Below are 1,153,433 nucleotides of genomic sequence, written 5' to 3'. Positions count from 1 at the left end.
ACAGAGAACATAAAATACATAAATATATGTATTTCTGAGGCTTGTGGATCTGCTTAGATCACATGCTGTCCATAGGCCGACATCTAGTGATAGTCGCAGAGTATTACATGATTTGTTTTCGAAACTCAGAGGGACGTTAACTGGGCATGTTAGTAGTACTATCCCTAGTGCGATGTCTACTGTGTACCCATGGGCCTTCACGCGTGAAGGTCCCTCTGATTATTATTATTATTATTTTTTTTTTTTAGCCATCGTAGTCTCACTAGTTTGCGGAGTTCTTCTGGCTAACGCCTTTGATATTATAAAGTTTAATCTTAGACTTTCTTACCTATTTTTTTCATCACAACCGCCCATCACCTGCTGCACCAAAAACATCTTTGGCATATCTTGACGGACGGACTAACCGTCTCGACGGACAGTGACTGCGGCCTACACAGGCCTCGCTGGGCTTCAGCCTGTTACAGTAGGGAGAGTGGGGGAGGTCATACACTTATTTATCTTTAGAGAATGCCTAATCTTACCCCTTCTATTCCCGTTCATCGCCATGCTGCCTTTCCTACTAACTATAGAAAACACGCCTTTTTAAATTCTGTCCATCTTGTAATCGGAAATATCCCTGGAAAAATTTCCAAAAGGTGTGAAACCTCGGTCTTCCAAGGAATCGCCCCTAAAGGAATTTCTAATCCTGCAAGCTCTTCCGTCTGCAGACTTTGAAGGACCATCGAACTAAGCATTGGGCCATACCACACCATGCAGGCCGAGGCCGCCATAGACGTGGCGGGTGAATCCAGCAATGGCAGTGTCAATGTCTTAAGTGACGATGAATGCGATCAGGGTTCAGGAGAATCACATGTGTGGTCCCCCGACTCAGTTAAGCTGGCCACTGGTCCTGTTTCAGGCAACATACCCAGCAGCAAAAGCACACACACGCACCACAATGCACTAAGGACATACCCCATGGCCGAACGCCGACAACCTCGTCAACAGTTTATGGCCACGCAGTGTCTAAGAAGTCTTCCAAATCAATCGCCGATCAATCACGATCGCTGCATGACCGGTCTCGAAAACACTGGGTAGGCCCGTTTCACACACCGCGCCTAAAAAGGCCCTTCTTTCGCGCACCGAAGAGCATGCATTAAAATCAAAACCTGTTACGCCCTCTTGCAATGTGTCAAAAAATGCAGGAATTGATCAAAAAACATGTCCTGGTCACACAAGTCCAAGAATTCAAAAAACTCAAATGTCAACGTTTACGCCATAGCACCCTCCCTCACAGGATAGTGGCTATACTCCTTCTAAAGACACCCTATCAGGGGCTCTGCAACACAATTAATCCCCCTCCTTCAGTCGGCACAAAGGCGTATCCAGCCTTCCCTACTAACATAAAACGTCACAAGAGCGGTCAACCCCCTCATTGAAAAGGTGTTATGGTCAGCCCCTACCGACCCACTGTATATTAGAGGTCAATTAAACCCGACTCCCTGGTCGTCGTCACGGCCAGGAAGAGAGCAGGCACCACTGTATTCTGCTGAGGCACCAGCTGACAAAGAAACTATTTATACCTTTGGCAGAACAGTGGCATCCTCGGCTGCATATCAAACCAGAATCGCCAATAATACCACTATTCTGGCTAGTTATGGGTGCCATATGTGGGACTAGTTAGAACAGCAGATTGAAGCTGTCCCAGAGGCACTCGAATCTCCGCTTGCAAAAACAATTTCAGAGGGTAAGCAAGTGGCCAATTGCATTCTAAAAAATTATTTGGATGTTGCTGACAATGCGGGTTGCATCATAGCTCAGGGCACTTTAATCAACCCCATGCCTGGTCAAGGCATTCAGGCATCAAGCTGGAAACAAAGGCCACTTAATATGCCCATCGAGCCGAATGCCTTATTTGGCACTTTTCAGTTCATCCTCAACTGCCTTGCCAAAGAAAAATGACATCTTAAAATGATTAGGACAACTGTCCAATAAACCTTTTGTTCAAAGACGAGCATTCAACACTAGAAGATTTTTCCGTTGACCACGTACACAGCGCTCCTCTAACTATGGTCAGGGAAACAAGTCCCCATCGTGGGGTAACTCACAGCGATGGGACTCCAGTGGTTTTCAAAGAGGCAACAAAAGACCCAGGAGTAGAGGTAGGACCTCCTCCACCAAAGGCTCCAATACCCCCAAACAATGACGGCCCACTTCACATCCCCTCCCATGCTACTCCAGTAGGAGGTTGCATCTCTCAATTCACCCACGCATGGGAGGGGATCTCTTCGGACAAGTGGGTGCTATCCACCGTGGAAGGAGGATACTGCATAGAACGTCTGCAGAAACCACTCAACCATCCTCCAAGACACAGAAAACGACACCAGAAGAAAGGCTTATATTACTGGAGGCAGTAAAGACCCTGCAAGAAAGACACCAAAGAAATAGTCCCAGCGAACCAGGTAATTGAGGGCATCTATTCAACGTACTTCCGTGTGCCGAAAAAAGACTTAACAATGTGCCCTGTACTAGACCAGCGCTCAGGGAACACATGTCGTGCCACAAATGTTTCGCATGACAACACTCCAAGATGTAATTCCTCTCTTTAAACCGGGGGGTTATTCATGGCAACATTGATATGAAAGATGCATACTTTCATATTTCAATGTTCCCAGTGCAGTGCACAGAAAATGCCAGATAGTGGGAGAACACTACCTATTCAAGGTACTCCCCTTCGGCATAGCCTCAGCTCCAAGAGTTTTCACAAAGGTACTAGCACTGGTAGCCGTGCACCTATGCAGAGAGTCAATCCCAGTGTACCCTTTATATAGATGACTGGCTAATAACAGGAGAGACTCCACAAATATGCAAATGCAGCACCAAAAGAACATTCAATCTGCTGTTCCAATTGGGATTCTCTATGAACGAGAACAAATCTTGATCATTAAAACTCAAGAGGAGTTAGTCTTTCTGTCAAATGAGAGAGTACAAAACTTGTTTCAGGTACCTCATTATCTTGCCGGTCACCAGATAACTGTACGCAAGGCAAAGCGCCTGCTTTGGATTATGGCTTCATGCATCTACCTAGTGCCACACAAGCAACTTCACATGTGTCCGATGCAGGAATGGTTATCAAAACAATGGCCTCAGGCAAGTAGTCAATGGGACAATCTAGTGGCTGTTTCGCTAACCCTAGTACAAGCTCTTTGCTGGTGGTCCAAAGACAACTTGCTAAAAGGAAAACCCTTTTCGCAATCCACCAGTTCAAGCGATACTAACAGACTCCTTGCTATCGGGGTGGGGAGCACATTAACTTCATCACACAGCATGTGGACACAAACCACAGCCCTAAACTACATACATCTTCTAGAACTCCTAGCATCTCTCAAGGCACTGCAAGCTTTTCAACAGAATCTAGTAGGTCAGACAGTGCAAGTCCTCACCACTGCCATGTTTTACCTAAACAAGCAGGGAGGCACACACTCTAAGTCTGTCCAGGCTATCCCATAAAATGTGAAAGTGGGCACTGAAGTGGAAACATGGGGAACTCAATGCTCTAGCAGACACTCTGAGCAGAAGTCCTCTATCCGAGGAACATGAGTGGTAAATCCACAAAGACCTTGTAAATGAAAGCTTCTTCCTGTGGGGTCATCCACCTCTAGATTTGTTCGCAACAAACCTAAACGCACAATGCCCAGACTTTGCATCCAGGTTTCCCCAAACAGGATCCAAGGAGAACGCCAAGACGATGAGTTGGCCAGGGAGATTTGCTTATGCTTTTCCACTGACACCACTCCTCAGCAGGATAGTGCACAAGACGCGCCAGGAATAAGTCGCTGATCCTAATTGCTCCAATGTGGGTACGACAACCATGGTTTCCACACCTACTCAAACTAGCAATGTGCAAAAAACATGCTGTCCCAGCACAAGGGGACAACAATCCATCCACACCCTCAGTCTATGAATTTAGCAGCTTAACTCCTGAAGTCATAGAGTTTGGGCACTTAAACCTACCTCAAGAGGTGTATGGATATCTTCAAGGAAGCACAGAAACCCAACACCAGGCACTGTTACTTTAACAAGTGGAAAAGGTTTGCAATCTGGTGCAGATCACTAACCTTAAATCCCATAGAATGTTCACCATCTAACATTATCCACTATATGCTCTACCTAATAGACTCTGATTTAGTATTTAATTCCATTAAGGTACACCTAGCAGCCCTGTCTGCTTCTACGTCCCACAACAAGGTGTCTTGGTGGAAGGTACCTGTTATCCAAGCATTCATGGAAGGAGTAAAGAGACTATATACCCTCCCATTTTAAACCTCCACCATTTTGGGACCTTAACGTTGTACTCACAAAGCTCATGGGTCCGCCTTTTGTGCCAATGCACAAGGCCAGCCTAAAACACTGAAGACTGCCTTTCTAGTAGCTGTCACCTCAATAAGACCAGTCAGTGAGCTACAGGCACTATCAGTACAAGACCCTTTCATTGTGATCCACAAAGACAAGGTGGTTCTTAGAGCACACCCTACGTGCTCACCTAAATTCATATCCAAGTTCCATGTTCACCAGTCCATTTAACTACCTGCATTTTTTCCAAAGACCATCTAACTCGGCTGAAAGAAGCCTCCATACCTTAGATGTAAGAAGGATGGCCGTGTACTACATAAACTAAACCTTTAAGGAAAACAGACCGACACTTTTTTTCCATAGCACCTGGTAGGGAAGGAGATCACATTTACATTTTTTTTAATCTCCAGATGGATAGCCAAATGCATACAGCTTTGCTACTCACTTTAGGAAAAGACTACCTTTTACACCAAGAGCTCACTCTACCAGAGGTGCAGTAGCTAATTCTTCAGCATTTATTGCAAATGTCTCCTTAGACGCAATTTACAAAGCAGCTACTTGGAGTTCCATACATAGTTACTCAGCATTACTGCATTGATGCACTCTAAAGCAACTCACAGGGAACAAGCAGTGCTAAAACATCTATTTGCTGCTGTACCTTCTCACGACACACCTCCTCCAGGTGCTGCTTCCTAATATATGTGTAGCATGTTATCTAAGCAGATCCGCAATCCTCAGAAGGCATACATTACTCACTGTAATCGTATTTCTGATGATGTATCTGCTTGGATTCACATGCTTACACCCCTCCTGCAGTCGAAGGGGTATGGATGTTTTTGCTCCATTTACTGTTCTTTCTTATCTAGGTACTCATGCTACTCTTCATGCAGCCTCATCTCGGAAACAAAACGTTGAGGGTCCTCGACGCGTGAAGGACCATGGGTACAGTAGACATCACACTAGAGATAGTATTACTAACACGCCCAGTCAACGTCCCTTTTCGAGTAACAAAAACAAATCATGTAATACCCCGCGACTACCACTAGATGTTGTCCTATGCATGGCATATGAATCTAAGCAGATACAAGCATCAGAAATATGACAGTCAGTAATGTATCCCATATATACATACCATTTCTGGGGGAAAAGAACATAACACATTGTTTATCTTGCAATGCCATGAAAGAGCACTAGATGACACCAGTATGACAGAAAAACAATACGTTTGTTTAAAACATGAACACATAGAACATCAATCAGTGGCAGTGCACGAAAGTTGACAAGGTTGGTCAAAATCAATTTTTTCATAGTTTTGGTGAGCGACATTACATTTTTGTTATTTAGTGAAAAGGATATTTTTCCAGCATTAATAAGCATATGCCTAGCATAAGATTTCACTGTGAAGCTCTGCGCTGATTATCAGCCATTCACTTTATGCATCCTCACAAATGCCTTTACTTGAAGTATAACTTACTGCTCCTGTACTGTTTTGTACAGTTTTGTTACAGAGCTCATTGCTTGGCTAGTGCATATTTAATTGCCATCTTTTGTTACAACTTTATTGATGATATTTAATTATTGCTACTTCAACTGTCAATTTCAATTTTGGTTAGAGCATGCAGTGCATAACCTAGAAATAGTTTGATAGATTCAACCACCTCTTTCACATTTCTAAGTGTGGCGGTAAGTTGTTGGTTTACTACTTCGTTTTTTGTGTCCTCATTAAGGTCTTTTTGTGATTCACATTTTTTTTTAATGCAGTGTGAAGGAAATGTGACCCATAAACTGGAATATAAATACAGAATTGATATGTTTAGAAATATACAGGTTCCCATTTTCTTTATTTTTTTTGTTTTAATTATTTATAGGATTGGTACCTGCTTTTAATTGTACAAGCCTTACATGTTATTGAGGCTAAGTCTTCATATAGTATTTTTTTTAAGTAGATTGTGTTTGAATGATGAACTTCCTATTCATTGATTTTTGATATTTGCCAGATAAAATCGGACAGAAGATCAAAATGCCCCTCATTCCCATGGTCCAATGTAGTTCTTCAATCTGTAGTCTGTGTTAAGACTGTATTCTTGTATTTTCCTACTAATACATATTTTCCATTCAGTGTCCAGCTTTAAGAAGTCTTAATGTTAGTGTACTGATGGACAATACAATTGAAAAGCTTTTTTTTTTCTGGGAACTCCTCTTGACACTATGTAGGCACACAGTTCTCTCGGTGCGTTTATTTGAAATAAATATAGATTTTTTTCAGTTGAAACTAGAAATGCTGGTGTCCTTTGCATGCAGATGCGCAAACATCACACCATGCCTATATATAATTGTACATACTATTGGAATATTGTGTCCATATATCTTTTATTTGTAGTTCTAAGTTATTGACGGTGGAGTTATTTTAAATAGGTCTTATTTTTGGAAATCAATAGTTTGGATAGCATTGAACACAAATGTTTGTATGCATGTAAATGATTGTTGCTGTAATTATTTGACTAAAATGAATATTCAAGGTAACATACATATTTAAGTGCCTTATTTGATATTTTTCTATAATGCATAACATCTCCTGGCTCAGTTTGTTTTCCTAAATTCTCAAAATCAAGATAAGTCTTCATCATGCGCACAATTAGGTTCCCATTCTTGCTGTTTCAAATTTAGCTCCTACGTGACAGCTTGGTGTACTGTTTGTTTTGACTTGCATATTGTTAATTGAACCAAGAACACATCTTCAGTTGAAAAACATGCTCTATTGCCATGTTGTGCCAATTTTTAGAACCAGTTGTTTAAATCTGAAATGTGCAAGTTGAATATGTTGGGTACATCTCTTCGAAAATACTTTTGGGTTTGACTTTTGAAAGCATTTAATATGTCGTTTTGATGATGATTTTTCATAGAAAACTGAAACGACAACATGTTTAAACAAAAAAAAATCTAATCATCTTGAACTGTTTGAAGCTTAATTGACTAATCTTGAAAATGCCGTGCAACATATCTTTTGTACTTTTGTAACATTTTCTTATGCAATTAATAAAACCTGCGTATTTTGGAATATTGTAAGTTAAGAGTTCAATGAAACTGATAATATTGTTTTCTCATATACAATCTGTGCAATATTTAATGCAAAGAATGTCAATTGGAGAATTGTGCATGTGTAACAAATTAATCCTGTTAATTGAGATGTGATAACAAACTTTCCATACTGTCTCTGCTGCTTTTCCTTCTGGTCTTTAGTGTGGCTGTATTCAGACTCCGGGCTTTGCTCCCACTATCAAGAGCCAGTGACTGGCTGTGATAAGCGCTGCATGAGGGGGTAGATGGCAAAGTCGGAATGGAGCCTGGCTTCCTGCTCAGTAATCTATTGCCACACCTATGATGAGAGGAGCCTATGGGTTGAGCATTTAGAGTGGTCTACTGTGCCACCATTGGCGCACAATTACAAACCTAAGGCTTCTGGTTATCTTAAAATCTTTAAGCATTCCTTACACTGCAATTGTATTGCATGCCTCTCACTTGCATGCTGGTGTGCTTTCTTGTCACTGAATTAAGTTTACTGATATTCAAATGGGTGCCATTCTATCTTACAGCTTTGAGACACCTTAGTTTGACTGAGTTGCAACAAGCAACTGTTACATGTAAGGCTATTTCTAGTAGATGGGCAACAAGAGTGAGGAAGATTCACTTTCTGTTAATGCAGATACAATCCATTGTGCTCTCCTATGAAAGAGGAGTGCTGTCTTTGACTTGACTGGTAAGTGCATGTACATTGCAACGTAAAGTGAAAAATCAATATCTTCATAAGTGAAGCGGGAGATTGTCATTTGGAGCTGATCATATTGGGTTTACTGGTTTACCACCATGTCTAAAGAAGGGAATGGAGACCCTTCTGCTGATATTCCGAATCCTGCACACTGAATCATTATTTAGGTGATTGGAGTGGTTTAAAACAAAGTGAGCCACTCTCCACTCCCCAGGCCCCCACGTGATCTGAAAGTCTAGAAGAGGTGTGACCTTTGCAACAGTTTATTCAGAGAAAACATTTCAAGCATCAATGATCCAATCAGGAGGATCCCAAAGGAAGAATTGGGAATAAGTGACAGTCAAGATCTAGCAACAAGGTTGGTATCATTGGAAAAAGATGCTGACATGACCAACTACAATGACTATATTGGGAAGAAAAGGCATGCACAAGAATCGCTGGCAACAGGCATCCCAAAGGAGTGACAAATGAGAAAGTGGCACATTTGTTGTCTGCTTAAGTGTAAAAAAATCACTAAACCAAGGTTGTTTTTTTTTTTTTCTTCTCTCCGAAGGAAGTCTTTCAGAAACATGCTCTCCTTCGGGGTTTACAGGGGCCCATTTCTAAATTTGAATTCAGCAATTAATTTTAATGAAACTATCTTCTTACTCGTATGTTTCTGTAGGCAAACTAAAAAAGAAATGAGCATCGAAAAAGCAACTATTTGTATGTGAGGAAATTACGATTCATATGTGGAAAAGAGGAAAATGAAATTAAAGAAAAAGTAGCTGTGCATTGCAGAATTGGTTCAGTCGTCCATGTTTCCATGGTTCATCCATTGGCTAGTGATTAACCCTCAGAGAATTTGTCAAAATCCAAAACTCACAAATATTGCTAATTTTGGTGAATTAAGCTGTTCTCCCCCCCCCTCATTCATTCGTTCCGGCAAAGTGGTCTGGATTGCTCTGGCAAAATAGTTTAAGTGGGGCATTTGTGGTTCTGTTTTGGGATCAGACATGTTAGGTAGAGGTAGGAGCATGCTTGTGCATTTGACAGAATAGATTCCAGTCTAGGGAGCGGTGAAAAATTCAAATCAGCTTTAGCTAATGTAGAGCAACTAAATGGTATAGGCCTTCTTTTTGTCACGGCTACTGAACTGACTACACAACCCTGACCGCATTTAATGACCAACATATAACATTTCTTGTCACAGTGATGAAAATAACATCACACGATTGTCTCCTGTTTTCTTCTAGTAAATTACTTTGTGGAAATGACTTCAAAAATACTATGAAATGTATGTGTTTATCGGTTAAGAGGTAAAAAGGGGGTGGGGAGAGGTTTTAATGCAGGGGAAGGAGGTGTTGGTAGTGGGGACCCTCCATAAAAACAACAATTTGAAGTAATATTTCGAAGTAATTTCCACAAATAAATTACTTTGTGGAAATGACATGAAACTGCTGGAACGTATGCAGGAGGCTGTTACCAGTGTACCATCTTTTAGCGGTCAGAGAAAATACTTGTTGCTTGCATAGAAAAACACCATTCTTTGAATGTAGGTCGTGCATTTACCAAGAGCGAGTGTGTTGTCTTTTTTGACTAGTGACAGTCATTCAAGAAGTGGGTGCTGATATATTAGTTATTTTTGAACTAATGTTTATATCGATAGGTACTACTTGTATTTCTAATTATACTCTTACCTTGATACTACACATCCCCATTGGTTAATACTTGTTGCTCATAACAGATTAAGAACAATTTGTTCTATTGCTTTTGGATATAACAAGTATGAACATGGGCATTCTCCTATAAGAATGGAACAGAAATAGGCAGTCCTACAGATAAGGTGCGTATCTTGGCTTTATACGCATGTAATTAAAGCCATTACGGAGCATTTAATGTTCTTCCGCTGTATTTATTTTCATTAACAAGCATACTTTCCTCCCCTAGATGGCAGCAGAGGGTAATAATCTCTGTCTGAGTGTATTACACCGGTACACCCCGATTCGCTGCGGCCAATTCGACGCGGTCAATTCGGCGACGGGATGTTTTGGCGCGCCATGGGGTTACAGTGAGCCCTAATGCAACAAGTGGACTCTGCCCTGGCGCCGGCGTCTGCTGAAAGTGGATGTTTTATGCCCCCTCCCTTTGGACACTCGTCTGTGGAAAAGATTGTCCACTGTTGCCTTTCAATAGAAGTAGATATTTTGCCTTCATCAACCTAGTCTTCCTTTCTGCTTCTCCAACCCCCAGAGCCCCCGAGACGGAGCTATTCAGCCAAGCACAGGCAACCGTGCAGGCAGCGCCTAGACCACCAGCCTGCCCCGGATATTAATAACCCAAGCCAGCGCCAACACGACCAGCCAGCCCTAGGTATTAATAACCCGAGCAAGCACCAAGAAGCACAGCCAGCCCACAGAAGCCCCTAGACCACCAGCCAGTCGCAGGTATTAATAACCCAAGCTAGTGTCAAGAAGCACAACCAGCCCCACACCCCTCCCCCCCTGTCGTCACCTAGAAGCGAGTCAGTGAGCCCCCCTTCCCCCCATCGTCACCTAGAAGTGAGTCAGTGAGCACATTTAATGTACATTTCTGTGCGGCCAGTTCGTCGCCGGCTGCCACGCCGAACCCGCTCCTGCGCCGAACCGGCCGCACCAAATCGGCCCGCGCCGAAATGTCCTGCTCCGGTATCACACAACTTCTTTCATTAAATCACTGAAAGTACAGTGGGGTTAACTAGATTTTTGGGACTTCTAGTTTACCATTCAGGCTTAACATGTTGATGTAAGGATTTACATGTTGCATTATGCAATTTGTGTTTTTGGAAGTAAACTCTTTAAGACATCATTACTGTAGGCCTTGAAATCCAAACTGTTTGTACTGAGTAATACTTGGAAGGTATGTGGTCAAATTTGCAGAGTGGATTAAAATCCCTGCTTCACTGTTCAGCCAAGGTTTGTGATCCTGGTCCCCTGTCCCCATACTCCACCTTGCCTCCCACTCCGTCTGTCCGGCCATCCTACTCCCTCCTTTTTGGATGCAACCAGAGGACCACTAGTTCCTTTTTTCTACTTCCACCACTGATGTGATTAGCGGTAATGAGCTGAATTTGCTGTTATGCGTTTTATGTCCAAGATGCAGATTCTTGGCTATCTAGGAGGAAACCTATCGGGCAATCGAGACTGCTCTCCTAGGATGGAAGTAGAAGATGGGGGGGGGGGGGAGTTGGGGGGGGGGGGGGGGAAAGGTACAGACAAGTCTTTAATACTCGGAGTTCATGTGAAGTTATATTAAGCAAGGAGTAAGCCAAGAGACATAAACTTTGTCATGTGCATTATATAAATGGTCACTACTATTAATGCTACAGGTCGAACAGTGGAACAGAGACCAGTCAGGCTTTTTTAGTAGTAACTAGTTGGAAAGAAATCACTTGTAGTAGCAATTTCTATTTTTGCTAAAAAGGCACAGTGGCAAAAGTATTTGTACAGGATCACACTTTTTAGTGTTGAAGTGGGGCTTTGGGACCAGTCTTCAACGTATGCACTTGCCTGCATTTCTTCCTAACTGTAATTGCCAGAATTATGGTTTTTGGCTTTGTACACAAACCAGTAAAACTATAAATATGCCGACCATAATGCAATTCAGCTTGCATGCACTTTTTGGTTATTTGAAGTGATATTGCTAACTAGTGTCTGTTGATCCACATTCATTTGCTGCAGCAGACAGCGGGAAAGGTAGATTAGCAGTTTGTGACTTTTGCTAAGATTATGTGTGCAAGTTCCTGTAAGTAAATCATATGCCAACAATTGCTTACTCGCACTCTCTCTGCAGGCAATACATCAGTCTCAATCTATAGTAGTTCTTAACAGTGTTTCTAGGCTCTAGAATTTTGAAAATGAAGCTGTGTAAGTACCAGGTACTTGTAAGTTATTTTATGGCAGAATATTTTCCACAAGTGTAATAAAATGGTTAAAGCCAAGCCAGACAACTTAGATCTACAACTCTTTTGGGCTACGGGTCTGAATTTACATATGCATTGGGCGTATGTTGGATACGTTTTACTCTCTTGCAGAGCAGAAAACTCCTTTTTACTCTCTTGAATTTTCATTTACGCTCTAATTTGAAAAATCATGCGTAAAATACTCCCACCTCAAAATATCATCTGGAGAACTGGACATAGGTGAGCTCTTAGACATGGCAATGTGAGAGGAGTACTGATAACTGTTGTGCATGTAATAAAGTTTTAACAATGTAATCAAAGAGCGAATACAACCACTAACAACCTTGCATTGATTGGCAGGTACACCTTAAGCTTCTTTGTTACAGATATGTATTCACTACATCCTTCTAATTAACAAAAAAAGATGTATTACTATGTTGAATATATTGATTCGTAGGCATTTTCTTCTCGGTTTGTTTTTTTGCAGTTGTACCTAGGGAGAAGGTGCTTGTTGTAAGATTTGTCTTTTTACCAGGAGGAGTTTTTTACTTGTGTAAACACCCCTGAAGAATGTTTGGACAACGGGCGGCGAATTGAGACAAACGTGCAGGGTCGCAAATTTTAGGGAATGCAAGTGACTTGAACAAGGCTCTTTCTGAAGAGGTCTGTAAGATTGATATATATAGTGGTTATAGCACTTATGTTGGTAAACGAACCTGGAGAAAAACCGCAAAGAATGAGCTCATTGGGCCTTCCATTTTTTGCGGTCGTGACATAAATACTGTTGACATTGTGACATAATCACGTGTGCGTGATGACGTCAGGAATCCCATTTAATAATGTAATGGCCATTTTGAAATCATTTGAGCTAGTGTTCGCGAGAAGGTGCAAAGAGAATCTGCGGTTCCGGCAAGAGTGAGTTCTACAGAACTACTGTAACAACCGCTAACCAGTATAGATGGAGCTGCATTTATAGTTACATTTTGACATTTAAGATCATATACTGATCAGCATGTATATGCCTTTTTCAAAGATTGCAGCTTTTAATGAGTAATGTGACTCGCCACTACTGATCAATAGAAGTTCTGGTGCCATACCTACTGTACTCTATGGTAGACACTAGTAAAGATGAGCCCAAAACATCTTTTTAGCATATTTCTTTGCATACTATGTTACAACTAGAGAGATTCTGAATTTCTCTTTTCCCATTAGTGAGGTGTGTTATCTACTGTATTTGGCCATATGAATGACATTTAACATCAAAAGAGGCAATTGTTTAATTGTTACATCCGTTAGAGGTAAGGTTACCTTTATGACAATCCATAATGAGGCACCCAGCAAATTGTCACCATATGTGAGCTCAGTATTCTCCCTGTCTTTGCAGTTTGACAGCAATATCCAGAGGTGATGCAACCAATTTAGAAGGACACATTAAGATTGTGTTACCTCAAATAGGAACACAATTGAAAGGGAGTGTTGGATCTTTCCTTAATCCAGGCGAATAACTACTAATGACCATGAGAGATTGTAAAAGAATTTGTTGTTTGGTATGATTTGGTTGATGTTTATTAGATCACTTTTATAAATATATTTCCTTTACTTTGTAGAGCAGGAAGATTGAAATGTTCTGAACAATGATGGAACATGATGTAATTTTGCTCCCGATGAAGAGAAATCTCGAAACGCATTGAGCTTCAAAATAGTGTTATTACAGTAATTATTTTTTTGGTGTATAAATTCTTTGAATCATTACTGCAAATATACTGAACAAAAATTATCACCATTGTGTATATTAATTCTGACTATCTCAGTATAGAGGTGTGCAGGGGATGTGAGGGTCCCTATTAATTAGGACTCTCTTCTTCCTCAATTACTGTCCAACAACTGGGAAAATGTAGAAATATTTTTTTTATTACTACTAGATGAGGGACAGTTAAAAGACAGATATATTTAATGTATTTTTATTCATGACAAGGTTTTGCTATATATGAAGTAATTTGATTTATTGGGTACCTTCATACATATACATCCAGAGGCATGCATTTTTGTAAATGAAGGTTATTGACGCTAAAGCAGCAGAGGAATGCAGCCGAGTTTGACACAAGATAGCCGCTCAAGATAAATTATATAGCTTCTGTAAGTGATTCAAACGTTGCACAGTGGCTTTAAAAAGGAGTGGTGATGGACGGTGAGTGGAGTGTAGCGCAGATATATGGGCTTTGTGCTGGACCTACTCGGAGCTGCATCAGTGTTGACTACTCCTGTGGATGCGCTCTCTGGTAGCAATAACTGCACCGCTTACTATTTCACCAAAGCAACCAGATCAAAATACAAGCACATTTGCAACAGGACATCAATGAGAAAGCATTTAATAACTTGTCAAACAAAACTCTCATTGAGAGTGATGGAAACCATTTACAGAAAGGTCTTTCATTTGCACCAAGCTCTAACTTCAAACTTGTGGAGCTTTACATAGATCTATACCTATTTTGCAGAAAACAACAATTTTTCGCTAAGTGGGCAAAATGCTGAGGACAACTGCAGTTTGACTGCACCTACGCTTGTTAGAACCTGCTTAAGCTGCATTGCTCTGCCTGTGAAGCCTGAATTGGGGGTGTTGTGTACAGCGAAGAAGAGGAGGAGCTATTGCTACATCAGCTCAGCGTGGCGCACAGCACTGTCTTGAAGTGCTGGGAACAAGTGCAGTCTAATTGCAGTCTGACAGAAGAAGATGGCTGCTAGGACTTGCAATTTATATATTCTCCTGTATAAGTGCTGGCTTTCTTTGGAGTGCTCCTCCCCTTGCCTCCGTTGACTTATTCCGGTTGTGGTGGTTTGTACGCCGCCTTGTTGACCCAGCGTTTGGGAACTTGACTTGATATTTCTCTGGGTTTTCTGTTCTCTTCCTTCAAAGTGACCAGACTGGTTTCTATTCCCCATTTTTTGGGGGGTCACATCTCATAGTTGCTCCCTCCTCCCTGTGCTTCTACAGCTCCCCTTCTTAATGAGAGGGCGCGGGAAGCTCTATAACTTGAAGTATTGAGGCAACACTCTTGGATAAAGAAATTGCCCAAGCCTTAGGAAAGGTGGATACATTGACTTCTCCGGCGCTGGGTCCATATAAAAAATGTAGATTTATTTTTCCCCCACATATTCCTACTAAATTTTATAGGGACGTTTTACTGCCAACTGTTGTGGTTGATAAGTCTTGTAGTCACATTTCTCAGTTGCCTGGATTGGCTGCTCTAACTGCAGCATCGGTCAGGAGCCAGCTAATCCATCTTTAATGTGGTTGCCTGCTTGAGCCTAGAGGAAGAAATGCCGGATTTGGATGTGCCTGTTTACATGACTGATTGCTTCTCCAAATCTTTTCTTTCAATCTTCAGGGCCTTTTGGACCACCTTCGGTGAATCAGTGTGAGCAATCCTGTTGAGCCTGGAAGCGGAACATGCACTTCACTGCCTTTTCATTGGGACGTGTCATTCCAGCCTCACTCGACAATGATTGGGGGTGGGTCAGGTCATGATCTGCGTTAAACCTGGTTTTACAACCTTTAGTCTGCTTATATGATAATGTAGTTTAGAAGTTAGGTCTCACTCGGGGTTTCTATCTGACATTAAATCCACTCTAATCAACCTTTCTTCTCATTCCTTTCCTCTAGGCTCGGTCCTTTCCCCACCCACCCCACCACCCCCAAATCTAAGGTTATTTCCTCTGATTTTGATCCTCTCAAACCACAGACTCTGGACACTTCCAAGTGAAAAAGTAGCCACTCTGGCTCAGAACATACTTTGCAATATGTAAAATAAGGAACAGCGTGGCTTTGCGACTGAGTCTTCTACAAGCTCAGCCCCTGAGGCGATATAACCATTACAGATGCTCAGTGGGAAGTATTGACCAGGTTGATCCGACCCAGTCTGTTGTCCTGCCTGGTTTGAATATGTTGGTAAAGCTATGGTGTCCAAAGAAAATGTCAGGAAATAAGTACATTAATCAATTCTTCCCAGGCAACACTTTGGAGTCACTGAAGGAGGTGTCTGGTCTGCCTATGGAGTCTCCAGGAGTGGAAACACCCCCTGAGGGAGTCACGGACCTCCCTACTGTGGATTCAGTGCATTTGCAGTTGGGCCTGCAGGTGGGCTCTACTGTTACTTTAGAGGGGTCTCCTGGAAGGGGTAGAGCCACTTGACTTGCGGGAAACTAAATGCAGTCTGGTCATTAATGGTCCGCTTTCGTGGAACGGGGTAACTAACAGCTCTCCATTAGCAATATGCTGTCAGTAATACTTTATTTTGGCATTTGCCATAAAAGTACATACAAATAAGAACATTGATTTTTTATACATAAACAGGGTCTACAAGGAAAAATATTAAAAGCTTAAATCTTGAAAGAAAATATCAATTCATTACAGGGTTTAGTGATCATATTAAAAGTTAGGAGCACATTAATGATTGTATGATAGCAGCATCAAAGATATTCGACTCAAGCAAAAGACATCAATCCGAGATATAATCGGAGCTAACTAAATTAAAATACATCTGGGAAATATTTGCAATGAGCTATTAAGAGTAAAGGTCAGCTTAATGTAATGTGCAATCATGAACGAGATCTAAAAACTCGTTTGAGTCAGTTGGGTTGGTTTAAGCATTTTTGTCTGAATAGCCACGCCCGATGGATGTAAGATAAAAATGCAAAAACCACCAGGTTATCAGCTGTGCATTTGGACAAAGGTAATTGTTAAGTGACAGATGAATGTCATCCATAGCCAATACCCCCCCCCAGCCCAATAACACAGAGGTGAGACACGTTATTTACTGAGGCAGCCATGCCGCCCATATCCCAAGCAGGTGCAGAAAATGATAAGCACAATATGAGCTAAAGATGGGGAGAATGACCAGACAGATGACAGAACCATGCGTATGCATCCACTAGACATGATGCACATGTGCAGTCAACACAAAGAAAACCCACTAGGTCAAATATGCATTTATACACAAAGAATATTGATTGCATCCATCTAGACGTGAAGAATATGAACATAAACCATGTATAAGCTGAATGCAACATGAATAACACACGTATATAGCTCACTGACATAGAAGCGGGACAGTAATGGGCAGTTCCCTTTTTCCAAATGGAAGCGTAGAATGCAGTTCAGTGAATGAAAGGCCTCGAGGCTCCACAAAAACTCAAACTGCTGAATTCACCGAAACACAGACCTGTGAAGGGCACAGACAGTAGATTTGTAACCCAGCCAAGGTTCCGAAGAAATTGGGTAGGGACTGCACACTGCAGAGAAGACATCAGATAAAGATTCCCAGGAGGTATTACCCAAATTGTTCGTTTACAATTGTTCGAAAGAACAATTGGCGGAATTTAAAGGGTCACAATTGACCGTATATATATGTGTATATATATATGTATGTTTTGGGGGGGGTTTGGCGTTGGGTGGAGGGTTGTGGGGGGTTTCCCCCCACATATGTTACAATTGACCTTCACAATTTGGTCAATTGTGAAAAGGTCAATTGTAATTCGAACAGTTGTAAAACGAACAATTCGTATACAACCTCCCAGGAACCAAGAAGTATACTCCTGAATTAGTCTGAAAAAGTAGAACCATCCATTGCGAGCCAGATGTAGGGTAAAAGGTTAAAAGACTCTGTGAAGAGTAAGCTCAAGCGAGTCCCTAGTGGTAGAGAAAACAAAAACATTTTAATTAATGGGCCAAATGCTCATAAATGCAGGGTGAAATTATTCAAAACTCGGTCCTATCACACGTGACCCTTCATTCGAGAACACTGTCTATTCATTAGTACAGACACATGTAAAACACCTGCTGTGCCCCTAACACCGATTCCCAGGCACAAAGCGCCATGCAAGGTTAATTGCAAAGCTGATCCCTCTGGCTTATGGCCTAAGGATTAAGCAGCTTGCCCTTTTTCCCTACTCCCAGTTTCACTCCTGTTTTGATTACCTGTCAGTTGCTCAAGGTTGGTAAGTGAGATGTCAACCAGTAAAAACCTCCAATGCCATGCTGCCCAAAACGTATTAAGCTAACCAATCATTAGCTGTAAAGGTGATGTCTTATGTTATCAATTTTAGAGGTGGTCCCAGGAGGAGCCAGTAGAAATGTGTTACCCAATTTGAAGGTTAACCCTTATAATAATGTGTATCCTCTAACCAATCCCCTCACCCATAGGTTTTGCAGTCTGATGTCGTCATGACTTGTTTTTGGTTTATAATCTGTTGCTTTGCATAAGCACCTTCAAGAGTCACAAAATGTTATTCTTTTATGCTGTCCTTGCTTTATGTTGGATTATTAATAAAGCAGGTTTTGCCTTTCACTTTGACTATTTCCATTATTGAGTGCAGGTTTTCCCGGCCTCTTTCTGCTTAAACTGGGCTTTTCCAGACCATCTTAACACAATGCCTTGTCTAAATGTCTGATGTTAAATTTCAACAAGACTGGTTTTATACACCTTTTTGTAAGTTCCGGTCTGACATTCATTCATCAGCAGTGTTTTTTTCGATGGTTTTTTTGTCAAAAAGCTTTTTCTGAATAAACACAAAAAATATAGGGGGTTGTGAGCAAGAGTATATATTGGGTTGGGGTCAGTAATAGTGTAATAGTCATAGTCGTACCCCCTCAAAAATAATGTTAAATTAGTTTTTTTTGGGAAAAAAACGAACCTACTCTATGTACCTACATTCAAAAGAACAAAAGCAGGAGGCTCCAGATTTCAACACCTAGCCCCCAAAAATTGGAACACTCAGAAATGAAAAATCTTACCACGTCTTCCGCAAAATGCTGAAAACCAAACTGTTCAATTTAGTGTAAATGCGTACTATCGCCACTTGCCTCGCTCCCCTGCTTTTTATGACTCACTTTTGTTACCACATAACATGCATACCCCTATGCCACCTCACTGTATGTATTTTTGCTGTAACCACTTTAATCTGTATAAGTGATCTTGTCTGTAACAAACAGTGCCACGATGCCCCAGGGCTGTTGTGCGCTATATACATTTAAATAAACATTCGGCAAAAACCCATCAAAAAACACTGTTGAATGAACATAGAACCCTAAGTTCCAAATGGTAGGGACAGATGAACAAAACATACACGTCTTCCCTTTCTGATGAACAGAGAGGGCCGTTCTCAGATTCTGTCACACCCACTTAAATAATGAGTTAAGGCTGAGCAGTCCCAATCGATGTCTCATGTACAGTGGCCTTACCAGAGGTATGCTTATGTTATCCAAATAGCCATCTTTCTCTAAAACAGGTTTGCAGTGATGGCATTCTCATGATTATGTAGATGACGAAAAATAGCAAAATATATTTTTGCTTTGACCTTGCTGAACATTCTACCTGGATCAGAGCTTTTCTCCGGGAATTTACAATAGCAGGATTGGTCCACAAATGATCTAATTTTAAAGTGCTCCATTCTTCCCTGACATGTTTGCACCACTGTATGTTTTCCCACCAAGTTGTGACAGAAGATCAACCAGAGCTTCCCTATATTTGGACCGCTCCAGAGTAGCCCAAAGGCATGCCCAATAAATGGTTGATCTAATGGCCAGTTTATCAGCATTGTGTGTCTCAGCTATTTCAATGTGAAAGATCATATGTGAAGTACTCTTTGGTAAACATGTTTGAAAGAAAATGTTTTAAAAAGTATTCTTGGTTACCTCTAGTCTGTCACAATTAGTGTACACCAGATATCAGTCCCATAGATTGCTGCTGCCTTTGTTTGCATGTTATACAGTTCAAGGGTAGGAGCATCCCAAGTTAAGTATGGCATTACTAGTTCTATATAATGTTGTCACTGCTTTCTCTACCTGGGCAGACCAGGTGCCTTTTGCTGAGAACCTAATCCCCAAGTAATCAAAAATAATCACCTGCTCGATGTGGTGTTTTTCTCTTCATTTTCAGAATGTTTTCACACATTTCTTACTGCACTTGGTTACACAGCCCTTTCATTTCCCAAATGTGACCTTCATTTAGTCGCTGCTTTAGACTCACTGCCCTTTTGTAATCTGCTTAAGTCACCTATCCTTCTAAAGGTCTGCCTGTGCTCTTTCAAAAAATGTATGCTTGCCATTCTTCAGCACATTCATTTTCCTTATTTTCAAATGCTAATTACGCCTGTTTGGTCCGTCAGCATAACAATAATGTGCACCATGGCTCTGTTTTTGGCAGGTGGTGTTGCTTGTTTTGTGTAACCATACCAAAAATGTGTGATTTCCTAACTAGATGAGTCAGGGGGGCGGGGGAGGGTGGGAGTTATAGCCGTGCATTGCTTTTCTCAATATTGACAGAAGCCATTATGTTACCATCCTAAACATGTCCAGCACATCCTCTCTTTTCACTCACTTTTCCAATTTATTCCCAAATTATTGAAGTTTTAGGTACATAGTTGTTGCCTGACCTTTGCAAATCACCCCTTCCTGAACTTAGAATTGTCTACTTTTCAGAAATCTATGCCTGTCTGGGTTCCCTTTGAGCTTTCCTACCTTCCCCTTCCTTCCAAGCAGGCCCTATTAAAAGAAAAAAGGTGGAAAATCACCCATCTCGCACAAAACTGATGGTAAACTTATAAAAAAAAGGTTCTTTGTTTGCACTCAACCTGTTCTTGAAGGCCTGGAAAATGGAGAATTCAGAACTGCAAGCCATTTGTCCCTAGCTCTTACAAGAAAAAAAAACAGGTTTCTTTGTACACCATTTTATTGGCATTTTCTGAAAAAACACAATGTGTTCTCTTTTGTTATTTTCTCTCAATCTTTAGCAGTGATAAGGATATAGTCTGTTAGATTGCCTCAGTCCATTAACATGCAATGGTATGACGGGTTGGTCACCCATTGTCCTGCCATTGTAAACTCAAAGTTTGCTAAAATACATGTGATCTCTAATGCAGGCCTAAGTGCAACTGCCTGACAGTTGGCCATAAGGCCTGGTATTCCCCAGGCTGTATCCGCCTAATCAAATATCCCTATTAGATCCTCGAGTGGTTCAAACTGGACGTTAAGATCACAGACTAACAGACCAACTGAGTCTTTATGCTGACTCTCTGGTAGCAAATTAAGTCCATCAGATATTAAGTGGAGATCATTAAGTGCACATGGTATATTATGCCTATTATACATGTTGAAAAGAATTATACGTTTGTGGTGTTAAACACATTAATTTCTTGGACATCAGCAGATTTGATAAATGCTGGACTCATCTTGCTATGGAAATGTGAATCGATACATGTCACTAAACCACCAAAGGGTCTTCCTTTAGGGCCAACCTTGTGTACGTAGTATATCCCTAAAGGTGGCTTGGCCTACCTCCCCAAGTTTCCTGTAGACAGTGAGATCTAACATACTCGTACCAGTCATTACTCTGTAAATTCTTTTCTAGTCCTGCAATGTTACATGAAAGCAGATTAAGGCTAGCCATAGACTGTTTGATGTGAATGTCAGCTGTACATCCAGCAGGTAGTCAGCAGTTGTTATACAAACTTGAGCCCGTTGCTGTTGGTAAAGTAACACTGGGCGTAGGCACAACACTGGAGTGAGTAGGCCCAATTGGTACCTGGTTAACTGGGGCCAGTGCCTTCTGCTGTGAGATCTCTTAAGAGCCTGGTTTACAGCTTGCAGTTCAAGTACTAGGTGGATAGGGCTTAGGGGCTGTGCTCTCAGTTCAATGTTTCAATTACTGGGCGGTAAAGTTCTAAACTCCAGTGATGGCAGACCACAAGATAACGGTAAGTTAGCTCAATTATTAATATAACCGGTGCACGTTTGGGTGCCAGCCGTTATCCTGCTACAATGTACCAAGTCATCCCAAATCATTGCTTGCAGCCCCTCACATAGCGGATCCAGTGGATGCACTTATTTGTAAGTCCTTGTGATGTTTCATACTGGCAGTAAGATAGCTTTGGGACTTTATGAAGCTACATAGTCCTATCCTGTTTAAGCAAGGTGCTTGACTGCTGTGCTGGAGCCCTGTGTCGTCCTATAGGGTTGCTGCTGGGATACCAGTTCTGCTGATTTTGAGTATTGCCCAGCTTGTGATTTCAAGGTAAGTGACGGAGGCCTTTGTATAGGTTAATGGTTGTATGGAGTACATTTACTAATCTGGTTAATTTCCATCCATTTTGGTGGTGGATTGTAGGTGGGTCCTTCACCCACATTCCCATGTTCAAAGTTATCAGTTCCCTGTGAGCTGGTTTGAACTGATTTACACAATTGTTTAAAATGTGGTGCTTCCTGCTCCACGCTGGGTTGAGGATTAGCACTGGTATCTCTGCAGCTACCATTGGATAGGCTGGCTAATTTGTCCTTAAGATAGGTAAATTCCTTCATTGTCTGCATATGCTCCTTTAGGGTATTAAGCAGTTGCTGGAAATCCGTCTTTTGTTTAACTGCTATCTAATTACACACTTGGCCTCGCTAATTCAGTGGTTGTCGTCACTGAGCTTGTAATGGCAATGTTTTCCAGAATTTGGGCGTGACCTCATTAGTTCGGTGGAAGCTGGCCTTGCTTTGTTAGAGCTTGGGGAGCTAGAGGCCTTCCGAGTGGCTGCTGACTCAGTGATGGTATTCTCTAACCATAGATCCCAGAATGGCGTAGCTATTCTGGGTTGGTATATTATACACTGGTTATGAGACTGGCTTGCTACTTTCGTCCTCTGTATTCCCCCACAGTACTCTGACTGCTAATCAGATAACCCTCTTCTGGTGCATTGCTTGTTGGAACAGGTTCAGGAATTTCATCCTCATGGATAGTATAGTACTTGTCCCCCTACCTGCTCCTTGTGCCTAGGTGTCTCAATCTTGGCAAGTGGGTCTTCCTTTTTAAAGTTTCCTTTTGATCAATGTACTTGTATCTTGGAAGAATGGGTAGGATCTAGTCGGGAGGAGATACCAGATTTACGGCCAGCTGCATTTCCTTTGGCTGTGAATGTGTCCATACAAATCCCCAGGACACTGGTGATCATGCAACTATTATTTTGTGTATGCCTGCTGGTTTTCTTGGTTCTGGATGGGCAATCATCCAGAAGTGTATGTTCTTCTATTTCAACCAATAGGTCCTTAATCTCACCAATAAGCTTTTTTGATTCCTTGTTTTAATGTCAGATTTCTTCTTATCCATAGCATGTGGAGAAAGTGCAGATGTTGCTTTGTGCTTAACCATATTAATGACACTGTGACAGATTACAAACCCCCCTGTTTGAAGAGAAGATTAAACAAACAAAAGTAGAACTAAAATTCACATCAGCACTTCAATAAATTAACAGGTACTAGGGCAAATGCTAAAACAGTACGATACAAAAATACTTGTACATAAAACAAAGCTTAAAATTTCTGTGTATTCATACCATAGTATCAAAACAAATAAAATTAGACCGGGTACTAGATCTTCTCCAGCATTGGATCTTTCATAGATTCAGATGCTTGAATATTCCCCGTCAGACCAGGTTGCATCGGTGATTTAAATAATTATTAAAGCTTTTTAATATATACATTATTTCCATAGAATATGAATGTAGATTGCTCCTTATGTTCTAAGAGCCATTCACTTGTGTAGTCCCTCCACCTCATTTTGGCCCCTTAATGGCCCCAACCAATGAGCTGGCAGGGCTTAAACTCCACCCCAGTCATCCATCTTCAGATTTTCCACCGCAGTCTGACAGAGGGAATCCTCCAGCTCTCTGAGCTTTTGACATGTTTTCTTTTTGTTAGATAGGTTATATTCTTAAAACTTATTCTATTTTATTCCCCTGTTCAGGGGCTATCTACTCTGTTTTTTTGGGCTCAGGAAATTTATTTTCTCACCCTAAATTCGTCGAGTGAAATTCACCTCAAGCATGGCTGAACTTCAAACTGCCAAGAAGCCTTCCCTATTCAGGGACTGCATGAGGTGCATGAAGAAACTTGTCTACATGAAGGATCCACATGAACAATGCATCTACTACCTTTACCTCATGATATCAATAAATGTGACATTTGCAGGACTTAATCAAACAAAGCCCTGCAAGACAGACACAGAAGACTTCTTTTGCATTTAGAAGCCAAAGGTCTGTCTTCTGACGAGGAATCTTCCAAAACAGCTCCTATACATTCCAGCAAACCATCTGAGAGGCAAACTTCTGAGAGAAGGGCCTCTTCAGTGGAAAGTAGCACCTCTCCCTCTCATAAAAGTAAGAGGAAGCTGGATTTCACTTCTTCCACGCCTCCCATGGACTCTGGAGACCACAAGATACGGTGTCAAACACTCAATTACAGAATAATGGGGGAAGGTGTGTCAAAACTCTCCCCCGAACCACAGAAGCCGAATGAAGTTGACCCTCCACCCGTGGTTGGCACAAGTACCTGATATACAAACTACAGGATACCACGTGGAAGCCAGTGGGGGGAAGAGGGTTAGGGAGTGGTTGTGGACGGGAAGGGAAATGTAGGAACACCGGAGAGAGGTTTAGGGATATACCTACTGTGGATAGGACCGGGGAAGTAACAGGAAAAAACCCTACACTGTCTAATACCTTGACAACCTAGCATAGATCATAAAACACCACTTCCAGCACAACAACCACCCCCTTAATACAGGCCTTGATGTACTGTTCTTGACCTTCCACTTGTACTTCCAGTACCCCTTGATACAGGCACAGATGAACATACAGCTGACTGATTACATGTAAGCAAGTAGGATGAAACATACATAGGGAAGGTGTACCCACATGGAAAAACATAACACATGGCCCACTGGACAAGCATTGGCAACACTTAGAAAACATGCAACATAAGCGTTTTAGACATAGAACAGAACAGCCCTTGGACTGTTGTTATTGCCTCACTCTGCATTTCCCCAGTTCACTTTCACTGTGACTCGAGTAGGCAATGCGCCCTCAGAGCGCCTCGCATGCCAAAGCACCTATACCTCTGAACCCCCATGTGGCGAGATACTTTTTCCCTCTCTGAGCAACATGACATATAATTTAGGGATTCATAGTCTGCCTGAAAATGCTCAACCAAAACGTATTGCTCCCGCACAATGAAAAAAACACAATGACCATAGCACCAGCGTTTTGCCCATATAATATGGAAGTTCAAACACTTATCTTTCGTCCAGGAAGCTCGCAAGCCTTCCCGGATGTAATCTTTAGTAGCCCGTAGCAGCCGCTCGTGTCCTCCCTCCGCCGCTGCAAGAGAAACGTGTTCGCCCAAGAGAACTGAACACCCAACGTGGAAAACCCACGTAGCATTCGTCCGTCACTTCCAGATTCCTGCTCAAGGAAAGAAGCTTGCAGGCGCTGGCGCACTCCTAATCCTCCGGCATGGCTTCGCCCCATGAACAAAATAAGCCACACCTGCCGTACGCTGTTGGCCCTTGATAAGCTGCTGTTCATTAGTGTCAACTGGCCACATGCGCGCACGGCAAAACTACCAAATGTCCCAAAGCCTGCTGGGAAAGGTAGTTTTACTGACATATTTCAGCTTTCTAGGCTTTCCGAAGTTCGGGACACCTTTTCCCCCTCTTCCAACCCCTACTATTGACATTACCTCCTCTACCAGGGCCCTTCCCAGGACCTGGTTTATCCGGATGTCGCTGATGAAATTGTGTAACCAACCTTGGAGCACTCTGCCGGTTCCCAAGAACAATCCTCCAGGCCATACCCCTTCCATTGAATCAGATACCAGCAGTGATGATTCATTTTCTTTCCATCCAGAATGCGTTGAACTTCATACTCCTCCTGACCCTTCTTCATGATCGCTGGAGGCCTCTTAGTAGTCATTCCCGGAGCTGCGAGTTGAAGTAAAGATACATGGAACACTGGTTGCATAGGTAAAGATTTAGGCAAACACAATTTCATGGCAGTTGCAGAGATGCATTTAATAATCTCATAGGGCCCAATAAACCGAGGTAAGAATTTTCATGAGCCAACTAAAGACAAGTTTTGAGTAGATAACCAAACCCTGTTACCCATCTTGTATCTAGGACCTTCCTGGCGATGCTTTTCAGCTTGACTCTTGTATTGTCTCTTGGCTCTCTCCAGGTTTGCTCGTGCCTTCCGCCCAATCTCGAGAAGCAACTGTTTACGCTCCTACAACACTGGTATGTGTTCCATTTCTGGCAAATGTTCTGGTATCATGTTCTGTTCATGCCCATACAAACATTCATTAGGAACCATTCCCAAAGAAGTGTGGTAAGTGTTGTTATAAGTAAATTCTGCCAACCATAAAGCTTGCACCCAATAATCTCTGCCATCACCCAAATAACCTTGTAAATATTGCTCAATTCACTCTTTCTGTCTATCCATCAGTCTGAGGATGATAGCTGGTGGAAAGAGCACAGTTGATTCCCAGCATTTGACAAAAGGCATGCCAAAATCTGGATGTAAATTGCGACCCTCTATGAGACAATGCTCTTTGGCAATCCATGCAGCCTAACCACATGTTGTAAAAATAGCTCAGCCAATTTATCTGCCCCAGGTATCCCCTCACTAGGAATGAAGTGGGCTTGTTTTGACAGAAAAGCTACCACCCCCCAAATGGTATCACATTGATTATCGGGGGGCAGATCCGTGATAAAATCCATAGAAATGTGCATCCATGCTTTCTCGGGGGTTGGTAACGGTTGCAGTAAGCCTCTTTTCTTACCATGCTCTGCCTTTTTACGGGCACAATTCTCTCACAAATCCACATATCTCTCCATATCCTGCTTTAATGTGGGCCACCAGAAATATTTGTCCAACATATTCTGCCTTTTTCTCAGACCTGCCTGTCCTGCTAAGGGAGACTTACGACACCCGTATAAAGCCTTATCTTGTAACTCTTTAGTTGGTTAATATAACCGATTCTGATGATACGGCAGTCCTTCCCGTATGGTTCGTGCCGGATGACTGTCTCGCCACTCTAGCAATTGTCATGAGGGTAAAGCTTTCTTAACCAATTGAATGCCCCGCTTTGTAATGGCCCCAACAATTTTGTCTTGTGAAAGGATTGTCTTCACTTCACTTACTGAATTTTCCAAATTTTGTTGTCTGGAAAGAGCATCTGCCTTTCCGTTCTTACTACCCGGTCTAAAAGTAAACACAAAATCAAATTCATTGAAGTGCTGAGACCATCGTAGTTGTCTAGGACTGAGGGTTTGGGCTGTCTTAAAATATTGCAAATTCTTGTGATCAGTTACCACCACCACCACCTGATGCCTGGCTCCCAATAAATAATGCTGCCATTCAAGGAAGGCGGACCGAATCGCCAACAACTCTGTATCAGCGATGGAGTAATTCTGTTCACACCCTGACAGTTTTCTGGAATAAAAAGCTACAGGATGCCATACTCCCTTTTCATCTTTCAGTGACAGAATGGCTCCAATCGCCACATTACTTCTGGCATCTGTTTCAACCTGAAATGCCATCTGTGTTGGGATGTTGCAACACGGGAGCAGTAGTGAAGGCGACCTTCAACTCTTGAAAGGCTTTCTCTGCTTCAGCACTCCAACCAAACCTCACCGCCTTCTTTAACAGATGCGTGATGGGAGTGACAATTTTAGAGAAATTGCTAATAAATCGCCTATAAAAATTGGCAAGCTCTAGAAAAGATTGTATATCTTTGATGCATTGTGGAGAAGGCAAGTCTCTAACTGCCTGCACTTTCTTGGGATCCATCACAATTCCAGTATCTGTCAATATAAATCCCCAAAACTCCACATGCGTCACATGAAAGGCACATTTCTCCAATTTGACACACAATTGACAATCCTTTTACCTTTGCAACATAGTCCTCACATGTTTTACATGCTGCTCTGGAGAGTCTGAATAAATCAAAATATCGTCAATATAAACAATGACAAAAATATCAATGAATTCATGCAATACTTCTTGCATAAAAAACTGAAAATCTGCTGGAGCATTACATAAACCAAAAGGCATTACAAGATATTCAAACAAACCAAACTTTGTTTGAAAGCTGTTTTCCATTCATCCCCCTCTTTTACCTGTATCAGATGGTTGGCACCCCTTAAATCCAACTTGTTATAAATCTTGGCATCCTTTACTTGATCTAAAAGAACTGAAATCAAAGGCAACGGAAATCTATTCTTGATTGTTACCTTATTTAATGCACGATAGTCAATGCACGTACGTAAGGTTCCTTCTTTCTTGGGAACAAAAAATAAAGGTGAGGAGACTGGGGATGTGGAATGTCTAATAAAACCCTTAGCCAACATCTCATCTAAATATTCCCGTAGATACTAATTTTCCTTTGCTGTGAGAGCATAAATTCTACTGCAATGCAATTTTGCTCCTTCCTCTAAGTCAATAACACAATCAAAAGGTCTATGTGGGGGTAATTGCTCAGCAATTCTCTTGTCAAAAACGTCACTAAATTCCAAGTATGGTGCCGGAATTCCTTCTATCACCGCTCCCACAATCTGTTCTACTGGCCTCTGTTCCACTAACAATGTTGCTGGTCCTACCTCCGGAAAAATGTGTTCCTGACATCTCTGCTCCTCAAACCACACAGTTTGCCTTTCCCAATCAATTCTCGGATTGTGAAGAACTAACCAGGGCATTCCCAAAATCAATCCAAATTGACGAGCTGCTATTAAATCAAATGTGATTTCCTCTCTATGACCATGTACACAAATCATGTCCAGTTTTTCTGTTTGCTTTCGTATGGGCCCTGATACCAAAGGTGAACCATCCACCGATTGAACTCCTTCCACCTTACTCTTATCCAACAAAGGTAATCCTAACTGCGCAGCCAAGGTAATGTCCACAAAATTGCCTGTAGCCCCTGAATCCACCATTTCCAAAACCTCTTGCTTAGTCAATGCGAACCATAACGTCACCAACATGTATAAGTGAAAAGTTTTACCCCCCACTGTATTTGCAACCCATCTGGGGAAACCTACATCCAATCGGGCCTGGCACCTGTGTTCCCCCTAAGGCCAGCCCATCTCTTTTCCCGCCTCCTTCATACTCCTCTCACCTCCCACACTTTTCTGTAGTGTATTGGGACAGGTATGTATAAAATGTCCTGCTTGTCCGCAATAAAGACATAATTTATTGATCTTATGCTGTTCCTTCTGTGCTGCTGACAACGGTCCCCGTACACTACCAATCTGCATTGGCTCCACTTCATTAGTCCGTCCTCCTCTACTCCTGTCTAAACGCACAAAAGGCACTGCTTCTGATCTCTTTTTATCTCCCTTCCGCTCATTTGTACGATGATCCAACCCCAAGGCTAAATCAATCATGACCGTGCAAGTTCTTGGTTGCGGCTCTACTTGAGCAATAGCATCTTTCAATTCCTCACGTAATCCCTGATAGAACAGCACTGTTTGTTTAGCCACTGGCCACTCAGTCTCAATTATCAACCTGTTGAACTGTGTTACATAGGTTACCAAGTCCCGACCTCCCTGTCTTAATCCTAGCAGTTCTTTATCCTGTGCTATTGAAACCTCTCGGCGATCGAACAATCTACCAAATTCCCCTAGCAAACCATCCCAATTGTATAGCAAAGGGTCATCTTTCTGTACCAGCGGCATGGCCCAGGCAGCTGCATCTCCTGTCAAATATGAAATTACAAAAGCTGGCCTGGCCTGAATGGTTTCGAACGCCGAAGGTTTACACAAAAAATGAAGTCTGCATTGGGTAAGGAATGTCATGTATTTCCTGAGTAGCTCCTGAAAAGCGTTCTGGCGCTGCCAATGGAACACTACTAGGAGCCTGAATGACTACTGTGGGATTCTGACTCGTGGAACCCCCTAGTGCCCTAGCCCCTTCCAACGGAGTTCTCTGGGCTACCAAACTCTATACTTGTGTCTTTAAATTATCCGATTCCTGTTATGCTTGTACCAACTCTACCTGAATATCTTGAAGCGCCTTTAGCACATCGGCCAAGGCGGGAGTATGCGCTTCCATTTGGCTTGGGTGGTTATAAGTATCCCAATCTGGGGGTGGCTTATTATGTCAAACACTCAATTACACAATAATGGGGGAAGGTGTGTCGGCACTCTCCCCTGAACCACAGAAGCCAAATGAAGTCGACCCTCCACCCGTGGTTGGCACAGGTACCTGATATACAAACTACAGGATACCATGTGGCAGCCAGTGGGGGGAAGAGGGTTAGGGAGAGGTTGTGGACGGGAAGGGAAATGTAGGAACACCGGAGAGAGTTTTAGGGAAATACCTACTGTGGATAGGACCGGGGAAGTAACAGGCAAAAACCCTACACTGTCTAATACCTTTAATACCTTGACAACCTAGCATAGATCATAAAACACCACTTCCAGCACAACAACAACCCCCTTAATACAGGCCTTGATGTACTGACCACTTGTACTTCCAGTACTCCTTGATACAGGCACAGATGAACATACAGCTGACTGGATTACATGTAAGCAAGCAGGATGAAACATACATAGGGAAGGTGTTCCCCACATGGAAAAACATAACACATGGCCCACTGGGCAAGCATTGGCAACACTTAGAAAACATGCAACATTAGCGTTTTAGACATAGAACCGAACAGCCCTCGGACTGTCGTTATTGCCTCACTCTGCATTTCCCCAGTTCACTTTCACTGTGACTCGAGTAGGCAATGCGCCCTGAGAGCGCCTCGCGTGCCAAAGCACTTATACCTCTGAACCCCCCAAGTGGCGAGATACTTTTTCCCTCTCTAGAAATATGACATATAATTTAGGAATTCATAGTCCGCATGAAAATGCTCAACCAAAACGTATTGCTCCCGCACAATGAAAAAAACACAATGACCATAGCACCAGCGTTTTGCCCATATAATATGGAAGTTCAAGCACTTAGCTTTCGTCCAGGAATCTCGCAAGCCGCGCGTATCCTCCCTCCACCGCTGCAAGAGAAACATGTTTGCTCAAGAGTACCGAGCAGCCGATGTGGAAAACCCACGTAGCATTCGTCCGTTGCTTCCAGATTCCTGCTCAAGGAAAGAAGCTTGCTGGCGCTCTCCTAATCCTCCGGCATGGCTTCGCCCCATGAACAAAAATAAGCCACACCTGCCATACGCCGTTGGTCCTTGGTAAGCTGCTGTTCATTAGTGTCAGCTGGCCACACGCGCGCACGGAAAAACTACCAAATGTCCCAAAGCCTGCTTGGAAAGGTAGTTTTACTGACATATTGCAGCTTTCTAGGCTTTCCGAAGTCCGAGACACCTTTTTCCCCTCTTCCCCCTCTTCCAACCCCCTACTCCTGACATTCGGCATCCTGAGGAAAAATCCACCTTCAAAGGTAAGGAGGCGTTTTAGAAAAAAACGGCGGTAGCAGTCGTCCACTGAGAAGCGTCTACGAGCACCAATAAGTGCCAATAAGGATAGAGGCCCAACGACGACCAAGCCATCGACGAAACCCTTATCGTCCACGACGACGATACTTCAAAGCTTGTCATCGACAGCCAAATCCTTGTAATCGAAATCAGCATCCACAAAACAATCGTCGACAAAGGAATCCCATCACTCGTCCACAAAGCTCTCGTCCGCGGATAAAGTCCGCCAACCGCCTTCAAAGTCATTGTCCACGAAGCCGCCGTCGACAAAGACACTCAACGACATCACAAGCTTCTTCGTCTATACGGAAAAAATGCCCCTCGCGGAGGCCACTGTCATGCCATCCAATGAAAGCAGTCTTCCCAAACCAATGGGAACGGTGCCTCCCTATTTCAGAATCTCCTGAACCAATAGGAGCACAATTATTTCTTTTAAGAAAGATGGCAGAACTCCCTGAAATCATTCTTCAAGAGGAGTTTTCGGACACCGAATTTGTTGGTGAGCAACCTTTTCTCACCCCCAAGCAACAGTCCTCCCTGGCATCAGACTATGGAGGAACCCGCTGATCCTTATGATCCATCGCTCATGGAGTCGATGCAAAGCATCATTGAAGAATTTAACAGATGTCAAAAGGAAAAGAATAGGTCCTCTATATCAGAGGAATGATGATCTCCTCGGAGGGACATCTCACCTCAGCAAAGCGCACCAAGACATTCTCCTACCAGGAGCAGACCACATAAAAGAACACTCACCTGAGCCTCCTCGCAGATCCAGGAGCAGTACGCTCAGTGCTTCACCGACGAGGGTCCCGTCTTCCTGCATCATCGCATAAACCAAGAAAACCGTTTCGAGATCCGACAATGGTGCCATCGACTGCATCAGTCTCAGATTGGCAGGAGGACCCTTTCAGGGATTTCTCAGACCCTGAGGAAGGTGAGATCACAAATGAGCCTGACACCCAGCGAATGGGACGATTACATTGTTGAGAAACCTAGAAAGAAAGACTACAGGTGAGACTTCACCACCAGACCATTTAATTTAATTTCATACCATTACAGGCAAAGCCGCAGACTTATTCAAAGTACAAGTCACATCGGAAGAGAAAATGTCAGTGCTTTATGAGCACAGGGACAAACGTAGAAGAACGGTCACTACCATTCCTCTTCTCGATACCATATTGGAATCTGGGTCTAAGATACTGGACACACCATTATCCACTCCTGCTCTGGTTTCAAGACCTGAAAAGAAATGCGAAGCTCCTGATACAGCACTGCTTTGTCTAAGGGGACATACTAAGCCAGATTCTGTCATCACTGTGACAGCCAGAAAGAAAGTTAGCGAATCCTTCATCAACATTATCAGCCCCTCCAGACAAGGAAGGTCATAAATTAGAGGCCGTGAGCAGAAAGGTATCCTCCTCGGCATCTCTCACCATCAGAGCAGGCAATGCACTAGCCATGACAGCTAGGTTTGACCGCAAACTATGGCTTTGTATGTCTAAACTGATCAAAAATGTACCAACAGATCTTCAGGAAGAAGCCAAATCAATCATAGCAGATGGGAAAGCTACCTCAGATCATATGATTGACGCAGCAGTTGATGTGGCTGAATCAGGATTCAGACAAATGGCCCACGGTACTGTATTGAGGAGACAGGCCTGGACGAAAGCTACCAATTTCAGACCGGAGGTCCAAGCACAAATATTGGACATGCCATTTGATGGACAAAACTTATTTGGTAAAAAGTTTGATGACCACCTGAAAGCGATAAAGACGGACACAGACACAGCTCGAGCCATCAGTTGCCTCAAGGACACGGACCGTAGATCTTTTCGTCCTTTTCGAGGCTCATCCTCAAAATTCAGAGGATTTAATCGTTCCTCCTATCGCCAAAAGACGCAGGGAAACACATTCCAGGACAACGGGTTACACCAATCCTCTAGCAGGTACTCCCAGAGGCGAAGGCGTGGTTCCACCCAGGGCAAATCCCAGAGCAAACAAAATTGACAAACCATGTCTTCCCCCTCAACGTCACACCCTGGTGGGGAGCGGGGGGAGAGGAAGCCTTTTTTTTCTTCAACATTAGCACTCTATAACATCGGACAAGTGGGTGTTGCAGGTGATCCGCGAGGGTCACTGTCGTCAGTTCAGTTTAAGGGCTAAGAGTAAAACACTGAGTCACAGATAAATTAACAACAAATAACTTCTTTTTTCTTTCTTTCTTTTCATAAAGGATACGTGTTGCTGAAGATCAGGCAGAAAACTGGAATAGTGAGGCTGTTCTGTTATTATAGGTAAGTACCAGGGTAAGCTTATATACTCAGTACAGTGTTTCCTTTGTGTCACAGTCCAGTTCTCATTAAGTTCTTCCTGTGTATGAGGATAGGTGAAGAGGAAAGGCTCTGGCTTCTTCTCCTTTATAATCTCTCATACGTCTCTTCCCCTTGTCTCACACTTCTTTATGGTTATACCCTGAATAGTCACTTTGTCTGCTTGTTAACCCAGGTTAATAGTTCATGGTTTGCTTCTGACATACTGAGTTAGACCTCCTGATAACATCCGAAGTATGCACAGTTCGTTATGCTCACGTTGTCTCTTATTTTCTACGCTCATCTTATCACGTGGAAATTACACACTGTTCCGATAAGAACATCACAAGTAGCATGCAGTTTTAGCGCTCTCACACGTAAGGCTCTCTGTTCTGCTACCATCAGAGTCGTAGCATTGGTGAAGCCACGGCTCTGAGTGCGGATCTGCCCCTCTTTACGTGACAACCACGTCTGATTGGTTTGTTCGATATTGGCCTCCGAACCAGCAACAGAGTCAGTCTACCCCTTTTGGGTGTTACTTAAGCTCCGATTGGACCTCCGTCGGCTCAGCTGCTCCACAGCAGGCGAGGCTCCTTCTATCAACTAAAGGAGCGTAGTCACACCTGCCCTTCTGGGTGTTGTCTCCGCCTTGTTTATTTTCTGAGAACGCAGCTGTTCTCTGTTTGCCAGCCGCTCTTCGGACGCCGAACGGAGCGTGTATGCGGCTCCGTAACGTTGATGGGATCAGCGTCTATAGTTTAAGCCGGTCAATAGACAAAATTCTTTCCAATTTATCTTCTTCGTTCACGACAAGCGATCCCACTCATTTCTTAATAATGGGCTAGCAAGCGCAACGGTGCAACATCTCCAACATTAAAACAAACGTACTTCTCATATCATAACTTCCCTAATACGCCCACTCATAACGGATGTTTTCGTTTTCTTCCTCTTCCATCTCCCGGCAACGAAAGACATGAGATAGATTAGAAAAAAGTACCTTGACTCTGCAAGGTTGTATGCCATTGGTAATAAAGGCTGTCGATCAAACACCTAAGATCTACCCTACTACTTCAGCTTTTCCTACTTCAGCCTTTCCCAGCGCTGCATAGCCGTAATTGACAGTCTCCTTTTGACAAGATTGCTCTCTAACAGTCGCACCATAGAATTTCTAGATTAACCTCCATCCCTTGCTCCCACCCATCACAAGGTACATCTGTTAAAGCACGTCATGTCCGAAATTCACAAATTGCTGCAAAAAGCAGCGATGGAACCTTTCCCATATCAGCAGAAGGGAAGAGGTTTCTACTCCCGTTTCTTTCTGATCAAGAAGAAAAACGGTCAGTGGAAACCCATTCTGGATCTGAGAGCACTCAACAAATACATCAAGCACATCAAATTCAAGATGATATCCTTGCAAAGAGGCCTACTGTGGCTAAACGGCCACGACTTCCTGGCCACTCTGGACTTGGAGGATGCCTACACCCATATTCCTATTCACCCTGCCCACACACAGTTCCTCAGGTTCGCTGTAGGAGAGTTATAGTCCAATTCTGTGTGCTCCCGTTCAGGCTAAAGTCAGCACCAAGAGTTTTTACCAAGTGTCTGGCACCAATAGCAGCAAAACTCAGAAGGACAGGAGCAAAAGTTTTCCTATATTTGGACGACTGGTTGATAAGGGCAAGCTCATCCAGACTCGCACGCTTGGCGGTTTAGAGAGCAATAAACCAACTAAAAGGGTTAGTTTTTTCAAGAAACAAAACAAAGTCCTGCCCAGTGCCCAGCAAGACAGTACTCTTCCTGGGGGCCGAATTCGACACCAGTATTCCCAGGGTAAGACCATCGGCAGACAGAATAACAGCTATTCTCCACTTGACCTCTTGGTTCCTGGAAAAAACGGGACACCCACGGCACGCTCCTTCAAATCCCTCCTGGGCATGATGTCCTCATGTTTATTTCTCATACCAAATTGCAGACTTCGCATGAGACCAGTTCAAGAGGCACTGGACCACCAATGGAAACAAGCACTCAGTTCATGGGAGGATATCATCCAGATACCGACGACTGTGCACAAGGCACTTCGATGGTGGAACACACCTCAAAACCTGTTGCAAGGAATGCCATTTCAGACTCCAACATCTAACCTTCTGCTCAGGACAGATGCATCCCTGTCAGGCTGGGGGGGCCCACCTGGCGGACCTTCAAACCAAGGGCACTTGGTCCGCCCAGGAATCCCAGCTCCACATCAATGTTCTAGAGCTCAGGGCTATAGGTGGGCGCTGAAAGCCTTCCTTCCAGTAATAGCTGGACAGGTGCTGACCACCCAGACAATACAACCTCCATGCATTACACAAACAAGCAAGGGGGCACGAGGTCAGAGATTTTGTCACAAGAAGCTCAACTGTTATGGGCATGGGCCTTGGCCACAGAGTCCAAATCAAGGCAGAACGTCTCCCGGGGGTGGACAATGTCTTAGCAGACAAGCTGAGCAGGGAGTGCACGATATCTCACAAGTGGGAACTAGATGTGAAAGAAGTCCAACGAATATTTGCCAAATGGGGTCATCCACAGATCGAACCCTTCGCCACCAAAGCCAACATAAAGTGACACGAATTCGCCTCCAGGTACCCGGAGCATCGGTCAGTAGGATATGCATTCTCAGAGGATTGGACAGGGAAATTCCTATATGCCTTTCCCCCCATCCCGCTCATAGCGAGAGTACTGCGCAGACTGAAGGAATAGAGCTGTTCAATTATCCTAATGGCGCCGGACTGGGCTCGGCAGGTCTGGTACTCGACCCTAAAGCATCTATCCCGCTGGCCCTCGATTCACCTCAAAGCGCATCAATATCTTTTGACGCAACAGAACCACAAAGTCCTCCACCACGACCCAGCGAGCCTGTCACTCAAGGCCTGGTTCCTGAGCAGAATCTGAATCTTCCTGTGGATTGCTAGGACATCATCAAGGCGTTGAGGGCTCCTTCTACCCGGATCACTTATATCCGAAAATGGACTCGTTTCTCCTATTGGTGTGAGACGTAATCAATCAACCCACTCACCGCATCGGTTGAACAAGTGCTTCCTTACTTATTGTATTTGACTAAAGGAGGGCTTTCGTTATCCTCTATCAAGGTCCATCTATCGGCCATAGCGGCATACACAACGATCCCAGAAAAATGGTCATTACTCGCACAACCGGCTGTCAAGATCTTCCTGAAAGGGTTGATGCGTACTTACCCGCCTACGCCCACATCAGTTCCAGCCTGGAGTCTAAACACTGTACTAACAGCTCTCATGGAACCACCATACAAGCCCATTCATAGATGTGACATAAAATATTTATCTTGGAAAACAGCCTTCTTGATAGCCATCACATTGGCCAGGAGCATCAGTGAGTTGTAAGCTTTGTCATCAGAGCCTCCTTTTACCTTGCTTCATAAGGACCTGGCCATTTTGAGAACACACCCTAAATTCCTTCCCAAGGTCTTGTCAGAAATGACACTCGCAGAGCGCATTGTCCTACCGGCTTTCTTCCAGAATCATACCTCTGAGGCAGAAAGAACGTTGTATTCTCTGGATGTGGCAAGAGTTTTATTTACAGAGAACAAAGGAGTTCCGCTCCTCCAACAGGTTGTTCATTGCTTTTTCTGGCTGCACTAAAGGCCAATATATCTCCAAGCAAAGTCTGGCATGTTGGGTCTCTCAATGAATCACCCACTGTCACCAAGCAAAAAGCGACCCCCTCACCAAGCCTCCTTCGGCTCACTCCACTAGAGAGAGAGCAGTTTCAGTAGCGTTTCACACAGGGGTATCTTTGAAAGGCATATGGAGAGCCGCTACCTGGAGCACTCTGCACACGTTTGCCAAGCATTACTGCCTGACAGAAGATACCAACAAAGAATCTGCAGTTGGCCAGGCAGTGCTCTGCCACCTCTTTACATAAGGTAGGATCAGCCTTCTCTCCCGCCTTTCCCCAAGTATGTAACCTTTGTTTTGCTGTATGGTAAAGGCTCTCGGAAATGTTTTTTTTTTTTCTGCATATCTATTGTATATATGATGGGGGCATGATTTTAACTGCCTGGTATTCTATTCAAGCATCTGAATCTATGAAATATCCAATGTTGGAGAAGTCTTAGTTACTTACCTGTAACTGTATTTCTCCAGCATTGGTATCTTTCATAGATTCACATGCGCCCACCGCCTCCCCGAGTGGCTGCTTCTACGCTCAGCATCCATCATATTGTAGTCTCTACGGCTCAAAATCTGAAGATGGCTGACTGGGGTGGAGCTTAAGCCCTGCCACCTCATTGGTTGCGGCTATAAAGGACCAAAACGAGGTGGAGGGACTACACAAGTGAATGGCTATTGGACCATAAGGTGCCATCTACATTCATATTCTATGGAAATAATGTATATATCAAAAATGTTTAATAATTATTTAAATCACAGAGGATTCCTGGTCTGGCGATGGGAAATATTCAAGCATGTGAATCTATCAAAGATACCAATGCTGGAGAAATAGTTACAGGTAAGTAACTAAGACAAATGAATGACTGCACTGTCTAAACATACAAAATGAAGAAAACTGCAATACAGTACAGGTGTCCATAGCAAATGGCCTGCAGGGTGCCAGCCTGTGCATAGCCCAGTGGGGCTGTTAAATTGCTGGTCCCGATCACCCTGCAATCATAGCTGCCGACATTACCGTTGGAGGTGAGCCTCGTTGCTGGCCAACCTCTTGCTCCTGATTGGGCCACATGTTTGTCTTCTGCCCAATCCAGGAACCGGCAGGCTTTGAACCAACCTCCAGCCAGGGCCCCTGTCTGGATCTTTCTTGATCTGGAGGAGCACCTCTCATTGCCGCTACTCCTTGCCCCTATGTCTCTTGCCATTGTTTCTGAAAATGAGTCACAGAGACTTGGACCACTACATGCTTTGACCAAGATCAAAACCCTGACTTTGCATTTGCTCTAGTAAGCAACATGGATCACATTGACCTGGTCACGCACCTCCCTTGGACACTCTGATTTCCGTTGGTTGTCTCCTGCTCCTTTCCCCACCTGCTTAACTATAACCACCAATCTCTGCACCAATTGCAATATCCCTTGTGTTGTCACTTACTGTATGCTCTCTATTTTCTAAATGCTCTGCTTCAAAAGAAACACCAAAATCTAAAACCCAAATTCGATTATCTAGTGTACTTTGCAACTGTGCATCCTCATTTTGTACTGCTTTTCAGTGCCTTCTGGCAATCTCTAGTGTGCTCATTGATTTTGTCTGCTTGGCCGCCTGGTGAAATTCTACTGTTGCATAGTGCTTCCAACCCTCTCCCCTGCTATCCCCCCCCCCCCTTGTCCCTGCCCTCATGGTTCTCTCCATCTCCATCTCTACCTCTATTGTAATTGCTTCTCCATCACCTGGCCCCTCTCTCATGAAGTCTGGAAGTAAGACATTTAAAAAGGCACTTCTGAGTTCCAAACCCCATTCTGCCCATTGCAGACACCTACATCAATGCTTCCTCCAGACAACTCTCACCGACATTCTCTTTGCTGTTCCTTCCTCTGACTTATGGACTCCCCATATGGTTGCTGTCCTCTCCCCTTTCTGTTCCAGTACTGGTAGCACCAGATGGGAAGTGCTCTTGGCTCACTTTCCATCCTCCAAATGCGCCATTAATGTCCATCACAATGGCACTATCATGGCTGAGGGCCTCCCAGCCCAACCACCTCCTTCTTGACAGGTGTCTTCCATCACTCTTCAAATCCCCCCTCTCACCACCCCTACTTCCCTCATCCTTCCCTTCCCCCCAGTGGTGGCACCCCCCCCCCACAAATCATTTAAAGGCGGCAACCAGCTTCACATAGCTACCCTCAACTCTCGCTCTATCAAACACTCCTCTGACATCTGTCTCCTCCATGAACACCTTGACGTCTATGCTGTCACTGAGATGTGGTTCAAGGCCAGCTCTGTCACTGCTTTTAACACGCTTCTCCCGGAGGGCTACAAGATCCTGCCCAATCCCAGGCCCTCCTAGCCTGGCGGCAGAGTGGCTCTGATTTTTCCCTGAGTGGGTTCCTGCCTCCATCATCCCCACTGAAACCCACTCATCCTTTGAAAGCCTAGTCCTTAGGCCATCTGTCTCGCCCACCTTCTCTCTTACTCTTGCTACGATCTACAGGCACCCGTACCAGATTTTCTTTTACTCTCGGAATGGATGGACCTGTCCTCTCTTCTTGCCTCCTCCCCCCAAACCTATTTTCCTTGGGGACGTTAACATCCATATCGGCTCTCTGAATGTGACTTCTGTACTCTTTCGCAACCTCCAACACTTTTCCTCACTATCCTTCCCTCTGGCCCAACCCACTCTGCTGGACACACCTTGGATGCTCTCATCTCAACAAACATCCAGCTCTCCAATCCTCTTACTACCCCTCTCTCCTGGTCTGACCACTCTCTCCTCCCTTCCCATCTTGACCCCCCCCGATGATGCTGCCTCTGCCCGCACTGTCAGTCTTCTTCTCAGTCATTCGACCAATTAAGCATTTGTCAGTTGCTGCATTTGCCTCTTCCATAATCCCTCCTCCGCCCCTTTCTTTGGACTCTCCTTCTAACTCTGTTCTAGTTAACCTCCATCTCTCTATTTCTAACACCCTGGGCATCCTTGCCCTTGTCATGAGGATCCGCATGAAGCCTGCCTCCAAATGCAAGTCTTGGTATGATTCTGACTTGGCAGCTTTGAAACAAAAGTGCAGGGCTGCAGAGTGGAAGTGACCGGCATCTTGCTCATCCTCTGGCAAACTGGCCTGCCGCCTACTCTAAAGGCAATACTGTCTCACCATCTGCTCAAAGAAGAGGGCTCAAGTCCAGGCCTGCATCTCTGGAACCACCAATAAAGGGTCTGAGCTCTTTAAAAACTGCAAGGAACATTCAAATCCTACTGCAGTCTCCGCCTCCCTCCCAGATCCTCTGCACTGTACTGGCCACCCACTTCTCCAAAACGCTGGACATCCTGTTCGCTCTGTCATCTGCTCCCACCCCACCCCTTCTTTTGCCTCCCTTGGTCCCCCTCCCCTTGCTCCCATACTCTCCTCCTCTCCCATTGCACCAGACGAGAGCTCTAGAGTTGTCCTCTCTATGAAAGTTTCCTCTAAACAGGTGCCGCCTGCTCCTCCAGATCCATCAAGGACAACATCGCCTCTCTCACCCCAGCGTTGGCTGACGTCTGCAACCACTCCTTTGCCAATGGCTCCTTCCCACAACCCCTTAAGCACTCTTGTGTGCCCTCTCCTAAAAAAGAACATCTGCTGACCCTTCTGGCATGGATAACTATCACCCTATCGCCACCACCCCTTTTTTGGGGCAAGATCATGAAGGAGCTGGTCATACCCCAACTGACCCACACTGAAATGGCTGGCTGCCTCCATGACCACCAGTCCAGTTTCAACACATCCAGAGGCATGGAAACTGCTTTCCTGAACCCCAGTGAAGACCAGCTCTCTAAACTGGACTCGCACTCCCTCTGTTCTGATCTACCTTGATCTTTCTTCTGCCTTTGCCAGTCAACCACACCATCCACCTAAACCGTCTGCATGATACCCTAGGCATCGTGGACAGGGCACTGGCGTTTCTGACCACCTTCCTTTCAAACAGACGAGGGTACAAATGGGTCCTTTTCTCTCCTCCACCTCACCGCCTACCTGTGGCATTCCTCAGGGCTTTATCCTATCGCCATGGCTTTTCAAAATCTACCTGGCCCACCTGATCTCCACCTTCTCCCCTCCTTTCCAGTGTTCTGCAGACGACACACAGCTCTCCGTCAATCTGCCATCCTCTACCTCCTCCCTCATACCTGACTGCTAATCAGGCATGGTCCTCTGCCAGTGATCTCTGCCTTAATACCAGTAAGTCACAGATCCTTCTCATTGAAACGCCTGTTCCCTGTCCCCCCGCCGCCCACTCTCTGGCCTGCCTCCTTGGGTCCCCTCCTCTCACCCACTTGTGAGGCAAAAAACCATGGCATCCTTGTTGACTCTTCTCTCTCCTTCTCTCCACACATCACGGACCTTGCCAAGAAGTCCAACTTTCAGCTCCGCCACCTGAGGGGCATTCTAACTTTGCTCACCTTCCCCCAGAAGCTCAATGTCTCCAGAGCCATGGTTCTCTCTGGGCTGGACTACTGCAACAGCCTCTTCCTTAATCTGCCCCTTTCGTCCCTTTGCCCTCTCCAACTGATCCAGAATAGGACTGGGAGACTTATCCTTGGCCTGAAGCCCAGGAATCGCATCTCTCCAGCCCTAAAATCTCTCCACTGGCTCCCGGTGACCGCACGGATCAAATTCAAGACCCTATGCTGCCTTCACGGGGCTGTCTGGGGCCTGGTACCTCTCTACATCCAGCTTTCCCTCCCTAAATACCTCCCTGCTAGAGTCCTTCGGTGGAATGGCTCCAACTCTCTGCAGCTCAAATGTTTCTTCAAGCAGAGATTGGGAGGGAGATCCCTTTCCTTGGCTGGTTCCTCCCTCTGGAACAGCCTTCCTGCCCCCCTCAGACTTGAGCCAGATCTTCTTAAGTTCCAGAAACTTCTCAAGACTTTCCTCATCTCCTCTTCCTTCCCTCTCCCCTCCCATACTAACATGCCCTCTGCAATTGGGACCTGGTCCCTTCAGAGTCGCACAGGGTCAAACAACCCCCCCCCCTACCAGTCACCTTAGCATCCTTTACCAGCACTTGCCCGTGTTCTCCCTTCCCTGGACTATCCCTAACCTGGTCCCCCCTGGCCACTGCATTCATCCTCTTCCCCCCTGGCACTTACCTCCTTGACCCCCCAGAACTTGCCTACCCCACCTCCCTTGGACACCCCTCTCCTGCACTTCTCCTCGACTCCCCCACCTGCACTTATCACCTTGTCTTGCAAGGTAGGATTGTCACAAGGCCAATATAACCGTTTTTTGTTCTACTTCTTTCCCATTTCCCCTCCACCCCGCCCCCTCAACTTGTCTTGTGGCACCTGGAAACACTTGTGTATAGGCGCCATACAAATGTCCAATAAATTATATGTATTTTATCTGTCTTCGTTTTGTCCCTCTCCCTCGCACTTCCTGTCTGTGCACTTGCACGACCTTGAATGTACTAAGCCTATCCAGATCGTTTGTCCTGCCCTCCCTCTGTCTCCCCTCTCTGAAATCTCACCAGACCTAGTACGGTAGTTATTGTCTGTATGTCTTTTTCCCTCTACCCCCACCCCTCTCTTTGTCATGCACTTGCACTATCTGACATGTTGTTATGCATAGTACAGTAGTTTGATTGCATGCTCTTTTCCTTCTCCCCCACCCCCTTCTCTCATTCCTTCCTTTCATGCACTTGCACTACTTGAGATGCCTCCGGCCTACTATGCTAGTTATTTGTTGTTAGATCATTCAGAATCTCTAAGGCTTAAGAATGACTACTGCATTCCCTTCCTGTCTTGAAGTGCTTTACTTGTGTAAATAAACAATTACAATTGTTAAGGTTGAATGTTCTTTTTTTTTTTTAACCAATTAAAAAATGTCCAATAAATGGTCTAGATCAACCAAGCCAAGAGCAAGTGAGAGTAACTGCCAGCTACAAGTCCAACTCGGAGAGCTGCCATAATCTGTCTCCCTCTCACCATCTAATCTGTGCTTCCCAAAACAAGCTCTCAGTGACTCCCTTGATATTAGTGCAGTGGCCGCTGGATGTCCTGTACATGTATTGTGCTAGAGCTAAACGAAATAACATAGGATGGGTGCACAATCCAACTGGTTCTTACGTTACAATGCTCTCAGTTGGGACAAACAAAGAACCAATGGGCACCTCTAACACGTAGCTACCTTCAAGAACCTACCGGGTGCAACAAGCAGATGTATCATTTATAACATCTTCAGGGAGCCAAGCATGTGCCCGCCCCCGTTCTAACTGCCATTACAGTACTGAAATGTTACCAGTGACGCAGGGAAAAATATCTGTCTGTGTGCACGGGGCGTAGGGCTGGTGTTGCGGTGTAAAAAGAATCTGTTGTGATGTGCTTGGTTAGTCTGATGTGGTTTGTCATGTGGTTTATGATGTCACCAGAGTGCCTGTGGAATGCTGAGGCATGAGTGGGAGAATGCTGTGATGAGAGTTCTATATTGTGTCAGTTGAGCCCTCCCTCCCTGGGTGATGGGTGCCGGTGTCTTTGTGTCTCTGTCTCCCTATCCTTATTGCTGATGTCTTAATCTTGGAACTGTAACTGTAACATAAGAACTGAAGTAAACGTAAGAAGTAACCATAAAGCTGCCTGGACTGAGCTTTATAACAATGGCGACGAGGATTTCCTTCATCAAGAACCCAAGGCAAAGGAAGATTAAGAGAAACTAAGTAAATACATGAAGTGAAGAAGTAAATGATTCAAGACGCCTGCTGCGGGGGGGTGCAGGATGAATCAGGACCAGAAGAAAACAGAGGACACCGCCCCCAGAAACCGTAAGTCCCATCACCCAGGGGCCCAAGGGGTCGTCAGGAAGAAGCCCTGACATGATCCCCATAGTGCAAGGGGAGCCGGAGGGAGAAAGCTCCATTGTTGTTTGGGACCAGTGCTCATCGTGAGCTGTGGAGTGGGGAAGCTGGGTCCCAGGAGGGTGCCAAGGAAAAGCCCAGACATACTTCCCCAGGGCGCATGATGGCAGAAAGCCCCATGCTTGGTGGCCCCATAAGATACTGTGGAAGGAGCGAAGTGCAGATGTAAGTCCCCTTCAAGGTATTGCACAGTGAAAGGGGAAGTGCTGTAGACATTCTGTTATTTCTGAAATTCCTGTTAAAAAGGGAGCCTGGGGCGCCGCCCGTGACTGTTGCTGAAGATTGGCAGGCGCATTCCAGTGTTTATTACCTTTTAAGGGTCATAGATTATGCGCGCTGTCAGTAGCAAGCAGCTGCCGTTGTGCTGAGTAAATGGATGGCCGTTAAAAGCAGGAGCTTCGTTTCGCTCCCACTGAGAGTGTGTGACTGATGACGTCACATTGGAGCACCAGGGTATGGCGAAGGTCAGAACGTCACCGTTAGCAGATCGAATTCTGAGCTGGTTGCCAGTGTGATCAGTTTCGTAATACGATGACGAAAGGACCTACATGGACGTAGGAAACGTGATGACAGAGAGAAAGTATTTTCATAACGAGGCGTGGAATGCGGAAGTTCAGAGTGTTCCCGGCATGATGATGCCATCGGGTTCACTGCTCAATCGATCCGATGGTCTCATGAAAAATATTAGGAAATGGCAGCGCAGCGCAGCGGAGAGATGTTGCGGAGAAAGGCAGCATAATGGAGTTATAAGTGAGTGTAAAAGATATTTTGGTGCGATGATAACGGCTGCAGCCACGTGTTGAAGTGACAGTTGCTACGTAAGGAGAGAGGCTGACTGGAAATGCGACACCATAGTAATGGAGCATGTCAAGGGAAAAAAAAAATGAAACGCTGGAAAAGAAGATGCAGGCGGCATCTGGGGAAACGTTTTCCTCGTCATTTGAGCACTTGTGTACTGATAAGAAGGGTAGAGGTCAACCGGGAACGGTTTTACTCACTTCTCTGTGCCTGGCAGGGCAGGCATTATTCAAGTGAAGAAGGAATGCCTGTTAGCACATTTGAAATGTTTAGTAAAGGTGCTCTATAGTAAAGGTGGTTGTTAGTTAGGTATGTTGGAGAAAAAAAATGTACTTGTTTTACTTGCAGATGGACTCTATTGAATGCTATGGAAAGTGCATATATATGCGTTGTATGTCAGTTTGATTGAGTGAAATGCCACTGACAATTTTTTTTGAAGTTAATGCAGTGTTTATTTGCAGACGGACTTTATTTAAATAATAAGGAAAGTGCATGAGGTGTGTGTCAGTCTGAGTGAGTGTGCTAGACTTAATGAGTTTTGAGGATTTTCAGGAGTAAGTTGTTACAGAACAACATGGACGTTTAGGCACATTTGCCATATCTTTATGTGAAGTAATCTCGCACGCGCTAGGTATAAAAAGTTTGGAGTAAAAAAAAAAAAAAGAAAATGTTAAATGCAGATGTGAAAATGTGTATATCCATGCACTTGAGAAGTATGGAAGTGAAGGCATGTCACGGGCATATTAGCTAGAATGCGCATGGATGTATGAAGGAATGAATGGGTGCAACATTCATTTTAATTAGAAGCTTTAGATACTAGGGAGGTAACGCCTCCGTTTGGTATGAACAGTAGGAAGTTTCTCTGTTTAGAAGAGTTAGGTTAGGTGGTAGCGTCACTTAGAAGTGCACTCTATCGGTGTTTTAGTTAACGCTGTTTAGGTCATGAGATTGAGTTTAGTGATGTAACTAAAGTGAGGTAGCGCCTCGGTAGGTTTGATGTGTTAGAAAGGGGAAGCCTGAGGGTAGCGCCTTGTCAGGAATTTTAATTAGAGTGGTTAGTGAGAGTTGCACAAGTATGGTTGGTACTGCAAGCGTCTAGTGTCTTTGCTATAGCGATAGTCGAGTCTAGTGCTTTTGTTTTGGAAGTAGTGCAATCTTTGAAGAAATGATTCTTATCCCAAAGGACGGCTTGTAGAAGACAGGTGAAGCGGGTTGCTGGCAGGGGACTCCCTCCAGTAAATATTATGAAAAGGTTGAAGAAGCTGTTCGAGGTGAAGAATCCCAGGGTGATTTGTTTATTTTTATGTGTTATGTGTTGATCCTGGCTATTTTTATATGGTCGGGGTTTTGATTATAGGACTGGATTGTTCTGCCTTTGAGAAGAGTGTTAGAGTCAACCATATGTTTTTTCGATGGACTTGGAGTTGACTGGCCAGCATCTCCAAGCTGTTTGAGGAGCTTTACACCATGGTATGGTCAGGTTTGCTTGATTGGCTTGGTCCACCTATATATATATATATATATGTATATGCTTATGTGTTTCTGAGGCATGCCTGTTGCTGGTTGTGTGTTAGTGAGCTGTAGAATTACTGAACCTCTTATCTGTCTATGGTGATTTCGTTGTCATCCTGATGACTAGTATTGCGTCGGGGTGACAAGTAGGTGCTTCAGGGTGGCAGCCTGAAGGCTCGCCTGTGGTAGGGGCGAGCGGGAGGACCAAAGTTGTTTTGTGTTGGTTATGTTATTGTGGGTTAGGTATAGCCTTGGATCTGGGCTGGTTTGTGTCTAGTGTGGGAGACTAGAGTCTGCTCGTGGCAGGGGTGGATGGGAGGTGATTAGTGCTGTTATTGATGGTGTTTAAGGATGATAGGCGTAGTTCTGAAATTGCATAGTTGTGGGTTTTTCTAGTGAAACCTCCATTGCTCTTGGGTTGGATGAGATGTGCGTTGCCTTTGTGAAAATGTCTGATAGGAGGGAGATGTGTTGTGAAGCTTGTGTTGCAAGTGTGTTTTGTAAGGGGGAAGATGTGTTGTGATGTGCTTGGTTAGTCTGATGTGGTTTGTCATGTGGTTTATGATGTCACCAGAGTGCCTGTGGAATGCTGAGGCATGAGTGGGAGAATGCTGTGATGAGAGTTCTATATTGTGTCAGTTGAGCCCTCCCTCCCTGGGTGCCGGTGTCTTTGTGTCTCTGTCTCCCTATCCTTATAGCTGATGTCTTAATCTTGGAACTGTAACTGTAACATAAGAACTGAAGTAAACGTAAGAAGTAACCATAAAGCTGCCTGGACTGAGCTTTATAACAGAATCTTACCACAACAAGGTTGTGAACCGGAAGGGCGAATCAAGCTCTTCAGCCCAAACAGTCTCCCCTTTGGCTGTGTTGGGCTTGGCTGTGTTGGGCTTCGCACCTTCGGGTGATGCAGCTTCAATGAAGTAGTGGTGCTCCTGTACTGCTTCTTTGTGGGGTGAGGAGGGGACAGCTCCTGTGTCAGCCTGAAAAGTACAGCGCCAAAGGAGCCCAAAGATAGGGGTTTCCTCTGCTGATATAAAACAAGTCGAATGTATAGACCTTCGATTTGACAAATGCACAGTACTCTTTATTTCTCCTCTTGTTTGGGCGTTAGTAAAGTCTGCGTATGTGGATTTACTACAGAGGGTTTTTGAGTCATTTGTTACAAGGGTAAAATGAATACTGCTAACTTTGTCTGTTAGTAGGGGTACCTTGGCCTTTGCTAAAGGCATTGTGTACATGGGTATGCCTAAATTGTTTAGGAAAATAGATACTTCTGGGGGAGGCAGGTTTATACAGTACCTGGGGACAAAGGAACAGAAGGCTGATCTTGGTCGGCCTCAGCTCTGCCAAATAAAACAAACACCCAAGTTTTTAACTCTGATTCCATGTCTTTATTAAGTTGAAATTCACGTGGTTATAATAGTTTTTTAATCTCAAGATGGTCATGGTTTTTAACAAATTTTAAATTTTATTTTTACAGGAAACCTGGTTGCGAGGTTTACCTGTTAATGATGGTTTTACCACTATTATTAAGAAAGCCAAAAAAGGTGGTTGTGGTGATCATCCGGGGGGTTGGAGGGGCCTTCTCACTGTTGTAAATAAAATGTCAGGTTGGGACTTGATCCGTGTTTGTTCTGAATCGGATTGTCTCATGGCTTCTAAGTTGTCAATATTTTTCGCCCAAAATGTATTTAATGCCTTACAATACAGTAAACTGGTTAAATCCTAAGAAAATGAATCAAACTGTTGAAATATGTTCGACTAGCTTGTTGCCACCCTGTGAAAAGGCACAACTGTTTGCCCTCCACCTATACAGATACCATTGCACAAATGGCATGTGTTCTTTGTTGCATTAGAAATGGAGAACCTGTGTCCGTGTATTAAGGACACAGTACAATCCTTCATGATCAAAAATTGCAAAAAGCAAATGAGCTCAGCCATTCTCAAAGTCAGAGGGGATGATTCCAAGTCTTTGGCAGATAGAGTTGTGCAGGTCAAGAGGATTAGACAGAGCTACAAGAATTGTCTTACATTTTATAAAATTTCAAATCCTATAAAAATGAATAAAAATATGATGAAATTATTGAGAACGATGTTAGGGGTATTTGATGATCATTAAACGATCACGAAAGTAAACAGAGTACTTACCAAGCCAGCTGTGTTTCTGAAACCTCTTGGTTTCAACACTTGTCTTTTTCTGTTCACAACAGGCATAGATAATACTAGAAATATTGTAATGCTTTCAAAGTAGCCCTGGAACCTAATTTTTTATGTTTAAGAGCTGGAATTGACTCTAGCAAACTTTAAGAACTCCAGGGCATGTGGCCCGGACAGTTTGTCCAATAGAGTTCTTAAGGTCAACGTCACATTATGGTCTCATATCTTGTACACTTTGTACAAATTGCTGCAGATCTGACTCTTCCAAGGACATGGGCAGAAGGCATCTATAAGAAGTGGGAGTAGGACATTGCCCAATAGTTATAGGCCACTTTAATTGATATTGCCAGTAAACCTCTCGCATATTTTGTGTTAAAGGATTTGGTCAGGTGGATTGGCACTAAAAAAGGCTGACTATCTTCCAGACAGGTTTTCATAAAGGAATGGGGACATCATTCAATGGCTTAATGTACACACTCTGATGAAAGCTGTCGGAGAAAAAGAGCCCATTCCCTGTACTCGGCTAGTTTGGACGTTTCTTCTGTCGTTTGACAGGTTCTTACAGAACTCTGCTTTGGGCTAAGCTTGTTGAGTGGGGAATTGAGCCTGGCCTGTTAAATTTGATACTGTTTATCCACTTGGATAATAGTGTGCAAATCCATCTGAATTCTAAACGTGACCTCTCCAGAGCAGTACAGGTTGGGAAGGGTCTAAGGCAGGGGTGTGTTCTTACTCCCAACTGTTTTCAACTTGTACATCTTGGATCTGAGGTTAGTTCTCTCTAACTCCTCTCTCCGTCTGCCTTAGCTGGGTTCCATGTAGGTTGATTGGTTGACGTATGCCGGCAATCTGATTGTTTGGTCAGACTTCCACCAGCCTTGTGATAGGTCTTGGCATCAACCCAGATTCAATCAAGAATGATGTGCTTCAGCAAAAAGGAAAACTCGAAAAGATATAGGTGGTCTATTGCTGACCATCCGATTGAAGAAGTAGGCCAGTTTATTTATTTAGCGTTTATCTTTGCCAATAGGTTCCATTTGAAAAAGTTGGAGCAAAAATTGTCGTTTTCATCTCAATGAAGATAATTCAGGGTAAAATTGTGGCTATTCATTATTCACTCTTCTGGAATTTTGCAAAGCAAATGTTATGCCATCAGTGATGTATAGGTTCGAGCTCCTTGGCTTAAGGTGTAGGAAATAGCTTTGCGTCCTAGAGTGGAAAATGTGGAGGTCTGTGCTGAGGCTTCTGTACTGATTGGAGCTATCGGATAAGAGTTGAGCATTGTGGCTGGTGTATAAGCAGAACTTGGATTTCTTCTTAAAGATAAGAGTGTGTGGGTGACTATCTATTTGCTATTCTGGGAGAGATTTTTCAGTCGGAGAAGGATGCCTCTTTAAATGAGTACATGAGGTCTTGTGAAAGCATCTTGCCCGAAAGATAGGGATTCCCCAAAGACAGGAACAAGAAGGCTGAGAGAACGGCACAATATTGAATCAGTAGAGTCTTTTTCTAATTTAAAACTATGCATAGAAACTATAATTATTCCCAGTGGCTCAATGCAGAAGAATCCCTACTTGATGAAATTCCCATTGAGGAACATTAGAATTTAGGTCTTAAAATTTAGGTTGCATTGTGTCCACACTCTAGAAGTGATTGGCCCGCGACGGGGATTGCCCAGATATAGGAGAACGTGCAGATTGTGTAAACTGTATAATTTAGAAAGCTTGTGTCACCTAGTTCAGGAATGTTCGCACCTACTGCAGACGGCAATTCTGTTACTGGGGAGGTTTGTGCATTCTATTTCTGAAATTATCTCCCAGAATCTTTGGGAGAGGTTATTGAGGGGTAGTCAGCGACGGCTGTGACATTGTATGTATTAAATTGATCCCTAATTTTAATCACTGTATAAACCTGGTGTTGCTCTGTCGGCTGCTAGGGGAATCCCTCAAGTTTATGAGGACTTTGTTAACACTGTCGTACCTGTGTTAACAGCTAACTCTGCATTAGTCATACTGGGAGATTTTAATCTCTGGAAAGGAGACGTCAAGGATAAAAAAGCCTTGGAACTTGAAAAAATCTTTAAAAGTCACCAAATAATAGTTCATAACTCGGAACCGACGCATACCAAAGGCCATACCCTCGATTGGGTCAGTAGTGGAAACATTCTGATTGAAAACATTACCACCACCCCTTGTATATGGTCGGATTACTCCATTGTTTCATGTCAAATGAAGCTTCCAGCCCCTCTACAAAGAGTGCATGAACCTGTACGTAAAATATTAAATAGGAACTTCAAGACTGTTACTACCCCTATTTTGGCTGAATGCATGAAGGGTCTAATGATGAAAACAAACAACTCTGATGGTCCTGAGATCTTGATCAGCACCTATAATGAGGAAATCTTAGGTATTATAGACCAGATTGCTCCCTTAAAAGCCAGATCTGTCGGAGACACGCCAAACCACTAGAAATGGTTTTTCCCAGCCTTAGTGGAACTTAAAGCCAATAAAAGGCAGGCTGACCATGTCTGGTTGAGAGAAAAATCCTTGGGAAATTTGACTGCCTGGAAATATAAAGATAAAAAAATACTAGGCAAAGATCTTAGAAGCTAAAAATAGCTTCTATAATGACCAAATCAACCATGCCGGGATCAAATGAAAGAACTTTTCCGATTAATCAGGTCTTGGGAAAAACCTGTAGATACTAGTCCTTCTATCAATTCAACTAATGAAGATTGCAACAGAGTGCAGAAAGCCTTCTCTGACAAATTTGAAAAAGTAACAAAAAAGATCATGGAGGAATCTACTAATAGGGCCCCCCATCCCCATCTAGCTACTGTAATGAACTATAGCAAGACTATGGGGGAAGAGGATCTTGCTAATATTAAAACAGGCCCCACACACCTGGAACAAGAAATTCAATCTCAGCCGAAACCCCACACTGGTTTTAGGTTTAAGGAGCTAACTACGGTAGAGATTCACAACGTTCGTAAACCATGCATCCCACTAACTGCCCAGGAGAATTATTCCCATCTAAAAATATATTGGAGCATAAGGACATTTTTGCCCCATTCTTCCGCAGGTTCGTAAATTCTTTGTTTCAAACCGGTCTTATCCCACAGTCCATAAAAAGTGTAGCAGTTACCCCACTATTAAAAAAGGTGTACTTAGAACCTAATGATTCGGCCAATCTTAGGCCCAACACAAATACTCTTTTTTTCCTTAAATTAATCAATAAGGTCGCCACCTTACAGCTTCAGTCTTATGTCGTGGGAGCTGGTATCCTACATAAGAAACAATCTGGCTTTCGGAGCTTTCATGGCACGGAAGGCGCGCTGCTCGACTTACAGGCGCACATGCTCTCCAAGTTGGAACAAAGCAAGTCAGGGCTGCTGATGTTGTTGGATTTATCAGCATTCTTTGACTTGCTAGACCATGCAATGCTCCTGGACCGGATGGCTACCGTGGGTGGCCCCTCTTGAGGCGTTAAGTTGGCTCAAGTCTTTTCTGGAATGCCGCCACTCATGAGTTCACTGGGGTGACAGTGAGTCCGAAGCAGAAATCATCACCTGTGGTGTACCCCAGGGGGCCTGCCTTTCTCCTTTGTTGTTCAATATTTATATTCTCCCATTATGTTTGGACCTAGAGTCTCTGGATCTATTCTTCTGCAACTATGCCGATGACTTTCAGTTAACATTGGAGATCAGTAGGGATTATGAAAAGGACCAATTGATGCTGGACTCAGTGTACCAGACCATTAAGAGCTGGATGTCAACAAACTGGCTTTACCTGAATGCAACAAAGACCGAACATATGTTGTTCGGCCCCCCGACAAGCCAGAGAAAGACTGGATCATTTGTATGCTAGCTTTGAAATCGATGGCAGCCAGATTATGGTCATGCATAATGTAAAGACCTTGGGTACTTCTCTGGAAGACAGTTTAGATAGCGATGCCCATGTAGTAGCTATCACTAAAAGCACCAACTACCATCTTAAAATGCTATGGCAAGTCGCCCCACTAGTTTCTATAGAAAACCAGGTAAAAATGGTTAGAGCGGTGACACTCCCTCGTGTAGACTACTGCAATGCCCTGCTGGGAGGTGCCAATAAAACAGACATTTAAAAACTGAAAAAAAAGATTCAAAATGCTGCGGTCCACATTATATACCAGACAAAGCGTTCTGACCCCACATCGGTGGCACAAAAGAAGCTTCACTGGTTGCCAGCATTGACGCGGATCCAGTTCAAGCTGCTTTCTATTTGCCACAAGTGTGTCTTTGGTAGTGCCCCAGTCTACCTTAAAGACAGATTAAAGGTTTACCAACCCAAAAGAAATCTTCGATCCTCTAAGGCCTGTATGTTGCAAGCCGATCGCGTAAAATGAGCTTGTGGATATGGCCGTACTTTTCATGTGCAGGCAGCACAGGCATGGAACACCTTGCCGGAACACTAACGCAAAATGGAAAATCTGGCTTTCAGAAAACAGCTGAAAACCGCTTTATTTCTGAAAAATGAAAAGAATTGCTGCTATCACCTTGTGCTCTCTTCCCGCCCAGTCTTTGGCGCCTGGATGCCCTTGGGCTTTGGTGCATTATAAATATACTAACATAACATCTTTAAACTTTTAAACATTGCAAAGGATGACTTGGCAGAGGAAACACTCATGTATTTAAAAGTAAGTTGTACCTTTTAATACATCAAAATAATAGGTTAACAACCAATTTGATTTATTTCAAAACATGGAACACAAATTGAATAAAAGCAAGGCCATATATTTTTTACAGATTGAGACAGTATAATTGACAACAATCTATTAAAGACATTATACGTTGACAAATGGAGATACTTGCAGCAGTGAGAAAGTTGAACATATTTCTATTTGTGAATAATTGATTACTTAATAGGATGTAAATGGATACCTAATATAGTATTAATCATTATGTTCATAATCTATATTAGGTTTAGAGTTACATGAAGAATTTGAATCTTGGTTATACATTTTTGTAATAAAATATTTTCTTTCCCTTTATCAATAGTTTTGTGGTTGAAAAAACGTTAGAAACATTGTGCCAATGGTGTGATACAACTTAAGATGATTTTGTAATTTGCACTAGCCGTAAAGAAGCTCATATCACTGGTAATACAATATAGCTACACCACTGTGTGAAACACATGTTGGCTAAAAGTATTCTGCTGTCACATTAGTTTTGTGTATCCTAAATGAAGTATTAGTTTCCTTGCGATAGGTAGAAAACTCAATATTCTGTAAAATATTTTTTGAAAACTGTTTTGTACCAAATAAGGTGTGCAAACAAAATAAATAGTAAAATGTGTTATAAGCAAACTAATGCAAGGGTTGATTGTGTTTAGTCTGTGGAAAATGTAAGCAAGTGATTATACAAATGATAAGTATACAAATATGTGTGTATTCTTATTAATGGTCAGACACAATATAGCCCGACCTTGCGAGCTAGGTTAATGTCATTGTCAAGTTTTGTTTATGTAAATTATTTGAATAGTATATACCGATATTAAACCCATCTATCGTGTACTAGACAAACCATGCTAGTATTCATTGTCACAGTACAAAATACGTGAGTATACCTACAAGTTCATATATTGCATTATATTATCCTAAGTCCTATTCAAGTAACAATTAAAAACATCTGAGTACATCAATTACAGAATCAAATATCAAATTAGATCATCATGTTGCCTGAGAAAAATATCAGCCCACAAACACGAGTACTTCAATTGCAAAATTCCATTTTGAATCACAACCAAATATGTTCAAAATATGTTTCACGATATTGTATTATCTCGTTAGCATACAATATATAAGCTTCTTCAGGGCCTATAGTTAATAGATGCTAGTTGAATAATAAAATGGTAAACAAAAAGTGAAAAACAGAAAGAGAAGGTAGAAAGATTTATTAATATGTTATAATTGATGGTAAATATTCTATGATAATGTCAATGTATATCTGTATGGAATATATAAAAATATTCTCAATACTCATACTGTATCTTTTTGTTGTACAGCTTGAAGAATTATCTTATGTATAAGATGAATTCAGATTTTCTTTTATGTATCCTATTAAAAGTTGTCAAATACTGTTAGAAATGGTGGGTTGCTATTAATATTTCAAAATATATGTGTAAATATAAACATATTAAATTAAGTACTTGATACTTTTGATCATGAAATAAACAGTTGTATACATTTTCAATGTATTTTCTTGCTGGTCTGGTCACTGTTAGTTTGTGTCTTCAGTAACTGCAAAACATCATCTATGCTTGCTTGCATAGATAAGGCACTATCATAGTAAATATACATTAATTAATATTACTATGTCATATAATACTGTGGAGAGTTTATAATCACTCCCCAAAGATTATAGTAGAATCCTAAAGTCCTCATCCAGCCACTTAGCTGCAAATGCAGCATGGTAGCCAGGTGGTGAATGTTGTTCAGCAAAGAAAGCAATACTTTCTCAATACTATTTGAGGATTTGCTTGACTCAAACATGTAAAGCTACTATGGTTACATGATAATTAAATTGTGTAACCATAGTTGCTTTCGGTTGAGATACTTAAAGATGGCAGCCGGGATACAAATAACCCTTCTAGTTCACTTTCTATGTCTGTTTAATTAGAGTGTTGTGCATATCCTCAAACAGTATAATTAATTATTATTGGTTTTTTATAATGCGCTTAATACCAAAGAGGTTTCTAAGCGTGGACCCGGAATTTGAACCTGTGTTGCTTTGCGTCATCTTGCTTCCAAGAAGAGCGCATTGCCACTGAAGTATACTTCCCGTATCAGGAGAAGGCGTTGCTTTCTTTAACGCATTTCACCACGCGGTTACCATACCAGATTTGCACCTAACTGGCTGCATCAGAACTTTAGATTCTATTATAATCTTTTGGGGGGGAAGATGCTGCCACCCATTCCCATCCTCGGACCACCTCCCAGGGTCTTCAATCAGCTCCGGGGCGCTTCCCTCTATGCCGGGGGTTATCCTCCAGTGGTTTCTCTTGCAGTCCCTCGGGTCCAGGGGCCAATGGCTCCAGCGTCAGTGTAGACACATTTTCTAGCGGATCCACATCAAGTGAGGCCTCCGGTCGCAGGGGTCTCTGTACCGACTGATATGAGGATGCAGATCAAGACATTAATGCAGAAGGGGAACCTTCTTCAGCGGAAGCCTTTCCTGAAATAGCTGCAGGCTTTTTGGAGTTCCTGGAGATACTAGTGCTCGAGGCCTTTCCAGCAGAACAGAGTGTCCTGGCGGCAGTGTTACCTTAATGCACTGCTGACAGATCGGGGATTCCAATGCAGAGTGATGTCATGGCCAAATCCATGTAATATCCTGCCAAAGCCCCACTCCAGGCCAGTGGTTATCAGAAGAGTGTTACTGCCGCTTGCTTTCTGCAACTTCTAGTCTCGCTTCACTCTCAGCCCTTACCTATTTAGTGGTGGCTGCCACTCTGCAGTCTAGCACTTCTTTCTCCTAGGGCTTGACCTACAAGGAGGACAAGTGCCTGGATTCTGTAGGGTGCAAGGTGTAACGTAATTCAGTGCTACTGCTCAGACAGGCTAACTATTCAGCCCTTCTAGCAGCCACTAATCACAAGCTATGGTGCAAGTTGGCAAACTTTAAGTTGCTGCCACTAGACAAGAAGGAAGTGTTTAGTGGAAGCCTGATTGAAGCAAAGCAAGTCACCCAGGATCTTTTGCAAGCAGCAGATTATCGTTTTGGCCATTTCATTAGGGGCATGTAGCTAGAGGTGGATGTAATGCATGTGGCCTACTCGAGGACCACCAAATTCTTCATGGACATATACAGGATAAGAACATGGACCTCCCCTTTAGAGTGTGAACCTGATTCACTCGTCTGCCAATGATGAGCTACAGAACAAGAACTAGCAACAAAATGGCCATGTGAATTTCAATTTTGACCAAACTAATAAAAGTCATCTGTCTCTTGGTTGCGTTCTTTTGTGGATTTTAGAGGCAAGCCAGTCAGGCAGATCAATGCCCCCTCTCGGAATAAGAAGAAGCAGTGCCCCACCCCCAGGTGCTTCTTCCTGCCCCCTTCACCTCTAAGAACAAGCAAAGGCAATGTCTGGCTGATCCACACTCATTCTTCTCCAGTGTGGGTATAGGATACTCCCTTTTGACTTAAATGCAGCTCCCAGGGTTTTAACCAAAATGTTCACATTGGCAGCCTTTCTCAGACGGCGGAGTTACATGTATCCGTACCTCCAACTGGTTGGTCCGTCTGGTTCTTGTTCACCTTGGTCTGTAAGTGAATTCAGAGAAGTTCACTTTCGCGTGACGCCTTCTCTGAGGTTATTTGTTGGCTTCGAATGGGACACTGAGCAGCAAAGTTCTTTTGAGGACATGGAACACGGCAATACCAGCCTGATGGCATCATGCCATGCACAAAACGAGAACTCTGACCTATCTACTCTGTCTAGAGTCAGGCTCACCATTAGCAGTGTGTGCTCATGCATGATTCTCGATGCTCTTTGGTGGAGTGACACAACTCGCTTGATGAGGGCAGTATGATTTGTGGCCCCTTCCCTGACTGTTACTATTACCACAGACTACTCACTCTGGGGTCCTACATTTGGTGATTTACAGATTCATGACATGTGGACCCCAAAGTAGCACCTTCTGCATATCAATGTTTTTGAATTGCAAGCCATCTTCAATGCCTTGAAGGCTCTCCTGCAGGTCACCTAGGGCATTTGTGTACAGATGCTGACAGACAATACTGCAGATGTTTTACCGGACCCAGCAGGAAGGTACCAAGTCTCCCCTGCTTGCCTGCTGGTGATCGAGCTGTGTGAGTGGGTCATTGCTCCTTTCATCTGCCTGCAGTGACGTAGCAAGAGGTACCTGTGTAGAGTAGGTTGGGGGGCAATCGTTCAGCAGCTGTTTGAGCAGTGCCCCTTCCTCCTCCACATGGTGGATGGTTTGCGTCTCCTACGAATTAAGTGTCCTAAGTTTGCTTCTTAGCTGGGCATCCAACACAATTTCTGGGGGATGGTCTAACCATATTCTGGGGGTGTCTGGCTCTGTACAGCTTTCCTCCGTTTCCTCTAATGAAAAAGGTGATTAGAAAGGAGTGTTGACAAGCTCATGCCAATTGATCCTTTGGGTCATGTGGTAGCTGGCCAGGTTTGGGTTTTCAGATGTGACAAGTTAACACGCCTCCCTCCCATTCAGCTTCCCCTGTGGCTAGACCTGTTGTTTTAGGCGGCAGGAAAGATATGGCATCCATCCACTAAATCTCTGGTTATCGGCTCGGCACCTGAGCTGTTTACACGTTGCCATCTCGGGTTGTCTGAAGAAAATCATGACATAATAAGATTCTGTTCTTATGTCTCAAGGGAGTTGTGCCACATAGCAGCATACAGGGATGTGCATGAGAGTTCCTTCTCCCTTGCCAGTGCAGTATTGAAGCCCAAGTAGATGTTCCCTCCTATCTGGGGGCCATCATCCAGCCTGGGACCTCAATGTAGTCCTCTTGGCCGTGGCTCACAAGACTTGATCCTATGACCACTGTTGCCATTAGCCTCCTGGCCTGGAAAGTCACGTTCCTGGTTGCTGACCTCGGCACGTAGGGTAAGTGAGCTTTTTGGGTTGCTGAGTCCTTTACAACCTTCCATAAGATGAAGATGGTGCTTTGAATCCACCTTCCTTTATGCCTAAAACTGTGTCTGATATCCATATCAACGATACCATCCATGTTGCTCTCCCCCCACCCCCACTCCATCCTCTGAATGGGAAAGGGCCTTTCAGAACTAGGAGCTACCCAGGTGCTTAAGTTTATTATCTAGGCAGGATCAGCGTATTTAGAGCGGCTCTTCCTCCTCTGAGGGTTGGTTACGGGGAACTTGGCCTTGAAGGTCAACATAGCCAGGTGAGTAGTCACCTGCATCTCAGAAAGTTACTAGTGACTGGGGTTATAAGTATGTCTGTATTAACAAAGGTACCTTTTCAAGCATTACTACTGCCCAGCCTACCACGCAGAGCACTTTCCGTGTCGGGTTTATAGAATATTTATAGTATTTATGGTACAATTGGCATTACAATTGGAACTGGGAATGTCTTCTTGGGTATTCCATTCCACTACACTATTGCATAAGAACAGCTACCTCTCGATGCAAGTTGGTTTAAAAAAAAGGAGAGTAACTTAACATTGGGATATTTTGGAATTCATTTGATGTGTAGAAGGGTTTAGAATCTGATGGGTTTGAGTAGGTATGGTGCCCCTTGAGGCTCATTTTCAAACGAGCGGAGTGCAAAATGAAAGCCTAGGAGCACAGCGTTCTGCTTTTACGGAACGCTCATATGAACTTACTGCACAAAAATACCCAGACTCGCTTTAAAGTGGGAAAGGTCACTTTAATGTGACAGGCCAAAGCTCACAAAGAAACGCTAACCTGGCCTAACAGACTAACTTAACTGTTTTTAAAAAAATCGCCAAACAATTAAATAATTAAACAATTTTCATTCCCCCGCAATTAAATAATTCAATCATTTCAAATTCCTCCCTTCCTATCCCTTTCTCCCTTTCGTCTCCTTAAAATCTTTTCAACCTTCATTCCCGCTTTCTCCCATCTTCTCCCCGAGGCCACGCCCCTCCTTTTTCAATACCTGTCTTCCCCCCCCCTTTGTATCCCCGGGGCAGCCAGTTTGTGCAAACAGCACCACCCCCTTCCTTTACTGCACTAGTACCCCATTGTGCTTCCGCTCCACCCCCTCCTCCAAAGGGCCATGTCCCCGGCACCATACCTAACCTAGATTTTCTTCCACTTCCAGCTTTTAATTATATCTTGCACTGCCAATGTAGCATCTACTAAGTAGTAGCTGTTTCCATACACTGATAGATGCACCCCGTCCTCCCGAAAACCCCTCATAAACTATTTCCCTATGCTCCAGCACTTGCACCCCCACTGCACTACAAAACGTCCCCATCTCCCTGTTAATCTTCTTCCTCGTCCTTTCCACTGCCCCTTCATTCACTGGCCCCTTCCAAAACCTCCTCGCCAATAACTTTGTCCAAACCAAACTTACCTTGGGACATATCTCCCTTAACCAGCTAAGGTCCCTTTTCATTTTCCTTAACAATGATACTTCTGTGTCTCTTACCAAGTCATTCACCCCCGCGTGTACTATTCTTCCTTCCAGAATCCCAAGACGTTCCCTCAATCCCGCTAACATGGGCATCAATTGGTCCCACCTAAGCCCCCCTTTCCCTGACCATCTCAAAAGCGCAATGTTGTAGCTGCAGCCAAGCTGTGTCCCAAAAATCCTTTTTTCTGCTCTTTCACTGTCAAATTTACAATTGAAGGTCCACAAATCCATATCTGCGGCAACTCACCGCTCCTCCGTGCCACATCTGCAAAAGAAAAATTGATGTGAGTTTCTCTCCGTCACTTCCAAATCTCCCCCCCAGACCCTGCGCATTACCACGTTTCTAACCTGCCCTTTTCTCACTCTCTGATGTACCCCTTGTACTTCCCTGACCTCCAGCGCTCCAAACCTTTAACCTTATTCTCTCATAGCCCCATCCTGCTACCCTCCGATGCCGCCCTCCATTCTGAAAGAATGAGTTCCAAAAACCTCTGCTCTTTCTCCCACAGCCACCAGAGCCATCCTCATAACTCAAAGAACCTGTGCTGCCAACACGTCCTCGTGCTGAAAGACCAGCCTTTCTCTTCCCCCACATGTCTCCTTCCATGATAGGCCTGTCCTCACCAGGCACAACTCTTCACTACCCCTATCCAGAAGCACCCAACATCCCTTTCCTTTCTGGTCCGTTTTTGATCTACTAATTTTAATATCCACATCTAACTCTGAGAAATGAATATCCCCCACCTTAGACCCTCTTCTCCCCCTACCAGCTCAGACACCCTAAATGCCCCAAAAAATAACCAAGTAAAACATGTTGAAAACATGTCCCCCACCCATGCTGACCAGCACACCCCCCTGAAAACCTTCCATAACCTAACCAACAAGTCCACTGAGATTGGTCTCCCGTTATCCTTTTCTCTCCTGTTTTGTCTTGCCCAACCTTCCAACATTCTTCTTGCCATCTGTTATGACCACTGGGAGGGGGCACAGTTTGTGCCACAAACAGGCTCCCACCAGAACCCTGAGGGCCTTAAAACCACTGCAAAAGGGCTCTTGGAGCCAGTCCTGGCGCCTTTGGCACCAGGCTCGTATGTAGGAAGGAAGGGCTGTTCAAACTAGGTCCCATTTATGTACATGGGCCTTTAAATCCAACATGGAAGCACCCACACAGTCTAGTTCTAAGAACCAAGCCATGCGGTCTAGTGTTTTGGGTGTGGCATGCCTGGAACTACTTTCCCTGGTACTACTTTACCTGGGCTATATAAACCACACCCTGACTGCAGAACACCCTTCGAGTTATTCTGCAACCCGCAGCATGACGCTCACCGTGTCCAGCTCCTGGTCTTCAGCATCTTCCTGTAATCCTGCAAGAACAAGATTATTCTGTTTTACCTGAGAAAACACCATCCAGCACTCAGCATCTCAACTGGGCTGCAATCTGTGGAAACTGAGAGAAGAAGAAACATCACTCACCTGCGAGTACTAGCTTAAGGACTTCCGGCGAACCGCTACCACAGCTGCTGTTCAAACATTGCGACCTGCAATAACGAGAAAGGGAAAAACAATAGTAGAACGCGCGCTTCCAAAACATCGAATTCCATCAGTCTTGCCTGAATTCCATCGCGCTACACCACGCTTCCATCCGGAGCACCACAGCAACATCACCAAAGGAAAAGAGACATAGTCCGGTTCGCTTTCAATATTTAACAATCGCACAGCGCTGTACTTACCTTAACGGATTCCGGGGGCCTGTTTTTCATCGCGCTCTCATCCACTCGCAGCACCACAGCAGCCTGTGAGGAGAAGAACAAGAAAACACAGGTTAGCTTTAAAAGACAATAAAGACGCTGCGTTTTGCACTTTCTCTTAGCTAGAAAACGTGCCTCTCCATCCGGCACGCCAGCATCAAGACCTTTGCACCTGAAAAGAAGGAGATAAAGACATTAACGAATTCCCACCATAAACAGAACAAAGACTTACAATTAACAAACCTACGTGCCTACCAGCAGATTCGTGTTCACAGCAGGAAAAGAAGTTATCACAAATCCTCCCTTCTGTAATTGCAGATTCATTATTCAGCACTGGGCAACTACGCATCCAGGGTTCCAGATCTCAGAGCCTTCCAGATACCCCCGGGGATATCAGGTGAGCGTAACACATCTCCCCGCCACTTGGCTGAAAGCCCCAGAACCATTTCCCAAACAAAGCAATGCCTGCCAATGTCCACGATATAGTTGCCTTTGACCAGCCTTTATCCATACCCTCCAGTAGAAAGTTAATCACATCATCCCTTCTTCTCTCCTCTGCATCCTCCCTGCCCTTCCAGCTGCGTGCTCCCCCCATTATAAATTCTGACCATGCCCTTTTGTAAGCTGTTCTAGACGCTGGGGCTAGCGAGCCCTCCACTGACAGTGCTCTCATTTTCCTATCCTCAACAGCTCCTCTGGGATCCGATGCCCGCTCCAATCTGCTCCTGGTGCCATTCCACAGCATCTCTGCCACTGAAAACGAGATAATGCATCAGCGATGCCATTATCCTTCCCTGGCACATGCGTAGCTCTAAACACCACATTCCATTCCATACAATGCAGCACAAATTCTCTCATTAATCTAGCCACCATCTGGTCCCTTGCCGATTGCCTGTTAACCACTATTTCATTATCGATATTGAAATGTACTTTCTTGTTCCTCAATTCACCACCCCACAACTCCATTGCCACCAACAAAGTGAACAATTCCAAAAAGTCTATGCTTCTACCTCCTTTCTGCCACTGCTCTGGCCACCTTTCTGCACATCACCTTCCCTCCCAGAAAACTCCCAAACCACCTGCGCCCGCTGCATCTGAATAAAATGTGCACCTCCCACGAAACTGGATCACTCTGAAGCCACATGACCACCCCATTGAATCCCTCCAGAAATCGCAGCCAAATCCTGTAGTCTTCCCTAACCGCTCCAGACAACCTCACCCTGTGGTACGGGCACTTTGCTTCCACCATAGGCTGTGCCAAGTTTCTACAGAAAGTGCGCCCCAGGGCCACTACCCTACATGCAAAATTGAGATGTCCCACTAGCCTCTGCATGTCCACCAGTGTCATTTTGCACGCTACTATTGCCTTCTCCAGCACAACTACCAGCCTGCTCAACTTGTCGTGCGGCAAGCATGAGGTCATGGCCACCGAATCCAACTCACTCCCTAAAAAGGTCAACGCCACTGCCGGCCCCTCAGTTTTGTCCTCCGCCAATCGCACTCCCAACTCCTGCATCAGTGTCTGAAAGGTCCCTAGAATCCTCCGGCATTCTTGTTCTTTGGCCGCCCCACTGATAAACAAAAAATTGTCCAAATAGTGTAACACTCCTTCAGCTCTTGAGCTGTATGTAAAAACCCACTGTAGGAAGGAACTAAAATGTTCAAACAATGCACATGAAATTGCGCAACCCATCAGCAAAGCTTTGTCTATGTGAATGTGTCCTTCAAACTGCATCCCCAGCAGCCAGAAATCCTCTGGATTTCCAACAACCTGAACGCTGCCTTGATGTCGCACTTTGCCATGAATGCCCCACTTCCCTCCTTCCTTGCCAAAGCCACTACCTGGTCCACACTCGCATAGGACACCCCGTAATCTTCCGGTGCAATAAAATCATTGACTGACATGCCCTCCAGCCATGATAAGTCGTGTTTTAGTCTAAATTCCCTGGCAATCTTCTTCGGCACGACCCCCAATTGGGACACCACCAAATCTCTGTCAAATCTGTAACTGGCCCTACCACTCTCCCCACTAACACCGCCTTGTGCAGTTTCGCCCTTAACACTTCAACATTTTCCCAGGCCGACTTCAAGTTTTCCGCCCACCGTCACAACCTTGCACCCTGGTAACCCAACCTAAAACCCTTCCGAAAACCTTCGCCCAAAATCTTGGCCCACTCTCTGTCTGGGTACAAACTGAGCCACTTCTCCAAAACTGCAACCTTGACTTGCATATAGGCCTTTCCCCACAACTCCCCGTCCAGCACCTCGCCCTCTCCCTCTGTCCCCTGTTTGGAAACATTGCGTAACCGGATGTCGTCCCCCTTATCTGTTGAACTCATGCTTAAATTTGCACACCGTCCTCGTGCAGCCTTCTTTATTGAAAGCCCAACATGCTGCTCAGGACTGACACCTTCCTCCCCCCACCTGCCCTGAGGCGTGGCGACCAATATAAGGGACGGAAAGGCATGGGTAAGTCGCTCGCTTTATGCAGCATTGGTGCTGGCCGCGTCAGCGCCATCCAATACAGCCAGAGATCCATGTCAATCTCTTCCCCACACTGCTTGACTATCCCCCGCCATCCTTGCCCTAAACTCTTCTTCGTATGTCACCCATGCGAAACCCCCAAAACTCGTAAACGCCTTCCTTATTACATCCATGTACTTCAATAACGCTGCACACCTCTCAGGAAATTTCTCGCAGTAAACACTTGCATATATAATAAAAGCTGACGTCCAATTGTCAATCGTGAATGCCACCTTTGGCCTTGTGGCCAACTCCCTCTCCTCTTCCTTAGACCCCTCTTTTTCTCTCACCTCCCTGTGCAATAGCTTAAAAACGACCACAAACTCCCCTGCCCATATCTTGTCTTTTGTTGTTCCCATCAAATGAGCGCCCAGTGGCTTAGTAATAACCATATAAGGCATATTGTTGTCATTCCCTGTACCTTCCGCAACCTTCTCCTGAGGAATCTGCAATGCCTCTGGAGCCACAGGCTCCTCCAACTTGTCAGTTTGTAATTCCACCGAGGATACACTCTTCCCCTTCTCCAAGGCCACCATGGACCGAAACCCTGTTTCCCCACCTATCCCCCGTGCCCCAGTTCCCTCCCTGCACGTCTCCCCTCTCGTGTTCATTCTATGCCACACGGCTGAGCATTCCCGTTCCCGCTCACCTCTTTCTGCCCCGCCGTCACCTAGCCGCGGCATCCTGGCCTCCTCTCCAACACTCCTCCTCTCTTTTCTCACTGGGGTCCTGCTGTGGGGACAAAAAACATCAGCAGTCTCCCCTAACCAATTTTCCCACTATCCTCTTGCGTTTCTTCCCCCCCCCAAACTGACCTTCCCCTTAAAACCTTGAACCCCTTCTCACCCTTTCCCTCCCCGTAAACCATTTTGCTCTTCCTCCTCCCCTTGTCCAGAATTCTACGCCTCCCATTCATCATCCCCAATAAAATACCATTGCTGTTGCGAGTGCACGCTCAGGCTGGGTAGCTCCTCTTCGTGTGAGCCTTGGGCGTCCGCCCCACCGACATCTTCTTGATGGGGCCGTGCTGACCCCCACCTGCTTCTCTCTACTTGGGTGAGGGGTTCTCTCCTCCACCCTTTGCTCTGCGGTGCTAGGGGCCGTGCTGCGCCCTCTAGTCTGTTCTCTGTATTCATCAAGACGGGCCGTTCTCAAGCCCTCCCCTACCATCTCCTCAGGAACCACTGGGGCTGTTCTATGCCATCCGCCTGAAGTCCTCCTAGGTGGGGAGGTCGTTCTGCACCTTCCCCTTTCTTCACTAACCGACGTGGACCGCTCCCCCCTCCTCCCACCGACACTTTTTTGTAGGTATTTTTCTCCCCTTCCCCTCCACACCGCCGCTCCCCTCTGATCTGAGATGCCCCTAACCACACCCCTAGTCTGCTTTGTGCCCACCTCTGGCCCCACTCCGCTGGAGGCCTCCACTGGGTCTTTGGCTCCAAACCCACTACCTGAACCCTCACCCCCCCCTCCCCCACCCACTCCTGGACGCTCTCCTAGGAACCTCCCTCCTGCTCCTTCTTCCTTCCCTTTGTCCCATATCCCCTCCTACCTTGCTGAAGGGCTACAAGCCACCACTGCGGCGAGGGCCCCATCCGCCGCTGCTCTTAGGTCTACCCTCTCTGGCACCCTTTTCCCCTGTAACTTCCCCTTCTGCCCCTTCCAGCTGGGCTTTGGTTGCCCTGCTAATAATATCCAGAGTCTCTCACAATGCCTGAGCGTCCACCAAGCCCTTACTTCCAGGTCCCTTTCCTGCCATCCATAGCACCTAAAATTGATTCAGTTTAATGTTGCTGCCACTTGCCACCTTCCCAACTAATCTGGCACACCCGAGCCTTGATGTTAAGTCCCTGCGTGGCCTGCCTACAATAACTGTTGAAGCAATATCAGGCTTCCTCCTGTAACCCACTGTATTACCCTGCAGTTCCTAAACCCCCCAGTAATCTGCAGGCACTGGCCCTATAAGGCTCCCTAAAGCAGAGAGTGGAGTGGTAACTTGACCCCCAACTCTTATAATAATAAAATCCTTGACACAAAATATATATATTTTGATCCTCACCTCCTTCAAAATATTGCCTAAAAGGGTAAAATACTGTGTACCCTAATGCCTATCCTGGACTGAGGCCGCGCAGCCCACACAACTGTTCCTAGAAAATGAGTGCGGCCCCTTTAAGGGTGCCACACTGCCCCTGGTGGCCACAAGATGGCACCGTACTAAAGCGTACACTTTATGAAGGCAGCTGACCGAAACACAGGCTGCCAGAGATCCCTGTAAAAGCGCCCTTGGATCCTGCTTCTTCTTCGCTAACTGGGTAAAAATATGCCTGATAATACTCCCCTCATCGGCCGCACCATGCCCATGTGACAACAAACTAACGTAGACCGCTGGCACCCTGCTGTCCAGCAGAGAACCCGGCTACTGATCAGGCACTCCTACGCAGGTGCGTGGCGTCACTAGGACTGAGGTACCGCTCCATCAAGCTGTTCAGGTGGGAGTACTTTATCTACAGTACTCCCCAAATATATATCGCTCTCAAAACTGTTAGAAATGTTTAAATTGTATGCGTACCCGCCCACCAGTAAAAGTGACTAAGTACCACAAACCCTACCTGACCGCCGCGAATACCTGGTGAAAACTGACATGCCCACGTCGGGGAAGGCTCGGGAATAGCGACCTGAGACAAACTCTCACCCCAACTGTTGCTTGCTCCCGAACCTTCCCTGCCCCTCCCTTATACTACCTGCGGCGATCTATGCACAGGCCAGCTCACAGTCTGGCAGTGAAAGTGTTTGGAGTAGGAGCTGAAGCCAGGACCTGTTTTGCAGGTGGCTGGAGAAGAGAACAGAAGACCTGGAGAGAGAGCCAGAGCTGAGCAGACTGGTGGAGGGGTGCAGCAGGCTGAGCCATACTGAAGCCTGAGATATAGCGATGGGATCCAGGTGATCTGGAGATGCTAGTAAGCGAGGGGGAGATTGTTGTAGGAATTGGAGAAGCTCACTGAGGAGAGAGGCGGTGCCCAGAGTGACGAAGAAGGTACAAGGGACCTTAGTGGGCTCGAAAAGACTATTGAGGAGAGGGTGGTGCTCGGTGTGCTTAGGGAAGTGTGACATACAGTTGTATATTGGAGAAGGGCATTGAGAAGTTGGGTAGTCTCCAGTGGGGTGAAGATGGTGGGAGAGATGGGAAAGAGCTGGAGAATGTTGACTGTAGGGAAGAAGGTGCTCAAAGAGGAGAAGAAGATGTAAGTAATAGTAGATCTCTACAGGTGTGGTACTTGGAAAAGAACAGTGCCCAGGAGGACAAACAAGGCAAGGAAGAGAATAAAAAGGTGGTGAGGAGAATATGATGAGAGGTGGTTATAAAGTGAGAAATAACTGGAGGAAAGGGTTGATAAAGGAAGTGCCGGACCATGCTCAGGAGTAGTGGAGGGAGTGGCGGAGGAGTGGGGAAGCAGTTTACAAACAGGAGTAAATAAAAAACTCAGAGTGAACCAGGAATAGTAGATGGGACCAGTCAGGGAAAGGTTCCTTTAACAGAGAGCAGAACTACCTTGTGGGGCCTCAAGGCAAGGACTAGGAGAGAGGGAGGAAAATGAATAGTTTGCTACCCTCCAAATCTGCCAAGCTTCCCTTGTCGGCACCCAGTGCTATGCGAGTTGCCATGTGCCATGCCCAGCAGCCTCATTCCATGGCCTGGGGAGTAAAGGGCACCAGTTAAAATCTACCACCACAAGGAGCATACTGTTATGGCTTGTGAGAACAGCAACAGACCAACGAATAGAAGGACCAAATCACAGAGATAGAGGGGCAAGATAGTTCCAAATGGCTTCCTGCCAGTCTTGGGGTTCTCCCAGTACTCCCTTCCCAAAAGAGGTCTGTTAGTAAAGTCTTGAAATAGTGATTTATTTTAAGACTTTGCTTTCTGACCGCTCCAGGGAAGGGAGTACTGGGTGAAACCCAAGTCTGACAGGAAGCCATTTGGAACTTATAGTTCCAGAGTTTGGGTTCATTATATCCACCGAGCCACACCTGACAATAATTACGCTTTACTCCCAACTTGTTTATTCATTTTGCCCAGTTGTAAGAATCTCTTAATAAATTATCTCAACTTTGAGATTTTGAGTATCCTTTTGATCCTGGTCACCAAACCGGTGATCTCCATGGCTGCTGTATCACCTGTTCAGTTGGCCTGCTATTGAACATGCAGGTTTTGCAAAGGAAGACATTTACTGAGTATTTCGTTGGGAGAGGTCATTTCTGATTGTCTTCAGGTGACTTTTCAATATTGTAATACCCAGAAATGATTATCCAGTAGAGGCCACACTACTGATTTTGCTTTGGTATCGATTACACATAACTTAGTAAGCCTCTGGTGGTGGCGTCCAGAAGTTCCAGCAGCGTCTCTGCTTCTCGATAAAGCATTCTTTCTTTTTAGTACATTTCTGCTCCTTTGCTGAAGAGGATGAGTAACCACACCAAAAAGAGATATGACCAGTGTCGGGTATAGATAAAGCATTAGCCAACATCAGCATGTGTTTAAACAGTGTATTCCCCTTAAGCAAAACCTGGGACTTCACACTTTACAAGGAGGAGGAGAGGGAGGGCACCAGATGTTACAATGCAAGCTGTGGCACATATTGCAGTTGCTGTAACTAATGGCGCAGAACTTGCTGCACCAGAGCAGCGAGTGGGGCATGGTCACAGAAATACCTAGGAGTCAACTGTTTGGGACATTTTAACTTCGATGGATGCTGCTTCTTATAGCACTGTAGAGTCTGTGTGCTGTAATTATTGAGTATTGTTGAGAGCTCATGCGATCAGACAGTACCATCTTCAGTGCAGTGACACATGCCCTCTTTTCATTGCATGCAAGTTCCATATGTAGTCCACATTCAGCATTCTCGCCCCCAGAAATCGCTGCCCATGATGTGCCACCCTAGTTCGGTTACAGAGAAGCATAGATGGCAAACCATTTACTTCTGCAGGTGTCCAAGTGCAACACCCACCGCTGCCAGCTGGCCACATCTGGGACAGCTCTGGATCACAACCCATTGGAGCAGAAGAATGCATTGTCATTGTAATGGGCCATATTGTGACCATTTCAAGGAATACTTGATCGACTTGGTACTCGCTGCAGAGCTGTAGTGCTTCATTTTTGAAGAGGAAGGACTGGCATTTTTGACCATTGGTCAGTGAGTAAGTTACCAACAAATCTTCTAGTTCAATCTCTTTTATCTGTTCCTTTTGCCATTCGTGCTTTTCCCAGGACCTGTTCCTTTTTACCCTCACACCCATCCAATTGGTTAAAGACTGAATTCCCACAGTACACTGCATACACTTACAGTTGTGCTGTACGTAAGTAACCACAAGGGTATACACCTATGTGGTGCCTGCACATATGTAAATTATATGTATTCCTGCAAAGGCACCTACCATGCACAGATCATTCCTTGAAGACATTGCCCTCAAGGTATGGGTAAAAAAGATTCTCTTCCTCTCTACTGGGGTCTGGGCGTAGTAGAATCCAATACATGAATGCAGGCATTCATAGTGCCTTGGCATTCTAAGGCTCCAAATCAACACTGTTTCTGTAACCCATAGTCTACTCTTGATGGGGCGCTAGCAAGTTTAACATCTGAATGATGGAGCTGCATTATTTATTTATTTTTAAATTTGTATAGCGCACAAACAGCCCTTGGGCATCGAGGTGCTGTTACTTGTGAGGAGCTTAGTTACATGAATTAACCAAGTCAAGGCCAAATCCCAGAATTTTTGTTAACGGGGGAGTAATTCTCAAACAGGGATAAATATAGACAGAGAAGCTAAATGCCGGGGCACAGCACTGAGTATTACTTACCCCTCACTACAAAGAACCTACAAAAGAGGTAGAACCACTTATGGTCACACTTACAAATACCTACCTAACAACATTTATCAAAGGTCAACACATGCAAATGGGCCGACACCGGAGCGTACAAGAGAACACATTTTAATAATGAATATAAAAGTACAAAGAACAAATTGATGCATCTACATAATAAAAACGACACAAAAGCACACACATTTTCTTTGTGTCAACATATCAACAGACAAGGCAAGGGGAGACAGAAATACACAACGAAAACAGACTGGATGGGTAAAATTAATGCACCCTATCGTCCTATAAACTAATTCTAGAAGCGCCTAGCTATAGACGTTTTCTGAGATATAAAAAGTCGACATGTTTCGGCCAAGCATTAGATTGGACATTCTCTCAGATGTCCATACAGGAGTGGGTATTGAGGCCATTCTCAGGACAGGTAATTTCTTCACAATGGGCCTTGTGGATCGTATGACACTGGCATCATGTATCTAGAAAAGTACATATATGTGATTACCACATGTGATTCAAAACACTGCACTGTAATTTTTCATCTCCATACAATTTGTATAAACAACTCGCTGAACAGATGTTCTCATATTAACAGACTATTTAAGTGTTTGACAGACCTTTGTTACACTATGGGAGACAGTTCTAACATCTTTTTGTTGTCTCCACCAAGTGATTTCAGACACAGATTTTACAAAGACCAACATACATAAGTGACAAAAACAGTGTAACACATAGAATGGTTCGACCTCTTACTTGTAATCGTAGGGTCAGGTGTGAAGGAAACGCATAGGGTCAGAAAATGACTTCGCGCGGTACAACCTAGAAAGCCCTGAACAGAGGTGCATCAGGATGTATTCGTCCAGGGGGGCACAAACAAGGCACTATAAAAATAAATATAAAGTGACCATATCATTAGTATTGTGCATTATTGTAATTACACTGGATCTATTGCATAATTACTGCAACAACCGAATGTTGTGTTCAACAATCGGTGTAAAAAATTACATAAAAAGAAAAGCAAATAAATGCACTTACGTAATCCTTAATGTTAGGACAAAAAGGGAACCGAGGGGTGATGTTACGTGGCTCCAGGGTCTGGTAAGCCAGTGGTAGCCATGAAGGTGGGGTGGAAGATCCCACTAAGTGAGGACACTGTGTGCACGGAACCCTCCCTAAATCAGAGAGAGCACAGCGTTAGCAGTGCTATTGTGTAAAGCAAATAGTACAGACTAGTCTGCATCTACATTATTACAAACAGCAGTATTATATGTACCTCAAAATACAGAGCGGGAAAAACCAGCACCGAAAACGCTCGTTGCACGATTTCAAAAATGCTGATGAAGACACTTAATGGCGTGGCTGTGCAATCGATAAAAGCAGCAGTGTAACAGCAAATTGAATACACATGCTCTAAAGACAAAACAAGTAAGACAGTTGTCACGTAGACCGCAATGACTGCAGGGCAACTGCACATCTCACTCAAATAGCATGTTTAAGCCTCAAAACAACGGGCCTGTAGAATCCTAGCAGTGATTAAAGGAAACTTCCCGATGGAAACGCACATAGCATCAGTTCGCTTGCACTCCAAATACAAGGAAAAATCAAACGGGGTTTGCATTTCAATGCAGCACAACGTGAAATGCGGGTTTCAATCACACTGTTGTTCCAACAATGGAGCCACAGGCTGGCGCATTTCAATTAGGCAGCTCTACAGAGTTAAAGAGTGGAAAGAATGTAAAACATGTGGTAAGCACCTAGAGGCTATGTACATCGCCCAGAACACACGTCTCCCTTGCCTTGTCTGTTGATATGTTGACACAAAGAAAATGTGTGTGCTTTTGTGTCGTTTTTACTATGTAGATGCATCCCTAAGTGCTACAGGATAAAAGGCTCCAGTTTTCACCTGTGACAGCCTGCGGGCGGGAACGTTTAGTAGTGAGCGATTGTTAGATCTTAGATTGTAATTACTGGATTTTAATGCCAGTTCAGTGTTAGTTGACTTGGCATTTTTCAGACAATTATGTGTAATCACCAGAAGACGGAACTGAATCCTCTCCCTAATTGGTAACCAATATAAATCCCTTCTAAGAACTGAGGTATGATCCCTTTTGCTACTATCAACAATAACTATCACTGCATTACTTGGAGTCTGTTGATCTCACAGTTGGGTAAACCAGTCTTGCTATGGTAATGCAGTTGTCCATGGATAAGAAAAGTCTGGCTGCGCTTAAGAGCTTGGCGTGGTATGCCACGGCAGAGGCAACGGCATTGACTTGCCTAGTCATGGATAAGTTTGGGTCCGGGTATACTCCAAGGGTTTTTGCTGAGTCTGAGACTGGGATTTCTATGTTATCAATGGTGAAGTGGCTGAATTGAGTATTGAGATTCTTAAGTGGTTCAATGGATCCTATCAGGAGAAGCTCAGTCTTGTCACTGTTCAGGCACAGTCCGTTCACAGCCATCCAAAACTGTATGGTGGTGTAGATGGGATTGAGTGCTCTGGAATCAGAATCAGAGTCACCTTCTAGTGGAAGGAGGACTTGAGTATCGTCCGCGTAGTTAGTGTAGGAGATACCTAATGAGTCCAAGATGTGGAAAAGGGGGTCGTGTACAAATATTGTAGAGGGTGGGTGGGATGCAGGACCCTTGTGACACGCCGTATAGGATGATGGTGCATGAGGTGGAGGCTAGGTCGGAGAAGACTTGCATGGTCCTTTTAAGAAGGATGTGATCCAGGCGGTGGCATTCAGTGAGGACTTGGCTGTTGAGGTCAGGTGGTGGCAGAGGGACATTGTGATCGAGATCAAATGCTGCAGAGAGGTCAAGGAGTAGGAGTAGAGCAGGTTTACCTGAGTCTCTTGCATCATCCATTTGATTCTTGAGGTTGAGTAGGGCTGTTTCAGTACCATGCCCCGGGTGGAGCCCAGATTGATGCAACCCTAGGAATTTGTTCTCCTCGATGAATTGTTGCACTTGTAAGTAAGTTGCTTTGGCCAGAATTTTCAGCAGGAATGGGACAGTGGTTATGGGCTTGTAGTTGTTGGGTGACAAGGGGTCCAAAGTGTTTTTTTTTTTTTAAGAAGAGGGCGGACCCAGGCTTCCTTGAGGCAGGAGGGAACCTTCCTGGTGGAGAAGGATGCATTAACGAAAGCTGTCAGGAATGGGGCGAGGGTGCTGACACAATTCTTGATAATCACTGCGGGGCAGACGTCCCCTTTGCAGTTGGAGGGTTTGATGGATTTCATGATATTGATGATATCATTTTCCTCAATTTCTTTGAAGGAGAATGTGGTGGTTGATCCTATGGTTTGAGGTGTTTTGGCGGGGGAGAGTTAGTCAGGGTCTGTAGGTTCGTTTTGATTTTGGTTTGGAAGATGCAGTTTGTCGAGCAGGGCTGCTTGGATTCTGTCGCACCAAGTCTTGTCTTTGGTGATGTTCTGGGGGTGCAGAGGGTGGTAGGGGTCTGTATGTCCCTTAAAATAGAGAAGATCTCTTTGGTGTCTGATTTAGCTTCAGAGATCCTAGGTTCGAATGAGGTGGCTTTGGCTTGGATGATGTATTTTTTGTATTCTTTATAACGGTTTTGGAATTCTAGTTTAGCTGAGTTTGAGTTGGTGGCTTGCCATAGCAATAAGGCTGCACGTTTTTAGACCAAAGTTCAAGGAGGTCAGCAGTGAGCCAGGCATTGGTGTGGCTGGTGGGCTTAGCTTTCCGGGGTTTGAGATGGCCAATAGCGCCCACTCCTAGTTTGATAGCATCGTTGTAGGATTATGCGAGAGTCTCGGGTTGGTAGAGAAAGGGGGCCTGAAGGCTGGCACTAGTAGGTGGGGTAGTATCCTTTCAGCAGTGAGCTGGCTAGAGCTTCCGAAGATTGCTTGAGGAAGCGATGGCGTGGGATGGTGTCTATTCCTTAGGGTAGAGATGTTAAACTGTATGACGTGGTGGTCAGACCATGGGGTAGGTGCGTTTTCCAGTAATAGTGAGTGGGGAGTTGTGTTGGGCTATCCGATCTAATGTGCGTCCTTGAGTGTGAGTAGGGTCAGTAATGGAGTTGCTGAACCCTAGGGTCTAGAGCGCAGTGTTTAGTGACTTGGCTGCGAGATCTTTGGCATCATTAAGGCCCAGGTTGAGGTCTCCTAGGAAGATGGCTTCGGTTGATTTTTTTAGGTTGTCTGAGGGAAGGTGAGTAAGGGCTGTCTGGAAGTCACCCAAGGGCCCTGGGGGCGGTAGCCAATGTGCAGGGAGATGGTGCAATGGTGGGAGAGGTTAAGTTTGACGAGGAGGTAGTCACTGTTGTTATTCATGTTCTTTGTCAGTCTTCCTGATAGAAAGTGAGTCTTTTGCTATCAGTGCTACGCCCCCTCCTTTGGCGTGGTGGTCCTGTCTAGTAATGGAGTACCCTGTTGGTAGAGCAAGGGATAGGGGTGGGCTGGAGGCTTCATGCGGCCATGTTTCTGTTATCTTAAGGAGCTCTAGTTTGTGGGTGGTGATGAGGTTGTGAATGTCCAGGGCATGAGGGTTGATGGAGCAGGCATTGATAAGGGTGCAACTTAGGGGAGCATTCTGAGCAGGGCTAGTCTGGCTAGTAGAGGTTGCTGTGGGTTGTGGCATTAGAGGGTATAGTTTTAGGCCTGTTCCTCTCTTTGGGTAAGGTATGAGCATTAGTGAGTGGGATGGGGTCCTGCGTAACATTTCTGGGTAGGTGGGTGTTGGCTTGGAGTGAGAAGCAGGACATGGTGGTAGCATATTAAGGTGGAACAATAACATCAGTGGTGTTGGGCATGACAATAACATGGTGAGGCACAACAATAACATCACCACTAGTGGGGTTAGGCATGGCAGTAACATGGTGGGGCACAGCAGTAACATCAACATCAGCGGCGTTGGTCATGGCAGTAACATGATGATGCACAACAGTAACATCACCACCAGTGGCGTAGGGCATGGCAGTAACATGGTGAGGCACAGCAATAACGTCAGTGGCATTGGGCATGGCATTAACATGGTGAGGCACATCAATAACATCAACATGAAGTGGCATGAGGCATGTCAGTAACATAGTGATGCACAACAGTAACATCAATGCCAGTGGCGTTGGGCATGGCAGTAACATGGTGAGGCACAAGGGTAACATCACCACCAATGCGTTGGGCATGGCAGTAACATGGTGAGGCACAATGGTAACATCACCACCAGTGGCGTAGGGCATGGCAGTAACATGGTGAGGCACAGCAATAACATCAGTGGCGATGGGCATGGCAGTAACATGTGAAGCATATGAGGCACATATTTGAAGGATTTGTATGTGTTTTGTGAAGTACAGTCTTTTGATGTTTTATATATTATGTGTTTAACTATGCATTTTATGTAATGTGATCATTTTAAGAGAGTTATAATTAATAAATTAATGGATGAACAAGTATATTCGGGAATATACGATTCCTGGCGTTTGTCACCTCTGTGGTATATTGTACGGTGTTTACACTCTTTTTTTGTTATATATACATATTTGAAGGAGGCATTTGTCTAGGATGTTGCAAGTTGTGATACATTGGTGGCACTGGCATTTCGGAAGGCAGTAGCACAGTGTGGCGTATTGGCCGCAATGCTATGAGACTCGTTAGGTGGGGGCATTGTCTCTTGGTGTTTTATTTTAAGCTGTCGTAGAAGGCAGGTTTCCTTGTTGAGGATGCCACCCCATTGCATAGTTTGTGTGGGCCAAGACGTTCTCGTGATTATGAGTTTTAGGGTTGCTGGGAGGACCGTTGAAGGGCTTGGTGCTAGGTTTCAGTGTCAATCTGGAAAAGTGAATACCCTTCATTTGGATGATAGACGTATCTTGATGGCCGAAGGCCAACCGTCTTATGCACAGAATTATAGAAATACAGACTGCTATGCTTGACCAACAAGCGGCCATTTTAAACGTAGCAAGAATCGCCATTTTGCTTCTTAACCATTGCTCATTGCTTTCTGTCTAAACTGCTTTGCAGCTTGCAATTCTTGCAAATTCTGCTTACTCTGCTCAACTTTGTCTGAATATGAAAGGGCAAGGCTGCGGGACTGAGGAGTTCATTGAAACTCCTCATGAGCAGCCCAGAAAGGAATGCCCACGTTCCCTCTCTGTAGCCTTGAGGGAGAGCTGCAGGGCATTTAATCATTTCACAGCTGCCAGCCAGTCTCGTACTGTGGTAGACTATGTTAGAGTAAAGCAGCTAAAGGCTTGAATTATGCTCTTCTTATGGCCCCCCTTCACAAAACCCTTTAGAGCGTGTCGGCTCCCAGGACACGAATAGCACCTCATAGATAGCAAAGCTTGGAATGTGACTCTTCCCCGTGTGCAGCTTGCTTCCAAGAACAGAAGCACCGTGTTCTGTTCAACAACTAGAAGATGCCTCCGCACTTTCTAAATTGCACATTGTTACTAGAATAGACATCGAAAGTGTCATAATTGTCATACTCGTCGGAAATGTCCATCATCATCCCGAGTTCAAAGTAACTCAATAAAAGGGGGGTGTTAAACATGTCATAGCTGATTGTATGATATGCATTTTGTATATATGTAACTGATGTATGTAAATCGCGCTCTTGCGTCCCTCGAGGTCTAGAGAATACACGTTGCGGGGCGTGAGACCATAGTTAGCCAATTGGGACTATTTTGCTTGCAATAAACCCTAGCATTGGGAATTTTAACCTTGTGTCTGGCGCATTCCTTTCATGTATGGTTATTGCCTTGTTTCCATATCGCGAGGGACCCCTAAGGGCCCCTTTCAAGATGGCGCCCGAATAGGGACCCTCCCCCACTTGCCCCTTCGTAGACGTTGTAACGGAGTAGAGGCGGAAGAACGGCGAGGATGGGACGATCGAGCCGGGATCAAGAGGTGTACGGGGCGCCCTGTAGAAGTGAGGAGAGATTCCTTCGCAGATCTGCACACATATGATCCCTGATCGACGTACCGGGCCAGAGGGCAAAGGAGGCGAGGGTCCCGAAACGAGGCAGAAGCCAGAGAAGCGCAGACACGATGTTGGGAGTGGTTGCGTCAGGACACAGGCGACTTGTTTTATCAGGTGAGTCATTCCCCGATTCAAACGAAACCCTGATTATTGGTAGAGTGTTGATTTTGCAAATTCAAACATCCAGAGAAAGGTTGGTTAACCAAGGGGAAGGTTAAAATCATGCCTGGAGTACTGTCCACTTTAGCGGGGCTTTTCCGCTGTGGTAGACAGTCCTTGGAAAATGGCCAAAGTGCACCGCCTGGGGGAACGCCGGCTTATGACATGTATGCAAAATATGGTGTGGTGCGATAATATTTTGTGAAATTTGGCATAGGCAAACTAGAAAGCAACAGGACCATCAGTGGCCGATTAATGGTAGCTTTGAGATTGCGAGGATAGATAACCTAGAAAGGGTGTTGATAAGGAAAAAAGCGCGACCGCAGCTTTTGAGACTATCAAAGATTGGAGGAGGGAAGCAATGCTCAGACTTAGGAGTAGAGAGAAGCATGCGCGTCGGCACAAATCGAAGCTTGAGGTTGCAGAAGAAAAGGAGGAGGAGGAGTGGACGGCAAGTCTAAGACGGGAAGGGAGACGTGAGCAAATGAACATAGAAGGAATATACCCGCAGCGGGAACTACACATAGCAGACGAATTAATAGAACATTTGTTAACCCATACGGGTCGAGGCCCAAAATCAGGATCGAAACCAAACACGCCAGTAGTGACTGTGCAGGCCCAACCAGTAGCTCTCATACCCCCTCCCGCAGCCCAAGCACTTCCCCTCACGCAAGCATTAACCCACGCCCCACCCACAGCTCGAGCCCTCCCACAAGCGCAGACCGCACACGCGCAATTTCCCAGCACCCAGGAAGGCCCTTCACAGGTGCCACCTGTGTCACTTGTCCCATCCCCACCTCCCGCTCCAGAGACAGATTCAGCACCATCTGCCCTTCCCGAAGTCGAAATTGAGACCGGGGAGGCGAGAGGCAGGGCTGAAGGAACAGGATTTGGACGGGTAACTCGCAGCGCGATCAGCAAAGAAAGAAAGGTTGAATTACAGCAAGAGGCAGAAATGTACATAGAAGGAAATGATGGGACGGCAGCATTGGCCTCATTATATGGCTACCGAAGAAGCAACGAGAGACAGGTAGTGTTGGAATACATGGGGGAATTTTTGGTGGGAGAATGGAAAAAGTTACTTGGGAATTTACCGCCACAACGATTGTTAGATTTGAATAAGTTAGCACGCAGTGAGCAAAGAGATGAAGATGTAAGAGAACATGTGTACAAACTCATTGAACTGAAAAATGAAATGGAAGATAGATATGCTGAAATGTTTGCTACACCTGAATATAGTCATGAGTGTATTAAGAAAGGCAGGAAGGAGGCGTCGAGGTTGTATATGCAAAAATCGTGGCCGACAGTTTTTCCAGGTGGTGCAAAGCATTTGCCGGCACTGGGACAAATAGGTGATAAACAAAGATTGCAGGCATGGGTGGGGGAAACAATGCGATGGATGCCGAACAAAAGAACGTCAGTGGAGGAAGTAACTGAGATGTGTAATGAGTACCCATTGGAGATGAGAAAAGAAGCGATGTGAACAATGGTAGGGGTGTTACTGCAGCAGGTAATTGGATACAATAGAGGTGGAGGAAATGCACAAGGCAGGGGAAATTTGAATAATATGCACGGGGTGTCATTGGGATTAAATCAATGTGCGTACTGTAAAGAGGAAGGACACTGGCGAGCGCAATGCCCGCACCTACAGAATAGAGGTGGGTTTGGCCAGAGAAGGCCTCATAGAGGACATCAGGGGTCAAATGGCCCAAGCAGAAATAGCATGCAGCAGCAGCAGGGATATACCAATGGAGGTAATCAAAACCAATCCCATGGTCAAAACCAAGCTCAACAGAACCAGGCATTGAACCAAAGTGTTCCGAACCAAAATCGGGGCGGGCAGGGGCAACAGAGAAATGATCAGAGTGGAGGACACCGAGGGGGAAATGCGAATATTTTTGATAAACAGCCAAACACGTATTATAGCAGCAGCGGTGACTACACATCGGACGATGTGTTATTTTTGCAATAGGACAGCCCACAGCAGGGGTCGGAGCCAGTGTCTATTCCCATGAATCCGAGAGGACCCTACGTAGAAATGAGAGTCGGGAATAAGGAGCACCGTTTCCTTGTAGATACAGGGGCACAAAAGTGTTCGATAGACCACCACTTGGTTCTGGAGATCCCACTGTCGGGGCAAAAGAATGTTTCTGTAGGGTTTGCAGGTACACCAGTAATTAACCCCGTGTCCGAAGCTGTCCCAATTACAATAGGACCATTTACGGAACAGTGCCCATTTCTTCTGACAGAAAATTGTGGGGAGAACTTGTTAGGATTAAATTTGTTGAGAAAATTGGGGGCAGTTATACATTGTACGGCAGATGGGGTGTTCCTCATGATTTGGCCTCACGATGCACCGGTGAAGGAATTTATGTCAGAAGCGTTACCAGAAGAGCTAAGTAGACTACCAACCAGTCTGTGGGCAATGCATGATAACGATGTAGGATAGGATGCTTGAAAATAGAGCCAGCAAAAATAACTTTGAAAGAAGGTGTTACATTACCACGAATTCCCCAGTATAAAATTTCTGTCTGTTGAAGGTGAGAAGGGATTAAAGAGTATTGTTACTGACCTGGTGAGATTGGGGGTGGTTGAAAAAATTGCAGGTAGCACGTGCAACAGCCCGATTCTTCCACTTTACAAGAAAGGAGGCAATGAAGTACCATATCGTTTCATAATTGATCTGCACGCATTGAACAAAGTGGTCGACCCACAATTCCCTTTGGTCCCAGATGACACAACAATACTGACAATGATACCGGCCACTGCAGAATACTTTAGTGTAGTTGATTTGAAGAACGCGTTCTTTAGCATTCCAGTGGATAAAAGCAGAAGATACCTGTTCGCGTTCACTCTAGGAGGTCGATCATTCACATTCACACGCATTCCACAAGGATACACAGAAAGCCCGAGCATTTACAGCAGGGCACTAAAGGAACAGCTAGATATGCTAGAACTACCAACAGGTTGCGCACTCTTGCAGTACATAGATGACTTGTTACTAGCTGCTGACACAAAAGAGATCTGCAAAGAAAGTACTATATTACTATTGACGCACCTAGCGACCCATGGTCACAAGGCAAGTTTGAAGAAATTCCAGTATAATCAAAAGGAGGTGTCTTATTTGGGTTACCTACTTTCGAAAGAAGGGAGAAGATTAACACCATAACGCATAGAAAGTATTTCTAGTATGCCTATTCCAAAAACTCAAAAAGGAGTGAGAGCTGTAATAGGCATGGCCTCTTATTGTCGGCAGTGGATCAGTAATTTTGCGTTGATTGTGAAGCCGATGATAAAATTAACTAAAAAGGATGCAGTGATGCCTTTGCAGTGGGATGAAGAATGTCAGAAAGCGTTTGATCAGTTGAAAGTGGCTTTATGTTCTGCGCCAGTTTTAGGCACGCCAGATTATGCTAAAATATTTAGACTGTTTATAAGCTAGAGTGAAGGATGCGCTTTGGCGGTTTTGACACAGGAACAAGGTGGGAGAAATAGGCTGTGCAGCTATTTTTCTTCTGCGCTGGAACGTGTAGCGCGCACACTACCACAATGTTTGCGATCTGTTGCAGCAGCTGCTGCATCAGTGAAACAAATGGAAGGAATGGTATTGGGGCACACTTTAATTCTGATGGTGCCACATGCTATAGACGTTCTATTAAATAGGATCCAGATGCAACACCTTACCTCCGCGAGATTAACAAGATATGAACTCATCCTGTTTGCACCCACATCCAAATTATGAGGTGTAGCGCATTGAATCCTGTAGAATTAATGCCATTGCCCATAGCAGAAATTGGTGACAACGAATCACCACCCCATGATTGTTTAATGGTCACCGAGGAAGAAACGAAGGGAAGAGTTGATCTGAGTGACACCCCACAAAAAGAGCCGGATGGGGAGTTGTTTTGTCACTGCTCTTGTTTCAAATTACCAGATGGCACGTCAACTGCCGCGTATGCTATCACTACTCTAGAAAGGGTTGTGGAAAGTAAAAGAATCCCATATAATTCAGCACAAGCTGCAGAAATGATAGCCTTGACTAGAGCTTGTGAACTCTCTGAGAATTTGAACGTGAATATTTATACTGATGGCCAGTACCCCTTTGGCGTGGTTCATAACTTTGGCCGACTCTGGGCTGAGAGGGGCTTCTTGACATCACATGGGGCCAGGATTCAGCATGGCCCTTTGATTGTGCGGTTGTTGTCTGCACTCACGTTTCCAAAGCGCCTGGCAATAGTAAAATGCGAAGCGCATAAAAAGGTGACATGCAAAATAGGAGAAGGAAACGCATTTGCAGACATGATTGCGAAACAAACTGCCACTGACCTACATAATAAGATGATGACAGTACAAACAGAGGAAGTACCTTGTATGATAGAGAATGGAGTTGCCACAGTCAAAGAAATGCAGGCTGAGGCCACGACCGAAGAGATTCAGGGGTGGGCTGAGGGCTCTGCTGAGTTAGATTTGGAAGTATGTTGGGTGGACAAAGAGACCAAGAACTGGATGTTGCCAAATTGTTACGTAACCGCAATGGTTACAATGGCGCATAGCCCTACCCACATTTGTGCGAAGAAGATGGTACAGCATTTATCCACAGTATGGAAATATGAGCACATAAAAAAGAATGCAGAAAGGCTAGTGCAGAATTGTATTACGTGCCTGCAACACAATGTAGGGAAGGGAACTCCGACTCCAGTAGGTAGTTTTGGCCCACCCTCTATGCCATTCGAGGTGATCCATTTTGATTTAATAGAAATGGAAAGGTGCCAGAACTACAAATCTGTTAGTGGTGATTTGTGCATTTAGCAAGTGGGTGGAGGCATATCCTTTAAAAGACTGTACTGCCATGTCAACGGCAAAAGTAATGTTGAAGGAGTATTTCTCCCGGTTTGGGCTGCCCCGTGTCCTGTGGTCAGATAACGGCCCACACTTTGTGGGCGCAGTAGTACTACAGATCTGTGCAGGTCTGCAGATTGACAAGCGATTCCACAGCTCCAGGCATCCGAGTTCCGCCGGACTTGTTGAGAGACATAACGACATCCTAAAAGCCAAGATGGCAAAAATATGTGCCGGAAGCAAGTTGAGTTGGGTAGATGCATTACCTCTAGCACTTTTATGCATGCGCACATCTGTACAGGCTAAAACTGGGCTCTCTCCCTATGAAATTATCATGGGGAGACCGGCAAATGTATGGTGCGCACCGCAGCCCAAAAGATTGTGAGGTCGAGCATCCTGTGTTAAGCACGTACTGTGTCCTTTTAATGCAGAAGTTGCGTTTGATTCATCAGCAGGTGCAGGAGGCGTTACCAGTGCGATACACCGGACCGGGGCACGCGCTGGAGCCTGTAAGCTGGGTCCTGATTAAAAACTTTCAACGGAAGACGTCATTAGCACTCAGGTGGCGCGGCCCCTACCAAGTACTTTTGGCGACACAGACGGCCATCCGAGTGGACGGTCGCAAGGCATGGATCCATGCGACACATGCCAAAAGATTCCCAGGACTGCTGACAACTTCCGACGACCAGAGAAAGGAAACAGTCTCGGAAACGAAAGAAACTGTTGCCAATCGAATGACACAGCACCAGCCTGAGCGAGAAGTGAAACAGAAACCAGAGCCTGGAGAAATTGCCAAAAAGGGGGAAGGGCGAACAGGGCCCCAACGCTGCCCAGCAGAAGCAACATCATTGTTGAACGACACAGAATCAGCATTGCACACGTCTACGAATACAGAGTGTGTGCCCCTTTGGCACCCATCAGATCTTGTAACCGCACCAGAGCCGAAAACAGAATCTGCATCATTGCCGCGGTGCTCCGCAACATCGATCATTGCGCCGCAGGCTGACACTGAGCCTGATTACTGGAAGTGCATCAGCACTGTTCACCGATCACACAATGCCAGGAGTAAAACGTTACGATCTCAGGCCTTGAAAGAATGATCCATTGATTCTTGGTACTTCTTGCCTTTGGTTCCACTCACGGACGGAGGAGGAACCAGGGGTGTAGAGGAGAGAGGTGTGAGAATTGTGCAATCGGACAATTCAAGACTCACGGCTCCTCTGTGCGTTTATAACAGAGTACGTGTGTCAGAAGCCAGAGTGGGACAAGCTGGATGCACATAGTACTCTGTCACTAAAGAACTTACACAGAAATCGTCTGAGCAGTAATTTTGCTCAGAACCAATGGTAAAAGCTGCAAAGGGCTTGCAGACTTAACTTATTCATTTAACTATTTGCATCAAAGCAAGTGTAACAACGAGAGATATACACGTCGAACCTTCCCAGTAAGAAGAAGAACGATGAAGGAAAAGTCGCAACTGGTTTCAGCTTCTTCCTGCACCGCTGCTGAGAAAATGATAGATATAGAGACTGTAAATTCAGGGAAAAGGCCTGGTAAAAAGAATAATGTACTAACGTGGACATTGGTTCTGTGTTTCATAAGTATGGTAGTACCAGTAACAATAGCAATGGTATTATGGTGGATGGAGTCAAAGCACCCATTAATAACACGCTTATCAGAAATGAATGTCGACTACTGAGAGCGCGGTTCATGTGATCACTGGTACATTATCTCCAATGGAAGAGAGACAAAGAGAGGGGTATGGCAACAACACATTGTTGCTTATTAAGAATATGACCCATGCAGTTTTAAAGAAAAGAGACTGCTGGGTATGTGCACATTTACAACAGCATGGTGGGAAGAGGATAGAATGGTATGTACAACCATTGCCATTAAGTTCTGCATGCAGAGCATCTTTAGGTGCAATGTTTTTTGGGAAATGGAACAGAAGCAGTACGGGTCAATTAGATAAAACAAATATGAATGAATTTGAGGAAATTATCATGAGACCTGTGGGCTGCTCCATATTCCATAAAACACGTGTAATAATCCCAAAACCCACGCCAAAGAGTACACGAAAAATAACAAAACCATATAGGCAGTATAGATTTTCCCCGCCAGAAAAAACATCAGTAATGACGTTCCGCATGAAAGAAGAATGGAACAAAGACGCTGTGCCACCTTCCTATGCAGTGAATTACAGCCCAAGAACTGTCCCGTTATGCCTGAAGAAAAAAGGTACCTACTTAGTAGGCACGTCCTCTGGGTGCATGAATACAGTGGTCCTAAAATATGAAGTTGAACCAGTATACATAGGAGACCCTGTTTATTTCATATGTGGGGAAAGCGCATGTCCATGGCTACCTAGAAACTGGGGAAGTACGTGTTACCTGGGTCTACTGTTTCCGGGAGTGTTCCTCTTAGAAACTGCAGAAGTAGTGAGGCGATTAGAAGGTAGAACCCGAAGGAGTAGTGAAGAGGGAATGATAGCAATGAATGTAGCCAAATCGTTTATACCATTCTTGGCCCAAATAGAACATTCCTATAATATAAGAAAACTGTCTAGAATATTTAAAAAAAATACAATAGATTCAACAACGGATATTTTATTCAATATGACGTTAGAAGAGAAAGGAATAAGACTAATGGCACTACAAAATAGAATGGCTCTTGACATAATATTAGTTGATCGTGGGGGAGTTTGCAAACTTGTAAAAACTGCATGCCGTGTGTTCATAGATGACTACTCCCCTACCATATTCAGAGCCATCAGGAAACTACGTGTCCTTAGTTCCACACTCTCTACTGAAGAAGAGGGTTGGGGATAGGATCCTGGTTTTGAGGACTATTGCGGTCCTGGGGATGGAAGCTAATTTCAATACTAATGGTGGTGCTTGGTATATTCATAACATGTTGCTGTTGCATACAATGCCTACCAATAGTTTACACTGAGATAACTGAGGGATGTGCTAAGGCATGTATGCACATGGTGTTGAGAGTAAAACATACACATGGCCGAAATAACAAAGACACTGATGAAACAAAAACAGTAAAACAATTCATGGCTATAGACAATAATGATGAAGATGATGCTTATGATAGCATGAAAGGTTCAGACATAGATACCCCAGACTTATCCTCATCAGAGGAGGATACAATGAATGAATAAGACGCTTGGCATACGGCCAAAAGGAGGGTTTGTCAATCTGGAAAAGTGAATACCCTTCATTTGGATGATGGACGTATCTTGATGGCCGAAGGCCAACCGTTTTATGCACAGAATTATAGAAATACAGACTGCTATGCTTGACCAACAAGCGGCCATTTTAAACATAGCAAGAATCGCCATTTTGCTTGTTAACCATTGCTCATTGCTTTCTGTCTAAACTGCTTTGCAGCTTACATTTTTTTGCAAATTCTGCTTACTCTGCTCAACTGTTAACATTGTTGTCTGAATATGAAAGGGCAAAGCCGCGGGACTGAGGAGTTCGCTGAAACTCCTCATGAGCAGCCCAGAAAGGAATGCCCACGCTCCCTCTCTGTAGCCTTGAGGGGGAGCTGCAGTGCATTTAATCATTTCACAGCTGCCAGCCAGTCTCGTACTGTGGTAGAATATGTTAGAATAAAGCAGCTAAAGGCTTGAATTATGCTCTTCTTATGGCCCCCCTTCACAAAACCCTTTAGAGCGTGTCGGCTCCCAGGACACGAATAGCACCTTATAGATAGCAAAGCTTGGAATGTGACTCTTCCCCCGTGTGCAGCTTGCTTCCAAGAACAGAAGCACCATATTCTGTTCAACAACTAGAAGATGCCTCAGCACTTTCTAAATTGCACATTGTTACTAGAATAGACATCGAAAGTGTCATAATTGTCATACTCGTCGGAAATGTCCATCATCATCCCGAGTTCAAAGAAACTCAATAAAAGGGGGGTGTTAAACATGTCATAGCTGATTGTATGATATGCATTTTGTATATATGTAACTGATGTACGTAATTCGCGCTCTTGCGTCCCTCGAGGTCTAGAGAATACACGTTGTGGGGCGTGAGACCATAGTTGGCCAATTGGGACTATTTTGCTTGCAATAAACCCTAGCATTGGGAATTTTAACCTTGTGTCTGGCTCATCCTTTCATGTATGGTTATTGCCTTGTTTCCATATCGCGAGGGACCCCCTAAGGGCCCCTTTCAGCAGGGCTGAGTGGTGTGCAGTTTAGAGGCCATGGTGTGAGCCACACATTATGCAGGAATGGGCAGCCTGCAGCAGAGGTGCTTGTTTCTGAAATCCAGGTGGGCGGCGCGAGCGGGGTGAGGCACAGTGATGGTGCGTTCTCAGAGGCGTGCGTGCCTGTTAATTAAGGTAGGGTGTGCTGGGGGTATGGATGTTGCAAGGTATGATTTGAGAGGCAGAGGTGTAGGACAGGAGGCGTGAAGTTGGGTACAACGCTCACCTGATACTCTGGGGCGAGGTAGCTGCGTCTTTCCTGCGTAGGATGGCATGTGCAGCAGTGTTGAGCAGCGGAGAGCTGCAGAGAACATGTTAGGCCTTTCCCTCAGACCTTCTCCGCACGGCTTCACCTGCTGGCGCTCTCCCGTTAATGCAGGATGGGAGGAGCAGGCAGGGTGCAGCACTCAATCCGGGCTTGGGCCTGCGGCGGGGATGCTTCCTGTAGCCTCAGGGTTGTTGGTGAATGCTGGGGCAACCGCATCAGCCATCTTGAGGGCTTCTGAGGCCTGGTGGAGTGCGGCAGACACGGCGCACACAAGGGAACACCCTGGTGTCCCTCTATTCTTCCGATCAGCTGTTTCCTCAATCAGCTGTTGTAACACTCGCAGCAGAGCTTCAGAGAGCGTGTTAGGCCTTTTCCTCAAGCCATCTCCGCACGGCTTCGCCAGCCGACTCTCTTCCTCTCCCTTTAAGGTAGGAGGGGAGGAGCAGGCAGGGTGGAGCACCTAATCCAGGCTTGGGCCTGCCGCGGTGATGCTTCCTTTAGCCTCAATGTTGTTGGAGGTTGCTTGGGCAACCGCGTCAGGCATCTTGGGGGCTTCTGAGGCAGCGTGGAGTGCGGCAGACATGGTGCACATGAGGGAACACTCTGGTGTCCCTCTATTCTACTGATCAGCTGTTTCCTCAATCAGCTGTTGTAACGCTTGCAGCGGAGCCGCAGAGAGCGTGTTAGGGCTTTTCCTCAGGCCTGACCGGTAAAAACCTCCACCCAGCACTGCTGTAAAAAAGTGAAACATGGAGCATAGAAGGGCATCCCTGGCAGTGATGATCCCTGTGCCAGGCGGTTGGGACATGCCATCCTTATTTCAGTCCTCATCATCGTTCCACAGCAAGCTTCTGACGGGGCACTAGAAAAATACATAGGGCCTCATTATGAGGAGGGCGGTAAGGGGTTAATGGCGCCGGTAAAGGTGCCGGAGCCGTTAACCCCTTACCACCCTATTATGAGGTCCGCTCGCGGGACCCGCTCAAGACGCCTGGTTTTACCAGACGTCCTTAGCGGGTCCCGCATGCTAACGGGGCCCGTTGTTAGTAGGCTCCTCATTCCCATTGAGCCCATTGGGGCTCGAATGGGGATGGACCAGGTCTGGGTTCCCTGAATGGGGAAATACCTGGCACTCCAAGGTCGGATTGGCCCGGTATTTCCCCATTCAGGGAATCCGGACCCGGACCCAAGTTTGGGTGTAGCCATGCCCTTATTAAGGGCATGGCTACCTCCAAACTTGTAATGAGGCCCATAGTCTGGTTCCATGAAAATAGTGCCTTAACACACTTGTTGGTGCCGCCTGTGATAATTATTTATATTTCAACAACAAGGAACCTTTTTCAGGTCACTCCAATGTATTCACAATACCATTGCTCCTCCTAGTCACTTTACATGTAGAACACCCGTGGGGCGTTCAAATACAACCAAAAGCAAACTCTAAAGTTTTCTACCATGCCAGGATATGGCGCTCCAAAGGGATCTTCCAGTGTCTCTCCAAGTGATGCACTCAACCCCCATCTAACATCTGAGCACCTGTGCGACAACCGATCTGATCAATGGGGCTTCAATAGAAAACGTCAGACCAGCACCAGACACCACTAAATCTTAACCAGTGGCTACATCTTAGAAATAGCTTGCAACAAACACACACCCCCCTCCCCATCCTCCTTCCCCCACCTCCAACTCGGCATCTAGAGTGAAACACTTTTGCTAGAACCTCCTGTTTAGTCTTTGAACCATTCCTCCTTTCTTCCCCAGTTCCTCTAAATCCATAGAAACTCTCATGTTTGTCAGTCACGGAGAGTCAGTCCAGCTTCCTATATAATATATATATAATATATAGATATATAATATATTCATTTCCAAATCTCTCCAGGTTTGGTGCGCTGACTACTGCAGAAACACATCACCCTTTGATGGGCCTCTACAGATGTGCAGAGAGCTATACAAATCTGTTTTTTCAAAAACATTAATTGTATTTAAATTAACCTCTCGCTCCCATAGCTAATGGAGGGAGAATCCCTGGATTTTAGGAAATACAAACTCCAAGTATATTTGCCGGAAAACACTTACCAGAAACACTCAACTGAGCCTTCTCTCTCCTCCTAGCAGCCCAGGATCCTGGCGGACCAACATTCAAAATTATGCATTGCAATAGGTTACCAAGCCTATCAGTCTACATCTCCTCACTCCCCAACCCCCCAAAACACACACACACACACACATCAGCAACCTGATGTCACAGGATACAGCATACTCCTCTTGGAACTGTCACCGGTAATGATGTCACTGCAAAGCAGGAAAAGATTAACTCTGCATGCTAGGATGCAGCTAGTGTGAAGAAAACCGACACTTGGACATGGTTGAAGTTTTCATTCTAAGTGTAATCCCCAATGGGTGTGGCACACATAATTATTTACGGGATTCACTGCTGGCGTTATTACGAATATAAATATCCTTATAATGAACTTGGTCAAATATGAAGCAATAGAAAAAACAACACAGATCTATGCTGCTTTCTTGGACCTACATATGGCATTTGATTCCATACCAAGAACACGACTATGGGAAAAACTGTCGGTGTGGAATTGTCCAGTGGAGATCCTCGAGCCAATAAAACTATTATATTCCGATACAACAATAGCTGTGAGACTTCCAAAGAATGGCACGACTACACCCATGATAAAAACAACGAAAGGACTAAAGAAGGGTTGTCCTCTCGCAGCCATTTTATATAATTTATACACAGCAGATTGCGAAGAACATCTTAATGACCCGGATCTGAACCCTCCAAAACAGAACTCTGTCCCAATTCCAGCGTTATTCTACACCGACGACATAATCCTATTAGACAAAACCATCTCGGGTCTACAATGGAGCTTACATTTTATGGGAACCTACATGAAATCCAACAACCTAAGGATCAATACGGCAAAGACTAAAATCATGCCATTAGTAAAACTTCCATTCAAGAAACATCCAGTGCTAAAATTCTCTATCGATAACATTTGTCTAGAAGAAGTATCAACCTTCAAATATCTCGGCATTATACTAAATCAATCTAAAATAGAAAAACAGTGGTTCAATAACCTGGAAATTAAAACCCAGACACTAGCCGGACAAGGCTGTGTCCTACACAGGAAATATGGCAAATTTTCCTTTAAACCTGTCATAACATTCTACAGAGAGAAAGTAATCCCAGTAATTACATATGGCAGCGACGCAATGATCCACTCACAATCCAACAATTGGGCGAAACTAGAAGCTATATTCTGGAGAAAGATCTTAAGGCTCCCAGATTCTTATCCTATGGCTAGAATTCGCTATGAGGTGGCAACCCAATCCTTATCTTCGATAGTGACATGGAAACAGCTCGACCTACTAAGAAAACTTCTGACAAACGATGAAACACCAGCAACAGCAATTTTGAAAAATAATCCAACTGCTCTTCATAATACATTTTTAAGGAAATGGAAAGATCATTTGCACCAACAATTAAAGGATGAAGAAATATCACTCGAAACCCTCATGAACAGACCACAACATGCAAAACACAAATTAGCAAATAAGGACTGGATCCGAACATGTCATGCCAAAACCCTATATTTAAGAAATCTTCAAAGTCAATTGGACATTCGAGCACTAAATGAAATTCCGAAGTACATGGAACAGTTTCCTGATAACAATATCCGTACAGTGTACATGGCAATTTGTTTAAATAACTTACCTACAAGAGACAAACTGGCAATGATACGACAAATCCCGAAAAGTGACAACTAATGTCGTTTCTGTAAGGATAGAGAAGTACCAGAAACAATTTATCAACTAGTAATGATCTGCCCAGAATTAACGACCAAGAGACTGAATTTTGGTAACTTTTTCAAAATATCGAGTCAACAGATGGACACGGATATGCGTTGGTCTTTATTATTGAACGGACGCGAAAACAAACTAATTTTCACGATAGCTCAATACTTACAACATATCTTGGGATTGCAGCCTGGAGTTCAACAGAAAGCCAAGTGAAGATACTGATGACTGGCCTAATTGATGCCGAAAGTGTTAACAAGAGATCTTCTTATTGTCTCTAAATTCCTTTTTTTTTCTTTTTTTTTCTTTTTTTTTTATCTACGCTCTCTATCTCTCAATTGAACTGTTATATTTTATAATTTTGTGTATCACTGAGTTTTTAAAAATGAAATGAAAAGTTTGTAACAAACTAAATCATTTTAATAAAAAATATTATTATTTTTGGGTTTTGCATATGGTGTATTCAGGACCTTTGGATGGTGTTCCCATACTGTCTTATTTTAAACTATGCATTGTGGGTACAGCTTGGGTGTCTGCATGGCACTTTATTCTGGCTACATTGGTCACAGGGTATGACCCATGGTCTGTAAAGGAAGTGCTGTCCTTCTCTTAGTTCAATGTTGTAGAATAGTCACACCACACTAGTGAGGATATGGTTTGCGAAAATTGTATATGGTGACACTTCATCTGCGGTATGTGCATAGCACAAGTCGTAGGTGCATTCCGCACTGTATATTCGGTGGTGCTGCAATCTACTCAACGCAGGATACATTCATTAAAGGAACACCGATACAAAAAAGATACAATGGTTGAGAGAGAGGGAGAGGGTATATAGAATCAATATGTGGTTTTCCTGCTTTACGCTTGCTATGAGACCTTTGTTTTTGAAGTTGAGCTTATTTTTGCTTTAGAATTAGTTCTGCAATTATGTTAGAATTTGCATAACGACATAATGTAGTGCCCACTTTTCCCTTTCGCAATACGGGTTATAAGTACTGTGTAATTCTACTCGTATTGTTCTTATGGTATCAGGTAATAATGTTGTCATGAAAAGTCGCTAGGCTGGTGACATTTAAAAAAAAGTGCATTAATGATGTACCCTCCAGGATATCAAACACTTTCGATGTAATAATATACAATTATACCCCTCCTAGAATATTTGGGGAAAGAATTTTGGTAGCCAGGAAAAAGTCGCCAAAACCTGAATACTTTTTCACAGCAACATTATTACATGGAACCGTTCTTATGTAAGATGCCATTAGAGGTACAGGGTGTGTTAATGCATAGAGCTGATGGTTTAAGCCCACTCTAATATGTTTATGGCTGCATGATTTGTGCTGCGAGTACCCTTAGCACAGGTGCTGCATCTGTAGCCTGATTTAGCATTGTTGAGTTTTATGCCATGTCCTGATTGTAACATGACCAAGATAACCTGATCAAAGTATATCATTAGACAAACTCAAGAATCTGGTGTGAAATCATTGCTTATTGGATTTTGTGATTATTTACTGTAAATGGCAGAGTAATGGACTAGAATTTAAAAATGTTTTAAATTGCATCATTGAAAAATCCCCGAATTTCAGGGAAAATGTTGTTGAAGTGAAGTTATGGTTACTGCTGATGCGGGTAATATTTTATGTTTTCCTGCAAGCACTGAGTTTGCTGCTGGTACTGAACAGGGCAACATTGTAGCCATGATTACTAAGAATCAGCCCAGCAGCGAGAAGCCACAAATGGTTGGCGTTAAAATGTGTTTTCAGAACCAGCCTTAAGGGAGGAGTCTGAGTGACCACCCTATTAGATTGAAAAGGGAACAGACAATTAGGTCTAGAGAAACTTAATCAAGGTCAGTGGTATAACAGTAAGGCTTAGATTTAAAAGATTTGTAAGGTGTTGTAATATTACAATGACAGAAAATCCTAACAAAACCTTGTTTGGAAATGGATGCAAACTCCCCCAATTAGGTAATGCATTAACTTGCAGAAATCGCTGCAGGTGTGCAGATCAATGTTGCAATAGTTCATTTTGTAAAAAAAAAAGCAACAAGGCAAAAGGTTTTCATATGCAACACTTATTAAAGAACAGAGCCAAATATATGAATCGGGATCCAATGCATTTCTAATGCCCATCATCAGGGAAATCTCAAAAACAAAATAACCAAAACTGAATTGAAGCTGTATACTAACTTCAAATGCTTTTGAATTCAAAGGTAACACAGTACAGACTCATCCTACCTTCTTTGATACTATCAGCACATACGAAAAGTGTCATCAAATTATCTAAGAAGGAAAAAGTGAAAAAATGAAAGACTGTGAATAGTAACTACTTAGTTATCCATTTACTAAAATTACAACTATTAAGCTTAATGAAACAAAGTATTGTCAGTTTGCCTGACTCTTACACTATTGTAGCTAGAACTGTGACTCATACACAGTCAATGGTGTCTAGGATAAGAAATAAAGTCCCATCAAAAAAGTGGGTTATGAACAAATACTTTGAATAATATTAAAACAGAATGTGAAAAGGACACTTCCTCCATGTACAAAAACGTACCAATTGTACCAACAGAGTCACATCTAGCTGAAAAACCTTGGTGTTAATTCGTATAAAATCAATCACCATTTGTGGACGCTTTGTAATCTAATGTTGACGTGTCATGCGTGGAGGCAGTATTACATCAGTAGCATGATAACAGCATTGTGTTGCACCTCGTCGGTGTTTGGCGTAATAAGAGGAAATGTCATAAAGAGGCTCTCTCAATGTCATTCTCATATCTGACACTTATATCTTACTTAGTCAAGAATCTTCGACTGATAAGTATTGAGAAAACACTGATTATGACATATAGCTTGTGTTCAAACTATATCTCTCTATAATATTCCATTCTACATGTTCATGTTATAAAAGCAACTAATTAATCAGTACTAGGCGATTCAAACAACGTGTCCAGTACTACAGAGTGTCTATACATATAGATCAATTGAAAGAAACTCAAAGTACTTGCTTAGACTTAGTTACTCCTGTAACTTTTCATCGTGTTACAATTACAGTAAACAGTTGAAGTTGCACGCCTCATCTATTCCTCCATTGATCACTGAGTTTAGTCTATAAATCCAAAAAATCTTTCTTTGTTTGAGATATGTACCAGGGAAGATATCTTTGTGTACCTTGTATTTCATGCTTTTATGATTTTTTTTCAGATTGGCTTTGTTTCCAGAAATAGCAATGTTTCTTTAATTTGAAGTTCTTTGCAAGTCTTAGGCTTTGATGGACATATTTGAAAAGGAGTTTTTGTGTATCCCGACATGGATTTTAGTGAGTAAAAAACTGGGATGTATTAATACGTATTTTGAAGAATGGATGTTATCATTTCAATAGTTACTATTTTCTATTTCTATTTTTTTTATGAGAGATACTTTTTTAAGTTAGATCCTTATTTTCTTGAAGAATGGTGTCACCTGAACCGTCTTGAGACAAATATAATTAATCTTTTAGGTTGGGGATATCTAACAAAAAGAATGCTGGAACAAATAATATCGACTTTGGATGATATGTGGTCAGATTGACTTAAATATAGACTATTGAATGTAGTTTTCTTTTAATTGCTTTGTAAAACATGGATCTATGCACCTTTTTATTTTTTTTACTCTTTTTAAACCCTTTGAGTGTTGTTTGTTGTACTATATTGGAACACAAAAGTAACGAAATGCGTGAGTTACCAATAAATAATTCTTAAATGTATTTAAGTTAATACATTACAGTTGTATGAATATTGTGCATTTTACAGGGATATTTTCCGACAAAGGGTGTGGCACTGATTTAAAGTCTACCTGTGTTTTTTTTATAGCATATTCTAGGTTTTAGCTGATAACCCATGAATGCCTGTGCCAATTATTATTTTGAACTATTTTTGAAATCTTTAAATAAATTATGTGCGAGCTCCACAAGATTAATAATATTTCATGTTCACCCATTTACGTCCGGATATGTGCAAGTACTTAAAGGGATGGAGCTTCATGACACATAGGATGAGTACAATAAATTCTTTGTGGAAGGTATGTTTGATGTGACTAGATGTTTAAATGTATGGCAACGGTGCAAAATTAAACAAGGCGCAATAACCAGGACAATGGTAGGTGTTCTTGACCTGGTTTGTGGAAGCTGAGAAATTGGTTGGGGAATCATGGATGAGAGTTCTAGAGATACAAATAACAAATTAAGAAGTGAATTTCAGATATGAAAAAATAAACGAAGGAAGGAGGCAGGTCTACTTTTCTTACTAGGGCCGGGAGAATCGCTCCGGTGCAAAGCATTTGTCTTGGAAGCAAGACACTGAATAGCAACACAGGTTCAAATCCCGGTCTGGAATTTAGAAACTGGTCTCTGGTATTAAGCGTGTTATAAAAGAATAATTATGATAATTACTGACACACATTGCTTCTCTGTATCCAGAACTGGTTAAAGAAACCAAAGCAGGGAAGGGGGACAAGAGGAAGGAGAACATGTTATAGATTTCATTATTGTTGCAAGTATTGACCGTTCCGCTGCACAAGCTTCAGCATCAGTGTTGCACTCCAAGCAACTACTCCGTGCACATAGCCCCAGGTGCCAGCCAGGCCAGGTGTGCATATTGAGCAGCCGCCCTGCCAGTGCACATGCCAAGTGAGCAAGCAAGTTTTTACAGCTACACTATTAGTCTTTCTCATTTCTGAAAAATGCACAGAAGAATTGAGAATTGTATTATAGTGTCTTAATCTGTCCTATGTGGACATGAACCAGCTGATGAGGGTGATTATGCCCACAGTGGTGTGTCAGCCCTTAATTCAAGAGAGGGGTCGGCCTATTCAGAACCCATGCATGAGAAACATAGAAAAAGAAATAACTCCAAGCTAAAAAAAATAAATAAATCCCAAACAGTTTATTTGATAAACAAAATTGTGTTCACGCAACATCCAGGGAGCAACAAACTGGCAAGAAACTGCCCACGAGGCAGTGGCCACTGCATCTGGTTGGCGGTTGTGAATCATAGCATACATGTCTTGTCAAGAACACAAGCATGAAATAACACAGTGTACGTTAATAGCACTGCAGTTGCAGAATTTGCCATGGTGGGTTTAGGGGAAAAATACAAATGTAGCTATTAATACAAATGGGAATACAAACACAGGGGTACAAATGAACATAAATGATCTTGGCTGGGGAAGGAGCAGAGTGGTGGGGCCCTCAATCCTAAAAATTTGCCTGGTTTTTTTTTTTTTAAACTTTTATTTTTATTCAGCTTGGTAGAACAGATACAGGTGAGCAATAAGAGCATGTAGAATCAGACAACTCAATACAATTCAGTCTCATAAAACAGTTAGGGGGGCTCGACTCGCCCACAACAGGGAATAGGAGGACAGTAACATACCCGGCAAGGGGCCATTCAGGGGAGGGCCAGTGATCAACAAGAGGAGGGCGCGGGGGATGTGGGACCTGAGTCAGTGTCGGGAGGGGACATAAATAATCGGAACTTCAACCAGATGTCTCTGGGCCTAGAACAGATGGGCTGCTGCACCGCCCAAGATTCTTCCGTGTCGGAAGCCCAAGTGACCGCCTTAAGCCAGTTTGCATGAGTCGGAGTAGTAGGTCGAAGCCAACTGAGTAGTATCGCCCGAACCGCCAGAAGCATACAGAGGCCAGCTAATCTCCTCGAATCCCGGTGGAGCTCGGGAAAGTCATGAAACAGGCATTTCAATGGGCTGGGGGAGATTGGGTGTTCGAGCACCGACGAGACAGTGGAGCAAACAGCTTCCCAAAATTGGGTGAGGCGGGGGCATGACCATAACATGTGAAAGTAGCCAGCTCCATCAAAGCCACATCTAGGGCATCTAGGGGAAGAGCTATTCGAAATGCGGTGTAGTCTGGCTGGGGTATAATGGTACCTGTGGAGTAACTTAAATTGAATTAGTTTAAATCGGGAGTTGAAGGAGACCCCCTGGATACGTGAGCACATATGGGACCAACGGTCTTCGGTAATTTCCACCCCGAGGTCAGACTCCCAAGCTAGCTTTAGTTTAGAGAAAGAAGGGGGGGATCTAGATTGTAGCAAGGTGTATAGTCTGGAAGTTTTTCCCCTCATTGGGCAGGGAGAGGTCAATTCAGTGATCGCCGGCTCATCAGGCGGCAGTGATGGGAAGCACGGGTACTTATGTTTGAGGACTCTACGGAGGGATGAGTATTGAAGCCATACCGAAGGGCGCTGTCTGAGGGGTGGAGGGAGGTCAGGCCATTCTATGAAGTTACCTTCTACAAATATGTCTCGGAGCAATTCAAATCCCGCCTCAGCCCATGTGCGAACTACCGAGGGGGGAACCCGTGGGATTCCAGGGAGAAAGTTCCAGATCGGGAAGTTACCATGAAAGGGATGGGCGGTGCCCAGTAATTGCCAAGTTTTGGATAAAGCTAATGATGTGCACCTCACCGGGTCTAATGAGCCTGATTCTATTGGGATAGGTGCGATCACCAGGGACCCAATATCACGGTCACCAGCCGACAAACCCTCTAGCCTGACATGGGGAGGGGGGTCGGACACATTGAACCAATGTGCAACGTGTTGAAGCTGGGCTGCTAGCCAGTACCCAAGAAAGTCAGGTGCACCAAAGCCACCAGACTCCATAGGAAGGGCCAGCGTCTTGTACTTAAGGCGGACCGCCCCGGAGTGCCAGAGGAAAGTGTTGAGGGTTCGTGTTAATGACTGAAAGAACTCACCTCCCGGCCATTGTGGGATATTGGCGAATCTGTACAATAGTTGAGGGAGTACCACCATCTTCAGTATTCCGACCCTCCCAGCCAATGAAATAGGAAGATTGTTCCAACCCTGAATTCTTTGCGTGAGATCTGAGAGGTATGCTAGGTAGTTCCTCTCGAAAACCCGATCGAAGTGTCGCGACACCACCACACCCAAATATGTAATCTCGGATTGGGCCCATGTGAATCCAAGAGCGTCGGGAGGGGGGAGTGTGCCAGGGGTGAGTGGGAAAAGAGTTGATTTGGCGCAGTTGACCGTCAGGCCTGACATATTACCAAAGAGGACAACATCCTCCATAATTGGGGCAAGGTTGGCCTCAGGGGAGCGAATAAAGAGTAAAGCGTCGTCAGCATATAAGGAAACTATATCCGAGACCCCGGCGGTACGTAGACCTCTATGGGAATGGAAATGGCGGAGCATATCCGCGAACGGTTCCATCGCCACAGCGAAAATTAATGGAGAAAAAGGGCAGCCCTGTCTAGTACCCCTAGCTATCTGGAAAAGAGAAGAGCAGCGGCCCTCGGTGCGGACCCTGGCCACTGGATTTGAATATAGAAGCTTGACCCAGGACAGAAACGTGGAACCGAATTTGCATTTATCAAGTACTCGCCAGAGATAACTCCATGAAACAGAATCAAAGGCCTTTTGCATGTCGAGGGTGGCGGCCACGGCATGGACGTCCGGGCTCACCCTACTTATAACATTAAAAAGGCGCCTCAGATTTAGGGCGGTAGAGCGTCCCGGAATAAACCCCGCCTGGTCAGGATGAATGATATATGGCATGAAGGGGGCTAGGCGTAGAGCCAGTAATTTAGCATAAATCTTGACATCGCAATTGATTAATGAAAGTGGCCGATAAGAGCCGCATTGAGTGGGGGGTTTGCCCGGTTTTAAGAGGACGGTGATAGTGGCTTCGCGGAGCGTGGGTGGGAGCTGACCAGCCAACAACGACTCCTCCCAAAGCGTGACCAGTTGAGGGAGTAGTAAGGACTTAAATCGTTTATAAAACTCGATCGGTATTCCATCAGAACCCGGGGATTTGCCTGATGAGAGGGAATCTATGGCCTCCGAAAGATCCGAGGGAGTAAATGGGCTCTCAAGGGCCTCAATAGTATCGGGGGAAAGAACCGAGAGGGGGAGCCTGTCCAGGTAGGCATCAATTTCAGCTATAGTGGCTTTATCTGAGTTAGCATATAAGGATTGATAAAAGGAGAGGAATTCGGAGTTAACATCGCCGGGGGAAGTGGCTAGGGATCCATCAGGTCTCTCAATGCCAGGAATGGGTGGGGAACCGAACTCACGGCGGAGAAGCCTAGCCAGGAGACGAGACGGTCGTTCCCCCTCGCCGTATCTCCTTGCCAACCCAGGGTTATCAAGAAATCTCTGCTCGCGATCCGCAAGAGCCCGGAAGGTGTCTAGCTCCGTGCCGATCAGGGCAAGGGTCTCAGGGGTATGTTTTAATGAATATTGGGCCTCCAGCCTGGACAGTGTGGCCTCGCTCTCGGCGATCTCCCTACGGATGGTTTTAAGGATGCCATTTTCTTTAGAGAGGGCGATGCCCCTGACGTAGGCCTTAAAAGCCTCCCAGAGGGTAGCTTGTGACGAGACGGACCCGGAGTTGATCTCAAAGAACTCCTCAATTGCCGACTCCAATTCCGAACTGAAGACCGGATCGAGGAGGGAGAGTGGCTTCATCCTCCAGTGTCTAGTACGGTCGTGATCGACACCCCAGGATAGGGTAATAGTTATTGGCGAGTGGTCGGAGAGAGTCCTGGGGAGAATCGACATGTTTGAGATGCTTCCTATGAACACATCAGAGACTAGCCATCTGTCAATGCGGGAAAAGGAATCGTGCACCGAGGAATAGAAGGAGAAGGTGCGAGAATCGGGGTAGAGAAGCCTCCATGCATCATACAGGGCCAGACGGGGAAGTGAAGAAAGTGTAGCATACGCGGCCTTGGTAAGGTGACGAGGTCGAGAACCTGATCTATCGAGATCCACATCAAATATTGTATTAAAATCGCCCCCCCAGAGAATGGGCACCAATGGGAATCCATCCAGAAGGGACGCGAGATGAGTGAAAAATTCGGGATCATCGACATTGGGGCCGTAGATATTTAGCAGGATCACTTCCCTATGCTGTAACATGCCATGCAGCAAAACGAATCGGCCCAGGGGGTCTATTGTCGTGGTTATAGGGTTATAGCTGATACTCTTATGAATTAGGGTCATAACTCCCCGGCTTTGTGTAGAATAGGAGGTATAGTACCTCTGTGGTCCCCATACTTTGGCGAACTTCTCACAGTGCTCAGTTACCGCATGTGTCTCCTGAAGAAAGAGGATCCTAGCTCCATGTCGTTCAGCCTGAAGCTGTAGTAGCCTCATTTTCTTGAAGTTCCCCAGCCCCCGAACGTTCCAGCTCAGGAATGTAATGGTTTCCTCACCCGACACCCCAGAAGTAGCCATGGAGAAACACAGGTGGATGGAACAGTGTCCCCCATAGATGGGCCCCATTGTTGCCAGGGCCGCAGTGACATAGATCACCTGGTGCTCTGAACTCTACCCTCTCCGCAAATACCAAGCCTTTTTTAACATTAACTCCCTTACCACCCACCCCCTCCCACATCCCTCCCCCAATCGGAGAGATGAAAACCCCATAGGTAACAAACCAAATACAAAACAATGGCATCAACGCCTGGGGGGCCTGTGGGTCGGCCTGACGGCGGAGTTCCGCACCTTGAGGCAATTTGAGGATAAACATAATGCCTGGGAACAAAGGAAGGAGACACGTGGGAATGTCTCCGCAGGTGAGGGGAGGCAGGCATGACCAACAATAGTGAACCAATTTAACGAGATTGTACGTGGGGGACACCCGAACAGCTTGTATGGAATGGTGTGTGTATTTAGACCCTATATAGGAAACAAGGGGTTACTATGGTGATTCGCAACCCACACCAGCAGTTGCATTACATAGAGAGAAACATAACTAAGCATATTTTCAGACACAGTGTCCACAGGACGAAGTAGCTGGTATCTCCATGGCCCAAGGGACCCCATAGTAATGCATCCAGGATTGACGGCACGTTGTGGAACCAACCAAGTCCTGGGTTAGGGCTATGCGGTGTCGGATCCAAAAGATGAGCATGACGTGCCTGACCAAGGGTGCAGTGTGTGGGCCATCGATCCAAAACCCAAGCAAGGGGAGGGATTAATGAAAGTATGTATTAGCCGGGAAAACGTTCATCCATAAACTTAGAGGCCTCCTCTGGTAGCGTGAAAAAATAAACTCGGTTCGCATGTTCAATCCGGAGTTTGGCAGGGTATAACATAGCATACTTGACCTGGAGGTCGCGCAATCGTCTCTTCACCGCCATGAAGGATTTGCGCTCGCGCTGGACCGCCGTCGAGAAGTCCGGATATAAGTGGATCCTGGCCGCCCCCAGCAAGAGGTCCCCCTTGATTCTCGCCGCCCTGAGAAGGGCATCCCGGTCACGAAAATTTAAGACCCTGGCTATTATCGGGCGAGGGGGTGCGCCCGGCCTAGGCTTCGCCACAAGTGCACGGTGGGCTCTCTCGATTGCAAATTGTGAGGAGAGTTTTGGGGAATCGAGGAGTCGAAGGAGCATGCTCTCCACATAGTCTTCCATGGGCTCCTGTATGCCATCCTCCGGAACCCCAATTATACGGAGGTTGTTGCGCCTCGAGCGAGACTCAAGGTCCTCATTCTTCTTCTCTACCTCTTTCAAGCGTGTAGATAACGTGGAGACCTCCGCCCGGAGCGAGCCCAGACCATCTTCGGCGGTACTCATACGTGACTCAATCTCAGTCACACGCCCATCCGTCCTCTCCATGTGTGCCTTGATGGAGGATATCGTGCCATTCATGTCGTCAAGCTTACTATGTATTGTGGTGAACCCTTCACGAATGAACTCCATCATTTTCTGAGATTCGGAAGGTTCCGGTTCATGTGCGGTTGATGGTTCCTGTGATGGCGTCTCCGCACCAGATCCGCCCGAAGGCTTAGTAAACATATTGATAGAAGATTGCTTCTTTCCAGTCCTCGTTGACATGATGTCGGCAAGTATTGAAATCAAGTCCGCAGGTGAAGGGGAGGGTGCAGGACACCAGGAGAAGGCACCAGAGATGTGTGAAGCTGTGGCCGGCTGGCAGTAGGAGATGCAGTGTTGCCGGGTCAAGGACAGGAGCGCCGTCCAGGCCGACCGTCGTACGTGGTGGCCCGTGATCCACGAGTGTGTCTCCGGGAACCCGAGGAGGCAGGGGCCAGGGGAGCCAGTAGGAAAACCAGGAGTAGCCTCTGGTAACTGTCGAGTCGCGGCAAGACCGCCAGGCCGGCAGCCCCCCGGTCGACCAGATGCAAGGTGGGTCAGTAGAGGAGAGTCAGGGGTCGGGGTGCCCCTCGGCACCGTGAAGTCGCCCGCAGTAGGTAGGGGCGGACACTTCCCGCCGCCCACCGGCCCGACTTTTGGTGTGGGTTAATGGACCCGAGGAACAGGGCAGCCGGGGAGGGCTAAAGGCCGCGGTCGGGATGCGGTGTCCGCACTAGGCTGGGCCAGGAGCCGTGCATGTGAGGGAGTCCAGCGGGAGCAACGCGTACCTCAGGGGCGGCTCCCCCCCGATGGAGGCAGCCCGCCCGTATGATGAAGTCCAAAGTAGGGAACCATCACGCCGCTCGAAGCACGTCCGAGTCGGCACGCCTCCCAGGACGGGGTGGCGGAGCGAGCGCTCACGGCTCCGATAAAGGTCCAGCTCCCGTCGGTTGCTCCCCCGAAGATCGTAGTGGGCGGGAGCGCCAGGCGGGAAGAACGCCCCTCCCCCCACGGAAGGCCACAAGCCGCGGGACTCGGCCGCGATTCACTGGAGCCCCGCGGGGGATCGGAGGAGGCACCCGCTCCCGCTCAACACGCCGGGGCCAAGAGCTCAGCGGCCAAGGAAGTCCGGAGGACCGGATAAGAACAGGAGGGTCCCTGACACACCAGTCTTCCCCTCCGTGGTTTAGGTGGTCAGACGCCGAGGCAGACCGGATGAATTCAGCAAGAAGGAGCGCCTCGCGGAACGGAGCTGATTAGAAGGCGGCCATCTTCATCGAGCGCAACAGCGCCCCCCAAAATTTGCCTGGTTTTTAAAATGTGTTTGGGATAATAGTGACTGTCATTAGAATTCCCTAGAGGGCCACTGGAAATGTGAGTGCCCTAACACACCACAGCTCCGGTTTCCTACAGTACCCCATTTCCAAATGTGAGGAGCACACATCATTTTCATGCACAGGTTAAGATTAGGACAGCCAGGGCAAAGGTGACATTAATATGCAAACATGAATACCTGTTGATCAATCGAAGGTTTTTGTACCTCGCAAAATGGAGGTCATATTGTACCTTGATTGGTGTATATAGGAGCACCACGCTCTACAGTGTAATCGAAATATGTCTCTACTGTGCAACTTCCTTCTACACTGTAGGGGCTGTTTGTATTTCTAATAATCCTGTGTTTCACCCAATCAATAAAAGCCCCTTTGACTGTGCCCTTACAGCCAATCTCGGATCAGCATGCATTCTCATTAAGACAGTTTTTCGCTAGTAAGATTATTAGGGCGTGTTTTATTGAGGAAATTAAGATGTACAGTGTATTTCACTCCAGGAGTGTTCTAAATATTGCCCATGAAAATGAAAACCCTGTTGTAGCCATGTTGAAAACAAAATTGCCAAATGCCCCAAAGTGGATCAATAAAGTATGTATCTTGTTATGTTATTAGTACCTGACAAACTGTGGTCTAAGAATGCAAATTAAGTGGGTTTAAACCAAACTGCAGAGCCATTTCGAATTTGTGTTAATTTTTAAAAAAAAATGAAGCCTGAGGCAGAAAAGGGGATATGAGTAGTTATAGAATCATTATTGATGCAGGATATCATTGCCCCAGATACAAGTCCATGTAATAGACTAATTTTGACAGCAATGAAACTGGAGAAGGATACATATTGTTTTATATAGGATTTTAGGGTGGTAATTTCAGTGGTTCTGCCCATGTTTTCAGTGATTCCAAACTGACAACTATTCTTTCTGTATACCACCTACTGCAACCTATTTTTCTGTTGTTGATTTGTGCTCTGCGCTTTTCTCTATTACTGTACATCCTGATGGCTAATACGTTTTTACCTTTACACATTCTGGCTTACAGTATTACTGGACTATTCTTAAAAGGAATGGAGTCTCAGGAGGATAACTCGGGGGCAACATGCTCGCCTTGGAAGCAAGACGACACGGAGCAACACAGGTTCGATCCCCGGGTCCAAGCTTAGAAACCTCTGGGTATTAAGCGTGTTATAAATAACATATATCATCTCTTATCCAAACCTTCTTTCACAAATCCTCAAAAAGGATATTGATGGTATTGTTTCCAAGTGGGTCAGTAATGGATCCGTATGTGGATGAGCTCTCAATTGCATCCATCTCATGTGAAGCATGTACACAGGGCACACTGTTGCTTCTCACTGCATTAGCTGAAAATGGTAATTAAAGCATGTCATCAGAAATAAAAATTGTGCAAGCAAATGTTATGTTACCTGGGTCAGAATATCTCTGGTGGTGTTAGAGGTTTGACTAATTCCCGAATAGAAGCAATTATAAAGTTACCTAAACCCATGACAATTACACAAACGTGATCCTTACTAGGCACGACAGGATACTGCTGACAATGAATACTGCATATGCTGCTGTGGCAAGCCCTCATCAGGTAATGACACACGTTTGCACTCCGTAACCACTAGAATGGTCACCAGAAGCAGAAAAAAACATGTATTGAGGTAAAATAGGCACTTACCCAGTACTTGGTCTTCCAAAGTACAAGACACCTTTAATTCTGTGTGGCCACAAAAGGGATGGGAATGCCCAAACATTATTAATGGAGAAACATGGTGGCAAGGACTGTCCAATTGCATATTAAGGCACAACATTAGAGCAGTCATGACTGGACTGCTGCAGCAGTTCTACTGGCAGTACAATATGCTGATAGTTTGATATTGGTTTCACCCCTTGTTGTAGTGATACCAAATGTAATAACAGTCATATTGTTCAAAACATAAACATGACATCTGGCCACTTCCTGACTCTCAAGACACAAGCTAATTTGATCAAATTCAGCAAATGTTACTTTCACACAAAGGCCAGGATTGAATCCTGCATCTTTAATGCTGAGCATGGCAGAATGTGAAGCCCATGGCTGCATCACTGTGACTGCTGCCATTGCAAGCCCGCCAGAAAGATCCTAGATAGCCTGTTTCAAAATGTAGAATTTGAAAATTACGTAGATGGTTCTTGCTTCATCAATGAACAACGAGAATTAGTGATAGGATGCAAAGTTTGTACTGCACATGGAGTGATTGAAAGTGCCCCTATTCCTTATGTATTTTCTGCCCAAAAAACATTACTGTTTACATTGACCCCCATTCCGCCCTCAGCGTGGTAGACAACTTCAGTCACTTGTGGGAGGGGAAGGAGTTACTCATTGCAGCTGGTACACCAATTAAATATTTTCTGTACATAGAGGCTCCTCTTCGTGTCCTAATAGTGCCCAAATTACTGACAGCAGTACAATGCAACATCGTTCAGGCCCCCAGAGATGAGGTTGCCAAAGGGAATGTCCTTGTTCATAAAGTTGCAAGAGAGACAGCCCTTTGCCCTAGTTCTCTGGCTGTGAAAATGTCTAACCAAACACAGATGCAGCCACCTCCTTACCCCACCTTTGGTGAACTGTGAAAATGTCTAACCAAACACAGATGCAGCCATCTCCTTACCCCACCTTTGGTGAACTTTCTAGAATACAGGAAAATGCTTCTGACATTTAAATATCCCTGGGAGTGAAGCATGCTGTACATTGCATTCTGCTAAAATATGCCACTCGGGTGTCGTGGAACTGTACAGGTCTCATAATGGTGGTGAAAACTTGTGCCACCCAAGGCCGACAGATGTTCTGCTAGAAAGTTCATAGTTAAATATAACAGTCTAAAATTATGTTATTGACCTTACTGAAACTCATTGTGTAACACCATACAAAAACTCCAAGGATTGTGACTACAGAGGTGATCATTTTGGAACGGGATATTCTGTCAATTTCCCTGTATATTTATACACAGCTGTCTAAAAATACCTGACTCTACCTTTGCTGTCTGCGTTGCTTATTGCAGGTTTCTACATAGTTATTCCACTCAAGGTCAGGAGATTTCCACTAGGAAGTGTATTGTATAAATGTAACTAATAAATTGTATCTTGTTGCCTTATGTATGAGTCTTGTTGTGTAAAACCCTATAAAGACCCAGACGGAGCTGTGCTCGAGGGCAATTTCTCAAGACACCCATACTCGGCTAGTTTCACTGCCTTTGTCCCTACAGCTGGAAGGAAATGTCCGCCGCTACTTGCTACTGAGTTTTAATTATTTACTGCAGGCACATTATTTACTAAGATTTGATCTCAATGTATGATAAATAAAAAACATATTTTTTTAAAAAAACTTAGTCCAAGGGAAGGTATGGTGTGATGACAAACCTAAAATCCAGAGGAAGTGCACGCTTGCATGAGCACCTCAAAACATCACCCGTTTTCTCACAGATGCCATTTTATAAAACATTGATGATATCGGTAATACCACCACATAGAACATCACCAGTGATGTCAAAGATGATAACACCAATGACATCACAAATTACTTTATTTGTGCAAAACCTCATAGATAATATGAAACAAGTGCCAGCATCATTCTTATTTATTATTTTTGTTAACATGATCCAGAAAGAAATGCGTTGTTAAAAACAAAGGCAGACAGTCACTTGTTCAACGTCCCAAACAGTGGTTGGAGAAAAATTGACAGTTTACCTACTGAATTGAAATGCTTGCCTGGGAGCAGAAACATGAAGTTAGTTTCTGGAACAGGGGTCGGACAAAGTACCAGCAGGTCAGGTGCATGCCTTGGAATAGTAAGAGCAATAATTTGATAAAGAAATTATTTTTAATGTAAAATGGTGATGGAAGGAAACATGATGTCTGCACAGACTTTGTGAGGCACAATTTGAAATGTAAAAGATATAGTGGAACTAGAGCTTTGTGCATAAAGGTAATGGAATGTTACTGTGTACAATGACCTAGATTTACATATTGCAACATAGTCCTTTCACACACTGTTGTGTTTTAACATCCATACTTCATCTGCTGTGAATATAATTAGAAATAGAATACACAAAATGTTAGAGGTGTGTGGTTTGTGTAAGCTTACTGTACTCGTAACAAACAGTGGCCATAGAGAATGGCCCGGTTCCATGCCATGTGTGTACGGCACTTGGTATTGGACAGTGGCCATGCCCCAGATGCAGTAACTATCCTACAGAACACCTAGAACTTTGGCCATTGTGAATGGGTCTGGGATATGTGGTTCTTAACAGATAAATAGATGTTTCATTTATTGTGATTTTCAATATCCTTTACAAAGTGTGCTATGCTGAGGCTACATATTCTAGTTAGTGTTTTTTGTGGCTGCCTTTCCTACTGAGTTACTTTATATATGTGCTTCTGTATTTACCTTTAAGAAGGATGTGGTGTATCAGGTCTTTTCCCTAGTAAAGAGAGAACATGGGTTGTATCCTGCTTAGTGCATCTGAAAGAAGAATGTTGATGTATTTATAATGCATGGGATGTTGAAATGGTCCTGGGGAGGGTTAGGATTGCAGGCTGGGTGTCTGAAAAATAATTCTTTCTACTTCCAAATTGATGTTGTAACTTATTGCACATGGTCCCAGAGCAGTTTTCGGGAAGGTCTATTTTTTAAAGCAGCAAATGAGACTGAGTACAGTGAACATGTGCTAAAGGAGCATGCTGCATACTAGTATTCTCAAGATTATCTTGTTTAAAATATGAAAGGCCTAGATAAATAGACTGGCGACCATATAAATGCTTCAAATATAAAGGCACATTTTTTCTATAACTGATTGTACACCCATGGGGCTAGTTATACAAAATAAAGAAACCCTTTGATACCATGGAACCACGTAAAAGTAACTTGGTTAAAAATAACCCAGACTTATAAGAGGTAAAAACGAAGATGTGAAAATAACAAATTTTACATTGAAAGTGATGGACCTCATTACACGGATGGCGGAGAACCATGGCGCTATTAGCGCCATGGTTCATGCCGGTAAAATACCGGCACCGCCTTGGCGGAAAGGGGAATTACCGCCCCATTCCAAGGTTGGCGGGGCGGTAATTCCCCCTTCCACCATTGCCCTTCCCCATTCCCATTTTTGCCCCATAGGGCATAATGGGAATGGGGAAGGCGCTAATTACGGTACCGCAAATTGCGGTGCTGTAATTAGCTCTCTGGGTCCCTTTGCGGGTTGGTTTTTAATGCCTGCAAAAAGCAGGCGTTAAATCCCCCAACCCGCAAAGGGACCTCGTAGTAAGGCGGTAAGGATTTACTGGTACCGGTATTTTACCGGTACCGGTAAATCCTTACCGCCATCCGTGTAATGAGGCCCGATGTCATCATTATAAATGAAGACCGGTTATATGAAAAAAGTAAAAATAACTACTTTTTCAATGTTTTTTTCCCTAAAAAAAATGAATTTCTGTTCGAATATATGTATATTGTTTTGACAATGTGTCCTTGCTTTGTTACTGATTTAGCGGTAACAAGGATGTAGGGGAGCCCAACCTACAGTTCGGCTCAGCACCCCTTCTTTTGAAGTTACCTAGTTCCGTCTCTGAATGTAGATTGTAAAAAGAGGTGGTGGAGGAAAGAGGGTGCTGCTCATGATACCTCAAAACATCCTTCAAATCCTGGCTAGTAGTGTCTTTCTTTTTAGTTTGACCACTTTTATTACATATTAAAATAATATTATTTTTGCTTTCATCAATTTTAGTTTGGCTATTTGCAGTCAACTTCACTTTTACCTCTGTGTTCACGTGCCAGCATTGTTTGGTGTTCTATTTACTGTGTTCTTATACATTAGGTACAAAGATACATATGCCAAATACTTACATAGATACTACATGCAAGTACATAAACATGAATAGAAAGCCTGACATATAGACAATTTAGATAGAAGTAAGAGTTTGAAGATGAGGTCAATCTATGGCTACAAACACAGAGCAAACAGATTCAGAGACAGATAAACTAATAGAAAACTAAGATAAGGGATACAAAGTGTGGTAGCTGGCTAACACTATTGTTCTAAGCATTACATAATTTCAAAGCATACCAGTTTGCCAGATTTGAAAGAATCAGAAGTACCTGGGGTGAAAGTTTACCATCAATTCAGGTATACAATTCATCAATAGTCTGTGGTTCACCTAATTTGATGCATCATTCCTGGTGCACGTGTCCTAGTAGCCATTGTGGTATTAAGAACTTGATAGCAACTTTGGGTATGCAATATGATCGTCTATTTCTCAAAAACTGGAATATCTGTCACTAAGTATGTCATACAACTACATGGTTATATGTGGATGCCCTTTTGGATTTAGGTTAAAATTAAAATCACAATTATTTTAGATGAAAAACATACCTCCTGAGGCACACCAACATTCTTTACACTAGGAGAAAACCCTCTGAAGGCTAAAAAGAAATCCCCAAAAGGAAAATCCATGTCAATACCCTTAATTGTGCTTTTACGATTGTGGTGATGTGATTTAACTTCAAGACATTTCATGCTTTTTAGACACATATTGGACAATTTTTAAACATGTGCTGGTAGTCTTTTTGCAAAGATTAAGCTATTGCATGCCCTTCTTGCACTGGGAAGGCTGTAATTGCACAATGGTGGTTAATCTTAAATATTATTTTAGTGTTTCTTTCTTTTTTTTAATGGTTTGGCCTTTAGTTATTTTTCAGTTTGATAACAATATTTCAAATAAGCATTTTAAAGTTGGGCAATTTACAAAAATAAGTCTTGATTTTAGTGTACATTTTAGTAGAAAACCTCAATTTGTATATGTACAAAAATATCTATCTAATATAATGATAATTCAACCCGTTTCATTAGATTATTTAAGGAATAGGTTCAGGAACATAGCAGTGGAATTGTTAAGAAACATAAATGGCAATATGGCTTTGGATTGTCAACCTAGCGATTTACAATTATGGCTCTGCAGTGGGATTAAATGTCAGACATATATTTATTTTAGCAAATGAAGATCAAAGTCACAAAACAAAATATGATTAGTATTATCTGATTATTTGTATGTAATCTGGAAATTGTTCATTTAAATTATATAGCTATGCGCTTAGAATACTGCTAACGTGAAATGTATTTAATTTAGAAACTTCAGTGAGATCAAATTTGGTGCCAGATTCACCATCTGTCATCCTTGGTGTACTAGGGAGAGGCAGGCCTTTAGTTTAGTCTCTTTTCACTTTCGGGGTGATATTGGATGTCACTGGTTAAACTCCAAAGATATCAGAATATTGTATTTTTGAATTTAAGATCCATCATCTCATTCACGGGCCAAATAAATATATTTCTTCATCCATGGCAAAGTAGGATGACAGTGGGCCTCATTACGAGTTTGTAGGTAACCATGGTGCTAGTTGCGCCATGGCTGCCTCCAAAATCGTGTCCGGGTCCGTGAATGAGGAATTACGGGTCATTCCAACCTTGGAGGACCCGGTAATTCCTCATGCACAAAACCATTCCCCATTCCCATTCGAGCCCCCATAGGGCTCAATGGGAATGGGGATGGAGCTAATAACGGGCCCGTTAATAACGGGCCTGTTATTAGCTCCTTGGTCCCCTTGCGGGACCCGCAAAGGACGTCTGGTCTGACCAGACGTTCTGTGCGGGTCCCGCAAGGGAACCTCGTAATAGGGCGGAATGGGTTTACCGGCACCATTACCGGTGCCGGTAAACCCATTTCGCAACCTCGTAATGAGGCCCAATGTCTTTTCTGTAATGTACAGCAATCAATATTGTATGTTTTAGATGAGGACACTCGTATCCAAAATATTTCCTTTGATGCTTTTTTAAATGGAAATGCTGGATTGTTTTGGTACCATGACATTAGGCACTTTGTAATCTAAAAACACAATTTAAAGGTGTATTAAACAATAGCAATTTGGACAATACTCAAACATTCATATAGCTTTGCAATCCTTTGTTTTAGGAATTGTTCATGGGGGATATTGACAGAGAATTTGCTACTTTGTAAGCTTTGTTTTTTATGTTTTATGAAACCTGTATAAACTGGTCCTCCAGATTGAAAAAAAGATATTCCTAAATTGTTATGTATCCATTAATTTTAGCAACTGCCCTGGATATTACTGATATCCGTAAAGGATTGTGACTGCCGTCCAACATATGAATTTCGAATTCTATAACAATTATTAGCCTTGAATGCATCTGTGAAAACACTATTTCATAAGCCATGTGCTATCATATCTAAGACAGAGGCCTTATAGCTGACTCAGTTTTTGTGTGCACCTTTTTTGATCACATGTGTTGGTGCCCAGCTTTAGACATTTCAGGCATTTTATGGAATTATGGAACTGAACAGCCACTTTCATTCACTTTATAAATTAGCAGCTGAGATTTATGCTCCAAGTGACTTCTTGTGTATCCCATCCCAAAAATGACATTCTCTGTAGAATAAGGCACAATGTGATAGGAACGCAGCTCCTCATAATATATTGACTGCGAATAGCAATCTCCGAGCATGAGCTTCAGCCGTTTTCTGGTATCAGTGTATGCAGTCCTATAGCCGGGGTCTTCTTTAAAGTATTCATAGCTCTCTTTCTCTGTCTCCAGGTGTATCTTTCTCAGTAGGTTGTTGATTAAAACAGACCTCCGAAGGTAGATTTCTGGGTCTTCAAGAAACCTAAGCTTCTCCAGAGAAAGTTTTACAATGCAAGTTCGATCCTCAGGTAATATCAGGTGCTAAAATAGTAAAATAACAGATGGGTAAAGTTTGTGTAAAATGCATTTAGACTGTGATGCTTGACAACTTTCAATAGCAAATTAAAACACAAACTCACTTTTGGAAAATAGCCCTTGTACTCTTGATACAGATCTTCTTCCTCTGCATACTTTCTCTTAAAGTAGGCTACTTTCGACGTTTTTATTCAGAATGGGTCAGCTGCCAAAAATACACAAGAGTAATCTTTAGTGGGATAATCAATGTATGACATGCATGTTATTATGATGTACAGTATGTTTCATTTAAGACACATTTGCTCATCTTTCCACCTGTTTCTACCCACTGCCCCTGTTCTCTACTCTTTCCCCAGCAATAGTATTTGTGTTGACTCTGGTTACCAGCTGCCTGTTTCTAACCATCGTAATGTGGAGCAACCAGCCAATGGCATGGGTAAAATACAAGCTACCATTAAGTAAATAAATATATATATATATACCAAGAAAGTCAGCATTGCCAATAGGCAGAAAATCCATTGAGGAGCTGCGCATCCTGGTAAAAATACCATGGTAATCATTGGCACCCTCCTCAAAATTCCAAACCTTTCGATCTCTAATGAGGGTACCCCAAGAATTACATTTTGTTTATTTTTATTTATTGGGTATATATAATGCGCCTACACACAAAAAGTTGTTTCAAGGCTCATCAAGACAACGGAGCGAGTGTTACAAGGGAGAAAAAACAAACAATAGCGTTCCTAATAGGTCTTGAGACGTTTTGACCATGCAAGTGCGATAAAAAGAATGATGTGGGTGGGGGGGAGAAGGATGGGTGAGGGAACAGGGAAGAAGACAAACAATAAAATGTCTACTAGGTCGTGGGACAATTCGGATCGTGCAAGTGTTGTAACAGGAATAAAGGGGATGGGGGTAGGAGGGGAGGTGAAGGTTGGGGGAAGAAGGGAAGAAGACAAACAATAACAATCCTACTAGGTTGTGAGACAATTCAGTTTGTGTAGGTGCCCTAACAAGAAGGGGCTGGGGGAGTGGAGGACCAATGGAGGCCTGGAAGCGGGGGAGGGAGAAGCAGCAGGCCAATGTCAACACAACAGCAATGCAACCATCTAGATTCAAGTGTCCATGGTAAAGGAAAAAGCCTAGGTTTAATCTTTCATCAGAACAAGCAAAAACACCTAGATGTGAGATTCCAGAACAGAGGGAAAAAGCCTAGGTTTCAATGTACATCAGAACAAGCAGAAACACCTAGATGTGAGTTTCCAGAATAGAGGGAAAAAAGCTAGGTTTGAGCTTACATCAGAACAGGCAAAACACTTAGATGCAAGATCCCTGAATAGAGGGGGGAAAAGCCTAGGTTTCAACATACATCAGAACAAGCAACAACACCTAGATGCAAGTTGACTGGATAGGGCCTAAGTGCCCAGAATGTGCAACATACAATTGTGGGTGACGTGCAGCAGACTAAAGCATTGTAAAATGAGTAATAAGAGAGGCGGGACAGGTTAATAGGGAGCAGTAATGGCTGCTCCCCCTGCCTGCACCTTTCCCACCTTATCAGTCGCTGCTAGTTGGCAGCTGCACTGCATGCTCCACCAGCAAACACAGTCTGGAGCTGCTACTGTAGGAGCTGCTCTTTGCCTCGGGCCCCTTCATGGCATGGGTTTGCATGGGCAGTGGGGCTGACCTGGGAGATGGTCCTAAGAAGGGTGCTGGAGCCAATCATAGTGGAGGGTGGGCGAGGAACCAAACTCAACAAGGGAGCTTGAAACGGGTTAGCAGTCCTGTGAAAGAAGGGGCAAGAGAGAGGTGCAAAAGTTGAGATGAAATTAAAGAAAAGCTTAAGAAGGTTACAGAGGAAAGCAAGGGCCACAGACTCAACTGCAAGGATGCTGCTGGTAAATGCAAGCCTCGATTTTACTGTGGTGAGCTAGACCCCGTAAAACCAGTGCTGGAGCGAGAGCCAATCGGGCAGAGGGCAGACAGGGAGATAAACTCAACAAAGGAGCCTGAAACAGGTTAGCAGTCCTGGGAAAAATGGCCCAAGAGAGTGCTGCAAAAGTTGAGATGAAATGAAAGAAAAGCTGGGGAAAGTTACAAAGGACAGCAAGGGCCACAGACTCACCTGCGAGCACACTGCTGGTATGTGACCAAATGAGATGTCCTGAGTCCAAACAAGCCATCACCAGTCTCTGCATCACAGCCTGGCTACAAGCCAAAATCTGACTGACTCAAACAATACAAACTATCTTTTACTAATACTTCACAGGTTTGTTAAATAGAGCACTGTGGTTGACCTATACAATTCCATTAATGCATTGCAAACTCCCATCCCACAATGTATTTTGCTTGAAATATACTCCACATTGAAACTAAATAAACCATTCTAGTATAGCAGAATGCGCTGATACCACTATTGAGTTTAATCAAATGCAATGTTTTCATACAATTTCTAAACAAAAGTATAAGTAATTACAATCCGTTTTTACATTACTTTCCCCTACTTCTAATCCGTCTTCTGAGATCTCAAAATATGATTTTTGTCTAGAAGTGAAGGTATACTTAATACCAAATTCATCAGATTTCAAATAATCAAAATACTTCAATACTTCCTCCTCCAAACCTTCCCATAATAATAATAATTTAGCATTGATATAGTGCCACGAACCCTCAGGCATCTGAGCGCTGCTTATTATTACCCACAGTGTGTGGTGCTCATTTATTGACCTCAGAAGGATGAAAGGCTGAGTTTTGCCCTGTCGGGATTAGAACCTGCGTCAGAAGGCTCTGTACAGATGTCAAAGCGAGCGCTCTACTCGCTGTGCTATCGGACCACAATATCATGAGAATATCATCTATGTGTCCTGCAGGTGTTTCTTCAACTTGCTTCATGAACTAATTGGCAAGCGATAGGGCATACTTGGATCCCATTGCTACCCCAATAAGATACTGAGGGAGGTTACCGTCAAACAAGATGTTATTTTTTGGGTAACATTAGGCATTTTCTAAATCATGCTGTTTTGTTTGGACTAAGTTGCTGATCTTTGGCCATAATGAGGCGATATAACCTGAGGCGGCAGGCCGACACTGCCAGTAATGGCCCACCACCAAAGTTAAGGGCCCATGAGAAGCAAGGGTCTCGTAACATGGACTCCAGTGCTGTTACCGACGTGGTGGCCCACCACCAAGGGTTATATCGCCATTGCACCCAGGTGCTAAAGGTAAACATTAAACATTTTTTAAAACAAACATACCTTTCTTCAGTCCTACAACAGTGTGTCGGGAACAGAAATCAGTCTTCAGTATTGATTCCAAATCAACAGTGAAATTGCACTCTGATTCCAGATATGAAAGGTAAGATTTCATTTTCCCTTGCCTTTAGCACCCCTGCATGGTTACACATGGGGGCTGAATGTAGGGAGGAGGGGAGCCTGGGAGGCAGAGTGTGAGAGGTGGGCAGCAGTGGCGGATCTCTGAACATGGGCTCATACTAGAGAATACAGCCCATGTTACGAGCTCCCCGATTGGCTAGTAGTAATTAGCTGCTTCATTAACTATTTTATGCTCTATCGATATAGTTATATGGCCACACATCCAAGGTAACCACCCAGTAATGCTCTTCCCAGTTAATAGGCTGAAATGGATTTGGAACATCCATGGTATCTCTAACATCTTATGCTAGTTTTATCACCATAGTATTTGGGTATCGGTCTATTCATTCTGAAAGCGTCTCTATAATAGGCTCAATCCCACTGGCTATGAGTCCCATCTGTGTTAAATCAGTGTATCCTTGAGTAAGACAAGAACAATGGGCATGGTTAGATAATTCACTGGCACAAAATCTTTTTCCTTTGTTAATAGCTCATCCCTATCACATTACACATTTTCTTCATAGCTATCTCTTTTGTCTCCTACAATTTAGCATGCTCTATTTTCTTATACCAACTCAGGGATTTGAAAAGTTCTAACCCCTTCTTCATGTAAGCCTCTCTGTTCATTACCTCCCCATTTCCCCTTTATCAGCCTGCTTTATTAATATTGTTTTGTCAGATTGCAAATATTCCACTGCTACTCTTTCTTCTTCAGAAAGATTTTGACTTGTATTAATCATTTATTTTTCACTTTGTTCTTCTAATTTGGTATGTTTATTTTGTTAGTAAGTCAGATCACATCAATCACATTGTCCAGTCAGACAAATATAGAAGCCTTTATTTTGCTTATTCCGGGCTCAATTTCAGGTTTTTGAATAAGAGTATTATAACTAGTCTCTTGCCCCTCGTTCAGAGTGACTAGCAGTCAAAGATCTTCAAGATCCTTTTGGTTATGTCCTGAAACGTCTAGCAGTCTGAACACATCTTTCTTATATGGCTCTTTGTGACGAAAATATTGTTTAGCTTTAGTTTCCGGAAACATGTATATTTATCAGTGTAGGTATCTGCAGAATGAATGCGAGTGCACATGATAGTCACGTATAGAGAGATTATTATTGTTTTCTCTTCTAGTTGTGATAACTGTTGGATCTTACCTGGGACATTGTTGTTAAACAGGTCCCTCTTATTGGTTCTTTTTTGTGCTCTTCCCTTTGCTCTAGCTCATTTAGTCTTATAACCACTGTTCTTGTTTTTAATTCTACCTGAAATGGCACATATTTTGTGAAACATTGTACCCTGTTGTTCTGTAGGGTTTCATTTGTGCCAAAACAAATGTTCTCCTTTGTTGTATCTTTATCAATAACCGCTGCACTTGCCCCTCCACCCCATTTCCTCATCACTGCCAGTGCTTCCTGGGTCAGCGATTACAGGAGTGCTACTTGGTGTGCTGTGCTTTGAGTTTGATGTATCTATAATCCAATCATACCTGGGTTGTTAGATATAAAACCTGCCCTGTTGATAATCTTATTTGTCCATAAAGATTTTGTTTTTTACTTTTTAATTTTAATTTCATGTTTGAAATTCTTCATGGACACAATGTAATGTATCATAGTTATTCTTCAAAGAATATGGTGAGTTGACTGTTTGCATATCTTCCATATTTGTAAATACTTTCTCTGCATGTGTGATTGGTAAAATAAAGAATAAGATTGTCTTTTCACGTGTTACTAAGCTTGTCGTGGTTATCCTGATCAAAGTTCGGAAACATCAATATCCTTTGGATCCAGTTGTGTTCTAAATATTTCTTGAGAGTAGTGATCTGCCGCAACAGGAAAATCTGTCTTTTAGATAATTTTTTCAATCTAACAAATGTGTTAATAAGAGTTTCTGTTGCTCAATTAATTTCATGTGGACTATCTACTTTGCTTCCCCTGGGATAAAATAGCATTAATATCCTCTTCTCTTGATTCCCTGTACTTTGCCATATTCTAACTAAACCTGTCATGTGATTGTTTTGCCTGTAGACTGTACAATAATACACTAACTGCACAGGGAATATGGAGCACTGCGCTTGACCTCTCAAACTCCACTGTATTGTAAAATGGGCATATTTGCAGCTATTAGGTCCCACAATGTATTACACCTGAAAAATATTCCCCATTAAAGCTAAATAAAAATGTGGAATAGCATAATGTGATGATACCACTATTGATTTAAATAAAACACAGATAATTCCTTACAATCCAGTTATACATATATTTTGCCTGCCTTCCTATGATGCAATTCATCCCTGGATAAAAGTAAAATGGTCATCTTATCTGACAACAGTATCAATTCTCCAGTTGGCAACAATGAGCAATCTCTTGTTTTCTGGTTGCCCAAACTTAACACAGCCTCTTGAAAGCAGACCTGCCACCATGAGGTAGGACCCTCTCTGCATTGTGGACGGAGCAAAAACAGATGAGGGGGTAAAGGAACATGGCTGATGCATATAAAACACTGAACAATCTATGGCCTGGATTGCACCAATCCCCAGAGGTGCTCTTGAAGCCACTACTAGTGAAGCCTCACCTATGGACCCTTTTTTTTGAGGGACAGATGAACAGATCATCTATAACTATTGCCCCTCCCCCGGTCCAATACTAGAAAGGTGAGAAGCCTTATTCACTGAGGCTACCACACCGCCCATATCTTAAGCAGGTGCAGCAAATTATGACATCAAAAGGTGTTTCAAGTCAAGGAGCAATCCAATAGACATGAAGCACACATGCACTCAAAATGAAGAAAACACACTAGGTCAAATATGCATTTATACATGAAGAATATTCATTGCAACATAACATTGCAAACCATAAAGACATGAAGAACATATCATAAAGCAATATGTAAGTGAATGCAACACTAACAATATGCAAGTACAGCGCGCCAACATAGAAATGCGAGAGTAACGGGGAGCCATCTTTTCCAAAATGGAAGTGGCAGCTAGCCTTTAAAACACATAAAATCCTCAAGACTTTTAGCGAGCACAGAATGCTGAAATGAAAGAAATAACCAATCCATGCAGAGCTCAAACAGTAGCTCTGAGCCGAAGCCAATGTTACGAAGACCTTAGGGAGGATCTGCACGTTGCAGAAAAGACACCAGATAACATTTGCAAGAACGCATGAAGTATACTCCCAAATTAATTAAAGTCTGGAAAAACAAAACTGACTATTGTAAGTCAAGGGCAGGATAATTATATGTCAGAAGACTTGATGAAACATTAGCTCAAAAATGCCCCCAGTGGTATGGAAACCATAAAACCCATACCAATATTAGCTAAAATAGTCATAAATGCAGGGCGAAATCATTCCAAATGCGGTGCTCTCACACGTGACCAATAATTCAAGACCACTGTCCATTCATTAGTACAGATACAACTAAGGCACTGTTTTACTCCTCATACATATTCCCAGACATGAGGCACCTTACAAGGTTAAATACAAAGCTGATCATGATGGCTCATGGCCTAGGAGATGAGGGATGCTATTTTTTTTTAATTAAAACCAGCAGCTTGTGGACCTCTCTTCCCCTACTCCCATTTGGCTCATGTCTTGATGCCTTGTCAGTTGCTCAAGGTTGGTCTGTGTAATACCTACCAATTAAAACACTTGACGTTCGGCCGCCCACTATGAATTTTGCCAACCAATTAAGTTGTAAGAGTGATGTAGTTTTGTTATCAATTTTGAGGTGATCTTAGGAGGAGCCATTAGTTAAGCATTATCCAATTGAAAGCCTAACCCATATAGAAAATGTATGTAGTCAACTCCCATAACCAATCCCCTCACCCTGTAGTCTTTGTAATATGATGTCATCATTATGACACGTTTTTGGTATAAAATACAATATTTTGTATGAAGAGCTCAAAGTCAGAATATTTGATGCTAGTATTCCGTCCCTGCTTTTTTTGGATGTTAATGAAGCTGTGTTTTGGCTTTCACTTTGTCTATTTCTGTTATTGAGTGTGGGATTTCCCAGTCTCACATCCTCTGCATAAACTGGGGTTTTCCATAGCACCTTAACAACCCCAAACTCACATGCCTTGCTCATTTAATCCTCTGATCTTCTTCCTCCCGTCACCTGATCCATAACTTCTGCTGCTTCCATGATCTCCATTAGCGGAAGCACTACTCTCTGACTGCACCCGCCATATAAATCCCACCTCTCCGTCAGCCCGCTCAGGTCTAGAACTAGTCCACAGGGAAATGGGTTTTGGTGGCACCTTGGGCATCTCTGCCCTGATACCTTCATAAGTAAGAAAACCCTGAGTGAACCCAGCTCTACTTCTGCAACCTCCCAGCACTGTAGATTTTTTCATTCATCATGTCATCCATCGTGCACCTATAGCTTTGACCGTATGGTCCAGATTGCATGCTCGTTCTCCCTAAATTTGAACTGTATCCCGCATTGGTCACCTTTGGGATACCATCGACGACAACAGGAAGAGAGGCTCAAGCTCTCAATTCTGTGGCCACTTGGAGTCAGTCTTTAGTTGGTCTGAGGCCCAGATCGATCATATCCTTGTTGCATTGCGTCACATATTCTTTAATTAAACCCATAAAAAGCAAGGTGTAATATCATGCGCTCTCGTGCTGGCATTCAGAAAAGCAACAATGACTAGCACGAGAGCTCAAGGTGGTTAGATATAGAGTGACTGAGTAGGACGTACACAGTGCCGGCAATCTCCCAATTAAGAATGTTATAACCCATCTGAGCCCTCAAGCGAAGTTATTTAAACCCCACATTGGTGACAAGCTCCTACCTCCTATCTGTGCGGAGATCACTGAACCATGAACCCACAGCTGCCAGCTGCACCTGAGATGGGTAGCAAACCTCAGTCATAGCTGCAGCCTGCGTTTCTCTACGGTCCGAGGGACACAGAAAGTAGAAGAGTTCCCCTTCTTCCCCCATCACGAGTGCTGAAGAATTCAGGAGGCGAAGCGGGGGATGAGCACAAGCCCCATTTGATGCGCACTTGACAAAAGGACGTCCTCGAATGCAATGCAGAGGTGCACGCCTGCCTCCAGGACAGCGCTGTTGTGTTGCTAAGCAACACCCCCATGGAGTGCAGTGTCTGCAGTGTGGGCCGTTGAACACTCCATGTAGAGCAATATCTTGTCCACCTACTAACTCGGACTGCCTCCTTGTTGCCCTCTGTCAGCAATGCTTCCATCTATTACCTAATTCACTGTTACCATCTGGAATACATTAGTGTGCTGAGGACAAAACTGAAAAAACAAACATAAAACAAAAAAAGAAGGAAAAGAAAGACGAGTACTCAAAGACCTGGTCAAGACCAGAAACCATGGCCACACCAAGTACAGGTTGGTACATGGCCACACCAAGTACATAGGTCGTACCTATTGATTTTCTGATACAAGGGGAAGGTGGTGTAAAAGGTACATATGTAGAGTGAGCACATGAACCACCAACTACCTCCTGTTCCTGTTTGTACTAGGACTTTTAAATAGTGAAAAAACTAGTTGGAGTAAACAAACTCTATTTTACCCCAGTAGATCAAGAGATTAGACACATTTTTTAATCAAAAATATATTTATATAACAACATCAGTCAATATACATGAACACAGATTCAAATTCATTCAAAATGGGTTAGTTCATCTTCAGAACATGGACTGATAATATGAAACCTAATTTGTGTGGAAGTTATGTAACCAATGTTCGGGCTTCCTCAGTCAGAGCAGTGTCAGGGAGGAAAAATCTGTAAAACCTTAAAAAAGAGGTACCACCTACAATAGATGAAAGTGAATATAGTGTCCCACCAGTATATTGAACAAATATTGATGGTTGGTTGTCCTTTTCCTTGAGATAGCCTGCACTGTATCTGGAAAGTGCTTGTTGATTGTCACCTTCTTTCAAAATCTAGATGGAAAACAGGGAAACACTAGGATGTCTGACAATATGCACAGCATGTGGATGATTGAACCATTTTAACCAAGCATGCTTACAACACAAACCCCTACAAACAGCCAGAGAGATGCAAGAGTCCAATGTTGCTCCCATTGAAGGGTTGGCCCAAATACCATTGATTAGGAAGAGATAACAAACCACCTAGACAATACAGTACCTGCGACTGAAGGAGCAGATAGTGTCACTTATTGCTGACTCTGGGTCGTTATACAGTGATATCAAGGGACCTGTATACACAAACACTGCAATCAAGCATGGGAAACCTAGCTCCTATCGATTTTGCGTTGATAGCATACTCTGGCCACTGCATACAAATAGGATATTTTCAAGCTGAAATTAGTTATAAGGAACATTCAACAATAAAAATTGTCTATGTGGCAGAAAAAGGACCACCTGTCCTTAGTTGGCAGCATCAAGCCGTCTTCAAACTAACACTCAAGCTGGGTGCAGAGCAACAAGTACTTTCAATCGGTGGACCTCAAATGCAGGACTTTTAAGAAACAAAAGAGGACAAGAGCCAGGAGAAGGAAATGCAAGAGTTGCTTGATAATCTACCTAACACGTTTCCCACAGTTTTCACGGCAGCAATAGGGAAAGTGAATTATTTGAAGCATCAGATTATTCTCAAAGAAGGCCACAGAAATAAAGGTATGTGTGGATCTTAGTAGTCTCAACAGAAACATCAAGACAGACATACACCCCCTGCCCAATATTTTGGAAACGGTCAGCAGAATCAAAGGAACAAAATGTTTTTCTATGCAAGACCTGCTCTCATCATATCACAAGACTCAAATGACCTAATGGCATTCCTAACCCCTTTAAGAGCGTACATACATCTAAGAATGCCTTTTGGTCTGGAATAGGCTTCCAGCATTTTTCAACATTTGATGGATAAGCTGCTTGGATACATGGAGGGTGTTGTTAATTTCCAAGATGATCTATTAGTCTATACCGATTCCAAGGAAGAACGCATGACCGTTTTGCAAATAATTCTAGAAACCATGAAAAAATATGGACTCACCTTAATAGTGAACAAATGCAAGTTGTTCATCAAGGAAGTTGATTATTTGGGACACACTCTATCTTCACAAGGAGTTAAAAACAAAATGTCCAAAAGCTATTGATGAAGTCCCAGCTCCTACCATGAAGGAGTAACTAGCATTGTGGCTAGGTTTATGTGAGTTTAATGCGAAGTTTGCACAGAAGTTTGCATCCATAGTACATCCAATGAGATGCATAAACAAGAAAGTTGTCATTATTCATTAGGGAAAGGAGCAACAACATGCGTATTGAATCAGTGAACCCCCCCCCCCCCCCATCATAAAGGCCCTGACACTGAGACCTTTCGACACAAAGGAAAGAACAGTAATAATTCTAGGTGCCAGACATTTAAGGATTGGGGCATTGTTAGCCCAACTTCGAGATGGATGAGAGAAAGCCGGGACTTTCGCCTCATGGGTGCTTAAACCAGCAGAAGTGCATTATTCAGTAATGGAGAGGGAAGCTCTTGCTTGCTTGTGGGCAGTACAAATAATACTTATGGGGAGCATCATTTGTACTCAGGATTGATCACAAAACTTTAATTTAGGTTCTACCTGCTGTGTGTGCTGCAGACACAGCGCTCTGTGAGTGTTGCTTGGCAACACAACACCGCCTTCCTGGAGGCAGGAGTGCACCACTGCATGCGAGGAGGTCCTTTCATTGAGTTTGCATCAAACAGTGCTCCTGCTCATCCCTGCTTCACTCCTGAATTGTTCAGCTCTTGTGATAGGGGAAGGTAGGGGAACAGCGCTACTCACAGGTTCCCTCGGACCGCGGGGAGACTAAGGCTGCAGCTACGGCTGATGTTTGTCACCCACCAGGATAGCTCCCAGGTTGATAAGGCTTTCGGCAATGTTATGGCGGGCGAACGCGCCAGCGAAGGTGGCATGGTGGGCGCCGCCCCTTAGTGGGGGTTGCCCAGCCGACTTCCTCCCCCACGAGCCCCACAGGTCAGGGGGCGGGGATGGGGGAGGAACACGTCAGCCCCGCCCCCGGAAGCGGACGGGGGCACGCAAAACGCGAGGGGTGGGACAGGAAACCGAGGGAGAAGCAGGCCCCCTAAGTCACAGGCTTTTCAAGACAATAGCCCATTCTCCCTCGGTTTCCTGCCTCACCGGATCGTGGTTTTGTTTGCAGAGCAACAAGTACTTTCAATCAGTGGACCTCAAATGCAGGACTTTTAAGAAACAAAAGTGGACAAGAGCCAGGAGAAGGAAATGCAAGAGTTGCTTGATAATCTACCTAACCCGTTTCCCACAGTTTTCACGGCAGCAATAGGGAAAGTGAATTATTTGAAGCATCAGATTATTCTCAAAGAAGGCCACAGCCAATGAAACATCAGGTGCAAAAGGTACGTTTCAGGGTACAGGACTAGATGAAACAACAGATTGAGGACATGTTCAAAAGGGGTATTACAGCAGTGGTCAACGGCATAGAATGGTTACCACCTATTGTACTAGCACACAGACATGGTGGAGAAATAAAGGTATGTGTGGATCTTAGTAGTCTCAACAGAAACATCAAGACAGACATACACCCCCTGCCCAATATTTTGGAAACGGTCAGCAGAATCAAAGGAACAAAATGTTTTTCTATGCAAGACCTGCTCTCATCATATCACAAGACTCAAATGACCTAATGGCATTCCTAACCCCTTTAAGAGCGTACACACATCTAAGAATGCCTTTTGGTCTGGAATAGGCTTCCAGCATTTTTTCAACATTTGATGGATAAGCTGCTTGGATACATGGAGGGTGTTGTTAATTTCCAAGATGATCTATTAGTCTATACCGATTCCAAGGAAGAACGCATGACCGTTTTGCAAATAATTCTAGAAACCATGAAAAAATATGGACTCACCTTAATAGTGAACAAATGCAAGTTGTTCATCAAGGAAGTTGATTATTTGGGACACACTCTATCTGCACAAGGAGTTAAAAACAAAATTTCCAAAAGCTATTGATGAAGTCCCAGCTCCTACCATGAAGGAGTAACTAGCATTGTGGCTAGGTTTATGTGAGTTTAATGCTAAGTTTGCACAGAAGTTTGCATCCATAGTACATCCAATGAGATGCATAAACAAGAAAGTTGTCAGTATTCATTAGGGAAAGGAGCAACAACATGCGTATTGAATCAGTGAAACCCCCCCATCATAAAGGCCCTGACGCTGAGACCTTTCGACACAAAGGAAAGAACAGTAATAATTCTAGGTGCCAGAAATGTAAGGATTGGGGCATTGTTAGCCCAACTTCGAGATGGATGAGAGAAAGACGGGACTTTCGCCTCATGGGTGCTTAAACCAGCAGAAGTGCATTATTCAGTAATGGAGAGGGAAGCTCTTGCTTGCTTGTGGGCAATGCAAATAATACTTATGGGGAGCGTCATTTGTACTCGGGATTGATCACAAAACTTTAATTTAGGTTCTACCTGCTGTGTGTGCTGCGGACACAGCGCTCTGTGAGTGTTGCTTGGCAACACAACACCGCCTTCCTGGAGGCAGGAGTGCACCACTGCATGTGAGGAGGTCCTTTCATTGAGTTTGCATCAAACAGTGCTCCTGCTCATCCCTGCTTCACTTCTGAATTGTTCAGCTCTTGTGATAGGGGAAGGTAGGGGAACAGCGCTACTCACAGGTTCCCTCGGACCGCGGGGAGACTAAGGCTGCAGCTACGGCTGATGTTTGTCACCCACCAGGATGGCTCCCAGGTTGGTAAGGCTTTCGGTAATGTTATGGCGGGCGAACGCGCCAGCGAAGGTGGCATGGGGGGCGCTGCCCCTTAGTGGGGGTTGCCCAGCCGACCTCCTCCCCCACGACCCCCACAGGTCAGGGGGCGGGGATGGGGGAGGAACACAGCAGCCCCGCCCCCAGAAGCGGACGGGGGCGTGCGAAACGTGAGGGGCGGGACAGGAAACCGAGGGAGAAGCAGGCCCCATAAAGGTACAGGCTTTTCAAGACAATAGCACATTCTCCCTCGGTTTCCTGCCTCACCGGATCGTGGTTTTGTTTCCCACCCGCCCTCCCAAAAAACAAAATGTTTGTAATGAATTGTCTTTTGTTTTACAGGTCGCCCAGCGGAGTTACATTGCGATCCCTTTAACGAAGCACTGGCAGACCCACAGGGGAATGATCAGCCAACAGATTAGATTTACGGCGCCCCAAGAGTAATAGGCTCAGGGGAGGCCCTGGGAAAAAGGGGAGGGATGTAGGGGACTTGGGAGCCAATTCCAAGCCCAAAATCTGCAGAGGGGGGACGAATAACAAACTCACAAACAAGGCCATCAATGAAACACGGTCGTGGGAAATCTACAAACGGCCAGGGGTAGAGATAGGGTATTAGCAAGGGCTGGGCTCAACCTGAGGCGTTCACCGGACGAGGACGGTAAGGGAGAGGGGGGGAGGGCAAGGGATACCTAGGTAGCCGCACACAGAGTAGTATACCTGTGGTGGTGAATTACGGATCGCCTGTAAGATAACTCCAAGACTTTATGCAAAATAAAGCTGCTGAGGCATTTTAATCTTCCAACTTTACAACTTGTCGGAGTTGTTTTTTCCAACATGTGATGTATGACATATGCCGGGTTGCATGAGGGGAGGAGAGGGGGGGAGTGAGGGGCGGCCAGGGCATGGAGGAGGGGGGGAGGACAAGGTACTGGGATGCCCACGCTAAGAGAATATAACTATGCATACAGTATAAACCTGAGAAGAGCAATGTGGCGACTGACTGCCGTTCAAGGATACCAATTGAAGAATCAATCAGTGAAGTTGCAGGAATTGCCTCAATTAGTGATCAGGACTTCACTTGCCAACATGTTAACAAATAGGAATGGATACCGAGTGACCAAGAGGACAAGATCTTGCAAGAAGTAAAAAGATGTGTACGTCAAGGCTGGCCTCTGGCAAGGCAACTCGAACACAAGTTACTTCTGTATAGTCCATGACAAGCTCTTCATGAACAAAATGTTTTTGTATGGGGGAGACAAAGTGGTACCTCCAAGGAGTTTTTAAGAATAATTGTTAAAGTCGGCTCCCACGGATCACATGGGCATAACGATAAAACGAATTTTGAATGAGAGCTATTGGTGGCCAGTGATTGATTTAGAGGCTAAACGATTTGTGAGAGAATGTGTAGAGTGTGTATGGCCTACTAACGTTTTGGTTCTCAAATAAGCTCCCATCTCCGCGATACCTATACCAGCTGGACCTTGGTGCACAATGCAGTAGATATGGTCGGGCCATACAGTACACTCCCAAACGAATGGAGGTATGCAGTTGAGGTAATTCATCACTCAAAATGATCAGAAGTAGAATTTGTGGATGTCTTTACCACAGCATTGTTAATTGATTAATTTTAGTACTATTTTTATATTTTATGTATAATTTTTATGACATGTGTAAAGTTTAACTAAACTGTATCACATTAAATGAAATAATAATTGATAATTGAGGTACAGACACAACTTTTCAGTAGAAAAGGACTCCCAGAAAATCTAATTTCTGACAACAGAGTGCAGTTGATTTCCACAGAGATGAAAACATTCCTAAATACTGGTTGGATAGCACATTGCACAACATCTTTATATCACCCCCCAAACTAACAGCTTGGGTGAGAGATCCAATAGAGTCTTGACATCAACGATACGACTAGCTAGTAAGAGTAATCTTGAGCCATGGAAAGCAGTTCAAAACATGCCGTTTGCATATAGAACAACATTGCATCCCATGTTCCTTTGAGATGTCGATAGGGCGGAGAACTCCACTACCGTCCAAACCATGGTGGAAGTGGTAAAAATTATGGATTACTTGTCTGTAACCACAGATTTAGTGAAGGTACGCTCTCTCACGCAGAGTGCACAAGAACAGAGGAGAATGCAATTTCATAGCTCGCGGCACTCAAGCCAACCTGATTTCAGGATAGGGGAGTGGGTAAAAGTGAAGCTACCAAGGATTAGTGCCGAAGGGCATCTCCAAGTATTCGAGACCCCATAGAGTGATTCAAATATGCAAAGGATCAGTGCACACTGACAATGGAAGAATGTGGAATGTCGAGCGGGTGGCGCAGGTTGTGATGAGGAACTATGCTTGAGATTAGCTAACTCATCAACACGCCCTAGGGATAATGTGTCGGGACTCAGCAAGACACTGCCCATTGCAGCACCTTATAGTGGCGAGATACCTATGCAAGTTCATGAGCTGGCAGAGAGAGGAGAAGAGATGAGCAAAAGTAGCAGTAGTTTGAGTGGAATAGAAGTTAGTGAGCGGGGGAGATGAGGGAAGGTGGTTTGATTCCTGATTCTGTCGGGTGGCGTGTCAAAGAGAGAGAATGCAAATTCTAGGATTCCATTAAGAGGTTTTTAATTTTGTGTGTTTGGGAGTGTAGAAGTTTTAAGTTATATTGATTAAGATATTTATTATTCCTATTTTGAGAATTGTGTTCACTGTTGACATGTGCTTGTTTGTAAAAATATGCTCTCCATGTAACTCAAAGTTGTGTGTTAACTTCAAAGAGAGGAGTGGTGCAATGTCTCGTGCTGGCATTCGAAGAAAGAACGATGACTAGCTCGAGAGCACAAGTTCGTCAGAGAGAGAACCAGAGGTGTAGCCAGGATTGTCTAACAAGTAGGGCCTGATACTAATGTAGTTGGGCCCAAGCAGGGAAATTAACATCTGTAAATGCGCACACAGTGCTGCTGAGTGGGCATTTACAGATTTTGGGTGGGCCGTGCCCGCTCAGGCCCTACCCTGTGTAAGCCTCTGGAGAGAGCACAGAGCAAGTGAGGAGGAGGGAGAAGGTGCCGGCTATCTCCCAATAAAGAATATATTATAACCCAGCTGAGCCCTCAAGCGAAGTTATTTAAACCCCACACAACTAAATTCTCAACCATTCCTAAATAATCATTAAGGAAAGGAAATTCCCTTCTTAAATAAAAATGTAATTGAGATATATGAAAAATAAAAAACGAAGACAGGGCATAGTCATCAGAGTCAATGAAAAAGTACTTCTGTTGTCATTTCCGGAATCAGTTGCATCTCTTTTTCAACATCACAAAACGTTACAATTATAACCACTAGGTGGCAAAAGTATCAAAGAAAACTAGTTCTATTTAAATGTGCAATCTCGTTAAAAGAGATGTTTTATTTTATTCGGTATTAATACTATACTTATTTTTGTAACGGATATTTATGATGACATAAAAACATCTCCAAAATGTGTTTTACATTTAGAAATGTATTTAGAACTTGAAGCAAATGCATTTTAGTTGCATCGTACGGTTTATTGCAACACGGATTTATACAACAATAGCAGATGTTATGAATGTCATCTCCGCCTTACACCACTTCTGCTTCCATCAACAAACCCGGTTTCTGCCCGCACGAGTTCGCAGAGAAGGCATGCAAGAAATGTCAGTTACACACAGTTATTGGTGGTGACGCGACCCTAATGACATGGCAAGTTCTGAAAATACGGTGATAAAAAAAGAAAGGGGACTCGGATAGTGGGTGTGGTGTGTGACCCTCCCAAGTGTCTTGCCTGTTTAAGCGAAAGTGTCCCTCCCACGTGTATTGTCCTTTTAATGTGGGCCATGACTGGCCCAAGCTAATAAAAGGAGCCCCTGCAGGCACGTGCATTAGAAAAGCTGCAGAATCCCAAAGAGGAACGACTGGACCGTCTCCCATTTAGGCCTGCAGGCCCACACTGTGTGAGCACGTGCCTTGGTACCACCCTGCCCCCACTCAAGACCGGGTGTCCCCTGGCAACCATTTATGGTGTTGATGCCCCCTAGCGCCTTGGGGCCTGCTGGATGCCCATAGCAGGCCCATCCCCCACAGGCACTGGGCCTCTAAGGTGCTGATGCCTCATAGCACCCTGGGGCCTGCTGGATGGACCGTCCATAGTAGGCCCCCTACACAACAATGGCGATGAGAATGGATCCCCGCGGGGCTCCCTGTCCCCGCGGTTCAAATGTTTTTTTCTTCCTCTTTTCCTTTTCGATGGAGGAAGGAGTAGAGGAGGAGAGAATACAGCATGCGGGATCCACCGCCGCGAGAAACGTGGAAGTGGGCCTGAGCTGTTCTCCGCTCGGGGAAGTGATGCATCACCGTGAGAAGATAGGCTGAGTAGTGTGGGCTCCCCTTTGCTCTTGTTTCCTATCCCCTAAACTATGGAATGAATTACAGACAGTTTTGTTGTGGAAAAATTATAGGCCGTAGGCATTTATTTTCTACAGAAAATACATAACCAAGAATATATCACAACAGTGTGCTTTTGGGCACTTTGTGCCCAGGGTTGGAGATGCCAAACCTTCTCCTCAGTAAGACTTTGTTAACCTTGGGCATCCGTTCCCTGGACACGTTCCGCCTACGACTTTCTTCTATCGTGGACCGAAGAAAGTACTTGGCGATCCGGCTCCTCCTTGGTTCGTCTTCTTTCGTTTTTTGCAGGGTGGGTTGGGTGGCAAAACTTTTCTTATCCCTCTTTTCCAGGCCCTAGGAGCTTACCCGAATGAGGTGAGCACCTTACCTGGATTGTGCTTTCCCTTTCTTTTAGGGGACTACTTATACCCCCACACCCCTTTGCTATTCCCTTGGGGGGCCGGACTTCCCCTAGCCCCCCTGTTTTCCTTCACACCTTTCCTGGTGTTGTGGGCTGTTTCCTGGCAACGCTGGGCTGGGGGCACGACCTGGCCGCCCCTCCCCTTGTGCTTTCACAACATTTTTCCCCCACCCCGCGCCTAACCCCCCAGGCCCTCCATCGTGTCGTACTTTGTAGTGTGGGCTCCCCTTTGCTCTTGTTTCCTATCCCCTAAACTATGGAATGAATTACAGACAGTTTTGTTGTGGAAAAATTATAGGCCGTAGGCATTTATTTTCTACAGAAAATACATAACCAAGAATATATCACAACAGTGTGCTTTTGGCCAGTTTGTGTCCAGGGTTGGAGATGTCAAACCTTCTCCTCAGTAAGTCTTTGTTACCCTTGGGCATCCGTTCCTGGACACGTGCCGCCACACCTGAGTGGGCGTTGCCTCGGCCGCTCAGGTCCCCCCCAAAAGCGCCTCTATCTGCATCCCGCTCCTCTAGGGCTCTGAAGATATTGTCTGAAAAAAAACACATCCCTTTGCTAGACATGTGCACCCCATCCTGATGAAACATCTCTGGGTTTTTTTACGAAAGATTGTGCTTTAAAAAATGGAGGCCTGTGCTCCTGCAGTATTTCTCCACTGCTTTATTTAGTTTTCTCCTTGCTGTTTCGATGGCCTGCCTCCGGTGTGCCCCATACCAGATTCTACGGGGTATCATTTCTGACATGAAAATTTCAGTTTCCCACCAGCAGTGTGCTATGCCATGCAGGGACTCGCAAATGCTCCTCTGTAATTTTCCCCTATTTGTGCTGACCAGATCATTGCCCCGGAGGTGTATTACCAGGTACTCGGGCAGGTCTCTGAAGCCGATCAAGTCAGACAACCTGTCGTGAATGTCCTCCCAGTGCATCCCCGGGAGGCCCCACCAGGACGTGATTGTCTTCTTGAAGTGGAGTTCTTGCTTGACTTCCTCAATCCACCTGCCTGCCCTTGTCACGAAGGAATGCCCCACGATCCAAGCCGATTTGTAGGGGCCCATATCTGGTGGAGTGGGGGGGTGAGAGGTTCATATCAGTTCCTCCCTTACATATTTTTTGAAACATTGTGACCTCCACCCTCCAATTTTCTTCACACCCTTTGCTCCCAGGCCCCCTGCCCATGCTGATGTGGCTGCTCCTATTCTAAATGAGTGGGTCCCAAATTCAGCTGGATCCCACCCTGCCTTGGCTACTGTTTTCTTTAATACTGCCTGGAACAGATACCTGCTGAGTGCGCCGCCATCCCTATGTATTAGCAATTGCCCGCCGACCTCCGGTCGGATCTCTAGGAATACTTGGGTGATGCATCTGGGACAGTGGTCCTTCTCTCTGATGCAGTTGAGGTCTATAGCTTTCCCCTTACCCGCCTGGTCAGTTTTGGATTTTCTCAATATTATGGACATACCCTTGGCCCCTATGCTAACATCGCTTTTTGCCAGGCCATCCCCTGCTATCGTATTCCGGGCTATTAGCTGCCCTATCCTGAAAGCCCCATAGTATGCTAGGGCAAATCTTGCCCTGAACAGAGCTGTACATGTGCTTTGTAATACTTTCAGCAGAACCACCAGTTTCCCAAAATTCAGAGGTCTCCTGCTATCTGGCTTCTTCCCTTCCAACTTTACCCAATCCTTCATCGCATACTTTATCAGCGGGCTGTTTGTTGGATCCATTACACCGGCTACTTTTGCAGTGTGTGAAACTGCGGCTAAGTGTGCTGCCACCCAGCTTTTCCTTTTCCCTTTGGCAAATGCCCCTTCCAAGAATTCACACATTTTGGCCGTTGTAACTTTACCCACATCTTGTACACCTGTTTCCACCAATACATTATTCACATGCTTTCTGTACTGCTTACCCGTTTTGTACGTTAGGGCGTTCCTTGCCAGTTTTTCTATCACTCGTCCTGGTTCCTGTGGGTTTTCCTTTTCTTTTGAGTTAACTTTGTAGTCAACCGTTCTTTCTCCTCCAGTGCTTACAGTGGAACCCATGCCTTTTTTGGTGTGGGTGTTTTTTCTCTTTTGGCGTCTGGCCCCAGCTCCCTCAACCTGTCCCACTGAAAACGAGACAAGGCGTCAGCCACCAGATATGTTTCTCCAGAGATGTGCCTTGCCTTTATGGATACATCATTTTTCAAACATTCTAGTGTGATGGCTCTCATCAATTCCAATACCACTGGACATGATGCACTACCTTTATTTAACACGTGCACCACTGCCATGTTATCCGACCACACCGCCATTTCTTTGTTATTTAGCTCTGTTTCCCATACACACGATGCTACCCAGATTGGAAAAAGCTCCAGCAGCGTGATATTCCTAGTCCACGCAGCCTCCTGCCATGACCTTGGCCATTTCTCTGCGCACCACTCTCTTCCTAGTATTGCCCCATAACCGAAACCTCCGGCTTCATCTGTAAACAGCACTCTTTTGTCCTCCTCGTTGATGGGGGAGCACCAGATGACTGTCCCATTAAATGAACTCAGGAATTCTCCCCAAACTTCCATGTCCTTCTTGATTCCCCCTCCTATCCTGACTCTGTGGTGCCCCTCTTGGCCCCTCTTGTTCTTAGCTCAATGCTCCTTTGAAAAAAATGTCCTTGTGGTATGACCCTTCCTGCAAAGTTTAGCTTTCCTGCCAATGCTTGTAATTCTCTTACAGTGGCCTTGTTTCTCCCTTTTAGGTTATTGATTGTTTCCAGCAGGTTTGCCACTTTATCCTCTGGGATCGGGCATACCCCCTTCCTTGAGTCAATTTCTATCCCCAAAAACTGTATTGTCTGCGTTGGACCCATAGTTCTTTCTTCTGCCAACAGGAAACCCCATTCGTTTGTTATCTCAACAAATATGTTCAAAGCTGCCTTGCACAGTTTTAACCCTTGGGGCCCTACAAATAAAAAATCATCCATGTAATGGACCACCATGGCCTCCTCCATCTCTTTTTTGAGTGCCCATTGTAGGAATGAACTCACTCTTTCAAAATATGCACATGAGATGGCACATCCCATGGGGAGGCATTTATCAATGAAATATTTCCCCTCCCATTGCATACATAGCCATTTCTGTGACTCCTTGTTGACAGGTAACAGTCGGAAGGCGGATTTTATATCCGCTTTTGCCATCCATGCCCCCATGCCTGCCTTCCTGACTACTTCTACTGCTTCTTGGAAATCTGAGTAAATTACTGTTGCTTCATTCTGTGGATGTTACGCTCACCTGGTATCCACAGGGATGCCACCCAGCCGGGTTACTCGCTGGTATGCTTCTCAGCTTTGCCCTGATGTGGTCTGCGGGGAAGGTTCTGCCTGAAAATACAGGAGGACTGTGTTCAAGACTGACCAACTGGGGTACGTATCCTCCCTCCACCCCGTATGATTTCAGTCTCTCTGGCGCCATCTCCTCACCTTGTGGTCAAATTAGGAGTGCTCTCCGTCCTGCCTTCTTTGCAGGGGCGCATTGTCTTTCATGGGCGAGTGCGGTCCAGTTACTTCACTGACGCCGGCCCGTTTGATATTGTTCAGGTAGGTCTTATTGCTGTTCTTTAGTTTTGTTGCTATCCTGCATGCCTTTCTTTGTTTAAAATGTCTCTTTTTTTCTCCCTTAGGTATGCAGAGCTTCAGCGCGGCGAACTGCCTTGGTTGAGCCTCGCTGGTAAATGATGGTGCGTTAAGAGCACTATGATGCGGTAAGTAAGCGCTATGCGCAGCGCTGCAAAGTCTTGCCTGTGCTAACCTGCGTTTTCCTTCCTTGTAGGTCGCGGTGTTCTTCAGCGCGAGTGGAATGTCCGGAGTGGTGCCAGCCGAGAGGCGACCAGCCAGGTAAGCCTTTTGAGCAGTTCGTAATTTGTAAATGTCTCTACAGCTTTCTTTAATGTTGCCTCTATCTTCCTCTTTCAGGTCGTTCTGTCCGGGAGGCCTGCAGATTCGAGGAAGCTGTTCTCAGTAGCTGCGAGTTGTGAATGTTTAAAGATGAAGACTGCAGGTAAGATGCTGCTGCTAATGATGTTCCTTTTGTCTCCTTGCAGGTTCTGCTTCTCCGAGGTTTGAGGGAATAGCTGGACATGGTGAGCGTCACGTTGCAAGCTGCAAACTAACACAAAGCGTGTTGTCTTGCTCGGGTGTGGTTTAAATAGCCACAACAAAATAGTCCAGGTAAAGTAGTCCCTAGGCTGCCACACCAAAACACTAGACCGCATAGCTTGGTTCCTATGAACCAAGCTATGTGGATGCCTCCATTTTGGCTGACAACACAATAAAGTAGTTCCCAAGCACATTGTTTTTCATGGTGTATGAGCCTGGCGCCAAAGGCGCCAGGACTGGCCCCGGGAGGGTTTTTTGAAGAGGATGCCAGGCTCTAGAAGCCTGAGTCCTGACTCCACCTGGCCAATGGGTTTGCCGGAGGGGGTTTTGGGCGAGGGTCGTGACAGTGGAATGCCATCATTTACCGATACCCCGGGGGGGATATGAAAGATGGTGAATAAGTCAGAATTACCCTTTTTCCTTCTTTGGGACTAGCCCCAACGGTGAGCATATGTATTATTTGAATGGCAGGGTTGTGTAGGGGCCCCCGATCCTACCCAGTTCCACTTCCTTCCTGATTTTTTTGCTTACCATCCCCCTGTTTTCCATAGCTGACTGCAAATTTTTTGGGATGTTCTGTGACCCTTGTCCTGCAAAAGGAATGTTGAAACCTTCTTGAAAACCCCTTCTAATCACATTGACAGCCTGTTGGTCTGGGAATGCGCAGAACCACTTTTCCATTTTTTCAATCTTTACTGGTGTGGCCCCCTTTACCCCCCAGCTCCTAGTTCCGCCTCTCATTGCTTCTATTGCTGTTTGTCGTTGCCCTGGTGCACTTGGCGCTGCTATGGTCTCCCCTACATTTCTCGCACTTGTGGCTGAATTTGCACTTCTTGCCCCACCTGCATGGTACCCCATTTTTGAAATTCCGGCATTGTGTTGACTCTGCCCGTGGTAACCAATTATTTCCCCTGCCAACCCCCTGGGCCGTTGGTGGGATGCTGCTCTGCCAACTTCTCTGCGAGCTATATTGTCTATTCTGAAAATTCTGATCCCTTGATCTGTCATAGCTATTTTCGTACCTTCTGTTATTATACCTGTAATCACTTCTATAGTCGTTCTGCCAATATTGCCTTTTCTGTTGCCCTCCTGAACTCTGTTCCTTGGAGTGCCATTTTTCTTTTAGTACGTTAAATATGTACAGGTTAAAGTTTTCTTCGTCCCACCCTATATCCGGGAAGCAATCCATTTTTTTCCTAAACTCGTGGTCGTATTCTTTCCATGCATCCCCCCAAATGCTTTGTACACTTTCAACACCCTCTGCGGATATGTGACTACCTCAGGGTATTTCTGTAATATAATAGTGGACATTATTTGGAAAGCTGCTAACCAGTTATCAAAACTCTCCACCACTGTCACCCTTCTTAGTAAGCCTTTTTCATCCTCTTTCATGTCTTCTACTGACACGTTCATTTCCCTCTTTTGGCATTCTAGCAGGGAAAAAATGTCTATGAACTCTTTTCTCCAGATTTTCTCTTTAACCTTGTCATTTATATACCATGACATTGCTTTCATGGACCGATCCTGTGCATCCTTTCCCATTGTTGGCCTGCCTTATTTTGTCATGGCTGGCCCTCCTTCCTTGACTGCTGTGACTGTGGTAGCTACCCCTGGTGAGTGTGCCCCCTGAGAGGTGTTCCCTGCCAATGGTATTGGGGTGGGTCCTGTGGGTGCCATGGGTGGGCTGGGTGCAATCCCCAGGGGACTGGGTCCCGGCGGGACCCCCTGTGGACTGGGTACCGTTGGTAGCAGTTGTTCTGTCCCCTTTCCTCCTGTGCCTTTTCCTGCTCCTTCTAGCCCAGAGCCCTTCTGCTTCTCCTTGCTTACTGCCCCTTTCCATTTCACCCATGCCTTCAGGTGGTCCCTTTCCTCATGATCGCTGCTTTCTATTTCTGTTGTTGAATCCCCCTGTTCCTCCCTGTACCTTTTATGTTTTCCTCCCCCCCGTCACTGGTCCTGGGCGACTTACCCGTACCAGTGATGCAGGTTTTCAACATATTTACAATTTTTCTTCCAATTTTGTCATCACTTTTTACAGTATCTTTATTTTTTTCTTTCCTTTTCTTCTTCCTGGGTGCCTCCGTCTGGTCTTGGGTTCTTTCTTGGCTATTCTCTCCCCCTCTTCTGTCCTTGTGGGAGTGCCTCCTCTGCTTCGCTGTCGCTGGATTCATCAATTAGCAAAGGCGACATTTCCTTTGCCCTCGCTTCCTTTTGCATTATATCCAGGACCCATTGCGACCCCATACTGCTTCTCTGCTTTTCTGGCCCATTCACTGAACTCTTGTGCCCTCTTTGCTCTTCCATCTGCCATGCTTCTTGTCTGTATTCTGCTTTCTTGGTGTATTTTGCCTCTTCTTGTTTTCACAGCTCTTATCTGGTTTTGTTTCTGCTCTTTTTCTGATGTCACATGTTTTCAATTGTGCCCTGTTCCTGTTCCTCAGAGCACTGTCATGTACAAAATGAGTTGCTGCCCCTTTAATATTCCTGCTCCTTTTCCGATGTCACGTGTTTTCAATTGTGCCCTGTTCCTGTTCCTCAGGGCATTGTCGTGTCAAAAATATTTGCTGTCCCTTTAAGTTTTCTTGTTGCCCTTCTCCAGCCGGGCCTGCTGTGCTTGTGTGCTTGCCCCTTTAAGATCTTAGCGTTCCTCCCCAGCCGGGCCTTTCTCAAGCGTTGCTGCTCCTTGCGATACTTATGATTTGGCCAGGCCCCGCCCCCTTTTTGCCGCTCCTTCCTGTTGTTGATTTAATGTTCCTGCGCGGCTTCGCTTGTCGCCTCCTGGTCGGCCCCTCTTCCTGCAATCCTTGCCTGCTCACGGCTGTGCAATGCTGTTTGCCTGCTCTTCCTCCTGGGCCCCCGATATGGCTCTGCTGCTCCTCTGGATCCCACTGGTGATTTTTCTGCACGGCTGGTGTTTCCCGCGGCCGTCCTCCCGCTGGCTTCCCGACACAGCTTCCCGACACGGCTGTTCGTCTAGATACGACCCTGTATCTTGCATGGATGGTGGTCTCTCCACGGCAGTCCTCCGGCTCACGACCCTGTGTCCTGCACGGCTGGCGGTCCCTCCACGGCAGTCCTCCAGCTCACTACCCTGTGTCCTGCACGGCTGGCTGTCCTTCCACGGCGGTCCCACGGCTCCGGCGATCCTCCAAGGTATGTGTTGCACGGCTAACGCAAGTTTGGCTGCTCGATCCGGTATGGATAAGAAAAACCTTTCTTATCCCCCTTTTCCAGGCCCTAGGAGCTTACCCGAATGATGTGAGCTCCTTAACTGGATTGTGCTTTCCCCTTCTTTTAGGGGACTACTTACACCCCCATGCCCCTTTGTTATTCCCTTGGGGGGCCGGACTTCCCCTGGTCCCCCTGTTGTTTCCCCTCACACCTTTCCTGGTGTTGTGGGTTGTTTCCCTGGCATCGCTGGGGTGGGGGCGCCACCTGGCCACCCCTCCCCTTATGCTTTCACGCCGTTTTGCCCCCACCCTGCGCCTAACCCCCCAGGCCCTCCATCGTGCCGTACTTTGTACGGGCGGGGGCCTGGGGCAGAGGGAGACAGCAGCTGGGCGGCTGGTGCTGCGTAGCACAGTGTGGGTACAGCACCAATCACCCCGAAAGGAAAGGGGAGACCAGGACCCGGCTGGCAGACCCTCCCTGGCCGTGGCCCTCTGTGAAGAGGGTGCTCGTGCGACCAGGGGAGGGTCAGCCCGCAGCCCTCCCCATGGGCCTCACGGCCCCTGCGGCATCTGCCGTCAAGGGGAAGAAATACATCTACTGCCGGAGATGGTGCGTGTGCACGCCGGCCCCCGCCAAGCAGAGAAGGCGGGTGCCCGCCCCTGACGAGCCCCAGCGGGAAAGCAGAAGTCTGCCGGAAAAGACTGCGGCACACTCCATCTGTGGCCGACAGCAGTGGGGTCTGTAGTGGCACTCGTTGGTGCCACTTTGAAATAGACAAAGGAAGTCTCCCGCATGGGGAGAGGACAGGTGGTGCAGCGCCGCGCCAGCCCGGAGCTGTGAAGAGGGAAGCCGGCTCACTAAAGGAAATAAAAGGTGATTGGCTCTAATCGATCCCAGGGCCATGGGTAGTGAGGGGGCTGGGACAAAAGCACAAAAGAAGTGCTCCATGTCAGAGCAGGAAGGAAATGGCCCCTATAGAACCCAGGCCCCAGAGGCGGTGAAAGGAGTAAGATGCGCTGCGTGGCGGAGCAAGAAAGAAAAACGGATCGGCCTGCAAAGAGTTATCCTGGGCCTCTGGCGGTGAAAATGGAGGAGCTATCAACAGGAGTTGTGCCAGCAGCCCCCATCTGCAGTTAAATCCCAGGCCACCAAAGGTTAAAAGGTGAAGCGAAACATGTGGACGTGTGGGCACAAGGGGAAAGAAACATGCTTCTCACCCGAGGGGGGAGGCTTGATACTGGGAGGATGTGTGATGAGAAGCCCCAGTAGAATACCGGGCCCAGTTGGTGGCGATTGAAGGGAGCTAGGGAAACGAAAAGGACGCAAGCAGGCATGTAACATCAAAGCAGCGTTCTGCAGGACCTACAGTGGCAGCACTGTTCCTAAAGTGGACCTGCCACCCTTGTGCACATCAGCATTATGATCCATGATCACATGAGCCTCCTGCACCCTGCGCACTGCACGTGCAGTATAAATGGACTGGAAAAAGAAAACAATTGTAATCACCTCCCTGCACAGCTCAATCAAGAAATACGGATGCCTGAGAGGGTGTAACTCCACAGGTGGGTCTGTGTGACCCTGATGCTGGCTGTGCTCTGCCAGCGGCCCCTATCTGGGTGGGGGGGAGAATAAAGAAGTGGCTCTAACACCCTGCCACTAGTGACACCCTGTCCCCAGTGTTACCCTACCATGGGTGGGCACCCTCTGCCGATGAGTGTTCCTGCCCACATGCCTGTTTGGAGAAGGAACTATACAAGTGGCCTCATCGCCTTGCAAATGGTGTGTGCCCTGCCAGGCCTGCCATCCATGGACCAGGCCGATGTGGCCCTGGGCGTGATCCCTGCCAGCCTGGGACATCTGGCCAATTGTCCTGTTGGGAAGAAGGATAGGCCGGGGCTGCTGCTCCATCGAGAGCAGTGACTCCTGCCTGTGGGAGGAAAAGAAGTGGCCCAGACACCCGGTCAACGGTGTCCAGTCAACTGATGTCTTGCAGCCCTCAAGCCCACCACCCAGAAGTGCTAGGAGCAAGAGATGGTTGCAGCTCAGTACGAGTGCTTGTGCGCCCTCCTGTGCCACGACAGCAAATAGACACTCCTGCCTTGGGGAATATAGCCAAGGAAGCGGGCAGTGAGTAACATGGTGCCACCCCTGCCCTGTCGACATCATGTGGCGCCGCCTGGACGCCCTGCTACCTTTGTCTCGCTGACTGCCCAACATCAAGGAACTAAGCCAATGTGGCCTCTGGTGCTCCCAAGCGCGGCTTTACCGGTTTTTGAACTGTAACATCAACAGACCTGGACCCGTGGAAATGACAATCCTGAACGGACGCTGGAGCGAAGTGAACTGTTCTCCTGCAGTCCTGCAAGGGGACATGTCTTTTCACCAATTTTTTTTATTTGGTGGTCCCCCCTAAACCCCTGTTTTCAAAATGCAACCTTTTACCCCACCCAAACATATATACATATATTTTCGCTAAAAAAAAAAATCAGTGAAAGATTTTTTTCTATGGAAAAATCTTTCAATTAAAATTTTTTGGTGAAACACCTTTCGATGAAAAATGTTTCCGTGAAAAGACTGTATACCGTCCTGCAAGTGCTCAGAGAAGTCTCAGTAGACATGTGTTTAAATGCTGGGGGCCTGCATGTAAAGTGTTGTGCTTAAAGTGGTCTCATTTAAATGGATGTGGAGCTGTGTTCCCGTAAGTTGGAGGCATGCTCTAAATGGTGCCAGCAGCCAGCAATGGCGTCATTCAGTAGTGGATGTTCCACTGATTCCAGGGTAATAAAGGGAGGGTTTTGTAACATGTGGTCAAACTGCCAACATTCCACCGTCGGTTCACCAACCACGACTGTCCCCTGCGGGTTATATGTAGAGTGTATTTTTATGTGTTGTATGTCTATAACGATGTGAGCCCCATGCGTGTAGCAGTGGCATATCCTATTTGTTTTTTCGATCCTATGATTCTGAAGTAGCCTAAGTAATGTTGTTCTGTAACGGGGGAGGGAATCATTTATGTTGTAGTAACATTTGTTTGTATGTTATGAAAAAGGAGGAGTGTGGTGTGTGACCCTCCCAAGTGTCTTGCCCCTTTAAGGGAATGTGTCCCACCCATGTGTATTTCCCTTTTAAGGTGGGCCATGACTGTGTCATGGCTTAAACTAATAAAAGGAGCCCCTGCAGGCACATGCATTAGAACGGCTGCAGACTCCCAAAGAGGAATGACTGGTCTGTCTCTCATTTAGGCCTGCAGGCCCACACTGTGTGAGCACGGGCCGGCAGGCCATGATGCTGTGGGACCCTGGTGCCAGTACGGTGGCAGAGGTCCGCATGGTCATGGGTATGGCTCGCCCTGCCCCCACTGGAGACTGGGTGTCCCCGGCAACCATTTAAAGTGCTTATACCACGACACCCTTCCAAATTTACAATGGGATGTGCTTGGATCTGTGCTGTTGCCCGTACATGGCCTCCCCTGTCGCTGGGGCACATGGGAAACCGCAATGCTGACAAGTGCCTCAGGTATTGTAAGATTACACTTTTGCCCAGGATAAGAGGGGAAGCTTGAACTTGAGCCCGTTTGCAAGTTCAGCCCATGAGTACATTACTTCCCAGTTCTTGAAATACATCAAGGTGCCCATCTAAAGAAACTGTGTGATACGGTTATCTGCATATAGTCATTGTTTGACACACACTGCAGATTGTTATGATGTGAACAATATTTGAAATTGTGCAAAAAAGCAAACCATTTTTGTATGAAATGCGCTTGCCAGAGGCCAGCTCTCTTTGTTCTAGGTCCTGCGATTAAATCATCTGCCTCATTATGGGGACTTTAAATGGCGTGAGCAAGGGGATGGGTGCCTGCCAGAGGATGATGAGTATGGGATGGCATGGAGAGGATCCCCTAGTCAGCCCCACTTAGCCCCTTTCATAGGGCTGGGTACAGTCACAGGGAACGCTTTGATGACACTGGGCCTTTAATCCCCATCCACTTAGATTCGCTTCAATAGATTTTAGAGGTAGGAAATGTGTTGCATGCACTTAGATGGATTTGGGGGGTAGGAAAAGTGTTAGAGTATGTATTAGGATTGCTCCCTATGTGCTCAAAGATCCCTCAGGATCTCTGTGCTCAAAGATCCCTCAGGATAACTTACCACTGCTCCGGGGCCTTGGACCTTGGACCTGACAGTTTCTTGATATTAGTCCACTTATATGCTTACAATACCCGTAAGGAAAGCCATGGGGGCTGTACCTAGATATGCAGGTAGCCTAGCATTGCAACTAGAAGAAAGCACATGCAGGTCAACACACGTGGCACACTTAGAGCATTTACGCCTACCTTGCTTAGCCTGCACATGATGCCCGTAGATATATGTTGGTAACGCTCCACTGCCCTAATAAATGCTTAATTTAGCCATTATAACACATCGTGGTTACATACAGGCATCCCTAATATCCTGCTTATTAAAGTGCTTTCGTTTGTAGAACATGGAAAATGTGTTGTAAGACTAAAAAGGTAACCTGTCTATTGCGCTTAGAGAATCCCATTAGCCTAGTTTCTTTGGTAGCCTTTCTGTCCCACCAAGAAGATGTTCTATGTCAACCAGTCTATAGCACTTGGTGGACGTGAGGGTAGCCTGTCCATGGTGCACAAAAAGTCTACAAAGGTAGTTGGCTTTTTTTCCCTAGTTCAGAGGACACTGCAACATCAAAGATGAGCTCTAGCTGAGCTTAAGGTATGCATAAACGCACCGCTTCGGTGGACATCTGCCGCAGGCACGGCTATCCATCCACGCACTCTAGTATGCAGCTACGACTATGTAAAATTCGGTCTTGCTGGTCACATAACCATTCACACTGAAACACCAGACTTGCCTCAACACATCTCCCATTAGAATACAGTGACAACCTACGACAAATGTCAGTCTAGCTGGGTACATATCGAGTGTCCTGCACTAGCGCTCTGTTGTGACCTCTCGCATCACCCTTCGGCGTACCTGACCTCTTGCGTTGCTTAATAGAGCCTAGCCAGCCCTCCTAAATCCTAATCTACGCGTAATGCACATACGCATCATAAGCCTCTTTTTAGAATTTTCCCACATCTGGACTTCGGTCCCAAGGGCGTTCCTACCACAAAGCATGTTCAGGCCATACAAATGGGAAAAGGCGCTATATAAATGACTACTACAATACAATGCATCACTGTAAGGAAGGGGAAACAACCCACACTTTTCCACAGACCCTTGGCCCTAGGTCCATGTACCCCCTCCTTCAAGGACAATATCATCAACACAATTCCTTCAATTAATAGAGACTTAGAGGCGTCCCCTGACAAAAGAGTACAGGCTGTGAAGAATCCCTGTCACGCTGGAGCGCACAGAAACATTAGGGGCTGTCCACGGATTCCTGCATGAACTTGCTCATGTAGATCGTAGAGTTCACAAAAACTCCAATGCGGTTCGCAAATGTGTTTGCAGGAGACTGCAGATGCTTGAACAGTGCTAATAGCTCTCACTCCGCAAATTGAGACATTTCGAGGAAAGCGGGAAAGATTAAAGCATGTACCATCCACTTACTGACATTTTTGGATACTGGACGCTGTGGGACAGCACACACCAACTCCAGAGACACAATGCAAACTACACCAAAGACCAGTATTGTATCCAAGATGGCGGATCAGACATTTAAAGATTTGGTACACCTCTCCTATCAGTTAAATAGCCAAGGTGTACCCATTAACCACAGTCAATCATCTCTCACCAATTAGCCATTTCAATTGCAGACCTTCAAACAGAAGCCAGCCCAGACAGATGGGTAGCAGGGCTAAAGGATAGCTCAGGGGCAACATGCTCGTCTTGGAAGCAATACGATACAGAGCAACACACGGTTGATCCACGGGGACGCGCTTAGAAACCTCTGGGTATTACGCGCGTTATAAATAACCTATCATATACAACCCTAAATTCTCAGTCAGAAAGTCTGGGTGTTTAGTGAAGGAGCTATAGTCAAGGTTTTGGAGACTGTTGGTAAGGAGAAGGTGCCTTGAAGGAGAAAGGAGCCAGGAGAAGAGGAGTTCTGAGAGAAGTGTGAGGCTAGAAGACAGGAGAAGGTAGCAGAGGAGTTTTGCAGTAAGAGAAGGAGATGGAAGGAGAAAATAAGGAGGAGATGGTTGGACATTAGGAGGTTGGTGAACAGTAGAAGAAGGGAGAAAGAGAAGATATGGGGTGGTAGAAAACATAAGGAGGTTGGTGACCAGCAGAAGAAGGTGGATGGATAAGATGAGGAGGTGGGAGAACATCAGGAGAAGGTTGGTGAATAGCAGAAGAATGTGGTTGGAGGCGATTAGGAGGAGGTGGGAGAACAACAGGAGGGTGTGGTAAACAGCAGATGAAGGTGGTTGGAGATGATTAGGAGGAGGTGGGAGAACATAAGGAGGATGCTGATAAACAGCAGATGAAAGGGGTTGGAGACGATTAGGAGGAGGTGGGAGAGCAACAGGAGGATGTTGGTAAACAGTATATAAAGGTGGTTGGAGTCGATTAGGAAGAGGTGGAAGAACATCAGGAGGATGTTGGTAAACAGCAGATGAAGGTGGTTGGAGTCGATTAGGACGAGGTGGGAGAACATCAGGAGGATGTTGGTAAACAGCAGATGAAGGTGGTTGGAGAGGATTAGGAGGCGGTTGGAGAACAGTAGAAGGTGGATGGAGAAGATTGGGAGGAGGTGTGGGTACATCAGGAGGAGGTTGGTGATCAGGAGTGGGAGGTGCTAAAGAAAGGCAAGGCAGAATATTGCAGAACATCAGGAGCTGGCAAGAACAAGACCATTGACGATTAGGAGTAGGCTGTCGAAGATCAAAAAGAGTAGGTATGATATGATATGATAAGGCATTTGTAATGCGCCTATACACAAGTGTTTCAAGGCGCGACGAGGCAGGGGGGGAACAAGGGGAGACAGACAACGATCTTACTAGGCCAGGTGTCATTCAGATCGCGCAAGTGCAAGGGTAGAGGGGAAGGGAAAAGTGCATGGGGGAAAGGGAGAGGGGAAAGTGCAGTACAGGGTTATTAGCATACAGCATACAGGATAAATAACAAGGGCCAGCTGGTGGCAAGTGCAAGGTAAGTGCAGACAAGTGCTGGGAAGGGGGGCTGTATGGATACAGACACAGTCCCGTAGTGCAGGGGTTGCCGTGGAGGCAGTGCAGGGGAGAGTGGCTGGGCCGAGAACGGTGAATGGCCCAGTTGCAGATTCAGTGCAGTTTCAGTAGTATTAGCAGGGGAGAGGGGAAGAGAAAGCGGAGGCAAAGAGGAAGGTTTTGAGGTGCTTCCGGAACCGGAGGTGGTTCTCCTCAAGTTTCAGGGAGGTAGGAAGGCTGTTCCAGAGGGAGGCCCCTGCAGTGGAAAGAGATCTGCCCCCAACTCGTTGTTTGGAGAAGCGGCTGACCCTGAGGGAGTTGGAGGCGGATGAACGAAGAGCTCGAGAAGGAAGATATTTAGGAAGAGAGAGTTGAAGGTATTTTGGCCCAAGGCCCCAGACGGCCTTGTGGACAATGCAGAGGGTTTTGAACTTGATACTCGCAGTCACTGGGAGCCAGTGTAGTGATTTCAGTCCTGGAGAGATATGGTCCCTGGGCTTGAGGCCAAGGACAAGTCTTGCAGTCCTGTTCTGGATGAGTTGCAAAGGGCGGAGAGTAGAGGCGGGCAGATTAAGATAGAGGCTGTTACAGTAGTCCAGCTTAGAGAGAACCAGGGCTCTAGAGACAGTGAGCTTCTGGGGGAAGGAGAAGAAAGGAAGGATACCTCTGAGGAGGTGTAGCTGGTAGTGTGACTTCTTAGATATGTCGGATATGTGAGGAGAGAAGGAGAGTGTGGAGTCGAAGATGACCCCAAGATTTTTTGCCTTGCAGGTAGGAGCAGGAAGAGGGCCCAGAGAGCAGCAGGGAAGGAGGGAGTGGGAGTGCCGATGAGTAGAATCTCAGTCTTACTGGCATTAAGGCAGAGGTCGTTGGCGGCACACCATTCCTGGATAGCAGAAAGACAGTCAGAGATGAGGGAAGGAGAAGAGGAGGCCGAAGGTAGCCTGAAAATGAGTTGGGTATCATCCGCATAGCACTGAAAGTAGGGGCAGAGAGCGGCGATGTGGTGGGCGAGAAGTGCCAGATACTGGTTGAACAGCCAGGGAGAGAGGTTAGATTCCTGGGGGACACCACAGGTAGAGAAGAAGATGTCAGAGAGGAAAGACCCCAGTTGGACCTGGTAGACAAAGGAACTCATTTTGGATGAGCCGTAATATAAAAAGAATACATAAAAGCCATGCATAAGGCTTTTATGCATTTTTTATGTGCCATGGCTCATTTCCCTCAATTTGATTGGCAGAAAGGAGGGGCGAAACACACCAGCAAAAAGCAAGTGTACTTCCTAAGAATCCATTGTAAACACTGCCTGCCATGCGTACCTAGCAGGCAGCGTTTACTTCATTTGCACAGCGGAGTGCAAAAGGGAAGGGGCAAAAGGAGTTGCACACGATGATGAAAATTTGACGGCGGGGTCCTGGCTACGCTAAAGTGCAAACATACCAGGTCCCCACTGCCAAATACATTGGAGCAGGACAATGAGCTCCAAAGTATGCCAGAACGTTCAAGGAGGCCTATTGAGCACAAGACAGGGAGCATGGGAAAGACTCTAACCAAAAGGGGTCTGACTCATGGTGGGAGGAGGTACTAGAGTGTGATGCTGCAATGAGGAGGGCCAAGACCGGCAAAGAGAGGCGTGCAGTATTAGAGGCTCAAAGGGGCTAGAGAGTCAGCAAGTGTTCCTTGGGTTATTAGGAGGGGTGAGGATAGTCTAAGCTCCTCAACCGCACTTAGCGCTCATTGGAAATGTAGCCCAGATTGCCCAGAATCTGAAGGTAACATCTCATTGCCCATCAGAGTACTTTGCTCCCCAATACAGAACCAGAACCTTAAGCCAGAGAGAATAGCAAAGACAAAAAATTGGGTGCAGAAAACCCAAGGCCGAAACATGATGCTTGTGGTCTTGTGCAGAAGGGATGTGACCTAGCAGTTCAGGCTGAACTGTCCCCTTTGGGGTGGGACCAATCCTGATTTGTATATGGTCTTTCAACTTCTTAAATGGCTTGGGAGGCAAATAACAATGGTCTGGAGGGGTAGCCCAGAGCTATGCCAGAGGTTGATATTAATTCTAAACCTTCCAGCCATCACCTCTTGTGTTTTGCAGGAAACCCTTAAACCCAAAAGACCAGAGGAGAGAAAAGAGGGTGCGGAAAATTCTTAAACGTGATAGGTCAGCACAGAAAAAGGGGGCATAAGGAAATCCCTGAAACCCGAGACACTGCAAGGAAGAAAAGGTAGCAGTAATCCCTCAAGCTGAAGACTGATAGGGAGAGCAACAAGAGAGATGGAATAGCAGAAGTCACAGACTGAGAGACAGAAGTAGACAATGGGAACCGTAAGCCCAACTTAAGTTGGCCAAGAGAGCCTTGTAGCAAAATCCAAGGATAGACTACAATCTCCTCTCATCCCAAGTTTAGGGACAAGTCAGGCTGGGTTTTGACCTAAATTATGAAGTGACGCACACTGAACCTATTTTCTGATTTTGTTGTTTGCCATCTTGTGAAAAAACTCTCAAAAGTTTAAACTACCTGAAATTTAGACTTGGACTATTTTGTGATCCATTTCCTTGATGAAAGTCTCCTTCCACTGAAATGGCCTAAATGGATAAAAAAGAAGGCGATGGGCTAAACAATGCCACCAGGGGCTATAGTAAAAAAACATTGCGCCAATTTTGCACAGTATCAGAACTGGTGCAAAAATTGCCCAGTGGCAAAACAAGTATTTTTTAAATTTCATGTTTGCTCTAGGTCAACGTTTGAACTAGTACTAATATAAAACTTATTAGCACTAGCGCAAACAATGTCCTTGTTCAAAAATGCATTTAAAGAGTACATTTTTGCCCTATTGCTTGTACTGTGCTAAACTGTACTCGTGCAAAGTTTCTGTAATGAGGTCTCCAAATGTGATAGGGCAACCCTTTACATAAAATGCAGCAAAATACTAAACAGTGAGATAAGATGATTTGTCAAGGATCACAGAATCGCTGGGTAGCAGATGTGAAGTGGGCCTCAACACTTTGGTTACGCAGTCTCGAGTTTGGCTTACCTTATTGCATCCCCCGACTAGCGCTTTACTTTCCTCATTATGGGCGACTGCTACATTTTCATAACCCTTGTTTGGAGGAACCAAGCTCTAGACCTGCAACATATTGATGCTATGCTAGATTTATAAATAGTGCTTTTGGTGCAGGTATTTTGTTTGGTAGCAAAGTAGGACTTAGTAGCACCAAAATTTGTAAAATCAAGTTTGGAAACCTCAGTGAGAGGAAAGGGCGAGTCTGTCTTGTCGCGATTTGGTATTGAGATTGGGCATGTAAAGATACCGTTTTCTGTAACAAGTGCTGAACGGACTGAGCTAACTTCTTAAGCATTGTAGCACTCAACATTTTTAAAAGGATCAACATATTCCCCAAAGAAAGGCGAAAATGCCACTCAAGCGATGCAGAGGGAACGTACTACCTTCATCTGGGACAGCGATACAGAAGGGGCTACGTGATGAATTGATGAGATCAGAAATTAGCTGTAAACAACAACCAGGCAGCAGGCACAGAGCCTCGGCAGCGAACTATGCTATATCATGACATATAGTGTTTTCAAAAATATGTGCTCTGATTTCTTTCTGTCTGGCAGGCAGGTAAAAGCCCTTCCATGAGTGGGGTGTGGGGGTTGCATGACAATTTTTCCTCTCTTGTGAAGATATCTCTTCTCAGTACTGCTTCAAGCGGTATTCCCTGCAGAATATCCCCGGGATGGAAATGGCACTATCGCCAATGATAATGTTAGTAGTCAGACCCAATTACACATTACCAGGGGAGAAGCAGCAATGGTAGTGATTTTCCTGGGCTACCAATTCCACCAGTGCTGATCTGAGTAGTCAGACCCAATCACAGCATTGCCAGGGGAGAAGCAGCAATGGTAGTGATTTTCCTGGGTTACCAATACAACCAGTGCTGATCTGAGTAGTCAGACCCAATTACAGCATTGCCAGGGGAGAAGCGGCAATGGTAGTGATTTTTCTGGACTACCAATACCACAGATGGTATTCCAGAAATCCAACTTGATATTGTTTTTTTAGATTCTAGCAAATTTCACCCTCTTATTGAGGATAGAAATGGATAGCGTAGAGCAATGGTACGCACCACTAATGTACATGTTTAACGCGCAATTAGGGTCCGTTCAGACCCTTTAAAGCTTTTGAATGGGAACGACTGGGAGAGGGTGGGCATCAGCGATGCCCACATTGTCACTCCTTCGAATTGCCCAGTTCACTAAGTGTGTTCCCTGCATGGAAGCAAAGCAGATTCCCTCCTGAACAGAACGAAAATCCTATGCTGAGGACTTTTTTCAATGTCTAAGTGCACCTCTGGTGCAAGAGGATAATAGCAGGATTTTGAAGATGAAATGACACCTTGTGATATGGTGATATGCATCTCAGTGATATTTCATTGGAATATGATATGATAGGTTATTTGTAACGTGCTTAATACCCAGAGGTTTCTAAGCGCGGACCCGGGGATCGAACCTGTGTTGCTCTGTATCGTCTTGCTTCCAAGGGGAGCACGTTGTCCCTGAGCTATCCTCCTGAGACAATACATCCATATCTGAAATGTAGCGAGTGCTATAGCAGCAGCATTTATGCAAAAATCACCTGTTTTAGCATGGCAACCAAGGCTGTAACGAGGCCCAAAGTGTGTTATATCAAGACTTTGGACTGGGAGCCTTTACTGATGAATTCAAGTATGAGGAACTTAATTTTGGGGGATAAACTGATCTATGAGTGGGAAGTGTGTGATGTTAACAACAATATTGCATGTATCAGCATACAAATCCCTGCATGGCTTCATGATGAAATGCATGTTTCCATCACTCCCCATTTGTAGAATTTCAGGGGCCGAAGGAGAAAGGTTGAGGAAAGATGTGTAATGTTGTAGCTTCATATTCAAAGACATCAGCCAACTGCAAATTCTGGCAATTAACTCTACTGGTTCAACCCTCTTGATCCCTATGTTAAAACGTTGTGACCACATTTCAGGTTATGTCATGACAGGTCATCATTTTGTGTATCTAGAAAGATTTGGCATCACCGAGAGATACAAGCACACACCCCGCAAGATCTTATTTGTACCAAGAATCCTCTGCGTTATGTAGCCTCAGATTTAGAAGTATTTAACCTCTCATTGTTTAGGCATTTTAAATGTCCCCTTACTTTTTAAAACATAAGGATAAAACATCTGAGATACATATCTCCTCCAGATGACACATCACTTTTATAGGGCCTTCTCTTGCATTTGAGTCACAGAAATTCCAGGGTATCAAAGGACTTGACTAGAGGACGGCATACTTGTGCACCTCAAGGATTTGTGCGGTGCTGTTATCTCTTTCCACACTTTTATATCTGATTCTAGTGTCTTATAGCTGATGTTTTAAAAACCAAGTATAACTTCCACATTTTAATAAATAAAATCCTAATCTGAGATGTTTTCTCCTTCATAAATAAACATTTTTGCTGCATTATATTTGACATTACACATGGCCATGGTGGTAATCAATTCTGTTGAAGGCTAGAAATCGATTTGCAGATAATATATTTGGTGATATGACCACTCATCGCATAACTGACCAACGCCTGTTTTATGCTAATCCTAAAAATGCTGTATCTGAATCAGACAAAAATAACTGTAATTCTGGACTTTAAGAGTTGCTGGGAGGCCCAATCCAGGTTCTCGAGGACAAGACCAATCCATCAGTTCTGTGCTTCCAGGAATTTGGCTGGCACATACAGGGTATCCTTCACCTCCTGTTAACTGGGTCCAGGTTCCATTGCAGCCAGCAGAATGACTTTGGTCCACAGCAGTTCAACTGCACTGTTTCTTGGCAATTGGTGAGGAGCACAGCTTGCCCCGGCTTTGGGTGCCTTCTGTGTCACCTCAGTGGCAGAAACGTTTGGAATAACCTGTATGTCCAACAGACACCCAGTGAATACAACCTCTTGTCTTGGGAGTCCAAAGATGAATCAATGAAGACAGGTTGCCCCCTCCTTATGAAGGCAAAATGTGACAGTGGATTCATCCAAAGCAAGCCTTATGCAAAGGGTCAAATCTAGGCTGTTGTAACAAATGACTTTTACCATCTGACATCATACCCAGAGTGCCTTGTCCAGAAGGAAATGGGAGATCAGGGGGTGCTAGAGAGCCCCAGCAGAACCCAAGATGGTGGAACCCCTGTACCAGTCTTCCTCTCTCCTCTGGCTACTCTAACAACACCACCGCCTTTCCATGTCTGATGACTTGAAAGGGACTCCAGCAGTGACTCCCTGGCCTTGTTCTATGGGCTATGGGCCCTAGTGATATTTTGGACCCTACATTAGACCTTAAAAGATGTAGTCTTGAATGTGTGTGACTTTACTGTTAGACTTTTACCTAGAGTAACCTTCTGAATACTCACAAGGTATAGTAGGTATGTCCTTTCTTCCTTTTATCCCTTCACTACTCTTATTAAATATTGTGTATTGTAATGTATTTCAATCCCTTGCGCCCTCCCCTCGCCCTGCGGGTGATTCAAAACAGTATTTTACTTGTATAAACTCCCAACAAGCAAACAATAAATGAAACATAAAAAATAGAGACCCCTATCCATTATACCCAGAGTGCTCTTTTCACCAAAAGTCTTCATTTACTGTGTTTTTTATTGCAGGGGACGAGTTGTTCGTGTTTTTAATAATGTGCCTGTCCTTTTAGTTTAATTAAAGTGTTATTGATATACAACCTTGATTGGACATTTTATGTATTTCGGTACTTACCATAATATTGTTGTTTGGATGCTTCCATGTTGGCTCACACCCTCTTGCCTGCCCTCTGCCCATGCTCCTTCAAGAGGTGAATGAGGTGTAGCATTCATGTTGTGTCTGTTTCTTTGTATGATTAGGCTTTTTTAGATTTCAGTAAAAATCCAATTTAATCTGATTTCTGCCCCCAAAAATAATGTTCCCTTTTAGGGCCTCATCCGAATATGTCTGAAAATGTCCATCTAGATGGCAACCTTGACCTTGCTACACAAGAGTTTCTGTATTGATGTGAAAATGAAATGCGAGGTCAGCACTGCCATCTAGTGGACATTTCAGATGTATTGGTACTGAATGTGATGTAAACTGAAATAAGCTATATAATAGGTCCACTTTAATAATCCTTCTTTTAGGGGCCATGTATTTTTAAAAAGTATACATTTATTTGAAGTTGATCATTGGATTCCCGAAACTAGAGGGCTGAAAAAAACAGTTAGCGACTTGTCAGAGATGATAGAAATTGACTACTTGGTCAAGTGGTACATTGTATTGCAATGATCATCCATCAAACACTTGTCTGCTCACGTTCTTTTGGGGAAATGGGGAAGGAAATGTCACTACTATTCACATAAAGCAAGGTGTTCAGCAAAATGTGATTTTACAGTTCAGTTAAAGAATGCCGAGTTATGTCTGTGATTTGAAATCCTAATTCCCATCGAATTAAATATCCATATTTTGTTTATATTTCCAGAATCTTTTGAACCATTGACTTAGTAAATATGAAACCTTGTTTTACTAAGGGTTTCATTGTATTCTGTGTGTGAGGAGAAGTTTATTTTCCTGCACATTTAAAAAAATCAAAAAGGGTTCCTCAGTTTTGGTGTTGCATGCAGCTCTAGAAAAATAAATATACAGTCAAACCTGCCTCTGTCCCTTGTTCACCATTCCCTTCCTCCCTTCTTTACCAAGATTTATGGTAACTTTGGGTAGTACATGTCTTAGAGTGCACAGCAAAATTAAATCAGGCTGTTACCTTGCCCCATGTCAGTCACCTGGAGCCAATCAAGAGCTTATTGTCATGATTCCTGCCCCTTATGTCCCCAGCCCTCCAAGATGTCAGGCTGGAGCCAGGCCACGATCACCTACATGGCCCTCAAGGGCCTCTCCATCCCTCCAAAGACCCACTTGAAATCAGACTTGGCGCTTGTGGCACCAGACTCACTCACTCCCATAGGATAACATTGGGGATTGGACTTGTAGTGCATTGATGGGGACAAGATGGATGCCCCCACATATTTTGGTTCCCAGAACCGCATGTGCAGTCTAGTCTTTTGGGTGTGGTTCAGCCCAGAGACACCTGGGATACCCAGAGGCTATTTAAGCTACGCCCAGGCTGAGAAACATGCTTTGTGTTTTCTGCACCTGCAGCGTGACACTCACCGTGTTCGGATCGGTCTTCAGTAGGCCTGCATCTTTCTTATGCGCTCAGCTCCTGCAAGAACAAGAACACTGTTAGGAACAGCCTTACCTTGCAGCGCTTCTGCCCATCAGTCATCGCTCCTTCTGTTCTGCGGGCATCTTCGGCGGTGTCATTCCAATCCCGGCACGGCTATTCCTAAGGAAAAGGGAAAAGAACAGAAAAAAGGCATTAGTAAGCATTCAGCAAACCTTCGCTTATTTTTAAAGACTGTACGAGCTTCAAACGCTTACCTGAATCCCAGCCGCTCTGGGGAAACTCTGTCTCCGGAACTTCTCATCCATCTGCAAGAGGGAAAAGACACTCCAGGTTAGCGTGGAAACATCTAGAGGTGCCGCATAGCGCGCTTACTCACAGCATTTCTTCTTCATAATCGGCATCCACGCTGAAAACGTCGCGGCACCTAAAAGACACAGAAAAAGAACTCAGTTCAATACAAATACGAAAGGGTTGCATCGCACATCACGCTCTCACTCACCTTCAGTGCTACTCATCTCAGCAGCATGTCGCCATTCCCGGACGCCGGCCATCATCTAAGGAAGGAAAGGAACGAAGTTAGAGAACTGTTCAAAAGACTCATTATACTTACCTGTCGGACTCTTGCCAGTGAAGTAACTAAGCAGCAACAAGCCCGCATCAATCAACGCGCCCCTGCGCTGAAACCAGGACAGAGAGCACACTTTCCAAGAAAACAAGGTGAGCTGTGGATCAAAGGGAAGGGTTGGACCCCGGGGAATAAGGGGTTCAAGCACACAGAGACAATAGGGCGTTAAACTCTACCAATCCTGTGTTTCAGGCCCAGTCTCCCGTCGAGTAGACTCCAGGGAAGGGTTCAAGGTGATAAGAGGTCAGAACAGGCTGAGTGACGTCCCCGTGGATACCAGGTGAGCGTTACACTTATTCGATTATTTGTATTGTAGTATGCACAGTTTCAGTTTTCATTATAAATTGAGGATTGCAAAACCAAGAATGAAAAGAGATAGCAAGGGTGTGATCAACATAATCTGTGAATGTTTTTGTTCAGTGGAATTATGCATAAGATACATGCAGCAATAGAAATATACATATGTGTCTACATTGGACAAACACAGATGCCTGTGATTTGTTTGAGGCAAACAATGGTTAGACACTGATCAAAGCAAAACAGAAGAGGCAATGGCTAGAAGGTTTAGAATAAATCTTAACCTCTAGCATTGATCTGGGTACCCCTCCAGACCATTGTTCTTTGCCTGCCAAGCCATTCCAAAAGGAGAAAGCTGATATGTAAATCAGACTTGTTCCCACCCACAAAGGGGAAGTCCAGCCCAAACTGCTAAGTCACATTTCTTCTGCATGAGACTACAAGCATCCCCAGACAAGTTTTGGCCTCACTGGGCATCATCAGTAGTGAGGAAAGGCTTGGGTCTCTAGGACCAGCAAAATACCCCATCTACATTGGAAACAATAAACACTGAAAACAGGAAACCCTGTGTATGATTGACATCACTGCTGTTCTACTAGTATTAGTATTAGCACAGAATAGGAGTTTAGAAACCACTACATATTTCTTTACTCCTGCAGAGCAGTAGTCATTTTATTGCAGATTGAGAGTGTACTATTTGTCAACAACGTCTTGCACCTCAGAATGTGGAGGAATAGTGCTTCCCAGTTCTGTGTTAGAAACTGTACTTTGACAGTAGGGGTACACTCACTCTTCAGCTTTGGGAGTACATTAAATGAATAACAGAGAAGCTAAATTGAAAATATGGTACTCCTTCCAGCCATCCTTCTGGGAAGTCACTGAAAGCACGAGCATCAACCAGACAAATGTTTGTGGCTCCATCTAATGCAACTCTGGCATTTTTCTTGACACTGGCCTTGCTAGGAAAAGAGCGAGAGGGACAGAAAATTAAAACTTAAGGGAGCACGATCATTGGCTGCCAGGGATGCTTTCCCGGAGAAAGTAATTCATACCAGAAATGGCAAAGTACCTATTAAGCGTGGTCTTTCACATTTCCAAGAATTGAGCAGTATTAAGGGAGGGGGTGCACAGCTAGTGGGTGCCTATAACAGGATGTAGCCTTGTCAGCGTTGAGAACAGTCACTTGATGCACCGTCAATGTCATAGGCTGTGATACGAAGGACAGAGCTGCCCGTTTCACCATTGGGGACTTTATGTAATGCAACACTCCACTGCACCCTGTCTCTACATCTTTACTTCCTTGATGCATGGATGCATTATTATTGAGATGACGGCATTTAGTAATATTCAACTGTACCCTGTGACATGGTCATGAGGGTGAGGCGGCAAATTCAGCTCTGTGCCCTCTACTCAGGGTCCAGGAGCTGGGCCTTAACCCTTTATTGAAACCAGCGACATAAGGGAAGAGTAAGACAAAGTATTCCAGGTGATGTTCCTGCCTGCATCATCTGCATGCACATGGTGACAGGTAGAAGAAACTCTCTGGTTGGCGATTCAGATACAGGAGAGACAGTCTTGGCCCTGTTAGATTCAGGAAATGCAAAAAACTCCATACATCCTGAACTGCTATCATTGCACAGTTCCAAGACAGAGAACAACTTGTCTACATGTTGTATTTTAGGGGATTCACTCACCTACAGCACAGCAAGGTTTCCAATCCAAGTTGGTGAAACAATCTGGAACATTAAAGTCCTGGTGAACCCGAATGTCCCCTTGGATGTGGTGTTGGGAGAGCAGGTTTCCCGGATGAAAGGAATGAAGTACCTGTGCCACAAAGGACTCCAAAGGACATTTGTGATGTCATCTTTGAAGTCCTGGGTGTTAGTCTTAGCAGTGCACGGTGGTGGCGCGAGTTATGTTTGCTTAGCTTACCATAACTGGCGAATTTCTGGGGGTTTTCGGTTTTACTTGTAACCATAATGTCCCTTTAACAAAGGTTTTTCATTGAATTTCAAAGGTTTTTATTAGTGCAACTTAACCATAACGTCCCTTTAACAAAGTTTTTTCAGTGAATTTCAAAGGTTTTTATTAGTGCAACTTAACCATAACGTCCTTTTAACTATGTTTTTTTATTGAATTTCATAGGTTTTTTTTAGTCCGACTTAACCATAACGTCTCTTTAACAAAGTTTTCTCATTGAATTGCCTAAGTTTTTATTAGTCCAACTTAACCATAACGTCCCTTTAACAAAGTTCTTCCAGTGAATTTGATGGGTTTTTACCAGTGCATGCTATTTTCCTACAACCTACTAATATCATACTTACCCAATTTAGCAATATTTGTGTCCAATTTACAAAGTGTCACATTAAAACTCTGCCATTTCCCACCTTCTAGAATCATTTTTAACACTTCTATACACTTTTTGCAACTATTTCAACTTGTTTTGCATCTGTAGATGTCTACGAACATCTGACTTCATTGCGGACCTTCCAGACAGTGCCACATGATGATAATCTGGCGCGCTGCTTGATGACGTGTCCGAGAACCCGTTCACACTTCACGATAAGATCCGTGCTTCGTGGGCAGTTTGGAATTGCATTTTCTACTGATCTCGGAACTTTCAACTTCAAAATTTCCATTGCACAGCTGCAACACCTATTCCTACTCATTATCCATTAACAATCTAGTACACAGTACATACATTTAGCAAAACTGCTATTTATCTTAAAATGGCATCAGCTAATGCCATCCCTCCTCCTCAAGAGCCACCACTACTGCTGTAATCAAGGAGCATGAGAAAAACTGCCCCCTACCTTAGAAATAACACATGAGCAACATTTTCCCCTGTCTACCTACCCCTCCATATTAGTGTTTGGTGCCTCTTCCCTCATTTCCCTCCCCATCTTTTGTTCATAGCTCTCCTGCCAAAAATAAAATACATCCAATAACAACAAAAGAAATGTTCCTTTAGGAATCACCTTTCACAGTTAAAAAATAGAACTAAAAAAAGTATAGACTCCATCTTCTTTATATTTCTCAGTAAAGTACATTGGGCCTCATTATAAGGCTGGCGCTCCCGTAAGGAAGGGGGCCGGTACGGGACCGGCCCCCTTCATTCCGGGAGCACCGATTACGAGCTTTCCATCGCGGGACCCGGCTCGCACGCCTGGTAAAACCAGACATGGTTTCCGGGTCCTGCGAGGGAAAGAGGGAGGCAATAACGGGCCAGATGTAATCTGCCCGTTATTACCTCCCTCCCCATTCCCATTGAGCCCTATGAGGGCTCAAATGGGAATGGGGATTGGTTCCTGCAAGGAGGAATTACCGGGTCCTCCTATGTCAGAGTAACCCGGTAAGTCCCCATTGCAGGAACACGGTAATGGAGCCCGGAACAGAGGCAGCCATGGAGCTAATAGCTCCATGGCTACCTCCATTCTTGTAATGAGGCCCTGACTCAATAAGATTTTCCAACATTTCCATTTGCATTTTGTGTTATGCTATTGGGAATATTGTGGCGTTCATCCTTCGTTCCTGGGACTGGAATGGTGGATAACGGCAAAGCAGCCCAAGTTATCAGCCCAAGCGAAGCGAGGGTGGATAACGAGGTCTCTAGACCATTATCACCCCATAACAGCCCCTGTAATGGGGGATGAAGGCAGGGACGTCATTTCACCAAAATGCCTGGGGTAGCGGAAGTGACATCACATGACCCTTGACCCCCTGATGACACCACAGGAAGTGATGTCATTTGAGCCCACCCTGAAGTGATAACGCGGGAAGCGCTGGAACAAGACCATTCACCTATTGACAAAATAGGAAGCGGTATCACATAGCATTGTACACTATGGAAAATAGGGTTACGATATCACTATAATGTGATGTAGATTTCATACAAGAATGGATCGCTATATGTATCGTTAAGATCAGTGTGTATAGGCCCATATTACCAAATTACTGTGAATTCAAGCAGACGCCCATCGCCAAATGATAATGATGTTATTATATAGCACTTACGCATAAGCGCTTTATATAGAAAAAATATACACCCAATATCACCCAACCTGTGTTGGTACTCATTTATTGACCTCAGAAGGATGAAAGGCTGAGTTGAGGCATTTAAGAAAAGACTAAATCAGTGACTCACCCCCTGAAGTGTGCCTGAAATAAACCTTTAATGAGTCTAGCAATTATTGTAAAGAATTCCAGAAAGACACATTATTTGGTATTCCTATTCTTTCTCATTTAGGATCAGTGCTGAAAGTGTTAGACTTGTGGCACTCCTGTTCTTATTTTTCTTCTTTTTTTTAAAGTCCCTGAACAAGAAAGCCAGTCACTACAGAAGTAAAGAGCCAAATGGTGCTGGCCACAGGCAGTTGCGACCTCTGGCGACCCCTAAATGACGTCCCTGGATGAAGGCCTTTGGCACCCTAGGTTCCCAAAGTGGGAATCCAGGGTGCTAAAAAAAAAAGGATTTTTCTTCTTATGCCGGGACGCCCGTGGCGTCCCGGCGTAGGAAGGAAAATCCTTTTCCAAGATGGCCACCATGGAAAGGGAAGGCGGGGTTCCATACAGGGCCCCTCTTCGCTTTCCATGGCAGCCTGCAGAAGGCAAACGTGAACTCTATGACCATATTACCACAAGCACATTTTTCTTCCTTTTCAAATTTATCCCAATTTCGAATAACTTTACCACAAAGCCAGTGCCAGGTGGACATGGCCACTTTAACCCCATTTTATGTCCCTTGTAGTCATGGCCAGTAGTCAGATTGTCTGGATCATGACCTTATTCCACAATCTGGCCACTGTCCATGGCCACAGGCTACACCTCAGTCACCAAAGGTATATCACTATTTTTGTACTTACATTATGACACTTGTCAAAAAATAAAACACAGGCACATTTGCAAAAACCATGCTTTCAGGTCCTTCTCAATGTTCCTTACACAAGTTTGCTGGGAATCCACCCATGTTTTATTTTTTCAAAAGTGTCAAATATTTGCACATACAATCGTCATATAACCTAGACCCAACTTGACAAAATACACTCAGACTTTACGAAAACATTTATATCTAGATCTATAATCTTTTTGCAAACCTTTGTGTAGATTTGTCAAATGGCACCACATTTATAAGCATTTACAATATTATGGGACCCCCCCTCTAATTCTGCTCCCTCTTGACAAAATCCCAACAAACTTTGCAAAAACATGTATATCTAGATCTTTTATCAGTTTGCCAAATTAAGTGCAGATTTGTCAAATGGCACCTCATCTATAAGCCTTTACATTGTTTTGAGACCCTCCTCTAATTTTGCCCCCTCTTAATAGAATCCTACCAAACTTGGCAAACACATTTGGGACCAGGTCGGGAATATAATTGAAGAATTTCATGGAGTTTCATCAAGTGGCGCCAAAGTTATAATCCATCCAAAACTGCTTTTTACCAACCCTGTAATGCAGATGTGTCCGCAAACTTAACAGGACTGTCCACGAACAGCCAAACTGTTCTCGGAATTTCGTGGTGAAAAACACCAGTTTATTGCTTCTTGCAGTCATATTCCATCCCATCCTCATCACCCCTCACCTGCCCAGCGATTATTTGATAAGTTTGACAAGTGCAATGTTGTGTTTTTAATATGTTTTTACTGCGATGTCCGCGGACACCGGCCAGTGTCTGCGAATCCAAGATAGCGGGCGTTTCCAAAAATCTGACGCACCTCACGCTTAACTCCAACCAAGCCTAAATGTGATCAGTTGGAACTCGCGGGGTCCCAGTAACATTAAAGCCAAATATATGCTGGCACATCTGTTTACCCATGGAGACATTATCCTATTACAAGAAACGTGGTTAGTAAATCCGCTCAACATCGAAGGGTATATTTAAAAGTATAGTCCCAATATGAGAAAACCACATCGGTATTCAAGCATGCAAAGCACATGATGTCCAAGAGGGTAAGCCCTCAATATGGAATTTGATTAATATCTACTGGAACCCTGCCAGCTCAAAACTGATCAACTTCTTAGAAAACCTAGGCCTCCTCCTTGAAAGAATAAAAATAGAATCGACCTGTAGTCATATAATTCTAGCTGGTGGTTTTAATGCAAACTGTATTCAGCCAAAAGAAAGTACTTTGAAATCTCCCATAAATGAGAAATCAAGAAGGGGAAGAATGTGGCTAGAATTTATGAAACATTGGGACCTGAAAATGGTAAATGGATCCACAGGTGTAGACCAAGATTCAGCTACGACGTGGCATAGAGGAAAATACACGTCTACCCTGGACTACATCTTTGTTTCTCAGAGACTATTTACATCTTCCTTAGTCTTTGGAATTAAACGAGATGGGGGCATTGATCATAGTAGATTGGAGCTTACTTTTCCCAATATTCTTAGCTCTAAAGTAAATGTAAATAATCAGAACCTGCAGAATATGAAAGGTAAGGTGAGGGTTGTGAAATATAAAAGCGGAGGAATAAAGCTCAATAAACAACTAAAAAAAATTCCAAATTACATCTGTGAATCAGAATGCAGCCCACAAAGATTTACTAACTTTCTCGGGGAAACCTTACCCCCAAGCGAATTAACAGGTATAGAGAAACAAAAACATTTACACGCATTCGATGAAGCAACTCAAAAGAAAAAAAGAGAACATAGAAAAGCCATAAGAAAAATCAAAGCATCAGGTTTTTCGGATTATGTATATAAAATAGAACAAAAAAAAGAGGAAACCAATTATAGATCTTGGTCATACCAGCAGAAAGAAGCCCGAATGCAAAAAGATGGGGAGCATGTCTTAAAAACCCTCACAGAACATAGCTCAAAAGATTTTTGGGCAACAATCAGCCATTTAGAAGGGAGAACAGGCAACTCTTTATGCAATCTGATTTCGGAAGAGGATTGGGTGAAATACATGACAGAAATCTTTAGAAGTCATAATACCCAACAATTTCTGCTTAACCAAGAAACACCGTGGAAATTAGATTTTGAGGTAAAAGAAATCCAGGATATTATAATCAATGCCTCAATCTCTAAAGCAGCAGGCCTGAATGGCCTAACCTATCATACAGTCAAGAATGAATCAGAACTATGCTCACAACTATTGTCATGTCTTTTCAGAGAAATTCTGAGGAAGCGAGCAGTCCCAACATCTTGGAAAACAGCGTTGGTGATACCACTGTTAAAAAATGGAGATCGTCGAGCAGCGGCCAATTATAGACCAATAGCCCTGCTCGACATAGAGAGCAAAATTTTCATGAAGCTCCTCCTAAACCGTATATTACATTGGGTAGAAGAACATCAAATACTCTCCCGTTACCAAACCGGCTTCAGAAAGGGAATGTCGCCAACAATAAATGGTTTGGCTCTAAACCTGTTAAACGAACAGAGAAAAAGAGACAACTGTCCCCCTTTATATGGAGCAAGGATTGATTTGTCAAAAGCTTTTGACCAAGCCGAACGAGTTCTACTACGGCATAAACTGCGAAGTTGGGGTATACCGGAATCGCTGTTGTCCATATTGGTGGAACTGCATAAAAATACCAATCTCAGAGTTTGTTTGGGTGAAATGGACCATTTGTCTGAACTCATAGAGGTAAATAGCGGAGTAAGACAGGGTTGTCTAGGAGCACTGCTCTTTTTTAATCTCTTTCTGTCAGACATAGGACCCTTTTTAGAATCATCAGCATTGGCCAGCCCCGTTTTGAACGGGAGGAAGATCTGTTGGTTGGCCTATGCTGTTGATATAGTACTTTTAGACAGAACACTAATAGGACACTAATAGGACCTAGTTTGCTGCGGGGAAGTGCTGAAGAAACGAAATCTGGGACATAGGGCCAAGAGGTTATGTTCGATCTGTATAAATCCAGCCAAACAGACATTAAGGCACCTACTAATGGACTATGAAGGTTCATGGAAATATCGCTTAAGGCTCTTTAGAAATTTTGTACAAAAATAAAATGACATCACTTCAGAATTTCTGTGGGATAGAATCACTTTATGCTCACTGCAGCCGCAATTCAGGTGCTAATAAATTGTGAAATTGATGTTTAGAGAGATTGTATTGTAAACGGGAAATTTAGATCAACTTGACCAGTGTATATTTGGTACCAGCAAAAGGGCTGGTGAGCAAAACGGGACTGGAAAGACATGTACTCTTGCTGAGCAATCTTACTGGTTGAAACATTTTTTAGACCGATCTGGGCTAGATTTATTGTATTTATTGTATTTTTTTTTAACGTAAATTCATTTGTTGGTTTGTTTGGTATGTTTTGTAAAGACTCATTGAGTCATAAACAAATAAAAAAAATAAATAAAAAATAACTCCAATCAGTGAACACGTTGTGTGACCGCGGACATGATGCAAGTCTATTAGCCAATCGGTGTCCTGTCCGCAGAGCGAACAGGGAAGTGTGTCCACTGAGCGGACATAGAAATCACACATTTTTTTAGACCTAGTTTTTGGTCGTTTTAAAAAGAACTACTGGACGGATTTTCACCAAATTTACAAAAGCAAGCTTTTGGGACCAAGCCGCTGCCTTTATAAATGTTATATATATAAAATTAAAACAAAATGTGTTTGTGGCTTGTCGAAGCATTGGCGTGTGGGAGGTGAAGGCGTATGAGAGGCGAGAGGCGAAAGCGTATGGGAGGCAAAGGCGAGGCATATGGGAAGCGAATGGACCTGAGAGGTGAAGGTGAAGGCAGGTAGCATTCCAGAAGTTTCCAAATTGTTGCTATATAAAGATGTGCAACGGTATTTCTGTTACTCTCTTATGAATAGTGGTAATGTGTTAATTCAGGAGTGCTAAAATTATTCTGTCAATGAAATTAATAATCATATTCAGGATATGCTTCCAGGCACAGTTAATGAGTACAACTAAATCAATACGGTGGTGAATGCCGTCAAAGCCATAAACTATCCAACAGAATTCCTCAACTCACTTGGTGCCCGGAGAATGCCACCACATCACCTTCGACTGAAAGTTGGGTCACCCATCATGCTGCTTTGCAGTCTCTACCCACCTAGGTTGTTTAACGGCACAAGGATGTGCGTTAAAAAATTACCGACCAACGTAATTGAAGTAACATTGTTAACCAGGAAGGGAAAAGGAGAAGATGTATTCATCCCCCGCATTCCACTCATTCTGACAGACATGCCATTCAGTTTCAAGCACCTATAGTTCCTGGTCAGGCTGGCATTCGGTAATACAATCAAAACGGCACACGTCCAGTCAATCAAGTGCACTGGGATCAAATTGGAATATCCATGTTTCTCCCATGGGCAGTTATATGTCACATGTTCTAGAGTGGGTTCCCTGAATCAGTTATATATCTTTGCTCCAACTTGAAAAACTAAAAATGTTGTTTATAATAAAGCCTCTCAATGAACATGTACTTTGTTAAAGTTAAACTTTAGGTCCATAGTTGTTGGAACCGTCGCATCATGTCACCTATCATGCTGCTCAGGAATCTCCATGTCGTTCACGCGTACAGATATACGTTTCAGAATTAGTTTTTAAAAACAAAAAATGGTTGTGTAGTCTTTATGAGAAAACATTTTTAAAATATTAAATGATGGAAAAATGTAGGGAATTTTTCTTCACACCTTTCTTATGGGGCCTTTCTGATAAGCGTAAAGCTACCTTAAGATATTTCTAACAAATAGTACCTATGAGACAATGAAACACCGGGTATATAAGCTGGTATATTATAAGAGAAGGGATTCACAATGCCATACAAAATGGCATTATGGGAGATATGGCATTATGGGGAGATGAATGGGAACACGCTGAGTTAAGCCGGTCCTGTGTTTCCCAATGCACTGAATTTCAAGGGTTTTGTTGCATTGTGTTTAGTCACCTTAACTGCACTTTAAAGTTTTTTCCTTGGAAAAATAAATAAATATATATAGTATAAGTATTAATGTATTAAGTATGTATTGGTTTAACCAAACCTTGAATGGAATGCCTCCAATCATAAAATGGACTACAGTGTAACAATGAGAATGTATGTCTTTGTTTCTTCTGCATTCACTTCACCACACATTCAGTTGGTCACTTTCGCCTCGTCTTACATTTACCTTTTCTGTGATTCCGTTCTTCCATGGGGGGAGCCTCTGTGAACCCCTCCTTTTCTAACCCACATTCTTCCCCTTTTTCCACTCTTAACCCCAATGCTAACCTTACAGATAACCTTAACCATATTCCTTGCATGAAGCTTATGCCTATCCCCGTCCTTCCCCTATGCCCGAATCTCCAGCCCTAGCACTTTCCTTACCACTGCCGTTAAATCTAACTCTAAACTAAACCCTCACCTTCAACCATGAACCAAACGCTAATCCTGAACCTAGCACTAACCCTATTCCTAACCTTGAATGTAACACTAAACTAAACACTTACACTAACCCTAATCCAAACTCTAACCCTGACCGTAGCCATATAGTACCTCTTTTTCTAAAATGCATGTTGTCATTACAGAGGGAGACCTTTAGTGGCCCATTTCTTTTCTTAACCCTGTTCCTCCATCTACACCACCCCTTTCCTTACCCCTATGTTTAAATATAAACCTAAACTAAACCTTTACCCTAACTCTGATTCTTACTCTTGCCCTGATCCTAGCCCTAATCACATCTTTAACACTAACCATAAGCTTGACGATCTAAAGATGCAGATGAAGTAAAAGCAAAAAGAAGTACATTTCTCAATATTTTTGGGTGAAGTAAAGGGGGAATATTGTTAATTGTACATAAGAATAATTTCAGTTACATAAAGAAATTCTTCTATTTAGAGATCAGTAACAACAAAACAGCAATCAGATAAATAAAATGTTGTGAAATATAAGAATAGAAATACATCCACTCCTTGAAATACTAAATTGGGTACAAAAAAGATTTAATACCATTCACTAATTGTATACAGAATATTTAGTGAAAAAGTTGTACAGTTCCTACAGCATTCTCCCAAGCATGGCAGGTGCAAACTATCCATGGCAGCATCAAGGATCAGCAGAAGAAATACCACTTACCTAATTAGAAAATCCAGCCCCAGAAGCACTCAAACAATAAATACAAGAACACCATTTCATCTAACTATTATTATTATGTGTATCTTGATATTAAAATATTTCATTTTCTGTCACATTATTTTTCAAGAGTATCTAGCGTATGTCAAAAATGTAAACACCATATACAAAAGCCAATGTCAAAAGAATGTTAATCTCAGATCAGCTCAATATATTCGATCTACAGTGTGCACCAAAAGGCTACTACAGCTTAAAGCTAAGCTTACATCGCTAGATGAACCATTTAAACAAGGAATCCAGGATTCCCCCTCTGTTTTGAGACTTGGATTGGTGAATATAGCAAACCAGATCAAATTCTCTTAATTCTTTCAATGCAAGACATGAAGCCATCCACAACCAAACCTGTGCCACCGACTAAAATCGACAGGAGCTGGGTTACCATTCCAAGCACTCATGACATTGTCAGTAACACATGACAAAATCAAAATTTTAAAAACAAGCATCTCTTCTCTGGACAAGGGATATTCAGTGAGTAGAGTTGGGCACCACATCTCGTGGATATCACGTTAAGAATAAATACATTCTAACATGATTTAAAATAATTAATATATTCTTATTTCAAGAAGGCTTTCATTTTGCTCTTAAATTTTGCATAAGTGGGGATCATTTCAAAATACTGTCTAAAACCTTCAAGTACATTCATACAATAGGAACCATATTTATTTATTTAATGGAAATTACAGGAAAAGCAATGCATTTTTGCCTCACCAATGCTTACAAAACGTTTTAACATTGATTTACAGAGTGGAGGACCATTGTCCTTAACAATGGGTGAGAGGATGTGGATGTAAGACCAGATGCGGCAGGGGAGGTCGAAACATGAACAATGGACTAGGAAAGTAGAATGGGATAGTGGAGGAAGTGTTAAGTTTTAGGATGAAGGGGTGAGAGATAAATGTTGTGGAGTGTTCCTAGAGAGGTAGGGGGAGAAGATAACTGGGAGATGTGGTGGTGTAGAATGCTATGTAAGTGTTTCTTCAGAGAGGAGAAGAACTAGGAGGTTGGATTTAAATACAGATAAAGGGGTGGGGGTAGTGCGGGCAGGGAGAGGAAGAGCATTGCAGAGTAAAAGAGCAATTAGAGGAAGAGAGCGGAAACGAGAGGCAGCACAAGATGATTTTTGGAAGTGTCTAGGTTGAGAGGATTGAGAGAGAGATTGAAGTCACGCTTAGCAATTTCACAAGCAGGTGAGACATTTTGAAGAGCAGTCAGGTAGAGATGGAGATCTCAGGAGTGTCTAGATCTTTGTCAAGCGCAATATGTTTTCCTCATTTTTGCTTTCAGGGTGCGGTTGATAGGTGTAATTCAAGGCCAAAGTAAGAGGGAAGTGGGAGGAGAAGGGAGCTTTAAGACCAGCGTTAAAGTTAGTGAATGTTGTGTCAGTGGATGGAACAGTGAATTTTGCATTGAAGGAGAGAGAGTGGTGTGGGTCAGAGAGGTAGATAGGGAATTTGTAGGAGGGAAACTTGCACTTGGTAATGGAAGTGGTAGAAGGAGAGGGTGGGGTGGAAGTGGAGACTGAGGCAAAGATGATCAAATGATCAGAGGGAGAAGGAGTGGAGGAGACAGAGGCAGAGAGTTGAGAGCACATGAGAATAAGGTCATAGGAGTTACCATTTGAATGGGTGGGCAGAGAGTGGACAGAAGAGAGCAAGTGGTTAAGGAGAAGAGAGCTAAAGTTAGTGGACAGAGGAGTAGAGAGAGAGAGGGGAGGTTAAAGTCACCGGTGACAATGAAGTGATGATGAGGAGGAAGGGAGTCAATTAGTTGGGAGAGGTGGTGGATAAACTGACAAATGGGACCAGGTGGCCACTAAAGGGATGTAATATAGATGCCATAGGGAGCAGCGTTTGTGGAGATTGTGTATTCAAAAGAGGGATAACTGGCAGGAAATAGGGGAGTAGGAGAGATATGAAGTTTGGAAGATGCGAACAGTTCTACACCACCACCCCTACCAGCTGAGAGGAGTGGGGGAAGGTGTAGGCAGGGTCGTGATGGGCAGCAAGAATTGCAGAGTCTGAGGGATAAATCCAGGTTTCTGTAAGGGTAGTGCAGTCAAGAGAGGGAGAATGGGGAAAAAAGAAGGAATTCGGAAGTAAAGGAAGTCTTGTTACAGACAGATTGTGCATGCCAAAGAGCAGTATAAAGAGAGTGCGATGTAGATGCGCACTGATGTTGAGTCTGTGAAGTAGAGCAGCGCTGGGCGTAGATGCAAGAAGAGGAAGTGTGATGCAAGTTAGGGTTGGATGTTTTGTGAATATAGTGAATAGATGAGCGAGAAGAGGGGAGACATATAGGAAAAGAGATGATAGGGATAGGAAGAGAGTTGAAATGGTGTTGAGTGGAGGAGAATGAAGAGAGTAATAGAAGAGAAAGGAAAAGATAGTAAGAGCAGTGTATGGTGAGAACGGGGCTGAGCAATGATGTAATAGGTACTTAATAGCAAGTAGCAGTAAAAAGCAAAGCAATATCTCAAAGGTGAAGAGGCCAAAGGGCTGGACGAAAGGTTCGAGGTTGGCCCTTAGCTGTTTGTCCTTTGCTGGGTCGCCTGGGATGGAGTTCCCAAAAGCAAGGAGTCATGTACTGGAAGTGGTGAGGAGCATCCAATGGCAAAAATAAATAAAAGTAAATGTATATATTGAAAATTCTGGTGAAGAGGGAAAGGTGAACCTTCTAAAGCTCCAAAAAGACTATTAGGCCCAGAAAACCATGAGTAAAGCAAACAATGCCCAACTTGACATCTTGAGCACAACAAAATCTTGAGCTTCTTCAGCAAATTGGTATCCCCAGTCCCCTATAATTCATCCTTGAAAACAATGGTTGATTCCAAATTTACCACTATGCAGCAATCACGGGTTGAAGGGAGTAGTTTCTATATAGGGCGTTAAATCCTGCCACAGGAGTCATCAGGGCTCAAACCCAATTTTTCAACAACCTTCCAGTTTCCAGCATAATTAATTGTCGTACGAAGGTATAGAGTAGAGCAGTAGAATAAGCAGATCACTGCGCTGATCATAGTTGTAAGGAGTGGCTCCTGCTGACAGGTGGGGGTTTCCTAAGAGATGGTGCTCTTCCGTCTCAGTTAAATAAATAGGAGTTTGTTTGGAAGAAATACCTACACCTGGCCACTGGAGATCTAATAGCTTAGTTAATTGAATGAAGTTGAGCATCTCAAGCAAATAAAATGAGAAGTCGTGTCACTAACTACACTATTAGATCTTCAGCGCCCAGGTGTAGGTGTTTCTTCCAAACAAACTCTTGTCATTAAGTCTCCTTGGCCTGTAATACACATTTGATTCCAATCTTAGTGGTATCAAACATAATCAAATGATCTGCTTATGCCAGTGATGGGATGGGAATATATCTCTTTTCAGGAGGAAAACCGTGCACCAAACCATTAGGAATATGTTCCATATATATGTTAGATAAAAGTGAAGACAACATATAACCTTGTTTAAGACCACGAGAGGCTTGACATAACCTCATTCTGATTTCATCTAACTTGGACCTCTGTATTTTTTATAAAATGCCATGATAAACTTGAGTAATACTGGGTCTGTACTGCATCGTTGAAGCATAAATCAAAGCAAAGCCTGATTTACCATATGAAGAGCTGCCCTGAAATAGAGAGGTATTTGCATGGCCATCTAAGCTTCTTTAACCAGCAAAATAAAATATAAACTATTTGTGGTTGTTGAGAAACCAAGAATAGCACCCGAGCGTGTAAGAGGAAATATTAACTTTACATCAGCCCCGTCAGATAGCTCATTCAATACCTCCTTACCAGGAGCATCCAATTGTCATGAGGAGACAAAGGTCTGAGGATATTGGCAAGGGAAATATGTTAAAGATCACACAGCAAGTAAATACGTATCAAGCAACATACACTCTGGAGACAAAATGCATGCAAACGTTTACCCAGGTTGTTGAAGTAGAAGATGGTGCCTTGAGCAAAATGCATTGTAAAGTGTAGCGCGGTTTGGCAGGACTTTCTCTTACGTGTTGGCTGGGATGCATTTACCTGTGGAGGAACCCGTGACCATGCCTACCGTCTGGAAGGAGGATTTAAACAGACTGTGACACGCCTTTGCATGCGCTATGTGCAAAGTGCATTGTAAAGTGTACCACAGTTTGGCAGTTTGGGGTGAGGAGCGAGGTGTGCCATGTGCTGAAATTGAAATTAATTTTCTGAATTAGGAGGATGCACATGGGAGCCCCCTTATGATCAGTGGTAACCTGTGACTGCTGAAATCTGGGCAGGAAGAGAGAAGTCCAATCAATGACTCTTGTGCCTCTGGAGTGAATAACAAGGCAATTCACTTTAATAATGTCGAAATTACGCAACCTTATCTGGATCGAGACAGATACTCTTGAGTATACTGGGTGACCTAATTGAAGACATAAGAAGTAGACCTGATAAAGAAGGAATTTCTCATTCACTGTCCCCGTATGCGAACAGCAAAAATGTGCCATCAGTGGTATCGATTAATGATGAAGTAGATGGGCCGATCGAGGTAGAGACCTCAAGAGTGGATGTATTAGAGCCTACTACTGTGCAACCACCAGTTAGTGAACTTGGTATCATGACTTTGCGGAGTCGCTGTATGATTCAGTTCTATCTAGGAGGGAGCAACGTAAGTTGAATCAAATAGGCAATCAGGAAGCAAAAAATATAATGAAGGAACAAATATCACCTGCTATTACTGATCAGGATGTTATGCTGAATAGTAGGGAAACAATGGCTAATATACAGAAAGAGGGCATCTTGGTGATTAAGACGAGGTGGCGATTTAACTAATTGGCTTTTAACAATGGATGGAAAAAATAAACTGATCAAAGAGCCTGAAATTAGTGAAGACATGCGTCCTCAGAATAGTGAGAAACTAAATGCGAGTGTAGGGCATAACTCTATAGCAGAGTGTACCTCGCTATCAGCACCAGCTGCCAATTTAAAAAAAAACACTAATGATGATTTGGGTTTGCCCACTACGACCAACAAGGGTAACTGTCCTCTAGATAAGAGTGACTTGTCACCTAGGAGTGAGTTGAAATCTCTGACAGCGTTTACTATTACTCAGATATTTGATACATATGTTTCTCCGGTCAATCGCAGAACTATTCTGGAATTGTTTGATCATTTGCCTGCCTTGAGAGTGTTGACTACTACCAACTTTGATTTTGTAGAACCCTTGGAAGGATTCAAATGCCGAGCGACTAAGGGTCATTGTGTGTCATCGGATATTGCTACTTTGGTGCGATAGAACGCAAAATCACTACTTAAATGGGGATTTGATTTTGTGCATGCTTTAGCAATTAAAGTTTGTAAATTAAGGCAAAATACTGTACAAGGCTTAGTGGGTAACATTGTGGGAGAGGACGGGGCAGATGAACCACAGTGCTGCCTAATGGTCTGGGCAAATAATGAATCTGCATGCAAAAAACTTTGGGAACGGTATTGTCATACTTGCTGCCAATGATGAAGAAGCCGTGACTACGATCTCATCTTAAAATCCTGGAATACACAAAGGCATGTGCATTTATTTGTAATGGGAGGCTCTAGAGAACTATTGGCCTCAGTGGATATCATTTTGTTACAAGAGACGTGGCTCATTGGACAGGGATTATTTGATGGGGTTGTCTCTTATTCAAGAGGGGCCCGAAAGGGTGTGCAGGGATACCCACTTGGGGGATTGGTTAACTTGATTGCAAATCCCTTTAAAGCACAAGACATTCCCTGTGAGACTAGTATTGATAATGTGTTGGCTGTTGAAGTTGAAACTATGGAGAATTTGCTTGCCCGCGTGGTAAATTCATATGATCCCGCTAATGGTGAATGCACAGACTCAATACAGATGAACATGTACGAGTTGATAACCTTGTGGGTGATGATCAATCCGAAGGGTGCTATAGTGCTAGAAGGGGATTTTAACGTAAGGTGTATTAATTATGTAGTCATGAAGGGTGGAGTTATACCAATTAACACAGGCGTGAATACAAGGAGGTTGGAAATTACACTGGCTAAGTCTTGGGTGGAATTTTGTCACGACATGGAATTGGAGATGATAAAGGGGGCAGTGAAGGGCAATATTCCACCTGGGAAAACATGGAGGCACAGTTTGTCGCTCTCCACTATTGACTATATATTTGTCTCTAGTGCTAAATTTGAATTAGTGGATGGTTTATACTCGTGTTTTAACCATCATAGCGATCATGCCATCCTGACCGCACACTTTGAAATAAGATGTATTACTATAAATCTATGGACAGGGTTGGTGAAATTTTGATTAAGGATGGGCAAAATAGATTGTGCTAAGATTCCGGTCAGACCAGCCCAATCTCAAAGTATATGTCGTCTGTTACTGATGAATACAGTAATTTGACTTCTCTGAATGAGATTGTTGAATTGAATTTCGGGTATTACTGCTCATTTTTTGCCTATGGGTAAGAGTCATTTCATAAGGGACAAGATAGTCCCTGGGCACCCATATGATAAGAGAATACAGGCTGAAAAAAGTAGAATGTGGCAATGTTTGCGGTATATCAACAATAATGCGACTAATCCATTGACAAAACTTAGGGTTATGAAAAGAGTCAAAAATAAATATAGAAATTGGGTCCGTTTGTATAATGTTTCAGGTGATAATTTGAATAGGCAAACCATATATATGACGTTCTCAATAAGAGGAACACTAAGAAATGATGGTCCACATTTAATAAGATTGATAAAGGTGATACTATGGACCTCATTACAAGTTAGCCGGTCCAGTAATAAAGTTCCGGTAGCACTGTGCACCGCACTATTGCCGGGCCGCACAATTACGAGACAGAATGCTGGTAATATCGGCATTGATAGATGCAAATCCTGTGCCACCGGTGCCGGTGTCACAGACAACGGAATTACCGGCAACCTCCAAGACACATGCCTGAATCATCAGCAGCACAGAGCCATCGCATATTACTGTAGCACTGTAAAAACGTGCCGGAAACACTTGCATCGCAGACCCGGTGGTAAATGACCCCAGGTGCACCAATTCCCCCATGCGCACCCAATACAACCATGAACACTAGAAAAGGACCACACCCACACACAGAACAATCGACCAACATAACCATGCTGCCTCTGTCAGTGGTTGCAATGGACATGAAGGCGCTGCAGGTTGCAGTGCAGCTGAATGACCTGGATCAGCACCAATGGCGGCAGGAGGCCAGGGAGAGGAGGATGAGGGTGATGGCTGAGATGCAAGTGGTGAGGCGAAGGCAAGCAATCATAACCCGCACAAGGGCAACACCCTGGGCTTTGACAGATGGCCCGATACATACCCTGTACTGACTAAACAAGGAGACAATACAAGAACTACTGACCCTAGTCCAGGGCAACATACGGAGCAGGATCGGCATTCGGACAGCCATACCACCGCTGCTGAAACTGGTGTTGGTCCTGCACTTCCAGGCCACAGGCATATCCCAGCACTCTGTGGGCCAGCTGCAGGGCATATCACAGCCCACCTTATCCAGAGTGCTGGTGCAGGTACTGGAGGTCTTTCAGCGCCATGTGGGTCAGCACATTGCCCTCTGAACCACCCTGGCACAGGTGAATGCCACCAAGGGCCCCTTTTACACACTTGCAGGCATGCTAAACAGGTGTACAGGAACAACAAGCAATACCATTTCCTTAACGTACAGATGACCTGTGATGCCGACCTCATCATCATGCACTGCTACACACAGTATCCTGGGTCAACCCAAGACTCCATGGTTCTGCGGAAAAGCACAGTACAGCAGACAAAGGACCTGGATGTTGGGTGAGTTCATGGACAACTACACACAGATTGCTTCATTTTGCACAGGGCAGGGGGGCATGACACCAATGCAAGAACCACAACCACCAAGCATCAGAGGGTACAACCAGTGCATGTCCAAAAGCCAGTCCACGAAGCACAAGTGTAACACCAGAATGTTGCTGGTTCAGTCCGTGGTAAGTACAGACATTGACCCTGAGGAATCAAACCGGCAATACACGACAGGTACCAGAATGCAACACTGTCACTTACACAAATCCACACCTTCAGTACGCTATCCCACGCAGGCCAATGAAAGCATAACCTAGCAAGGTGAATGCATGCACAGACCGTAGAGTGAGTGTAGTGGTTTGTGCAGACACTGTATGCGTGGTGGTGTGGCGATTAGCATGCCACACCATGGGGATATGCATGCTGGGATTGTTGGTGGCTATTGTATTCCCACCCGCTTTATTCTATCCTATGGATGAAAACACATCCCAGTGCAGATGACACACAATTGCCATCACAGGGTGCCTCTCAGTGCATGACTCACATGCTTACCATCGTACTGGATGCATGGGGTATCAGGGTATCTAACAATGTACCGTTATAATGTCAGTCTGGCCACATGCATGCCATGGCTCACCTTGTATCCACCCCCTTGCAGGTAATTCTGGATATCCACTGCTGCCCTGGCTCATGACTCCGCTGAGGGATCCACAGTTGCCGGAGGGTATGGCATACAACCGTGCCCATGTACAAACAAGGGCAACTCTCGAGCAGATCTTTGGACTCCTAAAGGTACGTTTCAGGTGCATACACTGGTCAGGGGGTCCCATATGTACAGGCCATAGAAGGTGTGGCAGACAGTCCTGGCCTGTGCAATGTTGTGTAGTATCTGCATAAGGAGAAACATACCCCTGCCTCCAGACCGCGACATGCCACCACCTGAGGGTGGAGGTGACAGTGAGGCAGCACCAGCCAGGCATAGGTACATGCACATAGATGCCAGGGACAGGAGTATTGTATGACAGGAAATCATAGACAACTACTTCTGAGGTTATCTCACTGTGCACCACCCATGATATGACACTGTAAATAATGTGCTCACTCAATACAATTCAGACATTTGAATAACGACTGTGCCCTCATTCTTGCAAGTGAAAAATTGAATGTATTAACCATTACTACATACTATAATTCAAACACCTTGCCTCCCTCCTCCTCCCGACACACCCGCCATCCCTTCCCCACACATCTACCACCCCTTCCCCACACACCTACCACCCCCTCCCCACACACCCTCCACCCCTCCCCACACACCCACCACCACCCCCCCCTCCCCAAACTACCTCACTACAAGCCTGCAGGGGTGGCCGTGTTGGAGGTGCGGTCTGACCCTGGAGTGCCCATGCTCTCCTGGTTGGCCTGCACATACATTGCCAATGACAACGCCAGTCCCGGCACTCCCTCAGTGCCCTCACGAGCCTCTGGGCTAGTTGAACGAGTGCCGCAGTGGTACGGACCAGGGCATGGGCACAACGGCGGCCAGTGGCCTGTATGGTTTCCCTAATGAGCTGGGCCTCCGCTAGCTGCTGGCGTTGTATGTCAAGCTTCACCTCGTGAAGGGCCTCCATCTGCAGGATGCGGTCCTCCATCTCCCTGATGGACAGCATTGGTGGAGGTGGTAGGCTGTGGAGTTGGGATGGACTAAAAGTGGCAGAGGGATAGCTGGAGCGCCTGGGTGTCTTGTCTGTGTCCTGACCACCATCTGCCGCCTCTGCCTCATCAGAGGTGGTGCCATGTGATGCATGGGCATGATCGATGATGGCTGCTCTGGATGGCCGCCATGGGTGTGACACTGCCGAGGCCTGTGGGGCATGCTGCTGTTCTGGGGCAGCTGGCTGGGCCTGCAGTGGTGGCTAGGCCTCCTGGGATGGTGGCTGGGCCACCTGTGCTTCTGACTGGGCCCCCTGGGCTGCTGGCTGGACCTCCTGGGCTGCTGGCTGTGCCTGTGTGGCTGGCATTGCCACAGTTGAAGGATGGGTGGGCCTTTGTGAAGCTTGGCTGGGCCTTGCACGGCCTGTGGATGGACCTGTTAGGGTGAGAAAACATAGCAGTTAGAGGCCTGTGTGTAACCTTGATGCACTTGCATTATGCTACTTGGACATTGCATGTTCCCTGGCCTGGTCAAGATGGGGGGTGAATTGTACACTGCTGTGTGCATGCATGCATGTGTGGGATATGTCCATTTTGGTTGGACTCATGGCACAGTGGTTTGTCTTTTGTGTGTTAATTGGGGTAGTACTAACTGTCCAGTCATGCCAGGGTGCACATGAGATGTGCACATGCGCATGGTAGCTTGTTGTGTACGATGGTATTGCATGTGTTAGATTGGGCCCGACCCCTGTCTTCTATGTGTACACAGGGACTTTAGACGTAGATGTCACTGCTACTGTCCCTTTCCTTGTGCACATTTTCCTGGCCTGTTTAGTGTGCATCTTTTGTGTGGTGCAGGGCATTCTGGTGTGGCTCGTTGTACTCACCTCCATCCCCTTGGTTCCTGGCTCTGGCCTCTGCTCCTCTGACGCCCTATTTGCCCTCCAGATGCATGATTGAGCTCCATCACTCCTCCCAGAGCATCAGTCGGATGGGTGACACCGCCCCGCCTACTGCAACCATTGATTCACAGCTGTGGGCTGCCAGCAGGTTCTGCACCCTCAGCCGCAAGTTGTCCCACCTTTTGTGGCAGTCCATGGATGTTCGGGGGACGGACCCCCCGGAAGTTACTCGAATGGCCACCTCCAGCCATATGGCTGACCTGCTCCGCTGGCTGATGTGGCAGTTGTCCCTGAAAAGAGGTTATCTGCATTGTCCACTACGTGGTCTTTCAATGATGTTAATTCTGCCTCAGAGAAACGTGACTCCCTGAGCTGGACTTCTAGGACCCTGATCTTGCTGCTTCCGGACATCCTGGCAGTGCTTTCTGGTGTGGATGGCTACAGGAAATGCCCCATTTAAATTGGATTGTGTTTACCAAAATGGCTGCAAGTCAAATTCCAGTTCCTGCGATGATGCTATTTCTGGTGCCAGTGTTTCCGGTGCCCGTGTTTCCGGCATCCAGGGGACGGATCTGGTGTTAGCTGAATTTTTTCAGACAGTGGCACTGTCATTTTGTGAGTGTATCCATACCACATTGCTGTTGTCACTGTTTCCTGACCTGCTGGATGCGTGCTCCCAACGTGTTGTAATCTGCCGGTGATTCTGCCATGCTGGTAGCTATTACCGCATTGCTGTTGTCACTGTTTCCAGACCTGCTGGATGCACGCTCCCCAGGTGTTGTAATCTGCCGGTGATTCCGCCAAGCCGGTAGCCATTAACGGTACTACCGGATTGGCGGAATTACAGGCATTGTAAATGATAACTTGTAATGAGGGCCTATGCATCAAGTGATAAGTGAAATTAATGAAATGTGTATGGTGTACGTGCACCAGCAACTCTTGTTGTATAATACTTATAGTTGATCCAGTTTTAATGGAGTTAAAGGCGGTGTGCAAACCCGCTGGAGAGGAGCCTCCGTGGAATGGCACACGACGAAAACAGAGGGTATAGACCAAGGCCGTTAAACCAACGGTGCGGGCTGCACTCCCAATCACCACAACATGGTGTGTCTATTCTGTGTTGTTTGATCAAGAGAAATTACCAGTTTTCATCAAATTGTTGCAAAGTATGGCTGTTTATTCTTAGTTTAATATTTAGCAATTGTACATCTTAGTGAAAGCAGATGTGCAGGGTGAGCTCAAAAATGGCCAATGCATTTCGGAAACTGAATTCCTTCGTCAGGGCCAGCTCATACTCAAATTATTGAGATCCGAATGTCGGAAATAAACAAACAAACAAATCTATTACCCGCAATTCATAACATATAAACAACAGTAGTTAAGTAAAAATACAATATTCCTCAGGTTAATTCGCAAAAAAATGTGTAAAAAAACAAGTAAATAAAGCAATCAGCAAGTACATTATCATGGTTGCAGCATTCCAATATACCGGGTGTAAGTACCCCGTATTCAAAAAGCATAAATGTCCAAAATCGATAACCCAAAACGTGATCGATTATATGTATGTAAAGACATAAACACATACCAATATTGTATATGATGGTAAAAAAAAGCAAAAATACATACGTGCAAAGCCGTAACATTTGTGTAGTTGGATTGGCATATCGTTAAATCACCATGATGATGAAGCACCAGAACGAATAGTAAAGAGAGGAGAGGTAGAAGAAAAAACAATGAGCTATTTCTTTCTCTACGGTTTAGTGAAATCATTCAAATGATAATACACTAACCTTGCCGTAAAAACAGCATAAATTCAAATCTTGAAGAAGTCGTCAGGGTAATGATTCCTGAAAAGCGTTGCGAACCACGTGCAGACTCGGTCTGAAAGAGACATGCACCGTGGTGATTAGCTCACTGATGCGTAATATGTTTGCAGAGCACAAGTGTCTCTAAATGCTATTGTGCAGTGTCCAGAAGGGGAAGGTATCTTACCCAGCAACGGCAGGCAACTAAATCCATGGGGGACGCCACAAGGGCGCGCCCTGCACGTGCCTAATGCTTATACTTGTTTACCTTAGGTTGCTAAGGAAATGTCAAAAGCCGTAGTGAATGCGGCGGCCATGGTAGAGAGGCTACTAATGAACATAGTGGGCCTCATTACGACCCAGGCGGTAAGGGGTTTACGGCGCCGTAAACAGCGCCGACCCTTACCGCCTGAGTACGAGGTCCCTTAGCGCCATGGCGAATTTAACACCTGCTTTTAGCAGGTGTTAAAATCCATGGCGCTAAGGGACCATGGAGTTAATTACGCCACCGTAATTTACGGTGGCGTAATTAACGCCTTCCCCACTCCCATTATGCCCTATGGGGCAAAAATGGGAATGGGGAAGGGTAAATGGGGATTGGGGACTTACCGCCCCGCCAAGGTCGGAATGGGGCGGTAAGTCCGCCAACCACCATGGCGTAAACGTAGTTTACGCCATGGTGGTAAAGTCACGGCCCAGGCGGTAACTTACCGCCTGGGACGTGATGAGGCCCAGTGAGTATAAAGGAACCAGCGTTATGGTGCGCGCTGTTAGCGTCAATACTGTAGTACACCAGCTCAAACAAAAAAAGTAATTAAGAATGTAAAGACGGTACTATCAACAGCTCGAAATAAAGCGCTGCTCAGTTTACTCATATAATATAGTAAACGATATTTAATGGTGAAGGATATCAACGTATTGAGAATTAATAAAAAAGTGCTCTTAAAAAGATAGAGTCCGAAAGCCGGATAGGGGGGGCCGGTGATAGACCAGCTGTGTCATGCGCTCCAACTCACTGATAACCTCAAGAAGAGGTGAAAATGAGTAGGAGCGAACCTCGAACGAGAAAAGTTCAAGGTGTTGAATCTAAGAATACCCTCAAATTCAAATCAGCTAGAAAAGAGGAAAAAAAATAAAAGTGAAACAAATTAAAATTACCTAAAAAAGAGGAAAAAAGTAAAAGTGAAACAAAGTCGGAAACAAAAGGCGACGTACTGGAGATAACCAGGACAGTTCATGAAAGGTATGTGTGAGATTCTTTACATACAATGCTGGTTATACAACACATCACGAACGTGAGTAGCGAGCATACATTAAGGTTTATACCAGAAATGGTATCTTCAGAACAGTCACAGTATTGTTACACTTTCTGTGGCATATTGCATACTCAATCATGATAATTCATGGTGTAACTGCTCATGCATCAAAGGAAACAGCTGAGGTCGAATTCCTCGTTCATCCCGTTCGGTGATAGTGAGTCGAGCCTGTCAATCCAAAACGCTTCTTTCTGTGCTCGCCATTGTTTAATGTCACGAGATTGGCTTTTCGGAGGCATTACTTTGAGTACCAAAAAATCTCAGTTGGCTCACCGTATGTCCATTATCGTTAAAATGCCTAGCACCGGCTGACATTCTGTTCTTGTTTCTGATGTTAGACTTATGTTCGTTGATTCTGATGCGAATCTTACGTGAGGTCTCTCCAACGTAGTATTTCCCGCAGGGACATCTGATTGCATAAATTACATTCTCTGAAAGACATGTAGCGTGTTGTCTCAATGTAAGTTTTTTGCCTGTTCGTGGATTTGTGACCGTGTTGCCTTTAATAATGTTGTTACAGTTCCCACAACTCATACATGGATGTGTTCCAGGGAATTTGTCAGGTCTCATTGTGGGTGTCTTGTCTTTGGTGTTAACTAACAGATTCCGTAAATTACTACTCTTTTGATATGCAAATGTGGGTGGAGTAGGAAACAGATTTGCAGTTTGTTCGTCACTTGTAAGGATATTCCATCTATTGTGTATTATTGCTTTGATCCGCTTGCTTTGTATTGAATATTTAGTTACAAAATCCAATTCGGGACTATCTTTCACAGGTTTTTTCACTAATAATTGCTGACGTTCTTGTGCGTCGGTCTTAATACGAGCAGTGGTCAAATCCGTTTCTGGATACCCTCTTATTTGCAATCTTTCCTGTAGCTTCTGCAATTGTAGGTGACAATCCTCGGGATCACTGACTATTCTTTTGATCCTTAACATCTGTCCGTAAGGTAAATTTTGGAGAGTCTTGGGGGGATGAAAACTAAGCCGGTGCAATAAGTTGTTCCGATCTGTAGGTTTTGTGTAAAGTGTAGTGGTTATTCTATTTGCTTGGATAACTGTTTGTACGTCGAGATAATGAACATTAGGATTGCCTATATCTATTGTGAATTGGATGCGTTGGTCGATTCCGTTGAGGAAAATGAAAAATTCTTGAAGATCTTGCTTGCCCCCTTTCCATAAGCCAAATATATCGTCTATGTATCTGATCCATGTTTTCAGCTGATGTTTTCATCTTGGGTTGGACAATACATGTGTTGTTTCAAACTGATGCATGAAGCAATTGGCGTACGCGGGTGCCATAGTAGCTCCCATCGCAGTTCCTGATACTTGGTTGTAGTATTTGCATCATATTTAAAGAAAGAATTCTTGGAGATAAAATCAAGTAGAATGATGAGGAATTCTTTATTGGCTCCAATCTCAGTTGTTCTAAGTAAGAGGGCTTCTACTGCTTGTTGTCCCAGGTCGTGCGGAATACTGGTATAAAGGCTGACTACATCAATCGTGAATAGAATGTCTTCTGAAGTAAGGGAAATAGTGTCTAGTATTTGGAGAAAATGTGTCGTGTCTTTGACGTACGTGCTTGTAGCTTGAATGATCGGTTGAAGAAAAAAGTGTATGTACGTTCCAAGTGGTTGCAACAGACTCTTCGTGGCTGCCACTATTGGTCTTCCAGGCGGGTTGGTCATGCTTTTATGGATTTTCGGCAAAGTGTACAAATGAGGCATTACTGGATAAGAAGTGAAAAGGTATGCTCTCGTTTTTGTACTAATCCATTGGTCTTCAACTGCCTTGTCTAGGATTTCTGTTCACTTTCTTTTGGTCTCTGGTGTAGGGTCTTGCGGTAGTAGTTTATACGTGTTAGCATCTGACAGTTGTCGTAAACACTCTAAATTATATTGTGATGCATCTTGGATCACCATAGCTCCGCCCTTGTCAGCGGGACGGATGACTATAGAGTCATCGCTAAACAGATTGCGTATTTGTGATAGTTCGCCTCTGCTAAGATTAGATCTTTTAGGTGCTTCAAATTGCATTTTCTTCAGATCACTAAGTACCATTTTTTGAAAAATATCTATTGCCGGTACCTGTATTGGTGGACAAAAGGTACTGCTAGGTTTAAATTCAATGTACTCCGATGTCATAGCGGTGGCAGGTGTTGTACTCTCTGCAAAAAATGTCTTCAACTTTAATTTGCGAATAAGTTTGAATAATTCAATTTCCGTTTGGAACTTATTAGTGCTGTAGGTTGGTACAAATTTGAGTCCTTTCTCAAGTGAAATTAATGAGTCATGTTGGAGTAAATTAATTGTTGACAAATGTAATGGCAAGAAAATATTTGTGAATATCAATATTGTATCGGAGAGTGACTTTGATTGGGAGGATATCTATGGGGCTATCATGAAACTTAAAACCATTGTGAGTCCCAGGCCCGGGCAGAGTCTATAATGCTGTACTGAGCGCCAATCTTATAATTTCGGCTGTCATCCTATCATATATGTTTAACAAAGTCATTGAGCAGAAAGTGATTCCCGATTCCTGGCAAGTGTCCATATTATTCGACTGCATAAAAAAGGTAAAAGGGATAGTCCTGCAAATTGCAAGTTATTATCCTTATTAGGTGGGGCTAGTAAAATCTCTGCCTCATGCATATTGAGGGAATTGACCAGTTGGGTTAACGCAAATCAGATATTGAACTGTCTACCAGTGGGATTCCGTAAAGGTTTATCCACAATTCATAATATCCTAATAGTGAATGCCCTGATTGTGCAAGCAAGATTTCAAAATAACACTCCTTTGTGTACATCCTGTTCATTGACTTTGCAGCAGCATTTGATTCGATTGACAGACCAAAAGTGTGGGAAAAGTTAGGGAAAATGGGTGTTCGTGATAATTTATTAATGCTCAGCCATTTATTACATCAGAATACAGTTGGCAGAGTTAGATTGAACAGCTTGGATGAGCTTTCTTCTCTTACTCTGATCGGTAGGGGGGGTAAAGCAAGTTTGTGTGCTTGCTCCCCTTTTATTTTTATTTGTTCATGCCGGATATTGGAAAATCATTGGAAGAAGCTAATAACTTTCCAGCCAAACTTGAAGCATGGAGAATCCCACGGCTCGCTTCTGTCAACAATCTAGTTATATTTGATACTACTTTTGTCAGGGTGTGTCGTAGAGCTCAAGCAATTTTAGATTAGCTTGTGGCAATGGATTAACTGTGAATGTAGCTAAATCTAAATGTATATGCTTTGGTTAATCTACATTTGCTGGCAAGCGTATCTGGACTAAGGAAGGAGTACTAGAACACCATAGTATTGTTTCCACAAACCTGATTGGCTAATACAAACCGGTATAGCTCGCAGACTGAATATAGCCCAGAATTTAATTGATCCTGCTTAGCGCAGCAGTTGCCACCTGGTGTGCAGTCATAATGTCGAAAATAAAAAGGCGAATGACAAAAGTGTCCAAAAAAAAATGTCAAAAAAAAAAGTCGAATCTATTATTTTTTTATTTATATGTATTTTTTTGGGTTTGGTAAGTATAAGAAATTGGTAAAATACAAAAAAAAAAAAAAAGGGGGGTTGGGGGTGGAACCCCCCCATTTCGAAAAAAAAAACGTATTGAAAAAAAAATTCGACCAAATGACTATAAACCGCTGCCACCTATTGGAACACACTTTCCGCCTTCAATTAAATGAAAGTGCGATTCTTCACAGAGCCGCGCCCCATTCCGGAACTCAAATAGTTAAAGTTCTGTGTGCCGTGTTGCTGTAGAAGCGTGCCTGATGTAGGTCCGCCCCCTCAAGGAAGTAAACTTCCAAAATACTTTTGTTTTCCTTGCCGTGAAAATGTCCCCCTAATACGTGTGCGCACCGGCACAACTTTATGCCCCAACAGTAAGTCGGCATGGCAAACTTGTCCTAGCCTCTCACAGCACTTTCAACTTGCACCCAAATCGCATGCTGGCAATTCATCAGCTGCCTGCTGTGCAACCCTGCAGAACGTGACCCCTGCCCTCTCACAGGAAGAAAATAAACGTGTTCTGCTACACTACAATGCTGTAAACACACATCAAAAAGTAAGCAGAACACATTTATTTAGCAAACCAATATCCACATGCTAAATGTTGTTAAAAAGCAGTATTGATAATTTTTTTTTTTTTACTAATTTCTAACTGCTTTAGCACTACATTTGCATACATTAAAAAATGCCTGAAAAAAAACACACCTGCATTTTACCCAATTAGAACACCCTTCTGTGTTTTCCATCACACGGATTGGTTAATCTGTGGGCTATACATTACCCTTTGCACCCTCTAACCCTTTTCCTATAAAAAAAAATAATTTCTGCAGCATATATAAGTATTTTGTCTTTTTTCTAATTTAAATAAATACTGATGGTGTTCTAAAAGCTTTATAAACCTGCAGCCCAGGCCATATCGGACGTTATGGTCCCTAATACCTTGTTAAAGGCCCTCCCTACTCTCGGGCCTTCAACTCGCTCTTCAGGGCCCATAACGCCTGGTACGGCCCTCGCTGCAGGTCTATAAAGCTATATTAGAGAAGGTCGAGCAGTATTGTTATTTAGGTTAGTATATTACTGAATACAAGAAGGAAAGTTCTCTCTTGTCAAAGAGAACATTTAAAACTACTTCTTTATTGCTAGCTGTAAAGAGTTTTAAGAGAAGAACTGCAGGGGCTGATTAGAATATATCAACGAAAATTAACACCTGGTGTAATCTACACCCTGGAAGCCTTGTACAATAATTGTGACGCATGGACTGATAAGGTGGAAGGATCAATTTGGCGTAAATTGTTGGGACTATCGAATGCTACTCCAGTACAAGCCATTCATTTAGAACTTGGTTTTACATCTGTAGCTAATTTGATCAGGTTAACCGGGGTTTTCTGTATATTAAAATAATGTGTGTGTAAGAGGGTACAGCCCTTTCATTAATGAAAAGAGAATTGATTGGTGGAAAGTCTAGAAGCCTGGCTATATTCCAATGAATTAATTAACGTTTTTTCAAGTTAATTGCCTGGGCCCCTTATTGGCTAGAGAGTGTTGGTGTTTTGCTGCGCAACTTCAAACATGTAGAGAAATGGGATCGGGTTTTTGAATTATGATCATATATCCGAATTAAAATCATTAAATATTTTCTCTAAGAATGTTTTTTCCTTTTAAAAAAAAATGCAGCGCTATATATTTCAGTTTCCATCCCCTGCTTTAAGAAGGACATTCATGTTAATTAGATTAAATAAATTAAAGGTCCTGGACAATACTGGTGCTTGGGAGGGTTTACCTTTAGAAAATCGTGTTTGTAGTATATGTGGTATGGTAGACCCGGTGGAAACGGTTCATCATGTCCTAACATCATGCAGTGCAATGTGGGCTACTTACATGATGTATCATAAAAGCCATGTAAATTATATGAATGATATCCTAGATGAGGTGTTCTGGTTACGATGCGTTTCCGCGCATAGTTTACTCTTGACGTTGGCGGTAACAAAAGTTTGGAAAGTTGGAGATTCAAAACTAACGGCCAATTAATGGATAGATAACTATGGATATGTGTTTCATTTTAGCCCTGGAATTGTAATTTTGAATTTTGATTTTAGTGCTATAGTCCTATATATGTATTATTGTTTTTTCTTTTGTGATGAATTGATGATTTTTATTGATTTTTTGTTTTATCGTCTTAATAATGTGTAATCTGATGTTTTAATGTGTGTATAGTTAAATTGTAACTATAACACACTGAATAAAAATGAAAAGATGGTACAAATATATAAAAGGAGATATTAGTTCAGTACTTAGAAGCTCTTTATAAACAAAAAAGGCATCAAGCTTCTCACCCACAATCGCTGTTACTATCGGGTTCAGGTGCTATCAGCACGAAGTCCAGCAATAGGACAAACACAGACAGGATTTGTGAGCAGGCATCTTTGATGTTTGTATTTAAAGACAATACTTCTAAGGACAAGAACCACGTCCTGGTATTCCAGCGGTGCCCACACAAACCCTGCCGTTCAAACAGGAACCCCAAAGGCTGCAACAGCAAAGTAAGGACTTCTTAACACATAAGACTCTTTATAAGGGCCACATAGGAATAATGCTTACAGGATACATAAGGAAAATATAGCCATTCAAACAGATGCAGGAAAAAACAGCATTCAGGGGGAGATGTAGGGGAAAACCATGAACAGGCGCCAAGAGTGAGTCAAGGAGCAGGGAAAAGACAAGGATAAGCCCAACCCCACATCGCACCTCCCCCACCCACCCAGTGAAGGAAACGGGAACATAAACAGGAAATGATCTCAAAAGGGGGTTTCTAAGGAATCACAGTTGGGCTGTGGAACACAGCAAAGCGAAGGAACAATGGAACACAAACTGTGCTGATCAGGAACAGGAAGGCGCTGGAAAGTGCTGGCTCACAATAGCAAAAAGATAGAAAGGGGATCCATGAAGCAGAAGATTTTTTATAAGCAAACAAAAAACAAAATCGAAGGATTCAAGAAGAAAGAACGAAGTGCTAGGAAATAGCAATATAGAAACAAGAACAAAGGCCGGCCACAAACAGGAACAATGCAGCAATGACCAGCACTGGACTGACGTACACAGAGGTTTTAAGCTATTGATCACATGCCTCATGTGTGACCTGTGCTAGCACATGCCAGACACAGGTATTCCTTTTGCTCTGCCTAGCCTTGCCTGGTTAGGGTGGAGATGAAGCAGTGGGCAAGGCTTTTCTGGGAAGCATAATGTTTTGGATGAAAAAGAATACCAACTTCAAAAAACTTGATGGAAGCTGAATTGGAAGTGAAGTAGAAAATGTGATGTTAGGGCTCCAACATCACCACAGTCATGTGTCACAAGGTTTGGAAGGAAAGTCCAATACTAAGCAGACCACAAAGCATGCCCCAATTGGTGGGAACAAGAGCTAATCGTGACCCCCCCTGTCGTTCACTGCAGACGAGCTCAAACCCTTTTTGCGAATCCGGATTAGATAACTTTATGTCCAAGAGTGAGGGAACAGACCTTCATACCACATTCCACAGATAGGGGATACCAAAGCCTGGTCCAGACAGCTGCACACTGCGACAGGGTCAGCTTAAAGTGTCCCTCAGATCTGGTGTCTCTGGACAAGGTGAACCAGAGTATGATCTCCTTTACTTCAGAAAAGTAGCATTGGGCAGGGCCAGAGAGCATCACCCTGGATAAAATTCTCTTTTGCCCTGGTAGAGCAAATATTTCGATAATGGGGCATTCCCAATTAGAGGAGACATTTCATCGTTTAGCACAGCTTGCTGAGCAGTTCAGGAGCTATTTACTTCCTCCCAGAAGTAAACATTATAATGGGGCGGCTTGGTATGATGCACTTCTTCCCATTTCTTGCATGGATTATTGTATAATGTATTAGAAAATGTCCATGTTGCTGTTTGCGTTTTCTAACAAAATGTAGCTGTTCTGCCATAGGCAAATTAGACTTTTCTAGAGTTAATTTAACATTTTCCGCAATTCCATTTTAAGAGGACACTGTATAAAACCCACCACGACGCGGGACGCGGAAATTACATTTTCAGTTGGGATTGATCCCAGTTATTACATCTTCAGTAATGGTTACGAGAAATAATGCTGGATATGCCCTGATTTGAGAAAGGCACCTTGCCGAAACACGTGTAATCTAAAGGGCAATTTAATTAAGCCTTCCTATCACATAACCCTACCTGGATTCAGCCTTATTTTTTTCTGTCACAGTAATATGGTGCAGTCACAGCAGCTTGTTTTTTGAGTTTAACAAACGGAGTCGAGGAACTCAAAGTCTCCGTTCTATGACACACCAATGCGACAGCGCAAATATTTGCAATTAACCAGGTCGCAGAGGCATAAAGTGATATCGACCCAAAAGTTAATTCACATTAGACCAAAAAAAACAACTTCTGATTGAATCCTGTATATGTTTGACCTGTTTAACCGATCCTACAGGAATGGCAAAACTCTTTAAGAGCTATAGCCGGATGTACATATATAGCCTGCAGCAGGAAGAATGGAACCCCTCCAGCTACGGTGCCCATGTGGTTCTGCATCAACAGTAAGGGCAGAGGATCATTATGCTATCGCATCTTTATCTGCAGGATCACTAGCCAATTAAATCTATGACCTTATTCTTCCCCTGTGATTGAAAAGCACTCTGTTGCTTCCTGAAGCTAGGCCCATGCTCAATAAATACTCTAATAATAATAATAATAAAGGGGTAATGTGTTCCTCCAATCATATGGCCGTGAACCTGGGTTAAACTCTCTTCCACTTATGCATCTTCCCTGGTGCCATTTCTTTTTTTTTTTATTGCTCTGGGGCATCGCCACTCCTACCCAATCCCCCAACACCTCAGGACCCCATGACATCTGTAAGGGTGTCGAAGGCGGAAGCTGACACAAAAGTGACAAGGTTGTGGTTAAAAACTTTTATTAATGTAAAAGAAACCCTCAATATCCCAATCTCTAAGAGGGGTTTCCCTGCCTCAAACTAAATCTCAAGCAACTCTCAGAATGTTCGTCCAAATGAAAATCCACTCTCCTGTGCCAGAACCTACTTCTAACCCTTACACCACAACTAAAACTAATATTGTCCAAAATAAGGTTCTTTCTCCAGGAGAATGACTCCCACCTGCTTGTATACGGGTAGTGTTTCCTCAATGTTCTGTTGCAATGACAATACCAGCAGGAATGTCTCCCTTGCCCTAGCCTGCAGCAAACTCACAGACAGTTCTCGCCACAGGAGAATAACTCCTGTAAAGGATCAAGAGTAAGATTCGGACATAGTGGCATTATGGGGATTGTTAAAGACTTGTATTGATCGAATTAAAGAGATGGTTAGGGAAAACCTACCTATCTCTAACTCTAGGAGGGGATTCCATGCCTCATCAAAACTAAGGAACGTTAATGTCAGAATGTTCAAAACAACAACCAGCACTTATGTCTGCACTTCCTTGCACTTGCCACCAGCTGGCCGTTTTATTTATCTTATTTATTCCGCTTTCCCATGTACTGCACTTTCCCCTCTCCCTTCCCCCGCACACTTTTCCTTTTCCCCATTCCCTTGCACTTGCGCAATCTGAATGACACCTGGCCTAGTAGGATTGTTGTCTGTCCTCCCTTTGTTTTCCCCCTTGCCTCGTCGCGCCTTGAAACACTTGTGTATAGGCGCGTTATAAATGCCATATCATATCATAACAAGTTCTCCATCCTGTGTCCAAAATCCTAACCTGACCCTCACACACTATACTTAATATGATGTGAAGGGTAACATTTCTTTAAGCTGATCACCTGCAGCTCCTTTCCAAAGTCCAACATAAAGTTCCAAAGTATAAAAGAAACCTACACAGTTCTACAAGTTAAAGGGGTTCTTCTCTTCCACTGGATTCCTCTATGTCTTCAATGTTCTTCACTTTCACATGACCATGCTCCACAATCTCAAGGGGGATGACTCTTCCCCTGAGTTTCCTCTGGTTTACACAGTTCATCAACTCAATATCTATACGATTTCTCTCTTGATCTCCTTTTGGATTATACCATTCCAGAATATAAAGGGGTATGAACTTTCCCTTGATCTATTCACAGTTCCACAATTCAAAGGCTCAAGGAGTATGCCTCTGCCCGTGAGCGTTCTTAGTTTTTTCACCGTTCACAGATTCCACCTGTAGAGGAGGTCCCAAATAAAGCCTGCACTCCAGTCGCCCATTTTGAAGTACCAGGAACATTCACACTGAAATACATGACGTATGATGAGCAAATAAACCCAGCAGTGAGCTACAGTAGGGCACTGCCCAGTAGCTATCATAAGAACAACACCTATTGAAGTACCAATAACCAGACAACCATGGACAGTAAGGTACCCATTAAGAAAACCCTACCAGCAAATGAAACGAAATGAAGATTGCTTTAGTACTGTCCAGGAATAAACCAAAATGTCCTTAATGGAAGACGAATGGTGACGTCACGAGGGCCTGGACTAACACACCCATAGAAGATATGACGACCCAAGGATGACACAAAGAGACGAAATGCCATGAATAAAGATATTGTGAAACTGAAAGAAGAGATGGTTGATGAAAGATAAAAGGAGCTTAAACTGTAAGCAGGATGAAGATATTCAACCAGCTAACGGCTGTACATATGCTTGTAACTGCAAGAAAGCTAAAAAAGCAGTGCGGCTTGCTATGCTAAGTAGAAGAATAGAGCGGCAAGCGCCATTGTACACAATCTACCTCAAAACGAAGCATGTTATATAAGTGCTAGTCCACTTTGCACTAAAAGCAGAACGAACCCAGTTTATTATAGGCCAAACGCAAGAAGATTCATATTATAGCAAACACAAGGAAAGAAGGCTGAATCAAAACTCGGCAGAGGCAGCTCGTGCCAGGGAAGTCAAGGTCATATCAATAGAAGCTATGAACAGTAGTTACTTTTAATTGAAGCTAAGAACAGAATATCCTCCCTATGAAGGATCGAGATAAGAAGGCAAAGGCAGGTGGCGGGTGAAACGAAAATCAAATACACAAATTGAGAGAAACGAGGCAAATTCACAGTGTAGTAGCACGTGACCATCCAAGCGAGAAGAGGTACGTGGTCCCACCTACGCTTGGCAGCCGCCCAGACAGATATATCATAACTTTTCCTGACAAGAAGACACAGTTTTGAGGCCGACCACAGCCTACTAATTGACACATAGCCACTAGAGTAATGATGGATTGAGGGAAGGCAGGGTGAATCTTAGGGCACCCTGCACCTGGTTGACCATTCTGCGTGCTGCTAAGTAAAGTGGAGATTTATGCATGGGGTTGAAGCCAACCCAATCACAATGTACCAAATAATCTAGGGTTCTATAGATAGTAGAACCAATGAGACGTCGTACTCATAATGACGTCTACTAGAGTAATGTTAGAAGGAAGGGCTTAGACGCCCACCTGATAGTGTTTATCTAATCCTCTTACTCTGTTACCATATACAGATATAGTTCCTATAATAAAGTTACCTTTTCCTAACCAATAGAATTGCATGTTAACTTTTGAGTGTTACACGTCAATGATGACGAGTTTTGGGTATAAATATTACTGTTTGTATGATGTTCGGGGGAGTTGAAGCGAGACGGACTATCGCATCACTGTTGATTTCCATGTTTCCTCATTTTTTGTACTTGTCATTAAACTGACTCCCCTTTGCCAAACCATTGAGTTGTCCTTATTGATTGGTGTTGGAGTAAGAAAATCTGCACCCCATCCATCTCAAGGTGCAGCTATCTTGTCTTAAAGTACTGTGGAGCAAACCCCGACTCTATGGGCCGGCCGGGGGTCACCCCAGTACACTTGGTAGCAGAGATTGGATGGTTTATCAACTATCGATTAATATAAGACACCTATTGACCGTCGACATAAAGTAACTCTAGGTCCTCGACAATATCACAAGTCCTTTGCCATTCGGCTGAGTAGACCGTGAAGCTCCCCGTAGACAGTGGTAGATCAAGAAGAGACTGCTGTCAGGGCCTGAAGGGTCCCATGTTCCCCACACTTCCCTTCCCATTCCTACGGGCAGCTGAGCGGGCGAAAAGCTGAAGAAGGCGGTAACAACGGCGGTGATCCCGAGGTTGCGAAGATGAACCATGCGAACGGTAAGTGAAGCAAAAAATGGAATGCTTTGGCAAATAGTGCATGCCTTACAACAAGTAAACGGAAAAGGTAATGGAGGGAGAAGGGAAAAAACAAAATATAGTTAGAAGTAGAGAAGACTGTATATATGTAAGGGATTAATGACTCAAGAGCAATAAAAGATAAATGAGAGGTTACCGGGATAGACACCCGAGAAGAGAGAGGTTACTGGGGCAGACACCTGAGAAGAGAGAGAATTTGCCTTATTCCTACGCTTTAATATAGCGGCTAGAAGAAACGTGTACCCAAAGACCCACAAATGGGGAATGAATAGGCTACCACAACGTTTAAAGACATTGTGAAAGGGGTACGTTTACACTCCATGAGGGGATAATGATTAGAGGCAGAGATATTTGTATCCAGCTGGTGACCGTCTAGTCTGTCAAGCGTCTGTCTTACATGTTTCTTTGTTGTGACATCATATGTATGAACATTTTTTTTAAGAGAACTGTTTTAAAATGTTTGCGATTTAATAGCTGTGATAAAATCACACACCCATTGTTGGGTTTTTGTAGATTAGAATATATCAAATTTTGTGAAAATGTGAATTGGAGCTTGCGGTCTTTGGTGCTTGCTCATATTGTCAGAAGCTGTTTAAACCACACGAAAGCATTGACAAGTGTTATATAAGAGGAAAGGGAACAGATTTAATCATGGAAGACATAACTCCACTGGCACACTTATGCAAGCAATTGCCAAAACATGCACCCAAGCTAAAGAAATATAGTACTCAGTGGGTTAAAAGGTACCGCCCACAAGATGTTTATGCCGTGGCCACAAAATGGGTCTTTATCCAAAGCCGTCTTTCAGCATATGACGACATATTTGCACGCCACATATACAGGAAAGAAGTTAGAAAAACGCCTTGCTGTTCTCGAGTTGTGGAAAATGTACGAACAGGTAAAGGAGGACGAGCCGCCAACAGATTCGATACTTAATGTATGCACAGAGGGGGGTGTGACGCCTACCGCGCCACCTGCCCCGCCCGAAATGAAAATCGAAAGAAAGTAAGGACGAGGGATTATATCAGTTAAGGGAACTTAAGGCAGCCACGGGGTACAGCAACCCCGCATATGAGTCACCTACACATAGTAGTGACAAAAATCAAGGGAAAGAGAAGGACAAAGATATTACCTCCGCAGTCCCGAGGGACAAGGGGAGACGTGATGACGAAAGAAGAGATCGGGCACAGACAAGTGCGTCTCTCGACAAGGAAAGAGAAGGGAAGAGATGGAGGGAAGCGAAGGTAGAACTGATGAGATAGCATTCGCAAAAGACGAATGGATGGGAGGACAAATCTTATTGAAACTCGATGGCAAGGGCATTGATGACGTGAAACAAAAGGAGAGGTTAGATGAGACACAGAGAAAGGGGAAGGAGAAGGAGTTAAGAGACAAAAGAATAAGAAGGAAAGACAGACAAAGGCGAGAACACCTATATCGTGAAGAGCAAGATAGACAGCTCGATCGCAACCCAAGAGCAGCCAATGATCAAGACAGACAAAAACAGCAAAGGTTAGAGGAAGAGCAAAGAATACATGAGAAAAGAATAAGACGAAGAGATGAGGAAATTCAAAGGGCAGATGAATGTAGAAATGAAAAGAGAAAGGAAGAAGATAGGGTCATAGAAGAGGCGAGGAAGCGCAAAGAATTTGATGACGATATCGAACATAAGTGAAGACAGAGAGTACGCGATCTTGAGTATTTGGAGAGGGAGGATAAAAAACCCGATCCACTTGTAGACTAGGAAGACATCGAATAATTATTTCCTGTGTACGATTCAGTACCAGGCATGTCTAGGGAAAATATTGAAGATGACTTCGACACCAGAAGCATCGGAGAAACGATCGATAAAATATATGATGAAATGGGGCTACAACAAATACCCCAAGGAGAGGGGGAGGACGAGCGCTTGGAAAGCACTCAGCTGTATGACACTGAGGATGTCACCCGAAGTAGTGGGAATAGGGAACTATCCCTGGACAGATTAGAAATCAGTGGAAACAATGAAGACACAAGAAGTTGTGTGAATTGGGGACAAACAATGTCTGACTCCGAAATGGAGGAGCGCGAGGAAAACGAAGAAGGGAGGCAGACCGAAAGACGACTCCCAAGGGAAAAAGGGATACAATGGTCAGACAATAGCGAGCCTGCACGGAGGGCATCAGAGTCAGCCACGCAGTCTGACCGACATGAAGGAGTACTTCATGGTCAGAGGGGGGTGTCTTCATCGCCCTATGTAGACAGACTAAGGACATTGCCAGGTAGACGGCGATGCAGGAATATTACCTCTGCAATAAACAGGAGAACAATGAGAAAAGAGAAAGAGGGCTACGCATTTCAATATCTGCTACTAGAGAAGGGGGGAATAAGACCACAATATATTCCATGGCCACACATGGATTGAGAAAACTTGAAAAACAAGCTTTCAATGCTGATATCGAGAGCCGGAAAGTGGATACATGAGTTAGAATAAATGGCAGGAGGAAACACGTTAGCTATAGGGGACATTAAGGGCCTCCTAATCGCCATACTTGGTGAGAGAGCAGACGTTGTGTGGGCATGAGCAGGCTACCCTGGCGTAACCACAATTAATACCGCGCATGACAGAGCGCCACTTAACAATTGTAGAGTAGCAGTATGGAAAGCGCTACAAGTAATTTACCCAGATACTTCCATTATGGGACTCAAAAAAGGAAGGATTCTGAGCATCCGTTAATTTATATACAGAATTTCCAAGACGCATGGGTACTCAAGACTCATGAATCGTGGACGAAATCATTACCTGTGTTTTACCATGTATTGTGCCAAGGGTTGCCAGAACCGGTGCAGAAACAACTCAAGAAATTGGTAGGAGTTGAGGCTAAACCTTGGGCTGAAATACAGTTGACTATCGCACATTATTGTAGACTGCTGCAGGAAAAGAATCGCAAAAAGGAAGCAACTTGAAGGAAGCAAAATTGGTGCAGAAGAAATTATCAAAGTATGCCCTTGAAGAAGCCATGATAACTAGCGCAGCTGAATCAAGCATGCAGCAGGTGGCTAGTCCACAACAAAATAATCAGGGTAACGTAGGGTTTTAGAAAAAATAAAAAAAATACCAGAGAGGTGGGCACCACAATGTTTACACACTTCTATTCAATGTGTACATCTCTCAGTTAGTTTCCAATAATTTTGACCTGGAGCTGCCAGTTTAAACTGGTCCTATAGCACAAGGACCTCCATAAACCACAAACAAAAGAAAACAAGGCAACTTTGCCTTATTATAACTGGCGCTTCTCAGTTGGCCCCTAGAGAGGGCTGCAAGTTCCCAAAGTATTTATATCCAATGTTCTAATAAAATCAAAGCATCAGTTAGATCCGTGCAGTTTTGCCCAGGAATGTTTTATTCACATCCCTGTTTTTCTAATTAGATTTATTCTGAATGTGATCTGTTGGGCGATCATATTTTGCCATCAATATACATTTAAACAATGCATTTCAGTGAAAACCTTCATCAGGGCTGTATATAGGCTCTTGATTACATCATCAAGCTACGCATAGTCATACATTTGTCAATACAAGTTCATTAAATGGTTTGTATACAATACATAAACAAATTCACACATACCATTTTGTTTGTCCCACGAGTATTCAATTGGTACAGAAATTATCATTTAGTATCAGCGTTACATTACTCTATGTACACAGTTTAAGGACAGAAGAGTGTCCTACCTGATCACTTTCAATGCGCTCTCTCTGTCAAATCTGGTAAGCCCCGAAGGCTTTTATTTTGCAACCCTCACGGCTCCAGCCACGTGTGTTGCAGATGCGTGGTGAAACGCATATGTCAATCGTGTCTCTGTGAAAGAAACAGGCTATAAGACAGCCGTTCTAACATGTCTTTAGTGATTGTATGAATCAAAGCGGCGAATGTTCTCCGACGTTTACCTTCAGTTCCTGCGTTGTTCTGCCTTCTGCAGAGAGACATGCACGCGCATGTCTCTTAGTTCTATTTAAACGTTGCCTTGGAGACGGAGCCGAGGCGCCGAGGACCGACAGGTATGCCGGAGCACGTACGCCTCGCGCCCCACCCCCGGGTGATTACCTGTCGGACCTCGGCGCCTCGACTCCGTCTCCAAGCACGCGCGTTCCCCCATGCCGGTAGTGGCAATACCGCCATGCCACTAAAGGGCCTCCAACTCCCCTATACCGGCATCACAGGACCCGCCCATAGCGGTACCACCTCATAACAACCCCTAAATACCGCCACGGTAATACCGTGTTCGCAAAAAACGGACCCGGAAATTACGTCATCGTGCAGGAACGGGAAATGAGCCGGTGGCCATCTTTAATAACACAATCCATTGCCATCCTCCCCAACCACCAGTTCTTTTGTGTTGTGCAGTGGCTGAAAAGAACCAGGATGTCCAAGGCTACCAGGAAGGCGACCCCCAGGAAGCGCAAACAACGTTTTTCAGACACTGAGCTAAGTATGCTCGCTGACACCCTGGCCCAGCATGCGGACACCATCAGGAGCACTGACATGAAGCATTCGGCCCAGACCAAAAAGAAGGAAGTCTGGCAGGAGGTCGCACAGAGGGTGTCGGCAGTGGGAACCACCCCAAGGAGTGTGCGCGACTGTCGCAAGCGGTGGGATGACCTCCGCCTCAGGTTGAGGAAGATCCTGGTAGAGAACAGGAGGGCCGCCATGGCGACAGGCGGGGGGCCCACACTCCCCAGTGAAGTTGACGCCATGGGAGGAGACAGCCAGTACCTTTATAGATCCCGAGTCCATAGAGGGAATTGGAGACCAGGAAGTGGGCGCCGCATCATCCACAGAAGAAGGTGAGTGACCCATCACATCCCTGTAGGCTAAACCATGATGTGGCACAAGTGACGTGGAAGTGAGACTAGGCAAGGCAATGCATGTCCCAGGCCCACATCAACATATCCAGTCAAGAATGTGTGCCACACCCTGCTACACACAAATGCATGAGTGCCAATCCCAATCCCAACACAAGTGCAACATGACTCAACCGTGCCCATGTAACTCGCCACACAAAAACCATACCAATGCCATGCCACCAGCCATGCATTGATTGCCCACATGCCCCCTCAGAACACCAAATGCCACACCCCTGTAATAATTTGATGCATGAATGTATAAACATATCACAGCGCAATAGATTATCGCTGCCATGTGACACCATCACTGATGACCTGCATCTCTTCTATCCCCCAGGCACCGATGAGGAAGATGGCAGGCAGGACAGGGGTGCAAGTGCATCCACTTCACGGCAAGGGACCAGGGCCGCCACCACCACCCCCCAGCCCCAGAAACTGCCCAGAGCAACAGGCAGTGTGCCACACCGGGCAGTAACCCAGCAGGAAACACCTGCAGCCACAGTCCAGCAGCAGCCACCACAACAGTGGCAGGCGTTTCCATTCCCGCTCCGCCAACCACCGCGGACGTTGTGGATGCTGAGGTGGAGAATGAGGGTGACACAGTCATGTCCGCCACCCCCACCCCCAAACCCCATTACCAGCCCCCCCCTACAGAGGCCGAGAGCATCGACCATCCCTGCCTCCACGACTCGGACCTTGGAGAGTCAGACATATGCCTCTTTGAGGAGGACTGTGCCCTGGACGTGGGCCCCACGCAAGTGCCATCCACAACCCTGCCTACCACCACCCTGCCTACCACAACCCTGGCCACCAGCACTCCTGCAGCCAACGACTCCTTCGAGGCTCGCCTGTCAAGGGTTGAGGCACGACACTAGTCGATGCTTGAACTAATGCGGCAACAAATAGCCGATGGTAATGACTCCATGAGGGCCATTGCCACAGCCATCGCTGCCAACACTGCTGCTGTTGAGGCATCCACAAGTGCCATGAGGGAGTGTCTGGGGGCACTTACGCAAGCCCTGCTTGCAAACCTGCCTCAAATGCAGCACCCACACCTTGGGGCAGGCATGGGACCGGCCATCGACACCTCCACTGCCACAACCCCTTTGACCTCAGCCCAATCGAGCCCCGTGCGGATGACGCGGAGGAATGCACGGCGCTTGGACATGGCACCCCCGGATCCCAAAGTACCAAAGAAGTAGAGTGGGCAGACAATGCCATTGGACAAATGGACGTTGGTCAAGGGAACAGTGTTTGTTGTACATATGGGGACATTTGGGGTTTGTAGGGTGGGTGAGGGAGTTCACTGGGGTAGTTTTGGGGTTTGTAGGGTGGGTGAGGGAGTTCACTGGGGTATTTTAGGGGTTTGTACGGTGGGTGAGGGAGTTCACTGGGGTATTTTTGGGGTTTGTAGGGGGAATATGTTTGGGTGAGGGAGTTCACTGGGGGTTGTGAGGGGAATATGTTTACATTATCACATGTCTGGAAAATACACCCGTTGTGTGCAAGAAAATCATTGGCTGGACATACTTCTTTTTGTGCATGTACATTTAATGTGTGATGGTGTACAGTGGGGAACTTCTAACAAAACAAGTGGGCATGTCCACATGCAGCCAGTGTGTCACTGGCACATTACTTTCATGGTCCCTGTGTTTCAAAAGTATTCGTCAATTAGTGCTTGGCGTACAGCATGGCCATCCCGTGCATCATGTACTGGCAGGGGGGCTCCTTCGCCTCTGTCTCCATCCCCTTCATCCTCAGCAAGTAGCCACGGCCTCAAGGGATATCCTCCATCACCTGCAAGCAGATACAAATAGGTGTGTGTCACTCTGAACTGCCACCTTCAGGGAGCACAGTCATGGCAGCAGCTATTTGGTGTGGGCATGCACATGTCCCTGTACGTGTACAAAATAGTCACCTAGATGCAATGTATACTGTAATGAGGTGTGGTACACTGGATGGGGTTTAATAGATGATGCAGGGTGTAATCATGCATGCTGAGGCAGATGTGCTGTGGTAGTGCGACAATGTTTAGCCTCCAATTAATGCTGTATGTTCTTTACTATGCATGGTCACACTAGCAGCATTGCCACAGTTGCCATCCTATTCACTCATGCATTGCTTGCCATCACCATGGTGGCCTGGTTGTGCCTCTTACTTGTTGTCATCCATATGCATTATTTGTGAATTGTGGCCCAGTGATGTGTCATGTTCCGTTTGGCTGTTTCAGGTGAGGAGTGTTTAGCTCTGCATGCATTCTCCGCTCACTGGCTATTGCCACCCAGGTGCACTATACCCCCCTTTCCCACCCTGGTGAACTATCCCCCCCACTTTCCCACCCAGGTGCATTAGCCCCCACCTTCTGCATCCGCACACATCAGTACCCCACAGCATGGCCATGGGACAGTTGTGCAACTCACCAAGCAGCCAGGCACGTGGTCCAGCATGTCACTCCATGTGACGGGGTAGCGTGGAGTTGCGCAGGACCATGGCATCATGTGTGGATCCAGGAAATCGGGCGCAGTAATGGGTGATGATCTTGCTGGAGTCACATACCATTTGCACATTGATGGAGTGGTATTGCTTGCGATTGCGGTACACCGCCTCAATGGCATGGGGGACTACCAATTCCACATGGGTGCAGTCGATGGCCCCAACACAATTGGGCATGCCTGCCAGTGCATGGAAGCCTACTTTGGTTTCGGCTATCTCCTGGGCAGTCCGTGGTAGGGATATGTGGGTGCTTGCGTGCTTCAGGAGGGCATCCAGCACTAAGTTCAGCATGCGTGAAAATATTGGTTGTGAAATGCCATGCAGCTGGCCCACTGTGTGTTGGTAGGTGCCTGTGGCCAGGAAGTGTAGCACAGACACCACCTTTAGTAGTGGGGGGGGTGGCAGTGTGTATTTCTATGTGGCTGGCAATGTCGTTCTGTATCATGTCCACTATGGTGGTGATGGTGTCACGGTCCAACCGGTACAGGGTGTGGATCTGCTCAGGGGTTAGGTTGAATGAGCTGGGTCTGATGCGAGGGATTGGTGGCTGCCTACGAGGCATTGGTGGCTGCGCTGGTGGTAATTGCTGGGCCTGTCTCACCCTCCTTTTCCTCCTGCGTCTCCTCTGTGCTGCCTGTTGTTGCTGCTGTAGTTGTTGTTGTTGTTGTTGTTGTTGTTGCTGTTGTTGCTGTAGTTGTAGCAGTATAGGCATGTCCTCCAGCGCCATGATTGCAACTGCTAGTGGTAGCATTTTGGTGTAGCAAGGGGTGTGGTGTGTAGGTGTGCTCCTTTTGTACTGGGCAAGTCTACATTGCTTCCACCTGTGTGGGGGGGAGGTGGTGTCTGGGTGTGCTCAGTTTATACCCGCACAGCCTCCATTGACTCCACATGTGGGGATTGTGTGCACCTGTGGCAGATGCCTTGTATCCTGATTGCTGTTTGCGGGTGGTCCGCGATGCTTGTATGGCCGGCATCGTGCAGCCCGTGATTACCGGCTTCGCGATGCCGGTATTTGCATGTCTGCGTAGGTTGGGATTTCCCATGCCAGTATTTGCTCCCTGAAGGGGCGCTTGTACGCGCCTATGCCGCTATTAGCGGCACCGTTATTTAGGGTGCCGCTAATACCGGGTTTGCGGGTCTGAATGCAACGGGACGGTAAACGATGCCGGTATTACTATACCGGCATAGTTTTTGCCTTACCGGCAAACCTCATAATGAGGCCCTTAATGGCAAAGTAGAACATGACAATTTCGTTCATGGAGGAGGGCATAGTATGGTCCACTTCAGGAATTCACTGTTCAAATGTATGCGAAATGGTTAGAGCATACTCAGGACACATACCCATGAGGGACATACCATTAGAGCCAGACATTTTTGCATATGGCATGCGTGTGCTTATGGCAGGATTGCCAGGCCTTGCAGACAAAACACTGAGAGCCCCTAATGAGTTCCTATTCAGACCAAGAATACCGATGCATGAGGAGGAGGTACAAGTATTTCCCTTGATAATGCACACAGCTGCAGTGCGAGGGAAAGTGGTTTTGTTTGACGGTTACGATGATGAAGGCAGACAATGGTGCACGATAATTGCCATTGAAGAAGGATATCGAGTGACCGATGTCACCAATGACGATCTGTTTGAAGAACAAGCAGAAATGGGAGAGACAATGGTGGAAGTGAGTCTCACCTTTTGGGTAAAGATGATTAAAAGAGAAGTACCTCAGAGAATGATGTTGGTACTAATACGTCCTGAATATTTTGATGACGATATAGCTAAAGTGCCTATCTCAGTGTGGACTACCGGACCCTATGACGTGGGTCTCTTGAAGGGGGTTGGAGAAGTAAGGATTAAACTGAAACCAGGAGCAATTCTACCAAGAGCCCGACAATATCCCATGTCCAGAGAGGCAGATGAAGGGATTTTTAAGACAATTTCTGCCATGATGGACCAGGGCATCTTAGTGATGTCAGAGTCACCATGTAATACGTCAGTGTATCCTGTGAAAAAAAAAGTAAAGGGGGGTCTTGGACGCTAGGGCAAGACCTTAGACCAATAAACGATATTGTTGAGGCCGAGTTCCCTCTAGTCCCTAACCCGTCTACAATATTATGCAATATACCCATTGAGGCAAAATATTTCACGGTGATTGACTTGAAAAATGCATTTTTCTCAATCCCGACTCACAAGATCTGACGTCATTCACATTCAGAGAAATGCGCCTGAAAAGCACAAGGCTGCCACAGTGGTACTGTGAGTCTCTGTCTATTTTCAACAGAGTCCTGCAGATGGATTTGAGCAATATTGCACTAGAAAGTGTTGTCTTACAATATGTGGATGACATCCTAATTTGCAGTACCACAGAAGAGCAATGCAGGCACGATTCTGTTCAGCTATTGACTATACTGGCTGAGAAAGAATATAAGGTTGACAAGGAAAAGTTACAGTATTGTCAACAGGAAGTGCTGTACATAGGCCAGCTAATCTCACATGAAGGAAAGAAAGTGACCCCAGAAAGGGCTGAAGCCATATTGAACATGGCTAAACCACACACGATAAAGCAAATGCAGAGTTTTCTAGGCCTGTGCAACTATGTTATGGCAAGGGTTTTCGATTACAGCTCTTATACTAAGCCTTTACTTCAGGCCCTAAAGAAGGCCCAAGTGATGAAGGAAAAGATTGAACGGTCTGAGTCCATGGAGAAAGGGTTTGCTGAACTCAAGAGAGCGATTTGTACAGCTCTAGTTCTCAGAATTCCCAATTATGCAGAGTTTTACCTGTTTTCAGACACAAATGGCAGCGTCATGACGGCAGTGCTCGCTCAAAGAACCTCCTTGGGGTACAAGCCCCTGGCATACTACAGTGGGAATCTGGACCCAGTAATGAGAGGCCACTTCCCATGCGAACAAAGTTTAGCTGCCGCAGCGTTCGCCGTAGAGAAGGTGACAACCATTGTAATGGGATGCTCCATGATGTTGTACGTCGAGCACTCATTATTTGCCATTCTAGAGAAACCAAAGGGCACACTGACATCCCAGAGAGCTTCTGCTTATGAAGTAATCATATCAAATCCATCGATAAAAATAGTCCGATGGAAGATAGAAAACCCAGCTATGTTCATCGCAGAGCCAGTCACTGAGGGAGAGCCGATACATGACTGCGCGAATTATGAAGAATTCTATGATGAAATTCCCAGGGTGAAAGAAAATGCCTTGGCAGGATGAGAGATCATCTTCATTGACGGATCTTTGAGAATCGATCAAAATGACGGGCAAAGATATACAGGCGTCGCTGTGGTGAAACACATGGCAAATGGAGAATTTCGAGTACTTGTTAGTGCGGGAATACCATCTCATTATTCAGCACAGGCCGCAGAATGATTCACGTTGATACTCGCCATTGAGAATCACGCAGACCAGGAAGTAATGGTGTACAGTGACTCTGCCTATATGACATCAACAGTGCACGCAGGCTTAGCGCGCTGGAAAAGGAGGGGTTACCTCAGAGCAGACGGCACGCCAGTGCAGCACGCAGACTTATTGGACAGGCTGATTAAGGCACTACAGCTCCCAGTGGGCATAGCGGTCGTGAAATGCGCCGCCCACACCAAAGGGACAGATTTCTAGAGAAGAACCTGTGGAAACGTCGAGGGTGTTCTTTAAACCCCTCAGACAGCTTGTGGCGACAAGACAGCACTGGTAAACCAGTAATGCCTGTAGTCCTATTAAAAATGGCGCTGGAGCAGTTACATTACCCGGTGCATATGACAAAGGATAATCTAGCAGCAACGCTCATGGAAGACTGGTTCATACCAAATTTAGCTGAGCATGTTGCATTCTTTATGGTGAACGGCATAATCTGCCAGCACCGCTGGGCACACACTAAAAGTAATGAGAGGAGTCATCCCCAGGCCAAATGGGCCTTTTCAGCACCTGCATATCGATTTTGTCGACATGATTCAAGTATGTAACGGGTACAGATACTCAATTGTTGTAGTGTGTCCATTCTCTAGATGGACAGAGTCAGGTCCATGTACACATCCAGACTCTACCTGTGCGCCCACATTTTTAGTGAGGGAAGTGTTCCCCAGGTGGGGGGTGTGCAAAGTCATGAGATCAGATAATGACCCTCACTTTGTTAATTCAATATTTGAGCAGATTAGCTTGCTGCTTGGTATAAAGCACAAGTTCTCGTCGGTGCATCATCCACAAGGTAATGGGATCTGTGAGAAGCTCAATGGCTTGTTAAAGGAAAGGATAGCCAAGTTGAAGCTTACTCTAAAGAAGGGATGGTTCCACTGCCTTCCACTGTATGCTCTTTGGAACCAACCTGGCTCCGACCATCATCTTACGCCACATGAGATAGCCACAGGAAGAAGAATGATGCCCAGTCAACAGGAGAGGTTTTAGGATCTAAAATGAAAAACTATCTGAACTGTATGACATCTTCCCTTACTGTAATTTCAGACCAGCTGCAGCGACGACGAAAAGGGTGCAGCGCAGCACAGAACACAGAAGGAGACACTACATCAGACTCAGTTCAGGGTCTACGTGTTCCACTCGTCTTCCCTGGAGACGCCGTCCTAGTTAGAAACCATACAAGGAAAAGGTGGAACAAGCCAAGATTCAACAGTCCTTTTATCATAGAGGACTGCACTCCGTCCGATGTGAAGCTACAGGGCAGGAGAGCGTGGATTTTTCTCGGTGATATCAAATCCTACATCGGAGAAAGCCCCCTGCCTGCACCCCAACGAGAGGAATAGACGACCAACGGGGAAGAACCACAGCACGTGCAGACGAGATCCATGAAGAGGAAGAAGGGCGCATGACCAGCTAGACAAAGACAAAGAACTTTTTTGCAAAACGTTGTGGCTTCATTTTGGACATTCCTCTAAGCAACAAAAAAAAAGGGGATAAGGACATAAAAACTGACACTCTGTGCATCCTAGTTGCAGGGTGAAGAAGAAAATTGCACATGTAAGCCACAACATAGTCTGTTGACTTTGAACTTTGGACTGAGGCACGCTGAAGCCTTGATTAGAAAGGATATGCGAAATTTTGATCGAGGACACATAAATTGGAAGAAAATACAGTACCCAGATTCTTTCCACACCGAGACCCTATTTGGAATCACTTATGGTGTCCCACAGTAGAGACACCACAAAGGACGTGGTCACCTATTTCAACCTAGTGCTAAGATCATACCCGTCACTGGCAGAGAGGCTCATCAGTGTCACAGACTTTTTACAAGATCCTGAAAATGAAAAAAATAATAAGACAACTGCTTACTGTCATTGTCGAACAATTTATTATACTCCCTGAGTACAGTAAGGAAGAATCAAATGTTCCCAACACAGGCGGAAATAAATGAGCTTGTCAACACACTGTTCTATCGCATAATCGAAGACTGTCCAACTCTTGACGGGAGAACAACAGATACACTAACATTTCTTCGAGACCCAGCAAACAATGAACATTTAAGCCATCTTTAGAATAAGTTCATCACTTTGGTTGCACTCCACGCGACCGGACAGTGCAGACATTGTTTACATCAAGGAAAAAACATATAATCCTGAACCCAGCAAGACAGGACAGATGTCCCCATCACCAGAAGATAGCAGATTGGCACACAATGTCCTCTTTCACCTAGTCACTGACTTTCCAGAGCTGGTGGGGGGACCTATTGAGTTTGACGTCCTCACCTTCATCAGAGATCCAGCTAATGTCGCACAGATGGGAATGCTCCTGCATGGAATCATACTCCAAGTGCAACTTTCCAATCATCAGAAAGATTATCTGAGGAGATTTTAAGAAAACTTTCCGCCGAGGGACAGATCGAGGGAGCAGAGTCCAGAACTCCATTTGTTATATTTGTTGTTATTTTTTCCCTATTTCTATATACTGACCAGTGTCCAACATGTCCTCAGGACTGAAGCAGATTCGAGGGGTGGACTGGGAGCTTACCACTTTGAACATGCACAGTAAAGGGACTCACTGAAGTATTACTTAATTTGATTTTTCCCATAGTCTAGCAAAAGAACTGTATCCTGAAATAAGAAACAATTGTCACCCGCAAGAGGGGGGACACTTTTGGAGCACGAGACACTCCTAAAACACAGAACTCGAAAGATGATATTGGTTAAGGGACTAATAACATTGACATTTGGCGAATGATCGAGATGGGGGTCCAGAGCAGCAACCTGGTCCTCCCAAAAGCAGAGAGGCAACCCCGCTTCTCTGGAAGAAAATGCTGCCGCCTAACATACAAAACTATAATTTACCTATGTATCATATTTATCATTATTTTACTGTCATTATCAATCAGAACTGCATTCTTTATTGGTACACGAAGCATTCCAATTTCAGTGCACCCACCTGATGATACACGCATGAAACCCACAAGAGCACACAGACCTTATATAGTTATTCCAGTCCCTAGTAGATCTGATGGTGGAGTGAATGAACCTGAAATGGATGTAATTAGCAACAATACGCACACACTTGTGGTAACGAATGAAAAGAAAATCCAGAGACAGGGTCGGCAAGAGATGAATGGAGTAACATCACCGACAACTACACGCATGCAAACACTGAATGTACACGAAACAGGCCTAGCATCAATGACTGCAAAACCACAAACCAAAGCAGCAGAAAAGAAGACACTGCCTGCCATAAGGAACTTCACAGAAACTGTCATGAGAGAACAAGAAGAGTTACGAGAAAAGCCAACAGAAGCAGTCATATCAGAAACTCTTGAGAAAACAAGGGCCAACTCAGAAAAACTCTCTGCAAGGACACGAATGTTAGTAGACTTACTATTCCCGCACATAGCCAGAGCAAGGAAACTGCATGAGGAACTGAAAAACAAAACCACAGAGACTGCATTACCCAGCATATATGTTCCAACACAAGGGACAAGTACCAGTTCCACAATACAGCCATACAAAATTACTGACATGGGTTGATACCAGAGGAGGACCCCTGCAGATAGTGCCACTAGAAAGTCCGAAATTGTGCTTCAGGAACAATGGCACAAGAAAATTGGGGTAGAATCAAAACTGCGGACAAATTTTTGAGGCTCCAGGAATGATTCATGGGACTGCAGTGATCATGGATCATTATTGGGCATGTGGACCCAAAGCATACATCAGACTGCCGAAAAACTGGGGAGGCATATGCACAATCGTGAATGTCTACGTTCCAGCACTGGTGATCCTGAAAAGTGACCTGAATATTGACAGTTTCCCGAAAGCAGATGCTCACCTGAGGAAGAAGAGATCTGTGGAACTGACAACCCGAATGAAGGGAGAGAATTACTTCTCTGCTAAATCAAAAGAAGCATTTTATGCAATCCCATATGAACACAGGCTGTTCAGCCTCGCCTCATCAGTGTTCACAATGATTTTCATGCCACGAATCCAAGTTGGAGTAAATACTAAATGGTTGCAGATAACCAGATGGAAGTTACTGCAAACCATCAACACGACAATAAAAGGATTCAATGCAATCAAGGTGGTGGGTGAAACGAAAATCAAATACACAAATTGAGAGAAACGAGGCAAATTCACAGTGTAGTAGCACGTGACCATCCAAGCGAGAAGAGGCACGTGTTCACACCTACGCTTGGCAGCCGCCCAGACAGATATATCATAACTTTTCCTGACAAGAACACACAGTTTTGAGGCCGACCACAGCCAACTAATTGACACATAGCCACTAAAGTAATGATGGATTGAGGGAAAGCAGGGTGAATCTTATGGCACCCTGCACGTGGTTGACCATTCTGCATGCAGCTAAGTAAAGTGGAGATTTATGCATGCGGTTGAAGCCAACCCAATCACAATGTACCAAATAATCTAGGGTTCTATAGATAGTAGAACCAATGAGACGTCATACTCATAATGACGTCTACTAGAGTAATGTTAGAAGGAAGGGATAAGACGCCCACCTGATAATGTTTATCCAATCCACTTACTCCGTTACCGTATACAGATATAGTACCTATTGTAAAGTTACCTTTTCCTAACCAACAGAATTGCATGTTAACTTTTGAGTGTTACATGTCAATGATGACGAGTTTTGGGTACAAATGTTACTGTTTGTATGAAGTTCAAGGGAGTTGAAGTGAGACGGACTCTCATCACTGTTGATTTCCATGTTTCCCCGTTTTTTGTACTTGTCATTAAACGGACTCCCCTTTGCCAAACCATTGAGTTGTCCTTATTGATTGGTGTTGGAGTAAGAATACCTGCACCCCCATTCATCTCAAGGTGCAGCTATCTTGTCTTAAAGTACTCTGGGGCAAACACTGACTCTATGGGCCGGCAGGGGGTCTCCCCAGTACACGCCGTTTCACAATTCACTGCTTATATGGTTATGCTTCTTCCGTTGAACCTTATTAGCTTTTTCACAGTTTACGGGTGTCACAGTTTTACAAATCTCAGGCCCAAGGGTTATGCCTCTTCCCCCTGAACTTTCTTAACTTTCCCTCAGTTTACATACGTCACCATTTTGCAATTCACAGGCTCTAGGGGTAGGCCCCTTCCCCTGAGCTTTCTTGACTTTACCACAGTTAACAGATTTCACCTGCAAAAGGGGAGGAAGACCCCCTTCACCTAGATTCCACACATTTGGGGAACTGTTTTCCCCATTTCCCAAAGTCAGCAATCTTGAATGGGTACGGGTGCCAGATTCTCTGTATGCCTGGTTTACTCTCCTGCCAGGATTTTCTTGTTTGGTCACTTAGGTGCAGGTCCCAGACTCGCTGTGTGCCTGGTTTACTCTCCTGCCAATACTTTCTTAATTAGCTTCATATTTGGGTACAGGTACCAGACTCACACTTCTCATCACTAATCACTTTCTCTTTTATATAGTTCTAAGATCCTTTAATTATTCTTTTCATATATTGGGTCAGCAACCCATTTTCATTCATCTTAGTCTCTTTGCTCAATTGCCCCGGTGTTCCAGCTCCCTTGGTTGGGCTTACCAGGTTCATCAACGGTACGCAGCATCCATTATGAAGAACCCCGGCATCCCAACCTCGCTCTCTGGGCTCACCAGTTTCTGGTGGCTGCTTTGGCATCCTTCGTATCTCACAATTCTCGCTGCAGCTTGCTTGCTGGCTGGGAGGGTGTCCCATCTGCTATCCATTTCCCGTTTTGCCTCCTTCTTCACCTGACAGTTCCTGTTGTCCATGGCACAAGCACGGTGAACCTTCCACTTCCAGACTTCCATGGACGGCACCTCCAGCAGCTTCTCTACTCTGCACTGCAGCCCGCTCTCTTTCGATGTCCCAACCGATGTTGGGAGAAGTAAGTCTCCCTTTCTCTCCAGTTGTGTTGTTTTTAAATATGCCGGCACCTGTTAACCTTTTCCTGCAACTATAGTGCAGCGTTTGCTTTCTGGTTCGAGGGATCTTTATTACTCAAGTCATCTTTGTGGTCTCAGTGTTATCAAGCAAAGGGGAATGTAAATACAGTTGGTGATTGGTCTTGACTGGAAGTCCTATGCCCACACAACAGCATGCCATAAAAGTATAGGGAGGCAAGTGGGTGTTACCAGAGGCTAAAGAAACAAGGAAATACCTGCCTTGACCTAGCGAGTCTACTCCGTCTCCCCGAAGGTTGTCTTCCCTCATGTGCTTGTCCCACAGATAGAAACCCCCAGGGTCAGCGTCAGGTAGATTCTGCCTTTCCATGGCCACATTAGGAGAGATTTCCTGTGGTGAAGTAGCGATAACCTCGCTAGGTTCGTCACATACCATTCCCTAATGTTGCTGGTTTCTTCTTCACTTATTGGAAAACGGCAAAGGTAATCCGCATTCCCTTGATCTTTTCCTTTCATGTGCTCTATACTGAAAAAATAGAGCTGAAAATCGAGAAACAGAGCACTAGTGCCTTAGTATCTTTCCAGAGAATGATCCAAGTTAGAGAATAATCAGTAACTAAACAGAATGTTCTCCCTGTGGGGTAATACTGTAAATAAGACACAGCCTATTTGATAGCCAATGCCTCGAGTTCAATTGTGGCGTAGGTTCTCTCCCTAGGAAAGAGTTTCCGGCTGATGTACAGAATCGGGTGCTCAATGCTGTTATACTCCTGGGAGAGATCTACCCCCAACCCAACTTGGGATGCATCAGTTTGCAGAATGAAATCTTTATTGAAGTTGGCTACCTTCATGACTGGTTCACTACATAGAATTTGCTTGAGGATGCTAAAGCAAACTTAGTGTTCTAGAGTCCGTTTTAACGCACAGAATGCCCTTAGATCCCTCTGTTTTTGGTTTTGGTGTTTCTTGTACCAATTTTTCATTTTATCTGTTTGGGGTTGGACAAGACCATTCCCAAAAATAAACCCAGGTATTTTACTGCTGGTTGAGCAAGATGGCACTTTTTAGGATTAGCAGTTAGACCTGCCTTCCTTAATTCTTTTGTTATTTGGTAAAGATGATACTTGTGTTAATTCCAGGTCATACTAGGTTTGCCTATGTCATTGAGATAGGCTCCACAAAATTCAGAGTATGGGCAGAGTATTTGATCTATCAGTCTCTGGTATGTGGCGGGTGTCCTGTGCAGCCCAAAGGGAAGTACTCTCAATTGGTACAATCCCACAGGGGTGGAGAAGCTGTTTTTCCTTTATCCTCTGGGATCACTGGTACCTGACAATAGCCTTTTGTTAAGCAGGTGGTTGAAAGGTAAACAGCGGAACCCAATCGATCAATCAAATCATCAATCCTTGACATGGGATAATTGTATAATTGCGATATCACGTTTACCTTTTGGAAATCTATACAAAACCTCCAGGTGTCATCAGGCTTTGTGACAAGGACTATTGGAGAGGACCAAGGACTCTGAGATGGTTCTATTATATCAGAGGCTAACATTTTCTCCAGCACCTGTATGATCAATCTTTTCGGTACTCTAGGATTCTATAAGGTTTCATGTTGACCACCGTCCCTGGGGAAATACGAATATAATGAGAAAAAACACTTTACTCTTCCTGGCTCGTTACTAAAAGCATCTGGAAACTGTTCCAGTAGGTCGTGGAGGTCCTGTTGGTTTTGTGAAATAGTTCAGGGAATTAAATTATTCTCACCTGGATCCTCTCTTAATAGAATAGCCATGGCTACAGAGGTAGATTGGACCTGTTTGCTCTAACATATCATGTGGCCCATGCCATCTAGACAGCATCGCGTTCTCAGAGGTGGGTAATAAAACAAGAATCTTTTGTCCAATGGAAAATGATCTAAGTATGGACTTTTTATCATGGGGGGATTTTTGTTCTTGAGCTTTAGTTAGATGTGAATGAACTATAGATCGTACTGCAGTCATATGCTCCTTCAGACATTGTGCAGTCTGAGAAAGTGGTAAAAAAGTTTCTTCCCTCTCATTCCACATCTCCCCTGACATGTTTGGTACATCTCAGGGTTCCCTAGCATACAAACATTTGAAGGGTGAGAAACCTAGGGAGGATTGGGGGTCTTCCAGATGGCAAAGAGGGCCCAAGGTGTCATTACGTCCCAATTCCTCCCATCTGCTTCTACCAATTTCCTAAGAACAATTTTTCGAGTCTTATTAAAACGCTTGGCCAATCCATCAGTCTGAGGATGGTATACTGAGATCCGTAGTGTTTTAATTTGAAGGATCTGTTTTGTTTCGGCCATTGACTTATTCATGAAGGTGGTTCCTTGACCTGTAAGGATTTCCTTAGGGAAGTCAACTCGAGGAAAAAAAAGCTATCAGATGTTTTAGTATCTGCTGTGAGGTGTTGATTCTTAAAGGAAAAGCCTCAGCATATCTTGTAGCGTAATTTAAAATTACCGGAATATACCGATTCCCCAGCCAATATCCATACCAATATAGGAAAGAGGAATGTCAATAATGGGTAAAGGTTGGAGTGGGGTTGGATGAGCTGTATGGGCACTGGTGTTCTGGCCCAAGGCACAGGTAAGAACAAAGTTCTTCACATTGGTGTACACACCAGGCAAAAATAACCTATTTATCACCTGTCCTTGAGTCTTGGCCATTCAAAAATGTCCGCCCAGATGTGAATGGGCAATTTCTAGCACCATTCTTTGGTGTGTTTTGGGGACTACAATCTGAGATCTTGGTGAGCCTGCTGGACTTGTGTCGTGTCTCCTCTGTGACGTAGATCTTGCCTAATAAAGAGAAATTGTCCCTCCTTCTTTCACCCCTCTTCTTCTGAAATGGTATGAAGGAAGGCCTCAGCCAATATGGGGTTGTTGCATTGGGCAAACGCTAAATCCAGGATAATCTCAGGCTCATCAACATGGAGAGTGGTTTTTAAAACCTCGGATGATGGTGCGCGGTCTTCATCTGCCTCCCCAAATCCTCTCTCACCCCTTTCAGTTTTATCAGTTTTGGTATTTTCCAACCACTTTAGTGAACAATGCCTGCTCCAAAATTCCCTGTGCTACTTTCTCTCCCACCTTAATAGTGTAAGGATTCTTGCCGTTATTTTGAAGCACATTTTTACCTCACTCCTATAATCGGGGTCCACCACCCCGGCCATGAGATCCAAGCCATGCCTCCAAGCTAATCCGGATTTGGAAGTTAACCTTATATAGGTTCCTTTAGGGGGTATGAGGACTAGATCTGTGGGAATCAATAACCAGTCTCCTGGTTGTAATACTTCCTCATGGGTACTAGCTGAGTCAAAGCCAATCAACTCCTTCATGGCTATAGATGGACTGGTAGCGTGCTTACTGCGTTTTTCAAGATGTATGTATGATGTTCCCATAATTGTCCTCTTGAACACAAATCACAGGGGGAATGACTCTCTTCCCCTGACTGGTAACTCCAGCACTTTGTGCAGTCAACTTTTGATACCAGGAGAATGACTCCCTTCTCCTGGTATCAATCAGCACTCTCCAATGACAGGGGAAATGACTCACTTCTGCTGGCTCCTCCTCAGCCTACTTGACTGGCTTTGATTCTCCCACCAAGAGAATTACTCCCTTCCCTTGGTGTTTCAGAGTTATTTTCTCACTTGGGTTTTGCCTTGGAACTTTTTCACAGAATCAACAAAATTCCAAGTCGTACTTATCTCTGGGTTCCAGACCCTTCTCTGCTCCTCAGTGGGCTTATCTCTGCCACTGATATAAGGAAGATGTCCTCAGATGCACTCTTCTCTTTCGTTCGAGTCCCAGGCCCTTCTTTGCTTGTTAGTGGACTTATACCCACCACTTGTATGATGAAGATTTCTTTTGATGCACTCTTCACTTTCATTCAGGTCCCAGACCCTTCTCTGGTGGTCAGTGGACTTTTCCCTGCCACAGGTATGAGGAAGATTTCCTCGGATGCACGCTTTACTTTTGGTCGCGTCGCAATTTCTTGAAGCACTTGTCCTGGCCTGAAGCGGATACCTCTCAACTCCCCCCCATGTCCCTACCCGTCTGCCTGTGCATCCTGTTACCTTCTGGGACTTGGTTGCATGGCACCTGTCCCTCCAGGGACTGGGGTCAGTCTCCTTCCTGCTTCCTGCAGCCGCCGGCGTCTTCTCTGCTTCTGCAGGGGCTCAGTGTTTTGAGGCTTCTTTCAGTCTCTGCACTGTTCGGGGACCACATAGTTAACATCCTCCAGGAGATTGTGCATTGCTTTGCCTATTTGCAGCTGACCCCAGTCCTGCCAATGCAGGACCCGTCACAGACTCTCTCAGCTTCCCGCTGGCGTCCTCTGCAGAAACCATCCCTCGGTCATCCACGTACTTCCAAACTCCCGGGTTCTCTGACCAGTGAGGAAAGCGAAGACCTCGGATCCATCTTTGCTTTCCTTCTTATGGGGCTTGCTCTACCCCAGTGTAACGTCAACACCTGTTATCAATGGCTCATTGGCACTCCTCATGCCTCCTGTAAGCCACCTCATCTCAGTACCAGCTGCAGGAAAGGCTTCATATCACAAGTATGGCACTCACACAATAGGTAACATTTGTAAAAACCTTTATTGAAGCTTCTGGAGTTGGAAAACTCCTACTTTGCCCTATAATTAAGATGGGAGTAGTCCCGACCATCAAACAATAAACAAAACAGTCCTAGTGGAATCCGTCAAATCAAAATGGCCTATGCTAACAAAACCTAATGCCTGCCCTATCTCTTGTACACAAGTGTATAAAGGAGAAATGTATGTAAAGGAAAAATCAGTGTTCAAAAGAATAAATGTGGCTGAATCAGCTCCCCTCCCCACATTAGACCACACAGAGTAAGGCGGTCCCTCTACGCAGGATGACCCACTCTGGTTTGGGGTTTCAACACATGAACAGTCCAAGATGTGGATTGAGGCCCACCTGTCCTTCCACATTAAAGTTGCTCTTTCCAGCCTTTCAAACAACGTTTTACAAAATGTTCACACTGGTCCCCCTCTGTCGGGCTCAGACCTCTTCAAAACAAAAGTTCATGTTGGTCCCTCTCGGTCTGGCTCAGACCTCTTCAAAACAAAGTTCAACAAGACTTGCAAGGGGGCTCCCTTCCCCAAGGTTAATACACTTCGGGACTCCCTTAGCCGGGCTCAGACCGCTTTCGGATGTCGAAGACCTTTGAATGTGCGTGGCTTTCTTTACAGACCCCTGCAGAACCACTTCAACTAAAAGTTCAAAGTTCAACTTTCACTCTCCCCTTCTCTGAGTTAATTTTGCTTACTTCGCTTTTGCAGTTCATTCGCTTTATTGTTACAAACAATGCACCTTTCACAGAGACTTTAGAGTGGGATACTTCCTTTCACCTGACCACTCTGTTACTCAGTACCGCTGATTTCACACCTGTCCTTACTTCAAGTTCATTCACAGGTCTACCTTTCTTCACGTCTCATTTACACGTGTGCAGTCTTCACTTGCGATATAATGTTGCCACTTCAATCTTTAACACACACCGATCTCTCAGGTCGCTTGCCAACTCACTGGCTGTGTGCGTTTCTTTCTTGGTTTTACGATTTGCATTTCACGAGTCAAGGTTAGTTCCACAGGCTTGGCCACGCCTCCCCAACTCTGCTGTTCATCCAGGAGGGTTGCTGGAATTCTTGAAACACAATGCAGCCTTCTGATGTGGGATCTGGCCTCCTCCACGTACGTGTCTTTTGCAGCTTTTTAAAGGCAACAACCATCCAGTAGTGAACACTTGGGGTTTTCAACCCGCTTCTTTCGTTCCTTGGTCCGTTGCTCTGCTCCAGTAGGTTTGCCTTCGCCCCGGAAGTGTTGCTCATACTCGTGTTCCGTCTTACTCAGAGTGTGTGTCTAGGTTCTGCCTTGTATCCGTGTGAGGAGAGCAAATTGGTATTAGGTGTATGCACTTAAAGTCAAGTGCCTGACTTTGCCTGACCTGATTAACGGGGCATGTCCAGTATGATGTATGAGAGTTAGTCTTGTTACTCTCAGTCACCCTCTTCATCTACCCAGTGTAAAAAGGGGCTGGAGGAGTTGGGACTTCGGAGAATCCTGAAATAAATAGGATAGGTTAGATGAACAAGAAAGGGGGGAATACCACATCTCACCATCGGTTGCCTTACTTGGAGAAACCTGAAGGTGTCTCACCTGCTAGTCCCCGGAGATCTCTCATCCAGGTGGCCAGGACACGGCCATCGCTATTGGATCCAGTACCTGGGGGTGGACCAATCAGGGAGGATCACCTGGATGAGGGGTCTTCAGGGAGTGGAAGTGAGTGGAAGTGGGACACCGAAGGTTGAGACACAGTACCCCCTTCCTTGTAACACCCTTTCCCCATCCTACCCTGTAGGATATTTAGAAGCTCTACCCCCGCCCCTCTTTTCCGACACGAACACTTTCTTACACCATGACAGACAACGGACTAACACCAGAGCCGTTCACCTGACCTGTCCCAACACACGGGTCAAGCAGAGTCAGGCATCTGACAATAACCACACACACCTAATGGCCCTTCACCTTCCCCACAGGGATAAAAGGCGAGCATGAGAGCACACGGCCGAATGCACAAGGAAACAGCTACACCAGACCAGCAGTTCAAATAGAGGAGAAAGGTGGCGAGTCCTGGAGGGACGACGAAGGGGGAACTGCCCTTGCCCTTCTCAACTCAGACCTGAAGAAGCATCCGAAAGGGCAATCGTAAGACCAGGATTTGCAGTTGGCATGTGGAGTAACAGATGTCAACGGCGCATGGGGCCTCCTGCATTGATAGCACAGGCGGAGAGGCACGATGGCTATCCTGGTACCATCCTTGACTCTAAAAGCAAGATAAGCCAACGGGTTCAACACAACCAGTGATTTGGAGGAAGCTGATAGCAAACCGAACTGTATTGAGCCCAAGGTTGCAAGTGGCAACATTATATGAACGCAAGGAACTTGGGAACAAAGAACTTGTGTGTGTTTGAACTTTTGGGAAAGCCCAGAGAAGGGCCAGCTGAAGAGTGGTCAGGTGCCGCAGGAATGCTCATTCAAAGGACTTTCGCTGCCCCCTTTTGTTTTGTGTGGAAAAAGTACCGAAAGGCCGTAGGAAAGGGCGACTTGAGGTGTCAGTGTGGTCCTACAAGGGTCACGTCAAATCCCTTGTACAATCGAAAGTCTCTGACCCATTGCCAAGAGAAAGCTAGGAGAAGGGAAACCACGCTTTCTGATGAGATGAAGAAAATCATGAACTGTGTTCTAAATTAATGAACCGTGTTGAAGATGGCTATGTGATGAACTCGACGGAGAGATGCCAAGGGAAAAGCTAAGTGAAGTCAATCCTGCATCGTGATAGCATTGATATTCAGAGTGAAAGGCCATAGTGAACCCAGCAGAGGGAGGCCCACGCTGCAAGAAGGATCTGAGCCCGGCGAAGGGAGATCCAAGGGGCAGAAAGCAATTGCCCAAGGTGAAAGACCACCGAAGGAACTTTTGTTTGTTTGTTGTTTTTGATCCAGCAGGCTTTCTAACCTGGCCCCTGAAGGTTCTGATATCGTTTAATGGAATTGTGAACCTTGTGCTGGAGGGGCCCAGGAGTGTTCTGTGCTCAGAGGTCTCAGAGGACCTGTGCTTAAAACGTGGGGAAGGGAGACCCAGCCATACCATCCTGACTTATCATTTTGTGAACACTTCCATCTTTTCTGGTGAACATTATCCCACACTCTTTTGTAACTTAGTGGTAAGGAATGACAATAGTTTGTTTTAGTATAGGCCGTTTTTATTTGACAAGATGCTACTAGGACTGCCTTATATTTGTTTGATGATTATAGCTTGCTCCCATCTTAGCTTAGGTGTCTTTCTCACCCATTCATACAGTTTAATAAACACCCTCTAACTGTGATCACATGTGTCTGTTTTTACTGTTGCCACCATCAGTTCCTTGCATCACCCCCACTCCCTGACCACACTCCCTGAATACCCCTCACCCAGGTTATCTTACACCCTCTGGTTTCTCACACAGGAAAGTCAGTAATCTTTATCTTTTCTATGTTCTTCTTCATCCTAGTACTTTCTATATTAGTTGTACTCCTGGAACTACTTAAATTCATTAGTTTACTTTCAATATAGTGGTTGGCAATTGAGGGGGGCGTAAGGCATGTGAGGGAGTGATGTTATGTAACGTGTTGTATCCAAAGTGATTGTCCTTATCCCAGAGGGGTAGTCCCTCCCCATGACGTTCTCCCGTATTATACCACCCTTAGGGGGACTATTGGGTAGCAGCCACACCTCTCAAGCCTCATTGGAAGGGCTCTGCCTTGCGGGGAAGTGACAATACCGAGCGAATCATCACACATCCCCTGCCCCTTCCTTGTCTCCTCCCACTGCAGACTTGCCTGCTGCCAGGGGCTTCCTCCTTTGTCTGCCGCGCTCCCACCGCATCTATGTCAGCCACCATAGAAATAGAAAGGGAACTTAATACTTTAGTACCTAATTACTATGGTGGTGACGATATATATTTTTTTTAAAGAAAGGTTGGACTCATGCAATACCCAACCTAGACACGGCTGGTTGGGTATTGCACGTAACTGACTCTGTACCCCTGAACACAGGGGCCGATATCTTAAATCAATGGGCGGGGCAGAGGAAGCTGCAAGGCCAGTACAATTAGCAGGTATGTCCCAGGAGGCACTTTCGCCAACCATGTGCAAATATATGATTTAAGGGTCTCCAGTCAGAGGGCACTCCTCTGACTGCCTTCACGTTGGAGCTTCGGGGGATCTTCATTTTTCCATAAATGATTCAGTAATTTTCGGATAGCCAGAGAGTTTTGGGTGCAATCCTTCAAAATGAACACCTTTGTCTCACCCTAAGACTTTGTTCATGCACCTCCTGTGGGTCCTAAACATAGAGCACAAAAACTAATTTATGTCCCAGTCTTATATAACAACAAAATATGGAGGTTGGTGCCCGATGATTTAATATCAATATGTTCCATCTTAAATGAGTCTTAACACCTGTATTCAAGCCCCCTGTTGGATACTCTATTTCTTCTTTACTTGCCTACGCACAAATAATACTCATGCCACCAGCCCAGGGTTGATGGTCATCCAGGTTTTATAAAGTAATGATGCCTTGTTAACCTCAAACTTGCACACTTCCTATCTACCAGATTGCATTTTATGCGTCCAGTGCTATGAGACAAATATTGTAGATGATCATTTGCCTTCTGAGTTACATTATGGTCACCACAAGAGCAGCCATGTCCACCCATCACATTGTAGACATACATTCTCTCTTGTCGCAGGGGTGTTGCTAGGTCTGGAAAAGACCCGGGGCTACACTAATGTCGGAACTGTCGGGACTGGGGGCTAGCCAGCCTTTTGGCTGTAGCGCCTGAGATTCTATCCGGGGCTACAACCAAAAGACCAGGAGCTATAGCCCCCAAACCCCCCCCCTAGCAACGCCTCTGCTCTTGTGCATATTTGCACTTCTCGAGTGAATCATATTTCTTACGTAACTTGTTGCTCTGAAAAGTTTTTTTTATAAATTGTGAAATTGATTTGCAACATCGTTTACTGCTTTTCAAGTCTGCTTTATTGAACTCATAGTACTAGTTTAGCTTCTGAAGGACGCCTATACAAAAAGCATTGTAGGTTGTTGTAAACCTAAACATTGGATGTGAGGAGATGTAGTCTACTGCGTGAATTGCAAACTGTACACCCAGGAAACATGAGCTAAATTCCCTGGGCACCCCCCCCCCCCCCCCACACACACACACACACACTTGACCAAGCTACGTAAATCATTATATATCACAGTGCTTTATTTTCCTAAGCTGACAAAGTTACTATCATCTAAAAGCAACATATTTAAGTGTGCAAAAAGACCCATTCATGCACGGTTTAATAAATAACAGTGTTGCACTGCATATACTAAAATCAACCATTTATAGTGAATGTGAAAGTCTGTAGTGTCACTCTCATCTCACTCTCATCGGTTGCGACTCGTGGTTGTCCCATATATTAAGTGAATTAAAATAAAATAATGGCAGGTGGGTGTAGGGTGGGTGGGGTGAGGAGCTCTTCTACATTTCCATGCAAAATTATGGGTAGGTGGCATGAATGAATGTGTTTTGGATGATCAGATGCATCAGGCAAATGTAGGGCAATGCAATGAAAGATATGAAGAGGCAGGAGTCATACTAAGATTTCACTTTAGTTTCATTTACAGTTACATTTACAAAGTCTTGGCTTCCAAATGGTCCAACTTTGCTTTTCAATAAGATAAACTGTGGGAGCTGTTTCATGAAACTGATTAACAGGTGAAATGCTAGCATATATTGTGGGCACAGCTTCATGAAATTGATTTACCAACTAACAACTGACATGTATTGTTGGCAGTGTTAGTGCTGTATAAAGTAACAATGCAGAAGTATATTGTCGGTGCAACATCATAAAAGTGATTTACAGAGAGTACACTGGCATATTTTGTGGGAAGTAAATCACAAAAGTGATTTACAATTACATTTCTGGCATATTCTGGGTAAAGCTTCTTGAAAGTGTAATGCTGGCATGTACTGTGGTCACAGCATAATTAAAGTGATTTACAGGGGCAATGCTGCCATCTGTTTTTTTTGCACATCATGGCAGAGATTCATAGAGGGAATGCTGACATGTATTATGGGTAAAGCACCTTTAAAGTGATTTACAGAGGGGATGCTGGCCTATGTTGTAGTTGCAACTAGTGATTTACAAAGAGAACACTGGCCTATATTGTAGGTGCAGCTTAATGAAAGTGATTTTAAAGAAGGAATGCTGGCATTTATTATGGGTGCAGCTCCAAGAAATGTATTTACCTCTGCAGTGCTGCATATGTTGTGAGTGCAGCCTCATGGACTTGATTTACAGGATGAATGTTGTTATATTTTTGGGGTGCAGCTTCCTTAAAGTGATTGTCACCCCTTCTCCAACCACGCAGCACATGGGTGGCTTTACTTTGCACAGGCTGATGCCTGTATCCTCATTGGTAGGAGGCCTACCATTGGCAGAAGCTGGTTGTGTTTCAGCTTACAGCAGGAAGGGCATTGCAGGGACAACCGGACCTGCCTGACATAGCACTGGCATTCCACCATCATTACGCCTGCACTCGCGCAGTGGAGTGTGTATCCACGAATGGCTACATGCTGATGTAGCACATTATCATGGCAGTGCACCACAGCATTATTGTGACTGCAGTGTTCTATAAAAGTCTATTTTCCCAGGCCATGGTCAATCTTAATGCTCTCTGTGCCTGCATCTGCCCAGCCAGTTGAGTTGTGTTCCCTTTGCCCGTGTCTCCTCTCTCCTGACCCTCCTGTCTGAGTCCTGCCTTCTCCCTGCCTGTCTCCTGCTACTTTCCTTGTCCCTACCTTGCTTACCATCTGCTCTTGTGTGCATTCCCCCTCCTTCTCCCTTCTGCCCTGTTCTGCCTGCCTTGAGCCCTATGCCCAGGTTCTGTTCAGTTGCCTACCTTTGGTAGCCCTCATCTGCCTGGCTCCCTTGGATACCTTATGTCCTTAGATCTCAACTCTGCTACAGTGCCTCAAAGACCACAGTTTGCCCTGTCTCCAAGCCATGTGAATTCTTGAAGGGGAGCCTTTGCTGTGGGGAACCGACTTCTGACTACCCCCAAGTACAATCCCTTCAAGAAAGAAAGGGGCTGGTTTCTACTAACATCCTTTTTTTAGGGTGCAACTTAGAACCATGCCGAGGCAGTGCATCAAACAAGACATCAGGTACACAGTGCCCATGAGATTTAGTGCTTGACAGTTATTTACTCCATTAATGATGGCATATATTGCAGTTACATCATCATATACGTGATTTACAGTGGCAATGCTGGTATATTGTGGGAACAACTTCATGACATTGATTTACCCTGGCAATGTTGCCATATATTGTGGGCACCGTGTCACAAAAATGATTTACAGGGCCAATAATGCCATCTATTGTTGGTACAGCATCATGATAGAGATTTTCTGAGGGAATTTGGACACGTATTGCGAGTAAAGCATCCTTACCGTAATTTACAGTGGGACATCTGGCATATGTTGTGGGTGAAGCTTCAAGAAAGTGATTTACAAAGGCATTGCTGGCATATTTTGTAGTTGTGTCATCATGAAAACGGTTTGTGGGCTCAGCAGCACTGAAGTGATTAACAGTGGGGAGACTGGCATATATTGTGGACACAGCTTAATGGAAACAATTTACAGAACGAATGCTAACATACATTGTGGGTACAACATCATGCACTGATTGATCCTGCCAATGCTGGCATATATTGTAGGCACATCATGAAACTGATTTACAGAAGGAATGCTGGAATAGATTGTGGGATCAGCAGCATAAAGGTGATTTACAGAAGGAATGGTGGCATGTACAATGGGAGCAGCTTCATGAAAGTAATTTATCCTGCTAATTTATTTATTTTATTTTACATTTTTTAAAGCGCTCACACAGCCCATGGGCATCGAGGCGCTGTTACAGAAATTGTTTTTTTTTAGTTGCATAATTGTTTATTTGTGTCTTAGTTGTACATTTATAACACGCTTAAACACACCCAGAGGTTTCTAAGCACAGACCCGGGGATCGAGCCTGTGTTGTTTCATGTCGTCTTGCTTCCAAGGCGCGCACGCTGCCGCTGAGCTATCCTCCTGGGACTATGCTGGCACATATTGTGGGCACTGCATCATGAAACTGATTTACAGGGGCAATGCAGACCAATACTGTTGGTGTAGCATCATGAATCTGTTTTGAAAAGCATTGCTGGCTTATTCGTTTCCCCGGCTTAATGAAAGTGATTTACCCCAGCAATAGCAGTATATGTTGTAGGCAGAGCATCATGAAGGTGGTTTACAGTGGCAGCTTTGGCAGACATTGGGCCTCATTACGAGTTTGGAGGTAGCCATGCCACTCATGTCTGGGTCCCGAAAAAAGGGAATTACCGGGCCATTCCGACTTTTGCGGGCCTGGTAATTCCCATTTTCGGGAACTCGTACGTCCCCATTCCCATTTGAGCCCCCATAGGGCTCAATGGGAATGGGGAGGATGCTAACAACAGACCCGTTAATGACGGGTCCGTTGTGAGCATCCTGGTCTGCTCGCGGGTGCCGGTATGCACATCTGGCCAGACCAGACGTGCATACCGCCACCTGTGAGCAAACTCATAATGTGGCAGCCCGGTATAAACGGTGCCGGTAGCTTACTGGCACCGTTCATACCGCGGCCGCCAAGGTCATAATGAGGCCCATTGTGGGTGCAACATCATGAAAGTGATTTTCAGAGGCAATTCTGGCATATATTGTGTGTGCAGCTTCATGAACGTAATTTACCCTACCAATGCTGGTAGATATTTTGGAGAATGCATCATACAAGTGATTTGAATTGGCAAAACTTGCATATTTTGTGGGTGCAGCATCATAAAAGTGATTTACAACGAGAACGGTTCCATATATTGTGGATGCATCATCATGAAAGGGCTATACAGAAGGTACTGTAGATTGTGCTCTGTGTGCAGCTTTATAAAACTGATTTATTTTGGCAATCAAGGCATATATTGCAGAAGGTACTGTAGCTTGTGCTGTGTGTGCAGCTTTATAAAACTGATTTATTTTAGCAATCAAGGCATATATTGCAGGTGCAGCATCATGAACGTGACTTACATAGGCAATTTTGTTGGCTCAGATTGATTAAAGTGATTTACCCTGGCAATGCTGGTATATATTGTTGGGAGAACATCATGACATTTATTTACAGTGTCAACACTGCCATATATTGTGGATGCGTCATCACGAAAGTGATTTACATGGGCAAAGTTGGCATATATTGTTGGTGCAACGTCATGAAAGTGGTATTCAAGGGCAATGATGGTAAATATGGTGATCACAGCATCAAGAAAGTGGTTTACAGTGTTAATGCTTGCTCTAAGATGAGATACCTCCTTCTGGTCATTCTGCAAGGGCCTCAAAGGCTGGCTTTTCTCCCAAGACCTCCAAAAGTAATTGAACTTGCACAACTCTATAAGCATGTGGCAATTGTCACCTCCACGTAGACCAGAAACTCAGATCTATGCTCCATGTATGTACCACCTATGTTTGCAATCATTTGTAACCACTATGTTCATGTAAACCAGTGCCTAGATGCCCCTGGGTTTGATGTGCCTTATAAATATCAAAATAAATAAATATTTTGTGGATGCAGCATCATGAAAATGATTTGCAGAGGGAATGCTGGCATATATTGGGGCAAAGCATTGAGAATGTAATTTACAGATGGAACACTGGCATATATTGTGGGCAAATCATTGAGAATCTGTTTTACAGATGGAACGTTGGTTTATAGTTTTGGTGCAGCATCATGAAAGTGATTTAGAGAGGGACGCTAGTGCATATTTTGGGTGCAGGTGTCATAAAAATATTGTAAAATGCTCCCATGTGTGTTGATGACCTGGATTCTATAGGATTTTGTCATATACTATCCTAGCAAGCCAATTGTTGATTGCATGCATTTTTACCCCACTTTCTCAAAAATGGTGCTATAACCTACACCATTTCAGCCAAATATTTCAAAGGGGTCAACCTATTTTTCTCCGAGCACCTTTACATTATTTTGGGGTAATGGGGCTACACTCGGTAGCACGTGCTACTTCGAGGCACATGTATGTCCCTCAACTGAAAATATCCACCCACGGCCACTGACCTTGAATCATTGTATGGGTTAGTCCCCCCCCCCTTTAATAATCCCTCACCCCAATCCATTGCACCGAAAGCTGCCTCCGCCACTACAGTGCACGCCTCTGTGGTGCAACTGAGTATGGAACACGTCGTCCGAGGCAGGCTTTCAGGAATGCACGCAGGGTGCAGTGAATATGTCAATGGACGCCAGTCCGGGTGCGTGCCTAGAGTTCAACGCACTTACCATCTATCTTGAGGTCCTAATTTCCATCTTTATGAAAAAACCTTTTAAAATATCCTCGACTCAAAGGAAGCTCAATGACCAAATACCATCTCCCTTTTCGTCCCCCGAACCTCCGTCTTGGGTGCTCCCAAATGTGGGTTAATGCCACACCCTTAAGCTGCCCATGCCAGCGACTATGCCCTGTATGTCTACGGGGATTCAGCAGTGCTTTAATGAGTATGCCGTGTACGCCAGGAGAAAGGGTAGCGTGAATACAGTACCTGGAAGAAATCTCACGCCGTTCCTTCCGCTGGCATGTAAGGTCCCCTGGGCGCCTCTATTTATGGTGCCTCTCTGCTCCGCCTGGGTGGCCTCTGCTTCCCAGCCCCCGCCCTGCCTCAGGCGGCCGGCTTCAGATCCTCTGGTCGCTAACTCCGTGCTGGAGTCCCAGGTGCGCGGAGTGTACCTTTGAGGCGGTGAACTGCACGCAGGTTCCGCTGCTCGCACCGCCAGAGATGACTGCTGCCCGCGCTGGCGATGAACGCAGGGCGCGCGACCGATACTCGTGTTAATGATGAACGACAGGCAGCAGCAGCAAGCCCAGTGCGTGGTCCTCAGTAGTCCCTGTTATTCGCATCTACAGTTCTCACCTGGCCGAGCCCCGCACCCAGCGCAGCTGGCAGGAAACCGCTTCTCCTCGCAGCCTATTGGATCCCAGAGAAGCAGCTGTTATCCCGTTGCCGGGAGAGTTGCTTGGCGACGGTGACGCCCTCAGCATCTCTACAGAAACTCAAGGGGAAGGCTTGAGAGAGCAGGCTGACCGGCGAGCGCGCAGGAAGATAATAACACCCACAGTCCAGGTAGCCGTATGAAGGAGCGATAACACGCTCTACTCAGGACAGCTCGGGAAAAGGGGGGAGAGGTGGTCCTATGGCAGGTCTACCGCTTTCCTTCGGTTGACTCTGGGGGAGAGGGGAGGAGGTAATGCTTTGGCTGATACATAGTTTTTAAACGCGTACACTGCTTATACTTTACTTTTTTAAATATCTATTTGGCTAAAAAAAAAGTCTTGGTTGATACAACTATCATTTCTCTAAAGGTTGAAGCTTAACTGGCACGCTATTATGCAAGTCTGTGCAAAAATGACGAGCATACTCGTCCTTGACATTTAAGGGGTTAATGCTTTAGTGGAATTCAGGAAGGAGCTGAAGGAACTAGTAGGGATCATTTTGGAGCTGTAACTCCTATATATGCAGTACCCCTGTAGGAAGGGATGTCCAAGCTACTATATAACATGACCCCTCCCCTTCTACTGACCTTTATAAACCCCAAAAGTCAAGTAGAGTGCGCCATTGCTTCCTATCTAGGCTTCCACTGTATAAACCCAAATACAACATTACGCCCCTTCAGGACTGAACCTTTCAGTGGACTAAAAAGAAAATTGATAATACATGCATCAGCACAAGAATAATCATAGCCATTCAGAGAGATGCTAAAAAAATGGGAGAAACAGGAAGGAGGAAGTGGCTTCATGTTACCAGCTGTGTGTAGCCGACTGGGTGTGCCTGCATCGCCCGGGCAGTCAGCTTAGCCAAGCAGCATGCTTGGAAATGTATACGCTGAAAGGAAACCAAACCTTGCGTTCTGAGATTGCTCTGGGGCCACCGTAGCCTTTTAGATGTAGGGAGGCTGTCCATGTAATGTGCTACAAGGTGGGCCTCCCAGGTTATCTTTCTGGCAAATCAGTAAAGGGTACATGTTTGTCCTGAGCTTGAAAACGTGTAGTGGTTGGACTGGGCTCGGGCCCATAACAGTCCTTATTGAGGGTGCCGAAATCCTCCAGAGTCACTCGGCTGCTTACCACTAAAAAGCCTCTTTATGAAATGGTATTAACCCCCGCCCCAGCCACTCTGGCAGCTACCCATATAAAAAGATCCCCTTTAACACTGGCTCTTCCTTTATCATCCTCAAGCAGTCTTTGAACTCCGTGACAATACGCATTAAGGAGTCACCTATAGCCAATTGAATCTAAGTGATCAACCCCTATTCACAAATTGCTTGCCAGGCCATACGGTAATAAAACAGTTTAGGTATAATCGGTGTCTTGATTACTGTAAGCCTTTCATACTATGATTTGGGAAGATTTTTCCAAAATGTTCACTTAGCTTCTAGACTACGTAAATAGCATTCACGTTTCTTTTCGAAGAACCTTTCTGTCAATCGTGCATATAGATTCCCAAACATTACATTTCTTTTGAGCCCATTGAGGTGAGCATCCCCCACGAAGGCATTTAACACTGCCCAGTGAGAGTCAATAATGGACACACCCCAGATGGGAATGAGACCAAGACCAAGTGTGGGTGAAGTCAAAAGGTAAACGCTTATCCAAACCAAAATAGGGCAAGCAGAGAACTCTGCAAACTCTGAGAGCGCTCTGCCAAACGCAAACATTCACATTGTGTTACAAAATCACGTCATCTATGACGTGGGAACTAAGGGATACATTAAACGATGAGATTGGGCAATGGGGAAGGGCACCTATAGATGTATAGAGGCGAAGCTTCCGGATTGGCGAGGCTCCGTCTGATGTCATGGTGATGCTTGCAGGTCAGCTGGACTCATCAGGTTGGAGCTACGGTCAGACGATGGTTGATTGATACATCTTGACTGCACTAACCTTTGCCCTTGTGGCCACACATACTCATTCAGCATTAATTGTAATTCATGATGCCCTGTAAATCCTACAAACCATTATTCTAACATCACAAAAAAAATCACACATAGCCCTAGGTGTTAGCACTTCATCGCCATAAAGAATACTATACACTATGTAGGCTGCCTCAGGGGTTCAGGTGGCTTATCAGGGGGCAAATTCCAGGGATACATCTATCACTTTCTTTTCGTTAGATCTAGGGGGGGGAATCTTCATAGCATGTTATTATAGGGATATATATATATGGCCACCATGGTCAGTCAGGGTTGGGGTGAACTGGAATGCTATCCAGTCAGAGGGCACATGATCTACTTCAAAAGGCCGTGGGATGAGAGGAGTCTGGGGGCTCGTGAGGGCAGACCTGGTACAGGCTCGGGGGAAGGACAAGGGGTTACATTCATAGCATTACTTTGTCGGTCAAACCAGGGCTTTACACCTCAGCCCGGAGAAAAGGGGGGGGGAGAAAGGTGGGGGTTGACCTGCGGTGCTGCAGGAGAGTGGGGAGAAGGCCCTGTAGCTTGTTGGGCCGTATCTTGTTCATTGGTGCAGAGGACACACATGGAGAATGTGAACGAGTTAGAAATAGGTTAGTATGTGTGTTGGTACATTCGCAAGGTGTGCGATATGTCTCTTATAACATGGGGTTTATGATTCAATCCTCAGGAATTATACAATTTATACAACAAACGCTCTATATGCAACAATTGCCACACACCACGATAAACCATACGTATTGTGACACTAATTGGTTATGCTGGGAATCACACAATTTTAGAAAATCATTGAGTACATATTGGTATCACACATTGCCCTGTGTAGTTTATACGTGTCTGGCACTTCAAACGGGGTACAGGGTTGGGGGTTATCTACAGTATATGTCATAAATGTAGGGTCTGCAAGGGGACAGGACAAGGTTTATGGAGACAGCTTGTTTTTCTCAAACCCCAGCTTCGGCCCGGTCATCGTAGGTCAATGATGGATTGCAGAAGGTGAAATATACATTGTCTGTCATATAATTTCTTTGCTCCCAGTCTCCCGTGAGAACAGACCCGCTGGGCATACACTGGGGCCTCGTCGGTTGGTTGTGGAGCCCCTTGTTCTTGGATGGCCAACAGCCCCTTCCCACTTTGAATATGACTTTCAGGGACCACCATCAGGGCGGAATGCAGCGTTGCCAGGGAGCACGTGCCCTTCCATGACTGTGGGAGGTGCAAGTATGCCTGTTTGCCGCAAACCCAGTATATATCCATCAATGCAGCTGTCCCTTTCTTCATGTCTGGGATGATGAGCGTTTTGTTACAGTTCTTGTTTGTGCCCATGTTTGTTTTCCCTTCTCCAAGAAAGCACAATTCATAGGCAATTTCTTTTTGCAGTTTGAAGCGCTTTTCCAGGGCTGTGACCCAAGTGAGCTTTGTGATGTGTTGGGCCCATTTCGGAGCGCATGTTTTCTGGATCAATTGCAGCTTTTCGACTGCCAGCCCTCGTAGTGCCTCTGCTTTGCATGTGATTTGCTTATCTTGCCATTTATTCTCCGACTTCAATGCCACTTTAATCACTACAAATGGCTCCTTCAGGCACACTACTCCTTTTGGTTTTGAGTGGCATGTTTCTTTCATTCTGTAACATTTCAAAAGAGACAGTGTGTGCCTGGAAGGTGTTCTTTATTCTGCATAATGCGAGATGAATGAGACATTGGGCATCTGCAATAGGTGACTCTTGTGGCAGCAGTACCTTAGGGGTACCCGAGGCATGGGGTATTAGAGAGCACACATAACAGCTCTTGTTAGTAGCTTGCTTTGTGGTGGAGCTCATGTCTGCGTACCATTTATTAGACTGGTGCAGATGTTGTGGGTCTTCTATTGTGTCTAGCCCTAACCCATAATATTCATCATATTTTCTCCTCTCCGCCCCCTTCTCTGTCTTTTATTACCTTTAAAGTGTTCTTTTTCTTTCCCTTCCCCCATGCTGTGTTAAGGGTGTTCCCCCCGCACTCACCCTCCTTTCCCACTCACTGTACAGAGCAACAAACCTCTCAGCTGTTTCCCCATTTTCTTGTTCCATACCTATGGGGGATGGTTTGCCTATAGTAGTTTCAGATAGTGGTGTCTTAGGTGGAGTGGTGTCATCATATAACCAGGGTAAATCAGAGGAGCTTGGATCATTTAACTCATAAATGTTATATTCAGAGGCATTGTATGCAGCCGTGGGGCGTGCTGATACACGTATGTCACTTGTGCTGTTGTATGCCGTGTGCCACTGTTGTGTGTCCCATGTCCCCATATTAGTTTAAACCCATCCCATATGAGGTGGGTTCCCTTTCTTATCATGCTTGTCCCATTGCCTCCCCCTCATTCATATCTATTGATCTAAATGCTACTGCCCAATATATTACCAGTCCAAACATCATTGCAAAGAATATCACTGCACACATAAACAAGCCGCATTCATAACTATATCTACACAAGTCAAAATTGCTATTGCCACTTCTATCTATTCTCATGCTGTTAACATCATGGGCCCCCTCCGTTGCCATGGTTTCTCCTACATGATAAGACATAAAAATGTATTAAGCAACTCATAGACATAACAGTTTGTCTTATTTACATTCTTTTTATACTTGTGCATTTATCATTATCACTCTTTTAACTCAATCATCGTTATCTTTTTATGTGATCTTTCTTACTATTCTTAATGAAAGAGAGAGAGAGAGAGAGAGAGAGAGAGAGAGAGAGAGCAAGCAAGCAATATCTTTTTGTCATATCAACATCATTTTGCTTTTTGTTTTCATGTTCTTTCCCCTGTCACATTTGTACTCTTTAATCTCCAGCTTTTTCCTTTCTAAGTTTGCGTTACCTCTTCTACCATTCCCTTTTCTGTTTCCTGTGTTACGTTATTATAAGCTTTTGTACGTCTGTCAAATGTATCCAGTACCTCAGCCCCTTTACTTTTGCAGCGGTTGGTGTGCAATACACCACTTCATATGGGCTATGAAATCTTGGAGAACTCCACTGACGTACGAAACGTCTTACATACACCATCTCCCCTAGCATGAGTTGACCTATCAGACTATCTGTAGCTGGTGTTACTGTGTCATTTGCTGCTTCTTGTGTGAATGGTGGTGCTAGCTGCCTGGCAATCATACAAGCTGCTTTTGTGAGCTTAGTTAAGTATTCATTCAATTCTTGCCTAGTACTGCAGCACTTCTGTGAGCGTCTGAGTGTCTGCGGAGTGGGGAGTTTGCTGTATGCATGCGCCTTCCTGTCACAATCTCATGGGGGGACAAATGGTGGTCCTTGCTGGGTTGATTTCTCATTTAAAAAAAGGCCAGGTTCAAACAGTACACCCAGTTTTTCTTAAGCTTGTAACACAATTTTGAGAGTCGACCCTTCAGGAGGCCGTTTATTTTCTCAACCACACCATTCGATTGTGGGTGATAAATCGTGCATAATTTATGCGTTATTCCCAACATTGCTGTTACTTCTTTGAACAGATCATTAACACAATGTGTCCCATTATCTGAGCGTATTACATATCATATTCCCCAGCGGGGAAATACTTCCCGCACTAGGAACTTCGCAGCACATTCTGCATCTGGGTGGGTGCATGGACCTCCCTCTACCCAACTTGAGAAGGGGCATACCACTACTCTCATGTAGCAGGATCCATTGCACCTCTCGCCCATGTCGGCATAATCTATGTGCAACTCTCTGAATGGGCCAGTTGGTTTTGGGAGTGATCCTCGCAGTGTTCTTAATGTCATTCCTGAATTATATATCTGACATGTTGTACATTCCATGGCCATTTTTGACATCTGCCCCTGCAACCCTGGTACAAACCAGTTTTCTGTATCTCTGCTGCAATGTGTCATTTGGCATTATGAGCTGGGAAGTGAAGCTGTTGGAATGCTATTTTCAGTAGTTTTTGGGGCATTACTACTTTACCTGTATTATTTTGATGCCACAAGAGGTCAGTGGATGACTGGATACACCCTCTTTTTTCCAAAAACTCTTGCTCCTCAACAGTTGCTCCTTGTCGCAATTCTAATATTTGGGAAATTGGCATAGAGTTATACCCATCCGGGCGATCTTCTTCTAAATGTTTCTGCAGTATGTACTCACCTGCTGTTTCCTTAGGTAAATATGATGCCTCTTTTGCGGCAGCATCCGTTGCCACGTTCCCTAAAGAGATGACGTCATTGTTGTTTTTGTGGGCCTAGCATTTCACCAATGCTACAACTGTAGGCTCCTTCAGTGCTTCTATCAACTCTTAATAACTCAGCGTGCTGCACTGGGGATCCATCTGCTCTGTGGAATCCTCTCCTTCCCCACTGAGCCAACCCCCATGTACTGTTGTGGTCAGGTATGCAGAGTCTGTGTATATTGTGACTGCACATCCTTTTGCTGTATGCAGTGCTTCAATTAGTGCTACCAACTCTGCTGCTTGTACTGAGTAATGGGCAGGTAATCTTTGTTGAACAATTACTTCATATTCATCTTCTTCTAGACGTACAACAGCCACCCCCATGTGCTTTTCTCCTGTCTCTGAATTAATTGATGCTGATCCATCTATAAAGTATATCTCTCCTTCAGACAATACATTTTCACTAGCTGTGGGTATATTATCATCCTGTCCTCTGTATGTGGTTCAGTCGTGTGCCTGCATGTCTTCTACTGTGCATGCTTCTGTGAGACATGTTGCAGGGTTTACTGTCTTATACCTCGCTATGTGTATGTTAGCACTTGATAATATGATCTCGTATGCTGTTGCTCTCTGTGTTGTTAGTGTGCTCCTTGATCTCTCTAGTATTGCAAATAGTGAATGTTCCACAAACAATGTCACAGAGCAACCCATCACAATTGTGCACTGTTCTCAATTGCGAACGCTGCTGCTGCGAGAGACTGCTTGCAAGCGAAGTGTCCTTGTATGACTGCGTCTAGTTTACCACTGTAGTACGCCAGGGGCTTGTGACCCAATAATGTATTCTGTGTCAGTACTGCTGTCATAAGCGTCCCATCACAATGCAAAAATAAATAGAATTTGTGCTCATAATCTGGGTTTGCGAGTACTGGTGCTGTTGATATCAGTTCCTTCAGTGTGTTGAAGGCAGTGTGCATTTCTGCTATTCATTGTATCTCTGTGTTTTCTCTTTGTGCTTCTTTGAGTCCCTGCAGTAGTGGTTTTGTATACCCTGCATATTCTGATATCCAAGCACGGCTGTAATTGCACATGCCAAGAAACTTCTGCATTTCCTTCACTGTCTTTGGCTCATCTACAGCGTGTACTGCAGCAACCCTGTCTGGTATTATTCTTTTTACCATCTTTTTATATCAATTGTCCCAAATATAACACTTCTGCCAGACAGTATTGTAGTTTCTCTTTGTCCACCTTGTAACCTTTGTGGGCCAACAATGTCAAAAGTGTAACAGAATCTTTTCTGCACTCATCTTCATCCTTCCCACAGATCAGGAGATCATCCACATATGGAATGATCGTGCTCTTTGTGTCGATATTTCCTAGATCTTCATGTAAAATTCAATTGAATATACTTGGGCTCTCACAGTAGGCCTGAGGCAATCTGCAATGCTCATATATCTTCCCTCCCAGGGCGAACGCTGTTAAATACTGTGACTCAGGGTCCAGTGGAAATGAGAAGAAGGCGTTCTTCAAGTCTACCACTGTGAAACATGATGCATCTTTTGATATGCTGCATAAGATTGATGCAGGATTTGGTACCAGAGGGAATTCTTTTTGTATGACGTCATTCAGTGGGCGTAGGTCCTGGATCTTCCTCCACGCCCCTCCCTTTCCTTTTTTGATAGGGTAAATACACGTGTTGCATGGCCAATCTGATGGCACTATTATCCCCTGCACTAGCAAGGCATATATTGTCTCTTTTATTCCTTCTTCAGCTTCTCAGGACAATGGGTACTGTTTTACCCGGGGCAGCAATGCCCCTGGTTTGAGTCTTATTTTTACTAGTGTTACCTCGCGCAACAGTCCTACATCATGTGGGCCTGTGGTCCACAATTCCTGTGGCACTAGTTGCATGTCATCATCGAAAAAGGGGGAGGTGTACCTTATACTGCCATCAACTGCACTGGTACTTGTCTTGTCTGGATCATGATATTGCAGGGTATTGCTATCTCCATCACTATTTCCCCATCGCTGTCTGAATCAGTGAAGAGGTCCTCATCGGATAGGTCCCACAGTGCTATGTTAGCATTGATACACAGTACTGTTCGCCATTGACACCCATGTATGTCCATCCCTATTACCGCTATTCTTTGTGTGGACACCTGTATCCCTTGCAAATTTAGGGACATCACTGTTCCTGGCATTATTTCTGGGTGTGCTATAGGGCGGAAAACAAATTCTGTGGACACTCGCCACTCTTGGCACTTTAATTCAGGTACAACTCATGCTAGTGTTTTTATCCCTTGGATAAACATGTCTGGATCAACTGGTATTCCAAGCACCTCCGGTGGTGTGGCTCGTGTGTGCACTACCAACATCCCTTGCATTGGGCAGATCCCTGGGTTTGAGCAAACTTTCCCTCTTTCAGTAAATTATATTGTCATATTGAGTTTACCGAGAAGGTCCCTACCCAATAAGTTAATGGGTGATTCTTCATAGTACAGTAAAGGTGCTCGTACTGTCTTCCCGCCCACCGTGATGTCCAAATCCTCTGTATATGGAACCTCCACCACCGCCCCACAGAACCCTTGCGTTTCCAATTTACGATTAGATAACGGAAACCTGCCTTCTCATACAAAATGAATAGTTTGTTTCCTATCTCTGCTCCCACCAGTGGTTCCTCAGCTGCATCGAGGGTCGTTGATAGTACTGGACACGCAAGTGCTCTCTGTGGGCTGTCTTATGCTGAGTATCTTGTGTTTCCCCCATTGTCAAAAACATTCCCTGATACCACTGCCACTCCTCCAAACGGTGTGGGGGCACCATTTGCCATTGTAACAAAGGGGTTACCATGTACATGTGTCATGTGTTCGCAGGATTGTGGGTGTTGTTGACCATTACGCGCGGGCGCCCTGCGCTCATCTGTGCACCTCTGATCCTGCTGTTCTTCTCTCCCTCGACCACCCATTGGCAGCCCATGTGCACATTTTTCGATGATCTGGACTCTCTGGGTGTCACCTACACTAACTATGCAGATGACACTCAGATCCTCCTACCTCTTTCGATTCCGTTAAAGATTTGGCCTTGGTGAACAAGATCTATCTCGTCATCCAGGCATGGATGGCCATCCACGGTCTATGCCTGAATGACGATAAGACAGAGATCATCATCCTGGGCACTTCGGCATCCCTTAATAAACTCAATTCTAATTATTCTACCTTCAATATTGATAATAACACTATCACTGTGGCTAAAGAGGTGAAGACTCTGGGCTTTTACCTAGACTCAATTCTATCCCTCAACAAGCAAGTCAATGCGGTGGCTTCATCCACAGCCTATACGTGCAAAATGATTAGGGCTAGCAAATCCTTTCTTTCAAATAGCAGTTGTATCACCTTAGCCCGAGCCTTGATCTTATCAAAATTGGACTATTGCAACGCTTTATTCATAGGTGCTAATAAACAAATCATCAAAAAGGTTCAGACACTGCAAAATAATGCTCTTAGAGCAGCATTAGGAATTGCTAAACGAGAACACATCTACGTGATTCGAAGAGCAAATAATTGGCTATACACACTTGACAAAATCAAGCTGAAGGTTGCAACTCTAACCTATAAATGCTTGAATAATGCGGCACCTAGTTACTTGGCCGAAAGATTTAACAAGAGGGCCATAACCAGTACTACTAGACTCTCCAACACTAATCACCTTGCAATCCCTAGATTCAAGTTAGCAAGAATTGGGGGTTGTAGCTTCCCCGTTAAGGCAGCCGAACTATGGAACTCATTACCACCTCCACTAAGGGTGATTCAGTCTGCCCATAACTTCCGCAAGAGTACTATTAAATGGCTCAAAGAAGCAGACCTTTAGCCTATACCAGACATTGGATTGCATTATGACTGTAAACAATAATTGTAAATAATGACTGCCTCAAATTGTATAACTATGCTATGTACACTACTTGTTACCTGCTTGCCCTCTCGTTTGTATTTATTGTACCACTGTTTCTCCTTTTACTTGCTACCCCTATCTTTTTGGTTCGAACTGACTACTTCTGTAATTTTATCATGTAACTAAGCTTTGAATTACCTTATGTTCTGCGCCCGATTACCCCTGGGTCTGGTGCGCAATACAAATAATAAACAAGCAAAACAAATACCTACTGCTAAAGGAACCCCTGCAGTGTTTTTCTCGAATGCCTGTATCCATTTACTTGCGCCTCCTGAAAGCCGGGGTAACAACTTAAATAAATGTGCCTTATCCATCTGGGCCCAGGGTATGTAATTTGGCCTTCCCCCTCCCCTGTGTATCAGTGGTAGTTGCAACTTCACCTTGGTCCCCTTCCCCGTACTCACCTTCGTCCCTCTTTTCCCTAGTACTGCCATCCGCCCCATTCTGTTTCTTAACCTTACATTCCATTCTTCTTCCATTGCCCGCCCCAGGGATGTTTGTTCCATTCCCGCTGGCGCCCCTCCTGCAGCAATCCCTATTCTCCTTCCTTCCAATTCTTGTTCTTCTATATTGCACCAGAGTTCTTCCTCTCTGTCTGATGCCATACCCCCTCCCATAGTTCCCTCCTCGGTCATGTCTTGCCCCACCTCTATTATCCTTGTCGGTGTATCGTTCATCCGAAATAATATTTCCCCCTTCTTCCACCCTTCTTCCGTGGACATGTCAAGTGACTGTGACATTTGTGCCTGCTCTATCCTGGAAGTACCTGACCCACTTTGTTTACACATATCTCTTAGTCTTGATAGCTCACTTCGGGCCATTGATAACCTTGAGTCTAAGTCTTGTGTACATTTTTCAATGTCTATTGCCGGGGTACTCACCTGTCCACCCAACTTCGGGCATTCGTATGATGGAGGTGCTGTGGGTTGTGGTGTGGTTGGGGAGGTGGGTTTTGACACATACACAATATCACTGTATCCCTCAGCCGGTACCGGTTTTGGTAAGAGGGGATATATTCGTACAACCTCCACTAGACCTTCCTTCTCTTCTCCCCCTTTCCGACTACCACTTGTTGCCAGGGAAGATGAGTTCTGTTCTTTTATGGGCTCTTTCCCCTTTGCTGGTGGTACTTCTTCCAACAGTCTCCACAGATCTAATATCTCCTTTCTGCTGTGATACTGTTTGCCTTTATATTTTATGTTCAAACATGTAGCTACCATTTCTAGGACGATCTTGTCGAATGATACCCCTTTGGGCCATACCTGAGGTAGGCCTTCCCCCTTTAACTCTGTGATCCATTGATCATGGTATTTTGTGATCCTCTCTGCATAACCTGGTAGGCTCTGACAAATGTGGGCCAACAGTGTTTCTGCGCCCATTCTGACCTCTCACCCTCTTTGTTCCCCGTTCTAGTATGTATTATACGATCACAATTCTCACTATAACAGTATTCTGTGTTGTTTGTATACCACATTTACACCACAATATGCATTGATTCTTCAAAGTGTCACACTTATGATGACCAGTACTCATAGGGCAATAATGCAATAATTTTAGTTGTTACCACAATACAGTGTGCACAAAAAGACATACAGAGTTCAATACATAACATTGACCAATGGACAGTTCACATACAACATGTAACATATACCCTCCCTACCTACTCTCAATACCCTGCTAATAAGAATCTCCCTTATCCCCTTTACCCTTCAGTTACTCTTATATGCCCCCTTGATCAGAGAAGAAACAATAAATAGTTTCTAAGTTGTACTCCGAGTCTTCCACTTATGTGAGACTCCCACTGATTCCTTTTATTTCCCATTTGTTCCCAGCACTGGTCGAGATAGCAATATGTGGCGCCGCCTTCTACCCCATCGCAGAGCTAGGTTCCCTTATTCCCTTTTCACCTTGTAATCTCCTTAACTCATCCTAATGGCCATATGCAGAGAAAGAAAAAGAATAAGATAATATCTATTGAATCCACAAGAGCCCTCTGTCTATTTTCCCCTCCCGTTCATCTGACCCCATATGCTATGTTCTATATCTAATTTCTTTTAATGTCACTCACACTTGACTCACATGTCCGTCTTGATCCGAGACCCTGCGGACCCGGTCGGTCCAGGCGCTGCCCTGCACTCAATGGCTGCCCCCGGCTCCGGTGAGCGGTATGGTGGGTTTTGCAAAGGGGGACCCCTACCCTCTTGCGCTGCTGCGTGCGCAAGTCTAAGTGTACCGGTTGCCGTAAGCGGGCAGCTCTCTTGAGGGGGCGCGCCGTGGGTCTCTGCTGTGGCCAGGACCGTCTCATGCCGAAAGGAACAAAGGGACGAATCACGTCCCAGGGGTCACCACTTGAAAGTGAGCATCCCCCACAAAGGCATTTAACACTCCCAAGTGAGAGTCAATAATGGACACACCCCAGATGGGAATGAGACCAAGACCAAGTGCAGGTGAAGTCAAAAGGTAAAAGTTTATCCAAACCAACATGGGGCAAGCAGAGAACTCTGCAAACTCTGAGAGCGCTCTGCCAAACATCAGCAAACATTCACATTTTGTTCCAAAATCATGTCATCTGTGACGTGGGAACTAAGGGATACATGAAACGATGAGATTGGGCAATGGCGAAGGGCACCTATAAATGTATAGAGGCGAAGCTTCAGGATTGGCGAGGCTCCATCTGGTGTCATGGTGATGCTTGCAGGTCAGCTGGACTCCTCAGGTTGGAGCTACGGTCAGACGATGGTTGATTGATACATCTTGACTGCACTAACCTTTGCCCTTGTGGCCACACATACTCATTCAGCATTAATTGTAATTCATGATGCCCTGTAAATCCTACAAACCATTATTCTAACATCACAAAAAAAATCACACATAGCTCTAGATGTTAGCACTTCATCGCCATAAAGAATACTATACACTATGTAGGCTGCCTCAGGGGTTCAGGTGGCTTATCAGGGGGCAAATTCCAGGGTTACATCTATCACTTTCTTTTCGTTAGATCTAGCGGGGGGACATCTTTATAGCATGCTAGTATAAGTATACATATATGACCACCATCGTCAGTCAGGGTTGGGGTGAACTGGAATGCTATCCAGTCAGAGTGCAGATGATGTACATCAAAAGGCGGTGGGATGAGAGGAGTCTGGGGGTTCGTGAGGGCACACCTGGTACAGGTTTGGGGGAAGGACAAGGGGTTACATTCATAGCATTACTTTGTCGGTCGAACAAGGGCTTTACACCTCAGCCCGGAGAAAAGCAGGGGAGGAAGGTGGGGGCTGACCTGCGGTGCTGCAGGGGAGGGGAGAGAAGGCCCTGTAGCTTTTTGGGCCGTATCTTGTTCATTGGTGCAGGGGACACACATGGAGCATGTGAACGAGGTAAAATAGGTTAGTATGTGTGTAGGTAGATTCACAAGGTGTGCGATATGTCACTTTTAACATGGGGTGTATGATTCAATTCTCAGGAATTATACAAATGATACGACAAACGCTATATATACAATTGCCACACACCATGATAAACCATACGTATTGTGACACTTATTGGTTATGCTGGGAATCATACATATTTAGAAAATCATTGAGTACATATTGGTATCACACATTGCCCCGTGTAGTCTATAGCAACCAATGATATTTGATCGATGGTGAGGGGCTCGAACATACAATTCATGGCTCTTTGTGTAGTCGGGGATGGGTGAGGATCGCGTTATTTCATTGTATACAGCTAATCTTACGGCATACAACAACAGAGGTGAATTTATAGCCCCTTCTGAGAGTGCATGTGTGGAAGTGGGTGGCACACGGGCTTGGCATACGTGTCTGAAACTTCAAACGGGGCACATGGTTGGGGGGGATATCTACAGCATATGTCATAAATGTAGGGTCTGCAAGGGGACAGGACAAGGTTTATGGAGACAGCTTGTTTTTCTCAAACCCCAGTTTCGGCCCAGTCATTCGAAGGTCAATGATGGACTGCGGAAGTTGAAACATACAGTGTTTGTCATGTAACTTCTTCGCGTCTAGTCTCCCGTGAGAACAGGCCCGTTGCAGGGACGCCGGGGGGAGGAGGGTGAGGGAGGTGGCCGTTACGCTGAGCACGACCAGGAGGGGAGAGCTGCAGCCCTGCAGCCAGCTTGTGTTCGTGGGGCCTGAGTTGTTATGTACTAAATGGAGTATGAGTGTGCTTCAAAATGGAGTCTGGTACCATGCTGCTGGTATTGCAGCTACATGTGTCGACCCACAGCCATCCTGCATCCCTGGCCACAGGCGCATGTGTGGCTGCTGGACGAGTCATATCCTGCACGTTGGTGAGAATGGAGGGGAGGGGGCCTTGAAGACCCTTCCTTCCATACACCATCTTCTGTCCTTCAGTCGATGTTACCTATTTTATCTCATCCTTAATGTAAAGAAATGAGATTTTGAGCAATTTGTAATTACCCGAGAAAAATTACCAAAGTGTATAACTTCTCTTGTCAACCGAGATAGGTTGACCTCAGGGTCTTTAACATACAGCAGCATGTCATATGCCTATAAAGATATGCCCTGAAAACCAGAACGTCCACGCAGAACACCACAACAGGGCTGAATGTGGCAGGATGTAATTACATCCCCACATTATTATAGATTTATTATTAGAACCTGCACGAGCAGTCAAACAACTATACATCCTCAAATAAAGCTTCTGAAGGTAACACAACCAATACTTTTGGAAATTGATTATACAATCCTTGTGGTTATAGGCTGCGCAATGTACATTACTCCACCTTTTTCAAGAAAGAAATACCTGCCTTGAAAGAATGCCTACAGGAAGTAACTCTTTAGAATTGATACTATCAGCATGCCAGTTTCATCTTCGAGACATTTACAAGGAATGACTTACTCATTTGTATTTGTATTTTATTAAATTTATAAAGCGCCTTTTAAAAAAATTAATATTGTGGTACAGTCAAATATTTGTCTTTTCAGAAAATCCTATCTACAACAAAAGGAAATAGTTCATTCAACATAAAAACAAAAGGAACCGTACATTACACCAAATTTCATTTAATTTAAACTTTTAGCCTACCAATCCTCAAGGCAAATCTTCATATAATTACATTTTTTTAGTCCTGTATACAGTTCCATAAATAAAAATGTTTCATGTCCTGAGGACAGGCGTTGCCAGAAGTCTCTAGTATCTAACCACCCCAACCTGTCCACAAATATAGAAAAGCTTTTAATCCTAAGGACTCTAGTACCTGCTCTTTCTATTAGTAAATGGTACAGGGATTGGCCCATATTTAGATTGCACAGGGGACAGACATTTTTTTATTACTCCAATGGTGCATCTACTAGCTAATATTTCACTGGATGGCAACAGATTTAATCGGAATCTCAATAGGGCTTCACAGCCCTTGTAGTCCGGAAACTGCACCAGGGAAACGTAGTAATGTGCCGAGATTTTTATCTAGTATCGAAGGGTTGTGTAATTTTAACAATCTAATTAAGTCTATAGTAGCAATCTAGTCCGTTACTGCAAGCGCATGTTTACATCCCTTTTTTATTCAGATTCATATCAGTGGTGTTTTTTTGTATTCGTATCAGGATTGATTCAGCCTTTACCTTCAATTTCTTTAGAAATATACTGGATCCCTGCTTATCGTCCTGTGCTAGATCCATGCACCAAGTGTTATCCTGAGGCCATCTGATTGAATTATACAGGTGTAATAGCCTCCATTCATAACTTGCCCTAAGGGATTTTAGGCCAAGGTCATACCGCAATGCTACAATTGGTAGTGACAGCGGAAATCTTAGAGAGCTCTTTTCCACACCCATCCTTCCCAGCAATCCCAGTCTAGGCCCCACACCTGGGATTCACTATTCAGCCCATACATAATAGTGGGGATTATTCTGCCCCTATAGATATTTAGCATAGGTTTCAATGAGAATTTGCAGAATCTGAACTTTATGTTTTTCAATTGCAATGTTAATTGTTCTATCTTCTCTCCTAGCAATCTTTTGAGTTGGAGCCCCTTTCGGATGAGCTGTCAATATGAACCATAGATATTTGGTTTCCATGGCTTAATGCTAGTTGTTTCCAATTTCCACTCCAACCACTGTTGTGTTTTACCCCTTTTACTCATCCTGAGGATGTTGTTTTTGGTTGTATTAATGGTTAGTTCATTGGCTAGGGCGTAGCTGCTTATGGCGTCAAGAAGACGTTGAATTCCCCCAGGGATATAATCCATAAATAGGAGGTTGTCACCATTAGCCAGCCAACATAGTTTTTGAGATCCAATTCTTGGACTCGCAAAGGCAGCGTTGTTGAAATGATTTTTAATATCTGCCAAGTAAATATTGAACAGAAAAGGAGCAAAAATGCAACCTTGCCTCACTCCTCGGCTAGTTGGTATTTTTTTGACAGGTTACCTTCCCCATCCAATCTCACTACTATGTTGCTATCTTCGTGCAGGTGGACTAATATTGCTAACAAACCAGGTGGAATGCCCCAACTATTTAGTTTCCCCCATAGTCGGGCTCTATTTACCCTGTCAAAAGCTTTGGAGAAATCAATCAGTGCCAAATACAGAGGGGCTGATCCCATATACCATGCTTTATCTCTAATAGAATGAACAATGAGACCATTAAGATTGGTAGACAGCCCTCTCCTAAAACCAATCTGGGCTCTATCTATCGAGTGTGTTATCTACATTTGCCCACGTTACCAACTCCCTCGGAACCACACCTGTGAATATTTTGCTACCTGCGTATAGTAGGGTGATCAGACGGTAACTGTATGGTTCCGTCCGATCGCCTCCCTTGTGAATGGGCACTACAACTCCTGACTTCCAGCTAGGGGGACATTGTTCTGTGTGAAAGCAGTTTGCAAACAGCTCATGCAATACAATTGACCAGTCATCTGTGTTTTTCTTCAATATGTAGTAAGAGAGGCCGTTCGGGCCGGCTGCTCTGAAACCTGATGCTCCAATAATCAGATCTCTGACCTCCTCTCTCATACCACACCTCTGCCAGGGCGCACAAGCAAATGGAGTCCCAGTGTCCGACTGTTGATGATCAAACAGTTCTCCAAAGTGGGTACACCATGATTCCTCAGTCGCACAATTGCTCTGACCTAAACATTGAGAGGTTTTGCCACCATTCATGAGAGAGCAATAGTTACGGCTATTCTTAGAGATAAGGGCCTCCAGCATTTCTTCTGCCTGGCACTGATATCTAGCTGACCTGTTGGATCTATTCCATCGCTGGTAAATAGCCAATAATGCCTTTTTACCTTTTGCAAATTCTTCCTGATCTTTGCTCTGCTTTCTTAATAGCCTTAATTTGCTCCTTAGCTCATGTTTACGGGGCAGTGTATTCTCATCTAACTGATTTTTATGGATCCGTCCCTTCTTATAGACCACAGGTTGAGGTTGCTCTAGTTTTCTCAGAAAGCCAGCAAAATTATTAGGAGCACATTCCAACCTTAATATCTCCCCCGGGATTGTTTCAATTGTCTTTTCTAGCTTTTCATTCAGACCACTACCATTCCGGCAATATCTCAAGAGATAATCTTCCCACTGATTATCTTCCACTTCACTGGGGTACACCCTAAAGTTCCTTCCTGAGTCAACACTAAGTTTTAAGCATAGCTTATTATGATCACTGTTAGTTGCTTCTTTTACAACACATTTTTTGCAATCTTGAAGTAGATTACGTGAAATGATCATATACTCTATAATGGACTTTGAGTTGTTTCCTTTCCAGGTATATTTGAGAGGACAATCACTGCGTTTATTACCATTACATATTAACAGGTCCCAATCTTTACAAAATCCTACCCATTTCAGACCCCTCTCATCCACTGGTCCTATTTTATGCCTGGCACTCTCAGGTGTTAGACAACAAGCATCAAATCTCCCACAATTAGAATAGCAGAGTCCCAGTTCTATTAACACAGCCCAAGATGATATCTACAATTTGGTACAAAAAGGTTTTCCACTGAGATTAGTGCTGGATTGCGATATACATTTAACAAGAACAGAGGCTTCTTATCTAGATTACAATCCCTAGTCAGTAGCACAACTGAAATACAGTAGAAACAGTTTGATATTAACTCAGCCTTTTTTCAGATTTTGAGTTTCTAGAGACCATTAGAAGACCACCAGAAGGTCTACCCGTATTATTAGCCAGAGCAATTTGACACCAAGTCCTAAAGCCATCCATCACAATATCTGTCAGCAGCTAAATCTCCTGTAGCAGAATAATATTGTGTTCATATAGAATTTCCTTCCAGACTTCATCACACATGAAGCTTCTATAGCCACGAGTATTCCAGCTTTGTTAGTCCCACTATTGTACTTGCTATAAACAAAGGTTCACTTTCATTCAGTTTGCTAAAGGCCTGTGTCAGTATTTCAGGCAATGCAGCCCAAATCCTACTGCTTGCAATCGATTCTATCTCTTTTCCCTCTCTTGCATATGTTATCCCATCTTTATGCATTGGAACTACGGACTCCTTTGGGTTACCCTTATCCCCATTACTCGTGGGCATTTTCTCTTTCGGTTGCATTGTGGATATTCTATAGTCTTTTTTTAGGAAAACTCCGGCCACTGCTAAGAGAGCGTTAACCCCCAGAGACGATTTCAGGCCAACTTCTACTACCTCGGTAGTGCTTTCATATGGGAAGTGGATATATTCGATGTCCAGAGAAGAGAATAGGTATCATTTGGAAATTTCTTTCACCAGCTTCAAAATAGTCTGATGATTTAATACAGTTCCCCTCTCTCTGTCACTCATCAATTCTATCCAATGGTGGGGGCGTTCAAAAAAGGTATTAGACAGATCCTCTGTCAGACCTGTCGGTAATTCCTCTCCACCTTGATTTTCCGCCTTTGTTTGGCTCAATTTTCTCAATTTTCTTATTCAGTTGGGCTGTTTGTGACCGGCCCTCTCACTGGTTCTAGGCTGCACAGAGGGATTCACACTTGTCAAAGGTTCTCTCAACAGCTCCTCCCGGCTATTATTTTTCTGACCCACAGTTGTAGCCAAGGATGTTTCTTTGTAATTTCCTATACGGAAAATGGGGGCCCATAGTTCTCTAGGCAGAGCAATATTTGTTGTTATCCTAAACCCTGGGGGTCATTACGACCCTGGCGCTAAGGGGTTAACGGTGCCGTAAAAGGCTGCGGCGCCGTTAACCCCTTAGCGCCTTACTACGAGGTCACTTTGCGGGACCCGACCTGAATGGCTGGTCTGGACCAGCCGTTAAAGTAGGGACCCGCAAAGGGACCTTGATGGCAATTACGGTACCGCAAAATACAGTACCGTAATTGCCTCCTTCCCCATTCCCATTGAGCCAAATGGGGCAAAAATGGGAATGGGAATGGGGAAGGGCCATGGAGAAAGGGGGAATTACCGCCCGGCCAACCTTGGAATGGGGTGGTAATTCCCCCTTTCTCCATGGCAGAGTCCGGCATGGACCATGGTGCTAATACCACCATGGTTTAGCGCCGGAGTCCTAATGAGGGCCCCTGTCTTCTCAACTGTTGTTTTCATGGGATCCTCATTCACCTGGGTTTCTGCATTGGCATAATACTTCTGTGGAGTATAACCGTCTGCTATCCAAACTCTCTTGCTCTTATCATTTTGGTCAGTCAGCATGGACTGATTTGCAGATGTTCGTCGATTCAAGGTTGTCCTGGTAGAATCCCTTTTCAACTCAGCTGTAATCTCTGGGTTTAAGACACTCACACAGCAGTTTTTTGGGCCTCTTCCCGAGTTATCCTCTCGACCTTCTACATTTACCTCAGTCTCTTGAATACGCAGGTCATCCGAGAGATCCAAATATCTCAAGTATTTCCTAGAGCCTTTGATTTGGTTTCCTTGTTTTTTCTTCTTTTTCTTGCTATGTCTCTTGTTCCCCCTGATTGAGGATTCCATAGCATTCACTGAGGGCTGAACAGAAGTATTGGATTTTCAATGGTTCTCCTTCCCGTTAGCCTTCTTCCCCACCTTCTTATTGGCCAACCTTTCTTTCAAATGAGCCACGGTGTGAGGGGGGAGGGGGTGGATTTTTATCTGATCCACACAATTTTCCAGATCTATCATTTCTGGATCTTCCAAAGGCTCCACCTCCGGGGCCTGTTTGGAAGTCTCACTTCCAGGCTACTGTTCTAAACAGTGTTTCATAGCTGCTTGTTGATTCCGCATTGTAGAGGAAATAAACTCAACCTCCTGTTCGAGGTGAATAAGTGATGTGTCTCGGGAGGATAGCTCAGAGGCAACATGCTCGCCTTGGAAGCAAGACGACGCAGAGCAACACAGGTTCGATCACAGGGTCTGCTCTTAGAAACTTCTGGGTATTAAGTGCATTATAAATAACCAATCACATTGCTGTGGTTTTTGCTTCAAATAGTGAATAATCTGTAGGCAGGTCCAAGCCTACTGGTCGGAAGTGCTTAGCTGGCTCAAGGAGGCAGGGGAGGGGACATTTCCATTAGACCCAATCCTGATAATATTTGGTTTGCAACAGAAAGATGAGCACTGGGAAAAGTTACCAGACCTCAGTCATCACTATTGCTCGCAGCCAGAGCAGCCAGGGCAAGAACCTGGAAAAGACCTGCCCTTCCCACGAAATAGGAATGGGTGGCGGTGGCCAAGGATATTTACTTTATGGAAAGACTTACGGCAGCAATACAAGGCTTGAGTGTTCAGATAGAGACTGACTGGATGCAATTTAATGAGGTGTTTGCCAATAGAAGAGATTCGCCCGAAGACCCCCAGGGGCCCTTGACCCGGACCAACACACGCCTTGATAATGAACAATCTGACCAGAAGAGTTGATTCATCACTGACGATCTTGAGCCCGGTCGGAGCTGCTCCGAATTGTTTAGCATGGACAAGCTTTGAGATTGAGATTCCCGAGACAATGGGCTAGAGGGTTGGGGGGAGGATGGGAGAAAAAAAATACTTTGGCACAATGTGGTATTGCTTCATTTGTTGTGGGCTTCTGCCCTGTAGTTCTGTTTTGAATAACCCGGTTGTTGTTCCGAAAACTCAATAAAAATGTAATTAAAAAAAAAATTGTGAATAATCAGAGCAATGACTTTCAAGCATCCCATTCAACAACTCTACTGCGAGTTTTATTTCGGCAGATTGAAAAACCGATGAAGAGATGGAGTGCGTTATACTTTCATAGAGGTTTACAAATTAACTTAGCACTATGTTCAGAGCTGAAAATAATGGTAGTGATAGTTTAACCTTCTCGTCCATCTCTTTTAAAGTCTCAAGTAAAGGCACATGTGATAGCTCAGTGCCCTCCTCTGTTGAATCAAAGTGATCCATTGAATCCATCGTCCTGCCTAATACCACTGAACTCCCTTAATTCTTTCCGAGCTGCAGCAAGTGTGTTTTTTGTATTTTCTTCTACTGAGCAATAAGCCTCCAACAGGCTGAGTTCTGAGACACCCAACGATGGGTCACTTGCTCGGCGATCTTTGCATCTGGCACCTGCTTTTGCAATGGTTGATCTGGCTCCAAATCTAACGAAAATATCCTTCATATTTTGCTGAGACTTATTTCCAAGAATAAAGGGATTCTAGTCATATTTGTCCATATTTGATTGGCGTACCTGCGCTGTGGTTCTCATTATTGTTGAACCAATTGGAGGCTCTTGGGCAGTAGCCAGGATCATCTTCTCTGGTTCACAGGTCTTATTTGCAAGTGGGTTCTTGGGAAAATCTAGTCAAGATTGTCTCTTCCCAGCCTTCACGTAGCATTCTGAGGCATCACAGCGGCAAGGGAGGTTAGAACCAATTACAGATGTTGTATGGTGCACCCTATGACCCTATAATAATCTACTAGTAGGAAGCTGCTTGCCAATGATTCTTGTCAATTCAAGAGAGGTGATAATCCAGGTTTGAGTGATGTAGTCCATCGGAAGGATGTTCTGCATATGCAATACTATTGACCATCAGAAGAAGTACAGTGTCAGCCCCCACCAGATTGTAAAGTGTAAGAATATGGAAGCAGCCAATCCCCCTGGGAGTGAGGCAACATTTCAGGGCATCTAGCTGCAAGTGGAAGCAGGTCATTGAAACAATAACAATGTGTGCTAGTCAGTGCTTATGATTAACTCCCAAGCATGCAGGTCCGACAGATTCAGTGTTGAGTGAGCGCCGGACTCCCCAGCTATCGGGTTGAGATCAGGAATCACCACAGACCTTCATCGCTACAGATTGTTGCACTGCTTTTGGAACGTACAATGCGTGAGGCCTCTGGAACATTCGGCATCCATCTCTCCACTCAGTTACAGGGAGCAGTGAGACTGAACCTTTCTCACACGTGCTCCAATGCTTCAAACAACTTTTAGGTGCGACAAGGGTGGGGCATAGAGGGTTTTAAGCAGGAAGGATAATGAAAAAATAGGCTCTCAGTGCTGAGCCTACTCAGAGGTCAGCCATCTAGGGAGACAGCTCACTAGCACCCCTGCCCTCCTCCCAGACACTTTCTGGAACCACTCAACGCACTTGTAACCTGCAGCAACATTTGTCACACTTAACAGCATATAAAGTATGTTTTCATAATACTTCCTTTTTTAATAGTAACCTTGTTACCTTAAATTGTTATCTACCCCCACATCATTCCCAAGCGTTTGTCTTCACTGTTCGACTGCTGCTGCCTCTAGGTGAACTAAGGACAGTTTAAGGAGCATGTTTGTGTAGATTTAGGAAGGCACCATATGCCCAGTAATGGGGCAGGAAACGGTAGAAACTTGGGGGCGGGGGTAACAGGTAGGGGTATATTTCAGTCGCATATCAGCCATGGGACAAATAATAGAGTTACAGATGGGTAGCAGCTCAGGTGGCAAAATGTTAGGTGGCAATTCAGGGTATGACAGATTGGATACTAGCGCAGGGCACATGATGGGGCAAAACATAAGGTACAGCCCAGTTGGGGGTAATCAATAGGCAGGACAGGTACATCAGATGTAGCTCAGTAACTGATCAGATACATCTCAGGGGGTAGTGGTTAGAGGGGCACACGTGGGGTACTTGATAGGGTAATTTACAGCATAAAACTCAGGTTCCTTTCTCCTCCTTTAAAGCATGTTTGGTTCTCCCAGTGACTGCAGGCTATATAGAGCCCTTGGAGGCAGTGGTTTCAATTGCATTTGGGAGACACTCCCTGCAGGGCATTTAACTTGACACAATGAATGTTCCCTCTGTGTTTGAAGCCTGTTGGGTCTTTCAATGACTGCAGGGGTCTTTAACCAGTGAAATCTGCAGCACGTCTGAGCCACTCCGTGAAGACCATTTCATTTCAAATGTGTCAACTCGGCACATGCTCCCTTTACTACGTTTGAAGCATGTTTGGTGCGGCCAGTGACTCTGGGACATACAGAGCTCTTGGAAGGTGTGGCATTAATGGATATTTTCAGACACTTGCTCATGGCATTAGTCTGGAGGGCAAGAGGCCGAGGCTATTCACCTAACTCGGTTGAGCCTGGGATCTACTTTATACATCTGGAGCCTGTCAGGCTATGGGTCTGCAACCTTTGGTTCGCACGATGATTTATGGCCCCTATGATCCCTCTCCATAGACTATGAAGGATAGGGCTGATGGGAGCTGAATTCCAAAACATCTGGAGAGCCAAAGGTTGCAGACCACCGAATCAAAAAACCTCTGTAACCTCCTTTTAAAATAGTGATGATCAAACATGTCTGACCAGTGGAGGGGGGCACCAATAATAGGTTCTCCAGTTAATAAGCCACCACTTTATAACTTTGAAACAAAGAAAACCAAAATAATTAAGACTCGACTCCATATGTAAAGAAAATCCTGCATGAACTGTGCTTAAATCTCATTGCTTAAAGCCAAGTACTTCACCTTCTGGTCAAGGCAAACAACATCCCTAAAAGTAAAACCCCAGATGATTTCCCTGACTCACAACCATTCAGAAGACCTATAGACGATAATGTGTTCGACGCTCAAAATGTCTGGGTTCAAAAATACATTCACTTGTTTTTCAGACATTAAACTTCAATCCTATGAATTTTAATTTGGAAACAGGAGCTATTTTAATTTACTCTGAATCAACAGTTTTTGGGTTAGATTGACTCCGACTACGGATCCATTACTGAATCATCTTTATCCTGAATTGCTACTGATATGGATTCCAACCTAATATGGTTCAATGGCAGTGTCTGTATTGAGATATCAGAAGTAGGCGCGAAGCATTGCACCTGGACCACATTGCAGCAGGTTTCCCACTGAAAAGATTATTAGAAAAACTGAGTGGGTTCTGGCCTGAGAACCCAAGATCAATTTACATTGAAGGAGAGGAAAAAGAAACATAAAAACAAAATTGGATTAAAGCCAATTGTCCAGACTTTGGTAAAAGCCTTTGTTTAGCATTCTCCATTAACAGCTATTACCATCGTATGATAGAGTATTATTAGAATTTGCATTTGTGCTCACATCCCATGACCAGTATTCCTTTCATTTCTTTTTGCTTTTTTAATGTATTTATTGTTCGCTTATAAGGCGCTTATACAGTAAGTACATTCTGTTTCAAAGGGCCCACAGGGCAACAGGGAGGGGACAAGGGGATGACAAACATTAAAATACATAAAAAATATTAAATACATTGGGGGTCGGGGGGACAAACCTAATATGCCTTGTGAGTGTTCAAAACGTGCAAGTGCAGAAGGGACGGGAATGGGATAGGTGCTGGGGTGCCCATGGCTTAGGAAAAAGGTGAAGTGCAATGTATGGTAAGTGTAAGCCTCCAGGTTTTAGGGTGTGTCGAGGAAAGTGCTGAGGATGGACAGAAGCTGGGGGGAGTTGGTGTGGGAGGTCAGGGCCCCGAGATTGCATAAGGGCCATGAACAACAAACAAGCAACTGTGAGATTAGCAGAGGAGTGGGGGGGAGAAGGTAAAGAGGAAAGTCTTGAGGAGCTTCCGGAATTTAAGAAAGTCATGCTCAAGAGGGAGGGGGAGGCTGTTCCAAAGAATGGAGCCAGCTGAAAAAAGCGATCAACCTCCTGCCCTCTGTTTAACAAAACGCTTTACACACAAAGAGTTGGTGCCAGAGGAGCACAGAGGTCTAGAGGGGGAATATTTAGTAAGAGAGAGTTGCAGATAGTGTCGTTCCGATCCCCAGACAGCCTTGTGGATGATGCAGAGGGATTTGAATTTCATCTGTGAAGCAACCGGGAGCCAGTGAAGACTTTTAAGGGCAGGAGAGATGCGGTCCCTGGGCTTGAACCCAAGGATACAGCTTGCTGCCCTATTCTGGATTAGCTGGAGGGGTTGCAGAGTGGAAGAAGGAAGATTCAGGAGGAGGCTATTGCAATAGTCAAGCCTAGAGAGAACCAGTGCTCGTATAACATTGAGTTTCTGGGGGAAGGTGTGAAAGGGTAGAATTCCTTTGGGAAGGAAGAGCTGAAAGTGGGACTTCTTGGCAATGTCCTGAGTGTGAGGGAGGAAGGAGAGAGAGGGGTCGAGCAGGACTCCAATGTTTCTGGCTTCAGACGAAGGAGCCGGGGGAGAGCCCATGGTGGAAAGCCAGAGTGAAGGGAAGACATTGGGAGCAGGGGTCCCAATGGGAAGTATCTCCATTTTGCTGCCATTGAGGCAGAGATCATTGGAATTGCACCAGACCTAGATGGCATATAGACAGTCAGGGATGATGGAACGTGCAAGAGGGTCATCAAGAAGTTTTAAAAAGAGTTGGGTGTCATCAGCATAACACTGGAAGTTGGGGGGGAGAGGAGATGAGACATGCAAGCTGCGTAAGGTAGATGTTAAAGAGTCAAGGTGAGAGGATAGAGCCCTGGGGGACACCACAGGTAGAGAAGGAAGTAGGAAAGGAGAAGATGCCCAGTATGACTTGCGAGGAGCGGTCAGTTAGAAAGGAAGTTAGCCAGTCCAATTCCTGCTCCGAGATACCAAGGGTGTCGTGGAGCCTTTCTATGAGGACCGTGTCAAAGGCAGAGGAGAGATCAAGAAGGATGAAAACAGCTGGGGAGTTGGAAACCAGGGATGTGAGCAGTTCTTCACGGGTGCCCAGAAGAGCAGTTTACATGCCTCTGGATGCTCGGAATCCAGATTGATGGTCGTGGAGACCACCAACAAGTTCAGTGTGAGAGTTGAGTTTGGGCAGGGCCAACTTCTCCAGCAGTTTCCCCACGAAGGGGGTGATGGAGATAGGGCAGTAGCTGGCTGGACAGGTAGAGACAGCTGATGTTTTTTTTAAGGAGGGGATGTACAAGGGAGTGCTTGAGGAAGGAGGGGGAAAGAACCAGTAGCAAAGGAGTGGTTGCAGAGATCAGCAGATGCAGGTGCAAGAGAGCCAATGTTGGCCTTGATGGTTCTGGATGAGAGAGGGGAAACCTGTTTGGAAGAGATTTCTTGGAGTGGACAACTCTGGTGACTTCTTCAGGTGTGACAAGGGAGGTGAGGCGGTGAGGGATTGGTTGGGATGGTGAATAAGGCGGTTCTGAATGTCTGAGGTTTTGGTGGTGAAGTGAGTGGCCAGAGCGTTGCAGAGGGCCTGAGAAGAAATAGGGGAGGAGGAGACTATGGAAGGGTTCCCTGCAAATTTGGAAAAGTTCAGCCGTGTTGTTGGATGTACCAGATACCCGTGCCTGAATGTGGGCCCTTTTCTTGGCATGGATAGAGAGTCTGTATTGCCTTTGGAGCAGGCAGCAGGCCAGTTTGTCAGAGGATGAGCCTGAAATTTGCCACCTCCGTTCTGCAGTTCTGCACTTTCGTTTCAGGGCTGCAAGTTTGGAATTGAACCAGGTGTTGCGCTTAGAGGCCGGTTTCAGAAGGATCCTCATTACTGGGGCAAGGAGGTCAAGGGTGTTGGACAGGTGGAAGTGGCTTAGAGCAGTGTCAGTGGGGGGCATATAAGATGTACTGTCCTCAAGAGTGTAAGCATTGTGAAAATTTCTTGGAATTGTCATCAAAGTATCAACATGGTACAAGCTGTCGATTTGAGGGCATTGGGCACGCTGATAGTGTTCAATGACCTCCCTAATCCGCCTGGTCTGGTCTATGAAGAAACAACCCGGATTACAAAGCCTTATCTCTAGGCATACAGTCCAGAACCCACAAAAACTGCTCGGACTAGAAGAGTGGATGAAGAAATGTGTACGTTGGCGACTATGGAGTGAGCGGCATATAGTTTGAGAGACAGAGGCCAGAGATTCTGGAAATAGGCAGAAACGATTTGGAACTTTATACAGAAAGACTCCTGAACCTGAATCCTCTCCGCAACTGGGAAACGTCTCTGATGTGCAATAATCGGGCTCACCTAGCTCAGAAATCAGACGCTACCAATTGTATAGATTTGTTTGAGCATACTATTTTAATTTAGTTAGATAAAAAGTATCAAAGCTTGTCTTCTGCGCGATTCTAAAACTGGACTAACATGGCATCAAACCGTTCTTTGCACATTGTTTAATCAGTGCAATTCCTATAGTTAAATGTATAATTTATCAAAACAAAGATTAATGGACCCATTCCATTAGGATGTATTGGCATCAAATGTCCTCGTAAGTCCAACCATTCACCAGAAATTGGGAAGCTGTGGTGTGTAATAAAAAAGGTCTAAAGAACAATAGCGCCCATCCATCCTTAGTACTAAGATGGCAATACTGCGCCACCCTGCTTCACGGAGCATGGACTTCATAGAATTCCATGCTCTGAGTGTATCCTCTGGCACTAAAACTAAATTTCTTGCTTAAATATAAACACAACACAACATGTTTGGAGGGCACTAGATCTCCTCAGCAGCTTACTATAACTATTGACGCGATAGATAGATAAGCAACCAATCGGCCACAACTAATGAGACCAGGCACAGCTCCATGAGGAAATATTGATCATCGATAGTTGTGTATGTATCATCATGACTTGTCAAGTGACAATGAAGTAAGTGTTGCACAGATGTGTGCAGAGATTTTTTGTAGGGGCGGAGGGGTTGCAATCTTTGTTTCGCTCGGAGCGATAGCTGAACAAAAGATAGCCCTGCAGGTATGGAAGGAGAAGGGGAGAGAGATTGTTTCACTTGAGAACATCCATATTTGAGATTTCGGGACAGTATCTCTTTTCCCCATGGGTGATAAGGGATATGGCAAGGGAGTGGGTGGGCACGTCGTCCCACCCACAGCGACTTCCCGTGCACCGAATTCACATCTGTAAATACTTGCAGCGCTACATATCCTGGCAACTGGGGCACTGTAGTCGTCCACTGCCAATACTGGTGACATTTTACAGGCCAGCCAGCCACCCAGCGCACATCAAGTGCAAGCACTGATATATCTAAATGATGTATATGGTGCGGGACAGGCAATGGGCATAACATCAGCTCTATCCCCTCTTGTCCATCTCCGCCATGTGACACTGCAGCGACCACTATGCAATGAACAGCTTGCATTCCATAAACATACAGTCATCAGGGATGCAAGAGGCAGCATCACGCATCTGAATTGCCTGTTTCCTAGGTTATCCCATGACAGTTCTCCACGTGTTTTATGAGGTTGCACTCCAATTTAGGCCGCTGCACAGGCTGACTTTTATTATTTATTTATTTTTACATTTGTATCGCACACTAAGCCCTGAGGCATCAAGGTGCTTTGTTCTTGACCAATTACTTGCAAGGCGAAAGATACTGCATGAAATACATAACACATTACACAATACCCCCTCAAGAATGGAAAAATCAGGTGGAAAAGGGGGACATAGCTTATGTAAATAGTAAGGTTTTAAGGGATTTCCAGAAGACCCAATAGGAGGTGCCGGCTTGCAGCGATGGCGGGAGTAGGTTCCACTGCTTGGCTGCAATGGTTGGAAAGCTTGCACCTCCAGCTTTCGCCTGCTTAAGGTTGGGCTGAGCGAGGCGATGGGCATTATCCGATCTCGTGGGTCTGAATGAGGTGGCTCTGGTGATTTTCTGAGAGCGGTAGGGCGGGGCTTCCTGTGATAGGCATCTGTGATTGATAGTGTCTTGTATTGAATCCTCTCCCGGATGGGGGGCCAGTGTGCCTTTCTTCTTGATGCACTGATGTGTTCACGCTTGGGTATGTCCAAAGCTGCTCTGAGGGCATTGTTCTGGGTGATCTGCATCTTCGTTACAGCTTCTTGGAATCAATGCTGGTTTAGCTCCTCTTCTCAACAGTTTTCATGCCCCCCCACCCCCCTGAATTTGGAAACCTGCTTCTTGGTCGTGAAGTAGCTGATGTTTTTCTGCAAACGGTTTGTATTTGGGATGCTACAAATCATTCCAGTAGTTAACCCAAATAAGGGTGCTTGGAAATTGATCACAACAGTCCTATCTAAATGATGATTCTTCAGCTTTGGTCTTACTATGAATGATTTGAATTCTTTAAGCACAATACCTAGAGACAAAGAGTTATTGGGTGCTTGTTTAACATATGAAAGAAGGGTGATACACAAAGGGGCCGATTACAAATATTGCAGTAACCCTGTAAAGCTGCCCGCTACTGGGTTGGGGTAATTACTTCCAAATGTGGTAACACATGGAGTAAAAGCGCATGCCGCCAATGGAGTCCAAAGGGATAGCAAATTGGGGGGAAATGACAGCATTCACATGACTCCAAATCATGTAGATCCTTCCCAGGACTGTTTTGTTACCACATGCGGTAATGGTAATTGAGTTTTGCGGCGTTACTAATAGTAATGCTGCCAAACTTCTAATAAGCACCAAAGTCTTGAATTTTTTCCAGGATATGGATCAGGGGATGGCCCTGAGGCCTTATTGCTAGAAATTAGCTTTTCTCAATTGCTTGTTAGTTATGACATGAAAGGTATTCAACAATATTTTCATTTCCTCACAATCCAGACCTTGGACAGCTCTGGGAAAGGAATAAATGTTTATGCACTGCCGTTGCCATTGCAGTTTCTACCAGTGAGTAAACCGCCCCAAAGGCCCTTTGTGTAGTTTTTTTCTGCCGCCTGAAATCCAAAATCTAGTCATTCTCCCTCTCTGTAGCCCCACAATCCTCGCTCAGTCCCAGGGTTCCTGGTCCCTCTTCCCCGCCTCCCGTCCCACCCTCCCTGCCTCGATTGGCTCCCTAGCCCCGTGTGTTTGGTCCAGCATCCCGCTCCCCTACTGCAATGCTCATTGCCTTTGCAGTTTCTACCGGTGAGTAAACCGCCCCACAGGCCCTTTGTGTAGTTTTTTTCTGCCGCCCGAAATCCAAAGCCCTGTGTTACCTATGTCTATCGGCCCGTGTTCACATCTGCTCCCCCTTTTGGTGTAGCTGAAGCAAGGTGATTGTTTTGTTGGAGATGTGCTCCATTTCTGCCCAATCTGTGAAAATAGCGGCCCGAGGGATCCCGTGCTCCCGGTTCCCCTTCCCTCCCTCCCTCCTCCCTCTCCAACCCCTCACTCAGATTGGCTCCTTCACTACTCTTAAGCCACCTTCCCAAGGCAGCCCTCTGCCCGGCAGCCCCTGCGGCTAAGGGCCCCAAGGCAAAGGGCGGCTCCTACATTGGCGGCTCCAAGACGTGTCTGCAGGTGTCAGCAGGGGAAGCCAGTGAAGCCAGCAGCGGACAGACACCAACAAAACTGTAAGTGTGGCATGGGTGGGATGTAGAGCAATTACTCTACTCCAGAAAGCCACTGCCACTCTACCTTACCTTCCTATAACGTAAACGGCCAAATAATTACACCATGCACACCTAGAGAGATCCGAGCACCAACCTAATTCAACGCTGGACTGTAAATGTTGCCCTGCATAACATTCTAACATACTTGCATTACTATCTAGTGGCACTTCCAGAGAAAATAGTGAAAATTAGCCAGCCTCACATTGAGATGGGTGTAACAATGTTAGCATGTGCCATACTTAGACGGAATTGCGAATGTTAGCATATGCCTCTCCTAGATAGAATTATGACTGGTAGCATACCCCTCACGTTGGTGCATTGTGAATGATAGCATGTCCCATTCTTAGTTGGAACTGTGAAAAACAGCATGCTCCACATTTAGACGGAATTCTGAAAGATAGCATCTACGACATTTAGACACAATTGTGATAAATAGCATGTGCCCTAATAGCGTCACTGTGTTATTGTTGAACTTGGAGGGTATCCCCGAATAGCGTCACTGTGTTAAAGTCGAATCTAGAAAGTGTGCCCGAATAGCGTCACTGTGTTAAAGTTAAATCTAGAAAGTGTGCCCGTATAGCGTCACTGTGTTAGTGTTGAACTTGGAGGGTGTGCCCGAATAGCATCACTGTGTTAAAGTTGAATCTAGAAAGTGTGCCCGAATAGCATCACTGTGTTAAAGTTGAATCTAGAGAGCGTGCCCTAATAGCGTCTCTGTGTTAAAGTTGAACTTACAAAGTGTGCCCCAATAGCGTCACTGTGTTAAAGTAGAATCTAGAAAGTATGCCCGAATAGGATCGCTGTGTTAAAGTTGAATCTAGAGAGCATGCCCTAACAGCGTCTCTGTGTTAAAATTGAACTTAGAAAGTGTGCCCCAATAGCGTCACTGTGTTAAATTCGAATCTAGAAACTGTGCCCAAATAGCGTCACTGTGTTAAAGTTGAATCTAGAGAGCATGCCCTAATAGCGTCTCTGTCTTAAAGTTGAACTTAGAAAGTGTGCCATACAGCGTCACTGTGCTAATATTGAATCTAGACAGTACTCCCAACATCATTGAGTGAGCCCAATAGCGTCACTGTGTTAAAGCTGAACCTAGAAAGTGTGCCTAATAGCGTCACTGTGTTAATGTTGAATCTACAAAATGTGCCCCATTATTATCACTGGGTTCAAGTTGAATCTAGAAAATGTGCCCTAATAGAATCACTGCGTTAAAGCTGAACTTAGAAAGTGTACCTTAACACCATCACTGTGCTAATGTTGAATCTAGACGGTATTCCCAACATCATTGAGTGTGCCCCAACAGCGTCACTGTGTTAAAGTTGAACTTAGAAATATGCCCTAATAGCGTCAATGTATTAGAGTTGAATTAAGATGATATTCCCAACATCATTGAATATGGCCTAATAGCGTCACTGTATTAGAGTTCAAGTTAGAAGGTATCCCCAACATCATTGAGTGTGCTTGGTCGCATACACTTTACTGATTACCACAATATCACACTAATACACTTACTTTCTCCTATACACCACCATTCAACTAGAACACAGCGGTACTATGACACATTCGGTAAAGCTGTTCTCATACTAACATGACTCATCAAACTACCCATCATCCTAATAAAACACAGCTAGCTAGCACACACCGCCAAGCTTAGGCCTCTCCTCAGGCCTAACACAGCCAAACCTCAGTCTGGATGTCACCCTCCAGACTGAACACATTCAACCGATCTCGTCAGCACCACACCTACTGCTAAGAAGCAGCTATCATGCAACAACACCAGCTGCACACATACCTGGTGCGCCCACGCACTTTACGATTCTCTCTTTCTCTCAACTGACTTGAACTGCGGTTCCGAGGGCGTTCAACCTACCAGCGCCTTGCGATCATACCAATGATACATAAGGCGCTATACAAATGCAAAATAACATAACATAACATAACATATACCCTCAAAGGGCAATGTTTTACTGAATAGAAAAGTGTGAGAGAACCTCAAAGCTCTTGAGGCTCGGGAAACAGTGTTGTCTAAATAGACATTTTACATTTATTTAAAATATTTCTTTTTGAAGAATTTGCTTCCAATTGTACTTTTAGAGAAATAAATATGCACTAGACTTTAAGAATATCTTTCTTATAGTAGTTAAGGATTTATGGAGATATATATAAAATATATAACAGGACCTGCAGTAGCGACTCTGTAGTTATGGTTAAGTTGCTCAACCCATAGAAAGGGCACTTTTTGGGCGGCTTATAACTTCAACCCCCTGGACCAATCCTCACTAAACTTTGCATGGAAAGTATATGGCCCGGCAACTCGATCTTTCAACGTTAAGTGAGGTTTTGTCAAGGGGAGCAAAGTAATATGGGGTCCCATAATGTGTGGTTTTTCCCTCAGACGCAATGGAAACAAGATTTTGCTCATGCCTGCAGCCCAAACCGCTGGACGGATTTTCAACAAATTTGAGGAAGGAGCGGCGGCTTGGTCTTGTCAGCGAATCCGACATGGTGGGCGTTTCCAAAAATCAGACGCACCTCATGTTTTTTATTGTCCAATCAGTGGGCGTGCCCGATGTCCGCAGACCTCACGTCGTCTTCTGGAACAATGAACAATGAGAGGCCCGTCCCGGACCGAACCCAGATATCACTCATTTTGTGCGACCTACTTTTTGGTTGTTTTAAAAAAACTACTGGATGGATGTACACCAAATTTACAAGACCAAATCCTCTACCTAATATTCTTGGCCCTCTTCATTGTCTTTGGAAGTGCTGCGCTTTTTGTTGTTGTGTAGGTCCTGCAGCTGGTGGAGGTGGTGGTGGCTCTTGGGGAGGAGGGATGGCAATAGCTGATGCCATTTTTAAGATTATTAGTTTTGCTAATATTCTTCCAAGTATGTGCTCTGTACTAGATTGATAATGGATAATGAGTAAAAATAGGTGTAGGAGCTGTGAAAAGGGAACATTATGAGCTTGAAAGTTCCTAGAGCAGTAGAAAGTGCAGTTTCCGAACTGTCTGGTAAGCACAGACCCGATCGTGAAGTGCGAACGTGTTCACGAACACGTCATCATGCGGAGCGCGGCGTGCAGACATTTAATGCTGTTCAGAATGTCCATGATGACGTCAGACATTCGCGGACGTCCATGAATGTAACAACATTGGAAAAATGTACAAAAAGTGTTTAGAAGTGTTACAAATTATGCTACAAATTATGCTAGAAGGTGGGAAATGGGAGAGGTTTAAAGTGAAACTTTGTAAATTGGACAGAAATGTTGCTATATTTTGGTAAGTATCATATTAGTAAGTTGTAGGAAATTAGCATGCAATAGTAAAAATGCATGAAATTCACTGAAAAAAAACATTAAATGGACGTTATGGTTAAGTTGCACTAATAAAAAACTTATGAAATTCACTGAAATAACGTTCCTAAAGGGACGTCATGGTTAAGTTGCACTAATAAAAACCTATGAATTTGGTATTACCCAAATTGACCTTTTACAATGGACCTTTTGCACAATTGACCTTTATATTATTTTAGTTACTTTATATGTGTATTGGGTTGGTTTTGGATTATAAATAATATAAGGGTATTGGGTGGGGGGTTGCAGGGGGTTTTGGATTAGGTGGTGGGGTTGCAGGGCTTTCCCCCCCGCACATTTGCCCTAATTGACCTTCTAAATTAGGTCAATTCTCCCAAGGTCAATTCTCCCGAGGTCAATTGTGAAAAGGTCAATTAGTATACAGAAAAAACTTTGTTAAAGGGATGTTATGGTTAAGTCGCACTAATAATAACCTATAAAATTCACTGAAAAAACTTTGTTAAAGGGACATTGTGGTTAAGTTGCACTAATAAAAACCTACGAATTTCAATGAAAAAGCTTTGTTAAAGGGACATTATGGTTACAAGTAAAGCCTAAAATGCATGGGTTTACAAGTGGCGGTAACGGTAACAGAGTTTGGTGGCTAGTTGCTGGATTTACTGCCGAATTACCACCAAACTCGTAATGAGCCTCAATGTTTGTCTCGTTAAGTATCACGATTGTTGTTGTGAATTCTGTACTCCAATTTAGTGCCCATAGGTGTTGGTAAAAAGGGTTAGAATAAGTAATAATTTGCACCACTTATCCATGTGCGAATTGGAGTCAATGCTTGTGATGAGGATTATCAATGTATAAAACATGACAAAAAACCAAAATAACTCGCAAACTGAAACTTTGATAAAAAGATCTACAAGTCACCTAACTTTGGAAAAACGACACTCGACTGCTGCTGCTAAAGAGAACTACTCAAATAATGATCGGAGCAGACAAAGATCAAGCAACAATAGAGAGACGAAAAGAGCTCAAATGGCGAGAAACCTCACGACAACAAGCTCACGCTCCTTCAAATTAGAAACACTTCTAGCAGAAAGGGACAACATCATACTCAACAGAAAAACCATAAGAAAGCTCTTAACCCACATCCAGTCACTGAAGTCCCTCAGTTCGGACGACCTCGACATAATTGAATTTGTGGACAACAACCACACGGACAGTGTCTTCCTCCAAAATATAGAACCTAAGTATCAGTATACTGCTAAGGACGACGAGAAACTCCCTCGGGGGCCACTCCCAAATTGGAACATCATCATCATCACTCAAGATCAACAGAAACTAAGAACTACGGAAACTAGTCAAAACAATTTGAGAAGTTCAAAAGAACCTCAGCTCAAATCATGGGCTTGGATCCCAGAGGCTTTATCAAACACGGAATGATCCTAGCCACGAAAAATCAGATCAGGAAATGACCAAAGCGGCTTAACAAAGGCTCCAAATCCATCAATGCCTAGTACAGTAAACCTGGGATCCTGGAATACTCGAGGGTTCTTACACCTGACCCAACAAGGTGACCTAAACCTTGGAGCATTCAATCTACCATGCCTTCAAGAGACATGGCTATTAGATCCACCGACCTTAGACGGTTTGGAAGTCACCACCTCGCCTGCAATAAAAGGTCCCAAAGGTAGACCATCAGCAAGCCTACTCGTGGCCTTGCGTTCAGGCAGTGGTTTTCAGATGGACATAATCCTGAGGAAAGACACTTTTATCTTAGCCCTGATGGTCTCAGGAAACCAGACAGTAAGCACAGAAGGAAGGAAGGAAGGAAGCCCTGCTGCTGCTAATTAACATCTACTGGAACCCCAAAGCACAGCCCGACAAGACCTTCTTGAAAGAAATAGAACAAACCATCGACAAAGCCACTGAAAAGCATAATATATCTCAAACCCTGATCTGTGGCGATCTGAATGCAAGCTGCCAAAACCTAAGAAATGGAACGAGAGAGGACACTGTAGGCAAAGAAACAACTGACTCTCACAGCACTAAAAATCCATCCAAGGTAGACAGAAGAGGGACACTATGGAACCATTTTATGTGCTCAAGAGACCTACATAATCTTCATATTACAAGAACTAAAGAGAATCTAAACATCCCGACATGGGAACAGGAAGGTATGAAAGCGGACATTGATCACATCTATGTCTCCAGGAACCTCCTAGCAGCAATCATCACCCTCGAGGACAGGCACACTACAAACGGTGATAACAACATACTTGCCCTAGCCTGGCCTGTACCAACAAAAAAAAACAAGTCAACACATGGAGCACCAGATTGAATTTGCGACCCAGGACTCGAGGCTAAAACTTACCAGCATGGCAATAACAAAAGTAACTGTGCAATACCACAAAATAAAATGTGACACAACAAACAAATGAGCCTTAGCAAAAATAGACTTCTTTCAGCTACTTCATCCGTTTCAACGAACTGGGTACAAGAAAAATCATAAAACTTACATGCATTTACATAACAGAAACGAGACACTGGTGGAAAGACGCAAAATCATGAGACAAAAAAAAAGAATTGCAAAAATCCGACCGACTGATGAAAATAAGGCTACTGAAAAAGAGGCAAACAAATCTTACAATTCCTGGATGAGACACAATAGACAAGCTTTATAAAAGGAAGATTCTGAGATCATGCTTAGAACCCTATGTGGAAAGAAAACAAAAGACTTCTGGTCCTTAATCGAAACAGCAGGAAAAGCCACCCAAGATGCTCTCCTAAACAATGTAGGAGAGCCGAGATGGATAGAACACTTCTCTGAACTATTCAAGCAACCTCCAAGCAAAATCATACCTCACACCTCTCTACTCAATACAAAATGGAACCTGAATAACCATCCAACGACAATAGAAGAAAATAATCAGGAACCTAAAACCATCCTGAGCTTCTGGTCCCGACGGGATAACCAACCAAGACCTAAAAAAGAACCCCGAACTATGGGCCCCATTGATATCTCCTATTTTTGACACCTGTGTCAGAATGCAGTCCATTTCACCCTCATGGAAAACGGCACATGTAGCCCCCATCTACAAGAAGAATGAAAAAGACAACTCAGAGAACTACCGTCCTATGGCACTACTAGATGTGCTAGGAAAACTGTTTGGATCCCTCCTCTTGACAGAATTCCACTCATGGGCAAGATCTTCGTGGCGTATGGACCCATTCCAGTCGGGATTCGTGAAAATGCAGGGACTCAGGTAAACATCTTTATGCTAATCATCATGAAGTCAAGAATTTTGAAGGACAGACCCAGAGTATACTTAGCATTTGTGGATCTAAGCCAAGCATTTGATCAAGTAAACAGGGAAAAATTATGGGACAAGTTATCTAAGTGGAGTTGCCCCGACTCAATCCTAGACCCCATGAAGAGCCTTCATTCGGATACATCTATGCAAGTGCGCCTCAACGGCGTGGGCCAACTATCGAAGGAAATAACAACCTTGCGAGGTGTCAAACAGGGCTGTCTGCTGGCACCTGCCCTATATAACGCCTACACGGGAGACATCAGAGACCACAAATCCACTATAAAAGCATTCCCTCCCAAGCTTGGCACCGGAAAAACAAGCTGCCTACTCTACGCAGATGACACCATCCTGCTTGACCAGACAGCCATCGGCCTCCAACGCAGACTTGACAATTTAGAAACCTACCCAAGAGAAAATGATCTTGAGATCAACGTCACCAAAACCAAAATTATGATCATGGAGAAATCCCAAAAACATAACGAAACCGGACGATGGCTTATCAAGGGGAAGACGGTGGAAAAAGTAACATCTTTCACGTACTTGCGAACAACTGTGAACTGTAACCCGAAAGAGACAGCCATGCAGGAGACACTCTGGGCAAAAACAAAATGCTTGACTTCGCAAACAAAGATAATCGACAGAAAATACGGCTGCTTCTCCCTCCTACCTGCCAACAATTTTTACAAGTCAAAAGCTACTCCGGCTATCACCTATGGTACAGAAGCAATGCCGGCGATCCCAGATAGTATATGGATAAGGATGGAGGGATCCTTTTGGAGAAAAGTCTTGAACCTACCTCCATCCACACCAATGGCCTCAGTGAGGCGAGAACTGAGCCTGGTATCACTAAAATCAACGCTGCTGTTAAACGGGTTGATGCTTTTTCGCAAAACTCAAACTTCCGAACTCAAATTGTTTTAGATAATCCATGACAAAATAAAAAAAGAATCCAATGAGATGCTGAATGGATGGACGCAGAGAAACCGGGACCTGCTCGAAATGATAGGAAGTTCTGAATGAGAACTCGAAGAAAATCCAGCCAAAGTGAAATCCCGACTAAAAACCTGGGACTGGATACAAACCCTAGAGGAGGCGGGAATAAATAAACTAACTCTCCACCTTCCTGTGAACCTACAAAAGGTCAACATGAGGGTAGAATACCTGGCTAAATTTCTAAACAAAGTCACCAGAGCAACCTTTCTAAGAGCCAGACTAAATTTTCTAAAAACTAACGAGATACTAGAAATAAGAGGAATCTCATCCACAAACTCCTGCCACTTCTGCAAGATAGTAGACACTGTGGAAACAGTAAGACACCTTCTTCTGTCATGTAATCACACAACCCCAAACAGACAGACCCACATGGGCCACTTATTCAAAGACATCTATACCCTTGACAAAACACACTGGTGGAACACCTTGATGAGTGGTAAATCAACAAAACTAGTCATTGCAGTTGTAGGCTTTTTTCAAAGCCTAGGACTCGAGTCTTTGGCCACTGAGACCATACACAACGGAAGGATAATACAAACTGGAAGCGGAGCTAAGACACCGCGATAGGAATCTAACACGGAACTTCACTCATTCTAAGAGGAAAAACACAATAAAGGAACTAAAATCTTGCAAAAATTGGATTTCCAATTAAGACAAGAAAAAAAATGAATATTTTGCATTAGATTTTATACATGTTTGCACCATTGTAATAATTATTTGCATCATCAGGAATTTTTGCATTTTTATCATTACTGGAGATTACAAAAACAGACAATCCAGATGCTCATTCATACCTTTTGGATCAATGGTCTGCGACTTATCCATCCAGATTCGTTTTGACGTAAACACTTATGTCAATCTTCTCCTACAGGATGTTTCTGGACTGTGCCCTGTACTAAAAGTTTAAATTGGCTACTGTGCGGTTATAACGCATGAATAGTTTTGCTACTCATGATTTGCTGAAGTTCAGTCTAATGTCAGATTTGTGATCTATAACTCTGTCCTTAATTGTTTTTAACCTTTACTGTCTGACCTATATAGAGATTCCCACAATGACATTTGAGTGCAAATGTAGAGTATTCCATCAAACATGCAGCAAAAGACTTAACTAAAATGTCTTGCTTATGAAGGGATGTGTTGGTGCATCTATTTTGATAGCCTTATTGCAAACACTACAAGAATGAACCTGCAGCACTAAAATAGGCTTTTTATGGGCACACTCGTTAAATTGGTTTGATTATATCAAACAGAATTGCATGAATAATAATGAAGCGGCATTGTGAGAATCATGTGTCTGTTTAAATTATATGTGTTAACACAGATTCTGGCAGGCCTCTATGAATCACTGCCATACATCATCAACTACATCTCCTAGGAAACCACATAAAGCATTGTGGGGCAGCACGAACAGGTAGCATCTAATATGGAACTAATGATTATGCTTTTCCAGACTTCATTTTACGGCTTCACACTGAACTCATTTCTGATGGTAAACATTTTTTAATTGCCTGTTAGAATTTATAGTGTTTTATTTTGTTTGCATGTGTTAATAGTTTGTGCATAGAATTATGTCATTTAGAGAATGGGGAGATCCAGAGACACTGTTTTATTTAAGGAAAATTGCAGGAAACCACAAAAAAAGTCAGCAGGGCACTTCAGGACTTCTTACAAATTTGGTGGAGTAAGGAAATACAATTTATAGGGTCGCATGATATTTTTATTTAAGTAGTGTTCAGGCATTATTTTGCAGATTGTATTGTTAATATACATTCTTTGTTTTTCAATATACAGTCCACCCAACGAAGTGTCTAGATAACCCAAAATGATGTGGAAACGAATGAGCTATTGAAATTATTACATTTTGGCCATGAATAACCACTTATAATTACACCCAATTACAGTTGATGTAATCCCAATTGCTCCTACCCATTGAAAGGAAGAGCAAGCATACAGTCTACATATGTGCGAGCTTATTCGCCATACTGAGAAAGTGAACACGTGTGCAGGAATCCAAGTGCACACATTGATGCCACCAATGCAGCATTAACACTTGACAGCTCCATTTTCCAGTACTCATCCATTGCAGCACAGTAAAGGGCAATAGAGTACAGTAGTATGTGGCTGCTAGGTGAGAATGTAGCCCCTTGTTATTTAGTAGGGTCAGCATGTTTTCTGTTTTACTGGCCATGAAATAGGTAAACAAGCCTGCCTGAGATTGAAGGGATTAAGCTCCGAGCTCAGTAGTTCTGCTGGCTGTCTATTGGTTGGATGGCTCTGAACTGCGTTGAGTGGAACCTGGTAGTAGAGGGACCACCGAGGCTGCAATGGAGTAGCTGTTTCCTTGTGACTGCATGACTGACAGAGAACAGAGCCAATCACATTGAAGACTGTTGGCAGGACCAGGAAGCTGGGGGCTTTCTGTGAGGAGAGTGTCTAGTGTGCAGACATATTTTGGGCAAGTGATCTAAACTGTTCAATGTGTTTTAACTGCTGATTTGTTTTTACATTGTGCAACTCTTAGCAGCAGCAAAATGTGGGGAGACAATCCTCGCAAACCAAAATTTACGCCCAACATCACGCCACCCCTCTAAAATCAACATTCCCATTTCCAAACATACTATCTGGTTTTTTAACATTTATATTTGGTAGGGGAATTTCATTGCAATGAATATTCTACACTGAAAAAGGTGTACGGTGACTATTCTGCAATTAAATCATTGGGTGCCATATAAACAGTCCCTGCCAGAGAGGGTTTATAGTGATTGCATCGAAAATAAAGGGTCGACATGCCAAATCATCGAATACAAAGCATCTAATGCCAAACCATCGACAGGCTATCTTTTACATGTAAAAGTGCCTTTCCATTGAAACCAGTCCATCGAAAATATAAATGGACTGGTGTCAATGGGAATGCACTTTTACATGTAAAAGATAGCATTTCAATGCTTTTTTCTGTAACTTTAAAACGTACATGGAACTGTCCAGTGCTGAAATTTCGGCACTGGCCAGCTCCTTGTAACATTTTAATTTTTTTTTTTTAATATTGAGGGGGTTACCCCCAAAGCCCCCCAACCCCCACACCCATCCCCCAACCCTAACCCTAATCTAACCCTTAATCTTACCCTAGCCCCAACCCTAACCCTAACACCAACCCCAGCCATAATCCTAACCCTAACCCCAAATGTAACTCTTAATCCAACCCTAGCCCCAACCCCAACCCCAACCCTAACCCTAGCGTAACCCTTAATCTAATTTAATTTTTTTTTTGCAGGAGAGGTTATAATGTAAGGTGGGTGGGATATGAGGCAAGACGCACCATGCACTAATATGGAGGGGCAGGTGGGCAGGGGAAGATGTTTGCGCGTGTTTTACATGTAAGGTAGGGGGCAGTGTTTCTCATGCTCCTTGATTGCAGCTTCAAAAGCACTTCGAAATTGCTCCCCCTGTAGAGTGGTGGGTTGCAGTATATACAGAGGACTGTTGTCTTCGAAAGGCATGGATCAACAGCCTCTGTTATTGCTTGCAAGGTAGCTGGTGGGATTTTGTGTCCCATAGAAGTAGGCTGTGTGGTTACAGTATTGGTTGAGGAAGATGAGATGGAGGAAGACAGCCTACTACTTGCTAGGAAAGGAACAGCCTTTCTGAGAGCATTGCGGTAATTGGAATGGGTGTGGCGGTGCATGGAGGTGGTCCCGTAGGAGTACTGTTCAGGTAGTGCTTGACTGTGTACAATGTTGCACTCTGTGCATTTCACTTTGGTAGCTTTAGCCTTTGGTCCATTGCACACAGTTGTAAAGAACTGCCACACCCATTATTCTCTCTTGGCGCTAGAGGTAGGTACTTCCTCTACCTCATCTTCTTGGTCCTCTTCATTGTCTTTGGAAGTACTGCGCTTTTTGTTGTTGTGTAGGTCCTGCAGCTGGTGGTGGGGGTGGTGGCTCTTGGGGAGGAGGGAAGGCAATAGCTGATGCCATTTTTAAGATAATTAGTTTTGCTAATATTCTTCCAAATGTGTGCTCTGTACTAGATTGATAATGGATAATGAGTAAAAATAGGTGTAGGAGCTGTGCAAAGGGAACATTATGAGCTTGAAAGTTCCTAGAGCAGTAGAAAGTGCAGTTTCCGAACTGTCTGTTAAGCACAGACCCGATCGTGAAGTGCGAACGTGTTCACGAACACGTCATCATGCGGCGCGCGGCGTGCAGACATTTAATGCTGTTCAGAACGTCCATGATGACGTCAGACGTTCGCGGATGTCCATGAATGTAACAACATTGGAAAAATGTACAAAAAGTGTTTAGAAGTGTTGCAAATTATGCTAGAAGGTGGGAAATGGCAGAGGTTTAAAGTGAAACTTTGTAAATTGGACAAAAATGTTGCTATATTGGGGTATGATATGATATGATATGATATGGCATTTGTAACACGTCTATACACAAGGGTAAGTATCATATTAGCAAGTTGTAGGAAATTAGCATGCAATGGTAAAAACGCATGAAATTCACTGAAGAAAAACATTAAATGGACGTTATGGTTAAGTTGCACTAATAAAAAGCTATGAATTTGGTATTACCCAAATTGACCTTTTACAATAGACCTTTTGCACAATTGACCTTTATATTATTTTAGTTATTTTATATGTGTATTGGGTTGGTTTTGGATTATAAATAATATAAGAGGATTGGGTGAGGGGTTGCAGGGGGTTTTGGATTGGGTGGTGGGGTTGCAGGGGGTTTCCCCCCGCACATATGCCCTAATTGACCTTCTAAATTAGGTCAATTCTCCCGAGGTAAATTCTCCCGAGGTCAATAATGAAAAGGTCAATTAGTATACAGAAAAAACTTTGTTAAAGGGATGTTATGGTTAAGTCGCACTAATAAAAACCTATAAAATTCACTGAAAAAACTTTGTTAAAGGGACATTATGGTTAAGTTGCACTAATAAAAACCTACGAATTTCAATGAAAAAACTTTGTTAAAGGGACATTATGGTTACAAGTAAAACCTAAAATGCATGGGTTTACAAGTGGCCGTAACGGTAACAGAGTTTGGTGGCTAGTTGCTGGATTTACTGCCGAATTACCACCAAACTCACAATGAACCTCAATGTTTGTCTCGTTAAGTATCACAATTGTTGTTGTGAATTCTGTACTCCAATTTAGTGTCCATAGGTGTTGGTAAAAAGGGTTAGAATAAGTAATAATTTGTACCACTTATCCATGTGCGAATTGGAGTCAATGCTTGTGATGAGGATTATCAATGTATAAAAGATGACAAAACAACAAAATAACTTGCAAACTGAAACTTTCATAAAAAGATCTACAAGTCACCTAACTTTGGAAAAACGACACTCGACTGCTGCTGCTAACGAGAACTACTCAAATAATGATCGGAGCAGACAAAGATCAAGCAACAATAGAGAGACCAAAAGAGCTCAAATGGCGAGAAACCTTACGACAACGAGCTCACGCTCCTTCAAATTAGAAACACTTCTAGCAGAAAGGGACAACGTCATACTCAACAGGAAAACCATAACAAAGCTCTTAACCCACATCCAGCCACTGAAGTCCCTCAGTTCGGACGACCTCGACATAATTGAATTTGTGGACAACAACCACACGGACAGTGTCTTCCTCCACATTTCCTCACAGAGGCTGAGACGAATGCTGTCCGAAGCAACTGACAAACTGAGAACAATGGGCTATGATCTGAGCCCAAAGTCAAACCTAAAATCAAACCTGGAATGCGAGACAGAGTGCAAGTCCCAGAGTCAAGCAAAACAACACAACTCTAGAAGTGGAAGAGAGCGACACCAACTCACATAGAAAGGGTAAACGTGCATAACCAACGTGACTTTGCACGTCGGAAACTCCGACCCTCGCCAAGTACTGAGCAAAACAACAGAAAAAACAACAACAAGCACTGCTCGGCAAAACGCTACAACAGAGACATTGAAACTAACAACACCAGAACCACAAAAGTATACCCACCTCTCAGAAGAAAGGAATATGAAATCAAAAACATCAGAACTCCAAGGGAGTACAATCAACCTTCAAGAACGGAACAGACACGACAACAGAGATCACTTAAGAAAAATATAGAACCTAAGTATCAGTATATTGCTAAGGACGACGAGCGACTCCCTCAGGGGCCACTCCTAAATTGGAACATCATCATCACTCAAGATCAACTGAAACTAAGAACTACGGAAACTAGTCAGAACAATTTGAGAAGTTCAAAAGAACCTGAGCTCAAATCATGGGCTTGGATCCCAGAGTCTTTATCAAACACGGAACGATCCTAGCCACGAAAAGTCAGATCAGGAAATGACCAAAGCAGCTTAACGAAGGCTCAACATCCATCAATGCCTAGTACAGTAAACCTGGGATCCTGGAATACTCGAGGGTTCTTACACCTGACCCAACAAGGTGACGTAAACCTTGGAGCATTCAACCTACTATGCCTTCAAGAGACATGGCTATTAGATCCACCGACCTTAGACGGTTTGGAAGTCACCACCTCGCCTGCAATAAAAGGTCCCAAAGGTAGACCGTCAGCAAGCCTACTTGTCGCCATGCGTTCAGGCAGTGGTTTTCAGCTGGACACAATCCTGGGGAAAGACACTTTTATCTTAGCCCTGATGCTCTCAGGAAACCAGACAGTAAGCGCAGGAGGAAGGAAGGAATAAGCCCTCCTGCTGCTAATTAACATCTACTGGAACCCCAAAGCACAGCCCGACAAGACCTTCTTGAAAAAAATAGAACAAACCATCGACAAAGCCACTGAAAAGCATAATATATCTCAAACCCTGATCTGTGGCGACCTGAATGCAGGCTGCCAAAACCTAAGAAATGGAATGAGACAGAACAATCTGGGCAAAAAAATAACTGACTCTCACAGCACTAAAAACCCATCCAAGGTAGACAGAAGAGGCACACTATGGAACCATCTTATGTGCTCAAGAGACCTACATAATCTTCATATTACAAGAACTAAAGAGAATCTAAACATCCCGACATGGGAACAGGAAGGTATGAAAGCGGACATTGATCACATCTATGTCTCCACGAACCTCCTAGCAGCAATCATCACCCTCGAGGACAGGCACACTACAAACAGTGATCACAACATACTTGCCCTAGCCTGGGCTGTACCAACAAAAACAACAAGTCAACACATGGAGCACCAGATTGAATTTGTGACCCAGGACTCGAAGCTAAAACTTACCAGCATGGCAATAACAAAAATAACTGTGCAATACCACAAAATAAAATGTGACACAACAAACAAATGAGCCTTAGCAAAAATAGACTTCTTTCGGCTACTTCATCCGTTTCAACGAACTGGGCGCAAGAAAAATCATAAAACTAGCATGCATTTGCTTAACAGAAACCAGACAGTGGTGGAAAGACGCAAAATCATGAGACAAAAAAAAGAATTGCAAAAATCCGACCGACTGATGAAAACAAGGCCACTGAAAAAGAGGCAAACAAATCTTACAATTCCTGGATGAGACACAATAGACAAGCTTTATAGAAGGAAGATTCTGAAATCATGCTTAGAACCCTATGTGGAAAGAAAACAAAAGACTTCTGGTCCTTAATCGAAACAGCAGGAAAAGCCACCCAAGATGCTCTCCTAAACAATGTAGGAGAGCCGAGATGGATAGAACACTTCTCGGAACTATTCAAGCAACCTCCAAGCAAAATCATACCTCACACCTCACTACTCAAAACGACAATAGAAAAAGAAATCAGGAACCTAAAACCATCCTGAGCTTCTGGTCCTGACGGGATAACCAACCAAGACCTAAAAAAGAACCCGGAACTATGGGCCCCATTGATATCTGATATTTTTGACACCTGTGTCAGAACGCAGTCCATTCCACCCTCCTGGAAAACGGCACATGTAGCCCCCATCTACAAGCAGAATGAAAAAGACAACGCAGAGAACTACCGTCCTATGGCACTACTAGATGTGCTAGGAAAACTGTTTGGATCCCTCCTCTTGACAGAATTCCACTCATGGGCAAGATCTTCGTGGCGTATGGACCCATTCCAGTCGGGATTCGTGAAAATGCAGGGACTCAGGTAAACATCTTTATGCTAATCATCATGAAGTCAAGAATTTTGAAGGACAGACCCAGAGTATACTTAGCATTTGTGGATCTAAGCCAAGCATTTGATCAAGTAAACAGGGAAAAATTATGGGACAAGTTATCTAAGTGGAGTTGCCCCGACTCAATCCTAGACCCTATCAAGAGCCTTCATTCGGATACATCTATGCAAGTGGGCCTCAACGGCGCAGGCCAACTATCAAAGGAAATAACAACCTCGCGAGGTGTCAAACAGGGCTGTCTGCTGGCACCTGCCCTATATAACGTCTACACGGGAGACATCAGAGACCACAAAACCACTATAAGAGCATTCCCTCCCAAGCTTGGCACCGGAAAAACAAGCTGCCTACTCTACGCAGATGACATCATCCTGCTTGACCAGACAGCCATCGGCCTACAACGCAGAATTGACACTTTAGAAATCTACACACGAGAAAATGATCTTGAGATCAACGTCATCAAAACCAAAATTATGATCATGGAGAAATCCCGGAAACATAACGAAACCGGACGATGGCTTCTCAAGGGGAAGAGGGTGGAAAAAGCATCATCTTTCACGTACTTGTGAATAACTGTGAACTGTAACCCGAAAGAGGCAGCCATGCAGGAGACACTCTGGGCAAAAACAAAATGCTTGACTTCGCAAACAAAGATAATCGACAGAAAAAACGGCCGCTTCTCCCTCCTACCTGCCATCAATTTTTACAAGTCAAAAGCTACTCCGGCAATCACCTATGGTACAGAAGCGATGCCGGCGATCCCAGATAGTATGAGGATAAGGCTGGAGGGATCCTTTTGGAGAAAAGTCTTGAACCTACCTCCATTCACACCAATGGCCTCAGTGAGGAGAGAACTGAGCCTGGTATCACTAAAATCAACGCTGCTGTTAAACGGATTGATGCTTCTTTGCAAAACTCAAACTTCCGAACTCAAATTGTTTGAGATAATCCATGACGAAATAAAAAAAGAATCCAATGAGATGCTGAATGGGTGGACGCAGAGAAACCGGGACCTGCTTGAAATGATCGGAAGTTCTGAATGAGAACTCGAAGAAAATAAAGCCAAAGTGAAATCCCGACTAAAAACCTGGGACTGGATACAAACCCTAGAGGAGGCGGGAATAAATAAACTAACTCTCCACCTTCCTGTGAACCTACAAAAGGTCAACATGAGGGTAGAATACCTGGCTACATTTCTAAACAAAGTCACCAGAGCAACCTTTCTAAGAGCCAGACTGAATTTTCTAAAAACTAACGAGATACTAGAAATAAGAGGAATCTCATACACAAACTCCTGCCACTTCTGCAAGATAGTAGACACTGTGGAAACAGTAAGACACCTTCTGCTGTCATGTAATGGCACAACCCCAAACAGACAGACCCACATGGGCCACTTATTCAAAGACATCTATACCCTTGACAAAACACACTGGTGGAACCCCTTGATGAGTGGTAAATCAACAAAACTAGTAATTGCAGTTGTAGGCTTTTTTCAAAGCCTAGGACTCGAGTCTTTGGCCACTGAGACCATACACAACAGAAGGATAATACAAACTGGAAGCGGAGCTAAGACACCGCGATAGGAATCTAACACGGAACTTCACTCATTCTAAGAGGAAAAACACAATTAAGGAACTAAAATCTTGCAAAAATTTGATTTCCAATTAAGACAAGAAAAAAAATGAATATTTTGCATTAGATTTTATACATGTTTGCACCATTGTAATAATTATTTGCATCATCAGGAATTTTTGCATTTTTATCATTACTGGAGATTACAAAAACAGACAAAACAGATGCTCATTCATACCTTTTGGATCACTGGTCTGTGACTTATCCATCCAGATTCGTTTTGACGTAAACACTTATGTCAATCTTCTCCTACAGGATGTTTCTGGACTGTGCCCTGTACTAAAAGTTTAAATTGGCTACTGTGCGGTTATAACGCATGAATAGTTTTGCTACTCATGATTTGCTGAAGTTCAGTCTAATGTCAGATTTGTGATCTATAACTCTGTCCTTAATTGTTTTTAACCTTTACTGTCTGACCTATATAGAGATTCCCACAATGATATTTGAGTGCAAATGTAGAGTATTCCATCAAACATGCAGCAAAAGACTTAACTAAAATGTCTTGCTTATGAAGGGATGTGTTGCTGCATCTATATTGATAGCCTTATTGCAAACACTACAAGAATGAACCTGCAGCACTAAAATAGGCTTTTTATTTGCACACTCGTTAAATTGTTTTGATTCTATCAAACAGAATTGCATGAATAATAATGAAGCGGCATTGTGAGAATCATGTGTCTGTTTAAATTATATGTGTTAACACAGATTCTGGCAGGCCTCTATGAATCACTGCCATACATCATCAACTACATCTCCTAGGAAACCACATAAAACATTATGGGGCAGCACAAACAGGTAGCATCTAATATGGAACTAATGATTATGCGTTTCCAGACTTCATTTTACGGCTTCACACTGAACTCATTTCTGATGGTAAACATTTTTTAATTGACTGTTAGAATTTATAGTGTTTTATTTTGTTTGCATGTGTTAATAGTTCGTGCATAGAATTATGTCATTTAGAGAATGGGGAGATCCAGAGACACTGTTTTATTTAAGGAAAATTGCAGGAAACCACAAAAAAAGTCAGCAGGGCACTTCAGGACTTCTTACAAATTTGGTGGAGTAAGGAAATACAATTTATAGGGTCGCATGATATTTTTATTTAAGTAGTGTTCAGGCATTATTTTGCAGATTGTATTGTTAATATACATTATTTGTTTTTCAATATAGAGTCCACCCGACGAAGTGTCTAGATAACCCAAAATGATGTGGAAACGAATGAGGTATTGAAATTATTACATTTTGGCCCTGAATAACCACTTATAATTACAACCAATTACAGTTGATGTAATCCCAATTGCTCCTACCCATTGAAAGGAAGAGCAAGCATACAGTCTACATATGTGCGAGCTTATTCGCCATACTGAGAAAGTGAACACTTGTGCAGGAATCCAAGTGCACACATTGATGCCACCAATGCAGCATTAACACGTGACAGCTCCATTTTCCAGTACTCATCCATTGCAGCACAGTAAAGGGCAATAGAGTAGAGTAGTATGTGGCTGCTAGGTGAGAATGTAGCGCCTTGTTATTTAGTGGGGTCAGCATGTTTTCTTTTTTACTGCCATGAAATCGGTAAACAAGCCTGCCTGAGACTGAAGGGATTAAGCTCCGAGCTCAGTAGTTCTGCTGGCTGTCTATTGGTTGGATGGCTCTGAACTGCGTTGAGTGGAACCTGGTAGTAGAGGGACCTCCGAGGCTGCAATGGAGTAGCTGTTTCCTTGTGACTGCATGACTGACAGAGAACAGAGCCAATCACATTGAAGACTGTTGGCAGGACCAGGAAGCTGGGAGCTTTCTGTGAGGAGAGTGTCTAGTGTGCAGACATATTTTGGGCAAGTGATCTAAACTGTTCAATGTGTTTTAACTGCTGATTTGTTTTTACATTTTGTAACTCTTAGTAGCAGCAAAATGTGGGGAGACAATCCTCGCAAACCACAATTTACGCCCAACATCACGCCACCCCTCTAAAATCAACATTCCAATTTCCAAACATACTATCTGGTTTTTTAACATTTGTATTTGGTAGGGGAATTTCATTGCAATGAATATTCTACACTGAAAAAGGTGTATGGTGACTATTCTGCAATTAAACCATTGGGTGCCACATAAACAGTCCCTTCCCTGCCAGAGAGGGTTTATAGTGATTGCATCAAAAAAATAAAGGGTCGCCATACGAAACTATCAAATACAAAGCATCTAATGCCAAAGCATCGACAGGCTATCTTTTACATGTAAAAGTGCCTTTCCATCGAAACCAGTCCATCGAAAATATAAATGGACTGGTTTCAACGGGAATGCACTTTTACATGTAAAAGATAGCATTTCAATGCTTTTTTCTGTAACTTTAAAACATTACATGGAACTGTCCAGTGCTGAAATTTCGCACTGGCCAGCTCCTTGTAACATTTAAATTTTTTTTTCTAATATTGAAGGGGTTACCCCCAAACGCCCCCAACTCTCACGCCCATCCCCCAACCCTAACCCTAATTTAACCCTTAATCTTACCCTAGCCCCAACCCTAACCCTAACCCCAACCATAACTCTAACCCCAATGTAACCCTTAATCCAACCCTAGCCCCAACCCTAACATGACCCTTAATATAATATATATATTTTTTTTTGCAGGAGAGGTTATAATGTAAGGTGGGGTGGAATATGAGGGAAGAGGCACCATGGACTAATATGGAGGGATAGGTGGACAGGGGAAGATGTTGTGCGGTGTTACATGTAAGGTAGGGGGCAGTATTTCTCATGCTCCTTGATTGCAGCTTCAAAAGCACTTCGAAATTGCTCCCCCTGTAGAGTGGTGGGTTGCAGTATATACAGAGGACTGTTGTCTTCGAAAGACATGGATCAACAGGCTCTGTTATTGCTTGCAAGGTAGCTGGTGGGATTTTGTGTCCCAAAGAAGTAGGCTGCGTGGTTACAGTATTGGTTGAGGAAGATTAGATGGAGGAAGACAGCCTACTACTTGCTAGGAAAGGAACAGCCTTTCTGAGAGCATTGCAGTAATTGGAATGGGTGTGGCGGTGCATGGAGGTGGTCCCGTAGGAGTACTGTTCAGGTAGTCCTGGACTGCACTCAGTGCATTTCACTTTGGTAGCTTTAGCCTTTGGTACATTCCACACAGTGGTAAAGAACTGCCACACCCATTATTCTCTCTTGGTGCTAGAGGTAGGTACTTCCTCTACCTCATCTTCTTGGTCCTCTTCATTGTCTTTGGAAGTACTGCGCTTTTTGTTGTTGTGTACGTCCTGCAGCTGGTGGTGGTGGCTCTTGGGGGGGAGGGATGGCAATAGCTGATGCCATTTTTAAGATAATTAGTTTTGCTAATATTCTTCCAAGTATGTGCTCTGTAATAGATTGATAATGGATAATGAGTAAAAATAGGTGTAGGAGCTGTGAAAAGGGAACATTATGAGCTTGAAAGTTCCTAGAGCAGTAGAAAGTGCAGTTTCCGAACTGTCTGTTAAGCACAGACCCGATCATGAAGTGCGAACGTGTTCACGAACACGTCATCTTGCGGCGCGCGGTGTGCGGACATTTAATGCTGTTCAGAACGTCCATGATGACGTCAGACGTTCGCGGACGTCCATGAATGTAACAACATTGGAAAAATGTACAAAAACTGTTTAGAAGTGTTACAAATTAGGCTAGAAGGTGTGAAATGGCAGAGGTTTAAAGTGAAACTTTGTAAATTGGACAAAAATGTTGCTATATTGGGGTAAGTATCATATTAGCAAGTTGTAGGAAATTAGCATGCAATGGTAAAAACGCATGAAATTCACTGAAAAAAACATTAAATGGACGTTATGGTTAAGTTGCACTAATAAAAACTTATGAAATTCCCTGAAATAACGTTGCTAAAGGGACGTCATGGTTAAGTTGCACTAATAAAAACCTATGAATTTGGTATTACCCAAATTGACCTTTTACAATAGACCTTTTGCACAATTGACCTTTATATTATTTTAGTTATTTTATATGTGTATTGTGTTGGTTTTGGATTATAAATAATATAAGGGGATTGGGTGGGAGGTTGCAGGTGGTTTTGGACTGGGTGGTGGGTTTGCAGGGGGTTTCCCCCCCCGCACATATGCCCTAATTGACCTTCTAAATTAGGTCAATTCTCCCAAGGTCAATTCTCCCGAGGTCAATTGTGAAAAGGTCAATTAGCATACAGAAAAAACTTCGTTAAAAGGATGTTATGGTTAAGTCGCACTAATAGAAACCTATAAAATTCACTGAAAAAACTTTGTTAAAGGGACATTATGGTTAAATTGCACTAATAAAAACCTACGAATTTCAATGAAAAAACATTGTTAAAGGGACATTATGGTTACAAGTAAAACCTAAAATGCATGGGTTTACAAGTGGCCGTAACGGTAACAGAGTTTGGTGGCTAGTTGCTGGATTTACTGCCGAATTACCACCAAACTCATAATGAACCTCAATGTTTGTCTTGTTAAGTATCACAATTGTTGTTGTGAATTCTGTACTCCAATTTAGTGTCCATAGGTGTTGGTAAAAAGGGTTAGAATAAGTAATAATTTGTACCACTTATCCATGTGCGAATTGGAGTCAATGCTTGTGATGAGGATTATCAATGTATAAAAGATGACAAAACAACAAAATAACTTGCAAACTGAAACTTTCATAAAAAGATCTACAAGTCACCTAACTTTGGAAAAACGACACTCGACTGCTGCTGCTAACGAGAACTACTCAAATAATGATCGGAGCAGACAAAGATCAAGCAACAATAGAGAGACCAAAAGAGCTCAAATGGCGAGAAACCTTACGACAACGAGCTCACGCTCCTTCAAATTAGAAACACTTCTAGCAGAAAGGGACAACGTCATACTCAACAGGAAAACCATAACAAAGCTCTTAACCCAAATCCAGTCACTGAAGTCCCTCAGTTCGGACGACCTCGACATAATTGAATTTGTGAACAACAACCACACGGACAGTGTCTTCCTCCACATTTCCTCACAGAGGCTGAGACGAATGCTGTCCGAAGCAACTGACAAACTGAGAACAATGGGCTATGATCTGAGCCCAAAGTCAAACCTAAAATCGAACCTGGAATGTGAGACAGAGTGCAAGTCCCAGAGTCAAGCAAAACAACACAACTCTAGAAGTGGAAGAGAGCGACACCCCACTCACATAGAAAGGGTAAACGTGCATAACCAACTTGACTTTGCAAGTCGGAAACTCCGACCCTCGCCCAGTACTGAGCAAAACAACAGAAAAAAAAACAACAAGCACTGCTCGGCAAAACGCTACAACAGAGACATTGAAACTAACAACACCAGAACCGCAAAAGAATACCCACCTCTCAGAAGAAAGGAATATGAAATCAAAAACATCAGAACTCCAATGGAACCCTCACCCCTGAGAAGAAAGGAGTACAATCAACCTTCAAGAACGGAACAGACACGAAAACAGAGATCACTTAAGAAAAATATAGAACCTAAGTATCAGTATATTGCTAAGGACGACGAGCGACTCCCTCAGGGGCCACTCCCAAATTGGAACATCATCATCACTCAAGATCAACTGAAACAAAGAACTACGGAAACTAGTCAGAACAATTTGAGAAGTTCAAAAGAACCTGAGCTCAAATCATGGGCTTGGATCCCAGATTCTTTATCAAACACGGAACGATCCTAGCCACGAAAAGTCAGATCAGGAAATGACCAAAGCGGCTTAACGAAGGCTCAAAATCCATCAATGCCTAGTACAGTAAACCTGGGATCCTGGAATACTCGAGGGTTCTTACACCTGACCCAACAAGGTGACGTAAACCTTGGAGCATTCAATCTACTATGCCGTCAAGAGACATGGCTATTAGATCCACCGACCTTCGACGGTTTGGAAGTCACCACCTCGCCTGCAATAAAAGATCCCAAAGGTAGACCGTCAGCAAGCCTACTCGTCGCCATGCGTTCAGGCAGTGGTTTTCAGCTGGACACAATCCTGAGGAAAGACACTTTTATCTTAGCCCTGATGCTCTCAGGAAACCAGACAGTAAGCGCAGGAGGAAGGAAGGAATAAGCCCTCCTGCTGCTAATTAACATCTACTGGAACCCCAAAGCACAGCCCGACAAGACCTTCTTGAAAAAAATAGAACAAACCATCGACAAAGCCACTGAAAAGCATAATATATCTCAAACCCTGATCTGTGGCGACCTGAATGCAAGCTGCCAAAACCTAAGAAATGGAATGAGACAGAACACTCTGGGCAAAAAAATAACTGACTCTCACAGCACTAAAAATCCATCCAAGGTAGACAGAAGAGGCACACTATGGAACCATCTTATGTGCTCAAGAGATCTACATAATCTTCATATTACAAGAACTAAAGAGAATCTAAACATCCCGACATGGGAACAGGAAGGTATGAAAGCGGACATTGATCACATCTATGTCTCCAGGAACCTCCTAGCAGCAATCATCACCCTCGAGGACAGGCACACTACAAACAGTGATCACAACATACTTGCCCTAGCCTGGGCTGTACCAACAAAAAAAACAAGTCAACACATGGAGCACCAGATTGAATATGTGACCCAGGACTCGAAGCTAAAACTTACCAGCATGGTAATAACAAAAATAACTGTGCAATACCACAAAATAAAATGTGACACAACAAACAAATGAGCCTTAGCAAAAATAGACTTCTTTCGGCTACTTCATCCGTTTCAACGAACTGGGCGCAAGAAAAATCATAAAACTAGCATGCATTTACTTAACAGAAACCAGACACTGGTGGAAAGACGCAAAATCATGAGACAAAAAAAAGAATTGCAAAAATCTGACCGACTGATGAAAACAAGGCTACTGAAAAAGAGGCAAACAAATCTTAAAATTCCTGGATGAGACACAATAGACAAGCTTTATAGAAGGAAGATTCTGAAATCATGCTTAGAACCCTATGTGGAAAGAAAACAAAAGACTTCTGGTCCTAAATCGAAACAGCAGGAAAAGCCACCCAAGATGCTCTCCTAAACAATGTACGAGAGCCGAGATGGATAGAACACTTCTCGGAACTATTCAAGCAACCTCCAAGCAAAATCATACCTCACACCTCACTACTCAATACAAAATGGAACCTGGATTACGATCCAACGACAATAGAAAAAGAAATCAGGAACCTAAAACCATCCTGAGCTTCTGGTCCTGATGGGATAACCAACCAAGACCTAAAAAAGAACCCGGAACTATGGGCCCCATTGATATCTGATATTTTTGACACCTGTGTCAGAACGCAGTCCATTCCACCCTCCTGGAAAACGGCACATGTAGCCCCCATCTACAAGCAGAATGAAAAAGACAACTCAGAGAACTACCGTCCTATGGCACTACTAGATGTGCTAGGAAAACTGTTTGGATCCCTCCTCTTGACAGAATTCCACTCATGGGCAAGATCTTCGTGGCGTATGGACCCATTCCAGTCGGGATTCGTGAAAATGCAGGGACTCAGGTAAACATCTTTATGCTAATCATCATGAAGTCAAGAATTTTGAAGGACAGACCCAGAGTATACTTAGCATTTGTGGATCTAAGCCAAGCATTTGATCAAGTAAACAGGGAAAAATTATGGGACAAGTTATCTAAGTGGAGATGCCCCGACTCAATCCTAGACCCAATCAAGAGCCTTCATTCAGATACATCTATGCAAGTGGGCCTCAACGGCGCAGGCCAACTATCAAAGGAAATAACAACCTCGCGAGGTGTCAAACAGGGCTGTCTGCTGGCACCTGCCCTATATAACGTCTACACGGGAGACATCAGAGACCACAAAACCACTATAAGAGCATTCCCTCCCAAGCTTGGCACCGGAAAAACAAGCTGCCTACTCTACGCAGATGACATCATCCTGCTTGACCAGACAGCCATCGGCCTACAACGCAGACTTGACACTTTAGAAACCTACACAAGAGAAAATGATCTTGAGATCAACGTCATCAAAACCAAAATTATGATCATGGAGAAATCCCGGAAACATAACGAAACCGAACGATGGCTTCTCAAGGGGAAGAGGGTGGAAAAAGCATCATCTTTCACGTACTTGCGAATAACTGTGAACTGTAACCCGAAAGAGGCAGCCATGCAGGAGACACTCTGGGCAAAAACAAAATGCTTGACTTCGCAAACAAAGATAATCGACAGAAAAAACGGCCGCTTCTCCCTCCTACCTGCCATCAATTTTTACAAGTCAAAAGCTACTCCGGCAATCACCTATGGTATAGAAGCGATGCCGGCGATCCCAGATAGTATGAGGATAAGGCTGGAGGGATCCTTTTGGAGAAAAGTCTTGAACCTACCTCCATTCACACCAATGGCCTCAGTGAGGAGAGAACTGAGCCTGGTATCACTAAAATCAACGCTGCTGTTAAACGGATTGATGCTTCTTTGCAAAACTCAAACTTCCGAACTCAAATTGTTTGAGATAATCCATGACGAAATAAAAAAAGAATCCAATGAGATGCTGAATGGGTGGACGCAGAGAAACCGGGACCTGCTTGAAATGATCGGAAGTTCTGAATGAGAACTCGAAGAAAATCCAGCCAAAGTGAAATCCCGACTAAAAACCTGGGACTGGATACAAACCCTAGAGGAGGCGGGAATAAATAAACTAACTCTCCGCCTTCCTGTGAACCTACAAAAGGTCAACATGAGGGTAGAATACCTGGCTAAATTTCTAAACAAAGTCACCAGAGCAACCTTTCTAAGAGCCAGACTAAATTTTCTAAAAACTAACGAGATACTAGAAATAAGAGGAATCTCATACACAAACTCCTGCCACTTCTGCAAGATAGTAGACACTGTGGAAACAGTAAGACACCTTCTGCTGTCATGTAATGACACAACCCCAAACAGACAGACCCACATGGGCCACTTATTCAAAGACATCTATACCCTTGACAAAACACACTGGTGGAACACTTTGATGAGTGGTAAATCAACAAAACTAGTTATTGCAGTTGTAGGCTTTTTTCAAAGCCTAGGACTCGAGTCTTTGGCCACTGAGACCATACACAACGGAAGGATAATACAAACTGGAAGCGGAGCTAAGACACCGCGATAGGAATCTAACACGGAACTTCACTCATTCTAAGAGGAAAAACACAATAAAGGAACTAAAATCTTGCAAAAATTGGATTTCCAATTAAGACAAGAAAAAAAATGAACATTTTGCATTAGATTTTATACATGTTTGCACCATTGTAATAATTATTTGCATCATCAGGAATTTTTGCATTTTTATCATTACTGGAGATTACAAAAACAGACAATCCAGATGCTCATTCATACCTTTTGGATCACTGGTCTGTGACTTATCCATCCAGATTCGTTTTGACGTAAACACTTATGTCAATCTTCTCCTACAGGATGTTTCTGGACTGTGCCCTGTACTAAAAGTTTAAATTGGCTACTGTGCGGTTATAACGCATGAATAGTTTTGCTACTCATGATTTGCTGAAGTTCAGTCTAATGTCAGATTTGTGATCTATAACTCTGTCCTTAATTGTTTTTAACCTTTACTGTCTGACCTATATAGAGATTCCCACAATGACATTTGAGTGCAAATGTAGAGTATTCCATCAAACATGCAGCAAAAGACTTAACTAAAATGTCTTGCTTATGAAGGGATGTGTTGCTGCATCTATTTTGATAGCCTTATTGCAAACACTACAAGAATGAACCTGCAGCACTAAAATAGGCTTTTTATGGGCACACTCGTTAAATTGTTTTGATTATATCAAACAGAATTGCATGAATAATAATGAAGCGGCATTGTGAGAATCATGTGTCTGTTTAAATTATATGTGTTAACACAGATTCTGGCAGGCCTCTATGCATCACTGCCATACATCATCAACTACATCTCCTAGGAAACCACATAAAACATTATGGGGCAGCACGAACAGGTAGCATCTAATATGGAACTAATGATTATGCGTTTCCAGACTTCATTTTACGGCTTCACACTGAACTCATTTCTGATGGTAAACATTTTTTAATTGACTGTTAGAATTTATAGTGTTTTATTTTGTTTGCATGTGTTAATAGTTCGTGCATAGAATTATGTCATTTAGAGAATGGGGAGATCCAGAGAAACTGTTTTATTTAAGGAAAATTGCAGGAAACCACAAACAAAGTCAGCAGGGCACTTCAGGACTTCTTACAAATTTGGTGGAGTAAGGAAATACAATTTATAGGGTCGCATGATATTTTTATTTAAGTAGTGTTCAGGCATTATTTTGCAGATTGTATTGTTAATATACATTCTTTGTTTTTCAATATAGAGTCCACCCGACGAAGTGTCTAGATAACCCAAAATGATGTGGAAACGAATGAGGTATTGAAATTATTACATTTTGGCCCTGAATAACCACTTATAATTACAACCAATTACAGTTGATGTAATCCCAATTGCGCCTTACCCATTGAAAGGAAGAGCAAGCATACAGTCTACATATCTGCGAGCTTATTCGCCATGCTGAGAAAGTGAACACGTGTGCAGGAATCCAAGTGCACACATTGATGCCACCAATGCAGCATTAACACGTGACAGCTCCATTTTCCAGTACTCATCCATTGCAGCACAGTAAAGGGCAATAGAGTAGAGTAGTATGTGGCTGCTAGGTGAGAATGTAGCCCCTTGTTATTTAGTGGGGTCAGCATGTTTTCTGTTTTACTGGCCATGAAATAGGTAAACAAGCCTGCCTGAGACTGAAGGGATTAAGCTCCGAGCTCAGTAGTTCTGCTGGCTGTCTATTGGTTGGATGGCTCTGAACTGCGTTGAGTGGAACCTGGTAGTAGAGGGACCTCCGAGGCTGCAATGGAGTAGCTGTTTCCTTGTGACTGCATGACTGACATAGAACAGAGCCAATCACATTGAAGACTGTTGGCAGGACCAGGAAGCTGGGGGCTTTCTGTGAGGAGAGTGTCTAGTGTGCAGACATATTTTGGGCAAGTGATCGAAACTGTTCAATGTGTTTTAACTGCTGATTTGTTTTTACATTTTGTAACTCTTAGCAGCAGCAAAATGTGGGGAGACAATCCTCGCAAACCACAATTTACGCCCGACATCACGCCACCCCTCTAAAATCAACATTCCCATTTCCAAACATACTATCTGGTATTTTAACATTTGTATTTGGTAGGGGAATTTCATTGCAATGAATATTCTACACTGAAAAAGGTGCATGGTGACTATTCTGCAATTAAACCATTGGGTGCCATATAAACAGTCCCTGCCAGAGAGGGTTTATAGTGATTGCATCAAAAAAATAAAGGGTCGACATACGAAACTATCAAATACAAAGCATCTAATGCCAAAGCATCGACAGGCTATCTTTTACATGTAAAAGTGCCTTTCCATCGAAACCAGTCCATTGAAAAAATAAATGGACTGGTTTCAACGGGAATGCACTTTTACATGTAAAAGATAGCATTTCAATGCTTTTTTTCTGTAACTTTAAAACATTACATGGAACTGTCCAGTGCTGAAATTTCGCACTTGCCAGCTCCTTGTAACGTTTCGATTTTTGTTTCTAATATTGAAGGGTTTACCCCCAAACCCCCCCAACTCCCACGCCCATCCCCCAACCCTAACCCTAATTTAACCCTTAATCTTACCCTAGCCCCAACCCTAACCCTAACCCCAATGTAACCCTTAATCCAACCCTAGCCCCAACCCTAACATATAACCCTTAATATAATATATATATTTTTTTTTTGCAGGAGAGGTTATAATGTAAGGTGGGGTAGAATATGAGGGAAGAGGCACCATGCACTAATATGGAGGGATAGGTGGACAGGGGAAGATGTTGCACGGTGTTACATGTAAGGTAGGGGGGCAGTATTTCTCATGCTCCTTGATTGCAGCTTCAAAAGCACTCCGAAATTGCTCCCCCTGTAGAGTGGTGGGTTGCAGTATATACAGAGGACTGTTGTCTTCAAAAGACATGGATCAACAGGCTCTGTTATTGCTTGCAAGGTAGCTGGTGGGATTTTGTGTCCCAAAGAAGTAGGCTGCGTGGTTACAGTATTGGTTGAGGAAGATGAGATGGAGGAAGACAGCCTACTACTTGCTAGGAAAGGAACAGCCTTTCTGAGAGCATTGCAGTAATTGGAATGGGTGTGGCGGTGCATGGAGGTGGTCCCGTAGGAGTACTGTTCAGGTAGTCCTGGACTGAGTACAATGTTGCACTCAGTGCATTTCACTTTGGTAGCTAGAGCCTTTGGTACATTCCACACAGTGGTAAAGAACTGCCACACCCATTATTCTCTCTTGGTGCTAGAGGTAGGTACTTCCTCTACCTCATTTTCTTGGTCCTCTTCATTGTCTTTGGAAGTACTGCGCTTTTTGTTGTTGTGTACGTCCTGCAGCTGGTGGTGGTGGCTCTTGGGGGGGAGGGATGGCAATAGCTGATGCCATTTTTAAGATAATTAGTTTTGCTAATATTCTTCCAAGTATGTGCTCTGTAGTAGATTGATAATGGATAATGAGTAAAAATAGGTGTAGGAGCTCTGCAAAGGGAACATTATGAGCTTGAAAGTCCTAGAGCAGTAGAAAGTGCAGTTTCCGAACTGTCTGTTAAGCACAGATCCGATCGTGAAGTGCGAACGTGTTCACGAACACGTCATCTTGCGGCGCGCGGTGTGCGGACATTTAAGGCTGTTCAGAACGTCCATGATGACGTCAGACGTTCGCGGACGTCCATGAATGTAACAACATTGGAAAAATGTACAAAAACTGTTTAGAAGTGTTACAAATTAGGCTAGAAGGTGTGAAATGGCAGAGGTTTAAAGTGAAACTTTGTAAATTGGACAAAAATGTTGCTATATTGGGGTAAGTATCATATTAGCAAGTTGTAGGAAATTAGCATGCAATGGTAAAAACGCATGAAATTCACTGAAAAAAACATTAAATGGACGTTATGGTTAAGTTGCACTAATAAAAACTTATGAAATTCCCTGAAATAACGTTGCTAAAGGGACGTCATGGTTAAGTTGCACTAATAAAAACCTATGAATTTGGTATTACCCAAATTGACCTTTTACAATAGACCTTTTGCACAATTGACCTTTATATTATTTTAGTTATTTTATATGTGTATTGGGTTGGTTTTGGATTATAAATAATATAAGGGGATTGGGTGGGAGGTTGCAGGTGGTTTTGGACTGGGTGGTGGGTTTGCAGGGGGTTTCCCCCCCGCACATATGCCCTAATTGACCTTCTAAATTAGGTCAATTCTCCCAAGGTCAATTCTCCCGAGGTCAATTGTGAAAAGGTCAATTAGCATACAGAAAAAACTTCGTTAAAAGGATGTTATGGTTAAGTCGCACTAATAGAAACCTATAAAATTCACTGAAAAAACTTTGTTAAAGGGACATTATGGTTAAATTGCACTAATAAAAACCTACGAATTTCAATGAAAAAACATTGTTAAAGGGACATTATGGTTACAAGTAAAACCTAAAATGCATGGGTTTACAAGTGGCCGTAACGGTAACAGAGTTTGGTGGCTAGTTGCTGGATTTACTGCCGAATTACCACCAAACTCATAATGAACCTTAATGTTTGTCTTGTTAAGTATCACAATTGTTGTTGTGAATTCTGTACTCCAATTTAGTGTCCATAGGTGTTGGTAAAAAGGGTTAGAATAAGTAATAATTTGTACCACTTATCCATGTGCGAATTGGAGTCAATGCTTGTGATGAGGATTATCAATGTATAAAAGATGACAAAACAACAAAATAACTTGCAAACTGAAACTTTCATAAAAAGATCTACAAGTCACCTAACTTTGGAAAAACGACACTCGACTGCTGCTGCTAACGAGAACTACTCAAATAATGATCGGAGCAGACAAAGATCAAGCAACAATAGAGAGGCCAAAAGAGCTCAAATGGCGAGAAACCTTACGACAACGAGCTCACGCTCCTTCAAATTAGAAACACTTCTAGCGGAAAGGGACAACGTCATACTCAACAGGAAAACCATAACAAAGCTCTTAACCCACATCCAGTCACTGAAGTCCCTCAGTTCAGACGACCTCGACATAATTGAATTTGTGAACAACAACCACACGGACAGTGTCTTCCTCCACATTTCCTCACAGAGGCTGAGACGAATGCTGTCCGAAGCAACTGACAAACTGAGAACAATGGGCTATGATCTGAGCCCAAAGTCAAACCTAAAATCGAACCTGGAATGCGAGACAGTGTGCAAGTCCCAGAGTCAAGCAAAACAACACAACTCTAGAAGTGGAAGAGAGCGACACCCCACTCACATAGAAAGGGTAAACGTGCATAACCAACTTGACTTTGCAAGTCGGAAACTCCGACCCTCGCCCAGTACTGAGCAAAACAACAGAAAAAACAACAACAAGCACTGCTCGGCAAAACGCTACAACAGAGACATTGAAACTAACAACACCAGAACCGCAAAAGAATACCCACCTCTCAGAAGAAAGGAATATGAAATCAAAAACATCAGAACTCCAATGGAACCCTCACCCCTGAGAAGAAAGGAGTACAATCAACCTTCAAGAACGGAACAGACACGACAACAGAGATCACTTAAGAAAAATATAGAACCTAAGTATCAGTATATTGCTAAGGACGACGAGCGACTCCCTCAGGGGCCACTCCCAAATTGGAACATCATCATCACTCAAGATCAACTGAAACAAAGAACTACGGAAACTAGTCAGAACAATTTGAGAAGTTCAAAAGAACCTGAGCTCAAATCATGGGCTTGGATCCCAGATTCTTTATCAAACACGGAACGATCCTAGCCACGAAAAGTCAGATCAGGAAATGACCAAAGCGGCTTAACGAAGGCTCAAAATCCATCAATGCCTAGTACAGTAAACCTGGGATCCTGGAATACTCGAGGGTTCTTACACCTGACCCAACAAGGTGACGTAAACCTTGGAGCATTCAATCTACTATGCCGTCAAGAGGCATGGCTATTAGATCCACCGACCTTCGACGGTTTGGAAGTCACCACCTCGCCTGCAATAAAAGATCCCAAAGGTAGACCGTCAGCAAGCCTACTCGTCGCCATGCGTTCAGGCAGTGGTTTTCAGCTGGACACAATCCTGAGGAAAGACACTTTTATCTTAGCCCTGATGCTCTCAGGAAACCAGACAGTAAGCGCAGGAGGAAGGAAGGAATAAGCCCTCCTGCTGCTAATTAACATCTACTGGAACCCCAAAGCACAGCCCGACAAGACCTTCTTGAAAAAAATAGAACAAACCATCGACAAAGCCACTGAAAAGCATAATATATCTCAAACCCTGATCTGTGGCGACCTGAATGCAAGCTGCCAAAACCTAAGAAATGGAATGAGACAGAACACTCTGGGCAAAAAAATAACTGACTCTCACAGCACTAAAAATCCATCCAAGGTAGACAGAAGAGGCACACTATGGAACCATCTTATGTGCTCAAGAGACCTGCATAATCTTCATATTACAAGAACTAAAGAGAATCTAAACATCCCGACATGGGAACAGGAAGGTATGAAAGCGGACATTGATCACATCTATGTCTCCAGAAACCTCCTAGCAGCAATCATCACCCTCGAGGACAGGCACACTACAAACAGTGATCACAACATACTTGCCCTAGCCTGGGCTGTACCAACAAAAAAACAAGTCAACACATGGAGCACCAGATTGAATATGTGACCCAGGACTCGAAGCTAAAACTTACCAGCATGGTAATAACAAAAATAACTGTGCAATACCACAAAATAAAATGTGACACAACAAACAAATGAGCCTTAGCAAAAATAGACTGCTTTCGGCTACTTCATCCGTTTCAACGAACTGGGCGCAAGAAAATCATAAAACTAGCATGCATTTACTTAACAGAAACCAGACACTGGTGGAAAGACGCAAAATCATGAGACAAAAAAAAGAATTGCAAAAATCTGACCGACTGATGAAAACAAGGCTACTGAAAAAGAGGCAAACAAATCTTACAATTCCTGGATGAGACACAATAGACAAGCTTTATAGAAGGAAGATTCTGAAATCATGCTTAGAACCCTATGTGGAAAGAAAACAAAAGACTTCTGGTCCTAAATCGAAACAGCAGGAAAAGCCACCCAAGATGCTCTCCTAAACAATGTACGAGAGCCGAAATGGATAGAACACTTCTCGGAACTATTCAAGCAACCTCCAAGCAAAATCATACCTCACACCTCACTACTCAATACAAAATGGAACCTGGATTACGATCCAACGACAATAGAAAAAGAAATCAGGAACCTAAAACCATCCTGAGCTTCTGGTCCTGATGGGATAACCAACCAAGACCTAAAAAAGAACCCGGAACTATGGGCCCCATTGATATCTGATATTTTTGACACCTGTGTCAGAACGCAGTCCATTCCACCCTCCTGGAAAACGGCACATGTAGCCCCCATCTACAAGCAGAATGAAAAAGACAACTCAGAGAACTACCGTCCTATGGCACTACTAGATGTGCTAGGAAAACTGTTTGGATCCCTCCTCTTGACAGAATTCTACTCATGGGCAAGATCTTCGTGGCGTATGGACCCATTCCAGTCGGGATTCGTGAAAATGCAGGGACTCAGGTAAACATCTTTATGCTAATCATCATGAAGTCAAGAATTTTGAAGGACAGACCCAGAGTATACTTAGCATTTGTGGATCTAAGCCAAGCATTTGATCAAGTAAACAGGGAAAAATTATGGGACAAGTTATCTAAGTGGAGATGCCCCGACTCAATCCTAGAGCCAATCAAGAGCCTTCATTCAGATACATCTATGCAAGTGGGCCTCAACGGCGCAGGCCAACTATCAAAGGAAATAACAACCTCGCGAGGTGTCAAACAGGGCTGTCTGCTGGCACCTGCCCTATATAACGTCTACACGGGAGACATCAGAGACCACAAAACCACTATAAGAGCATTCCCTCCCAAGCTTGGCACCGGAAAAACAAGCTGCCTACTCTACGCAGATGACATCATCCTGCTTGACCAGACAGCCATCGGCCTACAACGCAGACTTGACACTTTAGAAACCTACACAAGAGAAAATGATCTTGAGATCAACGTCATCAAAACCAAAATTATGATCATGGAGAAATCCCGGAAACATAACGAAACCGAACGATGGCTTCTCAAGGGGAAGAGGGTGGAAAAAGCATCATCTTTCACGTACTTGCGAATAACTGTGAACTGTAACCCGAAAAAGGCAGCCATGCAGGAGACACTCTGGGCAAAAACAAAATGCTTGACTTCGCAAACAAAGATAATCGACAGAAAAAACGGCCGCTTCTCCCTCCTACCTGCCATCAATTTTTACAAGTCAAAAGCTACTCCGGCAATCACCTATGGTATAGAAGCGATGCCGGCGATCCCAGATAGTATGAGGATAAGGCTGGAGGGATCCTTTTGGAGAAAAGTCTTGAACCTACCTCCATTCACACCAATGGCCTCAGTGAGGAGAGAACTGAGCCTGGTATCACTAAAATCAACGCTGCTGTTAAACGGATTGATGCTTCTTTGCAAAACTCAAACTTCCGAACTCAAATTGTTTGAGATAATCCATGACGAAATAAAAAAAGAATCCAATGAGATGCTGAATGGGTGGACGCAGAGAAACTGGGAGCTGCTTGAAATGATCGGAAGTTCTGAATGAGAACTCGAAGAAAATCCAGCCAAAGTGAAATCCCGACTAAAAACCTGGGACTGGATACAAACCCTAGCGGAGGCGGGAATAAATAAACTAACTCTCCGCCTTCCTGTGAACCTACAAAAGGTCAACATGAGGGTAGAATACCTGGCTAAATTTCTAAACAAAGTCACCAGAGCAACCTTTCTAAGAGCCAGACTAAATTTTCTAAAAACTAACGAGATACTAGAAATAAAAGGAATCTCATACACAAACTCCTGCCACTTCTGCAAGATAGTAGACACTGTGGAAACAGTAAGACACCTTCTGCTGTCATGTAATGACACAACCCCAAACAGACAGACCCACATGGGCCACTTATTCAAAGACATCTATACCCTTGACAAAACACACTGGTGGAACACTTTGATGAGTGGTAAATCAACAAAACTAGTTATTGCAGTTGTAGGCTTTTTTCAAAGCCTAGGACTCGAGTCTTTGGCCACTGAGACCATACACAACGGAAGGATAATACAAACTGGAAGCGGAGCTAAGACACTGCGATAGGAATCTAACACGGAACTTCACTCATTCTAAGAGGAAAAACACAATAAAGGAACTAAAATCTTGCAAAAATTGGATTTCCAATTAAGACAAGAAAAAAAATGAACATTTTGCATTAGATTTTATACATGTTTGCACCATTGTAATAATTATTTGCATCATCAGGAATTTTTGCATTTTTATCATTACTGGAGATTACAAAAACAGACAATCCAGATGCTCATTCATACCTTTTGGATCACTGGTCTGTGACTTATCCATCCAGATTCGTTTTGACGTAAACACTTATGTCAATCTTCTCCTACAGGATGTTTCTGGACTGTGCCCTGTACTAAAAGTTTAAATTGGCTACTGTGCGGTTATAACGCATGAATAGTTTTGCTACTCATGATTTGCTGAAGTTCAGTCTAATGTCAGATTTGTGATCTATAACTCTGTCCTTAATTGTTTTTAACCTTTACTGTCTGACCTATATAGAGATTCCCACAATGACATTTGAGTGCAAATGTAGAGTATTCCATCAAACATGCAGCAAAAGACTTAACTAAAATGTCTTGCTTATGAAGGGATGTGTTGCTGCATCTATTTTGATAGCCTTAATGCAAACACTACAAGAATGAACCTGCAGCACTAAAATAGGCTTTTTATGGGCACACTCGTTAAATTGTTTTGATTATATCAAACAGAATTGCATGAATAATAATGAAGCGGCATTGTGAGAATCATGTGTCTGTTTAAATTATATGTGTTAACACAGATTCTGGCAGGCCTCTATGAATCACTGCCATACATCATCAACTACATCTCCTAGGAAACCACATAAAACATTATGGGGCAGCACGAACAGGTAGCATCTAATATGGAACTAATGATTATGCGTTTCCAGACTTCATTTTACGGCTTCACACTGAACTCATTTCTGATGGTAAACATTTTTTAATTGACTGTTAGAATTTATAGTGTTTTATTTTGTTTGCATGTGTTAATAGTTCGTGCATAGAATTATGTCATTTAGAGAATGGGGAGATCCAGAGAAACTGTTTTATTTAAGGAAAATTGCAGGAAACCACAAAAAAAGTCAGCAGGGCACTTCAGGACTTCTTACAAATTTGGTGGAGTAAGGAAATACAATTTATAGGGTCGCATGATATTTTTATTTAAGTAGTGTTCAGGCATTATTTTGCAGATTGTATTGTTAATATACATTCTTTGTTTTTCAATATAGAGTCCACCCGACGAAGTGTATAGATAACCCAAAATGATGTGGAAACGAATGAGGTATTGAAATTATTACATTTTGGCCCTGAATAACCACTTATAATTACAACCAATTACAGTTGATGTAATCCCAATTGCGCCTTACCCATTGAAAGGAAGAGCAAGCATACAGTCTACATATGTGCGAGCTTATTCGCCATGCTGAGAAAGTGAACACGTGTGCAGGAATCCAAGTGCACACATTGATGCCACCAATGCAGCATTAACACGTGACAGCTCCATTTTCCAGTACTCATCCATTGCAGCACAGTAAAGGGCAATAGAGTAGAGTAGTATGTGGCTGCTAGGTGAGAATGTAGCCCCTTGTTATTTAGTGGGGTCAGCATGTTTTCTGTTTTACTGGCCATGAAATAGGTAAACAAGCCTGCCTGAGACTGAAGGGATTAAGCTCCGAGCTCAGTAGTTCTGCTGGCTGTCTATTGGTTGGATGGCTCTGAACTGCGTTGAGTGGAACCTGGTAGTAGAGGGACCTCCGAGGCTGCAATGGAGTAGCTGTTTCCTTGTGACTGCATGACTGACATAGAACAGAGCCAATCACATTGAAGACTGTTGGCAGGACCAGGAAGCTGGGAGCTTTCTGTGAGGAGAGTGTCTAGTGTGCAGACATATTTTGGGCAAGTGATCTAAACTGTTCAATGTGTTTTAACTGCTGATTTGTTTTTACATTTTGTAACTCTTAGCAGCAGCAAAATGTGGGGAGACAATCCTCGCAAACCACAATTTACGCCCGACATCACGCCACCCCTCTAAAATCAACATTCCCATTTCCAAACATACTATCTGGTATTTTAACATTTGTATTTGGTAGGGGAATTTCATTGCAATGAATATTCTACACTGAAAAAGGTGCATGGTGACTATTCTGCAATTAAACCATTGGGTGCCATATAAACAGTCCCTGCCAGAGAGGGTTTATAGTGATTGCATCAAAAAAATAAAGGGTCAACATACGAAACTATCAAATACAAAGCATCTAATGCCAAAGCATCGACAGGCTATCTTTTACATGTAAAAGTGCCTTTCCATCGAAACCAGTCCATCGAAAAAATAAATGGACTGGTTTCAACGGGAATGCACTTTTACATGTAAAAGATAGCATTTCAATGCTTTTTTCTGTAACTTTAAAACATTACATGGAACTGTCCAGTGCTGAAATTTCGCACTGGCCAGCTCCTTGTAACGTTTCAATTTTTGTTTCTAATTTTGAAGGGGTTACCCCCAAACCCCCCCAACTCCCACGCCCATCCCCCAACCCTAACCCTAATTTAACCCTTAATCTTACCCTAGCCCCAACCCTAACCCCAACCATAACCCTAACCCCAATGTAACCCTTAATCCAACCCTAGCCCCAACCCTAACATATAACCCTTAATATAATATATATATATATTTTTTGCAGGAGAGGTTATAATGTAAGGTGGGGTAGAATATGAGGGAAGAGGCACCATGCACTAATATGGAGGGATAGGTGGACAGGGGAAGATGTTGCGCGGTGTTACATGTAAGGTAGGGGGCAGTATTTCTCATGCTCCTTGATTGCAGCTTCAAAAGCACTCCGAAATTGCTCCTCCTGTAGAGTGGTGGGTTGCAGTATATACAGAGGACTGTTGTCTTCAAAAGACATGGATCAACAGGCTCTGTTATTGCTTGCAAGGTAGCTGGTGGGATTTTGTGTCCCAAAGAAGTAGGCTGCGTGGTTACAGTATTGGTTGAGGAAGATGAGATGGAGGAAGACAGCCTACTACTTGCTAGGAAAGGAACAGCCTTTCTGAGAGCATTGCAGTAATTGGAATGGGTGTGGCGGTGCATGGAGGTGGTCCCGTAGGAGTACTGTTCAGGTAGTCCTGGACTGAGTACAGAGTACAATGTTGCACTCAGTGCATTTCACTTTGGTAGCTAGAGCCTTTGGTACATTCCACACAGTGGTAAAGAACTGCCACACCCATTATTCTCTCTTGGTGCTAGAGGTAGGTACTTCCTCTACCTCATCTTCTTGGTCCTCTTCATTGTCTATGGAAGTACTGCGCTTTTTGTTGTTGTGTACGTCCTGCAGCTGGTGGTGGTGGCTCTTGGGGGGGAGGGATGGCAATAGCTGATGCCATTTTTAAGATAATTAGTTTTGCTAATATTCTTCCAAGTATGTGCTCTGTACTAGATTCATAATGGATAATGAGTAAAAATAGGTGTAGGAGCTGTGCAAAGGGAACATTATGAGCTTGAAAGTTCCTAGAGCAGTAGAAAGTGCAGTTTCCGAACTGTCTGTTAAGCACAGACCCGATCGTGAAGTGCGAACGTGTTCACAAACACGTCATATTGCGGCGCGCGGTGTGCGGACATTTAATGCTGTTCAGAACGTCCATGATGACGTCAGACGTTCGCGGATGTCCATGAATGTAACAACATTGGAAAAATGTACAAAAACTGTTTAGAAGTGTTACAAATTAGGCTAGAAGGTGGGAAATGGCAGAGGTTTAAAGTGAAACTTTGTAAATTGGACAAAAATGTTGCTATATTGGGGTAAGTATCATATTAGCAAGTTGTAGGAAATTAGCATGCAATGGTAAAAACGCATGAAATTCACTGAAAAAAACATTAAATGGACGTTATGGTTAGGTTGCACTAATAAAAACCTATGAATTTGGTATTACCCAAATTGACCTTTTACAATAGACCTTTTGCACAATTGACCTTTATGTTATTTTAGTTATTTTATATGTGTATTGGGTTGGTTTTGGATTATAAATAATATAAGGGCATTGGGTGGGAGGTTGCAGGGGGTTTTGGATTGGGTGGTGGGGTTGCAGGGGGTTTCCCCCCGCACATATGCCCTAATTGAACTTTTAAATTAGGTTAATTCTCCCAAGGTCAATTCTCCCGAGGTCAATTGTGAAAAGGTCAATAAGCATACAGAAAAAACTTCGTTAAAAGGATGTTATGGTTAAGTCGCACTAATAGAAACCTATAAAATTCACTGAAAAAACTTTGTTAAAGGGACATTATGGTTAAATTGCACTAATAAAAACCTACGAATTTCAATGAAAAAACGTTGTTAAAGGGACATTATGGTTACAAGTAAAACCTAAAATGCATGGGTTTACAAGTGGCCGTAACGGTAACAGAGTTTGGTGGCTAGTTGCTGGATTTACTGCCGAATTACCACCAAACTCGTAATGAGCCTCAATGTTTGTCTCGTTAAGTATCACAATTGTTGTTGTGAATTCTGAACTCCAATTTAGTGTCCATAGTTGTTGGTAAAAAGGGTTAGAATAAGTAATAATTTGTACCACTTATCCATGTGCGAATTGGAGTCAATGCTTGTGATGAGGATTATCAATGTATAAAAGACGACAAAAAAACAAAAAACTTGCAAACTGAAACTTTCATAAAAAGATCTACAAGTCACCTAACTTTGGAAAAACGACACTCGACTGCTACTGCTAACGAGAACTACTCGAATAATGATCGGAGCAGACAAAGATCAAGCAACAATAGAGAGACCAAAAGAGCTCAATTGGCGAGAAACCTCACGACAATGAGCTCGCGCTCCTTCAAATAAGAAACACTTCTAGCAGAAAGGGACAACGTCATATTCAACAGGAAAACCATAACAAAGCTCTTAACCCACATCCAGTCACTGAAGTCCCTTAGTTCGGACGACCTCGACATAATTGAATTTGTGGACAACAACCACACGGACAGTGTCTTCCTCCACATTTCCTCACAGAGGGTGAGACGAATGCTGTCCGAAGCAACTGATAAACTGAGAACAATGGGCTATGATCTGAGCCCAAAGTCAAACCTAAAATCGAACCTGGAATGCGAGACAGAGTGCAAGTCCCAGAGTCAAGCAAAACAACACAACTCTAGAAGTGGAAGAGAGCGACACCCCACTCACATAGAAAGGATAAACGTGCATAACCAACGTGACCTTGCACGTCGGAAACTCCGACCCTCGCCCAGTACTGAGCAAAACAACAGAAAAAACGACAACAAGCACTGCTCGGCGAAACGCTACAATAGAGACATTGAAACTAACAACACCAGAACCGCAAAAGAATACCCACCTCTCAGAAGAAAGGAATATGAAATCAAAAACATCAGAACTCCAAGGGAACCCTCATCCCTGAGAAGAAAGGAGTACAATCAACCTTCAAGAACGGAACAGACACGACAACAGAGATCACTTAAGAAAAATATAGAACCTAAGTATCAGTATACTGCTAAGGACGACGAGCGACTCCCTCAGGGGCCACTCCCAAATTGGAACATCATCATCACTAAAGATCAACAGAAACTCAGAACTACGGAAACTAGTCAGAACAATTTGAGAAGTTCAAAAGAACCTGAGCTCAAATCATGGGCTTGGATCCCAGAGGCTTTATCAAACACGGAACGATCCTAGCCACGAAAAGTCAGATCAGGAAATGACCAAAGCGGCTTAACGAAGGCTCAAAATCCATCAATGCCTAGTACAGTAAACCTGGGATCCTGGAATACTCAAGGGTTCTTACACCTGACCCAACAAGGTGACGTAAACCTTGGAGCATTCAATCTACTATGCCTTCAAGAGACATGGCTATCAGATCCACCGACCTTAGATGGTTTGGAAGTCACCACCTCGCCTGCAATAAAAGGTCCCAAAGGTAGACCGTCAGCAAGCCTACTTGTGGAAATGCGTTCAGGCAATGGTTTTCAGCTGGACACAATCCTGAGGAAAGACACTTTTATTTTAGCCCTGATGGTCTCAGGAAACCAGACAGTAAGCGCAGGAGAAAGGAAGGAATAAGCCCTCCTGCTGCTAATTAACATCTACTGGAACCCCAAAGCACAGCCCGGCAAGATCTTCTTGAAAGAAATAGAACAAACCATCGACAAAGCCACTGAAGAGCATAATATATCTCAAACCCTGATATGTGGCGACCTGAATGCAAGCTGCCAAAACCTAAGAAATGGAACGAGACAGAACACTCTGGGCAAAGAAACAACTGACTCACACAGCACTAAAAATCCATCCAAGGTAGACAGAAGAGGCACACTATGGAACAATCTTATGTGCTCAAGAGACCTACATAATCTTCATATTACAAGAACTAAAGAGAATCTAAACATCCCGACATGGGAACAGGAAGGTATGAAAGCGGACATTGATCACATCTATGGGCCTCATTACACGGATGGCCGTAAGGATTTACCAGTACCGGTAAAATACTGGTACCGGTAAATCCTTACCGCCTTACTATGAGGTCCCTTTGCGGGATGGGGGATTTAACGCCTGCTTTTTGCAGGCGTTAAAAACCAACCCGCAAAGGGACCCAGGGAGCTAATTACGGTACCGCAATTTGCGGTACCGTAATTAGCGCCTTCCCCATTCCCATTGAGCCCTATGGGCCAAAAATGGGAATGGGGAAGGGCAGTGGTGAAGGGGGAATTACCACCCCGCCAACCTTGGAATGGGGCGGTAATTCCCATTTCCGCCAAGGCGGTGCCGGTATTTTACCGGCATGAACCATGGCGATAATAGCGCCATGGTTCTCTGCCATCCGTGTAATGAGGCCCTATGTCTCCAGGAACCTCCTAGCAGCAACCATCACCCTCGAGGACAGGCACACTACAAACAGTGATCACAACATACTTGGCCTAGCCTGGGCTGTACCAACAAAAAAAACAAGTCAACACATGGAGCACCAGATTGAATTTGTGACCCAGTACTCGAGGCTAAAACTTACCAGCATGGCAATAACAAAAATAACTGTGCAATACCACAAAATAAAATGTGACACAACAAACAAATGAGCCTTAGCAAAAATAGACTTCTTTCGGCTACTTCATCCGTTTCAACGAACTGGGTGCAAAAGAAATCATAAAACTAGCAAGCATTTACATAACAGAAACCAGACACTGGTGGAAAGACGCAAAATCATGAGACAAAAAAAATAATTGCAAAAAACCGACCGACTGATGAAAACAAGGCTACTGAAAAAGAGGCAATCAAATCTTACACGTCCTGGATGAGACTCAATAGACTTTTTTTATAGAAGGAAGATTCTGAGATCATGCTTAGAACCCTATGTGGAAAGAAAACAAAAGACTTCTGGTCCTTAATCGAAACAGCAAGAAAAGCCACCCAAGATGCTCTCCTAAACAATGTAGGAGAGCCGAGATGGATAGAACACGCCTCGGAACTATTCAAGCAACCTCCAAGCAAAATCATACCTCACACCTCTCTACTCAATACAAAATGGAACCTGGATTACGATCCAATGACAATAGAAGAAAAAAAATCAGGAACCTAAAACCATCCTGAGCTTCTGGTCCCGACGGGATAACCAACCAAGACCTAAAAAAGAACCCGGAGCTATGGGCCCCATTGATATTTGATATTTTTGACGCCTGTGTCAGAACACAGTCCACTCCACCCTCATGGAAAACGGCACATGTAGCCCGATCTACAAGAAGAATGAAAAAGACAACTCAGAGAACTACCGTCCTATGGCACTGCTAGATGTGCTAGGGAAACTGTTTGGATCGCTCCTCTTGACAGAATTCCACTCATGGGCAAGATCTTCGTGGTGTATGGACCCATTCCAGTCGGGATTCGTGAAAATGCAGGGACTCAGGTAAACATCTTTATGCTAAGCATCATGAAGTCAAGAATTTTGAAGGACAGACCCAGAGTATAGTTAGCATTTGTGGATCTAAGCCAAGCATTTGATCAAGTAAACAGGGAAAAATTATGGGACAAGTTATCTAAGTGGAGTTGCCCTGACTCAATCCTAGACCCAATCAAGAGCCTTCATTTGGATACATCTATGCAAGTGCGCCTCAACGGCGCGGGCCAACTATCGAAGGAAATGACAACCTCGCGAGGTGTCAAACAGGGCTGTCTGCTGGCACCTGCCCTATATAACGCCTACACGGGAGACATCAGAGAGCACAAAACCACTATAAGAGCATTACCTCCCAAGCTTGGCACCGGAAAAACAAGCTGCCTACTCTACGCAGATGACATCATCCTACTTGACCAGACAGCCATCAGCCTCCAACGCAGACTTGACACTTTAGAAACCTACACAAGAGAAAATGATCTTGAGATCAACGTCACCAAAACCAAAATTATGATCATGGAGAAATCCCGGAAACATAACGAAACCAGACGATGGCTTATCAAGGGGAAGAGGGTGGAAAAAGTAACATCTTTCACATACTTGTGAATAACTGTGAACTGTAACCCGAAAGAGACAGCCATGCAGGAGACACTCTGGGCAAAAACAAAATGCTTGACTTTGCAAACAAAGATAATCGACAGAAAATACAGCCGCTTCTCCCTCCTACCTGCCATCAATTTTTACAAGTCAAAAGCCACTCCGGCAATCACCTATGGTACAGAAGCAATGCCGGCGATCCCAGATAGTATATGGATAAGGCTGGAGGGATCCTTTTGGAGAAAAGTCTTGAACCTACCACCATCCACACCAATGGCCTCAGTGAGGAGAGAACTGAGCCTGTTATCACTAAAATCAACACTGCTGTTAAACGGGTTGATGCTTTTTCTCAAAACTCAAACTTCCGAACTCAAATTGTTTGAGATAATCCATGACGAAATAAAAAAAGAATCCAATGAGATGCTGAATGGGTGGACACAGAGAAACCGGGACCTGCTTGAAATGATCGGAAGTTCTGAATGAGAACTCGAAGAAAATCCAGCCAAAGTGAAATCCCGACTAAAAACTTTGGACTGGATACAAACCCTAGAGGAGGCGGGAATAAATAAACTAACTCTCCACCTTCCTGTGAATTTACAAAAGGTCAACATGAGAGTAGAATACCTGGCTAAATTTCCAAACAAAGTCACCAGAGCAACCTTTCTAAGAGCCAGACTAAATTTGCTAAAAACTCACAAGATCCTAGCAATAAGAGGAATCTCATCCACGAACTCCTGCCGCTTATGCAAGAGAGTAGACACTGTGGAAACAGTAAGACACCTTCTGCTGTCATGTAACGGCACAACCCCAAACAGACAGACCCACATTAGCCACCTATTCAAAGACATCTATACCCTTGACGAAACACACTGGTGGAACCCCTTGATGAGTGGTAAATCAACAAAACTAGTAATTGCAGTTGTAGGCTTTTTTCAAAGCCTAGGACTCGAGTTTTTGGCCACTGAGACCATACACAACGGAAGGATAATACAAACTAGAAGCAGAGCTAAGACACCACGATGGGAATCTAACACGGAACTTCACTCATTCTAAGATGAAAAACACAATAAAGGAACTAAAATCTTGCAAAAATTGGATTTCTAATTAAGACAAGAAAAAAATGTATATTTTGCATTAGATGTTATACATGTTTGCACCATTGTAATAATTATTTGCATCATCAGGAATTTTTGCATTTTTATCATTACTGAAGATTACAAAAACAGACAATCCACATGCTCATTCATACCTTTTGGATCAATGGTCTGTGACTTATCCATCCAGATTCGTTTTGAAGTAAACACTTATGTCAATCTTCTCCTACAGGATGTTCTGGACTGTGCCCAGTACCAAAAGTTTAAATTGGCTACTGTGCGGCTATAACGCATGAATAGTTTTGCTACTCATGATTTGCTGAAGTTCAGTCTAATGTCAGATTTGTGATCTATAACTCTGTCCTTGATTGTTTTTAACGTTTACTGTGTGACCTATACAGAGTTTCCCACAATGACATTTGAGTGCAAATGTAGAGTATTGCATCAAACATGCAGCAAATGACCTAACTGAAATGTCTTGCTTATGAAGGGATGTGTTGCTGCATCTATTTTGATAGCCTTATCGCAAACACTACAAGAATGAACCTGCAGCACTAAAATAGGCTTTTTATGGGCACACTCGTTAAATTGGTTTGATTATATCAAACAGAATTGCATGAATAATAATGAAGCAGCATTGTGAGAATCATGTGTCTGTTTAAATTATATGTGTTAACACAGATTCTGGCAGGCCTCTATGAATCACTGCCATACATCATCAACTACATCTCCTAGGAAACCACATAAAACATTATGGGGCAGCACGAACAGGTAGCATCTAATATGGAACTAATGATTATGCGTTTCCAGACTTCATTTTACGGCTTCACACTGAACTCATTTCTGATGGTAAACATTTTTTAATTGACTGTTAGAATTTATAGTGTTTTATTTTGTTTGCATGTGTTAATAGTTCGTGCATAGAATTATGTCATTTAGAGAATGGGGAGATCCAGAGACACTGTTTTATTTAAGGAAAATTGCAGGAAACCACAAAAAAAGGCAGCAGGGCACTTCTTACAAATTTGGTGGAGTAAGGAAATACAATTTATAGGGTTGCATGATATTTTTATTTAAGTAGTGTTCAGGCATTATTTTGCAGATTGTATTGTTAATTAACATTCTTTGTTTTTTCAATATACAGTCCACCCGACGAAGTGTCTAGATAACCCAAAATGATGTGGAAACGAAAGAGCTATTGAAATTATTACATTTTGGCCATGAATAACCACTTATAATTACAACCCATCACAGTTGATGTAATCCCAATTGCGCCTTACCCATTGAAAGGAAGAGCAAGCATGCAGTCTACATATGTGCGAGCTTATTCACCATGCTGAGAAAGTGAACACGTGTGCAGGAATCCAAGTGCACACATTGATGCCACCAATGCAGCATTAACACGTGACAGCTCCATTTTCCAGTACTCATCCATTGCAGCACAGTAAAGGGCAATAGAGTACAGTAGTATGTGGCTGCTAGGTGAAAATGTAGCCCCTTGTTATTTAGTGGGGTCAGCATGTTTTCTGTTTTACTGGCCATGAAATAGGTAAACAAGCCTGCCTGAAACTGAAGGGTCGCTTTTGAAGCGACCGCAAACATAAATACAACGTTATTGTGTTGGAAAACGCTGCGGTTTTTCTTTCCAAGTTTCTCAGGCTCCTCCGGCTCGGAGGAGCCTGAGAAACTCGGAAAGAAAAACTGCAGCGTTTTCCAACACAAACGCGTTGTGTCTGCCTGAATCTGCTTTCCCATTTGGGGCTCTCGGGCTCTTTTCTATTTGGGGCTCTCGAGCTCCCCACGGGGAGCCCGAGAGCCCCAAATGGGAAAGCAGATTTAGGCAGACAACGCAGCATTTAGCATTTCCCATTTGGGGCTCTCGGGCTCCCCACGCGGAGCCCGAGAGCCCCAAATGGAAAATCAGCTGCAGGTAGAAACACTACGCGGCATGTAAACAGAACCGCGTGTGTTTCTGCCTGCTGTGGCTTTCACTTTGGGTCTCCGGTGCTGGAGCACCAGAGACCCAAAGTGAAAGCCACAGCAGGCAGAAACACACGCGGTTGTGTTGGAAAACGCTGCGGTTTTTCTTTCCAAGTTTCTCAGGCTCCTCCGAGCCGGAGGAGCTTGAGAAACTTGGAAAGAAAAACCGCAGCGTTTTCCAACACAATAACGTTGTATTTATGTTTGCGGTCGCTTCAAAAGCGACCGCAAACATAAATACAAAATTTTTAAAGATGCGGTTTTATTTCTAAGTTTTCCGGGCTCCTCCAGCCCGGAAAACATAGAAAAAAATCCACAGCTAGTGCTTATTTTTTGTAAAAAAAATAAATAGCACTTACCGAGATTCAGCTGCAGCTTTCCTGCTCTGGTCTCCGGTCCGCGTCCTCCGAGTCCCGGCACTAATGAAGGGAAAGCCACCCAGCGTAGACTTTGTTTACTACAGCTGGCTGGCTTTTCCTTCATTAGTGCCGCAAAAGCAAAAGCCAGTACAGGAGGGCCTCCATTTCACAAAATGGCTGCGCCCCTGTCCTTGCTTTTTCGAATTTTGAGCTTGAATAGCTCACAATTTTACATAGGAAGTTTTAAAACGGAGGATGCTAGTATTTTTTTTTTATGTGGCCTATCTATTTTTGAAATACATTTTTTTACTAGACCATCCCTTTAATCCAACCCGAAGCCCCAACTCCAACCCTAACCCCAAACCTAACCCTAACGTAACCCTTAATCTAACCCTAGCCCTAACCCTAATGTAAACCTTAATCTAATGCTAGCCCCAACCCTAACCCTAATGTAACCCTTCATCTTACCCTAGCCCCAACCTTAACCCCCAACCCTAACCCTAATGTAACCCTTAAGCTAACCCTAGCCCTGACCCTAACCCTAATGTAACCCTTAATCTAACCCTAACCCTAGCCCCAACCCTAATGTAACCCTTAATCTAACCCTAGCCCCAACCCTAACCGGAATCCTAATGTAACCCTTAAACTAAGCCTAGCCCAAACCCTAACCCTAATGTAACCCTTTATCTAACCCTAGACCTAACCCTAATGTAACCCTTAATCTAACCCTAGCCCTAACCATAACCCTAATGTAACCTTTAAGATAACCCTAGCCCCAACCCTAACCCTAATGTAACCCTAATCTAACCCCTTATTTTAACATTACATTTCGATGGATCCATGAAATTTTATTCAACGAAATGGCCATTCGATGGAATGGTATTTCGATGGATAAAATTCAATGGTTTAGTGTTAGATGGTTTGCCATTCGATGGAATGACCATATACCGCCAGAGAGGAGTCCCAGTCAGGATTTCCTCAAATTCTTCCCTCCCCTACTGCTATATAGAGCCTGAGCATCCTAAAGAGCACTTGGAAGTACATTTCCTTATGAGAAATATTTGGGCCATTAGGATAGCTCAAGGGTAATGTGCTCGTCTTGTGAACAGGACTATACAGAGCAATATGGGTTCAATTCTTGGTCTTCCGGTTATAGGCTGGATTCAGGAACAAAGTGCGATAAAAAAATACCCTAGAAGTGAAAAGATAGTTTTCACTTTACCGAATACAGAAAAATATCGATTTAGAAAAAGATAGTTTTCACTTTACCGAATACAAAAAATATCGATTTAGAAAGACCGATCTGTGACCGCTCAAAGCTGTCTTTCTAAATGGAACTGTTACGGCCCTACTGCACGCGAGAGTGTGCAGGGGCTGACAGGCACGGCGAGACCCGGAAGAATAATCGCAAGAGTGACAGGTGAGTGTATGTCAGTCTGTGCGTGTGTATAGTAAATGTGTGATGTGCTGGGAAGGGGAGTTTTGTGGGTTAAACCCCCCTGGTTAACAATATAGCCAGCAGGTGGGGATGGGGAAGGGATCACCTAGCGAGAGGGGGGCGCAGTATGTGATATTTCAGCATTTTAAAGCCGACACAAAAACGGCCAAAACCAATCAGTCTTTTTTGTGTCTGGTGTTTAAAATGCAGAAATATCACATAGAACTCTCTTCATCCATGCCCCCTTCCTTCCTTCCTTCCTTCCTTCCTTCCTTCCTTCCTTCCTTCCTTCCTTCCTTCCTTCCTTCCTTCCTTCCTTCCTTCCTTCCTTCCTTCCTTCCTTCCTTCCTTCCTTCCTTCCTTCCTTCCTTCCTTCCTTCCTTCCTTCCTTCCACAGACCCAACCCACTATAGGTATAATTCTCTAATAATGTCCTCCAGAGGCAACATTGAACTTACATGTGTCATGTTTAAGACACAATTCCGGTACCTTGATCATATGTGTGACGTGTTGCTATACACACCAAAAGTGATATGCAATATCTTAATATCTTAATGGCCTGTTTGTGTTGCATAGTATTGCTATGCAATAAGCCCTGCACGTAGTTACAAAGGATGTTCTTCATCCACATTCCGGGACATTGGCTATTGGTATGATGGCTCAAGGGGGTCAGCATCTGACCGTCAGGAACCATGTGGTGGAGACCATATATTAAGCTCCTAATCTCTGGTGGACGCCTACTCCAGCTGTCTAATGGGTGTCATCATTCAGATGCTCGGGTCTCCAGGACCAGCCACCTTGAGGTCGGGAAGGGGGTATCAGGTAATATTATCCCCATATATATGGTCGCCGTAAATAATATCGCCGGGAAAAAGTCGTGGCGATATTATTTGGGTGACCATATATATGGGGACAGGGGCAGCAGGGGTTGCGGGGGGTGTCCCCCGCTCCCCATGAAGAAAAAAAAAAGGTTTGGGGGTTGCGGGGGTGTCCCCCACATGTGCCATGTAATAATGTCCCCACAAAAAACAGCAATTTTTCGGCGATTTCTTTGCATGGCGATATTTTTGCGGGGACATTATTACATGGAACCGGGAAGGGTCACCACAGCCTTCTATGAGATGCTGAATTGTTTTCTTGGAATGGTCCTCCGTTGGGAGTGCTAATGAGGGGACAGCAGCTGAGCGACACCCTGATGATGGAACAGACCCAATTGCCTTTGGTCTTGCACTCAGCAACAGGAGGAAGGGTGTGTGTGGAACCAGTGAGGACAGTGGAGACTAGAGTGTGGATTAGGAAGTGACAGGGGATGATACAGCATCATATGCAGCCTCTGTGACCGAGTCCCCCTGGAGGGAAGCCGTAAAGTTACTGGGAGGAATCTCTGTGGGCTGGGGGAATCCAACTCTGATGCAACCCAATGTAGGATCCCCTTAGAACCCACGCAATAACCTCTCAGCCCCCTCATGTTCCCTGTCCAGTCATTGACCCTGCATTCACAGTGCTCTGCAAATGTCTACAGTACACCCCTGATGGAATATATCTCTGTGGAAGTGGAGGACGCTGCCCAGTACTGTCATCCTGTAAAAGTCCCCCAGAGACGTTTTGACAACAGTAGAGTATAATACATCAGAGATTTGATTCTCCACTGATTCGTGTTGGGTGCTGTGCCCCGTTTTCACATCCACTCGGAGTGTGACTACTGCCGATGCACCTCGGGTGCACATGCCCCAAAGTGGAGCACAGAACGGAGTCTAGCAAGAAAAGCTCAGTAAAGAGGGCAGGGGAGCCACCCTGGGTTACAGTCTCTGTGCACGTATGCAACCAGCATGAAAACCACCTTAACCCACAGTCTGTGGTGTAAGAACGAGGGTTTGCATGGCAGCCACAACTTGGTTGTCTGATTCCAAGATGGTAGACAGGCTTTTTGAGCCCTCGGCAGCATGGACCAAGCACAATTGGAAACAAAGGACATATACCTAGGGAAGAGGTGAAACCATTAACAATGAACCAACAATAATCACCAAAACTCATGGGGAAACGATTAGTTCCAACCTCTATATTTAAAGAGACAAAAGCCTCCTGACTGTATAGGTCTTAGGCTGGTGTCCCAGAGTGTCAGTGGTGTAGTGGAAAGAGGGGAAGCAGGTGTGGCAGCGGGAAAGAACCTGAGGTGGCCAAGCCATATAGGCAAGAGAGTGAGAGAGCTACAAAACCAGAGGTGGCTAGGCTGAGTGAACCACACTGTGCAACATTCAAGAAACAGACAAAAGGCTAAAGTTAACAGCCTGCCTAGGGCCTTGGCTCAAAAGCAAACAGGAGGCAGGCCTTGAGAAGCATAAGCTTGAAAGTAGCCTTCTGGGATCTCTAGCCCAGAAACTGTTGCGGATCTAAATGATTTTGGCAAATTTTAAGTGGTCGAATTCCGATTTTTTTACTGGATTTCTTCACCAAATTTCTAAATTCTAAATGCAGCGAAAGGGGGGGGGCACACCCCTTCATTCCCACCACCATTTCTAAATGCCTAGCCCAACCCACCACTTACCTATTTGTGGTAAACCAAATTTGATTAATTGGCACTTGACAAAAACATTCAACCAAAACGATTGGTGCTAGCTACAAAGCCACCTGTATGGTATGGTATTGTTTAATTATATAGCGCCTATAGACAGGCAATAGTTTCAACGCACCCAAGGCGGGTGGGCATATTGGCGAAAAACAACAGTCGCTCAGAGCTCTTGAAATTTGGAGATGATAATTGTCTGCACAGGCAGAGTAAGTGCGTAAAAAATAGATTTAACAGTTTGGGATACAGCAAATAGGCCTGACAGCAATTCTGCAGTTTTAACAGTGCAATTAATGGGTGAAGACAAGGGAGAACAGACGATCTTCAGGCGCGTGGCGTACGTATCGTGCAAGTGTAAAGAGGGTCACAGGAAGGGAGAGGGTCAAGTGTGCCCAGTTGGTTGAGACTGGGGTAAGTGCAGAGAGAGCCACTCTCTTGGTTTAATTCCTCAGTGCATTGAGTGTGGGAGGGGTGTAGTGCCCTGAGGCAAGTGCGAGAGAGGACTGACGGGGTTGCCGGCGACCAGTGAGACTCTGAGGTGCACCAGGTGGCCAGTCGACATGCTGTAAGGAAAAGGGGAAGAACAGAGAACTAGGTTAGCAGGGTAGAGGGAGAGAGGAGAAGAGGAAGGTCATGAGGAGTTTCTGGAATTTAAGGAGATACGGCTCAAGACGGCGGGCGGCAGGGAGGATATTCCAGAGGGAGGCACCTGCTGAGGATAAAGATCTTCCTCCAAATCTCTGCTTGGAGAACTTTTGAGAGATGTCTGAAATGTGAGAGGAGAAGGAGAGAGTTGAGTCAAAGATGGCCCCAAGGTTTCTTGCTTCGCAGGTGGGTGCAGGCGCAGGGCCAAGGGACGTCGGCTAGAGTGAAATTGGGAAAGCGGGAGCAGGGGTCCCAATGCGAACAATCTCAGTCTTAGTGGCGTTGAGGCAGAGGTCGTTTGCAGCACACCATGACTGAATAGCGGACAGACAGTCATATATGAGCGAGGAGGAGGTGGCTGAGGGTAGTCTGTAGCAACATTTATACATTTGTATCATTGAAGAAAATCCTTGGCATAATTAAAGCACCGACAACACAAAGGTGCGATGGAAGAAAATCCCACCTAGAAGAACCTCTAGGACAAGAAGGCAAAAACTACAAAACGAGGAAGCAAGCTCTTGTTGTCTTACCTAGTGGGAGTTCATGAAGTTGACACCTTGGGATCGTCTGGCAATGCAAGCCAAAGAGGCGTGTTGGGGCTCCTAAACCTTCCATTGACAGAGTGATTTGAAGAATGCTCTCTGGGTACAGACACCGCAGGAGCTTCCGAAGTACGATAGGGACTGGACATTGACCTCAGGACACTAGGTCTTATTGGCATTAGAGTTAAGTTGATCTCCCATCCTGACACTTTATTTTCCTTGAGAAATGTTCCTTCTTTGAATTGTTTAGCTCTATCCCAAAATGATTTGATTGGCTCACACCAGGAATATCTGATAATTCATCAACAGGATATAGCGAGAGGAAGAACTACCCTCATGAGACTGGAGTTTGGCTCTTTATACCCATAGAAGAATAGACCAACTTGTGATAAAAATACACCTTTTTATGTTGCTTCCTTGTGTCCTGCCACCCTCACCCACCCTCATTTCTTTTTTACCTGCATCTTCTGAGGCTCCCAAATTAGGATACCTCTGGAGGAGAAGCGTATGCGGAGGGGCCTTGGAAGTGTAAGACTGTGTCCTGGCCTGGAGATGGAAGGGTCTGTGACAATTTGAGAACCCAACTCCACCTGCACATTTGTCCATGACAACTTCTATTTTGAATGCGTCTTGGGTGACAGCCTTCCTGGAATCAGTGGTGCTCTTGCTCATGGAGGAGAGACCCACTATCTATTATCAGTGCTCTGTGTTATTAACAAGACATCGGCAATGGGCTCACCCATCTCATGACTGCACTGAGCGGGGATCACTACAGGGCAATGATGTGCTTGGTGTCCTCTTTTGAGACATCTCTGAACCATTGTGTGCACACAACCATGGCCCCAGCCATGTCCCCATAACAGTGAAATTAGTGTTATCCCTCTGACTCTACCAGTCCCCTCACTATAGCTCCTACACCAAGCTACTGACTTCACTTGATACAAAAACATTATCTTTCCAATGAATATGGAGGATGCACATATCACAGTGGTGGGCCTGTCCACTGTGAGTCATGACCCCATCCTTCACGCAGAAATGCAAATCGTGGTAAGGGCGTGAAGAGGTGAGAGTGAGGGAGGAGAGGGAGGAGCTGAAGAAGCATGGCGCAATGAGGGAGAGAGGTAGTTGGAGGTGAGGGAGGCGAGTGATGAGGTGGAGGAGGTACAGACAGAGGATGAGAATTTGCATGAAGAGCAGGAGGCAGAGCATGCAGAGTGGAGATGGAAACCATAGATGAGAGACGAGGAAGAAGTTGGCGGACATGTCTTGATGGGGTCTTGATGGGGTTGATGCCAGCATATCTATGTACATACTTTGGAGTAATTGTTACTCTGACGTGACGTCATGATCTTTATTTAAAAAAAAATTGTTCGACAGGTTAAATCTCTTTGTGATCCTATGTTAACATAGAGTCACTCAATTTTTGTATGTCCTGTTTTTCACACTCAGCCTCCCGGAACATTTTTTATTTATGTTCTTAAATGCATCTAGTCATTCTACTTAAATTGTGTCTGTCTTTTGTTTAGTTGAACATGATGCATACACAGTTATTCAACTTCCGGATGTTTGCTGGCCCACCACTGGAGTTCTATTTGCATGTGCGTATGCCATATGGTTATAAAGACATGTGTGACAGACACACTTTTTACTATACCATGCTTTACAATACACCAAACGATGCTTCTAATGGATTTTTGTGTCCATGCGGTGCGTGTGCTCATTTGTGTGTTTTACTGGGGAAATGCAGTAATGGATGCCACCAATGGCGGATTTCGAGTTAACATTTTTGGGGGCACATGTGTTTTCTGGATGTGGATGTCCTTGGCCTATTCTTTGTCTGTGTGTGGTATCCTGTTACAAACAGTGCCTCTTTCAGGGTTGGCAGACAATAGTAGACATATACTTAGGAGGCACACACAGTTGTTGATGCAGCCTACTTTCATTGGATCTTGTGTGAGCAAAGAATGGTATCACGGTAATATATTGTTTTCTGAAGAATTTCCTGTACCCCCTCACTGTGGACTAATTGGGTGTTTGCATTACTTGGTCATTCCGGCTGCTAGCTCAAGGCAGTCTCATGGGGACTGGCAAGACGGTTTACTGTGTGATTGTAGCAGCCATTTTGCTAAAGGGCGAGATTGTGATCAGGTTTTTGTCCTTCAGAAGAAGCAATGGGGATGATTGGCTCATCATGTAGTATGCATGTGTCTTAAAATTAGTGTTTTACTAAGAATTCACCCTACAGATGTCACCTGGTGCCTCATAATACACTGGTGGTGAGCGTGGCAGTCGTAAATACAATGCACGCCACAATATTGGGCTTTTTTCCATTTTTCAGTTTTTGAGCATTTACTGATATACAACAATACTTGCACAACATCTACCGCGAATTTGGTTATTTTAGAAGGAATATGCTCAGGTCTTTTGGCATTAAATCAGCATAGGGCAATAGCAGTTATGTTGGTGCCATTCCAAAATGGCAGGCTGCGGTAAACCGTTTAAACCTCATTCTCATAAGGTAATTAGGTCCAACCCCTGATTGATGTCTGAAGCGGGTGACAGTCTCTTATTCAGTGCGGCTTGACACGTTGTGCGCGTTGTTGGGTCCGTTCCTCTAGCTCCGTGCTGACTTCCTCCACTACAGCGAAGGAGTGAAGTGTGAGGGTCTGTGGAAGGTCTGGAGCTGAGGGCGAACAGTGGGAATTTAGACTTCAGAATTTCGCCCTGCCGGTGACTTGTGGACGCCCAGGCAGGCTGTTATTCAGTGTTTTTCCCCCAACCCAACTGGCACAGATCCGGTTGTTACAGTGAGCCGATAGCATCTCCGTTGTGTGGCACAACTATGTTGTTTGAGTACTGGTGCACTCATTGGAATCTAATTCTGCACACAGGTAGTAGAGAGTGGGGTTTGGAAACTCAACCCTAACCTGTTGTTGCTGGATAAGCAGCGCTGTGTGTTGATAACCTATTCGGTGTCTGACCGAGAGAGCTTGTCAACAACGTGGTACTCTACCTTGGTGTCTGAAGCGGCATATGACTTGGCAGAGGTGCGGCTTGATGCTTGGGTAATTACGTTGCACTCCATCAGCTTCCAGCTACTTCTTCTAAAAAGAAATTATTAAGCATACCCTTAAACACCTCTCGTATCCCCCACAACGGATCCATCTGCTCCGATGTCTAAACTATGGAGTGGAAAGTTGATGATCACGGAAACAGGCCATTTGGCTTTAAAAGCTCATGAGGAGAGGGAAGGGGTAATGGTGCCAAAGAGGCTTGTACCTCAAAGACGCTGGCAACAACATAAACAGGACTCTGGTTTCAAAAGCAGCTACTGTAGCTGAAACTTGTGCTGGAGCTCTGGTGGGGCAGAACCTAGTTAAAGCAAGTGAACAGAACGAGTGTGGGTCTATCAAACAGACACCCCCCCCCCTCCTCTACTCGGGAGCATGGGAAACAACTTCATGCAATGCACAACGTTGGAAAGCATTTCCTACAGTCTGCAAAATAACCCAGCGACTATTTCAAACGATGGGATAGCCAATGTTGTTCCCGATTAAACGCATGACACTTTCGGCCAACACTCTTTGCCGGCCATGGCCACAGAGGTGGAATGTGAGATTATGAAACCACCCCAGACGCTGCTGATACTGTAAGCAAGGTTTGGCAAAGATTAGTGAGCCATGCTACTCAGAACTGTAAAACAGCAATGATATGGATGACATTTTGGAACAGAGCCATCACACTGGCCACAAAAGGGACCGGGGATCTACCTCAGAAGAAGACACAGATGGCCTTGCTTTGACGTACAGACTGAGCCCGCTGCATAGCTCAGTTCCTGACCAAACGATCACTGTGAGGCCACGCCCAATTTTGAAACATCTACCAAATTTTAATAACTTCACGCCAAAAAACATCTCTCTAAGACGGGACTCAAACATTATGCCACAGATTGAAACATTGGGACCAGCTTCAATTTCTGCACCCCACCTCGTTCTAGAGTCCTTACTAAGGCTCTATGATGACATTAAAGAGGTGGTTCAAGACAACGCCCAGAAGCTAAAGTCACTGGATAGCTTCAACGACGTGGTAAATGGCAATACCCAGAGGTTTAACACACTAGATACCATTAGAAATCAGGTACACAAAAACACCCAGAAGTTAAACTTACTATATAGCATTAAAGATGAGGTACAAAATAACACCCAGAAGCTAAATACATTAGAACAAGGTGTTGCACAGTTACTGACAAACAGGACAGAATCTTATAATCTGTGCAACCATGGGATCTTTGATTATAGGAGGAACAAATAAGTTGATGTCTCTAACATGGGAGACCCAACACTACAAGATGCATCCGTATTGGTTGTGTGTTCGAGACGCATTGAGGACCAATTACTATTTAACAGGATTAGTGAACTGCCAAATAGTCCCTCACCGTTAGGGAAATGATATCACCATGGCTTCTCAGAGTGGCACAGAAGAAGGGACTGACCCAACCAACAGTGATGCACAGGATGCAATCTCACAGAACATCCAAGAGGGCTGGCTAAGAGTTACCAGGCAAAAAAGGATGGGGCGACAACAGTGTTCCACTAAAAGTCCCAAAGTCTCCCTGACCCAAATAGGAACAGAGGGAACAACTCAAAGTTGTTCAGCGTTCTGTCAGAGCAGGCAGACGAGCGCACTCAATGAAGTTACATCTGAACAGATGACAACACATACGGTACCAAAGTGTGGAGGGTCCAAGAAATCAACTAAAGAAAAGAAGCAATAAAAAATAAAGACCTTTCTTGAAAGAAAAGAAGCAATAAAAAATAAAGACCTTTCTTGAGATCCCTACTACAAACAACACTGAGGTTGTGTCCCCCACGACCTATCTAACAGCATCTACTACTGTGAATGAGGTAGATCAGAGTAGTACTCGGGCGACACAGTTGGTAGCTGGGGAAAATGTGTGGGCACAACCGTCTGGGAATGATCAGACTCAAAACTTATCAGCGGGAAACAACAAAAATGAACACCCACAAGCGGTCACATCACAAACGACCTGTGAAATTTTCTATGGCACAATTATGGTTTGTCAACAAACCCGGAAAAATGTGGACAATCACACATGAATAGTGCTCAAATGATAAAGGGATTCCAAGCAATTCCTACAATGTGTGCACTGTGTGCACTGCGATCGGATGACATCCAAAGGGTAGATTTCCCAGAAAAAGGGGCAGTGAGCTCAGTGTGCTACTTTGCTACCAATTTGATAGCGCAAACTGTGTGGAACAACCGGGAAACCCTTACATCTCTGGGATATGACTTGGTGGAGTTACAAAATCAAGAATCGACTAAGTCCTTCCTGACCCCACCATCAAGTGTCATACTCTCAGAGGGGTCCACTCTATGTAATAAATATGGCCACGTGACCACTAGAGCTGGTGCAGAGGATTGGTCATGGTTGGAGGCTGCAATAGAGATGTTCAAGAAATCTAAATCCAACCCAACCAGTCTTTCGGGAATGTTTGTCGTGCGTGACTTCATGGAATGTGTGCGGGTTCCAAAGGTTAAAGGAATAATGCGCTCAAAAATGTCATTGTCTCAAGCATTCAGGCATGTGGTTTTAAGCAAACTGTACCTTACCTTAGTTTTCCTCACTTTTACACATGCAAAATCAACGAGTCGGGCGTGGCCATCTTGTGCAAATCTTATCCGTGGATTGATCGCCCTAAGTTCAAGTGCCCCTGCGGCACTAAATCATATAACCCGCCCCTGAAGCTGACATCACAAGATGCGTGCGGCCCATTTCACAATGCGAATGCACGTCTCGTGTCAACGTTCTCTGTGCCCAAGCTAATGACATGTCTCCATGGAAATGGCAGGACGCCTCTTTCCTCAATAAGTATAAACAGACCATTTCTCATCAGATAACATCAGAGTTGCTTTTTCAATCGTTTCACTGTATTTTTTTTAATGTAGCCTGTGACTAATTTCTGCTATGCTCAGCTATCTTCGTTGCACGGCGCCCCTGCAAACAGGTACTTATACTAGCATTACTATTGATTTCAATCGTGACTGTGTTTTGATTTAAACATTTTGTCGTATAATGGCAACAATACAGCCCTACCGGTACGACCCAGAGTATTCTGAGGCAGAATTAGTTGATAGAGAAAAATGCGGAAACAATGGGGCATTGGACGACAGTTGGTAAGACAAATCAGTGGATCCTGAGCCTAGTCGCATGGAAGACTTTTCCACTTCGTGTACCTGCAATCGGTGCAAGGTCATGCCAACCGATGAGGAGAACTGCTGCTGCAAAGAAAACTCTGGATGCTTGGCCTACATATTGGAAGAAGGCACACCAGCGCTATGCGATACCAAGCTGTATGACTTCAAGGCATCCTGCCTCGCAATGTCAGTGTTGAGGATTATGATGGTGGTTATATACGAACTTCGCGCAACAGTTCGCTCTCGCAATCCAAGTAATGAGTAAGTGTACTCTCAATGTGATGTCATTTTGACCACTGAGGCCACTAACATTTCATGTTTGTCTCCTATATTGTCTTAACTTTGATCTATCACTGCCTGATGAATGTAGTCTGCCAATTCAATACATTTCTCGCGATTTTGGCAAATCAGAGTGTTCATCTTATGTGTCTTTCACGTTCAACTAAGAAACAATATTTCTCTGTCCCCAAACATTATGGATTGCATGTGTGTTCACTTTTGTAATGGGTGTACACTTCAAAGTCCAAATTCATTGATCCATGAAGTAAATTTTGTATGGGCAACTTTGCCATAGGATACACGGTACATTTTCAACTAAGGTTTGTACACTTATCAGGTTAATTTAAATACAGTATGTATGTTTCTCTTCCACAGGTGGTACAGGCTGGCGGCCTACCGTTCATTTACATGGTGGCTTTATGGGAGGCTTGGATTCCGCGTTCGACGAGTAATACCTGCCTGTGTCATTGGAGCTATTTGCGCCAAATTTCTCAGTGACAGCGGACAGTACAGGGGAGTTTCACACACTGTGCTGCAACCCGAAGTATACAATTTGTAGTATATTTGTGCCATCAACATCAGCAACAAAATAAAATATAAATGAGCTTTCATGAATAGTTGTTTCAAATTTTCTGTGAATCAAGGACACGCTCACTTGTCTATGATATGATATAATATGATATGGCATTTATAACGCTCCTATACACAAGAGTTTCAAGGCGCAACGAGGCAAGTGAGGGGGAACAGAGGGAAGACAGAGACAACAATGTTAATAGGCTCGGTGACATTGAGATTGTGCACGTGCACAGGAGGAGGAGGAGTGAAAGTGAGTGCGGAAAGGGGTAGGGGGCAGAGTAGTACATAGGATAACAATAAAATAAATAAGAGAATACATAAAATAAACAATAAATACATAAGAGACATCAAATAAAAGTGCAGCCTGCTGGTGGCAAGTCTATGAGGGACACGAAATAATGGTTGGCCACCTACTCCGCAACAATCCATCCCCCTCCATTATAACCCACTACAGTACTGGACGGGTGGGAACAGCCAAGGTGCCAAACACCATGTACACTTCAAAGGTATCTTCCGCACAGGGGCCGTTGTTCACATGGCCTCGCCAGACTCAGTGTCTCCAGGGTCCCCTCTTGCATACCCCTCCGCTGCACTCCACATAAGTGTGTCTCACTTTAGCAGTGTTCTGGGCATTTTCTGCACGCCTCTTGCCCATCCATCCCCACTCCACTATCAATGGCAGGTCGCACCTATGGCCCTGCGCTCCCTAGGGGGCTGGCAGGATGGGACCAATCAAGGTGCCAAATACCATGTACACTTCAAAGGTATCTTCTGCACAGGGGCCATTGTTCACTTGGCCTCCTCAGACCCAGTGTCTCCAGTCTACCCTCTCGCAGACCCCACCAGAAACAAGTCACATTCACATACGCACCCACTTGTCTAATCCTTTATAAACCCCTTGATATTTTGCCAGAGAACATCTCTGAGCATTGGAAGGCAACTATTTATAGTGCTACCTGTTCTCCTACTACTCGCTCCTCTGGTTGCTGAATCTTATTGTTTGTTAGTCAAGGTAAGGGAAGGTCACCTATTAACTTCTCCATATTCATCTATTTCTGATCTCAAATTTTCTATCTATTTTGACCGAATGTACCCAGTAGTGTAATGTTCATTCATCTCAATAACTTTACCATTGTCTAATATTTCAAGTGTTTTGATCTTGATATATAGCGCATTTAATCAATGACCATTGTAATAGAATGGCATCTTTCTTGCTTTCTTGCATCAATCTCATGCGTACAGTACAATTCTTTTGTAATTATTTATATTTTTTATACGGATCTTATAGATTTTTCAAGAATGCCTGCTTGTATGGTTTTCAATTGTCCTTCTAGGAGCCATGTCAAAAGTCAGGGCACAGTCCTGCATACATTCCCGAGGAATATTGATTTAATAAGAGGATGGGTTCGATATTGTGGTTTTGCGGTGGATGAAATCAAAGTAGAGCAGAGGATGTCTTGAAGGACTTGAGGGCCAATCGGTTCCGCATCTGCAGCCTGCACTTTACAGACGATATGTACGATCAATCAAAGTACACAAAAAAGCGTTGACCCAGAATTTCTCGTAAATTGCTTCCAAATGAAATTCCAACTCTATTGATGCAAACGCCACCTCAGGTGAGTCCCGGATGATGAATTAGCTGTAGGCGGTGGGATACTGAAAAGGTATCTTCATGAACGGATTGGTGCTTTTGGTGTAAATGTGTCTTACTAAAGTTTGCACATTTGCCAGATTGTATTACATTTTCACTATACCACATTTTACTATAGATCTGTCCCTGGTTTATGGATCCTCAAATGAAGTTATTATGACCGTAGAAAATGATGCCATAGTGCCCTTCAAAAGAAGCATCATTTTTTCGTAATCCGTTGCTTGACATGTCCATTTCTTTAGGAGAGCATACTGACGGAAGCACAGACCCTGGCATGTGCCGAAACCACTGACACGTCCTGTAAAACAATGGTGAGCCCTACAGACATGCAGAAGTTTATATTCTCGACAGTTCGATCTTCCCACATATCTAATGCAAATCTAATTTTCCCTTGTACCACTTTATGACAATGCACTGAAAATGTAGGAGCAAGATTCTGCATCCATTTTTTTTCCAGAGTCAACAACAACTTCAAGCGCCTATCGGGTAATTTTATTTCACTTTTCATTTATTAGAATGTATTATGCTTGGAATTTCAAATAATATGAAAACGTTTATGTATCCTGTCGGTTGTTTACACTAAGTGGCATTTATGGGTTTCTCTTTATATGTAGCATTGTCTGCATCCCATTGTCTCAGTTCCATTTAGCTGTTTTCATCCGTACTAAAACAAGTACTGTGTAACAGGGGGATGCTGGTACTTCAACTACAATTACATCATCCTTTGCAGCTAGTCCAGGGTATGAGGTATGCTTACTTACATTTCCCTTGAATGGAAGAAAGTAAATCCTACATAGGATATTATTAGACAGTGACATGCATATAAACGTGCAGTGTTCCAAACTTTTATGATTTCAGTTCTAACGTTACACTTCCTAATGCAGAATACATTGCAACATGTTTGAGGGAAACATTACAATCAGTATGTTTTGTACAGTGATCTCTGATCAAGTGTACTTGCCATCTTCGATGGCTAGCAGGTGAAATTTAAAATGTATATTTTGACTAAATGACGTACACTGTTTGCAAGGGCATGTGTGTATGCGCTGTGTGCGATGAAAGATTTTAATTTCCAATACGATTGACTTTTTTTTTTTAATGAATATTCCATTCAAGGAATCTACACAAGGTGTGGAATTAGAAGTGGAGGCACATGGATCAGAGGTGAACATAAACTACTATCGGATACAATTGCACATCAAATAGCATTTGTAATACATGTTTATGTAGTATTTTTTTTAATTCAATCAGGTTGGTTCTGTTTGTAGATATTTAAATATGTTGTTTTGCGTGTAAATGAAATGTGCTTGATTTAAACCATATAAAAATGTTTTTTTCATCTTGCTGGTGCGGTTGTGAAAGAGAAGACCACACTCACAGAAAATCAAGAAAACAAGGGTAACTAACAAACAATTTCATTTTCTAGAAGTGTTTTGGGCTGGTGTTTTCTTCATAACATGTTTTGTATTTAAAGTGCTATCTCCTATATGTGTGCTATACATTGAACATTTACAACACATCTCCCAGAGCCCTGGCAGAAAAAGAAGTATAAAGACACAGACAACAAATGAAACCAAAGATGTTGCTTGCCAAACAGATTTCACCATGGAGCAACTACTATTTGAGGGACAGGTTGGTCCAGTCAATAAGCAGACTCGTGATGCTTATGCCCAATGGCCTGAAACTGAATGGAAAGTGATCAGCAAAGCAAGTAAAGTGCTCTTGAACCATTGCTACAATGTGAGAACTTGACAAGATGAAACCGAATATAATGAAGATTCATTGGAATTCCTTGCAGACCACTTGACACAATCTACACCTGCAAAAAAGGTACACCTAATAAACATTCGATGTTGACCGTTTCTCCAATTCGTGTGCAGATAACACAAGCTGAACTAACAGAGATTGAAGTTTCAACGCAATTGACTGAGGAACTTGCCAAAGATCTCAACTACAGTTTGCCTAGTTTGGGCGAATTGTCCACCACAGTTGAGTCACAAACCACATTCATGCGGGACGATTGGCTAATAAAGGAGCCAAAATACATTGTATTCGACATCTGCCTGGTAGAGATTATACTGATGCTGAAATGTGTCCATACCTTGAGGGGGGAAAAATGCGGGGAGTCATTGGTGAATGTGTCTCATGTAGTACAAGGCACTAACCTGAAAATACAAGCCAGCTGTGCCCACCTGCATGATTCATTTTCATGGTCCGCTCAACCGATGCTGGGCAAAGAGCCAGCTGGACATCTTCTATCTTCAGCAGCTTTACTTTTCAGTGGCTCGAGTTTCAGTAAGATGTCCAGTTTCTGTCAATTTGTGGGAGTTCAGTTCCTTGCTAAAACCCAGTACTACAAATATCAAAGGGTATTCTTATTCCCCGCTATTAGTCAAGCCTGGAATGGAAAATTGAACAGATGTCAATCGAAAGCACATTCTCTGCCAAACGTTTCTGGCTAGCTGGCGACGGACAGTGTAACAGCCACAGATTTTCAGCAAAGTACTGCACATACCACTTTTGAGACATGAAAAGCAAAAGAAATTTTGAGCTCCAAGATTGGGCAGGTGTCCGAATGTACATCTTCTGTGGCCATGAAGAAATATGGTTTCATCAAATCCCTTGAACATTTTCAATTGAGGGGAATGCAAATAGACCTCATAGCCACTGACAGACATATTTCAATAGCCAAGGCCATGTGAGAGCAGTTTCCAAACATTCATCATCAATTTGATGTATGGCACGATGCCAAATCAGTCAATAAATAAATGACAGCTGCTGGTAAAAAAAGGGTTCAGAAAATATTTTACAGTGGTCTTGTCTTTGAGCAACCATCTTTGGTGATGGGTCTGTGGAAATTCTACTTGAAAAATGGTGCTCATTGATGCACCACTGTTCAAACGTTCACTCATGGATAGAAAACAAACATTTTTACGAATGTGCAGAGGAGCAGGAACGCAAGAAGAAGTGGTTGGTGCCATGTTCACCTCCCCACAAAGCTCTTGAGAAGATTGTGTACAATAAAACTCTTAACAGATCTAAAGGGACTCACAGAATTCTGCCCCATGGAGATTTGGAGGCGTTCCACAATATGCGCCTAAAGTACATGCCCAAAAGGTTGCATTTCGGCGTAGAAGGTATGCAGGCCCGAACATTACTAGCTGTATTAGTGCACAATGGGAACTGAGGGAGAGAACAATCGAGAACTGCGGGAAACTTTGGGATGCTTCGTTACATCTTGGCCTTTGCAAAACAATGCAAAAAATGGGTGGCCAAGCCAATATACCAGGAAATTGAAAGCGATTTTGTGAAAGGTCTTACTGTGTTGGCCATGCATACTCATCTAATCGATCCTGATTTTGTTCCTAGGACACATACAATGCCACAAAACATTGCAAACGAGCCCTGTCCACTTAAAGCTGAACTTGTTGAACGGTTGACTTCCTGGTATAAATGATTTGCAGCGGTGCTCTTAATGTGCTCACTATAACTTTTGGGATATTTTCCCCAATGTTTGTACATTGTACATGAACAATGGAATACTATTAAACTCGAATTTTAATGCTTTAAAAAGTATTAAGTATTTAATTATGCAGATTCAATCCGGTTTATGATTCATTAATTTAAATATTTTGCCTTCCCTTAATTTATATTACTGGTCCTTGAACGATAACATACATGTCTGTGGTTACTTGGTGTCTGTAAATCCCTCTGCTTGGCTCTGGCATTGATGGCCTATGGTGGGTAACATTTTCATCGCAATGATAAATCAACTTACCAAAGTCTACCTCATAACATAGAGATAGTCTTGCTTTAGCAGTGTATTATTTTGACAAACACCTTGACGAGTGTGCACTTTTTTAAACACTTACATAGTGTTTTGGTCTTTTCATGTGTGTGATTTTTTTGGGTTCTGCAGAGCTCGACATAGGTGGCCATAGTGTCCAAATTGTCTTTATAAATGTATCCTCTTTGTCAACTTTTGGGCAAGAAGTGCATGTTGTAGGATGCCATACAGTGTAACTCTGTGTTTTGCCCCCTCCCGCTTTTGCCCCGCACTTTTCCCCTTCCCCCCTTAACTGGACTTGCGTGATCTCAAGGTCTCTCCATCACTCTTGGCACACGTGGGTCAGCTGGGCTCATCTACACTGTGTGAAGGTCAGGGCAAGGGAGCAATTCATCTATCGAACTAAATTAAACAACATAAATTGATGAAGCAGAAATAATGGCACACATAAAATCTGGCATGAATTGGGGTACTTCGGTGAAATTAGCTAATATATTGACATTCTAACCTCTACGCTTTGGAATCTATTTGATACCACAAGCTCTGTACCCAGATGCACAACCTAAAGGTTTAATCTGCCATCTGCCCTGATTGGGTCCTCAGGATATAGGTAGGTGTGTGTTGCTTTTTGGGGGAATATATTATTACATGGGATTAGGGCTGTGATGTGGGTCCCTGACTGATCAGGGCATGGGAGGATCAGATGGATATCAGCATGAAAGGAACTGCGGGGTCTGAGTTGGTGGGCTCAGGGCTGGCGGGGTGGTGGTTGTTAGTGCACGGGAAGTTCAGTGGAGATGAATGGGCACTTGGATTTATGACTTGTCAGTGTCTCATGTTATCTGCAGAGCACATTCTGACGCGAGAATAGGGCACGCGCAGACGTGGTAATGAAGATGATCTGGCCGGGCTGAGTGAGGCGCAGGGAAAGGGAGAGCTGCATTTGTACAGAGAGATGGATTTTCAGGCCTAGCAGAAAGATGTCATTCGGGCTATTTCTAAATGGTTTCCTAATGCTGGGCTTGAAACTATAGTGTATGTGTTATTTGCGATTGGTGTGGTGTAACGGAATATCTCGGTGGAGTTGGCTACGCCTGCCCCCTTGGTTATTACATGTATTATGTTTCGAGAGTGACGACCGAGGGGGAGGTGGGGCCAAGGATCGTCTACTTCCCAACACTAGTAGGATCATTGTCTATGTCTTCTCTCTGTTCCCCCTGCATTGCCTCATCGCGCATTGAAGCACTTGTGCATTGGTGCGTTATAAATGCAATATCATATCATCATATCCATATCCAAATGGAATCTTATGTTACACCAGACTTTCAGTGGCTTGTATTATCGGTTTTACTTACCTTCAGTGTAACTGTTGTCCAAAAATAACTAAATCACTAGCACTATTAATGGGTAAAAAAGTATTCATGATCGTGTGGCATTGGTGGATGCCAGCAAACAATTTGTTTATTTTTTGAACATATTTCAAATGCCACGTTGGTCGGCTGGGCTCATCGCTCCCATGGACTGAAGGTCACTTCGTGTGATGTTGCTTGTGGGGAGTTCATACTGACGCGTCTTGTATGGTATGTTTTAGATTTGTGAGTTTCCTTCACAAAAACGAAAGCTACCAGGCATTCAGATTCTAATCAAGCTTCAATTGTTATTCGACCTTGGACGAAAGGGAGGATTCACTATGGCTTGAAGGACGGAAGGTGTCGAATACCCACAAAAATAATAACATTACCTATTTTGGAAGTGGACATTGGAACTTTTACTTTCAATCTTTGCAAACCGTTGTTCTGAGCAGACACTCTGCGCTGCGGTAAGAGATTGGAACTACCAAATAGAATGTAAGTTTAACTATTCAGTTTAAAGACGAAGGTTTCATTTTCTGACCGGTATTGCTTTCTTACAGTGGACCTCATTACGAGTCCGGCGGTAACCGAGGCGGTAAAACTGACTGGTTACCGCCAGACTCACATTACTATTCCGCCTCTGTGATTCCCGGAATTACCGGGGCATTACAACCCCGGTTTCCCGGGAATCACGAAGGCGGAATGGTGTTAATCCCCATTCCCATTGAGTCCTATAGGACTCAATGGGAATGGGGATCATGGAAACACCGGCAGCATCTCGTGATGCTGCCAGTGTTTCCTCGTCCGCCTGCAGGCGGGCGGTGTTAAACCCGCCAGGTCAAACCTGGCGGGAACATCACCTCCCGCCTGCAGGAGACGGGATCAGGCAGTCCGGAAACAACGGTGGCGGCGGGTTTACCGCCACCGTTATTTCCGGACTGCCTGATTTGTAATGAGGCCCATTGTTATGGGTTGTTAGTTGGAGCATATTGTGATGAATATTCATCGACGACCCGCAAACACAACCTGTATGCAGGCTAGTGATATCTAAACCACTTCATCCCAAGGCATATCAGGGTGTGCTATCAACGTTGTATTATTGGATGTGCATGGTGCAGAACATTTCCAAAGGGGACTTTGTTCGCTAGTCGAAATTTGATGTTGCCAGTTCTGTTACTTTTTTTTTTTTTAAACATCTTTATTTATTAATCGAAGGCACACAAAAGCAGAGCTTAGTTACATTTTCGGAGAACTGGCAACTATTACTAAACAAGGTGCAATGCACCGCATACATTCCCGCACTCCGAGACAGCGATCGTTCTCTTGGCTCTGAGGGTTTTCAGGTTTACCCCCACCCCACAAAGCTCCCCCTCCCCCTTACCCACTTTCCCCAACACTTTAACTCCAACTTTTGGGATCCAGAGTACAGATAGCATGAGTTCCTTCATAGACGGTTTAGCCCGGGTTCCATCCCTGTAGAGGGGCTCATTCGACATGCGTGTTTTTAAGTAGGGTGCTTGAAGAATTGGGCTTCTCTGTCCTTCACCAGGTCATGAAAGGGGGACCAAATTGTTAGGAACTTTAGGTATTTCCCGGTATTGAGGGCACATATCTACTCCATGGCCATCACTCCCAAATCTTAACCCACCATCAGGCCAACAACGGACCTGATTCATTCTTCCAATTCTGCGCAAGGGTCATTCTCGCCGCTGATAACAGGTGAGTGATTAAGGTGGCCCTTGCCCCTGACAATGTGTATACTCCTTCTATGAGCACTCCTAACAGGACTGTTTTCGGGGACATCGGCAACTCCACTCCTGTAATGTCTTTAATGTGGCCTAGTATTTCCTTCCAGAATGTGGTTGCTTTGGGACATGTCCACCACATGTGGAATAGGTCTCCCCTCGCACCACAATTTCTCCAGCAGTTAGGTGAGTAGGACTTGTTGATTTTATGTATACGGTAAGGGAACAAATACAATCTAAGGCATAATTTGTATGCAGATTCTTTAATCGTTGTGCATCTGGAGGTTCCATGTGCCTTTTCCCAGATTTGATTTCATTCCTCCTCGGTTAGAGCCTCTTCCATGTACCTTTCCCAATTCGCTCTATATGGGAGATTGTCCCCCGGCTGAGCCCCTGAGAGTACTCTATAGAGTCTGGTCACTCCCTTCATCGTCTGGCCCTCTTGTAGGGTCAGTTCAAGACCTGACGGCGTCCTCGTGCCCGCCTGCTTCACTGTTGGGTGGGTTATCCAGTGCCTAATTTGTATATATCTGAAGCACTCCTTTTCCCCCCAGGCCGAATTTCTGCTGGCAATCTGTGAAGAGCATTGGGGAGCCATTACTGTACATGTCGCTCAGGGTCAATGTATCAGCACCTGCCCAACCCTCCCAAAACTTCCTCTGGAGGCCCGGTGAAAAGTCTGGGTTGTGCATAAGCAGTGTGCAGGGGCCTAGGCCTCGTGGGATTTGCTTCCTACTCCAGGCTTTATCCCAGCTAAGCAGTGACCATTTGGTTGCTTCCAGGAGAGCTCCCCCCTTCTCCCGACTCTCTGCTTTCAGGCTTAACAGAGCTTTTAGAGGGATTGACGTGGCTGACTGCTCAATTCGACACCAGCCTTTGTGGTTTTCAGGGCATGCCCACTTCAGCATTGGGGCCAGCTGCGCTGCTAATATGCATCTGTCCACACCCAGGCCTCCGAAGAGCGGTGGGCGCATTAGGATGTGTTTCTGGACCATTGGTTTCTTCCCTTGCCATATAAACTTGAATATTGCGTTTTGCAGCTCTTTGGTCTTGGCCGGAGGAATAGTCACCGGAATTGCTCCCCCCGTGAGGAGGAGACGGGGGATAATGGTCATTTTTAATGCTGTTATACTAGCAAACCACAACAGTTCCTGGGTTTCCCATTTGAGCATATCTTCCTGCAGCTGTTTCCATAGGGAGGTTATATTTGTCTTGTATAGGTAGTTTAGATCTCTTGTTAGGCGGATCCCCAGATATTCCAGTAATTCCTCCACCAAGTGCACTGGAAAATTCTTCTCAAGTTTCTCAATCACTTCCCTTCTCTCTGTGATGTTCATTGCCTTAGATTTGGAAAAGTTAATGGCGAAACCTGAGACCTCTCTGAATTCCTGCAACCGTGACATAGCTCGAGGCATCGTTACTTCCGGATCTCTCATGAAGAGCATAATGTCGTATAACTTGATTTTATGGGTCTCTTGGCTGTACTTCACTCCCTTGATCCCTTGATCCGTGCATCCTGTCTGAACTGCATGGCACACAGTTCCATCGCCATTGTGAAGACCAAGGCGGAGAGGGGACACCCCTGTCTAGTACCTAGTCATATCTTGACAAATTCAGGGCTTTGACCATTAAGTGTGAAACTTGTTGAGGGGCTTTGGTAGTTGGCGAGCACCATCCTAGTGAACTCTGGAACGCATCCGAAGCTCTCCAGCACCAGTTTCAGATATCGCCAGTCTATTCTGTCAAAGGCCCGTCTTGCGTCCAGGGCGGCCATGGCAAATGCTTGTTGTGTTTGCCTTCCCACATCTATTACATCTATTGCTCTTCTCACGTTGTCCTGGGTATGTCGGCCTGTGATGACTCCCTCTTGGTCATCAAGTATTATGCTCGGGAGGGCCTTTATCAGTCTTGTTGCTAGGATTTTAGCATACATTTTCACATCAGTGTTCAACAGTGCGATGGGGCGATAGCTGGAGCAGTCGTGGGGGGCTTTCCCCAGTTTTAGAGGCAATATGGTTGTGGACCGCCCCATGTCGGGTGTTACCCTCCCCTCTTCTCTGATTGTATTGAAGAGCCTCATCAGCGGTGCCAGCAGTTGCATATGAAACGTTTTGTAATAGCAATTTCCAAGGCCATCGGGGCCCAGGGCTTTAGTTGCCGGCAGTGCTGAGATGGCGTCGCTGACCGCCTGTGCAGTGATTGGGGTCCCTAGATTCTACCTGTCCTGTTCTGTAATCTGAGGCAGGGGGGTAGAGCGAATATAGGAGAGTTGTAGCTCTGGGTCAAGATTCTCGCTATGTAGGAGTTCCTCATGAAATTGCATCATTATTTCCATTTTATCATGCTCAGCTGTATGTGGTTTTCCGTGCTTGTTGTTCAGTTGTGCTATATAGTTTCGGGCCTTCTGTTTTCTCAGTTTTGCTGCCAGGAATCTATTCGCCTTGCCCCCATGTGTGTAGTAGGACTGCTTTGTGTTTAGTATTGTCTGGCAGTACTATTACATTTTTAAACAAGGTAGCAGGCGCCCCTCTCTAGAAATAATATGGCATGATAACCTGGTATGTGTTTTTTTCATACTTTGAGTGTCCGCAGCCACAGCCTTTTCCTCAATGTACCTTTCACAGATGGGAAATATCTATTTGCATATTAGTCTTTGTCCTGGCTGTATAAGTATATTTTGCATGAATACTGCCTGATAGTAAATGACATTCGCATCGCACTCTAATATCGAATTGAATGAACCTGAAACAGGCTGACTACGCCGCCATTTTGAGTTATCCGCCATTTTGCTCACCCCTTGCTTTCTGTCCCATGTTTAGAATTGTGTTTTCGGCTCCTGCAGAGCAAAATTAACTTTGTACTGTTTCCATGATGTCAATGTAGATAAGAATGTTGAAGCTGCTAAAGTGGATTGTTTGTCCTACACTGAGAAACCTTGGAGTTAAACAAAAGCCGTACTAATCAGTAATTTAGATACCATCTGTTCCAATAGTGCCTTCTCCGTTCAAACAGCAAAGTAGAATGATGAATAGTTGAACGTGCTCTTTTGCAGAAATCTTTATTTTCGCTCCTCAAAACTAAGCTGAGTTTAAACTCAAGAACAAATGATAGACAAATATAATCGAGCAAAATAAGGAATGTTACCTTTGTGTCTTATGTTTGGAAAACATGTGAAATGTTTAAGGGAAAACAACAAACGATTCAAAGATGTTTAAGCATGACTTAGTTATGTGGATAGGCCATGAACCCTAGGTAAATGTATTACACGAAGAGGGGCTGTACGATGCGTCTGGGATAGTGGAAAACATGTATAAATACTTGTGTTTTTGAAATGTCCAGCACTCTCTCATCTCACGGTGTCTGCTTGCACACATTGCGGGGTGTTAAGAGCCAGACAGCTGCCTGTTAATAAATGTACATTATACTTTGACCTTGTGACTGGCGTATTTCTATTATGTGGTATTAAGCCTTGATTGTATTTAATCTTTCACGGCTACATGGGCAGTCCAGCACCAAAATGCTATGGCAATTCCCTTCTGAACACCATACATGTGTTTCAGCCTTGATGGGCCTCATCAGTGAGGTAGAGCTATACCTCTTGGAGCACAGTCAGGATGGAGTCCACGTCTGCGTTCCCCCAGGGAATTTAGGGTCGCCAACCCCAAATTCATTGCAAATATTGTGTTATAATGCTGCATATGTGTTGTTAATTTTTTCCGTTAGCTTCCGTATCCCATTGGGAGGTATACTTACTCCACAGCGCTAACCTCTAAAGCACATCGTAGACTCAAACTTTCCCCAATGTTTTCTGTGTGCTTCCATTGTTTGTGGTTTGTATTCATTATTAGGTTTCACCCAGTGCAGAATTACAGGGTAAATGGATACATTTGAATAAAGAACAGCTACTAAAATATATTTTTATTATGTTTTCTACACAGCTACATTCTACCATTCTGCGAATGCCATATCCAGATACCGACAGATGGTTTCTTCAGCCAGCAGTGACAGATACGCCTAAACGGATGGATTTCCATTACACTGATGTGGGACGATCGCCCAGGATTGATATGCCCTTTGCGGTACCAGCAAAAAGGAGCAACCTGTCATCGTTTACGGTGTAGCAAGAAGCTGATGCCGAAGCCTTTCGCGATTCAAGGTGTGTCGAATGCACATCTTCTCCCGAAAGGAACACTGTGTGCCTCATGATAACGTTTTCATGCTCTAACCAAAGGACATTCAAACATTGGTGGTTAATCGAAATCAGCAGATGTTCTCTGAGCGTTTTTTGTGAAATAAAAGCACATTATAAATTGCAGAGTATTGATTTTTTCTTTAAACATAGTGTTTTCTATTCCGATTTGGGATGTGCTGTGCTGTGAGAGGATGTGTTTGTTGATATTCCGGGTTTCTGCAGCAACTGACGTTAAGACGTAGGTGATGACTGGCATGTTTGGCTACGCTGCCCACTAACGTAATGAAAATATGTGGAGAATATCGCTAGGAATAGTAATGTCAGCTTCAGGGGCGGGTGATATGATTTAGTGCCACAGGTGCACTTGAACTTAGGGCGATCGATCCACGGATAAGATCAGCACAAGATGGCCACACCTGACTGATTTCACAGGTGTAAAAGTGAGGAAAACTAAGATAAGGTACATAGGAAATGTTTTTACGCTCTATCACAGTTTGCTTAAAACCACATGCCCGAACGCTCGGGACAATGACATTTTTGAGCGCACTATTCCTTTAAGTGGAACCAATGTTGAGAGTTTAAAATCAGCAGGTTTGATTCTGCTGCAAGAAACCATGTGCCTAGATGCTTTCGAAAGGGAGGGTTTCCACACCTATTGCAAGGGTGCTACAAAAGGCACAAAAGGTTGACCGAAAGTGGGGCTTGCCATTGCAGTGGATCTTAACTAGAACTGTAGCCATTCTGAGGGGAAGGTAAAGTCTCCAGTTATGATGGCTATTAACATATACCTTCCATGCCTAAAACAAAATGTACTCTTTGTAAATATGTACTGGATTCATACAAACACAATACTGGCGGATTTACACCTTGAGCTGGACACCCTGTTTCTGTCATGGCTGGGGAAAGCTCAAAACCAACATGTTGTCTTGGCTGGAGATCTAAATGCAGCATGTGTGGATACGCAGGGATTGAGAGGGCATTCCATGATGTGGTTGGTTCGATCAGTGAGCACCATGGTTTTTGTTGGGATCGGTTTCTCCATGGCTGGGATATGGTGGTATGCATTCCTGAGGAGGTGCAGGTTTTAAATGTTTTCCACACGTGTGGTAGGGGCCTGAATAGATCCTGGATTGATCACTTCTATGTTTCCTCCCCCAGGGTCAGCCTATGTGAACCCTTGGTTAAAGGGGACCCCCTTGGCAGTGACCACTCCCCGATATTTCTTTATACAGGCCTTTGAACGAGTATGCAACAGATAAATCACTGTGCTCTGTTTATTATACCTATCAGGGGGACCTTACAGTGAAATGGAATGCCAACGCATGTAGGACCTTCATTAAGGGGTGGGAACAAGTGATGCTGCAGATGGGAAAAATGGGGGAAAACTGAATGCAGAAAACTACAATCAGACCATGCAGTTGTGTGAAAAGCCTCTCAAACAGGGGCCAATTGTATGTGTGAAATATCCATCAGAATACCTTTGACCCAAGGGTGAGAGAGAAAAAGTTGATCAAGAGGAAGGCACTCAAGGCCTTGTCATTTCACATCAAGGGGGTGGTTGAATACAAAACTGCAAAGAATTGGATTGTGGCCACATATAAAAACACCTTAAAATCAATCAGAAGGGAATCACATATTAGAATGAACCAATAGGTTATCAGAAGCCTTATTGATGGTGATAGTTCTAAATTCTGGTCACTTGAGGGAGGTAAAATTGAAGGGTTGGAGGATGTTATGCTATGCCCCATAACGTTGCACCTGCAGGATACATATTCACTACCGAAGACGAAGTTACACCTCCTGCAGTCATTGGACCAAGAGGCGATACCACCATTTACACATGGGATGAAGAGGACCATTGCTTGGGCTATTGGCAGAGCAAAGTTCTTGAGGGCACCGGGCCCAGATAACATTCCTCCAGTACTAAATAAAAGCAACATGGGTGCCTGGCTTCGTCCCCCGAGAGAACTATTCATCCAGGTATCTGCTACATACAGGGTTCCAGTGACAAGGAGACAGTCTCTCGCTCTTCGCTCCTCCACCTCCAACTCCCTCATGGTCAGTTGATGCTCTCCAAGCAACGAGTTGGTGGTAGATCTCTTTGTTGGGCTGGGGCCTCCCTCTGGAACAGTCTCCCTGCCTCTGAAAATTAAGGAGAACCATCTCTGGTTCCGGAAGCACCTCAAGACCTTCCTCTTTGCTTCTGCCTACTCTCTTCCTCTCCCCTGCTGATTTCCTGTCTGATACTGCACTGATCACCTGGTTACCCTCTGATTTCGGGCCCCGGTCCCTGCCCTCCCAGTTGCACACCTGCACTACCTCCTGGCTACCCTTGCACTTGGGTCTGTATGTGTAAGCCTACAGTGCCCCTACCTGCACTTTTGGACACCTGCTGTCTGCACTTACCCTTGCACATCCCACCTGCTGGTGGCACTTCTAGTTATTGTTTTGATCCCGTGTACAGCACAGCCCCCTCCCCTTTCCCCTGACACTTTTCCCCTCCCCTGCACTTGCACGATCTCAATGTCACTTGGCCTAGTAAGATCGTTGTATCTGTCTTCCCTTTGTTCCCCCTTCCTTGCCTTGTGCGCGCCTTGAAACACTTGTGCATAGCAGCGTTACAAATGCCATATCATATCATTATTCCTATCTACAAACAATGCGATAAAGCTGACCCAAAAAATGATTGGCCAATTGCTCTTTTGGACTCATCAAGCAAGATTTTTGCGACCTGGCTGCTGAGGGAACTAAGAGCAACAATGGCCTCATTGCACCTGTTGTCTCCCTTTCAAGTAGGCTTTCGCTCAGGAATGGGGACATCATTAAACGCCTTAACCATTTCCCATTTATTAGCAGCAGTAAAAAGAGATGGGGTGGGAAACATCTACATGGCCTCTATATACATGTCAAATGCATTCGACACTGTAAGTATATGGAGGTTGTGCGCTAAACGCCTTGCTTGGAACATCCCACTACATTTGGTCCAGCTCTTGGCACTACTCCAACAAAATATGACATTGAGGGTAAGGTTGAACGAATAGGGTGCCCTGACAGATTCCATATCCATCTTTGTTGGTCTACGTCAGGGATGCATTGCAGCGCCAACTTTATTCAACCTTTACATGGAGGACATGAATAAAATCTGGGAGACGGGTACAACTAATCCTGTAAAACTGGGCACTTTAATACTCGACTGGATCGCCTTTGCAGACGATATAGTATTAATGGATCTTACTCCAATAGGTCTGCAAAGGAAACTGGGTCTCGTCTTCAACTATGCAGTGGAATACAACCTTAAAACCAATGGACAGAAGTCCAAAGTAATTGTTTTCACAACAAAAACAAAAAAGAGGCCAAAACCTTCAACTGGAGAGTCGGGGACAACCCGTTGGTGAGGGTGCAAATGCTGAGATACCTGGGTTACGACCCAATAAGTGCTCTAAAGAGGGTTGGAAACATTCCCTCAAAAGCAAATTCGCCTCACTGCTGGTTAAAATTACGCAGATGTATTCGCAATTGTGCCACTTCTCCTTGAGACCTCTTCTGTCATTCTATTTGCTCAAGGTGGAACCAACCCTGCTATACGGTCTGGATATTTCCCTGATTGATTTGGGTTCCTATCTCAATACTATGCAAGGATTGCTCTGGAAAAGAACCCTTGAGTTGGCAAACTCACTCCCAAACGCAATAATAAGACATGAGTTTGCCCTGATTTACATAGCGGTGAGAGCCTTGGAGGAATATGGCAGAGTTTGCCAAGATATTGAATCCGCCACCCAACTCTCTATACCAGAGTTGGGGAACTAATCAGACATGGAAGTGGGGCTTTACTATAACCAGGTTCAAACAGCAGATGTCTAACACACTACAACTTATTAGTTCCTCCATGGAAGAACTTTCAACTAAAATACCTTTAGGAAAAGAAAAGCTGTTCAGGTACGACTATACTGAAACAGCAGATAAACTGCGCACGTATACACCTTAATGGGAATACCCGAAATTCAACACTAAAAGGGAAGACATTTTGAAATATATCTATCTTTCCATGCCCAATTTTACACCATGTGTACCTGCGTTTTCGTCTCTACCAGCTACCAACGCTAGAACGAATCAATAAATGGGATCATACTTGGGTTGACCTAATCTGTAGATTTTGTGGACATTGCTGTGATGGGGAACGCTTAGAACGTCTGGTTATGGACTGGGTGAGGCTAGAACTCGCTTAATGGGTACTGCTGTGTTGACAGAACTTACTTGGAGTCCACTAATGTGGGGCACACAGCAAAGTCTGATTTATCTTTATGTAATTTCTTGCAAATGACATTGAAGAAAATTGAAGATGTTTAACATTAATCTGACTTGATGACAAGAGCTAATATACATGCTTTTCTTTTTTTCCTGTTCTCCTTGTATACGTCTACATACGATCGTAATGGAAATGTAATGTTTATGTGAAAGGTTTTTACATTTCTTATCAACTAAAGCACAATAAAAAAAAAAATAACAAAGCTTGGGTTATATTAGATCAACTGTATATCTTGATCGTAAGGATACCAGACGGCATTCTAGGTCTGCCACACTTTTTGAAATCGAATTGCAGATGTAAAAGTTGAGAATCTAACTTTGTAGGATAAGTGCATTTGCCCGGCGAAAGGTTGAGTCCTCGAGTCCTGGTGTATTGTGATATGATGGTGGCATGTTCCGCTATTCCGCAGTTGCATTTTAGGCAACCACACTGGAACCAATTGCAGAATGGAGACTTCTTGTTTGCTTGCGTGGGTGCGAGCATGTTATTTTCTCTTGTTTCCTTTTTGAAATAGGATCAGCCCTGTAGAATCTACAAAATGTAGTGATTGTCAAGAAAATAATATCTTGTATTGATCTGCTAAATTATTATTAAATTGCTGAATGGACATAAGTTCCATGGCTTGATTATGTACCTGATTTCTGTTCCAGAACATGTAAACAAATGTTTCATCAGTTGATGTTAAGAGTATTGTATGCCTTTGGGGACATATATCAGCCTCTTACCGCAGGTTAGTACATTTTGGTGAGACTTTGTGAAATGATGGACTTTTGAATATGTTTTGCCTCATGGGACGACTAAAAAATGTATTTTTTATATCTGTCACCCTTGTAGAGTGAAGCAGTTGCCATTCCATCAATAAATGTTTTCAAAAACAAAAACTAATTGAAAGGTGTACCAAGAAGCCTTGTGCCAGGCACATCCTGTACCAGTAGTTCAGGTCAGCACACATTATACCTGTCAACATGTTAAAAGATGGTTGAGGTGACTATATAGGGTGCATTTTAATTTTTATTTCTCGTCTTTTGTACTGTGTTTTTATTGTTCTAGAAAGTATGATACATGGGGGTCAAAACTGATGAAGGTCTGTGATCAGGTAATCCTTACGTTCTGATGAAGGCCCAGGAATCAACCACGTGAGCACATGGGAGAAGACGCATCACGAGAAAGGGGCCGAAACACACGTCGACCAGCAAACTACTCTTTGTTTTCCCACCTTAATTCAGTTGAACTTACACATTGACAAAGTCATCTGATCTGTATTACAATATACATTTAGGTATAGGTTATATTGTGCCCAAGTTACTGTGGGATTATTACGGATCAATAATGTTTGTTCATTTCTGTGACTATATTTGATCAAGTCACTCAGCACTAACCCCCAATCACAATATGTGTTTTTCGGTGGTTTTTGATTATGTATGAAATTCGTGGTTCTAATGAATAAAATGGAATGAAATAATTGTTCATATTTCAGATTATTGCTTACAATTTGGTAAGCTATAGAACAGGTTTTAATGTGTATACAACTTAGTGGTAAGTGCTAAGGCATGGGTAACCAGCCTAATATAGCCGTGCAGTGGTGAGTACCAGACATGGCAATTACCATATGCTCTGGACAGATGTGCTCTGCTGTTGTTTTCTGTTTGTCCCAATGCATTTTAATGTGCATTGCTTGCTTCCTGGCTGACGACTAACATGTTTTTGTGTCTCACAGCGGATGCAAAGAGCGATGCCATCTGCTGCATATTACCACACTGTAAGGTTGATGTGTTCTATGCGTTTTGTATGGCAACGTGTGCCATGTTTTTGTGGTTGTGCATCAACTTTGTCATTCGTTATCATCTTTATGTGTCTGTTGTGGCTGTGTAAATCATAGGTGCATTCATGACTTGTGCTGTGTCTTATATATAGATGTTGCATGAAGTTAGAAGCCATGTTTTATGCACATTGCAAAAAAAGCCAACCGACTGCACACCTGCATGCAGACATTTGTGGACACACATTTCATGAATAGTAATGAGGTCACAAACAAGCTGCTACAGTAGCAGTTCAGACTATTTCCTTGGTGAATCAATCCTCACACCAATGTTTAATTGGGACTGGTTGCAGCGGCAAAGTGTGGCAACCAGCTTTGGCCACAATTCCACGCTCTCGTTGTCTTTGCGACTCAGGGCCATTGAATATCTTTCGGGTCCAATACTCAAATATATATGTTGGAACTGCTATTTGCAGCCACACCGTTAGGTTTACATCAGCATACTGACCGAAGTTGCCAACATTCTAATCTTTATTATTTTGGCCCTTGCATACACATATGCACAGTGCACAACTGTGTGCAGATCTAAGATGGAGGCTCAACAGTTATTAAGTGTGGAATAAAATGTGCCTTTCCCATTTATTTTTCCATAGTGCAGGTTTTTCTGCAGCCTATCGCACTTTTGCAGGCAACCACTGAACTGATTTACTTCAAACCACTTGCATGTGCAGCTACTTCTCTAGGGTCAATGTTTTTTTTTAAGCTTCCGTGTATATATGTTCAGCAGCTAGCAGCTGCCAAGATGGTAGCTTTTAAGCCTGCCTTGATACCTCAGCAGCACCTTGGTGTCCCTGTGGTCAATGGCGGGTGCAGTGACCTCTCGCTTGTGCATAATTTGTTCTCTGATGGTCTGGTCATCGTTATGAGGTGATCCTGGTGGGCAGATAGCAGAAGACTGAAGAAGAGAGGTGCACGCCTTACCCTGGCAGACACTTCTGGAATCCAACATGGAGATTTTTCAAGGCCTGAATGGTGGAGTAATGAGGAGAGTGGCAAGCTCTTCCCTTGAGGGCCCACAGGCAGCATGGCTGCATGCCTGGTGTACCTGTGGAATAGCTGAGGAAACCGCACGCACATATCCCCATGGAGTGGTGCCAGCTGAAACTGTGCCACTGCAACACCACTAGCTGTCAAGAGAGTTTGCAGAATCCTACTCTTTAAGAGTGAGCACATGCTCTTGGGTAGAGAACCCTCTTAGATGCCCACAGTGGGTGCAAGGGGGACGAATGCAGGACCCCTGCTGCTGTGCCGCAGACCCACAGGGTGAAGTAATATTGGTGCAGAAAGGGGGGAAAACATGGATTGTATGCGTTTACTTCGCTCTCCAGAAATCATGGGGATGTATAGTAGGGCTACCCACTGGGGATTGACCCATCAATGCACTCCATGAGGTTTTAGTACGGATCTCTGCTTTCCACCAAAATATGTGTAAGGTGGAGCATTCCTAAGCGGCTCTTTGGAGACAATGGAGACCTGCCACAATGGTATGGAGTTGGGGGTCTGGGCTAATGGCGAGAGCCTTGACACCTGTAAGAATCATCTGATGGCTAGTGAGGCTACCCTGCGCGACATGTTAAAGCTCAAGGATGGCATGGGGGATTGGATGGAGGTGGTAACATGCTTCCCGAGCTGCAAAGGTGAGGGTAATGAGCGTCCCATTATACATTGCGGATTAAAAGCTCGGATCATCATTACAGAAGGTGTTTAACTCAGTGGCCCAATAAAGGGCTCTGCTGAACCCGATTGTCCTCAAGAGAACTTCTACCTTGTGAAGTAGGGTGGGTTCCACCTATCTGCTGCAACTTGAGGTTATACAGTAATCGTAGTTCAGAGGATCTGGAGGAGCTGATGATGTGTTAATTATATAGCGTTTTCCCAAAGTGCTTTACATGGACCATATTCACATACAATATCACCCACCTGATTTTGGTACTCATTTATCGACCTCGGAAGGATGAAAGGCAGAGTTGGCTGTGGTGTCGTCATCCGACCCATGTCATGTGTGGAGGGACACATGTACACAGGAAAGGGAGGATCGGGCAAGGAGAGGGGTTAAGAGAGTTCCGGTTTGCAGACGAATGAATAAAGACGTGCTTACCACCTCTCCTGCCTCTGCATGTTTATTGTGAATGAAAGAGCATAAGGTGCGTTGTAGGATAAGACGGTCACCGTGATGTGCACAGATCGTTACACTGGCAACAAGGCGTGAATCCAGCAGAGCCACGCAGACCTTTTGTTTTCTTCGTTCTGCTCCCGACGCTAAGATGCGCTGTGCTCGTGGCTGGGTGTGAGGGAACCGCCACTGTGAGCCAAGCACAGAGATCGGGGAGGGAATTCGAAATTTGAGGTAAGACGGTTGATGAGCGCATAAGCTCCCTGCAACCTTCCGGGCAGTCGGAGAGGAAATCTCCCGCCAACTGAGGCGAAACAGCTGGTGGAGCAAGCAGTCTCCCCACGACAGCGGCCTCATCCAGGCGGAGCAGGAACATTCCCCTCTGTCAACAAGCATCTAGTGTGGATCATCAGTGTGTAGGAGAGCGGGGCTCCTCACTGCACACACACCCGGGCGGTCGCAGAAGAAATCTCCCGCCAACGGCAACAAATCATTTTATATGTGTTTTGTGTGCAAACTGTAAAGCCATCATCTGGATTAACGAAACCACAGTCCATTGCCAGTCCACAGTCCATTGCCAGACAGGCAGCCTACTGAAGCATGACATGCCCAGGCACCCAACCACCTGAGTGGAAGCCCAGCAGGACACAAGGTTGGTCCGGGGAATATACAAAAGGGTGGAATAAACCAAACATCCAACAGCATGTCCGAAAGTTACTTATTGACGGTACCTTTAACTCCAGCCAGAACACTCCCACCTAGGACGGCTGACAGCTTACTAAACCAACTACCCACAAATTTTGACCTCAGTGATGAAGCCACCTTGGGCCCCCGATGGAAAAGGTGGCTGAGAGACTGCGAAGTATGCCTAAAAGTGGCGGGTCTCATCGACGACGACCAGAAGCACAGTTTACTGACGTTCGTCATAGGGTCAAATGTAAGGGACATTGTGGATGAACTCCCAGAAAGTAATATTGACACTTACACAAACCTGAAAGCAACACTCACAGACTACTTCACACCACACACAAACGTAGACTACGAGAGACACATCTTCCACACCACAAAACAAATCAAGGGTGAAACAATGGACGCATTTGTAATGCGTTTCAGACTTAAGATGAAGCTCTGTGACTTCAATAAATATTCCAATGAAGAGGCACTACGCTTGCAAATCATAGTGGGATGTGAAAGTGCATACCTGAGGAAACAACTGTTGCAAAAGTCACGAAACCTGGAAGAAATCTTACGAATGGCTCGCTCGGACGCTGCGCTGGATTCGCAGGTAGAAGGACATCAAAATCACTCATGGAAAACAAGAGTGCGTCAACAAACTAGAAGGCATCTCTACCAGTGTGGTCATGAATATCCACATGAAGGACAATGTCCAGCAGTGGGACAACGATGCTCCGCCTGTGGGGGGGAAAAATCACTACAGGGCGGTATTCCGCATTTACCACAGTAAAGTGCGAGGCACAGGAAGAAGTGGCGGACCAACACCAGAGACAGATCAAGGACCACAAAGTCCACCCTGCATAACGAGCTATTCTCAAGAAACAGCACACCGCAGACACAGCGATGATCAGCCTGAAAAAAGAAGAGAACGGTCTGCGAGTGACTGGAGAGACAACAAACCTACAACCGCCAGGCCCAGGAGGCGGCCACGAAGATACAAATGAAAAACCCAGAGAAGAGTCAAGGAGAAGTGGATACCTGTATGCTCTAGGCAACCCAACAGCAAAGGAGCACAGTCCGACTCTGATCATACACGTCAACAAGACGGTGGCAGAGTTTCTAGTGGACACCGGAGCTACAGTAAATGTCATAAGCGAAGAAGTATACAATAACATTCCACATGCCCCTAGTCTACAACTGGCAAAAGCACTCATATTCCCATATGGCTCGAAGATAGCCCTCGCCTGCAAAGGTTTCTTCACTGCATCATGCAGCTACAAAGAACAGGCAAAAGATCTAGCTATGCACGTTTTGGAAGCTGCAACAGACAGTGGTTGCATTCTAAGCTACAAAGCCGCCATTGGGATGGGCCTCATCCATGTCCTGTATAGACTCATGGTACACAAATACCTGGACCCTACTGCAAACATTGAACATGTATTTCCAACACTCTTCAAAGGTTTGAGAAAATTGAAAAGCCACCAGATAGAGCTACACACTGACACCAGCGTTGCTCCAGTGGCACAACACTATAGGGGTATCCCAATCAACATACAGAAACAAGTTTAAAGTGAACAGAGCAAATTACTAGAGGCTGACATAATTGAACCAGCAGAAGGACCCACTCCGTTGGTGTCCCCCATTGTACCAGTACAGAAAAAAGACTTGTCCGACATTCGCATATGTGTGGACATGCGGCCGCCAAATGAAGCCATCATGAGAGAACGTCATCAGACACCTCGCATCACGGACATGGTACATCTCTTTAATGGAGCCATAAAGCCACAATCTTCTCCAATCTGGACCTCAATAAGGGGTACCATCAACTAGAGCTCCACAAGGCATCCAGATACATCCCCACTTTCGCCACACATTTGGGCCTGTATAGATACAAGCGGCTCAGTTTTGGAGTTTCGTCCGCGGCAGAAATATTTCAGTCAGAAATCCACAACGTAATAAAGCATGTACCAAACTGTCTAAACTACAGTGATGATATCCTAGTATTTGGTCAGACCCAAGAACAGCATGACAACACACTCATGCGAGTGTGCATGGCCCTAATGGAGGCCCAACTCACTTTAAACAAAGAGAAATGTGAATTTAGAAAACCAACCTTTCGATTTTTCGGAAAAAGTCAGTTCCCTCAGAGATGCAGAACTCCCATGCTCCACGACCGACCTAAGATCTTTCCTAGGGCTAGCAAGTTACTGCTCACGATACATAAAAGACTTTGCATTGGCAAGTGAACGCCTCAGAGCACTCACAAAACTCAATTCGGAGTTCAGAGGGTCAAAGAACTGCCAACAAGTGTTCCAGATCATCAAGGATTGAATCGGAGATGCCAAGAACATGGCATATTTTGACCCGAAGAAATCTACTGAATTAGTAGTGGATGCAAGTCCTGTCGGCCTCAGAGCCATTCTGACCCAACTCGACGAGAGAGATAGCCATGCAAAACACATCGTGTCCTACGCCAGCAGGAGCGTGTCTAAGACGGAACAAGCCTATTCACAGGCTGAGAAGGAAGGACTTGCCGCAGTATGGGCTTGTGCACATTTCCACCTATTCTTATATGGAAAACCATTAACAATCATCACGGATCACCAGGCATTACTGTTCATCTACGGAAACCCTCAAGCCAAAATGCTGCCACGAATAGCAAGGTGGGCATTTAGACTACAAGACTATCACTTCAACATTCTTCACAGGCCACGGAAGGACCACAACCCAGCGGATTTCCTCTCATGGCACCCAAATATAGAGTGCATGGGAAACCCTCCATCGCAGATCAATATATCCGATATGTAATACAAGAAAGCACACCAAAAGGTCTAGACACTCACCAGATAACTCAAGAGTCCAGCGCAGATCAAGCGATATAGATCATCCTGAGGTGTCTGGAGACCGGACATTGGAAGCAAGCGAGACAGATGATGGAAAGCACAGGGGAGGATACCAAGCAAGACATCACCTGCCTTCTGACTGTAAAAGATGAACTTGCCAAATCCGAAGAAGGCTTGCTACTAAAAGGAACTAAACTAGTCATCCCTCGCAAGTTTACGACGCAAGATCCTCAAACTGGCCCATGAAGGGCACAGGGGCATAGTGTCCACCAAAAGGATGTTGAGACAACGACTATGGTTCCCCCAGCTGGATGCCCAGGTGGAGGAACTTCTAAAAAACTTCCCCACCTGCACAGTGATAAATCCACACACCCGACCGGAGCCACTGTGCATGACCGCATTGCCAGAAGGAGCGTGGGAAGAAATTACAGTGGACTACTTTGGACCACTGGAAGGGGCCGAACACATAATAGTGGTCATCGACGAATACTCCTGATTCCCAGACATACAAATAATACCCTCCATGTCAGCGTATAATGCCTTTCGGGTTCTTGACAAAATGCTTGCCATCTATGGCATCCCAAAAATCGTGAACACCAACAATGGGCCCCCATTTACAGGGCAGGACTTCAAGACATTCTCTGAGTACATGGGATTCCGACACAGGAAAATAACACTGCTGTCACCTCAAGTGAATGGCACTGTAGAGCGCTTCATGAGCAACAGCCTCCGCATGTTTATTGTGAAAGAAAGAGCATAAGGTGCGTTGTAGGATAACACGGAGAACGTGATGTGCATAGATCGTTACATTGGCCTTGCCGGGATTCAAACCTGAGACCTGCAGATCACTCACAGTTTGCAGCAGTAAGCACTGTGATGCCTGAGAGGAAGGAGGTGGGTGAAGTTTAAAAATCACTTGCTGGTCTGGGAATTAAGGCCTCACGGTGGAGCCCGGATCCTCTGGTGGGGGTTTTCCAATCAGAGAAATGTAGTTTTAGTGATCCGGAGGCTGCCTCTGTTTTTGGGTCTCCAGATCAGAGTGAGAGACAGTCTGGTTACATAGTGTGTCTTACCAGTTATTACCAGTTGCTGGATGTCAGCATTTGGGGGTATCTGGTGATGTCTGCATCTGCATTTAAGGTGTCTTATGCACAGCCTGCAGATCCTAAAATCAACAACCCCTCCCACCAAACACAAATCATGATCGAAAACACTAGATACACTCCAAGTGGTCAGAGTGAGAATGGTTCACAGCAGTGTCACTGGTGTAAACACAGCTTTGGATCGTGGCTAAACAAAAAAGTGATTCATGATATTTAGGAGGTGCTTTTGATGAAGGTGTAAAGAAGGTTGTGTGCTCCAGCAAGGGACTGAAGTGAATTGGAGAAGGGGAGTGCATTTCATTGACAATAGGAACCAGTATGAAATGATAGGTTTGGAATGCAGCTTAAGTACAAAACACCCGAATTCTTTCAGTGAAATAATCTTTTTGGTTAATAGAACAAACTGAAGAACGTGCTTTGATTGATAAGCTTATGTTTGCACACAGTGGGCACCTTAAAAGGTACGGTTACTACCAATCAAAAGTTAAAGTCTACAAACGTTAGAAATAGCAATGTTACATTTTAACCTACAGTATTTATAAATATTAAACAAAAAGAAAAACCAACATTGTTGGAATTTGAACGCACCCTTGAGTTTTGAATTTTTTCTATCATGTTTATGCATTAAAAGTGTTTCGTTTGTATGTAGCTGTTGTACATGGGCATGTTTGTACCTGGCATGTGAATAGGACGTTAGAACGGACTGGCAGACCGAGTTAAAGTCACGAGCGAAGCGAGTGCCTTTACAAGGGTACTGCAACGTTTCCCCCCCTAAAGCCCTTGTAGCGGGTTACTCCACTAGCACCCCGGGTTGCCAATCCGGTAACCCTGGGTGCTGTTAGCGGTGTCTTTTCTATGAATGAACAGGATGCCACAACCATAAGGTAAGTGGCGTGCGAGGGACAGGATGGGGGAAATTATGTTAAGGGAAGGCAGTGTGGGGAAAGAAGGCGGGGCGGGAGAAGCAACCACCAGGTTGCTCGGAACATGGGCTTGGATGGTGAGATTCAGCCCAGGATCTGACAACCGAGATTGGTTGCTTCCCCTCCCTGGGTGCTAATATTAGGTATTGTTTGGTATGAAATGTAGCATGCCGATGGTAGTAAGGTTTTTCTTGTTAAGGCAGTTCTTTGGGTAAGTATGGTTGCATATTTTGATGGTATATAATTGGCCAGCATCAGCCAGGCACACAAGTGCACAGCAGAGCTCTTCCACGGGTCTCTCAGATGCCCTACAGGCCCCGTTGGGCCCTTATTCACAACATTTGGCCTCTCTAAAATGGCCGACTGCAATGTGAGGAACAAGATGGCAAACCTGCAAACTACGAAAGGCCCGCCTCTGCAGCAACGTGATTAGGCCAAATTTGATTTTCATCAACAACCTGAAGGGAGCTGGCAGGCGAGGCTGCCCCCCTGTGCAGGCTGGCTTGAAAGGCCTCTTCCTGCAAGTCAGAAATGCTCTAAAACGACTCATTCATCAGCACGCTTGAGTCCAGCTGCAACTTACTCTAGACCCCTGCCCCTTGCGATCCAACGTGCCTTTGTGGACTGTACAGCACACCTCGGATACAACTTATTGATGGCCCGAGACGCAGCATTACAGCAGAAATCTCCCCGTCCGGAGCTACCTTAGGACACGGCTGCACTATGAATGGCAAAGGTAAGCAATGTTGCACTACTAAATGTTGTGCACTGTATGCCTTCCTATGCTTCATGACGGCTCCTTGCTTGTGCTTCGTTAATCCACATCCCTGCGCCAAGTCCTTTCCTCTCTGTTGCATGGTGCTGGTAGCTCCTGGTCAAAACCCATTGGAGACTCGCAACACAGACACCCCTACAGACATGAGCGGCACACAGTTAGTTAGCAAAAGCAAAAACCCCCACCCATCGCGAATCATACCTTACACACTCACCCATTCCCCCCATATCTGGCATAACATCCTTAAAACTTACAGGCATCATGTGATTCCACCATGCACCACCTTTTTTGACAACAACACAGCAATCTTAAGCCCTGCCATCATGGCCTTGGACCGCCCCACTTTTATCAGAAACCACTTATAGACACACAAAATTACACTCCGAGTCCAGACATGTTCACCCAGGCAAAGCCCTTTCCTCTCATAGGAACTCCAAAGTCTATCAAATACCCACCATCAATAGTGGGTATTCTCTTGCACCTATCTTTGAAACTCACAACCAGTGTTTGGGGATGTGTTTGGGCCCCTTAACAAACCTCATACTACAGACCTTGTCATCAGACCAATCCACTGCCCATAAGATTGTAAAGAAACATGAACACCCTCCACACCTCCTGACCGGCCCTATGCTACCACCATCACCCTTGTGTCCTACTAGTCACAAGCTAGCAGGCCCACGGAAACCCACTGTCAATTACCATCAGCTCACCATCAAAGTACTGCCGCAACGCCAGAGAAATAAACGCCTTCGATCCCGCACTGGAACCTTGGACTGCCCCACCGCCAACGAGTGAGACTTCAAGACTCAATCCTTGCCAAAACTAAATTCACTACAATCTGACACAGGATCAGCAAGGAGTTCATACCCCCATCGTACTGAAATCCACTGCAGATTCTCACACACAATCCCAAAACAGTAGCCCCCTTGCCCAGACTCAAGCTCAAGCAACACTATGCAAGTTTCCAACAATTGAGTCAACAGCTACATGCTCTCTAAAAGGAGCCCTAATCAATGCTAGATCCTTATTGGTGCACGCATTAGATATTGCTGACCGCATCACCACCTTAGATTTGGATCTATTAGCAATATCTGAAACCTGGCTACATTCTGCTGCTGGTCCAGCCTTAACATTGGCTATCCCGCCTGACTACACAATCTATAGGAAAGACGACTTGGCACCAAAGGAGAAGGAGTGGGCTTGATAGCCAGAGAATCCTTAGCTATTAGAGAAATCAACAACGCCTCCCTGACCTCTGGAGAGCTTCTATCTACCAAAATCACAATCTCACACACAACCACGCTAGCAGTTCACTTAGCCTACAGAGCCCCAGGGCCAGTATTCACATTTGAAGAATACATACTACATGTAATTTCAAATAACGGCAAACCATCCTCAAAAACCATTATTCTGGGTGATTTCAACCTTGGATTTAACAATGTAAATGATTGTGATGCACATTCCATATCCAATGTATTAACTGCATCAGGCTTTACTCAACGCATCTTAGTTCTACCCACGCAAAGGGGTGCATACTTGATTGGACAGCATTCTCCAGCTGCCACATCAATATCACATCCAATGCACCTTGTCCCTGGTCAGACCACAATGTGATTGTGTCTTCACTATACCGACACCGAAAACTACGCACACCACCAGTGACCTTAAGCTTCCCACCTTATCACAGAACTCAAGAAATATCACACAACCAATTCTACCATTGCTAGGAGAGAGTATTTCTCCTGTTACCCAGGTAGGCAATCCTGCAGCGCTGGTTGAAATCTACAACACTACAATGGCTAAGGCCAACAACACAGTGGCCCCACTCACACAACAGAAAGTCAAGCCACTATCTCATCGCAACTCATGGTTCACCCCTGTCCTTAAAGCCCTACGTCCAAAGAAAACGAGAGGCTGAAACTACATGGAAGAACACCTTAGCGAGGACTTGCAAAAACGCACTTCTCCTTGCAAAAAAATCGACCTACAATCTAAGGATTGCAAACTCAAGCTCACGAGAGCTGTTCGCTATCTTATGCCAACTAGAAACACCCACTACTCCCAGAGACAGCTGCAATAAAGATAGCACCTGTTGTGCAAACATTCAGAATGCCCTGGCTGACAAACTGGCCATCTTACAAAAAAAAGAAATTGTTAAAGAAGAGCTCCCTCACCATGGCCACCACTAATAAGCCTATCCTCGCCCCAACTGCTTCCCAGCCATTTTACTTTAAAACAGTCACAGAATCCAGAATGCTACAAATTATTAAAGGCCTCACACCTTTGAGATGCAAGGAGATACCTGCCCAGCTAGGGTGATCAAGGAGTGTGCCTTAGCACTGGCACCCTTCATCACCTCCCTGATCAACACCTCCTTCGCCACCTGCCAAGTGCCAAATAACCTAAAGGATGCTTGGGTACTCCCCTTGCTAAAAAGAAACCATCACTAGACCCTTAAATCCCCAACACCTATGCCCCCCACCACTACCGTTCCCTTTCTTCTCAAAATACTGGACAGAGCTTTCGATGTTAAAATTCACCCCCTCCTTGAGACCAACAACCTTCTGGGACTACAGCAATCAGGCTTCACGCCCAGTCACAGGACAGAATTGGACCTTTTAGATATAAAAAAACAGTTGGATGAAGTTAAAAACTCTGTCAAGTCATCATAATTACTCCCGCTGGACTTGCTAGCAGCATTTGATCTTGTTGATCAGTGTATTTTATGCCAGCACCTTAGATCTGCAGGGCTGTTCTCTGAACAAGCCATTAACTGGATCTTCTCCTTCCTGTCTAACAGATCCTTTAGGGTTTCTCTGACACAGATTCCGGCCAACCTACCCCCATCTCTTGCAGAGTCCCTCAAGGCTCCAGTGTCTCGGCTGCACTATATAACTTCTTCACAAAACCACTATTGGACATCTTGGATGACCATGGTATCTCCTATACAAATGACGTGGATGATACGCAAATCCTCCTGCTTATCAAATGAAATTACACTGATGACACCAACACCTTGAATTCCACTTACCCCAGCATCCAAGACTGGATGGCTACCAACATGCTATGCCTCAATGATGTAAAACCTGAAATCCTCCTTACTGGATCCCACACTAACCTCAACAAACTTGACTCCAAATACAAAGCGTTTGGCATTGACGGAAATACAATACCAGTCTCCAATGCAGTCAAAACTTTAGGCGTGTACCTAGACTCAACCCTGTCCCCAAACAGGTAGGTTAATGCGATTGCCTCATCGGCAGCACACACAACAACACTTATTCATGCCTGTCGGCCATTCCTATATCCTGACAGCTGCCTCACGATTGTAAGGGCACTCATAGGATCAAGGTTGGACTATTGTAATGCTCTATTTGCAGGCATTTCGGCCAGAACCCTTAAACTGCAGATCATTCAGAATAATGCTCTTAGGGCTGCACTGAACATCTCCAGATGAGAGCACATTTCAGTAGCCAGGCAAAATGCTCACTGTGTGATGAATTAGACCATTCGCACAGGGACTGTGCGCTCATCTGGGCTTTTTTGATTTTTTTAAAATTAAAAGGAATGATGGGAGACCAACCTCCGAGCATTGTCTGAGGCCATTCAACACAGTCCATCTCCTTCCCACACAAAATGCATAGTCACATGTACTCTGGGAAAAGACAGCCTACAGGAGTCGTCTTCCCCTGTCACATTCAGCTGGAATGTGACAGCCCTAGGTACAGAAAAGCATCTCAAGGAGGGGGAAGGCACGCCTTCCTCCAGCATGGGCAGCCTAATTTAAATATCAAAGGCCCTATGGATCTGCTTTCCTTTGTCCTCCAGCTGGTGGCAGTGCATACTAATGAGATATTTGAAACAATCCTAAAGGGGCTTGGTTGCCAGAATAGACAACAGGAAAGGCAGGCAAGCACCCCTTTGGTATGCAATGTGTCAACTTGAAGCTAGTTCCCACCCCTCTGTATGAAAGGCAGTGAAATACATGTCTGGGTCCACTATTTACCAAGGGCAAACCCCTGCATAGCTGACCCCTTTCAGAGGGGAGAACTAAGTGGTTTGGGGGAGACAAGAAGTCTGCTCCCAGCACAATCTTCAAGTGGACCCTGCGTTTTAATGAAGAGTCACAGAGGGCTCAGTTAACCAGAGAGACACTTTGATCTACAACAGACAGGGAGATGGGTGGGACTTGGGTATATGTTGTCACCCCCTTGTCTGTCCTGTTGCAGAGCACTAGTCCTGGCCTCATGCATAACAGAATATTGTTGGTGGGGACCCAGGATTTGTTCATTAAGATGGGTTTAGCCTGCACCACTCACTGGGGCCCATTTGGCTTCAAAAGAGGGCTAAACCCCTCACTTAGCAGATCATCTGAAGACTTTCAAAGGAGTAAGGAGGATTCATTTGGACCCGAGCTCAAGGTACAGTCTACCTTACATCTTCTGCCAGGGACGGAAGGCCTGGAGTTCCAAGATCCCTCCCCTAAACATGTCCCAGGGAACAGAGGGAGATACCGGACTCCAAGAAGCCATCCATCAGATCCAGAACCGGTACCCAGCCAGCACACCGCATGTCCTGCTAGGTTCTGCCAGCAAGCTTCCTAGGTAGGAAGTGCCGGAGAGTCTCTGGACAAAGGACAAGGCCTTTGTCTGCAAACACTCTCCTGAGCTTTGGGACATCCGCCTTGAAAGGAACCTATCCCGGCGAAGAAGCTAGGAGGAGTGCCACACAAGCATCATCCAGCCTCCATCTTCCAAGGACATTTTGGAGACAGTTAAGTCCTCTAACTGCATCCGCCTGCACTGCTTACTGTTGTTATGCCACAGTCACCAGAGCCGTCCTAGACGCCTCGTCCAGAATTCCAGATCTGCCAACCAGCACAGATGTTTCTTGGCCAGAGCCACTGGCCCAGACAGCCTGCAGACATCTGTCCAGCCTCACTTGCTGAACTGCCTGCCACCTGGTACCCGCAGCTTTCTCCCGCCAGCAACTCTGCCTAAAGAACTGCAAAGCGCCCTGGAACCGCCTTGATGCTGTCGAGCACCAAGAACTTCTTCAGCATTGTGGCTATGCCCCCTGGTACTTCTCTGAATGCCCTAGAGTCATTTACCATCTTTTGCCCCCTCGGTGCCGGAAACGAATATCATTGAACTGTAAGACTAAATACTTTACCAACTACCCTCCTGTCAGTATCCAGAGTGCATCCCTATCCTTTGTGAAACGGTCTGACCTATGTGTTGCTTTACAGGGTGGGTTGTATGTTGTAGTGCTAGAACTGTTTGTTGTAGCAATAATAAAGTAGATATTTTTATACAACCTCGACTGGACAGTCCATTTTATCATTGGGTAATAATTATGTTTTCGCTGTGTTGCAACTAACCAACGATCCATGACGATAAGCCTGCCATGCCATCCACGTTACCAAAATTGGACAAGGAGGTCTCATAATTCACTTGTATTCAAATCTGTTCAGATCCCTTCTGGTGTACTAGAGGTGTGGGGTTGATTGATGGTTTAGAAACCGATATTCATCCCTGGACCACTGGTGCCCCAGAAGTTGATTCATCACACACTGGCTCCCTATTCAACAGTGGATTCTGTTCAAAACACTGGCCATTACTCATAAATGTATAGCTAACATTGCACCTAAATATCTCTCCAAAAAACGTCATCAAGCCAAATCCTGAAGACATATCCAATCACTCTACACCAACTGCTTGATTCCCCCTAGATACCAACTGAAAAGAGCTGGAGGTACAAGCTTCCCGGTTGTTGCCGCTGAAAACTGGAATGCCCTCCCACACAAATTTAGAGCTGAACAATCGTACAGGTTCTTCTGGACACCTTACGACTTTGCTGTTTTCACTGGAAGTGGCACCTATGGACTTGACACCTTAAAACTATGATGCTCCCAGACTGAACTGATTCTCTTGCTCCTGGCTACTTTGTTTCTTTGTCTCGTTTTCTGTATGACCTACCATTTTATTCTTGTTACTTGCAACCAGCCCCCTGCTGCCTAAGGGTTTGGTGCCCTTTACAAATGTTAACATACATAAATTAAATAAATAATGTGTATATTAGGTCTTTTGTTTAAGATTCCAACAGTATTGGTTTTATTTTATGTTTAGGGGGAGTTCACTGACAAACTGTATTCTTTTGAAAGATGGGCCATAATAAAAAATTATACATACAAAATATCTGTACAAATAGTTCCTAGGTAAACTTTTCAGCAAATGAGCCTCAAAGTCAGCACTAGGAGGCATCCATTTTGTGAAATGAACGAGCCTCCTGTGCTTATGCTGACTCTTCTATTGCAGCAATTTTCAAGCGAAAGCCCCCTACTGGGAGTTTTTGCTAACTGCTGCAGGAGAGCAGAGAATGCTGGCAGGCTAGAGTCTGCCAGCGTTGTAATAATAATTGCAGGTACTTCCTTTTTAAGTTTGCAGCCCCTCCCGTCCCGAGGCAGCCCTGGAAACTTAAAACGAAAGTACCGGCTATTATCAATCCTATGCCACCCGTCGATGCGGCGGATGGCAGAATATTAGTAATTGCTGTGACTTTCATTTTAATTGTCCAGGGCTGCCTCGGCCCAGATGTGCCCTGGAAACTTAAAAAGAAAATACCAGCTAACATCAACACTACACCATTCGTCGATGCGGCAGAATGTTAATAATTGCAGTTACTTTCTTTTTAAGTTTCCAGAGCTCCCCCGGACAGGATGAGCTCTGGAAACTTAAAAAGAAAATAACTGCAATTATCAAAGCAAAGCTGGCAGGAACCTGGCAGCATTCTCTGCTCCCGGGCAGCAAAAAGCAAAAGCTCCCAGTAGGGGTTTTTTGCTTGATTATTGCTGTGAGAACAGAGCTAACATAAGCACAGGAGGCTCATTCATTTCACAAAATGGATGCCTCCTTGCCCTCCTAGTGCTTTAAATGTATGACTGTGATGCTTATTTGCTGAAAAATGTACATAGGACATTTTTGTAAAAATATTTATGTATATTTTTTATTATGGCCCATCTTTTAAAAGAATACAATTTTTGAGTGAACCTCCTCTTTAATAATATGGCAACCCTCAATGCTGGCATTACACATGTTTTTAGTTTTGCTTGTAATAGGTAGAAAGCTTCCCTTTTTTAAAAAAATTTTAAACAAACATGTTCCCACTAGTTTCTTTTTAAAGAGTATTGTTTGGCTTGTTAGCGAGTTATGATGACAAGTTTGTGCTGGGTATGGTGGATCATCTTGTGAGTTTCGCAGGGTACTTCAGTTCAAAGTAGATTTCTCATTTTGTTTTGTACCTCAGAACCTACATTGCATGCACAACACTGCTAGTAAGTGTGGCAGTGGCTGACCGTATTGTGCATTTGGCAGTATGTATGTTTGTTTTTACCCTCTGACCCTTATGCACATCTACGGGGGGCTGCTTCATGTTGGTTCTGGTGGAGCACATTTATTAAATGTTTCTGAATGTTTTTCATTTCATTTTGTCCCTCTGACCCAAACCCACATGACTGAATAAGGTGTGTGTGTAGTTGTATCTCGTGCTTTTAGCAGAATATTTTTCATTTGTTTAATCCCTCTGATACAACTGAACATCCATGGCAGTCCTACTGGGTGTTGGGCGCAGCAGATCTTATGCGTTTTGTGGAATATCCTAAATACTTGTCATTTCGTTTTTTCCCTCAGACCCCTCTTTGCATGACTGACAAGGCGTGTCATTGTGTGTTTGGGGCTGCGGATGTTTTTGTGTGTTTTGCATTATATTTTGTGTTCCGTTTTAGTCCTTGTAAATATTGATCATTTGGTTTTTTTTTTAAAAAGGGGTATCTCGAATTTGGCCGGTTGCACTTGCATTTTTTGTTTATCACAGTGCACGAATTCAGGATAAGGACTAAGAATGTCTCAACAACCTTAAAAATCAAAGAAGACAATTCCGAGTTATGGAGGTCAAAAGGGTGATTTTGTTTAGCCTCTATGGAAATCGCAGAGCAAAAAACATACTTTTTTATACCAATCATTTTGTGCACGAAAACATGGCGGACATGCTAAATGTGTCTTGAGTGCTCGGATATACACAGTTTAGTTGCATGCCCAATTTGGTGAAGTTTCACTGTGTTCAGAAAAAAAATGACAGATGAAAATGCAGTACAATTTTAACTACACTGTGTCGAGTTCAGATTGTGGAAATTTGTATTAAAAAATTAACATACATCCAAAAACATAACAGAAGTGTGCAACCCAATAATCACAACTCAAAGGCACTTGAAACTTTACTTGAAAGTTTGCAGCAAAATATTTAGTGCGTTTTCATGCTAGTGAAAATATACTATACAGTCTGAAGTACAATAGTATCAAAGAGTCATTCAGAGCAATTTAAAAATGCTAGGAAAAACAACTGATCCTGTTACATGCATTTGTAGATCACTGTACAATGACGTCAGGTTCTTAACAGCATTTGCATACATTATTGGTTCCGGTGAAAAGGAAGATAATTTAGTGCAGAAGGAAAGAGCAGTTTGATACAGAATAAATCACTTAGACAGTGAAATCAGCAGTGCTGGCTTAGTCTTAGTTTGTGAGATAAAAGCAATTTAACCTTATATTGTCAGTAACATACACAGTACATTTCCATCTATGTTAAGCAGAAGTTCACTACTCTATAAAGCCCATTTCGGATAAAAAAAGGTTTTCATGAATAAAAAATGTCCTCTGCTTGTTCATGTGTTCATTTGTTATCTGCTGAGAAGCAAAACACACTGATGGATATTGAAGGACAAACAAACAGTCTATCTTTGCCGAGGCCGGACTGTTAGGACTCCAGTAGGGTATGCCACCGGCAGATCTGCTGCCCACGTGAGTCTTTCATTTCCAACCAGTGGCTTTGCTCTTCTTCACCGCTGCTGTTCTGACCGAGTGACAGCCAGCCAATCATCTCCTTGCGCTTCATGCTGCGCCTGTTGTAGATGGAAATCATCAGCGTGACGTCGGAAAGCTGGAAGAGGGCGACCTGGAAGATGAAGGTCTCCTTGTAGATGGGGTTTGGTTGGCCTCGTCGAATCGAAGTCTTGCAGCGAGACATCTCCTGACCCACCGAATTGAGAAGGCTCAGCTTTCCATAGGTATCTAGGACAAAAGAATGCATAGAAAAAATAAAAATGAGAAAACAAATCAGAATGGAACCCTTTTTCTTAATTCCTCGCCCTCACGTCCATGTCAGATACAAAGAATTGTAGATGGGTAACTGGGCAATACCACACCAAGTGGTTTTAAGTGACCTCAGATGGGCAATGTGAGGGAAGCACGAGCTGGCAAAGATGCTACTTTGAATACTGTGGTCAAGTGAACAACTTTGTTGATAGGTGCTCATCTACAATTGCATGCTTTGTATGGCCCCTCCTCTTCAGCATCCCATTCTCATCCTTCTCACAGTGGACCAGCAGTTTAGGGGGTTTAAACGGATACATGACGAACACATCGGCAACCTGGGCTGGAGAGAAATACCTGGGGTCCCGCCACCCTCTCCTAATTCCCTCTAGTGGCACTCACCTTTCTCTCCCCATGCACTGAAGTCCTGGGACAGCAGAGAGAAAAAGCTGTATATCCCTGTCTTGAGGTCACGCCAGTGAAATATGACTCGATATTGCGCTGGTGCTAGGTCATAGTAATGGAATACATCACTTGGAATCCTTCTTGATATGGTAATGGATCCCCATGGAAGCCACATAAACGCGGAGGTTTTCCATAATAGTCTCTCAAATAGTTATGCTCTGGAAGTAGTTCATGTATGCTACGCTGAAGCTCACAGTATGCATGATGCATGTCACTGTGCTGAGAATCAAAGTGAAAGCGCAGCCCACTCACGCGTCCCGGGGAAGTGGCATGGTCCTAAGGCCCTCAGTGCATTTGGTGTTTGTGGAAACCACACGTCAGTGCACAAGATACAAAATCCGCACTCTGGCCATACTAACATACTTGTGATGAAATCCCACACTTCATAGATTAAATAATAGACGATAATTAAAATATGTTTGATCCAACAGAGGAACAGAGAAAATGATGTATCCACTGAAAAAGTAGCAAAGAAGAGGAGAGACAAACACTAGGAAGTTACACCATGAACTAGAGCGATCAGGATAGGACTATCTAGGTCATATATTTATGTTTTTAAAGTTACAAATTGGTCCATGCTTTGATTGGAAATATAGTCAGTTTTGGTCAATGTTTTCTGTGCTGCTGTATGTTTTAACTAATGGAAGAAAACCTAATACTCACCTAAGTATTGTTAAAATAATGAGTATTTGCATTTCTTGCTTTATAAAGTGCTTTCGCAAAGCACTGCACACAATTTGGCAAAGTAAAACAATATATCCATGAGGAAGATCAAAATTACAACAGAGAGGAGAGCAAGATGACCTTTGAGAAAAGAACGGAATAAGGAAAGAGCGGGAAAGGCTCGGACAGCAAGAGGAAGCGAGTCCCAATGTTTGGACTCAAGAAGTTAGAAAGAGCAGAAACGGGATTGTGCACAGGGAAGTGTGTGAACTGTCAGAAGAAACATGAGACAGAAAGTTCATGAATACATTTAGAGATAATACAAAGAAAATGAGAGCAAAGGCGGGATTGATATGGAAGACAAACATTGGACTGGAGAGAATTGGACAGAAGTGAGACACAGAACATAGTATGAATAGCAGAGATAAAGATTGAAAGCAGGGTACAGTAAATAGGCTCGCAGACCAATTATCAAACCAGAACATCAGTCAAGTCGAGAAAAGACAAGTGTAGCGATAAGAAATGTGGTTGTAAGAAAGGCCAGAGAAGGCTGAGCTTTACGGCTATTAAAAAAGATGGACACGACACAAGTGAAAAATATTAGAGCTAAGACATGATGAAGAATGGGTGGAGTCAAGGATGAATGCAAGCTTTTGCATGCAGATAGTGAAAAGGAAATGGCACAGATAGGAAATGACAGTATGCAGATAGAGAGGAGCAGGAATATTTAAAGTGGGGAAACATTTACTCCGTTTTTGTGGTATTAAGATATAGCAAATTAGAATGAGTATATCCATGATTTAGTCACCAACAGAGAAGCAGCAGGAGTAGCGTGAAGCAAGTCAGAGAAGGAGGAAAAAGAGACAAGATCTGGAAAACATTGGCATAGAAGTGGCAAGACAGGACAAATTAAGTAATAATAATGGCAAGAGAATACATGTAGAGTAAAGACAGAAGAGGACCAAGAACAGACCCCTGGGGTACACCATGATGCAAGGCAAAGGTAGATGTACTATCTCATCTAGGGAATCTCTGTTACTCTGCATCAAACTGGCTGAGTGGCACAGGCTCACGTGTGGGTGCAGCATGTTGAAGACTAATGAGTCGTGAACCAGAAACAGTTGTGGCTACGCTCAGTATCAGCAATGCAAACTGCAAATCCAGGCCATAGCCACTGCACATTGGGAGTGCAATGGGCATTGGTTTGCAAAGGTTATTGGGATAGACATGCTCCAGAGGAAAACCTTTACTCTATAAAGTCAAAGCAACAGCTCAGAGAGGCAGAGGTGGATTGCAGACTGCAATACTTAAGGAAACATTGACTGAAACATTCATGGCTTACTTGTTGGAATCCGAGACTTAATTGGATGTGCTTTGTGTGACAGAGAGAAGGAATGGTGAGAATGAGGGAGTGGTGGCAAGGCTCTGTTTTGTGGGACAAATACAGGAATAAACTGGAAGATTAGATTTCACAACAGTTAAGCGGAGACCTGTAGAGGCAGGGCGGGGCATAGGGGGGAGCGGAAGGCTGCTCCCTGTGCTATGCTGAATTAACCTCTAAGTGGAACTTTATATTTTAAAATCCCTGCAATTCCATGATAGGCCAGTCTACCTAAGGGCATAAGGAATGGTAGGCGAGAGGGCTTGGTTTGTGTTCGATATTATCAAAGAATCCTGCTATGTTGGAACAGCTGGAACGAGGAAAGGTAAAAAGAGGTGGATAGGCCTTTTGGGAAACTCAATTTAAAGGTTGGCTGGGCTGGGACAGAGGCAGTTGCATGTCAAACAGAGCAACATGTGGCTAATGTTTCCTCACATCGAGTGGCTGCCTAGGGAGCTACATCTAGAGGCTCCCTAGGAAAACCTGCTTGCTGGGATCTCATAATTTCCCTATCAGCCAGTCTACATCAGGAGAAAAGGAGCAAGAGACGAGAACACTCTGTGCTGCATAATCTGATGTGGTGGAGTAAATGGCGGTGGGTTGAAGCTTTGGGGACATTGGCAGACCTCCCACATGTATGGTACCTTTTAAAAGTAGGTGCAGCAGGCGCAGAGGCAGTCAAATCACAGCCTCAACAACATATACTGCTACAGCCATTTCAGCGTTTACGGGGAGCCTCCCTGTTAGTAAATCTAACCTTTGGCTGAGATTATGGGCCATTCTCTCTCGGGAGATAAGGGATGAGAGGTGTGGGTGTCTCTCTATAGGTGGCGTGGTCAACAGACCATTAGAAAGTCGTACCTACAGGCAGGAGCCTTCATTAAGATCAATGGCCTGAGGCACTGCCTGCCACACGCCAGACTCTGCAACATGTGACTGACACTGCTCCAACCCTGTTGGTCCTGCAGGCTTCTTAAAGGAACCTACCTGTTTGGAAATCTCTCTGTTGTATATCACTGCTGGGTAGTTCCACTCATGTGAAGGAGGCACGTTTTGTGTTGGACATAGCACAGCATCTGTGGTCATATGTACTTTGATCACAGGGCTGCATTCAGGCCACTGCTCTACCCTGCATATGATGTATAAATCATGTACAGGGCCATAGGAGTACGTGGGAAATTTCTGGTAATATCACCACTAGTCTAATGTCAATAAAAGGGTTTACAAAAACAACGGGCACACTTTTTTTGATCACAGCTGAATACTCACACTGTAGGAGTACAAGTGAAGGCACAAATCATACCATATATATTCAATCTTGATAAATAAATATACAAATATAGCCACAAGCAACAGCAGTTTAGAAGTCATTCTCCTAAACGCGCTAGACAATAGTTCTTTAACTAGTATCTGGCATAAGAATCATTATGGCAGTCGGGGTTCAGTACTGGGCACTCCCACAGGGTGCTGGCTGATATTGTACCACAACATCCAGAGGATAGGGTCTACACAGTGACAGGCATGGGCAATACAGCTGATCACTTTTAGGGACTGAAGGCTCTTGAGTTACTTTAGAAGTTCAGAGTGATTTTACATCACCTTGTCCATGGGTCCAATGAGACGTTCACGAAAAGAGGGATTGAGCATGGGCTTACATAATGGCTATAAGGCTTTGCTCAAGACCCAAACAGTTTGCCAAGCTATAGAACCTAATTGTTAAAATACAATGTGGGGTTGTGCAAATCATCAGTCACGGGGAAAGCTGCAATGCACAAGTGGGGAATCTAGTTAAACTGAGATGGCACAAGGCACTATGTATTAACCAATCTTCAACGGCTGGACAGCGTGCAGGCAACAGGTAATTCTTCCCCATATAGACACCATCAGGATGTGGGTGATCCCTGAGGAACATGCTTCTGTGACCAGCCAGGGTGAGGGGAATTCTGCTCAAGGGCCTGTAAAATAACACCTGGTCCCAAAGAGAAAGGTTGAGCACCGCAAAGGGTAGGCCATTGCATAAAGGTGATGTCTCCAGGCCCACTGTTCTTGATCGGGCTTCCAGAGCACCTCACCTCAAGGTGAAAGGATGAGATGCCACTTCTGGATCAGAACTTGTGCTGTATGTCACAGGAAACAGAGGGGATTTGATTGCAAGGCAACATCAGTTTACAAGACTTTAAACAAGTAGACTTAGAGGAAGGCCTCCTATATGAGAGATGGCCACCGGTAGAGGGACAGCCATGATTCTAGGAGGAGGATGTTGGCAGGTCAACACAAGTCACTGATTGCTTCCCAACTTCTACAGAGACCAGTTTAAGCGGCTCCCTACTACTCGTTACAATTCAAGAATTTCCAGCCAGAGTGGCCCTTATTTATTGTGAGTAGAGGAACCTAAAATGTTTGGATCAAAAGCCAGCTTCCCTCGGAGGAACATTACATGATACAAGGAACTCTCCTCAAAGGGAGACTCACAACTACATGTATACCATCATCTCATTCCGGATTTACTGATGTTTCTAATGACACTACCCAAAATAATTGCCAAAATATTTGTTTGTGATCTCGGTTAGTAGTACAAAGTGGTCTTCATTTTGTGTGAAATCAATTTCCTAGACTGGTTTTCCTTTAATAATATTTTAAAGAGCCCTTTTGTCACTTGGTAATTGCTGTTTTCCCTTTGCCTGTCTGACCCATATTAACTTATTATATGGAAAATGTAGGCTTCTCTCCAGATTTGAATAGTCAGCTTAACTTTATCCCCCTAAATCCAGACAAAAGGACAGACCTTCTCAGTAGGTACCCTGACTACTCTAAGAACAAAATGGGTAGAAACAGACTGCCCACTGGAAAATGATTCTTCTGGAGGTCATCACAGGGCTCGAATAAACTAGGACAATTGAAAAGATCCTGCTGGAGTTTCAGAGACTAAAGAAATGGCTACCCTGCGGCAAGCAGTTCAGCAACAACCATGAAGAATTGAAATGTCGTGACACATTTCCATCCTGTTAACTGCCATTGAAATATCTTGCTACATCATGTGTCAGAAAAAGGGCATAGACAATTGTAAATTAATTTAGTTATTTGGGTTTTAGAATATGCTTCCCAGTGATGAAGCTGTTTGAGAGTACCAGGGGTCACACAGAGGCACACGGAGAGAAAGTAAAGTATGGTAGTGTTCACAGTTAGGCAATAGGTTACATACATGGGTCTGGGTGAAAGCTTTACATGGCAAGTTTACAATCTAGAATAAGTGATTGTTTACAAAGTATTGATCACATTGTTATCCTGATCGTCGGCACAGGAAGTGACCTGTGCTGCCTTCGCTTGAGAGGCCGAATTGTAAACTTTCAAAGTGAGGTTTTATGGAACGATCGCAATAACAGGAAGGTTTTTAAGACCTTGATGAGCATCAGATGATCTTGTTGAGTTCTTAGGTTTTGAAGTCATTCTATAGTCTTGGGACTGGAGTGGCTAGTCTACATCCACAGATATGATTTTATTTGCCGAAATTACTTGTGCATAAACGTCACTTACTGGAGGATCTTGGGTTTGTTGATGGAACATATGGTTGGGAGGAATATTCCCTAATGCCTTGTAAGTGATGCATAGAACTTTAATGGAGAGCTTGTACTTTTCTTGGAGATAGTAAATGGGGTGTTAAGCCGGGAGAGAGCTCATCTCTTGTTGCCCAAGGTTTACTCAGACACTCAGTTGTAGCTGTTTCATGACTCTTTGTGGAGCACTTATGAGTATGCATTTGAAGTAATAAAAGTGGGATAGGTCCAACTCTTTCACCATATCAGGTGTTTGCTTGGGTGCCAATAGAGGTAGAATCGTTTCCTATGAAAGGAGTTATAAATTAGCCTTTTACTAACAGCATAGTAGGATCCAATTGAATTGCATAACCTCTTCTTACTGACATCAGGCACAAAGTACATAAGAGGTTAAAGCTAGCTATATCCATAAAGACAAAACTTTCTTTATTCAAGATCAGGGGTGTTGCTAGGTATGGATCTGGGGCTGTGGTAATGGTGGGACCAGGGGCTAGGTATTGCCTTTTGGTTGTAGCCCCTCTGCTTCTATCCAGAGCTACAACCAAAAGACCTGGGGCTATAGCCCTCCTCCCCATAGTGGTGCCTCTGTTCAAGATGATCCTTTTGCTCTATTCACAAATATTCCTGTATAGTTGCCCCACCAGTTCTTATCACACTTATTTTTGGGGATGAGCAAACACGATTAGTCTGATATGCTAACATTAACATATGAGTTTGGTGGTCTCAATATAACATGACACTCTATTCATTGCCTTGATCGTCCAACACTTTACCCCCAACTGTGCTTAGTAAGGAAGTTGCACACCCCTCCCCACCTTCCCCCACCCCCTGAAATGCTGGAATCTACTCTCCTATCACATCTATAGACAGTCCTGGCAACACATTTGGCCTGCTATAAACTGCATATTAAAGGATAGTTCCGGGACTTTTTTTTTATTGTCCCTACGGGTCGGCCATGTGTTTGTAAGCATAAATCGGTAGATCGTAGGAAACTTTCCTATGGACCTTACCCGACTTTTCGCCCATTATCGCACTCGAAATCAGCCTCCATTTTGTGATAATCCTATCATTCCGCCGCATCGACCTGGCTCACCTGCCTTTGCGGCACTAAATCAAATCCCCCGCCCCTGAGCCTGACATCAGCAGACGCGTACTGCCCATTTCAAGCACGTCTCGTGTCAACAATCGCTGCGCCTCAGCTATTGACGTGTTGCCATGGAAATGGCAGGACGCCTCTTTCCCCAATAAGTATAAACAGACCGTTTCACAACATACAGCAGCAGATTTTCGATTCCATTCCTCTCTCTGTGTTACTTTGAGTATTCTGTGACTCGTTTCAGTGCTCTGGTCAGCTACCTTCGCCGCTTGTAGCCCGTGTGAACACCTGTACCATCTCTGTAAATTATTTTACTATCTTTACCGCACAATGGCCACAATAATGCCGTATATGTACGAGCCCGAGTACACCGAGGAGGAACTACTGGAAAGGCAAGCACGCGAAAACGATGGGGATTCGGACGGCAGTTGGGAGGACCAGTCAACGGATGAAGAGCCTGGACCATGTCGCATGGACGGCGTCTCCACCTGGTGCACGTGCAATCGGTGCGAGCTAATGCCAACTGAGGAGGAGAACTGCTGCTGCCGTGAAAATTCCGGGTGCTTGGCCTACATTTCGGAAAGCGAGCAAAGTCTGCAGGAAGGCGAGCAAAGTCCGCAATGCATCACCGAGCTGCCAGAGTTCAGGGAAGCCTGCCTCTCACGGACAGTGTTGAGGATGATGATGGTGCTTATGCATGAACTTCGTGGCACTGTTCGTCCGCGTAATCCGAGTAACGGGTAAGTATACTCTGTTTGTGATGTCAGTGATGCCACCACTATTTCATGGTCGTCTCCCACATATAAAATTACATTTACATATCATTCGAACGCATGTAAATTGGTTCCATATAGTGCATTTTCTAGATATAATTTTTTTCTAAGAAAAATGACATGTGTTACCTGAATCGACATTGATAAGAAAGTTTGGTCAGTTTAATACAGTTTGCATCTTTTTTTTTCACAGGTGGTACAGGCTGGTGGCCTATCGTTGCTTCACTTGGTGGCTTCACGGGAGGCTCGGACACCGCGTTCGGAGAGTAATACCTGCCTGTGCGGTACTTGCCATTAGACAACATTTCCCCAGTGACAGTGGACAATACCGCGGATTTTCCCTCGATGTGCTGCAACCTCAACTTTACAATGTGTAATGTTTATTATTTATGTTTAACTAAAATCTAAAATAAAGCCCAACATATATTTTAGCAATGGTTGTTTTGATTTTTTAAATGAATCTAGTGTGTCTCCGTTGAATAGCCTTCCAGTGCCTTGTCTTGTCACACCACATGTCTCCGGCCAGCATCCTCCCTCACGCTGGCCGCACACCTTCAATCCACATAACCGTTGAACCCATATATGCAGCAGTCATACATATATTATTTTGTGGGTTGGCATCAAGCGTTGGCAATAAAAAGCTGTTGGATTTTATTGATACAAAACATGGTTATAGGTAAATAATAAATATGGTTGATCATAATAAATCCTCTTTTTGGGCACCGGGTACAGAGATGACCCCCATATATTCTCCTGGGAGGGTGAGGTATTTATAAACTCACCCCCCTGCCTTCCATGTAGTAGATCCTGCAGCCATCCTCTTACATTCAGTTAGATGGCCTCTCCTTGGTGAGGCCCTGCGGCAAACGGGTCTTGTCTGCACGACCACCGCCCCGATCCACCCCCCCGCCCTATCAAAGGCAGTTCGCACCGGGGTACTTGTGCTGGCAAGTGTAGCTGTCAGGGAGCGATAAAGGCCAAGAGGTGCCAAAGACCATGTACACTTCAAAGTGGTCTATAGAGCATGGGTTGTTGTTCCCATGTCTACCTCCAGACCCCGTGTCTCCTGCCAAGCATCCACCCTCACGCTGGACGGCCCCCTGCAATCCACATAAGTGTGTCTCCATTCACGAGTCTTCCTGTGTCTTGTCTGCACGACCACCGCCCCGATCCACCCCCCGCCCTATCAAAGGCAGTTCGCACCGGGGTACTTGCGCTGCTGGCAAGTGGAGCTGTCAGGGAGCGATAAAGGCCAAGAGGTGCCAAAGACCATGTACACTTCAAAGTGGTCTATAGAGCATGGGTTTGTTGTTCCCATGTCTACCTCCAGACCCCGTGTCTCCTGCCAAGCATCCCCCCTCACGCTGGACGGCCCCCTGCAATCCACATAAGTGTGTCTCCATTCACGAGTCTTCCTGTGTCTTGTCTGCACGACCACCGCCCCGATCCACCCCCGCCCTATCAAAGGCAGTTCGCACCGGGGTACTTGCGCTGCTGGCAAGTGGAGCTGTCAGGGAGCGATAAAGGCCAAGAGGTGCCAAAGACCATGTACACTTCAAAGTGGTCTATAGAGCATGGGTTTGTTGTTCCCATGTCTACCTCCAGACCCTGTGTCTCCTGCCAAGCATCCCCCCTCACGCTGGACGGCCCCCTGCAGACCGCATAATGCCACGACATATACACGTCATTCATTCACAAACACACCCCTGTTTCGAATTCTTTATAACCCACTTCATATTTCTAATGAGAACTTCTTTGCGCTTTGCTAGTCAACCCGTGAAGGTGCTGGTTATCTGCTCTTCGTCTCTGTGAACTTCCGTGACCACTTTGAGCAAACTCGTCAGTTTGCAACCTGTGAACTGCTCCCTGTTCTACGACAAGAAACTACTCTGATCCCTGCATCTAACTGTTTGTTCGTCAAGGTAAGTCCATGTACCATAATCATTTTGCGTCCAATTTTTTAATTTATATCTATTTGCTAGTAGTCATCAAATTGCATCCATGTTTTCTTTTCGTTCACGACAGTACATGCAAGGAACTAGTCACATGTTCTGAGTTTAGTCAAATTACTTTTTCTATTTTTTGAAAGTTATTGAAATACTTATCCGCATGTGAATAACGTGTATAGTTCCAAGAACCAAAACGGACCTTGCATTGAACCTTTTATGTGTCATTTAATGTTTTAACACATTGGTATTCATAGAGAATTGTTGATCTTTACTTTTCAGAACTTTCCATAATGCCTGCCTGTTCCATTGGCGGTTGCCCTTCGAAGACCCATAACAAATCTGAAGATACTATAATGCATGTTTTCCCTAAGACAATAGATCAGATAAGAGAATGGGTCCGATATTGCGGATATCCAGCCTCTGAGCTAGAAAGTAGAGTCCTTGAAGTCTTTGCGGACAAGAGGGGTGATCGATACCGCATCTGCAGCAGGCACTTTAGCCCAGACATGTACTCCACATCATTGCTAATAAAGAAGAAAACACCGCGAGCGAGGCGAAAATTGCTCTCAACCGCTATTCCCACTCTATTCGTCCACATCCCTCCACTGGTGAGTCAAGTTTACGTATTTGTCTCTCGGCCTTGCGGTAGTGTGTAGCATTAGCTAACAATAATTTCCCCATTTATGTATCCACTCAATATGAAGGCGGAAGATTCTCCATCCGTGTCGTTATTGCAGTCATCAGCCACTTCAAGCGCCTATCGGGTAATCTTACTTAGCTATTCTGACACTGACTTGTTTTAGGCATGTAAATCAATAGTTTTAATTGATCGTGTAATCATTTTACCTAATGGTACACCACAGTACTCGTCCTCTAGTCTTTGTTTTCAGTTATAATTATTGTTATCCAAAATAATGCAAGTACTGTCTTTCAGGGAGATGCTGAGGAGTCCAACGCATTGACGACAACCGTAGATGTCACTCAGATGCTCGAGGTACGTTTCCGGACAGTTCCATCGATGGAGATCATCAGATCTTGCATTCTTGTAGCGTGATTGTTACACACAATGTTTCTTTCGTTTTTAGCCATTGGTATGTCCTTCTGTCGTCGCCCTCCTATGTGTCTTCTTTTTTCAATATTGTGTTCATTACTAATGAAAGTCCTATGTTTCAGGGAGTCGATGGAGCATTAGTCCAAGAAGAAGGGGGAGCATGCAGTTACGGGTCGGCGCAACAGCTTGCAGAAGTGTGCACCGCAGTTACAGCGTCCCTTGATGTTCTTATGCATTTCGAGGTATGGATACTGACAGATCAATCATGCGAGATCAAATGACGTGATTACATCCGCTATACTTCCTTCTTTATTAACGCAAGTACTATGTTTCAGGGAGCTGACGGAGCTTCTTCAACAAGAACATCACCCCTAGTAGTTGATGCAGATCTCTGGGTGGTGACACTTCCAACGATGGAGCAAATCGAATCATATTTAGATATCCATTATTTATTTTAGACAACTGATCATTTGTGCAGGTCTATTTAGATGAGCCGTTGACGCCTGCAGAAAGTTTATGTTCTTTTAAACAAAATAGAAAACCATACTAATGCAATTACTGTGTTTCAGGGAGTTGCTGAAGCGTCATCTTCAATAATATCATCAATGGAAGTCTATGCGGAGCCCGAGGTATGGATCTTGACAGTTCAATCTAACTAGATCAACAATGCGTGAACTATTGTCGTTTGAATGTTCTACACAATGCGTTCATTCGTGTTTTGCTATTGAGATGTACGTATGGGTATTGGTCCCCAAGTACATTTTGTGTTTTCAATATTATTATACATACTAATGAAAGTTCTATGTTTCAGGGAGTCGATGGAGCCTCAGTGAGTGATGGATGTGCTTATCATGAAAATATAGTCGTTGCAGCGCGAGAGGAAGTGGAGACATGCACACACGAGTCGGAGCAACAGCGTCCAGATGTTGAATTTCTAGGCAAGAAAGTTTCAAAGAAAAGAAAGCAAAAGAAGGTTAGTGTCCTGTTCACTATATTATGTTGTCTTTCACTGTCAATAGTTCAATACTGTAAGTTGTGTTTAAACTGAACATCCCTTTTCTAATCTGTCCTCTAGTTGCGAGTGGGTGTAAGAACTAGATCTACACAGACAGTGAAGCGAACGAGAGATGTTGCTTGTCAAACCTTTTGGCAGGGACTTGAGACTGGAGATGCATCGTGCCAATGGGAAGAATATGAAGTGATTGACAACGGAGCTATACCACCACCAGCCATTGATAGTGAATGTCCTCCTGGTAGTTTGGATGCAGTCGGAGATCAATTCACAGAATCCACACCCGCAAAAAATAAGAGCGCGCGAAAGTTGAAGACATTGTTTTTTTCTCCCATCTCCGGACAAGGAACAGATGTTGCAATGGAAGAGAATGAAGTGGACGACAATGAAACACCATCAATATCACTCAGCATAGCGGAAGACGATATCAGAGATTGTACCTTTCATGCGAGTGACATGTCCTCAACGTTACAGGCCGAACCAGCTGGGATGCAGAGTGACAGTATAAGGAAAGAGGCCAAATTCATTGTATTCGATAGCTGTTTGATGGATATTATTATGATGATGAAATGTGGGCATTGGGTTGGTGGGGAAGTATGTGGGGAGCCATTGATTAATGTGACTCGTGCAATTCGAGGCACTAACCTTAAAATACATGCCACCTGTACACAATATCATCCGTTCGCATGGTCTGCACAACCCATGCTGGGGCAACTGCCAGCAGGCAATCTACTTTGTGCAGCGGCCGCACTTTTTAGTGGTTCAAGTTTTAAAAAGTTACAGTATTTCTTTCAGTTTGTGGGAATCCATTTCATTGCGAAAAGTCAGTTCTACAAATACCAAACCGATTATCTATTTCCAGCCATCAGCGAAGCTTGGAGAATGGAAAAAATGTCAATGGAAAGTACATTCGCGGGCAAACGCTTCAGGCTAGCCGGTGATGGACAGTGCGACAGCCCAGGATTTTCAGCCAAGTACTGCACCTACCACTTTCAGGACATGGAAAGTAAGAAAATTGTGAGTTCGGTGGTCGTGCAGGTGTCACAAAGTACATCCTCAGTGGCCATGGAGAAAGTTGGCTTTGTAGCATCATTGCAAGAACTACAATCGCGGGGAATGGTGATCGACCTGATAGCCACGGACAGACACGTTTCAATTGCCAAGACAATGAGAGAAGAGTACAAAAATATAAATCACCAATTTGACGTATGGCATCTTGCAAAAACAATCAATAAAAAATTGTCGGCTGCAGGAAAAAAAAAAGATATGCAAGGTATTTCACAGTGGTCCAAGTCAATCAGCAACCATCTTTGGTGGAGCTCAAAAACATGTGAAGGGTCGTTGGAAATTCTACTGGAAAAATGGCGGTCAGTAATGTTGCACTGTAGCAACGTACATCGATGGTCGACAAATGAGCATTTCCACAAATGTGAACATGGCCATTTGTCCACAGAGGAGGCACGGAAGAAGAAGTGGTTGATTCCTTCATCACCCACTCACAAGGCCATTGAAAAGATTGTATTTGATAAAACTATAACAAGAGATTTGAGGGGACTCACGGAATTCTGCCACACAGGAGATTTGGAGGTGTTCCACAATATGTGCCTAAAGTACAGGCCCAAAAGATTGCATTTTGGCATGGAAGGCATGATAAATCGGACTCTTCTAGCGGTCTTGGCACATAACCATAATGTTGGCCGTCAACAAAGTAGGACGACCGGAACTTTAGGGACGCTTCGCTACAATAAGGCCTTCACTAAAAGAAGTAAACAATGGGTGATCAAACCAGTGTTTGAGGATATGCAATATGAGTTTATTGAGAGACTTATCGTAGATGTCCTCGATAGGCACATACATGGAGTGGTGAACGAACCTATGCAGGGGACAACTGCATTGCCACCCAACATTGCCTCTGTTCCATGTCCACCTAAAGCAGAGCTCATTGAGAAATACACATCACGGTTTAAATGATTGTAATTTGATTGTCTGTTCTCTCGAGTCTCCTCATGTTGCAGGCCCATTGCAATTAAACCAAACAGTAATATAAATCATTTTTACAAAAATTATAGAATGTTTCCGTATTACAAACACATGGCCGACCCATAGGGACAATAAAAAAAAAGGCACGCAGACAAGATGCCCTTACACTAACTGGAGCTAACTAGAAATGTGTGCTCGCTCAAAGTGAAGGTCAGCTGCTTTGATGTTTTGCTCGGGTGGCGGAACGGCCCACGACCCAGTATAAGGTTCTATTGTGATTTGACCTTGACAGGCCGGGACCATCCTGAAAGACTAAGAAAAGATAATGAATAAAATTTCAGAAACGAAACGATGAGCCACGTTCATTAGAAGAAGTAACGTCGGCAAAGAAGGAGTGGTGTTTCGGGTCTGCCCTACACAGAGACACAATGGAAAATGCAAATATAATGTAAGTAACTTTTGATGAGTTTATACCGCAATTTCATTACTATACAGTGGCTTTAAAGACGGGTTCAGTTGTACTTGTTCGTTCTATGTGGCATATTGTTTTCTACCGCGCACTATCTTGAGGAGAAACATCTGCTTTTACTGAAGCACCTCAAAACCTTCCTCTTTGCTTCTGCTTTCTCTCTCCCTCTCCCCTGCTACAACTGGTCCACTGTCTGCGACCTCGGTCCTGGGCCCTTCCACTCTCCACCTGCACTGCCTCCCTGTCAACCCCTGCACTGGGGGACTGTCTCAGTATCCTACAGCCCCCCCTTCCCAGCACTTGTTCTGCACTTACCTTGCACTTGCCACCAGCTGGCCCTATTTATTTATTATTTTATGCTACTTACCTTGTACTCCACTCCCCCCCCTCCCTGCCTCGCCACGCCTTTAAACACTTGTGTACACCCAGTAGCGCTGTCCTCGCTATGATTTTAATAAGGATCTGATGGTGAGACTAATTTCATTTTTTATGTTTTTAGGTACATCATTCACTACTGTCTGTGTCACGAGTACCGGACACCGGCGGACGGCTTCTACAGCCGCCAGTTGCTTCTCCGCGTGAACAACGTTACCACCCTGACCATTTTATGGGACGATCGCCAAGTACAAGTATGCCCTTACGCGGTACTAACGGTTAGATGCAACATACCTACCGTTGTGGTGGCCTAGTGCCTCGTTGTTGGAACAGCCATGCGATTATCAGTGCGACCGAAGAGCTTATTTTTATCGTAAACCAACACCCTGTGTACTGCACACGAACATCGCTTCCCTCAAGACGAACTAATTTGGATCGAGAGCAAAGAAAAATGCAAATCGCTGAATATTCTCTAAACATTTGATGTCCAATAAACGTACTTTGCCAAATGTACAATTTTGCCGTTTGCTTTTAAACCACGGTTTCACATTCCGAATTGTGGCGCTGTATTGTGAGATGCTCTAAGACCCTGTGTACAGCAAAGGACCATCGCGTTCCTCAATACGAACTTTTTGGAACATGAGCAAATAAAAATGCAAATCGCTGAATATTCTCTAAACATTTGATGTCAAATAAATGTACTTTACCACATTTACAATCTTGCGGTTTGATTTCAAAGTGCAGTTTCATATTCCGAATTGTGGTGCGCTGTATTGTGAGCTGATCTGTGTTGATTTCCGGGGTCTGTGTGGAGTCGCGTAGAAGACGCCTGGGCGCGTTTGCCTACGCAGCTCAGTCACGTCACGGATAGAGGCGGGGAATATGAATGTTTTGATAAAGTCTGTTTCAGGGGCGGGGGATTTGATTTAGTGCCGCAAAGGCAGGTGAGCCAGGTCGATGCGGCGGAATGATAGGATTATCACAAAATGGAGGCTGATTTCGAGTGCGATAATGGGCGAAAAGTCGGGTAAGGTCCATAGGAAAGTTTCCTACGATCTACCGATTTATGCTTACAAACACATGGCCGACCCGTAGGGACAATAAAAAAAAAGTCCCGGAACTATCCTTTAAATATTACCAACCTCACCTTACGTTGCATCTGTGTTTCTTGATACGATAGAAGGGGTACCTTTTACCTTTTACCACAGCATTATTACAGAGTTGAATACATTTGGATTGATCACACTAGATCATCATCACCAAGACTGCAGTGTACAGAGTGCATATGTGGAGCAGCACACTGCAAGAGAGATGCTATGGAGTAGAGAGCCTGGGGGGGAATTCGGTTTCCGAGGCATGAGAGAAGCTTAGAGACACTGGAGGAAGGTACCATTTCCAAAGGAGATTCCAAACAGGATTGTATTTTGGAGAGCAAAGAAAGGAAACTATGGTGTAACAAGAGAAACATAGTAGTACAGAGCAAACAGTTGAATCTTTTGTTGTATGCTGGGAAATGCAATCCAATATCCAGCCCAAGTCTAAGAAGGACAGAGAGAGAAGGGGCTTCATTTGTTGCATGCTGAGAATGTTCAATACCCATACAATGTCTAACAAAGGCTCAGAGAAGGAATCTAATTCATTTGTGTTATGCTGGGAACGCAAGTCCAATACCCAGAGAAAGCCTAACAAGGAGTCAAAGCTTAACAAGGACTCAGAGAAGGAATCCTATTCATTGGTGGTATGCTGGGACCCGAAGTCCAATGCCCACGCAAAGCCAAACAAGGCGGCAAAGCTTAACAAGGACTCAGAGAATGAATCCAATACATTGGTGGCATGCTGGGAACCCAAGTCCAATACCCAGGCAAAGACTAACAAGGAGGCAAATTTCAACATGGACTTATGAGAAATCCAATTCATTGGTGGTATGCTGGGAACCCAAGTCCAATACCCAGGCAAAGCCTAACAAGGAGGCAAATCTCAACATGGACTCATGAGAAATCCAATTCATTGGTGGTATGCTGGGAACCCAAGTCCAATACCCAGGCAAAGCCTAACAAGGAGGCAAAGCTTAACAAGGACTCGGAGAAGGAATCCAATTCATTGGTGGTATGCTGGGAACCCAAGTCCAATACCCAGGCAAAGCCTAACAAGGAGGCAAAGCTTAACAAGGACTCGGAGAAGGAATCCAATACATTGGTGGCATGCTGGGAACCCAAGTCCAATACCCAGGCAAAGCCTAACAAGGAGGCAAATCTCAACATGGACTCATGAGAAATCCAATTCATTGGTGGCATGCTGGGAACCCAAGTCCAATACCCAGGCAAAGCCTAACAAGGAGGCAAAGCTTAACAAGGACTCGGAGAAGGAATACAATACATTGGTGGCATGCTGGGAACCCAAGTCCAATACCCAGGCAAAGCCTAACAACGAGGCAAATCTCAACATGGACTCATGAGAAATCCAATTCATTGGTGGTATGCTGGGACCCAAGTCCAATACCCAGGCAAAGCCTAACAAGGAGGCAAAGCTTAACAAGGACTCGGAGAAGGAATCTGATTCATTGGTGGTGTGTTGGGAACAGAAGCTCCAACCCAGCGGATATACACGAAAGGCAGAGGGAAAGAGGAGGACCCCTTTTGAGTTTCCCTCGTAGATGAGGCAGAAACACCAGTGAGATTAAAAGGAGAACATCAGAGATTAAATTAATTTCTTGGACACTGAACAACCAATTGGGCAACCAAAACACTTCCTTACCACTCTGTTCTTAACAATGCTTTTTACTGTAATATTTTGCCATTTAGTGCCATCATTTGTGTATGCATTATCCTGTTTAAATATGCATTCAGGCAAAACCCTGCACACACACACATACGCTTTGAAATACTGTCTTTTACTTATTGGCAGCTGCTATTCTGAGTGGAATGTTAATTATTTACATGGCTATCTTTCATTTACTCCTAGACACGACCGACAAATAGAACATTCTCATATTCGTCCTCTGGATTTAGGAAAAGGCGCTGCTAGGCAACTAATTACACTCATTTGTTTTCCGTTGATCTTTTCTATTTCAGTGCTACGTGTTATTTTTGCATATTTGGTAGCTGAGAAACACAAGGTGTGACTTTACGCATCTGGTGAGAAAACACTCATTCAATCCAAGCTGCCTCCTTGAGGCAATTCCAAATATAGAGGAAGCGAATGAATGCAGAAGCACGCGCATATATGCTGCTTTAACTGTGCACTTGCGCAGATGCAGATATGTAAATATTGCATACATTAAATTCACATTACTGGAATATCACTTTAAAAATAATGTTTAGCTTCCATCAAGTGCCTCTGTCAAAAACGCATGTAAGCGTTGAACAGTTTTGTACAGACCGACTTGACACCAAACAGATCACACATTATAAGGTACTATGAAAGTGTGATTAGCATTCACAGTGGCAGAGCGGTGTACATTGAACCAGCCTGCAAAGAGCCATGAGAGGAGGGTGGAGGGGGTGCACGGGTAAGTTAGAGCAGGGGCGGTATTGATGAGGTGTAGCAAAAGGAGGAGACAAGCAAGGTACTTTATGGGAACGTGTAAAGGTTTTATTATTAGTAACATATTCAATCCTTTGATTAAATGAGGGAAGGGGGGCGTTTGATTTCTGAACCCTTGCAAGGTAACAAATGTCTGACATGGGCGAGAGTATACAAAGCGGGGGACAGTGCCATCATGCTAGGGGGAGATAAATACAAAGGGGTAGGGGAGATGAGACAGGAGAATGAGGGTGCATTTTCTTTAAGGAGACGATAGATAGTGTTTAGGTGCTGGATGTTTTTGCGATTTTTAATTTCAGGGTATACGGTTTCCCAGTGATGAGTGGGAAGCAGGGAAAAGGATTGGAAGTGGGTGGATGCACAGGATTGATGTGGAGCAGAAAGATTGGAAAATATGCCAGGGTCCTGGCACCAGAGTAGTGGCAGACTGAGGCAGCCACCTGGGAGGGCCTAGTCCACGTAGAGACAAGAAGCTGGAATTTGAAGCGGGCTCTTTTGTGCATTGAGAGCCGGGTTGTAGGAGGGTGGTGGGAAGAGGTGGGAGAGGAGTTGAGAAGGTTGTAGAGTGCATTTTGAAAAGTCTAGCAATTTTTCAAGGGGCATGAATGTTCGACTTCAGATTGGAGTTTTAGTAGAATGGCAGGTGAGGGGAGAGTGGATAATCCGAATGTTTACATTTAACAGGCTGAGTCTAGTAGACGAGAAGTCGATAACGAATTGATGGAGCTTGAGATAGCGGTCTGATTGGACCGCAAGGTGGTGAGCCTTTGGGGAGGGGGTGAGAATGTCAGGGGAGTATAATATCAGGAGCAAGGGTAAGTGGGAGTAGTGTCAGTATTGATGAGGTGTAGCAAAAGGAGGAGAGACAAGCAAGGGACCTTATGGGCACGAATACAAGGTTTTATTATTAGTAATATATTCAATCTTTTGATTAAGTGGGGCAAGAGGGATGTTTGATTTCTGAACCTTTGACTTGTCTGACCCTTATCCAATCCTCAGATATGCCAAGACATCCCACCACAGTTTTTCAATTCAGTGATCACTCGAGAAGACCATCAGCAAGATTGTACTGTTTCACGCTCGGCTGCCAGCAGGAATTTCTTCCCCATTGTTTAGGATTTAGGTCAGGCTGAGTTTTTAAAAACCCACCATCCATTGATCCCCCACCTGGGCCAAGCTCCTCTTCACCCTGTCCTTCGGTCTGTTCTTCACACAGGTCTAAGACAGAGCCCTAGAGGGCGCCTGGCTTGCATCTTGCTTTGATTGTGGTCTGGCCTCTCCCAGCATCTGATGGACAGACAGAAGCAAACCATTGAGTTTCTGTCCTTCCATTATGGGTCTGGGATCTGCCTGTGTGTGTAATTTATCCAACACCAGGCTTTCAACTTCTACTTCTTGGTTTCCGAATATGGTCTTCACCGCTGTCTGAGCTACAGTCCTCAGCAGGCTCTGGCCGTCTTCTCTAGCACTGAGTCTGATCAGTGCCCCAGTCTAAGATACAGCCCTGAGCAGGCTTTTGGTGTCTTCTCCATCTCCATGGCTGCTGGTTGAGTGTCTAAAACAAAGCTCTCAATAGATTTGAGGTTTCTTCTGCTTCTCTGGTTCTTGCTTCGCTCAGACCTGTAATGCGGCACCAGCTCACTATCTGACACGGTAATGCCCAGCCATGTTGGGGTTTATTGCTTAACCAATAATAACGAAGATAGCACTCTTGGCGAAAATGCTTATGAACATTTGTATATTTATGTGTTGTTACCTCACAACACTGGGACTCATTTGATTAATCTTGGAAGGATGAAAGGTCGGCTTGACTGTTTACAATTTTAACCACGACCTTCAGTGCCCAGCAGTCAATACTTAACACAAGGAGATTATTGAACCATCTAAAGAAGATGTTTGTGTTTTACGAACTAACAAATAACAGCTGGTTTAACTTTGGTGTGTACACCGAATGTCAGCCTCATGTGATGGGCCACTTCTTCATATTACATTTGTATTGCTCCTTTTCTTCATTAGTGAATGCAAATCATGCGCCCATCGCAATGCCCGCAAAGCTGCAATGCTACAATAGTACAGCACTACTGAAGAGGTTACATCTGTTTTAAGCAGTGCTCGAGATAACATGTTGAAGTGAGAGTATTTGCTCACATTTTTTTTTAAAAAGTTGGAAGCAAAATGTTATTTCAGGGAGCAAACATGTAAGTACCATTCTCAGTGGGAGCATTTTAGAAGCAAGTAAACATATGCTCCAACTGTAAAATAGAACTGCTTTGTAAATATTTTGATTGGGTAGTAATTTATTCCTGGGCCACTAAGTGTACTACTCGTCCAAACATATACATGGAGTTGTGTGGGGGAAAGCTGGCGATCAGGCTATGTGCCTGTTTCCAATTTGTGATGGGAGGAATTTTAAACCCCATTTTTCATTTTTGGGAGTATTCGCCTATTCTTAGCAAGTGAAAGTGGTTGATATTATTATTATTATGGTATTTATTGAGCGTGGTCCTAGCTTCGAGAAGCTACGGAGCACGATTTACAGAGGTATACAACAATACAGATACACAACGTAGTGTTTAACATAGATATACAACAGTACAGATGAATAAAGTAGCGCTTTCCAGAGGTAACAACAGAACAGATATACACCGAGAGGTAGGATACAGAAGGGCACAGAGGAGGGTTACAACTGTACAGGGTGGCAGAGAGGAGAGGAGAGGGGAAAATGGCGTCTATCGACTTGGGTGGCGCGGGGGGCGACATGATGGCCTAGGTGTTGAGGAGGAGAGACTCCTTGAAGAGGTGGGTTTTGAGTTCTTTTCTGAATTGTAGAAGCGTGGGGTGAGTCAGATGCTGACAGGGAGGAGGTTCCATAGTCTTGGAACATAGGCAGAGAAGGCTTGTTTTCCGGTCCTTTACTTTTTGCAATGGCAAATTTCAAGTCTGCACGTGTCCTGGCTTCTGGTGGTGTGCTGTCCGCCAGAGATGCTGAGTTTCTCTGCGAAAAAGCTGGGTGACTTCAGGGCGACTGCCTTATAGATGATGCAGCAAGATTTGAAGGTGATTTGTGCATGCTGTCGGAGCTAGTGAAGGCTGATGAGGCCGAGGTGATGTGGTTGTATCTCTCGTAGACCTTTGATGAAGCGTGCCACCGTGTGTAGGACACCTCTCAGGGGCACCAAGGAGGACAACAGGAGGCCTTCGAGGAGGGCATTGCCCCCATCCAGGTGATATAGGACCAGTGCTTGAATGGTGGATCTGAAGCTGCCCGGAGGGAGGAGGGGATTGACTTTCCGTAGGAGTGAGAGCTGATACCCAGCTGCCGGAGTTTTCTTGGCTATGTGTGTCTTGATGGAGAAGTGTTTGTCGATGTGGAACCTGAGGGACTTGGCATAGGAGGTGAGCTAGGGTGTGAAGCCCTGCGGCTCATCGTTGATAGCCAGGTCTGCATGTCTGGGGGTTCGGTGTTGTTGGTGAGGAGTAGGAATTCGGACTTGGAGGGGGTTGAGCTTCAAGTATGCACTGGACATCCAAGACTGGATCAGCGAGAGGCAGGTTTTGAACCTGTGAATGTCATTGAGGGAGTCAATCTTGAGGTATAGCTGTGTGTCGTCGGCGTACTGGCGGATGTGGATTCAACCGTTATCTGTAGGGCTGCTTTTAAGGGTCTGATGTCATCTTTGTTTGTGATGAACTGTGAAGTGCCTCAAAGTGATGCACTGGCATACAAAAATATGTACTGGTCACACTGCAGTTTGGGGCAGTTTCTTGTCATAAAGACTTCTTCTAGCAAGAGTTGGCGGTTTTCACAGATTAGAATTATTTGTATTTTATGTATTTTATACTGAGCCTGTTCACGACTGTATTAGTCCCAAAGTCTCTGACCTTGTCCGAGTTAAGGAACATTGAGTCCTGCGCAGGAACGGCAAAACACGCATGAATTAATTGACCAGAATGTAGTGCACCCCCCCTTTTCAATATGTTATAATGATTTATACCAGCACCGCTACCACCGAGGGCAGCCTAACCCCAACCCACCATCTACATAGTTGAGGTGAAAAACGGTAGAAATAAATGTGGTAAAACAGGCTTGGGTAGATGGCATGAGATGAAAGTGGCTGAAATGCGCATAATATAAGGGGGACCCTTAACTGCAATAAGTGTGCACATGTTAAGTTTTGTATTCTGTTGAGTGCAACATTCCATATGTTTTACAAAAAAATGTGAGCCAGACATTTTTCTCTCGAGGATGTCCCTTCTAAAACAACCGTTTTTGTGCTTGCTGCTGTCCACTGCAGTTTGCCTTTCTAGGCGCTAGATAGCAAGGGGGACAGTACAAAGGTGCAACGGGGTACGAGAAAAGGGGTTCAGCTGAGCGAGTGGATGCAAGCACAGAGTGAGGCTTCCAAGGAGGGTGAGCAAGAGGTGGTGCGAGCGAGAGAGGGTGTGAGTGGTAGGGTAAGAGCAGAGCACAAGTCCTAAAAATAAGTGGGGGACTCAACACATGCAACAGGAAGTGACATCAGCAGAAATGGACATATCCTAAAATGAAATATTAAGAGTGCATATTTTCTTTGAGCTTTGTTAGCAAAGTATAAAAGGTGCCCACCTTTTAAGCCCAATGATCTGTACCAACATATTCCCTCAGGGTGAGGCATTTTACTTCAGTCTTTCTTACTCTTTCATGTTGTCTTGTGAGAAAGTCTATACTAGTCTGGGAATCCAGAGCGCTCCGGTTGCCTGTGGCCATGCGTGAGAATGGCATCCTGTCCGGTTTTCCCCCTTTGGATTCTGGGACTTGTAGTTTTTTTAAGCTATTTGAAATTTACGTAAACCACAAGTCCCAGAATTACATGCAAAAACAACACTGGATGACTTCTCACGCATATCCCGGTTGGAATCCCAATACCGGCAACTACTTGGTGAACCCGCAGTAATCTAAATTGTTTTTAATTATGGCTTCAAAAACACCCAGTGGACTCAGCCTCCACGCGTCGCATGGTCCCGTCTACCTGCGTGTACCGTCGTCTTGTGCCCTGGCCCCTGTGTAAGAGATGGGGGAGAGGAGGGTTGAGAGAGAGAGAACGAAATGGTGCTATCGAAAACATGAGACGACAGTGCAAAACAATTGGCTATATTATAACTGACTTGGATTCTGCATTCTTTGATCACTTTGTTTAAAAAAATGTCTGCCCCATGCCATTCTGATCTATGCTACGCCATGGCCCATTCCAGACTATGCTCCACTCTGCCCTATTCTGCCCAATGCCATATTATACCACTTGTCACGCTCCTCTTGCAGAATGCCACATGGCATTCCATTGTGCACGGTTGTCCCCACGATAGGTGCCACATCTGTTTTGGCCTGGGACTTCCGGGCAGGACGCACCGAGTGCCTGGGTCACATGGTAAAAAACCTGCTCTGCAGGCATGCAGAGGGCATACCGCAGGGGGCACCATGCAGCATCCAGATCACTGGATGCAACTACCGTAGAGGGCGGACCGCAGGGGGTACCCTGCGGCATCCAGATCACCAGAGCCACATTCCTTGGCTGGGGGCACCCAGCACACATGGCAGTTCCGGTCCAGTGGGACGGTGTTGCCCCGCAAGGGCACCGTCTTAATGCCGGGCCACGCGGACAGGGCCTCAGCAAGCTGCGCGGCACCAGCATGGTGCCAACAAACACACGCAGGAGTCAGCTTTTGTTCGACTGACGAGGCGAAACTGGCTCGCACTTTTATTAGGTTGGTCACATGGTTAGCACCATGTGGCCATTACACAAAACCTGGGGGCTTCCATGCTCCCAGGAGGGGTGACATGCAACACCCTTCGTTCAGGATCCTGCCTGTCCCCTCTGGCAGTATGCTGTTCCCACATTGCAGTTGCCATGTAGGGAGTCCCCCTCCATAGCACAGGTTCCTTGCATGCTCTTTACATGCCACATAGTTCTTGATGAGTGTCCATTTGTGTCACTCTCCTAGCATACTCTTCCCACATCTTGCTCTCTGTGCAGATTGTCTCTGTGCCCCACTTTCTCTGTACACTCTCCTCACACCTGCTCACCTTGCAAGCTGAACCCAAAAGCCAAACTAACTCAATTGTTTCCCCATGCCCCACTCTCCCTGCATGCTGTCCACATGCCTCTCATCGTCAGGGTGTCCAAGTGCCCTGCAATCTTTCCACGCACCCTCCTCATGCCCTTCTAGTCTTGCTGATGACTGTCAATTTGTGCCACTCTCACTTCATGCCTTCCTCGTACCCAACTCCTCCTGCTGTCTGTCCCCATAACCTGTTCTTCGTGCCGGCTGTTTCCTGAAGCTGTTCCCATGCCCCATCCTGCAGGCTCACCCCATGAGCCTCTCCCTCCAAGGCTGTCCTCATGCCTTTTATTCCTACAGGTTGTCGCACTACCTTTCTCTCTTCAGTCTGACACCACGCCCTGCTCTCGTGACTTGATTTGAAACATTTATATTGTGTGATAAATAGGCCCGACAGGCTCCTCCCATCTTTGGAGGTTCAATACCTGAGAAAACAGATCACACTCCAAGAGGCCGGATGTCGTTTATTTGGCAACCCTGAAATGTTGCAAACAACAAGACATTTGATCTTGTCTTGCCTGAGACTTTCATCCCAAAGAAGAAGGCTTCTGGGTGAGTGGGTGGAACGAATCAATCAAACTACGGAAGAGGAATACTGGGAAAGACTGTTGACGGTAGACAGAAGGGAATAGTTTCTTACCTGTAACTCCATTTCTCCAGCATTGGTATCTTTCATGGATTCACATGCTTAGAATATTCCCCATCGACAGACTGGGAACCCTCGGTACACTTATAAAGCTGTTTCCCTTAGGAAAACTTCAGACAGTTCCGTGTCCTATCTACTTCGTTTTTTGGGGCCGCTTACGCATGCCCAACTAGGACGTAGCGGTATAAATGCCCCGCCCCCGCGGCTCCCTTCAGATTTCAACTCCTCCAAAGTAGAATGGGGTGAAAACCTAGTTATACAAATACATTGCATTCCGGGGAGGCCGGCGGGCGCATGTGAATCCATGAAAGATACCAATGCTGGACAAATGGAGTTACAGGTAAGAAACTATTCCCTTCTCCAGCATTGGATCTTTCATGGATTCACATGCTTAGAATAGATTGTACAGCAGTAATCCTAAAAAAGGGGAGGTGTGAATGCAATCCAACACCCTCCTAAGCATACATATATATAACCATGCTTATATATAACTGCAAACGTATAAATAGACAAATGTACATATCAATATCTATACATCTATATATATATATGCTTAAAATAAGTACAGACACTTCATGAAAAGGGCTTACCTTATTGAAACAGATGGCGCAAGACTGCTCTTCCCATTTGTACATCGTCCGCATGCTGCCGTTCGAGGCAGTAATGGCGGGTAAACGTGTGAGGCACTGACCATGCCGCCGCCGCCGCCTGGCAAATGTCTGCCAGCGGGATTCCTGCCCACAACGCTGTCGAAGACGAAGTTGACCTTGTGGAATGAGCTCTCGGACGCCCTTGCAGCGGTTTTCCCGCCTTGGAATGACAAAAGGCAATCGTCGACGAGACCCATCGAGCCAGTCTTTGTTTTGAAATTGCTTTTCCTCTCGTTGCCGGGCCATATGCAATGAAGAGTTGCTGCGTAGATCTAAGTTGTTGAGTCCGATGAAGATAACATTTTAGAGCTTTCTTCACGTCCAAGGTATGGAGGGCTTTTTCCGCAGCCAATGAGGGAGTCGCGAAAAAGGTAGGCAGGACAATGGACGAGTGTTTATGATAAGCAGTAGGAACCTTTGGGATGAAACGAGGATTAGTTGACAGAACCACTTTGTCTTTAAAGAACCTTAGGTGCGGCGGGTCTATGACCAATGCTTGTAATTTTGAGACCTGCCTAGCTGATGTAATAGCTATTAGAAAAGCCAACTTCCATGATAAGAACTTCATCGACGAGGTGGCCATTGGTTCAAAGGGTGCTTTCATTAACCCTGCTAGCACCACATTAAGACTCCACGTTGGTGGAAAGCGTTTAATCGGCGGGAATGTTCGGAACAGACCCCTCATGAAGTGTTTCACCAGCCTGTCACTAAACAAGGGAGACGACTGCCTCTTCCTCGTGAACCTAGAGATGGCCGCCAGGTGTACTTTTATTGATGAAAAAGACAATCCGCTCTTCGCCAGGTGTAGCAGATACGGTAGAAGTTGCTCCGGAGTTATCCTTAGAGGTTGCACTCCCAGCTGCCCTTGACACCACGTACAGAACCTTCTCCACTTAAATGCATACGACTTGTTGGTGGAAGGGGCCCGTGCTGCCTGCAGGATTCTCAGACAATCCGACGAAATGCTCAAGGCACAAAATTCTGAAAAGTCAGGAGCCAAGCTGTGAGATTGAGACTGTCTGGATTGTGATGCCACACTGTCCCTTCGTCCCGGGACAGGAGATTCAGGACCTTCGGAAACGTTATCGGTTGTTCTATTGACAGGTGAAGCAGGTCGGAAAACCACGGCTGCCTCGGCCAACACGGTGCCACTAGGATGACCCGGCACCTGTACCTGCGTATCCACTGCAGGGTTCTCCGTATAAGAGGGAACGGGGGAAAGGCGTAGAGAAACTTGTCCGTCCACGGGAAGGAGAACGCTTCCCCCAGAGAACCTTCCTGTGGCCACCTGCTGGCGTACAGCTCGCACTTCTTGTTCCACTCTGTTGCGAAGAGATCCAGCAGAGGTTGCCCCCATTTATCGAAGACCTTCGACAACTGAACGCTGTCTATCTCCCATTCGTGTATTTGGTCCATTTTTCTGCTGAGTGAGTCCGCTTGCTCAATCCTTACACCAGGGAGATGATGAGCTACGATGGATATATCGTGCTTCAGAGCCCAATGCCATACCTTCTGAGCCTCGATGGAAAGGGTTCTGGACCGCGTGCCCCCTTGCTTCCTTAAGTAAAACATTGCCGCCCTGTTGTCTGTCAATATTCTCACTATTGACCCTCTGATGTGTGGCAGGAAAGACTTCAAGGCCCAGCGCACTGCCCTCAGCTCCAGAACGTTGATGTGCAGGAGTGACTCCCTCCGGGACCATCGACCTTGCGTTTGTAGAGTGCCCATATGTGCTCCCCAGCCCGTCAGGGACGCGTCCGTCACTATGGTTAGCTGAAACTCCGGCTCCTGTGGGGGTACCCATCTGGATAGGTTCTGAAAGCTCTGCCACCACTGAGCAGCTAGCAGGAGCTCGTCGTTGTTGACGGTCAGCTTGTCTGACCAGAGCCCTTGGGCCTGCGTCCACCGGTCCGCCAGGAACTCTTGAACCGGCCTCATGAACAGGCGGCAGTTGCCCACTAGAGGAATGCAGGACGCCATAGCGCCCAGAATCGACACATATTTTCTCACTGATAGTCTGGTATTGATCCTCAGCCGACTTGCCAATCGATTGAGTTTGGTGATTCTGTCGAGGGATGGCTTCAGTAACCCTGACTGGGTCTCGAACTGCGCGCCCAGGAACACCAAGCTTCTCGACGGCGTCAACGAAGATTTCTCGAAGTTTACCGCAAACCCCAGCCGTTGTAAAAGTTACATGGTGGCCTGCAAACTTGTGTGAGTCGACATAGGGGAGGACCCCCTCATCAACCAGTTGTCGAGATACGGGTACACATGATGACCTTGCCTTCTCAGCCAGGCTGCCACTGGGGCCAAACATTTCGTGAACGTTCTGGGAGAGGATTTCAGCCCAAAGGGAAGTACTGTGAACTGGTAGTGAGTCCGTCCTACCACAAACCTTAGGAACTTTCTGTGTCGACGATGCATTGGTATGTGGAAGTACGCGTCCTGCAGGTCCAGGGACGCCAGAAAATCCCCTTCTTGAACTGATCGGATCACTTCCTGGAGCATGAGCATCTTCAATTTTAGGCTTTTCAACGTCTTGTTGAGATCGTGCAGGTCTAGAATGGGACACCATTTTCCGTCTGGTTTTTTCACTACAAAGTATCGGGAATAAACCTCTTGACCTTTCTGCGATGACGGAACCAATTCTATAGCTCCTTTTTATAGCATAAGTGCTACTTCCTGCTGCAACACGCTCAGATGGGGTTGAGCTACAAACGCCGGTGGAATGTGCGGAGAGTTGCTCTTGAATTGCAGGGAATGTCCGTACCTTACTGTGTCCAACACCCACTGATCCGTTGTTATTTGCTCCCATTCGTCGACGCAGTACGATACTCTGCCTCCCAGAACGTTCCGATGCCCGTCATTGCTGGTCCTTGGTCTGCTTATCTCTCATCGACAACGAGTAGCCTGTTCTCTTCCTGGAGGTCTGGTAGGCCCAGCGTCGTTTTGCCACTTGAGAAGCCCGTCTGTAACCCTGGGAGGGGTATGCCGGCCTACTGAAGGATCTGTCTATCGATGCCGAGAATCTGGAGTTTCCCGATGCTCCCCTAAAGGGACGAAAAGACCTAAAGCTTTGACCACTCTGGAGGGCACCCAAGGAACGCGCCGTGTCAGAGACCTCCTTCATGCCCTTCAGGGCCTCATCCACCTTCTCGCCGAACAGAAGGTCTCCCTCAAAGGGCATATCCAGCACCTTGTACTGCACCTCTGGTCTAAAGTTGGTGCATTTAGTCCATGCTTGCCTTCGTAGAACCACCCCGTTGTTCACTTGTTTAAACCTCGATTCTGCGAGGTCCACAGCGATGTTTATAGCATGATTGGAGGCCTCTTCACCTTCCCGGACGAGTAACATCACCGCCTTCCTATGTTCTTCCGGAAGATGCTCCAGCATAGGTGCCAGCCGGTGCCACATCTCTCTGTCATTTCTGGTTACTATAGCCAGAGAGTTGCCGCTTTGACTGTGGTTGCTCCTACCGACAACACTTTTTTGCCAAAGGCATCCTGTCTTCTGGCCTCATTTTCCGGGGGGGGGGTCGTGCACTTGTGCTGGGCCCTCGCCTTCCTCGCCGCTGCCGCTGACACCACCGAGTCAGAGGCTGGTTGGGAGGACAGACACTTGGGGGTAGATTCTGGGGCCTTAAATTTCTTCTCCAGGCGACCTTTTATTGCCGGTTCCAAGAAAGGGTGATGCATGGTCTGTAACCCCTCCTGCCACACATGATCCAGGATGGGTACCGAGAACACCGACCTTCTTCTCTTTCCCATGCGGTCGAAAGAAAACAGTCCTTTCTCTCTTCTTCCTGGGCCAACCCGAATTCTGTGCACGCTTTGGCCATCATGGCGTGAAATGACCCAATGTCGTCTGGGGGAAGACGGTTGAGCCGTGCTTCTTGGGGTTCCTAACTCCGCCTCCGACTCATAGGTTGGATCCCTGGAGGGGGATAATGAGACATCCGATAGGGCCCTCCTGTCCGAGTCCGAATCTAGCAGTTCTCCCTCCTCGTGGCGTGAAGCTGCGAGTTCCTCACCTGCTGGCACTGTCGTGGGGATTGACGGAGTTGGCCAACGTGACGGGCCCGATTCGTCGATGGTCAACTTGGCCGGAGTTGCTTGAGGTAGCCTCTCGTCCAATGACTTCAATAAAGTCTGTAACGTGGATAAAACTTCCAGCGATAAGATTGACTGCGGATTAAGAAGAGGGGTAGACCCCGGAATGCTGGCTCCCCCGGAGAGAGGCTTGCTAATTCCTTGTAACCCAAGGTCTGCAGGGCCAGCTACTCTCACACCCTCCTCATCTCCCGAGGACACCGACAAGGCCGCCTCCGGCAAAACCGGGTCGAATACTTCTGGTCACCAGGCCTCTTGCGGAATCTCCGTCGACGAGGCTAAAGCCGGCCCCGTCGTCGTCGTCGCCGTCACCACCTACGGTCCAAGAATAGTTGAGACCAATTGTGTCAATGGTAGAGAAGGGGTCGACGACTGCCCTTCGGTCGAAAACGGTGGTGGTCGTGTAGGTCCCTGAGGTGTTCCCGCCTTTTCTGAACTTGACCTACGCTTCTCTGCTTCTCGACTCGAGGTCGATCTATGGTGATCGCCCGAGGAGGATTTCGACCTTTCTTTCTGTCTTTCTTCGCCGAAGATGAGGATGACGAGGCTTTCTTCGACAATGACTCCTTGGAATGGCTTCTTGATGTCTCTTTCTCCATCGGTCGTGATTTCTTCACCGGGGGTTCCGACGATGTCGAGCGTTGCAGGGCCCCTGAAGATTTTGACGCTGAGGCCACGCTGCGCGTGGAGCCTACCTCCGAAGGCGGGTATGGCCCCGCTCCATCGCTCAACCATGCCACTAGCTGCCGACATCGATCTTTAAGAGTCTTTTGGGAGAAGCCTTTACATATGTCGCACTTGTCTGCCGAATGATGAGGGTGTAGACAATATATGCAATCCATATGCCCGTCCCCCTCATACACTTTCTTCAACCCGCACGTAGCGCACGGGCGGAACAGCGCTTTCCCAGACATCAGGACAAAGCTCCAACAACACAACCTTGACAAAATAGTAGAGTACGCGAGGCGATCCCACTACTTTGGAGACGGTTGAAATCTGAAGGGAGCCGCGGGGGAGGGCATTTATACTGCTACATCCTAGTGGGGCATGCGTAAGCGGCCCCAAAAAAACGACGTAGATAGGACACAGAAGTGTCGGAAGTTTTCCTATGGGAAACGGCTTAATAAGTGTACCGAGGGTTCCCAGTCTGTCGAAGGGGAATATTCTAAGCATGTGAATCCATGAAAGATCCAATGCTGGAGAATTGTCCGAACATTGGATGCTCTTTAATTTGCAGAATGGATCTTCACAATGATAAATGATGAAGAATGAACTATAATTCAAGGGCCGTATGCTAAAGGATTTATGTTAAAGGTTGACATTTCTTTTTCTTTAACCAATAAAACATTAAAAAACATTTTTTTTAAAGTTAACAGAACATAAACTTCTTTAGTAGCTTCTGAAATACTAGCAAGGAGAAAAGGCACTGAATTCTAAGTGGCAGAGTGTTCCAGAGGCGGCGACCCGTCTCTGAAAACCTGTGATCACCTATGATCTTACATCTGATTCCCAAAAGAATGAACCAACAACTATTTTGTGACCGGTGAGCACTAGAAGACTGGTAAAAATGAATAGTCCTTGTTACATGGGCAGGTGCTTAAAGACAAGCTAGATCTGTTTTCTAATGGGCAGTAGAGTGTCCAGAAATAGGACATGCACCAGCATTTTGGAACACTTGCAGCTGATCTGTTTGGTATCCCGTGATCGCGGCATAGAGAACATTAGACTATGATAGCACAGAATGTATCCGTCCAACAACAACTACTCCAAAGTCCCTTGCGGTATGGCTAAAAATTGATGTACCCGAAGTCTGAACGAATATTCTTATATTCTTGGCCTATTTGTAAATTAAAACTCTAAGCGGCTTCCCAGACTACTCCTGAATTCTTACTATACTCAGAGTAGGCAGTGGGTAGGCCAAATAAGCTCAGTGGCCTAAGTTATCAGGCCGGATCTTTTAACAGCAGTTTCTATCCCAAAAGGCAGAACTCAGTTTCAGAGGGGATTAATGGCAGGCTATTGTGGATCATCCAAGCTCTTACTTAGCTTGGATTAACACGAGCAATAGGGATGAATGTAAATACTAAACAACAGAGGAGAACGATGTGGAGCCTGGGGAACTCCACAGTAATCCAGGCTGTTTTAGATGAGGAAGGGCCCAACTTTACTCTCTATGCTCTTGCAAGCAAAAAAGAAATAAACCAAAGGAGAACTGTTTCAGAGAACCAGGCTACCCTAACCAGTAGAATGTCATAAGCCACTCTGTTAAATGCCTCTCAGAGGTCCAGCATCACATGGACAGCCCACCCCCCTCTCTATCAGCATTCGAAGGGTGGATGCTGTACCATGGCTAGGGCAAAAGCCTGATTGCAATCTAGCAGGTTGTGGTTTTCCACATCATGGCACTAGAGTTTAGAGGTCACCACATTCTCCAAATTCTTCAAAGGCCAAGGCAACCCAGCATTCAGGTGATAGTTCTTTAAGACTGTGGGAACCAGAGGGCTTCATTTTTCTTTTTCTCCTTTTAAATGAAGGGCTAATAGTAGCCTCAATTGGGAGTACAGTACCTTGTTACAGGGAAAGATTGATGAAATTAAGATATGGCAGTGACAAGCGGTGATGCCACCAAAGCTAGACAACATCTTTGGGGTCGACAAGTAGGCTTAAGCCCTGAAATAAAGGGGTCATCTCTTCCACTGTTTCTTTGGCTGAAAATCAAAACAGACTCGAACCGCAATGGGCTCAACACTAGGGATGGGGGTGGGAGTGTGGTAAGGGCTTTTTTTCACTGTAATACCTGAATATAATTAATTGTAGTCATATGAAAGGCATTGATGTCATTATCCTTAACCAATAACGCAGAAAAAGGTAAGTGGTCGAAATGAGAATTTAAATGGGAATAAAAAAACATTTAAAAAATCAGCCATCTTCAAGAGTTGGGTAGCCTCATCATCTTGAGATATCTGTCCCTTTATAAATAGTCTTGGCCTGGAAAACCCCTTATGGTCCTCTTTAAAATGGTTCAGGGAATCAGAAAACCAAAGGCACGAAGACCTACGGTTTCATCTGTTGTAAGGGACACTGGAAATAACAGACTGACATTAATTTAAAAAATGTATGCCCCAGCTTTCCCAAGTACATAAAAGAAGATCAGAAATTAGCTTGTTGAGGGGTGCTGTTGCGCTCGACGAAAATGGCCGCCTGAACCTAGAGCTCCAGCCTGACTAACATCTGTATTAGAATCTATCCTCATTCGGAGCACCCTACGAGGCTGCAGAGGGATAGACTGCGTAGATAAAGACCCCACGAGTAAGCAGCAAAAATCCTGCCCAGAAACGGTGCAGCTTTCGCGAAGTTACACCGAAGAGAAGACTGACCGTGGGAGGGCTGCAGCGCGAGCGCCAATCCAGTACCGGGAGAAACCACGGCTGCGCCGCAGACGCTCAGCCGAGCAAACCATAGAGAGGATAATTCTTGGCGCTGAGGGACGCAAACACTTTGATGGAAAAAGGGTAAAACAAATATACACTGAACATTGCACAAATCACGAAAGCTTGCAGGGTGGCACTCCGTGACAAGAAAGGAAGAAAGCGCCGGAGGAGAGATCTAAGGGGAAGACCGACGGTGTATACATTCTTCGAGGCGGGCTGGAGACGAGTGCCCGGAAGAAGGAAATAAAAGAAACGTTGCGTCTCCTGAGCCTGAGAAGGCTCAGGGCCCAAACGAAGACAACATCCGCAGAACCACCGGGCACTTCATCCACCCGTAGGCGCTGGGGCGGGATCGCCGACGCGACACAGGCCGTGAGTACATAACTAACTTTGGGCAAATAAACCCCCTTTCTTGGGGCCTGCTGTGGTGATCGACCACACGTGGGGCCCTGAGCACACCGTCCCTACGACCACATCACTACTAGGGTGCGGATACGACACCGACTAGCACAGCCCTGACAATGGGACCCACACAGAGGAGGGTCTTGGAGGAGCTGCAAGGCGGGGGCAACACGCTGCGGTGCAGCAGGGGGCCGGCGGCGTATCATTATACGTGATCCAAACAAAGGGGATGAAATACAGGGGGGAAACATAACGGAAACTAAGCTGTGAAACTTAACCCCCAAGGAATCACTATAATTGCTCAAGACCCGATAGAATGGGACGCTGTGCAGAAAAGATACTGTATTACGTGGGAGAGCACAACTCATTTGCCGACACACAGTAGGAGCAAACGACAACTCTGGTATTGAATCACCTGGGTGAAAATACAACAGGCCTGGGGCAAATACAGCAAATGTAAGGACGTAAACTGCCCAGAACATTTGACTACTTTAAAGAAAGCTATATATTACAGGGGCGCAGATGGTTATCAGTCCCAGACTTGCCAGAGCAGAGAGACTGAAGCAAACCTAGTCTGGTTAAAACACGTGGAGGCGAATTGATCATAGAAGACAGGCAGAGACGCCAGATCAGGGGTTGCTTCAACACCTGTTAGAACCCGGACAATACACCCCTACAGGAATACAGGAGACACGCACGGTTGGGAGATCGAATACAGCTCCCGAGGGAACCAGAGTTACATAAAAGTCAGTGAACATTGCATTACTACGTATATAGACCGGTGGAAACAACCCTGTAAGGACGGAGTGGACAAAGGGATTGGCTGGCACAGAAACACGGAAGAACATAATTGCTGGCTGTGAGGAGAAAACCCACACTGTCCCGCAAGAGCGCTGACAATTACGCCCGCTTCACGGGAAAACTACAGAAACTCAGCGAACAACTAACACACCTTTATACACGATTGGCAAAAAAGAGACTCCAAACTCGCTGAACAATCCAACTCTACAAATTGAAAGGAACTGCATAAGTGGTACACAAACACCCGAGAAGATGTCAAAAGGCGCAGGTGCCAGAAAGAAAGGCCCCATGGACTCGTTCACCAATAGCCAAATATCAGGTCTGGTGCCGGCAACTCCGACCACTTCCACCACTCAGGCAGAGGCGGAAAATGGAGACAGAGTGGACAGACTGACCGCCATAGTCCAGAATGGATTCCTTGCAATAAATGTCAAGCTACATGACATAGTTACCACCATTGGGTCACTGAAGGCAAGGATGGACAAAGAGAGCTAGAGAATTACCGAAGCAGAGGGCAGAATCAGCACTAACGAAGACACCCTCGCTCACCACGATCGAGACATAACACAACTGAAAAATGACCTAATCAAGGTACAAACCAAGTGTGACGACCTTGAACCACGATCCGGAAGAAACAACATATGGATTGTGGGCGTTTCCGAAAAATTTGGAAATGGGGCAATGGAACAACAGGTTGAATCCCTCTTAAAGACTACTTGGAGCCGAGGCCTTCTCGAACCACTTCCTAGTAGAAAGAGTGCACCGCACGCTAGCCCCTGTGCCGAAACCCGGGGCGCCGCCCCGTACTATCATCGAGCGCCTCCTCAATTACAGGGACAGAGATGCAATACTTAGAATGGCAAGGGAGCAAGGCATGCTGCAATACGAGGAGAACCGAGTCCACATATACCCAGACTTTGCAGCAGGAGTCCAAGCCAACCGGAGATCATATGAACCAGTAAAGAAACTGCTCAGAGCACAGCAAGTACAATATGCATTAATATTTCCAGCCAAAATGAGAATCCAGCATGGGAGAGAGCACACTTTTTTGAAACTACAGCAGCAGCCATGGCCTACGTAGAGGCCTCCATACCTCTCCCCCCGGGGAACCACAGACCGGATCAAAACGGCAGACCCCCTCCTGAGGCAGACTGATATGATCAAGTGAACTGAATGAAACTGCGCAGATATCCTTCATAATAATTGACCTTAACAAAACAGGCGTCTGCAGGGAGCACCGCACGTAAACATGAAAGCGGGTTGTGAGCCTGGAACCGGCGGCCATGTGGCGACCCCGGGAGACATCCAAAAGTTTGTAAGGAACAATCATCAAGTTGGGGAAGATGATGTGGGTGGCGGGCTGGAAGTGTGGGGAAGGGGATGGATGTTAATTGAACTGTTACAAAGTTTTAAAAGTTTTCTCAACTATGGTCTGGCACATAATTGCACTATGCACACTAAAGAGTACCCCCATACCAACAAAACACTGAATAGATACAAACATGAATAACGCCAACACAGGGAACAGATTAAAGGTTAAGCTCCTGACTAAACAACCCTTCAAAGGCCAGGAAAGTTGGGGCATATGTAAATAGACATGCTCCCCACATTGTGATGTTGCAGGAAACACACACACAGGGGTCCGGCAATGCGAATATACTAGCTTCCTGGGGCAAGCAGAGATACCATACAGAGTATTCCACCCAGGCTAGAGGGGTGATAATGTTAATACACCCATCATTGGGATTCCAGACTGAAGGACTCAAAGCCGACCCCCAGGGTAGATATGTAATAACATGGGGGGAGGTGGCAGAAAAATCAGTTGTATTAGTCAACACATACGGCCCAAATATAGACGACCCAGACTTTTACCAAAACATATCGGAAATGCTTGCAACACTAGACAGCTCTAGCATCATATGGGGTGGAGACTTGAATCTAATACTAGATACAGAGTTAGACAGATCTGCTACAATTAAAAGAATGCCAACCAAGGCATCAATTGCGCTGGGACAGATCATGCTACAGTTGACACTGCGGGACGCATGGAGGGCACTGCACCGATGCACGAAAGAATACACATATTACTCAAATGTACATGACTCAGAGTCACGGATAGACTACTAGCTTCTATCTGATGATATGTTAGACACCCTAGAGAAATGCGAAATACACCCCCGAACAGTGTCAGACCACTCCCCGGTGTCACTTGAGCTAATATTCAGAAATACTCCGAAACCCCCAAAAAGATGGAGAATGGCCACAAATATACTTAGAGACTCCAATGTAGCTGAATCCCTCCGCATAGAAATGGAGGAATTCCTCAATGACAATGTGGAAACAGTAGATAAATACTTGACACTCTGGGAGACGTGTAAGGCCTGGGTAAGGGTAGCATTGATTTCTAAAACCACTGGACTATTGAAGTCCGTAAGACGCGAGTTGACTGAGGTGGAGGCGCAAATCCGAAACCTGGAAATTTCGTATAGCGTAACCCACACTACAGACACTCTAGCGGAGATCAACAAACTCCTTAAGGACTTTGACAGGCTGGCCACGAGGTAAGTACAATATATGGCAGCCCCAACTCGAGCACGCGGTTACGGGGAAGGCAATAGTCGGGAAGATCCCTGGCCAACCTCATCAAAGCAGATCGTCCCCATACCCCAATCACAAGCATTCAAGTAAAGGAAGGGGGTTGGTCACTGGAGGGCGGGCCATAAATCACGAATTCTCGAGGTTCTATCAGGAACTATACTCTAATAGTGACAATAAATCAATACCAGAAATACAAGCATACCTAAATAACTTGGAATTTCCAACACTCCCGTTAGAAGCTAGAATGGCCCTTGAACACCCTGTAACTGAAGAGGAAATCACTGAGGCAATAAAAGCATTAAGTTCTGGGAAGGCTCCGGAATCGGATGGGCTAGGGGTCGAATTATTTAAAGAGTTTCAGAAAGAACTGGTCCCGATCATGTTGAAAGTATGGGAGGAGGCACTGGAACTGACAAACTTCCTGACTCAATGAGAGAAGCAATAATAACTGTCTTGCCAAAACCCTGACGTCCTCCACAGGACATGTCATCATATAGGCTACTGTCGCTAATAAATGAAGACACCAAGGTATTCGCGCAAGTACTGGCGAACAGACTATTACAAATATGCCAACATTGATCCATCCCGACCAGTGTGGATTTATCCCTACAAGATCTACAGCTCTGAATCTACGCAGACTGTTTGCAATAATAGCGCAAATAAACCCAGAAGCACAGGCGATAGCAGTCTCCTTAGACGCCGAGCAAGCATTTAACTCAGTGTCATGGGTATATCTCCTGGAGGTACTCAGAAAATTTGGAATAGGCCCTAATTTTGTCCAATATGTAAAATTACTATGTACAGAAACAGGTGTGAGAGTTCTCACGAACCACACGATCTCAGATCTGTTTACACTGGGCAGAAGTACCAGACAAGGCTGCCCGTTCTCACCTATATTATTCGCACTTACCATAGAACCCATGGCAATACTTGTTAGACAAAAACATGGAGACAGAGGGATACGAATGTCAGGCCCACCCCAATCGATCTCACTATATGCAGATGACACCCTGCTATACATCCGTGACCCGGAAACTAACTTCGCACCCCTAACAGGTATGCTAGCAGGATATACATACATTTGCCGAATACTCGGGGTATAAGATTAATAATGAAAAACAGAAATCCTCCCTTTGACACCAACCACGAAATGCCCGACGACAATAGTGAATCTCAAATGGACGACCAGACATATACGATACCTGGGCATAATGGTATCCCGAGATAGACACTATACACAGATAGCTATGAACAAGTCCTACAGTTGCTCAGCGCCAAATTCCAAACATGGGCTAAACTACCCACATCCCTAAATGGCCGGATCCTCATTCTTAAGATGGTGGTCCTCCCCAAACTGCTCTACCTGTTCGTAAGCATACCCATATGGCTGGGTAGAACCTTTTTCGAAAAAATACGATCAATGGCAATAACGTTTGTCTGAGATGGGAAGACCCACGAATTAAATGGGAAAAAATTACCGAACCGTACAGCACAGGAGGAATTGCAGCGCCAGATTTTGAATTATACTACCTGGCGGGGCAAGCGCAGTTTGCCAAACACTGGTATGATCTGGAAGATCGCTCACCTCATTTATGGCTTGAGAAATTTGCTGCATCCCCCATAGACCTCCGCTCTATTATCTTTAACCCCCATTACAAAGACTCCTGCCCCTACGACCTGGTGGGAAGTACGGTTCGAGCATGGATAACACTATATAAAAAGTTAAAAATAGATACTCCATATGACCCGGATGTTCCATTATGGAAATACCCCGGTATACCACCCACAATGGATAAGGCAATACAGCATCTCTGGGACCCAAACAAAGAAGTTTGAATGCGTGACATGTTCCCGAACGGGAAATTTGTGAGCGCGGAAGAATTTGGTAGTTCGGTGGGAAGGGGATCACTCAAAACACTCCAGTACTACAGGATGAAGTCGGCATTTAACACATGCTGGCCACTCTTCCATGATGAACCACCTACGCACCCATGTTTACAGGCGGCAACATCTGGCACGGGACTTGGAATCTCTAAGTTGTATTCATTATCGCAGTCACACATCCCCACAATAAACGAAGTTAAAACTAAAAGGGAAAAAGACCTGAATATAACTATTCCAGACAAAAAATGGACCAAATACTGTATGCTCACAAAATCTGTATCACTAAATGCAGGCCTACGTCTGATTCAATTCAAGGTCCTAAACAGGTTCCACTACACCCCAGCCAGGATGGCCAAGTTTTCAACCAATCAAACGGGAATGCCCTAAATGTACAACAGCCCAAGCAGGGTCCTTTCACATGTACTGGGCGTGTCCTCCGGTGGCTAACTTCTGGAAAAAAGTGGCAGAAATTATAGAAGAAATAACACAGATACCAGCAGCCCTGACACCTCAGAAATACCTGTTCGGGGACATTGGCAAAAAAGCAGAAACAACCAGGAGACTGTTCAATGTCTCCTGTGCAGTAGCCAAAAGATGCATATTGAAATGTTGGACAAACTTTTTCCCACCAAACATCGAGAACTTTCTCTGAGACTTAACATATGTCAATGAACGCGAGGAACAATACACACTGACTATATCAACAAGCAAACGCCCTAAAACATATGGGCCCCGCTCCGGATGTACCTGTGTGAAATGGCCTCAGATGATGAAACCTCCATGTAAATGCAAATGTAATTTGTTGAATAAGTATCTAATAACATGAGTAATGTATATACTGTGAAATGCAATGTGCAATAAGTTGTATCTGCTATGACCATCAATAAACAAAGTTTAAAAAAAAAAGAAATGAGCTTGTTGAGCTGAATAGCGAGGAGCTTATTTCTACTGCAGAAGAGTCTGGGGCCTGGGACTTGACGACTACAAGAGAAGATTTGGGTATTTTCTGATATAGCGAAAATTCTGATAAAATGATTGGTGCAAGGAGCAGGTAATGTAGTAACCAATATTGTTCTAACTCCTATAGCAACAATTAAATCAAGGCAGTGTCCTTTGTGGTGAGACGCAGAATCAAAAAGCAAGATAATATTTTGTGCCTTCCAATAGATCTAACAGATGAAGCGAGGCAAGGAAATACAGGGTCTAGTCGATCTTATTTGGCCGTAATAGCTATTAAGCCACGCACAAAGACTGGAAATGCACATAAGCAAAGGGACAATGCACAGTTGCCAATTCCTGAAGGGGCATGTACAAATGTGTGAAGCATGCATGCATACATCTGTGAGGACATCTTGTATTTACAAATGTGATGTGTTCACAAATGTGAGCAAACGCCTTGATATTGGTCTGTGTCCATTCCCGGAAGCATAGGGGTCTGTAACGTGCATAAGGGGCATTCCTGACCCTTCTGTGGCCTTGTCCGATTACGGCAGTGGCTGCTGTCCCAACAACATTTCTACCCATTTTTAAGGAGTTGAAATTATTTTAATTTCTTCAGTTAAGCAAATTAGCACAATGTTTTACCTCTTAACTAGTTGAATGGAATTTACTAACTGCAGTAATTGCAGGTTTGACTACTAGCTCCTCCACCTCAAGCCATTTGAAACATAATAAAGGAACTGATGAACTTACAAGAGGCATTAGTGATCCAGAAATCAGCCATGAAATAACAATTAGCAATGTGATGAAACAGCCAGAATGTTAAATTCACTCATTATACTTCAGCACAGTTCAAAATGACCTTGACATAGGAATTGAGATTAATAGACCAGGGCGAGGAAATAAAGCAGCAAGAGGCGATGAGAGAAATATGGAAACGTCTTGCCATCCAATATGAGCTAAATAAAACAACAGTATAGACAAGATAAAAACCACATTGAGGAGGCTGCTGGTCACCACCAGTTGTCATGCCTTCCAGGCAGCCTCTTTTCTTTGGCAGTTTGTGAGGTGCAAATGGATCATTGTCATTGTCATTGTAAGCCCCTCCCACCTGCTTAGCACTGCCCCTTCCTTTCCTTAAATCAGTACAAGGGCGTCTCTCACCGGGGTGTCCGAAGTGAAGGACGGATGAAGAAAAGGGCAATAACGGTTTGGACCCGTTCGGACCTGGAGGACCCGGGACCAGAACCCCTGCTCCTCTAACATCAGGAAAGCTCCCTCAAATATGTGTTTCACACATCTCTCCCGACAAACCATCCCTACCATCACTGCTCGTCGCCAACCATGCTGATCACCAGAAACAGCATGAACACATCGCAGCAATCTTACTCATGTCACCATAGACCCCATCAGCACTCCATCACCCAACACTACACGAAAAGTGATGCTCGCCAATGTGCACTCAGCAACCAACCATGCAACAGATATTTGGAAACTCATCAACACATATGACTTGGATGCCATCTTCATTACTGAGACCTGGATGACATGCATCCCCACACACATCCTAGATGTCCTCATCCGCAACGGCTAGAGAATTCTACAAAGAGACAGTCCAAACAAGATCGGCAGAGGCCTTGCAATCACTCACACAGCATCATGGTCATGCATTCAGCTGGAGATTGCCAACCTTGGCTCTTTCGAAAATCTTTCCTGCCACTTCTTGCTCTCCCCAACAGACACGGTCACTTTTCACCTAATCTACAGACCACCTAAGCCCAACACTGCGCCATTATCAAAGACTTCACAGACTTGTTCACCACCCAGTCTCTCATGTATGCGAACAACATCTTCCTCAGTGACTTCAACATCCATGGCAACACAGCATGCAAGTCAATGAAGGAATATCTCTACTCCCTACTTGACAATCTGAACCTCACACAGTGCACAAAAAAACCCAACTCACAGGAAAGGTAATAGCCTCATCCTCATCATCCCCTCTCTGCCCACCCTCCATCACAGCTCTGTAATCCTGTTCGACTTGTCAGACCATCTGGCAATCCCCTTTGACATTAGTCACACCTCAACAGTCAAGTAAACCCCTCGTAAACCCAGAAAACAAACCTTCAAATCAATCAAGAACTTCCCAGTCGAAGCCCTCACAAAACTCCACTTCACATGAGCTGACTTACCTCTAATGAACCAGGACTGCAAATTGCTTCTCCAAGAACTCAACATCTCTCACACCTAAGATTAGCCACCATGCTTCAGTTAAACAATGCACCCTCAAGCCTAAACCTTCCACGCCCTGGTCCACTCAAGAACTCAGCCTCAACAAATGAACCATCAGAAAACAAGAAAAGACTTGGCAAAAATGCTGCACCACATCCGTCTTCGTCCTGCTCAAAAACTCTGTGCAGCATACAGATGACTTATCACCACTGCCACGACCAACTACTACCAAGACATCACTGCCAAGGCCAACAATGAAAGCAGAACCTTCTTCAAAGCCATCAAGCACTGCATCAACCTGCTGTCTGACCTACCCAAACTGCAGTGCATCAAAGTAATCCACAGCCATCAACTCTTTCTTCATCAACAAGATCAGCATGATCCGCCAACACAGACACCAATGCTGCAATTGACAGCACACTTCACATCCCACCTTGAAAAAAACGCAACTACCTGGACAGTTTGCAAGACCACTATGAAAGAGCTCACTGCCACCCTAGCATCCTTCAAGGCCACATCGTACAGGGACAACATCCTCTCTGCCCCCATACTCAAGACCATTCTGATGTAAGCACTCCTTCCTTAACTGAAAATCATCAACAAATCCCTAACTAAAGGCACTTTCTCTCGACCCTCCAGACCACACAGATCCTCAAGAAACCAAAACTGAAGCATAACGACCTGACAAACTACTGCCCATCACCCATGTTCCCCTCCTACATAAGATCTTTGAGAAAGCAGCAGCCATGAAACTCCTCCAATACATTGAAGCCAACAACCTCTTTCAGTAATACCAATCTAGTTTTAGACCCAGATGTAGCTCAGAAACAGCTACCATTAAGTTGATCGACAATGCCCTTAAAGTCCTCAACAATGGCCATCCTTGCCACCTGGTTCCCCTTGACCTGGCAGCAGCATTCAAGACAGTAAACCACCAGACAAGACACTCCCAAACAATCTACATTGCTACATGGGGATCAGCGAGAAAGTCCTCAGTGAGAATGTCCTCAGCTGGTTCAAATCCTACCTTGCTAATTGCCACGAGTTTGTACAAAGGAATTCCTCCAGATCACCAACTCTAACCATCACCTGTGAAGTCCTGCAGGGATCCATCCTCTTGCCTGTGATCTTCAGTATTTACATGGAACTGCTTGGAACCCTCCTGGCTCCACACAACATATACATCCACTAATATGCAGATGACACGCAGCTCTACCTCAAGATATCCTCAATCGAAGACATCCACAGGCTCAAGACTTGCCACTCTTTGATCCAGTCATGGAGGCCTAGTGCCAACCTAAAACTCAACCCCTCCAAGATTGAATTCCTACTGCTGACCAACAACACCCAACACCATTACATTTTGACCTGGCTCTCTGCTATGCACCTCAAAGTCTTCACACCTCAGCTGGGCACATATGCCAAGTCCTTTGGGGTCCACTTTGACAGAGACCTCTCCTTCAAACAGCACATAGCAAAGAAGACACAAACGGCTTGGTACCAGCTTTCTTTCCTGTGGAAAATCCAGCCTTTCATCTCAGAAAACAACTTCAGATCTGCAGTCCAAGCCTTATCCTCTCCACCTAGTGTTACGCTGACCTGGTCTCCACAGGGGCGCCGAACGGGCCTGGCTGGTCCGATCTTAAGTGGTTTCAGGTGCCCCCTCTGAATTCCCCTTCCGTCACCAAGGTGCGCCTAAAAGGTTAAATGAAATGATACCCAACTGTAAGGTGGAAGGCCTACTCCCGCCTCCCGTAGCCTTCTAATACAACCCGCTGCTTTGCCTCACCTTAGTTTTATGAATAGCAGGCTCTCCATCCTGCAACAGTATGCAGGGGTGCATAGAGTTCAAGGATCTAGTTACTTCACTGATCCTGTAGAGTTCCAGACAACATTGACTCAAGTGGGTAAGTCTTATACCAATGATATGGTTCGCCGTAGAGTTCAAATTGCCCAAGTTCACTTCTGTGCCTTTTTGCTATAGGTTTCCCTTTGGTGCGAAAATATGAAGAACGCAGAGTTGTTTTCCAAGGGAAGTTCACACCGGTGTTCTGTGATAGTCTCTATATGCGCTATTGTCCTTCTGCGCGACTGACCTGCTGTTCTTTGTATTTTGCAAGCGCTGTATCTCCGGGATGGATCGTCGCGTGGTGAAGCCTTAATGGACCGCTAGGAAAAGCAGCCTTCAGGTGAGTAATGGCGCTGCGTAAGAATTAAATGTCCAATGCGGGCTTTTCCCAATGCGCAGCTAACCTGGTGTTTTTTCTTATGTTCAACAGGTGCAGCGACTCCGGAGCATCGGGTGAATGATGGCGGCGGTCGAGTGATGGTACTTCGCTGGATCACCGGAATGAGCAGCTCTCAGGTAAATATTAACAGTGCGCAGGGTAGCGATGTGGATTTCTTGGTCTGCACGGCTAACTTGATGTCTTTTCCTTTTCAGCTCAGCAGATGAAGACACAGAGGTTCAGGTAAGAGTCTAGTTCTTTTCTTCACCTTTCTCTTCCTTCCTTTGCAGGTAGCTCAAGAAAAACTGGACGGGCGTAGCTGAAGACGGGCCTGAAGGTAACAGACACGGTGAACATTACGCTGCAGGAGTGCAGAATAATGCGAAGCGTGTTCTGTACTGAGGGCATGGTTTATATAGCCTTCAGAAAGTAGTCCCCAAGTAAAGTAGTCCCAGCAACCACACCCTAGCAAATAGTTCCCCAAACAAGTAGTCCCTTCAGCCTGCCTCAGACAGGTCTACACGTGGTTCAATATTGGTGATGGCAGCATGAGCCAGGAAGCCCCCAAGGGATCCTTTGGGGCCTTAAAGGCCCCCATGGATGCCGATGCCCTGGGCAGGTTGGTCTGCACCTGATGTTTGGGGGCATGAACTGTGACAGCACTTTCCACCCCCCCCCCAATACCTCTCCCATGGTGGTTTGTCTCGCTGGTCCGGGTTTGGTCGGGTAATTTCGATGGAACTGGTTTATTAGGCAGGGTGCATGAACAAAGTCACTTGGCTCCCATGACCTTTCTTGAGGACCACAGCCTTTCCAGTCAACTAAATAGAAGAGTTTTGTTTTAACTCACTTTGAGTACAGAATGTCTTTCACCTCAAATTCTGGTTCGCCATCTATCAAGATGGGTCTTGGTTGTTTCGTGATCCGAGTTCCTGGTTGTACTGGTTTCAGAAGGGAGACGTGGAATACAGGGTGGACACGCATGCTCGGGGGTAGCTCCAATTTTACTGCTACTGGGTTGATGATGGCCTTGATGCAGAATGGTCCCAAATATCTGGGATTCAATTTGTGGGTTCCTTTTAGTGGAATATGTCTTGAGGCTAACCAAACCTCATCTCCAATTGGGTACTTTGGAGCTTCACTCCTATGTTGATCTGCAGATTTATTGTATCTTTCTTTAGCTTGTCTTAAATGTTCTGTTGCCCTCTTGAAGGCTTGGGTGATGGTTTTGTGCAGACTGCTTACGGCAGGCATTTCCAACTGCTGAGGTGGGTCGAGTTCTGAGATTCGCGGATGCATTCCATATATTGTATAGAAGGGACTTTGCCCTGTGCTGGAATGCAATGAGTTATTGTAGGCATATTCGGTTATCCATAAAACGTCTTTCCAATTGCTTTCGGTTTGATGTAACAGGCATCTTAGGTATTGCTCCAAAGTCTGATTAGTTCTCTCGGTTTGACCATCCGTTTCAGGATGGTGGCTGGTTGAAAGTCTTACGTCAATTTGGGCTAACTGGCAACATTTTCTCCAGAATTTTGAGATAAACTGACTCCCCCGATCTGAGACTAAGACAGAGGAGAATCCAAGTATTCAGACAATCTGTTCTAGGAATTCCTTCGCCAAAATTGAAGCTGAGGGTAAACCTTTTAATGGGATGAAGTGGGCCATTTTTGAAAATAAGTCTACTACCACTAATATGGTGTTGAAGCCGTTACAGGGAGGAAGATCTGTGATAAAATCAAGGGATAACGTATGCCAAGGTGTAGATGGTATATCCAGAGGCTGTAGTAGACCTGGTGGTTTCTTTTTCTGGGCCTTGTTCTGTGCACAAATGCCACATGATAGTACAAATAGTTTGATATCCTTACACCATGTTGGCCACCAAAAATGTCTCTTGATCTTGGCTTCAGTTTTTGCAATTCCAGGGTGGCCTTCCACAAATGATTCATGATAATTTGAGATAACCTGTTTTTGAAGTTCCTTACTAGGTAAGTAGAGACGTCCTTGGAAATAAGGTAAGTGTTCAATAACAGAATGATGACTGCTTTTGGTTGACCAGTCTTGTAAAGCCTCGGAATTGAAGAGGTGCGAGATTTCCTTGTGGATGTCGCCCAGGGTCAGTGAAGTGGCGATTCCAGGGATTCTTCCCCCTGGGATGATGGGTACGGGATCCGGATTTGAATATGCCTCTTCCATCCCTATACGGGACAGTGTATCTGCCTTGCAATTTCGGCAACCAGGTTGGTACGTAATCACAAAATCCTATTCTGTGAAAAATAATGCCCATCGGAGCTGGCAAGAAGACTGGGCCTTTAGGTACTGTAAATTTCGGTGATCGGTAATCACAGTAATGGTGTGTCTGGCCCCAAGGAGGTAATGTCGCCAAGCTTTGAATGCTGCCTTGATGGCCAGAAGCTCTTTGTCGGTTATAGCATAGTTCAGTACTGGTGCCGTAAATATTTGTGACCAAAAGGCCACCGGATGAAGTTGACCTGTCTCGGGGTCTTTCTGAGAAAGAACCGCCCCCATTGCCAAACTGGACGCATCAGTCTCTACCACATAAGGGAGATCTGGGCGAGGATGTTTTAAAACTGGAGCTGAGGTGAATTTCCTTTTTAAGTCTTGGAAGGCCTTTTCTGCTTCATCAGACCACTGGAAGCGTTTGTTCTTTCGTAAACAGGATGTGATGGGATGCACTACGTGCGAAAAGCCTGGGATGAACCTGCGATAGAAGTTTGCAAATCCAAGAATGTTTTGCACTCCTTTGACTGAAGTTGGAGAGGGCCACTTAAGGATAGCATCCACTTTCTGCGAATCCATTCGCACTCCACCTGGCGTTAGAACGAACCCTAGAAACTCGACCTCTCTAACATGGAAGTAACATTTTTCTAATTTGGCATACAGCTTATGTTGCCAAAGTTTTTCAAGTACGGCACGGACGTGTTTCACGTGATCCCTTTCGGAAGCCGAGTACACTAGGATATCGTCAATATATACGACAACACAAACATCGATTAGCTCTCGAAGGACATTGTTCATGAAATATTGGAACACTGCCGGGTCGTTACAAAGGCCAAAGGGCATCACTTGATATTCAAAAAGCCCATACTTAGTGCGGAAGACGGTCTTCCATTTGTCCCCCTTTTTAACTCTTACGAAATTGTACGCCCCTCTGAGGTCCAGCTTAGTGTAAATTCGAGCTTCCTTTACTTGATCCAGCAGTTCTGGGATCAGAGGCAGGGGGTACCGATTTTTAACAGTCACTTGGTTTAATGCGCAGTAGTCGATACAAGTTCTTAGGTCCCCTTCCTTTTTAGGGATGAAGAATAAGGGGGAGGCCGCAGAGTTGGACGGACGAATAAAGCCGTTAGCCAGGTACTGATCTAAGTATTGTCTTAGATGAAGATTTTCAGGTTCCGTGAGGGCGTAAATTCTGCTGCATGGGATTTGATCTCCAGGTATTAGGTTGATCTGGCAATCATATGGTCTATGGCGTGGTAAGGTATTGGCTTGGTCTTTTTGAAAAACATCCTGAAAATCCTGGTATTCCTGGGGTAGCTGGTTTACTGGACTCATGACTATTGCTATTGCCTTGGGCAGTGATTTTTCTGGATAGCAGGTATGAGCACATTCTGAGAAGGTTAACCTCTTGTCACGCCAGTCTATGCAAGGATTATGTGTTTCTAACCACAGCATTCCCAGAATTACTTGAAATTACGGGGCCTTGATTAAGTCAAACACAATGGTCTCTCCATGCCCGTCTTGGCACAACAGGGTCATCTCCTTCGTCGAGTGCGTTACAGGACCAGAAGAGATCTCAGTTCCATCGACGGTGGTGACCAAATCGGTTGTTGCTTTTTGGCACAGAGAAAGACACATCCTTGAAGCCAATTCTTGATCCATATAGTTACCTATAGCTCCACTGTCAATGTAAGCCCTGACTGCGTGCATACGAGACGGGTGCTGGTGACTAATAAGGATTATTGGTAAGGCTAGATGTGAGGTCTGGGAATCCTTCTCGCTCGACAAGCGGACCTCTACGCTTGCTGGGCGGGGTAGTTTTCCGTCTCTGGTTCGGCACTGACTTTGTCGGCAACCCCGACTGCCTTCTTGGGAGGTTTCACAGGACAGTCTCGGGGGAAATGAGCGGCCGTTCCGCAATATAAGCACAATTGTTGTTGTCTCCTCTTATCTCTCTCAGATTTAGACAATGGCCCTCAAACCCCTCCAATTTGCATGGGTTCTGAAGTGTCTGTAATCTTGGGGTTGTTGTCTTTCGGACGCACAAACACTCGGTTTTCCAATCTAGTTTGATCAGCTTTCTGGTTCTGCTGTCTGTGGTCTAATTGTACCACAAGGTCGATGTATTCCGAACAGTCTCGGGGAGGATTCACAACTTGAGCCAAGACGTTCTACAGTTCGCCTCTCAGCCCATGATGAAATATCGTAGTCCTTTTGTCTTCTGGCCAACCGGTTTCTACCACTAATCTGTTGAAGGTTGCAATATAAGTTAGCAGATCCTGGTTCCCTTGGCGAAGAGACAGCAGTTTGTTATCTAAAGCCTGGCTTTGGGAGTGTCAGGCAAACAGCTTTTCCATATTCTGCTGAAACCCCTGGAGGTCTCAGAGAAGAGGATTGTCCTGATTAACTAGTGGTATAGACCAGTCTGCAGCACTGCCACTGAGGTACGAAAGGACAAAGGTCACCTTCGCTTGATCGTTCGGAAAGGCCCCTGGCCGGCATAGGACGTGTAGGCGGCACTGGTTCATAAAAACCGCAAACCGCTTAGGGTCTCCCGCAAAGCGTTCTGGTGGAGCTAAAGGTATGGCTCCCGGAAGGACCACCTGCACTGGATTACTTGACTGAGTTGGGATTGATGCCCCCATCGCGGGTAGTGGCGTGTTGCCAGCCTGGGCTTGGAGTAATTGTCTGGCGAGCTCATCAGTGCGCTCTTTTGCCACAATTAGTTCTCTTCTCAGAGCGTTAGTCTCTTGTCGAGCCGAAAGCAACTCTGCTCTGAGTTCCCCCAAAAGCTGGGCTTGTTGATCCGTCTCTGGGGTTTCCATGGCACCCAGGTAGAGGTTTGTGTAAGGCTTTGCGGTCTGTTACGCTCACCTGGTCTCCACAGGGGCGCCGAACGCGACTGGCTGGTTCGTTCTTAAGTGGTTTCATGTGCCCCCTCTGAATTCCGCTTCCGTCACGAAGGTGCGCCTAAAAGGTTAAATGAAATGTTACCCAACTGTAAGGTGGAAGGGCTACTACCGCCTCCCGTGGCCTTCTAATACACCCCGCTGCTATACCTCACCTTAGTTTTATGAATGGCAGGCTCTCCATCCTGCTGCAGGGGTGTGTAGAGTTCAAAGATCTAGTTACTTCACTGATCCTGTAGAGTTCCAGACAACATTGACTCAAATGGGCAAGTCTTATACCAATGATATGGTTCGCCGTAGAGTTCAAATTGCCCAAGTTCACTTCTGTGCCTTTTTCCTATAGGTTTCCCTTTGGTGCGAAAATATGAAGAACGCAGAGTTGTTTTCCAAGGTAAGTTCACACCGGCGTTCTGTGATAGTCTCTATATGCGCTATTGTCCTTCTGCGCGACTGACCTGCTGTTCTTTGTATTTTGCAGGCACTGTATCTCCGGGATGGATTGTCGCGTAGTGAAGCCTTGCGGGACCGCTAGGAAAAGCAGCCTTCAGGTGAGTAATGGCGCTGCGTAAGAATTAAATATCCAATGCAGGCTTTTCCCAATGCGCAGCTAACCTGGTGTTTTTTCTTATGTTCAACAGGTGCTGCGACTCCAGAGCAGCGGGCGAATGATGGCGGCGGTCGAGTGATGGTACTTCGCTGGATCGCCGGAATGAGCAGCTCTCAGGTAAATATTAACAGTGCGCAGGGTAGCAATGTGGATTTCTTGGTCTGCACGGCTAACTTGATGTATTTTCCTTTTCAGCTCAGCAGATGAAGACACGGAGGTTCAGGTAAGAGTCTAGTTCTGTTTCTTCAACTTTCTCTTCCTTCCTTTGCAGGTAGCTCAAGAAAAACTGGACAGGCATAGCTGAAGACAGGCCTGAAGGTAACAGACACGGTGAACGTTACGCTGCAGGAGTGCAGAATAACGCAAAGCGTGTTCTGTACTCAGGCGTGGTTTATATAGCCTTCAGAAAGTAGTCCCCAAGTAAAGTAGTCCCAGCAACCACACCCTAGCAAATAGTTCCCCAAGCAAGTAGTCCCTTCAGCCTGCCTCAGACTGGTCTACACGTGGATCAATATTGGTTATTGCAGCATGAGCCTGGTGCCAACGACGCCAGGAATGAGTCCAGGAAACCCCCAAGGGATCCTTTGGGGCCTTAAAGGCCCCCATGGATGCCGATGCCCTGGGCAGGTTGGTCTGTACCTGATGTTTGGGGGCATGAACCGTGACACCTAGATGGTGGCAATGCCCCTTTGGAAGGCCTTCCAGTGACTACTCTTGCACCCCCTGAGATGTGTTCTGCATTCTGCAGCATGACTCATCATAGAAATTCGCAAATTCAACCACATTACCCCAACCCTAATCAAACTGCACTGGATCCCGCTACAAGCCTGTATCATCCTCAAATCCTGCTGCATCATCTACAAGGCTGTCAACGTGAAGTCCCCAAGTTACCACACTGAACAACTCAGCATCTCTGAAGGCTGACGATCCACCAGATGTAAGGTCATGTGCAGACAAACTCCATTGGCGAAGGAAGGAAAAAACTCTTTTTCAAATGTTTCATAAAAAATATGGGAACTGTTCATCCTCACTGACTAGTGTTCCTTTAGAAGAGCTAACTGTCCTTAATGATGAAACACTGCTTATGCATGTCCCTAGAAATCTGTGGGTTCCCCTATCTAGTAAAGGGCAAGTGAAGAGAAAACTAACATCACCTTACAAACAAATGTCGAGAGAAACCCTATCATTATAGAATAAATCCAAACAAGTGTGATTATTTTGTCAATAGGACCCAAGAATAGCCACCAGTACATCACTAAATTCTAAACTGAGTAGAGAGAGAGCAGCAACAAGTTATATGGAGTACCGGAAAGCCAACCGAACTGAACCGAAGAGACGGAGATAAAAAAACTGAATGAAGGAACGAAGGCTGGCAGGCAAAAACAGGAGCCAGACCCGAATGAAGAGAGATCCTGGTGACGCATTCCCCGAGGTTGGCAAGTAACAGAGAAAGCGGGAGACATGGGAGGAAAACAGCGGATCATACTCACAGTGTTCGCTTCAATGGCGATAAGAGAATTAAAGGAGAATCATTAGAAGAATGTTTATACTCGTCTCAGTGACGATAAAGAAGCGATACGCGAATTGAAAGAGAATCATTACTGAAGTAATGTGAGACCCTCAGAGAAATCCGGTAGTTTCCAGCGAGTTACTTTACTCCAGTTACATTAAGTTACATTAAGATGCCTCCATGAGAACCACTGGCTCACATCACTCAGACAGGCGCTCTCCAACTGCCTGGGTCTGGAACCTTTGCTACATGCATCCCTTTCACTCACATCATAACATTCTCACTGTCACACCCAACTTTCTCTCTTACATCGCCAGGCACCTGCATCCATCCCAAGCACTGTACCACAATTACAAGAGGGTAAATACTCAACTCAGTGATGATACAGAGGCGAGGATGGAAGGAGAATCATTGCCAGAATGTTTATGTTTATCTCAATCAAGAGAAAGACACAATCACAGTGGAAGAAAGAGAAGAAAATGAGAATCACTACAAATGTATTAATTCTCGGCACAGTCCAAGTAAAAAGAATATCAATAAAAAGGTAGAGGGGATTACAAGAGAAATAGATCAACTGAAAAATATGTTCAAAGAAAGATATAATACAGAGGAAAAAGAGAGAAATCTATAAAAAGGAAAATAATTTCACGAGAAAGAATCTGAAGAGTTGTATAACCTTGCCTTAGGAAAAGGAGAGAATAAAGTTTAATAACACAACCAAAGAGGAAAGCCTTAACAGACAGGAAAGCACCATCAAGGGATATAATATCAATAAATAGACAAAGGAGCTCGATATTGAGAAGAAGCCATGTCACAAGAGACTCTTTGAAGATCAGCTATTGAGCCAAAAAAGAGTGCTGGAGGCAAAACGCAGGAGAAGGGAGAAATCCTCATGCTTTTAGTTGTTACGATAGTGGTAAGGTCAGTTAGGGCTTGTTTGGACAGTGGAAATATACTTTTAAAACATTTTCACTGACAAGCACCTTAGCTAGTTTTGTTAGGTAGGCAGCTCCCCATAGAAGAAGGGAAAGGTTGGCATTTTCCTTTTATTAACCTATTTCAAATGTCTCATAAGTGTTCTTGCACTACTTCTGACTGGTCAAAGCTCTTATAAGATGAGGCATCCCTACATTTACAGAAACTATGGCGAGATAAATTATTTTAAAAAACAAAATACTAACCTCTAGCAACATCCGTGACAATCTGGGTAAAAAAGGATTCAATAATAATAACAAACACACACACATATGGCTGAAGGCAAGGATGCAAGATCTGGGGGACTTTGTTTTAGGGACTAGAGTATCCAAACTTTCCAACATTTGAGACAATAGTTCATGCACCCCAAAATGTTCTTTTAAATACATACAGATAAGCAATTATCTGCAAAAACACTAACAACACAGCATATTATTTCTATGAAACTCCCTTGGATCCCCAGGTTAAGGATTTCACAATCGTATTGTATTTTCTAAATAATAAACAAGGCTATATGGAATGAAAAGCACACTGGTATTCGAATAAGCTTCCAACTCCTAAAGCCAAAAGGATCTTGAAACATCCCTCACTTTATGCAGAAGTGGTTGATACCAGCAAGTCAGAGAGAAACTAATACTTTAACACCATTCTACCTATATTATAAACCAGCAAAACTAAACTAATGACAGGGCATTATAGCTATAACATATCCCAGTTGTAAAGTTGGCCTTGCGGACAGAAAACATTTTATTTAGTTGCAAAAATCTATCGCTCGTTGGATACAGATGTTGGCCTCATCAGTAGTGGGTGGTATCCTGGCGGTAAATCCGCCTGGATACCACCCAACGCAAATAGGGTTATGGTATGATATGATATGATATGATATCATAGGTTATTTATAACACGCTTAATACCCAGAGGTTTCTAAGCGCAGACCTGGGGATCAAACCTGTGTTGCTCCGTGTCGTCTTGCTTCCAAGGCGAACATGTTGCTTTTGAGCTATCCTCCCGAGACACCACATCTTGGTCCGGCGCTATTAGTGCTGGTTCCTGAATTGTGGTGGGGCGGTAACTCCACATTTATATTGGGTCAATTGGACCAAATAACGCATTGCCGGCACAATTAACGCCGAGCTAACAGCGCAGCGCTAATTCTTCTGAAAATGGGTAGAAAGTCTGAAGATTTACCTCCAGCACTGACCTGTGGGTAAATCTGCCAACTTTCTACCCAACTCATAGTTGGGCGGAGCGGTAATGCAGAAGTAATAGTGTTACCACCAGATTTTTACTGCTCAACCCAACTTGCGATGACCCCTTTTGTCTGTTGATGAAGCAATGACAGAAATAGACCTGAAAGACTGATGACTTGCATCACATTTGGGCATATTGGATGTGCAATTTAGAAGTCAAGAAAGACGTATATACCTTATAATTGAAATATAGCTGAACGGTGCTATGCTACATTTAGGCTGAATATTAATCAATGGATTAAAGTAGCATGGGATATGCATTCTCTGGAAGAAAGTATTTATATGCAACAAGGGGAGATGGAAAAAATGAAACGCATTTGGGGGGCATGGAAATCTTATTAGCAGTACCTTACATAGAAGGCAAATTTAGGGGAAACTGATAAATGTTATACTTACCGCAACTACATTGCACTGTTAACATTTCTTCTTCTCTCACCACTGCACTCAAGGTACAGACACATTTACATTTCATACTTATGTTATTATTTTATTGTTATTATGTATTGTATATCCCTTTAACAGTGATATTTGCTAAACAGGGTACTTGACTGAGAAAGTAGTACCTGCTCTGAATGAAAACCCTGCACCAAACACTATCCTGTTTTTGCTTACCACGCTTCTGATTATATATAAAGAATAAATGAAAAACAAATGTTCATTGACTTTACTTACCTGGTGGCCTGTTAATGGCAAGGTTTCTGAAATGGCTGCCTTTGATGAGTTCTACGGATAACCGCCCTGTTGTTGCGTTGTAGGATAAACCCACCAGCAGCTCCGGTGCTCCACCATGAGACAAGGACTGTGAGGATGACGCACTGTCACTGTGAGAGGCCGGTGAGAGGCTCAACTGAGAGTCTCCATTCTTTGCGAAGCCGAAATACAGAGGGGGAGAGAAGGGAAGTCATTTTAATGCATATATCAACATGCAAACATTTCATTAAAAATAGATCTTTGAATAAAGACAACCTTCGTTTAGACATAAATTATTGCTAGAGCAAGATTATTGCCACTTTCTGGAATTAATTAGCTTTAAAGGTTGTAATATATCATTAGAAGACATAAAAAAGAAAACAGCACAATACTACTTTAATGTATACATCATAATTGTTTAATGCCCTGTGTGACTTGAGTTCTAGTTCAGTGGTGTAACAAAAGGAGTATGCTGCTTACCCGTAACTCCTGTTCTCCATCATCTGTATCTTTCATGGATTGATATACTTTGAATATTGCTCCTGGCCTCAACCACTCAACTCCTCCTCCTTGGTGTCCTCAACATCCACCTCGATTCTCCCTGTCCCTCAACTCTGCTCTTTCACGACCTTTGCGATTCCCTCTCCCTCTCCATCCTCCCCTCTGGCCCGACGCACTCTGCAGGACACACATTTGATGTCCTGATCTCCTCTGGTCTCCCCCTCTCTATCCCTCTGATCACTCCTCTCTCCTGGAGTGACCACTGCCCTCTCTCCTCTCATCTCTCACTCTCTTCCCCTCCAAGCCAAGCTCACACCAACACTGCCTCCTACCTTCTTGGACATCCGACCTATGAAGCGTGTGTCAGTTGAGGCTTTCACTGCCACCTTCAACCCCCTCCTCCTCTGGCTGACTCACACCTGGACACAACCCTATCTCTTCTCTACTCTTCTATTTCTGATACTCTTGATGCTCTTGCCGCCCCTGTCATGAGGATCCGCTTGAAGTTCAAAGCCAAGTGCAATTCTTGGTATGACTCCGACCTAGCTATACTTAAACGTAAGTGTAGGGCAGCTGAGTGGAAAAGGACAAACTTGCCTGTCGCCTGCTCCAAAGCCAATACTGACTCTCTGTCCACACCAAGAAGAGAGTCCACATTCAAGCCTGTGTCTCTGCGGCATCGAACAACTCGGCCCAACTCTTTAAAATCTGCAAGGAGCTTGCCCACCCTGCTGCAGTCTCTAACCCTCCTCTTGCCTCCCAGGCTCTCTGCAATGCCCTTGCCTCTCACTTTATCTCAAAAACCCAGGACATCCTGTCCACCCTTTCCTTCCCTCCCCCTTCCCCTCCTATTCCCTCTCAATCTGTGCTCGCTGACCCCCCTTTAATCACCCCCCCACCCTCCTTCTCTTCCTTTCCTCTTTTCTCCCCTGATGAGGTCGCTAGACAAGTCCGATCTATGAAAGCCTTGTCAAAACAGGTTCATCCCTGTTCCTCTAAAACCATCAAGGCCCACATGGACACCCTCGCTCCGACCCTTGCCGATTTTTGCAACCATTCCTTTGCCTCAGGATCCTTCCCCTCCCCTCTGAAGCACTCTATTGTGCATCCTCTTCTTAAGAAACCCACAGCTGATCCTTACTGTCCTGCTAACTATCGCCCAATATCCATTACTCCCTTTCCTGGCAAACTCCTGGAAAAGCTGGCCATCTCTCAGTTTAACCTTCATTCTGATTCTGATGGCTGTCTCCATGACCACCAGTCTGGCTTCAGAGTGGCCAGAAGCACGGAAACTGCTCTCCTGAACATCCGTGAAGATCTGCTCTCCAACCTTGACTGTAACATTCCCTCTGTCCTCATCCTACTCGATCTCTCTTCTGCCTTCGACACGGTCAACCATACCATCCTGCTCAACCGTCTCCGTGATAACCTGGGTATCACTGATCAGGCTCTGGCCTGGCGGGCCTCTTTCCTCTCTGATCGACCCTGCCAGGTCCAACTGAGGTCCTTCCTATCATCTATCTTACTCTCTACCTGTGGTGTTTCCCAGATGGAGATCCTTTCATCAGCACACCTTCACCATCCTTTCCCCTCACTCTCTGGTCGGCCTCTCTTGGCCCTCCTCCTACCCCCACCTGCGAGGCTAAGAACCTCAGGATCATCTTTGGCTCCACACTCTCTTTCTCCGCCCCCATCTCTGAGGTCTCTAAAAAGTCAAATTTCCTACTACACCTCCTCAGAGGTACTCTGCCTTTCCTCTCCTTCCCCAAGAAGCTCACTGTCTCCCAAGCTCTAGTGCTCTCTAGGTTGGACTATTGTAACAGCCTCTTTCTAAATCTACCTACCTCTACTCTCCGCCCTCTGCAACTAATCCAAAACAGGACTGTGAGACTTGTCCTTGGCCTCAAGCCCTGGGATCTTATCTCTCCAGCTCCGAAATCCCTCCATTGACTCCGAGTGGATGCACAGATTAAATTCAAGACCCTCTGCATTGTCCACAAGGCTTTCTGGGGCCTGGGTCCAAAATACCTTCAGCTTTCCCTCAGCAAATACCTCCCCTCTCGAGCTCTTCGCTCCTCGTCCTCTAACTCCCTCAGGGTCAGTCGTTTTTCAATGAAACGAACCGGGGGTAGACCTCCGTCTTCGGCTGGGGCCTCCCTCTGGAACAACCCCACTGCCCCTCAAAAACTTGTGGAGAACCATCTCCAGTTCCAGAAGCACCTCAAGATCTTCCCCTTTGCTTCTGCCTTTGCTCCCCCTCTCCCCTGCTGTTCTGCTCTCTCTTGGCACTGTGCACCTGGCCACCCACTGTCCCCTGGGCCCAGGTACCTGATCACCCTGCAACCCCTTGTACTGTGGACTGTATCTGTACCCATACAGTCCCCCACCCCCATATTCTTCTTTTTCTGTACTTATCAGACTTACTCAGTTCTGCTGCCGTAAACACAGCACTTGCCACTTGCTAGCTGCACTACCACTGTTTATTGCCTCCATTATCTATTTATTTGTATTTATTATTATCTATCTGTTTCTCCTCTGCTCCGCACTTTCCACTCTCCCCCTTCCAGGCACTTCTCCACTTTCCCTTTCCCATGCACTTGCGCATTCTCAATGTCACTGGGCCTAGTAAATTCATTGTTGTGTTCTCCCCTGTTCCCCTCCCTTGCCTTGTCACGCTCTGAAACACTTGTTTTTGAGCGCGATACAAACAAAATATATCATATCATATCATACTGGTAATTCTCGCTAACCTCAGATTACATTATATATTAAAGAAAAATGTGGTTCAATTTTGTAATCTATCACTGTCCTTTTGGGTGGACTCTGCCCTATCAAATGGGAACCCTAGAGGCAATCTTCAGATTCTAACCCTGTAGAGCTACCTATGTTGTAGCCTTACTCTTCTTGGGAGGGATGGTGGGCGCATGTGAATCTATGAAAGATACCAATGCTGGAGAACAGGAGTTCCAGGTAAGCAAAATATTTTTTCTCCAGCATTGGATCTTTCATGGATTCACATGCTTTGAATGGAATAGATAGCAGTAGACAGACAAGGTACGGGGGTCCAAGGGGAGAAAGGACTACCTCATTGAAAGAGGCACAACAATACTGCTCTCCCAACTCTTGCTTCCGACTCGTTCTGCCCTTCGATGCAGTAAGTGCTTCACAAAGGTGAAGGGCGCTGACCAGGTAGCCATTTTGCAGATATCAGCTAGTGGGATTCCTGTCCAAAACACTGCTGATGAACCCATCACTGTTGTGGAATGCACTCGAATTGGCCCTAGTAGGGGTCTGTTCGCTTTTGTTTGGCATTTTGAAATAGCAGAAGTAACCCACTGGGCTATGCCCAGCTCAGAGTTCCAAAAGATACAAACAATCGCAACGTTCGTCTGAAAACTTTTGTTCCGTGCAGGTAATCCTTTAGGGCCTTGCGAAGGTCCAAATAGTGCAGAGCTTTTTCCGCTGGAGTGGATGGATTAGCAAAGAAAGCCAGTAGCACTATTTCCGACTGTGAATGGAATTCTGTAAGTACTTTCGGGATAAAGCTTGGATTCGTTTTCAAGATTACTTTCTTAGACTTGAAGCAAAAGTATGATTCTTTCATTGTTAAAGGTTGGATTTCTGACGTTAGCCTGAATGACATTACTGCTAGCAGAAAAAACATCTTCCACGATATGCATTTAATATGGACAGTGGCCACAGGCCGAAAGGGTGCTTTCATTAGTGTGGTGAGGACCGTATTTAGACTCCATTGAGGTGTCAGTTTCTTTTTAGGTGGGTAAATGCGGAAAAAGCCTCTCATAAAATGCTTAACGAAGTTTGCAGTATAGAGAGGAGCTCGGTCATCTTTTCTCTTATATCTGGAGACTGCGGCTAGACGCGCTTTAATGGATGAGTGCGAAAGATCCCACTTTGCCAGTTCAAACAATATGGCCATAGATGTGGTGCAATGTTGAGAGCGACGATGTTGAGAGCGCACCATCTGCAAAAATTTATCCACGTGCATCTATGATTCGTTGGCAGAGTTTGCTCTAGCTGCATTGAGGATGTCTGTACAATCTTGTGGTAGTGGAGTATTAGCAACTTCTATGAAATCAGGAGCCACGCTTTGATTTTGAGGGATCCTGAATCGTGGTGAAGGACTTGTGGGTTGTATAGTGAGAGCAGGTCCATTGCTTTCCCCCTGTGAGATGGGTTGGTCTTGAGCAACACGCAGAAGGTCCGAATACTAGGCTTGCCTCGGCCATGCCTGGGCTATGAGAATGAATGAATTTACTCCTGTACATTGCCCCCATTTTCAGGACTTTGCGTATTACTGGAATCAGTGTAACACATAGGTGAACATCCCTTCCACGATAGCGTTACAGTGTCTCCCAGAGACCCTTCCTGCAGTTTTCTGCTGGCCCATTTCAGACACCTTTTGTTCTCCCAGGTCGCGAAGAGGTCGATTAGAGGCAAACCCCATTGTCTGAACACCTTGTAGAGTTGTTTGCTTGACAGCTGCTACTTGAAGCTCTGATTCACAGCTCTGGTGTCTTCTTAGTTGCAGGACATCGATATGGCAGCTTGATTCTTCTGCAGTCCATTGAGCCTTGATGTTCAGGTGTCACACATGAGAATCCCATCTTGTCAAAGACACGTCTCTCACCACTGTTTGTTGAAATGGGACATACTGGAGTGGCATCACCTGTGTTATGTGAAGGGGGGTAGGCCCACCACTGAAGCTGGCGACTGGGTGTGTTGTGATTATTACCCGGTCGCTCCATGTTGTGCTTGTTTGAGAATACTGGTCGGACAGAAACTCCTGCCCTGGCTTCATATGACGTCTGCAATGAGGGATTAGTGGAATGCATGACGACATTGTCCTCAGCAGTTGCATACATTTCCTCACTGATGCACTGTTTTTTTACTTAAACGCTGTACGTTTACGCAGAATGGAGTCTGCCTTTTCCTGAGAAGGACAGACCTAGCTTCTGTTGGTGTTGTACTGAGCTGCCAGAAAGACATAACTGTTGGAAGCCTTAGACATGATTTGGTATAGTTGATCAAGAATCCTAGCTACTTGAGGGTGTCCATAGCATGTTTGATTGCATCCTGTGCTTCCTGTATTGTAGCCGCTCTTATCAACCAGTCGTCAAAGTGGGGATACACGTGGTAACCCTCCCTCCTTAAGTACCTTGTTAAGGTCCTTGGCACCAACCAGAGTCTGAAAAGCAGGATTTTGCATTGATAATAGTTGCTTCCTACAGTGAACCTGAGGAATCACCTGGGAGCATTGTGAACTGGCAAGTGGAAATATGCACCTTTCAAGTCTAGTGATGCTATGAAATCTCCCTTCTGCACTGCCTTTATTACATTGGACAAAGGGACCATCTTTATTTTTTGTTGAGCCCCCTCCGGTTTAGTATTCGTCTCCACGTTTTGTCTGGTTTTCTCACAACAAAGAAACGGCAATAAGTTCCCTTTCCTCGTTCGCGCTCTGGAACGTTTTATATGGCACGTTTGATTAGCATCTTATTTACTTCATCCTGCAGGAGGCGAATATGTGGCTGTGTTGCGCTTGAAGGCATTTGAGGTGGAACCTTGTTTAATTGTAGGACGTGTCTATTTTGAATCATGTCCAATACCCATTTATCATTGGTTATTTCCCTCCATTGTTGAATTGTGGGGCCAGAGGGTTTTTTCCGAGTCAGGCCTGTTTTTGTTGTCTCCCTTTTTAGGAGGCTGTTTGTGGCCTCCTTCTTTGTGGTTCCTTGTAATATTTCCTTTTATAAGAGTACGCCTTTACCTATCCCTGTGAGTAGTATGACCCTCTTTGATAGGGCTTGCCACCCTGGCTGAAGTTGTAGATTGTCCCAAAGCTCCTTAAAAGGGTCAAAAGGTGCGTTAGATTGAAGGGATGCAAGTTATGTTGCAGTACCCATGTCAGTTTTAATGGCCTTTAAGGCCTCATTACATTTATTTTGGCAAAGGGGTTGGTTCCACTCAAAGGGCATGTCAAGCACTTTCGCCTTTACATCTGGCCAAACGTCTGTGCACTTTAGCCATGACTGTCTATGCAATGACACAGAGCCTATGCTAGAGTGAGCCAGTCATAGATGAAGTGCTATAGTTGGGTCTTTATTGACGAGGTCAATTTGTAAAATAAGATTACTTGTGGACTAGGGGTCCTTGTAGAGAAGGCACCCTAGCCAGTTACAGCTCAGGGTCTCATATGGACAAAGCACCCTCACAGACACAGCTCTTAGTTGACAAGCCTGTCGTTTGATGAGGCTTTCTTAGGAAACTGGTTGGTTGATCAGCCTCGTTTCTGGACTAGCCTCCCTCATAGACTAAGGTGTATTATAGATGGCCTTTTACTTGCACAAGCTCTTTGGTTGATGAGGTGCTCCTATAGACAAATGAGCTCTCATAGACAAAGGAGCTCTCATAGACAAAGGCGCTCTCATAGACAAAAGAGCTATTATAGACAAATGAGACCGGTTTCTCCCATAGACACAGTGCTCTCATAGACAGGGCACACTTGTAAACACTGCAGTCGTTTAAGTGTCTTCCTCATTTGAGGAGCCATTCTCATACATTAGGCTCTACGACTGGCGTGGCTCTCTTGAGATGAGGCTATCTCTTAGAGTAGGCTCTTATAGACTAGCATCGTTGATGAGTGTCTCATAGCCAAGCCTGTCACTGACAGGCCTTCTTGTTGATGAGGGTCTCTCGCAGACAACCCAGTTTATTGACAAGGCTCTCGTAAGCTAGCCTGTTGTTGACGAGACTCTCGTAGACAACCCTGTATTTCTCGTAGACGAGCCTCTTTCACAGACATGGCTCTCCTGTAGACAAGTCTCTCCCAAAGACAAAGTTGTCCCATAGACAAGCTTATCATTGACTAATATTTCTCATTGATGAGCCTCTTTCATAGATGAGGCTCCTTCATTGATAAAGTTATCTTGTAAATGAGGCTGTCCTACAGACGAGCCTGTCATTGACGAGTATTTGTCATTCCTGAGCTTCATATAGACGAGGCTCTCTCGTAGATGAGCTTGTCGTTGACAAAGCTCGTAGACGAGGCTGTCGCAGACAAGCCCCTCTCATAGACAAGGCTTTCTCGTAGATGAGGCCCTCATGTGGATGAGGTCCTGTTGTAGACGAACCCTTCTCAAAGATGAGGATTTTTCGTGGACGATGCTCACTCGTGGATAAGGTCCCCTCACAGATGAGGTCCTGTTGTACATGAGGATTTCTCGTAGATGGGGCTCTCTCGTAGAAGAGGCCCTCTCATAGATGAAGCCCTCTCAGACTAGGCTTTCTTGTGGACTAGGGCCTCTCGTGGACGAGATAATCACATGGACAAGGCCCTCTCGTAGACGTGGATCTACCGTAGACGAGGCCCTCCCGTTTGACGAGGCTCTCCCGTTGGACGAGGCCCTTCCGTTGGACGAGGCCCTCCCATTGGACGAGGCCCGCCCATTGGACAAGGCCCGCCCATTGGACAACCCCCGCCCATTGGATGACGCTCTCTCATAGATGAGCCATTCAGGTAGATGAGCCTTTCTCGTGAGCCAGCCTATCTTAGACTCTCATGGACGAGCCTATCTTGTGGATGAACCTTTCTCGTTTTCATTTTTCCTTTTAGAAGAGGAGGAAATCTCCCTTCAGATCTGGCAAATTTTAGAGCATGAGGTTTATCAATGCTCCTGACAGACTCAGCCTCAGATGGAGGATACTTCCCCTCATTTAATCAACATACTAGGTGTCTATACTTCTCTCTGTGTTCTTTCACTGAAAGTACTTCACATCTTGCAGTCTTCTTGTATATGTTTGGGGTAGAGGCAATACATGTCCTCAGATTGCATATCCCCCTCATATATTCATTTTTTCATCAGGTCACACACATGGCTTAAAGAGCTATTTCTTCGCTTTCCCTTCTATGATAATCCTTTTCCACTTATCTGGAGTAAGTAGAAGAAGTAGTTTGAAAACCTTTGCTGTCTGAAGATATTGCTTTAGCATATTTCCTTGAAAATATTAGTAGATACAAGTTTTCTCACAGGAGAAAGGGGTTAGAGGACTCATCAGCACAACGTGCTGTTAGAATCTGAAGATGGCCTATAGGGTGGAGCTAGATCCTCGACGTCCCATTGGCTGAGGCAGAATCCAAACAAAAGGACAGTGATGGATTACAAAGTGAACCAAATGTTTCTTTAATATATAACGTCATCTGACGTTACAGAGGATTCCCAGCCTGACAATGGGGAATATATTCAAAGCATGTGAATCCATGAAAGAAAGGAAGTGTCCTCTTAAAATGTACCAAGTTGCTCTTGCAATTTCTCACCACAAGAGGTATAAAATAAGTCTTGGGCCAATCACTGGGACCCAACTAGTGGAGCCACCTACAGCACAGGGGATATGTGGGTGTCTGATACAAACCTTTTTTGGCGTAAGGTAATCTCCAGCCAAATATGGATAACTAAAAAATATAAATCTACATAGCTCCCTCTAGGAAGTCATCATGAGGTTTTCAGCAATTATTTACATTAAGCGCATGTGTGGGCATTTGGCAATCACAAGTGGTAATTTTAGGAGGTAGTACTTTTTAGAAGTTTATTACTGCCAGTGAGGTAAAACAACTGCACATACAGCAAATATATAAGCATAAGCAGTATTCTTTTTAAGCATGTCTTTTTCTTTGTGGATGCTGTCTATATGTGATGTGAAGAGGCAAGGGGTAGGTACTTGCACAGGGGATTCAGTAATGCAGGTTTCCCTGTGCACCTGGTGGACTTTCACTCCTTTTATCATGAGGATAAGTGGACATTTCAAGCAGAGCTGAATTTGCTTGTATCCTTGCTAGGCCACTCCAACCAGAGCCCTCTCTACATTCCCCATTCTCATATTTTTAGTTTGGGCTATTAGGGGTCACGTGCAACACCTATAAGCTGAAACCATTGCATTAGAGCACAGATAGGGAGAAATGGCATATGAGGAGGGACACACAGCTTGTAGGTGTTAGGTTGTTTTCCCACTGTGAGACAGGCATGGTATCAAGAGAGACACAGACTCAAAGATGTTAGTTTCAAAACCTTTATTTACTAAGGTTCCTGGTTTGGTGTAATGCATAGCTGGTGTAATGACTAGCTGGTCCTAACTCTAAAGTGATGGTTGCCTTAACTGATGTTTCTAAGGGCCACAATGTCTAAGAGTCCAAAACAATAATCTGTCTGTGTCTAAACCTCTGCTTGCCCTTACTCTTTACACAAATGTGTAAGGAAGTCTTAAAAAAGTGAACATAGTGGTTCAACAGAAAATAGGAAAGCAAGGTTGGTTTCAGGTGACTTTCAGGTGTGGGATGATCAGCTTCACAAAAGGGAGTTCAATCAACAAAGGGCTATCAGACCTTCTCCGTAGGTCTTGTCGCAGTCTTACACTTTCAAATGTCTCAAGTTCCTTGGGATTCCTTTGCCCAAGCTTTAACTCTTCCAAGTTCCAAAACACAATCAAAAAGAAATATACACAATCCCTTTCCAAGCTCCTCGGGGCTCCCTTCCCCAAGCTGTAACTCCTTTAGCATCAAGACCAATAAGTATTCAACTTCGTTAGGCAACTCATGGTTTCCTTCCCCAAGTTTCAATTTCTTCAGTGTCACAAAATAATAGGTATTCCACTTTGTTAGGCCTCTCAGGGTTTCTCTTCACCAAGCCTAGGGCCCTCTTGGATTCATAGACAAGTTCTGCTTGTCAGGATGTACCTCTCCTTTTATATTCAGTTCTTTCATACCCATTTCATGTGTGGGGTACAATCGGAGACTCGACAACAGCAGGTTCTTTGCTTCTCCTAGGCGTGACCACTGTGATCTGTATCACCTCTTTATTCCTTGCTCTTTCCTTTTAACCTCTCACCTTCAGGTGCTTCCTGCACCCCTTTCTTGCTCTCCTTTGTTTCCTTTGCTTTCTCGTGCACACTTGAACCTTCCTTTACTTTGTTCTATCTGTATTGTCCCTCTTGCACACTTTCCTTTCTTTAACTTGCATACTTGCACCTGGTTAATGTGTACACTTGCACCTGGTCATTTTCTTCCCATACCTCTGCACACTTTACACACTTTCCTTTCCTTAACGTGCACACTTGCATCTGGTCATTTTCTTCCTGTGTCTCTGCACATCTTTACAAACTTTAAATGTCTTTACTTTCTTTCTGCGCCACTAGAAACTTTTCCTTCCTTCTGCTTTCCTTCAACAGCTTTTGTAGCTTCCTCTTGCTTCCCGTTCCGTGCTGTTTTATAAACTTTCGCTCTCTTTTCCGTGCCGCACCACTTTAAAAACTCTGTCTTTCTCCCGCTCCGCTCCAATCAACCGCATGCTCCCGAGTTTCTCTCTCACTGACATGAAACTCACCGGGCAGCGTTGTGTTGATGAGCGGTTCCTCTGGATGTACAGGCTTGAGGTCAGGGTCTCACCTCCTGCCCCCCAGGCACCCTTGGGACAGGCACCAGTCCAAAGGGAGCAAGCATTTCGCCGGACCCCAAGAGCAGGCTGCCTAGCTCCGGGTTCGTTGGAGGCACGGCTCCCTAGCCATGCTGCAGCGTCTCACAAACACCGGCCCTGTGTCTTGGCAGGCCATTCTACTCCTGCTGCCATCTGCTCCTTGGCTTCTCTGGTCCAGACCACATCCCCAGCTCGCCCTCTCCTCAGTGAAAAACCACACCTTTTATAGTTGAAAGTACAGTCAAGTGGAGTCAGGTGTGAGTGGCTATTAGCAAATACCTGACCCTGCCTGACTCCATTAGTGGGACAACTTGTGTTCTTTCTATAGTATGTTGCCCTTACTTTCCCCATGTTGTTTCTATGGGTAATCTTCACTTATACTAGTTGCATCCTCCTCGTCTCAGTATTTGCTGGAAATGGGGTGAGATTGAAAATACCCCATGAAGGCTGATAGAGTGTGGGTTGGGCTATTATTGGGAATGGGTGAATACCATGTCTCAACCTTGGGTATCCTCCTCCCAATCCCTTGTGGCCCTCCACTCAAGTGATGCTCCCTCACTTGTCCACCCCCAGTGTCGGGATCCAAAAGCGATGGCCCTTCCCTGGACAACTTAATGGAAGATCCCGAAGGCGTAGGTGGAAGAATACTGTAAGTTTCTCACACCACTCATTGACTGACCATGGCAATGCTTCTGTGTAACCATTTTAAGGGTTTGTCAGGGGTAAATTCAGCTTTACTGACGCCCTGCAAAAAGAATCAAAACCTTCCCTGGACTGAACTGTTCTGAATATCCAGAATCTCCTTGAAGAACCCAGAACATGTTGCTTTTATACCACTGAGGGAGATGGGTAGTCTTTTCTTGTGAAGAACCCCCAGACTCAAGATCTATACGAAATAGCACCAAGCTCTACACACTAAACCTTTGAGCTCACCAATGTCAACTTCACCAGCTTGCAAGAAGCAAGCCTGATTGTTTAGTTACTGGCGGAAGGTAAGAATCCACTGCGCAATGCCCCCTGAGGGGTAACCTGCCCAGAAATTAGTTAATGTGCAGCAACACACACAAAGAAACTGCCCCAAATCTAAACCACATTTGCAAGTTCAAGGTTTCATGGTCAAAACTAAGTGCCAACAAACCTGACAAGTTTGTGAAGTAACCAGAGGACCACATCCTAATAGCTTGTTTCACCCCTTTGCACAATTGTGTACATAAGAGCTCATATCTAGGCACTTAAAAGTGCATCCTGTGACATTATTCCCTCCCTGTCATTTGCAGTGATTGGTGGGGTGGCCAAGGCGGATGATGTCATCACTTACTATGCTGGCCCTAAGGATGGAATGGAAAGGATGCCTTGGCCTAACCAACAATGCCCATCGGCACACAGACACACAGTAAGGATATACCTTTATGGCAATCAGACATGCTGAATCCCAAATAAGCAGAAATAAACTAGTGAAGGTAGATAATGCAGAAGCAGTCAGTGAGTGCTGCAAAGCTGGGGAATCTACATGAGGATCAGACGAGGCAAATCCAAATCTCGCTTTCACAAGCGGGGGGAGGAGGGGAAAGGCAGATGATCACAGAGCTCCTATTCGGCATCACCCTCCCATGCTTATGCAGTATCCCGATCCAATAGGGAAAGTGAAGCCAGCTCCCCCCTGAGAAGGGAGGTCGATTTCTCCTAGCTAACAATGCACTGGAAGAGATTACCCAATCAGAAAGTGGCATGCTTAACAGATCACACCTGAAACCCATTGAGCATAGTGGAACCCTGGGGGTGGGTCCCAGACCCTACATAAATGAGGCGATAAGAGCAATTAAGTGGGGTGTGGGTTTATGAAAATGAGTACGCTTGGGGGCAGTGAGGGAGAGAGAAGCAAGAGCATGAGGCTAGGAGTTGGAGAGAGGAGACGGCTGGGCGCAGAGGAGGAATGGAGAGGAGTCAATTGAAGAAGTGAGCAGGATGGACAGAGATAAGGAGGAGGCGAGGAGAATCATCAAGAGCGGAGCAGAGCTGATTGAAACCAGAAGAGGAAAATCAGATGAGGAGTGGAGGGGAGCCCAAACCGAAAAGATGAGGAACATTAGAGAGGAAAAGAGTGGAAGGGGAGATGAGGTACGAGGAAAAAAGCGAGGCTGAACACAGAGCCTGGAAGGGGTGAGCCTGGGCTCGCTGGAGGATGAGCATGTACTGAAGCATCAAAGGTTTGCAGGTGTAGCCCGAGAACAGAGAAGGTTCTCTTCAGTACGAGCATGTGGTGGACTGTTGAGGAGCAGAGAGAGTGGGCCAGTCAGTAATAAGGCAAGGACCCTGAGATGAGCATGTGGTGGAATGTCGAGGAGAAAAGAGAGTGAGAAAGAGAATGGGCTGGTCAGTAATAAGGCAACGACCCTGAGATGAGCATGTTTTGGAATGCAGAGGAGGAGAGAGAGGGGGCTGGTTGCTAATAAGGCAAGGACTCTGAGATGAGCATGTGGTGGATTGCCGAGAAAGAAAGAGAGTGGGCTGGTCAGTAATAAGGCAAGGACCCTGCAATGAGCATTGGTGGAATGTCGAGGAGAAGAGAGAAAGAGAGAGTGAGCTGATCAGTAATAAGACAAGGACTCACAGACACAGAGGTGGAAACATTCCCAGAAGTCATTTAGTGGAAATCATTAAAAGGCCTCCTGTCTTCTTGAGAATGTTGGACTTTATAATAGTTGGGCTGAAGCCCAACAACTATAACAGAGAATTACCTTTGTGATTTTGCACAAATGACACTGATTGTTAGGGAGAATTCTCAAATATTTGCTAATTCCCTTCACCTTAGAGACCCCCAGCAACTTTGCTGGATTTTGAGGATTTGATTTTTTTACCTGGAGAGAGTGTGACCCTTTTTCCCACTCTCATGTGCTTTGAAATGTGTTTTACTCTTGTGTTTTCTTTGGTTATGGAGATTTAGACAACTCCATAGACATCTTTTCATGTGTGTCAAAGACCACCCACCCTCAGTGCAGTGGCACAGGGAAACCTTTTTAGGCTTTCCCAAGGTTTAAATACCTTCTCTGGGATAAACTACTGTTTCCCAGAGTAAGTAAAGTGAAATTGACTTTACTAGTCTTTTTAAATTCCTAGACCCAGCACAACCTATTTTACAATAGAGTGCTGGAGGGGTTACTTAGTATCCCTGTGTTTAGATACTCATGTAGCAGTCAAATGCTACCCTTTCCTATTAAAATGGCTGGTGGCAGTGGTTTTACAACGAACTACCATGATTTTTCCCGGCCGCGAACACCGCTAGCGTTAAATCGCGGGAGCCATGTTTTTCAAGATTGCGTCTGAACCCCCTCTGTAAAAACACGTCCTGGTCTTCTTTTTTCGCAGTTTCTTTGTGGAAAGGTCCTTCTAGAGTTTTGCTCTGCATGCCAAACCAGGTTAGTTCTTTGAAATTGGTTTCTTTGTTCATTTGCCTTTGGCGGGCTCCAGGACTGAAGACTGCCTCTGGAGCCCGAGTGTCTGGGATGGGCAGGAAGTGAGGGAGGTGCCCGAAACTCCATGTACTTAGTCTCCTAGGAGACCCAAATGCACTCTGGCATGATTGGCTGGCTGACTGTCTGGCAAGGACAGCCACCCTACTGGGTGAGTGGCAGCTAGTCTGGATTAAATGGGAGGAAACTGGATAAAAGACAAGTCTCTTGGCTTGGAAGGCAGAGTCGACCACTGGAACGAAAGAATCGAAGACTAGCTTGAAGAGGACGGCTGTTGCAACTCCTGGACCGTTGGCTTGCCCGGTGAAGCCCTGCTGCAGGTCCGAATCACCAAGTTCATCTCGACAGAGATGTCCAGCAAGGATGACTTCTCCCTTTGAGTTGGTGGGACCAATCAACTTGAACCGTAATCCACCTGGATACCATTCTCAGAGCCGGTTATATTTTCCTCAGAGTGCTGCAGGAAACCACATAACCAGGGAGAGGGACACCAGTTTGTGTGCTTGAATACAGCTACCAGAATTGAAGATTTGCCATTTGCCAGCTTTTTGACCAGTTCCAGTGCAGTGGAGGAGTTCCCCGATGTCCTCCGTCTTGTCCCCATGACTGAGGCCCAGGAACAGGGAGATCTGCAGGAACTGCCAGGAACAGAGGTCACCAGCTGCATCTTTTTCTTCATTTGTAAAAGTACTGTAAAATCAGACTGAGAGTACTTACCTCAAGCGGTGAAAGTGCTTGAAACTTTCCCAACTCACCGGCCTAATCAGCTTGTGACCCAACATATGATCCTTCTTGCTACAAACTATTGCAGAGACTTTTCAGTTTATCTACCAGAACTGCTTTACGTTATCCAAGACTTTAGCCCATTGACTTTGGCCTAACCTATTGAATTGACTCTTCTGGTGAACTCTAACTATCTGCACTGCCTAAGAAATAACGGTATTCTTTCTATGTTCTGAATAACCTATTCCTTTTTGCTCCTACTCCAAAGTATTCTGAATGCCATTTTGCTCCTCCTTCAAAGTAGTCTGAATGCCTCAGAAACTTAAAGTGTATAGTACTAGAGTATATTTGTGTATGATATTTAACTGCCTCCTTCTAGTGAATGTTTTATAACTGACTGATGAATAAATTAATACGTTTTTAACCAAGAAACCTTGAGTTTAAGAGTTTATTTGAACACCTGTGATTGTAGACCTCTGTGTAACATCCTTACAGCTCACATTCCCTCTTGAGATAAGCCTGGCTGCTCAGCTCGGCTACCAAAAACTGTGCAGTACAGACATATACCAAAGCTTGGTTTTGCTTACACCTGTACTCCTAGTTGTGTGTACTGGTCCCAAAAGGTACTGCATACAAACCTTGCCTAACACTGATCAAGGTCTACTTAGATTCAAAATGAACTTAAACAGGGAATGGGACAAGGTAAGAGTCCCTCCAGCTGGCAAACACTTAGTGGGTTTGGCCATGAGAAACTATGTGACCGGAGATTAAGTGATGAGAGATGCACCAAATGGTAAAAAGGGCAAGTATTTATTATGGCATTGAACAGTTTCATGCGACAGAGCTAGATGTTGAGAGCGTGCATAGTATTTCTGGATGTATCAATAACGACCTGTATAGCAATCAAGGCGTTGGTGTTTATTTGAGGCAGTTGAAGTCAGGTGGGGTTATTTAGCTGTACCGGCACGGTCAGAAGGCATGAGGATTAAGCTGGGTTAAGATGGATATAAAGTGTAAAGAGCATTCAACAAGAATGGGTTCTGGGTAAAGGGCAGAGAAGAGCTTTGTGGTATTGGTTTTAGTTTCATAGTGTGTACGATTTAAGAGACCAGTGCAGAATACTTATGCTTATATTATTCAGAGAGGAATTGTTGGGACAAGTGCCTTTAAAATGGTATTGTCAACATCCACAATGAATAGTACAACTACTCAAGATGTTATGCTATACTGAATTTTAAAGATCAACATCTGGAATATATACCATACTTGACAGCCGTCACATGGAGTAGAAGCATGTAGGATCTCTATTGTGGGGTACTGTACTGTCTCATAGGGATTATATTTGTGGCAGAAATTTCTCTGCCACGATTTGGTATCCTTATGTAGGGTCCCTACTGGGTGTTGGGTCTTGTGACTCTTCACAGGCGTGCAGGTTTGAGGGTGTGGCCCTCTGTGAGTGTGCATTCACAGGAGCAGATATCTAACATTACAGCTTAGCAGAGATGTAGGTGTGGGACTGATGGGGCAAATCAAATCCTAGGATTGTGGTCCTTGTTCTTGATGCATGTGTGAGGCAGAGGTATCTGGAGCTAAACCCTGGCAACTCGCCTGTGCTCTCCAGTGATGCCCATGCAACCTATAGTTCAGAGAATACTAAGGAAGTGCCAAAGAAAGTTAAGGGGGTTCTGGCGAGCACCATGTTTATAATTCGTCATATCCCACCTCTTGTAGAATCCCAATCCCCTCACAAGCTTCCTAGTGGCTGCTGAAAGGCTATGGAAGGAAACATAGGTGGGAATTCCTTCCACCCTCACCATATCAGCCAGAGGCTGCCAACACAGAATGCAGGAAGAGGCATGGGCAGCAGAATTATAAGGAGGAAGTACACGTTTTCCAATCTTGATAATCCCAGAGCCAGAAGTTGGAGCCATGGGTGCCCATGAAGCAGGCCCTTTCAGGTGTGTGTTACTATTCCAATGCCATACGCTGTATTGTATTATTATATTGTATTGTGGATGTTTGGTGCCATGGATAAGCGAAGGGCAGCACCTGTGCAGCTGCAGATTCCATTTGGTGAATATATCCGGTGTATGAGGCATCAATTGCTTTTAGATGTAATTACTGGGGCAACTGAGGCTGCACCTGGCTCCTGGTGACATCACTTACACATGTGAGGCTGCACCTCACCAATGGTGACCATTCCAGGCATATGGGACATTAACTGACATTAGAAGACAATTCAGAGGTATTGGTGACTGCACTTGGCATATAATGGCAACACCTGGATGCATTAGACTGTACCTTACATGTTAGGATTGTACCTGCCATGTAAAGCTGTAACTGGCAGAAGATTACATTATCTCCCTAAAGAAGGATACTCTTGGCATATTATGTCGGCACCTGGGATTGCGGAACAGTACCCACATATAATAACAGTACCTGGGGTATGTGGCTATAAGTGCCATAGGGTGGCAGTGAAGAGCCAAATGCATCTGTTCTGGTATTTGACAAATTGGCTTCAGAATGTTCTCATCAAAAGGTCTTATGCGTACGGTAACTTCCTTTCAATACCTGCATATCTTCATGCACCCTCTTGCTCAGGTGACTACGCAAGATCACCTTCAATTCCAGCTTGTACGTTGTTGCAACCCAGATCCACAATGAAATTGAGAATGGGTCTAACACTTATAGTAACAACACCAAGTGCTTAAAACAAATTTACATTTAGTTGCTAGGAGACACAAAGAGATATGATATAAGTAATTTATAACGCGCCTCTAGACAAGTGTTTGTAGGCACGACAAGACAAGGGAGGGAAGACAGAGGGGGGACAAAACAAACTATCTTACTAGACCTTGTGTCATTCAGATCGGGCAAGTGCGAGATGCAAAACGCAGGAGGGAGGGAGAGGGGAAGTGCCAGTGGGATGGAGGGGGGAGTGAAATCAGGGCAGCAATGCTCTGAGTAAGTGCAGCCAGGGCAGTCTAGCTCTGGGTAAGTGCAAGGAGGCAGAGGACTGTAGGGTTCCAGATACAGCCCCTAAGTGTGCAGCAGGCCTGTAGGCAGTACAGGAGCTACTGGTCAAGGGGGGCCTGGTACCCATGAGGCTCAGAGGGTAGCCAGGCAGCCAGTCCGTCCAGCAAACAGGTTGGTCAGCAGGGGAGACAGAAAGCAGATGCGAAGAGGAAGGTCTTGAGTTGCTTCCGGAACTTCAGGTGGTCCGGCTCATGTTTGAGAGGAGCAGGGAGGCCATTCCAGAGGGAGGCATCTGCAGAGGAGAGATCCACCCACCCCAATCTAGGCATGGAGAAGCGTCTGACCCTCAGAGAGTTGGAGGTGGGTGAGTGAAGGGCTCAAGAAGGAAGCTGTTTAGGCACAGATAGTTGGATGTAGTGCAGACCCCGCCCCATAAGGACATGTGGACGATGCAGAGGGTCTTGAACTTGATCCTTGCAGCCAGTGGAGAGATTTCAGGGTTGGAGAGATACAGTCCCTGGGCTTGAAGCCAAGGGTAAGTCTCGCAGTCCTGTTCTGGATTAGTTGCAGAAGGCAGAGAGTACTGGAAGGCAGATTGAGAAATAGGATGTTGCAGTAGTCCAGCCTAGAGAGAACCAGGGCTCTGGAGACAGTGAGCTTCAGTGGGAAAGGGAGGAAAGGGACAATACCTCTGAGGAAGTGCAGCTGGTAGTGGGCCTTCTTGGCAAGGTCTGTGATGTGAGGAGAAGAGGAGAGTCGAAGATGACACCAAGGTTTTTAGCCTCACATGAAGGCGAAGGAAGAGGGTCCAATGAGGGTGGCTAGAGTAAGAGAGGGAAAGTGGGAGCAGGGGTCCCAATGAGAAGGATCTCAGTCTTACTGGCATTAAGGCAGAGATCGTTGGAGGGGCAGCACTCCTGAATCATGGATAGACAGTCAGGAATGAGAAAGGAGAGGAGGCTAAGGGTAGCTTAAAGGAGAGCTGAGTGTCATCAGGCATGACTCTGATAGTTAGAAGAGAAGATAGAGATAAGGTGGGCCAAAGGGGTCAAGTAGACATTGAAGAGTCACAGTGAGAGGTTGGGCACCTCGGGAACACCACATGTGGTGAGAGGATTGGTGGAGAGAAGGAACCCAAGTTGGACCTGGGAGAATCGGTCCTGGAGGAAGAGGTCAACAAGGCCATGGCCTGATCCGTGATGCCCAGGTTCTCACAGAGACGATCGATCAGGATAGCATGATGTACCATGTCGAAAGCAGAGGAAAGATCCAGTAGGATGAGGAAAGATGTAATGCTAGAATCATGATTAGTGAGCAGATCTCCATGGGTGTTGTAGAGAGCAGTTTCTGTGCCTTTGGCTGCTCTGAAGCCAGACTGATGGTCATGGAGACCACCAACAAATTCAGTGTGGAGAGTAAGCTAGGAGATGGCATGCTTTTCCAGGAGTTTTCCCAGGAAGAGTGATAGAGATCGGGCAGTAGTTTTCAGGCAGGAAGCATCAGCAGAAGGCTTTTTCAGGAGGGCGTGCACAAAGGAGTGCTTGAGGGGAGAGGGGAAAGTTCCAGTGGCAAAAGAGTGATTGCAGAAATTGGCCAAGGCTGGAGCAAGGGGGTCAATGTGGTCCTAGTTGGCTCTGGAGGAGCAGGGGAGCACCTGCTTGGACGACTCTTTCATAGATCAGACTTGTCTAGAAACCTCATCCGCAGTGGTCGGAAGAGAAAGCAGGAGGAGCGGGAGAGGCGACCCGAGGTGTGCCAAGAGAGGTAGAGGGAGAGGAAGAGGAGAGAGAGAGGAAAGGCTGTCCTGAATTTTAGTGGTGAATTGAGAAGCCAGAGCCGTACATAGAGTCTGGGAGGGAACATGAGAGGTGGATACTGCAGAAGGATTGGCCAGTTCCTTGAAGATTTTAAAGCGTTTGGCCGTGTTATTAGAGGCCGCAGAGACACAGACTTGGATGTAGGCTCTCTTCTTGGTCAGGAGAGAGTCTGTATTGCCTTTGGAGCAGGCGGCAGGCCATTTTGTCAGAGGATGCATCTGATGCCCTGCACTTCCTCTCAGCCACCCTGCACTTGCTTTTCAGGGTGGAGAGATCAGAGTCATACCAAAAGTTGCACTTGAAGGTAGGCTTCAGACAGATTCTCATGACAGAGGCAAGGACATTCAGAGTGTTGGAGATAGAAAGATGCAGATTAGAGTGGGCTGTATCAGGGTTTGAGTCAGCCGCAGATGTAGGAGGAGCAAAGAAAGTAGCAGCAAAGTCCTCCACTGACTCATGATTCATGGGCTGAATGACCGAGAAGGTAGGTGGCCGTGCTGGGGTTGGTTTTGCCTGGGGGGCAAAGAGCTTCAGGTGAGAAGAGAGCAGAAAGTGGTCAGTCCAAGAGAGGAGTGCTGAGAGGGTTCGAGAGGGGGATGTCTGAGGAAATGAATACATCCAAGGTGTGTCCGGCAGAGTGTGTCGGACCAGAGGGTAGAATGGAAAGAGAGAGAGTGCTGCAGAGGTTGCGGAAGAGCCCTGAGAAGGGATTAAAAGCATCCGGATGGATGTTGAGATCTCTGAGGAGGAGATGTTGAGAGGTAGAGGCAAGGAGAGAAGAGGAGAGGTCAGCCCAATCTGAGAGGACGAGGGCGACCTGGCCAGGTGGCTTGTAGATGGTGCACACAGTCAGATCGAGGACAGGAGAGGCAACAAGCCTGCAGACCAGGCATTCAAAGGAGGAACAGGCCTGCATAGGAATGACAGAAGCAGGGATCCACTCCGGAAAGACCAGAGCTACTCCACCTCTGGGACAGTTGATTCTGGGTTTGGAAAGGATCTTGTAGCCTTCAGGGAGGAGAGTGTCAAAACACGTGACAGAGCTGGCCGTGAACCATGTCTCGATGAGAGCTAGGACATCCAGGTCAAGTTCGGCAAGGAGGTGACAGATGTCAGAGGAGTGTTTGACAGCAGAGCGAGAATTGAGAGTAGCGACATGGAGCAGGTTGCCACATTTGAAAGACTTCCGTGGAGGGGTACAAGCTTGGGGTACGCCCTGTGGAGGTGGTAGAGGTGCCTGAGAGTGGGCAGTGTAGGTAGAAGGAAATGGCAAAGTAGCCAGAGAGGAAGAGGAGGGTGTCAGAGAAGTGGCAGAATAAGGAGGCAGCAGAGGAGCTGATAGGAGTGGCAGGAGAAGGAGGAAAGTTGATAAGACGCGGGAGACACCTATCGAAAAGGAGGAGATTGGGCTGAGGGCCCTGGACCGGACTGTGCCAGTCAGATAGACATTAATGATGGTCTTGGAGGTGTGGAAGGAGGCCAAGAGGACTTCCCACCAAGTGCCACCAGTAATGGGTGAGGAGGAAAAAGGAGAGAGAACCGAGACCCCATGAGGGGTTCATAGGTCTGGAGAGGGAACGACAAAGAGAATGTTGGCAAGAGTCTGTCTGGAGGAAGCACTGATGTAGGTATCAGCGATAGAGAGGTCTAGATTGGAGACCAGGATGTCCCTCTTGAACTTCTTCCTCCCTGACTTAGTGAGAGGGATAGGATAGGAAATAGAGTAGCCATTAGAGAAGATAGGGGAGAAAGAAAGTACTATAGAGGGTGCAAGGATAAGGTGGGAGGAGGAGAGAGAGAAGAGAGGGGGGGTGCACAGCCCCACGCCGAACACACATAGGTACACTCAGCATTACTCCCGACGGGGGTTGAGGGAGGCTAGTGAGTGGGAGAGGGCCTAATGAGACACAGGAAGCAGTACCAAAGTTACAACAATGCAAAGACCCAGATTCAACATTTCTAAAAAGAGGGTGAAAGGCCTAGTTTTGTTTTTTAACATAGCAGCAATGTAGGCACCCAGATTCAACTTTCCTGGTTAGTCACAGCAGGTTTGCAGGCTTCTTGCTTCCCCGGCAGATGGAGCAGACCAATAGTGAAAGCAAAGACGCTAGGCACCCTTTTAACCCCTGACCTTTCCTTCACTGTGTAGGAAAACATGACAAAAGTATGATTGCAGAAATTAACCAAGGCTGAAGCAAGGGTGTCAATATGGTCCTTGATGATTCTGGAGGAGCAGGGGAGCACCTGCTTGGATGACTCTTTCATAGATCGGACTGCTCTAGAAACCTGGTCTGCAGTGGTCGGGGAGAAATAGGAGAAAGGAGGAGGAGAGGGAGAGGTAGAGGTGGCCAGAGGCAGGCCAAGATTGGTAGAGGCAGAGGAAGAGGCGAGAGAGAGGACAGGATGTCCTGAGTTGCCAACAAGAGTACAAGCGTTCAACTCATAATGCTCCAGAACCCGCCTCTGCTCTTTCAGTGCACATGTGGACTTGAAGTCAAATGAGAACTGTTGTTCTCCTGCCTTGGATAACTGCATTATTGCCTAATTGAATGCACAATAAAAAGTATTACAGAAACCTTCAAGAATCAATACAAAATGAACCAAATTTGATTGAATAAAAAAAAAAACGAATTCTGCTCTTTCCGTGCATATATGGACGGGAACTCGAATGAGCACTTTTGCTCACCTGCCCTTGATAGCTGCATTATTGCCTAATTGAATGCATGATGAAAAGTATTACAGAAACTTTCAAGAATCGATAGAAAATCCAGCAAATTTGCTTGAATTTATTAAAAAAATAATGAATTGCGCATCAATCATTTCTTTCTATCAGTGCAAAGCCTGCCTATGGTTTTTTTCATCAGTAATATAGTGTTTTTCAACTATAGTTTTCTACTCTAAAAATACAATTGTAGAAAAGCCCATTTAGTTCTCTCTACACACTACCGAATTTTTCTTTTTTATACAATTTTATAACCACAACATTTTTCAAGTCTTGCACCAATGTTAAGACATATTACCCGAGTATGCTACTACCCAGTTGTTGAATCTCAGGGATGCAGAACACCAACAACACACAAGAGTGGCCACATCACTCGCCTTGTTCAATGAACCTCACTGTGGCTACCAACAATTGAGAAAATCAGTGTCAAGAAACACCTGCAATCTTCAAAATAGCTAAGCATATAAAGACATATAAAGGTTTCAGCTTGCGAGTCATTTCACACTGTGGTCGGAAATCGAGAAGTGGACAATTTGATGATCTGATTAAGATGTCATCCGCCAGAATCACCTATTTCCATTTCACCATGCTAGTGCCTCAACACATTTTAAATACTTCTTTGTATAACGGGAGATGCCTTCGTTCAAATGAGAGGTGTGTGAAATGTCTATTGCATGCATTACTTACACTCAGGTTGATTCGGGGCTCCAAGACCAGGGTCACCTTCATTTCGGATTCCGGGTTGATTTTGCTTAGATACACCAATTTCTCTCCCATCATCTTTTCCCGATTCATCTTGCGCACAGCATAAAGACGGAATCTGATTGCACAGCTGTTCAGCTCTCCTGGTTCCAATTTATGAAATGCAAACTTTTCCTGGAACACTGGCTCGGGTCCTTTTTGAATGCTGGTCTTATGCTTCTGTTTTTTGTTGGGCAGGAGGACAGTGTGCACTTGCCACATGCTAATGCCACTCCGATCCTTGTCTGGAATGCCCTTGGCCTCCACCACTGTCACGTGCAGCTTTTGGCTTGTGGCTTGGTAATCAAAGATCACATCAAGGTCCCCACATTTTGAGATAGGTTCATGGGTGCTCTGTGTAGGAAGTGCATCCACTCTGATGTTTTCCTGTAATCAGCAAAATATTGGTTATTTGGACAAACAAATATTTCCAAATAGAATACATGAACACAAGCAGTTAATGAAAGATTAAAGTAAACTGAAAAATGTGTTGATGAATGGAAAATGGCCACAATGTACAATTGAAATACACAATCCTCCAGTTTGCCAGGCAGATCAATTCAAATATGTCTGCGTAATATTAATCGTTTTTCGCATAATGTTTCATGCAGGATTCCCTCCCACTTCAAAACACCTTAACAAAAGGCATTGTTATCATCTACTGTAATACTGAATTTAGGAACCCCAGAAAGATGATGGACTGAGTCAACACTGCCAGGATCAGAACGAGTGTTTTACAGGTCAAATACATATCTGGGACAAGCACTTGCAGCGCTTAGCAGTCTTGCTGGTATGACTAGAAAACCTAAGAGACATGGGAGTCACTAAGAATGTATGAATTATGTTTAACTGTGCAACACGTTCACAATTTCCAAAGTAAATGAGATGTTTAGCCATTATAAAAACACAACTCTTTATACCCAATGAGCCCCTTTTTCCAGGTTTCAATCACTCCTATTGGCACATGCGATTAAATAATAAAAATAAATATATATATATATATATATATATATATATATATATATATATATATATATATATATATATATATCAGTAGCGACTCTATAGTTTAGGTTAAATTCCATGCTCTTGTTAAAATGGAAAAAAAACATTCCCCTATAACATTTAAACCCATAGATGGACGATCATGAAATGTGGCTTCCAGAATTGGACCATCTAACTGGCTATGAAACATGTGTTACAAATATATGAACTTGATCAAAAGTTATAAGAAGTTGAAAAGGGGCATTTTATAAACTTTTTTCGTAAAAGACAACACCATAGAGTAAATAGAAAGTTTAGAACCTGAATTCTCAAAATTGTATGTGTACACTTTACTATGTAGTTGTTCATGCTTCAAAAGTTTTGAAAATCTCATCAGCCAACCTCCAGATATTAAATTACAAAAATAAGTTAATTCATCTATATTTTTGGCATGTACACAACACTTGCAATGTTTAATATTATGAACAAGCAGAAGCATATCAAATTAGCTAAATGCTTGTAATGTTACAAATATGCATAAGGAGAACACTGGTAGTGTGATATATTTCGAAAAAAAACCTGAACCATGAGAAAAAAATTAAAACATGTAATACTTTGTGTCAAATATGCACATACAAAGGAGACCTAAAAACAGGACTCCCTTCTCTTAGGGCTTGCTTTTCAGCAATGTCCTTTTCAGTATAGGATCTTCAAATAGCACTTAGCTATTTCTTGTACCAGTTCATTCAGTTCTCAGAGGGGACTTTGCCACATCCCAGTCTTTATCCCTCTTTGCTTTCTTATAGTCCTCTCTCTAGGTACCCTTGTACTTGTAGAATGGATAGACTTTCTCTTTCTGCTAGTTTTATACAGTTGCACAGTTCTCCTTTTAGCACTTGCTATATCTTTAGGACCATTAGTTTCCTCACTGGGCTCTGTGTCATGTACCCAGTTATAAGTCTCACTCTACTTATGATTGATTCACCCACTTGGATGAGTAGGTTCAGACCTTGTAGGATTCTACCTCTTCGTAGTATGTGGGTCTTCACTGGGATGAAGAGGATGAGTCCCTGATGGTTTCCCAGTTTCCTTATGTTGTGGACCTCCACTGGGACCAACAGGCTGTGTTCCCGAGAGCTCCTCACTCTTCTCATGACTTGGTCCTTCACTGGGACGAAAAGGCTGTGACCCTGAAGGATTTTTACTCCCTTTCTTATCTGGTTCTTCACTGGGACGAGTAGGTTGTGTCCCTAAGAGTTTCTCATTCTTCTCATGACTTGGTTCTTCATTGCAACGAGTAGGCTGACCACAGGAAGACTTCTGACTGTTTGTTGTTTCTCGTCAATTACTGCGATGATTAAGAGTACTGCAATCGTTATATTCCGTTTTCGCAGGTAACCGAATATGGTTATGCCAATCGTTACAAATACTGTATTCCCTAGGTCTCTGGCTTTCCCCCTTACCTGCATTGTAATGGGATTGCATCACTGCGTCAGCGTTATCTTCTTCACATGCTCTGTATCCTGTCAGGACGGCTCTGTCGCTCAAGTCTTCTTCTCCACCTTCGCTTTGGCGTTTCTACACCAGTGCGGTATCGGCACGGAAAGGGGTTTCTTTCTCCTCTCCTTCGGGCCACTGCATTCCTCTTGTGTCCACTTCCCAGGACTCTTCCACAAACAAACAGACCCTCACGGGTCTAGTGCAGGTGCTGTGCAGTTCGCACTTCATTAGGCTTACTTTGGCCAGTCTTCCTCGAGCGTCCCTCCTGGGATCTTCTATTTCCTGCCAGACTCTCAATAGTCTGCTCCTTCTGCAGTCTGACTCGGGCAGCCTTTCTTCAGGACTGTTCACTGGGGAATTAAGTAGTGATCTCCACAGGCTTTCGGTCTCCCTGATGCTGCTGGTTCGAAACTCCCGGGTCTCTCTCTGACACTCTCTCGTTCACACTTTTATGACGCTGTTCTGGGGCTCCGCCCCTTCTGGTGATTGTCGTTTCCTGTATTGTGGCCATATTCGTTATGAATCCTTTGGATTTCCTAGTTCCAGTATCTGGTAGGTACTTATTTTGTATTACTACATATGTTTTACCAATCTCAGTATTGGAGAGATATTAGTCTTCTGTTGAACATCACAATAGCAAATGAGAGAGGTTTCTGTAAACCGGTTGGTTCTGAATATATCTGAGTGAGTTATAAAGGGAGTTCCACACTGGAACAGGAGACCTTATCCCCAGGAGGGAGTCTCTCTCTGTGAGGACGCTCTTACGTCACTTCTAGGGGGAATATTGCATAGCAGGCTCACCTCTCTAGCCTCACAAGGAAAGGTTTCTCCCTTGGGAAAAGTGACTGAATCCCACGATTCGTAACACAACATACTAGAGAATTTTTTCTGCCATCAGGCATTTTTATTAATTGATGGAGAGAATGCTCCTCTGGGTGCCCCACTGCTCCTCTTGTCAAATTCAGACAGGTACAGTGGCTTCTGGTAGGGATCGCCCCCACAACCCTCCTCCTTTGCACAGTCCCTCGTACCCTTATGCAAGCATCCCTCATCCTTGTTACAGTCCCTCATTATTATGGGCAGAACACTCAATGTTTAATGTTATATACACACATCAAAGGATATCTAAAAATAGGGCATTCTGTCTGTGCAACCAAATGAACAGTTTCGTTCCTATTGTAGAACAAAAGCACTCAGATAGTGACTATGTGTAATGTGTTAAATTCCAAAATACCACAAAGATATGGATAAGCAGAACACTTGGAGATGCGAGAAACCAAAGGGTGTCTCACCTACTAGTCCGCAGGGATCTCTCTCTCTCAGGTGGCCAGGGCACGGCCATTGCCTTTGGATCCAGACCCTGGGGGTGGACCAGTGCGGGAGGATCACCTAGGTAAGGGGTCTTCGGGGAGTGGGGGTGAGGCAACCTATGGTGAGACGCAGTATTCCCCCCTTTCCCATACCCATGACATATCCTATTTTATAGGATTCTCCAATGTCCCAACTCCCCCCCTTTTCTACACAAACACTGGGCCGAGGAAGAGGGCAATTGAGAGTAAAGAGACTAACCCTTACATATCTCACTGGACATGTCCCGCTAATAGGGTCAGGAAAATTACATACATCTGATACCAATTAGCTCTCCCCACACGGATAAAAATGAGGGAAAAAAGAGACACACTCTGAGCTAGGTGGAAAACGAGAAAGAGCAGAATATCCGGGATGAAGGCGAACCTACTGGAGCAGAGCGACCTACAGTTGGATGAGCGAAAAGGGTAGAGAAACCCAGGAGTTCCCTGCAGGAGGTTGTTGCCTCCAAAGAGCAGTGAAAGATACATGGAGAAGGCCAAATCCCAGACAAGAAGACTGCATTGTGTTTTAAGACGCACGCGACCCTCCCGGGTGAACGTCAGAGTTGGTGAGGTGAGGCCAAACCTCTGCTATTAACCTTGACTCATGAATTCAAACTGCCATGACAAGAAAGGAATGTACACAGCCGGTGAGTTGGCGAGTGACATGAAAGACCGGTGTGTGTTAAGGAAAGATTGAAGTTCCAACAGTATATCGCACATTTGAAAGCTGCACACATGTGGATGAGATGCGAAGGAAAGCAGACCTATGGTGAACTTTAAGTTACCAATAAATGTGAAACCAGCGATATGGAGTAACAGAGTGGTCCGGCGAAAGGAAGTAGCCCACTCGAAAGTCTCAGCGAAAGGTGACATTTTTTGTTATGAAGCGATACAGTGACTGAACTCTAAAAAAGTTCATGAGCAAAATTAACCCTGGCAAAAGGGGGAAGTAAAAGGTGAATGTTTAACTTTTGTGCTAAGGCTACTGAAGTACCTAGACCAAGAGACACTGGGGCACATAACACAAGAGTGTGAGCTGACGGGAAAGTTGAAGTGGTCCTGCAGCGGTCTATAGTAAAAGCCTTGGACATTCGAAAGACTTTGACAACAGGAAAAGGTCCGAGCCTGACTGAGGGAGACCAGAAGTGTGATAAATTAGGGCAAGGGAACCTCTAAAGGGAGTGAATTAAGCTTGGTTAAGGGAACCCCTGCAAGTACTGTGATTGTGAGGTCCAACCCCGGCCGAGGAAGACCTATGTGAACTTCTTTTGTTGAACTGTGTTTTGAAAGCTGGAATGAGAGACTTTAACGTGGAAGGCCAGGCAGGCCTCGATCCACATTTTGAACTGCCTTTGTTTTGAGAACCTGAGCCAGAGTGTGCCATCCAGTCTATAGGGACCACCTTAGTCCGTGCTGTCTAACGTGGGGAGGAGAGCTGACACAGCCACATTGATTCTTTATATTCCAACAGTGATTTTCCTTTGATTACATATTCCCCTTTACACACTTTTTGTATAAGAGATAGGGTAGGCATTAGGTTTTGTTAGTATAGGCCATTTTTTTTTGACAGACTCAATTAGGACTGTTTTATTTATTATTTGATGGTAGAGAATACTCCCATCATAGCTATAGGGCAAAGCAGGAGTTTTTCCAAACCCCAAAAATTGAATAAAGGTTTTACAGATTGTACCTCTTGTGTCTGTGTCATACTTGTGATACCATGCCTCCCTTAAAGAGGGAAAGCACAAGAAAACAAATAAGTGGAACACTCATAATGTTCAATATTACAATCAAGCATAAGTATAGTATTATGCCGAAAAATCATAATGTTTAAAACTATGAACATAAATGGACAAATGAATAAGCCCAACACTCACAGTATGGACATAACAAGCAAGCTAAAGCATACCAATAAAGAAAAAACCCTCAATGTGTACTATCATATCTAACAAAAATAAAAGGCCAGATCTATGTTTCTATGTCAAGACTGTAGGCGAACATTATCCAGAGACTTGAGAAAGAGCATGGACTGAACCTGGAAGGGCTGTCAGGAGAAAGGACTTGCCTGTCCCATAACTAAGATTATGGACTTTGCAGAGAGGGCCAGGGACACCGGAGAGCTGGTAGACCCGGACGTTCTAGCCAACAGGGCACAAATAGCTCTGTGCTTCCTAGGGAATGCCAATTGCGCTCTGTTCTCTGAGAGGAAAAGTAGCCTTCTGTTGAAAATAGATTTCAAACTGGGGGATCCAGCATCCTACGAGGCAGGAGAGGCGGGCCAAGGGTTTTTATTTAGCGAAGCATTTGTGAAAGAGATGGGGAGGTTTGTGGGCAAGTATATAGTCCTCTAAAAGGCCCGAACCTCCATGAAAAAGATATTCCCGTTAAGAGATTTTGCCGGGACCAGCTGCAACAGAGGTTGTGCATTCGGTCGCTTCCACTCACAGAAGGCCTCAGAACCCAATGGTGCATTACTGGGAATCCCGGCAAAAAGACGCGTTCTGCCCACCGTGGGGGTGCGGCAAAAGAGGACACAGAGGACACGGTTATTACCCCTCTGAGCTGGGGGTAAACACGCCAGACTCAAGATTGGGCGGTCCCTTAAATCCGGCGGTAACACTGTTACAGCAGCATTTAAGGGCTACCGCCTAACTCCTGATCAGGCCCTGTGAGTCCAAGCCAGGTCTGTAGGGTTGCCCAGAGCTATGCCAGAGGTTAAGATTAATTCTAAACCTTCCAGCCATCACCTCTTCTGTTTTTCATATTCACTTCAAGTGAGATGGGTATGCCCATACCTGGATCCCAAGCCTGCTGGGCTTAGAAACCCAAGCTACACCTCACAGAGGATGCCCAATGGAGCTGAACTGGTCTGGGGAAGCTTTTGACCTTGTGCAAAAGGTATGTGACCAAGCAGTTCTGGATGGCTGCCCCTTTTGGGGTGGGACCAAGCCTGATTTGCATTGGTCTTTCCCATTTTTGTATTGACTTGGCAGGTGAAGAACGATGGTTTGGAGGGTTGCCCAGAGTGATGCCAAAGATTGAGATTAATTCTAAACCTTTCAGCCATCACTTTTTTGACAATAGGTTTATTAATACCGGCCCATTTATTTTGACAGACTCCACTAGGACTGCGTTATTATTATTGGATGGTCGTAGCTTGCTCCCATTTTTAGATTTAGGTTTACCAACCCACTGAAGTTCAATAAACACTCTTGAACTGTGATCACTTGTGTCTTTCTTCACTGTTTGATACCACGTCTTCTTTACAGATCCCTTTTCAGGAAAGGACCATGACTGATATGCATATAGTTTGTCCCCTTCTTTAATAGCACAGATGGGATAAAAGACAAAGGAAAGGAAAGATGCCGAGAAGAATTCCCTATGGTTATGCATCTCTCTGTGGCACACCTTAGACATGGGAAAGGGGGAAGGGAAAAGTGCATGGAAGGGGGAGAAAGTGGAAAGTGCGAAGCAAAGGAGAAACAGATAAATAATAATAAATAAATAAATAATAAAGGCAACCCACAGTGGTAGTGCAGTCAGCAATTTGAAAGTGCTAGGTTTAAGGCAGCAGACAGGGTAGGTCTGATAAGTGCAGGAAGAAAAAGGGGGGCTGTATGGGTACAGATACAGACCCCAGTGCAAGGGGTGGCCCGTAGGCAGTGCGGGAGGGTGGCAGGGTGAGCAGGTACCTGGACCCGGAGGACAGAGGGTGGCCAGGTGCACAGTGCCAAGAGAGAACAGATCAGCAGGGGAGAGTGGGAGCGAAGGCAGAAGAAAAGAGGAAGGTCTTGAGGTGCTTCCGGAACCGGAGAGGGTTCTCCTTAAGTTTTAGAGTGGCAAGGAGGCCGTTCCAGAGGGAGGCCCCAGATGTAGGCAGAAATCTACCCCCAGCATGTTTCTTTGAGAAACGACTGACCGTAAGGGAGTTAGAGGTAGAGGAGCGAAGAGCTCAAGAGGGGAGGTATTTGCAGAAGGATAGCTGAAGGTATTTTGGACCCAGGACCCAAAAAGCCTTGTGGACAATGCAGCGGGTTTTGAATTTAATCCTTGCATCCACTGGGAGCCAATGGAGATATTTCAGAGCTGGAGAGATACGATCCCGGGGCTTTAGGCCAAGGACAAGTCTTGCAGTCCTGTTCTGAATTAGTTGCAGAGGGCGAAGAGTAGAGGCAGGTAGATTTAGAAAGAGGCTGTTACAATAGTCCAACCTAGAGAGAACCAGAGCTTGGGAGACTATGAGCTTCTGAGGGAAGGAGAGGAAAGGCAGAGTACCTCTGAGGAGGTGCAGTAGGAAGTTTGACTTTTTAGAGACCTCAGAGATGTGGGCAGAGAAGGAAAGTGTGGAGTCAAAGATGACCCCGAAGTTCTTTGCCACGCAGGTGGGGGTAGGAGGAGGGCCAAGGGAAGCCGACCAGAGAGTGGGGGGAAAGGATGGTGTAGGTGTGCTGATGAGGAGCATCGCCGTCTTGCTGGCATTCAGACAAAGATCATTGGCGGCAAACCAATCTTGAATGGCAGTTAGGCAATCAGAGATGAGAGAGGGAGAGGAGGTGGGCGAGGGCAGCCTGAAAATGAGTTGACTGTCATTAGCGTGGCACTGGAAATTTGAGCAGAAAAGGCAAGTAAGCTACATGCATGCATTTATTTGGCGGGCAGCACATCTTGAAAGTTAATGCCAGCCTATATTGTGTGAGGAAGATCATGAAGGCTATTTACATTTTGATTTTTTGATCAAAATATATTGTGGATGCAGCATCATAAAAGTGATGTACATTGACAAGGCTCGCATATGTTGTGGGTGCAACAATCATGAACTGGATTTACAGTGACAATGTTGGCATGTATTGTGGGGTGTGAGGGCAGCTTCCTGAAAGTGTTTTTCAATGGCAATACTGGCCTATATTGTCATTATAGCTGCATGAAAATGATTTACAGTGAGAATATTTACATTTATTTTGGGCTCGATATGAAAATGTTTCACACTTGAATTCTGCCATATATTGTGGCCGCAATATCATTAAAGTGATATATAGTTGCAGTGCTGGCATATATTGGCATTGCTTCGCAAAAATATTTACAGTGGCAGTGTTGGCATATTGTATACTGTGAGAAACCTGAAGGCACACTAAACTACTCCCGAGGAACTTCTGCTCAGGTGGCCAAGGTAGGGCCATAGCTTTTGGATCCCAAACCTGAGGGCGGACAAGCGAGGAAGGATCACCTGAGTGGAGGGTCATTCGGAATTGGGCAGAGGTACCGGAGGGCGAGACATGGTACTGCCCCTTTCCTAACACTGACCTACCCCACCCCCCAGCCTTTAGAGGATATTACTGTTCATGCCCTATTCTACCCCATGAAGTCACACAAAGTACTGAGAAGAGGAAGACGCCTCAAAGAGTAATGCATACTTCCTATAGGAAACACCACTATAGTACTGGGACGAAGAAGAGGGATCTTGTAAAATACAAGGCTGAAAGTCAGGCATGTCCCAGTAATAGGTCTAAATGAAGTCAGGCAAACCAGGCCAAGGAATCACACCTGAAACCTCTTGATAGGGCTCAAGTGTATAAAAGGCTGAACACCAGTAAGCTAGGAGAGAGAGAGAAGCAGAAAGACCAGTCCAATCCATGTTGAGCCAATGGAGAACTGAACGCTGAGATGCTGAAAGACTGCAAGGTGAAGCAGAGTGTGGCAGTGTGGCGAGGGAGCAGTGTCTCCAGGGAGCCAGCAAAGTCGGGAGAAGGGAGCTGTAATGCTCCCTTTGTTATTGCCATACATTTCTCCTTCTCCTGAGTGGAGAAACCAACGCAGGAGTGTCTGAGGGATAGGGGTGAGACCCTGACCTCAAGTATAAGACCCTGCCCTCAAGTATAAGCAAAGAAACTGAAGGAAACACAAACGCGACCAGTGAGTTTCAGACAATGCAAGAAACCTGATGCGTGTATGAAAGTTGCTGAGCTACATTGTATCGGAGTGGTCGCGTGCAACCAGCAAGTTCTCGAAAGTCTCTGAATAAAGTATAATGAAGAAATAAACAAATGCGATGCTAATAATGGATTATCTAGAAACTGTGTATCAAAAGGGACATGTATAAGAAATGTATATGTTTTGAAAGGTCTCTGAACAATTGAGGACAATTGGAAAGTAACAGGAGCTGTATGTTCTAAAAAATAAAAAATAAATATTATGAAAGCTGTTAGTGAACAGCAGAGCAAGAGCAGTGAAGTGTGAGCAAAATGCCGAACTGGCAAAGCTAAAATTGAACAAATAGAAGAAAAGACTATCAGTGAAAGCCGTAAAAGTTTAAATTCAGCAAAAGAGTAAAAGAGATGTCAAAGAAGATAGATGACCAACCCATGAACTTCTGAATCTTTAAACTAATCACGAACAGCCAAACAAACCCAAGTAAAGATAATAGAAAGCTTAGGCAAGGGCAGCTGGTTGCGTGACCTGTAGTGGGTGGAACGTGCAGTCTGACAACTGTGCCTAGACCAGGATGCCCCAACAAATCCAGCAGAATTGTTAAAGTAACCTTAAAGCAAGAAAGTGTTGAATATTGTGAAACTGTTTTGTGCATCAGTGTTTCAAACATAGGGAAGGGAGCCCTAAGCTCCTGCTGAACATTGTGTGACTGTTTTTGTGAACCAGTACTTCAAGCTTGGGGAAGGGAACCCATAGCTCAAATTGGAATAGTGTGAACACACTTGAACATGGTGTATTGAAACCAAGTGTGCTTTGAACTTGGGGAAGAGACACCCAAGTGCTGGTGGAACATTTGAGACAGGCAATTGTGAGAACTGTATCCTAAACCTGGGGAAGGGAGCTAGAAGCTGCTCCATATTTTATTTTGAACACTGTTTAGCTAATTCAGAATATCCCTAAACTATGTTTCGTATTAGATGTGAGGGCAAGCATAGGTTTTGACATAGACAGACTTTTGATCTGGACTTACGGACATAGACTTTCATCAGTTTCCTTAGGCGGAAAAATCCAACCATCGTTTTAGGGCAAGTTAGACCTTACACCATCCTGATACTTAATAAAGGTTCTACTGTTCAATTAGAAATCCATTGTCTGTGTCATCTCTTGATAACATGTCGGTCTCACATAAAACAACATCAAAGTGATTTACATTGGGAATGCAGGTATATAATATACGCAGTGTGTGATGAGAGTGCATCACAGCGGCAATGCTTTAACATTATGGGTGTGCCTTGTTGAAAGTGATTTACAGTGACAGTTCTGGTGTACATCTATGTGCCATTTTCAAAGTGATTTTACAGTGGAAAATACTGTGGGAGTGGGCAAATTAAAAGTGATTTATGGTTGCAACGTTGACAATGATTTACAAAGGGAGTTCTGGCATTTATTGTGGATAAAGCCATCATGACTATTTTTAAAATGCTCCTGTGTACTTAGGTGACTGGCATAGAATGGATCTTTCAAACTGTATGCTACTCCCCATTTGTCTGAAACAGTGTGTCTTACAATGTGCCATGTCAACAGATTATTTAAAAAATGTACTTGAGGTGGACCCCCCACACCTACTACATTACCTAATGATGCATCACTATGTCACTGTGCTTGGTCACTCAAGCTAATTCAGCGGAGATGGTAATGCCCCTCCATTGAATCTATTCCCCAGTACAATGCTAAAGCCCCTCAGGAGCCACCACCAGCACCACACACTGCCTTTGCCCCTCCTGCTGCCACTCCTTTTCCAATTTTCTTGTGCTTTCTCTCCACCTTTGCTCCTCGTTCTTTCACCTTCTCTTCCTATTGGCCAGTCTTCTTTCCACATCTGCTCCTATTTCTCCCTCCTACGCTGCTTTCTCAATCCTCCTAAATCTTCACTAACTCATCTATTTCGCCCTCACCTTCTTTCAGTCCCTCCTTCCCATGCACCACCATGCTCCAAGCAGCTCTCTTCTTCCCGTACTCCTAATTCTGACACTACCTGGCAGACACAGTCCCCTTTTATACTTGCAGAAACCTGGACCAAGAGTATGAATGTGCTCAGCTGTGTATTTGTTGCAAAAAGTGTCTGTGGTTTCCCCAATACTTCTCTGAACTACTGGATTGGTGCATGAGACAACTTGGTCATTGACCTGCCCCATGCTCCGTGGATCAAAGTTACCATAATACCTGTGTGCCATCTTTCTTTCACATTGTACTCTGGGACTTATCGTGTGGAGACCGAGGCTCGTGGTCAACTTGTTGCTCTGCTGAATCGGACAGTTTATGGGCTCAGATAGAGAGTGAATGTATGCAGAGTCTTATCAAACATTTGCATTGGAACAAACCAGGTCCTGCTCTTTCCATGCTAGCAGCTTCATACACTGCAGGACAACTATGTGCCATTCTAAAGTGCTACTGATATTGTAAGCTTTCTTCGTGACATTTGTCTACAATTTCATTACAGTGCTGAGAGCGTAGTCTATCCTTAAACTGCTAATGGGGATTTGGACAGTTAGGGTGTGCAAATCATATGAAGATATGAATGGAATGGGGCACCTGGGGGAATCTTCTGTCCATCCCTTGAGGGACCTGCATCATGGAGGAGATGTGGTCCCCAGCCTCTAGAGTTACCCAAGTCACATCCAATAGCCTCAAAAATGGGACTGTTAAAATAATCACCCTATATTATCCTAATGGCATTTTTTAGGGTTACAATCATAGTCAACTTAAAAACATGCAAAGACAATAGGATGTGATGGGCCACTCCTCGTTATACATTTGTAAGTGCAACCATATCTATCTAGCAATGCAGTAATTTCACTGGTTACCAGTAGGGAGTCTAGCTGAGTTCTATTTCCACTGTATGATCAATCAGACCAATCAAAAGCAAGGCCCCTTGGTTCCAATAAACACGTTCAAATAAGGCCTGCCTGCTCACTGAGATCACGATCTAATCTCTCATTACAAACCCCCTGAAACAAAAGGTTCTGAGAAAGTGGATTTGTTGAGTCTGTTTTCCCTGGCAGCAGTCAGTTAATCCAGCACTGAAACTGACTGAAAGGGCCAGTGGAAAAAGGAAGGCAGAGTGTTGGCTGAGCTGCAGTGCCCAGTGTTGCATCTCAATGAATTACATCAGTGAGAGGAGTGGGAAGTGTGAACAATGTGGTCTTGCTAGCATAAGAGCCATGGAAAATCTGAGGTGGAGAATCCACCAAGGAAAGATGAGACATTCCAGCCCACTGGCTGTCAGACAATGAACCACTGAGCAGTGGAAAGGATAAGGATTGGACCCCTCCACAGAGCATAAGCAACGGAAGCAAAACAAAGTGCAGACAAGAGCAGAATTTGAAAGCGGCTTGATCTGCTGGGGCTACATGAAGCTAACGGTTGGAGTCCAGACAACAAACCATAATATACAGTAACGCTGAATCTTGGGAACATGGTTGGAGAATCCATTGGGGACCTAGAAAGTGAAAAATCATATGGTTTAAAACAAACACTATGCTGATAAGAAGTATCATATGTTGGGCATCCAGTACCAATTTCTGGAGTGAATTAAAAATAAACACTACCAATAGGAAACAGTACATGCTAGAACTTATGTGAAAATTGCTAAAGCCCAATATGCACTCCCTACTAATATGGTGGGAAGCATCCTGGAACTCTGAATGCAAGTACCTAGAACTAACAATTGCATCATGGAACTTATAAGTTCCTAGATCAAGCTGAGAAAGACAGGATTACAGCATGCTGGAACTTTGAGAAAAGGTTTGTAGAGTAGGTTAACAAAACCTTACAGAGAGAAAGCGTGCATGCTAGTACTTATAGTAAGAGTTCCTAAGGTGCATTTCGAACACTCTACTGACAAGAAAGCCATTGCAACATGGGAATTGAGTGCACATTTCAGGAGCAATCAAAGACACTTAAGCCGACAAAGAATACTGCAAGGCGGGATTAGAGAGTCAGAGGGCATGCTGAATACAGATGTCAGAAATCCTCAAGAATCTGAGAAAGGCATTTGTAACTTGAACGACACAGAAATCCAAACAATCAGGAGTCTCAGAAAGGGAAATTAATTGCATGCTTAAGACAGAATGTAGAATTCCTCAAGGACCTGAGAAAAAAATTGCATTCCCGCTACTGGATCCAGAACTCCTTTGGCATCAGAGAAAAGGCATTCTTCAAATGTGAAATACAGGAGTCAGGACTCCTCAAGCATCCGAAAAGAGATATCCATTGCATGAGGTTGTGGCAGTGAGCTATTAATAAGAAAGTACATATTTTGTTGGCCACAAATTGTTATTCTTTACTCTTTTATAAAACAAAGTGTCTTGCATATATGTTTGCTTTCTCCTATGCTCTGCAAGAATTACACCATCCCTTAGAGCCTGATCTTTCAACTCTTTACTCCTAGCTGCTAGTGTCTAGTTGGTTTCTCAATTCCTTTCTAAGTCTTTCACAATTCACAGACGTTCTCAGGTTCACATACTTTAACGTTTCTCAATGTACCTCTCTGCTGCAGACCATTTCTAAAACTTAACACCCTCCCTCGATTCTACACCTCTCTCAAGACATTTTAACACCCCGACAAGCTCTAGATGTAATCTAAAAATTCCCAATGCCAATCAGGTTCTAGGGTCCTCTTGTACTTTTCAGCACCACTCTATGCGGTGTGTCAGGCTCCCCAGTGCCACTCTCAGGCTTTCTTTCTAGGCCCTTTTGATAATATATTCAAGAATTTCCTTAAGTATGAGCAGAACTTTCTGACAGTCAGGTATTGGGAGTCAGAGGCTGTCTCCACCAGCAACTTGATGCATCCTCTTTCTGCTTGATACCCGAATGGTAGGGAGCATCAATCATCATTTTTTCAAATTCCATTGGTTCAGCGTTTGGGCCTACTCCCCACGTTTCACCATAATGCTCTGCTTTCTGGCTTCTGTCACATGATCAGGAAAGATGCAACTATTAAGCTGGGAGATATGTTGGGTGGAATTGAGAAATATGAATGCACCTTTTACCCGTTAACAACAATGAACAATGAAATGATCACTGGAGTACTGAAGACCAAACATTAATAGTTCCCATATCCTATCATGAGCATCTGAGCATTTGGAAGAGTTTTGTGTCTATGAAGTTGAGCTTGATTTCTTGAATACAAGGGTTGCACCACACCTTGCATTCTATGTTCTATCCATGTTGCATAATGACAGTGAGAAACATGTCAGCTTCCCATTGTGTCCTATTCGTGGGTCCATTTTTTAAGCCTTATGCAAACATGCAGTTTGGGTTTCTCAACCACTCACAAAAGAAACCTGATCTTCACTCTTGTACTCCTCTGATGCAATTAATCTAGTTTAAAACAGCTAACACCCAGAATGTACTTGCAACTCTAGAGGTAACTTCACTTTACATGAGTGTACCACAAGATAAATCTATAATAGTGAATGAAAAAAAATAATAGGACACCACTTCAAGTGCTCTTTCTGCCCATTGTTGGCTTATGACAATTCTCTAAAAAATAATGATGTTCTCTATTATAGCTCACCGTATTGACAAGTGAAAAGGACTTTGAATGGTGTGGCATGGAACTCCTGTTCTCGAGGAATGGATTTATAACAACAATCCCTTCTCAGAGAACATCCGACCAATGGCAGCCATATATAGATATCATCTTTATGTTATGGAAAGGTAACATGGCATACCCAATGGGTTTTATTGCATGTCTCAATCAGAGCAATTGTAATTTGAAACACTACCATGGACTATGGCCAGAATAAAAAACATTATTGGACTTACTGATCTGTGAATAACAAGGAAACTTTAATATTAATTTGCTCCGAAAAAAAGTACAGGTAGGATTATTATCAAAGTACAACAGTAAACAAACCAGGTCTCAAAAAGATAATTCACCACAGAGGCAATACTGAAAGGTAAGGAGCAATTGTGAGAAAAGGGATGACTATGCCAGGTAGCCACCATAAAGGTTGCACTTGGAGACAGGGGTATCCAGGATGATTAATGCATTGCTTATTACAATGAGCCTGGCATACGAACAAGGAATGTCTTGTTGTACCAAAAAGCAAACTCATGGGTGATTAATCAGTTTGAGTACATTCTCCAGACACACTAATGCAATAAAAAAGTATGGATCCCGCCGAACTGGGACTATAGCAAAGGAATCAAATGGGTAAAACAAAGGTTTGCTTTGAAGCAAGGCAAACACCCGAGAGCTCAAATGGTCCATTTATAATCAGAGAAAATCAATAATACCATCATTGCAGAATGGAAACTACCACCTATGAACAGGATTACCACTTCTAAAGAGAAACAGATTGTTTTATGTGCATGTAAACATTTTAAAAAAAGAACATTTATTCATCTATTTATTTTGACATTTGTATAGCGCACCAACCCCAAAGGCATCTGGGTGCTTTTTGCTTAAGATGGTTGGTTACAAGAGTTGCTTACATAGTAGGTTACATACTTTAGTTACAGTGGTTACATCTTGCATAGCAGGTTACATTCTTTGCTCATAGTGGTTGCATCTTGCATTATGTTACACTAGCAGTACCTATACATTACATCAGATTGCTATGTGAAGGAGAAGTACTGTGTGGAATACATACAGGTTAGGACTACGTTGTAACAGCTCAAGGAGAACCACTTCTATGTATCTTGGGATAAGAGCCAGGTTTTGAGGTTTTTGCGTAACAACCATAGGGAAGAGTCTGATTTCAGGGCCAGAGGCATGGCGTTGTATTATTTTGCTGAAATCACAGGGAAGCTACATCCTCCGACATTTTGCCATCTAAATCTTGTGATGGCAAGGTTGCAGGAGTAGGCTATGCGGGTGGGTCTGTGGACTGGGTTTTAGAGATATGTCTGGCGAGATAGCTGGTGCGCTATTGGACAGGCATTTGTGATTTAGTGATGAGGTTTTAAAGGTGATGCGATTCATAACCAGCAGCCAGTGGATATTCTATCTGGTTGAGGATATGTGATCTTTTTTGGGGATTTTGAGTGCGGCTCTTAGTGCATTATTCTGGACTATTTGTAGTTTATTGATCTTTCGGTCATTGAAGCCAGCAAAGAGGGAGTTGCCTTAATCAATTCTTGACAGAATGAGGGCTCCGCTGAGGGTGATACAGTTGGCAGTGGTCAGGAAGGGTCTGCTAGCGTTTATTAGTTTGGCAGTGTAGGCAGCTGCCATCGAGATTGCCTTGACATGTCCTGTTAGGGAGAGCGAGGAGTCCAGGTAGAATCCTAAAGTTTTTACCTCTTTAGCTAGCTTGATGATGTTGCTGTAAATGTTGAAGGAATTGTAGGATTGAGGTAAATTATTAAGCTTAGGTTGACTACCAATGATGAGTAGTTCAGTTTTATTGTCATTAAGACGGAGATCGTGTTTGCCATCCAGGCTTGAATGGTGAGGTACATTTTGTTAAGTAAGTTGGAGTCGGTGTAATGGTTGCCTGTGATGGGTAGAAGTATTTGGGCATCATCTGCATAATTGGTATACGTGACTCCCAATTTGTCTAGGAGGTGAAAAGTGGTTTGGTGAACACGCTGGCAATACATAGGAGCCCTCAGGAACTCCACAGGTGACTGGAGCTGGGGGGCGGGGGGGAGTGGCTTGCGTGGGCAGATGTAGAAAAGACTCATGTTTCGGTAGGATAGGAAGGATTCAATCCATTTTATGGCATTAGCTGAGAAGGTGGCTGCTAGGGCAAGGTGTTGGCAAAGTACATTCTGGTTAACCAGGTCAAATGCTGCAGACAGATCAAGTAGGGGGAGAATGGCCAGGTTGGCCCTTGCCCTTAATCTGGTCCATTTGGATTTTGAGGTCCAGGAGGGCATTTTCCGTTCCGTGACCGGGGCGGGAGCCTGATTGGCAGAGACCAAGGAGATTGTGGGTTTCCAAATATTTTTGTATTTGCACATAGGCGACTCTGTCAAGTATTTTCAGGATCAAGGGTACCAATGTGATAGGGCGGTAGTTGGTGGGGACATTTGGGTCCAGTGTAGGTTTCTTGATCAGTGGTAGTACCCAGGCTTCTTTCAGGTTTTCTGGGACATTACTGGATGAGAAGGAGTTGTTAATCAAGGCTATGATGAATGGAGAGAGCTTGTCAGCACAGTCTTTGGAGAGACGCTGGGCAGATATCACCTTGACATCTTGTGGGCTTCAGGCCTTTGATGATTTTGGTAGTTTCTACAATGGCAACATGTGTGAATTCAAATCTGGGAGGGGACGAGTGTGGTGTGGGGGGCAGGTCTCGGGCTTAGGTAGCTGGGGAGGGTTTGAATTTTAAGTGTTGATTTTGTTTTGGAGTAGGGCAATTTTGCAGATGAGGACATTTGGATGTCCAGGCAGCAGGGTTGATCTTTGATGCAGTGGTCAGGGAATGGGGCTGGTGATTCGATCTCCCGTAGCATGGTGAAGAGCTTATGCCGAGTTGGCATTTTCGATTCTTACATTGTATGAGTAGCCTTTCGATTGGATGGTGGCTTGTTTGTATTATTCGGCTAGTGTGTTGTAGTGCGGTTTGTTTGAGGGAGTGGGTGTTTTTTTCCAAGCGCTCTCAGCCATTTTTTTTGTGGTTTGCAGATCTTTGAGGCTAGTGGTATACCATGAGTTTAAGTGGGCTATAGGTTTGGCTTTGGGGATGCCTAGCAGAGCAACTTTGTTGATTGCTGCCTGGAGGGTTTGGTTGTATAGCATCACCATGGAGGTGCGATCAGTACTGGTGTTATGGTGGTGGGCAGTGAGTGGTAGTATCCTGGGGAGCATATTGTCTGGGGTAATGTACCTAGAATTTCTTGAAAGTGTCGCCTTGGTGAGTTGCAGTGGGAAGATTGAGTGGACTGCATCGCTGATGGAGAATACTATGATGTTGTGGTCTGACCACGGGAATGGGTGGTTGGCTAGTATATTAGTGTTGCAGTTGAGGTCTGCTAGCCAGTCCAATACGCGACCTTTGTCATATGTGGGGTTTCAGATTCGTTGGGTGAAGCCTTGAGCTTAAATGGTATTTGCAAGGGCGAGTGCCTGGGAATCCGATGGGTCGTTAAGACCTAGGTTGAAGTCCCCCAGGATGATGATTTTTGATAGGGATTTGGTGTTAGTTGCGAGGAGCTGAGCTATGTCTTCCTCAAATGATGTTAGAGGGCCTGGGGGTCTGTAGATTAGGGGTAGAGTAAGGGTGGTTGTGGCAGATAGGGAGATTTTCAATTAGATGAGTTCTCCTGGTGGGAAGGCTTGAATAAGTTTCTCTCAATCTGAGGTTGTTCTGAGGTTGCTTTTGGAGATAATTGCAACCCTACCTCCTTTGGCTACCGCTATGACTTTCCTATGGATGGTATAACCCTCCGGAATGGGCAAGGAGAGGCCGGCTGGTGGTGCAACCAGGTTTCTATGATTGCAAGGAAGTCTAGGCTGTTAGTGGTGGTGAAATCCGCAATATCCAAGGCATGAGCCAAGATGCATCTGGCGTTAATAAGGGCTCCCATGTGGTAAGTTGTGGTGTCTGTTTTCACATTGTCTGATGTGTCAATGTTTTTGGGATTAGGTTTTAATAGGGTTTCGATTTCTGGCTTGGGTTCTATGGCTGAGCGACTGTTGCCTCTTATTGCCTTGTGTAGTTGCATGTGGGGGTTTGTTGTCACCAGTGAGCTAGTATGGGTGATAAGGTGGGAAGGTGAGTTGGTTGTCAATGTGTGTGGATTTCTGGTTGTTGAAGGGGTCTTTTTTCTGGAGTTCAGACATTTGTTTCTCCGGTAGATGGGGGTTTTGGGCAAGTGTCTAAGCGAGAAGCGTTTGTTCCTATACTCTCAGGGAGAACGAGTCTTCAGGTATATGGAGGTCTTGGGTGATGTGGTTTACGAGTTTGTTTGCAAGGGGGCGAGACGTGCCTTGGGGAGGAAGGTGGATGGCGGAATGTCTTGTGGGTTTGGAAGTACACAGGCCATTGGCAATTGGCGTAGATGTTTCCGTTGAGTGATGGGGTGGGGCTGGTGGTTGTTGATATCTTGTATTTGGGCTTGGGTTTCTGAAGAATAGTGCTCCGGGTCGGGAGCAGTACTGGTCACTGTGGGTGGTCTATTGTTTATGTGTTGGGGTGGTTGTGGGCTGGTGGGATAGAGATCTTTGCTGGGATGGGGAACATGCTAAGATAATAAGATCCTATGTAAATTTGAATGGTGGCCGGGGCCTGCATGACATATAGAAGCACACCTAGATTTGAATGGTGGCCAATGGCCTGCAATGCACGTAAAAGACACCTAGATTTGAATGTGATACAGGTAAAAGCACACCTAGATATGAATGTGGTACCAGTAAAAACCACACCTAGATTTGAGTGGTGGCCAGCAGCCTGCAGTACAGGTAAAAATGCAACTAGATATGAATGTGGTACAGGTAAAAACACACCTAGATTTGAATGGTGCCTGCAATACCTGTGAGACACACCAAGTTAAGCCCATCTAAATGGTTGGTGGTCGCAGAGGTCACTGTGTGCGACGCACTTATGCCTTGATCTTAAGCCATATTTGGTGGCGGGAGTGGGTGGAGGGTGATGAGGCGCCGGCTGTGAGTGGGAGTTAGTCAGTAATACTGGTGCTACATACATGGCTGTTGCAGTGGGTTGACTTGCTTTGGTAAGTGTGGATAGGTTTAGTTCGTAGGGACAGCTTGCTGGGGAGTGCAGGAGGGATGATGTTAGAGGGGTAACGGTGAGGCAAGGAGCTACGATTGCAGTCTCTCATGGATGTGGCTCCTGCTCCTCCATGCTCTAACAGGCTAAAACAGGAGCCTTAGGGGTGGGGCTTGAGTGGGGGCCGGCATGGGCGATTGGCTCCTTGTGAGAGGCCTGCTGAAGGGGTGTTGCAGGCAAAGGGATGTCCTAATGTGGTGGTCATGTTTCAAGGTAAGCCAAATGTTGGTGCATCTACCAGCTCAAAAATAGGGAATATACTTATTTAATATTCTGTGATGGAGCCAAAGACTCTAATAATATCAGGCAGCCCTCTGGTGGTGATCCGCTGGAAATGCGATGTTCGGGGCGCTCGTCGGCCAGATTTCAGTTGATGCAGTTAAAGGCGCAGCAGTAAGCCCACATGGCTTACCTTCATTGCCTTAGTGTACGCGCTGCTCTTGCAGCACGGATGAGGGTCTTGGGTTCAGATCTCTCACTGGATCCGATGCTCATCATTGTGTATCATGAAAACAACACAGGGGGCAACTCACTTGACCTGGCACTTGCTCAGCCACTTCCCTCCAGTGATCATGGGTGGATTGCTCCCTAGTGATGTATTTCTCCCTGTGATCTTCGATGCAGTTCTCCCTTGTGATCATGGGTGGATTTCCCTCCAGTGATCATGGATGTCACACCCTACCCTTTTTCTCACGTGTTTGTCTTTGATGGGTGTCTTTTTGGAAGCTCCTTCCTTCTTCCTGACTGATCGGGACTTGTACAGGTAAGGGCGTGTATCCTCAGGTTCCAGTGTGAGGAGCGCCAACTGCCACAGGAGCAGAGTAGTGTTCAGCATCCAGGAAGGAAGCTTGCGGCGGTGGAATCCAGGAAGGAAAAGAAGCAGGACGTCCAATGCTGGGCAACCTGCGGCACCGAAACACAAGACGGTAGTCCGGGATGGAAGGATGAACGGGCCTGGCAGAAGCAAGGGCAGTTCAAAGAGTTTCCCGGCGGAAAGTATGGTAAGAGTTAGGAATGGGCACTAATGGAAAGAAACAATAGCACTTGCCGAACAACTCGAAACAATAGCGTTGAGACACGCAGAGCCGCGGGGGCGTGCCTATTTTCTAGGAGGCAGCGCATGGCACGTAAACACTAGAGAGCAGCGCTTCCATGCTGTCGGCCATGTTGGGAGGACCACCGACCAGATGTTGCGGTCCATTACGGACCAGGAGGTCCAAAAGAGCCAAAATCGGCAATTCATGACAGTGGATGGATTTCTCTCCAGTGATCTTGGCCGGATCTTACCCTAATGATCCCGGATGGATTATTCTCCAGTATTCTCTTGCAGAATTCAGGACAACACTCACCCAGGATGAGAGGAAGAGTATCAGAGAGGTGACAGTGAACATACTGAACTTCATGATATAAAGTGGGAGTTTTAAACTTGTTAGAATATACTATGAACAGATTTATACCCTTGCAAATATGGGTAAATATGGGTATGATCACAAGAACGGGACAATCACAAGACCAGTTTTTTTAAAAAAAAACTTTGGTTTTTATTGCCATTTTGTGAGACAAAGAACAATAAGGAAAATATTACATAAACCCCAAACCACCCCTAACGTAACCCCCCCCCTCACCTCCCCTTCCCCATGTCCAATTCAAACATAACAGCAGTAAAGAGACCAAACTTTCATATCATTTCCTCGGTCTTTGGAGCAATGCGACATGTGACCAACTCAGTAGCTGGCTTGAGGCCTACGTCGCCCCGGGTCGTGGGATCCCCCCACTGGGTGTAGTCCTTCTTAGTGACGATCACGCCCCGACCATCCGGGGGCACGATCTTGGAACTAATGGACGTCCCATCCCCATGTCTGCTGGACCCCATACCAGTCAGCGAGGAATGAGCATGAGTCATTGTTCACCAAGGCAGTCAATTTGTCCATCAAGAACATGTTTTTGAGTTTTTTCATCCAATCTTCCTTAGAAGGTGTTTCCGGGCTCTTCCACCTCTGGGCCAGGGCCACTCTGCCCGCTCTCAACATAGTTTCCCACATCCTTGGGTACCTGTGCAGATCTGCCTCCTCCGGAGGGAGGCCCAGCAGCATGGTCAGCGGGTTGAGGGGTAGAGGGTCCTCCGTTACTTCCGCTATCCAATCTCTCACAGATTCCCAGTAGGTCTGCACTTTCGGGCATAGCCACCACATGTGGCCTCTAGTCCCTACCTGGCCACAGCCCCTCTGGCATTCTGGTGACACCCCTGTGAACATTTTCGAGAGTTTTGCCGGATCTCTGTGCCACCCCTGCAGGATTTTGAAGTTGTGTTCCATGTCCGAGGTGAAGAGATTGCCATGAAATGATATCCTGAAAATGCAAGCCCAGGCATCCTCTGTTATCTCCTCCCCCGCCAGGTCATTCCAAAACCCACAGAAACCTCTCCTAGCCTGAAGGTTATGGATGTTTAGAACTGTGTATATACAGGAAACCGCCCCCTTTCTAGAGGTTGCTAAGTCAAGAGGTTTCTCGAAGGGAGTTAGTTGTCTGTGCAGGTTTGAGCCCCATGCGGGGTCGTTGAGAATGCCCTTAAGACGAAGGTATTCGAAGATGGAGAGGGTCCCGCCACCCAGCCCATCCCTGAGGTCCTCATAACTTAGGAATTCTCCCTCCCTGAATAGCTGGCCCGCCCATTTCAGGCCCTCATCAGACCAACGCTGGGATTGTTTAAACCCTCTGCTGCCCAGGTTCAGGGGGGGCCCCCACAAGGAGGTCATAGGGGACGGCCAAGAGGAAAGGTGGGCTGTCCGGGGACACTCCCTCCAAATCTCCCAAAGAACACCCAGGGTCGGTGGGCCAGTACATGTTTCGGAATTGACCTGCGAGGGGCCCATAGGAGGTCTCGGACTTTGAGGGGGTGGACGTCCATGTCCTCCAAATACGACCAATATGTCCGCAAGCCTTCCTTCATGTTTTCTAGGAGGACCCGCAGTTGTGCTGCGTGGTAATACAACTGGAAATCTGGGAGACCGAATCCCCCCTCCTCCCTTGGAAGCGTCAGGGTGGCTCTTCCGACCCTCGGGGTTTTTCCCTGCCAAATGAAGTCTCGGACCCCCTTATGCAAGTCTATGAAGGTTTGAGCGGGTACCCGGGTAGGGAGGGCTGTAAAGAGGTACAGAAGCCGGGGCAGTATATTCATTTTGACTGCCGTCATCCAGCCATACCATGAGAGGATCATTCTTCCCCATCTCCTCAGGTCAGAAGTGATCTCGGACAATATGGGCTCGTAGTTGGAGGTTCCCAGTTCTGATAGGTCCCTAGTGAGGAGGACGCCCAGATATTTTATGGTGCTCTTGCCCACCGCTAGCCCATGAAACCTGGTCAAGGGGTCCAGTACCCGGTCCACCAGGCGCATTGGAAGGAGAACGGACTTAGTCGTGTTAATTTTCAGGCCTGAAAAACACCCAAAGGAGCTGACCAGGGAAAGAAGGGGAGGGATCGAAGAGACCGGGTCCACCAGATATGCCAGGATGTCATCGGCAAACAGGGAGAGCTTGAATTCCACCTCTCCCCTTCTAATACCCCTGATGTCTGGGTGGGATCTAACCGCTATGGCCAAAGCCTCCATCGTGAGGACATATGGCAGGGGGGAAAGAGGGCAGCCCTGTCTAGTCCCTCGGGTGAGAGGAAAGGATTCTGACAGCAATCCGTTCACCTGGACCCTAGCGGTAGGGGCTCTATAGAGGGCGGCCACCCAACTCAGGATGTGCGTCCCGAAGCCCATTCGCTGGAGAAGGAGGGTCATGTATCTCCACTCTACTCTATCGAAAGCTTTCTCTGAATCCAGGGAAAGGATGCATGCATCAAGATTTTAGTTTTGGGCGAAATGTACCAGGTCTATTGTTTTGCGGATATTGTCCGACCCTTGTCTGCCCCTAATGAAACCCACCTGGTCCCCGTGGACTAGCTTCTGCATTATCCCCTCCATCCACCTACCCACCACCTTGGCCAGGATTTTGACATCGATGTTGAGCAATGATATGGGCCGGTAGGACGAACATTCCCTCGGGTCTTTACCGTCCTTGGGTAGGACCACTGTGATGGCTCCCATCATGGAGTCGGGGAGGGTGCCCCCTTCCAAAACCGAGTTGAAAACCTTCGCCAGGTAGGGAGACAGGGAGGAGCGAAACCTCTTATAGAAATAGACCGAAAAGCTGTCTTCCCCCGGGGAGGTCCCCACCTTCATCCAGCTGATCGCCTTCTCCACCTCCTCCTCGGTCACCCGACCCTCCAGCCCCTCTGCCAGCTCCCGGGGAAGGGACGGTATCTGTATGGAGTCGAGGAACTCCTCAATCTGGGTGTCGCCACGTCATATTCCGAGGCATATAATGACTCGTAGTACTGGCGGAAAGCTTCACTTATGTGGGGGGTGTCATAGCCTAGTGTTCCTCTGTTGTCCCTCAGCTCTTTCACCATCCTGCTTCTCTGAACCTCCCTCAATTTCCAGGCCAGGATCCTATCCGCTTTGTCCCCCTTCTCGTAGTATTTCTGTTTGACCATTTGGAGGCTCCTCTCCGTTTTATGGAGGAGCAGGTCTTTTAATTGGAGCCTGTAGTCCTCCAGGGTGGCCACGCGGTCTCGGTCTAGGGTCTGTACCGGGGAACCCCCCGGTTGAAGGCTCGCTATTTTTTCCCTCAAAGTTCTCTCCTGGATCTCCCTTTCCCTCTTCTGACGAGAACCCATTTTAACGAGTACTCCTCTTAGGGTCGCCTTGAAGGCGTCCCAGAGGGTGTGCGTGCCCACCTCCCCGTTATCATTGAGCTCAAAGAACTCTGGAATGGTGTCCACGACGGCCTGGGCGTGTACCTCATCTCTCAGTATGGCGTTGTTACATCTCCAGCGTCCCCTCCGTTCTCTACACCAGTCCCCTGCCAAGGTGACTCTGACCAAATCGTGGTCCGACCAGGTCACGGGGTCTATCCTGTAACCCGCTACGTGTGGGCGGAGCACCTCGTCCGCGGGAATATAGTCTATCCTGGAGAAGGCTTTGTGACTGGAGGAGTAGTATGAGAAAGAGGGAGTCCCCGTTTGGGGGGTGGGCATCGTGTCCACCAGGCCCAGGCCCTCATTCACCCTCTGAAAGCAGCGTGACATGGCGTCTCCTGCGGGTCTGGGGTTTGAAGCGCCCACCCGTTGTCTATCTCTGGATGGGTCGAGGACCATATTAAAATCACCTCCCACCACTAATGGGCCCTGGACAAAGGTTTTCAGCCTTTCCCCCACTCCCTCCCAGAATTGGGCCTGGCCCTGGTTTGGAGTGTATACTACTGCCAGGGTTATGGGCGCGCCCCATAGGGAGCCCCGTACCAAGAGGTAGCGCCCTTTGGGGTCCCTCAGGATGGAGTCTTTCTCGAATCCCAACCCCCTAGCGATCAGAATTGCACCCCTCTTTTCTTCCCTTTGTGGGATGCATAAAAAATCTCCTCGATACCGCCCCCACGCATCCTGGGCTCCCTCCCCCTCGCCCAGTGCGTCTCCTGCACGAAGAGTAGGTCCAGCTTAGCCCTCCTAAACTCTCTGCTGATTAGGGATCTTTTTGTGGGGGTGTTCAGGCCCGCACATTCAGGGTTCCCACCCCTAGGGCTGGTCAGTCGTCAGCCATAATCGCTGTCACCTTCCCCCTTGGTCACCGGTGTCGCATGGTCGCTCCCTCCCTGCATTCTGTATTTCCTTGTTTGGACATTTTTGAAACCTTTCCCCAACTTACCCCCCAACTCATTCCCCACCCCGAAACCCACAACTTGTGTACTAACCCCCACCCCCCTTCCCCGGCGTCCAGCCATTTAGTCCCTCCATTCCTGGATTTTTGGCTGGACCACCAGCCAGTTCCCTACGGCCAGGCATCAATAACAAAGCACGCTAACGTGAGCCCCCCCCATCTCATCCCCCACCAAACTCCTCCCCGGCTTGGGCATTGCTCGAGGGGGAACTAAAAATGTCTTCCCCACCCGATTGTCTGGGCCCGATCTATGGATGTTCCGGGCTGTACCCCTCGCTCCGTGGGCGACCGTCCCCTGGGCCCAGGGTGGTATTTCTCACGGCGCCCATGGTTGTGACCCCCCAATGCCCCCTTATACTTGCAGTTCGAGGGGGTGCAGCGAGCGAAGCGTCCCCAGAGTCTTCCAGTTGTCTGTTCCCGATGATCATCGTGGGGTCGCTGTTGTCACCCCTCCGAATCGGCTCGATCTTCCTCCATCGGTGTCGGTGGTGTGTTCAATTTCTTGAACTTCCTAGCGCTGGTTTTCCTTCTTCTGAGTTAGACTGGCCGGGGGTGCCCCTGCTGAGCGCTTCCGGGCTTACGGGCCCCCTCCTGGGGGCGGGTTCACCCACGTAGTCCTGGATAGCACCCTTGATGTCCTCTTCTGTTACCAGCGTTGTGCGTTGGCCTGAGTATTCAAAAGACAGGGAGAAGGGGTATCCCCATCTATAACGAACACCCTTCTCTTTCAGTTGTTGTGTCAGGGGGCGACACATCCTTCGTTTGGCAAGGGTGTAAGCTGAGAGATCTTGAAAAATAGAAATTTGGGCGCAGTTGTAAGTTATCGTCCCCGCCTTCCTCGCAGCCTCCTGAACTTTGGCTTTTTCGGTGTAATAATGAAAATGGGCCAGAACCGATCTGGGGCTCCCCGACCTTCCCCCGGCCCTGTGCACCCGGTCAAACGTGAGTTATGTTGTCATTTGTTCTGCAAACAGGAGGGTGATAATGTCTCTCACCACTCGTGTCAACTCCCTCTCCGTTTCACCCTCCGTTTCCGGGATCCCAAAGAACCTTAGATTATTCCGTCTCTCCCTATTTTCATAGTCGTCCATTAACCTGGCTCTCTCTTCATCCCTCTTTTCCAGAGCCGCAAGCCGCGTGTCGAATTGGACTTCCTGAGATGTAGAGGACGATTGATAGTTTTCCACTTGTAGGACCCTGTTCTCGATTTTGTCAACTCTTTGGTCCAATTTCTCCAACGTCTGGGCGACATCTGATCTCATTTCTCTAATCTCCTGGAGGATGGAGGCGAAACCTCTTTCATCGTCATTGCGGGTTGGCCAGCGGGTTCGAGGTAGGCCATGGTTCCGTAGAGAGAAGGGACCTCGGTAGTGATCTCTGTTTCTTGAAAACGAAACGTTTGTAGGGTCTTCTTCCAGCTCATGGGGTGCTACTGGTCTCCTGTTGCGGGGTCCGCTGCGGTCTGGGGGGACTCTGGGGGGAAAGCCGTGCTGCCCCGGGGCCAGACAGGTTCACGTTTCACCAGTGGAGTTTGTAGACAGTGAATTATCCCATGCTGGGGGTGGAGCAGCCCACCAGGCGGGCACTCACCCCGCCAACCGATGACGGGGGCCTCTCACCTGGGTCGCGGGCTGCCTGCGGGTTCAGGGTAGGCCGTGGGCCCGATGAAGTTGGGAACGCCAAAGGGGCTCTCCAATTCACGAGAGCGGTAGCTCGTGCGGTCATCCTTCGGTCCGTGAGGGCGTACTGACCCCCAGCTGTGTGGTCCGTTGCGGCCTAGTGGGCCCTTGAGGGTGTGCTGCACTGTCCCGTGGTCGTATCGTTGCACGTTTCTCAGGTGGGGCTGCAGGGGTGAGCTTTAACCCCTATGGGGGATGGGATGGCACACGCACCGCCGACTGCGGATGGGGGCCTCTCACCTGGGCTGCCGAGTCGCTGTCGTCTCCCGGGGTAGTCCCCCCAGGGTCATCCGTCGTCTGGCGGGTCCTTGCGCCGGGGCCCGGCCTGGGGCCTCCCCCCGCCGTGCCCACGGCCGTGGTGGACCTTGCCGTCGGCTCTCCGGCCAGAGGTCGCTGTCGTGGTGCTGGGTGGGACCCAGGCTGGGGCAGCTCACGCCGGTCGCCTCGGTCCTCGTGGGGGGGGGGTGGCAGGTATGCCGCCCGCCCGAGGTGGAGCGTTGCTGGGGGCCTCCTCTCCTGGGCCCCCTCTGGCGTTGTCTCCCTGGGCCCACGCTGCCGCGCCGTGGGACCCGGAGCAGGGCCAGAAAGACATCCGTCCCCTCCGTCCTAGGTCGGGCGGGGGGGGGCGCCGCTGGTCCCTACCCGGGGAGCGCACCCCCTCTGACACTTGCCTTCCACCACCGGGGCCGGGGGGGGCCCGGATCGTCACCCCGACCTACTCGCTACGAAGGGCTCCTTCAATTCCAGCGCCGTCGCGTGCGGCGCCTGCCCAGTCGCGCACCGTCACTCCCAGAACTCCGGTTCCACTCGGAGTTGGAGGTCCGTTTCTTCGAGCGGGGGCGTCACGGGGGGTTCACCAGCTCCTGCCACCCATTGTGCTCGCTCGGGGGGGGTTTCGGGGGGGGGCTCAATCCCCTAAATAGGCCCAGCCTCGGCAGGAACACCGCAGTCAGGCAGCCATTGCCTGTGCGCCCCCTGGTGGCCTCCTCCACTAGACCAGTTTACAAGAAAATGATGTCAAAGGTCCAGGATTTGGCAGAAACAAGAACACCACTAGCACTCTTTTCTTGAGAAAGGACACAAGGAAGACCACGGATAGTCGTAGAAGTGTTAGAAAACGATGGAGGATTTAAGAGATAGGAGCACATGCTTCCATCAAATGAAACAATATTTGATCTCGAAATATAATACCTACAGGTTGCGGTTGAACAAAAACAAATGGATTATGCATTACTGATAAGTTTAAATAAGGAATGGCCCTTTTACGATGCAGACATGGCTCAGTGAAAAGAGTAGAAATGTGGCGCCAAGGTCGAATATAGAATCTCCATGTGGCATCCTTTATTAAACAATTGGCTGGCTCCCCCGCCAAGGGTGCTTATGTAAAAATGAAGGGTTTGGATGACTGTGGTCCTTGCAGTCTAGTAACACTGAAACCAGAAGCTGATTGCCCCCATGTTCATATGGGAAGCTTCAGGAAAGAGGAATTTCATAATGGTGACAGTGCTGCAACTCATATTTGTAGATGTGGGAAGAGGGGTAAGGGAAATCTCCCAGGTAACCCATGTAAAGCAAGCCCCTCGCAGAGATTCAAATATCCGTTAAGGGAAATACAGCAAGGGACCAATCGAAAACTAGGAAACCAAACCAAAATGGCCCCAGCTAACCTGAAGGGTCAAAACAAGGATCTATTCCCTGGAATGGCTGTAAAAGAAGGGAAAGAAGGAGAGAAAAGAAGGAAGAGTTTGGAAAGAAGCGGGTATGCTTCAAACTGTGCCTGGGTACACAAGGACCACACTGCCTAGGAAGATGTAGCCCAAGCCTTCACCAGTCTGCAGCAGCTACTCTGGAAAGGTTAATCCAAATCCCTTACCACAAGAGAGAGACAGCTGGAAGAGAGGTGAACCTAATGGATATTCCTGTGACAAGGAGGAGAAGGCCTGAAGGATTAGTGTTTCCTTGACTAAAGAGAATTATGGCAAGAAGGTGACATAATATCACCTGCCTGAAAAGGACCTGGGTGAGGGTCAGGATAACCCATTGAAGGAAATGATGTGAAACACAAGGTCTGGGCAAGACCTACTGTGTAAACTGAAGAGGCCTAGGGCCTGGGAGAGAACTACTGTGAAAACTGATGAATCGCAATGTCAGTCGAGCCCTGAAGCAGTTACATGTGATTTTAACAAATAGAAAATAACAAACAACATTTATATGTAAATATTCATAATGAAAGAAATAGAGTTTAAAAAAAATAATTTGGGAAGTTCCCCCAAACCCCTGTTTCCCTCCATTTATAATCCCACCCCCAGCCCCTGTCCACCCGTTTAACCCCTTATCCCAGCCCCCAGATTTATATTTTTAAAAATGTGTTCTTTTTTTCGTTAATGTTGTTTGTTATTTTCTATTCGCTTAAATCACCGTATGCCCCCTGAAGCACGCAACAAACACTGCAAGGAGTACATCACAAATTAAAGAAAGTAGAGGCTGTTGGAAAGACTAAACGAAGGTGCCTTGGATGAGGAAAAAAAAAACGTATCCACTGGGAGAGGTTTTCAGATAGCTGATGAAAGCAGGATGACTGGAAAACGGTCCAAACTATGAGTAAAGCCTGTAAGACTTTTTCTAGGAGAATTTGTTTCTTTTGCTTTGTTAGTTTAGAGCAGGCCATTTTTTGACAGGACTTGTGAAATCCTTTGTTGGCCAAATCTTCAAACAGTTTGTGCTGAAAGCTCAGCACAGCCAGGCGGCTAAATACATGTTTAGATTAGATTTTGTAACTTTGTTGGCCACGTTGTTGGTATATTGCTTTATAGAGTATGGTGTACCCAGGAGGTGCAAGGGCTTTTAAGAGTAAGTTATGAACTTTATGATTTAAACACTGACCTCCAATGGTGCTGGACAATGAAGATTACCCCTGCTTTAGCGCAGGGAGTCTTGATTCTATTAAAGACACAGAGGCAAGCATTATGCTTAACTTCTTTAATTCTACTTTTCCAGTAGATGTAAATCTATATACTTCTTCATAACCAAAATACATATATATTTTCTTAACATCAAACTGAAAAAGTCCTTCCAAAAATGTCATCTCCTATGAACCCCAGCAGTCCTATTGTCTGGAAATCCAACAAAGTAAAAGGGGTCTAATCATCACCTCCAACCTAGACGGCAAAGTCCATCCCCAGGTCCTATCCTGAGATCAATCTTTATATACAAAGGTTCTTTTAAGTTTTCTTCTTTAACAAAAGCTCCGCGGTCTGGAGCACAGTCCACAGTCCCAGCATTTCCATGGCACTTGTTGTTTTTCAGGGCTCTACAACTTCCTCAACATAGTGGATGAACTTCTTGCAGGTTAGGTACCAGGGAAAAAAACTGCTTCTCTTCCTGGCATACCTTTTTAGAGGCGCTAGAAGTCCTCCCAGCAGGTGTGTACCAGACCTCTGAGGCTTTTTGGTGACCTACTACCGGAGCCTGTTAAACTCCAGTTCCAAGGATCCTCGCACTAGTGCCTCCAAGGTCTCCCACTTCTCGACACTTTGCTTTGAGCTCAAAACCCTGCTCTTCTCTTTTACTAGCTTCACCTCTTCAACACATAATCACATGTGGAAACCTTCACCCCTCCCTAAAAGAATGTCATTTAACATTTGTTCCCCTTGCTTTCTTCTCCTTCGCTCTACTCCACTGCAAGTAATCTCCTCCTTTCCTTCCTTCACCTACTTCTCACTCTACTTCACACTGATGTTCATCTAAGGACAGTATCTCAAAAACAGGTGCATTTCAATGGGATGCGCAATGGTGAAAAGATGTGCCTGCGCCATTACGCATCTCGTTGGAGATGGCAAATTCCCCAAGAAAACAAACAATGACAAGTGTGCAAAGGTGCTCAAATTGTGGCACAAAAGAGGCTCAAATAAATAGGCCTTTAATGGCATATCTCAAGAGATGTGCACGTTTTGGGTGTGTCTGTCAAATGCATGCTTTTTTAGGGGCAAATGCTAAAATAAGCATCACTTTGCACCAAAAACATGTGCATCTCATCAAATGCCCCAGAAAAGAGTGCATCTATCCTAAAAAACACAAGTAAAGTATTTCAGACTATTTGTTTAATGTTCACTTTCTTTTTTTGTATTATGTGCTTTAACGGAGCAGAAGGAGGAGACCGACACCCAGGTGGCATGGTAATTGATATACACTTTTATTTAGTCAGGAAAATAAAGGGAAAACCTAGCTTTTCCTAGCTCTAAGAGGGGTTTGCCAGTCTAAACTAAAACATGAAGGTTTCTGTCAGAATGTCTGTTTAAATAAACAGTCCACAATCCTGTGTCAAAAACTCTACCTCTGTCCCTGACACTTGAAACTAAACTAGAGATAAAGTTAATCTTCTTGGTCCAGAAGAAGGTCTTCCTTCTTCTGGACTGTGGATAAAAGTTCACTTCCAGGTTTTTCTTCTTCCTAGGGGAATGGCTCCCTTCCCTGTGTCAAAACTGTTCTCCAACACAAAAAGGTAAAGTCCAAACACTTCCTCTTGGCAGAAACACTGCCTAGCTCTTAACACTCTGTATCTGAAAGTCTTTACAACTTTGGTTACCAGAAGAATGACTCCATTCACCTGGTATCTTTATTAACAGTACAACACAGCCAGGGGGAATACACAGACTCAGATACTCATTCAAAATTATTGACAAGTGCTTTAGGGTCTTCCCTCAAAGTGAATTTTTGTAGCACCGTGATTTTGGGAAACGGGGACGGCCATCTCTGCTCCAGTTGTTTCAAAAGCACTATTTGTCCAGTCACAGGTTTGTTGCAGAGGTTTTCCAACACTTCATTCTGGAAGGGGGTTGGAGCTTTGGAGGTTGATGGGTTGAAATCATCAACTTCCAGTTCGGGTGCTAACATTTCCATGAATTCATTGGTAACCCTTGGTTGTTCCTGAAGGGGATTCTTCCTAGAGCCTTCTGGGCCTTCCATGGGGATTCCTCACTACTACACAGACCCCAAACTGACTTGATGGGACAAGTGCCCATAGGCCTACAGGGAAAATAAGTAGGCTTTCATCGGAGCCTGGGTGAGGTAACATCGACTTGTTGACATCCAGAAAGAGTCAACCACTGTTTCAAGGGTGTAGTTACTTTCATCTGTCCCTGAAGAAACACTAGACGGGCTTGGGCAAGATTTGATGGCCAAAAGACAAAATCTCCCCTAGTCACAGGGCAATCTTTAGGGTTTTGGGGATTAGAATTCGGGTGTGGGTGAACCTCCTGTCTAGGCTGGTTATCCCACCACTGACACCAGATATCATGCAGTGACCATGGTATCAACAGAGACACTTGCTTCAAGTTCTCACCAGAGATGTATTCAAAAGTAAATACAAGGGAACATGTACACAAATGAAAACAAATAGATTTACCTTTTCACTGCTGTTTGTCTGGTTCTTCCCCCACCATGATTGTCATCCCAGACAGCCTTGGTCTAAATGTCCAGTGGGCCTGCTAAGCTTTAATATCTCAAAGTTAAAACAATTTATTCTGGGTTTCCAACCAAGTCCAATGTCTCCAATCTCCACCTCCAGTCCAAATTCTATTCCTTAACCATCTCCTCAGATCAGACTTAAAACCCAAACTTTCTTCCAAGTTCTCCTCTTTAACACATCTCCAGCTATCTTGGAAACTCACAATGTTCCCAGGCCACTTCCTTTTTTAACAACTAATACAACTTCCTTGATCAACTGGACAAACTTCTTGCCTGTTGAGTTGAGTATGAGCGGAGAACTGCATCTCTTCCCACCCTAATGCTTAAAAGCAAGAGTGCAGCACATGATCAATGCTTCATAAGAGGAGCTCCTAGATCGCCCAGCAGATATGGTGGACCTAAGAGGTTTCCTGACAAAATACTCCCAGGATCTACTGACTGCACTTATCCAGGATCTACTGACCGCACTTATCCAGGGTCCATGCCCTAGTACCTATAGGGGTCCTCCGTCTTTAAACTTTGGCTTGTACCCTTGGGCTCTAGGCTAGACCTACTGCTTTCCTTCCCTCCGTCTCCACCTCATTGATGCTACATGATATGCGCACACCCTATCTAAAAGGATTCCAGTAGAGTGGGACATCCCTCACGTCTTTTCCTTTGCTACCCTCCCTGGTTCAATCTCTTCTTGCTCTCCTTCTCACTGATATTAGATCAATTTCTCCACATCACCTCTACAACACTTTCCTTCTCTTCCCTCCTCCTCTCTACCCAGCTGGTCCTCTAATCTATCTTCTCTACTCCTCTATTACTTGCCATTACAATTCACCTTCATACTTCTCCACACTGCCCTTCCTTCACTTTATGGTACTTGGGCCCATAATCTTCACCAAGTTATCTTCTATCTAGAGGTGGGAGAGCATGGTGGGCTTGGGGTAACCTGAATAAGGGACTGATATCAGCTCATCTGGAGCTACAAGCCCACAGGCCCTGGGGTCTGATGATGATGCCCTCTGATACCTGCCAGCTTGCCCAGCTTGCGTACAAAATGTTGCTTTGGCTGGGAGCAGGTGGCATCGTCTGTACACCATATCCCACCCCCAGCAGATGTTCATCCTGCTCCCAGAGGGCGGCAATGTCCTCCAGTTTGCCTGTGCTGGTGGTGATTAGGAGTCAATCTGCATTCGCTCATTTCGTGTGAGAAGTGTGTACTCATGCTTTAGGACACTTGTTTCTATCATTCACAGTTTGACAACTTTCATGAACTCAGCACTCACACCCAAACTGTGATTAAATATGCAGTCTCCAATTTACCACAACTCACAATCACGTTGCCTAATGATAAGACGTCATTTGCAAGTGGAAACAAAAGAAAAATGGAGCATGGAGTGATCCCGAGAGTCTTGCTCAGAGGAATGTGCATTGTTATATTAAAGGATGGAGCTTTGTTAGTTGAATGTTTCTGTTTGAGCACTTCAGGCGGATACAAAGATTTTCCAGCCTCTCCTCAGACTGCTTGGCAATTTTTCTATAATGCAGTGCTTGGCATGGTCTTCTAATTCCTTTTAGCACCTCATTAAAATTACTACAGCACTTACAGGAAGCACTTTCCAGCAAGGAAATCAATTATTACCTTCTATTAATGTTACACATTAATGTATACCTAAAAGCCCCCCTACCTCTCCCAAATCAAATCAGTATTTGCGGCAGAAAGGCTCCTGTCCCCCAAGGAGCTGAATTCTGGGTTCCGCCTCCCCTCTCCACTAACAGACAATCTGTGCCTTGAAGGAAATTACAGAACAAATCCTGTGTTTAAAACAGTGTAATTGTTCCATTGCTTTTTAGAAACACACATACAAATATTAGCTTTTTTGGCACTTTACATATTCTTCAGAGTGTAACCTTGTTGCACAGTTTTGTTTTTTGTTGCTGTGTGTGAGCTTTTAAAGGGAAGTAGTTAGGCTACGCTGCCATTACTGTGCATTCTGGTATATTTTTTCATTTATTGTTTGCTTGTTAGGCACCTATACAGCAAATAAAATACTGTTTGAAAGCGGCCACAGAGCGAGGGGAGGGAACAAGGCAGTGAAATACAATACAAAACACAGTATTGAATAAGAACATTCAGGGAAAAGGAAGAAAGGACAAACCTGCTATGTCTTGTGAGTATTCAGAATGTTCAAGTGCAGCAAGGAAGCGGGTAGTGGGGGTAAGTGCTGGGGAGTCTGAACTCAAGGTGGAGCCACAGATGAAGTACTAGGGCTGTTGAGTGCTACACGGCCAGGAGCCACAATAGGAGTAAGTGCAAAACCTCCAGGGCAGAGGGAGTAACAAGGCAAGTGCTGAGGGTTGACTGATGCTGGGTCGATTGGGCAAGGTAGGTCAGGGGCCCCAAGGATGCATAAGGGCCCCGGGCACTATCACAGCAACTGTGGGATTAGCAGAGGAGGGTAGAAGGGAAGGAGGAGGTAAAGAGGAAAGTCTTGAGGAGCTTCTGGAATTTAAGAAAGTCATGCTCTAGGTGCAGAGACAGGAGAGAGGCTGTTCCATTGGAGAGAGCCAGCTAAGGAAAGCTATCGACTACCTACCCTCTGTATAGCAAAATGCTTTATACACAAAGAGTTGGTGCCAGAGGAATGTAATGGTCTAGAGGGAGAGTATTTAGTAAGATAAGGTTGAAGATAGTGTGGTCCCTGTACCCAGACAGCCTTGATGCAGAGGGATTTGAATTTAATCCTTACAGCTCCCGGAGCCAGTGAAGACCTTTTAGGGCAGGAGAGATGTAGTCCCTGGGCTTAAGGCCAAGTATAAATCTTGCTGTCCTATTCTGGATTAGCTGGAGGGGTGGCAGAGTGGAAGAAGGTAGATTCACAAGGAGGCTATTGCAGTAGTCAAGCTTGGAGAGAACCAGGGCTCTGGTAACTTTGAGCCTCTGGGGGAAAGTGAGGAACGGGAGAATACCTTTGAGAAGGAAGAGCTGAAAGTGGGACTTCTTGGCAATGTCCAGAGTGTGAGGGAGGAAGGAAAGAGAGGATTCAAAGATGACTCCAAGGTTTCTGGCTTCATAAGAAGGGGGAGAGCCAAAGGAGGATGGCCCGAGTGAACAGATGAAGGAGGGAGCAGGGGTCCAGATGGGAAGGATCTGAGTTTTACAGGCATTGAGGCAGAGATCATTGTAGGTGCACCAGGACTGGATGGCAGGTAGGCAGTCAGGGATGATGGAGGGTGCAAGAGGATCAGCAGGAAGTTTGAAGAAGAGCTGTGTGTCATCAGCTTTACAATGGAAGTTGGAGGAGGAGGAGATGAGGCGTGCAAGCAGAGCTAGGTAGATGTTAAAGAGCCAAGGGGAGAAGATAGAGCCCTCAGGGACACCACAGGTGGAGAAGGGAGAGGAGAGGAGAGGGTTCCCAGGATGACTTGGGAAGAGCAGTCAGTTAGGAAGGATGTCAGCCAGTCCAGTGCCCGTTCCGAGATACCAGGGGTATCGTGGAGCCTTTGTATGAGGATGAAATGGTTGACTGTATCAAAGGCTGAGGAAAGATCTAAAAGGAGGAGTACAGCTGGGGAGTTGGAGTCCAGAGATGAGAGCAGTTCTTCGCAGGGGTTCAGAAGAGCAGATTCGGTGCCTCTGGATGCTCGGAATCCAGATTGAAGGTCATTGAGACAACCAACAAGTTCGGTGTGAGTTGAGTTGGGGCAAGACCAGCTTCCCCACAGCTTTCCCAGGAAGGGGGTGATTGAAATAGGGTGGTAGTTGGCAGGGCAGGTAGGTTCTGCTGAAGGCTTTTTCAGGAGTTGGCGCACAAGGGAGTGCTTAAGGGAGGAGGGGGAAGATCCAGTGACAAAAGAGTGCTTGCAGAAATCAGTGAGTGCAGAGGCAAGAGAGCCAATGTTGTCATTGATGGTCCCGGATGAACAAGGAGAAACCTGCTTAGAAGAGACCTTCATGAAGCGGACGACTCTGGTAACTTCTTCAGGTGTGACAGGTATAAGGAACTCATGGTAGCAACAGTAAAGACAGACACAAGTGATCACAGTTCAAGGGTGTCTATTCAACTGTACAGGTAGTTTGGAAAAGCGCCTAATCTAAACCTAAATCTGAAATGGGAGCAAGCTTCGATAATCAAACAATAATAAGGCAGTCTTTCTGGCGTCTTGTCAAATTAAAAGGGCCTATACTAAGAAAAACCTATTGCCAATCCTTAAGCTAAATGCAAAACAAATGTGGGAAAAATGTTCATAAGAAAGAATGGTGTACAAAGAATATGTCAGGATGCGGTAGTTGGAGTCTCCCTTCCCCATGTTTTCAGCACGGGATAAAATGAGACTGGAGCACAGCACACACTCAAGCCTTCCCAGCACAAGCCAACAGTTGCGCCCTCAGCAATCAGGGCCTTCGGTGGTTTAGTCTTTTTTCCACACAAAAGAAGCCTCTTGCCTCTGAGGACCTGATGGAATCGATAAACAAAAAGTTCCTTTCTGCTTAAAGGTTAGCGGATGCATTTTCACCTCTGGAGCTGCCCCTCTTCCAGGCTCAGACCTCGCTAAATGTTTGCTTCCCTTCGTCGGGTTTAACACCAGTTCGCCAGTGATATTCACTAAATTAAATGTCTTTGAAACAGTTTAGGGCAAACATCCTTCTGCCGTGTTCACACTTGTCAACACACTGTTTTCAGGACTGCAGACCTCGCCCCATTTTGTCGGCTTCCCTCGTTCGGGTTCACTCCTGCAAATCTTGTGAGTTGCACCCATTCAACATTTACTTGCTTCAACTTTTATGATGCAGGATTGACTTCCCTTAACTTCACAATCATCTGTTGATCAAAGACTTTCAACTGTACAGAGGATTTTACAAGACTCCTGTATGACCACTTTGACCCCTTTCGTGCCTTTGCCAAGGCCTTCTGGTTCAGGTAGTTTCTACCTTCGGGTAATCGCCCAGAGTTTGAGTGAGCACCCACATGGTGCCAGACTCCTCTGCTGTTGGTTTTCCCCTTTAAATAATAACAGTTCTTTGTTAGCTCAAAGTTCAATTAGCCACTTGCTACTTTTCGTTCAACACAGTTCCGTTTCTTATCGGTTCTCCCCTCGATTCACCAGTTGTGATGAACCGTTCAGTTTTCTTTTCTCTGGAGTCAAGGTTGGTACCTCTGTGTCTCTCCCCGGCTTGGTTATCAGTGGAGGATGGTCTTGCATTCCGCTGACATCTGCTACAACACACGCTGACTATTGTTCACGGTCTTATGCTTCCTTTTGAGGAGGTTTCACAGGCCTGGCTCGGAAAGGGCAAGGTTGCTTCTCTCCTTGTCACCCTATCGCTTCACGCCGTCTTTCTCCTCCTCTTGACCTGCCATGCTGAGTTAACCCTCGCGTTGTGCGTTTTGCCTTGCTCGTACTGTGCTGTTGTGCTCCACCTTTTATCCCAGTGGGGAAGGGAAAGGGCCTTCAGGTGTGTGTAATTCCAGTCAATTGCCTGACGCTTGTGTTGGGACAAGTCTGGTAGACAGCTTGGGTGTTTGTCCGTCGTCTTTTGTGGTGTGCAAAAGTGTTTGTGTTAGAAAAGGGAGCCGGGTAAAGAGGTTGAATGTCCTGTATAGTAGGAAGGGTAAAAGGGGTTGACAGAAGGGGAATACTGCATCTTACCCGTTGGTGTTCCCGTTCCACTCCCTGAGGACCTCCTCCCACCATCCAGGTGATCCTCCTGCACTGGTCCACCCACAGGAACTGGATCCAATAGTGATTATCGTGTCCTGGCCACCTGGATTCCCAGGGACTAGATTGGGAGACACCTTGAGGTTTCTCACACAGAGTTGAAGGAGGTGGGTGAGGGGCCAAGGGAGGCATGAGGGTTTGGGGTGGGTTGGTAGGATGAGAAGCAAGGGTGTTCAGGATGTCCTGGGTTTTAGTGGCGAAGTGTGTGGCCAGGGCGGTACAGAGGGCCTGGGAAATAGAAGAGGAGAAGGAAGGAAACTGCTGAAGGGTTGGCTAGTTCCTTGCAGATCTTGAAGAGTTCAGCTATATTGTTGGATGCAGAGGAAACCCAAGCCTGTATGTGGGCTCTTTTCTTGGCACGGCTGTAGAGTCTGTATTGCCTTTGGAGCAAGCGGCAGGCCAGTTTGTCAGAGGATGAGCCTGAGGTATGCCACTTCCACTCCGCCGACCTGCACTTTCGTTTCAGGGCCGCATGTTCAGAGTAGTACCAGGTGTTAAGCTTGAAGGCAGGTTTCAGGGGGATCGTCATGACTGGGGCAAGGATGTCAAGAGTATTAGTGAAGGACAGGTGGAGGTTGCTGCGTGCAGAGTCAGAGGAAGAGTCGAAGGAAGAGGGTGGGTGAAGGTAAGGCAGCAGCTGACACTCGTTTCATTGGGCGGGTGTTAGTGAATGAGGTTGGCGGGAATTTGGGGCAGGGGGGCGGTCAGTGGTCCAAATGGAACCAGGTGGGAGGAGAGGAGAGAATAGTCTGACCAGGAAAGAAGGGTGACTAGAGGGGGTGGGGGAGAGAGAGAGGTCAGTATATGAGGGTGTCCAGAGTGTGACCAGCTGAAAGGGTTGACCAAGAAGGGATAATGGTAAATGGTAGCAAGGGTCATGCTGGAGATGGGAGAGATGACCAACTTGCAAACCAGACTCTAAAAGGAAGAGCAGAGCTGGGTGGGTAAGGTGGAGGTAGGAACCCACTCAGGGAAGATTAAGGGAACCCCCCCCCACCGCCAGTGCAGTGAGGTCGAGGCTTGGTGATTTTGGTACCATCAGGGAGGAGGGAGTCAAAAGCTGTGACTGAGCTGGCACTGAACCATGTCTCGGTAAGAGGGAGGAATGTTGAGGTCAATGTCTTCAAGAAGGAGGTAGATGTCAGCAGAGTGTTTGTTGGCTGAGCGGGCGTGAAGCGTCGCCAGATGAAGGAGGACCCTGCCTTTGAGGTTTCTCTGAGGTGGGGTACAGGGGTGTGGTACACCAGTTTGCAAAAGGGATTTATAAAAAAATGAGCAGGTCACATTTAGGGGTCAGTTTCTGGGCAAATTAAACACAGAAGGGCCTGATTCACAAAGCGTTTTCAATGCGATTTTCCACATTTGTGAATCAAGCTCATAACCACTCATACACAACAGTCATATCACATTCATACACAGCAGACACGCAAATATAGAAATGCAAAATGTAGTATACTCTGCAGTAAAACATGTATTACTTACTGTAATAGCATTTCTGATGATGGTATCTGCTTAGATTCACATGCTGCGCATATGGTCCAACATCCAGGGGTAACCGCGGAGTGTTGCATCTTGTCTTTCAGGGACCGAAAGGGGACTTCAGCATAGGCGTGTCTGTAACACTATCCCTATCGTCACTTGTAGTGTACCCAAAATCCCTCACGCACCAAGGTCCCTCCGATTGTATTTTTTTTGCCATGAGGGAGCCCAAGGCTATAGTGAGTGAGTACATGAAGAAGAGAGAAGTAGTAAGAAGTCTATGTTCCTTCCACCACGAGCGGGTAGGTAGGGAGGGCGCATGTGAATCTAAGCAGATACAATCATCAAAAATGCTATTACAGTAAGTAATGCATGTCTTCTGATGCTTGTTAATCTGTTAGAATCACATGCTGTGCATAGACTAGCAAGCAGTACCCAGAGTTGGAGGTGGGTTGTGAGAATGAACAGTAGAGAAAAGATGTCTTAGTACTGCTTGTCCCACCTGAGAATCAGACCTAGAATGAGTGTCTAGGCAATAGTGTTTTGTAAAGGTGTGTACAGAACTCCAGGTTGCCGCTTTGCAAATGGACTCAAGTGGAACATTTGCAATGAATGCTACGGATGCCCAAGTGCCTAGAGTAGAATGTGCTCTAGGCTTGAAGGGCCGTTCTCTCTTAGCAAGAGTGTAACATAGTGTGATGCATTTGACAATCCACCTAGAGATAGCTGATTTAAGGACAGGATCCCCTTCTCTACCAGTTGCCACTGAAATGAAAAATTGGTTGTTTTCCTCAGTGGTTTAGTTCTTTCCAGGTAGAACATGATTGCCCTGCGCACATCTAGTGTGTGTAGGTTTCTTTCGGCCATGCTAGTGGGATTCTGGAAAAAGGTAGGTAGTTCAATCGATTGGGTCACATGGAACTTCGAGATGAATTTAGGTGCAAATCTGGGGTGAGTGCGCAGAACTACCTTATCCCTGAGGACTGTTACAAAGGGGCCTAGAACAGAAAGTGCCTGTAGCTCTCTAACCCTTCTAATAGAAGTGATAGCCACTAGGAAGGCCGTTTTATAAGTCAGGTCTTTTAAACTCGCTTTATGCATTGGCTCAAAGGGAGCTCCCAAGAGCCTGGTCAAAACCACATTTAGGTCTCACCCAGGAGCTGGGTGAGAAATGGGAGGATAAATTCGCTTAATGCCTTCCATAAAGGCCTTAATCACCGGTATCTTCCACCATAACACCTTTTGTTGGGATGTGGTGTAGGCTGAGGGAGCAGCCAGATGAACCGTTAGGGAATTGAAGACCAACCCAGTGTCTAACAGATGAGTTAGGTACAGCACAATGTGTGTGGGTGACCAAACGATAGGATTGACGCCCTTAGAATTACACCAGATGACAAAACGTTTCCATTTGCTGGCATAGCAATAACGTGTGTTAGGTTTTCTAGCTTCCCTGAGTATGTCCATGCACCTCTGAGGGAGCTGGAGATGTCCAAACTCTATGACCTCAGGAGCCACGCTGCTAAATTCAGAGTTTGTGGGCATGGGTGTAGGGCAGGGGTGCACTACTAATTTTGACACAGGGCCGAAAGTACCTTACATGAGGGCTATATTGGGACTAAAAGTAAATGTGGGCGGGGCGGTAGGCGGGGCGTGGCAGGAGGCTTTTTCAACCCCCAATTTGTATTAAACACATGGAAAAAGAATATGTTTTTGAGGGGTAACGATTTTTATTGCATTTCAAACGTACATTTTGTACTACACATTTTCCATTGTTATAATTTATTTCGATTTAGTTATTGTATATCGTCTGTTTAATTAAATTATATATATTTTATTGACCTATGATTGGACATTACGTTATTTTGGACTGCTATAGTTTGCTGTTTGGGTTGCCCAAGAGGAGTATGGCCTTCGTTGAGTCAGGTTTCCTCAAAAAAGCAAAGGACGTACATCTCCTAACTGTGCCTGTTTTAGCTTTATTATTGGGTTCACTCTTGGAGTGCAACACTATGCCCCATGGCTCCCACCCCCAACCAAACACTATGCCCTATGGCCCCCTCACCCCCCAACCAAACACTATGCCCCATGGCTCCCACCCCCAACCAAACACTATGCCCCATGGCCCCCTCACCCCCAACCAAACACTATGCCCCATGTCCCTCACCCCCAACCAAACACTATGCCCCATGGCTCCCACCCCCAACCAAACACTATGTCCCATGGCCCCCTCACCCCCAACCAAACACTATGCCCCATGGCCTCCTCACCCCCAACCAAACACTATGCCCCATGGCTCCCACCCCCAACCAAACACTATGCCCCATGGCCCCTTCACCCCCAACCAAACACTATGCCCCATGCCAATGTCTCCCACCCCCAACCAAACACTATGCCCCATGGCCCCCTCACCCCCAACCAAACACTATGCCCCATGGCCCCCTCACCTCCAACCAAACACTATGCCCCATGTCCCTCACCCCCAACCAAACAATATGCCCCATGCCCATATCCCCCACCCCCAACCAAACACTACGCCCCATGGCCCCCTCACCCCCAACCAAACACTATGCCCCATGCCCATAGCTCCCACCCCCAACCAAACACTATGCCCCATGGCCCCCTCACCCCCAACCAAACACTATGCCCCATGGCTCCCACCCCCAACCAAACACTATGCCCCATGGCTCCCTTACCCCCAACCAAACACTATGCCCCATGGGCCCTGCACCCCCAACCAAACACTATACCCCATGCCCATGTCCCCCACCCCCAACCAAACACTATGCACCATGGCCCCCTCACTCCCAACCAAACACTATGCCCCATGGGCCCTGCACCCCCAACCAAACACTATGCCCCATGGCTCCCACCCCCAACCAAACACTATGCCCCATGGCTCCCTCACCCCCAACCAAACACTATGCCCCATGGCCCCCTCACCCCCAACCAAACACTATGCCCCATGGCTCCCTCCCCCAACCAAACACTATGCCCCATGGCCCCCTCACCCCCAACCAAACACTACGCCCCATGCCCATGGCTCCCACCCCCAACCAAACACTATGCCCCATGGCCCCCCACCCCCAACCAAACACCATGCCCCATGGCCCCCTCACCCCCAACCAAACACCATGCCCATTGGCCCCCTCATCCCCAACCAAACACTATGCCGCATGCCCATGTCCCCACCCCCAACCAAACACTATGCCCCATGGATCCCACCCCAACCAAACACTATGCCCCATGGCCCCCTCACCCCCAACCAAACACTATGCCCCATGGCTCCCACCCCCAACCAAACACTATGCCCCATGGCCCCCTCACCCCCAACCAAACACTATGCCCCATGGGCCCCGCACCCCCAACCAAACATTATGCCCCATGGCTCCCACCCCCAACCAAATACTATGCCCCATGGCCCCCTCACCCCCAACCAAACACTATGCCCTATGTCCCTCACCCCCCAATCAAACACTATGCCCCAAACACACCCAAACCCCCCACCCCCCAACTCAGCACACACACTCTCAAGCATGCACCCATACAGACCCGAACCCCCAACCCCCCAACCCAGCACACACACTCTCAAGCATGCACCCATACAGACCCGAACCCCCCACCCCCCAACTCAGCACACACACTCTCAAGCATGCACCCATACAGACCAGAACCCCCCACCCCCCAACTCAGCACACACACCCTCAAGCATGCACCCATACAGACCCAAACCCCCCACCCCTCAACTCAGCACACACACTCTCAAGCATGCACCCATACAGACCCAAACCCCCACCCCCCAACTCAGCACACACATTCTCAAGCATGCACCCATACAGACCCAATACCCCCCACCCACCCATCTCAACATACACAACACAAACACTCAAAAACAAACATTCATACACATCCGACACCCCCCATCCCCCCATCTCAACATACACAACACAAACACTCAAAAACAAACATTCATACACATCCGACACCCCCCATCTCAACATACACAACACAAACACTCAAAAACAAACATTCATACACATCTGACACCCCCCATCTCAACATACGCAACACAAACACTCAAAAACAAACATTCATACACATCCGACGGCCCCCCACCCCCCCATCTCAACATACACAACACAAACACTCAAAAACAAACATTCATACACATCCGACAACCCCCATCTCAACATACACAACACAAACACTCAAAAACAAACATTCATACACATCCGACACCCCCCCCACACCCCCATCTCAACATACACAACACAAACACTCAAAAACAAACATTCATACACATCCAACACCCCCCCTTCTCAACATACACAACACAAACACTCAAAAACAAACATTCATTCACATCCGACACCCCCCCACCCCCCCAACTCAACATACACAACACAAACACTCAAAAACAAACATGCATACACATCCGACCCCCCCAACCCCCATCTCAACATACACAACACAAACACTCAAAAACAAACATGCATACACATCCGACACACCCCCACCCCCCAACTCAACATACACAACACAAACACTCAAAAACAAACATTCATACACATCCGACACCCCCCCCCCTCAACATACACAACACAAACATACAGCAGAACAGACCCGACACACAAACACAAACAAACAGACCACTTACTGGACGTGCTGGAAGGCAGGTAAGCTGGAACGCTGGCGAGGTGAGTGGTACTATGGCTGGCGTGGCCAGCAAGGCTGAAATGCCTTCCGGCATCAAGCTTTACTGGCCACGCCAGCCGTAGTGCTGGCCCTCCATTGGTGCAGCACACATGCACTACGTGGCTCGTAGGAGCAACGTGGTGCGTGTGTGCTGAGCCAATGACGGCCAGTGTTTTGTCCGGCCCAGAAGACAACAAAGACTTTCCTAATGGAGGGCGGCCGATGCTGCTTGCTGGCCGCCTTCCGTTAGGTAAATGTGTTTATGCCTCGCGGGCCGGACAAAACAGCATGGCGGGCCGCAACTGGCCCGCGGGCCGTATGTTGTGCACCCATGGTGTAGGGTCTGCCTCCTGTTCTGAGACAACATGTTGTATAGGTAGGGTAGTTTTATTGGTGGGGAGACGGACATTTCCATCAGGTGAGCGAACCAGGGTTGGCGGGCCCACATGGAGGCCACCAGTATCATGGTAACTGGTTCCTGGTGCATCTTGTGCACTATCTTGTTGAGGAGGCGAGTCGGGGGGGAAAAGCGTAGACAAATTTCCCTGACCATGTTATCCAGAGACCGTTCCCCTTGAAGCGGTTCTGGGGGTACCTATAGGTGTAGTCTAGGCATTGGGCATTCTCCTGAGTTGTGAACAGATCGATCTCTGGGAAGCCCCATTCTGCAAAGACGTTGGACACGATGTTTTTGTGCAGACGCCATTCGTATTCTATGGGCAAAGGGAAATCTCTGCTGAGTACATCTGCCAGAAGATTGAGCTCCCCTGGAAAATGTTGGGACAACAGAAACATCTTGCGTTTGCGAGCCCACATCCAAATGTTTTTGGACAGCTTGGATAGCCCTGGAGAGTGAGTGCCCCCCTGTTTCTTCAGGTAATACATGGCTGTAGTGCTGTCCGTTAGAATCAGCACTGTCTTCCCTTGTAATTGCATCTGAAAGGCCTTTAATGCCTTGAACACCGCTAATAGCTCCAGTAAATTTATATGGTTGGATACTACTTGAGGGGACCACACTCCATGTGCCGTCTGCTGAAGCAGGTGAGCCCACCAGATTTGAGGAGAGATGCGTCTGTCGAGAGAGAGGCTTCTACTGCAGGGGTGGTGAAAGTTTTCCCCTTCAAGAGGTTTTCCCTCGACCACCACTACAGAGACAGAACGAGGGATGGCAAGACAACTACCAGATCTTCCCATTGTCCGCTGGCCTGACATCACTGGCTGTTGAGCCACTCTTGCATGGGGCGCACGCGCAGCCGGACGTGGGGAACCAAGTATATGCATGACGCCATCATTCCTAGCAAATGCATGGCTTTGCGCACAGTCACCTCCCAACTGGCTACATATTGAGGGATCTGAAAAAGCATGTTCGAAACTCTCTCATTGCAGGGGCAGACGAGGCTGTCTTTCGTCTGGATTAGAGCTCCCAGAAATTGTTTTACTTGACTGGGCACTAGACTGGATTTTTTCTCGTTGCTAGAGAACAGACTGAACAGAAGATCTACGGTCTTTTGTGTGTTAAAAAAACATGTGTTGTACGAGTCCCCTGTTATGAGCCAGTCGTCGAGGTAAGGGTAAACCTGGACGGATACCCTGCGGAGGTGTGCTGCAGCTACTGCCAGGACCTTCGTAAACACCCTTGGCGCTGAGGCGATGCCGAAGGGGAGTACCTTGAATTGGTAATGCCTGTCCTCTATCGCTGGCAACATTGAAATATGAAAGTATGCATCTTTCATGTCCAATGTTGCCATGTAGTCCCCCTGTTTCAACAGTGGCATCACTTCCTGTAGCGTTACCATGTGAAATGTTTGAGGTTTTATGAACTTGTTCGCTGAGCGCAGGTCTAGAACAGGGCGCATGGTGAGTTCCTTTTTGGATACAAGGAAGTACACTGAATAAATACCCTTGTTTACCTGAAGAATAGGGACGGCTTCTATGGCGTCCTTTCCCAGCAGTGCATCCAACTCTTGATTCAGGATCTCCAGATGTTCTGGTGAAAGGCGCGGTGGTCTGAATTGTGGAGGTCGGGCGAATTCCATGCAGTACCCGTGAGCAACCATCTTTATGACCCACTGGTCTGAAGTTTTCCCTTCCCATGCTGAAAGGAAAGATGTTAAGCACCCCCCGACCAGCGTGACATGGGAGGGGACCTGGATCTGATGGTAATTTCTGACCGGAGGCTGTGGCTTATTTAGGGTTGGGGCCTCTACCTCTGGCTTTGCCACATCACTGACCCCTTGATGGGTAGTATGGGGGACTTCCAGATGTTTGTCCAGTATTAAAGTTTCCTGTGCCATAGTTGTTCTGACTTGCACGGGACTGCCCTCGAAAGGACCGCCGAGAATTATTTCCTCTCTGGGGGGAAGGTATTTGAGTGATTTGTTGCAGGGACTTAAGAGTCTCATGCTCTTTTTTGGCTGTTTCTAGGGCCTCATTGACCGCCTTTCCGAAGAGGTTAGCTTCTTCAATTGGTTTATTGATGAGAGAGGCCTTCGTTTCAGGCTTAAACCCTGAGGTACGAAGCCAAGCGTGCCGTTTAAGTAAGGTTCCTTGGGCCAGAGATCTTCCTGCTGTTTCAGCCATGTCCAGAGTGCTCTTAATTACATTCTGGTTCACTTGTCTGCCTTAGGCCACAATAGTGAGCATCTTGGACCTGATGGGCTCTGGGACCTCTTGGAGACCTTCTTGTACTAGGTTCCATTGAGCGTCAGCATTACTTGCCAGTAGCGTAGTGTTATTCGCTATGCGCATAGTATATTCGGCAGCCGAGGTAACCCGTTTACCTAGGGCATATACCCTTTTGGACTCTCTATCTGGAGGTGCACCCCTGTAGCGAGGGGTACTCCTGCGTGTTTACGGGTAGTAGTCACTACCAGAGAATCTGGGGTGGCATGCCCTTTTATGTATTTAGAGTCCGAAGGAGCTGGCCGAAATAACTTTTCAACTTTCGGATTCACTGCACCGGGTTTGAGCTGGTGACACTAGGGAGTCTTCTTTTAATAGAATTAAGGAGGGGAATGGCCTAGCTAGAGGGAGGTTTTTCCTTAAGAATATCCTCTGCAGAGTCCAGCTCAGGCACTGCCTCTTGCGTAGTAGAGATTTGAAAATGCTCAGCTGCCTTCTTTAGCATGGTATTGAAGGCCTATTGGTCGTCTACAGGCGAGGCCTGGCGAGCCGGGGTGGATCCAGGCACAATACATCAGTGTCCTGATCTTGATGTGGAAGCATCCATGGGTCCGTCCCCACTTGCTGGGTTTCTTCCCAGTTGTCCGTGGCATCCGCCTGGTCCTCATCGTAATTCTGTAGGAAGGAATGTTCTTCATCCTCACTGTAGATGTCCCTATAAGTATCCATTTGGACGATGTCTTCATGATGGACGGGGACAGAGGCTGATCCTCTTGGAAAAGTGAAGCAGATTGAAGAGTAGGCTCACCACGAGATCTTTTCGGGGAAGGATGGTCAGAAAAGTTGATCATTCTCTCAAGACGGTCCATACACCCTTCAAATTTCTCTCTTGTCCATTTAGAGGACCCAGAAGGGTCTACGGGTGGAAAAGTGTCGTCTTCCGCCCTTTGGCGCCAAAAATTGTCTCTCAGGGTGTTGGAAAGAGGCTCTTGACTGTCCTCATAGGTATCGTGAGAATCGGGGTACCCCGACGTATCTAAAGATTTGTCCGCGGCCTGCCCTATGTTTTTCTGCGTAACAGGAATAAGCCCAACTGCCGAAGTAATTGTCGTGATGCTGTCTTCGATTACCACCAAATCGGCGTGAGTTAGAGGGCCTGAAGGTCTATCGGTAGACTTACTGCCTTCCGCGGCATTAGAGGGCCTAGCGGTCGGTTTTTCGCCTTGAGGCCTAGTCGTGATTTTTGGGCCTACCGCAGCCTTCGGGACCGTCGTAGCATCGGATTTCTGAACTTCAACGTGTAAACCTGACTTAGGGATAGCGCCCTTGGTCTTGGAATGCCCAGTCGCAAGACTCTGCTGCGGATGCGGGGAAGGCTCTGGATCTGAACGATCCGAGGCCACCATGGTGGAAGAGACACAGAAAGCACAGGAGAGCAAGGACCAACACACCAGGTAGTAGACAGAGGGCATGAAGCAATGAAAATGGCAGGGAGAGGAGGCCACAAGAGAGCATGGGGTAGGAAAGGCCAGACGAGAAGTCAGGGCAAGGAAGCACCCAGAGCGGGTGAACAGAGCAGGAGAAAAGGATGGAGCATGGACAACAAGAAAGTTGAGATGCGCCAAGCTAGGCGCTTACAGTTCTTTTAAGCCCTGGCGCCATAACAAGGTTGTTGGGTCTGGTTGCCTGGCAAAGCCTGAAGTGGCGTGCATGGACACGTGGCGAACAACGTGACATCCGTGAGGCACTGGACAAACATGGTGTCGGCCAGCAATCCGGGCAACCGCCATCGAGGGGGCATGAGTCACTGCTGCACACCTGGGAACAGAAAAGTGAAGGCCAAGCGTCCCCAGGTAAGTCTGTGTTTGAGAGGCTTTATCTGTATATAGTTCTTGAGTGCATTGTATGTGTCATAGTGTTCTATTATCATCCATGTGGAATGTGGATTCTCAGCACATGTAGGTTCCATGTTCTACCTGGCAGTAGTTGAGATTGATTCCCCTGGCTGGGGGTCGTTACTGATGGAAGCTCAATAAAAGCACTCATCGCATCAAGTCTTGTGTGAGTATTCCGATCTGATGGTGGAAACGTGGGTTGTCGAGACAACGTCTCCAACAAACAAGATGGTGGCACGTAGAGTCACGTTCTGTGGGCCTTTACTCTATGCTACAGTGCAGTATTCCTTGACAACATTTAGGAACACATCAGCAGGCATCCTTCTGTGTGGTGATGTATCAAGGGCTTCCACTGAATAGGTGAATGAAAGCCGCTCTGCATTACTCGGAGGGAAGCCAACCGGCTCGCTGTGAGCCTCTGCGGTGCACCAGCCTGCTGTGAGTCTCCATCTCTGGCACACCCAAGAAATCCAAAAGTGTTGGATCCACCTAATGCACACACCCCCATTGATGATGCAGACTCCTTGAAGGTGATCTTGATGGACGAATATACTGTATGAAAACGGGGTGACAAATCTGCAATGTGCAGAGTGAAAAAAACACCAGCAACGGGGGATCAGTCAAATGACGTTTGTCTTCCGCTCAATGTAGGCCCAAGGCTCCAAGGCAAATACTGTGGATGTGGGTTACTCTGCCCTCATGTCCTTTCCCCGACGTAGTCAGTGAGGACAGGCTTGTCGCCAGTAAAATGACAGCACTCGAAGCCAATGGAAGAGTAAAAGGTGGGATTTATTTCAGTAGTAGGACACATGGTGTGACTGCAGTCTCTCCCTTCAATGCCTTATCTCCAACTCGTCCACCCAAACGTTTCACCCACAAAGATTAACAATTCTAGGTTGGATGGGGAGATAGTATTCAGTTCTGGATGGAATGGAACTAATGCAACGTGAAGAGACATAAGGTTAGCAGATAACTATGTACAATGGCTGCTATATAAAAAGCAAAGAATAAGGTAATACATTATAACCGGGTTCATTTGCATCGAAGCCTCGTGCTGCTGTTGGTTCTGTTATTGCTTTTTACTAATTATTCACCAACCCACCGGAATCGCGTGTGCTCACAACAACTGTCACACAACTCCAGCAGGTCAACCATGTGCTGTTGGGAGTTGTTGGTGAGGATGTTTCTGGAGGCACACACAAAGATCATAATTAAGGGGAGCTCGGAGCCATTTTAGCGCCTGCATCTGGCCTACAAGAGCCTGGTTAGCTTGACACCTACAGATACCAAGAGCTACCTTTAGCTCCCCGGGCCAACTAATACCGAACAAACACACATTTGTGGATTTAACACTGTACATTTGTGACTCTATAAATAAGCATTAGGAGACATCTATACAACATTTACAGCAAAAGGGGGCATACATAATGTACAAAGTGATGTGTTTGTATCTTAAGTGGAAGTGAGATTTTGAGAACTCTGTGTACTAGATCCTGGTTCAAACAGTGGTAGCTCTTGGTCACTGGTTCATGCTGGATACCCAGGAGCTGCTTTTAGTTCCCGCTTATCAAATCTTAATTTCGTTCCCCAACACAATTTGGAAGCTGCCAGGCACATGGAGAGAGCCTGGGCCTTGGCAATGGGTGTAGCACCTGCAAGGGGATTTAAACGTTGGTACATGCTTCTTGGGAATGTACTTTATCTGAAAGGATTTAAAATCTGCTACATGATATACTTCCAAGTGATAGGGGACCAGGTAGTATAAAAATGTACTTTACGTCACCAACTCAAAAAATAATTATTTGCATATGCTTTAAAAAGCAATGTATCAAATTATGTTGCATAAGCTGATGCATGTGGATGGACGATAAATCCAGAGCCTTTAATAGTTTGGGTGTTATTTATATGCATGCTTGTAACTCTGGAAATTGTCTTGTATATGTTTGTAAATCTTATTTAGTATATGCAATTAATGTCTGCATACATCTTTCTATTTCTTATGATTTTGGGACTGTTTTCAGTAATAGTTGATCTTCACATGGAAAGCGGCCACCATTTGCTCTGCAAATCATCTCTTAAGAACAGAAAGAACCTACCTCTGGGCTCCACGGTGATGAGCTGTCCGTGGCATCGTTTTGGTCATAGCCCTGATTGCTGAAGACGGTCTCCATCTGCAGGCTCCCTTCTGTAGCTTGTCGGCCGAGGCAATCGGCTGAGCATGTCTCCTTTTCTGCCGATTTACGTCGCCCGGCACTCCTACCCTCGGATGGTGATCTTGAGTCGTACGATATGCGGTCATCATCATGATAGGATGTACTGTCTTGATAACTCAGTTGACCAAATCCATCCAAATCTAACCATTTCCAAGAAGAAGACAATTTGAGAATTAAGACTGGACTATTTCTTTTTTTGCCCCTTTGCACCTTACAAGTGTGATATGACAAAAGTTCAAATGCTCAGTTAGAATAGGTGGTACCCTGCTGTAAATGAGGTTTTAAAAAGTATGCAACCAACTGATAAGCAACATAACCACAGAACCTGCAATTATCCACAAATATGAACATGACAAATTTGGTTTGTCACTTCTTGAGTAAATAAAGCTTACAAATGTACAATGTTCTAATTTAAACAACATGCCCCTTATTATATACTATTGCCCTTTCACAAACATCTCATTTATTAGGGTCTCTGTCATGCCACAGTGAAGATGACCTCTGTGGGCCATTCCCAGTGTATGGGTCTTGCGAAAACCTGTAGGTTACCTCCCAGAATCCCTCCAGAACTAGGCCAGCCAGCCAGCAGAGCATAGAGGTGGCTCTACGACAGAAGTTCTAACCTGCAGTTCTGAGGCAGAATCTCAGGATGTTCACCAGTGTTTTGGTACCTAGAGACTTTCAGGGATACAATCCATTCATATGTGGCCCAGGAACCCCAGGACCAAAGGGTGGGGGCATACAAAGCAGGCAATTTTTCCATGGGAAGGTGAACAACCTGGCCTGGCTGGCTTTATAAAGAGCCCAACCTGATTGGCAGCAGCTTGTCACTTTCTAAAATAGAGCAGTGAGGTCTTCAGCCAGACATCACTCGTATGGGAAACATGCCTGCAATGTGATTGTGGCCATACACGGTCATGGATCGGATGGCTGGGATTTCTGGAGGCAACGCAAGTCAGGAATAGATCTATGCAGTGTGGCTGGGAAGTCATCAATGAAACGACAAGCTTACAGTTCGCCTGTGTGGAATCTCACAAAAAGTTAGATGTGGCAACCACTATTAACTGCATGAGCACTAGAATGGTTGAATCGATGCAGCCCTGTGATTGCAAGCTGGGGCATTTACTTTCAACTCAACTGTGATCCAGTTATTCATAATCAAATAAAGGAGCATGAACTGAAGACACAGTTTGGGACTTGTAAAATCTTCTTGATGTAGGAAGTCTGCCTGAGGAATTCAAGACTGAACTAACTTACCCAATCAAGGAGAGACTAGCCCACCAGTGCAGGTCACAGATGTTCCCACCTACTGAAATAAACATAGATGGCCTGCACCTGGTAAAGCTAGAGACCTGGAACTGCAAGACTTGGCTACCCTGCTTACCACGTACCCCCCTCCGCTCCATGTTTGTTCCTCTTCACACTTACTACCATTTTCACCAATTTCTGTTGGTGACGCTCACCAGTATCTCATCTGGCCCCACCTTCACTGAAGCAGTGCCTCTGCCAGACCAAAATCTCAGCCATTCTCCATCCTTGCTGAGTATTACCCTGATGCCAATCTGCTGCTCCAACATCAAAAAAATCCATCTGTAACTAAGCTCAATGTTTCAAAAACAATAGGGCCCCATAAAACAAGCCCATATTAGTCTGTGATCTTAACAGAACTGAGTGTTTTGCAGCCCCTGTCCAGAAACAGGTGACACATAGTGACGGCAAGCTACCAACACAAACTATTGACAGCTAGGACCTGATTTCAGCAGAGAAGCCCTGACCTCGAGGTCCCAGCCACAGTGCTGTGCTGTTCTGACTAAGGTACACTTCTTTGAGCTTGATTTAGAACGTTTGTGTCAATGTTGGTTTGCTTGTTCCAGTTCATTAGTGATCACGAAGGGAGGTGAACTCCCTCCTTTCTAGCCAGTAGCTTTAATTGCAGGTTCTCTGGTTCTGCCCCTCCTAGGGGACCCAAAGGATGTCTAGGGCAGGGGGGGGGGGCACAGGCCTCTGTACAAATGGAGCACAATCACTATTTTAATACAAAATATGAACACTTCTGACCTTTGGGGGCTCTGCAAACATATTTTCTAAAGGGGGACCCTGCATAAAAACGTTTGAACACCACTAGTTTATGTCTTTTCCAGCACGGATCGTGTTTGAAGGTTTTCTGCTATTTGGTACTTAATGCCATTTCCAACATGAAGATGTTAATCGCAGGTTCTGCGATTCTAGCCGAAGCTTAGCCTACGGTTTATCTCCTTTCAGCCTCGTGCTTGCTTGCAAGTGCTCTTTTGTTTGAAGCCATTTTGAACCTAAAGTGTGTTTGAACGCTCATTGATATTTAATTCCAATTCCAGCCTGAAACTTTACTTGCAGGCTCCATGGATCCAGTTTGACACTGTGCTTGCAGGCCTTTCACTTTATGCTATTTCCAGCCTTGGGTTTCATTGCAGGCTCTCAACTATTTGCTATATGATGTCATTTCCAGTCTGACTCATTTGGTTACAGATTCCTTGCATGGTGTTAATCACTGAGTTTCCCTGAACGTCATGGAGCACCACTTTTGTGGTTCCCACATTTCTAAGTATTGTTAAAGAATGTTGTTTCCTTGTGGCTAAGTACACTTTATTGAGTCTGTGTATTTTAATCACGTTCTGTTTGGCTGCTGACAATCCCTTTGCTCCAGCAGAGATCTGTTACCAACTTCAAGCATATGCAGGTCTTGTCAAATGAGGTACACAAAAGGCAAAACACAAATTTCAGTGCCTTTCCCTTTAAGCTCATAATGGCAGGAGAACCCCCTTGTCAATTACAGTCTCAAAGAAATAACTTTGCCGCCAGCAGTTGTTGATTCTCCATCACCAGCGGTAGACAGTAGTAAAGTTGCTCATCAATTTTCTGTCAAGTATTTAAGAGTGTCCTGCATCCTTATTTGTGCGTCCACTCAGGCGTGTCGCTCAGTCCCAGGTGTAAGGGCTTTCCCCCACCCTTTTTTCCTTTTGCTGTAATTGTTGCGAGGGCCTTCATTTAATTCCTTGCTCAGGGTCCTGTCACCTACGTCCACCACCTAAACACTACTATTTGTTCCTGCTCCTCCTACCTGCCACCAGTTATCACTGGGCCTCCAGAACCAACTGTAGTTCGCAGTAAAGTTTCTCCTTAATGTCCAGTCTTGGCTGTTAATGGTAACTGCACCCTTTTGAAATTTCCTGTGGTTGTTCTGAGGAGCCACATCATATCTCTCATTCAGGGTCATAACTGCTGCCCCTGTTCCTTTAAGATACCATACCCACAACTGTAACAGCTTCCTGAATAAATTAATAGTTTACGTATGACTAGAGGGGAACAGGGTAGCCTTCATGCCCATTCAGTATTGCAATCCCTAAAGCAAGTGCTGATTATTACAAGGAACAATGTCCTTAGGCCTCAAGTGACCATCCCCCGCAATGGGATGGGGGTCAAGCAGGTGTGACCAGGGGATCCTCCCCATACCAAACCCAGGCCCATAATCTGCTAACATGGGGAGGCACCCAGTGCCCTTGTTCACCCCACAGGATGTCCCCAAAAGCCAAATAGGGGACCTTGTCACAATACATATATGCATGCGATTTCTAAACAGCAAACCTGGCTGGAGGGAACAGGGGGCTGTTATTTTATGAATCTGGTTTTGCTCCAAATCTAGTGTAGGCATTGTGTGCTGTGATGTCTAAGCGTGGTTACGTATATGCTTTGTAATTTCCTTCTCACTTCCTCAACATTCAACTGTCCATTTTCTACAGCTCGTGAATGAGTTTTCCTCACCCAAGTCGTCATTCTGAGGTGGGCGGTAAGGGGTTACCAGCACCGGTAAGGATGCCGGTGCCGGTAACCCCTTACTGCCCTATTCCGAGGTTACCTAACGGGACCCGCTGAAAACGTCTGGTCAGACCAGACGTCCTTAGCGGGTCCCGTTAGGGGACCAGGGAGCAAATAACATGCCCGCTATTTGTGGGCCCGTTATTAGCGCCTTCCCCATTCCCATTGAGCCCTATAGGGGCTCGAATGGGAATGGGGAATGGTATTCGGCATGGGGACTTACCAGGTCCTCATAGGTCGGAATGTCCCGGTAAGTCTCCATTCCGCCTACCCGGACCCGAGGCTGCCTCCAAACTCGGAATGACCCCATTGACTCTAGGTTTCCTTCCAACTTTATCTTTGTATACCTTCATCACAGTCAAGCTACCCAGCTTCATGAGACTTTTCAATAAGTTATCTTCTGTGACATTCTGTTTGAGTGTGCTATCTTTTACCAACTGTACCAGTGAATGGGTACTAGTTAGTGTCTTGAAACATAGAGTATCATTTAACTCTCGTACCCATAGCACAGGGATGCTGACATGCCTTTTAAGAGCTATCTTCTGCAACCTGATGCTGTGATCTCTGTGCACATTCTGTGGCTTTTGCACACTCTCGCAGCAAACACACTATCCTTTCTTTCATGGTGGTTTGTCGCATGTGCTCTACAGTTAATGCTTCAATCATTCACCTGCTCTATTACCATACACCAGTACTCTTATTTCTGGCTTTGTAGCTTGGTTTCTGCTCAGCCTTTATGCTACACTAACATCGCCATCAATGTATAATAGTTGTGTCTGTGTCCTCATTCTTTGAACTTTGGATTGCAGGTCCCAACCAGCTCTAGTCATTTGCTTCAACCTGATTCTTAAGTCAGACTAGTCCGCAGCTATCCTGTCCACTTCCTACATTCTCCGCCAGTATTCCTGTTGTCTGGTATATACCAACCAATCACTCCCTCCTGTTTTCTAGAGTTTGAACTTGCTGTTGTGGTGCTCTAAGCCAGGTTCCACCATTTGTACTGTTCAATACTTTAATTGCTTGTATGAAGAGACTTGCAGATTTCATGAAAGAACAGTGTTTATACCTTCATATGAGGATCTACCTGAACCTCAGACATATGAATATTTTAATCATACTTCTGCCTGGACAGCTCTATTACTCGATGTCATGCATAATTCACACTGCAGCTTGTCAGTTCCAATCCACTCCCGATTGATTGACCTAGGTTGCTGACCACGCTACTGATAGGTTAGCAAATGGCAACTGACTGAGCCAAGTTTGTATACAGCGTGAACAGTACCCATCCTATTTCCTGGTGCCTGGCTATATAGCTCGACACTCAGGAGGGAATGGCAATGGCTCTTGCATTGCAGTTGCTCAGACTTCAATCTGCCAGCAATATCGAATGGAGGCTCTGGAAAGCTGAGAGTTCCCTGCCAGTGGGACCTTCTGCCGCCTCCCCTGTACGGTTTACTTAATGGTGGCAATCTGCTTCCCTACAGGCGGCATGCCTATTCTGTGTAATGAGGCCACAAGTGTTCAAAAAGAAAATTGATCCAATATTGAATTGGAATGCTACTTTGACACTTGACGGATTTGTCCACCTGTTCATTTAATTCAAAATATTATTTTCTTGTTTCTGGTAGTTGTATTACCCATGTGGGGCTACTTAGTCCCTTTGCAAAGGGCCACCCTCTCTCTCTGAAATGGCTTCCTAGGGGTATACATGGGCTAGCTGAGGTAGTACCGGATCCATTTTTGTGCAGAATAGGTTATTTAAAGTTCTCACTGGGGCCCTATTTAAAGCAAATCCAATTATTTTGGTTTTAGGTACTGAGATTTGTAAGGGGTCAGAAGAATGAGGTGGACACCAGCGTGGCATTTTGATTGCTACAGACTTTTTTTGAAAGTAAACGTGGGTTGGGGAAACTCCTATCTTGCCCTAAAACTAAGATGGGGTTTCCCTACCTCAACCAAAACTACTAGTGTTTTTGTCAGGATGTAAAATCAAAAGGAGTCCACCGATCTATTTCCAAAACCTATTTCCGTCCCTCACACTCAAAACTAAGAATAAGGTGAAAAGGGGGGTTTCTGTGTAGCTTTTGTGGAAAATAAAGTTCCAAAAATCAGGGGCACAAAAGAAGATCCAAACCCAAAGTTCTGGAGCGTCTCCCTCCAGCTCACAGTTCCCAAAGTTCCTTATACCAGGCGGGAGGATTCCCTTTCCTTAGTTAGTTTCTCTACGGTCCTTCCCAGTCCGTCAGGTACTGCGACTATAAAGAATATTGAGGAAGCTAGATTCATTATGGGTATGGACTCCAGACTTGCGCTGATAATCTTTGTTCACTATCCTGGCAAGTCTTCTCTTATACATCATTTATACAAATGTCCCTTACTGCAGTTCTCCCCAGTCTTCCTGAGACAACCACAGTGCCAGGGGAAGTGGCTTCCTTACCCTGGTCCTTCCACTGCTTCCACTATTACTTCTGCTAAATCCACCGCTTTCTAGGGGCACAGCATCTCACTGCCCATCCACGTACCTAGTTTCCCAGTCTGCAACGGTCATGGGTCTTCCTCCATGCCTGCGGTCTGCCCTGGGGTTTCCCCCTTGTCTTTTCGTTCTTCAAAATGTGGCCACTATGTCTTCCTCTGATCAGTGGGGCTTCTTCACCCCACATGTATTGATCTTCGGGGAGGCCGGGAGTGCCACCGTCTTTGATCTGTGAGTGGCTCTTCTCCATCAGGACCATCTCGGTAGTGGCTCTCTCCCTTCTCGGCTCCCGGGTCTACCCCTCTTCTTCTGCAGGGCAGGCTGGGTCTCTGGATTCTCCAGAGAGGGTTAGACACTGTCTAGTCCTTTGCAGATGGATTCTCCTGGGCTTGCTCCAGTACTTGGTCCTTTGTCGGTGTACAACAGTTCTCCCTTTCTTTGACAGAGTCTCTTGTTCACAGCCCAATCTCCTGCAACACAACTTCCTTGCTTCTCGAGGTAGGAATGGCACTTCCTGGTTTCCTTCATCTATTTCTACTCCCCTTGGGGCAATGAGCAACCAGCAACTAAACTGCTCTACGCTGTTCTCTTGAGTGCTCTTCCTGCCTCACCTCCTACTCTTCGTCTCAGTACTTGTTTCAAATCTAGACTGCTCAAGGTGGTTCTGCGTGGAATACTGCATTACTCTGTGTATCTTCCTCATCCCAGTAGAGATTATTGTCCTGTATCCAGAAATACAGGAGGTGGATGATTGGTCTGTAGTATGAATATACCAATTGCCTCTCTGAATATTAGTAGTGAGGGGTATCAGGTAATATTATCCCCACCAAAAATATCGCCGTACATATGGTCGTCGGAAACGGCCATAGGCGATATTTTTGGTGGGGATAATTTATAGGCTAAAGGGGTGGGGGGGTTGCGGGGGTGTCCCCCACTCCCTTTAAAAATATATGGGGGTTGCGGGGGTGTCCCCGGCAGGTTTCATGGGGTAATATTGCCGCAAAAGTATGGAGAAATGTTTGTATGGCGATATTTTTGCAGGGATATTATCACATGGAACCTCGTGAGGGTGCTTTTCCCAAAGAAAAAGGGGTGAATCAGACGATTTCTCACAGATTGTTAATGTATACATTGAAATAGGATAGTGATGTGTGTCTCCTGCAGCCTTCTTCCTCATTAAACTCTCCCTCCAGCCTCTCTTGCTCTCCTTCTTCAGACCCCCACTTTCTCTACCAGATTCTGACAATCTTCCCACGTTCAAGTAGGAGCTGGTTCACTACAGCAATATTTTCTGAGATCAAAGGCAAGAGGCACTGCCATCTAGGCAGTATTTACCAAGAGAAGGAGGGGCCTAAAACCCTGCCTCGGATTCCTCTGCCTGACACTCAGACAATACCTACAAGGCAGTGCCCTCGCCCTTATTCAATATCTATTACTAATGTAAAGTACTTGCTGGTTAGACAAAATATTACCTTTAGCAAATAGACAACATCTTTCACCACAGTGTCTTTGCATAGCCGAGTAAATAGATGCAAGAAGATGGCGCTTGATCAGAGGTACCCCCAAACATGTTAAAAGTCTGTCTAGATTATAGAGGGATTGGGTAAAATAAATTCACTTTTTTAGAACCGTTTTGGTTAGTACAAAACCACAGTAATCATACCAATGATCAAGGGTTTATATTCTCAGTTTAGTCTATCCGGGTCTTCATGTTCCCTTTATCTCTAAAGATGGGCTAGCCACACTGTCCCCTCTGACCACTGCCCCAACTCACCTTCCTGATGTTGAGTCAGGTTAGAGACCAGAATGTCAGAGTCTATATGAAATATTCTGATAGGGAACAACATCTGGATTACTTGCCCGTAATCTTCATTACACAGAGTGCGACTCTTCCTTCTTACAATCTAATCAATTAAGAAATTCCGCGTATAAAGATAAACACACCCTGATCTTTTGATCTGCTAAAACTTCACCAAATTGTTCCCCTTTGGAGGGAAAGGGTACTACTTGCACTCCCACACGCCGCTTATATGCCAATGCTCTCTAACTGCATCCAGAACTGGGGTGTGACACAATAGGAAGAGGAGGCAAGAGAAAGAGCAGGACTCAGTTTAATAAGGAACCAGTATGAAATCCAGCCATTACTCTCTTCTCTCTCATCCTCGTCCCAGTGGTTAACCAATGATAGGACAGGCTTTAATCAAAATCCAGAAAAAGCCCAGATGCTGCAAAGCACATAGTTGGCCATATTCAATAAATCCTATAGATGCTTTTCTAAGGACTGCTGAACTAGACTCCATCATGGAGGATTCAGATACTCCTTTGAATCTACCCACGTTTTAACCATAGCGCTGGTTTTAAAAATAAATTAATCCAATGAAGGGACTGCTGCTGCTCCTGCTCCTATGTCAGATCAATTGTCTGCCTTGCCCATCTACTCAAAGGGCATTGGGCAATGTCTTGCTGCTATTATATTTTAGGTCGAAAAGATACAAGTAGAAACTGAGATGCCCAAAAAGCTGCAGTCATCGCAAGGTAGATGCAAACCTCCCATCCAACATCCACAATGTGAGTGAACATCTCGTTGGACGAGGACATTTCTAGATGAAAAGCTGGAAAAATAACATCCTACTGTCCAGGAAAGTCTGATAGCTCTGCACATAATAAAGCCCCAAATTCACTCAGTCTTAAATTTGATGTCTGTTTGATTGTTGAGTGACCACTGCAGCTCCTCCTTACAAGGCCACATTCATTAAAATTAGACTTCTCCGTAACCAGAGCAAGGTGAAGTGTGGAGATGGAGAATGAGTGACACGTTTTATCCTCATCAGGGGATGCCGATTATGGCATCAACCCTCCTGGGGCTGCTGCCAGTTGAAAAGGGGGGAAACTAAAGCAACCTCTCTGTCAAGACTCTGTCAAGGCTCTGTCAAGAAAACTCTTAACTCTACCCTCTTGTTGAATAGGACCATGGGAAACAAGAAAATGGTGAAAAAGCAAATACAAGATGCCACAACCTTTTGAATTATAGGGTTTCATAGTCCAAGCCTGAGGAATTTAAATCTTGAAGCAAAAGATGTCGGGGGTGCGTCTTGAATTGCAAATACGTCCAGCAAACATTCCCTAGGCGTGATGGAGATAAAAGAAAATATCTTCATGGAGAAAACACTGGGATGTTGAAACACCCAACTAAACTTGTCCGTCCACAGATTGTTCACCCATAGGATGCACAAGGCTGCCAGAGACACAAAGTGAGATTCAGTGCATGGGTACAACAGATGAACTGAGTCTGCTGGAGCTCTAAAATGACTACCCCCTCTAATTAATGATGTATGCCTTTGTGACTAACTTGTCAGACCTCAAAAGACGACTTCACCAACTAGAGCAAGAAGAAACCTCTAATTTATCTGTAATTGTGCATACTGCTCTATCCAGTTGGACAACTTCATCCTGTTGGGTGTCGACCAAATCCCATGAGCCGAAAGATACAAGGCTGCCCCAGCCCTTCTTGCTTGCTTTCGCAGTAACCACAATGGCCACTTGAAGATCTAGAGGCATGCTCTTGAAGAGACAGGTTCACATGGTCTAAATCCATTGAAGAGTTACAGATACTGAAGATGTCGGATTTCACCAGGACAGCAAAACCCCCAAAAATGATCTTGCTAAGGGCTTAAAATGGAGTCTCATCATTGGCAGAGAGGCCAATGGGGATAGGGTGTTGCTGACCTCTGTGGTACCTTTCAGCTCAAAATACAATAGTGAAATGGTTTTGACTGGTGCCCCATGAGGATCCCTTCACTCCCACACCCGGCACCACAATCTTCCTCCACCACAGAGTCTCACCAAGGAACTGCGTTGATATAGGAAGAAATCTTCCCTGGATGTGTATCCACAAAAACAAAGGTGGATCTCGAATCACCAAAAGAATAATCTACTGATGGTGCCACATCAGAACTAGATGCTGGGGAAGAAGTACTTTCTGCTGGATGGTAAAGGATGGTACTGTACCAGATAGTGCACCCATGAATTCAAAGATTTGACTTAGAGTCAGGTGAGACGAGTGAAGGTTCAGTATCTAACCATGTGAAGCAAGCATTGAGCAGAATTGTTGCATTGCATCTACGGCCTGTCGTTGCTATGGGGCATGAATGAGCCAATCATCAAAGTAAAAGTGGATGTGAATCTCATGGAAATGGCTCGCAAGAGGAACCATGAACTTGGAGAAAACTTGAGGTGCTACCTTCAAGCCCAATAGTCGAACCTTGGCTAGCCACTATGAATGTTAGAAACACCTGATACGTCCTTGTAATTAGAATGCATGTGGAAATAAGCATCCTTCACGTCAACTGAAGTCATGAATGTGCTCTAGGTCAATAACATCAAAATGACCATGACTGAAACCATTTTCAAATATATGCCCTTCGCACACCTGTTGGGTAGGAACTCGGGCCCTGCAGTTGAACTGTAACTGGAATAATGACTCCTTCATTATGAGGCTCTGGACTTCGAAAGCAGGTCCCAAACTCTGTCGCCATTCTTGGGAATTTCTAAAGACGGGACCGGCAGAAAATGAGGGGTTCGAGAGAACTATATTTTGTACAATGTCCAGAACCAAGAGGTCAGAATAAAGAAAAGAGCTAGATCTGACCCCTATCAAGGATACCATGTTGCATCACAAATGTCTAGGAAGGAGAGGCATAGAGAGCACTGTGGAAGATACCATGAAGAATTAGAAAAAGATGAATGGTACCTTGTGGGGGTGAATTCTTTGACCGGTACTCCTTACGTTCACATAAGGTCCCAAACACTGGGTAACACTGGGTCATAGATGATGTGGAGACCACCACTACCCGAAAACCCGATATCCAGTGAGAAATGCAGGAACAGGCCTGAAAGCAACATAAGGTGTTTTATTCTCAACCACCTGCATTGCCAAATCTTCCACTTTAACACAAAGCTACTCCTCCCCTTGAATGGCAGTTTTAAAAGGCATGCTGATGTATTAGTTTTGACTGACCTCATCCACTATTGCTTTCTTGCACCATTAATGGAAGAGGGTGGTGGGGTTCCAAGATGTTAACATCTAGTGAGCAATCGCAAAATTGTATTTGTATCTCCATCATAGAAAACATTTCAGCATAAATTCCGCAAGTGTCCACTGCCTACCATGTACCACTCGGATCGGGCATGCAAGAATGAGATGCAGAAGGTGCATATGTGGATGTTCAAATAGAAACAGGCCAAAAAAGACAGAAGAGCATCCATCTTCAAAATGGAAGTGAATTGACCCTCAAGGACATGGAAGGATACATCAAGTAAGGTACCTCAGAATAGTCATTTCATGTGGTTCCTTACATTTCCTTGTAAGAACATTTTATTTTTGTTCCAACACCGGTCAGTCCTGCAGCAGACCAGTTCTAGATTGGTTTTAGGTGAACTTATTCAAATGGCAAATCTGCTCCATGAAATACTATATTCCATTTAATATGGGAAAACAGGAGTGGCACAAAGAGATCCACTGCACCAGTTAATTTTTTGAGGCCACGATCCAGGGCCATAGAACGAATATTCCTCTTTGGAGGCCACAATCATTTTTCTTTAGCTCAAACTGTAGGTGCCATCTTCTGTGTAGATTTTCCAATCAGCTCCGTGATCTGAAAGTCTGGAATTGCTGGTGGAACAACAGTGCCACAGGAGCAGGAGGAGACCTACTTCGACATCTGTATTTTTAGAGTTTGTAGCTACATTACTCTTCATGGATGGTAGTGTCCTGAACCAAGCCATGAGAGGAACCTTGAGGGCATGAGACCTCACTACGGCCCGGGGGCCGCAGCCACACACAGGGAAGAGCTCCTGCTTCCCAGCCGGTGCCCTCCTTACCTGTTCCATCTCTTTTCCGTCACGCTCGGTGTGCCATGGCGTGTTCTCTACTTACGTGCTGGAGTCCATTTTGCTACTCGGTTGAGCCTCGGGTTCTGCAGCAGCCCACGTGCTGAGGAGGTGCACAATAGGTTCAGTCTGTAGGGTGAATGGGCCACAGAAACAAAGGACGTACTTCAGTCCTACTAGTATAGAAGTTTCAGAATCTTTACATGAGCAGGGGATAACACAGTGAAACCACTCCCAACAAAAAAGGGGAGTGCCTCGCCAGGAATAAGTTGTACCTAAAGTTCAATTACACTGGTCTGTTCTTTCTCCACTTTTTACACGTTCTCCTTGCTGCACACACATGTATAACTCCACTCCAAGATGGCCACTACATGGAGAGTTTCAATGTTTCGATGCCATTTAAGGAGACGAAACCTCAGTCTGGTGCTTCTCTCAGTTGCACTTTACTGTAATTCTTATGTGACTCTTGTTTAGTTTCCTTGTTCTTACCGCAGTGGTTTTTTTGTCCACGGGACTGTCATAATCCTACAAGATTTTCCTCTGCTTTGAACCCGTTTGGTTCCTATCTCTATTCCTTAAGCCTAGACCTTGGTCTGGTCCTGGAGAGCCAAGCTTGGATCCATAATCATCTGAAGTCTGGCTGCAGCTGCCCGATTGTATATTGTGAAGAGGATGAGGAAGTAACGCGAGAACCGGAACGCCTTATAACTGGAAGATCTAAAGGGCGAGTACTAGTAAGACCTGTTCTTGAAAGGTAGAAGCAATTCTAGAATTATGGTCCTTTTCCTTCTTGCTGTTTGCGGTCTGTAGGCTGTAAAGACAAAAGCTAGATTCACAAAAGGTTATGTACAGAAGTGTGATATGGGCTACGGGGGGATTCCACCTGTGCAGCTTGCAGACTGACGTGGAAGGCAGCTGGAGCCTGCAGCAGGCAAGTGGAAGAGGGGGGGTGCACAGGAGGCCGCACAGCAGAGAAGACCACCCCGAAAAGGACCGTGATATGAGGATGGAAGCAAAAGACCAACCTCAGAGCCTGGATTCTGCAAGTTGGTCACTAGTTCCCACCATTTGGACATAGATCCTTCCTTGCACTTCCCAGTAGGTCAATCTCACCTGGCTACACACTTTAACACTTTATTGTACACCAACAGAGATCAGCTGTTGTCCAGCAGTGCCTTGCCTGACCACAATCCATACTAGGACTCACGCTGCCCATGTGTGTCTGAAGCATCTTACACACAGACCCATCCGTGCCTGGAATGCTAGTGTGAAAGAGCTGAAATGAAGAGGGGGCTGCCATGGGATGCCATCTTAAACCCTGCTAGCTGACCCCCACCCTGGACAACTTTCACAGGTAGGTCTACATGAAGAGAAAGCCCATTAATTCCCAGGGGCTCTAAAGCAAATCCAGAGACAGAAACAACAATCATTGGTAATGCCAATAGTTTTGCCTTTTGTGCAGACATGGGGAAGGTTTTTGCCAGGCATTGTCATAAATGGCAATTAATGGTAGCAGCTGTAAAATGGTGCGCATACCTGGGCATATGATGACTTTGCCTGGCAAATACCTAACTAATATTTATACAGAAAACAAAACTGTTGGCTTTGATAATGCTTGTTTAACAGGACTTCAGTGAAGGACATGCATACTGCAGATAAATGAAGCTGCTGAAGGCAGACTTGGTTAAGACATCTAGCTTCGTTACACCAGTAGCGTGTTTAAAGCACCAATTAAAAGCATTCGCTCTCAGAAGGCTGCTTTAAAAAACAAACTGGCAGGAACTTTGTGCAAAGTCTGATTTGAAGATTTGATACTGGTAGCTCCAAGAGATCCCAGGAGGGTGTGTTTTGGGCAGGGGGGGCAGGACACTTGTGGGAATGGCCATAGAGATGAGCATGGCCATGGGCAGTCACTTGGTGGGTAAGTGGCCAAACAGCAACTTCAAGCACAGAGGCGTAGGCAGGGTAGGGACTGAGGGGCAAGGCCCACCCAAAATCTGTAAATGCCCACTCAGCAGCGCTGTGTGGGTATTTACATATATTTTTGTCAGTGCAGTGGGCCCAACTACATTAGCATCAGGCCCCATTTGCTAGACAATCCTGGCTACGCCTCTGTTCAAGCATTATGTCTCTTCCTAGCTGTACTCCAATGATTTCGTTCTGGCTTGTAGGTGCTGCTATAACAAAAAGGTTCGTCATATAAGGAGATGGGTTGTTTATTACTCCCAAGGAGAGAAGTCTGGTGAAGTTTCATTGATTCTATGTCAAGACCGGAGGCTCCTATTTTGCATTAATCTCCTTTATCTACTCGTCCAGCAGCAAAGAACATTTTTTACATTTAAAGAAAACTTTTTCAAAATAAAATTAATCAGTTTCTGATAACATGAAAGTGGCTTCATGACCTGCTGGGTTCATGAACTCTGACCCATCCAATCACAGCCAGACCCAATACATAAAAGGCTGTTTTGTTAGTCTCTCCTCCTCCCTTTGCTGCTTGTCACAGCAGATAAGTACTCATAATTCCTGTGCTAATTACGCACGTGTGTTAATTTAGCTACGGTTGCGTAAGTGTTTACTTTTGCTTAGGCAGTTGACTACAATATATATGTTTTTAATTCTATGGCAAGACAAGAGGCTCCTATTTTGCATTACAATCTTCACTCTGAAACCACAGCAGCAAAGAAAAACGTTTACAAAACAAAAAGTTTCAAGAACAGAACAAAACAGAGTTCAATGTCAATGCAAGGGGGAACTCCCCAATCCATCATGGAGGACAGGTCATGCCCTGCAGGAGACCAATGACCGGCAACCCCCTTCTATATAAGTCCTTTACTCCAAAACCAACTCCTCTTTCTTTGCTGCTGACACCACAGCTAAGTCACTCCTTTCAGTTGTGTCTTGCATGTTAGTCAGTAGTAGGCCTTAAGGGTTTAAATAATGTATATATTGTAATATATGTTAAGTTACCTTTATTATAAAGGAAGTTTTCTGCTTGATACATTGTATCTGGGAAGCCGCGTGCGGCTGTTGCTTTTGTTAATGTGTCTTTTATTAGACTGTTAATGGTGATATTTATTACGTCTATAACTCATGTTTCATGGGTAAAGAATGGCGAAATAGTTGCTCGTGCTTGTAAACTTCTGGGTATTAAGCGTTTTGGAAAATTTTGTGAAAGTCATTGGGTCTCGTATGCGCCGGTCGAGCGGAAGCCTCAGCTTCTCTTCCAGCACACGCGAGCATAATTATTTGAACTTTGGCCTCTTTCATTGCGCCTGTGAATTCCACATGCGGTGGATTTAATGGGCGTGTCGCCCTTTAGGCTCCCGTTGCGTGCCGGTAGGGAAGAAGCTGTTGCTTCAGACCCGGCGCGTGCGGGTCTCATGATTCTCGTGCCCCTTATGGGTTTTACGGTTGCCTGGGGATTCCAGGTGCTGCAGGAGATTGGGCTTGCCCTGCCCTCTAGGACCCTATGTTTCGTAATCATGCTTGTTGCATTTGTTTGTGTATACAAAAGCCTCTGCTTCAGTTCAGAGGCAGGATAGCTCAATGATGGAGCTGCATGCCTTCCATGCAGGAAGACCCGGTTCCCGCCGTATACAGTGCATATTTATTTTTATTTATATATTATTTAGAATATATATTTTAAGATTAGATATTTTAAAAAATTATATTTACAATGTATGTATTTTGATTGAGTGTCACCTCTTGGCTCAGCGTTTGGAACATGGATTTCCTAATGGGGATATTGTTGGTTCAAAACCTCTTCTAGAACGGACTATAGCACAAGGGCAACCTGCTGGTCTTGGAAGCAAGCCCAGGCAGAACAACAAAGGTTTGAATCCCTGATACTCCTAAGGCGCCAACATATTAATATTAAAAATGTAGTTCTGTCTAAATGTTTGGTACTTTTGTAACCCTGGTGACACAATGACATTTCCTTTCCTTTAGTGCCAGAAAGAAAAAATATATACTGATAGACTGTGTGTTTGTTAGGTCAAAAGTTTGACCCACCAATGCAAGAGCCCGATGCGCCGCCAGCGCTGTAAATGGTTAGGTCGATGGCAGGCTTTGCCTATGTTCTAGTGCGAGGTTGCCCCCCCCCTCCCCCTCTGCTGGTTGACACACCCTGCTAGGGTGAGCAGTTGAGGTGCACTTGCTCAGTGTATTCCTCGCTTAAAGTTGGCAGCTTTGTTTAGTTGCTGCATATGGCATAGGTCGTTACCCTCACTGTAAATGTGCCATAACCTGCTCGGTGGCAGGCTTTGCCTGCGTTCTACCACGAGTTGCCCCTCGTGTACTGCTGGTTGCCACACCCTGTTAGGGTGAGTAGTTGAGATGCTCTCACACAGTGTATTGATCTCCTAAACAATATTTTAAACTATGTGTAGGCACATTCAAGTTGTTTTACAGTTGGCAGTAGCCCGAATGGCTCAATAAGCATCAGCTCTTTATAGGGGTTCGGATCCCTGTCAGGCGTAACCCCACTTTCCTACGAATGGTTTACTTCAATGTTGAGCAACCCTGATTTAGCCCCCATACAGTGTTTTTAAATCTTGCGGGCGTAAGGGTGAATGATCACCAAGAAGATAGCTTTATAGAGACTGCCCTATAGCCTTGCTTCGCAAGGTTTTGCCTTTCCCGCTAATACATCTAGCGGTGTATACAATCTCTCCTCTGCTCGAGAAGTTTAAGCCAAACTTTTTGCCCTCAGGTGAGTTTGTTTCTTGTTGCAGTTGACCCTTTTTCCCTGGGGAAGCCAGTCAGGCTTGCACTTTCATGCATGCAGAGGTCCACACCTCAGTTTTGAAGGGACGGTGTTCCCTCTATCCCTTCACAGCTTTTCAGTTGCTCTGCACGATAATTATCCCAGGAACCCTGACCCCTGCTCCCCCACCTTTTTTTTTTTTTGAGGGTTTGCTTAATAAAGTTACACCTCTGCGGGGAACACCTGATGGTTTTTGTTTCTCCTGTTAGCAGGGGGGGGGGTTTCTCGTTCATGGCCAGTGCAGAACTCACACTGATATTTTGCTTCCTGTCTCTTTGCTTGTTCTAGTTGAGACTTACTGGTATTTCACTAGGTTAGCAGAGCTGATGCTGGCTCACCCCGGCTCCTTAGAGGTCCGGATGATATGCTTGTGTGGTCAAGTTTTTTCAGTTTTCAACCTCCTGTAGAGTAAGTGGGGCCCCCCTTTCTTCAGTGTTAGGGGTTTGGTTATAAGTGCAGGAGTTCTTATTAGAACAATGTAAGGTGCTCAATTTCTGCACTTCAAGGTGGACTCCAGGCTTTGCATCCCTCTCTATCGCAGGGTGTTACAACGCCTCAGCATTATCATTCCCGCAAGACTTTGTCTATGCGATTGCTCGATGGCTGGGAGACACTTGGGAGACACTGTGTTAGTGATTGAATTGCTTCGCTGCCGGCATGGTAGATAATCTCTCTCTTTTTGATTCCCTCTGGGGGTTGTCTGGATTAAGATGACAGCATAGTGTGCTGGGGGTGCCAGGTTAAGTTCAGATGTTCGCAGTCGGAGGTTAGTCCTCCTCCATTAAACAACTTTGTTTAACGGCTTAGAGCTCAAGTTTTCTCATTACAAGTTCTGTCTCTTATGGGGCAAGTTTAAGTAATAATCCCTCTAGTGATAGCAGAGTACTTGTTCAAGGACTCAGATTGGGATTGCATTGGGTGATTTTCTCTCTATCTCTCCTCCTGAGGTTCTCTCTGACTTGTCAGGTCCCTCCAACTGGTCCTTAAGTGTCTCAGTCTTATGGCTTGGTGCTTTTAGCTCTCCCTGGTGTTTTTTCAAGGATTTCACAGGAATATCTCTTTTGTCATCTTTGTTCCCTGGTTGGACTAGTCCTAGTAAGATTACTATTAGCAACTAATTGCTGGGGTTCAGGTGTGTGGCTCATCTCTTCCATCCCGCTTCTGCATCCAGAAGACGTAATACATTTCTGGTATATTGGTTTGCTGAATTTCAGGTGTTACATTTGACTAAGGGCAAGTGTGTCATTAAGAGCAGTCCTCGAAGTACACGCTTACAGGTGCTCAGGGCCCTCAGATCTTTTTGCATTTCGGTTCCACGTAAGCTAGGTTTTTTGTCCTATGACATGTTATTAAAGTGTCCCTTTTCTCCCGTTGTGACCTTCTAATGAAGATTTGTCTTCCAACACTATTCCCAGGGTGGCAATGTAGTATGTCTAGGCTTACCAGAAGATGGTTTGACATCAAGGCCCTCATTACACGGATGGCGGAGAACCATGGCGCTATTAGCGCCATGGTTCATGCCGGTAAAATACCGGCACCGCCTTGGCGGAAAGGGGAATTACCGCCCCATTCCAAGGTTGGCGGGGCGGTAATTCCCCCTTCCACCATTGCCCTTCCCCATTCCCATTTTTGCCCCATAGGGCTCAATGGGAATGGGGAAGGCGCTAATTACGGTACCGCAAATTGCGGTACCGTAATTAGCTCCCTGGGTCCCTTTGCGGGTTGGTTTTTAACGCCTGCAAAAAGCAGCCGTTAAATCCCCCAACCCGCAAAGGGACCTCGTAGTAAGGCGGTAAGGATTTACCGCTACCGGTATTTTACCGGTAAATCCTTACCGCCATCCGTGTAATGAGGCCACAAGTGTTCAATTGATTTTGTGTGGAACACAGAGAAGCTTAACACTCCTATTGCTTTTTCTTTTCCGGCTATTCCTATACTGGAGTTGGCACATCTTCCTTGTTCTTTGCAGTTACGACTGCTATGCCTTCTAGGACAGTTCCTGGGGTGGTCTTAGCCTATAGGGAAAACATTGTGCAATCAATTCATTGGTAAAATATAAACATTGAAAACATTTCTTCTCGTTTTATTGTATGGTCACTATTGTATGATCAGGTGGTAATTAATATGATGCAAGGGCTTCAAACCTGCATAATAGAAGCCTCCTGACTTGCCATAGAATGGGTCACCCCCCTCACTAACGTGAGAAGGGGGCTTAGATTCTATTAAAGACAAGGAGGCGAGTATTATACCACCCACTCACCCTTGATAGGATGTGATATGGCATTTGTCCTGTTCATTTGACCTAATGGCCTGTTTGTATTGGTAAATATGCTTCTTCCACTTTTGTTCCTGTTATATTGTAAAGCGCTTTGGCTTAAAGTGATATATAAATTAAATAAACATAACATAACATTTATTGCGCACCTATCTACAGGTGTTTCAAGAGAGAACATTTTTGGTTGGTTGTTCTTCCCATCCACCCACTCTTCTTTGTTTGTTGTTCTTACAGCTTTGGGCTGAGATGTTCTGTTAAGGAACAGTTACAACATGTGGAGAGTGTGGGATCCGAGAGCTTCGCTGGATTGTGTTATCATCTGGTCTGTGCAGTGGATGTCTGGTTCAAGACAGCTACAGAAAGAGGAGTTGGTTTTGGAGTAAAGGGCTTATATAGAAGGTGGTCGCTGCTCATTGGTATCTTGCAGGGCATGACCTGTCCTCCATGATGGATTGGGGAGTTCCCCCTTGCATTGACATTGAACTCTGTTTTGTTCTGTTGTTGAAACTTTTTGTTTTATAAAGGTTTTTCTTTGCTGCTGTGGTTTCAGAGTAAAGATTGTAATGCATAATACTCGCCTCCTTGTCTTTGATAGAATCTAAACCCCCTTCTCACGTTAGTGAGGGGGATTAGCCATTGTAATACTTCTTGCAGTGTACAAATGCTCGTACTGCGTGCACCAACGCTGTTTTCACTCGAAGCTTAATTGAAACACCTGAGTTAATTGAGCTTGCCAAGGGTCTCCCTCGGGTTGTTTGTGGTTTCGCAACGTTGCGCACTTATTTCTTGCTCGCGTTCTTTTGTATTTCAGTGGCCCTGGTTCATGTTGGGGTCCTGTGGAGCTGCAGGTCGCCTGTTCTTAAAATATATGTGACTCAATTGTGTTTTGTTGCTTATTTATGTTTTGTTGCTTATTTAAATCAGTTTTTTTTCTTTAAGCAACAGGAGTTCTGCTTTATTGGGGAATGAGCCTCAGTACAGAGATTGTACATAATCTATAATTATGCCTCCAGACAGAGGTTATCGAATAGGTCAAGGGCAATGTTTCTGCCCTGGAAACAAGATGGAGCTACACATTGGGGCTAGCGCGTTCATTTTCGTTTTTCAAACTTCTTTTTGTTTATTTAAACGTTTATTTTCCAAGGAGCTCTATGCGCCCTGGCACTGCACTGGCAAATTATTTAATAATTTAGCTTAACCCTTAAAGGGCAAATTAACTGCTACATTATCAGGCCATGCAGGTTCCACAACATGGAAGTTGGGTGAATAGGCACTCCATTCACACGTTTATCTTTTTTATTTTATAACCCTGACTACCAATGATGTTTTTAAGCACGGACCTGGGATTCGAACCTGTGCTGCTCTGTGTCGTCTTGCTTCCAAGACGAGCGCGTTGCCACTGAGCTAAACTACCCGTGCCGTTTACGGAAGTAATTTTGAAAGTCATAATCAATTCTTGCTGCATTTGGATACTCTTCTTCTACAACATGGAAGTTGAGGGCAAGAAAGGCATCTGCTTGTGTGTCCTGCATACATGCCTGTATGTATGTCATTTGGTACACTTATTTTACATCCCCTGCTCTGTCTGTGTAATATTTTCACTCACATACTGTAACCCTACACGCTCCTCTTTTACAGGCTAGCTTGCTCTAATGGGATCAGGTGACTGGTACTGGTACCCTTTCTGTCTGCTCGGCAGTAGCAGTGTCTGCCAGCTCGGCAGTGGATTGCTATGGACCTGGTATTGGTGGTGCTAGACCTTCTGCCTGCTCGACAGAGGATTGATATGGTCCTGGTGTTGGTTTGGTTACACCTTCTACCTGCTCCGCAGCAGATTGATATAGTCCTGATAGTGGTGTTGCCTCAACTTCTGCCTGCACCGCAGTCGCTTACTATGGACCTAGTATGGGAGTTACACCGCCTGCCTGCTTGGCTGTGACTGCCTGTGGTTGCTACATTTGTTCTGTGTCTCATGATTCCATGCATGCTCTGTTCACGCACAATACAAGCTATAGACTTGACAATGTTAACGTGATCGGAGGAGCAACCAGGTCTTCATCCTGCTTGTATACATTTGTTCTGTGTATAATGGTTGGTATGTATATGCATACAATGATATATTGTCATACTATTTTAACATTTTTTGTTGGGACTAATGGGTTTATTTATTTGATTGATTGTGACAATATGTATCCTTTTTTATTGCATTTTTGAACGTTCAATCTAGCAGGGTAGTGAAGAGTCACAATTAACAACACGCTCGGCTCTTAGGGGCATTAAGGCGCGTTTCCACATAGGGGTCCCTTATTTCCCTTTTCGATGTGGGAAGGTATCAACCTTTTATTCATGTTTCAGGTCGGAAGAGCTGCGAGTACTGCCTAAAAAAGGTCATAGTCTTCTCTAGCCTCATGAGAGGATTTTCTCGATCACAGCCCTTTAGCTTGCCAGTAAGGTTAACATAATAGTTAAGGCTAGCTTCACAGAACTTTCTGTTCAAGGCTGCACACACTATCAGTCCGCTCAGCTAACATGGCCTGGATGGCATACAATTTCTTGATGAGTCTGGTGTCTGCTCACACTAACAAAGGACATTTATTTGCTAGTATGAAGGTGGTGTTCTCCATTGCGAAAGAGACACAAGTGCTTTCAAGTGTCTATATGGCATAATTGCTCCTCCGTCTTTATTGATTCCTCTACCCAAGTGGATGGAACAACCATTTTGTCTGTTTTCTGTCAATAAGAGTTGAGTTGGGCCCAAATGCCTTCTTCCTGAGTGGACAGTGTTTTGTTTTACTTAAATCTTGGAAGGTTTCCATCTGCATGGTCAATGCAGTTTCTTTTCCCCTTAGTTTCCCTAGACTGGTTCAGCGAGTATTCTCATGAATGGTTCTATTATGTGACTTTCACCTCCTCCTAGGTGCCTGGTACACATCCTCTCGGACATAAGGTCACGCTTTCTAGTCATTCTGTATCGAGGGGTGGACTGGGAACCAACAGAGGCCCTGGTAGTTATTTGCAAATGGCTCCACTTTACCCATTTTCAGCAAGCCCAACCACTTTCTTGTGGGAACATTTGGAGATACCCCCACAAGAGAGTGTGGAGGCCTACCAGGACATCTCCAGAGTTCCCCAGACGCCACACCAGCCATGCTTGTTGGGATGAATATAGTTTAGTATCCGAGAGATAACAGGAACAATTTGGTGGTGTAACACATGGTTTACTCACAACTTGCGAAATAGGGCTTTGCAAAAGAGCTTTACACTTGCAAAATAGGAGCCTCCGGTCTTGACATAGAATGGTAATCCCCCTCGCTATCATAAGTGGGGGGATAGATTCTATTAAAGACACCGAGGCGAGTATTCTTCCTCCCGGGTTTATAGAAGCGCTTTCATACATGGGTTATGCTGTAGAGGATTGTATCTGCAAAGATGATGCTATCCTATAATTGTCACTGGGCTTTTGCCTTCCAATGGGCAGTTTTTCACACTTGTCTGGTTTCAACATTCTTCGTGTCAGGAAGTTTCTTTCTATTGCTTTAGAGGGTTCATTTACCACCCTATATCCCTGGGATGCAGTTACCCAGGTTTGTCAGTTTTGGAACCCCATTGTTCAGTTCCAAACTCTTATGTTACAGTAACTGCAATGGGTGTGTTTTTTTCTCAGAATGTTTTTCATGTCATCAGATGGCCTGCATATTGAGGTTCTATGGCAATAAAATGAGTATTAAATGAGTAAGAAAGGATTAATATGACCTATCCAGTGTCCAGGATCACATGAAGCATCTCATAGTATCTATATTGACAAGAGAGATGCTATCATGGCTAGGGAGCAGGCATGAGGTAAGGCCACCCAACGGGTCTTGTCCCTTATGGTAACATAGAAACATCACTCCACTTTAATTAATTTTGTTATTTTATAGTTCACAGAAAATGTTATTTCTCTTAATGGTTAATTTTTGTAGAATGTTACAAATAATATTCCTATTGGTAAATTGCCTCAATCACCGGTTTCTGCTATCCAGGGTGTTTCTTGTCATGATGCAGGGGATCCTCTTATGTGAAACATTTAAATACTTGGTTTCAATTTAATATATACATCTGGGAGAAATGGAAAGGGCCGTTCGGTCCAATTTCCTCTTTGCCTTTGCTTTGAATGTGTTTTGCTCAGCATTCATGCACGAGTCGCCTTGCGTTTTAGTTACCTTTCGGATTGGGGCAATTCATTTGTTATAGGGAAACACCTTTACAAGTGTCCATTTTTGTCGTTTTCTTCTGGTGCACTCTCCAATTGGTTTGAATGATCACTCAAGGTATATTTGAATTCACATGCTAATACCTGTGATCACAGGGGGTATAAACTGTGATCTAAGGGTTGCTATTTTAACTAGTTATCAGGGACAGGTAAACTTGGGGGGGTTCACTGCGCCCGTATGCCCCCAGGCCAATTTGGCTGCGCATAATAAATAATAATAATAGTAATAATAATAGTAATGGGGATGGAGTTTGCTAGTAGGCTACGTCTTCAATATTTCCCACTAAGGTGAATAACTTCCCATATTAAAAGAAAGGGTAGGTCATACCTTGATCTGTTCTATAAAGCATTCAAGGAATACCAAAGTCGGCAGGGGGGTAAGTCATCATTTCATAATGTTATCTCCAGGACAATAGAGTGCATTTTTATTTGCAATATATTTTTTGCTCTCAAGCAGATTTGGCATATCTCTGGTCAGTAGTTGTAAGAAATTATTTTCCTCCTTGAGGTGCGATTTACTATGTTTAATGTCCATGTATAGATCTTTTATTGTTATTTCCGCCTGGCATACAGATCACAAAATATCTATATTTGGATATCTGTGAGATTTCTCAAAGGAGCTGCCAGACTACATAGCGTGCATGTAGCTCACTGTGAACCTGTTTATGCTAATTGGTACTGTTGCACAGATATTCATGTAAATTGCCTTCAGTGTGTGTCGAATCCTGAAAGCGGGGTCCCTTCCCGGCATGCAGGCGTTTGCCCCTCTGTCTCAACTCCGGTGAGAATGAAGACTCGCACACAGAGCTAGCTGTTGTGCAACCGTCTTTATTCAACATGGAACCGTCTTTATTCAACATGGAACAGTGAACTAACTTCCCTTCGCCCACCTCCCGAACCCCAAAGTCACTTCCCTTGTTCTCAGCCCCAACGAGGACCATCCCCCCATAACGATGTGGAGGAGCTATGCAGTCGTGCCTTGCAACATGACATCTCCCCCCTTTTTAAGGTGACAGATCACTCACAGTTTGTCAGCCCATTTCCTCGATCAGTCTCTGGGGCTTCATGCGACATCTCTGAGGCCTCATGGAGAGGTGGGTCATTGGCGGAGGTGTGAGCTCTCTCACTGCCAATGCCTTCTTTAGACTGCTCATCATCTCCTTGATAGGATTCATCCCAGTCCCTCTCTTCTGAACTGTTGTGTGTCTGCTCCCACTCAACTGTTGGCATCGCCTTGACTCTTTTGAAATGTGACAAGTTCCTCGTCGTGGACTGTTGTCTGTCCCAGCGGCTATGATCATTGTACCTTTCTTATTGGTCACGATTAAGTGTTCAGCTTCAAATGTGGAGTCTTCTTTCCGACTGCTTGGTTGGCGTACCAACACCTGGTCTCCTGGGTCAATGATACATTCCGTGGCCCGTCGTCGGGTGTCAGCACTGTCCTTCATCTTGCTCTTCTCTTCCTGATCCTTTTCTTTTGCTTGCTGTTCTAGCGGTGTTGACAAGCACTGTGTGGGTCCTTCCGGTAGCCTCGTCTTGACGTGCCTGCCAAATACTAGATCTGATGGGCAGACCCCTGTGGTGCTGTGCAGTGTGTGCCGGAATTCGCGCAGCAGCTGGTATAGTGCTTGTTCAAATGGTTTGTTGTAGATGGTGGCAATTTGCAGTGTCCTCTTGATGCTAGGCATGAATCTCTCGACCATGCCATTATCTTGAGGCCAGAGTGGTGTTATCATTCGGTGCTGGAACCCCATATATCTTGCAAAGTTTTGAAAGTCCTGACTCCCAAATGGTGGACCGTTGTCTGATTTTATGACTTTTGCGAATCTGTATGTTGATAGCATGCGGTCCAACACAGGGATCATACACGTGGCAGATGTGCTCTCGAGTAACTGGGCATCTGGAAACTGTGAGTGCCCATCCATCAGCACAAGTACATACGTGCTGTTGTGAAGAGTACCAAAAAAAACCCACTGCTAGTTCCTCCCAGACATTTTTGGGGAGCGGAGACATTTGTAGGGGGGTGGGGAGGCTGAGCCACCTGGGCGCATGTTGGGCACCCGCCCACTATTTCCTCTACCATGGTGTCCATTTTGGGGAACCACACTTTTTGCCGATGGAGGCGCTTTGTGGATACCACCCCTGATGACCTTCATGCGCCAACCTGACTATCTTTTCTTGTAGTGCCTCCGGTATGACCACCTTGCAGCATTTCAGGACGATGTGATCATCCAGTATGGACAGGTCATCTTTCACTACGTCCATGCATCTAGCATCATCCAGTACCGACTCACTCTTGTGTCTGGCTTGGTGGTTCAGGTGGGAGGATTTGGCTGCTTTGATGCAGTGAGTAATGATGGTGAGGGCTTTGTCCTGTTCGGAGGCAACAGCAAAGTCGGCCCAGTCCACTGGGAGTGGCTATAGGTGGTGGATGACGTCACTGATGTATGCATCTGCAATGCATGGCCTCCCTTGAGCTGGGCCTGCCGGGTGGCAGGACAAATAGTCAGCTGGTTTTACTCCCTGCCGGGGCAATGCTTGATATCAAACTTGTAATCCTGTAGTTGTAGGCCTCACCTGGATATCCTGAGGGGCATTCTGGCTTTAGGGTCCCCCCATAGATCATTAGGAGAGCTTGATAGTCTGTTAGGACCGTGAATGCCTTACCATATAAGAACCGGTGGAAATACTCACAAGCCCACACGACCGCCAGGCTCTCCTTCTCAGCCTGGGAGGAAGCCTGTTCCGTGATCGTGAGGCTTCTGCTGGCATAGGCCATTATGAATACATTGGATGGGTTGTCGGTATTTCGTTGTCAGGATGGCCCGAGCCCAATGGGGCTGGCATCCACTATCACTATTTTTCTTTCTGCATCAAAGTACGCCATGTCCAATGCATGGGCGATGTTGCAAATCGCTTCAAACGCGCTCTGACAGTCTCTGGTCCACTCGAAAGGTTGGTCTTTGCAGGCGAGTAGCCAGAGGGGGTTGCTAACAGTAGCATAATCCTTGAGCAGTAGCTTGCAAGACCCAAAGAGGTGCGCAGTTCGGAGGTGATTAGAGGAGTATGTGCCGTGTTGAGTGCCTCCACTTTTCTGGGTTGGGCGCATTCCTCTCTCGAAAAAGATGTAGCCGAAGAATATCGAAGTGAGCCTTTGCCAAACTCGCACTTGGATTAGTTGAGGGTTAGGCACACAGCTTCCAGCGCGGAGCATGCCCTGTGCAGGGCCACATCATGCTCTTCTTTAGATGTTCCAAACACAAGGACCTTTGTCTGAATATTTGAGGCAGTTGGGGACATGCTGGATGACCTTATGAATTTCCTCCTGGAATATCTTGGCAGCTGACGAGATGCCGGAACTAAGTCGTTTGTATTGTAACAGCCCAAGGTGTGTCACGAACGTGGTGATATATTGAGAGTCGGGTGCAATCCCGATTTGGTGACACCCTTTCGTGAGGTCAAATTTGTAGACTACCTTTGCACCATGCAGTAGGTGTATCATGTCGGTGATCCTCGGCGCTTGGTGTCTTTCGTGTTCTATTGCTTGGTTGGCCCTCCGCATTAGTACACATAGGGCCTCATTACACGGACGGCGGTAACCATAGCGCTATTAGCGCCATGGTTGCCGCCGGTATTTTACCGATTCCGCCTTGGTGAATAGGGGAATTACCACCCCATTCCAAGGTTGGCGGGCGGTAATTCCCCATTCACCAAGGCCCTTCCCCATTCCCATTTGAGCCCCCATAGGGCTCAATGGGAATGGGGAAGGAGAAAATAACGGTACTGCTATTAGCAATACCGTTATTTGCCCTGAAGTCCCTCAGCGGGTCCCTTCCTTAACGTGTGGTCTGGCCACACGTTAAGGACGGGACCCGCTGAGGGACCTCGTAATATGGCGCTAAGGGATTACCGGCACCCGTGCCCTTACTGGTGCCGGTAATCCCTTAGCGCCATCCGTGTAATGAGGTCCATAGTCTTATGGACCTGTCAGGTGATTTCCTGGGCACCAGGACTATGGGTGAGACCCACAGGCTGGGGCCCGTGACTGGTTTGATCACCTGCTGTTGTATGAGTTTGTCTAGCTCGTCCTACACTTGCCGCTGTATATTGACGGGTGTGCCCTAGTAGTGCTGGGCCACTGGTTGGTCTTCGGGGTTAATGTGCAGTTGTATCTTCCGGTGTTTTCATTTTCCGAGTCCCTTGAACAGCTTCAGGAATGCTGTCTCGGTGTCGTCCGGATTGGCCAAATACTTGTGGGCCATGAGCTGGTACAGGATGTGCACTAGTCCCATGTCGACCGCTGCCCTGAAACTGAGTATGCAGCCGCTATTGACTTCCGTCTTTAGTACGTGCAACAGAATCTGTGCAGCATGGGATTTGTCAGTGCACCTTGAGGATATGATGCCCATACAGGTAAATGTCGACTGTGGACTTCTTGAGCTTCGGGGGTTGCAACAGTCTGTATATGCCTCTTCACTGATAATGTTGACTGTTGCCCCTGTGTCGATGAGGAAGTCTATTGGGGTGTCGTTGACATGTAGTGTGAGGAATGGGCTGTGCTGGGTGGCTGTGCTGTTGTTGAGAACCCATACATAGCCCTTCTTCCGTTGGTCTTCTCCTGACAAGGGGAAGTCGCTGCTCGAGGGCGACCTAATTTCGATGTATCGGACAAATCTTCTCCTGCCGCTGCGTCCTGAGCCATCGGTAGGCCGACGGTAGTCTTGAGCTTGGGAGGTTCTGTATTCCTGTTCCTCACTCCCTTGGCACCTGGGTTCGCTGTCTTTATGTCCTGGAGGGCTTGCGTGTGTGCATCTCCTTCGGTCTTTGAGAACTTGCCTGCTGGGTGTGGTGACTGGTGCATTTTTGCTGAGGGCTCGGAAATGGTCCCAGCCGCCGCATGCAGCGCATTGTTGTCCCAAAGCCAGGCATTTTACCGTATGAGGATATTCGTAGCTGCATCAGAAGCATGTGGTTTCCGATTGTCTGCCTGGTTGATTTGGCATGGTAAACAGTTTGACGGCATCAGTTTCCACCAGTTTCTGCTGTATGGAGATCTTGCTCAAGTTGTCGAGCTGTGATTCTACCGCTGCTACCATTTGAGCTAGCACCAAAATGTCTTCCAGCAACAGCTGTTTTTGTAGAATTTTCTTCCGAAACGTTTGTGACTCACAGACGGCTATGACCTTGAGATCGTAAGGCCTCTTCATTTGAGTATAAGTGGAATTCACAGTATTTGAGTTTTATGCAGAGCCTCATGATGAACTTGTCGCGTGACTCCCCTTTGTCCTGGCGTGTCATATGAAAGATGTGCCTCTCATAATCAATATTGGTGTGGGGTGCAAAGTACTTTTATAGCTTCTGGTGTAGGTTCCGGTATGAAGCTGTTTCTAGGTCGACTAGTTCACTTCTGATGAATCTTATGGCTGGTCTGACAACCATCAACAGCGTGTTTTTTAGGCATGCGTGGTCCGTGTACCCTATGGCTCCCACATAAAACTTGAAATCGCTCAGCCAGTTCGCCCATTGGGGTCCTAAATTGCTGGTATCTCGTAAGTCAAATGCATGGGGCAGTTGTAATACTTGCGAGGTGCCCCTGGATGGGTTGGCCTGTCCTGCGGCACTTCCTGACGTGCCCTCTGCTGACATGGAGGAGATGTCCAGATCTGACATGGTGGGCATCTGCTGGTGTTGGGATTGGGCCTGTACTGTGTGTCAAAGCGTATTGATCTTCTTTGTGGGCAGGGTGTGGTGGTTGGCCAGGGCTATGTGCCTTCTTGGGTGTTTCACCCTGTCCCTTACCCCCTTTGCCACTATGTTCTGGGGTAAAGCAGGAGTCTCCTTTTAGGGGACTGCTAGCAGTGCTGGTGTGCACTGCCTGTCTGCCCAAGCAGTTACTGTGTGCTGGGGGGCTTGCCTCTGGCCTGCCTGTCTTTAATGAGGAGGGGGGCTTCCCTTGCCTCATTGCGGCTGTGTAACCTGGCTGTGTGTTTGATGTGGAGGGGGGATTCCCTTACCTCCTTATGTCTGTGTGATCTTGCTGCGCCTTAACTGGGAGGGGGGCTTCCCTCACCTCCTTGTAGCCGTGTGCGGTGGTGGCTGATGGCTGCTCCGTGTTCCGGGGGAGTGGTGGGCCTAATGAGAGGAGGTGCGCCAACACGCGTTACCAATGCCCGATGACATACTCCAGGCATTGCACAGGCTGCGCCATGGCCTGGCGTTGCTGCTTTATGGCTGTGCGTTTGTCGGTCTTGTAAACTGCACCCGAACCACGGCGAGCGAGGGGCACATACACGCCGTGTCCGCTCAGCCCCTTTGTCGCCAATGTTGAATCCTGAAAGCAGGTGCCCTCCCCGGCATGCAGGCGCTTGCCCCTCTATCTCACCTCCAGTGAGAATAGAGATTTGCACACGGAGCTGCCTGATGTGCGACCATCTTTATTCAACATGTAACAGCGGACTAACTTCTCTTCGGCCACCTCCCTAACGCCAACGTCACTTCCCTTGTTCTCTGCCCCATCAGTGACAAACGATCGGTCAAAAGGCCATGCGGAAGTCCTTGATCCTCAAAACAGCGTATGAAGGACAATGCTGGGTTGCCTCTTTGCTTGGATCCTTAATGTGGGAATTGCTTAAATAAATGCTATTGTTCCGAGTGCTAAAGAAGGACGATAGACTAACAAAACACCTTTTTATGTATTGGGTCTGGCTGTGATTGGCTGTGTTAGAGGTCATGAACCCAGCAGTTCAAGGAGCCAAGTTTCATGTTATCAGAAACTGTTATTTTGAAAAAGTTAAATATAAAAAAATGTTCTTTGCTGCTGGACGAGTAGATAAAGGAGATGAATGCATAATACTTGCCTAAGTGTCTTCAATAGAATGTAGACCCCCACTCACGAGGGCAAGGGGGATTAGCCATTGCTTGCAAAGGGAGTCGACATCATTAACCCCTTCTTCTCAGAATTTGAATTTTGATACAAGTGAAAAACACTTTGAATATGTGCAGAAAACAAAAGAGAAACATGTATTTTAAAAACAAAGTAACAAAAAACATGCACATTATTCACAAACCATCTGTGCTTGTGCACTGTTCAAATGTAAGACCTATTGCATCTATGTGGAATTGTCTTTTACATTAACATTTATGAACACCAGGATAAAAAACAGCATTTACTGTAGTTAAAAAAACAGATAGAAACAAAACTTTCATAAGGGCTAAATTACGGGTGCACATTTCTGTTAAAAATCATGTGATGAAGCTGTAGACTCAGTGCTTTTTGTCATGCTAGGATTGGGGTACCTTCGCAGTCGGAAACCTCTGTGCTGCCCTCCTCGTGGTTGGACAGCAAGCGGCTGAATTTCTGCTTGCGCTCTGGGCCGGCCTGGGTTGCTTTCTCGGACACCGCAGACCGGAAGCTCTGTGATCGCGAGACCGAGATCTCAAACTGCTGAATCACCTCCTCGTCACTATCAGATGACGTTGTGAGGTCCTCATCCTCCCCAAAACTGTTCACTGGGAGAAAGCAGAATACAGGCGCGTGACAACTTATGAGTCCCATATGCTGGCATGCCACACAACACGGAGGTAAAGCAAGGTCTACGTGGGACCTGGGTATCTTTGGGAAAGCTAATCTTCTATTTGTGTTCTTGTGAACACATTTCAATGGAAAGACCGGAGACGAGCATTATGCTTCACTTTCTATACTTGCTTTCACAGCAGCAAAGCAAACAAATATGTATGAGAACTACAAACTATACAGTAAACTCGAACAATAACTGAGGTTCTGTAGGGCCTGCTGCGCTGTATTATTGCGTGCGATCTTCGCTGTACTCTTGACAAGGAGGCACCTCCTAAGAATTTGGTCCGATCGCTCCTATCAATTACAGTATAAACACACTCTGAACGCACACATTATGTCCTAGAAAACGTAGTCGGTACTTATAGGAGAGCAGCAAAGAAAGAGGAAGGACTAAGTAGGGGGTGGAGCTTATAGAGGCTCGGATGGGAAGATGTATGGTGGCCTGAGGACTTTTTCAGTAAGAAACTACAGAACCTCGGTTATGTTGATTTGTAGTTCTCAAAGTTATTTTTTGCTTTGCTGCTGTGAGAGAAAGTAAAGAAAGTGACGCATAATGCTCACCTCCTTATCTTTAATAGAATCAAGACTCTCTGCGCTATTCTAGGCTGGGTAATCTTTATTGTGTCCTTGGCCTTTCAGTGACTCTTACGAGTCCTGCCGTATTTCAGAAGTGGAAAGGAGTGAATCAGAGAAGGAAGACCTTAATATATAGCTTTCTATGGCCTATAATACTGGTCAACAAAATGCAATCATAATGGTATCCAAGTGGTCCTAAAAAACGGCCACCCAATATCTAAGTAAGCCTGATAAATAACAATTTTAAAAAGTACTAAACATCATACCAGCGCTTTTTACATAATTTACTTAAATTGTGAAGATGCTAAACTTCAGAGAAAGTTAATGTCCTTTCCCAAATCCCCATAGTACGAAAAGTGGTGGTAAAACCAGGCATAAAGGTTTTACACATGGACACCTCTTTTCGGGCGGCTGTGGATAACTTTCATGTTTGCTGCATGTGGTTTTGTAGCAATCCCCCTTGTGTCAGGGGGCGCACAGGGCCGGTAACAGCCTTCCAACCCAAGCCAAGGCTGGCCGAGCAAAGCAAGGACCTCTGCGATGGCATGTGTCTGTCACCGGCCCTGTATGCCCCCCGACAAGGCACTGATCAATATTTGCACCCAGGGACTCGGTCTGGGGTCCGAAGGGTTTTATTATCATTTTATTTTACTGGAGACAGCCTCTGCACATATTGTGTGAGCTCAATCTCATGTGAAAAAAGGAAAGCAAGATGGCTCTGTCATAGAAAATGGAAAAGGGACTACAGGTTAGTGGGGTGGAGGATGGCATGCGGGTGGCAGAAGAGAGTTGGCGAGAAGGCAGTGAGTCTGGGGCCAAGTTGCTGACACACCTTAAAACAAATCATAGCACCCAGGAAAGTACCTTAGGAGGCTTGAAAAACGTAGGCAATAGACTGTCCGTTCTCGCACGCGTTTCCAACCACCGGATTTGCTGAGCACCCTTCACTGGGTGCGAATAACATTTGTGCCTCCCTTTCCTGTTCCACCGGCCAAAGGAATGATTTTACACAACCCTTTGATTTTACGCTGTCGGAAAAACGCTGGATTCCGTTGGTTGGAAGCATTTAAATGTATTTGCAAAAATGGTTGTTAACCGGATTTTGCCAGGTTTTAACAAACATTTAACAAGCACTTGTTAGTACAAAGCATAACACTACATGGGGGAATGCAGTGTGCATAGGTGCACACGTTTCCTGTCCACACCCGTTTCCCTTTCATGAACACTTTTTGCACAATGAGCCACACGAAACACACAAACCACACATCCACCAGAGCAAACATCCACAAACAACAAACAGTCCCAGACACTGGGCCTTACCCCTCCGGACACAAGCTAGTGCACACAATCAAATGCCACTTAGTTGGCTCTGCAAGCATCAACAGAAGAGGACAATGTCTATCCTACCCTTCTTCCCTCACTTACCCAACCCGCCCTCTTTCTTACAGAGGCACGTGAGCACCTGGAGACCATGCAAATGGTAACGGTGCACAGTATAATGAAACATAACAACAATGAGCCCTTGAATGTTGTTTAATTTTCTATACTTCCATGAAACACAAATATTTTTCCCAGTCCAATATTACCTTCTATGTATACAGACACTATACTTGCACTTTAGCACATAAGCAAGTAGAAAACCCTGCTTGTTCTGCCTCACAAAGCCCCCATCACACACACAACCCCCATGTCCACTTGCCATTGCACCCCATAAAGCATCCAGGTTTATAGTCATAATGTCGAAAAAAAAATGTCGACAGACAAAAATGTCGAAAAAAAAATGTCGAAAATAATAATGTCGACATCCTATACTTATAATGTAAAAAGTCATTTTTTCGAAAAAAAAATGTCGACATTTTTTTTTTTACATTATGACTATAAACCCTTAAAACTATCAACACCTCACCCAACACCCCCCTGCCACCCCCCCCCCCCACACCCCCCAACCACCCTTTCACCCCTCATACTCAACACATACCAATTATTTATTTATTTATTTATTTATTTATTCAATAATTAAATAAATAAAAATTGTATTTACTATGGGGGGGTCCCCCCCCCAACCCCCCCTCACCCAACACCCCCCTGCCGCCCCCCCACACCCCCCCAACCACCCTTTCACCCCTCATACTCAACACATACCAATTATTTATTTATTTATTCAATAATTAAATAAATAAAAATTGTATTTACTATGGGGGGGTCCCCCCCCCAACCCCCCCTCACCCAACACCCCCCTGCCACCCCCCCACACCCCCCCCAACCACCCCTCATACTCAACACATCATATATATATTTATTTATTTATTTATGCATACACTAAATTAATGTCGAAAAAATATCGAATAATGTCGACATTTTTGTTTGTCGACATTATTGTTTTTCGACATTAATTTGTCGACATTTTGACTGTCGACATTATTGATGTCGAAATTATGACTGCACACCAAGCATCCATCACAGCACCCACACCAACCACTATCTGCAATTGCCACTGCACCCCATAAAGCATCCATCACCGCACCCACGCCCAACCACCATCTGCACTTGTCAATGCACCCCATAAAGCATCCATCATCGCGCCCACACGAAACCACTATCTGCACTTGCCATTGCACCCCATAAAGAATCCATCACCAAACCCACACCCAACCACCATCTGCACTTGCCATTGCACCCCATAAAGCACCCACTACCGCACCCAGACCCAACCACCATCTGCACTTGTCATTGCACCCCATAAAGCAACCATTACCGCACCCAGACACAACCACCATCTGCACTAGCCACTGCACCCCATAAAGCATACATCACTGCACCCACACCCAACCGCCATCTGCACTTGCCACTGCATCCCATAAAACATACATCACTGCTCCCACACCCAACCACCATCTGCACTTGCCACTGCATCCCATAAAACATACATCACTGCTCCCACACCCAACCACCATCTGCACTTGCGAATGCACCCCACAAAGCAGCCATCACCGCAACCACACCCAACTATCTGCACTTGCCACTGGACCACATAAAGCATCCATCAGTGCACCCACAACCAACCACCATCTGCACTTGCCATTGCACCCCATAAAGCATCCATCACGGTACCCAACCACCATCTGCACTTGCCACTGCACCCCATAAAGCCTCCATCACCGCACCCAACCACCATCTGCACTTGCCACTGCACCCCATAAAGCATCTATCACTGCACCCACACCCAACCACCATCTGCACTTGCCATTGCACCCCATAAAACATCCATCACTGCACCCACACCCAACCACCATCTGCACTTGCCATTGTACCAAATGAGCAAGGTTTATTAACAAATGTGCCTACCCTAGCAGGAGCCAGCAACTTCTATGTAATTGCATTGTATTCCATTTGTGTATCTATATAGCACAAACTTCTCTGGAAGACGCACAGATACCCAAACACAGAAGGAAAGGAATCACTCCCTTTCTAGGTTTCGATTTCTTAAGGGATTGTGTGCAGCTGTGTGAGTGATGGTGCTGGGAAATCAGGCCTGGAGTCATGGTTTATGCCGTCTTCATGGAGCAGGAGAAAGGGCTGAAATAGAATGGGAAACTGTGCAACATTGTGTGGAAATTTCCAATATTGTGTCGTAACAGGAACTCTGCACAGGTGCTCATTATCAATGTTTTTTTTCGCGTAGTTCTCCGTGGCTGATTGGGGGCGCGAAGAGTGAAATACGCTCCACATTTTCCACTTTCTGTGGAGAAACCATCAGTGCCCCTGCCTGCATCCATTTTTGATCTGGACAGTGGCTTGGATACCAGGCAATCAGGTTGCGTCCATAGGGGATCAATGCAGTGGCGGCTGCTAGGCGCGCACATGGCAGGAAGCATTACTGGTACCTTTCTGCCCGTGGTGGTAAAAGGGCACAGGGCCAACTGGATTCCGATGCCTGATTCCTGACACGACCTGAGGAGTCTTGACTTCCATAGAAAAGGAGCCAAATAGCGTCTCGTCACAACATGGAAAAGACATGCGCCATCTCTTAGTCCTCCCTTCCTTGACTGGTGGTGGTGGGAAGGCTTCACTCCGGCTCATTTTGCACAGTCGTGTTACTGTCCCCTAAAATACTTTCCCTAAATATTCTAGGAGGGGTATCATTATATATTATTACCTCCAATCTTAGAATATTTGGGGAAAGTGTTTGATTGTCTGGGGCGTGCATTTTTAAGGAAAAGTCGCCACCAGATTTCCTTTTTCACGGCAAGATTATCGCTGGATAAGCACAGAGGGGACGGAAAACTGCACAGCGGGCCATAGAGGAAGCTGAGAGAGAGAGTGAGTGAGTGAGTGAGTGAGTGAGTGAGTGTGTGTTACTGTATGCAAACGTATCTGTGTCTGATTGTCTGTGTGTGTTCACATTATTCGATTCGATAGTCGAACTCCAATCGAAACGAGGCCTAGGGTGAGGTGGCTACAGATCAACCACCCCCAAGGGTCGAACTACTAAAATGTAACTAATAGAGAAAAGGCGGAGTCTGCTGCAGAGTCTTTTGGTCGTGCCTGGAGAGAGACTCTACAGCGTTTGCTCCTGATTCCAGTGAGGGTGTGCTTTACCCTTTTGTCCTCTTTCTACTTTTACACTTTGAGGACTCAAAATACCCAGCAAGCCGCGGAGCGGCCACGGAGTCTGCTGCAGAGTCTTTTGGTCTTTAGGCTCTGCAGGCTCCGCCGCGCTCCCGCCCTGTATATCCATTGGAACTTTAATTAAAACACCATCCAGAAGCTCCTTGTGAAACAACAACCGCAGTATACTATCATCATATCAAGCCGGAGCTGATACTGCCGCTCTCTTTCGACACTTGCTCGAAAGCTGCACTCGCCGGACAGCGTGTCATCAAGATTCCCCCCCCCCCCCGTGAAACCCACGCCCGACAGCCCGCCTGGCCCAGTCTACTCCCCGGCACCCCTGGCTGCGACTGCTGGTCCCCGCGCGACTTCGACGTCTCTAAAGCCTGCAGTATACGGCTCATCCTATCGATACTTTCACACAGTCCTGTAGTGTAATATCTCACGCCCAGGACGTCCACTGAGGATATCACGGGACTTCTTGATCACTAATCAGTTTACAAACACCACACGCATCTCAGTGGAGAAAATCTGCGGAAAACTCAACATTGCTGCTCCCTTTATTGAGCTCCGCCACTTGAACATTGACAGGCCTGCCCAATCCACCTGCGCTCCAGGAGACCGAAAGAGCTTGTCCCTTGGATCCCGCGAGCACCAGACCCTCAACAAACAACATCCTTTTTTTGACAACACCTGGATGTGAGATATTGAAAGAACACCATCTTTAGACACACCAGCGCCCCAGGAGACCGAAAGGGCTCGTCCCTTGGATCCTGTGAGCGCCATATCTTTAACAAACAACATCTTCCCTTGAAACCACCCGGACTTGAGTTATCGAAAAATTATCCTTCCTGGATATACCTCGGAAATAGACAAACCGCAACACATCATCTACGTCTCGCAAGGGCTCGTCCCTTGGATATTGTGGCTGACAGACCTTTAACAGATCACATTTCCATCTGATGACACCTCGCTCTGAGAGAGCGAAAGAGCAACCTACAAGAATACTCCTGGGTAACAGACAGGCCTGCCCACACCACCTCTCACCGAGGAGTACGAAAGGGCGTCTCTTGGATCTTGGGCGTGCCAGACCCTCAACAGACTAAATCTATCCCTGAAAACCCCCACCACATCAGTACTTCTAATTCTGCTACACTGCAGGAGACCGAAAGGGCTAGTCCCTTGGATCCTGCGGTTAGCTAGCCAACCAATCCAACCAACCTTTAAGGAGGAATAAAGCTACCACCTCCAAAGTCCCTTGGATCCTGAGGTTAACTCTTTCACCACCTCAACTGAATTTCTAGGAGGAATCAAATCACCACCTTCAAACCTCGAACGCGTCAGGAAACACCAGATCCATCAGTAAACAAAGCAGAAATGCTGGAAACTCACCCCAAGCAACCACCAGCTGCCCGCCCGAAGACGAGACTGAGAACAAAACTTAACACAGCTGCCCAATCTGACTTGGATTCGTCACAACTCACGATGGAACAATCCTTTTTACGAGGACAACATCACCATTCCCATAAACCTCATAACCAGACTGAACAACTGCTCAATATAGACCATTTTACAAACACAACAAGTTCGACAACAAGGTTACCAAAGGACCATCGTGATATGCAACCCCAACCCAGCACACAAAACCAAATACATAACACATCTGAGACTTCTGAACATATTACTAACAACCCCTGCGTCAATATCAGCGAAGATGATCAGCTAATTGCAGAAGCAGAAGACGTCTCTACTGCACCACCACATGATATCCGAATTAATCATGACAAAAACCCCCCGTTAACATTGGGCTCTAACAAATTATACGCCCAAGACGGCAAAATTGCACTTTCAACTAATGAAGAAGCAAACCCCCCGCACGGATCAATGGACTTTAAGATTCCCGACAACACAAAACATTTTCATGAAATAACAACACTACCACTGCAAAGAGATCTCGCCCTACAACCAGCGGAAGATACGAACAACTCACTGAAAAATCGCCCTGAAGATAGATGCGAAGAGTTGATCTTGCTCAACACCGTTACACAGCCTCATGCAGAACCAAGTGCAAACAGAGAGACTTCTCCATCAATCAACCCACACGACAGAGTACATGCTCTCGGCTCGACAGAAGACAGACACAACTCCGAGCTGCAATTAGTCACAGCAAAAAATCAACAACGAACCGATAATACCGAACAAAAGAACAACGGAAAACAAAGCCCATTGGACAATACTATCTCCTTAGTCAAAAACCACAATCATAATAAAGACTATCCCTACAATAAAAATGTAGACTTTCCTAACCATGAACCAATCAAACCGCACCCAGAAGATTTACGAAATTCAACCAAACTATGCACCTCTTTAAATAACACACTGCAGCAAACACAGAAGGAAAAAGCAAGATTAGCCAAACTTGCATGGCTACAGACTCACAACTCAACCAAAAGCCCCCACTCCCAAGAACCTACCAACACCAAAACTCTACTCAAAGCAAAAAGACTGTCAATGGACATAACAGAAATAGAATCAATCATGTCAAGCCTCGACAAACGCAAAGAAATATTTAGTACAACTACAGGAAATCAACAACTACAGATGACATCAACCCCGTGTCTAACACAAGTAACCGGAAAAAGACTCATCAAGACAGAAAGCGACACGAACCAACTAGGAAATCAGAATATCCCCGACCGATTTAACTACGATACGATAGAATCCTTATACACACCGGATAACATAAACAAAAACGACAACTCAATGCTGCTACCAGAACCAACAGAACGCAATTCTCCTACCACAACACCCAACAAACCGGAAAATGACGAAAATACCAACCTAAGAATTCCAACTACAATGATCGATTTGCAAAACATGTTGATGGCAGTACTTTCTCAAACTTTGATACCTTTCATCAAATTACACGAAGCAATGAACGATAATATCAAAGACCAAGGAACCCTCTTAGCAATGATCCACGCCAAACAGATTTATATCGAAAACTTTCTAAACAAAACAGAGGCCCGTCTCAATTCAGAAGCAGAGCATTCGAATCGATGGCAACAACGTCTAATCGAAATGGCCAGAACCGACCGACAGGAAAAAACCCACCTAAACAACGAACTTCTAGCTCTACTTAAACTACAACAACAATGCCAATCTAACCAAAAATTAATCTCAAAGAGCATTCAACCTCAAATACCTCAGTGTTCAAATATCCAACAGACTGCTACACAAACCGAAAGCTCGGACACAACCCTTGCACAACAACCCGTACCAGTGGCTTCTGCCATTCCAATAGAGCCCCTCGTCTCTTCTCAACCACAAGCAACCAAACCGGAACAGTTCAAGATCTTCCTGAAAGAAAAACCAACTCTTACCACCAAATCAACACAGCCCAAGACAACTAAGAAAAAACAAACAGGATCTAGAGCATTCCTCAGAACAATAAAATCTACGGATCAACCTATACATGCGTCAAAAAACAAAACACTTATACAGGCCCATCATGCATCATTGGATCAAGTAACATCACAGCTGGCAAAACCTTCAAACAGACTACAAGCCTCTAAAGATACTTCAAATATGCAGCTGCCACAACTCCTCCCACATTCACCTGCCAACGACGAAGAACTTCTAAACTGTTCAACACACGAAGACTCCGAATTAGATGACACACCGCCCCCCATTCACTCCATAACATCACCAGGATATATCATTCTTGATGAATACTCCACCACCCGTGAATCACAATTCTCATACCAATATGAAAATATCTCAGAACATCCCTTACAGGAAACTTCCAAGATTTCCTCGAATACTTCTGCTTGCACATCATTACTTGCTGATGACTATGATCAAGTCTCAGATGCTTCCTTTGCCTCTCATAAAATGGATTCCACTGACTGCACATTTCCTTCCTTCATCAACCCGCTAGAACAAAACCTAATTTATCAAATTCACATTGAAAATCAAACTACCAGACCAAAACCTCTAATACTCAATAGAACTAATACCCTTAGACTATTTGGAGCGATATCACAGCTAAAACACATAACATCTAGCAAGATCGATTCAATAATCTTCAAAGATGAAGAGCACTTAGATAGAATCATCGTCGAATTATCTGATCCAGACGATCAAGAACTAATTATAACAAAACGTGACCAACTCTTCAAACTTGGATTCAATTGCTGGGCCTCAACATCAAGGAAAAATCCTACAAAAAAGTACACGCAAAATCGTAATAAAAAATACTCAACGAAACACCCAATCTCCCCGTACTTCCCAATTCTAGAAGAACTGAACATACATGAAAGACCATTCAAGAGAATTTATGATCCAGAAACGTCATTTACAGAAACCATCTCCTCAAGAAGTTCAATCTACTCTCAAACATAGCAACTAAACAATAAGAATATAACATGGTCACTCTGTTCATGGAACACAAGAGGAAACCAACATCTGTTCACTCAACCTTTGCCTGACCTCGAGAACTATCTCATCATCTGTCTCCAAGAGACTTGGATCACTGAAACACCAGCATGCGACGGATACCTCACTTTCCTAAATCCTGCCATAAAAAAACACCAAGGAAGACCAGCATCAGGCCTACTCACCCTAATCAAAATTACCCCGCATTGGAAAGTAGTGCGCAATGAAAATATAAATCCCTGGATTCAATTGCTTATAATAACAACACAAGCGCACCAACAACGAAAAAAAGGAGATGGCGAAACAACAATCGCCATCTTGAACTTGTACTGGAATCCTGCAGCCATTTCACCTGTCGCATTCATTGATGGCGTATTCACGACAATAGACAACCTAGTAATGATCCATCAATGCCTTGAACTTATACTGTGCGGAGATCTCAATATCAACCTAATCACACCAAATGGAACCCCGCGCCCACTCGAACAACTGACAGGCAAAGCAGCGACATGGATGAACGAAACCAGAACGCGAAACCTTACTCTCCTAAATCATGCAAAAGATAACTCTACTCCCTTTGTCCCAACATGGAACAGAGGCCATTCAGCAGCAATAATTGACTATATATTTCTCTCCCAAAACCTTCATGAATCGGTCAAGACAGCTCTAACATTAACCTCTGACCACAGCGACCACAACAAGATAACTGTCACCTCACACACCATCAGCCAACAAAACGCAAAAGTTGCTCCGCTCGAACTTACTGGCACATCATCAAGGCTACGAATACCACAATCAGCGCTAACACTCCTGCCGATGAAACTACACGCCTCAACAAAACCAGATCTTGAAAAGTTGAATTATGAATGGATTCTGCTCCCATTTCATCAAACATTAAAAAACCGTCCACAAAGAACTCATCTACATTCCTACAATGGAGAAATAGCACAAAGAAAAAAAGAGTTAGCTAAACAGATACACCAACTCAAGAAAAACAAAACATCAGAAAACATGACAAAGAGTAGAAAACTGAAACTTCGATACAACAACTGGAGGAAATCACAACAAGCAATCCTCCTCCAGACAGATGCCGAAACAATAATGAAAACCTACAAGACAAATAATACAAGAGAATTGTGGAACCTACTGAACGATAACCAGCAAAAACAACACAAGCTCGTAGCTAACGTACCAGAACAAACATGGATTACCCACTTCTCGTCCATCTATGCAGCACACGAACAACAATCTCAAGAAAATTTCAACCTCAAACCCAAAACAAACTGGACTGTAGTCATCATGTACGAAGAGCTACTACTCATGATCCAAAACCTCAATCCCTCAAGAGCCCCGGGTCCTGATGGTCTTTCCAATGCTGCCCTCAAACAAGATCCTGAGGCATGGGCTGAATTCATGATACAGATCTTGGAAATTATAAACACACACAACCGAATTCCAACTACATGGAGAACAGCCACCATAGTGCCGATCCATAAACAAGGACCACGTGACCTTCCTCAGAACTTTCGTCCGATTGCCTTGCTTGATCCACTCGGAAAAATCTTTGCAACAGCACTCTTGAGGCAACTCACTGAATGGGCCACTTCCACTGGACGACTATCACCGCGACAAACAGGCTTCACACGTAACGTTGGAACTAACATCAATCTTCTTTTATTGCACGTAATTAAGCACGAAGCAATGAACAACAAGTCCATGATCTACACGGCCTTCATTGACTTAAAGATGGCCTTTGATGCAATACCTCGCCAAAAGCTTTGGGCTAAATTGAGCAAATGGAACTGCCCTGCGAATATCCTAGAACCCATTATACAACTTTATTCAAACACTTCAATAAAAATCAGACTCACAAAACAAGGTCTGACAACGGAGCCTATCAACACAGTGAATGGTCTAAAACAAGGATGTCCCCTTGCAGCGACCTTATACAACCTGTTTACATCAGACATTGATCAATACCTTTCCAACACTCAAACAAACCCTCCGAAAATAAACTCAATACCGGTCCCCATTATGTCCTATGCAGACGACATCGTCTTGCTCGACAAAACACCATTTGGTCTCCAAACTTCTCTTACAGCACTAAGTGCCTACATGAACCAGAATGAGCTAACAATTAACAGCACAAAAACAAAAACCATGACTCTAACAAAACCTAAACCAAAAGCAAAAAAAACACCGGATTTCAACATCAATGGAATACGTTTGGAAAATGTCACAACAATCAAATATCTTGGCATCATGATCAATCAATCAAAGACAGAAAGAGATTGGCTAGACAACCTAGAACAAAAGGCTCAAGCACTCGCACGACAGGGCTCCATCCTACACAGAAAATATGGAAAATTTTCATTTAAGCCCATCATCATGTTCTACAGACAAAAATACATTCCCATCATAACCTATGGAACGGAAACAATGATGAACGCAGACCAGGTAGACTGGGTGAAATTTGAAGCAATATTCTGGCGCAGGATCTTAACTCTTCCTCAATCGTATCCCATGGCGAGAATTCGATACGAAGTAGCTACTCAATCCATCGGTTCCATGGTATGATGGAAAAGACTAGACATATACCGAAAAATACTGTCGGATGACAAGACCCCGGCAACCCGAATTCTGAAAACTAATTCAACTGCTCTAAATAACACAATACTACAAACCTGGAAAAAAACAATAACCAATGAAATGGAACAAGAAAACATATCTGAAGAACTTCTAACGAAACGTCCTCAACATGCTAAAACCAAAATTCTACAAAATGATTGGATCAAAACCATCGAAAAGAAAAATACATACAAACGGACTTTGCGATGCAATAAGGACAACAGAAAATTACATGAACCACAGCCATACATCTTGTCATTCCCTGATCCAAATATCAGATCGACCTTTTTAAAAATCCGCCTGAACACTTTACCAACTAATGAGTACTTGGCATCCATTAGACAAATTCCAAAAAACCAGAACCACTGTCGATTTTGTGAAATCACCACGATACCAGAAACCATATTTCATTTGATCATGGAATGTCCCTTTCTTGCCAACCACCGCAAGCAGTTTGGGGCCTACTTTGACATGGCCTCGCAGCAAATGACAACAGATGAGAGATGGGCTGCGATTCTCAGTGGACAAAATAACAAATACACTTTTACAGCTGTCCTTTACCTTCACAGCATTCTCGAGATTAATGGAGGAAAAATGATATCCTAGAAATGTAGACTGCATTTCTGACTCTTCTTCTATCCACGTACTCCGCACGAACCACAAGATGAAAAAGTTTGAGACAAAACTAAAACATCAAAAAAAAAAAAAAAAAAAAAAAAAGATGGCACTTAAAGAAACAGGATTAGTGTTAGGGTTTGCTTAGGCTCCTGAGAGGAAGACGAGAGGTGAGCAGGAGAAGGGGTGGTGTTGGATCTAGGGAAAGGGGGAGACTGTTAGAAAACAAAACCTCAATAAAACAAGCATTGTGTAGGCATGAGAAAGGCACTTACCAGGCACTGCCATAGCACTAATAAAAGACCACTTATGGTAGCAGGTGCAAAATGGTGCGAGTACCTGGGCATCTAATAGCAGTGCCTGGCAAATGCCTAGTAATCTGTTGGCTTTTCCAGTGCTTGTTTTTAACAGGTCTTCAGTGAAGGACACACATGGTGATTATAAATCGAGTGGCTGTAGCCAGACCTGGTTGAGACATTTTAATTACAGCAGAAGCACGTTTACAACTAAGTCATTAACTCTCAGAAGGCTGCTTTGAAAAAACACTGGCAAGCACTTTGAGTGAAAAGTTTGATGGTAAGGTTTGATTAAAGGGAGCTCAAAGAGTTCCCATAAAGAGGTGCTTTGGTGGTGGCAGGAAATAGGTGGGAATGGCCACAATGATTAGCAGGGCCATTGGCACTCAATGGGGGGGGGGCAAATAACCAAACAAAACCTACATGGTTTGTGTCCCTCCTCACATGCCATTTCTCCTTATTTCTACTCTAATGCACCTAATAGCCTCAACTAAAAATACAAGGCCCTCTTTGTAAAAAGGTCAACCTTCAGCAGGTTGAGTACTGGGCCATTACAGGTGAAAACTTTGAAATTCGATTTTAAGGAGTCCTGCTTTCAGCAGGCTCTTGATAGGGAGATGATAATTCAAAGTCGACCGTAGGACATGCAACGATGTCAATCAGTGTGTGTCAATGTGTGTGTGTGTGTTGCTGTGTATGTGTCTGTGGGCGTGCGTGTGCGTGTATGCATGTCCATATGTGTGTGTCTGTGTAGATCGACCTCTGCTGCTCACAAATTGTTAGAAAGGGTTTTGTCTTAATTACAAAATTTGAATTTCAGTGGACACCAAAAAGAACTTAAAACATTCAAATGTGCAGAAGGGCAACACTGAAAAATGCTAAAAATAAAATGGCTGACAAATGTTTATTAACACACTACCAGTTCCTCAAAAAGGAAGCTAAAGAAACATTTTCATCTGGGCTCCATGAAAAAAGCAATTAAGCTTTAATACTATTGACTAATTAGTGATAGGATTACAAAAGCGTATTCCCGAGGCACTAAATCATCAGTGAAACACATTATTCTAAAGGGAATCATTTTGTTAGGAAAAGAAGGAAGCATGGTAAACTGAAATGTATAATTTATTAAAATAAACCTCATGTCCACTTTGACACGTGACGAGCCCCCCTGCCTAACTCTGGGGACCGGCTGAATGGTGACCCTAGAGGTGGGGACCACCCAGAGCCAGTGGATGTTTGGCCCTGGGGTGCTATTGCCTGGACCCCCAGTAGCTGGCACGCGACAGTCAGACGGCCTCAACACCTGCTAGTGGCAATGTACCACCTACCCGTGTAAAAGTACAAAGCTCTCCCTGGCCAGACCAAAATGTACACCAATGAGATGGAAGCCGTTTCCTTTAAGGGAAGCACTGCCCTTGTCCTTAGCGAAGGTAATGGAGGTCGGGAACAGTTATCTGCTGAACCAGCCATGCAGAGGTTATGATATGGCATTTATAACGCGCCTATACACAAGTGTTTCAAGGCGCAACGAGGCAAGGGAGGGGGAACAGAGGGAAGACAGACAACGATCTTACCAGGCCTGGTGATATTGAGATCGCCTAAGTGCAGGGGAAGGGGAAAAGTGCGGGTGGTAAGGGGGATGGGACAGTGCAGTACATGGTATACATAGAATAAATAAAACATGAATAAAATATACGGCCACCTGGTGGCAAGTGCAAGGGTAAGTGCAGACATTAGGTGTCTCAAGTGCTGGTAGGGGGACTGTAGGGATACAGAAAACAGTCCCCAAGTGCAGGGGTTGCCAGGGAGGCAGTGCAGGTGTGCAACTGGCGGGGGAGGTGACCTGGGCCCGAGATCAGAGGGTGGCCAGGTGACCAGTGCAGTTTCAGTTTCAGACAGGAATTCAGCAGGGGAGAGGGGGAGAGAAAGCAGAAGCAAAGAGGAAGGTTTTGAGGTGCTTCCGGAAACGGAGATGGTTCTCCTCAAGTTGCAGGGAGGCTGTTCCAGAGGGAGGCCCGAGCCGAAGAAAGATCTACCACCAACTCGTTGCTTGGAGAAGCGACTGACCCTGAGTGAGTTGGAGGCGGATGAGCGAAGAGCTCGAGAAGGAAGATCTTTAGGAAGAGAGAGTTGAAGGTATTGAGGCCCCAGAAGGCCTTGTGGACAATGCAGAGGGTTTTGAACTTAATCCTCGCGGCCCCTAGGAGCCAGTGCAGAGATTTCAGTCCTGGAGAGATACAATCCCTGGGCTTGAGGCCAAGGACAAGTCTCGCAGTCCTGTTCTAGATGAGTTGCAGAGGGCGGAGAGTAGAAGCATGCAGATTTAGAAAGAGGCTGTTGCAATAGTCCAGCCTAGAGAGAACCAGAGCTCTAGAGACAGTGAGCTTCAGGGGGAAGGAGAGGAAAGGAAGAATACCTCTGAGGAGGTGGGTGCAGTTGGTAGTGTGACTTCTTAGCGATGTCAGAGATGTGAGGAGAGAAGGAGAGTGTGGAGTCAAAGATGTCTCCAAGGTTTTTAGCTTCGCAGGTGGGAGTAGGAAGAGGTCCAAGAGAGGCCGGCCAGAGAGTGACAGGAAAGGATGGAGCGGGTGTGCCGATGAGGAGAATCTCAGTCTTAATGGCATTAAGGCAGAGATCATTGGCGGCACACCACTCCTGGATAACAGACAGTCAGAGATGAGTGAAGGAAAAGAGGTGGCTGAAGGTAGCCTGAAAATGAGCTGAGTGTCATCCGCATAGCACTGAAAGTTGGGCAGAGAGCGGCAATTAGGGGTCCGCTGGAACCCAGCTGAACCTAGGGCTCCATGAACACAATTTTTTAAACCAGCAACTTCCTGAATATTGGGAGACTGACATAGAAAGTCAATTACATCACTCGTGTTCCCTGGTGAGCAAATCTTGCTCCCGGAAAAATTCTGTTCACTTTCCCTTCACCCACCATTACAAATGAATCGAGCAAGTTGGAAAACGTACCCAGGGTGCTTCCTCTGTGCATACCCATCACCTAAACTCAGTGCAGACACATGGTTGCGGGTCAGAGAAGCCACAAAAAAATATTAAATGATGTACCCTCAAGATATAGACTTGATCCCACCCCTTTGCCAGCCCCTCCGATCAGCCCCAGGTGTGCCAAAGGAACTCGGCCAATCCCACCCGTTACTCAATTTCACCTCAAAGGTGCAGACTCTTAGTGAAAGATCCATCAAGAAGGAGGAGGAGGAGGAGAACGAGTATAACCACAGTCCTCCTCACTTGCTAGGTGTGGCTTGTTGGAGCAAGTAGTGGCTAGCAGTTGGAGGACTGTGATGTGGGTTAGAAAACATGTGGAGGAGTGGCGGTAGCTGGGGGCGAGAAGGGGAAAGGAGCCAGAAGGAGTTGGTAGAAGATTCCTGTAGGTGGCTATGAAAGGAGGAGGTGGTAGAAGCCTGTGGGAGGTGGCAACCGTGGGCGAAAGCCTTGAAGACCTGGAGGTGGTGGTGAGATACGCAAGGAACAGCAGTCATCGGGCGGCCATGCTAAACCGAATGATAAGGTTTTGATAGCTGGAGAAAGGGGAAGGAAGCCTTTAAGAGCAGAAAGTTTTCAGATCAGCCATATTGGCCCTATGCAGGACCAGTCTGTAGAATGAGGAGCGAGACAGGGACAGGAAGGTGACGGTGCAGTAAGAAAGGTAAACCATGTTATGACTCCAGAGTTGGGGAATGTCCCTGAGACCCAGAGATTGGCGGACGAGACTCCAGCCTCCGACTACAATTTGAAGGGTACCGCAAGCTGCTGGAGAAAATGCAACATCAAATCCATGAAAAGTTACAACCAGCGGGCTTGGTCCTGGATTAAATATGAAGATTGGTTGATAGACAGCTTTGGGTATTTGCACCCAGAAAGCCCACAAGTGGGTAGTCTGCGAGAACCAATGCCACCCTAGGATGGGAAGACTTGGTACCCCAGGGGGGAGTGGTTTTGCTTGCATATGCTGATTATTTTTCCATTTCCTGATTTTGATTTTGTGTTAAGGTCTTGGACCCTATCTACTGAGTGCAGCATTTGTGCATCCACGAGGCTTCCGTGGCAGGCTCCAAAGTAAAAGCTTATGTTCTTTCCACAAAATAAAAGCTACTTTCCACATGAAATAAAAGGCAGCCCACTTAATACCGGTCTAACAAAAGCTACCTGCACTAAGAGCACCATTATTCAAAGGCTGTCTCCCGAATCACGCCGCCACCCAGATTTAATACAGAATAGGGAGATCCCCCATATACACGTCTCGTATAGGGGTACTGACCCACTCGTGCCTACCCTAGTCTGACTCCAAAGCACAGACTGCTGTAAACATTACAAACCACTCAAGGGGTTAAATACAGGAAAACAAAGCCGTTGAGTTTAAAATGTTTCATTTGTTAAAATAGATTGCCTCTATTTATTTTTCCTTAAATGATTTGTATATTTCAACATCCTTGAATAAAGCATTTCAAGCATCAGTTGACTTGTGACATAGCTTACTGTCTACTGCGGCTTCAATTATTTAATTTTCAAACAATTGCCTTTCAAAGCTGTTCATTTCAACCTGCTTATTTTCAAACTATAAAAATCAAAGTTGAGACAATCACTTGTGTGCGCATGCGTATGCCAGTGAATGTGTCTTTTTATGACTGTCATCTGTCCATGGGTATTTGAGCACGTGTCACATATCACACCAATAGTATGCATACTTCTCTTCCCTAGATATCGCAGTCACTGTAGCTCTGCAACCCATTTGAGGCTAGACTTCATGCCGGAAGTCCAGCCTCTAAGTGCAGGACCAGGGATCACGCCCATGATGCTCGGCCTTGACTTACTTCCGAGACACGCGGCTTGGCCCATCCTGACAATAAACATGTCCTGCGCGCGTAGCAAGCATAATCTTCTACAACAATCAGGCCTCCTTCTCATTGTAAGCTCATCACACTGAATCCAAACAAATGCAACACTTCCAGCAAATCCCTCTCGCCAGTGCCACACACGTGCTTGTGCATGTGTGCACAGTGCACTTCTTCACGTTCAGATCCGCCGATGAACGTTATTGCGCCCCAAGAAGGACTGAAAACGAATCAGGCGGGAAAGGCGATTGCTTGAGCTGCATAGATGCATGTACATTGGAGTAGACAGGCTTCTGTGGGCGTGCCAACTCCTAGCTCGTTGGGTACAGATGGGTGCATGTTAGCAGAAGGGTCCTCTCTAGGCTGGATCATTTCTGCGCCACAGGCGTACAGGGGGTAGGAATGACTGGTGCAGTCAGTTGTTGGGTGAGTGTGCTGTAGTTTGTATCCAATAAGTGTTCAGGAAGATGTGGTTCTATGTTGTGGGTGCATATGGCTGGCCACTGGTTGTAGATTTGGAGGTGAGAATTAGGGTTTGTGGATGGTAGCGGCGAAGAAATCAAAGTGCTGGACATCATGACCACGGGGTACTTAGAAATACTGCGTTTGCTGGCGCTTCACTCAGGCCTTGTCCTGTTGTCGGATTGTAGTATATTCTACTAGTTTCTGATCCAGGCGCTGCTATTGGGTAGCAGTCTAGACTGAGTGTCCAGAGTTGATTACTACTATGGTAATATGCCCAGTCCTTATGAATGCTTCGGGCCTTGGTGAGGGACTATTTCATATTCTCATAGTTGAATGTGTGCCTTACTGCTATGATGATGATTAGTTGTCATCCCTCCCAAGGTAGGATCTCCTTACTTTGTCACATGATATCACGGGCAGGGTGAATAGCATGATCGGAGCATTCCCCCAGTACGGTCCGGCAGCAATTAGTTCTTAACTGTTCGTAGCTGTTCCCTGCTTCAGATAGGCAGGCAGTGCAGGGATTATAATGCTGGATTCCATCTTTTTATACACATGATGAGACCGGCTGTGCCATTCTGAAAATTCTCAAGAGGGCTTGTAGCAGACCTACGCATAGGCTGTTGGCAGAGTGGAACATGTCAAGTAAAAAGCTATCAGAAGGACCTAAAAAGTTACTCACCTCCTTAGTTATCCACATGCACACACTACACAATTTCATACGCGCAGAACATATTTTCACTAGCCAATGGCTAGTGGCGAGTGCACATTTTGAATCCTGCTGTTGGCATGGTCTGGTCTTGATAGGAAAAGGTGAATGACCACTAGGAAACTGTACATTTGCACCTTAGGAAGTTCCCTTAACCAATGAGGTGGCTGGAACAATGGGCGAGAATATACATTCTCCGCTCACTGTTCCAGCCACCAGAGGCACGACCCTGGGTGGCGCTATCTTTTTTCCCCCCGAATGTGGGGAGGCAACCTGGAGACTTTCCCTGTAGCCTCCCTGCCCCCCAAACTAAACCAAACCTCTTCCCCACCACTAGCCTCACCCCCCACTTACCTGCAGGAGCAGAGCTACATGCTCCAGTCCCGCGCACCTCCCGCTGCAGCCTCCGTCATAGACATGGAAAAGGGACTTCAGGCCTAATTCATGGAATTTATTTGCATGGTTCAAAGTGACTTTGCACTGCCAACACGAACCCTGATTCACTGTGCAATGTGTATTATTGCAGTGCAAAGTCAGTACAAAGTCATGTTTGCAGTACAAAATGACTTTGCACTGCAAAAATACACTTTGTACAGTTCCATGAATCAGGGTTTGTGTCGGCAGTGCAAAGTCACTTTGAACCGTGCAAAAAATTCCATGAATCGGGCCCGAAGTTCCTTTTCCCTATGGCTGCGGTCACCTTGTTTTTATGTTTTTTCTTCCTCTGAAGATTTGCGTCTCTTGCGCCGCCAACCTCTAGAGGAAGAAAAAAAACCCTTTGTAACCCGGATAAACCCTGAGTTATGAATGGCTTTCACCCCTACTGTGTGTGGCCAGTAACGGCATGCAGCCCTCAGCGAAGCCGAGCGCAGCAGGGTTGAAAGCCATATTAATATCAGATATTGCATATTGCACTTGAGGATTCTTAAGTGGAAGAAACAGTTTCTCAATACAACATTTACTGTGGTTCCAGCCCCACTTTTCACTGAACAAGCATTAACGTAATTCATAATTTCAAGGACCCATCCACTGAGATAGTTCACACACATATTCTTAGCATCTCATAAACAGAGTTCACCATTTGAAAATGATCCCCCACAACACATAGTCAGGAATCCTCTTACCCAACATTGACCACTTTGTTTTTTCCCTTTCAGCCTGGTTTCGTGGCGGTGTGTTCTCCCCGCTCTTTTACTTGATCTGCTCCTTTGACTGTTCCGTTCTCACATCAGATGGGTGTATCATACAAAAGAGCTCCGTCAAGTGAGGAGGCTTGGGTTAAGGAATAACCCAGGCTCTTCAATCAAATCAGATTAACAAGGGATCCATCACTCACCCGTCATCTCCACCAGAGAACCTTGTTCGGTTAGTAACAGACCTCGTTCCGGCCGGGCTCAGAAACTGGGCTGTACTGGAGTTCGTAAGATAGGCACAGTCTGCAATGCCATAGTGCAGGTACAGGGGCCAGAAGCAAGGATGTCCATGAAACGGTCACAAGTCGGCAACGGGGTAGCAAGGCAGTACAAAATCAGAAGGCAGAAGAAGTCCGATAATACAGGCAATGGTTGGGTAGGAAAACAGGAAAACCAGAACCCGATTAATCTCAAGGATAGTGAGCTAGCTGCAATCAGAAGCAGTGATTGCCGGTTTTGAAAGTCTTACGTGGATGCAGGGGGAGGACCATGCAGCAGTAACCGGCTGATCTGATCATGTGACACAGTAGACGTGGCCGCTATGGCAACAGGTTTCCTGACACAAAGCATTGCCGCAGGCCATTTCAAAGGCAATTTCCAACAATGAAAGAATGGGGCAGCCAAGTACTGAGTTCCCTGTGAAACGGACCATGGCATACAGGGACATGAAGCCCGAATACGAGCACGAGCATGGGATCATGGAACCGTAACAGTATCCACCCCCAAAGGCAGTGGCACCCCGCTGGAGACATGGAACCTGCACTTGAGAACCAGGGCATGGATGTTGGCAAGTGGTTCCCAGGTCCTGACCTTGGGGCCATAACCCTCCCAGTCCACAAAGTAGAACGGGAGACCATTGTGTGATTGGTAGTCCAGAATAACCGCCACCTCAAATTCCTCTTTGCCATCCACCAGGACAGGAACAGGACCGGCAGGAAAGCGTTTTCCAGGGTGACAAGGTTTCAGTACGGACACCTGAAAAACGGGATGCACGTGCCAGGTGGAAGGAAGGGTCAAGCGCACTGCCACGGGATTGATGAGCGAGGAGATTTTGTAGGGCCCAACATAGCGAGGGATGAGCGATCTTTTATCCAGAATATTAAGGTTCCGGTGGAGAGCCAGACATGCATCCCCACCTGATATTCCGGAGCCGGCGTATGGTGGGCGTCCGCAAAGCGTTTGGCCCCCTCTTGTGCCCAAACAAGGTGCGCATGGATGTCGACGTGCAATTTGTCCGTCGCAAGCCCAGGCTTGAGCAGCCGGGTTATCAGCAGGCAGCGTGGGGTCCAGAGGCAAAGAATGAGGGTGCTGTCCATACAGTGTGGAATAAAGGCAAGACACCTGTTGCCAAGTGTACTGAATTGTTGTATACAAATTCAGCATGTTGTACCACCAACAACCATGTATTCTTGGAATTGTAGGCACAAAAACCGTAGGTACTGCTCTAGAGTTGCATTGGCTCTCTCGGTCTGTCCGTCCATCTGTGGGTGGTGGCCGGTGGAGTATCTGTCGTCAATGGCAAATTACTAAGTCAGGACCTTCCAAGATGAGAGATAAACTGGGTGCCTCGGTCCGTAACGATGATTGACTGCAACCCAAAGTATTGGAAAATGGTTTTAAGAAAAAGGTCAGCCAAGATGGGCGCCAATGGAAGACCTGCACAATGAACAAGCAATGCCATTTTGGAGAAGTAGTCCACCACCACCCAGATAGTATTGAAGTCTTGAACCGTTGCCAATTCCACAACAAAATCTATTGCAATCATATACCAGCGATTGTGTGGCACCGGGAGAGGATGCAGAAGACCCACGTGTTTATTCTGTGTAGACTTGCATTGTGCACAGATAGCACACGAGGAGAGATGATCAGTGACATCACGGGACATAGAGGGCCACCAGGCCCTGTGGCATAACAAATCCAGGTCTTCTGCCGACATGTTTGTGTCGCAATGAGGGAGTCATGAGACCAGTTAAGGGCGTGCGCGCAGGTCTCCTCGGGAGGTATGTACAGCCTCACCTCAATCCTCAATCCAGCCTCACGGGTGGATACCCAATCTTGTATAAGTGACTGTAGGGAAGGCTGAGGGGTACAGCCACAAGCAACCCGACTGGGCAGAAGCAAGAGAACGTCCCCTCCGCTAGCATGGGACCCAGGATGCAAACAGGAGAGAGCATCCGCACAGGTTTGAAGACGGACCGGGCAGTAGGTAATCAGGAAGTCAAACTGTGAGAAGAAAAGATGGCAACAAGCTTGCCTGGCCGTGAGACACTGGATGGACTTAAAAGCCAGGAGGCTGCAATGGTCAGAATAGACAGTGACCCTATGATGGGCCCCTAACAGGTGATGCCTTCAATCCGTGAAGGTGTCCTTGATGGCCAGCAGCTCCCGTTCAGTAATAGTATAGTTCCGTTCGTAAGGGGTTAGCTTCCAAGAATAGAAGGCTCTGGGATGCACTTCTCCAGAGTCGAGACACCGCTGGGAGAGAATAGCTCCTACCGCTAGACTTCATACATCTGCCTCCACATAGAAAGATAGCTCCAGGCTACGATGCTGCAGGACTGGCGCAGCGGAGAAAGCTGCTTTCAGTGCCTCGAAGGCAGACTGTGCCTCAGGACTCCAACGGAACGGCTTCTTGGCTCTGGTTAAGCCTGTCAATGGAGCAGCAATGAGAGAAAATGAGTGGATAAAACAACGGTAGACATATGAGAAACCCAGAAAAGACTGAAGGGGTTCAATCGTAGTGGGCACGAGCCAGTCCAATACTGCTTTAACCTTGTAACGGCTCATTCTGATGCCATGATTGGTCTGGTCATACCCCAGGAATTCCACTTTTGTGGCGTTAAAAACACTCTTCTCAGCCTTTAGGTACAGGTGATGGTCCCTTAACCATTGCAGAATGGAACGAACGTGCATGATGTGTTGTTCATCAGAGGGTGAATAGATCAGGATGTTGTCAAGGTAGACTACCACGTATTGGTCTAGTACATTGTGGAAGACATTGTTCATGAAATATTCGAAGGTTGTGGGGCTGTTGCACAGGCGAAGGGCATGACAAGATACTCAAATAACCTGCAGCGAGTCTTGAAAGTGGTTTTCCGTTCATCCCCCTCTTTTATGCAGACTAAATTGTAAGCACCCCAGAGGTCTAACTTCTCAAAGATGACTGATGAGCCTAGATGATCCAGAAGGATCGAAATGAGGGGCAACGGGTACTGATTCTTGATAGTTATTGCATTCAGGGCCCGGTAATCTATGCAGGGTCTGGGGTCACCCTCTTTCTTTGGAACAAAGAGGAGAAGCCAGGCTGCAGGTGACTTAGATGGCCGAATAAATCCCATGGCAAGAGCCTTTTCAATGTAGTCTTTGTGGACCTGATCTTCCTGAAGTGTGGAAGTGTGAGAGAATACACTCTGCCAGAAGGGATTTTGGAACCCTGAACCAAGTCAATCGGGCAATCGTAAGGCCGGTGAGGCGGCAATGTTTCCGCTTTACCCTTGTCAAAAATGTCCAGGCACGCAGAGTATGCAGTCGCGATGTTGGAAATTGGTGTGGCTGAAACCGAACCAATGAGAGACATCATGGTGACCATATCCATGTCCTGTGGGTAATACCATGAGACTGAAAACACCTGTCATTACACATAGCCAAAGGGAACTGGACAGTCCGCGACCCCCAATCAACAGTGTGGTTATGAAGCTGCAGCCATGGAAGGCCCAGAATGACCTTAAACTGAGGTGTGGTGATGAGGTCAAAGGATATAACCTCTGCGTGTCCTCCCTCTGTGCACATGTGGATCGATGTGGTCTGCTGGGTTGCCGGCCCCAACACCAGGGCAGTGCCATCCACGGCATTCACTGCTTCCGGATTGGGTTTAGTTGTGACAGGAATACCAGAGGTGAGCATGTACTGAAGGTCGATGTCATTCCCGATAGCTCCCGAGTCGATAAAGGCCAGTGCCCCAAAGGAACTAATGGGTGACACTGAAAAGACCACTGGAAGAGTGAAGGGAACAGAGAGAACGGCCTCATGGGAGTCCATGGGAGACATCCCTGACATAAGGACTCCTATTGTCGGGTTTTTGCATTTTCCGCCCCCTGTACTGGTTTTTTGGTGCACTCCTGGAGGTGTTCCGAAGACCCGCAGTATATGCATGGGTTGTGTGAATGGTGGTATTCTCTTTGAGCAGGTGTCAAAGAACCACGAATGGCCCCCACCTGCATGGGTCCTGGGGGTGGGAGAGGAGGAACCGCTGACTCATGTGAAGTGGCGCCCGGTGTCACAGGTTTCCTCTCACCCCTTCTTTTGGTACAGTGGGCGTCAATTTGCAAAACTAAATCCAGTAGTACATTGAACGCCGTAGGGACAACAGGAACGGTGGCCAATGTGTCCTTCAGGTCTTCAGAGAGACCCTTGTAGAAGGCTTCCGCTTTTTTCTCCTCGGGCCAGTCCATCTCAGTGGCCAGCTGTTTAACCTGGCCAGGTAAGTCAACAAGGGGGTACTCCCCTGACAAATGTTCAAGAATTCCAGGTCTGTCACCTGGGTTTTGTAGAGGGTATAGAAGGCCCTGTTCATGGCTGTGATCAAAGAATCACAGTCATATAAAACATAGCTGGTAGTTTCCAGAAGGGGATTAGCATAGGCTGCAGCGGTACCCCCAAGATAGGACAGAACAAAGGTGTTAGACGCTCCTCTGCAGACCAGAACACTGCTAACATCTCCACAACACCTTCCCCGGGTTCCACAACACCTTCCCCGGGTTCCCACACTACTCCTTCCAGGTTTCGAGACTCACGTGATGTGGTTACCCCAAAGGACCGAAGGCTCCGTACCAGGTACAATGTACGTGCCCGGTTGCAGCCCTTCCTGCATTGGCAGTTGCCATGGAGAGCATACAGCAGAAGGTGCGGCGGAACACTTCCGCATCGATCATTCATTTGCTCACGTGATTCAGAGCGGCGTTTCCCACGTGACGATGGTGGACGTCACATGACTCGGAAGCGCACAGTATATAACGCTTGATGCACGGAGCACTCACCGCTTCTCAGCTGTCTTTCGACTCTGTTTGGCGTTACATTTGGATATACTCTGTTGGTTTACCTTGATCTTGGATCTTTCACCTGGACTCCCTCGGATTACCCTTTTGTACCTTTGCTTGGAACTGTTTACTCATTGATGAACCTCGACCCGTCCCTCACCTGTCTTCGGATCATCCCTTGGTACTTTGTTGGACTTCTACGCCATTACCCTTTGTGAACCCACGCTACGTCTCCAGCTCTACAGGTGGGCTATACTGTGTCCACGCTTGACTCCGGTCCCTGTTGTTCTGGGGACTGCCTCTCATCTGAGTCTCGAACCTCCTTCACTAGGTTTCCCGGGTTTTCCAACCACCGAATAGGTAAGATTATTCGGATCCTCTGATTCTTGTGATATATTGTATTTGCCTGGTACTTAACCCCGTTCTTTCTGCAGCAGCATCGGTGTTCCAGAGATTCCATGGATCCGGGAAGTAACATCTCCCACCTGTGGCTCCAAAGGTCGCACAGCGGGGTTCTTTTGGTTCCCCTGTGCGTCACTTGGGGATGGAGGTCTCAACGGTCTACACGACACTCAAGTCAGAACAGACTGAGAAGCCGTATAGTCGTGTTGGATAATGCAGGGGTCCACGGAAGAACCCATAGCTGTTTTAGTTCAGGCAATTACAGTATTAAGGGCAGATATGGCCGCCGCAAACACGGTGATTCACCAAAAGCTAGATTCCATACAGAGTGTCCAGCATTCCCTCCCTGCAGACTCTGAATTCGGGGATGCTGCCACTCCAGCCACACCTCCTCCATTGGCAAGTACCCCAGCTCCAACCCCGGTGGTCCTTCCAGCCCCTTCTCCCTTGGCTGCTCCTGAACGTTATCAAGGCGACCCCAAGAAGTTCAGGACCTTCATCAATCAGTGCAAGTTACACTTCCTGTGTAGACCTCTGGCCTTTCCTAATTCCACTGCTAAAGCAGCCTTTACCCTTTCCCACCTGGCCGGAACAGCTGCCGCTTGGGCTAATCCTTTACTGGAGAACAATAGCCCAGTTCTCTATGATTTTGATTTGCTAGTTACCGAGATGTCCCGAGTCTTCGACACCCGACACAAGGCACAATCTACGGATCTGGAGTTGTTAGAACTAACCCAGGGTAGAGGGACCTTGATAGACTACATCACCCGCTTCAACCAATTGGTCGCCGAGACATCATGGCCAGAAAGCAAGCGGGGGCGGTCATATTCTATAGAGGGTTGAATAATCCAATGAAAGATGCCTTAGCCGTGGTCCCTTCCGTGCCCACTCAGTATCAAGAACTAGTGGATCTTGCCCTGCAGGTAGATGCACGTCGCTCAGAGCGCAGGGCTGAGTTGGGTTTTTCCCATCCTACAGCTTTCAGTACTCCCGCCTCCAGCACTGAGGAACCTATGCAAGTGGGAGGTTTATGTAGTCCCATCACGACATCCGACAGAGAACGTAGGAGGGTGGATAATGCATGCTTTTTTTGTGGCACCACAGGACATTATGTTAAGGAATGCCCTCGACGTCCCAAGAAGTCCTAGGTTTTTCGGACAGCTCGACCCTAGATCCGGAGACCAGGTCGAGCTTCCAGTCCTTATCTCCGGGTGCTACTCCTGCTTTCGCTCGTGTCCAGCCCATCTTTGTACAGGCCACTCTTTGTCCCTCTGCGGGTATCTCTCACGCAGTCACGATCATCATTGACTCTGGTGCCACGGGGAACTACATAGACATTGCTTTAGCCCATTCTCTCAATCTACCTTTAGTGGTGAAAACCCAACCTGAACCGGTTCAGGCCGTAGATGGCACTGCCCTAGTCTCTGGTCCTGTTAGACACCAAACTGCACCTCTATTATTGACTATACAAGACATTCACACAGAGACGCTAAGTTTTGACCTGATCACCACACGCCAGTTCGGTATCATATTAGGAATACCCTGGTTGCGTGAACACAATCCTCTGATTAATTGGCAAACAGGCACGGTTCTCTTTGAGTCAGATATCTGCCAGAACTTTTGTCTCCCAACCCATCAGGAAACAGATACTCCGTCACGGGCCTTGGGAGCTCTCGCTCAGCTCACATTGAATGATGGTGGATCAGCGTTTGTGAATTCCCATACTGTTGGAGGAGTAGTTACCGGGATTCCCTGTGAGTACAAAGCCATTTGAGTCAGTTTTCGAACGCGGTTCTTCTGAGGTGCTTCCTCCACACAGACCATATGACTGCCCGATTGAACTAATCCCGGATTCTACCGTTCCTTCGGGCAGGATCTATTCTCTGTCCCCCTCGGAAGAACAAGCTCTGAAACAGTATGTCCAGAACGCCCTACGACTAGGACACATCCGCCCCTCTACTTCACCAGCTGCAAGCCCTATTTTTTTTGTACCCAAGAAAGAGGGGGACTTACGTCCTTGTGTGGATTACCGACGCCTTAACGCCATCACGAAAAAGGACAGGTATCCAATCTCTTTGATCACCCCCCTCCTGGACCGCTTATCCCATGCCTCCGTTTTAACCAAGCTGGACCTTCGGGGCGCATACAATCTAGTGCGCGTCCGCGAGGGCGATGAGTGGAAAACTGCCTTTTGCACCCGTTACTGGTTGTATGAATACCTAGTCATGCCCTTCGGCCTATGCAACGCCCCGGCCACATTCCAGCGTTTTATGAATGACATATTCAGGGACATTCTGGACATATACATGGTTGTTTATCTGGACGACATCCTGATCTTTTCACGGAATCTTGATGACCATGTACAGCATGTTCGGGAGGTCTTATCCCGTCTGAGGAAACATTCGCTGTTTGCCAAACCCGAGAAATGTCAGTTCCATAAAACGTCTGTTGAGTTTCTGGGCTTCCACATTACCCCTGGGGCCCTATCCATGAACGAATCTAAGGTTAAGGCGGTCCTAGATTGGCCGATTCCTCAGACACTCAAGGCCTTGCAGGCCTTTTTGGGCTTCGCCAACTTTTACAGGCGCTTTATTTCGTCCTTTTCTACAATTGTGGCCCCACTTACGGCTCTGGCTAGCCCTCAAGTACCCTATCAGTGGTGAAAGGAACATCAGGAATCCTTCGAGGCTCTGAAGACCGCTTTCACCACCGCATCGATCCTTCAGCACCCCAATCCCGAACTTCCATTCATAGTCGAGGCGGAAACCTCTTCTTTCGCCCTCGGTGCGGTGTTGTCTCAGACATGTACTACGACGGGCAAGTTGCACCCGGTGGCATACCACTCCCGCAAGTTTTCCAGTACTGAGACCCATTATACTGTAACAGAGAAGGAACTTCTGGCTGTCATGGACACCTTTCGTGTCTGGCACCATCATCTCCTGGGGGCTAAGCATCCAATCACTGTCTACTCCTATCATCAGAACCTACAGGATTTGGCCTCCCTAAAGTGCATCAACAGCAGACAGGTCCGGTGGCATCTCTTCTTTTCCGCCTTTGATTTTCACATCACTCATCGTCCTGGGATCACTCATGGAAAAGCGGACGCCTTGTCACGCTCTCCTGGTGGAGTCTCGTTGCCCACCTTCCCCGATACTGTTCTAGGTAAGAGTCACGTGATTTGTCTCTGCACTCCCTCTCTATCATTGTTGGATTCTGTGCGAGCATGGACGAGCAGTCATTCTGGCCAATTGCGGGATTGGGATCCGGTGTATTGTGACGGTTTGCCTTTTGTGCATGATCGCTTGTTTCTGCCCACGCCTGACACTCGTAACCTGGCCCTTGAATGGTCTCATGATGCCCCCTTTAATGCCCATCCCGGCCAGGAGCATACCATGGATCTCCTAAAGCGCTGGTGGCCCTCTATGAAGCGCGACGTGGAATGCTATGTCAACTCTTGCTCTGTTTGCGCTCAGGCCAAACATCGAAGAGGTCGTCCAATCGGCCTGCTGCTTCCACTACCGGTACCCCCAAGACCTTGGCACACACTGACTATGGATTTCGTGACCGATCTCCCCAGGGTGCAGAGTTTTGATACCATCTGGGTGGTGCTGGATACATTCACCAAAATGGCTCGCTTTGTCCCCTGTAAGGGGATCCCTTCGGCCCCGGTCCTGGCTGAGTTGTTTTTCAAATCTGTTTTCACGTTGTTTGGGCTTCCTTCTGTCATTATCTCCGACCGTGGGTCGCAGTTCACCTCTCGTTTTTGGAGAGCTTTGACTAAGCTGCTTGGCATCGATACCAGGTATTCCTCGGCCTATCACCCCGAGACTGATGGGCAGACTGAAAGGACGAATCAATCTATGGAGCAGTATCTCCGGTGTCTTATCTTGCAGCAGCAGTCCTCCTGGTTGAGTGTTTTACGGCTTGCCGAGATTGCATACAATAACGCGGCTCACTCTGCTACAGGTTTCTCTCCTTTCTACGCCCTCTATGGCCAACACCCCAAGGTCTTGCCTGTCCCTGACGCCTCTGTCTCTTTAAATCCTGCGGCCACGGCTTGTCTTAGGGATCTGTCTGCTGTTCATACTCGTACTCTGGTCCACCTTACTGAAGCAAAGGCCTCTATGAAGTCCCGTGCTGATGGCAAGCGTTTGGCTGCTCCTCCCCTTGCGGTGGGTTCCAGGGTGTGGTTGTCTTCCTGTCACCTTCGCCTGGTTGGTTTGTCGGAAACTTCTGCCTCGCTTTGTTGGCCCGTATGTGATCTCTCAGGTTGTGAATGCAGTGGCTTTTCGTCTGGTTCTCCCGAACTCTTGGCGAATCCATCCTGTTTTTCATGTCTCTCTCCTCAAGCCCTGCCCTGATTCCTCCCGTCTTCGGGCCCCGGTAGCCCCGGTGTCCCTGGCCTCCCCTGATGTCTTTGAAGTGTCAGCTATTTTGGGTTCCCGTTGGTTTAGCGGTAGGCTCCAGTATTTGGTGGATTGGAAGGGTTATGGCCCGGAGGAGCGCTCTTGGGTTTCCGCCCTGGACGTTAACGCTCCTCGGTTGGTGGGCCAGTTCCATAGGGATCACCCGTCCTGCCCACAGGGTCGTGGGCTGTTGGGGGGGGGGCTATGTTAGACGCTCCTCTGCACACCAGAACACTGCTAACATCTCCACAACACCTTCCCCGGGTTCCCACACTACTCCCTCCAGGTTTCGAGACTCACGTGATGTGGTTACCCCAAAGGACCCAAGGCTCCGTACCAGGTACAATGTACGTGCCCGGTTGCAGCCCTTCCTGCATTGGCAGTTGCCATGGAGAGCATATGCAGAAGGCGCGGCGGAACACTTCCGCATCGATCATTCATTTGCTCACGTGATTCAGAGCAGCGTTTCCCACGTGACGATGGTGGACGTCACATGACTCGGAAGCGCACAGTATATAACGCTTGATGCACGGAGCACTCACAGCTTCTCAGCTGTCTTTCGACTCTGTTTGGCGTTAGGTTTGGATATACTCTGTTGGTTTACCTTGATCTTGGATCTTTCACCTGGACTCCCTCGGATTACCCTTTTGTACCTTTGCTTGGAACTGTTTACTCATTGCTGAACCTCGACCCGTCCCTCACCGGTCTTCGGATCATCCCTTGGTACTTTGTTGGACTTCTACGCCATTGCCCTTTGTGAACTCACGCTACATCTCCAGCTCTACAGGTGGGCTATCCTGTGTCCACGTTTGACTCTGGTCCCTGTTGTTCTGGGGACTGCCTCTCATCTGAGTCTCGAACCTCCTTCACTAGGTTTCCCGGGTTTTCCAACCACCGGATAGGTAAGATTATTCAGATCCTCTGATTCTTGTGTTATATTGTATTTGCCTGGTACTTAACCCCGTTCTTTCTGCAGCAGCATCGGTGTTCCAGAGGTTCTGTGGATCCAGAAGTAACATCTCCCACATGTGGCTCCAAAGGTCGAACAGTGGGGTTCTTTTGGTTCCCCTGTGCGTCACTTGGGGACGGAGGTCTCAATGGTCTACACGACACTCAAGTCAGAACAAAAGGCTGCTTTCGTGTTAGAGTTTGGAAAGGAGGAAGGGCGACAGAGGAAGTGCAATTTGCATTGGTTTATAAAGGTACAGTACTGTTTGGGATCTCCCATTAACAGTTTGGAAGGGGCCGAAGGGAACTGAGTAGACATAAGGACTGGTGTAGGGTCTTGTCTTGGTAGAGGACAGCCGGAAACATAGGCAGTGGCTCCAGACGGCTCACCCCCCTGAGCACAGGACTGGGCCAGATCCTGTAACAAATCAATCCTGTGGCGTAGAGCATTGTGAGCTGCTGACCTGTCTGTCCGGAGGTCAGCAACCATCTGCATCAGAGTGGCCAGAGTGTCAGATGCTTCCATGGCTTCTGATTCTGTTACTCAACGAACAAGGTTCTCCGGTGGAGATGACGGGTGAGTGATGGATCCCTGGTTAATCTGATTTGATTGAAGAGCCTGGGGTATTCCTTAACCCAGGCCTCCTTACTTGAGGGAGCTCTTTACAATGATACACCCCTCTGATGTTGTAACAGAACAGTCAGAGGAGCAGATCAAATAAAAGAGCGGGGAGAACACAGCGCCATGAAACCAAGCCGAAAGGGAAAAAACAAAGTGGTCAATGTTGGGTAATATGATTCCTGACTATTCTCTGTGTAATTATGAATCACCTGTTACCGTACTGTTGAACGTTCCGAAACCGGCCGGAAGGCGAGGATGTCAGAACCCTGGTTATTAAAGATAAACAAGGTATGTATTACCTAATACAAGGACGCTAGTACAGTATGGTTCGTAGAAGATATTTGACGTCTTACCAGTTTCTACTGCACAGTGAGGACAGTTGTGGAGGAACTGTAGCCGGAGAAAGCGGACTGTACTGGAGTTCGTGAGGTAGGCGCGGCTTGCAACGCCGTAGTGCAGGTACAGGAGCCAGAAGCAAAGGCAATCTGTGAAACAGTCACAAGTCGGCAACGGTGTAGCAAGGCAGTACAAAATCGGAAGGCAGACAAGTCCGATAATAAAGGCAATGGTCGGGGAGGAAAACAGGAAAACCGGAACACAAATAATCACGAGGATAGTGAGCTAGCTGCAATCAGAAGCAGTGATCGCCGGTCTTTTATGTGGATGCAGGGGGCAGACCCTGCGGCAGGAACCGGCTGATCCGATCATGTGACACAGTAGATGTGGCCGCTATGGCAACAGGTTTTCTGACACAAAGCGTTGCCGCAGTTTGTTTCCAAGGCAGTTTCCAACAACGAAAGAATGGGGCAGCCAAGCACAGAGTCCCACGTGAAGCAGACCATAGCATACAGGGACGTGAAGCACGAATACCGGCACGGGATTGTGGAACCGGAACACTCCCCCAGTTCATTCAATATTTCCTTAAATTATGCACCCTTTTAGTAGAACAGATATTCTCTGTGATCAACTCTTGTAGCTCCTCAAACACTTTTCTCACTCATGCTTTCTGTGGTGTCCTTTTTAGAATGTACTCCAAGGTAACCTTTCTTAATACTCAGATTGTTTTTTGTAGTTTCTTCCCAGGACTTCCTTCCGGGAGTACTTGATCAGGGTTTTCCTCTGCCCATTTCCAAGCTTCTATTATCATCAGTCCTCAGTCTTATATTGTCTCTGATCTGACTGGCTATCTCCCAGGTGTATTGATTCAGCGCCTCTCTTCTTGGTTTTTCACCTCTGGGTTGAGTATCTCTTTGTTTATTGGTATTCAACACTTGGGTGGACTCAGCCCTTCTCTTCTTACCTTACTTTTTCGTATTTGATAGCTCATCCTTTGTACCGGCAAGAGGCGACGGCTTCCTATAATAAGCCTTTTCCCTCTCTGTCACTTGTTATTTGTCTCCAGCTCCCTTCACATAACTTTAGCCCTGCGTATGTGTGACTGGGGCGAGTTTTCTCAGTGGTATAGCGATACCCTGCGGGCCTCCCGCTTCTCTTTCAATATTTTCAGTCACCTGGATTTTGTCTGACTCTATGTTCTGTGGAGGGTGTAATGTAATGTTAGGTTCGGGGTGGCCAATCCTCTTTTCAGGGCATGTGTAATCAACTGCAGTGAAGTATTGTCACGTAAGGGTATCAAGGTCTATAAGGACATAAAGCACAATGTATGTAATTTGCATGATACATGGCTAGATCCCATGTGGATATGTCAGGGCCAAGGCCAAGCTGACCTTATGCAATTCAAGACCAAGGCTCTTCCCATCGTTTATTCTAATAAATGCCTCAGTCTCAGGCTGAATTAGAACTTAATTTGAGACAAACGCATGCCTCTAATTACATAGCGACCCACAATAGATTTCAGTCCAGGCCTGTGAGTCAGTGTACGGTTCCATCACACATACACCTCTGAATTGCCCCTAATAACTCCTTTATCACTACCCACGACAGTTGCCTTCCGGCACTAAATAAGTGCATTACTTTAATTAGTTGGAACGTGGCTGGAGCTTTAACTAAATTAGGGGACCCAGATTGGATAGCATGGCTAAAGAACATGATGTACTATGCTTGCAAGAAACCTGGCTGACCAATGAGAGCGGTTTACAAAAATATTTTAGAGAGTTTGAAGTGTTTTCAGGCGCTGCAAGTCAATAAGGGCGAGGCAGACCGATTTCAGGTCTGGCTACTTTGATACGCAAGAGCCTCGGCTATAAAGTAGAAAGACACGAGTGTGATAGTAATTAATGCATTAATAATCTCTTTGGACATTGAGCAAAGCCTAGGGGAGAAAGTTTGTATTATTGTGTATTTTCATCCAAAACTGTCACCTGAGGACATCTTTAAAATTGGTGGGACTATTAGTACTTTTCTGAATCATGACAAAAATGCCAGCTGTTTGATACTTGAAGATTTTAATGCAAATCTAGGAGGAAAGGAAGATCTGTACGAGGACCAGGCCAGTCTAGCAAAGGTTTGTGGTATTCCTAGCCGCAGTCTATCTCTACCAGCACAGGACACCAGAGGGTGTTTGATCAATGACTTTATGAAAGATCTACGGTTGGTTGAGTAAAACGGAAGATGCCCTAGTGATAGCCCTCCGAAAACAACATTTAGATCGGGAGCTCGGTCCTCGGTGATAGACTATGGCCTGGCAAATTATTTTGCATATAGAAATACTCTGGATTTTATGGTCATGGACCGGCCTGAGTCACCACAGTCCTCTAGAGATTAAGTGGGAGATTTTAGCCAATGGTCCAGAGGTGCATTACGAAGAGAACCAGGCAAGCTCAAAAATTATTCTAAGTAGAGACCAATAGAAAGAATGTTAAATAGTATGAAAATGGGTCCCTTAAAAGCAGCTATACTTTATCCTAACAAGGAGGAATCTAAGGTCATTATATTATGTTCGAGTATGTTTGAGTATGTATTTAGTATGTTTGAGCTCCTAACACAATTTAGTGGAGGCTCTAAAAATGAGGCAAAGGAGTGCATTTAGCATTTTGAGTAGAAGATGCCCCGACGCTCTGTGGTTTGACTTGAAGTGTAGGGAGGCAAAAAGAAGACTTTGCGTGGAAACCAGGGCCAGGACTCTAAAGGTCGGGGAACTATATGCCCTAAAAAGGAGAGTTTATGCAAGAGGAAAAAGGCCGCCCATCTAGAAAAACAATGGGATATTTTAGACCAGATGGTGCGAGACAACAATACGCAGGGTTTCTGGAGGTTTGTAGCCAAAGGGACAACAACCACGGACAACACTGAAATTAGTGTGATCAATCCAGAAGTAAGGAGTTCCCATTTTTCGGGTATTCTATTTAACTCCGTTCTGGCTGGGTTCCTAAGGACCGGCCCTGGACTCCCCTTAACTGACATTATTACATTTTCAAAAGAAAAGGTTATTGCTTCTCTGACTGCAGCTAGGGAGGATGTGGGGAGGGGGGTAAATCTGCAGGCCCTGATGGATTCAATATTGAGGTAACTAAATGGTTCCCAACTTGGTGGGTGCCCACTCGATCAACTGTGTTTAATGCAATAGCGACCTCACAGAGACTCCCGGTGTCATGGAAAAGGAGTCTAATTGTTACCGGCCCATTTCTCTATTTTATAGCACAAGCACATTTTTATTAATTGTATTCTGCGAAGGTTAGAGGAATGAGCCGAGAACAATAACATCCTACCCGAAACTCAAGCAGGGTTTAGGACAGGATTCACAACGTTGGATCATTGTTTTCCGCTGAATATGATCATAGAAAAATATACTATGATTAAGAAGGGATCTATATTTACTGCTTTCTTGGATTTAACAAAAGCATTTGACTCCTTAAACAGGGCAATTCTGTGGAAAAAAACTGAACGAATTGGGAGTTCGCAACGACTACTTCAGTTAATCCAATTTGTATGTGCAGAGACCAAAGCTGTTGTAAGATGTCCTGGCGTAGTGAGATATTCAAGGGAGTTTACGACTAATAAAGGGGTCAGACGAAGCTGCCCCCTCTCCCCATTTTTATTTATTCAATTTTTATCAGATTTTGACCCGCATAATTCACTAGCTCAGTCAAATCTTCCTACTATTAATGGTGCAAAATACAGCACGCTAATGTACGCTGATGATACAGCTCTCATTGATCTAACCCACATTGGCCTTCAAGAGTCACTAAATTATGCGCTTAAAGGAATGGTTCGCCCAAAACATTTTATTTCAAAAATAGACAGGCAACATAAAAAAAAACGATTGGCGGTTTTTTTTTTCGAAGTCCCTATGTAAAATTTTGAGCAATTCAAGCTCAAAAATTGAAAACTCAAGCACATGGGCGCATCCATTTTGTGAAATGGCTGCCCGCCTGTGCTGCCTTTTGCGGCACTAATGAAGGAAAAGCCAGCCAGCTGTAGTAAACAAAAGCTACCACTGGGTGGCTTTTACTTCATTGGTGCCGGGACTTGGAGGAAGCAGACCGGAGACTACAGGCAGAAAAGCTGCAGCTGCATCTCGGTAAGTGCTATTTATTTTTGAAAAAAAATAAGCACTAGCTGTGTTTTTTTTTCTAGGTTTTCCGGGCTGTAGGAGCCCGAAAACTTAGAAATAAAACCGCAGCTTTAAAAACGTTGTTTTTATGTTTGCGGTCGCTTCAAAAGCGACCGCAAACATAAATACAAAGTTATTGTGTTTGAAAACGCTGCGGTTTTTCTTTCTAAGTTTCTCAGGCTCCTCTGAGCCTGAGAAACTTAGAAAGAAAAACCGCAGCGTTTTCAAACACAACCGCGTTGTGTTTCTGCCTAAATCTGCTTTCCCATTTGGGGCTTTAGGGCTCCCCATGGGGGAGCACCGGACACCCAAAGTGATAACCACGAACCGGAGGAGCCTGAGAAACTTAGAAAGAAAAACCGCAGCATTTTCAAACACAATAACGTTGTATTTATGTTTGCGGTCACTTCAAAAGCTACCGCAAACATAAATACAACGTTTTTAAAGCTGCAGTTTTATTTCTAAGTTTTCCGGGCTCCTCCAGCCCGGAAAACCTAGAAAAAAATACGCAGCTAGTGTTTTTTTTTTTTTTAAATTGCACTTACTGAGATGCAGCTGCAGCTTTTCTGCCTGTAGTCTCCGGTCCCCGTCCTCCGCGTACAGCACCAATGAAGGAAAAGCCACCCAGTAGTAGCTTTTGTTTACTACAGCTGGCTGGCTTTTCCTTCATTAGTGCCACAAAAGCCAAAGCGAGCACAGCGGCGGGCATCCATTTCACAAAATGGATGCCCCCATGTGCTATCTTTGAGCTTGAATTGCTCAAAATTTCACATAGGGACTTCGGAAAAAAAAAACGCCAATCTTTTTTTTTTATGTTGCCTATCTATTTTTGAAATAACATTTTTTGGGCGAACCATTCCTTTAAGTTTCATAATGAGCACAGTATATAATTGCACCGCAAAAAGACAAGAAATGTTCAATTTGGAAATTCAAAAAGAAAGTTTGTATGGGCAATAAATGATGTCAACATTTCAGTGGTGAACAAATACAATTATCTAGGAATTCTGTTTCACCAAAGCGGTACCTGGTCTCACCATATTAATAGGACATTAACACAAACTCAAGTAGGTCTCAGGGGGCTGAGCCATTTTTATCATGAATATGTTGGCAAAAGAATGAACAAATGCCTAAGGGTTATGGAAATCAAAATACATGCTTCTGTATTGTACGGCTGCAAAATATGGTGCTGAACCAACTGTAGTAGACTAGATATGGTGCAGAATACAGTTCTGCGAAATATAGCAGGGATTGGCCCCATTGCACCGGGGGACGCTTTAAGAGCAGAACTCGTGTAAAAAGTATTGCAGTCCTTGCTTAGTGCAAGTTTTAAGGATTGTATCTCAAAACTAAGCAATTTCATATCCCTAACCCGATTAGGTTAAACGCAGTGCGGGAAATGTTCTCGTCGCCAGCAAAAGAAAAATATCTATGGTATAATTACAGGAACAATTTGACAAACAAGGGGTATCGACCCTGGCTAAATAAATTCCCCGCCAGAACTGAACACTATGCTTAGGGATGAGGCAACGCAACTTGAACTTGCTTCAACGAGGAACCGTGTATCTTCCCTACCATCAGTGGCATTTTATGTGGCCTCATCACAAAACAGATACGAGACAGATGCTGTAAGTTCCTTGAGATCCCCGAAGCATAGAAAAATTATATTCATGGTTTGCCTTAATATTTTACTGCTGTCATCGAGAATAACTGGGGCGGGCGTTCACAGAAAATGCTCTTGTGGATTAGGATACAATGAGAACATTTTACACTTTTTTGCTGCTATGCCCTATCTAGCTTGACCAGAGAAGAAGGTGTTTTAAAAAACATTTTACTAAGTTGGGAATTAGGTACATCATGACTAAGTTGGGAATTAGGTACATCATGACTACTATGAATTTTAATGATGTGAATTTCATATCTGACTTGTCAACGAAGGACTCAAAATCTATGGCAGACCATTTTTAAAATAAGGATTTTAGGGTTTTTGACTAATGTTATCTGTTAAGTATTTATGTGCTAACGCTGAATACAAATTATTTCTATCCCCTCTTCTTGCTCAGCACTGTTAAATATGCGTCTCGCATTAAAGAGTTATTTTCTTTTCTCAGGCCATTGGGTTTACTCTTGCTTTGCCTTCAGCCCAAGACAAGGATGCCACATTCTTAGGCTCATCAGGTAGCCCCATTTATGCAATTAAATTTGTTGGTGTAGGGAGTCCCTCTTGGGAACGGGAGTCCTTGTCCTATCCCAAAAGGGGGAGTCTCTCCCATTGAGGTCCTACTTGTCTCGACCCCTAGGGAGGGTTTAGCAGTGCTGGCTCACCTCCCTAGCCCCATGGAGGGGCTCCCCCTTTGGGAGAAGTGGCCAAGACCTGTGATTCATCACAGCACTCAAGATGCTGAAAAGGAGATATGGAAGAACAGACAGCGTTAGTAATTGAATTTCTGACTTCAGAAACTATGGGTTCTGTCTCAGACTAGACACTTGCCATTAGTGTGTGATATTTGGAGTGAATCACTTCATCCAACTTCTTGCCCTGAAGATGTGTGGACAGCTTTAGTAGCTAAATGTTCCTTATCCAAAACAGAACCACACATCATTCAGTTAGTGAATCTCTCCCTACTGAATAGGGTTGTTCCTAGTCCTCTAAATCAGTTTTGACCTCTTTCCTGAAAATACGTACACGGAAAGTACAAGAAAGTACTGTTTGCTGGGACCGAACGCTGAATGCACTCTGAAGCCTACTTGTATTGAGGACTGTGCGTGGAACACTGTCGTTTTGTTCAGGCAGCTGGGTCATCGCCGAGCGGACGTCTTTCTCCGCTACACGGAAGCTGCCTGACTCTTCGCCATTGAAACTATCCTCTGATTGGGCCGTGGCTTTCTCTTTTGTTTTTTTTTTTTTCACGAACTGTGAGCCCGCCCCTCATCATTTAAATACAACGTGTGTAGCGCACTTGCGTGCGCACACGGAAAGTACAAGAAAGTACTGTTTGCTGTTTGCTGCTTTGTTGTCTTTGAGTGTTTATACACATCTGCTGAGGGGTTAGTGGATGAAATTCTCACTGCTTGGTGAGCGATTTTAAATGTGATTTTGGCCCTCATTACGACCCTGGCGGAAATCGAAAAACGATGGCGGAAATGCAATACCGCCATCGAATAGCGCTCGGTGCGACTATGACCCGTCACCGCAAAGTACGAAGCCATTAGCGACACCGTAGTGAACGCCAACGCTAACTGCACCAAGCACGCGCGCGCGCGCCATGCCAAACCGCAAACACCACCATGGCGCAAGGGTACGCCAATTCCGACCCTAGCGGACATGTACCTAACGCCATCAGGCATGGCGTAATGTACCATTCCGCCATGGTGAGAAGTACGGCATCGCGAATCAACCGTAAACGGCCCCACTGAGTGCCTGTACACCGCTCCCTGCCCACAAAGTACAACTCCCCGTAGGTGCAATGAAGTCACAATGCAACCATTGAAATGTACAAGTCACCCATGCATGCCAACGAACAAAAGAAACACAAGAGGGGCCAATGGGAGCTGCAGGGCACAGATGGCACAAATACAGAAGCCATCCCAATGGACATGACCACAGTCCCCCACCAAGAAACGCACGCAAACACAGGCACCTGTGACCAGCAATATTCCGAAAATCACATCATTCCACCAGTCCACCTGGCTGACCGGCATCTCTTACACAAAACCCAATCCCCCGCCCCTGAGCATGACAACATTCAAACTGTCATATAGGCAGCCCCCATCCCTGACCTCACGGGCTTAGTAGGCAAACGCGCCCAGTACAGTACCACGCAACTAAACCCCGAAGCTGGAACCCAATGCAGATCTCCTCACAATACATCGCCCCCCAAATAGGCATATGCCACATCACTTGCAAAGAAAAACGCTACACGGGCCAAATCAGAATAGAAATTTATGCACATCAAAGTCACCAAGCCCATACAGCCATCAGGCCATGAACTCCAAAACACTAATCACCATTGTGGGCTGCATCCGCAAGAAATGACCAGCCACTACTTGTGTGTCGCCCTGTTCCCCCATGGTACACAGAGCCACATTCACGTACGAAAAGGCAACATGGAAGCGCACAGAACCGCAGGGCCGTCCCAATTGGGAGGCACTAGTCCAGCTGAAAGGCCGAAATGTTGCTCCGAGCCACCAGTACTGCGTAAGGGCATGTGGGCCATTGGCGATCGTCCCATAAGATCGTAATGCTGCTCCACTGATTAACACGAAGCAGCAGGTGTCGGGAGTAAAATCCATCTGCAGGAGTGGCATACAGATGGCAGTGGCAAAAGGGGAGGAGATACCTGTCAACCAAAAGAAAAGAAAAAGAACAGAATGGCCATCAGAACTACATTCGAACAACTCACTTCAATGATCACACGAAATCCACAGCCATATGCATGCTAGCCCACTCAAAAGGACCATCACCACCCCAAAACCACTTGCGACTCATAACCATCTATATCGAGGTGCAAACACCATCACAAACGAGTGTACCTGTGCATGCGTCTGTCAAAACAGAATCCATCAGATGGGAATGTTAACGTGCATGGACACAAGTGTCTGAGGGCGCCTCGAGACAGGGAGGGCTCAACAAGGCCAGATAGACGATGGTCCCACTATGGCAGCCCTGCATCACATAGCGTAGGGGAGGCGGATAGATCCCAAGAAGCCCTGTACATGGCAAACTCTGTATCAAATCACCTGCCCATGCATCCATTCATCATTCCCTCATCCCGGGATCAAAACGCCTGAATAATTACTCACATAACATTAGAAACATCCATTGAGTCTGTGCGTTATGCAGCCTGCAAAATCCACAGTGCCCCAGCCCGTAATTCCAGTGTTGTGAAGTAACATGTATTTGGGAACGGCCGGCCTCATCGCCCACGTAGCTATTGCGCATCCCAAACTATTCATATCAATCATTGCTCCCTCGCCATGGGCCCTCTCTCAAGGACATTGAACAATAGAACGTTATATTTGCAGTCAGACCTGTGGGCATCTCCTCGCCGCTAGCTGGAAACCGAAAGCGCCGCCCTTCGAATTCCTCATTTGCAACACCACGTCGGAAAGGCATCTGTGGCCGTTTGAAATCACTAATTATTCCATCGAGTGCGGCTGTGTGTGAAAATGGCAACTGCCTTCACCCACGAATGGGACGCCCCGCCCGTCGTTGCAACTCGGTACAGTGATGCATGAGGGCCCACCGTTACTCGAGTACTACGTTCCACTGACCCTTCACAAGTCTGTTCGCGACTGCACAGATAGTATGGGAAACAATGGGACCACAGCAGAATGAACATATCAACCAATCTTACACGGCCATCGGGTACAAATACATGATAGCAATAGCAAGATACCATTCCCCGAATTGCAGCGTTGTGCGCGTGACGTGCTCGGCCAAAGGGGAGAGCAGTTTGCACAGGTGGAATGAATCACCACAGGTGGAGGCCATACAGCCTGAAAACACATAAATTGCACAGCCAGTCTCCTCCCACAACCACACCGAAATGCTACCGGCAGGACTCGCGATGTTGGCCCTGGGGGACCTGATAGCACTGCAAGTGCTCCAACTCCAAGAAGAAGACGAACACCAACTACAACCAGCCGCACGGAGGAGACGCAGGAGGAGGAGGAGGCCAAGGCAGGGCCAGCAAGGCCCACCAGCACAGCCACTACCACCACGCAGGCAGCCCGCAATACCACGCCTCCGAGCACATCCGTTCAACCTCACTGATGAGCAGATCCACACCCTCTACCGTCTGGACCGGGACACCATAGCCGCCATTGTGGACATGACACAGGCTGACCTTGTCAGCATGATAGATAGCCCAACCGCCATCCCACCCCTACTGAAGGTGGTGTCTGTACTCCACTTCCTGGCCACAGGCACCTACCAGCACACAGTCGGACAGTTGCATGGCATTTCTCAGCCACTGTTCTCACGGACACTATTGCAAGTGCTCGATGCCCTCCTGCAGCACGCAGACGACTACATCTCCCTACCACGCTCGGAGCAGGAAATTACAAACACGAAAGTGGGATTCCATGCACTTGCCGGCATACCGCGTTGCATTGGTGCCATCGACTGCACCCATGTTGAATTGGTCGTCCCACATGCCATGGAGGCCCAGTACCGCAACCGAAAACAATTTCATTCCCTGAATGTACAAATGGTGTGTGACTCCAACAGGATCATTACACATTGTTGTGCCCGATTCCCTGGATCAACCCATGATTCTATGGTCTTGAGGAACTCTACAATACCACGCTACATGGAGCGACACGCAGGGAACAGATCCTGGCTACTCGGTGAGTCTCATTACATGCATGATGATGTGGGGTATGTGAATTGGCAATGACCTGGCAGGAAGGGGGGGGGGGGTGTGCGTACGTATCAATGGCATTCCACATCATACGTTTCTCGTCCACATACAGGTGATGCTGGATATCCACTGAAGAGATGGCTCCTCACACCAGTCCGGAACCCACGGGACCAGCATGAGGAGGACTACAACCATGCCCACTCACGTACCCGTGTAGTCATAGAACAGGCATTCGGCCTACTGAAGGGCCGTTTCCGCTGCCTCAGCAGGTCTGGCGGGGCACTCCTGTACCGCCATGAGAAGGTTGCAAAGATGGTGATGGCATGTGTCATGCTCCACAACATGTGCGTACGTAGAAATGTGCCCATGCCCCCTGACGCAGAACTGCAAGCACCTGATGATGGTCATGATGAGGGTGGGGATGTGGCAGCACCTCATGGAGTCTGCGAGGCACCGGAGGCCCGTGACATTCGTCAGCATCTCATTGATGTATGCTTCTAGCACTCACGCCTGGTGGCTGATACATGGACACGGGACTCGTGGCACTGCGTGTGTCTGGGACATGCACAATATGGACTGTACGCCTATGATGGCCTAGTACACAAAGATCAATGTCCACACATCTCATTGGTTGATCGTGCACTTTTTATGGCATATGTGATGTCATGTTGAACACCCTATCGACCCGCCACCCAAGTGAGCCCAACACACCCCCTCCACCCTCCTACCTCCCCCCCGAACACCAGTGTCCAAAGATGCTCATTGTCAGTGGGCTGTCGCTATTGCATGCCCCCTCTGCGGGTATCAGGGGCACCCCTGCCTGTGGAGCGCAGGTTCCTTCCAGATCTACGTTGGGGGCTGCCCTGGACGGAACTTGCAACGGATGATGTGTCTGCCTGCTCACGTCCATGCATGTCCCTAAGTGTCTCAGTTGATGTTTCTATGTCTGCCTTAGTGCCCCCACATTCATCAGCATGGTCCTTGAGGAGCGTGGCCAGTTGCTGCTGTTGTTCGATCAACTGGTCGAGGGACTGTTGCCTCTGCTGGGCCATGGCCATTTGCGGGGGTGTCACAGAGGGGCTGTTGTCCTCATGTTGCCTTGCCACAGGACTTGTGGGGGATGGCCAGTCGTCGTCTTGTGGGTGCCCCTGCGTGGTATCCTCATGTTGTACGGGATGGGACAGACAGGGGGATTGGGACAGGTCATGGATGGATCTGACTTCGGCATCCCCGTTTTCTGTGTCCGAGCATGCTGCCATCAATGGGGTGTCACCTATGGTGCTGCTGCCACCAGAGGCAGTGCCTTCTGTGGCATCCATTGGGGGGACCTGTGGTGGTGGTGTTGTGGGCATGCTGGCTGCTGGGGTGCCTGTTGATGTTCCCTCCTCTGTGCTGCCACCTGATTTGTGCTGCTGCCGTGTCTTGATGCGTGCAGCTGAGGTGGAGGGTCTCTGGCCGTTGGTCTTGGCCCTCTTTGCAGGTGTGCTGGTAGGGGTGTCCTGTAGCTCGTCGTTTGGATCGGACCCTGTGGTGGAGTAAAGGAGGGCGAGGGTTATTGATGGGTCTGTGGGAATTGGAATGGCATTGTATCACATGCATTGGGGTGGTACCTGAGGGTGATTTGGGTCGGGGCCTTGGAGGTGCTTTGATTTGTGTGTGGAGTGAGGGTGCAGTTGTTTGGCAGCCTGCAGTTAGGGTGTGCCTGCTGCACGTGTAGTGCGTGTATTAGGGGTTTTTAATTATTTATGTATTTATTGTGGGTTTTAACGTGCGCTATCAGGCCGATGTGTGTGGACGTTCTCCTGGACATGTGTTTCTGTTGCACTATGTGGACGCATGGTACTTCACATGGATGGACTGTGTGGATTTGGCATTGTTTTATCTGGCCCACCTACCTGAATCTTCGGATGTCTGCACTCCTTTCTCCATCCCTCCGACTCCCTCTATGCTCTCCATTCCGATGGTGGAGGCACAGATTTCTTCCCAGGGGGTCAACTTGATGGGTGATTCAGGACCTCCCCCGGTGGCTGTGGCAATGTTGCGGTTGGCAGAGAGTATGCTGCGGACGCGTATCCGCAGGTCGTCCCATCGCTTGCGGCATTGCTGTGGGGTGCGGGGTGCGGTCCCCACCGCACTTACCCGCTGTGCCACCAGAGCCCATATGGCCTTCTTGTTTGCAAGTGCCGTCCTGGTCATTTGCGTGCAGAAGACGACGGCAGCATTCTCCTGGAGGGTCTCTGTTAGCACGGTGAGTTCCTCACGGGAGAAGTGGACCTGCCGCTTGCGGTCGCACGCTTTCTTCGCTACTTTTCCCATTTTTCTTGGTTTCGCTAGGGTGGTTGACGGGTTGGGGTGTGTTTCAGGGTAGTGATTTTAGTGGTTGTGTGGTTTTAGTGTATTTATAGGTGTACGCCGGGATGTTTCCCGTTCCGGGCCCATGTTTTAACTTCCTTTTCCGTATATTTCCGGGCACCGTACTTTCCGGTAGGCGCACACTGCGGTGACCGCTAAGAGGGGTGGCGGTATTGCACCTAGGGCGCCGTACGGCGGCGGTGTGGGCCGTTTTGGGGTCATTTCCGCCATCGCGGACTTTGCACTTCCGCCATGCCGTGGTGCTCGTGCCCGATGGGTCGGAATGGGCCGCACTTTGCTCCTTCGTGCAATGGCGGAAACGCTATTTACGCTGTGGCGCTCCGGTCAGTCGCTTTCCGCCAGGGTCGTAATGAGGGCCTTTATCTTGTTATCCTTTTTTTTTCCTTTTTCCTTTGTATTTATTTTTCATCTCTTCTTTTTGGTTATTTTTACCTTGGTTTTTTTTGTGTAGTAACTTTATTTAACTGTGTTGGGATTTGTGTGGCTCAATACGAAAGCAAAGTCATAACCTTCTTTTGCTTATTGTTGTCAGTCATTATTGGCATCAAGACAAATATTTGTCGATAGGGAGGGGCAAGAAAACTAAAAGGGAAAAGAAAAAGGAAGGGTGGAAATAATGGCTTTTAATTTGAAAACAGGAATGCTAAATGTAAACATGTCTTTATTTAGAGAAGGGGGAATCCCTTGTACGCCAAATGCGGAGCCTGGCATTGCTTCCAATTTTGATTCTGCTCCCGTCTTGCCAGCAATGCAGTGCAAAAAATATGCTCCGCCTCGTGTGGGGGAGAGGGTAATGGTAAACAAACCGAGAAATCGTTCCATAAGCAAAGGAAGCGACATTCGCAAATATTACAACTTGGGAGTGCCTCCAGGTGTAGGGAGTAATTATATTGTTTTGAACAAATATAGCCATAACAAACTTGATAACCTTCATGTATTAAATACACGTCTTAATTTGGAAGTAGCTGCAATTAAAAATAACGTGCTGCCAATTGAGAGTGCCAATTGTGAAAGGATGATCTCAGACACGACTATGGAAAATGAGATTAACCATTGTGAGGCCGATTTAGTAACCTCAGGCAAAACACTTGGCACAATCAATGAAAGTCCTCCTAGACCATGCACGGTTGAAGCTCAACAAAGGCTGAGGGAAGCTTATAATAATATGTGTGTAACGGCTCAAGTGTACAGGGAAGCCTCTGGTCCCATGAACATGTCTGAGGTGCTAATAAATGAGGAAGAAGTGGTGTTTGTTCATTCTAACACGGGTGACCTTATGCAGGTTGAAGATTTGTCACCAATTAGAATGCACAATAAAAGTAGTCAGGTCCTGTCAGAAGTTCTAAATGAGACCAGTGAACCACTCATGCCAGTAAACAATGATCTTGAAATGACACCCAATATATCGGCGATGTCTGATAAAGATGGCTCGCAAAGCTCCCTGTCTTTTGTTCTACCCACCCCAAGACCAGCAAAAAAATCTTGGACAGGTCTTGAATCCACAAGGCTGGGGGACAATCAAGCAGAAGAATCAGACGAGCGGGAAGACCTGAGCTCAACCCTCCTGGCGATGAACTCGGCCTTATTGTCCCTGGCAAAGTTGTATGAAGCCATGGATCAGAAAATCAATCATCAAACAATACTGTTAACATCTCTATCGAGTAAAATTACTGAAGGAGGAAATATGAGGGAATCCAGGCAGTATGATCCTCAGTTTGAAATATTTAGACACTGTAATACACATGATTCAGAGACACAAACTGAATGCAGGCAAGCCAGTGGAAGCAAAGAGCTGTTACAACCCAGATACTTCACCTTTAGTGGTAATATTCATTCCGAAATTGAGAGCAGAGAGAGAGAGCTCGATTCTCTGAGTGAGGTAACTGAAAGGAGCACTGGAGAATTAATAACTGGCCCAGATATAGTAAGAAATGAACATATCACAATTAATGATGGATGCCATTTCAATATGCCCCCCTCTCTAGTAAAAAAGTCTCTAGGCGAGATTACTGCCAATATAGGAGAAGAACGCCTCAAAAAACAAAAAAAGCCACTAAATCACGGGCAAAGCCAAGACGATTTCTGAAGATAACTAATGCCAAACCTAGTGAGGCTCCTACAATGAAAGAAAATAATGCTATTAAGGGCCAAGTAACTCGGCAACTGGGGAATAATAAGGGGAAATCCTCTTTTGAAATGAGTTACAAGCCTTTAGATGAGTTGGTGGCTGAAAGCCAGGCGGCAATGGAAAAAGAGAAGATAGTGTCACAAGATCCCGTTGGCATTTCTCTGCCTGTCATACAAAAGGTACCTGCCAGGAGTGGTTTGATTGACACACAATCTGAAGCTGCTGGAGTTGGGCAGATTGATGTCCAATTGAGAGAAGAGATAAACAAGACAATTGAACAATATATTGTGGAAAGACAAATGGAAAAATCTAGAATGGATTATGAGTGGGTGCCGCAAAATATGGGGAAATTTATGTCTGACACCTGTCCCCCTCTACCGTTCCCTACAAATATTGAAAGAACATCGATAGCTCCTGGGAATGGGAGGTGGGGGGTTCAGTGGAAGGCAAGTGCAAGTGCACGGAGAGAACAGGTACCAAAGGCTAGATTAATGGGGTCAAGTAATCTTCACTGTTTTATTCTGGAATGTAGAGATCATCCTTATGAAAAATATGATCTTAATCGCTCCTGTGTTCTTAACATACTTAAAGAGATACCAGAGCTAAGAAACTTAACATCCTCTGATATTGATAGGGTGGAATTCTTAAGCAACAAAGATCTATCAAGGTCTAGAGTCACGTTTCGCTCAACTGTTTTGGCGGATATGGTAGGGGAAGCAAGAAACACCCTTCAGAACATGGGCTTTAATATCTATAGAGAAGAGCATTTGGAAATAGGAGAAAAAATGGGGGCAAAAAATGGGCTCCTAGAATTTATGGTTCCATTAGTAGGGATCAGACAAATTTTGGGATAGAAAGACCTGCCCAAACATAACAATCCATATCGAAAGAAAAAATTAACCTTGTATGCTGGAACACCCGGGGCTTCAAACACTTTACTAACACGCATGGCTCTGAATTGAACAAATATGACATTGTAGTACTACAGGAAACATGGTTGACACAAGCTCCTGTTTGGAATGATTATGAAATATTGCTAGAACCTGCCATTAGGTTGCCTATAGGGAGACCCATGGCTGGCCTTCTCATTGCGATTAAAAAATCAAAAGAGTTTAAAGTCACAAATCTGATTTCGGGTACCCCCTTTATGCAATTCATTAAACTAAGTAATGAAGCCCATACTATCATATTAGTCAATATCTATTGGGGGAAATCCCACTTATCTCCAGATTCCTTTTTTGCCTATTTAGAGCAAATTGGTATAAGAGTTGCATTAGAAAAGCATATAGACTATGTGTTGGTCATGGGTGACATCAATATGCATTTGGCTCCTAAAAATCGAAAGAAACTAACACCTGAGGAAATAAGATGGAGTCAATGCATGGAAAATATGCAACTGGTTATGGTGAATGGTTCGGTGCAAGGAGACCCATCCATGGTGAGCACTTGGCATAATGGTGTACTCGAGGCCACTATTGATTACATTTATGTAAATAAGGCAATGATGAACATAGTCCAGTCCCTGAACATTAAACCTAGCGGTAACAGTGATCATCATCAACTTTGCCTAGAATGGGAGTGGGAAAGGAAAAAAAGCTTGATCAAAAATTGGGGGAAAATAAATGGTAATATGAGTGCAAACAATGCAAGAAATCGACTTAAATGGTCGAATGCCTCTCTAATAGGCTATGGTAAACAACTGTCTCACAACTCGGGGAGGGACTATGTATCATCCATGCTTAAATATGCAGCTGTCAAGGATTCTGTGCAAGGTTGTGGTTATAAACATACCCATAGGTTTAACTTAGAGGTGAAAAATAAAAAAACGGAACTAAGATACCAGCTACGCTTGATAAAGCAGTTGCCCATTGAAGAAATGATACAGAAGTCCAAACTACTTCGTACAAGATATAAAAACTGGCAAAAGGGAAGGAAAGTCTTATGCTTTCAAAGAGATAGTGAACATATGTTAAAAAAAATTGCACTTAAAAACTCGGCTGAAATTTGGAGTCTGCTAAATGAGGCCACATTTAAAGACCAGAACTCGGTTCAGGTCAATTCCATCTCGGCCGAATCATGGCGTGCTTATTTCTTGCAGACATATGAATCTCCATTTCTGAATAGCCAATGTGCATTGGAAGTTCGAAACTGGGACCATCAAATCATATTTGACCAGGACGATATATTGCAGTATATATCGAAACTTAGTAGCTCGAGGGCAGCAGGTCCGGATGGACTTACTAACAAAATGCTCAAATCAAATCCTGAGATCTGGTCAAAAATACTAATGCAGATATTTGGAGAGGTGATGCACTTGGGGCGCCTCCTGGAGTCATGGAAGAAATCCATCCTCATTCCACTATATAAGAAAGGCTAAAGATCAGATCCAGCCTCTTATAGGCCGATTGCACTCCTAGATTGTCCTGGTAAGATCTTTTCCCGTTTAGTGCTTCGAGAGTTTAATGCCTGGCTCGATAGGAAAAAGCTAAGAGATCCATGGCAAACTGGATTTCTGAGAGGACTTGGCACGGGGATTAACTTGTTATGCATAAATGCAATCATAGCAAAACAAGCAAGCCTGAAATTACCCCTGTATGTCGCCTTCGTCGACTTCAAAACCGCCTTTGACTCAATTCCAAGGGAACTCATGGTGATGAAGTTGATGAAAAGCGAATGTCCCTGGAATATAATAAAATGGATCATAGATCTCCACTCTAAAACAACATTGCAAATCAGATTGAATAATGAAGGATTGCTATCAGACCCAATTTGTAGCTCAAGAGGTCTTAAACAAGGGTGTATACTGGCGTCCTCTATTTTTAATTTCTTTATTCTTGATATCGGCAAAGCATTCGTTGATATTGTTACTGACTCTCCGAAACTAGGCCCTATTGTGGTAAAATGGCTCTTGTATGCCGATGACCTGTTGTTGATGTCTAGAACACCAATGGGTCTACGTAACATGTTAGGGGCTTTGGAAAATTATGCAGTATCAAATAAAATGACTATAAATACTAAAAAAACGCAAGTGATTCAATTTGGTAATGGTAAGCACCGCTGCAAAAAGCTAAATTGGACGATGTATGGTGAAACAGTTCAAGCGGTTGATGAATATACATACTTGGGGATTAACATCAATAATAGTCCAAGTGACACCCCATAAGAATATAGTTTGGATATAAAATGGAAAAATTTGATATCACAGTCGAAAATTGTCAAAGGCAAATACTGCAAATTTACTATTGCCCCTTTGATAGCTTATTATAAACAAAAAGCATTGCCAATCTTACTATATGGAGCCGAAACCAAACCGATTAAACCAAACAGTTTTTGGAACAAGAAAGAAGGGTTGTTTTGGAGGACACTGTTAAATCTTCCAGTATCTACTCCGACAGCTATGATAAGACACAAACTAGGGTTGATATCCATTTATGCTGTATACAAGCGGAAAGTTTGTACATTGTATAGGAAATGTATTTTTGAAGACCATCAAAATGGCTTACTTATACATCTAGCCAATTATATACAAGCATCTAAAGATTAATTCATTTTGAAGTGGGGCAGCCAGGCAAAAAAATTCCTACAGGAAGCAAATATATCAGTCAACCTGCTGTGTCAAAATCCAAATAAAGCCAAGCGCAAAATGTGGGAAATGGACTGGATAGAAACCAGGGAACTGTGCAATAAATATCAAAATTTTAAACAGAACCCATTTGGGCTCAAGGCCTATGGTACTACTGAAGTGTATCTTTTGAAATCGCCTAGTGTTTCGCATCGTACAGGGTTGTTGCGTCTGAGATTCAATTTATGGCATGTCAGATTAGTTCCAGCAAAATGGGGCAAGGATCCCAATGCAAATATTTTATGTCGTTTTTGTAATGTTGAAACTGAATCCCTTGTACATATCATAACAGAATGCCCCAAGTTAGTGGACAGAAGAACTAATTATTTTAAAGCATTCTTTGGGCATAAGCAAAACATGGAGGCTAAAGACCTCTGGAAATATATATTTGATGTATACTCCAAATCAATGGGTTATGCGACAATAAATTTCTTGAATGAACTTAGACTTGATGATTCCAACCAGGGAATGAACATTTAAACCTGTTAAAGGGTAAATTGCATACTATAATGAATTGTAAATCATTACCTTGCCTAGATAATGTATTTCTTTAGCGGTTTGTCCTGTTTGATTCCTATTTTGATATCTATTTTAAATTTAAAAATTTTAGAAATGTTGTGAATTATCATTTAAGTGTTTAATTTGTTTTATTTTTATTCCATTTGGTTTTATTTTGCTTATTAAGAATTGTTAATGAATTTGAATGTTCTCTGTTTTGTCTTTTATATTGAAAGGTTGAGATTCTCAACCAAATCAATAAATAATAATAATTAAAGAAAATACGTACTCTGTAAGAGTCAGTCGTAAAAAAATTCAGGCACAATGCAGGACTGAACTGGTCCTCAAAAAAAGATGCCACCTCTCAAATCCAATCATTCAATGAAGAAGAAAAGATCTTGGACATCTTCCAATAAGGATTTCATCCAAGGCAGGGGACAGAGTTTGCCCTGATACGAATACGGAATGAGGTGTTGGAGAAAGGTCATTAATCACTTTAGGACTTGTTTATCTGCCATTGCTCAAGTTTCAGAGTCAGCATTAGAGTTGACATAAATATGAAATAGAGACTGATATGCACATTAGTGGAACAGACGAGGGACACACTTATGAATTGCAAGCCCATTATCAGTGGTTGTGAACTGAAATGGGCTAAAGCTCAATTCCTCAAAACCAAACCTTATATGCTAGCTCAGAACTAAGGAGGTGAGTATCAAGGAAAGGAGAGTACTAGAGTGGTTGGAGGAGAAAAATAAGGGGGTATGAAAGTACTGCAAAGATTCGAGAACTACAACAAGAAAGGTACTGAAGAAGTTGAAGGCAGAGAACAAGGGGCTGACACCCATCCTGACACAGCCCTTTCCAACCCTCACCTTTCCTTCTCTAACACTCTGTATATCCTTGCACCTGTCCTGAGGATCTGCCTGAAGCCTGCCACCAAGTGCAACTCTTGGTATGATTCCGATCCAGGCGCTTGAAACGCAAGTGCAGAGTAGCTGAACGGAAGTGGGGAGCTTTTGGTGCACCCTCTGACAAACTAGCCTGCCTCCTGCTCCAAAGGCAATACTCTCCATTTTCTCTAAGAAGAGGGTCCATATTCAAGCCTGCATCTCTGCGACCTCTAACAACACGGCTGAACTTTTCAAAATCTGCAAGGAGCTGGCCAATCCTACTGCAGTATCTACCTCTTCCACATTCACACAGGCCCTCTGCACGGCTCTGGCTTCTCATGTAACCACTAAAACCCAGGACATCCTGTCCGCACTATCCCCCTTTTCTTTCTCCCTCTACCCCTCTCAGGCCCTCCTTGGCCGTTCGCCATCTTTCCTTCTCACTTCCCTCTCTCCTGTAACACCCAATGATGTTTCCAGATAAGTCCAGTCTATGAAAGTCTCATCCGAACAGATTACCCCCCCCCCCCGCTCCGCTAGAACCATTAAGGACAACATTGGTTCTCTCGCTCCGACCTTGGCCGATTTCTGTAATCACTCCTTTACCACTGGATATTTCCCCTCTCTTCTCAAGCACTCCCTTGTGCACCCCTACTAAAAAAGCCTTCTGCTGACCCCTCTATTCCGGCAAACTATTCACTCCTTTCCTGGGCAAACTCCTGGAGAAGTTGGCTATCTTCCAGCTACCCTACACACTGAATCTGTTGGTTGTCTCCAGGACCATCAGTCTGGCTTCAGACCAGCCAGAGGCATGGAAACTGCACTCCTGAACACCCGTGAAGATCTGCTCTCTAATCTTGACTCTAGCTCTCCCTCTGTCCTCATTCTCATTGACCTTTTTCTCTGCATTTGACATGGTCAACCACAACATCCTGATTACTCGTCTCGGCGAGACCCTGGGCATCACAATATCGCTCTGGCATGGCTGACCTTCTTCCTCTTGGACGACCTTCTCAGGTTCAGCTTGGGGCTTTTTTCACTACCGCCTCTCTCTCCACATGTGGTATTCCCCAGGTCTCAATCCTTTCCCCCTGGATCTTCAATGCCTACCTGGCCCCTTTGGCCCTCCCGATCTCTACCTTTTCCTCTAACTTTCAGTGTTATGCCAAAGGCACAGAGCTCTCTTTCAGGCCACCTAGATATGTGGGTAGCCTGGTATTGCAATTAGAAGACTAGCACATGTAGGTTAACACATGTGTTGCACTTGGAGCATTTTGTGTAAGTTAACACATGTACTGCACATAGAATAACTGTGAAAATTGGCATATGAACTGCACATGGAATAACTGAAGATTAGCACATTTACTGCACTTGGTAGATATTTGTGGGTCAGCACACTTATTGCGCTTAGAAATGTGTTGTAGGTTAGTACATGTATTGCTCTTAGAAAAATGCAAAGGTAAGCTCTTGTTTTACACTGGGAGGCAATTGTGTGGGTTAGCACATGCATTGCACTTAGAAGAGAATTTGGGTATGTCTAGCACTTGTTTTATACCTGAAGAACTGTGATGGCTGGAAATTGGGTTGCACCTAGAATTAATTGTGTTGGCTGGCACCTGTATTGCACTTAGAAGGAACTGGGTAGGTTCACACATGCATTACACATGAAGAACGGTGAAAGTGAACACTTGCACCTGTGAAGGTCAGCACATGCATTGCATTTAGGAGTAATTCAGTATATTTAGCACACCTATGGCAGCACTTGGAGAACTTTGAAGGCTGGCACTTGTATTGCACTTAGAAGAACTGCATTATTTGGATGAATCAGAGGGTGGGCAGTGTCTGGCATTAGATGAATCTGGGAGTGGGCATCTTGTGTTGCGCCTTATAATGTTAGCACGCCTATCACGTTCAAAAATATATAGGTTAATCCTCCATTGCACTTATAGATCCTTAAATTAGCCACTGTAACGCAGGTATCCTTGATATCACATTTAGTAGATTCCTGTTTGTAGCGTTTATAATACTTGGAAGATATTTAGTAAGACTATAAAGGTAACCTGTCTGTTGCGTTTAGAGAATCCTATTATCCTAGATCCTACGATAGCCTGACTATCTCCACTAGAAGATGTTCTAGGACAGCCAGTCTATTGCATTTGGTAAACCTGAGGGTAGCTTGTCCATAGTGCCTAGAAGCGTCTACAAGGGTAGCTGGTTTTCTACCCCACAGACAACCCGATGGCACAGCAACATCAAAGAATCTCATCTGAGCTTAAGGTATGTATAAACGCACCACTCTGGTGGACATCTGCCACAGGCATGGCTATCCATCCACACAATTTATAATTTAGCTACGACTACAACATATTTGGTCTAGCTGGACACGTAATGGTGTCACCCTTACACCAGACTTGCCTCAACATATATGCCATTAGAATACAACGACAACCTACAACAATTTTCGGTCTAGCTCGTCACATATCGAGTCTCTTGCAATAGTGCTCTGTTGTGACCTCCCTCAGCACCCATCCACATTCCTGACCCCTTGGATTGCTTGCTGAAGCCTAGCCAGCACACCTAATTCCTAATTGAGCCTTTTCGAAAGAATTTTCCCATACCTGCACTATAGTCCCTGAGGGCATTTCTAACACAAAGCACTTTGAAGCCATACAAATGGGAAAAGGCAAAGTGGAAATGAAAAGGAAATGACAAGTACTACTACTAATTGACTATCGCACACCCTTTTGTGTGCTGTGGTTTTGCAGCAATGACAGAATCTGGCTTAATGTGGAAGGGATGTCTGCAGTAAATAAGTTAAATAGATCAGGGGCTAACAAACAACTTTGTTGTAGTGTACTGAAAGTAGAAGTCATATCTGTGAGGTTACCCAGCTCTATAACTTATTTGACCGCATATATTGGTATGAAACACTTAAGGCGGACGACAAATCTTTTGCAATTACCCAGTTGGATAATTTTCCCCAGAACAAACACTGGTCAAGGTTGTCGAAAGGCTGTTGCAAAGTAAACAAAGGCCACTAAGAGAGGGACACTCTTGTTTTCACTAGACTGATACTGAAAGTGACAATACAAAATAATTTGGACGCTATACAATCAGTAACCACTTTTGTTTTGCTCCACCTCAAATATATAGCACAAGGTACTTTTCCCACCTATGTTGGCACTTTCTTAAGGCAAATTCAAAAGACCATCTGCTATGACTGCAGAACGAGGAAGTACTGGTACCTATCCCTACTCCTATCTTAATTCATCACACACAACCCTACCATCCCACTACCCAACAATATTACATTTCCCCATTTAGTTGTGCCTTATCTGCAACACCTACACATATTCTGATATTTTTACTTTAATAGACACCTTTTTTATTTAATATATATTGTATAGCAGTTGCTAAAAACACTTCAATCCACCTTTGAATCGCCCTCCATCATCAATGCCTTGTATAGTCAATCACCCCACTGATTAACCGACATCACAACATTTTTATATTGTTTGAGTACATTTTTAACATACAACTTATCATCCTCTTACCCACCTATCCTTTCTTATTACACACAGTTTTGCTCATGCATTTTTTCTTTTCTATGATAAACTAGAGTGTACACCAAATGTTCTTCTTCCTACCATCAACTTTATTCATCCACTCTGTGGCATATTCTTTTTAGAAATTCCCAAAGCCCAGATGTGACGATTCACGCATGGCAAATCTGTATTCTTACTCTATTCAGCCCTGATTCATAAATACCAAAGAATACAAAAATATGTCCTAGCATCCAAGGTCCTCATTGATGGTCATCAGACATAGCCAACAATGATCAGAGAGATTACCTTAACTACCCAGTGGAATACATGCCAATAAGGGGCAGATACTGCTTTCCATTATAATGGGATTTTAAATGAATGTGCTCAATTTCATAATTCTAGACTAAAAAGTAATCGAGTCGAAGCAGCATTATATTCTACTCTCCCATTTAGCATTAACAACTTAACCGCTTCCAGGGATGGCATCCAATGAAAAGCACATGATTCCCACACTCCTCTCCTAATACCTTGCCTTGGAACAATCCATAACCTTTTGATTAATTTCACCTCTTCATCATAAAATAATTCTACAGCTGATTTAACATTCGAATCCCCACCCAATATATGATATATGATATGGCATTAATAACGTGCCTGTATACAAGTGTTTCTAGGTGCCACAAAACAAGGGAAGGTAGACACAGGGAGGACAAGACAAACAATTCTACTAGGCCTTGTGTCATTCGGATTTGTGCAAGTATGACAGGGGGAAGTGCAAGAGAGAGGAAAGGGGAAGTGCGATCAGGGCAGGAGGCTCTGAGTGAGTGTGGCCAGGACAACGTGGCTCTGGGTAAGTGCAAGGAGGTGGGGAGCTCTAGGGGTTACAGTTACAGCTCCTAGGTGCGTGGTAGGCTAGGAGGCAGTGCAAAGGAACACTGGTCCTGGAGGAGCCTGGTACCCAGTGAGACTCTGAGGGAACCAAGCAACCAGTCCGTTCAGCAGACAGGTAAGTTAGCAAGGGAAAGCAAGAGAGAAGGCAGAGGAGAAAAGGAGGGTTTTGAGCTGTTTCCGGAACATCAGGTGGTCTGGCTCAAGTCTGAGAGGGGCAGGGAGGCCGTACCACAGGGAGGCACCTGCAGAGGAGAGAGATCTACTCACTATCTGCCTGGAGAAACGTCTGAGCCTGAGAGAGTTGGAGCTAGCTGAGAAAAGGGCTCTAGAAAGAAGGTATTTCGGAAGAGAGAGTTGGATGTAGTGCGGACCCCGATGCAGAGGGTCTTGAACTTGATCCTTGCATCCAGCCACCGGGAGCCAGTGGAGGGATTTCAGGGCTGGAGAGATGCGGTCCCTGGTCTTGAGGACAAAGATAAGTCTTGCAATCCTATTCTGAACTATTTGAAGGGGGCGAAGGGTAGAGGTAGGCCGACTGAGAAAGAGGCTGTTGCAGTAGTACAGCCGGGAGAGTACCAGGGCTCTGGAGACAGTGAGCTTCTGGGAAAAGGTGAGAAAAGGTAGAATACCTCTGAGGAGTTGCAGCTGGAAGTGGCCCTTTTTGGCAAGGTCTGTGATGTGAGGAGAGAAGGAGAGAGTGGAGTCGAAGATGAGATCAAGGTTTTTTGCCTCGCAGGAAGGCGAGGGCAGAGGGGCTAAGGAGGGCGGCCAGAGTGATAGAGGGAAAGTGGGAGCAGGGGTCCAAATGAGAAGGATCTCTGTCTTACTGTGTTACTGACATTAAGGATCATTGAGGCGCACCAATCCTGAATCACAGATAGACAGTCAGGAATGAGCGAAGGAGGAGAGGGGGCTTAGGGAAGTCTGAAAGAGAGCTGAGTGCAATCTGCATAACACTGAAAGTTAGAAGAGAAGGTGGAGATCATGTGGGCCAAAGGGGCCAGATAGCCATTGAAGAGCCAAGGTGAGAGGATAGAACCCTGGGGAACACCACATGTGGAGAGAGAGAGAGAAGTGGTGGAGAGAAAGGACCCAATTTGGAGCTGGGAGTGACGGTCCAGCAGGAAGGAGAACAGCTACGCCAGGGCCTGATCTGTTATGCTCAGGTTCACATAGAGTCGGTATCAGGATGGCATGATTGTCCGTGTCGAAAGCAGAGGAAAGGTCAAGGACGGTAGAGGGAGAGCTGGGGTCTATGAGGTGAACATTGGCGGTCTGCTGCATGAAATTAGCAGTATTTACAGAATAAAAGTGTGCGTGTGTGTGGTTAGCCTTTGGGGTATGTTGGGCGATCAAGGAGTTTCTACCTCTACTTTTGAATAATGGTGATTTTTTATAGATGGGTGTGTTTAGGGGGCACATTATATGGGGCAATGAGCACATTTCAACATTAAGTCTACGATCTAAAAGCTCAAGCCACTATTCCACAAACTCAAGGTGACACTGGTGAATATAATATTAAAAGGTTGGAAGAGTGATTCATTTCCTTCAAGTTCTGTATGGGTTGAAAACCTCTGTAAAATGTCCTTGCTAGCGAGGGTAATTTTCTGTAAACTAAAGAAAAGTGCTCTGTATGACGGAATTTGGGGGAGTTTTTTTTTTATTGGTTCTTGTATTTTCCAGGCCTGTGATATATTGCGTTGTGTTTGAGGTGTTGGGGTGGGGGGTCACTTGTAATTATTGCACTTGTATTGTATGCTGATTTTAATAAAAATGTGAATACAAAAAAAATAAAAAAGGTGGCTGCATAGGTTAACTTTTGTAATTGTATCAAATGACGTGTTTGCAGGCAGGTGCTGTGTGTTTGTAGACTATTCACAGCATTCAATGAAGCTGACGAGCAGTGCTAAAAAAGTGCTGCTTGCTGGAGTCTCCATTTATGTTTTTAGCACGTATGGTGGCGCAAAACACCACCCTATGGTCAACAGCATTGCTATAAATAGAGGACTGGAAGTGGTATTTGGAAGTGGAAAATACGGTTGGCATATGCAGTGAGGCCATGCATTACTAAGAGTGAGGAAACGTAAAATAGGGACCAACCAGGCCTTTATTCAAAGATAGTCTCAGGATGGGGTTGTATAATGACTATAGGGTGTAGGGGAAATGAATAAAAAACCGCAAAAGAAATGTTTATGAAAAAACGTGTCGGGATATGCCAACACAAAGTGAGGGGGAGGGTCGATGGTTCACCAACCTCAAACGTTTTGTACAAATCACAGTATCCAAATCGATCCTCGATCAGTCCTTGTTCATCCAGAGACATCTTATGCATTCCAAATAAATGTTCCAATGAGAAGGCCAAGCAAAAAACCCCAATCTTAAGCATTCAGATTAGCTCCAGGATAACCCTAATCTAATGAACAAATGGTCCAAAGTTCTGGCCAAAATAAAGATACAAAGCCTGTCACTGGAATGTCCATTCCTATTCTGGATAAATCATTCAACTAAAATGTCTGCCCTTGGTCTCTCTTCAGAACTACTCACAGTACCAAGGGTCCTCCACTACGCTCAGGGATGCAGAGGAAGGTACTTCCTCTGGGTCCGCATCTCTCCAAATCTTCCTTATGTCATGTAGCATTCTCCCTCCCCATCATGGAGCAGTGGTAGACAGGCCTACCTCCTTCTGCTCCAAGGCATGAATGACTGTCTGCAGCCTCTTTTACAGCCATGAGGCTGCAGACCTTTTTGTAAACTCCCACCTAACTGACTCTTTCCCCAGATTTCTATGCTTCTCTGTTCTGATTTGTCTAGCAGTACTGGGTTTTCAATGGTATCTCTTCTTGATTAACTATTTGCGCTCCTTGGTTAAATGGGGAAGAAGCATTTGGCACTTCCAGCGTTTGCTTATTAACTCCACCAGAGGCTTTTAAAAGGCTTGCAGCCACTGGTGCCCTCTTTGGTTTCTTAAAACGGCTCTGATATTGAATGAGGCTACCCCGGAAGCGATTCACTGCCGACAAGACACGGACGAGCAAATCACGAACAAATGCAGGAACCGTATAGAACACCGCCGAGTAAACACTCCCGCAATTCGAGCAGAAACAGCGGGATAGGCAACACGGATACTGATAGGATTCGCAGAAACAAATAATATGAATACAACTGCACAGCATTGAAACGTTCGGATTTTGAAAGAAAAGGAACAGAAGTAATATGTCCTGAGACAAAACAAACTAATGACATGTGGGCTGTCCCGGTCGGACAATAAGAAAATGAGAAGCCTAGCAGAACGCCAGAGAAACTAGACAACGTTAGAAAGATTTCAGAAATGGAACCCGCCTAACTGGCTAAGAGAGCGCATGCCCCACAGGAGTGAGACGACCACTTTCGCCTGCATTTTTTCTACTTACCACATTTAGACCGCAAAAGCAGTGAACAGACAGATTTCAAAAGGGTGGAGATTCTCCTCCGGGTAGACTGACGGAAAGGGGATTACAAACCCTTGGAGAGAAGACACCACTAGAACTCCAATAAAAATTGTTGAAGATGAATTGTTTTGAGTAGATAACGTTTGGTTTTAGGTTATGACGTTTATGGGTAAATTATGCATGTGCTGCTAACCCCTCACAAAAGCCCCTGATGAATTTCCGAGTATTAGCTACATTACACTTACAGCGGAAAGAAACATGTCGGGCACTAGTTGTGTGTGTGGAATGAGATGGTGATAATGAATGAAGACAAGAGTGAATGAAATGAGATTGAGTGAGGTGTGCCTAGTGAGTTATGGTCCAGCGTGATGAGTAACACAGCACAGTACACTTTAACGGTTCAGCATTTAAACTAACTACCCTACCGTTTGAAGGGGTTTAGTTTGTGCATATACCACTGTGAACGCATCCTCCAGACTTTAACTGTAGGAAACTAAAAGAAGCACTTTAATAACACACCGTATGGTGTTCTTAACTTGTGTGATTAATTGTTGTGTTTAATTGAATAATAAAACCTATGTATATTTTTTTTACAACTTATGCTTAATAAGTGGTTTTTCTCATTTCCATAAGTGAATATGGTACGGGAACAGAGTCTAACCAGAGAAGGTAGCAACTGTTTTCAGTAGCTTTGTGTTTCAAGTGTTAAGGGTTAATCCCTTTATTTTGAGGGTATGCTGGTGACACAGACCCCTCTATCTCTCTTTCTTGTTGGAATAGGCAGTGGTAGACAGGTCTACCTCCTTCTGCTCCAAGGCATGAATGACTGTCTGCAGCCTCTTTTACAGCCATGAGGCTGCAGACTTTTTCGTAAGCTCCCACCTAACTGACTCTTTCCCCAGATTTCTATGCTTCTCTGTTCTGATTGGTCTAGCAGTACTGGGTTTTCAATGGTATCTCTTCTTGATTAACTATTTGTGCTCCTTGTTTAAATGGGGAAGAAGCATTTGGCACTTCCAGTGTTTGCTTATTAACTCCACCAGAGGCTTTTAAAAGGCTTGCAGCCACTGGTGCCCTGTTTGGTTTCTTAAGACGGCTCTGATATTGAGTGAAGCGCGTTACGTGAATGAACTCCACTTTCGGCACCACTGGCAAGGTAAGTGAGCTGCATGCACTTGTCTGCTTAACCAGTGACTCTTGTTTTGTTTCATGCTCATATGCCAGCTGACTGCAGCTGAGCCAGCTCCTTGATCCATATGGCCACATTTCCCATGGGGTAGCAAGGAATGGTAGTCCTCTTCATGCCCCTTCTTCATCAAGGTTGATTGCATGGGTATGCAGCTACTACATCTCAGGTAAAGATCTGAGCCCAGGGAATATCGCTCCTTCCACATTCCGGGCGGCAAATCAGGTAGCGGCCGGACCCATCTAGAACCTATGATCTGGCAATCCCATTTAAAGGATGCTGAGTGGGGAGCGCTTGTGACTCACCACACGTGGCATCCTTTATACTATGTCTAGTACCAATTTATGTGCGTTCAAACAGTAATTTTCAGACATTTTTGACATGGTCAGGGTCATGACCCTGACCGGGGTGGGAAAAGGATGATGAAGGACCCCCGACTCTCTGAGACATCCTCATGTGCCACTCATGTGGATACTGTCCCCCCTCTGTCACAAAATGCCTTCCAGCACTTTTGTTAGCCCACGTTCTCTTCTTTCTGTTACAGGACAAAAACTCCCCAAACAGCAAATGGGAGCAACCAAGAAAACCCAGACCGGAATTACGAGGACGCGATCAAGAAAAGCCAATGAAGGGACTGGGAATTTCCCTGCCAAACAAAAATTAGACACCCAACACCTGACCTGCCATCCCCTGGGCAGATCCCAAGAGAATGGTGGGGCAACAGAAAACAAACTGGGAGTGAGAAGAGAATGTAGTCCAAGGGGAAAGGAAAGAAACAGAAACCCTGCCCAGACCAGAATGGCAATAAAACTCACCATCACCTGAGAAAAACCACAGAGAATGAGCAACCTGATCCCCTGACTGCTACCACAGCATCGGATACTGCTAACAAAACTTTGCGGGAAAAAGGGGAGGGGTTCTTGGAGGCCTCTCGCCTGTGTAACTCAACCACTGAGGTCAGTTCAGATCGGTTCGTAGAGTCTGTTGAGCACTGTAGCCAATGGAAGGGGAGACGGGGATAGAACCAGCAGGACAACAGTATAGAAGGGAACAGAAGTAGAGGCAAAGTGTGGGCTGCAGGGGTGAGGTCAGGAGGCATAAAGGTGGACCAAGAGACAAGGCGCAGGACGGGTGAAAGAGCAGAGTGCTGGGGAGTTGGTGTCAGAATTGGAGCAGGGTGCAAGTAAGGTATTTGTGAGAGAGAGTGGTACCGGTTGTGTGCGTGTGTGTGTGGGGGGGTGAGAAGGGGCTGTGTAAAACGTGAGTGAGAAAGAAAGATAGAAATAGAGAGGGAGAAGTATAACGGAATTAGAGTGAAAGAGAGAGCGGGAGTAGAGGTGCGGGCAGAGTCAAGAAAAAAGGGGGCTTTGAAGGCAGTGGTAATACAGGTGGAGAGAGTGTGGTAATGCATACATGAAGATGGGTGTAGGGAGAGGTGAGCAGAGGGCTTTAGTGAATGGCGAGAAGAGGGGTGTAGAGATAAGTAGGGAAATTGGTGTAGTGAGTAGTGGAGAGAGGGGTGTAGTCAGAGGTGGGGAGAGGGGTGCAGTAAGAGGGGAGGTGTAGTAAAAAGGTGGGGAGAGGGTTGTAGTGACAGGTAAGGATAGGGGAGGAGAAGGGTGGAAGGAGAGAGAGGGTGTGTGAAGACCAGAGGGAGTAGGAAGGGAGAGGAGATGGTGGGATAAAGGAAGGCAGTAGTAATGTCAGGAAGAGGAGTAATTGAGAATGAGAGCCAACTAGAGCATCTGAGAATGGCGGTGTTCCCAACAAGCCAAATTGACAATCCTGTGAAGTGATAGGATAGGAGATCTCTTGAAAATTCCTATAGAATACCAGAGAGCTGAGGCTGTTGCCTTTCAGTCCCCATTACAAGGTAGCAGGAGATATTAGGTGTTACGGTTTGTTGGAGTACCTTGAGTTTAGAGATGCCTGGGGTATGGATGTCAAAGTCGACAAGAGAGGGGTACCCAAAGTATATCCCCCTTCCCTTTCCATCATGGAGCATTCCCTTGAAAAAAAATACCTGTTTTATTATTGAAGCATCTGTCTGCCTTAATACTGAACAATATACAGATGACGATAAAATACTTTTTACAGTGTTTTAAAAAAGAAAACAAAATAAAAGCCCATAAATTTACCTGGAGACTCTCCAAGTTATTAAGGGTATATCCTTCAATTGGTGTCATTGTGAGGTCATTCTGGACCTACTACCAAGGCCACCAACAAGAGAGATAACACCTACTTGGAGAAAGAATTGAGAACATGGGGGTACAAGAGCAGGCATATATGCTGGGTGCGTGATTGCAAAACTATTACTAGTGATGGTAAATCTATCATTATTATTTAGTTAACCTTTTCGCCGGGATTGCCTTCTACCTCTAAGACTTATCAATCTCCATCTCTTGGAACACACTCACTTCTATCGCCACCACAGGAACCTGTCATGAATTCTCCCATTATCTCTTTGTCGATGATACACAGATCTTCTCCTTCCTTGTCTTCACCACTGAGCTCTCTCCAGACATTTCTAAAAGCCTTTATGACATGTGCCATCAATGTCCTTTTTACCGCCTTGTGCTTAACTCGTCTAAAACTGAAGTTGTATATCTTCCTACACACAACACTCCCTCCTTTCTCTCCTAACACATGCCCTTCTCCTCTCACTTTCTCTTCCCATATCTCAGGGCTTGTCACCATGGAGTCCCCTTTAACAGTGACGTAAAGCTCCATCAATGTATAACACCAATGGCCACTAAAGTCAGACTGCATTTATTAAACATCAGAAAAATCTGCACTCACTTATCAATCAACTAATTCTCTCATCTCCATTCATGTACTCGGCATGGAGGCTGCAACTCCAACCTACCACTGGGACCTCCTGGTATTCCTCATCACCCACGACAGAATGTTCAACTTCGCTACCTGCTATCTCTATATTCTTCCACACTCCTCTCAATCTACACATTCTCTGGAACTTGATGCACACCCGCTCCCTCTTCAAATTCCTACTCCCTGCCTATAAATCAATACATGGAGTAACCAGGACTTACCTATCCTCCCTAATTTCTCGTGACTGTTCTGCTCATGCCCTCTTCCCTAGCAACACTCAAAGCTCTCTTCATTCCTTGTCCAATATACGCTAATTCTAGTTATATTCCATCCTTTCTAGTTATATTCCATCCTTTCTCTGTGTGCGGTCATTCTTGGAATTCCCTATGACTCATATCAAAAACAACCTAACAGCCACACTATACATTTATTTATTTAATTGGTTTTTCATAACGCACCTAATACCGTACCTTAGTTTCAGTCTCTAAGCGCAGATCCAGGATTCAAACCTCTGTTACTCTATGTGGTCTTGCTTCCAAGACCAGCGCGTTGCCCCTGTGCTAAACAACATCTCCTTCTGGAAGAGGGACCCTTTCTCTGCAAACTGATCCTTCCTTTCCTGCTGCCGAAACCCACCCTTCTCATAAGACTTGAACATACCTAGAATAACCTAGAGGGTTGCATGGGGTTTCTAAAGTACATTTCCCCTTATTAAAATTAGCACAGGCAGGTAGCAATGGAAGAGCGTGAAAGGAAAAAGATTTCCAAAAATGTCAAACAAGCCACTAGGAAGAGCAAATACCATCCACTGTGACAAACAGGTGACATGCTCGGTGCCAACCCTACTTCTGTTTAGAGGTTGTGTACAGTTTAGAAATCCCACGAAAACACTGTAGTCCACCTTATTGTTTTGAAGGTTGAAATTTAGATGAAGGTATACACATATCATCAAAGTTACAGACAAATACAGCAGTGGCATATTTTTAAGCAGTTGTAGGAGTCTTTGATGTAATCTATTTCAAGATATTTACGGTTATCTCATGATTTAAAAGGTGTGATTGTACAGTCTACCAGCCCATACTAAAAGGTCCAAGTGAAACGCTGTTTGAATGCCAGTGTAATTGAGGAGCAGTCATGTTTGAAAATCGGGAGGCTGTGCAGAAATTAAAAGGTTTGCACCTTCTGTTCTGAATATAGATCCAGCCTAATCTTTGGCTACATGTTTGACAAGGATAGGTTTAACTGCTGTACAAGCAATCAAAATACATATTGTACAAAGTGTAGTGTTTGCCTCTCACATGGGGCCAGGCTTCCACATCACAGTTCACTGCAGAGTCCAGCAATTAAATGCTAGGCAATTCTCTTCTGAACGAGAGAACCATGGAATGGAAATGTGTATTTATCCTCTGGTAAAGGTACAGTGAGCTAGTGGAACCATCTCAGAACATTTAAACCCTTATGGATTCACCCTAAGTTAGACGGATACTCCAGATATGCACCCCTTGCTCTGTATGTCCTAGAGAGGCTCTGCTTCTCCTCACTGATGACTCCAAACAAGGCAGAAACACGTGTCTGTGGTTGCTCATGGTCCTCTTGTTCATGAGAGAATTGCCTAGCATTTCGGTGCTGGAGTGTCCTTGTGGTTGGTAACAGACTCATATGCAAATGGATATTTTTTCTCTGTGAAATGTACAGTGAACTACAACGTGGTTTCTAGACTGACTTGGTTGTGAACCAGCCAAGAGGACTGGTTATTGTGTGTGTTCTCAGTAGAGAGGCTCCCAAAATGTTGTAAATACAAAACCATATACAGATAACTATCTTTTCCCTTCACTGTATTAGACATTTTCTGCGATACAAGGACATGTTGGCTATATGTACTTTGCTATCAATGCTTAATGTGTTTTCTAGTTGTGGATGATGTCCTGCATAGCTGCTTCCAATACGTACTAGCAGCTGTCAAAACTGTAAATGTGGTTAAAAGACTGGTATATAGCACGCGCTGCACAGTATTGTTGTGGTTACTTTACATTTTTGTGCAGATATACTATTTGCCCACATCTAGTAAATCAGAAATGTGCATTTCTATAAACCATTCTTTATAGCCAGTCGGGTTTTGTTGAGTTTTTTGTTCTCTGCAAAAGTAAGCGCAGTGTTCTGGGTTCTATGCAGAATAACGAACTCTACACCATCTGGTACTCGCTTGCTTTGATTAATTACGAAGCGTTATACGTTGCAAATGCTAGTGGCTTATTTTCATTGTCCCTATTGTATTTGCTCTCTGGGTGTGTTCCATGGCAGGCTCTGGGCCAGTGAGCAGATATGCTCCCTTTGCTGTCCCGGGGGTCTCCTGAGGGTCAGTCGTTCTCACATCAGTTACCTTGCTTTGATGTTCTCAAAGACATTCAAACACCCTTTTCCTCATGGATGCTTCCCAGACCTTGTCACTCTTTTGGCTGAAGTTGTTGCTGCCACTTGGTTTGTCATTGCCTGGGAGCTGTGAGGGCGCCTCTAAAACTACCCCATATTATTCTCATGTCCCAATGATGTGTTTACCTGTCCCAATGACTTCCCTCATGAACTTCCTTCATATTCCTTTGACATCTAACTAAGCTGTACTGCGCTAAATTCTTTTCGTTCCACATGCTGCCATTCCAGGTTACATCATGACTGGACCCTATTTTAACCACTTGCAGTGGCTCACTGAACCTGGACCCAGTGTCAACATTCTTATGATTGAGTCTTACTTTGATCGTATCTACAGTCTTGACCCTTGGGTTTCGCACAGCCTTATAGTAATCATACCAGAGCTTCAGTTTGCTCTGCTCCTTTGAAAATCTCAATAGCATGGATATTACATTAATGGATTTGTCAGGGAGTCAGGATTGGATGAGCCTGGATCATGGTCTTCTATCTCGCATAACTTGGAAGGGTGATATACCGGTCGTAGCTTTGGGGATAGCTATGTAAGCGGACACTTCTTCAAGGGTTGACTTAGATAGGTCAAGCTGGGATACGAAAGACACATCAATGCTACTTTTAATGACACAATTTAACCTTTCCACTAGGCCGTTGGTCTGGGAGTGGTATAATGCCATGCAGCAAACAATTCTGGATGTCATTCTTCAAGAAACTTTTGCATTTAATTGGAGAGGAGCAGAACTCCATAGTCAGTCATCAGCTGCTGGAGAACTACCTCCTGATGGAAAACCTGTTTCAACACTTCTGTGACTGTACTTGTAGTAATGCTTGGAACGAAATGCAGCTCTTCCATTTGGAGAAATAATCCACTATCACACTCCTGAACCTACGGTTGAATTACAATTGGTATATAGGCCAATAAAGTCAAAGGGCCTCATTACAAATCAGGCGGTCCGGAAATAACGGTGGCGGTAAACCCGCCGCCACCGTTGTTTCCGGATCGCCTGATCCCGACTCCTGCAGGCGGGAGGTGATGTTCCCGCCAGGTTTGACCTTGCAGGTTTAACACCGCCCGCCTGCAGGCGGACAAGGAAACACCGGCAGCATAATGAGATGCTGCCAGTGTTTCCATGATCCCCATTCCCATTGAGTCCTACAGGACTCAATGGGAATGTCTTGAAGGGAAAACCATAATTCTTTCTTCGCCTTTTCGTTTTTGGGGTAGGGTAACACCTTAGCCGTAAGCGCATGCCTCCATGATTTTTAGCTATCCCAACTTGTATGAATGAATGTGCGGCACATAGGATTCTTAGCTTGATATCCTGATAATCAGAGGCTTGATCTTCCGACCACATATATTTGGTGTCTTTCTTTAATAGAGTTTGCATTCACCGGGTGTGCGCCAAAAAGATGAGCTTAATTCCAAGGGAGATTATGTTAAACTAGGAACAGTTACATCCCCAGAGTATGACTTGAAGTAGAAAAGCTAACTGAAACAGCTAGCTTCTTTAAAGAGGGAAATCATGGATTGATATGATTTATATAATGTCTATGTCATTCTGCATTGGATAAACTGAAAGGCAGAGATACATTTCCTCTTTAGATAACCTATCCTAACCTGCACCAGGCAGTCTCTCTCTAAATGTTGATATTAGGATAACCGCAGAATTGCATTGGTTGAGAGAAAATAAATGCAGCAAATAGTGTTGAAGGAAGATTTGCACCCGGGGAAGGGCATGCAGCCAATCAGGTGGGTGAGAACAAAGTGTACCGCCTGTGTTTTCCAGCCACTCGAGCCCCTTCCCCAGGTGCTGCCATCTTGAATGTAGGGAGGCAACAGGGAGTCGCTCCCTGTTACCTCCGCACTCCCCTACTCTCTCCCCACCCCTTCAAGACTTCTTAACTCCCCACTTTACCGTTGAACCAGAGCTTTGTGCTGTCCAAGTCCCTTTTCCATTTACTATGGCGTGGCTTCACTCTGGCATACCTAGGCTCCGGCTGGCATGCCGTTACCAGCCCTGTACGCCCCTGTAAGTGGGGACAATTGCTACAATATGCTTACCAGTTACAGGCTAACATGGAACACTCTTCCTTTTCTGCTCATGGAACTAAGCACGTTTCCCCTAACTTTGCTATACACCTTGATAACTTTTCTTGCACCTCCCTTGTTAACGCAACTTAAATGACTTCTGTCATTCTGTGACAGTGCAATTCATATATTTTATGATGGTTTTTATCTTTGGTAATAATGTGTACGGATTTGTATGAGATTTTTGAAAGTAGATATTTTATGTATAACATGGCATTGTATGCATTTTAGATGTATATGCTTCAATGGCAGAAATGCTGAAATAACGCTTCGATATGATAGGACTTTTCTGCCTCCTGCAGACACTACCACCATAATCCAGGGGCATCAATTCACCAAAGTGCAGGAGTAGCGGAAGTGACGTCAAGTTAACAGAAAATGCTCCAAATTCCTCCCTGTTCTGTACATAATGCTGATCAGTCATTTATTGATAGCTGATGATACAAACGCTTTTTTTTTCTTGTGCCTTAAATGCTTCTTTACATTTTAACTACACAATCAAGAATACGTCTGCACTGTGAAGCTAAACCAAAGCAAGGGGCATGCGTTTTATAATGTGTCACTGGAGAATCACATGAATATCACTGTATCCAGCATTATTACTGACATGTAATGTGACAGAGTCCGGGACTGGACTCTGTCAGGGGGGGGGCACAGACCCATCGCAAAATGGGGCAAGGAGCCGGGTGGAAGCCAGATCCAGTCCTGTCCAAAGGGCGGAGTGGGAGCTGGGGGACCCCAGTCTCTGAAATCCTCTTACATACCATGAATAGAAATACTGGCCCATCTTCTGTCACATGATACCTCCCATGCCTTTTTTTGGCCAGAGCTCTCTCTTTTGTATTCCAGGACCTGATGTACCAAAGATCCCGGCGCTGGAGTATGAATGAAGCATGTAGAAAGGGAGGGACGCTGCACCCAACACGCTCTGTACAATTCAGGAAAACAATTCCAATCTCAGTGGACGAGCAACAACGCGAACACGAACCGCAGCACATCGCAAAAGCAGAAGACAGTCCCACATGGGAAAGGGGGCATGGCTAACGCAGGGTTTTGAAGCCTTACACCTGTGCAACCCGGCACATGGGGAAAGAGCACCCCTAGATTGGCCCACAGAGTCAGGTGGGCATTCGAACTAAGAGCAAGGAGAGATTGAACTAGGAAGGTAACAGTATAAAAGGCATGTCAACGTGAGCCAAAGTGTGGGCTGGATGGGTGAGGTCGGAATGAGTGGAGGTGGACCGAGAGACCAGGCAGAGGAAGGATGGTGAAAAAGAGAGCTCAGGAGTTGGTGGTGGAGTTGATGCAGAGTACAGGAGAGGTGTTCATTGTGAGAGAGAGTGGTACCGTTTCTGAGTTTGCAGCTCTGAATGTGTGCGAGTGATTGCAGAGAGAAGGGGGTGGGAGAGTATGGGTTGGGTGTGGAGAGAGGAGAAGGGTGAGTGGAGAGTGAGAACATTGGAGGGACAGGAGAAGAGAGAGTGCAGGAAGATGAAAGGAGGGGAGATTAAGAGTAGAATCGAAGGATTACTAAGGTCAGTGAGGGGAAAGAAAGGGAGCGAATGAGGGAGGGAATGGACCACAGTATCTGCCACTGGCACAACAGAATGCATCATTTAGGTTGAGAGAACTTGGGGAGTGTTAGGTTAGGGAACCCCAGAGTTAGCCATATAGATAAGGCATTTGCCTTTAGGCCCTCATCTATAGCTCGCCTTAGATAATAGATGTTACCAATTACTAACTGGAAAACCTGGTTTTTAGGGACAACCAGGTTAGGGCAGAGGGAGCCCGCGGGAAGCTGAGAGAAGGAAGCCTATTAGTTAACCTGGCTCGCATCCTAAGAAGAGTAAAAGTGATACATTTCTCCGCTCGTAAAATAAAAAACCCTGAGCCATCTTTCGGAGTCTGGGAGTTTGTACTGCCATCCGTGACAGTAAGGAGATGCACCAAAGCAGAGGTATCAGAGGTTGAGCTTGTTGTGTTATCTCAAATGCTGCATCAATGTAGAGGCGCTCCCGGGGCGCAAGTAAAGTTCTCAGGCTACACTTATTTGTCTGAGTCTACAGCATCAACACAAAATAATGAAATGTCACCTTAAAATATTATTAAACTAGGAAATAAACAGTGTTGTTGGTTGGCATGAAAATGATACATACAAGTATGTTTGTTGGTGAAAGGTTTTGCCAAACTTTAGAAGACATTGCTAACAACATAGAGCCTGCTTCAACAGTAAATAAAAGACTTTTTCCCATTTTAATGTCCCTTGAAGGCCTTTGATAGTCGATTCTTTATATGGAATCACATTCTCATCTTCTGGAATAATTTCCAGAGACCCAAATGGAGGCTGAGGCAGGTAAAATGTCCATTAAAATAAGAATAGCAAACATCTTTAGGTGGAGGACTTCAAATACGACACCGCTGTACTTGCAAGTGTCAGAACTGTAGTTTTCCCACGCTTGCTTTTGGTGTACAACATTTTACTCAACTGAACGCAACAAACTACATGAGAAGTTTGGAAAACCTTTTAGAATGGTTAAAATGATATGGCAATGCATATTTGAAAACAAATAAAAAGATTAAAAGAAGAGCCCCAATGTGGATGTCTCCACACAGACAGGTTCATCTAGCTTACCTGGGAGAGGAGTCTTACCATTAATATTTTTTACAGAATAACGCCTCCCACTATCAGTGTCCCTCAGAAGCTCTCTTATCTGGCTGTCAATATGCTCCTCCTCTTCGGGTATCGTAGGGAGCATGTCAAAAAGCTGGTTGTCATCATATGCTTGATAGCTCATTTGGGCCGATCTAGTGGGCACTGTGCTTTCTGCACCTGTACCTGCTTTCACTGGGCTTTCTTGCCTTATCTTTAGTTGGTCCCCAGGTGTACTTGTGCTTTGTTCAGATTTCTGGAGAACCGAACCATGAGCGGAACGTGTTGAATCATTTTCCTCGTCCGACCAATCCTGGATACCCAACGAGTTTTCAAAGTCGTCATTTGCATCTTCATTGTAGTCTTCCAAGCTATTTTCAAAATTATTATCTTTGTAATCCGACCCTGAATTTGAGTTGCCATCAACGCCGGTCTCACATTCGCTTTTGACCAGGGACCTGGAGATGGAGTCCCCAGCATGTTGGACAGCTTCACACATCCGAGACATCCATGCGGAGAGTGGCTGGAAGAAGCTCTGTGTGTCCTGAGATGCCATGTCTACCACCATGACCAGAACTGGATGATCACAAGGTCCAGGTGTTCAGTTTTGACAGCATGCCAGTTACAATTCTGCCAGCTATAGAATAAGCATTTTGATAAATTAAAGGGCTTTGCTATTTAAATGTACGTGTACAGAATATGTGTTAATGCCAGTTAAAATAAAGAAATCTGTCTACAGACTCCATTACAGTATCAGACCAGTAGCCACCACCAGAAACCAACCATAGCATGTTGCTTTAAGTATACAAGCAAAATGAAATTAATATTACTTTTGTAAAATATAAAAATATTGAAATCTTCCCATCATGTTGTTAACAATTCATGTATTTGTTAGTATACATTCTATCCACGAAGAATACATTCAGGTCAAAATACCTAAAGAAATGTTTTCATGAACTAGAAGCCACATGAAAATATATCCCAATTTTTCAATGTATACCTTTTCCCAACTAGAACTGACTTTGAAGTTTACAATGTATATGGGACTTGTTGGCAGTTAATGGTGATGGGCAAGTGGGCAGCCATCATTTGGAATTTGCTATTGCCCTCACTGGCATCTGGTTGCTGCACAGACTAAATTAAAATCCCTCTGCATCATCCACAAGGCTGTCTAGGCAAGGGGACCACGCTATCTTCAACTCTATCTCACTAAATACTCCCCCTCTAGACCACTTTGCAACCTCTGGTACCAACTCCTTCTGTGTAAAGTGACTGCTAAACTGAGGGCCGCTCTCATTCCTCTGCGGGCTCCCTCCTTTGGAATAGACTCCCCCTCTCCCTGCGCCTTGAACAGATCTTCTCAAATTCCGGAAGCTCCTTAAGACTTTCTTCTTTTCCTCCTCCTTTCCTCTTTCTCTCCTTCGCTAATCTCACAGGTGCTGTATTGGTGTCCTTGGCCCCTATGCATCTTCGGGGCTATGACCACCCACACCAATTCTCCCTAGCTCCAGTCTATCCACAGCACTTTGCATCTGCACACCCTCTACCCTGGAGACTCGCACTTACATCTCCCGCGGCCCAGGCCGTGTAGCACTCAACATTCCTAGCACTTTGCCCATGGCTCACCCTCAAACTTGGACTTCCCAGCACTTACCCCCCCCCTTCCTTCTTCCTTTCTGCACTTGCACGTTCTGAATACTCACAAGGCATAGTAGGTTCGTCCTTCCCCCTTTTCACCCCTTCTGCTCTTAATATTGTGGTGTAATTGTATTTCCCACCCTCCCTCCTTGCCCTGTGGGCACTTTGAAACAGTATGTTCTTACTGTATAAGCGCCTCACAAGCAAACAATAAATAAAATAAATAAATAACCTGTGGCCAACCAAGGAATTCACCCAGAAAATAAAGATCTGAATAAGTCTTTTGGTCAAACATCTCATACAACCGCGATCAATAAAGCCACACTGCGTGTCTTGTGTCCCCTCCATTGAAGGCACATTTTCAGGAGCTCTCGTGTGTACTTCAATTACATGCAAGGTATGACTTGGGAATTTGTGCAATGTAGTTACAAATTATCCCCTTAAATATGAATATATAAATACACAGACACACGTTAATTTCCTTAACGACAGCCAAATATTTAGGCAATGAATCAGACCTGCATTAGCGATACTTAAATATCCACACAATACACTTCTCTGGTGTGCTAGCAATTTGTGGACTTTGTGTTCTTTAATATATTCAGGAAATCAGTCCTACCCCTCAGTCTACATCATCCGTGCACAGTGCTGTTGGAAGGACGTCAAGAGGGCTGTAGCCAGGCCAGTCCTTGTTGTGCTCACTGTGTGAGAGGTAAAGATATTGTAGAAAGTTGTGATTATGGCACAGTATTGTGCGGTGCACTGTGGCTGGCAGTCATTTACATTGTTTTAAATTAGCTCTAGGGTTTCCTGTTTTCAGTGCACGTTTGGTGAAGCTTTGCAACATGCACCGTTTCTAAATTGTACTCTGTCGTGCTCACAAATAGGCATTAAAAACAGATTGCATTGCTGTGAACATTGCCCTTTTGTCTTTCACATCTGTGTGTCTCTCGGAAGAGGTGTTTAATTGCTCCTTTTATATACTGCTGTTTCATATCTGAGTCTTCTGTTTAAATACCTTGAAGCAAGCCAAATTAAATATCCAATCCAGAAAAAAGGCCATCGAGTCTGATGCAGTAAAAAACAAATCCCCATCTTCTCTGGCAATGTACACAGATCCGAAGTCCTTCAAGGCGGGTCCAGGTCCCATGTTAAGCTAAACTCACCAGTAGGTCTGCCAATTCTGCCCCATTTGAATGTAGCCCCTCCCCCACTTAAAGGGACGAGCTGGCTGAAGGTGCCACAAAAATGCCAATGCCACATGGAGTTGGACGAGGTTCTGGCTCACTTTCTCCTGATTTGCCCGCAGCATTACAAGGAGAGAAAGGAATGGCTACAACCATACTCCCAAGGCCAGCATATCAGGTCTTTTAATGGAGCTATGTCTCCTGTATGCAACTGTGACGATGCTCAATTGTCATATAATCTGGCGGAGTTCATAAGCAGAACTGCAAAATTGAGATTGTATTTTTGCACAGACCAGCACAAGAGAGGTCATGAGCATCTAATCGATATTTGATCCGCCCCTCGGTATCAGTTGTTATGGTAATTATGTGGCAGGGAGGGCGAGGATTTTAAACTTGTTTTATTGTCTAGTTTATGGTTGTTATTGTGTATGTGTTTTTATTGTTAATGGAAAAATCTGCAAAACGTTTCTTGATTGAAATACTGTGGTGTGTCATATCTGAGTTTTAATGTGGTAACTTCTAAGTATTCTTTAGAGTGCACATTCAGCTGTTCCATGTTGTGTGCTCGTGTCTCATAGCAGGGTACACCTTTGCCACACACTGTGCTCCTTCTTGCTACCATTCAGATACCTGTAACTGAAGGACTTGTATTGTTTTACACCCTGTCACAGGTCTAACTAGATCTGGGAAGGCATGCTCAATTTGTTCTAGGTCATACTCTGTTAACCTATAGCGGTCACTTAAAAGCGCACTGTTTTGCTGTATATTTTTACCTGTTCTTCCTCTTAGTAAATGCCTGCTGCTATCTAATCATCTTGCTCCATGAACCCAGCCACCTTCAGTTAAGAGATGGCCAACAGAAGTAATACACTTTTCAGCTACTCCTCTTCTGATCTTAACTTTCTCTCTCATCCTCTTCCTTAATACTCTTTTACTGCTCCACCTCGAGTCTCACCTCGCCCCCTTCTCAACTGAATATTCCCTTTCACCTCCTCCACCATCGCTTTCAATTCTCTCCCCTTATCCTGAACATTCCTTGTAACCTCCTCCAACTGTGGTCTCAACTCTCTCCAACTCTCTACACTCTTCCCCCTCAATACTTTCTCTGCACCTTTCCTTCCCGCCGCCCTGACATTGACTAGACTTTGCCTTACACTTCATACATCTTACTCCCAAACTCCTCCTCACTTCCTGCCTCCTTTCAACCTCGCAGACCTCTTAATTGCTCCAGGGTTGCAGGTGGATGATTTGTGCGAGTGAGTGCTTGGATTGTCCCACATGCCAGAGAACTACACATTCTTCATGTACAAATGATTTGTGCTCGCTCGATGAGACAACTTTAATGGAAGGCACCATCTTTGATTCAGCCACCACAATGAAGTGGTCAACAGCACTTGGTAATGTTAAATCCTCTAGTTTCCCAAAGATTGGTAACTGTCCCTTTACTTGACTCATGTGGAGATATGCAAGTTCTGGCAGACAGGGCATGTGTGCAGGCAAACGGGTTGAAGTTGCAGAGTTAAGTCTTTTCTCAAGCCAATCCTCTGGAATAATACAGGCTTAGCAGACACCTGTGTTTATGGGACCCTGACCCTCCAGGAGTATGACAGCACATTTCCTTGGATTTTTAAATGGGTAATTCTTCATAGTCATCGTGGTGATAAGGCTACCTGATTCTAGGGGTACTGTGACATAAGAGTCTAGGTCTCTCTTTGTTCTCTCCCTATGAATTGCCATAATTCAGGAGAATGTTCCTTAGACTAGTGGTTTGCCCACACTTGCAGTACTCTGCCCATTGTTATACTGCCATCCCCACGCCCAGGAAACATCCATCAGTTGCTCATGGAACCAGTGCCATGAGTGCTATATACTTCATAGGTCACCCTTCTGTCTGACCAGTTCTAAGCTGTCCCTGGTATGCGGAGTTCATTGGAAGGGAAAAATCTGAGGCAAGGGATACATATACTAGATCACACCAGTTCAAGCCACCAGTATGGGACTTCATCACAGCTCATGCATATATATATATATGATACATCACCGTAATCGTATTTCTGATGCTTGTATCTGCTTAGATTCACATGCTGTGCATAGGCCGACATCTAGTGGAAGCTGCGGAGTATTACAGTTTGTTTTTCGAAACTCAAAAATGGGCGTCGACACAGGGCGTGCCAGTAATACTATCCCTAGTGTGACTCCACTGTACCCATAATCCCTCACGTGTCTAGGACCCTCAGATTGTATTTTTTCTGACATGAGGTAGCATGAGGAGTAGCGTGAGTACAGATGATCCAAGCAGATAGATAGATAGATAAGACTAAAAGCATCCATGCGCCTTCTCTCAGAGGGGAGGAAGGGTGGGTCGCATGTGAATCTAAGCAGATACAAGCATCAGAAATACGATTACGGTGAGTAATGTATCCCTTCTGAGGCTTGTGGAATCTGCTTAGATCACATGCTGTGCATAGATTAGCGAGCAGTGTTAGAAGGAGGTGGGATGTGAGAAGGGTCATGAGCAAATAAATGTCTTAGAACCGCTTGTCCGCTTGCGTATCTGTCTTGGAATGGGTGTCAATGCAGTAGTGCTGAGTAAAGGTGTGACTAGAGCTCCAAGTAGCTGCTTTGCAAATGGTGTCAAGGGGTACATTTGCAATGAAAGCCAGAGTGGCCCCAATGCCTCTTGTAGAGTGGGCTCTGTCGTGAAAGGCAACGTTTTTTCAGAAAGGGAGTAACACAGCTGGATACAGTTAACAATCCACTTAGAGATGGCACCTTTAGAGACGCGATCTCCCTCTTTGCCTGTAGCTACGGAGACAAACAGTTGGTCTGTTTTCCTTAGCGGTCTGGTTTTGTTTATATAGTATAGGACTGCCCTACGCACATCTAGAGTGTGTAGTTTCACCTCAGCCGAGCTTTGTGGGTCTTGGAAGAAAGCCGGAAGCTCGATGGACTGGTTCATGTGGAATCTTGAAATAAACTTAGGTGAGAACCTAGGATGTGTACGTAAAACCAGTTTATCTTTATGAACTGTAAAGAAAGGATCCTGCACTGGCAGAGCCTGAATTTCACTGACCCTTCTTATCGATGTAATTGCTACTAAGAAGGCTGTCCTATAAGTCAGGTGTTTGAGACTGTTTTTATGCATGGGCTCCGATGGGGGGGGGGGCATGAGTTTAGCTAGCACCACGTTAAGGTCCCATCCTGCTGGTGGGTTAGAAATTGGAGGGTGAAGTCTCTTTACTCCTTCCATGAAGGCTTTAACCACTGGTACTTTCCACCACAACACTTTGTTATGGGAGGTGGTGTATGCTGACAGAGATGCCAGGTGTACCTTTAGTGAGTTAAAAACCAACCCTGCGTCCAGCAGGTGGAGCATGTATGTGACAATTGTGGAAGGAGTGCAATCAACAGGGTTGATTTGCTTATTCTGGCACCAGATAACGAATCTTCTCCATTTGCAAAGTAGCAGTGTCTCGTGTTTGGCTTCCTAGACTCTCTTAGGATGTCCATACATCTCTGCGGCAAATTGAGATGTCCAAACTCTATGGCCTCAGGAGCCATGCTGCCAGGTTCATTGAGTTGGGTTGAGGATGCACTTTCTGACCCTGGTGCTGGGACAGTAGGTTGTACCAGCCCGGGAGTTTGATGGGTTCGCACACCGCTATTCTGTGTAAGTGTGGGAACCATGGTTGTCTCGCCCACATGGGAGCAACCAGGACGAGCGTCATCGATTCTCTGTTCATCTTGTTGACCACCTTCCTGATGAGAGGTGTTGGTGGAAAAGCGTATGCAAACATCCCTGACCAGTTCATCCACAGGGCGTTCCCCTGGGAGTCTGGTTGGGGGAACCTGGATGCGAATCCTGGGCACTGTCTGTTTTCACTTGTGGCGAATAGGTCTATAGTGGGGAACCCGCACTGTGAGAAGATATCTTCTACGATTTCTCTGTGTAGACACCACTCGTGTTGTTCTGGGAGGGGATCTCTGCTCAAAGCGTCCGCCAGAGAATTGAGATCCCCTGGAACATGTTGAGATGACAGGAAGATGTTCCGTCTGAGTGCCCATATCCAAATTTTCTGGGCAAGCTTGGACAGATTTGGCGAACGAGTCCCTTCTTGCTTGTTCAGGTAAAACATGGCTGTAGTGGTGTCCGTCCGGATCTGCACTGACAGGTTCAACAGGTAGGGCTCGAACGCTTGAAGCGCTCTGAATACTGACAGAAGCTCTAGCAGGTTGATATGATTCTTGGCCACTGAGTGAGACCAGAGACCCTGAGCTGTGTGGTGGAGATGGTGAGCTCCCCACCATGACAGGCATGCGTCCGTTGTGACTACCGCCTGTATCTCGGGATCGTAAAAGGGTTTCCCCTTGGACAGATTTTCTCTTGTCCACCAGTGAAGACTTTGTACAAGTGTTGGCGAAACGACCACTAGATCGTCCCACTGACCACTTGCCTGAGACCACTGTTTCGCCAACCCCTCTTGGTGTTTAGGACAGCTCCTAAGAACTGTTTGGAGGTGCTTGGCAGCAGACTTGACTTTTTCCCGTTTATGGAGAAACCTAATTCGAAGAGGAGGTCGATCGTTCTTTGAATGTTTGTTCTGCAAATTACTGGGGTCTCCCCTGTGATGAGCCTGTCGTCCAGATAAGGGTACACTGGGATTGCCTCCCTGCGTAGGTGTGCCGCCGCCACCGCCAGTACCTTGGTGAATACCCTTGGAGCCGAGGCTATCCCGAAGGGCAGTACCTTGAACTGGTAGTGCTGACTGTCCACCTTGAAGCGCAAGTATCTTTTGTGCGCTGGGAACATGGAAATATGAAAATAAGCATCTTTCATGTCCAATGTTGCCATGTAATCCCCCTTTTTTAGGAGGGGGATTACCTCTTGGACAGTAGTCATGTGAAATATTTGGGGCTTGACATACTTGTTTGCAGGCCTTAAATCCAATACTGCGCGCATTGTCAAATCTTTTTTTGGCACAAGGAAGTAAGTTGAATAAATACCCTTCTTTACCTGGTGTCCTGGGACGAGTTCTATCGCTTCCTTTGCTAGAAGATTGGCGATCTCTTCGAGGAGGATCTTCTGGTGGTCTAATGAGTGTACTTTTTGACCTGGCGGGTGGTTTCGGGGATACTCTAACAGTTCTATGCAGTATCCTGCGGACACTGTGGACAGCACCCATCTGTCTGATGTGATCCCTTCCCAAGCTTGGGTGATGTTGGTAATGCATCCCCCTACTGGGGATGCGTGAGAAGGGACCCTGAACGGAACGTCATTGTTTTGGTGGTGGCGTGCCGCCGCCTCTACTGGGGCTGCCTCTACCCTTACCACGCCCTCTCTTATTACCCCTGCCATAACTCTGGGTAGACTTCTGGTTGTTGTTGTTCCATGGTGTCCCCTGCCCCGGGGAATAGTTTGTTCCTCTCTGGGAATGTTGTCTGCGTGGGCGACGCAAATTGCCATTCCCTCTTTGATTCGGGGGTTTGGTGGTTAATTGGCCTAGGGATTTGAGAGTCTCGTACTCATCCTTGGCATTTTTCAGGGCGTCCTCTACCGCCTTCCCAAACAGTAGATCTGTCTCCACCGGTTTGTCTATTAATGATGCTTGTGTTTCGGGTTTGAACCCAGACTGGAGTAACGAAGCATGTCTTTTGATAACAGTGCTTTCTGCTATCAATCTGCCGGCGTTATCCGCGGCATCAAAGGTTGCTTTTAAGATGCAACCGGACACGGCTCTTCCCTCCGACGCAACCCGGGCCAATTGGCCTTTTAAGGGTTCTGGGGCAGAGTCTATGAGTGCCGCGACTTCCTCCCACTGGTGGCAGTTGTAACTTGCCAGTAGGGTGGTGGAGTTGGCGATCCTTGCCTAGTAGGCGGAAGTGGAGGCTACTTTCCTACCCAAGCAATAAATCTTCTTGCTCTCCTTGTCGGGAGGAGCTTCGGATGATGACAGGGGTGTTCCCGCCCTCTTTCGTGTGTTCGTAACTACCAGGGAGTCCGGTTTCAGTTGCCCCCTTATGTACAGCGGGTCTGATAGGGCTACCCTGAAAAGTTTCTCTATCCTGGGGTTTACCGCCCTAGTGAGATTGGGATTTACAAGGGAAGGGTCTATCCTCCTTTATATCGATTTAGGGATAGGGATGGCCTGGGCAACAGGTCTCCTTTCTCCCACTAATTCTTCAGCAAAGTCCCTCTCTTCCTGTGCTCCCTGGGTGTCAATGTGGAAGTGTTCTGCCGCTCTGGACAGAACTTCATTCAGGAGAGGTTGGTTGTCCACCGGGGAGCCGGTAACCGGGGGATCTTTGTCTACTGGGGAATCTACCCTGTAGGTTTCTGGGTCGTCCTCTTCCTCCTGTTGGTCCTCATCATCCCCACAGTAGCCCGTCCCAGATTGTTCTCCCAACATGCCCAAATCAGGATCCTCAATAAAGTGTGGATCCTCATTATATTGAGAGTAGGGCTGTATACAGAAAGGGTCCGAAGATCGTGTTGGTGCTTCAACCCGGGACTTCTTACTTGGGGGTATCGGGTCCCTAGAACCTGAGGGCGAAGCCCCGTCAGGGGTATATGAGAGGAAGTGTTCAGGATTCTTGGCATAGAAGTCTGCCAAAGACGACATCCTAGACATAACTCTGTCTATGTCGTCACTAGACCATTCCCTTGAGCTGGGAATGACTCTTTCCTGGGAGAGTTTCCCTGTCTTGTCCTGACTGGACCTCTGTGTTAGTGCAGGGTCTTTAAAATGACAGAAGACCGAGACTTGTCCATCTGTTTTTGCCTGTCTGACTGCTTCTGAGGTGTGGAAGAATGCTTCTTTTGTTGTTTTCCCCCCCTTCCCCGTGGGTGGAAGAGTGTTTCCCTGTGTGTTCGCCCCTACAGAGCCTTTCGACGTCTGGCGTCGAGATTCGGGGGTGGTGTCCCTATCTCTAGAGTGTGGAGGTTGGGACTCAGGAACAGCCGTTAAGCGGTCTGCTGACGCTGACTCCTGGAGTGCGGCCTGGGGATAGAGGTCGGCTTCATCTTCCGACGATTGAACCTCCGTTACCTTAGGGACCGAGGCACTCTTGGCAACAGTGGATGGCTGCCTGGAGTCATGCGGCGATCTAGACCGAGAACGGCCAGAGGACACCGATTTGGTGGACCGTTCTCTGTGTGCCTATTTCCGAGAACTCGAATTGTGCGTCGAGTCTCAGTGGGACTTATGTTTGGTGGAAGTGGTGTGGGTAGCGCTTGTGTCGCCGGGTGTTTTCCCAATAGCCGCCCTGCCGGACGACCTTCCGAGGTCGGGGACTTGCGCTTGGCTGTCTCTCGACGCCACGTTGCCCTCGCCGTCCGAAAGCACGGCGTTGCTGCCATCGCTGAAGGCGCCCTCCGCTGCCATGGCCTCTTGACGCCTGGCGTGGTGGGCCCAACGCTTGAACGAACGGTCCTTTAGTGTTTTCAGTTTAAACCTACTACACGCTCTGCAGTTCGCCTCGGGGTGGTCCCTCGGCAAGCAGAGGTTACATGTGGCGTGTCTGTCAACCCAAGGGTACTTGCGGTTGCACTTGGGGCAAAATTGGAAAGGGGTACCCTCCATACGCACCTTGTGGCAGCGGGCTAATGATTGTAGGAATATATAGAAGATGTACCTTTATATAAAAGAGTGTAGAGTATGTGCCACCCCCCACTCTCCCTAAGTGCAGGGCCGAGGCCAGAGGCCTTCCAAGGCCCGGGCCGAGGCCAGAGGTCTTCTGAGGCCCAAGTCCATCGTGCAGCTGGCGACGGTTGATTCCTTCTCCGGGCCGACATCGAGTGTCGAACTTCAGGTGCTCGACGTTGGGGTGGAGAAATGGGGAAATATTAAGATATTTTAGCAAAATTGTGGCTAAGGCCAGGAACTCTGCGGGATGCTTCCGACCAGTATGGCGGAAAAAAACAATCTGAGGGTCCTAGACGCGTGAGGGATCATGGGTACAGTGGACATCACACTAGGGATAGTATTACTGGCACGCCCTGTGTCGACGCCCATTTTCGAGTTTCGAAAAACAAACTGTAATACTCCGCAGCTTCCACTAGATGTCGGCCTATGCACAGCATGTGATCTAAGCAGATTCCACAAGCCTCAGAAATATATATATATATTGGTCTGTCTTGTATGCCTTTGTCCTGTTGCACCCAGACGTGGGTTTCATTTAGGTGTAGCAAACATTTTATTGGTAGACATTATGTAAATTGCTTTTCACCGCCTAGGTATAGGTATTACTTCATTTGAGATTAATCATGAATGTTGTCAGTCATTGTTTACTGTCATGCCACGACTTCAGGTTTAGTATCATGTGATTTTGCTTCCTAGAATATCGCATGGTAGTAGAAGGGGATGAAGAGGATGTGGCATCCCCTACGCTACCACTATCATTTGAGGGAAATGGCGTCATTGTTCTCTGCTCCTTTTTCCCTGCATGGAGATAGGCATGAAAAAATCAGATATCATTGTAACAATTATTGATCATACCATGCTGGCCTTCTTATCAGATACAGACTGCTCAGCCTGCATTTGGATTGATTGAATAAACACTTTTAGTTCTGAGTTAGTACTTTTTCTTGTTTCAGTGAACAAACCTTAAGGGGCTCTATCGTCTGTCCTCCACCCTGGAGATGATCCAGCAGGGAACTTCATTAAGCAACCATTTTGTGTGAAGACACTGGAAACAGCCAGGCCTTCAATAGGGTAAATGGACAAGCTCTATTATAGGTTTTCTCTTCTCATTTGTAGCATATGGCATAATGAACTGATGTGCACTTTATAGGCATGCAGGCTTATTGTACTTTATTTTTTGTAAATACTCATTTTAACCTTCATTTCTCAGTGTATTGTGATTTGAATCACTTCAAAAGCTAAACCGGACCTCTTCCCCTTGAACAACGTGGCCTTCCTTTTTAAAAGAAGTGCCTTAAACTCAGCTATTTAGTTGCAAGAAATGCCCATTGTATAATTGTGCATTGTGATGGCTCTATGCGACACAGTTAGGACTAAAGATAAAAAATTACTTTACCAAGATTTCGGGAGATACACGGAATAGAGTTCTTTAAAATGTATAGTCATATGCCTGACAGAGATACACTTGTATGATCATGTATGTTCACAGGCATACAATAAGAGAGCAAAACACTAATCTATTTGTTATGGTGTTCTTTGGTATTACTGTATAAGGAGTGTGATGTAGTTAACACTCCACATAGAATGTCATGGTGTGAGGAGAGTTCTGAGCACAGCAGTTGATGGATGGTGTGAAGGAGCAGCTGTGCTGGTGGTCTGTTGCTGTTCAACTTGAAATAAACCAAATATAAAACCTATCTGGAGTCTGTGGTTTATATCCTTATATTGGTGACAAGGAATTCTAAAGATCATGCTCCTGGCAAGGCAACAGAGCTCTGTGTAACAGGGCAGCCGCTCTGCTTCGCCCTCAGCAATGGCGTCATCAGTGACAGGAAGGAGTAGCTGAGGGGAGCAGATTTAGGAGCCAACCAGCTCCTACCCGGGCTACAAAGAGATCTGGGAAGAAGTCCCTAAAGCCCTGTGTTAATGCAGCAAACTGGCAGAAACTGGCTGCGATCGACCAGGAAGCTGGGGGAGGGCCCGCTCCTTAAGAAGCCGCTCCGTCTACCGAGGCGTTGATGCGGCAAACAAAGAAGAGAGACACTGCAAGAACCCACTCCGCCCAACAAGTAAGGGAATCTTACCTGATCCTGAAGGCTCCCTGCCCCTTTTAAATGCCAGTAATGTTAATACGCTCTGTGAGGCACTCCTAAAGCCAAAAGCTGCGCGCGCACGCAGTGGGCGCCTGTCCTTCCTCCTTGGCACTCATACGAACTGCGCAAAGAGTCACAATTGAAATAATACGGCCTGCATACGGAGGGCGTTGTGTTCCTCAAGTGACACTTGTTCTACCCACGTTTTTTGTGCAAAAGAAAGTTAAACAGAAGGGTAGAAATAAGAGCCAGTGTTCCACACGTGTGAGCTCCATGCCAAAACAGGAGAATGTCATTACCAGGAGTTTCCAGTCCCCCTGTCTTCATGGCATCCCCAGGCCCGGCAAAAGTGAAATGGGCACAATGGAAGAAAGGTTTCATACATTATATTAAGGCTGCGAGTGAGAACTCTTATTCAAATGACAGACAACTCTCGCTAGCAATTGATTTTCTGGGCTATGAGGGTCAACGCATTTACGACACCTTACCCCCTCTAGCAAATGAGGGTTGTGGGGACAATGCACATTAACTGAATAATGCACTCCTGAAGCCAGACTTGCACTTCAATCCCAAAACACGTACCACCTTGGAGAGGTACAATGTTGGTGTCCGGATACAAAAGCAGGCAGAAAGCGTTGAGGAATATGTGATGGCCCTACAACGTTTAGCTTTGTCTTGTAAATTCAGGCAGTCCTTTGATGAGCATATACGAGATCAATTTATGATTCATTGCAATTGCAACAGACTAAGAGAGGAACTATGGCTAAAAGAAAAACCCAGATTGGATGAAGTTCAAGTTGTAGCAAAGTTGGTTGAACATTCCTTGGCTTGCGTTGCTAAGATATCATAAAAGGAGTGCAGCGAAGCAAAAGTAGAGGTATTGAACATAGTGGATGAAAACAGAAGAAGAACGCGAAGGGAAAGCCTGTGGTGAAAGGAAATGCTGATTCCAAGAACAATAGACGTAGAGGAGAAGCACTTTGCCGGATCAATGGCATGTCCAGGTAGAAGAGTTATATGTGCAAAATGCAAGAGGCAGGAGATTTTACAAATTGCTGTAAAAACTTTCAGTTCAATTAGAAAAAATAATGATATGTTAATGAAGAAGATGAGCATAGATCTTCTGAAGAGGAGGATGGATGCCATGTTTAGATGAGGAAGAGGAGTGTGAGCATCCATATGAGCGTGTGAGGGTGAATGAAAGGAAGTGTCTATGATGGCCGATTCAGGGTCAAAGATATCTCTTATGTCATGGATGGTGTTTGAGCAAGATATGGGAGGTGGTGTACGGAATTTGTTAGAAACAGATGTCAATCCTGGCCGATACAACAAAGATAAAATTGACTTACTTTGAAGCCAAATTTAGGTTTCCAATGGAGGTGTGCACAAGTAAAAGTGTACGTGACAAACAAAAGGATGACACTTCTAACGTGGCGTGATCAAAAAAGGTTAATGCTAAGACTAGACCCGAACACCGACGACCAGGTATTACACGTGAGATCCACATTCAGTGAGATGTTCAAAAAAGTATTTAGGAACGGAGTGGGAAAGGTAAGTGGCATACAGCATCAAATTGTTTTGAAGAAAGGCAGTGTGCCCATATCAGCAAAATTACGACCTGCACCCTTAGCATTAAGAGATGTAGTGAAAAACGAATTAAGTCATTTGTTCTAAATGGGGATCATTGAGAGGGATGGTGGCGTTGAATGGATATCTCTGTTAATGTGAGATAAAAAGGTGTGTGTTGATAGATCGATATCCACTACCCAATATGGGTGAGATGTTGGCCAAGGGTCAGTGTTTTCTAAATTGGACATGGCATCGGTTTACCGTCAGGTTGAACTTGAGGAAGGATGCAGAAAGCTGGCAGCATTCATAACACATGAGGGAGTGTTCCAGTTTTGCAGAATGCCCTTTAGCCTTGTCTCTGCATCGTCAGTTTTCCAGAAAATTATAGATAGGCTTTTCCAAGGAATGAGAAGTATGTTTTGTTTCCAAGATGATGTGCTGGTGTGTGGTGAATCAGAGAGTTAACATGACAGGGTGTTGAATAAAGTGCTTAAGATTTTGGAATCTAGAGGAATAACATTGAGGGAAGAGAACTGTACATTTAAAGTGACCAAAGTTAAGTATCTTGGCCATGAGGTTTCAGCAGTGGGTGTGAAGCCAAAGAGTAGCATGTTGAATGCCATAAAGGAAATAGAGAGACCAAAATCGAAAGCGGAACTATGCTCATTTTTGGGTATGACAGAATAAATGTATGAAGATTTATGCGGATAAAGTTGGTGAAATTAGAAAATTACTGAAGAACGGAGAGGATTTTATATGGAATGGAACTACCGAGCATGAATTTAATATGATAAAGGAGGAAATTGACTTAGCGCAACCTTTAGGACATTTCAATAGACATAGAAGGAGTGTAATCACAGTAGATGGCAGTGACAATGGCATTGGTGCTGTATTGTCGCAGGTAAAGGATTCAGAAGAAGAGGAGATAATTGTGCATTCTTGTAAGGAACTCATGGTGGCAACAGTAAAGAGACACAAGTGATCACAGTTCAAGGGTGTTTATTGAACTATAAATGCAGGTTGGAAAAACGCCTAACCTAAACCTAAATCTACGATCGGAGCAAATGAAAAATGAGGCAGTCCTAGTGGCGCTGTGTAAAAATAAAAGGGCCTATACTAAGAGAACATATTGCAAATTCCTTAGAACTAATTACAGAAAGAGTGTGGGATAGGGTATCAAAATAAAGGAAATGGTGTTCAAATAATAAGTCAGGATGTGATTCCCTTAAGGTCTCCCTTGCCTATGTTTTTAGCACGGGACAAAGTGGAACTTTGGAGCACAGCACACGCTTAAGCCTTCCGAGCGCAAGCTAACAGTTCTATACCAGCTATTAGGTTCTCCCATGGTTAAGTCTCTTTTCAATAAAAGTCTCTCGCCTTTGAGGCCTGATGCTCTCAACACACAAACACAAAGGTTCTATTCTACAAACACTTTGGGTGATGGCTTCACCTCTGGGTCCCCCTCAGTAATTGTATTCAACAAATTCCCCAGACAGTTTCCTTCCCAGGAAACATTGGGTGATTTTCCACCCCTGGATCTCCCTAGGCCGGGCTTGCATCCCAAATGACAAGGGGGCACTTCCCTTACCCTTGTCTTTCAATACTTCTTGGTTTTCACAAATCTTAATGTCTTTGTAAACAGGTTTTCGGGCTTTACCCCTAATTGTCGGTTTTCCTCTGCAAGGTTCACTCTCGCCGACCTTTCCAATATACAGTTCATGTACTAACTTTGACCATGTGGGATTCAATTCCCTTAGGTTTCACAATTATCTGCCGGTCAAAGACTTTCGACGGTACAGAGGATTTTACAAGACCCCTGTATGACCACTTTGACCTTTCTTCGCCTCTTCCCAAGGCCTTCTGGTTATGGTAGTCTTTACCATTGGGTAATAGGCCAAGGGTTTTCGGAATGAGCACCACCCACGTGGTGCCGGACTCCTCAGTCACTGATTTTACCCCTCCTTCGTTACTAGTATTGCTTTTTTTCAAAGTTCAATTTAGCCTTTGGCTACTTTTCATTCAACACAGTTTGGTTTCTTATCAACACTCCCCTCGACTCATTGGCTGTGATGAACCGCTTGGCTTTCTTCCTCTTTGGAGTCAAGGTTGGTACCACAGAGACAAGCGTCTATCCCTGGCTTGGTAATCAGCGAAGGAGGGTCTTGTGTACTGTTGACATCTGCTGCAACACACATTGGCTATTGTTCACAGACTTATCATTCCCTCTGCGGAGTTTCCATGGGCCTTGGTCGAAAAGGGCAAGGTCGGTCGTCTCCTTGTCACCCTCTCGGTCTGCACCGTCTTTCTCCTCCTCTTGCACTGCCGTGCTGAGTTAGCTCTTACGTTGTGCGGACTGCCTTGCTCGTCTTGTGCTCCACCTTTTAACCCTGTGGGGAAGGGACAGGGCCGTCAGGTGTGCGTGATTCTGGTCTATCGCATGACTTTGCCTGACCCTGGTATTGGGACACGTCAGGTAAAAGGCCCTGTTGTCTTTCGTGTTGTACGAAAGTGTTTGTGTGGAAAAAGGGGGGGCAGTGTATTGGAATATCCTACGTGGTAGGATGGGGAAAAGGTGTTGAAAGAAGGGGGATACCGCATCTCACCTGTCATTGTCCCACTCCCAAAGGAGCCCCCATCCAGGTGATCCTCCATCAATGGTCCACCCCCAGGAACTGGATCCAATAACGATGGCCATGTCCTGGCCACCTGTATGACAGATCCCTCGGGACTAGCTAGGGAGACACCTGCAGGTTCCTCACAATGCTTCAAGAGGTTTGAGGGACGCAGAAAAAAATATTCTGTTCTGGAAAAGGACGCATTACATGTCATTGGGCTGTTCAGAGGTTTAAAAAAATGTTGTGGGGTACTGATTTTAAGGACAGAACATAAACCACTTAAGGCTATATTTTAGTGTAATGGGGTGGACAAGGTGTCGAGGCGAGTGGCCAGTTGGGTCACAAGATTGCAAAGCCATAGGTTTGAGATGCAAGTGATTCCAGGAAAGGGGAACATTTTGGCTGATTGCTTGTCAAGGTTGGGAAGATGTAATCAAGATGCAAGGAGGATGATGTATTAGAAATGTTTTTTATAAACCATGAAGGAATAGTGAGTAAAGAAGAGTGAATTGAAGCTACCAGCAAAGATTTGGGGCTTATGCGGATTAAGACATACATGGAATCTGTGTGGCCTAAGAAGGTAGAATTTCAACAAGGTTAAAAACCATTCTGGGAGGTGCATGAAGCATTAAGTATTGTGGATGGTATTATATTCCGGTGGGAACGTGCTGTGTTCCTGAAGGCAATTAGAGGCAGAATTGTGGATTTGGCTCATAGTGGGCATGTTGGAGTGACAAGGACAAACGCCATCTTGAGGAGTGAATATTGGTGGCAAGGGTTTGATAGAGATGTTGAAAGAAGATTGGCAAATTGTATTCAGTGGGTAAGGGTGTGGAGGCCAAGGGACAGCCGGTTATGGAATATGGTGTTCTGTGTAAGGTGTGGGACTAAGTTGCTATGGACATTTTAGAGCCTGTAGAGTTAAGTGGAGGACATGGGAAATACATGTTGTTACTGGTAGATTTGTTCTCGCAGTGGTGTGAATTCAGGATAGTGCGTGAAATTTGTGGTGAGGATACTGTGGAATTCTTTCAGGACATATTCGCAAGAAAAGGTCTTCCAGGAAGTATATTAAATGATATTGGTACACAATTCACAGGCGGTTGTTTTGTGGAGCAGATGAAGAAGTGTGGTGTAAGACACAAGCAGTCGGCTTTATACGATCTGGAAGGAAATTGTATGGTGGAGCAAATTAATAGATGTGTTATGGATGCCATTTGCATGGCTGGTGTGTGTGCCATGGACAAGAAAGTGGCCATTCTGGAGAGAATCTATGCCTTGCGCATGTCACTGCATTCTGTGAGTCCATTTGAGCTTATGAGGGGTCGCAAAGCAAACACCCAGGTGAGCTAGCAATGGTTGGGAATAGAGAGTCGGATTGTGTAATAAATGAATTGAGGAAGAGTTTAAAGGAGAAAAATGAGAAGTGGGTGATGAGAGAGAATGTGAAAAGACGAAAGAAAGAGTTGAGAGCGGCATGTGACGATTGGGTGAAAATAAAGAAAGGAGTGACTAAGAGGAAGGGGGATTTGCTGTACCCAGATCCGGTTCGGGTTTTGGCTGTACTTAAAATGTGCGGTGCGTGTGAGTGGTGGACAGGTCTGGAAAAAAATAGTATTGCGGTAGTGAGGAGAGGATGTGTTGGATAAACGAAGGGAGATATGTTATGGTGTTCTTTGGTATTACTGTATAAGGAGTGTAATGTAGTTACCACTCCACATAGAATGTTATGGTATGAGGAGGGTTCCGAGCACAGCAGTTGATGGATGGTGTGAAGGAGAGGCTGTGCTGGGGGTCTGTTGCTGTTCAACTTGAAATAAACTAAATATAAAACCTATTTGAAGTCTGTGGTTTATATTATTTTAAAGTTGGGATTGTGGCATAGGTTTAGCTAGACAGGCTATAAGATTGCGTAGTAAAAAATAATGTCTGAAAAGATGCTTTACCGCAAAGAAATGTCACATAGCACCTCATGGGACATGATGGAACATATATTCAGAGATAAATATGTCATTATGTTGCCTATGATGTTCTCAGGTAGAGAACCACAGACGGAAATATGGATGGGCAACAACCACCATAGGTAAACATTTCAGAAGAGAAACAGGCATTCCAATGTACAATTCTACAACTCTGTCCTTTACTAAAATTGCAATGTACGATTGTCATCAATAACAACAACATGTTAACCCTGATACAAGTTTTCCCCCCTCTGAAAGTACAATGCTGAAGTGGACCTACTTTACCCAATTATCTTACTGTTACAGCTCGTCTTTCTTATTCTACGGCTTCCAAACCGAATACCTAGAGTGACAGCAAATCTGCACTGTAATGATTACCACTGAGGTGTAAGAACAGGTGGGAGCGTGGTAGCAGAAAAGGACCATCTGTGGTCATTTCCTTAAATAAGGGACACAGGGTCCAGTTGGCATCTAAACATCTTACTGGTCCTCGTGGCTCTATGATCAACTCCTTCTACCACCACAACCATGCTTCCCTTTTATGTGATACCTTGTAGGTGCACTGCATGAAGCAGCCACTGGCCTGATCTAAATGGGGCTCCTATCAGCACAGCACCAAATGAATACATTGGAAAGATGTAGTGGGTACCTTTTTGTCCAGTCTCATACATAAGACCAACATATGATAGTGGGTCAAGGTTCCTGGACGTTGATAGATCAAAGGATGATTCTTGCCGGATGATTTGTTGGCTTTATTCTCGTTTAATGGACATTTGCTGGAACAATCACCAAACACTGGCAAAAACCCTGACCGGAGCGGGGGGTTGTTTGAGATAAGGTCAAATAGCAATAATTCCCGCAAGTTGGACACCATGGGAAACATAATACTGGGAGATTGGTGGCAAAGGCAGGGGAAAAGAGAGAGGGGAGCAAGAAAGTGAGGGAACCGAGGGAGCGAGAGAGAGGAGAGAAAAGGAGAGAGTGAGGTGGAGAGAGAGAGAGAGGCAAGAGAGAGCAGATAGAAGAGACAGAGTGTGAGAAAGAGTGAGAGTGAGAGTCAGAGTCAGAGTCAGAGAGAGAGAGAGAGAGAGAGAGAGAGTTAGAGAGAGAGAGACTAGACTAAGTGGATGGACAGAAGTTGGCTCTACATCCGTAGGTATAGTTGTAGGAGTAGGTTCCCAATATAGGCAGGACAGAGCACACTTGTCTCTTTTTGAAAACATATTGGCAGTGATGTTCAAGTAATCAAAGCCCCACTCTTATGAGGGGAGTATGGTGGAGGTGACATAAGGCGACATTGTTATTACTTGGAATATATGAAGTCCACAATGGGTTACAGTTCATGTACTATAGATCCCTTAAAGCAAAGTACATTCTATAATTACACCAACAAGCAGAGTCAACTGTGAAATGTCTATGGGTAGAAGAACAAGTTACTTACCAACTGGTAATGTTCTTTCACTTGGATGTTCCTCCAACGTATTCCTCATCTTAGATGTATTCCAACCAGCTTTAGCTGATTTGGAAAAATAAATTCGGCAGAGAGCGCCGTGTGTCGATGTCGTCGAGTCGATGGTCCCTTGAAGGCCCCCGTCGAGGGTGATGTCATCCGGTAAACAAGTAGCACGCGCTGCACCCGTTGGCCTCATTTCTGTTTTTCCCCCTCACTCTTGTTCTACTGTGTAGATTGTGGCGGTAGTCAGGTATCAGCCTTGCGAGAGTTGAAGTGGCAATAACCTGGAAAAATCTACAGAGGGGTAGGCTGGGAGGGCGATGAGGAATACGTTGGAGGAACATCCAATCGAAAGAACGTTACCAGTTGGTAAGTAACTTGTTCTTCGAGTGGATTGTGTCCTCCAACATATTCCTCATCTTAGATAGACTCCCAAAGCAGTATGGACAATTCTCTGGAGGAGGGAGGAGATTCTTTTATACCCTTAAATGGCTGAATATAGTACTGCTTTACCAAAATTCAGCTCTTTAGACTGGGAAGCATCCAGACTGTAGAATTTTGAAAAAGTATGCAGCGAAGACCAAGTTGCTGCTTCACAAAAGGATTTTATGGGAACACCTCTTTGAAGGGCTGTCGAAGAGGCGATGCCTCTGGTGGAATGGGCCCTTAAGCCTTCTGGTGGGTCTTTCTCTGCTAATCTGTAGCATTCTGAAATGCAAAGCACAATCCAACGTGATATGGTTTGTTTTGACACTGATGGACCCAATTTCCTTCCGGTGTAGCCAATGAAAAGTTGATTATCCACTCTAAGCTTGGAAAGCCTAGAAATGTAAAAGCTTAGAGCTCTTCTCGGGTCCAACCTGTGCAATCTTTCCTCCTCCTTACTAGGATGAAGTGGAGGGTAGAATGCGGGTAGAACAATTTTCTGATTTAAATGAAAATCGGACACAACTTTGGGTAAAAATTAGGTTTTAACCCTTAATACCACTTTGTCCCTATGGAACACAGTATAGGGTGGCCCAGAAGACAGTGCCTGCAATTCACTCACTCTTCTTGCAGATGTTAAAGCAACTAGGAAAGCAGTTTTCCATGTCACTAATCTTAATGGACAAGTGTGCAAGGGTTCAAAAGGGGCACTCATTAAGAATTTTAGAACCAGATTAAGATCCCAAAGTGGTACTTGGGAAGGATAAGGAGGAAACACATTGGCGAGTCCTTTTAAGAATTGTACTACTAAAGGAATTTTGAAATAGGAGCATTCTTCCGACGAGCGCTGCTTGAAGATGGAAAGCGCTGCAAGATAACCTTTAATGGTCCCAACACTTAGACCTCTATGTGCTAGGGACAAGAGGAATGACAGTACTTCCGGAATAGAACATAGAAAAGGATCAACATTCTTTTCTCTGCACCAGTTGCAAAACTTTTTCCAACGGCAACGGTATAGAGATTTTGTTGCTGGTCTTGCCGAAAGCAACACCTCCAAGTCATCTGGAAGGTCGCAATCCTTGTATCTCACCCTTTGAGATACCAAGCGTGAAGGTTGAGAATCTTGACTTCTGGATGGAGAGCCTGACCCTCCATTTGTGAGAGAATGTCCTCTCTCTGAGGAAGACGTACCGGGGGACAGATGGACATGTCTAGAAGGTCTGGGTACCATGTTCTCCTGGCCCAATCTGGGGCAATTAGGATCATGCGGTTTCCGAACCATCTCAGTCTCCTGATGACCTGAGGAATGATGAGAATCGGAGGGAACGCGTATGATAGTGGGAAGTTCCACTCCACCATGAATGCGTCCCCTAGGGCTCCTCTCGGGGGACATTCCCTTCAGTAATACCTTTTGCACTTCTGATTGACTCCGGTCACAAATAGGTCTACTTGAGGGGTTCCCCAAAGGGCGAAGATCTCTTGAATGACTTCCTGAGCCAGTTCCCACTCATGGGACACTGTGCTCTGCCCGCTCAGAGTGTCAGCCGTCATATTCTCCTCCCCGGCTAGATGAACTGCTGTTAAGGAGATTCCTTCTTGAATTGCCCAATACCAGAGCTGCATTGCCTCTCTGCACAGAGGTAGTGACCCTACACCTCCTCTTTTGTTTAGATAATGCATGGCCACTGTGTTGTCCGTCATTATCAAGCATTTTTTCCTCTGACAGATGGTAGAAAAGCCTTCAGCGCTAGTCTGATTGCTCTCAGCTCTAAAAGGTTGATGTGTAGGACTCCGATGGAGGCCAGCGACCGCTGATTGTCAGATCGTTGGCATGAGCTCCCCACCCCATGAGTGAGGCGTCCATCACTACTGTAATCTCCGGCCATGGTTGCCAAAAATGCTCTCCTTTTAGGATATAAGCATCCTGGAGGTCCAATGACACCAACCAATCCTGAAGGATCTGAGAAAGAGTGACCATCTTGAACTTGTCCTTCTTGAGGAACTTGTTCAAGTTTCTTAAGTCCAAGATGGGTCTCAGTCCTCTGTCCTTTTTGAGAATCAAAAAATACGGGGAGTACCATCCCTTGTTCCTCTCTGCTAAAGGTACTGGCTCTATAGCACCTTTCTCCAGCAGTGTTAGAACTTCCTGCTGTAGGAGCGGGTCTGAAAACTTCAAAGAGTGTCTCCCTGGTGGATTGTTTTGAGGTTGTGTTAGAAAAGGAAGGCAGTAACCTTGGCCTATTATTTATAGAGCCCAAACATCTGAAGTAATGGCTCGTCATTCTTGCAGATGCTGTGACAGCCTGCCTCCCACAGGTGTCTTGTGATGCAAGTCCTCAAAGTGGTTTTGTGGCGGTTGCTGCGGCCGCTGATGGCAAAGAGGCTGCAGCTGGAGCTGGCTTTGCACGTTTTCCCCGTCCACCACGAGTGGCCTTTCTCTGGCCCCTTTGACTGGCCATTCCTCTATTCTTTCCATATGAGGAGTAGTAACGATAGGATCATCCCCTCCAAGATTGTCCTGGCGCACAAAAAGGCTGAGGTTGCCTAATAGCAGCTCCTAAAGACTTGGCAGCTACTTTTGAGGTCTGCAACCTCTCAAGGCTCTCGTCAGCCTTGCTGCCAAAAAGGTGAGACCCGTCAAAGGACATGTTCAAGAAGGCGGTTCTGTATGTCTGGTGCGAAACCCGACTTCCGTAACCACGCATATCTATCTGCGCATTCCCGTGCTAGTACCCATGGACCTGCTCATACTATCTGCAGTGTCCGATCCAAATTGAAGGGATTCCCGCATGGCCTCCTTTCTGTCATGATCTCTGCTTCCAAAAGGTCAGGGTTTTCCCAACTCCCTTGGAAGCAGATCCATAACCCAGGTTCTGAGTGCCAACCAGTCCCAATTGGGACCTTTTGGACCCAGTCCTGGCGCCAGTGGCACCAGGCTCATAAATATGCCCAGTCCCAGCGCTGGAAGCGCCGGGCTCATAATGCTTGGGTGGACTTACCTGCAGCAGACCATGCTGCTTACTTGCCTGCCAGTTGAGCCTCTGATCCTCTTCTGTTTGGAACTACTTTTCCTGTTGGGTGGGGCTGGAGCCACTCCCTAGATTTAGAACACTGGAACTCTTCTGGAAGGCAGGAACTCTTTTCTTACCAGGAACTCTTTTCTTACTTAGGCGTGGCTGTGGAAGGAGACACCTAAGCACTACAGGAGGCTATTTAAACCACACCCGGTGGATGAATCTTGCTTTGCGTTATTCTGCACCCTCTGCAGCAGGACGCTCATCGTGTCTTCTGCATCCAGTACTGGGCCTAAGGAAAAAGGCTTACCATCCTGAATCCAGTCTTCAGCAACACCTATAAAGACAAGAAAGAACAGGTTAGCATTCCGGCATCTGAAAGGCAAAGGCTTACCTACTCTTCGTGCGCTCCGGAGGTCTTCATACTGCATTCCGGCATCTGAAAGACAAAAGCTTACCAACTCTTCGCACGCTCCGGAGGCCTTCGGCGCTGCATCCGCATCTGAAAGACAAAACAAGGTGCGTTTAAAGACATTGGGGAACTTTAATACTCACGTGCCATTACTCCTTTCCACATCTAATCCAGTGGGTATTCCGGCACCCTGCAGCCGCTCCGAACTTGTACCTGCAAAATAAAAAGACAGTTAGAGCGCATCGTGAAACAGGCAACAAGCGCTTACTCACGTGCTTCCAGGCGCTTCTATTCATCACACGGGCTCCATCTTCAACTCACTTCAGCCCGTCATCCGCCATCGCCGGAACCCTGCAAAACAAGAGACATCATTACTAAAGACTTTAAAAAGACATTTGAATGACTCGAAACTTACCGTTCGTGCAGTAAACGACGGACAGCAGTCCTCTGAAGTCAAGAGGCCTGTGCTACCTATCCAGTGAAGAAACTGGCTACAGCACCCTGCCCCGAGGCAGATGGAGAGCTTGGCATTCACTTACCTAAGGTGAGAGCGTTAACCTTTGGGGGTCTACAGGAGAGGAGAAGAGGAAAGAGATAGGGACACCCCAATAACCCCAGTTCATTAACCCCATATTTTCTATCTGCAGACATCTTACTCTACACGTCAGGCATACAGTGCACAGAGGTCCAGCCCAAAGAGCCAACCGGGTGCTACACATCACCTTTGAAGATACGGTAGTCGCCCAGTCAAGACCGGCGCCTCTGCGAGAATCAGGTGAGCGTTACAGAACGCAAAGCCCACCGCAAAACTCTCGCCCAGGCGCTATGGAAACCTCGGATACTGACCCCCTAGCCCGGTTACTTGGGGAACTAAGGGCAGAAGTGCATGCAACTCGTCAGGAAACAAATGCTCTAAGAAGGGAACTAATTATTTCCAAGGAGAGAACAGACGATCTTGCTAGACAAGTGCTACAGTCACAAGCCGGACAGACCCCGTTACCCGCATCAGGGGCAAATCTTCCTTCAACATCCTCTATGAATCCAGTGCAGATCAACCTACCTGGGAATGTACCTCTGGCCCCGCCCGAGCGATTTTCTGGTGACCCAAAGAGGTTTGCAGTATTTATCAATCAGTGCCGGTTGCACTTCTTATGCCGGCCAGCAGCCTTTCCAACTGATCAAGCTAAAGTAGCTTTTGTACTTTCGTACCTTAGTGGCAATGCGGCAGACTGGTCGATCCCTCTAGTTCATCAAGATGATCCGGTTCTCCATGATTTTCAAGCCTTTCAGCTTAGTATGGAAAAACTGTTTGCAAGACATTCACAGGGGCAGGCCTTGGACAATGAGCTTCTTTCGTTGCGACAGGGTAATCAAGACCTTTTGGCTTATATTGCATCTTTCAATAGACTAATAGTGGAAACTCAATGGCCTGAGGACAAAAGGATTACGCTGTTTTATAGAGGTCTACGTGGAGAGCTCAAAGACGTTTTAGCCCAAGTAGTGAATCCCCCACAAGACTGTTCGGATTACATAGACTTGGTCGTTCAAATAGATCACAGGCTGCAGAACAGGAAGGCCGATCGTTCCAAGTTTGATGCTCGAGTATTTTCCAAACCGCCAACTCCTTCCAAAGGAGTAGACTCCGGGGAACCCATGCAAATAGGGGGTCTGAAAGGTCCTCTAACACAACGGGAGCGGGAAAGGAGGAAACAGTTGCAATTATGCCTATATTGCGGAAACTCAGGGCACTTTCTTCGAGACTGTCCGGTGAAACCTGCCAAGAAGGCAGTAGGAGCTGCAGTTACCAAAGTTACAAACTCTGAGCAGGGAAACGACCTCGCCCGACAAGAATAGAGGTCCTCTTGCCGAGCGTAAAAACCAGTTCCGTGACCTCGCATTTCGTGATACCTATGGTCCTCATTAGCCCTGATAATCCGGATCGATTACATGCAATTGAAGCTTACGTCGACAGCGGTGCCATCGGCAATTATGTGGATCATGAAATGGTTTTGAGGATGAATCTAACTCTTTGTCCCAAGGCTGTAAAGGACGTCATTACTACGGTGGATGGTACGGAGATAGCCTCCGGGCCAGTAACGCATACCACTCAAGAAGTGACGCTAGTAAGTCAAGATGGACACCATGAGAAGATTGTGTTTGATGTGATCAAGGCCCCTCAGTTTCAGATTATTCTAGGAATACCTTGGTTAGAGAAACACAATCCTCTGATCGATTGGCGAGCAAGAACGGTCCAGTTTCCAGAATGTGTCTCTACTTGTCACCCTCCACCTGGTGTTGCACTGGCCGCAATTTCTTCAGAGACTCCCCAGTTACCTCCCGAATACCTAGAATACCAAGATGTTTTCCGGAAGGATCAGGCTAACTCTCTACCTCCTCATAGGTCTTATGACTGCCAGATAGACCTGATACCTGGATCTACTCCTCCTTGTAGTAGAATTTATGCCCTCACCGAGCCTGAGAACCTTCACCTTCGACAATACCTGGATCAATACCTGGCAAATGGGTTTATTCGTCCTTCCAAGTCCCCTGCTTCTTCAGCTTTGTTCTTCGTTCCAAAAAAGGAAGGAGACCTTAGAACTTGTATCGATTATCGCTCCCTGAACCAGATCACCGTTAAGAATAGATATCCGTTACCTTTGATCCCTGAACTCCTGGACCAAGTCAGAAAAGCATGCATATATACAAAGCTGGATCTTAGAGGAGCTTACCACTTGGTACGAGTAAAAGAGGGCGATGAATGGAAGACGGCCTTCCGCACCAAGTATGGGCTATTTGAATATCAGGTCATGCCCTTCGGACTTTGCAATGCCCCGGCCGCCTTTCAATATTTTATGAACGATGTCCTCAGAGAGCTCATAGATGTATGTGTTGTTGTTTACATTGACGACATCCTCGTTTATTCTTCATCGGAATCTGAACATCGGAAACACGTGAAAATGGTCCTCGAAAGATTGCGTCAACACAAACTTTTCTTTCGCTAAGTTGGAAAAATGTGTTTTCAACGTGACTGAAGTTGAATTCTTGGGATTCATATTATCACCTGGCGGAGTGCGTATGGATTCAAAGAAGGTCGATGCAGTTCTCAAATGGCCATCACCATCCTCCGTAAAAGGTGTGCAAAGCATGTTAGGCTTCGCTAACTTTTACCGCAGGTTTATCCCCGAGTTCTCTCGAATAGTCCAGCCCATCACTGCCTTGTTAAAGAAAAACAAACGTTTTGAATGGTCTACCGAGGCGGAACAAGCTTTCCAGGATTTGAAGACTAAATTTATCTCTGCACCAATCTTAAAACACCCTCGCCCCGAACTCCCCTACATCGTGGAAACTGATGCTTCAAGCCTTGCCATGGGGGCAGTTCTATCACAAAAGGACCCGGTAACCAATCGGTTGCATCCCGTGGCATTTTGGTCCCGCAAATTCTCGCCTCCTGAAGTCAATTACACGATTACTGACAAGGAACTTCTGGCTATCAAGTCTGCCTTTAAGGCTTGGCGGCATTATCTGCTGGGGGCCCGACACACCGTTACTGTGATTACGGATCACCGAAACCTGCAATATTTGAAAACCGCAAAAGCCCAATCCTCTAGACAACTCCGTTGGGCATTATTCTTTGCCGAGTTTGACTTCATAATTACCTATCGACCTGGTACAAAGAACGGTAAAGCCGATGCCCTTTCTCGGATGGGAGTGGAAGAACACTTGATCAACCCTAAACCTGTACCAATCATTCCCGAACAAAGAATTCTGGGTGTAATCGCCACAGAATCCATAGAGGAAGTTAAGGATAAAGCCAGGCAACTTGTAACTCCAGCAGATATACAGAATTGGCATCTGCAGGGAAAGGACTTTGCAGTAAAGGACAACTTATTATATTTCCAAGAACGATTATACCTACCCAGCACAGATTTACAGAAAAAAGTAATCTCTTGTTATCACGACTCTTTAAGGGAAGGTCATCCCGGTATAGCCAAGACCTCAGAAAAGATCAAGCGCTACTTCTGGTGGCCGTCTTGGAAAAAAGATATCAGAGACTTTATAATGTCCTGTGGAGTATGCGCCCAAAACAAGAGTCAAAAGGAAAGACCAGCAGGCCTCTTACGCCCTATTGACATCCCACCTCGCCCTTGGCATACGCTTTCTATGGACTTCATCACTGATCTACCTCCATGCTCCGGATACAATACGATTCTAGTAATTGTGGACTTATTCTCCAAGATGGCGCATTTCATTCCGCTCAAAGGCTTGCCAACAGCAGCAACTCTGGCCCGAGAATTTCTAGAAAACATCGTCCGACTGCACGGTTTTCCTTCGGTTCTAATTTCGGATCGAGGTAGTCAATTTATTTCTCATTTTTGGCGAAGTTGCTGTCGGTCGGCTCAAATTGATGTGAGACTATCGACCAGTCACCACCCTCAGACCGACAGACAAACCGAGAGGACCAATCAAACTCTGGAACAGTATTTACGCTGCATGCTGCAACAAACTGAAAAAACTTGGAAAGATATCCTTTGGATAGCCGAGTATGCCTACAATAACTCTGTCCATTCGGGAACTGGGAAAACCCCGTTTTTTCTTTTGTACGGCAGTCACCCTCGAACCTCGGAGTTGGATCCCCTCCAAGATCTTGAAACACCAGCAGTAGACTACCTGCATTCTACAATCACCCAAGCCTTTAAGGAAGCTGTTTCTCACCTTCAAAGGGCTAAAGAACAATACAAGAAAGGAGCAGATCAACATCGGAAGGAAGCCCCTCACTATCAAGTAGGGGATCAAGTCTGGGTATCCACCAAATATCTATCTCTAAAAGGGCCACGCACATTCAACCCAAGATACCTTGGTCCCTATTCCATCACTACCATAGTAAACCCAGTAGCGGTCAAGTTGGACTTGCCCCCGCACATGAAGATACATCCGGTCTTCCACGTCTCTCTATTAAAACCTGTGCAACCTCAAACCCGACTAACCAAATCTCCAGAACCTATCCTAGTGGATGGAGAACTCGAGTTTGAAGTCAAAAGCATTCTGTACTCCAAGATCTCCAAATCTAAACTATTCTACCTAATTGACTGGAAAGGCTACGGCCCCCAAGAGAGATCCTGGGAACCTGCTGAATATGTCCACGCTCCTCGCCTAATCAAAAGATTTCACCGAACATTTCCTGACAAGCCAAAACCCCCGCAGAAGCCCGGTTTGGGAGGGACCTTGAGGGGGGGTACTGTCATGATCTCTGCTTCCAAAAGGTCAGGGTTTTCCCAACTCCCTTGGAAGCAGATCCATAACCCAGGTTCCGAGTGCCAACCAGTCCCAATTGGGACCTTTTGGACCCAGTCCTGGCGCCAGTGGCACCAGGCTCATAAATATGCCCAGTCCCAGCGCTGGAAGCGCCGGGCTCATAATGCTTGGGTGGACTTACCTGCAGCAGACCATGCTGCTTACTTGCCTGCCAGTTGAGCCTCTGATCCTCTTCTGTTTGGAACTACTTTTCCTGTTGGGTGGGGCTGGAGCTACTCCCTAGATTTAGAACACTGCAACTCTTCTGGAAGGCAGGAACTCTTTTCTTACCAGGAACTCTTTTCTTACTTAGGCGTGGCTGTGGAAGGAGACACCTAAGCACTACAGGAGGCTATTTAAACCACACCCGGTGGATGAATCTTGCTTTGCGTTATTCTGCACCCTCTGCAGCAGGACGCTCATCGTGTCTTCTGCATCCAGTCCTGGGCCTAAGGAAAAAGGCTTACCATCCTGAATCCAGTCTTCAGCAACACCTATAAAGACAAGAAAGAACAGGTTAGCATTCCGGCATCTGAAAGGCAAAGGCTTACCTACTCTTCGTGCGCTCCGGAGGTCTTCATACTGCATTCCGGCATCTGAAAGACAAAACAAGGTGCGTTTAAAGACATTGGGGAACTTTAATACTCACGTGCCATTACTCCTTTCCACATCTAATCCAGTGGGTATTCCGGCACCCTGCAGCCGCTCCGAACTCGTACCTGCAAAATAAAAAGACAGTTAGAGCGCATCGTGAAACAGGCAACAAGCGCTTACTCACGTGCTTCCAGGCGCTTCTATTCATCACACGGGCTCCATCTTCAACTCACTTCAGCCCGTCATCCGCCATCGCCGGAACCCTGCAAAACAAGAGACATCATTACTAAAGACTTTAAAAAGACATTTGAATGACTCGAAACTTACCGTTCGTGCAGTAAACGACGGACAGCAGTCCTCTGAAGTCAAGAGGCCTGTGCTACCTATCCAGTGAAGAAACTGGCTACAGCACCCTGCCCCGAGGCAGATGGAGAGCTTGGCATTCACTTACCTAAGGTGAGAGCGTTAACCTTTGGGGGTCTACAGGAGAGGAGAAGAGGAAAGAGATAGGGACACCCCAATAACCCCAGTTCATTAACCCCATATTTTCTATCTGCAGACATCTTACTCTACACGTCAGGCATACAATGCACAGAGGTCCAGCCCAAAGAGCCAACCGGGTGCTACACATCACCTTTGAAGATACGGTAGTTGCCCAGTCAAGACCGGCGCCTCTGCGAGAATCAGGTGAGCGTTACACTTTCCATCTCCAACAATGGCTAGGAATCCTTCCCTTTCATCCCCTTCTGGTATGTGCTCCGCCGCCATTGCAATGCACTCCCACAGAGTGTACGAAAACTTTGCCAAGGCACATGTGGAGTTGGCTGATTTTAACGCCATAATCCCAGCTGAAAAAACTTTGCGCGCCCATCCATCCACATGCTTATCGTCCCTGTCCGGAGGGATAGAAGGGTACGCCATCTTATTTGAAGCTGCAGCTGCCTGGACCACCAGACTCTCGGGGGTGGGATGTTTAGACAGATAGCCGGGGTCGCTACTGGCAGGGCGATAATTTGAAGTAAGGGATTTATTCACTAGAGGAATAGAATCCGGAGTCTCCCAATTTTTGCAAGGCTACATGGAAGGGTAGGATTGGATCTTCGGTGGGACCATGGTCCAATATCATCCTGGATGAATTGGTTTGGTGGTCTAGTCCATCCTAAATAATCAACCACTTTTGTCATTAGTTGACGGTATGAGGGAATGGCATGTTCCCCTGGTTCTGGCCTGCCAAAATCTGTTTCAGGAGATGTATCAATCCCACTTACATTATTTAAGGATTCCACCAGGTCCCTCATCCTGCTTTCTTCAGAAATCAGGCATTCTGGGACATTTGGGGTCCCATATTCCAGTCCAAAGGGTACATTCTCCTCATCAAATCTCTCCTGTTCCTCAAAAATTGAGGTCAGGAACTTGAAAAAGTCCTTCCTAGTAAGAGGTTTAAAAATCTTTTCTGGGAGAGGTGGGAGAGGTGTGTTAGTGGACCCTAAAGGCATTACAGGCTTTGCAGCCTTCTCTTTTCCTTTTTCTGGCTGAGTTGGTTGAACTAGAGCTTTTGGAACCTTTGGCGCCGAGGGCTTCGGGGTCGACGTCGACAAAGGCATCGATGGCGCCGACGGAATAGTGGTCGTCAACGGAGCCGGCTTCGACGTGTCGAGGCGCTCTTCAAAGATTTGCCCTTCAAGGTGCGTTGGGTTTCGGACAGCGTTGGTGACCTCGAGCGGTCGACTCGACTTGAGTGGTCTTTCTCGCTCTGTGTACTGGAAGGTTCTCGATCCTCCCTTCTTCGATCACCCGTGTTCGAGGGCGCGCGAGTGTTGGAGCAATGACGCTCCCGGCCGGCTTCCGAAGAAGGCGCAGACCGAGGCTTTGCTTTCTCCAACACCTCCATCATTTTACCTCTGAATGCTTCCCACTCTTCAGAGGAAGAATGTTTTGTGGGGCATTTCATTCTTTTTGAGGATTCGTCCAAGGACGAGGTGGAGGGGGACATGTGGCGTCTTTTCTTTGATTTTTTTTTCATCGAAGACGACGAGTGATGGGAATCACTTCGGGACCTGGACCGATGCCTTTCGCGTTGAGGATACTTCTCCTCACGTGACCTCGACTCGATGCTAGAGGCTTTCCGGTAGGATTTACGACCTGCCTGTAGTTTTCCCTTCTTCTCTCACAAGGCCTTCCCCGTCATTGCCTGACACTTCATACAGGTCTCCATGCCGTGGCCTTCCCCGAGACACCACAGACATTCTCAGTGCGGGTCCGTGACAGACATTTTCGAACCGCAAGATTTACACTTTTTGAAACCCAATCGCGGGGTCATAGTTGGCGTCAATGACGAGGACATATCAATAAATATCAGTAATATTCACTGCGTCACAGAAACTCGAGGCGCGCCGAATCTCTGAAGCAACATGCACCGCGGAAAATGGAACTGAAGCCAACGGGCGCCGCGCGTGCTACTTGTATACACGATGATGTCACCCTCAACGGGGGCCTTCGAGGGAACATCGACTCGACGACATTGACGCACGGTGCCCTCTGCCGAATTTTTTTTCTCCAAAGCAGGTAAGGCTGGATGGAATACATCTAAGATGAGGAATACGTTAGACGACACAATTCACTCAAAGTGTTTATTATTTTGCAAGAGCACGATCACAGGTGTTTGCAGGGCTTACCTGGGTTCATTGCATTTGGTATGTCATGGATGTGTGCCCTTGCGGACGCTGGACCATTGTCTTGTCCACCATGACCAGGTAACCAAAACATCAGAATGAAATAAAGAGATGTAAAAAGTGGCACCCCAAAGATCACATTCAAAATTATGTCCTTATTTCAAATTGGCAAAGTATAGAACCCCAAACCTCAGCTCCAAACGGAGGAAGGGGCCAAAGCTGTTTAGAAATACATTATCCAGGACACAGGATGGAAAGGGTGGTGGAGGAGGCCTTGCCACTAAATAGCCCTGCAGACAACCAACAACCCTACACAGAATATTGGAGGAAGACCCCCCTCCCCCCAGCACACCACAATACGCAACACAAGCAGTGACGCATACCACAGGTGGCCAAAGCGGTGGAGGTACAATGGAGCGTCACCACTAACCAACCCACAATAAATATCATCCCTCTGCTTACACCTCTCAAATTCTAAACATAATACAACCTTACCTGCATTGCACAACAAACCGCACACACTTCACTACACCTATTACGTAATGAGCAAAGACCGGCTCAACTGAATATTGCAATTCATGCACTAACCTGGTTGGGTTGGTGATCCTGAAGTAGCAACCGCAGAAGTAAGAGACCCCCTGAGGACCCTGCCCCCACACCGCAATGGAACAGCCCACGGTGAAAGGAGCACGAGCCCCAGGGAAACGCTCTGGGGAAGAAAACCCTGGACGATCTAGACGAGTGCCTCTCGGGTGGATGGATGTCTTCTCGGTAGTGCGGGAAACCGGGACTCTAAAGGGTAAGAAGAATGATTGGTGAGTGTGTGATTGATAAGAGATGGAGTGTTCGAGATGGAAAGAAAGGAGAAAGGTCTTACGGGAATTCCAGTACTGGGAAAGACTCTACATGGAGCGAAGAAAACCCATGGAAAGGGAACCCGTCTGGAATAAATCTCCCAATTGCTCCGGGGGATCCTGTAAAGGGAGGTGAGTAAGTGCAGCAAATGGAATAAGGTAGGAACAGAGGAAGGGGAAGAGACCACTCACTGTGTTAGGCGGGAGGAGGATCAAGAGTTCGCCCGATCAGGGACTGTGAGAAGGAGAGGAGGCTGGATTCAGCAGACCCGGAAGTACGGGCGAACTTAGGCGAATTGCGGGGAAATAGCACTGAAAAGATGCTCTACGGTACAAAATAGAGTGGTTAGTATAAGAAGAAAGAAAAAGGAGAAAGAAGGTTAGAGGAAACTGATTCTCCCTAGATGGGAACTTAGGGAGCGTCTCTGAAAACAGTAGCGACGCTACGAAGAGAGCCCCGCTTCTGCTTTAAAGGGATCACATGACTTGCATCCGACGTTCGTTGAGGACGTGGAAAGACTAGACCGCTAATACTTGTACAGGCAGAATTGGCTGATTTCAGTGAGGTGGAGCGTTGTATTGAACCACAGAACCTTTTCTTGTAAAACAATAACCATCGCTTAAATGGTGTAACAACACCACAACAACGAATAAACCACACATAGCTTCGCACAACAGCACATGACTACTACCAACCGAAAGAAAATCACACCTACACGCAGCGAACGGTGTAAACTGAACTAAAGCTGCCAACAGTACATCACATCTCTCTTGCGCTTTTCCCAGCTCAGTCACCCTAACTCACCCTACCCTCTTGCTTTTAATATCCACCAGAGCACAAGGGGACCACTCTGGTGGTGATAGTGCATGGTACAAATGTCCTTTAACATAAAATAGCATAGTCAAGTCCTCTTTGACTCCAGTGTAGCACCTGCTATACATTTCCAAAAAGGACAACCCATTTCTCAACGTATAAGTGGGTGTGTTCCTAAAATAGCTAACATATGTGATAATCAATACCCACCCTTAACCTCACTCTTTATGCAAGCAGTCCAACTTTGTATGTCCCAGCATGTGTAGTGGTTCATACAACTTGCACACTGTTATCTCCCCTTGGATTAGTGTACCCTTCTGTGATCCCATTTCTGAAACCAGTATAACATAAGAACATATCTAATTCCAACCGTGCTCTTGCAATAGAAACATAACACAACAGCTTTCACTTAAATCTGGCTAGTGAACAAAATATATTTCTAGAAGAACCAAACTATTGCATTCCTACATTAAGTTCACCCTTTTCGATAGCATACTCCATTCATTTTCAATCCTTGTCTACATCAGTAAATGGCAACCAAGGGATTGAAAAAAAGATTAGATACGCAGACGCTTAAAGCAGCTCCTGGGTGTCCGGCATTAACCAGTGAGCAAGAGCTAGTACATAGCATTTTGCAAATCTAATTTCAACATAAGATGCCAACTTAACATTATTTTGTATGATCCCTAATGCTTTAATTGCCCAAATGCACAGAGGTAAATTCACACAGATGTGTTTGTTTGGTATCAGTTGGCCGGCAGAGCCAAAGGTAGCTCCTGATAGCGGAGCGGAGCAAACTAGGTTCGTCGAGACTGTAAGCAAGAGCTAAATAGCTCCCAGCTGCCCCTCAATTTTGAACCCTGCAAACCTCAGGAATTGACTACAGCGGCACTTTCGCCCTTCTCAGCGCCACAGAAAATATATTCCTTCTCCTTACAAATAACTTGTAGTGACACTTTAGCAGGTCGTAATAATCCTGCTTTAATTCCTCAGGCAAGGAATGATTTATTGAGAGTCTTCTCCTTTTCTCAGTTGCAGACGCCAGGAAGAGGAGAATCCTATGTTGTTCGTTCTCTAGAGTCCCCTTTACACTTGCATCCTTTAGATTTCTATCTCTAACATGAGCATCAGAATCCTCCTCTTCTTAGTAAAGCATTTCTGGAAGCCAATCAGAGGCAAATGAAACTGGATCATCCCCTTCCACGCTTGATGGGAGGCCGATGACCTAATTTGTTCAGCTCGCAATGCATTTTCCTAGTATTCAAGTCTGCTTGCGAAGGCCCTATTCCCTTTAACTACTGCTTCCACTTCTTTTCCCAAGCATTTCACTGCAGTGACTGCCTGGGCACATTGATGGTCCAACTGGAGGTTCTAGATTCCAGCTGGGCCGCTTCCCACTCAGTTTATCAAATTCACCCTGCAGACCTAACATTGATTCTTTCATGTGCCCTTATGCAGCCATTATTGGGTCTCTTATGTGCAGGGAGGGTCTAGACGCTTTATGATTAGAGGAAGGCTGTTTACTTGACGAGATACGCATTGCAAAGAAAACCGATTCAGCGATTTTATCATTTTTCTTGTTCTTCCCTGATACCATTATTGGGCTTTAATCCATGCTGCAAAGTATGGGAATCAACGGGTCACTGGTTTCGGAGGCATTCAATGGGAAACATAACACGGGTGGTCATCCTGTAAAATTACCTTCAGATGCAACTTTGGAGAGACGATACTGAATAAAAAGATTACCAGCCTAGCAGTTCAGATTCCAGCAATACTTGTTTTCAGTGGGCTTTAAATTGCCTTTAGCTGGTAACTAATCAGTTTGTATAACAAAGGCTGTAACAGTAAATCCTTTGTTGCACCCACACAGTTGGAATCAATCTTGTTACGTTGGGATTTGTATTGTATGCTTAAGTCAAAGAGTCAAGCATGTTTGCTTCTAACTAAGATGGTTGCCCTCAGGCAGACTTCACTTCAGTAGTAACCAGCACATATCAGTGCCCACAACCAAAATGGTTTCCCTGCCATTGCACTTGATGAAATACCTCAACGAAGCAGCTCTTTTGACTGGCCGGGAAACTAAGGGACGCAACAAGTGGACCAGCTAGAACCCTCACTGGAAGCTCCTCTCGGTGCACCACTCATCCATCTGGTTGCCGCCTCACCCATCAGTAGCAACCTGCTAAGTGCAGCAATTGTTCTCCTCCCCGCACTGCACACCATGACCAAAAGCAAGTCTCTGTGCAAGCCATCCCTTGCCTCATAGGGACACAGTCATCAGGCTCTCCCGCAAGCCACTACCATACACTTTGGGCCACCATACTCCGTTGCAGGCCATGTGATGGTGAGGGGGAAGTCATCCAGGGAATGCGGCCTCCTGTGGCAGTCACGGCCAGCCTCCTCCATAGCACCACTGCAGTAACGGTCACAGTGATATCCCTCCACCACTGAAAGTGTTTTGGTTCCATATGAAGGGTGCAATAAAACCTTAAAGAGCATCAAGAAAGTGAGGCCATCTTGGTAGGACACCAAGCCATGCCCCACATTTCATTTTTAAACCAGGAGGCTCATCCCAAGAGTATAGACAGGCTTCACTACCTGAAATGTATCTTTTAATATCACATGTCTGTAGGGCCATCAGGAGTGGTTTCTCGTATGGAGAAAACAGTTTATGGGATGTACACGGACTCTGAAGGAAAAAGGGCCCCTCCCCAGGTTGCTCATCGGTAATCGCATGCTTCATTAGCTCTAGGATTAGAGCCTGGCACAGAGGAATCACTAAAACAGCATGTATAAAAGTAAAAAATGTCAGGTTTGCAGCCATAGAGGAGCAGTTTAAGAATTCCATTTGTACACTCAGACATACCAGGGGAAAACGACAAAGCCAAGAGATAAGATGACTACCAAAAAACTTACAATAGGGTGAGAGAGTGTCAGGAGAGAACCTGCCTACCTGGGCAGAACAACAGGAGGGCACAAATCAAGCTGAGCAGGTACCCTTCGACAACTACTTATCTAAGTTTACTCTTAATTCGAAGAACATTCAGTAGAGACTTCTCTCCATTTGAACCAGTGAGGAGTCGCCCAAGAGAGGGGAGAAGTAAAGGGGAGTTTGAAAGCACACCGTCGTACTCTCGCGCATGAGTGAAATAATGGACTGCCAGGAGGCGAGGGGGTACGGTAGCTATTTTCCATTTACCTTGATGAAAAATGGAGACATATTTGAACGCGCACATTGGAGTCTGAGGAAAAATGTATATTTCAGATACAACGAAGGGCCAAACTAAAAGCATAACATCTAAGAGTTGTGATAGAATCCACTGCTTTATCTTTATGGTGGATCATAGGGTCACCAAGAGGACCTGTTGATGGCACCTGTCCAATGGTGCTGGGCTCAAGGGTGACATGCAGAGGATTTCCCTGGCTCACACACCATGCCAAGGGCGAAAGGCAAGGGCTCATCACATGGCCATCTTAGATGCTTCTAGCCCTTTAAGGGAATCGATGGGCAATTATCCCACAGAAGGGTGGGAACCCCATAAAAATGCACAGAGTGAAAGCGTGGGACAAGCGCTAGGGCCAGAAATTCAAGAGGCTGTCAGTCAGTCATTGCACAAGAATTTCAAACTCAAAAAGATAAGTGCTAGGCTAAGGGAGTTTATACCAAAGGCAGGGTCAGGGTTTCAACATTAGAGAGGAGTGTCCAATGAAACTAGTCCGCCCCAAGTCCCACATCAAACCTGGAAGCCAACCTTAGGGGTGGAGCCGACCAGCCAATCCCTACAACAGCAACCTGACGAGATAAACCTGAGCTCCTTTACACCAGAAAGAGGCCTTAACACAAGGCCAAGATGTGGCAGACAGGAACATTCAAGGGGAGGGATTAACCAGCCCAAGCCCCAAATTAGGGTTACAAGCTATCCCCAGCCGTAGAGCCCAATAACACATCCCCATCCTGGCTAGCACACCTGAATCCCCTTTCACCATAGAGAGTCCAGAGGCAGGGCCAAGGCTCTATAAAAGACAGGGCTTGTGCCAGAATGCTGGTGGAGGAAGTAGAAGAGCTCATTCGGACCTGACTGAAAAGGTGAAGAGAAGAAACTGGAGCAAGAGCTGGAGTTAAGAGACTGGTGGAGAGCAGGGCGGTAGAAGAGAGACACAGAAGAATGTGGTAAAGAGAAGAGACAAGAGGATGAGGAGAAAGCCCAGGAAGCTAGTAACAGACATACCCTAAAGCAGTGGTCTTCAAACTTTTTTGGCCAGGGCCCCCCTGAGCAAAATTTGGGCAGGTCGGGACCCCCCAGAAATGCCAAATGGACAGTATATATTGGGCGCCGTCACCTGCTCCCATCAAAGTCGCTGGGCTCCCTCATCCCACTCCTACCCAGTCGCTGGTCTCTCCCCACCCCATCACACACCCAGGGCTCTCCCCACTCTGCTCCCATCACTATCCCATGGTTCCCGCCCATTGTGCTCCCACCATAGTCCCTCGGTTCCCCCATCCCGTTCCCAACACAGTCTGAGGGCCAGTGGCGGCTGGTGAATCTTTTTTAAGTGGAGGGGCATTAAGGGGAGGTTCGGGGGGGTTTCCCCCTGTGAATTTTTTTTTAAATAATAGGTTAAAATGTTGCATTGTAGAGCATACTTTTAACAAAAAATGGGTAAATAGCCAAACAGTTTGCAATTGTTGCTGGGAGTCCAGGGGGCAGGCATTGATATTTTATTTCTATCGCGCTCGTACACAAGTGTTTCAGAGCGTGACAAGGCAAGGGAGGGGAACAGAGGAGAATAAAACAGCGATCTTACTAGGCCCAGTGACATTGAGAACGCGCAAGTGTGAGGGGAAAAGTGCATGGAAGGGGGGAGAAGTGGAAAGTGCAAAGCAGAGGAGAAACAGATAAATAACAATAAATAAATAATAAAGGCAACAAACAGTGGTAGTGCAGCCAGCAATTTGCAAGTGCTACGTTTAAGGCAGCAGACAGGGTAGGTCTGATAAGTGCAGGAAGAAAGATGGTTCTCCTCAAGTTTTAGAGTGGCAGGGCGCTGTTCCAGAGGGAGGCCCCAGCCGAAGACAGAGATCTACCCCCAGCTCGTTTCTTTGATAAACGACTGACCCTGAGGGAGTTGGAGGTAGAGGAGTGAAGAGCTCGAGAGGGGAGGTATTTGCGGAGGAATAGCTGAAGGTATTTTGGACCGAGGCCCCAGAAAGCCTTGTGGACAAGGCAGAGGGTTTTGAATGATAGATGTCCGGTAAAAAGATACCATCCCTGTCCCCTGGGCCCCACTGGTCCTAACACAATGAACATGATTATGTGTATATGCAAGGCGCTGCACATTCATACAGCAATCACTCTATCATTCACATGAGCATCCATCACCATACACTCACTCATAACGCATCCATACACATGTTTAAATAAAAACAATGAACATAAACGTACCTTCTGCATTGGCCTGTGTGTGGGTGCTGCTCCAGCTGCTCTGTCCGTATGTGCGAGGAGGCGCAGGAGCTCCCCCTCGGACATACAGACATGCAGTGCCCCAGCCAGCATTTCCAATGAGCTATGCAATGCTGGCGAAGCAAAACGCCCCAGCACTTGCATGGCTCAGTGAGCATGTGCGGCTGGGGAACTAAACTGAACTGTCAAAGGGAAACAGTGTTTCCCTTTGACAGTTCAGCCAGCCCAGGAACACTCCATTAGCTGGATAAAGCAGCTGAGGGAGTGCTCACTGTTTCACTGTGCTGGCTCCTTAGCTCCTCCATAATGGGTGAGGGGCCACTATGCAGTTAGTAATGTTGACCATTGTTGCTGAATATATCACAGTTTACTTACATTTTAACACAAAGCACCCCTTTGGGTACTATTGAAACAGTGGGCTTCATAACTACTCTGGCGGTAGCTGTGCCGGTAAAACCGACACGGCTGCCACTGGAGTTGCATCCGGGTCTGGCACCCGCGAATGGGCAATTACTAGGTCATGCCGAGTTAGGCGGACATGATAATTGCCCTTTCAAAGGTGCCGGTAGATCCCCATTCCCATTTGAGCCCCATATGGCTCAAATGGGAAGGGGGAGCTCGGATGCACCGGCACCGTTAATAACGGTGCTGGTGCATCCGACGAGCTGAGGTCAGACCTGGCGGGGGCTGTCAAGCACCCACGAGCACAACTCTTACTATGGCGGAACGGTAGCAACGGTGCCGGTAGCTTACCAGCACCGTTGTTACTGGTCCGCCATAGTAGTAATGAGGCCCAGTCTGTGACTAAAGGAATGAATATCCATTTACAACTGTGGGCCACTTTTTCATTGTTGCCTGAGACAGTTTCATGCTTCAGCCCGCCCATGTGGGCCACCCCTGCCCATTTCTTCCAATCTAAAAAAAAAAAAAAATCTTTTCTCATGCTGAGCTCTCAGGGCCCCCCTGGGATGCACCCGCGGACCCCTAGGGGGTCGCGACCCACAGTTTGAATACCACTGCCCTAAAGGGAGGGAGTTAGGAAAGCATGTGGGCTGGAAAAAGAGAGATCCAGGGGGGAGAGGAAGAAAGGCTGTGGAAGTCAGAAGGAGAGGGATACATAGGGCTGAGAAGAGAGCCCAGTAGGGGAATATTAACCAAAACCTTTAGCACAAAATTAGAAGTTACTCACGTAGTGACTAACGTACTCATAGTCCATAGTCCCCTTTCCTCCTTAGTATATGGGCGTCCCTCGCTAGCGATGGGAGACGGAACCTTTTTGACCAGAAAAAACCTCCTTCCCCTTCAAATTTAGAGGCATGCAGGGGTGCGGCCCTGGGAGCAGGCGCTCCCCTGACTCCGCCCACCGGCACCGCTCCTTAGTCCCCATTGACGCGTCAACAATGGTACCATTGCCTAATGACACAAGTTTTATTAGGGGGAGGATGGAGGGACGTATAGAGGAAAGAGGACTATGGACTAGGAGTACGTTGGTCACTACGGTGAAAGGCCTTGTCAGATGATGGTGTGACAGGGTCCTCCTCCTCATCGGTGTCCACCAGGGTGTCCGGCAAGTGCGGGTGGAGGAGTGCTGGGCGCCGAATGCTGCGGCGTGGGAACCGGAGCCGACAGCTGCTGTGGAGGCTGGTGTGGAACACCATGAACTGTGGGAGGCAGGGAAGCTGGAATTGAAGGACCCGGCATGGGCACCAGGGGCTGCGCGGGGGGCCTGCAGTGCTGGAGCCATAGGAGGAATTACTATAGGCACCAGTGGTGGGACCGGCGGGAGCATGTCCCTGATAACTTGACCGCACAGGGCGGTGGGGTGGTCAGTGATATTGATGGTGTAGCGGGCGGCTGCTGGGGCTTGTGCATACTCTGCCTTGCTGGTTATGGGGTAAATCTGCCCTGCGACACAGAAGGATAAGCTATAGGCCATGTACCAGGTTGAGACCAGTCCCACCTTGAAACTCATTCTCCCACCTGCTCAGCACCAGGGGATGGTATCCGACGAGCGGCCATCTTGCCTGGCGGGGTGGCCATTTTGTCAGGCTGCGTGCCAACATCATGGTGCTTCCTTCGCTGGTCCTAGCCTCCTCCAGGACTCTTGGCGGTGGAGATAGAGGCCTACCCTGCACCTCAGGACGGGGCCTGGTAGGTGTATTGCCCTTGGCTGAGTCACCGGTAGTGCTGCGTATAGCCGCCCCCTCAGAAATCTGTCTGGTACAAGGTTGTAGCCCCTTGGGTGGACACCAGGTAAAAGAACCTTGCGGTCCCTCAGCACTGTCCCCGGAAGGATCCAACGACCGCACGGCCTAGAGGCCGGTAGCTGAATCAGCTTGGTACCTGTGCTGGTGCGAGAACCTGAGCGGTCCCTCCCACTCGGACATTTCCTTGGGAAGGAGTCCCCCTTGAGGGGTGCAATGGAATAAAGCAGCCGTACCTTGGGCCTTAACTTGTATCTGACAAAGTCCTTCAAGTTCTCTGAAGGCGACCTTTCGAAGAACTCCCTCCACCGAGCTAACCTGTTCTTTAGAGCAGTGTGAGCATGTTGCACGCAGTACAACCCTCCCAGCCGTAATCAAGGCTAAGGCAGCGGAGGCAAAGAGCATGGGGGTTAGACTTAGGGAAGGGCCCTTCGCAGGCTGGACAGCTGCTGGAGCCTCCTGACATCGACATGCGCCGTGGAGGAGCGTGGCGCTAGAGGATCGAGTACCTGATTAAGACCAAAAAACAGAAGACAGTAGAAGACAGTATCCGGGGAAGAGCGCATGGAATTACAAGGCCGAAACCAAATGCAGGAGCGCTGGTGAAAGCAGCCCGTTCCCGTCGACACGGAAAAGGGGACTGGGGAATGGCACCAGTGGGCGCAGTCAGAGGAGCGCATGCTTCCAGGGCCATGCCCCCATGCGCCTCTAAATTTAAAGGGGAAGAAGGCTTTTTCTGGTGAAAAAGGTTCTGTCTCCCGTCCCTTGCAAGGGACACCCATACAGTATGGAGGAAAGGGGACGGGACGTAAGAGTATCAGGATTTATCATGTATCTCACGGAACTCAAGAGGGTATTCTGTTCTGCAAACTGATTGTCAATTATGTGATTTTTTTAGATCATTTGTGTTCATTTATTTTCAAGAAGTCTGGTTTTGGTCCCCCCAGCTCTGTACGGTTTCAGTTATCAATCCAGCCCGCCACTCAGGGGTATGGGGGAGACCTCAGGGGGGCTAATTGTAGCTGTAAGGAACGACTCAGGGTTCCAAACTTTTAAGCAAGAAAATGTTGTGACGGTTATATTGGAGGTGGCCGTAAAAACGTTTGAGAAAGGGGTTTATAATGATCTACTTTTAGTAAACATCTACTGGTTACATATAACAATGGATAGTACAGAGACCTTGGAAGCATTACATATTCTTTTTAAGGAATGGTCTCCGTCATATCTTGGGGGACAGATAATTGTGGCAGGGGATCTTACCTCAGACTGCGGACAAAGTGTGGATACAGGCATACCAGGTCTGGGTGTTCAAATGGGGAGGGGAAACGAAAGGAAATTTGCTCAGGGCACTCAATGGAGAAATACTATGGAGGAATGGGCCCTACGGATGTTAAATGAGTTGGTGATTGGGGACTTGCATGACCACCCAACTTGGCACCGGGGAAGCTCAGCATCAGTCTTAGGCTATATGTTGGTGAGTAGGGCATTCTGGGATAGGTGTGTGGATTTTTGTATGATCCTAAATAACTAGTGGTCAGAATATGCTGGCTGTGGTTTGAGTATTTTATTCGAATGTTTAGCAAGCAGACGCATGATGAGACCCACTGGGAAACCCTAGCTTTGGATAAATGGACATTAGATGTCTCTACAGAAAACACTGAATGGGAGATAGTGTGTGTAAACTCCTCCAAAGTGGGAGGTCCTAACCAGCTCTCAAACAAAATCTTCAAACAGGCACCTGCCTTGTGGTCAAACATTTTGCTAATTTTATTTGCTAGTGTAGTGGATACAATCATCACTCCTCCATCATGGAAGTCAGCGTATGTGATACCAATTTATAAAAAGGGTGTCAAAATGTTGCCAAAAAATTATCATCCGATACTGCTTTTAGACACAGATTCCAAAGTATTTTTGGCACTTATTCTGGAAAAAATGGAGTAGTGGATTGTAGGGAAGGGTATCCTTGAAAAGTATCAAATAGGATTTAGATGAAGAATGGGTCACCTGGCTTATTAACAAAAATAGTTTGTCTTTTACTGATAATTTATTGCATTTACATTTATTTATACCACCCGTCAACACATTTTTATCGCAATTCTTTTAAGCAGAAAGCAACTATGCTAGCTACCCAGATGGTGAAGGTCAACAGTAAATACAGTAAATTCTCCGTGATGCTAGTTCTGAGCAAGGTGATTCCAGAGCTTACTTATGGGCTGGAGACATTACCAATATGCCTTCCTGTGTACCCATGGCAGCCATTCAACATGAGTTGGGATTGCAGTCATTGAGGAGCAGGATGGCAGTTATCCCAGTATTTGAGCTCCTCACCCTCCCCTCTGAATGAAAAGTATGGGAAATTGGGGGGATGGGGCACTGCAATCCACCTCTGGGAATGTAGTGATCATTGTAAGGTGCTGCTTTCAAATTTGGATTTGTTGGTGTATTTGCTACTTACAAACCCGGATAAACTAAAAGAAATGATTTGCTTGAAAGACTGGATTGCAACCAGTGATACTTTGCTTAACTCCCAAATATATGCTCATATAAGCAACCGACATAAAAAGCAGAGATGGTGGAATTGCACTGGAGGAAAATCCCAAATAGATCCTTCAGAAACCACAATATGAGATTCAGGTTTAATGTCCTTTTAATGAATGAAATTCAGTCCATTCGAAATCATTTGTCTGCCGAGTTGGCCAGGTGCAGATTTTGTAAAGATTCAGTGTGGAAAGAAAACCTAAATCAACATCTTTTAGAATGTTCTGTTTTATTACCCTGGCATGTCTATTACTTTGAGAGATTTGAAACTAACCTGTCTGCAGTGGATTCTGAGACTTTGTGGTGGGACATGCTGAATGGGCCATCAGTTGGTTTGAAACTGCAACGGCTAGGTTTTTGCGTTTTTTAAACTTTGTATAATTAAATCTTCCCGTTTTTAAAAAAATGTATATGTATAATTCAATTTTGATCGACCTTTTAATGACCATATGAACTGTATATACCTTTTTAGGACCTTTTCAAGTGTATGTAATTTAGAGATTTATTTTTCTATTGATCTTTTAATGTTCATGGTTTTAGTGTTTCATATTGGAGTTAAATTACTGAAATGGGTTCTCAATATGTGTAAAATGAGTGATTTTTAAGTGGATTATGTTATATTTTGTAAAGGTGTATTTATTAAACCCCATACAAATAATTAAAACAAATACCTTTTGAAAGAGCAGAAGTGAAGCCTAAGCAAAAGTTTGGAACTAAGGAGGAGATAGAAAGTAAGTGGGAGGTAGAGGAAAGCACTGAGGATGTGAGTGCTAAAAAGGGGACAATTGGAATGGTGGATTAGAGAAAGAGGAAGGGTTGAACGGTGCAAAATTCCCATGATTGGTGCTGGGGCCTGACAGTGTGTGCGGCCTCGGACCGTGACCCTGCGCTCCCCCACAAGCTAGTAGATGGTACATGGGGGATCCCCGGGGATATCCACTGGAGCCCTCTCTGCATACCAGTGGACACTCACAGGACCATCTGCTGCACCCAAACCCTTTATCCCAACTGGTGAAGCGCTAACTATAGGAATCTCTTAGCAGACCACTGGAGGGGCAAGAGAGATGTTTCCCCTTCTAAAATCCCTGCAAACAAAAGGGAAGGCATAGCACACTTTATCCCCATCAAACAAGAATGGCATACCAACACCACAACACCCCAAAGCACTTCTTCTGCATTGAATAACATTGTCAGCACAGAAAGGGCTGGGAGGGAAATATAGTTACAGCTACAGGCTGGCAGGCAGCGCAACATACCTCTGGAAAACGTTGAAATGCAGGTGAACATGACAATGATTAGCTGCAACCCTGAATTGCTGAAATTGGACCAGCATCAGTGAAGCAGAGCTTATCTTTAAATCACAACACACTAGCTCTGAACCTCTGCTGTTCTTACGGCAAAATCAACACATTTCTCAAAATACATCTCTGCAAACGTGGCAAGAGAGTAGCTGCTTTAATCCTAAAAATAAATAGCAGCTCGATGACACATTTCAGAGCTTTCGGAGCTGAAAATCAATATTAAACGGCAGCTTTCAGCGCACGCTCAGCAAAGATTACACAGGGATCGTAGAAAAGGGCAGAAAAAATGAGATTTGTACATTTACCATACAAGTCCGAGATCCACAAGACCACAGCAGGAGGTTTAGTAGCCAATGAGTTCAAGGAACTACACAAATGGAACAAACCTAATCAGATCAGGTTAAGGGTGACAGCTGCAGACAGGCGCAGGACCACCTAATGAAATTCAAAATGGCTGATCCAACTCGTATTGCATCTCTTTCATTTGACCTACACCCAGCGGTGTCACATCCCAAGAAGGAAGCCGCCCCAACCAATCACAGCTGAACCCTTCCCGCAACCTACAGGTGCAAAGCATTAGCCCGGGAGCCAGCCCATGCAAGAGGCAATGACAATACAAAATGACGCACACCCCAGCTCATTTAGTGTAGAGTTGGAGAGGAGATCAGATGCTGTTTGAAGGGAGAGAAGGAGGAGAGACTACAGTGAAGAAGGGAGGAGGAGACAGGAGGAACAGAGTATGGAGGAGAGTTGGTGAGACTTAAGAGGTTAGCGAGTAGGGCACTATATCCCGGGTGAGCAAGGCCCCATGTCCCAAAGTGAGCTGGGCACTGTATTGCTGAAAGAGATGAAAGAGGAGGTTGGTTGGAAGTTGTGGAAGGAGGTTGGTAAACTTATTGAGGAGGTTGAACAGAAGTTTAAGGGGGTTGGTAAAGTTAAGGAGGGTGGAAAGTTGTTGTGAAGGAGGTTGGTAAGTGTAAGAAAGAGCTGGGAGCATTGTTGGAGGAGGTTAGTAAAGTTAAGAAAGAGGTTGGAAGGCTGTTGGAGGAGGTTGGTAAGGTTAAGGAGGAGGTTGATGAACTGGTGGAGGATGAACTAATGTTGGAGGGGACTGGTGAGCAGAAGGAGGAGGGAGTGGAGTTGAGGATCAGGTGGCTGGACAGTTTAAGGGGGAGGGATTAAACGAGAACACAAGGTAGGAAAGGGGTGAATTCAAGGAAGGAGACCGAGCCAAAGAAGGAGATCAGGTTGCGAAATTGAAGTAGAGGCTGGACAGGAAGCATTTATATCAAAGGAGTAGGACAGAGGAGAGGGATAAAGGTGAGTGTGGTAAAGGAAGGGAGAAGGGTCACCCTCAGGATTTAGAGGATAGTGAGGAGTAGGAAAGAGAATCCAGGAGGTTGAAAGAGGAAGAAAGACCTCAGACGATCAAGACAGGGTTATGGAAAAATCCCTGAACTGAAGAGGTTGATGCCAGGGTGGGTGGTGGTTTGAGCATGAGGCATTGCAGACCAATCAAATTACTAGGATGGGGCTTGCTAGTTATCTCCCTTCTGGTCTGCGAACCAGAGACCTCCCTGCAGCAGAAGGCAAGAGTGAAACAAAGTACGACAATTTTCATGAGCTGAACAAAAAGAGTTACCAACACTACTCAGCTTCACAGAGGAAACATCAGGATTGAGGAGAGGAAAGGTGCCCAAAAAGTTGAAGAGGTTATATAGAGATAGTAGGGAACCGTAGAACCCTGATTGTTGCAGGAGGGGTGCCCAAAGGTGCAGGGAAGGTGCTTTATGTTACACACACTTTTGCTCTCGCCTTTATTTGTCAATCCATATGAACTACATAATGGAGTGAAACCACCTGTTCATTAAGAAGCAAATATGCTTCATAGTCATTCATGAACAGGGCAATGTTGTTAAATGTAATGTATTGTTTTGACTAAGTCAGTGTCCTGCTACCAGGCCAAGGGTTCGAGAGGACCCTGGCCAGTGCCATGAGCTAACTCAAAACAGTCAAGACTGGGAGTTCCAGAGCCATTCCACTCTTGTTACCCCGCACAAGTCAGAATGTAGGGGTCAGTGTAGGTAAAAGTGAATGTCATCTGCCACTCCTTTTCCATTACATGGGGCCACCTTCCCTGTTCATTTGGAATGAGAATTAAGAAGCCCCAATGCCCATCAAATCCCAGGAAACCCACATCCCAGAGCACCCACCCCACCCCTGTCAGTCCAGCAGCTATACTCCATCCCCCCCCAAAAAAGAGACACTCACACTCACTCCGCTGGAAACATAAGTGGATAAACGTGCACCTCCCCCTACGTTATCAGAAATGCCTGCAAGGTGAGAAGACGCCCCCATTACTCAGCAGGAAAACTTCTGAGACACAACCCATCCTACCCCTCATTCAATAAAGATACCTGCAAGGAGAAAGGCCCCTCTCTCCCTCGCTCAGCAGGGAATCCTATTTACAGAATGCACATCTGTAAGGTTAAGATTTGTGTAAGGTTTAATGTAAACCAATGACACAACAAAAAAAACAATGCACCTCCCCATTCAGCATCAGAACTTGAAAACAAAAACACTTAGCCCGACCTCTCAAGTTCTTAGTAAAGCAAAAACAAAATTCACAGAAAGTGGGGTCCTAAACAGGCATAAGAAATCCAAACCCTTGTATGATCACTCCCTCTACCCAGAAATTGCATATCAAGCAATGAGGGGAATAAAATAGGCTGCCAGTAAAAAGGAAAAACACAGAAAGCACATGGAAGAAATCGAAAATGGCCAGCAGGCCTTTAAAGACTTCCTTCACCAGTCAGGAATTACAAACCTCATGGCCAATGAAATCACTACCACTAAACCCAGACCTAGCCCAATGAGTTGGAAACCATACTATGGAGCCTACCACTATATTACAGAAGCTATTTTCACACACACACTGGTATAGCGGAAGCCGCACTGAAGCTGAATTTTGGACAGTTGGTGAATTAAAAACATCACGATATGGCAGAAGGAGAGGACAGAGCTAAAAGAGCTGAAAGGCCTGGAAAAGCAGAGAGGCTTTACAGAGCTAAGCAGCCTAAAGGAGCAGAGAGGCCTAAGGGAGCAGAGAGGCCCAAGGGAGCAGAGACGCCCAAGGGAGCAGAGAGGAATAAGGGGGCAGAGAGAAATAAGGGGGCAGAGAGGAATAAGGGGGCAGAGAGGCCTAAGTGAGCAGAGAGGACTACGGGGGCAGAGAGGCCTAAGGGGGCAGAGAGGCATAAGGGAGCATACACCTTGTTTTCAGAGCGTGCTTTCATGTTGGCAAGCTGGGTCCCAGGGGTTTCAGAGGATGGCATCTTGTATGGCCAGGGTATGCAATTTGGAGCTAGTTTCTATAGGCATCTAGACCCTTGACCACAATAGACTTTGTAAAAGGTGCAGTGCAAAAAGCCTTGATTTTGATGCCTTGTTTCTCTGGCAGATAAGACAGAACTCTAAAAACCAGTCAGATATTGTCACGTTTCTTTTAGTTAAGAGCGGATAGGCACCTGATATTGCAATCTCTGGAGAAATGTCATCTTTTGGTAGTCTTGAGGTAGTCATGTAGGCCATATTGCAGTTGTCCAATTAGGGTCTATTTGGTTCAATCCGATGCATTCTCTGCAGAAGTGGAAGTATCCTTCTCAACATTATGATTTGTAAGTGGCAGGTCTTCATGGCGGAAGTGGTTTAGTGCGAGAAGGGTAGGTCTAGATCAAACCCACGTTGATTTAATTTCTTTACTTTTCAATTAAATTGTGTGTGTTGAGTTTTAAAGATACAGCAAAGGCTGTATAGCTTCATTCAATGATAGTCGGGTAGTCAAAGAAAACAAAAGTACGATATAGATGGTAACTTGAAGGCAATAGTCCAAACGGAGATCAATGTTGTGCTTTTAAGGCAGTTGCTAGCAATCCCTCAAGTACTAACTCCAGCGCATCTCAAGTACGCTGTGCATGAGCCTTGAGAACGTGCCTGTTTGTGTTTGCACTGTTTTCATAATGGTGATAACATAGCGTGTTACCTTAAAGCAATCATGTGTTGGCAAAGTTATTATTGGGGAGATATGAAACAATCAAATTTGGATCAGCAAAGGAAGTTCACGAAAGCTGAGGGGTGTGATGCAGAGAGATGAAATACAGTGTTTATGGAATGTAAGTGCAATGGTTTTGGAAATGTTAAATTATTGGTATATGATGGTATAGAAATCTTTGTTCTGGATCACTTTTTAAACATGTGGAGGGTTTGGTCCTAGTACTTGAGGCCACATTGATAGGACTTCTCTCCCATTTTAGCTGCTAGGAGTGTGACCAGTAGCTTAGTTCTGAATTAATTTCAGAACAGGTAGCTCACATTCACCCAATCATATACATAGCTAATTCAAAATATGTTAGCCTATGGTGAGGGCTTTGGCTTTTCCTTCATCAGATGCGGAGCTGCAGGTCCCCAGTGTATGCCTGATGCTGCAATCGCTGCTGGATGATTACCTGTGGCAATTGTGCATAAACAGGAGCTGCAAGAACGATGAACCTTGGGGCATGACAGAGGTGACAGTTGTGTACCCTGAGGTAGTTCTAAATCTGATGACCGCGATTGGATGTAAAGGAACATATCCACTGTAACAGCAAGCCTGAAACTCTTCCTGTTCCATACTGTAGCGGACAGCTCATTGAAGATTAGGACTTCAGATCGTCCCATTTGGGGGGAGTGGGTCATAATCAGCTCCTCACCGGAGCTAGTAAGAGAGAATTGTGGTACCTAAGAGGTCTGAACCCTAACTAGTAAATGTAGAGGAGATTGTTTGAAGTTTTGCAGTTGTCAGGCGACCTCCCCTTTCAAAATGTTGCTAAGGATCTTGAAGTTGAAGCTGGGTACAAATTAGAAAGCTTTTTAGATTGTACTGTTTCTCAAACAATTGAGTAATCATGGCCTGCGTATGCTTGTTGGGGGACTCTGTACTGCTGGAGCTAATATCTCAATTCTGTGGAGTGCTACAGTGCGGCAATCTGACAACTGCAGATACAAATACTTCCTCTTGAGGCATTGACAGCTGAACTCTTACCCGAAACTCCATATTTCACTGATACAAGTCATTGGCCTGCTTTTCTCATCTAAAATGTTGCTCAGCTCCTTACTGGCAGAGCAACTGTGACTAATGGCCTGTGTGCTTCATACCCAGCAATACTTCCCGGAAGAATTTAGCTCCATTGCAAACAAAGGCAAGGCACACCCTGCCCAAGAGCACACACATGAAATAAAGTTGCCCTACGGGTGTTGCATACATTCAAAACAATAGTCGATTGCCTCACCAAGTGGCTAAGCAGGAATGGCTATTATGTCTTCACTTCCCTCCATCAACATTTGGGTGCCCCCAGATTCACGGGCCACACAGCCCAGTTATGGTTGTGGCACATCTCTGTGTTGGCTTAAGAGTCCCACATGGTAATTATAGTTACTGGGAGGGGCATTATACACATATACAGAATCTGGAAATTAAGCTTCCACACTTCTGGGGCAGGCTTTATCAGATCTCGAGTCCATCACACATCTATGCGCCCAAGAGCCGCCTCCACAGAAAAAGCTTTCTATAATGGATCAGTGTCATTGCCTTTTCCTGACTAGTATCCTTGCTGATCCATTTCCAAACATGATATATGTATCCTTACTATAATGATATGTTATTATATATAGCGCTTTCGTAAAGTGCTGTACATAGAACATATTTACATACAATTATGACCCACCCGAAGTACGTACTCATTTATCAACCGTGGAAGGATGAAAGGCTGAGTTTAGCGTTGTCAGAATTCGAACCTGCAACCCTCAGATAGCACACAGAGCACAGCAACAAATGTTCAACCCACTGAGCTATCTTACCAGCTGTCACTTTCCTACACTCTTCCCACTAACCCCTTTGTACCACTTGTCTGTTCATCTTCAATTCTCACTCACCTTTTCCCCTTTCTCTCTTTTGTCCAGAAAGGTCTGTTTATGCCTGGATGGGGGTACAATACGCCATTAACCAGGCACGGCGTGATGCTGTAAACCCAACTACAGTGGTGATTGAATGGTGTAAATGCTCATTAATAGAGCAAAACATAACGACCCACCCGGAGCAAACTCTTGCTATTCATGCAAATCATGGCAAAGATACAAAGTTATGTTAAACTAAAGGTAAATTAGCAACTGATACTGTATCCTGGTAAATGGAAAATGGGCCGGGCTCAAAAGTAGCAGCAGAAACACCGAAACATTACATGGAGTATTTTTTGTTGAAAAAAGTTGTGGACCAACCTGTCAATCCTCTTATCCATCTCTAATAACGATAATAATAATACATGCTCCCATGTAGCGTTTCATGAGGGATTTATCCTGCATTGAAGCACTTCAATAAAAGGTGTTATTAGAAACCGCAGGAAAAATGTGGTTGCACACCATTTAAACAAGTGGACTCGGCAAACGAATAAAAGTCCACACCGATATCACGTTTTGACTTCTGAGAGGACCCTTTTACTAATTGAGATGATTATTTCACTACAGCCAGTTCTGGAATATAAATATTCAAAACACCATCAGAATAAAGTGCACCGATGTAAAGAGCATCTGCAAAGGAAACAGTATGCAATAAAGCGCACGTCATCCAAAGAGCTGTCATTAGTCCATGCATTTAACACGTGTGCAGGCAGAAGAGCGCAGCAGCATCTGAAAAGTGGTATAGGATAGCACATAATGCTCTAAGAGTGCTCTAACTTAATGCTGTGCAGCGGCACAGGAGAGGAAATGGCTAAACAGCATCCCCAGCACTGCTATCATATCATGCTAACACCGTCAATACGGCGGCCATCTTGAATGTGAATATGGTTAGATCCCGAGGTTGCATAGTAGAATACTAATAAACGTCCATTTGAAAACATTATATTAGTCTCATTAACAAACAGTGTAGTACTCCTAGCTCAGTACAGTGAGAATGGTATAAAGCAGTAGGAAATACCAACATAGCCTTCCTGTTAGTCAAAAATGAATTTACTTAATACGCAGAGGATTTTTCTAGAGGAAACCCAAATTGAACAACCATAGTTTCATCGTCTAATAGATAACGGGATAAGAAAAAAATGTGTGGATAACAAAACTAAAACCATATGTACATAAATAGCATGTAGATTTCTTAGCATCATAAATATAACATGCCCTCAATCCATAAATATATTATTTGAAAATAATGATATATGGATCAATCATACAGAATTGAACAGAGGTAATGCAAACCGCAAAGACATAGCTCTCAACTCACACGCTTTTGGCGGGTGTCACCCGCCTTGTAAACTGCTGACTCACCCGCCAAGCCTCCTGCACGCCCATTAATTTCAATGGGCCTCTCACCCGCCAAAAATAAAATTGGGTTTTTTCACCCGCCTTTGTGACATAAATGGTTGAGAGCTATGCAAAGAGATCACAAAAAAACATTCTGCATCTGTATTAAAATTACTCTGAATCAATGTGTGTAATCCGTTTAACTCATGTAATATCTTATTTATACAAATTAAGTTTCAAGTTACCACCCCTTCCACGTGGGAGCTGTTTTTTGAACCCCAAAACACATACAAGTGTGAAATCAGACCTATAGAAGTCTCTAAAATGTATGGCAACTGGACAGGCACAATTGTCCCAGAAAGCAGAGTTCAACAGGTTGCATAGAAGTACCAATATAAGCAGGGCGGGCGCTAGGCGTGTGCAGCATGTGCGGCTGCACTTGTCCTGCGTTGAGAGTGCCGTTGACTCCCTCCTCTTGCAGGCTGCGTCTGCGTGGGCCATGTGCTCAGAGTACCTAAGCTTGCTGCAGTGCACTCTGAGTACACGGGAGGCACACGCTTCAGCATGCATGATGACGGGACGCTTGCCACAATATCTTTTTCAAAAGCGGTTGTTCTCCCTCGAGATTTGGCTGCATTTTTTTCTTCTGGGGCCAGATTACAGAAAATTTGCACCATTGCAAGTGCAACATTTGTACTGGTATTAGCACTAGGGCAAAGTTTGCCCTATTTTTAAAAACACTACAACACATAAAAAAAACATTGCACCTGGACAAGTGCAGTTTAGCATATTAAAAGCACCAGGGCTAAAATTGCCCTAGTGCTAAAAAGATGCATTTTTGCATCAGGGCAAAGTTTGCCCCAGTGCTAATACCATTTCGTATTAGCACTAGGGCAAATTTTGCCCTGGTGCAAACATTTCGTGAAAATTCATCGTTTTTGCAATAGAGCAATGTTTGCCCTGGTGCTTATAATATGCCAAACTGCACTTGTCGAGGTGCAATGGATTTTTAATGTGTCCCAGTGTTTTTAAAAGTAGGGCAAACTTTGCCTTAGTGCTAATACTGTTCAAATTTTGCACTTGCACCGGTGCAACGTTTCTGTAATCTGGCCCCTGGTGTCAACCTCCTGCTGTGACTCGGGAGAGACAAACGCCCCCACACCCTCCCAGAGGCCCAATAGGTGCTTTGGGTCTCATAAGCACTGCTGATAGCTTTCTTTCTTAAAGCGGAGTGTTGAAAGTGGGTACAATTTACTATCGATGGCCTATTTAAGAGACCATTGTTGTGATAAGAACTACCAAGGGGCATTTTTATTTTGAAAACACATGCAAAAGCATGCAGTTAGATGCCTAAAATCTGTGCTTTCCTCTAGCATACATACTTTGTGCTGTCACTTCCTGTGATGTTATCAAATGCAAATTAAGGGTGCCGCACTTAATTTGCCGCGCTTGGCCCCGCAAATCCTAGGGCCGGCCCTGAATATTAGAGACACCACAAAGACAGGCAAGCATGTAAATGCATTAGTTGACACACAGTCATTTGGTTAGTTGAATATTCTTTTGATTGTTTGCATTTAATTATCATTTTGAGTTGATCTGCTATCTAGCCAATGTCCACATTTGTGAGACCCCTTAGCTTTCTCTGGTAGTTGTTAGGAACCAGAGGACATCCTCCCATCTTCTCCACTTGGGTCTTCCTCTCAGGTGGCCAGGGAATGGCCATTGCTTTTGGATCCTGACCCTGGGGGTGGATATGCGAGGGAGGATCACCTTGTGAAGGGGCCTTGAGGAGTGGTTGAAAGATGCCTTTAGGTGAGGCATGTTATCCCTCTTTCCCTTATCAAAATACACCCTACCCTCAACCAACATTTATAGGTAATTATCAATCGTCCCCAGTGCCACACTACAACTGTCCCCCATTCATATCCCTTTAAGACTAGGACAAGGAAAATGCTACTGGGAGTAATGCACACTTCCCTCTGTGCACACCACTTTGGTATTGGGTACTGGGACGAGGAAGAGAAGTGTTGAACACCCCTCTAAAGGTCAGACATGTCCCATTGACAGAGGTAATTGTGGTCAGGCAAAGGACCTGCAACTGCAGCCACTTGAGAGGATGGTACATATAAAAAGAAGAGACCCGCATGAAGAAAGAGAACCGCCTGGGAAGCTAGGACGATGTGGAGCAGGCTGGAGAGGGGCCAGTGAAAAGGACGCTGACTGCTGCAGGAGAGTGGGAAAGATGCTGAGGCCAGAGCGAGCCACAAGAGAGTAAAGAGCCCTGCCAAGCCCTGAGTCGTATGACCCATGCTGGAGCTGGGGGACACAGAAGTCTCCACTACACTGCAGGAAGCAGCAAGAAGGTTCGGAAGAGGCGGGCGCTATTCGCAGTTGCGCACGACATGAGAGAGGGGAGCGAGCGAAAGCAGAAAAGAAACGCACAAGCACCCGGAGGAGAGGCTGTACACTGGTGAGTGACAGGGAGACGCAGGGAGAGAACACTCATGCTGGGGTGCTCCAGGGGCTTGGTATGGGCAAAGAAAGATGCAGAACAAGTGAAAGGTTATAATGAATGGGTCTGGAGACCCAATGGACATTACTGAATACCGAAAAAGCTACAAAGTACTGAATTAGTTATTGAATACAGAACTAAAGAAAAGCTATGCAAAATATATGAAAATACTGCACAAGTGGAGAGAAAGTGATGTGTATTTACGAACAAAGTGACAATAAGGAAAAAGCATTTATGAACAAAGTGAAAGTACAAAGCGATGTGAAAACCAGTAATGAGAGTTTGTGAAGCAAGTGAAAGACAAATGATGAGCACTATTGGATAGTGTGAAAACAAGGTGGTGACAAGGAATAAACACCACAAACTGAATTGTGTGAAAGTCACCTGTTGGAAGAGTCAAGAGACTGCCAAGGAGAAACAGGAGTACAGATGGACTAATGTCACGGGTGCAGAGAGGAAACCGATGGTGGCAAAGTAGTCCAATGAGAATCAATGAACATAACAAAGTGCCAAGGGTTATTGGTTGCGTGACCTGTGATGGGTGGACCGTGGTCTGACAACTGCGGCTAGACCGAGCAACCCCTAAGTGAATGGGAGAAAAGCCTAAAAGGTTACAAAGTGGATTTTGAATCAATATTGCAAGCTGAGACAGTTGAATTAAATGTGAACTGTGTTGAACTTGGGGAAAGGAACCCCAAGGATATTTGAAACTGTGTTGAACTTGGGGAAGGGAGTGCTGAGGTCTTTTTGTGGAACTGTTTTGAACTTGGGGAAGAGGAAGCTGAAAGCAAGCCGGGAGCTGGAAGAGACTCATAACTTTATTTTGAACATTGTTTCTTTGGTTTCTGACATTCCTACACATTGTGTAGATTTCGTTGTGAGGGAAAGCATATGTTTTAGATACAGACGGCTTTTGAGTTGAACTTTATGACACAGACTATCCTTTGTTTCTTTAGGTAGGGAAATCCCACCTTAGCATTGGGAAAGTTAGGCCTTACTCCATACTGACATTTGAGAAATAAAAGCTTAATTTTAGAATAGTGAATCTGTAGTCTGTGTGTTACTTCGTGATGCCTTAACAGAGTTAACCAGAGGCATCATTATTCGTTTTTTTCGCTTACAAACATACTCGGGCTTACCAGATTTCTGATTGTAGGTTATTATAAAATACAGAAGAATTAATTTTTAAAAGGTGCTTTAAGTGTGATGCCTTTAAAGAACTTTAAAATGCTCATATACTTGATCTTACTTACTTCACTGGACTGATTGCTGTACTCAGTTATGAAATATGGCTGGGTAAGGCTCTTGCCTTTGTCTTGTTTTTGCTTAAAAGTGTTGGAAACATCATCCAATGGGTTGACCCTATCCCGAGACTCAGCTTGTTGCAAGCAGTTCGCCAAAACAGAGTAAGGGTGTCCTCTCTCTAAAAGATGCCATTGCATGCCATGTATTTTCTCTATATTTCTCATTCAGTTGGACAATTTCTTTTAAGATGAAGCAGTTGACTGTAGAGGGTACTCTTGAGCGAGGATGAGAGCTTTTAAAATGTAAAAGCAAATTACAAGAATGTGATTTATGATAAACAATGTGCCTTATTTTTCACCTTGAACGTCCATTAAAAGATCCAAACAGATGATGCAATAATCACTATGTGAAAAGCTCCAACATTTTATTTGATGCATTATTGTTAGGCTCCTTATATTACAACTACAAATCTTCAATGAAACCATCCCAAATAAGGTTAAAGAATAGCATTGTGCTGTAAATGCGATAAAGATTCAGACCACGCATGTACAGTATCCTTCAACTCATAAATAGGTATGTGTAAGACGCTGCAAACCTGGTTCCCACTGTCATTCCTCGAGTAGGAGAAAGTATTCTGAATCATACAGGCGTACACTACTTTGCAAACTAAACAGCACCTGATCAATACGCACTGCATTCTGTGCCTAGAAACATGCAAATTAGGTGTTAAGGAACTGCTCCATAGACTTAAGCACAGATCATGAACTATGCCGGTAGAAAGGGATGTGGTGCCCACAGTTGCACAAAGCCAATCTGTTTTCCAAGGAATGAAACTTGTTGAATTGCTACATAAACTTAGTCCCATGCGCTCACAACATACTGAAAAAGGATGACAAATGACCCCTCTTTTCAGTGTTCAAAAAAGGACTCCACTTGTTGTGGTTTATTACAAAGGAATTATTATTTTCTTCTCATATGCCCTATGTGATTACACGTGTTTCGATGACTAACTCATCTTTCTCAAATCAGGGCTAATTGTACTAATCGTGCTGTTTGATAGTCTGTATGTCTCTCATAATATTTCACGGGTTAAATCCCAGGTCCATCTCAAAAACTGCTCGTCCCGTACTAATGTTACATGTACATTTGCTGCATGTCATTGAGGGGGAGAGGCAGTGTGTGGGATGTTGTTGTTCGGCAGTGTGTGTTTTGTGTGTTTGATTTGCATGTAGTGTGCCAGTGTTTCTGCATGTGTGCTGGGACACATGTTCATGGTTGTCTTGTGAGTTGTTTGAATGTGTTGTATGTCACTCAGGGTTGCCCGTGGGTCTTGACTTTTTTGATGCATGTATGTCTTAGTACGGGACGAGCAGCTTTTCAGATGGACCTGGGATTTAACCCGTGAAATATTATGAGAGACATACAGGCTATCAGAACAGCACGATTAGTACAATTAGCCCTGATTTGAAAAAGATGAGTTAGTCATCGAAACACGTGTAATCACATAGGGCATATGAGAAGAAAATAAGAATTCCTTTGTAATAAACCACAACAAGTGGAGTCCTTTTTTGAACACTGAAAAGAGGGGTCATTTGTCATCCTTTTTCAGTATGCTGTGAGCGCATGGGACTAGGTTTATGTAGCAATTCAACAAGTTTCATTTTTTCCAAACCGAGTGGAGGAACCACTGACTCCGTTGCTACTCTCCTATGCGACCCTGAAAACCACTTTTTCTAAGAAATATGATTAAGGGCGCTGAGGTCCTACAAAGAACAACCCCAACCCAATAAATTCCTCAATATATAATCTGTTTCCCAAGGAACTTGGTCAACTCTTTAAAGAACATCTCTTGTATCTTTCACATAAAATGGAAGGGTATTCATTAAAGGCTGTAGAAAATAATCTACATACTCAGACAAATGTTTAGTGAGACTCCCTATGTCTGACATAATAGGTTTCCCCTTCGGTGTTGTGAGGAGCCAGAAATGAGACATGGACACAGAGAACTCATGGTGATTGGTATACACTTTTATTTAAAGAAAAGAGGGTTGGGAAAATGCCTCACTGTCCCTAATCTAGGAGGTATTTCCCTACCTCAAACAAAAAATGGTCTGTCCTGTGTCAAGATGTCCAAAGCAAAAATGTCCTGTGTCTGAAATCCTATCCTAGCCCTCTCCTTCTAAAAATAACTTTAAGGTGTTAAGGAGAATGTCTTTGGCTTGAGAAAATGCACAAATGTTCAAGTTCAACATAAAAGGTATAAATCCAACAAATGTTTCAAATGGATACTGTCCACAGTTCCAGGGAATTACTCCATGCCCTGGGTTTCTCTCCAAAAAACGAAAGTTCAAAAGAATAACCAAATTTTTTTTAGACCAAGAGCACGACTCACCTCCACTTGGTGTTGCAAGGAGAAATGACTCCCCTCCCCAAGTCTTTTCCACATTCAATAAAATTAAAAATCCTATTGGCATGACTCTTCCTTGGGATTCTTAGACTTACAAAACACCTGGCATACTCTCCTGCCAGGTTCATATAGTTCCTTGAAACAATTTGGGTGCGGGTCCCAGACCTGCAAAACACCTGGCATACTCTCCCTGCCAGGTTCTCTCAATTAGCTCATTTACACAATTTGGGTTTGGGTCCCAGACTCACAAAACACATGTTATACTCTCCTGCCAGGTTCATATAATTCCTTTACACAATTTGAGGGTGGGACCCAGACTCGCAAGACACCTGGTATACTCGTCTGCCACGCTCTCTCATGTAGTTCCTTTACACAATTTGGGTGCAAGTCCAAGACTAGCAAGACATCTGGTATGCTCCCCTGCCAGGTTCTCTCTTTATTCCTGTATTTCTTGGATTCACACAGTTCCAATATTCTGTATTGCTTTTATCAAAGTGCCGGGTCTCAAACCCACTTTCATTCACTTTGTTTGCCGAATGTCCCATTGGCCCAACCTCCTTGCTCTGGGGCCACACCGACTCATGTAACTGGAATTTATCGGTGCGTGATGGAGCTGCTGAAGCGCCCTGGTGACCCAGCTTTCCTTCTCCGGGCTCACAAGCTTTCTTTGGTGTTCTCCTGGCCTGTCGCTGCAAACGCACAGAAGCACCCTCGCAAGCTGCCTCCACTTTACAGGCTTATCGGCTTTGTCTGGCGGCTTCCATGTCCTTCGCAGCTCATGCTTCACTCCTGAGACTTTCTACGTGTTTGGGCGGTGCCAGCACTACTTCTCGGTTCCCGTGGTCGGCAGGAAGGGTCCTCTTCACTTCCTGCTGCAATCCCAGAGCGGCAAACCGACTACTGCAGTACTTCCTCTCTCACCATCTCCCCAAGCCTCCTTGCTCCACAGTCTTCTCTGCGGCTTCTTGGCCGGCACCGAGACAATGAAGCCTCGCCAGACAGCGTCTCCTGGATTCCAAGCCCAGCTGAATCTCTCTGTTACTTTCAGCTGTTCCATCTTTAAACTCCTGATTCAAGGAAGGGAGTTTCTTGGAGCCAACCAGCTTCCTTCAAGCACTAGGCTGCTCCTTCTGGTTCTGCTGAGTACTCTGCATTACTCAGCTCCTCTTCCTTGTCTCAGTCTTTGTCATTCTGTTGGTTACAGAATATTAAGGGATACTGACAGCAGGCTTTTTGTCATGTTGTTGAGGGGTATGATCAGAGAATGCCATCAAGGCTTGAGGAATGGAAGGGATATACCTAAAAGTAAAAGGGCGATAGCAGGTCTCATCTGATATCAGGTCCTCCCCCCGAGGGTCGCCTCCCCTCATGTGATCCACCTTCAAATAGCCACCCCAGGGTCAAGATCAGGTAGCAGCTGCCATCCCCTGGCCACATGTCATGAATCAATCACAGGCTCACCCTTCTGTCCGTCGTCTGCGCAGTCCCTCTTCGCCCCTCACTTCACTTACCCATCAGAGCAGCTTCCGAAAGAGACAAAAAGCTAATGCGCATGCCTCTGCGTTGGTCGTTGCCATGACGCTTGGGGCAGAGACAGAGAGCCGCATCCACGGCTGGTCACGTGACGCATAAATCAACACCCGGCACAGAGTTTCACTGCTTCTCAGCTGTGTCTCCTGGCCGCCGCGTAGTGTTATTCTTCTTGCTGTTCGTTTTATTTGGATTACCTGGATTACTGGACCTCGGCTACATTCCTGGATACTGCTTCTGGCTTTCTGATTCAACTCACGCTGTTTTGCCCATCTGGATTACCTGTGTATCTTGACCTTGGAACTGATTCCTGGACTTTGCTTTTGGATTGTCCTGACTTTGCTCATGTCGCTCTGCCTTACAGCTCACCCGTGCTCTTGACCTTTGAAACTGTTTTTTTAATTGGTTTTGGACCTTTCTCCATGGCTCCTTCTCTTGGACTGCTTGGTTCATTGTAAGGATATGTGGACACTTGTCCCAGGGGCTGGCCTTACTTCCACCTATTTCTGCACCACACTAGTACTGGGTTTTGCTCCTGTACCACGGGGGTTCTATCCTTCCTTCTAATACAAGACGTGTCTCTAGCTTCCAAGTGGTAGGTGTAGCTCCTATTAGTTTACAGCCTGTTTCTGTTCATTGCCTTCTGTTAACCTGCATTGTCTTTACTTTGCAGTTGTTACCTGGGGACCCGGTGCTGTTGTTCCAGCCACCTGTGGCCTCAAAGATCGGTCAGTGAGTGATTCATTCTCTCTGACTGGTACTTGGGGACAGAGGTATATCTAGTCCACGCGGTAACTCAAGTCTTGACAGACTTAGAAGCCATTTATTACCGCTTGGACTATGGACCCAGATTCTGGGGATCCGGTAGCCGCTCTGGTACAAGCCATTACAGTACTACGGGCAGATATGTCCACCGCTACCACCGCCATACACCAACACTTGGATGTTATCCAGAGAGAGCGCCATGCACTACCACCTGATCCTGAGTTCGGGGATCCACCCGGTCAACCCGTTCCCCCAGTTAATGTACCAACCCCGAATCCTGTCTTTGTCCCTACTCCATTTCCCTTGGCCACCCTAGAGAAATTCCAAGGTGATCCCCAGAAATTCTGTACGTTCCTTAACCAATGCAAGTTGCATTTCTTATGCAGGCCTCAGGCGTTCCCTAACTCAACCACTAAAGCAGCATTTACTCTCTCCCATTTAGGTGGCATAGCAGCCGCCTGGGCTAACCCACTGTTGGAGAGCAACAGCCCAGTCCTGTGATCAGTTAGTAGCTGAAATGACCCAAGTCTTTGATACTCGTTATAAAGCACAAACCCGAGATCTTGACCTGTTAGATCTGTTACAAGACAAGGCCAGCCTGATTGAGTATATCACTAGGTTCAACCAGTTATCGGTGGAAACAGCCTGGCCTGAACATGAAAAGGCAGTGGTCTTTTATAGTGGTCTCAGTGACACCATGAAGGACGCTTTAGCTGTTGTTCCTACCTTACCCGTTCAATATCCTGAACTGGTGGGCTTAGCTTTACAAGAGGACGCCCGTAGAGCGGAATGGAAATCTGAAACTGGCAAGCCATTTGGTTTGTCCTTCTCTGTAAGCCCTTCCTCCAGTGAATCCCATGGGGAACCCTTGCAGATAGGAGGCGTGCGTGGCCCCATTTCTCCTACTGAACGAGAACGGGGATGCTTGTCTAATGCCTGTTTCTATTGTGGTCAGAATGGCCATTTTGTAAAAGAATGTCCTAAGAGACCAAAAAAGCCCATGGGTTTTTGGAAGGCTCATCCCTAGAAAAGGGGGCACGGATGAGCCCTGCCTTGTTGCCCTCAGACCCCCTGCATACTGTCACTCCTATGGTTCTCCAGGCCTTTTTGTTTTCCTCTCACATAACTAAACACACCGTTCATATGGCCCTTGACTCCGGTGCCACAGGCAATTACATTGATCTAGCCCTTGCCACTTCCCTGAACTTGCCCCTGCAAAATAAGACAAGACCCGAACCTGTACAGGCCGTTGACGGCACCCTTCTAGTATCCGGACCGATCAAACAACAGACCTTGCCCTTGACATTAATACTCCAGGTTACACACAAGGAGGAGCTCATGTTTGATCTAATTACAACACCTCAGTTCAGGATTATTCTTGGCATTCCATGGCTCAGGGTACATAATCCACAGATCGACTGTACCCAGGGCCACATTTACTTTGAGTCTCCCTTCTGTCAAAACCATTGTTTAGGGGATGGCCTGCATTCTCCCTGTCAAGCTCTTGTTACTGTTGCTCACTCCACACCACTCGCTCAACAAGAAGACATATGGATACCTTCCGCTCACACGGTGGGTGCAATCATGCCAGGGGTCCCGTCTGAATATCACAGTTTTTAAGAGGATTTTGACAAGGGAAGTTCTGAAAGGCTTCCCCTTCATCGGCCTTATGATTGCCCAATAGATTTGATCCCTGGGGCAGAGATACCATGTGGACGTATCTATGCATTATCACCCTCAGAGGATCAGGCCCTTAAGGATTATCTTGCGCTTTTCCTGCGTCTAGGCCACATCAGACCCTCTCAACCTCCTGCGGCCAGTGTCATATTTTTTGTTCCCAAGAGGGATGGTGACCTCCGCCCCTCTGTGGATTACAGACGGCTCAACCAAGTTACAATAAAGAACCGTTATCCCATTCCCTTAAGCACTGCCTCTTTGGAACAACTGGGCCGTGCAACAAATTTTACTTAGTTAGATCTTAGAGGGGCTTACAATGTGGTCCGTGTGGATGAGAAGGTGTGACGAGTGGAAAACAGCGTTTTGCACCTGCCACAGTCTTTTCGAATACACCCTGATGCCGTTTGGCCTATGCAATGCTCTCGCCACCTTTCAAAGGTTTATGAACGACCTTATCCACGGCATCCTAGACACCTATGTCATAGTATATCTAGATGACATCCTGATCTTTTCACCTTCATACCAATTGCATGTACAACACGTTAAGGAAGTCCTCACATGCCTCAAATCCAACTCCCTCTACGCCAAGCCAGAGAGGTGTATTTTTCACACAACAGAAACAGATTTCCTAGGCTTCCACATCACGCCTAAGGGATTATCCATGAACACCTCAAAGATCCAGACTATCCTCAATTGGCCCGTTCCTACTTTCATTAAATCGATCTAATCTTTTCTAGATTTTGCAAACCTTTATAGGAGGTTCATCACTGGTTTCTCTGCTATTGTCTCCTCCCTAACCCAGCTCACTAGTCCAAAGAACCCCTATGTCTGACCCACACAACACCAAGAAGCTTTTGTCATGCTCAAGGCAGCCTTCACCATGGCTCCTATCCTTCAAACACCCAAATTCGGAGCGACCTTTTCTGGTGGAGGCCGATGCCTCGTCTTTCACATTAGGCGCTGTCCTGTCCCAATCATGCCAGATGACAGGATTATTGCATCCTGTTTCTTAGCATTCTAGGAAATCCTCCCCTTCAGAATTATATTACACAGTAACAGAAAAAGAATTATTAGCAGTTAAAGACGCCTTCCAGGTTTGCAGGCATCACTTGCTTCGAGCAAAGTGGCCCATTACTGTATTATCAGATCATCGCAACATTAAGGACCTGGCCGCCAAGAAATGTATGAACAGAGACAGGTGTATTGGCATCTTTTTGTTCTGCATTTAACTCTACTATCCGTCACCGTCCGGGTAAGGTCCATGGAAAGGCGATGCTTTATCGCGCCTGGCAGGAGGGGGATGCACTCCCAGTATTTCCTGATACCCTCCTTGAGCAATCACACTTTGGGCCTCATTACACGGTAGGCGGAGAACCATGGCGCTATTAGCGACATGGTTCATGCCGGTAAAATACCGGCACCGCCTTGGTGGAAAGGGGAATTACCGCCCCATTCTAAGGTTGGCGGGGCGGTAATTCCCCCTTCCACCATTGCCCTTCCCCATTCCCATTTTTGCCCCATAGGGCATAATGGGAATGGGAAAGGTGCTAATTACGGTACCGCAAATTGCGGTACCGTAATTAGCTCCCTGGGCCCCTTTGCGGGTTGATTTTTAACGCCTGCAAAAAGCAGGCGTTAAATTCCCCAACCCGCAAAGGGACCTCGTAGTAAGGCGGTAAGGATTTACCGGTACCGGTAAAATACCGGTACCGGTAAACCCTTACCGCCTACCGTGTAATGAGGCCCTTTGCCTGTATATGCACCCCTCCTTCACCTCTTTTCACAGAAATCCGTCAGTGGTCCTCCCAACATACAGAACAGCTAAAGGACTGGAATCCTGTCTTCCACGAGGGTCTACGCTTCGTTCAGGACAGGCTGTTCTTACCCACCCAGAATACACGATTGCAGGCCATGGAATGGTCACATGATGCAGCAATTAATGGACATACCGGTCAAAGACGCACTCTCGCCCTCCTCCAGCGCTGGTGTTGGTGGCCTACCATGCATAGAGACGTCAATAATTATATAGAAAACTGCTCCATCTGTGCCCAGTGCAAGACCCAAAAAGGTAGACCTGTAAGCTTACACCAGCCCATGCTATTGCCCCAGAAACCATGGCAAATGGTTACAATGGACTTCATTACCGATCTCCCCAGGATCCGATTAAATGTCGGTCGTGGTAGACAGTTTTACCAAGATGGCCCGCTTCATTCCATATACCGTTATCCCATCAGGTCCTGTTCTAGCCAGTCTGTTTTTTCGTAATATCTTCTGTCTCTTTGGTCTTCCCTCCACTCTCATCACTGACCGGTGTTCTCAATTCACGTCCAGATTCTGGAGGGCGCTCACTTCCCTTCTTGGCATAGATGCCCAGTTTTCATCAGGAGATCACCCTGAAACCGACAGACAGAGTGTACCAATCAGACATTGGAGTAATATCTGCATTGTCTCTGTTTGCAATACCAAAAAACATGGTATCAGGTTCTTCATATCGCCGAATTTGCCTATAACAACGCGCCACATTCCTCCAGTGGTTTGTCACCCTTATACTCCCTGTACGGTCAGCATCCACGTGTTTTGCCCTTCCCAGACCTCGCTATCTCACATATACCTGCAGCTAATGCTGGTCTTCGGGACCTCACCCTGACTCACGACCTAGATGCGCAGGATAGCATGGTTAGGTCAGCTGACAAGAGGCGCCGTCCGGCACCGGCATACACCATGGATGACAGGGTGTGGTTATCCACCAGACACCTACATATCCCTTGGTGCAAGAAGTTACTACCACGCTTTGTGTCCTTACAAGATAACTAAAATGATCAATGCTGTTTACTATCGCTTGGCCCTTCCTTCTTCATGGCGCATACATCTGGTTTTTCACACTTCACTCCTGAAGCAATGTCCTCTGTCCACAAGGATACAATTGCTTGCCTCTTCTCTGCTGCAGGGTTCACCCGATGAGTATGAGGTACATGCCATCCTTGATTCTCGCACTGCCGGAGTTGGCTCCAGTATTTGATCGACTGGATGAGTTTCGGTCCAGAGGATCGGACCTGGGAGCCTGCGGAGAATGTCCACGCCCCAGTTTTGATTGCCCGTTTTCATAGCACACATCCATCCTGCCCACAAGGTCATGTGCCTTTTGGGAGGGGTTCTGTCATGAATCAATCATGGGCTCACCCTAATGTGCGGCGTCCGTGCCGTCACACTTCGCCTCTCATTTCACTTACCCGTCAGAGCAGCTCCCGAAGGAGACAGAAACAGCTAATGCGCATGCCCCTACGTTGGTGGTTGCCATGTCGCTTGGGGAGAGATGGAGAGCAGCATCCATGGCCGGTCATGTGACACACTAGGGGTCACGTGGCTGGTTACCCCGGCAACCAGCATAGATCAACGCCCGGCACAGAGTTTCACTGCTTCTCAGCTGTGCCTCCCAGCTGGCGCGTAGCGTTATTATTCTTGCTGTTTGTTTCGTTTGGATTACCTGGATTACTGGACCTCAGCTACGTTCCTGGATACTGCTTCTGGCTTTCTGATTCAACTCACGCTGTATTGCCTATCTAGATTACCCGTGTATCCTGACCTTGGAACTGATTCCTGGACTTTGCTTTTGGTTTGTCCTGACTTTGCTCACGTCGCTCTGCCTTACAGCTCACCCGTGCTCTTGACCTTTGGAACTGGTTTTTTGGATTGGTTTTGGACCTTTCTCCACGGCACCTTGCTTTGGACTGCTCGGTTCATTTTAAGGATATCTGGACACTTGTCCAGGGGCTGGCCTTACTTCCACCTATATCTGCACCACACTAGTAGAGGGTTTTGCTCCTGTACCACTGGGTTTCCATCCTTCCTTCTAATACAAGACCTGCCTCTACAAAGATAATTACCCTGCATTTAATGTATCACAAAGATAATGCATGTGGAATATTAGCGTATTTGGTACGCGTTGCTAGTACAATGGAAAGCGCAGAGTTAATGGTGAGCCTGTTAAGCATTGGATGTTGATTATTATTAAGAGTTACCCAAGGTTGTGGTAGTGCGTCAGGAGCGCACTCCCGCCGAAAACGCTGAGGGGCCGTTACGAGAGCCGAGGTAAGTTCATAGCCAGGGATCGTAGTGAAGGATACAGGAATTCCTTTGTTGTGAGGAAGCGGAGGCCGGAGCCACGAGCAAACACAGCTTGCTTCAGGCACCCAGACTGTTCCTCTTCCTGACTGCGTTGGACACGCCCGCGAACACGGCGGTCGATAGGACCCAGGGGAGCGGTTGCCTGCTAGGCTTCCCATTGCCCCCTGGGAGTTCTCTGACGCTTGCGCTTGTTTTTATGATGCGAACGCCGAGCGGAGAACAATTGAAAGCCTTCAATGAAAGATTTTGGAAAAAAAATAAAATAAAAAAAAAAGACTACATGGTTTACATTGAATAGCATTGATAAGAGGCTAACGGAGATCACACCAAGCGGACAGCTTCAGAGCGTGACTACCCAATATTACACGGTCTCAAAGCCTCACAGGTGCCTTCCCAGAAGTTGGCACTGCCAACACAAGGAGCATGGCATACAAAAGCCCCAAAGAAACACCATCCCCTATACCAGAGTGGAGCGAAGAAGAGTGGGAGGAGGACCCCATTCAGCAGGGTACAGACTTATCCTTAAGTTTCAATAAGGTGCCTGGAGACTCCCTAACACAGGTGGTCTCACAAGGGGTGCTGCCTATAGAGCAAAGGCTGGAAATGCTGGAGGCAATTATGGCGAAGCAGCAAGAACAGCTAGCAGCCAGAAAGGGACGGGCAGAGAGCCCGGATAAGGGAACGTTAGCTGGACACCCGCAGATGGGGTTGAACCAAAGGGGTGTAAAGCAGCTTGGAAGAGCAAGAACTCTTCAGCCCCCCCAGCACTACAGAAAGGGAGGGTATTGCTCCCCAAGGACAAGGCGACCCTGTCGCTAGGCTGAAAAGAACCTTCCTGGCAAAAAAGAGGGAATGTCAGGACAGACCCCTTCCCCCAGGGGTTAATAAATCAAGGGACCACGACGAGGGCTACATGCCCGATGATAAAGGGGGAGAAGACGAAGGCGCCTATAAGCACGCTGAAGAGAGCGTCGACCCCCAAGATGTGGATAACACCACAGACATGTTTGATCCGGAGACCATCAGGCACCTGAAGCCTTCGTAGTGGGTGCCGTCGCCCAGAGTGGCGGCCTACATGGCGCAGCATATTAGAAAACCTCAAGATAGAGACGTATGGTCTCGTATGAGATCGGAATGCCCGCGACCAGAGTTGCCAGGGAAACTGGCGGAGACACCAGACCTCGACCCCAAGATGGTGACCTTTGTGACGAAGGCTGCGCGGGACATAAGAAAATGTGTCAACCGCGCCTGGAGGGGGTGCCAGGACAAGCTTCTGGATATAGCGGGTCCATTAGCAAAAATAATGGACCGGGCAGAGTAAGCGAAGGACACAGCAATACCGGTAGACGCCCTCGTATTGGGCAACTGGGCCCAATGGGCCGTGTATCTCCTGGGGAACACCAACTGCACTCTATCTTCAGAGAGAAGAAGAGGCGTCCTGTTGAAGATTGACAGTAAATTGAGCGAGCTGGCCTCCTACGAGGCAGGGGAAGGCGCCAAAGGCCTGTTATTTGGCAAAGAATTTGCAAAAAAAGATGTCCCAGTTCGTGGGCACGTACTCTGCTTTGGAGAAAGCCCAAAGCCCGATAAGGAAGATTTTTCCTGGATGTGTTTTTGCTGGGACCGGACGCCACAGGGGTTGCACGTCCGGTCGATTCAACTTCCAGCGCAGACCTCAGGGGCCGCTCGCCCAATACTGGGAAGGGAAGCAGCAGGACACCTTCTCAAACAGATCGAGATTTCCCCAGAGGTCTCAGAGGTAGAGGGGCCTATAGGCAACCCAGGGCTTCAGGTGGTGAGTTCAGCGTGTATGACAGTAGGTGAAAGGACTCTCCAATTTTAACGAGAGGCAAGCCTTGTTGCGCGATGCATGTGTGCGCCAAGCAGTAGTAGGGCTGCAATTAGAATTTATAGGTGACCCCATTCAAAGAGCAGAGCCCCACCCCATACACATAGCGCAGGGGGAAGCAGAACTATTACGGAGCGAGCTGAAGAAATTAGTGGACAAGAACGCAATAGAGCATGATTGCCAAGGAGGACCAGGTTTCCTCAGCAACATGTTCCTAGTTCACAGGGGGGACAAGATAAGACCAGTCATAAACTTGAAGAGCTTGAACGAGTGGCTCGTGTACAATCACTTCAAGATGGAAGGCATCCATCTACTCCGAGACCTCCTGCGTTCGGGAGATTGGCTGGCACATCTAGTTCTTAAAGACGCTTACCTTACAGTTCCAATAGCGACAGCATTTCAGAAGTACCTGCATTTCCGGTGGAACCAGGAGATATGGCACTTCACAGGTCTTCCGTTCGGCCTAGCATCCGCACCTTGGGCTTTCACCAAATTGATGAAACCCGAGGCAGCAGCCATGCAGCCATTAGGGAGAGAGGAATTTGCATTATTATATACCTAGATGACATTCTTGTGCTAGGTCCGGACAAAGCAACACTCACAAAGAACGTGCAGTGGATTTTCACGCTCCTGTCCTTGCTCAAATTATGGGAAGTTTTAATTCTATTAAAGACAAAGAGGCGAGCATTATATCCCACCCAGAATGGCAAATCTTGGCTGTACTTGCAAGGAGATGACCAGAAGACTGCCTGAAGGTATTCCAAGGAAAGTGACGGGAGGAAAGAGTTGCAAGTTGTCCTGTTGTACTGTGAAGTCTCAGCATGGGAGATGCAGTTCCCTGTTTCGAACGAAGGATCATGGTTCGCATAAACAGTTCATGTTCAGAGTAATGCCATTGAGAGCAAAGATAGAGGAATGGACCTATTGGGATTGGTTCTTATACCTGGGAACAGACACTGATAGGTGGAGAAGGAGAGGCCAAGACTACCAGACCCCAGAGCACCATGGGGTGTGTAGTTCTTGGGATGGAAGCAATGATTTTGTTAGGACTTTAAACCTCTCTGATTTTGATTTTTATCAGAAGTTTAGAAAATATCATAAATGTTCAGTTTTGAAAATTCATGTTTTAAAGTGATGGTATGGCAGTAAATAAAGAAAGAAAAGCATAATGTTTGCCTCTATGTCTTTAATAGAATTAAGACTTCCTGAGCTGTCAGCGTGGGCAATCTTAATTGCCTATTATTCCCATCCCTTTCTACCTCCATAGCCCATGGCCCGGGCTGATGGTTGGGTGCTATACAAATTACCAATAACATAAGCAAATTCTATAACAAATGGTGTACGACTCCCCATCTTCAACAGTAAAGTGAATCTGAGTGCAGATACCATGACATAACCACCCCAAACATAGAAGCACATTTTAGGGAAATCCAGAAGAAATGGATGAGGGTTAAGGTGATCATAGTACTGAAGGCTTCACTTATCACATCAATTAAGAGTCCTTTCGGCACATACTGCCACTTATAAATATTCTGTGCAAGTTGGAGGGACAGAAATTTATGCAATGTGAAATGGAACAATGCCAAAAATGCCCTTTATTGACTGTGCACAAAGAGATGTGTTCTGAGGTACTGTTTACCCACTCACAGGTAACTCTTAACCTGGATGACGCATGTAAAGAGCTATAAATGGATTACGGGATCAGGTACAGAATGTCTAAAACGTAACCTGCTTGCTGAATGTTTCACTTAAAAAGAGTCACATAAGCTAAAGCATACACTTAGCATTTAAATGACTTGAACTATACCTATTCTACCAACCTCAGAACTATGGAACAAGTTTCATATGTATATGCCAAATGTGTGAGAGTCCCTCTGCTGTGAATGAGTAAGGCCTGATAACCTGTTCTATGGGATATTATCCACTCACCTACAATACTCTGTGCTATAAAAGAGGAGGCATACACGATTGCATAGCAGTCTGGTCCTGCCCAAAAGGGCAGTCTAGCCTGCTAATGCCAGGAAATTCTCCTTTGAACAAGAGTACCAACAGCAACCCCAGACTAGTGTTTCTCCCTAGTTGGGGGCGTGATGAAGGGATCAACAGGAAACAGTAGTCCTCAGTATGGTTCAACATTCTGCAGTAAACAGCATCATGGATGTGGGCAACTCCTGTAGGGCCTAGTGAGTTCAGCCTACACAAACATTGGTTTTTGATCAATTGATATTTTATTTCTATTGTGCTCATACACAAGTGTTTCAGAGTGCGACAAGTCAAGCCAAGGGTAAAAGGGGAGAACAAAACAACGATCTTACTAGGCCCAGTGACATTGAGAATGCACAAGTGCATGGGAGGGGGCGAGGGGGAAAAGTGCATGGAAGGGGGGAGGAATGGAGAGTGCGGAGCAAAGGAGAAACAGAATAAATAATACATTAATAAATAATAAAGGCAACAAACAATGGTAGTGGAGCCAGCAAGCGGCAAGTGCTGGGTTAAAGGCAGCAGACAGGGTAGGTCTGAGTAAGTGCAGGAAGGAAAGGGGTATCGGGTGGAGACTTTATGGGTACAGATACAGACCCCAGTACAAAGGGTGGCCCGGAGGCAGTGCAGGAGGGTGGCAGGGTGAGCAGGTGCATGGGCCCGGATGACAGACGGTGGCCAGGTGCACGGTGGCGAGAGAGAACAGATCAGCAGTGGAGAGGGAGGGTGAAGGCAGAAGCGAAGAGGAAGGTCTTGAGGTGCTTCGGGAACCGGAGATTGTTCTCCTCAAGTTTTAGAGTGGTGCTCAAATACTAGTATTTAAGTGTCAGGATGGGATAGCAAAAGGTTTTTTAGGGCTGTTATGAGGGTCACATGGAGAAATGAGACCAAGACAGTTATCACATCTATGAAAAATGTTATTAAGGGTGAATTGTACAGGTTGGGCTTAAATAATAATATTATTCAGGGCAATTTAAAGAACTCCGGAAGGACATTCCCTCCAGAGTACCAGCCACTACCCTGTCTACCCACCTGGGGTAGGTCTGGGGGCTGGGCCTTTGGTCCTTCAGCTAGTAACCATCCAGGGCAGCATTTAATTCTCTCAGACAACTTGGCTTGTTCCCCCACCGGAAGTCTTCATCCCTGGTTGTGGGTTTTAAGGTAATTCCTGAACCCTTATTCTTTCCCATTGCAGACTTAGGATGTTCACAAACTCTTGTTCTCTCTTCCTTGGTGAGGGCTTCGAGGAGTTCTTGAACTCTGCATCTATCTTTCCCAGTCCTGGATCTAGAAGGGGTTTCTCCCACTTCGCTCATTTTATCACTCTTTCTCCTTCTCAGACTCACTTTCTGACTTGGTTTTTTGATACTTATCTAGCAGTTGGTGCCTTTTCCCTGTGATGAATGCCAGGGTAGTGTCACTGCTTCCATGGGTGAAGCTCCTTCCCATGAGTTCAGGGAGGTGAGGCAGCTACCCGATAGTCCCCTTGGGGGTGGTACTCGGTGGTGGATCTCATGCGGAGGGAAGCCTCTATGTGACCAGTGACGTTCACCTTGGGAGAACGCGGTATTCTCCTCTTTCACTTCACTCTCCTCCTTTCTTTCACCACACTCAGTACCCTGTGGTCCCCCACATCTCCATCTATCTATGCAGAGTTGAGGAAACCAAGACCCAGGAGAATACTGAGACAAAGAAGAGTGCTACTGAACTCTGTGATGATCATTAGTTCAGTACTGTGATGAGGAGGAAGGATGAGCAATGAGGAATACGGAACAAGTTACTTACCTGTAACTGTTGTTCTCCAGCATGGGTCTGGCATGGATTCACATGCTCATGAATATTCCCCGTCGTCAGGCTGGGAATCCTCGGTAAAGAAAAAATCAGTTTCAGTTTCATTTCTGAACTGTCTTTCTACTAGTAACCAATCACTGGTCTCTGGGTCATACTGCCCCCAGCCAATGACTGCCCTCTACCTAAGCCCCTCCTCTGGCAGCCATCTTCAGATTTGGTAGCACGGAAAGTGGCAGTAGGACAAAGTGAAGACCCACAGAGGGGTAGGAGGGAGGGTTCGCATGTGAATCCATGCCAGACCTATGCTGGAGAACAACAGTTACAGGTAAGTAACTTGTTCCTTCTCCAGCATGGGGTCTGGCATGGATTCACATGCTCATGAATATAATAATACATAGCAGTACACACATGCACAACCACGGGAGGTGGCAAGGCTCAACATTAAGCATCTCTTACCGCCTCACCAGGCCCACCTTCAGGCAAACAGGTTGCGCAGCACTGCCTGGCCGACTCTGGACTCCTCCCTGGAATCCCGGTCGACGCGTAGAATCTCATGAAGGTGTGCGCCGACCTCCACGTAGCAGCCCTGCAGATGTCCAGCAGGGTCACACCATATAGGAACAGCGTGGTAGCAGCGATCGCTCTGGTCGAATGGGCTCTCGGACGGCCGGGTAACGGTCGGTTTGCCAACCGGTGACAGTGCATGATGCAGCCGGAGAGCCATCTGGAAATGAAAGCCTTCGAGAGGGCCTTCCCTTGGTTCACAGGTCCAAAGTTCACAAACAGCTGTGATGTCTTCCGAAAAAACTCTTTGTGCGGTCCACGTAGAACTTCAGCACTCTAGCTACATCCAGCGAGTGCAAAGTCCTCTCGGTTGGACGGGAAGAAAACAGGTAACACCAACGGCTCGTTGAGATGGAAGTCTGATGGCACCTTGGGCATGAAGGAGGGGTGCGTTCTCAGCACCACCCTCGTCTCTTGGAAAGTCATGTATGGAGGTTTACAGGAGAGGGCCTGGATCTCTCCCACTCATCGTGCGGAGGTGATGGCCACAAGAAACAGTCTTCCACGAGAGGAACTTCAACGGTGCCGAATGCAGAGGCTCGAATGGCGGCCCCATGAGTCTGCTCAGCACCACGTTGAGCTCCCACGCTGGGGCTGGAGCCTTCACCGTCGGGAATGATTGGAACAATCCTTTCATAAACTCCTTCACCAGACGATGGGACCACAGAGATGATCGTCCTGGAGTTCTGGTGTAGCGGGAGATCGCCGCTAGATGTATCTTGATGGAGGCTGCGCCATCCCCACCTTGGCCAGCGACAGTAGGTACGGCAGCACCTCAAGGGATGTAATCCACAGAGAACCTCTTCCATTTGTGTCCATAACACTTGCGAATCGAGGGCGCCCTGGCCTTTGCAAGCACCTCCTTGCAGTCCGCCGGGATATCATACACGCCAAACTCTAGCGCTGCAGGAACCAGGCCTCCAAGTTCAGCGATGCCGGATCGTGGTGGAGGATGGCGCCTCCTTCTCTGATGAGGAGATCCGCGTCCGTCAGCAGTTTGACTGGGGGGGGGGGACGCTGACATGTCCAGAAGGTCCGGGAACCAGATCTTCCTCGGCCACGCCGGTGCGACGAGGATCATCCTGCACCCGGACCATTTGAGTTGGTTGATGAGGCGCAGCAGCAACGGCAACGGAGGGAACACATACAGGAATAGACCGTCTCAGGGGAACGAGAAGGCATAGCCCATGCTCCCCAGCTGGGGAAACCTGCTGGCGAATCTCTGGCACTTGGTGTTCGCCGCCGTCGCGAACAGGTCGATCAGGCATTGCCCCATCGTCGGAAGAGGAGGTCCACTTGATCCTGCTGCAGTTCCCACTCGTGGCACGAGTGCAGCTCCCTGCTGAGTGCGTCGGCAATGGTGTTTTTTATTCCTGCCAGGTGGAAGGGTACCAGAAACATCCCTTGGGTGATGGCCCAATGCCACAGATCCTGGGCCTCCTTGGATAGGGCTGGGGATCTGGTGCCTCCCTGCTTCCGGATGTAAAACATTGTTGTGGTGTTGTCGGTGAAGATCATCACCACCTTGCCCTTGAGGGACGGAAGGAACGACCTGAGGGCCCAGAACACGGCTCGGAGCTCCAGGGCGTTGATGTGTAGTGACCTCTCCTCTGATACTAAAGGCCTCTTGCGTGGAGATCTCTGGAGTGAGCCCCCCCATCCATCCAGGGAGGCGTCCGTCGTCACCGTCTCCTGGTGGGCCGGGGTCTGGAAGTCCACACCCGCCATCAGATGCGCGCGGGTGCCCCACCACCAGATCGCTTGTCGAAAGGTCTCATTGAGTGAGATCCTGTCTTCGAAGTTGCCCATCGCTTGCATCCAACGGGTGTAGAGGAACTGCTGCAGTGGTCGCATCCGTTATCTGCAAAATCGCACAAAGTAAATCCAGGAGGACATCATGCTGAGCAGGGACTTGACAGACCTCACTTTGGCCACATCCATGGTCGACAGCCGTTGCACCTTGCCTAGGATGGCCTTCGTCCTTTCCTCCGATGGAGATGCTAGTGGTGCCACTTGGCTCCCAGGAACAGGGCGACTTGTCACGGTACCAGGTGGGATTTTGTGAAGTTGATTGAAAATCCCAGATCCATGAACAGTTGGACGGTCGTCCTTGTGTGTTCGACGGCGCGTTCCCTTGACTCTGCCCGGATGAGCCAGTCGCCCAGGTAAGGGTAGACGTGGATCCCCTGTAGGCGCAGCCGTGCCGCCACTGGTGCTAGGCACTCGGTGAACACCCTGTCACATATTGTCATTTGGCCTTGGACGTCTGCTTGCATTCACAGGAATTTAGTGTACTTATGAACAATGCTATTTGAGGACACTTCCAGTTTTGTCAAGGGGTGAAAGGTCGTGTTTCATCGTTTCCCGGGACATCACTTCCGGTGATGTCATCAGAGGTCAAGGGTCGTGAGCCGAGGGGTGGGCAACTTTTTTGAGGCAAGTGGTGGGCCACTTTTTTTTGGGTGACCAGGCCTATTTCTTGTCCCAGTCCAACCCTGCCGAGGAGCCCGACCGTTCGGCGCTCCCGGTGCCTGAGGACTCGCGGTGCTTAGCCTTTTGTTGGGCCACCGTCAACGGAGCGCCCTCAAAGGACTTAGAAGACCGCTCAAACTTTTTCTTTTTCTCACCCGCTGCTGGGCTATACCCCTCCAGCCAGTTGGTGAGGCGGGTACGACGATGCCTCATCGTCCGCTCGGACATGTTCTTGCAAAACGCACAGTCCTTCTCCACGTGCCTTTTGTCTTCATGAAGGCAGTAGATACATCGAGAATGTTCATCCTCCTTGAAGACATTCTGCAGTCCACATCCAGGGCAGCTCCTGAAGAGCTTGGGTCCGGGCGTCGTGTTTCCTTTTTCCTGGGCCATGTCCACGTGGGGTTGGCCTCAAGATCTTCCGGAAGCCTCCGTGAAGTGAAACTCTACGAAAATTTCGCCCTTGAGGGGCGTAGAAAAATCCGAAATGGGTCCCCGTTGATCGGAAGTAGAAACGGTGGAGCTTGAGCCTCGATTGACTGAAAAATGAGATGAAATCTCTTTGAAAATTTGCAGAAAAAATGCAGTAAAAGCTCGAGAGCTACAGCACGAGGACTCCCAACACTTGAACGTGCGGTAAAAATCTGAAGATGGTTGCCAGAGGAGGGGCTTAGGTAGAGGGCAGTCATTGGCTGGGGGCAGTATGACCCAGAGACCATTGATTGGTTACTAGTAGAAAGACAGTTCAGAAACGAAACTGAAACTGATTTTTTCTTTACCAAGGATTCCCAGCCTGACGACGGGGAATAATCATGAGCATGTGAATCCATGCCAGACCCCATGCTGGAGAACTATGGAAACCATAATATGCAGTCTAGTTGCTGATGACTACCTATTGGTTACCCAAAGTACAAATTAGAAGGACTATGCCATTTGTCAAGCCTGCCCCTGAAGAACCGAGTGCAAAGTTTGAATGCCGCAGACAGAGAGACACAGGAAGAAGCTGTAGACCGGGACTGTAGAGAGAAGCCGCCATCTCTAAGTGTGTTGCCAAGAACCGACAGGCCACGAGAAACCGAAGAGAAGCCAAGTACGCAGAAGATTTAGGATGCCTCCTGGAGGGAAGCCGCAGAGACCGACTTGCTTAAGCAAGGATGGGGACCACAGAGGGAGCAGAGACAGAAGGACTTGGAGATTGCCCAGAGAGTCTGAGACGCACGAGCAGAACAGCACGCAGCAGGAACCCAAAAACAAGTTACGTGTGCTGCCCGAGTCCCCAAGAGAATGTGGGAATCGAACGAGGGGAGCCTAAGGAGTGTCAGGGACCTGATACAAAGTAAAGCTGATATATGGGCCAACGATCATAAGAGAAATATAAAATCCCTGACATATGCCACATCAGTAGACACTTAGCAGGAGGGTTAACCAAGTGTCCTGGAAAGCCAAAGTAAATGGGTCGGGGAACCGAAAGAAATACCAAGCAAAGCCCAGATAAGAGGGTCTGTGACCCTGAGAAAATCAAGGAAGGATAGATTGAAACAAACTATATAAAATATCCTATGTGGAACAGTACCTGGCAGGAGAGTACCCCAGGGCTGTTCACTAGGACATTGAATGAAGTTGGGGTAGAGAACTTGCAAAAAAGCAAAAAAACAGGGGCTGAAACCCAGAGCAAGTCGGGGAGAGCCACAGAGAATGTAAAGGGTTCTGAGACCCACGTAGAAGAGAAAGGAGTTGTAAAATAAGTCAGGGAGATCCCAAAACAACCCAAGAGATTGGGACCCCCTTGAAAAAGAAAGACATTTCCTGGAATTCTGAGTTCTATAGTTAAGTCTGGCAGGATAGTGCACCAGACTTGACGCTACAGTTTTGAGTTGGAAGAAGAAACAAGGGAAAAAGACTTTCCCTCCCCCTTTCATACAAGGAGAATATATTTTGTGAGCAAAAGCTCTACAGTCAAGTCTGGCAGGATAGTGAACCTGACTTGTCACTAAGTTTAGGAGTTGAAGACAAGAATAAGGGGAAGAGACCCCCACCCTCACCTTTGATGTTTGGGAACTGTGTTTAAAGAATCAATCATTGTGTTTTCATACTACCAACTGAACATTAAAGGTCTGCATCCAGAACGAGAGAAGCGTCCTTCTGGGTTAAGAAGACGCCCAGTTTTTCCTTAGTTAGTTTAGTGCAAGTGACGGAAATAGGTTTGGACACAGGACGGTGGACTTTATACGTTACAAGACACCCTGACAGAGTCCTTAGTGTTTTTGTTGAGGCAGGGCAACCGCTCATAGACCTAGGTCAAAAAAGGTTTTTCTTCTCTTTACTTTTATAATAAATGTATTCGCCAACAAGCATGCCACTACTGTGTCACACTCTTACTTCTGCACCCTTACATCCCCCATGCTAGATGGCAAAGAGAGGCTCACAGCGAGCATCTGGCAGAGTCAAGGTAGTTGGTCAAATGGTACTTCATACTGGGCTCTTGTTGGGCACAGTCATCTCCTACTCCCAGCATCCTGGTCTGTCACTTGTGCCTACCTGGCTACTACTCTGCTCAAAAAGATTCTCCTCAGCTATGTTCCAATATGATCGTGTTGCCCCTCCCACCTTGGGGTCTTTCCCCTACCCTCTGTCTTGGGCCAGGCATGCCCTATCAAACCTTCCTTTTTGGGCTTTCTCCTCTGCCTTTTGATTCTCTCCACTACCAGCTCCTTCTAACGGTCACCAACCCTTCCTGCCATTTCACTCCTACCACCTTCTTCTGATGTTCATCAACCAATTCCGGTTATCTACCTTCCTCCTACCTAATTTTTTCAACCAGACTTCCTGTTTCCTGCCCCTTGCTCCTTCTGATTCTCCCCTGCCTCCTCCAAATGTTCTACCAGCTCTTCCTGATGTGTCCCTTCCTACTCCATAACTCTTTTCACCACCTCCTGATCTTTCCCCTCCTAATCGTGAATTTCTTTCACCACCTTCTTCTCCCACACTGCTCTCAAACACTCCTCCTCTGCTAGTTTCTTCTCTTGTACAATGTTCTTCCACTTGACTTCCATCTCTAAACTCCTTCCAACCATTCATTCTCAAGCACTGACCCTTCCAAAAGTGTGGACTTAAGAAGTTCTGTGTCTCCTCCCCCTTGGCTGGACTCCCTTTGGGGGTTTGCACCTGTGTGATAGATTGGTGAGGGGCTGGCATTGGCAGATATTAACTAGTACAACTGTTTACAGTGAGAGCGTGGTGGGCCAAACAAAGACTTCAAATGGTTGTTCCCTATTTTTAATTTCAATCATGCCTCTTATGATTTTCCTGAGACTGCAGGGCCTGTAGTGTAGTGTTTTCTGCTGTGCCATGTTTTTAACCACTTGGATGTCCATGATAAGCGTTTACATATTCTCTGCATCCCTGGAGCCAGCTCTGTTTGCAGAGCGACCGCAGGCAGCAGTGTCAGGGCTGTGTGATGAATCCTGTGGAGTCATCACTAAACCTTGGCCTAAGGTCTCCTCCCATTTGGCCAGGTGAAGACAGCCAAATTCATCAGGGACGCTGTATTCATCCTCTTTTGAAGAGTCAAGTCCCATAATACCCAAACACCTAATGGCATGCTGTCAGATTACAATTCCCTCTATTAGAACTACCCAAAGGACAGACTATGACAAATCTCCTAACCAATAGAAGACTCGTACATCAGTGGTTTATACAGTAAATATAACAACTTCTAATTGCTAGGATTCTACTGTGTTTAGAGGTTTTAAACCCAAAGGTAAATCACAACCTCCCCTAAAGTTGACAATTCTCAATCCACAAATGTGTTCAAGAAAACTAAATGTGGAAAGACCAAAGACATTATGGACTTCAGAACCCATAATGTCTGTGGTACTGGGATGAGGAAGAGGAGCTCAGAGTTAATGAAGAATACAAGCACTATGAACTTTAATGAGCAGTCTAGTTGTTATGGTAGGAAACACCTGAGCGGGACATTAAAATGCCAGAATGAGCTTCAGGTGCAAGATGGAGAAGAGGAAGAAGGAGAAGAGGAGGAGGAGGAGGAGGCAGAAGCAGTAGCCATGGCAGAAGCAGAGACGGCAGCAGAGAGTGCGGGAGGGGCTTTGCAGGCAGAGAAAGCACAAGCTGAGGACTATACGGGAGATTTTGTGTGGCCGTGCAGGGTAAGCACAGCTGGTAGTAGCTTTAAGGAAAGCACCGCCGCATGGGAGACTAGCTCCCAACAAGCTCTGACCCACTCCGGTAGAGAAGCAGAGCCAGAGGTCTCCCTGAGCTGTCAGAGCTCACCTGAAGGACTGTGCTGTGCGTAGCAATCAAACTGGAGCTGGCAGCAGAGCAGGCAGACCCAAAAAGAGCCGCTGCTGCACTGGGAGTAAAAGGGAGATGCATGGGAAGACCGAGTTGGCCTGAGACGCCAGGCCACCCCAGGGCACTCCACAAAAGAGACTTGGGTGAAAATAACCATTTTGAATACTGAACAAATGAAATAAGGCAGACAGGTCATAACTAACTAAATAATTGTAACCCGCATTGCCGGAAGCCAAGAGGTCACAGAAGAATGATACAAGTACAAGCAGGGTGTAACGCTCCTAATAAGGGATACCAATTGGAGGATATTTGTAAACCACATTGCCAGAAGCCAAGAGGTTGCAGAAGAAAGATACAAGGGCAACCAGGGTGCAACTCTCCTAATATGGGATACCAATTGGAGGATAACTGTAACCTGCATTGCCAGCAGCCACAAGGGTGCATGGGAGTAATGCAAAGGCTATAGGAACACAACTCTCCTAATGAGATGCCAATGGGAAGAAGCTTGTAACCTGCAGTACCAAGAGCCTATAGAAGAGTGATACAGAGACAAAAAGGGTACAACTTCCCTTTTGTGCAATCCCCACCTGGGGAGAGCTTTAACCCATATTACCAAGACTTTAATGAAAAGCAGTTATTGTTCAAACCTCCTCACATGGGATGCCGGTGTGGAGAATCTTGGAACAAACATTACCACAGAACACAATTGTAGATGTAGGAGTTTTTATCCTAGCAGGGGAGTACACCAGGAAAGGGACCAGTAGTAGTTAGTCCAGGCAGGCGACTGGACCAGGAAAGAGGAAGAAAGTTTGAAAGATTGTGATTGTGGTAAAAAGGTGTGTTGGAAAGAACATGGTATTTCTATCACCTTTCATGATGAACTATTGCATTGCTATGCTATCCTGATAAGAGAATTTCCTCTGAAGAAGTATGATGTGCTAATAATTACTTGGCCTCTGATGAGAACAATTATCTTGATTTATGAACTGGTGTTTCAAGGGAGAAGCGTTATCTTGTCAAGCAAGAGACTGTGGGTGGAAAATAACAATTTTGATCTGTGATCAAGCATTTGTAAAAGACATTTCTTGTCAATTGGAAGGAGCCAGTGAATGGAAGAGATGTTTTGTACTACGTTGAATGGAACTTTGCTATTGCAAAGAACCTAATTGAAACTGAACCTTGCTCAAAGTATTCCTGACTTGATCCAGGGGAAGGGAGTCCAACCTTGATCACAATGAGTACTTTCTAAAACCTTTGAGTTTGAATTGGTATATTATTTTGTGGAACTAAAACTTGCCAGACCTTCCCTGTATTATGCTGTTGTATGCAATAGTGTGAGGGTCAGATACTTTTTGGATAGTAGGTCATTTTCTTTAGTTTTAGTTTGCCAGGCAGGGCAATCCTTGTTAGGTTGGGGAAAGTATGGGTGTTTATCTCACACCTTTTTATTTTAATAAAATGACAACATTTGAGAAAACCTTACCTTTCTGTCCGTCTGACATTTATGACCCCTCATAGCTGGCTGTGTGTGAACATGACTTATCTTCATGAACCATGTAGAGGACCCCCTGCTTCTTTCCGATGTCTGTGTGGGTCTTGGAGCAATGTTACATAGGAATTATGTGGTCTGAGTGGGCTCCTAAGCAAAATAGCTGATCTCTGAGAAATGTATGCTGCATGTATTTCTGATTGACCCAAGTCCCGATCTTGTAAAGGAACAGTGGCATAATTTGCTGCCTGCTTTCCTATCAGTTCTAATCCCTGAATTCTTATAGGATCTATGCCTACCTACTTTCCCATCATTTCCCAGGCTCAGGATATTAAAGAGACCTTGGGGCTCATTAGTTTGCTGGTATCCTGCCCGTAAATCAGGCGGGACACCGGCAAACAGTATTACTGTTTCTGCTGCCCGATAGCCCGGTATAACATGGGATATTACAGGCAGCAGGAATACCTGCAATTCCCCATATCATGGAGTCCTAGAGCACTCTTTGGGGGGAATTGCTGGTATTTGGCTGGAGGTGAGTCGGGGGGAACCCCCCACTGGCAAACTTGTAGTTTGCCGGTCTGGAAAAGTGCCAGTAAACATCATTACCGGCACTCTTTCCAGACCGGCAAACTTATAATGAGCCCCATTGTCTTCTGAGTTGACCGAAGGTTTCAAGTAACCGTTGCCTCAAGTGAGGGGACTAAGTAGGCATGATTAGGGGATCCTTGTATTCCTAATGTTCTTTCGTCACCCCACTGGAACTCCCCAGAGCAAGAATCCCTATCACGCTGTTGTTGCCTAATCTTACAAGCTGTCCCTCAGTAATAGTGCTCAATTTGCTTCTAGGCTTCCACTTTTGCTATCAGAGATATTGAGTCCAGTTTATTTCTTAGAACCCAGAGTTCTTCTTGGGTTCCCAGTAACTGGGTTGTAGTTCCCAACTCACCTCTTTGCTCCTCCTACCAGCATCTTAACCCCGTTGCTATAGGGTGTGGGTAATGCTTATATATTGTTACCCGCTAGCCTTGGATTGTCAAGGCTATCAATCATACCTTAGATATTCTCCTAACATTTGTTAAATGGCTAATAATTGGGCCTTATCAAAGGGGGAGAGGCAACCCCTCTCGGCTGGGGGCGGGAGGCCTTCCATGGTTAATGCCAGAGCCAGTACTACCTCTGAGGTGGCCTGTAGCAGCAGACAGGGCCCTAATTTCAGTCACCAACTGTGTGCCAATCTTTACCAGTGCAGAACCATGTCTCTAGCCTGGCCTCTGAGTGCCTATGTTCGCCAGCGCTCTTTTGACATTTCAGACACTAGCACACGACAGTAGACCAATAAGCATGAAGAAAAGCTGGGAGAAAGAAAAGCAGTTACCTGCCTGATGGCACCTCCAGCGCCGCTGTTACTGGAACACTGCAGCGGGGCAGCTGGTGAGGGAGAAACTCCAACCCCAGCTGTGCTGCAGTGCAGAGCAGCCATGTCATAGCACAGAGTGGCCTCGCAACAAACGGGACAAGCAAAGCTTGCTGATAGTCCCTCAACAAAAACCCATCCCTAGACCACCACAGATTCTTGAGAGGAAGGTTACCCTTGCACCCCTTACGGGCACTGTAAATGCAAACACTAAGCTAAACATTGACATTGATTTTCCTTCACCGCCTGATCTCTTGGGTGGCAAGCCTATGCAGAGAAAGTGGGATAGGGGGGAGGTGGAGTCAAGACCCCCTTTCAAGTATTTGTGCCCACATACACACCCGAGGAGGGGAATGAAGCAAGAAGGTTGGTTTACCAGACATCATCAGGGGAGCGACATATAAGCAAAGGGCAGGAAACAGGAAGTTTGACTGTATCGGGTGAGGTCAGAGGAGTAGATGGCCGGCGACCAAGAGACCAGTAGGAGGAAGGAGGGAATGGAGAGGTTTGGAGCAGGTGAGGCGTTGGCTTTAGAGGGATAGTGGCTCTGCAGGTCAAGTGTGTGTGTGAGACGAGTGTATAGCAAGGACAGTGTAAGGTGTTAATATGAGAAAATGGGTAATTAGGAGGTTGACAATAGTAGTGTAGTAGGAGTAGTGTGAGAGGAGAGGTAGTTGTAGTGTAGAAGTAAGAGTAGTAGTATGGGAAGAGGAGGAGAGTGGGAGAAGGAGCAGTAGTAGGGCAGGTAAATCTTACCTGCAAGCACAAAACCCTATTTCTCGATTAGAAGAATACCCTGTGGTGAGAGCAGGGACAATTAGGAAGTCCCTGAGGGAGATAGTTAGCCTCCTTTATGGAGAACACTAGTATAAGGCTATCCGACAGAAGGGGTCAACAATCGATAGAACTATCCACGGGTTAAACATGCCTGGGTTTGGGAGGTGGTTCCTGAGAAGTTGAAAGAAGGATGGCCTTGGGCCCCACAAAGAATTGAATAAAAACTCTTGAACCATCCTTGAGACTCATGGTGTTTTCTGTGACGCAGTACGTATTTTCCTCCTTTCTGCTTAGGATTAATGACTCTCTCCTACTGGCAAGTATTTCTTTCACTTTGCCTAGGTCCTTTGTCAGGTTGTGCTTTTGTAACCCGCCAGACTGAGGTTGTATGCTTAGGCCACAATCTACTCAACTATATTTGGGTGCTATGTCAATTCCTAGTCTATGGAAGGGGCCCTTAACTAGTTTTCCATCTCTCCTCCAGTCCCTTGGCTTTTCTCCTTTCTCCATCAGTCTCTGACTCAGAGCCCCTGGCCAGCTTTTTATTTTTGCTCCTCTTTTGAATCTGGTCTCCACTAGAGTCAGAGCGGTACAGCCCTCTGCATGCTCTTGGCTTTCTCTACTTTCTCTCTCGTTCAGGTCTAAGTCAATATTAGGGCTTTTGCTACTTCTCCTCAGTACTCCAAATAGAGCCATATGCAGCATACTTGGTATTCTCTGAGGTTTTACTCTGGTCAAGTATATTAGGTTAGCTAAGTCGACAATAGCACATATTGGCCCAATCAAAAGAAGGGGAAGGATGATTTAGCATTGGAGATGGGTGTAGGTGTATTGATGCGGGGGAATACAGTGTTCTCTGGGTATGATCGTCCCCAATCCCATAAGGGGCTTCCTCCCGCATTGGATACTCCCTCAGTGCACCACCCCAGGGGGACTACTGTACTGTGGATGCACCGCCCTGGCCGCATGGGAAAGGTCTCCCCATAGGGGAGAAGGATGACATCCTCAGATTCATCACATTATGCTACAACTAGGCTTAAGCAACTCAGGTTAACCTATTGTACCACCGTAGAACAGCATGTAGGCTGCAGCCACCTCTGACCATAATTTAGCCTCACACACTGGTACGCAGTGTTTCTCTAAGTCTGGTGGGTCATTACAATCACTGCAATCAAAAATGTGGCTGTGAGTGCCAGGAAGATGCTTATAAACTTTGCAATTGGAAAAACATGAGTCTGCTTATACCACTGGAAAATGCATACTACTGTACATGTGAAAAACATTACTGCACAGGGAAGGTGAGAAAAAGCATGTCCTTTTCCATCTCAGCATGTGTGCCTTTGCATCTAACATTTTGGGGTCTGTCTACAATATACAACGAATCCCAAGATGTCATGACTTCTCCCCTGGGGGAGCCCCTTTCCATGAGGCCAGAGAGGTGAGGCCGCTGCCAGATAGTCCCCCTGGGGGTGGTACTCAGCGGGTGGATCTCACAGAGAGGGAAGCCACCTAGGGGAGTAGTGACAATCCAGGGAGAACATGGTACCCCCTTAGCCCACCTAACCCTAACAAGCCTTCCTATCTAACCCCCTATAAAACCATCCCTAGAGTTCCTAGAGTTCCTATCTGTTTTCTTAAAACCAGGAAGGTAGGGAGTACTGAGATGAAGAAGAATCCAATTGACTCACTAGGAGTCCTCAAGATCAGTACTGAGATGACACAGAGTCTGACTGACTCACTTGGAGTCCTAGACCAGTCATGAGTCGAAGAAGAGTCTGACTGGCTCTCAAGGACAGTACTGAGATGATGAAGAGTCAAACGGACTCACTTTGAGTCCTATCGATCGGTACTGAGATGAGGAGGTGCTGAAGAAAAGAGAGCACCTTTGTGAATCATATTGAGCAGACTAGTCTTTGTGGATTTCAAATTGGTCTAGACAAGAGTGAAATAGAAGGACATTCAAACTTAATGAGAGACCCTACCTGGAGGAACCGGGAGCTGCAGAGCCAGCGGGCAGGAGGCGAGTGACACCCATTATCAGCAAAGATGCTCCAGAGAGCTTCAACGTGTTCGGCCCGTGTCTGGAAGCAGGAAACCGAAGAGCCAGCTGAGAGAGCTGGAGAGCATGGTTTGCCTGGGACGCGACACTGGAAAGCAGTAAGCCGCTGCGGACCCGGCACAGAACTCGACAGAAGAAGGAGGTCTCTGAATGGGGGTGAGAGGCCCAGAAGCAGCTGACAGAGACCGGTGAGCAATCAGAGAAGGGTTTGGAAACCAGGAGGCGTGCTGAGAACCCAGAGAGACTATACTACAGTGAGACAAGGGTCAGAGACTCGCATCCAATAAAGAGTGTCCCCCAGAGCCATCTTCTTTGTGGCAGTCCCTGGAAGCATGGAAGACCAGGGTTGCCCATTTCAAGGAACACAAAGCAAAAGGGGTCTGGGACCCCAGAGCAAAGATGTAAAAGCCGAAGGGCAATGGAAACATTCTCGTTCCCCTCTTGACTCTTTATATCTTCTATTCGACCCCCCCACTGGTAGAATAGAAGATATAGGAATACAATAAAACCCTTTCTCTGCTTCTTTTTCTATCCACTTTTGGATAAGCAGCACACCAGTACAGCCTAGGGAGAACCCCTTAGCAGGCAGGGACAGTTAGACAATCATTCTATCTTTTTGATCCTTATTTAAGGACAGCTGTACAACTAGTGGGTAGAACATACACTTCATCTCCTATTTTTGTTTGAATGCAAGTGTGTTTCACCATATAGGTATCTCAGGGTCTGTTCTTTAATGGTTCCGTTCCTATTTCTCCCTACAGTCTTACTCTGTAACTTGGGCTTCTTCCTCTTTGTTCAGTTTATATGATTCCTCTATTTATCTCCTCTTTTCTTTACCCCCTCTGTCTTCTATTACATGCTCCCTACCATTGTTCCCCTTTTGAATCTAGTCTTTACCACTTTCTCTCAATTGTTTTCAAATGCACCCATGGTCTGGCCACCCCTCATCTATCTGCCTTACTCTTGTTTTACGTCCCATCTCGTTTCCTAAGAGCACAGGCCTTATTTCTTCTAACTTTTTCCAAACCTCACTCTGCTTCTTCTCGTTTCTGTTCTTTTTCTCTCTTGGCTCCCAAAACACTGGAACGCCCTTCCCCTCTCACTTCATTCTGCCACATCTCTTTGTACCTTCCAATCGAACCTCAAAACACATCTCCTATCTTCTCTCATCACTTAATCCTCTGGCTTCCCCCTCTTCTGTTTTTACCTATGTTTACATTTTATTATGATTGTACTGCTTTTTGATATTTTTTGTTCAGCGCCTTTGGTGAAAGGCACTCTATAAATTCAATAAAATGAAATTAAATGAAAGCCAAAGTGGTCCGGGGCCCAAAGGCAAGAAACCAAAAGGGGCTGGGACCCAAAAGAGAGAAAAGCCAATATCACAGTGGTCTGAGACCCAACAACAAGAGTACCTGGCAGGAAAGCGAACCAGGTATAAAGCCAAAGGGGTCTGGGACCCGAAAACAAGAAACCAAAGGGGTCTGGAATCCAAACGAGAGAGAAGCCAATATCACATGCGTCTGGGACCCAACAACCAGAATACCTGGCAGGAAAGTGAACCGGATACAAGCTGTTAAAAATCATGAAAAGACCATGGGAAGGGGGACCTATCCCCTGGTGTCTCTGGACATTATAAAAAGGAATCAAAAGGAGGGCTCCTTCTCTTGACACAGTGAAGATACAAGACTCTTTTTTCTATGTGCACTATTGGGAGCATTGTGGAAAAGACCAAGGGAAGGGAGATATAGCCTCTGGTGTTTGTGGAATCAAGAGGGTGGGGTCCTTCTCTGGCCATTGTGAAAATACAAGACTCTTTGTTCTATGTGCCTTATTGAATCTTCAATCCAAAGAACCTTTTTTGAGACTTTTGATTTGTATCAATTAAGAAGAACATTTCACTTTGAATCACCCAGAAGTGAACTTTCGGCAATCTTCTCGAAGGAAGAAATCTTTCTTCTGAATCAAGAAGACCTACCCTTTTCTTGAATTGTGTAAGGGTTGGAAATAGGTTTTGGATACAGAACAGTGGACTCTTAAGATTTAGAATGACATCCCAGCATGCTTCATGCTATTATTTGAGGCAGGGAAACCCTTCTTAGAACTAAGGTCAGACAGGGTTTTCTCATTTATTTTATTACCAATAAAAGTCTATAGCCAGAACATGCCTCCTGTGCACCGGTCTTCTACTTCCAGACTCTTACAAATAGGATTGCCGCTTTTTTATGCTAGGTTCCACTGATTAGACAATGAACATTTAAATGTTTGCACACATTACGAACTTCAAAACATTTGCTTGAAATGTAACTTCTCACCAAAGGAAACTGCCTCTCAGTGTTTGAGCATGGGTCTGTTTTTAGTTTCAAATTTATGGACATTCAGATAAGGTGGTTTTCAGGATTGACTTCTTGGGATAGTTTTTTCTCCAGCCAATGGAGTTAAAAGTGGGAGAATGCCTTGCTTTTTTCCCATGTAAATGTGTTGTCCAGCACGGCGTGTCTTTTCTATTGTTTCCGGTTTGTCTTGTAACTACCATATGATTAAGAGGTCTCTGGGACTTTGAAAGCTTATGGAACCATCATCTGAGCACAATATATTGTTAGTCCAATGAAAGGTATAAAAACTTTGATTTTGCTCGATTTTACAACTGCTGAATGATGAGACCGAATTTTATCCAGGAGCATTACGCCCTGCTTTCAAAGAATGCTTTACTAATTTTTGCAAGTCCAACAACTTTTAATGTGGTATATTTGGTTGTGAGCTTTTCATGAACATTTTTACATTTTCATTTTGAAAAAACACGCATGTATATTTCTTGAGAGGTGAAATTAATTTAATGTAACGCCCACTACGTGTGCATGTTTCCATCAGCACTGATCCTGATCGACATCAGGTGGCTAAATCATACATAAAAATCCTAAAAAGAAAATCACAAAACAAAAAGATCTCGCAACAATCAGCTAGCTGTTATATGCCCTCTATTTGCAGTAATTGTACATAGCAGCCGAATCAACGTAATGATCTGTTAACGCAATTTCGAATACAAGTCATGCATGATGCAGTTTAATAATGATTACTGCAATCCATTTCTAAACGAAGTGTGAACATGCTCCATCTCTAGCTATTTCAAATGGTACGGACACAATCGAACATCCTGTCCAAAAACCCACAGTATACTTGCCTTAATCGTCCCGTGCATATTGTTTACCCAATGAATGTGAGACAAGCATAGTCCTTCTCATAGTCTAATCTTCTGAAACATGCTTCGTACCTCTCATTATTAGGACATTTGCAGCATTGCCACAACACTTCTGTGTCTATGTGAGTTCCATGCACCATGAAAGTTCACATTTTGTTAACATGACCATTGAACAACAAAAAAGGATTGCAGGTGAATGTAATTGGTGGCGGCCACATTGAACATGTTGTTAACGGTGCCAGTGCCTCTGTGACGGCTTGCCTACCATGGCTGCTGTGCCCAGCAAGGTCAGCCCTATCGGGCACATTGGCTCCCGCAGGCAAACCCAGAGTGTGCTGGTCCGGAAACAGCGGTGCCGGTAAGGTTAATGGCACCCTTGTTTCCGGACCGGCACACTTGTGATGAGGCCCAATGTACTTAACCCGTGTGCATTAGTGACAGCCATCTTGAAACAATAATCTGTGTTAAAAACTGATAAATTTGCCCATTCCATGGCATGTGATCAAGGGACCTTACTGCTCCCGCATAGTCATTTTAAACATTGTTTCACCAATTTACAGTGAACCCCCATACTTATGAAAAATCACGTAATATTAGCCTTGTTCGTAGCTTGGTCTAACCCACCCACATTAATCTTTTTTAATTTCCATGATTATTGCCTCACCATAATTCTATGACACTTATCCATCTGTTCATGATAATTACGCTGTGGAATATTAAACGTCTTCCATAGAGTCGACTCATCATGAGGCTGGAGAAAAGGGCTGAACGCGTGTATCTAACATCACCCAATGTTCCTGGCAGTCATGTTTAGAACATTGCCCAATGTCAAATACAAACCAAGTATTGCCACTATACCTCCACATATTGTCATCTGTTAGACACTTGTGAAACTGTGATAACCATGATGACTAAACAAGTATGTCTACTGTTAACCCACATAAAATGTGCTAACTTAGTACATTCACACTGTGTCATGTAATCCGCTTGTCAAAGTATCTCATGGTATCTGGAACTCTCAACCACGCTGGCAACTATCTGAAGTGATTCATTGCTTCTTGCAAACTACTGAGCTTATAAGAAAATACTCACAGACCATTCTTCATTCATGCCAGCAGGAAACATGATTTGAAGTCTGAATCCAGATAGCTACACAGTGTAAAAAAGCCCTTTCTCTCGGCTCCCACCTCTCGGCTGCTGCGGTATAGTCTCAATAATCTGGAAACTCGATTGAGAAACTTGGTGTCCCATCTCAATAAAGTGTCTTGCCACTGGAGATTTTAAATTACGGTTTCTTCTATTGTTCAGCCCATTTGCCAAGACTGATTTTCTCCCCTGCAACTTCAATTTATGAAATAGTAAACATCCTCTGTTCTATTACTTGAATTACTTACTAGAGGTTTGTATACCAAGGTGTGCACTGTGTAGCATTTTGGATATTTTGTTTACCCATTTGGGTTAGCACAACAGACACACTAGCACCCTGTAACAATACCATGTCATTTTCTATAATCAGTTTACAGTCTACAAAATATGCCACCACATTAGCCTTTAGCGAGGATGAACAAGCCACATATTAGGGCTTATCACTGACATAGACCGTGACACAGCAACCAATGAGAACCCTGATGGACTCATCAACAAATTGGAGGGATTCAATTAGAAAGGAAATTTCACAAAAAATGTATGCAACCACATTGGCCCAATATCTTAGAGCACAGAGGATCCCGAGGGGACTTAGGGGTTATCTCCATCCGACTCTTTGTAAAGAAAACCAAGAGTTTGTAAAGAGGTAGGCACAGATACTAAATAAGTGTTTGCTACCTAATTTTACTTACTATAGAAGAACTCTCAAAATCCCTCACTAGCATACATCAGGAGATAGATGAGATCATCAAAAAGCTGATACCATTGCAATCAAGAGAGGACTTAAACAAGATTTTGGAAGACACCAATCGCAAATTTGACTTCTACCGTAAGGATATTGAGCGGCGTAAGATCAGGAACTTCCATAGGGGTACCCTCGCTTATGCTTGGGATATATTTTATACCTGGCAGGACTTTTATAACACTAATAGACAAGTACCCAACAGGCAACTCAGACCAAATCCCAACCTAGGAACATAGACGGCAGTGACACTACTAGTGGAGAGGGTGACAACATGACTAAAAACACAGTAGTACAAACAGAAGTCTTACCACAAATGCAACCAAGCACCAGTATCGCCATACCACTCCCATACCTGCTCCTTTTTTAGACAGAGGTAGACCAGAAGAGGGCAGAAGAAAGCCAAGGGAAAGGAACGAATGACTGGGTCCCTAGTAATGAATATTTCATCTAAAAATCTAAGCAAGGCACAGATGGGCCCTCTAAATCTAGGCTTATCATTTATCCACATGAACAACTGCACTCATTTTGAAGAAGAGATTAATCTATTCAAACTGATCATGAAAATGGAGCTCAAATTATTCTTTGGAAAATTTCTGTAAGCTTCGACTGTTTGGAGATGAAATCAAAAAGCTAATTTCATCCACAGATCAATCACCCAGTGATTGAAATCTTTAAGCTAAAACCTACTAGGGATCTCAAGAAGATCAACTACAATCCATACCAACAGGGCAATATCAGAAGGCATCAGGTACAACGCCTCAAAGAATTGGTGGAGGATACCTCTATTGTCATTAAACCAGCAGATTAAGGGGGAGCCCTGGTTTTAATGGATACCCAACTTTACCAGCAGGGTTGCCTGGGTTTATTACACCCAAGGACATATTAGACCAAGGCCCAACCAGCTTGATCAAAAGCACAATTGAAGAAACAATCCTTAAAGCCAACGAATCGCAATGGATAACTTCAAGTAAATCCGACTTCTTGATAAAAAAATATCCAGCTAGCCCAGTATTTTATGCACTTCCTAAAGTGCGCAAAAACCTGATCAACCCTCCATTCCATCCCACTGTGGCAGGAACTGAGAGTGTGTTTGATCCTTTAGCATGCTACTTGGACACATCCCTGCAACAGCTAGCCAAACAAACATCAACTTATCTGAGTGAATCACATCTCACAGATTCAGGCCTTATATTTGTTCTTTGGATGTCAATAGCCTCCTTACTTCTGTCCCACATGGTGAAGGAACAAAGGCTATGAAATGGTTTCTGAGAACAGGAAAATGTCCAGTTCCACAAGATCTTTGCTATGGAATTGATTCACCTACTGCTGTATAATAATTACTTCAGATTTGACGGGACATTCTATCTCCAAATGTCAGGGATGTCAATGGGTTCCTCAGTAGCAGCAACATATGGGAACATGTTTATGTTTCATTTCGAGAAGACTCATTTTAGACACATCGCCCTGGTCTTGCAAGAGGATCTTCTGGAGAAGATACATCAACAATGTGTTTGTAATTTGGAAAGGCATCAAATCAGAACTTAACCAATTCTTTGAATACTTTAATGATTGTCATGAACATATCAAGTTTACCCGGGAAATAGGGGAACCAAGCATTCATTTCTTGGATGTTCTGGTCACCTATATAGGAGGAGAATTACTGACCAGAATATACTGGAAGGCCACAGACGTTAACAGCATGCTGCACTTTAGCAGTTTTCATCCCAAACACCTGAAGGAAAGGTTGCCGTAAAGTCAGTTTCTTAGGTTGAAGAGGATTGTCTCAAACACTGACATCTTACAGAGAGAATATGACCTGATGTCAGAAAGATTTAAAGATTGAGGATACCCTTTGGATATTCTTGAAAAAGCAATCTCTAGAACAGAGATCCACAGAAGGGAAGATCTTTTGACACAGGTCTAAAAAAAAAAGTGCTAGGATGATCCATACTCTAAGCTTTTCAGCACAAAGTTATGACGTGAGTCGAGTGATTAAAAGAAATTGAAACCTCATCATTCCATTGCCTTTTCCTGGAACCACCCATGTCGGCATACAAAAGGATAAGAAACTTGAGGGATATACTTATCAGGGCAGAAAGACCAAAATGATCATCCCAAAGGGTGCTATAAAAACCTAAGTCAGGCACATTTTCCTGCCTGAACCATCAACATTGATCTAGCATCAAAGGGGACCACATGTTTTTTTTTGTTTTATTAATTTATTCCAAACATTTAACAAAATCAATCCTTTATGCACATCTTTCAACATTCCATTTCAGCACTTTAAGAAGAAATCAATTAATATTTGAACAAACAGAAGGAAAGAGGAGGAGGGGAAATGTACAGTTCATTTTAGTCCTATTTCTTTCACTGTACTGTTTTCCATTCCATCCCTTCTCACCCTATGCAGATAATCGTAGCACTGTTCATTCAACATTTTAAAGTAGAAAGAGTTCATTCAAAAACATTATCACTGCAAATACCATTGGGAAGTTTTCACCTAAAAGAATCAGATTCCACCAATCCTCAGCTGATTAAGTGTTTGCATTCTCTATGCATTTCCCCAGATGGTATGGTACGTTCTCTGGGTTGTAAGTCCTGAACATAAAATTAGCAAGTGTTTAAAAGTTTCAACCTCCCCTTCCCTTGCGCAGTATCTACAGGAGCTGAATGGTTTACCCGTTTGTTTCCGAGCAACCATGATCGCTCTACTGGGGTAGCGGTTCAAACGCAATCTCATAAAAGAATCCCTATACACAGAACTAGGGAATTTCCTGAAAGTAACTAGGTATGGGTTTCATAGGTGTACATTCTCCTAAGGAGTTATTCATCAGGGGTAACTGGTTACTTTTGTCTTGTGTCAAAATCCCGTCTTGCTGTTTTAATTTCCTTTTCACAGCCATAAGGTTCTCTAATAGGAGTCCCACCGAACATTCTAACCGTGTCAGACAGCGAGCACATTTTTCTTTCCAGTTATCTAATAGGCCAGCACTTAATGCTTAATGTTGGAGGCCTATTTCCCAAAATGGTTAATTGGGGGGCAGAATCGGCTCTAAGGGATTTTCTGAATAGTCTCAGGGATTTCCAAAGTGGCACAGAATATAACGATTGGAGCCCCAATTCAAAGCGAATACAGGATATAGGAAGACTTTTTGGGAGTCGTAGGATTCTCTTTTAAAAAGCACCTTCGAGGGCATCCCATATATGCCATGATACATTCAAACCTGCCTCTGCTCCATAAGAAAAAATGGGGCAAACATTCTTATTATAAAAGATAAGCAGAGGAATCACAGTGAATTTTCCGACCTTCGGTGGAGAATCATCCCTTTTGCAGCCAAATTTTAAAATTTAGATTTTGGCTGCGCTTTGGGTGATTCTACTAAGCTTTGGCAAGTACATTCTACTCACTCTTTCCCAATGTACCATTTACATTTTTGATTTTGTTTCCCCTTGTTGTAATTAAAGATCATGATTATTGATTTTTTTGATATTTAGTATCATGTTATTTTCCTTCAAGTAAATCTGAAGGGCATTTAGTCTCCGCTGCAGGCCAATAGGAGTTTTGTCAATCAGGATGTGATTGTCCACATAGATGATCCAAGGAACCGGATTCTCATTTATTTTAGGAGAAAACACTCTTACAGAAGCTTGCGATGCAGCCAGGTCGGATATATATAGATTAAATAAGATTGGTGCTAGAGAGCAACCTTGTTTTAGGCCCTGGTAGGTCTTGATGCTTTCTGATAGTAAGCCCTGCGGGTTCAACCTGACCTGCATTGATGTCCCCGAATATAAGTCTCTAATGGCCTCTACCAGATGGGGGGACAGCCCCATTTCCTCAACTTTATCCATAATAGTTTCCTTTGACACTATCATAGGCTTGTTCCAAGTCTATGAATGCTATGAATATGTTAGTTTTTTCTATGGCCGTTTGGTGTTTCAAAAGATTCAACAGGAAACGATTTAGGGAGGTGCCTATTTCCTTAACAAAGCCCCGGGGATCTTGGTTGCCCGACTCTTTGGCCCAGTTCATTATATGCTTGAGGATAATTGAGGCAAAAGCTTTCCCTAAGGTATCCAATAGGGCAATTGGTTGATAGTTCTTGGGCTCAGATCCTAGCCCCTTTTTGAAATTAGGTACAATTAGGGCTTTTTACCATGATGGTGGGACTCTACCCTTTTTCATTATCTGAGTAAAGAGTAAATAAGTTAATTCTGCCCATTCAGCTGGAGCCTGCTTTAGGACGCTATTTGTCAGCCCATCAGGGCTGGGAGTTCTCGAGGTACTTAATTTGGAGATCACGTCCAAGATGTCCTGTTGGTCCATTTCCCAGGACCATGATGCAAAATTATTTATTTTCTGTTCCCTAGATATGCTTCTATTAGGAGCAAAAAGACACCCAAAATGTTCCACCCATTGGAGTTCTTCTACCATGGTTGTTTGAAGAGCTTCTTGTGGGGTATTAATCCAGAAGATATAGGAATACAATAAAACCCTTTCTCTGCTTCTTTTTCTATCCACTTTTGGATAAGCAGCACACCAGTACAGCCTAGGGAGAACCCCTTAGCAGGCAGGGACAGTTAGACAATCATTCTATCTTTTTGATCCTTATTTAAGGACAGCTGTACAACTAGTGGGTAGAACATACACTTCATCTCCTATTTTTGTTTGAATGCAAGTGTGTTTCACCATATAGGTATCTCAGGGTCTGTTCTTTAATGGTTCCGTTCCTATTTCTCCCTACAGTCTTACTCTGTAACTTGGGCTTCTTCCTCTTTGTTCAGTTTATATGATTCCTCTATTTATCTCCTCTTTTCTTTACCCCCTCTGTCTTCTATTACATGCTCCCTACCATTGTTCCCCTTTTGAATCTACCTCGTGACGTGGTAGTTTTTCTTAAAGAAGACTTTTAACATGTCCTCTCCCTCTTCTTGCATACAGACTGATCTAAAACTTTTAAACCAGTTTTTGTTTTGCTGCTTACACTTCCTTTTTTTTAAGCCTGGGTTATCTGAGAGGTAGACGTGAGAGCTTTCATATCAGCTCTGATTTTTTTTCTCTTAACCACCAGCTTTTGGTTGTGTTTTGGAAAAAAAGTCTGGTCTTCTTCCACTTTCATTAATTTGACAGTATTTAGCTAAAAGGGGCACCTAGTCTATGAGCATATCAATTTGCTCAACTAAAGATCTAAACTTCATCCCTGTATCCAACACATCCGTCGGCTCCATCCGTAATCTATTTCTACCCTGGGAGACCTGAACATCCAAGCATTTTCCTTCCCTCATTCCCCTTGGAGGACCAGACCAATTCAGCTTTAAGAGCCTAAGACCACTGGCTGTCATTTCAATTATCTCTAGGGAAATTGCATCACAGTGGTAATTATCTGAGACAAAGAAATAGTCTAACACAGCCTTACAGCCACCAGCCTTCCACGTAAATTTTAGCGGGGATATCGCCTTTATTATTATTGATTAACATAAGAAGTTCCCTCGCCTCCATCTCCTGGATGCAAAGACTCGCTCGCAACCCTTTAGGAGAGGGAGGCTTAGTCGAAGATTTAGAGGGGCAATCTTCTAGCTCAATACATCTGATGTTAGGGTCTCCACAAAGTATGACAAAAGGGTCAACAAAATCCACCCTATCCTGATCTATCAAATTCGATACACTAGACATAAATTCTTCCACATCGACCTTAGCCGGGTTCCAATACAAATTTAGCAAAATCAGGATAGAGTCAGAAGCAGGTTTTTCCTGAGATATTGACAGCACCAGTATTTGAACCTAAGGGCTCGGAAAGTAATTAGAACTTTCAAACCCTGTCCCATTTTTATGGGTTCCATGTAATAATGTCCCTGCAAAAATAACCTCTGACAAAAAAGTAGCTATTTTTTGTGGGGACATTATTACATTTAATATGCGGGGGACACCCCCGTAACCCCTGATTCTTCTATTATTTTTTTAACAATGGGAGCAGGGGACATCCCCGCAACCCGTCCCCATACATAATGCCACCATATATAATGTCACCAATGGCTTTTCCTGGCGACACTATGTATGGGGACATTATTGCCCGATACCTTTTCATGAGCGTTAGGAGTCCAGAGAAAGGTCTTTGCGCAGGACCCTTAATAGCCGGGTTTAAGTAAGGAAAAAAGTCTTTACATGTCGGCACCTCTCTCAGCCAAGTTTCTTGGAAACATAGGATGTCAAAAGGTATCTAGTCATAATCCTTGTTGTTAAAGAAATGGGAAAAACCCCTTTTGTTCTATAATCCAATTTGAATATAGGGCTTGTCATCCAAAGGAAGGCGCTATTCAGTTTGAGAAGCGGCTAAGGCTTTCTGAATCCAAGATCAATCTTCCTGTTTCTGTTTTTTGGGGGCATGGTCTCTGCTAAATTCAACAAATTTACTGGCTTTTTTCTCTCTGAAGAAGGTAACTTTTGGCGGACCCATCTTCCTGTGGAAGTTTTGTAACCCATAGGGCTCTGGTGTGGTGGCTTGTTTTGAGTGGCCCAATGACACAGTGAGCTCATTAGATGATTTGGACTTATCTGTAGGCTCTGCCAGCTGTTTCATTTTTATCTTTAGGGATGCCACGCCAAAAGACATCTGCCCCAATAGATCCTTTGCTAGGTCAAATCCTAGGGGCAGGAACATATCCACTGCTTCCCAAAGTGTGTTTTTAATTAGATTGTTTTTTAGGTGCAGTAATACCCAATCCATCCTTGACTCTTTAACAATAACCACTAGAATATCTTCTGTGGTTATTGATTGTAAGATTGGAATGTGGTGGAGAAGGAGCATAACATTTCTTCTGCTCAATATCAAACCATCATTTGCTTGGAGTCGGCGCTCTAGCGATATAGTTATCAGTTCTTTCCCCATGAGGTTTGTTCTATTAGTTTCACTACTGGCAAAGACAGTGAATGCTGGCCTTGGATTAAGGGGCAGAAGATCTTTTTGGAACACTTTTTTTCTGCGGCTTCTCTTTTCTGAGCCAAAGTTTGGAATGATTGTTCCCCCGACGGCCGCCCATAGGAGGTTTAGGTTGAGATGGTCATCATAATATTCTGCTTATTTAGCCCTGAGGGATCTCATTTGTAGAGGCCTTGATTCCTTTCCAGTTCTTCATTTGTTGATTCTATAGAATAGATTGAAAATTCCAAGGGGGAGATCACTTCATTCTCAATGGTTAGATTACTAGAAGGCATTTCTTCTCTCACAGAGGATTCATCAGACTTTGTGTTTGACTCCATTTCTCTTTTTTGCCGGGGCACCGCTGTGTCATTGCCATATGATTCCCATGGGACGGTTGAGGCTTTTGGGTTCAGAAGAGGAGGAGGGGTTTAAGTTGTGCATAAAGGTTCTAGCTGCTTTTAATTTGGTTCTTTTTGTAGTTAGCATATTTTTGGATTGATTCTGCTGTAGAGGTACATCAGAACGAGCCTGGCTTACTTTTGTCCCAAAAATAGAAAAAGTAGCATCAGAGGCTAGTATAGGATTTCTCTTGGGTTCTATTTCTACTAGGGGTGAAGTTTGATCTAGGTTCCGAGGAAGAACTTCTGAAGTTGCACATTTAGCAGTTGTTGAATCCATAGGATGTAGGGGTTCTTGAGAAGCCCGCTCTAAAGCGGACTGTGAACAGGCGATCTTATTTTTATCCAATAGGATCAAGATTTCTTTGGCTCCTTTGGCAGCTTTTGTCTTTGCCAGTATTTCACATCCAACAGATCATTATCGCGTTCTTATCACCTAGGTCTTTGCAGTAGCTTTGATTTTTTGCTCCTCATTGTGAAATACTCAGATCCATTTTTGTGAGTTTAATATGGCTTCCATTAATTTTGTTTTGTCTGCTAGATCTGCACAAGCTGAATCACAGAGACGGTTTTGCCATAAATGTGATTGTTCAGCTTCGTGGTTGAGCCTGCTTTGTACTGCTGAGTTAAATGCTTCCAAATAGGCCAGCTTTGAATTCACCATTGCTAAGAGGGTAGACTGATCCTTGAAATCCTCATTGATAGATTCATAAAGTTTTATGAAGGGCGAAAACAGGATTGTTAATGCTGACATTATCATGCTTTGTATTTGAGCCAATCCCGGAGTGTGTTTAGTGGAAGGTATAATTGGAGAGAATACTGAATCATTCAGACTCGAGGAAGAGGACGAGGAGGACACTGCTAAGGTAGATGGAGTAACAGCGGATACAGAGGAGTGTCTTTGGTGGTTGGACACCACATCTCTGTTAGTTGTCTGAGGTGCTTTAGCATGGGAAATATTCACTACACATGGGTCCTCCAGTAGCGATCCATCCTTCTCTTGATCTCCATTTACTCTCAATGTCCTTTCAGTTTATCCCCTGGATTGTGTGCTGGGGTTGACATAACTGGATTTAACAGCTCCAACCTCCCTAGACCCGATTCTACCTCTATAGGTAGACTATGGTCTGGTATTAGCTGGGTTGTTGCTTTCCATTTAATTTTACTGTTCAAAGTAGTTTGGGTGCAGGCAATGTTGTGAGACAATCTAGAGGCCAGTAGTGAATTTGACATAGGAGTTTCGCCTAGATTCTTGTGTTTTAGGCTGTGGACAGGTTGTTCTAATTGATCCGTGCTCAGGAGAACGGGATCATAGAAGATGAGAAGACCTGTTTCTTTTGATTTACGTTCTCTGGGTTTGTCCCACCCCCTATTTCCGCGTTTGAAAGCCTGGATTGACCCCCTGCCTTCAAATTCTCATTGTCAGTAATATCCAAACCAGTGGCAGAGGCTGAGGCCTGGGCGTTTAATAGAAGAGACAAGTGCTTATTAGGAAGTGTCAGGGAGGAGCTTTCCTTCCAAGCAGAGGCGATGTTCCCAAGGAGCTCATGCAGCAGGGGCATAGGAGCCCGAGCAAACGTTGTACCGTGAGTCTTTAGTTGATGACGAGTCTGAGCAGCAGGAGGTTCCACCTCCATGCCTTCCGACCACTTGCTCACTGGACTCAATTGAATCTCTGATGAAATGTAGACAGGCGTACCACTCTCCACCACTAACTGACGATAACTGCTCCGCTCCTAGCCAGATATTTTATGCTGCATCTCCTCCTCCAAAAGCAACAAACAACAAGGAAAGACTGTAGGGTAGCACCTCCATGCCAATAACTGCAGCAACTCTGCAGCAAACATTGCGACGCTGCACACCTAGCGAGATAATTTATGCTGCAGCTCCTCCTCCAAAAGCAAAGAACAACAAGGAAAGAGGGTAGCACCTTCACGCCAACACACTCTGCAGTAGACGCTGCGGCGCTCCGTGCCTAGCAAGATATTGAATGCTGCAGATCCTCCTCCAAAAGCAACGAACAACAAGGAAAGACTGTAGGGTAGCACCTCCATGCCAACAACTGCAGCGACTCTGCAGCAGACTCACATTAGACATCCAAATACAGACAAAAAGATAAAACAACATGATTTTGCTATATGTGATGGTAAAAATATCATCTACGCATTAAGATGTACCTGCAGGAATTATTATGTAAGTCAAACCATACGCAAAGCTAAAGACAGATGGACTGAGCATAAGTCAAACATCAGAATGGCTAATACCAAATAACCAGAGTACAGACATTTTCGGGACAATCGTCACATGATAGCCCAGATGAAATGTGTCATCTTAGAAATAGAGCACACACTTCCTAGAGCTGGAAACCTAGGGAATACGCTAGCACAACGTGAACTGCACTGGATTTACCATCTCAATGCTATAGCCCCTATAGGAATGAATGAAGAATTCTACCTGGGACCGTACCTGACAATTGGACTTATTACCCTTCTGTAGTACAGTACGGAGGAGCTTCACAACACAGTCACTATTTATATCATTGTGTTTGGGCTGTATTTATAAATCTTTGTATGCTTGAATTAGGAGGGTCTCCAATAGCATGCTACATCAAAGTGTTTACACCATGACTGTATTAAATATGTACTCTTTCGAATATGGTTATGCAAGGCTGACAGATTGATTAATTCCAAGATATAGATATGTTTTCCCCATACATTAGTACCGGGATAGATATACTCTGGTATGCCAAGGGTACAGGAATGTACACCCTAATGAGGGATGAGCCATAACAGTCACTCTTGATATATATCAATCATCTATAACTGACAGACCAGATTGAAGTAGCCTCACTAAGAATATACAGTTGGGCAATACTGAAAAGGTTGACTACATCTGAAGATACCCTTCTGGCTAATCCTGCCCAGGTAAAACGGAAATTATATGACCTGGACTGAATTCAGACACTGGAGAGTAGGAGAAAGATGAGACTATACAGGAAACATATTCCTGAACCAAGGGCAAGGGGCACGGTTCCAACCTACTTACCGCGATTTCCTAGCAGTTACCTGCGGAGTCAGTTTATGAGTTTTTGCTTTGATATGATGCCAACAAAAGAAGTAATGGAAGTAAGAAAGGTCAAAGCACTGCAACACTACACCTTTAGCTCGTGGAAAATCAGCTGGTAGTCATTGTATCATTTAACCTTGATTTGTCCTGATTTGATAGATAAAGGGCCTGATTCACAGAACATTTTCCTATGGGATTGCGCCATTGTAAACACTTCTGTGAATCAGGCCCCTAACATCTAAGTGGATGAGAATGTTTTTTTGCCTGCTGACAACACTCTTGGCTGAAGATTGGTGGAGCATTCAAATGCGAGGAGACCGGGTCTTCTTAACATTGGCATTACTTGCCTTTTTGAAGGAAACATTTGAAATAATTGAGAGGAATGTCCAGCCAAACGCTAGTATGTAAGACCAACCTATCGGGGCCTGGTGCAGTTTAACAAAAATAACAAAACAGGTGAGACATAGGGGTTTTTACCCCGGTCAAAGTGATCTAAAAAGATGTAAATGATGATTGTTTTTGTATATCGAGTTGTAGCAAAAAGGTTTGATTTTGTAAACCAAATGCTAATAAATAGTAAAAAATTAAATAAGAATATATTAATACAAGCAGACTTTTTCTGATGTTCTAATAGTATCAGTTTGTACGCCCTAGTGAGGGATGAGATAGCATGGAAAGTAGTGTAACATGTACACACATATTACACATTGGTCACATCTCACACCAAAAGACTGTTTTGGCACAGGCTCCTTGGGATGCTTAACATTGAGAGATATTACAATTGAGTCGGAGCTAATCAACACAACTGTGCTCTTTACATATTTTGTTGATTTAGAGTATGATTACAGTCAACAACTTTTTTTGAATATATGATATTATGTTTTTGGTTTTAATGTTGACTAACTGCAACATATTCTGATTTTTTACCAAATATTGACATTTTGGGTCCACCCCTCTGAGGGTACATAAGTTCTCGTTGGATCATCATGAGTTAATACAACCCTGGATTACATTACATTTCAAGATATTTAACATAACACTATAAGTGAGGCCTTGGCTACTGCCAGGACACATTCCATTTTTGGGGAAAACAGAATCACTAAGACAGCTGAAAAATGCAGAATGGGACGTTCTGTTTGCATTAATGACGTCAATGCCTTCAGAACTTGATGACGTCATTGCACCTGCAATGTACACCTCTCTTAAATGGTGGCCATTTTGTTTAATGTTGAAACTGTCGTTCTTTAAATCACAGACAAAACGCCACTACCAATTAGGCTCCAAAGATTACTAATTTGAAGAGAGTAAGTGTTTAAATTTTGATCCTACTTTCTCAGTTACTATATATCCTTGCCTAAAGTAACAGGACAGTTATATAATACAATACTCCACATTCTTGTCTTGGTATATTACAGGAAGAATACCAGGTACCACTTTGAATAAGCATTGGACTTTACATCCATATACATCCGAGAAGGGGTGATTGTTCTTTATATACCATTTTCCTTAACTTACCTCAACACGAATGAGAACACTCAATATTCTAACAAGACCTATCTCCATTGAGACTATGTATCTTTGTTCCATAGACCACAAATTTGCCTTACAATTTGGCTTCATCTTTACTCATCATAACCACTCTCTACACACAACAGACTTAAGGATCGATGAGTACTGCTCTTAGTTTTCTCTCAGATTTTGCTAAAGAACTGTCTTGTTCAAAACATAATGCACAGGTTGAAGTGTGTCAGTTCCCTCAATTTCCATCCTTTTGAATCGTATTGATAGGTGGAAGACATTGGTACATAGAACACTGTACTCTAAGGAACGCAACCCTCTGACAAGGAGATTAATGAGAATTGAGCGTGTGAGTTTTCTAGAGAGAAGGAGAGGTGAGATCATTGTTCACTCTTTTCCTTTACATTTGTATTGGGTACTTTCATCAGAAGTGTGTTTTCTTAGAAGATTTTAATATTTGTTCATTTTTGTGTTATTAGGGACATAATGCCTCATGTGTTGGTAGTTCACAGCTTTTCCAATCTACTTTTCTGAACATTGGTGGCATTAGGACAATGAAGATTAGAAGGTAGATGTCGTCACATATTTTATTTGGTTTTAAATATGTTTGTTGAATAAATGGGAATTTACTTATACAAGAATATCTCTTTTCAATTGTTTACAGAAATGTCAACTGATCAAGACCTCTGATGAAGAGATGAATTCCCGAAACGTGTTGGGTCATTTCATAAAATTATTCTTTTGATAACAACTACTGAAGTGTATTATGTTTGAAATTACATAGGATTGACCTATGACGAAAGGTGATATCTGGAATATTCATGTTATTGTACTGAAACCCTCCAATGGAAAATCACTTGTGAAAGATAGATATTAAAAGTTTGGCTACCTTAGCCTGTGAAAGTTTGCAGGTGACGGGAGTTCACTACTTTTGGGAACCTATCCTTTTTCTTAACAGTAGACACAGGGCCTCATTCTGACCCTGCCGGTCCGGAAACAAGGGTGCCGGTAAGCTTAGCGGCACCGTTTTTTCCAGACATACATATTACAGGTCTGCCTGCCGGAGCCACCTGTGCCAGACAGGTCTCACCCTGCCGGGCACAGCCGCCACGGTAGGCATACCCGTCACAGAAGCACCGGCGCCGTTAACAACGGCGCCGGTGCTTCAGTGTCCAATGGGGAACAACATTTCACCAGCGCCTGACTTTCCAGGCCACCGGGGTTGTAATCTCCTGCCACCGGGAAGTCAGGCACCGGTAAATATTTACGGTTCCGGCGGCAACCCGCCGGTAGCACCGGCACGGTTACCACCAGACCCGTAATGAGGCTCATAGACCTGTTTAGTCATCATGGTTATCACGGTTTTACAGTTGTCTAACAGATGACAACATGTGGAGTGATAATTACAATACTTGGTTTGTATTTGACCTTGGGTAATGTTCTAAACATGGCTGTCAAGAACATATGGTGATGTTAGATACACATGTTTAGTCCTTTTTTTCCAGCCGCATTAAGAGTAAGCTCCATGGAAGATGTTTAAATCTCCACAGGGCAATCATCATGGCAGATAGATAAGTGTCATAGAATCAAGGCGATAATCAAGGAAATTGAAAATATTCATGTGGGCGGATTAGACCAAGCTAAGAATATGGCTAGTATGTGATGTTCCATAAGTTTGAGGGTTCACTGTAAATTAGTGAAACACTGTTTAAAATTACAAAGTGGGAGCAGTAAGGTTCTTTGATGCCACACCATGGATTGGGTAAATTTGTCGTTTTATAATAATGATTATTGTTTCAACATGTACACCACTAATACACAGAGGTTAAATACATTGGGGCTCATTATAAGTTTGCTGGTGGGGGTTACTTGATTTACCTTCAGCCAAGAGCTGGAGGGAAATCAGGCCCACATCGGCAAAAAACAGCCAGTATTTCCGGCAGTGGTATTACCGGTGCTGGAAATACCAGCAACCCCCCCCATTCAGTCCTATGGGACTCCATGGAATGAGGAATTACTGGTATTCCTGCCACCTGTATGATCCTGATTATAACAGGATAACAAGCGGCAGAAACGGGAATACCGTTTTCCTGTATCCCACCAGATTTACCGGTGGGATAACAGCAAACTTATAATGAGCCCCATTGTCTCTTGGCATTTCAATATGGCTGCCACCAATTACATACATATGTAGTCCTTTTTTTTTGTTCAATGGTCGTGTTAACAAAACATTCACTTTCATGCTGTGTGGAACTCGCATAGAGACAGAAGCGTTGTGGGAATGCTGCACATTTCCTAATAATGAGATGTAAAGAAGCAAGTTTGGGAAGATTAGACTACAAGAAGGGCTACACTTGTTTCACATTGATTAGCGTAAATAATATGCATGGGTCGATTAAGACCAGTATACCGCAGGTTTTTGGAGAGGATGTTCGGTTGTGTCAGTACCATTTGAAATAGTTGGAGATGAAGCATGTTCACGGATTGAGTTTAGAGATGGATTGCAACAATCATAATTAAAGTGCATCACAGATGGTTTGCATTAGCAAATGTATTAACAGACCATTAAGTTAATTTGGATACTAGGTAGAATCAGTGCGAATAGAGGGCATATAACAGCTATCTGATGTTTTAGATGACCTTTTTTCTGCTTTTCTTTTCATGTTTTTTCTATATGATTTAGCCACCTGATGACGATCAGTGTTGATCAAAACATGCGCATGTAGTGGCCGTTACATTAAGCAAGAAATATACATGCAATGTTTTTTCAAAATGAAAATTTTTAAATGTTCATGAAAAGCTCACAACCAAATATGCTACATTAAAAATCGATGGAATTGAAAAACTAGTAAAATATTCTTTGAAAGTAGGGCATAATACCCCTGGAAAAAATTCAGCCTCATCGTTCAGCAGGTTTTCTGTAAGGAATTAGTTCACCCCTGACAGGGAGATGCAATAAAGACAAGACTATTTAAGAAAATAGGAGTGCTCCTGTTCTTGTAAAAATCGATTTTACAACTGGACTAACACAGAGCCAAACCCTTTCTCGCATATTTTCTCATATGAAGATACACTAGATTTCCACTGCAAAATAACCATCATGCATCCAACCCTAGCATGTGCCTTCTTGCATGATATGTCCAAGAAAGCACTGTAGTTTGCTGAAGTATGTCTAGTGCTGTTTAAATTAACACTGGCCTATATGATGAATCAGAGGTGAAAATCCCTGAAACCCTGGCCTGGGAGCCTTCTCATGTGGCCAGGGAAAGACGGACGCTTCCTGATCCTGTTCCTGGGGGTGATGTCCTGCGGGAGGATAACATGAGGGGGTATCTGGTGAGGAAAACTGGGAGAACCCCTTTATTAACTTCCCCAGAGACCTTACAGTCTTAATGGCCTATTGTGAAATTGAAATCTTTGAAGGAAAAAATTCCCCAGTGCCCTAAGTACTGGGACGAGGAAGAGGGACTCAGAGGCGCTAAACTGCAAGGTGCAGTCTGGTGGTTCTTATGACCCACACCTGAGCGGGGTGTTTGAATATATAAGGCCCCCTCAGGTGTAGACCATTAGAAGAAGGAGGTGGAGTAGTTGCAGAGGCTGTCAGACCCAGCTGCAGTGTAAGGCGAAAGAAGCCGCCAGAGCTTACCTGTGATGTTGATGTCAGTCCCGAGAGGTCTCCAAGTTTGATGGCATAAATTGCAGAAGCTGCGCAGCAGGAAGCAGTGTGGTAGAAGGCTTTCCACCAGGAGAGAGAGGCTCTCCTTATTGTGCAGTGTGTCTCGGTGGCTGGTGAGCACCAGAGTGTTCTGGGAGCAAGAGAAGCTCCTTTCCCAGTCGGCGGGGGGCGCGGGAGACATGAAGTAGACTGCCGTGCAAGAGGCAGCAGCAGAAGCAGAACGAAGAGTGGCAGCGGATTGAGCGGACGAGTTTGCAGACACCAGTGAGTTTGCCAGCGACAGGTAATCTCGGTACACTTCGTAATTGACCGGTGGCCTCTAATAACAGTTTTGAATACCGAACTAAGATAAAGAAATCCCATTGGCGGTATAAGAACTTTATAAAGAAAGGTTACAATCATTACTATCAAGGTATCAGGTAATATTATCCCCATATATATGGTCGCCGTAAATAATATCGCCGGGAAAAGGTTGTGGTGATATTATATGGGTGACCATATATATGGGGACAGGGCAAAACAAAAAAGTTTGGGGGTTGCGGGGTGTCCCACGCATGTTCCATGCAATAATGTCGTCACAAAAAACGGCAATTTTTCGGCGATAGTTTTGCATGGCGAGATTTTTGTGGCGACATCATTACATAAAACCACTATCAAAGCCCATATTGTTGCCAAGATAAAGAAGGGACAATACTGGAACAAGTTGGCCATAACCACCATTGCCAAAATAAAGAGGGGGCAATATTTTACAAAGCATATAAACCTTATTGGCCAAACAACAAGAGAACCTTGTGTGAGGGGTCAGAAATTTTTGAAATATGCCGTTTTATTAACTTAAAAGGTTGGATAAACACCTCACTATGCCTACCCTGACGAGGATTTCCCTGCCTAAAATAAACTAAAGGAAACACTAACAATGAATATCTGTCCCTCACACTTATACATACAGTAACTCAACAAGGTAATGCATGGCAGTTCAAATGCAATAAAAATATATCGGTTAAGTTCACCATATAACGACAGTCTATGATCTGGGTGAATTTCCCTTCCCCAGACTCAACAAGATTCTGTTCCACAGTTCAAAAGGAAATAAGAAAAATCCTCTTCTGTAAAAGTTCAAACAGTTCTTTGTAACTACAGCTTGACAACAAAAGGTTCACCGACTCCATTGGTTCAACAAAAGATTCTTCCTTTTGTGATAGTAAGGTTCAAAATAATCTTCTCCACATGAAGAATAACTCCTTTGTCAAGATACGTTTGCCTCAACATAGTACTTCTGAAGTTTTATAAACACTTCTGCAGCAGTTTTATACAGATCTTGCTTCAGCAATGAAAGTTGGTCAGAATGATTTGCCAACCCCACTTGACAGCACTTCATCAACTTCCACCTGGTTTACTTGCATGCCAGGCCTACTACTTCAAAGTTTCCTGTTCAGGTATACTAACCCTACCCGAACAATAATTTACAACTAACAAGTGCTTTTGTGATTAGGGTCCACTTAGAACAGCTTGGCAGTGTTCATTACTTTACAACATCATGGTTTAAGTATTTATTCAGAAAAGACAAAATTCACGTTAGTGCTCTTTGGTACCCTTTTGTAATTTCCAACACATCTGCAAGTTATGCTCCTCTCCTCCGAACAACCTTTACCAGAAGGGCAGCCTTCTTGCCACTCTTGTTTCCTTCCTTCTTTATTAACCAAACACTGAGCAGCATAGGGTTTTATTCTGCTTCTTCCTTAGCTTTGACAATGTGGGTTTATACCAGCTTTTGTTATGTACATCTTCAAATATGGGCAATAAGCTTTGCAACATTTGGAACTCATTAGTGCCCTCCTGACTTTGGCAATGACTGCTGGTTTTAAACAGTCTTGCTTTTGGTTTCTTTTGGCTTAGGCAATGGTTGTCTGAATTAGGTTCTAATCGTTTTGCCCTCTTTTGTATCTTGTATATTCTAATTAACCATGCATGCTTAAAGACACAGTCATTTGGTTTTGTAAAATCACGATTTCTCTGACTTCTAATAGTTTGGTATTCAAAATTGCCTGTGGTATTATCTTAACACGCACGTGAGTGCTTTCGAGTTTTAAAACACTTGTAGTAAGCACGCGAGCGGCCTCGGAGCGCTCTGGTGTCACTCTCAGCTGGTGAACTAACCGAGTAAGAAGTGCGCCTGCGATTCTCTCGCTGCTCACAGTTACTTCGCTTCAGCGGCTCCTGCTGATTTCGGTCCTCTGCCGCACACACCACTTGTACATGGAGCTTCCTTTGCTCCAGCGGATCTCTGGTGCTCGCCAGTCACCGGAGACAGCCTTGGGGGGGGAGAAAGCTTTCCACACTTTTGCTTCCCGCAGCGCAGCCTCTGCAAAACAGGTCTTCAGAGGGCAAACTTCCCTCTCTCAGGGCTCCTATTGTGCGACCTCTACAATTAAGGTTTCTGGAGGCACAGACCCTCCGAGGACTGGCTACTGCTCTCTGCTCAACAGTGGTCCACTGCTCTCTGCTGAACACTGTTGCCGGTGTCTTATCCCTCATCCAGCTTCTCCTGCTTAAAGCGCTCACGCTGCAGTCTCTGCTTACTTGCTTCATTAATGGCCTGCACCTGAGGGGGCCTTTTTAAGTCTCCCTCAGGTGTGGGTCATTCCCACTAACAAGCTGCACTCTGCTGCCTTGTTCCTCTTCAGTCCTCTTCTTAGTCCTAGTTCTTTGGGGCTTATGGGACTTGAAGCCCTTATTGTAGAAATTCGTTTTTCTAACTTAATTTTCAGTTTCAAACTTATTTCTGTTCCCCATAATATTCTGTAAAGGAATATCATACGGCTCAATCAGAAGATTGGCTTGTATAGAGAAATACATTTCTTTAGTGCTTGAACTGTTATTATTCCCAGACTGCTTTTGACAGTTCCTTTTTCGATTTTGGGGAGCTTCTAGCTCTATAAGTCTCCAGGGTGTTAGAAGGTTTTTCCTTTCCTTCACTGCCTAGGGGTTTATGATTGTCTTTAACCCTATTAAGATGTTCAACCTGCAGACCTAAAAGATTGTTATGAGAACAAGCCCTTATATACTCTGGTACTGAGGAAATGTCCACCCTAGAGGAGGACAAATACTGTGTCTCACCCCACAGAGTCCTCTTATTTCCCTGGGCCCTTTCTCCTTCCATGTGATCCTCCCACAGAACACCACCCCCAAAGTCAGGATCAGGAAGTGTCTGCCTTTCCTTGGCCACCTGGGAGGAGACTTCAGGTAGGGTTTTTGTGGGAAATCCAAAGGATTCACCACACTTGTCACAGAAAGATATAACCATTATTGCCAGAGTGAGGAAGATGCAATAGTTGAACAAGATATCAACAAGCATTGCCAAAGCCAAAGAGGAGCAAGTATAATTAAGGAACATTGTCAGCAGTTACTTGATGTGAAAGTTGGAAAACAAGTGTGGCAGGGGAGTAGCCCTCCTGGTAAAAAACAATTCCAGGAGGAGAGGAGTATAACCTGCATTGCCTATGGCAAATACAACCGTGGAACAAACAGCACCAATGTGAATCATGTTTTCCCAGAAGAAGTTGTGAATTCTGATGTTGTTGAAAGTTAAAGGCTTTTCCAAAAAGGCTTTAAGTAAATCTCACTACAGAGTAGTGTTAGAAGCTTTTCATTCTGATAGGGAGTACACTAGAACGGGGACCTTTTAGTGGTAGTTCTGGCAGGTTAGTGGAGCAGGAAGAAATCATTGAAGTACTGAATTATGGTTGAAGGTTGTGAAGAAGTGGCAAGATCACTAAAGTTTTCACTAAATTGTTGTGGAATCATCCTGACAAAACATTGCTGTTGATACAGAATAATTGTGAAAGTATTTTGTTTTCCTAAGGAGATGTTGGGTTGAACTTTTGTCTATGTATGTGGAGAGAAAAATATGTTTTGTTTGGCTGAACCTTTGTTAAAGTCTAAGTGAAAGACATTTGGAGTAAGAAGGACTTTATGATCAAAACGTGGCTACAACAAGGAACTTTCTTATTTGAACTTTTGATTGGAAATCCTGTTTTGAATCTGGGGCAGAGGATCCGACCCAGGTTACAAGTATACACAGTTATTAGGTTTATGTTAAACATAACTGTTGTTTCTGTTTCCTTTGAATTTCCATATATTATCTTAATTAATTTGATGTATGTATAAATGTGAGGGACAGATTCCTTTTATTAGACTGTTTTCCCTTAGTTTATTTTCAGGCAGGGAAATCCTTGTTAGTTTAGGGATAGTGAGGCTATTGTCAAACCCTTATGAGTTAATAAAATGGCTTCTTGTGAAAAAAACTTTATCAAGTTGTCCGCCTCACATTTCTAGCCCCTTACAACTACCTCATCACACTCAAACATGGTTAAACAGCAGTGTCAAAGCTTTTTACTTGTGGAAAAAGCTAAAAGAACCACCAGCAAAAATCAAGATGCTGCAAAGGAACCGACCTGGAAGCTCTACAAAACTATCCATCGCCTCATGAACAGCTTCTGTATGAAGCCGGCCCTTTAACAGACTCAAACTACTCTACACAATGTTTTGCTTAAAAAAAGGACAGGGCGTGTGAAATGGCATCTTAAATAGCTGCATACGTTTTGTATTTATTCAGACCCATACAGCCCCCCTTTAAACATTTTTTTTTAAAAAATACAAATTCATATATATATATATATCAGAGAAACTGAAGGAAGAAAGGCGGACCGCACTCAGCATGGATCCAGAAGGGTCCCACAATCCCAAAAGGGGAGAGGACCCCCAGAAAGAATGCACAATGCTCACACAATATGTGAAGAATGTAAAAATTATTTTAATAATAAAAATAACCTGCACGGTGTGTGCAGAGCAAGAAAAAGGGGGGGGAGACTGGGGAAACAGCAAGACAGACAGAGGCAGGACGCCCGGTAAGCGGCCCACCCACAACGCATTTCACGCTCAACTGAGCGCTTGATACATATATGCACACCTTCAGCTAGCTGTCTCCTTTTAGACAACAGCTAAGCACTTTGCAGCAAATAGTTTTGTTTTCCCCCATTATATAGTCCTAAAAGTTTCAGAATGCAATGTGCCATTGTTAAAAAAATAACCGACGGGCTGAAGGTGACACACATGACATGCTTGACATTTAAAACACAAATTACATCTACTCTTACTATTACCCAATTGCACACAAGTGCACACTGACATGAGAAGCATGTGTATTAGACTGAAGCCTTCACCACAATCCAAGAGGCTATGATTCTCCCTAATTTAATTTTCTTGACTAAGTTTCTTATTAGTGGCAGAACGGTGGATGTTGGACTTAACTCTTGAGATCATTTTCCAATCACCTGGAGAGGTAAAACAGGTGTTAACAACCATGTTTAAAAGGTCTATGCATGTTTAATGCCAAAGGAACCTCCTCGGGGTAAACACCAGACTCGACCCTTGCAACTCAGGAAGCAGATCAAGATCCTCCTGTTCAAGGAATGATTCCTGCTTAGCACCTAGGTCCGCCTCCATACCCCACCGAACCTGAGACGGGGCAATCTCTTCCACCTGGCTCCCCCCCCCACCCCCGCAACTCCAGGGCTGCTTGGAGATCCCTTGCTGACAAATAACCGGCCCTTCCCCTCCCGGGTTTGTTAGCTCCCCTGCCCTTGTTTTGATCCCTTGCAATCTGCTTCCCTCACCATGTGCTTCCCCCTAGGGCTTTTAAAGAGTTCTGTCACTCCCGAATCTAGCTATGCCTTCCATAAATACACTAAAATGCCTTGTTTACCATCTTGGGGACTTTGGAAGTTTCTGGATAGTGGAGTGGGTCAGCTAAACGAAATGTCTTTCTCCATCTCCCCTCTGCCAAAAATGAATGCATCTACGTCAGTGACTGATTTTCGTAATGGCGTCAATGCATTGAATTCCATGAGAATCCCTGTTAAACGCACCCCGCCCAGAAAGTACACTTGTTTGTGCTACAAAGTGCTAATACTTTTGTAAACCATTGTTCACACGGATCTGCATGCCTTTTTTTGCAGTTCGTGGTGCAAACAAAGACAATTCCACAGAGTGGACCGCAGTGCACATACGTGCAAGCATTGGCAGCCCGCTCCATGCAATTGTCACTTACTTAAGAATGTCCCCCACTTCCCGTCCCTTATGGTTCTCAAGAGTTCGCTGTGAGAATGCAATGCTTACCAAGTCCTTCGTGCACCCCAGCCTTTTCTTTGGAGCGCTTCCTTTTACGCTGTTGCTCCAGGCAGGGGAGGCCGCCAACTTTCTCAAAGCAAAGCTTCTTGTTTATGAAGAGGAAAAGAACGGCCAGCAAAATAATGAAGACTCCCGCTGCAGACAGGAATCCAATGGCCTCTGGTGTAACTAGGGAGGGAATTCAAAGGAACAATACGTAAGTCTCCAGTTAAAGCAAATATGCAAACAAGCCCTCTCAATATTGCAACTAAAATTGTATTACACTGAGAAAGATTCCATGCAGCGGTCATGAAAAGTTCACAGATTTTGGATGCCTGTGTGCGTAGCACGGAGGGGACTCCTTACGAATGCTCCTAGGTGTAAGCAGAGGGCAACGGGGGAACGCAAAGCGTTTCCCCCTGGGGTGGTTTGGGCGCTGCACAGGCCACGCTGGCCTGGTTTACGGTGCGCTGCGGGGGTACTTAAGGGTGCAGGGAAGGTTCGAGAGCAGGCGACGGTTGAGGACGAGCATTTAATTTGTTTTGGTAATGGTTGTAACATCTAACACAGATCTCCAGAGTGTTTGCTGGTGCAAAAAACATTCAGATTGCACAGGAATCCACGGTATCTCCGCCCACATGAAAACCGCATTCGGGCGGAGAGGCTTACAAAGTTGCAAGGCAGAGTGGATAGGGTTGGGGTATTCGTAAATTACCCTCTATGGTGCTCTCTCAGCCGCACAAATCAATTAAAATCACATTGGCGGTCATTTTGGATGAGCCGTAATATTAATGGGAGGTGTAAAATCCTGGTGTACGGCTTTTACGCCTTCCATTAACGTCACAGCTCATTTTCGTCAATTAGTATGGCAGAGAGGAGGGGCAGAACGCAACTTGCATTTCCGCAGCTCCCTTTTCCTCTGTGTTACAATTGCTTGGGATCTCTATGGAGCCCACCGGCTTTTTACACCAGCAAATGCAGATGTACTGTATTAAGCGTCCATTGTAAATGCTGCGTGCCAGGCGCACATTGCAGGCAGTGTTTACTTCATTTGTACAGCGAAGCGCAAAGGTGCAGGGCAAAAGGTGGCATACAATAGTGTATGCCACCTTTTGCCCTGCACTTTTGCACTCTGCCGTTCAAATGGCAAAAATGTGGCGGCGAGGAGCAGTGCTAACGTAACAGTTCCACGCCATCAAATTATGGGCACCTAAAAAATGAGCTCTATGCAATTTGTGCGCTGTCTGTAGCATACAATGAAAGTGACCACACCCGGCTGTTCTAGAAGTTGCACATTACATCGTATTCACTGCATTAAGCATTAGTAGTGTGTAAAATATAGTGTGGTTCATTATCGAGTCCCCCGCAGGTGACCAGTTATGTTTGCCCCTTGACGTACACAATTTTCAAAAAGGTGGTGTACACGCTTTTAAGCCACTCTTTTGCGCTTCGCTGTGCAAAATAAGTAAATGCTGCTTCCGTTTACGAGCATGTCGGGCAGCGTTCATTCTAATTGTGAATGCTGCTTATTATGCACGCATGATAAGCCACGTTCACAATTATAAGTAAACGCTGTCTGGCCTGCGAACAGGCCAGGCAGCATTTACTCACTTTGCACATCGGAGTGCAAAAGTGTAAGACAAAAGGCAGTGTAAACGAGTGTAAGCTGACTTTTGCCCTGCACATTTGCACTGTGTCTAAACAGAACGCTGCCAAATTACCCCCAGGAGCAACAGGAGTTCCATGCTGGCACAAATACTAGAGTATTTGCATGGCGGAGAGGAAGGGTGAGGCGGAATCGTAAATTAAGATCCGCCCTGCCTCTCGGTCATGCAAATTGTTAAAAATGGGTTATAGTAAATTAAATGCGTAAAATAGCTTTTCCGCATTTCATTTACGTTACTGCTAAACGAACTTTAGCTCCCATGAGTTACAAGTGATGAACTAGCCGTGCAGCAAACAAGGACCCTAAAAAAAATCTATTGATTCTTTTATATGGATTTTGAACACGTCTTTAAGAGCTGCTTTAATTTTAACGTTTACAGGTGAAACGCCAACTTGTTTATCAAAAGTAAAGTTAAAAATAAAATGATTATGAACCACATTTCTTATTACTAGTGGCCATATTGAGGGAGGTTCACAAAATAATCTAAAAACAAGTGCAAAGCGGGCCAAAATGTGCAACAGCCTCTGTGCAAAATGCATACATGGAGGTGGTTGCAAACGCCACTGTACCAAGATGGCTGCGATCTCATAAGTATCTGTGCATTGCATGACGTGCACTTTCTGCCAATGCACGCTGACCACAAGCGTGCACTGGCGGAGGCATTTAAACTTACTTGCACAAGGAAGCGCAAAAGATGTGTTCACCTGTTTTGTCAGGTTTATCACACTTTTTTGCATATAAGATACTTGATGTTAGTGCACATGTTGGAAACAGTCCGTACAAATTAGAGACGTTTTACACAATAACTCCCTTTGTGTGCAGCCCCTTACAGAGGGCAGTGTGTGCAATCACCACTGTGGGCAGGCGCATACACAGGTGTAACCTCATGCCCCACAACACTCCTTGTGCATCATCCAATACACGCGTTACCAGACTGGCACAAGGCAGAGTATGCAGCCACCTATTTGATCCTCACATACATTTGTTAGTAGTGTCACAAAGCCGACTGGGATCAATATGAGACGGCTGCAGAAGTCTAGGTTTAAGAGCTTGTGGTAAGCTAGAATCGGGAGAAAGGCCTGGTTGCATTGTGTCTACTCTCTTTCATTCACAGGGCACATCTATTCTGTCCCTAGACCTAGGATCCTGGCCCTGTTCTGAAACAGAAAGCCCAAAGGGTGCTCGCCAGGATGTCTTTACAAATAATAAAGCCCTGTCTGTAAGCCTATGCTAGCCTAGATTCTGTCCCTACCACTTATAAACAAATATACAAAGCAGACAAAGATACAATTCGGCCATCAGCACGGTAGGTGAATGTAGACTGGTTTCTGACCAAGCTGCCAATGGGATAGGTTAATCCTCTCTGGGTTCTCAGCCTTTGATACAGTTTGTACTGTGCCTCAAGTGTAAATTCAAGTACTCTTTCTACAGTTCAAAACAACAAATGTCTCTCCTCCATTCTAGCAATGGGACAGCTCTTAGTACTCTTTATGAGAGAGCTTGCGACCCTTTTCTCTCTCCGATATCTCCACTGTGTAAGAGGTTGATTTCTCACACCTTACCTTGAGGTAATTTGTCTCCCACCCTTCCCTGGGCTCAGGTTCATTTCCTTCCCATCTAGGGGTTTGCTTTTGTATGCCTCACTACGGTTCTGCCTCTCTCACTGTGCCTTGTTATAAATGTACTCACCCCCACGCTGATACTGTGTTCAAAGAGGGCCAGAAACCACACCAGCCATATCTACAGGATGTTTCTGGTTATCAGTCTTTGTAACCCTCATGTAGCCAACAAAGATAGTATTGGAGTCTTGGGGATACGGAGGATAACTGATGTTCCTTCTTAGGGACTTCCTGTGCTGTAAGGGAGGTGGGGGGGGGAGAGTGACCCCCAGTGGATCTTGCTTGCCCTGTCCCCTAGAGGGTGTTAAGCTTATCAGGTTCACCTCCCTAGTCCCAAAGGTGGGGGATCCCCATTAGGGACAGAGGACAAATTCCCTGTATTCGTCACAAGATATAGCCATACTAGGGACCGTTACAAAATTGGGCCAACTGATGAAAATGCAACAGAATAAAAGGATGGATTCTCCTTCGAGGGGTAGAAGTAATACATCTCAGAATTGTTTAACCCTCCGGTGGTCACTCCTCTATTACTCACAGTTTTAGGAGTGTGAGTGTCCCCACACTACTTTCTTGGTTCTTGTTATGTAGATTCAGGTTCACTGCTTCTCATCCTGGGCGTCTGGAAGACACCTTAACTTTGGTCTCAGGTCCCTACGTGCACTTATAAGTTAGGCCTATATGACTGCAAAAGGGAGAGCTAGCTGATACCGGGATAAGCCCTAAAGCATTCACCAGAAGGCTAGCCAAATGAACTTCTCTTAAGATTCTGGTTCTAGTCCCCAACATCGCTTCCTTGTGTACGTCCCTGGTAAACCCCAATGCTCTTGTTACTAACAGGACCTTTCCTGCACATCTTTTTGTGCAGTAGCGTCTGGAGTGTACCAAGTGCCGAGTGGGATTACCAAACAAATGAGCTCAGGCCCAAATAACCAGGCAGACTCAAAGAATATGGCAAAATACTACTTTATTATCAGTTCAATAATGTAGGGAAACCTGGCGAACAAACAGATTGTATCTCACACACTTTCAGCACATTTTCATTTAGCAAAAGGCTTTATACCTCGATGTACGTCCGCTATGACATCATCCTATGTGGCAAACAGTAAAGACCTATTGGGAACATATATATCTATAGTTCGTATAAGTGTTAGTATCATCAATGGCTGCCCTTTATCTGGAAGGCGCACCTTAAACCCCCCTCTAACTATGTAAAATACTGATAATAGCAGCGTATAGGCTTCTGCAACAATGTATAGTTTACCATGACATAAGCACTCATGATTGGTTGGCACTCAAGCTTGTACATTCGGCTTGTTAGCAGCACGTAAGCAAAGAAACCCAGGTTCAAAGGAACAACTTCAGACAACTGCCTTTCTTAACTAATTAGCCTACCATCTCTCATCAGTCAGGTACTAAGCCAAGGCTGCATCTTTGACTTGACCTGGCAGACTTTAAAAGGGAGTGAAGGTATGTTGCTGTGCTCATAGCATAAGGGATGAAAGAACATACATAGCAGCTTTCGTCGGATGAACTTCTCCCCGCCTCCTTCATGTGCTGATACCACATGTTGTTCTTTAAATGGGCTGAGTTATTAAGATATCCATCTACATCCACATTATCTTTTTCAGCATCCCTCTTAATCAGGGAAAATATCACTTGTGCTTTTGTTAGGGATAAGAACAGCTGTCCCATTGTTAGCTACTTCATCTACATTATAAAACATCATTTGGCAAAATGCTATACGAATAAGGAAATAAAGACTCCACATTTTACTAAATTTAGCCACAAGGAATGTTGCAAAAGAATTCATACGTCTCACTGCATTTTATGTATTAATAGTCTTCCTGTGAGCAATGTGTCTTTTACAAATTGGAAAATTCCCATCATCTTTTATCAACGTTTAGTTCCCAATACTCTTCGTAATAATTACACTTTTTTAACAGAAATTGCAATCATATTGCAATGATGATCATTTGAATAATAGGGGCTGTCTTAGGATTTCCCAAAAAGGTGACAATATCAATGTTTTGACTCACTAGAACTGGATAGGATCAAAGTATATAAGTGAAAACAGCATATAAGAATGTGTGTAACATTATAGGCAACAAATTGTCATGTGCTCTTATTCTTTTTCTGTTTTCAAATGGCTCTTTAACCTAATAGGAATAGTTCTGGGAACACTAAAACATGTTCTTTGTTTCCCTTTAAAGTTGGGAATAATCAGAAGCTTGAATTTTTTTATTTAATCTGTTCTTGTTGGCTCTTGGTTGTCGATCTAGTCTGCATTCGCGGGACTTCTTCTCTTGCTTCACTGTCAACAGGTGCCAAAGTGGTAAGGTTCCCTCCTTTGTAAGGCTTTACGTCATTCAGATGTAGCCAATCTCGTCTTCCTTGGATCTTCATGGCAGTGGGGGTGAACCCCTCTACTTGGTACAGTCCTTCAAAGCGGGGCTTATTCCGAGTGCAAACAAAACTCTTTTTAACAGTTCTATAGGATTGCTCCTTTGGCTGTCTTCTACAATCTTCTTAGACCCTTCCCTCCGATTTTTGATCTTTTGAGAAATATAAGAAACACTAACAATCATATTTGTCAAATAATCATGCATCTCATCCCCTAATATTTTTTACTACACTATGGGCATCAGTTTCTATTTGAGTGGGAGGAGCAAGGGGTACTCTCATGCAGTATCCAGTCACCAACTCATGAAAAGGCAGAAGGTGATCTGAGCCAGGCTGGTTTCTCAATGCAAATAGAGCCAGGGGTAGGTAATGTAGCCATAATTTCTTCAATATCATCTTGATCTTGGCTATCCTTTCTTTAAGGAGTCCATTTAAGTGCTTGCAAATACCATTTTCCCATCGGTGATAAGAAGATGAAAACATATACTTTATGCCTAATAGAAGAGTAATTTGTTTGAACATCTCATTTACAAAATGCAGCCCATTATCAGACCGGAGGACTTCGCATACACCCTATCTAGGAAATACCTCATGTATGACAGCACATGTGGCATTGGGGTGCGTGCATGGACCTGCCTTATTCCATCTGAAACAAGGACACACTACTACTAGCAAATATATGTAGCCATTGCATGTTTGCAACATATCCACATAATCAATATGCAGATGCTGAAAAGGATGATTGGGACCGGGTATTGCTTCTCACTCTGTTCGCAAGGTATGCCCTGCTGTGAATTTCTGACAGACAATGCAATTCACAAATTGCGCAACGTGTTCTAATAGATTTAGAGTAAAACCAGTCTTCTGCGAGTGTGGCAGAAAGGTTGTCTCTGGTCCCTCCCTCCTAGAACGTTTTATTTAACATGGGGAATATTCTCATAAAACTCAATATTGTTGTACATGGTTCGGCTATGAATGTTGCTGAATTCACTACGCTACATCTTATTTTAAAATTTGATTTATTTTTGCATACAGTTGTACAGCAACTTTAAAAAACTATTCATCAATTCACATATCAAACCAGTACATCTGAAAATAGTCCAATTTTTCTCAGAAAAAAGTGCATTCATTAAAACAATGTATCAAAAACAATCTTTTTCCATAACGACGCAACATGTTAATTACAGCCTTCCTGGTTCCCATTCATGAATATTTTCCACACCTCAGCAGACAAAAGCGATGACTATAAACCTGCCCCTCTCATCGCAACTATCCGTAGCGAGGCAAGAGCCTCTCTGTCCATTATCAAGTGTTTGGTGGATTCAATACAGCCTCCTCCACATAGTCGACATAGTCGTTCACAGCAAGGTATATTTGACCAGGCCCTAGTGATTTCAATGGATTTTACACTTTTAAATGTGATCTTAATTTAGTCCCGAATCACAAGATTTCCCGCATAGCCTTGATATTACCAGGCACCATGCTACGTGTGATGTAGTATTCAAGAAAACCATCTACCCAAGATTTACGCGCCAGCCTATTTTTACAGTACTCAACTGCCTCCAAGGCTAAGCTAGTGGTGTATGTCCATGTCCTAATGTTTTCTGCGTGAGGACTGCTGTCATTACCACTGCATTTGAATGCGAAAATACGTAAAACTCCTCGTTATAATCTGGAATCCATAACACAGGGGCTGTACAAATTGACTTTTTCAACTCTTCAAAGCCTTCTGTCATCTCAACTGTCCATGTTATATCACTTTTACTTATTTGTGCTTCTTCAAGTCCTTTCAGAAGTGGTCTAATTTATGCACTGTAATCAAAATCCCAGGCCCTACAGGAGTTACAAAGACCTACAAATTGCTGTATTACTCTCACTGTCTCAGGTCTTAGAGTTTTCATGATTGATTCTTCTCGCTCAGACGTCACTTTTCTTCCCCCCTGAGAGATTAGCTGCCCTATATACAGGACCTCTTCCTGACAATACTGTAGTTTCTCTGTATCCACTTTGTATCCTTACTCTGCCAATGCTGTCATTAGCTGGACTAAATATTCTCTGCATTTTTCTTCTGTCTTGCTGCACACTAATATGTCCTTGGCATACTGAATTATTGTGCTTTCAAGTTGTACTTTACCTAGGTCCATCTGAAGAACCCTATTAATGATCGATGGGGACTCACTCACAATACCCCTGTGGTAATCTTGTATGTTTCCACCGCTGATTTCTATACGAAAATGAGGTCAAATCTTCTTCTCTCATGAAGGGCAATTGAAAAGAAAGCATTTTTTAAATCTACGACTGTAAAATATTTAGCTGCAGTTGGGATGTTACATAAGATTGTAGATGGATTCAGAACCAGAGGAAACAATGCTTTGACAATATTGTTTAGGCAACGTAGATCATGAATAAATCTCCACAACCCTGCCGTGGATTTCTTTACTGGGTACACAGCAGTGTTACCTGTGGAGTCCGATGGTACTAGTATTCCCTGATGAACTAAAGCGGAAATTATTTCAACTATACCTTTATCTGCTTCTCTGGACATTGGGTTCTGTTTTGCTTATGGTAAATTGCCCCTGGCTTAAGCTTAATTTTAACTGCTCCTGCTCCACTCAATAGAAGCACGTCATATGGGCTGTTGGTCCATAAGAAGCTTAGCACTTTTTCTAAATCTTCCGGGAAAAATGACGGTTTCTTTTTTACCAATGCCATTCTCTGTGGTATTTCCATATTCTCAACTTTTATCCAGTAGGTAAGGCTAATAAAAAATACTAGTTCAATCATCTGAATACTCATCTCTAAACACTTCCTCGTCTGTCCAAGTCTGTTAGACTATACCCTTCGTCAAGAGCTATTACTGTTCTCCATGCTCTTCCTTCATCATCTGCCCCATGAACAACCATCCCTTTCTTCCCTTACTACTACTGCCTCTGGTTCTATGGGAATAACCTCTCCTTCCTCGTCATCCACATGTATTGATGGCCTAAACAAAAATTTGACCGGTATCCACAGTAATTTACCTACCAATCCAGAAAACCATGTCAATAAAATATTTATTTCATGCAAAAATATTTCTGTGTCTAAAGGGACACTTCATAATGCTTTTTGACCTGTAAATGCTAATATAAACTCTCTTAGATTCATGTAATGTATCCTGGAATGAAACATATTATACGTTTGTCAGTAAATTATATCGTCATGTTAAGTTTTGTCATCAAGTCACGTCCTAATATGTTAACTGATGTCTGTCGAGAATGCAATAGTGGCATAGAAATGGCATGTTCTCCTATTGAAGTTGACAATTCATCAGTAAAAGGAACTAAACTCATAGCCCCAGAGAATCCCTGAGCATTCGTGGTAATGCCAGATATTGGATACTTTCCCTCTCAAACACAGGAACAAGTCGCTCCAGTGTCTATAAGAAACAAAAATATCTTGCCTCCTATCGTTACCCTGACCCTCGGTTTCTCTTCGGGGTCTGGTGTCACTGACAGTACTGAACACATCAGGTCGCTCTGTGGGCTTTCCTATTGTGTATATAAATTCATCCCTGTACCCGTAAAAGGATTGCCTCCCACCACTGTCACACTCCCTATTCTGGGTGTAGACGTTTGTGGGACTCCTGTTTTCGCATTCTATTTGGCATCATTGCCTGTTATGTTGGAGTGTATTGTTGGGTCTGTACTTGTGTTTGCATAGGCGGTTGCTGTGGTTGCCCTGTGGCGACTATTTGCAGCAGAATCTGCTGCATTTTCTGTATTTGCGACGCACACATCTGATACTATGTGTGATCTTGGACATAATACACTGGTGGTTCCATTCTATACTGTGGAAAATATTCCATACCCCTCTTGGAGCTTGTCAGTACTGCTGTATGCCCACTCTACTTATACATGTGCTGGCCATATGTCCCATTCTCCCACAATTCCAGAATTGTTGCGGTTATTCTCCATCAAATCCTCCTCCTCCTTGAGGGTTTTGAAATCTGCCTCCTCATCCTCTAGGTCCACTCCCTCTACCACGTGTCCAAAAAAGTTACCCGCCCTGATCTACTGCGTATCCTACATTGATTGACTGTCTAGGCTGCAACTCTTGTGTAACCACTACTTCACCTCTTGTCAGTACTGCTCCTTCTATGGCAAATTTCGACAAGTCTTTCTGAACTAACTTTGCTTCCTCAGGCTTCCTATTCTCAGATTTGTTTCTTATTCTTCTCTTGTAACAATCGACAATGAAGTACAATAGTCAACTGTATTCCTGGCCATGCCTTTGCATCCATTCTACCTGCTTATTCCATCTGCCTTTGCACTGGCTCAGGCAGTACCGGACATAAAATATGATAAAATAATGCTACAGACTTATTCTATGATTCCCTCATCTCAAGACGCTAACGTTCTTGAATCTCCTGAATATAAGCAACAGGATCTTCATTCTCTCTCATTTTCTGTGTCATGATCGCGCTCATGTCTGACTTATCAGGACACTGTACTCTAAATGGCCTCCATACGTCTGCTCTGCAATTATTAAATGTCGCCCTATCATGTGTTGTGCTGTCACACACTCATATCCCGCTCATGTCCATGTGTCGCCAGCTCTCTCGCCTAGGATAACTGCTAGTGGGCCTTTTATGTCACCCACTGCTAACGTCATTCCTGCTGTCATTCTTTCGAACTCATGAATCCATTTACCCTCTCCTCCGGTCAAACTAGGTCATTTTCATTTCAAATTATCTTTATACATCTGCGGCTACAGTATATATTGTGGTCCTCCTCTCCCTTTATTTAATAACAGGAATTGCGTGAATCCTGTTCTACAATCGTATCCACCTACACTCCTTGTCTTCCAAGTGTGGCTATTTTTGCCCGCTCATCTTCGTCCTGGCAATGACCTCAATCAACTTACATAAGGCAGGGACATTTCCCCTACACTACGCGACCGTCCTTGTGGTTGTTCGGGATATGATATAGGCTCTGGTGTTTTATTTCTGGTTCTTCTAAATCTGCCCCCTTTTCCTATGTCTGGATCCAACACGTGTCCTCTTCTTGTGCTCTCTCGTTTTATTCCCTTTCTTCGTCTGACATCATTATACCCCAACTGGTATGGCTGTTATCCCTTTTGTCGTCATCAAGATCTAGCTTGCTTAGAGACAGCGTTCTATGCTTGTCCATCACTACGCCATCTGATCTATCCCTTGTTTCTCTAAGTGGAGATCCTTCGATACTCCCTTTGGTCCCATAGCCATCCTTTTTCCTCATCTGTCTATATAGTTCCCCAATCCTTTTCCCCTATGCCTTCTGCCTCATGCTCATCAGCCCATGTCAGTGCTCTACATATCTCTTGCAGCTCCCTGCAGGGCTGTTGGGACCTCTTCTCTTTCCTCCCATCATTCTTGTTCTTTAACTGACCTTACACATCTGTTAACAATGTGATCAATTTCGTTTGTACACTACTTCTTCTCATTTCCTTTTGTTCTTTCTCTTCCTGTCTTCTCATCTCCCTCTTCTCTTCTTCCTCTCACCTGCTTTGCAACCTTCTTTCTTTCAATCTCTGTGTTTCTACTTCCTCACGTTTCTTTTTCCCAATCTTTTCTCTCCTTCTCTTTTACCTGCCCTTCATACCTTCTTTGCTCTGCCTTTAGCCTCCTCTTTTTCCTTCTCATCTTTGCATTTTCTTTCTCGTTCCTTTTCTTACCTTTCCTGTGTGATGCTGGAAATGCATTGGAGGGACAGGGCCTCCCTGTCCTTGTCCTGTAGTCCTTTTTCATTTGTGTTCTGTATTGTATTCTTCCCAGGAGTCCATGTGGGACTCCTGGCAGTGCAGCTCTTCCTGTTTTTGGTTTTGGTGCACAGACCCATGGGATACCCTTATGGCACCCATGGGTGGGGTGCATCCCTGTGCCCCTAGTGTATGTTTTTGGGCACCTGTGTGTGGCCCACAGAGCAGGGTATGGACTGGTGGCAGCTCCACAGTGATTTTGACAGGTGCTCTAAGTATCCTTCATTTTGGGATGCCCTGGCATTGGTATCAGTTGATTCCTGATAGGAAACAAGATGGCCCCTGCGGCCTTTTGCTTTCTATTGCCTATTACCTTGTTTTCCCAAAGTCCTGGGAAGCCCTGACTCTATCCCTTCCCCCTGACTGGCTGTTGGGTGGAGGTTCCATATATGGTGTTGTTGTGAAGTCCAGGCCAGACTGGCTGGAGCCTTCCCAGTGACTGCATGTTGTGGGTACACCCTGTGGGTGGGATCTGGGTGAATGGAGTGTGTGACGAATATGCACTTCTTGTTGTGGATGTCCAGTTTGTGGTGTTTGACACAATGACTGAGACAACCCTGCACAAAACTGGTATGAATGCAGTGTGGAGTGTTGAATGGCTGTGTACTTGACCCAATACACATATTGGGTCTTACGCTGGTAAGATAGCTCACCGGGTTGAGCGCTCGCTGCTGCGATCTGAGCGTGATCTGCAGGTCGCAGGTTCAAATCCCGGCAAGACCAACTCAGCCTTTCATCCTTCCGAGGTCGATAAATGAGTACCAATTTCGGTTGGGTGATATTGTATGTAAATAGGTGCTCTGTAAAGCGGTTTGGATTAAAGTGCTATATAAATAACACATCATTATCATTAACTTGTTGTGAGTGTCTGGAGAGAAGTGAATGGCCTGAATGTACTATGCACCTGATTGGCTGTCTGCCTGCATGAATGCCCTTCTAGCCAATTGGTTGCCTGAGTGTGACCCAGCAGAATTAATGGGAGATCAACTAGTATATCTGGGGGCCTCTCACTGCTAGAATTCGTGTTCAGAAGCTGAAGAGAAACTGGAGTTGAAACTGAAGCTTAACCTTGAAGCCCTGCTGGAAGAGAAGTCTTGCTGCTGCTCTACTTCGTCGATCAGAAAGCTGCTGTGTCTCCAAGGACTGACCCAGAGAGGACCTGGCTAGGCGCCTTCTTCCCGAGCTACGAGGACCATCGTGCACCAGCTGATCTTTGCCAAAGCTCCCTGGTAGACAGACCTATGACAGGCTGCTGACCGGAGACAGGGACCGCTGCAGAATCACAAGGAGAAGCGCCCGGACACTGTTGTCCATCACCATTGTCAACCGCCGTCGCCGACTGGAGCTGCCGTGCTCCCTTTGCCTAAGTAACATTTGATCCAAGGATGCTCTCGCCTGCACCGTCGACCGCTTTGTCCAGCCGGAGAAAGTCAAAGCCGCCAACGTACCGAGGAGCATCCGCCAGTGGGTTTCCCGCCACCTGACGACCGTAGAGACGCCGGACGACTCAAAGCCCTTGCTGGGCCACAGTTCATCACAATCTCTTTGCGGTCCTGAACTATCATCATCGAGGTGCCCCGCACGCCTCTTCCTTGCAGGACGCCAATGCTCCGTCGTCGCCGAGCACAGCTAGGAACGAAGCTGCTGCCTCGCCGTCGTCGTTCATCATGGGATCTTGACGATCCATGGCTCCTGCCTTAAAGGGAGCCACTCAAGAAGGATCCGTCGACAACCCAATGACAAACTCTGCTATTCCAGGTACATTGGGGTTGTAGAACTATTTTAGAAGCAAATAAGACTTCTAGAACAATATATGGACTGGGATTGTCTAGGTAACAGGGCCAAAACTGTGTCTAGGTAACAGGGCCAGTATTCTGCCAATTGTTCTAACCAACTGCTTTCCTCCTATGTCTATTGTTGATTCCCTTTATTAATTGATTTGTGTGAAATTTAACCAGAGTAATGTTGATGCACTTTAAAGGAATCTAATAATAATTGTGGTACCACTTAGAACTGTATATATTTGCCATTGTAGATTTGCTGAGCACAAAGTGAGTTATTGTAATTGTGTACATAACCTTGAACTTAATTAGATACACATTTTGTGTTAACTAATACAGTGTGCGGAAATTCCTTTGTGGGGGCTTGGGGACTACACTGTACTTAAGAACCAGCCTGCATCACCTCCTGAGAAGCTAGGCCTTGATTGCTCGACCAGCGCTACCCTATAGAGAATCTTGGCTGGGGTCCTCTGTGCCTCTCCTCTACCATATAGAGAGCAGGAGTACAGACACCCCCTCCAGTCTTTACATCCTGTTCCTCTCTTTCTTCTCTTTCTTTAATTTCGGCGATAACCTTTATTTCTAATTTAAGTCATGTGTCCTCCCATCCACCTCATTCTGTAAAAATGTCACTTCCCTGGCTTTGTCTTTCTCTCCTTTCTATCTCATGGTCTCTTCTTCTAGCTCCATCAATCTATTTCTTCTCTCGTTACGCTCCTCACTTTTACTACATCTGGACATATATTTGCATTCTTTAGTCTTACTTCTGTACTATCTTCACTACTATATGCGGGGGGAGCATATATCTGATTAATATACCCCACCGCTGCTTTTAACTCCTAGAATAGAATCCGCATCTGTACTCTTGTCTTCAGAAGGAGAAAGAGAAGCGGAGGGCAGTCTCCCTTCTTATCTTCGCATATTCGACAGCAGATACAAGAGTCAGAATGCTATATGTTGTAGATGATTTGGCATGAAAGCCAGTCTGAAAAACACTAAATATATTGTTCTCATCAATTCATACATCTAATTCAGCCAAGAGTACCCTTGCTAATATCTTTCCTGGGATGTCAAGCATGGCATGCATCGATAATTAGTCGGACAATCCCTTGGGCCTTTTTTTTGGATGGGGACAATATGGCTTTCTTGCCACGTTGTTGGAAATGCACTCGTCTGCCCAATGTCAGAAAATACTAAATAGAGGGCTTTTGCCCATAAATCGGGGGTCATTTTCAAGAGGCCATTACATAGACCATCAGGTCCTGCAGCCCATGACTTATTCAACTTTTTAATTATGACAGTTGTATATAAAACAGATGCAGAGCATGCCCATACTACTTCCGGTATAGTTACAAGATCATGATTATCTGCCGCAGATCCTAAAGTTGCTGTATTATATTTTACCCAGTCATCCTCCGCCAGCCCTTGGATTGGGAGAGCACATTTTGACCTTTGTCTCAGAACTTCCCAAATCTTTGTGTCATCGTTGGACCTAGCGACATCAGCTATCAGAAGCCATCTTGTTCTTTCAAACAACACTTTATGATTTTTCAACCACCAACAGTAATACGTTTTTTCCTTTTTAATGCCAGATTTTATTTGTTCATTGCTGAAACAACCCACAGCCATATATAAGTATGTCTTGATAGTGGTCCTCAGCAGTTTTTTGCTGCCAATATCTTTGTATCAAAGTCAATATGTTTGGTCATAGACTTGCTACAACGTTCAAAAACACTTCTATACTGTATTTGTTTACCTATATATTCCATGATTGTTTGAGCCATTACCGTAAATGATTCAGCAATCGGTATTTGAGTGCTTTTTGTGTTCTCCCCATATTCTTCAATAAATTGAGGCAATATGTCCAGCGTTACTTCATGATCTTTTCTCAAACTATACGGATTCCAATGTATATGGTTACCTGCTTGATTGACAAATATATCACCATTTAGGTCATATTTGGTAACCGCAGTATCACTCATATCAGGACCCAAGAGGACACAAAATGACAGATGGTCACTCTCTTCTCTAGGGATTATTGCCATGTCTACTACATGAACATATCTGAGATCATTCACAATCACATAATCGATGGTAGATGAACTTCTTCTGTCTATACGGGCAAAGGCACGCATGGAATCACTTGAACAAAGGCCATTTAGGCACTTTGCTACATGTGATTTGAATAGGTTGTTCCACAAGCACGTTTTTGGCTTGCCCGCAAAGACTTTCACCAGGCCCGATTGCATCTGCCGAATTTAAGAACTTTCATTAGTGTCGACCTCAGTATTGAAATCGCCAACTATAAAAACCGCGAGCGATCCAACAATAGTATCAAGTAGACATTTTATAGTGCTAACATTTGAGTTTGTGAACATACAATTAGGGGGATCGTAAACATTTATCAGGATAAACGAAAACGAGTTACGGGATATTTGTCCCAAGTATACAATCAGTAGATCCGGGCAACTCCTGAATCTCGCATGGATGTTGCACAGATACTATAAGACCCCCTTTTGGACGTGCGCTGGACCCTTTAATAGCTACTTTCTGTACCGTGTTCCTTCCATCAAGAAACTCCATTCCCAAAAGGATCATAAGACACAGATTAATGATTAACTGTTTCCCCATCAGTTATTGCGCAATGAACTGTGTAAACTGAGATACATGGGAAACATAGACCCTGATACACATGCAACACGCGCACATAAATACTGACTGTTGAATGGTAACATTCTCAGCAATTAAGTGCAACTAAATAGAGGGATCCTATGGCTAGGTATAGCACTGGGCCTAGCCTTGTCCACAGTTGTGCATCCAAACACACACACATACTGCTGGATGTGTCCAGGCCAGTTTGAGAGCAATTGCACATCTGACCATGCAGTATGTTGCGTCTGCCACATAAACACAAGTTCTACTTGCATGTTGCACGTGTCCCACTTGCAAGACATGCATGGAAAGCAAGGCACACGCTTGCTTTGAGTAACAGAATTAAAAAAAATTCAAACAGGTGCGAATGAGTTAACATCAAAAGCATGTTTTCACGCAAACATTGACCTCTGAAATCAATAGCATGAGCAGCACAAAAGACAGGAGGGGGGCATGACATATCCAAGCGCATGTCCCCACAGGTAATCAACTATGTAGCTCATCCTTGGAAAGTGTTACTCTTCATTTCTAAAAACAGACCTTAGTCTTTTTAGTCATTCTATCATTTTGCAGAAATGCAGAAAGAGGACAAAGAGGAGTCTAAAGAGGAGTAAATATCTGAATGAAACTTGCTAAAGGCAGAATCAACATCAATAGCTGAAGGATCAGTAGGTACAGGAAATGAAGAGAAAACAGAGTTAATTAAAACAGATGTATTAAGGTCACGGTTGTCTTGTCGCAGAAAAGTGGAGGTAGAGGAGGAACCTGCTAGAGGGGAGTAGTATGGGATAGAATAAGGGATGATGAAATTAATAAATGTGCAGCACATGTAATGACACGAGCCTGAATAGTGTCCACGTTCAAGAGATCAGCAGAAATTAAAACAAGATCAAGAATCCCACCTTCAATATGTGTTGTTGGGTAAAGTACCAATTTAAGATTACATTGAGGTATCCCAGAACAATGGCGAGAATATAGACGGGGAAGATGGGACAGTAAAATCCTCAACAACAAATATCCAAATAAGAAACCAAAGAAAATAGGCAATCAATATCATCTTAGAAAGGTCCAAGAGTACCATGATCAAAATAGCTTGTGGTAAGGAAGCAGAAAAATATACGTCTTCACAGGTGCTATAGGGGATTGGCGTGCACTGAATGGTGCACTTGATGAGTCTACCTGGGGTCTGCATGTCATTTCCATCTTCAGACTCAGATCACTGGGAGTCTCTCATTTAGGTGGGCTCACCACTTCATCACTAGGGCGAGCACAGTGACTGATGAAGGCGCCACCCGCGTCCCGCTCAGTCTTTCAGGATACGCTGTGCTGTTGGATGTGGTACTGCATTTACATGAGGGTTCAGCACACAGCACCGCACTAGAGTCATACAGAAAGGTCGGCCCCCAACCAGTATAGCCCACACAACCATTGCGTGCACAGACTCGCACAGGGAACAGAGTGCCGCTGGAGCTCCCGAACCCCGAGGCTTGAGGGCCCGGCGAGGGCACATTTGTGATGTTTTCCGGCAGCGAGGACGCTGACGAGGACTCGAGGGGAAGAAGTCTGCATAACATGCAGGGAATTATAGAAACATTAGGGCTTCACACAAGAAGTGCATTTTATGATTTTCATTCCAGCAGAAAAAAACCCAGAATTGTGCTTGTGTTTAATTATGTGCTGTAACATGGCACACCAACACGTATCGGGCTATTATTCACAACACTGTCACATGTTCACTTGTCTATGATATGATATGGCATTTGTAAAGCGCCCATACACAAGTGTTTCAAGGCGCGACGAGGAAAGGAAGGCGGAACAGAGGGAAGGCAGAGACAACGATCTTACTAGACCAAGTGACATTGAGATCACGCAAGTGCAGGGGAGGGGGAGGGGAAAAGTGCCAGGGGAAAGGGGAGGGGGCAATGCTGTACATGGGATCCAAACAATAACAAGTGAGGCCAGCAGGAGGCAGGTGCAAGGGTAAGTGCAGACAGCAGGTGTCCAAAAGTGCAGGTAGGGGGACTGTAGATACAGACCCAAGTGCAAGGGTTGCCGGGAGCCAGTGCTGGTGTGCAACTGGGCGGGTAGGGACCTGGGCCCGAAATCAGAGGGTAGCCCGGTGACTAGTGCAGTACCAGACAGGAAATCAGCAGGGGAGAGGAAGAGAGAAGGCAGAAGCAAAGAGGAAGGTCCTGAGGTGCTTCTGGAACCGTAGATGGTTCTCCCCGAGTTTCAGAGAGGCAAGGGGGCTGTTCCAGAGGGAGGCCCCCGCCGAAGAAAGAGATCTACCACCAACTTGGTGCTTGGAGAAGCGACTGACCCGGAGTGAGTTGGAGGTGGAGGAGCGAAGAGCTCGAGTAGGAAGGTATTTACAAAGAGAGAGTTGGAGGTATTGAAGTCACAGGCCCCAGAAGGCCTTCTGGACAATGCAGAGGGTCTTGAATTTAATGCTTGCAGCCACTGGGAGTCAATGCAGAGATTTCAGTGCTGGAGGGATGAGAGCCTGGGCTTGAGGCCAAGGACAAGTCTCGCAGTCCTGTTCTATCTGAGTTGCAGAGGGCGGAGAGTAGAAGCAGGCACATTTAGAAAGAGTCTGTTGCAGTAGTCCAGCCTAGAGAGAACCAGAGCTCTAGAGACAGTGAGCTTCTGGGGGAAGGAGAGGAAAGGAAGAATACCTCTGAGGAGGTGCAGTTGATAGTTTGACTTCTTAGAGACATCAGAGATGAGGAGAAAAGGAGATAAAAATATCACCCCGAGGTTCTTAGTCTCAGAGGTGGGAGCAGGAAGAGGGCCAAGGGAGGCCGGCCAGAGAGTGACCGTAAAGGAGGGTGCTGGTGTGCCGATGATGAGAATCTCAATCTTACTGGCATTAAGGCAGAGATCATTGACGGCACAGCACTCCTGGATAGCAGACAGATAGAGATGAGAGAAGGAGAAGAGGTGGCAGAGGGGAGCCTGAAAATGAGCTGAGTGTCATCCGCATAGCACTGAAAGTTGGAGCAGAGAGCAGCAATGTGCTGGGCAAGAGGTGCCACCTATTGGTTGAACAGCCCGGGAGACAGGTTAGACCCCTGGGGAACACCACAGGTAGAGAGTGAGATGGAGGAAAGGAAGGACCCAAGTTGGACCTGGGAGGGTCGATCAGAGAGGAACAAGGTCAGCCAGGCCAGGGCCTTATCAGTGATACCTAGGGGGAGCAGGATGGCATGGTTGGCCGTGTCAAAGGCAGAAGAGAGATCGAGTAAGATGAGGACAGAGGGGGGATTAGCATCAAGGTTAGAGAGCAGTTTCCGTGCTTCTGTCTGCTTTGAAGCCAGACTGATGGTCATGGAGACAACCAACTGATTCAGTGTGAAGATTAAGCTGGGAGATGGCCCAGGAAAGGAGTGATGGAGATCGATGACAGTTAGCTGGGCAGGAGGGGTCGGCTGAGGGTTTCTTGAAGAGGGTGCACAAGAGAGTGCTCCGGGGGGAGGGAGAGGCTCCAGTGGTGAAGGAGTGGTCATAAAAGTCAGCCAGGGCAGGAGCGAGGGTGTCAATGTGGTCCTTGATAGTTTTGGAAGAACAAGGAAGAACCTGTTTTGACGAGACTTTCATAAATTGGACTTGTCTAGAAACCTCGTCAGGGGTGAACAGAGGGAAGGAAGAGAAAGAGGGAGGAGGGGTGGCCACAGGGGGGCAAGAGGAAAAGGAGAAAGTAGAAGGAGGGGACGAGAGGGTGGCCAGAATGTCCTGGGTTTTAGAGATGAAATGAGAAGTCAGGGCCGTGCAGAGGGCCTGGGAGGGGACAGGAGAGGTAGAGACTGCAGCAGGATTGGCCAGCTCTGTGCTCCTTGCACGTGTTCCATCCTCAGTGTGCACCGACTTGGCCTTTGCCAATATTACATCATTTCATTTTCACAATTGTATTTAACCTCAATCACGTGCAAAAACCAATGTCTTCCTGTGTGTCCAGTGCGTGACATTTGTGCACTACATGTTGTCTGGCTGGCTTGTGTGTTGTACATGTTATGTGTTTAATACTCTGTTGCCACGTATGCCCTGAAGACGTAACACAGACTTCTGAAGTTAGAGTTTAACTGAAATACCATGCCTGCAACGTAGGTGGCCATTCAGATATCTACGTCATCAAGAAGAGGGGCATGAGTAAGACTAGGAAAACATGCACTGCTTCTTACCAGTGATCTCTCCCGCTGCCCATGCACACAGCCGCAATTATTCTGCAGTGTGAAGTGCTGCACTTCAGCGTAATGCAATATGACAAATGTGTCCTGAAAAAGTAGACATTTCTCTCCTAAAAATATCAATGCATGATTCATGAACATCTGTGCGAGGGGAAACGGGTTTAAATCCTGGTAAGGCGGGCTGAGTACTTCATCCTTCTGAACTTGGGAAATGGACAAACATTGCATTTGGTAATAAGGGCACCTACTTTTACAGCTCAAAGGAGCAGGGGGAATAAAGCATGCGACCCTCTAGAAAACAGCATATCATCATTATTCATGTTGATAAAATGGCCCCGCGAGTGAAACACCTGCAGCCAATAGACCTCATTATAACCCCGGCGTTAAGGGATTACCGGTACCGGTAATCCCTTAACGCCCGATAACGAGGTCCCTTTGCGGATCCCGACCTTAACGGCTGGTCTGTACCAGTACCGTAATTACCGCCTTCCCCATTCCCATTGAGCCCTATGGGGCAAAAATGGGAATGGGGAAGGGCCAATGGTAAATGGGGAATTACCGCCCCGCCAACCTTGGAATGGGGCGGTAATTCCCCATGTCACCATGGCGGATCCGGTAAATTACCGGCGTTAACCATGCCTGTAATAGCGCCATTGGTTAACGCCGGGGTTGTAATGAGGGCCAATGTCTCTGTGCACCCTGCAGTCACAGTTTTGAATCCAGGCAAGGCTGACTCAGCGCTTCATACTTGAACGGTTGGCAATTAATAACACAGGCAATTACAGCAATTAGAAGAAGAGGCACCTATCATGATGCGCTATGTGTAAAATATAACACGATTCACAGAGTCATCGGTCCTGGAAAAGTCATAATCTCATCTAGTTACACTCAGACCGGTTTCTCTTAAAACCAGCCATCACTAATTTATTTTATTGCCTGCAGACCAATATAATGTGTTAATACAGCTGAACACGGCCAATTAAAGCCTACCTTATAAAGTGGAAGTTGGTGTTCAGATTGCGATTTAAAGACATGACTGGGTCTTGACACATTGGCAGGAGGGTAGGGACATCATTTTTATAACCCCAATGTATGCCTGGAAAGACCAGTCGACGATCTACATATTCTTCGATGTTACGTTCAATTGAGGCTTCTTAACAAATTCTAGATTATTTTCTGTGATCTCACAATGTTAAAAATGTATTAAAGGCATTCACTTCACAGCACCGGTATCGCTCGACCCCATGGCACATTTTGCAAGAATCGCTTGAGGAATACATTTTTTCAAAAAATATCAGTGAATTAAAAAAAGCTGAAACATCTGGGTTCAAACTGCAGAGCATTTGGTGTTTTCAGAATCACAGAATCTGAACAATGAGAGTAATCCTTCATGGCTGGAAGGACTGGAGAACACAGACTGTGTCACAGTTGTGTCCCATCAGCTAGGATAAGCCAACAGAAGTTACAGGGAAAGGTTCCATCCCCACCCATAGATCAGGAGGCAGTCCAGCATTAGGCTCAATGTTGAACGCTAGAGTTCAAGAAAACTGCAGGGGAAGGGGGAGGGGTGGGCAGACCTCGCCAACCGGGGTGTACACTGTGTTACTGCACTTCTGCATTTGTGCATAGGAGAGCCTCTGAGGGTCCTGCAGTTGGTCTCCTCATGCAAGTGGATCTAGTTATCGTGACTTCCGCCTCATCCACCTGCTAATCACTGTTAATCATTTGGTGCCTTTTTGGCATACTTTTACCACTGCCCTTTCTTTCCCTGCTTAAGCTGTATACTTATTAAAATGTGTATATAGCGCAAACAAGGCACAAATGCACCCAAGCACTTCCCAGTAATTTCATATATAACCAGCAGATACAAAACATCCAATGAATACAATGATTACTGAGAAACAAAAACACTGTGCCTCATTATAAGTTTGGCGGTAGCCTTGCCGGTAAAACCGGCAGGCTGCCGCCGAACTTCCGAATTTTACCGGCGCACAGGGAAAGGGCAATTAGCGGGTCATTACGGAATGCTGCCGGTGCAGCCGACATGCTCTGCTCGTGGGTGTCTGTCTGCCTGCCAGGTCCGACTTGGCGGGCGAAAAGTCACCTGCGAGCAGAACTCGTAGTTTGCCAGTCCGGTAGTATGGTACCAGCAAGCTTACCGGTACTGTAGTTACAAATCGCCAAACTTGTAATGAGGCCCACTGTATTCCAGCCTCTTTTCTTTTGCAGTGGATCAGCAGGTGTAATTTGTTCTACGTCATGTGACCTCTGCCCCACCCACCTGCTAATTACTGCTAGTCTTTAGTGCCTTTTTTGGAGCTCTTATTCTTAGCCATACCCTTTCTTTCCCTGCTTAAGCTGCCTGCCAGCCTTTCATTGCAGTTGGTCTGCTGGTGCAAGTGGATCCAGGTCATATGATCTCTGCCCCACCCACCTGCTTAACCCTTTCCCTTTCTTTCCTTTTTAAACTTGTAGATGACAGTGCACCTCTTGCCCGGCTGTCCAAAGTTAAGGACAAAGAAAAGGTGCATTCCTGTTTGCTCCTTTTACGGACTGGAAGGGGCAAAATCCCTGCTCCCTGCATCCGAAAGAGCAAGAGAATCTAGGATGTTAACCAGTTGACATGTTAGGCCCTCAGTTTTTCTAAAGCTACTTTCACCAGGCCACGGGTGAGTCTAGGCTTCTTTGTTCATGTAATCACTGCTGCGGCCCCTCCTGCTTGCCCCTTGGCTCGTTAGGGCTTTGTTTCTTCCCACTCAGCTCGGGTGCTCAAAGGCCAGCTCCATTAGGCTGCGGTGGAGTCTAGGCTGCTCTGCTCATGTGATTACTGCTCTGGCCCCTATTGCCTGCCCATTGGCTCATTAGAGCTTCAGCTTTTCCCTGCCTGCCTTTGTTGTTCAGAATCCAGCTCCACCAGGCTGTTTTGGTCAAATGATCACTGCTCCTAACCGCCCCCCCCCGCATCAAGCAAACTATTTCGTCAGACCCACTTGGGCATCCTCAGCCAAGGACGGATGAAGACTAGACTTTGGCTGTTAGGGCCTAGCAAGCCCAAAGGGCCAGATCTCTTGCATCATGGAAGACAGACATCAACATGTGTCTCCCACAAACCATGCCCACACTCTCCCCAATTAAGTCCCGCAAACGAACATCCAACCTTGCAAACCTTATCCAAGTTAGACTCATCGGTTCTGCTGCATGTCTCACGCTCTGCTTGCAGACCCCGATGCTTCTTAGAGCTCACTCAACCATCTTACATACATCCGACATCACCATTCTCATGACCAATCACAAATCAAACCTCCCCTCATCACCAAAACCTGGCTCTTCCCCACCTCCTCGCATGACTTTGACATACCCAGCCCAGATGCAGCAACCACAATGCGGACCGGTCAGGGAAGATCCGAGGTAGTGTGGCAGTCATCCATAAGATCTAATGGCCCTGCACGGTGCCCAGCCAAACAGCATTAGAATCTACAGAGCTCCTCACATTTCAGTTACCACCATCACATAAGGAGTTTGCCACTTTTCACAACCCAGAATGAACACTTCATACTAAGACATCTTCAAAACGAAGTCACTAACCTACTCTAGTGTGCTTCTGCCGCCCACTCTACCAACATCTTCCTCAGGAACTCCAAACTACCTGTAAGCAGGCCACTAAAAGCACCAACGTTGCTCTCCATGGCTTAGCAGAATGCCTACACATAACTGCAAACAACTCACATCAGGGGGAAACTTCATTGATTTTGTTCTCTCCTCTTCCCACTCCTCAACGTCTTCCACTCTATCCCACTTGAATGGACAGATCATACTGCAATCCCTTTCACCTTAACACCTACCAGACCTAACAATAAAGAATGGCACAAACCCATCATGATTGCACATTGCTCCTTCAAAAACATCCCAGTGAAAACACTGGAAATCAGCCTGACCAAATGTTCTGCTACCACCAACATCAATTCTCAAATGCAAATCTTCAACCAAACCTCATTAACTGTTTGACACACATGTCCCTTTAAAAATAGGGTGCATCAGAGTCTAACCCTCCGCCCATGGTACACCCAGGAAATAGCTGGCCACAAACGCACTATCAAAGCACATGAAAAACATTGGCACAAAATGTGCAAACCTGAGGATCTCAACACCCTTAAGGCTTTACGCTCAGCACAGTGGACCCAGATTGTTGAAACCAAAGCCTACTACTATTCCTCGACAGTTGTGGCAGCCTTTAATAGGAACAAAGCACCCTTTGCAACAGTAAAACACTGCAAAAACCTTACGAAATTCAGAAATACTAGAATCCTTAGACAAACACAGTGCGTCAATTGTTTGTTCACAAGTAAAATCGGCACAGTTAAACATCACATTGATGCCTCAAACTCATCTGTTCTGCAATCCATCCCATCCCAGGACCCCCTACACTGGACTGATCTCACCACGCGCAACACTAAAGATCTCACCAACACGCTTGATTCACTAAAGCCATCCTTGTATACTGATCACATCCTGCCTCCCACCATCCTAAAAAAGATATCGGGTCATGCTCTCAACATGCTCCTTTGGAATGTTAAGGCATCCCTCAACCAATTTCCAAAGCTGCTCTAAAGCCAGCCTGATCTGCCCACTCCTTAAGAAACCCAAACTGGAACCAGAAGAACTTGCCACTACCGACCAATCACACGCCTCCCATTCCTTAGTAAAGTAAATGAGAAGGTAATGGTGAATGAACTTCACAAGAAAATCCATCAGTTAGCATTGCCCAAAAATACTAATCTGGGTTCTCTCCTAAATGCAGCACCAAAACAGCCACAATCCAGGTCATCAATGATGCTCTGCAGGTCATGGATAAAGGAGATGTCTGTCTTCTGGTCCTCCTGGCCTTCTCTGCGTCCTGGATACGGTGTCCAACCAGGCTCTGATCAGCCTTCTCACGCAAAGAATGGCCCAAGTGGGAACAGTTCTAAACTGGTCCTGCTACCTCTCCGTCAGCTATCAGGCACTCCAGATGGTCCCCTTGAGAGCTGACCTCTGGCCGGTTATCTGCTGAATTCCATTGCGCTTAATCCTCTCCACACCGATCTTTAATATATACATCAAACCATTGGGGTATATACATGGAACCACCGTTATCACTCCTTGACAAAGTAGACCTTTTGCTACACCAGTACGTGGCTTACACCCAGCTGTAACAAAGTAAATTGCTCCCACGACACCACTCACCTCTGGAAATGCCTAGCAACCAAATCATCCAAGAACGGACGGCACGTGCATATCGAAAACTCAACCTGACCAAAACGTAATTTGTGCTCCTTGGTCACCTTTCCAGACAGGAAACCAATCAAGGATAGCAGAATGAGATGCAACTAGACAGATTCACCCCTCAATTTGCCCCGCTCGCCAATCCTTCGGGTTCATTGTGGACATCCACATCTGCTTTCTGCACAACATCAACAAAAAGGCCCAGAATGCCTGGTAGCAAATCATGCTGCTGCCCAGGATTATGCCCAACCTTCCTCCCCAGGACTACTGGAGCGTGGTAAAGTCTCTCCTGGTTGCATACTTTGGTGGGTAGAAACGCCTCTCTCAGCAGGCTCCCCATAGCACCCCCGGCTCTCCACAAAGCAGGTACATTATTCCACAGCCGACCTTCTCATCCATTGTAAAAATAATTCAATCTCATCACCCCATTCTTCGTGACCGTCACTTGCTCCCTATCCCTCCCAAGATCCTTTTAAAAATGGCCTGAATCACCTACAAGTATAGGCCCTGATTTGCATTGAGCATGACCCTGTACAAATCAGGGAATGCCCCCTTCTGCATGTTGGTGCACCAACAGCTTTGGCACTTTAGAAGTGTGCTTGCTAAGGGCCATTTTGGTAGCTCCAAAGTCTGTGGTCTGCATTCATGGCAAAAAGTGGCAAGTCTGCATGCGTCGAACCCCGTCACAAGGTTAGAACATATGGTACGACGTCCTTTCATTGCGGGATGTTTTTTCGCGGGAGGTTTTACAGTGGTTTTTTTATTTAAAAAAACTCAGAATCTTTAGAGGGGATTAGACAAATATATATATATATGGGGTGTGGGTGTCTGAGATTAGCAACACAATAAAACGGAATGGGGTTTTTGGGGGTTAACCCCCCAAAATCAAATCCGATGAGTTTTTTTCGTCAAAAAATCTGTGGTAAAAACCCAGCGAAAAAACATCCGGCAATGAAATGACATAGAACCGAACATATGTGTTGAAGCAAATGAAATGCCTGAACATTATAATTTCCAAAGCAGAGTCAGCCTTGCAAACCGCACTTATCTCCACATTGTTTGCTTAGTAGGCGCAGCTTCAAGCACGACTTCTTGTAGCAGAAGAATATCTTATCATTGAAAAGTAGGTTTTCAATATTTTATCTTGAGTTTAATTGCATTTCAAACAGCAGTGAGCTTGTTAAATATTGGCACATTTGGGAAAATGTGGATAAAAATAGCCCGAATTCTGATTAGCAGACTACACACCCTTGGATAAATCTCTGCGCCTTTACTTGCTGATGCAAAGCCAAACGGGGCAAAAACAATTTCCAAGGCGGGGTAAAAACTTGGGGTAACAGAGCATCACCCCATCTAAGGTATCCAGCATGACATTGGCATCCAACCAGAAAGACGCAGCTGCAGAGTGCCATTTGCCAGTCACTACTGCCACAGTTGCAGCTCCCTGAATTAACCCGTGAATGTATGCAATGAATTAAAAAAAGCATTTTTTTGAGAAAAAAAACTAATGCAGGTCAGACGATTAATAAGTTAAAGGCACCAGAGAAGGCATGAAATGCTTGTATTAACTCAATGCATCTGGACCCATAAAATCTAGGTTTCAACAGGTCCCCAGCCGTATTCAATTCTCCACATTTAATTTTCAAGAGGCCACAGTCATTAAGATCGGGTTTATCCAATTGGTTTAAAGCCATTTATTCTATTTCCTGACTGAAGGCGCTTGTTTGAAATCAGGCCACAGATTTTACCCAATTTTCCTAAATGTCTGTGTTCGTTCAATTACAGGGGGGCCGGTACTATTACATCTCAAACAAGCGATTGCATCCAAACCCATGCTGGTTGATGCAGTACTAAGCAATCGCTACCCCTTTCAGAAGGTTCAATTTTAACGAATGAAGGGTCACAAAGAGCTGTAATGTAGTTGGTCTTTAGACCCAATCACCAAAGTAAGAGGACATCAATGATAGGTGACCATTTCGGGGGCCAGATGTGAGCAATCCTACCATATTGGTCCTTAAGGCAAAATGTAATTGTTGGAGTTATGCTGTCCTTTGTTGGGACCCCTTAGCCGTTAGCTTTTTCCCTTTTTTTTAAATCTATTACCTATTTTAGCAGTCAGAGGGACTTCTACTGAGGCCCCCTGCTACTGCAAGCCTTTATGACTTTCTCTGTGGTCCCATTGTAGCCCATAGTGCTCCTGGGGCAAGGGTGCTTTCTAAGACCCCCACCAATTTTGGATTTAGGGTGATATCACCCTACTTTTATTTTGAGGTAGTAGGCTAGTGGCAGCTTTAATTTAGTTTTGGCTTCACCAGAGGTGCAAACCGATTTACAGCATTAGTAGTCCTATGTACCTTTTTATTAGCCATAGGCGAACCAATGTGTTTTTTTAAGTCCTGCTCTATGCCATTTGTTTTATGGGTCTGTCTGTGTTCGGGCGCCCATGAGACTGGGATAAAATGGCTGTTTTGTGCATCAGCCATTCACCCTCCATAGTGGTTTGAACTGGTCTAAACCAGCTCCTTTACCTGCACCGTCTATTTCACATCCTGTGGCGGTGGTCATAGGTCATTGGTGGTTTTAGGGGCCAAACAGAATGGCTGGCTATCTACCCTTTGTTTTGAACTCCTTGGTGAGATTGGTGGGCTAGTTTAGGGCAGCCCGTATGAGTATATTTCAGGGAGACCCTGTGCCTACACTCGGTTCTGCTGGATTCGTATGGAGAACAGGTAGTTCACTCATCTGCTGGATGGTTCCTGCCATTTTGAGCCATTGCTGTCTCTTAAGGACCAGACTGACTGGGCCCCGTGTCCCGGGCTTTACGCTGGTTCCCATTTTCAGTTGCTGGGCGTCCTTCTTGAGTCTTTCTTCATCTTCCCCTGGGCCCTGCTGGTTGCCTGGGCCAGGCGTTCGGTGCTGGGACTGTCTTCAGGCAATTCTACTGCTAATTTCTCATTTTACCGCCTCTGTCATCCCACGTTGGTGTTAGAAGCTGCTGTCATCTGGAAGTGTATTCAGACCCCAAAAACTCCACCCCATCAGCTCCTCTGGGCTTTCTCACGTCAGGGAGCTCCTGCCTTTCTGGAGCTGTCCTCACCACTGCTATTGCTTCTGGCTTGAGGGTCCCACTCCCCTAAATGGCGATTATTCTTTTCAGTTGTTTGGGTCATCTTTAGTCTTGGCTCTTCTTTGAGGTCTCCTCTGGTGGCTATTGCGGCAGTTTGCCACCACATCCACCCTGTGGGTTAGAAATGGGACTGACCTCCTTTTCTCCATACACATAGATGTGCCTATTGACTTTGTCCCGTTGATTCCTATCGGGAACCTTTTATACACCTAAAACTCTTCCAACGTGACTTTAGAGGTACCTCATTACCCCCAACATTTTACATTGTCTTAGGTCTTAGTGTGTTTAGGCCGAATACTGGAATTTTACCTTAAAACTCAAATTTTTAGTGTAATTTTAAAGTCTTGTATTCCACTCCTGGTCATGGGAATGCATGCTGCCAATGTAACTCTTTCTGGTGTTGCTATTACCCTAGATGCATATTATGTTTTGATGACCTCCAGCTGTGAGTTTAAATTGCCCCCGCCCCTCCTAAATCCTACATTGACTACGAGGTGCACATTCGTGTTTCTCTATTACTTTGTCCTAAAAGTTTAGTCTAGCAGTGACTGTTATTTGTTGACACCAGGGGCAATGCAATGATTATTAATACTGTGTGTCTAATGTCTGATTCCCCTCTCTTCTCACCCATTGTCTCTATATTTAATGTGCTGTCACCAGTCAGTGGACCGACATTATAGTATGAGTGGACGGTTTCATTTATGAAAAGAAACAGTTTTTATACATAAACTATGTGTTTAGTGTGTATTGGGTCTTCTTAAAATAATTATTGAGCTAACATATTTTTATAACCTTTACACACATATGTTTACAAGTAATAACAAGCATTGGCACTGCCAACAGTTTGGGCGTTTGTGTAGGCATGGGAAAGGTACTTGCCAGGCCCTGCCGTAGTGGTATTAACTGGCTATTGATGTTAGCAGGTGCAAAATGATGCGAGTACCTGGGCATCTAATAGCAGTGCCTTGCAAATGCCCAGTACCTATACAGAAGCCAATACTGTTGGCTTTTCCAATGCTGGTTTTTAACAGGACTTCAGTTAAGGACACACACAGTCTGCTTATAAATCGAGGGGCTGAAGGCAGACCTGTTTGACATTTTTAGTACACCAGTAGCGGGTTTACAACTCCAATGAAGTCATTCACTGTCAGAGGACTGCTTTGAATAAACACTGGCAGGCACTTGGAATGCAATGTTTGATGGTTAGGCTTGTTTAAAGGGAGCTCAAAGAGTTCCCATGAGGAGGTGTTTTGAGCACTGAGGGCTAGGCACTGGGTGGGAGTGGTCATAGGGAATAGCATGACCATTGGCAGTCAATGGGTGGGCACACAGCCAAACAACAGCTACAGACTGTGTGTCCCTTCTCATATGCCATTCCTCCCTAGCTGTACTCTACTGCAATAGCTTCAGTTTATGGGTGTCGCAAGTGCCATCTAATAGCCCAAACTACAAAATTACCTCTCTTCATATCCAACGCATAAAAAAGGAGTGATTTTTTTGCATTATTTATTGTTTTGTTCCTGTAAGCCCCCACGTTTTAGCTGCCTGATCAATTTGTTCCATAATATGTCTGTCGTGAGAAATACAGTGCCTTGAACAGACCTACTCAAAGTATTTAGTCGAAGAAGGTCAAGCTTTGGGCAGGTAATGCATGGATGCTTCAACGCTTCAGTTTCTCGCTCGTCTCAACAAAAACAACACGTTCTAAGGGTTTTGTACGGCTTAAGGCTGGGCCACCTCACCTCCATGGACTCAGTCGAGAAATAGTTTGAGAAATACAGTAATTTGAGAAATACAAGTCTTGCCTCCTTATCTGGAGACATTGACAAGTAAAGTTGTGACTATAAAAAGGAAGGCAGATATTTTGACCATTCCTGTGACAGGTTAAAATTTGCGATCTGGGCGAAGTTATTGCAACAGTCCCATACGTATGCCTTTCTCATATTTTTTATTTTTCTCATCACAGATTCATGAAGATTTCACACAAATTCTATGTCTTTAAAAAAGTCCAGCACCTTCTGTTTAAAGAAGGTCTGCAGATGGTTGTTTTTCATCGTTGGGTCGTGCTTCAATAAACTTAAAATATTCTTCGACTTACGAAGAAAGACTCCTGTCCTGTCTAACATTTGCTTCGATACTCAAGGGTGCAATCGCAAGTTTGCATCTTCTTAAGTGTACCTTTCAGGAGTCCTAAAGTAAGCCGTCAATAACGACCTTCGTATTTGTAAGTCAACCTTCAATGTTCATTGTAAAAGATTCTAATCCGTACGGTACCACCAGAGAGAATTTTTGTTTGCAAAGAATAACCGCAGGTTTTAAAGAAAAGTCACAGCTGGAAGGTGAGGGTTATGCCACCTTGCAGGCAATTTTTCTAATATTCGCTTTTCCGAGGCTTTCCTATTTAATACAACTTCAAGATATTGATAATCCATAATGCTTCCCAGTTAGCTTGGCCCACAGTTCCACCTGAAATATTGCCTTGCGCCTTTGTTGGGGATCTCCATTACTTTTTTTGGGAGCAATTGATCTGTAAATGATGGTCCTCTGCAAATGAAGCCAAGGTCTTCATTGGGGACTCTACGCCTCTTTCTGTATGACGTAATAACATCCAATCGTCTGCGTAAGATAACCAAAAGACGTGAGTGGATCCCAACTTTGGAGAGACCAACCACATCTCTGTGTATATTTTTTAGTTTACATGTCTAGTATGTTTTCTTTCGATAACTGTGTGGACTATGTGGTAAGCCAGATATAGGAGACGGAGAAGAGGACATGTTTAAACACCACTTTTATTTTAAATGAAAGAAAACGTTCTCTAAACCCTACCACTATGATGAGGTCCCTGCTCTAAAAACAACAAACAGGTGCTTGTCAGGATGTCGAACAAATAAACTCAGTCCTCAGTCCAAAACCTATAGTATCATCACATATGTTCGACCACTATGAACAGAAAAGAAAGAAAGACAATACAAGATGTAATTCGATTTGGGTTGCTCTCCTCCTGTGTTTACTCAGTGGTGGCTGGTTTTCTAACCCCCACCAAAGAGTTCACAAAACGTCTCGTCTGGCTCCTGGTTTGGTACCAACGAACAAACAAAGAAAAGTCTTTACAACAAAGAGTCTCTTCCAGCTCGTCGCCTGGTGATTCTGATGAACAAAGAGCAAAAGAAAGAAAAATGTGTCTTACTGTTCTTCTATCACAGCGAGGGCTGCATCAGCTTGTCCAAAAAGTTCTGGGTGTACACCCTTCTCAGGGCTATATTAAACCTAATGAGATTCTCTGATCTGTGGCCATTGGTATTTAAAAAAAACCCACTCTTTTCTTGTTCCTGTTTGGATATTCTTGTTTTCAGCTTCGGGTAGACCAGGGGCTTGCTAATCCCAATTTATGTTCTGTCTTTGGTGATGGGGTTCTGGCTTTGGTAATCTTTTCTCCCAACCCCTTCTGGGTTCTTCTGATTATTAGCCCGAGGTGGGTTTATAATCATATGTATTGCACATTATTTTTCAAATGAGATATTACATGATGCATCCCACACATAGGCACTAAATCGTTAATACCATCACTTTATATATTTATGAAAAGCAGATTAAAAGCTGCTCACACAAAAATATATTGCCACTGCCACTATCTACTCTGCCTGTGGCATAGTCTATGGCCATGCCCAGGGCCTTCACAAGCCACCAAACTGGGCCACCGAGTATACCCTGCAACTGTAGTCACTTGCCATTATACCTTGAGTGTAGCCATCGGCTATGACCCAGGCGCCCCCAAGCCACCCAGGGTGCCACTGGCCATTGTCATAGTCCATGGCCTTGCCTTTCGGCCATGTCACAGCCCCCAAATTCCCCAAAGTTGCCATTGGCCTCTGTGCCGGAGCATAAAGTTTTGCCATGCCCCAGGTCTGGTAGGGCTCCCGAAGCGGCCACTGGGACTGGCCTGGGGCAAAGACCAGTTACTACTTTACCCCCATTGCCGGTCTGCGGGACTCCAGTAACACCAAAGGTCATTGGTGGCCTGCAGACAATCACCCAGGTCTATATGCCTGGAAGCCAGTGTGAGGCCCAGCTCAAGCCTGCAAATCTTTCTGGTGTTTTTGTTTGCTGGGCACCTATTACACCATCCTGGCCCGCACTCCCTACTGTGTGGGGTGACCCCAAAAGGCGGCTGCAATGTGCCTCAGACTGGCTGCACCAAGGCCATCGGTGGCCAGAGCATACTGCTGGTAGCTCTTGGATCTAGCAGCCCAAACTGCAATTACATTTCTTTTCCCAGGGCATATTGCACCCCCCCCCCGCCCCCTGGCTTTAGGATGTTAATGTTAAAGGATATTTGTACTACGCTGTCGACTGGTTAAATTGCACCAGTCTGCTGGAAGGACCTTTGTGGATATCTCACTAATTTGCTTTAAGTGAATGTTCAAAATCTTCCTAGAATTCTTCAAAAATAATAATAAGTTCAATTAGTTGTAACCAAAAAATCTTTTATGGTTACAAATAATTGAACTTATTATTATTTTGAGCGTAATATTATTTCATACCTCCCTTTGCAACGGGGAGGAATCTGGCGACAGGACCAAATACTTTACTAAGTTTAAATTACTGAATTAACTTACAACGTAGTGCCCACTCTATTCTTTCTTTGGACAAGGATATTTGTACCACACACTATAACCACCAGAGTGGTCCCCTGGCGCTCTGGCGGCTCTGAAAAGGGGAAGGGGGGGGGGTGAGTTAGTGGGAATAAGCTGGAAAAGTGCAAGAGTGCAGTGATGTGCTGTTGGCGGCCTCAGCCCGGTGGGTCCGTTGGCTGGGCTTGGGGTGTTTTACGGTCGGTAGTCGTTGTGTGCTGTTGTGCGAGTCTATGTGTGGGTTGTTTTGTTGTTGCAGTGTAGTGAAATTTGTGAGGATTGTTGTGTTGTAGACTTGTGGTTGTGTTTGGTTAGAGTTTGAGAGGTGTATGCAGAGGGGTGAAATTGTTAGTGGATTGGTTACTTGGCATTGCTGTCCTTGCAATTATGTCTAGGGGTGATGTTTGCTATCATTCACTATTCCATCTGAGTGTGGCGCTTGCTAATATTCAATAACCTATCTAGATGTGAGGCAGGCTAGTGATCACGATTCCATTTAATTGTGGCGCATGTTAACATTCACATTTCTAACTAGATGTGACGCAGGCTAAAGTTAAGCATTCCATCTAAGTGTGGCGCATGCTGACATTCACATTTCTATCTAGATGGGACACAGGCTAAAGTTAAGAATTCCATCTAAGTGTGGCGCATGCTAACATTCACATTTCTTTCTAGATGGGACGCAGGCTAAAGTTTAGAATTCCATCTAAGTGTGGCACATTCTACCATTTATAATCATATCTAGATGTGACGCGGGCTAAGTTAAGAATTCCATCTAAGTGTGGCGCATGCTAACATTCACAATCCTATCTAGATGCGACGCAGGCTAAAGCTAAGAATTCCATCTAAGTGTGGCGCATGCTAACATTCACAATCCTATCTAGATGCGACACAGGCTAAAGCTAAGAATTCCATCTAAGTGTGGCATATGCTAACATTCACAATCCTATCTAGATGCGACACAGGCTAAAGCTAAGAATTCCATCTAAGTGTGGCGCATGCTAACATTCACAATCCTATCTATATGTGACACAGGCTAAAGCTAAGAATTCCATCTAAGTGTGGCGCATGCTAACATTCACAATCCTATCTAGATGCGACACAGGCTAAAGCTAAGAATTCCATCTAAGTGTGGCGTATGCTAACATTCACAATCCTATCTAGATGTGACACAGGCTAAAGCTAAGAATTCCATCTAAGTGTGACACATGCTAACCCATGCCACGGATGGGTGCTACAATATTCCAAAATCTGCAGTATTTTCATAATGGGTCTTGCGGACCAATCATGAAAACCCACAGGCTATACTGAGCTGTTCGGAAAAAATGTGTTCACCGTAGCAACCAACCAGATTGGCCGACAAGCCAATATGGTTGCCTTTTACTATGGCTGCAGACTAGGTGCATGGACACATAAGCCAATGAAATGGCTTTTACACCCGACATGTGGGATTTGGATTGTTCTATGTAGACTCAGATTTTAGTAACAGATTTTGTGCACATTTTGATCAGATTTAAAATGAATCTCCGGACAGATGTGTTGCAAAAATGCCCTTTTGGCGCCAGACATCCTCTGATTGCAAAATGTGGGGCACATCAGTCCAGTGGTTTAGGCTGTAGGTAAGAGGAAACGTTTGCCTATGGGACGTCAGTGAGGAGACATAGGTTTTAGCCCCCTTGCTCCTTTATAAACCCGCCATCTCCTTGACGTAACCTCCCAAAACTGTCTGAAGAAATTTAGAGTTGCCTGTCTATTTCTTTGGAGTGATTCGTGCTGTTTGAAGAAACTGCACGAAAGTTACAAGCACCTCAAAAAGTTATTTCCTATATGGACTACAACCCACCCAGAACTACAAAGTCTCCATCAGTGACTCTGTTATCTATGTGCATATTCATGTAAAAAGAGAACCTCCATCGTCGACAAGAACTTTTTTATAAAATCATGTACTCATGCAGCACTTCCTGATATATTCCTCACTCAGCTAAGCACTTGCCAGGTAGGAGTTTAATATCCAACTCAAACGTTCTCAATGTATCGACCCCCGAAGGACAATGGGCCAAGTCTGCGCAACTGGTGGTCAAACCACTTACTGTATGACCTGCACACATCTCTAAAGCAAGTGCTTAACTTGCTGTGCTTTCTTACCGCATTGAACAAGTTATTGATGAAAGCAGGCCATGTGTAAACCATTACGTGCTCAGTCTACCAGAAAGTTAATTCTATGTTATGTTATGCTGACTTATGCCATGCACCGTTACCGCCACAGAGGCGGTCTACAGGTGCTCACTTGGCTCTGTAAGAAAGTGGACTGCTGGGCTAGTGAGGGTAGAGTGATAGGATAGGTCCAGAACCAGGACAAACTGGCGTCTGTGTGTGTTGGGTTGCAGATGGGTTGATTGCGGGCACTGGCTTGTTGTATCCATAAGGGTGAGGCCCAATGCCTGTGTTGTTTATTGTATGTGAATGTATGTTGGGTGTGTGTTTTGTGTGTAGACTGGCTGATATTTAAGATTGTAGTTGTGTGCACTGGCTTGTTGTATCCGTAGGGGTAAGGTCCAGCGCTAGGGGTTGTTTATTGTATACAAATGTTACTTATGTTGGCGGGGTGGTTGTGTGTAGTTTGGCTAGCCCATAGGTTGTGTATAGTACTATGTGTTTCAGAATAATTTCCCGCACTTTTGTAGCCAGTTCTGCATAAGATATTCTTCTGCCGCATCACTACAATGACCTTTGTTTTGATTACTCTTCGGTGAGCATGACACCAACATTTGCCATCAACAGAATCCATTCACAGGCAGATTTAGCTGTAAGGCTAGCCTCATACCGGGTGCAAAACAAATATGTATTTTATTGTTTATGTTAAGTGCAGCCACTTTAGTGGGCTTTGGGCAGGGGCTGTAAGTGAATGTCCGGGACAAGTATTAAGTGAAGTTGGGTCAAATGCTTTAAAGAAAAGGGGTATTTTAAGACTGCTGCGAAACTTGACAAAGTCGGCTTCGAGCTGCTATAGCAGGTTTAGAGAGTGCCATAGGTTGGAGTCTTGAACTTGAAATGTTCTTTCTGCAAAACACTTAGATTTCATTGTCTACACCCCATGATCTCTCACAAATGATGATGATAGGTAAGACTGATGGGAGTTGCAGTCCAAAACATCAAGAGAGCAGAGTTGTAGACCTCTGCTGTTGGGCATGAAGAAAACTGTCTCGAAAGGATCAAGACATGTATTTCTTTCCACTGTAACGAACATTTTTTTCAGTTTTCTTTCTCAATGCAAATTACCTATACAACAAATAACATGACGTGGTAAGCATGTATAGATCTGTGCTGATGCACACCAGTGCAATACGTAACCGTTCGATTTCAAAGCACTAAACAATTTTGCGTTTACTCGCAGTGCACCTTGATTGGATCTGCTTCAGAAGAGTAACCGGACCTCTGGCTTGGGCTGCCTGCGGGTTTTTTTTTAACTTGCTGTCTGTGAACGTGTTTATAAATGGTTACTAAGGAAGCTGTGAATTTCATCCTTAAAATGTCCTGCAGTTGGGCAGTGCACTACACACCACGTCGCAAGTATCCAATAGTCCCTGCATTTCTTTCCAGTGGGCATACCTAAAGGCCTCCATGTTATTGCTGTACTTTGGTTTTCATTATTTCCTGCATCGTCACTATGCACCATAGCAATGGTTCGGTGCATCCCAGGCCCCGGGGGAGATTTAGCAGGCAGCCTTCCGCTACACAAGACACCAAAATACAAACAATGATGGCATAACATTAAAAAAAAAAATAAATTATATATATATATATATATGCGTCAACATGCACTGTCGCCTGTTCAATTGAGATGGAATTAAAACGACGTTAAAGGAAGCATAGTAATCTTGACTCACCTGACTTCCCTTACTTTCAGCTGACAGACAATTCAAACAGGAAGCGTTCAGGCCCAAAAGACAACTGTCCACTTGTTTATCGTCCACCGTTAAGATGTTATTAGCGCGCGTTTGGAGGAACGTTGTCCATGCCCAAAGTCCCCACGAGTTCTACGCCCAGGAACGTGCCCTACACTCGGCCCCTGCCAGGCTCGAGGACCAGTGAACGCCGGGGCTGGAGGGTGCGGTGCCGCCCCACTCGAAGTTTCCTGGCCCACAAAGGTGTGTGATGGTGTTTGCATACCAAACATGACGAGTGCCAAAGGAATGTCAGCCAGCAGGGGACAAATAAACCTGTTAAGTGAGGACGCACTCGGTGCCAACAACGTCCTAAACAGCCTCCTCTGAGGGCTTGGGGTGGGATGTTTTTAATTTAATTTTGTACATGATACAGTATTTCAGGAAATGGCTCGGAGGCTTGTGTGCGTGTTTGAGGAAACACCTGCACACTTCGTGTTATTAAAAACCCCACCCTTCTCGTACAACTGTAGAGCACGTTCTTCCGCATTCCAGACACTACTGACGTCAAAAGCCAGCGGACCGGCGGTAAATCCCCTTCCAGCGGTAGGCGGAGCGCTGCAGGTGGAAAACAAGGGAACGGGTACACGGGAGCAGTGGGAAGCGTGACGACACTGAGGCAAAGACGTCTGTTGGGGGAGAGGTGGCGAGTGTGGAAAGAAGGGAGCGGTGGCATCGAAGCACACATTGCCCGTGTATGCATCCATTTCATTCGCCATAAGCAGATATTCACACGGTGGCTTAATTCTCCAGGAATTATATTTTGGGGAGAAGGGGCACACATAGCTCCACAGGTAAAAATAGAAAGGGTACTTTTAAAAAAAAGTTTTATTTGTATATGGTTTACACATGAAACCTTTACAATCAGGATACAGAAGAAAAATTATTCATCAGTGATAGAATACAATCGATTGTCACATATTACAGATAATAATATAAAAACAGATACCATTAAAACAGTTTCCATAAAATAATGCGCCTCATTACACGGTAGGCCGTGAGCCATGGCGCTATTAGCGCCATGGCTCATGCCGGTAAAATACCGGCACCGCCTTGGCGGAAAGGGGATTTACCGCCCCATTCCAAGGTTGGAGGAGCGGTAAATCCCCCTTCCACCATTGCCCTTCCCCATTCCCATTTCTGCCCCATAGGGCTCTATGGGAATGGGGAAGGCGCTAATTACGGCACCGCAATTTTGCGGTGCCATAATTAGCTCCGAGGTCCCTTAGCGGGTTGGATTTTAACGCCTCCAAAAAGCAGGTGTTAAATCCCCCAACCCGCAAAGGGACCTCGTAGTAAGGCGGTAAGGATTTACCGGTACCAGTATTTTACCGGTACCGGTAAATCCTTACCGCCATCCGTGTAATGAGGCCCTATGCCTCCTTATTCAAATTCCATACATAGAGTATACCGACATTGCCCAAATTTAATCATGTTACTTCTTCTTGTTCAAAGCTTGGTAGGGGTCTTAAAACCAGAATGCACAGAAAATAAAGAAGAAGAAAGAAGAGAAAAGGAGGAGACATTAATTTGCCAGGACTCAGCAGTAGCAGCGATTTCTCAATTTAAGAATCTCCCAAAGACAGAGAGGTATCTATGTAGAGCTCTAAAGATTTAATAAAGCCTGCCACTACCAGTCCTTCCGCAGTATTGCCAATTCTATGGCAAGACAGGAGGTTCATATTATGCATTACAATCATTACTCTGAAACCACAGCAGCAAAGAAAAAACTTTTACAAACAAAAAAGTTTGAAACCCAGAACTAAGTAGAGTTCATGTCAATGTAAGGGGAACTCCCCAATCCATCATGGAGGACAGGTCATGCCCTGCAGGACACCAATGGGCAGGGCCCCTCCTCGTCCTTTACTCCAATCCTGACTCCTCTTTCTTTACTGCTGACACCACAGCTAAGTCACTCTTTTTAGTTGTGCCTTGCATGTAGTCAGTAGTAGGCCTTCATAGTACATTAGGGCCTTAAATTGTGTAAATTAAATAGTGTAAGTTTAATATAAATGTATTTGTTAATATATATGGTATTGCTTTGACATTGTTTCTGGAAGGCCAAGTGCAGCCGTTGCTTTTGTTAATGTGTTTTTGGTAAACTATAGCAACACGCGTTTATATACTTATAGGTTTAAAGAGCTTTATATATATATTTGTAATTTTCCTGACTAGGAAGTATTTAATCCCGCACGCGTCGGTCTAATGGAAGCTTTTGCTTCAGAACCCGATGCGTGCAGGCCTCTTTCATTAAGAGTTTTATGGTCCGGTGCATGCCGGTCTCATAAGAAGCGGGTGCTTCAGACACGGCGCGCACAGGCCTTGTGTTATGCTTCGGCAGCGCCGCTCTCCCTCCGCATTAACGCAGACTCACACACCCCAGGGAAAGGCATCTGTGTGGCAGCGTTATCGGTTACCATGGAGATGGTATGGATGCCGGCACCGCCGTGTCAGCTGACATGTTCGTTACGCACAACACGTACACCATTGCTCCGCCCCTTGCCTTCATAACTCTGTTCCTCTCGGGGCTCGGTGCTGCTAATTACAGTAACATGTATCCTTACGTGTGTAGCTCCTGTGCGATTCTTTCCTCTTCACTCCAAGTGAACTTGTTTCTTCCTATCTATCTGACTTCCTGGTTCCTCGACTCTGCTTGCCTTCACAGACTGCTTTCGGATTTCCTTTTTTGTCCTCGGCTCTACACGCTGTTATGACTCGGAACGTTCCTCGGATTGCTGGCGGCTCCCTGTCAGAAGCCTTTTCCTTCAACGCTCCGTATTCCTTTTGGTTCCTTCCTCAAGGGCTGCGACAGAGTGGTCAGCCCTGGCATTTAGGGTTCTCTTCCTACGGTAAGTGCGCCTCCATTCAAACTGGGTTTCCATGCCTCTTGTGTTATTTGTTCTTTGGATTTAACCCTTCCTGCCCACGCATTTGAGAATACAACTCATTACTTTGGGCACTGTGCTGGAATTGAACTATCTACCTTACAAAGTGCAGTTCAGGACGCTTTCCAGTTGCATGCACCAACCCGGACCTAGCGCGTCCCTCGTGCTGTTCGGGTGTACTTTTCCTCAATAACATCCCTGTTTATTATTTTCTCCTGTCGTTGTGTTCTTTCCAGCAGGATTTCCATTTGCTCCATGTTTGTGCCCTTTCAGGTTAGTCGTGCATTCTCTAGGGTTCATGGGGAGTTCTTTAAGTCCGTTAGTTTCTCATTTTCTTTTGGATTGCTCTTTATGCACTGTACATACTCTTATAACTCCAACCAACCTTTATTCAGGTATTCATTATTGTTGATTGTATTTGCATTTGCTATTTCCATCTGTACCGCATATAACCCTTTCTGTGGTTCCTTTTCAGCTGTTGGTCTAGCGGTGCGTGTTTACCCCACTCTTTTATTTGATTGATTCCTCTGTCTGTCAAATCAACACAGCAGAGGGATACATCATAGAAAAGAGCCCCTCTTCTTGAGGAAGCTTGATTCACTGAAATCAGGGGTAGCTGAGGTCAAAGACTGATTGCTCCGAGAATTCCACCACTTCTGTCTTCAAGGTCTGGTTCCAATCTTCCGACCCTTGGTGTGGTGAGTAACACCTTGTTGTGGTAAGAATTCTCTACATTAATGGGTTTACCTGCCCTGTGTGCGCTGGAGCCTCTTTGCTGGTGCCTCTCAGCCTGCGCAGGAGCCTCCTTGATTTAGGAAGGCACTGGGGAATTGAATGCTGTTATAAGCCCGTTGCGCGCCGGTCTGAAAGAAGCTGTTGCTTTTGACACGGCGCGCACAGGCCTCACTGATGAGTTATTACGCCTATGTTTCCGTTTTATATTTTGGTGTCTATGGTGCCCCTTTCGCATTATCTGCTGTAAATATGGGATCCATAAATTCCATGCGCCATTTCACCTGCTTGATGTCCAAGATTTGTCAGGTGAGAAGACATGCTTTACACAATTGATAAAGGAAGTCTTCTTAATTCATAGTTGTATTATACCTGACCACAAAGCAATGTTAGTCAATGAAATATAGCAAATCATCCCTCCTCTTGAATTCTACACGGGCAGATCTTGTTGTTGTTCAAGTCACCAGTTGCTGTAAATTAATGGGCTTGTCTGCCCTGTGTGGTCCCGCGCTCAGGCCTCTGGGCCTTTTTCAGCAAGGTTCGCGCATTTACAGATTACATCAAGGAACACTTGGGAATATCAGGTTGCTATGGGCCATATGTTTCTCATCAGTGACTGTGTGTATGGAAATATAGTAAAAGCTTCTGCTTCAGTACAGAAGCAGGATAGCTCATGTTTACCATGCAGGGAGACCTCAGTTCGATTCCCGAGGATATTTTGCAAATATATTGTGGCGATGTCGCCCGCTCAAGAGCCTGATGCGCTGCCAAGCTGCAACTTTGTTTAAGCGCTGCATATGGCTTAGGTGACTGCCTTCCCTGAAAGCGTGACATAACCTGCTCGGTGGCAGGCTTTGCCTGCGTTTTGGTGCAAGGTTTCCCCTCGTGTACTGCTGGTTCCACACCCTGCTAGGGTGAGCAGTTGAGGTGCACTTGCTCAGTGTATTCCTCTCTTAAACAATATTTTAAGCTATGTGTGCAGCGCATTAGCGTTTCCTGTTGTCATTAACCGAATAGCTCAGTAAGCATTAACCTTTTTAAAAGGGCCCAGGGTTGGGTCCCTGTTCGGGCGTAACACCACTTCCAAGGCAAGGATTGCTTTGTATTATTTATTTATTTAATACTTCAAAGGAAATAGTGTTTGGTGAGGCCATTAACAGACCTTAAGGGGGCCCTACCTTCCTTTCTAGCCATCACTCAGGCGCCAACCTTAGTTTTATAGTAGATCCTATACAGTAGGTAGTTACAGGACAACTCAGTCCTTTCACTCCCTTAGGCAGTTCAGTCCCCTTTTTCTTATACAAATAATTGGATATATATAATATACGGCCCGAAGAGGGAAATAACCCCTAATATCCCTATTGATGAGCTGCAGAGCTTGAAATGCCCACGGGCTGACGTGCGCTCTACAAATCTGAATAAATAAATAAATAACCTGCTTGGGGGTGGGGGATGGCCTTGATTCCTTACCATTGTCCCAACAGTGTTATCCCTATTGATGGGTAAGAGCTGCAGAGCTTGTTGTGCAGATGGGTTCACCTGCTCGGCAACACCAATTTCACTCCATAAAGGGGCTGTGTGATTTCCTTACTGTTGTCCCGACAGCGTTATCCCTTTTGATGGGTAAGAGCTACAAAGCTTGATGTGCAGATGGGTTCGCCTGCTCGGCAACACCAATTTCACTCCGTAAAGGGTGGTGTGATTTCCCTTAACTATTGTCCCAATAGGGTTATCCCGTTTGACGGCCAAGAGCTGCAGAGCTTGTTGTGCAGATGGGTTTGCCTGCTCGGCAACACCAATGCCACTCCTTCCTCCTAAGGCTTTGTCGGTTCCTGCTAATACATCTAGCAGTGTATACAATTTCTCCTCTGCTTGAGGAGTACAAGCCCAGATTTTGCCCTCAAGGGAGTTGTTTCCTGTAGCAGTTTATAAGTGGCTGTTTAGTTTCACTCTGTTTACCCTTCAGCGCAGCGAATAGAGTGCTTGCTTTGGCATCTGTGCAGAGCCTGCTGACGCAGGTGTCGAATTCTGGAAGGGTCAGAATAAACGTTTCATCCTTCCGAGGTCAATAAATAAACAGCACATCCCACACACCGTGGATAATAATAAGCAGCGCTTAGATGCCTGAGGGTTTGTAACACTGTATAAGTGCTATTTTATGTTATTATATATTTTATTATGCGCAATGTGCTTCTTTTTCCTTTTCCCTGATCTCCGGAGAGGCCAGTCAGCCTTGCATGCATACAAGCCTCAATTTTGAAGGGACAGTGGTCCCAGTATTCCTTCACAGCCTTTTACATTATTGAGCGCGATAATTATCCCTAAGTCAGCGCCTCAGCCCACCTCCTCCCTCCCCCCCTGACACCATTTGGGGGGGGGGGGTTGCACCATAAAGTTACACCTCTGGGAGGTACACCTGAGTTTTCTGCCTGTGTTTTCCTTTAACAGGAGTTTCTTGCTCTTGACCAGTACAGATCTCACACTCACCATTTGACAATATCCCTCAGTAGGATAGAAGGGTCTGGGAGTGGTGCTCATCTTCCATCTAAGTTATTACGGCCTCTCTATCACAGGGCAGTTCAGCGACTCAGCATTAGCCATCCCCGCAAGTGCCTGTCAGTACGATTGCTCAAGGGCAGGGAGACACTTCATTAGTGACTGGTTCACTTGGCTGTTTGCAGGGCAGGTAGACCTTTTGGTTCCCTCTGGCGATTGTTCTGCAATAAAGTGCCAGCATAGTATGCTGGGGGTGTCTAGAAGGTCCAGATTTACTAAGATGAAGGTTAGTCCTCCATAAGCCAACTTCATATTAATTGTTTGCTGACCAGTTTTCTTTGCAGTCTGGAATACTTCTCAAGACTATGGAATTCAGTTTCTTTATGTTCCCTTAGGGGTTTATCAACCACGGGAGAGGGGATAGGTCCACGCACCTGGCGGTTGTAGCAGGGAGATTAGGCATCGTTATGATGGGAGTGTTGGGATGTAAGATAAGTTTCTCTTTGCCAAGTTTGTGTCTTAAGGGTCTGGTTTATGTAAGTATCTCCCTATGGTAATGGTAGCAGAATTCCTTTTTTTTGGGGAGTTCAGGAGGTCTGAGGGTCTCCGGCTTTACGGCTTGGTGAAGTTAACTCTTCCTGAGGTTTTCAAGAATATCTTGGTCGGGCTCTCTTTTTAGTCAGGTTGTTATTTAGCACCTTTCTGCTGAGTTTCAGGTGTAGCTCCACTCTTCCATCCCGCTTCTGTCTCCAGAAGATGTAATACTTTTCTGGGTTTAGAAGGTTTTCTGGTATCAGGTGGTACATATGACTGGAGACAATGGTGTACTTAGGGACATGACTTGGGGTACATTTTTCTGGGTGCACAAGGTCCTCAAGTCTATTGCATTTTAGCTGCACCTAAGCAGGTTGTCCTATAACATGTTAATAAGGAGTCCTTTTGACTCCCGCTTGGGCCTCCTAAGGAAGGTTTGCCTTTCCAACGCCGTTTCTCCAGGGTGGCCACGTGATATGTCTTGTTTCTAACGTGATTCCTTTCATCAACACATGGGATGGACCCAACAAAGCTTTCACCCCTGTTTAACTTCTTACGTTTACTATCTAGGATACCATAAAATGGTATGACTAAGTGTTTTAAATGTTCTGATGTTGAAAACAGAGGATCTTATTACTCCTATGCTTTTTCCTGCCTGTTACTATGGGAGGACTTTTGTCTGGTGTGCCACCCCGCCCCTCTTTAACTAGTTGGTTTTGGTGGCCTGTGAGGAACCCTGGAATTGGCACATTTTCCTAGTTCTTTTCAGTTAAGACTGCTATGTTTTATAAGATAGTTATTGGGGCAATTTAGCCTGGGGGAATACTTTTTGCAATCAGTTGGTTGGTCAAAATAGAAACATTTAAAACACTTCTTCTCCTATTATTATTTTTATGGCATTGTCACTATTGTATTGATCATGTTGTAATTAATATGATGCAAGGGCTTCAAACTTGCATAATATGAGCCTCCTGTCTTGCCATAGAATGACTAATCCCCCTCACTAGCGTGAGAAGGGGGTTTAGATTCTATTAAAGACAGATGGGGAGCAGGTGCAAGTGGATCTAGGTCACCTGGCCTAAGCCCCGCCCACCTGGTGCCTTCTTGCCTGCCGCTCTTTTTCACCACTTAGCAAGCCCCGCCCACCTAGTGCCTTCCTGTTTGCCGCTCTTTTGCCTTACTAAAGGAGCCCTCCAGCCTCTTTTCCTTTGCAGATGGGGAGCAGGTGCAAGTGGATCTAGGTCACCTGGCCTAAGCCCCGCCCACCTGGTGCCTTCCTATTTGCCGCTCTTTTTCACCACTTAGCAAGCCTCGCCCACCTGGTGCCATCCTGTCTGCCTCTCTTTTTCACCACTTAGCAAGCACCACCCACCTTCTTAGCCCTGCCTCTTCCTTCCTGCTCTTAACTATTCGATCAAGGGCGTCTCTCGCCCGGGCTTGCTAAGCGAAGGGCAGACGAAGAAAAGGGGAATTCCTGTTTGGACCAGGAGGACCCAGGGCCCGACCCCCTGCTTAGACAGCAGGTAGGCATGCACCAACATGTGTTACTCCCTCTGGTCCCCCGTGATGTTCCCTTGTGCCCCCCCATTCTCGCACACAGGTGTTGCCTGTTTTGCTTGATTCTTCTACCCTGCTTCCCCCTGACCCCACTCAAGCCTACTTCTGCAGGAGTCTGCCCTGATACATTCTGGTTTCACCATCACCGTCTTGTGGACAATGCTGGATTTGACTTTTATGGACTTTATACATTCATGGTGCGTCACCCTTTCTAAACTCTCATGCTGAACTTCTTTTGCATCTTGTACTCATGGTGGCCCTGAATCATGCTGTTCCCATCTTCATCTTGTATCCTGACTTGCAACATTATGTGTTACTACTGACTTCTGCAGTTGTATTCACTCTCCCCTCTTGCATCTCCACTCTTTTGACTGCTAACTCTCTGTTCTCTCCTCCCTTCCCTTCTCCCTTTTCCTATCTCCTCCCCTTACTTTCTTCTATGCACTTACTCTATCAGAATTGTCCCTGGACCTAGTATGATAGCAACCTCGTCTGTCTCCTCCTCCCTCCCCTTACGGATTTTTTCCTCCCCACTCCCCCTCCAGCACTATCTGAAATGTCGTCAGGCCTAATATGATAGTCGCTTGTTTTGTTCCTACCCTACCTTTGTGCACCTCTTTCCCTCACCTCTTGTTTTTTTTCCGGCTCTACCAGAAATGTCGTCACGCCTAGTACGGTAGTCGCCTGTCTGTTTCCATTCCATTCCCACTGTTCCCCTCCCTTCCTTATCTATGTTTTAGCTCTTGCACTATCTGAAATGTCATCAGGCCGAGTACGATAGTTAATTTCACATCCTTACAGTTCATGGCCTGTAAGAATGTCATTGTTTTTTCCCTTGTTCCTTCCCTTGCCTAGAAGCACTTTGAAACACATTGTGTATAGGCGCTATATAAATAAACTATCATATCATATCAAGGAGGCGAGTATTATCCCACCCACTCTCCCTTCATATGATATGGCATTTATAGTGCGCCTATACACAGGTGTTTCAAGAGAGAACATTCTTTAGTTTGTTGTTCTTGCCATCCACCCACCCTTCTTTGTTTGTTGTTCTTACAGCTTCGGGCTGAGATGTTCTGTTGAGGAACGTTAGTAACAGTCACAAGATGTGGAGAGTGCGTGATCCGAGAGCTTCGCTGGATTGTGTCATCATCTGGTCTGTGCAGTGGACGTCTGGTTCAAGACAGCTACAGAAAGAGGACTTAGGATTGGAGTAAAGGTCCTATGCAGAGGAGGGTCCATGCCCATTGGTCTGCTGATGGGCATGACCTGTCCTCCATGATGGATTGGGGAGTTCCTCTTACATTGTCCTGAACTCTATTTAGTTCTGGGTTTCAAACTTTTTTTGTTTGTAAAAGTTTTTTCTTTGCTGCTGTGGTTTCAGAGTAAAGATTGTAATGCATAATACTCGCCTCCTTGTCTTTAATAGAATCTAAACCCCCTTCTCACGCTAGTGAGGGGGGATTAGTCATTGAAAAGCATCTAGACCAGATGCAATCATCTTCTCCTCTAATACCCCATTTAGCAAATTTCTCCATAAATGTATTTCTTTTTGCCTTAAACTCTGTACATTCATGAAAAAGGTGGTAGCTGGTTTCTAAAACCCCTATCTCATGGCAAAATCTACATAGGGTATTAGTATCCTCAACCAGCTTCCTTCTCTTAATTACTTCTTTTGTTGCGAGAATTTTCTTATAACGACACTAGCAAGTCCATCATCATGAACAATGAAACGTTCAAGTCTACAGCTGACTTTCTACACATAATATTGATTTGTGTTCTCATTGAGCTGCCTGAAAGCTTCATCGCCGCTCATTGTCGGTGCATTCATAATCCAGTCTCATTCTGCTTCCAATATGCAAGTATACAAATCAGATAATTGCCGGAGCATTCATGGCCCAGTCTATTTCAGCTTCAGACATATCAGTATTACAAAGTATATTACTTTTCCATTCATAGCCCAGTTTAATTCAGCTTGCCTTGGGAGTATTACAAACACTGGCAAAGGCAACCGTTTTGGCTTTAAATTAGGCCAGACATAAGAAGGCAACAGCTGAACACGGTGTGTGATATATGATAGCAGTGCCTGGCAAAGGCCCAATACCTATGCACAAACCAAAACATTTGCTTTGCAGGGCTTGTTTTTAACAGTGAAAAAATTGTCCATAGGCGCCCCTCTGCAAGAACGAACACGGCCCATTGACCTGTTCTTTGGGAAGGTACCCACTTGAGAGTCAGCAGCCACACTTTAGCTCACTGTACCTTTCACAGATGGGAAATATCCATTTGCATATCAGTCTTTGTTTAGAGGTTGTACTTATTTAAACATAAAAAAGTAATTTAACCATTTACATTAGTCTGATTCTTTCCATGATACATTTAGAATTAAGAAACTTAATAAAAGAAATTAACGTTTCAACCCCTCCCCCACACTAAGTCTTTCTCCATTTTAAAACAACAAAACAAACTTTGCCTCATACTTATTTCAAATGATGGGCAAATGTCTAAATCGTCAGAATACATCTCACTTCTCAACATTCATAACATCCGCCTAAAAGATCCAATGCACTTACTCCAGCGACTTAACAGTGGAGATCACTGCTTCTACAAATGTTAACACCTCTTTGCATAGACTCGTTTGCACTCCCATTAATATCCACTCCCACCATTGTCTATCCAGTATGTTCAACTGATATACTGGGAATTCTTTCATGAGATTCAAGCGCAACTCTACAAGAGCAGTGCAAGAGGTGACAAGATGGAATAAGGTCTCCGCCTCCGCTGACATCCACAATATCTGCACACTGACTTTGAAAATCTCCCTCCTAGCCAGCTCAACCTCACCGGTTGGCAAGATGTTCAATCTACACCCAAGTAGCAAATCCCTATAGTGCGGGGAGAGAAATTTCAGAAGATATACGGGTGGTTTATTCAAGCCCTTTCTTTCTCTTCCCAGGCCAGATCTTAAGAGTATCTAAGTTCCTTTGCCCTATAGTTTCAACCCAGTCCATTTCTTGAAGTTATTTTTAATTTTCAAAGTGCTCGAGATAGTTGTACTGGAGGAGGCTATCTTCTCCCACCACCTCAAGAGAGCCTTGTCTGAGCATCTTTCAATCGAGATGAATATTTCAAATGGAGTCGCTGGTTCTCCCAACCTGCCCTTCCTGTAGAGTGTAATGGATTTCCAAAGAGCTGATGATTCAGGAGAATGTAACCCAAGTCTGTGTCTGATTACTGCTACAGCCAGGGAGCCGGGCAGTCTCAAAACAGACCCTCTAATAGGGCCCAGACTTTCCAAGACATATTTAGCATCCCTTCACAGCCAAGGGTTAGGATGGGCACCACTTTTTGCTGGTCGTTGGACAAGTAACCCATTTACAGGTTAAATTAAGCCATGAATTCCCAGCAGACTGCTTAGAAACAACATTGGCAGGACAATATTTGATGTTACTTCTTGATAGAGCAACCTCAACAAGATCTCAGGGGGATAGGTTTTGGGCATGAAGGGGCATGTAGCAGGTTGGAATGGCCCAAGAATTAGCATGGCTATGGGAAGTTAATGGGCGTTAACCAAACACCAACAAGCTGTGTGTCCCCCCTCCTCACATGTCATCTCCTCCCTAGCTGTATTCAAATGCAAACATTTTGGCTTATTTGGTGGCGATTAAGCACCACCAAACAGCCAAAACTGAAAAGGAGGTTGATTGCTTCTCAACTCATAGCCCAGCTCTATTCAGCTTCAGATATGCCAGTATGAAAGAGAGATTCATTGCCGGTTCATTCATAGCCCAGTTTTATTTCCCTTCAGACATGCCAGTATAGCAAAGCAACAGGTTTGCCATAAGTGAGGGCTATAAGCCTTTTTGATTTTCAACGCTAAAATGATGCAAGGAATTCTGTTTCAGAAAGTGGGATCTGCTAATCAGGCCCTACTGTCATCAAGCTCCATACCAAAAAGCATAATAAACACCAATACCTTGCTATGACCATCTCTGACCCAAAGCAGCTACACAGTTGCCGAAACCCTTAGATCAAACAAAGGTACCTTTTTAAACTGTATGCACCTCTTGTTGAAAATATCAAAATTGTGCACCTCAGAAGTCTGTGGCAGTTGTTAAAAAACTAATTATAAACCATGACTAGTTCATACAGAGTGGCTACAGAGATTATACAATTACACAGCCACAGGCATTTGATGCCATTTTATTGTCTGCTTGGTGGACAGTGCCTCATGACAGGGCCAGGTGTGAATTAAGCTACCTGGGATGGGTGTACGCTTTGATTGTCTATGGTTTAGAGGCAATACAGCGAAATGGGCGGGTTATCTAGATGATCCAAGTTGCCCCATGTATGGCGCACACAATTAAAATTTGAGTCATTTTATTCTGTTTTGCCCAGGCTATGCGAAAATAAGAAAACGCACTATCCTGCAAGTTATAAAACCACAGATTTGCGTCAGTACAGGCCAGCTATGTTTTTTCTATTAACAGCAGAAACAGAATTGACGGCCTGGGCCCTGTTTTATTTAAAGGCTGCCATGTACCAAAGAAGGGGGCTTTTAAAAGGTCATGCTGCTGCATTTTAAAATTATGTAAAATGTGTGTTTTTATCGCTACTTTTTTCTGGAACTTTTTAAAATGCAATGGTGATTGATTCATTCAACATGTATCAATGGATTATGTCCTAATTGTGTGTTATGTTTTGTGTATGTGTTTGATGATTATTTTTTATTTGGATAAACATTTACTACTACTACACTAATAATTTTGGCTTTTGTGTTGGCATGGGACAAGCATGTGGCAGGCACTGCCATAATGGTAATAGCTGCCCATAAAATGGTAACAACTGGAAAATGGTCTGATTACCTGGGCATATAGTAGTGCATTGTGAATGGTTACCAAACACCTATATGCAAGCACAAACTGTTGTCTGTGTCAATTCTTGTTTTGCACATGACTTCATAGCAAGGAGCAGATATGAATTGAGTGGCTGAAGGCACACTTGGTTAAGTCATTTGTATTAGCCCAGTAGCCCATTTGCAGCTGCAAAATAGCCATTAACTCTCAGCATAATGTTTAGAAATAACACTGGGATCATTTTTCTTTGATTTTCCTTTCCTTGAACTATGATGTAACAGATTTGCAGTATTTGTGATTTCTGTTGCAAGCTGATCGACACAGATGATGTTAGCATAATTGTTTTGAGTTTTGTGTTTCCAATGTATGTGTCTACGTAGTCTTCAATCAAATTCGAATGATTAAAAAAAGAAATAACACTGGCAGACCAAAGATTGATGCTACTACTTGACAGAGCTTGCTCAAAGGGATCCTTGGAGGATGTGTTTTGGCTGGGGCGGGGCATGCACTTGGTAGGAATATCCAAAGGGATAGACTTGGCCATGGGCAGTCAATGGGTGGGTAAATAGCCAAACAACAGCAAAAAGCTGTGTTTCCATTCTCAAGTGTTCGCTCCCTCATAGCTGTACTCATAAAGTAAAAAGTCGATTCACTGCGCTGCCTTTCAATTTCATAGCTCAGTATCATTCAGATTCAGACATGCCAAAATAATAGTGGAGCTCATTGCTGGCCTTTTCAGGGCCCCGTTTCATCAGCTCAAGACAAGCCAGAATAAAAATGAGATTCCTTCATATCTTATTGGAGAAAAGAAACTGCAAGGGATGCGATTTTTATACAGTGTGATGAATCCCGCTGGGTCCTCATAAAAACCCTGCTTAAAGTCGCCTGCCAGGTGGCCAGTGGAAGACAGACGCTTCCTGATCCTGACCCTCAGGGTGGTATTAGCAGGGAGGATCACCTGGGAGGAGAAGTGCCCCAGGGGAACAGGAGGACTCTGGTGGGTGAGACATGGTATTTGTCTTCCTCTAGGAAAGAAATATCAGTGATGCCAAAATATGTAATGGCTTGCTGCCAGAGAAAGCTTTTTACTTCCCAAGTGGATTATCTTAATGTGGATGAAAACATTCATAACCACTTATGCACTGGGAGAAATGAAACCCCTTTTAAAAACCATGGTAATTCATATAGGTGAAAGCTCTCATGACTCCCAGAGGAATAGTAAAGATGAGTCTTTAAATAATACCAATTTAGATCCTGAAGATCTTCATATCTCTTTAAAGCCAAATCTGTCATTTAATCCGTATGATATTCCTTTGGGGAATATCATTAAGGAAATAAATGAACATGGTATTAATATTTACATGGGAAAAATAATTTTTACATTGTGGACTCCAAGTCCCACAATCTCCAAAGTACTGGGACTAAGAAGAGGGTTGCAGAGGCATGAAAATACACAGTGCAGCTTATTAGTGGAAATGACCCACACCTCAGGGAGACTGGGAGGCTTAAAAGGCCCACTCAGTTGCAGGCCATGAGGAAGAGTAGCAGGAGGAGGTGGAGTAGTCGTGAACTCTCCACAATGCAGCAGAATCAGAAACTGGAGGAGAAAGAAGACGCCGGGACCACTGTTGAGTGTCGAGCAGTTGAAGGCCCTGAGGGGGTCTTTTCCTCTAGAACACTTAAATGCAGAGGTTGCGCAGCGGGAATTGTAAACTTTAAATGTGGCAGGCAGGCAGTGGAGAAAGTCTGGAGCACGGAAAGCTTCTTGTTCGAGCAGGAAACCGAAGGAAGCAGTTTGTCAGACCGCGAGAAGCTGCAGAAGCAGAGGGCCTGGAGGCAGCACGGTGAACAGAGACGCACGCCAGACCTGGTGAGTTCACTAAGAGATTGCAACACTGCAGCACTCCATAAATGCTCACTTGCCAAGTATGGGTGCCTTAACATTAGGCACAATACAAGCAGAGTGAAATTAAAAAAGAAACATGTTTTTGAATACAGAACTAACAAAGTAGACAAATAATTATTTCGTAAACAAAGCCGACTTAAAAAGAAGCAAGTGGTATAATATGAACTTAATCACCAGACCAAAAGGGTGTGATATATATACCACCCAAAAAGTGCTCTTCCTATGGGATTAGCAACCTAACCATAACTACACAGCCACTACTGTGGCTGTGTAATTATGGGTCAGATTGAAGGCCAACAACAAGAGAGGGCCAATAATTCAAGAAACCAATACAAATTATTGCCGAAGCCAAAAGAGAAAGCAATTTAAAAAGAACAACCATTGCCAAAGCCAAGAGGGGGCAAATGAGAATCCAAATGTTTGTAAAATCAATTGCTCATAGTTGAAGAAGTTCATAAGAGGAACTGGCCTAAACCCACATTACCAAAGCCAAAGAAGTGTCAGTCTAAGGCAGAACCATTGTCAGCATTTGGTTAATGCAGACATGGGTAAACAAGAATGGCAAGAAGGCTGCCCTGCCGGTAGAAGGTATTCAAAAGGAATGGAGCATAACTTGCAGAGTGTGTGGCAATCACAAATCAAGTGTATAACAAACGGCACCAGTGTGGTTCTTGCTTTCCCTGAAGAAATTGTTAAACTTGATGTTGTGAAGCAAGAGACATTGCTAATTTGTTGGAAGCTAACCTTTACCACAGAATTACTTGTAGTTAGTTTATTCTGGCCTGGCACGAGAGTACGCCAGGTGAAAGGACTTTGTAATAGTAGGCCTGGCAAGGGAGTGGACCAGGTGGAAGATGATGAAGTACTATGATGTGGTGGTGAAAAGTCGTAAAGAAGAAGTGGTAGTACCACTGAGATCTCTTTGTGAAGTATTACAGACTCATCCTGACAAACTTACATTGCTGAAGCTAATGTTGTGTAAACTGCTGAAGAATTATCTAACATTACCAAAGCAAGTGCATTGTTGCAGAATACTCCCGACAAAGACATCTGTTGATCCTAATGAACTAAGGAAGTGTTCTTGGTTCATTAGAAGAAGTTGTTTTGAATTCTTTATGTCACAAGTGGAAGGAGGAAAAACCTTGTTGAACAATTCTGAAGTATTGGAACTTTGGTTGTTAAGTTGGAATCAAAAGAACTGTGTTTCAACTTTGTTACTGGACAAGATTTCCTTATTCTTTTGGAACTTTTGAGCAGAATCCTGCTTGAATCTGGGGAAGGGGAATAAACCCAGAGCAGAAGGAGAGACGCTTATTATGATGAGAACATAACTGTTATATTTGTTGGTTTTGAACTGCCATATATTACCTTGTTGAGTTGTGATATGTATAAGTGTGAGGGACAGAAACCTTTTGTTTGAGTGTTTCCTTTAGTTTATTTTAGACAGGGAAATCCTCATCTGGGTAAGCATAGTCACGCGTTTATCCAACCTTTTGAGTTAATAAAATGGCATCTTTTAGACCAAATCGTCACACAGTTGTCCGCCTCACATTTCTGAGCATCACAACATGCACGTCTAAAGTTAAATAAAAAGGAGAAGGAATCACACTTAATAAAGGACTAACTCAGAACTATTGCACCCTGAAACACTGGTGTATATGCTCATTATAAATAACCTATCCAATCAATCAGTCAATCAATCAACTATAACATTATTCTGTGCCTTTGCTTGGAATGATTGGTACTATAGAAATGTTCTCTTTGAGCATAGTTCAAATGATCAGGATAGCAAAAGCAGGGTGCGCTACAAGTGGTAGCGGGATCTGGGTAGCAAATTCTCAGATTTACAATGGAGAAGGTGCTGTCTCCTCACCAAGAAACTATCTATGAATGCTGGATACCATTTGATCGAGTTCAAAATGCTTAAGAAATTGCATTACACTCCTGCTAAAATTGCCAAGTTCTCCCCAGAGGCTGAGAATCTATGTGTGAAATGTGGTTCTGCGTTGGCCAATACACTCCATATGTTCTGGACTTGTTTTTTAACTCCCAGATTGATCACTCAGCCAACCATGCGGGTAAAGTCTGAGATTCTTAAGGCACTAGAAAAACCTAAAGCGGTCCAAGTCTCATTTCAACCTACCAATCACGACTGCCTGAGAGTTCAGGAGGCTTTTGAAGCTAAAGTGAATACTTCCAGATTTAAAATAAAAAACATACAATCTCAGATAAACAAATATGATTCGGTGGAAGTACCCCTTCGGGAGGCCAGTGAACATGCCAAGTTGAGGCTATCCCCTATTTCTATCACAGAAATCATAAAAATGCTTTCATCCATGCGCCCTACCCCCTGTGCCCAAAATCATCTTCCACCCAAGATAATCTTGGCACATAAACACCTTTTTGCCCATTCTTAACTAGGTTTATAAACTAATCTTTTAAGAATAATCAGGCAGTTACCGCACTTTTGAAAAAACCCAACCTTGACCCCAAAGAACCCAACAATCTCAGGCCAATTACTAACTGTAATTTTCTCCTGAAAATCCTAGATAAGTTTGCTACCTCACAATTCCAAACTTTCATTGAATCACATCAAATCCTCCATGACACACAATCAGGTTTCTGGTCTTCTTTTAATACTGAGACTGCTTTGGTGGATTTGCAGACATATTTGCTGTGAATTATTGTTGAGGGAAGTTCAGGCCTGCTGATGTTGCTCAACTTGTCGGCAGCGCTCGAATTTGTGGATCACAATCTCCTCCTGAGCACCCTGCATGACTTGGGCCAATGTATCGATGAAGCCATTGGATGGTTCTGTTCTTTCCTTACGAACAGAGAATCAAGGGTAAAATGGGGCCAGGCTTGTTCCCCCATAGCTCCCATAACATGTGGAGCCCCTCAAGAATCTGAAAATATCAAATCGCAAAGATCACGCTAGCCGACATCCCGCATTCCCTATCCCTCCCCCTACTTACCTTTTCGGCGGCACACACAGAAGTGTGCCGCTGGCTCTCCTCTGTCCCTGGGTGTCAGTTCCCTCCCACTAACTTAGGTCAGAGCCGATGCCACAGGGGCCCCTTTCTTTTTTCTTCTTTATTGTCCCCTGCAACCGCTGAAGCCCATAATCATAGATATAGGGAGCAGAGGACACCCCTGCTCCCCATGTTCGTCATTATGGGCTTTGATATTTTTGTTGCAAGCCGAACGTGCAGTAATTGAGCATTTGGCTTTTTTTTCTCCCGATATTTTCAGGGAATACTGTCTGTTCTGTTTTTGTTAAATAACGTTTTAAAAAAAATCTCTTTAAAAATGTGGATGCTCACGTCAAACCTTTTGTTAAAATAAAACCTATTATTCCAATGTTTGAAGCAGAAGGAGTGTCAATTAACACTTCAAGCAAATGTGTTGATATTAATATTATAGTTTGTATGAAAAAATACTGGAGGGTATGGAAGAAGGTGGTGGGGAGATATAAGAAATGTTTTTCAACTGCACATTTGATTAGACATCATACTGTTGTCCAAGTCGACATGTCAGCAAGCTAAACAATCACCCCTAATGTGTGCTAGCCTGCACTTCACAAGTTCAAATGTCCGTAAAGCCAAAAACAGCCTTTCATTCTCCTGAGATCAATACATTGAGTACCATTAGATTGGATACAATGCCACCTGTTGTTTCAATGCATACACACAGAAAGAAAATGAAGCAGTCTTTTGGCAAGGGGACCTTTGGTGGGAAAGTTATACTGCAACCCACATCAACTGCCATTTAGACATATTTCGCTGCTTAGAGTTTTTAAGAAAGGAACTCATGATGTGGTGCTTGGCACAGTTTCTTCGCGCAGCCCCTGCCCAGCACCAGGCCGGCTGCTGCCCACTCCAGGGGGCCTTACAAGGTGTTCCATGTCAGGATGCTTGTGAAGTGCTGCTGGATTGGTGAGTGGGGGCTGGGGGAGTTGGCTGGGAGACCAGGGTGCACCATGGGTGTCTTTGGCAAAGGCCCAGGAAAGTGCTTGTTCTTGGCATCTGGTGTGCTGCATAGAAGGATCGGGTGACATGGAGGGCATGGGGGTCATGAAGGGTCTAAGAGAGAGGTTTCCCTGGTTGCCCATGTCTAAGCTGTAGTTCTCCTGTGTTTATGTTTGAGTATTTATAAATCTTTGCGTTATCGGATACACGTGAAACAGTCTATGAACCTGTAAGGCGAGTGAAGAAGTGTTAAGCTTATTTTATGTCCTGTGTTCCTTTTCCAGGTTGATATGAACACTGATAATTGTAATCTTCCCATGTGATGGAATCCTCCTGGGTCATGGTGATCTGGTATGACATCTATTCAGGGGGAGACCAGACAGGGAAAAGGCAGCACTTGTGGGAGTTTGGTGCTAATAAAGCTACTTTTACTAGTCTGCATGTGAGGAGCCTTAATTACAACATTTGGCAAAAAGGATGGGACTCAAGCCCACTCCAATTCCTAAGGGAGACCTTCACTAGGGAGGGTGTGCCAGTTATCAATCCTTGACAAGGGCACACGACTAGGTTTAACATAAATGAGTTTTCAGGGAGCTTGGGTTTATGCATGTTCCCACACCTCCATAACATCCCAGCGCATGGCATTGATGAAAAATTGAGCAGGGACCAGGTCATAAAGAATTACAGTACAAATGATCTTGGAGGCTAAGCTTGACCTAGAATATGCAATTCAAAATGTGCTGTCTTCTTATTGAGCGCACATGCATCCCACCAGCAGGCGGTTTCCTTTTGAAGTTGTGCAAGGTAGGTCGCCCAGAAATCTGAGGCATCCTGAGTGGTTAAATAAGAAATGTTTGAGGGCAAAGTGTGATGTCGTTGCCACAGATATGAGTCGCCATACCATACTGGGTAGCAAGGATTTGTATGAAGCAGGGTTTGACAGTCAGATGGGAACGAGCCTAACTAATTCAAGGCGGGTGACTTTATTAAGAGCAAACTGTCAAAAAATGTGCCAAAGGGTGAATGCAAATTTGGGGTATTTTACTATATTACAAAAGTGTTGAGTCATGCGTAGAAACCAATAAGCATATATGGAGGTTGCAGGGAGTACCCATTCTGGTTAATTTGGGAGTAGGCTCTGGGTAATGACATGCTCATGCCTCTTTCCTTCCCAAGCAATGTACATTCTGTCTTAGTCCCCTTCACCTCTATTCCCCTGAGAGTTGGGTTGGATAAGGGAAGAGAAGGGTGTGACATACTCTATGTTTTTGCGCAAGTTTGGTAGGCACACTGATAATTGGTATCTTCCCAGGTCATGAAATCTTCCTGGGCCACATTGTTTTGGTGTGTAAGTTATTCAGGAGGAGACCTATCACGAGGAGAGTGAGCATGTGCAGGAACTCTTTGTGAATTAAACGACTTCTAATATCCTGGGTGTAAAGAGAATAGACAGAACATTTACCTTCTAAGCTCTTGGTGGTATCCTTTGTTTCGCAGTAAGGCTGTCAATGAGTTCAAGATCGTACAGGCGTCAACCACACATTGTTTCCACCTTACTCATCTCTTGTGTGTTCTGAACCAACCAGAGGTTGTTGAGCTTGTAGATATCCAGCAGGTGATGGGTAAACAGGCTATTTCTAAATACACTGGTCATGGCAATGAATAAAGTCTTGCGAATAAGGCACATTGACTTGAAGCCTATTTGACTGAACACGGAGAGCCAGTCTAGTAAGGCTAGGCTCAAATGTACATAGCCCCAGCAGGAGCCTGACCACTGCATTCTGGACTTTCTGTGTGCGGACACTATGAGATAAGATGGCAGCCCAAACGAGATACAGTTTCCAAAGACAATCAAGGAGGCAATCAGGTTTTTACCCCAGGGCTCCTGCGGGGAACAGATATCAAAGGTAACAGATGCCAGAGTCCTTTTAGTTGAAAGAAACAAGTCTTCACCGCTGCCATCATCTGAGGTGCCAGTACCATCTCAGTGTCCATGATGATACTGAGATTATGGTAATCATGCCACTAAGAGAAAGGGGGTAAAGCTTTCTAGAAAAAGCATACAGTTCAATGGGTTGGCAGACACATTGATTATCAGTGCTTCCATTTTTCCTAGTTTGATTTTCCGACATTTTTATGCCATCACGTTTTTCATTACATAAACCCAATCTTTCTATCTTCCTTAAGTAAAGTTTCGATTTGATGGGTGTTTCACAAATATCTGGGTGTTGTCCATGTAGTGCAAGAAGAAACTAGGAGCATGAATCCATTTTGCCAGTGGCTGCATTTAAAAATAAAAACAGGACTTTGGATAATGTAGAGCCCAACAGTGCATCACGAAGCAGAGACGTGGGGAGGGCGTGAACGAGGAGATTGAGTCCTTATGGAGAAAAAGGATTAAATCCAACTCAGTGCTGTGGTACCAATTCTGAAACAACTGAGCCACTTTAGAAGGAGTGGGTGGTTTGCATTGATAGTGAAGCCATTTCAGGGCTGCAGCACCATCTCCAGTAAGCTTCGCTTGGAACTGGTCCTAAATTGTCATCATTACTTCTTTACCAGGTCCAAACCCCTTTTGTGCTGGATCTAACAGACCATTTTGTTCAACAAAGGTCTGTAGCTGTTACATGACAACACATTCAAGCTGCATGCCAAGGAATGAAAGTTGAGAAATTAGTCCAAAATGTCTCGAATCTGTCAGGTCTATGGATTGTTTCTTCAGCAGAAGATTAACAATCGCCTTTTTTGCAGAATTATGGTACTATACTAGAGTTAAGGGAAACGTTGAAAAGAAGAGCATAATTAAGTACCGCTTTAATGGACTTACACATTTTAGGAAGTAATGGGCCAATAGGTGCACCAGAGTACTTACACATGTTTATTAATAACTCCAAATAAATAGGGTAAAGTTAATTAAAAGTTACCAAGTTATGTGTTGGATTCGAGGTAGTTGGAGATACTTCAAATAAGGTAAAAAGGCTAGAATATTAGGAAGATCAAATGTTTGTTGCTTTATCAGAGAGGTTGTTTTGAAAATTCTCAACCAAGAACTACGGGGGAACTACTGTGGAGGCAACATTTTGGGGTCTGTTAAAATCATTCAGGATTTAAAATAACTCTTTTATCACAGTGGGGGCAGGACGCTGTTCTCTTGCTGAAGTCATTGGTACTAGGAGACTTTTCCCCGTAAGGCGGATAGGACTCCTCGCAATCATCATTCATTAGATGGGAGGTTTAGGTGACAGTACCTCCCACCAATTAAGAGAGGGCAACTTGCAAGAACTTACCGCAGCAAATAATTAATGACGATACCTTATGGACACGGATAATACATCATCCCCCCGTCCTGAAGAAGGCCAATTCCACTCAAGCTCCAACAATTAGCTTTGTCTGGCTGAAACATCATAGTTTCGACAACCTCCTTTTGTAATGTCCAGTCTTTAATGTCACACTGTTGTCTCTGTATTTCAGAAATGCACAATGTTCTGGTTGGCACATGCTTTTTGTAAATGTATTGTTGAAAATGAAGGAAAACATGTTTTGTATTAGGTGAATCCTTCATATTCAATTGGATAGTACACACCCGTACTACTAATTTGAATTAACACAGTGTCCTGTCTGAGTTGTGATTTTGATCTTTGAAAAATTTGATATGTGTAATAAATAACCCAGGGTCAAAGATTTTGTTGACCTAACATTAAGAGTTTACATTCTGTGTTTGTGTATGAGCACATCAAAGGACTGTATGTGTGATCTTTCACCCCAATTGTTTTTGATGACTTAATATCATATGCCCAGGTACTTGCACCAGTTTCTGGCTTTTCCCATCTCACAGGGAGGTGGTACCCTTATGGCAGTGCCTGGCAAATGCCTATTCCATGCCTACTTAAAAGCCCAAGCTGTTAGCTTTGCCAGTGTATGTTGGTTTCAGTAAGTTAAGTGTACATGCCCAGATGTGGGTGCCTTGCTTGCTCTACCTAGGGAATTTATTTTTATTTTTTATTTATTTACAGTATTCTATAGTTAACAAGGGTCAACCTTTAATACACCATTTCAATCACAATCCACAAAACCATTAAAAGATGACAAAACAATAATTTACCGCCCACCCATTACCTCATATGCAGAGTTCATTCAATTAGACAACATTTCCAGGATATGTACAATTTTCTTCCATAGATAAGTGAGGTGGACTATACAAGCTTCATGACACCAATCCATGTAGAGTCACCAGAGCTTATTTGCAGATAGGTACACATCTAAACTAGCTGATCTCATCGAAGCTTCTCGCAAGATCATCAAAGCAGTGCAATTAACTAAAAGATGTTTGGCAGACTCCAGTTCCCCATCCCACACAGTCTACAATTTCTTAAGTGTTTTATTTGCGTATTATTTGAAAACCAACCTTTCTGAGAAAACATTTGTTGCCATCACTCCAAAGCCCAGCACTGCGAGCCGACAAGGGGCTCTTGCTGGTGGCCGTGCGCTTCCTGGAGGAGGCGGGGCCTGTTCTGCACACGTGATCTATCACGTGACTTCTACCATCTACAAAGGCCAGAGCGAACCGCCCGAGCGGCGTGCGTATTATTTGAAAACCAACCTTTCTGAGAAAACATTTGTTGCCATCACTCCAAAGCCCAGCACTGCGAGCCGACAAGGGGCTCTTGCTGGTGGCCGTGCGCTTCCTGGAGGAGGCGGGGCCTGTACTGCACACGTGATCTATCACTTGACTTCTACCATCTACAAAGGCCAGAGCGAACCACCCTTGCGGCGTTAAGCCCGGCAGGGGTAAAGGCCGATTACTGTTACGTGACTGTTACGTGCTGAAGGTGCGAATTTCCGTTCGGGAGACTGCAAAGGCCTCCCTCTTTGATCCCCAGGATTCTTCTATGCCCCATCGGAGCACTTCAATGCACTGAGTAGGCGTGATCCATACACAGGTGAGAAAGTATAATAATGTGTAACACACTATCCCTCAAAATCTGATTGCTTACAGTAAGGAGTAGTACAGATCAAGGGCAACCCTAGCAACATGGCTAAACCAAAGCCTTCCAAAGCCCGGTACGATTTGCGTAAAGGCAACGCTGGGAAAACGGACAAACTTCCATCTAAAAGCTCCAAGAAGGACAAACAAAATGGAGCAGATGGTGCGCCTGAAAAAGGCACGATCCCGGCTATGTTTGGTAAAAATAACACCAAAGTATCTTCTCCTACTGATAAATCGACAATTGATTATTACAATTCAGCTCCCCCACCCCCACATAACAACAGTGAGGCTCTTGATTCTACTAATTTTAATGACATTGATAACAACTCACTTCTTGACCTGTGTCTGTCAATCCAAAAATCAATGGCCTCTTTCAACAAACCTTTCACCCCTCAAAAGGATACCCCAATAGTGGTAGAAGCACAAATCTTGAACGAGGATCAGAATGATCAACAGAGACCTTTGGTCCCACTTAGCCCTAAACAAACAGGCAATTCTACCTCAAACCTGTCTGGTATCCACTCTATACACCCTAGCCCCATTTCACCCGTAGTACCAACTGCAGGGCGACTATCGGCTTCTCCAAATCTTTATATCGACACTGAAGAATTGGAACATACCGATAGAGGACCGAGCAACGTTACAGAGAGTTTAAATAATGCAGCAATCGTTGAATTACAAGCCTCAATGGCCTCCGTCCAATTTGCCCTAAAAAAATCCTTCTAAAGCTGTGTGGGAGAATCCATACCAATTCTATAATCCAGCTAGGGCTCTCTAACCCTACTGAAAGTATGGACCAAATACCGCAAAAATTGCCAACACTGAAGGGGGATCGGGACCCAGTGGCCTGCTTGAAGAGGAAAACTTGGCGGAACCTAAGGAGATCGCTGTGGAAGCACCTTTAATTAAAAAACAACGTCGACAATTAAGACGAGAGGCCGCAAAAAATGTGGCGGTTGAGATAGCTTCCCCCTTACCAGCCACTAATGCTCCTGTCGTACGATCCAAAAAAGCTAAAAAAAAGGGGCCGGAAAACAAAGAAGCGTGCAAATAAGGGTGCAGGAACCTTAACGAGCTGGATTATTCCAGACATACCACAGGAAGCTACCAGCACGATCCTGGAAGATCCAGAATCTGATCTCTCAATTAATTCAATTGATGATTCTTCAAAATGCTCTACCCTATCCGGGAATGTGAGAATTGAGGAAGATGAACATCATGATTCCATGGAGGTAATGGATAATGATGACCCCAACGTAAGTAAAATCTGCATTATTAAAAACTTAAATCAGAAGAAAAGGGACAAGTGGCTGACAAGATCTGAGGTCTTGACAAAACTACATCTGATCCCACAGTTACGTGTTATACGCTTAGAAGACTTTTCTTTTGTGGAACCACTTACAGTACGTAACCCTAATGTTACAGCCCTCCATTGCTGTGTTATGGCATCGGCCAAACTAATTCGATCTTACAAAAAAAGCCTTATGCGGGTTGGGATAGAGGTGGATGCCAGTAAAGAGAAGGAGGATCCCCACCTCCCAAGCAGTGATCATGTTCCATCCAAGGTTAATGGTTGCAGACCTGCCCAACCATTGGGGAAGAAAGTTCAGATGACGGACATACAAAATACGTTGAAATGGTTGGCTGATTCACTACCAATGGTCCTACAACAACCATGAGATTATTCCTTATTAAGTTGGAATACTCACGGTCACCAACATTTTCTTATTGATAAGGGATCTCTGACACTCATCAATAGCCACCCTATTATTTTGTTGCAAGAGACTTGGCTGTTACAGCCCACGGCCATGGATGGTTACTCAACCCACCACACCCTGGCTAAGAAAGGAACAATGGGGCACCCCTATGGGGGTTTAGCTATTGGTGTGTCAAATAAAATTAAAAGTAAAATGATTCCAGTAGAGAGCAGTCATATATGCGCTGCAGCTATGTCCCTTAGAATAAGAGATGCTTGGGAAGAAACACTGCTAATAAACATATATAATCCCCCGGGGGCAAAATATAGAGACCACATACAAGACGTCTTACATGATCTTCTGAGTAATTGGAGGTTAACAAATGATAAATATTTTGTCATTGTTGCTGGGGATTTAAATTGCCGGATAAATCGTGGGGGGGGCACTACTAATAACCGGAATCTAGCCAGTAACAGCCATTGGAAACAGGTTAACACCGATAATGAGGGGGAATGCTGGAGCAGCTTCTTCGATTGCTGGGATCTTGAAGTAATCAATGGCAGAACAAGAAGTGATAGACCTGCAAAATTCACTTGGAAGAATGGGAGGAGTGGAAGTACCCTTGACTATATCTTTACGAGTGCTGAAATTGCAACCATTATCGAAGACATGGTGGTGAGGGAATGTCAATGGAGCGATCATGAACCCCTGATATTAAATTTGGGATCTTGCATTCCGAGGGAGGGAATGGTCAACTTAGGTGAGCTCACAGTTAACCATTCTTTAAATCGCATAACCTGGTCAGCACAAAATGTGCTGAAGGCATCCAAGGCATCGGGTGAATGGGGGTTCGATCAGTCTAAGCTATTCACACAGATGTCGCCTGAACAAATAGAAGGATGGATCAGCAACTTCTCCAGTCTGCACGGTTCCTGCAAAATGCGGTCGATGGCAGTAAAACTGCCGCAAGAGGCAATCTATGACCGTGCCATCAGAGATAGGAAACGTAAGCTCAGAGGTGATATCCGCGCCATTAGAAAGGGCCCACACCCTTCAGATGTCAAAGCCATCATAATAAGAAAGCTGAAGGCTGCTTATCAAAAATGGCTAAAAATACACAAAAGACATAGGAAATTGGAGAGATGGCAGTTCACAGTTAGATCCTTATGTAGTTAGAACTCCCGCAAAATTTGGTCTATATTAGGGGAGGTGAAAGGCAAGAAGACCATTAATATGGTGAACCCCATTTGCTGTGATAAATGGATCTCCCATTTGGAAAAGCAAAATGCTAGGATCAGCAATAAGATCCATTCTTCCACCTTTTCAAAACCCCCTACTCCCCCCTTTCATGTTTCCGCTGAGGACCTACAATGCAGAATTAAGGAACTAAACACCTCACGAGCTCCAGGACCAAATGGCCTCTCGAACGTGGTGATGAGAAACAACCCTTCCTTCTGGGCCAATCTACTTAAAATTTTGTTTGATAAAATCATGTCTGAAAGTCGTATACCAATATCTTGGCAGGCGGCCATCATCATACCAGTTTTTAAAAAAGGTAGCAGGACCGATCCAGAGAACTATCGGCTACTATCTATGTTGGATTGTACCGGGAAGATGTTTGCTGCTCTCATTCTCAATGAATTACAAAAATGGACTGAGAGGGCAGGTATCTTGGACCAATTTCAATGTGGTTTCAGGGCTGGCTACTCCACCTCACATAATTTATTTATTATGAATACACTAAGAAATAAGGCCCTGGTACACGCCAATCCTCCACTATATGCACTTTATGTAGATTTCAGGGCCGCCTTTGATTCAGTTAATCGTTCCCTTTTATGGGAAAAACTGAGGAATCTGGGCTGCCCTGCGCCTCTGCTATATTACCTTGAGCTACTACACACTAACAACACTGTGCAAGTTAGGTTGGATAATCAGGGTGTGGTGACTAAACCCATCTCTCTGATGCGAGGGGTAAAACAGGGATGTGTGACGGCCCCCATCTTATATAACCTATTTGTGTCTGACGTGCCTAAATGCTTTTTGGGGATTAACAATTGTCCCCCTAAAATAGGCTCCCACCATTGCCCCATACTGGCTTATGCGGATGACCTGGTGATACTAGACCACACTTTTAGTGGAATACTTAGGTCAACAAACCAGTTATGGCGATATGCAGAATCCAATGAACTCATCATTAACCACAGCAAAACCAAATTGGTATTATATACAGCAGGAAGGGTTGCCAGGCCTCGTATGATGGTGGGCCCAATTGAAATTGAATACACTTCCTCATATAAATATCTAGGTGTAGAGCTTGATAATAAAGGAAACTACCACATGTGTATTCAGGAACGTAGAACAAAAGCCGCCCAACTTACAGCACTAATATATAAATTTACGTGCGAGCAGTGTGGCTTCTCTATTTGGGCTGCACGCCAGCTATATTTGCAATGCCTGGCCCCTATGGTTACGTATGGATTAGAGTCCTTGATTAACATGAACCTACAACTCGTGGAGGGGAAGTTCTGGAGAAAAGTTCTCGGTCTTCCCCAATGCATCCCTATGGCCATGATTAGGCTAGAGTTAGGTATTCCTTCCCTCAAGGCTATGGTTCTGAGGAAAAGGATGGAATTCTACATCAGGCTTAACAACAAACCTACAAATAAGCTCCTCAAGACCATCAAAGAGGACACTATTGCGGGTAGACAGGTAAAACTAGAAACCCAGACCAACATTCTGATTGAAGAAATCAGTTGGTCCCCGGAGTGGGGTAGGGAAAATGAACACCTGATTACCCACATGCGTAGTCGCTTAAATTTGTGGGACTGGCAGAGTAATTTCACCCACCTCAGATGCTGAAAAGCTATAGTTTCATCACGTTTATACTCTATACCTATATGAAGCCACAGCCATACCTAAATCTTTGCCCGTCGGAACAATTGAGGCGTTTCATACTACTCTTACGCGTCAATTACTTAATAGTTTTGACAGCCCGAGGTTCAGCGATGGGCTTGGCCGCAACAGCAAGGTATTGTGGGATATGTGAACTTTCGACTGAGCCGTAGACGGCATGTCACGTATTAACGAAATGTAGCAGGTTGAAAACAAAGTACATGAAATATCTGAAGGAGTTCATTCATGACACTGATCATATCGAACACTCAGATTTTTGGAATCAGTGTGTTAATACCTTAAACCCCAAATTGCACTTAGCACTCTTCCAGGTGTGGCGTGAGGCCACCATTTATCTGAAAACAAGCACAAGGGATTTTACCTTTAGTAAATGGCTCCATAATGCTAATATGGAAGATAATTAGCCACACTGATAGGAGTAAAAGGAGTAAAAGGATAGCCCTATGTCTCGTATCAGGTCCTATTAAGGATCTGATTTGTTTATCTTTCCCTGCCTTGATCGATTTATTTGCGGTGAATCTTATCATGTTTATAATGGTTTTATATAATCTGTATATTGAATACTTTTTTACATTTTAATTGTTTAATGTAATTATGTGTAAAGTTTTTTACATTTTGTACAAAACTGTATCACATTAATAAATAAATAATTAATTAATTAATTAAGTGTTTTGGGATATTTTGCCATGCTCCATGTAGTCCCAATAACATTTTATTCTTTGGTATTCCCACACCAGCGAGTTACCCAAAAAATGATGGACATAGCTAGGCAATTGACCCCTATCTTGTATGTATTCAATGTAGAGGGTAGCAGTGCTTTTGCTGGCCATATTCACTATGAATTGCTCCCTGCTCTTAGTAAGCAATCTGGATTTCATGGTATGCTTATATCGTTTAAGTGGCAGTGCAATAGCATTTTCCGGCGCCATCCCAAGCCACTTATTAACAACGTGCTTAATGCTCATGAAAGAATTAGGGAACATACAGCCTGCTATAGTCTGTAAAACCCAATAGACTAAGTTATTCAAAGAAACATCCACATCATTAACAAGCTTCCAGTATGTAGTTAGAACACTCAATTGGTAATGGATCAGGATTGGAACAAGATTAAATTCCAGGTAAATCGTCTCAACGGCTGTATGGGTAGGGAGTCTGAGTAGCCTTTTTAAAATAGCTGACTCCAGTTTGACGAGCTCCGACAAAATCATAGGTGCCCAGATCTCAGATCGATAGAGAATAATGAGCAGGATGGTCGCGTGGTACAACATAACCAGAGCCCCAGTGGAATATCCATCACCTCTATGGGCGAAGGATCCAATTGCATCAGCGATCTGACAAGTCTTAACCTTGGTACCATCGAAGTGTGTATTACGACAGAGTTTCGAGTCCAATTGAATACCTAAATACCTGTAATCGCCGACTACCTCGACTGGCCTCCCCGTCATATGCCATATAAATCCAGTGGATTTCTTATTTTGTGGATTAAAGAGCATAATTTTAGACTTTGCAATGTTCACCTTAAGGGATTTAGCATCAGAATAGGCTTGTAAGGAATTCAACGAAGCTTGAAGCCCCCCCCGACCCCCTCCCACGGGTCACATCAAGGAGGAGTACAAGGTCATCTGCATAACCCATCCCTTGAATTGGAGTATCTCCTAACTTAGGTGGTAGAGTGAATGGGTTAGCAAGGGCCTTACCTAGTACAACCAGATATAAATTGAATGACGTGGGTGCAAGAATACATCCTTGTTTGACCCCCTTCCTGATGTAGAGACAGGTTTTTAGAGCACTGCACCTATCCCTACAAACTTTAATCCTTGTTTGCTGATGCAGAGCAATTGTCATTTTTAGGAGGCCAAGAGGAATATCCCAAGACCGCAGCTTAACTGAAAGCCTACCCCTATCCACAGTATCAAAGGCTGAACTAAATTCAATATAAGCCATGTAGACCGGGGTATTGCAGATGCACCAGGACTGCTGTATAAAAGTAGCGAGGGTCAAACCATTAGTAGGGGTGTTCAAGCCCTTGTGGAAGCCCGTTTGATTATATGAGAAAAAATGTGTATTCTCTGACCAAGTTCCAAGCTCCAAGCTGTTCTAATAGGACTCTGGCAAATATCTTAGACGGGGAGTCCAACATAGCCAGCATGCGATAATTGCCAGGATCCAATAGTTTCCCTTTTTATGAACTGGGACAATGATACTATCCTGCCAGGAGGCAGAGATAGTCTTTCTCACCAATCCAATGAAATAGCCACCACAGGGTGTTAGCCAAAACCTCAGGCTCAGACCTAATCAGCAAATTGCAGATGCTGTCTGGGCCAGGGGCTCGTGATGACTTACTGGACATGATTACCCTATAGATGTCCTTGGTGCTTTTGGTAAAACACCAGAGAACTAAGTCAATTTCTTCCACGGGGTTGACAATTTCATCTAGCCCCAAGGTTAGTTCAATGTGGGTGATCCAGCCCTGCTCTGACACCCCATTAAGGTGTCTAGTCAGTGCCCTTTGCCCATTGATAATTTTCCAAAACATAGTTATGCTATTGGTGGTAGATGCAAACACTACGTCTCTACACATTCCGCCCTGAACCTGGTATTTATGCATTCAAAGCCATTTGCAATACATGTTTTTATGGTTTTAGCTCCACTGGAGAAGTCCACTGGAGAAAGGTCAACCAACGCCAGTCTCCGTAGGTCTCTGCACACTTCTCTTTTGTAGCATGGATATGTCTGTCAAAGTTGTGCCAATGCGCTTTTTTAAAGCCAAGTCCCACACGGGAGTGAGTTGCAATTTGGCCATCGAGCACTTCATGATGTCTTCCACACATTTTTCATAGGTGTTAATAGTGGAAAAGACAACCTCTGGCAATGCATATGCATCAATTTGAGAACTTGTCAGGATAAAATCTCCAAGAATAGAGCTCAAGACTCAGAGGATGACTTTTCAGGACCTAACTTGCAATCAGAGGAAAGTGATCACTCTCCTGCCGGTGAAATACACACAAGTCAATAAACAGATGAGGAGCACTGGCAAAAAAGATGTAATCAAGGATACGTCCAGTGTTTGGGCCCATTCTGGGGAATTGAGGGGGTGAATCAGACGGAAATGTCCCTTTGGCCATCTTAAATCCAGCCTGGTATAGCAGATTAGCCCAGGTATAGCCCAGGTTGTCCCACGTTGGCAAGTCTTGTCTAGCCTGTCAAAAGTGAACAGGATGAGGACTGAACAATATAAAACTCCCCCCCAGCTAACATCCCGCGGGATCCTAGCATTAAAATCAGTGCAGATGATAGCAGGCAATGAACCAACTCAGTAACAAGTTATTCAACCTCCTTCCTAATGGCATCATGGCAATTAGCATACAGAGGATCATAGATATTGATGATTATGCATTCTCTTGCTGAACGTGGAATCCTCTGGGACTAATACTCTGCCAATTAATATATTTTGGGAAGCACAAGGTATGAAAGCCAAATCCATTGGTTTCCTAACAGCCAGTGCCAATCCCCCCCTTAGGTCGACCCCTGGATCCCTGAGTGGCGGGAGAAGGAAGAAAAGTTCATCTGTCCACTACTAGGGGTTCCCCTGACCAGGTCTCTTGTAGGGTGACTACATTGAAGCTATTTATATGGTCAAACAGACCATCATGTGCCATGAGATGTACATTACCATGAGTGTTCCAGCTCAACAATAGGAAAGGGAGGCTAGGAGTGCTGTGACCGACAATGTTTTACAAGGTTCGCCAGCCATTCCCAATGGCACTCATCACCCCCTTCACCCCAAGTAGGATCCATCCCACCGAAATACATCCGCTCATCATAATCAATGGGTATATTATGTGTCTTGGAACCAGTGTGAGAGGCCGAAACCAATTCGGCCCAAGTTTCCCTGCAGAGTGATATTTTATTCTGCGACAAAGGCAGGGGTTGCTCGCTTGGTACACGCACTTTGTCAGCCAAAGTAATCAAACACTCGATACTGTTACTTCCCTCAAGGAATTTACCATGTGTAATTGTTCCTAAGCGATCATCTACTTCAATGACACTACATTTGTATCCTAATCTGTGACAAGCAGAAATAAGATCCATCACATAGTCAATTAATGATCCATTTCAAAGAACACTAAAGAAGTAGCCTGGGTCACATTTTCACAGATTTCAACAATGTTGATGTCATTGCTGTTGATGAAGCCTAATGGTCGAATTAGATTAATTAGTTCTAATAGCCTCGTGCGATTCAGAAAAAGCAACTTTCCGTTACACAAAACAAACTTTGTTTGGAGCACCCATGATTTACCAGAGAATTTGTGGTTTTGAGTAGTCAGAGTAGTCAGAGCTTCATTTGTACCAACGCTACTAAAGTCCTTTCGGACTAAAGCGTTATTCCTGGAGCAGCGCTGATTATCAACCTGGGCCTCCATCCCATCACCTGTAAACAGGTTGTCCAGATTGTAAACTTGCTCATCAGACACAAGCAGATCAACGGTTTGTTTGTTAGTTTTCTGCATAGTCAGGGTTTTATTCCCAGAGGAATCCTTAGTCTTAAGTGAGCCTGGTTCTAGAGTACTAGACTTGAGCTTAGGCCCAGACCAAGAGTTTTCCTTTAAGGGCCCCACCTGGGAAGATGCAGTGCCAAAAGACAGCACACACACCTCCTCTAACAGCAGCATGGTAGTTGACACACAATTATTCAAATTTGTACTCGCTTCCAACTGGTCCGCAATGGTAGGAGCAGGTGTAATTTTACCCAGACGATTAGCCTCTTATTGTGACATGGAGCATTATCCAAAAATGTCACCCTATTTCTCTTTTTAGTGGCCAGGTCTTCATACATGGCACCTTGTTTAAAGACCTTTTTCCCCTGCGTTTATGCCATGTCTTGGAACAGGGATCAATGTCAACAATGTTATCTCTCCTAGGAGGTTGTGTCACTGCCTCATGCTGACGATGCCAGGCCTCAAGGCTATAACCTCAGAGTAGATGCTTTCCAAGTTTGCAGAATAATTATTAGAGGCCCTAGTGAGACCAGAGATAGATCCCACAATAGCCCCAAGAGAGATATCTTGGCTCTTTAGTTTACTACAAAAATGTCACTTTGAATCCGTCTCTTAGGACTGTATGGTATGTAATAACCAAGATATTGTTTGAGGTTAGAGATTTTTCTGAGAATAGGGTACTAAAAGACCTAGAAAAACTAGAAAACTCTAAGATGAACTCGATTTTCCACAACACTAGCAACGCTGAGAATACAGCGAGGAGTAATCCTCTGAATAATCAGGAAATAATCATCCACAAAGCGGATAAAGGTGGTGTAATAGTACTCCTGAATCGGGAAGACTATTAACTAGAATGCAACCGGCAACTCCTGGATCTAACATGTTACCAGCCACTTGAAGACCCCACTCCCAGATTAGCGAGGATCATTGCCAACAAAGTTACAAAAGCAGAAGAAAGAGGCTGGATTACAGGGAAAGAAGCAGATTTCCTAATCAAGGATAAACCCCTAATTCCACAATTTTATGTGCTCCCGAAAATTCACAAATCTTTGACTAAACCACCAGGGCGACCTATTGTGTCGGGGGTGAACTCTGTCCTAGAACCTTTGTCTCGCTTTGCTGACAGGTTTTTACAACCGTTAGTGAAAATGATGGCCTCATATGTCCAGGATACAACACAGATCATCGCGGAAGTAGAAGGACGATCCTTTGACCCACTAACTGAAATACTTCTAAGTTTAGATGTGGTGGCCCTATATACCAACATACTCCAACAGGCCTCATTGGAGATGATAGAGGAGAAACTATTAAAAGCACCATACCACCAAGAGAACACCTATATCATTCATCCTTTGGTGTGCAGAAATGGCCTTGATGGAGAATTATTTTCACTTCAATGGTGATTTCTTTAAACAAATCCAGGGAACGGAATTGGGAGCAACACTAGCTCCCAGTGTAGCTAATTTATACATGGAGTTCTTTGAAACCAGTACCATCACGACCAACACCAACCCTTTCCGGGATAACATCAGGTTGTGCCGACGCTACATTGATGACATTTTTGTGATCTGGAAAGGGTCCGCAAAACAATTGGATGAGTTTCTAGGGTGGATTAATCAACAGAATGGTTTCTTAAAATTCACGTCCAAATACAGTACCCAAGTGGTCGACTTCCTGGACATCTCAATCCTGTCGGATAGTATTTTGAAAGTACCATTTGTAAAACCGTACAATAAACCTACCGATAAGAACTCGGTTCTTTTTCATCTGAAGCATGTACGAGACAAACGACCACTGTGACAGTTCTTAAGGCTCAAGAAGAATAGCTCTAGAAGATCTGACTTCAAAACAGAGGCTAATAATATGCAAGTACGCCTGTTGAAAAGAGGCTACCCGAGAAAAATTGTCAATACCGCTTTGAAAAGAGCTGAGAATACTAACAGAGAGTCGCTTTTTGAATACAAACAACAGAGATCCGGGAAGACCGAGACAGACCGTATGGTGTTTGTTAACACCTACCGTCATATGTCAAATATGATTAAGAAACTGGTCTGTAAACATTGGAATATTCTGGAGAAGGGTCCTAACCCTATACAGAGACCGATTATAGCTTTCAAACGAAGCCGGAACATCAAAGAACAAATCACTCGGAACAAAGTGACATCCAAACCAACTATTCCCCCCACACTGACACAACAATCGGGTATACAGGAAGTAACAGGTCATTTCCCGTGTGGATCTTGCACTTGTTGTGCATTCACAAAAAAAGCTCTTCAATTAATATTGGATTAAGAACACCATGGCAACAGAAGACTCTTACAAACTGTAATACAGGTTGGGTGATCTATGTGATTTGGTGCCCCTGCAACAAAACTTACATAGGTAAAACAGAAAGAAAAGTAAAGATGCGCATAGGGGAACATCGAAGCTGCATAAAAAAATCGTACCAAAAATGGCCCGCTTGTTGATCACTGGATAGAAAATATCCATCTGATTAAGGATCTGTGTTGGTCTATAATATATAAACTGAAGCCGAGTATGGAAAGAGGCCTTAATGAGAAAGTGGACTGGGTCTTATAGTCCCCGGTGCATGCATCAATGCGAGCTAGTATTATAATATTTTGGTCTCTGCATTTTCTTTAAGGTTACCAGACAGCCTCTTTTAAGAATAGACACAGAACACTAATGCAGTCTATATTGCTTTTTTGCACGAGTCTACTCTCTACTTGTGCGCATAGTCTGTCCAGTGTTTTTAACAAGTAGTTCATGTGCATTAGGACGCAGCCTACCTCTCCACGGGAAAAGTCAGGTTGGAGCACGTTGATCTCTTATAACCAGAGGAAGTGAGAATGTTATACTAACCTCCCCTGCTCATTCAAGTTTCCGAGACCGACCCAAGTAACCCAGTACTGCCCTTAGTTCATCGCAGATAAGACCCTTCTCTGGTGGAGCCATATAACTCTTACCCCCTCTGTGCCGAGACATGGGGTCTGCTGCTGCACATCATGTGTGATACACTGTTTGTTCTTTTTGCCCCTTCGTGGTGTTTGGCGATGTGCTGCTGCTTTTCATTGTATCAGAACAGCTTAGTCTCTAGCTGAAGCTACTTCAGGTGACGGCGAGAGAGCTATGTCTTGATCAACATTACGATCACATGATGTGATGCATGCCGCGTAAACAAACGTCTAACAAGGATTGGTTACGAACGAGCCATTTCGGACCTTATAAACACCGGCAACAGCGTTACACAAACATACGCAATGACGAATCCAGAAGACAGACCCTGCAACAGACAAACCTTCGCGTCCGTGACACTGTGCTGATGCCCGGCAGAACTACTATTTAGGAGGTAAGCCAGAACCCCTACGCTCCATGGACTTGATTATTTATGTATCCCCAAGCAGTCACATTTTTTCGTGCAATATGTTGTGCAATTTCCCACAGAATTTGTTCAATTCATGCCTAGTCAAGGAGAGATGAACGGTCACGGCTAACGTAGCTACACGTTATGTCTCTCCCCGCAGACCCTGCCTGCTACGTGTTTTCCGAGGAGAGAGTTAGACTGTGATCCTAAAGGCAAAAGTAAGCCACTAATTCACTCGGGACGTTGCTTCTTGCCAATTGGATTTAGAAACCGGACAGCTCACATTCAGATATGATGCGTGTCGTTCCGGTGAGACTCTAGATGTCTAATGCCCTAATACAAATGCTGTATTACTATTGAATCTCTCAGTTCCCCACTGGATATGTTTATGGCTAACGCGGTTTATCTTCTAACGGTCCTGTTGCAGATTGGAAGTTAGAACATATAACTAACGTCATCCTGACTTTTGACAGCCACAAGAAGTGTGGTCCTATAGGAAACTACACCACCTTTTGATTGTCCACAACGCTCCAATAGACAGGTACAGAGATACGGCTCCCGTTATGGGCTAATGCTCATACTGTCTCACCCATAGGGGTATTAGTGACCCCGTTTAGTACACCCTAAACCTTTTGTGGTGTGTGATCTTCGACCATCGCTCCTGATAGGATCTGCCTGTGTACCTGTTGAAGAGACCACAACCTATCGTTGGTAGCAAAATGGTGTAACAAGACCGACAATGCTGAACTATCTGGACAGTTATTGAGGTAAACTCTCCATATTCTATACCTTGACCATGAGATCCTCTACTAATAATGTCATCTTAAGATGGAGACACCTTCCCTTATGAGACATGAACTAAAATCTATAGCATATAGCCTGTGCTCCATCTCTCATCTCTTGAGGTTTTGCCTTTTTCTCCCACTTTTTTCTTTTCTCCTCCTACTTTCTGAATGAGGAAAGCTGCTGTTCTTTTATTACCGTGAAGTGCTCAGTCCAGCATGCTATATCCCAACCTATGGCCTCTGACCCGTAATTTGATTCTAATGGGTGTAGTGGATCTGAGTAACCAATACCATCTAAAATCGACCTTGTTTAGCTAATTGTAAGCTCTTTCTATTCTGGGATGCAAAATTTAGGCTTCCATATTGAAATTATATATTTGTTATGTAATTTCGTCAATGGATATTTACTTTCCATTCTCTACCGCTTTCTTGTAGGGGAAGCTATCTCCTGGAGTCTCCCTTCCACAACTCCATGAAATAAAAGATTGGAATCATCGCGAACTCAACCATTTTCACCTGGTCCTTGATTAGCCCAGATGAGCGCAAAAGTACCAAGTCACTGCTCCTGTGCAACAGCTCTAATTATAAGTGTGCCCCTGATGAATTTCCAAGGATTCAAACCCTTAAAGGATTAGGAAAGAAACATGTTGGGCTTTTTAACCATTGTTTGAATTTCTTATGCGTGAATGAATGAATATGAATATATGAGTACTTGAATGCTATGAATGACTATTAGTGGAAGAGTGATTAATTTAAGTATGATTATGTGATGTTGCACGACACAAGCCACTTTACCATTGAGGCCCCCGTTTTGGGATTTACCTTTTGAATTGTTTTGCACAAACTCTTGCAGTGATGCTTTATCTAGTATTTCACTAGCTTTTTTGATCACACCTGTTTGAATGAATTTTAACCTTTTATATGTTTATTGTGATATGTATTTTTGTATAATACTAATTAAAATATGTACATTTTTTAAGACTCAATAATAATGGGCCTCATTCCGAGTACGGCGCTAACCAATGGCGCTATTAACGCCTTGGTTGACGCCGTACCCGGACCGGCAGCGCCTTGGTGGATGGCGGAATCACCACCCCATTCCAAGGTTGGCGGGGCGGTAATTCCCCATTCACCAAGGCTCTTCCCCATTCCCAAATGAGCCCCCATAGGGCTCAATGGGAATGGGGAAGATGCAAATAACGGTGACCGTTCATTACGGTCACCGTTATTGGCTTGGATGCCCCTTTGCGCCCTCGACTTTAACATCTGCTCAAAGCAGGCGTTAAGGGCGAGGGCGCAGAGGGAACTCGGAGTATGGCGGTAAGGGAATACCGCCACCGGCCTCGTTACCGGTGGCCGCTATCCCTTACCGCCATACTCGGAATGAGGCCCAATGTCTTTCTCATTGTTGAATATTGGTTGTGGTCTGAGGACATAAGGTACTCCTTCCTGTTACTTTAAGAAAGCGGTAAATTTGGAGTCACAAGCTTTATTGTCTACGTTTTAAGGGTTAAGCCCTTTATTTGAGGGTCTGCTTGAGACTCCACATATTTTCCCTCAACCTCTCTGTGTTAAGATGTAGAGATTTTTCTCCAAAATGTTTGAAGAGCTTTGATGTTTCGTGCTACTGTATATAAGAAACTGAGGACATAAATGAAGCCCGGCAACAGCAACAGATAAAAACAAATGCAACTAGTTCACATAAAAACTATGCTAAAAAGGAGGGGAAACAACAAACCCCTCCTGAGTATTATTAAGAATTGTTTTGAGAAAAGCTTAAGTGTATACGCTTTTTGGTTGTGCTGAGTTACAGACAAACAGCCACTTATCGGCCCCCTTAAGAATAGATTAAGACTCGCTGTAGAAAGAACTAACATATTAGGACACAACCCCTCTTTGTTACAAAATATTTGAAAACTCCAAGTCCTAAAATAGGGGGTTTGCCCTTCAGTTACAATATATCAGCAAGAGTCAGTGTCAGTAGGAAAACACACAGCAGCACACTGCCACGCACCGCCAGGTCACATGCTTTTCACAAGTTAGCCGCCTTTTCCAGCCAGTACACGTGTAGAGAGACTCAGCAAGAGTCAGTGTCAGCAGGAAAACACCCAGCAGCACACCTGCCTAGGAAATCAATCATCACTGTGCAAATCCAACAAGGTCAGATGTGAACATGTCAAGGCTAGGATGACAAGTATGACCCAATTTCAGAACTTCTTCTCATGCATATATGCAAGTGGGGTTCTAACCATAACAGAACGTATCTTTGTGCAGAAGCCTAGCCTGCCCTGACAGAACATTTCATGATTCAAACTGTTAAGTACAGACTCGATAACCTCATACCGTTTGAGTAACTATTAACAGAGTTTGCATGCAAACAGAACATATCATGTTTATTGTCAGTCGCGTTTAGAAGGTATTATGTACTGGGTGTTAGGAAGTGTTGTAAATGAAGATTATTTACTGTGGGATCCCACCACAGAGTGAGATGGGGGGATTGCCCCCCAAGCCCCAATAAACATTTGCCTTTCAGATTAAACATGAATATCTGGAAAATAACACAAGAGAGGAGCATTTCCTCAAATGTTGCTAGTAAGGTATAAAATGGCCATATCATTAAAACCTCAAAAGCAGCATCTACATATTACCTGCAGAGAGCAATCAGAGGTAGACTTAAAAGTCAGACAACGGACAAATGCCCATGGTGGCCCCGCTGCTGTGCCTCTCTCCCCTCAAAGACAAACAGCCAAAGCTGCACAGCCCCTCCCAGTGAGGTCTTATCGTTTCAATGTGTCTTAGCTCCTGCTCTGGCGCTCTCTCCTGCATGCTAGCACTCCCACACACCCTCAACTGTGTTGCAAAAATTCAACAAAAAATACTATTCTGTGATGCAAAATGTAATTTTGTAAGAAATACATTTCCTATTCCTTGCTTCAGTATTCTGGAGGGGGTTCTGTGTTTCACAAAAAGACGGCGGGACCACAAGGACCTCCTCAATGGTCTGCTGGGAGTAGCCACAGTGTTCAGGGAGGCACAGTTGAGCGAACACCATCTGAGATTGAATGAGTACTGCATGGTGTTCGGCCTTCACAGAGGAGGAGGCAGCATCATCCTCGATTCCCTGAGCCAGCAGAAGAATGCATGGTGTGGGTAGATGGGACTAGCGGTAGTTGGGAATGGTGGTCAGGGGGAGCTCATGGAAGGTGACTGAGGGTGAAAAGTGAAGGAGAAGTGGATATAATCCAAAGGGAAGAGCAGATGATATAAGTCATTTATAAAGCACCTATACACACACATGTGTAAAGGAAGATAGGTAAATTGATGTTGCCACACTATTTTGCTTGCTTCTCCGTCCCTCTGTACTGTTTCATAACTCATTTATAGATTTTTTTTTAAAGATAAATAACTTTTGTTCTTAGAGCATGATTAATTGAGATTCACCTCTCAGGTTCTTGTTCAGGGGTCTGCAGTATACAGTTGTTAATTTCTCATGCTTTGACAATAGCTTTTTTTATGGAGAAGGGGGAATAGAGGGAAGCTAACGTGAAGAGCGAATGGAAGTTAAAGTAGTTTGAGACTTTATGGATGGGAACAAAGGAGCGGATGGAAGAGGAGAGCAGAATACTTTGGAAAGGGTACTGGCGAGCATCTGATTTTGGAAGGGATGCACGGATGACGGCAGAGAGCACATTTCCCACTTGAACACATTGAGTGACCCTTAGGAAATCACTATCAGCAAAACTACTTAAAAAATGGAACATTTGTCACACTATTGACACACATTAACTACTCCCACCCTAAGCTCTACCCCCATATCTAACCCACCCAGGGCCCTCTTTAAGTCTTGTCCATGAATCCCTTTGCCTTAATGCTGCCACCGAGTGCAGTCCTAACAAGCATCCTGATAAAACATTCAAGAAGTCTTAGGGGTAAGCGTCTCGCCCCTGGTCCTAACAACCTGGGTTTGAATCCATGCTGCTTAAAGTAGTCCAATAGTCTAAACCTATTGAAGGGTGCAAACGGATTGTTCCGGATTCAGGCAAAAATGTTTTGCTGGATCATGGATCTGGGAAATCTGGCTCAATGTGTTTAGGGTATTCCTACTCCCACACCCAATGGAAATTGCCCCCCCCCCCAGATCACAAATAGGGCCCACAGAGATGTAAATTCCTGGAGCTAGGCCTGCCACCTCCCTTGCTAATGTTCCACCTCTGCCTCCTTTCCATTGGTTCAGTGATTCCTTTAGATTCCTACGACACACCAGGCCCTTCTCAACCAGTCTACCCCTGCACATGGTCTCCCCTGACCCACCTCCCTAACCTGCACTTGCCCTTCCTCGCAATAGCCTGGCTTGACCTGCAACCCATCGAGCTCTTCTAGTCCCTCACACTTAGCACGTGGACCTTCTTTCCGCTGCACTCTCTGCATACCCCTGGCATGTCCACCAGGCGTCCCCTTGGCACACGCATTACCCATGGGCCCTCAGCCCTGACCTCCACTTAGTCCCCTCCACCACAAAACATCTCGTCACTGCACTTGCAGGATCCGAATGACACGGTCTAGTAGAACTGTTTTTGTTTTCTTCATCCCCGACACCCCCGCAAACCCCTCTTTTGCCTTGTTGCACCTTGAAACGCCTTTTGCTGTATAGGCGCATTATAAATACCCAATAATGTAGTGTCTGGGAATTCATTCTGTGACTAACAACATTGCACCCAACTGGACACACGCATTCCTCAACAATAGCACACACCAGTAACATCATGCCATTGAACCCCCTAACCATATAAGAAGTTCCCTTCTGAATCCTACATCCTGATTTTATACTTTACATACTCACTTTACAATGACGAACACAACAAAACCTCATTTGCTTAAGCCCACACAAACCGGATTGAAGTCTCAAACTGCCTTTCCACATCAGTCTCAGAACATTACCGTGCAACACGCACATTTCTTAAAACTGACACTTTACCACAACACAGCAGAGCACAGCGAAACTTTGTTCTCCATCCACTTTCACAAAAACCGCCCCACCCTTCTTCTCTTACTTACAATAACCAAACCATGCAAGGGGAGAGGGCATGCACATTCTGTGAAGAACAGACTGCAGTGGGATTTTATAAATGGACCCATTTCCTGCTGAACCCATACAGTCATTTTACAAAGAACTTCTGTGCAGTATCAATAAAAATCGCTGGAGAAGGGACTACTGAGAAACAAGCAGACTTTCTGCCTGAGAACTGCGCTTCTTAGTACTAAGTGAAATGGTCTGTTTAACTTTCACCTCAGAGCGGTCCTTCAAAATCCAACTGTCACGTACCTGCTGCACACGAGTGCGCGTAGTGACTGACAGGCACAGTGGGGACGTCTGGAAAAAGACGCAAGGCGGCTGAGGTGAGTGAGTGTGTGCCTGCATGTCTGTGTGTTGGACAGTGTGCCATACATGCCTACATTTAAAAATCCAAAACCCTTAGATGTATGCCCCACCCACAGCCACACATGACTCCGCCCATTTGCACACAGCGCCGCCCACAGTTTTTGGCCAGTATGTCTTATGTTTTAGTCGCCCTTCAATTTAGGGTGACTAAAACATAAGGTAAACTGGCCAAAAAGAATGAAAGCTTAAGCAAAATAAACAGGGTAATACTGCTTTCAATCTGGTGTCATTAATTACACCGGATTTAAAGCAGTATTCTACGTTTATTTTGCTCCAGTCTGCATTCCTTTTGCCAATTTGCTGTAAACGCTACACAATCACTGCCCTGCAAGGATGAAAAAAAAGAAATGAGTAAAAGCTGCCCGTCAGCAATGGGCTCATATAGTGCGCGGGGAGGAACATTTGCGCCTTTTCCGGGTCCTGCCCACAACTCCACCCAATTGGCAAGCGGCAGCAGTCTTTTGCAGCCAATCGGATGGAGGATTGGACGGGACCTTGAAAATGCATCGAAAACCCAGAGACTCCAGGGACTTCCCCGGAGACCCAGAGAAATGGCTAAAAACCCAGAGTCTCTGGGGAAAACCCAGAGGTTAGGCAGGTATGCAGTGTGCGTGTAACTGTGAGGGGGTGTGGGCAAGGATAGTTATGGCAGGGAGGATGTGTGGGATTAAAGGTAGGGTTCGGGGGGAGAACCCCCCCCAATTCTAAGCAGGAGATTCGTTTTCAGGGGGTGGAGGGCTGAATAGTGATGTATTTTGAATATTATATGGCCGCACCAAATCGGCCGAAAAAGAAAATCGTCAATTTTGCGTGCAGCCTTTAATATTCTAAATGATCACATAGAACCCGCTTCTTAGGTTGTTTTTTTTTTTTTAACTTTATTTTTGAATTTTCAAAAATCAAATTATAACATAACATACATGGAATTACTTGTGCTTCTCGTGCCCTCCCCCCTCCATTGTCCTCTGCCCCTCTTCGCCTTATAACCAAGCCTGGGTCTGTAGCGGATCGTGGTTAGTTGTATTGTTCACGGTCGGACTTGCGTCCGTGGGATTCCGATGAGGTTCAGGTGATGCATCTCAGGAAGCCTCGCTGTCTCCGTTGGACATTAGATAAGCTATATAGGGGCCCCAGATGTCAGGTGGCCGGGCATGTAAGGGTAACAGTTTGGTGAAGTTTGTTTCCGTGTCTTGGCAGTATGATATATCGTTTAGCCATTGTTGTGTGGTCGGTGCGGGACCCTTCCCCCAGGACATCGCAATTCTTCTGAGCGCCAACAGTAACAGCAAACCTCCAAGTTTGCGTGTTGTGGGGGGAAAGTGTTTGGTGAGTCCCAAAAGAGTGATTTTGGGGTTGGGTTCTATGGGTATGTCCACTATTGCAGCTGTCTTTTCCAGAACCGATTCCCAGAAGTGTTGTAACCTCGGGCAGGCCCAAGCTAGGTGGAGGAAGTCTGCCGTTGGGGCGCTACATCGGCCGCACTGTGGGGGGGTTGAGGGATGGTAGCGGTGAATTCTGGCTGGGGTGAGGTATGCTTGATGTATATATTTTAGGTGGATCAGTTTGTGCCTGGTGTTTAGGGATATCTTCTGGGTTTGCGCCAGAAAGTATTCCCAATCTTCGTCCTGGAATGTGGTCTGGAGGGTTTTTTCCCACCTCACTTTAGGTGTTACCGGGCTTGGAGCTGTGTCTGCCAGTAAGGATCTGTAAAGCATCGAGACTAGCTTGCCCTCACCCTGCGACTGGATAACCCCGTGGAGCAATTGCCATGTCTCGGGCTGTCGTGGGAATGAGGGTAGTATAGTATGTAGGGCGCCTCTGAGGCGGAAATAGATAAACGAGTCTAGGGCAGTAGAGGCTCTGCGGGATCTGGCCTGTTCGGGTGTGAGGAAGTGTCCGTCGACAAAGAGGTCACCTATGGTTTTAAGTTTTAGCTTGACAACCCAGTTTAGGAAGACTTTTTCTGTGGTCAATGGGACTCCGGGAATGAATTTTACCGGGAGTAAAGGGGAGAATCTGGTCTGGATCCCACACTTCAACGCTATTTTCTTCCATATTGCTATGGTAGAAAGGACCGTATTTAGGGTTTTATGTGGGGTGTTGGTCAGGCCGAGAATGGTTGCTCTGAGCAGGTTGGGGGAAGCCAAGGCGCGTTCTAGTTGGACATGAGGGCGAATGAATTGCGTAGCGTACCAGTGCCCGAGGAATTGGGCTTGTGATGCCCAATAGTAGCGTTTTACGTCGGGGAGAGCCATTCCACCTTTTTTAACAGGCTGTATTAGTGATTGGTAAGCTATTCTGGCTGGCTTGCCCGCCCAAAGAAGTTCCAGGATTATGCTTTTTAAATGGTGGAGCTGTTTTTGGGGCACTAGCAGGGGGAGATTTCCGAACAGGTAGAGGAGTTTGGGGAGTATCACCATTTTTACTAATGACACTTGGCCCCATAGGGTGAGCGGAAGTGATTTCCATCTGTCGACTTTCCCTTGTAATGCTTGAATTACTTTACCGTAGTTGTCTTGGAACAGTGTTTGGTGGTCTCTGGCCAATTGAATGTCTAGGTAGCGTACATTTGTGTGTTCCCATTTAAAACCATAATCGTCTTGGAAGCTATGGGTCTCGGGGTGAGTGGGAATATGAGTGACTTACTATGGTTAATTTTTAAGCCGGAGAAGTTGCTGAATCTTATTATGTCACGGATGACTGGGTTTAGGTTTGTTATCGGGTCCCATATATACAGGGCAATATCATCCGCGTATAGGGAGATTATTAATTTATGGGGGCCGAAGGATAGGCCTCTTTGTATGTGTTTAGCTCGAAGGTCTGAGGCGAGGGGCTCCATCACCAATGCAAAGAGCAGGGCGGACAACAGGCATCCCTGCCTTGTTCCTCTTTGAAGGTTGATAGCCGTTGATCTGGTTTTCCCTAGAATGATGTGGGATCGGAGCTGGTTATATAGTAGGGCTGTCAGTTGGAGCAATCTCTTACCCAGGCCCATTCTCTAAGGATTTCATAAAGAAAAGGCCACTCTATAGAATCGAAGGCATTTTCAGCATCGAGGAGGACTGCCACTCCCTGGTGTGCAGGGTCTGTCGCCTCTAAAACTCCGAACATGCGTCTAATGTCAAACGTGGTATTGCGGCCTGGTATGAATCCGGCTTGGTCCGCCAGAACCATCGCGGGCATCAGAGGAATGAGTCTGGAGGCTAGAATCTTGGCCAGTATCTTGTAATCTAAATTGATCAGTGATATTGGCCTGTATGATCCACATTCCTCTGGGGGTTTGTTGGTTTTGTGGAGTAGTATCATGTTCGCCTCACGGAGGGTCGGGGGAGCAATCCGGTTTCTAGTGCCTCCTCATAGACTTGTAATAATAATGGGGCAAGGATGGGCGCAAATGTTTTATAGAACTCACCAATCAGCCCGTCCGGGCCTGGAGCTTTGGTGCCTGGTAGGTCTTTGATGGCCTGGAGGATTTCTTCAATAGTGATAGGTGCGTTTGCGGGTTCCCTTAACATGGTGTCTACCCAGTATAATTCTATGTCTGCTAGATATTGGGACAGTTCCCTTTGGGTGGCGTGAAAGTTAGTTGTGTATAGGGTTTGATAAAAGATGTGAAAAGTTTCTGCTATTTCCTTGTCGTTGTACACCAGGGTTCCTTGGAGGTTTCGGATTTGCTCAATTTGTGTGGGTATTCGGTCTGCTGCTATCAGTCTCGCAAGAAGGGTGCCTGGTTTCTGCTCCTCTCCATACTGGCAGACGCGGTGGCCGTGGGAGAGGAATTTCAGTTCTCAATCTGTGGCTGCTCTGAACTTATCAAGCTCTATCTTCAGTGACGCCAGCACCTGAGGGTCGTGTTTGGTCGATTGTAGTTGTTCAAGCTCTTTCAGGCGAGTCTCGCTCTGTGACAGTTCTCGTCTAATGAGTTTCAGAATTCCTTGCTCTTTGGATAAACAGACTCCTCTGATGTAGCATTTCAAGGACTCCCACAGGGTCCCAGCGGACGTCACCAATCCTTGATTGATTTCGAGGAATGTTGTGATTTCTGTGCGGAGTTCGGCGGCGAACACCTGATCCTGCAATGACCCAGGTTTGAGTCTCCAGAGTCTCCTTCCCTCGGATGGGTCTGGCGGGGTGTATTCCACTGATACTGCCGAGTGATCGGACACGGTTCTGGGCAGTATTTGGCTATTCGACCATTGAGTTTGGCTGTGTGCGGATACAAGGATGTAATCCAGACGGGAGCTGGTTTGGTGGACCCATGAGTGGAACGAGTACTCCCGGGACTCGCTGTGTTGGCGTCTCCAGATGTCCACTAGGTCGTATGCTCTACAGATCTCCAGAACCTGGCGCGCAGCTTTGGGAGTAGTTGTGGAGGTCGGGTGTGATTTATCCTTCTGTCGGTCTAGAGTGGTGTTCAAGTCACCTACCCATATGATAGTTGCTGATCTGGTTTCTCCCATGTGCGTCATGACCCAATCGAAGTTGTTGCAACCGTCTGTTTTCGGACCGTAGGAATTTATTATTATGAATTCAGAGTTTTCGAGAATTCCGTGTAGTAGAAGCGACCTTCCGTCCTCATCACTTTTGGTTGCGAGTAATTTGAATTTCAGAGTTCTATTTATTAGGATTGCCACTCCTCTGGCGTATGTGGAAAAAGACGCGAAGTATCTGTGGCACCCCCAATCTCGGGCCCATCGGTTCTCCGTTCCCGGGAGGAGGTGGGTTTCCTGGACCAAGGCGATGTCCACCTTGTGTCTTTGGAGGTATTGTGTCATTCTCCTGGTTTTGATCGGGTTATTGCCACCTTTGATGTTCCACGTAGCTAGCTTGAATGTCGTAATTGAATTTTGAGGTACTTTTTAGCCAGGTTGGGGCACCACCTTGTCGTGGGGTGTTCCACATGTGTTGATTCTGAGTTTCCGCATCTTTAGATGTCAGCGGACTATGGTACAGCTGTTGGGCGTTTCCGGGCGGCGGCAGGGGGAGCACGGGCCCCTGACAAGCACAATTCCATAATAACAAACCATTTCCCTCCCAATCATGGGCAACCCCCAACTTGCCCATCAGCTTTCCCCTCCCAAGGTCCCGAAACATAACTAAGCTGCGCTTGGGGCGCTAGGGAGCTTCCAAGGACCAGCGTACCTTAAAGTTTAACATGGAAGTCTGGATCCGGGGGATCGTTCTTATGCGTCTCAGGGCAGCCTATTGACGGATGCAGATGAATCTCAGGGCGGGTCCCCATTGGCTCGTTCTCTTCTTCGCGGTCTAACGTTGTCTATGTTTTGTCTGCACCCCAGCTTATCGAGAAACGAATTCGCCTCCTCAGGCGTATTGAAAAATTGTGACTTGCCGTCGTGTTGGATACGTAGCTTGGCTGGGTAGAGCATGGAATACATCAACTTGTTGTCTTGCAGTCGATGTTTCACGCCAGTGAATGTTCTGCGCAAGGCCTGGACCGAAGGGGAGAAGTCGGGAAAAAATTGGATGTTCTCTCCATCGTATTGCAGGTGCCCTTTCTCTCTTGCAAGCCGGAGGATTGTATCTCGGTCTCTGAAGTTAAGCAATTTTGCGATTATTGGGCGGGGGGCTGCTCCAGGAATGGGGTGGGTAGTTGGGACCCTGTGAGCCCGCTCCACCACGAACATGTCGGACAATGCAGGGTTTCCAAATATCTCCTTGCATAGCTTTTCGATGAAGTCCTCCATTTTTCCTGTGGTTTGTCGTTCCCTTACCCCGAGGATCCTGATGTTATTCTGGCGTGAACGCCCTTCTAGGTCCTCGTTCTTGACCATAACAGCTTTCATTTGTGTTTCTAGCGTTGTCACTCTGGCGGTCATAGAGGTCACGTTATCCTCCACGTCAGAAATTCGTTGTTCAGCCGTATCCAGCCTGTCCCCGTGTTTGTCTAAACGGTGTTGAAGTTGGTCAACTTTTGTGGACAGGGAGTCTAGCTTGCTATCTATGTTGCCAATTCCCGCTTTTAAATCAAGGAGGATTTCTCTGATGTCTGTATCTGGAATGGGCTCGACTTCTCGGGGTGTGTCCCCTTCCAAGTTTTCTTGTCCCGCATTTGTTTTGGAGGTTTTCACTATGGCTCCAGCCTCGAATGTCAGCTTCCGCTGAGCTTTGTCTGCTTTCCCCATCGTGATGGTTTACTCTGTTTGCGTTACTAGATTGGGGGCCTTCGCCTGTGGTCTCAAAAGTTGTCTTGTGTGGCTGTATTTCAGATGTTTCTTGAGCTGCAGTTAGCCGGCCTTTCCTGTCCTGCCTTTGTCTGTGTTATTGGATACCCCAGGAGGGGTTTCCTCTCGACCTGGAGGGCTGGTTTAGGTGCCCAGCTCTGGCCCCGATGTGAGCGTGTAGGATTGCCTGCCGCTTGAACCGTTGGGGCGTGGGAGAGGGGGGGGCGCCGAGGCGCCGTCCGGTTCGTGTCCCTCCCAGTGTCGGGGGGTCCTTTGAGCGCTGTGTGATCGCCGGGGGCGGGCCCGCAGCTACCGAGCCCACTCAGCTTCGCGCTGGATGGCCGCCGAGGAGGCGGCGGGGGGAGGCAGGATGGGCCCGCCACTTGGTTTGGGGAGTTGTCTATCTTCCCCCGCTCTCCCGATCGCCTGTCCCCAGCCAGCGCCCTCGGCACCGCCCGCCTCCGTGCCCGGCCTCGAATCCGCCTCACCTTCGGGGGGTTGGATGGCCCCCGGGCCAAATGTGGCGAGAGGGCTGGTGCTCCTCCTCCTTGTCTCGTTGCCTGTCGCCAGCGGTGCCACTCGGATGGAACACTCCTGCCGGACACCGCGCCTTTCGGGGGCTGCTGGATCCTATCACCCAATGTGGTACGCCCAGGCAGCCTCTTGTTGACTTATCTTCTTGCCGGGAAGGTTGTTGATCCCCGGCCGCTCACTCGTGTGTGTCTGCCCAGGTCGCACGTAGTGACGGATCACTCTCCCGCGGCGCCTCGCTCAGATGCCGCCACGGGCCGCAGCCGATCAGGGCCTCCTCGTACCACGCCTCGGGTTGGATAGGAGGCCGCAGTCATTCTCCACGTCTTCCGAGAGGGGCGAGGGGCTGGTGGTCGGTGCGCTATACTTTGAGGCAGCTGCCCCTCCACTGAGGGGGTCAGATGGCCCCCAGATCCGTGTTATTGGGAAGGATTAATTAGGTGCGCTGACGGCGCTCACACCAGTGCGGCCATCTTGGTCGCGCTCTAGCGCCCTCGTCGCTTCTTAGGTTGTCTTTAAGGTCTCAATGAACTCAGTCGATTCATATGGAGAACAACATGTTTCACCTGTGGTCAAGTGCACAGACGCAATCTCCTGCTTCAGGCTTTAAAAAAGCGCAGCATACTTGCAGTACGTGTTGACTGACCTTCTTTTCCAATGAACATTTGCTCACTGCTTTAGACATTTGGGAAATAAATATATGGTTTTATCTACCAAAAGTGCACTTCCATTATCTCTTTAAAAGTCTCAGTCTAAATGAACAGTATGGAACACTACTGTTATGAAAAAAAAACAAAGCAAGATACTGGGAGGGTCTGGGAGTAAGAGATGGACACAAGGATGGTGTAATGATTGATATAAACTTTTATTCAAGACAAAATAAGAGGGGTTGGATAAAGTCCTAACTGGCCCCCTCTCTATGAGGGGTTTCCCTGCCTCAACAAAACAAACTAATGGTACGGTCAGTGTCAGGATGTCCAAATTATAGTCCAGCTTCCTGTGTCCAAAAGCTATCATATCCCTCACAATCTAAACTTAGTAAAAAGGTGAAAAGGGCCTCTTCAATGCTGACCTGTAGCCCGGTCTTATAGCTCAACACAAAAAGTTCCAAATTAAAGTTCAAAAACGGTGCAGAAAAGCAAACAAATTCCATGAGGCTGGGGTTGATTCCCTCTCCCCAAAGTCTTTTCAGTGTAACAGTTCAGTGTAACAGAAAGTAGGTTTCTTTCCAGGTTCAAAACTAGCATAGGGAAGCAAACGTTCCACAAGGTTCGATTCCCTCTTCCCAAGGCCTTTTCAGTTTATGCAAGTTTGTTCCTTGTGAGCAGACACACCACCCAAGGCTGCGACAAACTAAAAGAGATTGGCTATTCCAAAATGGTGTAGAAAAGCAACTATAGGTTCCATAAGGTTTGGGTTTTGATTCCCTTTCCCCAAAGCCTTTCTTGTATTGCACAAGGTTTATTCTTTGTGAGAAGACCTGAGACAAGGTAAAATAGCCTGGCTCTTTCTCCCAAGCTGCACTGTAATTATTGCTCTCACTTCTTGTGTGTCCCAGACCTCATTCACAATACCCCTCTTCTTGGCCCACTCTCTTGCCAAGTCGGGTACACCAGATTCTCAGTTGTTGTGGGTTTCCAGACCCTATTCATGGTGCCCCTCTTCTTAGGCCACTCTCTTGCCAAGTAGGGTACAACAAGTTCTTCACTTCCCAGTTTTGTCTCGCTTCATCCAGGTTTACCCACAGCATTGGTTTACTCTCCTTCCAAGGTCTCTGGGTGTTCTCAGCACCTACAAAGTTAGTATTCCTCCTGTATATAGTTTGGAGAATACTTCCCCAACCAGGTTCCCAGACTCCCTTCACGTATTCACTCACATCGTTCTAGTTTTCCAACCTCTCTCTATCCCACTGCCCTGGTTTCCTCTCCTGCCAGGGTCTGCGAATATCTTTAATTTCCACAAAGCCCGTTGGGTCCCAGACCCCCTCCAATAGGACTCTCAGCCCGGTACTTGTTCTTCCTTCAATCCATGTTTGCCCCATGTGCAGCTTGGGTCTCCCCAACCTATAGACTAACCACCCCTGTACCTGTAGGGTTTTGGCCTCGTCTCTCCGGTTGCTCACGGGTCTCCAAATCCTTATTGCAGAACTTCGGGCTTAGCTGGACCTTCTGCTTTCCCTAGCATACTCTCCTTGCAGTCTCCCATTGCCTGGATGTCAGCATAGCAGTACCGGTAACTGGCAGGTAAGTTTCCTCTCCCACTGTCTACTTTACGCTTCATCGGCTCCCTGCGGGTCTGCTTTCCTCCTGTGCGTCATCAGCTTTTCCCTGCTGAACGTCTGTGTGGCCCTTGTGATGTGCTTGGTCCGCACAGAGCTTTGAACAACGACGCCATCCATCTCTCCCCACCCTGCCACAAAGTCTAGACCGTGTATCTTTGTTCCTTCTGGTGATCTTCCTTACGTCCTCCTCCTCGTCTCAATACTACCATTGAATACTGTGTCAGTGTCTTTTCCTCAATGGGTTCCACTAGGGATAAGGGTGGAAGGATTAAATGGGTACTGTACTATCCCTATTAGGTCACTGCACTTGATGGGGTCCTCTCCCCCCCATGAGGTCCTCCTGCTGAGTACCACCCCCCAGGGGGACTATGAGGTAGCAGCCTCACCACCGTGGCTTCATTGGGGGCTTCCCCATCCAAAGCAGTGAGGATACCTCTGGATTCATCACAGTACATATACACAATGCTGCACCTAGCGGCTAAAACCACGTTAAAGACACAGTTCATGCCTATGATCATGTCAATTTGTAAAAGCACAAAAGAGGACATGTTAACCTTTGCATAATATGAACATAAATACAAATCACATCAGAATTGTTATTAAAAACCTATATTTTGAGCATTCCAAAAGGATAACAGAAATGTGAGGTCACTTGCGTACATTTCTATTGCACCAGTAGGAGTAAAAAGTATCTCCAGGTTGTCTGTCAAGCTAACCAGACTCTTCTAAGCAAGGGGCAAGAGAAGAAATGATCCCTTCTCCTAGTCACTTCGACCCCTGCATTACAACCAAAGCAAACATTGATTTCAGAAGGCAGCCCTCCAGGAACCAAGCCAACCACCTCGAACTACACTTCCAGACCTGAAAAACTGTACCACCCCACTCACCCATGCCTAAGTCTCTAATGAAGTGTTGGGCCGCGGGTCATTACCCCCCGGTGTTGCCTGTGCAATAGGTACATAAGGCCATTAGCACCCTGGGTTACCAAAGCTGCAACCCACGGTGCTGAAAAAAGAAAAAGGATTTTCCTTTCTACAAGCGGACGCTGCACACGTCCTGTTGTAGGAAGGAAAATCCTTTACCAAAATGGCCACCATGGAAAGGGAAGGCGGGGCCCTGTACGGTGGAGCCCCTCTTCCCTTTCCATGGCGGCTGCAACAACGAGGCTGAGAGGAAGATGCGGCTGCAACAACGAGGGCCGCCGCAGCCGAAATAAGGTAAGTGGGGCTTTGGGGTGGAGGTTAATGAAGAAAAACAGGGACAGTGGGTTGGAAGAAGATGGCGGTGGGGGGAGCTGGCTGTCGGGTGACTTGGAACACGGACTTACACCAGCGGTTCAAGCCCGCGCTCAGTGCCGAGAGTGTGCACATCACAAAAGGAGGCTTGTAATGCAGCCTTTAGAGCCTCTATTGCAAACTTTCTAATTGGCTAGAGAGCTGGAACTAGTGCAAAGAACAAAGGGAATCACGGCATGCAGAGTTCTAATGGTGGTTAGCGCGTGCATTACAAACCCTGGTTGTCTAAAGAAAAGAAAATATGATCTAATGGTAGGTAGGAGAGCTTTAGACAAGAACATCTACTGGCACTGCAACACACATTTTCATTGTCCAATGTTGTACCATGGATTTGGTGCGCAGCTCTTGCCACTATAACCTCCACATTTCGGCTATTTTACATAAAACATGAATGCGTGCCACTTTATGTATGATGAAGATGCCTATGTGCTACCTTGTTTAGAGAGCTGCGAAGGACTCCAGTCGTATCCACAGTACATGGGCACAGCCTGAGCACATACAACGCTCCCCCTCTTCTTGTAGCTGGGTTTGCGCTTCACAAATACACAACATTATTAAAATGAATGAAAATCATGGTGGTCAGGCTGCTCAGAGTCATTATTGCATCTGCAGAGAAAAGTGCTCAATTTCACAAGCACTTGGTAAACTGTACACTCGTCCATTCGTTTCTGCGTTAATGTCAAAGCGCTGTTTTCCAATTCTGTCTCTGATAAACATTTGCTCTGCTTAAAGATCAAACATCCTTTCACCTGAGAATCAGAGTGGCTCGTTTCCCTGGCAACATAATTTGCTTCCAGTCCAGTTGAAGAGCACATCCTTCTTGGGTCCACAGCAGCATTGTGTGCAGCAACCAGTGGCAAATCAGTAAACCAAGAGTTTCTTTTTTTGCTGAGCCCTTTTTAAAAAATCTGTTGCTAAGGTCTGAGGCAAATGTTTTTGAGAGCCATTCATCTAATGTCTATGAGTCTTCATTGCAATGCCCATGCCTTCTAAATATACTTGATTTCAAGTGGTTATCTTCACAATCTCTCATTGCTATTCATTGTTTCTTCCTTGGTCCATATGCTCCTACAAAACAAAGGCTGCCCGAAAATAAAATGCATTTGTACTTTCAGTACATTTACATCCTTTCTCGGAGACTGGGATATAAACATTGGAATAAAAGCAAACATAGATCGCTCAACATCACGTGGCATCTTGTACCTTTTTTTAAGACTTGTGGTTATTTTTCACCTGTGGGATACAAAGGTAGCTTAGACAACAAGAGTTTGAGAGTAGTTGTTAGTTTTAACATCCTAGGTTTAATGCAACCCAAACGGAGTCTAGATTAATGTTAGGGGAGAGATAGATGCAACCAACACCATTATTAGTTTATGTGCCTTTGTACTGTGGTGTTCATCCCCGGTTCCAGGGGCTGGAATGGGGATAATGGACTGGCAGCCCAAGTTATCGGTCCGAGTGAAGCAAGGGTGGATAACGAAGACTCCGGGGCCATTAACCCCCATTCCAGCACTTTTAACTGGGGATGAAGGCCATTAGCACCACAGGTTGCCAAAGCGCCCCGCTGTAGGACCGAAAATCCTTTTCCAAGCTGGCTACCATGGAAAGGGAAGGCGGGGTTACGCACGGAGCCCCTCTTCCCTTTCCATGGCAGCCTGCGGGAGGCAAAGGGAAGGAGAAGATGTGGCGGCGGCCAGCCGCAGAAATAAGATAAGTAGGAGTTAAGGGGGGAGAAAATAAAAGGGATGGAGGGTGGGGGGAAAATGGCGGTGGGGAGAGCCGGCCGTCAGGTGGTTCAAGCCCGGCTTCCTAGCCATCTGATTGGCTGGCTCCCCCCACCCGGGTGCTAATGCATGCTACATTCCATCTGGTTTCTCGGGCACAGAGCGCCATCCAGCGTGAGCCACGACACAACAGGACGTGGATAACGGGGGAAAGAAGGGCCTTACCTTGCTCTATCTGGGCCATCCATTTTGGGAGGCACCACCGTGGCAGAGATGCACGGCATCCCTGTCTGTCAGCCATGTGCGTCTCCCCGGTCCTGCAGCCAGAGTCAACTGAACCATGCAGAGAGGCAACTGAACCATGCAGAGAGGAAGGAGCAATGCAAGGGCAGCAGAGACATGCACATGTGGCCCCTTGCTCACTGTTTCTTAGAGAGGCTCAGCTTCACCTCACTGAGCAGGCGCAACAAGCCGAAATACGTGTCTAGGGTTGCTGATGGTACTCTTGTTCAGAGGAGAATTGACTAGCATTTCGGTGCTAGACTGGCCTAACTGGTGGGAGCAGTGATAAAGTGATATGCAAATAGATATTTCTCCTTCGTGGAGGGGGCAGTGAGCTAAAACGTAGTTGTAGACCCCCCTAAGGGGAAGAAATAGCATGGAACACGTTATTTGAACCATGTTTGCACTTAGTGGAGGGACTCCCACACTCTTGTTTAATGGCCTTCATTACCATCCACGTGCTCCCTGCAAACTTCCCTGGTCTCATCAAAGGCAGCATGGTGGGGATAACCCACTCCAATATCTAAGCACACCCATGGCCCCACTAGCTCTATGGTCCTGCTGTGAAACTCAGCAGCACTGGGGAGGTGGATGGGGCTAAAGGAGTGTTGCATGATGCACTCTCTCCCAGGGCCTGCTCCTCTAGGATGCTGGTGAATGGGAGGGAGTGCAGTAAGGGAGTGCATCATCACTCTCCTTGGGAATAAGCCAAAACTGTTGGATTAGCAAATACGTTTTATTCATATACTCAGACCCAGATGCAAGCTACTGCCAGCCAGCTAAATCCAATGGGATGGGAACACAATCATGTGCACGCAAGTCGATTTAAGTGTGGGCAGTCCCCACAGAGGAGTTCAGACCTTACATATACATCGGAAATAATATTATGAGCGCGAGGACGATTGCAGGCAGTGGTGAGACAGCATAAGAGACATTAGGAAAAGAAAAAGGAGAAAGTGGGGCAGCAGCAGAAGGAAGAAGGCTCGAGAAGAAAAAGTAGAGGGAAGGAAAAGGAGGGTGGAGGAGGTGGTGAAGAGTAGAGAGAAAGAGGGTGGGAAGGAAAAAGTTGGTGGATATTCAAGACATGATAGAGACCCAACAGAGGGTTCTGAGCAAGGAAGAGGGGTGGAGAATGGACGAAGAGCAGCAAGAGTGAGGCAGCAAAAGGAAGTGGTACAGAAGAAGAGGGTGGAAGCTATATAGTGGAAGCAGGAGACTCTAGTAAGAGGAGCGGTGGAGACTCATAAATCCTAGAGGATGATGATGAGAAGGTGGTTATCTTAAGCACCAAAAGGATAGTGGGGAAGAACATTGAAGAGGTAGGCAGAGACAGTGCGATGGAGGAGAAGAGGAAAGACTGCTAAGAAGGAGCCGAGGAGAAACTGGAACACTGTATGCCTGCCAGGGAGGAGCTGAGCAGAAGAGTAGGTACAAGCATGTGGCAGTACATCGAGGTGAAGCAAGAGACTTGTGGAAAGTAGGAGGAGGAATAGACAAGATCCCCATAGATACAAGACTGAACCAGTTAATTGAGGAGGTAGACATAGATGGGGCATTACTGCCATTAATCCTAACTTCCTAGCCTCAGCGACGATAAATCGTCCCGAACCACAAGGTGACCCATATTACAAACAGAGGAGACCCAACCACCCTAATCCCAGATCTGCCAAAGATACCATTACAACTCCTACATTATCAGGAGCCCTTATTAATGCTAGGTCCCTTATAGCACACAATACTGAAATAGCTGATATACTGGCTATGGATAACTTAGATATCCTTGCTGTTTCTGAAACCTGGCTCCATGATGCAGCCGGCCCTGCCCTCATGACTGCCATACCGGACAATTACAACATCCTAAGAGTCGACCGGCCTGACACTAGAGGAGGCAGCCTGGCCATCATAACCAAAACGCAGTTAGCTGCTAGACTCATCCCACACCCAGCAATCACATTGTGCAAACTTCTCTCAGCTAAAATACCTATTTCAAACAATAGCGCACTAACGATACTCCTAGTGTACAGACTACCAGGCCCATTAGGCAACTTTGAGGAAGACCTATCAAGTCTCCTTACTAACAGCATTAAAGACTCCACCCAGCTCCTTTTACTAGGCGACTTTAACCTGGGCTTTAATGACGCTGAAGACAAACAAGCCCAATCTATCCAATCCATTTTAGTCAATCATGACATTACTCAAAATGTCCTAGCTCCTACACACACAAAAGGACGCACACTAGACTGGATAGCTAACCATAACTGCGACATCACCATCTCCAGTATTCTACCGCAAATATGGACGGACCACTATCTCATATGCTTTACAGCCAGCATCGAGCCTCCCAAACCTAACAAGAATAAAATAGTACCCCCCATGCCAACGAGAAGCAAAAAAGAAATCACGGCTGAAAAACTACTCCCACTACTCCTACCAGCTCTCACTGCCAGCTCCAATGAATCCAACCCTAGCGAGTCAGTTGAGTCATTTAACAACTCCATGGCCAAAGCTCTAGACTTGATTGCCCCTATCAAATTCCATAAAAGTAAACGTGAAGCTCACTTTAATTCCTGGTTCACCCCCCAACTCAAAGAAATGCGCATCCAAAAACGCAAACTCCAAGCTATCTGGAGGCGTACTCCTTCTGCTGACAATAAAACCACACTTGCCAACTTTGCCAAAAGATACAAGAAGGAAATAATTCAAACTAAAAAAGACTCATTCAATGATAGAATCAGTAAAGCCAACTCGAATTCCAAAGAGCTCTTCACTATTCTCCGAGAAATGGAAAATCCAATTGCCCCTACAGACAATGTCCCCAAGGACAAATCTTGGTGCACCAGCATCCAAAATGCCCTACCAAATAAAATCACAACCCTTCAATCTAAAATTGCTAAGAAAAAAGCCTCCTTGAGCCCTAGTGGAACTCATACCACCCCACTGAAAGAGATACCGAGCACATCCACCCAAAGCAACTGTAAACCCTTCAGGTTTACTAACATCTCCATATTGGAAACTGAAAAGGTCATTTTATCCCTTAAACCATCGAACTGCCAAGGTGACAGCTGCCCTGAGCAAATCATCAAGGATGCAGCCAAAGATTTAGCACCCTTCATCTCGAAACTTATCAATGCCTCCTTCAATACGAGTACTGTACCTACTAACCTTAAAGAATCTTGGGTACTGCCCCTACTCAAAAAACAGACACTTGACCCAGCAATCCCCACTAATTACACGCCCATTACTACAGTCCCATTTCTCCTTAAAATCATCGATAGAGTAGCCTACCTCCAAATCCAAAACTATTTGGAGACACACCAACTATTAGGTTCACGGCAATCTGGCTTCAGACCACTTCATGGTACTGAAACAGCCCTTATCGACCTCAAGACACAAATCAACGAGTTGAAGGATAAAGGTAGTACAGCTATGCTCCTCCTCCTTGACCTATCAGCGGCCTTTGACCTGGTGGATCATGCAGTATTATGCAACCACTTAGCGTCTGCCGCCCATTTCTCAAGTGAAGCTATAGCATGGGTACAATCCTTCCTAGCTAACCGTACGATGAGAGCGTTCTCCCCTGTAGCGGCAGCAGACCCAATCCATATCACTTGTGGTGTCCCACAAGGCTCATGTGTCTCCCAGACAATGTATAATATCTTTACTAAGCCACTGTTCGACAAACTTGACAAATTAGGGGTAACCTACACTAATTATGCGGACAATACGCAGATGCTCATACCACTATCAGGCAACTTTGTCGAAGACACAGCTCTAGTAAACAAAATGTACCTCCTCATTCAGGCATGGATGGCCTCCCACGGCCTCTGTCTAAATGACGACAAAACAGATACTGATCTTGGGTTCCGACTCCAACCTAAAAAAACTGAGTCCCAACTATCGCAATTTCAACATAGATGGTAACATAATCAAGGTGGCAACTGAGGTAAAAACTCTAGGCTTTTACCTCGATTCCACTCTATCTTTCAAAAAACAAGTTAACACCTTGGCATCCTCCACAGCGTACACCTATAAATTAATCAGGACCTGTAGACCTTACCTCTCCAAAACTAACTGCATCACACTAGCTAGCGCATTAGTAATGTCCAAGCTGGACTATTGCAATGCCCTCTATGCAGGAGCCAATAAAACCATCATAAATAAAATGCAAATCCTTCAAAATAACGCTCTTAGAGCAGCCCTCGACATACCCCGTAGAGAACATATTTCCAACATCAGGAAAGACCACCATTGGCTTAAAATCAGCGACAGAGTCCTTCTCAAGACACTATCGCTCACCAACAAAGGGCTCAACAACACAGCACCCCCCTACATCTCGGCCAGACTGACCAGAAAATCGTCCAGCCACCACACTAGGGCTACCAACCACTTCCTGCTTGAAACCCCTAGATTTAGACGATCCAAAGCGGGCGGAGCAAGCTTCCCTGTCAGAGCTGCCCAGGCTTGGAACGCATTGCCTACTGCATTGAGAGCTAACCTACCCTACTCCAACTTCAGATGTAAGGTAACAAACTGGCTCTGGTCCAACGACAACTCATTTTTGCGGTACCTAACGGCCATGATACTCCTGAAACCTAGTCTAAGACTACTCTGCTTTTACCCTTTTACCTTTTTGTATACACCTTCAATACTGTAACATGTTAGTTTTTCATTTTCAACTGCTTGTATTGACATTTATGCTCTGTATTGATATGCTTCTTATCCTCTGTATGCAACCTAAGCTTAAGTAACCTTGTACCTGCTGCGCCCGGCTACCCCTGGGTTTTGTGCGCATTATCAAATAATAAACATACAAACAAACATTGGGGGCTAAAATCAGGACCCCCGACATGAAGCAATAGCAGGGCCACAGACCCAGTCTATCAATGCACCCAAGTGGCCAGCCTCCTGGTGGCAGCTGTGGCCTTTAGCCTAGTGTTACCATGCCCATCCTTTGGTTGTTGTCTAGACAGGTGCACGGGGGCCCAGAGACTCAAATGTTAAAGTCTACTCGGAACTAAGGACGAGAAGCAGCAATCTGACATCAAAGGAAACGGAAGTCAAGAAAGAATTGAAGACTACAAGTGATCGAGAAAGTGAAACAGACCTTAGAGGTTGGATCTCGAGGTAGTGTGTTGTGAAACTCCAAGTGTAGATACTTGGTTGTTGGGTTATAGTTCCATTGTGTCCCCTTGTTACAAAAAACATAATGAATCCATTTCGGTTGTACTCTTACTTCTATGTCTGCCTGTGTTTATTCCAGTTGACCATGTAACAGACCCTCTGTGAGAGGGGCCGTGGAAGGCAACCTCATCAACAATTCTTCCTATGTCTCGATCCAAACTTTGAGAGAACAAAAAAGAATAGCCCTCCGAGTAGGTGTGAGAGGTACAGGGACACGGAGAAGAAAGAAGCATTGGAGGTATTAAGATATTCAGGAGGTAATTAAAGAATTACCGCCCCTTCCTACTCTTACTCTCGACTTATCATGGGAATATAACAAAGTCACCTGAATGCTGTAATCTCGAAAAAACAAACAAACCATACTACCACAGATACTGTAGATAAAATTAAGGTTGTCACCCAGTACAGCTGAAAATGAATCTGTCTGCTTTCACCAGGAGGTGGCGGCATATGATAAAGTAGAAGATCTAAACCGAAGAAAGCAGAAAGTCTGGAGGCATCTTGTAGCACTTCTAAAACCAGACACAAAAATATTCTGAGAGAAAGGATTCAAAGATGGCGGCTGGCAGAGGACGACATGCATGGGTACCTCTCCCTACGGGGCTGCCATAATAAAAAGCAAAATAATAATGCATTCCGGCCAGTTTCTCGCCCCAACAGAGCACAACTGAAAATATAGTGCACTCCGACGAGAAGGGGAAGACGGAGATGCATACACCACAAAACGAGGGAAGGAGGAGCGTGGGCGGACTATCCACAGGTAACCAGTGATCCGTGTTGCTGATGGGAGGTTGAGAAAAGAGAGAGAAGGCACTGAGAAGAGGCAACCTCACCCCCCCCCCCCACTCCAATTGCACAACCCCTGCCACGAGAGGTGTAGTGAAATAAAGAAAATAAAAGAAAGTAAACATCTGAGCGCCTTCCGCAGCCAGAGAAGACATCCGTTACAGCCGGACAGTGACGCGGCTTCGGAGTGGCAGGAGCGGCCCGAATGAGCAGGTACAGAAGGGGACAGCGGGGAAAGAAGGAAGAACAGCGGAAGAGCAGCCCTGCAGAAGTGAACCCCGAAGGAGCACAAAACCCACCAGGGGGACAAGAGGAGTCCCAGATACGCAATCCCTCTCCACCCCCAGGGGACGCGGATTGCGCAGACAACGCACTCAAGGATCAAACCAGTCCACATAACTTAAACAACGCAGCGCCCCGGACAGCGACGTAACAAGCACCACGAAACTCGGCACAAGCAGAGGAAGCAAGGCAGGATCCACAAGGTAAAGGACATGATATCAAGTATACAGTGAGTATGGAAGCTGCTATAATTATAAGCTGTCCCCTGCTACAATACAGAAGCAAGCCACAGCCCATACACAACCCCAGATACAGCAACTCCAAACAGTGGGGGAACCCAAGGGCAGATAGCGACCAAGAAAGAGCAAAGGTCAACTAAAGGGATCACAGCGGAGGCCCAACTATTGCGGCCCTACAACATCACAAAGACTATGAGGCCCGGTGAAAGGGGATCACAATAGGCACGTCTGCAGCAGGGCCAGCATCAAATACAGAAAAGCAAGCCATAACCCTCACGCAACCCCAGACACCGCAACTCTACAAGTAGGGGAGCCCTGAGGACAGATTGCGACCAAGAACAAGGGAAGACACTACGATCATCCCGCAAATTAAAAGTTTAATGAGCAAAGGCCAACTAAAGGGATTACAGCCAGGGGTCAAGTCATAAAAATTAAAGTGGGGGGACGCATCAACAAATGCAATGGGATATGACGTCACCAGAAATTATCATATCAAGGTGAAATATGCACATTTAATTAAATTGGCTTTGCATGCCCCTGCAAATTGCACAGGACGAATGGCATTTGCCTTTCATAAAATCAACACTCACAAAACCAAGAGAGGATATTTTCTTCCAATAGCGTTTATGAAAACGTTAAAAGGTGTGCATGTTTTAAACTCCAGGAACCAATACACATGTTCTTCCTGGGACTTGCAGTACTGAAATGGGACATATCCCCTTTAGTTGTTTATTATTTTTCATCAGGTTATATAGTGCACTGGTGAAGTGTCCGGCCTGCAAACCTGAAACTGCATTTCAATCCCTGAGGTCGGCTTTAATTCATACATTCAAATAGGACATTCAATGATACTCATTTTAGCTGGGGGGGACTGAATCCACCCTCTGAGAAAAGTGGGTGGACTCCATACCCCCACGTGTACCCTCGACTTGATCCCTGATTACAGCAGAGGCCCAGCTATAGCGGCCCCACAATATCACAAAGGCTATGAGGCCCGGTGAAAGGGAATCACAATAAGCACGTCCGCAACAGGGCCAGTAGCAAATAAGGAATCGACGAAGCGCGCATAAACACCACAGCACTCCATGAAATCCCCAAAGTTGGGTCCCAGGTGCACATGAGTGCAACACACCACGCAGCAAGAAAGAAGCCCCAAGCCCATAAACAAACCAAGAACAATACGAGGCTGCACTGGGGCAAACACATAGGCTGTTAGTGGAGCTCTGCAACCAGGACACCCGAATCGGGGGTGCGGACTACAAAGAGAAAGAGACCTACGGTATTGGGCCCACAATTACACGACTTTAAATTCCCAACAGAGCAAGTCGAGGGATACCCAATCATAGCACCAGAGAACATTGGACACCAAACAACTCGAGAAATTGCACAGGAACAAGGAGCAAAGTTAGCGCCAAAGCAACAGCATTAATGTCAAAGTCCAGACCGATAACCACAACCCCAGCTTATACCACCACCCCCCCAAGGGAAACAGTCCAAAAACGTAAAACAACTCTGGTGCGTGGACGACTCAGCGACAACGCGAAGGGGGGGAGACCTCTCAGGAAACTGGCACTCAAGAACGACAAGACATGGGGGACAGCACAGTGACCCAAATGGACATGCAAACTGCTTAAAGGAATTCCAGACCCAATTTCTACTCCCCTTCCAGCAGCAATTAAAGATGCTAAAAGAGGACCTGAAACAATCCTTGCAGGAGGTAAAGGTAGATATTGCAAAACTGGAGGAGAGGACGGACACTTTGGGAAAATAGTGCAGCAAACAGAGGATGTCACACAAAAATCGGATGAAGTGCTGGAACAATTAGCTCGCCTCTCCAACTATCTCTAACTCCAATGTGAAGATTCAGAAAAAAGACGGGGAGATCGAATATTAGAATCAAAAATTTACCGGAATCAATCGAAGACAAAGACTTGTCTGATACCGTCTTCCAATTCTTTGCGGAAGTGCTAGCAGACGACATGGAGGCACAGGTCCAGGTCGACAGAATGCATCGTGCAGGACCAAAAAGAACAGCAGAACCAGGGGCACGACCAAGGGATGGGCTGGCAGCTATTTCATCCTATGCCCAAAAAAAGCAAATCCTGTGTAAGGCAAGAAACTCAGGCTCGCTACGAATAAACGGTCATGAGGTACAACTATATCAGGATCTTGCCCAATCCACACTCCTGAAGAGAAGGAAAATGGGTCCAGTGGTTCAACACTTCATATCAAACCAAGTGAGATATAAGTAGACCTTTCCGTTTGGACTACTCTTCACATAGGAGGGGAGGCAGCATTGGATAACCTCATGCAAGGAAGGAGAACAAATCTTAGGCTTTCAGCAGGAGGAAGGAGATGGTCAAGACCAAGCACAAGGAAAAGTAAAAGGCCAAGGCAAGCAGGAAGGATGGAAAACAGCAACAAGAAGAAATCGAGGGTGACGGAAAAGAAGACAATAACATAATCCCCAACTCAACACAAGTAAGAACAGGGTACAAGGAGTGCGCTATTGCTTGTTAAAGGGGTGGGATCCCACCCAGAATCATATAATTTAAGGCCCAGGGGAAGAGGAGGAAGGGCGATGTTGGAATCCCAAGTGGGGTTTAGCAACTCCCACAAAATGAGCCTGAGGTCGATAGGGGGCCAGGCACGAGGGACACTTTGTCCGGACGTCATTAGGAACCTAGCCACCCTCAGGGGCGAAGGGAAGTTTGGTTAGGGAGGGGGAGGGGAAGGGAAGGGTCAAGGGGAGCGAGTATGGGGAAACGGGTGGTGGGAACGGTTGGACAGAAAGGAGCTCCAACCAGGGGAGGGGCCACATGAGCGTAGGAAAGGGAAGAGTGGAATATTGATAGCGGGGCCGGAAATCGATAAAAATTCTTACACATAACGTCAGGGGGCTAAACACTCCAATTAAGAGAAAGAAACTAGAGCGACAGGCCAAGCGACTGAAGGCAGATATTATCATGTACCAAGAAACCCGTATCAAGAAGAAAGACAAAGCGCAGGTCAAAATCAAACGTACCAGCCAAACGTAGAGGAAAAGAAAGCGGGACTCCTCATCGTTATACATGACAGGCTTAATGCACATGTAATTAACAGTTTAGCCGACAAGGAGGGACACTATCTCTTCCTTAACGTATTAATAGGAGGCAATCAACTCACATTAGCATCGATTTATGCACCCAACTCGGGACAAGACGACTTCCTGAGAAGGACCCTTATGACACTAGAGGTGTTCGCCACTGGGGAAATTATACTAGGGGAGACCTCAACATAGCATGGGACCCTAGAGTGGACGCAAGCTCCAAGACACAAGTGGGTACGATTGCCCCCTCAAAGGCCCTGAAGAAAGCTTTTGAAACTTTAGCGCTCCAGGATATATGGCGCACCAAGAAAGGGGAAACACAGGGATTTACCCACTTCTCACACATACATAACTCCCAATCTAGAATTGATTATATCTGGGCATCCACAGGCCTGGAGGGGAAAGTGGGGGACATAGAAACTAGACCAATATCCCTCTTGGATCACACCCCGATAACGGCCTCTTTCAACATCAACAGGGCGAGGTGGATGGGGGGGTCTGGACATGGAGGTTCCCAACAGGCATCCTCCAGGACACCATACTTGTGGACTCGATAAAGGAGAAGATAGAACTCTACTTCTCAGAACACAACACAGGCACAACCCCCCAGAGCGTGGTCTGGTATGCATTCAAGGCGGTACTAAGAGGTGAACTGATAGCAATGAAAGCACGAAGACACAAACAGTTTATAAATAAATAAACAAACAATAAGATGGGAGGAAGAAATGGAGGAGATGCTAATGGGAGCACAAAACGAGTTGGCAACAAACTGGCCCTGAAGCATATACAAGGCCAATTGGGAATGTTACAGAACAAGAAAGCAGAACTTGCGCTCTTAAGGCTGAAACATAGGTACTATATTGGCGCCAACAAGGCGGACAAAACATTAGCGAGACAGCTACCTGGCAAAGGGGCGCAAGACAACCATAATGAAACTAAGGGACACACATGGTCAAATAAAAACAACAAATGAGGAAATGGGAGAAATAATGAGAAACTACTACCAAACACTGTACAAGTCAGACGATCCAAGGACAGATAACCAGAAGGCCTACTTGGAGAATCTCGCTCTCCCCCAGATCTCAGCAGCAGACAAATTGGCATTGGACAGGGATATCCAGGTGGAGGAAGTCCTATATGAAATCAAAAAACTCCCCAGAAATAAAGCACTAGCCCGGATGGCTACCCTGATGCCTTCTATAAAAAAATATCAAGAGGTATTGGCCCCAAAACTGACAGCCTTGTATAACAGCTTCAGGGCACAAGGAAATATCACAAGCTCCATGAACGAGGCAAAACTGATAATTTTTCCCAAATCAGGAAAAGACCCAACGCTGCCAGGATCATACCGCCCAATAGCCCTAATTAACTTGGACGCCAAACTCTATACAAAAATATTGGCAGAAAGTCTTAATCGACTTCTCCCGACTCTCATTGGCCCAGACCAATCAGGATTTGTCCCCCCGAGACAAACAGCAGTAAACACGCGCAGAGCGAGCCATTTAATGGAAAAAGTAGAAGACACCCGCAACCCAACTATATCCGTGTCTCTGGACGTGGAGAAAGCATTTGTTAGAGTCGAATGGACACAACTGTTCCACACAATGGAGAGCATGGGCTTCGGGCAGAACTTTATGCAGATGATTAAGGCCAATTATAAAATGCCCTCCTTAAGGATATCACTGAATGGCATCCTGACCGGACGGTTACCCCTAACCAGAGGCACCAATTAGGGATGGCCACTTTCACCTCTGCTATATGCAATATTTCTAGAGCCACTCCTCACCAGGATATGAGAGACACCACAGGTGAAAGGAATAATGATGGGAAGAGTAGAACCAAAAACTATGGCCTTGGCTGATGACATGCTGATAGCGTTATCAACCCCGGAACTGTTTCTCCCGGCGCTACTGAAAGAATTGGACCAATTTGGAACAATTTCTGGCCTTATAATTAACAAACAAAAATCATATGGCAACGTAAGACTCTGAGAATATCGATGACAATCCTAAAGGCGCAGAAAGACCAAGGGGGACTGACGCTTCTCCACTCTCGTAGATACTACGAAGCATTGCAACTGAGAGTCATAAAGGAATGGGTAGATTAATCTCCCAACACATCTGGGCAAAGCAAGATGGGGCTGTGGTGGCCTCCTCCTTTCCAATCTTTTATTGCTACATAAATGCTACAGACACCCAAACACCAAAATAAGCAAAGTAGTGGGCGCAGGACTTGAAGCCTGGGACACTGCAGTTAAAAAAGGGACCCTAACGACTATCCCGTCCCCCTTCACCCAGATGTTCTGTAACCCTGACTTCCAATCAGGGATGGACCAAAAATCATACAGCAGCTGCACACAAGCAGGCTGCACCAAAATAAGAGATATGTACAGGGACCAATCCATCGTGACATATCAATAATGTAAGCAAATAGTGGTGAGTAAGTCCACAGAGGAATTTAAATATACCCAGCTAAAACATTGGATCTCCCCCCGGACCCCAACAAAGAAGCGGCAACCAGATAGCTGACCCCATTCGATGCCTGCATAACAACAGACAGGCTCCAGAAGGACAGTCTCCAATCTGTACAAATTCTTGAACGACCAGGGGGGGAAGAAGTTCAATGGAGATACATGAGTCGATAGGAAAAGACATTGGGAGAGTCCATAACAAGAAACCAATGGGTAAATGTCTGGATCAAAATCCCGAAGCTAACCCGCTCCTTACAGATGAGCAAGATGTGGCAGAAAGTCATGATGCAATGGCACTACACCCCAGAAAGACGTCACGCAATGTACCCAACTGCTAGTGGCAAATGCTGGAGGGGATGTTCTACAAAAGGACACTGAAAGCATATTTGGTGGAGCTGCCCAAATCTTCAACCATTTTGGGGGGACGTGAAAACCCAGACAGGAAAAATGATACAAAGGGAAGAAGACCTACAGGAGAAAGTTTGTATGGCGGGCATGTGGGACCCAAACCAAGAACCTACACAAAAGCTCAACAGAGGGGAGTGATGACGCTGATTATACCAGCATGGCTGATGATCGGTCAGCAATGGAAACAAAAAGAACCGCCTACAATATTTGACTGGCTTCAAAAAGTATGGAGAGTCATCTCCCTGGAGTGGATGACTTACAAACTTCAGGGGATGACAGAGACCTTTGGGGAAGATTGGGGCAGCATCCTATCCTATCTGCAGAGTGATATGCTCCAATGGTGCCCTCACAACATTAGAATCTTGGATATTGTTTGCACTTACCTACACCCACGCATGAAGAACCAGACCCATCACCCGAGGGGGAAGAGGGAGGGCGAGGGAGTGAGGGGGGGTGAAGAGTTGCTATTGTTAATGTTAACTTGTATTTCTATTTGTAAAACCAATAAAAAATATATGTAAACAAATATATATATTCTGAGAGACAGAGGGTTGGGTTGTGCAAGTACCAGAAATGTCATCACTGCACTTGACTCTCTAGAGGACAAAGCCAAGGCTCTATGCTGAATTCTGGAAAATAAATTGGACAAGCAACAACAGACCCAAGTGTATGAAGCCAACAACAAACCCAAGTGTATAAAGCAACCTCTGATAAAAGATAAATGCTAACATGTGGTCAATCTTGAAGACAAATCATTAAAGGAAGAAGGCAACCACTGACCTGGTGGATCAATGAACCAAGGAAGACACTTACTTGCGTGGAGTAGTGGAAGTGCAAGGTCTTCTTCACCCAAGAAAGAGCTAATTGAATTCTGTTAAGATTCCCATAGAGAACCAACTTCACACACATCGGGAAAGCAGTAACTATGAATCTTTATCCCAGCATCCTAAGTGGTTACATTACTTCTTAGACTCGTGTCACCTGTTACTTTTCAAAACAAACAAAACTAAAATGGGAAAATAAACAGGTAGATTACCCCAGGGGCACCTTAGAACTGCCCCAGAGGACAGAACGTATATTCTACTGGATATCTGAAAACATGTTATCTGAATGAGTCACCATTATATAAGAGGCAACATGATTTTAAATATTTACTATGTTATCAGCATAATAGGGTCTAAACTAGTTAGTATCCGTTTGTATTATCTGCCCAGGAACTTCACATGCATGAGCAGAAAGAAGTGAAGAATTACATAATAAAGCTATACATATAATGCTTGGTAATCTGATGTAATATATGTAGATACGTCCCATCAACAACTATTACAATAACTGTAAGAAAAGTACAAAGATATAAAGGCCAAACTCTAAAGTGCTTCTGTCTGTCTTTATAGTTTTAGGCGTGTGATTATATTCAAGGCATATGGACAAGAAGTGCCTTATAAAATGAAATATTATATGCATTACCCCACCACTTAAAAAACATAACCATGAGGTTTTCTAAATAGAGTTCATGATCTGCAATTATTTTGTTGAAAGTATTCAATGTGTATATACTGGACTACAACTGTAATAAATGATTAATGTTTTACCCTAGATAAAATACCATTGTTTGGAGTAAAACTTAGCAGGATTAGCATTCTAATGAATGTCCACATACCAGAGATAGTGGACGGAAACATGTCAATTTGATGAGGAATTGGAGTCCTGAAGGTATTTTTAAAGGCTGCTGTGAAATAAATGCCACTTTAGGTAGATCATTGAGAGTACTCCGATGAGGGCCGGTATAGAAGCATTTACAACCATGCTTATGGGCGATGCACCAAAGATACCTTGGCACTTGTACTATGAAATGAAATTTAAGTTGGACATTTATTTGGTGTTTGTCTATAGATCTAGCTACAATATATGATGTGAATTATAATTCACAGTGTCCATTTGCACAATGTAGCTGTGGCTATGGTTAACATTTTCTCTACATCTCTGCTGGGTAATGGTGCAAAGAAGGCCATCTTGTCGATCTAGAAAAGTAGGCACCCCTCGATCACGATGTTATGTATCATGTTGGCCGAAGACCAACCGTCTCATGCATTCAGTACTAAAGATATATAACCATAAGCTTAACCAAAGTGCGGCCATTTTAAGGTGACTGAAATCGCCATTTTGTTTTCTCTAACGTTTTGCTTTTTGCTTTCTGTTAAACTGCTTCGCTGAAAGAATATTCTGCTTTGCTAGTGCACAATGCAAGGCCGAGGGAGACATGTTGAAACATAACGTAGCAACCAGCTAGAAATGCCCGGTCTCCTCCCGCGCACTATCCTTGAAAGAGAGCAGCGAGGCATCCTAATCAGCTCACAGGTGCCAGCAAGTCTCGAAAACACGGTAGTAATACTAGAAGCAAACATTAAATGGCATGAATTATGCTCTTCTTTGCGGCCTCCTCTTCCCCCAGCCCTGTAGAGTCCTGGAGAGCGAGTCGACCCACAGGATCCAAATAGAAACTAGAAGATAGGAAGGTCTGGAATGTGTCTCTTCCCCCACACGCACCTTGCTAGAGAGAACAGAAGCATTATGTTCTCTTCAACAAAGACTTATGTCTGCGGTCTTACAAAATTGCAATTGTTGCTAAAATGAATGTTTAAGGTGTCATACTCGTCACCGTTGTCAATCATTGTGCCCAATTCAAAGGAAAAGTACGAGGGGCGGTATTGGATGTGACACTACTGATTACAAGATGCTTGTTTTGTATATATGTAACTGATGTATGTTTTTCGCTCTCTTGCGTCTCCTGAGGTCTGATAGACACACGTTGCGGGCGTGAGACCAGCTGGCCAACTGAATTTACTTTGCTTTGCAATAAACCCTAGATTTTGGGAATACAACCTCGTGTCTGGCGTATCAGTTCGTCTGTGGTGATTGTGCCTTGTTTCCTCACGCGAGGGTCCCCAGGGGCCCCTTCAAGATGGCGCCCGAATAGGAACCCTCCCCCACTTGTTCCATAGTGTACGTTGTAAAATAAGGAAGGTGGAGAGAACGGCGAGGATGGGGCGATCGAGCCAGGATCAAGAGGTGTTCGGGGCGCCCCTGCGAAAAGGTGAGAGACTCCTTTGCAGATCTGCACACATCTGATCCCTGATCGACCTGTCTGGCCAGAGAACAAGGAGGTGAGGGTCCCAAAACGAGGCAGAGTGAGCCAAGATACGCAGACACGACGTCATTGGTTGCGTCAGTATACGGACGAATTGTGTCTTGAAAAGACAAATTGATTAATCAGGTGATTCTTGCCCCGATTCGTAAGTAATCCTGATATTGGTTGAGAGTTGATTTTGCAAAATCAAACACCCGGTGTAAGGTTGATTAGCCAAGGGTAAGGTTAAAACATGCCTGGGGTATTGTCCACGGTAGCAGGATTTTTCCGCTGCGGCGGACAATCTTTGGAAACTGGCCAGGTCGCGCCACCGGTGGGAACGCCTGCGTATGAGATGTATGTAAAGTATGGTGTGGGAGCAACAATGTTTTGTGAGATTTGGCATAGACAAACCAGAAAGCAGGAAGATTTTCAGTGGCCGGAACATGGGAGTTTTGAGATGGCGAGGATAGATAATTTGGAAAAGGTATTAATGAAGAAGAAAACACGCCCTGCGGCATTTGATATCCTTAGGGATTGGAAGAGAGAAGCCATGCTCCGTTTCATAAGTAGAGAGAAACATGCGCGCAGGCATTAATCGAAATCTGAAAGAAAAGAAGAGAAAGAGGAGGAGGAGTGGAGTAATAGTTTGAGAAGATCAGATAGACGCAATCAGTTGAGTATAGAAAAAATATATCCACAACGAGAATTGCATTCAGCAGATGAATTAATAGAAAAAATATTGACTGACACAAAGCAAAGCCCAAGCCGAGAGACTCAAAAGACTGCGTCAGAAGCTGTTACTCTACCCCCTCAAGTTGCTCAGCCCCGCCCAGCTGTTCAGACCCTAGCACAGCCACAGACTGCACACACGGCGCCTCTGGTTAGCCAATCAGCATCGCAACAGATACAGATACAGCCCGTTCCAATGGCCCCATCTGCACCTCCCTCAGTAGAGATCGTTTCTGTCCCATCTGCCCCCCCTGTAATTGAACTTGAATCTGGTGAAAAGAAAGAAGGGGTCGGACAGAGTGGATGTGCAAGAGTGACTCGTAATGCAATTAGTAAGGAGAGAAAGCAAGAGTTGCGAGAACAGGCCGAAATGTATTTAGTTGGGAATGATGAAACAGCAGCGATGGCCTCGATATTTGACTTCAGGAGGAGCAACGAAAGACAGGTATTGTTGGAATGCATGGGTGAATATTTGCTGGCAAGATGGAAACAGATACTTGGGAAATTACCACCACGATTGCTAGATTTGAATGCTTTGGCCCATTGTAGAGGGAATGATGAAGAGATGAGGGAACATGTAGATTGGCTTTTTAAACTAAAAAGTGAACTTGACGATGAACATACTGAAATGTTTGCCACACCTGGGTATAGGAGTAGGGATATTAGGAGAGATAGAACTGAAGCGGTAGAGCCATATATACAGCGGCAATATCTGCCGTCGTCAAGACAGACAGGCGACAGACTAAGAGTGTGTATGCGAGAGGCGTTGAAATGGATTTCGGATCCTAGTATTCCCATAAGGGAGATAAATGAAGTATGTAATGAATACCCCTTGCCAATGAGAGTAGAAGCATTACGAACAATGGTTGAGGTGCTACTCCAACAAGTAGCGGGACACAATAGAGGGAGAGGAAACGTCCACGGCAGAGGTAATTCGAACATGCATGGAGGGCCCCTGGGATTGAATCAATGTGCGTATTGTAGAGAAGAAGGTCACTGGCGAGCGCAATGTCCACACCTGCAAAATAGAAATGGGTACGGTCAGAGAAGACAGCATAGAGGGCACCCAGGAGCAAATGGGCATAACAGGAATAATATGCACCAACACCAAAATAGTCAAGGGAATAGTGCCCAAACCCAAAGTCAAACCCCTCCTCAGAATCAGAGCCAACAGAATATGCAAAATGGAAATAGAGGGAGGGGCAGGAACATTTTCGATACTCATTTGAATGCGTACTATAATAACAGCAGCGACTACACATTGGATGATGTGTTATTTCCCCAATAGGACAGCCCAAGACATGGGTTGGAAACAGTGTCTATACCCGTGAATCAGAAAGGACCCTACTAAGAAATGAAAGTCGGGAATAGTGAGCACAGCTTCCTTGTGGATACGGGGGCGCAGAAGTGTTCAATAGACCATCACTTGGTTCCGGAGATACCACTGTCAGGGCATACAAATATTTCAGTAGGGTTCGCAGGTACCCCAGTAATGAATCCAGAGTCTCAACCAGTACCAGTAACATTAGGTCCATTCACTGAATACTGTCCATTTCTCTTAACAGAAAACTGCAGGGAAAATTTGTTAGGTTTAAACCTGTTGAAAAAACTCAGTGCAGTTATACACTGTACACCAGATGGAGTATTTTTGACTATTTCGCCACAGAATGTACCAGTGTCAGAATTTTTGTCCAAACCTTTGCCAGGGAAATTGAGTGAAGTGCCAACTTGTATATGGGCAACAAATGATAATGATGTGGGATGTTTGAAAATAGAGCCAGTGAAAATTACGTTAAAAGAAGGAGTAACGTTGCTGCGTATTCCACAGTATAAAATTTCAGCAGAAGGAGAGAAAGGATTGAAAAGTATTGTGTCTGATTTGGTCAAATTGGGGGTGATTGAAGAAATTACAGGCAGCACGTGTAACAGCCCCAGTGTATAAGAAAGGCGGTAATTAAGGTACCATATCGTTTCATAATTGATCTGCATGACCTAAACAAGGTAGTAGATCCTCAATTTCCATTAGTCCCAGTTGTTACCACAATTTTGACAATGATTTCAGCTTCAGTAGAATACTTTAGTGTTATTGATTTGAAGAATGCTTTCTTCAGCATTCCACAACACCAAGGAAGTAGATATCTGTTTGCCTTCACATTAGGAGGGCGATCGTTCACCTTCACGCGCATTCCTCAAGGCTACACAGAAAGTCCAAGCATCTATAGCAGAGCATTGAAAGAACAGTTAGATATGCTAGAGTTGCCAACAGGATGTGTATTGCTACAATATATAGACGACTTGTTGATTGCTGCAGATACAAAAGAAATTTGTAAAGAGAGTACTGTTTTGTTGTTAACACATTTGGCAGCGCATGGCCACAAATCGAGCTTAAAAAAGTTCCAATATTCTCGAAAGGAGGTGACTTATTTGGGCTACTTACTTTCGAAAGAAGGGAGAAGACTGACGTCAGAGAGAATAGAAAGCTTTTCTGGTATGCATATTCCAAAAACACAGAAAGGAGTCAGAGCCATTATAGGCATGGCTTCCTATTGTCGGCAATGGTTTGGCAATTTCGCCTTAATTGTAAAACCAATGGTGGAGTTGACAAAAAAGGATGTTGTGATGCCTTTGCAATGGAATGAAGATTGTCAGAAAGCATTTGACTTGCTCAAAACTGCATTATGTTCTGCTCCAGTTTTGGGAACACCAATTTATGAATCTTTTTTTAGATTGTTTGTGGATGAGAATGACGGCTGCGCGTTGGCAGTTTTAACACAGAAACAAGGTGGAAGAAATAGGCCGTGCGGCTATTTTTCTTCTGCGCTGGACCCTGTAGCGCACGCATACCACGATGTTTGCGAGCTGTTGCAGGAGAGAAAGGATTGAAAAGTATTGTGTCTGATTTGGTAAAATTGGGGGTGATTGAAGAAAGTACAGGCAGCACGTGTAACAGCCCCAGTGTATAAGAAAGGAGGTAATTAAGGTACCATATTGTTTCATAATTGATCTGCATGCACTAAACAAGGTAGTAGATCCTCAATTTCCATTGGTCCCAGATGTTACCACAATTTTGACAATGATTTCAGCTTCAGTAGAATACTTTAGTGTTATTGATTCGAAGAATGCTTTCATCAGCATTCCAGTACACCAAGGAAGTAGATATCTGTTTGCCTTCACATTAGGAGGGCGATCGTTCACCTTCACGCGCATTCCTCAAGGCTACACAGAAAGTCCAAGCATCTATAGCAGAGCATTGAAAGAACAGTTAGATATGCTAGAGTTGCCAACAGGATGCGTATTGCTACAATATATAGACGACTTGTTGATTGCTGCAGATACAGAAGAAATTTGTAAAGAGAGTACTGTTTTGTTGTTAACACATTTGGCAGCGCATGGCCACAAAGCAAGCTTAAAAAAGTTCCAATATTCTCTAAAGGAGGTGACTTATTTGGGCTACTTACTTTCGAAAGAAGAGAGAAGACTGACGCCAGAGAGAATAGAAAGCATTTCTGGTATGCCTTTTCCAAAAACACAGAAAGGAGTCATAGCCATTATAGGCATGGCTTCCTATTGTCGGCAATGGATTGGCAATTTCGCCTTAATTGTAAAACCAACGGTGGAGTTGACAATAAAGGATGTTGTGATGCCTTTGCAGTGGAATGAAGATTGTCAGAAAGCATTTGACTTGCTCAAAACTGCATTATGTTCTGCTCCAGTTTTGGGCACACCAAATTATGATTTTTTTTTTAGATTGTTTGTGCATGAGAATGACGGCTGCGCGTTGGCAGTTTTAACACAGGAACAAGGTGGAAGAAATAGGCCGTGCGGCTATTTTTCTTCTGCGCTGGACCCTGTAGCACGCGCATTACCACGATGTTTGCGAGCTGTTGCAGCGGCTGCTGCGTTAGTGAAACAAACAGAAGGGATGGTATTGGGGCACACCATAATTTTGATGGTGCCACATGGTATAGACATTCTATTAAATAGAACGCAGACGCAACACCTCACATCTGCTTGATTGACTAGATATGAAATTGTCCTATTCGCACCACACATCCAAATTATGAGGTGTAGCGCTTTGAATCCTGCTGAATTAATGCCACTGCCCACGGAAGAACTTGATGGAAATGAAACACCTCCCCATGATTGTTTAATGGTTACTGAGGAAGAAACGAAGGGGAGAATTGATTTAACAGATACCCCACAAAAAGAGCCAGATGGAGAGTTGTTTTGTGACGGCTCTTTTTTTAAATTGCCGGATGGCACATCAACTGCCGCTTATGCTATCACCACATTGAAAAGTATTGTGGAGAGTAAAAGAATCCCCTACAACTCTGCACAAGCAGCAGAGATAATTGCCTTGACCAGAGCCAGTGAGATTTCAGAGAACTTGAGTGTAAATATATATACTGACAGTCAGTACGCCTTTGGCGTGATTCATAACTTCGGCCGACTATGGGCTGAGAGAGGTTTCCTAACATCACATGGGGCTAGAATACAACATGGCCCTTTGATTGTGCGATTATTGTCTGCACGTACGTGTCCAAAGCACCTGGCAATAGTGAAATGCGAGGCGCATAAAAAAGTAACATGCAAAGTGGGAGAGGGAAACGCATTTGCAGACAGGATTGCGAAGCAAACTACCACTGACTTGAATACCAAAATGTTGACAGAACAGTCGGAGGAAGTGCCCTGCATGATAGAAAATGGAATTGGTACTGTCGAAGAGATGCAGGCAGAAGCTACTGCTGATGAGATCCAAGGGTGGGCTGAGGGCTCTGCAGAATTAGATCTAGAGGGTTGTTGGGTGGACAAGAAGAGTAGGAACTGGATGCTGCCCAATTCCTATGTAACTGTGATGGTCACGATGGCCCACAGCCCCACTCACATTTGTGCCAAAAAAATAGTCCAGCATCTAGCCACTGTATGGGAGAATGCACACAAAGAGAAATGCTGAAAGGTTGGTGCAGAATTGCATCACGTGTCTACAACACAATGTGGGGAAGGGAACGGTGACTCCAACAGGCAGTTTTGGTCCTCACTGTATGCCGTTTGAGGTAATCCATTTTGATTTCATAGAGATGGAGAGATGCCAAAACTTGAAGTATGTCCTAGTGGTCATATGTGCATTTAGCAAATGGGTGGAAGCATATCCATTGAAAGACTGCACTGCCATGAGCATGGCGAAAGTAATGTTAAAGGAGTATTTCTCCCGTTTTGGCTTGCCCCGTGTCATATGGTCAGATAACGGTCCACATTTTGTGGGCGCAGTAATATTACAGATTTGCGCAGGTCTCCAGATCGAGAAGCGATTCCATTGTTCGAGACATCCGATGTCGGCCGGTCTTATTGAACGCCACAACGGAATCTTGAAATCTAAAATTAGCAAGATATGCGCAGGAAGCAAGCTAAGTTGGGTAGATGCGTTACCATTAGCACTACTGTGCATGCGAACATCTGGGCAGGCAAGGACTGGGCTCTACCCATATGAAATAGTCATGGGGAGACCGGCGAATGTTTGGTGTGCACCTCAGCCGAAAAGGCTTAGGGAGATTGATTCCATTTATTGTAATCTCTTGATTCAAAAATTGCGTTTGATTCATCAGCAGATGCAGGAGGCATTACCAATTAGATACATTGGCCCGGGACACGCACTGGAACCAGGAAACTGGGTGCTAATTAAAAACTTGAGCGGAAAACATCGTTAGCACCCAGGTGGCGTGGTCCCTATCAAATACTCCTGACAACGCAGACTTCCATTTGAGTGGATGGGCGCAAGGCGTGTATACACGCAATCCACGCCAAGAAGGTCCCGTCACTATCTGAAAAACTGTTCGATCGAGGTGACCAGAAAGAAGCAGCGGTTCCTGAAACAAAAGACACGGTTGTCAGTTCTTTGCCACAAAATCTGCCTGATCCTGAAAGAAAGCCTGAAAAGATTGCTGTAGAAGACGAAGGGCAAAGAGTGCCCCAATGTTGGCCAGCAGAATCTGCATCACTGCTGGACGACATGAAACGTGTACCACTTTGGCGCCCACCAGCATCTGCCATTGTGCCGCAGCCTGAAACGAAACCTGCATCATCACTGTGGCGCCCACCAGCATCTGCCATTGCGCCACTGGCTGACTACGAGCTTGAGTCTGGAAGTGCACCAGCACTGTTCATCGACCACACGGTACCAGGAGCGAGGCGTTACAATCTACGACCCCGAAAGAAGGAGTGATCAAATCTTCATTTTGTTGATCTTTTTCTGCCTCTGTTCCCTATTCACGGATGAACTAGGAACTGGAGGCCTAGAGGATAGTGGCGTGAGGGTTGTGCAAATCAGACAGCCCAACAAGGAGACTCCTCGGTGTTAACATAAATCCATGTGTCCTAAACCCGAGCGGACAAGCGGGGCGCACATGGTACAAAAGCCAATTGATAACTGCTCTGGAGTTCTTTAAGCAGTGTGCTAACGCATAGAGATCTTGCCCAACGTATAAGCAATCCAGGCTGCTGAGAACTGGCAGAATAGACAGCTGACATTTATCGAACTCATTGACATTCGGACGAGTGCCGCGAGGAGAGATATCCACGACGAAAATCGCTGAGGAAGACAACCGTGAGAGAGAATGCCAGAACCAGCTTTTGCCCCCTCCTGCACCACTGCTGATAAGGCTAATAATGAATCAAACATAGAAACTGAAAAATTGCACAAAAAAGGGTTATCAGAAAAATTGTATGCTGATTTTAACAGTAATCATGTGTATAATGAGTATAATAGCCCAAGTAACAACAGCATTAGTATTGTGGTACCTAGATGAAATGCACCCCTTAGAAATCCTCTTGCCCATTAGAAACATTTCCACCACTGAAAGTCCTGCCCACGTAATTACTAACACTCTGCCCCCAATGGAAGAAAGACATAGAGAGGGGTATGGGAATAAAACATTACTACAAATAATGAACATGACACATTCAATTTTGAAAAAGAATAACTGTTGGGTGTGTGCTCATCTGCCACAACATGGTGGTAAAGGAATAGGTTGGTACGTGCAACCACTAATATTAAGTTATGCATGCAGTGCATCTCTGAGTACATTATATTATGGAAAATGGAATAAGAGTGAAACGGATCAGTTAGATAGCACGAACATGAATGAATTTGAGGAGATTATCATGAGACCCATAGGTTGCTCTATATTTCATAGAGCACGAATGATAATACCAAAAGCTACGCCCAACCCAATGCCACAAGATAGATTGTCTCCACCAGAAAAATCATCTGTGATCATATTTCGCATAAGATCAGAAGGAAATAAAGATGCAGTGCCTCCCTCTTACACAGTAAACTACAGCCCACGTTCTGTTCCTTTTTGTTTACAAAAGAAGGGCTCCTATTTAGTAGGGACATTCACTAGATGTATGAATACAGTGATTCTTAATAGGGAAGTAGAACCAGTGTATGTAGGTGACCCTGTGTATTTCATATGTGGAGAAAAAGCGTATCCCTGGTTACCTAGAAACTGGGGAGGTACATGTTATTTAGGACTTTTGTTCCCAGGAGTGTTTTTCTTAGAAACAGCAGACATAGCCAAACTATCTAGATCCAGGCCACAAAGAAGTACTGAAGGGGGATTAATGGCAGTAGACGTAGCAAAATCATTTATAGCATTTTTGGCCCAAGCAATAAACTCCTTTAATATTGGACGATTATTCAGAATCTTAGAAAAAACAATAAACGGAACAACAGATATATTATACAACATGACATTAGAGGAGAAAGGGATTAGATTGATGACACTTCAAAACCGAATGGCTCTTGACGTAATCCTGGTTGATCATGGCGGTGTTTGCAAAATCATTGGATCAGCCTGCTGCGTATTCGTAAACGACTCCTCTCCCACGATTTTCAAAGCAATAAGAAAATTACACGTTTTGAGCTCTGAACTCCATACCCAAGAAGGTGGTTGGGATATAAGTTCCTGGTTTTGGGACTTACTATATTCATGGGGATGGAAACTATTTGCGATCCTAATAACAATACTAGGAATATTCATGACATGCTGTTGCTGCATACATTGTCTACCTGTAATATTGTAATATGCACTGAAATGAGTGAAGGATGCGTAGAGATGCTAGGAAAAAAGAGCACATTTAAACCAAGTACCCATGGTAATGAGGAAACAAAAACAGTTAAAGAATTCATGTCAATCAATATAGATGACAATGAAGAGAAAACTAATGATGTGCAAGATTCAGAGTCAGATTCAGAATCAGAGTCAGATACTTGGTCAGAAGAGGATGCAATGTACAGATGAGACATTTGGCATACGGCCAAAAGGAGGGTTTGTCGATCTAGAAAAGTAGGCACCCCTCGATCACGATGTTATGTATCATGTTGGCCGATGACTAACAGTCTCATGCGTTCAGTACTAAAGATATATAACCATAAGCTTGACCAAAGTGCGGCCATTTTAAGGTGACTGAAATCGCCATTTTGTTTTCTCTAACGTTTTGCTTTTTGCTTTCTGTTAAACTGCTTCGCTGAAAGAATATTCTGCTTTGCTAGTGCACAATGCAAGGCCGAGGGAGACATGTTGAAACATAACGTAGCAACCAGATAGAAATGCCCGGTCTCCTCCTGCGCGCTATCCTTGAAAGAGAGCAGTGAGGCATCCTAATCAGCTCACAGGTGCCAGCAAGTCTCGAAAACACGGTAGTAATACTAGAAGCGAACATTAAATGGCATGAATTATGCTCTTCTTTGCGCCCCCCCCTTCCCCGAGCCCTCTAGAGTCCTGGAGAGCGAGTCGACCCCCAGGATCCAAATAGAAACTAGGAGATAGGAAGGCCTGGAATGTGTCTCTTCCCCCGCACGCAGCTTGCTAGAAAGAACAGAAGCATTATGTTCTCTTCAACAAAGATTTATGTCTGCGGTCTTACAAAATTGCAATTGTTGCTAAAACGAATGTTTAAGGTGTCATACTCGTCACCGTTGTCAATCATCGTGCCCAATTCAAAGGAAAAGTACAAGGGGCGGTATTGGATGGGACACTACTGATTACAAGATGCTTGTTTTGTATATATGTAACTGTGTAACTGATGTATGTTTTTCGCTCTCTTGCGTCTCCCGAGGCGTGATAGACACACATCGCGGGGCGTGAGACCAGTTGGCCAACTGAATTTACTTTGCTTTGCAATAAACCGTAGATTTTGGCAATACAAACTCGTGTCTGGCGTATCAGTTCGTATGTGGTGATTATGCCTTGTTTCCTCACGCGAGGGTCCCCCAGGGGCCCCTTCAATCTTGCCTATAAGGATGGAAGCCTCAAAGTAGATTTAGCTTTTGGGGGCAGAGGATTTTGTTCCTTTGATAGAAGACAGCTTGTGGCAGACTATATAGAATGAACTGCCTATGAACCAGCACCTCAAATAGTTGAATAAGATTGCTTTTCGGTACTACATTCCGGCTTATATAAACAATTGGTGCAGCAATGTGTGTTACTGATGCCAAAGATGCAGCAAGGAAGGTTGAAGGAAGGGGGGACCTAGTCTGCATGTTTTGTAGTAAGTAGCGCAGCAATCCATTGGTTTCCGATTAAAGTCTATGAATTACGCTCCACTGTGACATGGCAAGCTGCTCCCCCCTCGTTAATCGGTATAGTGATGCCATTGGGAGGAGAGCCTAGAGAAAAGCAGCCTAGAAAAAAACAGCTAAAATACTAATTTTAAGAGAGAATAAAATAGCAAGGCTATTCATTGCAAGAAGTTGGAAAGATAAAGATCCATCATCCATGTGACGCTGCCACAATGAACTTCTCAACCTAATTTATGGGAAAAGAGATCATTTAAGTATGGATGAACAAAGCACTTTAGGCATGCATGGGGCACACTGGAGAAGTACACACTGGAAAACAGGGAAACAGCATCCCATAAGTTCAGGGAATTATGGCAAATGAGCATTTAGTTTGCATACGTCTTACTCTAAGATATGGCCAACGTCAGAACAAGGTTATGCAGTGATGGACAGTTCTTAATTTGCAAAAAAATAAATGCCAGGGTCCAAATATTTTCAAACATGCCTGTTACACATCATGGTGCACAGCTCCCAGTCCACTGTTGCCACCACACATGGGCTGCTCCTACAATGTCAGGATATTTGGTGTTAAAGCTGTAACTCTCACCGGATCGTCGGGGTTGATGGACACACTACCCAAGGCATATGTGCATTTTACAGATATCAGTCAACCTAACACCAAATAACTCAACATGCCAGTTGTGTCTTGAAGTAAGGGAAATATTTAAGTGCTTTTTAAAACACATCACTGTTAACATGCGGCTCTGATTATATAAGTGGCAAGTGGAACATGTGACCATCTATCCAAAGAAAAAGAGAAAATGTGCTTTCCTCATATCGAAAAATGATGAGCAAATTCAGGAAAAATCATAACTGAACTAATGACCTTCCCTGCAGGTCGATCCTTCTGTCTAGGGTGGCACTCATACTGGCATTGCTTTTAGGCAGTGACCTTTTCCCTGTCCTTTGCCATGTGTGTTGGTGTTGCTAGCATGGTCACTGTCCTGTCCACAAGCACGGATGATAGACTGCCACCTTCCAGCTCATTGTTCTCCCAGAAAACGGATAACTAGCATTGTCCTGCCCACCTGAATAACAATGAGCTGGTACAGGATGCAGTGAACCTAGCCATTGCACACTGTAGTTGCTTGATGATTGACTATGACAGTTGAGACAAAGTTGCCAGACACCACATCATAATCAAACTGAGTATGAGACAATAAGTGCCAGGGCTAAAAAATAAGTGCTGGTGCTGAGCCCTGGCAAACACCACCACAAATCAAGCACTGGGAAGGAGAGGTCAGAAGAATGCTATGAACAATTTTAGTTATTTAACAATAGTGCTATATTTGGCCTTTCCTCTTACTATATGGCATCTGTATACATTATAATGTACATAGGTTTATTTTAATCACGCTTTGTATATTTGTACTTCCCACTTCAGTATTGTATTAAACTTGAAATGAACGAAATAAAATAAAAATAAAAAATGAAAAAAAGAAGAAACACATGCATGCGACACAAAGAATATCAAAGAGTGTAGAGCGTTATTGACACAAAAAGATCATATTTGTAAAACATTTACTAAAGATTGCCCAATTCGGGGACAAGCCTTCATTTGCTCGTGAAGTTTCAAGGGAAAAAACAGCAAAGATTTGTCTATGGCATGTTCGTGTTGGGAAACCTTTCTTCAAAAACATGACACGAGCACCATTAAACTGATTCACCCTCTAATCAATAAGGTCTACTGCTAAGCAAGAAATGTGGACTAATAGGGTCTGCCAGGTGCATTCACTTTCATAAACCTGGTATATTTTAATCAATGACATAATTAACAAGAGCTTGTATTCGTCTATTTATTCTTTTCTAGATTGAATGTATACCCAAAGTCTCAGGGGGATAACTCAGAGGCAACGTGCACGCCTTGGAAGCAAGATGACAGCACCACAGTTTCCATCCCCGGGTCCGCGCTTAGAAACCTCCGGGTATAAAGCGCGTTATAAATAACCTATCATATCAAAGTAAGGAACTATAACGGTGGGGCAGGATTACTAGATACATATCCATTTTGGTATGGCGGGGGATTGAGGGATGGGGGGTAGAAGAAAATGCAACCTTTTCCTTTGCCCACTTGCTGCTCTAATGGATCAGCAGACTGCACTTCCTCTGCTCCTGTGAGGTCAATTCCTATATTAGGGGTTAAAGGTAGCTCACAAAATGAAGGACAAACTAAATAAGAAAAATGATCACAAAAATATTAATTAAAAGATGGATGGAAGGAGTTTTCCGCTAGCAAATCAAAAGATCTTGGGCCTCATTACACGGTAGGCGGTAGGGGTTTACCGGTACCGGTAAGGGCACCGGTAACGGTAAACTCCTACCGCCTTACTACGAGTTCCCTTTGCAGGACCCGACTTTACCAGCCGTTAAAGTAGGGTGCCGCAAAGGGACCTCGGAGCTAATTACGGTACCCTAATTAGCACCTTCCCCATTCCCATTATGCCCTATGGGGGCAAAAATGGGAATGGGGAAGAGCCCTGGTGAATGGGGAATTACCGCCCCCGCTCACCCTGGAGTAGGGCGGTAATTCCGCCATCCACCAAGGCGGACACGGTAAAATACCGGCAACAACCATGGCGCTAATAGCGCCATGGTTACCGCCTACCGTGTAATGAGGCCCTCTGTTTCTTATTTAGAGATCTTCCGGTGTTCAAGATGCTCAATACTACGGCACACACCAAGCCAGTATTTTTATGATCTTTTGTTCCCATGTCCCTCTTTTTTGCAGAAAATGTGCAACCAAATTCTACCTCACATTTCAAATATTCATTACCTTCTTCGTGTGAGAAACAGTTCAACATAAGGTCATGGAAGTTAAAAAAGGGGAGAGAGAATGGGGGTGGGTAAAAAACATGTGGAGTGCAAAAAGTTACGGAAAAAGGGTAGGAGAAGTAAGGAAGGAAAAAAGAAAAGACAGAAAATGCAGACCGGAAAAGCTAGAGTGTGCGGGTGTTGAATTGGTGAGCCAAGGGAGATTTATTTTGGGGTGGGTGGGGCAGTAGAGTCATTTCAGTCTTCTTCCCCTACACCCCCGAGGTACAGGTTTAGTCAGTGTCCCTTTGCTATGCTCCTAATTAAGTTTGGGCCTACATTGGCACAAGTAATGGAATCCAGGGTACTTTTGGATGTCAAGTGACTGGAGATGAGCAATGCGGTTCCTGTCTAGGCCTTCGGTTTGCTTCATTGGTTCCGATTTCAAGATGTTTTATTTCACATGAATTGTTCTTCGGGTGTTCCATTAAATACTTTTTTCAGCACCCATCTATACTACGTCGCTGGGGTGTTGCTAAGTCTGGAAAAGACACAGGGCTACGCTGATGCTAGTGGTGCGCCCACTGAGATCATCTTTGACTATCTCAGGATGGAGTTTGAGATTATTTAAAGTTGTCACCTAGCTCTGACCTGTGGTGTCAGCTTCTCTCTAGAGTATCTCCTCAATTATTTGTGTTACTTGGTTTTCCATAGACTTATTAAGATGCTTCAGCACAATGAGTGCCGTCTCTGCCTCAAACAGACGATTCATTCTGGCCACAGTTTAGATTTTAGTTTCATTTTCTACGCCTTTCAGAGAAACTTCTTTGTGAAGCTTCCTAAAAAAAAAAAAAAAAAGAGCAACTACCTTCTTTGTGGCTTTCTGGGGAAAATTCGCACTGCATCATAACATAGTTTTGCAGAGTTCAAGGTGTCAACTTGTGAAATGGCTCCTCAGACGTCCCAGGATGGTCCAGGAAGCGCCATCTAACCCATCTGCCAGCACGGCGGTAACAGAAAAGCCAGTAATTGCGGCAATGGGAGAGAAAGCAGTTAAAAGGAATGGGAAGCCGGTGGTTGCAGCGGGATGTGAACTGCGGGGAGAAAACGATGGAAAAGAGGCAACAAAGCATCTACCAAGGCACACTGACATTCTTCCAGGCGTGACCAGCATTAGCCCTGCAACCTGTGCATTTAAAAAGAACTACAACTCCCACAATGCATTTTCCTTGGCCTGGCGAAATGCTCCTAAGGCTTCATTACGAGCTAGGTGGTAAGGGATTACTGGCACCGGTAAGCACACCGGTGCCGGTAATCCCTTACCACCCTATTCCGAGGTCCCTTAGCAGGTCCCTTCCTTAACGCCTGGTTTTACCAGGCGTTATGGATGGGACCCGTTAAGGGACTTCAGAGCTAATAACGGTACGGCAAATTGCGGTACCGTTATTAGCTCCATCCCCATTCCCATTGAGCCCTATGGGGGCTCGAATGGGAATGGGGAATGGTTCCCAGAATGGGGACTTACCGGGTCCTCCAAGGTTGGAATGACCCGGTAAGTCCCTATTTCGGGAACCCGGACCCGGAATGCGGTAAGGGGGTAGCCATGGTGCTAATAGCACCATGGCTACCTCCTACCTCGTAATGAGGCCAGTGGGATGCACTTGCCCTACCATTGGGCCAGGAGGAAGGCATGCAGAACAGGAGGAACCCAGGGGTGGCGGGGTAAACATCAGAATAAACAATGGGGTCAGGTGGGGGAGAAAACGGCATGAGACGACGTTGAAGAAAGGGAGAGGTTGATTGGGAAGAGTGGGAAAGTATCGAATGCCCCTGCAGATGAGAGGAGAGGAGGGGTGAGCCACATAAATAACGTATGCCTGGACTCAAAGGGCCTCTTTACACGGAAGGCGGTAAGGGATTACCAGCACCGGTAAGGGCACCAGTGCCGGTAATCCCTTACCGCCCTACTACGAGGTCCCTAAGCGGGTCCCGTCCCTAACGCCTGGTTTTACCAGGCGTTATGGGAGGGACCCGTTGAGGGACTTCAGAGCTAATAACCGTACCGCAAATTGCGGTACCGTTATTAGCTCCATCCCCATTCCCATTGAGCCCTATGGGGGCTGGAATGGGAATGGGGAATGGTTCCCAGAATGGAGACTTACAGGGTCCTCCAAGGTCGGAATTACCTGGTAAGTCCCTATTCCGGGAACACGGACCCGGAATGCGGTAAGGGGGTAGCCATGGCGCTAATAGCACCATGGCTACCGCCTACCATGTAATGAGGCCCAAAGTCTCTGTTTTTCCGACTAGGGGGCAGGTGGATCGTGGTGAAGAGTGGAAAGAGGAGGCGGCCGGGTTCCACTGGGCTTATTAAATCAACGAGCCACAGGTATACGGGGAGCCCGCATGAGCGACCGAGGAGCAAGGAACACAGAACGAGCGGAGCAGGAGTAAAATGCCAGAATTAACATTTTCCTTTGGCAGTACCCGCCAACTGGCAACCGGAGAGGACTTTGATTTAAGGACTGGGCTTCGCTGGCATTCGGAGACGAGAAAACAGGGTGTTTCCTGAAGGGTCAGTGCTACCGTTCTGAGCAGTGATTACTTATTTTACTTTAGGACATGTGTTGGCCTGGCAGGGCAGACTATTAACTATTAAGGTGAAACCGGCCACACCTGTGAAGGGATGAAGAGTTATTTTGGCTGTACTTTAAATTATAGAACGTGAACAGCCTGAATAAAAGGATAACTGTTTCAAGCTACTTTACGACTCTCGCCCACTGCATAACATAACTACATATGTCCTAGCGAGGCCTTCCACTACCAAGCCAGGGACGCCTATTCTCTTCACACCTGGTGAACACTCTTCACAGCCAGAGGAAGTGTGCCCCACTGACATCCCGCTTCATAAACCTTGAGAAACGGGTACAGTCCACCTCCTGAAATTCCCTCGGGAGGTTACAGCACCTCAGCTGGAGAGGGGGTATAATCTGTTTTGGTCCTGGTGAAGGGGGACCCAAGACGTATAGACCCTTGTGACACATTGAGCAACACAGGAATGTGGCAGCACAGTCCTAAGAAACAGCACTGTGCTCTACGTAGACCCCTGAGCCCATGAGTTGGTACACGTAGCTGGTTGCTAGGTGTTACATGCTGCGTTAAGTTAGATAGAGAGGCATTTGTATCTATTATGCATTCCCCATGATTATGGAATACTACATGCTGTTCTCCTGTGGCATTTAACTATTTTCTTTGTTTGTTATAGATGATATAGGGCCTCATTACACGGTAGGGGTTTACCGGTACCGGTAAGGGCACCGGTACCGGTAAACCCCTGCCGCCTTACTACGAGTTCCCTTTGCGGGACCCGACTTTAACGGCTGGTTTTACCAGCCGTTAAAGTAGGGTGCCGCAAAGGGACCTCGGAGCTAATTACGGTACCGCAATTTGCGGTACCGTAATTAGCACCTTCCCCATTCCCATTATGCCCTATGGGGGCAAAAATGGGAATGGGGAAGAGCCTTGGTGAATGGGGAATTACCGCCCCCGCTCAACTTGGAGTAGGGCGGTAATTCCGCCATCCACCAAGGTGGACACGGTAAAATACCGGCGGCAACCATGGGGCTAATAGCGCCATGGTTACCGCGTACCGTGTAATGAGGCACATAGTTTGATATGTTTTTGATATGTGTTGTTTTCTATTTGTACATTCTTTTTATATTGTTTGAACATTTTTGGTCCACATGGAAAGTCATATGTATGTCTGTCCAATTTCTATAAATATATGGCATAATCTTGTAAATATAAATGCCGAATAAATAATTTGCTAAACGTGAAATACAACAGTTCACAAATGCTTACAAGGCATAAATTAGTTTTCAAAAATCGATTAGCAGAGTTTGCTAATTAAAATGTTTTTGATAAGCAAACAGACCCATTTGATTATCAATTTAGTACTAATATTGTTAATGTCACCAGAAGTTATTTGTACCCAAGACATGAAATGAGTAACAATACAGCAGTTTTGTGTACTGCTGAAATAAATTTGTGAGAGGAGTCAAGCCTGCAAATTCGTTAAACTTCAGCTAGACCTGCAGGTTGGGTAACTTAGTTTACCTATTCAATCTAAGAGAAATACATTTGACCCATAGCAACAGAGAACAACAAATTTAAAATATGGTTTCTGTAAAATGGTTCATGTCACTTCAAACCCACTTATGTTTGGCTCACTGCTGCCACCCAGAGGCCAGCCATGCACAGAAACTTGTATTTGATGTTTACTGCAAACAAAGTAGATGTTAAATAAAAGTTTCAAACCTCTCTTGTGAATGCTACTCTCCCTTCATAAAATCTACCCCACTGTTTGAATGGGCGAAACGACTTTGCAAGCCATAGCTGAGTGTATGTAAAAGGTCAGCTACATGAATGGACACAAATAGATATGATAAAAAAAGGCTCTGAGAACAGTTTGGCCAGCTGTCTCCTGCAGGTGGTAATATGTAATACAATCACAAAGCAAAGGGAGCTCAAGACGCTAACTACAGTGTTTGGTACTGCAGTAGAACTCGATCTGCAGATTGGATGTAACTATTGATCACTACTGTGTGCAAGCATTTAGCTTGCTTTGTGTATTATGAAAGAGGAAAGGAAGAACTAAGCAACGTGGATTGCGTAGCAGGCAGCAAACTGGCAAAACTAGATGGAATATTGTAGTTTGTGGTTATCTCACTTACAGGGTACCTGGTATAAAGCAACAGGGTGATAATATGGAATGTCAAGGAGTATGGGTTGAGCACCAGTTGCAAGATGTACGCAACCTGCAGGTTATAGAACTAGGTTTGCCATCAAAAGCATTTGATCATGTGATAATGTACATTTTAAAATGTTCACTAGTCAACATGATGCATCTTCCCCAACAAAATAAGTTGATATCATGACATTTCTGATACACTAACCTAAGTTTTACTGTAAAGCATGGAGAAGATGCAGGGTTTTACAGTTTCAATACTGTAATAATGTATTATTTAACAACTTACATTTTAGGAATGGAATTGCATAACTGTCTTTTTAAAAGATATAAAGTTGACACATACTTGTCGGTGTCAGACAAGATATTAAAAGTATCATCCCGATTGCTTCTGGCTTGCAATTATTTGAAAAAGAAATTCTTGCCTACACATGCCTTTGGCACGTGAGTGGAAGAGAGGATTACTGCTGCACTTTCCCTCCATTAGCACTGAAGTGAACAGAGAAAGCGGGGTGAAGAGAGCACTGACTGCAAGAGAGGCATGCAAAGCGACCTTTGTTTTCATTGAAGAGGGCAACTTAAATAGCTAACTTTGCTACACAAGTGTTCATTTGATTAGCAAACCTACAGAATGGCATAGCAAATTGTTATGCAACACTGCTTATTTTATGCCTTGGCTTAGATGTGTTTTTTCTTTTGAGAATATAATACCCTAGATCTTGATTTAAATACTAGTATTACTTACATGCTCCAGAGCACTTTCCAGTAACCTACACAGATTGACTCATAGGACATTAAGTCCCTTTAGAAATGATTTTCCTGTCAGGACACTTCCTTGCTTTGCATTGTAATTCCCCGGTCCTGGGCAGAGTAGAGGCTGACACTCATGGGGCAACTATATTCTACTAGCAGCATAACTCATCGAAGTTTCCTTGGACTGGGAGAGTTCCCACAGTCGTCTTCCCGTAATGCTCAGTAGATTGCTTTTCTAATTTAGAGAAGTGTCTTTCAAATTCGGCTTTAGGGAGTGCCTATTACTCTTTTTTGCCTATTGGTCTTTTTATATACTTCTTTGACATCTCAGATTGCCTCAGCATCGGTTAGTGGGGAATCAATTGTGTACTACCATATTGTTGGAAGTCACATCAAGATCTCTGCCCTATATATGTAATTTCTTCCATGGCTCTAAACTTGTCTTTGACTTGTTGGGCCCTTCCCGTGTCTTTTCCAGGAGTTGCACAAGCCAAATATTGTTGCCAACTAAGGGAATCTGCTTCTTTCATAACGGGACTATTTCTCCTCCAGAAGGTGAGTACTTTAGCATTACCTTTGATTGCGTGCGGCAGACCACTCTGTTTAAGTTGATGTCACTATCCTGCCAGAATTCTTCAGCAGTTTGAAGAAGGTGTGGTAAAAGTTGTGATGCGAGTGTCAAAAGTACAGAATCTTTGGCATAAAGTGAGATACGGACCTGGCATTGATGGACTTTCAAAGTGACTTCCTTGGCTGCAGTTATACTTTCTTGAAATTCGTTTACATACATATTAACCAAGAGAAACCAGTATGCGGACCTACTGGACTTCTGGATGTGTCTTGTATTTATAGGAAATTTGGTCATCTTACTTGGGCTACGGTATGGTCATACAAATCTCGAATCAGATAGTTGGTGTTTGTTCATGAAAGGATTTCCTATATTTTTCCACCGTTTTCTCCTGGCTATTTATTTGGGTTTTTATACCAACCTACATTGGAAGCAAGCCAATTTAAAGCGGCAAGACGAAACAAAATGAAGCGCGCAAGGGGAACTCAGACACAAAGAAATGAGGTGACATTCAGAGCCATACCAATGTTTCACCTTAAGATATACCAGAGCACATTAGCAAATACATTGTCACACGCCAGTAACACGTTTAGGTAAAACATTTCTCTGAGTTTTTCAGGAACAGTGCTTGGGGTAAGTGCCCACGCATGCAAATGTCCATGAATGTGGTGAGGGGAGGAGCCAAAATGGAAGACTATAGAACAGTGCAGTAAATAACTATGTTCAAGGAAGTTCCTGATCTGAGGGTCTATTTATAGTCTCAGCTCCTCCAATAGTTTGGGACCTAGGACAGCAAGTGCCCTTATTCCAACCCATTATTTCCTGAAACACTTCTTTGATGAGTGAAGGGTCCTTCCCAGGAATTATGAAGCGTTTCAGGGGTCTTTATTACAATAAAGAAAATATAATAAATAAAACAATTAATTAGGTTTAACTGATAGCACCTGGTGGGAATTCAACAAAACAAACAGCTCTGCCTTCTCTACAGGACCGGCTCAATCTCTTTCTGCCTTTTTCCTTGGACAACCCCTCTCCCTTGTCTCTTCCCCCTTCCTCCTCTAAAGTCTTCACCTCCTACTTCTCACTTCCTGTCACCGCCTTAACACTATCATCACCTGATCAGCCCCTCCTCCATCCTTTCTACTGTATTCTCTTCTTTCTTCCTGTTCCAATGTCTTCCCTCCCCTCTCCTTAACGCTCATCTTCTATCTCTTGCACTTCTTTCCACCTCATTTGTATTACTCTTTGTCAACACTTTGACTGCTCCTCCTCTTTTTCAGCTCTCTAACCATCTTTGATCCCTCCTCTTTTGACCTCCTCTTCCTTACTGCTTCTTTTGACCAACACCATGTCCTCCTCTCCTCTCTTCCATTCTGTTCCTTGTTCTCCCCCTCATCTCTACACGTTTGTTCCTTACTGCCCTGCCAGGCTCTCTCCTTCACCTCACACCTCCAACTCCTGATGATTCCAGTACTACTCTTTGTCCCCCTCTCATCTCCCTCCTCTCTAAGCTCTGGCAAGATTACCAGCAGGGCTGCAAATTGCCTGATTGGTTTCACTAGTATTCACGCGGGTGCTGTGGTTGAGTTGCTTGCCAGGGGACTACACGTTCTCCAGCTGATGTCAATTGGTCGGCTTGTCCAGAAGTGGCTCCACAACCTCAACCTACTCCTGGGCTCACCGCTATCTTGAGTCCAGTCAGTGTGCCCCCTAAAATGCGTGGGAGGAGGAGTTTGTTCCTGCTGTGTGCTAGTTCCCGCAGACACAGTCACTCTGGGTTTATGCAGGCTGGCACAACCGACAGCTACTGCAACACTACACCTCCTCTGAAACTATTCCTCCATAACAGAGTCTGGAACTTCGAGATGCTTGCAGCAGCGGGCCCACAGTGCACCAGAGCCACAGTATCACAAAGCATGGCCTATACTTTGATATTCACAGCGAGTCCACTCTGAAAGTAAAAAGTGTTTATTTCTATTCAAGGTTGCAGGCAGTTATTTTGATATCTATGTTGCAGTGAGTGAGAGAGTAACGGTGGCACGTTTAGTTAAAAAAAAGGTTATAGGTCAGTGCTTATTCATAAATTAATCATACACGCTTTTTAAAGATCCAAGTTTTCAGGTGACACACCGGGAGGATAGCTCAGCAGCAACGTGTTCGCCTTGGAAGCAAGACGACACGAAGCAACACAGGTTCGATCCCCGGGTCCGCGCTTAGAAACCTCTGGGTATTAAAGCGTGTTATAAATACGTAACTAAAACCAACTAAACTAAACTATACTAGAAATGTGTCAACACAGACAAAATAGTGGTAAGGGATTTGTTATGTTATGTTACTTGGCATTTATATAGCGCTCTATATATCATTGGTATGACCTCAAAGCGCTGGTCGGTTGAACGCCCTTGGGAACTGTAGTTCTGGTCAGTAGAGAGAGATAGTGTTGTAGGGTGTGTGGGTGCACCGGATATGTGTGCAGCTGATGTAATTGCCGGATGGTAGCTGCATCCTAGCTAGCGTTAGGTGTGGTGCTGGAGATATCAGTTGTATGTGTGCAATCTGGTGGGTGGTCACCTCGACTGGGCTCTGGCTGCGTTAGGCCTGAAGGACGCATATGTGAGCAACAAGGCCAGAATGTGCTCGGTTAGCTGCGTTTTATAGGGTGATGGGGTGTTCGTGGGGTCATATTCGTATGTGAACAGCTAGGCCGAATTAATCAGGGGTATAGCTGTGTTCTAGTTGAATAATGGTGTATAGTAGAGAGTAAGCGTAGTGATGTGATATGATGGTTATCTGTAAAGCGCCCAAGACTAGTCACGTGAACAGGATGGCAGGGAACAGAGCGACACACAGACATGTACAGACCGGGGCTGGGATTATGGGGGGTGTGGGGAATACAGATATATATCAACATGGGGAACAGGAGGGCAGGGTACACACGTGGGCATGTTAACATTTACATTCGTGTTTCTATCCAGATGCGATTCACGCTAATGTTCACAGCTCCACTGACAAATTCCGGGGTGGCAGACTGTACATGCTTCTGTAGATTGGCAGTTCACGGCTACTACGAAGAAAGCCCTGGATGCTTGGCATCTTGCAACCTTTGCTGCAGCAGGGGCGGGGCCCCTTACATTTTTAGCTTAAATCTTTCTAAATGTTTATCATGGAATTGCAGAGGTGGTATTGTAGAGCTACACACTGCACACCGATTCTTTTCCACAATTGCCATATTTTACAATGCAATTATTTTCTTACAAGAAAATTGGCTAACTGGCCAACTTGTTTATGAAGATTTTACTTCCTTTTCCAAACTAGCCAAACGAGACCCAAGAGGTAGACTGATGGGGGTTGGGGGGTGTCTAGTAATATGTTAGACATTTCACAAGGCTCGTCCGATCAGCTACTTGACTTTTCAAATGATTGTTTACTGGCTGTTAGAATATGGTGGGACTCCTTTACAGGGCACAATACAATTGCCCTCATTAGGACCTTGGCGGAGGACCATGGTGCTATTAGCACCATGGTCCATGGCGCTAAGCTGCCAACTCCGCCATGGTGGTTGGCGGACTTACCGCCCCATTCCGACCTTGGCGGGGCGGTAAGTCCCCAATCCCCATTTACCCTTCCCCATTCCCATTTTAGGCCCCATAGGGCATAATGGGAGTGGGGAAGGCGTTAATTACGCCACCGTAAATTACGGTGGCGTAATTAACAACAAGGTCCCTTAGCGCCATGGATTTTAACGCCTGCTAAAAGCAGGCGTTAAAATCACCATGGCGCTAAGGGAACTCGTACTCAGGCGGTAAGGGTCGGCATGGTTTACGCCGGCGTAAACCCCTTACCGCCTGGGTCCTAATGAGGCCCAATGTTACTAGTTAAGACCACCGAAATCCTATTGTTTACTCAGAATTCCTTCTTTGGGAAGATTTCAACTCCATCCTGGATTGGTCTGCTGTCAGTTATTCAGATAGTATTATTATAATTATTATTATGGAAAGAGACCTAAGCAGCTATTGCTCCCTGGCTTCTAGTATCAAAGGTTCCAATTATTCTTTGGGTGGGCAAAGGTTAAGTAATGCAGTTAAGAGGGCATTTCTTTGGGAGTCATTTGTGCAGGTCTCGGTTTTGTCTAGTTTGAAACCCACGAGTGATGGGGACATGACGTATAAGCCTGTGTGGAGACAAGGTGATATTCATTCTTGAATTGATTATATTTACATCTTCCCAGCTCTGGCCCGGAATTTCTCCCAATTAGAGATAACCTTCAGACATTTCAGTGATCACGCCCGTTTACCATCTCATGTTAGCTCATATGTGTTCTTTTAAAGGCATTAAGCAATTGGCATAGGTGGTCCTTCTTCAAATAAAGGGAACTGGCTAACTTGGTATCCAAGGTTCCTGGATACATTTACAAATCTGATTATTGACACACTTAATTCTTGAAATCTAGCAGTGGCCTTTCAATTTAGTGCTGAAAGGTTTACCAGACAATAAAATAACATTAGACTTGATTCCAAATAAAGGGAGCAGAAAATAACAATTCGAAAGCTCTGGCGCTTTTATGATGAAGATTTGAACAGCTTCACCTTTTTCCAAAAACAATGTGGAATAGCTCTAAAATAAAACAGGCTGCACTCACCCTAAACCCTATTTCTGAAGAATCGTTGTTTAGGCAGTTTACAGAGGTCTACAAAGACCCTTCAACGCCATCCAACGTTAAACTGGTCCACCTTGACAAACCGTGTGGTGACTTTCAATGTTCAAGATATACAACCACTGATTTTGACATCGAAAAACTGAAGAGCCGCAGGATCTGATGGATTGGCAAACATCACCCTAAAATATAATAATGATTGGTAGTATACCATACTGATAACCCCTTTTATTAATATTGGGAAATAATCTAGGTTACCAGTATCGTGGTCCACAGCTCATATTGTCCCCATATTTAAAAGGGAGCTAGAGGTAACCACAGAAACTATTGTTCCATTGCCTTACCGCACTCCTCACACAAGATCTGTGCCTCTATTTTACTAAGAGAGGTGCAAGCTTGTGCCAAATGTATTGCCAAACTATGAACAGGGTATTTACTATTTACAGAATCTGCAAAAGTGACAAAGGAAAGAGACACACTACCTCCTTAAATGGTCCCAGGAGCAGAACGCTCTACAGGAGATCCGGGTTTAACCTTGAAAAAACGATGGAGGTTCTGAGGCCTAGAAATAACATAACATACAATCATACTTGTAGGCTATGTTGTAGTAATAAGTTTGAGTTAATCAAACATCCGTAAGGATGTTTGAAAGTTGAGGACGCCAGTGAATTGAGAGTCCTGCTTTTTGTAAAGTTTGTGCATAACACTTCCGCTTTAGTTTGTTATTTAATCGTTTAATGGAAGTACAGCAAACACCCTTAGTTATGAATTTAACATTTTGATCAAACGTGTATGAAATATTAGGGGGAAACATATGATTAAATAATGTTTAACATTTGTCGATTGTGTGATAAATTTAACTAATTGTTTGCTTTTTTTCTATGCAATTACAAAAAAAAAAGTTTGCCCTAGTATCCCATCCTAGTTGGGAAATGCATGTTCATGTGATCTGTCATTGTATTTGAAACTCTAACACAATTAAAAAAAAGATCCCACAAACACACTTTGAGGGGATATTGTCCCGCACGCTTTGTTGATTGTTTTTCAAATAAACTTGTATATGTACTATAGGAAGAATGATTACAGTGATAAACACATTAATAACAAGAAAATAACGTTAGAAAACATTTATAACATCTAAAAAAAACTTTCTTTTTCATGTGGCAGAGTAGTCATAAATATAAGTAACATTGAATGGGGTAAGTTAGTCCTGAGAGAGCCAATACGTGGCCAGTCTTTCATGCTTAATGCTCTGGGAAGGCATAACAACCAGATAACAACCAGAATACAATTGTAGAAAGAAAATAATATTGGCAATTTAATTTCCGCTATAGTACATGGTGCTTCTTACTCAACAGAACTAATGGCCAAACCTGCCCACAAAATTGTTATTCATTATGGTGTCGGAGTAAAATTCACGTTACAGTTCTTTTATTAATAAATAATTGTCAGTGTCTTATTATTACGCTATTGCCGCATTTATCCATTATTTAATCACTATCCTTTGGTCTGTTTGTAGGGCTTTGCCTGTATTTCTTTCCTTCAATGTTGTACCTAATCTTGTGATATTTACTAGATTATCCTAAGGCTTGTAAATCTTTGACAATTGCATCGAAGAGGAAATTCATGCCGGACTAGTGCCCCTTACTTTGATAACGTGAGGACCTCTCTCGTGTCTCCCCTATTCATGCCTCTTCCACTCACCATCTCTTTTTATGACTTTCTATGCACTTCGGACTCTTTGAGCAACACACTTGCACCATCGTCCTCAGCCCTGGATTTCCTGTGAGATCCAGACCCTCAAAACAAAAATGCTCCATGAGTTATGAGGCGTGTTCAAACCCTGGATACCCACCATTCTTCCAGCCTACAAAAATTCCCTTGCTACCCTCATATCTTTGCACTGGACTCTGCCAAATCCCCCTAATTCACAAATCTAATCTCCTCTTTTTGAAGTCACCCCTCCAAACTATAATCTAATCTCCAAACTTTTATCACATGTCAATATCCGCTGCCCCCTCCTTCTCTGCTAATGACTTTGAGCCCTTCCTTTCCTCTAAAATCTCTACAATTCTGGACACTCTCACAGGCCTCCTATCTTTCCCTTCCCCGCCCACATTTTGGCCACCATCTCTTCTACTCTTGACTTCTCTCCTACCAAATTAACACCCATCCTACACAGCAACAACCCATATTGCACTTCGATTGATCCTTTTACTCCTAAAATGGGCAACAACGTACTACAAATCATGTGGCCTCATCTCGCCCATCCTCACCCTCATCTCTAACTGACCCTGCTACTCCTTACAGTGCTGTCTGATAATGTAATTTTCTATATTTGTACAGTGCTTCTCTTTCATTAAAAAGCACTTGCCCTCTGCCCCCACCGTTTAATGTTACCTTTGCAAGTCACCATTTTCTTATTTTTTTGTTTAGTTGTTTCCCTCGTCACATCCTCCTAAAATGGCTCACTACTTGTTCTCATCTTTGTGCTATTTTACTTGCACACTTACGTAGCATGCCTTGGCCACCCGTAAATGTCATATTTGATCAGAATTGTCATACTTATTCTTCAAATAAAATATATATATTTCCCAGTCACGAAGGCACTGAAGCCTTTGTTTCTTTTAGAGCTGCACTCCCATCCAAAGTTGGATTCAACAATTAACGGCAAAAATTGCCGAAAAAGAAAGCAATTGGGAAACACCCAAAACAAAACTGCTAAACGAAGCTCTGAGAAATAGCAAAAGCTTTATTTAAATAATTCAGTTTTAAAAACAGCTTCCCTAGTATGTTCATGCCAGAGAGGCTGACCGACGCGTTTCGCCACACTCCTGTGGCTTACAACACAGTACCCTGTGTTGGGAGCCTATTTACACACATGCATGCATTTAACAAACAATGAAAAGTGAAAAAGTGACTTAGGCCAGATGGTTAAATTTCTGTCGGCCATTTTTAAGAGGACTCATGAGTCTCACAGAATATATACACATTATGTTTTGCTGCTTGACTCAAATTAATTTTATGCGTAGAGTTGTTGATACGTTCCTCCAAAATGTTTTTAGGAACTATATTCCATCATTGGTTGGTCTAAATGTCATTTTTTTTAATTTGCGAACATTAATTAATGAGACAACATACATGTGTCCCTAAAAGAGGGTGCCAGTTGTGAAAACCATGTACTCTAGTTTTATTGCCCCTTGGATTCGGGGAAAGGCTCAGTATGTAGTGAGAAGATGCCATGGCCTCCTTATACGTAGACAGGCAAGGGAAGAGGGGGCCAACTCTCCTTTAACGCTTCTCAGTGGCCTGGATCTCAGAGCTAGAGAGCACATAATTACCCTTGCAGCTTCCCTCATGGGTGCCTTGTATACTGCAAAGGGGTTGCTCTCGAATGGATTCCTGATATTGTGGCTCCTTCCTAGAGGGGATATGGTCTTAACCACATCGTGTGTTCTTCCTTGGATGGTCCTCTTATGCTCCCCTCTTGCTATTCAGCTTCCCTTCTGATGCATGCGGTTTCCACCCCTGGGTGCTTGGGGTGTAGATGCCTTGGTGGTAGCATGGCCAACATCTTTATTTCCGCTTTACTGCATATCCTTCCTCGTCCCCAAGGGTTCTTCCCAGGAACCGTACTGCTTCAGGGTGTTCCTGGAGCACTGGACTTGTGCGGGTGAAAAGATGGAAGGGAGCAAGCGGTTTGCTTAGGTTGCACCCTTGATTCTTTCTATTGTGCTCAGTGACATGCACTCCATTTCAGCCCATCTCTCTGAAAGATCCTGGCTCTGATCAACAGAGGGCAACATCATGGTGGATGCATCATTGTGTAGCTGTACTGGGCATCAGCTCCCTTTTGTGTGCTCTGCCCATCCTAGTGTGCAACCCAAGGAGCCATTACCCTGTGCTGCAGCCCGATTCCTCATGTGACGGGGCTCCCCAGGTCCCAGTTTGTCCTCTAGGCAATTGATTGACAGTTTGGGGGAGAGGGGGGGGTCAATGTCCTGGCATGTCTCAAGTACCCTCTTCATCAAAATCCCAACATACCCACTAATGTATTCCCTAGCTGGTATCCACCTATTCTACCTATTTACTGTACATAACCGGTCTATTATCTTACACTTCCTACTATTTTTTACTGCAACCTGTCAATATTTGATGATGTATCTTCCTTCCTGCTGTATATAACTCACCTAGCTCTTGTAGTATGTTTTCTGTATTATGTATGTACCTTTGATATGTAACCCACGTAATAAACCCAGTTACCTGAGGGTCAGGTGCGCTATATAAATATTCAATTCATCATATTTGAAGTGCCACACCATATGTTAAAATGTTGCTCTATTATAGTGGTCACTGGGCAACATTTTCTAGAGTAAACGTTTGCATCACCAGTGGAGCCAAGGTTCAACATTTAAAAAAATGTATAATACATAATCTTCAAGTGATACCTCGTTCACACGCATTTGCTTCTATTTTCCATCATACAGTGGTCTCTACAAAACCACTTCCCCATCACTCCCTGGGTTTCAACGTCATCACTGATCTAGAGCAAGGCCTACCGGCAGTACACAGACATGAGGCCCACTTTCCCCAGCTCCCCATCAAGGCCCCTACAACAGGCACATCAGGGAAATCAAGCCATGACGTAAGCACCACTTCAAATGTAGCGGAATATACCAAAAATGACTCTTTATGTATGCCCCATTCCTTGCAGTAGGATTGAACGCCATCCCTTTCCCATCATTCTATAGTCCACCCACTAATTTACATCACCCACAAGTCACGCCTAAAGGACCTCTAAAAAGAGAACTGCCCCATAACAAAGCATCCAAGATGAACACAGGTGACGGCTACTGCAGATGCATTTCCTTGTGCGGGGAAGACCCTGTGAAGACTATGGTCCAGTCTCGGCATGAAAAGGAAGCGATTTCCAACTGTAATGCACCCCCTACGTGGTGCACCCACATAGGGGCTGAGCAACCTACGTGGGTGCACCATATGCCGAATCATTTCACCCGGCATGCCTAGCCTTCCATCACCCACCATGACACCACATGCTGAAGCTGCACAGGCTGTTAATACTTGGAAAAATTAGAACAACCAATCCCCCATGCTTGTACGGCAACTTCTATGTAGAAAGAGCAGTACATGGAGATCCGCTTTTGCAGAAGACTCAGGCAAGACACTCTGATGCCTTAAATTATGGCATGGGTAGGGCTATGGGCATAACTTGAAATCAAAACAACCACCTAGGTAATATAACTATTTTGGTCATTTCAATTTACGCATGAGGGGCAAAGGCAACTCTGCCCTGGATTCTATGGATCCGGTCAGTCTTGCTAGCATGCATTCTACACTGCTTCTACATTTCAGGAAGGAGCTCAATACCCACCTCTTCAGGGAATGTGTCCTCCCCAACACATAGGTTCTCACGCACTACACTCTCCACCCAACCGGAAACTGCATGATCTCCTCCCCCTAGATTGCTCACCCAGTTGCTGCCAAATTGATCACCCACCCCCTCCCCGGTTGTCCACTAGCTGCTCCCTTGTACCTCTGCTTCCCTCTCTGTCTGCATCCCCTATGATTTGTGAGAGGCGCTCTGCTGCTTCCCAAAGCTAGACCCACAGTCAATATATAAAATAATAATAATACTCATGGCATACTTTAGCAAAGTGCATCAATCGCTACACCCAAATATCTAAAAAGACTCACCAGAAACGATTAACAGGAAAGCATCCAGTCCCTCAGACTGGCACCAGGGTAATGGTTATAGAGAGGACTTAGTGCAACTTATGTGAAGTCCAGATATAAACCCACATTTCTTGATGGTTTCTAGCACACTTGATAAAGATAAAGACAGTTGTTTCATTTACAGTCTGGCATCATCAGTCTATATAGATAGGACATGGGGCCTCATTACGACCCTGGCGCTAATGGTTTAACGGCGCCGTAAAGAGCGTCGGCGCCGTTAAACCATTAGCGCCTGATTACAAGGTCCCTTAGCGGGTTGGAGGCTTTAACGCCTGCTTTTTGCAGGCGTTAAAATCCAACCCGCTAAGGGACCTTGGAGCTAATTACGGCAACCGTAATTTACGGTGCCGTAATTAGCGCCTTCCCCATCCCCATTATGCCCTATGGGGCAAAATGGGAATGGGGAAGGGCAAATGGTGAATGGGGAATTACCGCCCCCGCCAACCTTGTGATGGGTGCGGTAATTCCGCCATCCACCATGCCGGAGACCGGCATGGACCATGGTGCTAATAGCACCATGGTCCAGCGCCTGGGTCGTAATGAGGCCCATGGTATAGGCCAGCCACTTGCAAACTGTGGTCCGAAAAGGTAATGCTAAATTTGCAAGGTACGGTCCCTGCCAATTGCTCCAACGGATTAGCGGAGGTACCGAAACGCAACCATTCGTCATTGCCCAGGCCATGGCACCTTTATACAGCAGTCCGACTGCCTTCATGATGAATATCCCTTACTTACGGTTGCGCAGGGTGATCTTGCGCTGGCGGTACCCCGCCGTTGAATGATAGTGTGCACCTCCCTCTTGCTGTCATTGCAGTCATCAGCAGGGTCCTGACCGATGGAGAGCGAGGCCTGTAAAGCAGCTGAATAATAGTAGTCCTGACATTTTTACCACACTGCCTTAGTACATGTCTGGTGGCACATTTTAGAAAAAAAACTCCAAAACCTGTCCATCTGCAGTACATCTTCCACACTTCAATGGAGTTCAATGGGGGGTTGCGGGGGTTCCATAACAGAGAATAACTATGCGATATTAAACAAGCCACATCAGAGCCCTGCCCCAACGAGTGAAACATAATTTTGATTTCGGACAAGGTGGATTTCCTGCCATCCACTGATTTACAAATAATAACATTCCCAGACAGTGAGAAAGCTCTCGAGGAGAACTAAACGTGCAGCCACGAGGAGGATAATTTCTCTTTGCAGACTCCCAGGAGACAGACCGTGAGAGAACTAATTGCTGTCTCTGTCGCGCTGAAGGGCGTGGGACGAGCTGCACCATCCTACAGAGATGCTCGGTACTTTGTGAAAAAGTCCCCAGGAAAATGCACTCATGTGACAACCTAGTTGGCAAAAAGTAGTTTTAAAAAATGTAGTCGTTCATTACAAGCAATGCTAAGTGTGAACATGTTGCCAGTAACAAAGTTGCCAAAAAAGCTATTTTTAAATACACAAAAGTACACGGTTGTAACCCCAACTATGACCCAAGCCTCTAATGAAACCTCCACAATCACCCGTTCTCCATTCCTACACCTGCCCATAGCTCGAATTACAACCCATAGTCTACTGTGAACTCTTACAAGAACACTAACTCTTCAGCACACTAAAGCATTTTATTTGGATGTTACTCAATACAAAATAAATAGAAAATGAACAGTGAACCCAACTCCAACCCCACGACCAGATTGCTATAAACCAAACCCTTTCTCTAATCCTAACCTTCGCCTTATCCTAACTGCAACTCTTAGAATTCCTAACTTTATCCTAACCACTAGGCTTATCCGAACCCCTATCCAATGCCAACATGACCAGCCCTCTAAAACATCCCCATCCCTTTCTTTAGCAATTTCTCAAACCATTACTCTATTATCCCTAGCCTTACCATAACCCCTACCATGCCACTTATACCAACATTGAATCTACCCTACCACAACATCACCAGCTCTGCAGCAACCACCCTAATTCTTACCCTAATTCTAATAAAAGTCTTTGCCCTTACCCAAACCCCTATCCGTACCCTAACCCTAAAACAAGCAATCACAAGCCCACTAAACCATCCATAATTCGAACAATTATATTAGCAACACAGCATTTTTGCCTACTTTACAACTGCATTTTTGTACTTCTTTTTGCTTGGCAACTTTTTCACTGCAGAGGTATTTTCACCACAACCTTTTCACGAACAAAATGTTTGAAATTTTTTTTTTAAACTTTATTTTTCGGTTGCAATTCACAATACACACGCATGAACCACTCCGTGGTAATGGATATACATGTTATACACTTTGTTTTCTCCCATACATATACCTATATAAAACAACATCACAGTTTATGATATTAAACGTTTGTTGCCGGAGTTAAGGCACACATTTCAGTCCGTATCATCCTCTTCCGAGTTAGGTGGGGTGGTGCGAAGGTAAGTCCTGAACGCTGACCAAATGTCTTTAGGTCTGCATGGAGAGGGGACCCAACCTATGTACGTTTCTTCACATTCGTGCACGTTTGCCAGTGATTTTAACAATTGTTCTGCACAGGGGGCGTGGGGACTCTTCCATTTTTAGCAAAATACATTTTTTAGCCACCACACATGCGACGTTGAATAGCCTCCTAGTTTTTTCTGGGAATTTTCCGATGTCGCCAAACAGATATTTTTTGAGGGTAAGTTGTGCGGGAATTTGCGTAATGTCTTCCAGTATATTTGCTACTGCTTCCAGAATCCCATTATTTCAGGGCAGGCCCAGTACATATGGTATGAGTCAGCTTGAGGGTTATTGCATTTGGGACAGTTCGTGTTTGTGTACACCTTGATTTTAGCCATCTTAACAGGGGTATAGTGAAGTTTATTGAGTATTTTGAATTGTATGAGTCTGAGCCCCGCATTGAGGAAGACCTTCTTTGTAAGGAGGCAGTACCTGGACCTTGTTCCTTCCTCTATAGTTGTGCCCATGTCCTCTTCCCAGGTGGACTTTATATTATTGGAGGACTTTGTATGTGTTTGGACTATGTTGTACAGTATGGAGACGCCTATATGAGGCTGTGAGTGAAGTGCCTGGTAACAAGGGTGCTCAGGCGACTCAGCTGAGAATGATGGCCAGCGTTTCTTGAACGCCGCTTTCATACAATGATATTGTAACGTGACAAGTTGGCCCCTCCCCACTGTGTCAGCGAAGTCTTCGGGGGTGACGAAGCTTCCATTGGGGAACATAGCCTTCATTGTAATGTCATAGTTCGGGATGCAGGCTTTCTGTATACCAGGGTCATACGAGGGGGCAATGCCCGGAAAGTTCCACAATGGAGCTTGGGAGTCATAGGGAATATTGATGTGGAGGCGCTTGCCAATTGCAGCCCAGGCTGCGATCGTGCAAGCTACTGGGTCAAATTTACAGTCGTCTTTATAAGAGGTCGCAAAAATAATAGATCGCAAGTCCGTTGGGCGGACCGAGTGCCGTTCAATGGGGACATGAGGTGCTTCTGTTGTAGGGTTCTGCCAGTATTTGGCATAATGAGCCTGAGACATAAGATAGTACAGCTCATAATCGGGCGCAGCAAAGCCACCCGTGTCGTAGGGTTCCACCAGCTTTTCCCATTTGAGCCTGTTAGCCCCACCGTTCCAAATGAAGGTGGTTGACAGGGACCGCAGGTTTTCAAAAAAGGGTCTGCCTGGCCATATCGGGACGTTATTAAAGATATATAGGAGTTTGAGGAGGATCACCATTTTGAGCTCTGCTATCCGACCAGCCAGTGATATGGGCAACTTGGGCCAGATCTGGAGTTTGGTGTGGATCGTCTGTAAAGTGGATTCGTAATTATCTATATATAGTGACTGTTTGTCTCTAGCTACAAGGATCCACAGATATCTGATGTAATCCGGGGACCATCGCAGACCGTGTGTGCGTGAAGGGCAGGGGGTGGACTGTGTCAATGGGAAGATTTCAGATTTGACTGTGTTTATTTTGTACCCTGAATGAAGAGTGAAGTCCTGTATTACTGCCAATATGGGTCCTAAATTGTTTTCCGGTTTACCTATTTACAACAGAGCATCGTCTGCATATAATGAGATAGATTGGTAGCTGCCGGCCAACTTGATGCCCCTCAATTCTTGTTCTCTTCTGCTTGCAGCCGCCATTGGTTCGATAGTGAGTGCGAACAGGATGGGGGAGAAGGGGCAACCCTGTCTGGTGCCCCGATGCAAGGTAAAGTGGGTAGAGAGGGTGCGGTTTGTTAGGACCCTAGCCTTGGGAGAGGTGTAGAGCAGCCTGACGCAGTGTGTGAAGTACGGGCCAAAGCCGAATTTTTTGAGGACCTCGAACATGTATGCCCATGAGATGGAGTCAAATGCCTTCTCGGCGTCCAACGAGACGGCCACTGCCTGCGCATCAGGCTTGATCTGGGCCATAATTCCAAACAGTCTACGCAGGTTCAGGGCAGTGGATCTCGTTGGGGTGAAGCCACATTGATCAGGGTGTATTAGGGAAGTCATTTTAGGGAGAAGTCTATTTGCGTGCACTTTCGCATATATCTTGGCCTCTGTATTTATCAGGGAGAGTGGACGATATGACGATCGGTCATGGGCCGGACGTCTAGGCTTCAATAGGACCGTTATGACTGCGTCGGTTATGGAGTCTGGGAGGGAACAGGAGCTCAAGGCTTACTCCCATACATGAGTTAGAATAGGGGATAGTATTGTTGTGTATGTTTTATAGAGGCCCGAACGAACTACATTTTTGTCGGCAATACGTTCACTGCACGTGGGGGCAGTAGCTTCAAACTGGAACATGTAGGTCTCACAGTCCCAGCAGATCATTCCAAAGCCTGGCATATGCCATACACATATGCCCCCATCTGCTGATAGTGTGCAGGCGTTAGGGGGGAGTGGATTACAGGGGTGGGAGTAGGTGGAGGTAAGTAGAGAGAATGTGGAGGCTTCAAGTGGCTGACGTGTCTATAATTGCTTTGCTTCATCTATCTACGGTTCAGCGTATAATCCTGACTACTTGTGACAAATAGTTTTTAATTCCGCTATATGTACTTTAACCTGCACGACCAACAGCTGAATTTCCTCCTGTCCCTGTGGAGTCTGTTTTATGATTTTCCTATATCATATTGCTCTGTTTCATTGCATCTCACTCCCATACTTATAGTCAATGTGTAATAATTAGACAAATTACGAGGAATTTGAATACACCGAAAGGTTACCTTAGAGAAACACCAGTCGTTCTCCCTCCTATGCTTCCTTCTTCAGAAATGGTTCCGACAGGGGTAGAGAATGAGTGCCTCCCTGAGACCCTTCCTCCGCCTTCAATACAAGGATTAAGGAGGGGAAGGACCCCAGGGAAACCCTCTGGGGAAGAAAACCCTGTGTCGACGGCCACTAGATAGATGTCGTCTGTCTGGAGAGGTCTTTGGTACACGGACTATCCGCTGGAGGGGAGCCGTCTGGATAAAGACAGAGGAAAGTGGTAAGTTTAAGAAGGGTACGTAGAAGGCAGAATATGGGTAGAGAAGACGAGGAGTACCTGATTGGAAGGGGGATACGATTTATCGGGCTATATTGTAGGTCTTCCGATGAGACACGGATAGGAGTAACCTCGAGGACGTCCCAGGAATAGAATGATTCTCAAATCTCAATGCTGCGGATTGGACCCCGCATATCCCTGCTTCTGAATAGGTGAAATAATATCAGGTGTCAATTCTGGTTCTTCTTCTAACCCCCGATATACTAGGGACTGACTATCAATTCTCACGTACCGCACGCCAGGGAGAAATTCTCACTAGCGAACCGATCAGTGAGGTTCAGCTCGTAACGAGTGTGGCTGAGAGAGTACACTTGAGTCTCCGCTGTCGTGCAAGAGTTGGGAGAAGGAGTCAAGTCTGAAACAGGTGAATGAAAGGGTAGAATTACACAGAAGGAATGACAAACAAACTAGTATGCAATAGATCCTAGTATCGAACTCACGAAGCGCTGTTGTGGAAGAGTAGCAACGCATCCGTGCGTTGTCCGCAGGAACAGATGAACCGGCTCCGGAGCAGGGGGGCGGTCCTTCCACCGCGCGGCCTTGGTGTAAGTCTAGACCCACACCATCCGTAGCGGCGGCCATTTTGGGAGTAAAGATGGCCGCAATCCGTCTAAAAGACCATCTATGCCACAGTGACCATGGACTCCGCAGGGGCGTGACAGTATGCCCCCTCCGAAGGGCAGGGGCCCCCGGCTTCCCCGGGTGGCTACGGAAGAACCGGCGAATAAGAGCCGGTGCATGCACGGCAGAGGCAGGTTCCCAGGAACGATCAGCAGGAGAATAACCTAGCCAGTCAATCAAAAACTGAAGGTGACCTCGAAAGATACGAGAGTCACAAATATCCGCCACTTCATATTCAGGACCTGACGGGGTAGATACCGGAGGAGGATGAGTATTCCTTAATCTTGAAAACCGATCATACACATCTTTCTTCAGTTGGGACACATGAAACACGGGATGAATCCGGGACCAAGAAGGGGGAAGCCTGAGTTTGAAAGCAGAGGAACCCAACTTCCGTAGCATGGGAAAGGGTCCGAAATATTTAGGAGACAGCTTGGACGGGACCAGATGCCATGGTAAGAAACGAGAGGCCAGCCATACCAAATCACCCGTCTTCAGGGAGGGCGCTGGAGAACGGTGTTTGTCCGCAAACCGTTTGACTCTATCCTGAGCCTCAAGTAGCGAAGATTTGGCCGCCAAATGACCTGTCTGGATAACTTGAAGTAGGTTATCCACATCTGGAAATCGGGATGAAGAGGGAAGGCCAGTAGGAAAACAGGAAGGGTGAAATCCATATGAGCAAAAAAAAGGACTGGAACCCAGAGCGGAATGATGGGAGTTGTTGTAGGCAAACTCCGCCAATGGTAATAGAGAAACCCAGTTGTCCTGTGAAGCTGAGATGTAGCAGCGCAAATAGCCCTCCAATGTCTGGTTCAGTCGTTCCGTCTGGCCGTTAGTTTGAGGATGGAAGCCAGAACTCAATGCTCGGGAGATATTAAGGCTCTTACATATCTGTTGCCAATAACGTGAAGTATATTGGGAAACACGATCGGAGATGATAGTTTCTGGAAGCCCATGGAGCGTGAAGATCCGTGAAAGGAACATTTTCGCCATCTGAGCTGCAATGGGAATGCATGGTAGAGGAATAAAGTGTGCCATCTTCGTAAAGTAGTCGATTGTAACCATGATTACTGTACAACCGTCTGAGATAGGGAGTTCGACTATGAAATCTGTCGAAATTATCTGCCAGGATCGATCAGGAATCGGCATCACCGATAGGAGACCCACTGGGGCCGACCGAGGGGTCTTTGTTTGTAAACATATGGCACATGCCGAAACATAGTCTCTGATATCTTGGCCCATCTTTGGCCACCAGAAATGGCGTTGAATCAATTCCTTGGTATTAGCCATACCGCGATGCCCTGCCATCTGAGAATCATGACAGAGTTGAAGTACCACTCTTCTTAATTCTTCCGAGGGAATGAATAACTGTTTGTTTCTATAGAAGCATCCTTGAGATGAGTTAAGCATCCAGAGAGCAGCAAATCGAGGATTGGTCTGTATAAATCGAGAGGTATCAATAGCCACCAGTTGAAGAAAGGTGGTGATTTCCTGCAAAAATCTGGCTTTGGGAAACAAGGGTTCGGAATGGAAAGGAGTGGTAGAGTTGTAATCCTTTCTGGATAATGCATCTGCCTTGAGGTTGACTCTTCCTGGTATGAAGGAGAAGACGATATCATAGGGTGAAAAAAAATGGGCCCAACGAGCTTGGCGACTATTTCGTGTTTGAGAGTATTGTAAGGCTCGGAGATTGCTGTGATCGGTCCGTACTTCGATGGCATGTTTGGCCCCTAGTAGCAGATGTCGCCACTCCTCAAAGGCTCTCTTAATAGCTAATAATTCCTTTTCGAGGACGAGTAATTGATCTCCGAAGGTGAGAGTGTCTTAGATAGATAGGCCACAGGACACTCGTCTCCTTGTTCATTTTCTTGAAGTAGAACGGCACCTACCGCATGGTGCGAGGCGTCCGATTCTACAATTAACTTCTTGTTTTGGTCAGGGGTGAGGAGTATAGGTTCCTTGGTGAAATTTTCCTTGAGACTCTCAAAGGCTATTTGAGCCCTGTCTGACCAAAAGAACATTGCATTCTTCTTAAGGAGAGCCGTCATAGGGAGGATCTTCTCCGAATAGTGGGGAATGAAGCGCCTATAAAAGTTGGCGAATCCCAAGAATCTCTGCAGATCTTTAACACACAGTGGAACTGGCCATTCCGTTATAGCAGAGATCTTCCTGGGATCCATGGCAACTCCCTCGGCGGATAGTATATATCCCAAATAGGCCACTCTATCCTTGTGGAATTCACACTTGTCTAACTTGCAAAAAAGATGATTCTCCTCTAGTCTCTGCAAGACTTCCTTCACATGTCGGATATGATCAGACATGGAAACTGAGAAGACCAGTATGTCATCTAAATAGACAATGACGGTATGTAGAAGAATATCCAAGAATATGTGATCCATAAAACGTTGAAAAACAGCTGGGGCATTGGAAAGTCCGAATGGCATCACTTTGTATTCGTAGTGGCCCAAGGGAGTACGAAAGGCGGTTTTCCATTCATCCCCCACGCGGATTCAGATAAGATGGTAAGCTCCGCGTAGGTCTAGCTTGGTAAATATCTTGGCACCCTTTACTGCCTCAAGAATATCCGGGATTAAGGGCATCGGGTAGCGATCCGGAGTGGTGATCTTGTTCAAACCCCGATAGTCTACACATGGTCTGAGTTCTGTCGAATCCTTCTTAGGGATAAAGAACAGTGAGGCGCCGGCTGGAGAAGTGGATTCCTGAATGAGGCCGTTATGTAAATTCTTCTGGAGATACTCCTTTAGGACTTCCCGTTCGCGCGCTGATAGTATATACATGCGCCCAAAAGGGATTGGAACATCAGGATCAAGTTCTAGGGCGCAATCATCTCTACGATGGGGAGGTAATTCAGCGAATTCTGAATCGGAAAATACTACTTGAAATTCTTGGTAGTCAGGAGGAATCTCCTGGATGTTATGTAACACTGAAGTAGTGCAATTCCTTTCTTGGACGGAGTGTGTGGAACGGAATCCCAACGCTCCACCAGAAAGGCAATGAGTAAGGCAATGTTCCGATCCTAGAAAAATTGTGCTGGCCTTCCAATTGATGTATGGATTATGGGCTCTAAGCCACGGTAACCCCAATTTCAAGGGATAATGTGCTGTGCGAATGACATCAAATACAATAGTCTCTTGATGAGATGCAATCTTCATTTGAATAGGTCTTGTTTGTTGCCTGATAGGACCGGAAATCAGTGGACTTCCGTCCACAGATTCTACTGGGACAGCAATGGTCTTAAGGGAGCATGGTATATTCTTGTCGTTCTTCCAATGGGAGTCTACAAAATTTCCCGCAGCTCCGCAATCAATCAATGCGGGAACCAAAATCGGCTCGGAGGTGCCCCATTCCATTGAAACCTGTATGACAATCATGGGAAGATCGGGTGTGTCTGTGACTTGAGAAGTTAAAGACATGGTTGAGGAACCTGTTATTGGCTCCCTAGCCGCGGTTCCCCGTGCGGTTGGGAGGAAGCGTTTCCCTGTCGTTTGGTAGGGGTGATTGGGCAATCCTGTACTGGGTGGTCTTTGGACCCACAATACATGCACAAGCCTTTAGTTCTCCGTCGATTACGTTCTTCCAAGGTGAGTCTACCTCTTGTGATTCCTATCTGCATAGGTTCATCTATTGGGGTCTTCATAGGACTATGAGGATGCGTAGTCAATGGTCTCATAGAATGATTTCGCCGTCGTTCTCTGAGCCTTTCCTGTAGACGGTAATCCATCTGCATCACTAATGTAATCATTTCCTCTAGGTTGGGAGGTCGGGACACTCTAGACACCTCGTCTTTAAGTTCCTCATTCAAACCCCTCCAAAATAGTGTTATCAGAGCATCATCAGCCCAAGAGGTTCCAGCAGCAAGCTGTTTAAAAGAGGTGATATAAGACAGTAGATCCTGTGATCCCTGTTTGAGGTCTAATAATTGCTCTTGGGAAGAAACTGTGATCTCTTGTCTACTAAACATGGACCTAAGACTGTTCAGAAAGGCAGGATAGGAGTCTAGCAGAGCGTTGTTTGTCACGACCAGTGGTGTAGCCCATGCCAATGCCGGTCCAGTCAAGTTAGCTATCATATGTCCCACCTTGTCACGATCATTCTGAAAGAAGGACGTTTTGAATGAAAACTGGACAGTACATGCTTCGATAAACGCTTTAAGTTTGTGGGGATTCCCATCATATAAACCCCCTGGAATGGGACCTGGAGGTAATTCTGAACAACTAGGTACCCTTCCAACCTGTTGTCTCAAGAAGGCATATTCCTGCTTTAATGCCTGTACTTCCGCAGTCAAAGACTGGACTGCAGAAACCAATTGCTGCTGTTGGGCTGCGTCCATGGTATCTGCTAGAACTATCGAGTTCTTTAAGGCAACCGTTCAGCACCTGGGAAGCCCCAGTATAGTCTTTCTTCTAATATTTTTGGGCGTTACTAACTGTAATAATTAGACAAATTACGAGGAATTTGAATACACCGAAAGGTTACCTTAGAGAAACACCAGTCGTTCTCCCTCCTATGCTTCCTTCTTCAGAAATGGTTCCGACAGGGGTAGAGAATGAGTACCTCCCTGAGACCCTTCCTCCGCCTTCAATACAAGGATTAAGGAGGGGAAGGACCCCAGGGAAACCCTCTGGGGAAGAAAACCCTGTGTCGACGGCCACTGGATAGATGTCGTCTGTCTGGAGAGGTCTTTGGTACACGGACTATCCGCTGGAGGGGAGCCGTCTGGATAAAGACAGAGGAAAGTAGTAAGTTTAAGAAGGGTAAGTAGAAGGCAGAATATGGGTAGAGAAGACGAGGAGTACCTGATTGGAAGGGGCATACGACTTATCGGGCTATATTGTAGGTCTTCCGATGAGACGCGGATAGGAGTAACCTCGAGGACGTCCCAGGAATAGAATGATTCTCAAATCTCAATGCTGCGGATCGGACCCCGCATATCCCTGGTTCTGAATAGGTGAAATAATATCAGGTGTCAATTCTGGTTCTTCTTCTAACCCCCGATATACTAGGGACTGACTATCAATTCTCACGTACCGCACACCAGGGAGAAATTCTCATTAGCGAACCGATCAGTGAGGTTCAGCTCGTAACGAGTGTGGCTGAGAGAGTACACTCGAGTCTCCGCTGTCGTGCAAGAGTTGGGAGAAGGAGTCAAGTCTGAAACAGGTGAATGAAAGGGTAGAATTACACAGAAGGAATGACAAACAAACTAGTATGCAATAGATCCTAGTATCGAACTCACGAAGCGCTGTTGTGGAAGAGTAGCAACGGATCCGCACGTTGTCCGCAGGAACAGATGAACCGGCTCCGTAGCAGGGGGGCGGTCCTTCCACCGCGCAGCCTTGGTGTAAGTCTAGACCCACACCATCCGTAGCGGCGGCCATCTTGGGAGTAAAGATGGCCGCAATCCGTCTAAGAGACCATCTATGCCACAGTGACCATGGTCTCCGCAGGGGCGTGACACAATGTGCATGTGGTCGGTGAAGGAAGTTAAATCCTTTAGAAAAGAAAACCCCAACAGGCCGAACGCACATGCAGCAGGCAGATGGGAGCTCCTCCAAGGTTCTGGGCCTGGGGCTTGCACCCTTTCTGCCTCCCCATCAAGACGTATCAGCATCCCTGCTCACTACTCACTCATTCTCACTCCTCCCTCATTGTAAATCACTCCTCCTCAGCTGACTTCCTCTTATGTCTGTCATCCTCATTCACTAATTCCTTTGTCTAATGCTTCCTTCCTTTTTCTCGCTTCCGATTCTTAAGCCTCTTTCTCACATCTCACAAATCAGTCTCATTTCACAGTGGTCTTCCTCATTAGCTGTCCGGAGTCCCCACTCACCTGCCTCTTGCCAGATTCCTCCTACTCTCTTCTCCTCTGTCTCAATCCTCAAACAATTTCCTCACTCAACAGTTGCGCTCATCAATCTCAATTCCTTCCATAACACTTGGTGTCCAGCTTCCTTATCCTCAGTTATTCTAGGCACTAACGATAATAAAGTTCCCTTTTTGTCTAATAGCTATTCATGACAGATCCCCTACTCCTTCTAAACACTGTTTTCAGCTATTATTGCCCAACTTCAGAGGGTAGCCGTTGAAAGCACTTCATCTAAAGAAGACGCTGATTTTCCTTCTTTCTTGACCCATCATCCACCATTCCACTCAAATATTCTTGATTGGTGTTAGGTTAGTAAATGATATATCAGTCCTAGAATATACGCTGAGCAATAGGGCTCCAATTATCTAGATTAAAAGCATGAAGGACTGAGGTAGCTTTGCCGGCATTCAAATCTGTGTCTGCAGGTCACACACAGATTTGATGGAGAAAACTTGCCAAGCTATTCTCCGGCGTCAGTGCTAATTCCTCATGACTGTCTCATGAGGCCCCATAAATTATCCGTTCTACAATCACCCTCATATTGATTGGCACAAGTGAGCCAATCGGATTCAAGACAGAGGGTTGCATTGTGATTGGTAAACAAACACATCGTATATTCTTAATTGAAACGTAAAAGATTGATTTGGGAGTCTCATACTTCACTCCATAAAAGCATCACTCCAGTTAGCTACCCTTAGTGTTAAATCAGCTGGGGCATACAATGATTGTCCACCAATCCACAAGATGTAGTTACGTGGGGGAATCAACACTGTCATTCATTGGTACTGATATGTGTTAGTCCCAGTAGTAGGCATCAGAAGGGGCAGGAGGCAAGGCAGTGCATGTAACCCAGTGGTAGAATATCAGGACTTGCTACAGGCAGACTTGTGGGTGTCCAGTAACTGAAACACTATGTAATGAAGGAGACTGATTTCAGGTACTGTGAAAGATTTAGCTTGGTTGGGAGAAGTGACTATGTTCTGGTGTCTCTCAGTCTCTCAGAATAATGTCTTTGCAGTAAACCAACTTTTCACCCACACTCAGTGTGTCTGAGTTACACTTCAGCCCTTAAGTTATCATCGGCACTCCAGCCTCCCTCTTTCCACAGGAGGACACTAACAATCATAGCCTGGAAGGAGCAGAGAGTTTGTCTTTCGTGATGGAGGGAGGTAATCTGGAATCAGTGTGATGATCCTTCAGATAGCGCCACTTATCCTCAGGGGGGAGCACCGTTCCATGAGGCTAGGGAGGTGAGGCCACTAACAAGTGGTCCCCCCAGGGGTGGTAACATGCGGGAGGATCTCATGGAGAGGGAGTCCTCTCCTCGGGATAAGGATGCAATCCGGAGACACGGCCACTACAAGCCCCAAACCTGCAGGCTAATGTTAATGCCCGAACCTTCTACACATAAGCTCACGTCCGAAAACATAGGTTATTGTAAAATATCAAACAACCCTGATGTCATAGGTACAGGGACGAAGAAGCACTTAATAATGCTACAATTGAGTGGGACACAGGCTCGATCAGCTGCTGTCAATGTGACCGAAGTTACGCTCAGGGCGTCCCCGCTTTTTAAACTGAACAGCAAGGAATTACAGGGAGATCAATATCTGGAGAAGGGAGAAAGGTCTCAATGTCGATATCTGAAGACAGAGGAAGATGTGGCGAAGATGACTGCAGTAGAAAGTCTTGTCAGCCAACAGTGCATCAGCTCTGAGAGTTGGAGAAGTAACAGAGAGAAAACTGGAGAAGAGAACCAAACTACTTGCAGGAGACGAAACGGTAAACCGGAGGTCCGTGGACTGACTGAGAGAAGAAACAATCTGTCAAATGCCAAACCAGTCTGGGAATCTGAAACCGACCAGTGTGAGGCTGCAGTGAGGCAGTTTGAAAAAGGAGAGAGAGAAACGAAGAGGCGCGAGAAAAGCGTCTCACATACCTGCCAGATGCCAACACAGAGAAAAAGTGGAACCAGTGTGGTGATTGTGTGACCTTTCATGGGTGGGCTATGCGGTCCGACAACTACGCAGTGACCACCAAGCAAAGCCTGCCGCAGAGCCACATAGGCAAACAAGCGGAAGGTGGAGACACTGGCGGTGCCATGATGGGTGGACCGGGTGGCCGAGATCTGCCCCGAACCACCAGCAAGTGGCTGCAAGAGCAAGCCGGCCCAACTCGAGAACGATATTGGAGAAGAGAAAGAAGTGAGCCTGTGGCCCCCAAAAGGAACAAACAAAAAGATACGCAAGTTAAAGAAACAGTGGACACTGTACATTAAAGATGAAATTAGATGTATCTGATGGTATATTAAAAGGGACAGAAGCCCTTGGATAAAGCGTTGTGCCTATGTCTCGCATTTCACATTTCAGCCACTGTGATGTCAATCGTAAAAGGGAACAGAGAAGCAAAAAAGCTAATAAATAGTTCAGACCATGAAGGTTTCATAGGGAGATCAGGTTGACTTTATTATAATTTCATTGGTATTAACAGAAAATGAGACAAATTGAAAATCTAGACCAGACAAGAGTAACTTTAATAGGACCATAACAAATATTTCAATTATTCTACTGCTTTCCATGGCTTGTGTCAGCATGCACCGACTACTTGTGTGTGAACAATATTAACATTTGAAGAGAAAATAAATAGCTATTAGCTACTAGAGAAAACTAGTTCAATACCTTTAGCAATAGCTATACTAATAGGTAGACATTTCCATGGTGTTATCATTTTTGAATTATGGCACTCCTTTGTCATCAAAGCAGTAAAACACTCCTTGGCAGGAGTTCAGCGGTGAATTTACTTGGCACTGTCATAGCTCAAATTGACATTTTTAACCCATCCCCATAACTAGGAATGCTCAGGTCTATTGCCACAAAAGGGGTTGTGGGTACTGCAGATCAGTAATAAACTATCATTGTTGGAAATACTGTATGTGACCAGGCCCACTCTTCCATAATGTGATTCCCCAGTTTCCACACTCCTACCAAGAAATATCAAAATAATAGTCTGGGTGGACAAATTACTGAGCCATCGATAACCATACTACCCTTTCAAACTAGAGGTTTGTGTTGAAACAAAAACGTTGACAAAATGTATACGAGGAAGACCAGAAGGTGCTCTGAAGCTGTCCAATATATGCAGTCCTCATTTCATGTACTATTTCACAAAACTTATTTTGGAACTTAGCATGACATATTCTAGACTGATCATTCTTGGTGATTTCATACTACATCTTTCTTTCTATGCAAGTATTTCACCAATTAGGAGTGGGTCATACACAGGGTGCAAAATAACCAGGTTACTCACTGTAGTGACCACTTTACTCCTAGTCCATAGTCCCCTTTCCTCCATACTTCTGGGACATCCCTCCGTCCTGTGGGTCGGGACCGGAGCGATTTGTAAAAGCATCCAAAATGTTCACCCAAAAAATGTTTTAGTCCTTCCTCTCTTTCTACGCGGGGTATGGCACGCGGCCATAACCCCACCCATCTCGGCTCTGCCCCGTGCATTGCTCATCAGGCCTTTTCTATCGCCAGGTCAAAGACCTTTTAGCAACAACAGAAGAACCTTATTAGAGGGGACGGCGGGCGGGAGTATGGAGGAAAGGGGAATATGGACTAGGAGTAAGGTGGTCACTACGGTGAGTAACCTAGTTATACTCCTACATCCCGTCCCCTTTCCTCCATACTTATGGGAGATTCCCAAGCACTCCTTAAAGGAACTATGGGTGGATGGAAAAAAAACCTTACTGAAACAGGTTCTTCAGCACAGACTGACCAACCTACGCATCAGCTCTTGAACTCAGATCTAGACAATAATGTTTACAAAAAGCCGATGGGGAGGCCCAAGTAGCTGCCTTTGTGATGGTCTCTCAGGGGACATATTTCTGAAAGGCAACTGCGGCTGCCTTGCCCCGCACCAGGTGTTCATGAATACCTTTAGGATGCTTCAGCCCTTGAACGGTGTAAGACTCCGTAATGCAGGCCGCAATCCATTGGGAGATGGTTGCCTTAGAGGTCTGCTTACCTTGTGGACTACCAAAGGTGACAAACAGTTGAGAAGAGCTTCTAAATTCAGAAGTTCTGTCAAGATAGAACTTAAGAGCCCTTCTAACATCCAGACAGTGTAGAACCCTTTCCGCCTCTGAAGCGGGGTTCGGGAAAAAGACTGGCAAGGAAATAGACTGGTTAAGATGGAACTCAGAAACCACCTTCGGCGAGAAAGCAGGGTTTGTCCGTAGGACCACCTTATCCTTGTGAAAAGCCAAGAAGGGATGTTCCACCGACAAAGCTTGGAGTTCACTCACGTGCCTTGCCGAAGTGACGGCTACCAAAAAGGAAACCTTCAATGAGAAGTGCTTGAGGTCCACCGTGGCCATTGGTTCGAAAGGCTTATGGCACAACGCCGTCAGGACCACATTTAGATCCCACGCCGGGTGCGGATTGCGAATCGGAGGATAAAGGCGCGTCAAGCATGCAAAATGTCTCTTAACCACTGGATTAGACAGAGAGTAAGAACATTGGTCCGTAGATAGGTAGACGGAAACCTCCGAAAGATAAGTTCTACATGACAGAATGTGAACTCCAGACTCTGCTAGGTGGGATACAAAGGACAGTACAGTGTCAATTGTAGCCCGCCTTGGGTCCATCTGCTTGTCTAAACACTAATGACAGAACCTAAGCCATTTGCTTTTTACTGGGACCTAGTTGAAGGTTTTCTGGCTGCCTGGATAATGCGCATGTTATCCACGGACAGGCTAAGATGTTCTAAAGACCTGAACTCAGGCACCACGCCGCCAAGCTGAGTGATTGTGAGGAGGGGTGCCACAGTTGTTCCCCCTGGTGAAGAAGATCAGGGGTCACCGGTAACCTGATCAGTGTATACACTGACAGGTGTTGAAGTTCTGAGAACCAAAACCTGGCCGGCCACCACGGGGCAATGAGCAGAAAAGAACAGTTCACCGAGTTCTTCAATTTGCAAATCGTCCGATGAACTAGAGGCAGAAGCGGGAAGGCATAAGCCCTCATGTTGTGCCATGGAATTTTGAGAGCATCCCCCAGAGAGGAGGCTCCCAGTCTGTTTCTGGAGGCATACAGAGGAAGCTTCTTGTTTGCCGCTGTAGCGAAGAGGTCCACTTCCGGAGTGCCCCAGCGCAGGAAAATCCATGAGAGGACCTCAGCCTTCAGTTCCCATTCGTAGCTGAATATTGTTCGCCGACTGAGGGCATCTGCTGTGACATTCAGCTGGGCCGGAATGTGTACTGCAAGTAGCCAAACACCATGCTGAACCGCCCACTCCCAAATCTGGATGGACAGCTCCACGAGCGGGGGAGACTTGGTGCCCCCTTGCTTGTTGATGTAAAACATCGACACTGCATTGTCCGTGCGAATCCGGACCACCTTGTTGGCTATGATCAGTCTGAAAGCCTTGAGCGCAAGGAGATCGCCAGGAGCACCAGATGATTTATGTGGAGGAGCTTGTCCTGAGGTGATCAAAGATCCGAGACCTGAAGAAGATCCAACGTCACAACCCACCCCAGAAGGGAGGAGTCCGTCGTGACCGTTACCGTCGGGGCTGGGTCCTGAAACCCCCGCCCCCACCGATAGGTTGCTGAGAGACGACCACCAGTCCAGGTCTGCTCTCACGGAAGCCGGACTTGTTATCAACTTGGAGTCGGATCCACAGCCTGAAGCCAAGAACTCCGAAGATCCATCTGAGTCCGCCTCATCTTGAGGCGAGCAAGAGGGAGCGCCAAAACGCAAAAGGTTTTGAGGCCCAGAAGCCTCTGGAACCGCCAGGCCGACATGTTCTCCGACTGCGCAAACATCTGACACGTGGCCAACAGATCCGCCATTCTGTCCCCGGTCAGGTACACTCTGCAGTCGATCGTGTTCCAGGGAAAACCCAGGAAAATCAAGTCCTGAGAGACTGTCATGGAAGATTTCCGCCAGTTCACCAACAGCCCAAGGTGAAACAGGAGCTGGAGGAGAGACTGAAGATTGCAGACAGCTTTCAGCGGACAAGGGCTGCGGAAGAGCCAGTCGTCCAAATACGGATATACATGGATACCCTGCAGACGAAGATAGGCCGCGATCACTGACATCATCTTCGTAAAGAAACACAGTGCCGAACTTAGGACAAAAGGAAGCACTCGAAACTGGAAATGCTCATCTCCGACAGAGAAACAGAGATATCTCCTGTGTGGACCCCAGATCAGGATATGCATGTAGGCACCCTGAAGATCCACCACGCTGAGCCAATCGCCCATCTGCAGGGAAGACCGTATCTGGCCGGGTGTGATCATCTTGATTTTCTCTTGGGGTAGGAAAAGATTGAACTGGGAAAGGTCTAGGATGGTGCGCAGGCCAGCCTGGTTGGGTTCGGGCACCGTAAACAGCCGGGAGTAGAAGCCCTCCCCTCGCTCCCCAAGAGAAACGGGTTCCACAGCTCTGAGGTCCTGCAGTTTCTGCACCTTGGCTTTTAGGGAGGGCGATCTCGACTGCTGGAAAGGAGGGTTGAATAGGTGGGGTAGGGGGTAGGGGTAAGTGGAAGCCCACCCGAGCGACTGACAAGACCCACCTGTCCTCGGTGATGGTCTGCTACGCCTCCCAATGAGACGCAATGCGTCCTCCAACCGGGGTCTCGTGCGAGCGAGGAAAACCCTAATTTGGCAGGCTTTTCAGTGGTATTACCACCTGAACCTGAGGAGGAGGCTGAGGAGCGGGAGAAAAACCGAGTCCGTTGCTGCCTCCGGCAGTTATTACCCGAAGGCGTATCCACTCTGCGAGATTTCTGGTCTAGGAAGCCCCTGAAACCAGAGGAGGGCCGGTCTCTGGTTCCTGAAAGGGGTTTTAACCAGGACTGACAAGGATTTAGCTGTCTGGGTACTGTCCTTCGTTTTGGTGAGCTCCACATCCGTTGTGGAATGAAAAAGCTCCTTACCGTCAAACGGCAGGTCCAACACCTTATCCAGTACCTTGTTCGAGAACTTGGTGGCATGCAACCATGCCTGTCGAGAGGTGTCAACACCCAGCATAAGGCCCCGAGCTTCATGTCGACGTGATGAGCTGCGGCCTCAAGTAGAGCCTGGGCCAAGACTCGGGCGTCAGATAAACCCGCCTTAAAGTTTTCCAGCTTCTCGACCAGATTGAACTCCTCGAACTCTGACAGACCTTTCCCCATCTTCATGTTTGCCCCCGCTAACACCAGTTCCGAGTTGGCCTGCCGGAGCTGCAAGGCTGAGTTAGCGAAAATCTTCCTCCCAAGGGAGTCCAGGAGTTCGTCCTCTTTCCCCAGAACCTGAGTCGCCGTCGTAGAAGAGGCCGCTGCAGGCCTGGACTGCAAAGTGGTCGCAGCCACCACTGTGGAGGAGGGGGGCGGACAAGATGACAGGGCCATCTCTTCCGAAGAATGCACCCTGTAACGCGCGTCAATTATCTTATTGACGAAAAGTCCAGAGTGTGGCTTTTCCCAGACCCTGCTGACCTCGGCCAAAATGCCCTTCTGCAAGAGCAGGCCGGTACGCTCCGAAGGAGACAAGGTGAACGCCCCCGAAAGCACACCCTCCTGTGGAGCGGGTGCCTCGGGCACTGGAACATCCAATAGGCACATCATGTCCAGTACCTGGTCTTGAAAGGCTCTAATAGAGCGGGGCTGGTCTTCGCTGTCGTGCTCGCCCTGTGCATCATCCGACAGGTCAGGAACCTGCTGAACTGCGTCAGGCACCGTCTTGTCCACGGGGGACAATGGGGCAAGGGCGGAAGGGTCAGTGGAGGCACGTAGGCAAGGGCGGCGCCGGCGGAACCACTGGTGGAACGGGTGGAGCCGGAGATGCAGGCGGGCATATTTCCCTAAAAAGACCCTTGAAATACTCTCTCATGGGGTCGGTACGCATGAGCGTCTGAAATTTGCCGAAAAAGGCGTCCTCTGGCGACTGTTTTGGAACTGCCGGAGAAGGCCTCTCATGAGGAGGATAATTCCAGGGACGCAGAGGGGAGGGTTGCCACACAGGCCCATCCCCCGAAGTGTCCACAAAAATCAAAGGTGCCGAACCCACAGGCAACGAGACATTGTGCGGAAGGGGCATCCGGGCGTTCCAATCATAAACTGGATGAAACGGAGGCGCACAAGGAATTTTATGTTCACCTGCGGGACCAACTCCTACACCTGAGGCCGATGGCGTAGTTGTAGGGTGAGCGCCCAAAATGGCCGCTGTGGTGGTGGCGGGAATGCCCCCGCTATTTTGCCATCACCTGAGGGGAACTGTGGCACGTGTGGAAGTGAGGCAGGGGTCCCCGTCCGTGGGTCAGGGGTCTTAATTTTAGCCTTTACATAAGGAACCTCAGCCGAGCCGGTACTATGTGGCCTGGAATGTTTCTGCGACATAACAATGGCCAAACTAGCCTCCACAGGAAAGACCTCAGCACTGCCGGTAAAGGAAAATCTTTCACTCATTGCCCCCTCAACAGTTCTGGTGTTGCCACAAAAGCGGGAACGGTGAGGAACAACTTTCACCGATAAGGCCTTGGCAGGCCTCTCAGAAATCATGGTCACTTTAGCCTCTGCACGAGGGACCTCGGACCCAGGTCCGGTAACAGCCATACTAGCGTGGGCCTCGAACATCCGGTCGGTAACACCAAGCCCAGCCGAGGACTCGGGCGCACCCCGTTACTTTTGAGGGAAGCCGATAACAAGGCCTCAGAGCGAGCTCTGGTACCCCACGACTCAGTAGAACAGGGTCTACAGGCAGCCCCCACAGGAGGGGCCTCGGAACGTGCTCCGGTATCCAGAGGCCCCTTACGGAGACCCTCAGAGAAAATTCTGGTTACAATATTAGGCCCAGAAGGCACCTCGGGGCAATCCCCGGTGACAGAGCGATCAACGCTCCTCCCGGCTCGGGAAGAGCCCGGAAAGATATCTCCTGGCCGGGGTGCTCTGAAAAGTAAAGAACTTACCGGGCGTTTCTTCTTTTTGTCGATAAATGCCTGAAAATGTGAAGGAGGGGTACGTCGAAACACCTCCTCCCACCGCTCCAACCGACGTTGAAGTGCCCGGACCGAAAGGGAGTTGCAATAAAAACAGGAGTCCCAACGGTGATCCGGACTCAAACACTCTAGACAAAGAGGATGGGGATCTGCCCTCGCGAAGCATCAGTGACACAATGAACAATCTGGAAAGTCTAGTTTGAACGACATAGACAGACTAGTACACCATCGCTAGCGAGAGCCAGAGAGGAGGAAAAAAGGGAAGAAGATCTTCTGAGGAAGCAAGTCCGTCCAGTCCCGAACGAGCGGAGAAAAGGACTGATGGGCGATGCAGAGCCGTGATGGGCGGGGTTACGGCCGCGTGCCGGGCCCCGCGTAGAAAGAGAGGAAGGACTAAAAAATGTTGGGTACATTTTGGATGCTTTTACAAAGCGCTCCGGTCCTGTCCCACAGGACGGAGGGATGTCCTCTAAGTATGGAGGAAAGGTGGTGGGACGTAGGAGTATGTGCACTCGCCACTAGCCATTTGCTAGTGGTATTTGACTCCTGGGTAGTAAGAAATGCTGTACTGTTGTACTCAGGTGGCAGATGACTTATCTATAGCTGGCTAATAGATAATAGCTTGCAACTTGAATTTTTGCCATGAGAACTTGACCAGTTGTTAGACCTCTCTTTCTCTCACCTGGAGGGAGCACTAGCTCATCCCTTTTGAAGGCCTATCCTCTTAGCCTGTTTCTTAGGGTGCCCGTGTTTTCCCTCGACCAATGAGGACACAGGGCGAGGATTTTACTTCCTCAGCTATTCAGTTTCTTTCTGCAATGGCTCCTGTGGTGGAAACGCTTAAGATCACCACTCGATCTTGCCTCCTTAACCTCAGACTGGATTAAAATTGTGACTGAGCATCTAGCTCTGTTAATAGGTAAATGCCCCTCTGATAAAATGCAGTCTGCTACTTAGTTCATTGAGAGGCTTAAGGTTACTCGACATAACATAAGGCATCATGAACACCTTTAGCATAGACACGATAATACAATGTGTAGGTTTATCTATGGATCCATTCCTTAAAATATGCCACTAAGCTATTAGTGCCAAAACTGCCTACCATGTCACTTACATCTAATCATACTTTTATTCCTCTTCTGCCTCAACAGCTGAACTGACCCCTTTTCAGAAATTGACTGACATACATTCTTCTTTAATTACTTCTAAGGGATTATTGAGGCAGCATCCAGTGGGGTAAGTGTTCACCATAGGAGCTCCTGGGCCTGCAGCCCATATTTCGTTATTTTTAAAAGTGCATTCGTTTTTTTTTCAGGCACTTGTACACCGTAGCTCGGGACGTCATTTCACCAAAATGCCAGGGGTAGTGGAAGTGCCATTACATGACCCTTGACCTCAGATGACATCACAGGAAGTGATGTAATTTGCCCCCCCCCCTGAAGTGACATCACAGGAAGCAATGGAACACAATATTTAACCCCTTAACAAAACACGAAGTGGTATCCCATTGCATTGTTCCTAAGTACACTATGATAAATATGGTTACGATATCACTAATGTGATATAGATTTCCTACAAGAATAAATCACCATATGTATCGTTAATATCAGTGTGTACAGGCCCATATTACCAAATTAGAATGCAAGCAGACGCCCAAGGCCAAATGATAACGATGTGTTATTATATAGCACTTACACTTAAGCGCTTTAAATAGAATAAATATACACAAAATATCACCCAATCTGTGTTGGTACTCATTTAAAGACCTCAGAAGGATGAAGGGCTGAGTTGGCTTTGCCAGGACTCGAACCTGCAACCTGCAGACCACACACACATCACAGCAGCGAGCGCTCCACCCACTGGGCTATTTTACTAGCAGTATCGATCTTATCGGCTATAGTAAAATGAGCAATTACATGTCTGAATGTTCTCAAAGTCAGAAAGTAAATTAAACTCTGTAGTGGATACCAATAAACTAGTAACTGAGATTTAACAGCAGGCCAGTTCATGTGCAGGTCTGGTGCAAAGTTGGCCACATGTCAAGCCTGCGTGGATCCACTTTTCACACTTCAGAGGTTGGCAAAATACATACGAGTGGGAGGGTTCATAACTTTAAAAAATTTAGAGTACTGTAGGAAAAGCAGCGGACTCACACGGTATCCCATACTCTAGGCACTCGGTACTTCATACATGCAAACAAACATCCTGAACAGCATGCCAGGGAAATAGGAAAGAAAGACACATTACAAAAAAGCATTAATTGTGGCACAATGAAATCAAGGGCCGCTTGATGTGCTATGGTCACACATTTCTACACTGTACACAAGCTTTTAAGCACAAGGATTTTGTCCAGTCACCGAAGACACAGAAAATGTCTTGTGATGATCGTAACAGAGACAACGGCAGAAAAAACATGCTATAACTGCAACTTGCGAAAAGCAAAATACATTTAGTTTGTGTCTGCATTGTGAATTTGAGGTGTTTAAGAACAGGCAAAATCAGACAAAATCAGTGACTCAGAAGTGTGCCTAAAATAAATCTTTAATGAGTCTAGCAATTATTGTACAGAATTTCAGAAAAACTATTTGCGACTCCTACTCTTTCTTGTTTACGGTCACTGCACAAAGTGTTACACTTGTGGAGACCCCTGTTTTCTTTTTTTTTTTTTTAAAGAGACCTGATCAAGAAAGCCAGCCACTCCAGAAACAAAGAGCGAGCCACATGGCGCTGGCCACTGCCCAAGAACTTCCATTAAAATAAAAATAAAAATCCTTGTTTTTCTTTTCTTTTCTTTACTGGTAGCCAGGGAGCCCTCAGGGGTCGCAGTTGCGACCTCTGGAGACCCCCAAATGACGTCCCTGACCATAGCTCTCCTCTGCCCTTCCCCTTCCATGCTCGCTTCCTGTTTCCCCACCTCCCTCCTACCTCCCAACCTGACCTCCGATTGGCTCTTGCATCCTTACTCCACACCCCCCCCCAGGGCAGCCCACTGCTCGTTGCAGCCCCCTGCGGCTAAGGACCCAAACGCAAAGGGCAGCTCCTATAGAAGCAGCTCCAGATGGTGTCTGCCGGTGTCAGCCTGGGAGGCAAGTAGCCTGCAGCCTTCAACCAGCTGCGACTGCTAAAGTAAATGCGGTGGGTCAGGGTGGGCAGCAATCACTGCAACCCACTAAACGTACCCACCCCTCTAATTACTCTATTGTTCATATTTCACCACCCATTGGCATCTCAGTGAACTGTATTGCTTGGCCTTCTCTCACATCTCTCTAGGAGATTTCACTTTTCCTTTACATTACTGTTTGTATTGAAACTAGGCCTTTTTCCCTCTTTTTAGGAAAGTCGAATCTAGGGGTTTTGTAGTGCACTGTCCCCCCTATCTTCCATCCACATGCGCCTCCGTTCCCCTGTGGTGTGGGCCTGCTTGTTGCCTCCTCTGTCCCTCCTTCTGTGTGAACCCTCCCCCTGTGGTGCTCGGCTGTGGGCTGTGATTCTTTCCTCTCCCTTCTTGCCTCCTCGCACACTCTATGGTGCTCTCAATCTCTCCCATCTTCTCAAACTGCTACTCTTATCTCCTATCGTATCCCTCTCACTAGGTCTGGAAGGAAAAAGTTAAAGAGGGATATCCTGGTCTCCAACCCATGCCTACCCACATCAGTGCTTCCTCCAAACAGACTCTAACCGACTTCCTCTTTGTCGTTGCCTCTCCAGATAATGGACCCCTCCCATTAATGGTGGCACCCGGTGGGAGGTCCTCATGGCCTCCTTCCAATCCTCCAAGTCCATCATCAATGTCTATCTAAATGGTACCATCATGGTCCAGTGCTCCCACACCAATCTCCTCCTTCTTGATAGGCATCTCCCATGTCTGATCAATTTCCTTCTTTATTCTGCCATTCCTCAACCTCTCTGGCCCCCTCTGCCACCTCCTCCATTCTCTGTCACCTCTCTGGCACCCATCTCCTCCTCCACTCTGGCACCTATGCCACCTCTGTCTACTGCCTCTGCCCACTCTCAGGCCCTTCTACCGCCTCCGTTGGGTGTACCCAACTCCTGCACCCCACCCCGGAAGTCTTTCAAATGTGGCAATCTGCTCCATGTAGCTACTCTCAACTCTCGCTCTGCTGTCAAACCTTCCTCCGACATCTGTCACCTCCTCAAATACCTTGACCTGGGTGTCCTTGCTCTCCCCGAGACATGGTTCTCAACCAGCTCTGTCACAAGTTTTGACACACTCCTCCCTGAGGGCTACAAGATCCTCTCCGAGCCAAGAACCAACTGGCCCAGAGGTGGAGTTGCCCTCATCTTTCCCGAATGTGTCCCTGCTTCTGCCATTCCTACGCAGGCCTACTCATCCTTTGGATGCCTAGTCTGCAGGATCTCTATCTCTTCTGGCTTTTCTCTGAGTGTGGCCACCAACTACAGGCCACCTGGCCAGGTCACCCTCTTCCTCTCAGAATGGGCTGACCTCTCTTCTTCCCTCCTTACCTCAAACTCTCATCTTCCCCTCCTCAGAGACCTCAACATCTACCTGGATGCTTCAAATCCCTCCTCTGGGCATTTCTGCAACCTATGCAACTCTCTCTCTCTCTTTCCATTCTACCCTCTGATCCGACACACTCTGCTGGACATACCTTGGATGTTCACATCTCCTCAGACATTCCCCTCTCTAACTCCCTCACCACTCCGCTCTCTTGAACTGACCACTTTCTGCTCTCCTCTCATCTGTAATTTCTTTCCCCTCAAGCAAAGCCTGCCCAAGCACTGCCACTTTCCTTCTTGGTCATTCGACCCATGAAGCAAGTGTCAGTGGACACCTTTGCCTCTACTATCTCTGCTCCTACTACTCCTGTGGCAGGCCTGCACTCTGACACAGCCCTCTCTACCCTGCATCTATCTTTCTATCTCCAACACTCTGGACATCCTTGCCCCTGCATGAGAATCCGTCTGAAGCCTACCTCCAAGTGCAACTCGTGAACTTGTCGCCCGAAACGCAAGTGCAGGGTGGCTGAGAGGAAGTGGAGGACTTTGGTGCATCCTCTGACAAACTGGCCTGCCGCCTGCTCCAAACGCCATATAGACTCTCTGTCCTCTCCAAGAAGAGGGTCTGTAGCCACACCTGTGTATCTGCGGCCTCTAACACAGCCAAACTCTTTAAAATGCACAGAGCTTGCAAATCCTACGCAGTCTCCACATCTCCCTTTCCCTCCCGTGCCCTCTGTATGGCTCTGGCCTCATTTCACCACCAAAACTCAGGACATCCTGTCCTCGCTTTCCTCTTCCTCTCCCTCTACCACTCTTAGGCCCCTGTTGTCCACCTCTTCCTCGCCTCTGGCTTTTTCCTCCTTCACTCTGACAACACCTGATGTCTCTAGACAAGCCCAATCTATGAACGTTTTGTCCAAACAGGTACTCCCTTGCTCCTCCAAAACCATCAAGGACTACATTGACACCCTCGCTCCAGCCTTGGCCAATTCCGGCAATCACTCTTTCGCCACTAGATCCTTCTCCTCTCCCCTCAAGCACTCCCTTGTGCACCCCTTCCTAAAAAAGCCTTCTGCCGATCATACATGTCCAGCAAACTATCGCCCGATCTCCATCACTCCTTTCCTGGACAAACTCCTGGAAAAGCTGGCCATATCCCAGCTTACCCTCCACAATGAATCTGTTGGCTGCCTCCATGACCATCAGTGTAGCGTCAGAGCAGCCAGTGGCATCGAAACTGCTCTCCTGAACACCCGTGAAGATCAGCTCTCTAACCTCGACTCCAACTCTCCCTCTGTCCTCATTCTCATCCTCCTTGACCTTTCCTCTGCTTTTGACACAGTCAATCACGCAACCCTGATCAACAGACTCTGTGTGAACCTGGGCATCATGGATCAGGCCCTCGCATGGCTGATCTCCTTCCTAGGTCCAACTTGGGTCCTTTCTTTCCACCGCATCTCTCTCGATATGTGGCTTCCCCCAGGGCTCTATCCTCTCACCCTGGCTCTTCAATGTCTATCTTGTCCCTTTTGCCCACCTGATCTCCACCTTCTCTTCTAACTTTCAGTGTTAGGAGGATGACACTCAGCTTTCTTTCAGGCTTCCCTCAGCCTTCCCTCTTCCCTCACACATTCCTGACTGTCAATCCATGATTCAGGATTGGTGCAACTCCAACGATCTTTACCTTAATGCCAGTAAAACAGAGATCCTTCTCATTGGGACCCCTGCTCCCACTGTCTCTCTCTCACTCTGGCTGCCCTCGTAGGGCCCTCTAGCCTTGCCTTCCTGTGAGGCAAAAAACATTGGTGTCAACTTCGACTCCACCCTCTACTTCTCTCCTCACATCACAGACCTTGCTAAAGAGGCCCACTTCTAGCTGCACCTCCTCTTTATTATACCTTTTCTCACTTTCCCCCAGAAGCTCACTGTCTCCAGAGCGCTGGTTCTCTCCAGGCTAGACTACTGCAACAGCCTCTTTCTCAATCTGCCTACCTCTACTCTTCGCCCCCTGCAACTAATCCAGAACAGGACTGAAAGACTTATGCTCGGCCTCAAGCCCAGGGACCGTATACATCTCCAGCCCTGAAATCTCTCCTCTGGCTGCAAGGATCAAGTTCAAGACCCACTGCATTGTCCACAAGGCTTTCTGGGGCTGGGGCCCACACTACATCCAACGCTCTCTTCCAAAACGCTCTCGAGCCCTTCACTCAGTCACCTCTAACTCTGAGGGTCAGACGCTTCTCCAGGCAGAGAGTGGGGGGGGGGTAGATATCTCTCCTCTGCAAGTGCCTCCCTCTGGAATGGCCTCCCTTCCCCTCTCAAACTTGAGCCGTACCACCTGAAGTTCCAGAAGCAGCAAAAGGCTCTGCTTTTTCTCTCCCTCTCCTGAGTTAGCTGTCTGCTGCACTGATTAGCAGGCCTGGCTACCCTCAGAGTCTCACTGGGTACCAGGCTCCTCCACGACCAGTCGATCCTGCACTGCCTCCGCGCCTATCGCGCACTGAGGGGCTGTAACTGTAACCCTACAGTCCGTTGCCGCCTTGCACTTACCAGAGCCATGCTGCCCTGGCTGCACTTACTCAAAGCAACGCTGTCCTGATTGCACTTCCCTTCCCTCTCCCTGGCACTTCCCACTTCTCCGCCCCCCCCTGCACTTTGCCCATCCGACTTGCACGATCTGAATGACTCAAGGCCTAGTAAGATCGTTGTTTTGTCCTCCCTCTGTCTTTCCTCCCTTGTTTTGTCACGCCTAGAACACTTTTGCAGAGGCGCGTTATTAATGCCTTAACCTATCATTTCACATCATTCATAAGACTATCCCGTCTCATCCTCTCCATCAGGTTCCCTCATCACCACTGCTTACCATTTCATATACGCTCTTCTCGATCCGTCTTTTCAACACTATTAGTAGATGAGGTTAAGGACCTCTGGACTTGTCTTAAATCCAGCTCTCTCCTAGAGCATATTGATGTATGTCTATTGCTCGAGAAAAAAACGGTAACTTTTTTTAACCACAGAATGCACGGGAAGATCCATGCAAAACCCCAACTATCTCTCCCCACCCCCACCAATATTGGCTCACTCAAACCCACCAGCTAAATCTTGGTGGTAAAAGTTCAAACAAAAAAAGCAAGCGGAACGAATTCGGCAAGTTTTTGGTCAAGCAACAGACCCAATGCCGATCATATCCCAGCTAAATGACTTGCCTCCTGTTCAGATGCTATGGCTCAGGCTGCTACCTTGACCTACTTTCTACCGCATACCATCAGTAGGGTGGCCAGCGTCCCTGAAATTAGCTGTGCTTGTTCTCTCCTGAAATTGTTTTTTCTCAACCCCTCCTTTCCATCGCCTTTCAGGCCCATTTACCTCTTACCAAAACTGCTGGACTTTTCAAACACACCTCGCCTTCATGATTGTCATAAGGGCACCAATGCCCTGTATTGGTTTCAGGTGATTTTCTACCCTGCAGAGGGTACCGTGTGGGGAACTGGGCCCGTTTTTGGTTGCTACATCTCTGCCTGGCCTGTGGTGCTGGTTTTAGTCCTTTTTCCTATGGCATTTCCAAACAGTCTCTCTGTGAGCCTACTGACAACTGCCTACTCTGTGGAGGGCTATAGGGCGCCACACTTTCCGTGCTCCTATTTACCCCCTACCTATGCACTGCAGAAAGTTGAGCAGGCTCCCCATCCTTTTACATGAGGGGACTGGTTTGATCTGGCCGCTCATTTTGTGCCTCCCAGACAGTAGATGGAGCGGGATTCCCTGGACTCTCTCTACCCTCAGGGATGCAGTATTTCCTCAAACCTTAAAGATATGTCTTTGTTTGACGAGTCTGTTCAGGACTACAAGTCCCAGCATGCCCCAGAATGATCAGAGTTTGATGTTATGGAAAAGAGCAACTCTAAAGTATACGACTGGAAGAATAGTAAGTGTCCCCTTGTGTAGAGTACGGTTACGCTGAGGAGAACTTCCCTTTAACACAGCAAAATATACAATGCCAAACCGCCGAATTTTGTGGAGTATCAAACGTGGAAACGAACGAGTCCAAGAGAATATTAGGAAGACACTGTACGTTTTGAGTGCCTATCAAACAGCTTGTGGGTGGGTGGAACAGCGAACCCTGCTTCCTTCCAGAATGCTGAAGATTGCAGAACACTACAGGGACCCGGCAGCATGCGTTTGCAGTTCTAAAATGGTGCTGACGGCTTACATTTAAAGGCGCTGAACTGACCATAAATAATTAGTATACCAATAAAGAACTGACAAATGCCAAGAGTGACAATAACGAGACCACGTTTAAAAGAAATGTCAAGGGAGCAAAAAACAAACAGGAAATATAAACAAAGTCACGCAAGGGAAAGACCAATCCTGAGCCGGTTTGGAAAATCAGTCACTGGTCAAGAACTATAAAAAAAAGGATGGAATATGTCAGTCAGGGCGAAGGCCGAAAATGAGCACTCGTGCCTTCATCTGTTCTCTGGATGTATGGGGAGACTCTAATTTGGAGGAGACTATGGAGACAGCACACTTGCTGTTAGCTGAGCAACAGTTGCTGTGACAAAAGTATAACAGAGGCCCTACCTCAAGAGCTGGATGAAACATAGAAGAAAGCAATTCGATAAAAGACCTAGATACTAAATCAGATTGCATAAGGAAAGCCCGAGTATGGGGAGCTTCCTTGAAGAAACCAAGAGGAAGAACCAGCCTTAGAAAGAAGGTCAGAGTATTGTCAGCCTGAAAAGGACCCTGAGTACGCATGCGAGGGGGAGGAAATGCCCAAGAGTGTTTGCTGAGAAAAACAGAGTTTGTGGAGGGATCGAAGGGAAGTCTGAGTGAACCAGAGCTCATGGGGAGACCTATGAGAAGCCTTGGAGAATTATAGGTGAAGGAGAGACCTACGATGATTGATGTGCTAAGAGAAACGAGGGGTTGTGGAGGCATCTAAAGAACCTGTGTAGACCAGAGACCATTGTGACAAATCCTGGGAATTCATCCCTTCTCCCCAAAGGGAAGCCTCCCCAACCCCCCCAACCGTCCCCCCCCCGTAAGGCTAGGGGAAGAGGCGGGTGGGACCTCACCGGGAGAGACACCACCTTTGAGTACAAGGACTCCCGTTCCCGTGAGGAACTCCCTAGTTGGCATTCAAAAATAACATCTTCAAACCTTGCTGGTGAAAATGTGTGAAGTGAAAACCAGTATGTGTTGTTGCCAACAGGAAAGAGAAGATTTCCCTTTAAATTTCCATTACACTGGGACGAAAAAGAGGACGCGTGGAGAAGAGAATCCGCAGGACACAGATAAGAAGGAACAAAGGCGTACGCAGGGGAAGTCCCATGCAGACTTAAGTCCAAAATGGGGAGGAGCCCAGAGACGCGAGGAACGAGCCATCGAGTTATAAACGGGTTTGAACACTAACTCCAGCGAGAAGCAGAGGCAAGACGCACAGCGTCTTTCTATCGTAAGAGGGCGAGAGATGACAGATGCGCTACAGTCAGTAGCAAGGAAGCTTTTTTGGGGCCTGAGGGGGGCAACTCCTTAGACCAAAGCAGGGCATGTTTGGCAGGTTCAGTTGGGAAAATGATCTATGTAAGGAGGCCCCAGTTGATCCGTATCATGGGAACTTAGGGACTTTTACTCAAAGGACTTTCGTAGAGATTCAAGTTGGTGCCAACGAGTCATTGTTGCTCTTGCCTGTCCATAGGGGAGGTTCTTAACGTTCGTCTTCTCTCCCCAAGGGAAGGTTTCTGTGACCACTCAAGCCGGGGGTCGGGGGAGGGATTGCATCATGGCTCTTCGGTGATTGTGGCTCTGCTGGGGAAATTTTAAGCATGTCCAAAGATGCTTTAATTGATGTTGGATCCCTTCCTGTGTGAAGATGATCTTGAAGGGACATCCCCAGCAATATGGCATGTGTTTCTGTTGCAGCCATGTCGTTAGGGGCTTCATGAGACTGCGTCACATGACGGTGGCTGGCGACAGATCCTGCAACAGCTTAATAGATGCTGCGCTGAACTGGATTACGTCTTGGGGTCTTGCTTTTTAGAGGATTAGTTCTTTGGATTTGAAATAATGCAGTCTTGCCAGGACATCTGGGGTTAGACCTTTACTCTGTTGGACATTCGTGAACACTCTATGAGCACAATCTAATGTGATACTGGTCTCCTGGGTGTCACCAATGATTGAGATAAACAGCGCTGTAGTATAATCTTCTAAATATGAGTTGGAAATGTCTTTGGGGGGGGGGGCTTGAATCCTAATGTTATTGTACCTAGAGAGATTCTCTGCTGCCTCAAGTTTTTCATCTGTGTGGCATTGATGTTATTCCAATTCCAGGAGTGGTTGATTCCAGTTTGTCCATTCTTTTCTTCCCTTGCACACTTTGATTCAGTTCCCTGTCCCCATGGACTTTGTTATGCCATGCTTCAAAGTCATCAAGAGGCATGATACGTCTGCTTTCATGGCTAGGGCGGATTCCTTGTCTGGAGACAAAGCTTCATTGGTTGAGAGGTTTGGGGTATGGGACCCTAAGCCTCACCACTTTAGAGGCACATCTTTGGATTTCGGGTGGACCATGTTGCCCTGGGTTGGCTTCTTGGGTTTGCGTGAGTGTGGTGGCACTTAAGATATTTCAGGTATTGGGCCTGTTCCGTGTTTTCACGTGAGCCTGGGTCACGCCACCTCCATGATGTTATGGTGTCTGTTGGCTGGCCTTGGCCTACTCGTGCCTGGTTATCTCTGTCAGTTTCTTTGCAATCTGTTGAGTCTTTCTGTGATGATGAGCCCCAAGAGATGAGAGCATGGCCGAGGAGAAGAAGGGTGTTGGAGGCTTTCACAATTATCCTAGTGTCATGTGGATATATGCACCTATTAGTGTTACTTCTTGTTCAGTTCTTGCGCCATAAACTAAACAAAGAACAATATAGAGTCCACACAGTTATTTGAAGTCCTATGTGGTTTTTGTTTTTATATGTAAAAACTTTTTGCCCTTTATGATTACACGTGTTTCGGCGGGAACAACCGCCTTTTTCAAATAAGGGCCAATTCTTGTGAGTCGATTACTAATTGTTCTTACGTCATCTGCTCATAGTCACGGGTTACATGACGTAAGAGCAATTAGTAATCAAGGCAGTCGGTGCAGAGTCTCGTGAGTCTGCCTTGCCTGCTGTATCCTGCTGGACTGTTACTGGAGTTTCACAGTCCTCTCTCTACTTCCATCAATTGTGAGGGGTGTGCTCATAATCCCCCTGTACTCCGCAGAGCGGCGCAGAGTCGGTGCAGAGTCTCGTGAGTCTGCCTTGCCTGCTGTATCCTGCTGGACTGTTACTGGAGTTTCACAGTCCTCTCTCTACTTCCATCAATTGTGAGGGGTGTGCTCATAATTCCCTGTACTCCGCGGAGCGGCGCGGAGTTGGTGCAGAGTCTCGTGAGTCTGCCTTGCCTGCTGTATCCTGCTGGACTGTTACTGGAGTTTCACAGTCCTCTCTCTACTTCCATCAATTGTGAGGGGTGTGCTCATAATCCCCCTCTAATCCGCAGAGCGGCGCGGAGTCGGTACAGAGTCTCGTGAGTCTGCCTTGCCTGCTGTATCCTGCTGGACTGTTACTGGAGTTTCACAGTCCTCTCTCTACTTCCATCAATTGTGAGGGGTGTGCTCATAATCCCGCTGTACTCCGCGGAGCGGCGCGGAGTCGGTGCAGAGTCTCGTGAGTCTCTCGAGGCTCAAAGAGCACAAACCTCATGGATCGAGGAAAAACTTCCAAGGTGCCGTCAAGAATCATACATCACCCCCTCACCCGCCTGCAGCTGAAACGTGCTGAAGAAGGATCTGAAGTAACCTTACCTGTGTGTTGGAACCGCTTTGCTGCGACTACCACAACAGTCGAGAACAATCAAGTAAGGAAATTCAAACTTCACTCCTCCCCAGCCGCACGCATAATATCACTGCCGCGCGTGTCAATGGAAGATTTGAGCGCTAGCGCTAGTGACACGCGAACAGTGCATGCTGCCGTTTCCGGTGTTTCCTGTGTAAATCGTTCCCACATTGAGCCAGACTGTATCCTTTCTCCCGATAGCCTATTGAACTCGAAAAAAACAAGAAATGCTATCATTAGCTCCGGCTTCAGGGAAAATGAAGGGGGGCATGGTGTTAGCTAGGCAGGGAGCGCGGGCAATGGAGTACCGCTAAGTATTATGAACAAGAGTGCAAGTTACTCTCTCGGGAGTGGTGCACAAGCGGTGGACGTGTCGTCTTCTGCAGGTGATTTTGTTAGTTATGAGGGAGATCAACCCTCATGCGCACAGCCGGCTGACATGGCAGTGCCTGTGTGCATTCCGGGAGCAGCATTGTTAGCTGCTGATATGCAGGTTCCAACCAACTGCAAATCTCAAAGGCTAACTTCCGAAGCTACTGGCTCCTGGCTTGAATGCACTTTTGATTCTACTTCACTGCTGCCTATGTCCCCGCGCATGGGAAGTCCTTCACTATCCCCCCAGTCTAAAGTTTCCCACCCTTTGCCGTCTGCCCCCAGTGCCTCGCCATCCGATAAAACTTCCTCCAAGGCGGATGAAAGAGCCCTTGCCAACAAAGTTTTGAAGAGTAACTTGTCTGTAGTTATGACAGAAGAAGAGGAACGAGGCGTGAGAGAAGCTAAAGGCAGTCATCCTCCTGTCAATCACACAGACCTTAATCATCCGAAAACACCTCATGATGATAAACGCAATTCCTTGGCCATAGTGAATAAACTCCTATTGGACTTAACAAAAATGAACAGCTCAATGAACGCCAAACCAACATCAAACGACATTGATTCTAATAGTGAATCCACCACCATTGAGACCTGTTTTATGGCAAAAGAGCTTGAGGCTAACGTACGACCAAGAAGCGCATGGCCGAGTGGCCTTAGAAAAAGAAGACGAATTGCCTCCAGTGAATCTCCTCCTATACCATGCTCCCAAAACAGGAAACAACGGAGCGGAACTTCTTTCACTCAAACCTCGCCAGCATCATCCAGATGTCACAGGAAAATCAACACAAGACTCTCCATATCTTCAAGCAATGAGGAGTTGTCTGACTTCTCATCTTTGGACGAATCAATGAATGTCTCCCCTATTAGACATCAGCCTCCCAAAGGGAAACCTTCCAATTACAGAAAATCTGCCTCTCAAACATTGAAAGACCTCAAGCTGCAGAATATTGTGAAAGAAGCCTTAAATGATCTTAGACCGTTTGTTTTGTCGTCGCTGACCATAGCCATGGCTCCTATGCTCAAACTTTACGAGCAATTAAATGACAACGTCAAAGATCTAACTACACTTGCAGCATTGTCAAATTCTAAGCTTGTAGCAGCAGAATTGTCGCACAGCGGAGGAAATACCAAAATGGTGGATTATATCCAAAGATTTGAAGCCTTAACTAAGGATCTAGGGGATCAAAAACATTCAAACATTGACGATAAACATCTAATGTCTGAAATAACATTAAAAGCGTTAAGTCTGCTGAAACAAGCACAAACATCAGAGAGACAGTATTATGAGTCCCATCCAGCTTCTTGGGGCTCTGAGCCCACATCACAAATGGCGGGTATCTTACCAACTGTACAGGGTGGCTGTGTTCTACGTAATGATGATCCTGGAAAGTCGTCAAGGTCAATCGACCCACTTTCGACAATGAATGGACAAGAGGGGGTAAACACTCCCAGGCCTCAACCAAAGCAGTCGAATGCGAGTGTTCCTTATACGGCTCCCTTGGGCGATGAAAGGCCTATGTGTGAGGGAGATAATCCCTCGGCTGCGACTCAACCAAAATCGTCATTGAAATTACCACCGATTGTCATGGTAGCCGATGTTGCTACAAGTCTGCCAGATGTAAACATCACATCACCCTCCATTGAGCAATCAGAAACCTCAATGAAACCTCCCTCAGCCAATCCATCGATCCCCCCTGAAAACAATTTGTTGGATGTAAGCACCTCAGTACCATCCACGTCTGCAAATGCTGAAGAAATTACTGGACCTTTACAACAAAAAGAAAGCTGCTGTTCAGATATAAAAGATAAAACCTATGAAATATTCCAGAAAGCACATATTGCCGATGTAAACAATTTGCAGGAAAAAAAATCAAAAAATCAAAAATGCAAACGAAAAGGTAACAACATGGGATCAAGGAAGTTTCTAAGGAATCTAAAATCAGTCAATGTATTTGTTAATACAGAAAAAGTAAACGAACCACCCAAAAAGACCAACATGGACGCCATGCAAAAGTGCCCTGTTGCCTCTGAACCGACAATTGTACTTGATGAAAGTGCTGAAATTGATGAGCAAGAGCTCCTAATTTATCAGTCTATGAAGATGTGACAAATGCTGAAATAGACGAAGAGGAGTCGGCTCATAAAAATACAAGTTCTGAGGCTGTGGCAAAATCTACTCGGTCAATCTCTCCGAATGGAGCTCCCCCTGTTATTAGCGGGCGAGTTTGCGAATTAATACTCCCGCCAACAGAAGCGATTCCTTTGGCCCCCGCTGAAAACTCCAACAAATTTGAAACCATGGCAGAAAAAAGAAGTCATCTGAGTGCTCGGAACGAAGCTCAAAAAATTGCATCTGAAATCAGCTCAGTTTGCTGGAAAGAGCACAGCAAATCGCAGACTGAAGAAACTGCTAAATCAAAACTTTTCATGACTGATAAGGCTAGAATAAACCAGCCTATCCCGAATGATCCCAAAACATCTGCGACATCAAAGTTGGCCAATAAAAATCGAGGAAGTTCGCAACAGAACCTCTTCGTAAATAAAGACAAACGGGGGAAATCAGCGAAGTACATGCTAATCTTGGAAAGAATACTGGACACAAAAGATGGTCTAACCTTGAACCGAAACAATGTCCTTAGGCTTCTACATCATGTCCCTGGACTGCGGTCAATAGAGTCCAATGATATTCAAACATTGGACTTCATCAATGATCATCAGAATGACAAAGTCCGACTGCATATAAATTCCAGACTTGTCTGTGATTTACTCCTAAATGCAGTTCCCTTTCTGCTATCCTTGGTATTTGACATCCATGAGGTCTCTCAAAATAATGTTGTGGACCCCTGTCCCACAAAGGCAATGGAAACAATGGATCACAACTCGCCCTTAACCTATAAGGTTACCTTTGGAAATAATGTTAGCTCAAAACCTCCCAATAAAGTTGTTATCACGACACCTACCAACAAGCCAGAAACCAACAAGGAACTAAATAGTCCCCCACAAGAAAAATGTAATTTGGGAGAAAACATCAAAATTACAATCTTGGGATCAGCCTCCTCAGCTGCAAGCGAGCAAAACATCAACTCACAAACCTTGGATGATAACAACACCGCGAAAAACTGGAATTGGCTTGCTGGCGTTCTGGGAGGGCAATCTAGCTAATGCCATCAGGGACGCTCTAGTCCCTTCATGAATGTCCTCTCATGGAACACCCGAGGATTCACACACTTGTTCAATGAATCTAAAAAAAGTCCCTTGCTCAAACAGTGATTTGTCTCCAGGAAACATGGCTGACTCTGTGCCCATTGTCGGATGATTATGAAATAGTCATGAACCCGGCCATAGCTAGAAAAAAAGGCCGACCATCCGCTGGTCTAATAACAATGGTGGAAAAAAACTCGGGATGGAAAGTGAAAAGTGCCTTTAATTATACTCCGTATATTCAACACACAATTGCAGAAGCTACTTCGACGAATCCTGGGAAAAAAAAACTGCTCAACATAATCAACATATATTGGCATCATAAAGAAGCTGGCACATACAAATTTATGAACACAGTACTGGACCTAATTGATGCTATCAACAGCGAGCAACAAGTATCCAACATAATTTGCTGTGGTGATTTGAATTTGTCGTGCATAAGGGATGTGCAAGATTCTGTAGCATCGATCATAACGCAAAAATTGGCAGCAAAATGGTGTTCGGCCATGCAAGAAAGAAAAATAACAATGGCGAATGGGAACACCAGTGGAGATATTCCTGCACAAAAACTTGGAAAAGCGGAAAGTCAACTTCCATCATAGACTATTTCTTTATCTCTGAAAATCTGAGCCAACGAGCTGTGGAACTAACGGTATTAGAAGATCCAAACAGTGACCATAGTAAGTTAATACTTACTCTGCTTTCTCCAACCGTAGTGAAACCAAATACCTGGAGGAACCAAGTTGAAGTAGAGTCCAACAGAATTCGCCTGAAAATAAGGCCATATGAGGTAAAGCGGATCACAGATTCATACTACAACCTCATAACCAACTCAACAGACTCCAGCCTTGAATACACTGTTGTTCTAAAACAGTTTATGACCATCCAAAATGGTTCAAAAAGACCAGACTTTGCACCCAAACACTGTTACAATCACGAAATTGCAGTAAGAAAGAGGCAATTAAGGAAAGAACTAAGACAACATGCACAACTTGAATTCGATCAGCGACAGCATGCAAGAAAAGCCTCAAAGCAGCAATATAAAAATTGGCTAATCTTGCATAAATCCATCCAACACCAACAGGACAGCGAAGCCATGTTAGCGGTGCTAAGTAATAAGAACTCAGCCGACTTTTGGAATCTGATTAACAACATGAACTGTCAACAAAGTGCAATTCAAACATACATTGTCCAGCAAGCAGATTGGCTTACCCACTTTGATTCAGTTTATAGAAAAAGCAGCTCAACAATTGAACCTAAATTACCGAAGTTCACTGAGTGGGATTTAAAGTTTGACAAGGAGAGCATAGTACAGAGCATCCTACGAGCATCTACTTCAAGAGCACCGGGTCCCGATGGACTTACTAACCATCTAATAAAACAAAATACAGAGGATTGGTCTGAGTTCCTCATGCTATTGTTCACAAAGATCGCGGAAGAAGCCAGCATACCATCTAGCTGGAAATCAGCAATCGTAATTCCCATTTTCAAGAATGGAAATAGAGCAGATCCCAAAAACTATAGGCCCATAGCATTATTAGATGTCCTTGGGAAAATCTTTGCTATTCAGTTACAAAATCAACTGATGAAATGGATTGAATCTACAAAACATCTGGACCTCCGACAAACTGGTTTTGTCTGAGGCGTTGGGTGTGGCCTAAATCTGCTACTATTGAATATTTTGAAAATGGATGCTATAAGAGTAAATAAGAAAATCTACCTAGCGTTTGTGGACTCATCCTAGGCATTTGATAGCATTGACAGGGAACTATTATGGAAGAAAATGGCGACCTGCAATTGCCCTCTCAGTCTACTTTTGGCCATCAAAGCACTTCACACTGATACAGTGATAAGGGTGAGACTGAATCAACAGGGTCTCCTCTCCGAGCCAATAAAAACCTATAGAGGAGTTAAACAGGGTTGCCCACTTGCTGCCATAATATTTAATTTGTTTATCTCAGACTTGGGGGAAGCATTTGAGAACAACAATGCCTTCGCTCCTAAAATAAACGGAAATGAAGTAAATTGGCTCTTGTATGCAGACGATCTAGTCCTACTAGATTTAACACCTACAGGACTGCAACGGAAACTGCATATCCTTAATCAATATGTCAAGCAAAATGGACTAATTGTGAATTCCAAAAAATCTGTAATCTTAACTCTGCAAGATCTTCAAAAAAACAAAAAGAGAGCGGGCTCGAAAAAGTTTGAATGGAGAATTGGGAAGGAGCCTTTAAAAAGCGTTGACCAAACCATGTACCTTGGCATGTGCATTAGCTCAAGTATCAATGAGTTTCCTTGGGCTGTGAAAACAAAGGAGAAATGTAAACAACTAACAGCACAGGCCTGTATACTCAACAGGAAATTTGGCAAACATTTGTTAAAACCTGTCATGGATTTCTATAAAATGAAATTCATTCCGGCAATCACACATGGAGCCAATAGTGCCCTGGGATGTCTAGACACCTTATGGTCATCGCTTGAACATCACTTCTGGTCCAAAGTCTTGCGTCTTCCAATGGGTGTACCAACTGCTTGTATAAGATACGAGCTAAGTCTGTTGTCCATCAACGCAATAGTAATGTGGACCACTCTGAATGAGTTTAGAAAGATAACCACTGATCCAACTGCTCCACAATATCACATCTTAACCAATGCAGACACAGGCCCGACAGACTGCATTCTGTCTCAATGGATAAGACGCTGTGATGACATTCTAAGCGACCTATGCACCAATAGAGAGTTACTCCATATGAATCCTGTCAAAGTAAAATCACTACTATGGCAACAAGACTGGATCGATACAGTTGACATACGAGGGACTCACAGAATTATGAGAACATGTCCAGCTGAAGCAAGAAAAATAAATGATCCCCAACCCTACTTGCTTAAGTTCCCAGATACTGCGCGTAGACTCCTTTTCATGAAATTTCGCTTGAATCAATTCCCAACAAGAGAAATGCTGGCAATCCGACAAAAAGATGGAGCTCCACTGCTGACCTGTCGCCTATGTGGGGAGGAAAAGGAAACACTGAAACATCTCACATTGTTCTGCACACAATTGCGACAGGAACGCTCTATTCACTAGGGAAAATACATTGTGGCAAGACCAACTCTGTCCGCTGAGGATTGGTGGGACATGATGCATCAAGACGTGGAACGCAGCCTAACACTCGAATTGACTTTCCTTCTAGAAAAGATGACCGAAAAACTGGAAAAACACGAAAATGACACCAAAGTCGTCTTAAGCATAGCTTGAATTTTGGAAATTCAAGAGTGATTGGGCCGCTAAGGTCTTAAACTTCGTTTTATGTCCCTCCTTCTCGCTTTCCTTTTGTCTTGCTGCCTACATTTCTTTTTATTTTTCCATTGGAGTTCCTTCTGTGGATCTTCTTTTTTTTTCAAGAATGAATTTTCTAACGCTGTTTTGAGATTTTTTTCAGAACCTTATGTACATAATTTTCTTTTTTTTTAAAGGTTTGTAACAAACCAATAATTTTTTTTTTTTTTTTTTAAATCGGTTTTACATATAAAAACAAAAAGCACATATGAATTCAAATAACTGTGGACTCTATATTGTTCTTTGTTTCGTTTATGGCGCAAGAACTGAACAAGAAGTATCACTAATAGGTGCATACGTTTCACAATAACGGAGTGGAGGAACCACTTGTCTCTGTTAGGTTACAAAGTTCATGCAACTAAATTGACATTTCAAAACCAAGAGGTTGCAGTGGTCTATTCAGGAGTATCCATAGAGAAGGCTCCTCAAAGACGGTTGAGTCATGTGGATATAGCCTCCCCAGCTGGCCGTGCTTATGGGGAACACCCCCCCTCGAGCCCTCTGCCTATGCCTGCTGCCTCTTCTTGCCTCCTGTGCGAGACGGGCCCATGGCGCCAGTCCTACGCCTAGTCTGCTCCTGTGGCTGGCAGGGGGAAGACTTCCCAGTCTAGCTCCTCCCTCCGTGTGAACCCGGTCCGGACCGGAAGGTCAGGGAGGGGGAGATTGGCACAGGGCCCAAGCACTGACCTGGACTGGCCATTTCAGGCATCACCCGTCGGATCCAAGACCCCCAGCTCAGCGTCCATTCACCCCGCTAAGGGGTGACTGCTGGTGTCGCTCTCCAGTCGGTGGGCTTCCACTGCGCTCTGGGGTCCTGGTTGATCACAGTAACTGCGCAATTCAACTCGGCATGTGTCTCAACCTGGGAGTGCCGGGCTCAGAGCGCTGGTTGGAGCGTCCTGCCATCTTGTCATCTTCAAGGATGCCTGGTTTTTGGTGTTCCTTCCCCTCTGGATCAAGGGATTGTGTGGTTGAAGCACATCATTCGTTTCGCTGGCTCACCATGTCTCTCTGCGAGCATCGGTTTCCCCGCTAGCATCTATTAACCATTTTTATTTTTTAGATAGGTACCATACGAACGGCAGAGCTCAAGACTTTCACATCTCTACTGTTCCACGTTCTGGCAGGATCATACCATTACTGCAACCACTTCACTGCAACCCCCACACATTTCGATTTTTGTTATTTCAACCACCTTTAAACTCCATATATATGTGGGGGGTGGGCTGCAGGTGTCTCCCCCTGCATGTATGTGTATATATATATATATATATATATATATATATATATATTGGTCCTGGCCACCACACCCACTCGTGCATGTGTGCCTTATGTGTGGTGTGAATGTGTGTTTGCCTGTGTTCATGTATGTGTATTGTATGTATGCATGGAGTGCTGTTAATGCCAGTCCTAATGGTTTACCTACTGCTTGTTCAAGGGTGGTTTAGGCAGTGGGGCACAGGTACTATCCATCTGGACATGAATGAGCTATGTAACTCACTTCTCGTCCCTCATTGGAGTTAAGGGGCAAACCACTGTATTTAAAGGCCGCAGTTCGTGCAACTTTGTGACGATTTCAAATATAGTTTATCCATATAGAGATGTTGCATAAAGCCAAGTCACTGTTGCTTGCACCAAATTAAACTGCAAACTTTCCAACTGTGGCCTTGAGGGCTGTTCTTTATGCCATGCAGCATGTCGGGTGATGCTCCCCCCCCCCCCATTTTAGATGGCTCAGCAGTGGGTTCAGTGTTATGAGATTACTCTTCGGTTTAATTTCAGTGAAAATGTAATTCTTTGTGAATATATGTGTTAATGAAGTTCGACACCAATTCTGATGTTTCCACCCTCCTGGGTTGATCTGAGGTATGGGAGCTAAGGAACACAATTTTGGAAGGCTGCAGACTCCCAGTAGTGCATCACTAATTCATCATAAAACGTGTTCTCTTCACCACTGATGAGAATAAAAACAGTACAAACCGAACGATATCATCTGGAACGCTTTTAGCCTCAGGCCTGCTATATTTGCTTTGGCTGAACAAACAACCCTTTATGACATTTGCCTTGGGATTCGTGTGCCAAGAACAACAGAGAAAGGTCTAACCTGACAATTACAGCTGCAGCTTATCCAGGGGGACCACACCAGGGTGGTATCACCGGAGCAAGCGACACAGCAACCTCACCTGCGCCCTGGCCATTGCCTGAAAAGTCTGTCTTCCTGTTTCTAGTGCACATGACCAATACAATCCAGAACATTGACTCGGGAAAAGGCGTCCAATTGACTAGGCTGCCCTTTCTAATTCACCCAGCTTTGCAGCGCTAAACACCCATTGGTAATTGAATCCTCCAAAATTGCCATTTTCCCCCCAAGTCTCGGGAGGATAGCTCAGGGGCAACACGCTCGCCTTGGAAGCAAGACAACGCAGAGCAACTCAGGTAGGATCCCCGGGTCTGAGCTTAGAGACCTCTGGGTATGAAACGTGTTATAAATAACCAATTATAATTCATTAATGCTCGGACTAGGAGAGTACCTGAAGGAACACCAGAACGGTCTACCAGGAGCAAGATTTGTGGGCTATTTTGTGTAATGGGTGCACTGTGCAGCAGAAGTGTTCTATGTATGCGCGGGATTTATGGCATGCAAACCTAATTGGGAAGCCTGACCGGCGACCGCTACACATAAGGCACACCCGTCAGGTAGACCAGTGGGATGCAGGGACAGCAGAGGGTGTATGGGTGGGTAGAGGGAGCAGGAAGGGGGGATCTCGCGAGGAGAAGCGGGGTTAAGTGGTGTGATCAGCAAGACTAGAGGATGGGGGGGCAATCTTATCTGCTTTGGTAAGAGAGACAGGGTGTGTAGCAGTAAAAGACCTTTTCCCGAGTTCTTTTCCTTCTTACGGTTATTTGCTTGAAATCTGGCAATGTCTTGGCTTCTGGTGGCGAGTTGGACTCCAGAGATGTCAAGTTCTTAAGCATTATAAAATGGTGTTTTGGTTGTTTTAGCCAATATTGCATTGGCTAATGTGCATTAAAACGCACTATGTGGCACAAACGTTACCAAAACCAGGCCCCTGATCACAACTCAGTTTCTAGTGAAAACACTGCTGTGTGATTTTGGGTCACTTCTTCATTGGTGCCCACCCTATTTTTGGTCTCTGTCTGACCCAGGATTATGGCCTCTTATCCAGTGGGCACATTTTCGGTGCTAGCCTTTTGGCGTGCCATTTGGGCACACGCCTGTGGCCGCCTGGCCCTTTTTTTTGACGATGCCACAGTGGCGTGACAGTCACCTAGGAGCTGCTGGTTGATTGACACAAGGGTGATTTAGATGCTGGCTGGCTTTGCAGCTTATTTCTAAACCCCCTCGCACCTTCAGAGCAGCGGCGATTTGGGCAGGTTTATCTCTTGCAAATATGGCACATTCACAGGCTGCCTGCTTTCAAATCTGCCTGTGAACGTGTTACATTTGCAACAGATGAAAAACGTCAGGTCACACGGGTCCCCGCTGTCACGCGCACGGGTCTCGCTGTCACGCATTAATGTTAATAGAATTACCACTCTGATTATATTATCGCCGGATTCGGTGACCAGGATCACGTTAGTCATTTTGGTAACATTAATGCAGTATCCCACTGGTCTCTTCACCATGGTACCATCAAGCGTGTCAAAAGCACGGTGCAGACTACAGGGTGGTGGTGGCGGTGGTGTACGCCTACAGGGGACAAGCTGCGAAGGAGCCACGCCAAAAGAGCTGCGCCGTGCCAAAGGAGCCGCGCCGAAATGTCCTGATCCATCCATGGTGGACAGTTAATACAGTCTTTGGCAGAGGTCAAAGTGGGCAGGAACAAAAGGGTATGACATTCCCTTACTTTTCAGGGAAATCCGTTGTTCCCTTACTTTAAGTATGGTACGGTAATGTTTATTTGTAAAGCGCCTATACACAAAGCAAGTGTTTCACAGCGCTCAAGGAGGGAGGGAACAAGCCCTAGTAAAAAAGAAATCCACTTTTTGGATTGTTTTGGGATTGCTTCTGGCTTGTTTTCAAGCTGTGGATTTTTTTGCATTTATTTTGGATTTTTTGGGGATTTTTCCAAACAAGGATTTATTTGTCTTGGGTTGGAGGATTTAATTTGGATTTATACCGACTTATTTCTCAGTAAAAACAATCCACTAACACTAATTGGCAGGCACACATTTTTACAGGATTTATTTTGGATTTTTTGATAAGCAAGGATTGTTTGGTCTTAAAGTGGAGGATTTCTTTGGGATTTTTTTTCAACTTGTTTCTCAATAAAACAAATCCAGCAACACTAAACATTTTTACTGCGTTTATTTTGAATTCTTTTACCAGCCAGGATTGTTTGGTCTTACATTGGAAGATTTATTTTGGATCTTTTCCAACTTGTTTCTCGGTAAAAACAATTCGGTAACACTAGGCACACAATTTTACTGCATTCAAATGTTAGAATGTCAACCTAGTTTCAACGTTGTTTGCAGTTATTTAGGATTTTAATGTGGTTAAATATTTCGCAGAGTTTATTTATTTTGGATTTTATTGGTACAATAAAAGTTCCACTGCACTTAACTATTTCTTTATCAAATAATGCCCAGTCACTAAGCTTTATCTTCAGGGTATATGAATTTGCAGCCATAGGAATAGCACTCTATCCATTGTCTTGCTTGTTTTAAATGTGGCTTCAGTGGCTTTGCCAATGCTCGTTTTAAACAGGACTTTAGTGGCTTTGCCAATGCTTGCTCTTCAGTAGCTTTATCAGTGGGACAGAGTCAGATTAGGCCCATTAGGTGAACAACCAATGATATACTCTTAAATAGGATTTATACAAGAATTGGAAACAAGAGATACTAAATGTCAGAAACATGCAATTATGGTAATTTCCCTAGGGGGAAAAACAAGTCATTCAGAGCCCTTGAATTTCTGAATAATACAAATCTGCACAGGCAGAGTAAGTGCATATAATGTAAGTAACAGTGATCTGGAAAGACAGGGAGGGGCACCTGTGTGTTCTTTTTTCACTTCTCTCCTGCAGGGGCTTCACACCTGGTAATACTGCAGTGTCCGGTCATACTGCGCTCGCTCGCAGGTGGTGGACTGCTTCAGACATAACACTCAATGCTGACCTGTCGCAAAGCTCCGCTCGCACAGAGATCTGTGTTTGTCTTCTGCAATTAAGCATGGATTGCTGGCCCTGTACAGACTCTCAGGGTAATTCATAGAATTTCGCAGAAAAGTGTCGCAAGCGGCTGGCGCAGAGTGTCTGCGTGCGATTGTCTGCGCCAGGCGCGTGCGCCAAAACCGATTTCCGCACATAGCGTATTCATGGATTTTAGGCTCCCAAACCAGCCGTGGCGCAGAGTATCGCAGCGACCCTGCAGCAGCGCCAGTAACGCCCCCAAGAACGCCCTTGTGCAAGGAAAAGCCATCAAAATCGCTAAATCATCGCAAAGGGCTGCGCTAACCCTGCACCAGTTTACAGGGCTGCCAAACAAGGAACGCAAAGCGGGTAACGTACATATCAGGGGTACGTGGGAAGTTTTACATGCGATTAGCCAGGGTACGTGTATGACAGGGGTACACGTGAAGTTAAACACGCGATTAGCCAGGGTACGTGTATGACAGGGGTACGCGGGAATTTTCACACGCGATTTGGCTGGGTACGTGTATGACAGGGGTACGCATGAAGTTTTACACGCGATTAGCCAGGGTACGTGTATTACAGGGGTGCGCGGGAATAATCACACGCGATTTGGCTGGGTACGTGTATTACAGGGGTGCGCGGGAATTATCACACGCGATTTGGCTGGGTATGTGTATTACAGGGGTGCGTGGGAATAATCACACGCAATTAGGCTGGGTGGGTCCTCACAGGTGTTCCCTGTACACCCTCCACGGCCCCTGCAGGCAGCCCACAAAACAGGGGACTACCCTGCACACCTGCTCATGTCTCCCCCCCCCCCCAGCAGTGTGGGGCACCCTCCACCAGGCCCCCACCCATGTCTCCCACCACCCCCACCCCCCAGCCACCATGGGCAGCCCCCACCAGGCCCCCACTCATGTCCCCTATCACCCCCACCCCCCAGCAGTGCAGGGGCAGATTCCACCAGGCCCCCACTCATGTCTCCCACCACCCCCACCCCCAACCACCATGGGCAGCCTCCACCAGGCCCCCACTCATGTCCCCTATCACCCCCACCCCCCAGCCACCATGGGCAGCCCCCACCAGGCCCCAACTCATGTCCCCTATCACCCCCACCCCCCAGCAGTGCAGGGGCAGCCTCCACCAGGCCCCCACTCATGTCTCCCACCACCCCCACCCCCCAGCCACCATGGGCAGCCTCCACCAGGCCCCCACTCATGTCTCCCACCCACCCCCACCCCCCAGCCACCATGGGCAGCCTCCACCAGGCCCCCACTCATGTCTCCCACCACCCCCACACCCCAGCCACCATGGGCAGCCTCCACCAGGCCCCCACTCATGTCTCCCACCACCCCCACCCCCCCAGCAGTGTGGGGCACCCTCCACCAGGCCCCCACCCATGTCTCCCACCACCCCCACCCCCCAGCCACCATGGGCAGCCCCCACCAGGCCCCCACTCATGTCTCCCACCCCCACCCCCCAGCCACCATGGGCAGCCCCCACCAGGCCCCCACTCATGTCTCTCACCCACCCCCACCCCCCAGCCACCATGGGCAGCTCCCACCAGGCCCTCACTCACTCATGTCTCCCACCCACCCCACCCCCCAGCCACCATGGGCAGCCCCCACCAGGCCCCCACTCATGTCCCCTATCACCCCCACCCCCCAGCAGTGCAGGGGCAGCCTCCACCAGGCCCCCACTCATGTCTCCCACCACCCCCACCCCCCAGCCACCATGGGCAGCCTCCACCAGGCCCCCACTCATGTCCCCTATCACCCCCACCCCCCAGCCACCATGGGCAGCCCCCACCAGGCCCCCACTCATGTCCCCTATCACCCCCACCCCCCAGCAGTGCAGGGGCAGCCTCCACCAGGCCCCCACTCATGTCTCCCACCACCCCCACCCCCCAGCCACCATGGGCAGCCTCCACCAGGCCCCCACTCATGTCTCCCAACCACCCCCACCCCCCAGCCACCATGGGCAGCCTCCACCAGGCCCCCACTCATGTCTCCCACCACCCCCACCCCCCAGCCACCATGGGCAGCCTCCACAAGGCCCCCACTCATGTCTCCCACCACCCCCACCCCCCAGCAGTGTGGGGCACCCTCCACCAGGCCCCCACCCATGTCTCCCACCCCCCAGCCACCATGGGCAGCCCCCCACTCATGTCTCCCACACACCCCCACCCCCCAGCCACCATGGGCAGCCTCCACCAGGCCCCCACTCATGTCTCCCACCACCCCCACCCACCAGCCACCATGGGCAGCCCCCACCAGGCCCCCACTCATGTCCCCTATCACCCCCACCCCCAAGCAGTGCAGGGGCAGCCTCCACCAGGCCCCCACTCATGTCTCCCACCACCCCCACCCCCCAGCCACCATGGGCAGCCTCCACCAGGCCCCCACTCATGTCTCCCACCCACCCCCACCCCCCAGCCACCATGGGCAGCCTCCACCAGGCCCCCACTCATGTCTCCCACCACCCCCAGCCTGGTGGGGGCTGCCCATGGTGGCTGGGGGTGGGGGTGATAGGGGACATGAGTGGGGGCCTGGTGGGGGCTGCCCATGGTGGCTGGGGGGGTGGGTGGTCGACATGAGTGGGGGCCTGTTGGGGGCTGCCCATGGTGGCTGGGGGATGGGGGTGGGTGGGAGACATGAGTGGGGGCCTGGTGGGGGCTGCCCATGGTGGCTGGGGGGTGGGGGTGGGTGGGAGACATGAGTGGGGGCCTGGTGGGGGCTGGGGGGTGGGGGTGGTGGGAGACATGGGTGGGGGCCTGGTGGAGGGTGCCCCACACTGCTGGGGGGTGGGGGTGGTGGGAGACATGAGTGGGGGCCTGGTGGGGGCTGTCCATGGTGGCTGGGGGGGGTGGGTGGGAGACATGAGTGGGGGCCTGGTGGGGGCTGCCCATGGTGGCTGGGGGGTGGGGGTGATAGGGGACATGAGTGGGGGCCTGGTGGGGGCTGCCCATGGTGGCTGGGGGTGGGGGTGATAGGGGACATGAGTGGGGGCCTGGTGGGGGCTGCCCATGGTGGCTGGGGGGGTGGGTGGTCGACATGAGTGGGGGCCTGTTGGGGGCTGCCCATGGTGGCTGGGGGATGGGGGTGGGTGGGAGACATGAGTGGGGGCCTGGTGGGGGCTGCCCATGGTGGCTGGGGGGTGGGGGTGGGTGGGAGACATGAGTGGGGTCCTGGTGGGGGCTGCCCATGGTGGCTGTGGGGTGGGGGTGGTGGGAGACATGGGTGGGGGCCTGGTGGAGGGTGCCCCACACTGCTGGGGGTGGGGGTGGTGGGAGACATGAGTGGGGGCCTGGTGGAGGCTGCCCATGGTGGCTGGGGGGTGGGGGTGATAGGGGACATGAGTGGGGGCCTGGTGGGGGCTGCCCATGGTGGCTGGGGGGTGGGGGTGGTGGGAGACATGGGTGGGGGCCTGGTGGAGGGTGCCCCACACTGCTGGGGGGGTGGTGGGAGACATGAGTGGGGGCCTGGTGGGGGCTGTCCATGGTGGCTGGGGGGGGTGGGTGGGAGACATGAGTTGGGGCCTGGTGGGGGCTGCCCATGGTGGCTGGGGGTGGGGGTGATAGGGGACATGAGTGGGGGCCTGGTGGGGGCTGCCCATGGTGGCTGGGGGGGGGGGGAGACATGAGTGGGGGCCTGTTGGGGGCTGCCCATGGTGGCTGGGGGGTGGGGGTGATAGGGGACATGGGTGGGGGCCTGGTGGGGGCTGCCCATGGTGGCTGGGGGGGTGGGAGACATGAGTGGGGGCCTGTTGGGGGCTGCCCATGGTGGCTGGGGGGTGGGGGTGATAGGGGACATGGGTGGGGGCCTGGTGGGGGCTGCCCATGGTGGCTGGGGGGTGGGGGTGATAGGGGACATGAGTGGGGGCCTGGTGGGGGCTGCCCATGGTGGCTGGGGGGGGTGGGTGGGAGACATGAGTGGGGGCCTGTTGGGGGCTGCCCATGGTGGCTGGGGGGTGGGGGTGGTGGGAGACATGAGTAGGGGCCTGTTGGGGGCTGCCCATGGTGGCTGGGGGGTGGGAGTGGGTGGGAGACATGAGTGGGGGCCTGGTGGGGGCTGACCATGGAGGCTGGGGGGTGGGGGTGGGTGCGAGACATGAGTGGGGGCCTGGTGGGGGCTGCCCATGGTGGCTGGGTGGTGGGGGTGGTGGGAGACATGGGTGGGGGCCTGGTGGAGGGTGCCCCACACTGCTGGGGGGGTGGGGGTGGTGGAAGACATGAGTGGGGGCCTGGTGGAGGCTGCCCATGGTGGCTGGTGGGTGGGGGTGGTGGGAGACATGAGTGGGGGCCTGGTGGGGGCTGCCCATGGTGGCTGGGGGTGGGGGTGATAGGGGACATGAGTGGGGGCCTGGTGGGGGCTGCCCATGGTGGCTGGGGGGGTGGGTGGGCGACATGAGTGGGGGCCTGTTGGGGGCTGCCCATGGTTGCTTGGGGGTGGGGGTGATAGGGGACATGGGTGGGGGCCTGGTGGGGGCTGCCCATGGTGGCTGGGGGGGGTGGGGGGGAGACATGAGTGGGGGCCTGTTGGGGGCTGCCCATGGTGGCTGGGGGGTGGGGGTGATGGAGACATGGGTGGGGGCCTGGTGGAGGCTGCCCCTGCACTGCTGGGGTGTGGGGATGCAGGGAGACATGAGTGGGGGCTGGTGGAGGCTGCCCCTGCACTGCTGAGGGGGTGGGGGTGGTGGGAGACATGAGTGGGGGCCTGGTGGAGGCTGCCCATGGTGGCTGGTGGGTGGGGGTGGTGGGAGACATGAGTGGGGGCCTGGTGGGGGCTGCCCATGGTGGCTGGGTGGTGGGGGTGATAGGGGACATGAGTGGGGGCCTGGTGGGGGTTGCCCATGGTGGCTGGGGGGGGTGGGTGGGAGACATGAGTGGGGGCCTGGTGGGGGCTGCCCATGGTGGCTGGGGGGTGGGGGTGGGTGGGAGACATGAGTGGGGGCCTGGTGGGGGCTGCCCATGGTGGCTGGGGGGTGGGGGTGGTGGGAGACATGGGTGGGGGCCTGGTGGAGGGTGCCCCACACTGCTGGGGGGTGGGGGTGGTGGGAGACATGAGTGGGGGCCTGGTGGAGGCTGCCCATGGTGGCTGGGGGGTGGGGGTGATAGGGGACATGAGTGGGGGCCTGGTGGGGGCTGCCCATGGTGGCTGGGGGGTGGGGGTGGTGGGAGACATGGGTGGGGGCCTGGTGGAGGGTGCCCCACACTGCTGGGGGGGTGGTGGGAGACATGAGTGGGGGCCTGGTGGGGGCTGTCCATGGTGGCTGGGGGGGTGGGTGAGAGACATGAGTGGGGGCCTGGTGGGGGCTGCCCATGGTGGCTGGGGGGTGGGGGTGATAGGGGACATGAGTGGGGGCCTGTTGGGGGCTGCCCATGGTGGCTGGGGGGGGGGTGGGTGGGAGACATGAGTGGGGGCCTGTTGGGGGCTGCCCATGGTGGCTGGGGGGTGGGGGTGATAGGGGACATGGGTGGGGGCCTGGTGGGGGCTGCCCATGGTGGCTGGGGGGTGGGGGTGATAGGGGACATGAGTGGGGGCCTGGTGGGGGGCTGCCCATGGTGGCTGGGGGGGTGGGTGGGAGACATGAGTGGGGGCCTGTTGGGGGCTGCCCATGGTGGCTGGGGGGTGGGGGTGGTGGGAGACATGAGTAGGGGCCTGTTGGGGGCTGCCCATGGTGGCTGGGGGGTGGGGGTGGTGGGAGACATGGGTGGGGGCCTGGTGGAGGGTGCCCCACACTGCTGGGGGGGGTGGGGGTGGTGGGAGACATGAGTGGGGGCCTGGTGGGGGCTGCCCATGGTGGCTGGGGGGTGGGGGTGATAGGGGACATGAGTGGGGGCCTGGTGGGGGCTGCCCATGGTGGCTGGGGGGTGGGGGTGATAGGGGACATGAGTGGGGCCTGGTGGGGCTGCCCATGGTGGCTGGGGGGGGTGGGTGGGAGACATGAGTGGGGGCCTGGTGGGGGCTGCCCATGGTGGCTAGGGGGTGGGGGTGGGTGGGAGACATGAGTGGGGGCCTGGTGGGGGCTGCCCATGGTGGCTGGGGGTGGTGGGAGACATGGGTGGGGGCCTGGTGGAGGGTGCCCCACACTGCTGGGGGGTGGAGGTGGTGGGAGACATGACTGGGGGCCTGGTGGAGGCTGCCCATGGTGGCTGGGGGGTGGGGGTGATAGGGGACATGAGTGGGGGCCTGGTGGGGGCTGCCCATGGTGGCTGGGGGGTGGGGGTGGTGGGAGACATGGGTGGGGGCCTGGTGGAGGGTGCCCCACACTGCTGGGGGGTTGGGGGTGGTGGGAGACATGAGTGGGGGCCTGGTGGGGGCTGCCCATGGTGGCTGGGGGTGGGGGTGATAGGGGACATGAGTGGGGGCCTGGTGGGGGCTGCCCATGGTGGCTGGGGGGTGGGGTGGGTGGGAGACATGAGTGGGGGCCTGTTGGGGGCTGCCCATGGTGGCTGGGGGGTGGGGGTGGGTGGGAGACATGAGTGGGGGCCTGGTGGGGGCTGCCCATGGTGGCTGGGGGGTGGGGTGGGTGGGAGACATGAGTGGGGGCCTGGTGGGGGCTGCCCATGGTGGCTGGGGGGTGGGGGTGGTGGGAGACATGGGTGGGGGCCTGGTGGAGGGTGCCCCACACTGCTGGGGGGGTGGGGGTGGTGGGAGACATGCGTGAGGGCCTGGTGGAGGCTGCCCATGGTGGCTGGTGGATGGGGGTGGTGGGAGACATGAGTGGGGGCCTGGTGGGGGCTGCCCATGGTGGCTGGGGTGTGGGGGTGATAGGGGACATGAGTGGGGGCCTGGTGGGGGCTGCCCATGGTAGCTGGGGGGGTGGGTGGGAGACATGAGTGGGGGCCTGTTGGGGGCTGCCCATGGTGGCTGGGGGGTGGGGGTGGGTGGGAGACATGAGTGGGGGCCTGGTGGGGGCTGCCCATGGTGGCTGGGGGGTGGTGGGAGACATGGGTGGGGGCCTGGTGGAGGGTGCCCCACACTGCTGGGGGAGTGGGGTGGTGGGAGACATGAGTGGGGGCCTTGTGGAGGCTGCCCCTGGATGCTGGGGGTGCAGGGGGACATGAGTGGGGGCCTGGTGGGGGATGCCCATGGTGGCTGGGGGTGGGGGTGCAGGGGGACATGAGTGGGGGCCTGGTGGAGGGTGCCCCTGCACTGCTGAGTGGTGGGGGTGGTGGGAGACATGAGTTGGACATGAGTGGGGGCCTGGTGGAGGGTGCCCTGCACTGCTGGGGGGTGGGGGTGCAGGGGGCCATGAGTGGGGGCCTGGTGGAGGGTGCCCCACACTGCTGGGCGGTGGGGGTGCTGGGTGACATGAGCAGGTGTGCATGGTAGTCCCCTGTGGTGTCGGCTGCCTGCAGGGGCCGTGGAGGGTGTACAGGGAATACCTGAGAGCACACAGCCAAATCGCGTGTAGAATTTCCTGCGTACCCCTGAAATACACGTACCCAGCCAAATCGCGTGTGGAAATTCCCGCGCACGTACCCGGCCAAATCACGTGTGGGACTTCCCGCGCACCTCTGAGATCCACGTACCCAGCCAAGTCACGTGTGGAAATTCCCGCGCACGTACCCGGCCAAATCGCGTGTGGAACTTCCTGCGCACCCCTGAAATCCACGTACCCTTCCAAATCGTGTGTGAGACTTCCTGCGCACCCCTGAGATCCACGTACCCAGCCAAATCGCGTGTGGAAATTCCTGCGCACCCCTGAAAACCACGTACCCTGCCAAATCGCGTGTGGGACTTCCCGCGCAACCCTGAGATCCACGTACCCAGCCAAATCGTGTGTGGAAATTCCCGCGCACGTACCCGGCCAAATCGCCTGTGCAACTTCCCGCGCACCCCTGAAATCCACGTACCCTGCCAAATCGCGTGTGGGACTAGTCGCGCACCCCTGAGATCCACGTACCCAGCCAAATCGCGTGTGGAAATTCCCGCGCACGTACCCGGCCAAATCGCGTGTGGAACTTCCCGCGCACCCCTGAAATCCACATACCCTGCCAAATCGTGTGTGAGACTTCCCGCGCACCCCTGAGATCCACGTACCCAGCCAAGTCGCGTGTGGAAATTCCTGCACACGTACACGGCCAAATCGCGTGTGGAACTTCCCGCGCACCCCTGAAATCCACGTACCCTGCCAAATCGCGTGTGAGACTTCCCGCGCACCCCTGAGATCCACGTACCCAGCCAAGTCGCGTGTGGAAATTCCCGTGCACGTACCCGGCCAAATCGCGTGTGGAACTTCCCGCGCACCCCTGAAATCCACGTACCCTGTCAAATCGCGTGTGAAAGTTCCCGCGCACCCCGCAATACACGCACACGTTATTTTTCAGTCAGCGGGTGTCCGTGTTTGTGGGTACCCCTTTGCACGTCATTTGTCCTGGAGGGCCTCAGTATAGGACATTCATCATAGCTGTATATAGGTGCTATTTGTTGGCGCACCTTTTGGCGCACATTTATTACAGGCGCAGAGACGCTACCGCCTGCTTTCTTGTGGCGGTCGTGTTTGTGCCTGTGCGCTGGTTTGACCATGCGCTTTTTTGCCCTATTCGATTCCATGAATACGTGTTGTAGGCGAGCGTGTGGGCGTTCCGCGCACTTGCACCCTGTACTTCCCCCGTGACGCCCAAATTTTGGCAAGTTGTTCCCCATTCCGAGTGTTACGCCCTGTGTTCCGCCTACTTTTGTTGTGTGCGCCGCGCTATGTGCGATTTTCGCTGTGGCCTGTGCGATTTTCGCTGTGACCTGGCGCACGCCCTTCCATGAATCGATGTGCGCTGCTTTTCGTGCGATTTTCGCACTTGCACTGGGATTTTCGCTATTCCACTGCGAATCGCACGTTTTTGGCCACTTGCGCCGCGCTAATTATTCCATGAATCGGCCTGTCTGTCTGCAGCATTCAGGTGTGTGTGACTATAGTCCCAGGCATGGCATGTCCCTCAAGTGTTGCGAATGGTGGATGATTGGAAGGCGCAGCCTGATTAAAAGGTGCATGCTGCGGGGACAGTGACTGATGGGGGCCATTTCAATGCATTTGCTTTCATTGTGTTTTCGACACTCTTGATAGTTTTGTTGTAACCAAAGCAGTGTGGGGTGGGAATGGAGGAAAGGTTTGGGGTCTGATTTGGGCGGGTCAGGTATGGGGTCGGTGTGGAGGTGGGAAGAAAGGGGCTGAGAAAGGGGGGCACAGTTCCATTACATTATTTTAAACACTTTGACCTCTGGTCTTTGGGTCCATAAATGGTAAGTAAACACAGGATTCTGAAACTTTTGCATGTCTTAAATAGTGGAGGGTGGGGACTCTTTCCATGACTGGCTGCAATAGTTTGAAGGATTCCTACACACAAACTACAAAGATTGCACTTACACGAACAACTGTGAACATTTAATTTAGGTTTACCCGTTTCGTCTAAGTGTATTTTTTGTAAATACAGAGTTAGCATGCTGCTATTTGCTGTCATTTTAACACCTTATGTTAGACGCGGCGCATTCATGAATATGCCAGCAATACCCATCTGCATAAGAAGTTGCACTATACAACATAGGTGAAAGTTAGGCCTCCAGCAGCACAACAGAGATCTTGCAAGCATGTGTCGGTATTAATCTACAACTATTCTGGGATGTTGTGGTATGATGGAACTTCAAAAAGACTTTGGGTAAATGCTAAGCGGGAGGGTACCGTGGATCTCTTCTAGTAGCCAAAACCCAGACGATGCTTGATTGGGAATGGGTTAATGCAACGAGCAAACCATCTTCGTATCAGACGGTGGCATTTACTAGCTGAGACTTAGGGTCTCATTTTAAATGAAGCACTCGTGGTCCTCAGTGCAATATGGACTGTTCTGTGAAAGGGGTGTAAAAAAAAGGCTATGGGGAATCTGGGCGGTCCCTGGGTTCCTGTGCTTTTTGTACATCCATTCCATAAGACACTTGGTAATGCAGACTGCCACATACGCTTATAGGGCATGTCATTACAAAAAATCTATACACATTCCACTGCTTTTAAACATTTAAAAAAACACTGGTGTACTCCACAGAAATGAAAGCATCTCTAACGCTATGAAAATTCTACGTTGCTGGAAGTGCAGTGGTATTTCCAGCTCACAGCATGCCTAGGCACAGGAGCAGGTTTCACACCCCACCCCCAAAGTCTGTGCGGAAAATGCAATCACATTTCTTTGTTTATTGAGCTTCTATAGCACTTTACGCCAGTGTTATACAAAATTCACGAATTTGTACAGCAATAGAAATGATGACAATATACACACAGAATAGAAAAGAAGAAAACAAGACAAAAAAATTCCATCAAGTTAGCAATGATGTTAGGCAAAAAAAAAAAACTGTCCAGAATAAATATCTTGTTAAAAAAAGTATATATTTTGCAAAAACAAACGGAGCACACTAGCACCATAACCCGTCAAAAGAAACAATGTAGGAAGGGAGACAAAGTCCATAACTATAATTAAAACAAAGACGGGTGAAAGTCGGGCAACCGCTGGTCATGGCAGAAGAGGAAGTCCAACGGTAGACATGGCTCTGTAAATAAAACAAACAAAGACACTGGTTGAAACGGCTGTCCATGCAACGAACAGTGAACAGGGCAATTGAGGAGGCACAAGGATGACTCCATAGACCACAGCCGAGGCAGCCAGACTGGAGTGAAAATTGGCACAGAATGTTCCTTACTGGCGCAGCGGTTGATTATATTGTGTTATGAAGCTTTAATACTGCGACAATCAACACCGTAACCAGGTGCCAGCACCTTGTCTGAGGAAAATGTAATAATGTGCCATCACCCTGGGTAACCAGACCGACATACTTAAAGTCTATTTTTTAACTCCTATCTTGGATACGGCTTTCTGTGAGGGGTCATAAATGTGAGGCAGACAAGTAGATAGAGTTTTTCCACAAGTAGCCATTGTAGTAAATAAGGGTTGAATAAACGCCTCACTTTCCCTAACCTAACAAGGATTCCCTGCCTGTCCAACAAAGACTTATGGAAAACACTCTATAAAAGGAATCTGTCCCTCCCTCTTTTACATAGAACATATCATACAGGGATCAAATGGCCGGTTAAACTAAAAAACATTACAGTAATATTCAAACCAAAACTCTGTAAACATGTATTCTTGTACCCAGGGTCGCACTCAGATAGATCCCTTTCCACAGTATTAATTCAGGATTTTCCAAAGCAAAGTTCAATTCTAAAAGGTTCCTTTCAATAGCCAAGTTCTGGTCCAAATACAACACAAAGTTATTTTCACTCCACAAGTCTTTCACTTGGCACTTGAACTGTCTTATTGTTCAACAAAATGTATCACTCTTCAAAATGGTTGTCGAAATTCCACAATTCTTGCTTGATAAACCAATTCCAGTCAGTTTTCAATATAATTTCTCTTCTTTGCAAAACACAACTATTTCCACATATCTTCTTCATAAACAAAGTTTTGTCAGGATGTTTTTTCAATATAATTTCTCTTATTTGAAAAACCCAACTACTTTCAAATCTCTTCTTCAAAAACAACAAGTTTTGTCAGGGTGGTTTTTCCACAGATCATTGCAATACATTAGTATCCATGCCACTTTATTGCCACCACAACCTTCTACCACTTTTCAGTACTTCAATTGTCTTCTTCCTGATCCACTAACCTGCCAGGACTAAACACTAATAGTCCCTTTCCAGGTGTAAACACCCGCCAGGATAAAACTCCTACCACTACTACAAGTAATCTGTGGTGTGGCTGCTTCAAGCTTTCCACACTTCAATCCTGCATGTGGAAAAAGTAAAAATAAAAACTGTTTAATTAATAGATCTCAACACTCAATGTAGAAATTCCATTGAGAGTGGGAGCTTTAGTATCCAAAAAACAGACGCTGTCCTGCTAGATGTCGTCAGTCCGCATCCTCAATGAGCCGGTAGCGTATCCTCACTGGAATTTCTACATTTTCTACAATTTCCAGCTACAGTACTGGGGGGACCCCACTACCACCAGCTCTTCATTACTACCAGTTCCCCACAGCTACACTATACAAGCAGCCTGTTGCTGCACTAAACAACTATTGAACAATCATGGACCACTCAATCCATTCTTCATACTGATGGACCACCAATTGCAGGATCCACAGCGTTACTACCCCTAAGGGAGACCTATCCCAGGCCCTAGATGAAGATATCTTGCCGAAACGTCTGAGGACCAGCACCCCAGAGTGTACTACCTGCCCTTCCAGCTACCTGACTTATACCCAGACGTCGACCATGTGTTAGGTCACCCTCTAGCCTGGCTAAAAACAACCGACTGTGACTTTGTTTCGTTGATCTGATTGTACTGTGTATCCTTAGTTAACACTTGTCACTAAAGGTGGTGGATATATACACAAAAAAAATTTAAAGCACAAATCTATCTTAGCTTTGTACAAATGTAATTGTGTTTCATTATTCAGTTACCATTAAAGGATTTGTCAATGTTTTGAAAAAACAAACTAAACTCGGTAAACTGAACTTTTATGTAAATGAAAAATCTATCCTGAAAAATAATTTTTAAATGCATGACTACAAAATGCATGAACACCTAAATAAATGAAAGCTGTACCTAGTTTCAAACTTTGTCTGTATTATCAATTGATGGGTTGAGTATTACTACATACTAAAGAAATGTAATTGTGTGTTACATGACAGAACAAATTTTGGGTCTACAACAATTAGAAAGTAGACCACACGAATACAGTGGTCAAGACAACCCCCTTGTGAACTAGGTGTGTTGTTGATGCAATGTTGCAATTTACCATGTATTCAGTGTAGGTAAATGGATTGGGATAAAATGTTATTATAAGTTTGTGTTTAGTTTGGATACATTTTCGATTTGCATCAGGTAGCAACATAATAGAAGTCGTGTAGTGCTTGGAGTGGGAAGAAAGGAGCTTTATGGATGCGAGAAAGAGAAGTGCACGAGGGGAAAGCCACTGTGAGGGGCATGGTAGTCTTAAACAATGTGGGATTCGATAATGGTTTAGACGGGAGACATGTTCTGGGATATTAGGGCAATATTGGGTTCATTGAGTGTACATGGAAATATCACAGATCACCGTTCAACCATAGCTGGGTTTCGTGTAGGCTGCAGAGAGTTTGATTTGCGGCGTGAACTCTGCATGGCCTGAAGGGTTGAATGACCAAGTTAAGCAAGGAGTACTGAAGCAAACCACAATTGGGCAGATGACAATAGCATGAAATTGTTACTTATAGCAAAGATTAAATGAAGTGCATCGGGTTGTCGGTTTACGAATAGTTTGGATTGGGGATATGGGGGAACAAATGTTCCTAGGAGAACTGAGACTTGTTGTTAAATCCAGCCAAATGTTGAGTCGAATTGCGGTTAGTTAATAAAACATGTGGATGGGGTGCTGGAGGGCAGGGTTTGCTAGTGTTTTATGAGTGTTGTTTGGGCTCTTAAGAAGATAAGCAGGATGTGTGCTGGAGGCTGTAACATCAGAGATCATAGTTGCAAATAAGGTAACGTGAAGGAATGCAGAAGGAGTAAACATGGGACGCCAGTGCGTCTGGGACAAGATGATGTTTATTGCTTGATCAAAAACATGGTTGTTTGTTTCTCTCCCTCTTCTTGTTTGAAGTGTTCTTGTAAAAGCTTTGCACCTCAAGTACTGGGTTAAAGGTTTCCCTCCCAAATGGGACAAGTCCCATTTGGGAGGCCTAGGCCTAGGTAGAGCGTTTCCCACCAAAGCCATTTCTCTTTGGAACAAATTACCTCGTAATCTTAGGCTCGAAAGTAACATCCAAAAATTTAGGAAGCAGCTGAAAACCACGCTTTTCAAATAAATTGACACATTTCCCACCCTTGCGCTCACGCTTGAGCCTGCTTCCCTTTTCTACTTGTACTGTCCTGTGAACTCTGTCTCTGTGTTTCTGTCGCGCCCTGATGCTTGCGAGCTTCGGCATGTTACAAATATATAAATAAATAAAATAAAAATAAATAAAGTCATAAATTGAATTTTAGATAATAAGGAGATTATATTTAGAATGTCATGACTGATTATGGAAAAAAAGCACGTGGGGAAGGGGATTGTGATTTGTCATTATGTCCAATGAGGTTTGAGAACGTAGGGGGATTAGATTTCCTTGTACAGGGTAAGCCAATGGGATTTTGAGGGATGACTTTACAAAAGAATATGTGATCATGTAAATTGTTCAAATGTGTATAAAAGCTGCAACTTTGTTGAGCACTGGAAGGAAATGTTAGTTTTCGGCTTCACAAGGCTGACTAACTCCTCCCGGCTGACAGCATGCAATTAACTTGTCGTTTCTGACAAATTGCATTTACTCTCTGTTGGAGCTTTTTTGCATTAGATTTTGGAGTCACATTCCTACAATTGGCGACCTGCGACATGATCTCCAGGTACTCTGAGCTGAGAGGTGTCTTTACCGCACCACCAAGCCGTGGCACCTATCTGCAGTAATCAATTTATGTGCACATTAAGAATGACATGCAGGCGATGTTGAATTAATTTAACTCTATCCTGGTATAATTTTTCTTCTCATAAGTATCTCACAAATAATCCAATAGGAATGGCACCATAGCACTCTGTTATTTCTAAAGTATGCGCACTTAATGAATGCAGTGTTTTCCGTTTTGTCCACCTACTTGGGGATGCATGGGCACTAGCACTAGTTAGAAGAGGCACGCCCCGGATGACCTTTCCAGGAGGGGCGAATGCCCGGTTTCGCATGTTTTATCCTGCTTCTCTGGTACCATTCATACCTATGCCTGTTCGCACCATAATGAAGGCACAACCGACTTATTAGTTTTGTTTGGTTGTTCTTTAGGGGCTGAACAAATGATTTATCATCCTGACGAAGGTGGTCTACTTTTGCTACTTTACCACCGAAACACCAGTTTTGCCAATGTCCATTCAGGGGGGTTGTGACTACACCCATGACCAGGGAACGTGGCTAACCACGCTTCTCATCACTCAGAATAGCGGATGGCATAGTATAATGTATCAGCCTCATGTTTTGCTGTGTATAAGCTTAATTTTTCATTAGCTCTGTGACCAGAATCTATGTAGCATCAAATCAAAAAAGCAGTTTATTGGTTGACTTTTTTGCCAATAGAGACTGATGATATCAGTTCCAATCAAGTTAGGGATAGGTAGCTATGTACGGTATAGCCAACACATTAAGCCCTACAGACAAACTTAGTCTGTCCTAACACATATGTCACATTGAGTGTGATTGGTTAAATTCAGTTTATTTTCCTAAATTGTATTTTTGTATTTTTCTAAGTATTGCTTGATGTTTATCTGGAACATACCAACTCCAGTCAATTGTCTGTGTTTCATATATTTATTATACTTGTCATATTAATTTTTTTGTTCTGTACATATTTGTTATTTCTTTGTGGAATTTATCATTTCTTGAGAATTACTGATATAATACATTTTGTTTGAATATATTTTAGATCTCTCTACTCTTTAGAACCTGTGCCAACAAGCATATATTGCACAAGCATAGCATGATAGGTACCATATTTTTACTAAATTATGTGATTGATTCATTATAGCAACCAGCCTAGTAAATGCTGGTAGTCCATAAAGCACTTGATCAATTGTGCTCACACGGGAACATTTCATTGTTTGTTTTCAGTTTATTGCTCCATTTTAGTTCCCGGGGGATTTTGGAGTTCCCCTCTGTTATTACTAAGGGAACTGTTGACTGGATTAGGTCATTTCTCTCAGTGAGGAGTTCTAGAATAGTCTGGGGTGAGGCATGCTCTCAGTCTGAGTTCATCAAACCTGGTGTACCGCAATGAGCGTGTCTATCCCCGATTTTGTATAATCTATTTTGCCGCACGTTATTTGACGTTTTGGGTGCACTGGGAGTGCGCTTTTCCAACTACACAGATGATACTCAGTTAATCCTGCAACTGAGTGATGTCTACGAACAAGATTTAGAAAACATGCAAAAAGTGTATGAGGCCATACAACATTGTATGATCTCAAATGGTCTATGTTTAAATGAAAATAAGACAGGATTTCTGATATTTGGATCCACGCAGTCGCGCGCCAAACTCTCCACCATGTATGAGGGCTTCTATATAGAAAATCATTATATTAAAGTAGCACTCAAAGTAAAGACTCCGGGAATAACCTTGGAACCATCAATGGGCTTCGAAGCGCATGTGAGCAGCGTAGTTCAGAAAACTCAATATTATATCAGGATGCTGAGACTGGTGAAGCCGTGTATATCTATAGCTAACTGCATAACATTAGCGAGAGCAGTTATTATGCAGAGTTTGGACTACTGCAATGCCTTTTTTGCAGGAGCAAGTAAGGGATGTGTAAAAAGATTGCAGATAATCCAAAATGAGGCAGTGCACATCAGCAAGGGGACCAGAAGACAGGATCCTGTCTCCAAACATAGAAGAGTGCTATACTGGCTTCCAGTAGAAGCTAAAATATGTTTTAAAATAAACACTACTGTACATACGTGTTTATATGGGAAAGCACCACAATATATAAAAGAAAGACTGACCCTGGAAAACTTAATCAAAGTTACCCGATCTAAGGACTCAATGCGTCTGACACAACTGAGATGTAAACGAGTAAGGCGTAACAAACGGGCCTTTGCCTCACAGGCAAGTGCAATGTGGAACAAACTACCTGTGGAGATGCGAAAGGAAGAGAATATATCTGTCTTCGGGAAAAGCCTCAAGACACTACTGTTTGCCTAGATTTTTGTTTGTCATCCTGTTTCTTTGTTCTGAGTTTGCGCCCTGATGCCTGCGGGCTCCGGCGCAATATAAAACAATAAACATAAACAAACTTTGGGTGACCATGGAGAAGGAGGCTTGGATTGAAGACAATACTTGGATACACTCATTATTGTCTGGGGCACCCACCTGGATGGGCATTACTGTGAAGATACCAATGCCTATTCTTGTCTTTTTGTTTATCACTTTCTGTTCCTGTCAGGTGCTCTTGAGATGCTGTTCTGACAAAATACCTAGAACAGCTGTGATGATGTCAGTTACTCTGTCTGCGGGTAGGGCCACTTCCATTTCAATTCACATGGGCACACAGACTTCGTCAGGGATGAATCCAGGGTTAATTGGTCCTACAGTTACTACTTTGTGTCCTACACTGAATTTGGATAACCATGTGGAGCGTTGGGTAGATTGCAGATGGAAATTCAAGAAAGGGTGGGCAAGTACTTCACTGAGCTTCCTCCCCCAAAAACACGTTTTGTTCTAGTTAATCTTTAGAATATAATAATTCTGATTTAAATGTACAGGCTAGCATTGATCCAGAGAAGTAACACTCAACAAGACACTAGACCACTTGCTCCACACCCTACTAGCAGAACATTGATATTCAGAATGATTGTTTGCAGAAGCTGGCAAATAGAGTTTTTGTGTACATGGTTCTTTACAGGTATGGCAACATGTGTTTTGACCTCTTCAGTAAAGTCGTCCTCAGGGCATGTATCAATAATTACTGAATGTAGGTTTCTTCCTCGCCGTGCGATTGGCGCTTTTTCACCAGCTTAACTCATAGTCCCATTCCAACAGGATTACAACCCTTTGCGAATTATACAACGTTGAACTCTCCTCCTCTGTGTCAATAAATAATTGTTCTAGTACTATTAGTCATACGGGATCAATCCCACTCCAAAATGTCCTTATTTTCAAACGTCAGTATTACTAAATTCTAATCCGCTCCCAATAGCACTGCATTCAAAATGTTGCTTAATTGTTACACCTAGGGCTTTGTATGCCCCTCGAACTGTCAAACGCCACTTTCATCACCGACGCCTGGCTGCTCCTGTTTGGCAGCATTGGAGGTTGCCGTGGAGACGTGCGCAAGCCCCGGTCTCTACGATCCAGACGCGTATTCCTCGTCACGTGTCAAGTCATCCGATATCCCCTGCGACATGGGCTCTTAGTCTCCGCCCTCTGCAGTGTACTTAAACATTTCCCCCTATGGCGCTGCTTCTGATTGTAGCATTACTTTACCATTTGTGATTTCTACTGTGCTATTGACTACAGCAACGTTCTACCGTAGCTTCTCCTGCCTGCTCCTTTTGGAATACTTCGAACCGATTGTTGACGACCCGGACTGCTTTCACTGACTCCTTTTGCCTCCTGTTTTGATCCGATCCCACCCGCCGTTGCCAACCTCAGCCTGCTTCTGGACTCCTCTTCAGCTACGCGCTGTCAGTGTGTATGCCGCTACCCGCAGCAACTGCATTTCCGCTTGCATTGGTGTGGCACTGCCTGTGTGTATCCCGCTACCGGCAGCAGCTGCACTTCCGCTTGATAAGCCCATACAAAGTCTGTTATGAGTAAGTGTTGTGCCATTACTAAGACACTTACTTGACATCTCTCCAATGTAACTGAACCCAAAGACATACCTTGGGCCTCATTACAAGGGTGGCGCTCCCATAATGAAGGGTGCCGGTACGGGACCGGCACCCTTCATTACGGGAGCGCCGATTACGGGGTTCCCTTTGCGGGACCCTGTAAGGATGCCTGGTAAAACCAGGCGTCCTTTCCGGGTCCCGCGAGGGTAAGAGGGAGGTAATAATGGGCCATTTGTAATGTGCCCGTTATAACCTCCCTCCCCATTCCCATTGAGCCCTATGGGGGCTGAAATGGGAATGGGGAATGGTTCCTGCAAGGAGGAATTACCGGGTCCTCCTATGTCGGAATGACCCGGTAAGTCCCCTTTGCAGGAGCCCGGTTTGGAGGCAGACATGGTGCTAATAGCACCATGGCTACCTCCAAACTCGTAATGAGGCCCCTTGTTTCTTCGTCATTTTGAAGTAAGTAACAAGGCTGTTCTCCTGTTAGAAGAGTACAGATGGGTGCTACCAGTTACCATAATAAAAAAGTTAATCTAGAGTACATCTGTTGATTACAGAAATGATATGAGACAACACATCTGAACCATGAAGTAACTGAGAATAAAGGTTCATCACTTTGGGGGTTGGAAAAATATACGTCCATGTTTTATCCCACAACTACTCGTTTTGACGTATGTTATGTGTGCATACTTTTCTTATTATTTCATAGCACACATCATATACATTTTCTGACAGGGATGACTCAGGCCTGCCTTGTTGAAAAAGCTGGATGCGGGTGGAGGGAATGGGCTAAAACTATGGAAGTCGTTGCATAAATGTGTGGGGAAGAATTTGAAGTGTTTCATTGCCTCCTGATGTTTCAAAGTAGGTGCAGGTAGCATTGGGGCAGAGTGCCCACATACATGAATTAGCAACTTGTGTCACAATCATTCAGGAGATCGGAACAGGTGCAGGGGGACGCACAAATCATGCGAGGGTCCTTTCTGACCCGCCCATGATTTTTTATTTAAGTGTGATTTTTCTTTAGTTTACATCTCCAACAGGGATGGAAACAATTTTTCCCCCATGCCTTTCACCAAGATGGACCCTTTAAGGTCCCACCTCTGTGAATTGCACAGCAACCACGTGGTTGCTGGGAACCTGTCACACAAGCGCATATATGGAGGGTGGCTGGACAGTTAGGGTGACCGGACGTCCTGGTTGTCAGGTTGCCCACATCGTTGTGTGGGCGGACCCCCGTTGGGTCCCACAGGACATGACGTCCCGGACGTGACGTCAGGGGAAGGGGAGGGATGAGGGCAGGTTCGGCAGTTCCGCCGATGAGTTGAAATAAAGAGGTTGCATCATACCCCGGCTCCCGCGTATCATTCCTGCGCACGCAGGGCCTTCTACAAGGGGACGCTTCGGGAAGAAGCGGCACCCCAACACTGGCGACGAGCAGGCACGGACTCCCGCTGGCACCGTGCCGAGGTCTGCGGTGGAGCAGTTCAGCGCGTCGGCGCGCCTCGGGCACGACGGCGGACTCCACACGGCCCCACCTCCCGCGTGACAAAGGCCTGGATTCGGCACACGGCCACCCCATAATTACGGGAGCACGGACGCTGTGCGGCCCCGCCTCCCGCGTGACAAAGGCCCAAACTCTGCACACGGGAGCCCACGCGAAGGCGTGCAGGCACGCCCAGTGAAAGCAGGAAACGGGAGAGTGGCGCCAGAGGAAACCGTCCTCTCGTGCCAATCACGACCTTCCTCCCACGTGCGGCGTGAGGCTGCGCAGGCCAAGAAATAAGGCCACACCGCAAGGAAGCGGTGAGGTGGAGAAGGCAATTCACTACACGCAGCAGAAGTGCTGCCGCAGCTGCCCCAGTACAGCCCCAGGTGCCACAGCATATCGGCGCACAAACTCCTCACTGCAACGCAGTTATGTCGGACACGGCGACCACGCCAGCATCCTCCTCGGGAGGGGTAGGATCGGCACCTGGAAATGTTGACACAGCACAGGACAACAGCCAGCATGCACACCAGGAGGGTGCAGCCCAAGTCATGCACATGCCCAACCCATTCGAAATTAGAGATACCTCTAATCTTGGGCCCAGATGGAACATATGGCTACGGGACTTCAAGTTCTACACAGGTGCCATAGGATTGACGGACGACACAAGGCTGAAAAATACACTATTCATGGCAGTGGGACCAGCGGTAAGAGACATTGCGGGGGAGCTGCTGAATGTAGAAACAGTCACATACGGGGAGCTACACGCCAAGCTGTCCGAATACTTTGCACCACATACAAACGTTGATTATGAGCGCCACATGTTCCACACAACAAGACAGGAAAAAGGGGAATCAATAGACAATTTCGTGATGCGCCTCCACATCAAACTGAAACATTGCGAATTCCATAGATACTCCAATGAAGAGGCACTCAGGTCCCAAGTAATAGCCGGATGCCTCTCGCAGCCTTTTCGTAAGCAGCTCCTACAGAAACAACGATCGCTAGAAGAAATCCTGGCGCTGGCCCGCATGGAAACAGCGGTGGACTCGCAATTGGAAAGCCTAGGAAAAGTGTCCATACACCAACACAGTGACAACACCGAGTCAATCAATAAACTGTATACCAACCCTAATCAAGGCAACAAACACCCCGATGCCACATGTTTTAAATGTGGTTATGAATACCCACACACAGGGACATGCTCGGCCATAGGGCAAAAGTGCACCGCATGTGGGGGAATGGACCACTACAGGGCCATGTGCAAGAACACCCCAACCCACACAACTCCCAAACATCGCTACCAAGAAAGGCGCCGGCCCACACCCCAGAGCCCACCCAGTCCTGCAGTGGACAGCGAAAGACGGCGCGCCAGGAAAGAAGACAGCGACCGCAGAAGCCGATACACACGCGAAGATAAACGCTCGTCAGAGGACACGAGACGATCACACAGGCGGCGTTTTGTAAGATACGTTGAGACCAGATCCCCCACCAGTACTGACACCCCATCGTCAGAAGAGGATCAGAGGAGGAAAGGTTACGTGTGGGCCCTACAGGACAACACGGCGGCCACCCAACACAGCCCCATTTTGACACTCCAAGTGAATGACACACCACTGAAGTTTCTCATGGATACCGGAGCGACGGTCAACATTATTAGTGAAAGCGCATATCAGTCCTTGACCACACAGCCCAAAATCAGAAAGGCCACGGTGGACATATACCCCTATGGCTCCACGACACCCCTGCCATGCAAAGGCATGATCACAGCCAGGTGCACACATAAAGGGCACTCCGCAAAGATCCCGCTGTACATTCTAGACACAGAAGCTAACAGTGGATGTATACTGAGCTTCCGGACAGCAGTAGACATGGGACTAGTACACATCTTATACCAGCTGATGGCCCACAAGTACTTTACAAAACCGGACTCAATCGAACAATCATTCCCAAAGCTCTTCACCGGCCTAGGCAAGCTGCGAAACCGGAAAGTACACCTCCACATTAACCCTCAGGTCAAACCAGTGGCCCAACACTATCGAGGCATTCCGTTTAACATCCAGAGACAGGTGGAAGAGGAGCTGGACAAACTCATCAAAATGAACGTTATAGAACCTGTATCGGGTCCGACGCCATGGGTATCGCCCATCGTCCCCGTCCCCAAGAAGTCACCAGAAGGATCCATACGTTTATGCGTAGATATGCGCAGAGCCAACACAGCCATCGAAAGGGAAAGGCATCAAGCGCCCAGGATCACGGACATGATTCACCTTCTTCATGGGGCGAGAGTCTTCTCCAAGTTAGACCTTACAAAAGGATACCACCAAATTGAAATCGCACCGGAATCCCGTTACATCACCACATTCGTCACTCATCTCGGCCTATTTCAATACAAAAGACTCAGCTTCGGCATATCCTCGGCCGCGGAGATCTTTCAGGAGGAGATTCACAAGGTCATCAGACACGTCCCCAACTGTCTGAACTATTCGGACGACGTCCTAGTCTACGGCAAATCACAGGAAGAACATGACCTGGCACTACACAGGGTATGCCAAGCGCTGGATGACGCAGGGCTAACCCTGAACAAATCCAAGTGCGAGTTCTCGAAAGGATCTTTGAGGTTTTTCGGGCACATCTTCTCGGATAAAGGCACGAGACCCGACCCGGAAAAAGTAGAGGCCCTCAACTCGGCCACGCCCCCCGTGAACACCACCGACCTCAGGTCGTTTCTAGGACTGGCCAGCTATTGCTCCATGTACCTGAAAGACTACGCCACAGTCAGTAACCCCCTGCGCCTACTCACCCGGAAGGACACGCCATTCACATGGTCGAAGGAGTGTCAAGCAACGTTCGAAGCGATAAGGAAGGCCATCGCGCATCCAGAAGACATGGCATACTTTGACGCCAGCCGCAACACCGAACTAATAGTGGATGCCAGCCCGGTGGGACTCGGCGCCATATTGACCCAGAAAGATCCCAGGGAGCCACATATCACACATGTGGTAGCATACGCCAGCCGGAGCCTGACGACCACGGAACAGGCATACTCACAGGCCGAAAAAGAGAGCCTGGCGGTCGTCTGGGCTTGTGAATATTTTCATCTCTTCCTGTTTGGCAAGGAGTTCACCATCATCACGGACCACCAGGCACTGCTTACCATATACGGCAGCCCGAAGGCCAGGATGCCACCGAGAATTGCCAGATGGGGACTACGCTTACAGGACTACAGGTTCCAAATACAACACCGGCCAGGAAAGGAAGAAAACCCAGCGGATTATCTCTCCCGGCATCCCATGTCCACGACGGCGTCTCAACCGTCCATAGCGGACGCATACATAAATTACATCATGCGTCACCTGCAACCACTCCCAGTAGGGTGGCTGGAGCTATCGATACAATCAGAGGCAGACCCAGCGCTGCGAATTGCTCGACACTGCTTACAGATGGACAAGACGACCCTCATGAAACACCAAGCCAGAGGTGAATCGGACACTACGAGGGAAGACATCAAGTGGCTGGACCAAGTCCGGGAAGAGCTGACCGTGGTAGAGGACAACATCATACTAAAGGGTTGCAAGGCCATCATCCCGAGAACGCTGTGGGAGAGAATAGTACACCTAGCGCATGAAGGACACAGAGGTGTAGTCGCCACAAAGCGCCTCCTTCGCCAGAAAGTCTGGTTCCCTCAACTCGATCGCTTGGTAGAAACCATCGTGGGAAGTTGCCACGTGTGTGCGCAAGTGGCGCCCCCGCCACACCCAAACCCATTACAATCTTCTCCGCTGCCAAACAAAGTGTGGGAGGAGCTAGCAGTAGACTTATTCGGACCACTGAACAACGGGACACACGTGGTCGTACTTATGGACGAACATTCAAGATACCCGGACGCCCAAATAGTAGAGAGCAGTGCCACATCATGTGTCATTCCAGCTCTTGACAGGATGCTCTCTGCATATGGCATCCCCAAGATCATAAAGTCCGACAACGGTCCCACATTCATAAGTCAAGACTTTCAGCAATTCGCAAAGTACATGGGGTTTCAACATCGACGTATAACCCCCCGATGGCCACAGGCCAACGGCATGGTCGAAAGATTCATGGCCAACATAAAGAGGACCCTCCAAATAGCCCATGTGCAAAACAAGCCATTCGAACAGGCCCTCAATCAATTACTACGAGAATACAGGCACACGCCCCACAGCACGACGGGAGTGTGCCCCGCAGACCTGATGTTCCGAAGACCGATCACCACAAGATTACCTGAAGACCCGAGACCACAAGAACTGACACCGCTAGAACAAGAAGCGCAAGCAAATGACACCGCGAGGAAAGAAAAGACGAAAGAGATCACAGACAGGAAAAGAAGAGCGCGGGAGAACATAATGCAACCAGGAGACGAAGTATGGCTCAGGCAACCCAAGAATCGGAAAGAAGAAGCCACCTTTGCACCCACACCTCTGGTTGTGACACACAAGAAGGGCTCTATGGTCACAGCACAAAGGGATGACCGTTCAATGGTAACCAGGAACAGCTCGCATTTCAAACGAGTCAGACTGACTCCAGCAGGTCATTGGACCTGGGACAGAGATAGCGAGGAGGACAGACCACGCGAAGAAGCGTACCAAGGAGACGGGGAAGAGTCAGAAGGCGAGGCGCCCCTCCCCACACTCGCCAGGGACGGACCAACCCCGATCAAGACAACACGACCGCAGAGGAGTCGCATGAAGCCAACATGACTCATTGAGGAGATGGGGTAAGAGGGGAGCCCCTCAACTCGCATGTTAAAAAGGGGGGAGATGTCAGGTTGCCCACATCGTTGTGTGGGCGGACCCCCATTGGGTCCCACAGGACATGACGTCCCGGACGTGACGTCAGGGGAAGGGGAGGGATGAGGGCAGGTTCGGCAGTTCCGCCGATGAGTTGAAATAAAGAGGTTGCATCATACCCCGGCTCCCGCGTATCATTCCTGCGCACACAGGGCCTTCTACAAGGGGACGCTTCGGGAAGAAGCGGCACCCCAACACTGGTTTTCCCGGGACAGTGCGGGGAAATCACGCTCCGGGCTACGGTACTTAAAACTGTAATTATTTTTCACATCACTTACAGAATGTTGAAGTTGGAGGATTGGCTCAAACCCCCAACCTTTGCTGTACAAGTCACAACACTTACTGACTGTTGGAAACGACTGTACAGCTAGCCATGTAATATCAATTAGAGCAAACGCTTGTTTTCAACTAACATGGCAAGATTCACAGACAAAACTGCACAAATGAGATCATATACACTTTATAGAAAGGAGAAGTGCTCGAAAAATGATTCGGTGGTGGTTGTGGGGGCGTGTTAGAGGAGGGGCCGTAATTGGTGGGATGCGATGGGGTAGTCCCTCATTTATGTTGTTGGTCGTCCCGGTTTTTCGTTTTGGAAATCTGGTCACCCTATGGACAGTGCATCTTTGTACCACTATCCAGCTCCTGCTGAAATGCGCAGGTCACATTTGAGAATTAGGTGACTTGCGCATTTATGAAATGGGCACAGATGAAACGAGGGCATTCTCTCTGCTTCTTTCATTTTTGCTACGTTTTTAGAATCTGGTTCAGAGACATTGGGCCTCATTACGACCCTGGCGTTAAGGGTTTAACGGCGCCGTAAAAGGTGTCGGGGCCGTTAAACCCTTAACGCCTGATTACGAGGTCCCTTTGCGGGACCCGACCTTAACGGCTGGTTTTTCCAGCCGTTAAAGTAGGGACCCGCAAAGGGACTTTGGTGCTAATAACGGTACCGCAATTTGCGGTACCGTTATTAGCGCCTTCCCCATTCCCATTGAGCCCTATGGGGCAAAAATGGGAATGGGGAAGGGCCATGACGGCATGGGGAATTACCGCCCCACCAACCTAGAAATGGTGTGGTAATTCCCCATTCCGCCATGGCGAACACCGGCATGGACCATGGTACTAATAGCACCATGGTCCTCCGCCTGGGTCGTAATGAGGCCCATTGTGTGAGACAGAAAGAAGCGGAGAGAGTGCGACAGAGCGCTAATGAGAGAGAGGGGAGGAGGCTAGATTGGCGCATGACACGGCAGTACAGCGAGTGTGATTTAGAAGAAAGTGCAATGTTTACACTGAACCTGGAAGATAAAGGAAGCCTGGACTTGTGCATGAATGCCTTATCCTACCATCTAGTGTACCCAACCCAGAGCATCCATGTTTGGATATAAATAGCTCCTTGGCTATCTATGCACTCAATTATGTAATTCGCCCCACATGCTGCGTCCGTCAAAAACACACCGCCACCTGTTCACTTTCTGTGTGGGAGCTCAGCCGTGCTCCTGTCAGCACAGTAATTCTCCAGCAATTACCCGTGTCTTTATCGCCCATTACTGGGTTTCATCACTGTTTCATCATCCTGGTAAAGCCAACTGTGCTCTGCTGTGATCATCTCAGTCAGCCGCCTTGCTTTGTTAGTTGTCATGGCGACGCAGAAGTTACCATCTATATTAAAAGGCCAACAAAGCGAGCTCGAACTATCCAATTATTTCTAGCTGACCAGCTCACAAAGAGAGCCTTGATAAGAAGCGAGAATGGAAACAAAGCTCACTTAGCACATGTTTTTGCATGTAGGCACTGCACCAATGGAGGATGGTGTGAAACCACACAGTTAAAACAACAAGCACTCTGGAAATGCAATATCTAGTAAGGAAGGGTTACATTTATGTTTAATGGCTAATAAAACCTACATCACAAAATGAAAACAAGCTAGATGCACCAAGAGGCCTAGAAAGAGGTTAGTAGGGGGAAGCAGGATGGTGGGCTTCCAGCAGTCAACGCGTTAAAAGATCTAGCGTGTTTCATAGACAGAAATTCTGGGACTTGTAGTTTAGCTTTTTCCATTTTATATTGAGGAAGACATTTCCCATAATTCCCCAAAAATAACGGAACTGGATGACCACCTTTTGCATGGAATTGGGAAACTTGGGACTGTTCGATGTATTCCCGACAGGGTGCTCACGGCCAACCAAGTTAGCCACCTACTAGAGTATCCAAGCCACTCAAGCTGCAAGCATTCTAGATGGTGCAGCAAAGTACCCTCGCCCCAGGGGTCTCAGTTCTGACATAAGCCAGGACCAAGAGATTCAAATCCATGGGTTGTGTGAGCCGCTAGAATCACGCCCGTGGTGGCTAGGACATCAAGTGGAAAAGTAAGCAGTGTACACTCCCACTACAAACTACCTGTATAAATATTTGTTTTTTCATACCTTTAAATTATAGGCTCACATTACGCTGGCAAGACTAATTTCAAGTCCCCGTTATACAGTACCACCCCACAATTCTGGTCAAGAAAACCGACAGATTTCTGAAAACACGAAATGTATTTAAAGAATTAAATTCAATCTAAACAAAGGTGGTCTCCAGCTTTACGCCAGAGAAATCACCACAATGTCAAATGCCAAAAAGAAATTGGTCAAGACAATAAAAGTTTATCTGCTGTGACAAATCGAGGGAATTCATAACTTCTCCCCAATGGGAGATGGCCTCCCCTCTCTGAGAGGCTAGGGAGGTGAGCCCGCTCAGCAACACCCTCCCTAGCGGTCGAGGCAAGTGGGACCTCACCGGGAGAGACTTCCTCTTTGTGGACAAGGACTCCCGTTCCTGTGAGGAACTCCCTAACCCGTTTCACATGATGGCATATATGGGACTGTCTAATATCCAAAGTTGCATTAAGTTCTCAGGCTTAGCTGAAGAGAAAGATATTTTATGCCATTACCAGGAGAAAAGAGGAAATATCTCCCTAAACAAATGTCTCCAATTAAATGGGACGAAGACGTTGAAGAAAGAGTGCAGGAGAAAAGAAAGGGAGGAAGACTTATGCATGCAGGGGAAGCCCCCTGGAAGTGTAAGAGCTGAAAGAGGCAGAGTGAGAGAGCACCGTGGAGCCTGTGAAGTTCGGAAATGTTCAGGACACAGGAAGCAGATGCTGGAGGATCAGCGTACGAAGGAGGCGAGAAGCAGAGGCAAGCAGTTGGAGGGATGGTGGTGTGTCCACAAGAGCATGTTGGTGGGCAGGTGGCTGTATAATAATGCAGAGACTGTACGGCTAAGGGACAACCAGTAAGGTTGCGCTTTGAGAAACCGAGACATAAAGCGAGAATGAGAGACACCGAAGAAGAGGACACCAGTAGAAAAGAGCTGAGCGAAGAAGGTTCTCGGCTGACACAGGCCTCAGTGATGTTCCCCAGGCAAAGTACAGGTAACGGGGAGAACAGGAGAACCGGGAGGCCAAAAGGGATTCATTATGCAACAGCAGAAACTTGTCTCAGTATGGATGACGAAATCTTAAAAGCAAAATTTATGAACTCGAATAGTAGTAATGAAAGGAAGGGAATCCTAAGCAGTCCTGAGACAGAGATTGATGGAACATGGGTAACACTATCCTATGAAGAGGGGAAAGCTCCTCGTAACTCAAGCAACACTGAGGGGGGCTTAACAGAGGAAAAACATTACAGTACTAATGAGAGAAAGAGAATCACAAACAATCCTGAGGGAGGGATTGATGGAATGTGGGTAACACTATCCTATGAAGAGGGGAAAACTCAAGGAACATTGAGGCAAGCTTAACAGAGAAAGAACATTATAAAGTGGGAGCGAAAGCAACCCCAGAGATATATAAAAAACAAGACAAACTACACTCATGAAGAGTGAACTATAATGTCATGGAAAGCAGAACACAAATACGAACATACCCTTTCGACAAATAATCAGAGATCATTAGCCCGGATCAAAATGTTCGGCCAAGGAGAGTAATTTATAAAGAAGGGAAGAAAGCCAAAAGCCACTTGAGAGAACTACAGGAACTGGTGCAGGGAGTCACAAGAGACTATTTAAAACTTGCTTATTGACAAGTACTTTAAAGATACAGAAGACAAATGAATGAGAATAGCATCCAAGAGGAGAAGGGGTCATTCTCCTGACCGTAGTTGTTAGAATAGTTGTAGGGTCAGTTAGGTTTAGTTTTGGACGGCAGACTTTTTCCCTTTGGGACATTTACTAAGAGCACCTTAGTTGCTAAGGTGGGGAACACCCCATAGCGATAGGGAAAGTTAGCCCTTATTCTTTTTTCTTTAATACATTTCTGGAAAAATGTCCTCAGTGTCCACGTCTGTCTTCTGACCCTCCACACTGTCTACATTAATCTTATGAATGTCAATTCACGCAAGCATTCATCTCCATAATCAATTATATATAAATATATACACTATTCCAAAACTACTAGGCATTCTAAATACACTCCTTCTATGATTCTTCTATCTAAGCAACACAATGTACATCAATGATAGCATTGCTGCTTATTAGCCAGTGTTCACTTATTTATATATAACTAGCTGGGGTACCCCGCGTTGCCCGTGTCCTGATCGAATGGTGTCTCATATGCCCTGGAGGATGTTGCTCTTGTCCTCTTGTCGGCAAGTATTGCTTCAGTTTGCTCTGGCATCTCATTTGCCCTTGAGAAAGTCGCTCTTGTCCTCTGGTCGGCAAGTCATGGTGATGTTTGTTGTTGTGTTTCAGAAGCTCTTGAAATAGATTTTCGTTTTTCATCTGATGGAGATTTTATATCAAACATTTTGCTGCAGGCACTTTTCCAAATGTTGCATCCTTCTAGTACCTACTGTAATGAATCAGGGTGAGCATCAGTAAATGAGGGTGCCTACGGAGTACTTTCTTTTGCATCCAAACAGACTACAATCTTGCCCCAGACAAATGGGGAATCCATGCAAAATCTGGTAGCAGTGGGTTCAACAGTGGATTTTTATAGCCGGACAAACACATACATTCAGCTTTATATATAAAGATGTGATGAATCGTGGGATTCAGTCACTTCTCCCCCGGGTGGAGCATTTCCTTGTAATGCTAGGGAGGTGAGCCCGCTAATCAATAATCCACTTAGGGGTGGTGGTAAGTGGGACCTGACCGGGAGAGATTCCCCCCCTGAGGGACAGGGATTCGTGCTGCGCTGAGTAACTCCATAAAACTCTTACCTTTGACACCACAGCGACACAATCAAACCAAGCCACTGTGTGTTATTGTAATACAAGATTCCCTTTGAAGAACAATATATTACAAACACCATGAGGAAGAAGAATGATGAAAGAGTAATACTGATTACTCCCTGGTCTGGGACCAATAATACTGCGATGAACCAGACTGAACCAAGAATGAAGACTGTTCAACAAACAGAGAGGATGGACTACGATCCTCTGCTGGGGATGACCCACCAGCCTGTATTAAAAAGATAAGAAGTGCTTCTCTTAAGGAGAGAGGGAAACCAAGTTTAGGAGCTTCAAATCAGTCAAGTCGTGACTGGAACATTAGACCGAGAGGTCCTCCATCGGGAGGAAGGCAGAAGGTGTTGTCAGCCAGACGCCCTGCGGAAGTTCAAGACCAACAAGATGAGGGGAAGAAACCTCCAAGAAGGAGAAGCTGGCAAAAGCAGTGGCGTGACCCTAGAGGGGTGGACTGGGGAGTCTGTCAACTATGCCAAGAACGGTGGAGCCTTGAAGCCGCAGAGCCGCAGATTAAAGTCCAAAGTAGACAGAACGAGAAAACAAGCTGTCCTGACAACGTATGAAGACCCGCTCCTGCGAACAGGCCCGGTGATGCCAACCCTCGAAAAGCAAGGTCACAGGAACAGCGGGAGACCCGGGAGGGAACACAACAATAAATATTACGGTAAGCCTACTTGTCACAGTGAGTGGCCAGAAGTTAAGAAGAGTGACAAACACTCCAAGCCAAGCCTACTTGTCCCAGTGAGTGGTCAGAAGAGGAACCCCATCCTACTTGCCTCAGTGAGATAAGAACTAGGCAAGATACTTATTATTGGGTCTACAGTAAGAATAGCAAGGAGGAAGACAGTGAATCTGAAGAGGGGGAATACTATATCAACTGTCTCATGCACGAAGAGCAAAGAATTGAAGCAACAGAGGGAATAAGAACCATGCAAAGAGGGAATCAGTCTCCCTACTGGAATCAGGAAGAGCAAGACTTTTAGAGACACTGAAGGGAGACCTTTCGATTTCAAAAGCTAACAAAGCTGAGGGGGAAAGTCTTGCCAAAGGAACAAGCAGGGGAAACCAGGAGTGGGTAAAGTCCTGTACAAGAACTAAACCAATTACTTCATGAGATCGCCAAGCAATGGGCCTCATTACGAGGTGGGCGGTAAGGGTTAACGGGCACCGGTAAGGAGACCGGTGCCGGTAAACCCTTACCGCCCTATTCTGAGGTCCCTTTGCAGGTCCCACTATGGGCGCCTGGTTTTACCAGGCGCCCTTAGCGGGAGCCGCTAAGGGACCAGGGAGCTAATAACGGGCCTGCTACCAGCAGGCCCGTTATTAGCTCCATCCCCATTGAGCCCTATGGGGGCTCGAATGGGAATGGGGAATGGTTATCAGAATGGGGACTTACCGGGTCCTCCAAGTTTGGAATGACCCGGTAAGTCCCTATTTCGAGAACCCGGACCCGGAATGCGGTGAGGGGGTAGCCATGGTGCTAATAGCACCATGGCTACCTCCTACCTCGTAATGAGGCCCAATATCTCAAGATTGCGTACTAAAGCTGAAGAAGCCTATCCAGGAGAAGGTAGCCATTCTCCTGGTCTTTTGTGGTTTTCTATTAATAGTAGGGACCGAGTAGCTTAGAGTTGGACAGAGGACATACTGTTTACCTTTCAACTTCACAACAAACGACTAGCACTTTAGTTTGGTTAGGTACAGGAACCCATAGACTAGGGATTGTAAGGGGATTTCCCTTTAGTATTTGAATAAATAATCTTATAATTACAAAAAAGAGTGTCCCTCCTCCTTCTGACCTACCACAAGAACCATTTCAAAATTCTTCAAAAACAGTCAGTTTCTCCAGTATCAAAACAAGCATGGTACGAGAGAAAGGTTACTTGAACAAATAACATCCATAAATGCAAACTAGCACCTCCTCAAATTTCTTCCGATACCCGGACTCCGGTTCCCCAAGGGCGTTCAACCTACAGAGCATTGTGACCATACTAATGGTAAAAGGTTCTATACAACACACACACACACTACTATTACTAGTACTACAACTACTACTGTACCTGTATCCCTGTCACATTAGCATCATCTCTTGGCTCCAAGCCCCTTTGAATCCACATGATTTTATCATGGTTACTCTATCCACTCGGGAGGATAGCTCGGCGGCAACATGCTCGCCTTGGAAGCAAGAAGACACAGAGCAATACAGGTTCGATCTCCGGGTCCGCGCTTAGAAACCTCTGGGTATTAAGCACGTTATAAATAACCAATGATATAAATAACCAATCATACAGGAACAATTTGAAGTTCTCAGGGCTCTACTTACATTTTAAAGGTGGTTTCTCATTTCTGGGGAATCGGCTTCGACCCTCAAAATAGAGTTAATGCCTCTGCAAGGGTCTTTTTAGCTGGCTATCTGGAACCCAGTCTCCAACATGGCTCACTTCTCACTTCCTCAAGGGGCCGCTTTCTCCAACCTTTTTGGAAACCAGTTTCTATTTAGTCTCAACTCCCTAGACAGTTCCTTCCAGTTGTATCCTGAAATATTACATATTTTTATTCTGCAATTAATCATCCTACATATCTGTGAGCACCCTATTTTATAATTATCACATCCTCCCCTTATCTTGTGACTAAGTGTGGCTTCCAACAATCTCATGACACAGAACGGAAGAGGAAGTCACTCTTAAACTTATGAAGAGGCATTTCTCTTATTGCAATGTAACTCTGGATATGAGTGTGTGAGTTTAATAATATAAACATTATTATATTCTGTAGATCAGAATGCACAATTCAAGATGATGAATGTCCCTCTATGATGTCTATTTGCAATGTTTCCTACTTTACATTTTCTTCTCATCATACACTAAGCAAAGTTTTGGTAGGCTGCTGGATATAATGTTTATCCACAAGCTACAATTTGATAGGAGGTTTCACTACAAAGATAAGATTTGTTTAATGAATATATTTTGGAGTTATAATACAACATGTACATTCTTATTCAGTTTCTAAGTAAATAAATGCTGACTTTGGCCAACTGAGGTGATTGTTACATCCTATTCACATTTTCTTTTTTTTTTTGTTATAAAATATTTTATTATTTTGTAGGTACAAACAAGGCAAAACAAAAAACACATTAACTTTTAGTCAATACTTTCAAACATACAGGTATTCATTTCTTCTTGGCTTAGGCTCTTTTGCGCATAGTCTGTGAATGTTGTTTCGCTACGCAGGTTTCTCATTTCATCACGATCGTCTTAATTGGTCATTTTCAGCAATCTATCAGGCTCTCGGTTCCTCGCCGCATGCCTTCAGTTATCCTCCCAACTTTGCCAAATCTTGGTCGCCTTCCCTGGGCATCCCCTTGTGGTATACACTCTCCTTTCCATTGGTATGCACATGTCTACATCCGCTACCCATTTTTCGTATTGTGGGGGTGAGGCCGAGCCCCACATTTGGGCTATGTTCCTTTTGGCAAGGCCTGTGGATGTTGCGAACATAAGCTTTTCGAATCTGGATAGCTCAATGTCTTCATCTATCCCCAGTATTAGCAGTTTGGGGTCCATTGGTATCTCCCGGCCAATCACTGTTGATAGTCTTTTGCAGCATTTTTGCCAGAATATTTGGATTTGTGGGCATTCCCAGAGGATGTGAAAAAGGTCCCTCTCGTTTGGTGACATCGTAGACAGTTGGGGTCCGTTGCTCTTCCCCATTGGTGCAGGGCCTCTCTGGGATAGTATACCCTGTGCAGGATTTTCAGTTGGATCAGTCTAATTCTAGCTGAGATCGCGGTTTCCCTGGGATACATGAGGGCTGTAGTCCATTCCTCTGGTTGGATCGGACCCGTGTCTCTTTCCCATTTCTCCTTTAGTCCTGTGAGTTCTATTGTAGCAAACAAGCTAATTGCGTTGTACATTGTAGAGGTTATTTTGTGGTCTATTCTCTCCATCACTATGTTTCGTTCAACCTGGGTGCACTCTGGGATGTTGGAGAGGTCCAACTCACTTGTGGCGAGTGCATGTCTCATTTGCCTGTAGTGAAAGTGTTGTGTGGCGGGAAGATCAAACTCATCCCTTAGGGCCTGGAAGGTCTTTATTTCTCTGTTCTCTATCATGTCTTGCAGTCTTCCTATCCCAGCTTCTTCCCAGGCCACCCATTTGGGGAGCTCTCTAAGTTCTGGTAGATGCTTGTTACGCCACAGGGGTTGTTTCAGTGTAACTTTCCCTTTCCAGCCTAGGTGTCTATGTACGTCTATCTAGATCCGAGTTCTCTGTGCAGCTATTGTAGGTGGGAATGGGCGAGTTTCCTTTTGATACAGCCCTTCTATCAGCGTGATCCCCTGCTCGAAGTGAGTGTCTGCTCTGTTGTGCGTTAATGGAGGGTCATTATGTAGGATGTCGTTTATCACTGACATTTGAGCTGCCCAATAGTATGTTTGTAGGTGTGGGAGACTGATTCCTCCCTCCCATACGGAGCGCTGTAGAGTTTTAAGTGCGATTCGAGGGTGCCCTCCACTCCACAGGAGTTTCCTAAGTGTTTCATCTAGTTTACGAAATTCTAGTTTTGGTATATACACAGGTGCATTCTGCAGGATGTATAGGAACCTGGGTAGGGCTAACATATTGAATAGGGCAGCCCTTCCTAGGAGGGTGAGTGGGAGGGATATCCAGTGTTTCACATCATTAACAAACCTGTCTCTTATCGGGTGCAGGTTTTTCTCTACGTATTGCGTTAGGTCTGTCGTGATCTGTATCCCAAGGTATCTAAACTGCTCTTGCACAGTTTGGACAGTTGTGTCGGGCTGCTGCATCTATTCCTTTAATCGGGAACAATAAGGATTTAGTGTAATTGACTTTTAACCCGCTAAAGGACCCGTAAGTATTTAATATGTTCGTGACAAGGGGGCACGAAACTACTGGATCGCTTAGATAGATCAGGAGGTCGTCCGCATATAGTGACACTTTGTCCTCCCAGTTCTGTGCCCAATGAAATCCCCTCCAAGCCTGTGACTCTCTCAGCATTATCGCTCGTGGTTCAATTGCCAGTACGAACAACATCGCCGATAGGGGGCATCCCTGTCTGGTTCCCTTCCCAAGCTTTATCCTGCGTGAGGACCAGCCATTCACTCCGATTTCTGACGTCGGGGCATTGTATAGGAGTTTGACCCAATTTATGAAGTGGATCCCGAATCCTATCTTACCCATTATGTGCCATAGAGCCTCCAAGTGGAACGAATCAAAAGCCTTCTCAAAGTCAATAGTGAGGAGTGCTAGTGAATTTTGTAGGGATGATGCTTTTTCGATGGCAGCTTGGAGTCTGTGAATGTTCATTCACGTAGATCTCTGTGGCATGAAGCCGCATTGGTCCGGGTGGACCAGGAAGGGTATCACCGTCTGAAGCCTGTTGGCCAGTATTTTTGCCAGTATTTTGGCTTCTGTGTTTATGAGCGAGATTTGTCGGTAGGAGCAGCATACGTCCGGTGGTTTGCCTTCCTTGTGTATCACCACTATAGCCGCTTCCCTTAAGTCTGGCGGTAGGATTCCTTTTTCCTATGCGCATAAGAACATTTCTAGCATGTGGGATGCCACCTCTCCAGTGCCAATTTTCTTCCACACTTCCACTGGGAATCCATTGGGGCCTGGGGTTTTCCCATTTTGGAGTTGCAAAATGGCTGTTGTCAGTTCGTCTTCAGTTAGTTCGGCTTCAAGTTGCGTTCTCTGTGTTTCGTTTAACGTTGGGATGGTTAACGAGTCCAGTATGCTGGGATCCGTTGGTGTCGTAGGCGGGGCGTATAGTGTTTCATAGTAGGTTGCGAATGCTTCTGCGATGTCTGGATCAGTTGAGGCCCATTCGGTGTTTGTGGTGCTTATACGGCGCACTTGGTGGTGCCCCTCCTCTCCAACCAGGCCAGCATCCTGCTGGCCTTATCTCCTGTCTCGTAAAGTCTGGCGCGCATGGTTATATGCGCTTGTTTCGCACATGTCAGGGCGACATTGTGCAGTTTCTTCTGTGCTATTTGCAGGGATGTGTTATCTATCTCTGCTCCCATTCTTGTGTATTTCATCTCAGCGCGTTTCACCTCTGCTTCTGCCTCCTCAACTTCTTTCTTATGTGCCCCTTTTTGTGTGCGGTTGTCCAGCTCAGTATGTTGCCTCTTAGAGTCGCCTTGTATGCTTCCCATACTATTTCCTTGTCAGCCACTGAGTCTTGATTCAGCTCAAAATATTCTGTAGTTGTTTCCCGGATCTTCTCCGTTAGTTCCGGAAATCCTTCAATCGCCACCTCGGCGGAGGCTGGGGTCTCTCTGTTTCCAGCAGTATCGTGAGTGGGGAGTGATCTGATATCCCGCTGGGATGTAGAGTTGCATCCAACACCTTGTGTATGTTTTCGCCGGGGAGGAAGAAGTAGTCTAATCTAGACATCGACGCATGTGCGCCCGAATGCAACGAGAATTGTCTCTCCGTTGGGTGCAGGTCTCTCCACGCATCCTTTAGGCCCAATGCTGATGTAAAAGTGGCAAGTTTAGTTGGTATCGTCGGGTTTCTCCCTCTTATGTGTGTTCGATCATCTGTGATGTTCATTACTTCGTTGAAGTCTCCGCCCACCACTAGTGTATCTGCCGGATTATTGGCTATTAATGGAGTGATTTCTTCCCGCAAGGCAGTCATAAGTGCCGGGGGCGAATAGACCGCCATTATGGCTAGGGTATGATTCCATAGTGTGCCCTGCATGAAAACAAATCTGCCACTAGGGTCTTGGGTTACGTTGGTTATGTCGAGTGGGATTCTTTTGTTTATCAAGATTAATACTCCTCTCGAGCCCATGGAGAAGCCTGCGTGGATTGCCTTCCTGTACTTAGTCCTCTTGAAGAAGTGACATTCAGTGCCTGCCAAATGTGTTTCGGTGAGCAGCACTATATCTGGATCGTGGCGATTTATGTATTGTATTACTAGCCTTCGCTTTATACTGTTCCCCAGGCCATTCACGTTCCATGTCATGAAGGCGAGCTTCTTTGCGTTATTTCCAGCTGTGGCCATTGGTCTTTGGGTTTATTTCTATGTGAGGATAGTCATCTCTCATAATCTTCCTGTTTACTATGCTGACTGTAATCTTGCTGCGCCAAGTGCCAATTGAGTACCTGTGTAACACCCAACTGCCCCTCCCCATACTCCATCCCCAACTGAAGCATCTGTTGCCCAATGAACAAAACATTCAACTAATTGTATTAATACTAAGTGCTAAAGTCTCTTTGGTATTAGGAATACCTCAGTGTGCACTTTGTGTTTTTTCGGGGGGTTGTGCCGTGCTGAGGTTTGGGCCGCCAGCATTCATTTTGCCAGTTGCTATATGTGTTAGGTGATTATCGCTTAATCCTATGTTGTGTTGATTTTCATCTTTCGCCCGCTCTTGCATTTATTCATCTTATCCTTGTGGTATCGCTTCCATGTCTTGGCGAAGTATTTCTTGTGGGGGCTCATTTAGCCTTGGTCTGTTTCCTCTCGGTTCTCGTCTTTTGCGTGGGTCATTTGTGCCATGTGTTCTTCCATCTTTCATCCATGTTTGCTATTATTCAATTTCTCACTGGGGTCTTGCTTCTATTTCCTGGTGGGATGGTCCGTTTGGTGGCACATTTAGGCGTGGCCTATTCCTTCTTGTTTCTTGTTGTTTGCGTGGGTCCCATTCTCCCTTCAGGTTTCCTTCGGCCCAGGTCCATGCCTCTCTGGGATCAGTGAAGTTTATTGTGGTGCCATTGTGATATATCTTCAATTGTGCTGGGAACAGGAGGCCATATTTTACGTTCAGTGTCTGTAGGCGCTTCTTGAGAGGGTCGAAGGACTGTCTCATCTTCTGTACCTCTCTAGTGAAATCCACAAAGAAGCCAATCCTGGAGCCGTTGTATGTTATCTCCCCTTTTGTTCTGGCCATTTGCAATATTGCATCCTAATCTCTGTAGCTAAGGATCTTCGCTACCACAGTTCTCGGTTGTTTCCCAGGTATTGGTGTGCCCGTTGGGACTCGATGTGCCCTTTCTATTGAGAACAGTGTTGATAGAGTCTTGGGAGCGAATAGGTCGGCCAGCCATTGTTCTAGGAAGAGTTCCATGCTCTCCCCTTCAGTCTTTTCGGGCAGTCCAAGAATACGGATGTTGTTTCTCCTTGACCTGCCCTCTCCCTCCTCCTCCATACTCTCCAGTACTTTAATGCGTTCTAGCGCTCTGTTAATTTGCTGGCCCATACTTCTCAGGTCATCCTCCGCAACAGATATACGGGTTTCAGCCTCGCCAGTGCGGGCTGAGAGTTTCTGGAGATCGTGTCGAAACAGGGAGACTTCTGTAGTGATGCCATCCATTTTGACTTCCATAGAGGATCGCGAGTTGGCAATAGCATTCATCACATCCCTTAGGGATAGGGTTTCTTCAGGATTTTGTGTGTCTTCAGATCTACCTGAGTTTGTTGGCGGGGGTAGGGTAGTAGTTGTGAATTGTTCCATAGTGCTCAGATTGACCACCTTTTTGGTAGTCGCCTTATCCTTACCCATTGCAGCAGCTGTCTGCTTGTTTGTTGTTGTTATATAGTATGCAGGCTTTAGAGTTCTGGGTTGGTCCATTTGGTGCTACTTTTGTCAGGAGATTGTTTTCTCAGGCATGCGGTGCACTGTGTGACTCCTTAATCCCTGTGTGGATACCTTTGTCTGTAGTATTCTGCTGCTTTGTGGTATTGCACTGCACCACCGGTGGGTGTCTCTGGCTGATGGGTTGGGTCTCAGCTTCCCTCTTTCCTCTTTCTTCCCTCTTTCCCCGTATTCCAGCCACAAGCTGGGTGTGGGGATCTATTTCCTTCCCAAATAGCCAATTCCAAAGCCTGTTCTGTGCCCCTTGCCCCACTGTACAGTGGCTGGGTCCCGTTCCCTTTATGTTGCCTTTTGCTTCCTTGGCAGTTCGTTTTGGGGTGTTGTCTGTTTCCTGTATTTCAGGGTTCACCCTTATGCCCACTTCTTCGTTCTGACAGTCTATGGGTAGGTTTATGGCCCATGCTTTAGGCCCACGTATTCAACTTGAGCTGGGGGCTTGAGGGGGGAGTCCGGTCTCCCCTCCGCAATTTGGCGCCTTCGGTTCAGTGCCCTGCCCCCACCTTCCCCTCTCCTTACTGGTGTGTCTTGCAGGGTATCACAGGGTGCCAGCGGGCGCTTTACGATACACGGAGCGCCCGCGAGTGTCCGCTTTCGAGCAGAAGGCAGCAATGATGTGGCGCGGTTCGCCCACGCTCGAGACTGCGATCTTCTGGATTCGCTCCGACCCCAATCATCTGTTCGGTTGCTGAGCAGGGAGATCAGAGCTCACCCGCTCGGATCCGTCACGGGTCTGCTGGGTTTCCAATTGGGGCTTCGCTGTCCACGCGTAGCCTCGTCCGCCCCAGCTGCGTCTGCCTGTGATGGTGATGAGACGAGAGGCCACCAGAGGCCACCAGAGGCTCGTTCGCCCTCTGCGCCGCTGGGATCCTAGCTTCTCTCCGACACAGAGCGCCGTCCGCCTCAGAGGGTGTCAGTCCGTTGTGGCCGCTCCTCTCCCGTGGCGCGTAGCGGCCATCTTGGATTCTCGTCAGCGCCAGTCTCGATATTTTCTACGATGGATTTCTCTGGGTCTGCTTAGTATGAAGCTTCACAGCTTCAGAAGGTTTTAGCAGCGGATGTCAGCTCTCATTTGGTGCATCTGCAAGGTTTCGTTTTAACAGCAATCCGAAGGATGTTGAAGGATACTGCTGGCGGCCCGGGAGCTCAGAAGGATCACGTCTCCTTCTGGAGCCCGCTGGCCACGCCCCCTACACATTTTCTTTTAAGATATTGGATAAGGATGTTTGGTTGCTACTTCTTCGCCACAGGACGTTTTGTTCCAGCGCTTTTGCGACCCTTCTCCTAGTGGCGCAGCCTGTTTGCTGCGGCCAGTCAAGTGTAGGGCCCTATCGACGCTGGTAAGATTCGGCATGATTAAATGGATGAAGTGCTTAAGATGTCAATAATTGTAAGCTATACAGTCTGCGCACAGATTTATTGAATCTGTATAGAGACACAGGCAGGGTCCCACGCTGGTTTACAAGTGGAAGCAGGCTTTGTGAAGTCAGTGCTTTTAGAGGAGTTGTGCCCCTTGAAGATTCGGTCCATAGCTATTGGGTCTGCCAGGACAATCTAGTTCTATCTCCCTCCTCCTTCTGGTACCAGGGCAGACGGTGGTCTCCTTAACGGGCACCTCCATTCTAAATGATTGAAGGTAAGCGGCAGCTTGTGGTTTTGTTCAGTGGACGTGCATTCATATTTACCCCAAAATAGTACAAGCAACCGAGTGTAGAGAGGGAGTTGAAACGAACCTAGGATGGTTTAAAATAATGGGGTTACATTCTATAATTTACAGCACAAATGTTCAGAAAAATTGAATAACAAGCCATACAGTTTTAAATCAGTTCTGTAGGTTAACAATATACAATCCAATATATGACAGGCCACCAACAGCAAACTGGAACGTTTTGAAAGCACATTTTTCATGATGCTTGTGTCAGCACTATAAGTAGGCTTTTCGGCTTTCAATCTGATAAATCCCAGAAAACCAACACTGGGAGAAAAAGTGCATCCCTGGTTTAAACTGAAAAACACTTTTCCCCCTCCCAGTGGTGCCATAGTGTGAGAAAATATGGGAGGATGGGGGTGAAGAGGTGGCTGGAGAGGCGCTTAGTCATCAATAGGAGAAGGGCCCAACTCCCTGCCCCCCAGTATGCCTCTATGCTTTCTCCCATTGCTTCCTCTCCTGTACCCTGATCGTATTCAAAAACACTGCACATTCTATGCTACATTGTTTTCCTTGTTAAAATAAATTAAATAAAAGTATTTGGCGGTTTTCAGAGTCTATTTTGAGGAATTGTAGACAAATGAGAGCCAATTTTGTGACTGCTGATTCACATCCCAAATTGGCCAAAATTCCTCAAAATAGCCCTTTACTACTGACAAATATTTGTATTTATATTTGTTTAAGATGGATTTTTCTGTGTCTCCGTTTGTGCCCCGAGACCCTCTTATTTACCCTCCCTGAAATGTCGGCTTTGAATAAGACATGCATAGACACCAACAAATATATGTTACATTGTTGTTGCTTTTTGTAAAAGAAAGTATTTGTCAGTGGGCTGGTGCTACTTTGACCCATTGTAACCAATTTGGAGCCTTTTTTATGCGACCATGAATTCATGGACCCCCCACGCGTCAAAATAACTTGAAGGCCCGTGTAAAACTATGACTACACCAGGTGTTCTTAAAAGTGCATTTACAAAACTCAAATGTTATTATTTAGTCTCTCGCTGCTTTGCATTCTGATGCATTCAGGCTCTGTTCAATCTGGGGAAAACAAAGCAACAATTATCCTCTTTTTGCTTAACATATTTCTACAAGGATGTATATGTTTGTCATAGTGGTTTATTGTGATTTGTGTATGGAGTATTTTTGAAAGACAAAAACTCATCTTTCTACCAACTGGAGCCTGGAAGATACATGTGATCAAAATTCTATCTTCAGACTGAGCTCAAATCCCTGCTTCACTGTGATGCTGGAAATGCATCGGAGGGACAGGGCCTCACTATCCTTATCCTTTACTGCCTTTGTATTGTGTGTTCTGTCGTATTTTCTGCGCAGGAGTTCATGTGGGACTCCTGATGGTGCAGCTCTCTCTCTTTTGGTTTCGTGAACAGACCCATGGGATACCCTTACGGCACTCATGCGTGGGGGGGTGCAACCCTGTGCCCCTAGTGTATGTTTTTGGGCTGGTGGCAACTCCATGCTGAATTTGACAGGTGCTCTGAGTATCCTCCATTTTGGGATACCCAGGCCCTGCCATTGGAATCAGTTGATTCCTGATGGAAAACAAGATGGCCCCTGTGGCCTCTTGCTTTCTATTGCCTGTTACCTTGTTTTCCCAAAGTCCTGGGAAGCCCTGACTCTGTCCCTTCCCCATGACTGGCTGTTGGGTGGAAGTTCCATATATGGTGTTGTTGTGAAGTCCAGTCCAGACTGGCTGGAGCCTTCCCAGTGACTGTATGTTGTGGGTACACCCTGTGGGTGGGACGTGGGTGAATGGAGTGTGTGACCAATATGCACTTCTTGTGGCTGTCTGGCTTCTGGTATGAGAGACAAAGACTGAGACAGCCCTGCCCGAAACTGGCCTGAATGCAGTGTGTAGTGTTGAATGCCTGGGTCCCAATCCACATTCCTTGTTGTGAGTGTCTGAGAGGGAGGAGGATGGCCTGAATGCACTGTGTGCCTGATTGGCTGACTGACTGCATGAATGCCCTTCTGTATGATTGGCTGCTGAGTGTGACCTAGCAGTGTGGATGAGAGACAGGATAGTATATCTGGGGACCTCTCACCACTGGAAATTGTTCAGAAGCTGTGTCTAAACTTGAAGAGTAACTGGAACTGCTGATCCTCGATGCCCAGCTGGAAGAAGACTTGCTGTTGCATTTGCTTCGACCTGATCTGAAAGCTGCCGAATTCGTCGAAGACTGATCCGAGAGAGGACCTGGTAAGGTGCCCTCTTCCCGTGCTCCGAGGGACTATCGAGCACCGCTAACCTTCGCCGAAGCTCCCTGGAGGTCAGACCCTCGAAAGGATGCCGACCCGAGACGGGACCGCTGAGGAGAACGAAGTGAAGCACCAGGACTTCGCCGCTGTTGATGTCCCTTGCCGTCGACCAGGGTTCGCAGAGTGTGTAACCGCTGGAGGCCCATGGAAGTTGTGTTGCCCAGACACGGGGACAACTTGACGCTTGCCGCCGACGACTGGAGCCGCACACTCCTTTGCCTAAGAACATTTGAATGGAAGGACTCCCTTGTCCGCAACGTCGACCACTTTGTCCTGCCGGAGAAAGTGAAGGCCGCCGACGCACCGAAGAGAATCCGCCGGTGGGTTTCCTGCCACCCAGAGACCACAAAGACTTCGACGACTCGACACCCTTGCTGGGCCACAGTTCTTCAGAAACTCTTTGCGGTCCTGAACAATCAATTGCCGAGGTGCCCCACACACCTCATCCTCGCAGGACGTCGCTGACGAGCACCGCCTGGATCGACGTCGTGGTCTCGGCACCCTCTAACTTCTCATTGACGTCAAGTTCACCTTCTTCGACGCCTCTCGATGATCCGTGGCTCCTGCTTTAAAGGGAGTTACTCAAGAAGGATCCTTCGACGCTTCTTCGAAGAACTCTGCTCCACCAGGTACATTGGGGGGCTAAAACATTATAGGAGAGAATAAGACTATTGATCAATATATGGACTGGGCTTGTGCTATATATCTTTATTTTATAGGTTGCCTAGTTGGGGGGATCTCCACACAGAACTGTGCTTAGCGGTAGAGGCCAGTATTCTGCCTATTGTTTCAACCATCTTGCTTCCCTCCTATCTCTATTGATGGTTTCCTTGTTATTGATCTGTGTGACATTCTAACCGTATAGTTGATGCACTTTAATGAGATCTGATAATATTGGTGGTACCACTTTAGAATTGTAGATATTTACCATTGTTGATTTCTGAGTACAAAGTGCGTTATTGTGATCGTGTACATACCTTTGAATATTAATTATATAAAGAGTGTGTTTTCAGTAATACAGTGTGTGGACATTCCTTTGTGGGGGTTCAGGGACTACACTGTACTTAAGAACCAGTCTGCATCACCTCCTGAGAAGCTAGGCCTTGATTGCTCGACTACGTTACCAATAATAGAGAATCTTGGCTGGGGTCCTCTGTGCCTCTCCTCTACCATATAGAGAGCGGAAGTACAGACACCCCCCACCGGTATCTTTACATTCACCACTTAACTGTAGTGTGTGATATTAGGCAAATCATTTTATCTCACTGTGAGGTATCCGTGAAAAGTCCTTGGAACTGATTCTGTCCACATTGTACTCTAGAAACAAAATGCCTCACTCATTCTATTGCTCCATAGATAACAGTGTTCCTTCATAGAGTGCCTAGAGACCATAAAAACAGGCACAAGGGCGCGGCATAAATCAACATGACATACATCGCACATCACACATTTTTATTTGGTTTTTGGTTTGCGCATGACAATTTCTTGTAATGTTGCTTTCCACGATACCATCAAGTATCAAAGCCTCATGTCAGTTCCTGTAACATAATTGTCAGTGATTTCACATTGATGTCAATGGATATGCCAATTAAGGCCCCTGCGTTCCCTTTCGCACACAGCCCCTCGCACATCATGGAACCTGCCCTGGTAATTGATAAAGGGTATCATTTTGTACACAAAATTGCCTACATCCTTTCCAAGGGCAGCTTCTCGGTGACATCTGTTGTCAGCTTTCTCAACAGAATCGTGTTGGCTGCCCCTTTTGGGAGACTATGCCCTCAATACCCTGTCCATTGAGAACATTGCATATCCTATGATATTTTAGAAGGTATGTTTGTTAACAAACTGATGTTTTCATATACACTGGAAAAAATGCTGTTGCGCGCCATTATTTTCTGCAAAAAATTGTATAAACACTGACAAACAGATGTTTGAACTTTGTGAAAACACTGGGAAAAAAACAGCACTGAAATTGACAGAACAAACACTGAAAACAAGAAACCGTAACAATAAGCAAGCATTGAAATAATAAAACAAAACGTTCATGCTTGTGTGTCCAATGTAATGTAAAGTGGTCCTGTACAGCACACATCTGCCATTTTGGCAGCCTTGTTGCAAGTGGCCACACAAAAGATAGGGAAGCATGCTGTTGGGGGATCGCAAGGTAGGCGGATGCGAATCTTGAGGTGTTGATGCATGCAGTTCAGAAGTACCCGATCATGGGTGCTGGGTCATGGGTAATGGGTCATGTGCAAGTGGTTTTCTGCTGTGACTCTTGGGTATATGTTTCCCCCCACAGGGAAGAGCCCAAGATTGGTAAATAGGAACAAGAAAACATCAACCAAGGAAGCAGATGAGCAACCACACCGAGGATCACACAGAAAATGCTGCAATTTGGACTCACGTTTGACAACCGGAAGAATGGAACAGAACAGACCGACCATTCAAAAGAATCTACGACTTTGAATCTTCAATCACAGAAACTGTATACTCAAAAATCTCACTTAACTCCCAATCATAACAATCACTGAAACCGGATCTCATATGGTCACTTTGCTCATGGAACACTAGAGGAAACGTGCATCTGTTTACCCATCCCTCAACTGATGTAGAAAATTATCAAATCATATGCCTCCAAGAGAATTGGATCAGTGAAACGCCAGCGTGCGATGGTTTTCTCACCTTTCTAAATCCTGCTATAGTCAAAAAACAAGGAAGACCAGCATCAGGCCTACTTACTCTAATCAAAATAAACCCTCAATGGAAAGTACTGACCAGTGAAAACATCAATCCCTGGATCCAATTAACAATAATAACGATGATGGAGAACACTAGAACCCAAAAAACTGATGAAACAAGAATTGCTATACTAAACCTGTACTGGAACCCCGCAGCAATAACAACAGAAGCATTCATTGACGGTGTATTCATTAGAATTGACAAACTAACCGGAACCCACTATCACCTTGAAATAATACTCTGCGGGGATCTCAACATTAACTTATTCACACAGAATGGTACTCCCCGAACCTACAATCAACTTTCACCAGAAGCAACAAGGTGGATGAACGAAATACTTACCCGAGATCTCATCCTCCTTAACCATGCAAGAAACAACTTCACTTCATACGTGCCAACATGGGCCAGAGGATCCTCATCCGCAATCATCGATTACATATTCCTCTCACAAACCCTGCATGAATCGGTCAAATCAGCCCAAACGATAGTCTCTGACAAAACCGACCACAACAAGTTAATAGTGTACTCACATCTCAGCACCAACCAAGATACAGTCCTGAAAGTATGTCCAGTAGAACTTGACGGAACATCTTCAAGACTCCGCATCCCACAAGCAGCGATAGCCTCTCTACCGACAAAACTTCTCGCCTCAAATAAAACAGACCTCGAAAAACTGAACTACGAGTGGATTCTGCTCCCCTTCCAACAAACAGTCAAAAACTGATTACAAAAAACTCACCTCCATACATACAACCAGGAAACAGCCGAAAATAAAAAGGCCCTGGTGAAATCGTTAAGAGAGCTGAAGAAAACAAAGACAGCAGAAAACATTTTAAAGATTTCGAAACTGAAACAATCATATAACAACTGGAGAATATCGCAACAAAAAATCCTGCTGCAAACAGATGCAGAAACCATAATGAAGACATATAATTCAAACAACACAAGAGAACTTTGGAATCTCCTGAATGACAATTCCCAAAAACAGCACAAGCTAACGGCCAACGTACCGCAACAAACATGGATTACACATTTTGCATACATCTATGCAGACCGACCGTCCCAACTTGAAGAAGAACCAACCAACAATAAAGCAAAATGGACAGTAAGCGTCACCTATGACGAGTTGATATACATGATCAAAAACCTAAATACATCAAGAGCACCTGGTCCCGATGGACTCTCAAATGCTGTATTGAAGCAAGACCCTCCGGCATGGGCAAACTTCATGTGTCAGATAATAGACATCATAAACACACTCAACCAAATTCCAACTTCTTGGAGATCAGCCACAATTGTCCCCATTTACAAACAAGAACCCCTTGACCAACCACAGAACTTCTATCCAATTGCTCTATTGGACCCACTTGGAAAACTCTTTGCAACAACACTTCTGAGACAACTAACCTCTTGGGCCACTCAAAATGGCCGGATCTCAACACGGCAAACAGGCTTTACTCCCAATGTTGGAACCAATATCAACCTACTGTTACTCCATCTCATCAAATATGAAGCCATCAACAATAAGACCACCATATCCGCTGCATTCATCAACCTGAAGATGGCCTTTGATGCCATATCACGGCAGAAGCTATGGGCAAAACTTAAAACATGGAACTGCCCCCCGAACATCCTGGAACCAATTATTCTACTTTACTCAGAAACTTCAATAAAAATGAGACTAACAAAACAATGCATGACCACCAAACCGATAACCACATCAAACGGCCTAAAGCAAGGATGCCCTCTAGCAGCAACCCTCTACAATCTGTTTACATCAGACATTGAACAGCATTTGATCAGCAGCCAAATTAACCCACCGAAAATAAATTCAACACCTGTCCCTGTTATGGCATACGCGGATGACATCATCTTGCTCGACAAAACTGCATCTGGGCTACAAGCTGCCCTGACATCCCTGAGTAACTACATGAACAACAACGAGCTAACAATCAACATCTCAAAAACAAAGACTATGTGCCTCATCAAGGGTTGGGCGGTAACGCTATTAGCGCCGGATCATGGGTTTGGCGGAAGGGTTATTGCCCATTCCCCATTGGGCCCATTCGGGAATTCCTCATTCCCCATAAGGCCCAATGGGGAAAATTTGCGCTATTACCACCGGCGGATTTCCCGCCGGCTGTAATAGCGCCAAAAATCGGCAATTTTGCCGCGGATTTCCCCCTAGCTCAAAGCTGGGGGGAATCCGCCAAGGCCATGATCTGGCAGACCCTTAAATGCGGCGGTAATAGCGCTACCACCGCATGTAAGGGTTACCGCCAGACTCCTGATGAGGCCCTATGACTCTAACCAAACCACAATCAAAAACAACACATTAACCACAATTTAACATCAGTGGAATCTGATTAGAAAATGTCACAACATTCAAATACCTCGGCATATTAATCAACCAATCCAAGACTGAAGAACAATGGCTGGATAAATTGGAACAAAAGGCACAAACACTGGCACGCCAAGGATGCACACTCCATAGAAAATATGGAAAATGTTCATTCAGACCAATCATTGCTAATAAAGACTAAAATACATCCCGATAATAACATACGGAACAGAAGCAATGATGAATACTGAAAAAGTAAACTGGATGAAATTTGAATCAACCTTTTGGCGTAAGATTCTCCACCTCCCACACTCGTATCCAATGCCGAGAATACGATATGCACTAGCAACACAATCTATTGGATCCATTGTATGCTGGAAAAGATTAGACATCTATCGAAAACTACTATCTGACGAGAAAACTGCTGCAATTCAAATTCCGAAAACCCAACCAAACACCTTTAACAACACGGTGCTAGAAAAATGGAAAAACTATCATTAAAGAAATGGAACAGGAAGAGATATCCGAAGAACTCCTAATCATGCGCCCCCAACATGCCAAAACCAAACTCTTACAGAATGATTTGATCAGAACCATTCAAATAAGAAACAGCTACAAACAGACCCTCCAATGTAACAAAGACAACAGAAAAATACATGAACCACAGCTGTATTTGCTATCATTCCCAGACCAAACCATCAGATCAACATTTCTAAGAATTTGTTTGAACATTTTACCAACAAACTCTCATCTGGCCACAACAAGACAGATTGCCAGATCACAAAACTACTGCCGCTTCTGCAAAGCTCAAACAACACCGGAAACCAAATTCCACCTGGTTATGGAATGTCAGTCCCTCGCACCTCAACGCAAGCAATTTGGCTCCTACTTCAATCTTGCATCGCAACAAATGAATAAAAAAGAAAGATGGGCTGCCATCCTCGGTGGAAAGAACAACAAATACATATACACAATTTCCCTCTTCCTCTCCAGCATCCTTGAACTCAACGGAAGAAAACCCTAAATCACAGCAAAAGATTGCTCTTTCTTTTTTTTTTCTTCATACTGTCTCCCCTCAACATATCCAATTCACAACGATGGAAAAGTTTGACACCGAACTAAAACATCAAAAAAAAAAAAAAATAGGAAGCTAGCTGCGTGAAACCTAATTAGTTACTGACATAAGTCGGGGGGGGGGAATTAAAGAAAAATAGATGTGGGCATTGTTGTTGCTACGTCAATTTGATATTTTGTAGGCAGCTCACTGCCGCTCCCTAAAACATCCCGTACAGTGACAATAAAATAAGGAATGGCTTGCTCACAGGTTCAATGAGAACACACCAGAGATAGACACTATGCACTAATCACATCCAACAACGTAAGGCGGTTGATTACATTTGCGCATGCTTGCTGGTTTGTTGAAAGCCAGAAGAACAAGGCTCTACTTAGCATCAAGAGGGTCTATAGAATGCTGCTGCCAATTAACTGAACACTAGCTGCAATTGTATATGCAATGCACATGAAAACAAACCTAACAAACAGTATGGCCTTCGGAACCGTTCTTGCTCTTCTAAAATCCTGACTGCAAGCCCTCATGCATTTAGAATCCATAAACTGTCTCACGCCTGCAAAATGGAATGGTGTACTGGAGATGGGGGTTGGTAAAACGGTCACATGTTGGTGGTGTATGTATGCTTGTTGTTATCATGCCATATTATACATCCCACAAGGCACTCACACAGGGACTTCACAGTGAAACCATTTGTTTCTAAGTAGTGGCCATACTGGGAAAGTACAGTGATAAAGGACACAGAGGCAGTGACGAATTGCCTAGCATTGGTATTACTTCTCCATCTTCAAGGCTTTAAGTGAGCTGGGGCTAGACGAGGCTGAGACCTAGCAGCCTCTAAAAAGGGCTGTTGAGCTGCAGCACCACCTGGGCTCACACCTGACTAGCCCCAGATATGCCAACCCCTCGGGCAACCTGTTTAGCCAAAGCGCTGCATGGTTAAAGGGATGCCTGGAAGGTTTGATGCTTCTGATTAGAAAAAGGAGGGGCATCGGCTGATGCCTCTCCTTTTTTCAAATCAGAAGCACTGACACCTGGAGGCACATGCCAATAACAAAGGCATGTGCCCTAGTGTGCAAAGACTCTGGCATCCAACACTCCTTAATTCGAATGCATTTCTTAACAGGGACCCTGGCCATGAATACAGTTTTTATGCAATAAAATGAATCATTCACCATCTGAATAAAGACAGAGAAGTTAGGTCTTTCCCCTTGGCTGGGGGGTTGCCCAGAGCTATACCGGTACCTATGACGGATTATAAACCTTCCAGCCATCACTATTTATTTTTGCTTAAGTCACCCCGAGTGGGACGGGTATGCTCGGATGTGGATCCAGAGCCTGCTGGGCCTAGAGACCCAATATGCTACACCCCACTTATGATGCCCAATGAGGCCGAAACATGTCTGCATTGCTTGTAGTCTGGTGCAGAAAGGAAGTATTTGTATTTCGTATTTTTTGTATTTATTTGAAGAACAGGGATGTCAATTTTGATCAGAAATTACTTCCATTCCCGTAAAAGGTGCCTGTACAATAGCACAAATATGAGAACAAGTGATGAGCCAGTTTATGAGGGTGTAAAAAAGTGGGACATATACCAGGGACAAAATGAGTAGAACATGTATATATAAGAAAACAGGTGATTTACAAAAGGTACCATTAACCTAAGGGGCAAGTGCTTCAAACTAAAGAGGAGTACTATTTAAATATACAAAATTACAATATTAAGCATCAGTGGAAGAAGTGGTGGTTTCAGATAGGGAAGATGGGGGGAGAGGGCAGAAGGACATCCCTCTTTAGAAAGTAAATTAAGTTTAAGCCAAGCTTTGAAGATATCCACAGTTGGGCTGGCTTTGATTGTTATGGCAGTGGGTTCCAGTCGAGCGGAGTGAGTAGGGAGAAAGAACAGAAGCGAGAGGAGGCACAACGAGGGTATGGGACAGTGAAGTTGAGTGCAGAGAAGGATCGGAGGGATTGAGATGGTGAGTAAACCGAGATACAATCACACAGATACTGACGAAGAAGATCCTTGATAGATTTGTGGACTAGAAGGAACTTGAAAACAGTCATGCATGGAGACCCAACCATGGGCCGGGAGGATAGCTCAGTGGCAGCGCATTTGTTGTGGAAGCAATACAATGCAGAGCAACACAGGTTTGAATCCCATTCCCGCACTTAAGAGACTGGTCCCCGGAGTTAAGCGTGTTACAAAATATTAATTAATTAACCATCATGTTGTCAGTAGGTAGAAGTGGGGAAGAATCTGGGTAGGCTGCTGAGAGAGCAGGTAGCAAAGTTGAGGTCTTTGTCAAGGAGGAGGATGGAGCAGAGAGGAGGGCCAAGGAGTAGGCTTGAGCGATAGTTAAATTTGCTGAGCACGAAAGTGGAGATTAGAATTTTTTGTAGAGTGGTTAGCAAGAAAAGGAGACAATTTCTGAATGTCGAGGAGGTTGTTAAGAGCGCAGAGCCGGTGGTAGTGATGAATTGTTGCAGTTGTAGGCCGCAATAAAATTACCCCAAGATTGCAAGATTGAGAGAGCAAGAAGGTCAGACAGGAAGGACAGGGGTGGTATGCCATTGGAAGCTGGAAGAAAGAGGACTTCCATTTTTGAAGAATTTTTTACGTGTTCCGCATGAGGAAACACAAAGCCGTCCAATGGCAAATTGTAGTGACTCCGTTCATAATCCATTCTGTGATGGCTGGGGTGAAGGAGGGAAATTAGTGAACCTTGGGGGACGCTTAAAGGGACAAGAGTGGGGTCAGGGGTTTACGTATTCCAAGTGATGTTACAGGATCGACCTTCCAGGTAGGAGGTGAACCAGACAAGAGCAGAGGAGTGGTTTATAGTGTTAGTGGCAGACAGTTCCAAAAGGATGAGTATAGAATAGAGGTTGTAGTGGTGAGCATTAGAGAGAAAGTTGAAGATATCCATGACTGCAGTCTCAATGGAGTGTTTACTATGGAAGCTAGACTTAAGTGGATCTCCAGGGGCATTATTCTCAATGTACTTAGTGAACGGTCGGAGACCACCCAGGAGGCACTCTTAAATAATGGGGAAGAGAAACTCAGCAATAGCTTGTGTCAGCAGAGGGGTTTTTAAATGGAGGTAAGACAGTTGAAGATTTGATGAAGGCAGGAAAGCATCCAGTGGGAGCAGAGAGAAAGAGCGAGACGGATAGAGAGAGAAAAAAAAGAGAGAGAGAAAGAGAGAGAGAGAGGGGGGGGTGTTAAAGAGCTCAAAGAGATAAGGGCAAGTGTTTGAGACTAAGTCTTTGACCATATGGGGAGCAAAAATGTTGATAGGAGCGCTAGATGGGTTGGCACTGAGAGGGATGGGTGCCAATTGAATTGGAGTGGTATGTGAGGAGTAGAAGCATTAGGCAGAGAGTTGGTGGATAGAAGGAGAGTTTGTAAAGGGAGCGAAAGGAGGGCTGCGAGAGTGTCACAAATTTTATAGATTATAGAGGACCGTAGTAAGCAAAGTCATTAGCAGATTAGCAGAAAGGGAGGAGGCAATAGATCTTGGCTTGGGAAATGCAAGCAAGGCTTTGAGTGTAGATTAACATTTGGGGGGTGATTGTAAAAAGAGGAGGTAAGGTTTGTAAAGTAGGAGGATTTAGCAGAGTCCGGTGCAGGGATTGAGGCAGCAAGGGAATCTTAGTAGGCTAGCGGAGTAGGTGTCCGGAATGCTCAACAGCGTCATAGTTCACGGCACATGTTTGTGTTGAGGGTCTGAATTTCAAAGGTGATCCAAGGCTGAGGACGGGAAGGTGTGAATGTGCAAGCAGGATAGTGTTGGTCAAAAGTGCATAGTGAACGTCAAAGAAAGCATGATCATTGGAAGAGGCTTCAATAGAGAAAAGAGACAGGAGAAAGGTCCTCACATCATCAAGGTAAGGGGTAAAAGAGTCCTTCCTGAATTTCCTCTTAGTCTTCGAAGAGGGGAGATGAGGAGTAGAAGGTGGAGGGACCAAGATGCTAAAGTGAACCATGGAGTAATCAGATGGAGAGAGGTTCAATGGAGAGGTTAGAGGAGGTGAGTGAATTAGAGAGAAATACCAGGTCTACAGGTGTGGGTGGGCTGGTTGTCTAAGGAGTAGAGGCAGTAGTCAGATAGGAGAGAGTTAAGTTCAAGGCAGGTGGCTGCAGAGGGCTTGGGAAGGTTACAGTCCCCCCAAGCATGGCAAATGGGATGACGGTAGGAAGTGATTCGAGGAGAATGGTCCGATCAGGGAAGAATTAGTTGAATAGTGTCATATTTAAAAGAGGAAGGGATGAGGTCAGGTGGGTTAGAGAGGCCTTATTGATCAGGAACCCCACATTGCCATCCTTCCCTAAAGGTCAGGGAGTGTTGGAGAAGGTAGCAGAGCAATGAGCGGAGATCTGGGTTTCTGTGATAGCAAGAAGTGAACGTTGAGGGTTATGAGAGCCCAAGTGGTCAGCGATGCAGCAAGAGGTGTTGCAGAAGGATTGTGCATGCCAGAGGCCAAGTGAAAGGGTGATAGGAGGTGGGGGAGATCAGCAGGCATTGTGCCGTAGTTGAAGGGTATCGAAATGAGGTTGGAGATCCTGAGAGCAGTGTTCTAGTATGTGACCAATCCTGATTTGCATATGGTCTTTCCCGATCTGTGATGGCTTGGAAAGCTGGAAAACGAGGGTCTGAATGGTTGCCTAACGAAATGCAGTGGTTTTGATTGTTTCAAAACCTTCCAGCCATCACTATTCGGTTTGGCTTGACCTACTGCTTAGATTTCATGTTAACTGAAAAAAGTTACATATTCACAAAATCTAAATACAAGGTTACGAAAGACGAATGTTCTTCATAGCAGTGCAGTTGTCTGAATGTAGATAGGTATGCCAAGAAACTGAACACAAGGGAGCTTGACAAGGCTCTCACAAATATGCAGCCAATTACCTTCAGTCTCCAAACACATATAATGATGAAACTTCTCACGAAATGTCTTTCTTGGCCGTAGCCTGGTACTTCAGCATGCACTGCGAAGACTGAAAAGCTGTCCCTTTTCTCTCACAGACGTTTGGGAGTATAGGAGAGAGGGTGAACAAGTGAGTGTGTGTGTGTTTTGCCTTCAGAGCATCTTTTCTCGAATAAATCTAAAAAAGAAACCTTTAAAATAATTAATATTTCTGTAATTCATTCTTATGCACCAAACACTTCGAGTCACCTATGGTGTGTGGTGTTATGCCCTGCCGGACAACACTTGACAGGTGGGGGAGCCTGATCTACATGATGCGAGGAAGCGGAGGAGAAAAAATAATAAAGACGCACGTGCACCGGAAACAGGGCAGTGCGAGTGTCCAGCCTAACACGAATGGTTGTGTGTCTTATTACGTGACCGACTGTAAGGCCGTTGATGCCCGTTCTGTGCCAGTGACCCTAGAAACCGAACATCACAATGGTGACGAGTGTAGCGTACAATCCCTGTGTGATAGAACCGGCTTCAGCTCCAGCCTGCTGAGCCACATGTCCATGCAACAGCAGGTGCCAGCGAGGTATCCAGGCTGTGGTGCTGTGTTCACATTGATCGGAGCAGCACAACACCGGCATGCTGGGAGGACTGAGCTCCGCAGACTCTGGCCAACAGCAGACCAGGAGGTGCATCGCTCCGCAATGTGGCGAGGCGCGGGCCGGTGACACAGGCCGAGTCTGAGGCCCGCTGAGTGTCACTCGACAGGAAGCTTGAAGAAGAACGGCCCGTCCCCACGCTGGTAAGAGCCTCACACTGTAGAAGCAAGCGGTGACACTGTAAAAGTAGGTCTGAGACCCAAGGCAGACGAGACTTGCCAAATAAGAACGACCTGATCCCAAGGTGCCAGGCTACACACAGGTCGATCTGAACAATGAACATATTCACAATTGAAGATACTGATAACATCAGCACTGGAAGCTTTGCTAATTCAGTGGTAGTCGAGGGGAGGAGACCCGCAGACCCACGTGATAATGCAATAACTCACAAAGCCCCAGCAAGAAGGTACCTAGCACGGCCCATGCATGCTGAAGGGAGGAACAGACAAGAACACCCGCACACAGCTGAGAGCCAGCCTAACGCACCAGCAACCTCCATCCAACGCGAAAAAAGCCAGGATGCACTGAAGAGGAAGACGCAAGCACCCAATACCAAGCCATCACCATTCAGGTAGAAGGAAGTCATGCAAGAAGGATGTACAGGTCGCAGGCAGGTGCAGCCGGAGGGAGTACCCCCATGACCCCAAGTGGAACGGCCACAGAACAAGAAGGGCCCATTCCAGAGTTAGATGCCACCTATGGCCCCTTCACGAGGCCATTTGACCCTTATGCGACAGGAGCTATGCTGCGATGTGAGCTGTGGCTCCAGCAGTTCGAACTCCACGTCAAAGATAAGTAGATTACTGATGCAGAAGAGCGATGGACACTGTTAATGCTAAACCTGGGCACACTAGCACTGAGCCTATTTAACACATTACCCAACACAGGACAAGCTGACTATGAGGTGGCAAAAACAGCTCTGAACGGGAAGTTCAAACCAGAATTGAACCCAGATTATGAACGTTTCCAGCTGAGCATGGCCCAGCAAAGATCCAGAGATAAAATTGATAACTTTCATGCCCATATCAGGGAAATGGGTTGTGAGTGCCCAGATGAGGACTTTGCAGTGTGCCAGCAGATCATTCACTGGATATCATCAGAGAAGTTGCAGAGAGCTATCCTATCAGAAAGAAACCTACCGCTAGATCGTATCCTGGCAATGGGGCCACAAAGGGAACACATTGACAAGCAAGTCGCAGCAATGAAAGTAGCCATGAGTAGGTTGCCAATCGACAACTTCAAGAAAGATGAAAACATAGCAGCCTTCAAGTCTAGGCCCAAAGGGAGAAGAACCACCAACGGCTAGCCACACCAGCAAAACAGATGGCAGCAACCCTGCAAATGGTGTGGAAGAGCACTGGCATAGGGGAGAACCTTGCCCAGAGCTGGAGGCAACCTGCTGAAAATGCAAACGACTGAACCACTTTGCAGCAGAGGAGAGAGAGATCTACTCCCCCACTCTCTGCCTGGAGAAGCCTCCGACCCTCAGAGAGATAGAGGTGGCTGAGCGAAGGGCTTGAGAAGGAAGGTGTTTTGGAAGAGAGAGTTGGATGTAGTGTGGGCCCCAGCCCCAGAAATCCTTGTTGACGATGCACAAGGTCTTGAACTTCATCCTTGCAGCCACTGGGCGCCAGTGGAGATATTTCAGGGCTGGAGCAATACCGTACCTGGGCCCGAGGCCAAGGACAAGTCTTGCAGTCCTGTTCAGGATTAGTTGCAGAGGGCAGAGAGTAGAGGAAGGCAGATTGAGAAAGATGATGTTACAGTAGTCCAGCCTAGAGAGAACTAGTGCTCTGGAGACAGTGAGCTTCTGAGGGAAGGTGAGAAAAGGAAGAATACCTCTAAGGAGGTGCATGTGGTAGGGGGCCTTCTACGCAAGGTCCGTGATGTGAGGAGTGAAGGAGAGAGTGGAGTTATAGAGAACACCAAGGTTTCTTGCCTCACCGGAAGGTGAAGAAAGAGGGCCCAAGGAGAGCAGCCAGAGTGAGAGAGGGGAAGCGGGAGCAGGAGTCCCAAGGAGAAGGATCTCCGTCTTACTGGCATTAAGGCAAAGATTGTTGGAGGCACACCAATCCTGAATCGCAAATAGACATTCAGGTATGAGCGAGAGAGGAGAGGAGGGTGAGGGGAGCCTGAAAGTGAGCTGGGTGTCATCCACATAACACAAAGTTAGAGGAGAAGGTAGAGATAAGTTGGGCCAAGTAGACATTGAAGAGCCAGGGTGAGAGGTTAGAGCCCTGTGGGACACAACATGTGCAGAGAGAGGTGGTGGAGAGAAAGGGCCCAAGTTGGAGCTCAGAGGGTTGGTCCAGGAGGCTAGAGGACAACCACTCCAGGGTCTGATCCGTGATGCCCAGGTTCTCACTGAGTCGATTGATCAGGATTGCATGATTGACCATGTCAAAAGCAGAAGAAAGGAGGACAGACGGATGGCGTGAAGCGAGACTAGGGAGAAGATCTTCACAGGTGTTCAGGAGAGCGGTTTCTGTGCCTCTGGCTGCTCTAAAGCCAGACTGATGGTCGGGGAGGCAACCAACATATTCAGTGTGGAGTGTAAGCTGGGAGATGGGCAGCTTTTCCAGGAGCTTGCACAGGAAAGGAGTGATAGAGATCGGGCAATAGTTTGCCGGACAGGTAGGATCAGCAGAAGGCTTTTTAAGGAGGGGGTGCGCAAGGGAGTGCTTGAAGGGAGAGGGGGGAAAGTTCCAGTGGCAAAAGAGTCATCACAGAAATCACCCAAGGCTGGAGTGAGGGTGTCAAGGTGGTAATCGACATTGTGGTGAGAGTAAATGTAATGCCCCTGGTGAAGTTCGAAGAACTGAAACTGCTGCCTCAACTCCCGAACAAGAAAGTGCAGCTATTCGCAGATGCAAGAAACCTTGCCTGTAGTAGGATCATTCCGATCAGACCTGACCCACAAGAGAACCAACTGCAGGACCTGCAGATACGTAGTCAACGTGGGAATGTAGACCTTCATGAGCTGTAAAACAGCAGAAAAACTCAAAATGATACACTTTGCCTTCAGCATCAACCTACCCGAAATTGATAGACTATTAGGCACATATGCAAAATTATTACAAGGGATTGGGTGCCTGAAGGGGAGGACGGTCAAGAGGCATATTGACCAGACTGTCGAAACCCCAGGCAGTAAGGCACTGTCGGTCCCTTTCCACCTATGTGAAGTGGTAGAAGCCGAATTGGAGAAATTCAAAAACATGAGAATGATTGAGAAAACATCTGGCTCCACCCCTGGCTATCCCCGGTGGTGGTAACACAGAAACCCAAAACAACCAAATGCCATGCCACACGCATTTGTATAGACATGCGGCTTCAAAGTGTGGTGATAGGGTGTGAGTGCCACATAAAACCGACAATTGACAAACTGATTGTAGATCTGACGGGAGCGACATTCAATAAACTGGACCTACATTCTACGCAGAGGTGTTGCTAGGGGGCGGGCTAAGTGGGCTATAGCCCCAGGTGTTTCGGTTGTTGCCCCGGATAGAAGCTCAGGTGCTACAACCAAAAAGGCTAGCTAGCCCCTAGTCCCGACAGTCCCAAAATTAGCATAGCCCCAGATCTTTTCCAGACCGAGCAACACTCCTGATTCTGCGTACCACCTACGCCTTCCTCCTCACCACCCATCCAGCACTATCTTAAATGTCATCAGGCCTAGTATAATAGTCGCTTGTTTTGTTCCTCCCCTCCCTTTCTGCACCCCTCTCCCTCACCTTTTGTTTTTCTCCGGCTCTACCAGAAATGTCGTCAGGCCTAGTACGGTAGTCGCCTGTCTGTTTCCATTTCCTTCCCACTCTCCCCCTCCCTTCCTTATCTATGTCTTAGCTCTTGCACTATCTGAAATGTCATCAGGCTGAGTACGATAGTTAATTCCACATCCTTACTGTTCATGGCCTGTAAGAATGTGGTTGTACTTTCCCTTGTTCCCTCCCTTGCCTTGAAGCGCTTTGAAACACATTGTGTATAGGCGCTATATAAATAAACTATCCTATATCATCTCGGTGTCCGTGGTCACTTGACAAAATCCTTGTGCCTAAAAGCTTCTGTACAGTGTAGAAATATTTGACCATAACACATCAAGTGGCCATTGACTTCATTGTGCCACAATGAATGCTTTGTTGTAATCTGTCTATCTTTCCCATCTCACTGGCATGCTGTTCAGGGTGTTAGCATGTAGAGGTAACGAGTGCTCAGAGTATAGGAGTGTCCAATGAGTGCGTGAATTCCCTATTTTGCCAACCTCTGAAGCCTGAAAGTAGATGCATGCAGGCTTGACATGTGGCCAACTTTGCACCAGACCTGCAGATGAACTTAACTGGTCTGCTGTTAAATCTCAGTTACCAGTTTAATGGTATCCTCTACAGAATACTTGCTCATTTTACTATAGCAGATATGATAGCTCAGTGGGTTGAGCGCTCGCTGCTGCGATGTATGTGATCTGCAGGTTCGAATCCCAGTAAGGCCATCTCAGCCTTTCATCCTTCTTAGGTCGATAAACGAGTACCAACACAGGCTTAGTGATATTGTATGCATATTTGTTCTATAAAAAAGAGCTTAAGCGTAAGTGCTATACAATAACATTATCATTTGGCCTTGGACGTCTGCTTGCATTCACAGTAATTTGACAATATGGATCTATACACACAGATATTAATGATACATATGGTGATCCATTCTTGTATGAAATGTATATCACATTAGTGAAATCATAACCATATTTTTCGTAGTGTACTTAGGAACAATGCTATTTGATGCCACTTCCTGTTTTGTCAAGGGGGGAAAGGTCGTGTTTCATCCAGTGGTCGAAGTGAGCGGGAGCGGTGCTCCTATACTTTTTTAAATTACCTTGTACAGCTCCTATACTTTTATTTTAAAAAGAAACCGTTCCGGAATGGTTTTGTCTTAAAATAAAAGTGTAGGAAGAAGTTGAAACCTTCACTTTCAGTGCACTGCACTGAACGTTCCCTTAAACAGATGGTGCAAGTGTTTGGGGGGTGTATTGTGTGTGGGAGGGGTTGTGGCAATGAGGTTTGTGGGGAGCAGGGACGGGCCAGCAGGGAACATAGTTCCACTACTTGTTTTCGTACACTTCGACCACTGCTATAGCCCCAGGTGTTTTGGTTGTTGCCCCGGATAGAAGCTCAGGTGCTACAACCAAAAAGGCTAGCTAGCCCCTACTCCCGACAGTCCCAAAATTAGCGTAGCCCCAGATCTTTTCCAGACCGAGCAACACCCCTGATTCTGCATACCACCTACGCCTAGCACATGAATCAAGATACATAACCACATTCTCGTCCCATCTCGGCCTCCTAAGGTATTGCTGGCTGAACTTCGGATATCCTCGGCAGCCGAGGTTTTACAAAACGAGATCCGGAGAGTGCTACACGATCTAGCAGGCACGACAAATGTTAGCGATGAAATCTTGGACTATGGAAAGACGCAACAAGAACACAATGCCATGTTAGGAGCTGTACTACAACAACTGGAAGAAATCAGGTTAAACACTGCACACAGAGAAGTGCAAATTCCGGAAAAGTGAACTTGTGTTATTTTGCTATGTTTTCAACGCCGAGGGAGTATGACCTGACCCTGCCAAAGTCACGGATATAAAAAGAGCAAAAGCCCCCACATCATTCTCCGAAGTCAGATGCTTCATGTGCATGGACACATACTGTGCCAGGTTCATTCCAGATGTGGCCATGGTCGCGGTCCTGATGAGAGCACTAACCAGGCAAGAAGAAGCGTGGGAGTGGGTGAGGAACAAGACTAGGCTTTTCATCAGATCAAAGACTTGCTAACCGGAAGAGCGAGGATGGCATTCTTGAACACCGAACGGAGCACCACACTGTGGGTAGACGCCAGCCCCATAGGTCTAGGGCCGTCTTACACCAAGTAGACCAAGATAGCACCATATACCCCCACTGTGTTTGGCAGCAGGTCGCTCACCAAAGCAGAAGAAAATTGACTTTTATGGACTTCATTCATTCACGGTGCGTCACTCTTTCTCAACTCTCATGCTGGACTTCCTTTGCATATTGTACTCATGGTGGTCCTGAATCATGCTGTTCCCATCTTCATCTTGTATCCTGGCTTGCAACATTATGTGTTACTACTGACTTCTGCAATTGTATTCGCTCTCCACTCTTGCTTCTCCACTCTTTTTGACTGCTTACTCTCTTTTCTCTCCTCCTTTCCCTTCTCCCTTTTCCTATCTCCTCCCCTTACTTTCTTCTATGCACTTACTCTATCAGAATTGTCCCTGGACCTAATATGATAGCAACCTCGTCTGTTTCCTCCACCCTCCCATTACTGTTTTTTTTCCTCCTCACCACCCATCCAGCACTATCTTAAATGTCGTCAGGCCTAGTATGATAGTCGCTTGTTTTGTTCCTCCCCTCCCTTTCTGCACCCCTCTCCCTCACCTTTTGTTTTTCTCCGGCTCTACCAGAAATGTCGTCAGGCCTAGTACGGTAGTCACCTGTCTGTTTCCATTTCCTTCCCACTCTCCCCCTCCCTTCCTTATCTATGTCTTAGCTCTTGCACTATCTGAAATGTCATCAGGCTGAGTACGATAGTTAATTCCACATCCTTACTGTTCATGGCCTGTAAGAATGTGGTTGTACTTTCCCTTGTTCCCTCCCTTGCCTTGAAGCGCTTTGAAACACATTGTGTATAGGCGCTATATAAATAAACTATCATATATCATCTCGGTGTCCGCGGTCACTTGACAAAATCCTTGTGCTTAAAAGCTTCTGTACAGTGTAGAAATATTTGACCATAACACATCAAGTGGCCATTGACTTCATTGTGCCACAATGAATGCTTTGTTGTAATCTGTCTATCTTTCCCATCTCACTGGCATGCTGTTCTGGGTGTTAGCATGTAGAGGTAACGAGTGCTCAGAGTATAGGAGTGTCCAGTGAGTGCGTGATTTCCCTATTTTGCCAACCTCTGAGGCCTGAAAGTAGATGCATGCAGGCTTGACATGTGGCCAACTTTGCACCAGACCTGCAGATGAACTTAACTGGTCTGCTGTTAAATCTCAGTTACCAGTTTAATGGTATCCACTACAGAATAATTGCTCATTTTACTATAGCAGATATGATAGCTCAGTGGGTTGAGCGCTCGCTGCTGCGATGTATGTGATCTGCAGGTTCGAATCCCAGTAAGGCCATCTCAGCCTTTCATCCTTCTTAGGTCGATAAACGAGTACCAACACAGGCTTAGTGATATTGTATGCATATTTGTTCTATAAAAAAGAGCTTAAAGGATAGTTCCGGGACTTTTTTTTTATTGTCCCTACGGGTCGGCCATGTGTTTGTAAGCATAAATCGGTAGATCGTAGGAAACTTTCCTATGGACCTTACCCGACTTTTCGCCCATTATCGCACTCGAAATCAGCCTCCATTTTGTGATAATCCTATCATTTCGCCCCATCGACCTGGCTCACCTGCCTTTGCGGCACTAAATCAAATCCCCCGCCCCTGAAACAGACTTTATCAAAACATTCATATTCCCCGCCTCTATCCGTGACGTGACTGAGCTGCGTAGGCAAACGCGCCCAGGCATCTTCTACGCGACTCCACACAGACCCCGGAAATCAACACAGATCAGCTCACAATACAGCGCACCACAATTCGGAATATGAAACTGTACTTTGAAATCAAACCGCAAGATTGTAAATGTGGTAAAGTACATTTATTTGACATCAAATGTTTAGAGAATATTCAGCGATTTGCATTTTTATTTGCTCATGTTCCAAAAAGTTCGTATTGAGGAACGCGATGGTCCTTTGCTGTACACAGGGTCTTAGAGCATCTCACAATACAGCGCCACAATTCGGAATGTGAAACCGTGGTTTAAAAGCAAACGGCAAGATTGTACATTTGGCAAAGTACATTTATTGGACATCAAATGTTTAGAGAATATTCAGCGATTTGCATTTTTCTTTGCTCTCGATCCAAATTAGTTCGTCTTGAGGGAAGCGATGTTCGTGTGCAGTACACAGGGTGTTGGTTTACGATAAAAATAAGCTCTTCGGTCGCACTGATAATCGCATGGCTGTTCCAACAACGAGGCACTAGGCCACCACAACGGTAGGTATGTTGCATCTAACCGTTAGTACCGCGTAAGGGCATACTTGTACTTGGCGATCGTCCCATAAAATGGTCAGGGTGGTAACGTTGTTCACGCGGAGAAGCAACTGGCGGCTGTAGAAGCCGTCCGCCGGTGTCTGGTACTCGTGACACAGACAGTAGTGAATGATGTACCTAAAAACATAAAAAATGAAATTAGTCTCACCATCAGATCCTTATTAAAATCATAGCGAGGACAGCGCTACTGGGTGTACACAAGTGTTTAAAGGCGTGGCGAGGCAGGGAGGGGGGGGGAGTGGAGTACAAGGTAAGTAGCATAAAATAATAAATAAATAGGGCCAGCTGGTGGCAAGTGCAAGGTAAGTGCAGAACAAGTGCTGGGAAGGGGGGGCTGTAGGATACTGAGACAGTCCCCCAGTGCAGGGGTTGACAGGGAGGCAGTGCAGGTGGAGAGTGGAAGGGCCCAGGACCGAGGTCGCAGACAGTGGACCAGTTGTAGCAGGGGAGAGGGAGAGAGAAAGCAGAAGCAAAGAGGAAGGTTTTGAGGTGCTTCAGTAAAAGCAGATGTTTCTCCTCAAGATAGTGCGCGGTAGAAAACAATATGCCACATAGAACGAACAAGTACAACTGAACCCGTCTTTAAAGCCACTGTATAGTAATTAAATTGCGGTATAAACTCATCAAAAGTTACTTACATTATATTTGCATTTTCCATTGTGTCTCTGTGTAGGGCAGACCCGAAACACCACTCCTTCTTTGCCGACGTTACTTCTTCTAATGAACGTGGCTCATCGTTTCGTTTCTGAAATTTTATTCATTATCTTTTCTTAGTCTTTCGGGATGGTCCCGGCCTGTCAAGGTCAAATCACAATAGAACCTTATACTGGGTCGTGGGCCGTTCCGCCACCCGAGCAAAACATCAAAGCAGCTGACCTTCACTTTGAGCGAGCACACATTTCTAGTTTGGGCCTGCAACATGAGGAGACTCGAGAGAACAGACAATCAAATTACAATCATTTAAACCGTGATGTGTATTTCTCAATGAGCTCTGCTTTAGGTGGACATGGAACAGAGGCAATGTTGGGTGGCAATGCAGTTGTCCCCTGCATAGGTTCGTTCACCACTCCATGTATGTGCCTATCGAGGACATCTACGATAAGTCTCTCAATAAACTCATATTGCATATCCTCAAACACTGGTTTGATCACCCATTGTTTACTTCTTTTAGTGAAGGCCTTATTGTAGCGAAGCGTCCCTAAAGTTCCGGTCGTCCTACTTTGTTGACGGCCAACATTATGGTTATGTGCCAAGACCGCTAGAAGAGTCCGATTTATCATGCCTTCCATGCCAAAATGCAATCTTTTGGGCCTGTACTTTAGGCACATATTGTGGAACACCTCCAAATCTCCTGTGTGGCAGAATTCCGTGAGTCCCCTCAAATCTCTTGTTATAGTTTTATCAAATACAATCTTTTCAATGGCCTTGTGAGTGGGTGATGAAGGAATCAACCACTTCTTCTTCCGTGCCTCCTCTGTGGACAAATGGCCATGTTCACATTTGTGGAAATGTTCATTTGTCGACCATCGATGTACGTTGCTACAGTGCAACATTACTGACCGCCATTTTTCCAGTAGAATTTCCAACGACCCTTCACATGTTTTTGAGCTCCACCAAAGATGGTTGCTGATTGACTTGGACCACTGTGAAATACCTTGCATATCTTTTTTTTTTCCTGCAGCCGACAATTTTTTATTGATTGTTTTTGCAAGATGCCATACGTCAAATTGGTGATTTATATTTTTGTACTCTTCTCTCATTGTCTTGGCAATTGAAACGTGTCTGTCCGTGGCTATCAGGTCGATCACCATTCCCCGCGATTGTAGTTCTTGCAATGATGCTACAAAGCCAACTTTCTCCATGGCCACTGAGGATGTACTTTGTGACACCTGCACGACCACCGAACTCACAATTTTCTTACTTTCCATGTCCTGAAAGTGGTAGGTGCAGTACTTGGCTGAAAATCCTGGGCTGTCGCACTGTCCATCACCGGCTAGCCTGAAGCGTTTGCCCGCGAATGTACTTTCCATTGACATTTTTTCCATTCTCCAAGCTTCGCTGATGGCTGGAAATAGATAATCGGTTTGGTATTTGTAGAACTGAGTTTTCGCAATGAAATGGATTCCCACAAACTGAAAGAAATACTGTAACTTTTTAAAACTTGAACCACTAAAAAGTGCGGCCGCTGCACAAAGTAGATTGCCTGCTGGCAGTTGCCCCAGCATGGGTTGTGCAGACCATGCGAACGGATGATATTGTGTACAGGTGGCATGTATTTTAAGGTTAGTGCCTCGAATTGCACGAGTCACATTAATCAATGGCTCCCCACATACTTCCCCACCAACCCAATGCCCACATTTCATCATCATAATAATATCCATCAAACAGCTATCGAATACAATGAATTTGGCCTCTTTCCTTATACTGTCACTCTGCATCCCAGCTGGTTCGGCCTGTAACGTTGAGGACATGTCACTCGCATGAAAGGTACAATCTCTGATATCGTCTTCCGCTATGCTGAGTGATATTGATGGTGTTTCATTGTCGTCCATGTCATTCTCTTCCACTGCAACAACTGTTCCTTGTCCGGAGATGGGAGAAAAAAACAATGTCTTCAACTTTCGCGCGCTCTTATTTTTTGCGGGTGTGGATTCTGTGAATTGATCTCCGACTGCATCCAAACTACCAGGAGGACATTCACTATCAATGGCTGGTGGTGGTATAGCTCCGTTGTCAATCACTTCATATTCTTCCCATTGGCACGATGCATCTCCAGTCTCAAGTCCCTGCCAAAAGGTTTGACAAGCAACATCTCTCGTTCGCTTCACTGTCTGTGTAGATCTAGTTCTTACACCCACTCGCAACTAGAGGACAGATTAGAAAAGGGATGTTCAGTTTAAACACAACTTACAGTATTGAACTATTGACAGTGAAAGACAACATAATATAGTGAACAGGACACTAACCTTCTTTTGCTTTCTTTTCTTTGAAACTTTCTTGCCTCGAACTTCAAACATCTGGACGCTGTTGCTCCGACTCGTGTGTGCATGTCTCCACTTCCTCTCGCGCTGCAACGACTATATTTTCATGATAAGCACATCCATCACTCACTGAGGCTCCATCGACTCCCTGAAACATAGAACTTTCATTAGTATGTATAATAATATTGAAAACACAAAATGTACTTGGGGACCAATACCCATACGTACATCTCAATAGCAAAACACGAATGAACGCATTGTGTAGAACATTCAAACGACAATAGTTCACGCATTGTTGATCTAGTTAGATTGAACTGTCAAGATCCATACCTCGGGCTCCGCATAGACTTCCATTGATGATATTATTGAAGATGACGCTTCAGCAACTCCCTGAAACACAGTAATTGCATTAGTATGGTTTTCTATTTTGTTTAAAAGAACATAAACTTTCTGCAGGCGTCAACGGCTCATCTAAATAGACCTGCACAAATGATCAGTTGTCTAAAATAAATAATGGATATCTAAATATGATTCGATTTGCTCCATCGTTGGAAGTGTCACCACCCAGAGATCTGCATCAACTACTAGGGGTGATGTTCTTGTTGAAGAAGCTCCGTCAGCTCCCTGAAACATAGTACTTGCGTTAATAAAGAAGGAAGTATAGCGGATGTAATCACGTCATTTGATCTCGCATGATTGATCTGTCAGTATCCATACCTCGAAATGCATAAGAACATCAAGGGACGCTGTAACTGCGGTGCACACTTCTGCAAGCTGTTGCGCCGACCCGTAACTGCATGCTCCCCCTTCTTCTTGGACTAATGCTCCATCGACTCCCTGAAACATAGGACTTTCATTAGTAATGAACACAATATTGAAAAAAGAAGACACATAGGAGGGCGACGACAGAAGGACATACCAATGGCTAAAAACGAAAGAAACATTGTGTGTAACAATCACGCTACAAGAATGCAAGATCTGATGATCTCCATCGATGGAACTGTCCGGAAACGTACCTCGAGCATCTGAGTGACATCTACGGTTGTCGTCAATGCGTTGGACTCCTCAGCATCTCCCTGAAAGACAGTACTTGCATTATTTTGGATAACAATAATTATAACTGAAAACAAAGACTAGAGGACGAGTACTGTGGTGTACCATTAGGTAAAATAATTACACGATCAATTAAAACTATTGATTTACATGCCTAAAACAAGTCAGTGTCAGAATAGCTAAGTAAGATTACCCGATAGGCGCTTGAAGTGGCTGATGACTGCAATAACGACACGGATGGAGAATCTTCCGCCTTCATATTGAGTGGATACATAAATGGGGAAATTATTGTTAGCTAATGCTACACACTACCGCAAGGCCGAGAGATAAATACGTAAACTTGACTCACCAGTGGAGGGATGTGGACGAATAGAGTGGGAATAGCGGTTGAGAGCAATTTTCGCCTCGCTCGCGGTGTTTTCTTCTTTATTAGCAATGATGTGGAGTACATGTCTGGGCTAAAGTGCCTGCTGCAGATGCGGTATCGATCACCCCTCTTGTCCGCAAAGACTTCTAGGACTCTACTTTCTAGCTCAGAGGCTGGATATCCGCAATATCGGACCCATTCTCTTATCTGATCTATTGTCTTAGGGAAAACATGCATTATAGTACCTTCAGATTTGTTATGGGTCTTCGAAGGGCAACCGCCAATGGAACAGGCAGGCATTATGGAAAGTTCTGAAAAGTAAAGATCAACAATTCTCTATGAATACCAATGTGTTAAAACATTAAATGACACATAAAAGGTTCAATGCAAGGTCCGTTTTGGTTCTTGGAACTATACACGTTATTCACATGCGGATAAGTATTTCAATAACTTTCAAAAAATAGAAAAAGTAATTTGACTAAACTCAGAACATGTGACTAGTTCCTTGCATGTACTGTCGTGAACGAAAAGAAAACATGGATGCAATTTGATGACTACTAGCAAATAGATATAAATTAAAAAATTGGACGCAAAATGATTATAGTACATGGACTTACCTTGACGAACAAACAGTTAGATGCAGGGATCAGAGTAGTTTCTTGTCGTAGAACAGGGAGCAGTTCACAGGTTGCAAACTGACGAGTTTGCTCAAAGTGGTCACGGAAGTTCACAGAGACGAAGAGCAGATAACCAGCACCTTCACGGGTTGACTAGCAAAGCGCAAAGAAGTTCTCATTAGAAATATGAAGTGGGTTATAAAGAATTCGAAACAGGGGTGTGTTTGTGAATGAATGACGTGTATATGTCGTGGCATTATGCGGATTGCAGGGGGGGCGTCCAGCGTGAGGGGGGATGCTTGGCAGGAGACACGGGGTCTGGAGGTAGACATGGGAACAACAACCCATGCTCTATAGACCACTTTGAAGTGTACATGGTCTTTGGCACCTCTTGGCCTTTATCGCTCCCTGACAGCTCCACTTGCCAGCAGCACAAGTACCCTGGTGCGAACTGCCTTTGATAGGGCGGGGGGGTGGATCGGGGCGGTGGTCGTGCAGACAAGACACAGGAAGACTCGTGAATGGAGACACACTTATGTGGATTGCAGGGGGGCGTCCAGCGTGAGGGGGGATGCTTGGCAGGAGACACGGGGTCTGGAGGTAGACATGGGAACAACAACCCATGCTCTATAGACCACTTTGAAGTGTACATGGTCTTTGGCACCTCTTGGCCTTTATCGCTCCCTGACAGCTCCACTTGCCAGCAGCACAAGTACCCTGGTGCGAACTGCCTTTGATAGGGCGGGGGGGTGGATCGGGGCGGTGGTCGTGCAGACAAGACACAGGAAGACTCGTGAATGGAGACACACTTATGTGGATTGCAGGGGGGCGTCCAGCGTGAGGGGGGATGCTTGGCAGGAGACACGGGGTCTGGGGGTAGACATGGGAACAACAACCCATGCTCTATAGACCACTTTGAAGTGTACATGGTCTTTGGCACCTCTTGGCCTTTATCGCTCCCTGACAGCTCCACTTGCCAGCAGCACAAGTACCCTGGTGCGAACTGCCTTTGATAGGGCGGGGGGGTGGATTGGGGCGGTGGTCGTGCAGACAAGACCCGTTTGCCGCAGGGCCTCACCAAGGAGAGGCCATCTAACTGAATGTAAGAGGATGGCTGCAGGATCTACTACATGGAAGGCAGGGGGGTGAGTTTATAAATACCTCACCCTCCCAGGAGAATATATGGGGGTCATCTCTGTACCCGGTGCCCAAAAAGAGGATTTATTATGATCAACCATATTTATTATTTACCTATAACCATGTTTTGTATCAATAAAATCCAACGGCTTTTTATTGCCAACGCTTGATGCCAACCCACAAAATAATATATGTATGACTGCTGCATATATGGGTTCAACGGTTATGTGGATTGAAGGTGTGCGGCCAGCGTGAGGGAGGATGCTGGCCGGAGACATGTGGTGTGACAAGACAAGGCACTGGAAGGCTATTCAACGGAGACACACTAGATTCATTTAAAAAATCAAAACAACCATTGTTAAAATATATGTTGGGCTTTATTTTAGATTTTAATTAAACATAAATAATAAACATTACACATTGTAAAGTTGAGGTTGCAGCACATCGAGGGAAAATCCGCGGTATTGTCCACTGTCACTGGGGAAATGTTGTCTAATGGCAAGTACCGCACAGGCAGGTATTACTCTCCGAACGCGGTGTCCGAGCCTCCCGTGAAGCCACCAAGTGAAGCAACGATAGGCCACCAGCCTGTACCACCTGTGAAAAAAAAAGATGCAAACTGTATTAAACTGACAAAACTTTCTTATCAATGTCGATTCAGGTAACACATGTCATTTTTCTTAGAAAAAAATTATATCTAGAAAATGCACTATATGGAACCAATTTGCATGCGTTCGAATGATATGTAAATGTAATTTTATATGTGGGAGACGACCATGAAATAGTAGTGGCATCACTGACATCACAAACAGAGTATACTTACTCGTTACTCGGATTACGCGGACGAACAGTGCCGCGAAGTTCGTGCATAAGCACCATCATCATCCTCAACACTGTCCGTGAGAGGCAGGCTTCCCTGAACTCTGGCAGCTCGGTGATGCATTGCGGACTTTGCTCGCCTTCCTGCAGACTTTGCTCGCTTTCCGAAATGTAGGCCAAGCACCCGGAATTTTCACGGCAGCAGCAGTTCTCCTCCTCAGTTGGCATTAGCTTGCACCGATTGCACGTGCACCAGGTGGAGACGCCGTCCATGCGACATGGTCCAGGCTCTTCATCCGTTGACTGGTCCTCCCAACTGCCGTCCGAATCCCCATCGTTTTCGCGTGCTTGCCTTTCCAGTAGTTCCTCCTCGGTGTACTCGGGCTCGTACATATACGGCATTATTGTGGCCATTGTGCGGTAAAGATAGTAAAATAATTTACAGAGATGGTACAGGTGTTCACACGGGCACAAGCGGCGAAGGTAGCTGACCAGAGCACAGAAACGAGTCACAGAATACTCAAAGTAACACAGAGAGAGGAATGGAATCGAAAATCTGCTGCTGTGTGTTGTGAAACGGTCTGTTTATACTTATTGGGGAAAGAGGCGTCCTGCCATTTCCATGGCAACACGTCAATAGCTGAGGCGCAGCGATTGTTGACACGAGACGTGCTTGAAATGGGCAGTACGCGTCTGCTGATGTCAGGCTCAGGGGCGGGGGATTTGATTTAGTGCCGCAAAGGCAGGTGAGCCAGGTCGATGGGGCGAAATGATAGGATTATCACAAAATGGAGGCTGATTTCGAGTGCGATAATGGGCGAAAAGTCGGGTAAGGTCCATAGGAAAGTTTCCTACGATCTACCGATTTATGCTTACAAACACATGGCCGACCCGTAGGGACAATAAAAAAAAAGTCCCGGAACTATCCTTTAAGCGTAAGTGCTAAACAATAACATTATCATTTGGCCTTGGACGTCTGCTTGCATTCACAGTAATTTGACAATATGGATCTATACACACAGATATTAATGATACATATGGTGATCCATTCTTGTATGAAATGTATATCACATTAGTGAAATCATAACCATATTTTTCGTAGTGTACTTAGGAACAATGCTATTTGATGCCACTTCCTGTTTTGTCAAGGGGGGAAAGGTCGTGTTTCATCCAGTGGTCGAAGTGAGCGGGAGCGGTGCTCCTATACTTTTTTAAATTACCTTGTACAGCTCCTATACTTTTATTTTAAAAAGAAACCGTTCCGGAATGGTTTTGTTTTAAAATAAAAGTGTAGGAAGAAGTTGAAACCTTCACTTTCAGTGCACTGCACTGAACTTTCCCTTAAACAGATGGTGCAAGTGTTTGGGGGGTGTATTGTGTGTGGGAGGGGTTGTGGCAATGAGGTTTGTGGGGAGCAGGGACGGGCCAGCAGGGAACATAGTTTCACTACTTGTTTTCGTACACTTCGACCACTGGTTTCATCGCTTCCTGGGGTGTCACTTTGGGGTAGGGTCAAATGACATGATCCCTTCTGGTGATGTCATCAGAGGTCAAGGGTCGTGAGGCGAAAGGTGGGGCATTTTTGGGGGGGGGTTTCCGTGCCTATTTCTTGTCCCAGTCCGACCCTGGTATCAAGCCTAAACATGAGAGGTTATGTGTCTTATTGCGTGGCCCACTGTACGGCCATTGCTAACCGTTCTGTACCAGTGACCCTAGGTACAGAACATCACATGGGGATTTCCGGATGTGACGTTGGAAGGCACAAGCTTCCGGTTTGAAATATCCCGGTTCCCGGAATGTGTGCAGGTGCCGAGATGTTCGGCTGGCAACGTGTCGACGCCGTTCACGTACAATGCTGCCTTCATCTCGTCGTCTACTATTTATGAAATCAGAATATGTTTCATACGTTTCTCTCCGGAAACTCATGGCCATCATCCGTGCCAAGGGAATAGTACGAAACCTGGCTGATGCAAATCGGTATATTTAATGGCCTCAGCATTGTATGTATTGTGCAATTGCGGGATATGTAACATTTCTGAACTCGTCTGAAATCCGAAAAAGACGAAAATAATCGACCGCCACATCAGAAAACGACGGCGCTTTCTCATAACGTTAAAAGTGTTAACGCAGTCACAATCAGAAAGATGCTAGTAGCAATGGGGGAGATGGGGTGAGGGGGGAAGCAGATGCGGAGCTCGTCTGGCCTCCAGTGGCCACCGAGGCAACTGTCACATCAAGATTGCAAACCTTTCAGTGAGGCGGTGTTGTAGTCCCAAAGACTCCTCTTTCAAACTTTTCCATGCTGCCTTTAGAAACGGCGTTCTTAAGAAACTGCATGCTGTTATTTAAGACGCCGCTCTTTCATTTGAGTAAAGGTGCAAGCTTGGAATTAAAAACGATAATTGAGAATATTAACCGATGGTGTGCAGTGCCTCCGCTTACACACGGGGAATTGGAACCATAAGAACATGTGTTAATGGCAGAGCCTGCATGGGCATAATCAGATCGATCGACTAGAGAGTGTAATAGGCAGAGTAGGTGGTGCCCATCAACAGGGCCAGCCCTAGGATTTGCGGGGATGTGTGGACCCCCTAATTTGCATAAATAGTGGCATTAGTGATATCACAGAATGAATAGTTAGTATGCAAATGTATCATGGGAAGTTCAATTATGTTGCCATGTGTAAGGTAGGAGACAAAATATACTGATGTACAGTATATGAATTGTCAATATTAATTTCTACCTATGTGGAAATAGCAGGAGTGAGGCATTTTTTTTGTAAAGTAGCAGACAGCTGAATATCTTGTACAGGCTTCTAATTTTGGCAGATAAGTCAAAGTGTAATAATAGTTGCGGGAGCACTCACTTTGATTAAGTGGCGAAAGGCCGGATTTGAGAGCACTCAATTCAGGAACTTGAGCCAGATGTAATCGATAGAAATACTGTTTGCAAGAGGTTTTTTTTTTTTTAATAAACTTTGGCTTAAAAACACTATCTGTGGAAGACATTGCAAAAATGTGGTGATTGTGCCTTGCTAACTCAAATCAACTGCTGTTTTTGCAGAAGTTTCACAATTGTTTTTATTTTTATTGTGTGTATATTTGGGCATATTGTACAAATTAGCAGTATGCTTTAATTTCAGAAACTACAGATAAGGATTATTTTGACTGTCAAAAAAAAATAATAGCAATAACTATGTTTATCAAGTGCTGCTCACTACAAAATGAGAAGGTAGCCTCATGAATGTACTCCCTGAGCCTTCATTGGAGAGGGTGAACAGGTCAAAGCTGCTTGTCGGGTGTAGAATAGCAGGGGATCCTATAGCAGAAAGTTGCAAAGGCAAATGAGTAGGTTGGGAGACGGTTTCTGAGATGTTAGACGTTTAGACCTTCATGTAAATCATAAGTCTTCCTTCCTATTCCTGCGGCAACAGCACCAAGATGGGCCAGGGCTTTAGGCGCTTTTTACAAATGTAAAAGTACATAAATGAAAGTGCTGTAAAATGTGGCGTTTATTCATGGGGATGGTTACAGCCCCTGTGCTTCACTCCGTGTGAGAACTTTGGCCCTCATAGCGAAAATCAAAAGCTGGCGCCCAAAAATCTACACACAGTAAGTGAACATACCTTCAAGTCAAAGATACAAATTTAGTTCACTTGACCTTTCCTCTTGGAAGAATGTGCACCAGACAAAAGATCATTAGCCTTTCAAAAATAGTAATCAACAATAGAATAAAAGAAGGATTCATATATGATGTGATGAAAATATCACATTCTATACCTTCTGTGCGTTAAATATGAACATCTGAAAATGTAGCTATTTAAAACTGTTTTGCTTCGTATTTTGTAATTGGCCTGGTGGAGTGCGTAGATTTAGGCAACTAACTGGTGCTTTGTGTGTGCTCTCAGAATGGAAATGCCTATTTGCATTTCTTAACTCAGAAACGTTACAAACATCACCTCCAATTTCCAAAACAATGGTCTCTTAAATGGGCCATCATTTGTAAATCGCCCCCACTTTAATGTGCTGCTTGAAGAAAAGGGCCTGCAGCAGCTGTTGGGCCTCTGGGAACAGGTGACTCCCTTAACACAAGAGGTTGGGAAAGGGACACTGTGGCCTCACGTGAGCTTCGTACATGGAAGCTGGACAGCGGTTGAGGCAGACACTTGCGGGGACCCTCTGACTGCTTCTGACAGCGGGGCCAAGGGACATCGCACAGACTGCCCATGCCACGGGCCGGCTCTGCCCATTAATGGAGGAGCACGCCCAGCATCAAAACATATAATTGCTTATTTACTGTAAGTTTCACTCGTTTGGTCGATGTACCTATTCCACTGCTGTCTTAAGTGTGTTGTCCCAAAAAAGAAAGGTTGAGCCCCTCGGGCACGAGCCGTGTTCCTTAGTAGTGCAAGGGCCTAGAAGCAGGCTCGGACTGACCTATAGGGCAATAGGCCAATGCCTGAACCAAAAATGCAAGTGTGGACCAGTTTTTTGGGTCAAAGTGGTCTCATGTGGGCCAGCTTGATAAGTTACTTAAGCACGTGGTTAGTAGTTTTGACCAGTGTTAATTAATATTCTTTAAAATGCACAGTTTTTGCATCACATTTGATCAAAACCCCCCGCCTAGCGTACTACTCACTCTTTCACAAAAGAAAAGAATTGCCATATGCAACTGTGGGCCTCTTTTTCATTTGGTGCCAGAGACAATGTTATGCCCCAGTCCGACCCTGCCGAGAAGCTGTGCGAATGCTTCATGGTCAGGAAACATCTGGTGGGTGCGATTCAGTGTCAACATCCTGCCTCCACCCTAATGGCTTGCAACTGACTTTCATGCCTTTGAATGGCCACTGTGTCAGGATTACGGTTTACCAGAAGTTTATGAGTAGACGTGGTAGAGGGTCCTGTTCTATGCTTGTGCCGCAGACGGGAATTCCGCAGGTAAGGGCAATCCCCTCTGGTAGCCACACCGCCCGGCAACTGTGGTGACACTCAGCGTGACCCCCGGAGTGAACCCCAAAAGAGAGGGAAAACAGCAGAATGGGTAAAAAAAAATGTTTTTTAAAAAAAAAAACACACATTTAGTGTGTGACAGTAGATTTGCCCTCCAGGTTCGCTGTATGATAATCCACGGGAAGATAGAATGCAATATAAATGAAGCAGGGAAAATTATAGAAGAAGCAGCAACCAAGGCCCAAAGCAGAGGGGGAGGAGGCAGGCAAAAATGAGTGGCAGCAACAGAATCCAATGAAGGACATGGGAAAAACTGCAGACAGCAACAAAAACGAAAAGGAATTACAGGAGGTTGAATGGCAGGCAGGCAGAGTCAGAAAGGAAGGAGCAAGAGAAAGAGGCAATCAGATTTGAAACAAGCTCACGGAAGGAGCGTGGAGCGCTGAGCTAAGATAGCCAAACCTTAGCGTTGAGACACACAGGGCCTCATTACAAGTACACCGGTCCGGAGTTAACGCCGGCGGTAAAACCATACCGGCACCGTTTCCACATCTGCCCAATCATGACCCGCGGCCCCGGAAATAGCACCTCCTCAAACCGCCACCACGGAGTTAAGGGTCCCGTAAAGTCCACCTGCACGGAAACTCCTCCGTTACCGGCAACACGAAACACTGCGAGCATCACAACTAGCTAGCGCGGACATGGAAACACCGCCAGAAAAATGGCGTTAAAACCGTGATCACGGAGGCGGTACCGCCGCCACCGCGAACATGACGTTAAACAGTGCCTGCTTACAGAATCAGGGCACAGGTGCACCAAATCAGCCCAGCTGGACCCAGCAGCACACTGGGAGCCCACAAAAGGGCCACACCCAGCCCAACACAACACAGAACCATGCAGGCAGCAGCACTTGGACTGGGCCTACTCAACCAACAGGCAGCACTGCACATGATGGCAGTAATGGTGCAGAGGAGAAGGCGGAGGAGGCGCAGGCGCCAACCAGCCAACCCTGCACCTATGGCAAACCCCATTGTGCAGCCACCACTACCCCACAGGCAGCCTGCAATACCACGCATCAGGGCCTCACCCTGGAACCTTACCCCAGGACAGATCCACACACTATACCGGCTGGACCGCCCAACAATCCTGTACATCACTGTCATGATTGAGGACGACATCAGCAGCCACATAGACACCCCCACTGCCATCCCCCCCCTCCTGAAGGTTGTGTCTGTGCTGCATTTCCTTGGCACTGGCACCTATCAACACACGGTCGGTGAGCTGCACGGCATATCACAACCCTGTTTCTCGAAAATCCTGCTACAGGTACTGGATGCCCTTTTGCGCCATGTGTCGGAACACATAGCCCTACCCCGTACCTTCCCCGAGGTCATTGCCAAAAAGTTGGCCTTCCATGCCATAGCAGGCATGCCAAATTGCACAGGTGCACTTGACTGCACCCACATTCAGCTGACAGTACCACGTGCAATTGAGATGGTGTTGCGCAATAGGAAACAGTATCACTCAATGAATGTACAGATGGTATGTGATGCCAGGCTACTGATTACACACTGCTGCGCACGTTTCCCAGGCTCAACCCATGACTCAATGGTACTGCGGGATTCCACGTTGCCACGGTACATGGAACGCTATGCCGGACAAAGCACATGGCTATTGGGTGAGTACAGCTGACAATGCTCTGACCCTGTTGAAGCGTTATGTATGTGTCCAGGCCAATGAGCAATGTGAGTGTGCCGCTGGACCGCACATGCATCACCCCCCCTCCCATCTACCAAATAGACAGCGGATACCAAACATCACAAAGGAAGACATGACAGGTCACCACAGTGTGCCTGTACACACCCTGCCACAGCCCATCCTGTCACTGTCCCATACACCTTGTGCCACTGCAGACACCCACCCACAAATGGTACACTGCCCTCCCAATGCACAAGATGCCTGTAAATGAGACGTTGTGCATTGACTACTTCAGTACAGTGGAGTCACTCTGCCATGTGTGCACATCACTGCATTATGACATACTCAAAATCTAATGTCACCCGCAGGGCACAGTACACATGCACATAAATGTGTAGGCCAATATCCAGTTGGGGACATCCACTGTGATGCCCAATGAACACTTCAAACCACTGCATTGCACATATGCATGAATGGATAATGATACAAGATAGCACAGCATCAGATTAAGACATGATACCACAAACACTGACATGTCCCCCCATTTTCATCCCATGGAGGTGATGCTGGATATGCAGTCACGCCATGGCTGATGACACCTGTACGGAGATCAAGGAACAGGCATGAAGAGGCATACAATAGGGCACATGTCCGCACACGTGGAATGATTGAGAGGACATTCGGACTGCTGAAGCCCCGTTTCCGCTGTCTGAGCAGATCTGGGGGATCACTGCTGTACAGCCCAGTGAAGACGGGTAAAACCACGCTCGTATGTGCCATGCTGCACAATCTGTGCCTGCGCAGTAACATCCCAATGCCCCCAGACGCAGATGAAGAAGATGGGGATGGAGATGGGGATGGGATGGCACCACCTCCCCCTGGGGGTGCACTTGATGGCCAAAGAGCACGGGATGAGCTGATTCGCATTTACTTTTGAGACACAGCACATTCACAGCAATGCATAGAGTGATGACAATAAATGATTAGTTGTACTGCAAATGAAATGATAGATGTCCACACATGTATGTTTTGCTTTCAAATGATGATATATTGATGAATTCACAACAGGGAAGGAGGTGAAATGGTTAGGGAAGCTGTACACCCGAGCCCACCCACCACCCAAACGTACCCACCCCCACCCAGGCCCCAATGTTCAAACACCCAAAACAACCTCCCCCACCACCCAAACGTACCCACCCCTCACACCCTTCAAGTCCACATGTGTCCTGCAGTGCCCCACACACATATCATCACTTCCGTGTGCGCTTCTGTGCCTGTGCATCCTTGCCCGAGAGCCCCGTTAGCCGACTTGAGCGCCTCCTTGGACTGGCAGTAGTGGAGCTTGATGGGGTGGTGGTATTTGATGGCACAGAATCTTGTATGGATGGCATCCATGCAAGATTTGCCTGTTGCCTAATCAACATGGCCTCAATGAGCCTGGAGGTGTTGTCGTTACCCTCCCGCACATGGCGTGCCAGGGTGACTATTGTGCTTGCAAAGCGTCCAATAGACCTTGAGAGGCGACGCACTGACGTGCTATAGCACTCCCTCTGCAGCCTAGATCCTTCAAGCTGCCTCTCCACCAGCTGTGTGAGGGTTGCCTGCTGCTCCTCCATCCGCTGCATGCGGGAATTCAGCTCTGCCATGGATGGGGTGGGTGACCTCATGGGACTTCTGAGTGAAGTGGGGCTAAACTCCAGCTTATGAAAGGAACCCAGATTATCAAATGTGGGCGTTGCCCCTTGTGTCCCAGTTTCAGAGTGCTCTACCGGGGCACTGTTGTCACTACAGGCCGCCCCCTCTGCAGTGCAGCTGCCTTCTGTGTTGGTTTGGGTGGGCATGGTGGGTTCCCGTGGCACCTGTCTTGCCTCAGGCAGCGTGGAGACGGTGGGGATGTCGGTGGTGGTGGCCGGCACATCTGTTGCAGTTGGTAGTGGGGGCTGAGATGCCGAACTGCTGGCAGCATCCTCTTGTGTGGGGGCTGTGGCTTGGGCACGTGCCGGTGCTGATTGCCTGGCCTGTTGTGCAGTGTCACTGTCACTGGATACGTCTGTGGGGACACAGAGGACATGCAATTAGTGTTGTGGTGGTGGCTGATGGGTGCATCACATGCATCATACAGGTTGGTCATTGTATGGTGTTCGTTACATGCATCTGATTGCTTGGGGTATGCATTGTTGTGATATTGGGTGCCATACGGGTCCGTTGGGCCAGTCATGCACTAAATGCAGGTGGGCTCACTCCTGCCTCAGCCTCCCCGATCCCATGAATGCCCTCAAGGTGGAGGACACTGCTGCAACGCTCCTCCCATGCTTGCAGCCTCAGTGGGGAAGGGGGTCCTCCACCTGTCCCACTGCTGCGTTGGCGGTGTGTGGAGATGAGGTTACGGACCCTCAGCCTGAGGTCGTCCCACCGCTTGTGGCAGTCCTTGACACTCCTCACTGTCACGCCCACAGTGGTGCACTTGCGTGCTGCTTCTGCCCACACTTCCTTCCTCCGCTGCTGTGTGGCACACCGTTGATCGGCACTGAACAGCATCTCTGCATGCTCCACTATGTGCTCCACGAGCACAGTTAGCTCCGCCTCACTGAAGCGCTGTTTGCACTGCCTCTGCGCTGGAATCCTGGCAGACATGCTGGTGGCCCCTTTTGCCTTCTCACAGTATGGATTGTGCTTGTGCTGACTCTGGATGGCAATGGGTTGTGCTTTATGTGATGGCCGCCTCTCTGTTTCCGGTTTTTGGCAATCATGATATTTCTAGTTCCGTTTCTGTGGCGACGGAGGCGGACACGGGTTTTGCGCTACTTGTGGCAGCGCTATGTCCATTTCCGTGGCTTTTTCCGTGACGGCGGTAACAACGTTTCTGCGTCCGTGTGGTGCGCGCGACCGACAGCACGTAATCGGACGGTCTTTCCGCAACCTTGCGGACACGGAAACTTTATTACCGCTGTCACGGAATCACCGCGATCCGAAGCTGCCAGGTTGTAATGAGGCCCACTGTCTTTCTGCCCGTGTTTACTTTTGCAGAAGCTGCGCGGATTGCGCAGCACTAGCGAGCATCCAGGAGGCATGGCTACGAAGCCTAGAAGCAAGCCAAGGTACTCGTAGTACAACGCACAGGCGCCATATTGGATGAGGGAAAATAGTCCAACCAGACAGAACGAATAGCAGGGCGATGCCTCCATTTATGCCAAAAGGACTAGCAGGGTGGTGTGTGACACACTGGTCCTTTTTCTTTCACTTGTCCTTATCTAGATCATCATCATTTTGGGGAGGGATATGGGGTGATGGGATGGGATGGGGAGAGAGGGGTTCTCCCACGTTTGATAGCCTGTGTCTCAGGAATTAGGCAATAAAGATAGCCGGTGCGAAGAGGATTCAGAAAGGGCCTCCATCCACCAAACCACAGAGTGACAACTGGGTAGGCGAGCAGACATCGCAACGCACTGAGAGGTAGGAGAGAGACCTGTTGTAATGTGTGTCTTGTTCGGTTCTGCTGGCCATGAATGCATGCTGGTAGAATGTTGAGTGTTGTTATTGGCAGCTCAGGAGAATGTTAGGTAAGTGTTGTGTCTGAATGTTCCATGTGTGTGGGTTGGGGCTCCTGAGCTGGAGATGTGAGGATGGGCAGTGGTTGTACTGCGTGTCTTTTTTTTTATTACATTTTTTTATTGTATATCGTTTTAAAAAAAACCTTTACAATATGTAATAAGACAAAAAAAAGATTAGAATAATATTACATAAAATCACATGATCCTGCGCCTAGTGCCTAATATTAAAACCACTGCCTACTTTACAATTTATCACAATTATAAAAATGTCACGATAATGAGAAATGTCAACATTAATACACAGTTATAAATAATTCATTACATTCACCTATGAAACCTATTACTATATACGAAAAGAAGAAGAAAAAAAAGGGAAGGCCGTATAAGACATTGCAGAGAAATCGATCTCCAGAAAATGTCATAAAGCGGACCGGAACATAGGCTGGGAATGGCGAGGTTAAGAGACTGAATGGTGGGCTGATAATGCTGTATCACATACATTGTATAAATCCATATACTTTATAAATGAAGCAATTGCTAAGCCTTCTGAGGTGTTCTGGATATTGATACAGACCATATATAATCGTCATCCCCATGGTGACCACATTTTGCCCAAATAAGCAACCTTTCATTACACAACGAGGGACACGATGAAAGTAAATGACAGTTTCAGTTACTCAAACCATCTTACAAAATCGACAGTACGATTCTTCCATACCTAACAATTTCTTACGTAGGAGCACTTCATGCGTGGGCAATATGTTCCAGCAGAGTTTTAACAGTATTGCCTGGAAGTATTGATTTGGAAATTGTAAGAGAAGGGCGGGGTCGGACTGGGACAAGAAATAGACCCAGACACCCTCAAACCATCATTCGTGAATCGTGTCAATTCACGACTTTATAGAAAATGCTATCCCAAAAACTCACCTGGATAAATTGTCCTTTGCAACTGTGAGACACTTTGTAATTTGTGCCCGAGACCATTGTATGCCCCAGTCCGACCCTGCACGCAGGCAAAACGCCAGGGCGCTTCCCCCACACCCTTCCGTATTAAAGTCTCCATTCTGTGGGGCCTATAGAAGGAGCCACTGGTCTCTACCGTAGACACCCGGGGGTGCAGGATTCTGCCCGCTTTTAACGTCAAGGCATCCTCTTAAGGAACCACAGACGCAGTGGCTGTCCCTCCTGCCAATGTGCCCGGTGGGAGATAAAGCAGGCAGCATCACGCGGCCTGGCGCTGCCCTGCAAGGCGAAACTCTGCCAAACCGGTTTTGTTTTTTTTAACGACTCCCGGGTGATTACCTTCTAGGCAAAGCGTGCACGTGATACTGTCTCTAGGACTTGTGTCATTCGCTGTAATACAAAACTCTAACCCCAATATGATAAATCCAGTTTCATGCAGTGTTATTAAGACACTGAAAATATACATTTGAGAGATTTAGAAAGAAATACTTTTTGAGGTTCTCTAAGTACACTATATTGTATTATATCCCATACGCACATGGCCCTCTAGAATAATGCAGTTAATCAAAAACGGACTCGATTTTAGCACTGGGGACAGCCTGCTAACAAGGCACAGGCAGCGAGACAGAGGGTGGGCGCTCGCTTCTTAACGCTGTGTTGCGTTATTTACCGAGTTGTGTGGCGCTGACTTTTAGCGTCCTAGCGCTCTACACCTGGTTTAACCGTTGCATTACTGGCTCTGTGAGCTGGTAATTTGAGTTCTGATCCCTGCTTCCCCGCCACGGTGTGTGATCTTTGGCACATCACTAGGCTTGCACGACAAGTCCTGTGTTCGGCATTCTAAATTACAGCGGATCTACAGGTCCGGCGAGGGAAGGCCCTGCAGCTCACCTGGGATCCACTGCAGGCCAGAGTTGGGAGTGCCTGGGGCCAGGCTTCCCTTGACGGCATTCATGCTTTCGTGCATTGTTTGAATATGGGGCTGCAGATGGGGGTTGCAGAGGGGGTCTTTGGACAGGGGACCCAATGGACACAGGCACCGAGATGACATGTGTCCAACTCACAGGGGTGAATATCTGGGCACTCAACTTCTAGGAGAGTCCCCAATCTGGGAAAATTAACACACGTGCCCACAGCCCTCGTTAAACCTCATCAGTCCGCACAATATATGCAGGGACAGTATAAATTGTGGAGGGTGTTGAAACCGACCAGCACACAGAGTATCACATGCTTACATGGATTGGATACGTGCACATTTACACACAGGGACACACATAGACAGACCCACGCATACAGAGGCATGCTGCCCCGTGCAAAGTCAGAGACACTTGCATACAGGCACAGACACACACCCTGTAGAATAGCAGGAACACAACCCCTTCACACATACCTGTCCAAGTGCCAAAGTGCTCAAACCCGATCCCGAGACATCCTCTGAGAGGCGAGGGGCGCTGTCACCTTATGTCCTCGGCCAGGGCACCAGCAAGGCGACTGGTTGCCACCACCACAGGAGTCTCTGCCCCTTCTTCCCCCTTTCAGCCCCACTGTGCCCTGCCAGGTGGCAGGCACTGGAAAGGGGAAGAGTCCTGAAGGAGGACAGTGATTCGACCCCAGGTGCAGTGGCCAAAAGTCTTCTGCAATCTACCCACATGGGAAATCCTAAAAAGTTCATGTTCATGGCTGCCCGTCCACATGACCGGCCCTGGCCAAACCCAGCTCACAGCCACTCATAAACACAAAGCAGGGAGCTTGCCTGGAGGGAAGGAAGAAGCAATTTGCAACTTGGGACTCATGTTGTTACTAAATAGTAACACTGCTGGACTAGCCAGGTGCCTTGGTGTTGCAGCAGTTGGCTCGCCAGCAGCAAGCAGTCTGAGCACAGTGGAAATTAATGTAACTTACTTTACTTAAAGCAACGTAAGTTACATTTAACCCATACCAAACCGGCCTAGGCGTGGGCTTTACGAACCGGCCCCCAGAGCCTCGCCTGCCTTAAACTATTTCGGCTCGGCCACAAGCCGAATGGCCGACAGGCCTATCCGACCCTGGGCATTGTAGCCCACCTCCAGTGACCATGCCATACTGAGGATGTGCTGTAAAAAGCATAATACCAATGTTCCACATCGAACAAGATTCATACCCATGGTAAACTCACAAAATGACAGGCCTTTGTGGCCTTTACTCAAGGCAACCCACAAATTGCTTGATCGGGGCACAAATTACACACATTGGTAGTACTCACATTAGCCATTCTCTGTTGGAATATTGCCAAGCTGGATCCACATTTAAGGATCCAGATACAATGTTTTTTCTCAAACAGCAGGATATTGTTTTGTTACAAGAAACTTGGGTCACGGAGGACCTGATATTAGACGGGTTTGTATCGGTTTCAGTGATGGCCTCTGAAAAGAAAAGGGGACGCTGCTATGGGGGTTCGGTCTTTTTGATAAGGTCCTCTCTGAACTACAGAATTGAGGAAATGGTAACCAACTCTGATTACCTAAAATGTGTGATCCTGACTCCCATTCAGAGAGATAAAATAGTAATTAATAATTGTCATAATAGTTCCCAGGCTACAGATACCAACATGTTTGGGACTTTGAAAGAACTAGTAGAGGGCACCATTTTGGACAGTCTGGACTGTCATAACGTACTGGTTAAGGGGGGGATTTTAATGTTAAGTTGGGCAAGGGTGTTCACCAGATTTGCATGATATCAGTGAAGATTCTACTTATGGAATCGCCAAACTGCAACTGACAGACAATAGGTCCTGCCCTAGGGGCCTACAATTGGGCATGTGGCTGTTGGACTTGGGAGTACACCCTTTAAATGGGCGTATTAATCGGACATACTCAGAGCATTGGCTTTTGAAAACACTCAGGGGTCATCCATAATTGACTACTTGTTTATGCATGTGCAACACTGGAAATTAATATTAGACCATAAGGTGGTACGAGAAGTTTTTAGTGACCATTTCCCATTAAGGCTTACCCTAAAGTGGCATAGTCTTCAGTTGACCCCAGTTTCTCATCCCCAATTAGATCTATTTGAAATAAATCCCCACTGTTAACGCAGACTGAAATGGGCAAAATGTGACCCCATGATTTTTCAACAAAAGCAGTGCCCTCAAATGTAAATTTTGTCCAATCCTTGATCCAAACGTATTTTCTGATTGTGTTACTCAGATGTTTACTGACTTGATGGGGTCTCTCACAAATCTCTTTCAGTGCGATTTCAAGCTGAAGGGAAACAGGGTGAAGGGATGGGTTGACAAGGCCTACAGGAGTTCAAAAACAAACCTGCTGGGGTGTTAAAAGACCCAGTTAGATCTAAGGGTGATGTTATCAGAGCAAGTGCAGTTGGACAACCAGGCGTGGCAAGAATTCCTAACCACAATTTTTAGGAATTTGTGGCTGGAGGCCCGGCATAACAGAGAGTACAGACATTTAGGGGAAATTCTGTGGAAGCTGAAGGTGTCACAGAATTCCCCCCCTTCTCACCCGAGATCGCTCCTTGCAGGATTTCTTGGAGGAAGTCTTCTTGTGCATGGATCAGGTTTTGTACAAGCCCGCACAAGTCTCCTCTGACTCCAGTGTGCGTTAAGCGTTCCAGGATACTCGGATGCTCAGGACGTCCAGGAAGCGAGGAAGTGTACACGAAGGAGGTACACGAAATCCGGGAAACAAGGTAAGAGATGAGGGAGGAATGAATTGGGAAATTAGAGGGTCCGGGAACCAAGGACAGGAGAATAGTTCAGCGAACTACGGAGCACACGTCTAGTCACTACCAGTGATAGCGTTGAGACGTGCGGGGCCGCGGGGGCGTGGTCTATTTGTAGAATGTGCTAGGTCCAACGTGGAAGCTGGTGCAAGGCTTATCACGTTAGACGGCCATGTTGGGAGTATCAAAGAGTGCAAGCCCCGTTGTGACAAGGACCAGGAAGTCCAAAAGGGGCGCGTTCTGTGGATCATGACAGCATGCCTCCTCCGAAAACTTGTTCCACCAGGTTTGCCCGGGTGTATGAGATGATACCTTTTGAGCAATCGAGGGGTATTCAGATTAGAAAGTGGTTCCCAGGTTCTTTCACTCGGAGGATATCCTTTCCACTCGACCAAATATTGGAAGTTGACCCCGTTTATACCTGGAGTAGCATATTCAGGATACTTCATAATCCAGCTGATTGTCTGCAACCACAGGGTTGGGTCTGCGGGATTTCCGGGAGGATCGGATGTAAGGTTTTAATAAGGAAGTGTGAAAAACTGGATGAACCTTCTTCCAGGATTCTGGTAACTTGAGCCGGAATGAGACTGGGTTTACGATTTCCTTTATGGAAAAAAGGTCCATAGTAACGGGGGGCTAGTTTGTTTGGTCGTAAATGTCGAGGCAGTAGTTTCGAGGACAGCCAGACCTGATCACCGACGGCATAAGAAGGCCCTGGTCTTCTTTTGGTATCTGCATAATGTTTAGCATGAGTACGGGCCTTTTCTAAATGTTCTTTGGCTTCCTTGTGAACAGATGAGAGTTTCAATCCAGGAGTCAACTGTTGGTACAGGTGTGGGATGTGGGAGGATGGAAGGAAGAACTGACGGGTGGAATCCTTGGCTGCAATAAAAAGGGCTGGTCTTGACTGACGAATGATCAGAGTTGTTGTAAGCAAATTCCGCCACGGGTATAAGGAGTGACCAGTCGTCCTGTACCATGGTGGCGAAACAATGAAGGTATTGTTCCAGGGTCTGGTTCACACGTTCCGTAGCTCCGTTAGTCTGTGGGTGATAACCCGATGAGAGAGCACGTTGGATTCCTAGAATACGACATAGATGTTTCCAGAATTGAGAGATGTATTGAGGTCCTCGATCTGATATGATCTTAGAAGGGAGACCATAAAGGTGAAATATATGTTCCAGGAAAATGCCAGCGATTTTTGAGGAATATGGCAATTTGTACAATGGTGTAAAATGGGCCATTGGGGGAATAAATCAATGGTGACCATGATTGTCGTATAGCCCCTAGATGGTGGTAATTCCATGATAAAGTCTGTAGCGATGAACCCCCAGGGCCTAGAACGTAGTGTAGGTTGAAGTAGGAGACCTGCCGGTTTCTTGTTATCATGTTTGTTTTGATTGCAGACTGCGCAGGCTTGAATGTACCGTTGAATGTCAGTTTTCATTTTGGGCCACCAAAATTGTCTTTGTACGAGACGAAGGGTGTTGGCGACACCACAATGCCCGGAGTGAAGAGTGTCATGACAGAGGTTAATAATCTGTAGTTGCAGTCTCTGTGTGGGAATGACCAGGGCATTGTACTTGAACAAATATCTGTCTCTAGTTTTTAGAATCCATCGATTCTTTCCTGTGAATTCTTTCCAGATTTCAGAGGACTGGGTTTGCATTCAAATGTCTTCCAGGAGACTGACTGCTTGAGCTACAAAAATTGTGTGGGGAAATATCTTTGGGTAGGCCCGATCTTCAAGAGTTCCGTAATCAGGATGTCGAAATAGAGCGTCAGTAATTATGTTCTGTGATCCGGGGACATGATGGATGTGGAAATGGTACTGGACAAAGAAGAAGGCCCAACAGGCTGACGGCTATTCCTACATTCCATAGATTGCAGAAATTGAAGATTTTGATGGTCCGTACGGACCTGGACAGGATGTTTAGCTCCCAGAAGTAGATGCCGCCATTCGGTGAAGGATTGACGGATGGCCAACAATTCCTTTTTCAAGACGGAGTAATGAGTCTCGCTGGAAGTCAGGGTTCGTGAGAGATAAGCAATGGGGTGCTCTAATGTATCCTCAAATTCTTGCTTTAACACTGCTCCTAAGGCGTAGTTAGAGGCATCTGTCTCCACTAGGAATGGTCAATTAATATCGGGGTGAGCAAGGATAGGGGCTTGAGTAAACTCCGTTTTTAATCGTTGGAATGCCTTGTCCTGGGCTGGGGTCCAGAGGAAGGGGGTGTCTTTTTTCAATAATGTAATGATCGGTTGAACGATCTCAGAAAAGGATGGTATGAATTTCCGGTAGAAATTGGCAAGCCCCTGGAAGGATTGAATCTCTTTCACAGAAGTGGGAACAGGCCAAGATAGTATAGCTTTTACCTTTGAATGGTCCATTGCTATTCCTTCTGGACTAAGGACAAATCCTAGATAATGAACAGAAGTGACATGAAAAAGGCATTTCTCGGGTTTAACTAGGAGTTTGTGTTCACGTAGCCGTTGCAAAACTGCCTTTACATGCTCTTCATGCTTTTGAGGATCCTTGGAGTAAATTAAGATATCATCCAGGTAAACGATGACGAAGAGGAACAACATGTCAGAAATCACCCTATCCATGAAGCGTTGGAAGACTGCAGGGGCCTTTGCAAGCCCGAAGGGTATGACCAAGTACTCAAAGTGACCAAAGGGTGTTCTAAAGGCTGTTTTCCATTCGTCTCCTTCCCTGATATGGATTAGATGATAGGCACCCCTGAGATCTAACTTCATGATGATTACAGCTCCTCTCACCGCTTCCAGGATATCAGAGATTAAGGGCAAGGGATAGCGGTCCTTGAGGGTGCACTGATTCAATCCACGATAATCAAGACAAGGTCTAAGCTCTTTACGGTCTTTCTTCGGAACAAAAAACAACGAAGCTCTAGCTGGAGATTTAGATGGTTTTATGGTGCCATTTTCAAGGTTGGTATCCAAGTATTCTCTAAGGGCCTTTTTTCCCGGTTCGGATAGAATGAACATCCTCCCAAAGGGAATCACTGCTGTATATATAGCGCAGTCTTCAGGTCTGTGAGGGGGTAGGGCCTGGACTATAGCAGTTGAAAACACATCAGCGTATTCCTGATAGGCCCTAGGAACCTGTATGACGTTTGAAACCATGAGTGGGCCTTGCTGGTCTGTTGGCGTGCTTTCGGAAGTTGTCAAGGAGGAATCTGGGAATAGACAGTGAGACATGCAAAACTCAGAACCAAGAAACAAGGATCCTGCTGCCCAATTGATGTAAGGATTGTGTTTCTGCAACCAGGGCATACCCAGTACCATGGGGTAATGGGCTGACTTGATGATGTCAAATTTGATCAACTCTTGGTGATGGTTTATCGAGAGTTGGATTTCTTTGGTCTGAGAGGTCTTCCGTCGATCGCCTCCACAGGTTGCATGATACTTAGTGTTTCATATGGAATGTGTTTTTTAAAGACCCAATCTTGATCAATGAATATTCCCATAGCCCCACAATCCACCAAGGCCAAAATGGGGTAGGTCTCATTCTTGGATGACGATAGGAAGGCTTGTAGAATCACTAGATTGTTCTGTCCAGGAGAGTTCAAGGATGGAATAGATGTGGAGCAAACATCTCTCTCCCGAAGCCTTGCTCCATCTAGGATCAGGAGCTGCCGTTTCCCGAACGCTGTGGAGGGGCTAGAGGACATTCTCTAACTCTGTGTTTATCCGAGGCACAATACATGCATGAGCCCGTGTGGATCCTTCTCATCCTTTCTTGCGGGGATATGGGTCCACGGAAGGCCCCATTTGCATGGGTTCTGGATCGCAACCAGAGACTGGAGTAGGGTCGGGTCTCAATGAGGTCTCAAGGGAAACCTTCTGGAAAGGCATCTTGGTCTTTTTCCTCTCTGCCCTCCTTTCCTGCATACGAAAGTCTATCTGCATGGCAAGATCCATAAGAGCCTGGAATGAACTTGGACAAGCCACTCTGGCTAATTCGTCTTTTATCTCTTCATTTAGCCCCCTTCGGAAAAGAGTAAAGCTTGCTTCTGAAGACCAATCCGCTTCCTTGGCCAATTGTTTGAATCGTGTGACATACGTATGCATGTCCTGGGATCCTTGCCGAAAGTCAAGTAGACGTTCCTGGGCACTATAGACCTGTTCTGGGCGATCAAACATGGTCTTAAGGGCCTGTACGAATCCATCGTAATCATCCAGGAGGGCATCTCCAGAATTGACTAAAGGAGTAGCCCAAGTCAGTGCATTCCCAGAGAGGTGCAAGATGTTAAAGCCCACCTTCGCCCTGGGAGTTGAAAAATAGTAGGGCTTAAAGGTAAAATGGACTAAACAAGAGTCAAGGAATCCACGAAGGGTTTTTGCAGACCCATCGTATTTGTCTACAATGCCACTCAGTAGCACACTTTCCTTTGTGGCAGAATCACGGCACAAAACTAGTTGTTTCAATGCAGCGTTTTCCGCCTTTAAATTCTGCACCTCGGTCGTTAATTCTTGCATGCCACGCATGAGATCCTGAACAGCCTTTTCCATGTTGGTTTCAACTTCGGTCGTTTGGCGTCTCAAACTGTCACGGAATTCCTCCCTTCTCACCTGAGATCGCTCCTTGCAGGATTTCTTGGAGGAAGTCTTCTTGCGCACGGATCGGGTTTTGTACAAGCCCGTGCGAGTCTCCTCTGACTCCAGCGTGCGTTCAGCGTTCCAGGATACTCGGATGCTCAGGACATCCAGGAGGAAGTGTACACAAAGGAGGTGCACGAAATCCGGGAAACAAGTTAAGAGATGAGGGAGGAATGAATTGGGAAATTAGAGGGTCCGGGAACAAAGGACCGGAGAATAGTTCAGCGAACTACAGAACACACGTCTAGTCACTACCAACGATAGCGTTGGGACGCACAGGGCCGCGGGGGCGTGGTCTATTTGTAGAATGTGCTACGTCCGACGTGGAAGCTGGTGTAAGGCGTACCACGTTAGACAGCCATGTTGGGAGTATCAAAGAGTGCAAGCCCCGTTGTGATAAGGACCAGGAAGTCCAAAAGGGTTGCGTTCTGTGGATCATGACAGAAGGCTGGGTTGACAATTTTTCATCCGTGTATAAGAGCCCTGATACAGAGGGTATGAGTGGAGGAAAGGGCACCTTGATCCAGGTGTCATCTCTGTATAAGGGCCCTGAAACTGAGGGTATGAGGGGAAGGACAGGGCACCTCGATCCAGTTGTCAATAGGTGAGGTGAAGAAGGCAATTTGTCACCAGGCACCAAATAGAGCACCAGGACCAGACGCTGTGCCGGTGGATCTATACAGAGGAGAGTTGGACCTATGGTCCCCATTGCTGACCATCTGTTTCAACACATTCCTTTATACAGGTAATGTTCCCCCAGTCCTGTAAAAGGACCATCATACACCCAATTTTTAAAAAAGGTGATCGTAAGTCCCCTCAGCATATAGACCAATATCCTTACTGGATACTTCCTTTAAGGTTTTTGGTCATACTATACTGAGGCACCTTGAGGAGTGGAGAACAACACATCAAATCCTCTCAGATATTCAGTATGGTTTTAGGCCAGGTCTGGGGACTCCAGAACAGGCACTCAACTTGTATTTGGTGGGGGCGCATTACATATTTGGCAGGGCTGAATCGATCTATTTGACATTCATGGACTTAAACACTGCCTTTGATAAAGTTAATAGAGGGAAGCTTTGGCACGTGCTTGACTCCATGAGTTTTCCAATTGATATTTTGTGTTTAATTCATGAGGGTAATGGTGCGTGTGTGCGTTTTGGTGAAAAGGGACAGTGCACCAGATATTTTGAGATGGTACTAGGAGTTCGCCAAGGCTGTGTTCTGGCCCAGTCATATTGAGACTATACATCAATAATGCCTCTACAAGGCTTTGGTTGATTCGGGGGCAATTTTCCATGGATTGGCAACAAACCTTTTCCGCTCCTAGCGGATGCTGACGACACTGTAATTATTGCACATACACCTAATGCTCTCCAGAAACGTATTAATGTCTATACTGACTTTATATCAAACCTAGACTTAAGGTACAACACAGCCAAGTCAGCAGTGAAAGCTTGTAAAGTTAGGAGAACAAGCAAATGTTAGATGCACACTGTAGTGAGTAATGGTCAGTTATACCGCAAGAAACTGAATTTTACTATTTGGGCATTCGATTTTCTGGGAAATGGAAGGGGACTGCACACACATTCAAGAAAAACATGAAAATGAGACAAGCATTGGGCGGTGTATCACGTTTCATTAGGTTGTGCTAAGGAAAGGCACTCGGAGTGATTTTAGAAGTATACAGGGCACAGACCAAAGCTGTTACCAACTATGGAGCATCATTGTCCAGGTCTGAAAATGTATCTGCTCTTGATATTACAGAAAATAGTTTTTTGAAGAAATTTTGGTTTTGCTCTGCTCGGCACCAAACTATGCAGTGCATGTGGAGCTTGGGGCTACCCACATAGGATGAGTGGCGTGGGGCCCATCTCATGCACTGGCTGAGCATTTAGGCAAATCGTAGAGCGTCAGTGACTCATGAACTAATTAGAAAATTGGCATGCAGCGCCTCCTGGCGGAGGACACTGTGGCTGCAGTTTATATATTAATTTTTGAACCAATCAAATCCGACTAACCTTCTTTGTCCTGCGAATTTGTTGACCCTGAAGGAGAAGACATTTTATAAAAAGTACATACAAGACTTGATCAAGGCAAGACAAGAATCCAGGGGCCTGCTGCTAGGTTCAAATAGGAAGCCTGTTATTATATCAAAACCGGACATCCTACAGCCTCATCTGATAAGAAGCCGTTTTGACTTCCTCTCGTTGAGAGCCAAAACAAAGAATTCGGCAGGCTATGTCCATTACTCAGCCTACCCGTGTTGCAAGGCGCCCATTGAGAATCTTCATTTTGTTATTTTCTGTCCATGCTATATGGCTATTAGGAAAAAGACAATTATCCCCTTGCTGGCACAAGTAAGATTCACTCAATATCGTCCGGCCCTCACCTTTCTACTTCAGGCTGACTCGTGCATTGTCGCCTGGTGTTTTCTTACTTATTTGAGGAGAGCCTGGAACTTGAGGAGCCGTGGTATGGATGTATTGGGAGACCAATGTAGAGTCCGCAATAGGTAAGCACTCAGGTAGTGCTGTGTACTCGTTTTCGAAATTTGTTGATGATTTATCATAAAATGAAAGATAGGGATATGTTCTTCTTTTATGTAGAACCGATCCAAAAGTAGTGAAGGCAATAGAAGTGGGACAGCAAGAACAGTACAGTCCGCGACAAGGCTCAGAGACGACAGAGGTATTTTTATGCTAACGTATTTTTATGCTAACAGTTAAAAACTAAAAATGAAAAGGAAAAAAGACACATTGTCGGCATGAATTGGGTATTTTTCTCATTCTTTTCCATTTAGATGAAATTGTGTGTAAGAAATTAGGACATGCAAAATGTTGAAACTTGTGTGGCAGTGGTAAGACCACGAATAAACAAATCCCTCTGCTTATATTAGAAATAGAGATGAAGTTGAAAAAGATGCTATGTATGACTTGTTATGCCTCAAGTTAAAAAAACATGTTTTTAAGATCAAATGTTTATTTGTTTGTTTTTTAGAATATTGAAATTATGGCAACTAGCACATGATGACATACGTGAAAACCAGAATCTATAACAAAGATTAAGTGCCCTGAGAACAGCACCAACAGATATACAATGTGGATTCATTTCTGTGTTTATTATCGAAATTAAGATTCATGTTGGTTCTAGAAACGCAGTTTTGAAGTGTTGACACAGCCTTTTGCCCCTATGAATTAAGAAGGGTAGTTTTAATAACAGTGGTGGTTACAATAGAGACTTACCCTACAGTTAGGCACAGAAAGGGTTTGAAGTGTTAGCTTCTTTGCCATTTGTAGAACTTGTATACGCATAGACATGTGTTTCAGAATGTGTTTTGATCATATTGTTGTGTGTATTTTTAGAGAAATATATTGTTATGTGTAATGTGTTTTGGTAAATATTAAAATATGTATATTTTTGATAATTACATGGTTATTCACCCTTTTTTGGTTAAGGGGTGAACATGACTAAGTTTGCATGCATCTAGGATTACTCACTCTTAGCAGAAAGGGAAGGAAGCTGTATTGTGGGATTCTTAGATTTTGTGTATTGGGGTAGATCCACTGTTCATCACATGTATTTTTGCACACGCAATATTTTAACTGCAGGAAATAGCGCAGATTGCTCAGGACGTTACTCTTTCATGTTTTAATCTGTATAGTTGCCTTGAAGCATTGTACTTGTTTTATTTGTTGACTTGTTTGTTTGTTTGTTTGTTTTATTACTTATATTGCGCACCAGACCCAAGGGTAACCGGGCGCATTTTATACGACAGCTCAAAACTTTGTTACAAGATCACATGACAAAAATAGCAAAAATAGAGCAACAAGAATAATATACAACAAAATATACAGGAGTATACACAAAATATACAATACAGGAATATACAGCATGTGGAGTGTAAAAGCATGTGTTTACGGTCCTAGGCAGAGATTCCTAGGCTTGAATATGTCCAGGCAGTAGATGATCTAAAGTGTGTCTGCATTTTTGATCCACGTTATAAGGTTGTGTCGGAAGGTGGGGTAGGGTTGGTCAGTCTTCAAGGTGAACTTGTATGAATTATTTCCATTGTATATGTTTTTAAGCAAGATTTTAAGTTTCTTTTTATTTACATTCTTTGAATGTGCTTTTATGCTATTTTTACTGAAAATAAAGTTATTGATGATGATATTATATAACTTTGAAAACCGGTTGGCTATGAATGATATGTGAGAATTAACTGTTTTCAATGTATGAAAGGCACCCCTCTGCGAGAACGAACACGGCTAAATGACCTGTTATTTGGGAAGGTACCTACTCGAGAGTCCACAGCCACACTTTAGCTCACTGTACCTTTCACAGAAGGGAAATACCCATTTGCATATCAGTCTTTCTCCCGCCCACATGGGGAGTCCAGCACCAAAATTCTATGGCAATTCTCTTCTGAACAAGAGTACCAACAGCAACCCCAGACACGTATTTCAGCCTTGTTCGGCCTCAAATTGGCAGGTACACAGGGGGGAGACAATGATCGCCGTACCAGCCGTTGAAGCGAGAAAAGGTATGAGAGTATGGTTCGCAATATACACCGCGCCCATGACTGCAGCTTCACCTGTTTTTTGCTGTACATAGAAACATAAGGGAAAAAGCTAACGAACTCTGGAAGCAGTGCAGAAGTATTGTGCAGCACACACGTCAGCCAGGACAGCTGTGAAGGAATGGCAGGGCTACCATGACAGGTCCAACTGGTTCCAAGATGGCAACCCTCCAACCCCTTTTTCAGGTCAATGGTGCTGGAGCTGCAGATAGCAACTAGCAATGCAAACACTAGTGCCTGCTCATGGGGAGGGGTAAGGCATGTGGCACTCACCCACCTCTACCTCAAGACCAATAAACGATCACAGGTGTCTTCACTGCAGTCCTTGTAGCCCCAATTACTGGCATGACAGAAGTATAAAAGGGGGCCAGAAGTATGCCACAGTATGAGTCCGGAGACAGCATGGAGTCTTGAGGAGAGTGGAGGAAGGTGCAGGAAAAACAAGCCATCCAATGGAAAGACCAGGAGAGTGAAGGGGAGAAAGAATGGCTGGGCAGCTAGGAGGGAGTCAAGAGAGCAAGGATGCATGAAGTCATTGAAAGAGCCTGGGGATTGGAGAATGTGGTGAAGGTGGACATGGAGCTCCAGAAAAATAAATCAGCATTGGCCAACGCGAAAGGGCTAATGGCTGATAAGGGTTCTGAGGGGCATGAGGCTAGACCAGAGGAGCCAGTTGAGGGGAACATCGAGAGCATTGTGTTCGGAAAGTTGAACGTTTTGTGGAACTGGACCCAAAACTAGTAGGGGAAAAGCCTACAGACCTAAGAAGAGCTGAGAAGTAGAATAGTTACAGGCTAGCTTTGGAGCTATACGCTATTGCTGGGGATAACCAACCCACCAAGAAAAATAAACACAACATACTTAGTAAATCCCAGGCAGGAAAGAGAACCAGAAACAAGTCAGACAAGAGATGAACACTGTCAGGCTTTCTGGGAGCCATCATCTGGATGCTCGTGGGCGAGGGAGCCACGAAGCATCAGAGAACCCTGAGGCATTATCTTGTTGTGAGAGCCCCGATTATACTGTGTGTCTCAACAGCATTGTTATTGGCTGTGGGGCTTATAATAACTAGAGCCTGAAAATCGACCGGGATAAGACTGGGAAGAAATCCACTGTCATCTGAAAGCCAAGCCATCACAGTCCAGGAGGGCCAGTGTACTCTAGCATACATCTGGAGGGGATCCAGGATCCCTGCAACCAAGAGAAATTGTGAGACCTCTGTACACCTTGTCAGTAGATGCCATCTCTAAACACAAATTGTTGTAAAGTAAAACCTCTGCACATGGGACCACAGTCCTACCAGAAGCCTGGATCTGTCCCTTGTGAATATTCCTCCAACCTGCTTCGGTTATCCCCAAATCCTCACATGCTTTTAAGGAAAGGTATGCATTTTTGGTCGCTATTACTCCAACGTGCCCACACCTTGTTTAACCCTCACAAGAATCTCAAGTCATCTGTTGATTGCACAGTTTGTGACCGGGGTCTCTGTTGGTTTCTGGCCTCTACTTCCACCATCCCTGATCTTCGCCAATATCTCTTGGCATTTCAGCCAGCTTATTCTTTCCGCCCCAGCAGACTTCTTCCGAGCTTTCTCCATCTATCACCTCTTTGGCATAAGAAGTGCTCTCCCAAGATCCCAGCTTTTGTTGGTCACATCCAGCGCAAGCTTGTTTGCAAGCTTGTACTAGTCTTCACGCTGCTCTCGGTACCTCTTCTGAAATTCGTTGCTCGGACTGCCAAGCCATTACAAAAGGAGAAAGACCATATGCAAATCAGGTTTGGTCCCACCCCAAAAGGGGCAGCCTAGCCCGAACTGCTAGGTCACATCCCTTCTGCATGGGATCACAAGCATCCACAGTGACATGTTTCAGCCTCACTGGGAGTCATCAGAGAAGAAGGGCTGGCAATAGGACAGATTGATTGGCAGGAGGGTCGGGGAGGAACCACTGTTCTCTTGGAAGCAGATACCCCAGTCATTCCATGTGTTCTGCCAGGCTACAGAGACATCCCATCTCTTCTGCACAGAAAAACAAGCAGCCCCACAAGTTTTGTGCACAATTTCCCCATCAGTTCGTTTTTGCTTTACTCCTAGTCTGAATGAGCAGGGATTCACCTCTGAACACTTCAAGGGCACCGGAACATTTTTGGGATTGCTAGCATTCCAGTTCAGAGGAAAATCGTCCATTTTTGGCTGGACCGCTACCTTCGCAGATGGTAATGAGATTGATTTGCAAATGTTTGGTCCCCTTCCGTAATGGCACAGGCAGTGTAAACAGTGACTTAATACAAGGCCACAGAGCACTGCTAGTGATTAGGATTATTTAAAAACGATCCATCCATCACTTTTGCTGTATATAATACTGGTCTCAACAAATGTGAGCTATCACACTTGTTTAAGGCACATACAGGAGGACTCTGTACAGAACTGTGGGCCACAGGTTGAAACAAAAGCAAGATAACAATGCACCTGCTGCAGGTGTCTATATTCCACCTGCAGGTCACATGTTCTGCTTGCGCCACAGTTGATTTGAGCACTAGTACTGGGATGAAGAAGATGCCTGCAGAGTACTTGCAAGGTCAGGCATGTCCCTTTTAATCACAGTCAGGCAGATCCAATTAGGAATTCATACCTGCAACCAGTCACGGGGTTGCAGGTGTATAAAGGGAGATCAGTGCAACAAGCAAAGAGAGCAACAGGGAGACCAGCAGGGAACCTGTGTCGTGAGGAGGCAGCCGTGGTGGGACCTGTGAAGGAGCTAGGACACTGGCCGACATCCCAGAGAGCATTTGGAGCCCAAGGCAAGTGGACCATGCAGTTGCCACATGTGTGGGAGCCTCCGGATTGGAAAGTGAGCAACAAGAGCTGCGAGTCAGTAAGAAGAGAGAGGACGCCATCCGCGTCCGTGCAGGAGCACTAGAATTGCCGGCATGCAGAAGACATCACCCGACATGCGAGCGGGGCTCACGCAGAAGCAGAAAGCAGCAGGAGCCGCCAGAAAAGAACTCAGTGGACTGGCGGCTGTCAGAGGAAGACACTCACAAGCTGGAGCGCACTCCTAGTGGACCGTATGCGGGTAAAGTTATACCAACCCGAATACAAACTTGAAATTCAGCTCAGCTATGCATATTGAATACCGAACTAAATACAAACTTGAAATTAAGATGAACTATGCACATTGAATACAAACTTGAAACTAAGTTGAAATATACATATTGCATACCGAACTGAATGTAACTAAGCAGGATTACGCATATTGAAAATCAAACTGAATTAAATCTTGAAATTAACCATTCTGAACACTAAAGGGAAATACAACTTTATGGGCAAAGCACGTAACTGATGAAAGCTAAAACAGGAAAGTATCCAAGTGAACGTAGCCTACAAAAAAGGGCGTAAGTGTCAAAGAGTAGAACAAAAAGGTGGGGCATGAATCAGACCACCATACAGGGAACCTTTATGAATCGATACAGTGTGGCAAGGCCAAAGTCTGGCAAGAGGTGTGTGACACGATATGGTAAGGCCAAGAGGCAAACTACAAAAAGCCAGGAGACTTTAAAACCGCCAATAAAGCCAAGTGGCCGACAAAGAGAAACAAAGTGAATGTGAAGCTGGGCACAGGACCGGTACAGAAGAACTTGTGGGAGCTGATGAGCCTAGGTATCCCGGTTGTGCAGCCTTTGAAGGGTGGACCGTGTGGTCTGACAACTGTGCCTAGACCAGTGAACCCTAAAATTGTGAAAACCAAAGACGTTGTAAAATACAACCAAGAAGAAGCACTGTAAGCAAACTGGTAATGCCATCCAGAAGGAAGCAGGTTCACCAAGAGTTGTGTTGAACCTTGATAAACAATTACCAGTTGTTACATTAATGTTTTGGGGAAGAGAACCCTGAGACTTGAGGAGTTGCAAGTGCCATCTTGAGGATGGAGCCTCGAGACCTGTTTATTTTGAACTGTGTTGCTTGGAACTTGGGGTAGGGAACCCTAAGGATTGTGCAGAACTGTATTGCCTTGAACTGGAGAAAGGTAATCTTGAGACTTTTGTGGAATTGTTTTGAACTTGTGGAAGGGGAGCTGAAGAAGAAGCTAGAGCTGGAAAAAGCTCAGAGCTTTGTGTTGATCACTATTTCTTTGGTTATTGACATCCCTACACGTTGTTTTGCTTTAGTTGTAAGGGCACGGGTATGATTTGGACACAGACAGACTTTTAAGGTGAACTCTTAGACTCAGAATTGTTCAGGTAGGAAAATTCCACCTTAGCATAGGGCAAGTTAGACCTTCTACCATGCCGACATTTACTGTAATAAATCAGATTGTTTTGAACTATGAATCCATTGTCTCTGTGTTGTTTCATGATGCCTTAACATAGGTCAAACAAGATGATGAAGACACATTACTGTTTCTCAATGAATGAAAGAATGTGATATATCCCGGAGCATGTTTGAATTCGGTGTAGCCCTAGGTTCCATGAAGAACGGAAAGGTGGCTGGCCCTGATTGGATTCCTGTTGAGTTCTATAAAAAGAGATGATTGTGTGGGTCCCAGTCTTATGCAGGGATTTTAACATCATTCTCTCTACAAATAATGTCCTGCCTTCTTGGCTTCAGGCCATAATCATCCTACTATTTAAAAAGGGTTGCAGAGATTCACCTCTGAACTATCGTCCTATCTCTTTGTTAAATGTGGCTGGGAAAATCTTTATGAAGTCTATTTTCGGCCACTTACACTTACCTGTGGTGTATACCTGAAGCCTGTAAAGTTGCCCAGAAGTTAATTTCTATAATATCTTCATTGTTTTCTCAAAACCAGACGAAAGCTCGCATTGGTATGGGGGATACGCAAAAGCATTTAAGGTGAGCAGGGGGGTGAGGCAAGGATGTACCCTTGCACACCTGCCCTTTAATATATACATACAAGAAATAATTGATGTCCTGTTAGAAGAGTGTCAGGATTATCCAAAGATGGGTTTAGTAAAATACCTGGTGCTTTTTTATGCTCCTGATACAGCAATAACAACCACCCCAGCAGGTCTAAAAAGGGCTTTATTAATCTTTGAGACTAAGGGCCTTATTCACAGAGAGTTTTCCATTGGGACTACACCACTATAAAACACTTCTGTGAATTAGCCCCTAAATGTTTAGATCTAAAATTGGAACTAAATGTCGAAAAATCAAAGATTATGGTTTCCGGCCCAGCTATGCCAAAAAAAGGGTTAGTCTCTTTTAGAATTGGAAATGCTTTGCTTGAGCGGGTAGATTAACTACCTGGGGATCAGATTCCAGGAAGTCGGAATCTGGTAGCCGCAAATAGCTAAATCAATAACAAGCATGGAAAAATATAATGGGGCTATTAACTCTTTTTGTGAGCCATGGCAGGGGAGCAGTCTCCCCGGCTCTTAATCTATTTCAGAAACATTTTTGTTGAGCAGCCGCATAAGGGGCAGAATTATGGGGCTACACACACTTAAATAACTTACAATCATGCGAAAGAAAGTTTTTAGAAAAATTGTTACTCTTTCCACCGAGCACGCCATCCTCTTTAATATACTTGGAACTAGGTGACTTACCTGTGATGACAAAGCTGAGTTTTGACCCAGTTAGGTATTGGATTGGATAAGACTGTGGCGCAAGGAAGGTTTAATATCCTATCAGGATGCGCTAGTACATCTTCTAAGTTTAGAGGGTGGTAGAAGCTCAGTCATGTAAAAGATTGCCTATCCGAGATGAATTTGTGCAATCTTTGGACAGATCCGACCTCCTGTTGTATAGTAAAAAGAGGGACAATAAGCTTAGCCAATAATAATCAGGTGAGATATGATTTAATCAGCAACACCATGAAATTGTCTACTGGCGCTGACTATATTGACAGTAGACTGTTCAAGTGCGGAATAGCATATGTCTATCTAATTACGAGAAATCTTAATACTTTCGCTTCAGATTAGGGACACTGGCTGTGGCGAGCCTTACATCTCTCTGGAAAAGTTAGGAGTCTGCTTTATGTCCCCTTTGCATGTCAGAAAAATAAGATATACTGAATTTTGTGTTGATCTGCCACAAGACCCTGAGGTTGAGACAAAGATATCTGAGACCAATTCTAATTAATGTGGGGATTCGTAGCGTGAGGGAGACACTGTTATTTCTATGCAATCCGTAAAAGTTCTGTGTTGTATTTGCAACATCCTGTTTTATTCCTAGTTTGGCTATTGAGAGCAAAAGCTCTCATCACATGTGAGGGGCGAGAATGTCTGATTTTGCAATTTCCATCTGATAAAGCAAGGGTGATCGATTTTGTTCCCCTTCTTGTTAAGGCTGCATTTGCATTTTTTTTGGGCATTTTTAGAGTGCTCACACAGCCCGGTGGCATTGAGGCGCTGTTACAGATTTTATTTTGTTTTGTTGTTGTCTTAGTTGCATATTTATAATGCGCTTCAATACCCAGAGGTTTCTAAGCGCGGACCTGGGGATCGAACCCGTGTTGCTTCGTGTCGTCTTGCTTCCAAAGCGAGCACATTGCCACAGAGATATCCTCCCGGGACATTCTAAGCTGTGCTCGGCTTATAATGTTTTTTTAATGACTGTATAATATTGTGGTGTTTTTATTATTCTTTATTATGAACGAATATCGTTAATGTTAATACATTGTGTTTAATTGTATATTGTTTATTGCATTTATGGTTTTATGACCGAAATAAAGCTTTGATTGATTGATTGGTTTCTCAAGCATCCTGTTCCTTATTTGCCAAAATTGGAGAAGTCTATAGAAACAGACAGTTTGTTGGCAGTTAACACTATAAAAAAAATTGAACAGAACCCCGAACAAATATGCATTAAATTGGGTGGAAAGGACGAGGATCAGTGGACATTCAAATCGACCCGCGTTCTACAATGTACTGGACAAGTCACTTTGGTAAAAGTGTTAAGAAATTAGCTAAAAGCTAAATCTAACGGATTTTTAATCTAAGCTCTTTTATTCAGGCACAAACATTTAAAATTATGTGTTGCGGGATTCTAGAATGTACAATATATTTTATTTGCCTTTTTGTTGAATTATTTTTCTTTTCATATTTCTGTCATATTGAATATATAAATATGTATATTTTGTTCTATTTTTTTTTTTATCGTAAATTTAATTTGTTCCTGTTTCATTCTATGTGTAAGGTTCAGTAAGAACGGCCAATAACACAATAAAAAAAAAGACAATTTAAAAATCAAACAAAAGACACTTTGCTGGAGAGACTAAGAGCACCATCCCTCATAACCCAGCCACTTTAAAGACACAAACACAATAAAATAAAATACACAAAGGACATACGTACATGCACAGAAAACAAAGGCATACTAGCGCATAAAATCTGGACACATTTCTTTACTAATGCTTGTTAATGATGTACTGACAGTGTACTCTTCTTTATCAAGTAGCCAACGATAAACTCTTGTCATCAACGCCAAATTCTACATCATACCATAATGGAGAAACTAGATCGAGTCGTCAACAATGAGAAAGGTGCAACAAGCAGCAGTGTCAATAAAACTAATATCTGCATACTTTAGCTGGGTTTGAACAAGTCTGAGTGTTGTCACTTGAAGGTAAGAAATTGGCAGATTTTTTGTTGCAACAATTTCAACACTTGACACTTATTGTTTGACCTAGAATGAAGGCCTACTGAGACCATTGTGTTATCTTGTATCTGCTGCCTTCGCCACACACCTCTGACAGAGCTTGGACTATCAGTGCGTGACCTCAGCTCCCATGGTTGGTCCGGGAGGATATCTCGGGGGGCAACGTGTTCACCTTGGAAGCAAGACGACACGGAACAACACGGTTCAATCCCCGGATCCGCGTTAGAAACCTCTGGGTATTAAGCACGTTATAAATAACCTATCATATCATATCATGGAAGCTACAGAGGCCATGTCACTTCTGGAAACATTGTACCTAGTCTGGACTAGACAGAGCTCTAGCAGTGCCACCTTAAAGAACCAATGGTTTTTGTCTTGATGTTCCACGATCCGGAGACGAGCCTAACAATGCAGGTGAATATTCCAAATGCTAAGCATGGAGCTAGTATACAGGGAATCCAGACAGCCGTTCTTGTTACCCTATGTAGGACTGGACAGTTGAAAGAAAGAACACTACCAAACAGGACTGCTTTATTATTAGGAGTATGCAAGGAAGTTGGGATTGATTTCTTGGGACAATTGCCTCAGAGTGTGAAATGTCCAGGGAATGGAAGTTGGGAAAGGAACAAAGGGAACACTAACAGCCAGGCTAATGCTGTAGCACAAGAAAACAAATGCATATTGAGGATGTGGTCTGTTAACTGGTATAGCTCTGCTCAGGGCTGGTGCTACAATGAAGCAATGTAATACAGCTGTCTATGGCACTGCCTGCAGAGGGACTAACTGTTAGACCAGAAACTACCCTATAGTATGTATAGTATGTTGGCCAGAAACCAATTGCATCATTTGACAAACATCGCAATCTCAGAATCGTCATTGTAACCAGAGGGCATCCATTTTGTGAAATGTCAACCATTTGCTTTTTTCCTTTCTGTCAAAACGCTTTGCAAATGTATTGTGTGCTTCAAGCTCACACACAGTGCGAGGCCACGGCCTGAATGCTGAAATACTGACACAGACAGGAATGTAAAATTATGCAGAAATAGATTGTTTTTCCCTCTCACTAAGTCCTTGAAGCCGAGCAGAAGCCGCATCCAATCAGTGGTCCAGGTGCTGGCCTGTCTTGCAAAGGCTGTAGTAAAAGGCAGTTAAACCATGAATTATATTCTCCTAGCGGTGCTCCTTCGCGGAGAGTGGTATTTTCTGCTTCAGAGCTATCTGACCCTAAGCACATGAACCGAGACACACAGATAACGTGCTAAGGAATGTTCCTCTGCTAAGAACACAATATCTTTGCCGAGCTAAGAGCTCTACGTTCCCCATAACAGAAAGCTGTCTCTGCTGCCATTGCTAGAATAACTATGTTTAGACTGAATGAAGACTTGTCATAACGTGTCATAATTGTCATGATTGTCAATCACCGAACCCTAGCCTGAATGACATGTTTGTGGGCGGATCGAATTGCCTTCGTAAAGATTATATGTAATGTATATATATTGCTGCTTGAGCGTTGCTCGCTCTCTCGCATCTCACGAGGTCTGGGAACACACATCGTGAGTCGTTGAGACCCAGTCGACTGACTGAGAATACTCTGAAATAAACCAGACTTGTTTGGAAATCGAACCTCGTGTCTGACGTGTCACTATAGTATATGGTTATTGTGCCTTACTTTCCATATGCGGTCTTTATGGCCTAGCATAACAAGTAAGCACATGGCCCTGAAAAGCAAATTATAGCTACACAAAGGTGTTGGAGGTGTCAAAACGGTAACCTGCCTTGTTGGTCAAAATATCTTTGCATCAACTTTGGAGTCTGTGACCAGAGTAGAGATGAGAGGAGATTCACTGTCCTTGCCCTATACTGGATTATCTACTAAGAGCACGATATGGGTGTTATTAGACTACAGTAGAGGACACGAGACCTTCAGGAAGGCGATCTCCACCTTGTACTCTGTAAAATACAAGAAGTGACCCCAGGGCAGATATAATACTCTACACCCATTGATGACAGTGTTCACAGGAAAGGGTGTAAATATTTACAAACAAGCAACAAATTGAAGAAATGCATTACGAGTATTTTATACGTTTCACCACGTGGGTTGTTAAAATCCACATGCATTGATTGGCCCTGTGGACCCTGTGGGCATCAGTTACTGAATGAAAGCACAGGCTGGAGTTACTGTATATAAATCAGTAAGAAGCAATGGCAGGCTCTTACTCGGTATGTGTGACACCTTTTTGGTTCCCTTCACTGCATTTTAGCAGATGATTTTTAATTTTGTTTATGTTGGTCTGTTTGTTTTTTTAATGTAGTGCTTCGATATATTTTTGATAAATCATTTTGATTGCATTACTTCTCTGCCTGCTGGGTGACCTCAACCCAAAGATGGGGACCATTCAAAAAGGGGTAATCGAGATCACGGTTTGGCTGGGATTTAACCATCCGATTCATGGGCGCGGCTAGCCTTGACTTACTGTTTTCATTGAATGCTAGTCTCAGCATTGCAGACTCCAAGCGACTTTCCTGATCTGAACACAGCTTAATGCTCTTCAACACGACCAATGAACATCATCAGAATCCCGACCAATTTTAAAATAGTGGGGTCTATCATCCTTGTACAGAAATATGAATGACGTCCTGTTTAATGATGTAATCAAAGCCTTCCAAACCATGGGCCGTTCTCCAAGTTGCACACCATCAATTGCTCTTGACACATTAGAAAGAGGTAGGATTCAAGCCATAGGTGTTGCATTCCTCTAGATGCTGCCGTACTGAGTTCAACACAGCCGATAAAAACAAATAATCAGTGCTAGCCCCAGATAATAATATTGCAAGAATAATAAGTGGCACTGGAGAAAATCACATGCCCTCATGCACCTCAGTGTGCCACATCCAGAAAAGCATCTTAAGGGCAGTCGCCCTATCCGTGAACAAATCAAACAATGAAGCTGCATCGCCAATGACCCGATGGAGAAACAGTTTCTGGTCTTCAGGGAGGTCCCTGTACATGAAGGAAAACCACTGCACCACCCCTCTCTGCTGCTTTGTGATGATCTAAACCAGTGCTTTAACATGAAGATTGACATTATCGATGCCAACACTTCACCTATAAGATATCCACCAATAACCTGCTCCACCTATTGGCAACTCTGGAAACCATGGCTACTGTTATTGAATTCCCACCGATACTGCACAGGAAAAGGCCAAGGACACCTGGAAAGCCTCCTCACCATTCCCAGTAACCACAAACACGTTATACTTGGCCAACAGGGATAGCCTTGCTGATGGGCCAACCTTAATGCCTCCCAGAGACTCAAGAAAGTGTCTCGCAGGCTAAGGCATGAATTTATCACTTCACGTCTAAAAATAAAAATAATTAACCTTGAATCCTGGCCAAATTCAGGTCTCTCTCTTTTCTATTATATATTTCCAAGGAGCTTAAAAGAACAATGGCCACACAGCTCATATCGGGCCTCATCACAAGCTCGGCGGTAACCGTGCCGGTAAAACCGGCAGGTTGCCGCCGGACTTGCACATTTTACTGGTGCCTGACTTCCCGGTAACACCAGGGTATTCCAACTCTGGCATTCCGAGAAGTCAGGCGCCGGTAAATGTTAATCCCCATTCGAATCCCATAGGACTCAATGGGAATGGGGATGATGGTTAAGATCTGGGGGCGGGTGCTGTTCCACCCGACAGTTCTTGCCAGCTGCTTGCTGGAAGCTGACACACATCATGGAGGGACTGTTAGGGCGCAGAGCCAACAGCAAGGTTAGCTAAAAGAGTGTGAAGTGCAAATCATTTACTGTGTTCAAGCAAAGTAGCATCTGGAAAAAAATGTGGGGTCTCAATCAAATTGATGACATATGCATCATACCAATAAACAGTAACTAAACAAAACAAGATAAGTTGGAAAAGTACCTGCACTGGAATACAGAAGTGGAAGTGATAATAGTAAAGTAATCAAAAGCTATATCTATACTAAGACGTACAACAAGGATGTCAAAGTACTAGCCCAGCCTACCTCCTGAAGTCACTGACAGACTCATCTTGCCTACATTGTGCTTTGCACCTAGCCACTCTTACACTGTAAGTGTTACATTGTTTCCTAGCTGGGTTTACACTTTAGACATATATGACATAAACGCAATCAAATCAATCATTCCAACTCACCGCTGCCTTTAGTCCACAAGCTGAGGTTCCGGGAAGTTCTAAAGCCACCTATTCCGAATAACCCAAGACAAAATCATGCTGCTCAGGCAATCCCCTCTTCAGACAAGGACGCTGTTTTTTTCTCTTTTGTCTGTCCCCTCAATCTTCATAGCATAAAAGGAAGATCCACCAGCCCTCGAGAACCCACCATGAAAACAATGTTACAAGCAGCTCCCTTTACCTCACTATGGATAGGTCCACGGCTAGACCAGCTAATGTAAAATATCGGCATCTCCATAAATGCCACCCGAGAAGAAATTAATGAATAGTACACAGAGCACTGATTTTAAATGTTGGTTTAAAATACTGTGATGGCCAAGTATCTTTGGCGAATATACACTGGGCAGATAAACTAGTTGAAGAAGACAGGGCACTCTGCGGACAGAAGAGGCCACTCACTATGCAATGCAACCACTCACGGTGGTAGAGAGGGTTTACACCGAGTCCTCCCACACACACCCATATCTAGATAGATAGTATGAGAGTCCTTCCCCAACAAATCCAATATCCCACAACAATTCAGTCGATAATGGTTCCAAAAACAGGGGACAAGGTACACCGCGATTGAGGTTCTGGAGTCAAGACATTCTCAAAGGATTTCCCAAGGTTTTATCAGGTTGCAGGAGAGGCCCCTGCCACAGAAAATAAAAAAATACATTATGGAGCAATGCAGACACTTTAAATTGAGTTACTGGCTACACTCCCCAGGCAGGGTCATCCTTCTCTGACATTCCTATTAGTGACTGTGAACCCTCATCAGTGTCTGCCTCCACTGAAGATATTCCTACAGCTACAGTCACAGAAGTTAGAGAAGCCGGTTCCTCAGGCTCCTGTACTACTCCTCCTCCGAAAGTAACATCGTCTTTTTAGAGACACACCCCGTATCAAACAAGGCCAGAAGAAAACGGTTCTATGTGATTTTACCAGAAACTTTCTATTCGAGGCATTTTTCACCGAAACAATTTTACAGAAAAAATACTGAATGTTTAATTTTTTTTATTTTATTTCAGGGTGTGGGGCTCACAACCCAAGCCCCCCAGTTCCCCATGTTTTTAACCCCCAATCCTCTCCCTGCCTGTTTTAACCCCTTACCCCCTCAGATATATATATTTAAATAAATAAATACAAATAATCAGTATTTGTTCAGTATTTCTGTTTCGGTAAAAAATGCCTACAATAGAATGTTTCAGTAACATCACTGGATACCAAGAACAACCCCCGCCCCCACCTCACCCAGGAAACAACCTTCTCGTAAGACCCGATCGTAAACTTGTCTAATGCCACCTCTTTCAAAATTTCAAAGGCAAACTTTATTGCTAGGTTTATCCTTTGTTGGTACATTCGATTCAACTTTACTCCAAGAGTGAATTGATTTGCTTTGTTTTCTCCTATTTTATATCCTCCCTAAAATACAGAAGTCTCTCACAAACCTTCCCGGCCACCCAATTGTGGCAGTCACAAACAGTTTATTAGAACCATTTTCCCAATACATCGACTGAATTGTTCAACCATGTGTCATGTCAACATCGACCTATTTGAAAGTTATAGGAGACTTTAAACGCCAACTTGACACCATATCAATGTCTGGTGCTAATGTTCACATGTGATGTTAGCGAGACTATGCACATCTATTGCCCATGAAGAGGGTTTCCCCAAGAAGTTCACTAACCAGTATAAACCTATAACGAACACCCTCTGGCATCAAGCCTTATCAATCGAGCTATCTAGAAGCAATGACCTTTGGGGGGTTGAAACACGTGTCGGCACCTTGAAGCAACAATAAAGACCCAATGGCGTGAAACCTGAGATAGAGTTCTCTTTATTTATTGAGAGACAGTGTTGGTAAATACTTAAGCAATGGTCTAAAACCTCATATGCAGCGCCAACGTCGCAAGATTGCCACAACAATTCCTTGCTCTCTCTGTGTTCACCAAGTCCACAGATAGGGATAACCTTCTCCATGGGAAAAGCTTCCACGATTAGTGAGGGGTAAGAAACGAGGGGTCAGAAATGCGAGACAGAAAGAAAGTTGTAGTTTTCTCACTGTTTGACATTTATTAAAATAAAGAGGGCTGAGATAAATGCCTACATTTCCCCATCCTAATGAGGAAGTTCCTGCCTAGCGAACTAAAACTAAAGAAAGATTACCTAGTGTCTAAATATATCTGACCCTCGTACCAATACATATAACCAAAATGTACAACGTAAATGTATCTGTCTTCAGTTCAACAAAACAGTGCAAAAGTTCAAAATTATAGTTCTTAAAAAATACTCCTTGCGTCCAGGTTTTGACTCTCTTCCCCTGGATCAATTCAGGAAAACTCTTTAGAAAAGATCTCATTTAACAAAGTTCTGTTCAGTTTAACACAAAACGTATTTTCCATCCAGTGCGTCCTGCCACTTGGTAAAGTAAATGTCTCTTTCACAAAACACTTGTTTTAAAAAAAGCAACACAATTATTTTGCTCCACACAGTATCCTTTACTTTGGATATAAAGCAGATTTTAGAATACCATAGTTATTCTTCCAATAGAATGCTTTTGTCAGGAGCGCATAGCAACTGTATTTTATGATGCAACAGTTTGTCAGGATGATAAAATTAACAGTTTTGTTCCACAACACTTTTTTACCCCAACCACATCTCTACAAAGTAACTGTTTCTTTGCTGATATACTCTCCTGTTTTGAGAAAAGAGTGGAGTCAGCAGCTACCCTGGTCATTGACGCTTTGGTAGGATTCTTTTTTGGGGAGGCAGTGGAGCTAAATTAGCACATATCTGTTAGCTCTTAACATAAACACAAAGAAGTTAGATTCTTTTTCAAACATAAAAGGTTGAGATTTATTACATTTTCAAGAGTAAAAAACATTTTCAAGAGTAAAAAAGCGAAATATGCCATCCTTGGCACAGAAAAACATTTTTTACAAAGGTTTATGCAATGGTTGTGCATATAGGTGGGTTAGTACATCAATAGTGACTGTAATTACATATACTGCTAGTGTTGCGGCAGTACGTAAAACTTGTCAACACACACAGAGTTCAGGTGTTTCTAGTTCGGTGAGTGGATGGAGCGGCCAGCGGTTGAGAATGTGGAACCTGCTGGTGGATGCACCGGACTGTCTTCAGGACTGGGGGAGCTTTTGAGCACAGAGGTGTTTGTTAAGTGCCAGGCACCTGAAATTGGTGAGACAAAGGATGGAGTGTTATAGGGGAAGATTTAAAAACAAGGGGTATTCAGAGACACTGCGGAAAAGGAACCTACCTAGGGTAGTTGGAGCGTCATGGCTAGCGTGGTTTGATATGGGCCAGAATCTGGGTAAGTGGCTGGCGATTAGTTGAGTCCAAAAATGGACCGAAGGTCTCTGAAACAAGTTAGAAAACCGGGTTGGTTGGGATGTAATGAATTACAATGAGCAATATAGGCAATGGTGGTAGGTGAACAGTTACCTGGTCTGGTCAGAAAATTGAGTCCCAGGTGGTGCTAGATGAGAAGATGTCTCTCCTGCCAGGACTAACTACAACTGGTACTTTTCCCGATTCACTCGCATGCCAGGAAGAAAAACTACTACTACATTTGGTTTCTTCTGTTAATGGCAATATTTGCTCCAAGGTTTTCCACAGCAGTATCCCATGTGAGGAGGGTTGACAATGGTTGCCTATCTTCAAAGTATCTTCTCTGTTGGCAATATGGGTTTCAAGTTTCCACAAACTTGTGTCTCGGGAAAGAAGAATTGTGCCTGTGTTGCCCCTTTGTTATAGTCTTTTGGCTGTTGGCAATGTGGGTTATAGATTTCCCCACGTTGACATTTCATAAAAGGATTGTGTCCCGTTTACCCCTTACTCAATCCTTATGGCCTCCTGGCTGTTGGCAATGTGGATTACGAGTGTCCTGAAGTTGTCATCTCATAAATGGAGAATTGTGCCCTTTTTGCCTTTTTATTCTACCTGCTCAGTATTCAAGCTTGCTTGGTATTAGAAAATGTTTTGCTCTCAGCGGCCCAGGGTTACCTTCTCCTGCAAGCCAACTCACTGGTTTCTTTTGGCAGCTCCGGGTCATTCCTTGATGCTGCGGCATATCCTCTGCAGACCAGCAACCCTGTATACAGCTCTCCCATGCCTGACACTGTCTGTGAGACCCTTCTCAGGAGCTCCACCTGCTCTGTCGGGTCTCTGCATCCTCCAGCGCCTTGGAGTGACTTGTGCCGGGTTGGGAGCATGTCTCCCACACAGCTGGGCTTCTTCTCCCGCTGCAGAGCACGACTCTGCGTCCTGCTGCGCATAAGCTGTAAAACTGCACGACTTCTCTTCCCGAGTGGGCTTCACTCCTGACTGCTTCTGCCTCTGCTACTCATTCCCACAGATGGGTCTCAATCTCAGCTTTAAATGTACTTCTCAGGTGCTTTAATTTCAAACAACGAGACCTTTCTAAAGTGTTGAATATATTGTGAACATTGAACATTAATGTTTATAAATATTAGAACCTTTTGGTTCCCCTGATTAGTGTGCAGCTGGGTTCTAGACAGTTCTCGGTCCAGATTTTCCTCTGCACACTCCCCAGAAAACAATAGCGAAGTACACCAAACAAACTTCCCAACTTTAAAATGGTCAGCAACCTTTTTAAAGCCCTTGTCCACAAATTGTGAACTGAAAAAGCTTGACTCCCAATCAGATCACTAGGATCAATCAGGAGCCTGATCGAGCCTGGTCTAAGCCCTATAAAGCTGGTGCGCAGACGTGTCTTACAGAGCAGTGAGAGCAGAGGAAAAGTACAGGAGAGCTGAAAGGAGCTAGAGGGACCGTGGGCCTGGATAGACTCCAGAGAGCGGGGCACCAGATCCATCAGAGGGGGAGAAGAGTACCCTATCCCCTGCAGAGGGAAATATTGGGCCCGGAAAAGGGAAAGATCAAGGAGGAAGAAGGAATGTGACAGAGAGGCTTGTGTTGGAGGAGTAAAGACCAAGACGGAGAAGAGCAGCTGAGGTGTGAGACAGAGGTTGGCTCTGGAGAATAGTGTGAGATAGAGGAAGGGGAAAGAGTGTGTGTTGGGGTGCAGGTCCAACTCCCTCTCCCACCCAAGCGGTTCTGACAGAGCTATGTGGTAAAGAGAGCAGCAATGGATAACAAAGTAGCGGGGGGGGATGTGTATATAAGGGTTATCATAATAGATGTAGGGGTCCAGGATGGGGGTACCCTTAGTGGGAAATATGCTGAACCGTAGCCATTTTGGGGAGTTAGGCCCAACATGGGAAGGTCCCAGCACAATCATAAAATGGCCAAAGGTGTTCAGCTACAGAGCACATTTTCATCCCATTCCACTTCCATGTAGGGGGAAAGAAGGAAATTTCCCTCACAAGATACAACCGCCCATTGTGCACACTGCAGGCCTTTGTCAGTTGAAAGGAATGCGAGCAGCGAAGATCAGGTACGGGTGTGCCTGGCTTCGAAGGACAATCTCACAAGAAGCAGGGCAGAGATCTGAAGCTGCCAAAACCTGTATCCCAGATTTAGAGCACCCATGTCCACAACCCCCCAGCCACTTTGTTTGAACTACCAGAGGCCCACCATCCAGAGCCTTATATTCCTCAACTGCTGATTTATTGTGTGCCCACACTATACAACCCATGGGAGAGGGCAGATGCCAATGGGGGGGGGGGTGAGTCCAAAGACTGGATCCTGTGATTTCTAACGCGAGGTGCATGGGGTGAGAATAACTAATCTAGGCCAACAATGGGGAGGCATGGCGGGGTGCGCCAGAGTGTCTGAGATCGAGCTAATTCGTACATTTCTGAGGGCTGTCTTGACATCGAGAAAGTATCCACAAGCTCATGTCTAAATTACAAGGTGCAAATCACGTGGTCGAAATGTGAAAAGCCTATGCATCTAATGAACCAATTGAGTTAATAGGGTGTGAACCTATCGCCGCCAAGGGCCAGCCAATCATCGGATTTTCTATGATGAGTCGGCTGTATGTACATAGGGCCCCCACCAATAACAATGAAGAAATGACCCTGTATATTGTTTTCGTCATGAGTGACGTTGCTGTGCCTTAAAACACTTTGTTTCCCTTCAACTAACCAGTGCGCTCCGTGTCAGTAGGGTTTGAATGCCCCTGCTGACATGCATTTTTCTTTTTGGAAGTAAAACCTTGTTATCCCTGCAAAAGGTGGAGAGAAAGGATCAGAGAGGGATGTGGGAAACCTGAAGGTATCTTACCCGCTAGTCCCCAGGGATCTGTCATCTAGGTGGTCAAGACATGGCCATTGCATTTGGATTCAATTCCTGGGGGTGGGCCAGTGCAGGAGGATCACCGGCATAAGGGGTCAGGGAGTGGAAGTGCGACACCGGAAGGTGTGATGCGGTATCCCCTCCCCTGTAACACCCTTTCCCCATCCTACCAGGTAGGATACCTAGGAACTCAAGCCCCAGCCCCCTTTTCCAACACAAACACTTTCTCATGGACAGCTCACCGTGAGCGAAAGCTGACTAACACCAGAGTTGTGTACCTCACATGTCCCAATACAATGGTCAGGCTACGTCAGGCAATTACTGATCATTACACACACCTGACTTCCATCACACTCCCCCATACGGATAAAAGGCGTAGCACAAAAGCACACTCTGAGCGAGGCAAAACACACGAGGAAACAGCGGTTCCAAGATGACAGTTTAATACGAGGAGAAAGACGGCGATACCAGAGAAGGTTGCTGGGAGGGAAGTACCCTTGACCGTTTCAGACAGTTACTTTCGCAAACCTTGGAAAGTAAGAAACCTAAGACCAAGAACTAAAGCTGAACAAACCTGCATTGTGTGTCAGAGGCACCCGGAGCTCTCCCGCATTGATAACCAAGGGGGGGAGGAGCAGCTACCGCTGTGGTACTGTCCTTGGCTCCTACAACAAGGCAGTGCCAGTAAAGACAGCACAGCCGGTGAGTCGGAGAGACTGATACCAAATCTGCATTTGGTAGAATCAAGGTTGCAAGCGGCAACATAGTATGAAGAAATCTAAAGAGAATAGCGTATGAAACGAACATTGTGAATATAATTGAAAACTAGAGGAGTCATTGAACTTTGGGAGGCCAAATAAGATACCATATACAGAGCCCGGAAGAGGGGGATTCACAATACTAACAGTGATATCAAGAGGGATCTGAGCCCGGCTGAGGGGGATCCAGGGTGAGACACCCAAATTGAACAATTGAAAGAAAAGGGGAACTTTGTGTTTATTTTGTTCTTGTACATCAGGCCCTCTGAGTCAAGAGACTTTGGAAAAGCAAAGAGACTTGCATCACAGAAGGCCCTGATGCTAGTAATGGAACTTTGTCCTTGTGCCGATAAAGCCAGAGTGCGTGCTTTGCTCGAGTGAAATGCCTTGTCCCGTGCTGAAAACTTTGTGAAGGGAGACCAACGGCCTGAACATCCTGACATAATTTTGTGAACACTTCTTTCTTTTTCATGAACACTACCCCTCACTGTGTATGTTTCGCAGTAAGGATTGGCAATCGTTTTTTTCAGTATAGGCCCTTTTATTTTGACGAGACTCCACTAGGACTGTATTATTATTATTTTATGGTCGTAGCTTGCTCCCATCTGTGGATTTAGGTTTAGAGTTTATCATTCTTGTTAAAGTTAAATAAAAACCCTGGAACTGTGGTCACTTGTGTCTGTCTTACTGTTGATACCATGCCTTCCTTACAGGGACGAAGGAGCATTACACAGTTCTGTTGGTAGACTCCTGACCATGACTTATAGGGGTTTGGACTCAGTCTCTGTAACAAGTAAAAGGCCAGGGAGGGGGGAGGCGGGAGAAGGGGGAAAGAGAAAGGGGAGAGGGAGCAAAGAGAAAGAGGGAGAGAAAGAAAAGGGAGAGGGAGCAAGAGAGAGAGAAAGAGAAAGGGGAGGGAGAGAGAGAGAGAGAGAGAGATATGAGAAAGATAATATTTATTAAGTACGTGGGACCCTTTATTCCAAGTTCCAAGATTCAGCTAAACATGTCTCTCTGTAATAATATTCACTTGAAAACCTTCATTCCAGGTTCCAGAATTCAGCGTGATTGATGAGCAAAACACTTTCCTCTGAGCTTATTCTGGGGGATTCCCAGGGCCCTTCGATGATGCTTTCCCATAATTCTCCTCCTGTATTACTGCTCTCTGTGTTCTCCTCCCTATTGAATTATTGCACTGCTTGGTTGCATTTGGCGGTGCATTCCTCTTTCATCCCCGATAAATGTCCTCCATCTCTGTTTCTAAGCCTTTGGTCCTCATTACGAGTTTGGTGGTGCTGTAAAACAAACAGAATTAATGCCACTTTTATCACACTGACGTATTCCGAGTTTGGGGGTAAAGTGGAGTATTCATCTTCTGCAAAATGCTCAAGATAAATCTGCCTCTTTACCTCCAAAAATTGAAAATGTGGTATTACTGCTCACAGAGCATTTTCCAAAAATGGCCATGGAGTCCTATGTACTCTAAAAAGGGGGATTTACGCTGCCATACCATCACTTGTAATCCCATGGTAATACAATGGGACAAGTAGCAGCAACGGTAAATGAGTTTGGGGGCAAATCTCAAGATTTACCACCGATTTACTACCAAACTCATAAGAAGGCCCTTTTGTGCCCGATCAAAAGGAATATACTCTGTAGAGTCCAGTCATCCTCAATAGGCATCACCTTCCCTTTCACTCACATTCCTGCAGTTCTGAAGCGTTACTACTCCCATTCAGCATGTACTGTTGGCAGCGTCCAGCATACAGTGATGCAGGATCACCACTCTGCCAGAGGCTTTTCCCTCTGCTGCAGATAAATTGCAGTGATTATAAAAATGAAAGACAGACTTTATTTCGGCTTTTAGTCTCAGGATTGAAAAATATCACCACATTGTGTTCAATATAACAGAAATCATAGATTGTAGAATTTACCGTTATAAATTGAGCCTTCTTTATGCCTTTCTAAAGTCTTAAGCTGTATAAAGATAAAGGCAGTTCCTCCAGGCTGTCTGTTACGTGTATCTGATGTATGCCACACGTAGGGATCCAGATAATACTGGGAAGCTCGAGTATTTTACTCCCTATTTTTTAAAGTTGGGAGTAAAATGATCTTTTAGGGAGCAAAAATGTAAGTCCAATTCCCAGTGAGAGTATTTTATAAGCAAGTAAAAATGTTTTAACTGAAAAACAGAATTTTTTAAAATATGTATTTCTTTGCACCAAGTTATTCATGCACATTAAAAGATACAGGTTTACTTCTTCCAATCAGGCAGTTACAATAGTAGTTTCTTCCTGTGGTACCATGTGCCCTACTGTTCCAAACATATCCATGGAGCTGTGAGGGTGAACGTAAGGGTACAAGATTCTACATGTCGTTTCCCTATTTTAGATTGTTGTAGTAGCCAATTTCTAGGGAGTAACAGTGGCCGATACACCCCTTATATGTAGGGCTGGCCACAGGAATATTGAAAAGGCGATTCCCTTTTTAGGTCTGACTAGCAGAGCTCTTGGAGCCACATCCAATCACCTGCTCCATGATGCACAGTGAACCTCTCATTGGCTTATTCCATCCTGCTTTCAGCTTTGTCCATCCTCGTCTTTGCTCTCTTCCTCGAAAGAGCCAAAATATGATTTTAATAGTGTTAAAAGACATTTTTTCCAGACCCGTAGAAATAAAATCTATACTATTAATATGGGTCCAAACTAATTTTCAAAAAGCGGTTTATTAACACTTCCTAAATAATATCTAAATAATATTTAGGGTCATGCTTGGGAGAGCAGTTCCCAGCAGTGCCCCTTCTGGATAGAATTTAAAATCGTTTTTTTTAAATTCCCAATCTCCGATATGACACACACGATAACTTGTAGTTGGGTGGACTAAATTAAATCGGATTGGCTGATGAAAAGATTAGGATTTATGAAGAAAAAGGGGGCTTATGCTGCTGTATTGACACTGGCATTTATTAGCACATCACAAGGTGCAATTTCTTAAACATGATGACTGCATCAATTCAAATCATAGTTCTGTCAAGTGACCAAAATAAAGTGAACGTCTGCTAATCAGGTGTCAAGAAAAACAAGCATATTTAATGAAATATAAAATCAACCGATCAAATCATGCTTTAACATGCTCATGGGATATGCACACATACACACACAGTTTGCACATATGCCTTGTTCATATTTATCAAAAGGTGATGCCTGTGGAACTCTCTGTCCTACGTGTTGGGAAGAGGTGAGGGACGATGGGGCTCACACACGCTTTCAAAAGTTACTAATGAGCATTTTAAGTGCACAGCCCAGGGCTTCAGATCATAAAATATACAAAGGCAACGTGCAATTTCCAAATCAAACTCACAGATGCATATCCTCTGGGTATTTGTAAACTGATGGAGATGCATTAGAGCGAGAAACAATTGGAATCAATGTGTTGTAAGCACACTTGGATGCACGGTGTTGTTTAAATTATTAATTTAGTAACTAATGCATTGATGTCGATGAGGCTTTTTGGGAAAGGATGACTTTTGACCGGGGATAAAATAGAAAGATGCTATTGAAGCACGGTATGTCAGGTCACCTGGGCACAGAAAATTGGCCTCATCTCTGCCTAGAGTTCTGTGTTCCGTTAGCCTCTTGGTTCCTTTTTTAGGGGCAACTATGGAAGCCAGTTCTCCATGATGGGTTGTTGTATTTACTATTTTCAGTGTTTTTCGGCATTGGGACTTCAATTTCCACAATGGAACGGTTATTCCCTTTCTTTCGTTCAGTATGCACAACCTCTCCTGCAGAGGTATGGGAATGTGGACTTCGATTCCCACAATGCAGCAGTTCTTCACACGCTCTCCTTCGGGAGGTATTCAAAATATGGGCTTCAATTCCGGCAATGCAATAGGCATTCCTTTTCCATAACTTGATGTCTCCAACCCTTCCTCAGAGGTCCGGGAAATCTGGACCTCAAACATTTATTTGTATTTTTAAACATCTTCAGCGGGACCAAAGAATTGTACAACGTCGCAATGTTAAGGCAACTTTCCAAATAAGCATTAAAGATATAAGGTGTCAAAGCTGCACACATCATACCACCGAAAGGTTTCACTTGTTATTTCATATCTGCAAGCAGTACTTGCATAACATATAGAGGAAGTAGGGGACTTTCCAACGTTCAATCCATGACTGAACACAGACACACTAGTAAGGCTTGGCACATATATATCCCTGATCTCAGGGTGCAGATTCACAGCAACACTGTACACGCTTCACCCTTTCAGATAAACGCCTCGAAAGAAGCTCTAGAGTGCCTTGACCATTTCATCTCTGTTTATAAGACGCACCTTTAAGGATGCAGTACCCGACAGATGGGACAGCCAGGATTCAGTGGTCCATGTGCAATTTCATGACCACTTATGTAGGATTATTCTTTTGGCAACATCAGGTGTTTTTTGATCCACGATGTATGGTTCACAGACCTTTCGCTTAGTTCGCTCATGTTGTTGACCAGGATCCTTGCAGGTGGCATGGAGCCCAGAAGGATGCGCTGTCGGGTGGACATCAAGTTGAGACTCAGGTCCTTGTGGTCCCCTAAGGCACGCAAGCCAATTTATTCCTGGGATTTCAACTTGCAGTTCATTTTCCCACTCACTTGTGTTTCTTCTAAGCTAGCGGCCACATTCCAGATACAACTTTTGTAGATTGTCAAAGCTGATGATACAACATCTTGTTGGCGAGATAGGGACTGAAGTATTCTGAAAAAGGCTCATCGCTTACAGACAATTGCAAATCATGTGTTCTCTGTGTCTATTACCAAGTGGCATCTTCCCTTGGTGCTTTGTGGTAGACAGCTTCTTGCTTGCACTGTTTGAAATGGCACCATTTCATTCCTTCCAAAGAGCTGGGCAAGCATGTGGAGTTTTGCCTCATACCAGTGAGAGCCCTTTTGGGGCGTCCCTTGGACATCTGGGACAAGCGGGCTATTGGATATTGGTGAGCGTGGCTTTAGGTATGGAAGTTGTTTCGGCCTTGCATACAGTAGGGCTTTCTTGTTCATAGCACTGGGTCTATTCGTCAGGCTGCCGATGTTCTCAGTGATGAGTACATTACGTGACCCAGTATGTGACTTGGCCCTGCTGGCCGTGCAATGTTCACCCTGCTCCTTTCATCAGGGGAAGTTCACTGAATCAGCTGTTCAGTTTTGCCAGTGAGAAATCCTGATGATTTTGAAGCAATCGTGGAACACCAAACTCCCTCTCTCAATCTGTACTTTTATTTTTTGAGGGAAACCAGGTCCCAGAGGACGTCTTCCAGTAGGAGTTCCAATACCGTATAACCCATGTTCTTCGCTGTCACACAATTGGATTGGTAGAGAATGCACGGAAGGATGTTCATCTTGACCAATGCACACATTATGTTTGGCTCTTTCATTATGGCCAGTTACAGTGCCTTTCCCAGCCTCCTCAAGGTGTAAAGTAGGATGTTTCGCATGTCTCTCGGGAATAGTAGTCCTAAATAGTTAGGTCTTTGGACTTCAGTTCACTTAATGCAATCAGTATTTAATGTCCATAAAATGATGTCTCCAACCTCTCATCAGAGGTGTTTGGAATTGGGAATTCAATCCCAACCAAACAGTTCTTCACAAACTCTTCTTCAGGGTATTTGGAATGTGACCTCTAGTACAAAAATGCAACAGGTATTCAGTTTCCTTGAATCCATGTACCCACCCTCTCTTTGTGAGTATTATAGCTCCCTGCACCTTTAAGCTGACCCAGGGACAGAAGGCGAAAAGTGGGAGGAATGAGGAAGGGGCGGAGCCATGGGGAAAAACGGCAGTTCCTATGTGTAGTAAAAGGAGTGGAATAAAGTGAAGGCATTCTTCCAGACCGGTGTCGCATCCTTCTTTGGGGTAAGTACAACAGTGAGGTCTAGGGAATGAAGACTTAAATCCCCATAATGCAACCGTTCTTCACTTTATTGGTTAGTTCTTTGGAATCCCTCTTTGTTCAAGCTCTCAGGTTCGCCATCTGCTGGTGTCTGGTTTTCCTCGCAGCCCTACTTTTCTTGGCCAGACAAGCCATTTCTCCTTTTGCAGTCCAGAAGGTCTGGTACAGGTTTGTTGTTTCTACTCCTCACAAGTGTTCTGTTTCTCTACATGCACCAGCAGTGCATTCATCCTCATCACGCCATGGGCTTTTCTCCAGGTCCCCTTTCAGTCACCTCTCCCTCAGCTGAATATTTCCTTTGTCACATTGGTTTAGCGGTTCAGAGTTTCTACTTGGGCACAACTCCAGACCCTCCTGGTTTCTCTTGGCTCCACCTCTTGATAGTCCTCCAGATGAGGTCATCTCTCCATCACTTCACTTCACTTCTGCGGTCTTCTTCAGTCTTGATCACGTGCCAGTGTTCCTTTTTGCTCACTCCATTCTGTATTTGGCACACCTGAGAGTCAGTTTCAACCTTACACAGCTCTAGACTGATTCTGGACGCTTCCTACCGACCAGCCCCGTAATTATGGCTCTTTGATCTTTTCATCCGTCCATACTGCTGAGGTTCTGCACATGTGGTGACAATGATGAAGATAACACTCCTCCTCCCTCTCATGGCTGTGGAATCAACAGATACCTCAAAGCCAATATAGGATCAATCATTTTCTTAAATACAACATAAAACAGAGGGTTGTCTGACCCCCATATCTTGGGGTTCTGGAAGGTGCTACTAAAGTTTGTCTCCATCAGGACCATAGACCTCAGGTCATCCCTCTACCCACCGAACAGTATCCGCTTTCCTGGCAGCAATGACATAGAACAGAAATATTTGAGCAATAGTAGTTTGACTGGCGCAACCAAAAGGGACTCTGAAGTGGAAACAAAAGCTCCAATATATCTTAGGGCTGTGGCCCTCAGTGGTTGTCCGACCAGGTCTGCCTTCTTTGCAGCAAATTAGACACGTAAAGTCTCTGGGAATTTAAGGGCCTCACACTTCTTTCTTGGCACTTAATTGAGTTGGTCTGGTCTTGGTTGGACTTCTCTGGATGTTGTGTTGGCCCACCAGCACTACGCTATGAATTTGCTGAGGGTTGAGTTCCTGGGGGTTCACTCTCTCTCATTCACTCCTCCCCGTCTCCTTCCCTCCCTTCATCTTCCTCCTCCTCCTCCTCACCCCTCTCCTCCTGGCATTCCTTGTCTCGCCCCCTCTCTTTTACCCACCTTTCGATCTCCTTCCTAATCTTTCCATCCTTTGGCCTCCTCCCCGCTCTGTCACACAGTTTGTGTCTTCCCCTTTGCTGTTTGTCTCCCTCACTCTCACTTCTCTCCCCTATGACTTCCTCTTCTCAGGTTCCCTGTTTCTCTCCCACTCCTTCACTACAAGGGTCTTCCTTTCTCCCCAACATTCTGCTCCTTAATTTCCTCTAATATCTGGCCTTTGCTGGGTACTCTGACCCTCTTTCCCACATCCCTCCTTCTCTTTCCCCCTCCTCTTCTTGCTTTCTTTACTTTTCCCCCACCTTTGTCTTACCCTTCTCCACCTCTGCCCTTTTTTTATCTCACCTTCTCTTTTTCACCTCCAGCTCCTCCCTTCTCTCCTCCATGTGAGGGGTCAGAAATGAGAGATGGATACAAAGTGGTAGTATTTTCAACATCAGACATCTTTATTAAAGAAAGGGGGCTGGATAAAGGCCTCTGTCCCTATTCTAACACGAGTTTCCCTGCCTAGGAAACTAAAACTAAAGATAAGTCTGAGTTGTGTCATCAGAATTATAACTGTCCTTGTGTATAAAACATATCTGACCCTCACACCAAGATAAACAACTAAGAAGTGTAAGGAATATTTTCTTGACTTACATTTACTCAAAAAGTTCAAAGGTGAAAACGTATAAGTAAATCTAACAAAAATGGTTTCTCCCGAAAGAGAAGTCCTTGTATCCAGAGGGTTGTTACCTTCCCCTAGATTACTTCAGGAAGGATGGCACAATTTATGTTCCTTTAAATAGGGTTAGAGTGCCTCTTCCAAGTAAAAGTTTCTCAATGTTAGCAAAAAAGGTCTCTTTTTCACGAGGGTTGTTTCAAGCAATTTGTTCTTCTTACACAACGGCTTCCAGAATGGCAAAGTAGCTCCTCAGATCCCCTGCGTTAATCTCTTGCCAGGCATCCCTGGATAAAGTCTCTCGCTTATGCTCTTTGGGTGGATTCCCTGGTATACTCTTCTGCTTCCTATTCCTTTCTGGATTTCATAGATCCCCTGATATACTTTCCTGCCATGTATATTTTCTCCCCCCAAAGTTTTACTGCCAGATGTGCCCTCTGTATCAGGTCTTAGTGTATTCCACTTGCCTCAGGCTTCCTCATATGGACCTCTCACATATGAAGCCTTGTTCAAGTTCCACTTCTCACCTTCTTTATCAACATGTATTGGCTTAGGACAATGCGTGCTCCACCTTTCCCCATATGAACTCTGCACGAATGGAGATGTGTGCAAATGGTGTCTTTCAGCTTCTTCGTAAGCATTCATTTGATTATAATCCATTTGCTCCAACTTTCCCCACATTGACATTTCAGGCATGAGGAATTGTGCAAATCCAGCCTTTTAAATTTACTTGGCTGGTATTCAAATGGCACTTTTAACTGTGTGTTTGTTGGTACGCCCACAGTTTCCCACTATCTTTGGGCCAACTCACCAATGTTTCATTGCATTCCCGACCTCCTACAAACTGCTGCAGCAAAGTTCCACCGCAAGAATGGCATTCCTCGCGTAGCAGACGTCTTTCCAGCACCCTTCTCGGTCTTGCGTTCACCCGAAAGTACTGTGGCTGTTTTCCGTTTTCATAGAGCATGGTATAGCTTCCCCGCTACTGCCAGTTTGCTTGTGGTTTCCACCTGGAGCCTGTCACGCTCTTTTGGGTCTCTCTCTAGGCCGGTGTCAGAGGCAGACAAACAGCAGCCCAGTGTTAGGAAATATTCTCTTTACTGCATCTTTCCTTCCATCTTTATGGAACCCCTAAACATTTTGCTTTTATTTTTGAATCGGACTGTCCTTTTTGCAGTGCAGTGAAGCGTTAAGCTTCACTACACTGGCCTTTGCTCATATGTTATGGGGAAACTGATATGTCCTTCAGGCTATCAGTCCTGGGAAACATTGTTTACCTTAGTTGTGTTACTATGTTACTACTTTTGGTTACTTTTGTATCGCTTGTGGTATCATTTTATCATTGTGTACAGCAGCCTACACTGCAGTACAATGGTGTGCATTTTTGGTTTGCCATAGACTAACACTTAGAAGATTTTTGGTTACTCTAGGTGTGCTAAAAGATTGGTGGCAGCAGTGACTTTTTCCCACTTTTTGGGGGATTTACTTTTTAGCTTTACTGTGTTTGGCTACTAACTGTGGCCACTGGTCAAACATGGCCGTGCCATGAGATTTTTCGCCCGTTCATTTGCCATCTTATTCTTTAGCCGTCTTCCTGGTCTCAGAGGCCAAATCATTTTAAGCACTTCTATTGCCCGGGAAAGCAGAAGCTTTTGGCGGGCTACTGGAGGGCTGTGTGTGTTTGCAGCCAGGATGTGGGCTGGGTCAGTCTGACTTCAATCCATAAACTGGTTTCAGTGTGCCTGAGTGGTATGCATGAATGTTCCCGCAAGTGGTCCTGATTGGACCACTGCTGGGGTGTGTGGGGGCGGGGGGCTAGTCCTGCTATTGGCTAGTGAGAGTTTCATCTCTTACCTGGCTTTCAGGATAAGAAGAGGGCCCCTGCACCATTCTTCAGAGATCCTGGATAAACCTGAAGGGGCCAAGTATCCTATCCAGCTGTGAGACCCGCGAAGAGACCCGAGACCCGACTGAAGGAGGCCTGGCAAACAACTTCTGCTGCTGCCCTGGAGGAGCCCTGTCTTGCTCTTGATCTTTAGTAGTCCTGCGAAGGAGGTACAACCCTTGGAGCAGAGGGACCATCCATTCCCGATGTCTGCTACGTGCCCTGCCATAGGAAGCCTTCGGAAGTGCCCTGGAACTGTCCTGTGGCTGACCAGCTTCGTTTTTGGGCTACCGTACTCCCGGCGTAACCATACCGAATTTTGGCCCAAAATTTGGTGGATCCTCGGCTGGCCCTGCAAGACTACCTCTTGCGTAATGTTGGTGTCCTAGCATCAAGGGGACCCGAGATGGAAGGGAAAGTCTGACCGCGGCTACTAAATCCGTTTGCATCGCAGTGCACCGTCCAAGAACTGCTTACCTGACCCTGATGCAGCACCTGAGTGCGGTGCTGCAACAAGATTTTCTGCATTCTTTGACCGAGAGTCCTTGCACCAGCAAAAGACACCAACCGGAGTTCAGCTCGAAAGTGCAACCCCTTTAAATCGAGGAACGCAGATTTCAGTGGGAAAACCAACGTTCGGACACCCTTCCTTTGTTCTACCAAGTCTTGGGAAGAATTGGAGTAAGGGGGTAAGTTACAGAGTTTCTAACCTACCCCTTTACTCCCATTATAAGTCTATGGGTTTATAATAAAGCTGAATTCTAACACTTTTTGCTTTGTCATTGCTTGCTTATGAAAGATTTCTGACTTTTGGGGCTACTTTTGGGCATTATTCTAACTTTAAACCTAACCCTAAGTACCCTTCACTGTACCTCACAGACCCTACCTGCATTTTTTCCTGCATCCTAAATTCAGTGGAACTGTATCCTGAACTATTGGGCACAAGGCCCCTGGCAATTTAGAGCTGGACAATTTTAGATAGGGATCATCTCTGTCGTCCTTTTTGTGCATAATACCTGTCTAACCTTTCCTTTGCCAGAGTTTCTGATTTAAATTATTTTTAACCAAGTAAATGTATATATGTTTTTAGTTTGTCATTTTTCTATATTGCGTTTTGCCCATGATTAAATAACTGTATTTGTATACATCCTCTCTGAGTGCAATCTGTGATTTCCAATTTGTGACTGCATTGTGGACCCTTTACAAGCTCACTCCTCTGAAGAACGTGGCCTAGACCGTCTGCCACTGCTACCTAAACTGGTTTAGCTACAGCTTCCTTGAGTTGTTCCTGTTACAATATATGTTGGCCTTCTATACATCTGTCCACCGGGCCAGAGTATAGAAAATCAGTCCTAACATCCAGCAGCACATGTATGCTTCAGCGCGGTCTGCTCCAGCATATCTGCCTTTGCCTGCTGCTCTCTCCTTCGCTTCAACCTGACTGCGCCTTCTCACTCCAGCTCCATACACAACTCTCGCTTGCCGGTAACAGTCATCTTTAAAAGTCCTGTGTACTGGATTCCTCCCACAATAACTAGTCTGCACTTTGTGCTTTTGTCAATCCACATTAATTACTTGTCCCTCTTCTTTGTCTCAGTACTTAAGATATTATGGGAGTTGGAGTGCATACGATGAACCAAGCTTTTCAGGAGATTTTGTTTGGGATTCTTGCCTAACACAATTCTATCATGAATGGGAGATGCGATTTGTGGTTTAGGTACCTGTGAGGTCTGACTGGTTATTGGCTCAGAATGGCAATATGCCATCAGTAATTCAGATAACATGGTGTTGTCTTCAAAAGGGGGTTTGACACAATGTGGCTCTCCTAAAGGAGTCATTGTCTCCTCCCGACAGATATCTGCCCCCCAACATGATCCTCCCTCATGGTACAACCCACACGGTCATGATCAGGTAGCGGCTGCTGTCCCCCTGCCATGTGGGAAAAGCTTGCTACCAAGGATACAGTGATTACTTTTTTTAATGTGTTTATTTTTATTGGTTTAGTTGAATAAATATACATACCAACCTTTCAATATTACAAAATTAGTATATGAATGTTAAAATAATGTCATATTTCATCAAGGTGGGCCAAGGTACAAAATAGCTGGTGTCATCTATGGTTTTCCTCTTTTCATTGCCTGTTGCCTCCGGAGCAGTTGGGGGAATCAGCTCTGCAAACTGCTCAGGGTGGGATATGGTTTCCAAAAGCGGTAGTGCTTCTACTATGAGAGAGTCAAGTATATCTACAAAGTCTACCAGCACTTTTTGGTTCTGTAAAGCATCCATCAAACAAGTGAGTACATTAACCACTAGCTACCCACCTCTAACACACCCAAGGGGAAGGCTACTTATCAGAAATTATCCTCACAGTGGAATTTTCATACAATTCCTTATGGCCATAAGTGTAAAGTGGTGGTTTCTCTCCATCTTGTCCATTACGGCTTTCGTAAATGATGGCTTTTTATGTTGTTTTTACTGTTATGTTTGGAGTAAATATTGGTTAAAATATGTTTAAGATAACTTTTTGACCGTGGTGGTAGACAGAATTGTATGAACATTCCACTGTGAGGATAATTTCTGATAAGTAGCCTTCCCCTTGGGTGTGTTAGAGGTGAGTAGCTAGTGGTTAATGTACTCGCTTGTTTGATGTATCCTTCCTCATAAACCACAGCCCCCTTTACAAAAAATTGAGGAATCTTGTGTGCTCACAACATTTGTTTACCTGTAAAGCATCCATTACAGTGCTTGGATCCAATGTTGGCACATCTTTGGGTTTAACCCAGCAGTCTCTTATGTCCGTGGTTAGCGACTTTGCACAATGTTTTGGTTCTTCCTTTTTGCCATAGGTCCTTGAGTGCCTTCATTTGATTTCTCGTTTGTAGGTATCAGTATTGGCCCTCCCCCGCCAGACTAGAGGCCTACTTTCTTTGGCAAATCACTTTTTAAAGTGTATGTGTAGGACATTCACACAACCTGGGCTCAAAAAAGAAAACTCGCTCAATGGGTGCAAAGAAACAAACACAAGGTTAAGGGGGAAGGTAGGACCCTCCTCACCACTCGCCACCAACCCCCAACAGCACTCAGTGGAGCACTCCATTGGTGCGCACGCGCTGGTGCAAGTGGCCAGTGAATTTAAAGGATGCTGGTCAAAAAAGGGGCGTGGCCAAATCACAGGCAACTTGTTTAGTTAAAGTAACGCCACAATGTTTAAAATATGCAGTTCCAAAAAGAGAAAGAAAGGAGTGTTAGGTGTTTGTCCATCAGAGGAGTCCAAATGCAAGCAGTTCAAAGATAATATCCTCGCGGAATACCTCCTCTTTGAGGGAAATACTGCATCCGGTATCCTTGTGTTCAAACCAGTCAGCCAACAGCACTTAGTGGTGCACTCTGTTGGCACGCGCAGGTACACGTGGCTGGTGAATTTAAAAGATGCCGGTCAAAAAAGGGGCATGGCCAAATCACAGGCATATTGCTTAGTTAAAATAACACTACAATGTTTAAAATATGCAGTTCTCCTCGCTGAGGGAAAGTCTACATCTTGTATCTTTGTGTTCAAACACCAACAGTTATCCAACAGCACTCAGTGGTGCACTCCATTGGAGTCCTCAGGATTCATCACATCCACAACTACTCCTCTTCATCCAACTGCCACTCTCAGTTCTCCCGAATCCTCCCTCCTTCCTCTGCCTTCTCTTCACTTCTACACTGCCTTCACTCCTTCTCACCACACTTCCATGCTCCTGACACCACCTAACTCCTCATACTTCTGACTCCTACATCAGCTGTCAGTTCCAGCCTCCTTTTACACTGGACAGGAGTTGGGACAGTTTGTCGTAATTTTTATTTTTTATTTTATTGTAAAACTTCAACTTGATATTTCATATCATGTTTTTGTTACATTTCCAAAAGAAAGAAAATTCTGATTCTTCTGTCTCCTCCTTTACTAGTCTTAGTTAAATTTGACAATAGATGTTGTACTTTGGGGTAACATAGTTATCAAAAGGACAACCACCGAAAAGGCAGATCTTTCAGATATTGACGTCCTTCAGTTGGGTGCTGGCTTTAAGGCTTCATCAAAAAAGTTGATGAGGTTGCATGAGAGCTTGACATTATGCCCTGCGATTGCATTATCCCACCAATCGTCGGGTTCCTCAGATTGTGTTTTGAATTCATTTAGATGCACCTCACGGAGATCTGTCAACATTGGGCAGAATATAGCTAGGTGTTTTAGAGATTCAACTTCTGTGGTTTTGCAAAATCGGCAGTAGTTATTTGTTGTTTCTTTGTTCTTTTGCCTCCAGAACAACTCATTAGTATTTAAAGCGTTCAGTCGCAGCTTTAAGAATTGTGCCCTGTGGTGGCGAGACGGACAGTTCGTGAGATATTTTGGTTGACGATTCAGTTTAACTTGACTTTTGGAAGTGGGCAGGGTTGATTTAAGGGCTAAGCGGGTGTTGTAGGTTGTGATCCAATCCCATTCCGCCAGCTTCTTTTTGGCATGTTGTGGGCGTTTGACAAGCTCTTCCTCTGATATTCCTGCGTCAGCCATGATAGAATTTAGTTTGCGCTTCCATGTGTGAATGAGGACATTGTCGGTGGAATCCAGCCCAGGCTTAAAGATGTTATATGCCTGGATGGTGGAGCTGAGTAGTATTTTACGCAGAGTAGATAAAGATTTCCAAACAATTGTCATATACGTGGAATTCAAAGCTAACTCATATCTCAACGCTGACATGGAGATATGATTCGGAAGCCTTAGGACGCGTCTCCAAAACTTTCCCTCCAGTTGGCACCATAAGTTGTAGTTGATATTCAAGGCTGCTTCGCCGCCGAAAGTGATAATAGGAATTACTTTTTGAAGATAAAACGTTACTACAGGAGTGATAGAAAATTTCCCGTATTCAGTGTTTATTTTGGCAGCTTGAAGACTCAGGATCTTTATTTTGACCATCAAATCAGTGGTCCATGCATCTTCGCACACCGAGTCGTTTACTATTACTCCAAGGTAGCAGATGGACTTGACAACATTTAGCACTTTTTTTTCTATGTGCCATTGGAAAGACCTGTCTTTTTTTTGACCTGCCTTGGCCGATGCACATGATTTTTGTTTTCTCTGCATTTAGATAGAGCTCGTTAACGTATAAGAACTCATGCAGGCGAAGTAGAAGATGTCGAAGGCCAATTTGGGTTTGATCAACCAACACTATGTCGTCAGCATAAACCAGATGATTGATGAAGATTCCGTTTAACTTAGGTGGAAAACAATGGACAGATTTTAGCCAGTCGGGTAAGTCAGCTATAAAGAGTTTGAAAAGGTCTGCTGCGAGGGGGCAGCCTTGTTTGACGCCTTTAAATGTTCTTATTGGATCTGTAAGATCGCCTTGTGAATTGACTCTGACTTGGATGGACGTGTTGGAGTGCAAGGCGATGATGGGCTCTAACAAATGCTCTGGACAGTGCCACAGACGTAGTTTGGCCCATAGTTTGGACCTGTTTATGGCGTCAAATGCTTGTCGAAGATCGACAAACGCCAGGAAGATTCTTTTTTTCGCCTCCATCGCTGCCAACTTTAAGAATGATAATATTGTCAGATTCACGTCAGTCCCCACATTTTTCGTGAACCCTGTTTGGCAACAGTCAAGTTTTCCTGTTGCGATTGCCCAATTCACCAGCTGTTGTCGCAAAAAGGTGCCTAATATTTTCCCAATAGTATCTAGGAGGGCAATCGGGCGATAGTTAGTAGGATCGGCTCGACATCCCTTCTTATATATCGGGACTACAATTGCCCTGCACCAGGAGGAAGGCAGTTTCTTGCAGCTTGTAATCTTACAAAATAGCTCGTAGATAAATTTCGCCCAATGTGTGCTATGTTTTTTGAGCATGAGGTTTGATATTTGGTCCGGACCAGCAGCTCTTGAATTTTTCAGCTTGGAGATTGCATGTTCAATCTCTTTGCAAGAAGGTATAATGACCCAAGTAGAGAGTGTCACATCAGGCTGCGGGGGATCTTCAGGCTCAGATTTTTCGTACATTTTGGTGAAGTATTCGCGCCATTTGTCGCTGGTGATTTCGTTAGATATTGCTGGGGATGATTTGGCGCAGCGCTTATTCAGGATGGCCCAGATTTCACAGGTATTTTTCTGTACAAGGAATTTTAACATCGTTTCTGCTCGACCTTGATCGATGATGGTTGAGTGTGATCTTAGCCAATTTCGATAATCTTGTCGACGGTTCTTGATCTTCATTGCCTTATAACATGGCTTGCACGGCTCTCTTTTAATTTGCCTGAGATCTTTCCTTAGTAGTTTTTTGCCAGTGCAATTTCAGAACTATATAAATGTTTCGGCAGTGATCCGAACGATCTTGAATTGGAAATTATTTGTGTGTGGTCCATTAGCAGATGTGTGTATTCTACTGTCTCGAATTTGTTTACGCTATGGCATAAATTGACGATGGCAGAGCCATTGATTACTAGTCAATTTCCTGCTGCATTTGTTTGTAATTGAAAAGAGTATTTGTCTGGTGTTTTACAGAGTTCTTCATGCCAAACAAGCCGCAGCAGGTTATGATCGCTAGATGACATCGGCTGCACTTTAAGGGAAGAGGCCTTGTGGAATAGATCAGCCAAGGCCCAGATATAGTCGAGGGTATTTGTTGGGGCCATGCTATGCCACGTCGGATTTGCAGGAGAGTCGCCCTTTGTAGTTCCGTTTAGCATCTGGCAATTGCGTTCCAAAAGCTCCTTTGACCAAGTTTGACCTCGCTGAGCTACTTCAAGATCCGGAAGTCGAACATTTTTTTTTGTGAGTGGATCATATTTAAACCAACTGCAGTTGAGGTCGCCGCAGATGAGTACTGAAACGTTGTTGTGTTCTACAAAGGTGTGATCTATTTCATTCAATACTGACTGAATGAAAGATGTTGATGATATCATGGCGGGATTCCAGTATCCATTTATTATTAGAAGATTGGAAACGGTTGCTTTTAATGAGAGTTTGATCAAGGTGCTTTGCACGAATGGGTTAGGGTTCGTGGAGACAACGAGCGACCACCAGTTCTGGATTTTCAGAAGTGTTAACAGGCCCGCAAATGGTCGACCGTTTGGGTTCTTTCTAGCTGGATTTATCAGCGTAATGAATCCATCACGAGTCGGGGGATCTCGTAGCCACGTTTCCTGTAGACATATCGCAAAGACATTCACCAGAGATTCTTGAAAAGTGTTAAACAGATGCGTGAATCCTCTCGTGTTCCATGACAGTAAGATTAGTTCTTGTTTTTTGATGTTGGCGCATTGTTATTTGCGTGGTCCATTTGGGAATCGTTTTGCGTTGTTGGCTCTCCGTTCAAATGATTGATGCGTGGCAGCGTCTAAAATGTCGGGTTTATGAGACTAAAGATTGGCGCAGGGCCTGACGCCTGGCGGTGTAGTGACTAGCTTCATGGTCACGATTTGCCTTGGAAAATGAAGCGCTTCTCATAGTAAGAGGTTCGAGGGTGAGGTCGAATCCGTAAAACAGGAGATCTTCGTATGCTTGGAGTAGCATGTTTTTTACCGCCGTTGATGAAATGTGGAGAATCACTTGGTCGGAAGACGCATCTGTTATATATTCCACAATTTTGATGTCGTCTGATGAGATGGCTCGCAGTGGTGGTATACATGCGAACAATTTTAGAATGTTTCCTCTATTTAGGTTAACTTCGTTGCCATCTGAGTGGATGTTTTGGAGACGGAGTTTCCACTTGCTAGTTTGAGACTCAAAGTTGGCGGGACCGGGGGCACGCTGAACTGAAGGCAAGCACAATTTTAGCTGATTTGACGTGTGTTTGGGATTTAGCCTACAGCTTAATGGTTGCTGTGCTTTCCTCTTTGTTGAGGGTGAGATTTGTAGAGCATTGGGCCTTGGTTGTACGATCTTCGAAATTTTATTTTCCTCTAGCTTCTCTCTCATTGATGGCCCAGTTGATATTACAGCTGGAGTTACAAGAGAAGCATTGATGGAATTCTCAAGATCAGCTGAATAAGTCGATAGATCACATAGGTCAACAGAAGAATCTTGAGAACCATTTCCAGTGGAAACGTCATTGGAGGCTATGCGCCGCCGTTTTGTTGAGGTCTTTGAGGGACTCAGTCTAGCGCCTATGGATCTTGCTGGTGCATTGTTTGTAGGTTTTGTTAAAGTCGTTGTATGAACATGCCGAGTGAACAGGCTTGTCTTCTTGGGGGTTGTTAGGTTCCTTATAAAAACATTTTTGATTTGTTGTTGTTTTTGTTTAGGTTGTGTGCTTTTTTTGTTAGGGAGCTCTGTCTGCTGTCCGGCAGGCTTTTTCGAATTAGTTTCAACACTTGTAGTGATTGTTTTTGCTGGCCCTTTGAATATATTAAATGAGTTCACTAATGTGGAGATTTGTGCCGGTACAAGTCCTTGTGACGAGATTTCTTTTGTTGTGTGACTGCTTGTTTGCAGGACTGATCCCTGGTTTGTCAAGTTTGAGACCGGAATGTTATGGAAGAGAGCCGGATTTCTCATTGTTGGATCAGACTGCGGTGGTTCTTTCCCAAATGTCGCAAATGCGGTCGATACTTGAGAATGGGGGGATCTTGATGAATTTTCATGTTTCTTGCGTGGATCTGAGGAGGCAGAGATTGTGTTTTTTCGCATCCATTTCACGGCGTCCAACAGGCCTTCCATTAAGGAATCGTTTTGACAGTGGTGACGAGCAGCGAGATCGCTCAACCTGTCTTGCCATCGCACCGCATTTTCAGCATTTGACGTCATTTGGGCTTGAAGGAAGCACGAAAAGTGTTCAAGTTTATCGAGTTTTGCCGTTAGGTTGGAAATGGCTGCGCCTTGGTCACTTATTGATCCAATCAATGATTCAAACATTTTTGTAAATGGAGCTAAGGCAACGGCCGAGGCTGCTAAGACGTTGTTGTGTATCTGAGAAAGCGCTTCGGGTGAAATGCCAAATGATTGAGGTACAGAGTCATGAAGGGACAAGGAGCCAACAGAATTGTCCAAGTTGTAGTGTGGATTAAAAGTGGTAGATAATTTTGCAGAAATCGTCGGATGGACTTCTTCGCCAAGCTGAGATGGCCTTGGGTGTGGAGTACTTGCATTTAGCGTTGTGTTTTCACAAACAGGGGGTATGATGGAAGTGCGTTTTGCTTACAGCTCGGCAACTCTTTGTAGACGACTAGCACGAGCAATCGCACTCCGATCGCATGGAATAGGGGGTGGATTGAGTGCCGGTGCCGGTAGCTGAGGGGTGCTAAATGGCTGAACGTCGCTAAGCTGGTCATTTGCACTCGAAATGGAAGAGCGGTCAACGTCTGGAGCTTGGCATGCCAAAGCGCTTTCGTTGTCGAGTTCGGTGGGTTCAAAGGTTGCTCCTGGAGCAATATGACTAGTTATTTTTAAAGTGTGAGGATCCATTTGGGAATCAGTTGGCTTAGTTGTGGCCAAGAGACGTGAGATATTAGCAGGGGCCATCATAGAATTTTCGGTGCTGGCCAGTGTGCTCTTGGAGCTACACAACTGCACCGGAAGGTGACAAATGCTTCTCTTCTGTAATAGAGTGTCATTGGCTATGGGGCGACAAGTCAGCCTCACAGTTGGCGTAGAAGGTCGTTTGTTATTCAAAATTTGCTTGGGGAGTAAATCATTCATCCCACAGTTTCCCGACTCAAGATTCGGGATAGTTAACAGTTCTTCATCGGTCACTAAATGCGACAAGAGACCTTTGTCTGAAGAGAGACTAGCAGCATTCATGAAGTTATTGGTTTGATGGGATGTAGATGCAATTATAGCCGGTCGCGTCGTTCGTAATGTATCAGATGTCTTAACATTGAACTGAGGCGCCGGAATGTCGCCTAAAGCGATCACTAAGTTCGGTGAGACCACTTTGCTCACTCTGTTTGCTGATGTGTCTGTTTCGTTGATGGGTGAGATTTCATTGTTAGGGGCTGAATTACATTTCAAATTGGTGTTGAAGAGTCTCGATGGATCAGAATTATCTGCCTGTGTTGCAAAGGCATGGAATGGAACTGTGAGCAATGCTGGTGGAGTTAAAGCATCAGATTGCACGCATTGCTCTTCGAGAGTCAACAAGGCTAAAGACTTTGGAGAGCTGCTAGCTTCTGTTGGTAGTAACTCATTTGTGGCCATGAGTGCACGTCCAGTAGCTTTGCTTACCTTTGGGCCGACTGCTGCTTTCATCATGGACCAAGGATTTGTAGAGCGTCGTTGCTGTATGCATTTTTTTCGGGTCTGGGGGCCGTCTGCCGAAAGAGTCATTGTTTTTGTGACGGCTCGGCAACTGTACGTAGAATGAGGCCACCAGTGCTTAACAGTCGCTGGGCTTTACTCCTGACGGGCTTAACGCCGCAAGGGTGGTAGCCTCTGTCCTTTGAAGGCCGGCCCGAGTCACGTGATCGGGTCACGTGTCTATGATGCCACGCCTCCTCCAGGAAGCGTGGTGAAGCAGCGTTCACAGCAGGAGCAGGGAGCAGCAGAGGACTTCAAAGTGCTTTCTGTGGTAAGTTGTCGTAATAGTATGACTTTGTTCAGGTATGTTTGTGACTTTAATGAGTTATTTGATTGGCTATCATCTGCAGGAATTTCAAATAGAAAGGTGCTGATAGCTGGACGGTGGTCTCGCCAGGAGCATCTACCATGCAACAAATTAAAATGTCTGGCAGCCATCTTTGTTGCACTTTCAATGCAGTGTTGACAGTGTGAAAATAAAGTCCTTAGGCTTCCTACGTCCTACAATATATGGCTTCCATACTCCAACCATTTCAGGCAGCGCAAGCATGTGCTTGGTTCTAGGACCACAGAATATGCTGTGCTCACAAGCTGCTTCCTCTCTATAAAATATGCCTCAGGGTTGAATGACTCACTGACCCTTAGAGCTCCATGGATAACATCTTGTGTGCCCGTTATTGTCTTACTTTGGCCTTATCCACTCTGCCAAGATTGGTTGGGGGTATACACACTTAGGCTGGGAATAGACCTTGGGACATGGGGAATCGTCGGTATGCCTTCTCTGGAGCATGCATCATGGAGCAGGAGACAGTTCCCAGCGCCCAGACTCACTGTAATCCAGGGGTCTGCATCCTTTGGCTATCCAGATGTTTTGGACTACAACTCCCATCCTCCCTTGCCAGCATAGTCAATAGCAAGATATAATGGTAATTGTAGTCTGAAAAATCTGGAGAGCCAAAGGTTGCAGAGCTCTGCGTCCCATCTCCAAGCCTCCAAAAAGGGACTTCATCACATCATGTAGTTCATTTACGGGCTCACAGGGCACTTTTTCACAATGTTCATAACACAATAGGATTTACAAAGGTTTATCTAATCAGGGTTTTATAAACATTGAAGCACCACACACATCTAGTGCTCTCCCTGGGGGCATTTTTTCACAAACTTTGGGTCGGAAGTAATTTTCCTTGCAAAAGCCTATCATCTACTTGGGAATAATTCCAATTACGTTCAGCATATGCTGACAGCATACAACCTTCTGAGTCCTGTGGAGTCAACTTACATTTCTTAGCCATTAAATGGCCACAAACATTTATTGATTGGTCAAAATTTCCTCATATCTCCCAGAAATTGATATACAAATATAGGAGACTAGCCATACCACCGGCCATTGCCTGGGTTTGTAGCTGACACGCACGTGGGGATCTGCTGTAGCCTTGTGTATGTTACATTGTGGAAATAAGATAGACTGGGGGTTGTGCGTAGCCAGTGCGCTGGTTAATACCAAAATTAAAGCAAGTGAGATGGCCTGCTGCTCAGATATCCTTCCACTGATGTCCCGTAGTAAACACCAGTACAGGTAAACATAGGATTAAGTACGGAAGGTAAAAATCAGTGCGCAGATCCCAAAGTTCTTATTGTGGAATCCATGAAACGAAATGGTTACTTTATCATTACTTTAGGTAGCAACTGTGTTGCTCAACACACTACCCTGTCCATTATTTCATTGGAATCACGGTATGTTGCAACTTCCCACAAACATATTGTTTACTAAAATGGAATATGTTTTTCCTCACGCTAAATTAGCATACCCTAATTCTTATTTCTCCTTTATTTTACCTTGGGGCATTCTTTCGTTTTCATTGGCTACATCCATTCATTGAAACACTGCTATGTGATTTTCTTTTGCTATTTGTATTACCATGTCTGAACTTAATATTTATGGTTTGATTATCTTTATACATGATTATTTTATTTTTGTGGACTAATTCACAGCCTTGAGAATGACCTGCAAGGTCGAAACACGTGTCGGCTGTTTAGTGAACAATAAATTGGATTTGAAGCGTATTGTGCATTTCGTTTCATGGATTCCACAATAAGAACTTTGGGATCTGCGCACTGATTTTACCTTCTGTACTTAATCCTATGTAATATTGTGTCCAAACTTCCCATTTCTGAAAAATCACAAAAAATCGTCAATCTCCCAAAAGACCTATACTGATAGCACAGGGCCGGACCCTGCCCTGTGCAGGGCGAATGGGTGGGATTGGTCATATTAACTATCGCCAGTACACCCCAGACTGGCATGCTGCCCTTCGACCAAAATTTCAGCCCACCAATTGTTATGGGGATGTAGCCAACCCCGAATCTCAATACCTTTGGGCTTGCTAAACGGCCATTATTCAACTATTTCTGGATTATTTCAATGTCAAGGCTTGGACAGAGTATTCATCATTTTAAGATATATGCCATGTCCGATGGATCAAAATGTGACTTTAGACCAACTTAAGTGTCCTGCCTATTTTTCACTTGTTACAAAATAAGAGATAAAGCTTTACAGAATCACCAATTGGTAGGGATAGAAATGTATCCCAAAAAATTGGGCAATCAATCAGGCCCTAAACTTTCTTTAGGTCTGTGGTCCTCAGTCCCTCCCTATCTCCAAATAATTCAAGGCTGCCTTCTTGGTGGATCAAACAGTCAAAACGGCTTTAGTGAGAGGACCTTGGCGTCGGGACGCGGGTACGCCGCGTCTCTGTTTGTGAGTGGATGTCCCACGCCCCGGCGCTTTGGTGTCTGTCCGCCGAACATTCAACGTGGTCGTCTGTGTCCAGCAGTTTGTCATTGTAGCTTTTTATACAGAAATGTTCAGGTTCAAGTGTGATAAGTCAGGTGATGTTTTAAAAGTCACTTTTTGTTCAGTACCTCTGATGGGCTGGTGAACTTTCATGGAAAAACTGACGGGCAATTCACAATTGCCACATTTACTTTGCTGTAGTGAATAATGCTAGTGGCACTAGAAATAACTGTGTATGTCTAATTCAGGTGGTTATATGCTAAAAGACACTATATGAGTTAAATGATTTGAGGTTTTATAACCTTAACAAAAAAGCTTCATGAGGTTTGGCGATGTATATTGGATTTTTGTTTTATTGAGGTATGGATCGTTCATGGATATATAGATAGGTAACTATTTCTTGTTTGTGAAGATTAGGGGTGCTTACCCCTGAAGAAGGAATTGTTTCCAAAACGTGGAGGGTTCTTGTATTGCCCTTTAATGTGTTCAATTTGATATTTTCGTTAAACACGGTGTATATTTGTTGAGTAACACGTTTTGTTTTCGCTTTGTGTTTTTGATTCTTATATGAATATTTTACTTTGTATGTATTAATCAAATATATACATATAACACACATTTGTTATAAGATCATATACATTATGAAACCAAATGTCAACATGACGAAATAGGATTTTAGTATGAATGATTGAGTGCGTGAGGGCGAGGGAGTGATTCTTGAATAGGAGCTATATTTTATCATGCAATTGAAGCCAGTTTGTTGAAAAGCTATGTCAATTGAGTATTATGAAATGTTTATTTTGTATTTGGAATACATTTATTTTGTCTTGTATAAAGGATTGATTATTTGTCTTGCCACCCTCGACCTAACGGTCCATACTTGTGTTACATGAATTTAACTTACCTGGAGGACCGTACAGTATTTCAGGTGCCTCTTCTACTTTCTAATTAATCAAATATATATACACCGTAGTCTAATTTAAGTCACTTGAATTGCTGTGTATTGTTTTCTAAGAAATATATAGACTATGGCTGAATATGGTTTATAACCCTGTTAGGTTTTTTTGGTGTGTGCAACCGGTTTCCTGGTAAAAACCTTGTTTATCGGACTTTCATTGTATCAAAACAGTCGCACAGTCTCAGGGACATTATAGTGTCCCACATATCTAGGACTGTCTTTCTTGGTTGATGCAGTGTTGTCTGGCTCTCACATTAGGTCCTCTTGGATAGAGCTTTCCGTCACTTTGACACGCTGTCTTTTGGTTATATGATGGGGGTCTAATGTAAGACATAGCATGTACGTTGGACCCCATGGAACCTCAGCTTTTCCCCTCCGTCATGGTCTCACAACAAATCCCACTTAGGCTAACTTAGTTCTCACCTCCTCTATGCTCTGGAGTCGGGCTTAGCTTTGGCTCAGGTGCATCCCCCCTCTAGCCCATATTTTTAAAGTCTCTACTCCTTTATTCTTCCTCTGTCCCATTTCTCTTACCCTACTTGGAACCCTCTTACACCAGCTTTTCTGCATCATCCTAGCAGTCTCTTCCTCACCCCACACCACCAGTCCCTCACCCATCTGCCCCATCTGATCGTTCTTCTCTTACTCCTTACCTGCATTCCTTCTTTGATGTTCCTCTAAGTTACCCACTCTGAAATGCCTGTGTGCTTCACCTCCACCTCCTCTACTCTTGCTTGCTGACTGCCCATACTTCCTCCTCTGCACCTTATCTCTCCCTCCTTGTGCATCCTCCTCTAATACTCTCAAGCTCTCTACTCATTACTTCTCCTTTGTTTGTCACTGCAACCGACTCCAAAATACAACACTTTTGCTTTGACTCGCTCTCATTTTATGCACTAGCATGGTTCAGATATTGCCCGGAAATGCAAGGTGCATAGCAGGTTTATTTAGACCAGGAGCAGGCTTAGTAATTGGTTCACAATACAACTTTTCCAGGTGAGCTAACTTGCATGGTAGACCAGCCTGCTGCTGTGTGCACCACGAGTATATTAGATGTTCATTCACAGTCACCTTGCTCCCCGAGGTCTTTGCTTTGCTATCCTGAGTTATAAGGACCTGTTTTTCCTGCAGTGGGCAATGTTCACAGAATGCCATCTGTGAGCTTGCAATGCTCTCATCTGTACTCTTGTTATAGTTACCAAGCTGTCCACAAAGCCCTGTGATAGAGGGTCAGTGAACAAGACTTTCCAGAATCCTGATTATGTTTTAGGGTCACAATGGGGTTAGGGGTCTGGTCAACTTGGCATAAAAGGCAAATAATGGGATGGGGATCCTTCATATACCAGCAGCAGAGCCAACATAAGTAAACAGGTGGCTGGGCCTCGCCGTCAGGGACTCCCTGTCCTAATCCACTTGCCTCCTGCATGCAATCTCCTCACAAACATCAGAACTAGCAGGAAAAGCATTCACAGTCAGGCAAGAAAGGAAAACCTCATCCTTACACAGAGAAAGTGAGGCTGGTCAAGTCGGAAATGCAACTCGACAAAGAGTGGGTGCAGCAGAATACACACGCTAGGTCATGCCATGGAGTGGGACTGAAGTTGTAACCACTGTAGGGAGCAAGCAGAGGACGGGATAAGTGATACGGCGGATAAGGAAAGAGGCCGTGGAGTGGAAAAGAAATGCGGGTTATCACTGGGTCCCCACAGACACTCCTTTTCCACACATCACCCATACAGTGGGGTTTCCATGCAGTGTTTTCACAGCATCATATTTGAAAGAAGGGAAACCGGTCCAAATGATTCTGGTTATACGACTTTTCCATTGTGCAGATCCTTGGCCCAAAGTGTTTCAGCCATCATGGTCAATGTCACCTATTTGTTTCATGATTGAGTTCAGCTACCCACTCTATTTTACTTCCTGCATCTGTCTATGGACATAGCCCTCCAAGGCCACACTTACAAAGGCTTCCCTTCTTTTTGATTAAAGTGTATTTTTTACTATATTCCTGAAGTCTTTCATGTGCTGTTTTCCATCAGTCAAAGCTCCAGCTATAGTACGGCTATATTCCTCTGATACATTTTGGGGGTCTTTCAGGGCTTGCTGTTCCCTGATGACCACATGCACAGACAGATCATCACTATCTGCCACAACTGTTGTGGACCCTGGTGAGCAGATGGAGTCTAAACACAGACCGGCTTTGCAGCCACTTGTTATGCAACCAGGTAGTCTTTTTTGTACATATTTACAAGATAGTGTTCTAGTTACTCTGAGGCTATTTACAGGACAAGGAGCACACAGCACACCCACCGGTCATCTCACACACCCTATCTCAGGCCCCAACTCACACTCTTGGAACACTCACCAGCAGCACTCACCAACATTCTCCTAAGCGGCCAATCACTTCAGACATCAACATTCTAACAGCATACATAGGTGGACAGCAGGACAGGACAAGACTACATCATAACATCCCCCTTCCTACACAAACACACCAGTAGAAGCAACATATAACACTACCTACCATGCTGAGTACCACACCCTAGGCCAGAGGTCTTCAAACTGTGGGGCAGGAGCTGGAGCGCTGGCAGAGGAACTTCAGGACTCTGGCAGAAGGTACGTTTATGTTCATTTATTCTTTATTTAAATAGGTGTATGGATACATGTATGCTTGTTTTATGAGTGAGTGTATGATGATGGGCACCCGTGTGAATGATAGAGTGATTGCAGTGGGAGTGTTTGTGTTTGTTTGTTTTGGTCGGTTGAGCTGATTTTGGCGAGTGGGGGATAGAGGGGCGGAAGGAGGGTTGTACAATAAAGGCATTTTTAAAATCCCTTTGTTGCACAATCCCCCTACCTGCCTGCCAAAATCAGCTCTCCTTCTGAGGTGCTGTGGAGCACACAGCACACCCACACACCATTCTCAACATACCCCAGCTCAGGCCCCAACTAACACTCTTGGACCACTCACCAGCAACACTCACCAGCATTCTCCTGAGCTGCCAATCTCTTCAGACATCAACATTCTAACAGCATACATAGGTGGCCAGCAGGTCAGGACAAGACTACATCATAACAGGAACATTAAACCAATCTTAAATTTGCCCGCCACTATTGCAACTTCTTGACAAATTAAGCTCCTTTAAAGCAAGCATGGCATTACAAGCAATGTTCACTAAATGTCTAATACTAATTGATATCACTCCCGGGGCAAGGAGGGACAAATTCACATGCTTCCCCCAAAAACATGTTATTAGTTTGTTGTACCACATTCCTTGATTGACCCCACAAGGCTGCATCGTGGCTTGTATGTTATAACCTGCTTGTATGATGTCTCCTTCTGGCCCAGAAGACCTGACTCAGGGTGCTTTGTTGTGTTGTGCTGAACTTGAGGGGTGGAAATATAGAGGATGACAAGATGAAAATATGAATACGGAAAGTTGTTTGGAGGATGTGGTTATTGCAGCTTTCCTCAATAACAGATGCTGCTCTATCTCTCTAGTCATAGAACTGAATCAATTCAATTGTCCAGCTTTTTTTGATAACTAATAGTATTAGCTTGGGTTTCTTATACAGTGCTTGCTATTCAATAACTTGCTCTTTCATATTGTTTTAACTAAATATTTTACTAATAGTCATCTCAGTGGTATATTTGTAAACTTCAGGAAAGTGAAAGACTGAATCGACCCCCTGGGCTTGAAACCAGTTACTTTTAGGACACTTGCAGATCTTTGCAGTGGGGGCGCACGGGGTGAACCCAATGGAGCCATCACGGATTCCCCGGCGGTGGCCTCCTCCCATGCAGCCAGGCAACGGTAGCCGCTACCTGATCCTGACTCTGGGGTGGTAATAGGAGGGAGGATCACATGGGAGGAGACAACTACCAGGGAGATGTCATGACTTCATTGGAGGGGTCACAGTGTTCCCCCCTTTCACAGTGAGGAAGACCCAGTGCTCCAGGTAAGATTTTGAGGTGGGAGTATTTTACTCCCCATTTTTAAACTTTGAGAGTAAATGTGATTTTGCAAGAGAGTAAAATGTATGTGACATCCAGCCGACATGTGCAAAAATTGTATGGAAATCATTACTATGCAGCAGATTTCTGCATTGTGACAGAATACACCTTTCATTATTTCTCTAAGGTCTAGCCATTTGATCTCTTCTGTATATATTTAAATGTTTAAAACACAAAAACCTAGCCAGTTACATAGTAAAGCAAGCATGAATTGTATTGTGTGTTTTGAGGTGCAATAGCAGAATTGTCTTTTGATATGTAATGAATGTCCTCATTTCCTGGAGCTATTACCACCTAATGGTATGCCAATGTTATGATACAACAGTGCAGAGGGGCTAAATTCTATATCGAATCTCATGGTCAAATGGTCATTTATATAGTGCTTTTGCAAAGCGCTGTACATAGAACATATTTATCACAATTATCACCAAACCGAAGTCGGAACTCCTTTATCGACCTTGAAAGGATGCAAGGCTGAGTTGGCCTTGCCGGGAATCGAACCTGCAACCTACAGATCACGTACATATTGCAGCAACAAGTGCTCAACCAGCTGAGCTATCTTATTGGCCAACATCCTTCAGAGGTATAATAATCACAGTGCCTAGATGTTACCTGATCCTGACTCTGGGGTGGTAATAGGAGGGAGGATCACATGGGAGGAGACAACTACCAGGGAGATGTCATGACTTCATTGGAGGGGTCACAGTGTTCCCCCCTTCACAGTGAGGAAGACCCAGTGCTCCAGGTAAGATTTTGAGGTGGGAGTATTTTACTCCCCATTTTTAAACTTTGAGAGTAAATGTGATTTTGCAAGAGAGTAAAATGTATGCGACATCCAGCCGACATGTGCAAAAATTGTATGGAAATCATTACTATGCAGCAGATTTCTGCATTGTGACAGAATACACCTTTCATTATTTCTCTAAGGTCTAGCCATTTGATCTCTTCTGTATATATTTAAATGTTTAAAACACAAAAACCTAGCCAGTTACATAGTAAAGCAAGCATGAATTGTATTGTGTGTTTTGAGGTGCAATAGCAGAATTGTCTTTTGATATTTAATGAATGTCCTCATTTCCTGGAGCTATTACTACCTAATGGTATGCCAATGTTGTGATACAACAGTGCAGAGGGGCTAAATTCTATATCGAATCTCATGGTCAAATGGTCATTTATATAGTGCTTTTGCAAAGCGCTGTACATAGAACATATTTATCACAATTATCACCAAACCGAAGTCGGTACTCCTTTATCGACCTTGAAAGGATGCAAGGCTGAGTTGGCCTTGCCGGGATTCGAACCTGCAACCTACAGATCACGTACATATTGCAGCAACAAGTGCTCAACCAGCTGAGCTATCTTATTGGCCAACATCCTTCAGAGGTATAATAATCACAGTGCCTAGATGTTGGACAAACTATGTATGAAGCGCTATATAAAGTTAAATAACTATCTGGATTATCACAAGGACAGTTTTTGATGAGTTTCTATTTCAATTACAAATGTAACTTTCATTTGTTTGTTTTTGAACAGTGCTTGCACTTCCTGGACAGAGTCAGGTTTTGGATGTTTTAATTGTAGTTTTGAAGATTGGAGATGCTAGAACACCTGTGATTGGTGTAATTACAATCACTCACCCTTGAGCAAAGACTCTGCTGCCACTGACCATCTATAGTGATGACCCCATTGACTGCAAGGTTGAATGGATGTAAACTAGATCGTGGATAGTCATAGTTTTACACACTGCTTTTATAATTAGAGTGTTAATTAAATTATAAGTGTAAAAATGATCTGCCTTAGCATGGTTATGCAGACAATCCAAGAACTCTGAAAAATACAATTGTGCAATACTGGTTTGCTTTCACTGGGGGGGGAGCATAATTTGTTACATAATATGAATTCTCAATTGCAACTTCGTTTTCCATTTTATTAACTTTACAATCCTAAAATGCTAGGAAAATAAATATGCATAGTGCTTATGTTTGCTCCACGAGCAGCAAGCAACATAGCAGAAGCTTAATGGAAATAAACCATTTCTTTTATCACAGTGTGCAGTTTCTTTTTTTTAAAGGCTTCAGAGAAATACATTCTGTTTCAGAGGTTTTTATCCATGGCTTGTAATTACAGCCATGTAGATAAAAATCAAAAGAAGCTTTCTGATTTCTGTCAAATAACCTGACCTTTGCACTGCCCTCTGCTCTAAACTTGTGTGTAAATGTACACAAGAAAATAATAAAGCTGTCATATTTACAAGATTTTGATGCGTAAAAAGGCCTAGTAAACACCTTATCTGGAAGCCTGGGAAGACCATCTAATACTGAGTTCTTAATGGCCTATTGTCATTCCTGTCATGCCCCCACCTTTCACCCCAAAACCTACAACTCACACATAACATCTTCTGATCTTGATGTGCCTTTTAGTGAAATCCATGAGAAAAACCATCCAGGAGTTAAAAGCCCAAAGAGAGTTATGGACTTCTACTTCAATAACCACTCCGGTACTGAGACGTGGTGGAAGACAAGGGTGGTTGTGCAAAGTGACAGGAGATCGAAGTACAACATGCAGACTAGTTGTTTTTCCAAACCTGCAATGAGTGGGACATTTAAAGGAGGTGCAGCAAGCAGTGCAGAATCAGACGTTGCCATGCACGCTAAGGCTCCTGAATGTGAGGCTCATCAATAGAGCTGTTGATACAGAGCAGGCCGCAGGGACAGGGAGAGAGACACCGCCGGCAAGCGCAGAAGGCCGTGGAGATGCAGGGAGCAGTGCAGAAGCTCCTGGAGGGCAGGCCACTCGACAGGACAGCAGTCTTCACCCCGGCCCACAGAGGAAAGCTGGCGGGTGACCGCGGAACAGCGCTGGATGCCTGAAAAGTGTCCGCACACTCCAAACTGGAAGACTGGTGAACACACCATACCGCAAAAGCGCAAGCATCATCAGAGACGCTGGAAGAAACAGGTGAGTGTGCTCAAAGCAGCTGGGGACACTGGGGCGTTTTTCCAACAAGCGCACCAATAGCCGATTCAATGGTAAACAATTGCTAATGCATAAAATATACAAAGGCAACTTCGAGTGGATTGTATCCTCCAACGTATTCCTCATCTTAGATGTATTCCATCCAGCTTTGCTGCTCTTCGGAATTTTTTTGGCACAGGGCGTCGTTGTCATCGAGTCAATGGTTCCTCGAAGGCTTCCGTCGAGACTGACGTCATCGGGTGTATAAGTAGCACGCGCGGCGCCCGTTGGCCTCAGTTCAGTTTTTCCGCAGTATACGTTACTTCGGACATTCGGCACGCCTCGAGTTCGGTGAAGATATAATATACAAAGAAGAAATATGTCCTCGTCATCGACGCTGACCACGACCCCGAGATCAGGATTCAAAAAGTGCAAGTCGTGCGGCGCAAAAATGTCGATCACGGACCCACACCGTGAGTGTTTGTGGTGCCTCAGAGAAGGCCACGACATGGAGTCCTGTTCGAAGTGTCAGGCGATGACGAGAAGGCCTTGCGAGAAAGGAGAGGAAAGCTACAGGTAGGTTGAAAAGATCGAAAAGCCTCTAGCGTCGAGTCGAGACCCCATGAGGAGAAATCTCCTCAACGCGAAAGGCATCATCGATCTAGGTCCGGAAGCGATTCTCATCGCTCGTCGTCTTCATCAAAAAAAAAAAAATCAAAAAAAAACAATCGAAGAAACGACGCCGCAGGACTCCCTCCACCTCGTCGTCAGACAAATCTCCGAAAAGGATGAAATGCCCCACGAAACATTCGTCTTCCGAAGAGTGGGAAGCATTCAGGGTCAAAATGATGGAGGTGTTTGAGAAGGCGAAGATCGGTCCGCGCCTTCTTCGGAAGCCGGCCGGGAGCGTCATCTCTTTGACACTCGCGCGCCCTCGAGCCTGGGTGATCGAAAAAAGGAAGGATAGGGAACCTTCCAGGACGCCGAGCGAAAAACGCTCGAGTCGACCGCTCGAGGTCACCGATGCCGTCCGAGACCTATCACACCTCTAAGGGAAAATCGGGCGTCGAGTCGAAGACCGCCTCGACTCCCTCGAAGCAGATCCTGTCGACGACCACTATGTCGTTGACGCCTTTATCGACGTCGACGCCGAAACCCTAGGCGCCAAAGGCTCCAGGGAAGCCAGAAAAAGAGAAGAAGGTTACAAAATATGTAATTTCCTCAGAGCCGGGTACTACACCTCTTCCTCCTCCTCTTCCAGAGAAGGTTTCAAGCCTCTCCCTAGGAAGGAGTTTTTCAAATCCCTGACCTCAAGTTTTGAGGAACAGGAGAGATCTGATGAGGAAAATGTACCTATTGGGTTGGAATATGGCACCCCAAATGTCCCAGAATGCTTGATCTCAGAGGAAAGCAGAATGAGGGATTTGGTGGAGTCTTTACACAATGCAAGTGGCATTGACACATCTCCCGAGAATGACTTTGGTAGACCAGATCCAGGAGAGCATGCCAGTCCATCTTACCGTCAATTAATGACCAAGGTGGTAGATTACTTGGGATGGGCTAAACCACCAGCCCAATTCGTCCAAGATGATTTAACAGACATATTGGACCATGGTCCCACTGAAGACCCAGTACTACCTTTTCATGTAGCCTTGCAAAACAGGGTGGTCAAGAATTGGGAAACTCCGGATTCTATTCCTGCGGTAAATAAGTCCCTCGCATCAAAATACCGCCCAGCCAGTAGCGACCCCGGCTATCTGTCAAAACATCCAACTCCCAAGAGTCTGGTCATACAGGCAGTCACAGCTTTCAACAAACTTGCATACCCGTCTATCCCTCCAGACAGGGACGATAAGCGTGTGGATGGTTGGGCACGGAAGGTATTTTCAGCCGGGAGCATGGCATTAAAATCTGCCAACTCCACGTGCCTTGGCAACATTTTCGTACACTCTGTGGGAGTGCATCGCAATGGCAGCGGAGCACATACCAGAAGGGGAAGAAAGGGAAGGTTTGCTAGCCATTGTTAGAGATGGTAAAGAAGCCATGCAGGAATCCCTTCAATCTGGATTGGACACTGCGGATAGTGTAAGCAGGTCCATGGGCACTAGCACGGTAATGCGCAGATTTGCGTGGTTACGGAAGTCGGGTTTTGCAACGGACGTACAGAACCGCCTTCTGAACATGCCTTTTGACAGGTCTCACCTTTTTGGCAACAAGGCTGACGAGAGCCTTCAGAGGTTGCAGACCTCAAAAGCAGCTGCCAAATCTTTAGGAGCTGCTATTAGGCAACCTCAGCCTTTTCGTGCGCAAGGACAGTCATGGAGGGGACGATCCTATCGTTATTACACCTCATATGGAAAAGCGAGAGGAATGGCCAGTCAAAGGGGCCAGAAAAAGGCCACTCGCAGTGGACGAGGAAAACGTGCTAAGCCAGCTCCAGCTGCAGCCTCTCTGCCATCAGCGGCTGCAACATCCGCCACAAAACCACTTTGAGGACTTGCATCACAAAACATCTGTAGGAGGCAGGCTGTCACAGCATCTGAAAAAATGGCGAACCATTAGTTCAGATATTTTAGCTCTAGGAATAATAGCCCAAGGCTACTGCCTTCCCTTTCTAAAGCAACCTCAAAGCAATCCACCAGGGAGACACCCGTTGAAGTCTTCAAACCCGCTCCTACAGCAGGAAGTTTTAACCCTGCTGGAGAAAGGTGCTATAGAACCAGTACCTGCAGCGGAGAGGAACAAGGGATGGTACTTCCCGTATTTTTTGATCCCCAAAAAAGACGGAGTACTGAGACCCATCTTGGACTTAAGAAACTTGAACAAGTTCCTCAGGAAGGACAAGTTCAAGATGGTTGCCCTTTCTCAGATCCTTCAAGCCCTTCAACCTCAGGACTGGTTGGTGTCATTGGATCTCCAGGATGCTTATTTTCATGTGCCGATTCATCTCAAACACAGAAAATACCTGAGGTTCGTAGTTGGCGACTCACACTATCAGTTTCGAGTCCTGCCATTCGGGTTCACCTCCGCCTCGAGGGTCTTCACCAAGTTAATGGTAGTGGTGGCAGCGCACCTCAGGAGAGGGGGTATTCATGTCTACCCCTACCTGGACGATTGGTTGATCGGAGCGCGTTCTGGATCATCTGAAAGTCACCTGCCACTTCCTCCACAAACTGGGCTTCTCCCTCAATTTCAAGAAGTCACAGATGACACCTTCCCAACAGCTTCAGTATATAGGAGCTGTACTAGACACATCCTTGTGAAAGAGCTCGCCTCCCAAGGCGAGGGCTCAAGACATTCTTCAGATGGTTTCCAAATTCCAAAATGCCCAAAATCTCCAAGCTTACGACTTTTTAAGGTTGCTCGGCCTCATGGCATCCTGCATCTTCCTGGTGCCAGAGGCACGCTTGAGGATGAGATCCCTTCAATGGGCTCTAAAGACTCAGTGGTCCCAGTTCTCGGGTCAAATGAGAGATCTTCTTCAGATTCCGAACAAGGTCAGACAAGATCTTCTATGTTGGACCTGTACAGAGAACATCCTAAAAGGAGAACCTTTTTGGCAACCATGGCCGGAGATCACTCCTGGGGTGGGGAGCTCATGCCAACGATTTGACAATCAACGGTCGTTGGTCTACATCGGAGTCCAAACTGCACATCAACCTTTTAGAGCTAAGGGCAATCAGACTAGCGCTGAAGGCCTTCCTGCCATCTGTCAGGGGAAATAATGTCCCGATAATGACGGACAACACAGTGGCCATGCATTACCTAAACAAAAGAGTGGGTCACTACCTCTGTGCAGAGAGGCAATGCAGCTCTGGTATTGGGCGATTCAGGAGGGAATCTCTTTAACGGCAATTCATCTAGCCGGGGAAGAGAATATGACAGCAGATGCTCTGAGCAGGCAGAGCACGGTGTCCCACGAATGGGAACTGGCTCAGGAAATCATTCAAGAGATCTTCGCCCTTTGGGGAACCGCTCAGGTAGACCTGTTCGCAACCAGTACCAACCAAAAATGCGAAAGGTATTGCTCAAGGGAATTTCCCCCGAGAGGAGCCCTGGGGGACGCGTTTGTGGTGGAGTGGAATTTCCCACTATTGTACGTGTTCCCTCCGATTCCCGACATTCCACAGGTCATCAGGAGGCTTAGACGCTTTGGGAACTGCATGATCCTAATTGCCCCAGATTGGGCCAGGAGAACGTGGTACCCGGACCTTCTAGATATGTCCATCTGTCCTCCAATACGTCTTCCTCAGAGAGAGAACCTTCTCTCTCAAATGGAAGGTCAGGTTCTCCATCCAGAGGTCAAACACTCAACCTTCATGCTTGGTATCTGAAGGCTGAGATACAGGGATTGGAACCTTCCAGATGATGTTATGGAGGTGTTGCTTTTGGCAAGAAGGCCAGCAACAAAGTCTCTATACTGTTGCAGTTGGAATTTTGCAACTGGTGCAGAGAAAAGATTGTCGATCCTTTTCTATGTTCTATTCCGGAAGTACTATCTTTCCTTCTGACCCTATCTCATAGAGGTCTAAATATCGGAACAATAAAAGGTTAAATTGCGGCGCTTTCCATTTTCAAGCGCTCATCGGAAGAATGCTCCTACTTCAAAATTCCTTTGATAACACAATTCTTAAAAGGTCTCACTAATGTGTTTCCTCCTCACCCATTTCAAGTACTGATTTGGGATCTCAATTTAGTCTTAAAATTCTTAATGTGTGCTCCTTTTGAACCTATGCACACGTGTCCATTAAGATTACTAACGTGGAAAACGGCCTTCTTAGTTGCTCTAACATCAGCAAGAAGATTGAGCGAATTGCAGGCACTGTCTTCTGGGCCACCCTATGCTGTGTTCCATAAGGACAGAGTTGTATTGAGGGTTAAACCATCATTTTTACCAAAAGTAATATCTGATTTTCATTTAAGTCACAAAATTGTTTTACCCACATTATATCCTCCACCCCATTCTTCTTCTGAGGAGGAAAGATTACACAGACTGGATCCAAAAAGAGCTTTAAGCTTTTACATCTCTAGACTTTCCAGACTTAGAGTGGACAACCAGTTGTTTATAGGCTACACAGGAAAGAAACTGGGTCACTCGGTAACAAAACAGACAATTTCACGCTGGATCGTACTTTGCATTTCAGAATGCTACAGACTAGCACAAAAAGACCCACCAGAAGGGTTAAGGGCTCATTCCACCAGAGGCATCGCCTCTTCCACGGCCCTTCAAAGAGGTGTTCCAATAAGGTCCATTTGCGAAGCAGCAACTTGGTCTTCACTACACACCTTCTCAATATTCCATAAACTGGATGCTTCCCAGTCTAGGGAGCGGACTTTTGGAAAAGCAGTGCTTTATTCCGCCATCTAAAGGCATTGGGGGGAAAAAATCTGACCCCTCCTCCAGAGAAAGTATGCAAAATACTGCTTTGGGAGTCTATCTAAGATGAGGAATATGTTGGAGGACACAATCCACTCGAAGAACAAGTTACTTACCAACTGGTAACGTTCTTTCGATTGGATGTTCCTCCAACGTATTCCTCATTGCCCTCCCAACCTACCCCTCTGTAGATTTTTCCGGGTTATTGCCATCTCAAATCTCGCAAGGCTGATACCTGTCTGCCGGCACAATCTACACAGCACAAGATCACAGGCAAAAAAAGGGGGAAAAACAGAACTGAGGCCAACGGGCGCCGCGCATGCTACCGATACACCCGATGACGTCACCCTCGACGGAGGCCTTCGATGGACCATCGACGAAAACGACGCACGGCGGCCTCTGCCGAAAAAATTTCCGAAGAGCAGCAAAGCTGGATGGACTACATCTAAGATGAGGAATACGTTGGAGGGACATCCAATCGAAAGAACGTTACCAGTTGGTAAGTAACTTGTTCGTTTGTTTGAATTCAGTTACGGCAAAGTACAAATTCAACACCCAATAAGAAGAATGTTTGATGCAGAAAATATACAAAAGGCAAAGTTTGTTTGAATGCAGCCAAGGCAAAGTACAAAGGCAAGATTCAATAGGAAGAATGTTTAAATGCAGACAAGACAAACCCCAATCAAACACAGATGCACGAAATGCCAATGTGGGGGAGCAGTGTGGGGGAGAAGTTTGAGCAAGTACATTTGAGAAAATATCACCATAGACAGATATACCAAGCACCACATGGTATATGCTGAAGTGGTATATCAAGGAACTGTGAAATACATAAGAAGTCCTGGCAGTTGAGCATACCAGGCATTTTGAATTGTACAAAGATTCCTGGCAGGAGAGTACACAAGGGAATCTGAACGTCTGTAAAAAAGAGTTCTGGCATACGAGTACACCAGGCACCTGAAAATTGTATAACTATTCCTGGCAGGGGCATATACCAGGTAATCTGCGAAGATACAAGAACTTTTACATAAAAACTATTACAAAACTTATTTTGTTTAAACAGAACGTTTTGGTTGAACAAGAATTTAGTGAGTCCAGTGAAGACACAAAGGAACTGTTAGCTAAAGAGACATTTTGCCATCCTGTTTACGAATCCAGGGGAAGGGGAAAACCTTCTGAATCCATGGGTATTTAAACTTGGAGAATATTTCCCTTGGAATAATTCTGATAATTTTGGTTTTGAACATTTTATCTAACATCAAGCTAAAGACGTTTCCTTGCACCTTGTGTTATTTGTTTATAAGTGTGAAGGTCAGAATAGGTTGCTTTGGACATAAGGGCGGCTTTTCAGTTACTGACATCCTGACACTGACAGATGTCTTAGTTTCAGTTTATAGGTAGGGAAGTTCCTCTTTAGAATAGGACTAGAGAGGTGTTTTGCCAACCCATTTCCATTTAATGAAAATGTCTTTAACAAGAATACAACTTTTTTTTTCTTTTTTATTTATTTGTTATAGTTTATTAAACTATCCACACACAAAATAACAATAAAAAGCCTTTCCAAATGTGATAGATAGGAAAATACAATAAGGGCGAAGGTTTAGCACATTTCTCGTAATTCATTTCCTCAGTTTAAGATATTAAGAGTGATAGCAATTTCCCTCAGTTTAAAATATTAAGAACAATAGCATATTCCCTCCATAGAAGGGTGAAAAAAAGAACACATGCATGATTGTTCCCACTCATTAACTCCTTCCATAGCAAGGGCTCAGGTAAAGTTGTCGTCATCCCCACTGAGAGCAATGCACCCAACCTTAAAGTGGACAATGAAGCGCATTTGCATAACAGGTGTCTCTCAGTTTCCAATTCCCCTCACTGCAAAGACGGCATTCCCTTCTAGCTTTTGGTACCCGATGCCAGGCCCCCTCAATTTTCAATACAACAACCTTGTGTCAGTCTCCAGTCTCCCATTTCTGACCCCCCCCTGAACTATGCTACTGTCCAATTGTCAGATACATACTGCCCCACTGCTGTTCTGAGATTGAATGTTGATCTTTCTAACATAGGTTTACTACCGCTGGCTCTTGTGGACCGGTGAATAAATGTTTGGCTCAACTATTTATCATGTACTAGCAAACTGCATTGTGTTTTTGGACATCCTGTCCACCCTCTTGTCCTCTCCTCCTCTACCCCCGCCCGCCGCTACCTCTGGCCCTCCTGCAGCTGCCCCCCGCCCCTCCCTCTTTCTCTTCCTTTCCTCTGTTCTCCCCAGACAAGATTTCCAGACAAGTCTTATCTATGAAAGTCTCATCAAAACAGGTTCTTCCCCATTTGTCCAAAACCATCAAGGATCACATTGACACCCTTGCTCCTGCTCTGGCCGACTTCTGCAACTCCTCCTTCACCTCTGGAGCCTTCCCCTCCCCTCTGAAGCACTCTCTTGTTCACCTTCTTCTGAAGAAACCCATAGGCAACCCCTCATGCCCGCGTAACTATCGCCCGATCTCCATTGCTCCTTTCCTGGGCAAACTCTTGGAAAAGCTGCCCATCTCCCAGCTTAATCTTCACACCGATTCTGTTGGTTGTCTCCATGACCATCAGTCTGGCTTCAGAGCTTCAAGAAGCACGGAAACTGCTCTCCTGAACATCCGTGAAGACCTTCTCTCCAACCTCGACTCTAATATCCCATCTGTCCTCATCCTATTCGATCTCTCTTCTGCCTTTGACACGGTCAACCATGCCATCCTGTGATTTTGTAAAACTGTGCTGGAGAGGATTAACCACCATTAGTTTTGAAGAACGTCCTCAACAAGGCCACTGAATTCTTCGCTGGCACGGGAGCAACCGTAAACGTCTTTAGTGAAGAGACTTTCAATAAACTCCCACGACCGCCAAACTAAAGCCATTGCAAGTGGACATCTATCCTTATGGTTTGGACACCCTGCTCCCCTGCAAAGGTGTATTCACCACCATGTGCTCACACAAGTTGCACACTGCACGTGTTGCCCACAGCAGCAAATAGTGCATGCTTTTTGAGTTTTAAAACAGCAATAGACATGGGCCTGGTCCACATTCTATACCACCTTATGGCACATAAATACATGGCCCCAGATGGAGACGTGACCAAATTGTTACCAAACCTCTTCAAAGGCCTGGGGAAGCTGAGGAACTGTAAAGTCAAAATGCGCATAGACCACAACATCAAACCAGTCGCACAACACTACAGGGAATCCCTATTAACATCAGAAACAGGTTGAAGAAGAGCTCAACCACTTACTGGACCTTATCATCATCTAGAGAGCACATGGCCCTACCCCATGGGTCTCACCAATAGTCCCTGTGACAAAGAAATCTGCTGAGGGATCCATTCGGCTATGCGTGAACATGCGTAGGCCAAACAAAGCTATCCAAAGAGAAAGAGAAAGACAGCAAGCACCAAGGATCAACAACATGATCCACCTTTTAAACGGCGCCACCATCTTTTCCAAGCTTGATCTGAACAAGGGTTACCCCCGACGGGTGATGGCCCCCGAATCCTGCTACATTACAACCTTTGTCACCCACTTGGGATTATTCCGCTATAAGAGACTCAATTTCGGTATATCGTCTGCAGCGGAAATCTTTCAAGAAGAAATACATCAGGTCAAAAAACATATATCAAATTGTTTGAATTACAGCAACGACATACTCATTTTTGGAAAGTCCCCGAGTGAACATGGTGACACCCTATGCAGCTCTGAGTCCCCCAGACCTACCACCATCGCCGACCTCAGGTCGTTTCTAGGTTTGGCCAGCTACTGTTCCAGATACTTAGAAAAATTATGCAACCATCAATGCGCCCCTACGGGCGCTCACCAGGGAGGGTGTGAGAAACCAAAGGGAGTCTCACCTGCTAGTCCCCGGGGATCGAGATCGAGATATAACTCTCTCTCTCTCTCTCTCTCTCCCTCCCTCCCTCGACCCGTGCCATCGCCATTTGGACCCAGACTCTGGGGGTGACCAGTGCTGGAGGATGACCTGGGTGGGGGGTTCTTCGGCAATGGGGGTGGAGCGCTGATGGTGAGACTCGGAATTCCTCACTTTCCCATACCCATGATCCCTCCTATTACATAGGATTATCCGATGTCCCAAAGTCCCCCCCCTCCTTTTTACACAAACATTGGGCTGAGGAAAAGGGCGACAGAGTAACAATGCTAACTCTGTCGCATCGCATTGTACATGTCCCGCTAACGGGGTCAGGCAAAGTCAGGCATTTGACTCAAAGTGCATACATCTGATGCCAACTAACACTCCTCACATGAATAAAAAGGCGGAACATAGAGACACACTCTGAGCAAGGTGGAACACGAGTGAGAGCAGAACTTCTGGGACAAAGTCGACCCTACTGGAGCAGAGCAACGGACCGAGGGACGAGAGCCATGGGTGGAGAACCCCAAGAGTTCCCTGCAGGAGGTTGTTTCCTTCAAAAGGCAGCAAAAGAATCCTGGAGAAGGCCAAATCCCAAATAAGGCTGTTATGGGTCGACGTTCACCTCGTCCTGTGTGCAAAACCCGGCCACCTGCATCCCTAGCACTTCGGTTTCCCAGTGCAGCTACCAGAAAGGTTAGGAGGTTTGTGGCGCTCCCCAAAAGGATACGGCATCATGCTGCCCCATTCTATGCACTATGGCAGCTGCCGTGGAAGTTAGCAACTCGAAAACTACACTTCCCAGAAAACCTGGCTCCGTGCGGTAGTTCGGCGGTAGAGCCTCGTGTTGGCTTGACCCGCCTCTCTCACTGATGTAGTCCGTGGATGCAGCCAGGACGCCACTTCTGTTTACAGCTACTCCCGGCGTTTAGAAGTTCCTTCTTCAAGTGCCAAACCCCTTTTGTCTCTTTACGGAATCGACTCGGATTGTTTACTGGACCCGCTATTGGATTTCCCTTGTTGACTTGCCTTCCTGTGTACCGAACCTCTGTTTTGCTTCCACGGACCCCGCTAGAAAAAGTTTTGTCTTTGTTTTCGCCTGCAAGTGTACCGGAACCCTGTTTTCTCCCGGACTTCTCTTCTACACACTTTTGCCATAGTCCCTGTCCGCTAGTGTGCCAGACCTTGCCTGCCTTCGACTTACCTATCTCTGGAACTGCCATCCCGACTGGTTGTTATCTTCATTCGTGCCAGACCTTGCCTGCCTTCAACTTACCTTACTTGGAACTGCCATCCCGACTGGTTGTTACCTTCATTCTTCGTTCACCAGTGGTAAGACTTTTTGCCTCCCGAACAGAACGTTTGGATTGAAATTTGTGTTTCCTGTGCACTTAAGGACGCTCTGCAGCTGTGCACCATCCCGAATCCAGTGCGACCCTCGTACCGCCCGGGTATTAGTATCCTACTAACATTTACCTTTTTCTTATTTTATCCCTGTCATTGTGTTCTGAACTGCTCAAATCCTCCAGTCCTTCTCCAATGGTAAGATCCTGTCCTCCTCATGAATTGTGTCATAGTTTAAATCAGTTAGGTGCTAAGTCTTGTTATATTCCTAGGTGATTCCCGGTAGTGTGCCGTTCTTCCATTCTACGGGGGGAAAAAGCTCAGGTATTCCATCAATTAGTAAGGCTTACAGGGGACAAGTGTTACCTTCGTATTACTTACTTGTTGTTCTTTCCTTTACAGCCTGGTTCGTGGCGGTGCGTTCTCCCCCGCCCTTCTGGGTGATCAGTCCCCTTGCCTGGTTAATTACAGCAAGAGGTCATATCATTTTGAAGGTCTTATTCCCTCACAGGGAGGAGGCTTGGGTAGAGGCTCTACCCAAAGCTCTTCAAGCAACTTCCTGGGTTTTGGATACTCCCCGGTTCCACGCACTCATCTCACCGGTGAGTAACAAAAACAGAAGCCATGGATGAAGCTGATCCTTTGGCAGCCTTGTTTCGTTTAGTGTCTGAGTTACGGTCTGACATGACAATGGCTCATGACGCCATGCATCAAAGGATCGACAGCTTACGGAGTATTCAAACTCCCCCGACACTGGGGGTAGACATGGCGGGTGCGGCCGCCTCAGGTTCTGGTTTACCTTCAGCTTCCGCTTCAGGGTTTTCTGCGGCCCCGGTTTTGATGGCCACACAATTCCCGTTGGCCCCTCCGGAACGCTTCACTGGAGACCCAAAACAATACCGGACTTTCATAAATCAATGCAAACTACATTTCTTGTGTCGGCCCACCGCCTTTCCAAACTCCACCACCAAGGCAGCCTTTATTCTTTCCCATCTCGGGGGTACAGCGGCTGCGTGGGCCAACCCTTTGCTTGAGTCCAACAGCTACATCCTCTATGACTGTGACAAACTCATTTTGCCCATAAATAAGGTCTTTGATAATCGCTACAAATCTCAAGCATCGGACCTTGAGTTGCTGAGTCTACGACAAGGCACTTCTTCTCTTTTTTCTTATCTCACCAGATTCAATCCGCTAGCTGCTAAGACAGACTGGCCCGAAGAGAAGAAATCAGCCGTATTTTACCAGGGGTTGTCTGAAGAATTAAAAGATATCCTAGCCACAGTACCGGTCGTTCCGACCTCCTTCGGTGAATTGTTAGACTTGGTGTTACAAATAGATGCCCGAAGGTCAGAAAGAAGAGGGGAACGTAAAACCCCGGTCCATACCCCCTCTCCAGCAGATGTAGTTACTCCTCCTGCTCCAACTCCAGAACCCATGCAGATAGGGGCGGTGAGGGGCCCTTTGACTCCGGCACAACGTGAATATCGACGTTCACATAATTTGTGCATGTATTGTGGGTCTTCAGAACACCAACTGAAAGACTGTCCCAAAAAAACAGTCAAAAAGGCGGGAAACGCCAAATCCCGGCGATAGATAGAGTCCCTACGCCGGGAGTGTTTTCCTTGGACTCACAGGGTTTTTCGTCTGCTCCTGTCAGTCTTCCTGTGTTATTCACCACAGCCGAAGACGCTACGTTCTCCTCCTTGGCTATCATAGATTCAGGAGCTACGGGGAACTATATGGACTTTGATTATGCTGCAAAAAACAATGTGTCCATTCTACCCAAGGCTCAACCCGAGAGGGTTCATACTGTGGATGGTACAACTTTGGTATCCGGTTTGGTCACACAGAATACTTCCCTTGTCAGCATGAAGACCGAAGACGGACACATTGAATCGATTTCATTCGATCTAACCAAGGCTCCTCAATATCAGGTCATATTGGGTATTCCGTGGTTGCAACACCACAACCCTGCTATTGATTGGGTAAAGAAGAGTGTTCGCTTCCCTTCTTTGGAGTGTAATGAACACTGTTTTCAGGACACGTATGTATGCCCGGAGTCTTCTTGTCAAGCTCTGGTGGCTTCCTTGTCTGTCATAGGCGCCATCGCTCGTGACGCCAGTATAGACATTCCTCCTGAATACGAATCCTTTCTGGATGTGTTCGATAAGGGCAGGGCAGATCAATTGCCTCCTCATAGGCCCTATGATTGTCCGATAGACCTGTTACCAGGGGCCAAGATACCAGCCGGCAGAGTCTTTTTTCTCACCTTACCAGAGGACAAGATTCTGAAGGAATACATAGATAAAGCCTTGGACACAGGCTTTATTAGGCCTTCAAAATCCCCGGTGGCATCTCCACTATTTTTCGTCCCTAAGAAGGAGGGGGACCTGCGCCCTTGTTAAGACTCCAGGGCATTGAATGCTATTACGGTAAAAAACCATTACCCTCTTCCGTTGAAATCAGTGCTTTTGGATCAACTTGGTTCGTCAGTGGTGTTCACTAAACTTGACCTTAGGGGTGCCTATAATCTCGTTCGGATTAGAGCAGGGGACGAGTGGAAAACTGCTTTTAAGACACGTTATGGCTTATTTGAATACTTAGTGATGCCGTTTGGACTCTGTAATCCCCCGGCCACCTTCCAGGCCTTCATGAACGACATCTTCCATGACTATCTGGACCAATTTGTTGTAATTTATCTGGATGATATCCTTATCTACTCATCCTCTATGAAGGATCACTACGTACATGTGCGTCTTGTGTTGCAGAGGTTGAGGGAGAACCACCTATACGTCAAGGCAGAGAAGTGTGTTTTTAATTCCACCGAGGTGGAATTTCTTGGTTATGACTTGACCAGCCGTGGCATTCGAATGAGTCACTCCAAGGTTAGAGTGATTCTGGAATGGCCCATTCCTACCTCTGTCAAGGCATTGCAGTCCTTCTTGGGGTTCTCCAACTTTTATCGGCGTTTCATCCATTCATTTTCATCGATCTCTTCTCCTTTAACGGCACTGACCAGCTCCAAGAAACCGTATGCATGGAATCCGGAGGCACAACGGGCCTTTGAAATTCTGAAGGCCGCCTTCTCGACGGCACCGGTCTTGCAACACCCGGACCCTCTCCTCCCTTTCTTAGTGGAGGCAGACACCTCCGGTTCAGCTATTGGGGCAGTGTTGTCACAGGAATGTCCTGATCCAGGGGAAATCCATCCAGTGGCATATTTTTCCAGGAAATTGACCCCGTATGAACGCAATTATCCTATCACAGAGCGCGAGTTATTAGCCATCAGAGATGCCTTTGCGGAATGGCGTCATCATCTGTTGGGTGCCCGTCATCAGGTTACTGTTTATTCGGACCATCGTAGCCTCCTTGCCTTTAAATCAATGAAGTGCCTTACGGCCCGACAAGCTCGTTGGCATCTTTTCTTTTCCCAGTTTAATTTTGTCATCACATATCGACCGGCTCGTCTCAATGCCTGTGCTGACGCTCTTTCGAGGTTATCCCACAGTACTTGTATTTCTAAGGCTGATCATCCCCTGCTGTTACCTAAAAGGGTGGTTTGTGCCTGCACTCCTCAGCCTTCACTCCTTGCCCTTATATCATCCTGGGTGACTTCAAATAAGGAGGAATGCGAATTATTAAACCTCGACATTGTACAGGGCTTGCCTTATATCCAAGGTCGTCTCTTTATACCTCCTGGAGAAGCACGTCTTCGGGCTCTAGCCTGGTCACACGATTCCTTGATGGCAGCCCATCCGAGGCAGCAAAAGACGCTGGAGGCATTGCGCCGCTGGGCTTGGTGGTCATCAATGCCCAGGGATGTCATCGATTATGTGGCCTCTTGCTCAGTGTGTGCTCAATGCAAAGTCTCTAGATCCAAGCCTGTGGGCCTTTTGCGTCCCCTTCCGGTGCCACATAAACCGTGGTATATGGTCTCCATGGACTTCATTGTGGACCTACCTCCTCTAAACGGTTATGATACCGTCTGGGTAGTCATCGACTACTTCTCCAAGATGGCTCTGTTTGTTCCCTGCTCGGGTTTGCCTTCAGCCCCCGTCTTGGCTTCTTTGTTTCTCAAGCATGTCTTTCGTTTCTTTGGACTTCCCTCTATCATTGTTTCAGACCGCGGCCCTCAGTTTACGTCTCGCTTTTGGCGGGCTTTGACTTCTTCGCTTCACATTGACGATCGTTTCAGCTCTGCATACCATCCACAAACCGATGGACAGACTGAGAGGGCTAATGCCTCTCTAGAGCAATTCCTCCGATGCCTGTGTCTCCAATTTCAGTCTAACTGGTTAGAGGCGCTCGCCCCTGCCGAATTTGCCTACAATAATTCGGTACACTGTGCCTCAGGTGTATCACCGTTTTTTGCCTTATATGGATTCCATCCACGCTCTTTGCCCTTGGATCCAGCACTCCCCATTGACAACCCGGCCGCTCAGGCTTGTGTAAGAGAATTGGAGTCGGTCCGTAGGGGAGTTCCATCCCACCTTCTGCTTGCCCAGGAGAGAGCAAAAAAATACGCTGACCGACATAGGATTGCAGCTCCGGAATACAAAGTGGGCATGAAAGTTTGGCTGTCTACGCGTAATCTGCGCATTCCTGGCAAACGTATGCTGCTGCCGAAGTTTGTGGGTCCTTTTCCCATTACGGAAGTTTTAAATCCTGTGGCAATGCGTCTTTCTTTGCCTACTTCATGGAAACTGCATCCAGTGTTCCACGTATGTCTCATCAAGCCTTGCCTTCCTTTTATGCGTCTACCTACGCGACCTTGCGCTATTCGCGTGGATGGCGAGGACGAGTATGAAGTTGCTGATATTTTGAACTTTCAACTCCGCAGGGGTCGGCCTTTTTAGCTGGTCGACTGGAAGGGGTACGGTCCTGAGGATAGGTCTTGGGAACCCTTGAGTAATATTCACTCACCCATACTCCTGCGTCGTTTCCATGCCCGCAAGGGGTTGCCGTCGCCTTTGGGGGCGAATGCTGTTATGGGTCGACATTCACCTCGTCCTGTGTGCAAAACCCGGCCACCTGCATCCCTAGCACTTCGGTTTCCCAGTGCAGCTACCAGAAAGGTTAGAAGGTTCGTGGCGCTCCCCAGAAGGATACGGCATCATGCTGCCCCATTCTATGCACGATGGCAGCTGCCGTGGAAGTTAGCAACTCGAAAACTACACTTCCCAGAAAACCTGGCTCCGTGCGGTAGTTCGGCGGTAGAGCCTCGCGTTGGCTTGCCCCGCCTCTCTCACGGATGTAGTCCGTGGATGCAGCCAGGACGCCGCTTCTGTTTACAGCTACTCCCGGCGTTTAGAAGTTCCTTCTTCAAGTGCCAAACCCCTTTTGTCTCTTTACAGAATCGACTCGGATTGTTTACTGGACCCGCTATTGGATTTCCCTTGTTGACTTGCCTTCCTGTGTACCGAACCTCTGTTTTGCTTCCACGGACCCCGCTAGAAAAAGTTTTGTCTTTGTTTTCGCCTGCAAGTGTACCGGAACCCTGTTTTCTCCCGGACTTCTCTTCTACACGCTTTTGCCATAGTCCCTATCCGCTAGTGTGCCAGACCTTGCCTGCCTTCGACTTACCTATCTCTGGAACTGCCATCCCGACTGGTTGTTATCTTCATTCGTGCCAGACCTTGCCTGCCTTCAACTTACCTTACTTCGAACTGCCATCCCGACTGGTTGTTACCTTCATTCTTCCTTCACCAGTGGTAAGACTTTTTGACTCACGAACAGAACGTTTGGATTGAACTTTGTGTTTCCTGTGCACTTAAGGACGCTCTGCAGCTGCGCACCATCCCGAATCCAGTGCGACCCTCGTGCCGCCCGGGTATTAGTATCCTACTAACATTTACCTTTTTCTTATTTTATCCCTGTTGTTGTGTTCTGAACTGCTCAAATCCTCCAGTCCTTCTCCACTGGTAAGATCCTGTCCACCTCATGAATTGTGTCATAGTTTAAATCAGTTAGGTGCTAAGTCTTGTTATATTCCTAGGTGATTCCCGGTAGTGTGCTGTTCTTCCATTCTACGGGGGGAAAAAGCTCAGGTATTCCATCAATTAGTAAGGCTTACAGGGGACAAGTGTTACCTTCGTATTACTTACTTGTTGTTCTTTCCTTTACAGCCTGGTTCGTGGCGGTGCGTTCTCCCCCGCCCTTCTGGGTGATCAGTCCCCTTGTCTGGTTAATTACAGCAAGAGGTCATATCATTTTGAAGGTCTTATTCCCTCACAGAGAGGAGGCTTGGGTAGAGGCTCTACCCAAAGCTCTTCAAGCAACTTCCTGGGTTTTGGATACTCCCCGGTTCCACGCACTCATCTCACCGGTGAGTAACAAAGGCTGCATTGTGTTTCAAGGATGCCAGCGACCCTCACGGGTGAACAGCAGAGTTTGGGAGGCGAGGCCAAGCCTATGGTACTAACCTTGGCTCGTATACTGGGCAACAGTAGAGACAAGGAAGAAACGCACACAGCCGGCTAGTTGGCAAGCAACACGAGAGACCTGTGTGTGCTAAAGAAAGATTGAAGTGGCAACATTATATCGCACAATTGAAGGCACACGTGTTGGTGAGATGCGAAGAAAGGCAGACCTGCAAATGAACTTTGTAGTAACGATAGCTGTAAAGTCTGCGATACTGAGTAATGGAGTAGTACGGCGAAAGGAAGTAGTCCACTCAAAAGTCTCTGTGAAAGGTGAAAAGTTGGTAGCGATAAAGTGAATGAACTGTAAAAACAGGGTGATAAAAAAAATTAACCCAGAGAGAAGGGGAAAGTAAAAAGGTGAACGTTGAACTTTGATGCACAAACAGTGAACTACCCAGACCAGGAAGCACTGGGGCAAATGATACAAGAGTGTGAGTTGAAAGCTGGAAAGTCGAAGTGGTCCTGCAGAGGTCCGTAGAAAAGCCATGCACATTAGAAAGTCTTCAACATCAGGAAACATTCCAGGCCCAACTGAGGGAGACCGGAGGGGTAAAATGTTTGGGGAAGGGAACCCCTGAATGAGGTGAATTAAGCTTGGGTAAGGGAACCCTGGCAAGTGATTTGGTTTTGCTTTAAGAGGTCTGAGCCCGACAGAGGGGGGACCGACATGAAATTTATGGTGAACTGTGTTTTGGAAATTGGAAAGTGAGACTTTAACATGGAAGGCCAGGTGGTCCTTGATCCACGTTGTAAACTGCCTTTGTGTTAAGAATCTGAACCAGAGTGTGTAATCGCACCTACGGGGACAGCTTTACTCCGTGCTGTCCAACGTGGGGAGGAAAGCTGACTCAGACACATGTATTCTTTATATTTGAACACTGACTTTCCTTTGTATGTACCTTGTTCCTTTCACAAGTTTTGTACAAGGTAGGGCAGGCATTAGGTTTTCTAAGTATAGACCATTTTGATTTAACAGACTGAACTAGGGCTGTTTTATTTATTTGATGGTCGAGACTAATCCCATTTTAGCTATAGGGCAAAGTAGGAGATTCTCCAACCCCATTGAAACATCAATGAAGGCTTTACAAATTGTACCTTTTTGTGTCAGTGTCATACTTGTGATACCATGCCTCCTTTGCAAGGGGCAGGAGCGTATCTGGTCATCAGAGTGTCAAGCCAGCTTTCAGAGCATTTGTTCGAACATTGCGGCAGCAGTTGACATGGCCTATTTCAGCTCGGCAAAATACACAGTGGTAACGGTTGATGCCAGCCCAGTGGGCCTCTGAGCCATCCTGTCACAGTTTGACCCCAGTAAACCGCACATCAAATACGTGGTTGGCTATGCCAGTCGCAGCCTCACTGACAGGGAACAAAGATACTCCCAGGCTTAGGCGAGCCTGGCGGTGGTATGGGATTGGGAGTACTTCCACTTCTCTCTGTATGGCAAGGCTTTTACCATCATCACATACCACCAGGCCCTCCTCACGATTTATGGCAGACCGAAGGCACGGATGCCACCATGCATCGCCCGGTGGGGCCTCCAGTTTGAAGACTATAAGTTCACGATCGAATACAGGCCAGGGAAGGACAAAAACCCGGGAGACTGTCGCACCATCCAAAGGGAACTGAGCATCAGGGTCAATCAAAAGCAGAAGAATACCTGAATTACGTCATTCACTGGATGAAACCATTCCCTGATTGCCTGGAAGACGCTCAAACAGGAATTGGAAGCCAACACGGTGCTCAACACCGTAACACAATGCCTTCATGCAGGAAGGATGAGACATGCGAAGAACATTGTCAAACATTTGGGCCAACTCATTCAAGATGACGTACAGAGTTTGAGTTTGGTTCAGGAAGAACTCAGTCACAGAAGACAACATTCTCCTCAAAGGATGCAAGAGTGTAATGCCCAGATCATTGTGCCAGAGTCATTGACCTCGCCCACAAGGGTCATAGGGGAATAACATCTACAAAGAAGCTACTTCACCAGAAAGTCTGGTTTCCCCAACTTGACAGCAGAGTTGAAAGCACGCTGCAGAGTTGTGCCATATGGAGGGTGGTGGGCCCTCCACCAAAACCTCACCCCTTGAAAATGTCATGTCTGCCAAGAGGGATATGGGAGGAGGTGGCAATTGACTTCTTTGGGCTCCATGCGAGACGGCTCCTACGTGCTCGTACTAATCGATGAATACTCGAGATTAACTGAGGTCCAGATCATACCATCCACAGTGGCCATAGCTGCCATCCCGATGTCAGCTGTCATACAGACATACCCCATATTGATCCAGGGGCGAGTGCCCGGCAGATCTCATTTTCGGACAAATCAGGACACAGCTCCCCATTAACCATGAAGAGGGAAGAGACCCCCACAAGGACCATGATCTAAGAACACGCGATATGGCTGCCAAGCAGATCATGAAGGAATTGGTAGATACTAGGAGAGGGGCCAAAGAATCTATGTTGGACATTGCAGATCAGGTCCTGGTGAAGCAAGCGAAACAAAGAAAGGAGGAGTCCACATTCGCGCCCAAGACCCTCACAGTGTCGTACCGGAATGGAACCATGATAACTGCGAGTGATGGTGATGGATGGACCATCACAAGAAACGTGTCCCACTTCAAGACGGCAAGGGAGGAGATCCTCAGAGGAAGTGACATGGAAGAGGACACACAGGGAGAATCAGGCGAGTCCTATCTGGGGGACGGTGAGGCGTTGGAGGAAGAATGGGACGCAAGGGAGGACTCATGGCATCCCACGCAGAGGGCAAGACCAGGGGGCCCGCAGGTGGGGCGCCCGGTGCGTGTCAAGATAAAACCTTTGAGACTTCTACAGGAAATGGACTGACCCCCACTTAGTGTTCAAGGAGCGGGGGGGGGTGAGATGGTTATACTGGAGGCCTGTTAGCCTCACTATGTGGGAGGGTCCAGTTGGGGTGTGGGGTTGGGAAAAGGAAGTAAGGGGATAGGGTAGAGGAAACTAGTGGAGTAAAATAAAGGAGTGTAAAAAGACGTAGTGTGTCTTGTCCCTCATTTCGGAGGCCCAACCCAGTACAAGGGCGGCGGACCCCCTTCAGCATTTACACCAATTCCACACAAACAAACCCAGCACACAGTGACCGTTTTTACTGGAATTAGAATTGTTCTTTTATAACCCACTTAATACCTGTGACAAACTACCAACAGCACTTCAAAGCTCTCAAACGCTCTCCCTCTCGATCCCACTAACCAAACCCCCACGCAGGCTCCCCCAAGCCCACTTTCCTTTTTAGATCTGCCAGAGCGCCGGGAGACCACGGAAATTGCAGAGGTGCGTGGTACAATTCACAATAACATAACCTTCACTCAGGCTCGGGCTGGGCCACAAAGTTATCTCGGGCACCAATGAAAAAGTGCCCAAGGCTACAAATGGCATGTTCATGCCTTTTGTGAAACTGTTTGAAAAGTACCCGGGGGTGGGTGGCCTGCATTTTAAAGAATATTTCTTCAGCAACACTGGTCAAAACTACTAGTCGCAGAGTTTATTAACTCAGCAAACTGGTCCACTTTGACCAAAAAAAACTTCCCCACACCAGCATTTTGTATTCGATGGGCCTATTGCCCCTTAGGCCAGTCCGAGCCTGCCCTCACCAAGGAACCCATCAGGTTCAGTCAGGACTCCCAGAACCCACAAAAAGCCTGTTAAAAACCCCTTCATCCGCTAGGCTCTTGATCCAAAACGCAGGCGAGTCCCTGCGGCCAACACGACAATGAGACACCCTCAATCTATTTGCATGCATTGGCCGCAGAAAATGTGATAACAAAAACCTCTTACTTGTCCCCTGTCGTTTTTAGGTCTTTTGTAATTCCAGACTTTTCAGCTCATGTCATGCTGTTTTTTTTTTTACAGTACTTGCAGTTGTATATTCCCCATTGGAATTGCAGGAGTACAAGTACCAGAATGAAGAGTGATCAGAAACTAAAAACTAGGACTGACAGAGGAAACGTTAAGGCTCGCTAATCCCTTCATTAGCTAGATATTCGGGGGATAAAGCCCCCTTGATTTTAGTTAATGGTTGATGCAGGCTGGCAGCTTCGTGTTTATTATGCATGGTGTCGAGAGAATGTTCAGTCCCTCATTAAAGAACAGCGCAATATCAGGAGTCATTGAAGACGGCTAGCAGCGTTCTCGCAGTGTCAAAAAGGGGGTACTTCCGAGACAGCCTCTTTCTGGTTAATACAGCATGCATAACATGGGGCTATTTGGTAGTTCGCTTTGAGACGCAAACCTGCAAATGCCTCAAAAATGCACGGTTTGTATTGGCTCAAATCAAAAGAACAGGTGTTCGTCCGACTGGGACATAAAATAGGTCCGGGAACAGATAAAAAGGGGCCTGACCTATTCGGATAACAATGTGTGTCCTTTTACAACCCACTGTTGAGGCGCAGTGTGTTTTGAGCACATTACACTTGCCCAAAACTACAATGCACCGAGAACTAAGTTATGAACCGGACCCACACAATCGTGCCCTCTGCCCTCCGGGCGGTTTGCTCCATGGTCCACTCTGAGGATACACAGGGCAAAACTATACTAGCCGGTCTAGTTTAGCGGCGCGGCGGGGGGTGTCTTTCGAAGATATCCGAGTGGACTCAGAAACTATAACTTTTCCTGGGGAAGTCTGCCATGGAGATTAAATTAATAGTAACAAGGATTTTCTGTGCTGGATCAACTTTCCTGCTCCTACAACTTTTCAAAATGGTGTCATTTCAACGAAAGATTGTAATTAAAGAAATGTCGACAACAGTATATGTGCCCATCCACATGAGCATTTACAGTTGGTGAAGATAGGTGCAAAAAGGCGGGTGTACACACATCCATATGAAAACAGCATGCATGTTATCAACCTTGGTCACGTGTCTTATTTTAGAACGAAATGCGGGTGATAAACTGTCCACATCACTTCGTCTTCCTCATTATTATTTCCAGGTTAGTATCAGACCCATTTCCGGAGGCTGACGACCAATCCTTATTTGTTGTTTCTTAGAATTCTGGGTCTTGTAGTCCTGAAGTCCTAATGAAGAAGGCTAGACCTAGAAGTCCCAGAATGAATGGAAAACAACCAGGACTCTACAGCCACCTAACATGGGTCTTAGCAGAACGCTTTGCAAACGATAGCCAGTAGTCAAAACTGTGTAAGCATAATCCGGGCAGTTGCCATTTGACATTTTACAAAAAGATTACATCAATGCACGGGTCATTCTAGGTATGTCGGACACGACTTCCCATGTATTTACCATGTTCATGAAATATGCATATCAAGCGCGCCTCGGTCGTGCGCACCGTGCAGAAAGAACGTCCCATGGGTTTAGACATATTGCCCCTCATGTCTGTACATCAACACCAGTGCTGTTCTTTCATAGACAGCTGCAGTCACCACAACGGAGACGCTCATACCGGCAAGTGCATCGGTCCACTTGTAAACATGCTGGCAAGACAAGGCCTGCAAAACGCCGAAAAGCTTGTTTGTTTTGCACACAACAATATGATGAAGCACAAGCAAAAGTACACGCAACTGTCACAGCAGTAGAACAGCACCCCTCCTCCCCCACCCACACCCGGAACATAAAGCCACCTACTGTCAGTGGCCATGATTTTTCTGGCGGTCCTGCTCCCGCCGTCGACCCCCTCCTCAGCAGGTGAGCCCGTCCCTCAGCAGCTGGGCGCGAGGGCCGAGCTTTCATATTACACCTCACTCGAGTGAGGCGTAGTGCGGTGGCTGGCAGCCTGCGCAGCCCCTGCTGGCTGCTGCTAACGGTGGCGTGGAGGGGTTACTTCTCCCAACAGTGCCACCCCCTTCCTTCTCCTCCCAGGCGCGGCTGCCTTTCCTTTTCCTATGTATACAGGGGCAGGTCGGGTCCCAGACCAGGCTAAGCCGAGGGGGCAGGCTGCGGCAGCCCTCTCTCAGGAGCGGAGGATGTTTATCTTGTATTGCACAGCACGCGAGTCCTGCAGGGGCACCGCTGCTACTGATAACGCCCCTTCCCTTCTGTTGTTCTACTACTGCCACGGCAATCATCCGCAGGAAATGTAGTAACAGGGCTCCCTGGCTGCACAGTCACATCTTGGTGGGAACCCCACGAAGCCTTGTCGCGTGGAGGAACCAAGCACTGTCTCCTCAGGCAGTTCTCCGGGCTGCAGGTGCTGTGGCAGTTCACAACATTAGCGCATCTTTTCCTCAGTGTTTCTGCGGCGAGCATCTCTTGGCCACGTGACGTGATTATCTCCCGAACGGTGTTAAAGATACAGGCGCTGGAAGACATATCGATAACAGCATACATTCTACGGGACGCCTAGCAGATCAAACGCGGCTGGCGATACTGTAATATGTGACAGATGGGCGCAGTTCAGCAAGACGTTGGATGGCGGATCAACTTCCACTGATAGCAAGCGTGACTGCCCTGGCCATGATAAAGCAGTTCTCTGGGTTCTAGCGCCTGCCGGGGTTTCCTCATCAGCGGACGACATGCCTCCAGCCAAGTAACAAAAGATGCACTTACAGTATGTCACATAAGAACCATACACGTTCCTAGAAAAAAAAACATCTGTAGAGTCACGCTTACAATACAAATACCTACTGAAATGCACCAGCTACTGATATCAACACGACCATTATTTGTCTCTGGCCCTGCACGGCTCATGACGTCCAGCAGTTTTTGATGAAATACTGAAATCAGAGGCGTTGCTAGGGGGTCGCTAAGGGGGGGGGGGTCTATAGCCCTGGGTTTTTTGCCTGCAGCCCTGGATTGAAGCTCAGGAGCTACAAGCAGAAGGCTAGCTAGCCCCTAGTCCCGACAGTAGTATAGCCCCTGATATTTTCTAGACTTAGCAACACCGATGACTGAAATGCCCGCAGGGCTTTGCATAACCAAAATGGCATGACTTGATATTCAAACAGGCTGTATTTTGTGTTCGAATCTGTTTTCCACTTGTTCCCTTTACAAACACTTATTAGATTATATGCCCCCATAGACGAAGCTAAGCATAGGCTTGAGCAGTGCGTATTTGATCAAGCAATATCGGTTCTTGACTGTGATGTCATTACATCGCTATAGTTGCTACAAGCCCAACCCCCTTTTTGTAACAAAGACATCTCTCAATGCCTCCTGTGAGAAACCAGAAGGCACTCTCACAACCACTCCCCAGGAATCTTCTACTCAGGTGGCCAGGAAAGGACCATCGCTTTTGGATCCCAACCCTGGGGGCGGATAATCGAGGGACGATCATCTGGGTTGAGGGTCATTGGGGAGAGGGTGCCAGACAGCAAGACATGGCATTCCCCCTTCCCTAACACTGACATACCCTCCTGTCCCTCAGCCTTCATGGGCTACTTACACTCATGCCATGTTTTTCCTTATGAGTGCTTACCAAGTACTGAGAAGAGGAAGAAGCAACTAGGGGCAGTGCACACTTCCTACTGAAAACAACACTCTGGTACTGGGATGAAGAAGAGGGGTCTGGCGGCATCCAGTACTGAATGTCAGGCAAGTCCCATTGATTGGGTTCATTATGGTCTGGCAAGACAAGCCAACGACTCACACTTGTAGTCCCTTAATAGGGCTCGGGTTTATAAAGGGAGGAGACCCAAGCAAGCAAGGAGAGGAAAACCGCTGTGGCGGAACGAGCACAGGAAGCGTAAATGCCAGCACCGATCCCAGGAGACCTGCAGGACCCGGAGCAAGCATGTCGCATGGTGGTTGCATAATGGGGAGCCTTCAAATCAGAAGGTGGGTTGCTGGAGAGCAGAGAGGACGCTGTCTGCATCCATTTTCAATTGCTGGGGTGTGCAGAGACATGCCCAGCGAGGAAGCAGAGTCCAGGTGGTCAGCTTCCAGGCTACGTAGAAGGTGAGCGGGAGCAGCGAGGACCACCGCTAGGGAGATGCGAAGATCCAGTGAGTGTCAGAGGTCACTGGAAGACTGGAGCACTTCCAGGAGACAGCAGGCACGTAACGGTCCAGGAATATAGGTGAATACAAACTATATTGAATACTAAAATGAATGAGAATTGCGGTTTGAATGAATCCATGTTATATTGAATACCGAACTGAATGGAAAGTGCTATTTGAATAAGATGACATCATATGGAACACTGAATGAGCATTTGGAGTTAAACCAACATATTAAATGTCAGACTGTACATAAATAGCACTGTGAGCAAACTTAAGTGTCACGCCACCACCAATTACCTGGATGAGTAGGCAGGGTCAACAGGACCAGTGGGTCCCATCATGGAGGGTTTACCCCGAAGACGCCTGTGGCGACCGCGTTTCTTCGCGGCCACCAGCTCCCTGGGGGCATCCATGTTTGCAGGTCTGCGCATGCGCGGTGCGACCGTATGCTGCCTTCTGCCCATGCGCAGTCTGCTTAGCCATAGAACAACGCAGGTTTGCGTTGCAAGCCACGCTTGGGTCTCGGTTGCTTATTAGGGCCCCACCCACATCAGCAAACCGCATCTCGCTGCAGTTTGTTTACTGATCGCTGGCACGCTCTTGCGCTCTGTTCCTTGTCCCTAGTGTTCCTGGTTCTGGTCTATATCTGTTCCTTGGCCCGCCTTGCTCCCTGCCTGTTTCTCTGTTCTTCATGGGGTTGGGTGGTCCTTGTACTGGGCCTCTGTCCTGGGTTCCCTTGGGGGAGGGGGACTTTCCTCTGCCAGGCTTCTCTTGGTCTCTTTTCCTGGTTCTCTGTCCCTTGTTCTCTCGCCTCTAGATCCCTGTTCCTTTGTTCTCTTCTTGGTCCTATGTCATTGCCTAGTCTCGAGTCTAAGTTTGGGTGCCTTGCCTCCAAAGACCGACATCTGCCTACAGAGACCAGCGCTTGCCTCCAGATACCAGCAACCTGCCTTTGGAGTTCTGTGCACTACACAACTATCTATTGGACATTAATTGGCCTTCCCCGCCAGTGCTTTCACAGTTCTGACGTCACGCTAATCAGGGAAGCGCCGTCTCATGACTTTGGGAGCTGGTCCAACCCCAAGCTATTATTCCACCAGGTGGGTGTTGGGCTGGTTCCTCGTGTTACTATTTCCTCACTTCAGCATTAATTGACAGACTGTCTACCCCTCTGCATCCATCACCAAGAAGTTCAGGTATGCAGCACCCATGTGATGCTTTCTTTAACAGATTGAGATGCCTCCCCTCCGACCCAGAGATGGACGAGGTCCAAGAACTCAGGGATGAACTATGAGCTCTTCGTTTGGAAATGTCCACTCTCCACCAAGAAAACATCACCCTACAGAAGATGGTGGTTTAAAGAGCTAGAGCCACTGTTCAGGTTGAGAGTGCCATGGCCCACACTTCACCTCTAAAGTATGACAGTGATCCCAGAGGTGTGGCTGAATTTTGCAGTTACTGTAAAATCCATTTTCTCTTTAGACCTACTCAATTCAGTCAGGACAAAGCCAAGATTGGATACATATTGGGCAATTTGACTTGGAATGCACTTGCTTGGGCTGCTCCTTTGGCTTCAGCAAACAGTCCTGTAATGAACGACTTTGTGGCATTTGAAAAAGGCATTTTTGGATGTCTTCAAGTCCACTAACCTGGCCTCAGCAGCTCAGGACCAGTTGGACATCCAACAAGGTTCCAGCGACATTATTGCCTATATTAGTTGCTTTTGGCAACTGGCAACAGACTCACAATCGCCAGAAGTTACACAGAAGACCTTGTTTTGTCGGGGCCTGAGAGAGGAATACAAGGACAAGCTATTTCATATACCAGAACCAGACACCTTATAGATTCTCGTGGACCAGGTGTTTCATATTGACCATAGGTTGACGGAAAGACAAGGTGAAAGGTGCTGGGTTGAGAAAACATACCCTAGACCTCCAGCCACCCCTAAGGGAGTACCAGACCTACTGAATCTGGTCCAGAACCTATGCAATTGGGTGCTGTAAGAGGTCCCTTGAGGGAGACTGAGAATAAACACCGAAGAAGCCTTCCTTTGTGTGTGTATTGTGGAGCCGCCGGTCATTACATGGGATCTTGTCTTCTACGTCCTCCAAGGAAGTTGGAAAACAAGCAGGCCTGTTGTGTATGGGGAAGGCAATAACAGGCCCACCTTAAGTTCCAGTCTTTCTGAATCCCGTTTCGGTCCTCCAGCACATGCAGCCGGTAGTCTTGTTGGTGTTGAAGATACAGAGTGCTTGGCAGGTCATGTGTGTAGACACTTTGGCCCTTCTCGATTGTGGAGCTTCTGGCAACTATATTGATTCCATGTTTGCGGCTAACAATGGCATCCCACTACGTCTCAAGGAATGTGCCATTATGGTGGAAGTCATCGATGGGACTCCCTTATCTCCTGAGCATTTCCTTGGATGTTATCAAGTCACCCTCATACCCAATAGTTTTGGGTCTACCCTGGCTGTTGTACCATAATCCCTGAATCGACATGGAAGCACAGACTTTGGAATTTGCATCCACGTGCTGTATCCAGGATTGCTGTTCCCCCAGAACATCCCAGACTACTGTGACTGCCACTCCTTTTGTATTGGAAGACAGGTCAACGCATCTATGTTCCTTACTCACTGTACCTTAGGGCTATTCTGAGTTTCACTGTGCTTTCGTAGAACAAGGGGATATTGCTCTACCACCTCACAGAAATTTTGACTGTGCCATTGTCATGGGTATCAGGCAGGTAGTTGGGGCAAGCTGGGTCGAGGCTTGGCAGGCCTGGCATAGGCACACAAAGAACCCATAACAAATCCCTCCTTTCATTCCTTCCTAGTGTTTGTAGTAACTTCCTGGTTACCACTTCCTGTTGCCAAACAGGAAGTGCATGTTAACTCATGAGCTCTCTAGTGTTTGGGTGTGGCTGGCTATATAAGCCACACCCAAGATTCTTCCAGTGCTTCGTGTTGCTTACTGTGAGCTGTATCAGCAACACACTTGCCGTACTCTGGATCAGCCAGCATCTGCTTACCTGCTCCGGATCATCCTGTTTCTGCTTACCTGCCCCGGATCATCCTGCTTCTGCTTACCTGCTCCGGATCATCCTGCTTCTGCTTACCTGCTCCGGATCATCCTGCTTCAGCTTACCTGGTTCTTACTCCACGCCGCAGCCATCTCCAGTCAACAGGGGACCTCTACACTGGCACCTGTAAGAACAAAGAAGAACAGCGTTAACATGCGCACATCAGTAATGCTGCGCATACTCACTGAATCTTCCTGCGACGCTGGAATCCAGGTTAGATGCACGAGCGCACAAACCCCTGTAAGAAAGAAGAGACATTATTCATTGCACTCGCTCCAATAACACAGACACTTATTTCACTGCACTCTCTCTCTCTCTATGCGGTGCATACTTACCAAAAGCCTCCGTGCAAACTTACCTAACCACCAAGTCTCCAGTAGCGCTGAACCCGGACTGGAGGCGCTAATACCACATAATTGCTCTGGCAAGGGAGAGACATTACCAGGCGCGCTCGAATTGAAGGTGCTGCAGAAACCTACCAGCAGCTAGCTTCTACACGCAGCGCTACTCACCCACAAAAATACAGGCAAACAAAGACAATACGGACAATTCTGGACACTCAACATTCTCTGCGCAACGTTCACTTGTGGGAAGGACTTTCTAGCCAGTGAAGAAACTGGCGCCTTGAACTCTCGGCCTTGCTATGAAGGCATAAAACAGCGTTTGGCATCTGGACTCAGCCTACAGACATTGGCACCAATCACATGAGTGAATCACGCCCCTGCAAATGCAGGATGGAGTGCCAACCCTACTAAAGATCAAGGTATACCCATAGGGGGACATCACAGCACACAGTAAAGAGAAGGGAAGGGCCCAGGGGAATCGGGTGAATTCAGGTCTAAGTGTACACCTTGTATCTGACAGGTATTCCTCTGGGTGAAACAGGAGAAGTGAAGACTCGGGGCCAAGGAAGGCTCGTCCATCGCTCCTGCAGAGACACAGGTGAGTGTGACAGCCATCAATCTCTTGCCTGATGCAGTGATTCCTCATGGGAAGGTGTATTCGCTATCTCCATCTGAAAAAGAGGTTTTGCAAGAGTACATTGAGGACTGCCTCATGAAAGGATACATCACCCCCTCAAAAACTCCTGCTAGCTTTCCACTTTTTTGTGCAAAAAAAGGAAGGGACTTTGCGTCCTTGTGTCGATTACGATTGGATAATATTACTCAAAAGGACAGATAGCCTTCAACAATATCGTGGCATCCCTTCATGCTGCTTGTGTTTTTACCAAGCTGGATCTCAGAGGTGCCTATCACCCGTTTATGGATCAAGGAAGGGGATAAGTGGAAGACAGCCTTTAAGACACCCTCTGGGCATTATGAATACCGGGTAACACCATTCGGCCTGTGTAATGCCTCAGCCGTCTTCCAAGGTTTCATGGATAACATCTTTTCTGTGATCTGATTGGGGTGACCGTTTGGGTATATCCTGATGATATCCTTATCTTTTCCACTAACCTGGAGGAACACATACAGCATGTGAAGGAAGCGCTACACAGATTGTCTCTCAACCAACTGTTCTCCAAGGCAGAAAAGTGTCTTTTCCATCAAGAAAGAATGGAGTTCTTGGGGTATGTGATTAGCAGTACAGGTATTCTCATGGATCCAGCCAAAGTACAAGCAATACAGAACTGGAAACAACCACTTGATCTGAAATCACTTCAGAGGTTTTTGGGTTTTGCCAATTTCTATCGTCACTTTATACCTCATTTATCACATTTGGCAGTGGTTATGTCCCGCTTCACCAGTATCAAGATACCTTTTCTTCAGGATTCCCAGGCTGATGCAGCCTTCAGGAAATTAAAGGAAGCCTTTACCACAGCACCTATTCTTCTCAATACTAATGAGGAGATACGGTTTATTGTTGAGGCGTATTAATCTGATTTCGCCATTGGTGAAGTGCTGCTACAAAAGGATCCAGGTTCTGGGTTTGAACACCCCATTGTGGATTATTCTCGCAAACTATCCTCAAGTGAACAGAATTGCACAGTAATCGAGAAAAAACTCTGCCATAAAAGCGGCATTTGAAGAATGGAGACATCACCTGCTGCGAGGGAATTTCCTGTAAAAGTACGCTGTAGCGACTGTGCCACTGGCACACCAATTGGCACCCATCGTGGACTATTTGGGACTCATTCATCTCCATAATACTCCCTGGACAATACCTATTCATATTGTCATCTTTACTTTCCGTTTGCAAGACTTTGGAGCTTTTAGTTAATTTCACAAACTACATGTCCCATAATGCTCCTTGTGGCAGTTCCCATTCCCTGGCTATTCCTATACAGCAGTCTTAGAACTACAATTCCCAGAAGCCTTAGAGATCAGTGCTGCTTTCACTTTCCCAGGACCAAAGAGGGAGGATGCCAATTATCTTCAGGTGTGCTGCACCAAGTGCTGCTAATTAGCTTGCTTCAGCACAGGGCAGATCAGTTTTTAAGCAGCTACCTGCAGGAGCACAGTTCTGTCGCATTGAGCTCGCTTACAGCCCTTTGTTGCCTTGATCCTTGGATTTCTGCTGTGTCCTGTTTCTAGAACCTGCTCCTGTTCCAGAGCCCTGTGCTACCTGCCTTGCAGCCATGCTACTCTGCCGTCACACCCCTGCCTTTTGCCCTGCACCTCTGTTTCTCCTATACTGCAGCCCTGCTCACCTGCTTGCAGTCCTATGTTCCCTGTCTACAGCCACTTACTCTCTAACACTAATTATCTTGTTCCCTACCTACAGTTACTTGTTCTGTGCCCATTGCCCAAGATGAACCAGTTACTTACCAACTGGTAACATTCTTTCGACTGGATGTTCCTCCAACGTATTCCACATCTTTGTCATGTAATGTCCACAGCTGTGCTACTTCAGACATTTTTCAGCAAAGGGCATCCTGCGTTGATGGTGTTGGGTCGATGTCACTCGAACGCCTCCGTCGAGGGTGACGTCACCGGATGTTATAAATAGGACGCACAGCGCCAGTCGCCTCAGTTTATGTTTTTTCCTCCATAACTTGTGACATGCTCGTACACAATGCCTGCTTGACTACCCATAGCCTTGAGGGAACGCAAGCTACAATAGCATAGGAAATTCTCCAGAGGGGCAGGCTGGGAGGGCGATGTGGAATACGTTGGAGGAACATCCAGTCGAAAGAACGTTACCAGTTGGTAAGTAACTTGTTCTTTGAATGGATTGTGTCCTCCAACGTATTCCACATCTTTGACAGACTCCCAAAGCAGTACCAGAAAATGTAGGAGGGAGAAGAATTTAGAATACTCAATCATGGCAGAATAAAGAACCACTTTACCAAAGGCCATATCTTGACCATGGAGCATATCCAGGGAGTAATGTTTGGCAAAGGTGTGGATAGAAGCCCATGTCGCTGCGTCACAAATTTTCCTAATAGGAACTCCCTGCTGCAGTGCTGTGAAGTAGCCACGCCCCCAGTGGAGTGAGCTTGCAACCCTCCAGGAGGGTCTTTGCCCGCCAAATCTGTAACATTCAGTAATGGTGAGGATAATCCACCTGGACAAGGTCAGTTTGGTAAAAACCTGGCCCAATCGGTGTCCAGTGTACCCCACAAAGAGTTGATCGTCCACTCTGACCCTGGACATCCTAGAAATATAAAAGCTCAGAGCTCTCCTAGGGTCCAACCTATGGAGTCGCTTCTCTTCCTTATCAGGATGAGGAGGATAGAAAGCGCCACTTTCTGGCTTAAATGAAACTCAGACACTACCTTAGGTAGAAAGGAAGGACGTACCCTCAGTACAACTCTATCCTTGTGGAGCACAGTAAAGGGTGGCTTAGATGAAAGTGCCTGCAATTAACTCACTCTGCGAGCGGACATAACCGCAACCAAGAAAACCGCCTTGAAAGACAGTCTCAAAGGACAAGAGTGCAAAGGTTCAAATGGAGCACCCATCAGGAATTTCAAGAACAAATTCAGATCCCATACCGGCACCTAAAACGGGGACAGCAGGAACACATTGGTGAGGCCTTTTAGAAAGTGGGAAATCAAAGGAATCTTAAAATAAGAACATTCTTCAGACGAGCGCTTGAAGATAGACAGCGCCGCCAGGTAACCTTTAATGGTACCTACGTGAAGGCCCCTGTTGGCCAAAAAAAGCAAGAAAGACAGAACCATGGGAATTGTCACACTCACCTGTGTCTCTACAGCAGCGATGGATGAGCCTCCTTTGACCCCGAGTTCTCACTTCCCCCGTTTCACCCGGAGGAACACCTTGGTTTTTAGTGGGGTGTGCAATCCATCATGCATTCGCAGGGGCACGATTCTATGGGAGGTTCACAGCCCTACACTCGTAGGGATGATGCAAATGTCTGTTTGCCGAGTTCTGATGCCACACTCTGTTATGTCTTCACAGCGAGGCAGAGTGTTCCATGTGCTAGTTCCTTCACTAGCAAGATAGTCCTTTCCACACGGCGAACGTTTCGCGGTGGATTTTGAGAGTCCAAAATTGTCTGAATTGTCTTTATTTTGCTAAAGGTATCTTGTGCGAGTAGCGCTGCATGTAGAATTCAGAACCGCCGGTAGATGTGCGCGGCGCTATAGGTTCGAGTGCACCATGTAATGTCTCTCCTTTCCTTTGCAGGAGTGGATTATGGAGTGCTTGTGCCACGAGCCTGTGTTCAGCGCTACTGGAGAGCCTCGGAGGTCTGGTAAGTATGCACAGAGGCTTCAGTAAATATGCACAGCGTTACTGGAGCGAGCGCAGTAAGTAATGTCTCTCCTTTCTTTTGCAGGAATTTGGGTGCTCGGGCTACGAACCTGGATTCCATCATAGCGGGAAGATTCAGTGAGTATGCGCAGCGTTACTGGAGCGAGCGCACTAATGAAAGTTCTTAGTACTTACAGGTGCCGGTGTAGGTTTCACCTCGTGTCCGGGGAAAGCTGCGGTGTGGAGAAAGCACGGAGGATGATCCGGAGTAGGTAAGCAGAAGCAGGATGATCCGGAGCAGGTACGCAGAAGCAGGATGTTCCGGAACAGGTAAGCTGAAGCAGGATGATCCAGAGCAGGTAAGCAGGAGCATGGTGAGTGTGTTGCTGATGCAGCTTATAGAAAGCAACACAAAGCACTGGAAGAATCTAGGGTGTGGCTTATATAGGCAGCCACACCCGAACACTAGAGAGCTCATGGACTTTCATGCACTTCCTGTTTGGCAAAAGGAAGTGATAACCAGGAAGTTACTACAAACACCAGGAAAGAATTAAAAGAAGGTATCTGCTATAGGTTTTTTGTGTGCCTATGCCAGGCCTGCCAAGCCTCCACCCAGCTTGCCCCAACTACATGCCTGGTACCCATGACAAGAATGGAACACTGAAAAGGATTGACATTGTGTCCTCTGCACCAGTCGCAAAACTTACGCCAACGGTACAGGGATTCGGATGCCGGCCACCTGGCCGAAAGCAACACCTCCATTACATTACCCGGGAGGTCCAATTCCTTATATCTCAACCTTTCAGATACCAAGCGTGAAGGTTGAGAGTCTTGACCTCTGGATGGAGAACCAGACCCCCGTCGCGCAAGCGAAGATCCTCTCGATAGGGAAGTCGGCGTGGAGGGCAGATGGACATTTCTAGAAGGTCCGGGTACCACGCTATCCTGGCCCAATCCAGAGCAAAGAGGATCATGTGGGATCCGAACCTCCTTAACACATGAGGAATGACGGGGACTGGAGGAAACTCATACAAAAGTGGCAATGACCAATTCACGATGAATGCGTCTCCTAAGGCTTCTCTTGGAGGAAATTCCCTTGAGCAGAATCTCTCACACTTCCGGTTGGCACTGGTCGAGACAAGATCCACTTGCCCCAAAGGGCGAAGATCTCTAGAAGGACTTCCTGAGCCAACTCCCACTCGTGAGAGACCGTGCTGTGCCTGCTCAGAGCGTCCGCTGCCGCATTCTCAACTCAGGCCAGATGTACTGCCGAGAGTGATATTCCTTGCTGTATTGCCTAGAACCAGAACTGCATCGTCTCTCTGCACAATGGGAGTGACCCTGCCCCCCCCCCTTTTTGATGAGGTAATACATGGCCACTGTGTTGTCCGTCATGATCAGGACACTCTTCCACCACACAGACGTCAAAAAAGCCTTCAGGACCAGCCTGATGGCCCTCAGCTCTAACAGATTGATGGGTTGTATACTAATTGATCTTTTCTCAATTGACCTCGGAAGAATTGACCTGATTTAGAAGGTCAATTAGGACAAGTATACAGGGTGAAAATCCCCTGCTACCCCCACCCAATCCAAACCCCCCCCACAAACCCCACCCAATCCCCTTATATTATTTATAATCCAAAACCAGCCCAATACATATATAAAATAACTAAAATAATATAAAGGTCAATTGTGCAGAAGGTCAATTAGGACCACTATAATTAGGTAAATTGTGCAAAAGATCTATTTGGGTAATACCCGGTTGATGTGAGCTGGCGGTCAGATTGTCGGCATGAGCTCCCCATCCTGAGAGGAAACGTCAGTCAATACTGTCCCCTACGGCCACGGTTGCCAAAACGGCACCCCTTCATCAGATTCCCATCGTTGGCCCACCACAGAAGACCCTGCGAGACCAAGAGTGGAATCTGAACGCGATCAGACATCTTGCCTGAGAATTGTGACCACTGCATCTTGAGGTCCCATTGCAGGGATCTCATCCTCAGTCTAGCCTCTGGCACCAGAAAAATACAGGATGCCATGAGGCAGAGCAACCTTAAGAATGTGAAAGCCAGAAGACGCTGGGCATGTTGAAATTTGCCCACCATCTGCACAATGTGATGAGCCCTCAACCTGGGAGGCGAGCACTTTCCCAAGGACGTGTCCAACACAGCTCTGATGTACTGGAGCTGTTGGGAAGGTGTCAGATGCGACTTCTTGAAATTGAGGGAGAAGCCCGGCTTGTGGAGGGAGCCGCAGGTGAGGCTGAGATGATCCATCGCTTGCTCGGGAGAACGTGCACTGATCAGCCAGTCGTTCAGGTAGGGGTAGACGTGAATCCCCCTCGCCTGAGATACGCTGCCACTAACACCATTAGCTTGGTGAAGACCCTCGGGGTGGAGGTCAATCGGAATGGCAGGAACCGAAACTGAAAGTGCGAGCTGCCAGCCGCAAACCACAGGTACTTTCTGTGCTCTGGATGAATCGGCACATGAAAGTAAGCGTCATGTAGGTCCAGAGACACCAACCAATCCTGAAGTCAAAGGGCCTGGAGGACCTGAGATAGAGTGACCATCTTGAACCTATCCTTCCTGAGGAGTTTGTTCAACCAACGCAAGTCCAAGATGGGTCTCAATCCCCCCTCTTTCTTTGGAATAAAAAAATGGGGAATACCATCCCTTGTTCCTCTCCGCTACAGGCACCAGTTCTATAGCACCTTTCTACAGCAGGGTCAAAATTTCCTGCACAAGGAGCGGATCCGGAAGCTTTAAAGAGACAGTCCCCGGTGGATTGTCGTGAGGCTGCTTTAGGACGGCAAGGCAGTAGCCGTGGGCTATTGTGTCCAGAACCCACACATCCGAAGTAATAGCTTGCCATTCTTCGATATGCTGAGACAGTCTGCCCCCAACCAGCAAACAATGGAACATTGCCTCAGTTTTTTTGGAGCGCCTGCGGCAGAGCCTGAAGGCAAAGAGGCAGCTGCCTGACCAGCTTTGGCACCTCTATTTCCCCGAGCACCATGGGTACTTTTACGTTGACCCCTTTGACTGGTGGCTCCTCGTGTCCTACCAAAAGAGGAGTAGTAACGAAAGGAACACCCCCTCAACTGCGGTCCCCTTGGATGAAAAGGCGGTGGTTGATGCACAGCTGCGCTCAAAAATTCACCAGCAGCTTTTGAGGTCTGCAACCTCTCAAGGCTCTCGTCAGCCTTGCTGCCAAACAAATGCGAGCCATCAAAGGGCATGTTCAGAAGTACATACGGAGCAAAACCCGACTTCCGCAACCACACAAACCTGCGTATAACGGTGCTCGCAGCCCTGGACCGGCTAACACTGTCGACCGTGTCCAAACCCGACTGAAGAGATTCACACATGGCACCTTTGCCATCTTGCACGAGAGCAAGGAACCCATCCCTTTATTCCCCTTTGGGAATATGCTCAGCTGCTACAGAAACGCAATTCCACAGAGTGCATGAAAATCTTGCCAAGGCACAAGTTTAGTTGGCGGACTTCAGCGCCATACTCCCTACAGAAAACACCTTGCGTGCCCAACCATCTAAGCGTTTGTCATCCCTATCAGGAGGGATGGTAGTGTACGCCGCCGGCCTCGATGTGGACGTAGCCACCTGAACCACCAAACTCGTGGGAGTGGGGTGAGAGGAAAGGTAGCGGGGGGCCCTACTGGAAGGGCAGTATTATTTAGTTAACGACTTGTTAACCACCGGAAGAGACTCCAGGGTCTGCCAAGTAGCTGCCACCCTTTTTTGCAACGTGAAATGAAATGGCAACACTGGGTCAGTGGACGGACCTTGATCCAAAATAACAGTGAGGTCATCCTGAACAAATGCCACTGGAGGACTGGGCCAACCAAGATTCTCAGTAACTCTAGCCATCAATCTCCTATAAGAGGATTCTGCATGAGCCACAGGCTCAGGCCTGCCAAACTCTACCTCTGGAGAAGTGTCCAGGCCACTGGCATCATGCAATGACTGCCATAACTCCTCCAACTGACTGTCTCCAGAAAAGACAGGAGCCACGTCAGGCTCAACAGGGTCAAACTCAAGATCCAACCTCTCCTCATCCTCATAGATATCATCCAGAGCCTGAAAGAACTCCTGCCTAAGAACAGGAGTGGGCCTGGGGTCGACAAAAGGCTGTCCCATCTTAGCTTTAGCCTTTCTTGGAGGATCCACAGTACCAGGGACCTTCTGCAAATTCTGGCCGAATGGCCCAAAGACGTCGAGGGCGCCGATGGCTTTGGCATCAACGTCAACAATGGCGCCGAACGCTCTGAGGGCTGGAGTGAAGGCAAAGCACTGACAGCTGTACTCGACGGACACGACGCCGACTTCGAGACCTTACCAGACTTCTGCGGTTTCGCCGGGGACAAAGACCGAGACCTGGACCTAGCACGTCTCTGGCGATCAACCGGAGCCTTGTCCGAACGGGACCTCGACAGTTCCCGATGTTTATCGCGCCGAGGACCCAGGCCCGAAGGCACGCGAGCATCGGACCAGGACGGTTCCCTGCGGGCTTCTTCCAAAGGCGCGGACGGAACTGTGCCCTGGGATTGGAAAATCACCAGCATGTGCTCCTGGAAGGCCTCCCATTCCTTGGGAGTCGAGGACTTAGTGGGACAAGCTACTTTCCTCACGGTACCATCTTCTGACAAGGATGGGGAAGGTGACCATAGACGCCGCTTCCGGGAGTGCCGAGACGATGAGGACGAGTGGCTGGACCCACTCCAGGATCGAGATCCCCGGGACTCCTTCTGACGAGGAGAGTCACCCCTCGAATCGTAGGTGGACATCCCTTTTGCAGCTTTTCAGGACTTACTGGATTTAGTACCCCGACCTACCTGTAACTTCCCCTTACGCTCCCGCATGCCTTAGCTGTCAGCGACTGGCATTTCGAACAGTCGTCAGTGTCATGACTCTCACCCAGACACCACAAACAAATGCGGTGCAGGTCGGTAATCGACATCTTAGACTTACAGTCCCGGCAAGTCTTAAAGCCAGAAGACATATTCACGAAGAATACACAAGGCACGCCGAGTTCTTGAAGCAAACATATTTGCGGAAAAAACAGGCGCTTCGACGGAGGCCTTCGAGGGACATCAACCCGACGCCATTGACGCAGGACGCCCTCTGCCGAAAAATGTCCGAAGTAGCACAGCTGTGGACATTACATGTCAAAGATGTGGCATACTTTGGAGGACACAATCCATTAGAAATCTGTCTTCAGTCCTGCCCTTGTTATCCCACTTCAGAGCTACAGTTTCCTTGTTATCAGTCTTCTGCCCTGCCCTCGTTATCCCACTTCAGAGCTACAGATTCCTTGATTTCTCTCTGCAGTCCTACTCTTGTTATTCCAGTCCAAAGTCACTGTTCCTTGTTACCAGTCTGCACTTTTCAGTCTCCTTACCCCTGCACTTAGATTCTAGTTTTGACACGTCCCTTACGGGTCCCGTTAGGGGACCAGGGCACTAATTACGGGCTTGCCATTAGCAGGCCCGTAATTAGCACCTTCCCCATTCCCATTGAGCCCTATGGGGGCTCAAATGGGAATGGGGAATGGCGTTTGGAATGGGGACTTACCGGGTCCGTCAAGGGCGGAATTTCCCGGTAAGTCCCCACTCCACCAGGTCGGATCAGGACTGTTGGGTCGGCCTCACGTGAGTGAACGCAACAGATTGGTGTTCTTTCGGAATCGATTATACATTCCTTCTGCCAACCTTTGGACCGCGTTTCTGCATGTTTTTCATGATTCCAAGATTAGTGGACACCGTGGAGTGAATGCCACCCAGGAATTGATTGCCAGACAGTTCTGGTGGCCTGAATGGGCCAGTCGAGTGAGACAATACGTGGAGTCTTGTCCCTCAGACCAAGATTCTGGGGAGAAGACCTCTGGGTCTGCTACAACCCCCTGAGGTGCTACCCTATCCCTGTCAAACCATTGCCACTGATTTCATTGCGGATCTCCCACCATCTGAAGGACATACTTGTATCATTGTGATTGTGGACTGTTTCTTTAAGAATGCTCACTTCATCCCATTCCAAAGATTGCAACTACTCTCCAGATGGCTCGCAGATTTCTTCATGAGGTGTATCGTCTCCATGGATTACCAGAGAAAATATTGTCTGATCATGGCTCCCAGTTTCTCATCTTTTTGGAACCAGTTGTGTGCCAATCTTGGCATTCAACATGCACTGAGCTCGGGCTATCGCCCCCAGACCAACAGCCAGATGGAGCGGACTAACCAAACATTCGAGCAGTACTTACGGTGCTACACTAATGCCACGCAGAACAATTGGTTGGCACATCTGGATGCTGCAGAGGTGGTGTATAAAAACTCTGGACGTGCAACCACTGGTCTCAGCCCTTTTTTCTGTTTCTCCGGACAACACCCTAAGCTGCTGCCTTTTCGCCCTGTATTGCCCAGCGTCGTTCCATCTGCCGAACAACTGGTGACTTCCATCCAGAATCAACATACTCTGGCAGCTGGTACCCTTGGCAGAGGCGTGTGAGCGCATGAAAGCACAGGCTGACAAGAGGCGTTCTCTCGAGCCCATGTTTCGGGTTCGGGTTGGGGACATGGTTTGTCATCAAAGACTCTCCCTGTCCGCAATATGCCCACCAAACTCGCACCCCGCTAACTTGGGCCCTCTAAGATCACCAAGCCTTTGTCTCCAGTGGCATTCTGCTTTCGACTTCCCTCTGCATGGCGGAAACACCCTGTGTTCCTTGTTTCCCTTTTGAAACCCTATGTGTCAGATGCTTATGGTCGCTCCTGCTCCCGCCCTGCCTCTATTAGTGTACAGGGAGCCCCTGAGTTTGAAGTACAGGAGATATGCGATTCACGTATCCAACGTGGGGTGCTTCAGTTGCTGGTGGACTGCAAGGGCTATCCAGTATTTGATCGCACATGGGAGCCCTGTAGTTTTGTGCATGCCCCTCGTTTGGTTTGTGAATTCTTTCTCAATCATCCCTGGAAGCCTGGGGCTCCTGGCCTTTCTGGGAGGGGGGAATAGTGTCACGTCACCGCCACTTACCTGGGTTAGGAGGCAGGGTCAAAGGGACTGACAGGTCCCATCATGGTGGGTTAACCCCTGATGGCGCCTGTGGTGACTGCCATTGCATGCGGCCACCAGCTCCCTGGGGGCATCCATGTTTGCAGGTCTGGGCATGCATGGGTGACTGTATCCTGCCTTCTGCACATGCGCAGTCCTCTTAGCCCTAGAAGAATGCAGGCTTGCATTGCAAGCCTTGCTTAGGTCCCGGTTCCTTATTAGGGGCCACTGTACTAAATTGAACTTGGGGAAGGGAGCCTCAAGACCTAGCGGAACATTGGTGAGACAAGCAACTATTGGAACTGTATTAAACTTGGTGTAGGGAACCCAAGGAGAACTTAAGCTGAGAAAAGCTGAGACTTTACTTTTGAACACAATATTTTTGGCTGAGAAGAACCCCACACCACACTTGTCTAGATGTGAGATCAAGCATAGGTTTTGACACAGACAGACCTTTGATTTGGAGTCACAGACACACACTTCCCTTAGTTTTCTTTAGGCAGGAGAAATCCCTACCTTAGTTATAGGGCAACTTAGACCTTACAACATCCTAATATTTCAATAGAACATTCTTTGATACTTAGGTTCTGTTGTCTGTGTCATCTCTCTTGATACCATGCCTAGCTCACATATGGTTTTAGGAGTGGGATGCAGCTCAACTGATACGGATTGGGGGACCCTGAAACATAAAAAGCTAAGTGACAGAACATCAAGTCCCACAATAGCCAGAAAAGGCTCCATCGGATTTGATATCTGTAGTAGTCAGAAAGAAACCATTCCTACCGGGGAAAGAAGGCTAATACCCACTGGCATATACGACTTGCACCCAAGTCAGGACTTGCCTGGAGGTTTAGGCTAGATATCCTGGCTGGCATTATTGACCCAGACTATCGGGGGGACATAAAAGTATTATTACAGAATCATGGGAAAGATTTTTTTTCAGACCCACCCATGGGGTACAATCGCCCAAGGGATACTTGAGAGGGCAATGTTTCCCAAATTTTAGGAAGAGACAGAGAAAGAGGAGACCGACAGGGGCACTGTGGGTTTCGGGGAGGCAGATGGAAAACCTACCATCTCTCTACCCTCTAAACCTAATGAAGAAAAACCTGACACCCTGCCTGATTTAGCCTTTGGCCAGAGAACAACCCGCTATTGGCCGAAGCATTTTTGCAGGTACAATTAGAATCCAAGGATCAGGGAAAAGGTGGACCTTTTTTTTCTTAAAACATGGGTTGCTATATAGAAGGAACACTTCCACGGAAGGCCTAACAAAAACACAATTGGTGGTTCCCAGGAGCCACAAGCAGGTGGTTCTCGAGATAGCCCACTCTCCCTTAACAGGAGGGCATCAAGGGCAAACCAGAACCCAGGCAATCATAAGCAATAGATTCTACTGGCCAGGGATCCATGCAGACATGAAAACCTTTGTCCAGGCCTGTGTCATGTGCCTGAAAACTAGTACTTGCATACCATCACCAACTCCATTAAACCCCTTACCCATTATTGAAATTCCTTTTTCAAGGATCGGGATGGATATAATTGGTCCCCTCAAGGTTTCTAAAATGGGTAACAAATATGTACTAGTAATAGTGGACTATGCCACTCGGTACCCGGAGGCCTTCCCCCTGAGACTACAACACAACACATTTTAAAACATCTGCTCCTCTCCTTCTTCCGGGTTGTTTTTCTAAGGGAGATATTGACAGATCAAGGCTCTAATTTCATGAGTAGACTTAAGGGAGTGTTTTACCATCTCTGATACTGTACTTTCTTTTGTTTTCTTTGAGATACATCGGGTGCAATGGGACTGGCCTACAGATTTGTCTGAGAGACTGGCCTAACAGCTGAAACACCCATGCCAGGCGAGGTCGCAGAGCAGAGCTAAGCTGTCGAATGCATGATGCCTCAGGTTGACGAGGCCAGTTTAGGCTCCGGCTGACAATGTACACAGCAACGACCCTGCTGGCACAAATCCCAACGCTTCCAGAGGCTGTCTAGCAGAGATGGCACTGAAAGCCTTTTGCAACTTCAGGCTTCTCCGAAATGGACCTTTGGTTATCATACGTGCATTATGTGTGCCGTTTCATGGGTGGAGAATGGATTTAGCCCCTCCATTTGCATATAAGGATGAGTCAGGCCTGGGAGGGACACAGCAGTGTGCACCCTCCCATGCACTGGTGTGTGGTTGCATTACAGACAATTTCTCTTTACATCTGGTCTTCTGTGTATTCTTTGTGCCCATTTGTTTAGTGCCTGGAGTGCCTGCTGTGCCTGAGGTGTGAGGGCACACTGGTATCATGGGGAGCAGGATGAGCCTGTAACAGTGAGGTTAAGGAATTATTGCATATAACCACCTTGCGCACATCTGTATACCAACCCCAAACAGATGTTCTTGTGGAGTGGTTTGAGAAGACTCTTAAAACCATTCTACGGAAACTAGTAGATTAGGATTGGAAAAATTGGGACCAGATGATTCTTTGGCCTTTATTTGCAATCAGGAAACCACTGCAGTCCTCCCCCTGGGTTTTTTCCATTTGAACTGCTTCATGGCTGGGAACCCCGGGACATCTTAGACCTGCTGAGAGAAACGTGGGAGGAGAGGGAAGGGGCTCCAATACCACTCTCACAAACAGCGACCTGACTTAAAGAACACACAGCAGCCGTCAGATCCTTGGTACAGACCCATATGGTTACTGCCCAAGAGCAAAAGAAAACTTCCTACAAGCAAAAAGTTGCATTGAGATCCTTTCCTGTCGGACAAAGGTCTTACTACTTCTACCTACGTCCGATAATAAATTGGTGTCTAAGTGGCATGGGCCATATGAGGTAGTAGAACAGATGGGACCATGCAATTATACCATCTTCCAGCCAGACCGCTATCTAAAAACACAAGTTTATGATATAAACGTACTCAAAGAGTGGAAGGAGAACCCCTCTGAGGCCAATGCTACTATACTGTCCTGTTTGGTGTCGGAAGAAGTAGAGAATACCACCTTAATTCCTTCTGACCTCATGAATAAATCAAAAACAAGACCTTGTTGATCTAGTGAGCCGGATGTGTTTTGTGAAGAACCGGGATGAGTGAAAGGTATATACCATCACATTTGCACTCCCCAGGCAAGGTAGTACATTTAAAACCCTACGGACTACACAAGTCTCAAAAAGATGCCATCATTAAAGAAGTAGAACAAATGCTCAAAGCCAATATAAAAAGGCCTTCAAACAGTCCCTGTTCCCCCCCATCATGTTGGTGGCAAAACCCAATGGTAACTGGAGATTCAGCACAGATTCTAGGAGAGTGAATACGATCTCAGCTTTCGATGCTTACCCAATGCCACATACTGACGACCTTATAACTAGATTGGGGAATGCTGTCTACTTTTCAACACTAAATCTCACCAAAGGGTATTGGCAGGTTCCACTATTTGGACCTGACAAAGAGAAAACTGTGCTTGCCACCCCCATAGGACTATTCCATTTTAAAGTCCTGTCCTTTGGATTACATGGTGCTCCTGCAACATTCCAGAGACTAATGGATCAGATTTTACAACCCTCCTCTGATTTATTTTCAGAGCATACATTGCCGACATCATAATCCAGAGTAGGACATGGGAAGACCACCTATTCCATCTATATGCAGTCATGAGAGCTCTCAGGAAGGCTGGATTAACTGGCAACCCAAAGTGTAAACTAGCACAATCTGCTGTTAAGTATCTCATGTTCTTTGTAGGTAACGGTAGTGTACAAGCCCAGCAGGAAAAAGTAAGAGCTGTTCTTGAAACCCCTAGACCGAAAACTAAGTTGGACTTAAGAGCTTTTCTGGGCCTAATAGGGTATTACCGCAGGTTTTCCCCAAATTTCTCTGATAAGACCTCTAGATTTATGGTTAAACTGAAAAGTGAAGAGCCCCAAAGGGTAAAATGGGAAGAGGAAGATGAAATCTGCCATAATACATTAAAACAAACCAGATGCCAGAGTGGCTGATTTTTCCGAAGAGTTCATTTTACAAACTGACGCTTACTTGACAAGGCTAGGTGCTGTCTTATCACAAAATCATGATGCTTTAGAGCATACAACTATGTAAATCAGTTGGAAATTGTTTCCCAGGGAGGAAAAAATACTAGTTATTGAACTAGAAGCACTGGGCATAAAATGGGCGATATTACATCTTAAGTACTACTTACCGGGGCAAAAGTTCAGGTTAATCATGGATCACTCTCCCTTGGTCTGGATTTCCCTTGGTCTGGATTAGCCAGAGAAAGGAGTCAAACCCTAGGGTTATGCAGTGGTTTTTGGACCTACAACCATACTGCTTCTCAGTGGGACATCAGAGAGGACGAGAGCATGGGAATGTGGACTCTCTCTCCCGGTTCCCATGTGAAGCATCATAGGGAAAGGGTATGTGAGAAACCAGAAGGCATTCTCACAACAACTGGCCAGGTTTCTTCTACTCAGGTGGCCAAGGAAGGACCATCACTCTTGGATCCCAATCCTGGCAGTGGACAAGTGAGGGAGGATCACCTGTGTGGAGGGTCCTTGGGAATTGTGGATAAGGTGCCAGATGGAGAGACATGGTATCCCCCCCTTCCCTAACACTGACTTACCCTCCCCTCCCTCAGCCTTCATGGGCTACTTACACTCATGAACTGTTTTGCCCTGTGAGTGCTTACCAAGTACTGAGAAGAGGAAGAAGCAACTAGGCGCAGTGCACACTTCCTACTGCAAACACTAGTCTAGCACTGGGATGCAGACGAGGGGTCTGGAGGCATCCATTAATGAAGGTCAGGAAAGTCCCATTGATTGGGTTCATTATGGTCAGGCAAGACAAGCCAACGACTCACACCAGAAGCCCCTTAATATGGCTCAGGTGTATAAAGGGAGGAGACCCAAGCAAACAAGGATAGGAGAACCGCTGTGGTGGAACGAGCCCACGAAGCCCGAATGCCGGCACTCCCCCCAGCGAATGTGAAGGACCCAGAGCGAGCGAGACGCATGGTGGTTGCAGGACCGGGAGCCTTCGGATCAGAAGGCGGGCAGCTGGAGCAGCCACACAGCTGACGAGCAGAGAGGACGCTGTCCGCATCCATTTGCGACACCGGCATGTGCAGAGACATGCCCAGCGAGGAAGTGGAGTTCAAGTGGACTGCTTCCCGGCTATGGAGAAGGTGAGTGGGAGAAGCAAGTACCGCTGCTTGGGAGGAGCAAAGAGCTGGTAAGTGTCAGAGGACACTGGAAGACCAGAGCACTCCCAGGGGGCCGCTGGTAAATAATGATTCACGAATATAGGTGAATTGCGAACTATATTGGATACCAAACTGAATGGAAATTGTGGTTTGAATGAAACTATGTTATATTTAATACCGAAATGAATGGAAAGTGCTATTTGAATAAGATCACATAATATTGAAGACCGAATGACCATTTGAAGTTAAACCGACATATTAAATGTCAGATTGTATGCAAACAGCATTGTGAGCAAACTTAAAGCATATGGAGAACTGAACAAACACTGGAGTATTGTGAGGTTGGCATCATGGAAGGAGACACAGACAAGAGATTCAATGTATTACAACAGATTTCTATTAAAGAAAATGTCAGGATGCAATAAGGCCTAACAAAACCTGTGCTTTCCCTCACAACTAAAATAAAACCACGTGTCTGGATGTCACCATGAACTAAACAGTGTTCCAAAAGTGAAGTTCTGAGCTATTTCCAGCTCAGGCTTACTATTCAGATTCTTTTCCCCAAATGTCAACAAGTTCATTATAATGTTCAAGTTACCTTCTTGTGGACTTGACGTAATAAAGTCCCATACCTGTATAAAGGTCAGGATACTCTTCCCCAAGTTACGTATAGTTTACAGGGCAACACGTCTCAGGGTTCCCTTCCCCAAGTTCAATATCAAAGGATGACACAAAAAGAAGTACCTTGCAGCTTTGTTCTTTAGGCTGTATTTCAGCAATTCTTTACAGTTCAAGATTCTCTTCACCAAATCTGATATGCACCAATGATAATGTTCTTTTCTACAAAACAGCAAACATCCTTGTTGGCATATAGGGTTCTCTGGTCTTGACACAGCTGTTAGACCACACTGTCCACCCATTACAGGTCACGCAACCAGGACCCTAGCATTAAACAGTTCTTTATTCAACAGGTAGTAGTTCTCTGGTGTAGGCACAGTTGTTGGATTGCACGATCCACCCATTACAGGTTACGCAAACAGAACATCCAGCTCTCCTTGAGTACTTCAATATTCAGTCAAACAAGTAGCTTCTCAACCTTGACTCCAACTTTGCACTTAGAGTCTTTTATTCAAAGTTGTTTCTAATTTGCTTTCAGTTCATTGCTTAGTAGTTGTGCTGTTTCATATTAACCAATGTTCAAAATGAATAGTCTTTGCATTTCCTTTAACTTGGATATTCAATAGGTTTAAGTTTTGCTTATTTCATTCAGTTCGATATTCAAAAGATGCAACTTTGCTGGTTTCATTCAATTCAGTGTTTAATAAGGGAAACTGTGCTTGTTACATTCAATAAGGGCAACTTTGCCGGTTTTCATTCAATTTGATATTCAATAAGGGCAACTTTGCTGGTTTCATGCACTTCGATATTAAATAAAGCCAACTTTGCCATTTTTCAGGGACCGCTACTCTATTCATAGTCCTTTGGCACGCTAGTGTAATTCTAGTGTCTCTGACACTTCACCGAACCCGGCAGCTCTTCTGTACGGCCTCTCCCCAAGCGGGAAAGCCTGTTAACCAGGTGCTTCTTTCAGCACACGCCGGCTCTCATGTGCAGTTCCGCCTCTACTCATCAGCAGCGCCTGCTGCCCGCCTTCCCGACTGATGGATCTCCTTCTGCATAGTCCCACCAGCAGGAATCCTGGGATCTTGGTAGGCGCCTCAGCGTTTCAGCTTCTCACATTCCTGCATGGCTCCTTCTGTTGCGTCTTCCTCTTCCCCTGCTTCTCTGAAATGCATCTGTAGTCCACCTTTTATACACGTGGTCCATCAATAGGCTGTAGGTGTATTCCATTAATTAAGGGTGCCTGATTCTGATTACATGGTCATGCCTGACCTTCATACATGTTCTTCGTCCCAGTACCAAAGTGGTGAGAGTAAGTGGTGTATATTACTCTTAGTTGCTTCTTCCTCGTCTCAGTACTAGAGTGGGGAAAGTGTGTGATGTTCCTAAATCTCAGTTGTTTCTGCCTAATACCAGTACTGTTAGATAGCCCACAAGGGGAATAAAAGAACTGCCTTACAATGACCCATAAAGGTCAGGGGAGGGTTGGGCTGGTTGTCACAAGAATAAGGGAGATAGCCCGTCTCACCTAAGTGCATCGCACCTCCAAATACCCAAAGACCCTCCACCCAGGTGACCCTTCATCACTCTTCCAACCTCAGGGTTGGGATCCAAAAGCAATGACCCTTCCCTGACCACCTGCGTAGAAGATCCAAGGGGAGTAGATGTGAGGATGCCCTCAGGTTTCTCACAGTATTCTAACAACCAATATGAGAAGGAATAATAAGCTTGTGACAAGGCGAAAGACTGATGCAGGTGAGTGTTACACCAACCAAAGAGAGCACAAGGGTGAGAAGTCAGAAGCCCAAAGCAGAAGAGCCTGTGAGGGGGCCAAACAAGGCTAAGGGGAACCTATGGTTGTACAACCTGTCTTGGGTGGACCGTGTGGTCTGACAACTGTGCCTAGACCAAGGAGTCCCCGGGTGGTCTTTGCAGTTTGTCAACTGCACCCAGCCCAGGGAGCCCGAAATAAGGACATTTTGAGAGAACCACAGAGAACTTTGAAACACATGGTAAAGCAAGCCAGAAGGTGGGTCAAGTAGACCTTTTGTTTTCTTATAGTGAACATTCAGCAACTGAAAGCAGTATACATGCTGCTGTCAAATCTTGGGGAAGGGAACCCTGAGAGCCGAAGGAACTGAGAACTCTGTCTTGAGGAAGGGAAGCTCAAACCCCCCCTCAGCCTTTGTGTCTGTACTGTACTAAATTTAACTTTGGGAAGGGAGCCTCAAGACCTAGTGGAACCTTGGTGAGAGAAGCAACTATTGGAACTGTATTGAACTTGGGATAGGGAACCCAAGGAGAACTTAAGCTGAGAACAGCTGAGACTTTACTTTTGAACACTATTCCTTTGGCTGAGAAGAACCCCACAGCATGTTTTTCTAGATGTGAGGGCAAGCATAGGTTTTGACACAGACAGATGTTTGATTTGGACTCAGAGGCACAGAGTTCTCTTAGTTTTCTTTAGGCAAGAGAAATCCCTTCCTTATTTATAGGGTAAGTTAGGCCTTACACCATCCTAATATTTTAATAAAACATTCTTTGAAACTTAAGTTCTGTTGTGTGTGCCATCTATATTGATACTATGCCTGCCTCCAACTCCAGACTCACCTCCATGTGGAAGATATAAGGCACCTGTGGATACACATAGGCCAGGACTGGCACTATGTTGAGGCTCTGCATCATTTTATCGAAGGCCTGCTTGCATCGGTCAGTAGACCTCTCACGATAGGGATTCCGTGGATGATACAAATGATCTGCAGAACTCACTGCAGTCCTGTTCCTTTGGGTAGGGGTCTATCATTCAATGAGGTCCATAACTGACTGGGCAATGTTGGCAAATCCACGACAGACCTCCAGTAGTAGTTGCAGAATCTCAGTAAACTCAGCAACTGCCAGACTTTGGACTAACCTGCATCTTTCAGGGCGATGACTTGGCAGAAGAGGGTCTACGGTGTGTCTTTTGGCGTGAACAGGTGTTGTGAAGATATGGGGCAAGACTTTCCTGATGCCACCCTGACAACAGAGAGGAATGAAGCAGGAATGAAAACACTAGAGCAAGCAAAGCGTATTTGTTCTGTATTGCCAGCCACCATATTTGGGGGGGGGGGGAGGGAATGGCGCAAGACACGCATACTCATTCGGGATTGTGGGCCGCCATGTTGGGGAAAAAATGGCACCAGACAGACGTAGAGACACTTGCTATGACGACCACAGCGACCGGGTCTGTCCACTGTGACAGCATGCCCAGTTCCAAAGGCTGGCACCATCTGGCTTGCAAGGATGCAGGCAATGGAAACATCTCAGAAGGATGGGTGCATGGACGTAAGAAGCTGGTACCCCAAGAATGCTCACTGGACAGATAACCTTTCCATTCAACCAAGTACTGTAAGCGACCCTGCAGTAATGTGAATCCCAAACCCGTGACACTTCGTATTCTAGTTGTTGGTCCAAAAAAACAGGTGGAGGTGGAATATTGGCTGAAGAGGTAGATGATTGGAAAGATTTCAGGAGGGAGACATGGAAAACTGGATGGATCCTGTTCCAAGACTCAGGAAGCTGAAGACGTAAGGCAACAGGATTTATCATTTTCAAGATTACAAAGGGTCAATAATAACAAGGGGATAACTTGGAATGACAAAGATGTCGAGTTAAGTATTTCAAAGAGAGCCACACCTTGTCTCCAATGTTGACTGGTTTTTCGTCTGTTATCCGCAAAGCGTTTTGTATTTTCCCTTGACTGTTCCAACCGTTCTTTAGTCAGTTTGTGTACTGAGGTCAGATCTGTTATACAACTATCCACAGATGGCACATTAGATTGTTTATGCACCATTGTGGGAAATAATGTGGGACTAAAACCAAAGGTGCAATTGAAAGGACTGGTATTTAGAGAGGAATGTGTGGTGTTGTTGTATGCAAACTCAGCCACTGGCAGTAAACACACCCAATCTTCTTCTTCTTGGGTAGAAAAACAACAAAGATACTGTTCGAGAGTTTGAATAATGCTCTCCATGTTACGCTCAACTGGTATCCACAGGGACGCCACCCAGCTGGGTTACTCGCTGGTATGCTTCTCAGCTTTGCCCTGATGTGGTCTGCGGGGAAGGTTCTGCCTGAAAATACAGGAGGACTGTGTTCAAACCTGACCGACTGGGGTAAGTATCCTCCCTCCATCCCCGTATGCTTTCAGTCCCTCTGGCGCCCTCTCCTCAAATTGTGGTAGAATTAGGCGTGCTCTCCGTCCTGTCTTCTTTGCAGGGGCACGTTGTCTTTCATGGGCGAGTGCGGTCCAGTTACTCCACGGACGCCAGCCCGTTTGGTATTGTTCAGGTAGGTCTTATTGCTGTTCTTTAGTTTTGTTGCTATCCTGCATGCCTTTCTTTGTTTAAAATGTCTCTTTTTTTTCTCCCTTAGGTATGCAGAGCTTCAGCGCGGCAAACTGGCATGGTTGAGCCCCACTGGTAAATGATGGTGCATTAAGAGCGCTATGATGCAGTAAGTAAGCGCTATGCGCAGCGCTGCGAAGTCTTGCCTTTGCTAACCTGTGTTTTCCTTTCTTGTAGGTCGCTGTGTTCTTCAGCGCGAGTGGAATGTCCGGAGTGGTGCCAGCCGGGAGGCGACCAGCCAGGTAAGCCTTTTGAGCAGTTCGTAATTTGTAAATGTCTCTACTGTTTTCTTTAATGTTGCCTCCATCTTCCTCTTTCAGGTCGTTCTGTCCGGAAGGCGTGCAGATTCGAGGAAGCTGTTCTCAGTAGCTGCAAGTGTTTAACGATGAAGACTGCAGGTAAAATGCTTCTGCTAATGATGTTCCTTTTGTCTCCTTGCAGGTTCTGCTTCTCCGAGGTTCGAGGTCAGGGTGTGGTTTATATAGCCCAGGTAAAGTAGTACCAGGGAAAGTAGTTCCAGGCCTGCCACACCCAAAATACTAGACTGCATAGCTTGGTTCTTAGGAACCAAGCTATGTGGATGCCTCCATGTTGGCTGACAATACAATAAAGTAGTTCCCAAGCACATTGTTGTTCATGGTGTATGAGCCTGGCGCCATAGGTGCCAGGATTGGCTCCATGAGGGCTTTTGAAGAGGATGCCAGGCTCTAGAGGCCCGAGTCCTGACTCCACCTGGCCAATGGGTTTGCCAGAGGGGGTTTTGGGTGAGGGTCTTGACACTCTATGATCCCATTGCTTTGGGGGTGGTAACATGATAACGCCCTTTGTTTTCCCAGTAGTTTACAGAGTTGGGTCCAGTCTTTGAAGATGTATTGACTATGTGAAAAACCAGAGGGTGTTTCACAAGCTGGTCCCCGGGAATCCCATACTCAGGTGATATATGATATGCTATGATATTTTATTCATATCGCGCTCATACACAGGTGTTTCAGAGCACGACCAGGCAAAGGGAGGGGGAGCAGGGGAGAAAACAAAAACAAATGATCTTACTAGGGCCAGTGACTTTGAGAACTTGCAAGGAGAAACAAGATAAATAATAAGTTAGTGGATAAATAAATTAATACATAAATAAGGGTGCTCAAGAGCAGTAGTAGTGCAGCCAGTGAAGGGTAAAGTGCAGGGCAAGTCAGAAGTGCAGAGGAGGAGTGGGGGGGGGGCTGTATGGGTACAGATACAGGCCCCAGTGCAGGGATGGCCAGGTGCCCGTGCAAGAGGTGTCCTGGTGGGCAGGTAACTGAGCCCAAAAGGGCCCAGTTGGAAGATGAGGCAGTGCCGAGAGAGAAAAGCAGATCAACAGGGGAGGAGAGTGACAAAGGCAGAGGCGAAGAGGAAGGTATTTAGGTGCTTCCGGTACCGTAGATGGTTCTCCTCAAGTTTCAGGGTGGCAGGGAGGCAGTTTCAAAGGGAGGCCCCGACCGAAGACAGAGGTCTGCCCCCAGCTCGTTTCTTTGAAAAACGGTTGACCTTGAGGGAGTTAGAGGTAGAGGAGCGAAGAGCTCGAGAGGGGAGGTATTTACAGAGGGATAGTTGAAAGTATTTTGGGCCCAGGCCCAAGAAAGCCTTGTGGACAATGCAAAGGGTTTTAAATGTAATCCTTGCATCCACTGGGAGCCAATGGAGGGATTTCAGAGCTGGAGAGATACAATCCCAGGGCTTGAGGCCGAGGACAAGTCTCGCAATCCTGCTCTGGATTAGTTGTAGAGGGCGGAGAGTGGAGGCAGGTAGATTTAGAAAGAGGCTGTTACAGTAGTCCAGCTTAAAGAGAATCAGAGCTTGGGATACAGTGAGCTTCTGAGGGAAGGAGAAGAAGGGAAAAGTACCTCTGAGGAGGTGTAGTAAGAAGTTGGTTGTTTTGGAGACTTCAGAGATGTGTGAGGAGAAGGATAGTGCCCTAGATGACCCCTAGGTTCTTTGTTTCGCAGGTAGGGGCAGGAGGAGGGCCAAGGGAGGCAGGCCAGAGAGTGAGGGGAAAGGATGGAGGGGGGGGTGCGATGAGGAGGATTTCAGTTTTATTAGCATTTAAACAAAGATAGTTAGCGGCACACCAATTTTGAATGGCGATTAGACAGTCAGAGATGGAGGGAGGGAGAGGAGGTGGCACAGGGAAGCCTGAAGATGAGTTGGGTGTCATCAGCATAACATTAGAAGTTAGAGCAAAAGATGGAAATGCAGTAGGCAAGAGTTGCCAAGTATTGGTTGAACAACCAGGGCGAGAGGTTAGACCCCTGGGGAACACCACAGGTAGAGAGGGAGATAGAGGAGAGGAAGGATCCGAGTTGTACCTTGGAGGGTCGATCAGAGAGAAAGGAGGTAAGCCAAGCCAGAGCCTGATCAGTGATACCCAGGTTGTCACAGAGACGTTTGAGCAGGATGGTGTGGTTGACTGTATCAAAGGCGGAGGAGAGATCAAGTAGGATGAGGACAGAGGGAATGTTAGAGTCAAGGTTGGAGAGCAGGTCTTCATGGATGTTCAGAAGAGCAGTTTCCGTACGGTCATGGAGAGAGCCGACAGAGTCAGAATGAAGATTAAGATGAGAGATGGCAAGCGTTTGCTTGAGCTTACCCAAAAAGGGGGTAATGGAAATAGGGCGATAGTTAGCTGGACAGGAGGGATCAGCTGTGGGTTTCTTGAGGAGAGGATGCACAAGGGAGTGTTTCAGGGTGGAGGGGAAAGAACCAGAGGCAAATGAGAGGTTGCAGAAATCTGCAAGAGCAGGTGCAAGGGTGTCAATGTCGGGCAGGAAAAGGCCATCGCATTTGGATCCTGACTCTGGGGGTGGACAGACGAGGGAGGATCACCTGGCTAGGGGGTCTTCAGGGAGTGGGGGCGAAGCACCCAATGATGAGACATGGTATCCCACTTTTTCCACAACCCATCTAAACCCTATCCCTGCTTATCTTATGGGAAACTACAGCTCCCATAATTGTTCCCCACTTTCCATTGACAACAGTACTTAGCTGAGGAAAATGAGGAATGAGATCAGAAAGATTACCTCCACTGACTTGCATTGGCTCTGTCCCTGTAATGAGGCCAGGCAGAGTCAGGCACATAGTCCTCACAATGTCCACCCTGTGAGGATAAAAGGTGGCATGCACAAGCACATTCTGAGCGAGGCTGGGTACGAGAAGGAACACCTCTTTCGGCGCTGATGCAAAGCGGGTTGTGGAAGTTGTAAGACCATTGGGCTGATCAGCAAGCGTAAGGATAGAGAGAGAGCCAGGCGAGAAATCCACACGTTCGGGAAGCCATAAGCATCCCAAGACCGTAACCAAGTAAGTGGAGGAAAGAAACCTTCAAGTTGCTAGAAAGCAACCTGTGACCCTCCCGGGTGAACGGCAGAGTTGCAGAGGATCAGAGAAGGCTTTGGTAACAGCCTTGACTGCTGAATTAATAAGATGAAAGAAGACCAACTAACACGACCAGTGAGTTATTGAAGGCAACAAAAGTCTGGCTTGTGTTGAATTCAAACGTAACTATAATCCGAAAGTTGAAGGTTGCACATGTGCCGATAAAAAGCGAATGGAAAGGACAATTGCTGAATTGTACAAGGAAAGGATACTAAGTAACAGAGTGGTCCTGCGAGGCGAAGTCGCACATTAAAAAGTCTCTGTGAAATGTTACGAGAGCTGAAAGATATTACAGCGGAAACCAAAGGAAATAAAGTAACCGCAATAAGGAAAGAACGTTTAATAAGAGGAAACCAAAATATGTCAACTTTGAATATGCCAAGAGGGCAAAGTATATGAACTTTGAAAAAGGCTAAGAGAGCAAACTGAAGAGAATAAGTACCAAGAGGCATTGGTGTTGCAAGATGAAGAAGATTGTGAATTGTGGAATTGTTGAGGTCGAAGTGGTCAGGCAGAGGTCTATGTAAATTATTTGCAGTTCTGAAAGTTTTCGACAGTGAAACGATACCCAAGATAAAAACGTGGGGAAGGGAACCCCCACGAAGAAGAGACAGGCTCACACGCGGCAGAGGGAAGCCTGTGCAGAACTGTGTGATAAAGTGAAAAGAGACAGACCCAAGCCCGGCAGAGCGAAGATTGTGCAGAACTGTGTGAAAAAAGTGAAAGATGAGTGGACAGGCTCGAACCTGGCATAGGGAAGCATGTGCAGAACTCTAAAGTGAATGTGAACAGAGTATTGATGAAAAGGCAGACGAAGCCTAAGGACGTGATTGAACTACCAGAAGTTTGAAGCCTGACTGAACTGTTCAACTGAACAAGTAAGCCAAAGTGTGCAAGACTGATAGAACTGTGCCACCCACCTATCCTTTTTAAGAAACTCGCTAAACCCTGTGGGGCTGAACGCGGGGAAGGGAATTGTTACTTAAGCAATTCTGACATTAGTTTTGAGACACTATTTTCCTTTTGTATTCCCTTAACACATTTGTAATTTTGAGAAGGAGGGCAAGGTTAAGTTTTCTTAATATAGGCCTTTTTATCTTGATTAGACTGACTTGGACCTGTTTGTTACTTGTTTAATGGTTGAGACTACTCGCATTCTAGAGTTAGGGCCAGTTAGGAATTCTACTAACCCAACTAAAATACTAAATAAATGTTTCAAAACTTGTATCCATTGTGTCTGTCTACTACTCAATACCATGCATTCCTTACAACTGCCGCGATCAGACATGATGGTAGAAGGGAGCCCATGTTGATGAAATATGTCTGCAAGAAATACGGTCACCATTTCATCTGTAGTTTGTAGCCTGGGCAAAGGAGTGAAATGAGCCATTCTAGAAAACATGTCAATCCTGACCATAATGGTGGTACACCCTCTGGAGTGTGGTAAATCCACAATAGAATCTATGGCTATGATCTGCCAAGGTCTGGTGGGAAGAGGGGGTTGATGCAAGAGACCAAGAGGCTTGTCTTTAGGCATTTTGTTCTGGGCACATACAACACATGACTTTACATAGTGTTGCACTGACTGGGCTATTATTGGCCACCAGAACTGTCGCTGAAGTGTTTGTAAAGTGGCGGTTCTTCCCCGATGGTAGGCGGGTAAGGAATCATGACACAGATGAAGTGCTTTTTCCTGGGAAGAAACCGAAGGCAGAAAAAGACTGTTGTCTTTGAACAGGTACCCATCCTTCTTAAACAATCCCCAGGGATTGGAGAGGGGAAATCGTTACCATTCCTGTGATTGCTGGTGTCTCGAAATACTTGTTGCAAGAATGGATCCACGTGAGCCAGGGACACTTTTACCGGCAAAATGGTAGGATAAGGAACAGGTGATACCACAAGATGATCCGGTCTTCTTGACAAGGCATCCGCAAGAACATTTTGAGAACCTGAAATATATGATAGATTGAAATGAAACTGCAAAAAAATACGTCCAGGGGGCTTACGGCTATTGCGACATTCCATAGATTGCAACACCTGCAAACTGCGATGATCAGTCCTAATTAGTAGAGGAAACACTGTGCCTAATCAATGTCTCCATTCTAAGAAGGCACGTCGCATGGCCAACAGTTCTTTTTCCAACAGAGAGGCATTGGGGAGAAGCTGGACCCCCACCAGGGCAGTGGGGGGCCAGCAGCCATACCCTCACCATCTATGGGAGACCCCAACACCTCCCATATGGCCCCCAGAAATGCAACAGAGACCCCAGCAGGCAGCCACATGTTCCAAACTGTGTTTATTCCTGGGCAGCAAAAAAGAAAAAAAAACACGCAGAGCGTCATGCACATCGAGAGTTCAGGCGCCGTCTCCCCCGGGGCTGGCTTGCAAGCCAGATTTGTAATCACACTGCAGGCTGACCTCACAGAATTGGATCAGCTCCCAGAAACCTATCTCCTCCTGCTATTGGCTGCTAAGTGATAGGTTACCTATGTAGCCCTTATAGAGAGCCTGACAATTGGATATTAGCCTTTTGCGTCAGTGGGTTGGTTTAGCTGTGCCAGCCCCCCATTACCTAATTCTAACTTGTTGCATTATGACTTTGTTCCCATAACTTTTTAGCTGACGCAAGCAGTTCGCACCTGAGCTCTGAGCGCTCATTGGCTGGGCTGAGCCATTCGTGTTACAATTATGTTTCAAATGTTGTGCGAGTCTTTGCGAAAATGTCTTTCTTTCCCAGAAAGAAAAGAAAAAAAATCACACTGGGTTGCCGTGGCTTATTCGCATTTGTGGAGAATTAAAAATGTTTGACTGCAGAAAGCAATCTTATCTTGAATGCGCGACCTTGGCTGCTCTTGGGTTTTGCGAGGAGCATTGCTGAAGGCTTCTGCAGCCAGTGTTCAGTGAGAGAAATAAACTTGGCTGTAATTTTCCTGAAACGTGGCTTTACACTGTACAATTAGACCATGTTAATTCATATAGGCATTTGCAAGCCTTTAAACAGGGATTTTTGTGTTTGTAGATTCTGATATTGCAGCATTGATTGTAATGTAGCATGGAAGTTGCACTGTTGGTGAAGTGGGTGTGTTTCAGCATATTTGTCACCCATGGGTGCGCTGGGGCCTGGTTCAAATGATAAGTGCGCTCCTTGTTCTTCCTGCTGTTCTTCTGTATATGCGTCTGGGGTGAGGGGGCATGGGTTTGATCTCGATTTTCCCTCTTCAGTCCCCCCTCTGGTCGACTTTGTCGACCACACCACCAAGCAACATTCACCTCCTTCCGGTCTTCATATCTTTGTCAATTCCTTGAAGTGTCCATAATTTTTTGCATTGTTGTTGATGAACAGTACATATAGGAGTGTTCTCCTTCTGTGTTCCACCACACTCACTTCCCTTTGTACTTCCTCTGATCACAGGGAGTGGCCACCTTTATTACTGCTGGAACCATGTTGCACACCGCTATCTTCTCCCTTAGTCCGGCTCTTCCTTTAACCATTTCTCTTATTTGCATTCCGATGTCTTCTTCTGTTGTTCTCTTACCTCTTGCAATGTATCTCTATCTTGCACAATGATGCTGTGCTCGGTACTAGTCCTTCCGTTATCACCTTCAATCAACCAGGCAGTCATGATGTCATCCATTACCATGCAAGCACTAGCTAGTCCTTTGCTTTCTCTTTTCAGATGCATTTTTTGCTGATCATTCTTTAGTATGCTGGTACTTCACCCAATCATTCTTCTGTCTCGCTCGAGAAGTAATTCCCCCCTCTTTTTACTCCTCTGTCTGTTTCTCTTCTTCCGTTGTTTTCCATCTTGGTGAATGTGTCATTCTTTACATCTTCCTTGGTCATCACCAACAAGGGCATGCTGATGTGCACCAATGAACACTCTCCTCCCCAATTCAGTGGTAGTTTCTCTTGATCTTTAGATGCATGTGCTCAATAGTAGTCCATAAGGAGTGATGTATGTTCCTGCTCTCATCTTGCAACTTCTCTCAACCTTCTTGCATCCAGCATGATTGTCCACTTCTTGTCACTGTTGTGCTGGTAACATAACGCTGGTACCTTAACAGTATACGTCCTTCATTCTCCACCCAAGTTACTATCTTCGCTCTTTTCTCTCACTCCGTTAGGCACTTATCATATTTTTCTCTCTTTTATTTTATCTTCTCTCTTTTTGTTTTTCTTTCTTCTTTTATTATTATTATTTTTTTTCTTTTGTTTTTTTTTTTCTCTTGCAGCTTGCTCACTTGTGCATTTGCTCGTTGTTTCTTCTCTCTCTGGTCACTTTCCACATACAGTTGTTTTCCAATTAGCTGATTTATGTAATCATCTTCCATAGGGGATTACCCCCTTTTTTTTTTATCAACCTCAATGTTGCTGTCTTCCCTTGCAATCTTCTTCACACCTTGGGATACACAGGCGTCGTGCTCTGCTGTAGTAATTTCTGTTGTAATCAATTCTCTCACGGCATATGTTAAAGAGCAGTCAGGACAGCTCTCTCCAGTGGTGTCCCTACCAATTTTGTACATGTGTGCATGTTGTTGGTCACTTCTGCTATGTGTGTTATGTGTATGTTTTACTCCCTTTGTGTCTGCCCTTACCTCTCCTTACTTTAGCAACAGCTTTTCCTCACCCACTGACGCCGTAACACTTCCTGCTTAGGTTAGGGAATGTTAGCAGGGGATACAGCGGTAATGCTCACTATTACATATAATTTTCAAATTACCACCCCCATTATTTCGTTCATCATTAATAGTCCCATCGTGAAGGTAAAAGTCCTTATTTGCGTGCCCATAACCACTTACGCTGCTGGGTCCTTGCAGCTGATAAGATGATAAAGTTGCACGCCTGAAAATCACAAGAAAGGCGTTAATACGTTAGTACTTGTTAGTAACCTCAAGCTCCGCCAACTAAACAATCACTAAGGGCAAAAATCAAACCTCCCCCTGGACATTTCGTGTTTTCAAAATTTCTCAATATGGGAAGGGAAAATCTTGGGCTATTTATTCAATGGAAGCAAGGAAATATACTTCAGGGAAACATGCTCTAAGGGGTCTGAGGTTCTTGATAGGGTGGGCAATTGAGTGGGGAATGTTTCACGATGTTTTAATCAGTAGCCCTCACAGTTTCTAATGGAAGATAACATTAAGGAAATTTCCTACACATTTCTAACAGCATACATACGCAACAACCTGCATGTGCGGGGAAAAGAGAAGGAACAAAACAGTGTTACAGCTGTAGGTGCACAAAATGTAATATGAAACTCAATTAAACTTTGGACATGCATGTGTCAGTCCCTATTCTAGTTGCTAGTGTGCGTTGGACCATAGGATGGCCATGTTTCCCTAACTCGGGAGTGTTCGTGCTATTTTGCAGTTCATGAAAATCTCTTGCGTTGGCCCTGTTGATCGTTGCTCCCTTGTTGCCAGGGTGGCCCCCGCTTTGTAGGGCTTGACGCCTCACACATCTAACAAAGTCTCTCAGGAGGGGAAAATGTCCCACTGTTGTCCATAGCCATTGGGTGTTGGTTGTTCGTTGTCTTCAGGCCTGCCCTGGGTCCATTATGTCTGGCGAGAAATGAAATGGAAGCGCTTGAGACCTGAGAATTTACATATTCTTCAATTTCTTGACCTAACCTCTCTGCACTACTTTCACACTATTCAGTGTCCTAGTGGGAGGAGCCAATGGTACACCTATGCACCATCCTGTCATCACCTGGTGGCGTTCAATGGCGGTCTGACTGTAAATTGTTGCACAATTCGAAATGTACCCAGAAAATGGGTAGGCACTTAATTTATGTGAAGATACTCATTACACACTTGGATCATATATACACAATTTAGGTGCTAGTGTACAAATGGGCCTTTGGATCTTTATATTTACTGTGCTTTTGTTGTAAGCTATTTATAGTGCGTGCCTTTGTCCCATGGGGCATCAGGCACTGACAAGCTAAATAGGGAAACATCAGGGTGGTAAATTTGTCATATAGGGTGGCTGTGTTTCTAAATTAAGTGGACCATGTTACTTAGTTAAGATAATTGCAGGGTTTTTAAATCTTTTTTTCTATGGCTCCTCTCTCAACTTCTCAGGGCGTGTCTCACAGTGAACTGCAAGCACTTTCAGCTGGTGCTAAGGAAATTCACTACCAATTATTCGCTACCTGTCCCTCCCCCCTCTTTGTATTTTATTTATTTATTTATTTACTTCCTCTTTTCTTTCAAACCCAACCGTCACAATTTACTCCCATTCTCTCTATCCCACCCCATGTCCACTTTTTAAACCCTACCTACTCTGTTAATTACTCATTTAGTCTAGTATTTTATTACTCCACTACTGTAATTACTGTTTCATTTAAACAATATATTTATCCCCCCATTATCTGCTCTCAAATTTTAATACAACCATCATTCTCCAGTTCGTGCAGCAATGACCTCTTTCCCTATGTGTGTTGGCTAATGCATTTGCGCCAGTGCTGTTTTCAAAAGCGCTAGTGGCATTACCACTTGCACTGTTATTTTGTCGCCAAATTCATTCTGTTGGGAACATGGATCATCCACCCTTTACCCCTATTTCTCTCCTCCCGTGGTGAACCGTCAATGAAATGTAGGCCTCCCCCCTCAAGTGCACCTTCTTCCACCTTATGTGTCTCATTTAATTGTTCTGTGTTATTCGTGTATTCATGAGCCCAGGCTCCTTGCTGAAAGATGTGTGCTCAAAATGTAGCTAAATGTACTCTCTTGTGATGCGCTATCATTATGCACCCCCCTCTGTACCGTGCACCCCCATTATGCTTAAACAATCTTCCTTACTTTCAACATGTGTATGCCTGGTGTTTAACAAGTTATGGATTTCTCTGTTAATAAGGTGGTCATATCCACATCGCTCATGATGTCACAAATGTCTCTTCCCTAATGCATGGCCTGCTCGCCCCACTGTCACCCAGAAAAGAAAATGTTTTTATACCTATCACCACCCCTATGCAATTGTCCTCTGCATTATCGAGTGTGCGTGAGTGTGTGTGTCGGCGTGCGTCTCGCCCGCTCTGTCGGGGAGGTGGAGCATGAGTGTGTGTGGCAGAGTGAGTCAAATCAAGTTTATCTTGGGCTGTCCTATTAAGGGTATAATGTCAATCTATGTCCTTTGAAAGGTTTGTTCCCCATCAGGAAGACCCCTCCCAGTCATGTAACCGGTACCATTGCTATTGTGTCAGTGTTCTGTATGGGTGCTGGCTGCTGTGCAGTGCCTCTGTGTTGTTATTCTTGTCAGTCCTGGGGTAGTGGTGCTGTCATTTGTTGTGTCTGTACATGTAGTGGTGACAGTGCCTGCGTTGGTGCTTGTGGCGTCTGCTGAAATGATCCCGTCCTGCCCCATGTATCCTCCCCACATGGGCGGTGCATATTGTGGTGGTTGTTGACACTGCTATTGTGATTCCTGTGCGTGTGTGTTGAGGGTGTTTTTAACTGCCCCTCCCATTGCATACTTTAATAATTTATTTTGTGCCTACTTGTCCTCATCTGCCTTTCTCTGCCCCTGCCGTTTTATTTATTTATTAACCGTCTTCTCTTGCCACAATGCACACAGTCAATGTCTAGCGCGCTATCCTTCCTTCCTCCCTTCCATAACCCCATGCATGCTGCACCACCCCTTACTGATCCTCTATCATGTTTGGCTGTGCTGTCTCGTTCAGTCCTTCTCTCCTCCTCCAATCCATTTCTTCCCTTTCCAGTTCCCCCTCTCTGTTGCTATTGTTACTCCTTTCACCTCTCCCGTTATCTTCCCTTTAAATTTAATTCCTCTGTACCTGTGCCTTCAAATCTGCTTCCATGTACTGCAGCCCTCCCTTGCTCACTCCTGTGCTGCTAGCGGGTTGTTCTGCACCTTCCCGTTTGTTCGCTGTAGAGAGTGTGTGAGAGTGTGTGAGAGTGTGTGAGAGTGTGTGAGAGTGTGTGAGAGTGTGTGAGAGTGTGTGAGAGTGTGTGAGTGTGTGTGTGTGTGTGTGTGTGTGTGTGTGTGTGTGTGTGTGTGTGTGTGTGTGTGTGTGTGTGTGTGTGTGTGTGTGTGTGTTTAAATGTCCTTCTGCTGTTTTCAGTTCTCTCATGCAATGCATTCCTTGCTTACCATCTGTGTCATCAAATATTACACTCCTGGAGGTTCAGAAGGGTGAGTCCCCTCTTCCCTCTGCTCGTGCTGGTTCAGCATCAGCTGACCCCTCGCATCTTCCCTTTCCTTCGTGCACACAGTTCAACTGTAGCCATGTGCTTTTAAAGCTATTCCTGTGTAAGTGCTGTGTATGTGTGTCCTTAGCGATTGCTGCACGCTTCTGGAGAAGCCGCCTATGAGCAGCCACGGTCTTTTTTAATTTACCTTCAGTACTTTTGAATCTTTGCACACTATGTTTTACTGACTTATTTCGGCATGGAAGCTGTGTGCTACACAACAGGTGAAGGGGAGTCATTTCTGTATTGTGTGATACATTTTACCTCTATTCAATTTGAAAATTTCGATAGTCCGCTGTTCAGGGAGAAAAAGTTAGAAGATAATTGAACATTTTTCAACTTCTGTGAGCCTGCTTGGCTCCGCACCTTAGCCAGTGCACTCCACGTGCAGCCCATCTTCACCAAAACATTGCCTTCTCTGGCACACCCCCACAATCTTGCGCATGTGTCTTCCACACACCGCCTCTGGGTCACCTATTCTCCAAATCCAAAACCACACCACTATCTCCTCACCATCAAAACTCTGTGTCCTATGCATCAATCTGAAGGTGACGTCACCAAACTAAAAACACGGTGCAAATGAAGAGACAAATGTGCATACACAGAACAATAACCCATTTCTCCCAACCCCACAAAAATCCCAAAATAAAACCCCACAATCCCCACAGCTGTCTTCCTGTCTCAACTGGAACAAGGTAAACCACAATAAAAACTCTTATAATTGGACTGCGCACGCTGCGTTGCCTCACGTGTGACACGCCCCTCACCAGGGGAGCTTAACCAGTCAATTATCTTCCGCACTCGGGAACAATCTAGCTACCTCCTGCAGGGAAACATCATCCACTCACTGAACTAAAACGCTCAATTAGCAGGGAACCTCATCTACTCATTGATCTATAACGTCAATTCATAGGAAATCCAGACCCCCGTACATGAAATCGCTATCCAGACCAACCAGCGCGGCACTCCTGTCCTATATGTGGGGAGTCACTACCCCACCCAATAGGCTCAAAAACGCTGAAATTTGCGACAATGTACAATCTCCCACCACCCAATTTACAGTGCCTCCCACCAGTTTCTACCCAAACAAAAGAACTTAAAATATCTGCAACATACTGATCAACAATACATCATGATACTTGAAACATTTGCCACAATCACACACTCCCCTCAAAGCCCATGTTGCTGGTTAACTTACATTTCCTATGCTGCACTGGCACTTGCTCTGCTGATGGACACCCCCTCAAGGCGCTTCACCGGACCCCTTCTCCTGCAGGGCTCTCACCTGCCCTCAAGCGGGGTATTTCCAAGTGGCCCCCAAAGCCTTTAGCCGGTTACGTGTTTTCCGGTGGTCTTCAGGTGCAGGCGAGGGTCCCACAGCTTCCTTGAGTCGGCGGCAGGGACTGCAGTTCAACGCAGGGCTTGCGCAGGCAGTGCTCATTCACCCATGTTACAATGAGCAATGAGCCTCACAGAGGGCACCAACTTGTTGGGGAGAAGCTGGACCCCCACCAGGGCAGTCGGGGGCCAGCAGCCATACCCTCACCATCTATGGGAGACCCCAACACCTCCCATATGGCCCCCAGAAATGCAACAGAGACCCCAGCAGGCAGCCACATGTTCCAAACTGCGTTTATTCCTGGGCAGCAAAAAAGAAAAAAAAACACGCAGAGCGTCGTGCACATCGAGAGTTCTCCCCCGGGGCTGGCTTGCAAGCCAGATTTGTAATCACACTGCAGGCTGACCTCACAGAATTGGATCAGCTCCCAGAAACCTATCTCCTCCTGCTATTGGCTGCTAAGTGATAGGTTACCTATGTAGCCCTTATAGAGAGCCTGACAATTGGATGTTAGCCTTTTGCGTCAGTGGGTTGGTTTAGCTGTGCCACCCCCCATTACCTAATTCTAACTTGTTGCATTATGACTTTGTTCCTATAACTTTTTAGCTGAAGCAAGCAGTTCGCACCTGAGCTCTGAGCGCTCATTGGCTGGGCTGAGCCATTCTTGTTACAATTATGTTTCAAATGTTGTGCGAGTCTTTGCGAAAATGTCTTTCTTTCCCAGAAAGAAAAGAAAAAAAACACACTGGGTTGCCGTGGCTTATTCGCATTTGTGGAGAATTAAAAATGTTTGTCTGCAGAAAGCAATCTTATCTTGAATGCGCAACCTTGGCTGCTCGTGGGTTTTGCGAGGAGCATTGCTGAAGGCTTCTGCAGCCACTGTTCAGTGAGAGAAATGAACTTGACTGTAATTTTCCTGAAACATGGCTTTACACTGTGCAATTAGACCATGTTAATTCATATAGGCATTTGCAAGCCTTTAAACAGGGATTTTTGTGTTTGTAGATTCTGATATTGCAGCATTGATTCTAATGTAGCATGGAAGTTGCACTGTTGGTGAAGTGGGTGTGTTTCAGCATATTTGTCACCCATGGGTGCGCTGGGGCCTGGATCAAATGATAAGTGCGCTCCTTGTTCTTCCTGCTGTTCTTCTGTATATGCGCCTGGGATGAGGGGGCGAGGGTTTGATCTCGATTTTCCCTCTTCAGTGTAGTCTCTTTCTGAATCAGAAGACAAATGTGCAATGGGGTGTTCTTCCCGTCACCATGTTCCTGTTTCAGAATGGCACCAATAGCAGCCTCAGATGCGTCGGTTTACACAATGAAAAGCCTGGAGGTATCGAGCTGCTGTAGAATTGGTGCTTCTGTGAAAAGTTTATTTAAGGTCTGAAAGGCCTTTTCTTGATCTGATGATTACAGAAACACCTTTCTTCAAAAGGCGTGTGATAGGAAGCATAATGTCTGAAAAACTAGGAATAAACGTCCTGTAAATATTGGCGAGGCCTAGAAAGTACTGGATCTGTTTTACCTAGGTAGGTGAAGGCCAGGTCGTTATAGCAGAAACCTTACGTGGATCCATAGATATTCCAGATTGGTTGATGACAAAGCCCAAGCATTCTATGAAGGAGCGATTAAAGCAGCATTTGTCAGGGTTTGCCAAGAGATGGTGGTTATGTAATAGGTTTAGGACTTGTTTGACAGGGTCTTGGTGCTCCTTTGCCTTGTCTAAAATGTAAGGATATCATCCAAGTACACAATCAAAAATTGGAAAAAGATATCTGAAAAATCCCGATCCATAAAGTGTTGGAATACTGAGGGGGCATTCATCAGACCGAACGGCATGACCAGATATTCAAAGTGTCCAAAGGGTATGCAGAATGCTGTTTTCCACTCATCCCCAGATCTTATGCGGATGAGGTAATAGGCGCCCCTTAGATCCAACTTAGAGAATGTTACTGTTCCATGTAAAACGACCAAAATATCTGCAATCAACAGTAAGAGGTATTTATCCTTTTGTTTAACTGGATACAAACCACAGTAATCGAGGCAAGGATGGAGCTCAATGTCTCCCGTTTAGGTACAAAGAAGAGCGAAGCACCTGCCAGAGATTTAGACGGTCTGATTAGTCCATTACTTAGATTCATATGAAGGTATTCCTTTAAGGCAGCTTTTCCAGGGGAGGATAAAATGAACATCCGGCCAAAGGATATGGTGGCAACAGGAACTGTCTCTATATGATATGATATGACATTTATAACGCGCCTGTACACAAGTGTTTCTAGGCGCGACAAGACAAGGAGGGGGGACAAAATAACGATCTTACTATGCCTTGTGTCATTCAGATTGCGCAAGTGCGGTGAAGAGGGAAGGGGACAAGTGACAGGGGGAAGTGCAGCCAACGGGTGGCTTATAAGTGAGCCATTCTCCCATTTCCATGCCCCATTCAGGAACAGGAGCTGGCGTTTCCTGCCCGTTGAGGTGGAACAATGGGACAGTTGCGAACCACATGGTTAGGCGAGGCGCAATACAAAGCGAGTCTTTGTTCAATCCTTCGGCTTTTTTCTTCCTTAGGAAGAGGACCTTGAAGAGAGCCTAACTGCATGGGCTCAGGTTCGTTTGGTTGGGTGGATCTGCAACTGGATGACTGACAGACAGTGGTCTGAAAGAAGATGGACGGAACCTTTTATTTTCTGCTTTCCTTTCTTGATTACGGAAATCAATCTGCAGGCAGAGATCGAGAAGAGCCTGGAAGCTTTCAGGCCTAGCAACCCTGGCGAGTTCATCCTTAACTTCCTTGTTTAACCTGCGTCTAATCATAAAACAAGCATTGGGAGACAAATCTGCCTCCATAGCCAACTGTTTGAATTTAGTGACATAAGTCAACATGTCCTGTGCACCTTGATGGAAATCTAGCAATTTCTCCTGAGCAAAGTAGACTACATCAGGTCCATCGAACATGGCTTTGAAAGTTCAAGGAAAGGCAGCATAGTCGTCCAACAAGGGGTCCTGAATAGAAACAAAAGGAGTAGCCTAGGATAGGTCATTTCTTGTCAGATGTGATACAATAAACCAAACCTTTGCCCCGTCAGGTGCATAAAAGTGGGGTTTAAATGTAAAATGGGTAAGGCAGGAATCCAGAACTTTACATAGCTTATGTGGAGAGCCATTATATTTGTCTAGAACTGTACCTTGCGCAGGGCCCTCCTAGGCAAGTACTTCTCGTGACAAAACCAGTTGACGGAGAGCCGCATTTTCGGCTTTAAGTGTTTGTACTTCTGTAGACAACTCCTGCATGCTTCGTAAAAGGTCCTGGACGGGATCCATCTCTTCAGCTGCACTAGTTTGTCGGCATCTCAAATTGTCAGACCTTGGACTAACCTGCGTCTTTCGGCGTGATGACTTGGCTGAAGAGGGTCCTTGATGTGTCTTTTGGCATTAATGGGTGTTGTGAAGATAGGGCCGAGACTTTTCTGATGCACCCTGACCAAGTAAGGGCACACCTAGGCAGAGTAGTGTCTGGAGCGGAATGTCATAATACAGGAGAAAAAACCCTGTGCAGTGATGCGGGTCCTGCAGGAATACAGAGGTTCAGGATGGCAACCAGCAGTAGAATATTATGAATATCCCAGAGGTAAGGGAACCAAGGCAGGAACAGGAAGGAAAAAAGCAAAAGGATAAGCAGGCAAGATGTACCAGGACAAATATATGGAAAATCAAGGATAAGGAACCAAAAGAAAGGGAGTAACAATTTTCTGAACAAGGCAGTGAGAAAGCATACCTAGCATTGAGACATGAGGTTCCACACCACGGGTCCTGTGTTTTGACCATGTAGAATGGAAACAACAGCGAGGAACAAAGCAGGCATGAAAACGCTAGAGTAAGCCAGGCGTACTCGTTTGGCATTGCGTGCCCCATATTGGGGGAAAAAAATTACACCAGACAGATGTGGAGACAGTCTCCATGATGACGACAGCAACCAAGGGCTGTATACCATGACAGCAACTCCTTCAGGGTCTGAGTTCATGGTGAGGAGGGCAGCCACCTTTGCCAGATTCATGGCGATGCCAACCGTAGAGATTGATGTGTCTGATGTACTTGACACTTGTCTGTCAAAACTTGCACTTGCAAAACCTTTAGCCCTTGCTCCTGTGGGTGATGCAACACCTTCATAAGCCTCCTGTTGTATTCCTCCAGGGTCTGGCCGAACGGGATCATATCATCAAGATAAACCAGCACCTCCAAGACTTTCAATTTGCCAACCATTTTTTCCCATAAGGTGCTAAAACATCGCTGGTGCACCGGAAATCCTCTGTGGCATCCTGACGAACTCAAAGAATCCGAGAGGGCAGATGAAAGCAGTATCTCAAAGATCTGCATAAGTATAGGAACAGTAAAACTTAATTAAAAAAAGTAGAGGAGCACCGCTCCTAACTGGTCCTGCCCACTTCGACCAGTGCACTTGGTTTTCTCAGGACCTTCAGACCATTCACACCAACAAGCGAGCCATAGAATCCGAATGGTGCAAAATTCCTTCTGACTCAAACAAAGCCTACTTCCTCTCCATCGCCAAAAAAAGTCATCCCGATGGCATTGTACATCCTCCACATCTCTTGGGGTCAGGTGTTGTAATCGCTCCATGAAGGCCGTCTCATCGCTCACAGGCATCTGGTGTTCCACTCTATGGGCATTGCCAATGTCCAAGGGGCTGGTGGAAAAGCCTAAGGGCATAGAGACGGCGGTTCGCTCAGATGGTCCTTGTCCCTTTCCAAATTCATCCAATCTCCAAAGTCCAAGGTCTTTGGATCCAGCTCTGTCTTAGAGGAGATGGTGGCAACACTCTGTGCTACCGAATCAGTCATGTGGAACTGTCCTATAAGGGTGCATTCTAGTAAGTGGATGGTCCTATTGGTCACATTTATGACTGGTACCTTCATGCACTTCCCATGCCACCTGTTGTCACCAGGGTCCGCTAAACCAGTAAACACCCTAGCAGTTCCCCATGCTTTGGTGCCTCTATCATCAGACATCTTGAGCGTTGCTCCCCGCTGAGTCACACTCTACCAGGAACCATCATGGTGGCATGTGCCAGGATAGTGATCTGCCCGAACTTGGTGTGGCAAGCTTTTCCAACAGGTCCATAAAATGGAGCTCTGGACTGGATCTCTCTCTGCAGGTGTACCTGTTGGCACATGGGGTGCATGGACAACATGCTGGCATACCATGGTACAGCCTTCTCCGGGCATAGTGCAGCCAGTACGTCGAACATTGAGAAATTGGTTCCTATTACCACCAGTGTTGCAGGTCCTTCACTCTGACTGCTGCAGACCAGAGACAGGGTGTCAATGGGGATGCTGACTCCAGCTGCAGCATGTGGAAACCACAGTCTCACCTGGATGTACCCCAGATATTTACAGGGGTTGTCTTGCATGCCGAGTAGGTTTAGTCAAGCCAATGGTTACAATGGGGGTATGTGCCATGTCTTTCCTTTAGAACAGCTCATACACAATAATAACCTGTGAGCCACTATCTTGTAGCACTTGCCATCAGTCGCATTCACCTCAGAAATCAAAATCATAAGTGGAGATTCTTTATCTTTACTTGGCTTTTCCAGACAGGGTATCCTTGGTCTATGCACAGTTGTCGGACCACACGGTCCAACCATCACAGGTGATGCAACCAATAACCCTAGGTTTTCTTGCCCATACAGGTTTCTCTCTAACACCTTGCCCTTGAGGGACTGAAGGAAGGACCTGAGGGCCCAGAACACGACCCAGAGACCACTGATTGGTTATTAGTAGAAAGACAGTTCAGAAACAAAACTGAAACAGATTTTTTCTTTACCGAGGATTCCCAGCCTGACGACGGGGAATATTCATGAGCATGTGAATCCATGCCATACCCCATGCTGGAGAAATGTACGATATACATAAATGTTTGTACATTTCTCATGCAGACATTCCTTGTAAAGCAACCCCAAAACCTAACCCCTGCCCACACCCCCACCCCCTACTTACCTTTCACCTCGAAGCGCGGTGTCCTTGCAACGCGGGTTCCCTGTCACTTCCGTGATCGGGAACCGGCGCCACAGGGTCCTTTTCTTTTTTTTTTTTGTTGGGCAGCTGCGGGGGTGTCCCCCAAAATTCTGCTCACTATACTGAAACGTATGGTGAGTGGGGTGTTGCAGCACCCACAGCCTTTGTTTTTCCTTTACCTACCCCACCAAAGTATACGTACCACAAAAGGTTTGAACTTTTTGTAGTTCGAACTTTTGGTGGTATGTATTCTAGGTCTTTTGGTGGTGTGGGTAAATTGGATTTGGTCATTTCAGCCGAATCCCTCCTTTTTCTAGTAGTGTCTGGAGCTCCTCTTGTAGGATTTGAAAATATTCTGCAGACATCTTTCTTGCACAAGGCGGGCGGTGGCATGGTGTTTCGAGGAACTCTATGGAGCACACTTTTGCCAGTGTTGCGAGCACCCAGCGATCTGACACCATTACCTCCTATTGCTTGGGGAAATGTTTTATGCAATCCCATGGGAGGGAACGTAAATCATCCCGCCATTTGTTGGCAGACGCTGCTGCGCCCCTAGAGGCTGCACCCCTGCCTCGCCCTTTTCCACAGCGAAACCCCCTCTGCTGATAGAATTGATAGAAGGAAGATTGAGACTGGGGACAGTAAAAGGAGGAGCCAGATGCTCCAGATCCTGATTAATTGGATCTGTTGAAGCCTTGGGTATGAAAAGTATGCAGGGTTTTAAAGACTCCTCTTTGGACATATGGCTTGTTAGCAATCTGTCCCAGCATCTTTATGGTCTCGTGCTCCTATTTGGCTGTTTCTAGGTGTTCATCAACAGCATTCCCGAAGAGGACTGCCTCTTCCATCCGTATACTGATTAGTGCTGCACGAGTCTTGGCTTAAACCCTGAGTCAAGGAGCCACGAGTGTCTCTTGAGAAGTGTACCTTCAGCAATTACTCTTCCTGAGGTGTTTGCTGAGTCCAGGATATTATAAAGGATTTTGTGCACCACTTGCTTGCCCTCCGTGCAGATTTTAAGCATGTGCGACCTGGCAGGTTGTGGTATGGAGTCTAGTCTGGAGTACTTCTTCCCATGAGTGTTGTAGCTAGCGAGCAGCATGGTGTTGTTCGCAATCCTGGTCATGTAGGTGCCAGAAGTATATAGGTGTTGGCACTCCTTGTTAGCGGGTGCTTCCGAGGTAGTGTGTGGAACACCAGCTCTCTTTCTGGTTGTGGTGACTACAAGGGAGTCAGGTTTCATATGTCCCCTGATGTATAAGGGATCGGAAGACAATGGTTTGAAGTTTTTTCAACCCTCTGGTTCACATCTCTGGTGAGTGAAGGAGTGGAAAGAGATGGAGTAATCCTCTTTGTAACTGACTGGAGCAAGGGAATAGCTTGGCTGACTGGTTTCCTCTTATTAAGAATATCCTCAACCAAGTCCGTACTATCAGGGACTGTCTCGTGTGTGTGGATCCTAAAATGTTGAGCCGCTTTTTTTAAGCAGGTCCTTGTATAGCAAGTGGTCATCAATGGTTGATGTATGACCACTATCTGCCGCTGTAATATCTGGGTTGTCAATAATGGTGGGCCATCCTGATAAGCCAAGAACAAATCATAAGGGTCTCGACTGGGATCATCCTGGTTGACATACCAGATGTCTTGATCTGCCTGGTCAGGCTGAATGTCTCCATGCTTAGAGCCCTGGGAAGCACCCATGGATGTAAGGGTAGGAGTAAGTGACAGTATACGCCATGGTGGACTTGACTCGAGGGGCTGAGACACTTTGAGGTTTAGAGTTTTTTGTTGAATAAGGTACTTATTCATAAAGTCGACAAAGGAGGAAACTTTGTCCAGTCTCTTCAAATCGCTCCTTTGTCCAGGTGCCTGTTTTTGCTGTGTCAGCTAAATGAAACACAACTGCTTCAGCGTCTTCCCTTGGTCTTTTCCTTTGCAGAGATAAAGAAAGAGGAGAATGGGCCTCTTCACATTCTTCTGTGACAGCCAGAGTGTGCGTTTTATGGCTATGGGCCTATTTATGATGCTTTTCTGTTGAAAAGTGAGGTGTTTGTCAACATATGTTTCGGCTTCTCGGTTTCATCTGTCAAATGGGTTTTATGCATTCATATAACTGATTGCTTGTGTTGATCGCCTTGCGGTAAACGCTGATGCGGAACTGCAGCAGGCTTTTTTGGCGGTGGTTCGGTAGGCTGCAATGCGACACCAGCCAGCCTGCAGCTTTCCTTCAACGGGTCAGTTGAGGAATGGCCTTGGGGTATGTGTTGAGGTGTGGACGTGCATGCGTGTGTGTGTCGCTGTCGCCAGAAGCCTTCTCCATAGAGCGCTGTGACTGCCTTTCGAGGCTGGGGACTGACTTGTGGGAGCCTGAGTGTTCCCTCATGGTGTCTTCAGGCTCCAAACTGGAGCCTTCACTGCCCTGGCCTTCCTAATCCTACTCAGAGGCATGTGGCGGTTTCCAACTCTGCCATCATGACATGTGCCGCCCACCATTTCGTTTGACGCTCTTTGAGGGTTTTGGGCCTTAAGAGCTTACAGGATGAGCAACGGGTCTCCTGATGATCGTGGGGAAGGCAGTGGTTGCACACTCTGTGGGTGTCCTGCCACAGAATCTTTGTTACACTTTTAAATGGAGTATGCTACGTGGTGAAAAGAACAATTAAGGGCAGCTTTACAAGAGCAGTAGAACAGAGAATGGAGGTAGGCATTCTTTATATGGAAACTCAGTCCCCCCCACCCTCCCTTATGCTAGGCTGAAGCCAGGTGTAGGCCGAAGCCTGTTTCTTAAACAATCGTCTGTTTCAATCTTTGAGGTCTTCTGTCGAGATGTAGTGTTGAGCGGCAACCCTCAAAGTAGTCATTAAGAGATATTAACTCAAAAGTAGCATAGCTATAGGACTCACACGAAACACAATTAACCACAATGGCGTAAAGAAATAATCTGCGGGACCCCGGCGCATGAGGGATCATGGGTACAGTCATGACACTAGAGATAGAATTACAAACACGCCCAGTCAATGTCCCTTTCCGAACTTCGAAAACTTCATGTGCAATACTCTGCAGCTACGACTAGATGTTGGTCCATGCAAAGCATGTGATACTAAGCACATCGACAAGCCTCAGTATAAAAGTTATTTTGTTGAATTCATTGTTTTATGCAATTTTAAACTAGGCTTAAGAAATCCATACAATGTGGTATTTTTCTGAAAATGTATCGATTTGGACGAGTTATAAATGCTTGTGCACAACTGCCCAGATACCCCAAGCTGCTAAAGAGCTAATAGTCTGCTCCAAGATTTTATTTGTATTGCGAGACTTGCCTTACATTTACAATTGTAAATGCCAGACTACAATTCCCAGAATTAAATTGAAAATCAGGACTGGCCAAGCATCTCCCAAATAGGATGCAGAATCTGTGAGCACACTATATAAATGGCAAATATTCTAAAATGTTTAAAACAATTTGTATACTTTGTTTTATGCTGACAAAAGATAAATGGTGCTAATTACTCTAAACAAATAATGGAAGTCTTGAAAGTGAATAAAAGGGTACTGGTAATTATTGCTGCGTGAAAAGAATTTTAAAAAACGTATGATTTCGTCATGCTAGGTTTGCCATCAGATCAGAAATTCACTGAAAACACAGCAGCGTCCGAATGTGCATACAACAGCATCGCTCTATTTGGCAAACGTATTAAAAAGCACCCAATTATTTTTGAATGGTTGAGACACTCCTGTGTCTTTCTGTTCAGCCAGATCACCGGGGCAAGATTACAGACTAGTTTGCACCGGTGTAAGTGCAATTTTGCATGGTATTAGTACAAGGGCTAGTGCAACAAACCTATGCGCTTAGTGCATTTTTGCCCCAGAGCAAATGTTGTCCTAGTGTGAATACCATTCTGTATTAGCACTAAGTTTGCCCGGGGTGTGGTCAAACAGCCATGTAACAAGACATGCACCCGGACAAGCTCCCAATGATCCTGCAAAGATCCTTTAAGTAAACTAGCACGAAGAGATGCTGGACGGATGAAAAAAGAAGCAGCAGCCCGTGATATGCTGGGCCACAATTGGTAACAATTCTGTGCAGCTTGTCAGTGTGGGCCGTGACGAATCAGCAGGAGGAACTTTAAGGCGGACCGAGTGCGGCAATCCTAAAATGGCAGACGCTACAGAACAAAGGGACTGACTGAGAGACAAAGTTTGCCCGCTGCGATGGTGCGCACTGAAAGAAGCAGATGTGCTTCGATGAATTGAGATGACAGAGCCCTCCGGGTCAACTCTATCAGGAAGCCGGACGCAGGAGTGTCATAAAATAAGAAGGCCAGAAGCTGAACAGAGTGCCCCTAGCGAGCGGGGCAGAGGTTCCATAACTGGTGATGAGCTATGGAGCGGACTGTGCTACAACAATGATTGAATGCTACAGAAGCGCGGATGAAGGGACCGAGACGCATAGCAACGAAAGGCAACACGGATCATGCTACATCCTGCTAGGTACAGAGAGTAGGATTGCCCTACGTTCATTACAACAGGATACTTTGCGCGACATGAATGATACAAGCAGTGCCTGCAAACACATGGAAAGCGGCCCATGAGCAGAACAAGCAGGGGCAAAGTGCGAACTTGGAACGGCAACGGAAAGGATACGTTCATAAGTACTGAGTGCGGACTAGCCACAAGACATAGCAGATAAGTGGCCCAGGACTGAGGGACTGATGTGTGGCAATGAAAGGCAGAATGGATCAAGCGGTTACCAGACATTTGGTAGAAAAAAATTGGTCGACCAGACAAATGGTCGAACCAATTTGGTCGAAAACCAAATGGTCGAATTTTTTTTTTTTTTATTTTCACCCCTTTTTTTTATTTTTTTGGGGGGGTCCCCCCCTAACCCCTTTTTTTTCCTCTAAAAACCCCTTTTTTTTTAAAAACGAAAACCTGAAAAATAAATATATAAATAAAAAAAAAAATTCGACCATTTGGTTTTCGACCAAATTGCGTCGACCAAATGTCATTCGACCAGTTTTCAGTCGACCAAATGACTGGACACCGGATCAAGCTACACCTTGCCCAGAACAGGGAGTATGATTGCCCGAAGTTTAATTACAGCGAGATACTAAGTGCGGCACTAGCTATACAAACTGGGCCTGCAAACGCATAGGAAGCCGCCTGTGGGTAGAACGAACAGGAGCACAGTGCGGACTCGTAACGACAACGGAAAAGGAACACTCATCACTGCTGGGAGTAGACTAGACACATGGCACAACAGGTATTTGAACCAGGACTATAAGAAACAGGCACAATGTGCAAATGTTAAAGAATAATTATTACGCTCACCTGGTATCCACTGGTACGCCACTTGGGCCCTGGTTGCTGGATTTGCGCCTGGAACCCTCTTCCTGATCCCGGGTGATGCCTTCGATGGAGGTCGGGCCTGAAAGCACAGGAGGACTGGGTTCAAGACTGATCGGCTCTGGTAAGGTCCTCCCTCACCTCCCCTGGGTTCGACTCTTAGGCCCTCTCCTCACCTTATTGCAGTATTCAGCGTGCTCTCCGTCCTGCCTTCTTTCCAGGGGTGCGTAGTTTCCAGTGGGCTAGGGCGACCGAGTAACTACACTGGTGCGAGCCCATTCAAGTGTCTTTAAGGTAGGTGCTATTGCAGCAGTCTTTGTGTTATACTGTTCTTGCCTTCCTTTCTTTTGAGGTTAATGTCTTTTCTTTCTCCCTAGGTGAGCAGAGATTCGGCGCGTCATGCTGGTTGGAGCGAGCACCTGTCGGTAAGGGATGGCGCAAGGAGCGAACTGCAATTTGGTAAGTAATGTGATATGCGCAGTGCTGCTTCGCCTTGTATTTGCTGACCTGTATTTCTTCTCTCCTTACAGGTCGTGATGGTCTTCTCCGGTGGGTGTGGTATTCCAGAATGATGTCGGCCAAGAGGTGCCGAGCCAGTGTTCGTGGCTTAAGCCGTAAGTAAACCTTTTCCTAACGTTGTCTTTCTCCCTCTCTTTTCATGTTGTTTCATTCCTGTGATTATGCGGTGTCCAGAAGATGCAGATTGCTGGATGGACGGCCGAAAGTAAGCTGAATCTGGGACGAGCGTCGGGCTGATAACAGAATGGAGTTCGCAGGTAAGAGTAAGAGTCTATTAATGATGTTCTTTTCTCATCTGCAGGTTCGTTGCTCTGATGAAGCCGGTACCAAGGACACTGGACACGGTGAGCGTTACGCTATCCAGGGCTCTTCCACCCCCCCGAGAATACCCGCGACCAGAGGACGTGCGCATTCCAGCATATCGTACAAAGAGCTGATCGTCCACTCTGACCCGGGACATGCGTAAGATGTAGAAACTTAAAGCTCTCCTAGGATCCAACCTATGGCGCCTCTCCTCTTCCTTACCAGGATGTGGAGGAGGATAGAATGCCCAGAAGAATTACCCTCTGGCTCAGATGGAATTCCGACGCAACCTTTGGAAGAAAGGAAGGCCGAACCCCAAGGACAACCTGTCCTTATGGAACACAGTGAAGGGTGGTTTGGCGGAAAGTGCCTGCAACTCACTTACTCACTCTGCGTGCGGAAGTAACCGCAACTAAAAATACAGTTTTAAAGGCCAACAGTCTTAATTGGCAAGAATGTAAGGGCTCAAACGGAGCTCCCATTAGGAACTTTAAACCAAATTCAGATCCCAACCACGCACCTGGAAAGGCGACGGTGGAAACACATGAGTTCGCCCTTTTAAGAACTGAGAAATCGAAGGAATTTTGAAATAAGAACATGACAAGTGCTTAAATATGGACAGCGCCGGCAGGTAACCCTTAATGGTATCCACTTGCAGGCCCTTGTGGGCCAAAGAAAGCAAAAAAGACAAAACCAAAGGAATGGAACATTGGAAAGTATCCACATTCTGTACCCTGCACCAGTCACAGAACTTCTTCCAACGGCAATGGTACAGGGATTTCGTTGCAGGCCTTCTGGCCGAAAGCAACACCTCCATCACGACTTCAGGGAGGTCCCAATCCTTATATCTCAGCTTTTCAGATACCAAACATGAAGGCTGAGAGACCTGACTTCTGGATGGAGAACTCAACCCCCTTCGCGTGAGAGCAGATCGTCTCGGTAGGGAAGACTACACGGAGGGCAGATGGACATGTCTAGAAGGTCCGGGTACCACGCTCTCCTGGCCCATTCCGGAGCAATGAGGATCATCCGGGAACCGAACCTCCGCAACACCTGCGGAATGACGGGGACTGGAGGAAACGCGTACAGCAGTGGGAAGGACCACTCCACTACGAATACGTCCCCTAAGGCTCCTCGTGGAGGAAACTCCCGCGAGCAGAATCGTTCGCACTTCCGGTTGACACTGGTGGCGAAGAGATCCACCTGCAAGGGATGCTGCGCCGGTGGGGGAAACTAAAAGGAACCCACACATGACAGTAGTGGGACGCCAGATGGGGGGACGATCCTTGATGAACCCGTAGAAGGAGCTGACACGGATTCGCTGAACGGTAGAGCCTGAACAGCACACCCCAGTTAGCAGGAACAAGGCCACAGGTATGGCCGAGGCAGAAGAGGGAGCGCAGGACCAGACTGGACACCGCACTACACCTGGCAGCACGAAAACCACATAGGGAAGCAAACTAGAGGTCATAACTGTGATGCTGGAAATACATCAGAGGGACAGGGCCTCCGTAACCTTGTCCTATACTGCTTTTTATCGTGTGTTCTGTCGTGTTTTCCGTGGGACTCCTGCCGGTTCAGCTCTCCCTTTTGGTTTGGTGTACAGATCCATGGGATACCCTTATGGCACCCATGGGTGGGGGTACAACCCTGTGCCCCTAGTGTATGTTTTTAGGCATCTGTGTGTGGCCCACAGAGCAGGGTATGGGCTGGTGGCAGCTCCATGCTGAATTTGACAGGTGCCCCGAGTATCCTCCATTTTGGGATACCCAGGCCCTGACATTGGAATCAGTTGATTCCTGATAGGAAACAAGATGGCCCCTGTGGCCTCTTGCTTTCTATTGCCCATTACCCTGTTTTCCCAAAGTCCTGGGAAGCCCTGACTCTGTCCCTTCCCCCTGACCGGCTGTTGGGTGGAAGTTCCATATATGATGGTGTTGTGAAGTCCAGGCCAAACTGGCTGGAGCCTTCCCAATGACTGTATGTTGTGGGTACACCCTGTGGGTGGGATCTGGGTTAATGGAGTGTGTGACAAATACGCATTCTGTGTTGTGGGTGTCTAGTATCTGGTGTTTTACACAATGACTGAGACAGCCCTGCCCGAAACTGGTATGAATGCAGTGTTGAATGGCTGGGTACATGTCCCAATACACATAACTTGTTGTGAGTGTCTGGAGAGGAGTGAATGGCCTGAATGCACTATGCACCCGATTGGATGCCTGCCTGCATGAATGCCCGTCTGATCGATTGGTTGCCTGAGTGTGACCCAGCAGAATGAATGGGAGATCAACTAGTATATCTGGGGGCCTCTCACTGCTAGAATTTGTGTTCAGAAGCTGAAGAGTAACTGGAGTGAAATGGAAGCTTAACCTTGAAGGCCTGGGGGAAGAGAAGAATTGATGTTGCTCTCCTTCACAAACTGAAAGCTGCTGTGTTTCCAAGAACTGACCCAGAGAGGACCTGGTAAGGCGCCCTCTTCCCGAGCTATGAGGGATCATCGTGCACCAGCAGACCTTTGCCAAAGCTCCCTGGTAGACAGACCTTCGACAGGCTGCCGACCGGAGACGGGTCTGCCGCAGAATCCCAAGGAGAAGCACCCGGACTGTTGTCCGCCACTGTCGACGACTGCCGTCGACGACCGGCGCCCCTGTGCTCCCGTTTGCCTAAGAACTTCATTTGATCCAAGGACACTCATCCCCATCGTCGCCGCTGTATCCTGCTGGAGAAGGCCTGACCGTCGACACGCTGAGGAGCATCCGCCGGTGGGTTTCCCGCCACCCAAGGACCACAGAGACGCCGATGACTCAACGCCCTTGCGGGGTCACAGTTCTTCAAACTCTTTGCGGTCCAGAACTATCGACACTGAGGTGCCCCGCACGCCTCTTCCTTGCAGGACGTTTACGCTTCTGCGTCAACGAGCACCACTAGGAACAAAGCTGCCACTTCACCGTCAAAGCTCACCCTGTTCTCCATAAGACGTTCGACAACCCGTGACTCCTGCCTTAAAGAGAGGGCACTCAAGAAGGGCCGTCGGTTCCCCGACGACTAACGCTACAATTCCAGGTACATTGGGGCTGTAGAACTATTGTAGAGGGAAATAAGACTCGTAGAACAATATATGGACTTGGCTTGTGATTCATCTTTACTTTACAGGTTGCCCAGGTTGGGGGGGGGGTCTCCCGATAGACCTGTGTTTAACGGTAGTGACCAGTATTCTGCCAATTGTTCAACCGTCTTGCGTTCCTTCCTCTCTCTACTGCTAGTTTCCTCTTTATGGATCTGTGTGACAATTTAACAGTATAGTTGATGCACTTTAATGAGATCTGATAATATTTGTGGTACCACTGTAGAACTGTATATACTTAGCATTATTGATTTTCTGAGCACAAAGTGAGTTATTGTCACGATTCCTGCCCCCAGCCCCCCCGGCATATCAGGCTGGAGCCAGGTCACGGCCACCTAGTCGGCCCCTAAGGGCCTCTCCATCTCCCCAGACACCTACTTGGACTCCAAGCTCACACACAGTCCTGAGATCCACTTAGTATTGGACTTGCAATATATTACGGGGCAATGGATGCCCCCATGTAATCCAGTTCCTTGAACTGGATGAGCGGTCTAGTCTTTCGGGTGTGGCTCAGCCCAGGGATACCTGGAATACCTACAGACTATTTAAACCACACCCGGCCTGATAAACATGCTTTGCGTTTCTCTGCACCTGCTGCGTGACACTCACCGTGCTCGGATCTCCTGAAGAGGCCCACTTCTTTCTTCAGCGCCAGCTCACCTGCAAGAATAAGAACTTTGTTGCCACTCACCTCGAAGAGCATCCAACTTCTGTCCAGCTCTTCCCAGTCTTGCGGATTCCTACGGCAGAGTCATCTCCATCTCGGCACCCCATCCCCACCAAAGGGGAGAAGAATAGAAGAAAAGACGTTAGTAAGCATTCTGCAATGCTTAGCTCTAACGAATTTGCAAATAGAGTTTAATCCTTACCTGAACTCCCATCGATCGGACAACTTCTGCTCCGGAGCATCCCGCCGATCTGAAAAGGGGAAAGGACACATCAGGTTAGCGCAAAACATTTAAGAGGCACCGCACATCGCGCTTTCTCACCTCCTCCTCAGCTCGCTTCCATGCTGGGTTACTGCGGCACCTAAAAGGACACGGAAAAGACGAACATTGGTTAGTGCTAAGGAAGCAAATAAGCATCACGCTCCGCATTCCTACTTACTTCAGCAGCGCATCACCATCCTCAAGACCTTCATCACCTAAGGAAAGAAAGACACAGTATTAAAGGGACTAGAGCCATCAGAACTTTTGTAAGACTCATTCCAATTCCGGTCGGGCTGAAGCCGCAGCAAGCCCCGTCCGCCAGGCCCGTGCCAGTGAAGCAACTAGGCACCCTCCAGCCCGCATCACCCAACGCACCCCTGCATCGAAGGCAGGACGGAGAGCGCCCCACATAAAAAAAACAAGGTGAGGAGAGGTCCGGGGGAAGGTTGGGACCCAGTGAAGAAAAGGGGGGCCAGACAAGCAAGACCAATAGGGAATTGACCTCTGATAATACTGTGTTTCAGGCCCAGTGCTTGGTTGAGCAAGTCCAGGGAAGGGTTCAAAGTGGTCGGAAGTCCGGACCTGCTGAGTGGCGGCCCCGTGGATATCAGGTGAGCGTTACAGTTATTGTGATAGTGTAACCTTGAATATTAATTATATAAAGACTGTTTTAACTAATACAGTGTGTGGCCATTCCTTTGTGGGGGCTTGGGGACTACATTGTACTTAAGAACCAGCTTGCATCACCTCCTGAGAAGCTAGGCCTTGATTGCTCAATCACGTACCAATAATAGAGAATCTTGGCTGGGGTCCTCTGTGCCTCTCCTCTACCATATAGAGAGAAGTACAGACACCCCCACTCCAGTCTTTACAATAACCAGACGCAGTGCCCGAGAGAAACTGTAGAAGAAGGAGCATATCCAAGGCTCCCCGCCCCCGAGAACAACCGTGACCAGAGGACAGAAATACGAGCTGCACAAGGACAACATAACTTTGTGTAGTGAGCAATAAGGGGCATTGAAACGACTAAAGTGATGGTGCTCAAAGGCAGTAAAGTTAAAGGAAAACAGCCCACGTTGGACATCTTCACCAAACCACCACAATCCCCGGACATGTCCGCACATGCAAAGGGTGATACATGGGGGACAACCACCCCGCCACACAATGATCATCAGATCCTAGACACCATAGCAGAGCTGAAGTCCTCGGGGGGGGGGGGGGGGGGGGGGGGGCAAGATCGATGCAGCCATGGCAGAATTGAAAACAGCGCTGGAACTCAAAATAGACACGGTCAGTGTGGACATTAACCTCTTAAAACATTAAAATAGGATGTAAGAGTGCTGGCAGAGCGCACGAGTGGCCTAGAAAATGCAGTGAAAACCAACACAGACATCAGCACGACTAATGCCAAGGAGGTTCATATATTGCAGCAAAAGGTGCGCAACTTAGAAAGCCGAGCAGAGGAGGCGGAAGGGTGAGCAAGACGTAACATTTGAGTGGTGGGGCTACCAGAGGGAGAAGAGTGCACGGACCCAACAAATTACGTGGAGAACATGTTGATCCAAGAGATAGGAGCAGGCGGGCTCACCCAAGGGTTTACAGTCGAAAGAGCACACAGAGCCCTAACCAGGAAGCCCCAGTCAGGAGCCCCTCCCCGAGCAATTAATCGGCAAGATACTGAATTATAAAGATAGAGAAAAGGTCCGGGAATATTTTCGCAAGGGCGGAACTATAAACAGAGAATCAGCGACTGTCACAGCGTACCCAGATTACACCATGCTGGTACTGAGGCAACGTCTCAACTATGTGTTAAAGAGAGTTGGGAAGCGAGCCAGCACCTATAAATAACTGCGCATGGGAAGGAAGACAAGGGGAGACAAGGGCGGGAAGGAGTATGGATGAGATGAGGGACATTAAGATAGGGATCTGGAACATCAGGGGACTCAATAGTTACTTGAAAAGGAACCAGGTCATGATGTATCTGAGGAGACAGAAAATAGACATTGCTTTATTACAGGAAACTTACTTGACAAAGGAAAAACAGGAAGTGGTGGGGAGGAAATGGAGAGGGACCACCATAGGAGCAACCTATTCGGCGTATGCCAGAGGTATGATTAAGTGGATAGTGCCACATGTCCCTTTTAAGAGGTTACGGTCTACCATAGAGCCTGATGGGAGGATGGTGCTCATAAGAGGACTAGTGGAAAATGGAGAACTGAGCATTATCAACACGTATGCCCCAAACCAAGACGCTGTCAGCTATTTCAAAGCTCTATACAGCAAGATGAATAATTTACTTTCTTACCTGGTAACGTTCTTTCGATGGGATGTTCCGACGATGTAGTCCACTTCTATGACAGCTAATTACCACAGCTGTGCTGTTTCGAAACTTTTTTCGGCGTAGGCGGCCTGCGTCGATACGCTCCCTCGAGGACCTCCTCCAACAGTCGACGTCACTGGATGTTATAAGTAGGACGCACGAAGCCCGTAGCCTCAGTTGTAGTTTATTCCCCCAGAACGTGTGGCACCAATCTTCTGCCAGTATGACTACAGAAAGCCTTGCGGAAACGGAAGCTGCAATCGCATAAGAAATTTTGTAGAGGGGCAGGTAGGGAGGGTTCGATTTGGAATACGTCGTCGGTACATCCCATCGAAAGAACGTTACCTGGTAAGAAAGTAACTTGTTCTTCGAAGGGATTGGTTCCTTCGATGTATTCCACATCTATGACAGACTCCCAAAGCAGTACCAACAAATGGAGGTGGGAAAAGAATTTAGAATTTTAGAATGCCCAATCAAATTGCAGAATAGAGGACCGCCTTACCAAAGGCTAAGTCTTGCCCATGGATAGAATCCAGGGAGTAGTGTTTTACAAAAGTATGGACAGAGGCCCATGTGGCTGCTTCACAAATATGAATGGGAACACCCCTCTGCAGAGCAGTAGAGGCAGCCACACCCCTAGTAGAATGGGCCCGTAAGCCTACCGGAGGGTCCTTACCCGCCAACAGTAACATTCAGAGATTGTCAAGATAATCCATCTGGACAATGTCTGCTTAGTAACAGTTTGTCCCAAACACTTTCCAGCGTATCCTACAAAGAGCTGATCGTCCACTCTGACCCGGGACATGCGTGAGATGTAGAAACTTAAAGCTCTCCTAGGATCCAACCTATGGCGCCTCTCCTCTTCCTTACCAGGATGTGGAGGAGGATAGAATGCCAGAAGAATTACCTTCTGGCTCAGATGGAATTCCGACACAACCCTGTCCTTATGGAACACAGTGAAGGGTGGTTTGGCGGAAAGTGCCTGCAACTCACTCACTCTGCGTGCGGAAGTAACCGCAAATAAAAATACAGTTTTAAAGGACAACAGTCTCAATGGACAAGAATGTAAGGGCTCAAACAGAGCTCCAATTAGGAACTTTAAACCAAATTCAAATCCCAACCTAGCACCTGGAAAGGCGACGGTGGAAACACATGAGTTAGCCCTTTTAAGAACTGAGAAATCAAAGGAATTTTGAAATAAGAACATTGCTCAGACAAGCGCTTAAATATGGACAGCCACCAGGTAACCCTTAATGGTACCCACAAGCAGGCCCTTGTGGGCCAAAGAAAGCAAAAAAGACAAAAGCAAAGGAATGGAACATTGGAAAGTATCCACATTCTGTATCCTGCACCAGTCGCAGAACTTCTTCCAATGGCAACGGTACAGGGATTTCGTTGTGGATGTTCTGGCCGAACAACACCTCCATCACGTCTTCAGGGAGGTCCCAATCCTTATATCTCAGCCTTTCAGATACCAAGCATGAAGGCCGAGACACCTGACCTCTGGATGGAGAACTCGACCCCCTTCCCGTGAGAGTAGTGCATGGCCACTGTATTGTCCATCATAAACAGGACATTCTTCCCCCCGCACAGACGGCTGAAAAGCCTTCAGGGCTAGCCTGACAACCTGCAGCTCTAACAGATTGATGTGGAGTCTGGACTCCGACGGAGACCAACGACCGCTGTCAGCTCTCTGGCATGAGCTCCCCATCCCGTGAGGGATGCGTCCGTCACGATCGTCACCTCCAGCCATGGTTGCCAAAACGGAACCCCTTTGAACAGATTTCCTTCGACGGCCCACCACAGAAGGTTCTGGGCGACAAAGGGCGGAATGTGAACTGGGTCCGAAATCCTGCCAGAGAATTGCGACCACTGCATGTTGAGAGCCCACTGCAAAGATCTCATCCGCAGTCTGGCCTCTGGCACCAGTAGAATGCAAGTTGCTAGGAGGCCGAGCAACTTCAAGAACTCGAACGCCGGAGACTCTGGGCACGTTGAAATTTGTCCATCTGCAGAATGTGGTGAGCCCTCACCTGGGGAGGCGAACACTGCCCCAGGGACGTGTAGAGCACTGCTCCGATGTACTGGAGTGCTAGGCCCTGAAGTCCCTCGCGCATGGAAACAAGGCACAATCACCATACACAAACTGATACGACAGACACGAGGTTCAATTCCCAAAAGCTAGGGTTTATTGCAAAGCAAATATGCTCAGTCGGCCGACTGGATCTCACGTCTCCCAACGTATGTCACCCAGACCTCGTGAGACGCAAGAGAGGGAGCATTCTACAACAGTATCATAATACAAAAAGACAATCGTATAATCTGTTTGTGACACATCAAAAAAACACCCATACTGTATCTTCTTGAGCTGGGCTTTGGTGATTGACAATTATGACAAATATGACACAGTATTTCTTAATCTATATCACTTGATTTAGCAACAGTTGCAATTTGCAGTAAGCAGACATGTTTCTTTGTTTTGGAGAACATAAAGCACTTGTTTAGTGCGCAAACTGTGTTCGTAGGAGAGACACATTCCAAAGCATGCTATCGTCTAGTTTCTAATTGTGAACTAGGGATCAGCCTGATCTAAAACGGGCCCAAAAGGGGGCACACTAGAAAAGTATAATTCATGCCTTTAACAGCCTGTTTCTGCAGTTTCAGTGAGACCGGCTGGCACCTAGCGTGGTGATTAAATGCCTCTCTGCTCGCCTTCAAGGACTTGTGAGGGAGGAAAAGGAACAAGTTACTTACCTGTAACTGTTGTTCTCCATCATGGGTCTGGCATGGATTCACATGCTCATGAATATTCCCCGTCGTCAGGCTGGGAATCCTCGGTAAAGAAAAAACCAGTATCAGTTTCGTTTCTGATCTGTCTTTCGTAGTAACAACCAATCACTGGTCTCTGCGTCATACTGACCACAGCCAATGACTGCCCTCTACCTAAGCACCGCCTCTGGCAGCCATCTTCAGATTTGGAAGCACGTGAAGTGGCAGTATGACCAAGTGAAGAGCCGCAGAGGGGTAGGCGGGAGGGTTCGCATGTGAATCCATGCCAGACCCATGCTGGAGAACAACAGTTACAGGTAAGTAACTTGTTCCTTCTCCAGCATGGGGTCTGGCATGGATTCACATGCTCATGAATAAAGAATACATAGCAGTACACACATGCACAACCACGGGAGGTGGCAAAGGCTCAACATCAAGCATCACATCAACTCAACATTAAGCATCTTACCTCCTCACCAGGCTCACCTCAGGCGAACAGGTTGCGCAGCACTGCTTGGCCGACCCTGGACTCCTCCCTGGAATCCCGGTCGACGCAGTAGAATTTCGTGAAGGTGTGCGTCGACCTCCACGTAGCAGCCCTGCATATGTCCAGCAGGGGCACACCAGAAAGGAACGCCGTGGTAGCTGCGATCGCTCTGGTGGAATGGGCTCTCGGACGGCCAGGCAGCGGTCGGTTTGCCAACCGATGACAGTACATGATACAGCCGTAGAGCCATCTGGAAATGGAAGCCTTCGAGAGAGCCTTCCCCTGATTGACAGGTCCAAAGTTCACAAAGAGTTGTGACGTCTTCCGAAAACCCTTCGTGCGGTCCACGTAGAACTTCAGCGCTCTAGCTACATCCAGCGAGTGCAAAGTCCTCTCAGCCGGCGACGAAGGCGACGGGAAGAACACAGGTAACACCAAGGGTTCGTTGAGATGGAAGTCCGACGGTACCTTGGGCATGAAGGAGGGGTGCGTCCTGAGCACTACCCTCGTGTCGTGGAAAGTCAAGTACGGGGCCTTGCAGGAAAGGGCCTGGATCTCTCCCACTCGTCGTGCGGAGGTGATGGCCACAAGAAAAGCTGTTTTCCACGATAGAAACTTCAACGGGGCCGAGTGCAGAGGCTCGAACGGAGGTCCCATGAGCTTGGTCAGCACCACGTTGAGCTCCCACGCCGGGGCCGGAGCCTTCACCGGCGGGAACGATCTGAACAGTCCCTTCATGAACTCTTTCACCAGACGATGAGACCACAAGGACGTCCGCCCCGTGGCTCTGGTGTATCGGGAGATCGCAGCAAGATGAATCTTGATGGACGCGTGTGCCAGACCAGCTTTGGCCAGCGTCAGCAGGTACGGCAGTACTTGGGGAGCCGTAATCCGTAGAGGGTTAATCTTCTGTGCGCGGCACCAGACAGAGAACCTCTTCCATTTGTGTCCGTAGCATTTAAGAGTCGAGGACGCCCTGGCCTTTGCAAGAACCTCTCTGCAATCGGCCGGTATGTCGTATCCTCCAAACTCTAGCGCTGCAGGAGCCAGGCCTGCAAGTTCAGCGACTTCGGGTCGTGGTGGAGGATGGCGCCTCCTTCCCTGGAGAGTAGATCCGCGTCCGCCGGCAGCTTGATCGGCGGGGACGCTGACAAGTCCAGCAAGTCCGGGAACCATATCTGCCTCGGCCACGCAGGTGCGACGAGGATCATCCTGCACCGTGACCTCTTGAGCTGGTTGATGAGCCGGATTAGCAGAGGCAAAGGAGGGAACGCGTAGAGGAACAGGCCCTCCCAGGGGAACGAGAAAGCATCGCCCATGCTCCTCGTCTGGGGAAACCTGCTGGCGAACCTCCGGCACTTGGTGTTCGTCGCCGTCGCGAACAGGTCGATCTGGGGTGTGCCCCACCGTCGGAAGAGGCGATCCACCAGATCCTGCCGTAGTTCCCACTCGTGGCACGAGCGCAGCTCCCTGCTGAGTGAGTCGGCGATGGTGTTTTTTATCCCTGCCAGATGAAACGGCACCAGAAAAATCCCTTGGGCGACGGCCCAATGCCACAGGTCCTGCGCCTCCTTGGACAGCGCTGGGGACCTGGTTCCGCCCTGTTTCCTGATGTAAAACATGGTGGTGGTGTTGTCGGTGAAGATCCTCACCACCTTGCCCTTGAGGGACGGAAGGAAGGACCTGAGGGCCCAAAACACTGCACGGAGCTCCAGGACGTTGATATGCAGGGACTTCTCCGTCGGGAGCCAGAGTCCCCTTGCGTGCAGATTTTCGGTGTGCGCTCCCCACCCTTCCAGGGAGGCATCCGTGGTCACAGTCTCCTGGTGGGCTGGGGCCTGGAAGTCCATGCCCGCCGTCAGATGCGCGCGGGTGCCCCACCACCGTATCGCTCGTCGGAAGCTCTCGTCGAGCTTGATCCTTTCCTCGAAGCTGCCCGTCGTCTGGATCCAGCGCGCATCCAGGAATTCTTGCAACGGGCGCATCTGGAGCCTGCACATGGGAATGAGGTAGATGCAGGAAGACATCATCCCGAGGAGGGACTTGATGGACCTCACTTTGGCCGCGTCCAGGAATTCTTGCAACGGGCGCATCTGGAGCCTGCACATGGGAATGAGGTAGATGCAGGAAGACATCATCCCGAGGAGGGACTTGATGGACCTCACTTTTGCCCAAGATGGTCCTGGTCCTCTCCTCCGACGGGGAGGCCAGAAGGGACACTGTGTCGAGCCTCGCTCCCAGAAACAGTGCGACTTGCGCGGGCACCAGGTGGGATTTGGCGTAGTTCACGGAGAATCCCAGGTCCGTGAGGAGTTGGACGGTCCTTGCCGTGTGGACCACGGCGAGCTCCCTCGTCTTGGCGCGGATGAGCCAGTCGTCCAGGTAGGGGTAGACGTGAATCCCCTCGCGGCGCAGCTGCGCCGCCACCGGTGCGAGGCACTTGGTGAATACCCTGGGTGCCGACCATAGTCCGAAGGGAAGGGCTTTGAACTGGTAATGACGCCCTTGGACCACGAACCTGAGGAATTTCCGGTGCCCCTTTAGGATGGGAATGTGGAAGTAGGCATCCTCCAAATCCAACGACGATAGGAAGTCTCCTTCCTCCAGCTGACCCAGGACGTGCTGGAGGGTGACCATCCGGAACTTCTGCGCCTTGATGAACTTGTTCAGACGTCGCAGGTCTAGGATGGGGCGCCATCCTCCCGTCTTCTTCTTCACGAGGAAGTATCTCGAGTAGACTCCGGAGCCCCGAAGCCCCTTTGGGACGAGTTCGATGGCGCCCTTCCTGAGCATCGCCTTTACCTCCAGGAGAAGTTGAGGGGCGTGAAGTTCTTTCCTGGCCACGGGGGGGACGCGCGGGCACCTTCTTTGAAACTCGAGCGCGTGGCCCCGGGCCAGGGCGTCCAGCACCCAACGGTCGGTGGAGATGGACTCCCACACGCTGACGAAGCCCGCCAGCCGGCCTCCCACCGGGGTGCTTCGGTGGGGGCCCGACCCCACGGCCGGTTCAATCCTGCTTGGACGCGGCCTTGCCGCCTTGACCTCCTTGGCGACGACGGCGGGGTCCGCTAGACTTGCCTCGTCCTCTGTAGGCCTCTTGCGACGACGAGCGGGCCGCTTGACGGTAGGAAGCGAAACCGCCGCCGGAACCTTTGGAGGCGCCCTTGCCTCCGCTGCTCCGAAAGGGCGTCCGTCGTTGCTGCAGAACTCCAAGGGCCCGGGCCGTCTCAGTATCCGCCTTGATGGCCTGAAGGGAATCGTCCACTGTCTTCCCAAACAGATTGTTCCCGTCGAAGGGCATGTCCAGGACTCTGGTCTGGACGTCCTGCCGGAAGTCCGTAACTTTGAGCCATCCACGACGTCGAAGGCAAACGCCGTTGCCCAGCTGGCGGAACCCAGTGTCGGCGATGTCCGTCGCCACGGTGATGGCGTGGTCCGAGGCCACCTCACCTTCCTGCAGGATCTCCAGGGCCTCCGCCCTCTTGTCGTCCGGCAGAAAATCCAGCAGGGGAGCTATCTTGTACCAGAGCTCCCTGTCGTAGCGAGCCACGATAGCCAAGGCGTTGGCCGCTTTAATCGTCGTCGCTGCCGACGAGATGACTCTACGTCCCATAGCATCCAATTTCCTTCCCTCGCCGTCCGGCGGGGAAGTCGATGTGGAGGCCGCACCCCCCCCCCGCTTTCTTCCTGGCTGCCGCGGAGACGACGGAATCCGGGGTAGGCTGCGCCCGGAGGCACAGGGGGGCCGTGTCCGGGACCCGGTACTTTTTCTCGTACCGGTCTCTTCTAGCTGGCGTCGTGGAAGGGTTCTTGAGGAGGGAAAGGCCCTCATCCCAAATGTCGTCCAACAGAGGTACTGCGAGGACCGTCTTCCTCTTGGCCTCGCGCCGCTGATAAAGGAAGCCTTCCTTTTTCTTCTCCTCAGGGCAGAGTTGGAAAAGCTCGGAAGCCCTGGAGATCATGGAGTGGAAAGATCCGATCTCGTCGGGCGGAGAAGCCCTGGCGGGAGGCGACGACGGAAAATCCTCGTCGTATGCCTCGTCGTCCGTACCCGTCGCTGCCGTGTCAGTCCCCGTATCATCCCCTCGGGTGGACGGGGAGGAGGGCTGGACGGGGCGCGACGGTTGAAAAGGAGGTGGTGGATGGATCCTTCTTTTCTTGGTAGGGGGAACACCAGAAGGTCCCGGTTCTGGATCCCCCGACGGGAGAGGTTCCTCCGTCGGTAACGGTAGCCTCGTCCTTATCTCGGAGCATAAGGACTGTATGGCCAACAAAATGGCCGCCGAGTTGTCTTGCGGCGCTGGCAGAGGGGAGTCCGACGGGCGAGCAGGGGCCCCGTCGGTATCCTCGACGATGTCGTCGTCGTCACCTGCGTCGGGGTCCATTCCGACGGGCTGGCCTTCTTCCACGCCTAGGCCGTGGCTTAAGACCTCGATCAGCTCCTCTTCTGAGGTTGAGGCCGAATCTACGACGACGCCCTGCCCCCCCTTCTTCTTCCCCACGGAGGGTTTCACGGGGGTCCTATCGATGGGCACAAAAGAAGACTCCCTCCGAGGAGGCAGGGAGATTCTGGGCCCCGAGGTCGCCACCACTGGTGCAGCCTCCACAGGCTGAGCCAGGGCCGCCGTGACCGTTTCGATAGAGGGCTTGGTCGGATGGATCAAGGCCTTCACCACCTTAGGTGCGCTCACCGCCTTATCCTTGAGGGAGGGGGCACTGCCACGCTCCTCCTCTGCCTTAGAGCTCGACCGGGGCCTCTCCAGGAGCTTCGCCGGGTGCTCGGCCTTCCTCTTACCCGACCCAGAGCGTTGGCTCGTGGTTGATGGTGCCGGGGAGGGTGCGTCCTGCCTGGCGCCCGTAGAGCCCGACCGTTCGGCGCTCCCGGTGCCAGCGGACTCGCGGTGCTTAGCCTTATGTTGGGCCCCCGTCGCCGGGGCGCCCTCAAAGGTCTTAGAAGACCGCTCGGATTTCTTCTTCTTCTCGCCAGACGGGCTCTTACCCTCCAGCCAGTTGGCGAGACGTTGATGGCGGTCCTTCATGGTCCGTTCCGACATGCTGCCGCAAAACGCACAGTCCTTCTCCACGTGCGTCTTGTCCTCATGAAGGCAGTAAAGGCAGAAAGTGTTCGTCCTCCTTAAAGACGTTCTGCAGCTGGCATCCAGGGCAGACCCTGAACAGCTTTCCGGGCGTCGAGCTTCCCTTCTCCTGGGCCATCTCCGAGACCGGGCCTGAGAAGCTTCTGGAGTCCTCCGAAGTGTAGCTCGACGAAATCTTCACCCTTGAGGGGCACAGACGAATCCGACACGGGTCCCCGTTGATCGGATGTAGGATCGGTGGAGCTTGAGGCTCTTTTGACCGAAAGAATCGAAGTTTTTTGTGAAAAAGCGCGAAAAATAGCACTAACGCTCGAGAGCAATAGCACGAGGATCCCAACACATGAACGTGCGGTAAAAATCTGAAGATGGCTGCCAGAGGCGGTGCTTAGGTAGAGGGCAGTCATTGGCTGTGGTCAGTATGACGCAGAGACCAGTGATTGGTTGTTACTACGAAAGACAGATCAGAAACGAAACTGATACTGGTTTTTTCTTTACCGAGGATTCCCAGCCTGACGACGGGGAATATTCATGAGCATGTGAATCCATGCCAGACCCCATGCTGGAGAACAATGTATTTCTGTACTGCTTGGCATCTCTGTCTAAGGCGCTCTCTCAACATGTAACTTGTGGCCTTGCTTCCATTTAGGGCATATGATGCAATTGGTTTTCGGCCAACATACTATACCATCTATGCTATGGTAGGGTAGTTTCTGGACTAACAGGAGCCGCTGGGTAGGTGTCAAATGAGACTTAAGTTGAGGGAGAAGCCCAGCTTGTGAAGGGAGTGGCAGGTGACGGACAGATGATCCAGAGCTTGCTCAGGAGAACATGCCCTGATCAACCAATCGTCCAGGTAGGGGTAGACGTGAATCCCCCCCCCTTTCCTGAGATATGTTGCCACCACCACCACCAGCTTGGTGAAGACCCTCGGGGCAGAGGTCAATCCAAACGGCAGGACCCGAAACTGAAAATGCGAGTCGCCAACCGCGAACCTCAGGAACTTCTTGTGCTTGGGATGAATCGGCACATGAAAGTAAGCATCCTTGAGGTCGAGAGACACCAACCAATCCTGAAGCTGAAGGGCCTGGAGGATTTGAGAGAGTAACCATCTTGAACTTGTCCGTCCTGAGGAGCTTGTTCAAGCCATGCAAGTCCATGATGGGTCTCAATCCCCCGTCCTTTTTCGAGATCAGAAAATATGGGGAATACCATCCCTTGTTCCTCTCCACTACAGGCACCAGTTCTACGGCGCCTTTCTCCAGCAGGGGACATGGCCTCATGACTGAGCAGAAGTGACTGCAGCAGTGCCTGAGGGCAATGAGGCAACTGCCCGAGCGGCTTTGGCACCTCGAGTACCTTGTTTTCCACCTCTGGTACTCCTGCGTTGGCTCCTTTGACTGGCATCCCCCCCTCGATCTACTAAAGGAAGAGTAGTATCGAAAGGAACCTCCCCTCCATTGCTGTCCCCTAGGATGAAAAGGCCGAGGTTGACGTACTGCAGCGCTCAACGACTTTGCTGCAGCTTTGGAGGTCTGCAACCTCTCAAGGCTCTCGTCAGCCTTGCTGCCAAAAAGATGGACACCATCAAAGGGCATTTTGAGAAGCCGGGACTGTACATCAGGAGCAAACCCCGACTTCCCCAACCACGCAAACCTGCGCATCACAGTGCTCGCCGCCATGCACCTGCTGACACAGTCTGCCATGTCCAGACCTGACTGAATGGATTCACACATGGCATCCTTGCCATCCTGAACGAGTGCAAGAAAACCATCCCGTTCCTCCCCTTTGGGAATATGTTCAGCTGCCAAAGACACACAATTCCACAGAGTGTGCGTGAATCTTGCAAGGGCACAAACGGAGTTGGCTGCTTGTAAAACCATACCCCCAGAAGAAAATACCTTCTTCACCCAACCGTCAAAGCGTTTGCCGTCCCTATCCGGAGGGATTGTAGGGTACGCCACCTGCTTTGCTGGGGCCGTAGCCGCCTGCATCACCAAACTCTCCGGAGTGTGGTGCGTAGCCAAGTAGCAGGGGTCGCCACTGGCTGGACGGTATTTTTTTGGCAACGACTTACTCACTGCCGGGAGACTCTCCGGAGCAGTCCAAGCAGCCGCCGCCACCCTTATCTGTAAGGCCATATGAAATGGCAGCACCGGGCCAGTGGGTGGACCTTGGTCAAGGATATCGGTCAGGTCATCCTGAAGAAAATCCACAGGTGGAGCAGACCACCCCAGATACTCTGTCACCCTCGACATGAGGCGCCTGTATGATTCAGCATGCGTACCAGGCTCAGGCCTGCCGAACTCAACCTCCGAGGGGGGTATCAAGACCACTTGCGTCATGTAAAGATTGACGAAGGTCTTCCAATTGGCTATGACCAGACACCAGGTCACCAGGAACCTCATCCTCAGACCCTTCCTCAACCTCTGAAATGTACTCCAAGGGTTGGAACAAGTCCACCCTGGGAGGAGGAGGAACAGAGTATGGGTCGAGAACAGGCCGCACAGACTTACTGAGTGCCTTCCTAGGAGTTTCCACAGCTCTCTGGTGTACCTCTGGCAAGAATTCCTCAAAAGGCATTGAGGGCGCCGATAGGGATGGCGTCGACGTCCACCGACAACTTCGACAGCGGCTTCGAGGCCAGATCCCCGAGCGCTTCCTTCAACGGCCTCTGCGCCGATGGCTTCCTCGGAGCCGGAGCCTCAGAAAACTCCCTCAACGGACATGGCGCCAAAGGCGTCAATGCCTTCTTCGAAGGCCTCACAGGCTCCAACGGTCTCGACTGCGTCGAGGACCGAGACCTGGAGCAGGCACGATGGCGATCATCCTTGTCCGACCGGGACCTCGAAGGTTCGCAGTGATCGTGCCGACCGCCCGAGCCCGAAGGTGTGCGAACGGTGGCTCTAGAGCGTTCGGTACCGGCTTCTCTCGAAGGCACGGTCGGTACAGTGCCCTGCGACTCAAAAATCGCCATCATCTCCTTACGGAAGGCTTCCCATTCCACCAGAGATGAATTCATGGTGGGACAAGCAACCCGCCATTTGGCAGAGTCCTCGGACGAGGAGGGGCAATGCGACCGGTGACGGCGCTTCCGTGCATACTTCGAAGAGGCCGAGGAATGGCGGGACCCACTGCTGGAACGAGACGCCCTGGAATTACGCCGACGCGGAGAGTCGCCCCTTGAATCGTCAGTCGGAAATCCAGCACACTTCAATTTATGGGGTTTGGAAACCCTACCCACCGACAGCTTCTTCTTACGCTCCCGCAAGGCCTTTGACATCAAAAACTGGCATTCATCACAGTCATCCGTGGCGTGGCTCTCACCGAGGCACCAAAAGCAGATGTTGTGTGGGTCCATCTGAGACATCTTGGAACCGCAGTCCCGACACTTCTTGAAGCCCGACTTCGGGGTAGCAGAAGACGAAGACATAATACTCGCACTAACACAACGATATTCGAAGAACCGATTTACAAGAGAGAAACGAGGCGCGCCCAGATTACGAAGCAAACACGTTTGCGGAAAAAACAGAACTGAGGCTACGGGCGTCATGCGTCCTACTTATAACATCCAGTGATGTCGACCGTCGGAGGAGGTTCTCGAGGGAGCATATCGACGCAGGACGCCTACGCCGAAAAAAGTTTCAGAAGCAGCACAGCTGTGGTAATTACCTGTCAGAGATGTGGAATATGCCGGAGGAACCAATCCCTTTGAATAGACCATATAATGGGGGAGCGGTTATATTGGGGGGCGGGGGGACTTTAACTGCACGTTAGAGCCCAGGATCGATAGATCGGATGAGAAGCTGGAGAAGCCTAGCCCGGTAGCTAGAGCCCTGAAGACCCTAGTGAGTGATTTTCGAATGGTGGATGTTTGGAGGATGCACCACCCACAGGATAGGCAATATTCACACTACTCAGCCCCACAAAACCTGCACAAGCAGTTAGAGTACATATTTGCGGCACCAGAGATGGTGGCAGAACTAGTGCAGTCCGAATATAAAGCTAGAGTTCTCTCTGACCAATCACCACTGATTGTAGCATGGCAGTACTCGCCACCCAGAGCACGGATCCTGACATGGAGACTTGGGGCCGAGGGTTTGAAAGATACAGTATTCAGGGAAGATCTGAGGGGAGACATAGTGGAATACTTTGCACATAACACCGGGAGTGTAGAATTGGCGGGCACATTATGGGAGGCATTTAAGGTGGTGGTAAGGAGAGTAGCTATATCTAAATCCAAAGGTCTGCAGGGGGAAATAATGCATGAGCTACATGAAGCAGAAAAGAAACTAGAGACAATTATGCGTAGGGGCGAGCATTCCCCTTAAGAGTCTGGGACCATAAAGCAATTGCAACAAGATTGTGGGGACTATTGGGAGAGATTATGCAACCTGAATTATAAAAAAATAAGTGGAAAGACAACATGCGGGGGGAGACAAGCCGGGCAAGCTGTTGGCCTGGTTATATAAGAGTGAGATACCCAGACAAACAATCAGAGCAGTACAGAGAGTTAATGGAGAAATACTAGACACACAAGAAGGAGTGAACCAAGGCTTCTTAGAGTATTACCAACAACTGTATAGGGATGTCGAAGAAGGGGCAGAAGTTGAAGTGATGGAAACATTGGAGGACATTGGCCTTCCCAAATTGGGGACTGCGGAGAGAGAGAGTACTTAGAGGTTCCAATTACATTGGAGGAACTAGAAGCAGTGATTAAGCTTTTGCCTACTAGTAAGGCCCCAGGGGCGGATGGACTCCCTAGCGAGTTCTACAAAACTTACAGGGCGGAGTTGCTCCCCCCACTTCTAGCAATGCTCAATGAAGCGTTGGGCAGGGGGATGCTGCCGAAAACTCAAGAGGTGATTATTATTTTGCTTCTCAAGCCTAACAAACCATGCATGGACTGCGGCTCATATAGACCGCTAACCATAATTAATCAAGATAGCAAGATACTCACGGCAGTGCTGGCGAATAGGCTGAGACCGGCTATTAACAAACTTATACACCCAGACCAGACTGGGTATGTCCCATGCAGAAGCATATCTGACAACCTTAGAAGGCTCCAGCATGTCATAGAACATACAGAAAAGGACCCACAAGAGGTTGCAATAATTTCATTAGATGCAGTGAAGGCCTTCGACTCGGTCAAATGGCCTTGGTTGATGACGGCCCTGAAGGAATGTGGGGTTGGGCCCACATACTTGAGGTGGGTACAACTGCTGTACAGTGCACCACGGGCTCGAGTTAAGACGGGAGTGACCATCTCAGACCAATAACAACTTAGTAGGGGCAATAGACAGGGAAGCCCGTGGTCCCTGATGATGTTTATTTTAGCACTAGAACCCCATGTGATATACTTGAGACAACAACATGGAGAAGTAGGGATCAGCACGAAAGGAAGGCAACACCTGATTTCAATGTATGCTGATGACATGCTGTTGTATTTGAGATGCCCGGAGGAGAACCTACACTATATTTTGCAAACAACTTTTGGAAGTAATGGGGCGATATGTGGTGCTGTCTGGCATAACAGTGAATCCCAAGAAGTCATGTATATTTCCCCTGCGTAGATCTAAAAGGGATATCACGTGAGGAACTGCTGGTATTACAAATACAATGGGAAACTAGGACCTTTAGATGCCTGGGGATTGATGTATATCACACAGTTGAGGCCGAATACAAACAAAACACAGAGCAGGCTGTGGCTAACATTGGAAACAGCAGGGGGTTCTGGGCCAAGCTCCCGTTGGCCATGATGAGAAAGAGTAGCAATGTTAAAGATGGTGGTGCTGCCTAGGTTATTACATTTGTTTGTGAATATACCATATATGATACCTATGCGATTCTTTGTTAAACTCCAAAGTATATATAGAGGGGTCATATGGCACATCACTAGAAACAGAATAGCAGTATGGAAACTGCAAAACACATATGACCAAGAGGGCATTAAATTGCCCAACTTCGAGATTTACTATCTGGCCAGCCAACTACAGTATGTGGCTAGATGGTTATCGGAAGACTCCAAGGCATAAATTAGTTTTCAAAAATTGATTAGCAGAATTTGCCAATTAAAATATTTTTGATTAGCAAATAAACCTATTTGATTAGCAATTTTGTACTCCTATTTTAAATGTCACCAGAAGTTAGTTTTACCCCAAGACATACAATTAGCAAGAATACAGCATGTCTATGTACCTCTGAAGTAATACATTCATGCAATGAGTGTAAAATGTAAAGGTTCCCTGCATGAATGGACTACTTAAAGAGATCTGATAAAAAAAAGGTCTGACATTTTTTTTCAGTTCAAGGCTCTGTGCAGCTGGGTCATGCAGCAGTCAGCGGTACATAGTGCAGTGTCCATCTCAACAAGACATCAATAAAGATGCAATTGTGCATGTACCTTTTTGTTTTATTATCAAGATTCATTTAACTATTGTTTGGCATAAAACATTCACAAGCAACTGCCCAAGATGAAGACAGCAGCTACAATGAGTTTATGACAAATTGGGGACATTAGTTATCTTATTCTGCAGAACCAAATGGCTAGATTCCAGTCTCGTGGTCTGCCCAGGTCATTGAGACCCTGATGGAGCACCTACCATTTACTAGGGCCATACAGTGTGAGACAAATAGGCCCAGCAAGTTAACATGTGATCATCCATTTGTGGTCTGGCTTATTGCAAGACAGCAAAAACGGAGATGATTTAAATGATCTAAAGAGGGAGTGCTGTCCCAGACACCTAAAAGCCAACAGAAAAATCATCAGGGTGCCCAAGAGGTCAGAAATCTCTTCTGTAAACCTATGGCGCAGAGGCACCACATTTTGTGATTCCACAGCATTGTTTGAAGTACTGAGTGGCACGTTAGCAGCAAATTGTGCAATGTAATGCCCATCAGGCCACCAACACTGCCTAAGGATAAATAATGCACATGTCTGTTCTTGCCAGCACACTGGTGTGGCTGGGTTGGATCAAGTGATTTGCCCAGGATCACACAGTTTGGTTAAGCAGTGAAGCCAGAATTTTCCAGCAACTTACCACATACCTTCCAAGCTCTAATTAGTACACATTTGTTTTGTGTTTCAAGAACCACAAAATGGTGGTTTATTTGCAAAGAACACAAATCACTCGAAGCAACCACCTTTGGGGGAGTATTTGCACCACCCTGAATATAAGACTACAATTGACAGCCCCATAACACAATCTGCTTGCAAAAGGCCTTTTAAATATTGTTCCATTCTTGTAAGGCGCTGCCTATGGCACCAACACAAAAGATGTTTTAGTGTGAAAAAATGGGCTACGCTTTTCTTACCTCTCTGGTGACTCTTCGTTTGTTGTCAAAGTCAGTGTGAAGGTTAACTCTTTCCTGTTATCGTCCTCTACAGACACATTGCAATGTCTACAAAACAGACAAAGAGCAACTGATTACCCACAGCAATGTGCTTAAGAGGCTGGAAATATTTGTCCCACCGGAATGGGTAGGAGAAATATTACTGCCAGCCGCTTGCTAACACCAAGCCCTGCAATCAGGGAAAGCATACGGGCCTTTCAGCCTTTTCATTTGATAAGGGCCATGAGCCTCAGGGATGTCCACAGCAACTACCCCGTGTTGCCAGTTTGCAGTGCTATACAATAACACAACAATTTATATATACTTTTGTTCTGGGACTTAATGCCTTAGCTGCATTTGCGGGAGCCCTTCCATCCGCCAATTCCCTTGGGGTATACAGAAGTGTTATCACATCACCTCGTTGCCTTTTCACACGGGTTCCTCCACAGCAGGCACTTGCTGACATAGGCTTTATAGCTTTTCAGTGAGTATTATTGTTTCAACTTCCTGCTGCCTGGCCGTTTAGTGATAATCAGCGGCTGTTAACCCCATATATTATTTCTTTATCATTTCATTGGGTAAAGTTTATGTGACATCTACTGTGATGTCATCATATGCTACTTACTATTTTTGAAACTGGTCCCAGAATGTTGGCATGTCACAGTCTTAGATTATCTAGATGGATAGCAGTGTGCTTTAAAACTGCAGTTATCTGACATACGAAGACGTTCCAAAATGGATCAGGTGTCACTGGAACCCTGGCTTTCAGTCTCGTGATTAAATGCTCGTGGCACCTTAATCACGAGAGACTGAAGGAATATCTAAAGGCCCTCTACAGCACAATGCTGTTATTAGTGCAGGGCCTGGATGCTTAGAAAGTGGCAATTATTTCCACTCACCCAGCTGCCTGCACACTGTCAGTGCGCCGAGCGCAGATCTTAAATAAAAAGGCTCGGTGCCATAAATCATATCGCAGAAACTGCGACATGATTCCAGAATTAAAATGCAAACCAGCGGTATCGTATCGCAAATTGCGATGCGATACCGCTTATTTTATGCCTTGGACTCAACATCAGAGTCCAGATTGTTGAGGTCTGAACGAGTCCCGTTTTTCCTCAGGGAGTGGATATGGTTACCGAAACCACAGCAAGACGGGAGGTCTAGACTGTTAGATTTGGGATGGAAGATTTGGCAAAGGGCTTGTCTGATCATGGAGAACCTGATCCTGTGTTCCCACAAATGCCGCTAGTGGCACTGAATGGAGTAGACAAGCAATTAAGTAAAATAATCCGGAAGCATTGGGAACCAATTGGTAGAGCAACGTTGGGAGATGTATGGCAAGACGGGAAGGTACTGGAGTTTGACACACTGGAAGACATTGGTCTACGTTATATCACTTACACTAGATTGATGCGGATGATAAAAGACACTTGGTCAGAAATAGTTCTGGATGATCAGCCCAACACGACCATAGAAACATTTTTTTATATATCAGGCGGAGGCCATTAAGTCTCCCGAATTTACGAACTGCTGGTGTCAAGAGTGGGAAAGGAGGTTCTCCAGTTGAGAAGGGAATGGCAAGAGGAAGCCGGGGAACCCATGAGTTACTGGTTGTGGGTGAGGGTTTAAAGATACCACAAAAAAGTGTCCAGGAACGTGAGGTTGCAACAAATCCAGTTATATATTACCCATAGGGCGTACATGACTCCTCAGAGGATTGCATGGTCCAAGGATGCGGGAATACAAACATGCCTTAAATGTGGGGAGGTGAATGCAGGAATGACGCATATGTTCTGGGTGTGCCCGGAAATAAGGAGATTCTGGGAGGAGGTGGCCCACCTTTAAACCGAGAAAGGGATTAAGCTGGAGGTGGAATCCCTGTGACCGTGCATGGTGCAGGGTTTTTCTAGGCCGCGTAAATTGGAACATGTGAGTAAATTCAAGGACTTGGCTTATATACTTGCCAAGAGCAGAATAGCCATGGGCTGGAAAACAAGCAATAGACCAAAGGCAGAAGTTTGGTGGCATGACCTACAGAAATGGGTGAATGTGGAAATGGTGGTGTGGAGCACAGCAGGCAACAGAGGGGGGGGGGGTGGAGAAGCGGCGACATTGATGGCCTGGAGGCACTTAGTAGCTACACTGAGTCTGTCCTGACCAGCTCAGAAGAGGATTCCTTGGGGGGGCGGAGGGGAGGGCACCCCCAGATGGAGCGGTGGCAGGTAGTTAGGTGGAATAGGGTCGAGGTAGTGGGGCAGGTAACGGGAAAGCAGTGGACATATCCAGTGGCGTCGCCAGGAATCAAATTTAGGAGGGGCACATAGGGGACCAAAGACAAATGTAGGGGGGGCACAGACAAAAGTAGGGGGAGAACATGGTCAATGCTCGTCTTAGGTAGGGGGCAATATGGGGGGGCACAGGGTTTCACAGGGGGCCCCGCCCCCCCCCCCCAAGTATCCCCCCTAGCGACGCCACTGGACATATCACAATACTGTATCTAATACTGGAAGCTATAATCGATGTTCATGGTTGAACCTTATTTTTGTTTTGGTTGTTTTTGTTTGGAAAAAAATCAATAAAAATTGTTTTTAAAAAAAGTTTGCCCTGGTGTAAAAACGCATTGAAAGAGTAGGTTTTTGCCCTACTGTTAAAACTGTGCAAAATTGTTTCTGAAATTGGTCTGCTACAGAGCATGAAAAAGTAACAATAAATCCCAGTAACAATCAAAATAAACATTTCTAAAAAAAAATAACCATTTGTTGACCGGTTAGTGTTTACGCCACACTGTTTTAAACGTGGTGTTTTTGCCACAGCCGTTTTTTGGAGATTTTTTTGTTCTCCACATATCTGTGTTGTTTGTTTGGAATAGGGGATTTGAGGTGGTGGGTGGCAAAGTGAGGTGGTGGGCTACAGGGGGGTTGGTGGGTCCACACCCCCCATTTACGGCAAAAACACCAGTCAGCGGTGGACTGGCCTATAAGGAACTCTGGAGATTTCCCAGTCGGCCTCTGCACCCTGGGCCTCTTGTGTGTTATAACCCATTTTATTTCCAAATGTTCTCATAGGGACAGGCTTGGGATTGCTGAAAATGTGTAATATGGGACCTCTTTTGGTTCCCAGTGCACCCCTGATCACGGTTAAAATAGCCATGGTGAAAACAGCCCCAACAAAAACACGCGAAACTGTTGACAGAGTTCAGCCTCTCTCTCCAGATGGGACAGTTAGATCTTTGCATGCGTGCTGGTTTTCGACGTACTGCCCCGGAGGCGCTGATTACAGGATAACGTGCTGCGAGTTGCCCGGTTTACTTGCCTTCGATAGTGAGGCGGGTTCAACCATCACCGGCCATTGTATGTTTTGCTTCCGTTTCCTTCTCAGAACAGCACCACAATGAGCGGCTTTTATCTTCAAGCAGCCATGACTTCTGATGGTAGCACGATGAAAGGAGCAAGGGCCGTGGCACATGAAACACGGGGGGTCTCATTTTCGATTTACTACAGTACTGCGCCATTTGTCCAGAAGTGCCCTACCCGAACGGCGAATTAGCAATATGTGGCTATTTCGGGAGAAAGGTGGCATGCTTTCAAGTTCAACACATGTAATTAATATTGTCAAGTGGCCAAGAATTCTGAAATGTGTCTTTGCTGTTTCTTCTGTTATTTCTTCCTTGTTGCCAATGCATACATTGTAAAATAAGTGCCAGGCCCAAAATGTTTCCTACCATTCCTTTCCATCTTAGGGCAGAAGCTTGCCGCACAGTGTTAACATAGGTCAGGTGTGCAATTTACAACCCCCCAAAAAAATAACACAATGTAGTAGACGTGTCTCAAATAAAACATCACGCTTAACTGCTTCCTGAAAAATACATACCTCGTTATCAATTACCCTGTCTGATCTTGCAGGTAGCAAGGGGAACAATCTGCATGTTTAGCCACAGAAAGAAAATGGGGCAAAAGTGCCATTATACACAGAGAGGTCATTATCCCTTGATAATGCCCCACCCACAAGTTATAGCGCAAGGTTTGTAATGCTATTACCACATGGTGGTAAGAGCAACACGTTTTGGTGATGAAGTCAGAATGCAGTCAATACGAGCAGTTATTGACTGCATTCCTAACATTGTGATTGGCTGGCAGTAGGTAAATAGCGATCATCATGTGCCATTTTCATTTAGTAAAGTGATGGACAAATGCAGATACATAATGATTAATATGCCATTTAAACACCTTAGAAGACCATCTTCTAAACGCTTGATTTCAATTCAGGCCCTTGTGGCTAGTGGCCTGTTGTGGCCCACACCATAAGGGGAGAGTCACCAGGTGGTGGAGCGGGGAGAGCCATACCACATCCATTCGACAGAAAAATAGTTTCCCGAATATCTACTACCTTCACAATAAAAAAAATCTGATGGCGAATCACAAAGTAGTGGGGTAGGTCTTACCTCTGATGAGAAGGGAGGGGTGGAGGAAAAGGATCTAACCACAGAGAAAAGTTCTTTGGAATGGTTAAGGGCTCGTTCCACTAGCCGAGTAAAAAACATTTGTTTAGCCACCAGAATGTCTTGGTCGTATTCATTTGTCAACTGTTGAATAGCCTTCTCTTCAGGGGGAATAGCAGCAGCCTGCTTAACCTGAAGACGAGAGGGTTTGAGCTGGTCCGTGAACCGCGGCTCGGAGCGACGCCTACGCGCCAGTGTAAGTTTGAAAGGGGCCACAGAATCGGCTACCTCACTGAATATAAGCGAGAGCTAGGAAAGATCAACCACAGGAGAACTCCTGTATCTTTTCAAGATCAAAGACAAAAGCTGCTGAGGGTCGAAATTGTGCCAGTTATACCTCCAGGACGTTGCTGGAGTACATTTAACCGGTATGGTAGGCCACAATATTAAAAAAGAAATAAGGTGGTGGTTCAACCAGATCACTGGTTTACCAGAAATATCCGTAATGCTTGCAGCGGCCGAGAAAACCAGATCAGGAATAACACCGTGGACATGAGTAGGGTCCCCCCACAAATTGGCAGAGTCCAAGGTCCAGCATGGGCTCATGAAACTGAGCTAAAGCGAGGATTAAAGGGGTGTTAAATCTCATATTAAAATCGCCAAGAACTAGCAGATTCACAAATTCCACATGGAGCGCCGCCACAAAACCCAGAAAAGGATTTAGAAAGGTCACATAGGAGGCCTATATACCACTAGGAAGTGCCAAACTGCTGATGCTGACACTACATAGTGGCCTAAAAGAGCTTCCATCTTTAGCATGTGATCCAGGAGGATGGCAGAAAATTTCAAAGCGTATTTGAAAAGAACTGCAACCAACCCACCTGGGTGGGTGGAGGCGTGGTCACGATGAATAATGCTGTATCCATCAGGAACATCAAGAGACAGGGTCGGTGCAGCGGTTTCAGTCAGCCATGTCTCCATTAGCAATCCTATATCTAACGACCCTTCCACCAAGAGTTCATGTACAGATGAAGCATGTGCAACTAGCGAACGAGTGTTGACCAGAAAACCAGTCAATAAACGTCCTTCACAGGTATACGAGCGTGGTATTAAAGTGCTTAGGCAGTGATGATGTAGTTGGGACACAATTCCAATAATGTTGCTCTCAAGTAGTACCTAGTATTGGGGTACCCTTGCCCGTTTGACCAGTCTTACAACGGGGTCTATCCTGCTGCGCACGACCGATGCGCTGTCCGCCATGACAACACATATATACCGCTGGTGTATTACCAGAGTCAATCCACTCCCACTGCCAGTGACAGACTGCCGCAAATGTCTTGCATGCAGTCAGAACCTAAAGAAAGACCTGCACACCAAGTGCGAGCATCGGTGTGCAATGGAGGCCAGCCACCCTCAGCCAATGACTGGCATACAAGGAAATGAAAATAGTAAAATGAAGGCAAGTTAAAATAATCTTAAAAGTATAACTGAACTCGCTACAAGTAGCATACATGCAGGTAGGTAGGGCCCAGTCACGCGCTGCAGCTGGGGTAGTAGCCCGGTGCTTTTAAAAAGGAAATGAAAACATGAGCGAGCACAGTAGAAATCAAGATAACAAAAGATAAATGTAGCGCGGCAGAGCCGCATCTTATTAGCCCAATGCTGTCCCACCTGGCTCACAGTTCTTCATGAAATTAGATAACTAGCCCAGTAGTGCCCTGCTGCTGCCTGTTGTAGTGATTAATAGTTAAATTAAAATGTTGCCAAAACACCACATGATAGTTAAAGCTCAAACAACATACATGCCACCATATTTGTAATCAAATGTGATAACCCTATTATGATCTGCTGGGTGACCTTTAATGCTCTCTAGATACGAGGGTTGCAACTTTGACTTCCCCTAAAAAGTACATAATAATGATGTTGAGATGGACTTTCAGAATCAGCCCTGTGGACAGATTCTGAGTGGCCACTCTATTGTGTTGAACAGGAAAAGACCTGAAGGTTGTTAACTCGACGCCAACCAGTAGCTACTTTTAGCTCTGCAAGCCAACTGTTGCCAAACAAACACCAACTCTGCATTTGTGGCCATCTATAAATGAGCATTAGGGCACATCTATACAACATTTTAAGCGCAATAGGTCATAAATCATGGACAAAATGCAAAGTTTGCATCTTATGCAAAAGCCAGAAGAGTCACATGTCCCAAAGTTGACCCTTTACAGCACAGAGTGAGGGGTCTTAGGAAAGCTGAACAAATTTGGCAAATCAAACACGTTTTTGCAAGTGTCTCATGTAGCGAAGAACAAAGCAAGAAATGTTCTTCAGAGGTTAGCTCCCAATCTCACCACCTTAGAGGAAGCACAGGTAGGAATCATTGATCAGACGTCCACCGAACACAGCCAGTCTAGAGAGAGGTAGGGTAAGGACATTGGTCCTGTTCAACCCTATTGAGATGGTTGGGGGTGTAGAAACTAATATGTTAATGCCACTCTTGTACTTTGATTCTGCTTGAAGCCACATCTGAATCTGCTGGGCTCAATTATTTCATGTCCTGGTTCCATCGGAGGGGGTCCAGGAGTCGCTGGTGCAGAGGTCATTTTTTCGGCTTCTGGATTTAGGTATGGCTAGTTGGCTGGTCGACATTCGGGCGATCTCCAAGACACCAGAACCAAAACTCATTGCAGCTGCAACCACCAAAGGAACACAATCTTAATGAGCTCAAGGTCCCAGGCTTAAGAAACAGGGGGTTCTGGGGCACCAATAGAGGGTGGTTCACAGTGTATGTCCCATACAGCAAAAAGGGGGGACAAAGTTGCCACAAGCGTGAAGTGATAGACCCCTGCACAAAGGACAATTCCAAGATAACCTTTCAATACACCTGTATATTTCATTGCAGAGTGCAAGGATGTCCCCAGCAGCGATGAATGCTGCTTTGCAAATGCAAAACATAGAATAGAAGGCCTATTTTGGAAGAAAACATTACATTTGCCATCCTCGAGACCGATAGCATCAATTAGGCGGGAGCTAAGCCTAACTTCATTAAAAGCTATCGTGGACCTTAATGGTCTAATGCTGTTTAGGAAAGTATGAGTCCCAATCCAGAAAATGTATGAGATGATAAAGACAGAAATAAATAAAGGGAACAACAAGATGCTTGTTTCATGGACCTGCAAAAATCTGCTGCTCTTGGAGGAATTTAACAGCTCAGAGAAAGAGCTCGAGGAAAACCCAACGAAAACTGCAAAAAAACTAAGAGAATTGGATTGGTGTAAAACTTTGGAGATGGCTGGGAAGAATAAATTGACCTATACCAAATCAGAAACTAAACATGCCTGTATTTTATCTGGTGAAATACCCGAACAAAAAAAATGTGTTCGACTTTTATGAGAGCCAGGTTGAATATCTTAAAAACAATGGAAATTCAAGCGATTTGGGACAAAACCAAATCCAACAATTGCCGATACTGTAAGGAGCCTCAAACGGTGGAAACCCTAAAACATCTGCTCCTTAACTGTAAAGGTCTATTAACTACCAGGAACACCCATTTTGGCCACCTTTACACCTACTTCTGTAGTCTGGAAGAAGAATATTGGTGGGCATTATTGATGAATGGGGAACACACCAAACCAGTCATAGCAGTGGGGAACTTCCTTCTAAGTCTTAATTTGGATTCAAAATAGCTCAAACACGAGCTGATTGTAATTAAAGGGCAACTACTTCTGATTTAACCTCATTTAAGGACACAAAAAAAGGAAAAGGGAAAGAAGAAAAATAATAATTAAGAAAAAAAAAAGATTCTTAATCAGGCGGCAAACTTGTAAAAACTAGAAATAGTTGAATCAATAAAAAAATAAATTAAGAAAGTGCAAAACATACACCTGAACCAAGATTGCAAAAAGATGGTACAGTCTTGAGTTAATGACACTGTCTCTGCCCGATGAGGGAAGCAGTATTAACATTATGTGGGGGCACCTTTAGCAATAGGTGCCAAGGAGCAGATCACCTTGGCCTAAGTAAAACAAACTGGAAGGAGGGGAGTCGGGAGAGGGGGTGGGGAGGAGTGGGTGGGAGCGAGAGAGAGAAAGGGAGCGGAGGGCCACAAAGATCATCCTCAGATATGACTGGATATGCAATACATATCCACGGTCCTACATAATAGGTCTAGAAAACCCTGGCGGAGTTGAACAGGATAGAGACGTGGAGGAAAACCCAAAGAATGGTGGTGCCTGAACCCATCCGCCACTCCAGTCGCGGACCAATGCTCACCCTGACTGTATTCTGAGTAATGTTCCCTGAACCATGTCACATGCAACCAGGGGTCAAAGACCAGCCCAAAGGACACCACTTCAGGCTGATGATGGATCAGAAGAAGTGATTTCCCAGGCCCCTGGTCCCCCAAAAGCTCCATAAGGAGTCTTTCAGGGAAGCCACAAGGTTGGACTTGGCCCTTGACAAATGGACTGGCAATGAGGCATACAGCTTCTAAGATTAGCAGCGTATGCTGTTCATAAAAGTGCAAACAAGAGGTCCTACTGCTGGTCTCTGATGCATGATAAAATACAGACCACATGGCCGGATCACTCAGTGTCAGCAACCAAATCATATAGTGTCGCGTAAGGACAAGCCTTGAGCCCACAACATGTATCAGTTTCAGACAACACTCTCCCGCAGCTCTGGCACAGAGGGTGCAACTCCTTTGGCCAATAGCAGATCAGGATGAGCAAATCTTTTGGCCTTCTGGGAAGGTTTTCATGTCCGCCCTGAAGTCAAGACTGTAGCACCTTTTTGCAATCTTGGTCTTGGTTCAGGTGCAAAACTTTCACCTACAAAGAAGCAGTCCTCACTTCGGAGGACATCCTTGCAGGCTGAAATGAAGTAAACAGGTGTAAACCTGGGCCTGAAAGATTGTCTGTTGCATTATTGACACTCCCCTTCCCTCCTGTTCCACTAGGACTTTTAGCCGCCTCTGCTGCCTGGATCCTCATGGAGGTCTCAGTCTTGATGGCCGTTTCCACTAGTTATTGGACAAGCACCAACTGGACAAGATCAATGTATCTTGGTAGAAACTTTGATTATGATTAGTCCAAGTATTTCCACCAATGACAAATTGAACTCACAACCCCACTAGCCACACGTCAGTCACTTCAGCAAATGCTGTATGCCTTGTGCAGGGACATCTGTATCCATTTTACAGAACTTGGTGTGCAAAGTCTCCAGGATACACCCCAAAATATCCAGCAATGCAGCCAGATATATTTGTAGCTGGCGAAAGCCTCTGTTCCTGCATGGACCACTTCCTCCCCCGGCATTAGTCTGGAAACCAAAGTCTATTCAAACCTACTTGCCTGCCCGCAGTGTGGCTGTTGTGCAACCTACTTGAACATATTAAGGAAGGAAATCATTATCACTCCCTTAATACACATAGCATTCATTCCAAAGTCAAACAAGGGCCCGAAGAGTGCGGTCAGAATAAAGTCGTAGGGCCTCAACACGAAGTTGGCGGTATCCCAGTGGTAATTACGCCAGGATCTCACCAACACAAATAGCGTTACTGCTACTCGGTCCAGCCCAATTAGCTCCGGATCACGAGTAGCGGTAAGGTGGTAAATACCCATTCCTCATTGGGTCCATTGGACCCAATGGGTTTGGGGTGGCGCTATTAGCATCAGCGCAATTTGTGTCATGCTAATAGTGCCAAAAACAGGCAAAAAGGGGACATTTTTACCTCCTGCAAAAAGCTGGGAGGTATAAGTCCCACTTTCCGCCCAACTCATAATTGGGCCAAACCTTAAATGTGGCAGTAATAGCGTTACCGACGCGTTTGAAGGCTGCCACCCAATGCGTGATAAGGCCCGTAGTGTCCAGAGCCCTGTTGCTCGGGGTGGGGTCAGACTGAAGCATCAAATTGACTTGGGCACCAATGAAAAAGTGGTCCACAGTCAAAAATGGCAATTAATATTTTTGTGACACCGTTTGGGTAGTACCCTAGGACGAGTTTTCTGATCAATTGTGTTACCCTCTGTGTATTTTAAAGAATATATGTTCCATAATACTGGTCATAACTACTAGCTGCACAGTGAAGTCATGAAAACAGGCCCACAACCAGCATGTCGGGCCTGGATTCCGGCCATTGCCATATTTAACTGAAGGCCAGTCCGAGACTGATTTGGGTTCAATGAGTTGGGCCAGGTTGGAGGACTTGGGTCTAAACCCCATTTTCAGTCTGTACCACCCCAAAGCAGGTGTCGACCATGAGCCTCGCTGCTGTGCATCAGCTCCAAATTTAGCATCCACTCTGGTGTTAAGGCAACGTACAAGGGTTTTCTATCTGTGACATGTGCTTATAATAGGGGTTACTCATTTTCAAGCAGCACCCATTACCCATGTGACAGGCTGATACATACCCTGACCAGTGCTTTGCGGGCAGAACATTAAGGATCCTGAAATTAAACATTACTTTTATTACCAGCAGCACCTTTTGCATGGATAGATGTTAAGTCAATTGGCATTGGTGGTATATTTCCAACTGAAAGACCCCATACAGGTCCAGTTACCTAGCAAATCTCTTTGCTTCCAAATCAGTTAAACACAATACAGTTCCATTTTAAAAGATCAGTTTACATCCATGATGTCTACTAACTTAACATGCAAAAAAAGAGGGGGAGCCACCTCTTGTGGGACTATGAAGGTGAGCCTGCTACACTTACCCCCTCTGGAACAGGGAACGTGGAATTCCCACTGGGGATGACACCCCCCTTTGGGGACAAGGAAACCCCAATTAAGGGTATTTCTACATCTCCCTGAAACACAGATTCACAAGTGTTTGTTGGCTATTTGGGAATCAAGCAATACAATACGGAAAGGGGCCCTTTAAAGGTGGATGTTTGGCTTCTGATCTAGCCTTAGTAACATTTCTGCAGAAGGAGCAGAACCAATGGAGCCTTTCCTCATTTCAGGGAGGAACATAAAGCACCCGTGCCTCTGCAGCAAGGGGACGAACTGGCTTGAGGGCGAGAGAGAGAAGCTGGTATCGGAGCACCTACGAAGGTACGTCTCCCTTCCAGGAGCATGGAGCCAGGGCACCATAGACCGCGTGACTGGCATAGGAAACCAGAGGCCCACAGAACACTGCTGAGTCCAGGAAGGCAGAGCGCCCAAGGAGCGCTGCATCGCTGAGAAACCCAGAGACAGCGACCACTGATGCAGCACACAGGTGTCCAGTAGGACCGGCATCGAAGTCCTGTCCGTTGCAGACAGGAAGAACTGCAACAGAAGAACAGAAAGGAGAAGACTCCCCATCCCCCCCCCCCCCCCCCCCGATCCCCTGGAACTAGCAACGTTTTTTGCGAACCAGGTATGCAGCTAACAGAAAGGAGTAGGAGCTGGGCAATGAGGCACTGAAATACCTCACGAGGGGGTGAATCCACAAAGCCCAGATGGCCTGAGACCATATAGCTTCCAATAAGGGAGGAACCCCGGGTGTGCACTCATAAAACAAATATCTGAGTGCTTCCTCTATCTAGTCCCGGGTGGGGGTGGACTATGAAACAAAGAGGATATAGAGACAAGTCTGATCGGTTTGGAGAACTGAAAGGGGGGGGGGTTCTTTCAGTGGTTAAAAACCTATTTAATCATCATAACTCAAAACATTCAACATCAAAACATCTAAAATTATTCATAAAAAAAGATCCGAACATAGATGGATTATTCATTGGTCCAGCACATTGACAAACTGCTGCATCAGTGGCTAGGGTATCAGGACAAACATTAGTGGAGAATTCACTATTTGTCTTCTAGTTTTTCAACACTATAGGAAACATAGAATGTGTACATAATTTTGTCACTGCATTCTCATTATACAATATTTTTATTTATTTATTTGGATTTGAATAGCGCACTACAGCCCGGGGGCATCGAGGCGCTGTCATAGGAGAATGAACGAGGGCTTGATTAAGGGTTCCAAAAAGAGCCGCCCAAAAGTTTTAGTTACAGTATATTATCTCAACATGTTTCAGTTCACATTGGTAAAACATCAGGAACATTCATCAGGAGTGCTTGTGAGAATATTGCCAGGAAGTTACTATTCGTCCTTCCCCTATCAGACAAAACAGAAGCAAAAAACCAGGGTAAGTTGCTATTCCTCAATAGTCTAGTATAACTCTGTAAATGAGTGTACCACCTCAGTAAGTTAATAGTTACTTGCATCGGTGTGTTAGAGAACGAAATCATTCACAGTAATGGAGGTCGGGGCTCATATGCATCCTTCCTTGTACCTGGTTAATGGAAAAGCATATAAATATGCTTTTAGCATCGCTAAAAACAATTCCAAAAGGGGTATGTGGCCCCGCGTGCTACACAAGGCGCTCACCCCGGTGGGGTGGGGTGAGAAAAGTCACTTTATATAGTGCGAGTAAAAAAGACTCACCTTTCTTGCAATATATGAGTGGTCATTATTTTCATGTCCTTGGATTGGGTGGTCCTAGGGAAGTGTGGTCAAGCTCTTCGGTAGGCTGTCTATTCAGGGCTTCCTAGGTGATTGGTACCAGGAAACGAGCAGTGTATCTGAGGAGTGAATAAATGGTAGAATGCATAGTGTCTAACTGCATATAATCTCAATCTCCACCGTTCGAAAGGTGTAAGCAGGTTACCTTGTTAGGGGGTTCGAAGCACCACCTTGTGTGTCTGCTCCTTGTGTGACCAGGAGAGCTAGTATGCGCTGGCGGTGTGGCTACAAGAGAAGAATAAAGTAGGACGTGCATCGTCAGCCCTCAGTGCGTTAAAAGGACATCTGTATCGATAAACAGTAGCCTTCCGTATAATCACTCACCATGCGCGATGATCAGTATCTGTATGGCTCCACGACCTCGTATCGTGCGCAGCTGTGGCTTTGTAAAGCAGTCTGCGTACTTCCAAGTTGGCAACAGTTGCCATGCCAACATAAACACTAAAAGGAGTATGGACTTCTATTTTGTTGATCCCACTGGTCGGCGCAAGGCGCCATCTTGGAGTGGCCTATGTCTATAATAATATATCTAAACTTCTAGTTCTAAGTGTAGGCTGTGGGGAATCAATCCCAACCGGTGCTCATATCTTTATCAACGGAGGTCTCTGGGTAGATGCAAAGCCCCTCTATGATACGGCCAAAAGTCGCCCCTCAGTGTAGAGCCATGTCAACACTACCTGGCCCTATCCGTCTTCGAAATCTAAGGTTGGAAGTCCTGTACTTGGTCATGGACCCTTCCGCCTCGGGTGGCCCCTGCAGGTACTATTGTAGGGACACGGGGGATGCACACTTCCTGAGTAAGCGTACCAAATAGCTTGAATACAATAACTTATTGTAATAAAGCCTTTATAGTGTATGAAAAAAATCAGGATCTGCTTGCTGCTTAACCAAGGATTATCTGTATAGGGACCACAACGGTGTCGGTAGAGAGTGTCTCGCTAGTGCACACACCTACATTGATGTTAATGGACTACCCCTGGGGTAGTGCTCAACAAGGATACTGATTCAGACGGGGTACAGAGGCCTGGGTGCCCAATAAAGAAGTTATTTTGGTGCTGCATCAATGTCTATCCATTATTTAGAAGCTCATCAAGCACTCCTAGGGTTGTTCACGTACAAAATCCTCAATCACCATCTGCGGGATGATCTGATCCATGGGTATGGGATTAGTGTCTTCGCCGTTAGTGTGGTACAATCTGCTGTCGGGTGTTGGATTATTGCTTGATCTTGTGCCATTCGATCGCTTCTTTAAACCCCCATGTGTCGCTTTTCATGATGTAGATCATCTCCTGTTCCTTTTTTAGGAGTAGATTTTCTAGGTGGACTGCGTTTCCCTTTATGACTTGTAACACCGGCCAGGTAAAGTCTTCAAAATTATGTTTTTTCTCCTGGAAGTGTTTAACCATAAGGGCCTTGTCGGTTTTATTTTTAAGGCAGCTCTGATGATTAAATTGTTTTTTAACCACTCAAAGAACCCCCTTTCAGTTCTCCAAACCGATCAGACTTGCTTCTATCTACTCTTTGTTTCATGCTGAGACGACATAGACCACGATAGGCCGAGCAAACAGATACGCCACAAGGGTGTGAAAATAACGAGAAATCACAGAGTTCAGAATGCAGGCATCCCGCGAAGGGGTGAAAAAAGTGACAAGTTGAACCAGGCTGAAGAGCCAGCAGCGGCTGAAGAAAACAACCCACTAGAGAGACGAGACAAGAGAGATGCCATATGTATCGGAATAACCACTTCCCTGGGCTGGGGTAAAAGACATTCCCTGGTGAAACAAGGGAACCAAGGACTAACTCAAAGCCTGTTGTGGCAGACAGGGAATGGACTCCCAAGACGACGTATTCCAATTAAGTGTGGAACTATTTGAATTGATCAGAACGTTTTATTGGGTACAAGTGGCTCTAGGAAGAGAAAAAAAAGATTCAAAGACCAACTTTGAACCATATCAGCAGGCTGAGGCCGAAGAGAGAGAACTAAGCACACAATTTGCTAAAGGTCAGAAACCAGGCACAACAAGCCAAGAAAAGGGGGATTTGTTTTACCTAGGTGAAGTTTATGGTTATGTTTTTCTTTAGTGGTAAAGCCAGTGAAGGAAGAAATTTCAATAAGGTGACAAGTTTTCAGTTTTTGTAATGTAGTTGGCTGCCATTTTGATTAGTTGGGTCCATTTAGATTTTGCCAGGCATCCATTCTATTTGGCATCCATTTTGTATGATGGGTTATGTGGTACTCATTTAGGGTGGGAGACGGTGAAATAAGGTCTTGGATCTTGCAAACAAAGCTGTGTTGTCTGAAGAACAGCTGATTTATGAAGGGTCCTTCCTGACAACCCCGAGCTGATAAGGATGTGCTAACCAGACACTGCTTAAGTGTGAGATCAGCTGACCATTGAATGAAACCCGTATAAATTGTCAGGGTTTAGACATGCGATACAGACACGTAGGTGGAATTTTCTCACAAGTAACAATTTTATTATTAAATAATAAAAGAGACAAACGCCTATCTTTCCCGAACCTACCAAGGAGATCCCTAACTAATAAACTAAGGCTAAAGGAAAGTTACCTAATGTCGAAAAGTTATTATTTGGCTCTTTAAACTTCACAAAATAACACATGAAATCAAACATATAAATTATCAACAGATATCCTTGTGACCAGAGATGGATCTCCTTCCCCTGGATCAATTTAAGATGTTTCAATTCAAAGCTCATTTTCAGGAAAGTTCTTTTTATTTTGCCATGTTCCACTCCAGATAGAATACAGTTTACTTTTTTTTTTTTAAATGGTATGTTTGGTAATCCAAACTTTTCATTATATTGGTCTTTCAAAGAATCGCTCGGATAATGTCCTTTTTTAGTTTTTCGTATTCTTTTCGATCTCAATCCAAAATTTGATGGCCGTTAGAATTAGATGTTTGTCATTGCCTTTTAGTAGTTGGTTCCAGCGTTCTTTTGTTGTCACCTGTTTTTTTTAATATTCTGAAGAATTCTTTGAAAAGATTTCTTTTTTCTTGTAGTGGTGGGCAAATCATAATGATATAGAAAAATGTCTCTTTGGTTCCCTCATTCTGGCAGAAACGGCAGTCTGCGGATTTAATTTCTGTCTGTTGAGTGATACTCAGATAGTCTTGAGTTGGTAGGATGTTCAATCGGAACCTTAAGAAGAGATCTCGGGTATGTCGATCTGGAAAATAGGTCAAGTATGGAGGAAGTTCATGTAGGGCTCTTATGTCTATTTCGCATACTTGGTGGCGTTTATAGTTAGTTTGGTCTTTGAGGGGTTTTATCCAGTCGTTCCTTTGTAGTGTTAGTTTTGCATGTTGTGGCCTGTTTATTAGCGTTTCTTCGGTAACGCCTTCGGCGTCCATTGTTGGAGAACCGTTGTGTTCAGTGCGTTTTTTTTTGCTTTTCAATATTTCTATGGCTGGGATCTTTTTGTGGCTTATTATTTTTCTGTAGAGATCCATCTGTTTCCATAATATTATGGATTGTAATGATTGCAACGCCAATTCGAATCGGATCCTTGTCATGGGGGAAACTTTTCGGTAATGCCAGTGTTTTTCTCCAGAATATTGCTTTGTAGAGGTGCCATTTCAGTCCTTGGTGGCTTGCTAGGGTTTCACCAGCGTAAGTCAATATGGGAACAACTTTTTGTTTATAGAAAGTGATTGTTGATTTGAAGGAATATGTCCCGAATTTGCAGTGATAGAACCGACCCAGTCTGGCTAGGGATCTAGCTTTGTCTTCGATGTGAATTTTCCATTGTTGTTCCGTGGATGACGCATTTATCATTACCCCTATATATTTAGTGACTTTTGTTGTTTCAATTTCTTGCCTTCGAGGTAGAACTTTGGGTTTTTTCGGTTCTTCTTTGTTTTTTTAGGTTGTTAGGTTCATTACTTTGGTTTTGTTCATGTTGATCTGAAATTCATTAGCTTTCATGTAAGTAACTACTTTGTCCAGAGTTTTTTGTAGACCTAATGCGGTTTTATCCATGACTGTGATGTCATCAGCATATATTAATGATAGAACTGATTCATTGTTAAGTTGCGTTGGATTTGCAAGTGGATCTTTTGATTGAGTTGACAAAGTCTTAAGTGTATAAATTGTAGAGGCAGGCAGCCAAGGGATCGAATGTGTAACTTTACCATGTTTTGTTAGCCTGACTCGGACTGAGGTGTTGGTGTATAGTTGCTTGATCAGATGAAGAATTGCTGGTGGACAGCCCCATGTTTTTAATTTAATCCATAGTTTTGTTCTATTTACTGAGTCGAATGCCATTTTTAGGTCCATAAAAACTGCATGTACCCGTTGATTTCTTAATGCAGCTTCGTATTTGAGAAGGCTCAGTATTATCAAGATGACATTGGTTCCAATTTTGCCTACAAATCCTGGTTTGCCTTTTTTCTAGTTTCCCGTTATTTGCTGCCCAATCAGTGATTTTTTTCAAAAGAAAGTTTGCAAAAAGTTTTCCCAACGGGTCGAGTAAGGCTATGGGTCTGTAGTTATGTGGGTTCTTTCGGTCGCCAGTTTTGTAGATTGGGATCAAGATGGTTAACGTCCAGCTACTTGGGATTTTTTTAATTTTTTCTATAATAAGGAGCAGATGGGAAAAGAGGCTAGCCCAGGTTTCCGGTGCAGCCTTCAGGATTGCGTTTGACAGTCCACCTGGACCTGGTGCTCTTGATGGATTTAGAGTTCTGATGGTTTGAATGATGTCCTCAGTTTCCCATTTCAGATTCCACGGTGGACAGATGGGTTCTTGTTAGATAGACTGTACAGGTGTACTGATGTTGTATAAAGTGTTGAACTGTGCAGTCCACGCTTCCGGATCGACTTCTTGGATCATATTTGTTCTGTTTCCGTTTATGAAGGACCATAATTGCCTCGTATTTTTCCCTTTCATTGCCGTTAGAATAGCTTCAGCGTCCGCTTGTTGCAATAATCCCTTGGCCGATTTGATAGAGTTAGAATAATTCTGTTTTTCTTTTTTATGGCGATATTTGCTGCTGTTGTATTTAGTTTTTTCAGTTGGCATATTTTTTTTAAGCATTTTTTTCCTTTCTTTAATGTCCGTATTGAATGCGTGTTTATGTATAACAAAGGAGGGGGCGTGGCTAACTGCCATGTAGAGCGGACGGGTCTCCTGAAAGCTGCGTGCTGATGTGCCATGATAAGCTGTTTTTAAGAGACGTTAAAGTGCTCCGGAACCCTACAAGTTGCACCATCCGCCGCAGAACCTCCTCAGCAACTTTTGCACTGTCTCCCAAGCGAAGTAGAGACGGCTAACACCTCTATCCGGCGAGCGAAGAGGGTCGCCGAGCGGATTCAAAATGGCAGCTCCCGCGTCCTGATCCCTCGAGAGGCCGGAGCGCACTACCACCACTGGCGACGCTGCCCACCGGTGGGAGGAGAAGATCCCGAGATGCCGACTTGCGCCGGACCCAGAGGAGGGGACCGAACAGCTGCATTCATCGATCGAGAGGACCGACCCAGACACCCTGGCCGGACTGCGCCCTGCCCCTGGCGCACGTCCGGGCTTAGGTGTGCCCTGGATAGTCGAGAGGGCCCCCGGCGTGAGTGGTGGCCGACCGGTACCGCAGAGGTAAGCGGGCGCGGCGGAGGACCACCCCGGACACCTACATTGGAGGCAGGGTGAGGGGGGGCCTATTCTACCCCCTGCGCCTGACTTTGCCGCTGGTGGCAAAGCAAGAACTTGGACTTGCCTCCTCGAGGCGTTGAGACCCCCGCTGTCTTCCTTTCCCCCCCACCTGCTGATCCTTCACCGGGGGGAGGTGTAGGCGAAAACACCTGACCCCTGCCTGCAGACTGAAGCTCCGGCAGACCGCGAGGCCCACTCCGAGGGCCCCCATCACTTCACAGCCGACGGCAGAGGGGGCCGCCCGCACCTGCTTGATCCGAGATACCTTTTAATGGTTTCCCGAAATTGGCCTGCTACCCCGCTGCTTCTTAACATCGCCCTAGCGGCTTCTCAATTGCGCCCCCGGCATTTTCGGTGCGGGGAGGCCCCGTGTTGACGACATGTCCGGCAGGAACGGAAGGCCCAAGCAGTAGCGCCAGACCACGATGGACACCTTCACAGCCTGTGAATCCCCGAATCCTGAGGGCACAAACAAAGCGGCCTCGAACGCTCAATCTAACCCCACGGCGGCTGCAGCTTCAGAGCCTAGCAACACCCAGATACTCGAAGCCATCAAGCTTTTCCAGGCAACAATGGAAAACAAAATAGATGCCGTTGCCACAGACCTGGGCCTCCTGCATCAAGATGTCCGCTCCCTGGCCAGCAGGACTGAGGCGCTTGAAACGGTCACGAGTGTTGGGAACCAGCGTATTATCCTCCAAATCTGATAAATCAATGTCCACCTCCCCTTTCTCCTCACCTGTCTCTTCTGGAAAGGGGTTTCGTCTGAAGGTCTTGGGCTTCTTCTTCTTTGTGAAGAGGTACGGCCGTCCGCGGGAAGAAGCCACCCTGATCCCCTGATAAACAGGGAAGCAGCCGGCCCCTGTACCGCAGAAACCAAGATGAGAGGAAAAAAGCAGCCGCTTAAAAAAAACCTCTCTACGGATGTAGTTGGTACCAATGCTGAGCAGGAAGAGAGGACTGAGCCTGGGAATGCAGGAAAAACCGGAGCAGGATAATCAAGGTAAGTTTTCTCGGTGCAGCAGTAGGCTGGAGAGTCCGGTGAAGCCGATACTGAACAAGGAGCAGTGCGAGAGACCGGAGTGGAGATACCGCCAAGAACCAGGAACGGGAGAAAGGAAGGAGAGGAGAGAAGTAGAGCGAAAGGATACCGCGATAGAGGTCGTGGTAAATGGCAACAGGAGTAAGGTAAGGAAAACAAAGTAGCACGGCAACAAGGCACAGGAAAAAAAGTTGCAACACACAGACCCCAGGGGAGGGCGTGGTTAAATACAGGAACAAGAGAAAAAGACTAGACCGTCAAACCAGGAAGTGAAGAGAAAAAACACGGAACATTCTAATGGCGCCGCCAACGCCAAGCCTTCCATAACCGCCAGCGACCACCAAAAGACGGCGGCATGACAGTATGCCCCCTCCCAAGGGACACCCCCCCCCGGCTTCCCCGGGAACAGACGGTGAAACCGCTGAATCAACGCTGGAGCGTGAACATGACACCGGTTCCCAGGAGTCCTCCGAGTGTGGATACCCTTTCCAGTGGATGAGATACTCCAAGCGACCCCGCCGATAGCGGGAGTCACGAACGGAGGCCACCTCATACTCATCGGAAGGAACCGCCTTGGGGACCGGGTCCTGTGGCAAAGGGCGATGGTAGGGATCACCCTTGCATTCCCTCAGGAGAGAGGAATGGAATACAGGATGGAGACGGTGCATGTGTTTGGGTAACCGAAGGCAGAAGGCCACGGGGTTGATCTGGTGAAGTATAGGGAAAGGACCCAGGTACCGGGGAGACAGTTTAGAGGGGCGAAGCCAGCGAGGCAGAAACCTAGTAGACAACCAGACCTTGGTGCCCCTTCGCCAAGCTGGAACGGGCTGGCGCTTAAGATTGCAGTATGATCGATACCGAAGACTGCTCGCCCGCAAACTTCCCGTGGCAGACTTGTGAACCTCCGAGATACTGGTAAGTAAGGCATCCACAGATGGAGTGGTAGAAGGAGGAAAGGAGAGAGAAGGAATAAAGCTGGGATGAAAACCATAGGAACAAAAGAAAGGACTGAGACCAGTGGCACTGTGCTCGCATTGTTATAGGCAAATTCCGCGGTGACCAGCAGACTGACCCAATTATCCTGTTGGGCATTTGTGAAGCATCGAAGATACTGCTCCAGCGTGGCATTGGTTCTTTCAGTCTGCCCGTTAGTCAGAGGGTGGAAGCCAGATGATAAGCCCCGTTCCATTCCCAGTCTCTCACAAAGCTCCTTCCAGAACCTTGAAGTATACTGAGAACCTCTGTCAGAAATAATCTTGTCCCGAGTACCATGTAAGCGAAATATTTCTCTGGCAAATACAGCCGCCATCTCAGCGGCAGTGGGAAGACCAGCCAAGGGAGTGAAATGTGCCATCTTAGTGAAGCAGTCGACAGTTACCATGATGCATGAACAACCTTCTGAGGGTAGCAGATCCACAATAAAATCTGTGGAAATAAGGCTCCAGGGTCTCTTGGGAAGGTCCTGTTGTTGGAGAAAACCAATCGACTTTTGAGTGCAATGTTTGGATCGACAGCATACCGGACATGACTTGACGTAGGTTGAAACATCTTTGGCCATACCGGTCCACCAGAACCTGCGATGAAGCAATTCCAAAGTGTTCTTAACACCTCTGTGTCCTGCCGTTGGATCATCGTGGCACCATTTTAAAGCCGATTGACGGGTGAATCTGTCTGGCAGAAACAATCGCTGTTGCTTAAAACATAAACCACCTTTAAGGGATAGATCCTTTGAGAGAGGAGAGGTGGACCGCGTGGCCTTGCGGAACCTTTCTAAGAAAGACTCCACCGAACAGATTACTTTGACTTCAGGAAGCATGAGACTGGGAAATTCTTTCTGAGACATGTCTGAATAAGGCCTTCTAGAAAGAGCATCAGCTAGTTTGTTCTTGGAACCTGGTAAGTAAGTCAATGTGAAATCATATTGGGAGAAAAAATGCGCCCAACGAGCCTGACGGGAGTTGACACATTCCATCTTTTGCAGTACTTTAAGATTCTTGTGGTCAGTTCTGATTTCAAAGGGATGGTTAGCCCCTTGTAGAAGATGTCTCCATTCTTCGCATGCAGATTTCATGGCCAGGAGTTCTTTTTCTATCACTGAATAGTGTGTCTGGCTGTCATTCAGTGTCTTGGACATGTAGGCAACCGGATGTTCCAAACCTTCATGTTCCTGTAGAAGGGCTGCACCAATCGCCGCAGAGGAGGCATCAGTCTCCACAATGAATCTTAGATTCTGATCTGGTTGATGAAGTACCGGGGCAGAGCAGAATTCCTCCTTAAGTCGTTGGAAAGCTCGGTTTGCCTCAGAAGACCAGATAAAGGGCATTGAAGACTTTAACAGCTTTGTAATGGGAAGAACTCGATCTGAGAAACCTTGGATGAATTTGCGATAAACATTGGCTAGCCCTAGAAACCTTTGGACGTCTTTGATGGAATGGGGTGTAGGCATTGCAATATGGCGTCGATCTTAGCGGGATCCATGCGGATTCCTTCCGAAGACAGGATAAAGCCAAGATAGTTGACCTCGGAGGCTTGAAAAATGCACTTATCAGCATTGGCTTTAAGTAGATTGTCTTGCAGTCTTTGAAGGACTTGTTGGAGGTGATCCGAATGGAGTTGGGCGTCTTTAGAATAGACCAGTATGTCATCAAGATAGACGACGGCACAATGAAAAAGTAGATCAGAAAAGATGCGATCCATGAATCTTTGAAATATTGCTGGAGCGTTGACTAGGCCAAAGGGCATGACACAGTATTCGTAGTGTCCGAAGGGAGTGCGAAAAGCAGTCTTCCATTCATCACCGGATCGTATCCGCAAAAGGTGGTAGGCTCTTCTTAAATCGATTTTAGAAAAGATTTTTGCTCCTTGTACTGCTTCCAGAATGTCTCTGATCAGTGGCATGGGATACCTATCCCTAAGCGTGACTTGGTTTAGGCCCCTATAATCGATGCAAGGACGAAGTTCATTGGAACCCTTCTTTGGAACAAAAAAAAGTGAAGCCCCTGCAGGGGAGAATGAAGGTCGGATCAGGCCATGATGTGAATTAGAATCCAGATATTCCTTGAGAGCCTTCTTTTCCTTGAGGGAAAGGGAAAACATTCGTCCAAAAGGAACAACAGCATTGGGTTGGAGAATGATCTGACAATCCTCTGGTCTATGAGGAGGTAACTCCTGCGGGCCATCGTCCGTAAACACCTCCTGGTAGCGGAGATATTCTTTAGGGATGCTGTTTACCTTCAACACATCTAAACTGGAGGTTATATCTGGTAAAATGTGGACAGAAGTATGCAGGGTCTGTGAAGAACATGACTGACGACAAAAAGTTGAGGTAAATGACAATTGGTTCTTTCTCCAATCAATGGTCGGGTTATGCTTCCGAAGCCAAGAGACCACCAGGATTACTGGAAAATGAGCTGCTCGGATGAGGTCGAATTTAATGGTTTCGTTGTGATGTAGGATCTTCTTCTGCATCGGAGGTGTGGTATGGGTGATTAGACCCGAGCTGAGTGGTCTACCATCAACACCTTCCACCTTTTGGTCCTCGTCTTTCTGCAAACGGCGAATGCCGACCTTTTCCGCCCAAACCAAGTCCATAAAGCAACCAGCAGCGCCGCAGTCCAGTAGTGCCAGAACCTCATAGGACTGCTGAGAGATAAATAACTCTACTCTGACTACCATGAGACGGTTGTCTTCTGTGGTAAGCATGGGTGTGACTGATAAAGAAACAAAGGGACCAGTAAATCACCCTCGGTAACTCGTCCCTACTAGCTCCGAGGAATGGCGTTTCCCGAACGTCTTGGTGGTACATTAGGGCAGTCTCTAAGAATATGTTGGTTAGATCCACAATACATACACAGGTTGTTCTCCCTGCGTCTTCTTCTTTCTTCCGAGGTGAGTGGTCCTCGAGTAGTCCCAATTTGCATTGGCTCCTCTTTCGACGTACAGGTAGGAGAAGGAGAGGTAATCCCAGGATCAGGCGTAGCAGGAAATCCACGCTGTTTTCTACGTTCAGACTGCCGTTCTGAGAGACGGAAATCCAGCTTTACCACTGTAGACCACAAGTCGGTTAAAGTAGCTGGTCTGGTTACCCTTGGTAATTCATCCTTAAGGTCTTCCCTCAATCCTCGGCGAAAAATGGTGTACTGAGCGTTCTCTTGCCAGCCTGCGTCTGCAGCCACCCGTTTAAAGCGGGAGATGTAGGACAGAAGATCGGAACTTCCCTGTCGAATATCCAGTAACTGTTCACTGGCGACTACCGCAGACTCTTGCCTTTCAAAGGCCAATTTGAACTGGGCGGTGAACCCGGCGTAATCGTGTAGTAACGGGCTGGCACTGGTCACAAGCGGAGTAGCCCAGGAAAGAGCGTTACCCGTAAGGTTAGATATCAGAAACCCTATGCGGGCTGCATCTGAGGCATATGTCTGAGGTCTGAAGGTGAAATATATTATGCAAGCCTCCATGAATTCTTTAAATCCAGTAGGTGAACCGTCATATTTACCGCAGGGTAAGGGCATGGGAGGCAGATCACTCCGGGACTGTTCGAAGTGGTCGACTTGCTGTTTTAGAGCAGCGTTTTCGGCTTTCACAGCCTGTAATTCTAATGTCACATTCTGCATTGCTGTGAGCAGCTCTTGGACCTGTTCCGGAATAGACATTGTAATCTCTTTCGGGCGTTGCAAACTGTCACGAGTGTTGGGAACCAGCGTATTATCCTCCAAATCTGATAAATCAATGTCCACCTCCCCTTTCTCCTCACCTGTCTCTTCCGGAACGGGGTTTCGTCTGAAGGTCTTGGTCTTGGGCTTCTTCTTCTTTGTGAAGAGGTACGGCCGTCCGCGGGAAGAAGCCACCCTGATCCCCTGATAAACAGGGAAGCAGCCGGCCCCTGTCCCGCAGAAACCAAGATGAGAGGAAAAAAGCAGCCGCTTAAAAAAAACCTCTCTACGGATGTAGTTGGTATCAATGCTGAGCAGGAAGAGAGGACTGTGAGCCCGGGAATGCAGGAAAAACCGGAGCAGGATAATCAAGGTAAGTTTTCTCGGTGCAGCAGTAGGCTGGAGAGTCCGGTGAAGCTGATACTGAACAAGGAGCAGTGCGAGAGACCGGAGTGGAGATACCGCCAAGAACCAGGAACGGGAGAAAGGAAGGAGAGGAGAGAAGTAGAGCGAAAGGATACCGCGATAGAGGTCGCGGTAAATGGCAACAGGAGTAAGGTAAGGAAAACAAAGTAGCACGGCAACAAGGCACAGGAAACAAAGTTGCAACGCACAGAGCCCAGGGGAGGGCGTGGTTAAATACAGGAACAAAAGAAAAAGACTAGACCGTCAAACCAGGAAGTGAAGAGAAAAAACACGGAACATTCTAATGGCGCCGCCAACGCCAAGCCTTCCATAACCGCCAGCGACCACCAAAAGACGGCGGCATGACAGAAACACAAGTCCTGGAAAACACTGAATCCAAAACTCACCTTCTTCGAGACGTCGACGAGCTTCAGCAAAGGGTCAAGAACTTGGAGGACAGAGTCGAGGAGGCAGAAGGGAGGGCTCGCCGAACAATATACGCCTTCTCGGTTTGCCAGAGGGTTCAGAAGGCTCCGACCCCACTAACTACATAGACACCCTCCTGCTACAAGAGGTGGGAGCTGGCAAACTCTCTCAGGGCTTCACCATCGAGAGGGCCCACAGATCCCTGGCTAAGAAACCACCGCCGGGGGCCCCCCCCAGGCCGGTGATAGCGAAAGTTCTCAACTACAGAGATCGTGAGGTCATTCTGGCCTTTTCCCGAGCTGGCTGCCAAATCCAATGGGACTCTGCTAAAATCGCCATATACCCTGCTTACACCTTTCAAGTTCAAATGAACAGAGCGCAGTTCACACATACCAAGGCCAGATTGAAAGCCGCCCAGCTGCGTTATATGCTCCTGTATCCTTCTAGACTTAAAGTACTGCATAACAACAAGGCGCACTTATTCGACACTCCGGCCCAGGCCAGGGACTGGATGGACGGATTACAGATCCCTGTTATTGAGGAAAGGAAACGGAGACCGATAACGATCCTCCTGTCATTCAGGAGGGAACTATACTTATTTGAACTGCTACACAGCTGAATGGATCCTCCTCGCGGAGACCCGGAGTCCTTATTCACTCCACCCCCTGATTGTTTCCCTTTTTTTGGGTACATATGCCCGCCCATAGGGCACCTGGAGACCAATGCACAGTCCAACGGAGCAGAAACGGGACAGTCATAACGAGGGTAACCTCGATGGGACAGTTCTATGTTTGGAGTTTTTTTCACAGTTAAGAAGGGGGGGGTGGGAATAGGGGAGTTTTTGCACAAGTTGGGGACATGCACTGGGACATATCGAGACCACGGGAACAAATCACACGCAACGTAGCACCTCCTAGATCCCGAGCTCCACCCGTTATTCACAATAAAACACACTGCGCCTATGGCTGGCACAATAAGGGTCGTCACCTGGAACGTCAGGGGCCTGAACAGCTTCGTTAAACAACGGCGGGTCCATACCTACCTGAAAAGATGCAAGGTCGGAATCGTCATGCTGCAGGAAACTCACTTAACTCCCAAGAAACTGGAAGCCCTGGCAAAAACTTGGCGACTGCCTTCTTCCATTCCCTTCATGCGCGACTCAGCCCGTATGTGGACAGAATTATGATATGGGGGGGTGACCACAACTGTACCCTTGATCCTCTACTTGACAGATCCGATAAACACGATCGACCCTCCCCTCCAGCTAAAATACTTTCCAAACTAATCCAACAGTTGCAACTCAGTGCCCTAAGGAGGGTCCAGCACCCTGAGCAACGCGAGTACTCCTTCTACTCCCCACCCCACCTGTACACACCAGGCTGGACTACATCTTTCTCAGCCTAACGCAACAGTCCATATTTGTTGATGCGCGCTACCTGCCTAGGGTGCTGTCGGATCACTCTCCCCTTCTGGTAACCTGGGAGGTGTTCCCGCCCACACCCCCCATACCCACATGGAGGCTGAGGCCCTACTTGACTCTGCATTCAAGGAACGCATAAAAGATAGCACTGAGGAATATTGGCAAAATAATCTGCCTAGCGTTAGACACTTGAGCACAACTTGGGAAGCATATAAGGTGGTCATAAGGGGCAAGATGATTGCAGCAGTTGGGGGAGCTCAGAGATCTATTACATCCTCGCTTGAGCGCGCAGAAAGAGACCCGAGTACGCTCGAAGGTAGGGCTAACCCATCCCCTGACCACTTACAAAAAATGGCCGAACTCAGACAAACCTGCCTAACTCATTGGGAATCCCTCGGTAAACTGAGTTATGCCAAGCACACAGAGAATCCATGCCCTGGCAGACAAGCCCGGGAAACTCTTAGCTTGGCTCTATAAAAGGGAGACCCCCAGGCCACCCATCTGCCACATACTCACCCCCGACAGCACAGCCGTACAAACCCAACAAGAAATCAATTCGGTCTTTACCGATTTCTATCGTAACCTGTACTCCGAAGCCCCGCCCCCCTCTGACACCAGGATCGAAGACGCCCTTGACGTCATCGACCTACCTAAACTAGACTTGCAATTGGCTTAGACCCTTGATGAGCCCGTCACCCCGACGAGGTCAGGGTGGAAATTAGATCGCTACCAGCTGTGAAAACCCCGGTTCGGATGAGCTTCCGGGGGAAATTTACAAGACCTATGAGGAAACTCTTGCCCCAATATTGACCCAGGTCTTTAATGAGGCCTTTGAGCGTGGCACCCTCCCGGACTCCATGAACGAGGCCGTGATTATACCCTTGCTTAAACCGGGGAGGGACGTGGCAGATTGTGGTTCTTACAGGCCCCTCTCTATGCTTGATGTTGACTGTAAGATCCTTACTGCCCTGCTTGCGAATAGACTGCGCAGAGTTATCCCTCTGTTGATCCATTAAGACCAAACGGGATACGTCCCGGGGCACTCCATCATTGAGCCTGCGCAGGCTGCATCATGTCGTCTACAGCACTGAGGGAAGGCCGCAGAAGCTTGCAGTGGCGTCACTTGACGCCACTAAAGTTTTTGATTCTGTGAGGTGGGACTGGCTGTATGCCACCATGGCCAAAATGGGGATGGCCCTGTATTCCTAAAGTGGACCCGGCTAGTTTACGCCAGCCCCACTGCGAGGGTACACACCAACAAAACCTATTCCGCTAAATGGTCCCTACACAGAGGCACCCGCCCGGGGTGCCCTCTGTCCCCCATGTTATACATCCTTGCTGCTGAACCAGTGGCGGCCTACCTGAGACAGGAATATGGGGAGGGGGGCATTAAGATAGACGGGGTGACCCACCTCATCTCTATGTACGCTGACGACACCCTATTGTACCTACGGGACCCTGAGCACCTCCTTCCCTACATCCTAGAATCCCTGGACTGCTTCCACAAGCTCACCGGAATCCAGATCAATAGGAGCAAATCTTGCCTTTATCCCCTCGCAGCACTCTTCACCGATGAATACAGGTCCCTCACCCCTCTGGATCTCGAATGGCAGGCTACTTCTTTCAAATACTTGGGGATAACTATACACCGCAACCCAGCCACAGAACACATCCTTAATACCGTAAGGGCCAAAGACTCTCTCACAAAATCCATGGAGTTCTGGGGCCGGCTCCCGCTTTCGATGGCCGGGAGGGCTGGTCTCCTTAAAATGGTCGCCCTTCCCCGCCTATTACATAACTTCACTAACGTCCCCTTCAACATCCCCCCTCATTTTTGAAAGAACTCAAACTCTGTAGGGGCTTCCTTTGGAAGGGAGGTAGGCACAGGGTGGCATTGGAGACTCTCCAAAGACCATACGAGAGGGGCGGACTTAAGATCCCCAACTTTGAGCTGTACTTCCTCGCCAGCCAGCTGAGACATGTCACACAATGGATGGCTGATGAAAGCACGACAGACACTTGCCTCCTTCAGCCGGTACTCCACCGGTTGTTACTCAGAGACATACTGTGGGCTGGGGAGGGTGCTACGAGTCACTGCCCTCACCTCGCCAAGCTCGGGATCCGGCTTTGGAAAAGGGCCTGCAAACTGGTCGGGTCGGACGACCCGTTCTCCCCACAGATCTCTATCGCTGCACTCATGGTTAATCACTCATGGGGGCATGTTGAATCACATACACAATGGGAGCCCCTCGGGGTGGCCACGCTGGGGGACTGGATTCAAGAACAGGAAATACTAACTTTTTCGGAACTCTGCGAGACCACGGGCATCCGGGCAAGACAGTTCCTGTTGCACAGGGTGGTTGTACAGGCCTTGTGCAGGAGATGGCCGGTCGCTGCTGACCTGACTGAGGCGAACTAATGCATCGAAATGATGCTGAACTCTGCTGAGGGGGGCCACGAAACCTCACAAATCTACGAAGCCCTGTTGTGGGGTACGACCAAGGGAGTCCTCAAATGTAGGAGTAGGTGGGAAACTGAACTGGGCCTTGTTTTTGAAGACAAAGATTGGGGTGACATAACCCACTATCATAAGAAGGTTTCCAGGAACGCCCGCTTACAGCTCATTCAACTGTATATCACCAATAGAGCATACCTCACACCAAAGGCCATATCAAGATTCACGGGTGCTGGAACCCAATCATGCCCCAAATGCAGTGAACCCAGAGCGGGAATGACTCGCATGTTCTGGGGCTGCCCAGTAATCAGGGAGTTCTGGTCACAAGTGAAGGACAGAGTGGCTGGCGCAGACATCGTAGTTGAGGTGGACGAGCCTACGGCCTGCATCCTTGGCAGATATAGGCGAAACAGGAAGAACAAACCCCTATCCAAGCTCACTGACCTTATATACATCACAGCCAAAAGACGTATTGCCATGGGGTGGAAAAGCCCCAGAGGTCCACATATGCCCCTATGGTGGGGAGACCTCACGAAGTGGATCATATCTGAGACCGCGGCATGGGAAACGGTTATTCATGTGCAAAGACTGGATTCCAGCGAGGAACTACACCGTCCACCCTGAGCCAGATGATACGCAGCGGAGTGGAGAGAGTTGCCCGGATACGGGCACGGACTAGAGAGGAACAGTGAACTAACCGTGGTTTTGGGGGGGTGGGGGAGGAGAGGTTTTTGGGTCGTTTTCTTGATATGCTTAACCAATCGCCAATGATTTTTTTCTGTACTCTGTCTATTTCTTGTTATGAAACCAATAAAAATATATATTTTTTAAAAATGTATAACAATGGAATTTGTACTTTTGAAGGTCTGGCATTTCTGAGTACCCATTCATAGTTGAGTTTCAATGGTCTGGCATCGATGATCTTTCAAATTTAGATACTAGTTTGGTCGTTTGGTGCCGTTTTAGTCTTATTTTCGTTTAAACTGTTGTTTATTTCAAGATCTGGAAGGTTGATGGAGAAATTCTCGATTTGTTCCGTCTGCCATGTTATTGAAAATTTGTCAATGGTCGCTGTTAGATTGTGCGGAGTTTTCTATGGCAATGAGGTTGTTCTTTATTCCTTCAGAGATGTAAATATAGTCAATAATCGATTTCGATTTGCCACTGGACCATGTTGGCGGCATTTGACCTTGTACGTTTAGTGCTTGTTCTGTTAGTGTTATTTTTCGGATCTCGGTCTCTTTGGTCCATTTTCTTGCTCTTGGAGATATTTTCTGGATATCTAGACGGATTCCTTCAGAGTTGTAAAGGTGGATGTTTAAATCACCGGCGACTACAAACTCAGTTTGTGCAAAAGAATTTGCTATTTTGTCGAACTTGTTGTAGATGGAGTCTATGAACTTATTATCAGTCATTGCTATTGCGTTCCAGTAGATGTTGAAGATTGTTAAGTGCGTTTTGTTTGGAGGTTGCTCTGGTTTGGATGACGGGGTCAAAATACAGATGACAATGTATTGGGCCCATGGATGGATATTTTTCTTTTTAACAATTGACCAGTTGGGGTCTATCTTAGTCAAGATTATCATACCGGATGATGGTCTGCCTTGTTGTATGGTGATTGCTGGGTTCATGTAAGTAGAAAACCCATCGCAGACAACTTATGTCGATAGCCAAGTCTCTTGGAGGCATATTGTTGCCATTTCTTTTTGGTTTGTAGCTCCCTCTGAGAGGAGATGTTTGAACCCTCTCGTATTCCATGAAGATTTTATTTCGGTTGTTGGATTTCCATTTAGGGTTGGTTGTTTTAGAAAGGTTTCCCTTTGTGTGCTTCGGTGTCCGCTTGTGGTTGGTGAATTTCTGTTGGGATCCGTTGGGGAGATTATCTCCCTTGGTACTTCTATCGTTCTGTTTTTCTGGTATGAATTTGTTTGCCTAAACAGGTTGTCGTTTCCTGTTAGGTATGGTTCTTCAGTTGTTCGTGGTCTACTTGAAGATTGTTGTTGGTCGTATTTGCGATGAATCGGGCCAGCTTGAGGTCCGATATTAGTATCCAATTTCTTTTCTTTGACAGCCATGAATCTTGTTACTTGGATTTGTTCTATGATGAAGCCCCATTTGGCCAGTTGTTTTTTGGTAGACATAACTAGTTGGATCGTTTGGTTGTTATGAAAGTCAATGTGGACTGTTTCCATCTTTTTCTTGTTCAGAAAATGTATAACGTTGATGTCTTGTGTAGCGATCTTCGACAGTGTCGGGATAGCGTTGAGTAGGCAAAGGATGTTTCCTCTGTTCAAGATTAGTTTTTCGTCCGGCCTTAAATCTCAAGCAGTTAGCGAGAGTCTGAATATGTTTGGTTCCTGACACGGATCTGTAAATGTGGGTCTGATTAAAGATGCGTTTGTTTCAATCGGTCTATTTTCCGTGGCACCAGAAAGGGCGTCAGGTTCTGACGGGAACCAGGATTCTTCAGTTGATATTGACGAGTACACAAGTGACATGTTTGTTGTTGATTCATTGATATTCGTGTACATTGAAGTTGAGGAGATCTCACAGTATTCAGCCATTATGATCATTGAGTCTTCTTGGGAGTCATGTTCTCTATTGCTAGTTTGAAGTGCGGACAAAGTCAACGTTGTATTTTGTGCAACTGCTGTTGGTGGTGTTTTAGGCTCGGTGTCATGGTAGATTGCTTCCAGTAATGAGTCTAGTGGTTCTTGTTCTTCAATTGAGATCAATTCTCCTTGTGGTTGGGATTTCAGTTTTTTGTTGTTCTTTGTATTTGTCTTTGTCGTTTCTTTGGCCGGAGGATTAGTGCTCGCTTCATTTGTTTTGTTGATGGGATTCTTTATTGTTGTGGGGCAGGGTTGAGACTTCTGCTCTAGCTTGAGTTACAATTTTTGCAGGAAAGCTTGTGAGCCTGTTTGACGTTTTTTTGTTGTTTCTTTTGTAGTTGCTTTGCTCAGCTGGCTGCATTTAGTTAGGTCAAAGATGTCAAACGGAGTACATGTTGGGGGTTCTGTGTTAGAAATATTGAGTTGAGTTGGTAAATTGTGCGTTTGAAGTTCATATTGGGTTGCTTGGTCTTTCTTCGAATCGCCTTTTGTTAAGGAATGTTCTGTACGAGGGCACCTTGTGCCTTGATCTTGGGGCATGGTCGCTTGTAGGTTTCTTCTTGCTTTGTCATCCATGGTTTTGGTGGTAAATGTTGTCAATGTTTCTATAAGAGTTTGCTTGTCCAGTCGATCAGTTCTTGCTATTTCAGCTAGGCGGTTCTGCCATATTCTTGTGGATTCTGCTTTATGATTCAGTCGATCTTGAATTGAAGTTATGAAGCAGTCTAAGGTTGTTTGTTTTGTTAGGATCATTGCAAGCAAAGTGGCTTGGTCTTTAGTGGCATCAACTGTTGCTTCTTGGATCTTTAAGAAGGGGACCATCGCTAATGATAGAACAGCCACTAGTGTATTTTGGAGATCTAGCATGGTTGTTGGAATTCTTTTGCTGGATTCTGAAGTATTCAGTGTTTTCTCGGCTTTTTGAGGCGGATAGTCTGAATCTTGTTGGTTTAGGCGGCTGTCGTTGCATTCAATAGGTTCTATTCCGGGAATGTTTTAGGAAAGAACAAGTTTGCTTTGGTGGGGAGTGGTGTCGTTCGTGTTTCCTTTATGTTCGTCTGAGGGCTTTCGTTTTCTTCTGTTCCTGGAAGTCCATGATGTCATCTATTTCTGTGATGTCAAGTGAAGATCGAGATGCTCGGTTTGAAGGTTTAGAGCAGTTGTCTTGGGAGGAGTCTGTAAGGTGGTAAGTTGACTGCCACTGTTTTGCTATGAGCACTCTTTGTCGTAGTGTTAGGTTCAGCGTTGAGTCTTTCGATTTTTTGAGTCTTTCGATTTTTTGGTTACAGCAGTTTGAAGCTGGAGGTCAGATTGGAGTGCAGAAGTGGAAGCTCTTTTTCCGAAAACTAGTGAGGATTTGGAGGTTGTTTCTGGTATTTGATTGGTTGTTATTTTCTGGCTTCTGTCGTTTTTCGGTGTTTTGACTAGAATTGTGGATTTGGGGTACTTCAGTTCTTTGTCAGCATGACTGGAAGAGCATGGTGAACGGTGGTAGAGGTAGATGGCGAATCTTGGTTCATAGGATTGAGAGATACGGGTTTCTCTTTGTTGTAATTGGGGATTTGTGGGGGACTATTAAGGGTAAGAGGCTTTGGTTTGCTTGTGTTATTGCTAGGTTCTTTAAGTGTAGTGGTTTGCAAGTTCAGCGTTGGGGTATGTTTTGGAAGATTAGGAACAGTTTCTTCTAGCTTCTCTTGGAGACGTGTTCTAGGTTTAGTGCTCTCCATATCTATTTTTTTTTCTTTTTAGTATGTTGGGACGTAAAAGGAGCAGGCTCTCACTTGATTACTGCATATCCAGCGTAAACAACGGGAAACAGCAGACAACGACGCCCTTGTCACCGCGACGGGCTTTAAGCTGCAAGGGCAGCTGGGTCTTTCTTTTAAGCCCACTTCCTGAGGGCAGGGCTTCGATCCGATCACGTGACTCAGATCACGTGACGTCTCGACGAGAAAAAATAAAACAAACACTGCGCTTGCTTCAAACTGCTGTGCAGGGGGGACAGGTTTACGCGAATCGGAGCGGGATGTGTGCAGGTAGGGAGAGAGTCAATTTCTTCAATTTTGCAGCTCACAACTTGTGCCTTGATGATCACAGCGGGAAACAGCAGACAACAACGCCCTTGTCACCGCGACGGACAGTTTACTTTGCCAATTGAAGCACATATTGGAGTAACCAGCTCAGTTCTAAAAAGGTTTCTCATTCTTATGACAATGGTTAAAATGTTCACATCCTTATGCTTGGTGAACCAACAAGACACTTTATTCATATGTTAATTTGAAAAGTCAATGTAAAAATATTTTCTCATAAGATCAATCACTTTTTCTCACATCACATTTCTTCTTCATAATCAACACCATAGTCTGGATGGTCCATTCAGAAAGTTATACTTTAATCAGGATGGTTAAACAACAGTTCATCAAGACATCACTTTCTTAGGTAACACCCTAGGGTGATAATGCAACAGTTCATCAAGATACAGTATTGGAATTGTAACTGCTTTCCACCACAACCTACCACATTCACAGTACTTCAATTCAGCTTCTTCCTGTTCCACTCACCTGCCAGGACTAACCACTACTTATCCCTTTCCTGGTGTACTCACCTGCCAGGATACAACTCCTACTACTACTACAAAGTGTACTCTGTGGCGAGGCTTGTTCAAAACTTTCCACACTTAAATCCTCAATGGGGAAAGTTGAACCAAGAACAGCTTCTTGGGCAAGTCTCGACTTGCAACACAATTTGCTTACAACTTCTTCCACAAACATGCTGTGCAACAGGACAATGATTATCACACTGATCTGTTTGCCATATGCAATGTAGTTCACAACTTTCTCCCACAGGGTATCTTGTTCTGGGACTGCTACATTCAAATTGCCTTTTTTAGTCACTTCGCTCTCTTTGGAAATGCAGGGTATAATGTCCCCTTGTTGGATATCCCTCTTATTTATTTATTGGACATTTGTTTTGTGCTTGGACACAAGGCGCCTTGAGGAAAATGGTATTCCCTTGATTTTTGGATTGCCCCTCTTTGTGGCTTAGGCAATGCTGTTTACCATCTTCTACTATTCGGTATTTCCCATTGGGGAGGTTGCATTCACGTTGCTTAATTTAAAGATTTGGTATTCAAAAAGATACATTCTAACACAGCGGTCTACATATGAGTGCCCCGGGGTCACCACTAAGTCCAACTCAACGGTATGTCCTGGCGTCTCCTCCTGACTCACTGCTTCTTCAATCGTCGGCACTTCTGGCATTTGACAGATCAGGTCAGCCTTTTTTTAAAATAATAATATTTGTTCACGCAATCAGTCAATGGAGCTGACACTGCTCCACACATGCTCTGCTGAAAACCTGACACTGGGGCGAGATGTAGGACACGGAGTGCTTATTTCTCTCCTGGGACAGCTGGCCTCAATACTGCTTCCTGCTGCGTATCCTCTGCATCTTCCAGGAACCCCCACCCCCCGACCGCTGCCACATTCTCTGCACGGCATCCCGCTATCAGCAAAGTGGCGGCTTCAACCTCTGCTTCCTCCTGCTGCTTCCGTTTGTCCCGCACCTGAAAGGTCTTTAAATGTTTAAAGGTCCTGTTAAGGTGTGTGTCATTTTAACCACTAGACCGCTAATGTAGTTTGGTAACTCTGGACCCCTCTTCCCAGTGCTAAGAGCATTATGGGACTTGAAGTCCATAATGTTAAATTGCTTTACCGACCCATTTTATGATCCTATTATCAAAAAGCCTGTAGTTTGTTGTACATTCGCATGTTAGCCATATCCAATGTCTGCGCGAAATGTACAAGTTAGCCATATCTGGCACCTCAGCAGTTGATCAAGTTAGCCATATCTGGCATCTCAGCCAGACTTCTTACAAAAGAAAATCACCATTTACTAGTCGACCAGAATGACATGCATTACTTACCGTAAAAGCATTTCTGATGATTGTATCTGCTTAGATTCACATGCTGTGCATATGGTCCGACATCCAGTGGTAACCGCAGAGTATTGCATCTGGTCTTTCAGGGGACCGAAAGGGGACGTCGGCATAGGCGTGTCTGAAACACTATCCCTATCGTGACGTGTGTAGTACCCAAAATCCCTCACGCGCCGAGGTCCCTCCGATTGTATTTTTTCTGCCATGAGGGAGCCCAAGGCTATAGTGAGTAAGTACATGAAGAGAGAAAGTAGTAAGAAGTCGATGTTCCTTCCACCCCGAGCGGGGAGGCAGGGAGGGCGCATGTGAATCTAAGCAGATACAATTATCAGAAATGCTTTTTTAACGGTAAGTAATGCATGTCTTCTGATGCTTGTTAATCTGCTTAGAATCACATGCTGTGCATAGACTAGCGAGCAGTACCCGGAGTTGGAGGTGGGTTATGAGAAGGAACAGTAGAGAAACATAGTGTGATGCATTTGACAATCCACCTTGATACTGCAGATTTAGAGACAGGGTCCCCTTCTCTACCAGCTGCCACTGAAACAAAGAATTGTTTAGTTTTCCTCAGTGGTTTCGTTCTATCCATGTAGAACATGACTGCCCTGCGCACATCTAGTGTGTGAAGGCTTCTTTCGGCCATGTTAGTAGGTCTCTGGAAGAACGTCGGTAGTTCGATTGACTGGTTCACATGGAACTTCAAAATAAATTTTGGCGCAAATCTGGGATGAGTGCGCAGAACTACTTTATCTTTGTGGACTGTAACAAAGGGGTCCAAGACCGAGAGGGCCTGTAGTTCGCTAACTCTTCTGATAGAAGTGATAGCTACTAGAAAGGCTGTCTTGTAAGTCAGGTCTTTCAGACTAGCTTTATGCATAGGCTCAAAAGGGGGTCCATGAGCCCAGTTAAAACCACATTTAGATCCCACGCAGGGGCTGGGTGAGTGATGGGGGGATACATTATTTTAACCCCTTCCATAAAGGCTTTAATCACAGGTATGGTGTAGGCTGACAATGCCGCTAGGTGAACCTTCAAGGAATTGAAGACTAACCCAGAGTACAACAGATGGGTTAGATATAACGCAATGTGTGAAGACGAGCAATCAGTGGGATTGACGCCTTTGGAACTGCACCAAATGACAAAACGTTTCCATTTGCTGGCATAGCAATAACGTGTGCTAGGCTTTCTTGCCTCCCAGAATGTCCATGCATCTTTGAGGGAGTTGCAGATGTCCAAACTCTAGGACTTCAGGAGCCAGGCTGCTAAGTTCAGAATTTGTGGGCATGGGTGCAGAGTCTCCCCCCTGTCCTGAGACAACATGTTGTATGGGCAGGGCAGCTTGACTGGTGGGGAGAGGGACATTTCCATCAGGTGCGCGAACCAGGGTTGGCGGGCCCACATGGGAGCCACCAGAATCATGGTGACTGGTTCCTGGTGCATCTTCTGCACTATCTTGTTCAGAAGGGGAGTCGGGGGAGGGGGGGGGGGGGAAAGCGTAAACAAATTTCCCCAACCAAGTTATCCAGAGACCGTTCCCCTTGGATCGGTTCTGGGGGTACCTGGAGGCGTAATCCGGGCATTGGGCGGTCTCCTGAGTAGCGAACAGGTCGATCTCTGGAAACCCCCATTCTTCGAAGACATTGGATACAATGTCTTCGTGCAGACGCCATTCGTATTCTTCTAGCAGAGGAAAATCTCTGCTGAGTACGTCTGCCAGAAGATTGAGTTCCCCTGGAACATGTTGGGATATCAGGAACATCTTGTGTTTCAGAGCCCATATCCAGATGTTTTGGGACAGCTTGGATAGCCCTGGAGAGCGAGTGCCCTCCTGCTTGTTCAGATAATACATTGCTGTTGTGCTGTCGGTTAGGACCAGCACTGTCTTCCCTTGCAGTTGCTCCTGAAAGGCTTTCAAAGCTTTGAACACTGCTAGTAGCTCCAGTAGGTTTATATGGTTGGACGCTACCTGAGGGGACCACACTCCGTGTGC

General features: G+C 45.7%; 1 protein-coding gene and 1 long non-coding RNA gene across 7 annotated transcripts; both read right to left on the bottom strand.

Annotated features, from left to right (window-relative positions):
- Positions 1-105,739: 105,739 nt before the first annotated feature.
- On the bottom strand, positions 105,740-221,111 carry LOC138527624 (uncharacterized). Its single transcript, XR_011283961.1, has 3 exons — positions 220,633-221,111; positions 111,011-111,111; positions 105,740-110,912 (listed from the first exon to the last, which is right to left on the bottom strand). It is a non-coding gene; the product is annotated as an uncharacterized lncRNA (long non-coding RNA).
- A 125,982-nt stretch (positions 221,112-347,093) lies between these two features.
- Positions 347,094-1,042,451, bottom strand: SYT16 (synaptotagmin 16). Of its 6 annotated transcripts, XM_069638932.1 has the most exons (8): positions 693,134-693,269; positions 613,408-613,611; positions 580,254-580,890; positions 508,749-508,961; positions 477,830-478,086; positions 425,871-426,311; positions 402,473-402,662; positions 347,094-347,959 (listed from the first exon to the last, which is right to left on the bottom strand). In XM_069638932.1, exons 3-8 carry the CDS (start codon positions 580,819-580,821, stop codon positions 347,646-347,648), a joined length of 1,983 nt encoding a protein of 660 aa, XP_069495033.1. In that variant the 5' UTR covers positions 580,822-580,890; positions 613,408-613,611; positions 693,134-693,269; the 3' UTR covers positions 347,094-347,645. The 6 variants fall into 6 exon arrangements, with proteins under 6 accessions (XP_069495033.1, XP_069495036.1, XP_069495034.1 ...); XM_069638935.1 differs by lacking the exons at positions 580,254-580,890; positions 613,408-613,611 and adding an exon at positions 1,041,366-1,042,451 and having other exon boundaries at positions 693,134-693,313; XM_069638933.1 differs by lacking the exons at positions 508,749-508,961; positions 613,408-613,611 and adding an exon at positions 1,041,366-1,042,234 and having other exon boundaries at positions 693,134-693,313.
- Positions 1,042,452-1,153,433: the final 110,982 nt, after the last annotated feature.

This window comes from Ambystoma mexicanum, chromosome 14, assembly GCF_040938575.1.
Source record: "Ambystoma mexicanum isolate Mex_15411 chromosome 14, UKY_AmexF1_1, whole genome shotgun sequence".
Classification (NCBI taxonomy): Eukaryota; Metazoa; Chordata; class Amphibia; order Caudata; family Ambystomatidae; genus Ambystoma; species Ambystoma mexicanum.
The sequence above is the reverse complement of the archived record's forward strand: the minus strand, read 5'-3'. Positions and strand labels throughout refer to the sequence as shown.

What these genes read in the sequence shown, in the direction of transcription:
- SYT16 (XM_069638931.1), bottom strand. Translation starts at nt 580,821, where the DNA reads ATGGTGGTAGACATGGCATCTCAGGACACACAGAGCTTCTTCCAGCCA. An exon ending in AGAGGTTTCCGACTGCGAAG is followed by an intron (nt 478,087 to 508,748) that starts GTACCCCAATCC and finishes GGAAATGGTTAG; the next exon opens with ATTTGGATGGATTTGGTCAA. An exon ending in CATCACCGTGGAGCCCAGAG is followed by an intron (nt 426,312 to 477,829) that starts GTAGGTTCTTTC and finishes TGCTGATTACAG; the next exon opens with GAAAACATCAGAGTGGATGC.